Source organism: Ambystoma mexicanum, chromosome 5q, assembly GCF_040938575.1.
Source record: "Ambystoma mexicanum isolate Mex_15411 chromosome 5q, UKY_AmexF1_1, whole genome shotgun sequence".
Taxonomy (NCBI): Eukaryota; Metazoa; Chordata; class Amphibia; order Caudata; family Ambystomatidae; genus Ambystoma; species Ambystoma mexicanum.
Window position 1 is genome coordinate 1084013153 of NC_090933.1, and position 1153433 is coordinate 1085166585.

Below are 1153433 nucleotides of genomic sequence, written 5' to 3' on the forward strand. Positions count from 1 at the left end.
TGTATTATTTTTTAAACCGTGGTATCAGTCCTTGAAAGTCAATAATAAAAACAATATCGATATTTTTACAGCAACAGCGGGTGTCCCATCCCAGCAGTAACTAAGATGAACCCTGTTTAGTTTCAAAGCGAGGAAGGGTTCAGCCCCCTAAGGCCATGTTGCCTAATAAAGGATCCCACCTCACAAGACCACTTAGAAAAACATGGCCTAAGGGGCTGGATCCTGCCTTGCTTTGAAACTAAGCAGGGTCAATCCTCGTTACTGCATGGATGGGAGACAGTCCACAGTCCCGAATGCTGTGAGTTTTCTTAGTTTTAAATATGTCATAAGACACAGCAACCGCATTATTTTTTTTCAAACCGTGCTACTGTCATACCTTGAAAGTTTTGCACTCAGAGACCATTTTTTTACATTCTGGTAGCTGTAGTCTCACAGTCAAGATGGGGGAAATAATGTCACAATTGTACAAGTTTTGCCTAACATAGTTCTATAAGGATTTTTATATTTGAGTGACACTATAATATGTGCACTTTTCAAGTTAGCTTTATAAAGCAGAGTATTGTTGAAAGCCAGGCATGGGGGTCAGGAGGGAAAATTATGAGAGGGCAAGTAAGTCATGAGTGTTTGCCCACGATGTGGTAAGAGAGTTTGCAATCCTGGACACTGGTGCAGTTATTTTCCCATAATTGTGGCTGCTTTTCAGGGCGGCATTGAAGGACACATGTGGGTGGACAGTGTAACTTTTCTTCAGAGAGTGGACACAACCCCTTGTTTTTTTTTTGAGGTTGGCAAGCTTACTCTAGTATTTGGCTACCAGGATTTTACTAAGGTTGTCATGTTCCCAGTGCAGATGCTTACTCACAAGACCACAAGCACTTGTTTCCTATTGCGATTTATTTTTCCAGGGTTTATTTTATGACAGATTGCTGGGTTTAAAAGGTGAGCACCTTTTATACTTTGCCAGCGTATTTATTGGAACATTTCCTCTCTCAGGTTATTTTTCTGGTGTTCATGACTTTTTATAAAGTCCAATGCTATTTTGTCTTGTGCACTTTCGTCTATGGAGTAGGTCTATTGAACTACATGTGAATATTTCACTTTAAGATATATGTTCACTTACTGTGCATATATTCATGGGTGCCAGCTTTTGATTTTCGCTATGGGTGTAAAAGTACCTGAGCATAAGTTATTTTTGCAGCTGGTCATTTTTTCCCTTTTACGTGCTGCTTAAATGCGGTTAGTTGGGGTTGTGCAATGTATGACAACAGTCACCAAGAGACCGGCCATAAAACAAGGGGCTTGTAGCACGCTGTTTGACCAAAGTGTGTGATCCTCAGCAAATAATGGAATCACACATGGCAATAACTAAAAACATTGGGAGGTCTCAAAGCCTGCAACTTTTTATACATAATAAAAAAAATATATCATTTTACAGCTACATTGACATCGCGGGTGAAAAATCACTGGTGACCTGGGTCTTCCATCCATGCAGTAACAAGGACAGACCCTGCTTAGCTTCAAAGTGAGGAAAAGGCCAGACACCTCAGGACATGGTGCCTAATAAGTTACAAGACCACTTAGGACAACATCACCTGTGGGGGTCGGCCCCTTCCTCACTTTGAAGCTAAGCAGTACTGTGCATATGTTCATGGGTGGCAGCTTTTGATTTTCACTATGGGTGCAGAAAGTACCTGGGCATATGTTATTGTTGCAGGCAGTCATGTCTTTCCTGTTTCTGTCCTGCTTACATGTGGTTAGTTGAGGTTGTGAGATGTATCACAACAGTCACCAAGAGACCAGCCATAAAACAAGGGACTTAGAGCACGGACAGGGCATTTTGGCGTGGCCAGTTAGGCACACGCTGTTATGGTGTGACCGTTTCACCGTAGGCCCATTGCATTTTGTGATATGGATTAAACATGAAAAAACATGTATTTACTGCAACATTATAAAACAGGATGTACTACACTGTTGTTGCAGAATTGAACATGTATTAAGCATGAAACACATTTAATTACTGGATCATTATAAAACAGATAGGAACATGTATTACACTGTCTCTTGGTATTATTATAAAATTGGAAATATAAAATAAAAACACATTTGTGCTGAATGCTGCTTTCAAGAACCCTGGCCTGCAGGAGTTCAAGACACAGCACTTAACCATTATGCTACAATGATATTATTGTTTGGATTCTCACAAATGTCATACTTAGCCTTTTACAATTGGACATATTAAATTGTAGGCTAAGTATGAAATGTATAGATCATGAAGCAGTAAGCCATTGTGGCGTAGTGGTTGAATGCTGGTCCTTGAACTCTGGCAGACCAGGGTTCAAGACTTTTTTTATTTAAATCAGTATATTTTGGTAAACACTCTGTATTATGGACTCTGTAGTAGTAAGAGGCATGCCTTTGATCCATGTGGCCTCCTTCATGGAAACATTCACCAAATCAATGCATGATTTTAGGAAGGTCTTCTGAGCTGCACTACCAATGGGTTAATAATAGTTGCACATCTTCCATTGCATGTGAGCCAGCGTAAACAAGACTTTCTTTGCAGCTCAGAGGAGGGGCTTGCCACACAGTCCCATTATTTCCCTAATATATTGACCTTCTTTAAGATGTTAAAAACGGAGTGGGCAAGTAGACACCACTCCTCTGGAGCCTCTTTTCCTCACTTTCCCCAGCTGAAAAAAACATATTTTACTTCCCCACCCTCCTGTGATTCTACACTCTGTGCCTTCGTCAATAACTTACGGATCCCCTACTGCCATTCAACCCAAACAAATAGAACTGCAGGAGAAATCATGAATATAGCTGAGTTACATGTCTTGTACATATTGTTATATGCCACACGTCCTTGTTATTTGGAAGATCATCATTCAGATATCCTTTTTACTTTGCATTTTGGGACTTCTAGTACAGGACACTTGATTGACAAAACAAAACTACAAGTCACAAACTGCAACAACAAAAAAACAAGAACTGGATGGGCATCTTCCGAATTACATGGAGCTGTGCACACACACACACACCCACACATTGACACTGAACACTCACACTCGATGTATCACAATGCTCATATACACACATGGCTGAACATGCATGCGTACACACTAACACTCGCCATCAAGGAGCAAATGCATACTGCACGCACAATCCCTCACGCACACTTCACACCATGTACACACACGCTCACATCAAACACACACACATTGGATGCACATCCTCTCATATGACATGCACAACCTCAGACCACACATTCCCCCTTACACTGCATATATATATTCAAAAAGAGGATTACACCGTCTTTGGGCAACACTAATAAACTGAGAAAAATGGAATTAACAAAAAATCTACTTTACGCTGAATTCTGCCATCAAAGAACCCTGGCCTGCAGGAGTTTGAGATGCAGCACTTAACCATTATGCGACAATGATGTTATTGCTTGGATTCTCACAAGTTTCATAACTAGCCTTTTATCATTGAACATATTAAATGATAGGCTAAGTATGAATTGTATGTCCCATGAAGCATCAAGCCATTGTGGCCTAGTGGTTAAATGCTGGGACTTGAACACTGGCAGACCAGGGAGACTAGGTTTTCGGGCAGGCAGACAAATAAAAAGATGCAAAAAAAAAGGACCCTGCAGCACCAGTTCCCATCCACATAAGTGAAGCAAACTGTCGTTGTGGGCAGACAGGGGAGTTCATCATACACGATCGTGTAACGTACCTCTTCTTTTCTATCATTAATTCTGAACGCTAACTTCACTTATAACTAATTTAATAGCATTTATGCCTTCAAATGTAATACTAACATTAATTCACCAATACGAAATTATTGTACTTTACGAACAAATGAATTTTGTTTTTTTGCGGTGCACATTTTTCTCTTTCAAAATTTTCGCATACATCTTTTTAAAATATACAGTGGGCAACATTGAAAGCTGTAGTCAGTGGCCATGGCTAAAGGCCATAGCTAGTGGCCATTAATATGTTAGAATATACAGTGGCCAATGGCTAGTATTGTGTTGAAGACCATGGCTAGTGGCTGCTTAGTGTATACAATACACAGTGGGCACGGCCAAAGACCATCGCTTATTACATTTTATTATTTTAAAATGTACAGTGGACAATGGCCAATAAATGTACAAACTGATCCTGGTCAATTGTCGTGTTTGGGTGAGTGCTGAGGGGGTCGGAGGATTCCCTTTCAGTAGGTAACACGTTTTGTGCTGCCTAGAATTGTGTTTTGATAGGTTTTGAAACCCTTATATGTGTATTTCAATTGCACATATTGCAAGTAAAATGTGGGTATATGATGAGCGTGGATCGTTGTATTAGATAATGAGTGTGGTAATGTTCCGGTGTGTTTTCTGATGTGCTGTGAAACTCACTTTTCAATTCAAGGGGGAGTTAATTGCAGGAAGGGTGCATTCTGTGGTAAATTTCCTGCCTGATGTTGCTAGCGGATGTTGTGCTCATCTAGGGAGCTGCTTTCTACAACACACCAATTGATCCTGGGGCCCAAGGAGTCATGGGGAAGACCACCACCATTCCAGGTGCAGGAGGCAGGGACTTGCTACTGTAGATGTTGGTGGCACTTTATGGGAAATCACTACGAAACATGAGGTGTCCAAGAAACTCCATCCACTCAGCCCACCACCCCTGTGCTTTATGGGACAAACAAGACCTGCCTTCTGGGAAAACCAAAGCATTGGAAATGCAATATATAGACCGCTCGTCATGCTAAATAATCTGAAGCTCTTATTATCTACATCTGAAGTCCCTGAGAGAAAATACATTCACATAGACTCTACAGCATTTGACTTCACAATAACCTCACAATAAATACCCTACTTCAAAGGCCCAAAGGCATATCCCCTAGACTTGCATTCCCACAAATGAAACTATTTTGCTAATTCTGTGTGTGCTAGTACAAAAGTGCAATTTCACAAACCAACACCATTCCTTTCACACACAGAGGCTTCAGACAACTCAAGCCACCTACCTACCCACATCTGTCCCTGAGAAGACAGGGGAACTGTGTGAATCTACTGATCTGTACCATCAAGGGGAGGTACTGCCTAATCTGGCAGTGGTGTATTAGGAAGAAAAGTTCATTTGGAGTTGCGTGGAAAGGTGAACATAAGATGCTGGAATAAGAAATGGAGACAGGAGACTGGGGAAAATTCCATAAAGCCTGGAGAGAGCAGAAGGCTGGAGGAAAGGCCCATCAAATCAGGGTAGGTAGAAAGCCCAAGAGTGTGGGGAAAGAGACCATGGAGGTGGGTAGTTAAGAGACACAGTGGGTTGGGAAGAAAAAGGTGAAAGAGGTAATAGACAAATAGACATCATGGACTGTTACATGAGAGGCGCACAATATGGTCAAAAGGAAGGGAGAATTGGAACATGCAAATTGTTACATAAGGTTTGCACAAATAGGCGAAGAAGGTGCTGAAGGGGATGAAGAAGTTGGGAGCAGTAGTAAAGGATTAGAGAACCCGGAATGTGAAATTACAAGTGTGTAAAGGGGTGAAGATGTTGGAAGAGTTAGTGGAGAATTGAAGAATGCCAATTGCTACACAAGAGGCCCCCAAAGGGGTGAATAAGATGCTCAAATGGATGAAGAAGAATTGGAGAACCCTTACTGGTAAACAAGAGGTGCTTATAGAGATAAAGGAGGTCCCCAAAAGGTAGAATAAGGTTAGAAAGAGACAGATGAAAGGTGGATAAAGAAAAAAGACGAAGAAAGAGATTCAGATTTGGTAGATTAGTTCATGATAAATCTGGAGGAATAAAGAAATATCAGGAAGGAGAATGAGGAGTTTTTAGAAGGTAATAAAGAGTCAGAGAAGTGGAACATCAAGAAGATGGAGGAGGAGAAAAGGACAGAGAAATCCAATAAAAAAGGCAGAAAAGCTGTAGCTTGGAGAAAAAGAAGGTGTACCTGGAAATACCAGAAAATAAGAAGACATCCACATAGGTGAGGTAGAGAAATAGAAGTTAAGTTAGAAGACGGGTGAAGGAACACCTTAAACTTTGGTAGTTGTATTAACCTACCAGAAAAGACAAAGCCCAGAGTTACTTGGAAATGCAAGATAATTTTGTTAGTGTTGGGGAGCAGTGATGATCGTCCCAGGCCCCCAAGAGGTTCAAGATGAGGCAGAGGCGTAAGAGTCTGTTTTAGGGGCACAGGGAGCCGATGGGGGAAGGGAATCACACCAACAAGCTAAGTGGATTTTTAACCTATGTGATGTACATCAGTTGTAAACTATTGCTCATGCTGATTCTGCCAGAGCGCTCTGTGACAGCAGAGTTCTTTGCTACTACATACTTGTTCTTATGAGAATAAACCTTATTCTCCTTGCAAGAGGTGAGCTGTGCCTTTTTCCCTAATGGGTTGAATTTTTTCTGGTGTGAGTGTTGAAGGGTTCCTCTACATTTTGGTGACCCACCGTGTTCCCAGATTTTCCGCAAAGACGAGGCTTCCAGGCCGCACATCTGATGGAGCCGTGCCGACCTGCAGTGACCAGTCCCAAGCAACCTGTAGTGGTGCACAAGAGCCGATTTCTTTTTTTTTATTGTTTATTGGCTAGAAACAACATTTAACGTGAACAATTCATCCTACACACATTTCAAAACCTTAAACATTTCCTTTACAGAAAATAATAAAAGAATGAGAAGAAAAAATAAAATAAAATTATTTCATGTTACAAAACATGTATGCATACTTCAAATCATTAAGAAGGACTCTCCAACAATGCATCATTAAGACCCAATGAATTAAGAAATCCCAGGACAGCATTTGCAAGTGATACTGGAGAACCTCTCAAACAGCTTTTCCAAAAGGCTAACTTGTCAAAGAATGTAGCTTTTTTCCTATGTTTTGAAAAATAATAATCCCTCTTTAATGTCAATAGGGAACAGTTCATTACGAGATGTTCCAAGGTTTCCAAACATGCAGTGTCTTAGCAAAAGAGATAGTGGAAACCGCTGAGCAGGGTATCTAGTATCAATCAAGGATTTCTCCAGTTCTGAACAGATTACAGCGAAGGATTTTGACAGGGGAAGAGACTCCAATGCTTGACTAATTTCTCCCTACCCTTATGTTCATGTGCCAGATGACAAAAGCTCTTCTGTTGGTAGAATTTCTCAGTCAAAACACACCAATCAAATAAATTCAGAACTTTCTTCACCCTGAAGGGGTTACTCATAAGGTCCAGATAAGTCATACCCAAACCTTTAAGTATCTCTTCACATAGCAAGTTAAAATCATTCAAACAATGATTCTCCCTATGTTGCACAACATGACCCAACACCGAATATGAGGAGTTCTCACGGGGCTTCAAAAGTTTCTGATAAAAAGGACAGGTTTTTCCATTTAGCGATGGAAGTAATCCCACACAAACCTAAATCAAACAAGATGGCTGTAGTGGGGACGAAATTGGGAATCCTCATAACCCTTCTCCATATCCTATCTTCCATGTTGGCCAAAAAATCGACCACCCAACTTGGATATATTTCAATACCATCAATCAATTTCAGTACGACTATACCAAGGTAAAATCTAACCGAGTATCTACAAAATATGTTTTTTACAAGTAACATCTGGGGATAATTAAATCAATCTTCTGATTGAAGAAGCCAATGACTTTGTCCTTATTAGGGGAACCTAAGATGTAAAACCCCAGGTACTTCATTCTAGAAAAATGTTCCAAGCATACCCCACCCATTTCCAATTTCCCCTTGACTTCCAATTTCCTTGCTTCAAAGTTCAATACCTTTGTTTTAGTTAAATTGATAATCGGCCGATTTTCCACTGCCTACTTTTCAAAGGCGTTTAATAATCTTTGCAGACCCACAACTGTGGTTTCAATGAAGAGGAAATTGTCAGCATATGCTAACCTGGAGACTCAAGTCTTACCTATTTTGGATGGGATGAAGGAAAAGGGCTCTATGGTTTCCCAAACCTGGAGACATATAGGTTGAAAAGGCAGGGGGCAAGAATGCACCCCAGTCTAACACTATTCCATGTCCGGAATTACTTAGTCAGAATCCCTGATTTAGTCAACTTGACCTGGAGCTCTGTGTTCTCATGCAGTCTAATGATAAGTCTCAATAATCCTCGCAGAATCCCCCACCTTGTTAATTTGCCCCAGAGCAAATTCCGATTGACTAAATTGAATGCTGCACTAAGATCGATGGTGGCTACACAAATTGTTTTGTAGCGGCCTTCCTGGACCAAATCCTGATGGATTTTAAGGATAAACCTGTTCAGTTTGGTCCTATCGGACTTCCTGAAACCTGTTTGCCACTCGCTCAGACACCCAATACTTTTCGCCCATAACTCCAGATGTCTGAGGAGGACAGCTGCAAAGATCTTACTATCAGTGTCAATGATTGAAATAAGGCGATAGTTCTTGGGCTCTGAATGCGGGCCATGTTTGTATACCGGAATGATATATGCGATCTTCCGTGTTGCCGGGCAACATTCTTTAAGACAAGTGTCCAAAAAAAGAAGTGGCAGAATAGTTGCACAACAATACAGACTTTCCTTAAATAACTTGTTGGAAAGTTTGTTCGGACTTGGTGCTCTGGAATCGATGGATACTTTAATTATATCTAGAATCCTACTTGGTGGGAAATCTATTCAATCCAGACAATATGCATTAGACTTATCAAATCCAATCTCGGGTCCCATCATATCACTGGCATACAACGTTTAAAAATGGGAAACCCAGGTGCATTCGGGGACTTCATTTACTTGAACTGCTTTTTTAAGGTTAATTGGAGAGTTAACCCAGGACCAGAAGTTCTTCGCTTGTTTCTTCTTCAAGCACTCAAGTAACTGGGAACAGTCCTGATGTTGAAGTCTCTCCCTTTGATCTTTGGTCCAGTTTCTGTACTTAAGTGAGATTTTTCTAATGAAGTTAAGCTGTTCTGTCCTAGGATGATTGGATTTCCTAACCAATTTAAAGGCTACTCTCAATTCTCGCAGTTTATCAGCCATAATGTTGTCATAACAATGGGTGTTAACTTTACCCCATTTACAAATGGAATTCATCGACCCACTGTTTCCTATATAACAGCCAAATTGGTCAAGATCATATGACTGATGTTGTCCACAGTAAAAAGGCCCAGCTTATATTGAAGGTCATTGGTTTTCATCATATACTAAATGTTGTCATTACTTTTTTAATAGAATTCTTGGTCCATATTATTCTATTACCACCCATGTTGATAACTATTTCTGGGTCATAAAAACTACTGTGGGCAACAACATGAATATTCATGGTACAGCTCAAGAAACAATGGTCGCTCCACAGAGTTTCTGAGATGTTCAAATTTGAGCAGCCATCAAATAGAAATCTGTCCATGAAAATATAATCCAAAGTTGACCTAGAGTTATCCCTGAACCAAGTATGCATGCCCAACTCGTCACCTTCACTAGCTCCATTGAGTTTCATTAGATAAAGAGAATGCATAAAAGTGGACCATTTATTGATGAATCCTAACTTCTTCAGCGGATGAGCATAGGACCCCAAAGGGTCATTAAAATCCCCAGATGACTTGCAGGTACAATTCAGGTCACCAAGGATCATTATACTTCCCAATGGCCTACAACGTCTCCATTTAGCAACACTGATTCTAAACTTGTCCAGAAATTGATCAAGGGGCCTGACTTTAGAGTGCCAATATATGATTATCAGATAAACCAATATAGTTCCGCCTTGCTTATTTACCTGGAATTCAATTAACAATGCTCCTACTATGGAAGCCACAATTTTGTGTTAATAATACCACAGCCCATTTTCAATAAGGTCATCAATCCCTGCTTTGGTCTACCCCATTCCCCTTTGTTTGGAGCTTGAAAAAATGACCAATAGCCAACCACACAGCAGGGATTGATGAGCCAATGTTCCTGAATGCAAACAATATGGTTGTTGCGCAAAATAGAAATCAACTCACGGTTTTTCACCAATGTTCTATATCCCTGCGAATTACAAGAGAATAGGACAATGGTAGATTTTACCACTATAGTGGGAAATTTCTAAGCTCTTCATTCCTGTCAATATTAATAACTCGCGAAACCCACACCAATGTCTCTCCTCCCCTTACCTATTTAAGGAACTTGCAGTACTAGTCACTCGTCTTTGGTTTCCACCACTATTTTCCACAGACACCACAATATCTTTACAATTGTGTGGCAAATTCAGAAATCCCGTATCTACCCCCTTCAGGGGGAATTGAGGATTTAGTTCCTTTATTTCAAAGCCCCATTTTCTAAACTGGCCCATTTCACGGAAAATGGTCTCTACCACTACCACCAAATTAGATGAGGCATGTATTGTCACAATATTAGTGCAAAATGGATGGCAGAACTCAACGCAATCTATATCGCTTGAACTTAGGGGGGTACATTTCAGGATTTCCGAAAATATCGTAACTATAGCTCATCTATTCAAGGTTATTATTGGATAGTTCTTCAAAATAAACTCCAATTGAATTGTTTGCTTGCTTGAGTGATTTACCTTTCTATTATCTGTCTGGTTAATCACTGGAACCTCCGCCTGTCGTCCATAGAAAGTGTTGCTGTCCCCTCCAGACATCGTGGCCCTGCGTGCACTCTTTAAACTACTCAATGCAATTGAGGCTTCCGTAGCTGTACTTTCGATGCACGCTTGGATAAGCGGTTAAGACTGGGCATACAATTTAGAATAAGAGTCAACAACCCCACGGGCTCCCCGCTCAACTATTTGAGGAGCTTCCTTTATAGAAAATAGACATATTTAGCTGGGGTCCAGTAGATTGACATTACAGCACATTCGTAAGAACTGTTTGATTGACCACAGGCTGGAATAAGCAATCATTATCCAAATTAGATTGTACACCCAATGACTTGGGAGCTGTTAAAAACACTACCCTGCCCTCACGATTAGAGCAAACAACCTCTGCTTGAGCCATATTACATTGCCTGGATACTGGGACAACAGGTCAAATTGGGTCGTGAAGTATGACTGGGTTTTGAATGTTTTAGGCCCGAACGTTATTGAACTCTAATGCATTTAGATGGCAATTGACTTGTTGGAGTTGAGGGAGGCCCACTGGCAGCGCTCCTTCAAGGCCTTGCATTCCAAAATTGGCCTCTGTCACCTTTCCTGACCCCAGGACTGTCAATTGTTGTGGAGATCCAGCCAACCCTGGTGCCATGTGTGATTGGGACGAGGCCTGATTCATAAGGTAAAATCCTTCTGACCTTGCTGGAAGCTGTTGGATAGCAGTCATAGAACTCTGGTCATTTTGTATGCCTATCAACTTTGAAAATCAGACCTCAGAAACCTAACAATCTCACATGGAATCTCTATTTAACGGGGGTAGATGGCAATCAGGTCTACACAGCCACTGAAGCTACTCCTTTGTCCTTGGATAATGGATCAATAGTTTGAGCCAAACTTGACCCGCCTCCAAAAAAATCATTGACCAGCTGCTATGATGTCAAGCCGTATCTTCTCATGTGATGTCATAAGGGGTGGGTACTTCCATTGGTTTGATTAAACCCCCTTTGACAATAAAGCACGTCCCCATTGGCTGCAAATCGGAAGAATCTTAATTAATCAAATCAACAGGGTCAGGCTGCACCAACCTCACTTTTTTTTCAATATTCTTATCTCTAAATGAAAAATTATGGTTTGGAGTTTACACTGTGCAGGTCAGCAGGGTTCTATCCTCAACAGGAGTCACCCTGGTCGAAAATCCGTTTTGTGCAGGTGAAGTTGGCAAATCAAGTTCTTTTAGACCTTCTTTGGAAAAACTGTCCTTAGCGATCTTTCGGGCTAGTTTTCTTCTAGGCAAGACAGATTTGTGCTGAATAGTTTTGACTTTTGCGAAAGCGTCTTTTATACTCAGGTTACGGAAGAATATTTGCAAAGATTTTTCATTATTTTTGGGTATTGTGCAGTTTTTTATTTTTTCCATTCTGTACATTCATGTGATTTTGTTTACAGGAAACTTTCTTTGGCTGCTTCGTTGTTAACTGACTAGAGGCTGCTTGGTCCACTGGGGGCTATGAGTCTTCATTCTCATCAGCCAACTCGTGAATAACTAACGTATCCGGTTTGTTTGTTTGTTTATTTTATTTAGTATAGCGCTCCAGACCCAGGGGTAAATGGGCACTTAAAGGACAAGTTACAAGGTTCCAGTATACAAACAGTTAAACAATTGTGGCGGAAGTATGCCATATATGGTATGTACAGGCAGGTATTAGGAAACATTTCAGAATATGTACAATATATACAATAAGTACTAAGCTTAGTCTATCTGAGGATTACCTTCTCCAGAAGCCAGCTAATGACTAGTTTTCTGAACAATTGGAAGGATTTGGCCAGTTTAATATTCTTCTGGTAAACCTACCTATGTCATTTTGTAGCATTTTAATGGCCTGAGATAAATCTGACAGGCCACTGTCCTCTTTCTTTGCTGTGTCCAGACTTGTTTAATTGATTCGAGGGCAATTGAATGAATTTGCAACTCCTTTTTTATACTTTCGTACAATGTTACAAATGAGGAAAGAACATAGTTTAATTCGTAAAGGGCCTTTTTGGCATCGACAGCCGATTCCTCAGTTGGATTATTTAAAGTCGCAGCAGTGCGTTCAGGTGTTTTCCGCTGAGGAGTCGGTGCATAGGAAGTGTTCGTCGTGTCCGTCACATAATCAATATGCTCCTGATTAAAGTATTTCCGGGAGTTCGGGGCCAAAGTATTTCTGTTGATTGTGATTGATTCAGAGTTGGAACGCCCATTGAAAATATTCATCAGTTCTTCCGTTTGTTCGAATGTATTTTGTGACACCTCATTTGTCTTATGCGTTCCTCTATTAGTCGCTGCTTTGCGAGGTAGAATTTTTTGACTCCACTAGATCATTACGATTCCTTGCTTCTGGCACAAGCAAAGACTTGGAAGGAGAGATCGACAACGGAAGATTCCTTGCCATCTCCAACATTTTCTCTGCGATGGTAACATCAGAGTGTCTAACAAGGCTTCTGAGTGAGTACATACTGAAAAGACAGTTAAAAAGTAATATCGTTCACCCTGATTCTGAGCAGACTGGAATTGTTCACGTATGAAAGTAGGGTCCGACACTCCCCTTCTTCCAGATGCCACTTCCGAGCTGCTCACCTCAAAACACCTAACCAACCAAACACACAGCTCGCACACCGTGCGCACTCCGAGCCAGGGCTGGGGGTTTTGTAATTACTGCTCCTCCTTGCCCAATGGAGATAGAAATAGGACTTCAGGATCCAACGCTAGATTGGCCAAGAATCTCCTGCAGCAATTGACACCAAACACGCAGCTCGCACACTGCGCCAGAGCCGTTTTCACAGAATTTGTGTATGCTCTTTGGCGCGGGGCTTGGCTCCTAAGAAGGTGTAGGCCATTATTGGGACCCTGTGCCAGAGGTGCTCAGGTGAACACACATCTGTAAGTACACCTCATGCATGTGACAACAACAGGGGTTGAGGCTTAGTGAGAAGTAGGGGAAAAGGGACAACAGTGTGCAGGTTTGTGTGTCTGGACAAGTGAGAGTGTGTGGTAGATTGGTGTGTATTGGAGTTGGACAGTGTGTAAAGGCCACGTGGCAGCTTTTATTATTATTATTATTATTGTTTAAGGCATATGAGAAGAGAAACAGAGAAATGGGATCCTTTCCGAGCTAGGGAAGAAGATGGCACCATTTTTTGAACTGTGATGAGAGAATGAAGAATTACGGGCTCTGTATAATTGGAGAGCTCAGATTCCTGTGCCAATATATCCTGAGTGGGGAATAAGAAGAAGTTGTGTTTGTTATTTTAGTTTATTGTTTTAGCTTGTTGTTTTGGTGTTTTAAGATGTTATTGTGTAGCAAACGGGGGCCAAGGGAGGGCATATGGAAGAAGTAGTCTGCTTGGTGGGTGTGAGGAGAGTGAGAGTGTGAGTGTGAGCGTGAGTGTGTGTGTGTCTAGACAGGGGAACCGGAAGTGAAGAACTGGTAGGAACGTTGATGGCGAATTGCATTTCATAGAGGGTTTGATATTTTTTTTTATTTAAAAGTTGTTAACATGGAGGTAATTACTCCATTGGAGTATATGTGCTGTGCATTGGTGTTTTATAAAGATAAGATTGAAAATTACCACACGCAGTGGGTAGCAGAGATGCAGGGGGGAATGTTCCGCCCATGGCCAGATCACGGCACAAATAATAGGGGATATTGGAACACATGTACACATTTCTGGCTGCTAAATACAAGGGCAAGAAATGTCAAAGGAGAAAAGAAATCTGAGAATTGTGGAAAATGGAGGACATAGAGGATAATGACGAGTGTAAGTACCAGTGTGATAGCAGCTCTACCAAGAGTGTAGATAAACCAGCAGCACCCAAAGGAACGCAGTCACACCAGCCCCAAATGGGCTTTATCCAACCATTACCACTACAGGCTATACAAACCCAACATATGTGCCCTCACCAGCAACAGCCCAGCCCCCATCAATATTACCACTCCCATATCAAACGAAGACTAACACTACAGTGCCGCCGGGTAGAAAACCCCAGAAGGAATTAGAAGGAGCTTTACAGGCCACACAAGCAGGATGGGCTTGATTGAGGGACCTCCGGGAAGAAGAGAGCAAACCGGAGTGTGGGATGGATCAGTGGAGGACCGGAGATTTTGTTCAGACTAGATAGCACGGGAATCAAGGATGTACATATTTAGAAGGAGAAGAGCAACGAGGTTATGGGACAGTGAGGTCTGACGGAGATATCGAAAGTTGCGAGAGGAGGAGTAGGACACAATGGATGACTTGGAGGATGAGGAGGAGGTGCCGGCAGTTACCCAACGGGCGGAGAGCTTGTGGGGTCTGCAGTTGAGGACCAGGCTTGGGCGAGCAGAAGAGGCTATGAAAAAGGGAAGTAACAGCAGGAAGGGAAGAAGGGAAACGGGCACGCAGTTGCCATTATTGCATAAAGGCCCAGGGAGGGTGCAGTATGTTCCCTGGGCTTTGATGGATAAGAACAACCTGATTAAAGCACCCCCGCTCCTCACCATGGGGGCTGGCAACAGGATATACGCTTTTGAAAAACAAACAGCAGGAATACCTTTGGCGGTGGGTGACATAAAAAGTTTGCTTGTAGCAATGGTAGAAGACCAGGCATAAGAGGTTTGGGTAAAGATTGGATAACGGGCCTGAAAATAGATAACACACATGATAGGGCACCTTTTAATAATATCAGAGCTAAGGTGTGGGACGCACTGCGGCAGCATATACTGACATGTCGGACTTGCAGCCCATAATGCAATATATGATGCGGTGTGATCAAGACCCCGCTCAGGACATTTTAACGGTACAGGAGATGTGGAGGGCAGAGACAGGAGACCAGTGGGAATGATCAGTTCTGCTTTTCTATTTTGTTATCAAAAGGGGATTACCGAAAGAAGTGAAGAAAGCTCTTGATAAGCTCGTAGGCATAGAAGCAAAAGAATGGGCCAACATACAGACTATAATAATACATCATTGTAAACAAATAAAAGAGCGGGAAAAGGAAATGGCAGAAAGGATGCAGGCTGAGGAAGTGAAACTGGTACAGAAAAAAATTGCAAAAATAGCAGCTGAAGGGGTGGTAGCAGCAGTGACACAAACAGAGTTCACAGAGCAGGCAGCAGCGCAAACGGGCACAAGAATAGCAGTGTCTTGGCCAGGCAGAGGACAAGGGCACTGGAGCGGAGGACCTCTGCTGTAGTATTCAGAGTGGTACCAAGGAAGTCAGCAACGTTAAAGAGGGGGATTTGAAGGAGGTAGAGGGGGAGCAGGACCAGTCCAGTGCTGGGGATGCAGGCAGTGGGGTCATTTTGTGAGGGGATGTAGGAGTATAATGGGAGCGGGGTACAATCCATACAGTCCCGAAGGCCCAGTACAACAACAGAAGCACTTCCCTGCACCCCCAATGTCCACATTCCACATCCCACATCCATCCCATGCGAAATACACCAAGCATACACACAGCTACCACCACAGCCCCCACAGGCGCAACTGCTAGCCCTGTCCGGTGCTTCAGTGTAAGCAGGGCCACCTAACCAATCATACAATGGCCCAATGCTTGGAAGTGATGCCGTTATCGGGGTTGAGTGTCCTGGGAGGTGTGAGAAACCTGAAAGGGTCTCCCTGGTTAGTCCCTGGGGATCTGTCATGCAGGCGGCCAGGATACAGCCATTGCTATTGGATCCGGTTCCTGGGGATGGACTAGTGAGGGAGGATCACCTGGATGGGTGGTCCTTGGGGAGTAGGAGTGGGACACCAACAGGTGAGATGCGGCATCCCCCTTCTTTCAACACCTTTTCCCTATCCTACCACATAGTATGTTCCAAAAAACTGCCCCCCCCTTTTTTTCCAATACGAACACTTTCGCACAACACGGAAGACAACGGACTAACACCAGAGCCATTTACCTGACATTTACCTGACATGTCCCAATACAAGGGTCAGGCAAAGTCAGGCAATTGAGCAGAATCGCACACACACACCTGACAGCCCTTTCCCTTCCCCACAGGGATAAAGGCCAGGAAGGATGGGCTACAGAGGGTAGCACAATGTGCAAAACAGGAATGACCATCAAGTAATGAATACGTGTATTAGTGTAAGTAACATATTTTGCATATTATTAATGGAAGTTTCAATGTTCTGATGGATTTAGAGATTACATTATTTCGTGTAGCATCATTGAGGCAAGCTAGCAATGCAAAGAGAAAAAGCAACATTGAAGATAGAAGGGAGGAGTATATGACTAGAGATGGAAGGTAAGAACTGGGGGAGGTAACATATGGATATATAGGTGATATGATATGATATGGCATTTATAACGTGCCTATACACAAGTGTTTCAAGGTGAAGAGAAGGAGAAGCTGGTGAGTAACAAGTAGAAAGAGAGGGAGATGAAGAAAGGGTTTAAGTGAAGAGTTTCTTTTTGTACAGGACAAGAGGCACAGATGAAGCATGGCAATGGGAGACGGCTCTCAGCAAGATGAAAAGTATCCTTTTTCAATGAGATGTACACAGGGCTCTGGTCATTTGAAGTATAATGTTTATGTGTAACTGTTTTTTTAATGATTGGAAATGTACTGTTTATTGAGATGTGTAACCTTTTATTGAATAGAAGCATGGAAGAACAAGTTACTTACCCCTGGTAACGTTCTTTCGACTGGATGTTCCTCCCACGTATTCCTTATCTTTTATATTCCCAATATCCAGCTTTGCTGCTTCAGAAAAAACAATTCAGCAGGGGGCGCTGTGCGTCGATGCCTGTTGACTAGATGTCCCGCGGAGGCCTCTGTCTCAATGTCAACGTCATCTAAGTTATATGTAGCACGCGCAGCGCCCTTTGGCTTCAGTTCCGTTTTTATGAGTGAAGGATTTATCTTATACCTGATGGTTACTCCTCCTGAGAGAGCGCTGACTGTAATCGGGAAATTCTACTGCGGGGTAGGTGGGGAGGGGCAATAAGGAATACGTGGGAGGTACATCCAGTTGAAAGAACTTTACTAAGGTGAAGTAACTTGTCGAATGGATTGTGTCTCCCACGTATTTTCTATCTTTGATACACTCCCAAAGCAGTTGATAGGTTTTGGAGGAGGGAGTCAGAATTTTGTATGACACTTGAATAGTTTTTATGGGTGTGTGTGGACGGAATGCAACACTGCTTTGCCAAATACTGTTTCTTGACCTGAGGAAGAGTCTAAACTATAATGTTTAGTGAAGGTGTGTACATGGGACCATGTAGCAGCCGCACGTATTTCCTTTATTGGTACTTCCCCACTGTATAGCAGAGGAGGTTGCCATGCCTCTGGTCCAATGAGCACGTAGGCCTACTGGAGGATCCTTTCCTGCCAATCTGTAGCATTCTGATATTGCCAATATAATCCATCTGGATAGTGTTTGTTTGGTAATAGCCATACCCAATTTGTGACCTGAATAGCCCACAGACAACTGGTCATCCTGTCTTAACTTTGTCATTCTAGATATCTAAAAGCTCAGTGCACGTTTAGGGTCAAGTCTGTGAAGTCTCTCCTCTTCCTTCCCAGGATGTGGAGGAGGGTAAAATGATGGTAAAGTTATCTTTTTGTGTGAGATGAAACTCAGAGACAATTTTGGGTAGAAAAGTGGGTTTTACATTCAGCACCACTTTATCTCTCTAAAAGACAGTGTAAGGAGGCTTGCAGGATAAAGCCTGAAGCTCACTCACCCTTCGGGAACAAGTAATTGCTACTAAGAAGATGTTTTTTAGGGTTAGCAGTCTCAAAGGAGTGTAATGGCTTGAAAGGAGCCCCATCATAAACTTCAAAACTAAGTTGAGATCCCAGACTGGGACTTGAAAAGGGATTGGAAGGAAAACATTTGTCAGTCTCTTTGAAAATGGTACTATTAGAGGTATCTAAACTCAGAAACTTCTTCTGAAGTGCGATTAAAAATAGAAAGCGCTGCCAAATATCCCTTGATGGTACCAATCTGGAGCCCCACATTACCCAGATGTAACAAAAACAATAACACAATTGGTGTTGAACCGGGGTGCCCGACCAAGCTCTTTCAGACGAGGTAGCAATACTTTAAGATGGATGGGGATGCAAATGATACTCAAACATCAATAATCAAACTAACTCAGGAAGTTGGCAAATCAAAGCTGTTTTATTTGCAATTGTCTAAAACAGGAAGTACAACGGACATCAACGGACGTCTCACAGCATAATCTCCAAGCATCATATGATACATTCCGATCTTTGGGTGGGCAGGAGCCCAGCCCACAACATCGCTGCCTCACCTGCTTCAGGAGAAGCCTAAAACCCATCGGCACGATCCAGTCTGTGCTATCAGGGTAAGGTGAACCGAATGTCCATCCTGAACTTTCACCCTACCCCTACCTCCTGGGATTACTCCATTGTTCCATTGGGCACCTCTGATTCAATTTGGTGTCTCCATTGTGTAAAATCGCTCCGTTGCACGTGGAGCTGTGGAAAATGGCCGCCGCTCATGTTGTATGCAGGTTGCCTAGCAACTGCTCTTGACGAGCACCGTCCTCATTGGCCCAGCGTTTCTTTTTGTTGGTCTGGGCACTGCCGGAAGGCGTAAGCCGGCCCTACCTACAAAGGCACTCCACTAAGGCACAGGCCTGTCTGTGCCTTTCAGTGCCTGTCAGTGCCGAAGGGCCACGGGCCCAGCCACTCTGCTAGATCCTTCTATTACCTGGGACATCAACTGCCGAACCACATACTCTGTAAGCTTGTCCACGCCATCTACTGAGGTGCTGAGTTCTTTCATCTTGCGCCTCCGACTCCAGTTCACTCCTCGTTACCCCTCCTGGCTATACTACCCCGTGCCTATGTACTGATTACATGCAGCCTAGCTCACCAGCATACCTATGTTTAAATTGGCACTTCACCGACTGCTGACCATATACACTACTTTAGCTTAATGGTCTTATCCCGATTGTTTGCCAGTTGTTAAATAAATGTGCCTCTTAGCGTTGTTAACCCAATCTGCTGATGATCACTGTATCCATATCGCTGTGTCCCCCTTTGTACTGTATGCATAACCTACTCATCCTATAAGACCCCTGCACCTATTAGTAAATTCCTGATTACTTCACCTAGCCATACTCAAATCTTGTCCGGCATATATTATGGCCACTAATGGTATTACACCCGTAGATGCATGTATTGCCTTGCCCTGAATGGCGTAATTCGCAACTGCTTTGCCTTAATTACTGCCTTGATTACTGAACCTAGTATTGCTTTTGAATCTAGCTACTTGCTCTGAACGCTGCAATCTGCATTTACCTGCCACAGTACTGCCTTGACTACTGAACATAGTATTGCTTTTGAATCTAGCTATTTTCTGTGAATGCCGCAATTTGCAACTACATACCGTAGTTACTGCCCGACTACTAAACTTAGTATAGCCTGGAATTTAGTACTCCCAATGTCTTTACTGATCATATGCTAGAAATGTATAACCTCTAACATCCCTTGAGATGACAGGCTTCACTTCCTCCAGACGAAACACCCCCACCCCACCTCCGCCATGGACACTCTAGCTAGAATGAATATGTCATGCACGGCAGGAGCCTTTATTCAATGGGGAAACTGGCTAGCCCACCTATGGTGCGACCGTCATTACCCTATCCCTTGCCCCACACCCTTCCTCAACACTACAGCTCCTTTCCCAGACATCCACACCACACCTAAAAATCTTCCACACACAAAGGACACGACCAAGCTACAGCCTTGCACCAATGTCCACCAACGCCCTCTATCCACTCTTCCCCCAGACATACAAATAAGATCTCACCACCTAGCTGTACGGACGTCTCAAAGACACCCCAACACCGTCCGAGCTACACAAAAAATGGTGTCACCTAACTCTCAACATAGTACTCCACCACATGTTTCATGCCCCATTGTGGGACTCATCAGAAGACTTAGACTATCTGCACGCTCCTACCAACAACCTCACAAAAAAAATATATTAGACACCCATAACCTAAAAAAACCTAAGGCTCACAACCGCCCCAGTGTAGCGCCTATCTCACATCTCATTGGTCACTCAACCTGCACTAAAGAACTCTCTAACTCTACCATGACCCAGCAACTCGCCCAGACAGCAGAAACCAATCACTCTATAGAAGGTCCACTCAGTAACAAGATCCCAACTGCTACCAATGACATCAAACTAAAATGAGCGCTAATCAACACTAGATCCATCACTGCCCATGCTCTGGACATAGCAAATGTCATTAAAATCAATGACCAGGACTTTATAGCAGTCACCGAAACATGGCTCTACGCTGCCTCAGGCCCTTTTCTTTCACTACCCATCCCAGAGGCATATTCCATATTCGGGAAGGACAGAATAAATTCCAAAGGAGGCGGAGTAGCCCTAATAGCTAAGAAAGCTCTCAATATAAGAATTTCCCCAGAACTCCCCTTCACTGCAGGAGAAATCATCATGCTAAAAATCACCCTCACACATACCTGCACATTGACTCTGCACATTACCTACAGACCCCCAGGCACCTTGTCCACATTTGAAGATGACATCACATCTCTTCTGGCACATAACATGAAACCACCCTCCAAAGTCATCATTATGGGCGACTTCAACCTAGGTCTAAATGACCCTTTAGATACCCAAGCAAGTCTCGTGGCTAATTCTATGAAAGCGCAAGACTTTACTCAAAGAATCGACTCACCCACTCACAAAAAGAGTTGTATATTAGACTGGATAGCAGACACCAACTGCACCTCTGACTTCCTCTCTAACACCCCTACACCTTGGCCCGACCACAATAATATAACATGTACCGCTACTATCACTACTACAACAGCCAAACGCCCCTCTTTAGCACCAGCGCTTCCAACCAGATCTATGGAAATTATCAACCGAGATAACATGATACCACTCCTAACACCCATCCTGGACCTGCCACATTCTGACTTTGATCCTTCGACACTGCTCAGCAACTTCAATAAAACTATGGGTGCTGCCATTGAAAAAGTGGCCCCTCTGAAAATTCGAAAAGCTAAACCCACCGCACACATGAACTCTTGGTTCAACCCTTTACTCCAAACTATGCATATAACCAAAAGACTTGCAGAAAACACTTGGCTTGAATCCCCAACACCCACTAACAAAGACCACTTCCATACTGTAGCTAATAACTATTAAAAAAAAATCATTAAAGCCAAAAGTGAAGTGTACAACCAAATGAATCTCAAACGCGCAATCTAATACTAGAGAACTATTTACAATCCCCTCTGAATTAGAATCGCCAGCACCCACCCCAGACCACACCATCAAAAATGAACAATGGTGGGCCAACATCCAAAACGCCTTAGCTAGCAAAGTCTCTCTACTACAACAAAAAATAGCCCCAAAAAAATCCAAACTTAATCTCATTGACACCTCCTCCATGACACCTCACCCACTGGAATCTATTAAGGTCAACAAATTTGCATTCACACCATTGCTCTTCTCAGACACCATCAATATTATCAAAGGCCTAAAACCCACTGGATGCAAGGTTGACACCTGCCCTGCAACCTTGATAAAAGAATGCGCAACTGAACTTGCACCTTTCATCACCAGCCTTATTAACAACTCATTTGCTACCAACTCTATTCCGGAAGATCTTAAAACGGCCTGGGTACTGCCACTATTGAAAAAGCCCACCTTAGACCCTAACATTCCCACAAACTTCTGCCTTATCACTTGTGTTCCTATTAAGAATCCTGGACCGTGCAGCCTATCTACAGATCCAAAAAGATCTGGAAAGTAGCAATCTCTTGGGCCGAAAACAATCAGGATTTAGACCAGGTCATGGTACAGAAACTGCCCTACCAGACCTGAAAACACAAATGGACCAAAACATGGATAAAGGCAACCTGTGCATCCTCTCGGCCGCCTTTGATTTGGTCAGTCACGATATCCTGTGCCAACATCTCGACACTGTTGCCCACTTCTCCCCGGAAGCTATCAAATGGATTAAATTGTTTCTCTCCAACCACACTATGAGGGTCTTCTCACAGTCATCAGCAGCCCCGCCGGTCGCTGTAACCTGTGGTGTCCCACAAGGCTCATGTGTGTCACCAACACTATATCATGCATTTACTAAGCTCTTATTCAACAAGCTTGACAAAATGAGTATCACGTATACAAATTACGCGGATGATACCCAAATCCTTGTCCCAATAACAGGATGTTATGACACACACTCAAAAACATAAATAAAATGTACCTTGCCATACAGGCTTGGATGGCACTCAATGAATTTAACGATGACAAAACTGAGTTGATCCTTATAGGAAACATTACTCATCTAAACAACCTCCCACAAGACTACAAATCTTTCAACATCGATGGCAACACCATCATGGTTACCATTGAAATAAAAGCTCTGGGAGTCTACATTGACTCTTCCCTCAATCTAAACAGACAGGTCAACTCCATAATCTCCTCGGCTGCCTATACTTCCAAACTGATCAGAGCTAGCAGACCATTCCTTTCACCACACAACTCCATCACCCTGGCCAGAGCATTGATACTCTCCAGGATTGACTACTGCAACTCCCTACTTGCAGGAACTAGCACCAGAAACATGAACAAATTAGAATCGTGCAAAACAACGCGATCAGAGCAGCCCTGAATATCCCCTTCAATTATCACGTCTCATCTACTAGGAGGAACATCCATTGGCTCCCAGTATCCGACAGAATCAAATATAAAATCCTTAAGCTCACACATAAATGTATCTCTAACAACAAGCCTGCTTACCTAAGCAACTTGATCTGCAAAAAGCAATTCAATAGAAAGCAGAAAGTGTGAGGCTCAAGCTTTCCAGTGACTGCACCCAAAATGTGGAACACACTCCCATCGCCACTTAGAAACAACACATCCTATTGGTTCTTTAGAAAAAATCTAAAAACCTTATTATTTAGGTCACACTGCCTTATGCAACCACCCTGCCACACTGCCCGCAGTGCCAATACTGACAACCATACTAACACCATGACTATTACTAAGCTTACTCAACCAATGCAATAATAATTCCACCAATTGTATTATCTTGAATGGGCAAACTGTTGCAAATGTTATCTGCCAAATATTTTATTCAGTGTAACTGTTGAACTCACTACTACGCAAATGTACGCCCTGCTGGAACCTTGTTACCAACTTCTTAAGTACCAGCGCCTAGTTGCCTGTGGGCTTTGTGCGCTTTACAAATGTTCAAATAAAATAAATAAATAAACAGCCTTATATAGCAAAACCTCATCATTGCTGACGTCATCCTACGTGGCAAACTGCAAAAACCTATTGGAGAAAGTGATTGGGTCTAAGGAAATATCTAGGTATAAGTTCCATACTGGTCTAAGAGAGTGATAGGGTTTCTAATATCAGGTGGGGCAACTAAACCCTCAAACAGGTCACTATGAACGTCATCAAATACACCACGTCCCATTGGTCACACAAACTATAGGGCTCTTTACTACGTGGCCCTCTATAATTGGCACCCTTACATCCGTCCGTACTTTTCCACATACGCAGCAGCACACAGGTTGGCCTCCCGGTTCTAGTGGGATGGTCTTGACCATAGCTTCCCACCACTAGCCTACTATCCATCATCACTCTGCTGTCTGCCAGTCAGTTAGCACTTTGAAGATTGGCCCTGAGTTTGTTCTTCGAGCCCGAGAATAAGAGGGAGTATAGCATGCTCTGTCTCCTTGCATAGGTGTAGCTCATCACGATTGTCCATTTCCAGCCATCCAAGTGACTGAAGACCATGGTTTTGAGTTTTTAGTACATTTAAAATACTATTATTTAATGAACGTCTGACGTCTTCATTGTTTCCGTGCCCGTCTTCTGGACATGAATTTGTTCTTTCACACGTTTGTAGCTACTGTCTGATCATTCCGGCCCAGAGCGGCCTTGGCTTTTTGGGGATGGTCCAGCCTCGCCCTTCTTTGATTCACTTCTGTAATTCAATTGCTTTTCAGCTGCAACACACTGTAAAAGCCTTCCTTTTTCTGGTCCAGCTCTGCTAAAATGCGTAGTGGAATCGTCCATAGTTCACCCCCTCATATATATATATATACATATATATATATATACATATATATAAATATATATGTGGGCGCATGCCGCAGTATATTCACTACATAGCTAGCCTTAAGAATACTTTGTCTACTTGCGTTTCTTTGCATCTGTACACGTGTAAAATGACTTAATGTCTTCATCTTTTCTGTTGCAGAAGCATCTTCATCTCGATCCCGAAATGTTGCTTATCTTCGATACTTTCTTGACACCTATAGAATGTTTATGTTCTCTTGCCTCTGCATCTCTTCCGGGTGCGTCAGTCTTGCTTCGTGTGATGTCTCCACTCTTCCCTTTCGCTCCCTTTTCCCACTTCTTCTGGGATTTCATTCAAATGGCCATAATATTGTCGTGTATGCTGGTATGGCTTTCTTAATGGGAACCGTGCTTCCAGGATTCTCCTTGGTATCAGTATCTTTACTGGCAATGCACGTATTTCACATTCTGGTTCCGGGCATATAGGCAACATGGGCATGATGCTTGAGGTGGCGGTACCTGGCTCCCGCTCTACACTCCCCCATATGGGCGATTCATCGACTACTCTCCCATCATCCTTTACATCTAGACATCCTTTTCTAAAGAAATGCTTTTTCGGGGAACATATCTTTAATTCTCCTTTCAGGCATCCAGATGATTTCACATGCTCATCTTTTTCCAGGTCATAAGAATGCACTGTCCACTTGGACTGCAGTAGATCCATTTCCCCACATACGTCTTATGGTTCTTTGGGTGCAGGAATTTCATTCCCTCAGGTGCATGGATGCTGGCTTTCAAATAATCTCTGATTTCTTCATCTGTCAGCTCTTTGGTCTTCCATCCTGATTCAACACGAATCATGATCTACATTCCTATAGCTTTCATTGCATCTTCTTGCATTGTGAAATAGCCAATCTGATTACACAGAATCCAAGCAACAGCAGCACTATCAGGGCTCCAAGGAATTTGAACATGTCTGCCATCCATTGTGGAACCCACAAAAAGAGTGACCCAAACAAACTGTCAACAGCAATATCTTCCACTTCGTCTACCATCTGGACATGTAGCTTTGTCAACATCTCTATGGCCTCTGTCAAGGTGCCATTCTCGTCATCATGAGAAGGTATAAACGTGCAACATGACTCACTGATTTTGGCACAAACACCTCCACCCATAGCTGTAATCATGTCCAGAAAGTATCTGTTCTGAAGAGCCATCAGTCGTATGGCACACAGCTCTTCCCTGATAGCATTAAATCCCTTTATAGTAGTGTTGATTGTCTGCAACAGCTCCAATATGCTTATCTGTAACCATTTGGTATTTGCTGCTGTCTGGATGCTTGGCTTGAAGATTATCATGAATATCGAAGTCTGACCGAACAATCTGTGTTCATAAGGGATCAAATCAAAAGCTTCTATTGACTTGGCTGAGAAATAGTTCTTGCATTACATTCGATTTATCAGCTCCACAGATCTTTTCTTCCTCAGATGAGCCCATGCCTTTGGAAATTCACCGATGTTCAAGTCACTCTTAAGAATCACCAACACTGGAACATGAACCTTCACTATAGAACATCGTCCTCCCCAACCTTCAGGCAACTTCATATAAGCTCTGGATCCACACACCCAGTAGTGATCCATGATCACTGCTGTCCCAATGTTCATTCCTGGTACATTCGACCACAATTCCGATTCTCTAGGACTTTATTTGTGCCATTGTTTGTGAAACACAGCTTTGCACTTTCCAAAGGCACTATCTGCAAAGGCCCTCCTTTGTCTTCGACCCTTGTCAGTAGTTTAGCAAGTTTTGGCCCTAGAGGTTTGCATCCATTCTGTACTATGTCAATGGTTGGCTGGTAGCGTCCAATCATTACCCATGCTCTAGAGATGACCACTCCTTCTTTCCATCCATCTGGAGAAAGCACTGATCCCCAAATCTGCATCTGGCCTCTGTTTTTCCATCTTCAAATTTCTTCTACAGATTTTCCTGGACTCTCAAGTCTTTTGTTTACTTCCCATGTGATTCCAGCTCCTTTTACTCCAGGCTTTTTACATCTGATCACGTAATGTTTAGTATGCGCTCTTAGCCTTGTCTTTGTGTCTTCCTCTGGATCCGTCATTGCATTTGCCCATTTTAGGTAGGCTGTTCGGCCCATGAACTGACCTCTTGTTCGGCAGAGTGCAATGTTTGATAGACAATGTGCTGTCTGGACATCTATTTCAAAAGCTATGAAAATCTTAGATTTCCCCATACTATAAGGCAGGAGTGCACATACATAGCATTCCTCCTTTGAGGCTCTCCTTCCCACTTCTTTCATGTGCTGATACAACATGCTGTTTCCCAAATGTGCTGTACTATCATTCAAGCCATGATCATCCTCCCTAGTACTTCTCTTAGGTCTCCCTCTTGTCTCATGAGTTTTCTTAATCATCTCATGAAGTATTTCAGCATAATTCCTTCTCACTGGGGGAATCATAGGAACATTTGTCAGTGAACTGGGTGTTTTTACATGTGCTACTTGTGTAGGAGAAAGCTCCAGAAACCTTATCCTATTAGCATAATATGAAGGTAACAGGGAGTCCCGTATAACTTCCATGCGTGACCTCCCCCCCAAAAGGAAGCCTAGATTTATCTATCACAGGACTAGGCGCCTTCAAATGTACCCCTGGAGTAGGGACAATTACATAAGGTCTGGTTGTCTTGTAGTTGCCACATTTGTACTCCCCTGCTGCATAGGAAGATGCACAAGGACCCTCGCTTTATTTGTGTCCACATAAATGACAGTATGTACTGTAAGTGAGAGAAGAATCCCAATAAACAAGATGCAGGTATAAATGATATACCAATAGGCCCACTTGACGCAGCAATAGTTCCTCGCTTGTCGTGGTGGCCTCTCATTATTAGCCACGTTATTATTACTATCGATGTTGCCCATTCTCAATCTTTTTTAAAGAAGGAAAAATCAAACTTTATCCGGCCAACATCATAAAATACTCTGGCAGCATCTGGATCTGCTCCACAAGCTCTTCAAGCAGCTGGCCGATTGCAGGGCGATTAACAGGATTCCTGATGTACACAAAGGAGTTGTCCTTTCGCCAAACAAAATGTGGATGTGTTTGCAGTAAGTAATGGAAGACCAAGGACAGTAAGCTCTGAACGTCTTCACTCGACAGCCTCATTCAGGATTCTCGCGTCATTGCTTCAGAACATAAACAAACTTGCTCTTGAATGTCACGCAGTAATTGATTAAGTGCCACTAGATATCTTGGATCTCTTAGAGATGTACAAACGTCAATTTGCCTTCCAACATGATGAGGATGTTCTTCAATCAGGAAATAAAAGACCATTCCAACTAGTCTATTAGCATTGTCCTCAGTTAGGGGCATTTGTATTTTCTAAACTGTACTCAGGAAGCTGGAGAACTTGCACTATTATGGATGCAAGCAATCTCCTCACGATTGGACCATTTTTAGGATCCTGCAGGAACAGATGAACACCAACAGTTCTCCTCACAAGTGCAGGGTATGCACGAAGAATGAAGAGAAACACAGTAAGAATGATCCGGTGAACGTGGACATCAGGCACTACTATGGGTGCCTCCAAAAAGAAACTCAGTGAGAAAGGAACTGGGGAACTGTTTCCTCTTCCTGTCGTCAAAAAGGAATTCCAAATCTGGCATTTTTTCGTTCTCGATCAAGACTCAAATTTGTCTCAGTCCAATGATAGCAAGCTCCTGTGGCTCAAGAACAAATAACTTTTCTTTCACTCCTTGTTTAGCAATTTTAAAGAGTGTCCCGAAAGAACCACAGTCCAATGTACTCTTTATCTGTACAGTCTCTGCGTCCTTCTTCCTCGTCATCGATCTTGTCTGCATATGCTGAACTTCTTCCCCGATGCTTGCTTCCGACTGGGGTGGACTGAAGGGGACTCTCTGGTGTGTAGACTTTCACATCACAGAGGAATATCCAAGCTTGTCTTCCCAAGAGTTTTACTCCCAAAGGTGTAACATATTCCAGCATGAAAGGGCCATGAAAGCAAAGTTCATGGCACTTACATACAACGTTCCTGATTAACACCTGATCACCAGGAAAACGTCTAGGTAGTAGTCATTTGGCTTGTCTGGTTGCTGTATGGTCTTCATCTGTGTTCTGAGCCTGGCACCCGGTCTGCTTGAGTTGGTCTGAAATGACAGAGATACTTGTAGTCATAAACGTTAAGTAGGCATGCAGAGCATTTCCTAACAATTCTGCTGTCGCCTGTCCATCACTTCTAGCTCTCAATAAAGGAGTTAGCTGTGTCCTCATTCGCCTCCTGTCATTATTTCATGGGGCGTAAGATAGTGGTTAGAGCCTGGCTGATTCCTCAAAGCATATCATGCAAGGGGCAGGCACTATAACCATCCTTTCTTCATTGTAAGCTTCGATTTAGCTATCCTTTCCTTAGGCAGGCCGTTGAATCTGTCATAGATCCCATTCGCTTGCAGGTAATAAGCCGAAGAGAACTTGTGCTTTATACTAAGCAACAAGCTTATTTGCTCAAAGACTTCGTTTACAAAATGGGGGCCACTATCTGATATTAATACTTCACATATTCCCCATCTAGGAAACACTTCTCGTACCAAAAATGTTGCTGGGCACAGACCATCTTCAATCCACCTTCAATCCACCTTGAAAAGGGACATAATACCACTATCATGTATCTGTATCCATTGCTGATCTGCAGCATATTGACGTAGCTGATGTATTAATGCTGAAAAGGACCATTATGTCACGGGATAACTCATCTGACTGTACGGAGTGTGTGCCCAGCAGTAAACTTGTGACATACGATGCAGTTTACTACATAAAATGCAATGTGTACTAGCAGGGTCGGTACGAACATGTCCTCCGCAATAGCTGCTGTGAGGCTTTCTCTAGTGACAATAGCAGGGTAGTGCAGCTATTCCAACACCACCCTTAATAAGACTACAGGCATCAACGGTTTACCAGCACTTTCCTGTCACCACACTGCTTCGGTAAGGGTTAAAGAACACCCACTCCCTGTCCACAGACCTTTTTCATCCTTGAATTTCCATCAATTGAGTTTGAGACAAACTGTTAAAACTGTCATTCACACTCATCATCACCACCATTCTTTCATTCACATCAGGCATATCAAAACTCATTATATCTTCTATATATGTCACTTGTTTTGCTTCTTCATCTGCGGCTTGATTTCCACATGAAATAAAGTCTGTTCTCTTAGTGTGAGCTGCACATTTGACAACAACAATGGCTACTGGGAGCTTTAGTGCTCTAATAAGTCTGTCCATTAAGGTGGCATGTTGCACTGGAGTGCCGTCTGCTCGGAGGTAGCCCCTCCTTTTCCAACGTGCTAACCCTGCATGCACTGTTGACATCACATAGGCGGAGTCTCTGTACACCGTTACTGCCTGGTCTGCGTTATTTTCGGGCGCAACAATCAGCACCACTAATTCTGCAGCCTCTGCTGAAAAGTGAGACAGTAGTCGTGCACTTATTAATACTTCAAACTGCCCATCGGCCCTCTGCTTTACCACAGCAGCACCTGTATATCTTTGCCCATCCTTTTGATGAATTTTCAAAAAACCGTCAATAATGAGGATTTCCCCAGCTGCTAAAGCAATTTCTTTCACCCTCGGGATCTCATCATAGCATTCCTTATAATTCGTCTTTGGTCAGTGGTTCCGCTACAAACATGGCAGGATTCACTATTCTGCATCTGACTATTTTGATCACTGGATTTGATATGACCACAGCATAGGCAGAAGCATCAAAGTACCCTTAGGTTTTCCCAAAATAGCAAACAAATCATGTTCAACAAATAATGTCATGGAACACCCCATTACTATGGTGATAGCCTTATCAACAACGAACGCGGCGGCTGCCAAAGATTGTTTGCAAGGGAAGAGGCCCCTCATTACTGGGTCCATAATCCCACTGTAGTATGCTAAAGGCGTGTACCCCAACGTAGTCCTCTGCGTGAGTACTGCTGTCTGACTGTACCATTCATGTGTGAAAATAAGAAGAATTCCTCAGCATAATTGGGAATCCCTAACACTGGAGCTCTGCAAATAGATTTTTTCAACTCATCAAACCCTTCCTCCATTTCCTCAGTCCAGGCAATTTTTTCCTTACTTGCCTGTGCCTTTTTTAGAGCCTGTAACCAGGGTCTTACATATGAACTATAATCGAATATCCATGCTCTAACATAATTGCATAGTCCCATAAATCTTTGCATGTGCTTTATCGTGTGTGGCTTCGCTGTTTTCGAAAAAGCCTCAGCCCTTTCAGATGTAAATCTTTTTTATTCATGCGTGATTAACTGCCCTATGTATAACACCTCTTCTTGGCAATACTGCCATTTCTCCTTGTCCACCTTATATCCCTTCTCTGCTAGAATAATCATGAACTGAACTGAATCATGTCTGCACTCTTTCTCGCGGTACTTCAGAATAATATGTCATCCACATATTGCAGCAAAACACTTTGCAAATCAAGACTGCTGAAGTCCATCTGCAGGACTCGATTGAAAATTGATGGGGACTCACAATACCCCTGAGGTAATCTTGTGCTTTTTAACTTAGCCTGTCTGAGCTTAAATGACATCAGATCTTGAGAATCCTTATGCAATGGGATTGAGGAAAATGCATTTTTCAAGTCAATCACAGTGAAATATCGTGCCTCAACAGGGATACCATACAAAATCGTTGCCGGGTTAGAAACTAGAGGAAACTCAGCCTCTACAATGTGATTAATTGGGCGAATGTCCTGAATTAAATGCCACAAACCCCCCCTTTAGATTTTTTTATCGGATACACTGTGGTATTGCATGGTGACTCTGATGTCACTAAGATGCCTTGATCCATCATGGCGGATATCGTCTTAAAAATACCCGTGTCTGCTTCTCGAGACATGGGATACTGTCGTGCTCCTGATTTCAGTTTAATCTTAACATCTGCAACCCCTTTCAATAGGCCTACATCATAAGGCCCTGTAGTCCATAATGAAACTGGCACTTTCGCCATGTCTTCATTAAAAAATGCAGGACGTTGCCGTGCTATCATCATCTTCTGAGGAACCTTGCGTCTTATTGCCCTCATCCAATAAGTGATACTCATTTCAAATACTACTTTGTCATCTGACGGGTGATCCCTAAACATATCCTCGTCAGTGACGTCAGTCAATCTGTAACCCTCTCCAATGGCAATCACTGTGCTCCATCATCTGCCTTCATTATCAACTCCATCAAGCATAGCTATTTCTCCTCGCACTATAGCTGCTTGTAACTAAGGGAAAGACTTGTCCCCCCTCTTCATCCATAGGTATCCTTGGCCTAAATAAAGACGCATCAGGTATTCTCACAGTCTTACCCACTAAACCAGGTAGCCATGTTAACAGAATGCGTACCCCACAGTGAAAGACCTCTGGTTCCAACTGTACCCCTCGTATGGCCATTTGCACTGTAAATGCCATGATAAATTCACTCACGTTTAAATAATGCATTCCTGGCGTTGAACACACTATGCCTTCATCAGTAAATGAAATTGTCATGTTTAACTTTGTCATTAAATCTTGACCTAGTATATTGACTGGTGTCTGTCTGGAATACAATAATGGCACAGACATATCACATTCTCCTATTGAGAATGGCAATCTCTGAGTGAAAGGAACTCTACTTGTAGCTCCTGTGAAACCTTAAGCATACATGGCATTTCAAGATAATGTACATTTCCCCTCTCGTATACATGAGCGTATTTCACCCATGTCTACCAAAAATGAAAAATATTTGCCTCCTATAGTGACGTCAACACTTGGTTCCTCTTGAGGATTTTGAGTCACAGATAGCACTGAACACATCAAGTCACCCAGAGAGCTGTCCTATTGTGGTTACATGCTTATTACCGTGCCTGTGAAAGGATTCCCTCCCTCGACGGTGACACCCCCTATCCTAGGACTCATTAACTGCCCCGTATTTGGGCCCTGTTGTATCTGCATGGGTGCGTGCTGTGACTGCCCTTGTGGCGGATTCAATGGTGTCTGCTGTGGTTGCAAAGCCTGTTTTATTCTTGACACTTGTGCTTGCTGCACTGTCTCATTTTGGGCAAACCCTTCCCTACTTTGTTGGCTATATTAAGCGGTCCCCCCTCTTGAGAACTGCCCATTTTGCACAAATCCTTGGCTCCCACTCATGCATGCTATGTGCCCTGTCATTCCACATGTCCAACATACAGGAGGAGGTCTCCTAACTTGCCCTCCCTGCATGCCTTAATTATCATTCTGCGTATCCTGAAACCCCTCTTCATTATTCAGAAAATGTCTCTGATTATTCTGGAAGCCTCCTCGATTATTCTGGAAGCATCTTCCTCGAAAACCTCCCCTACCCATTGGAATAAACCCATTATTTCCTTGATCAAACTGCCTTTGGTTATTGGCTGCTTGCTGCGATTCTAGCTCTTCTCTGCTAGTCAACATTGCCCCTTCTATGGTATATTTTGACAATTTCTTCTGCACTCATTTTGCTTCTTCACCTTTCCTAACATCATCTTTCCTTCGATTCTTCTCCTGCAGCAATCAGCAATAATGCGCGATGGTCAGCTGTATTTCTGACTATGGTTTTGCCTCCATACCCACCAATTTCTTGAGCTGTTTCTGCACTTGATCTGGCAGCCCATGACATAATATATGATAAAATACAGGTATAGATTGCCCTCACAGTTCCCTCGTTTACAAACTCCATTCCTCCTGAAAATTCTGAATGTAAACAAGAGGATCTTCCCCTTCCTGCATCTTTCGTGCCATTATAGCTCCCATATCTGACGTATATCGATATTGCACTCTAAGCGCTTTCCAGACTGCCGCTCTACAGTTATTAAACGGGCCTCCGTCATGAGCCGTGTTCTGTGCAGTAACACTAGCGTATCCGGCTCTCGACCAAATGTCATCAGCTCTCTCCCCAAGGATAGTGGCTAGAAGACCTTTAATGTAGCTAATGTGTTTCCTTCTGCCATTTTCTACAACTCATGTATCCATTTCCCAACAGCAGAAGTTAAACTCAGAAGTTTACACCTTAAATGATCCTTATCCATCTGTGGCCATGGTATGTACTGCGGTCTGGCCCCTCCTTTCTCTAACAATGGAAACTGTGAGATCCCAAACTCACACTCATCCCCCATCGTCTGTCTATCCATAGCAGGAACAGTAGTTCCGCACCACCTTCTTCCTGGTAGTGACCTTAACCCTCTCACCATTGGAATGCCCCCGGGACGATCTAGCCGCGCCATAGGTTCTGACATCTGAGATTTAGGTAGGTCTAGGTCTGACCGTCTTACTTCTCTGTCCGTCGGAGAACAGCCCTCAGGACCACATGCACTAGCGCCCTCCTCCTCACAGAGGTTTCTCTGTCCTCATCTGACATATCCTGTCCCCAACTCGTGTGACTTCCCTCCTTCTCGTCTCTATTCAGGGTTAGCCTGTCCAAAGACAATGCTCGTCATTGTACAAACTTTCCTCCTTGCCGTGTACCTGCGTACTTTCAAGTCGATCAGCTTTTCCCTTTCCTTTTGGTTCTTTCTTGGCCCTCATCTCTTGATAGACCTTATTGAAGTTGTCCCCAATGTTTCTTATATGAAACTCATCCTCTAGATTTGCTCTAGACGGACCTGGTATTGGCTCATGTGTCTTCCCATGCTACTACTGGATTAGGCTCCATTAATTCTTTTTCTATGTGATCAATGTCGCGTGCCCTTTGCCTTCTCTTGTGTTCTATTTCTTCGTCAAATTCTCTTCACTGCCTTGCTTCTTCTCTTACCATTTCCTCTTCCTGTCTTTTCACGTCTCTTCTCTTATTTGCCCTATGTATCTCTTCAGCTCTTCGTTGTTGCATTCTTTTATCTCTTAATTACTGCTCTTGCTCTTCCTCTCTTTCTTTCTACCTTGCCTCGTTCTTCAATTCACCAAAGTAAAGCAGTAGAAAAATCACACTCTTAATACACTACACCCCACCCAATAGATTCTGGACAAGTTAAGCTCAAAATGAAGTGTGAGCAAAAGGGCACCTCAGCAATTCAAAAGGGAGGGAAAGACAAGGTTAGACAAAAGTTGAGCAGCACCAACAAGTAAGTAAGCAGGGCAATCTAGAACAAGTAACTACAGTGAGGAAATCAAATCAAGAGGCCTGGGCCAAAGTCAGTGGACCAAGGTCTTTGCAGAGGATCACACAGTTCAGGGTAGTTCGCGGTTAAGTCTTTGCCAAGAGTTCAGGATGAAGTTGGTCGGATGCAAAGTTACTTTAAAGAAAAGAGAAGGACAAGCCCTCAGATTGGGCAAAGGTTTCAAACACTGTCACCGCGCTCGGACAGAATGAACAACCAGGTTTGAACAGTACCTTAAATAAAGAAGGCGGCTGTAGCTGAGGCAGGCGTTCCTGGCAGGTCCTGCAGGCTCACGGTTCCTGAAGCGACTGTCGGACTGACACGAAGTAGGAAGACTGGGGGGTCCTGCACTGCCAAGGGAAGAGAAACCAGCAGCAGAGCAAAGCAACGAATAAAAGCTACACTACTTAAAACCCAAGCAGGGTCCGGTCCTCCTGGCTATCGGGCTCAATGTAGCTGTGCAAATTCGACCAGAGGAGGGAGGCCTGGCTTGCAGTTTGGTGAACTGGTTGATCCCACCAGCGCAAGGGGAGAAGATTCCTTGTAGATCTTCCATGTCATCGAAGTTTGGAGATTCGGACCCGCAGCAGGGCTTCACCGGGAGGTTCAGTCGTGTTAGAGGTCCTCTTCTGTCAGCTTCTCTTCGGTTCTCTCGATCCAGTGGCGACCTGCTTTTTATGCAGTTTTCCCCCATTCACGCAGCCTGGCTGTCAATCACACAGCAGGGTGGCTGTCCCGGCGGGACAGTCACCACAGCCAATCATACAGAGTGCAACATGGGTCTCAAGAAGACCCTGTGCATGGAGTCTCAAACCCCTCCCTCACATCCTGTCCCCCTCAGATATTCAAGCACCTAAGGAGGGCTTCTGTGCAGAAGCCTGCCAAAGGACGGCGAACAAAGGAACCAAACCTGGTTTGGCGCCCAGAGTAAAACACGAGAAAGACCTTTACAAAAAGAAACGGCGAATAAACCCAGCCAGAACAAAATAAAAGTAATTGGGGTCCAGCGGGTTTAAGTTCAAGGCTACTAACTTAGCCTAAAACAGTACCAACGCTATTTAAATAGACGCAGTAGGAAAAATAGGGTATATACCACTGCCACCAGCCAATTCTTAAAGAAAGGGGAACAAAATAATGTAACCCTTTCCAGAACTCTATGTAAGATAGTTTGTACTGGGTCTGTGAGTTTAAAAATACTAATAAAGTCAATGGCAACTTTACATGTTCTGGCAGACAGTAGTCAGTCCCAGAAAATGGAGTTTAAAGTGGGAAGTCTGAAAAAGACAACCATGTGTCACTGCACTAAAGGTGCTGTGTAACACACATTATAAAGATGATGCCTATGGAGTAGGTGAGGCTCCACAGCCTATGAACACAAAAATGTTAAACACACACAGCAAAACACATGTAAGAATGGGAGAAAAGGCTCACACTCTTACCAGGTGAAAAAATAAATCCTATAAATCCAGCAAAGCTGCTGAGGGACTCAGTAGGTAAGGGAAATTAGCAATTCTGGAGAATTCTCCCTAACAGGGGCTGGATCTTCCCTTTCCTCCTGGTACATTTTCCAGCGTTCTAAGCTCGCTAACCTCTTTTCTAACTTTTTTCCCGTGTATGCGGCATGCAAGTATGTCGTCATGTGATGCAAAACTGCTTTTGATAGTGATCCCCTTTGTGGCCATGGCATGAACATCTTATCTGCCATGCCCTTAACCCATTACACACTGTACTGTTTAAGCTTGGGTGCGTGTTTTGGCAACTGCTTGCATAAATGTATAAGTGGAGTAATATCCTCCATTTTGACTCATCACGCTTGACTATCAATACTCACTGTTGTTTTTACACTTTATAAATACGTTTCAGAAAAATAACACAATATGAGAGTGCACCAACCGTCGCAGCTCTTACCTTCAGCTATCCCTCTGCAAATACCTCTCCTCTCGAGCACAACGCTCCTCTACCTCCAACTCCCTCAGGGTCAGTCGTTTTTCAAAGAAACGAGCTGGGGGTAGATCTCTGTCTTTGGCTGGGGCCTCCCTCTGGAACAGCCTCCCTGCCACTCTAAAACTTGAGGAGAACCATCTCCGGCTCCGGAAGCACCTCAAGACCTTCCTCTTTTCTTCTGCCTTCGCTCCCCCTCTCCCCTGCTGATCTGTTATCTCTTGGCACTGTGCACCTGGCCACCCTTCGGGCACAGGTACTTGCTCACCCCGCCACTCTCCCGCACTGCCTCCGGGCCACCCCTTGCACTGGGGTCTATATCTGTACCCATATAGCCCCCCCCCTTTTTCGTCCTGCACTTATCAGACCTACCCTGTCTGCTGCCTTAAACTTGCAAATTGCTGACTGCATTACCACTGTTTGTTGCCTCTATTATTTATTTATTTATTTATTGTTATTTATCTGTTTTTCCTCTGCTTCACACTTTCCATTTCTCCCCCTTCCATGCACTTTTCCCCTCCCTCCTCTCCCATGCACTTGCGCGTTCTCAATGTCACTGGGCCTAGTAAGATCGCCGTTTTGTTCTCCCCTGTACCCCTCCCTTGCCTTGTCGCGCTCTGAAACACTTGTGTACGAACACAATAGAAATAAAATATCAATCAATCAAAGCTCCAAGCCTTTTATATCACATTCTGTTTCAATCTACTTATTCACTAAACATCATCAGCTCAACTAAATAAATAAATAATACATTTTCAAATCTCTGTGCTTTTTTTCATGTCTCTTAGATTTTTCACTATCTCTTCATCACATAAACATTATACAACACATAAAACAAACACATACGAACTGACAGACTTGGCCGGCCTACGTATATCTCAGTCTACGCTCCTTGTGACTACTACTCTATTCACGCTCTTCCTGATTATCCTTTCCCCTAATAAAATACTCTGACAGAGTGTGAGTCGTTCCCTTTAGAAAATCTTTAAATTGTCTGTAGTCTATGTCATCCACTTTGGGGACTCTGGATACAACCCCTTCTAACGTCCTTACGACACAGGATTGTGGGCTTAACCTAACTGTGATGCTCCTTGTCTCACAGTCCCTAATTGCTCGACGATCCTCATCTCAAGTCAATTACTTAATAACTCGACGCTCATCGTCTCGAGGTATTCACTTATTAAGTTGACGTTCATCGTCTCAAGTCAATTACTTAATAACTCGATGCTCATCCTCTCGAGGTATTCACTTATTAAGTTGACGTTCGTCGTCTCGAGTTGTTTTACCCCAAACACCCTCTGTAACTTATTTCCCCTTTTCACACTCTGCACATTCATGTTTTGCCACCTCACTCAGTCTACTCACCATTCACGTTTTCAACTTCCGACTCTCAGGACCGTCGCCTCCTCAACCAGCGCTTCAGCCTTCCGTCCGCTCAGCTTCCTGTAGAAATTGGGTGGGGATTCCGTATGAAACCGAGGGATCCTGTCCACCTGCACTTGCAAGATTCTTTAAGCTAATTTCCGCTATCTACAGGGAGCTTCACGTCCTTTCAGCTACATGGCGGAGGACGTCCGATACTACCGGGTCCCCAAAGCTTACTAGGTCGATGATTCTTTAACCATCCTCTCTCACCATCCTCTCTCTGCTACCACTTGAAACGGGGTGCTCGACCCAGACCTTTAAGACAAGGTAGCAATACTTTGAGATGGATGGGGATGCAGAAGATACTCAAACATCAATAATCAAACTAACTCAGGAAGTTGGCAAATCAAAGCTGTTTTATTTGCAATTGTCTAAAACAGGGAGTACAACAGACATCAAAAGCCGTCTCACAGGATAATCTCCAAGGATCATATGAAAAAACACCCTTATACAGCAAAACCTCATCATTGCTGACGTCATCCTACGTGGCAAACTACAAAAACCTATTGGAGAAAGTGATTGGGTCTAAGGGAACATCTACGTATAAGTTCCTTACTGGTCTAAGAGAGAAGAGAGTGATAGGGTTTCTAAAATCAGGTGGGGCAACTAAGATCTCCCCTCAAACAGGTCACTATTAACGTCATCAAATACACGACGTCCCATTAGTCACACAAACTATAGGGCTCTTTACTACGTGGCCCTCTATAATTGGTTGGCACCCTTACATCCGTCTGTACTTTTCCACATACGCAGCAGCACACAGGCTGGCCTCCCGGTTCTGGTGAGATGGTCTTGACCATAGCTTCCCACCACTAGCCTACTATCCATCATCACTCTGCTGTCCGCCAGTCAGTTAGCCCTTTGAAGATTGGCCTTGAGTTTGTTCTTCGAGCCTAAGAATAAGAGGGAGTACAGCATGCTCTGTCTCCTTGCGTAGGTGTAGCTCCTCACGATTGTCCATTTCCAGCCTTCCACGTGACTGAAGACCATGGTTTTGAGCTTTTGGTGCATTTAAAATGCAATTATTTAATGAACCTCTGACGTCTTCATTGTTTTCGTGCCCGTCTTCTGGACATGAGTTTGTTCTTTCACACGTTTGTAGCTACTGCCTCATCATTCTGGCCCAGAGCGGCTTTGGCTTCTTGGGGCTGATCCAGCCTCGCCCTTCTTTGATTCACTTCTGTAATTCAATTGCTTCTCAGCTGCGGCACATTGGAAAAGCCTTCCTTTTTCTGGTCCAGCTCTGCTAAAATGCGTAGTGGAATCGTCCATAGTTCACTCATTATATATATATATATATACATATATATATATATATATATATATATGTATATATATATATATATATATACATACACATGTTGGTGCATGCCGCAGTCTTTTCACTACATAGCTTGGCTCCCTCTCTACAGTGTAGTACATGTAAATGGGTCAACATTTTTATCTCTACAGCAGCTGCAGAACTTATTCCAACGGCAGCAGTACAAAGATTTAGTTGCTGGCAAAATCTCCATTACGTCGTCCTGGAGGTCCCAATCCTTTTATCTCAGCCTCTCAGAAACCATGCGTGTAGGCTGAGCGTCCTGATATCTGGATGGAGAACCTGACCCTTCTCTCTCTGGAAGGTCCTCTCCTTGTGGAAGACGTATCGGAGGGCATTTGGCCATGCCCCGAAGGTCCCGGTACCATATCCTCCAGGCCCAATCCGGAGCCACTAGGATCATGGATTTCCAGAACTTTCTCAACCTCCTGATTACACGAGGAATGACAGGGACTGCAGGAAACGTGTACAGGAGTGGAAATTCCCAGTTCACCACGAACGTGTCTCCTAGAGCTCCTCTTGGGGGAAATTCCCTGGAGCCGTACAGCTCACACTTCCGGTTGGCACCAGTCGCGAACAGATCCACTTGAGGGATTCCCCAAAGGGTGAAGATCTCTTGAAGGACTTCCGGAGCTAGTTCCCACTCATGGGAGACTGTGCTCTGCCTGCTCAGAGCATCTGCCGTTGTGTTTCGCTCTCCGGCAAGGCGAACTGACGACAGAGAGATTCTGTCTTGTAATGCCCAGAACCCGGGCTGCATTGTCTCTCTACACAGTGGTAGTGACCCTACACCTCCTCTCTTGAGGTAGTAAATGCCACTCTGTTGTCCATATCATCAGGACAGTCTTTCCCCGAACAGAGGGCAGAAAGGCTTTCAGCGCTAGTCTGGTTGCCCTCAGCTCCAAAAGGTTGATATGTAGTTTGGACTCCGATGGAGGCCAGCGACCACTGATTGTCAGGTTGTTGGTGTGGGCTGCCCACCCCATGAGTGAGGCATCCATCACTACTGTTATATCCGGCCAAGGTGGCCAAAACGGTTCTCCTTTCAAATGTTCTCCCGACAGGGCCACCACCGAAGGTCCTGTGAGACTCTGCTCGGGATTTGTAGGAGGTCTGACATATTTCCTGAGATTTGAGGCCACTGAGTACTGATTGGAGAGATCTCATTCTCAGGCGAGCCTCTGTCACCAGAAAAATGCAGGATGACATGATGCTGAGCAATCTCAGAAAATCGAAGGCCGGTAGATGTTCAGCATTTTGGAATTTGGTCACCATGTGCAGAATCTCTTGAGCCCTCACCTCTGGTGGCAAGGCTTTTCCCAGGCATGCATCCAGGACTGCGCCAATGAATTGGAGCCTCCGAGATGGTATCATGTGGGACTTCCTGAAGTTGAGGGAGAGGTCCAGTCTGTCAAGGGAGTGAAAAGTACAGCTGAGATGTTCCAAGGCCTGTTCTGGGGAACTGGCCCTGATCAGCCAATCATCTAGGTAGGGGTAAAGGTGAATTCCCCCCTCTCCTGAGACTTGCTGCCACAACCCCCATCAGTTTGGTGAACACCCTCGGGCGGAGGTCAGCCCAAATGGCAGAACTCGAAACTGATGATGAGAACTGCCAAAGGCGAACCTCAGGTACTGTCTGTGCTTGTGATGGATTTGCACATGAAAGTAAGCATCCTGAAGGTCCAATGATACCATCCAATCCTGAAGCTGGAGGGCCTGAAGGATCTGAGAAAGGGTTACCATCTTGAACTTGTCCTTCCTGGGGAACATGTTCAAGTCTCTTAAGTCCAAGATGGGTCTCAATCCTCCATCCTTCTTGGGGATTAGAAAGTACGGGGAGTACCAACCCTTGTTGCTCTCCGCTAAAGGTACTGGTTCTATAGCACCTGGAACTTTCAAAGAGCTGTTCCCCGGTGGATAACTCTGAGGCTTTTGCAGAAAGGGTACGCAGTAACCCTGGGCAACTGTTTCCAATGCCCAAGCATCTGAAGTAATAGCCTGCCATTCTGTCAGATGCTGTGACAGTTTGCCTCCCACTGCGGTCTTGTGAATCAAGTCCTTAGAGAAGTTTTGGGCCAGCTGACGCAGTGGCTGAAGGTAAAGCAGCTGCTGCTGTTGCAGTCTTAGTACTTCTTCCCCATCCACCCCAGGGGAATATTCTTTATCCTCTTTGAGCTGGCTGTCCTCTGCCCCTTCCAAATGTCGAGTAGTGGCGAAAGGACCTACCCCTCCAGGGTGTACCCATGGGGCGGTTTGGAGGTTGTCTGATTGCAGCACCAAGTGATTTGGCTGCTGCCTTAGAAGTTTGCAGCTTTTCCAAACTCATCAGCCTTGCTTCCGAATAAAAGAGTGCCGTCAAAGGGCATGTTGAAAAGTCTGGATTGTATGTCTGGGGCAAATCCTGACTTTCTCAACCAGGCAAACCTGCACATAACTGTACTTGCCGCAATAGCTCGGCTGATACAGTCAGCAGAGTCTAGACCAGTCTGGAGGAATTTGCACATCGCATGTTTCCCATCCTTGACTATGTTTAAAAACCCAGCACGCTCTTCCCCTTCGGATATATGGTCAGCCGCCATGGATATGCCCTCCCATAGGGTGTGAGTAAACCTTGCCAACGTGCACGTGGCATTAGCCAATTTCAGGGCCATATTACCAGCTGAAAAAACGTTTTGGGAAAGGACGTCGTAACGCTTATCTTCCCTATCTGGAGGGTTTGTAGGGTAGGCATTTTGTCTACTCTTTGAGGTGGCAGCTTCAACAGCCAGACTCTCTGGTGTTGGGTGTTTAGACAAGTAAAATGGATCAGAACTTGAAACCCTATGTTTTGATGTTAGCCTCTTTTTGACAGCTGGAATAACCTCAGGAGCCTCCCAGTTAGCAGCAACACGCTTTTGGAATGCTGCATAGAATGACACAATTGGGTCCTCCTGGGGTGCCCTGTCCAAAATGTCCATTAAGTCGTCCTGTTCAAAGACTGAAGTCGGTCTAGACCAACCCATGTATTCCATTGTCTATAAGTAACCTCTGCATGGTCCCCAGGGTTTGCCCTGCTGATCTCTACCTCAGGTGAGATGTCAAACCCACTGGCATCATCATGAAGGCATTCTTGTAAATTCTAAATTCTAGAATCCTCTGAAATTAAAGCCTCAGGCAGTGATAGCGTACCAACGTGTAGAGTCATCTGAAGAATTCTCTACATCTTCATAAATAGAGGAGAGAGACTTCAAATATTCAGTCCTTAGCAAAGGAGCATATATTTTTTCCATTGTAGTCAATGTCGTCATAATATTTGTGGTTAAAGAAGCCGAAATTGTCGAGACTGTCGGCTTCGAAGGCTGCGTTGACTGCTTTGACACATGTGGCATTGAGATGCTCGAAGTGCCGATGGCGTCGAAGACGCGCGTTTCGACCCTGATGGTGTCGATGTCAAATCTTTCGGCGTTGATGACTTTTTTCCTCAACGGATCCTTTGATTGCTCTCGAGTTTTGCCCACCGGGTCCGAAGACGCACAGCTTTGATGCTTATGAGGTCTTTCGACCAGAGCATGGCTTTTGGATGTAGTTGAGGGGGACAAGGCTGCATTCTCAAACACCTTTAACATTTTCAATGTAAACTCTTCCCACTAGGCCGGTGAGGCAGATTTAGTGGGGCAAACGACCGTTCTGGGGAGGAACTGGAAGACGAGGAAGATGGCAGTCTATGGCGCCATTTCTTTCCATGTCTCGTCGATGATGAGTGGTTGAAACCACCATGCGATCGGGATCGTTTGTTCTTATTTCGGCGAGGAGAAACAGTTCTCAACTCATCCGAAGTTTTGTGTTTTTTCGACAGAGTCGAAGGAGATTTTTGGGGCCTACTTGCTGCAAGCTTCCCTCTGTGCTCTCTCAGGGCTTTCAACTTCATGGACAGGCAGTCCTCACACTCCGATGGCGGATGAGTGGACCCCTAACACCATAGACATATCCTATGGGGGTCCGTAATGGACATCTTCGCACCGCAGTCACAGCATTTCTTGAAACCCAACTTGCGAGTGGAAGACATGTCTAGCTCCCTCTTTTTTTGTTCACTGACATATCTAGGCCAGGTGGTTTTCTTCACTGACAGTCAGAAACAAAAAATTCAAAAGGTACTATATTTGTAGACCTTACCCTTCTCAAATGTTCTTACACTATAGGGTTCAGTCACATCATATGATATATATACATAGGGGAAAAAGCAAGCCTGAAACACAGCAATAATTTCTGTGCATGAAGATAATCAGTTAGGTTATGAACACTTTCTGGTAATACTGCTGCTTTATTGCTTACTTTACTTTCCCTGTGCATGCTCATATTTGTATGCGTTGTGGTCTCTTTAAGTTTTGTGTGTAGTAGTACAATTATGTAGTAAGCGAGGCATTGTTAGCTTACATGTTTTACAGTACGCAAAACTCTGAAACGAAAGCATTCATCATTTTACTATTCAACATGGCAAGATTTTGGGGGTCATTCTGAGGTTGGAGGTAAGGGAAAAACGATGCCGGTAAAGGATTACCGGCATCACTTACCGCTCTGGGCTATTCCAACCTGCCAACCCGCTATTAGCGGTACCGTACATAACGGTGCCTCTAATAGCGGCATGGGCGCGGGCACGCTGCCCATCATACCGGCAATAGCGGCATGCCGCTAAAGGGAATAAACCACAAGTCAGGCGGACAAGCAAATACCGCCATCATGAAGGTGCAAATAGTGGATACCGGCATGCCGTAAATACAGCATCGAGAACCAACCGTAAAATGCTATGTGCAGTGTTTCCAAATGCCACAGGTGCACACTATTAGCAGAGGTGGAGGCAATGGAGTCTGGGCCAGTACAAAAGGAGCACACCCACACACCACACCCCTTCCCACACCAAGATGATTCCAATAGTAGTAGCAATACTGGAGCTGGAGGACATGCTTGCATTGCAACACCAGCAACAACAACAAAAGCAACAGCAGGCACCAGAGGAGACGAAGGAGGAGGAGGAGGGTGAGACAGGCCCAGCATGCCCCACCAGTGCAGGCAGCGTAACCACGCAGGCAGCCCGCAATCGCTCACATCAGAGCCAGTCCCTTCAACCTAACCCCTGAGCAGATCCACACCCTGTACCGCTTGGACCGGGACACCATCACCACCATCGTGGACATGATACACGACGACATGGTCAGCCTCATTGAAATACCCACCGCCATCCCCCCTCTACTAAAGGTGGTGTCTGTGCTCCACTTCCTTGCCACAGGCACCTACCAGCACACAGTGGGACACATGCATGGCATATCACAACCCTTATTTTCTCGCATTCTGAAGCAAGTGCTGGATGCCCTCCTCAAGCACACAAGGGACTGCATATCCCTACCACAGACTCCTCAGGAGATTTCTGAAACAAAGGTTGGCTTCCATGCACTGGCAGGCATGCCAAATTGTGTAGGTGCCCTCGACTGCACCCACGTGGAGTTGGTGGTCCTGCATGCCATGGAGGAGGTGTACCGCAACCGCAAGCAAGACCACTCCCTCAAAGTGCAGATGGTATGCAACACCAGCAAGATCATCACACATTGTTGTACCCGATATACCGGATCAACTCATGACTCAATGGTCCTGCTGAACTCCACGCTACCACGCTTATTGGAGCTACATGCTGTACGACGTTCCTGGCTGCTTGGTAAGTTGCATGACAGGCACATGGCAGTGAAATGGGGGGAGAGATGCACCCACCACCATGGTGTCAATGTTTAAGTGACAGCATGATGTGCACATCACTAAACACTGTGCCCCAAAGCATCCCTAACAGAACATGACACCCAAATCCCATAGGAATGAAGTAAGGTCGACACCTATCACAACATGACTAACAATAAACCACCCCACATCCCACAACACGTGCACCACTCATCAGTGGACCTCACCCTCCGTAACACCATCCAGCAACATGCAGTGAATATGCACTATGTTGCTGTCTCCGGCGAATCACCACACAGGCCAAGCATCCATGGGAGAGCATTGGACAGAACCACCTAGGGAATCCAATGTCTGTCACAGGGCCGCCACAACCACAGGAATGCTGCATGTCACCATGGGAAAATTCAGTGCTGAATGCCTAATATTGCAGAGCCTACTGCCAACGCTCCCAGTCAGGAAATCCTACAGAACACAACACATCACTAAATTGACACAAACACAGCTGTATGCGTACACAATGCATGAGCTACAAGACGGCAGAGCACACCGTGTATCATCTTGAAGATGCAACCCACACCATTATTCCATTGCACAGGACACATTGAGGGCCTAAAAATGGCATCCATACATTTAGGGACATGTGCATGTGACCAACGATAATCTGCCAGCATGTGTGACTAGTACAGCGTTCATCATCAATCGACTGACATATACCTTTTTTGCCTCCCATGCAGGTGACAGTGGCCATCCCTTGATGCCGTGGCTCCTCACCACTGTCCGAAACCCACAGAACAGGCACGAGGAGGACTACTATCGATCCCACACCCATACCCGTGAGGTCATTGAGCAGACCTTTGGCCTGTTGAAGGCATGGTTTCGCAGCCTTAGCCCGTTGGGTGGGGCACCCCTATACAGGCATGAGAAGGTGGCCAAGATCATCATGGCATGTGACATGCTGCACAACATGTATATCTGACGCAATGTGCCTTGCCCCCTGACATTGAACTGCAACCACCTGGTGATGATGAAGGGGATGAAGATGAAGTGGCTGTACATCATCACGGTGCCGATTGTAAAGACCGGTGGGGGGGTCTGTACTTCTGCTCTCTATATGGTAGAGGAGAGGCACAGAGGACCCCAGCCAAGATTCTCTAATTTGGTAGCAATGGGCGAGCAATCAAGGCCTAGCTTCTCAGGAGGTGATGCAGGCTGGTTCTTAAGTACAGTGTATCCCCAAGCCCCCACAAAGGAATGTCCACACACTGTATTACTGAAAACACAGTCTTTATATAATTAATATTCAAGGGTTATGTACACTTATCACAATAACGCACTTTGTGCTCAGGAAAATCAATAATGGTAAATATCTACAATTCTAAAGTGGTACCACTAATATTAGACCTCATTAAAGTGCATTCATAATACTGTAGAAATGGCACACAGATCAATAAGAAGGAAACCAGCAATAGAGAGAGGAGAGATAAAAGATGGTTGAAACAATAGGCAGAAGACTGGCCCTAGCTACTGGACACAGTTCTGTGTGGAGATCCCCCCACCTGGGCAACCTGTAAAATAAAGGGATATGACACAAGCCCAGTCCATATATTGTTCAATAGTCTTATTCTCTCCTGCAATGTTTTTACCCCCCCAATGTACCTGGTGGAGTCGAGTTCTTCGAAGAGGCGTCGACAGATCCTTCTTGAATGACCCCCCTTTCAAGCAGGAGTCACGGATCGTCGAGAGGCGTCGAGAAACGTCGAAGACCTCGGGGTTCGGCGACGGGGAATCGACGGCCCTTCTTGAATGCCTTCCCTTTCAAGCGGGAGGCACGGGGCGTCGAACGTCCGTCGACAAACGAGGTAGAACGATGTCAAAGAGGCGGCAGCTTCGTCCGAGCGGTGCTCGTCGGCGTCGGGGCGTCGGCGTCCTGCAAGGCGGAGGTGTGCGGGGCACCTCGATGACAATAGTTCTGGACCGCAAAGATTGTAGAGACGGAAGCCCAGCAAGGGCGTCGGGTCGTCCGAGTCTTTGAGGTCGTTGGGTGGCGGGAAACCCACCGGCAGGTTTCTCCTCGGCGCGTTGGTCGTCCTCGACTTTCTCCGGCAGGATAAGCGGTCGACGATGCGGTCGAGGGAGTCCTTCGATTGCAATGTTCTTAGGCAAGGAGCGGACGGCTCCGGTCGTCGGCGGCACGGCGTCAAGTGGTTCCCACGGCTGGGCAACACAACTTCGACGGGCCTCCAGCGGTTACACAGACCTGCGAACCCTGGTCGACGGCAATGGACTTCGACAGCGTCGATGTCCGGGTGCTTCACTTCGATCTCCTCGGCGGTCCCGTCTCGGGTCGGCAGCCTTTCGAGGGTCTGACTTCCAGGGCGCTTCGGCGAAGATTCAGCGGTGCTCGATGGTCCCTCGGAGCACGGGAAGAGGGCGCCTAGCCAGGTCCTCTCTCGGGTCAGTCCTCGACGCTTTCGACAACCTTCAGTTTCTGTCGAAGCAAATGCCACAGCAAGTCTTCTTCTTCCAGCTGGACGTCGAGGATCAGCAAATCCAGTTACTCTTGAGTGGAGACTCAGCTTCTGAATGCTTCTGAACAATTTCCAGTGGTGAGAGGTCCCCAGATATACTATTCTGTCTCTCATCCACACTGCTGGCACACACACAGCAGCCAATCACACAGAAGGGCATTCATGCAGTCAGTCAGCCAATCAGGCACACAGTGCATTCAGGCCACACTCCTCCCTTTCAGACACTCACAACAAGGAATGTGGATTGGGACAAGTACCCAGCCATTCAACACTACACACTGCATTCAGGCCAGTTTCGGGCAGGGCTGTCTCAGTCTTTGTCTCACATGCCAGAAACCAGACAACCACAACAAGAAGTGTATATTGGTCACACACTCCATTCACCCAGGTCCCACCCACAGGAGGTACCCACAACATACAGTCAAAGGGAAGGCTCCAGTCAGTCTAGCTGGGCCTTCACAACAACACCATATATGGAACTTCCACCCAACATCCAGTCAGGGGGAAGGGACAGAGTCAGGGCTTCCCAGGACTTTGGGAAAAACAAGACAACAGGCAATAGAAAGCAAGAGGCCACAGGGGCCATCTTGTTTTCCATCAGGAATCAACTGATCCCAATGGCAGGGCCTGGGTATCCCAAAATGGAGGATACCCAGAGCACCTGTCCAATTCAGCATGGAGCTGCCACCAGCCCATACCCTGCTCTGTGGGCCACCCACAGGTGCCCAAAAACATACACTAGGGGCACAGGGTTGTACCCCTACCCAGGGGTGCCATAAGGGTATCCCATGAGTCTGTTCACCAAACCAAAAGAGAGAGCTGCACTGCCAGGAGTCCCAAATGGACTCTTGGGCAGAAAACATAACAGAACACACGATAAAAGGCAGAAAAGGACAAGGATTCAGAGGCCCTGTCCCTCTGATGCATTTCCAGCATCACAGTCGCCCCCCCCAGACTGAGGTGGAGGGTGTCTAATCTCCCACGGGATAGACACCCTCATCCAGACGGTCAACATACCTTCTGGAAAGGCCATCCGCATTATCGTGACTCTTCCCTGGTCTGTGCTCTATGGTGAAGTCTAGCCCTTGCAGGCTAATGGACCACCTGAGCAATTTCGGATTCTCACCCTTCATCTGCATAAGCCACTTCAGGGGCTTATGATCTGTATGGACCTTGAAGGTAGACCCCGTAAGGTAGGGCCTAAAACGCCTAAGGCTCCAAACTATGCTAAAACACTCCTTTTCAACAGTAGCCCACCTAAGTTCTCTACCCTTGAGTTGTCTACTGATGAATATGATAGGGTGTTCTCTCCCTTTGTCATCTAACTGGGACAAGACAGCTCCAATTCCGGTGTCGCAGGCATCCGTCTGGACGATAAAGGGTCGGCTGTAGTCAGGCGCACACAACACAGGTGCCCTACACAGACTTTCTTTCAAGCCATCAAAGGCCCTCTGACAGTCTTCAGTCCAATTAACCTTCCTAGGCTGTTTGGGTGAAGTTAGAGCTGTCAGGGGTGCAGCTATGGTTCCATAGTCTGCCATGAAATTGCGATAGTACCCAGTGAGGCCCAAAAAGGCTCTCACCTGGGTTTGAGTAGTGGGAGTCTCCCAGTTCTGTACGTCCTGTACTTTACTGGAGAGAGGTTGGATTTGACCCCCTCCTACCTCATGACCAAGATAGGTAACTTTCCCCTGAGCTATCTGGCACTTGGTGGCCTTGATAGTGAGGTTAGCCCTTTTCAAGGCCTGCAACACCTTATCCAGATGTGTCAAATGCTCTTCCCAGGTGGAACTGTAGACGGCAAGGTCGTCTAAGTAAGCCACACAAAAGGCTTCCAGCCCACTGAGCGCATGGTTGACCAATCTCTGGAAGGTGGCAGGGGCATTCTTCAACCCAAAGGGCATGACCCTAAACTGGTAGAGTCCCTCAGGTGTGGAGAATGCCGTCTTTTCCTTGGCATGGTCCGTCAGAGCTATTTGCCAATAGCCTGAGGTAAGGTCAAAGGTGCTCACAAATTTGGCAGCACCTATAGTGTCCACGAGCTCATCAGCCCTGGGCAATGGGTGCGCGTCAGTTTTGGTGACGGCATTGACTCCTCGGTAGTCCACACAGAATCTCCAATCCTTGGTACCCGCCTGGGAACTTGCCTTGGGGACAAGGACCACTGGACTGGACCAGGGACTGGTTGAGGGTTCAATAACACCCAGATCCAACATCTTGGCGACCTCAGCCTGGATGTGGTTTTTGACGGTATCTGACATACGATAGCTCCTGCTTTTGACAGGCACACTGTCACCAGTGTCAATTTCGTGCTTACACCACGGTGTAAGGCCCGGTGTCAGTGAAAACAGAGAGGCATACTGCTGGAGCAAAGCCCGGCAGGCCCTCTGCTGCTCTGTTGTCAAATCTGGAGAGAGTTGTACTCCCTCCACTGAGCCATCCTGAGGGTTGCTATGCAGCAAATCAGGAAGGGGCTCACTCTCATCCTCTTCTTGCCCTGAAGCTAGCAAGAGACATGAGACCTCTGCTCGCCTGTGGAAAGGCTTGAGCCTGTTGACATGGAATACCTGGGGGGCTACCCCAGAGGCTCCCATGTCAACCAGATAATTGACTTCGCCCATCTTGGAGATGATCCTGAAGGGTCCAGTCCACTTGTCTGCCAAAGCTCTAGGCTTGGTAGGCTCCATCACAAGGATTTCCTGTCCCGGAGTCCAATCCACTTGCGAAGCTTTCAGGTCATGCCAGTACTTATTCAATTCCTGGCTGGCCTTGAGATTTGCTGTTGCCTGACCCATCATTTGTGTCATCCTCCGCCTGAGGCCTAACACATAGTCCCCCACTTGCTTGGCGGGACCTGGAGGGGTGGCTTCCAAGCCTTCTCGGATCAAGGCGAGGGGCCCCCTCACGGGATGTCCAAAGAGTAACTCAAAGGGGCTGAAACCAACACCCTCTTGAGGTACCTCTCGGTAAGCAAACAGCAGGCATGGCAGGAGGAGATCCCATTTCCTCCTTAGGGGCTCTTCCAAAGCACCTAGCATGCCCTTGAGAGTTTTATTAAATCTCTCCACCAGACCATTGGTCTGGGGGTGGTAAGAGGTGGAGAACTTGTAGGTTACCCCGCACTCTTTCCACATGGTTTTCATGTAACTAGACATGAAGTTGGATCCTCTGTCAGAGACAACCTCCTTGGGGAATCCAACACGGGTGAAAATGCCCAGGAGAGCCCTGGCAACCACCTTGGCAGTAACAGTCCGAAGGGGTATTGCCTCAGGGTACCTGGTGGCATGATCTACCAAGACCAGGATGAACCGATGTCCACCTGAAGTGGGAGGGTCAAGTGGACCGACGATGTCGATGCCCACCCTCTCAAATGGTGTGCCAACCACTGGTAATGGCTGCAGTGGGGCAATGATCCTGCCTCCAGTCTTGCCAGACAACTGACAAGTGGGGCAGGTCCTGCAGTGGGACTCCACCTCTACCCCCATCCTTGGCCAGTAGAAATGGGCAGAGAGCCTCTGCTTAGTCTTCTTAGTCCCAAGATGACCAGCCAAGGGCACCTCATGCGCCAACTGCAGTAGGAAGGGCCTGTAAACCTGGGGTACCACCAACCTCTTGCGGGCACCAGGTTCAGGCTTAGTGGGTTCACTAACAAGGAGCTCACCCTCCCAATAAATCTTGAATGTCCTAGGCACTTCACCTTGTGCCTGGGACAGGGCCTGTTTCCTCAGACCCTCGAGAGAGTGGCACTCTCTCTGTCCTTTACAGAAGTCTGCCCGGGAGGGTCCCCCTTCAGCTAACAAGCATTGAAGGTCGGGGTGCTCCTCCGGGTTAAGAACCTCTCCCACAGGAGAGTCTTCTGCCTCTTCTCCCACAGGAGTTGAGTTTGGGTTTTCCACTGGACCCAGCCCGTCCGGAGCATGGATCCCAATGGGTGCTGTCGGAGCAGCAGGAAGAGAAGGTGTTCCCTCCACAGAGGTGGCCTTCTTGGTCTTCCTTCTTCTTGCCTTAGGCCTCGCCTTTGGCTCGGGTACCTGACTCACAGCCAGACCCGGTGTCACCTGTGACCTAGTGACCGCAGCAGCAGTCAGGGGAAGACCATCCGAGATCAACCCCAACTCCACTAGATCATTACCTAACAGAATGTTAGCAGGGACATTGTCCTGAACCAGGACAGGAAGCTTTGCTGTCTTGTCTCCAATCATGAGTGTGACTAGGGCTACAGGCGATAATTTGGGAGGCCCACCAGCTAACCTGGTGGTTCTCAGAGGAGCACCTACATAGTCCTCTGGCTTGAGCAGGGTCCTGTCCACCACTGTCATGCTTGCCCCAGTGTCTCTCAAACCAGTAGAAGGCTGGCCATTCAAGAGGACACTTCTCAAAAACCTACGGGTGTTCTGCGGGATAGTTGCCAGTACTTCTGCGTACTGGTCCCAGGCCCCAAGGGACACTAAGGAAATCTCTACCGGAGCACCAAATGTGATTCCTGTAGAGGAGGGGAGGACAGTGGCCTCCACCTCAGACACGGGATAAGGGTAGGTCAGGCTGACAGCCTGTACTCCAAGTGCCTTACCTTTACACTTGGGGTCACCCCTTTTGTGATCCAGAGCCCCACAATCCCAACAAGTGCCAGGAGTGTGGGGTACGGTACTGGAACCACTGGGAGCCTGCTTTGCAGCAGGTGGACCACTACTCTTATTCCCACCCACAGAGGACTTATCCCCACTAGATTTTTGGGTCTTAGGAGAGGAAGGTTTTGGTTTACCCGACTGTGACTGCTTTTGGGACTCCTCAGCTTTCTGAGAGGCCCCCTTTTCTTTGTCCTTGTCCTTCCCACTGGAGTCCTTAGGGGACACCCGATGGGAGACCCACTTGTCAGCCAACCTAGCCAGCTTAAAGGGGTCCAAAATGTTCTGGTCAGCCACATACTGACGCAGCTCTGGTGAACAGGCTTCAGAAAAATGCTCAAAAAACAAGAGGTGGGACAACTCAACAAAAGTTTTCACCTTGTAACCATCAATCCACCCCATCATGTTCATGTGCGCAGTACTCACCCAGTCAACCCAAGACACATTCTCTCTTTTCTTAAAATCCCTGAACCTTTTAAGGTATTGGGTAGGTGTCTTGCCAAACTTGGCAATCAAAGCAGACTTCATACACTCATACTGACCCCTTTCTTCCACACTCAGCTTCAGAATACAGTCATATCCAGTTTGAGGCACTCTGCTTAACAAACACTTAGCCCAATCTCTTTTATCCACATCATGAATTGCACAAGCCATTTCAAACGCTTCAATCCATTGGAGGATATCTGAACCCTCCACAAACACACCAACCAAATCTTTCATAAACTTGGTGGCTGGGGACCTGCCACTCTCAATTGGTCTAGCTGAAGTCTCCACTCGAGCTTTCTCTAACTGGATTCTCTGACATTCAGTGTCCTTTTCTTTGAGCGCAAGATCCCTATTCTTGAGTTCCACTTGCTGTGCCAGCTCCTCTTTCTTAAGCTCAGCTTCTATTTCCAACTTGCGATATTCAAAGGCTAACTTCATCCTTAATAACTCAAGTTCCATGGAATTGCTGGGGTTTGGAACAGAGGCAGCAGGAATGGTGGCATTCCCAGAAACAGATTCAGCGACAACCCCAGGGGCAGAGTCCTCACTGGTTGCATCCCCCCCTTCATCAAGAGTTTCACCATCAGTCTGGTAATCCACCAGGGCAGCTATCAGCTCAGCCCTAGACTTATCCACAAAGTCTAACTCCCTGGCTTCACAAGCACTCTGGAGAGCCTCTAAGCTCATCCGAGTCAATTTACCATTTGCAATGGGCTCCATTGCCTGTAATGCAGTTATTTGGAACACACCCGAACCTTAATCTAATAAAAGTGCGGATATTTTGTAAGTGGCACGGTTATACACTGAGTCTTAAAACCATAAGCATCCCACCGCTGGCCACCAGCTTGTAAAGACCGGTGGGGGGGTCTGTACTTCTGCTCTCTATATGGTAGAGGAGAGGCACAGAGGACCCCAGCCAAGATTCTCTAATTTGGTAGCAATGGGCAGCAATCAAGGCCTAGCTTCTCAGGAGGTGATGCAGGCTGGTTCTTAAGTACAGTGTATCCCCAAGCCCCCACAAAGGAATGTCCACACACTGTATTACTGAAAACACAGTCTTTATATAATTAATATTCAAGGGTTATGTACACTTATCACAATAACGCACTTTGTGCTCAGGAAAATCAATAATGGTAAATATCTACAATTCTAAAGTGGTACCACTAATATTAGACCTCATTAAAGTGCATTCATAATACTGTAGAAATGGCACACAGATCAATAAGAAGGAAACCAGCAATAGAGAGAGGAGAGATAAAAGATGGTTGAAACAATAGGCAGAAGACTGGCCCTAGCTACTGGACACAGTTCTGTGTGGAGATCCCCCCACCTGGGCAACCTGTAAAATAAAGGGATATGACACAAGCCCAGTCCATATATTGTTCAATAGTCTTATTCTCTCCTGCAATGTTTTTACCCCCCCAATGTACCTGGTGGAGTCGAGTTCTTCGAAGAGGCGTCGACAGATCCTTCTTGAATGACCCCCCTTTCAAGCAGGAGTCACGGATCGTCGAGAGGCGTCGAGAAACGTCGAAGACCTCGGGGTTCGGCGACGGGGAATCGACGGCCCTTCTTGAATGCCTTCCCTTTCAAGCAGGAGTCACGGATCGTCGAGAGGCGTCGAGAAACTTCGAAGACCTCGGGGTTCGGCGACGGGGAATCGACGGCCCTTCTTGAATGCCTTCCCTTTCAAGCGGGAGGCACGGGGCGTCGAACGTCCGTCGACAAACGAGGTAGAACGATGTCAAAGAGGCGGCAGCTTCGTCCGAGCGGTGCTCGTCGGCGTCGGGGCGTCGGCGTCCTGCAAGGCGGAGGTGTGCGGGGCACCTCGATGACAATAGTTCTGGACCGCAAAGATTGTAGAGACGGAAGCCCAGCAAGGGCGTCTGGTCGTCCAAGTCTTTGAGGTCGTTGGGTGGCGGGAAACCCACCGGCAGGTTTCTCCTCGGCGCGTTGGTCGTCCTCGACTTTCTCCGGCAGGATAAGCGGTCGACGATGCGGTCGAGGGAGTCCTTCGATTGCAATGTTCTTAGGCAAGGAGCGGACGGCTCCGGTCGTCGGCGGCACGGCGTCAAGTGGTTCCCACGGCTGGGCAACACAACTTCGACGGGCCTCCAGCGGTTACACAGACCTGCGAACCCTGGTCGACGGCAATGGACTTCGACAGCGTCGATGTCCGGGTGCTTCACTTCGATCTCCTCGGCGGTCCCGTCTCGGGTCGGCAGCCTTTCGAGGTTCTGACTTCCAGGGCGCTTCGGCGAAGATTCAGCGGTGCTCGATGGTCCCTCGGAGCACGGGAAGAGGGCGCCTAGCCAGGGCCTCTCTCGGGTCAGTCCTCGACGCTTTCGACAACCTTCAGTTTCTGTCGAAGCAAATGCCACAGCAAGTCTTCTTCTTCCAGCTGGACGTCGAGGATCAGCAAATCCAGTTACTCTTGAGTGGAGACTCAGCTTCTGAATGCTTCTGAACAATTTCCAGTGGTGAGAGGTCCCCAGATATACTAATCTGTCTCTCATCCACACTGCTGGCACACACACAGCAGCCAATCACACAGAAGGGCATTCATGCAGTCAGTCAGCCAATCAGGCACACAGTGCATTCAGGCCACACTCCTCCCTTTCAGACACTCACAACAAGGAATGTGGATTGGGACAAGTACCCAGCCATTCAACACTACACACTGCATTCAGGCCAGTTTCGGGCAGGGCTGTCTCAGTCTTTGTCTCACATGCCAGAAACCAGACAACCACAACAAGAAGTGTATATTGGTCACACACTCCATTCACCCAGGTCCCACCCACAGGAGGTACCCACAACATACAGTCAAAGGGAAGGCTCCAGTCAGTCTAGCTGGGCCTTCACAACAACACCATATATGGAACTTCCACCCAACATCCAGTCAGGGGGAAGGGACAGAGTCAGGGCTTCCCAGGACTTTGGGAAAAACAAGACAACAGGCAATAGAAAGCAAGAGGCCACAGGGGCCATCTTGTTTTCCATCAGGAATCAACTGATCCCAATGGCAGGGCCTGGGTATCCCAAAATGGAGGATACCCAGAGCACCTGTCCAATTCAGCATGGAGCTGCCACCAGCCCATACCCTGCTCTGTGGGCCACCCACAGGTGCCCAAAAACATACACTAGGGGCACAGGGTTGTACCCCTACCCAGGGGTGCCATAAGGGTATCCCATGAGTCTGTTCACCAAACCAAAAGAGAGAGCTGCACTGCCAGGAGTCCCAAATGGACTCTTGGGCAGAAAACATAACAGAACACACGATAAAAGGCAGAAAAGGACAAGGATTCAGAGGCCCTGTCCCTCTGATGCATTTCCAGCATCACACCGATGCACAGGAGGGACGTGCTGTGCGTCAGTCAGTGATTGCACAATATTTCAGACACACATGGCTGCAGAGGGTGACATGATAGTTGGACAGAGGGCACTGGGTGTGGGGGTACATGTACATTATGCACTATATATGAATAAATGACACATGCGCAATGATGAATGTCCACTCAAGTCTGTCTTTTAACACAACAGGTGTATTGAAATTTATAATGAAAACGAAAGTGCACTAACGCTCCACCACCGTCACCACTCTCCACCTCCCCCCACAACGCCCCCACACACCCTCACCACCTCCCCTCTCCCCACAATTCCCCCACACACCCTCACCCCTCACCCTTCCCCCCACAACTCCCCCACACATGTCCCAATAAGTGTCTAATGCCTTCATCAGGCTGGCCAGTCTACTTTTTGGCACTCCCTGGACCTGGTGGCGGCATGTCCGGCCGGCGCAGGCTGTGCGACGACCTGCGGAGTGGGCTGGTCTGGGTTGAGCTGGAGGACGATGGTGTGGCCGCCTGCTCCATCTGGGGTGCCAGACGTTTTGCCTCCATAGCATCAGCAATGCGGCTGAGGACCTGCCGCAGGGCAGATACCTCCTCACACAGTCGGCTTGTATTATCTGCAACGATCTTGCCCATGGAGGCAGTGGTATCAGCAATTATCTTGCCCAGAGAGGCAGTGTTTTCCCGCCACTCCTGCCTTGCCTGGGCATTGCCATTCACATACTGAAGCACAAGGGCAGTCAGCTCCTCATGACGCTGCGACCCCGCCGGCACACCGTGGAGGTGGAGGGAGCTTGGGTGTCATGTTGGACTTCGATGGGCTCCACTATGGGACTCATGGCCCATTGGTAATACTCCCCCCCAGTCTGCTCCGGGGTGATGGCGTGGTCAGACTCCAAAGGTGTGATTTGGGGGGATGGTGCTGGACTTGGTGTGCACGACTGTTCTGAGGATTCGTCCTCCACAGACACCCACACCTCATCCTGCGACTCCTCCTGAGCCAGGGGTGCTGTGGCTGCCACCTGCCCGACTGACCTTGAGTGTGGAACATCAGCCGTGTCCTGTGGCAGTGGGACAGGGGTTGCGGCTTCCGTCCCGACTGCCCTTGGCAGCACCAGTGCCGTGGCATCTGTAGGTGTTTTCCTTGGGGGTGCATGGCGGGCCTTGGGTTGGGCCTTTGAGGTGGAAGGCCTGTTGGCCTCACCCCAGGCCCTCTTCCGGGGTCTGGTTGGCTGTGGGGTTGAGTCCCGCGCCTCGCTGTCATGGTCTGAGCCTGTGGGGGTCGAACAGAGGGACGGCATGAGTGATGGTTTGAGAAGCATCATGCATACATTTGTATAATTGCTCATCTACACATTAGAGGGTAATAGGCAGTTGAGTTTGAATGATCACGTTGCTTGCTACATGGGTGGGTAATGCAGGCATCCGTCAGTGGTCACTCATGTTGGGGCAGACGTATGGTATGTGACATGCATATTTCTTGGGGCCTGCATGCAGTGTGACTCATGCCATTGACATCTTAGTGTTGTTTGTGTACGGTATGGCATTGCCTTGCTGCAGGCATCTGCATGTGTCTGTGCTGCGTACCACAACTTTGTTGGGAACGTGTGTGTATTGGGCCATGGCATGCCTCTTTAGACAGACATATTGGTGGACTATCATCAGACTCTGCATTACAGTGCTTTCTTAGGACACTCACCTCCGTCCGCCGATGACATGGCGCCACACTCCATGTCTCCAACACCTTCTATTGACTCCGTGCCAATCAGGCTAGCACATATGTCCTCGCACCGGGACAGCATGATGGGGGAGTTTGCTCCTCCGCCAGTTGACATTGCCTTGCTCCTGTTGGCAGAGAGTATGTTGCGGACTCGCAGCCGCAAGTCATCCCACCGCTTCCTGCAGTCCTTGATAGTGCAGGGGGTGTTACCGACCGCGCTTACTTTCTGCGCCACAAGTGCCCAGATCTGCTTCTTGCGTATTATGGCCTCCCTCTTCATGCTCTGGGCAAACACGACGTATGCATGTTCTTACAGGGTCTCAGCTAGCATGGTCAGCTCATCTTCATTGAAGCGCTCCTTGCGCTGGCAGGAGACGCCCTTCTTCACAGCCTTAGGCATTGTGGTATGGTAGAGAAGAACAAGTTACTTCTTACCTTGTAACGTTCTTTCGATGGGATGTTCCTCCGACGTATTCCTTATCTTAGATATCTCTTTCCAGCTTTGCTGGCCTCGGAAATTTTTTTTCTCTAGAGGGCGCTGCGCGTCGACGTCTGGCGAGTCGATCTCCCTCGACAGCCGCCGTATCGACGTCGACGTCATCCTGCCTATAAAGGCTGCGCGCAGCGTCCGTTGCTCAGTTCCGTTTTGTAGCCAACAATTTTTCTTTCTGGACTAGACTAATCACCCAGAAGGAGCGTAAGCTGCAAAAATAAGGGAAGTAGTACTGCGGGGATGGATGGAAGGGTCGATAAGGAATACGTCGGAGGAACATCCCATCGAAAGAACGTTACAAGGTAAGAAGTAACTTGTTCTTCGAAGGGATTGTGTCCTCCGACGTATTCCTTATCTTAGATAGGCTCCCATAGCAGTATTCTGTTATTGGAGGTGGGAGTACTGACTTCATGCTTCCTTTTATTGATGAATAGTGTGCAATACTTCCCTTCCAAACCTAGTCTCTTGACTGGAGGAGGAATCCAAGTTGTAAAACCGTGTAAAAGTATGGACGGACGACCATGTGGAAGCCGCACATATGTCTTTTTTTTTTTTTAAACTTTATTTTTTGAGCTTTTCATACCATCGGTAAACATGTGCGCCAACATGGTGCATCCTCTTAACAACAAAAGAGGGAAAGGAGGGGAAAGCGAAGAGAAAGAAAGGAAAGTGAAAGAAAGAACAAGAGAAAGGAATAATATAACATTACCCACTAACGAGCTCTCCCACCAAGGCTGCCCCACCTCTCCCGCTTCAACAAAACAAATATCAATACATTCATTGCTTAAAACTGACTCGATTTAGGTCAGGGTTATACAGTAGCTCTTCAGTCACAAAGCCCTATTTCACGCTCAGGTGGTTTCGGAATCAGATGGTACAGTACTATTTAGCAGATATGCGACGTATGGCCCCCAGATGTCCGGGGGGCGAGCATGTAAAGGAAGGGTTCTTATAAATTCACTCTCTACATCCTGACAGTATGTTATGTCTTTCTTCCAGTCTTCGATTTTGGGTAGTGGGCCACGGCTCCATGCCATGGCGATTCGCCTTCGGGCCAGGACCAGCAGAAGTGCTGCTAGTTTACGGGACGCGGGTTGTAGGTATCTAGTGAGGCCGCTAATGTCACCTGTTCCCCTATGATGTCTGCAATTATTTGTAAGACTGAGACCCAGAAGCGTTGAATTCCCGGACAATCCCATGCTAGGTGAAAGAAATCTGCGTGTGGCGCCGCACACCGGTCGCATTGGGTCGAAGCTTCTGGATGATGCTGGTGCTTCTTAACCGGGGTGTAGTATGTTTGGTGAACAAAGTTGAAGTGTATTAGTTTAAAGCATGTATTTATTGCGACTTTTTGAGTTTGGCGCAGGATATAAGACCAGTCTTCTGCGTTTATTGATTTCTGAACGGCAGATTCCCATTTTTGCTGTGTTTTAGGATTTGTAAAGCAGCGAAACCAGCCTCCCCTCTCCCCGCGCCTGGATGGTGTTGTGTAACAGATCCCATGTGAGGGGTTGTTTTGGGAATGAGGGAAACAATTTGTGTAGGGTATGGCGTAGTCTAAATTAAAGGAATATATCCAGGGAGGTGTTCCCTCCCCTGTCTTTGGCCATTTGTGGGGTGAGGAAGGTGCCTTCCGGGAAGAGGTCCCCGAAGGAGTGGACATTTATCTTATCGGCCCAGATTAAGAAAACTTTTTCACTCGTGAGTGGGATGCCCGGGATGTATCTGATGGGCAATAGGGGGGAATATCTTACGGTCACGCCGTATTTGACAGCCATCTTTTTCCAGATTGCATATGTGGACAGGACCGTGTTCAGCGAGTTATGTGGGACTGGGATTTGACTCATAATAACAGCACTGAGCAAGTCTGGTGAGGCTAGGGCTCGTTCCACCTGCACATGTGGGCGAACGAAATGGGACATATACCAGTAGCTCAGAAAATGAGCCTGGGCTGCCCAATAGTATTTTTCTATGTCTGGCAGTGCTAGACCACCCCTTGACGTTGGAAGAACTAGGGTGTTATACGCGACGCGCGCAGGTTTACCTGCCCATAGAAGTTCCAGAACTGCAGACTTGACTTTCAGGAGAAAGGCTTTGGGGAGTAGAAGCGGAATATTAGAGAACAAATACAGAAGCTTAGGGAGTATGACCATTTTCGTCAAGGAGGTTCTGCCCCACAACGTTAACGGAAGCGTCTTCCACCTATGTATCCGGTCTTGGATGGCGTTCAGCGCGGACACATAGTTATCTCTATATATCTCGTGGTGGTTACGTGACATATATATCCCCAAGTAGCGCACCCTTGAGTTTTCCCATTTGAAGCCGTGATCGTCTACAAATTCAACTGTATTGGGGGTCAGGGGAAAAACTACAGATTTGGAGTGGTTAATCTTAAGGCCCGACATTTGGCCAAACTTTATCACTTCACGCATTACTGGATTGAGGTTCTCTTGGGGGTTGCCGATAAACAGTATCACGTCGTCGGCGTAAAGGGAGACAATCAGTTTGTGAGGACCTAGTTTAAGACCCCTATGTATTTGGCATTCCCGTAGTCGCGACGCCAAGGGTTCCATGATGAGGGCAAAGATCAGGGCAGAGAGTGGACATACCTGTCTTGTTCCACGCTCCAGTGCTATGCTCGAGGACCTAGTGTTACCCAGAGTGATGTAAGACCGGGGGTCGTTATACAACAGTGATACTAACTTAATGAAGAATTTGCCAAAGCCCATTTGTGTGAGCGTTGCTAGCATGAAAGGCCACTCAACAGAGTCAAACGCTTTCTCAGCGTCAAGAAGCACTGCTATTGCTTGTTGTGTCGGGTCCAGGGCCTCGATAACACCGAACAGCCGTCTTATGCCGAAGGTAGTGCTGCGACCCGGAATGAATCCGGCTTGGTCTCCAATTACTAGAGCCGGCATAAGAGGGAGAAGCCGTGATGCGAGAATTTTTGCGAGAATTTTATTGTCCAGGTTGATCAAAGAAATCGGCCTGTATGAAGCACATTCATCTGCGGGTTTGCCGGTTTTGTGCTGCACTATTATATTAGCTTCACGCATCGTAGGGGGAAGGCTGCCTCGCTCAATAGATTCCTCGTAGACTTGGAGCAGGAGAGGCGCCAGGATAGCCGCGTGTGCTTTATAGAACTCTCCAGTGAGCCTGTCTGGTCCCGGCGCTTTGGAGCTCGGGAGGGATTTTATTGCGTCCAATATTTCTGTTTCGGTTATTGGTGCGTTCAGTGGTTCTCGTAGGGCTGCCTCTACCCAATACAACTCGGTGTCGTTGAGATACTCTTGTAGCGATTTCGAGCTCGAGTTACCCCTGGAACTGTACAGGTTCTGATAGAAGTCCCGGAATGTATTGGCGATGTCCTCTTCTGTGTATACCAGCTGCCCATGTGCGTCTTTAATGCATTCCACCCGGGTTGGGGTTTTGTCTATTGAGAGCAGCCGGGCCAGTAGTGCGCCAGGTTTGTGTCCTTCTCCGTATTGACGGATTTGATGGCCGCGGCTGAGGAATTTTAGTTCCCTTTCGGCTGTTTCCCTGTACTTCAGGAGTTCTTTTTTCAATTCTGCTTGGAGTTGAGGGTTTGGTGCTGTGGAGGCTCTCAACTCTATCTCCTTTAGACGTCGTTCGCTGTCAGAGAGCTCTCTACGGATTAGCTTTAACATTCCGTTTTCTTTAGCTAGGCATATTCCTCGAACGAAGCACTTCAGCGCTTCCCATATGGTGCTGGACGAATTGACAGATCCTTGATTAATCTCTATGAAGGCTATCATTTCTTGACGTAGTTCAGCTGCGAAGCCAGCATCCGAAAGTGAGCCCGGCTTGAATCTCCATCTTAGTCCGGGAACTGTTGTGCCTGCTAGGGAGGCCTCAAGCGTGACCATCGAGTGGTCGGAGAGAGTGCGTGGTAGGATTTGACTCGTTCCCCATGAGAACGGACAGTGGGTGGATGCCATGATATAATCAATCCGGGAGCTGGTGTTGTGGACGGGTGAGTAAAATGTGAAGTCTCTCGCATTGCGGTTATGCTGTCTCCATGTGTCCGATAGATCAAACGCATGACATATCTCTCGGACTTGCATGCTGGCTTTGGACGGGTTCCCAGTTGTGTTGTGGGCTTTATCGAGTTTGGGGTCAATTGGCGTATTGAGGTCAGCTCCCCATACAATGGTTGCTGTATTGATCTTTCCAAGTTGGGACATCACCCAGTTGAAATTGTCGGGACCATCAGTGTTTGGAGCGTAGGAATTCACAATCACCACTTCCCTCCCTGCAATTATCCCTCTCACCAGAAGGGCCCTTCTCTCAGAGTCTTTCTGTGATTCGATTAGGCTAAAGTTCGTCTTTCTGTCAATCAGGATTGCAACCCCTCTGGCATAGGACGAGTACGACGAGAAATATCTATGGCACCCCCAGGATTTGGCCCACTGAAGTTCCGTCGCTGGCAGGAGATGGGTCTCTTGGAGTATGGCAATATTGATTTTGTGTCTGCGTAGATACTGGAAAATGTTCCTATTCTTCGCTGGTTGGTTACCGCCACGGATGTTCCAGGTGGCTATTTTAAATGTTGTTACTGTCATCTAGGGTGTCAGGTAGGTTCCTGTTCGACAGGATGTGAGGGTGAGACCGGAATCTTGATCCATGTAGGAGTCTGAAGGGCTTGTCTTCCGAGTAACTTGTGAGTCGCGGTGTTACTGTTTTGGGATGAGAGTGGGGGGAAGCCTGGATGTGGTCGAGCAGATAAAAGTAACTGAAAAACGTCAACTTCCCTCCCTTGTGTGGGCAACCCCCAACACGCCCACGATGTGCCCACCCGCAACCATAAAACTACAGCCATTGCTGTGCTTAGGGCGCTGGTTGCCGAGCCGGAGGCCACATGGCCCCGAAATCGATAAGTATGGTGTTCTGTGGTGAGTAGTATATGTCGTGAAGGTTTCGAAAATGGTTGCTCCGCTGTGCGGTGTCAAGGAAGGGGGCTTATGTCGGGTTTCTCCTTCTCCGTTCATCCCGTTGTAGATTCGGAACATTGGCTGCAGGTGTCATCGGGGTCGGTGATATCTTCGTCCGAAAGTGTAGTTTCTGAAATCTCCCCCTCCCCCGACTCCTCACCTTCTTCTTCCTTCCAAGAACCCTTCTTTTCTTCGGGTTGACACCTTTTTTTTATGAAGATAGGGACGACCCCGGAAGGAAGCCACCGTGCCCCCCCCCCCAAGAGGGGAGACCAGGGGACCCCACCCCCGGGATCGACCAAGAGGGGAAAAAGCCCTTAGGCACAAAAAAACCCTGTATTTTAGTTGGGTGTTTTGTAGGCGTGGAACCAGGAATACTTGAAAGGTAAGAGCTGGTGGAAAATGTCTGGAGGCAACACGAGAAGTGAATACTCCAGAACTCGGGCAGTCCAGTAAGCGGTCCGAGGATCTGGTACACAGGCTAGGATAGGAAGTGACTAAAACAGCAAGCAAAGGCAGTCCAGGGGAACAGGCCGGAGTCTGGTACACGGGAGGTCACAGCAAGCAATACTGAAGGTAGGCGAGGAAGAGCGGAAGGAGCTGAACAGACAAGAGGAGAAAAAGACGGTAAGTGAAGATGGGAAGGAGGGAGAGTAAGCAAGTTGGAAGGAGGGCAAGGGAGACGGGTGAAAGAAAGTAAAACCAAGGGAGAGAGAGAAAGGCAGATAGGACTAGCGGAAGGAGGAACGAGGAACAGAAGGGGCCGGACAGGGTACGAGGACCCGACCAGCAGACAAACGAGAGACTCGGAAGAAAGTCACAGGCAGCAAGCAACTCAGCCAATGGACGAAACCGGAAGCGTTGCGACGCATCCGTGAACCGGAAGTGGCCGGTTAAAACCCCAGGTCGCGGAGCGCCCAACCAATAAGAATCAGAGGAAGGGAAACCAGGAAACAGGGGGCGTGGCCGAAGTGAACGGAGCTAAGTTCCGCGTCGCCAGCGGCTCCATAGACGCCAGGAGCTCGGCGGTATGACAGTATGCCCCATCCTATAAGCTCCTCCCCCTGGTTTTCCTGGATGAAAGAAATGGTACTTGCGAAGTAGGACAGGTGCATTAATGTGTGTGATGGGTTCCCAAGAGTTTTCTGAGGAAGGGTAGCCCTTCCACTTAACCAAATATTCCAGCCTGCCCTTATGATACCTGGAGTCACAGAGTTGGGCGACCTCATATTCAGCTCGAGTGGAACCCCGAGGAATCGGGGCCTGTCTAACCTGTCGTGCCCATGTGTCAGCATGAAATGACTTGAGTTGGGAAGCATGGAAAACAGGGTGGACCCTTTTTAGGTTGTTGGGTAGCTTTAAGCGAAAAGCCACAGGATTGATTTTCTGTATGATCTCATATGGCCCTAGATACTTGGGAGATAACTTGGAGGGATGTACCCAACGAGGTAAATATCTAGTGGAGAGCATGACTTGGGTACCCACATCCCATCCTGGTACAGGTCTACGATGTTTGTTGGCTTGAATGCAATACCGGGCTTGGGCTGACTTAAGACCTTCCTCTACCTTCTTGTGTGTCTCTCTAAGGAGTGAGAGGGAAGAATCTACTGATGGTACGTTAGTAGAGAGGCCAGAGACAGGAAGAATGGAGCGAGGGTGAAAACCATAAGTACCAAAAAAAGGACTGAACCCCAGAGCGGCATGTGTGGAGTTATTGTAAGAGAATTCAGCTAGAGGGAGTAGCGTGCACCAGTTGTCTTGTTGGGAGTTGATAAAGCACCTTAAGTACTGTTCCAGGGTTCCGTTCAAGCGTTCAGTTTGCCCATTGGATTGTGGATGGAATCCAGAGGTGAGAGCTCTTTCGATACCTAGTCTGATACACAGGGCTTTCCAGAACCGGGAGGTGTGCTGACTACCCCGGTCTGAAATTATGTTGTTAGGTAGACCGTGTAACCGGAATATGTCTTGGAGAAACACTTCCGCCATCTTGGCTGAAGTAGGAACGCCAGGCAATGGGGAGAAGTGAGCCAATTTGGTAAATGAATCCACTACTACCATGACACAGGTGCATCCTTCAGACGGGGTAAATCTACTATGAAATCAGTAGAAATCGTGCTCCATGACCCTTGGGTACAGCATTTGGTTCCAGTAGACCAATTGGTCGTTTACGGGATGACTTACTCCTCAGACAGATGATACATGACTGAACGTACTGCTCTACATCCCTTCTCATTGTAGGCCAGTAGAAATGTCTTTGAAGATAGTTGTGAGTGCCAGCCACTCCCCTGTGTCCTCCTAGTTTGGAATCATGACACCAGACAATTGCGGTCTTACGAAAAGCCGGAGTGGGTAGATAAAGTTTTCCTCCTACAAGGTAAAGGCCGTTCCTGATTTCATAGGTCAGATCTTTAGAGTGTTTTTCAACTTCAAAACGACCTCCAGAATCCTCCTGTACCTGCTGAAGGAATTTAGAAATAATTCCAATAGTCCTGGACTGGGGAAACATCCGTTCAAGATGCGTCTCCGACTCTGGCAGGTAATCACTCCGGCGGGAAAGAGAGTCGGCTACAATATTCGTTTTGCCAGGGATGTAGGTTATGTGGAATTCGAATTGGGCGAAGAAGTGAGCCCATCGGGCCTGTCGAGTATTGTAGCACTCAAACTGTTTGAGAACCTGTAAGTTCTTATGATCGGTCCTTATGGTGAACGGAAACCTTCCTCCTTGAAGCAGATGGCGCCATTCTACACAGGCCGCTTTCATGGCTAGAAGCTCTCGCTCAATGATCGAGTAGTTCCTTTGACTGTAGTTTAGGGTCTTCGAGAAATAAGCCACCGGATGTTCTGTACCCTGGATCTCTTGAAGAAGCACCGCCCCTATTGCAGCTGAAGAAGCGTCCGTCTCTAGAACGAAGGGTAGATGTTGGTTTGGTTGTTGTAAAATGGGTGCTGAACAGAAGGCTTCCTTAAGTTTTCCAAAGCTGTCTTCCGCCTCCGCTGTCCATTTGAATGGAGTTGCAGACTTCTTTAAGAGCGAGGTGATGGGTAGTATCTTTTGAGAGAAATTAGGGATGAATCTCTGGTAGAAGTTTGCTAACCCCAGGAATTTCTGTATCTCTTTGACTGAGGTGGGTGAGGGCCATTCAATGATGGAAGACACCTTGTTAGGATCCATGGAGATACCGTGGTCTGACAGAATGTATCCTAAATAAGGAATGGAGGAGGCTGAAAACACACATTTGGCGAGCTTAACAGACAACTGATTTCTCTGTAGCCTTCTGAATACTTCCCTGACATGTTCCACATGGTCTTCAGGTGTGCGAGAGTATATCAGAATGTCTGTCAGGGATGGCACTCTATTAAGAGTGGCACAGGACACCCAAAAAGGGTTTGGGTGGTTGTGCCTAAATAAAGTGGACAGAGAAGCACACACACAGCTGAAAGGAAAGAGTAGCAAGGAAAAGGTACAGAATGAATTCCCTCTTGGGGTGTATGCAGATATAGGAAAAGAGTATTCCACGAACCTTAGGAAATACTCAAGCCTTCTGCACAGTTTGCTATAACAGAGGCCCACGCTGTTTGCTCATGGCTTGGAACAGCAGCTATGGGTGTCTGTAATGTAGAAACGAGACAAGGGAAGGGGCAGAGGTTGACTGATGGGAACCAACAGACAAGCTCTGTACAAAAGGGTCTACAAACAGGACAAGAGAAGATACTTACAGACAAATCCAGGAAAAGGAGGTTGATAGCAAACTAGCAGAAGGAAATGAAGGGAAAGTCGTGTAACAGGATAGGATAGCAGAGGACAGTAAGGAACAAGGTTGAGAGCTCAGAGGAGCAGGAAAGCAATGAGCAAGCCCACAGGAGCAGGGCTGTAAGGTAGAGAGCCCAGAGGCAAAGGGCTTAGGGCAGCAGAGTAAAGCAGGCTGCACGGCAAGGAACCCAGAAGGACCGGGCAGCAAGGAGTGAGCCCTGAGGGGCAGGGCCGCTGACCGTAGAAGGTTGCAGAGGACTGTAGAGGGCTGCTAGGCCGAGAACCCAGCGGAAAAAGGTAGGTAGTAAGCAGCGGAGCGTGATCAGCTGCAAAGTAGGAAGCCCGGAGGACAAGGGCTGTAGGCAGCCGGAGTGAGGCAGGCTGCAGAGCAGGAAGCCCAGAGGACAAGGGCTGAGACTGGAAAGCAGCAGAGCGTGATCAGCTGCAATGTAGAAAGCCTGGTAGGGCAAGGGCGGAGGCTGGAAGGCAGCAGAGCGTGATCGGCTGCAATGTGGAGAGCCCGGCAGGGCAAGGGCGGAGGCTGGAAGGCAGCAGAGCGTGATCAGCTGCAATGTGGAGAGCCCGGCAGGGCAAGGGCGGAGGCTGGAAGGCAGCAGAGCGTGATCGGCTGCAATGTGGAGAGCCCGGCAGGGCAAGGGCGGAGGCTGGAAGGCAGCAGAGCGTGATCAGCTGCAATGTAGAAAGCCCGGTCGGGCAAGGGCGGAGGCTGGAAGGCAGCAGAGCGTGATCGGCTGCAATGTGGAGAGCCCGGAGGAGCAGGGCTGTGAGGAAGAGAGCCTGGAAGGCTATGGCTGTAGGCAGCGAAGAGTAACAGGCTGCAAGGCAGGAAGCCCAGAGGAGCTGGACTGAGGCAGGGAGCCCAGAAGGCTAGGGCTGTAGGCAGCAGGGTGTAGCAAGCTGCAAGGCAGGGTCCAAGCAGGAGTGATGGTAAACAGCATACAAAGATCCGTAGAAACACACTATAGGTGGAGGAAGGTCTCTCAATGCAAGAGGCTGAGCCACTGCAGGCAGCAGCCTTTTATACTGCCTAGCCCAGCACAGAGGCAGGCTAATTGGTTGCACCTGGCTAAGCACACCTGCAGACAATCGGCCACCTCCCTCTCTGTTCCTGAGTTGGTGGAAGCAGAGCCAATCCCTAGGGCTTCTGGGGGGTGTAGTTCCTTTGATGACCAATAGGAACAGCCAGGAATCGATGCTTATAGCCAAGTGCATTGTGGTATGCGTAGTTTGTTGGAAAAAATAATAAAGCACCAAAGTCTCGCAAATGGGAAATAAAGTCCCCAAAGTAAATATAGATTGATCCAAGAGTCTGTTGTAAATAAATGATAAACAAATAGTCCATATTGAGCGCAAATGGATGCGCCCATGGCGCAGGCATGACAGTATGCCCCTCTCCAGGCCCCTCTCCAGGCTCCCTGAAGACCGACCTACAAGAAGAATGTCTGTCACACCGTACAAGAGTCTCAATCCAAAAAGGCACATCATGAAGCACCAGAAACGGTTTAAGGTTGCAAGGTGAGAGTCCTGAATGACGGAGACAGTACAAATGTTCTGAACTTTAGATGTAGAAATCAGAAAAGACGAAGTCTTTGGAACATAAACCCCAACTGTGTGTGCATGAAGAGGGGAACTGCGAAAAACTGCTGCAGGCTCCATGATAGATTTTGCTTTGACGGGCAACAGTATGATGCTGGAAGGTGGAGACATAGGTACAGCAGAGTTGGTAGCTTTAGGAAGGTTTTCCAAGACATCCGGAGCAGCCATGACAACGTTAGGGTTAGCCGCAGAGAGTTCAGGAGTCACAGCGGCGGTTTCCCCATGATTAGTAGACAGTTCAGAGGTTACAGCAGCAGTGAGATCTTGAATGGCTGTAGAGAGTATCGAGGCTGTAGTAACTGGGTGTGTGGGTGCCATGAGAGAACCAGCGGGCTGGAACGCACCTGAGACTGGTAGAGTAGAGTCTGGCAGTCTTAGTGCTATAGATACACCAGCAGGAACAACTGGAGCAGTAGTCTTAACAGGGAAACCCTTCGCTGACTTTGCAACAGTTAGCATGGTGGATGTAGGATCAGGAAGAGAAGGTGCTGCGGGATCAGGTTGTGTAGCAGAGGATTCTGCTGCAGCTAGCACAGCTGCAAAGGAAGTAGAAATCTGGGTATCGGGAGCATCAGAATTAGCAGTAGCTTCCGGAATCACAGTAGCTATAGCAAACTCAAGATTTGCAGCAGGGACTTCAGGAGACTCAAATGTGGCAGGGAGTTTAGAAGCCACAGCATCAGGAAGATCATGAATTGCAGTTGGAAGTACAGGTGCTGTAGCAGCTACAGACAGTTCAGGTGTTGCAACCACTGGTAGATCGGGTACCACAACCACTGGCGATTCAGGGGGTATCGAAGAAACTGGAGATGTTGATTGCTCAGGAGTGCTGTCTGATAGCACAGCCACACTTTGGCAAGCCCCGCTTGCCAACTCAGCATGCTCGGTGTGAACTGCGCCAGTCTCCTCAGCTGACGTTGTCATTCCAGAAGAGGTTGTAAGTGTGAGTACTGGACAATAGGCAAGGGTGAGGGCGGAACCATCCTTTGACTCAGAGGGATTTCCAATCAGAAGACCACCCTTGTTTTGTGGTGTAATGGCTGTGTGAGTGATTTGACCCACCGGAGGAGTTAATTCTTTTCTGTCAGTACAACAACCTGAGTTTCTGTGGCTGGAAGGTGAAAGAGCTGTGTCAGTCTTTAGAAGGGATACATATGCTATATTTAGGTCTTCCATCTGCTTGGTATAAGTCTGTATACTTTTCTGCGTGGCAATTCCAGGCCTTATCATGTTGATCTCTGAAGATAAGATGTCAGGTGTTGGACATAGTGTCAGATGGTCTGGTGACTTGTGTCCCTTCATAAGATTCTTATAATGCAAATAAACAAAGTCATCATAGAGGTCTTCGGTCTTTCTTTTAAGGCGTAGGAGTTGTTCGTGTAGCAGGTAAGTATCATTAGTTTGATCTAAAGCTTCAGAAGCTGGTGTGGCAGAAAATTCGGTTGTAGCAATGGGAAGACTGACCTGAGGGTTATTGTGGTTAGTAGATACTGTGGAAGCATTAAGACAACCGATGGTTAGTATAGGTCTTTTGTACCCAGGACCAGATGCACAAACCTCAGGATAATGACTGCCTTGTCCTGTCAAATAAGGGTTTCCAGCATTCTGGGGAGCTTGCCGAGCTGATCTTGCGCATATCACTCTGGCAACAGCGTATTCTGGTTTAGAGTCTCCCACAATGAGTGCTATATCCTTGGCTGTTGCGGTGTTAGAAGGCTTGTCAGAAGACGCAGGAGTGTTTTTCACTGTTTGGTTTAACAAGATCTGTAAGAATTCATTATCTTGCTGTAGCTCTGCAACAGATAAGGACTGCGGGTCATAGTCGCAAATGTCATAATAATTGTACATGGAAGAAGGGTCAGCTAGCCAGTGAGTGTAGTACCGTGCTTGTAAATCTTTGTTTACTAAGGCGAGACTGTCCTTTAGACTAAGGTCCTTGTTTGCTGTCTTTAGGGAAATCATAGGTTTATGCAAAGGTTTCTTAACCCGAAAGGAAAGCATCTTTGGTCTGTGTGTGCCTTTCCGGCCTATGGAACAAGACATTTTTGGCTCTTGCATTCTGTCAGGGATGGCACTCTATTAAGAGTGGCACAGGACACCCAAAAAGGGTTTGGGTGGTTGTGCCTAAATAAAGTGGACAGAGAAGCACACACACAGCTGAAAGGAAAGAAACGAAGAGTAGGCAAGAGTAGTAAGGAAAAGGTACAGAATGAATTCCCTCTTGGGGTGTATGCAGATATAGGAAAAGAGTATTCCACGAACCTTAGGAAATACTCAAGCCTTCTGCACAGTTTGCTATAACAGAGGCCCACGCTGTTTGCTCATGGCTTGGAACAGCAGCTATGGGTGTCTGTAATGTAGAAACGAGACAAGGGAAGGGGCAGAGGTTGACTGATGGGAACCAACAGACAAGCTCTGTACAAAGGGTCTACAAACAGGACAAGAGAAGATACTTACAGACAAATCCAGGAAAAGGAGGTTGATAGCAAACTAGCAGAAGGAAATGAAGGGAAAGTCGTGTAACAGGATAGGATAGCAGAGGACAGTAAGGAACAAGGTTGAGAGCTCAGAGGAGCAGGAAAGCAATGAGCAAGCCCACAGGAGCAGGGCTGTAAGGTAGAGAGCCCAGAGGGAAAGGGCTTAGGGCAGCAGAGTAAAGCAGGCTGCACGGCAAGGAACCCAGAAGGACCGGGCGGCAAGGAGTGAGCCCTGAGGGGCAGGGCCGCTGACCGTAGAAGGTTGCAGAGGACTGTAGAGGGCTGCTAGGCCGAGAACCCAGCGGAAAAAGGTAGGTAGTAAGCAGCGGAGCGTGATCAGCTGCAAAGTAGGAAGCCCAGAGGACAAGGGCTGTAGGCAGCCGGAGTGAGGCAGGCTGCAGAGCAGGAAGCCCAGAGGACAAGGGCTGAGACTGGAAGGCAGCAGAGCGTGATCGGCTGCAATGTGGAGAGCCCGGCAGGGCAAGGGCGGAGGCTGGAAGGCAGCAGAGCGTGATCGGCTGCAATGTGGAGAGCCCGGCAGGGCAAGGGCGGAGGCTGGAAGGCAGCAGAGCGTGATCGGCTGCAATGTGGAGAGCCCGGCAGGGCAAGGGCGGAGGCTGGAAGGCAGCAGAGCGTGATCAGCTGCAATGTAGAAAGCCCGGTCGGGCAAGGGCGGAGGCTGGAAGGCAGCAGAGCGTGATCGGCTGCAATGTGGAGAGCCCGGAAGAGCAGGGCTGTGAGGAAGAGAGCCTGGAAGGCTATGGCTGTAGGCAGCGAAGAGTAACAGGCTGCAAGGCAGGAAGCCCAGAGGAGCTGGACTGAGGCAGGGAGCCCAGAAGGCTAGGGCTGTAGGCAGCAAGGTGTAGCAAGCTGCAAGGCAGGGTCCAAGCAGGAGTGATGGTAAACAGCATACAAAGATCCGTAGAAAGACACGAAAGGTGGAGGAAGGTCTCTCAATGCAAGAGGCTGAGCCACTGCAGGCAGCAGCCTTTTATACTGCATAGCCCAGCACAGAGACAGGCTAATTGGTTGCACCTGGCTAAGCACACCTGCAGACAATCGGCCACCTCCCTCTCTGTTCCTGAGTTGGTGGAAGCAGAGCCAATCCCTAGGGCTTCTGGGGGGTGTAGTTCCTTTTCATGACCAATAGGAACAGCCAGGAATCGATGCTTATAGCCAAGTGCATTGTGGTATGCATAGTTTGTTGGAAAAAATAATAAAGCACCAAAGTCTCGCAAATGGGAAATAAAGTCCCCAAAGTAAATATAGATTGATCCAAGAGTCTGTTGTAAATAAATGATAAACAAATAGTCCATATTGAGCGCAAATGGATGCGCCCATGGCGCAGGCATGACAATGTCATCTAAATAAACCAATGTGGTTTGGCACAGGAGATCGGAGAATAGTCTGTCCATAAATCGTTGGAATACCGACGGGGCGTTTACCAACCCGAATGGCATTACCTGGTATTCAAAAAGTCCGAAAGGAGTCCGGAATGCTGTCTTCCATTCGTCTCCTTTCTGCACCCGGAGTAGGTGATAAGCATTCCTCAGGTCGAGTTTGGTAAAGATGGTAGCACCCTGTACAGCTTGTAGGATATCGGTTATCAATGGCATAGGATACTGGTCTTTTATGGTAACCTTGTTTAGACCGCGATAATCTATACACGGCCTCAACTCCTTTGAGTCCTTTTTTGAGATGAAGAACAGGGATGCCCCTGCAGGGGACTTGGAAGGCCTTATGAGCCCGTTCTCCATGTTGCTGTCCAGGTACGTTCGGAGGTATTGTTTTTCTTATAATGACAGTGGAAACATCCTACCGAAGGGTACCAGTGCACCTGGGGTGAGATCAATGCAACAGTCTTCAGGCCGGTGTGGAGGGAGCTCGACGGGTATCTTTTCAGTTGCCACTTCATTGAACACCTTCAGGTATGTGCACCGTTCTGACTTCGCAGCTATTTGTGGTCTTGACGGTCTCGAATCTTGGTTCTGGCAAGCATTCCGATTTGCATAGTGAGGACTGAAAACTAAGTAAGTTTTTAGACCAGTCAATATTAGGGCTGTGTCTGCGTAGCCAACAGATACCCAGGATAAGAGGGAAGTGAGCAGCCCTGATGATATCGAATGTGATACTTTCGGTGTGTTGTTGGATGGACAAAGTAAGTGCTTCAGTGGTGTGAGTGATCAAACCCGAGCTCAAAGGTTCGCCATCAACTCCTTCCACTTTTTGATCTTCTCGTTTGGCTATCCTATTGACTCCATGTCATTCAGTCCAATGGGTATCCATGAAGTTCCCTGCTGCTCCACAGTCAAGTAGGGCTAAAGTGGTTACTTCCTTGGGGCCTACTCTGAGAGAAACTGTGAGCACCATCAACCGGGAGTCCTCAGTTGTTTCTGTAGAGGATACAGAAAGAGGCGCGTAGGGACTAAGAGCAGCCCCTCGGTAATGCGTCCCAATGTTTACCGAGGGCGAGCGTTTCCCGACCTTCTGGGTGGTACTTCCGGACAATCTCTTAATAAATGTAATGAAGATCCGCAGTACATACACAAGGAACCCTCCCTGCGCCGTTTCCTTTCTTCTGGTGTGAGCGGGGCTCTGGTGGTTCCAATCTGCATGGGTTCTTCTTTAGTTGTCCGTTGGAAGGGTACAGATGCAGGTGAGTGAGTCTCCACGAGAGGGGGTACACTTAACCTGGTCTTCTTCCTTTCTTGACGTCTTTCCGTCATTCTGAAGTCAATTCGGAGGGTAGCTGTCAGGAGCTCGGCGAAAGACACCGGTCTTTCTATTCTGGCTAATTCGTCCTTCAATTCCTCCCTTAAACCTCACCGGAATATGGCATACTGAGCCTGTTCCTGCCAACCTGCCTCAGCTGCCACCTGTTTGAAAGTGGTGATGTATGTCAGTAGATCAGAATTTCCCTGACGGATGTCAAGGAGGTCCTCCGAGGCCAAGTATGTACTCTCTGTTCGCAAAAAGCTTTGTTGAATCAGGGCCTTAAAGGCATTGTAGTCCTGTAAGACCGGGTCTGGCTGGTTTACTAGAGGGGTAGCCCAAGCCAGGGCATTCCCGGTCATGTGGGTGATCATAAACCCCACCTTGGCGTGGTCTGAGGCAAAGGTCTGAGGGCGAAAGGAAAAATGAAGATTGCAAGCATCCAGAAACTCCTTAACCTTCTTTGGGGATCCATCGAACTTCCCCGATACTAGGGGAAGTGGAGGTAAATCAGTTAAAGGTCTTTCTCTGTCTGTAAGACGCTGTTGAAGGGTGGCGTTAGCTGTCTTAAGGTTCTGCATCTCCAGACTTAGACTTTGTACAGCGGCTACGAGTTCTTGTACCTGCTGTGGGGTGGCCATCTCTTTTTGGCGTCGCAAACTGTCACCGGGGTCGGTGATATCTTCGTCCGAAAGTGTAGTTTCTGAAATCTCCCCCTCCCTGACTCCTCACCTTCTTCTTCCTTCCAAGAACCCTTCTTTTCTTTTCTTCGGGTTGACACCTTTTTTTTATGAAGATAGGGACGACCCCGGAAGGAAGCCACCGTGCCCTCCCAAGAGGGGAGACCAGGGGGCCCCACCCCCGGGATCGACCAAGAGGGGAAAAAGCCCTTAGGCACAAAAAACCCCTGTATTTTAGTTGGGTGTTTTGTAGGCGTGGAACCAGGAATACTTGAAAGGTAAGAGCTGGTGGAAAGTATCTGGAGGCAACACGAGAAGTGAATACTCCAGAACTCAGGCAGTCCAGTAAGCGGTCCGAGGATCTGGTACACAGGCTAGGATAGGAAGTGACTAAAACAGCAAGCAAAGGCAGTCCAGGGGAACAGGCCGGAGTCTGGTACACGGGAGGTCACAGCAAGCAATACTGAAGGTAGGCGAGGAAGAGCGGAAGGAGCTGAACAGACAAGAGGAGAAAAAGGCGGTAAGTGAAGATGGGAAGGAGGGAGGGTAAGCAAGTTGGAAGGAGGGCGAGGGAGACGGGTGAAATAAAGTAAAACCAAGGGAGAGAGAGAAAGGCAGATAGGACTAGCGGAAGGAGGAACGAGGAACAGAAGGGGCCGGACAGGGTACGAGGACCCGACCAGCAGACAAACGAGAGACTTGGAAGAAAGTCACAGGCAGCAAGCAACTCAGCCAACGGACGAAACCGGAAGCGTTGTGACGCATCCGTGAACCGGAAGTGGCCGGTTAAAACCCCAGGTCGCGGAGTGCCCAACCAATAAGAATCAGAGGAAGGGAAACCAGGAAACAGGGGGCGTGGCCGAAGTGAACGGAGCTAAATTACGCGTCGCCAGCGGCTCCATAGACGCCAGGAGCTCGGCGGTATGACAGCAGGTCTGCATCCGGCCGTGTCCAGGTACTCGGCAGCCTCCTCAGGTGTGGTGAAGAAATGCGCCCTCCCGTCATGCTGGATACGGAGTTTGGCAGGATACAGCATGGAGTAAAGGATGTGGTTATCTTGCAGTCTTCGCTTAATTGACGTGAAGGAGCGCCTCTGTGCTTGTACTGATGATGAGAAATCGGGAAAAATTTGAATAGGGTCGCCGTCAAATTGGAGTTTCCCCTTTTCTCTGGCTGCTTTAAGTATTGCATCTCGGTCTTTATAATTGAGTATCCTAGCTATGATCGGACGTGGGTTCGCTCCAGGGATAGGTCTGGTTGCAGGAATCCTGTGCGCTTTCTCGACTATAAATAGCGAGGAGAGGACCTCCGATCCGAACAATTCGGTACACATGTGTTCGATATGGTCTTCCATTTTGGTCTGGGTTTGTTGCTCCAGGACCCCGACAATTCTGATGTTGTTTCTCCAGGAGCGGCCCTCCAAATCTTCATTCTTAGCGGAGACGGCTTTCAGTTGGGATTCTAGCGTGGAGACCCTGGTGGTTAGGGCCGCCGCACCATCATCGAGGTCTGACACACGTTGCTCCACGTTGTCTAGTCTTTCGGCATGTTGGTCGAGGCGGTGCTGAATACGATCTACTTTGGAAGACAGATTGTCCAGTTTACTCCCCAGGTTGCCAATTCCGGCTTTCAGGTCCAGGAGAATTTCCTTAATGTCGAGGCCAAGGGTCGGGTCCTCGGTAGGTTCCGTGACTTTTGCAGGGATGCAGGTCTGCCGTTGGGATCTGTTGGCCTGGTGGAGGAGCTGGCCTCAAAGTTCAGTTTTTTCTGCATCTTGTCTGTCTTCCCCATTTATTTATTTATTTATTTATTTATTTAAATTTGTATAGCGCGCAAGCAGCCCAGGGGCATTGAGGCGCTGTTACTTGCATGAGCTTAGTTACAGGCATGGTATCAGTAAGAGGCATATTACAGATAGGAACAAGCAAGGTTATCATTACAGCTAATGCGGTTGGTCAATACAACTTAAGCAGTGGGTCATATGGTTGGTATTATGCTGCTGCGAGGGACCTTATGAGAAGAGGGTGGTTTTCAGTGCTTTGCGGAAGGCTAGGAGGGAGGGCTCACTGCGGATGGTGGGAGGTAGGGCATTCCAGTGAGTGGGTGCGAGATAGGGGAAGCTGGATCCACCTGCTCTGGATCTTTTTACTAGTGGCACAGAGAGCATGTTGGTGTAGGGTGATCTTGTTGTTCTTGTAGAGGCGACGGGGTGGATTCTTTGTGAGAGGTAATCGGGGGCAGTGAGATGGATGCATTTGTGTGTCAGTGTGAACGCTTTGAAAATTATTCTCTCCTTTATTGGGAGCCAGTGGGCTAGTTTTCTGGCTTCCGAGATGTGGTCCCTTTTGGCAATACCTTGGGCTGCTCGGAGAGCACTATTCTGGATGACTTGTAGCCTCGCCAAGTTTCTTTTTGAGGTTCCTAGGAAGAGTATGTTGCAGTAGTCTAGCCTGGAGCCGGTGATGGCTCTGGCTATGTTTGTGCAGTTCTCTTTGGAGAGGAAAGGCCTGACTGCGTTGATCAGTTTAGCATGATATGCGGCTGAGGAGGCAATGGCGTTGACTTGTCTGTCCATGGAGAGGTTAGAGTCTAGATAGACTCCAAGAGTTTTGACTGAGTCTGAAACAGGTATTTTGATGGTGTCGATGGTGAAGTGACTGAATTGGGAGTCAAGTTTTTTTAGCGTTTCGGGGGAACCTACCAGTAGGAGTTCTGTCTTGTCAGATTTGAGGCATAGTCCATTGTCTGCCATCCAGGCTTGGATGGTGTTGTAGAGGTTGTTAAGGGTCATGGAGTCAGTGTCGTAGTTGCCTGTGAGGGTAAGGAGGATCTGGGTATCGTCCGCGTAGTTAGTGTAGGATAAACCCATAGCGTCGAGGATGAGGAAGAGGGGTCGTGTGAAGATGTTGTAGAGTGTGGGGGAGAGGCATGAGCCTTGGGGCACGCCAAAGAGTATGGTAGTGGGTGAGGCAGAGGCTAGGTCGGAGAATACTTGCATGGTTCTGTCTTGTAGGAAGGATTTGATCCATGCTGTGGCGTCAGGGGAGAACTTGGCAGTGGAGGAGAGATGATGGCAAAGGACGTCATGATCTACGAGATCGAACGCTGCAGATAAGTCAAGGAGTAGGAGAAGAGCTGATTTGCCCATGTCTCTGGCATCGTCCATTTGGTTTTTCAGGTCAAGTAGGGCGGTTTCAGTCCCATGTCTAGGGCGGAAGCCAGATTGGCGGAGTCCCAGGAGTTTGTTTTCTTCGATGTAGTGCTGAACCTGCAGATAGGCTGCTTTGTCGAGTATTTTGAGGAGGAAAGGGACAGTGGTGATGGGTCTATAGTTGTTGGGGGAGGTGGGATCGAGAGTTGGTTTTTTTAAGAGGGGGCGGACCCATGCTTCCTTGAGGGAGGTGGGGACTTTCCCTGTTGCGAAGGAGGCATTAACAAATGCTGTCAGGAAGGGAGCAAGTGCTTCAGTGCAGTCCTTGATGAGAGTGGCTGGGCAGGCATCACCTTTACAGTTGGATGCTTTGATGTTCTTCATTATGTTAATGATGTCCTTTCCCTGTATGGATTTGAAGGAGAAGGGTTGGGGAGGGTCTTGGGCTGGTGGTGGGACAGGGATATGAGTATTGGGCAGGGCTTGTTTGGTAGCTAGTATTTTGCTTTGGAGGCGGTTCAGTTTTGTTAGCATTGCCGTTTGAATTACGTCGCACCAGGCTTTGTCTTTGGTGAAGTTCTGGGGGGTGGGAGTAGGAGTCTCTAGTTCCCTAAAAATTGCAAAGATTTCTTTTGTGCTGGATTGGGCTTCCGAAATTCTGGATTCAAAAGATTTGGATTTTGCCCGGGTGATAGCTTTTTTGTACTCCGTGGAGCAGGCTTTAAAGATCAGCTTGTCTTTGTCAGTGTGGGACGTTTGCCACTGCGTAAGTGATGCCTTTTTCTCGTTTCGGAGTGCTAGCAAGTCTGGGGTGAACCAGGAGTTAGAGTGGGTGTTGGGTTTGTATTTACGGGGTTTTAGTGGGGCAATGGAGTTGATAGCTGCTTTAATGGCAGCATCGTAGGTTGATGCAAGAGTTTCTGGGTCTGTGGAAAAAGGTGGTCTGAAAGCTGGGCCTTGTAGGAAGGGCAGTAGTCTTTCCTTAGTGAGCTGGCGGGAGCTTCTTGTGAGGCAAGGTGGTAGGGGTTGGGGTGGCGGGGTAGAGGAGCTGGTGGTGAGGATGCTAAATGTGATGATATGGTGGTCAGACCATGGGGTAGGAGTCTTTCCAGTGATGATGAGTGGGCAGTTGTGCTGAGCAATCCAGTCGAGTGTTCTGCCCTGAGTGTGCGTTGGGCTAAAGATGGTGTTCTTATAGCCTAGTGTTGTTAGGGCTAAGTCAAAGGATTTGGCTGCTGGGTCCTTTTTATCCCATGGTCCGCACACGTCCACCTGCCCCCTCTTGGCTGTATGTTTTGCTCGCTCGCTAGTGTGACGGACCAGAGGCTCTGTGCCGACGTTGGTGATGGTCTCAGAAGCGTAGTTGGTGGTCTGCAGAGTTTAATGTGTATAGGCAGAGTGCGTCCGGACTATGGTGAGCTTGGAAGTCTCTGGAGCGTGGAGGAAGTGCTGCAGCGCCGCTAGATCGCCAAGGGTATGCTGTTGGGCGTCCAGACGTGGTCCCTGGGGCGCGTTTTAAGAACACTCTGGAATAGGGTACTGATGCAGCTCGCAACCGTCCGACCGGCTGCCCTCCGGTGTAGTTGGTGCTCAAGGCGTCTTGTGGTAAGCGGTGTGAGCCTGTTCACAATGGCTGATTCTGTTGCCGTTTGATATTGGTTCCAGAGGCTGGGGGCCGGAGAGTAGAGAAAATGGTGTCCGTCGTTTTGGCCCCTCCCCCAGTTCAGCTTCGTGCGGACGTTGCGGCAATCTCGAGGTGTAGGTGTGCGCTGGTGTGCCCCGATGGTCGGGGGGATCTTGCCTGGGATCTTGCCTGGACCACCCGCGGGAAAGGGCCGTCAGGCGGGAGTGTCTGCCGCCCGGAGGGGGCGCGTGTCGGCGCCCGCAGGGGTATTGGTGGATCCTCCCTCAGGCGTTATGACTGGCGCCGGCTCCTACTACTCCTCTGTCAGCTCGTGACACGCAGGGGCCGGGGGGGTTCCCGAATGCGCTGGGGTGCAGGACAGGATGGCGCGCGCCCGGCTGGGCTCCTACCTTCTCCTCCTGCAGGGTCTCACGGCCGGGCGGACCACGAGCCGTCGCGGGGACGGAGACGGCAGCGTCTCTATGCGCACAAAGGGTGCGGACGTCAACCCGACTCCTCCAGGCGGCCCGCCACCGATAAGACTGGTGCCACGGCGATCCGCACCACTGAAGCCCGATCCGGCGGGCTGCAGCGAGTCAGTTAGAACTTTGCCGATTTTGGGAGTTTCGGGACCCGAATGGTTCCAAAATGTGCAGCTCTGCGTCCGGAATCAGTGCAACGTGCACAGCGATGAAGTTGGGCACCACAGCAGGATGGATGTTACAGGATTTTTTCAGGGCCACGCAGAGCTCCCTAGGAAGCCGCCATCTTGCTCGGCTCGCATACACCCCCCCTTAGCCGCACATATGTCTTTAACCGGCACTCCTCTTTTGAGGGCCGATGAAGCTGCGATACCTCTGGTCGAATGAGCCCTAACATTTTGAGGGGGCTCTTTTCCTGCCAGTTTATAACATTCCAAAATGGCTAGAATGATCCATCTGGAAATGGTCTGCTTAGTTATCGGTAACCCCAGCTTGTGACCTGCGTAGCCTACAAACAGCTGGTCTGCTTGTCTTATCCTACCCAGTCTACTGATGTAAAAACTTAAAGCCCTTCTTGGGTCCAGCCTGTGTAACCTCTCTTCCTCTTTCCCCGGATGAGGAGGAGGATTGAAAGATGGAAGGGTAATCTTCTGAGTGATATGGAATTCAGAAACCACCTTTGGGAGGAAATTAGGCTTCACTTGCAGGACAACTTTGTCTTTGTGAAAGATTGTATGAGGGGGTTTACAAGAAAGAGCTTGTAACTCGCTCACCCTTCTAGCAGATGTAAGTGCTATTAATAAAACAGTTTTAAGGGTAAGAAATCTTAACGAACAAGAATGGAGTGGTTCGAAAGATGTGCCCATCAGGAAAGTTAGGACTAAGTTTAAATCCCATAGGGGAACCTGGAATGGTCTTGGGGGATAAACGTTAGTTAACCCCTTTAGAAACTATATTACCAAGGGTAACTTGAAATAGGATGGTTCATCCGCAGTGCGCTTAAAGATGGATAGCGCTGCGAGATAGCCCTTAATGGTGCCAACTTGAAGGCCTGAATTCGCCAAATAGAGTAGGAAGGACAAAACCATTGGTGTACCACATGAAAAGGGGTCGATATTCTTTTCTCTACACCAGCTGCAAAATCTGTTCCAACGGCAGCGGTATAAAGACTTTGTTGCTGGCCTCCTTGCCGAAAGCAACACCTCCATAACATCATCAGGGAGGTCCCAATCCTTGTACCTCAGCCTTTCAGAAGCCAAGCGTGAAGGCTGAGGGTTTTGATGTCTGGATGGAGAACCTGACCTCCCTTCTGTGAGAGTAGATTCTCTCTGAGTGGAAGTCGAATTGGAGGGCAGATGGACAAGTCTAGAAGGTCCGGGTACCACGTTCTCCTGGCCCAATCCGGGGCAATTAGGATCATGGTTTTCCGGAATCTTCTCAACCTCCTGATCATTTGAGGAATGACAGGGACCGGTGGGAACGCGTACAGAAGCGGAAACTCCCAGTCCACTATGAACGCGTCTCCCAGAGCTCCTCTCGGGGGAAATTCCCTTGAACAGAACAGATCACACTTCCTGTTGACACTGGTGGCGAACAGATCCATCTGAGGGGTTCCCCAAAGGGCGAAGATCTCTTGAAGGACTTCCTGAGCTAGTTCCCACTCGTGGGAGACTGTGCTCTGCCTGCTCAGAGCGTCCGCTGTCAAGTTCTTCTCTCCGGCTAGGTGAACTGCTGATAGAGAGATTCCTTCTTGGATTGCCCAAAACCAGAGCTGCATCGCCTCTCTGCACAGAGGTAGTGATCCTACGCCTCCTCTTTTGCTGAGGTAATGCATGGCCACTGTGTTGTCCGTCATTATCAGGACATTCTTCCCTTGTACAGATGGCAGGAACGCCTTCAGCGCAAGTCTGATGGCCCTCAGCTCTAACAGGTTGATATGTAGTCTGGACTCCGATGGAGACCAACGACCGCTGATGGTCAGGTCATTGGCGTTGGCTCCCCACCCCGTGAGTGAGGCATCCGTGACTACTATTATCTCCGGCCAGGGTTGCCAAAACTGTTCTCCTTTCAGAATGTTCTCCTGACAGGCCCACCACTGAAGGTCTCGAGCCACCCTGTCGGGAACCTGAAGAAGATCTGTCATTCTTCCTGAGAATTGTGACCACTGAGTCCTAAGTGCCCACTGGAGGGATCTCATTCTCAGGCGAGCCTCTGGCACTAGGAAAATGCAGGATGCCATGAGGCCTAGCAACCTCAAAAAGTCGAAGGCTGGGAGACGTTGGGCATTTTGAAACTTGGTAACCATCTGTAGAATATCTTGAGCCCTCACCTCTGGTGGCGAGGCTTTTCCCAGGGAAGTGTCCAGGATCGCTCCGATGAACTGGATTCTCTGCGATGGTATCATTTGTGACTTCTTTAAATTGAGGGAGAAGCCCAGTCTGTGAAGGGGGTGGCAAACGTGATTTAGCTGGATCTGAGCTTGTTCCGAAGATACAGCCCTGATCAACCAATTGTCCAGGTAGGGGTAGACGTGAATCCCTTCCCTCCTTACACTTGCAGCCACTACCGACATTAACTTGAAGACCCTCGGGGCGGAGGTCAGCCCAAATGGCAGCACTCGAAATTGATAATGAGAGTTGCCAATTGCGAACCTCAGGTATTTCCTGTGTTTGAGATGGATAGGCACATGGAAATAAGCGTCCTGAAGGTCCAGAGATACCAACCAGTCCTGGAACTGAAGGGCCTGAAGGATCTGAGAAAGAGTTACCATCTTGAATTTGTCTTTCCTGAGGAATTTGTTCAATTCTCGCAAGCCCAAGATGGGTCTCAGTCCTCCGTCTTTCTTTGGAATGAGAAAGTAAGGGGAGTACCAGCTTTTGTTCCTCTCCGCTACAGGTACCGGTTCTATGGCACCTTTCTCTAGCAGGTCTAAAATTTCCTGCAAGAGGAACGGATCTGGAGCTTTTTGAGAGCTGATCCCCGGTGGATGACTCTGAGGTATGCGTAGGAGAGGCAGGCAGTAACCTTGGGCAACTGTTTCCAATGCCCAAGCATCTGACGTGATAGCCTGCCATTCTGCCAGATGTTGAGTTAACCTGCCTCCTACAGGTGTTTGTGAGGGGAGTCCTTAGAGTGGTTTTGGGGCGGCTGATGCAGATGCCGATGGTAAAGAGGCACCTGCTGTTGCTGCGGCTTTTGAATATCTACCCCGTCCACCTCGGGTAGTTCTTCTTTGTCCCCTTTGAGCCGGTCGTCCTCTACCTCTTCCGAATGTGGAGTAGAAGCAAAAGGACTTGCCCCTCGCAGAGGTTCCTGTGGGACGAAAAGGTGTCTGACGGATTGCAGCGCCTAGGGATTTTGCTGCTGCCTTTGATGTTTGCAGTTTTTCTAAACTGTCATCCGCCTTTTTCCCAAACAAAGAAGAGCCATCGAATGGCATGTTCAAGAGCCTGGCTTGCACATCTGGGGCAAAACCAGACTTTCTCAACCAAGCGAATCTCCTGGTTGTTGTACTTGCCGCCATTGCTCTGCTGATACTGTCAGCCGAATCAATGCCCGTCTGGAGGGATTCGCACATAGCGTCTTTACCGTCCTGTATGATATTTAGGAACGCCTCCCTTTCTTCTCCCTCCGGGATTCAGTCAGCCGCTGTAGAAGCACACTCCCAAAGTGTATGGCTGAATCTAGCAAGGGTGCAAGTAGCATTAACAGATTTTAATGCCATGCTACATGCCGAAAAAACTTTCTTTGCCATAGCATCATATTTCTTATCGTCCCTGTCCTGTGGGACGGTAGGGTAAGCAGTCTTGATGTCAGTAGAAGATGCTGCCTGTACCACCAGACTTTCTGGGGATGGGTGTTTTGACAAAAACTCCAGGTCTGCAGAAGATACCCTGTATTTAGTAGACAGTTTTTTATTTACTGCCGGGACGACATCTGGGGTTTCCCAGTTCGTCATGATTTTCCTCTGAAGAGCTTTATGAAAAGGCACTACAGGATCCTCCTGTGGACCTTTATCAAGAATATTCGTGAGGTCATCTTGTTGGAAAGCCTGTGAAGCTGTTGACCACCCCATAAATTCTGTGATCCTGGCCATTAAGGCTCTATAGGGGTTTTCAGCATGCTCCCCCGGGTCTGGCCTAGCGAACTCCACCACAGGGGAAGTGTCTAACCCACTTGCCTCATGTGAGGAATCATGGAGATCCTTTAACCTGCGTTCTTCTGAGGATAACTCCTCTTGAACTGGGGTTGCAGGTCCCTGCAACTCAAATGTCTCTTCTTGGTCAGATAGTTCTCCCTCTTCCATAATTGAGGACATAGTTCTCAATTGTTCTGAACTCACAAAGGGTGTGAAACCCATCTCCAAGGCAGAGGGTGCCAAACTTGTTGTAATCGGCCTCGAAAACGTCGATGTCGTCGACGCCGACGTCGAAGGCTTCGAGCGTGGCGTCGAAAACAAAGGCGGAGGCCTCGAGGTCCTCGATAGAATTGGGATTCTGCTCGAGGAAGTCGACAATCTCGATGCCATTGTCATCGAGGACCTGGGGATAGCCACTGGGTGCGCCGCAACCGTGACTTTCCTTGGCGTCGACGCCGGTGTCGAAGATGGCGTCGAGTCGACAGTCCCTTCGACAACGGCGTCGAAGACACCGACCTCGGCGTCGACGGAACCTTCGTCGACGGTGTCGACGGAACCTTCGAAGAAGGTTTCGAGGTCATAGCTTTACTCGAGGGTTTGTGACGCGCTCGAGAAGCTTCCTTCACCGGGTACTGCGACTCGCGGCGTTTTTGACCTTCTGGTCTTTCGACCAGAGCATCGCTCTCGGCAGTCTTCGAGGGGGTCGAGGCCGCTTTCTCGAAGACGCTCATCATATTTTTGCAGAATTCCTCCCATTCAGCCCGGGAACTATGTTTCGTGGGGCAAGGGATTCTCTTAGGAGAAACAGAGGAAGAGGAGGACGGAGAAGGGGATCTTCGACGTCTCCTCTTCGAGTGCTTCGATCTCGAGGAGTGATGGGACCCACTCCGAGACCTGGAGCGCGAATGGTGACGAGGAAGAAGAAGCTTTTGAAGTCTTACCTTTCTCCAGCTTCCCCCTACGCTCCTTCAGGGCCTTAGCTGTCATGGACATACAGTCCTCGCACTCCGAACAATGGTGTTCAGCTCCCAAACACCACAGACAAACTCTGTGAGGGTCAGTCAGCGACATCTTTTTCCCACAGTCTCGGCATTTTTTGAAGCCGGACCGAGGGGTCGTCGGTTCCGACGAGGAAGCCATCGAGTATGGATCGAATATCTCGAGGAAATAGGATAAATTCTCTACGAAACTGAGCAACGATATTCCGAGGCACTGAGTAAGCGCGGAAAAACGGAACTGAGCAACGGACGCTGCGCGCGGCCTTTATAGGCAGGATGACGTCGACGCGGCGGCTGTCGAGGGACATCGACTCGGCGGACGTCGACGCGCAGCGCCCTCTAGAGAAAAATTTTCCGAGGCCAGCAAAGCTGGAAAGAGATATCTAAGATAAGGAATACGTCGGAGGACACAATCCCTTCGAAAGAGATTTCACTACCAGCAGTATCATACAGGTCCTGGCTGCTGAGGATGGCAATGGATTATGTTTTTAAAGATGGCCGCCGTGCTCCATCCCGTTCCTGTGCGATGACGCTACTTCCGGTTCCACTTATTTACGGTCACCGCTAATAGCAGTGACCGCTAATGCCGCATTGGTTCATGCCGGTAGTGCAATCTGCGTTTTACATGATGTCGCTATGGGCCTTTTTCGTGACTTTTACGGCATGGCGGTGATGCCCTTACCGGCAAGGCACAAAGCTTGTGCCCGCGAACTCGTAATAGCCCTCTATTAGCGGGCTCTTGACTACACGGACACGGTATTTGCCCCATGCCGTAAGGACAGTTACTTACCTCCAACCTCGGAATGACCCCCTTTGAATATTGCACCTCTATGTTGCATGCTGCAGACAATGCCTACGTTTCTACATTAGTAGATTCATGTACTGGAAAGAACTCTGTAATGCAATGGTGTTTATAGCAATGCGTTGCTTAATGAACTATAGTTCTCCCAAAGACATTTTAATGACAATTCCTTGTGGAGGCTTTTCATGAAAACTAAATGCACATGTGATGTAATCAGCGATGTCATCAATGACATTTGTGATGTCATCTTTGATGTCATGGATGTTAGTCTTAGCAGTGCACAGTGGTGGCATGAGTTATGGTTGCTTAGCTTATGATAACTGGCGAATTTCTGGGGTTTTTCGGTTTTACTTGTAACCATAATATGGATAGGTTGCAATTAGTGCAAAGTAACCATAATGTCTTTTTAACAAAGTTTTTGCACTGAATTTGCTAGGTTTTTATTAGGGTAACTGAACCATAACATTCCTTTAACAAAGTTTTTTCACTGAATTTGACAGGTTTTATTAGCGCAACTTAATCATAACATCCCTTTAACAAAGTTTTCTCATTGAATTTCATGGGTTTTTACCAGTGCATGCTATTTTCCTACCACTTACCAATACCATACTTACCCCCACTATAGCAACACTTATGTCCAATTTAAAATGTTTCACCTTAAAGGTCTGCCATTTCCCACCTTGTAGCATCATTTTTAACACTTCTATACACTTTTTGCAACTTTTTCCACTGTTTTTGCATCTGTCGACGTCCACAAACATCTGATGTCATCACAGACCTTCCGGACAGTGCCACGTGACCATGCGCTCGCACGCAGCATGATGTCGTGTCTGCAAAGGTGTCCGCACTTCGTGATCCAGTCAATGCTTTACAGACCGGTTGGAACTGCATTTTTCGACTGATCTAGGAACTTTTAAGCTCAAAACATACCCTTGCACAGCTCCTAAACCTATACTTACTCATTATCCATTAACAATCTAGTACAAAGTACAAACTTGGAAGAATACTAACAAAACTGCTATTTCTCTTAAAAATGGCATCAGCTTTTGCCATCCCTCCTCCCCAAGAGCTGCCACCACCACCAGCTGGAGGACCTACACAACAAAAAAAATCACAGTACCTCCAAAGACAATGAAGAGCACCAAGTAGATGAGTTAGAGGAAGTGCCTACCTCTGGCACCGAGAGAGAATCATGGGTGTGACAGTTCTTTACCACTGTTGGGAGCATACCAAAGGCTAAAGCTACCAAAGTGAAATGCACTGTGTTTGTACTCAGTCGTGGACTACCTGGACAGTACTCCTACAGGACCACCTCCATGTGGCGCCACACCAAATCCTACCACCGCAATGCTCTCAGAAAGGTTGTTACTTTCTCAGCAAGTAGTAGACTCAAAATCCCACCAGCTACCTTGCAAGCAATAAAAGAGGATGTTGATCCATTTCTTTGGAAGACAACAGTCCTCTGTATATACTGCAACACACCACTCTGCAGGGGGAAGCAATTTCAACGTGCGTTTAAAGCTGTAACCAAGGAGCATGAGAAACACTGCCCACAACCTTAGAAGTAACACACGCGCAACATCTTCCCCTTTCCACCTGTCCCTCCATATTAGTGCTTGGTGCCTCTTCCGTCATTTCCCTCCTCAGTTACATTCTACCCTCTCCTACAAACATATATATATTTTTTTTAAACAAAAGAAAGGTTCCTTTAGAAACCATCCTTCACAGTTTAAAAATAGAACTAAAAAGAAATCTTATAAACTCCATCTACTTTACATTTCTCAGTAAAGTACATAGACTCAATACGTTTTTCCAACATTTTCATTAGCATTTTGTGTTATGCTAATGGGAATAATGTGACGTTCACCCCCCGTTCCAGGGACCGGTTCAGGGGATCACAGCCCGGCAGCACAAGTTATCGGCCCAAGCAAAGTGTGTCTGGGTGCACCCTGATGTCTGTGGGCTTTGGCGCATTATAAATAAATAAATACATTATAAGGGCTCCAGACCATTATCCTGCATCGCAGCCCCTGCAATGAGGGATAAAGGGCATTAGCACCCCTGGTTCCCAAAGTGGGAACCATTATTCATGGCCAGCATGGAAAGAGAAGGCAGGGCTCCGTACAGAGCCCCTCTTCCCTTTCCATGGCAGCCTGCAGAACCCTATGATCATATTACCACGAGCAAATTATTTTTCCCTTTCAAACCTATCCTACCTTCAAATAACTTTACCACATAGCCAGTCCAAATTCTTCGTCCCTCGCGGTCATGGCCAGTAGCCAGATTGTCTGCGTCATTACCTTATACCATGGCCCAGACAATCTCTCCATTGGCCCTGGCCACAGGCTGTACCTCAGTCCCAAAGGAATATCACTATTTTTTTAACCTACATTATGACGCTTGTCAAAAAATAAAACACGGGCACATTTGCAAAACCATGCTTTAATGTCCTTGACAATGCTCCTTACATGAGTTTGCTTGAAATCTGCCCATGTTTTATTTTTTCAAAAGTGTCAAAACGTATGTACATACAATAGTCATATAACTTAGCCCCCACTTGGCAAAATCCATTCAGTCTTTACACAAACATTGAAGGTTGGGTCTATAATCTTTCTCAAAACCTTTGTCCACATTTGTCAAACAGCAACAAGGTTACAAGCCATCTAACATTGTTGAGACCCCCTCTAATTTCACCCCCTCTTGATAAAATCCCACCAAACTTTTGAAAAATATGTATATCTAGATCCAAAATCGTTTTGCCAACTGTTGTGCAGATTCGTCAAACGGCACCACATTTATAAGCCTTTACAATATTTTAGGACTCCCCCAGCAAATTGACCCCTCTTGACAGAATCCCACAAAACCATTCAGAATTAGGTCTAGAATGAAATTCCAGAATTACATGCAGTTTCATTGAGTGGCGCCAAAGTTATAAGCCATCCAAAAATGGATTTTCACTAACCCTGTAATGCAGAATTGGGAACAAATGTCCTAGGACATCTGAAGTGTCCGGGAACACCACAGGACTGTCCCAGGACATCTGGAGTGTTTGCAGACTTTTGGGGATTAAAACCACCAATTTTGTGGCTCCTTATGGCCATATCACATCCCATCCTCATCGCCCCCACCTCCCCAGAGATTGTTTGTTGAGTTTGACAAGTGCAATGTTGCAGGACCGGCAAAAGTCTGCGATTCCAACATGGCGGGTGTTTCAGGAAAACAGATGCATCATTTTTCTCTATCCAAACAGCAGGCGCCCGATAAAAGCGGACTTCACGTCGCCCGATTGGCCAATAAGATGACAGTCAGGGAAATGGGTCAGCGTAGCAGAGCCAGATAGCACAAATGTGTTTGACTTGCGTTTAGCCTGTTTTAAAGAAAACTACTGGATGGCTTTACACCAAATTTACAAAAGCACGCTTTCGGGACCAAGCCGCCGCTCCTGCTGCAAATTTGGTGAAAATCTGTCCAGCGGTTTGGGCTGTAGGCGTGAGCAAAGATTTTTCCCATTATGTCTATGGGAAAAAAAAGAATTTTGGGACCCCCCATATAACTTTGCCGCCCCTTAATGAAACCTCAATAAACTTGGCAAAACAATTCGGGCCATATACTTTTCTTGCAGAGTTTGGTGAGGATACGTCAAAGGGGAGCGAAGTTATAAGCCGCCCAAAAAGTGCCTTCCTATGGGTTTAGCAACTTAACCAGAACTACTGGGGCGCTACCGCCGGCCCAGTAATATAAATATATATATAATTACTTGAATGACCAATTTGGCACACACCACTGACGATATATAGTACCAGCACGTGACCAATGTGGGGAGGGAGGTTTCATGGAGGGGTTGCCTTGCGCATGGAGGAGCTGCCATGCAAACTCTCCCACTTCCCAGTGCATGAGCAACTACACGGTTTCTATGGCGATTCTAGAGGAAGCAGGCTACACTACGATGAAAGACACAGGAGAACATACCCCATGAGGACAATTACATGAAAACATGGACAATGATAGAGCATTGCTCAAACGTAGATGACTTATCAACACATACTGAAAGGCCCACACAAAGGAAGTACAACACAAGAGGAGATGCAGTGCCTCACGGGTGCAGGAAGTGGGAGGACTGCCCGAATGTCGCAAGAGACACCAGCTACCCATATATGGACAACAGTTTGCAAGAGAAGAATAGGTGGAAGGCTGCAGGGATGCATAGTACAAGTGCTCCTGGCAGTTCCAGTGTAGATGGTGCAGCGAGAAAAGGATGAATACATCAATAAGCGGCAAGAAGTTCGAGCTGCTCACACAGGTAGAAAAGAAGGCAGGCCTCTGTCCAGAAATCCATAAAGAATAACACCATCATGTTGCCAGAATGAATATTAAGAGTGGAGAGAAAAGAGGCCGCAGGGGCATTACAAGGGTACATGGCACGAGAAGAGGAGACAATATCTGCAGACCAATGTTGGGCCTGAAGCACACATGCACGTGCCACCCAAATGAAAAAGAAAATGTACCATAATGCCAGCGAGCATACCAGCCTTCACGGTGCCCCAGAAAGACACAAGTGAATGTATGCCCCGAAAGGGACGCCCAGCGGAGGAAGAAAGTGGCGCTGATGCTGAGCATGGTGAAGAAGAAGAAATTACCTGGAACATAAACCAACCCAGAAAAAGCTGGAGCAATCTGAGGGGGGGTGACGAAGGTGTGAGAAAGCAAGAGACCCATCAATAGAGAGGGGCTTTGAGATTGTGGTCAAGGCTGGGTGGCTGGACCAGAGGAGGGACTACTGAGGGGGTCTCAAACCCCTCCAGCATATGCCCAAGATGATGGATGCCACCCAGTGAAGCAGTCCCACAGACCATACCCAGATGACATCACCAAAGTAATCATGAAAAGGTGACATGGCTGAACACACCCGCAGATACATTAACCAGGTGCAAAATAACACAAATGAACTGCTTGCTGACACCGAAAAAGCGATTATTAGCAAAATGGAAGCCACAGCTGCATTGACAATAATTGGGAAAGCTCAAAACATAGGGCTGAAGCCTGATACACTGACTTTTCTGAGATGCAAAACAGGCCTGGAAGCATGTCCAGTCCAGCCAACCACACTGGGCAAGAGGGCTCGGGTCAGCTGAAAAGATACAGCAAGGACAAAAGGTGAAAATGCCAGCAGAGAAAATCATTTTTTACGATCTCTCAACACGTGACCTGGAGCTTGGTATCAAAGCCCATTCTGGCAGATAAGGTTGTTTCCATCAAAATGAAGACAGAAGATGGAAAAAGAATGCAACACAACATGAAGATGGAGAATTGAGTGTCCTTGTTCAACGTCTAGGAAGTCAGAGGGGTAAAACAATAGTGGGAAGCAGACAGTGTTCTGAGCTCACCTTCCCCACCCATCATTTTTTCTCAGATGCTGGTAAATTCCCTAAAGTGACGAGGCTGGCAGTGACCTCAGGGGTGGTGCCATGTGGAGCTACCAGATCTAGCCAGACCAATCAAATTATCTGTCCCCTATAGACTGTAATTATGCCTATACTGTTCATCCAATCCCATTTTGCCTAAGAGCAAGGAATGCATCTTTTGGTTGTGAGGTCACAGGAGCTCAAAAACCCACTGCGTGCCTGTAATGAGCTGAGAGTGCATTTGGTGCTGTAGAATGTGTGTATCCCTGCTTTGACTAAATAAAGCAGCAATTTGTCACATTTCTGGACTCCTCCGTTTCTGGACATGAGGGGGATTTCCCTCAAGCCTATCTCTGTTTTCCTAACTACACTACACTTCATACTCACCACAGACAGCCCTACACCAACCCTCTAGCCGACTTTGCTCATGGCAGACCTTGTTGCTAGGTAACAGAGCAGGTAACCTCCACCTGGGGCTCCACCCAGGATACACATGCTAATACCCAGTCACCACAATCCCCACACAGGAAATGGGGTTTTCCCAGTCACCACAATCCCCACACAGGAAATGGGGTTTTCCTTTTATCAATCTTCCACAATTCAGGTTTTGAATTCTAGAATTGGCAGCAGTAGGAACAAGTTTGAGGGCTCAGCTCCAGCCACCTCCCTATGAATATTCTTGTTAATACATATACAGCACAGTAGCTGAGTCATTGGAAATGGGAGCATTTCCCTCTTTGGGAAGAACACAAAAGGGATGTGACAGAAACTGTGATGAATCGATGGAATTCGTCTCGACTCCCCTAACCCCCTGCCAAGGGAGGTGAGCCCTCTCTGCAACATCCACCCTAGGAGTTGAAGCAAGGTGGACATCACCACTGGGATAGACGCCCCCTTAAGGGACAAGGACTCATTTTCCTTTGAGGAACTCCCTGGAACAAGAACAATTATGGCATATATGGGACTGTCCAACCTATCAAATAATGTTAAGCACCAAGACTGGGCTGAAGAAGAAGCGAACATGCTATTCTCCGGAAGAAAGAGAGACTGTCTCTTTAAACAAAATGAACCATTTCACTGTGACGAGAGGATTAAAAGACAAACACTTGTCAGGTAGACACAAAGAAGAGGGACAAGGAAAGATGACTTTTGTCGAAGCAGGAGAGGTCCCCTGAGAACATGAGCCTGGGAGGAGCTGGAGCTTCAGCAGGGCAGAGAGCCCGCAAAATCTAAAGTTGCTGGGAAGCAGCACACTGAATGCTAAGAGATCAGCATAAGAGAGCCGGAGAGAAGCCGAGCCAAGTGGGTCTTTAGAGTTGGTGGTGGCACAACCCCAAAAGAATTGTGGTGGCCTGTCTGCCCACATAACAGTGCTGACACTGCCATAGGAAAGCCGCAGCAAGGCTCCCCTTTGAAATACAGAGAAGTTGAGAGGAAGAGCGAAGGCCGCCTAACAAGGACACAGAGGAGAATGGCTCGACAGTGCGGTGGAGGAACAAACAGAGGCAAGTCCTGTGAAAACCCCAGAAACGTTCCCTGATAATAAGGAAGGTAATGGGGGACATGGTTGACACAGGAAGCCAACCAACGATCATTATATAGCAGTACAAATGAGAGGTACATGAAAGTTAACTTGATAAATCTGAACTGTGAAAACGTGAGCTACAGAATAATAACATTACCTGGAAGGAAGGTGAGTGAAAGTGAAATATCTATTAAGAATGATCTTGATGAAAGCGAGACGAGATTAGAACCAACATGAACAAATCTGAATACTTGCAATGAGAGAAAGCGAATAATAGAGATAACCAAGAGTGACCAATAAAGCATGCACATCTCTAACCTGGGAGGAGGGGATATCAAATCCTTTGTCAAAAGCAGAAGAGTGGGAGATGAGAAAGAAAGAAAGAGCACAAGGGATGGAAGGCCTTTGTAATCCTACAATGTCTGATACATGCCTCATGTAACTAAATTCGTCACCTGTAACAGCGCCTCGGTGCCCAAGGGCTGTTTGCACACTTTATAAATTAAATAATAACGCCAACGTTGCCTTTGTGATACATCAATCTGAGTCAAGGAGAGGCACTCCTAAAGAGGAAAGTAAATATACCCATCTGAGGAAACAGTTACACAAACTGATGAGAAGAGTCACCAAAGGCTATCGAAAAATCATATATTTAGAAGTTATTTGAAAATAAGAAAACAATTGCTGTCATTCTCCTGCCCTTATTTTGGATTCTATAAGTGATATGGTCAGATACTATCCGTTTTTTAACAGTGGACTTATTCTTTTTAGACATTCACAGACGACTGACAAGCACCTTAAAGGTTAGTAAATTGAAAAGGGGAAAGCTATGATTTATTCTTATTTATTTAATAAAGACTGTGTAAAATGTCCGCCAAGCATCTGCGTCCTTCTGACCCTCCAGAACACCCAGGCTGGTGAGGCAAAACGTTTTAAAAGTGCCAGGGAGAAGACAGACAGAGATGGCAATCGTCTCTTTCTCAGCGCAAAGGCAGAGCGGCGATCAACAAGAATTACCTGATGGAAATATATAATGACACTGTGATGGTAAAACAAAGCACAATCTAGCTGAATACAACGTAGAGAGCACCTGGAGGGGAGGCGTTCTAGCTTGGATGACAGAGTGGCAGTATAGGAGAAAAACAAGTATCTGCTCTTACTATCCAACTAGAAGCAGCAAATCGGAAAAAATGCCCAGAAGAACTATTCAAGGAGGTGCAACAAATGAATAACTGGTCTTTCCCGAGAACGCAAAGAGGGGGAGACAGAGTCAGATTTTGCAAAAGACACTGGCAAGATTAAATGGTCCTTTCACCAGGGAAAACCCAGGAAATTGTGCGAGCACACTGATGCATAAACACTGTCCTAGTATACAGCAAGGGAGTAATGTTTTTAGATTCCTGCTTAAAAAATGATCATTGAGAGTTCATGTGAACTTCAAACATGATGTGGAATGACAACAGTAAAATACTGCTTTAAAAGGCTATTAAAAAGATGTTGTGGAGTAGTGAAGGCAATTTAATTAGGTGAACTAAAGAGCTAGAATAAAAAATATCCCCTACTACATGGTTTACCCAGCCATCTTTAAGTTGGTCGATGGTAAAACATGTATTCATGAAGAATGAAAATGTGCTGCCGTTTCTAGAGATGTGACTTACCTCTTGTTCCTGCTAGGGAGGGGTGGTGGGAGAGTATAGAGGAAAGTGCTTTGGTAGCTCATGCCACATTCATCTATTTATGTTAACTACAGATTAATTTGTAGGGGTAAAATGGCACAAGGAGTCATTAAAATTGAAACGCATCCAGAAACGGGAACACATGGCAAGAAGGCAAGCTGCTTTCATCGTTCCATGAGTGGGCCAGGAGTAGGGTGGCCGACAAATCGCTGCAGCAAACAGAGGCACTAACACTGAACGGGGAATCCCTTGAATGCAGACCCACCATCTGTTGCATCAGAAAATCTATAATATAAAGCGGGAGGCTCCAATGTTTGGCAGTCAATGCCTGCATGACGCCCCCTCCCCCCTCGCACCCAGCTGAATCCATGACTCTAAGGCTCTTGCTGGGGTTGGTCGGTGCCCAGTGGCCCAAGAAAATCGAAATTTGGGGGATACCAATGATATGAGCCAGTCTGCACTGCCTATATATTATTTATGACCCTAAGCTGATTAGGCATACTCATGTCCCTTCCCTGAAAATGGAGCTAGAACCTCCATCTGCATGCCAGGATTAGCTCATAAGATAAAGTCACAACACTGGGGGAGTAGGCTTGGAGACGAATTACTGAGTGGATGGACGTGTGTAGCGGGTTTAATCCTCATGCTTATTGATGTAGGGGAGTGGGCGGAAATGTTCATTGCGTTAGGTGCGGTGGGGGTTTGGTTTGTTCGTAAAGAAATACTTATAGCAGCTGAAATGCGTGGAAGGATTTGTTTTAGGTTTACAACAATAACCTATGGAGTGAGTGATTGGAGGCATGTGCATTGTTCCCTAGTTCGAGAATACCATGGAGAATGAGAGTGGTAAGATTTTCTTTTCATTATTTATTTTCTCTCTTTACTTTCTTTCTTTACTTACTAGAACATGAATATATAAATATGGGGGAGTTGGTTTCGACCACCAAGCAAAATGGCTATGTAAACTTTCTTCATCATGAGTGCTTTTTCTCCATTCATTCCTTTGTTATAGATTGTATCACCTTAACGCTAATCTAGTCCATCACAGACTTAATGAATGGTTGCTTACATTGGAATATTCTCCTTTAGTATGTTGGGGAAATCCGCACAGTGCTGCCTTCACTGCTCACACTATAAGTAAGGCGAGTTGCTAGATTACCGAGCAAGCAAACCCCACCATTCTAATCCTAGATGGGGGCTAACTTAAATGGTCTCTCATTCAATGTCAGGGGCATTTGTAGCCCAATGAAAAGAAAAACTAACCTAAAATGCATTAAAAAGAAGGTGCAGATGTATTCTTACGTTAGACCCACCTTCATGAGGAAAGTAAGGATATATATATTTTTTTGTGTTTAATTGTATTACAATTTTTACAAAAACGGTCTCTTGCTTGCGTGTTTAGAAGGAAAAAGAAAAGTTTCCTCTAGCTTGCTTGTATCCTCCAATACACTTCTCGTATGTGCTTTTTTATCTTTAAAATCCTCAGTTTTCTATTCGTTCCCAGTTGACTTTTCTTCCAGTAAGGATATTTAAAAATAAAACAAAGTATCAAGTTGATTTACAACACAATCAAGGGGGTGGCAACTGAGAGGACTATAGTGCTTTTCAGCAAGATATATAAAGGGCTGTTCACTTTAACAGAACACTAAATAATGCCAGACGGTGCCACTCGGAGCACTTCTAGGAAAGAAACGTTATACCTAGTAGAAACGAAGAACTTGACTGATCCATGGCGGTGTCTAAACCCATTGGCTATACACTGGTCCTTCACACACCTGCTCACTAACACATTTGTTCTTGCACTTGATTAATTGATGTTTCAGACCATGCAGATGTATCACGTATCTTACATTGTATAACTCGGATTAAGAGAACAACATATGGCAAGTGCACCTCCAAGGTGGTATTTGGATGACTTACCCATCATTGTTTCACACCAGGAAGGATCATCAATAAGTATGAAGATATGATATGATAAGGCATGTTATAAATGGCATATCATAGCTCCATACTAATTTCAACATTTAAAAGCTTTTGGTGAATTATCCAATTTTAAGGGAACAACATCTAAAACAGAAATGATCCCAAGGTCCTAGAATTGCTGCCATGGTTTTTCTACTGGTTAGCAGTTCTTCTTGGTCCAAAAACTATTTTAAATACTTTGGAAACACTATAACCAAGGATGCCACACCGTCCAGAAAATATTGTTCGAGGGATTGGGTCCTCCGACGTATTCCATATCTATGATAGATAATGTCCACAGCCGTGCTGCTTCGGAAAAGTTTCGGCGTCCTGCGTCGATGACGTCGATGCGCCGTCCCCGAGGACCTCCTCCGACGGCCAACGTCACCCGATGTGATAAGTAGGATGCACGACGCCCGTAGCCTCAGTTCTGTTTTTTCCACGAACGTGTTCGCTTCGTGAATCTTGGTACGCCTCGACTCTTTGGAGTTTGTTATATTCTTGTCGGTTCTTTGAACCTGTTTGGTTTTTGTGAAAACCTGTTCATGACAATGTCTACCTCGTCTTCAACCCCGCGCCCGGGCTTCAAGAAATGCAGGGACTGTGGGTGACGGATGTCGGTAACGGACTCGCACGACGCCTGCCTCTGGTGCCTCGGGGAGGCCCACGACACGGACGACTGTGTCGACTGCCAGTCGCTCACGGCCAAGGACTTGCAGGAGCGCAAGAAGAAGTTGTCAGTAGGTAGGGTGTCTAAGCCCAGGAAGTCGAGGTCTGCGGGGCTTTCGACGGATGATTCGAGAGGCGACTCTCCGCGTCATCGTCAGAGGTCCAGTGGGTCTCCTTCCAGGAGTCGGTCTCGCCACTCCTTTGCCTATTCGAGGGATTCCCGGAAGCACCGGCATCGGTCGCCTGCCCCGTCCTCGTCCTCTTCTGTCGCTTATCCCACCATGCAAGCGACACCGGAGGAATGGGCTTCCTTCGGGAAGAAGATGTTGGCGATTCTTGGATCGCAGGGCACCGGTCCGCCCGTGCCTCGGAGTGGGGTCGGTCGTGATCGGTCGAGAGACACCGCTCGCATGCCTTCGGGCTTGGGCGGTCGGCACGGTTCGCGGGAGAGGTCCCGCTCGGACAAGGGTAACCGTTCTCGCCATTCCCGTTCCAGGTCCCGGTCCTCGACGCGAGACCCTGGGCCGTCTTCGAGGAAGACGTTGATGCCTGTGGCGCCAAGGTCGTCGATGACCTCTCTCGAGGCTCCGCTTTCGAGGGGGACGTCGACGCTGTCGGCCCCTAGGTCGTCGAAGGACACGCTCGGAGCCCTGGCTTTGAGGCCTGTGTCGACGCCGCCGGTGCTGGCAGCGCTGCAGCTGACGTCGACGCCGATTCTCTCGATGCCGGCGCGGCCCGTTCGGTGCCCTCAACGCCTTTCGAGGCAGTGGTGTCGGAGAGGCCCCGTGGCACGGGGGTAGCCCCTAGAAAGGCTCTGGCTAAGGTCAGGCATAGCTTTGGTCCCCAGGTGTCTTCCTCTCACCGCCTGGAGTACATTTCAGAGGGCGATGAGGGCTCTGATGAGGGCTTGGTTCCGGTTACAGTGCCTGATGAGCTTCTCTCGGGCCATAGCCAATTTGATGACCTGAGGCAGTCACTGAATGATGCCAGTGGACTGGACACCTCTCCGGAGGTGCAGTTTTGTAGGCCGGAGCCTGGCACTCATGCTGATTCTTCGTACCGGCGCCTTATGTCTCGGGTCACCGAGTACTTGGGATGGTTGGCTCCCCCAGGGGAGTTTGTTCAGGATGATCTCACGGACATCCTTGATCTTGGTCCCCCCACTGACCAGGTACTGCAGTTTCATATGGCTCTGCAGAGAAGGGTGGCGGCGGCTTGGACTGCTCCGGAGAGACTCCCGGCACTGGGCATGTCTTTGTCGCGAAAATACCATCCAGCCAGTAGCGACCCATGCTACTTGTCCAGGCACCCCACTCCGGAGAGTTTGGTGGTGCAGGCGGCTATGGCCCCGGCAAAGCAGGCGTCGTATCCTACCATCCCTCCGGATAGGGATGACAAACGTTTTGATGGCTGGGCGAAGAAAGTTTTTTCTTCAGGGGGTATGGCGCTTCAGGCGGCCAACTCCATATGTGCCTTGTCTCGTTTCACACACACTCTGTGGAACTGTGTTGCATTAGCGGCTGAACATATTCCTGAAGGGGACGAACGGGATGGTTTCCTGGCTATGGTTCAGGATGGCAAGGATGCCATCTGTGAGGCCGTTCAGTCGGGTTTGGACATGGCAGATTGTGTCAGCCGGTCCATGGCGACGAGCACCGTAATACGCAGGTTTGCGTGGTTGCGGACGTCGGGGTTCGCTCCTGATGTGCAGTCCCGGCTCCTCAACAAGCCCTTTGACAGTGAACATCTTTTTGGCAGAGAGGCTGACGAGAGCCTTGAGAGGTTGCAGGCCTCCAAAGCTGCAGCAAAGTCGTTGGGCGCTGCAGTTCGAGAACCTCCGCCTTTTCGTCCTAGGGGACAACAATGGAGGGGTGGTTCCTTTTGCTATTACTCGTCCTTCAGTAAAGCGAGAGGTGCTGTCAGTCAAAGAGGCCACCGTAAGAGTGCCAGAGGTGGAAAACAGGGCACTCGAGGTGCCAAGGCCGCTCGGGCAGTTGCCTCGTTGCCCTCAGGCAACGCCAAGGCCGCTACCACTCAGTCATGAGGCCAGGCCCCATGGTTCGCCGGTTGGGGGAAGGCTGGCGCAGCATCTTGTAGAGTGGCATGCCATTACTTCAGATGTGTGGGTTCTGGAGATCAGAACCCACGGCTACTGTCTTCCCTTTCGGCAGAGGCCTCACGACAATCCACGTGGGAACCTCTCTTTGAAGAGTCCGGATCCGTTCCTTGCGCAGGAAATTCAAGCCCTGCTGGAGAAAGGCGCCATAGAACTGGTTCCTGTAGCAGAGAGGAACAAGGGATGGTATTCCCCTTATTTTTGGATTTCGAAGAAAGACGGGGGATTGAGACCCATCATGGACTTGCGCGGTTTGAACAAACTCCTCAGGAAGGACAAGTTCAAGATGGTTACTCTCTCTCAAGTACTCCAGGCCCTTCAACTGCAGGACTGGTTGGTTTCTCTCGACCTCAAGGACGCTTACTTCCATGTGCCGATCCATCCCAAGCACAAGAAGTACCTGAGGTTCGCGGTTGGCGACTCGCACTTTCAGTTTCGGGTCCTGCCGTTCGGATTGACCTCAGCCCCAGGGGTTTTCACCAAGCTCATGGTGGTGGTGGCAGCGCATCTCAGGAAAAGGGGAATTCACGTCTACCCCTACCTGGACGATTGGTTGATCAGGGGGAGCTCTCCCGAGCAAATCCTGGATCATCTGTCCGCACCTGCCACTCCCTTCACAGGCTGGGCTTCTCCCTCAATTTAAAGAAGTTGACGCCAACACAGCGGCTCCAGTACATCGGAGAAGTGCTCGACACATGCCTGGGGCTGTGTTTTCCTCCCCAGGTGAGGCTCTTCACATTCAGCAGATGGTGCACAAGTTTCAACTTACCCAGACGCTCCCGGCTATCGAGTTCTTGAGGTTGCTCGTCCTCTTGGCATTCTGCCTTCTTCTGGTGCCAGAAGCTCATCTGCGGATGAGAGCTTTGCAGTGGGCACTCAAGATGCAGTGGTCGCAATCTTCCGGCAGGATGTCAGACCCTGTGCAGGTGCCGCCCTCGGTCGCCCAGGACCTTCTGTGGTGGGCCGTCGAAGGAAATCTGATGAAGGGGGCCCCGTTTTGGCTTCCCTGGCCGGAGGTGACGATCGTGACGGACGCATCCCTCACGGGATGGGGAGCTCATGCCAACGAGTTGACAGTCAGCGGTCGTTGGTTTCCGTTGGAGTCCAGACTCCATATCAATCTGTTGGAGTGGAGGGCCGTCAGGCTAGCCCTGAAGGCTTTTCTGCCGACTGTGTGAGGAAAGAGTGTCCTGATCCTAACGGACAACACGGTGGCCATGCACCACCTCAACAAAAAGGGGCGGGGGGGCAGGGTCACTTCCTCTGTGCAGGGAGGCAATGCAGCTCGAGTTCTGGGCCATCCAGCAGGAAGTTTCGATCTCAACTGTTCATCTGGCCGGGGACGACAACGAGACGGCGGACGCTCTGAGCAGGCAGAGCATGATCACTCATGAGTGGGAGCTGGCTCAGGAGATTCTCCTGGAGATCTTCGCCCTTTGGGAGACCCCTCAAGTGGATCTCTTCGCCTCCAGTGTCAACCGGAAGTGCGAAAGGTTTTGCTTGTGGGAATTTCCTCCAAAAGGAGCCTTAGGAGACGTGTTCGTGGTGGAGTGGTCGTTCTCACTGCTGTACGTGTTTCCTCCAGTCCCCGTCATCCCGCAAGTACTGCAGAGGTTACGGAGGTTCGGTTCCCAGATGATCCTCATTTCTCCGGCGTGGGCTCGGAGGACGTGGTACCCGGACCTTCTCGACTTGTCCATCTGCCCTCCGCGTCGTCTTCTCTACCGAGACGATCTGCTCTCACGGGAGGGGGGTCAGGTTCTCCATCCAGAGGTCAGATCCCTCAACCTTCACGCTTGGCTTCTGAAAGGTTGAGGTATAAGGATTGGGACCTCCCTGAAGACGTGTTGGAGGTGTTGCTCTCGGCCAGGCGTCCGGCAACAAAGTCTCTGTACCGTTGCCATTGGCGTAAGGTCTGCGACTGGTGCAGAGTTAAGAATGTGGATCCTTTTGATTGTGACATTCCCATGGTTCTGTCTTTTTTGCTTTCCTTGGCCCACAGGGGCTTGCAAGTGGGTACCATTAAATGTTACCTGGCGGCGCTGTCTATATTTAAGCGCTCGTCTGAAGAATGTTCCTATTTTAAGATTCCTTTAATTTCTCAGTTTTTGAAAGGGCTCACTAATGTGTTCCCTACGTCACCTTTTCTGGTGCCCGGTTGGGATTTGAACCTTGTTCTTAAGTTTCTTATGGGTGCTCCGTTTGAGCCTTTGCATTCTTGCCCTTTGAGACTGTTAACTCTTAAAACTGTGTTTTTGGTTGCGGTTACTTCCGCTCGCAGAGTGAGTTACAGGCACTTTCAGTTAAGCCACCCTTCACTGTGTTTCATAAGGACAGGGTTGTCCTTCGAGTTCGTCCTTCCTTTCTTCCGAAGGTGGTTTCGGAATTTCATTTGAGCCAGAAGGTGGTTCTTCCGGCATTCTATCCTCCTCCACATCCTGGTAAGGAAGAGGAGAGGCTCCATAGGCTTGATCCTAGGAGAGCGTTGAGCTTTTATATTTTGCGCATGTCCCTGGTCAGAGTGGACAATCAACTTTTTTCATTGGTTACGCTCAAAAGCGTTTGGGACAAGCTGTGACGAAACAGACTTTGTCTCGTTGGATTATTTTAGCTATCTCCGAGTGTTACCGCTTGGCGGGTAAGGACCCTCCGGCTGGCTTGCGGGCCCATTCTACCAGGGGGAGTGGCTGCGTCTACTGCCCTGCAGAGGGGTGTTCCTATTTGTCACATCTGTGATGCAGCCACCTGAGCTTCGGTACATACTTTTGTATGTCACTACTCCCTCGATTCCATCCGAGGGCAGGATCTGGCCTTTGGCAAGGCAGTCCTTTATTCCGCAATTTGATTGGGCATGCAAAATGTGTGTTCTAAATTCTTTTCCCACCTCCTTGCTTGGTACTGCTTTGGGCGTCTGTCATAGATATGGAATACGTCGGAGGACCCAATCCCCTCGAAGAACAAGTTACTCTCTTACCTGGTAACGTTCTTTCGATGGGATGGTCCGACGACGTATTCCATATCGCTCCCTCCCTACCTTCCCCGCTGCAGAATTTCTTATGCGATTGCAGCTTGCGTTCCGCAAGGCCTTGTGTGTCTGACTGGCAGAAAACTGGTGTCACAAGTTCTGGGGAAAAAACTACAACTGAGGCTACGGCCGTCGCAGGAGGTCCTCGGGGACGGCGCATCGACGTCATTAACGCAGGACGCAGATGCCGAAAATTTTCCGAGGCAGCACAGCTGTGGACATTATCTGTCATAGATATTGAATACGTTGTCGAAACATCCCATCGAAAGAACGTTACCAGGTAAGAGAGTAACTTGTTCTACTTGTAAAACTGAAGGGGGGGCTCCACAGACAAAGTGGCTGGGCCAGCTCATTTTATGGAGTAAAAATAGGTGCAATAAAGATGCCTCTGCAGCTCAAGTTGCTATACCTTTTTAAGATGATCCTGCTTCCACTCCGCACAAAAGTCTTGATAGAAATAAGTAAGGTTAAGGATGGTTCCATGCATTGTGAGGGTGTGGGGCAGCGTATTAAGCGCCCGATTCACAGAAGCATTTTAGAATGGCACAATCCCTTTGGAAAACGCGCAATGAATCAGGCCCTAAGTGTTTTGCTGTGCCATGTGCAATTGCCTCAAAGAAACATCATGAGGAATATTCATTACATGCATAACTAGATTAGTGACAAAACAACACAAATGCCAAACGGGGCCAACATTGAAAAGGTGTCAGTCGAACCAGACCCTCTTCATTGTCTTTGTACAATGGCCAAGTTGCTGCACCACTCTCGATCTGCCATGTACCTCAAAACCGAAGCATGGGAACACAGGCAGAAATGAAAAATACCTGCTGTCTAAAGAATCTCTATGTAGGAACTCTGCCATCTTGCTTAACAACCGAATATTAAATTTGAGATCGTGACGAAATGTGGGAATCTGGAAGATCAAGCACGCCCCTAGATGAAGGTGCTCTCATGGATTTGGTGAAGTGCAAACACAAGCTAAGCCATTCAGAGCACTCAAGGTACTGACACCTCTCAATACTCTTTGCCACCCTATACTCAACCTTGAACGCTTACATGCATGATATATCCAGACTCTTCCAGCTGTTCACATGAACTATGTACCAGTTGCTGTCCCTGTATGTCACTTTTCAGTGTAATTAGGGGAACAAGAAAAAGAGGTGGGAACCTAAGTGAGCCTAGACCTCAGAAATATCAACCAAAGAATTACACACTTTCTATTGGACACCCTGGAAAATGTGGAAGGTCAACATTTGATGCCTAGTCGATGACCAGTGCCTAAGGGTTGCTGGCAGGTATCATTAGATAAAGAAGCCAAACCACAAACTACCATCTTGATTCCCGAAGGTTTTTTTTCTCCAATTTACAGTACTACCTTTTGGCCTACACAAGGCTCCTGCCACTTTCCTGTTCTTTTAGAAAGTGAATAGTATATGATATGATATGGCATTTATAACGTGCCTGTACACAAGTGTTGTTAGGTGTGAAACACATGCTCTCGGAATGTGGGAATTTCAAACCCTTCTGAAAGGAAGTACTGGAGTAATCAAACAAGTGCATCTGTCCTAAAAACCACAGTACTTTGCACCCTGGGCAATTACCAACTGCACCCCATGTTTTCTGGCTTGGCAGAAGGTGCTGCCTGATTCCTTATGGACCGAGTGAGCTGCTGGAGTCTCTTCACCCTTTCCTTCCTGCAGGAGGAGGTAGGGCCGTAAAAACACAGAGCATGCAGTGCATGCAGTGTTTTTCAGTGTTTTGGCTAGACAGAAAGGTATCCGGTAATAAAATTGCGGTAAAAATGTCGCCGGTTTGACCCGGTAAAGGTGTACCCCATTATACCATTTAAGGGGAGAAGGGGTTGCGGGGGTTTCCCCCGCTCCCCTTAAATGGTATTATGGGTCCGGGGGTTGCGGGTGTGTCCCCCGCACCATTTACATGATTGTAGCAGCAAAACCACTGCATTTTTTCTGCAATATTTTTTATACACAGCCATTTTTGCCGTGATTTTAAGACAGGGAACCGACAGAAAGTGCTGTCTGATTCATCACGGACCGAGTGAGCTGCTGGAGTCTCTTCACACTTTCCTTGCTGCAAAGGGAGGTGGGACCTTAAAACACACACCAGTGTGGAGCGTGCAGTGTGCTCAGTGTGTTGTTTCAGTGTTACAGCTTCGGCAGTAGGTCTTGGTGTTGAGGCAAAAATACTTGGAGAGGGACGAACAATTGCTGAAGTGCGTGATTGCTCTTGTCTGTTTATGTGCTCACTGTGCATGTGCGAACTGCGCAGAAGCAGGTCTAAGAGAGCTGTAATGAGTGTGGAAACATCAGAATCTATGCAACGTGGCATAAACATGCCTATATCCTGATCACCATGTGAGGGTGGTTCATCAGGGGATCTTTGTTAAGGAACTTCTACTGTCGTGGCCAGTGTTAGCGGTGTCCCACCACTCCCTGAACACAAGACACTCAGACTCCGTGTTGGTCGTGCTGGCTCCCAGGTGGCTCTGAGGCCACCGGAATGCCCTGTTTATTTATACCTGCACGCGACGGAGTGGACGTCACTCTGTCGTGTGCGCACCCTTAAAGGGCCAGCGCCACACTCCTCCTTTTTCATAACAACAAAACTGAAAAGAGAGGATCTAAACTAGCAAACATCAACAGCACACAAATGGCAAAACCCAACTGCACCCGTTTATTGGTGCCCACCCTGGATCCCCAGATGGCACCCCACATAAACTGTATGAGAGTCTCTATCACACAGCGATGCCACTTAGTCCATCACATAGTCTGTAAGACGGGCAAGTCTTCCTCGCCCTGTCCTCAGGCGGTACCTCCTGCCTGTATCTCTGGCCGGTGTTCCTTCGCCTGGCCCATCCCGGGTCCGAGACTCCACCTGGACGGGATGACCACCTCCTTCATCCAGTGCTTCCTCTGGGTCCATTTCCCCCATAGTCTCTGCCCTTGGTTCACCCAGCCTCTTAAAGAAGCTGGCGTTTCTGGTGACAGACGCTGTTCCATCGGATGCGGTTACCATAGATCCTTTGACCGCCAACATGTCAAGCGGAGCCGGTTCATAGGTGAGAGACAACTTGCCCTGCGGGTGCCGATTCCTCACTAGCACCTCATCTCCCGGGGCAAGCCTTGGTGGTCTTAGACCTCTCCTGTTGTTTTCCATTTCTATCCGTGCCCTTCTCTCTTCCTCCACCTGATCATTGTTGATGACGGCCAGCTCTCACTCCCCCACCTCCGATTATGTCCCTCGGGCACCGCTGGAATAGTGCCTCCGCTGGCGCCACTCCTGTGGATGAGTGCGGGGTGGCCCTGTACCCTCGTAGGAACACGTATAGTGCCCTTTGTAAGCACTCGCCCTTTTCTTGAGCGATCCTGAACACCTTGTTCAGCATGCGCATCATGCGCTCCGCCTCACCATTCGCAAGAGGCAACAGCGGAGTGACCTTTCCGTGGTGGATGCCATAGTCCTTCATGAGGTCACCGAAGCATTCCCCTTTGAATGGAGCCCCATTGTCGGAGCATAAGACTTTAGGCAGTCCATGGGTGGCAAAAATCTTCTCCAGTGCTACCACCACTCTATCGAACGCTACCGACTCCACAAATTCTACCTACGGGTATCGGGACCATTCGTTCACCACCACCAAGAAGTGGGTGCCTCTGGTTGTGGAGCCAAAGTCTGCGTGGACAACTTCCCACGGCCTCGTCCCTCTGGGCATCGTCTCGATCGATGGCTCCCGTTGTGCTGGGGAGGCTGCCTGGCACCACACACAGGAGGCCACAAACTCCTCCACTCTCCTTTCTAGTTCAGGGAACCAAACTTTCTGCCGGAGGCGAGCCATGGTTTTGGGGGCTCCTTGGTGCCCCTGGTGCGCCAGAGCGATGATCTGCTGAATCTCGGCCTGAGGAACCACAATCCTGTCACCTCTCAGCAGTAGCCCAGAGTTCGAGAATGTTAGTTCTTCACGAATCCTTCAGAGCTGTTCCAGAGCCACTTTTGCCTCATTTGTTCTCCGGACCAGGGATTCCAACACCGTTTTACAGGCTCCCTGTTCCATTGCCAACTTCAGAATCCCAAAACACTCATCAGTCTGTGATGCCTGTTCTAGTTCTTCCACCTGCACCGAGTGAGGGGTGGCCGTCTCGATCACCAGCCGTACATACTCATCCACCTCCTCCGCGCACGTGGACGGCTGGGTGCCCCCTCTCGGGTGTCTGGAGAGGTAGTTAGCAGCGTTATTGCTCCCCGGCGATAGACCAGCGACACCCCATATTCCAGGAGTGCCAGCATCCAACGCTCTATCCTCACCGGTGGTTTGGACGAGGAGCCAGCCATTATGGGAAGTAGAGGCTTGTGGTACTTAATCACTGTGACTGGTCTTCCCAGGATGTATAGGTGAAAGTGTCTACAGCCCCACAGCACGGCCAGTGCCTCCCGCTCAATTTGTGAATATCGCTGCTCGGTCTCAGAGAGTGCCTTGCTGTTGTAGGGCATCGGGCGGACCTCCAGGTCATTCCCCACTTGTGTGAGGACCACCCCCAGGCCATAGGGGCTGACATCCACAATGATCTCAGTCTGCAGGGCCGGGTCGAAGAACACCATGATATCTTCAGCAGCAAGGGCGCCCTTGATGTCATCGAAGGCCGCCTGTTCGAGTGGCCCCCACTGCCAGGTGGTGTCCTTCTTCGTAAGTGCCTGCAGCGGTTCCGAGCGGGACGCAAGGCTCCGGATAAAACGGCCACAATACGTGACCATACCCAGAAAGCTCTTCACCTCTGCAACATTCTCCGGTGGCCTTGCCTCCTTTATGTCCCTCACCTTGTGCGGATCAGGGGACACAACATCCGCCTTAAAGACAAAGCAGAAAAACTCAATTGTGGTCTTGAGAAATTTGCACTTGTTCCTGTGCAAAGTGAGTCCCAGGGAGCACATGAGCTCACATGCCTTTGCCAGACGTGCCAGGTGTTCAGCTTCCAACCTTGCAAACACCAGGATATCATTTATGATGTTAAGAACTCCTTCCAGGTCCACAAGGGCCCCTCTGATGATGTTTTGGAACACCTCTGCCGCAGAGGAGACCCCAAAACAGAGTCTTTTATATCTGTACAGACGCCGGTGCGTAGTGAAGGTTGTGATGTAGCGGGATTCTGGATGCAGGACCACCTGATGGTACCCAGCCCTGAGGTCCAGCTTGGAAAAGAACCTCGCCCCCTGCAGTTCCGTTATGATGTCGTCAATGGTGGGGGTTAAATGCTGCTCCCGCTTTATTGCCTTGTTGGGGAGGCGCATGTCCACGCAGATTCGCACTGCATCGGGTTGCTTGGGCTTGCAGGCAATCACAATGGGAGATACCCACGGGGTGGGGCCCTCCACCTTTCCGATGATGTCCAGCCCAACAAGGTTATCCAGATCCTGATCGACCAGGTCTCCCAGGTGGAAGGGCACTCGTTGATGCTTGAGTGCCACCGGTTGAATGGACTCATCTATATGCAGCCGGACAGGTTCCCCAGCCATCTGTCCTATGCCCTCAAACAGAGGAGAGTGCTTCCTCAGTAGCACCTGTATGTCGTCTAGGTGCACTGAGTATGCAAATGTCACAAGGCCAAGGGCCTCTGCCGCTGCACAGCACAGCAGAGTGTTATTGCTCACCGGTGTGACGTAGAACCTGGCCCGGACTGAGGTATCACCATATTTCATGCTTGCCACAACCGCACCGTCCAGCGGGATCAGCTGTTCGCCCCCGAATGTAAAGATCTGCGCTTTCCGTGCAGCCAGGACCGGTGGGGATTGCATAGTGTCATAGTGTTCCCTGGCCATCACATTGACTGATGCACCAGTTTCCACCAGCATCGGTATGGAATCCCCATTCACCAGGACGTTGCACCTGGGTTGCTGCTTGGAGTTGGATTTCAGGACGCCCACACTGGACACGAAGAACACATTTTCTTCTTCTTCTTCTCCTTCCTCGTCACCCCCTGGAGAAGCACCATCGTCCCATTGGTCCACTTGGGCACATTCGATGATCGCTGTGGGAGGAAGAGCCACACGACTTTCCCATGGCCGGGCATTGCACTGAATGTGGGAGGTCGTACCTGCATTTCAGGCATGAGCTGTTCACTGCTTGTCCTCTAGGCCCTTGGCTGCCCGCTGGGCGTCTAGACCCTCGGCCTCTGCCGAAAGCACAGATGTCTTCAGTTTTGCTGCGGCGCACTCCAGCCTCAATTCTGGTTGCCCGCAACTCAGAGACCTCATGGCACCTCCCCAGTTCTAGGATGCGGGGAAGGTTGATGCCTGGCTCTCGTAGGATCTGACAGGGCAATTTGCCAGACACACACCCTTGGATGAGTGATTTCTTATCGTGTCTGGGTCATTCCATGCGCATGGTATGGCCAGTCTGCGCAGCCTCTCATAGAACACATCTAGAGTCTCATCGTCCTTTTGGCATGCTGCACCTATCAAGAAACGTTCATAATCTGCATTTGCCATGGGCAAAAAATTATTGTGGAGCGCATCCTTGGCCGCCGTATATGACCCATCCGCTGGTTGCAGGGACAGAAATATCTCATGTACCGCAGGGCCTGCACAATACAGAAGGCTGGCCAACTTACTGTCGTCACTAGTCTACATGGTGGCCCTGAAGTATATCTCTAACCTGTCCATCCACATTTTCCACCTTGGCCCCAGACTTGATAGGGTGCCCGAGACATCAAACTCAGGCATTGGCTGCAGGACGACAGGTGGTTTGGGTAGAGGTCTTGGCGGCAGAATAGGTGGCTGTTGTTGGGCCACTACAGGAGCGGCCTGCTGTTGACCAGCGGCCGCAGCTTGTCCTTGGCTCATGGTGGCAAGCGCACAGGCACCCCACAGATGTAAGAGAAATGGGGCCGCAACTCACCACCACGACTGTAGGTAGTCCTCTGCAGTAGACGGGCCCTGGATTTGCCCACTGGCAACCCCACAGACACAATGTTCCTCCAGTACAGCAGAGCAGATGCAGTTCCACGACATCGCAGATCAGATGCCAAGCAATGTAGAGGTCCCAAAAATTGAGCAGGGTGGGCCGAGGGTGTGTACACACAGCAGGCCTTCCTTGGTTCCACACCCAATCACTCAATGAAAAACAGAGAAACTGTGAAGAAATCACTTCCAAAAAGCAGGTGCTGCTTCTAGCAGCTATCCGCCACAAAATTGTCCAATAATTGAGCCTGGATGGCTCACCAACGCTTCGTAGGAAGCCTGTGACCTCCCAGGGCCTATTGTACAAAATGGCCACCAACCTCGTGGATTAATCCCCTCTCCGCAGCATATTTCGTAAGGTACTCCTCACACACGATCATCCGCGCACCTTCGAAAATCACTTCCGTTCACTGTTAGTGGTGTCCCAGCACCGCCGCCTCGTGAGCCTCCCCACTCCCTGAACCCAAGACACTCGGACTTCCTGTTAGTCGTGCAAGTTCCCCGGTGGCTCTGAGGCCGCCGGGAATGCCCCATTTATTTATACCCGCACGCGACGGAGTGGACGTCACTCTGTCACGTGCACGCCCTTAAAGGGCCAGCGCCACAGCCAGCGTGCCAGTTGTGATCAAAGCAGAGTGTAAAGTAAATAACAGAAGCAAAGCAAAACAGTTGCTAAATAACAGCCTTTTTTAACCCAATTTCTAAACGGGTGAAAAGGCCCACTCTTGATCATAGCAATGCAGAGGCAGGACAAGTGCCTGTCTTGCCTATTGATTCACATAGAAAGAACATCTCAGATGATGGCATGCTGAGTGCCCCCGAATACAGAACTGATCAGGACAGTAGTAATCAGGAACGTCTGGAGGACACTCCAAATCTAATGGAAGTCACTACTCATGATACAGACTCTTCAATGTCTTCATAGACGACTGTCAGCATTTTTAAAACGTGTGGACAATGGCTTCCATGCGCCTATGGGGTCTGGGCATGAACACCTTCTTTTGGAAATAAGTGATGTGTATTAGAGGCTCTGTACGAAAGCCTGAAAGCTGAGTCTCAAGTGCACTCATAATTTTTGGAGTCATTGTTATTCAAATTCAACCATGTTGGAGTTACCAAACTGAAAGAATTCCTGAGATCGTCTGCTCCAACTGAGGTTATTTCATCTGAAATACAGCACAGGGGTGACAACGTGGCTGCTTGCCTTGTGCCACTTGTTACAAAGCATTTCTCTGCTTCTACATTTTGTTGCAGACCAGTTGGATTGAGCGAAAGTACCACTACCACCAATGGAGTTGAAAACAGTGTAAATTAGCACATTTCATTAGGAACCCCAAAAGAGCAGCTTTTGAACTGAGGCATGGATGTAACTAGTGTTTCTAGTACTGGCACCCAGGTGTTAAATATCTCAGCCGACACCTCTGTTCTTAAAGTTGCTGTGGGGTCTCCTTTTACTAAATCCAATAAGGGCAAGCTAAAGAAAGCTAAAACTGTTAAACTAAATGTATCACAATCTGAGGGGAGTGAGGTGTAATCAAAAAACAAACCTCATGGAAAACGAAATGTACGTCATCTTGCAAGTTCTTGTGTGCGCTTACAAGGCAACCAAACATCCTGGCTGCACTACGGAATGCCCTCAAAGGAAAATCCCCAAAACTACGGGAGGTAGCAAAGGCAATAAACGAGCTGAGGACATCATATTCTTGAACCCTACAGAGCAAGAGAACATTATTATTAGAGCAACAGCGTCACAGGCGGTTCATCCAGACTCTTGTCTTTGGCCTACTATCATGGCCTCCACATCGGAGCCTACAGCGATGTCTACAGGAGAGGTAAATGTCGGTGTTGTAGGGCCTGAGGACAGGTAGACATCGACTTCTCTACCCTCTTCGGTCAATGTCTTCCAGCAAGACCAAATAAAAATGCCACTGGTCCCTCAATACTTAGTAAGTAAGAAATCTGTGTCTGGCTCGTCAGCCAGATTGACAACTTGTGATCAGCAGGGTGCATACCAGCTTCTGCCTAGCGGGACCTACACCTCAGGAGTCTGTCATATAGATCAATTACTGGGGCACCGTGAACTTCAAGCTGAGACATATTTTCGCCAAACTCCCTACCAGTCGTCCAGTATTTTGAGGGGTTGTAAGGGCCCAGATCGGCCTGAAGGGCTAACCCATGTCTGACTAGTTATAGGGGGCCTACTGTCAATCCTGGCCTCCATGCAGTGCCTGCAAGTGCTGTGCAAGACAACACACCATAAGACCTGAGAATTTTGGTTGCAAGCCTGCTCCTGGATAACAGAGACGTCTTGTTAAATCGATCAAATATACTTCGTCTGCTGTGAGAGTAGCCTGAGTTGCAAGCTTTGTCAACCAAGGATATTGACCTGCATAGAACAGATCGTATTGTTCCATATATATAAGGTCAAAATTAGTCTTCAACATAATCATGGGAAGGTGCAATCATTGAGACAACTGGGCTTTGTCACCTTATAGAGGCATTTATCTAAATGAGTCTTACAAAGATCAAGACTGTTTGGTAGGGTGGTTCCCCTTTCCGAGTGAATTTCTAATATCTACCGGTGAGGCTGGCAGGGTGGGGAGAGAGGTGACCTTTGCTAGAGCAAGGCCTGAGATACGAAGGCCAACACATTACTGGTCGTGGATCTCGGGAGCCTTGGGTACATCGAGGCTTGACTGTTACAGACAGTAATACTCATATCTTGGAACATGGGTCCAACTTCTCAATCTTGTCCTGGAAAACATGAGCCCACCAGAATTTGTTTCCCAATCCAGTATTGGGAATGTCTCTGAAACACAATCATTGTGATTTCTGGGACCTTGTAAATCAGTATTCGCACCAACCGCATGACACCCAAGTAAATCCGGTATCAAAATCTGAATGGGTCCTTCATTTTGAGAAACTGTTCTGTGCTATACCAGATGAGAAATTGTTGAATGCACTGTTGAAAAGCTCTCAGAAAACCGGGTCCGTTGTTTTAAATGTGCTTTTTAAACATATATTGACCACCAATACCTTTGCTGAATCTTGGCAAGTGGCACTTGTGGTGCCAATTTATAAAAAGGGTTCAAGCCATGTAAATATAGGCCACTAGCCATGCTAGATGCTGACAGGAAGGTCTTTGCAACCTTTGGATGAGCTGCAGCCATTGGCTAGGGAGTTAGGCATCCTTAAGAAATGGCAGATCAGCTTTCGCAAATATATGAGCACTTTGCTTAACAGAGTGCTGTTGAAATCTGTTCAATCTCTGACGTGAGCAAACAAGGTATGACTCAGTCTCTATAACTACCATTCACTTATCTGCAGCATTTCAGGGTCTTCTACGGCTCTTGATTGCTCTTCACAAACAAACCGTGATTCAGGTTAGATTAAATGCGACTGGTGCACTGTCCAGACACATTCCGACATCTAGGGGAGTCAGACAAGGGTGCATATTGGCCCACTGTCTGTTGAACCTTTACATGTTAGATATTGGGGATCAATTGCACTTAGCTGCCCATGTTCCTCTGAAATCAAATCACCTGGTAGTAACCTACCTAAATTGAGTTCGATACTACAGAAATTGGTCTTCAAAGGCAGCTGAAGGCTTTTGGCAGATTCGTGAAAGATAACTTGTTAACAATTAATCCAAAGAAAACAAAAATTATGCACTGTTCATGGAAAAGGAAATCATCTACTTTTAGATGGCTGGGAGAGGATCAACCCTTAGAACAGGTGGATAGTTTAATTTATTTGTGATTCCCAATTGTTTCTAGACCATGTAAAATCCAGATCAGAGAGTGGCTGACGGTTCGGTCTATTGCCTTAACAAATCAATTGGAACGGGTGGATTTAAAATATAGAAAGTACCACGTACTGGTAATGCTTAGGTTTTATGAGGGGTGAATCATACCAGAATTTTTGTATGGCTGTGAAATGCATCTTTTCTGGACCCTAAATTCCCTCCTGTCAATTAAAAGCACTATTTGGAAACGAGTATTAAATCTGCAGAAGTCAGTACCTTTTGCCATTATCCAATTCGAATTGGGCATCAATTCATTGAGGTCTCAGGTAACATGGAGCCTCTTGCAAATGTATGGAAAAATCGCATATCCGTTAGTAGGCTCCTTGTATAAGGACCTAGGGTCTACAACGTGAAGTAGAAAGGTTCCCTTTCTAAATGAAGTCTTTGACCTCTGTGTGATGCTGGAAATGCATTGGAGGGCCAGGGTCTCCCTGTCCTCGTCCTGTAGTCCTTTTTCCTTTGTGTTCCGTATTGTTTTCGGACCAGGAGTCCAAGTGGGACTCATGGCAGTGCAGCTCTTCCTGTTTTTGGTTTGGTGTACAGACCCATGGGATACCCTTAGTCACCCATGGGTGGGGGTGCAACCCTGTGCCCCTAGTGTATGTTTTTGGGCACCTGTGTGTGGCCCACTGAGCAGGGTATGGGCTGGTGGCAGCTCAATGCTGAATTTGGCAGGTGCTTTGAGTATCCTCCATTTTGGGATACCCAGGCACTGCCATTGGAATCAGTTGATTCCTGATAGGAAACAAGATGGCCCCTGTGGACCCTTGCTTTCTATTGCCTGTTACCTCGCTTTCCCAAAATCCTGGGAATCCCTGACTCTGCCCCTTCACCCTGACTGGCTGTTGGGTGGAAGTTCCATATATGGTGTTGTGGTGAAGTCCAGGCCAGACTGGCTGAAGCCTTCCCAGTAACTGTATGTTGTGGGTACACCGTGTGGGTGGGACCTGGGTGAATGGGGTGTGTGACGAATATGCACTTCTTGTTGTGGATGTCTAGTTTCTGGTGTTTGACACAATTACTGAGACAGCCCTGCCCAAAACTGGTATGAATGCAGTGTGGAGTGTTGAATGGCTGGATACTTGTCCCAATACACAACCTGTTGTGAGTGTCTGGAGAGAAGTGAATGGCCTGAATGCACTATGCCCGATTGGCTACCTGCCTGCATGAATGCCCTTCTGACCGATTGGTTGCCCGAGTGTGACCCGGCAGAATGAATGGGAGATCAACTAAAATATATCTGGGGGCCTCTCATTGCTAGAAGTGGTGTTCAGAAGCTGAAGAGAAACTGGAGTTGAAACTGAAGCTTAACCTTGAAGCCCTGCTGGAAGAAAAGTCTTGCTGCTGCTCTACTTCGTCGATCCGAAAGCTGCTGTGTCTCCAAGGACTGACCCAGAGAGGACCTGGTAGGTGCCCTCTTCCCGAGCTACGAGGGATGATCGTGCACTGCTAATCTTTGTCAGCGCTCCCTGGTAGACAGACCTACGAAAGGCTGCCAACCGGAGACAGGGACTGCCGCGGAACCACAAGGAGAAGTGCCCGGACACTGTTGTCTATCACCGTCGCCGAACATTGCCGCTGTGCTCCCTTTGCCTAAGTAACATTTGATCCAAGGACGATCTCGCCTGTACCGTCGACTGCTTTGTCCCGCCAGACAAAGTCGGGGCAGTCGACGCGCTGAGGAGCATCCGCCGGTGGGTTTCCCGCCACCTAAAGACCACAGACACTGACGACTCGACGCCCTTGCTGGGCCACAGTTCTTCAAAACTCTCTGTGGTCCTGAACTATCGTCACCAGGTGCCCCACACGCCTCTTCCTTACAGGACGCCAACGCTCCATTGTCGATGAGCACTGCTAGGAACGAAGATGCCACCTCACCGTCGTCTTTCAACCCTTTTCCTCGTGGGATCTCGATGATCCGTGGCTCCTGCCTTAAAGGGAGCCACTCAAGAAGGATCCGCCAAAGACCCAATGACAAACTCTGCTATTCCAGGTACATTGGGGCTTTAGAACTATTTTAGAAGGAAATAAGATTTATAGAACAATATATGGACTGGGCTTGTGGTATATCTTTATTTTACAGGTTGCCCAGGTGGGGGGGATCTCCACACAGAACTGTGTCTAACGGTAGAGGCCAGTTTTCTGCCAGTTGCTCTAACCAACTGCTTTCCTCCTATTCCTATTGTTGATTTCCTTTATTGAGTGATCTGTGTGACATTTGACCAGAGTATAGTTGATGCACTTCATGGAGATCTGATAAGAATTGTGGTACCACTTAGAACTGTATATATTTGCCATTGTAGATTTTCTGAGCGCAAAGTGAGTTATTGTGATTGGATATAGCCTTGAACTTAATTATATAAAGACTGTGTTTTAACTAATACAGTGTGTGGACATTCCTTTGTGGGGGCTTGGGGACTACACTGTACTTAAGAACCAGCCTGCATCACCTCCTGAGAAGCTAGGCCTTGATTGCTCATCTATTGCTACCACAATTGAGAATCTTGGCTGGGGTCCTCTGTGCCTCTCCTCTACCATATAAAGAACAGAAGTACAGACCCCCCTCCTCCAGTCTTTACACTGGTGGCAGATGTGGGATGCTTATGGTTTTAAGAATCAGTGTATAACTGTGCCACTTACAAAATATCAGCACTTTGTTAAATTGAGGTTTAGTTGTGTACAAGATAACTGCATTACAAGCAATTGAGTCTATTGCAGATGGTAAATTGACAAGGAGGAGCTTAGAGGCTCTCCAGAATGCTTGTGAAGCCTGGGAGTTAGACTTTGTGGATAAGTCTAGGGCTGAGCTGATAGCTGCCCTGGTGGACTACCAAACTGATGGTGAAACTCTTGAAAGGGGGGATGCAACCAATGAGGACTCTGCCCCTGGGGTTGTTACTGAATCTGATTCTGGGAATGCCACAATTCCTGCTGCCTCTGTTCCAAGCCCCAGCACTACTCTTCAGGGGGAAGCCCTGAAGATTGAAATTTTAAAATTGGAGCTACAACGGGAACAGTTAGCCTTTCAATACAAAAGTTTGGCACCATAATCTGAGTTGAAGAAAGAGGAGTTGGCACAGCAGGTGATACTCAAAGATAGGGACACTGAGTACAAGAGAATCCAGCTAGCGAAAGCTAGAGTGGAGATTTCAGCTAAACCAATTGAGAGTGGCAGGTCCTCAGCCACCAAGGTTATGAAAGATTTGGTTGGTGTGTTTGTGGAGGGTTCTGATATCCTCCAATGTATTGAAGTGTTTGAAATGGCGTGAACAATTCATGATGTAGATAAGAGAGATTGGGCTAAGTGTTTGTTAAGCAGTGCGCCTCAGACTGGGTATGACTGTATTCTGAAACTGAGTGTGGAAGAAAGGGGCCAGTATGAGTACATGAAGTCTGCTTTGATTGCCAAGTTTGGCAAGACACCTACCCAATACCTTAAAAGGTTCAGGGATTTTAAGAAGAGAGAGAATGTGTCTTGTGTTGACTGGGTGAGTGTTGCGCACACAAACATGATGGGGTGGATTGATGGTTACAAAGTGAAAACATTTGTTGAATTGTCTCACCTTTTGTTTTTTGAGCATTTTTCTGAAGCCTGTTCCCCAGAGCTGCGTCAGTATGTTGCTGACCAGAATATTTTGGATCCCTTTAAGCTTGCCAGGCTAGCTGACAAGTGGGTCTCCCAACGGGTGTCCCCTAAGGACTCCAATGGGAAGGACAAGGACAAAGAAAAATGGACCTCTCAGAAAGCTGAGGAGTCCCAAAAGCAGTCACAGTTGGTTAAACCAAAACCTTCCTCTCCTAAGACCCAAAAATCTAGTGGGGATAAGTCATCTGTGGGTGGGAATAAGAGTATTGGTCCACCTGCTGCAAAGCAGGCTCCCAGTGGTTCCAGTACCGTACCCCACATTCCTGGCACTTGTTGGGAATGTGGGGCTCTGGATCACAAGAAGAGTGACTCCAAGTGTAAAGGTAAGGTACTTAGAGTACAGGCTGTCAGCCTGAGCTACCCTTACCCCATGTCTGAGGTGGAGGCCACTGTCCTCCCCTCCTGTACAGGAATCACCTTTGGCGGTCCTGTAGAGATTTCCTTAGTGTCCCTTGGGGTCTGGGACCAGTACGCAGAAGTACTGGCGACTATCCCACAGAACACCTATAGGTTTTTGAGAAGTGTCCTCTTGAATGGCCAGCCTTCTACTGGTTTGAGAGACACTGGGGCAAGCATGACAGTGGTGGACAGGACCCTGCTCAAGCCAGAGGACTATGTACGTGCTCCTCTGAGAACCACCAGGTTAGCTGGTGGGCCTCCTAAATTATCGCCTGCAGCCTTAGTCACACTCATGATTGGAGACGAGACAGCAACGCTTCCTATCCTGGTTCAGGACAATGTCCCTGCTAACATTTTGTTAGGTAATAATCTAGTCGAGTTGGGGTTGATCTCAGATGGTCTCCCCCTGACTGCTGCTGCAGTCACATAAGTCACAGGTGACACGAGCCAAAGGTGAGGCCTAAGGCAAGAAGATGGAAGAACAAGAAGGACACCTCTGTGAAGGGGGCTCCTTTTCTTCCTACTGTTCCTACAGGACCCATTGGGATCCATGCTCCGGACGGGCTGGGTCCAGTGGAAAACCCAAACTCAACTCCTGAGGGAGAAGAGACAGAAGACTCATGTGGGAGAGGTTCTCAACCCAGAGGACCACCTTGACCTTTAATACCTGTTGGCTGAAGGGGGACCCTGCCGGGCGGACTTCCCGAAGGGACAGAGAGAGTGCCAATCTCTCGAGGGTCTGAGGAAATAGGCCCTGTCCCAGGCACAAGGAGAAGTGCCTAGGACATTCCGAATCTATTGGGAAGGTGAGCTCCTTGTTAGTGAGCCCACTAAGCCTGAACCTGGTGCCCACAAGAGGTTGGTGGTACCCCAGGTTTACAGGCCCTTCCTTCTGCAGTTGGTGCATGAGGTGCCCTTAGCTGGTCATTTTAGGACCAAGAAGACTAAGCATAGGCTCTCTGCACATTTCTACTGGCCCCGGATGGGAGTAGAAGTGGAGTCCCACTGCAGGACCTGCCCAACTTGTCAGTTATCTGGCTAGACTGGAGGCAGTGTCATTGCCCCACTGCAACCATTGCCAGTGGTTGGCACACCATTTGAGAGGGTGGGCATCAACACTGTCGGTCCCCTTGACCCTCCCACTTCAGGTGGACATCGGTTCATCCTGGTCTTGGTAGATCATGCCACCAGGTACCCTGAGGCTATACCCCTTCGGACTGTTACTGCCAAGGTGGTTGCCAGGGTACTCGTGGGCATTTTCACCCGTGTTGGATTCCCTAAGGAGGTTGTCTCTGACAGAGGATCCAACTTCATGTCTAGTTACATGAAAACCATGTGGAAAGAGTGCAGGGTAATTCTCCACCTCTTACCAACCCCAGACCAATGGTTTGGTTGAAAGATTTAATAAAACTCTCAAGGGCATGCTAGGCACTTTGGAAGAGCCCCTAAGGAGGAAATGGGATCTCCTCCTGCCATGCCCGCTGTTTGTTTACAGAGAGGTACCTCAACAGGGAGTTGGTTTCAGCCCCTTTGAGTTACTCTTTGGACATCCCGTGAGGGGGCCCCTTGTCTTGATCAGAGAAGATTCGGAAGCCACCCCTCCAGGTCCCGCCAAGTAAGTGGGGGACTATGTGTTAGGCCTCAGACGGAGGATGACACAGATGATGGGTCAGGCAACAGCAAATCTCAAGGCCAGCCAGGAATTGAACAAGTACTGGCATGACCTTAAAGCCTCGCAAGTGGATTGGACGCCTGGACAGGAAATCCCGGTGATGGAGCTTACCAAGCCTAGAGCTTTGGCGGACAAGTGGACTGGAACCTTCAGGATCATCTCCAAGATGGGCAAAGTCAATTGACATGGGAGCCCCTGGGGTAGCCCCTCAGGTATTCCATGTTAACAGGCTCAAGCCTTTCACAGGCAAGCAGAAGTCTCATGTCTCTTGCTAGCTTCAGAGCAAGAAGAGGATGAGAGTGAGCCCCTTCCTGATTTGCTGCATAGCAACCCTCAGGATGGCTCAGTGGAGGGAGTGCATCTCTCTCCAGATCTGATGACAGAGCAGCAGAGGGCCTGCAGGGCATTGCTCCGGCAGTATGCCTTTCTGTTTTCTCTGACACCAGGCCTTACACTGTGGTGTAGGCACGAAATTGACACTGGTGACAGCGTGCCTGTCAAAAGCAGGTGCTACCATATGTCAGATACAGTTAAGAACCACATCCAGGCTGAGGTCGCCAAGATGTTGGATCTGGGGGTTGTTGAACCCTCAACCAGTCCCTGGTCCAGTCCAGTGGTCTTTGTCCCCAAGGCAAGTTCTCAGGCAGGTACCAAGGATTGGAGGCTCTGTGTGGACTACCGAGGAGTCAATGCCGTCACCAAAAGTGACGCGCACCCATTGCCCAGGGCGGATGAGCTCGTAGACACCATAGGTGGTGCTAAATTTGTGAGCACCTTTGACCTTACCTCAGGCTATTGGCAAATAGCTCTTATGGAACATGCCAAGGAAAAGACGGCGTTCTCAACACCTGAGGGACTCTACCAGTTCAGGGTCATGCCTTTTAGGTTGAAGAATGCCCCTGCCACCTTCCAGAGATTGGTCAATCATGCACTTAGTGGGCTGGAGGCCTTTTGTGTGGCTTACTTAGACGACATTGCCGTCTCCAGTTCCACCTGGGAAGAGCATTTGACACATCTGGATAAGGTGTTGCAGGCCTTGAAAAGGGCTAACCTCACTAACAAAGGCCACCAAGTGCCAGATAGCTCAGGGGAAAGTCACATATCTTGGTCATGAGGTAGGCAGAGGTCAAATCCAACCTCTCCCCAGTAAAGTACAGGATGTATATGACTGGGAGACTTCCACTACTCAAACCCAGGTAAGAGCCTTTTTGGGCCTCACTGGGTATGATCACAATTTCATGGCAGACTACGGAACCATAGCTGCACCTCTGACAGCTCTGACTTAAACCAAACAACCTAGGAAGGTTAATTGGACTGAAGACTGTCAGAGGGCCTTTGATGGCTTGAAAGAAAGTCTGTGTAGGGCACCTGTGTTGTGTGAGCCTGATTACAGCAAGCCCTTTATCGTTCAAACTGACCCAGTTAGATGACAAAGGGAGGGAACATCCAATCATATTCATCAGTAGACAACGCAAGGGTATAGAACTTAGGTGGGCTACTGTTGAAAAGGAATGTTTCAGCATAGTTTGGAGACTTATGCGTTTTAGGCCCTACCTTACAGGGTCTACCTTCAAGGTCCAAACAGATCATAAGCCCCTGATGTGGCTTATGCAGATGAAGGTTGAGAACCCAAAACTGCTCAGGTGGTCCATTAGCCTGAAAAGGCTAGACTTCACCATAGAGCATAGACCAGAGAAGAGACACGATAATGCAGATGGCCTTTCCAGAAGGTATGTTGACCGTCTGGATGAGGGTGTCTATCTCGTGGGAGATTAGGCACCCTAAACTCAGTCTGGGGGGGGGGCGACTGTGATGCTGGAAATGCATTGGAGGGACAGGGCCTCCCTGTCCTCGTACTGTAGTCCTTTTTCCTTTGTGTTATGTATTGTTCTCTGCCCAGGAGTCCTGTTTTTGGTTTGGTGTACAGACCCATGGGATACCCTGGCACCAATGGGTGGGGGTACAACCCTGTGACCCTTGCTTTCTATTGCCTGTTACCTTGCTTTCCCAAAATCCTGGGAATCCCTGACTCTGTCCCTTCCCCCTGGCTGGCTGTTGGGTGGAAGTTACATATATATTGTGGTTGTGAAGTCCAGGCCAGACTGGCTGGAGCCTTCCCAGTGACTGTATGTTGTGGGTACACCCTGCGGGTGGGACCTGGGTGAATGGAGTGTGTGACGAATATGCACTTCTTCTTGTGGATGTCTAGTTTCCGGTGTTTGACACAATGACTGAGACAGCCCTGCCCGAAACTGGTATGAATGCAGTGTGGAGTGTTGAATGGTTGGGTACTTGTCCCAATACACATAACTTGTGAGTGTCTGAAGAGAAGTGAATGGCCTGAATGCACTATGCCCCCGATTTGCTGCCTGCCTGCATGAATGCCCTTCTGACCGACTGGTTGCCTGATTGTGACCCAGCAGAATGAATGGGAGATCAACTAGTATATCTAGGGGCCTCTCACTGCTAGAAGTGGTGTTCAGAAGCTGAGGAGAAACTGGAGTTGAAACTGAAGCTTAACTTTGAAGCCCTGCTGGAAGAAAAGTCTTGCTGCTGCTCTACTTCATCGATCCGAAAGCTGCTGTGTCTCCAAGGACTGACCCAGAGAGGAACTGGTTAGGCGCCCTCTTTCCAAGCTATGAGGGACCATTCTGCACTGCTAATCTTTGCCAGCGCTCCCTGGTAGACAGACCTACAAAAGGCTGCCGACCAAAGACAAGGACCGTCACGGAATCACAAGGAGAAGCGCCTGGACACTGTTGTCCATCACCGTCAAAGACCGCCATCGCCAACCGGAGCCGCCGTGCTCCCTTTGCCTAAGTAACATTTGATCCATCGACCGCTTTGTCCCGCCGCAGAAAGTCGAGGGCGCTGATGCGCCGAGGAGCATCCGCTGGTGGGTTTCCCGCCACCTAAAGACCACAGAGACGCCGATGACTCGACACCCTTGCTGGGCCACAGTTCTTCAAAACTCTTTGCAGTCCTGAACCATCGTCACGGAGGTGCCCCGCACGCCTCTTCCTTGCAGGACGCCAACGCTCTGTCGTTGACGAGCACCGCTATGAACAAAGCTGCCACCTCACCGTCGTCGTTCAACCCTTTTCCTTGTGGGATCTCGACGATCCATGGCTCCTGCCTTAAAGGGAGCCGCTCAAGAAGGATCCATCGATGAACCGACGACGAACTCTGCTATTCCAGGTACATTGGGGTTGTAGAACTATTTTAGAAGGAAATAAGATGTATAGAATAATATATGGACTGGGCTTGTTTTATTTTACAGGTTGCCCAGGTGGGGGTGGATCTCCACACAGAACTGTATCTAATGCTAGAGGCCAGTATTCTGCCAATTGCTCTAACCAACTGCTTTCCTCCCATTCATATTGTTAGTTTCCTTTATTGAGTGATCTGTGTGACATTTGACCAGAGTATAGTTGATGCACTTTAAGGAGATCTGATAATAATTGTGGTGCCACTTAGAACTGTATATATTTGCCATTGTAGATTTTCTGAGAACAAAGGGAGTTATTGTGATTGTATATAACCTTGAAATTAATTATACAAAGACTGTGTTTTAACTAATACAGTGTGTGGACATTCCTTTGTGGGGGCTTGGGGACTACACTGTATTTAAGAACCATCCTACATCACCTCCTGAGAAGCTAGGCCTTGATTGCTCGTCCATTGCTACCACAATAGAGAATCTTGGATGCGGTCCTCTGTGCCTCTCCTCTACCATATAGAGATCAGAAGTACAGACCCACCCTCCAGTCTTTACACTTACAGAGACGATCCTGGAGCAGCTGGGACTTTCTAAGGACGATCTTGGGAGAAATCCAACGAAGGTGAATTACCAGCGTGATTGGATTGAGATCATGCACTCATGTGACTGTTTGAAACGCCTGAGCAAAGAACACACAAATCAGGGGGTACTTGCTCTCTATATGTCAATCTATCCCAATCATAACCTGAGGAGAACCTATTGTTTAGACTTAATCTCTTGCAGACTAAAGAGATGCTGATTCAATATGGTCACTGCGGGGTCTCTATGGCAAAATGCTGCTGTTGAGGGATTAACAATGTTGTGGAAGGCCTTGAGCATCCAATTATGCTCGGCCGAGCTCTAGCACACTCCGAATGCTCACATGGTCTAGCAGGACCCTTTTTTGTATTTTATTTATCACTATGTTCATATTCCATTGTTTTACTGTTCCCTTACCTTCACTTTGTGGGGGCTTTGAAACACAATTTCTTGATGTATAAGTGCCTTACAAATTCCCAATAAATAATAAAGCGGCTACTGTATTTCAGGACGTTTTTTTACAGATGCCATGGTGTTGGGGCTGTTGATGTTTGGTTTGTTTTGTTATCACAGCATACTACCAATATAGTAATAGCAGAAGTGGGCTTCATTAAAAGCCTTACATTAGAAGACATAACAAAGGCCACCTCCACGGCTTCACCATGGGTTACTGTGTAGGCATAACTTTTTATTTTCTTTTATAATTCTGGTCTTCATATATAGGGTAATGATGATGTCTAGTGTTTTATTCTTTGAATGGTTATGAAATTGTTTTTCTATGACATTCTTTTTAACTTCTGTTTGCATTTTAAATGCTTGTAGTGACATTCTATCAGTTGTTTGTTGAAGGCTTTATTGCCAACAACAATAAAAAAAAAAAGAGAATTCCTATTCTGTAATATTGGGTCACTGACTGTGTCTTAATATTGCTCGCATCCAAATCAGTTTCTTTAATGGTATCACGTTGACTCTCTCACGTTGTTAGTGCAACACAGCATTCACCTTCAAGCATTCTGGTAACCCTTTCGCTTTTCCTGGCTTACCAGGCAGTTTTTGGTGTTCCTCACATCTTTCCTTCTCTTTCCTCTATGGTCCACAGACTCGCGGTGCGTCCCGTTAGCCGGTAAGCTCTCGCCTTGCCTTCTTCTGCTCTGTGTGGCTTCAGCGGCTTAAGGCCAGGAAGCAATGGGCTTCCTTTGGTTCAGTCTCCTTGTACGCCGTTCGTCAGCCTCCGTACTGATTTTTACAGTCTGTTCACCTCAAGTGTTCAGACCGGCATCAGAACAAGATACCAACAGTTTCAGTCTCTGTCCCTCAATCTTTCTGTTCAGCTGTGCCAGCTTTAAATTTTATTAACATGTTCCAAAAACTAGAACGTGGTGTAGGCTTTCTGCTTCTCATGATCTTCCTTACTCCATCCCTCGTCCTCATCTCAGTACTGTCGGGAAACAGTTAGCTAATTGGTTAAGTGAGCCTTCTTAACAGAATTATGACTAGTATACCTAGAGAAAAGGACATCAAATGAGTATATTTTAGTAGTTTCAGATCTTATTAGTTTAGGTTTTTCAGGGATGGATGGGTATCTTTTCCACCTGTTCACTAATTATAGAATGAAACATATTAGGAGTTTCAAAAGAGGAGACAGAATTGTGCTTAGAGCATTTTGGGGGTTAGTCAGTGCAAAAGTTGAACGGGAGATACCATGTCTCATCTGGCGATGTCCTTCCATCTCTATGAGGGTTGGCTCCACCACTGTAGTCCTCCCCCCAGATAGCCACCCCCAGGGTCGGGATCAGGTAGCTTCTGCCTTTTCCTGGCCACCTGGGGAGAGACTTTCCCCAGGGAAGGAGTGATGATATTGCTGCATTCATCACAGTATATATTTATAAGGGTGGGGGGCATAAGGGGGAGTGGGTGGGAGGTCTCCCCCTGTATTTTGCAATAAAACAAAGCGGGCGAGGAGAAATCAGCAAGAATATCAAAAGTGTAGGTCGGCCAAAAAATGTCGGCAATCATTTTTAGAACTGCTGCTCAGGCTCCCATCAGTGTTTAGGAATGTTGTCCAATTCCTCTCAATTGTACTATTTCAATGCTTGTTCACATTGCTTCATTTCCTGCCACAGCTTTCGGATGGGTTTAGCGTCAGACTTCGATTGATCCTTTCTAAAATATCAGCATTTCTTTTTCTGCAGTTATGATTGGTTATTTAACAAGTTCTGCTTGTAGGCTTAGGAATGTCTTGCTATGACTCACTTCTGGTTCTGCTTGTGTTCACGGGTGGATGGCCTGACATTTTCCTATAGAATCTTTGGATACATCGCACAATTCATGGGCACGTCACTGATAACAAGATATCCAGTAGCACAAATCACTCCCAACAACATGCTTTTCAGCTGCAGTCAGGGTCTTTGTGAATGAAGTGTTTGTTTTTTGCCAAAAATAAAATTATTCACTGAAACCAAAATACTCAAACTTTGCCTTATCTTTCTAGAAAACAGCCTTCTAGAAGGCTGCTTGCAGATAATTTAGACAGTCTTTGGTTAATCCCATACATAAACAATGTTTTTTTTTTTTAGAGAGCAGTGGTTTCCCTCCTGGCTTTTCTTCTGTAAACACCATTCTTGTTCATGACTCAGCTATCAGGAAATAATGAACACTCAATTAGCCAAGGATAGATCGTCCGGCAGATCATTGGGATGTCCCAACTTCCTGGTTGATTTGCCATCTTGTACCTAGACAGATTTGGGTAAAATGACCTGAAATGAGTAGAGTTACTGGGGTCTTGAGCTTTTTGACAGTGGCGTGGTGGAGCTCCAAGTGTTTAGTAATCGTTTTGTCGCCCTTTCTACGCTGGCAAGTCTCAGTAACTGTTCTTCAGAGGACTTTAGAAATGTCTTTGCATGGCAGTTTTCCACAAATCATTTTGCTGAAGACCAACCATAGTTTCTGAATTTTCTAAAAGGTGGAACTGCACAAACCCCATTTTCCCCCTTTGCAGCTATACCTATTTGTTTAAACACTCAATTCAAATTATCCACTTTAATCAGTCTTATAACAAAAGAGTTAGTTACATTTGCACATTCCCCAACTCTTATTCATTGCAAGTCTGATACATGATTTTGTTCCTAGTAACTGGTTACTATACACTCTACTAGTAATTTAAAACAAGCATTGTCAATGCCAACAGATTTGGTTTTTGCGAAGGCATGGGAAAGGCATTTGTGTCAGGCACTGCCGTAGTTATATCAACTGGCCACTGATGGTAGCAGCTGCAAAGTGTGCGAGTACCTGGGCATATAATAGCAGTGGCTTCCTGGAAAATGCCTAATACTTGCACAAAATCCAAAATGGTTGGCTTTAACCAATGCTCGTTTTTAACAGGACGTCCGTGAACAGCACAGTTAGTGCTTATAAATCGAGTGGCTGAAGGCAGACCTTGTTAAGCCATTTTTATTACACCATTAGCCCGTTTATATCTCAAATTAACTATCAGAACACCTTTGAAAAAAACTGGCAGGCACCTCGTCCACAAAGTATGATGGTAAGGGCTTGATAAAGTTAGCTCAAAGAGATCCCAAGAGGTTGTGTTTTAAGCAGGGCGGGATAGGAAGTGGGTGGGTGGAAATGGCCATATGGATTAGCATGGCCATGGGCAGTCAATTGGTATTATGAGAAATCTGAGGCTTTTCTCCCAGGCAATTCCCAGGGATCTGTTGTTCAGGTGGCCAGAGGATGGTCATCGCTCTTTGATCCCAACCCGAAGGGTGGACAAGCGATGCAGGATCACCTGGGCAGGGGGTGCCTGGGGACTATGGGAGACACGCCTTCGGGCAAGACATGTTAATCCCCCGTTCTGATACACTCCTACTCGACATCACCTAAGTTGTCCTGGGATATTGTCGGCAGAGTCCCATCGTATTCCAGTACTTTTCTGTAAGAACGACCAGGGAAATTAAAACCATCTATAAAAATCATAAGAACCCCAATAGAAAATCCATTCACCCACCACAATATATTTACCCCCTTGATGCTGACAAAAACCTACATGGATTTGCCATGATCCCTGGAAAAACCTTCAACTCCCACAATCCCTACTTCAATTCTAGAAGTCCAACTACTGGGATATGATATGATAGTTAATTTATATAGCACCTGTACACAATGTGTTTCAAAGCGCTTCAAGGAAAGGGAGGGAACAAGGGAAAATACAATGACATTCTTACAGGCCATGAACAGTAAGGATGTGAAATTAACTATCGTACTCGGCCTGACGACATTTCAGATAATGCAAGAGCTAAGACATAGATAAGGAAGGGAGGGAGAGAGTGGGAAGGAAATGGAAACAGACAGGCGACTACCGTACTAGGCCTGATGACATTTCTGGTAGAGCCGGAGAAACAAAAGGTGAGGGAGAGGGGTGCAGAAAGGAGGGGAGGAACAAAACAAGCGACTATGATACTAGGCCTGACAGCATTTCAGATAGTGCTGGAGGGGGCATGGGGAGGGAAAAAACAGTAATGGGAGGATGGAGGAAACAGACGAGGTTGATATCATATTAGGTCCAGGGACAATTCTGATAGAGTAAGTGCATAGAAGAAAGTAAGGGGAGGAGATAGGAAAAGGGAGAAGGGAAGGGAGGAGAGAACAGAGAGTAAGCAGTCAAAAAGAGTGGAGAAGCAAGAGTTGGGAGCGAATACAATTGCAGAAGTCAGTAGTAACACATAATGTTGAAATCCAGGATAGAAGATGAAAAGGGAAACAGCGGTGGTCAGTCATAATTTAGAATGCAATAATGTAGGAAGTCAAAATGTCGATTTTTTTTTTTAGAAAACAATAATGTCGAAACACAATAATGTCAAATTTTTTCTACATTTTTTAGAATTTTTTCGAAAAAAATAAATAATATATATATAATTAAAATGTGTTGAGTATGAAGGGTGAGAGGGTGGTGGGTGGTGGGGGGGGGGTGGCCGGGGGGTGTTGGGTGAGGGGGGTTGGGGGCCCCCCCCTAGTAAATGATACTCTTCTTGTTTATTTATTTATTGATAGTGCTAATTGACATTTTTTTTTCAACATTTTTTTTTCTAAAAATTGACTTCATTATATGTATAGGTTTTCGACATTATTGTTTTCTACATTTATTTTCTACCTTTTTGTAAGTCGACATTTTTTTTCTACATTATGACTATAAACCGGAAACAGCATGATTCAGGAAGGGACCAGGTGGGCGGGGCTTAGGCCAGGTGACCTAGATCCACTTGCACCTGCTCCCCATCTGCAAAGGAAAAACGGCTGGAGGGCTCCTTAAGTAGGGAAACAGAGCGGCAAGCAGGAAGCCACCAGGTGGGCGAGGCTTGCTAAGTGGTGAAAAAGAGTAGCAAACAGGAATGCACCATGTGGGTGGGGCTTGCTAAGTGGTGAAAAAGAGCAGCAGGCAGGAAGGCACCACGGCGGCGGGGCTTAGGCCAGGTGCCCTAGATCCACTTGCACCTGTTCCCCATCTCCAAAGGAAAAACGGCTGGAGGGCTCCTTAAGTAGGGAAACAGAGCAGCAAGCAGGAAGGCACCAGGTGGGCGGGGCTTGCTAAGTGGTGAAAAAGAGTGGCAGGCAGGAAGGCGCCAGGGACGAAGAGGAGCCAGATGGGAGTCATGAGGATAACCCCTAGGAATCAATGGGCAACAGATTCCTATGGGCAGTCTCCATGTTGTCCCGATAATGAGGACAGGCACAGTCATGCAGGGAGAGGAAAACTGCTCACACTTGACTCTAATTAACTCTAGCTGACCAATCGTGAACTTATGAATGTGAGAATCTTGACAATGCAAAGGAACCTTTGTGCTTTGTTCACTACATCAGACCCTCTGCAGTAAGAGACTTTGAATGGCAAAGAAACTTTAGCACAGAAGGTCCTGATACTGAGATATTGAACTCTAGGAGTAACAAAAGGAACTACAAGTATAATATGATATTTTATTTATACCGCACCCATATACAAGTGTTTCGCAGTACCAGCATTCACTGGGAAAGAAGGTAATATTGTGTGTTTTAACAAGTAAAGTGAACTTCTGTTTCAAGGCAGAGAAAGCCTGTGTTTTGACAAGAGAAGTTTCTTAAAGACTTTGCCATCAGGGGAAGAGGTCCACTCGAATGGTTGGACTCTAAACTGGTAATGCAAGTCGCCAACCGCGAACCTCAGGTATTTTCTGTGCTTGAGAAGGATTGGCACATGAAAATAAGCATCCTGAAGGTCCAATGACACCAGCCAATACAGAGGTTGAAAGGCCTGAAGTATATGAGAAAGAGTAACCATCTTGAACTTGCCCTTCCTGAGGAGCTTGTTCAAGCCTCTTAAGTCCAAGATGGATCTCAGTCCTGCGTCCTTTTTGGGGATAAAAAAATATGGGGATTACCATCCCTTGTTCCTCTCCGCTACAGGTACTGGTTACATAACACCTTCCCCTTGCAGTTTTAAAACTTCCTGCTGTAGGAGCGGGTCTGGAAGCTTCAAAGAGTGTCTCCCCGGTGGATTGATTTGAGGTTGCGTTAGAAAAGGAAGGCAGTAACCTTGGGTTATTGTCTCTAGAGCCCAAACATCTGAAGTAATGGCTCGCCATTCTTGCAGATGCTGTGACAGCCTGCCTCCTACAGGTGTCTTGTGATGCAAGTCCTCAAAGTGGTTTTGTGGCAGTTGCTGCAGCTGCTGATGGCAAAAAGGCTGCAGCTGGGGCTGGCTTAGCATGTTTACCTCGTCCACCACAAGTGGTTTTTCTCTGGCCTCTTTGACTGACCATTCCTCTAACCTTTCCATATGAGGAGTAATTACAATAGGGTCGTCCCCACCAAGATTGTCCTGATGCACGAAAAGGCTGAGCTTTCCCAATAGCAGCTCCTAAAGATTTGGCTGCTGCTTTTGAGGTCTGCAACCTCTTAAGGCTCTCGTCAGCCTTGTTGCCGAAAAGGTGAGACACGTCAAAAAGGAATGTTCAAAAGACGGTGTTGCAAGTCTGGTGCGAAACCAGACTTTCGCAACCGCAAATCTGCGTATTACTGTGCTAGAGGCCATTGACCTGCTCACGCTATCTGCAGTGTCCAATCCAGATTGAAGGGATTCCTGCATGGCTTCCTTTCCATCTCCAACGATGGCTAGGAATCCTTCCCTTTCTTCCCCTTCTGATTTGTGCTCCACCGCCATTGCAATGCACTCCCACAGAGTGTACGCAAATGTTGCCAAGGCACATGTGGAGTTAGCCGATTTTAATGCCATACTCCCAGCTGAAAATACCTTGCGTGCCCAACCAACACACGCTTATCATCCCTATCCAGAGGGATGGAAGGGTACGCCACCTTATTAGAAGCTCTGGCTGCCTGGACCACCAGACTCTCAGGATTAGGGTGTCTGGACAGATAGCAGGGGTCGCTACTGGAAGGGCAGTATTTTGAAGTGAGGGACTTATTCACAGGGGGCATTGAGTCCGGGGTCTCCCAATTTTTGCCCACCCTATTCTGTAAGGCTACATGGAAGGGTAAAATCGGATCTTCGGTGGGGCATGATACAATATGTCAGTCAAGTCATCCTGGATTAACTGAGTTGGTGGTCTAGTCCATCCTAAATAATCCACCACCTTTGTCATCAGTTGTCTGTATGAGAGACTGGCATGTTCCCCTGTTTCTGGTCTGCCAAAGTCTGTCTCAGGTGATGTGTCAATTCCTCTTGCGTTATGTTATGCAAGGTTTCCACTAAATCCCTCATTCTGCGTTCCTCAGAAATTAGACATTCTGGGACATTAGGGGTGCCATACTCTAGGCCAAAAGGAACATGCTCCCCCTCAGACCTTTCTTGTTCTTCAGAAATTGAAGTCAAGGATTTAAAATATCACTCGGGGTCCTGGAAGGTTCCCGATCTTTCCTCCTTCGATCACCCAGGCTCGAGGGCGCGCGAGTGTGGGCACGGTAACACTATCGACCAGCTTCCGAGGAAGGCGCGGAACAAGGCTTAGAAAAAAAGACCTTGGCCGTGTGGCCAGCGGTGCGGGCTGCACTCCCTTATTCCACTATAGAGTGGTGTAATTCAAAAAATAGTAATGATAGAAATATTCTTAACTTGTATCCTTTTTCAAAAAAAGTTTTTAATTGATCAAGCTCCAATAATATGGTACGCCAATTTTCCAATCAAATTGTCGTGGCAGAATTTATCACAAATGCGACCTATGCATTTCGGGTCAAAACCCTTGCTCAGGGCCTGCGATTACATCATTTTATACAATATTTGGTCTCAACTATCATTGCACATTCGGCATATACCACAAAATCAAACAAAAATGTCATCAGTTAACAAATCATCAGTGAGATATTTACATATTAACATATTGATTGCATCCGTTGTCATCATCATATAGTTCAACAAGAACACAGTAGCAATAATATGTTACTCAATTTCCATTTAGGTGGTGTGAATTTCATGCATTATTTTCCGGTTGAAAAAATGTCAAAAAATAAAAAGAATAATAAAAAAAACAATAAATATAAAGGAATAATCAGTGTGATGATCATGATAATGTCCAACTTATCCGTAACTTCATCTTACTTCTAGTAAGCATACTGAGCCGGTATCACTAACCTTCAATGAGCGTGAATGCTCAAAAAAACGTTCACTTTCACCCGCAGATCGACCGTGTATGTGTAAATCAGTTTAAGCTACATATTAGATCAAGTTCACTCCTAATTTTGATACTTAAATGTAGACTTACATATTTGGTAGATCCGCTGTATTCAGCTGGACCCGAACGGTCTGACAATATGGCTCACACATCCGCCTGCGGTCTTGCCCGCGGGAGAAAAACACATACGGTCACGGTCTCTGTAAAGAGATCGGACACGTGTCACTACTCGTAAATAACTCGAAAGGTAAAGCCCACCGCTATCATATTCCATATCTACTTACATAAAGCTGAAGAAAGATCACGGTTCACTGCCGTAGCTGAACGCATTTGCACGCGTGCACGGCTGTGTCTGTGGGGAAGTGTTGTAGCAGCAACCAGTTGCCGCAGAAACCGTTGCTTAGTATATAGTGGCCATATTGGAATAGGTTGATAACCTTGCTCTATTCAAGCACCTTAAACTGCCATATTGGAATGGTGCAAAAATGAAAAACCATATATTTATAACGGAACCCATTCCTATTTGTGGAGAAGCACTCTATAATACTATTGTTTCTGCACATGATTCTCACTTACTGCTCATTATGCTGAATTCGAAAATAACCCTAAACACAAACGAAATGTAAAAAAAATGTAAAAAAAGTTAAAAATAATAATAGAATTACAAAATTGAAGAATTAAATCAGAATAAAGGATGAAAAAATATACAATCAAACTATTACTAAAAACTGAAATAAATTATGAATGTGATACGCATCAAGTCACAAATGTATGTGATACATGAATACATATTGCAGAAAATATATCTCGTGTGTATTCAAAATTCACAATGTCAAGTCACACAACCATAAGACACAATTGAACTGATTCATAAAAAAACAACTGAGATCTAGCTCCTCGTTCATTCCTTCTGGAGCAATAGACCCCATTCTTTCTAACCATTGTGCCTCCGTCTGGGCTCTCAATTTCTTCATGTTGCTGTTTTGGCCCTTGGCTGGTATCACTTCGCCTTTTCAAAAACCTCCATAATTTTAACTCTAAATGCTTCCCATTCTTCGGAGGAAGAATGTTTTGTGGGGCATTTCATTTTCTTGGGGGATTCGTCCAAAGACGAGGTGGAAGGGGACTGGTGGTGCCTCTTTTCAGACTTTTTCATCAAAAAGACTAAGAGTGGTGTGAACCACTTCGGGGCCTAGACCTATGTTTTAGCCTTTCACGTTGAGATTTCTCCTCATGGGATCTCGACTCGACGCTTGAGGCTTTTCGGTCAGGTTTTCGACCTACCGTTAGTTTTCCCTTCCTCTCTCGCAAGGCCTTGCCCGTCATTGGCTGACATTTCGTACAGGCCTCCATGTCGTGGTTTTCGCCGAGGCACCACAGACATTCTCGGTGCGGATCCGTGATTACTGTTTTGTAACAGAATGTTTTACATTTCTTGAACACCGAACGCGGGGTGGTCGGGGTCGACGATGAGGACATCTCGAATATATTCTTCACAATAACTGCATCACAGAACTATCGAGGTGCGCCGAGTCTCCGAAGCAACACGTACTGCGGAAAAACGGAACTGAGGCCAACGGGCACCGTGCGTGCTACTTATATACCCAATGACATCACCCTCGACTGAGGTCTTCGAGGGACTTCGACTTGACGACATCGATGCACGTCGCCCTCGGCCAAGAAAAAATTTCCAAAGCAGCCAAAGCTGGACGAATATATCTAAGACAAACCAACCTGGCTTATGGCCACATCTCAACTTGTGCAGCAAATCATGGCTAAACTGGACACCTTGGCACCTTCTGAATCGATCTCTGCAGACCAAGATTCCTCGCCGACTCTTCTACAATCCGAGACTCTAGGCGACTCGACACCTTGACCTCCCAGTGCAAGTTCAAACTGGCCTCAAAAGGCTGAAAACCCGAGCTGTTCAACTTCCTTTGTTCTTTTGTTTAAACGAAGTTTGCTCCAAAAGCAAAACGAGAAATGGACTTCGAAAAGTTCTTTGTAAAAATCAATTTTCCTTTTGACTCATACAAATACATTTAAAAAAAAAATATATATATATATCTAAGATGAGGAATACGTTGGAAGACACAATCTATTCGAAGAGCAGGATTACTGGTCCTGAGTAGATTACTTTACATGGTCTTCAGTATTTATACAGGTCCTTTATTTGAACAACAGGGTCTTCAGTTTCTTCCTAAAGGATAGGTAGTTAGATTCTAGCCTTAGGCTGTTTGGGAGTTCATTCCACTTTGATGTCGCTTTGGTAGTGAAGGATCGTCCAAGGCCATAGGCTTTTTTGGAGTGAGTTACTTTCACGAATCCTTGCGCTTTGGATCTTAAGGTGTGGCTAGGTTCGTATGTGATTATTTGTTTTTTTAGGTAGACAGGGTTGATCCAAATATACAGTGATGGATAATGGTCATTGCTTTAGAGGTGATGCGGTCTTCCAGGGCTAGCCAATGAAGGGACTTTCTTTCTTCTGTGATATGTTCCCCCTTTTTTTCAGGTAATTACCAGAAAAAAAGATCACCACGTTGTTCTGCATGATCTGACATTGTTTGATGCATTTTTAATTAGCCCCTATCCGCAGTGCATTACCGTAGTCCAGTCTAGATAGGAATGCGGCTCTGGTGATAATGGTGCTGTTTTGTTTACTCAATACAGGCATGATGCGACTGAGCAGCCTTTGGTGGTATCGGCAATTGTTTTTCAGGTATGTTACGTGGGCTTCCGCTCCCAGGGATGCTTGCAGGTAGACACCTAATGTCTTTACCTTGTCAGAGACCCCTATATTTGTAACTTTGATCTTAAAGGTGGTGTAATCTGTGTTTAGTTTAACTCTTGCCTGGGGTGATCCAAAGATCATGAGCTCAGTCTTGCTTTCATTGAGGCAAAGCCAGTTTGTCATCATCCAGGCTTCGATGACTAATTGAGTATCGTCTGCAAAATTTGTAAAGAAGACCCCTAAATTGGTTAATAGGGTACATAGATATTGCAGATAAAGATTAAACAAAAGGGGTGATAGGCTTTGCGCCCTGGGGTATGTGGAACGCCACATTTTATAAGTCGGGGTATAGAGAAATGATCACCCCAGTGGATCTTGGAGCACCGATCTTTAAGGAAGGATGTTACCCAGTCTATAGCTCCTCGAGAGCAATTACCTGATTTATCTAGAGCCTTGTGGAGTTTTTGAAGATCGAGCAAATCAAATGCTGCTGAGAGGTCTAATAATATCAGCATCCCTGCTTTTCCCTCGGCCAGGATACTAAGTATTTTGGTCTGAAGGTCCAGCAGGGCCATCCCCGTACCATGTACTCCTCTAAAGCCTGATTATTGGTGTGTAGGAGGTTGTGTCAACATAATCTTGGAGTTGGATGGTAGCAACTTTGTCCAATATTTTTAGAAGAAAGTTTTAGTTTGTTATTGGGCAGAGATTGGAAGGGTCATGTTGATCTAATCCAGGTTTTTTGACTGTAGGTGTAACAGTAACTGTTTTCATTGCAGAAGGGACCTTGTTGTCTCTGAATGAAGCGAAGATAAGGGGCAAAGATCCCGGCGTTGTCCAGTATGAGCTTGGGAGGTCATATATTTTCACAGCAGGCCGTACATCTGATGGTAGAAAGTACAGAGTTCATGTCGTCAGGGAGATAGGGGAGAACTTGAATGTACTCCTCTTTTGGGGGGTTTGCTCTAGGTTATCCAGGAGGTGGCGAGATTGGGAATCCATTTTACAGGATTTTATGACTTCACAAGATATTTGAATTTTGTTGTAAAAGGCTATTTTGACCTTCTCACAGTCTTCTTGTGAAGGCAGAAATGGAGGGTACAGTGTCAGAGGTTTTTCTACCGATTTCAGAATCTGGAACAATTTGCCAGTCGAGCTGAAAGCAGCGTTGATTTGTTTATTGTAATAATTTTTCTTTGCTTCCATCAGTTTTTCTCTATATAGTCTCTCCAGTTCTTTCCATTTCTCTTTGTTGTCTGTAGGATTTTCTTACCATTTTTTCTCCCAATTCCTTTTTTCCTTTTTAAGTGTACTGGTTTCAGCATTAAAACAATTCTGAGGGTCAGGGTTGAGTCTGACCTGCTTGCTTTTGATGGGAGCCTGCTGGTCGATAAGCTTTTGGAATTGGTTATTAAATGTTGCCACAATTTGATCACACAAGTCCTTGTCTACTGTCATGTTCATGATGTTTTCAGTGCCTTTTGCCAGGATAAGGGGTGTGATCTTTTTAAATTATTGAACATGGTGTGTTTAATTAAATTATATATATTTATATAGAACCTTGATTGGGGTTTCCTTTATTTTGGACTGTTGTACCATTGATGTTTGGGTTGATACTGCACATTCACACCCCTCTTCGAATATAGCCTGCTCTCGGCCCACATTACCAAAAAATGGCAAAGGGGGTATATCTCTTATCTGTGCCCGTTTCACATATATAAATGGGATCACTATTGGTTTGTAGTAGTGTGGGAGCTGAAGAGACTATTTTCCACTTCTCATCCTTGACTGGATCCGAGCAGTAGTCCATTTTTCACAAGTAGTTTCAGTTATCCTATTGAGATTCTATTTACATTGATAGCTTATTTAACAGAGCATGATCAAGTTACATAATTGTTTTACATGGTTTTCTCTGAGGTAGGGCACGTTTGAGAGTTACAGTTTTTTCAGTATTTGCTTCTTCACAACTCTCCAAGCTCTATAGATTTGTGTTTTAATTTTAAGCCTTATCTATCAAGTTTCCCTCACGCAAATTCCTAGACTAGCCCTACTCTACCCTGTTAGTTCTAAAGAGGTTGTAGGGATGTACCTTTAAGCAGTGAAGCTGCACTCTGTCTCCTTACTCTCATGCCCACTTCTGTTTCACTTCTCACTACTATTCTACCCTTCTCATGCTCTCCTTGTATGTCCTTGTTTGTTCGTAACCTCCAATGTCTTTCTCACTCTACCTTCTACCTCCACCATCCAATGTTACTCCCTTCAGCCACTCTCTCTTAGCCACTCTGCCTTTTCCCGTCTGCTACCCCCTACTCCTCTCCTCTGTACACTACAGCTCTCTCCTTTCTATTTCACTGAGCCTTCTACTCAGAGACCCTCCTTTCATTCACACAATCACTGTTCATTCATTCTCCAAATTCCCTCTAACACTCTACCTCTCCCACCATGCATATATACTCACAACACAGTACCACTTGCTCTCACCTATCAATTCCTCACCTTCTTTCTAAAACATCTCCACACTCCAGTCCATCGTCCTTCCTTGTGCTGGTTTCTTGGTCCACTACCACCGCCTTTTCTGAACTCACCCATACAAACCACACCTTCCTTTTTCCTATCACACTTCTTATCCTCCCACTCCTCCTTCCACTGGGTCTCTTCCCCTGACCAATCTAACTCTAATTTCTTCACCCAGGAGTTACAATAGTTTACAAATAGTGGGCTAAGCACCATACCTTTCTTCTGTGTGAGGCAATCAAGCTGAAACAATGGCTGTGTGCACTGGGCAGTGTCCCGGTTTGTGTTAGGGGGCCACAGTGTGGCAATGTCTGAAGAAAACCAGTAAAGAGACATGTGTTGGGCAGCAGCTCCACAGCAAGTCTGTGACTGTAACAGCTCCATCGCTTCTGCAGAGCATGGTGTGTACTGCAGTAGGTGAGCAGTGTGTCACAGACTTGGATTCTTTTTGTTCATCTCTCTCGCTTCCTGCTGGCTGAAATAATGTGACGGCTGGCGTTGTTGGCTGCCCTGTTGTCAGTTGTTGTGATAATCTGAAAGGTGCAGAAAGAAACTGACTAGCAATTGTTTCAAGAGGTATGGGGTGATTTAGAAGGGTACTGGCAATACTCAGGCAGGCCCTTAAAGAGACATGAACTGGGGCCCTCCAAACTACCACCGTGGTTCTCTGGGGTAGGACCTGCTCTGGCTTCCACCATGGTAGGCCTCCCACAGCAGGCTGAGAGGGATCTCCATCCCTGTTTGACAAGGTCTGCTTGCTGACCTTGTACCAATGTAGATCACCCCATACCTCTTGAAACCATTGCTAGCCAGTAATTTTCTGCATCTTTCAAATAATCATAACAACTGAGATCAGGGAAGGCGATGGCACTTCTTTACTTCATATAATGCCTCACCATTTTTGTATCTTCAGAGTAATTACCTTTTCAGTGTATATAAACATACAGCTTGCCATTGCCACCAGAGAATATTCCTTTTTTTCCTCTCAGTATGTCCTTAACTCCATCAATACTCCTGTAGGCATTGCTGGTTTGCTTGACCAAATCCTTAAAATGAAATTCTTGCTCCAAGCTGCATAGTATTTTATGCTACCCTGTTCCCTTACAGCTTTCAGTAGGTATACTGCGTCTTTGACACGTCCCCTGGCTATAAACAAAGGAGATGGAAATAAATATAATGCATACATCACATAAAATATGCAGATGGAACACCCTGAGAAAACAGTTGATTACTAGGACCAATTGCTACCACTTTTGGTGGTGTCACAGAGCACGGTTGCATCCTCTTACCCAGCAAAAGTACCACTGATGGGAGCCCGAGGATGCACCAGTCGCTGTTTAAAATGTTCCAGATCCAGTAAGTGTCTGGAGCTATTTCAAAAGAGGAAGAATCTCTAAGGAAATACCCATTAGAATAAAGATAAACAAAGTATCATTGAAAAAAAGCGATTGTTTTTACATTTCTGAACCAACAAAGATCAGGGATGTCAAAAGTGACCAGCAGGGAGAGGAAAAGCATACAGCCTATCGATGAAATCGAACAGATTCACAATGAGGTTAGCAGTAGCGATCAAAGCATACCAAGGGTAGCTAACAATTTTCCTGAGAGAAGAAAGTGGTAGAAAAACTGCCTATTGTGTTATTCCGGTTTCTCGAGACAAAGTCAGTCAAGCATGTGAAGGGCATGAGTCACACAAATTTAATTAATATTCATTAAAAAGCATAGCAGCCAAGCATGCCAACATTTACTTATCACAGCTCTAGGTATATTCAGGTACATGCTGAAGTAATCAAGTTTAGACAGAACAAGACTATGTGGAATAGGTTAAATGTGTCAAGTCAAGTTAGAACTAAGCTTAACTTCAGGACTTGAAAGGACAACGGATTAACTTCAGGATTTGAAAGGACAAAGGTCCTGGTTAGGAAGGCTAGAACTCAGAGGACCATAGCACGAAGGCAGACTTGGAAAATCTGGACATCAATAGCAACGTCAGTGCAGTCCCACCACCAACCATTCAAGTCAGATCAACCCTGCATAAGAGCATACTTCTTGCACACCCATGTCAGAATCCAGCCTTTTGGTTGTGGAGATAACTGTTAATCGCTTTCTACATTTGGCCATTGCCCTCTCGAAAAGCTTAGCCTCTTAGGGCATTTGAGACATAGGTTTAAAGTCCAAGAAAAGAGCGGGGTCCACTCTATATTAAGAAAATCACATTTCTTTTAGGTTTTAAATACAGGAAAAGAGCTAGCAAGTGTAGAGTTAATGAATTGGCATAGGGTTTTAACAATAGGTATTAGAGGCTTGCTTGAGCAGGTGTCTTGGAGGAAACCTCTATGGTTGGTCGAAAATATCAAGGGACTTGAGAAGAGCGGCCTTACAAGCTACCATCTCTTGCAGCAGTTAGCAGATTTTGTCACACAATTTAGAGGCCCATAGATCTACTGAAAGGTGCTTTGACTTCAGTAAACATAATTCCCCAAAAATGTAATATATTTCTTTCTAGGAGTCTGATGGTCTGGTCATGTGATGCTTTGGGCACTTGTGTACAATATGCTGGCTGTGCAGATACACATTTTGTGTTGCCTCAATAGACATATGTATTTGGCTCTTACCATGGGATCACACAGAGAGCTACTCTTGCTGTTTCCAATGCGCAGTACGTTTGGCCATTCCTGAGCTACTGAACCAATCATTAAGTTAAATTTTGGTTACAGGAGAAATCGGTGTATGTAGTGCGATTGAATCAGTAGTTGCAATTAATAGTGATATTAAGAACACTGTTTAGGATAATTGCAGGTGACTGGTTGTTTAAACTCTAAAACATGTATAACAAGATTGGGAGTACTGCATTCCAGTGTTGTTGGCATACTTGGTAAGGAAGATGCAGATGTTTAACAATGTGAGCCATGTTAGTTGGCCAATGGATTCCAAATGCTGTTTGAGATATTGGAAATAGATGGCAGTATAATAGAGCTAGATTCAAATATGTATTATGGAGTTACCAGCTATGAACAAACACCCCCAAAACCTCTCCCCACTAACTACATAATTATCATTAGATTGACTGCAAAACATAATTACTTGCATCTTAAAGGAACAATGGTTAGTAATGCGTAGACTTGTCAAATGAAACTGAATATTTTGCATGGTTTTCAGTAAATGTCTGAAGGTCAGCACTTTATGCCCCATATATTTCTGTTATGAATGATGTAAACATTGCGTAACCTATAGGTTTTTGGTGTAAAATAATTACCAATGACCAAAATAAATACAAAAATCTGAAAATAAATACAATCCCTTTTGGAACAGTTCAGCAATACCTTTATAGTGTTGTATAAAAGGTATCTGTTAATTAATAACATATGAAAGTAAATAAAATGTACAAGTTGAGAATATGAACAGTTTAATGTTCACCAAGTCTGTAGTATATCGACCTACTTTCAAAAATAAAGTTGATTACAAATAATAGATGAATGGAAGAACAAACAGCATCCTACCAAGTCTTCATAAAAGGAACTCTAAAGCTGCATTGAGTTACATAATTAAAATAAAATCGTTCATGTCTTAAACAGCAACATGGATGTTTCAGTGAATTTTTCTCAATTAAGAACCTTAGTCCGGTACAATGTTGTTTAAACACATAGTAACAAAACAAAATATCTTCAATTTACATGCATCAACCAATGGATGCTAAATGTCAGTATAGAAAGAATACTGCTATTGCAACTGACCAATGGCTGCATCTTTGTTTTTGCGCTCCTTCAGTCTGCTTACAGCACAACAACCAACAATTTGACAGATTAAGTCAGCATTCAAGTTTCAAATTGTTCACTGGGAAAGCATGAAGGTGGTCCTCCCATAAAGGACAAAAATTGTAGTGGGAGAATGTGGTCTGTCCAATGAGTCTTCATAAAAAAATCCCCCTGGTATATAGAATGTACAGGGATTACTTTCATTAGGCGCACAGATCATATAGGTGCAGAGGTTTCAACTGTTGGCGCCTAACCAAACTACATAAAACCACTAAGCCGATACCGCTCGAAATCTAAAAAAGATGACAAGAAACAATAACTTAAGAATGAAAGAGTTTGCAATAAACATTCTTTGTTTTTAAGAGTAATACATTTTAAGAGTAATAAAATGGGACTAACATAAAAAACGAATTAAACCCCAAATAATAAAACAAAGATTCTTTAAGAGATCAACATAGATAGCATTGAATATCTACCAAAAGCTAAAAACAGAAAATAAGCAAGAAACATTCCAGGAAGATTATGATTTTTGCTGTACAGTCTGGCACCACAGGAAAGTTTTTTGGTGTGTTTGGAAAAATAATTGTTAAAATGTAGGAAATATGAAAAAAAACACATTGATAACAGGTTGATAACAGGTTTCATTCACTGTTACTAGCACTACATTGGCCTCCCAACCTTATCTAGTTAAGGCCTGATCTAACAAATATGTTTACAGAGACAATTCTGTTTAAGAGATGGTCTTCGTGAGGTTACACAGGTCATATATGTTATCCTTGGCATAGTTATTCCTGGTTCTTTGAAAAACAGATTTTTGCAAACACTAATTGATAGTGCCAAAGAAAGAGAACATGTGTATTATCTTGCAGTTATGAAACTCTACATTTGGAGACTGAAAATCAGAGTTTAAGGGACCTCAGTTGAATAAGACAAGCCAATAATAAAGTTCTTCAAGTGAAGAGTTGTAGCAGTTAAAACAATCCTTACTGTTTTGGGCAAAAAAGCTGAACAGTTCCGAAATATTCAGGCATTAAGTGGTCCTCGCACACATACTTCTTCCATTAATTGAATGGTAACCACGTTAGATGCACACCTGTGCATCAATACGTGGAGAGACTTGTCAGTGCAGAACAATCTTCTCTGTTTAAAGAATGGCGACGATCGTGCACGTTTTCTTTACTAAAAACCATCCACTGCACTATCACTACTTCAAAAACGGGGACTCCATGTTTTCATGTGCTTTCTATTTCTTTGGGTATACAACAGTCGCATATTCTTGTCACACATTCCACTGAATATTCCAATAGATTGCATTTTTGCAAGTGCATTCATTGTTGAGTACTATATGTTCTACATGATAAACTATAATGTATGATTATTTATACATAATGGGATCAACTACAACAGACATCTACTTATCTTTTCAGGACCTTATGGTTATACACTATATTTCTGCTACATCACGAGGTGCAAATCACTATGCTTGCATAAGCAATTAAAAGATCAAAAAAGAAAAATGCAATTAGCAATATTGGTAGAAAAATCAAACAAGCATGATTGAAGGTAAGAGATACAACCATTTGCATTGGCGTTTAAAGTAAACAACAAACGCCAGGTTGTGCTTACTTCTTTGTTTTACCTACAACTGAGTTGGACAATATATGACATTACGCAGTGTTTCACACAATGCATTTGTGTTTATGAAATCGTTGATCTAGTTTACAGATCCATGTATAGCAAGACCTTGATTCGAATTATAACACCAGTCCAAAAAAGAACAATATTTCACTTATAATGTTCAATGATATTAATTCATTGAGGGAAGGAGGAAAGGTTTGTGTATGCCAGTTACACCTATAAGCCTTCCAAGTGTGTGCTAGATTTATTTTCGTGAGTAATTAGGAAAAAAGTGCAGGAGAAAACCGATTTGCTAAGTATGTTTAGACTCACAATCAGAAGGACAAGCCTTTCTGTGTTTCATATTTGTGCTTGCACTAACTTTAATATCACAGCCATCCAAGGAATACTTGTACTTTTGTACAGCTAGTAAAGGGCTGCATCGTTTTTCCAGAATGCACATTTCAGCTAAGTACTACCAGTTTAACAGTGCCATTATTAAGGATTTTGGACTGTTTGAAAATTCCGAAAGTCAGACAAGAAAATTGATCTATGTGCTCCAGAGCAAATTAGAAAAATTGAAACTCTACTGTTAACAAGGTCACAGTGGAGAAAGCATGCCTGCATGGATTCCTAGTTTATTGCCCAAGTGCCTCAAAAACGTTGTCCGAGATAGAACAGCACCAGAATCCTTCCCTGGTTGTTCCACCCTTCTCATGAACTTGTGAAGGTGCTAATAATCTCTCCGATACCAGGAGCCATGTGAGGCTGAACAAAGGGTGCAACCATTTTTAGAAATAATTAGGGCAAGCAACACAGTTTATTCTTGTGCGCATGCAATGGAAGGGGCATACTGCAGAAAAAACTGCAAGGAATAAGTGTAGAAGGAATTAAAGGAGATAAGCATCTTTTATGAATTACCTAAAGTGTCTTCCACTCCATCATTTGCTGTTCTTGGTCCTCCATTAAAAATAACAGGGGTAAAGAAACTGGAGGTGCCGATAAAGAATTACAAAACATGCAATATTAACCTTAAGAGGAAGTTAATTTTTCTATTAAGGGACTACAATGACCACAGGTTGGGATAGAAAGCAAATCTGAATTCTAGCCATTGGCAACTGTTTACTCTTGCCCACATGCTAGTGTGTTAATAGAAATCATACAAGGCAAAAGCATACAATAAGAGCACTGGCCATATGCACCTCTTGTGAATAAACCTGGAGAAGGACCCTTTCATGAAAACACAAAACAATTCTTTGTATAGAATAAATGCAGACATGGATTTTCTTTTTTTTTACAAAGGAGCCACAATACATTGTTTTCATAGAGCTACATACCCTCTTCATGCTGAATGCAGTTTGTTCCCATGTCTATACAATGTTATTGTCCAATCCTAAATGTGACATCATAGTGAATATTTGAAATACATTAGTTTACACTATATATACACACAAACACTAATTATATATATAGTTATTTTTTCTTTTCCAGTTTTCCTTCTTCATCCCCTTTTAAAAAGAACAAAGGAAACATTCCTAAAAGGCATCCAATGGTCACTCCTATTGCTTTACCCTACAAAAGAGGAGAAAAACATAAGGCATTAGCAAACATGTCAGTAATTGGCAATACATCACTGGCTCTATATGAAAAATGCAAATAAATAAAAGTAGCTAGTAGTTTTGAAGACCAAAGAAGACAGCTTTGATGCATTAAGGCTTATCACATCAATTTAACAATGGAAATTATGAAACATGTACTTATTTACATTTGTAAAATGCTACACACCACTCTACAATGAATCAGAGTTCAAAAGTACAATTCATTCTACTCTATCAAATAAGTGCATATATTATAATAAGCAATTATTCAAACCGCTACGTTTTAAAAACTTTGCCCATGAAAACTACTACAACTGAAACTACCATTAAGGTGATGGGCAATTGACAATGGGTAATTCACATTTATATCAAATGAATGATTGCCATAAAGCATCTTAGCCAATGGGGGCACAGAAGTCCCAACCTAAGAAATAAAACAAGACATTAGGAGATGAATAGCTTGATTACTTTTGATGCAGAGGAAAATTAGATGGCTTGTAGTATATGAAAAAAGGATGATTTCCAGAGAGATGGAACAAGTGCACAGAAGGAGAGGCAACACTTGTGGATGTGTCTGAAGGAGATACCTTAAGATGGATGAATGAGAAGTCATTGAGTTTCTGTTAAAGAAACTCTGGGACAGGGCTATAAAAGGCTTTAAGTACACGCCTAAGGGCCTTATCAGAGCAATTCAGGACCCTGCAGTAAAGGTCAGACAGGATTACTGGGATGAACTCCAAATGTAGCTTTATTACAATAAAGAATTCTGTGGTGCAAAACTAATAAAATGGACAGAAGAGACCATAGAGTCCTTTCAAAGGGTATAAATACATTATTCAAATACATTTAATTATTTTGTTCTTTAAAATATGAAGCGAGTGCCAGGAGATTTATGTAGATTTCACTAACAGCATGATTTCAGGGGAGGGAATGCAGCATTGTTTCATTACGAATTATACTCATGAAAAGTGATATTTTCGAAAGAATTACAGTGTGCAAGCCATTCCATGCGGCCCTTCCATTTCCGTAACCTCCCTTTTGCAGTGAAATAATGATAGGTAATGGAGTGGTTCTAAAGTAAAAAGTTAATTACAAAAACAGCCTCTTGACTCTGAACCAAGTACTCAAGACCGGGCCATATGGCTACATAAAGTTGAGATTTTGTAGCTTTTATGTCAACAAAGAAATATACTCACAAGATGTGCACTGAGACGAGTTTGCCACATGTCCGCTTGTTTAGGTGTTAAATCGGGTATTGGGAGGCCTAATCTTGACGATAATGCTTCAACATAACCTGCAAGACTGGAGGAAAAGAAAAGCATTATTACCATGTCTAAACATACATCATTATAGATTCCAAACAAAGGCATCACAGGGCTCAATGAGATTTTTACTCGATGAAAAGAAAGTAAAATGTTAATTTCAAAAACTATTTTTTCCTGCGCCCATTTCGTCTTAAGAAAAAGAGTAATGCTTACCTTTCCATATTTTATCTGTAAGTGAAGTATTCATCCCCATCTTAATGCATCGACCAAAATCAGAGGAACATTAGTAAATATGTGTTTTCTACTAGAACAACCTGACAACACAAGTTTCATCCACATTGTAAACCTCGTCCATGGGTATGCAATTTATGAACCAAAACATCTGGAGAGCCACAACTCCCATAATCCCACACCCATTGCCTTTACTGGCTAGGGTTGATGCGAGTTGTAGTGCAAAACACAAAGCGTCAAATGTTGCATATCCCTTTATTAGAGTGAATATTCCTCCAAATGGCCAGCTCCAATTTGGAGTTCTAATATTCCAAGGTCTGCAGCGTTAGACTCCCCAGAGGTTTTGAGTTGTTTAACCGCACATCCCACCACCCTACCCAGCATAGTCAATGGTGAGGGGTCATAGGCCAACATATCTGGAGAGCCACAGGTTTAAGACCCCTGCTCTAGTCTACACATGGGCTCATTGCCAAAAACAGCTTGCAAACGAGTTCTGCCCTTGCAGCACAGTGGAAAAGGAAGTAAATTATCAGAATTCAGAAATGATCAGAAAACTAAGCAATGCTTATATATGAATACATACAAACTTTGAGATCAGACTCGATAAACCGTGGATACAACCACACAATTGTGGACAGCCAGATTCACAAGGCAAAACGGATTCCCCAGAGAAACCTCTTTGAATACAGAGCATAAGAGGTACAAACTGAGGTGCCACTAGTCGTCACATACAATCCAGAGTTGAAAGCCCTATGCATGATTGCTATGAAACTCCAACCCATTCTGCAACAAGATGAAGGTCTGAGAGAAGTCTTCCCTGAGATGGCCCTCCTTGCTTTCAGACAACCAGCCAATCTGAAGGGAATGAGGATAAGAATCAAACTACACACAAATAGCACAGATTATGTAACCGTGCCTTGCAGAAACAAAAGATGTCTAACCTGCCCATAACATTTCAGACACCATCAAGAAATTCTACACGTAGAAGGAGTACACAATGATGAGGCGTTTTACAGGTGCATCCAGCAATTCTTTGATTATGTCCATGAAATAGCCTGGGCAGAGGTGCTATATTGGGGGAACTAGGCAACCTCCACAAAAACGCAGGAAGCTCCACCGTCAAAGCATGAAGCAATGGACAAAGGAGAGTCCAGTTGGTGAGAATTCTACAGAAGCTAATGATACCCTTGATCTCAACATTTCTGTACTCAAATGCATGCATGTTTTCAATGCACTGACAGGGAGCTTAAACGGACATTGCGGTTTCATGAGTCACTATCTCAACTAGCAGACGCTCAATTTTTCCACCCATACAGATGAAGGCATCACAACATTCAGACCTGACACTTTCCATCACTTTTTCCAAAACCGTTCATGGGCATCCAACTGACACTGCATCAGCCCCACCAGCCTCTCTTAGGCAATGACATGTTGACAGACTCCCTCCACCCAACCCCATCCACCCTCAAAATGCACAAGTTCAAAAATTCCCAGAGACTTGTCAGGGCCCCTCTCTCCAGTCAAACCACACCTGTTACTCATAATTGTGATGTAACCCAATCCAGATATGATATTTGGCATAAACTTGGCACACTGGGTTCAACGAATCGTAGGCCTGATTTGTGGATGATTAGTACCCCGCGAGAGTCAAGCAGAATGCAACACGCATTCTGATTGGCTCTTGCCGGGTCCTTACCCGGCCAAGAATACTTCGATTCTCGGCCTGGATTCCAGCCGCCTTGTCCTCAGCGGGGGACGTGGCAGCCCCTCAGCCAATGAGGAGGCTGGAAGCGGGCCATCCCCGCTCCGAGCCTCCCCGCGGCTGAGAGGCTGCCTTCGCCCCCCGCTGGGGACTCGGGTAAGGCTTTTTTTTTTTAAACTCCCTTTCCTCCCTCCTCCCACTTACCTGCTTGTTCCTGCTTCCCCGGCGAGGGACGAGGGAAGCCTCCAGCCGTGTGGAGACTCAGAGCGGGGCCATCCCCGCTCCGGGCCTCCACACGGCTGGAGGCTTCCCTCGTCCCTCGTCGGAGACGCAGGTACGTTTTTTTTTTCTTTTTTTTTCCTTCCCTCCCAACCCCACCTACCTTCTGCTTTTTTTTTTTTCTTTCGGGAGCGTGTCACGCTGGGAACACTTGTGGCGGCCATTTTCTTGGTCGTTTCTTTTTTTTTTTTCTGTCCCGAAACGAAAAATGCTTTTAGAGCCCCGGTCACGCACATAATGCGGTCCGGGGTACTAATAGCAATATAACCCTCGCGGCCGGGGCATTACCGACTCAGGTCCCCGGGGCATTATCTGAGTCGGTAATGCCCCCGCCGCTCGGGTTATATTGCTTAATTGTGCCACCATTGATCTTGCAAAGGGACCGACCTGACATACAGAGTTTCAACTGGACTGCATGTAGCATGACTAACACTATTGCATTGCCTCTTGCCTTCCTGAGAGCACTAAAAGGGTGGGCTGTGCTTTCTTTTTTCTCCCTTCTCTTCAGTTCCACTCCGCCCTGTACCACTTAAACACAGTTTGCAATTTAGACCTTAAAGACTGGAATGTATGGGGGAGTTCAACATCGAATGTATGCCTCCGAGTAGAACTACAAATCAGGTACAAACAGGGACTGATAAAGAAAAAAAGATTTCCAGGTGGTGCTTTTTAAGCTGTAATGTTTTTCAAAGGTTTAATTCCATCCCTGCCTTAGAAAAGGGTGAAATACCAGGAAAGCTCGCAAACAAACGACTGTCAGACTAATTAATGTATAGAGTTGTTTCCTTTTGGATCAACACTCTATTCAACCTTTGGCTAAGACGGTACAAGCAAACTGAACTATATATGTATACACGCAAAGAGCGTGATTATCGAGACTGAAAATGTCAAATCAATACGATGGCATATCAGTATTTCAACAATTAACAAAAATAACAAGGGCACAAGGTCTGCACTGTAAAAATACTCCAGGACTTCTAGTTTCCTTAGTAAGTCCATGTCGGTTTCTATGATGGTATTCAGACATTTGCACACTGGTGTTATAATAAACTGTACAAGTGTTTTTTTACAGCGCAGACGTGTTCCCTGGTTATTTTTGTTGATGGTTGAAATACTGATATGCCATCGTATTGATTTGACAATTTCAGTCTCAGTAATCACGCCCGTTGCTTTTTTACATAAGTGGTTTGCTTTTATAACCACCCAGGTGCACCAACTAAGAGGCAGAACGCCGACAAATCAAAGCGCATGCTGTGAGGGAGGGGGTCGGTCTCTCAAAGCGCATGCTGTGAGGGAGGGGGTCTCTCTCTCTCTCTCTCTCTTTCAATGGGATGGTCCGAGGACGTATCCCATATCTATGACAGGTAATGTCCACTGCTGTATTGATTCGGAAAATCTTCTGCATCGATGCGCCGTCCCCGAGGACCTCCTCCTCCGACGGCCGACGTCACTCAATGTGATAAGTAGGACGCACGACGCCCGTAGCCTCAGTTGTAGTTTCTTCCCCCAGAACGTGTGACACCAGTTTTCTGCCAGTCAGACACACAAGGCCTTGTGGAACGCAAGCTGCAATCGCAAAAGAAATTCTGCAGCATGGAAGGTAGGGAGGGTGTGATATGGAATACGTCGTCGGACCATCCCATCGAAAGAACGTTACCAGGTAAGAAAGTAACTTGTTCTTCAAGGGGATTGAGTCCTCTGACGTATTACATATCTATGACAGACTCCCAAAGCAGTACCAAGCAAGGAGGTGGGAAAAGAATTTAGAACACAAATTTAGCATGCCCAATCAAATTGCGGAATAAAGGACTGCCTTGCCAAAGGCCAGATCCTGCCCTCGAATGGAATCGAGGGAGTAGTGACGTACAAAAGTATGTACTGAAGCCCAGGTGGCTGCATCACAGATGTGACGAATAGGAGCACCCCTCTGCAGGGCAGTAGACGCAGCCACTCCCCTGGTAGAATGGGCCCGCAAGCCAGCCGGAGGGTCCTTACCCACCAAGTGGTAACGCTCGGAGATAGCTAAAATAATCCAACGAGACAAAGTTTGTTTCGTCACAGCTTGTCTCAAACGCTTTCCAGCGTAAACAATGAAAAGTTGATCGTCCACTCTGACCCGGGACATGCGCGAAATATAAAAGCTCAACGCTCTCCTAAGATCAAGCCTATGGAGCCTCTTCTCTTCCTTACCAGGATGTGGAGGAGGATAGAACGCCGGAAGAACAACCTGCTGGCTCAAATGAAATTCCAAAACCACCTTCGGAAGAAAGGAAGGACGAACTCGAAGGACAACCCTGTCCTTATGAAACATAGTGAAGGGTGGCTTAACTGAAAGTGCCTGTAACTCACTCACTCTGCGAGCGGAAGTAACCGCAACCAAGAACACAGTTTTCAGAGTTAACAGTCTCAAAGGGCAAGAATGCAAAGGCTCAAACGGAGCACCCATAAGAAACTTAAGAACAAGGTTCAAATCCGAACCGGGCACCAGAAAAGGTGACGGAGGGAACACATTAGTGAGCCCTTTCAAAAACTGAAAAATTAAAGGAATCTTAAAATAGGAACATTCTTCAGACGAGCGCTTAAATATGGACAGCGCCGCCAGGTAACCTTTTATGGTCCTCACTTGCAAGCATCTGTGGTCCAAGGAAAGCAAAAAAGACAGAACCATGGGAATTTCACACTCAAAGGATCCACATTCTTAACTCTGCACCAGTCGCCGAACTTTCTCCAATGGCAACGGTACAGAGACTTTGTTGCTGGCCGCCTGGCCGAGAGCAACACCTCCATCACGTCTTCAGGGAGGTCCCAATACTTATACCTCAACCTTTCAGAAGCCAAGCATGAAGGTTGAGGGATCTGACCTCTGGATGGAGAACCTGACCCCCCTCCCGTGAGAGCAGATCGTCTCGGTAGGGAAGACGACGTGGAGGGCAGATGGACAAGTCAAGAAGGTACGGGTACCAGGTCCTCCGGGCCCACGCCGGAGCAATGAGGATCATCCGGGAACTGAACCTCTGTAACCTCCGCAGTACTTGCGGGATGACGGGGACTGGAGGAAACGCGTATAGCAGTGGGAATGACCACTCCACCACAAACGTGTCTCCTAAGGCTCCTTTTGGAGGAAATTCCTGCGAGCAGAACCTTTCGCACTTCCGGTTGACACTGGAGGGAAAGAGATCCACTTGAGGGGTCCCCCAAAGGGCGAAGGTCTCTAGGAGAATCTCCTGAGCCAGCTCCCACTCGTGAGAGATCGTGCACTGCCTGCTCAGAGCGTCCGCCGTCTCGTTGTCGTCTCCGGCCAGATGAACAGCCGAGATCGAAACCTCCTGCTGGATGGCCCAGAACTCGAGCTGCATCGCCTCCTTGCACAGAGGAAGTGAGCCTGCCCCCCCCCCTTTTTGTTGAGGTAGTGCATGGCCACTGTGTTGTTCGTTAGAATCAGAACACTCTTTCCTCTCACAGTCAGCAAAAAAGCCTTCAGGGCAAGCCTGACGGCCCTCAGCTCCAACAGATTGATATGGAGTCTGGACTCCGACGGAGACCAACGACCGCTGACTGTCAACTCGTTGGCATGAGCTCCCCATCCCATGAGGGATGTGTCCGTCACGATCGTCACCTCCGGCCAGGGCAGCCAAAATGGGGCCCCCTTCATCAGATTGCCTTCGACGGCCCACCACAGAAGGTCCTGGGCGACCGAGGGCGGCACCTGAACATGGTCCGACAGCCTGCCGGAGGACTGAGACCACTGGCGCTTGAGTGCCCACTGCAAAGATCTCATCCGCAGACAAGCCTCTGGCACCAGAAGAATGCAAGATGCCATGAGGCCGAGCAGTCTCAAGAACTAGGACGCTGGGAGATTCTGGGCAAGATGAAACTTGTGCACCATCTGCTGAATGTGAAAAGCCCTCACTTGGGGAGGAAAACACTGCCCCAGGGATGTGTCGAGCACTGCTCCGATGCACTGGAGCCGCTGTGTTGGTGTCAAATGGGACTTCTTTAAATTGAGGGAGAAGCACAGCTTGTGAAGGGAGTGGCAGGTGACGGACAGATGATGCAGGACTTGCTCGGGAGAGCTTCCCCTGATCAACCAATCGTCCAGTTAGGGGTAGACGTGAATCCCCCCTTTCCTGAGATGCGCTGCCACCACCACCATGAGCTTGGTGAAAACCCTTGGGGCGGAGGTCAATCCGAACAGCAGGACCCGAAACTGAAAGTGCGAGTCGCCAACCGCGAACCTCAGGTACTTCTTGTGCTTGGGATGGATGGGCACATGGAAGTAAGCATCCTTGAGGTCGAGAGACATCAACCAATCCTGAAGTTGAAGGGCCTGGAGGACTTGAGAGAGAGTAACCATCTTGAACTTGTCCTTCCTGAGAAGTTTGTTCAAACCGCACAAGTCCATGATGGGTCTCAATCCCCCGTCTTTCTTCGAAATCAAAAAATAAGGGGAATACCATCCCTTATTCCTCTCCGCTACAGGCACCAGTTCTATGGTGCCTTTCTCCAGCAGGGCTTGAATTTCCGCCGCAAGGTGCGGATCCAGACTCTTCAAAGAGAGGTTCCCAGGTGGATTGTCGTGAGGCCTCTGCTGAAAGGGAAGACAGTAGCCGTGGGTTATGATCTCCAGAACCCACACATCTGAAGTAATGGCACGCCACTCTACAAGATGCTGCGCCAGCCTTCCCCCAACCGGCGAACCATGGGACCTGGCCTCATGACTGAGTGGTAGCGGCTGCGGCGGTGCCTGAGGGCAAAGAGGCAACTGCCCAAGCAGCCTTGGCACCTCGAGTACCCTGTTTTCCACCTCTGGCACTCTTACGGTGGCCTCTTTGACTGACAGAACCTCTCGCTTACTGAAGGACGAGTAATAGCGAAAGGAACCTCCACTCCATTGTTGTCCCCTAGGACGAAAAGGCGGAGGTTGTCGAACTGCAGCGCCCAACGACTTCGCTGCAGCTTTGGAGGTCTGCAACCTCTCAAGGCTCTCGTCAGCCTTGCTGCCAAAAAGATGTTCACCGTCAAAGGGCATGTTGAGGAGCCGGGAATGCACATCAGGAGCGAACCCAGACTTCCGCAACCACGCAAATCTGCGTATTACGGTGCTCGCCGCCATGGACCGGCTGACACAATCTGCCATGTCCAAACCCGACTGAACGACCTCACACATGGCATCCTTGCCATCCTGAACCATAGCAAGGAAACCATTCCGTTCCTCCCCTTCGGGAATATGTTCAGCCGCTAATGCAACACAGTTCCACAGAGTGTGTGTGAAACGAGACAAGGCACATATGGAGTTGGCCGCCTGAAGCGCCATACCCCCTGAAGAAAACACTTTCTTCGCCCAGCCGTCAAAACGTTTGTCGTCCCTATCCGGAGGGATGGTAGGATACGACGCCTGCTTTGCCGGGGCCATAGCCGCCTGCACCACCAAACTCCCCGGGGTGCCTGGACAAATAGCAGGGGTCGCTACTGGCTGGACGGTATTTTCGCGACAAAGACTTGCCCAGTGCCGGGAGACTCTCCGGAGCAGTCCAAGCCGCCGCCACCCTTCTCTGCAGAGCCATATGAAACGGCAGTACCGGGTCAGTGGGGGGACCAAGATCAAGGATGTCCGTGAGAACATCCTGAACGAACTCCCCTGGGGGAGCCGACCATCCCAAGTCCTCGGTGACCCGAGACATAAGGCGCCGGTATGAAGAATCACCATGAGTTCCAGGCTCTGGCCTACAAAACTGCACCTCCGGAGAGGTGTCCAGTCCACTGGCATCATGCAGTGACTGCCTCAGGTCATCAAACTGGCTATGGCCCGAGAGAAGCTCATCTGGTAGCGTAACCGGAACCAAGCCTTCATCAGAGCCTTCATCACCCTCTGAAATGTACTCCAGTTGGTGAGAGGAAGACACCTGGGGACCAAAGCTATGCCTGACCTTAGCCAGAGCCTTTCTAGGGGCTAACCCCATGCCACGGGGCCCCTCTGACACCACCGCCTCGAAAGGCGTCGAGGGCGCCAAACGAGTCGGCGCCGGCGTCAAGAGAATCGGCGTCGAGCGAATCAGCGTCGACGTCAGCTGCAGCGCCGCCAGCATCGACGACGTCAACACAGGCCTCGAAGCCAGAGCTCCGAGCGTGTCTCTCGATGACCTAGGTGCCGACAGCGTCGATGACCCCCTCGGAGGCAGAGCCTCGAGAGAAATCGTCCACGACCTCGGCGCCACAGGCGTCTACGTCTTCTTCGAAGACGGCACAGGATCACGCGGTCTCGAGCGTGTTGAGGATCGGGACCTGGAACGGGCATGGCGAGAACGGCTACCCTTGTCCAAGCGGGACCTTTCCCGCGAGCAGTGCCGACCACCCGAGCCCGAAGGCGTACGAGCGGTGTCTCTCGACCGTTGCCGACCGACCCCACTCGGAGGCGCGGACGGACCGGTGCCCTGCGATTCAAGAATCGCTAACATCTGCTTCTCGAAGGAAGCCCATTCCTCCGGTGTTGCTTGCATGGTGGGATAAGCGACCCGCCGATGGGCGGAGTCCTCCGAAGAGGACAGGGAAGGCGACAGATGCCGGCGCTTCCGGGAATGCCTCGAAGAGGCGGAGGAGTGGCGAGACCGACTCCTGGAAGGAGACCCACTGGACTTCCGACGATGACGCGGAGAATCGCCTCTCGAGTCATCCGTCGAAGGCCCCGTAGACCTTGACTTCCGGGGCTTAGACACCCGACCTACCGACAGCTTCTTCTTGCGCTCCAGCAAGGCCTTGGCCGTGAGCGACTGGCAGTCGACACAGTCGTCCGTATCGTGGGCCTCCCCGAGGCACCAGAGGCAGGCGTCGTGCGAGTCCGTTACCGACATCTTGGACCCACAGACCCCGCATTTCTTGAAGCCCGGACGCGGGGTTGAAGACGAGGTAGACATTGTCACGAACAGGTTTTCACAAAAACCAAACAGGTTCAAAGAACCGAGAAGAATACAACAAACTCCAAAGAGTCGAGGCGTACCGAGATTCACGAAGCGAACACGTTCGTGGAAAAAACAGAACTGAGGCTACGGGCGTCGTGCGTCCTACTTATCACATCGGGTGACGTTGGCTGTCGGAGGAGGTCCTCGGGGACGGCACATCGACGTCATCGAAGCAGGACGCAGACGCCGAAGATTTTCCGAAGCAGCAGAGCTGTGGACATTACCTGTCATAGATATGGAATACGTCGGAGGACCCAATCCCCTCAAAAAGATTTTTTCACAACCATTTGACATGGGTTTTGACCCATGTTGAATCAATAGACTGGGTAGATGTGGGGATGAGCTGTCGCCGCCCATTATTCTATCCCAGAACAAACTAAATCAATAGACTGGGTGGATGTGGGGATGAGCTATCGCCGCCCACATTCACGCCAGAATAGGAGAACTGCGCAATTGGCACGAGACCACTCCAAAGATACAACCTTCTTGTGGGGAATTCATTTTCTTAATCCCAAAAATGGTTGCATTACCAGTACTCACCACTATCAGAAAGCCGGGGTTTTAAAACCACCAGACTTTTGTGTAAAACTGAACAAATGAAACAAAACCAGACCAAGGAAAGACTTGCTAAGAGGTGGATACAATGTAAAACTATATTCTGAAATGACTTGAATAGTCAGTTTGATTTGAATGTAGAAAACTGGGAACAAAAAGTGACATTTAGCTGAAACCTGGCTTAATGAAACTGAATTCTGCCTGACAACTACCCCCGACAGGAGTTGATACTGGATCAACAGCTGTGTTCCCAGGCCTGGCTGCCAGGCCTGGCTGCATCCTGAGGTCATATGGCCCTGTTGATTAGATTAGGGGTGGAGCAGCTGGGGACTACAGGGAGTTGAACAAAGGCCTGTCCTGGACTCAGGCAAATGTTATATTGGGGGCGTCGTAAAAGTGGCTTCCTCTTAGGGGAAACTGGGAGGGGCAGTGCCTCTGCTAGCAGCTGAGCTTGGGGGAAGTAGATAAACCAGTTATTTCACCCTGTGATGTGGGAAGCCACACCCCTTTTTGACCAGGGCATAATTTTAAAAAGATGGATAACTCAAAGTGCGGACTTGTCAGAATTATATAAGTAATATCATTATTTTTGTGATTTTTCTGTGAACATTTTGAGATGCGTTAGGACCCTGTGGTGTATTCTGGGGGGTTGCTAGCGGAAAATAGGGTCTCACTCCAAATGTCTGCATGTTAAAAATCTGACACTTCATCAATTAATGCCCATACTCCTTGCACACATGTGTGTAAATTTGGGTAAATGTCGGATATTGCAAAACCAGTTAAAAAGCGCAAAATGTTGTCATTTTTTAATGCAAGCCCCCAGGAAGATCAGAGGCGGACAAGCATGGACCATAAGGAATATACAATGTGCACATGTAATTTCAACAAATTGTATATCTGGGAAGGATGTATTTGAATCAAATATAGATTTGTGGGCAAACTGACCAGGGGAGGTTCCTCTGACCATAAAACCTACAGCATCACTCTGACTCACATTTCCTTCCCCCAATCATGGGAGAGGGGAGAATTGGGCCAATGACAAGTAGAGAGGGGCAGGCTTAGCTAGGCCCAGGCACACACCTATTTTCAAAACACATAAAAAGAGACTGCTGGGACAGGTAGAGACATTCAATTCCGTTTGCTGCGGAGCATGCTGACCGACGACTTCACATCCAGAGATCCAGACTTCAAATCCATCAATCTCCAGAACCTGTAGCAGTACCCAGAAAGCAGTGTTACATCCAGAATCCAGAATCCAGAGAGGCTAGACCAGCAGAGCAGAGCTGACCCAGATCACTGAGGTGCCGAGACCAGAACCGGAGTCCAGTCCAAAACCTGACGAGATCCGTGGCGAGGCCTATTTCAAATTTATATTGTGAGTACCTAGCAGAACTGTGCAGAACCAATCTCTTAGTTAAGATAATCTAATCCAAACTATTTTAACCTAAGTAGAACAGCCTCCTAGAAATCGTGTCATCTGTCATTTGTAAAGCTGCACAACTGTCACCTGTCAACTCTGAAGCTGCAAGCTGTCACCTGTCATTTTGAGTTTACTTTAAACTACCTTTATTTAATCGTCCGTATCTCTGGAACCGTTTGGGCTAGGAACAAAATTTAACTTTCCTCTGAAAGCTTAGAATCTCAGCTTTCCAACAGACCTACTCCTTATACTTTTGCCGTAATTTTACCGCAATGTGCGATTTGGTTAAAAATCCAGCCACGTGTAACCATCAGCAGTCATTTCTTTCCTTGCTAAAAATTTGTTTGCCTCTTAATCACCATCTCTGAATCATTGCTAAAGTGAGCCTGAACTCATCCCAAGTATCTCTCACTCACCCTGAACCTCCTAAAGGGAATTAAAAGCATTTTCAGCATATTTCTCACTTCATTGCCACCACATTCAAAGCACTTGGGCCTGTGCTTTAAAACTCATACCGGTTTTCTCTAAGCTTGCTGGGGGGGGGGGGGACTGAATTTCGTGTTGTATTTGATTGCATTCCTGAGAACTGTGTGCTCCTCTTTCATCTACGTCCATGTCTTACATTGCATAGGGGAGGGGGGAGAATTGCCAGAGAAAAAGTGATTATATTATCTTTTGCTAAAATCATCTCAAGTATTTCCGTACTGCATTTTATTCCTCATTGCTTTTCCCTTGAAATCATAAAAGTATTTTTGCTACTTGATCCATCCTATACTAACTCCTCATTGATTATAAAGAAGTGTGCTAGTGTCAGATTACCCATTGTTGATTAACATTATATTTATAAGGGCGATATCGATTATTAATTTATTATAAAAGCGTGGTATCTATATTTTGTCTTATTTCTCAAATAAACCTTTTAAACTTGCAAAACAGAACTACTTCTTGGCTCAGTGGGGTCAGGGGGATTCTAAGAGAGGGGTGTTATATAGGGGTAGTCATCCAGAACTCATGAACTGGACATAAAGATATATCAATAAGGGTTTCCGTTCAGTATCCCAGACTAGGCATTGACTTAGCTGTAGTGTTGAATTGAATCTTCTTACAAATTGGGGGCTCGTAGCCGGGGATTCCGGATTAGATCTATCACTTGTGCAGATTAATACAGTATGCTAACTGACAAGATACATACATCCGGTCGGATCACCACGCTGTGTTACGCTGTAAAGCACTGCTCAAAAGGACGCTCTAAGGGAAAGGTCTGTTTTGCAAAAATAAAATACAAACTGCTGTAAGTCAGGAAGGAACTCAAATTCCATAATGACGACCTTGGTAGATATGAAAATAGCCAGAGAGCACTTCCTACATAAGCTATTTGTGAGAGGTGAGTGGACTCAACAGGACCAAACGGTCTGGTTGCAGGCAATCGCGCAACAGGTCACTAAACAAGGTCAGATTTATGGGGAGATCAGGGTCCCCTACATGTGGCCCTGAGTGAACTATATATGGCCCCTAAGGCCAAGGATGAGCACAACGAGATTACCAGGGAAGCGGCATATTTATATTTACATTTGGGAGCCATGCAGGACAAATGTGCTGAAGGCCAAGATCTGGCGAGTAGGCAACTGCTGGCATTACAGAAGGCCCAATCTGATCTGGACTCTTCTGAGCAGAGGCTGCACAGAAGCCAGGAGTCCGAAAATGAGAGTAGACAGTACATCATTAAAATAAAGAAGGATATGGGTATCCTGCGACAGGAAAAGGCTGACCAGGATACCAGAATTCTGGCTTTGCAGAAGGAGCACCAAGACAGTTTGGACTCCTTACTGCAGTGCCAGAAAAAGCTGGAGCAACAGATCAATTTCAACAGGGAATGCACAGAGCAGGTAGCCACCCTGCAAATCCAGCTAGTCAGAGAAAAAGAGGAGAGCAATAAATTGATTCTGAAAGACCTGGATACCCAGGCAGAGTTTGATGAAGAACGCCAGAAAGCTGGTGCCTTTCAAAGGCAGAGGGACGACCTGGCGTCACAAATGCAGGCTCTTGGTCAGGAAAGGGATAACTTAGGCCAGGAAGTCTGCCACTTAAAAAGGAAAATGGAAGAAAATCACCTGGCCCTGCAGGGACTGGGTGACCTCCAAAAAGAACACCAGAACTTTTTAGAGCACACCAGGAGGGTGGAGGATGCTCTGGCAAGAAAGGAGCAGGCCAATAGGGACACAGCTCAGGAGGTAAACCTCCTGCAGCAAGGACTGGCCCAGTGCTCCAGGACCAATCAGGAGGCACAGAGAGAGAATGAGGCTCTCTGTCAGCACAATGATAGGCTCCAGCAACAGGTAGCGATGCAGGAGAGACTGATAGAGTCTAGTAAGGCCTTAACTGAGGAACTGAAAGCGCAGGCTCTTGCATTGCAGCAGGGAGCAGGGGTGTATAGAGACCAGGTTCGCTGGGAGAGGGAGACTCCTGAGCATAACCTCAGGAGCCCTAATACCAGAGGCCTTCATATCTCTCAGTCCCTGGACTCTGCCAACCCCATGTCCCCTGGTGCACATGAGTACCAGGCCACAGGGATGGCAGATTACTATCCATCCAGAAGTATGGGGCTCATAGGCCAGTACCTCCCAGGAATGGAGGGGCGGGCATCCGGGTATGGGCACCCAAGCACAGTGCAATTTAGTGGGGAACCCCAGGAGAGTAGGCCCATTAAGGGCATCCTGAAAACTTCTGCCCAGTTAGGTCAGTGGGGTGGGGGGTACCCATCAAATCTTGGCAGCAAGGAGGAATCTGAAGACTCCTCTGAACGGCGCAGGACACAGGAGACCAGGTCCCCACATTCTGCCAGCCATTCCCAGGCTCGCAGAATCCGGGAAAACCTGGAAGATCAGACAGGAACCTCTGGGAGCAGTGCCTCTGAGTCAGAGGATGAATGGACCAGGGTTACCCGAACCAAAAAGGCCAATAAGGCAAAAAGGGCCTTGCTTAAGGACCCATTGAAGCAAATAAAGGCAATAAGGAGTGTTATCACGCCTTATCATAAGAACGCCAAGTATTCTGTTTGGGAGCACTTAGAGCTGTTTGAGCAAATGATGGAAACTTTTCATTTGAAGGACAGCCAAAGCTGTATTCAATATGTAAAGTGGACCTTCTCACCAGAGTACTCCAGTTTCTTTGCGGGGCTGGAGGACCAAAATCATTCAAGGTGGTCCACATACAGGGCGGCCATCTTGAAACATTTTTCTGTGCACAGAAATCCCCAAGAGGCTCGCAAGGCAGCCTACAATTTGCAATGTGTGGAGGATCAGGCCGCACAAGAGTTTGTGCAAGAATTAAAGCGTGCTTTTGCGCAGACCACCAGAAGGGTGCGCACAGACAGCAAAGAGTTTCTCAATACATTTTTCCATGCTCTCACTAAATATATAATGACCCAGCTCGTGAGAGATTTTCATGAGAAAAGATCTTTAGACTGGGTCATTGAACAGGCTACCCGGATCTATGAGGTGCAGAAGCCTATCGAAAATAAAAATAATGCGCCGAAAACCCCCAAAACCAACAGCACCCCTGCTGCTGCCAAGGTGGCAGAGGTAAAGGTTGCCCTCGTTTTAGATTTGGAGATGGGGGGCCTAAAAACCTGCCTGCACCAAATAATTCACAGCCCAGAAGGCCCTCGGGCCAGTCACAGACAGGGAGTCGAGGAGATAGTCCCACAAATGGGGTCCCCTGCTCCCCTTACTATGTAAGTCCCCGCTACAAGGGAAACCGACCAGTCCTTGCTTATGTGTGGACTCCTCCAGCCCAAGGGGGGGGATCCGGCCAAGCACCTAACCCAGGGAACTTCCCTCCCAACTTCCCACAGGAGGGCAGAAATTCTCCAAATCCTGGGCAGAACTTTTTCCCCAGGTATCCACCCAATTTCCAGCCCCAAAATTATCCATCCTTCTTTCCCCAATTCCCTGAGCCCAGACAACCTAATCCGGGAGAGGGGAGGCCAAGGGTGGAGGGGGTACCAAAATCTTCCCAACCAGGGGTACTACCAGAGAAGGGATAGCTACCCTTCCCGGGATCAGCCCAGGGGAGAAAATAGAGCCCCGTATTAGCCTGAGCGGGTTTCACAACTTGAGCGCCAGGTCCAAAATATGGCACGAGATCTGGGTCACATACAGAGGGCTCAACAGAACCCTCAGATGAGCATGCCACCGCAGAATGCCCCAAACTCTGGACCGGGTGCTCCAGAACAATGAAGGGGGCAGCACCCCGATAACCCACCGGTTCCCAGGGAGGAGCCACAAGGGGAAGGGGGGTGTAAAGCCTTGGAGGAAGCTTCCTTCCCAACTTGTAAACAGCCCCTGGAAAACCAGGAACCGGAAACAAAATCTCCTGCCCCTGAAAGCCCGCCTCCCAAGGAGCAGAGGGGGGTAGGAGAAACAAAGGACCCAAACAGACCCACTTTGTGGAGGAGGTACAGGTCTTCCAATTTGAGGGAGAGGGATCCTCAGAGGATCCTGGGAAAAGGATCTTCTTCAGAGATGGGGGAACTCCTCCCAAGGAAAAATGGGTCCCAAGTGATGTCAATTCAGACTGGGGAGATGTGGAGACTGAGCTACCGCCGCCCATCATCTCATCCGAGAACCGACAATACCGAAATCCCCTGGTTCAAACCCATCCTGGTGACTGCCTCCAAAAAGGGGGGGGCGGCCCAGAACCGGAAGCAGGGGAACCCACAATGGCTCTGATCTCCAGTTGCCAACTTTTTCTTTCAGATTCCCAAGGCTCTCCACAGAATTCTGCCCAAATCTCTTCGCTAGCAATGTCCAAAACCAGAAAGTTAGCCCACCAGTTGTCCAAAAATGTGCATTATCTGTGCCCCCTTGAGGAGAAGGAGGGAAGATACTATGCCCCGGTACAAGTACAGGGGCAGGGTACAATTTTGGCACTGGTGGACACTGGATCCCAAGCTACCCTTCTGTCCAAAAGGGCCTTTGAGGAACTAAATGCAGGAAGGGGGGAGAATTACCAAATTCCTCTCACCTCTCTTCCTGGACAACTGCAGAACTTTGACGGGAAGGAAATTCCCGTTGAGGGGACTGCAGACTTGGACATTAAAATTGGGCGACACAAGGTGAAACACCCGGTCATAGTAGTGACTCCAGAGGGCACCCCTTGTTTACTAGGGAATGACCTCCTGAGAAGGTTGTCACCCCTAATAGATTGTGTAAACAAGGTCCTCTGGACCCAGACTAGCCGACCAATAAAATTAAAACAGAGTGTCAACCATGTTAGTTTAAACGGCACCTGCCACATGGTTGAACAAAAATCTGACCAAGTAGAATGTCACTTCCAGAACAACCAAATTCCAGACGTGACAGTAATAGCAGTAGGACAACAGACTGATGATGTGATAGGGGGTCCTCTCTATTTCTGAAAATCAACCTTCCTTCCAGTTTAAGGTGGTATTCCACACTGGAAGGAAACACCCTGAAATTCTTTACTAATCCACAATCAGAAACTCTCGCTCCTATAGTCCAGAAAGATGTGAAGTCGGCTCAGAGCCTGGCTGATATTCAGCAAATTGGAGAGCAGTTGTTCATCCCTGTTCAGTTAAATGATGGGAAGGACTCTGTTCCCGCTCGAGTGTGTGTGAACAACGGTAAGAGCTTCATCAGCGAAGCCATGTTCCGCCAACTCCCAAAAGATCCAGCCATTCCCACATTCAAACTGATGGACAAATGGGAAATGGACCTGGAAGCACCTAATTCCAAACATCTCCTGCCAAGCAGGTGTATGCTCAAAATCTCCATTGGCAACAAGAGCATAGTCCATAATTGTTGGGTCGTGCGAGACGTCACTGCCGCCTTTTACTTAGGCAGTGACATTCTCAATCGCTTTGCCATTAGTTTGGACCTAATAAACTTCAAAGCTTGGTCCCGATTAGCGGATAATCCCATGGGCTTTGATGATCCAGAAAAAGCATTTAGGTCAGCTCAATTGCTACCTTATGCAGTTGAAATGCAGATCAAAGAGGAAGTCACCATCCCAGAAAGGACCCGACAATTCTCCCTGGAAGTGAAAGTTAAAAGAGGACAAAAATTGCAAAACCCTGATGCTTATATACATCTAAATGCTTCTCTCCAACAGCAAGGGTTGGGGGTAAACCCAACTCCATTAGTCAACATAGAACAGGACACCATTCCAATAGAGGTGGATAACAGCGACTTAAAGAGTATTACTCTAGGCGCAGGCACCATTATTGGAATGGCGGTTGATGACCGACATTTCTCCATTGATTTAGGATATGAACTGTTAGGACCGATCCCCAGGGACTGTTTTGACAGTGAGGACAATACAACACCAGACAGGATTTTCACCCGGCATGGGGGGAACTTCCTGGTGTACACTTCTTGCCCTTATGGTAAGAAAGATGTGACTTGTGACTTCAGGAGGGATGAGGTGATTTTCCAGGTCCATGAGGGCTGCCTTTCCCACCTGAAGCCTCCAGTCCAAATCAGCACTCTGACCAGGGACTTCTCCACCCAGCTGGAGGAGGCCGCGGAGATAGCCAAACCAGAAGTCTTTCCAGGCTTCAGGCAGATGGTGGAAGAGAGAGTCAACCTAGCTGATGCCTGTGTGACTCTGGAACAGAAGCAAAAGTTGAAACAAGTTTTCTTGGATTTCCAAGATCTCTTTGCGGTAGACTCATATGACTGTGGTCGCACCGACATCCACACAACAACAATTCCCACGGACCCTGGAATGACTCCAGTGTTTGTGAAGCACTATTGTTTGCTTCTCGCATCCATGGAGTCCCTTACTGATATAATTAAGAACCTTGAGTCCCGGGGAATAATCCGTCAAGTTCACAGCACCTTCAATAACCCGGTGCTGGGAATATTGAAGCCAAACGTCCAGTGGAGACTCTGCGCCGACCTCAGGGAGCTCAACAAACGGGTCCATACTTCCCGATGGCCTCTGCCCTACATTGACCAAGGGCTGGCCCAGATCCAGGGGTCACAAGTATTCACTGCAATAGACCTGACCAATGGATACTGGACTGTGCCTGTCAGTAGGGAGGACCAATACAAGCTGGCTTTTACCTTTGGGGGCCAGTAGTACACATGGACCCGGACTCCCTTCGGATACCTCAACTCCGGCAATAAATTCAACATTTTCCTACACAAGGCCATGCCAGACCTGGGTGCAAGGGGTAAACTGGCTTATGTAGATGATGTCCTCATCAAAAGTTCATCTGTGGAGGAACACATAGCGGAGATCCGTTATGTTCTGACCCAGTTGAGGGCCGCCGGAGCAAAACTTTCCTTTCAGAAAGCACAGTGGTGTAGAAACCCGTGTTAATTTCTTGGGGCATGAGATTACTCCTCAGGGTCTCTGTCCCCAGGAAAAGAAAGTGGAAGCACTTCAGAAACTGAAAGACCCCACAACTCTGCGGGATCAAGGAGCCTCCTTGGACTGACTAATTACAGCAGAAAGTTCATTGAGGGCTACGCAGAGATCACCAGACCCCTGATTCATCTCCTGATGGGGGGGGGTCAAGTGGGAATGGGGTCCAGAACAAGCCGAGGCAGTAAAACAACTCAAAAGAAGCCTCTCACAAGCGCCCTGCCTAGCTTACATTGTCAGAAACAAGGAGTTATTCCTGGAGACAGGGTTCTCTAATACGTGCTTGACGGCAGTATTATACCAAAAGCATGACAAGGTCAATAAAGTAATCTCCTATGCGAGCAAAACTTTATCCTCTGTGGAGGAAAAATTCAACGATTGTGAGAAGGCACTCCTGGCAACGGTGTGGGCATTGAAGAATTACCGCCCGTTTATCCATGGGGAACACATCATAGTGGAGACTCCACACCAGCCTCTGCAATATCTCCAAAGTGACAGAATCCGGGCCGGAAATGTGAGTAATTCCCGAATTACTTCCTGGATTCTGTCAATTCAAGGCTTTCCTGTGGAGGTCAGATATGGCCAAAACAAGAAGAGTCCCCTCGCGCAAGGTCTGGCTGACTTGCATGATTGTGCCAGAGAAAACTGTCTCGAGGACAAAAGTCTAAAAATCAAGGACAACACAGAGGCATACCTTAATTCCCCACACAAAGTCTTTGAAGAAGACAAGTGTGAGTGAATGCCCACTGTCTCTGCTGGATACAAAATTGGTCCCCGAAGTAGTCAGGTGGCAGAGTTGATGGCTGTGCATCAGGCCATCCTCACTGCTGTCCAACATTAACTCCACGAACTGGTCATAATCACCTATTCGGATTATGTACGGAACGGGTTCGTGGAGCACCTGGTTAATTGGAAAACCAGAGGCATGTTATGTTATGTAATAACAAACCCTTGAAACATGGGAAGTTAATCCAAAACATTGATGATCTGGTCACATCGAATGGGATGACCATCTACTGGAAAAAGATCAAGGGTCATTCCAAAGTAGAGGGACCAGACAAAACTGGAAAAGACCCTGTTGGGGGAAATCCAGGTCACTGCTATCACTAGGTCCCAGACAAATGCTCACAATGATCTTTCAACTGCCCAATGGAGCAAGGAGACCCCTGATGCTGATTTGATTACAGCTCAGAAGTTTTACCAACACCTTGAGGACCCTGAGAACTTTCCCCTGGCAGATACCGATTACATTGGGAAAGAGGACCTAAGAGTGTTGATGAAATGTCCAAAAATGTTCCGAATCCAAGACGGTTTGTTGGTAAGGAAATCCCAAGCTGGCCATGATCAGTGGGTGGTTCCTACCTCATTCCGAAGCCTGATGTTAAGTCACGTCCATGATGCGGCCACCGCCGGTCATAGGGGGTTTCACACAACACTGGAAATCTTAAGAGAGGTTGCATACTGGCCACACATGGGGCAGGACCTCGACCAATACTTGAAGGGGTGTCTTGTGTGTGCACAATTTCAGCCATCATCCCTCACACACCGTGCGCCTCTCCAAAAGAGGGGGATGACACTGCCATGGTCAGATTTGCAAATCGACTTTGTAGGCCCTGTAATCCGCTCGTCTAGAGGAAACAAGTACATGTTGACCGTTACATGCTTGTTTACCAAGTGGGTGGAATGTCTCCCAGCCCCAAACTGCAAGGCAGAAACAGCAGCTGCCCTTATGATTAACCACATCTTTTCCCGTTTTGGTCTACCTCAAAGGATTGAGTCAGACAGGGGTAGCCACTTCACCAGTGAAGTAATGACAAAGATGTGGGAGATACTGGGGGTTAAAAGGAAGCTACACATTGCTTACAGGCCAGCTTCTTCTGGAGCAGTGGAGAGATATAACCGAACCATTGTGAGCATCTTAAAAAAGTTTGTGGCAGATTCTGGGCCAAGTTGGGATATCCGATTTCCTCTGGTCCTAATGGCCATCAGATCTACCCCTTCATCTGCAACTAAAATGTCACCATTTGAGTTGATGACGGGGCGCAAGATGGTGGTTCCCCAGCATTTGCTCTACAGGACCCAAGAGCAGACACTGATAAATGCCTCCACAACTCCTCAAGCAGTGCAACAGATTATATTATGAAGTTATGTGTGAGTGACCACCACAATGATTAACAGAGCCGAGCCATGCTTGGGGAGTGGCTGAGAGCAACATTTATGTAGCTGCTGGCAGTTGCTGCCTGCTGTATTAGTTCACAAACAATTGATAGGTTCAGTTGAATAATACATGTTATTACATAGCTTGACTCAATTTATCAACCTCAGAATGATGAAGAACTGACTTGGTCCAGCAGATGGGAGTTGAGCTTGTGAATTGCAATCTGGCCCATGTTCAAAGCGAGCAGTTCATTCCCTGTGCTATACTTCTGGCTGACCAACTATCAACTCTGTTGCCTAGCAAGTTATTACAACCTTTCATAATCCCAAATGCCAGAAGCACAGAAGTAACAAAATGATTTTGCGTTACTTGAAAGTAACATATTGACTTGCAGAAGCTGCAACCCCATTGTCTCTTTCGTCTTTCCCGCCAACAAACCGTATCAATCCCAAGCAACAACTAGATGTTTGGCCGATTTGTTAATCTCCTTCAAAATTAAACTATTGGATGCAGTGACCTGCTTAGCGAACAGAGCTCAACAATATAATACTGGTACACAAAAGTAATTTATTTCACTCCGTTTTGAGGTTTTCACAAAAACGCCAAACCTGCATCTTCTAACATCAAAAACAACTGTCATGCATTTATAACGCCAGCTAAAAATAAAAAGTTAGTGAGGCCAATTTCTAAATCTGCCTAGATATAAACAACTGTGCGGAGCATATTAGTAAGAATATATAACTAACAACATTGTTATGCAATTACCAAAGTTTCCACTTCAAAATGTCCAACAAGCTCCCCATTTGCCCTCAACACTTCAATTTCTCTGACCAGCACCGACATACATGGACCAGAAATCTGCCAGGTGTTTGCATATCCGTAAGCCCCTGTTTTGATTACACAATGATGCTTTCTACCTTGTCACACAGGTTGGCTTGCAAAGGATCGAATAGAGGGATTGGAGTGGATGATAGTGGTGCGAGAATAAACATGGCCACCCCACTTTTAAAACATTTCTGAAATAGTGCTATATATACCACAATATTCAGCTGCGGAAACACTTGTCCAATACAATTCAGAGATTAAATATAAACAGCCTTAGGAACAAGCATTCACAAAGCCAACAGTTTGGGCTGTTTTGTAGGCATTGGAAAGGCATTTTTAAGCACAGCCATAATGGTAGTAGCCGGCAATAAGATGACAATAATAGGTAAATGGGGTTAGCACTTCACTATAGGACAGTGCTTGGCAAATCTAATTCCTATACAACATCCAAAACTGTTGGCTGTGTCAATGCTTGATATTAACAGGAATTTAGTGCAAGGAACAGATGCAAAGAACATCGTCCAGGGTGCACGTCAGGGGGTTGAGTTCCATAGAATCTGCCCACTGAGAGAACCTGCTCCATTTACTCCTGTATTGGCTCATAGTGGCCTTGCTCCTAGCGCCCTGGATGCTCTCCAGGTTAGCCTGAGATAGGCTCATGTGCTTGAGGGTGATCTGCTCAGGAACCACACTACGAGGGCTAGTTTCTGAGGGTCAGGGTGGAGAACCCTGCCCCCCTACTGGGACAGGAGAGGTGCTGGGCCCAGCGGAAGGTCAATGGGTGGTCAGTCCGGACGGCTGAGCAATTTGGAGGACCACGGTTTTGCTGGCCACCAAGGCACTATCACTATGATGCTGAGGTGACCAGCCTCCTTTATCTTGCAGAGTACCCTGGGGATCAGGGGTGTGGGAGCAAAGCATATGTTGTCATGCGCTCCCATTGAATCTGCATGGCGTCAACCAGGGCCTAGCCCCTGCCAAGACGCAAACTGATGGCACTTCCTGTTGCTCCAGGAGGCAAATAGATCCACCTGGTGATGGCCCCATGTGAAGAAACCTCCTGCAGCACCTGGTCGTTCAATTACCACTCGTAATTGTCCGCTCCCAGCCTGCTGAGTCTGTCCGCCTCCGAGTTGGCCGGGAGGTCGACGGCCCTGAGGTAGATGTTTTCCAGGGCCCATCCCCACATGCTGACTGCTAGGTTGCACAGTAGAGGGGACCTGGTACCCCCCTGAATGTTGACATAGTACATGCTGGTGGAGTTGTCGGTCTGGATCAGGATGGTCCTGCCCCTGATGAACGGAAGGAAGGACCTGAGGGCTAGCCAAATGGCTCTGAGCTCTAGCCAGTTGATATGCGACTCCTGCTCCTGCCGGGTCCAGACTCCATGGATGCTGTGGCTGTCCAAAGTGTCTCCCCAACCCTCTAGGGAGGAGTCCATAGTAACGGTAAACTGAGGAGTCGGCTGCCAGAATGGCCTGCACCTCCTCAGATTGCAGTCCTTGGACCACCACGTGAGGTCCGAGTGTAGAGAAGGCGGTATGCTGACCAGCTCCGCTTGGGAGCCCCTCTCCTGATTCTATGAGGCTGCGAAGTGCAGCTGCAGTCTCCTCATCCGGAGTCTCATGTGGGGAACAGTCAAGAAGACTGCTGCCATGATACCCAGTAGATGCTGGTACAACCAAGCTGAAGTAACTGGACTGGTAAGGAAGTGCATAGTGGCCCTCTTGATGGGCGTAATCTTGTCCTCTTCTTAGAGCTCATATCCCAGATGAGGCCACGGACGGTGAGGCTCTGCGTGGGCTCCACCTGAGACTTCTTGAGGTTGATGGTAAACCCCAGATCGTGGAGTGTACTCATAAGCGCGGAAGAGGTTTGGACAACCCCCTACGGGGATCTTGCCCTGACGAGCCAGTCGTCGAGGTACGGGTAGACATGGTGGCCCGGGGCCCTGAGGAGGGCTGCCACTGCATTCATGAGTCTGGTAAATACCCTGGGGGCTGAGTTGAGGCCAAAGAATAGCACCTTGTACTGGAGATGACAGCCCATAATCCTGAAGCGTAGGAAGAAGCGATGGGGCTGGCAAATCGGGACGTGTAGGTAAGCGTCCTTCAGATCCAAGGTGCACATCCAATCTCCCTTGTCTAGTGTCTCTGCAATCAGTGCTGGCATAACCATCTTGAATTTCTGAAGAGGGAGGGAGAGGTTGAGGGTGGAGAGCCAGCCAGCCTGGTTCTTTTATTGTATGGTGAAAATCCTGGAATAGAAGCCTAATCCTCTCTGGGAGGCTGGTACTTCTTCCACTGCCTGGCTCTCGACGAGCGATCAGATCTCCGCCAACAGAGTTGCCGTCCCAAGAAGGAGAGCGAGGTATAGGTAGGCCGTAACCCGTGGACACTACTGAGAGGACCAACGGGTTCGCGGCGTTCTGATGCCAAAACTGCACATGAGAGGCTAGCCTGCCACCCACAGGAGACACGTGGACCCGGAGGGACGCGTCATGCCTTTTTGCTCTCTGAGGCTGCTGCTGAGGAGGGGGACTGGAAGAAGTCCTTCCTCCCCCCCTCCATTTTGTTGCTTGTGCCAGTGCTGACCCTGTGAGCGGTCAGGTTGTCTCGACCTCCGTTCCTGGAATCCCCGGAACCCGCCAAAAGCCTGCCCCTTATCAGAGAGTTGATGCGACTGGGTGTACGCCTTAGGTGTGGCCTTCGTAAGAATAGATAAAGACTTTGCGGTTGGAGAGCTGTTCTTCTTCTTATCCAATTCCTTGTCGATGGTAGACTGGAAGAGGTCACTACCCTCGAAATGAAGATCCAATATACGATCCTGGACGTCGGGGTTGAACTTTGTAGCCCGAAGCCAGGCCGTCCTTCTCATGTCCGTGGCGATGCAGATGGCCCGGCAAGAGGTGTTGATGTGGGCCACTGTGGACTCCATGATGTCATGCACTACCAGCCTGCCTTCTCCTAAACCCGCCTTAAAGCGTGCCTGGCTCTGCACTGGGAGTCTTGGAAGGAAGTTCGATATTTCCTGCCACAACATCTGGTTAGCCGCTGCAAGCATGGCATTCGCGTTGGCTTGACGCAGGTGTAGGGAGGCGTTGAGTACAGCTTTTTCCTGTACGCCTCCAAGATCTTCTCCTCCTTGCCTAGCACCGCTGAGGACGAGGTGGGCGAGGACGATTGAGGCTTAGAATAAAGTGACGCTGCAGCGATCACCGACAAGTGCGGCTGGGTGTGTGTTGATAGCAAGAGTGTATCCCACTCCATCTGTCTATACTTGGCATCGAGGTGCCGATTGACAGGCTGGGCAAAGTGTGGCTTGAGCCAAACCTTCTTGGCCAGAGCGACGACATCCTTCTGCATCGGGAAACTCGTCTTGGTAGGGGGTCTTAGAGAGAGGACCTCTGCCAAGACCCCCTCCTCGGGCTACTCTACCTCGGGATGAGGAAGGGCCAGATATTCTGCCAAACCTGCAAGCCTGTCGTGAAAGGCCTTCACTGAAAACAGCGTGTCAGGGTCCTCCTTCTCGTCGTCTGTATCCGCCTAGGTGTACGGCTGGGCCTCCGCAGGAAGAGGGGTGCTGGGCGCCGTGGGCTGTGGTGTGGAGACCGGAGCCGGAGGCTGCTGCGGGGGTTGGCTCAGAAGCACACTCAGTCTGGGTTGTAGGGGGAACCTACGCTACTGATGGATACACTGTAGGCCACATACCTGGTTGACACCAGTCCCACCTTGAAACTCACTCACCCGCCTGCTCTGTTCCGAGGATTAGCATCCGACGAGCGGCCATGTTGTCTGGTGTGGCAGCCATTTGGTCAGGCTGCGTGCCACGTGCCAGAGTCGTGGTGCATGGCCCTCCGGAAACGGCCTCGCCCAAGACTCTTGGTGTTGGAACATGAGGCCTATCCCGCACCTCAGACCTAGGCCTGGGAGGCGTATCGCCCTCGGCATTGTCGCTGGTAGTTCCGCATGCAGGAACCCCCTCGGACATGGAGCCGGTACAACGGCCTAGCCCCTCGGGTGTAGACCCGGTAGAAGAGCCTTGCAGTTCCCTCAGCACTGATACCGGTAGGGTCCAAAGACCCCTCGGCCGTAAGGCCTGTAGCTGGGTTAGCCTTGGTGCGTGTGCTGGTAACAGAACCCGACAGGTTCCTCCCGCTTGGGGGTTTCCTCAGGAAGGAGTCGCCCTTACGGGGTGCGATGGAAAATAACAGCCCTCCCTTGGGCCGCGATCTCTGTTGAACAAACTTCCTCAAGTCCTCTGGTGGTGACGCTTCGAAGAGTTCTCTCCACGCAGCTAGCCTGTTCTTCAGTGCACGTGGAGTCAGAGTCGCACGCGGTGCAATCTTCCCAGCCTTGGTCAGGGCCAAGGCAGCGGAGGCAAAAAGCGTGGGGGGTCAGATGTGAGAAAGAGTCCCTCGCAGGCTGGACGCCTGCTGAAACCCGCTGAAGTCGACATACGCCGAGGAGGAGCGTGACGCCGGAGGACCAAGTACTTAGATGACAAGATAAGAGATGAATCCAGGGAAGAGTGCATAAAATTACATGGCAAGGGCAACCCCAGGAGCACTGGTGAAATCGGCCCGTTCCTGTCGACGTGGAAAAGGGGACTGAGGAGTGGCACTGGTGGGCGGAGTCAGGGTAGCTCATGCTCCCAAGGCAGCGCGGATCTAAATTTAAAGGGAAAGAAGGTTTTTCTGGTGAAAAAGGTTCCGTCTCCCGTCCCTAGGAAGGGACGCCCATATAGTATGGAGGAAATGGGATGGGACGTAAGAGTAATCGGAAGGCAAAGACGGCACAGCAATTTTAGTGAAGCTATAGCATCTCCTTCACAAGTGGTGAAGACCTGCAGGATTTCATCACCTTTCCCCAGGGGATAGCCTTTCCCTTTAAGGCTAGGGAGTTGAGCCCGCTCTGCAATACCCTCCCTAGGAGTAGAGGCAAGTGGAACCTGACTGGGCGAGACTCATCCTCTGGAGACAAGGGGCCTCATTACAAGTTTGGAGGTAGCCATGCTGTTTTTAGCGGCATGGCTACCCCCAAACTCGGGTCCGAGTCCCGAAAAATGGGAATTACCAGGCCATTCCGACCTTTGCGGGCCCGGTGATTCCCATTTGCGGGACCCGGTACATCCCCACTCCCATTTGAGCCCTCAATGGGCTCGAGGGGAATGGGGAGGATGCTAACAACGGTCCTGTTAATGACGTGACTGTTGTTAGCATCCTGTTCTGCTAGTGGGTGTCGCTCTGCACGTCTGGTCTGACCAGGCGTACAGGGCGGCCCCACGAGTAGAACTCGTAATGAGGCAGTGAGGTAACAACGGCGTCGGTAGCACTACCGGTGCCGTTGTTGCCTTACCGCCAGGGTCGTAATGAGGCCCAAGGACTCCACTTTTTTGTGAGGAACTCCCTAGACAAAGTATCACTACTTCTTCAATAACATCCTATGAAGGAAGACATGAAGAACAAATCAAAATGTTATTGTCAACCAAATACAACATTGGTGTCTATGAAAGAAAACAAAAGATAACTGGGACGAAGAAGATCACTAGAGACATACAGAGTACGAATCTAAAAGAAAAGAAGGACTTTTGACAAGGTACCGGGGGAAGCCCTATGAGAAAGTCATAAAACTGAGAGGCGGGGGCCCTGGAACGAGAGAGAGCCCAGGAGTTTCAAATCAGCTGGCCGAGACCCACTGAAGGAGTCATGGACGCACTGTGTCTGATGGAAGAAAGAGACCAAAGTGAAGCAGCCAATGCAACAAATTAGATAAGAGAAGAGACACTGAACTTCGAAGTGAAAGGAAAGCATACCGAAAGGCGTCCTGTATATGAGCAGAGCAAAAGGAGTGGTTGGACCGCAGGCCGGTCACAGTGGACCTGGGGGTCCCTGAACGACGCAGATACCATATCGGCAGAAGTGTTGCAGAGTGAAGCGAACAACGGAGGCACAGTCTGGGATGTTCCGGAAGAGGCGAGAAGCCATTCTGACACAGGAAGTAGATGGCTCCAGTCTAATAAGAACCCAGGTGAAGTTATCCTTGCGGAATGCAGCTAACAGGGAAAACGGCAGACCAGTGAGGGGGACTGAAGAGAGTGAGAATCTTTACTGAAACGCTCATACTTGTCCCAGTCAAGATAAAGCATTGAGAATATCTGAAGAGATTAAGAAACGTTACTGGAAGACTCAATCGTCCCAGTCAAGATAAAGAGTGGTCAATAAACTACAAAAAGGACTTATGTGAGAATAAAGATAAATGTGCCGACGTATCTTGGGAAAAGAGAATGATCATAAATAATAGAATAAAAGGAGAAGAGAATGAAATGAAAAGAAGAGAAGCTAGTGAAGGAAACCGTTGAGACCTGGAAGAATCCAGTATCTCAACTGTGTGATTTCATGAGAATAGTTGTTAAAAGCTACCTACAAATACTATGTTGAACTGAACTTGGTGAAAACCCAACCTACAGGAGAAGGGAGTCATTCTCCTGTACTTTAGCTGTTCTAATAATGATAGGGTCAGTATAGGCTTGTTTTGGACATTGGATTGAATTTGATTTGGGACTCTCACTGACGACTGACAAGCACCTTGGTTTGTTAGATGGGGAGCACCCATAGTTTAGGGAGAGTTACGAGTTTTCACCTTTCATTTAATAAACCATTATAGCAAAATGGAAAAACAGAGTCCCGGTTCTACTTCTGACCCGCCACACTGCCCAATGGTGCAGGGTTAGTAAAAGCAATTTTAGTAAATTACAACCTACAGTTCAAACATCTAAATATGACTTCAGATTGGACAGAAAAAAGACCAGTGATGAATATTCAGGAATTGGATGCTTAGAAGGCTAATACACAATACGAGTATTCCTTATTAGTTGCTAAACTGTGGACCAAATTAGGCTACAGAGCATGCAATGGCGGAATAGAGGGAGACAGACCAGCTGCTCCTAAGAATAAGAAATACGGTGACAAATCACATTGATTATAATGTAGTGAAAATCAACACCTGGAGTTAAAATATTTGAGATAAGTGAAGGACCAGCAATCGGCCGTTACCCATTAATAAATGTTCTGACATTAGGGTAGAAGCAATGTACCCATTCTTTCAACTAACAAGAAAATAAATATCAAATGGTCTCACTCAGACAAAGCGGCCAAGCTCCCAATATTGTGCACATACATTGTGCCTTCATTAGATGGCAATCCTGTGTACATCAGACTAGGACCTTTAAAAGATTTTAGATCAGTATGGTGACCTTGCTGTTAGTATAAAGCAGCATGTCTGAAAGCCTCATGATGTGGAAGCAAAACAGGCCATTCATAAACCACACTGGTTTGATTCAGAGTGTGGTGCCACCAAGAAAAGCGCATCTGCGGTGAAATGGAGAGATGCAGTACATTCATCTAAGGTTGCAGAAATTAGAGCAAATTATAAAAGCTGGATAAATACGAAAAGAAAAATATTCCCTGAAGAACTCGAGTGAGCTATGCAGAATTGAAACAATGGGAATGGCTCAGAACAACACGCACTTTCAAATAAGCATCACATGTAATGAGCGGCACAGCAGGTTCAGTAATTTGCATTTCCAGATGAGTAATAGGATGGGTAACCAAAATCCTGCAGATATGTTAGAATTCACTTGCTGAGAGATTTCCTTAGGCATTGTAAAACAAATGTGGTCTAAAGCACAAGCCCTGATGCATTTTCTCCTCCGCGATATGAGAAAATGCGAGTATGGGTGCCGTCCCGATTAATTTTTAATGCAATATGCACATTTGTGAATGTTAAAATTTCCTCATTAATCGAGGGAGTGGTTCCCACATCAAAAAAAGTGGTGAGGTAATACAGAGAATTATAGACCCATTTCCCTGTTGAACATTCTAGGCACGATCTGTGGCAAGGCCTTCTAGGAACTTATGTATTTATTGTTTGCTTGTTAGGCGCTTATAAAATAAGAATATAATGTTTCAAAGGGCAGTGAGGGAGCGAGGGTGGGAAATACATTACAACACAATATTTAAGAGCAGAGGGGGAAGAAGGAGAGAGAGGAACCTAGTATGCCCTGTGAGTATTCAGAACGTGCAAGTTCAGAAAGGAAGAGGGGGTAAGTGCTGGGGAGTCCGAGCTCGTGGGTAAGCCATAGACAAAGTGCTTAGAATGTTGAGTGCTACATGGCTTGGGCTGCGAGAGGAGTACGTGTGAGTCTCCAGATTGGAGGGTGTGCAGATGCAAAGTGCCATGGATAGGCAGGAACTGGGAAGAATTGATGTGGGAGATCAAGGCCCTTAAGATGCATAAACTGCCAAGGGCACCAATTCAGCAGCTGTGGAATTAGCAAAGGAGCGAGGGAAGGAGGAGGAAAAGAGGAAAGTCTTAAGGAGCTTTCGGAATTTGAGAAGATCCTGCTCAAGGCATGGGGGGAGGCTATTCCAAAGGAGGGAGCCTGCAGAGGAAACTGAGGGACCCCCTGCCCTCTGTTTAGCAACACGCTTTACACACAAAGAGTTGGTGCCAGAGGAGCAAAGTGGTCTAGAGGGAGAGGATTTAGTGAGATAAAGCTGGAGATAGTGTGGTCCCCGGGCCCACACAGCGTTGTGGATGATGCAGAGCGATTTGAATGTAACCCGTTTAGCAACTGGGAGCCAGTGAAGACTTTTTAGTGCAGAAGAGATGTGGTCTCTGGGCTTAAGGCCAGGGATAAGTCTTGCTGCCCTATTCTGGATAAGATGAAGGAGTCACAGAGTGGAAGAAGGAATATTCAGGAGGAGGCTGTTACTGTAGTCAAGTCTAGAGAGAACCAGGGCTCGAGTCACATTCAGCTTTTGAGGGATAGTGAGAAAAGGTAGAATTCCTTTAAGAAGGAAGAGCCAATAGTTGGAATGTCTTGAGACCTGGATGACTGAGAACATCATCATACATCCTTCGCCAGGTGGGGATCCAGGGGGAAGTAAGCACCATTGATTTAGTCTTTGGACTGATCATTTTCAATCAGAAATGTGCCCAAAGAAGCAGTTCCTATACCCAATCCCATCAGATTGAAAAACTACCTTTGATGGGGTGGCTTGAGGCGCTCTTTGAAAGTCTTTGTTCAAACTCAATATATCCCAACCTCTCTGCTCCGAGGCACACTCGTAATTCAGTCACATGCGGATTAGTATGAAAAACAACTAACATAGCTGGTATTGAAAAGGGTGTGTGGCATGGCTGTGTGTTGCCTCCTTTTCCAGACATACAAATGGATTTGCCTATGAAATCAATCGCCTCTCTGGGGTATCCTGTCCTTAGTGGATGACGCAGTCTTCATCTCAAAAATCCCCACTGACTAAATAAAGAAAATAATTAAGGCGTGAAGAATAATGTATTGGAAAGGTTATCATTACAAATGGTATGTGCAGGAAAGGAAAAGCTGACTAGAAATATGAATATACTGCTTACTTTGGGAGAAATCAAAGTAGAAACTTTGTTCGATTATTTCAGACTTAGGGCCTCATTACAACCCTGGCGTTGGACTATGGTGCTATTAGCACCATGGTCCATGCCGGATTCCGCCATGGTGGATGGCGGATTTACCGCCCCATTCCAAGGTTGGCAGGGCGGTAAATCCCCATTCACCATGGCCCCTTACCCATTCCCATTTTTGGCCCATAGGGCTCAATAGGAATGGGGAAGGCGCTAATTACGGCACCGTATATTATGGTGCCGTAATTAGCACCAAGGTCTCTTAGCGGGTTGGACTTTAATGCCTGCAAAAAGCAGGCGTTAAAGTGTGAATCGGGCGTTAAGGGTTTAACGGCGCTGCAGCCTTCTACGGCGCCGTTTACCCCTTAACGCCAGGGTTGTAATGATAGCAGGGTGACCTAGATCAAACAAGCAAAGAAAAGCACAAAAACGGTGGCATGCAGTGGGCACAGCATAGGAAATTTTGCAGGTCATTGAGCCCCATTAGTATGATGAAAATCTATTAAAAGTGAAGGCTCAGCAAGCAGCATTTCATGGAGCGGAAATCTGGGGATACTCCTGCAGTGGCAGAAAATCAGTTCCTAAAAAAAGCACTCTTTACTAACTAGTGTTTTCGCTACCTTTGCACCTGCATCTTGAGCTGGGTTAGATAGGTATTGAGCATATAGATTCTTTATAAACCTTCCTTTTCTTTGCCCATGGTTGAACCCCTGCTTAGACGTGTATAGATGGGTCCTTGGTAAACATTTAAGCCTGTGAGGGATGCCTTTCGCTAAATTGAGTGTAGCCTGAATCCGTCACGGGGTCTACTAAATAAGTTGTGAATAGAACGGTTCCTTAACTAGATCCTGGAGGAAACTTACATAATGCTTAGAGCCTGCAGTAGGCACTACAGAAAACAATCAAATTAGGGTTTCATAAACAAAAAGTAAAATTTTAATATCCTACCTTGGGTGCTGCTTTCAAGCTCTCCCTCTACTGGACCCTGACCACTAAAACACTCTTCCATTGGCTTTATAGCATTTCAATCAGTGGAACTGTTTACAAACAGACTCCAACTCCACTTGCAAGCCAGTGAGGAACACTCTACCACCAATTAAAGCCTACTCTGAATCACCCCGCCCATCCAAGCAAAGCACTCAACAGCTGTATATAGTTAAATTGTCTTCATCTAAAAACTGGCCAAAATGTACACTATATGTATGTCTCCCCATCTCAAAATGTCTGCTTTTTTATGTACCAAGGCATTACTTTACTTAAGGAACATCAGCAGCAAAAGCCAGTTCAGCTTCCGGAAGCAGACGTGGTGAGGGCAGGTCATGCGATGTTGGCTCTTCCAGACTTTTGCCCGCAATCCACTGATGACCGTGCCCACAATGGACTGCATTCAAGCACTCTCCCTCAGGCATCCTCATCCTCCCCAGGACCCAAGCAACCAAAACCACTGGAGACGCATTCTTGCCCCTGACTCGCTGGACATAACAAAAGACATACTAGCTAACACATTAGCCGTGATACCCTAGAGCTAATCATCTCCTCTTCCCACCTCCTAAACTGTGTGGACCCCAACGCACTTGACTGGATAGACCATGCAGCCATCCTGTTCTCTTTATCACACTCTGCGATGGCTAATAAGGACCAGGACAAATGACCTATGGTGGCAAACTGCTTCTTCAAAAACTTTGCAATGGAGGTGCTGGTTACTCGTCTCTACAAATATCGCTGTTGGAAACCTTATGCCACACCTTAAATGAGTTGGCAGACACTTTCACTCTGGGAAAAAAGGTGCAGTGCCAAAAAAAAAACTGTCCACCCCCACATATACTCATGAGATCTCTATTAAACTTTACTTCTATCCATCAAGGCCTTAGGTACCAAACGAAGGACCCTGATATCTGAAGGCAAGCTACTTGTTACACCAGCACAATTAAAGCAGATTAACAGGAGCAGTAAAACACTGCTTGAACACCTTACCAGACCAAAGGTATCAGAATTCTGGGTGAGGCTATCCTTTATCAACAAGATAGATAAGAGTCACGCTCAACAACTAAAAACGCCAAATCCTCTTACTTCGACATCCCATATCCCTACCACCCACAGGACTTTCAACCCTGAACAGACTGCTCTCCCCTCTCAACTAAGGACCTCTCGTACACACTTGCATCTTTAAAATCAACATCTTAATCCGACCAGCCACCATCATTAAAAAAATAAAGTACTGGGCATCCCTCATTGAGACGTCCGAAAAACAGGGCGTCTACATCGATTTCTGAAAAATCTCACCCTCGACCCAAAAGACAGAAAACACCTTAACAATCACGAGCATCCAGTTTATAGGCAAACTCATTATGAAGATAGTTGCCTACTACCTATTTACAAAAATCGAGCAACTCAGTCTGCAATGGGTATACCACATGTGTCTGGCGCAAATGCACTGAGCAAGCCAACATCCAGGTGGTGAAGATGCCTTTCAGATCATCGACAAAGGGGACCTGTGCCTGCTAGTCCTGCACCTCTCTGCTGCGTTTGACATGGTCGAACATCGCATATTACTCACCCTCCTTGCACACAGGATGGGAATCCTTTGCACCATTCTGATATGGTTCACACCCATCCTATATGGCAGGAGCAAGGCTCTCTAGATGGGCTACCTCAGTTCCAAACCCAGCCCATCCACCTGTGGAGTCCCTCATTGCGCCACTCTCTCCCAGTCATTTTTTTTAAAAACGTTATTTATAGAACATATTAGAATTACAGCACTGACCAGTACATACAACCGATTTTATGAAAGTGCACTACATTATCCATAGACAAGAAATGTATCACAAAATGACAATCAAGAGGAGGAGGCTCCAGTGTCCGAAATAGCCATCAGATAGCTTCTGAAGAGAGTCCAAATATCGGGGGGCCTTCGATGTGGTGGGGCGGCTTGCATCCATTCAGTTTCATTAGGTGCCCTTGGCTGTGTCCAGGCCTCAAGTACACATTGCTTCACAATCAGTAAAAATAAGACTAACAATTTTCTAGAGCATGGGGGCAGCTGCAAGTCATTCCCACTCCTTTCCCAGCAAGCTGAAATTCTGGATAGTACCTTAGCCCATAACCCTTTTGCAGTCACACATGACCATATCAGGTGGGAAAACGATGCACTAGGCTCACCACATCTGGGGCAGTCCCTCGTGTTGGAAGGGTCATATTTCTGGTGATGCCTAGGTGTTACATAGCAGCACCTTGAACTGAATTACCTTGCACTTACAATTTAGGGAAATTTTGCGCATGTAATTAGACATCCTGCCCCATTCAGCATCCTTTATCAGCACTCTATTGTCCCTTACCGATTTAGTCCTGGACATATGGCTTACCCCTTTCAGTTTAGTCTGAATTAATGTGTAGATAATAGGTACTGGACATCTGCACCCCGACAACAGAAATGGCAGCTTCAAAATAGGGGAGTCTTTCGGTACCTTAGGGAAGTCCAGAATACAAGCTTTAAACGTGTTCTACATTCTGAAATATCGTAGCATTGACGTGAAGTCACCCCCACTTTTGACATGAATAGCTCAGTTGAAAACAAATTCGCCATTCAGGAACATATCTCCCAGATTCAATATGCCGAACCCCCACCACCCCTCCCCCGCACCAAGCTTTACTAATCCCTTTATTGCACATGGACGGTGCATCTTGGATATTCCAGAGGGACTGTATCGGGTCATGCAGCCTGGATATATTGAACCTCTTATGCAGGTTCCCTCCAGGCATGAATCGTACATCTGACTGGGTTGGATCTACATTTGCCTATATAGTGGTGAGACAGCAGCAAAGATTGTAAAGGAGAGGGGTAGGCAGATGTTCTTTCAACACAGACATGGGGTATATCACGGACCCCGACATCCAGAATAATGCAAACTGTGCCTGTGCAGATATGTAGCTGTTAGGCAGAAACCTGTGCAGTTCCCTTAGGGACCACTGCAAAAGATTTAAGACTACAGGTGTTGGCAGTAAACCCACTCGGTAGCAGTCTGCACCACCCAGATTTACCTGGTAGCTGTGGCTGAGCAGTCAGACTTCCCTCAAGAAGAGTTAGGCAGTATGCAAAGTATACAAAATAGGCACTCAGATACAATAATACAAGCAAACACTGACCAGAGCTTTGGTATCAAAGTATATAATTATTTAAAAACACACAGTTGAAACACTCCAGCACTCTTATTGTAAAATATTCTAAACACAGTTACTATTGTAATATATACACCCCTTTTTCCTTATCAGATAAGTCACAGTAAAACACCACTTATTTTCATACAGAGGTGAGCGCTTAACTAGATAGGTTTGTGAGAAAGGGAGGGAAAAAAACAGAATATGGAAAGGTACACCACTCTAAGATTCAGGAACACGGCTAGCAAGGCAGAAGAGCAAAAGTCACTGGTGAGCCAAAGTCCAAAGGCTGGGCCCACTCTTAAAGAGAGCAGAGCACAAATGCGCCCATTATCACCCAGTTACACTAGGCTTATAAAGTCTTGCAGAGGGTTCAAAAAGAGTTTAGAGAGGCTTTAAGAAAGTTTAGCCAGGGTGTCCCAGACTAACCCAGGTTCGAAAGCCGGGGGCTAAATCTACCCCGTACAGTCGGTAGCAAGGGAAGCCAGGCGGGACACGGTACCTTAAGTGGGAAGGATCCTCCAGCGGTGGCAGTTGTTCCTGGTAGTGGGTGCAAGTTGCGTCATCGTCCAGGGGAAGAGAAGATCTCGACTTGGAGGAAAGATGAAGGTCGTTGCACTACCAGGGAAGAAACCAGCCGCAGAGTTTTCTGGTTAAAGGTGGTACCTTCGTTTCGAGGTCGTGGTAAAACGTGGTATCCCGGTTGCCGGGGTGCTTGGCACGGGCAAGGCGGCCACGAGGTACGTCGGGAAAGTGAAAAGACAGTGAAACTGGTTATCCCCACCAGTCAAAGGAAGAAGACTCTCCGGCGGGAGATCTCCTCTGTCGTTGGGAAAAGTGGTGAGGCAGTCCAGCAGGGCTCCACCAGTGGTGGTGTCGTGGCAGGTCGGCTCAGCTTCTCCCTCGTCGGATTCTTAGGTCCTGTGGCGACTTCTGAAGTTCCAGTCCCCAAAGCCCTGCTTTTATGAGTAGTAGGTGTTGTCCAATTTTGCACAGCTTCAATCTTGCTGAGCAAAGGCCTTATTTCTCCACCTCCTACCTCATGCCCAAGGTGGACCACCTTACTTTGACCTATCTGGCATTTACTTGCCTTGATAGTCAAATTGGCCTGTCCAAGAGCCTGCAAAACATGTCCTAGGTGGTTCACATGATCCTCCCAGGAGTGGCTGAAGACTGCAATGTCATCCAAGTATGCCATGCAGAAGTCCTCCATCCCAGCTAGAACTCAGTTCACCATCCTTTGGAATGTAGCAGGTGCATTTTTTAATCCAAAAGGCATGACCTTAAACTGGTACAAGCCAACTGGGGTGGAAAATGCAGTTTTCTCCTTGGCATGATCTGTCAAGGCTATTTGCCAATAGCCTGTCGTAAGGTCAAATGTGCTGAGGTACTTGGCTGCACCAAGTTTATCCACCAACTCATCTGTCCTTGGTAAAGGGTGGGCATCAGTCTTGGTGACTGCATTAAGAGCTCTATAGTCCACACAGAATCTCAAGTCTTTGGACCCTGCCTTTGGTACTAACACAACTGGGCTAGACCATGGACTAGTAGAGGGTTCTTTTACCCCGAGATCAAGCAACTTCTTGACCTCCCCCTCGATATGGGTTCTCACATTTTCTGACATTCGGTATCCTCTGCTTTTGACTGGCAGACAGTCACCAGTGAGTATCTCGTGCTGTCCCCAAGGGGTCAAGCCTGGTGAGAATGAGAACAGGGAGGCAAATTGATTTAACATAGATTTGCACTCCCCTTGTTGCTCAGGTGTCAGATCTGAAGAGAGATTGACTCCTTCAATTTTTTCATCTAAAGGTACACCTCTGAGGAGATCAGGGAGAGACTCACTCTCTTCTTCCTCTGCTGCTGAAGCTAGAAGCAAGGCTCCTACTTCAGGTCTGGAGATGTACGCTTTCAGTCGGTTGGTGTGGAAGACTCTAGGAGCTTCCCTGGGTCTGCCCAGATCCACCAGATAGTTGACCTCTCCAAGTTCTCCCACAACTTTGAAGGGTCCCATCCATTTGTCTTGCAAGGCCCTCTGCCTTATTGGGAGCATAACGAGAACTAGCTGGTCTTGAGTGAACTCAACCATGTTAGCCTTTTGATCATGCCAATGCTTGACCAAAGCTTGTCCAGCTTTCAGGTTATCACTAGCTTCTGCCATCATGTGTGATATTCTCCTTCGGAGACCTGTCACATAGTCAGTCACTCTGACTGGCTTGAGGGGAGGAGCGCCTTCCAACCCCTCCTTAATCAGGGCCAATGGACCTCTGACCGGATGGCCATAGAGAAACTCAAAGGGAGAATAACCTACTCCCTCTTGAGGGACTTCTCTATAAGCAAAGAGAAGGCATGGCAGTAGAAGGCCCCACTTTCTTTTCAGAGGTTCCTCTAAAGCACCTATCATGCTCTTCATGGTTCTGTTAAATCTTTCTACCAGCCCATTGGTTTGGGGGTGGTAGGTGGTTGAGAACTTGTAAGTAACTCCACAGGTTTTCCACATGGCTTTCATGTAGTGGGACATAACGTTTTACCCCCTGTCGGATATTACTTCCTTAGGAAACCCAACCCTGGTAAAAATACCAAGGAGGGCCTTAGCCACAGCCGGAGCTGTAACAGTTCTCATAGGAATTGCCTCAGGGTATCTAGTAGCATGGTCTACTACAACAAGGATAAACCTGTTGCCTGAGGAGGTAGGGGGATCAATGGGACCAACAATGTCAATCCCTACCCTCTCAAATGGGACTCCCACAACTGGGAGAGGCACTAAGGGTGCCACATTCTTGGCGCCAACCTTACCAGAAGTTTGGCAGGTATGGCAGCTCTTGCAAAACTTATCTACTTTGGCCCCATTTTTGGCCAATAGAAGTAGAGGGAGAGCCTTTCCTTGGTCTTCTTGAAGCTCAAGTGACCAGCTAAAGGAATCTCGTGGGCTAAGTGCAAGAACTGTTGTCTGTTTTCTTGAGGTACTACAAGGCGTTTGTAGTCTCCAGGTTCAGACTCGGCTGGTTCACTGTAGAAGAGGCCATCTTCCCAGTGCAACCTATACTTCCCAGGCTCTTGCCCATCAGCCTGAGCAGCTGCCTGTTGGCGAAAACCCTCCAGAGTCGGACATTCTCTTTGTCCCTTACGGAAAGCTGCCCTGCTGGGTCCACCTTCTGCCAGTAAAGACTGCAGCTCAGGATGGTCCTCAGAGTCTAGATCCCCAATAAGTTCTTGGCCTCCCACTAGCTCTTCTTCAGAGTCTAGTTCAACCATACAGGGTTGTACCTCCCTCTCAGCCTCAGCTGGAGGTGGAGTTACAGGTGTAACTGTTGGAAGCACTGGAGTGCTTGCTGCTGGCTTTTTCCTAGGAGTCTTGGGTTGCCTCTTTGCTCCTGATCTGGTAGTTACTGCAGTGAGTTGCTCCAGTGGTAAAGGAGTGATCTCTGTCATCTCCTGAGATAACCCTCGCAGGGTTTTCTCTCTTGCAGGTTTTGTGAGCTCCTGTAACCTTTTACTAGGTGGTCTGGGGGTATGTGACACAACTCCAAGAGCTTTTAGGTCATTACCCAACAGAACCCTACCTGGCACTTCACATTGTACACTGAAAGGTATTTTTACAGCCATGTCATTACACTGGATGAGAACTGGTAACTGGGGACACATCTGCACAGGCCCTCCAGCTAACTTGGTGAGACATTTGGGTGCCTTAGCAACATCCTCTGCCTTGAAAAATGATTCATCCACCACAGTTATGCTGGCCCCAGTGTCTCTAATGGCAGGCGTCTCCTGACCATTTACCTGGACACTGTCTTTATAATACTCTTTAGTATTATCTGGGATAGAATTATACACATCTAAATTCTGTTGTTCCCACAACCCCAGAGAGACTGAAGAAACACTGGCTGAGACTCCAATGGGTTCATCAGCCAGCAGTAGAAAGTTTCCACTTGCCATTGGGACTTCCTCTTCTGGAGCGAAGGCTAAGGAGGCAAGTTGGATCCCTGAAGGTTTACCCTTGCATCTGGGATCTCCTTTCACATGGTCAGTAAAGCCACAAACAAAGCATTTACCAAATGCCTTCTGGAATGGAGGCTTGTTCTGACCTCCCTCTGGTTTGGCACCGGAGGAGACCCTATTCTGCTGTGGTTTCACTGGTGGCTTACCCTTCTGGTTTTGTTTGGGGCCCTCATTGGAATTTGCAGTATTAGAATTCTCTTTGGAGTCCTTTTTAGGTTGTTTCCCCTCATCCTTTTTCTGAGTTACCCCAGAATCCTTGTGAGTGGCCCTGTTGGCAACCCACAAGTCAGCAGCCTTAGCTAGCTTTCGGGAATCTAATTCCTCTGAATCAGCCAAGTGCTGTCTGAGCTCAGGAGAGCAGGCATCATAAATTGACTCCAAAATAAAAAGATTCTTCATACCTTCATAAGTGTTCACCTTGTAACCCTTAATCCATCCCTCTAAGTTTTTCAACCCTTCACTCACCCAGGTAGCCCAAGGGGTACCATCATGCTTTTTGAGGGTTCTAAACCTCTTATGATACTGGGAAGGGGTCTTCCCAAACCTAGCTATCAGAGCTAGTTTTACATCCTCCTCCCCCAACTCCATTACCACATCAGTTGCAACAGGGGGAAGCCTAGAGAACAACCAGGTGAGTAAGTCATTTCCTGTGATGTTCTGGAGCCCATGATTATATTCAAACAGAGACAACCAATCCAACACATCCAACTTAGGCTCATACATACCAACCAATTCTTTAGGCATTCAGAGTCTTTTAGGACTGGAACTTCTAGAGGAGCCGAGCCAGAGAGAGAAGCATTTTCGACAGATAATTTCTTTATTTCTAGCTCATGCTTGAGCTCCATTTCCCTTAGCCTTAGTTCTTGATTCATTTCCTGATGTCTCTGTTCAGCCAGAGTATTCAGTCTCTTGAACTCTAGTTCAAGTTTCATTTTCTCTAATTCGAGATATTGAGGACTTAGTGTGGGACTTGGCAAAGGCCCAGTAGGTACAGCAGGTAGAGCAGACAGAGGCCTAGGGGGGACAGTCACAGCAGCTTCACCCTCCTCTTCTGACTCTTCCTCAAGATTATCAGCATTTTGATCAATATACATTTCTATACTGTTATCTACATTTTCTGGCATGGTAGGTTCCTCAGACCCATCATCCAGACTTTGGTTAGCTAACAACCTTTCTATTAATTCCATTTTCTTGCCTTTAGTCAGGAGGTTCTTATGCTTACATAATACTCTTAAACAATCAGCAGTTTTTGTAGCAAGGGACTCTTGACTATAAGTTTCCATAGTTGACATGTTAGAAAGATTACTTTTTCAGTGCTAAGCTTTGTGGTTAGTTGTACTAAGGTATCCTAAAGCACTCTAAAGTGTATACTCAATACAAATCCCACCGCTGTACACCAGTGTTAGGCAGAAACCTGTGCAGTTCCCTTAGGGACCACTGCAAAAGATTTAAGACTACAGGTGTTGGCAGTAAACCCACTTGGTAGCAGTCTGCACCACCCAGATTTACCTGCTAGCTGTGGCTGAGCAGTCAGACTTCCCTCAAGAAGAGTTAGGCAGTATGCAAAGTATACACAATAGGCACTCAGATACAATAATACAAGCAAACACTGACCAGAGCTTTGGTATCAAAGTATATATATATTTATTTAAAAACACACAGTTGAAACACTCCAGCACTCTTATTGTAAAATATTCTAAACACAGTTACTATTGTAATATATACACCCCTTTTTCCTTATCAGATAAGTCACAGTAAAACACCACTTATTTTCATACAGAGGTGAGCGCTTAACTAGATTGCACTCCAATAAGTTTGTGAGAAAGGGAGGGAAAAAACAGAATATGGAAAGGTACACCACTCTAAGATTCAGGAACACGGTTAGCAAGGCAGAAGAGCAAAAGTCACTGGTGAGCCAAAGTCCAAAGGCTGGGCCCACTCTTAGAGAGAACAGAGCACAAATGCGCCCAAGATCACACAGTTACACTAGGCTTAGAAAGTCTTGCAGAGGGTTCAAAAAGAGTTTAGAGAGGCTTTAAGAAAGTTTAGCCAGGGTGTCCCAGACTAACCCAGGTTCGAAAGCCGGGGGCTAAATCTACCCCGTACAGTCGGTAGCAAGGGAAGCCAGGCGGGACACGGTACCTTAAGTGGGAAGGATCCTCCAGCGGTGGCAGTTGTTCCTGGTAGTGGGTGCAAGTTGCGTCGTCGTCCAGGGGAAGAGAAGATCTCGACTTGGAGGAAAGATGAAGGTCGTTGCACTACCAGGGAAGAAACCAGCCGTGGAGTTTTCCGGTTAAAGGTGGTACCTTTGTTTCGCGGTCGTGGTAAAACGTGGTATCCCGGTTGCCGGGGTGCTTGGCACGGGCAAGGCGGCCATGAGGTACGTCGGGAAAGCGAAAAGACGGTGAAACTGGTTATCCCCACCAGTCAAAGGAAGAAGACTCTCCGGCGGGAGATCTCCTCTGTCGTTGGGAAAAGTGGTGAGGCAGTCCAGGAGGGCTCCACCGGTGGTGGTGTCGTGGCAGGTCGGCTCAGCTTCTCCCTCGTCGGATTCTTAGGTCCTGTGGCGACCTCTGAAGTTCCAGTCCCAAAAGCCCTGCTTTTATGCAGCAAACCCCCATTCACTCAGCCTAGCTGTCACTCAAACATGCTAAGTGGTGAGCCGGTCGGCTCACGACTTGGGCCAATCAGGATGGAGTGCGACTTGAGTTGCCTAGGCAACTCAGTCCAGGGTGCCTAAATTTCCCTCCACCCCTCCTAAGTACCCCAGACAGAGTGGCACCACTTTGGAGGGCTTCTGTGGAGAAGCCCGCCAAAAAGTGGAACAAAGGGCTCGACTTGGGTTGGAGTCACAGAAGAGAACACAAACACCATTTTAGAATCAAGTTTTGGCAAAAAATACCAACCGGAGAATTAATATTAATTAAATAAACCGGCGGTATGATCGAGGCTACCGTAAATAATTAAATAAAAGGTAGTAGCCTAAAACAATGGGAAATCCCATAGGAAAATATTCGCGGTAGAATATAAAAAGTAGTATCCACTGCCACCAGCCAAAACTCGATCAGGGGGGACGGACACGTGACCCCTCGACTAACAGACCCCGGGGTAATTGAATTGCCCCAGCCAGTACGTCCACAATATGATGGTTTGTACTGGTTCTGTTCAGAATTTAAGACTAGTAAAGTCAATGGTGACTTTACATGCCCTGGGAGACAGTAGTCAGTCCCAGGGTATGGCGTCTATACTGGGGGGTCACTATGACACCCCTGTGTCACTGCACTGAGGGTGCTGTGTAACACACATCACAAAAACACATGAAGCCCTATGGAGTAAAAGACCCCATAGCCCATTAAACACATCTAGATTCAAAAAAACACACTCAAATCGTTGCCCAAGAGTGAGGGTAAAAGAGTCTCACTCTTGGCAGGAGAAAAAAAATAAACCCCAAAAATCCAGCAAAGCTGCTGGGGGACTCACTAGGTTAGGAAATTCAGCCTAAACAGAGAATTCTCCCTAACAGTAGCAATGATCCATATCTGGAGCTCCGAATCCTCCTGCCAGTATTTCCCACCTAATTCTTGGGCTCTTTGGCCAAATGTATCAGTAACAATAGTAGTTTATTAAAGAATTCCCTTCCTGGCCAAACCGGGATGTTTTGAAAGTAGTAAAACACTCTTGCAATGATATCCTGCCATATAGGGAGAGCGGAAGAACCGTCCACATGTTGACACTTGATTTCAGGGAGTCTAAAGAAGTTATAATGATTTTGATTGAGTAGGAAGGAGTGGTTTCTACTAACTGCAATACCAAGGTATTTTACTGATTCTTGTTCCTACTTGTATTCTCCCACGATGTCTGGTTTTGTAGTTGTTTCGTTTGGGGGGAATAATATTGACTTTGACCAGTTGATGTAGTCTGGATTGTGTTCCAAAATGTGTTATCTCGTCGGTCACTGGGTGCAGGGTTTGACTTGTTTTTTCCAGGTATAACAGGATATCATCTGCATAAAGAGAGACCATCTCCCTACAGCCTCCCAGCATAATACCTCTATCAGAATGCAGTTTCCTGATAGCTAATGGCTCCATGGCCACAGAAAACAGTAAGGAGAAAGGAGACAACCCAATCTCATTCCCCTATACAGTGGAAGAGAAGGTGAACATTTGCCCATGGCACAGATTTTGGCTAACCGTGCTGCCAGTGCATAAAGTATCCAACTCCTACCCCCACATGTCAATTTTTCCCAGCACTGCAAATAGGTACTGGCACGATAATGAGACAAAGGCCTTTTCAGCATCTAAGAACGCTGCTATTGCCTCTGGATTTATCTGTGCTAGTTCCGCAAACAGCGGTCATAAGTTATGGGCTTTTGATCTTCCGGGAAGAAACACGTATTGATCTAGGTGCATTGCAGGCGCAACCAATTTTAGCATGAGTTCCGCCAGGACGTTGGCAAATATTTTAGTGTCGATATTCAAAAGTAAGATTGGCATGTATGAGGAGCAGTTCTCAGGGTCTCTCAGGTTTTAGTATTATAGTAATGGAGGCCTCGTTCATCGTTGCAGGCAGGCGACCTCACTGTAGTGCTTCCTCCCATCATTTAAGAAGCTAGGGGCTAGTTTAGCTGCAAACCCTTTATAGAATTGGGCAGTTAGTCTGTCACTCCCAGACACCATGGTCAGTGAATTTACTGCCTCCAGAATGTCCTCAATTGTTATCAGGGCATTCAGGAAGATCTTGGTTTCCAGGTCCACAAGTCCACTTGTTGCAGACAGAAACCCTCCTGGTATTGTGAGATCCCCTCTAAAGACTGTTCATTCTTATTCTCGTATAAATCAGCATAATACCAATGGAATACCCCTAGGATTATCTTGGGTCGTGGTTACTGTTTGAACGATATTGTTCCTAACCGCTACAATGCCTGATCTATCTCTTTGCCTCCAATTATCCATGCAAGTGACTTGCCTGGCCTTTCCCTTTTTGCCAAATTCATGAGCCATGGCAGGTCTACATAGGCATTTTATCCCTCTTGCGCTGCCAGCCAGAACATTTTGAGTTTAGTATGTAGGGGATGCAGTAGGACTGTAGTATGTAGGGGATGCAGTAGGGCTGTATTCTATGTACTCTATAGCTATTGTTCAATTTGTTTTATTTCCGTTTCTAAGTCGGTAAACCTGCGTCAGATAGATTTCAGCATCCCTCAATACAAGCCTATGCGGATACCTCTGGTGTAGGCCTTGAATGCTTCCCACAGGGTGGCTACCAGGAAGACTGACCTTGTACTGAGTGCAAAAAAAGGACGAAAGGGCAGAGTCTAACTCGGTCTTAAAAACCCAATCTACTAGTAACCCAGCCTTAAATCTCCAGGGTGGGCATTGAAAGGGCACAGCTGGGAGCGAGAAAGATCACTCAATGGGGAGTGGTCACAGAATATCTTCAGGAGTATTTGACAGCAAGTAGTGGCATGGAGCATTATTTCCGATGCAGCCATCGTAAGCCCCCTCGGTCTAGTGCTCAATCTATCCCAGGGCATATCCAGTATATTATTAAAGTCTTCTGCCCAAACCATATGGGAATCCACATATTTCAGACATATGTCCACCAGTGCTGTGAAACATAGCAGGTCATCTATATTTGGGAAAGATATATTAAGACATGCATTGCTTACCGTAATAGCATTTCTGATGATTGTATCTGCTTAGATTCACATGCTGTGCATATGGTCCGACATCCAGTGGTAACTGCAGAGTATTGCATTTTGTCTTTAGGGGACGTCAGCATAGGCGTGTCTGTAACACTATCCCTATTGTGACGTGTGTTAGTATCCAAAATCCCTCACGCGCCGAGGTCCCTCCGATTGTATTTTTTCTGCCATAAGCGAGCCCAAGGCTATAGTGAGTGAGTACATAAAGAGAGAAAGTAGTAAGAAGTCTATGTTCCTTCCACCCCGAGCGGGGCGGTAGGGAGGGCGCATGTGAATCTAAGCAGATACAATCATCAGAAATGCTATTACGGTAAATAATGCATGTCTTCTGATGCTTGTTAATCTGCTTAGAATCACATGCTGTGCATAGACTAGCGAGCAGTACCCGGTGTGAGAAGGAACAGCAGACAATGAGTGTCTAGGCAATAGTGTTTTGTAAAGGTGTGTACAGAACTCCAAGTTGACGCTTTGCAAATGGACTAAAGAGGAACATCTGCAATGAATGCTATGGATGCCCCAGTGCCTCGAGTAGAATGTGCTCTAGGCTTGAAGGGCAGTTCTCTCTTCGCAAGAGTGTAACATAGTGTGATGCATTTGACAATCCACCTTGAGATAGCTGATTTAGAGACATGATCCCCTTCTCTACCAGCTGCCACTGAAACGAAGAATTGTTTAGTCTTTCTTAGTGGTTTAGTTTTCTCCAGGTAAAACATGACTGCTCTGCGCACGTCTAGTGTGTGAAGGCTTCTTTCGGCCATGTTAGTAGGGTTCTGGAAGAAAGTGGGTAGTTCGATTGACTGGTTCACATGGAACGTTGAAATACATTTAGGCGCAAACCTGGGATGTGTGCACAGAACTACCTTATCTTTGTGGACTGTAACAAAGGGATCAAAAACAGAAAGATCCTGTAGTTCGCTAACCCTTCTGATAGAAGTGATAGCCACTAGGAAGGCTGTTTTATAAGTCAGGTCTTTCAGACTTGCTTTATGCATAGGCTCGAAGGAAGCTCCCATGAGCCTGGTTAAAACCACATTCAGATCCCATCCAGGGGCTGCGTGAGCGATGGGAGGATAAATCCTCTTAACTCCTTCCATAAAGGCTTTAAACACCGGTATCTTCCACCACGATACCTTTTGCTGTGATGTGGTGTAGGCTGACGAAGCACCCAGATGAACCTTTAGGGAATTAAAGACTAACCCAGAGCCCAACAGGTGGGTTAGATACAACACAATGTGTGAGGGTGAGCAATCGATAGGATTGACACCCTTGGAATTGCACCAGATGACAAAACCTTTCCACTTGCTAGCATAGCAATAACGTGTATTAGGTTTCATCGCTTCCCTGAGTATGTCCATGCACCTCTGAGGGAGTTGCAAGTGTCCAAACTCTATGATCTCAGGAGCCAGGCTGCGAAGTTCAGGGTTTGGGGGCACGGGTGTAGGGTTTCACCCCTGTCCTGAGACAACATGTTGTACGGGCAGGGCAGCTTGACTGGTGGGGAGGGGGACATTTCCATCAGGTGCGCGAACCAGGGTTGGTGGGCCAACATGTGGGCCACTAGCATCATGGTAACTGGTTCCTGGTGCATTTGTGCACTATCTTGTTGAGAAGGGGAGTTTAGGGGGGGAAGCGTAGACAAATTTCCCCAACAAAGTTATCCAGAGACCGTTCCCCTTGGACCGGTTCTGGAGGTACCTGAAGGCGTCGTCTTGGCATTGGGCATTCTCCGGAGTAGCGAACAGGTCGATCTCTGGGAACCTCCATTCTGCGAAGACGCTGGATACAATGTCTTCCTGCAGTCGCCATTCGTATTCTTGTGGCTGAGGAAAATCTCTGCAGAGTACATCTGCTAGAAGATTGAGTTCCCCTGGAACATGTTGGGACAACAAAAACATATTGTTTTTGAGAGCCCATATCCAAATGTTTTGGGACAGTTTGGATAGCCCTGGAGAGTGAGTGCCCCCCTGTTTGTTCAGGTAATACATTGCTGTAGTGCTGTCGGTTAAGATCAGCACCGTCTTCCCTTGCAGTTGTACCTGAAAGGCTTTCAATGCTTTGAACACTGCTAATAGCTCCAGTAAGTTTATATGATTGGACGCTACTTGAGGGGACCACACTCCGTGTGCTGTCTGCTGAAGCAGGTGAGCCCCCCACCCCGCGAGAGATGCGTCTGTCATGAGAGTGGCTTCCACTGCAGGGATGGTGAAGATTTTCTCCTTCAGGAGGTTTTCCCTCGACCACCACTGCAGAGAGAGAACGAGGGCTGGCGAGACAACTACCAGATCTTCCCACTGTCCGCTGGCCTGACACCACTGGCTGTTGAGCCACTCTTGTATGGGACGCATGCGCAGCTGCACGTGGGGAACCAAGTATATACATGACGCCATCATCCCTAGCAACCGCATGGCTTTGCGTACCGTCACCTCTCGACCGGCTACATATTGAGGAATCTGAGAGAGCATGTTCTGAACCCTCTCGCTGGAGGGGGAAGACAAGACCGTCTTCCGTCCGAATAAGTACCCCCAGAAATTGTTTTACTTGGCTGGGGACTAGGCTGGACTTCTTTTCGTTGATTGAAAAGCCCAGGCTGAAGAGGAGATCTACTGTTTTTTGGTTGTTCGAAAAACAAGCGTCGAACGAGTCCCCCATAATGAGCCAGTCGTCGAGGTAAGGGTAAACTGGGACTGATAGTCTGCGCAGGTGTGCTGCTGCCACTGCCAGGACTTTGGTAAACACCCTTCGCGCCGAGGCGATGCCGAAGGGGACTACTTTGAACTGGTAGTGTTTGTCCTGTCCTGGATCATGAACCTTAGGCATCTTCTGTGAGCTGGCAACATTGAAATATGAAAGTATGCATCTTTCATATCCAGTGTTGCCATGAAGTCCCCCCCGTTTCAGCAATGGGATCACTTCTTGTAGTGTTACCATGCAAAACGTCTGGGGTTTTATGAACTTGTTCGCTGGGCGCAGATCTAGAACAGGACGCATTCTGAGATCCTTTTTGGGTACAAGGAAGTACACTGAATAAATACCCTTGTTTACCTGAAGAATAGGGATGGCTTCTATGGCGTCCTTTCCCAGCAGTGCTTCCACCTCTTGAATCAGGATGTTTAGATGGTCCGGTGAAAGGCGCCGTGAGCGCGGCAGTCTGAACTGTGTCAGTCGGAAGAATTCCATGCAATAACCGTGGCCGACCGTCTTTAAGACCCACTGGTCGGAAGTTATCCCCTCCCATGCCTTGAGGAAAGATGTTAATCGACCCCCAACCGGGGAGGCATGGGAGGGGACCTGGACTTGGTGGTCATTTCTGACCCGAGGCTGTGGCTCCTCTGGGATTGGGGCCTCTGCCTCTAGCTTTGCCGCGTTTCTGACCCCTTGAGGGATAGTAAGAGGGGCTTCCAGATGTTTGGTTATTGTTGAAGCTGCCCGTGCCGTAGTTGTTTTGACCGGCACAAGCTTGTCCTCGAAAGGACTGCCGAGAGTTATTACCCCTCTGGGAAGAGGGTTTTTGTGTAATTTGTTGCAGAGACTTTAAGGTCTCATGCTGCTTCTTGGCTGTCTCCAATGCTTCATCAACTACTTTCCCAAAGAGGTTTGACTCTTCGATGGGCATATTAATGAGGGAGGCCTGAGTTTCAGGTCTAAATCCCGCTGTACGCAGTCATGCGTGTCTCTTCAGAAGAGCCCCTTGTGCAAGGGATCTGCCAGATGTTTCCGCAGAATCCAGGATGTTTTTAACCACATTTTGGTTAATCAGTTTTCCTTCCGCAACAATGGCGAGAAGCTTGGTCCTGGCCGGTTCCGGGACTTCCTGAAGGCCTTCTTGGAGCAGGTTCCATTGGGCATCGGCATAGCTTGCTAATAGCGTAGTGTTATTAGCAACCCAAATGGTATATGCAGCTGCTGACGTGACACGTTTGCCTAGGGCACATAATCTTTTAGAATTGTCCGGAGGAGGTGCTCCAGTGGCAAGGGGTACCCCTGCCCTCTTACAAGTAGTGGTCACCACTGGTGAGTCCGGGATGGCATGCACCTTGTTATATAGAGAGTCGGAAGGAGAAGGCCAAAATAATTTTTCGACTCTCGGGTCCACTGCCCTTGCTGGGCAGGTTTGACTAAAGATGGAGCTATCCACCTCTTAACAGAGTTAAGGAGGGGAATGGATTGACTTGCCGGAGGTTTTTCCTTAATAATGTCCTCCACAAAATCCTGCTCAGGCAAAGCCTCTTGAGTGGCAATTTTGAAGAATTCTGCTGCTTTTTTCAACATGGTGTTAAAAGCCATTTGGTCATCCACAGGCGAGGCCTGGCGAGCCGGGGTGGAAGGAGGAAAATCGCTGCACAAAAAATCAGAGTCCTGATCTTGATGTGACCAAGGATCCTGTCCTTCTTGCTGGGTTTCCTCCTAGTTCTCTGTCGTCTCCTGTTGATCTTCTTCATAATTTTCGAGAAGAGGATTCCTCTTCTTCAGTATAGATGTCCCTGTATGTGTCCATGTGGGCCACGTCTTCCTGTTGGAAAACCTGAGGCTGAACATCTTGTATTTGAAGGTTAGGGTCTACCCGAGCCTTTTTCGGCAGAGGCTGGTCAGCGGAACTGATAATCTGCTCCAGCCGATCCATACTTCCCTCAAACTTTTCACTAGTCCATTTCGAGGACCCAAAAGGGCCTAGGTGGGAAGAAACACCATTCTCTGCCCTTTGGCGTTGAGAGGAACTTCTTAGGGTGTCTGAGAGAGGCTCTTGACTATCCACGGCAGAGTCATCGGAATCGCGGGCCAGGTCCGTCGAAAACCTTTCTGCGGCCTGGCCCATAACTTTCTGCGGGACCGGGATAAGGCCCACCGCCGCTGCAATCTTACCGATGCTCTTCCGGATAGTAACCGAATCGTCGTGAGACAAAGCCTTCGATGATGTAGGGGTAGCCGAAACGCCGTCCGTGGCACCAGAAGGCCCAGCCGTCGGAGTGCCGGGTAGAGGCCTAGTCGTAACATTTGGGCCTATTGAGGCCTTGGAAATCGTCGATGTTTCGGACTCCAAAACTTCGGCGCGTGTAGATTGGGGAGTAGCGCCCTTATTAATTTTCGTTTGCCCAGTCGTCATGCGCTGTTGCGGAAGCGGGGAAGGCTTTGGATCTACACGATCCGAGGGAACCGTCAAAATTTTCAACGGACCAATTGGCGCTTTTGCCTTTTCCGATGAAGGTGTCGAAGATGGCGTAGGGGTTGTGTGTTTAGTGCAATGTTTATGTACGCCCTTGATGCCGGGTGTAGTCCATGGAGCAAGACCAGAGTCGAGCCTGGAAGGGTCGGGGACGGGCGTGGCGGACCTACAAGTGTCCACCTCAAGGTCTGGACGTTTGATCATCGAAATACCCCCGTCACTTTCGGCTGGTGTTGCGGTAGGGGAGGGAGGCTCCACGTGTGACATGCCTTACGCAGCCCACCGCTTTACAAGGCAATCCTTAAGGGTTTCAGGCTTAAGGAGCTTGCACGCCGAACACCGCTTTTCGTCGTGCGCTAGGGGGAGACAGGCGTTACACGTCCTGTGCTCGTCCTTCCAAGGATATCTGACCCTACACTTAGGGCAGATTCTAAAAGGTGTCCTTTCCATAGCAAAAGGGAAGGATGACCAGACCGAAAGGGAAAGGAAGACAGACATAATAACAATAAGGCCACCTGGAACCCACTCTCCCTACTGTATAGGTCGGCCAGAGGGCCCGACCATGTGGAAATCCGGCCGCCGGATCTTAGGCACCGAGACCACAGCCGTAGACGATTCCTCCGTAGTCTTTGTCGAAGATGTTCTTATTAGGGCGAAGTGACCTAACGGGGCATTAAACCGAAATTCGGTAAAGATAAACAATGTCTCTAGTAAGAGCTCCGCTGTAGGGCGACCAGTTATCTGGGCGGAAAAAAACAATCTGAGGGACCTCGCCGGGTGAGGGATTTTGGGTACTATACACGTCACGATAGGGATAGTGTTACAGACACGCCTATGCCGATGTCCCCTTTCGGTCCCCGAAAGACAAGACGAGACAAGACTCCGCGGTTACCACTGGATGTCAGACCATATGCACAGCATGTGATTCTAAGCAGATTAACAAGCATCAGAACAAATGTTAAGCCCTGAAGACTAAGGGCTGAGGAGGACACGGTTTGGCTGTGGCGAGTGACAGAATCCAAGTGGAGAAAGGAGAAAGGAGGTGCGTGTGCCTGTGTCTTTGTCTTTAACTGATTCCCACCTGATCAAGTCACCTGACCGGGTCAGCAGACACAAAAGGCCGCCTCCACCACCCTCGTGGCATTAAGCCCTGAGGACTAAGGGCTGAGGAGGACACTGTTTGGCGAGTGGCGCAGTGCAGATGATGGACCCTTCCAACTTAACATCATCTCTAAGGACCAGAGCGCAATCCAAACGCATGGCTATTCAAGAAGAACTGCCGACAAAAAGCGCGCGCCAGAAACAGGTGAGCCAATACTTTTCCTGTCGCTCAGTGTCAGAAATCACAGATTTTACAAGAGAGCATGCCACCCAGATGCGCGACAATGTATTTCAGCCTCTGTTACATGAAGATTGCTCATGTTCAAATCAAGTCGCTCCCTCAGTCCCTACCTACCTTGACACTATTGACCTAATGCCCGCGTCTAATAACCCGAACCAAACTGAAGATAAAAGTCAACACGTGTCTTATATTGGCAGTCCCGTGAACGGCACGGTCGTTATTCAATGTGTCGTACTACATGACTCACCAGTGGGGTTGGAGGAGCCGTGCCCTGTTCCGGGGGGCGGAGGGTGTTCTCCGTGTTTTAGGTCGGTCGGAGCCTGCAGCGGCCCCGGCCAGTGCTGGAACTGAGGCGGAGCAGTGGGAGGCAAGGCCGCTGTCGGCAGACTCGGCAGCTCCCGTTGTTGACGGTGGGCGGAGCCTGTCAAAGGAAGCGGAAGCGATGGGAGGATGCACCGCGATTGGAGACGCGGAGGCAGAGTAACGCCTGTTGGATAGGCAGAGGCTCGCCTTGCCTGCCGCGTTGCTACGGCGGCCTCAGAGAGTCAGAATGTAGAACTCGTTGCTAGAAGCACTGCCGGCTCTGATGTCGTGCTTGAGGCATGTGCTTCTCAGGATACAAGTGACATTGTAAACCTGTCCCTAACCACAAGGGCAATCGTCTATGAGATTATGCCCCCTGCTTTACCATCAATACTAACCCCTGAGGTCTTGCTACCAGCAGCTCGTACTTGTGCTGCAATGTGTGTTTCACAATTAGGCTGTGCGCCGAGGGGCAATGAGGTGGGCCCTCCCACTCCTGACAAGAGAAACTCTTTAGAGGTGGTCTCCACGGTGTTACAAAACCTGAGTAATTTAAATAAATCCTACTCAATTAAACAATCTGTGACATCCACCCCAGTGCAGGACACGATGACTAAAGTTCTTCAGAAAAGGACTGAGTAATTTAAATAAATCCTACTCAATTAAACAGTCTGTGACATCCACCCCAGTGCAGGACACGATGACTAAAGTTCTTCAGAAAAGGAACTGCGCCAATATCACAAATGTAAACCGCGATATATGGGGATCCGGCAACTACAAAAGACCCAAACCGGTGGTTGCTGGATCCTTGGACGAGTCATCATCGTCACACCAGAGCAACATAGTAAACTCTCAGAAAAGACTGCCCTTACACAGTATTGCAGCGTTTACACCCAGGCTGTGCCCTCAAACTCAAGAAATCACTTCTACAATTAGTGAAGACTCGGAAAATGACTCAACCGCAAGAGATTCGTCATTTATCGAACGCCCTTTTCCTAAAATACAGCGAGAAAGAGCGCGGTATAGACGAGTACCCCGTGTCTCTCAGGAGAAAGGAAGAGAGGGACGTGCAGCCCCTTGTGCGCATGTACCGGCAAATGAACTCTTAATAGCCTTAACATCTGCAATGGCTATTTCCTTAACGCCCTTCACCAAGCTGTATGAATCTCTAAACGAAAATGTGAAAGACATTACAACTTCACTGGCCATGATGAACTCAAAAGTGTTGCATTTAGAATTATCTCACACTGACCAAAAGGCTAAACAAGAGGAGCTAAATCACAATATAATGGCAGGATTGAATTCTTTAAACGATGTGAAACAGAATGACACGATCGACAAAAAACTGTCCCTCTTTCAAAAATCTCGGATCACACAAAGAGGAGAAGATCTGGGTTGTGTCAGCGACATGACTGAGGCATTAAGGCCAGAGTTGCAATGCCCTGGAAAAGCCGTATCTAATGCTGAGAAGCAGACCAGGAATTCGACACGACTGCTCCAGCCATTGCAATCTCAGAACCTGAGTGTCAGACCACTCACAATTGAAGGGAATGTACTGGGGTCCCCTGTGCACAACGTTGTATCACCATTGGATGCATCTGTGGTAGAGATTCCCATAAACAACGGCGTGCCACAGAGTGGAAATGTGGGGCCTCCTAATGCTCTAGATATGTCGTTTAACATGGCCTTCCACCAAGCCAAAAACGCTGCAAACCCTGCCTTACTAGACTCTCAAAAGGCATCTGGCTCAATGCCTCTTGCAAACGAAGTAGTTCAGGTAATTGAGGCGATTGAACGCCCCGCGGCCATTGAGACCTCCGCCAAGCTTTTCCCCATTTTCGGAAATCGAGATTCTGAAACTCAGACCAAAGTCAATATGGTTGCAAAAAAAATTCCACCTTGCACAGAGAAAAAGCAAAAGAATCTACCTGCTCGGAAAAAAAAATCAACAAAAGGGTGCACGAAAATTTTTACGGAATCTGAACATGTTCCAACTGGTTGATAAAGCAATCACTTCAAGTCTTAAACTAGCGGACACTATCAGTGATAAGGCAGCGGTCCAACCAAAAACAGTGGAAAATAAGACATCCGCAGTTGAAATTCTGCCTGGCGAGGAAGACCTGGCAATTCAGAAAGAGCTAATGGACCTATCTGTTTATGAGGAGACAGAACCAGAGTGCGTTGCTACTACGAAAGCACCGCTCGGTGAACAAGGTACACAAAAAAATTCCCAAATGATACTCGACCCGAAACTGAGCATTGACCCGAAGATTCGGGAAAAAGAACTAGTATCTCCCAAAAGAGTCACGACGGAAGTGAGCCAGAGCTCCTGGTCGACATCAATACGAGGTAATACCCAGAGGCGTTGTGAGCTGGTGTCTCCGGTTAGAGAAGGTGAGGAGAGAGATTTTGAACCTAGGAGCCCGGAGTTCATAACGCTTCAAGCGAAATGGGAAAGACACAGACTGCTTAATCAGAAGAAGAAGTTGGATCTCTGTGAAGTTGGCCAACAAGCAGTGAACGGAGTAAAACTCACACAAAAAAACGAAGGGCCGGTGATGTCTGCACCATTCGCCATACAAGCCTCACCACAGAAAGTCGACCACTATCAAGATGCATCGTCTAAAAGAAGCAATCATAAGACTGAGAACCGACAGGAAAAAAACTGATCGGATGCAACGCCTATCTTCATCAAAATTATGTTGGAGAGGTTGGCAGGTGGCGATAAATTAATCTTGAACAGATCTAATGTGTTAAGATTACTTCACCATATACCTCGGCTTATATCACTGATTCAAAAGATCTGCAAATAGTTGAATATCCCGGACGAGCGGTGTACAGACAAGGTGATCTTGCATATAAACTCCAATATAATCGCGAATGTAATACTAGAGGTCGACAAAGATCTGTTATTGATGGGCTTTGACAATTACAAATTAGCGGAGCCAGAAAGATGCAGTAAACCGCTGAAGACTGATGGAATATGCGGCTCACGACACACGTTAAAGGAAAGCTGCCGTTTCGAGAGGCTTCTCATAGCTCTAAAGCTCTTGTTCAGCTTCAACAGATCCAGCAGGGGTCAGGAGGGTCACACTATAACAGGCAACACTCCGCTCCCACTTTCCAAAACACTGTAGCCAGGAAGCAGGCCGAGGCAGACAGATCATGCCTGATGGCGAAAATCAAAATAACGATAATCAATGAAGAGCCAGCGGGTATCGCGGTGGACTCATCACCAGTTAACGGAAAAGAAAAAGTTGTAACGCAAGAATGGAACTGGCTAGCTTCAGCTCTAAATAATAAAAATCACAGCTAATGTTCAAAGCCTAGTTCGGACCAGGAGTGTTTGTTCGCGTCATGGAACACGCGCGGTTTTCTCCATCTGTTCAATAACCCTTTGTTCCAAGACTTGCACTTGATATGCTTGCAAGAAACCTGGCTTTGCGACCTGCCCGTGACATCTGAATTTGAGGGTGCTTTGAATCCAGCAACAAAAGCTGACAAGGGGCGGCCGGTAGCAGGGCTGTTAACATTGATCAAACGGTCTTCAGGTTACCGCTTGATAAACTCTAAAAATTTTACGCCCTACATTCAAGTCTGCGAAATAAGAAAGCTTATAGAGAAACCGTTGACTTATGATGTCATCCACATAATTAATGTGTACTGGAATCATCAATCAACCGGGTCTTATCCCTAAATAGATCAAGTTTCCTCCATAATTGACAATTTGCTCGAATCATCAAGTGGATCTGGCTTGATACTCTGTGGCGACTTAAATATTGATCTCTTTAAACCCCAGAGTGCCGTCAAAGGTCGCCTTGCTCAAACTTGGTCAGCAGAAATGAATGCAAGAGGCTTGTCCATGTTAAATGGCTGTACCCTAGGAGACATTCCACCGAAGCCCATGTGGCAGCGTGAAAGCATCAGTTTGACTATTGACTACATCTTTATCTCTGACACATTGCATGCAAGAATAAAATCTTTGAATATTCGTGCAATGCCAAATAGTGACCATGAAATGCTGGTAGCAAAATTTCACTACACAAAAGGAGTCCTAAGCAAGAAATGGGGATCGAAAATTTCAGCAGAATCAAATCGTCTGCGAATAAGATTGGAAGAACACGAAGTGGCCAACATATGCTCCCAATTAAAATTGATACCGTCAGAGATCGAATATGCACCAATATTGGCGCAATTTAAAAGCAAAAATAACGGAATGAAAAATTGGTCATTCCGGAAAAAACATTGTTTTGATCTAATGGTGATGCAACGCAAAAGATCCACGTGAGCTGAAATCAGGAAAAATAATCAAGGTCCAGAAGACGAAATAACGCAAAGAAACAAAGTAACTAAACAACGATATAAAAACTGGATCAAAAGCCATCAATTTGTATTACGCCAGAATGACGCAGAGGCCATGTTAAAGATCTTCTCAAATAAGAACAGCAGAGAGTTCTGGTGAACAATCAATGAGATGGAAACCCCACAAGAGGCCCTGCTTACATGCCAGGTGACGGAAGCTGAATGGGTCCAGCATTTCACGGAACTATATAACAAAACCCTGGATCCACTTATGCACACAATAACTGAACCTGGAATTTACACTTTTCAAGAGCTGAAATTTGAGAGGCAATAATGAGGACGAAGAACTCAAGGGCCCGGGCCCGGATGGTCTATGAAACTTCATGATCCAACAATTTCCTGACCTGTGGGCTGATTTGTGCTTCGACCTTTTTGCAAGAATAAACTCGCAGAAACAAGTGCCAACCTCATGGAAGTCAGGGATAAAAGTGCCAATATTTAAGAAAGGGAACAGAGCGTCACCAAAAAACTATCGACCAGTGGCACTGCTTGACGTTCTAGGTAACCTCTATACATCATTGCTGCAAAACAAAGTGGGCCCAATCTGCCAAAAAAGTGGACGAAAGACAGGCAGGCTTTGTGAAAATGGTGGGGTGCTCACTGAACCTGCTAATCTTAATTCTGCTGAAGATGGAAGCCATACGTACAAACACGAAAGTCTATGCAGCTTTTGTTGACTTTCCCATGGCATTTGACATGATTGATCGGGAAGTGCTGTGGCATAAACTGGAAATCTGGGGTTGCCCAGAAGACCTACTCGCGGCAATCAAAGAGTTACACACAGACACATCATTCTCAATTCGGCTTGATCATGCGGGCTCCCTGTCTGCCAAAATCAGGACTCTCAAGGGAGTGACGCAAGGTTGCCCGCTGGCAGCTGCAATTTTCAGCCTTTTCATTTTCGATATCGGAGAAGCAATTCAATCCGTGAGGGCTTTTCCTCCAAAGCTCAACTCATCGCCGATAAGCTGGTTGATGTATGCCGATGATCTGGTAATTCTAGATCAAACTCCGATCGGCCTCCAACGTAAACTGGCCGCGGTCCAAAAATATGTAAACATGAACAGCTTGACGATCAACCCAGCAAAGACTGAAATTTTGGTGTTCGAAAACCTAAGAATGTGTCAAAAACAAATGCGTTCAAAACAAATGTGGTCACTAAATCATGTTGATCTCCGGACGTCAAACTCTGTAAAATATCTAGGCATGATTTTGAACTCGAGTATGGAACAAGTTACTTACCTGTAACTGTGTTCTCCAGCATGGGTCTGGCATGGATTCACATGCTCATGAATATTCCCCGTCGTCAGGCTGGGAATCCTCGGTAAAGAAAAAATCAGTATCAGTTTAGTTTCTCATCTGTCTTTCGTAGTAGTAACCAATCACTGATCTCTGCGTCATACTGACCACAGCCAATGACTGCCCTCTACCTAAGCCCCGCCTCTGGCAGCCATCTTCAGATTTGGTAGCACGTGAAGTGGCAGTATGACCAAGTGAAGAGCCACAGAGGGGTAGGCGGGAGGGTTCGCATGTGAATCCATGCCAGACCCATGCTGGAGAACAACAGTTACAGGTAAGTAACTTGTTCCTTCTCCAGCATGGGGTCTGGCATGGATTCACATGCTCATGAATAAAGAATACATAGCAGTACACACATGCACAACCACGGGAGGTGGCAAAGGCTCAACATTAAGCATTACATCAAACTCAACATTAAGCAATTCTTACCTCCTCACCAGGCTCACCTTAGGCGAACAGATTGCGCAGCACTGCTTGGCCGACCCTGGACACCTCCCTGGAATCCCGATCGACGCAGTAGAAATTCGTGAAGGTGTGCGTCGACCTCCACGTAGCAGCCCTGCAGATGTCCAGCAAGGGCACACCAGATAGGAACGCCGTGGTAGCTGCGATCGCTCTGGTGGAATGGGCTCTCGGACGGCCAGGCAGCGGTCGGTTTGCCAACCGATGACAGTACATGATACAGCCGGAGAGCCATCTGGAAATGGAGGCCTTTGAGAGAGCCTTCCCCTGATTGACAGGTCCAAAGTTCACAAAAAGTTGTGACGTCTTCCGAAAACACTTTGTGCGGTCCACGTAAAACTTCAGCGCTCTAGCCACATCCAGCGAGTGCAAAGTCCTTTCGGCCGGCGACAAAGGCGACGGGAAGAAAGCAGGCAACACCAAGGGTTCATTGAGGTGGAAGTCCGACGGCACCTTGGGCATGAAGGAGGGGTGCGTCCTGAGCACTACCCTCGTGTCGTGAAAAGTCAAGTACGGGGGCTTGCAGGAAAGGGCCTCGATCTCTCCCACTCTCCGTGCGGAGGTGATGGCCACAAGAAACGCTGTTTTCCACGACAAGAACTTCAACGGAGCCGAGTGCAGAGGCTCGAACGGCGGTCCCATGAGCTTGGTCAGCACCACGTTGAGCTCCCACGCCGGGGCCGGAGCCTTCACCGGCGGGAACGATCTGAACAGTCCCTTCATGAATTCTTTCACCAGACGATGAGACCACAAAGATGTCCGCCCCGTGGTTCTGGTGTATCGGGAGATCGCAGCAAGATGAATCTTGATGGACGTGTGCGCCAGCCCAGCCTTGGCCAGCGTCAGAAGGTATGGCAGTACCTGGGGAGCCGTAATCCGTAGAGGGTTAATCTTCTGTGCGTGGCACCAGACAGAGAACCTCTTCCATTTGTGTCCATAGCATTTAAGAGTTGAGGACGCCCTGGCCTTTGCAAGAACCTCTCTGCAGTCGGCCGGTATGTCGTATCTTCCAAACTCTAATGCTGCAGGAGCTAGGCTGCAAGTTCAGCGACTTCGGGTCGTGATGGAGGATGGCGCCTCCTTCCCTGGAGAGAAGATCCGCGTCCGCTGGCAGCTTGATTGACGGGGACGCTGACAAGTCCAGAAGGTCCGGGAACCATATCTGCCTCGGCCACGCAGGTGCGACGAGGATCATCCTGCACCGCGACCTCTTGAGCTGGTTGATGAGCCGGATCAGCAATGGCAATGGAGGGAACGCGTATAGAAACAGGCCCTCCCAGGGGAACGAGAAAGCATCACCCATGCTCCTCGGCTGGGGAAACCTGCTGGCGAACCTCCGGCACTTGGAGTTCGTCGCCGTCGCGAACAGATCGATCTGGGGAGTGCCCCACCGTCGGAAGAGGCGGTCCACTAGATCCTGTCGTAGTTCCCATTCGTGGCACGAGCGCAGCTCTCTGCTGAGCGAGTCGGCGATGGTGTTTTTTATTCCTGCCAGATGAAACGGCACCAGAAACATCCCTTGGGGGACGGCCCAATGCCACAGATCCTGCGCCTCCTTGGACAGGGCTGGGGATCTGGTACCGCCTTGCTTCCTGATGTAGAACATGGTGGTGGTGTTGTCGGTGAAGATCCTCACCACCTTGCCCTTGAGGGACGGAAGAAAGGACCTGAGGGCCCAAAACACTGCACGGAGCTCCAGGACGTTGATATGGACGGACTTCTCCATCGGAAGCCAAAGGCCTCTCGCGTGCAGATTTTCGGTGTGCGCTCCCCACCCTTCCAGGGAGGCATCCGTGGTCACTGTCTCCTGGTGGCTGGGGGTCTGGAAGTCCATGCCCGCCGTCAGATGCGCGTGGGTGCCCCACCACCGGATCGCTCGTCGGAAACTCTTGTCGAGTGTGATCCTCTCCTCGAAGCTGCCCGTCGTCTGGATCCAGCGCGCGTCCAGGAATTCCTGCAACGGGCGCATCCAGAGCCTGCACAGGCGGATGAGATAAATGCAAGAAGACATCATTCCGAGGAGGGACTTGATGGACCTCACCCTGGCCGCGTCCGCAACCAGCATCCGCTGCACCTTGCCCAAGATGGCCCTCGTCCTTTCCTCCGACGGAGAGGCCAGAAGCGACACTGTGTTGAGCTTCGCTCCCAGAAACAGCGCGTCTTGCGCGGGCACCAGGTGGGACTTGGCGTAGTTTATGGAGACTCCCAGGTCCGTGAGTAGTTGGACGGTCCTTGCCGTGTGCTCCACGGCGAGCTCCTTCGTCTTTGCTCGGATGAGCCAGTCGTCCAGGTAGGGGTAGACGTGGATCCCCTCTCGGCGCAGCTGCGCCGCCACCGGTGCGAGGCACTTGGTAAACACCCTGGGTGCCGACCTCAATCCGAAGGGAAGGGCTCTGAACTGGTAGTGATGCCCTTGGACCACGAACCTGAGAAACTTTCGGTGTCCCTTTAGGATGGGAATATGGAAGTAGGCATCCTCCAAATCCAACGACGACAGGAAATCGCCCTCCTCCAGTTGACCCAGGACGTGTTGGAGGGTGACCATCCGGAACTTCTGTGCCTTGATGTATTTGTTCAGTCGTCGTAGGTCCAGGATGGGACGCCATACTCCTGTCTTCTTCTTCACGAGGAAGTATCTTGAGTAAACTCCGGAGCCCCGAAGCCTCTTTGGGACGAGCTCGATGGCGCCCTTCTTGAGCATCGCCTTTACCTCCAAGAGAAGTTGAGGGATGTGATATTCTTTCCTGGCCACAGGGGGGACGCGCGGGCACCTCTTTAGAAACTCGAGTGCGTTACCCTGAGCTAGGGCGTCCAGCACCCAACGGTCGGTGGAGATGGACTCCCACACGCTGACGAAGCTCGCTAGCCGGCCTCCCACCGGGGTGCTTCGGTGGGGGCCCGACCCCACGGCCGGTTCAGTCCTGCTTCGACGAGGCTTTGCCGCCTTGTCCTCCTTGGCGACGACGGCAGGGTCCGCCTGACTTGCCTCGTCCCCTGTAAGCTTCCTGTGACGACGAATGGGCCGCCTGACGGTAGGTGGAAAATCCGCTGCTGGAACCTTTGGAGGCACCCTGTTTGCCTCCGCCGCTCCGAAAGGGCAGCCGCCGTTGCTGGAGAACCCCAAGAGCCCGGGCCGTCTCCGTGTCCGCCTTGATGGCTTGAAGGGAATCGTCCACTGTTTTCCCAAACAGGTTGTTTCCGTCGAACGGCATGTCCAAGACTCTGGTCTGCACGTCCTGACGGAAGTCAGTAGCCTTGAGCCATCCACGCCGCCTAAGGCACACGCCGTTGCCCAACTGGCGAATTCCAGTGTCAGCGATGTCCGTCGCAATCGTGATGGCGTGGTCCGAAGCCACCTCTCCTTCCTGCAAGATCTCTAGGGCTTCCGCCCTCTTGTCGTCTGGTAGGAAGACCAGCAGGGGGGCCAGTTTGTACCACAACTCCCTGTCGTAGCGGGCTACGATAGCCAAGGCGTTGGCCGCCTTAATCGTCGTCGCTGCCGACGAGATGACTCTGCGTCCCATCGTGTCTAATTTCTTTCCCTCGCCGTCCGGCGGGGAGGTTGATGTACAGGCCGCGCCCCCTCCCCCCCGCTTTCTTCCTGACCGTCGCGGAGACGACCGAGTCCGGGGTCGGCTGTGCCCGAAGGCACAAGGGGGCCACGTCCGGGACCCGGTACTTCTTCTCGTACCAATCCCTTCTAGCCGGCGTCGTGGATGGGTTCTTGAAGAGGGCGAGGCCCTCATCCCAAATATCGTCTAGTAGAGGTATAGCGAGGACCGTCTTCCTCTTGGTCTCGCGCCGTTGATAAAGGAAACCTTCCTTCTTCTTCTCTTCCGGGCAGAGCTGGATAAGCTCGGATGCCCTGGCGATCATGGAGTGAAACGATCCAATCTCGTCGGGCGGGGAAGCCCGGGTGGGAGGTGACGACGGGAGATCCTCGTCGTAAACCTCGTCGTCTGTACCCGTCGAGGCCGTGTCAGTCCCCGTATCATCCCCACGTGTCGTGGACGGGGAGGAGGGCTGAACAGGGCGCGATGGCTGAAAAGGAGGTGGAGGGTGAATCCTTCTTCTCTTCGGGGGAGAGCTCCCAGAAGGGCCTGGCTCTGGGTCCCCCGTCGGGAGCGGTTCCTCCGTTGGTGGTAACGGCAGTCTCGTCCTTATCTCGAGCATAAGGACTGTATAGCCAACAAAATGGCCGCCGAGTTGTCTTGTGGCACTGGTTGAGGGAGATCCGACGGGCGATCAGGAACCCCGTCGGCATCCTCGACGCCCTCGTCGTCTTCCACGTCGGGCCGTGGCCTAAGACTTCGATCAGCTCCTCCTCAGAGGCTGAGGCCGAGTCCACGACGACCTCCTGCCCCCCCCCCCTTTTTCTTCTCCGTCGGAGGTTTCACGGGGGTCCTGTCGATGGGCACGAAAGAGGACTCCCTCCGCGGTGGCAGGGAGATTCTGGGCCCCGGGGTCGCCACCACTGGTGTAGCCTCCACAGGCTGAACCAGGGCCGCCGCGACTGTCTCGATAGAGGCCTTGGCCGGATGGATCAATGCTTTCACCACCTTAGGTGCGCTCACCGCCTTGGGGGGAGGGTCACCACCTCGCTCCCCCTCCGATGGGGCCTTAGGGCACGACCGGGGTCTCTCCAGGAGTTTCGCCGGGTGCTCGGCCTTCCTCTTACCCGAGCCAGAGCGTTGGCTCGTGGTTGATGGCGCCAGGGAGGATGCGCCCTGCCTGGCGCCCGTAGAGCCCGACCGTTCGGCGCTCCCGGTGCCAGCGGACTCGCGGTGACCGCTCAGACTTCTTCTTCTTCTCGCCTGAAGGGCTCTTTCCTTCCAGCCAGTTGGTGAGACGTTGATGGCGGTCCTTCATGGTCCGCTCCGACATATTGCCGCAAAACGCACAGTCCTTCTCCACGTGCGTCTTGTCCTCATGTAGGCAGTAAAGGCAAAGGAAGTGTTCGTCCTCCTTAAAGACATTCTGAAGCTGGCATCCAGGGCAGACCCTGAACAGCTTTCCGGGCGTCGAGCTTCCCTTCTCCTGGGCCATGTTCGGGATGGGCCTGAGAAACTTCTGGAGTCCTCCAAAAGCGTGGCTCGACGAAATCTTCACCCTTGAGGGGCGTAGACGAATCCAACACGGGTCCCTGTTGATCGGATGAAGAAATGATGCTTGAGGCTCTTTTGACCGAAAAAAGAGACATTTTTCTGAGAAAAAAACGTGAAAAAATAGCACTAACGCTCGAGAGCAATAGCACGAGGATCCCAACACTTGAACGTGCGGTAAAAATCTGAAGATGGCTGCCAGAGGCGGGGCTTAGGTAGAGGGCAGTGATTGGCTGTGGTCAGTATGACGCAGAGATCAGTGATTGGTTACTACTACGAAAGACAGATCAGAAACAAAACTGATACTGATTTTTTCTTTACCGAGGATTCCCAGCCTGACGACGGGGAATATTCATGAGCATGTGAATCCATGCCAGACCCCATGCTGGAGAAATGTGATGATCTGTGGGTGACTGAGTCCAAGAGGAAATGCGGCCAGCTGGCATGTCAGGCCCTTGTAATCCATAAAAAATATGGGCGCTTTTCAATAGGACCATTGAGAAATGTTCATGAGCAAAAAGTGGTCCCGATTCTGACATACGGCGCTGTAAATGCCTTTGGATGCCCACCAACACATTGGGCTTCATTGGAGCACATGTTTTGGTCCAAGGCGTTAAGCCTTCCGATAGGAATCTCTACTGCATGCATAAGGTATGCACTCGCTCTGGTATCGCTGCATGCCAGGATTTACTGGAACCAATTAGCGTTGTTCCGGAAATCTAAAGCTGAAGAGGGAATCCTCCAATTCAAGATCTTTCATCATGCGGGAGACAACGGCCCAAACATTTTGTCTCAATGGGTGAAACGAGGAGACGATCTACTAACAATCCACAACATCAGTCTACAAACCCTCCACTCAAACCCGACAGCAGCGAAAGTGAAGAGATGGTGCGCCGAATGGAACACAGGAAGCGAGCGCCTGCTCGCTAGCGCTATGAAAGATGCCCCCGCGGAAGCGAGAAGCTACAATGTATTGCAACCATACATGAATCGCTTCCCAAATTCAAAAGCATGCAGGCTATTCATGTTATTCAGGTTGAATGCATACAAAACAAAAGACCGCATCAGGCTTCGAGCAGGAGTTACCGACCCAAACTTTACCTGCCGCTTCTGTTGCAAGGAGCGGGAATCCCTTAAACATCTTGTGTTATTCTGCCCCTCTCTAAAAAATGAAAGGTCCATTCACTTGGGTCAGTGGTATGGAAACCATCAATCAGTGAGTGCAGAGGAGTGGTGGAACGGGATGGATCGCAAACTAATTATGCCCCTGACCTCATTTTTAGCAGTAATCGAGGAGATGATAAACAAAACTGATCCATAGTCATTGACCAAAAAGTAAACATGGGCCGACTGCATAGTGGGAAAATTACTTTGGGGAGTGGTCCCCTGTTAACATTGGAAGGTGCAGAAGGGAAGAAGGCATCAGGGGCATTATTAAGATGTAAATGTTAAATGTTGCTTTGTTTTGCTGTGTAAAATTTTAAAGGCTTGAGTTGAAACCAATAAAATTTAAAAAGAAAATAATTTAAAAAAATGTTATTTTACTGTTTGCCAGGAACCCGATGCAATGATAAATCTTCCCTCTACGTCAATCTCTGTCACAGTATTTCGGAATGGAGGCGATATGTGGATGAAGGTGAGAACACCTCTGGAGTCCGATAAATAGGCATGCAGGACCAGATAGGAACAAATGCCTTGGCAAAAGACTCATTATGAGAGCCATGTAAGTGTGACTCCTGCAGCATTATCATCTTTGCCACTCTACGTATACAGTATGCTTGCATTTTCCTAGCGTTAATGACATTATTGAGGCCTCTAACATTCCAACTGGGCACGGTAATGGCTCCCCTTGCGTTGCCATCATTTAATTGTACTGGATTTTGCGTTTGCACTGCTGCTCAACCTGTTGTTGCAGACTCTAAAGTCTAAAGTAAATGTAACCATGGCTGCAATTCTTTTTCTCCCAGAAATTGTACCCTTAAACCATCAACATTGTATGCCCCAACCCCACTGCAGAACCCCAACCAGCAGTGTGTATTACCCCTTCCTTACATAATACCCATAAACTTGGGTCAAACCCCAAGATCAAAAGGAGAAAAACAAAGTTAGGTGTGGGCAACAACCAGGGGGCACCAGACCAGGGACCCTAAACAGACAGCAGGGATCGTAGCACTGTTACTAATACTTAAAAGGTAAACTTACATACAGTGGCTGAACCATTACATCCTTGAACACATATTTAACGAACCTTCGAGCATGATTGAATAAGGTAAACTAGGCCACGTTACCCCCTAGCCATTCCCAGATTCAGATGACTATGTTACATGACACAAAAAAATGTGCCTTGTTTCCAGGGATTGTCCAGAGCGGAAAGAAGAGCATGGCATATTTCATACCTTTCTCATGCAACATTTGCTCAACAGCCGAGAAGGATTGTTGGGCTTTGAATATTCGCTGTAAAACCTAGATACCAGGATACTCTCGCCTCTTAATAGCTGTGTTCTCCTAGCTCTATTGCCCTCGTGAGAATAGTGGTCCTGTCTCAGTAGTTGAGTAGGAGAAAAATCACAGGCCTCAGGTTTTTGCCTGGCTTCGAAGCTGGACCAAAGGAACCGTGGTCACGCTCCACCAGGAACTGAGAGGAAAGAGGGGTGTTCTGCAGAACGGCTCTGATAAAAGATTCCATAAACTGTCATATGTACGCAGTAGAGCAGTGTACCAGGAGCCCTAGAATGCGCAGGTATTCCTTCGGGCCGTCACCTCTAGGTCTTCGTTTTTAGATTGTACAGCCTTCCCATCGAACTGAAGCATTTGGACTGTGAGTTAGGGACGAAATTTCATCTTCCTGCGCACTTATTCGGTTTTTAGCCACCGTCACTTGACCGCTCTCCTTTTCGGTTCTCTACACGATTGTCAACCTTGTGCACCAGACTGTCAAGTTTGCGGTTCACTGACTCACTGGGAAAAAGCCTCCTGCCCCAGGTTGGCATCCAGCACCGATGCTTTTACAAGCCCAGTGGGCGCACCGGCTCCCTCCGTCTGCCAGCATCGTGGATGTTCTATGGCCACCCGTTAAACAAGGTCTCTGAGGGAAGAGTAACTGTGACTGGGTGGTTCCTTTTACATTACCACTGATGTTGCTGGGATGTATGTGGTGGGGGAGCAGGACTAGCGTTTCCTCATGAGCTGGGGTTCCCCTGCACACTGCCATGCAGATGCCAGCAGCCCCACCGCCCACCTGCATCTGGCCAGTATTGGGCATGCAGCGCCACAAGTGGTTACTCCTCTACCTCCTGATTGTCGAGAGACCTGCAGGGCCATTTGTTGCAGAAAGCACATTGCGCCCCAGGTGTCTGCCTTCAAAGCCACCCCGCACCCCCATCTTCGCCGGCTGTTGATGGACCGCTTCCCAGTTCACAAACTGCAGCCCAAGGCCAGCCTCACACCTCCTCAGCAGGACCTGGGGCGGGTTAGGCTATGTTCTGCGCCCGCCTCTGCCTTCCTGCAATTGGCATCATAGGAGCTGCTGCAGGATGATGAAACCCCTGATGCGTCGTGGCTCTGGCCAAGTTGCATTTCAGGTCCACCATCTCTATCCACTTGGGCTGCAGGAGTGCTGATTCCCACTCCAGCATGCTCTAAGAGGTCACAGTTTCTCCCTTTAGCCGCTCATTCAGATTTTCCAGGGGGTCCCCAGCCAAGAAAATGGAGCCGGATTGTGTCCCTGTGATGCGGATCACGAGGGAACAGTTACTTCTCCTGCAGGGTCAGTGGATCCCTCAGCATGTGTCCCCACGCTGCCCACCCTCCCATCGGAGCATCAGGAAGAAGCCACCATCTTCCCACGCAGCTCTATAGTGCCCCCTCCCAGTCATCTTTTAACGTCTATATGGAACCATTGGGCTCAATCCTAGATGGCCCCAACATTCAGATACAGCAGTATGCAGTTGAAACATAGTTGTACCTAAACATCAAGGGCCCACAAGACACTGCTCGCCTTCACTTATGCCTTGTAACCATTAAAAAGTAGATGACAAGTGCCTACTTAAAGCTTAATTACGCCAAGACCTAATTTGCACTCCTGTGCCACCCCTCCAAGCAGAAACCCACTCCAAGGTGCCTGGACAAAATGCGATGGGACGGCTTCAACTCTCAACTCAGGAAAATGTCTAGGTTTAATTGTGGCTGGCAATCTATCTTTGCAACAACATAGCATGAAAAACGCTAAAACTGCTTGATAGACAATCTCTCGAATCCACAAAAGCCTTCTTTTTCCCTGCCCCAGGACCTCTGATATGTGGTACAGGACCTAGTGATCTTGCATATCAATGGGGGTACCCCCCACCCCCATGAACCCGCCTGAGAGCAACTTCCCTACCCCACTGAGCTGCTCATATGGCTCCTCTCAAAGCGGTGCATCACGCCGTGGCTCCCTCATGACCGGTCTTGGAAATTTGACCAGATCACCCCCATTTTTATCTATTTATTTATAAGACGATGAAAGCCTGCTGGGATCAGAGCACCATAACAGAAACACAACTTACAACAGAGTAACAAAGAAACAACACACCCACCCCACCAACACAAAAAATACAACACACTAAAAGATCACCTTAATACAACCCTTCCCGGGGGCGTGGCTTGGAGCAGACTCGATGAGGTCGCTCCTCTGAAGCTGCCCGTGGATTGCCCGCTGCCATGCCTGAATTTATGCGGTTCCTGGGCCCTAATCGATCCAGCGACTTCGGCCGCAGATGTAGGAGCCGCTGGAGAACAAGCTGTCCTGAGATGAGGGGCTGATATCGGAGCTTTACGCTCCAAATCGCAGTCCAGATCCCGGCCCCCTCCCCCGCCTGAGAAAACCAAGATAGCGGCCGCACGGTGGTGCGCACACGGCACGGGGATATGGAGGCAAACCCGGTCGCAGCATACAAGCTGGGGGAGTTGAGCGCCCGGGCGTGGCGAGGGGACTGGCACCATTTATCTGTGGGGAGCCCTCCCCCCCCGAAGCGCCAGAGCCTGAATCTGAGTGGGGGGAACCCTGGCACCAGAGGTCACGGCGGAGGCGATTGAGGCGGTCGGCGTGCAGAGAGGTCCCTCCGCCGCCCGCCTATGCGTCAACCCCGGGAGGATCCCGCACCGGAGCTAAGCCTGGTAGCCCTCCTGCAGCCAGAAAGAGGTAGGGGCCACAACTCCCTGGTAAGGGATCCGGGGAGACGCCGGAGAGCTTTCACGGCGGCCCGCCCCTGGTGGATTCCTCATCGTTCCCCGCGGCCTCTGTGGGTGGGCGGCCCGGCAAAAAGTGATCCCGACCCACGATGGTGGTAGGCTTGACCCGCGTGCAGTTCCCTTGGCTCTTCTTCTCCCCCTCCAACCTTCTGAACTCTTCCTGGGGCGCCCCTGCCCACGGCCTTATTCCCTGCGGAATAGGGTTTAATCTGCACGAGTGAAGTGACACACAGTGCGAGGCTGCGGAGCTCTTGGCGGCCATCAAGTCGCCGCCGACAAGCAACACAATGTCTAGACCACACAAATCCTCCAAGTCCTCAGACATAGCAGCTATGTTGATGTCATCTGAAAAAACGAAGAAACAGGACTCCTGCCCCTCTGCCTCGTGGGAATCTCTGGATAACAAGGGACCAATGGCGACCAGAGAAGATATCCGGGAATTCATGGCTGATATCAAAGCAGAATTCAGGTCCTGCATGACGGAACTTTCTGCCAAGCTCGAGAGTACAGACAAAAGGGTCTCGGAAGCAGAACAGAGATTGGGGGAGGTTGAGGATCGCTCCCGGGATCATTCCTCCGCCTTAGCCGAGGTCCAGCATTCAATCAGATTACTCCAGGTCAAATGCGACATTCTGGAATACAAACAGGAGGACCTGGAAAATAGGGCCCGGCGCAACAACCTCCGTATCCGAGGGGTTCCTGCCTCGATCCCTGACAAGGGGCTGGCGGAATACGTGGACCTCTTCTTTCAAACCCTCCTTCCGGACCTGCTCCTAGACCGCACTCACAGGCTAAACCCTCGTCGCGGGGTGGAATCGGATGGCCCACCTGACGTTATCACCAGGGTGCACTTCTTCACCACGAAGGAAGCCACCTCGGCGATCAGCCGTTCCAAGGATGACATCACCTTCCAGGGGACCCTCCTCCAGATTTTTCAAGATCCATCCCCTCTCACGCTCCAGAGGAGGCGAGCCCTCCGCCCGTTAACTACCTTTCTTCAAGCCCAAAAAGTCTGCTACAGATGGCTTCATCCCACCGCTTTGCAATTCTTCTACAAAGGCTCTGTAAGGAGAATTAGCCACTTGGAAGATGCTAAAAATATCTTGAACCCGGACGCTTCCAGCCCCTCACCTTCACCGCCCATAGAGGTGTCAGCCAGCTCGGACCCTGTTATGGCTCCTATTCCCACACAAAACTCCTGGTCGAAGGTCCCGAGATTCCGGAAGAGGAAATAGCCTAGCGGGGTCCCGTGATGAGGACGCCGGCCCTTACACTCCCGGTTCGCCGGTCCCGCATTCTGGACCCGAGCAGCACCCACAGGAACACAGATGAGCGCAATCCCGAATGCAGCGGGCACCACTCCACGGCTCATGCCCAGCTCCAAGGTACTTTCCACCAATGAGTCCTTGGAATGATCCACTAAAACTATTGATGATCTTGGCCACGTTGGCCTTTCAGTATTCGTTGGCCCTGTTGGCCAGGGGGGGGCTTCCAACCCACAACAGGTCTGCCTCCCCTAGTTAAATCTTGGTCCTCCCGTTGGCAGTCCGAGCAAAATACCCCGAAGGCAAGGGTACCTATGGCTGCACACTCCACGACGTGATGGCTAATTCCTCTACATCTCCCCCCCCTCAGTGCTTGTCGGAGCCCCCGTAGCTGGTCCCGGAACACCAGACTCTGCGCTTTGTCTCCCTGAATGTTAGGGGATTGAACTCACCTCCAAAACGCAAGTCCATCCTGCAGAAACTCCAGAACGACAACGCGGCAGTGGCGATGCTACAGGAGACTCACCTACTGCCGACAGATCACGGTCGCTTACGCTCCCGGAACTTTCCAAAGCAACTCTTCGCATCTGGGAATTCTAAGAGAAGCGGCACAGCAATCCTGTTTGGAAAGGGGCTGAACCCTCAGATTCTAGATTCCATGAGCTGCCTGGAGGGGCGGTACACAACGGTAAAATGTCTGATGCGGGGACAATTGTACTCTATAGTTTCATTGTATGCACCCAACTCAGGCCAGGCGCTTTTCTACAAGTCACTAAGTACAGCTCTCTCTCCCTTCCTGGAAGGCCAGATTGTGATTGGGGGTGATTTCAATGGGGTCCCGGACCCCACCAAGGACAAGTCGCACCCGCCCTCTTCCGGGGACTTTGCTACAGCTTTGGCACTCCTGCAATTGTTCAGAACTTTAGGGGTGGTGGACTTGTGGAGGGTACTCCATTCGTCTGAAACAAACTTCTCTTTTTACTTGCATGTCCACAGAAAGTTCTCTAGGATAGACCTTCTCTTGGTATCCCCGCAAATCTTTACATTCACCGCTGATGTGACAATAGGTTCCAGAATCCTGTCTGATCACGCCCCGGTGGCCCTGGAGATCCGAGTGCAGGAACCACTTAATCCCCAACAGTGTAAATGGACGTTATATGACCCGATTTGGAACGAAATGCCTCTCAGAGACACAATCGCAACTACGATCACCAATTTCTTCAAGGAGAACCCCAGCGAAAACACCTCCCCCGCCAACAACTGGGACGCAATGAAGGCAGTGGTGAGGAGGGAACTGATTGCGCAAGGAGTGGCCTACCACAGACATCGACGACAAACTCGTCAGAGCCTCGAGGAAGAACTGTATAAAGCTGAAAGGCTCCATAAGGAGAAGGGCTGGACCCCTAAAACACAGCGGGCTATCCGGATAGCGCAGAAGAAGATTGAGGCCCACTATGCTGAACACACTGCCCACCAAATGGCGAAGGCTAAGCAGTTTTACTATGCCAAGAACAACAAGGCAAATAGACTACTGGAGACCAAACTAGCCAAGACAAGAAGGAACAACACGATTGTGGGTCTACGCGATCAACATGGCAAAATTCAATACGCCGACCAGGACAAACTTCGGCTTGCAACGGCCCACCTGACCCAGTTGATGACCGCTCCTGTGCGAAACGTGGGAGAACAAAAGGAATACCTCCGGGAAGCAGCGCTGCCCCGACTAAAGAAGACAGCCTATGACTCTTTGGAGGCGGCGATCACCAATGAGGAAGTGGACGTGGCAATAAAAGCCCTCAAATTCCGGGCCACCGGCCCGGATGGATTTACGGCTAGGTTCTACAAGATTTTCAAACCTCAATTGTTAGCGCCTCTGGTGCAGCTGTTTAACTCATTCAGAACCATAGGCACAATAACCCCTCCATGCAGGAGTCAATCACTGTTTTACTGCCAACACCGGGAGGCGATCCGAGGAATCCCGCTTCATATAGACCTATCGCTCTACTTAATATTGACGCTAACATATATTCCAAAATTCTAGCAACACGCCTCTCCCAGGTCTTGCCGGAGATAATCAGCGACGACCAAACTGGCTTCCTCAAACATCGTTCCACTGCCGACAACATCCGAAAGACCTTAGACCTGGTGGAGCTAGCCTCCCGAGACTCCCGGGAGTTGGTGCTGCTGGCCCTGGACGCAATTAAGGCATTTGATAAAGTAGACTGGACCTTCATGAGGCTCACCCTCTAAGCGTTTGGTTTCGACCCAGAATTCTGCACGATGACACTGGCTAACTATAAAGCGCCCAAAACCCTTCTCAGAGTCAATGGCACCCTCTCCTCCCCTATCGTCTTAACCTGTGGAACCAGACAGGGATGTCCGCTGTCACCGCTCCTTTTCACACTAATTATGGAGCCGTTCGCCCAGCGGATCAGGCTAAACCCTGCAATCAAAGGCTTCCAATCGGGCTCAGCGCATCATAAACTGGCCCTCTACGCGGATGATGTCCTTCTGACCATTACGGAGCCCCGCTCTTCCCTCCCTCAAGCCCTGGCAGAGATAGCAAGCTATGGAAGGGTCACGTGCTTTGCCATCAATTTTCGGAAGTCAGCGGCCTTGGCGGTGGGCCTATCCTTGACAGACCGAGAAGCCCTAATCTCCCTGTGCCCAGTACAATGGACGACCAGCGAAATCAGTTACTTGGGGGTCCAGATTCCACCTAACCCAAGCAAGGTTTACCGGGCTAATTTTCCTCCATTATTTACGGCTTTGGAGGCAGAACTAAAGCGGTGGGCAGCACAGGAGATCTCGCTGATGGGCCGTATTGGCGCGTGTAAAATGAACTTGCTACCGAGGTTCCTTTACGCTTGCTCCTCTCTCCCGGTCCCGATTCCAGCCCCAGCCCTCCAAAACCTACAGAAGAAAATGTTGCAGTTTATTTGGAGGGGGGAAAAAAGCCAGGATCCCTATATACACAATGTTGGGCAACGCAAGGCTTGGCGGTCTCGGGGTTCCAGATCTACAAAAGTACCAGATGGCGGCCCAGCTGGCCTGTATTCAATCATGGCAAATACTTACTAACCGCCCTAGATGGGTGGACCTCAAACAGGCGCAGCGACCCCTGCCTCTACGCTTTCTCCCACACGTCCCTCCTCCGGAGCGGCGGTGATGGCGGAACTCTTGGCGTCCACTAAACATACCACCTTGGTCTGGGACAAAGCGCTGAGACTAAAGAAGATTCCAGTGGGACTTTGCTCCCTCGCCCCAGTGTTCATGAACCCGACTTTCTCACCTGGCCTGTCAATTCGAAACTTGCGGCCCTGGATCGCAGGAGGCCTGGAGACCCTGGGACAACTCTTCGAGGGGGGTCAACCCTGCACATTCGAGCAATGCAAAGAACTCTTCAAGATTCGGGAACAGGATAGGTTCACGTACATCTAGCTACGCCACTGGTGCACTCATCCACAGACTCGCCAGGCAGCCACCCGCCCCCCAACGGCCATTGAACTGACCCTTACCGAGCTGCCACCCCGAGGGAGAATCTCTACTCTGTACAAACGCCTCCAACCGGACTTGCTAATTTCCAAGCCCCGATACATGGCCCAATGGGAAGCGGACCTGGGCCACCCTATTGAGGACCAACTCTGGGTTCATATCTGGTCCCGGGCCCACACCTCTTCATCATGTATCACAAATAGGGAATGCGCCTATAAGATCCTCCTCCGGTGGCATTTCCCGCGCTTAAGACTCCATCACACGCATCCCACTCTCGACCCACACTGCTGGAGACAATGTGGCCAAGTAGGCTCCTTCTTCCATATGTGGTGGTCCTGCCCCAAGGCCCAAGCCTTCTGGAAACATTGCCTGGCGACGATTGCGGACATTACTCAGGTGCAACTGCCCCTAGAGCCTGAACCTATTCTCCTTGGAGCCCCAATTCCTGGACTCTACCCAAGGTCAGGACCCAAGGCCAAACTATTATCCCAATGCTTATTGGCGGGCAGGAACGTGATAGTCCTCACCTGGAAGACGGCGGAAGGTCCCCTCATGCCGTTCTGGTGGGTGAAGGTCTGGGACATCTTGATAGCTGAGAGGGTGACGGCCGCCAGGGCAGGCTTTCTACATCGATTTCATAACATCTGGGGTCTGGTCCTCGACTATGACCAAAATTTCCCGGCTTTGACATTTAAGCCCCAATTGGCCAGGAGAACAATACAAGCTGGGGAGCCCCAGCGGGAGCGGGGGGAAGGGGAAGAAACTTGAGATTGGGGGAGGGAATGCGAGAGATGTCGTATTGTATTGTACGAATGTTTAAGTTATGTATTGTGATAACCAGCCTTCTTAAAATAAACACGTTCAAAAAAATACAACCCTTCTCAATAAGAGGTATAAAGCCCAGGAGCTAATCCACCATGTGTTTCAAGTTCGATGAGCCCCTGGACAAATGCTTGCAGTTACCAAGGTAGATTGGAAGGTTTACTGGCCCCACATCCAAACTAAACACAGTCCCTTTTCTCCTGGGTACACCACTCGTCAATTTCCAATCTATGTAGAATTTTCAGATCTATCCATGTAACCACCCCTGGCCCAGTTCTTTGACGGAGCCAAGCCAAAACATTGTTCCTTAATACATTTCTGGGTTCTTTCCCACCTGGCAATGTTGGTAATGATGAAATTCCTATCATCCATGACAGAATCTCGTAATGTCTTGTCCCTAAGCCCTGGCATTGAAGACTTCACACTCGAAAGTTTTTAGGGATGGATGAAAATGTGCTACCTTTCACAGGTCGACACGCGCCAATAGGGCCTAGCTTGAACTTCCTAACATCCACCGATAGTGGAGGGTATAGACCTCCCAACCTCTCTACTTCAAAGGGAGGAACGAAAAGCCCAGCTATAGGATGAGAGCCAATAATAGGACCTGCATTGTTAGATGTTAACTGTGTGATTAGTGGAGCCCAGTCCCCTTCCCTCGTTTGAGACGCAGACTGGCCAAGGATATCCAGTTTACCTAGATGGTATTCCATCAACGGAGGGATTTAAGGATCCGTTTGGCATAGTTTATCCACTTTAATCATGTGATAGTTCCCAACACAATTATCCAAGGAGTTCATCCAAGTACAGAAATCGGCAAAGTTTTGCCACAAGTTCAATTCTTTAATTATGTTGGCCTTTACCATCACCCATTGTTCAGGGGTGGTCTGCTTCTGTGAGTTATCATCCAGGTCGGCCAATGCTGAAACTAAGGGGTGGCTGGGGGCTCCAGATTAATCTCAACCGCCTCTTTGTTTGGGATGGATAATATGGACGGGGTGAGGCACACAAGCCTCCCCTGTATTTGTTGATGGATTTACAAAATTGGCGACCTCATTTATTGTCGGGTTAACCATGTCACAAGCTAGCTCATTATTTCCATTGTTCCAAGTACTGGTATCGCTGACATCAGAGGAAAAATCTGCCCTCTCCGAGCACAGCCTTTGCCTCCTGCGTAGGCTCAGTGCCCGAACCTCGGATAAGCGGTTTGCCTTAAGAACCATGGGAGAGGCCCTGGGAGTAACCGCTATGGTATCCATCACCCAAACCCCATTCGCAACTGAAGAAGAAGCCATGGAAGTAATGGTTAAAGATACATTTCCCAAGACCTGCCTTGGTAGGGTCATTAGTCAGGAATGCAGATGGCTTTTTCGGAACACCTTTTTCTCCTTTTTATTTTCCCCTGAGCATATTATGTTAAAGGGAAAAGAGCACTTCGTAAGAAGTACTCAGTTACTCACAAAAGTACCGCCCAACACATTTTCGATGGATATCGGGCAGCTGATTGTCGCCACACCGTCTAGAGCAGTACCCCCTCCGGCCCCCACACTCGGGTCCGCCTGGTCCCAGAGACACCCGGACCCGTCACAGGTAAGGAGAAACACAGCCTCCGTCGACTCAACCCCCAGGAGCCACAGTCGTTACTGCCATGCTCACCCACAGGTTAGAGCATAGGACCCAACGGTGGAAGTGGAAAGCATCAAGCCGCACTGCCGCCTAGAGCAACAGCTGCATCCGACGTAGAGCAGTAGGATGAATTCAAGGTTCCTAACTGGACATCTTGCACAGATTACACAGGCTCCCCATCGTTGCTAGGATTTATTTCCAAAATCGCATGCCTCAACTAGAAGGCAGCTAATGCAGGTAAGCCGGTCTACCTGATGGCCAAACTAAAAACACTGGGTTACACATGGTCATCTTGCAGCAAAATACCACACTAGAAACTGCCCAGGCTTGGAAAGAAAAAACTAAGAAACAAGCCTACTCACGCTATGCTCTGGTCGCCAGGATTGCCACCAGGATTTAGTTCCAAACTGCACCAAGTCTTTGTTTAGCAAAAAACTGAAGACCTGGCTTTTCGAACGACACCTTTATGTGACCTAGATTCCAGCTATCTTGTGAACACCACCATCTGTATATTGTACCTTTAATCATTATTACTAACGTTTACTTTAAGAGTTGCTAAATTCCGGATAACAATGTATTGCCCAATGACCTGTACAGTGCTCGGGAGCTGTGTTCATGCTATAAAAATGTATGTTAACTACAATACAGGTCACTTTCTCAATTATGATCACTTAAATTATATAAAGACACACAGCAAAGGGGCTGCCATGGCAGGTGGTATTATTGCCCTTTATGCAGCCCTTCTGTTAGAACTGTCTGACCAATCAACTAAAGAAATACATATTTTGGAAGAAGCCTCCCAATGAAAACAGTATCACAGATACCCCACGCAATTATTTCCCAGAGTCTAACCCTAGTTTACCTGCAGGAACCTGAGATTTTGCAAATACATGGACCTTTGCCACCGGATCTGTTAGACTACTATCTGGAATTTCATACTATATAACTTATTTATTGCTGAATTTGAATACGCCAGCTACAAGGGATTCACTTAGTGGTGCCCCAACGAGGGAGTTAGTGCTGGGAGAGGTCGGATTAGACCATGACAAGAAGGAAAGGGAACAAGTTATTTACCTGTAAATGTTGTTCTCCAGCATGGGTCTGGCATGGATTCACATGCTCATGAATATTCCCTGTCATCAGGCTGGGAATCCTTGGTAAAGAAAAAATTAGTTTCAGTTTCGTTTCTGAACTGTCTTTCTTAGTAGTAACCAATCACTGGTCTCTGGGTCATACTGCCCCCAGCCAATGACTGCCCTCTCTCTAAGCCCCTCCCCTGGCAGCCATCCTCAGATTTGGTAGCACGTAAAGTGGCAGTAGGACCAAGTGAAGAGCCGCAGAGGGGTAGGAGGGAGGGTTTGCATGCTCATAAATACAAGAATACATAGCAGTACACACATGCACAACCACGGGAGGTGGCAAGGCTCAACCTTAAGCATTTCATCAACTCCACAGTAAGCATCTCTTACCTCCTCACCAGGCCCACCTTCAGGCGAACAGGTTGCGCAGCACTGCTTGGCTGACTCTGGACTCCTCCCTGGAATCCCGGTCGACGCAGTAGAATCCCGTGAAGGTGTGTGTCGACCTCCACATAGCAGCCCTGCAGATGTCCAGCAGGGGCACACCAGATAGGAACGCCGTGGTAGCAGCGATCGCTCTGGTCGAATGGGCTCTCGGACGGCCAGGCAAGTGACAGTGGATGATGCAGCCGGAGAACCATCTGGAAATGGAAGCCTTCGAGAGGGCCTTCCCTTGGTTCACAGGTCCAAAGTTCACAAACAGCTGTGATGTCTTCCGAAAACTCTTTGTGCGGTCCACGTAGCACTTCAGCACTCTAGCTACATCCAGCGAGTGCAAAGTCCTCTCGGCTGGCGACAAAGGCAACGGGAAGAAAACAGGTAACACCAAGAGCTCGTTGAGATGGAAGTCCGACGGCACCTTGGGCATGAAGGAGGGGTGCGCCCTCAGCACCACCCTTGTCTCGTAGAAAGCCAGGTATGGAGGTTTACAGGAGAGGGCCTGGATCTCTCCCACTCGTCGTGCGGAGGTGATGGCCACAAGGAATGCTGTTTTCCACAACAGGAACTTCAACGGTGCAGAATGCAGAGGCTCGAATGGCAGCCCCATGAGCCTGATCCGCACCACGTTGAACTCCCATGCCGGAGCCCTCATCGGCGGGAACGATCAGAACAGTCCCTTCATGAACTCCTTCACCAGGCGATGGGACCACAGAGATGAGCGCCCCGGAGTTCTGGTGTAGCGGGAGATAGCCGCCAGATGGTTTTTGATGGAGGCATGGGCCAGCCCCGCCTTGGCCAACGACAATAAGTACGGCAGCAGAGGGTTAATCTTCTGTGCGCCGCACCAGACAGAGAACCTCTTCCACTTATGTCCTTAGAACTCAAGAGTTGAGGACGCCCTGGCCGTTGCAAGCACCTCCTTGCAGTCTGCCGGGATATAGTACCCTCCAAACCCTAGTGCTGCAGGAGCCAGGCCTGCAAGTTCAGCGACCCTGGGTTGTGATGAGGATGGCGCCTCCTCTGGCGAGGAGATCCGCGTCCATCGACAGCTTGACTGGGGGGGGGACGCGACAAGTCCAGAAGGTCCGGGAACCAGATCTGTCTCGGCCACGCCGGTGCGACGAGGATCATCCTGCACTGGGACCTCTTGAGTTGGTTGATGAGTCGTAGCAGCAACGGCGGGAGCGTGTACAGGAACAGGCTGTCCCAGGGGAATGAGAAGGCATCGCCCATGCTCCCCGGCTGGGGAAACCTGTTGGCGAACCTCCGGCACTTGGTGTTTGTCGCCATCACGAATAGGTTGATCTGGGGATTGCCCCATCATTGGAAGAGTAGATCCACTTGATCCTGACGCATTTCCCACTCGTGGCACGAGCCAAGCTCCCTGCTGAGTGAGTCGGCAACAGTGTTCTTTATTCCTGCCAGGTGGAAGGGCACCAGAAACATCCCCTGGGCGACAGCTCAGTGCCACAGATCCTGGGCCTCCTTGGATAGGGCTAGGGATCTGGTGCCTCCCTGCTTCAGGATGTAGATCATTGTGGTGGTGTTGTCGGTGAAGATCCTCACCACCTTGGCCTTGAGGGACGGGAGGAACGATCTGAGGGCCCAGAACACGGCTCGGAGCTCCAGGATGTTGATATGTAGTGACATCTCCTCTGGGAGCCAAAGGCCTCTTGCTTGGAGATCTCGAGTGTGCGCTCCCCACCCCTCCAGGGAGGCATCCCTCTTCACCGTCTCGTGGTGCGCCGGGGTCTGGAAGTCTGAAACCGCCGCCAGATGTGCACGGGCGCCCCACCACCGGATCGCTTGTCGCAAGGCCTCGTTGAGCGGGATCCTGTCTTCGAAGCTGCCCGCCACTTGCATCCACCGGGCGTCGAGGAACTCTTGCAGTGGCCGCATCCGCGGTCTGCACAGGAGCACTGGGTAGATGCACAAGGATATCATGCCGAGAAGGGACTTGATGGACCTCACACTGGCCACATCCATGGTCAACAGCCGCTGCACCTTGCCCATAATGGCCTTCGTCCTTTCCTCCGACGAGGAGGCCAGTCGCGCCACTGTGTCGAGCTTGGCTCCCAGAAACCTGCGACGGAACAGATTTGGTGAAGTTGATGGAGAAACCCAGGTCCATGAGCAGTTGGATGGTCTTCACTGTGTGCCCAACTGCGAGTTCTCTTGTCTTTGCTCGGATGAGCCAATCGTCCAGGTAGGGGTAGACGTGGATCCCCTGCAGGCGCAGCCGCGCAGCCTCCGTTGCTAGGCACTTGGTGAATACCCTGGGCGCCGACTTCAATCCGAAGGGAAGGGCCTTGAATTGGTAGTGCCGTCCTTGGACTACGAATCTGAGAAACTTTCGATGTCCTTTTAGAATGGGGATGTGAAAGTAGGCATCCTCCAAGTCCAGCGACGATAGGAAGTTGCCCTCCTCCAGCTGCCCCAGCATGTGCAGGAGGGTAACTATCCGGAACTTCTGGGCCTTGATGTACTTCTTAAACAACAAAGGTCCAGGATGAGCCAACCACACCGTCGAAGACAAACACTGTTGCCCAACTGGCGGAACCCGATGTCAGCAATGTCCGTGGCCACCGTTATGGCGTGGTCCGACGCCACCTCACCCTCTTGCAAGATCTCTAGGGCCTCTGCCCTCTTGTCGTCCGGGAGGAAGTCCAGCAGAGGAGCTATCATAAACCAAAGCTCCCTGTCGTAAAGGGCCACAATCGCTGAAGCGTTGGCCGCTTTAATCGTTGTCGCCGCCGACGAGATGACCCGTCGCCCCATGGCGTCCAGTTTTTTCCCCCTCGCCGTCCGGGGGGGAGGTGGAAGACGAAGCCGTAGCCCACGCCGCCTTCTTCTTGGCTGCCGTCGAGACGACCGAATCTGGGGGTCGGCTGAGCCCTAAGGCACAGAGGAGCGGAATCAGGGACCCAGTACTTCTTCTCATACCGGCCTCTATTGGCAGGAGTCGTGGACGGGTTCTTCAGGAGCAACAGCCCCTCGTCCCAGATGTCATTAAGTAACGGGACTGAGAAGACCGTCTTCCTTTTGGTCTCACGCCGTTCATAGAGGAAACCTTCCTTCTTCTGTTCTTCGGGGCAGAACGCGAAGAGCTCGGATGCCCTGGCAATCATGGCGTGGAAGGAGCCAATTTCATCGGGCGGGGAGGCCCGAGGAGGTGGTGGTGATGGAAGGTCCATCTCGTCGTCACCAGTGTCGTCATCTGTCCCCGTCGTGGCCGTCTCCGTTCTCGTGTCCTCCCTAGGATCAGGGGAAGGGGATGAAGGCTGTGAGGGCCGTGAAGGCTGAAAGGGCAGTGGGGGATGAACTCTTCTCCGCTTGCTTGGAGGGCTCCCCGACGGCCCAGGTTCCGCTGGATCGTCCGTTGGGGGTAAGGGCAACCTGGTCCTTATCTCTGTACATAAGGCCTGGATCGTCATCAAAATGGCTCCCAAGTTGACCTGAGGCTCGGGTACCGGCTGTGAAGGCGCGACGGTTGGGGAGTGGAATCCTCCGCCTCCATGGGAACCTCGTCGGCACTACCGTCGCTCTCTTCGTCCACCTCGTCGGGATCCCTCCCGTGGGACCGGACCTCCTCGAACTTCTCTTTAAGGATCTTCACGACCCCAGCCAGCTCCTCCTCAGAGGCTGAATCTGTGTCCGTGATGGCCACCCCCCGCTCTTTTTGCACCAGGGTTCTCACGGGGGTCTTATCGATGGGCTGAAAAGAGGATTCCCTCCGCGGTGGCAGGGAAACTCTGGGCCCCGAGGTCACCTCCACTGGGGTAGCCTCCACAGGCTTCGCCAGGCCCGCCAAGACTCCCTCGATAGAGGCCTTAGCCGGGTGAATCAAGGCCTTCACGACTTTAGGCGCGCTTGAGGCCTTCATCTTGGGGGGAGGGTCACCGCCTCGCTCCCCCTCAGCTGTTTCCGTCAGGATTGACCGGGGCTTCTCCAGAAGTTTACCCGGGTTCTCCGATTTCCTCTTCCCCGAGCCAGAGTGTTGGCTCGTGGTTGATGCGGTCGGTGAAAGCGCACCCTGCCTTGCAGCCGAGGAGCCCGACCGTTCGGCCCTCCCGGTGCCCGCTGACTCGCTGTGCTTAGCCTTTTGTTGGGCCCCTGTCGCAGGAGAGCCCTCAAAGGACTTAGAAGACCGCTCGGACCTCTTCTTCTCACCTGTTGGGCTCTTTCCTTCCAGCCAGTTGGTGAGGCGGATACGCCGATCCTTCATGGTCCGTTCCGACATGTTCTTGCAAAACGCACAGTCTTTCTCCACGTGCGTTTTGTCTTTGTGCAGGCAGTAGAGGCATCTAGAATGCTCGTCCTCCTTGAAGACATTCTGCAATCCGCATCCTGGGCAGTTCCTGAACAGCTTGGATCCGGGCGTCGAGTTTCCTTTGTCCTGGGCCATGTCCATGAGGTAGGCCTCAAGGTCTTCTGGAATCCACCAAGAAGCATAACTCGACGAGAACTTTGCCCTTGAGGGGCGTAGAAAATTTGGAAACGGGTCCCTGTTGATCGGAAGTAGAAATGATGGAGCTTGAGGCTCGATTGACCGAAAAAATTTGATTTAACTCTTTGAGGAAAAAATAAATAAATAAATAAATAAAATCACAAAACGCAGTAAAAGCTCGAGAGCTATAGCACGAGGACTCCCAACACTTGAACGTGTGGTAAAAATCTGAGGATGGCTGCCAGGGAAGGGGCTTAGGGAGAGGGCAGTCATTGGCTGGGGGCAGTATGACCCAGAGACCAGTGATTGGTTACTACTAAGAAAGACAGTTCAGAAACGAAACTGAAACTGATTTTTTCTTTACTGAGGATTCCCAGCCTGACGACGGGGAATATTCATGAGCATGTGAATCTACGTCAGACCCCATGCTGGAGAACAAGGGGTGGGATGGGGGATAGAGAAATCTGATCATTCACAGTTCTTCATGCATTACATGTCAGTTAAGTGCAGGGGGTGTCAGAGGAGAGCAGTGAAGTACATGACAAGTTGTAACCTGTCAACAGAGAAACAAAGCCAACAAGTTCTACAAAGATCAGCGTTATGGCAGTACCATGACCAGGATGTAGAGGGTCATGCAAAGGCCAAAGCAAAAAGGAACAATTCAGAGGCACAAGCAATTCCTCTGAGGTGCTGGGGTTATGGACGCATTGGGAAAATGCAGTATTGGAGGCACCACTGAGTAGAAGAAAGGTGAGAAATCATCCAAGGAATTGAAACATTGTAAGGGTAGTCCAGGCCCAGGACAACAAACTGATTTGGAAAGCAGGCCCAACATCGATAAACTAATCACAAACTATCAAAATGTGAAAAGGTAAATGGTCAGGGAGCCTCAATAATTATACTTTCCCCTTTATTGGACTGTCTCCCTTATGACCGGTTGTGCCCCGCCTATCTCAAAGAAGAGGGACCAGAGACACCACAATAAAAAAAGGCTACCCTGTTGTCCTTTGAGGGTGCGAAGCAATGGCACAAGGCACAAAAGTGGTTTGTTTTAAAGTGTCTTCATTAAGAAATCTTGCTTCAAGTTGGTGAAAAGCATACAGGAAGTGAGGTAATCACCGAAAATCAACACAGACAAACTTAGTAAAACATTGTTCAGGATGGGTCAACACAAAGTGGGGTTGATAATGTGCTCCTTACCCCTTGGGGTGTAGATTCTGAGGAACATTAAAGTCTCAAACCTAACCTTGATAACTAATTTTCCCTCCAGCGATGCCCCAGTCTATAAAGTCCAAAAGCAGTTTTGAATATAAAACTTCCAACCTACCTACTAATAAGTATTTTAACCTCAGAGACAACCCTGTGCTTAAGACATGCTCCTTATCTTGTAACAACATGAAGTGATGCAAGCCTACTCTATTAATGTCCAACTCCAATCTACGAACACATCCAAAGAAAGTTCCATGGACAAGCCCTCCATGGAGTACTCCCGTTTCAGACTTCTCCATAGGCTCTTAAATCTTCTGCCTTTTTCTTTGCCTGACAATGTAATCTCTAGACCTCTCCACAGTCCCTTTGCTCCTTTTTCACATTCAATGTTCTATTAAAGCCATGGTACTTGCTCCTCCTCCGTATTATGGCATGGTTGGTGGCAACCTCAGGCTTCTGCCACTCCACATTGACTCTTCTCTGGCTGGAAAAAGTATGTCTCTCTCAATCCGGGCCATTGTCAGGCAGTCGCTATTCTAAGGGCTCCTAGTGTTGTGGCCATTGCCTTCAAACTGGTAGAGCTTCTGCAGGGTCATCGCCAAAAGATAGGCTACCCTTGGTCCAGTTAGTGAACTCCCTTTCTCCCCAGGAAACGGCGAGTAGCACGCCTACTTCCAGACAGATTTTCTTTCTTTCTGGCTTTTTCTGGCTCCATTTATACATCTCGGCGTGCGTGTTTGTTTGCAAACCGACGCAGGATTGTCCCCTTGATGCCCTAACTTGGTCGTTAGGCAATAATTATCAACGTTTTCGTACTGGGTAGCTAAATATAGGTGTCTATTATTCTCATCATCGGTTCTGCAGCTTACATTCTGCAGCATTCTACAGCATATTGGAATTTCTTGTGCAAGTGTTAACTGCCCTCTGGTGCTCCATAATTGCCTCTATGTGCTAAATGTGTGAATACAGTGGTCCAATCAGACCGCTCAGTCCAAGGGCGGTCCAGCAAATGCATTCTGCCTGGGCATACAGGTAGTGGATTTTAATAACGGTTTGGGTGAAATATTTTCTTTGGTTCCACAAACTGCCCTGGTCAGGGACATGGGTCTACTGGGAATGGAGTCAGTTTGTGATGCACACGGTTTAGCACTCTCAATGTTAAAAAAACAAAGAACCCCGTTTTAGAGAGAGTGATGAGCCCAGGGAATTCCGCTCCTTCCACCCACTGGAAGAAATGCAAATCAGGTAGTGCCCAGACCATCCTCGTTCTCTATGGCGAAGCCCAGTGATAAAATGGGATGGGGAGTGCCTCTAAATCACCACAGTACTCAATAGACACCTCTAAACAGTAGATTGTCTTTCTGTATAGCTGCCTTACGGTTAACCAAAAAACAGAATATACAATTGGATGCCATTAGAGTAGACTGACTTATGGGTAGTTCAAAGCAACTTTATTATTTAAGGATGCAAGAGATGTTACAATTGCAGGCGTTGTGTTTTTTCCATTGGGACACAGACTGGATTGAGTGGAGTTAATCAAAACAGGCCACCTTTGTGATCTGAAACGGGTAGGACACTGCCCGGAGGTGCTGCCACCTTAGTGGCTGCTGGTGAATTTTTTAACTGAAGTGTAAATATCTGCCACAAATATGCGAGGGGCGATCAGAGGCAAGTGAGCAGTTTGTTTTGGGGGTGGGAGGGATCTCCCCCTCCATGACATTTTTTGAATTTTGAAAAATGGGGCATGTTACAGCACATTTTCTGTGAAAAATTGGGGGGAAAGCCATACAGTTTGCAATCTGTTTTGTAGGGTATCTTATGAAACAATCCAATAGATGCAAGTCATCAACAGTGCACAGGAGAATTTCCTAATGTCTTCCCCCACAGTGTAAGCCAATGTAATATCCTTTTTTTATTTACATTTTTCTTAAATACAGTAAGACACATATGAACCACATCAGCAGATTATTATCTAATAGTAAGGAAGAACACCTATAAACAATGGAAGGAATTTAAAATATATGGTATAAACATCACATACCCACGACATATGTTGTAAGGCAGTTTACACCTCTGATACCATGAGCCTCTTGTAGAAAAGGAAACTGGTTTAACTTAGTTGCAGGATAGATGAGGCACAGGCGCACAGGAGGACATCCACTGGCCACCCTCTCTCTCATCAACTGTCACTCCTAGAACGGACAGCAGGGAACATGCACACTATATTCTACCATAAAACAGCCATTACATCACATTCGTACAGTGCAGAGCAGATAGGCAAAGACACAATACTACAACATACTCCCAAACAATGTTCCATCTAAGCTGTGCTCTTTCCCACCTTCCCTATGGGTGCCATTCAGAAGAGTTTTAGCAGCGCACACAGACAAATCCCACCTTCACAAGAATTGATAAGGCGCAACCCACAGTAGGTGCCTGATATTTGCTTTCTCTAAATAAAGCTAAATTACACTAACTATATTTGATATTCGGGCGTAGCCTACTTACATTAAAACACTGTGCAAGCTTGACCTTAACAACCTAACACTAAAAACAGAATATAATCGCGAGGTTAAAAACAAATATGAAAATCTGTCTGCATGAACAGAAAATCGAACTAAAATACGCCAGAACACATTAACCAAATAAGCTTCATGCCAAACCTATCACTCTTAAACGGACTATACCACATGTATACCTTATGACTAACTTCCGCCGCAGACAGCATTTGGTCTCAACTTCACATATTCCCGGTTCTTGTCTACCTACAATGGATACAGAGTTGGAAAGCAAACACCTATAAATCATTGATGCCGATAGGGAGTATAGGTCAAGAGGATCATGGATGCTTCCGTTAATGGAGATAGGATGGATGTAATTATTCTCAGTAGCACATGAGATACATTTGTCACTTCTGAAGCATTTAAAAAGCCAAAGTGAACTAGTGAAGTTCCATCTAGAATTTGTCATAGCTTGTAAATAACGGCAAAGACACCAATTCAGTAGCTTATTATTAGATGTAGTTCCAGGGTTCATCCATATACACGTCTCTCTAGATAAAAGTTATTTTCTATTCATAACAAGATTTGCATACTTCCCTTCCATTAGAACATGAAGTATTGGAGGTGGAGTTCATTTAATCTGAAGATTTTTAATCATAGACCGTAGTGTGGCAAGTCAGAAGAAGGATGCAGAAACTTTATGGACATAGTTCAGGAGTTTTTATTCAAAGAATATGTAAGACCTAACTTGCCCCATCTCTATGCGTGATCCTTGCCTACGTTTCTAAGGGGAATTCAGCATCCTGTTGAACGATGCACTGCATCTCTATAGTTATCTTCTTTGACTTATGAGTTCACACTGAATGTATATATTACCCGGCCCGCGGTAGTGGCCGTGTAGTTATGGTTAAGTTGCTTAACACATAGGAAGACCACTTTTTCGGCGGCTTATAACTTGGCTCCCCCTGGAGGAATCCTCACCAAACTTTGCAAAAATAAAGTATATGGCAGGCTCCGAATTTTAAGCCAAGTTGGGTGAGGTTCCGTGCATAGGGTGCCCCACGTTATTTTTTTTCCATAGACTGAATAGGAAAAAGTTTGCGCACGGTTACAGTCCGAACGGCTGGACGGATTTTCACCAAATTTGCAGCAGGAGCGGGATCTTGGGTCAGGAAGCGTGCTTTTGTGTGTTTGGTGGTAAAATATCAGTGATATCTGCACACTTGCCAACCCTACTGATTAAGGCAGTAGGCTACTGTTTTTTAAGCAGTCCCACCGCCTACAGATGTGTGTGACAGATCCTACTGCTTTTTACAGGGGCAGGTAATTTTGTGACTCTAAGGCAGGATGCTTGAGACCGGCCCAGGACAAAGCATGCAACACATTAGTCAGTCTGTCTGTCTGTGCGATGGGCAGATAAATTATTACTTTGAGTGATGGGCTCAGACCAATCCAATCACCTGACAGCTACATGACTCTGCCCTGGTCAGCCCTTAGGTGAACCACCAGTGAAGGCAAGTGGCAGAGCATACCACCATCACACAGCATCTGCATATCAGACTGAGGAGGGTATCAGTCTCCATGTAGGCCAGTGATTCATCTTGCACTGCAGGAATAAATATGTACTGCCCGGGCTGCTGCTACAGAGCAGTGGCAAACGTTGCACACCAACTCTGTGTGATTATTTTCTGTGAAGTTAGGTAATTGAATTCAGTGTTAACTTACCATTTAGCATTATACATTTTAAACATTTGAACATCTTTCCATGTTGTACTGTTTGATGGGTTATGCATTTTAGAATGCTCCAGTGGTGCCAACAATGTATGTTTTGTATTTTCCTGTGATGTAATTGTTATGCGAAGTATTACTTTCGAAATTTGAAAAGCCCTACATGTTTTTGGTCACAGAATGTTGGCAAGTATGTATCTGGACTGTTAACTAATTTAGACCTTGGAATAATTTGCGCTCTGCAAAGGTGAAAATGGTTTTCAAGAACTTTTCTTCGGTCATACGTTGAGCCAAATAGATTGTCTGTTGTCTAAGCCTTTGTTTTTATTCCTAACAGGAAGTAGTTAGTTCAATTGAAGATACACACTAGACAAAAACTGTTACGTCACAGTGTTTGACTTTTCCCAAATTTCGTGCTAAATTATGGTCAAAATTTCATGCAGTTGTGATACATTTATTCTTAAAAGAAAAGGTTGCGTTTCCTAGTGTGTTGCCATACAATCCAAATAGGCATGTTACTTCACAAGTTTTGGTTTGCAAAAGTTTCTATTCAAGTAGAAACTGTTACTTCACAGTTTAAACAATTCCAATTCAGTGCTTCTTCTACACTGGTATAGTTGTTTCAAATTAATGTCCTTTTAGTTTAAACCCTCCTAATGTGTTGATCCAATGGGTTTTGCATTCAAATAGGTACTGTTACTTCACAGTTTTGGTTTGCAGAAGTTTTGTTATTCAAGTAGAAACTGTTGCTTCACAGTTTAAATATATTCAATTCAGTGCTTTTCCTACACTGGTGTAATTGTTTCGAATTGTTGTCCTTTTAGTTTAAACCCGACACGTGTTTCCCCGTCTGATATTTGACGGTTCTTCAGGGTTTTTTTTTTTTCTTTTTTTTTGTTGTGAAAAGTAGACATTGGTTCAACAAGTGAACAATGAAACAAAGTGCTTGAAACAGTTCACTTCTCACAGGCTTTCTGAATGCGCTCACGTGACTCCTACGACACAGCGTTCTTTTCTTCTTTATACTTCCGGGTTATACCTGGCAGCGCACACAACGCGGATACTCCGGCAATCGTACCGAAATGTGAGATAACTTTACATTTCCGAACAAACATCATGCTTCATTGTGAGGGAGAGTGTTGAAAGCAGCCGCCAACATGTATTTAATACAGACCGTTTGAACACAACTTAGCCCCTGTGAGAACTACACCAGTGTAGGAAAAGCACTAAAGACTGAGACTAAAAGAGACGGATGTCAAAATCATCATAAGCTCATACGTGGAGGGCCAAGAAGAAACCAAGTACAATCACCTGCTAGCTTCATTTAAAGAAAAACAACAGGGCTTGAAGGTTTATGGGTTTATTGCAAAACACAGGTTCGATTTAGAGGTGATGAGAAGGAAGAGAGAAATGAGAGCGCAACTAAGGCAGTTGTCAAGAACGGACTGCAACCTTTACTTAGCCGCGAATTGTGAATGCAAACAAAAATATAAACAATGGCTTAGAACCCATAAAGCACTTATGGTGCAAAATGACTCAGAATTAATAATGGAAAAACTCCAAAACAAAAATAATTTTGGAAAATTATTAACAACGAAGGGGCCCCACAAATGGCATTGCTGGCCAATGTAATAACTGAAGCAGAGTGGGTAAAACATTTCTCCGCACTGTACACCATAAGAGGAGTTGTAAGAACGAGACCATCCCCCATAATTGAAAATTGGAATTTAAACTTTGAAAAAAGTGAAATTGAGGAGGTAATAAAAAAGCCAGCTCCTCCAGAGCCCCAGGGCCTGATGGTCTAACAAACCACACTATCAAGCAAAATCCGGAGATGTGGACAGAGCTATTCTACGTCTTGTTTAAGAGGATATCAGCCAACTGCAAAAGTTCCAAATCATGGAAGAGTGCGATTATTATCCCAATCTTCAAGAAAGGAAATCGCGCTGACCCAAAAGACTACCGCCCTATAGCACTCTTAGATGTGCTAGGGAAAGTTTACGCGACCCTTTTACAGCAGCAACTAGTGAAATGGGCAACTGAATCAAAGCATATGGACCCACGTCAGACTGGTTTTGTCAAGGGCGTAGGATTGCACTGAATCGTCTCTTGATAAATCTATTAAAAATGGAATCCATAAGAACTGGAACCAATGTGTATTTAGCTCTGATGGATTTCTCCCACGCATTCAACAGCATAAATCGGGAACTATTATGGGACAAACTGAAGACGTGGGAGTGCCCTGAAAATCTGTTAGCAGCCATTCGCGAGCTCCACACTGGAACACACATTAAAATCCGCTTAGACCAAAAGGGCACTTTGTCTGAGGCGATTAACACCTTCTGTGGAGTAAATCAGGGATGTCCACTGGCTGCTATATTCTTCTATCGACATTGCGAAGTTCCATCAACAGTGTTCGATCATTCTCTCCGAGAATACATGGATCCCAAATAAGTTGGATGTTATATGCGGATGACCAAATATTACTGGATACCACACCAATAGGCCTGCAGCGAAAGATGGACGCTGTGGACCTGTATGTAAGACCAAATGGTCTACAGATCAACAAAATAAAGAGTGAAGTGCTAACACTGCAAAACTTGAAAATATCTAAGCAGAAAAAATTCAAATGGCATTTAGGAAAAGAATGCCTCAGCAATGTAACAAACACAAGATACTTGGGCATGCAAATCAGCGCAATCCTGAACGACAGTCCTTGGGAAGAAGTCGCTAAAACAAAATGCAGACAATGTGCATGCCAAGCGAGTGTCTTACATAAGACGTATGGAAAATTTTGCATAAAGCCGGTAAGGAACTTCTATTGCCAAAAGGTAGTGCCGGCGCTAATATTTGGTGCGGAAAATGCATTTGGATGCTCCTCTGACGTGTGGTCTACACATTTTCAGGGTAAGAGTCCTGCAACTACCGAAGGGAACAAATAATGCCTGCATCAGACATGAATTAAACCTAATTTCAATCAATGCACGTGTCATTTGGAATCTCCTGAGTTTGTTTCGGAAGGTGACACTGAAGAAAGTGGCTCTGCAGTTTGAAATATTGCATAATCCAGGTAATGGAAACCCTGCGTGTCTTCTGTCACTTTGGAATAAACGCTGCAAGGAAATCTTGGATTTTTACAATATAGACTTAAAAACCCTGCACGATAATCCAAATCTAGCAAAAAACAAAGTCTGGAGACTAGACTGGATTCTGACTGGGACCCAAAGGAATTCTAACAATCTGATGAAAGATGTTCCGAACGAATCCAGAAACTAGGAGTACTTTGCTGAATCACATCAAATTGTATCCAGACAATGTCAGCAGATCCTTGTTTATACAATTTTGCTTAAATGCCCTCAAAACCAAGGAGTGGTTAAGAGAGCTACGTAAAGCCGAAGATACCACTGCAGAGTGTAGATTCTGCAAACAAGAGGAAGAAACTTTAACACATCTGACACTGTTCTGTAAGGGCATGTGCCTGCAAAGATCGCTGACTTTGGGGCCTTAGCTAATGAAATATCAAACCCCAAGCGCGGATGATTGGTGGCAAGCCCTGTTTGATTGTCGAGAGAGACAACTAAACTATGCTCTATTTCGATTTCTGACTCTGCTAGAAAAATTGCTGTTGTAACCACAAAAACAAGAGGAACATAATCTGACAGGGCTCAAATTGGGGTAATTCCTGCTGAAGGTATAACAAGGACTGTGATCCTATGATGTTAAGGCCGGGATGAGGGACAGTTTCACGATGAATACACAAGGACTTGTGTGTACAAATGTAATGTTGAATGTTGAATTATTTTCTTTTCTTTTTTACAGGCTAATTTAACCAATAAAAATACATTTTAGAAAAACAGTGTGCCAGAAGGTCTATTTGCACAAAGAAGTGCAGAAGGCTATGGTGGAAGTGAGCAATGTAAGGAGAAGCAGCCTGGGTGTATGCATCAACTGTATGTATTTCTTTGCAGTTAGTAACATACAAGGTGTGCTGCGTGTGCCCAATATGTTTTGAAAAGTGTGCAGTAAGTGGGGTAGCGCGGAAAACAAAAAACTACTTTTGAGTGTACACGGTAAGTGGCAGGCATCCTACTGTTGTGCATGTATTGTGTGTATGATATCATATGATGTGCGATTGTATGCTACGGAATTCGTAATGCGCCTACACACATGTCTAGCAAAGCACAACGAGGCAAAGGAGGGCAAACAGAGGGGAGACAGAGACAAAGAACGTAGTAGGACAGGTGTGACTTAGATCGCCCAAGTCCATGGGTGGATGGAGGTGAAGGTACAGTACATTGGGAGAAGAACAAATGACAATAAGTAAAAATACGGGCCAATTGTGCGAAGTGCACTGATAAGTGTACACACGAGGTGGTGGATGCGCTGTCAGGAATACAGGAAGCAGTCCTCAAGTGCGGGGTTTGCTAGAAAGCCAGTGTAGGGGTTTGCCTGGCAGGGGGAGGTGACATGAGTCCAACATCACAGTCAGGTAAGTAGTGCAGATTAAGTTTACGTCGTGCAGTTAGCCGGATGAGCAGAAACAGCAGACGCGAAGAGAAAGACTTTGAGGTGCTTCCGGAACCGGCGATGATACCCCTCGAGTCAGGGAGGCAGGGAGCCTGTTGCAGAGGGAGGTTGCAGGCGAAAAAGCACATCTACCAACAACTGCTTTTTTGCAGAAGCGGGTGACCCTGAGGGAGATGGAGACAGATGAGAGCTTGCACACGCATATATATATAGAGAGTTAGAATTGAAGGTATTGTGATCCCAGGGGCCAGAAGGCCTTCATCATAATGCAGTCTTCTCACTTTATTCCTCGCAGCCACTGGGAGCTATTGGTGACATTTCAGTATAGGAGAGATATCATCCTAAGTCACGTAACTCCTCTTGTGGAGGCGTAGAAGGGGGCAGATTCAAAAAGAGCCTGCCGTAATAGTGCAGCCTACACAGAAGTACAGCTGTGCAGAGAATGATCTTTTGGAAATTTGCTTTCCCTTGGTACGATACATTCAATGCTGCTATTGATGCCAATTTTGTACGATTCATGTAGGAGGTGGGTTAGTGGGGAATTCACTTTGTAGCATTGTCGGAAGGAAATCAGGCAGCTCCTGTGTCGATATTACACTGTATGATATGGGGCAATGAGAACGCTGCAAGCACATATCACCGACGTGCCACTTCATGGTTGGGGATGGGGAAAAAACAGTATACTTTATAACACAGTAATACGCATAGTGCAGAAAAAGTTTTGGTACTGTACAGTGTTGTGCAGCACTGACAGTGTTAGATGGTAATGTCTTAGATGGTATTGGTGGAATCGTGTGTGTCCATTTACCCATATCCAATGAGGTGGTGCTGGACCAAAGGTAGTGGAAAGGTAAGAAGGTCTGCTCCTGCTTTAATGGGGTGCAGCCCTCGAGGTACTTTGGGCACTGCACGTGCCACAATCTGCGCTTTTTACGTTGCTGTCCAGTCCACATGGGACTTTCGCAATTATCCAATCAGGTACTGTGGGGGTGTGGTTCACAGGAAGGGGCGTTCAAACTGCTGTACATTATAGTCTGGGTAGTGTAGCTGGTTGACATGGCGAAACCCCTTGTGTTGCCTATAGGTGATGCCAATCTACTCGATCTGCACAAGTATGCCCTGGAAAGAAACTTTGATGGCAATTTTGGGTTGGAAGGAGTCGTCGCATTGTGGAACGGTGTGGCCGAGCGCAGTTTCACCGACATGGATACACTTTGCAAAGACCTGGCGACTTTCGGTAGAGGCGATATTATCGTCATCTATTACGGCAGTATGAATATGGGTTACATGTCTTGTTTAGGCTTGTTCCGTCGACTAAAGAGGTTGCTAAAGCTAGTGAAAAGGCTTTTTCAACTGCCAAGGTGCTGTTCTCATCGATAACAACACGAAGAGTGTGGGCCACTGCTCACGGATGTTGTTCTGAGCCAGACGCAGGAAGGTGTCTCATCAACAGAAGCATGAATACTTTGTCTGCTGCTGGGATGTTCTTCTGCAACAATGACCTCATAAGTTGTGGAAATGCAGAATTTTTCCAACCAGAAGGCATTTCTTTGTCGCCCATTCGCAAATGCTGTTTTGTTTGCCCATCTACAAGATGCAGTGAAGAGTTTACTGTAACAATGTCTGCACAAGAAAACACAAAATCAAATAAAAAATGAACAAAAGGTGTTCTTCTAGAAGCATCTGCAAAAAAAAAACCAAAAAAAGCTCTTAAGAGCCGCCCCTTATAACAAACTTCCCCTAATCTGGTTGTGCTCGCCCACAGCACGAAAGCCCCATCCGGGGATTTTCAGGATGGTGGAGATGGAAATGGGACTGTGGTGCCACCGGGATTGCGCAATAACGTTTCTGGGCGGGGTGTGTACGCAGAGGAGTGTTGTACAGAACTGATACTGTTACATGGAGAGCTCTTCAAAGTCATTGGTGGAAACGCGTGGAACATTTTAACAGTACGCAATGACGGCGTGCTGAAAAGAAGAAACTGGAAAGGGAAGAAAGAATGTTTCCGCTTCATTGTGACATGGCCCTCGCTGTACTTGGGGAAACGCACGTGTGCTTACTCCCCTTTGCCGCTAGCTACCCATTCGATTAGGACAATGGGGAATATTGCAGCTGCGGTTGCGTGTGGCACAGCAAGGTCCGTTCATAATTTTGTCCATTACTCTGCGTACTCAGCCAGACTAACAAGGTTGCCATTAATGATGTAGCACATCAGATTTGGTGCATCATTACTTACAGGTCAAACCTATGTGGCCTGCTACTTTGTTCAGCAAAGCTGCAAACTGATTGCTCAGCACCTCTCGGGTGAGCCCTTTTGTAGGGTTGCTGTGAGCAACTTTCACCCGGAGAGCAGTCCTACATTGTTCCAAACCATACATACATTTGCAATGGCACATTGTGATGTGTCTATAAGCGTGTGCTTTCCGAAAAACACTCTGTAGTTTGCTCAACCCTGCACTTGCTGGCTGTTCGAGGGTCTGGCTCCTGTCCCCGAAATAAAGGCTCACGCCCTGAGTGGGTGCGGTCGCATGGTGATGTCGCCACAGTTCTCATTTGAGACGGCTGTCCCCTGCACGTGTTTTGGGAGCAATACGTTGTGCACACGTGCATGTGTGTCCTATGCACACTGTTGCCTTTTCTCTACTGACTAAAACTGTGCCACACGTGCGCCGACAATTTAGGGAGACGCTGGGTATGTATAAGGTACAGCAGGTGGGATGTTTATCTGAATAGCTACCTGTAGGACATGGGTGGACGCCTCGACCTAATTAAAGTTCTTTTGCATATGCTGCACAGTAGCGATGTCCGCAGGACACAGAGGAACAGACACACATGCGTGTACTTGCACTATGTATAAACGTCCGGGCGTACACGCATTGAATGATGGTGGACAACATGCGGACATGAGGAGCATGCTGGCGCCGTACTGATACCTCCATTGTCATTGCGGATAGGCCGAACAACTGCAATGTACATAGGACACCTACTTTTTTCTTACTTGAAGTCATTGCAACAAGGACTGTGTGCCGCTGAGTCAGAACCCCATTTCAGGTAAAAAAAAAAAAAATGACCATTCAAACAGTAAGCAACATTCTCATTGTTATCGTTTCCTTGTACACATGCATACACCCCATTTGGAAAGGAAGGGGTAGCTGAAGTACTTATTGTGGGGAAATGGGGATTTGCACAATGTGGTTGTTAGGGGGGGAAGAGATTGATGTATTACCATAACGTCTCCCATGCAACGGTTTTTTGAGGGAATGGGGGGCTCCGAAATGGGGACGGAGTACACATGCAGGTGTGCCAGTGTTGTGTTATTTTGTCCAAATGATATCCTTGTACGCAACCTTTAAAAAAGGCACGATTGTTCACCAATGTCTCCACTTTGACTTCCAGGCTGTCCATTTCCCTATGCACAGGGTTTCTTTCCTTTCCTATGCCTGTATGCTGTTGTGCAAGGGTTGCCGCTTGTACTACCTTGCCTTCATTTCCAATATGCTGTCTTACCAAAAAGAAAATTACACCAAGACAAGTTATGGTTCCGTACCATTGCATACTACAGCACCGGTGCAATTATTTTACAAAGTTTAGGGTTCTTTCTACATTGTACTGACGTTCAGGTCTTTGCATTTTCCAGTGCTTACTCTGGCAGTTCGTTCTTTCTTCCCCTTTAAAGTAGCAGTGTGGTAAGATTGGTGAAGGCAGAAGTCCCTGCTGTTGTCAATGCATTCCGTTATGGTGTACTCCATATGCCTTTGTCTTGTTTGCTTCATAAGTGCACAATTTGCAAATCTACTCTATTTTCCCTGCCAATTTTTGCCCATGGTGCTGTTTGTCTATGTTATTTGCGTTTGGTGATTGGTACCGCTATGTAAGAGAGCACCTGCCTTACTCAGCCGGTTGGATGCCACACGATCTCTGAAAAGAGACGTACAGTCCGCGACTGCTGTCCGCATTAACATGGTGCCAGCATTTGCACTATGTTGCACAGTTCTTTTTTACACACTAAGGGTATCCTGCTAAAAACTAATGAAATTCAATGACAAAAAACGTTGTTAAAGGGACATTATGGTTAAGTTGCACTAGTAAAAACCTATAAAATTCAATTGAAAAACATTGTTACAGGGACGTTATGGTTACAGGTAAAACCAAAAAACCTCAGAGCGCCACCACTGTGCACTGCTAAGACTAACAGCCATCACATCAAAGATGACATCACGTATAGGCTGCTTTAGCTGGGGGCTTTGCAAGGACCGACAAAGATTTAACCGTTTGCGTGCTTGCCTTTGTTTTACTGAACAGCTCTTTACCTTCGAAGGGAAGGTCGAGTACTTTGTCCTACACCGCTTTGGAGAACTTTGTTGTGTGCAGCCACGCTTGGCGGCAGATGTCTACCCCAACCATAAAGCCATGAGCAGAAGTATCTACATTATGAGGCACCGCCTATAGCAGGTCCTGAGCCAGAACTATGGCACCGAAAAGGCCCTCTTTAAAATCTTCCAGCCTGTCTTGTGGGATGCATTCCTGAAATTCAGAAAGCTCCTTCCACAGATTGAGATTCACTGCTCCGAGGATGACTTCAGTATTTGCTTGCCGTAGCCGAAGACCTGAATTGGAAAAAACGTTTTTCCCCAATGGCCTCAAGAATGTTGTCCTCCTTGGACAGGAACGGAGAGTCAGCCGTGGAGGATGTTGAGGACGCCTTAACACTGGAGCCTAGCTGCTGCCACTACGGTTGATGAAGGGAGTGGAAATGTAGTCAAGGGTATGTCCTCTGACAAGTGTAGCTTGAATCGAGCGTCAATGTTCCTATTTACATGCTGCACGGAATGAGGTTTCTGCCTGACCTTGCTGGCTTCAGCAAGCACATCGTTTTGCAGGAAGAGGCCAGTGCGCTCTTGTGTCGTAAGAGTTAACGCTTCGGAAAGTACTCCTTCTTGTGGAGCCGGAGGCTTGGGCATTAGAATATCCAGCAACACCATTATATCCAAGACCCGGTCATGAAAAGTTCCGATAGAGTGAGGCGGGTTTTCCCTATCCTGGTCTGCTTGGTCCTCGTCAGTTGTGGCGGGAGCAGAAAACTGATCTGTATCACGTTATACTTCAGACACTGGGCATATTTGTTTGTGCGACTCGCGCCTTAAGCTCTGGTAAAAGTGGAGGCAGTGGTGGCAGTGTAGGAGGGGGCCCCACTAGAAGAGGAGGATGAGGAGGAGAAGGAGGAGGAGGCCCCACTGAAACCTGCTGAGGAGTAGGAGGAACAGGCTCCTGCTCCAGAGGCTTAGGATACATTTCTTTGAATAGATCTTTAAAGTAATCCTTCATCAGGTCAGAGTGCATAAGGGCCTGGAATTTGCCAAAGAACGTGCCCCCATAGGAAGGTCTAGGCAGAAGAGTGAGTAGAGGCCACTCTGGAGGGGCATAACCCCAGGATTGGAAAGAGGCTGGATGCCAGGATGCCCCTCCACCAACTGGATCCACATCAACTAAGGGAGCGGACACAGAAGGAAGCGAGACTGTGGCAGCGGAAACCGAGCACGCCAATCCATTGAAGGGCTGAAAGGATTCCTATTGTCCACATTCCATGGAAAACGCTGCTGAGCCCCAAATATAGGTCACTCTGCACCAGCCGTTGAGAACGTTGGTGTGAAATAGCTCCTCAAAATAGTCGCCTCAGACTGCGTGGGTTGAACTGCCATTTTTTTTCACTGCCTGAGGTGATCTGTGTCACGGGTTTCAGTGAGGCCATTGTTACCACAGGGGTTTCAGGGGCTTTTTTATCCATTCTACTCTTGTTACAGGGAAACTCGGCAGAGCAAGTACTAGCAGATCAAGAGTTATTTTGATTCTGCTGAAGAATTAGCCCTCAGTAAGGGAACCTTGGCAGGGCCTGTACTTGAAGACTTAGGGCTTTTGCCCGCCTTATTTGCCCCCTCAACAGGATTGGTTCGACCACAAGATTGTTTGTGGGAAGGCTTAGGGTCACACCCCGTAGCCAGAGCCCCTGGAGGAGGCACCTTCATCTTGCCGGTTTTAATTATAGCCCCTAATCGGGGATGCTCAGGAATAACCCTGGTACCCTTAGTCACTTTACAGGACACCTCAAGACTAGGCTCGGTAGGTCTAGTTCCAGACTTGGAAACCTCGGGAATAACCTGAGTCAAAACAACCCCAGAAATGTTGGGCTTAGCCTTAGCCCCCAATTGGGGAACCTAAAATGAATATCCGGTTCTGACAGCCCCCTGACAGGGGGCCTTGGAGAAAACTAGGGAATCCAAGTTAGATCCCTTTCGGGACACCTCAGGGAGAACCCTGGTATCAGAGCCACTTGGGCCCCTCCCGGAACCAGAAGACCCCGGGAAGGAGTCCCCTGGCCGGAGTGCCCTAAAAAGGAAGGAACTTACCGTACGCTTCCCTTTTTCGGTCGATGAACTGCTGTAAATGTGGAGGAAGAAGCGGTTGGAACATCTCCTCCCATCTGATAAGCCTACGCTGGAGTGCCTGCACGGAGAGGGAGTCGCAGTAGAAGCAAGTGTCCCACCGATGTTCCGGGCCCAAGCACTCCAGACAGAGAAAATGGGGATCCACCGCCGCAAAACAACGTTCACTCGAAGAACAGGACATGAATCCCATACGCTCCGGCATAGACGGAGGAAAGAAGACTGTGGAACTGGAGCAAGAAGATGAAGTACAAGGGAACAAAAAAAGAATTTCCCTACAATACAAGTGCGTACAACCGCGCGCAGAAAAGGACTGAAGGGTGATGCGTGGGGCGGATCTCAGAAAGACGGGACTCCAATCACGTGCGGTTGCCCCGCATAAAAATAAAAGGACAAAACATTATTATTGATGCTTCAAAAGTGCTCCGGTCCCGTCCCGATGGACGGAATGTCCCAAAAGTATGGAGGAAAGGGACCGGACGTAGGAGTAAGATAGATTTGGGAAGACTAGCCATGCATCACATTTTGATAGAACTGTGAAGAATAGCCATCTGTCACATGATTTGTGAAGATTAGCCATGTATCACATTAGTTTTCTGAACAATAGCCTTCCGTCAGATTTTTATGGAATTGTGCAGATTAACCATGAGTCACATTTAGATAGAAACGTGAAGATTAGTAACTGAGAAAAACTTTGAGAGTACCCAATGTACTAATCCCCCCTACTCCTGATCCCCTTCTACACACCCCTTGCAAAATACACGCCCATTGGCTAGCCAAACTACAAACAAACACACCCAACATAACTAAAACTCGCATAAGACAATCTCATGCACTGGACCATACCCCTACGGACGCAACAAGCCAGCGCGCAGAACCATAACCTTAACACCAGCCAATGTACACATAAAACACACAAACAGACACAAACACACACCTAACATAACAGACATTCACATTCAGCAAACAACCCAGACTCTGGGCCTAACCCTTATGGATAAACAAGCCAGTGCTCTCAACCACAACCTTCAATACCAGCCATTTACACATAAAACACACACCCAACATAACAGACATTCACATACAACAACCAACCCAGGCATTGGACCTCACCCTTATGGATAAAGCAAGCCATTGCATGCAAACAACCTATCTGAAACTCAACACACAAAGAAGACAGTTTCTCCTGGTTTTGGTCCTATCCTATCCCTCTACCTTGACTAACCAACCCTGCCCTCTTTCTTGCACAGCCACATGAGCACCTGGAGACGCCCACTGGGTGCTAGTGGTGCGCGGAATAAGTCAACATAACATAACTACTTAAATTCTATGAATATTAAATATTTCAAGTTAATATTAATACAACCTCTTTCTAAAACGATTTTATAAAAGAAAAAGTAAAAGAATACAAAAGATTGATAAATAATCAATTGAGTCAACTCACCCCAATCCAGCTAAATCAGATACAAGGTTTCCTAAGGCAGCAGCTGAAAGAAAAGAAATGTTATTAAATCACACAGAACAGTAAACATCCACCTACCTGGTTGGTCACAGGACATAATTTGTCAATCAAAATAATGCAATTTCCATAATAACATAACATATAATGCCCAGATATGCCTAACCCTGATTGCAAATAAATAAAATATGAAAGTTACCATCATAGTGACTATTTTAATTTCCACCTGCCTTTGTTGAGTACAGCTGCCCTCTGCAAATATTTCATTTTTTGTTATCCTTTCTTCCCCCTTTCGTTATATAGTCCACGGCTCTCTGCCGTTTTTTCCCGCCCTCCTGCACCTTCCCCAGCCTGCTTCCTGGTCTCTCCTCCAAACCAGGATTGGGCCCGAGGCCAGCTGACCGCCTGCACATGAGGCTCTCGACCCATTGTATGTAGGACCAAGCCACTTCCCACCTGCCTTTGGCAAGTACAGCTGCCCTGTGCAAATTGGTTTTTTTTCTTCCCTTTCTTCCCTCATAATGTAATTGTGTCACAGCTCTCTGCCGTTTTTGCCTGCCCCTCCATGCACCTTCCCCAGCACACTTTCTTGTCTCTTCCCACTCCCACCTCCCATCCCACTCCTCAATGAGGATTTGGCCTTGAAACCCATTTAGATTACCCATTCAGGGCAGCCCCAGTATAAGACACGGAAGAGAGTTAGCTTTGAACATAAATGGATATAAAGACTGCATCAGGAGAGAATTATTGTGATACAGAGCCACCTCGTCAGAGTAGAAGATATGAAGTAGATTTTATTGTGAGAACAACTGAACACAAAGAGTGTAAATTTGCAAACATAGCTAAAGGCATCTCACGAAGAAGCAACTGCACTCTGTGTTTGCCCGGGTTCGCCTGGAAAGCCTGCCACATTCAACCAGCAGTGACTGATAAGTGTGGTCTGGGCAGGGAGTAGAGCCATTACTGTACTCCAGTAAAGCCCCACCACTCTTGTTACCTACTAGAATATAGATAATTTTGGTCAGTCAGTCATATCTTGCAGTTAGCCCATTTGTGTCAGTGAGCCAAATCTCGCATTTAGCCCATCTGTTTTAGGGAGCAATAGCTTACAATTACCCCATGTGTGTCAGTGAGCCCAATCTTTTATTTAGCCCATTTGCGATAGGGAGCAATATCTTGCACAGACGCACCACGGGGCACAGGGATCACATATCCCCTGGAGGAACCCCGTGGCCGTGGTAATTGCTGTACACCATAATGTACGACAGGGAAAGGGATATGCGCTGCATTTAGTCTGAAAAGAGGGGGTAGGAAAGGTGCTGCTACTAACTAAGCCTACTCAAAACTCACCCTTCTGCATAAACCTTCTCAAACTCTAAACTAAACACAACCATACCTGTACAGCACAACAAACCGCACAGACTTCACAAAACCACAACAAAACAAACCACACAGTCTCGCCCAACACCACAAGGCGGCTACCAACCGAAAAACACACCTAATCTCAGTGAGTTGTGTCACTGGACAGAAGCTGCCATCAGAGCTCTCTTGCTCATTTTCCCTGCTCAGTACTATTAACTTATCCACCTCCCTCCTTGCTTTACAGATCTGCCAGCGTGCCAAGAGACCACACTGGTGGCAACAGTGCGTGGTATAAGAACCTTTCACATAAAATAACAGAAATTACACATTAAAAGTGAGCTATAAGAACCTTTGATAGAATGAACATCCGACCGCTGGGATCTGCAACCTCATGATCTATGCCTATTGACTATGCTAGCTATGGCGGATAGTCATTTTTGTTCAAAAACATCTGGAGAGCCAAAGATTGCAGATCCATGAATACTGGGATGATGGTGAACTACACCAGACTGGAATACACCAGATTAAGAAAATAGCATCAGACTAAAGTTAAACTAGCAGGATAATTGTTTATCAACAGCTTGTAGATCAGCAAAGCATACCAACATTCTAATTCCTCTCATTATCAGACAACATATTGGATAAATACCCATCAGGTGTCTGAAGGGCTGGAAGATGGTAAGAAGTGCAAACCTTAATGTGACCTGTTACATACTGGATACTTCTACTCAAGAAGAGGCGTGGCTGGAGGTTGGGAAACTGCCTTCGTAGTCATGGGTCTTTTTATGGAGGTGCCAATCCTGAATGTGTGCAGTTTAGCAGGGTTTGCATAGGAGCACAAGTGAAACATAAAATAGGTTTGTGCACGTTTTGAAAAGCGTGACTACCGACTTATGTCATCCTAACCCTAAATAAAAGGAAGGGTTTCAAAGACTTGCAATGAGGAAAAATCTCTGAGCTTTCCTACTTTCCCAGGAGCTTACTGCTGTAGAATCTGTGCTATCCTCTGCTATTTCCTGTCTGCAACTTAATGAAAGGCTACAAATCTGTAAGGATATTGCTGTAAAACTTAAAAGGTATCTCATCTAGTTAGACTGACTTGCTGCTACACTTCAAGTGGATCTAATTCCATTTACAGAGTACAAGGTGACAACACAAGCAGAGTCTGCCTGGTTCATTTTTATGTAGATTTATGCTAATAAACCTATGAATTCAGAGTATTCAGAGTACATTAGAAACTTCATATCTGATGTTTATAGGTGTTACCTGTGACGAATCAAGGGAAATCGTCACTTCTACTAAAGATAGAGCATCTTCCTGCAAGGCTAGGGAGGTGAGCTCGCTCTGCAATTCCCTGGGTGTAGAGACAAGTGGGACCTTACTGGGAGAGATCTCCCCTCCCCCCTTTGGGGACAAGGACTCTTGTTCCCACAAGTAACTTCCTTAGGCTGGATGTAGCACGGGCTACATGGGATGTGTTGAAACTAAAGTAACTAGGAATTGTGAAGACTGCAAAGAAACTCCAAAGGATATCGTTATCTTGGGAGAAAAGGTAGTTCACTTTAAATAAGGAGGTTCACTTCACTGGGATGAGGATGTTAAAGGACATGCTGCCAAGGAGTAAGAGCAAAGCAGGAGACGCGAGAGAGAAACAAAGGCGTAGGCTGTGGGAGGCCCAAACTACGCTACACCAGTTGTGAGTTAAGAGCGATAGACCCACAAGTTTCAAACTAGCTTGCAAAAGTTGTTCAGGATGCCAGAGTCACAGAAATCTCAAACGCGAGAACTCAAGAGGGCAGTGGCCCAAGATGAAGCAGAGTTGGTGGCGAGACCCCAGGAGCATCTGTGGTGGACCTTTGGTCTGAGGAACATCGCTGAGACCATAGAGAAAAACACTGGGTCTGTGAGTTGGGTCTGTGAGTGCAGTCCTGGACGCCGGCCCCACAAAAAAGGGAGCGAGAAAAAGAATACAAACGTCGGAGAGAAGACAGCGTCCACGACAGCCAGTAAAAAGGAGAGACCCCCGTATGCAAAACCCTGCAACGACGTTCCCCCACCAGGAAAGAAGGTAACCGGGTGAATGGGAGATATGGGCAGAATCCAGTGAATCAATATGTCATACAGCCAATTTGTCCCATTATAAGACACGGAAGAGAGGTAGCGTTGAACAGAAATGGATACAAATTCTTTGCATCAAGAGAGAATTATTGTAATACAGAGCCACCTTGTCAGAGGAGAAGCTATGAAGTAGATTTTATTGTGAGAACAACTGAACACAAGAGTGTAAATCAGGAGAATCAATATAACCTAGAGTTCACTCATCGGAGTAGAAGATATGAAACAGAGTTAACCTCACAAATAAGAACGAATGCCACTAGTTAAGGGAAAATCTTAATGAGAAACTGGATAATGAGAGCGAACCAGTGTAACAAAAGGGGGAAAACAAAAGTCTATCCAGAACCAGAACAAATTACTACCAAGGAAGAAAGAGAGAAGGCTCAGAGTCTACAGATACTTACAAGAGGAATCCACGAAAACTATATTCCTTCAGAAGGATAACAGCAGGTTTATGACCAAAAGCCTAAACCAACGAAGAAAGACTCAAAAGGGTACCAATGTGAAGAAAGGAAGTACAACATCCTTTTAGGGGAATTAAAGCGGCTCATACAAGAAGCCAAAATAGAATATTTGAGAAATGCATGCTAGAGACTGGTACTATCAGTACCCTTAGGAGAAGGGAGCCATTCGCTTGACCCAAGTTAGTTTTCTTAGTGATATGGTCAGTTAGGCTAGTTTTGGACAGCAGACTTTCCTTCTGGACATTTACAACTGACAGAGGAGCACCTTAGTTAATAAAATAGGTAGGGGGCGCTTTAAGGGAGGCATGGTATCACACAGACACAAGAGGTTCACGTTTCAAAACCTTTATTAATTTCTCAGGGTTTAGTAAAAGGCCTACTTTGCCCTATAGCTATGATGAGAGTAGTCTATGCAATAAAATAATAAAGAAAAAGCATAGTCCTAGTCAGTCTATGTCAAAAAAAAATGGCCTATACTAAAAAAACCTAATGCCTGCCCTATCACTTATACCAAAAAAGTGTGTAAAGGGGAATGTGTATGCAAAGAAAAGTCAGTGTTATAACATAAAGGATCAAGATGGTCGAGTCAACTCTCCGCTCCATGTTGGACAGCAGGGAGTAAGGAGGCCCCTGAAGACAGGATGACACACTCTGGCTCAGGTTCTAAAAAACAAAACAGTACAAAACGTGGGTTGAGGTATGCTTGGCCTCCCATGTTACAGTCACTTATTTCACCAAAATGTTCTTTCACAGTTCAACAAAAATTCCCGTAGGTCTCCCTCCGTCAGGCTTGGACCTCTCAATGCATCAATACTTCATGTAGGAAAAGTACCTGATTCAACGTAGATCTCCTTCAGCCGGGCTCGGACCTCGCAATCACAGCACTTCCAGGGGTTTACCTTCCCCAAGCATTCACATTCATTTGGCGTTCCCTTCCACTAACTTATTTCATATTCCAGGTCTCCCTCGGCCAGGCTCGGAACTTTCACTGATGTCTAAGACTTGCGATTGTTCAAGGTTTTTCCATAAAACTGCGCAAGACCACTTCAACTTTCACTTCAACTCTTCCTTATGATATTTGCCCCAGTGCCTCTTGGTCTGGGTCGTTCCACAACACAATCAGAAAAGTTCAAAGCTCTTTCTCTTATATTCAATCACCTTTTAACACCTTTCGTCTGGGTTCATCTTCACTATCGCGTACAAACATAAAACATTTTGAGGAGACTTTCGAGTGGGCCTATTTCTTCCGCCAGATCACTCTGCTACTCTGTATCACTGGCTTAACAGTTATAGCTGACTTTAAAGTTCACTAGAGGTTTGCTTACCTTCGCGTCTCATCAGCACATGTGCAATTTTCAATTCGGAAATACACTGTTGTAGCTCCACTCTTGCCTTGACAAACCGTCGTTTCACGTCTCTCGCTAACTCACCGGTTGTGTGCATTCTTTTCTGTTCTCTGCGGCTTTGATTCACGAGTCAAGGTTATCCCACAGGCTAGGCCTCGTCTTCCCCAATTGGCCGTTCACCCGGGAGGGTTGCTTGCGTCCTTGAAACACAATGCAGGCTTCTTCTTGCCTAGGTTTTGACTTTCTCTGCGTATCTCTCACGGTGTCCAGGAGGCAACGACCCCCTGCAGGGATGTTCAGGGTTTCCCCGCCCCTCTCTCTGGTCCCTCAATCGGTTGTCCTGCTCCACTGGGTTTGCCTTCGCCCCGCAAGAGCTGCTCCTTCTCGTGTTCCACCTTGCTCAGAGTGTCTCTCCATTTTCTGCCTTTTATCCGTGTGGGGGGAGCTAATTGGTATCAGATGTATGTGATTACGGTCAAGTGCCTGATTTTTCCTGACCTTATTAACGGGACATGTCCAATGGGATATGTAAGGGTTAGACTCTTTACTTTTAGTCCTCCTCTTCTTCGGTCCAGTGTTTATGTAGAACCAGCGGGGGGATTTGGAATTTCAGAGAATCCTATAAAATAGGATGTGGTATGGGCACGAGAAAGGGGGGGGAATACCGCGTCTCACCATCAGTCGTCTCATCCCCACGCCCCGAAGATCCCGCGTCCAGGTGATCCTCCCACACTGGTCCACCACCAGGTCTGGATCCAAAGGCAATGGCTGTGTCCTGCCCACCTGAGAGAGAGATCCCTGGGGACTAGCAAGTGAGACACCCTTTGGTTTCTCACACCACCCATAGACATAGGGAAAGGTAGGCATTATATTTCATTTTAATAAACAAAAGCTTATCATGTCCTCCGAGAGTCTGTACTTATTCTGACTCGCCACATACCCTACACTAAGATCTAGAGCTCTATTTTGTTTTTTTTAATTGTTATATGGTTACAAGAACCTTTTAACAATTATTTTTAATCAACTAATTCAATCTCATACATTCATATACAATTCATTTTAGATCATTAAAAAATAGAAATAAGAAAAAAGAGGAAAAAGACAAACATAAAACACATATGGCAATAGTTAAAACTATTAAATCACATTGGTCCATTAGCAGCACTCAAGAATATCATAAAATCCAATGAATTTCAGTAAAAATGTTGCTAGCGATACATCTCTTGTTCAATTAAAACATCTAAATTCATCTCAGCTGTATATGTTTTCAATAATACAATCTACGCTCCTAGCTCAACCACACCAGACCAAAGTGCATAGTGCAATTAATTTACCTAAATATACAAATAGCGAAATTAGGTGAAAGTTAAAACTGACATTCAATTTAACCACGTACGAAAGTATAATACTTCATGCTGTTGATCATAACTTTTTCAAGTAAAGAAGGATACTTAAATCCTGTAACAGATTCACATATAGCAACCATGAGTATAATAGTTTTATCTAAACATCGACAATGTACAGATGTTATATTGCATATGTTAGACTTTTGGCAGGGACACTTCCAGTTGGAGAGAATCCAAGAAACCTGTAACAGCTACAATTGCAGTGGTAATGACTGAAACAACACTGCCACATGGTCCGATTGTCTACCGCAGAGAACAATTCACCATAATTTTTAAAGCTATTCCATCTTTTCCCCTGAATCACTTCATAGATTGTTACAAGGTGGTATAATGTTTCCTGATGCTGTTCCTTTTTACAGAATCGACAACCTCCTAGGTCTGAGGCCAAAAGCCTTTATCACATCAAAACCTCCATTAGTTAGGGTACGATTCAAATGAAAGTGTACAAACGTTCTTCTTACCTGCCTATTTGGATACACTGATAGATATGGGTCTGCTATTCCCACCTTCTTATGGGCCATATTCAGATGACTTAGAGATCTATAGGAATGCATCGTGTCTACAGTATTGGACCAGTCATGTTGGAATAGCAGTCGTTTCACTTTACATGGGTTGGTGACAAGGTCCAGAATTGATGACCCAAACATAGTAGGGTAGCCAAAGGAACTGCTCAATTAGTGGGAGGACTAAGGGCTATACAGTTTTTGAGACGTTTGGGGCGTCCTGCCACATATATTCATAGGGACTTACTACAGTTCCTTTAAGTCTTCTCTATAATTTCTAAGCCAGTTTTGAGGGTTTCCGGGGCTGTCAATCGTCTGCCCGTTACAAGTACAGTTATCCGGAAAAGCATTTATCAGCATTAATTTAATTTGCTGTCATACATTTATCATCATCAATTATTCGTTTTGCAGTTAATGCATATAACAATAAACATATATTCAATATACATAGTATCCATGTGAAGCTCTTGTTCAAATCAATGAGTGTGCAGAGTGCAAAAAATCAAATAAACAGCCGTCATCTCCCTTTAGGTGATGGTACACAAAGGTCTAAGTCACATGTTACAAATCACACTATGACAAATAGACTAAATAAATGAAATAAATCTAGCCACAACTCTAAATTACTCTTCCTAGTCTGATTCTAAGTCTTGTAGGAAAGAAATATTTGTTCTTAGAGTGGCTGTTTTAGTTCATAGTTGGTATATATACTCTATCTTGCCCTCCTAGGGGTCATGTGCCAGACAAAAAAGTGACTAAATCTCAGGTCTACGCCAGGAAATTATTCTCTTGAGCTAGAAAGGTCGGTATTGCACCCAGATCCTTAGACACTTCGGCATTGTATGGAGTTGCCTTCTTCTGGGCCATAGATTAGGTCTCCCTAAAGGAGGAACATACAAATGCAGACAATTTGTCGGTGGATAATCTGAATTATCTGTGAATAGATCCTCTGTGCTGGTGGCTAGCGTTGGCACCCGTATTGTGCTGGCAGGGTTGCAGTTCTTGCAACCCTAATGTTGTGGCTGTCGGTGTCAGGGCCAGTCCAGTACAGGGTCCGCGGCCCACCCAAATGTTGCTCCCGGTTGAGTTATGAGGGGTCCCCGATGAGATAGGGGTTAAGCAGCCTTGGTCATATGGTAGTATGCCTGCGAGGACAGCCACACCTGGGCCGACCATCTCTCGAGATGTGTGGTCTGTGCTAATTGTGATGCTGTTACTGGGTGTGGTGCAGGTCCCAATAGTGTATGTCAGTAAACAGCATGATGGCTTAAACGTCACTGGTGCACATCCCAAACTGTGAGTTAGATTGTGTTAGGAAACTATGTCAATGCCCCTCTAATTAGTATTTTATGGGGTCTTGTGTTAGGTGGATATCTTGTGATCTGCTTGCACACAGTAAAAGTGTGTCCCGGTATATTAATACAAGTGTAGGTGTGAGTTTAAAAGGATGCTCAAGCGTCTGTGTGGGCGACATAGTCTAATTGGAGTGTGTAGACTAAGTCTGTGTCTGCCCGAGCTGCTAAATTAGTTGTTCGTTCAACTGAAGGGTTGTTTGAATTCTGCTCCGTTCAAACTCATCGTAGTAGATTTTATCCTGAACATCCACCAGGCTTCTTTATAATTCAGAGCGCTCGTAGCATTCGCAATATTCATTACTCTCTATCACCCACCAATGGATGTCGTCTGGACCATGTTAGTTTTCTATGTTGTGGGAGACAAGGGGAGCCAAGTATGTTTTACAGCGGATTCTTGATCTGTGTTCCACAATCCTCTTGTTTACCTATCTCTGGGTCTGGCCCACATAGCGTAAACCACACAGGCATTCTATGACGTAGATTACATTAGTTGTTTTGCAATTTGAGAAATGGTGAAGTTCCATTCTTTTTCTTCCATCTTGAATGATTTTCTTTTCTTTGTAAATTTGCACACTGTGCATGTGCCGCACGGGTGATGTACTCTAATCTCTCTCAGATTCCACAGTCCTGTTCTCAGCGTTTTTTTGGTTATCCTTGCATGCGGTTAGGAATTCCTTTAAATTCTTCAAGCATTTTAGTGCCATTCTTGGAATCGGTTTGCCCGGAAGCCTCAGTTGAACCAGGGGCTAGCATTTTTTAATATGCCCTTTTATTTAGGTGGTATCAGGACAAAATGTTGTGATGCATGTGATATTGTCTTCTGTTGTATGGTTTTTAGGTTGGAGTAGAGTGTCTCTTGGTGTACATAATGCTCTTTTTATTGTTTTTTTAAGTCGTTTTTTGGGGTATCCACGTGTTTGTAATCTGGTTTCTAGGGTTGAAGCATGGTTTCGGTATTGTTCATTTTCTGTACAGTTCCTTCTTACTCTCAAAAAGTGATCATAGGGAAGGTTATCTCTCAGATTTTTCGGTTGATTGCTCCTGTAGCGAAGAAGAGTGTTACTGGCAGTTTCTTTTTTGTATAGAGTGCAGATAAGTAGTTCATTTTGTACTTGCATGGTCAAATGGAGGAAGTTGATTTCGGAGTTGCTCTTATTGATCGTAAATTTGATTTCTTCGGTCTTAGGATTGATCCAGGTAAAGAAATCGTCAAAGGTGTCCATGTCTCTCTTCCAGATAAAAATGACATCATCAATATAGCGTTGCCATTTCGAGATTTTATCAGCAAATGGGTTTGTGGTGTTGAGAACATATGTGTGTTCATATTCCCCATTTATATAACATCCATATTTGGGGCGAATGCCACCCCCATCGCTGTTTAAACAGGTTTGGTGGAAGAATATGTCATTGAATGTAAAAATGTTTTGAGTTAATGCTAGCTCAAGAAGTTCTACTGTTAGGTTGACAGGTACCCGTTTCCCGAGTCATATGGTGTGTCAAATGACTTCATATACATTCCAGTGCTGCGTGTTGGGATATACTGGTATATAGGCTTTTGATATCCAGAGTCACTAGAATTTCTTCAATCGTCTTAAAGCAGGTGTTTTCATAAGTGGTAATGCTTGCCATTGTGTCTCGCAAATACGTAGGAGTGCGTTGGCTAAGTGGTTTAAGAAAATGGTCAACAAATGTACACACTGGATCTAAGATGGACCCAACCATCGTAAGCAGCGCCATACCGTAAGATACATTTGAGTTAACAAAACCATCCCCCTTGATGTCCAAAATAGTTTTTAAATCAACAAAAAGTTATTTCTTTAAGGGGTCAACAATTTTACAACAAAGACTTAAGAATTTCCAGTTGACCCTACCTTTTAAGGAAAGGGCTCCGAGCTCATACCTGATGGCGGAGATTGGCACAGTGTTTGGAGCCTGGATGATCTTTATCCACATTATTCCCTCAATGATAGGTAAGTGATCTAGTACCCAAACTTCCATAAGTTCTATCCCAAGAAGTTTGGGGACGATTTTACCTTCAAAGAATCTTAGTACGGGGAGCAATGTATATTTACCAAATTTGAGGTCTATTCGGCGTAACTGGGTTAACAAACTAGTCATTCGTATTCTTATCTGTTCTTTAGTAAGCAGTTTAGATGGTTTCATTTGAATAGGAAAACCCAAATAAGTGAAATGGTCAACTAACTCAATCGAGTCCATACAGAGTTTCCATCTAAACTTCATGTCACGTTTCTGCAGTGTTCAGTGCGTAACTTTCGTGTTGATGGGTTCACCTGCAGGCTGTGAACCCCTGCAAAGTCAGCAAAAGCAGTGAGCCAGTTCCAAAGGCATTTTCGGGTACAATCAAACAAAATATAATCATCAGCTTACGCCTGCCAAGTTATTTTTAAGTTTCCAATTTTTGGGCTGGCAAAAGCTGCAGGAAGAAGGTGGTCACCTACCTCACACATGTACAAAAAAAATAGGCAGGGTGCTAACAAGCAACGCTGCCTAAACCCTCTGGAGGTATTGATCTGATGATAGAGCAAACCTTGATGGTTCAAATGTATTTGTATGTTAGAGCTGTCGTGAAGACCAATTATGAGCTTTAACAACCAGTCAGGGATCCCCCATCTATGTAGTTTAGCCCATAGAAGAGATCTGTTGACCGCATCAAATGCAGTTGACCGATGAATACTAACTAAAAAGACGGAGTCATATCTGGCCATCCAAGCTTTACTCATTGTGCACTTCAGTACAATACCATTTAAAGACGTGCCCATATGTTTTAAGAATACAGTCTGCCATTTGGAGATTCTGTCCTCAGATGATTGCCAATCCTTAAGCTGCACCAACAGCAAGGCCGAAAAGACCTTGCGGTCGGCATCCAAGATGGCAATGGGGGCGATAATTAGAGGGGTCCGCTCTGCTCCCCTTTTTAAAAACAGACGTGGCATGCACGATGGACCAAGTTGGAGGAAACCTTTGCGTCACTGCGATGTGTTAAAAAAGAATAGTCAATATCTCTGCCCATGTATTCGGGATGCCCTTGAATAACTGGATTAGACAGTTTGTTTGGCCATGGTGCCCTCAAAACACTAATGCAATGTATGATCTCCTCAATAACAGTGGGGGAAACTGCGAGCTTCCATGTATTGCTCCCAAGGATGCAAGTGTATTAGTATAATAATGTACCCATGTTTCTTCTGAGATGGGCTTGGCCTCCCGTCCGACGGCTGTGTTCCCATGGTCATTAACCAGGCTGCAAAATGCCTTAGTGTTTTAAATTAGACAATGTTAATAGCAGTGGCTCCGCTTCTATTTGGCTCCTAATGGCACGACTGGACTTCAACAAATTTCTATATACCTGCTTTACTTGGCTAATTGACATATTTCTAGCTTTCAATGGTAGAGTTAAAGTTCTACTGATCTTTCTTATTTGGGCTCTCATATTTCTCTTTTTTGGTGCCACTTCTGCATCATAAAGATGGACATATTTCACCCTCGGCCCCCTTACAGGTGCACCAGGCCTAAACAGACAGCTGTTTATTAAACCACCCACTGAATATTTGAAATGATCAACCGAAAAACAATCAATCAGCTGTGTCGGCGTGGGATATGGATACAATTTATGACCCTTTTAATTGTACGCGTAGTACCGTAGCGGGATTCCATCTAAGCCTGTTCCCAGGAACATTTAGACCGATTGCTAGTTCCATTCAGGCAGACTCTTGTCCAAGACATCCATCTATTTCGAACTCTGCATTCAGAATGAAATGGTCACTGAATTCTGTGGGAAAGATAGTAATTTCTCAAACAGTAGTCTATAGTTGAGGTAAAAGCAAGGCTGTACTAGGTAAAATGACTTGGTATGTTGCCCGCCACGGCATGATTCAACATTACTAGACCCATACCAACTAATAGTCTTGACCATCATGGCTAATGATGGATTTAGACTTCAAAAAGGCACCAACTGCTGTATTAGAGAATAAATGAATGTGGCTGTGAATGTTCCAAGACAGGAAGGACCTTAAACAAGAACTACTGTTAGGAAGGATGCAAATTGGAGTCTGAATCTTTCCCATTAAAAGGCACCCGTGATCCATGACCAGTCACTAGATTGTACCTCTGGCATCACATTACCTATACAGTTGCAGTTGCATTGCATTAATAGATGTGTCCTCTTCTGAACCCTAGCAGTAACTTGGAATTCAGCCTATGCCTACATGTTATTGCATTACTAGATTTGTCCTTTTCTGAACCCTAGCAGTAACTTGGAATTCAGCCTATGCCTACTTGTTGTAGCATTACTAGAACTGCCCTTTTTGCACCATAGTAGTAACTTTGAATTTAGCCTATGCCTACATGTTGTTGCATTACTAGAACAGCCCTTTTTGCACCATAGTAGCAACTTCGAATTTAGCCTATGCCTATATGTTGTTGCACTACTAGAACTGCATTTCTAGAACTGCCTTTTTTTGCACCATAGAAGTAACTTGGAATTTAGCCTATGCCTACTTATTGCTGCACTACTAGAACTGCCCGTCTTCGATTTCAGCCTATGCCTGCCTGTCGCTGCAATTACTGCAACCGCCCGCCTGTGCACTCTGCTGTGCTAACAACCAAACTGCCCACTCGCTGCATAATTCCAACTATGCTCCCTTGGCTCATGCTCACCATGCTCCCTTTCTGCATCATAAACAAAGGCATTCCATGCAGCAGCAACAGTTATATACCTTATAACAATGGACTAGCTAAACTAGGCTGCCCCAGACACCACCCCATACCCTGTCCTACACCCTTCCTCCCCTCCCACCTTTCCCACACCTCACTCCCCAACACTCTACTGCCTTAATTAACGCCACACTAGATAATATCCTACCCAACACCTCTAATATAATTAAAGTTGACCATATTGCCTTCAACCCTAACCATCCCAATCCATTGGCTCACCGCCCCACAAGTAAGCCTACCCTCCAGGACCGCAATAACACGCGGCGCCAGACTCCCTACCACATTTGGCAAGCTGCCTACCGCACCTGCGACCAAGACCACAACTAAGGACAGCGTTAAGGCCACTAACTCGTCATCTCTAAAAGGGGCACTACTCAACGTTAGATCCTAGTAGCCCACCCCACAGAAATTGCCGACATTATCCTTTCAGGAGACCTCGACTTCCTTGCTACCACAGAAACATGGCTACACGAAGCAGCAGGACCCTACCTGTTCGCTATTCCCGATAACTACTCCATCCTCAGAGCGGATAGACCTAATGCTCGCGGAGGAGGTGTAGCAGTCATATTCAAGTCCTTGCTTGACTTCAGACTCATCACCTCCCCCCCCCCCCCCGCTTAAGTCCTGCGAGCACCTCACCATCAAAGTACAAACTACCCCTAAGAGTACCATTACCCTGCAACTCATATACAGGCCTCCAGGCCCCATAAGCTCCTTCGAGGAAGACATTACCTCTCTCATAACAGAGAATTCCAAGCCCCACTCCCAAAATATCATTCTAGGAGACTTTAACCTAGGGTTTAATGACCCTAACAACTCTCCTGCTGCCTCCCTGGCTAACGCCTTATCTGAGCATGGCTGCACCCAAGTCGTTACACTACCTACCCACCAGAAAGGTAGAACTATTGACTGGGTCGTAGCCCACAACTGCAATATCACCTGCAAAGCCCCTCAACCTCTTGTATGGACTGACCACTGCCTCATATTATTCGACATCTACCAAAACAATCCGAACCTAAAACAGCGCCCTTACACACCAGCCTGCCTGACTAGAAACAAGCGCAACATCACCGCAGAAACCCTTACACCACTGATCCTCCCCCTTCTAAACACAATCCCAGCTACCGCCGACCTTAACCTTCTAGTCGACTCCTACAATGATGCCCTAACCAGCACCATTGATGCAGTTGCCCCATTAAAGCAACGCAAATGTAAGCCTATAGCTCACTTGAACCCTTGGTACACACCGGAACTCAAAATTCTTGGTAAAAAGAAAGCCAAGATGGAAACCCTTTGGAAAAATAACCCCTCTGAAGAAAACAAAGTTAATCTTACGACCATTTCCTCCCACTAAAAGAAGGAGATAATCCGGACTAAAAAAGAAGGCTATAATGTCAGAATAAATAATGCCCAATTCTCTGCTAAAGAACTCTTCACCATCCTGAAGGAATTAGAAAATCCAAATCCTCCAACCGATACCTGCGTGAAGGACAAGGCATGGTGCACCAGCATCCAAAATGCCCTAGCTAACAAAATCACTGGTCTTCAAAACAAAATCGAATCCAAAAGATTACAACTCTCCAACAGAAACACCTTCATACCTAGCACCCCCACTAGCAATACCTCCGGCTTTACATTCAAACCGGTTACTATACCCGAAATTCAAAAAATCATAGCATCCCTTAAACCATCTAATTGTAAAGGGGACCGCTGCCCCGCACAGATCATCAAAGACGCGGCGCGAGACCTCGCCCCATTTATATCCAAACTAGTAAACCTATCCTTCTCAACTAATTCTGTACCTAACAACCTGAAACAGTCTTGGGTTCTCCCTCTCCTAAAAAAACAATCTCTTGACCCAGCCATTCCCACCAATTACAGGCCTATCACCACGGACCCCTTCCTGTTAAAAATCCTCAACAGAGTTGCCTATCTGCAAATCCAGGATTACTAGGCCTGCGTCAATCTGGCTTTCGCCCTCAACATGGAACGGAAACTGCCCTTGTTGACCTTAAAAGCCAGATTGATGACATAAAGGACAAAAACAAAGCAGCTATCCTACTCCTCCTAGACCTTTCAGCAGCCTTTGACCTGGTTGACCACAAAATACTCTGCAACCACCTTTATTCTGCTGTCCACTTCTCCCCCCCTGCTGTCATGTGGATACAATCCCTCCTAGCCAACAGAACCATGAGGGTTTTTTCATCTGTGGCTGCAGCTGACCCCCATCCCCATCACCTGTGGTGTCCCACAAGGGTTCTGCGTCTCCCCTACCCTCTATAACATCTTTACGAAGCCCCTCTTCGATAAATTGGACCATCTGGGTGTCACCTACACCAACTATGCAGATGACACCCAGATACTCCTCACCATCTCTTGCAACTACAACACTGACACCACCAGGATTAACGAAATCTTCGCCATCATTCAGGCATGGATGGCAACACACGGCCTCTGCCTGAATGATGAGAAGACTGAGCTTCTCCTAGTCGGGTCCCCTAATAATCTACAGAAACTCAGCCCCGATTATTCGAACTTCACCATAAATGGCAACATCATCCCAGTTGTGAAAAACGGGAAAACGTTAGGCTTCTACCTTGACGCCAATACTAACCTCGCCAAACAAGTTAATATGACTGCCTCAGCCACCGCATACACGGGAAAACTAATCAGGCCCTGTAGACCGTTTCTATCTACAAACAGTTGCCTCACTCTGGCGAGGGCCCTCATACAATCAAAGCTTGACTACTGTAATAGCCTTTACCTTGGTGCCAACCAAGCTATAATCAAGAAACTTCAGATCCACCAAAATAATGCGCTGAGAGCAGCACTAAATATTCCCAAGAGAGAGCACATCTCCCACACAAGAATATCTTGCAAATGGTTATCCATTCAGCAAAAAATGTACCTAAAAACCCTTTGCCTCACCTACAAAGCCTTAAACCACCTAGCCCCCTAGTACCTGACCAACAAACTCACTCTTAAACCCAACACAAGAGTCACCAGATCATCCAATACCCTCAGCCTCATCGTGCCCAGATTCACTGCCAAAAGAGCGGGAGGCTCGAGACTTCATTGTCCTCGCCCCTCAACTTTGGAACACCCTGCAACTGAATATTAAACTGGCCAAATCCTTCCAATTGTTCAGAAAACTAGTCATTAGCTGGCTTCTGGAGAAGGTAATCCTCAGATAGACTAAGCTTAGTACTTATTGTATATATTGTTCATATTCTGACATTTTTCCTAATACCTGCCTGTACATACCATATATGGCATACTTCCGCCACAATTGTTTAACTGTTTGTATACTGTAACCTTGTAATTTGTCCTTTAAGCGCCCATTTACCCCTGGGACTGGAGCGCTATCCTAAATAAAATAAACTAACAAACCTATACGAGTCTGCACCATTCACTTCGGACCTTCTTTTGTGGCCAAAGTATCCATGATTTCCCTGGGCGAAAAATGTTCAAATGACCACCATTGCTCATTCCTCCCCGACAGTTACCCCTATCTTTATAGGGTGTAATGTTGAAGCTGAAGGTGGGAAAAGTGCTGAGTTTGTTCAAAACAATGTCTACAACCATTCTAGATTTAAACACAACATCCACAGGGTCTGTTCTAAAATGGTCAAAGAAATATATTATTTCAATATCTTGCATGGAGATTGTGTTAATTGTAGGAATTGCATTCAATAACCGAGAACATTTGCCCAGTTCAAAACTGTGTGTTTGTCATGTTAAACACTTTCTACAAATACTTTACGTCATCCTCCATATGCAAATCCCCAGAAATACAAGAAAGCCCCTTTAACTCCTGTTCCCATAGTCTTACTGGGCTTTTAGGGTAACGCTGATCCTTCTCATCCGTCTCTACCTTTTGAGCCCATCAGTACACTGTATAGCTCTGCTTGCAATTTCTGGGCATACTAATTTCCCTTTTGAGGTGCTAAGTGCTAAATATGTGTTACTTCATTAAAGGAATGGTTCGCCCAAAAAAATTTATTTCAGAAAAAGATGGCCAATAATGTAAAATTTTGAGCAATTGAAGCTCAAAATTTACAAAAGCAAGCACATGGGGGCATCCATTTTGTGAAATGGATGCCCGCCTGTGCTCGCTTTTGCTTTTTCGGCACTAATGAAGGAAAAGCTAGCCAGCTGTAGTAAACAAAAGCTACCACTGGGTGGCTTTTCCTTCATTGGTGCCAGGCCTCGGAGAACGCAGACCCGAGACTACAGGCAGAAAAGCTGCAGCTGCATCTAATGGCCTGGAGCATTTCATAATCAGAGATATGGGCCACGTTTATCAGCAATGGCTGAGGCATACCTTTCCCACATCTAAGGTTGTACATTCAGGGGGAGAGGTCCGTGAAGAAACGGTTCAAGTGGCAAATACAAATGCTTCCGCAATTACTTTATGCTAAGAACTGACTTCCTTCAAGTTAGCTAAATGATTAAGAAGTCTGGTGCCACATTATTGACTAACTGCCCAACTGCCAGATACACTCGGCTGCACTCGAACTCTATACTGAGGGGAATAATGTCAGGCAATGTCTTAGTCTGATAGGAGAGGCAGTCTGGTGCCTCGGGTTTCAATCAGCTGTAAGGGTGCCAAAGGAGGAGACTGGCACACACATGTAGCATAGTGGTTGCTAAAGACTTATTTAAGATCAAAATAAAAAGAAAACCTATCTTTCCCAATATGTAAGAGTGGTTTTTCCTACCTCAACTAAAATACTATGGCTTCGGTCAGGATATCCGAATAAATTAATAGTCCACTGTCTCGTGTCAAGAATCCAACTTCTGTCCATCATACTTATAACTAAACTAAAGAAGTAGCAGATCTTCTTGGTCCAGCAGAATGGCTCCCTTCTTCTGGACAGCGGATCATAGTTCCAGTTGGTAGGTGGGATCCTTACCTGAGGCAATGTCTCCCTTCCCCAGGTCTCAATCCCTTTCCAAAGCACAAAACAAAGTTCCAGGTTGTAATGTCAACACACAGTTAAGTTCTCAATTTAACTGAAAAGATCCTTCTTCACTATTGGGTTTCTTCAGAATGCCTCCCTTTTACAGGTTATCTTGATCCTTGGTTTCCGAGCACCAGGGGGAATGACTCCCTTCCCCTGACTTCAATATTTCAATATAAAGGATTGCTAGCTTTGCATTAAAGGTTTGCCATTTCTTCTCTCCGGGGAGAATGACTCCCTTCCCCTGGATCACTGGTTTGGTTCTCTTTATAAGCTCAACCACCAGGTGAATGACTACCTTCTCCTGATGTCTGGCTCTCAGTGCTTTTCTCTACACACAGCCAGGGGGAATGACTGTTCACTTGGTTTCACGATTTCACAATGCCTGGGGAATGACCTGGAGTGTGTTTGTGGCTCAGCATTTTTCAATTTATCAGTAAGGCAGGATGTTATGGCCAAATAGTTGGAAATACATTTCTGGTAATACCGGTCAGCCCGAAAAAGGCCCTTGGGTCTCTTTTGGTCTTTGTGGGAGGTGTTTCTTGTACATCCCTGACTTTTCCAGTTGGGGTTGGGATAATCCATTAACCACGAAAAAGCCTCGATATTGTACCGCTGACTCGGCTAAATTACTCTTTTTGGGATCAGCAGTAAGGCTGGCTTGCCTGAAAGCACGGGTGATCTCATACAAGTGGAGCCCTCTCAGGTTTTGCTGTTGATCAAGATATTGTCCAGATATGCGCTACAAAAGTGGGAAAAGGGTTGCAGTATCTGGTCCACCAGCCGCTGAAAGGTTGTTCGGGCCCCATAAAGTCCAAAGGGAAGGGCTTTCAAATGAATTAATCCTCTAGAGGTGGAGAAAACGGTCTTCTGGTTATCAGAAGGGTTCAGTGGCACCTGCCAATAGCCCTTGATTAGATCAATCGTGGAGATATAGAAAGATGCTCCCAGTCGATAGATAAGGTAATCAATCGAGGCATCAGATAACTGCCAAACTGGGACACATCATTCAACTTCTGGTAGTCTATACAAAACCTCTACGACTAAACAGGTTTGGTCACATGGACTATTGGAGATGACCATGGACTCTGATATGGCTCAATTATGTCTGCGGCTAACATTTTCTCCACCTCCTAGAGGACTCTCTCATTCTCGCCTCTGGACTTCGATAAGGCCTTAGATTAATTACTTTGCCTGGGGGTGTACGAATGCAGTGTTTGACATCTTTCACTCGCCCAGGTTCGTTACTGACTGAACACATCCAGAAAGTCCTGGATGTCTTGTTGTTGCTTAGGGAGATCAGAGGTGATCACACTGCAATCAGTTGTTTCGTCCTATAACAAGGTAGCCATTAGTGCAGATGAGGATTCTACCAGGTCCTCCTTCCACTCCTTTAGAAGGTTAATGTGCTAGATTTGGGTTTTAAGTCTTCTGTCCGGCTGAGCGACCTTATAGTTATAAGGGCCTGTCCTTTCTAAGATTTCGTAAGATCCATACCATCACAAAAACATTGTGTGCTCTCAGGTGGGTAAGGGGATTAACACTTTCTACCCGATGAAAAAGGACAGTGAAACCGTTTTCCTGTCAGAATAACTTCGCTTTCTTGAGCCTGTCCTAGATGTTTGTGGACTAGGTCCTGCACTATGGTCATGTGCTCTTTGAGCCTCTGAGCTGTAGATAACACTGCCTTCTTTCTTTCCTCCAGGTCTCCCAGAGCATGTGCAGTACATATCTGGGGTCGTGTCTGTAAAGGAGCTCAAAAGAAAATCCTAGGGTGCCTTGGGGAACTTTCAGAACGCAAAAAGGGCCCAAAGGATCATTGTGTCCCACTTGCGTCCATCTGCTTCCACTAGCTTTTTCAAAAATTTTTGGCTGTTTTATTAAAACATTCAACTAAGCTGTCTGAGGATGGTACAGAGAGGTGCATAGGGTTTTTATCTGCAAGATCTCCTTTACTTCTGCCATCAACAGACATAAAGGTACCCCCTTGATCAGTCAATATTTCTCTTGGGAAACCTACACGTGACAGAAAAGGGAATAGGTGTTTAAGATTCTGTGGCGAGGTATTATTTCTCAACAGGAACACTTCTGAGTACTGGCTCGCATAATCTAGTATTACTAGAATATATGTATTCCCTAGTCTTGGCGGCTCAAACGGAGCAACGAAATCCATGCCAATTCTAGAGAACGTTACGTCTATTATAGGGACGGGTTGTAGTGGTGCAGGAGGAGGGGAATGTGAAGCTGTTTTCTGACATAAAGGACATATGGCTATAAAGTTCTTAAAGTCAGCGTAAACCCCTGGCATGCAAAATCTGTTGATAATCTGCCCGTGATTTTGCTGTGCCCAAGTGTCCCGAGGTCCGATGGGCATGAGCCATGTTGAGGACAATTCTCCTATGACTATGATATAGAAGGCCTTGTTTTAGAAAAAATAAAAAAGGCCGGTCATTAGACCTTCCTTCTTCTTGGGGCACTATTTTTAAGAAGTCTTTCTGATAGGATAGGATCATTTCACAGAGCGAAAAACTAGGTTAGGAATTATCTCTGCCTCTTCCCCGGTAGTTCTCTGAGTTACTGGGGTTACAATAGCAGGAGGTATGTCCATCAGCCTCTCCAAAATCCTTAGTGACTCTTTCTGTGAGTTCTTTTTCCTGAACCTCTAAAGGTTCCTAAAAATCCCTGAGCCATTTTCTCTCCTGTTTTCACATGTAAATGTGTTTCGCATTATTCTGTATTAATATCTTTATGTAAACCCAGTAGTCTGGGTCTATTACGCCAGCCATTACGTCCTGGCCACATTTCCAGGCTAAACTGGATTTGGACACTAGGTGGTTGTAGGTACCATTAGGAGGTGACAGAATTAGTGATGTGGAGATCAAGTTTTATTTATTTATTTGTATTTAATTAATTCATATAGCGCACAGACAAAGCCCACAGGCATGGGGGCGCTAAACAAGACCATCATATGCAACAAAAAGGAGAGAAAAAGAGGAGAGAGTGGCTGGGAAAGTTCTAGTTCAAAGGGGACTCAGCAAAAAAGTGCTGTTTTCAAGCCCTATTTAAAGGCAGGAAGGGCTGTGCATGCTCGAAGATTGAGAGGAAGCTCATTCCAAAGACTCGGGCTGCATGTGGAAATGACACTCTTGCCACACAAGAGCGTTTGGAGCATCGCGTCACCAGAAGAGCTATTGTTTGAGCGCAATATCCTGTGAGCAGGCAACCAACGAAGATGTATGGCCAGGTATTCTGGGCCCAAGCCATAAAGGCATCTGTGTGTTATGCAAGGCATGTGGAACAGGACATGACTATTCACTGGCATGTGGAAATGACACTCTTGCCACACAAGAGCGTTTGGAGCATCGCGTCACCAGAAGAGCTATTGTTTGAGCGCAATATCCTGTGAGCAGGCAACCAACGAAGATGTATGGCCAGGTATTCTGGGCCCAAGCCATAAAGGCATCTGTGTGTTATGCAAGGCATGTGGAACAGGACATGACTATTCACTGGCAGACAGTGCAGAGCCCTTCTGGCTAAGGAAGCATGGTCTGCCCTGCCCACTCATTACAATGCGCACAGCATTATTTTGACCACCTGTAGTCGAAATAGTTCCCCTTTGGTTACCCCCCAGCCAAAGGCTAGCACAATAGTCAAGCATGGCCCGTATGATGGCACGAGCAATCATGGCACAGTTGGTATTGCTCAAAAAGGGCCGAAGCTGGGCTAATAGTTTGAGGTAGTAAGAGGAGCAAGAGACTAGGCTGCTCACATGTGCTTTCATTGACAGGCTTTGATCAAGGGTGACTCCCAGAGTCTTGACCTTAGGTTGTGTTTTAATCGGGCATCCAGCTATATTGAACTGGCAGTATTCTTGACTAAGTTTCCGCAGTTGGGGAGCTGTACCCACAACCATCAATTCATTCTTCGAGACCTTGAGTGCTAATCTGTTCACCTGCATCCATGCTTGTATCTCCCCATAGATACAGTTGAGGGTCGTGGAGTCAGGGACATAGTCACCCAATAGTGACACAAGGCACGGAGTAACATCAGCATATATCATAAATGATCTCTGCTGCATTCAGTTGTTTAAATAATGGGAGCATGAAGATATTAAACAGCGTTGATAATATACAGGAACACCGCGGCACGCCGCAGGAGACCTGGATCTCATCTGCCAATGAGTCCTGAAAGAAAACTCTTGCAGTACTGTCTGATAGAAATGATTGAACCCATCTTGCTATTGCGGTGGAAAAATGTGCTGTGCTAAATAGTCTGTCTGCAAGGATGGAATGATCCACAAGATCAAATGCTGCAGACAGATCTAGTAGCACCAGTAGTGCTGAGTTCCCACTGTAAAAGATATTGATCTTTAGGTTAAGAAGAGTTGACTCAGACCTCGTCAAAAACCGGATTGTTTTAGCCCCAGAACCTTATGTTTAAGCAGGAACACCTCAATCTGTAGCTGCACCACTTAGTCAAGTATTTTCAGTAAATAAGGCACATTCGTAATAGGCCGGTAGTTACCCGGCACATTCTGGTCAAGAGTGTTTATTTACATTTTTTTTTTATAAGTGGGGAAATCCAGGCCTTGTTAGTAGGGACGATACTGAGGGGGGCAAGTTGGTTGCCTCATTCTTTAACTACTGTGGCGGGACAAGCATCCCCCTTACAATTAGTTGGTTTTAGTTGACCGAGTACCTTAAAGAGGTATTGCTCGGTAATGGGCTGAAACTCAAATTCAACAGAGTTCATGTTGGAACATGCCGGTGGCAAGGTCACATTAGCTTCGACACCAGAGTTAGTTTTGGTTGCTAGATTTGTTTGTATATTCTCGATTTGGTTTGTCATAGGCTGCTGGATAGCTGTACATCAGCTAGCATCTTTTACCACCTGTGAGGGAACTGGCCAGGGATCCTCCAGTTCCTTGAGAATTTTAAATAGTTCACCTGAACTGGAGGCTGCTCCGGAGATTCTTTTATCCTAATAACATTTTTTGGCATTCAAAATAGCCTTTTTATATATAATTTTGTCGCACTGGCATAGATAGTTTTATCATCTGCTGAATGAGTTTTTCGCACTGTTTCAATGCCCTGAATGTAGCTGTGCGTAGGTAGTGAATATCAGGGGAGAACCATTTTTTGCTTGGTCTGTCTTTGGACAGGCGCGTTTTCAACTGAGCCAGGTGATTGGTGGCTCTTTCAAGAGTATCACCCTAAGCCTTTGCAAGCTCTTTGGCAGAGTTAAGAGAGTCTAGAATATGGATAGTAGCGGCTATAAAAGGGGTCATAGTGACCTAAGTCCGTTTGCGCAAATTTCTAATCACCCAGATCTTTACATTTTTATTTTTCTGGAAACTTGGGAAAGACTCCGGTCCAATATGTAATGATCAGACCAAGTTGGTAATGGAAAGATTTTGGGTTAGTACCCAGTCCAGGATTCTACCCTGAACATGGGTGGGTGTCTTAGCATATTGTGTGAAATATTCACCATAGCGACGGCAGGAGGGCAGGAGCCCATGCCTCATCACTGCGCCGCCTCAGGAGAAGGCCAAGACATAATCTAATATGCACTCACCCACTGCGGGTAAGCCTGTGCTTCTTGTGACCCTGCCCAGTGTCCAGCGTCCAACTGACTCCTTTAACGGGGTTGTGCTGCCAGAAACTCCCTGCTGAACGTATCAAGTCCTGCAAGTCAGGCGATCGATATTTGTTGCAAGCCGACCATTCTAAAATGGCCACTTGAGATGGTGTATACATTGCTAAGCAACGTTCCAAAACCGACCTCGTGCGCTCCCATAGGCAGCATTATCCTATTTCGCAGCAAAAGCCCGATCGGATCGCGAGACCGGCCAAGCACACGGAGGCCACCATATAAAAGGCCAGATACCGGTCTGGGCCTGACCGGGTCGTACCGGAGCCGAGGGGCCAGCCACGCTGCCCGCATCTCCATCAACCGCACACAGCAGGGTAAGCAAATTGCCACCCTCCTGATTCCATACACATATGGACTACCACGAGTCCATACCGCTTTAGTCCCAGTAACATTATCAACTGCCTACTCGCCAGCGACCGCAATGATCCTTACTCGCGTATATTCAGTTTCACCGCTGTAAACCCAATACTCGCCTGAAAAGCATATTTCCCCATTATCTTGAGCCCTTTACTATTCATGCGAGTTGCACCCTATGCTACCCGACTTGCAGCATTTAATTCTGCAGCCCTGCCTTTACAGCATAGAGGGCCACTCTGTCTGCACAATTTGCCTATGACTTACACCGCACTTACAGTGCCAATCTCACCTCATCTCACTCTAGCGATATCAAACTTCAGCACTGATGCGTTGTACGGTGCGACCTGTACTCGGCTATACGTGCCAGTCACGTTAGCATTGCTCCTTCAGTTTATATCAGTTGTGGGGACCAATTTGATGGCAATTGCATTTTGTTGGACTTAACTGTACTGCATGATCTGTGCCTTATATGCCTGCAACGTTAGCATTGTTCATTTAGTTCATATTAATTCTGGTGACCAATTCTATGTTAACTGCATGTCGATAGATATGTCTGTACTACTTGCTCTATTCTCTGCCATACTTGAAATCAGATTAATTCCAGCCCATGATAGCTTAAAGTATCTAGCTCCTATGGTGCTATCAGATCCTTTAGTCACCATGCTGACTCCATTTTAGCAAGCCCTTACCATTAGTAGCCTCTTCATACTAATGACGCTAGCATAATTCTCAAGTTGCACAGTCATGCGTATGTTACGCCTTAATATAGCCTACACCCTAATCTGCCTTACGACTACGCATATGTCCATTATGGCTACCATTAGAGGTAGTCACCCACTGCCATCTACCATGGACCTCAACACCTGGTGTCTGCATATCTATGGCATTAAGCCTACCTTCATCGAACCACATATCACTTACAGTTTTCCTACCACCCTGTCTTCAAACAACACCCAAAGCGATACTCATCACACCTCTAAGTCGGCCCTCCTTGGACCATACGCTTCCACTAGGTTTCCCACAGCCCTATCCACTGACGCCTCCTGAACTCTCACTTCGTGTACCAACACCCACAGACCTTACTTGCATCACACCCACCCCAAGGTATAGCCAAGCCACCTTAACACCTACAACCAACCTCCCATGCCTAACAAACTACAAGCATTACCGTATAGGCTCCAGATTCACTCTATTGCACACCTCGCCCACTCTCAAACACACCACCAATGCAGACAACTCCCCAAAGAAATCAGTATTTAATGCACCTGCACACAAATGCAGCACATCACAATCCAAATGTAAACTGGACAACTCCCCCCACCCCCTCCTTGATCAATGGTGCGCTCATCAATGCCAGATCATTGCCAGCCCATGCAATGGACATTGCAGATTAGATAACATCACATGACCTCTACTTTCTAGCAATTACAGAGACTTGGCTTCATTCTGCATCTGGACCCTCTCTCTCTCTTGCTATCCCTGACAATTACTCCATCATCCGTCAAGACCGAGATTCCAATCTAACTAAAGGCGGGGGTATCGCCTTTATTTCCAAAACATCATTAAGCTTAAGGATTGTTGCCAACCAAACCTTGCCCTCAGCAGAATTATTATCCATTAAGCTACCTATCTCATCATCCGGCACAATCACTATCCATCTTATCTATAGACCCCCCCCCCCGTCCCGACATCCACATTCGAAGAGGATATCTCGCTCCTACTATCGACTAACATTAAAACAAAATCCCAAGTTATCCTTAGGGGTGATCGGATCCTAGGCGGTCAGGACCCCAAAGATTCAAAGGCACATGCCTTTGCTAACACCATCACAGAACTTGGATTCCTACACCATATAACTGAACCAACACATAAAGGCAGAACCCTAGACTGATTAGCTGACCACAACTGCAACATAAATATCTTGTCTAATACATCATGTGCATGGTCAGACCATCAACTCATCTCTTCACCATATAAGAAGGTAACCACCCTAACCAACAGAACCTTGCTCCACCCATGAGGACTAGAAACAAATGCAATATAACAGTGGAGAAACTATTGCATCTACCTGAACCTATCATCAACTCCTCAATGACACTCACGGATCCCACTGCCTTAGTCGACCTCTATAATCACACTCTACTCAATGCCATCAACACAATAGCTCCACTAAAACTGGGCAAATCTAAACCAAGGGTGCATCTAAACTCATGGTACACCCCGCACCTCAGAGCCCTACGGAAACTGAGAAGAAACTCAGAAGCTCTTTGGAGCAGTCTCCATTCAACAGCTAACAAGCATAATTTCTTACTAGCATCCCTCAATTACAAAGAAGCTATTGTCCAAGCCAAAAAAGACAATTACAACGATTGCATCACCAAAGCCAAATCTAGCACCAAGGAACTTTTCAACATCCTCAAAGAACTAGAATCTCCTGCCCCACCACCTGAAATATGCGCCAAAGATATCTCTTGGTGTACTAATATTCAGAAAGCATTACAAGATAAAATGGCAATGCTTCAAAGTAAAATAGAATGTAAAAAACATTCTATCAACAACGCTTCCTCCACACTTAAGCCCACTACTCCAGGCCAGAACACCCACAACCAATTCACCTTTTCACCCCTCTCCATCAAAGAGGTTGAGAACATCATCACAAAACTAAAACAGTCCAATTGAAAGGGTGATGTATGCCCTGCTCCTATCATTAAAGAGGCAGCGAAGGAACTTGCCCCCTTTATCACATCCCTTATCAATGCATCTTTCAAATCCAGCATTGTACCCAATAACCTAAAAGATGCCTGTGTAGTTCCGCTTTAAAAAAAAAATGCTAGACCCAAATAATCCCTCCAATTATAGACCTATTAACACAGTACCTTTTCTGTTGAAAATACTGGCTCGAGCAGCATATCTACTGATTCAACAACATCTGGAATCCTATAATCTTCTTGGTTTTAGACAATCTGGGTTTAGACCCAGGCACGGGACTGAAACAGAGCCAATTGTCCCCACGACCCAAATTCAAGCCCTCAAAGATAAAGGCAAAATAGCCCTTCCCCTCTTATTAGAACCGTCGGCAGCATTCGACGTTGTGAACCACAAAGTCCTCTGTAACCATCAAACGTCTGCTGCGCATTTCTCGGATAAAGCCAACGCTTGGATCCAGTTTTCCTAAATAATAGATCCATATTGCACCTTCAGCTTCCGCAGAACCAACACTTGTCACTTGCTGTGTCCCCCAAGGATCCTGCGTGTCTCCAACACTGTATAAATGTGTTCACAAAGCCACTGTTTGATGATTTTGATTATCTGGGTGTCACCTATACCAATTACGCTGATGACACCCAGATACTCATCTCTATTACTGCTGACTATTCTACGGACAGCAAAACACTCAATGACATCTACCTCATCATGCAAGCCTGGATGGCTAAGCATGGATTCTGTCTTAATGATAAGACAGAGTTGCTCCTCCTTGGATCACGGGCAAACCTGAAAAAACTTGCTGCACAATTTACCTCTTTAAAACATTGATGGAAACTTAATTAAAATCGCTAAGGATGAAAAAACCCTAGAAATGTTATTAGATTCTGCTCTCTCATTAACAAGACAAACCAATGCAAATTAATCACTGTCTGTAGACCATTCATAACTATGGCAAACTGCGTTACAATAGCTGGACTATTGCAATGCACTATATCTAGGAACCACTCTACAGAACCTAAACAAGCTGCAAGTCATACAAAACAACGCCATCAGATCAGCCACGAATATCCTGAGATCTCAATCTCTGAAACCAGATGCAACCTGAACTGGCTTTCCGTCAAGCATAGAATTGCACTCAAAACCCTGTCACTCACTCACAAGTGTCTTGCTGACCTGGCATATAAATACTTGACCAACAGTCTTGTACGCAACATATCAGCCTGTCCCACTAGAACCGCTCAGACACACTGCCTTAAGATCCCCAGGTTCAAGCTACAAAGAGCAGGAGGGAGTAGTTTCCCCGTTCTAGCCGCCAAAAGCTGGAACGCCCTCCCCATAACACTAAGAGCAGAACCTGCCTACTATTTGTTCAGGAAAAATGTAAAGTTATGGCTACATGAGCAACAATGTACAACTCATCATGACATGGCCCACCCTGAACTGTTATGCTCTGATACCGCAACTGTTTGATGCATAGATCTGTATAAAACTAAATTATTGTAAATATTTAATTCTGTTAGTCAAGCCTCCCCTGTCAATTCTACTGTTCTCCTGCTACGCTTCTGTTTAAACCTAACTGTATGTATGTAACTTTGTAAATTGTAGGATGAGTGCTCTGTAAATATGTAACCTGTAAAATGAGTGCCTTTTATTGACGATTGTCGATTAGGAATCTGATGAGTCATCATAGCCCAGATTGAAGTCACCCAAAATCAATGTTTTAGATTTAGGTTTAAGTCTGGCAGCAATTAGGTCACTAACATTAATTTAAAAGACTGACATGCTCGGAGGTCTCCTATAGATGAGGAAGATGTTTACTGTCTCGTTGGGATTTATATGTTGCTTAGCCCTTAGTAGTTTGCAATCTTCCAGGCAGATGTTATACATGTTCCTAATAAGTAGTGAGTTGTGGTATAATAGGGCTACCCCTCCATCCATCCATCCCTTTACCACAATCTGCTCTCAAGATATTGAATTCTGTGGGCAGGGAGAGTGTTAATGCGGGTCCCGCAGCCTTGTGAAGCCATGATTCAGTAATGACACAAAAATTAAGTGTATGCATTTTAATGTAATCGGCTACATCCACCGAGTGTTTGATAAAAGATTGTGTGCTTAAGAGCATGCATTTAAGGCCCCCCTACCCTCCCAAGTGTCTAGAGTCACTATCAACGTGGTTTACTTGGACATGATCGTTATCAGCTGTAATTACTGGAATAGAAGTGGTGGAAAAAAAGAGGCTGGTGCTATACTACTTCTATAGAGACATCCCTACTGCTGTGCAAGTCAAAAACTATAGATTAACTAGTGGCTGCAGTGGGTCCAGTGGCCCGACTACTCAGTTTGTACCATTGCAGGGTTCCCCAATTTATATCCCACTGCTAACACCAAATGTGTGTCAAAGAAGGAAGCTTACACAAAGGTGGCATGGTTTTGTTTTTAAACATTTATTTCTCGAATAAAAATACCTATCTGTCCCCATCTTCAAGAGGGGTTTCCCTGCGTCGAACTAAAGCCAAAGGAATTGTCAGAATGTCTGTCAAATCAAAGTTGCACCATCCTGTGTCAAATCCTACTCTAACCTTCACATTATAACTAAAAGATAAACTAACAGAAAGTTCCTTCTTCAGGAGAATGGCTCCCTTCACCCGATTCTTAAAGCGTGCCCACAGAATGTTCTCTTACAACAGAAATACCCAAGGGAATGACTCCCTTCCCCTGGCTTTACTTGATACAGTTCACCACAAGGCCAGAGGGGAATGACTCCTTTCTCCTGGTATTGCTTGGCACAGTTCTGTCTCTCTCCTCTCCCCCGCACCCCCAGGTTGCCATTCAATAAAATAAAAAGGGGTGAGACAGATGCCTGTTTTCCCTAGCCTAACATGGATATCCCTGCCTAACAAACTAAGGCTAAAGAAAAATGACCTAATGTCCCAAAAAGTATCTGACCCTCACACTAATATACACAACAAAATGATATAGGAATTGTTTTTGCTGTTTTAAACTCCACACAATAACATATACATTCAAATTCAAAGGTTATAAACATGAATCCTTGTGACCAGGGGTAAATTGCCTTCCCTTGGATCAATTCAGGATTCCCTGGAACAAAGTTCAGTTTCAAGAAAGTTCTATTCAATAACAAAGTTCCACTCAGCGTAGGATACAAAGTATTTTCCACTCAATATATCCTTTTGCTTGTCAAAATAACTTTCTGGATCCTATTCAAATTGCCTTATATCACTCTTCTGCTGACTGGACTAAGTAGGTTACAAGAGTGCAGAAACGACCACAGCAGCTATTAGTTCAAAGCTATTTGGCTAAATATCAAAGTGTGTCTGCATACAAGTTTTAATAAAGGTACATAGGAGAAAGTCTTCAGCTATGCCTTTTTTACAGATCTGATAAAATTCAAATGTGCTGCACAGAGATATTTACTTGTCTTGAAGAAAAGGTAAAAGGTATTAATAGGAGCATTCAGTCGACATGCAATAGATGTCCAGTATTTCTAATGTGTAAGCATTCCAACCTGAAATAATATTCCCACAAATGGAAGGATGAGTGGAAATCTCTCTATTGTATGGTCAGTAACAACTTTATGGAATACACATTCCTGAAAAACATAAAACGCTGAATAGGTGAAGTTAGTGTTGAGGTGATGCGCTCTAAATTTTGTTCTCATTTGTAAACATCTATTTTCACATCTTTTAGATAGGTGGCACACCACCATTTCTAAGGAGAGTCACTAGGCTCTGTTGAAGGGATAGTTTAGTTTGTGTTTCCTTCTACAAACAAGAAACAATATATAATCAAAGTGTCTCTTTACAACCTCTGTATCCACAGTGGTAATGCCAAACAATAATTAACAACGAATCAAATAAAAGTCAACTCAAACAATGCAATATCAACAACGTTGAATATAACTTATTATTTTTAAAAATCAGATTGTGTTTCAGCATATTATGCCATTATAACATTAAAAAGTATACATTATTAAAGGTTACATTTTGAGTACACATTTACCTCATACCCTTCATAATTAGCATTCTAGCACAATGCAGTATTACATTTTTCAGCAATTCACTATATCACTTTTTTGTTAAAAATAGAAAACAAAAAGTCAATAGTATTACCACTTGCCTGCCATTGTGGAAATTCCTAGGATAACGCCAATTGATAACTCTATGTGTGTTCCCTGAAATAGAACAATTTAGGTTAATGTGTTCTCCATCGCTGGAAACAAATAAGAAATTTGGCAAATCAGTAAATTACATTTTAGGAATACTATACACAAATTGCACTGTAAAGACATGTGCAGAGAAAATGGTACTTACCTACAGCAACAGGTCTACAATGCTGTATATTCCAGGGAATCTGACATGGATATACATTTCCACATAAACATTCCACAATGACAGGTGGTCGGCCAATAGGCACTTAGTAACTGAACATTGCTAATAACTTAAAAATCCTACATTAATTTTGGGAGAAAATAGAAGTATGGTGGGAAAGGTTTTTGATGAAATGAGGCTGCAGGGACTGTTGAAAGTTAATCCATGAAAGATACCAACACTGGAAAACCATTGATATCCTTCATTTTCCAGCACTGGCACATCTTTATAAGTAGATTGTTTGCTCAAAGGACTACCAAGAAGCAACACTATAAGGGGCGAACGTACATAGTCATCTTAAAAGCAAATTGTGGTCTGTTAATTAGATTACTTGAAAATCATGACTTCAATCAACTGCAAACAAATGTTTACCAAAAGGTATTTAAAAAAAAACCCTGTGTACTGCTCCATAAATGTCTGACAAACAGGTGGCTACTTTTCCTCTTGTACGTAGAATCTGCAATACTACTAAACAATTTCCCTTGCGGACTACGAAGCACAGGTTTACTGGTAAAAGCCCAAATATTGAGGAAAGGCAAAACGCCAAACCACCTTTGTATGTTTTCATAGGCCAAATGTGAAAAACAGCCAAACCAGTTGCTTGAAAGACAGATCTTCGTGAGCACTCTGGGGAGGATTATCTGAAACCCTGCATGTCTCTGCTTGGGGTCTCCTACGAAGGCTGGCAACCCGCGTGATGAGTTGCCAGGGAATAGCCAATTTAATGAAGGATTCGAAGATGGTGGATACAGATTGTGAGATCTCGGCAGCTAGAGCTGTGGCGAAGACCACCATTTGAGAAATTTATGAATCTACATATGGGATTTATAAAAAGCAGAACTTGCTGGGAAGCAACAGAGCACAGTAGATACATGTACTGCAAGGGTGTCAATGTAGGAGACTGCCACAGGAGTAATAAAGTGGTTGGTATAAACTTTTATTTGACAACAGAAAGCAGAGGTTGGAGAAAGGTCCTAACGCTAAGGGGAGTTTCCCAGCCTCAACTAAACTACTGGTGTCCGTGTCAGAATGTCCAAAGTAAAGTTCTCCGTCCGGTGTCAAAATCCTAACCTGACCTTCACCTAAACTCAATATAAAGGGAAAAGGGAATTGTCTCTCAGTTAGCCACTCGCAGCTATCTCCAAAGTACCAACATAACAGAAAGATGGTGTTGAAAACAAATAAAGTTCCACAAGTCTCAGGAGGTAATTCCCCTCCTCAGTCACTTCAGGCTTCTTTCAAATTCACACTGCCAAGGGATCATCTTTTCCTAACCACTGGGAAGAGGAAGAGTAGTACTACTGACAGTTGTTTGTGTCCCAGGCACACCTCTTTATTCTTGTGACTTTCGCTTGTGGTCTGGATTCACTCTCCTGCCCAGCAATACGTGTCACTCCCACTGCAGATACCAGTTTGTTATAGAGAGGAAGAGGGGGCGGGAGCTTGTCGGACCCTCACTCCGGGGTCTGCTCTACCCCTGATGTTTGGCCACTGCTCACCGGTCCCTCCAGTCCCGGGAGCCTGCCTCCCAGGCAAGTACCTTCTTTGCAGCCTCACTAGGCTCTTTGCCGGGTTGCCGTCTGGCTCCATGACAGTGGGATCTGTGGGACATCGTCATACTTCCTTAGGTAGGTGGTGGTTCCCGTAGTCCATGCAGCTTTGGATAATGCCTTCTGTGCCTTTCCACCGGCCTTTGGTTCAGCTATTGCTTTGCTCTGGAACAGCTTGACCTGCGTGGTTCAGCCATGCTTCTGCAAGTCGGTGGCAGCTCCACTGGTCAAAACTCCCTTTAGGGTTCATTTTCAGGTTTTCCTTTGCAAACGTCCTTCCCGACTCTTTGCTCAGTCGGTTCTCACAACTTCTCTGCCTCGGACTGCTTCTCTGCTTTGGACTGCTTCTTCCCAGGTCTCGTCCTTCTCTTTTAATACTTGGATTACTTTCAGTTATTGGGCAAACACTAGAGCGTTGACTATGGTTCTCCTGTCGTCTTAATGCATCCCCATGGTTCCTCCTCGTCCCAGTTTGAATATGATATGTAACTGGTTCGATTTTATACAAGTATATAGGTGTATCTGGTATTTGAGTGATTAGAGCAGAGGAAACATTGGGAATTTATAAGAATGTCCTGTTTTGAAAACATGGGGAAGGGACGATACCCCCGGGTTTGTCACAGTAACCAGGGAGATCCAGACAGGTGCGAGGTAGCAAAGGAAGATGGAATGTGTAAGGGCTCCATGGAAGCAGAGAACTCCAGAGGGTGAGAAGTAGGGTTGAATGGAGCAAGCAATTGCTGCGATTCTCTCTAAAGAGGGTCCTTCCTGAAGTGTAGGATGGTGGAGTGGAAGTCTTTTATGGATTGCTACCTTGTTGCATAGAGAAGGTACATAGCAAGAAAAGTCCTGTTTCTTAGGTTCATTTCACTCTTGCAGTTTTATTTCCAGTCTGACAATGTCCTGGCTTCCGATGATACTGTGGCCCTAAGAGATGCAGGGTTTGAAATTGCCAGGAGCTGGGAGCTATTTAGATCCTGGTTATAGCCAAGGGGAGCCTGGTCAGCTTGAAACCAACAGCTACTAGGAGCTACTTTTGACTCCTGGGGCAAGTGGTGAAAACAAACCTGGCTATGTGATATTAACTTTGTGTTTGGGAATGTATATAAAGGACGATAAAGGACACACTTAAGGGACATTTAGGGCATATTGGATAACATGAAATGGACAAAAAGTATGCATCTTGAGCAAAGTTATATTTGCTGCGCAGTCCTGGTCCCCCAGAGGGAGCTGCTGCCTAATTGGTTATGCAGGATACCAAGGAGATGCTTTTTGCTCCTGGTCAAGAAATCCTGGATCTATGTGATTTTAACAAATTAAATAATAAAGAATGAAATTTGAACGAAACAAAAAACGAAAAAATAGTGATTTATTTTTTGGGGGATCCCCACCAACCCCCTGTTTCCCCAACCAACCCCACGACCCCCCAGATTAAACACCTTACCCCACCCCCACATCAATTTTTTTGTTTTTAAATCTGTATTCTTTTCTTGCTTTTTGATTCATTAAAATGTCATTCTTCATTTTCTATTCATTAAAATCACTGGATATCCAAATGCAAATTTCGATCACTGGAAAACCTGAGTTTCCTGGACAGGAAGAGTGGTGTTTTGGCAGTGAAAGCTTTGTAGGTAGTACAGGCTGTCTTGAACATGATGCTTGCTTATAGGAATAGCTGGTGCAGCTCCTTGGGAATGGGTAGGGATGATGTGGTTGAATTTTCTTAGTCCTAGGATCGGACATGCTGGACGGGGTTCAGAAGAGCTAAGGTGGCATCTGGGACTCGTGCAAGTAAGGCGCTGCACCAGTTCAGGTGGGAGAGGGCCAGGGCTCGCACAACGGTTCAGCATGGACAGTTACAGAGTAAAGAACGGAAAAGCGATGGAGAGGAAAGATAAAAGAGAGGAGGTGGAGAAGAGTAGGGTATGGTGGAAATGGGAAGGAGAAAGAGGGGCAGAGGAGGTAGAAAGGGGAGAGGAAGACCGTAGAATGTGGATAGGGGAGAGGGAAGGGCAGAGGAGAAAAGGAGAACTGAGGAGGGGCAGATTGGAGATGGTATAGCAGAAATAAGGTGGAGGAGAGAAAGGGCGAATCAGAGGAAGAGGGGAAGAACAGAAAGGAAAGTAAATACCCAAAGAAGTAGATGCGGAAGAGACGGAGCAGAGGAGAGGTGCCAAAAGTTAAGCTAAAACTCAGAGTTTGGTCACAGGCTAGTGCCTGACCAAGAGCAGGGAAACCCTAAGAAACCCCAGGGTAATAATATCTTGAAATAGTCTGATGCCTGAACGTCCACTCCCCTGTAGATGATCCCAACCACCAAGGTGGTTGTGCCAGGTAAACTAGGAGTAGAGTAGGTCCCAATTACTTCCTTCTGACTCCAGTAACAGACAAAAATGGCCACAGCAGAAACCAAGAAAGAGGTGTGGGACATTGAAAATCCCAGATACTGAGTGACTGTTTATTGCCCCGAAAGGTGGTTTTGACTTGGAGGACAGGGAATGACTGAAGGACCAGAATCCTAAAACAGCTGAAGGACACCTCGAATGTTTATGAATCCCCTACTCTGCCCTTTATTTATGCAACCAAAATAAACCAACTGTTAACATTTACTTGTGCTCTGGTTCTCTGATTACCCTCAGCCGTGATACCTATCTATGCATGTTTGATTGGGTGATTCCACAGGTCCCAGCACTAAACTATCTATTTGGGCATACTTGAAGCCCAGCTGTCACCCATCGGACTGACCGCTCGCCAGCACCTTACCTCACTTGGGGCAGTCTATTCCCAATTTTATTGCCTTGCTAAAGACCCACGCGGTCGAAACACGTGTCGGCTAACCACTATTGGGACTACGAGTCCACATGATACAATTGACAAATAAAGTAAAATTCCACGTAAAAACTGACTTTTTGTACTAAGTATGGTATATCCACTTACTTGAGAAAGCAAATAAAACGCAAGGTATCCAGGATAAAAACCCTGAACACTAAACAAAGGAGGTGTGTACTTCACCTCAACCCCATCCTGTGACTTAGCGGAGAAACCAAATTCGGACACCACACTAATCATCAGAGCCTAGCAGGGTCGGTTACATACCTAGGGCCCAATCACAAAGACTTAGACTAAACTATCCAGTAGACTTCTGGTGTGATTTGCCTGAAAGGCATGGTTTTTCCAATACATGCTGGTAACACCCAGATTTAAGTGAAACTGGATGGTGCGGAGTTGAAGGAAAAAAGTGTCAGAAGAATATCTGTAAATAGGCGGTTCTTCATCAGGGTTCACGTGCGAGGAACCTTGTGAATATCAATGCAGTGCTGTTGGACTGTCAGGGGTCTACACACTCGTAATGGAGAGGACAATGTTGCCTCTGAAAAGAAAGGCTTTGAGACCATCTTTTCTTAAAATCTTATTTATACCTTAATTTTGTTTTCATCAATTAATCAAAAATTGTAAATCTACATCAAATATAATGTCAGGAAATCAGGAAAACAGACAGTGGTATAAGAATTAAAACACCCAGGATCTCATTTGTATAGTGGCGCAAGACTGAGTACGGCTTTTATGCCTTTCCTTCATGCCACACCACATTTTCAATTATCTGTATGGCAGAAAGGAGGGGTGGATAAAGCCGGCGGACCCCATAAGGATCCATTGTACACAATGCCGTCTATGCTCGCAAAGCAGGCAGCGTATACAGTTACAATTAAACGCTGTCCAACATGCATGTGGACCAGCGTACATTTGTAATTGTGAACACTGCTTACCATGCACACACGGTAAGCAGGTCACAGTGAAAGTTAAATGCTGGCCGACATGTGAGCATGTCGGGCAGCGTTTAATTGCAATTATGAGGCAGCGTTTACGCACTTTGACCGGTGTGGAGTGCAAGAGGCGTACATGTGTGTATGACGCCTTTTTCCCCAAACTTTTGCACTCTGCCATGCAAATAATGAAAATGTGGCGGCGGGGAGCCACCTGCATGTATTTCAACATGTAAAGCCTTCCCGCCACCAAACTACATTTCTGAGCAACACGAGCTCCCTTTTGCTACAAGTATCCTTCAAAACAGAATTGTCTCCCCACCTGCCAGTTTTCATCTCAGTGACCCTCCCCCAAAAAAGAAAAACTCACCCTACCTAATTATAGCCTGCTAAGGGCAGAGGTAGAAATGTCATATACATCATTGGTACATCTTACAACTAGTTTTTAAGTGTGTACCCTATTTTTCCTGAGGCAAATATACAATCATCTGGGCTTGGAGGATCAAGCACTGTCCACAGTCACAGCCCTTCCCGAGGCCCACAGGCAGCATTTGTCACTCTGCAGCCAGCACCTTAACCAACTCCCCAACACATTTCTTTTATCAGAAGCAAAACCTTTTTTATGTATGATGGGAAATTCCCAACTGAAAGACCACACATCACCAGCCAGCCAGCAACAAAACAAAGCTCCATTTGAAACTTGTTTATATTTATTATGTCAACTAGCTTGACAAGTAAAAAAAATGCTTTGCCCATAGTTCAATGTTCTTAAAATCGTGGATAACAAAGATCTGTACGTTTTTGGCAAAGAACCTCCAACTCTAACTAACTTCATTACACAACTTTATCATATGTCTTAAAGCGCTGAAAGTAGAGTGGGCAAATAGATTTTTCAAGCTGGCTTTATTTGGCATCTTGGGATTTATAGTTTTCCGTTTAGGATGTGGAAAATAAAGCTACAAATATATTATTTTGGCTTAACATGTTGCTACAAGGAATGACGTTGCCATATTGCTTTAATATGAAATTGTGTGTTTTGCAAGCAGACTCTCCAAAACTTAAATATCTGCACCAAGTAAGGTTTGGTAGGTATGTGGTTAAGTGCCTAAATTGCAGAATGGGTTAAAATCACTGCTTCAATGTATGTGTGCGGTCCGGAGAAAATAATTTGATCTCCCTCGGATTTAACTGCAAATATTGGAGTGCTTCCAAGTGATTACGTTCACACCCTTTTAATGCGATATATTTAGGGACTAAATGGTATACCCTAATGTTCCTCTGCTAGTGGCCCCCCAAGGACATCACCTAAAATTGCATTATTGTTGTACTGGCCCTCTCTTAGTCCCATACCACTTGGTTTGACAGGTAGATATGTAGACTCACCAGCCAGTCAGTGCACAAGAGATTCTAGAATAGTGGACTAACTACGGCAGAAACAACATAACATTTTCTTCCCTGTTGCTGCCAGTCACCGAATTTGCTCGGCCCATTCAGAGTACTGCACCACAGAAGAATGAGAGAAACGTTCTTTGCTGTGCTCTGTTATGCTATGTTATTGCATCTTCTATTTCATACCATCCGCCATTTTCACACTTTCTAGAAGCTTCAGGGTCTGCAAGAAATATGGTAGCAGGCTAATGAAATAGGAGGGGGATCAGGGCTGATCGCTTTGTAACAACATTGATGTGTGCAGAACTGAAAGGATGGGGCTCTGTACATTCTGAGTTTCTGGAGCATTGGCTAACATGTTTTCAATGTTGCTAAGGTACTTGCTTGTTTGATTGTCCTCATGTCTGTCAGAGTTTCTTACTGAGTGGGGAGCTGTGCTGGTGTATCTGTGGTAGGTTATTTTGGTGTTTAGGGAAAAAGTAATGCAGACACATGCCTTAATTCATGGTGTATGGTGCATTGTGTAACCACTTATTGGGTTTCAGGTCGCAATGTATAGTCAGTAAGGGTGGGAGAAAAAGATTTCTGAAGTGGATATTGTTACCATATCTTTCTCCAAACTTTGCCAAACTGATTGCATGGACATTCCATGCAAGAGTCGGAATTTAAGGCTTTCAAAGTGTAGTTTAAGCATCAACAGCACACAGAAAATGGAAGCGGGGTAGCTGCGCCATATCCAGTTCGATCGTTAGTTCAGTGTCCAGGCTTGTGCATTATTTGTATGCTGCTTTGCTGACTGATATTAAAAGGTGCTCACCTATCTACCTGAAGAGTCAGTGGTTTATTAGCCATTACAGATGGAATCAGATAAAATTGAGAAAGAAGGACAGAACAATCCAGCTGGAGTTGGTCAGGCCGAATGGGCCTTTAAGCTCATCCAGATGGTCTGGCAATAGTTATGGGCAATAGTTATGGGTCCTCCTCTCGTCCAAGAGTTCCTAAGGATCTGCTTAATGTTAATGATTAAAAGAATGACATTATTGATTGGTCAACTGCCGGTGGGGTATAAGAGATGAATGAGTCGGATAAGATTGGCTTTTCATCAGACTGCCTCAGAATGTCTGCAGTTCCATTAAAACAAAGTTAGTCACCGTAGTGACTAACACAATTCTAGCCCACAATCCCCTTTCCTCCAATACTTGTGGGATATTCCGTCCTTCAGGACTGAGACCGGAGCACTTTTTGATAGCATCAAAATATAGTGTTCTTTTATTTTTACGCGGGTCCTGCACCTCTGGCTTTGGTCACGCCTTCCTGAGCCCCACCCAGCGCATTGCCCTTCAGTCCTTTTCTATCACCAAGGTTGGTAGACACATTAACAATGGGCCTCATTACGAGTCCGGCGGTAACCGCGGCGGTAAAACCGCCTGGTTACCTGCCGGACTCGTATTACCATTCCGCCTCCGTGATTCCCGGAATTACCGGGGCATTACAACCCCGGTTTTCCGGGAATCACGGAGGCGGAATGGTGTAAATCCCCATTCCCATTGAGTCCTATGGGACTCAATGGGAATCGGGATCATGGAAACACCGGCAGCATCTCGTAATGCTGCCGGTGTTTCCTCGTCCGCCTGCATGTGGGAGGTGTTAAACCCGCCAGGTCAGACCTGGCGGGAACATCACCGCCCGCCTGCAGGGGTCGGGATCAGGCGGTCCGGAAACAACGGTGGCGGCGGGTTTACCGCCACCGTTATTTCCGGACCGCCAGGGTCGTAATGAGGCCCAATATGTGGGCAGGCGCATGGAGGAAAGGGGACTATCGATTATGAGTACGTCAGTCATCATGTTGAGTAACTTTGCTTTACTCCTACGTCCCATCCCCCTTCCCCCATGCTTGTCGGAGATTCACAAGCACTGAACAGCCTGACCGAACTGAGCGTGCGCTCGTGAACTAAGTTTGAGGCAATGTTGTTTACAAAATGCTGAGAGGGAGGACCAAGTGCCTTATAAATAATAATAATAATAATAATAATAATAATAATAATAATAATAATAATAATAATAATAATGCCTTAGCGAAGGTTTCCCAAAGAACGTATTTTTGAAAAGCTACTGCAGCAGCTTTGCCCCACACCAGGCGTGCATGGATGCCTTTTGTGGCTTAGTCCCTGAACTGTGTACGCTTCCGAAATGCAGGAGGTTATTCAGCGGGAAATGGAGGCTTTAGGGGCCTGTGTTCCTTTCTGATTTCCAAACATGACAAAGAGATGAGAGGAGGGTCTGAAGTCTTTAGTTCTTTCTAGATAGCGCTTGAGAGCCGCGCTTGAGAGCCCTTCTAGTGTCAAGGTTGTGAAGGACCCATTCGGCGTCCAACGCTGGGTCTGGAAAAAACACTGGTAAAGAAATACACTGATTAATATGAAAGTCTGAAACAATCTTCGGTTGAAAGGAAGGGTGTGTGCGGATCACCACCTTATCCTTATGGAAGGCCAGAAAAGGTTCTTCAATAGAGAGCCTGAAGCACCCCTATTCTTCTGGCTCAAGTAATCGCAACCAGAAAGGCCACCTATCAGATGAGCAGTTTCAGCTCCACTATCGCCATGGGCTCAAAACATTTATAGCAAAGCGCATTGAGCACTGCATGCTAGACGACAGGGGAGGTAGAGGGGTACTTGGAGGGGATGACTCTCCCTAGGCTGACAGCGGGGATGTTGAGGAGATGGATGCAAAATGTACACAAGAGGAAGTATTGACAGCTATCCCATGGATGCATGGGAGAAAGGTGCCGGTGGAGGACGGGTTCACAGTGGGCTTTTATAAACAGTTTGCAGGGGTATTGGTTCCCCAGATAGTGATATTGTTTAATCACATTGTGGAGACAGGAAGGGTGCCTATGTCACTCGGTCAGGCACTGATGGTAGTGATCCCGAAGGAACGGAAGGACCCCAGATCTTGTAAGTCATACTGACCAATATCCCTTCTCAACCTGGATGCCAAGATCATTGCAAGGGTGCTGGCAGCCCGCTTTGAGGGTTTGATGTCCCGACTGGTTCACTCCAGTCAGGTGGGGTTTATAGCAGGGAGCAGAATGGTTCAGAAAGACTTTGCTACTCATGGATGCAGCGCAAGGGAAGGGGGGTAACCCGACACTTTTCTCTAGATGCCGAAAAGGCTTTTGATGGAGTAGACTGGGACTTCTATGCAGTGCTTCTTAAATATGGGTTTCGCAGGCCATTCTCAATGGGATCAAGGCAATTTACAGTGAGTCAGGGGCGAGAGTAGTGGTAAAAAGGAAGATCTCTGGAGGAGTTGCCTTGAGGAGAGGAACGAGGCAAGGTTGCCCTCTTTCACCTCTTGTTTGCGTTGTCCCTGGGCATGACTGGAGGAAACGGGGGCAGAAGACGAGCGAAATTCCGTTTTATCACTGGGTTCGTAAGAGTGAACGAACATGAGTCAGTGTTAAGGTAAGCACCAATAGCAGAAAAGTATGTTCGACAAGAATGTATACGAATGTCTGTAGATACCAGGTCCAATATGTAAGAATGGATGCAAACAATTGAGGGGTGCTGAGGATTAACCCGTTTGTCTAGGCACCAGTGACAGAAACCAAGCTATTTGCTCCTGTACTGAGCTTGTGTGGAGGGTTTGGACGCTGCCTGGATGATGTGCATATTCTCCTCTGAAAGAATGAATTGTGCTAGGGACCTGACCTTAGGAACCAGGCCTGGGTGTTAAGGATGGGTGTCTCTTTTTTTGTGGGAGTTGAGGTAGGCTGGGAGGGAGGGGGCGAGAGGGGACTAGGCTGGGGTAACGTACAGTTTGGGGCGCTGAAGAATGGGCATGTGGTTATGCCCTTCTTGTTTGGCGGCGCAAGATAGACCCAGTGCTTTGGTGGAGGTGAAAACAATTCGGGGCGGGATGGACCAGCTGCTGATGGGGACGTTAAATGTGAAGGATATGAATGCACCTACCAAGCAATCTCTTATCTCGAGGGAGTTCCGCAGGTTGCAACTGGACGTCCTATTCATTCAAGAAACCAGGATGATAGCGGGAGAGGAAAGTCACATGCCCTCTGGTCAGGTTGGGCAGGAGCTCTGGGCCTCGGGGGCAGGGAAGCAGAGAGGGGGGTGTCTGCTTCATAAAAGACTGAGGATAAGAGATCCGTGTATTTGGAAGGAACCATATGGAAGGGCGCTCTTGGTCTCTGGTGAGGTCTGTGGGTTGGTTATTACGATCGCCATGTTAAACTGTCCCAACCAAGGGCAGATAGGTTTTCTTGAGCACACCTTACCCTGCATTCTACGCGAGGCTAGGGAGCCCAAGCTGTCGGGGTGGGGGGAGATTTCAATCTGTGGCCCGACATGGCGATGGCTGGTGTGCAGAGTGGGAGGAAGGGACACCCGAGTTGCCAAAAGGAAGGGGGAAATTGCAGGATTACCTGGATCCTCATGGCGTGTTGAATGTGTGGCAGCATCTCCACCCACGGGTGAGGGGATTTACCTTTTTCTCGCAGCCATACGGTACCTATGCACATATTGATTACCTATGTGTCCAGAGGGAAATGTTGAGCAGGGTGTCGTTCTCTGACATGGTCCCGATCAGCTGGTCGGACCACGATTTGGTGTGCATAGGGTTCTCAATTGTGGGTTTGCGGGTGCAGAACTCCCGGTGGAAATGTAACGACTCACTTTGGGGTGATGTGGTGTTTCAGGGGGAGATGTGTGAGGCAATTTACAGTGAGCCAGGGGAGAGTGGTGGTAAATGAGAAATTCTCTGGAGGGGTTGCCTAGTGGAGTGGAACGAGGCAGGGTTGCCCTCTTTCGCCTCCCTTCTTTGCATTGTCAATGGAACGCCTGGTAGCCCGACTACACAGGGCCCCTCAGGTTATGGGGATTAAGGTGAGAGAAAGGGAATTCAAGTTAGGACTGTATGCCAATGATGTTTTGTTGCATTTGGTACACCTGCTGGTCTCGTTGATGGCATCGTTGGAAGCGATCAAGGAATATGGTGCGTACTCCAGTATTTAAGGTTAATAGGCAGAAGTTAGTGTTGTTCCCGTTTGAAGCAGATGAGGGAGGGATGTTCTACCTCTTAAAGACCTGGGGATGGTGTTAGAGTTGGATGGTATACAGTACTTGGGGGTGTCCATTACTAGGGATCTTACTGATTTGTATGGGGCTACTACCCACCACTGCTCGAGAAACTATACAGTGAGATGATGGGGTGGAGCGCGCAAACGATTTCTTTGAGGGGGAGACTTAACGCCCTTATGATGAATCTCCTTCCGAGAGTTCTGTATTTGTTTCAGATGCTCGCCATAGAGATACGGGGCGCCGTTTTTATGGATGTGAGAGCAGGGTAGGAAACAGTGCAAAGGATGGAATGTGCTGATATTGCCAAAGGAAAAAGAGGCTGGGATTCCCAGACCTCAGCCTATACTATAAGGCAGAGCAGCTGAGAGTGCTGGTGCCTCACCTGCGGGAGGATGTGGACAAGCAATGGGTCCACGTTGGGAATTTTCATTTGAGGCTGGTGATGATGGGGGAGTGGTTTTGGGTTCCCTGGGAAAGATTCTTGAAGCGGATAAGTGAACACCCTATTTTGGGGTCAGGGTATGCGGGGGTGGCTATCTCCATGTAGCCATTTATGGGCACCAGTGGTAAGGGATGATATCCCGCACCCGGAATGATTTCAGACCTGGTTTGAAGCAGGGCTAACAAGGGTGGGACAGTTGAGAGTGAAGGGCAGATTCATCTCCCTGCGAGAAGCTAGAGACAGTATTGCAGATTGGCCCCCTGCAAGTGTTTTCTTACCTGCAGTTAAAGGGGATATTGACGGCTGATAAATGGAGGAAGTCAATACAGCAGGACCTATTGGATTCTCAGAGAGGGATTAAGGGGCTCATCTTGTTATTGTATGCAGCGCTAGTGGAGGCAACTAGGGGTTCCACTGAGGGGCTTAGGGCTAGATGGGAGAGGGATTTGGAATGGGAAGTGGACTCCCACCTGTGGGGTACAATGTACAATAGGGCTTTTCGAAAGGTCAGTGGCGTGCCAGTGTAAGCTACATGGTACCAAGTTGTTACACTGTTGGCAGTACGACCCTGTGTGGCATCCACGATGTTCACAGGGGTAAGCCTGCTCTGCTGGGAGGGAATGTGGGGAGCGCAGGACGTACTGGAACATGTGGTGGTCCTGCAGGGACGTCCAGGTCTATTGGTCAGAGGTGCTGGGTTGGATCAAGTATGGTGAGGGGACGGTGACCCCATGCTGATATTACATGGGCTGGAAAAGGTGGAAGGGTAGTTGACATCTTTCCCACACAGGTTCCACTTTTTTCTTTTAGTGGCCTGGGCCTGTGATTTCTTGGAAGAGGGTGCAGCTGCGAACTGTGATACAGTGGTCCAGGAAGGCAAGGGAATTACATTTAATGGAAATGCTCACAGCGGGGTTGCATGGAAAAGGGACATGTCTAGAAATGCAGTGAATGAGGTTCCATAGGGTCTACGCTGTGACTCAGTCCGGAGACAGGGAATGACGGGTGTTGAGGGGGAATCCGACATGGCAGGTGTGTCTAAGGAGAGTGTGCTGTGCCCCCCCCCCGTGGCGGATGCCTGTGGTGCAAGTGGATGGGGATTGAGTAATATGTCCCACAACCTCAAGGAGCTATAGAGAGGGTCGCCCCTCTCTCCCCATGTGCCATAGGTGCCAATAAAGTGCTGCTTTATGTTCTACCATAGGGGTGAGAGGGGCAGGACAAGGGTTTCATCAAAAGCTAATGTTTTTGAGAACTATTACACAATGTGCCTTGTTATGTCTTTTTGTATATGTTAAAACTTGATAAAATATGGAAATGTACACACAAAAAAAGAAACAGTCTGAACCTTGGCACAGAGAGAGCGGGACCCTGTCTGATGCAGAGGACGACGGGATGGAGGAATTGCCAAAGAAGGAGATGGAAACCCGAACGGGCTACTGATAGAGCCTATGGATCTTTCGTGATGGTCTGCCAAGCCTCCAGATGAGAGGAGATGCGTCCCCCCACCGGAGTTGCATGAGACCACTCCAAACCATCATTTGATTTTTTTTTTTTATCTGAGGAGTGGATACTGGATCCGGCAATGGAAGTGGGGGACTGGGAGAAAAAACAGCCACTCTGCCTCTGCTGCTTTCGATGAGGTCCACTTGGTGAACCGTCCGGCTGACCAGTCTTGTAGTCCTGCAATCCCCAAAGAAAATCTGGAGCTGGAGGTTTATATAGGAGCAAGAGCGATGTGGCCATTAAAGTGCTAGCTTTGGTTTTTGCCAACTCCTCACCAGTGGAGCTAGGGAAGAGTTCCTTGCCCTCAAAGGGAAGACCTAGAACCTTCTCCTGGACCTCCTTTGAGAATTTGGTTGCACGTAGCCAAGCTTGGCGGATGATGTCAACGTCAATCATAAGGCTAAGTGCAGAAGTATCGACACAATGCGCTGCAGCCTCTAGCAGTCTAGTAGATCCTGAGCCAGGACTCTGGTGCCGGACAAGCCAGTTTTGAAATCTTCAAGTCTGTTGTGGGGAATGAACGGCTCAAATTGGGAAAGTTCCCTCCATAATTTTAGATTAGCAGCAGCAAGCACTGCTTCAGTATTTGTCTGACGAAGCTGAAGTGCTGCATTAGCAAAGACCTTCTTCCCTACCCCTTCCAAAACGATATCCTCCTTTTCCAACACCTGGGATGCAGAGGAGGACAAAGATGAAGACTTGCACCGCAAGATTTCTACAGCAACAACAGTGGAAGACGGAAGTGGGCAAGCAGCCAATGGAATGTCTTCAGACGCCTGTACCTTACAATTAGCATCTATCCTCTTGTACTGGCCTGTATGTGGTTTTTCCCACACCCTGCGGGCCTCTGCTAAAATGTCTCTTTGAAGGAAAATGTCAGATCTTTCCTGCGTTTTCAACGTAAGGGCCCCTGCTAGAACCCCCACCTTCAGCAGAAGAGGATCAGGAGTTGGAATGTCCAAAAAAGCCATAAGAGCTAGCACCCAGTCGTCCAGATGGAAGAAGGCGGATGCAGACGGCAAAGATTTGGGCCTGGCATCCGGAGTAGACGCCACTGAGGGTGCTGACAAAATGGCCGACTCTGAATAGGCCGACAAAATGGCTGACACAGTCGACGCTGGTTGAGGAGCCATTTTGAGACCATCTGTGGTGACATGCGTTGCAGGTCTGTCAGAAGCCAATGTGGATTTTAGGAGCCTTGAGTTAATCTTTAGCCCTCCTTATGGGAGCCTTAGCAGAGAATGTAAATAAGCACTTTGAGTAAGTGCATAGGTCGGACAAGCGTTCAGACTTGCCGGTAGTAAGTTCAGCCCCTGTGAGGGGAACCTCAGAACTTAATCCGGTCTGGTTAGCCCTGGAATGGGAATCCTCAGCCTTGCTTGAGCTTCTTTTAGCTGCTTTTAGGGGAACCTCTGGTGAGACCCTAGTAGTTTTAGCCTCCAGTGGGGGAACCTCAGGAGTGACCCTGGTACTTTTAAGCCCCAGCTGGGCAACCTCGGGAGAAACCCAGGTACCTTTAACCCCCAAAAGAAGAACCTCACAGGAAATTCTGGTATTCAGTTTAGACCATGCTTGGGGTACCTCAGGGTGAAACCTGGTGATGTTAAAGTCCATACAACTCCTCCCAGAACCGGATGACCCCCCGGAAGGAGTCACCTGGACGGGGTGCCCTGAAAAGAACAGTACTTAACGAGCGACTTCTCTTCTATGAAATGTAATAGGTGTACCAGAGGGATGCTGTGGACGACCTCTTCCCACCTGACAAGCCTTCTTTCAAGTGTATGGAGCGAGAGGGAGTCGCAGTCGAAACACACATCCCAACGATGGTCAGGGCCCAGGCACTCGAGGCAGACGATGTGTGGGTCCACCAAAGCGTAGTGACGCCGGCAGGAAGTACACAAGGCAAAACCCAAATGCTCCGGCATAGGTCGAGGAAAACAAAACTACTGCGGTACCGGGGTAGGAAGACGAAATTGAAGGACAAAAGCAGGGAAGACCAAAAAAACCTGCAATCCTAAGTGCCTCCGTGCTCTTAAACTTTGGAAAGACTCCTTCTGAATATTTCAAGAGGTTTAGAGACCACAAGAAGAAAGAACAACATGTGCGTCACTTGCATTAATCATTCTCTGAAGAACTTGAGTGGCTGGGCCAAGGTCATAAAGTAACCACTTTTGAAGGCAAGATAAATATGGTTATCCTGGAACATATCTTTACTTCTTGTTCCCCTGAGCTAAAACAGCATTTGGCATATTCTAAGGAGTAAATCCAAAAAAGCTGGCCATTGCTGCTGATATATGGGTGTCTCATAGTGTGCCATAAGGACAAGTGTGCTTGTGGTAGGCATGGGGAGGGGAACAAGAAATACCTGCATTCCAAAAGGGCAGCAAAAAGGTTCATAAAGGGAATAAGTCACATGAAGAAAATGTAAAGGGTAGTGGGGCATACTATCAAAAGCACTAATCTAGCCACGGCAATCCTAGCAACATACACAGCTCCTCTGGATTTTGGGTAATCCATGGAGCAAATGACCATGTGAGGGGTACCCCAGATATAAACGTAAGACCATGGGGCTCCATTTTGTGAATCTGGCATCACCATATAAAGCAAGAGATACTCACAGGAGCAACCTTCTCTTTTAACTACTTGCCCAGTGGTGTTACTATAGTGTCCCTGGGATCCTGGAAACCAACAGTTGTTGAAGCATATGCTAAAATCCACCACAATACCAAGTCTTATTTTAAGGATAGTACATTGGTAAACTCAAAGGCTCTGGCCAGAGCTCCTCTGCGGTCCACAAAGTTGGCTGATGACCCCTGTCAAAGCTTCCTAGTAATGCCTTTTAATCTAGCAGTAAATGAAGGAGTGGTTAGTATTCCTTTAAGTGTTCAAAAGAAATTGCCAAGTAGAGTTTGTCTGAGACATGATCTCAAGGTCTTATGACTTGTGGGTGGATACAGCAGAACTCCGACAAAGAAGGATACCTGAACCAAGTCTAAGGGAAAGGCTAAGGAGTTAAAGGTTCGTAAACAGTGGAAGAAGGGTTCCTCCCCTAAATTACCTACAACTGAGGTTGAAGTGTCTGACCAAACCCTTGAACCTGACGAGGAAGAAGGGTTTTTTGAGGTATTCAGTCTAATGAGCATCCACAACTGCACAGGGTCTTTCTAGGGAAGAATTTAGCCCGGGTCAGAGAGATTGTCCATCTCTGAAGTCCTTAGGAGACAGGCCTTTTCCCAGTTGGAGATTTAATCCCCTGGGAAATATAGGATATATACGCAAGATGGGTTACTACATAATGAACCCATAGCCCACAGGTGGCAATCATAGGAGGTTGGTGTTTCCTCAGTATGCAGGACCATTCCTCCTGCAGATGACCAGACGTCCCACTTATAGGTCATCTTGGGGGTCAAGAAGATTAAAGAGAGGTTATCCATATTTCTACCGGCCTAAAATGGGGACTAGATTGGTCTTTGCGGGAGTTGCACTAATTGCCAATTGTCTGGTATGAGTGAAGCAAAGTTTCATGCTCAAAACTACCCACGTGGTGCCCTTTGTGACAGTAGGGATTGACATTGTTGGTCCCCTCCAACATCCTCTGGCAGCAGGTTTATCCTGGTGGTTGTTGATCATGCCACCTGGTATCCTGAAGCCATCACACTCAAAACAGTGACTGCTAAGTCAGTTGTTAGAGCACTGTTAGGCATCTTTACTAGGGCTGGCTTCCCTAAAGAGGTTGTGTGTGGCAGAGGCAGAAACTTTATGTCTAAGTAGATGCAGGCCGTGTGGAAGGAGGGGTGTCATACATATTCATCCGCCTACCATCCATAAACCAATGGTCTAGTAGAGAGATTCAATGTAACTCTCAAAGGCATGAACGGAGCTCTTGAGAAGCCCCAGACAAGGCAGTGGGACTTTCAGCTGCCATGCTTACTTTTTACCCCCAGAGATGTGCCTCAAGAAGGGGTTGGCTTTAGCCTCTATGAACTGTATGGTCACCCTGTCTAGAAACCCTTAGCCATAGTGAAGGAAGGATGGGTAGACCCTACTCCTTCTATAACCTTAACTGTGAGACTGAGGGAAAGGATGGCCCTTCAGCAAGCTGAGGGCTGGTCAAGAACTGGTGTGACCAGAAAGCTTCTCATGTTCATTTTACCACAGGTCAAGAAATCCTAATCATTAATCCTATATGGCCTAGAGCTCTACATGACAATTGGACTGGTCCGTACTGCAAAGTTGAAAGACTAGATGAGGTGAACTATTTAGGTGACTGGTTTAGGCCTTCCAAGGTCCACTTAAGTGTTTCATGTGAATAGACTGATAGCTTTCCTTCCAAGAGTTGAAATGGAAGTCCTGCTTCTAGCTTCATATGGGGAAGAAGAGGAATCTGAACCTTTCCCTGATCTGTTCCAAGGTAGCCCTTCAGATGGTTCCATTGGGGGTGTCAAGCTGTCCTCTCCACCGACTCTGCAACTGCAAGGTGAGGTTCAAATGTTGCTTAAGAAATACGCCCCCTTGTTTTCACTAACTCGAGGTTGGACACATTGGAGTCAGCATGGCCTTTACTGCAGGGTATTGGCAAATATCCCCAATAGTCAATGCTGAGGAGAAGACCACATTCTCAACACCCAAGGGCATTTTCCACTTCAGGGCAATGCCCTTTGGCTTAAAGAATGTACATGCCACTTCCCAAAGGTCGGCTAACCATGTCCTGAATGGGTTAGATGGTTTCTGCATGGCATATATTGATGATATTGCAGTTTTCAGCCCTACTTGTGAAAAACATGTCAAACACCTTGCATTGTGTTTGAGACCCTTCATCAGACCCATTTGACCATAAAGGCTACAAACCTCCAGATTGGTCAAGGTTCAGTGACCTACCTTGTGTATGAGGTTGGTGGGGGCATGATTCATCCTCCACCCAGTAAAGTACAAGTTGTACAAGACAGGGCAACCCTGCCAACCCAAACCCAGGTGACATCTTTACTGGGCCTCACTGGCTATTAGAAAAACTTCATGACAGACTATGGCACCATAGCTGCCACTTTGTCTGCACTCACCCCTCCAAAGAAACCCCAAAAGGTTACTCGGTCAGGAGTTTTAGTAGGCCTTTCACAGCTTACAGGATTCCCTTTGCCAGACCCCGGTTCTCAGGGGACCAGAGTTTCAGAAACATTTTATCACACAGCCTGATGCCTCTGACAGAGCAATAGGAGCAATCCTCTCTGTTAGATGACAAAGGCAAGGAGCACCCTATATGTTTTATCAGCCGTCTGCTTAAGGACAGGGAGTTAAAGTGGGCCACAGTGGGAAAAGAAATTAGTATTTTCCCATTGTGTGGGTGCTTAGGAAGCAGAGAACCTATCTCTTTGGTACTCACTTTACCATACAAATTGGTCATAAGCCTTTAAAATGGTGGATTAACATGAAGGGGGAGATTCCAAAACTGCTCAGGTGGTCCAGAAGCCTTCAAGGCAGGGACATCACTATTGAGCATAGGCCAGATCCTCAACATAGCAAGTGATGGGCTGTCCAGGATATACAACCGACTCAAACAGGAATTCTCATCCAGGGATGGATTAGAGCCTCCTGTTCCAAGTCGGGTGTGGGGGAGGAGGGGTGTTAGGAAATATTTGTTTTTGCTGCTTTCCTTGCATAGATGCCTATGAGCCACCCTTTTGTTTTTCTTTATTTTGATCCTGTCCTGACTTTCTGGATTTAAGTGAAGCCGTCTGCTTTACTTCCCTTATCCTTTTTCTCATTCTTATGTGGAAAAGGATGAGTCCATAAAACTATCAGTACTGAGAGACTATGTATATTTACAATTGCACACATCACCCTAAAGTAAAGTGAGGTTAGGATACTTTGCATCCTTATAAATTTTTAGATAGTGGCTTTTTGGTTACTTTTACAATGTGCGTAGGATGAGCTGGTGGCAGCAGATATTTTTCTACCATTTGTGCATTTACCGCAAAAGGCTACTAAAGGGTGAGTACCGTAGATTTCACCGAATCCAATTTCACCTACTCAGAAATCTTCAAATACATTTTTCTTCAAATTGGTTAGGTAAGTAGGTACATTTTGAAACAGATGGGGGTGGGGTAAGGGGATTGGATAAGGTAGGAGGACGTGGAGGGGATTGGGGGATCCTGCATAATGAAAATAAATGTGAAGAAAATAAAATTCCAAGATTTGTGCTTTAGGTGAAGTGGATTCATGAAATCACAGACATCCACTAAAGGTGGATAGCACCCTAAAATGGCTGTGCATGTCCTTCGGCCATATTGTTCTTTGGCCTTCTTCCTGCCCTTTCATGTCCCAAACCGAAATATATGGGAAGACATTTTACTCAGGAAAGCTTTTGCTTTCCCAGGCAAAGACGTGGTTTGTGTGAGAACCCAGATGTGGGTGCTGGGACTGTCTGGTCCCAATACACTTAATGATGCCCGAATGTCTGTTGCTGGGCAGATGTTGAGGCCAGTGGCTATACTCTGGGTCCCTGCATGCATGTTTAAGGTGAGTGAAGAGGTCAGTGTGGAACCCTGTGTGTCTGAGAAGAATGCTGTGTGAGTGGAGTTTTGACCTAGGCAGTTGATGAAGATATAGCCTGGGTGGTGAGAGCCAGCGGGCTCTCCCATGATCACCATAGCTCCTTGATCATTAATACTGAAACCTGATGACCAATAAACTACATGTGTAGTACCCTGATGCGCAAGAGTATCCTTTCTACATGTACAATACCGGCGACAAGTTGATCTCAAATATGGACGCTATTGGATTAAACCCAAAGAGAAAACAGGGACCTGTCAATGTATCATGAAGCGAGAAATGGGAGTGACTGCTGCAGGAGGTGCAGTAATGGAGCTTGAGTCTGCGGATGTGATGCTGGATGTGGGATTGCACACTAACCGTTGTGGCGGTTGGTGCTGGGTGGCTCCTCTCCCCACTGTGTCCTTGGCCACAATGGTGACCTCATTGTGTCACTGTAGGGGTTTGGTGGAGGTGTAACCCTTCGTCATTCGCATTCAATGGTGTGTGGTCTTGGTATGAAGCGTTGCGGACCGAGCAAGATATGAGACCCTTAGAGTAACAGACCTTGGCACGTGGAGGCGGCGTCATGACCTCACGCTATTAGTTTGGATGCCAGATAGCCTACTTACTATTAGCATCAAAGAGTGAGAGGCCCTAGAAACGAAAAGACTGAGAAGAGGCATAATCAAACTACCTGGAGCTGACAACATGCCAGCCCTGAAGCAAAATCAATGTATGCTGAACTAACGAGTTACTTGGAGATGCCGGTCCTGCTGCGAGAGATTCGACTCAGAGACCTCACTCACGGGATGATGTCGGTATTAAAAAAAAAAAAAACTCAACAGTGTTGAGTGATATGGGAGTTATTTTGAAATGTTCCTACCGACAGTGCCTCATTTCTTCTGTTGACTGATATTAGATATGGTCATCTTTGAAAACCGGCACTGCGATGTGCCCATTCAACGCTGTACATCAGTCTAATCAGATTTTGGATTTTATGGCACGCTATTCCAACTGTTGGGAGTGCGTGATGTGCACTCGGCAGTATACACCTCTGGCACCAGGCTGGGGCGTTGCTCAGTGGGGATATATGGAGATGCGCAGCGACTGTTTTCAAAGGTGTATAGTCATGAACGTACAATGCTATGTTCACGCTTGCCCTGCCCACAGTTATTTGATTTGTGGAAGCTCATGTATCTATCGTTTCTGCTTTCAGCTTGAGTGCTGCAGCTCGAATGCTGCAGCTACCACATTGGGACTATATGATTTTGGTTAAGGGTTAGAGTGATCAGCTCTGAGTGTGGTGTCTATGGTGCAGGAGTTTGTGTACAGTTTTACTGGTGAGGGTCCATGCATATGGATGTGTGTTCTAGTGTTCCATAATGTGCTTGCTTAGAGTTAGCCCTTGGGGGAATACAGGAGGAATTCGCTTCTGGGACTTTTATTGCTATGGTATTGTTGCATAATTTACGAATTGGCAATGAGGTGCGAGTGATTTGAGAATAATGCTGTGCGAGTGTTTGGAGGTATGTAATTCAGAGTAATAGCTCCAATTGCTTTAGCCTGTTAGTAGAATTACAATTTAGAGGAAAAGTACCAATTGCTTTAGCATGTTAGTTTTGAGTTGTTGAGGGCGTGGAGTGACTACATCATATGCATTTAGCCTACTGCATACAATTCTATGAGGATGTATGTACCTGATTTGTAGCTTGAAGATATCACTAGTACACTGAGGCCAAAGGATGACTCAGTGCTGTTGTGAGTGTATATGCGCTGACTGTGCTGACATGAGTATGACTGGAGTGTCATCTTGGTGTGGGAAGGGCGCTGTTTGATGGTATGCATATGATACTATTGCATATGCTACAAATCTTGAATCAGGTGTGAGTGATTTAAGAGCAATGCAGAGTGGGTGTCTAGAGGTATGCAATTCAGAGTTCATAGCAGAGTTGCACCAATATTGGTTTTGTGTTGAGTGTTTGAAGTGACCAAGTCCTTGCCACTTATGGAGTTACATACGGTTTAACAAAGTTGTTTTATTTGGGGTGTTAAGATGCCTCTTGTGCACTGATGCCAAAGGAAAACGCACTGGTGTTGCGTGTGCGCGTATGACTATGGCGATAGGAGTTGTCAGTATTGTCATTGGATGTGGGAAGAACGCTTTCTACATGACAGCTTTGAGTTGTTTTTTGGTTTGGTTGGGGACGCTTGGCTGCCATTTTGTAACTTATGGATTGCAGCTGTAGATTGGAGATTCACTGAGGTGTTTTGATGAATGAAGCCATTGGTTGGTTTACACATTTTTATTTGCACAGATCAGATCAACCGTGCCACTCCCATTAGTTGGGCCCTGTGTGCGCAGGTAGATCACTCTAGACTCTATTCACATCTTGCCTATGGGAGCTTGGGTTGGTACCTTGTTCCTTCTTTTGATGGGTTTTAATGTTGCCCAGCTGGCAAGTTAAGATTGGTTGCCAGTAGCCTGTGCGTGGTGTGGTAATAGATCCCACTGTGCCTGCTCCCATCTGGTTCAGTCTATGTGTGTGAGTGTGTGTGACTGATTGTGGTAGCGTCGAGTTCTATGTCAGGGGAGTGAGATGGAGATAGATGTTGCCACCGCAAGTTAGCTTAGAAGTTAGATGGCACAGAGGCGCCAGCGTGCCAGCCCAAGAGGGGCAAGGTTGTGCCCCCAGAGTAGGAGTCTGGAGGTCCATCAGTGGCAGAGATGGATGGAAGGTGTTTAGTTTATTACTGGTGGTATAGGAATGCTTTTTGATTGCCCTTGGAGGGGCAGGTTAGTTCTCTAGAGTGGCAGTCTAGATGTTCATTTGTGTCAGAGATGAAGAGGAGGTGTCAAACTAAATTTTTAAAGTGTATATGTTGTGGTGCTGCCCTCTGTAACAAGTTAGTTATGCATGGTTGGGCGCATCAGTTCCCGGGTGAGGAACTACTTCAGTCTTTAGAGGTTGTGTGAGTGTTGATTGAATGGTGTTTATTTTCCTGTACTCCACATGGTAAACGGAGGGAAGTGTGTTATGTCTGACTCCGATTTCCTGTATGCATGTTTAAAGGGAGTGATGATTGTCAGCCTGGAACCCTTTGTGTCTGAGAAGAATGTTGTGTTGGTGGAGTTCTGATCTAGGCAGTTGATGAAGATGTAGCCTGGGTGATGGGAGCCAGTGGGCTCTCCCATGATCACCATAGTTCTTTGATCATTAATACTGCTGAGACCTGATGTAACCTGATGACCAATAAACTACATGTGAAGTACCCTGCTGCGCAAGAGTATCCCTTCTACCTGTACAATACTATCCATGGTTGGATAGCCACTGCCAGTTTGAATGGTGCAGATCCTTACCATCGGAAGAGAAGGGTGAGCTTGTAGTAGTAAAAGGAAGACTCGTATAGCCATTCTTTCAGATCATCATTGGAGACAAAACCTCTATAAAGATGACTAGCCCATTAATGACCTGGGGACGACCCCTACAGCTGATCAGCACCCGCTCTAGTGAAGTCCTGGTGAAGCCCTGCTCCTCTGCCTGATCTCAAGATTACCCTGGTCAGTGCTTCGATCCCTGGAATGGTGGGAACAACCAGTCTTGACCCTTGGACGAGGATCCGTGCCGTAAGAGCCTGCGGAAGCTGCAGCCGTCGCCGTTCTGAGTGCATCATTGGAACCTGGAGGATTTTTAACGTATACTAGAAGACACTACTGCATTTTCAGCCTTCTTGCATTTAAGGTTGACTGTATCTCCATGTTCCACAGAAGTCTTCATCTTTTCTTCATTTTGTATGTTCAGTTGGAAGGTGCCTACAAATAATTGGTTACAGAGTCAGGGTGGTAAGTTAACATACCCGTTTCTCCCCGCCCCACATTCTCCATAGGGTTACATGGGCTTAAAGTCTTCTCCCTAAACTGCTCTTTCAAAACTTTGGTTGGTGGAGGCCTGGTCAATGATCCCTTCCTAGTCCTATCCAAGCGACCGAGATTGAGTTAGTTTACTTACCTGAACATGACTTACCTTTTTGACTTTTGTATTGTCCTTATTAAACCTGAAAAGTATACATTTGGAATTCATGTCTTTTGGGGACAAGGCCCCAAACCATCTTTTAATAAGTGCTAGGGAAACCGCTCTATGGTTATTCTACAGTATCTTTTTACAGAAATCTGACTACTTACCTGTTTTACACTTGTTATTGAATCAAAAGCTTTCCAACTTTGCCTAATGGTGAAAGAAAAGTGTGTGACAATATTTGTCTAGAGTTTTTACTTGCTTAGTGTCCTTTTTAAGAGCCTAATAAATCACTGTGTATTTTGTACTTGCCTGTCTAACAGAAATCATTGGTAGTGTTCTTTGTGGATTCATTGTAGCCCTAGAGCCCTCTCACAGTCCTCCTGAGAATAAGCCATGCCAATTTGCAACCTTACCTTTATTGGGTTTGGCTAGTTCTCAGTGTCTCTGCGTTCGCTATAATAGGATGGCCTCCCAAAATTCACCTGGAAGGTTGATTTTGGAAATCCATCTTAACAGCTATGATAACAGAAGTAACAGAACTTGAGAACAATAACTTTGCTCAAGCGAGATTTCAAGTACTCCCCCTAATCGAATAAGTGTTAAAATGTTGGGAACATTCTGGGAACATTCAAAATAAAATAACCAAACCGTTCTATGCAGAAGTCTGAAGATGTACAATATTTTATTTTAAAACTACTGGAAGAGTTGAATTAACAACTGAACTTAAAAGATTACCCTTTGGCAGTTTAAGTGGCTGAGAGAATCTGATTGGTATAATATCCATTTTTGTTTTATAGGACTGAAATTGGCCCCATGCCAATAGCGTTGCTTAGTAAAATTACTAAGCAAAAAAACACATGTCAAGGAGCCTATGTATACTTAATGATTCACCTTTGATGTTAAAAAGTTTTCAATGTCCAGGGTTTATTCAAAGCAGACGACATTGGTACATGTGCAATCTTACCTTCGAGAGTGGCAAGTTCAAAATCACAAACTGTGAAATCCCCTGGCCCTTTGAAACTGTGGAGATGTCTAGACAGCACCAGATGTTCAAAGGAACCCTGCAGGCAACCAGGATGTCTGGTCTTGCTATGGCCTTTGGTTTCCTTCCTGTTCTTTCCCTTATTTTTGCACTAAACTCAATGGCATCATTCTCCCGGTCTGAAGAAAGAACATGCATAAAACATCTAGCTATTGGTGTCTTCATAAATCCTTCTGAGTTTGACTAAATATGTGATGTGGTATTGCATGCAATCGTAGCACAAAAATCAAGAATAAAGTTCATGCATCCTGGCTATAATGTGTCCCACTTCTATCATCTAATGAAATTGTTCAAATGGACCTGCCATCGCTAAAGAGATTTTTTTTTTAAATGCAAAGTTTGGATGCCAAATTAAAATCACCAATTTGACCTCTTGCAGCACAAGTTAGCAAACTCAATGCAGTGAATTTCATAATTCCAACCAACTGACACTTCAAGATAAACTGTGATGACGGATTACCAACAGTGTTATCTGCTTGACACCCAGTATAATGCAGATGTAAACAATCCTAATACGAGTTTTTTTTGTGCAATGTAAGTTTTTTTTTATTTTTAATAACCAATCAACGCATAAATAACACTGTAAACAAAACAGTGTTTTTTTCAACCACAAACTGGCATTTAAGGCTGCATGCCACAGCGGTCTCCTCAGCTCAGTAATGTGTAAGCAGGAATCTCAAATGGTCCAATGGGAGAGAACCTTATATATACTCTACACAGAACACTAGAACTATAGAACTATGAAAGATTAAATGCTGAATATCACAGGCTAATGAGATAAAATCCTAATTCTACTGAAACCAGAAATGTAGACATTACCGCGTGGAGTAACGTGAGTTCCATTGAAATATTACTTATAATATGTATAAAAGGGTTGTCAGTTAAAGCATGTCAGAAGTTGATCTCTTAGAACCCAATTACAAAATATAGTTAAAAAACACATTAATTTAAAAACCTAGCATGTTGCTTTCATCTAGCAAGTGAAATGCTTTTCAAGTAACAGTCATATTTTCTTTATGAAAACACAAATGAAATTATACTCACGGCGACAATCATTATGGCATTATCGAGAAAGCCAAATCCTATGAAGGGTAATGCATTGTGAAAGCCGACTGGAAGAGAGGAAGAATAGCAGATGAGTATTACAATTACATGCAGCAATAGCCATCAATAGCATGTATTTGCCTAACCATTTGAACTCAAAAACAACAGTATATGTGTTCAATATTTCTATATAACTGATTTTACAAGACATTCAACGATTAAAGAAATTATTCCATCTAACATACATTGAAAGATAAACCTAGGCCAATTATTTGTAGCATTACAAGTCCATGATGAAATGCTATTCCTACCTTAAGAGTACACACCCTAGCAAAGTTAGATACTGATTAGTTAGATTAGTGAAACAAACTATTTTATAGCAATTCAAGACCTTCCTTTTTCGCTTTCGCTTTCTCGCTCACTCTTCCTTGCTGATGCCCCGGTCTGCTGTGCATACTGGTTACCCGTCCACCCACTGAATTTACGGACCATGCTCCTGCATGACCAGTATCCCTTGCACTGCCTCTGAGCCTCCCAACCTCGTGGGGACTTTATCTGCAACCCTACAGTCCCCTGACTCTCTGCACTTATGAGCCAACTCCCTGGCAGCAATTATGCGTTCATTTGCACTCTCCGCCCCACCCCACGCCACCCCTGGCACTTCTGCCCCACCCCGCCCCACGCACTTGCACGATTTGAATGACACAAGGCCTAATAATATCGTTTTGTCCTCCTTCTGTCTTGCCTTCCTTGTCTTGTCGTGCCTTTAAACACTTCTGTACAGGCGTGTTATAATGACTTATCATAGATTTGATCTGTAAACATTCTTGATAATTGAGGGTAAGGAAAAGCGGTCCCAAACATATACTTGGCTGAAGATCTGGGTTTAATGTTATTTAGTTGAATTGCAGTAAACGAGTTGATGACAATAGGAGTGAAGAGTGAACGAAGTAGTCTAACAGAAGATTTCTATATGGTTTTCTCGATACATCACCTTCATTATGGTTGCAACCCCTTGTAAAATCTTTAGACATTTAATTCCAAGAATGTAGAAATTGCAGAACACTATGAAAAATTAACTGGACAAGATTTTTGGAAGATCTACTATTGCCTGGTAAATATGCAGAGGAAGTATGAAAGACTAAGAACCAGTGCGTTTTGCATCACATCATTAAGACCTCCATGTGTGCGCATCTGCTGCAGCTGCGATACGTCTCTAAAAATGATGGAGAGACATAAGCTGTTCTCTGTACTCTGCACATACCGTTGGAGCATTCCGCCTGCTTGGTCAGGATGGCCACTACCGCCCAAGCAATTTGACTTGGGTCAGCAACATCAGAAGATGTGGGCGCATTAAAAGGCAGCATAAGCAGAATACAATCTTGGATGTGCTCATAGAAGACTTCTTGTAGCTCATTATGGGGAGGGCCTTTTACAGATAAGGACGCCACAGAAATATTCTCAAATAAGCTGCAAATGTGAAGTGTTTTGGACAGAGTGAAAGGAAGGTATCTAAGTACTAGGTGGGCAGAGAGGATGGAGTAGGAGTATGGAGAACAGAGGAGCAACACAGAGTGGAGGCAATGGTAGATGGTGCGAAAGGCATCAGAGAGGCAGAGAGTAACAGAGTACAGGGGTGGACTGGGAAAAGGGGTGACGTATGGGAGAGGAGAGGGCGAGCATGGTAGATAGGAGACCGGATCAAGCAGGCTGTCTGCAAGGCGCAATCCCTATCCCTGAAGAGTACTACCACCTGATGGAGTAGGAGCAGTCAGAGGAGTCCCTGGGGGAGCTTAGCTAGAAAAGGCATTTGGCCTTTAGGTCCTCACACTTAGGGCAAGGTAGAAATTAGACAGTGTGGGATCAATAGGGACTATGTACTAACCTCGGGTGAGAACCGCCTGGGAAAGGAAGGAGGTGTGTTGCAAGACGAGAGAGACTGACGGCCCTAGGTCCCACTGATAGTTCCATAGAAATCCTTGAACAGCCACAGACTTGAAGTGATTCTTGTGCCATCTGCTACACTAAACACACCTTCATTTGACAATGTGAGTGCATAGCATAGCTGTGTCATAATCGGAGGTTTACATCCTTCCAACTAATTGTTCTTTTATAAACGCGCTTAATACCAGTGCGTGGTTTCTAAGCGCGGGATCGGGATTCAAACCTGTGTTGCGCTGCATTGTCTTGCTTCCAAGACAAACGCGTTGCCACTGAGCTATCTTTCCTCACCAACATGGCTTTGTGGAATATGACATGGACACCAAACATTCAAATCGCCACCACCATAATCATGGCTGCGGTTGCTACATCACTGCCTGGTATTGGCTGCGGTTCTGCTCTGTCTGTGACTCATGTATTGTCCATGGCTCACGAGTAATAAAAGGTCATAGGCTACAGCAATGCAGAGAACTTTAAATTCTATTGGCTGTTGGATGGGAGGCCACTGTAGGCTTTTCACTGCGCTAGAGAGGTGGTCCTATTTTTTCAGACCAACTAGTGATGTGAGGGACCACACTTTCTACGGCACTAGAGCATTGCAAGAGATGCTCATTCATGTTTTGCATTACTTCAAGGCTCGATTTATTCTGATCATGAACATATCCTTGTTAACAGTTTGTTTGCATGCCAGTTATCCCCATACTCTAGTTTTGCATAACTCTTTTCGTATGTTGATCTCTGGTAGAAATCTCTGGTAGAAAAGTTGCGTGAGTGTCAGTGTTTAATTTTCCAGCAATGACTGTGGAAATCTCAATGGATATGACTTAAGCATGCAAAGAATTGCGGCAGCAAATCTGTAGTTATGTCACATTATATAGATACATGCACATACGCTCAGAATTTGCACTGGTCATTGCGGGTGATAATTGACATTTGGTGAGTAAGTGGTAGGGTGTACGTGAAGAACTGAGGGGGTGAGTGGCTTTTTATGAAGCAAGTCACAAAGGACATTTGGGAATGACAAAAACCAAAGGAAGGATAAGCAGTGCTATTTGGTGCCAGAGTTGGACAAAGATGTGAAGAGTTTAGTGAAAAGACTTGATAAAGAGGTGATAAGGTACTAAAGAAACCGGTCCAATCACAGAGCCCTTTAGAGTTGCCGACCTTGCCATGGGAGTTTGTGGCATAGGATATTCCAGGGCCACTGGATGGAGAGAGTTCACAGGAGAAAATACATCTTGATGTTGGTAGAGTTATAGCCTAAGTGGGTGGAGGTGCAAACTGCTGATGAAGAAGTCTACGGCAGTGTTGAACGTCCTGGACAAAGTGTTTCAGAGGGAGCGTAATCCGAGGAAGATGCTCATGGATAACTGAGTGCAGCTGATCTCCCACATAGTGGAGCCTTTTCTAAGGGAAACTGGGGTGGCTCACCAGAAGATGTCTTTGTACTATCCATAAACCAAGAGGGCCATGAAGAGGTTCAATCGCACGTTGATGGAAGCAGTGAGGACACAAAAGAGCTGGCAGGAAGTGGTGCAAAAGTGTTTTCATATCGTCTAGCTCCCCATGCGACAACAGGTTTGGTTCAATTTGAAGTCATAAGGAGAGGAAAATCCCACACTTCAGCGTGCCCTCTGTGGTTGGGGTATGCACATTTTATATAATGGGATTGAGAGGTCCCTGAAGGAGGAAGTGGAGAGGATGAAGCTGCAGGTGGAGGATGAAGTCTGAGTGCGCCTCTAAGAGGCTGAGCTGGTTCTGGGGGCCCCGAAGAGGCATGGGATGGTAGGACTAGGAACAGAGGGAGGGTGGAGCCAAAAGGTATTAGAGATTAATCTAAAGCATTCAAGGGGGTGGGAGCAGAGGGTAATGTGTGTTACATATGGCTGAGCTATAGTGTTTCAGTACTTCTTAGTGAACTTAGCTAGACAGTAGTAGGCATGTACTTCTTTAGTGTATTTTCTCTTTGTTAGGTCCAGAATGTGTGTCTGGGAATTCCAGAGTGGAATGCCCCACCTAGGATTCTGCGTGAGGTGAGACGGTTCCAGGAGCAGAAGTTGGAGGGAGGTGGGAGAGAATGCTCCTTTGCCACTCGCAAAGCATAAAACCATGTTGAACTGGTTCCGTGTCTTCCCTTCCCGGGTGCCAGCCAGATAAATTATATTATTTTATAAATACATTTTGACTAGTTTGACTTATCGGTATGCTTTCAAGCTCCGGCCTCTTAGAATTTGATTTTATTTATAATGAGAAAGTTTAGTGGATATTCGTGCATGGGTTAAAAGGTATGCAGCATTGAAAAAAAAGGTTTTTTTTTTGTTGCATTGATTTCCCATAGGGAAAATGAGCATCCATTGAACAAGTGCACAACATACACCACTGAAGTGATTGGTTTCCAATAACAAATAGGCTGTGCACAAAACAGTGCACCTGTGCCTTTTGGTGATTTGGTGCAAGTACTTTAAAAAAAACAATTGGCAGAGAACACCAGCTGATCTCACTGATGTGAGATACTTTCACAAATGCGCTTGCGGGAACTGGAAATTAAAACGTGCTTAAAATTAGGTTGAGGTGCGCAGAGTAAAAAGTAGAATTTGGGTGTATTTAAAGTTCGACTTATCGTCAGAATCATGCTTGAGTGGCAAGACGTGTTTCTTACTGTCATTTCTGGCAACAATAATTATTGCGCTTGCACAAGAAAATCGTGGGGCACTCCAGGGGTAATATACTGTGACATTTTCTTGTGAGAACAAGGCGGGGCATGCCCTTTTCAACAGTGGCTGCTACTTTGGATGGCTTGTTGGGGCCTGGCCAAAGGCCACGCCGCAGTCAATGTGGCCTGTGGCGCAAAGATCCGCAATGAACAGGTTATTGCCCATAGGCCAGGGCAAGTGGCAACATTGGGTGGCTTTTCAGGGAATGCCCCAACGCCATACAGTGTGCAATGTGGCACCAGGCTGTGCTCATAAATATGCTCTGATTTCCAGTGATGTCATCAGTGTGCTCATGGGTTGCCCAACAGGGGGGCTCAGAGTTAAGGTGGTGAAGCTTCCAACATTTGCTGAATTTCACTTATTTTGCTAAATTATTTACAAAACAAAAGTGTTATACACTGAAGAGTTCCAGTCCCGTCGCGTAGGGTGGAATGTCCCAGAAGTATGGAGGAAAGGGGAAGGGGCATAGGAGGGTGTTTCAGTTTCTTGGTGCCTATTGGGGCAAGGCTTTTTATTGTGTGCAGGTTGGCTTGCCATTTCGAATGCATACACAATCTTGGTTGGCTTGCCTTGGTTTATCTGGCAATTGGTTTCAATATGTTATGACAGTAGGATGGTGTTATGAGGTAGATGCAGGGTATATTAAGATCAATTTCCGGTTTACTGGGGTGCCAGAGTAGCTGGAGAAGAGCTACGGTGATGTGTGAGTGTTTGGGTAGTTTTAGAATGAGTCTTGCTGCAGTGATCCCTATAGCTTGCAGAGGGTTGTTGGGGAGTCCAGTGAGAATTGGGTTTCCAAAGTCCAGCTTTGAAAGAACTAGTGCCTCGACTGTGGTATGGAAGTCAGGGGAAGGTTGTGTGTTATCATCCGTAAGAAGTGTAGCTGTCGTTTGCATTTGTTTGCCGACTGTAGCTGTGGTGGGTGAAGGATAGGTGGGAGGTTGATGGTAGAGCATTGGAACTTGGCATGGATAGGGATACGTGTGGGTTGTCTGTGGCAGGTTTTGATCCAGTGGGTCAGGGTGGGTGGATGGGGTGAGTGGTGCAGGGGTGTGGGGAAAAGCATTAGGAGGGTGCAAATAAAGAGGTATTATGTTTCGGATGGTTTAATGCGTTTTAGGAAGTGGGTGGCCAGGTGTTGATGGTAGAGAGACAGTTTGAAGGTGTGGAGTTCCGAGTGGAAGGAGATTTGGGAGTACATTTGTATATGGTCTGTGCATTGGTAAAAGTGGATGTGGTAGGTGCCAAGAGTCTGTCTGAGGGATTCAACACATACATGTGAGACTGGGAAGATCCTTGTGGTAATAAAGATGTGAGAGCGAGTTTCACCCCGTTTAGTTTAAGAGGATGGTGTGGTTGATGGTGTTGAAAACTACAGAGAAATCTAGAAGGTCTGTGTATCCTTTGTAAGTTAATACAAACACTTGCGACTCACCAAATTACATGTTTTATGTTCTTAAAGAAGCAAAATGCATTTGAATCTTAAAATGGGTCTACTGCTTCCCCACACAGTTGCTGAAGCCCGGTGCAGGCTCTGTCCTGACACGGAGCAGCAGAATCAGATTAATCCTACAGGGTGACGCAGGGTCACGTGAGACTTGACCCGGGCAGCCCTGCCACCAAAGTACCACCTCATAGCTCACAAAAATTAGAGGGAATTGCGCATGCTCTCGGTATTCACCAACAGTTTGCTAAATGGATGATTTTAGAAACTTAAATACTTGTGTGATACGTTGCCAGGAAGAAACATCTACAAGAACCTCAACCAGAAATGTGCTGAGTGCAAAGTGCGGTAACCGGCCACATCAGGAACTATGGAGCATTTTACATGTTCCATATTGACTTTTATAAGAAGTATTACAGTATTTAATTTCTTTTTATATTCTAGAACAAGTGTGCGCAAACATGTTATGCTCTAAAAATAGTGTGTGCGTTACAAGTTTACATTCCACAATCATCTTAATCTTCATAGTGCTGGGTTACTCGTGTCAGGGACTCCATGGGCACTCGTGCTAGTCTTTAAACTGCAACATGTGCATGACAGTAATGGAAGAGCAAACTGGGCAGAAACCAGAGTGTATTGTTCCCAAAAATTAGAAATGGTTGGCATGAATGAACGTGGACAGGTGATGTGAAACATTGCATTTTATTTCAGGTGGGAAGGCAGCAGGAATTCCGGACCACTTCCAGTAAGAGGCCAGTAGGAGGCAAAGTAGCATACTTACCCTAAATCTCCTTCCCTATGCTAGCAGAACAAAGTCCCTAATCCTCTTTGCGGTTACCCTACTTCGCCATACCTATCCAATCAAGTAGGCCAACCCTCTTCCCCACCCTTGGTGGTTGCAGAGACTGGAGTTATAAAATAGTCAGTCTCAAAACGATTCAATGGGTAGTGCTTGCTACTTCCGAAATGATTACTAGAAGATTACATCTGATGCTCACTCAGCTTTCTAGCTAGAGGCGGTGGCTGTCATCCACGAGAAATAAAATGCCAGAGGTAGCCATAGGCTCAAAAGAGTCCCAGGAACAGTGCAGAAAGGAACAGGTTAAGATCACACTCGGGGTGCACCTGGGAGATAAAAGGTGGTGAAAACTGGCAAAATTGTGTTTTAAAACTGGATTCGAGAGATAGAAAGAATCCGAATTTTGATAGGCACCAATGCCACTAAATAGATGCAATACGAAGGCATTTAAAGCTCGAGGCGCTAGATCTGTGATAAAAGATCAAATTTAATTTAAGGAACAGGTGAAGGGATTTCACTGCTTGTGGAGGCAACAGTGACAAAGTCTAGTCTACGTGCTCTGGCAAAGCTAGCAGTTGAATCTTTTCCTAAAGGTCTGAATTGCGTTTATGTTACCCGCAGGAACAAGGCAACTAAGAACATTGTTTGAGGGGTGGTGTGAAGAATGAGCCACACTGAGAAGAGAGAAGACCCCTCTTGCCGGGCACGCAAAAATGTGGGTCAGCAGGTCAGAAAACTAATATCTGGCATTAGGATGACTGAGCATGTTGGTGTGAAATGTCGGATTGGTCCATTAAACCAAATGGAGAGTGGGAAAAGCATAAACAAACATCACTTCTCAGCAAATGGCCTTGGCACCCCCACAGAGACCCAGACTCCTGCCCAGCTAAAAGGCAACTGTGGACATGAAATTGAGGTGAGCGGCGAAAAAGTCAACATGGGTATAACCCACCCCACCCCTAATGGGGCAAGGCGCAGAAGACCTCCAGATGAAGTTCCAATTCCTGAATCAAGGAAGAGAAATTGCTCAGGAGATCTACCTCATTGTTCAAGAAGCCCTGAAAGTAGAGGGTTCAGAGATGAATGCTGTGATCCAGGACCCATTTCCACCTTTGGATCGGGAGAGGAGCTAGAAGCGGAAACATGGTACCTGTGCAAAAGGAAAATACTAGGAAGGTTGCTATGAGTTCCTGTACACTGCTAAGATTGTGGCGATTTCTGGAAGACAAGTTTTTATTTACTGCAAGGTCACCCAGTGTGCTTTCTCCTCAACCGCCCCACCCCCGCACAGCAGCCATAAGGCCCTGTAGTCCACCACACTGAGAAGGTAGTCTGAATAAGGAAAGTATTGCGGGTGTTGACAATGTCAGATATTCTCTCTCGGAAAGGAAATACCTGGGCCAGTGTTATGTTCCAATCGAAGCCTAAGCCTATGATGGTTCAGGTCTTGACAGGTCATAAAAGAGGACTTTTGAGGCTCACAGGATTAACGGTACTCCTAGAAGAAGGGATGGTTTGGCCATCTAAGATAAAGGGGCCCAGACGAGACGAAGATAAGAGGCCACCATTGCCATAATTTTGAGTAAGACATGCAGGGCAACAATAAGCCTAAACGGCAGCACCCTATATTGGAAAGGGGGAATGCGTGGGTCATAGGAGCACTGAGTATATGTGTCTCCTAGAAGTTCAGTTACCCGCCATAATGTACATTAAGATAATATGCTAATGTTCGCTAATTACGAATTTCCTGTTTTAATGTGTCGGAAAGCCAAGAGGAACCTGGCACTGCCAAAAGGAATATGTAAAATAACAAAATGGAATGAAGACTATGTGGCATAACCCCCATCCTGCCAGGAAGACCGCGATGAAGGCGAAGGTGCATTGGGCTCCTACATCGGCTGCCACAGCAGCCGAGAGATGAAATACAACATGCAGTTTGCCCGAAATCAGGAAACGGGGGGATTCGGTTTCTATCGAGCGTCATTTTATGTGGAAATAGCTAGGCATATTTGAAAGAAGAATGACAGCGTACATGAAAAATTAAGCACTAACGGAGATGTAGCAACAATATGCAGGGAACAAACAAATGGCCATAACACTCAATTTAAGGTGGCTACAGCCCATATCGAGGAACAAGAGGGGAGGCTCTGCCACAATCATGCTCGGATTCTAAGTGTATCAGAATCCAACAAAGATCAGTCACGTCCGCATACACTGAAAAGCTGATCAGAAAACGTTTGCCAGATGCTCCATTATGAGCGGTGTTCTTAGTGGAAACAGCGCACAGGGCACTTGGCCCTTACCCACCACCCGGATCTTCAGATTACAAGGACCGTGGCTTATTTTTATAGACAGCCAGAACAAAAAGAGAAATAAGACTGGGAAACAGCAGTACAATTTTTTACCCAGATTACATGCTCCTTGTTTAGAAAGTAAGGCAAGAATTTCAAGCAGCGAAAGTTGCATTACAGTCAAGGGGGGATATTAGGTAGACTGTGTGTCATCCTGCGTACCTCCGTATTGCTCACAAAGCAAAGCATCACTTCTACAAGGATCCCAGATTGGTACTTGATTATATAGAAAGGAAGATCCCTTTCCCGAATATACCAACAAGAATACGTTCACACTTCATAGGGGAGCCCCTGTCAGGATTGGACCATGCAGACGAAATGAAAACATTGTATATAGGTTTTAAGTCAGCAACCTTGAAACTAACGATTTGCTGTGGTAAACTGTGATTATTTTCACAGTGACCGTTTGCCTTCAGTTAAGGCTGAGTTGAGTGGAACCGATTCCCTGCTCTTTTACCTGCCCCATTGTTCCGGTAGCTCATTCCTGCAACAAGTACGAAGGAAAGACGGAAAGAAATAACACTGCCGCCCATGCAGTCGGCGCCATTTTGCTGTGGTACCACCACACCCCTCTACTCACCTATGCATGCCAAGGCACCCTGCAGACACCATCACCTCGTTCTGATGCCAGAATAGTGCACCTTTTCGGAGCTGCCATGGAATGTGGTACTTCTCACAGACATAAGAGTGAGTATGGGTACAGGACCTGAAGGGATTCCAGACCGCACCCCCTCTATGAGGCAGTGGTCCCCAGGGGCAAAGGTCTCTGCTATGGGTTTTTCAGGAAATCCACGAACAAGGCTTCTTAATAGTAACACTGCATAGACGTTCCAGCCGGGCTCCCAAAAGCGACCCTCTAGTCCTCACACTTCCATTCCAGTGGAATAACCGACCTCTCTGTGAAATGTGAAAAGCTGGATGGATTTATTTTTCAATGCAGGGTAAAGCACAATCGTATGCGACTGGAGAAATGCACCAGATTACGGAATAGTCATCTGAGCTGCAGCTTCTCGGTGGATCCTGATAATTTCATGCTAGCTGCAAGTAATGAGAAAAACAAAAACACACCCCAGGTGAGTAGACTGGAGCGGGGTGCTGGAATCACACCTTTTATCCATATCTATTTACCAGGCTGGAAAATAGTTCAACGGCAGCGCACTTTTCTTGAAATCAAGACAAAGCAGAGCAGCACGATTTTAATCATGATCCTGCACTTAGAGGCTGTACTCCGGCATGAAGCCCAATCGAAGAACCCAGTTTCATTTTCATTCATCTTTCCCAGACTTTGCATCACTGGAGAGTGGCTTCGCAGTGTACTTCCACTGACAGTTGTGCTAATTTCTGAGTGGCAGAGGCTTGCGCAACCTGCAAGGAGGTAAGATTAATAAAGTTACTCACCATAGTGACTACCTTACTCAAAGTCCATAGTCCCCTTTCCTCCATACTTATGGGACAGGACCGGAGCACTTTGTAAAAACCATCACATTTTTCAAAAATGTGTCCTTTCTCTCTTTTTACACTGGGTACTGCACGCGGCTGTAACCCCGCACTCCTTAGCTCCACCCAGCGCATCGCCCATCAGTCCTTTTCTATCGCCAGGTCTATAACCTTAAGCAATAACAGAGGAAATGTTTTAGAGGGGACGGTGGGCGGGCGTATGGAGGAAAGGGGACTATGGACTAGAAGTAAGGTAGTCACTACGGTGAGAAACTTCATTATACTCCTACGTCCCGTCCCCTTTCCTCCATACTTATGGGAGATTCCCAAGCACTCCTCACAGGAATTACGGGTGGATGGAAACTCCTTACTGAAACAGGTTCCTAAGCACAGCTTGACCGAACTGAGCATCAGGCCTGGAGCTCGGGTCCAGACAGTAATGCTTACAAAAAGCCGATGGGGAGGCCCAAGTAGCCGCTTTCTCCCAGGGAACATTTTTGGAAGGCAACAGCAGCTGCCTTGCCCCGCACAAGATGAGCATGAATTCCCTTTGGGGCCCGAAGACCCTGAATGGTATACGCCTCAGAAATACAGGCAGCGATCCATCGGGAGACGGTCGCTTTCGAGGCCGGCTTTCCTTGCGGATTTCGGAAGGTCACAAAAAGCTGCAAAGGGTTCCGAAGCCCAGATGTTCTGTCCAGATAGAATTTAAGGGCTCTTCTAACGTCCAGGCAGTACAGAACCCTTTCGATCTGAACTGGACAGCTGCGGTCTCCAACAAAGTGACGCATAGGGCCGAGATGACAGACTGGACTGGCCCACCTAACTTCGTTTGCTTGGCCCGTAGGAATATTCTTCTGCAAATAGAGAAAGGGAATTAACCACCCGTGGAGTTGAGCGTAAGTCCCCCCCATCCCCGCTGTTCTCCCCACTGATCACCTTTGATGTCCCCTCTTATAGTCTCACCTGATGGTTTGAAAAGATGAGCTCTCCATCCTGCATTGAGCACAGGGGCGCGTAGATAACCAGTTGCTTCACTGGCTCGAAGGAATTGGTGAGTTCCAGAACAATATTGACTCAGAGATTCCCGGCAAGACGCCGTAAGTATGTAGTTCGTAAGAGTTCAAATGCCTGACTTTCACTCTTGTCCGATTCCTTGCAGGTTGCAGCTTGACCCTAGTGAAGAGTTCCTCGTGGCAACCGGTAATATTCTGGTAAGGATTTGTATTATCCAACACAGTTCGATAAAATAATGTCAATATGTAACCTGTTGCTTTCTCCCTTATTCAGGCGCTGAGAGAAAGTATGAAGTCTCTAATATTCCTCTGTGTATTCCCTTGGCTCACCTTCCTGTTCTTGTCTTCTCCTTAGGTGCCGGAGTACAGCAGGAACATGCAGGAGGATGCGGTGGAATGTGAAGATGCTGCGAAGGCCGGTGGGTTCAGCGCGGTGGTGCAGCAGGCGAGGCGACGCGCATAAAATAACTTCTTTCTTCCAGCTTGAAGGCGCGATGGATCGGGAATTCAGGTAAGGATCAAAAGGTATTGCTCTTGTTCTAACCTTTTCTCCTTCTTTCTCCCTTTTTCTAGGAGCTCCAAACGCGAGGCGGGCGTGGCAGAAGGCTGGATGCAGACTTGCAGGCACGGTGAGCGGTACGCTGCTGGATGCAGAATAACGCAAAGCGTGTGCTGCTCTTCGGGCGGGGTTTAAATAGCCTCCAAAGTAGTCCCAGGTAAGTATTCCTCCCCAGCCCCACCCGAGTAAAAAAATAGTCCCTAGGTAAAGTAGTCCCTTCCAAGCCTCTTTTGGCTTGGAGCTCTTGCAGCATGGTCTGCATAAGGTAAGTTTGCAGCATGGTCTGCATCAGGTAAGTTTTAATCTATGAGCCTGGCACCTATGGCACCAGGACTGACTCTCCATATGAGCCTGGTGCTATAGGCGCCAGGACTGCACCCAAATAGCCCCTAGCAGGGGTTGTTGGGCTTGCTTGGGATAAATTGATGCCTGCTTCCGGGGTTGCTGGACTTGGTCTGGGTCCCCGGGTGTAGGCATCATGACAATTGACTGATTCAAATGAAAATCAGAGACCACCTTCGGAAGAAAGGCAGGATTCGTCCGCAGGACAACCTTATCCTTATGAAAAGTAAGGAATGGATGCTCCACCAACAAGGCCTGAAGCTCACTTACACGCCTTGCCGAAGTCACAGCAATCAAAAAGGACACTTTCCACGAAAGGTACTTAAAATTGACAGTAGCCATGGGCTGAAAAGACTTATGACACAAGGCCGAAAGAACCACATTCAAATCCCATCTTGGATGCAGGTTGCGAACAGGAGGATAAAGATGCATCAGGCCCGCAAAGTGTCTTTTAATGTCTGGATTAGACAGTGAAAACGAGCACTTGCCAGTGGACAAATAAGCGGCAACAGCCTTTAAATAAGTCCTGCAGGACAAGACATGGATGCAGACTCTGCCAGATGCGAAACAAAAGACAGGGCCATGTCAATAGTAGCCTCCCTGTGGTCCAGCTGCTTAGCCAAACACCAGTGGCAGAAACAAAGCCATTTACTTCTATACTGAGATATTGTAGAGGGTTTCCTGGCCGCCTGAATGATGCGCATGTTATCCGCGGAAGAATTGAAACGCTCTAAAGATCTGAACTCAGGCACCAGGCCCCCAAGCTGAACGATTGTGGGGAGGGGTGCCACAGCTGCTGATCGCTTTGGAAGCAGATCGGGGACCAGCGGAAGCTTGAGTGGCGGGCGCACCAATCGATGTGGAAGCTCTGAAAACCAAAACCTGGCCAGCCACCGAGGGGCTATGAACAGCAGGGAGCAATTCACTGTGTTCCTCAGCTTGCAAAGCGCCCGATGGATCAGAGGAAAGGGCGGAAAAGCAGGGGCCTTCATGTTGTGCCATGGAATCTCGAGAGCATCCCCCAGTGAGGAGACTCCGAGCCCGTTCCTGGAGGCATACAGAGGAAGCTTCCTGTTTGTAGACGTTGCAAAGCGGTCCACTTCTGTGCCCCAACAGTGACAAATATCTGAGAGGATCTCTGTGTTCAGTTCCCACTCGTAGCAGACAATTGCTCGTCGGCTGAGGGCATCTGCAGTGACATTCAGCTGGCCCGGGATGTGTACTGCTACCAGCCAGATACCATGCTGAATGGCCCATTCCCAAATCTGAATGGCAAGATCCACAAGAGGAGGAGACCTAGTCCCCCCCCTTGCTTGTTGATATAGAACATTGATACTGTATTGCCCGTGCGGACACGGATCACCTTGTTGACAATGCCTGGTTTGAACGCTTTCAGCGCCAGGAATATCGCCAAGAGCTCCAGATAATTTATATGAAGCCGTCTGTCCTGTGGCGAACAAAAATCGAAAAACTGAAGATGATCCAGTGTCGCACCCCGACCCAGAAGGGAGGAATCCGTTGTGACAGTCAAAAGTGGGCAAGGGTCCAGGAAGGGAGCGCCCACTGACAGATTGCTGAGAGACTACCACCACAAGAGGTGCGTCCTTATGAAAGGTGGAACCAGTATCATTTTGGAATCTGGGTCCACTGCTTGAAGCCATGAGCTCCGAAGAGCCATCTTGAGACGAGCAAGAGGAAGAGCCAGCACACACGAAACCATGAGGCCCAGAAGCCTCTGGAACCACCAGGCCGGCATGCTCTCTGACTGTATAAGCACCTGACACGTGGCGAACAGATCCGCCATTCTGTCCCCAGTCAGGTACACTCTGTAATCGATCATGTTACAACGTTAACCCAGGAAGATCAAGTCCTGAGAGACCATCATGGAGGATTTCCGTCAGTTCACAGACAGCCCAAGGTGGAAACAGTGCTGGAGAAGAGAATGAAGGTTGCTCGAGGCAGCCAATCATCCAAATACAGATACACGGATACATATGGATGCCCTGTAGCCGAAGACAAGCTGCGAGGGCCGACATCTTCGTAAAGACACGCAGTGCCGAGCCGAGACCAAATGGGAGCACACAAAACTTGAAATGCTCCTCCCCCATGGAAAACCGCAGGTATTTCCGATGCAGGCTCCAAATGAGGATATGCATATAAGCATACTGAAGGTCTACCACGCTGAGCCGGTCGCCCTTCTGTAGAGAGGACTTTATCTGACAGGGGGTGATCATCTTGAATTTCTCTTGGGGCAGAGAAAGGTTGAACAGGGAAAGGTCTAGGACGGTGCGCAGGCCAGCCTGGCTGAGTTTGGGCACTGTAAACAGACTGAAGTAGAAGCCCTCCCCTCGGGGAACGGGTTCCACCGCCTTGAGATCCAGAAGCTTCTGGACTTCGGCTCTGAGGGAGGGCGTCCCTGACTGCTGGAAGGGAGGATTGGGTAGGGGAAAGGGGCAAGCGGAAGCCCGCCCAAGCAACGGACTAGACCCACCGATCCTCGGTGATGGTCTGCCACGCCTCCTAGTGAGACGCAATGCTCCCTCCCACCAGGGTCTCATGCGAGCGCCGAAAAACCTAATTTAGCGGGTTTTTCGGTGGCGAGACCCCCAGATCCTGAGGAGGAGGCAGAGGACTGAGAGAAAAATCAGCCTCGCTGCTGACGCCGATGTAATTTTCCAGTTGGAGGATCGACTCTACGTGTCTTTCGATCCAGAAACCCCCGAAAACCAGAGGAGGACCGAGGCTGCGAGGGTGTTCTACGAGCCCTGAAAGGAGGTTTCACCAGAACAGACAAGGACTTGACTGTCTGGGTGCTGTCCTTCGTCTTAGTCAGCTCTACATCCGTTGACGAATGGAACAGTTCTTTGCCGTCAAAGGGCAGGTCCATAACTTTAACCTGAACCTCCTTGGAAAACTTTGTGGCATGAAGCCAAGCCTGACGAGAGGTGTCCACGGCAAGCATGAGGCCCCGAGCCGAGGTGTGAACATGATGCGCCGCAGCCTCAAGCATATCACGCGCCAGGACTCTGGCATCTGACAAGCCAGCCTTAAAATCATCCAGCTTGTCTGCAGGAATGAACTCCTCAAATGCCGACAGACCTTTCCACATTTTCATATTCGCCCCAACTAATATGAGCTCTACGTTCGCCTGGCACAACTGCAGGGCCGAATTAGCAAAGATCTTCCTCCCCCAAAGAGCCAAGCAGCTTGTCCTCTTTGGCCAGAACCTGAGCCGCCGCTGTAGATGACGCTGAAGCCGGTCTGGATTGTAGCGTGGCGGACGCCACCACTGTGGAGGAAGAAAGCGGGCAAGACGCTGAGGCTACCTCCTCTGAAGTATGAAGCCTATAACGAGCGTCAATCTTTTTGTTAACGTGCAGTCCAGAGTGTGGCTTATCCCAGACCTTGCAGACCTCGGCCAAAACGTCCTTCTGGAAGAACAAGCCGGTGCGCTCCTGAGGAGACAAGGTGAACGCCACAGAAAGCCCCTCTTCTTGCGGAGGAGGTGCCTCAGGTACTGGAACATCCAGAAGAGCCATCATGTCCAGTACCCAGTCATGGAACGCCCTAACAGAACGGGGCTGGTCATCGCCATCCTGATCCCCTTGTGTGTCATCCAAAGCGTCCGGATTGACCTGCGTCACATCTGGCTCTGCCGAAGACTTGTCTATTGGGGACAAGGGAGGCAGGGGCGGAAGTGCTGGAGGTGGGCCAACCGGTAGAGGTAGAACAGCTTCCAGAACAACCGGTGCTATGACAGGAACCGTCGGCACAGGATTCGACACTGGAGGGCAGATTTCCTTAAAAAGACCTCTGAAATACTTCTTCATGGGGTCAGAGTGCATGAGCTTCTGAATTTTCTGAAAAAAAGGCATCCTCCGCCGAAGGCGTAGACACGGGGGCGGGCGGAGGCCTCTCATGAGAGGAGTAGCTCCAGAGCCGCAAGGGAAAGGCCTGCCAAGAAGCCGGATTAACAAAGATCCATGGCGCAGATGCCGCAGGAAGCGAGACTGTGTGCGGTAATGGCACCCAACCGTTCCAGTCATAAACTGGACAAAACGGTGCACAAGGAAAACTATGTTCACCTGAAAAAATGCTCCCAGCACCTAATGCTGATGGCATAGGTGTTAGGGAAGAGTCCAAAATGGCCACCGGAGTTTGCGCGGGAACGGGTGCCATTTTGTTTGCGCCTGAGGAGATCTGCGTCACATGTGTGAGTGAGGCGGGGTCTCCACAGACGGGTCAGGGGTCTTGATTTTAGCCTTGACACAAGGAACCTCAGCAGAGCCGGTACTGTGTGGCCTAGGATGTTTCTGAGACATACTATCAGCCAAATTAGCCTCTAAAAGAGGAACCTTGGCCACGCCAGTAAGAGAGGAATTACGGTCAGCGACCTCACTCTGTGCCCCCTCGACTGAACCGGTATCACCACCAGGGTGGGAACGATGAGGAATCCACCTCACGACAAGACCTTAACGGGCCTCTCAGTTCTGTCGGTCACTTTAGCCTCAGACAGAGGAACCTCAGACCCGAGTCCGGTACCAGCTCCCTCACGAGGGGCTTCGAACCTTGGTTTGGTACAGAAAGCCTCCACCGAGGCCTCAGGGCGCTCCCCGGTGTCTGTATGGGAAGCTCCAGACAAGGAGACATCGAAGCAAGCTCCGGTACCACTCGGCCGTTGAATAGCCCCCCCCAGGATGGGCCTCGGATTGCAATCCGGTGTAGGCAGGACCCTCATGGAGGCCCTCGGAGAAAACTCTGGTACCTTTTTTAGGCCGGAAAGGCACCTCAGGGGAAACAGCTTTTGAAGCCCCTCCCAGACCGGCTAGACCCCGGGAAGGAGTCCCCCGGTCGGGGTGCCCTAAAAACGAAAGAACTTACCTGACGTCTCTTCTTCTCATCAATGAAACTCGGAAAATGTGGGGGAGATACGAGCTGAAACACCTCCTCCCACCGCTCCAGACGACGGTGAAATGCCTGGACCGAAAGGGAATCGCAGTAGAAGCACGAGTCCCACTGGTGATCCGGACCCAAACACTCTAAACAAAGAAGATGGGGATTCACCCTAGCGAAGCGTCGCTCGCAAGAAGAACAAGGAAAATCTAACCAAACCGGCATAGACGGACTTCTACGTGACCGCTAAACCAGGGCAGGAGAGGACACTGGAAGGAAAAAATCTTCAGAAGATGCAAGTATGTCCATGTTAGGAAGAATTCTCTGTTTAGGCTGAATTTCCTAACCTAGTGAGTCCCCCAGCAGCTTTGCTGGATTTTTGGGGTTTATTTTTTTCTCCTGCCAAGAGTGAGACTCTTTTACCCTCACTCTTGGGCATGATTTGAGTGCGTTTCTTTGAATCTAGATGTGTTTAATGGGCTATGGGGTCTTTTACTCCATAGGGCTTCATGTGTTTTTGTGATGTGTGTTACACAGCACCCTCAGTGCAGTGACACAGGGGTGTCATAGTGACCCCCCAGTGTAGACTCCATACCCTGGGACTGAAAAAGTCACCATTGTAAAGTCACCATTGACTTTACTAGTCTTAAATTCTGAACAGAACCAGTACAAACCATCATATTGTGGACGTACTGGTTGGGGCAATTCGATTGCCCCAGGGTCTGTTAGTCGAGGGGGCACGTCTCTGTCCCCCCTGATCGAGTTTTGGCTGGTGGCAGTGGATACTACTTTTTATATTCAACCGCAAATATTTTCCTATGGGATTTCCCATTGTTTTAGGCTACTATCTTTATTTAATTATTTACGGTAGCCTCGAACATACCGCCGGTTTATTTAATTAATATTAATTCTCCGGTTGGTATTTTTTGCCAAAACTTGATTCTAAAATGGTGTTTGTGTTCTCTTCTGTGACTCCAACCCAAGTCAGACTTTTGTTCCACTTTTTGGTGGGCTTCTCCACAGAAGCCCTCCAAAGTGGTGCCACTCTGTCTGGGGTACTTAGGAGGGGTGGAGGGGGATTTAGGCAGCCTGGACTGAGTTGCCTAGGCAACTCAAGTCGCACTCCGTCCTGATTGGCCCAAGTGGTGAGCCGGCCGGCTCACCACTTAGCATGTTTCAGTGACAGCTAGGCTGAGTGAATGGGGGTTTTCTGCATAAAAGCAGGGCTTTGGGGACTGGAACTTCAGAAGTCGCCACAGGACCTAAGAATCCGACGAGGGAGAAGTTAAGCCGACCTGCCACGACACCACCACCGGTGGAGCCCTGCTGGACCGTCTCACCACTTTTCCCAACGACAGAGGAGATCTCCCGTCGGAGAGTCTTCTTCCTTTGACTGGTGGGGATAACCAGTTTCACCGTCTTTTCGCCTTCTCGACATACCTCGTGGCCGCCTTGCCTGTGCCAAGCACCCCGGCAACCGGGATACCACGTTTTATCACGACCGCGAAACAAAGGTACCACCTTTAACCGGAAAACTCCACGGCTGGTTTCTTCCCTGGAAGTGCAACGATCTTCATCATTCCTCCAAGTCGAGATCTTCTCTTCCCCTGGACGACGACGCAACTTGCACCCACTACCAGGAACAACTGCCACCGCTGGAGGATCCTTCCCACTTAAGGTACCGTGTCCCGCCTGGCTTCCCTTGCTACCGACTGTACGGGGTAGATTTAGTCCCCGGCTTTCGAACCTGGGTTAGCCTGGGACACCCTGGCTAAACTTTCCTAAGCCTCTCTAAACTCTTTTTGAACCCTCCGCAAGACTTTCAAAGCCTAGTGTAACTGTGTGATCTTGGGCGCATTTGTGCTCTGCTCTCTCTAAGAGTGGGCCCAGCCTTTGGACTTTGGCTCACCAGTGAATTTTGCTCTTCTGCCTTGCTAACAGTGTTCCTGAATCTTAGAGTGGTGTACCTTTCCATATTCTGTCTTTCTCCCCCCCCTTTCTCACAAACTTGTTGGAGTGCCATCTAGTTAAGCGCTCACCTCTGTATGAAAATAAGTGGTGTTTTACTGGGAGTTATCTGATAAGGGAAAAGGGGTATATATATTACAATAGTAACTGTGTTTAGAATATTTTACAACAAGAGTGCTGGAGTGTTTCAAACCGTGTGTTTTTAAATAAATAATTATATACTTTGATACCAAAGCTCTGGTCAGTGTTTGCTTGTATTATTGTGTCTGGGTACCTATTGTGTATACTTTGCATACTGTCTAACTCTTCTTGAGGGAAGTCTGACTGCTCAGCCACAGCTACCAGGTAAATCTGGGTGGTACAGACTGCTGCCAAGTGGGTTTACTGCCAACACCTGTAGTCTTAAATCTTTTGCAGTGTTCCCTAAGGGAACTGCACAGGTTTCTGCCTAACAGTCCAGTCCCGAACGTGCAGAGAAAAGGACTGATGGACGAGGTGTTGGGCGGAGCTGAGGAGGGCGGGGTAAAAAGAGAGGAAGGACACATTTTGGAAAAATGTTAAAATGTTATGCTTTTTACAAAGTGCTCCGGTCCCGTCCCACAGGACGGAGGAATGTCCCATAAGTATGGAGGAAAGAGGACGGGACGTAGGAGTACAGCAGAAAACATGTGTTGGGATGCAAGTGCAACATACCAGGCAGGTGAATAGAGTTAGACTGCGAAAAATATATTACCGGGCAGCTTAGTGTTAGCAGTTCTCATTGGGTGCGGCATAATGTGCATGTACCCATTTGCAGTTAGCTTTGATACATATTAGTAACATCATGTAGCCATACAGAAAGAGCAACAATGTATTCACGTTGCGGTTGCAGAGGTTTAAGATAGGGTGACGTATCTTGCATTTACCGGTAGTGTACAGTGTTACATTTTAAGGGATGTGCGACTAGGTAACTTGCATAAATAGGCATACGAGATGGAGTCAGAAGTGTTGTGGTAGAGGCGAGGTCTTGGGGCTAAGGTAGCTAAGGTGGATTGTAGGGCACACTACAGGATGTCATTGTGAAGGTATGAGAAACTGGCCTAACGTGGCGCTGCGGCTCTGTCTTGTTGATCCTGAGACAAGTCCCCCTTCCATCTCCCCAGAGAGAAGTTATGATATCAAGGCCACAGGTAGCCGTGCCCTGTTGAGAACAGCTAATTGAGTCCAGCTGTAGAGCTTGGAGGAGTTGGGAAAGGAAATGTTGTGAGTAGGGAGAAAGGGTAGGGATGCAACTTTTGAAGGCTGAATTCATGTGAGCAGGGCATGGAGTTAGGTGATGCCACGGGGCCTGGTTAAGATTCAGAGCACTAATGCCCTCCATTAAAGAGCAGACATTCTATTTGAACTGCAGGCGCTGCACTCTAGAGATTGACAAATAAGCAAAATTCAAACGTAAGAGTGAGGCCCGATCACATCATTCATGGGCACCTGGGTTCCCGCTGAGATAAGGGCGCAGACGTGCTACGGCTGCACCGTGATTTGGGACAGGAGGAGCAGAAGTAATGCCAATAAATGTATCTAAATGGTCAAGGAGCGGTTTGTGCGTGCCACAGTGTCAGGTATAATGAGGAGGCCCATTGCATTATCCAAGCAGGTAGACCTCGCTAGTCGCACTTTGCTCAGGATCCGACACAGCGGTGCACATCACGTGATGGTCAAGATTACTACTTGGTAGTCAATCAACGTCAGAGTTTCGTAGAGACTATGCAGTAGGTCGCGTGTTTAGGGGAATGTGTTTAGATAATGTGCAACCACTAGGGTAATGGACTATAGGGGATATTTAGAATTGTGTATAGGTGTTAGCCAATGGGGAGTGCGGGATCATGTTGTAATATTTATTATGCATGGTTTTGTAAATTTGTGGTTTCCCACTACAAAAGATTTAACTTCTTTGGGTGGGGCGAGCTCCACTTTAGTTCGGTTCTATGGGACCATCTGATACTTTTGCATGTAAAAAAACGTTTTCCTTGCAAGGTGCATCGATAATTTGGCCTATTTGGGATGGTTTTCATTGTTCGGGTTTTGGGTCATTCATCTCAAAGATGATACTAATAGGTGCAAAAGAATAAGAAGTACTGAAGTGTGCATGGAATTGCAGCATGGTGTATTCAATTATTAGTTGAGATCTCTCCTTTTGGACATCTTTCCAAAAGGTAAAAGGCAGTGGAGTATGTATTCTCAATGTCTAGTTGTTTCCAAACTGCTCTCCACTATGTGCCTAGGAACTGTGTTTCGCGATTTATCTTGGTAGCATCAGTTTAAACTGAACACATGATTCACAAACCGAGTCGCAAGATGACTGGCGGAAAGGGACCCAGCACAAGGAATCCGATAAGCCATTTCCGAACATCTACTACTGTTAATATGCAGGTATAACCAGCGGAGTGGGTGGAAATTAGGTCCACTGTAATGGAATGGCCGGCTGGAGAAGACCTTCTTTCTTGCCACCTTTAGCTCTTGCCACTGGCACACACTCGACATCCTCGAACATTTCTACCCAATAGTTCTGAGGCGTGGCAACAACAACTATCTTTGATGTAGAGCCATACTTGCACACTAGGCTTCATGACCCATTTGTGCTGTGACACCATGGAAGAGGGCCATTTGCCAGTACCACTTTACTGCTGCTGTGGAGCACCCAGCCCTCTTTGACTTTGGTCTCTGAGATGTGGTCTATTTCAGCATCGACATACTTAGGTTGGTAGCCATCTCATATTTTTTGCATGAAAGTGTTGAGGTTAAATGTAGTTATGATCTGGTATGGGGAAAACGAGAAGGGAATCCTCTGCAGCTTGACTTGGTAGTGGATCTCTACAAGATAATGCACTTGCCTTGGCAAGCTCTTTTCTTGGGTTATACACGATAAAGTGAAAGCGAGGAAATAAAAGCATTTAATGAGCCGGTCACTGATTAAGGCACCTCAAGGTATGGAGATATTGCAGGATCTTATGGTGCATATGCACTTAAACAGTTATCTCCATTTCAATTAGGTTTTCGCTCACAATATTCTACCGAGACTGCCCTTCTGGCAGCTCCAACTTGATCCAAGACGCCAGACATCGAAAAAGTTCCTCTATTTTAGTTCTCCTTGACTTAAGTGCTGCCTTTGATACTGAAGATCACTCCACTCTCCTTAGTAGACGCTTCTTTTGGTCTGGCTGGTTCTGTGTTGGCATGGTTATCCTCTTATTTATCAACTCGTTAATTTGCAGTTTCCTGGAACAGACACTGTTCTTCTAGACCGGTTTCCTTTGGTGCACCCCAGGTTTATGTTTTAGGTCATCTTGTTTTCTCTCTTCACTGCTTCTCTGGCTTTGTTAGAAATGATCCCTGCTGGGAATCAGGCCAGGTCACCAAACCTATGTTCTATCATAATCCTTTCTTGCATGCTAACTGAATGAGGAGCCAGACAAGAGGGAGAACCATATGGTGGCACCACACCGGGATGTCCCAGTGAATCTGACCAGGACTGTGTACCATTCCTCAGACTGCGGCGTCACATAGAAAGTGACCACGCAATAAGGTCCTTTCCCAGAATACAAGGGCGGAATATGGAGCGTGACCTCACAGGTCACGTTTAGGGTCTACCGTTATGGATTAAATTTAAGGGGCTAAAACAAGAGCAGATTCGTCCTTACAATAGTCATTGTTGCTTGCTTCATGGGGGAGTTCATAGTAAATCGTTTTTTTGGTTAATTGTTTAGGTAACTAGAGACTTTTGTATCACTGCTGTACCAGGAAGACTTCAAAGAAAGGGAGTCTGTATCCAAGGTAAGACCTTCCCCCTGTGTGACGTAGTGTATCCTTGCATCGTATCCCCATACCTTCTTAATTCCATGTCCTTGGTTTCTTCTCACTACAGCTTCTGACTCTTGTTCACCCGTTCATGGTGTGTGTCCAGTAGCACTCGCGCCTGGAGGGAATTGTTGCTCTGAGTTGTATGATACCAACCAGAGTGGCTTTTCGTTTTAGGTTTGAAGTGTATTGTCTTCAAGGGGTCTGAGAGAACTCTGCATTACTGTTGAAGCCTGGGGAAGCTAACAGACTCTCTTAATTACAGAGTTCAGGCGCTTAGCGCATCTTTAAGCTGATATTACCCAGGCCTTTTTCTCTTTTCCTTCTGAACACAACAATAATGTATCTGCTTGCACTGTTGCCATTAGTTCTAGGATATCAAATAATTTTCTCTGGCTTAATCCCAAGGAAACTGGGATCATGTTCTTTACTGCATATTCTTCTATTTCATCTTCTCTATTTCTTTTACTCCAGTTAAGCTTTGCTTTTCCTCTCAGGCTGTAATTTAGGTCTCATTTTTATCTCTATACTTTCTGGATCAGATTGTGGGAGTTGCTTTGGTTGGTAATTAGCTTTATAATATTCAGAAAATGTGTATTCTGGTACTTTTTAAGCTATAAAATTACTTCTGCAAACCTTGTTTTTAAATAGTGTTTCTCTCTGTAAGAGGGTTTACGCACTCTGCTACTTTGCCTCTTTGCTCTCTTCTTTATTCTACTGTTCCCATTTTTCACTGTCTTCATTATTCTACTTCCATGTGTCCTAATTTATCTCTGCACTATCTAGATGGCTGTTTATTCCCTATTACTTTAATTTTCACTTTATTTACAGAGTTTTTAAATGCGTACATGCATTAGCATCTGGATACATCTGCAAGCTGATCTCCCGCTCTATACTCAGTCTCAAGCCCACTATTCTGCTTTTCAATGACTTTTTTCCGCTCTTCGCCCTCCTTGTGCTTCTTCTCGGGTTCATTCATTTCAGTTACTTGCTCCCAAACTGTGAAATGCTTTACTTTTGCACATTCACTCTTCTGCCACCATATCAGTTTATTTAAATAAATTCAAAAATATAAAATAAAAATGTATTTACTTTGTCCTCTGGCTAATTTTTGCTTTTATTTAGTTTTTAAGACTGCTTTTTGATCATCCTATTTTTCAGTCATACATTTTTGGTATGAATAAAGTCTACTCTCTCGGATTGTTACTTTGTTTGTCCTGAATTTGAAAGCACTTTAGAAAAAGGTTTTGTATAAATGATTCCAAATAAATAAAATCTCAGTTCCTTCCAAAGGATGGCACCATTCTGTAAAACACTGATTTTGGTATGAGATTTTTGGCCAGGATGTATAGTTTGTCTCGAAAGAGTGAACGTTATGGATCGCATCTTCCCAAGCCAAACTCCAAGACAATACCGCCCCAAAGCATGATGGCTCCATACTGGCTGCTGCATCAGAGTGGTATTCTTGAGTGTCGGAAAACCTCCTTTCACCTCAGGAATCCAGGCAAACATTTGCCCCTTCCAAATACACAAGTTAATAAGGTAAACTACTTCCAAGAAGTCGACTATGAAACGCGTTTAGAAACTGCCGAAGACGATACAGGTCTGCACCCACTTTGCGATGGTTGTTGTGGGCCCTTTAGGAATGGCTTGGATTTTACAAGGGTCAGCATGTATTCCTACGGTGATGATGTACACTAAGAACTCAAATGATATGTGAAAAAGACACCTAAATAGTTTACAATACAGATGCTGTGTACATAGTAGATGCAATGCTGCACAGACAGTGTACGTGGATCTGAAGAGTTGTTAAAAATATTTCACCTCTATTTTCAGATGCGGGTGCGGTGGCTTCATAATCTCTTAGGCAACTGGTGACTGAACTGCAAGGCAACCAGCTGATGAACACAGATCCACAGGAAAGAGCGTGGAAGTGGGAACCACAGAGGAGGGACTCAGCCACCCGCAGAAACACCACCGACCCTAGACACGCCTCCGAAGCCCAAGTGGAACCAGCCGCCGATGACTCTGTGCCCGTATTCCATGAAAGAGTGACATTGCGCTCGCAGCTGGCGCCGTCATGCTGTGGTGCTGCCACCATGTCCCTCTCATCACCCATGGCATGCAACAGCAGTTTGGTGGTTCCAGGATGGGATACATGTCCAAGCCATCAGGAAATACAGCACTTTCTAAGCACTGGAGCGAGTGCGGGTTCAGGCATTTGGGGATTCCTGATAGATTTATACCTCTCAAAACATTTTGAAACTTCTTGCAGTTAAGCTATACAGGTGAATTGAAGTTCTGTAAACGTACAAGTAGTCTTTTCTGGTAAAGAGTCAAATTGTTTAAACCACAGTTTGAGAAAAATTGACGTTGTTCCTGAAATATGTGAGCGTCTGAATAAAGGAACTATATTATTTATGAATGTGAACAAAAACCGTATTAAATCAAAATGTATGGTTTACGAATTGATAATTAGCCAGTGAATTGACTGCAGTAGTCCTGGCATTCGAGAAATGCGCTGCCAAATAGTGATGGCGCTGTTACTGGCCAGTAAGCCCCCCCAACCCAACAAAGGGGGCTTAGGACCTAGGAACCAAACTAGAGGAAAAGGAGTACCAGGTAATGATTTGGGGAGGCACTAATGTGACAGCATGAAACTACCAAAAGAGAAGGACAAGCCAGAAAAGGCATGTACGGGGAGGGCAGAGGGTGTTTGCCAGGATTTGTGAAGGGCAGCATCGAGAAGGTGCTGCGAGGGGGGAAGGTGGGTGTTACTGCCACAGAAGGAGGGTGTGGACCAGGACAAGCATAGCACCCTGTAGCTCAAATAGGGGGCACGAGAGTCTGGAGAGAGAGGGGACAGGCAGAAGGCATTGGCTGGGGAAGCAGTCGAGAACAACACGTGAGTTTCTAAGTTTGACCAATCAGCAACATGGAAATGACGGACGATGGTGCTTATATACACTATCAGCTGGGTGCAGCAGTAAATTAAACGTCTGGCTGTGCAGAGAAGAGTAAAATAAATTAAAAACGTACAATTTAAGGGGCAACAATGTCCTGAGCAAGGATTAAAACGGTCAGTGGCTAAATGCTATCTCACACAAGAGTAGACGTTTTAATCGATCATTCTCTTACAAATGCAAAATGCAAGGTTTGAAATGGCTTGTTAATGATATGATTTAGTGCGCATGGACTCATCCTAAACAGTTTTCATTAGCAAACAAAATGATTTTATTAAAAATAAAATTGAAAAAGATTTCTATTAGTAAATAATAAACACTGTGGCAGCACGACAAAATAAGAAATGCCAACCTAGTTTAAATGGTTCCAAGTAATAATGTCCCCGAAAAAATGTCTCATGCCAAAAATGTCACCGTTTTTTGCGGAGACATTATTACATTGAACATGAGGGGGACACCCCCGCTAGCTTTGAATTTTTTAGTTTTTTTACAAGGGGAGCAGGGGACATTCCAGAAACCTGTCCCCATACATAATGTCACCATATATAATGTTGCCAATGGCTTTTCCCAGCAACATTATGTATAAGGACATTATTAACAAGGTTACTCACCGTAGTGACCACCTTACTCCTAGTCCATAGTCCCCTTTCCCCCATACTTATGGGACATTCCTCCGTCCTGTGGGACGGGACCGGAGCACTTTGTAAAAGCATCCAACATTTTGCAAACATTTTAGTCCTTCCTCTCTTTCTACGCGGTGCCCGGCACGCGGCCGTAGACCCGCCCATCTCGGCTCCGCCCCGTGCATCACCCATAAGTCCTTTTCTATCGCCAGGTCAGAGACCTTTTACAATAACAGAGGAACCTTATTAGAGGGGATAGAGGGCAGGCGTATGGAGGAAAGGGGACTATGGACTAGAAGTAAGGTGGTCACTACGGTGAGTAACCTGGTTATACTCCTAAGTCCCGTACCCTTTCCTCCATACTTATGGGAGACTCCCAAGCACTCCTTACAGGAACTATGGGTGGATGGAAAAAGCCCTTATTGAAACAGGTTCTTCAGCACAGCCTGACCAAACTGAGCATCAGATCACAAATTCAGGTCTAGACAATAATTTAGTTTAGTTTAGTTTATTATTTGTATAGCGCCGCCTGGCCCTAGGGCATCCGGGCGCTTGCGATGAATACAGCAAGAATAATGAATACAACAAGAATAATGCAACAGAAATGTACAAATCGATTACATATTTACAAATTTACAGTCTTGGTGCATGCTAGTGCGGTAGGGCTAGGCAGTTTCTTTGGATAGAAGCCAAGTTTTGGTGTTGTGTCTAAATCTGTGAAAGGACGGTTCTGATCTCAGCTCGAGTGGAAGTGAGTTCCAAAGTTTGGAGGCAAGCACGGGGAAGCTGGAGCCACCTGCTTTTTGGAGCTTAAATCTTGGGATATTTAAGCAGTGTGTTTGAGCTGATCTGGTAGGGCGCGCTGGGGTGTGGTGCTTGAGGTTGTCGGATAGGTATCTGGGTGCTTGGTTAGCTAGGCATTTGTGTGTGAGTGAGATGGTTTTGTATTCAATTCTTTGTGGTATGGATAGCCAATGGCAGGTGCGTCTGGCGTCCGAGATGTGTTCTTGTTTGGGTATGTTCAGGGCTGCTCGCAAGGCGTTGTTTTGTATGACTTGTAGTTTGTTGATGTTTTTCTGACTGGTTCCCAAGTATAGCGCATTGCAGTAGTCAACTTTGGAAAGGACTAGCGCTCTGGCTAAGGTGATGCAGTTGGATGGTGAGAGGTAAGGTCTGCTGGCGTTGATAAGTTTACAAGTGTAAGCAGTGGCTGATGAGATGGAATTGATCTGTCTTGTCAGTGTGAGGGAGGAGTCGAGGTAGATTCCTAGGGTTTTGACGCTGTTAGAGACGGTGATGTTATTGCCGTCTATAGTGAATGCTTGATAGAGTTTGTCGAGTTTATTAAGTCTGGGTTGGGAACCTAGGAGAAGAAGCTCGGTCTTGTCGTCATTAAGGCATAGGCCATGCTTGGCCATCCATTCTTGTATAATGGAATAAATGTTGTTGAGAGCAGTGAGGTCAGTGGAGTAGTCGCCTGTTAAAGGGATCAGTATTTGGGTGTCATCTGCGTAGTTGGTGTAGATGACACCCAAGCGGTCCAGTATGTCAAAGAGGGGTTTCGTGAATACATTGTATAGAGTGGGGGAGACGCAGGAGCCCTGGGGGACACCGCAAGTGACTGGGGATGGGATGGCAGAGGCTGTGGGTGCGAAGACTCTCATGGATCTGTTGTTAAGGAAGGAATGGATCCATGCGTTGGCGTTATCTGAAAATTTGGCTGCTGAGGATAGATGTTTGCAGAGGATGTCGTGGTTGACCAGGTCGAAGGCGGCCGATAAGTCGAGGAGGAGAAGGAGGGCTAGTTTACCATTGTCTTTAATGTTGTCCATCTGTGTCTTAAGGTCAATCAGGGCGGTCTCAGTGCCGTGTTTGGGGCGGAATCCTGATTGTCTGAGTCCTAGTAAGTTATTTTTCTCGAGGTGGTTCTGTATCTGGAGATAGGCAGCTCTGTCGAGGATTTTTAGTAGGAAGGGTACAGTCGTTATGGGTCTGTAGTTGGTGGGGACATTAGGGTCAAGGGTGGGCTTCTTAAGTAACGGAAGAACCCAGGAGTCCTTGAGGTTGTTGGGCACTATGTTGGAGGTGAAGGATGCGTTGATGAGGGAGGTGATGAAGGGAGCAAGTTGTTTGGCAGCATCTTTAATGATAGGGGCTGGGCAAGTGTCGCCTTGGCATTTGGACGGTTTAAGAGAGTAGATTATTTCTTCAACCTCTTTAATGGTTATGGTGGAAAACTCAAAGAGGTTATTGTCATCATTTTGGGGGGTGGTGTGGGTGTATGTAGCGGGGGTGATGTTATCGGAGAGGGTGAGGCTTTCTTTCTTTGTCAGGATTTTGGCTTGTAGCGTGGCAATTTTGCCTAGGAGTGCTTCCTGGATGTTCGTGCACCAGTGGATGTCTTTGTTGCAAGTGTCTGGAATGGGGGAGGGTGATTCGAGTTCTCTCAGGATATTGAAGAGCTCTTTGGTATTAGATTTGGCGTTGCTGATTCTTTCATTGTACATGTTTTTTTTAGACTGGATGATGGCTGATTTATAGATGTTCGATGCTAGTGCGTAGGATGTCTTATTAATAGTGGATGGTGACTGTTTCCATGCTAATTCAGCTTGTCTTTTGGCTTTGCGGAGTGTTTTTAGTTTGGGGGTGAACCAGGAATTGAGGTGTGCTCGTGGTTTGGCTTTCCGAAGCTTGAGTGGTGCTATGGTATTTATGGCCTTAAGGATAGTTGTGTTGTATAAATCTACTAATTCAGTAGGGTTGGTCATGGTGGGTGAGAAGTCGATGATGGGTCGGAGTAGCGGGAGGAGTTTCTCTAGTGTGATGTTTTTGTTGTTTCTTGTGAGTGTGGGTGGGGCATTGGAGGAGGGCCCTGGTGTTTGAGAGCCTTTGTTGATGGTGAAGGTAATAAGGTGGTGATCGGTCCAGGCGCATGGAGTGTTGGAGAGGATGGTAGTGTTGCAATTGAGGTCAGCTATCCAGTCAAGGATGCGGCCTTTGTTATGTGTGGGTTGTGCGATATGGTGGGTGAGTCCTAATTCTGAAATAGTGTTGGCGATAGTGTGAGCTTTGTCATCTTTCTCATCATTGAGACCTAGATTAAAGTCTCCTAGGATAAGTAGTCGAGAGTTAGGTTTGATATTGTTAGAGAGTAGAAGGGCTATGTCGTCATTGAAGGATAGTATGGGGCCTGGTGGTCTGTAGATGAGGTGGATGGTGATAGTGCTTGTGTGCGTTGTGGATAGTTTGAGGGTGAGTAATTCCGCTGATGTCAGTGATTGGTTTTGTATGTGTCTAATGTTGATGGAGCTTTTTGCAATAACGGCTACTCCACCACCTTTAGCTGTTTGTCTGTCTGCACGGTAGATGGTATAGTCATTGGGTATAGCAAGTGATAGAGAGGGGCCAGATGCTGGGTGGAGCCAGGTCTCTGTAATAGCTATGAAGTCGAGATCATTGACGGTAATAATGTCGGCAATGTCTAAGGCATGGGCGACTACAGATCTCGCATTGATGAGTGCACCTTTAATGGTTTCGGTGGTGATGCATGATTTTTTGATGTGGGTGCGGGGGGAGGGTGCGATCAGGCCGTGTGATATCTGGTCTGTCGGAAGTGTAGGGCGTGTGCAGTGGGGGGCAGATTTGGTTAAGGTTATGTTTTGTTTGTTGCCTAGATTGGGGAGGGATGCGGGTGTGTGTGTTCTGGATCTGAGTCGGGTGAATCTCGATAATCCTGAGCAGGGATAGGATCTGCTGGTAGTGAGGTTCGTGATAGTGGGTTGGCCGATGGGAGTAGTTTGTGATGCTTCTTGGGGGCTGGGGGTGTCTGCTATGCGATGAGAGTCAATGGAGGAGGTAGGCTGGAAGGGGTTGATGTTGGGTAGGAAGGGGGTGGGGCAGGGTATGGGATAATGTCTGGGGCAGGCTAGTCTGCTGAGGCCGTTGGAGTGTAAGCGAAAGTGTGACCCTTTACAAGGGGTGTCATGGGGGACCAGGCAGAATGGGAACATAATGAGGAAGGTCCAGGTTATCATTTCTGAGTTTAGAGGGAACTGACGCACAAAATCGTCAGAGAGAAGCTAGTGCGCAATGTTAGTACACAATGGTGCTGCAGTGAGGGTACTAGCGCAGAGAATCGGAGAAATGCTAGTGCACAGTGCTGATACCCAGTACTAATACGCAGTGTACTCTAGGCGACCATAAGGCATTACACAATGTTACAGTGGTCTCTAAGCGACCATAAGGCACCACACAATGTCACAGTAGTCTCTAAGCGACCATAAGGCACTACACAATGTTGTCACAGTGGTCTCTAAGCGACCATAAGGGACTGCACTATGTTACAGTAGTCTCTAAGCGACCATAAGGCACAACACAAGTGGTCACAGTGGTCTCTACGCGACCATAAGGCACTACACAATGTGAGCAATAGTCTGTGTTATACCGTACTGCGAGAACAGGGTTCAGTGAAGGCTTGAAACAGTTCACAGTGGTCTCTACGCGACCATAAGGCACTACACAATGTTGTCACAGTGGTCTCTAAGCGACCATAAGGCACCACACAATGTCACAGTAGTCTCTAAGCGACCATAAGGCACCACACAATGTCACAGTGGTCTCTAAGCGACCATAAGGCACTACATAAGGCACTACACAATGTTACAGTGGTCTCTACGCGACCATAAGGCACCACACAATGTCACAGTAGTCTCTAAGCGACCATAAGGCACTACACAATGTTGTCACAGTGGTCTCTAAGCGACCATAAGGGACTGCACTATGTTACAGTAGTCTCTAAGCGACCATAAGGCACAACACAAGTGGTCACAGTGGTCTCTACGCGATCATAAGGCACTACACAATGTGAGCAATAGTCTGTGTTATGCCGTGCTGCGAGAATAGGGTTCAGTGAAGGCTTGAAACAGTTCAGGTAGCTGGCTGGAACAGTTGAAAAAAGGTTGCAGTAAGGGGCGGTGTGTTTACCCCAAAGGAGATGGGCAGGGGATCTAGCCCTATGCTCGGTGGTGTATACAGGCTAGAGATAGGCACAGTGCACAGTGCCTTCGAGGTGGGCCGGTTCGGAACCTGCTGGCTTGTGGTTGGCTCCCAATAGGGGAGAGGGGCCAATCACGATGTTTGCAGGGTAGCGGGGCCGGATGGAGGGCTATAGGTGCGGCGGACAGCCATCTTTAAATGGTGTGAACCTCGGGCTTCGATTGGTGGCTGGATGCACTTAGAGTGCATTAATGGGGCAGATCCTGGCAGGAAGGGCCGCCCTGGGCAACGCTGGAGCAGAGCAGATAATACTAAATAATTTGCCGCGTGTTGCCTTCAAGACGCACGCTCGTGCTGTAGCTAGGGACTCGTGACATACCTGGTGTCAGCAGCTCCAGCAGTGGATGGAAGGAGCTCCTGCTCATGGTGGCTCTGGATTGGTAAGGGCAGAGTTTCTGGCCCCTAGCTCCTGTGGCTCCGAACAGGCACCCAACAGGTCTTAGAGTGGCCTTGGAGCTGGCCGCCGGCGCGATCCGCCTGCCGGCGGTTCCAGCTGATGTTAGCGAGGCTCAGCCTCGGTTTCAGGCCGTGCTGCGCCCGGCATGCGCGAGTCAGGCGGCGTGTGGGGACAGGGTCAGGCAGGCCCTGTCCGTGTTCCTCGTGGTTCCTCTGCTGGGCTGGGGTGCTGGGGGGGCTCCTGCCCTCGCCCCACGATGAGGAAGAGTGGAGTGAGGGGGTGAGCAGGCACCCAACAGGCCTTAGAGTGGCCTTGGAGCTGGCCGCCGGCGCGATCCGCCTGCCGGCGGTTCCAGCTGATGTTAGCGAGGCTCAGCCTCGGTTTCAGGCCGCGCTGCGCCCGGCATGCGCGAGTCAGGCGGCGTGTGGGGACAGGGTCAGGCAGGCCCTGTCCGTGTTCCTCGTGGTTCCTCTGCTGGGCTGGGGTGCTGGGGGGGCTCCTGCCCTCGCCCCACGATGAGGAAGGGTGGAGTGAGGGGGTGAGCAGGCACCCAACAGGCCTTAGAGTGGCCTTGGAGCTGGCTGCCGGCGCGATCCGCCTGCCGGCGGTTCCAGCTGATGTTAGCGAGGCTCAGCCTCGGTTTCAGGCCGCGCTGCGCCCGGCATGCGCGAGTCAGGCGGCGTGTGGGGACAGGGTCAGGCAGGCCCTGTCCGTGTTCCTCGTGGTTCCTCTGCTGGGCTGGGGTGCTGGGGGGGCTCCTGCCCTCGCCCCACGATGAGGAAGAGTGCTTACAAAAAGCCGATGGGGAGGCCCAAGTAGCCGCCTTTGCGTTGGTATCCCAGCGGACATATATTTGAAAGGCAACTGCAGCTGCCTTGCCCCGCACCAGGTGTGCATGAATACTTTTAGGAGACTTCAGTCCTTGAACGGTGAAAGACTACGTGATGCAGGCGGCGATCCATCGGGAGATAGTCGCCTTAGAGGCCTGCTTACCTTATGGATTACCAAAAGTCACCAACAGTTGAGAAGAGCTCCTAAATTCGGATGTTCTGTCCAGATAGAACTTAAGAGCCCTTTTAACATCCAGGCAATGCAGAACCCTTTCCGCCTTGAAGCGGGGTTCGGAAAAAAAGCCGGCAGGGAGACTGACTGGTTCAGATGGAAATCAGAGACCACCTTTGGCAGGAAAGCAGGGTTTGTACGTGGGAACGCCTTATCCTTGTGAAATACCAAGAAGGGATGCTCCACCGACAAAGCCTGGAGCTCACTCACGCGTCTTGCAGAAGTAACAGCAACCAAAAAGGACACCTTCCACGACAGGTGCTTGAGGTCCACCGTGGCCATTGGTTCGAATGGTTTATGGCACAACTCTGACAGGACCACATTTAGATCCCACAACGGGTGCGGACTACGAATCGGAGGATAAAGGCACGTGAAGCCTGCAAAATGTCTCTTAACCACTGGATTAGACAGAGGGTAAGAGCATTCGTCCGTAGATAGGTAGGCGGAAACCCCCGAAAGAGAAGTTCTGCATGACAGAACGTGAATTCCCGACTCTGCTAGGTGGGATACAAAGGACAGTACCGTGTCAATTGTAGCCGCCCTTGGGTCCAGCTGCTTGTTTAAACACCAATGACAGAACCTGAGCCATTTGCTTCTGTACTGGGACCTAGTCGAGGGTTTTCTGGCTGCCTGAATAATACGCATGTTATCCGCAGACAGGCTAAGATGTTCTAAAGACCTGAACATAGGCACCATGCCGCCAAGCTGAGCGATTGTGGGTAGGGGTGCCACAGCTGTTGCTCCCCCTGGTGAAGAAGATCAGGGTTCACCAGTAACCTGATCAGCGGATACACCGATAGGTGTTGAAGTTCTGAGAACCAAAACCTGGCCGGCCACCACGGGGCTATGAGTAGAAGGAAACAGTTCAACGTGTTCTTCAGTTTGCAAATTGTCAGATGAACCAGAGGCAGAGGCGGGAAGGCAGAAGCCCTCATGTTGTGCCATGGAATCTCGAGAGCATCCCCCAGAGAGGAGGCTCCCAGCCCGTTTCTGCAAGATTTCCGGTGTAGAAACCCCCTGAAACCAGAGGAGGGCCGGCTTTGTGACAACTGTCTCTGGGTCCTAAAAGGAGTTTTAACCAGGACCGACAAAGACTTAGCTGTCTGGGTGTGGTCCTTCGTTTTGGTGAGCTCCACATCCGTTGTGGAATGTAAAAGCTCCTTACAATCAAATGGCAGGTCCAACACCTTGTCCTGCACCTCCTTTGAGAACTTGGTGGCATGCAACCATGCCTGTCAAGAGATATCAACTCCCAGCATAAGGCCCCGAGCCGATGTGTCGACGTGATGAGCCGCGGCCTCAAGCAGATCCTGGGCCAAGACCCTGGCATCGGATAAACCCGCCTTAAAGTCTTCCAGCTTCTCAACCGGAATGAACTCCTCGAACTCCGACAGACCTTTCCACATCTTCATATTCGCCCCGCTAACACCAGTTCTGCATTAGCCTGCCGGAGCTGCAAGGCCGAGTTAGCGAAAATCTTCCTCCCAAGGGAGTCGAGGAGATTGTCCTCCTTTCCCAGGACCTGAGTGGCCGTCATAGAAGAGGATGCTGCAGGCCTGGACTGTAAAGTGGCCGCAGCCACCACTGTGGAGGAGGGGGACGGACAAGATGATAAGGCCACCTCTTCCGAAGAATGTAGCCTGTATCGCGAGTCAATTTTCTTATTGACGAAAAGTCCAGAGTGTGGCTTTTCCCAGACCCTACGGACCTCGGCCAAAACTTCCTTCTGCAAGAACAGGCCGGTACGCTTTGAAGGAGACAGGGTGAACTCCCCCGAAAGCTCACCCTCCTGCGCAGCACGTGCCTCGGGCACTGGAACATCCAATAGGCTCATCATGTCCAGTACCCGGTCATGAAAAGCTCTAATAGAGCGTGGCTGGTCTTCGCTGTCCTGATCGCCCTGCACATCATCCGACAGGTCAGGATCCTGCTGAACCGTGTCAGGTACTGCCTTGTCCACAGGGGACAATGGAGGCAAGGGCAGAAGGGTCGGGGGAGGCACCGTAGGCAAGGGCGGCGCCGGCGGAGCCACCTGGGGAGCGGGGGGAGCCGGAGGCGAAGGCGGGCATATCTCCCTAAAAAGACCCTTGAAATACTCTCTTATGGGGTCGGTACGCATGAGCGTCTGAAATTTGCCGAAAAAGGCATCCTTCAGAGACGGTTTTGGAGCTGCCGGAGGAGGCCTCTCATGAGGAGGATAATTCCAGGGACACAGAGGGGAGGGTGGCCACACAGGCCCATCCCCCGAAGTGCCCACCAAAATTAAGGGTGCCGAACCCACAGGCAACAAGACATTGTGCGGAAGGGCATCCGAGCGTTCCAGTTGTAAACTGGACGAAACGGATGCACACAAGGAATTTTATGTTCACCCGCAGAACAAACTCCTACACCTGAGGCCGATGGCGTAGTTGTGGGGGAAGCGCCCAAAAGGGCCGCCGTGGTCGTGGCGGGAACGGCCGCCATTTTGCCATCACCTGAGGGGAACTGCGGCACGTGTGGAAGTGAGGCAGGGGTCCCCGTCGGTGGGTCAGGGGTCTTAATTTTAGCCTTTACATAAGGAACCTCGGCTGAGCCGGTACTATGAGGCCTGGAATGTTTCTGCGACATACCAATAGCCAAACTAGCCTTCAAAGGAAGGGCGTCGGCACTGCCGGTAAAGGAGGAACTTGCCCCCTCAACAGTTCTGGCGTCGCCACAAGAGCGGGAAGGGTGAGACCGAAACACCTCCTCCCACCGACGTTGAAGTGCCCAGACCGAAAGGGAATCGAAATAAAAACAGGAATCCCAATGGTGATCCGGACCCAAACACTCTAAACAAAGAGGATGGGGATCCGCCCTCGCGAAGCGTCGGTGACACGATGAACAATCTGGAAAGTCTAGTTTGAACGACATAGACTAGTACACGATCGCTAGCGAGAGCCACAGAGGAGGGAAAAAAATGGGAAGATCTTCCGCGGATGCAAGTGCGTCCAGTCCCGAACGAGTGGAGAAAAGGATTGATGGGCGATGCACGGGGCCGAGCCGAGATGGGCAGGGCTACGGCCGTGTGCCAGGCCCCGCGTAGAAAGAGAGGAGGGACTAAAATTTGTGCAAAATTTTGGATGCTTTTACAAAGTGCTCCGGTCCCATCCCACAGGACGGAGGAATGTCCCATAAGTATGGAGGAAAGGGGACGGGACGTAGGAGTATACCTGATACTGTATATATGAGACTGCAATAGGTCAAGTGTAATGTGTTGCAATGTAAAGTAATTAATGGATAAGCCAACAGTTTGGAATTTCGTATAGGCAGGGGATAGGCATTTTCCAGGCATGGTCACAATGGTACAACCTAGCAATATGATATCAGTGCATGGCACATGCCTATCTTATACATATGTACGAACCAACACAGTTGCCTTTTGTCAATACTTGTTTTTAACAGGACTTTAGAGCAAGAAACAGAATTCAAGTGTCTGAATGCACCAATAGGGAAAAACACAGCAAAACACCAATACACAAGGAATTGGCCTCATTGGACTATTTGGTTAATCCAGCCATATTCCAGTGCAGGTGTAGTACAGCGGATAATGGGCCATACTGTCCAAGGCAATTGCTTCCTGATGTACCAAAGTCCGACTTGAGACCGTCATAGTGTGGTAATCTGCCTAAATGAAATACTGAAGGGAATACACACATTTGTGGGACCCTATAAAAGAAATGTTATTAACGGGATAGCAGTATTGTAAAAAACCATGCCCTGACCGTTCATGACAGTGTTGACACATTACAGAACCTAACTTAGCTGATTGTTGGGTTATTTCAAGTACTCTAAAAAAAGGTAGCATCAAATGGTTGAGTGGTCGTGAACATAAGTGTGGGAAATGCACAAATAGTAAACATTATTTAGGTTTTTGATGCCTTGGGGTCAGAAGTCTAACAAAAACGGATGGACATCAGCAAAAACAATAATTACCATGCTTCAGCTGTCCAGATGAAGGTGGTGCAACTTCCAGTTTTTCTAAAAGGCAGAAACGGACACACATTTAATTCATATACACGAAATACATTTTGCTGCCACATTTAAATGAAAACGAAAGCAATGTTTTTAATGTATGCCAACTGGAAGAATAAAACAATCAGGTTTTAATGACAAATACATTCTTTAGTAATGGAAACACTTATTATAAAACCTCAAACATTATCCTTAGAAAAAAACATCCTCACAATTTTTAATAATAGAAAAAACAATGGGCCTCATTAGGACCCTGGCACTAAGTGTTTAACGGCGCCGTAAAAGGCTGCGGCGCCGTTAAACACTTAGCGCCTTACTACGAGGTCCCTTTGCGGGACCCGACCTGAAAGGCTGGTCTAGACCAGCCGTTAAAGTAGGGACCCGCAAAGGGACGTTGGTGCTAAGTACGGTACCGCAATTTGCGGTACCGTACTTAGCGCCTTCCCCATTCCCATAGAGCCCTATGGGGCGAAAATGGGAATGGGGAAGGGCCATGGTTCAATGGGGAATTACCTCCCCGCCAACCTTGGAATGGGGTGGTAATTCCCCATTGAACCATGGCGGACCTGTTACAACACCAGCACCAACCATAGTGCTAATAGCGCCATGGTTTAGCGCCGGTGTTGTAATGAGGGCCAATGAATTTGTGAATCACTTCTAAAACTCGATAACATTAAATAATCAAACAAGAACTCAAAACCACCCCAGACACTAGGAACAATAATTACAGATTCGTCAACTCGAGTTTTTTTGTTATCCTTGAAGTTGCTCGTTTGCCTTTGTTCAAGTCCTCAGACATTTTACTGACCAGACGAAGTAAATGAGTACAAACACGCTTATTGCCCACAGTACGGTAAGTTACACGGTCTCATGTTAAGCAGTAACACCGCACTGCAACGTTTTTATTTTTACAAACGTTCTCAGTTTATGTGCTCGTTGCGCAGAATTGGTGTTTAAGTACTTACACCGATATTCAAGTTCAGCGTTGTACAATATACATGTATGGTACAGTAGCCATTTTATGGTAGGGGAAAATTAATGTATTTGTGATCAGCTTACACTTGTTTAGGCATAGTTTATTGAGCAGTTTTGCTTTTCGCTACAAACGAATGGTGGCTTGTCAATTCATGGCAGAGACATATTTGCAGCATGCAGACTTATAACATATCCAAAGCTGGAGAACTCCACTTTTTATAAGAAGGTCCGTTGAGATTCTTAGGTGAAATATCTTTCTTAATGTAGCAAGTGGAGAATGGAAGTGTGAGGTGTTTGCCTATTTCTGAACATCACACAATATTCTGAGCTTTAAGTGGGGTGAGCAATGGAGAAGGGCTCCAACGAGGCACAAAATATTTGTTTTGGGAGTGGCTTAAGAAGTGTTGGGGATCGTTAAAGGGGTAGTTGACTCAAAAATGTTATGGTTGGGCCATAATGAAAAATATATATATAAATATATATTTTTAAAGTTCCGATGTACAATTTGTGGGAAATGAGCCTCAAAGTCTGGATTTTTTAGCACTAGTGGCATCCATTTTGTGAAATGAAGCAGCCTCCTCTGTTCATGTTAAGTAAGTTCCCGCGGCACTAATCAAGCAAAAGCCCCCTAATGGGAGCTTTTACTCATTACTGCCGGAGAATAGAGAATGCTGGCAGGCTGCAGCTAGAGGACATGCTTCTGGTGAGTGCTGCCTTTGCACTCTTATCCCATTTTATCGCGCCTGCCGCAATCCTATATTCATGAACTCGGGTTCTCAGAGTTCATAAATATAGACTTGCAGCTGGTGGCATAGTATTCATAATTTCCAGTAATGTCTATTTAATTTCCCCGGACATGCCCCGGAAAATTAAAGTGAATGGACCGGCAATTATAAATACAAGGCCGCAATCGATGGGTGGCAGAGTCTTCATAAATGCCAGTACTTTCGCTTTTAGATTCCAGGGCTCGCCAGGAAACTTAAAGGAGAGTTCCGGGACTTTTTTTTTATTGTCCCTACGGGTCGGCCATGTGTTTGTAAGCATAAATCGGTAGATCGTAGGAAACTTTCCTATGGACCTTACCCGACTTTTCGCCCCTTATCGCACTCGAAATCAGCCTCCATTTTGTGATAATCCTATCATTCCGCCGCATCGACCTGGCTCACCTGCCTTTGCGGCACTAAATCAAATCCCCCGCCCCTGAGCCTGACATCAGCAGACGCGTACTGCCCATTTCAAGCACGTCTCGTGTCAACAATCGCTGCGCCTCAGCTATTGACGTGTTGCCATGGAAATGGCAGGACGCCTCTTTCCCCAATAAGTATAAACAGACCGTTTCACAACATACAGCAGCAGATTTTCGATTCCATTCCTCTCTCTGTGTTACTTTGAGTATTCTGTGACTCGTTTCAGTGCTCTGGTCAGCTACCTTCGCCGCTTGTAGCCCGTGTGAACAGATACCAGTACCACCGCTATAAATTATTTTACTATCTTTACCGCACAATGGCCACAATAATGCCGTATATGTAAGAGCCCGAGTACACCGAGGAAGAACTACTGGAAAGGCAAGCACGCGAAAACGATGGGGATTCGGACGGCAGTTGGGAGGACCAGTCAACGGATGAAGAGCCTGGACCATGTCGCATGGACGGCGTCTCCACCTGGTGCACGTGCAATCGGTGCGAGCTAATGCCAACTGAGGAGGAGAACTGCTGCTGCCGTGAAAATTCCGGGTGCTTGGCCTACATTTCGGAAAGCGAGCAAAGTCAGCAGGAAGGCGAGCAAAGTCCGCAATGCATCACCGAGCTGCCAGAGTTCAGGGAAGCCTGCCTCTCACGGACAGTGTTGAGGATGATGATGGTGCTTATGCACGAACTTCGTGGCACTGTTCGTCCGCGTAATCCGAGTAACGAGTAAGTATACTCTGTTTGTGATGTCAGTGATGCCACCACTATTTCATGGTCGTCTCCCACATATAAAATTACATTTACATATCATTGGAACGCATGTAAATTGGTTCCATATAGTGCATTTTCTAGATATAATTTTTTTCTAAGGAAAATGACATGTGTTACCTGAATCGACATTGATAAGAAAGTTTGGTCAGTTTAATACAGTTTGCATCTTTTTTTTTCACAGGTGGTACAGGCTGGTGGCCTATCGTTGCTTCACTTGGTGGCTTCACGGGAGGCTCGGACACCGCGTTCGGAGAGTAATACCTGCCTGTGCGGTACTTGCCATTAGACAACATTTCCCCAGTGACAGTGGACAATACCGCGGATTTTCCCTCGATGTGCTGCAACCTCAAATCTAAAATAAAGCCCAACATATATTTTAACAATGGTTGTTTTGAATTTTTAAATGAATCTAGTGTATATTCTCCTGGGAGGGTGAGGTATTTATAAACTCACCCCCCTGCCTTCCATGTAGTAGATCCTGCAGCCATCCTCTTACATTCAGTTAGATGGCCTCTCCTTGGTGAGGCCCTGCGGCAAACGGGTCTTGTCTGCACGACCACCGCCCCGATCCACCCCCCGCCTTATCAAAGGCAGTTCGCACCGGGGTACTTGCGCTGCTGGCAAGTGGAGCTGTCAGGGAGCGATAAAGGCCAAGAGGTGCCAAAGACCATGTACACTTCAAAGTGGTCTATAGAGCATGGGTTTGTTGTTCCCATGTCTACCTCCAGACCCCGTGTCTCCTGCCAAGCATCCCCCTCACGCTGGACGGCCCCCTGCAATCCACATAAGTGTGTCTCCATTCACGAGTCTTCCTGTGTCTTGTCTGCACGACCACCGCCCCGATCCACCCCCCGCCCTATCAAAGGCAGTTTGCACCGGGGTACTTGCGCTGCTGGCAAGTGGAGCTGTCAGGGAGCGATAAAGGCCAAGAGGTGCCAAAGACCATGTACACTTCAAAGTGGTCTATAGAGCATGGGTTTGTTGTTCCCATGTCTACCTCCAGACCCCGTGTCTCCTGCCAAGCATCCCCCTCACGCTGGACGGCCCCCTGCAATCCACATAAGTGTGTCTCCATTCACGAGTCTTCCTGTGTCTTGTCTGCACGACCACCGCCCCGATCCACCCCCCGCCCTATCAAAGGCAGTTTGCACCGGGGTACTTGCGCTGCTGGCAAGTGGAGCTGTCAGGGAGCGATAAAGGCCAAGAGGTGCCAAAGACCATGTACACTTCAAAGTGGTCTATAGAGCATGGGTTTGTTGTTCCCATGTCTACCTCCAGACCTCGTGTCTCCTGCCAAGCATCCCCCCTCACGCTGGACGGCCCCCTGCAATCCACATAAGTGTGTCTCCATTCACGAGTCTTCCTGTGTCTTGTCTGCACGACCACCGCCCCGATCCACCCCCCGCCCTATCAAAGGCAGTTTGCACCGGGGTACTTGCGCTGCTGGCAAGTGGAGCTGTCAGGGAGCGATAAAGGCCAAGAGGTGCCAAAGACCATGTACACTTCAAAGTGGTCTATAGAGCATGGGTTTGTTGTTCCCATGTCTACCTCCAGACCCCGTGTCTCCTGCCAAGCATCCCCCCTCACGCTGGACGGCCCCCTGCAAACCGCATAATGCCACGACATATACACGTCATTCATTCACAAACACACCCCTGTTTCGAATTCTTTATAACCCACTTCATATTTCTAATGAGCACTTCTTTGCGCTTTGCTAGTCAACCCGTGAAGGTGCTGGTTATCTGCTCTTCGTCTCTGTGAACTTCCGTGACCACTTCGAGGAAACTCCTCAGTTTGCAACCTGTGAACTGCTCCCTGTTCTACGACAAGAAACTACTCTGATCCCTGCATCTAACTGTTTGTTCGTCAAGGTAAGTCCATGTACCATAATCATTTTGCGTCCAATTTTTTAATTTATATCTATTTGCTAGTAGTCATCAAATTGCATCCATGTTTTCTTTTCGTTCACGACAGTACATGCAAGGAACTAGTCACATGTTCTGAGTTTAGTCAAATTACTTTTTCTATTTTTTGAAAGTTATTGAAATACTTATCCGCATGTGAATAACGTGTATAGTTCCAAGAACCCAAACGGACCTTGCATTGAACCTTTTATGTGTCATTTACTGTTTTAACACATTGGTATTCATAGAGAATTGTTGATCTTTACTTTTCAGAACTTTCCATAATGCCTGCCTGTTCCATTGGCGGTTGCCCTTCGAAGACCCATAACAAATCTGAAGGTACTATAATGCATGTTTTCCCTAAGACAATAGATCAGATAAGAGAATGGGTCCGATATTGCGGATATCCAGCCTCTGAGCTAGAAAGTAGAGTCCTAGAAGTCTTTGCGGACAAGAGGGGTGATCGATACCGCATCTGCAGCAGGCACTTTAGCCCAGACATGTACTCCACATCATTGCTAATAAAGAAGAAAACACCGCGAGCGAGGCGAAAATTGCTCTCAACCGCTATTCCCACTCTATTCGTCCACATCCCTCCACTGGTGAGTCAAGTTTACGTATTTATCTCTCGGCCTTGCGGTAGTGTGTAGCATTAGCTAACAATAATTTCCCCATTTATGTATCCACTCAATATGAAGGCGGAAGATTCTCCATCCGTGTCGTTATTGCAGTCATCAGCCACTTCAAGCGCCTATCGGGTAATCTTACTTAGCTATTCTGACACTGACTTGTTTTAGGCATGTAAATCAATAGTTTTAATTGATCGTGTAATTATTTTACCTAATGGTACACCCTTGTACTCGTCCTCTAGTCTTTGTTTTCAGTTATAATTATTGTTATCCAAAATAATGCAAGTACTGTCTTTCAGGGAGATGCTGAGGAGTCCAACGCATTGACGACAACCGTAGATGTCACTCAGATGCTCGAGGTACGTTTCCGGACAGTTCCATCGATGGAGATCATCAGATCTTGCATTCTTGTAGCGTGATTGTTACACACAATGTTTCTTTCGTTTTTAGCCATTGATATGTCCTTCTGTCGTCGCCCTCCTATTTGTCTTCTTTTTTCAATATTGTGTTCATTACTAATGAAAGTCCTATGTTTCAGGGAGTCGATGGAGCATTAGTCCAAGTAGAAGGGGGAGCATGCAGTTACGGGTCGGCGCAACAGCTTGCAGAAGTGTGCACCGCAGTTACATCGTCCCTTGATGTTCTTATGCATTTCGAGGTATGGATACTGACAGTTCGATCAAGCGAAATCATATGACGTGATTACATCCGCTATACTTCCTTCTTTATTAACGCAAGTACTATGTTTCAGGGAGATGACGGAGCTTCTTCTACAAGAACATCACCCCTAGTAGTTGATGCAGATCTCTGGGTGGTGACACTTCCAACGATCGAGCAAATCGAATCATATTTACATATCCATTATTTATTTTAGACAACTGATCATTTGTGCAGGTCTATTTAGATGAGCCGTTGACGCCTGCTCAAAGTTTATGTTCTTTTTAACAAAATAGAAAAGCATACTAATGCAATTACTGTGTTTCAGGGAGTTGCTGAAGCGTCATCTTCAATAATATCATCAATGGAAGTCTATGCGGAGCCCGAGGTATGGATCTTGACAGTTCAATCTAACTAGATCAACAATGCGTGAACTATTGTCGTTTGAATGTTCTACACAATGCGTTCATTCGTGTTTTGCTATTGAGATGTACGTATGGGTATTGGTCCCCAAGTACATTTTGTGTTTTCAATATTATTATACATACTAATGAAAGTTCTATGTTTCAGGGAGTCGATGGAGCCTCAGTGAGTGATGGATGTGCTTATCATGAAAATATAGTCGTTGCAGCGCGAGAGGAAGTGGAGACATGCACACACGAGTCGGAGCAACAGCGTCCAGATGTTGAAGTTCGAGGCAAGAAAGTTTCAAAGAAAAGAAAGCAAAAGAAGGTTAGTGTCCTGTTCACTATATTATGTTGTCTTTCACTGTCAATAGTTCAATACTGTAAGTTGTGTTTAAACTGAACATCCCTTTTCTAATCTGTCCTCTAGTTGCGAGTGGGTGTAAGAACTAGATCTACACAGACAGTGAAGCGAACGAGAGATGTTGCTTGTCAAACCTTTTGGCAGGGACTTGAGACTGGAGATGCATCGTGCCAATGGGAAGAATATGAAGTGATTGACAACGGAGCTATACCACCACCAGCCATTGATAGTGAATGTCCTCCTGGTAGTTTGGATGCAGTCGGAGATCAATTCACAGAATCCACACCCGCAAAAAATAAGAGCGCGCGAAAGTTGAAGACATTGTTTTTTTCTCCCATCTCCGGACAAGGAACAGATGTTGCAATGGAAGAGAATGACGTGGACGACAATGAAACACCATCAATATCACTCAGCATAGCGGAAGACGATATCAGAGATTGTACCTTTCATGCGAGTGACATGTCCTCAACGTTACAGGCCGAACCAGCTGGGATGCAGAGTGACAGTATAAGGAAAGAGGCCAAATTCATTGTATTCGATAGCTGTTTGATGGATATTATTATGATGATGAAATGTGGGCATTCGGTTGGTGGGGAAGTATGTGGGGAGCCATTGATTAATGTGACTCGTGCAATTCGAGGCACTAACCTTAAAATACATGCCACCTGTACACAATATCATCCGTTCGCATGGTCTGCACAACCCATGCTGGGGCAACTGCCAGCAGGCAATCTACTTTGTGCAGCGGCCGCACTTTTTAGTGGTTCAAGTTTTAAAAAGTTACAGTATTTCTTTCAGTTTGTGGGAATCCATTTCATTGCGAAAAGTCAGTTCTACAAATACCAAACCGATTATCTATTTCCAGCCATCAGCGAAGCTTGGAGAATGGAAAAAATGTCAATGGAAAGTACATTCGCGGGCAAACGCTTCAGGCTAGCCGGTGATGGACAGTGCGACAGCCCAGGATTTTCAGCCAAGTACTGCACCTACCACTTTCAGGACATGGAAAGTAAGAAAATTGTGAGTTCGGTGGTCGTGCAGGTGTCACAAAGTACATCCTCAGTGGCCATGGAGAAAGTTGGCTTTGTAGCATCATTGCAAGAACTACAATCGCGGGGAATGGTGATCGACCTGATAGCCACGGACAGACACGTTTCAATTGCCAAGACAATGAGAGAAGAGTACAAAAATATAAATCACCAATTTGACGTATGGCATCTTGCAAAAACAATCAATAAAAAATTGTCGGCTGCAGGAAAAAAAAAAGATATGCAAGGTATTTCACAGTGGTCCAAGTCAATCAGCAACCATCTTTGGTGGAGCTCAAAAACATGTGAAGGGTCGTTGGAAATTCTACTGGAAAAATGGCGGTCAGTAATGTTGCACTGTAGCAACGTACATCGATGGTCGACAAATGAGCATTTCCACAAATGTGAGCATGGCCATTTGTCCACAGAGGAGGCACGGAAGAAGAAGTGGTTGATTCCTTCATCACCCACTCACAAGGCCATTGAAAAGATTGTATTTGATAAAACTATAACAAGAGATTTGAGGGGACTCACGGAATTCTGCCACACAGGAGATTTGGAGGTGTTCCACAATATGTGCCTAAAGTACAGGCCCAAAAGATTGCATTTTGGCATGGAAGGCATGAAAAATCGGACTCTTCTAGCGGTCTTGGCACATAACCATAATGTTGGCCGTCAACAAAGTAGGACGACCGGAACTTTAGGGACGCTTCGCTACAATAAGGCCTTCACTAAAAGAAGTAAACAATGGGTGATCAAACCAGTGTTTGAGGATATGCAATATGAGTTTATTGAGAGACTTATCGTAGATGTCCTCGATAGGCACATACATGGAGTGGTGAACGAACCTATGCAGGGGACAACTGCATTGCCACCCAACATTGCCTCTGTTCCATGTCCACCTAAAGCAGAGCTCATTGAGAAATACACATCACGGTTTAAATGATTGTAATTTGATTGTCTGTTCTCTCGAGTCTCCTCATGTTGCAGGCCCATTGCAATTAAACCAAACAGTAATATAAATCATTTTTACAAAAATTATAGAATGTTTCCGTATTGCAAAAACATGGCCGACCCATAGGGACAATAAAAAAAAAGGCACGCAGACAAGATGTCCCTAAAACTAACTGCAGCTAACTAGAAATGTGTGCTCGCTCAAAGTGAAGGTCAGCTGCTTTGATGTTTTGCTCGGGTGGCGGAACGGCCCACGACCCAATATAAGGTTCTATTGTGATTTGACCTTGACAGGCCGGGACCATCCTGAAAGACTAAGAAAAGATAATGAATAAAAATTCAGAAACGAAACGATGAGCCACGTTAATTAGAAGAAGTAACGTCGGCAAAGAAGGAGTGGTGTTTCGGGTCTGCCCTACACAGAGACACAATGGAAAATGCAAATATAATGTAAGTAACTTTTGATGAGTTTATACCGCAATTTCATTACTATACAGTGGCTTTAAAGACGGGTTCAGTTGTACTTGTTCGTTCTATGTGGCATATTGTTTTCTACCGCGCACTATCTTGAGGAGAAACATCTGCTTTTACTGAAGCACCTCAAAACCTTCCTCTTTGCTTCTGCTTTCTCTCTCCCTCTCCCCTGCTACAACTGGTCCACTGTCTGCGACCTCGGTCCTGGGCCCTTCCACTCTACACCTGCACTGCCTCCCTGTCAACCCCTGCACTGGGGGACTGTCTCAGTATCCTACAGCCCCCCCTTCCCAGCACTTGTTCTGCACTTACCTTGCACTTGCCACCAGCTGGCCCTATTTATTTATTATTTTATGCTACTTACCTTGTACTCCACTCCCCCCCCCCCTCCATGCCTCGCCACGCCTTTAAACACTTGTGTACACCCAGTAGCGCTGTCCTCGCTATGAAATGAATAATTTTAATAAGGATCTGATGGTGAGACTAATTTCATTTTTTATGTTTTTAGGTACATCATTCACTACTGTCTGTGTCACGAGTACCAGACACCTGCGGACGGGTTCTACAGCCGCCAGTTGCTTCTCCGCGTGAACAACGTTACCACCCTGACCATTTTATGGGACGATCGCCAAGTACAAGTATGCCCTTACGCGGTACTAACGGTTAGATGCAACATACCTACCGTTGTGGTGGCCTAGTGCCTGGTTGTTGGAACAGCCATGCGATTATCAGTGCGACCGAAGAGCTTATTTTTATCGTAAACCAACACCCTGTGTACTGCACACGAACATCGCTTCCCTCAAGACGAACTAATTTGGATCGAGAGCAAAGAAAAATGCAAATCGCTGAATATTCTCTAAACATTTGATGTCCAATAAACGTACTTTGCCAAATGTACAATCTTGCCGTTTGCTTTTAAACCACGGTTTCACATTCCGAATTGTGGCGCTGTATTGTGAGATGCTCTAAGACCCTGTGTACAGCAAAGGACCATCGCGTTCCTCAATACGAACTTTTTGGAACGTGAGCAAATAAAAATGTAAATCGCTGAATATTCTCTAAACATTTGATGTCAAATAAATGTACTTTACCACATTTACAATCTTGCGGTTTGATTTCAAAGTACAGTTTCATATTCCGAATTGTGGCGCGCTGTATTGTGAGCTGATCTGTGTTGATTTCCGGGGTCTGTGTGGAGTCGCGTAGAAGACGCCTGGGCGCGTTTGCCTACGCAGCTCAGTCACGTCACGGATATAGGCGGGGAATATGAATGTTTTGATAAAGTCTGTTTCAGGGGCGGGGGATTTGATTTAGTGCCGCAAAGGCAGGTGAGCCAGGTCGATGCGGCGGAATGATAGGATTATCACAAAATGGAGGCTGATTTCGAGTGCGATAAGGGGCGAAAAGTCGGGTAAGGTCCATAGGAAAGTTTCCTACGATCTACCGATTTATGCTTACAAACACATGGCCGACCCGTAGGGACAATAAAAAAAAAGTCCCGGAACTCTCCTTTAAAGCAATAGTACCGGTATTTAAGAAGACACTGCCGCCCACCGCAGCAGAGTCTTCAAGAATGCCAGTACTTTCGTTTTAAGTTTCCTGTGCTCGGGAAACTTAAAACGAAAGTCACAGCAATTATGAAGACACCGCTGGCAAAGTATTTATAATTGCTGTGCCTTTCCTTTTACGTTTTCTGAGCTACCCTGGAGAGGGGGAGCAGAGGAAATATAAAACGAAATTCAAGGCAATTATGCATATTGCGGCGACCTCATTTGTTCATATTAAGTTCTGCTCTCTGGCAGCAGTAAGAAACAGCTCCCAGTAGGGGGCTTTTGCTTGATTAGTGCCGCAAGAGCAGATCTCAACATGAACAGAGGAGGCTGCTTCATTTCACAAAATGGATGCCCCCATGTAAAAACTCTGAAGCTCATTTCCCACAAAATGTACATATGAACCTTTTAAAATACATTTTTCAGTATGGCCCTATCTTTTTAAGCCATAAAATGTTTGAGTAAACTACCCCTTTAATAAAGAAGAAGGGTTTACAATGGGTGTGGAATATATAGCTAAGCCATTGGCCTATAACAGTCTTTGTTTGATAACATTTTTAAATAAATATAACATACAAATGAAATCAAAGTAACAAGTTATTATTTTACATAAATACTGTAACCTTAACCAGTGCTGTTAGATATGAAATATTTGGAAAGGCTGTGGAAGCAGGATACTTGCTTCTTTACAAGTAAAACCGATCACAGCAGAGAGGACAGCTGAACAACGCTATTGTACACGTCCACATGTTATGTTATTTGATATTTGTAAAAGTGCCTACTGCCATTAGTATGGCTTCAATGCGATGCAGTGGACAAACGCCCTTCGCAAGACTGTACTCTATGCAAACATGTAAATAAAAAGTGTAATACAATGCAAAGGAACAGTCATTGACATTCCATGATAAGCAGAGAGGACTAGGTTGAAGCAATCAATGCTTCAATGTGGCAAAACCTCACAGTGGCCAAACTCAAAGTGGAAAATTAAAATGCAGCAGAACTCAAAATGGTGCACACCTCAAAGCAGCAAGATTCAAAGTAGCAGAGATTCAAAGTAGAAATAAATCAAAGGTGGTGAGACCAAAATTCAAATGCAGTAAAAAATCACAGTGGCAGGATTCAAAAGCAGCAGAGCTTAAAATGATACAAACATCACGGTAGCAACATTCTAAATGGTGCAGTTCATAAGCAGCAGAACTAAAAGTGGTACAAACATCACGGCAGCAGAACTGAAATGCAGTGAAGTCTCACAGTAGTAAACATTCTAAGTGGTGTAACCTCTCACAGTAGAAGAAAAACGTTCAAAAGGTGATGAAACCTCAACAATAAATTCAGATGTGGTGAAACCTCACAGCAGCAAATTCATATGTGGTGAAACCACACAGCAGCAAATTCAGATGTGGTGAAACCACACAGTATCAAAATTCAGAGTGGAAAAATTCAAGAGCAGCAGAGTTTAAAATGGTGCAAACCACACAGTAGGAACATTCAGAGTGGTGAAACTTCATAGTAGCATCATTCAAGTTGGCAAAAATTCATAAGCAGCAATACCCATAATGAAACAAACATCACAGTAGCATAATTTAAATGAGGTGAAATCTCACAGTAGCAAAATTCAAGTGGCAAAACTCAAAAGCAGCAGAACTTAGAAAAGTGCAAACCTCACAATAGCAAATTTCAGAGTGGTGAAACCGCACAGTGGCAGCATTAAAATTAGCAAAATTCAAAGCAGCAGAACCCAAAAAAGTGCATACCTCGCAGTAGGAAAATTCAAGTGGCAAAGGTCAGGCTGCAGAAGTTCCAAGTGGTGAGACTTCACAATAGTAGGATTCAAAATAAACAGAGTTAAACGTGGTGGCAAATTATCAATTCAAACTTTTAATGGGTATGTTGTGTTGTCCCTTACCTTATTTTCAGTGGTCCTTCGGGTCGATTGGGGGGTGGGGGAGCTGCAGTACAAGCTGCCCTGGGGGGGTCCAGTAAGAGTGCTGGTTTGGTCATATGTGCCCCAGCAGCACCAATCAGGGCCATGGCGTGGGCAGGCTGCGGGGGAATGTCAGGAGATGGGTGGGGTAGTGGGCTTTGGGCTTTTTTCTCAAATTGAGTTAGGGGATTGAGTCGGGAGGGGAAGTGGGCTTTGTTTTTAAATTGAGTTAGGGGATTGAGTCGGGAGGGGAAGTTGGCTTTGTTTTCAAATTGAGTTAGGGGATTGGGTCGGAAGAGGGGAAGTAGGCTTCAGGATTTCTTTTTTTAAAAAATTTAATTAGGGAATTGGGTTGGGAGAGGGGAAGTGGTCTTTGGGCTCTTTTCTTTTTAAAATCAAGTTAGAGGATGGAGTCGTGAGTGGGGGAATGTGTTAAAATGTATGTGCCGAAGACCACCAGAGGGTGCAGATGAACTGGCTGCCTGAGCCTTCGTCGTCCCTCAAGCCCACAAAGTAATGGCAGCGCGCCGGAGCAAATTCAGCCCATAACAAATAAAGAGCGGACAAACGAATAGAGGAAGCGACTGGCACCAGCAGATCTTTTTGTAGAGGAAATCGGTGCGGATTACCCCCCCCCCCCCCCCCCCCCGAACGCAGCACGGACAGGTGCTCCACCCTGCAACCCTGCCTCAATGTGTGCAAACCTCGGAATATGCCAGCAGCCCCACTCGGCGCTCAACGCATACAGCCGGCAGGAAAGGAAAGCAGAGCTGACAGGATCAAGGGCGACACCGCCGAGTGCCAACGACACGCTGCACCTAAGTAACAAGCCGACAGCCTTGTCTGCGTGTACCCAGACTCTAAGGAAGAGGGTCGAGCACCACATGGTACTCCCACGCAGGAAGCCCCGGGTGTAAGATCAGTGCCCAAGTAAGGAGCGGGAGTGAGGAAGGTGCAGCCTCTGTAGGAAAGCAGGCGCTCGCCATGGGTGGTGAGGAACAGCCAGCCGGTGGGGGCTCGCAACTCTGAGGGCCGAGCCGCCATCCTCCCGCCCAGCCTTGCAGGAAAGGAACACTCGACTGCACCACAGTTTCGGAAAGGGGGAGGTCAGCGTAGACATGTGCTGCAAGTGGGATTCTTTGGCTTCCCTTTGCAAACGGCGGCAGCAGCGGAAAACGGGAGCAGGTGCAATCAGCAGCCTGAACCAAGCAAAGGGACACTACACAGTGCATAAGCAACATAAAGTGGCACGGAGGAGAAACGGTCTTAGACCCTTTCTAAGATCACGTAGTGCATGCAGCAAGTCACCGACCTGCTCTTACATTGTGGAAGATTTTAGCATGTTGTGTGAGCGGAAATGAGAAAGCAGCACAGGGGTGCAGGGGCAAGCAGTGTAGTGCTGCCATCCCCCCCTAGTCATCAGTTGGCAAGGACAGAGAACTGCTTAAGGCCAGGGGGGCAGCGAACATATTAAATCAACTCCAAAGCCCCCCTCTGGGCACTAAGAGCCTTGCGCTCTAAAACGGAGCCTGAATTGTAATTTGTGTTTCCCCACTCCACCCATTCGCAGCGGGGCAAACCCCTGTCGCCACAGGAACTAGGTAGAAGGACCCAGGAAAACCTGCCGACGCAAGCACACGGCTTGCAACCGCCCCTCAAGGAGAACTGAACCCAGCAACTGCACACAAGCTTCCAGTGTCCTGCCACACAAGCTTAACCATGGTGTCTCAACCCTCAACAGATCTACTGATTATACCCGGAGCAGACCATGATGCTTCCATCCAAGCGGATGTCTATTTGAAGAAATCAGGATATCAAGGAGGTGTATGACAACCACTGTGAATGCCCTCCAAGAAAGAGTCCACAAGATTGAAGACATGGTGGAGGCCCTTGAAAACTACCAGCTGTCAATCGATCTAGTGGAGATGAAAACAGAGGGTTGCATCCATGACCTCGAGCAAAAGAATGCATATCTGGTTGCCAAGGTTGACGACCTCGAGAACAGGGAGAGTAGATCTAATATCTATAAGGCCTCAAGGAAACCCCAAACGAGAAGCCAGCGAGCCTGGAGAGACAAGTGAAAGCCCTGGTCAATTCCCCCACCCCCCTCCCAACGCCAGACTTGGAATTTGAAAGAGTGCATCAGGCAGGAGACTCCCCCAAATGAACCTAGGTCTGTACTAGCTAAATGCCACCACTAAAGGCACAAGGTCGAAATTGTGCAGCGGGCAAGAGAGCCGGACCGTACTGACTTTGAGGGTTTACGTGTTAGAATCGTCCAGTATCTACCCTCACCAAAAGGAGACTGCCTCCCACTAACCACATGCCTACATGAGCAGAACATCAGCTACAGGTGGGGCTTTGCCTTTGCACTTTCCTTTGAACACAGCAACGAGGAATACACAGTTGGTTCCCCAGAGGAGGCAAACAGCGTACTACAAGGCATAGCAGCAGGAGCAGGTGGAATCGAGATGGAAGAACTCCCGTCGTCCTCTGAACCAATCAGGAAACCAATGGGCCCCTGGCCCAAAAGAGGGCACACCAAGGGCACAAGGAAGTTTAAGAGATACAACACCCCCTGACAAGCAGGGGGCACAGGCCCCCCCAGGATCACACTACATGGTTCTATAAAGAAACAGGAAGAAGGTTCTTGCCATGGGCACTGAACATTTCAGGATCGGCGGGTGCACCGACCCTGGGCTGAGAAGGAAGACTGTTTTTTACTGCTGTTCCCTTGTCATTATTTACTGGGCTGAATAGTTAAGTGTTGGTTATCGAATGCAAGCACTGACTAAAAGCAAGTATGTTGTAGTGAAAAGTTGTGGGTTTTGGGTAGTCACTCATAGTGTGGGCCTATGTTTTTTTCGAGGGCGTCTCCAATTTTAATAGGGAATTGCTCCCTGTTTGTTGGATGGTATTGGGGAGACGGGCATACAAAGGGAGGGAATACTCACGGGGGGATGAAGGGTTGTCAAATAACAGGGTGTTTGCATACCTTGGAGCTTCGTTTTGCAGTTTGAACTCTACCCTGCTATTCACAGCATTGCGAGCTGCAGATAGCTCTTGCTGTGGCCCCTTCTGCTTCCTGGAGGAGGCGGAGCCACGCTGCATCACGTGACGGATCACGTGATTTATCCGGACCTTTTATCTCCTATCTGCCAAGTCATAACGCCAACACCCATCTACAAGTGCTCACTCCAACTCCAAACCAAAAGGGATAAAGATCATGAGTTGGAACACAAGGGGTTATGTGCATTTACTTGGCAATTCAGCAACACACCTGTCCTCTTACGACCTATTTTGCTTGCAAGAAACCTGGTTGTGTGATCTACCTCTTCTTGACAGGTTTCAGCTATATCTAAACCCCGCAACAAAGGGCTCAAAAGGCAGACCGAGCTCGGGTTTACTGTTGGCGGTAAAGCGTACCAGTGGCATAAAAGTGCTCTGTTCTCTAAACAGAAACCCTTGGATCCAACTTACTAGGATTTCATCCACATCAGAACCAGCTTCACTTACTTCAGACTGGCAGTTGCTTATATGCAACGTATACTGGGGCCCGGCAGCCCGAGATGAGGACAAGCTTATGGAAGTCCTACTGGAAACCATAGACGACGCCAGGATTGAATGCCCACTACTTGAAATTCTGCTATGTGGTGACTTGAACATAGAATGTTACGACAAGAAGCAGAGGAAAATAGAGTTCCTGCCTTTGAACGCCTCAAAAAAAATAACGAGAGGCGTGGTCATGGAGAAGGAACTACTAGCCAGAAATATATACTTGGTAAACGGTAACTTGGCGGGCGACAAACCAGCCGCCCGTACATGGAAACGGGGTGCCCAAACAAGTACACTGGACTATATGTTTGCATCAGAAAATCTCTTTGGCAAATTAATATCGTTCGAAGTGATCCCCACGATCCAGAGTGATCACAACATCCTGGAACTCAAATCTGAGGCCTGGAACAAGCTCTCGTCTGTACTAAGCAAACATCTACCAAACCAGTTTCTTGAGTCAACTCGTGGTGGCAATAGACTACGCATGGGAAGAAAAGAGATGGCCCTGGTGCTGGATTCCTTAATCAAGGACCAAGGTCCAAACCTAATAGAATATGCTGAAACACTGAAGATCTTTCGCCCAAAAGTAGTCACCAAGGAAATTCACCAATGCAAGCGGCACCACTATGATCACCAAGTAGTGACAAAAAAAACTGGTTAAAAAAGCCAGGAGATTATATGTTAAAACTAGAGCACCAGCTGACTTAGTCCTGTATACTAAAGCTAGAAACACCTACAGGAACTGGCTTAAGCAACACAAACATCAAATAATGCAACAAGACAGTGAGAAGATGCTTCACCTACTATCTACTAAAAACATCACTGGTATTTGGAAGTTGATCAATGAAATAAACATCCCTTCCGACTCAAAAATGGTAAATCCAATAGCCTCAGAAGTTTGGGAAACTCACTTTCGGAACCTTTACTCTATGGGGAAAATCTGTGGTCCTGCCCCATTCTTACCATCGAATGAGCCCTGGGACTTTAAATTTGGAAAACAAGATATTCTAGACCTTATTAAAGAGTCCAATTCTTCAAAGGCTGCAGGACCTGATGGTCTCACCAACGACATCCTCAAAAGGGACCCGGAAAAATGGGCTTCGTTCATGCTGGATTTGTATAACAACATAACAAGACTAAAAAAGTTACCTAAATCTTGGACGACGTCCATAATTGTGCCGATCTTTAAGAAGGGAGATAGGTCCGTGCCCACTAACTACAGACCGATTGCCCTTTTGGATGTCGTCGGCAAAATATTTGCAGCACTAATCTTGAAACATCTAAATGATTGGAGTCGGCTGGCAGACCATCTGGACCCTTGGCAATCAGGCTTTCGAAAGGGCATTGGAACATCCTAAATGTGCTACTCATCAACATAATCAAATGCATGGTTAAGGCCAAGAAATATAAGAACATCTATATCGCGTCAATAGACTTGGAACAGGCATTCGATGCTGTTGATCGCGGAATGCTATGGCACAAATTAAGGAAATGGGGATGTCCGACCAACCTGAGAGAACCTCTCGAAGCACTACACACGGGGGCAACCCACAGAGTAAGGTTGGACAGACAGGGCAACCGCTCAAACAATGTGGTGGCCATGCACGGTCTGAAACAGGGCTGTCGGTTGGCTCCCGTTGTTTTTTGCCTTTTTATATCCGACATGCAGGAAGCTTTCGAAGCAGTGAGGTGTTTCCCCCCAAAAATCGCAGAGACCGTCGTGGGAAGGCTGTTATTTGCGGTCGATCTTCTGTTGCTAGACCAAACGGCCATCGGACTTCAGCGGCAACTAAAGGCACTTGAGTCATACATACAAGGAAACGGCCTCCGTATAAATCCAAAAAAATCAAAGATCTTGAGGCTAGGACCTATCATCGGCATGAAAAATCTAAGGTGGTACCTTTCCGGGGAAGAAGTACCAGTGGTTTCGTCCATGATATACCTTGGAGTAACTTTAAACAACAGCATCCAAGATGGTCCAGGTATCTGCAGGCTTAGAAGTAAAGTTACGAACTTAGCTTCGCAAGCCTTGTTAATCAAGCGACGATACTGTTCTTTTTGCCTTCATCCTCTAATAGATTTCTACAAACTGAAAGTTGTGCCAATTCTCACTTACGCAGCAGAGGCAAATTTCTTCATCAATTCAGATGTTTGGAAACTGTTGGAGGGCCTATTCTGGAAAAGAGTATTGGGCTTACCGACATCAACTCCAATGGAAAGTGTGCGTAAGGAACTAGGCCTATCGTCCCTTTACATATCTACGGTCTGGAAATCCGTGACACTCCTCTGCAAATGTCTGCACCCCCAGGAAAGAAGTGGATTTGTGGCAATTAACGAAGCAATCAAAAGACAATTGATTCCGGTCCTAACCAAGTGGCAATTAATTTGTTTAGAAATCCTGAATACCATAGCACTAAAACCAGACAATCTCATGTTAAATCCGCTCATGGTAAAGAGAAAACTCTTGGACTGGGACTGGATAGCTACCCTGGACAGGCTCAGTGCTTTGCCATCAATCACCCAAGGCATGGACGAGCACTTTTGCAGAGGCACCGTCCACCCTTACTTGGATAAATTTCCCTCAAATACGGAAAGACAGCGGTTCTTAAAATTCAGACTAAACCTCTTCCACACAAGAGAAGTCTTAGGGAGAAGAACCAAAAAAGAGGAAAAGCCCAGTCTGCTGTGTCGAGGCTGTGGGCAAGAGGCTGAAACCTTACAGCATCTAGTGATGAATTGTGTTACCTTAACTAAGTTCAGAGTGAAATGGTTGGGGACGCACCTTTCAAATTTAAGCACTTTAACCTTGCAGGACAGGTGGCTAATTCTGAGAAGGGGGGGAAAAGTATCTACGACCCTGGCTCTGTTGAACTTTATGAGAGAAACCTTTACAATTTTGGACATTTAGTTATTTTTCTCGAGTTATACTGTTCCCCCCCTATATATATATATAATTGATGTAACTTTTTTTTTTTTCTTCTTCTTCCTTTTCTTCCTTTTTTTCAATTCTTTTCTTTTCTTTTTATCTCCACAATGCATTTAAAGTTTCCTTTGGTAACTAATTGATGCAATAAAATAAAAAAATAAAAAAATAACAGGGAATTGCAGCAGGCATCACGTTACCGCAAAACAGTATACCGGCAGAGAGGCAATAGACATCAGGCCACAGCTATCTTGAACACGAGAAAGCGAACACTGGGGCTAAAACCACAGCTACTCGCAAGATTCTTCACAAACCGGGAGTATATGATATGATATAACGCACTTATACACAAGTGTTTGAAGGCGCGATGAGGCAATGGAGGGGGAACAGAGGGAAGACAGACAACAATCTTACTTGGCCAGGTGATAGAGATTGCGCAAGTGCAGGGGATGGGGAAAAGTGCAGAGGGGATGGGGCAGTGCATTACATGGGATCGACCGAAAAATAAATAGAATAAATAAGGCAATAAGTAAAAGGCGTGGCCAGCTGGTGGCAAGTGCAATGGTAAGTGCAGACATCAGGTGTCAAGTGCTGGTAGGGGACTGTAGGGATACAGAAAACAGTCCTCCAGGACGGGGGTTGCCAGGGAGGCAGTGCAGGTGTGAAACTGGTGGGGGAGGGGACATGGGCTCGAGATCTGAGGGTAGCCAGGTGACCAGTGCAGTAAATGGCCAGGAGTTCTGCAGGGGAGAGAAGGTGAGAAAGCAGAAGCAAAGAGGAAGGTTTTGAGGTGCTTACGGTACCAGAGATGGTTCTCCTCAAGTTTCAGGGAGACAGGAAGGCTGTTCCAGAGGGAGGCCCCAGCTGAAAAAAGAGATTGGCCACCAACTCGTTGCTTGGAGAAGCGACTGACCCCCAAGGGAGTTGGAGGCAGATGAGCGAAGAGCTCGATAAGGAACGTATTTAGCAAGAGAGAGTTGGAGGTATTGAGGCTGGATGCCCCAGAAGGCCTTGTGGACAATGCAGAGGGTTTTGAACTTAATCCTTGCAGCCACTGGGAGCCAGTGCAGAGTTTTCAGTCCTGGAGAGATAAGATACCTTGGCTTGAGGCCAAGGACAAGTCTTGCAGTCCTGTTCTGGATGAGTTGCAGAGGGCGGAGAGTAGAAGCAGGCAGATTTAGGAAGAGGCTGTTGCAGTAGTCCAGCCTAGAGAGAACCAGAGAACTGGAGATAGTGAGCTTCTGGGGGAAGGAGAGGAAAGGAAGAATACCTCTGAGGAAGTGCCGCTGGTAATATGACCTCTTACGAGTCATCAGAGATGGGAGGAGAGAAGGAGAGCGTGGAGTCGAAGATGACCCCGAGATTTTTAGTCTCACAGGTGGGAGCAGGAACAGGGCCAAGAGAGGCTGGACACAGAGTGACAGGAAAGGAGGGAGCGGGTGTGACGTTGAGGAGAATCTCAGTATTACTGGCATTAAGGCAGAGATCATTGGCAGCACACCTCTCCTGGACAGCAGACAGACAGAGATGAGAGAAGGAGAAGAAGTTGCAGAAGGGAGCATGAAGAGGAGTTGAGTGTCATCCGCATAGCACTGAATGTTGGGGCAGAGGGCAGCAATGCAGTGGGCAAGAGGTGCCAGGTATTGGTTGAACATCCAGGGAGAGAGGTTAGACCCCTGGCGAACACCACAGGTAGAGCTAGAGATAGAGGAGAGGAAGGACCCAGGTTGGACCTGGGAGGGCTGATCAGAGAGGAAAGAGGTCAGCCAAGCCCGGGCCTCATCAGTGATACCCAGGTTATCACGGAGACGGGTGAGCAAGATGGCATGGTTGACCGTGTCAAAGGCAGAAGAGAGATCAAGTAAGATGAGCACACAGGGGGTGTTGGAATCGAGGTCGGACAGCAGGTCTTCACAGATGTTCAGGAGAGCAGCTTCCGTGCTTCTGGCAGCTCTGAAGCCAGACTGATGGTCATGGAGACTACCAACAGATTCAGTGTGAAGATTAAGCTGGGAGATGGCCAGCTTTTCCAATAGTTTGCCCAGGAAAGGAGTGATGGAGATTGGGCGATAGATGGCCGGGCAGGACAGGTCAGCCGAGGGTTTATTTAGAAGAGGGTGAACAAGGGAGTGCTTCGGGGGAGGGGGGGAGACTCCAGTGGCGAAGGAGTGGTTGAATAAGTCAGCCAGAGCAGGGGCCAAGGTGTCAATGTGGTCCTTGATGCTTTTGGAGGAACAAGAGTGAACCTGTTTTGACGAGACTTTCATAGATCGGACTTGTCTAGAAACCTTGTCTGGGGAAAACAGGGGAAAGGCAGAGAAGGAGGGAGGAGGGAGGAGATGTGGCTGAAGAGGGGCCAAAGGAGGAGCAGGGAGTAGAGGGAGAAGGGGGAGAGGAAGGGACAGGTGAGGTATAGGCTGCAGCAGGATTGGCCAGCTCCTTGCAGATTTTAAAGAGTTCGGCCGAGTTGCTAGATGTGCAGAGACGCGGTCTTGGATGTGGACTCTCTTCTTGGTGCGGACAGAGAGCCGGTATTGCCTTTGGAGCAGGCGACAGGCCAGTTTGTCAGAGGATGTTCCGGAAGCACGCCATTTCCTCTCAGCCACCCTGCACTTGCTTTTAAGGTACCCTCGATGCTCTTGCCCCTGTCATGAGGATCCGCTTAAAGCCCAAAGCGAAGTGCAACTCCTGGTACGACTCAGACCTCGCCACCGGGTATCAGATATAGCAGAGTGGAGCATGGAGAGGGCTATGTCAGGGTGTGAGTCAGTCAAAGGAGGAGGGGGGTGAAAAAGTGGCGGCGAAAGCCTCACTGACACACGCTTCATGGGTTGCAGAACCGAGAAGGTAGGTGGCAGTACTGGAGTTGGCTTGGCCTAAGGTGTGGAGTGAGCTGGGAGGAAAGGAGAAAGTGATGAGAGGGATAGAGGGGAAGGTCTGTAGACATCAGAACATCAAGAGCGTGCCCTGCAGAGTGAGTTGGGCCACAGAGTAGGAGAGAGAGAAAGAGAGAGAGAAAGAGAGAAAGAGACAAAGACAAAGAAAGAGAGAGAGAGTCACAAAGGTCACAAAAGAGTCCAGAGGAAGGACAGGAAGTATCCAGGTGGATTTTAAAGTCTCCAAGAAGGAGGAGTCGAGTGGTCAAGACCAGAAGGGAAGAGAAGAGGTCCGCCCACTCGGAGAGGAAGGAGGAGGAGATGTGACCAGGTGGCCGATAGATTGTAGCCACAATAAAGGAATGACTAGGAGAGAGAGAGAGAGAGAGAGAGAGAGAGAGAGAGAGAGAGAGAGCCTGCAGACGAGGCATTCGAAAGAGGAATGCGCCTGCGTTGGAATGACAGAGGCAGGAATCCACTCAGGAAAGATCAGGGCTACACCCCCTGCCTCCTGGAACAATTGGACCTGGGCGCAGAGAGGATCTTTTAGCCGTCAGCGAGGAGAGTGTCAAAGCTTGTGACAGAGCTGGCCATGAACCATGTCTCAGTGAGACCAAGGACATCAAGGTCAAGTTCTTCCAGGAGGCGGCAAATGTCAGAGGAGTGTCTTCACAGCTGAGCGAGAATTAAGAGTGGCAATATGGAGAAGGTTGCCGTCCTTGAAAGACTTCCGGGGAGGTGAATGATACAGTGCGATTTGGGTCACTAAATGTAAAAGACCCTAATTCACCCCAAAAGAGATCAATGTTGACGAGGGGATTTAACATTTCCAACCTAGACGTACTCCTTGTGCAAGAAACCAAATTTAAGGAGCGTAGAAGAAAATCATTCTAGAGTAGGCAATTGGGAGGAGCTATCAGGGCATCAGGCCAGGTCAAAAAGGGAGGGGTGGGAACCTTATATTGCGCATCATTGAGGTTTCAAGTCACACAAACTCACACAAACTCAGATGGGAGGTATCTTGTGATAAATGAACCATCCGATCGTGAGTAGTCACATTATGATCATCGTACGCGCCATACAGCCAAATTACATTTAGCAGGGAGCTTTTTGCCTTTCTAGAAGAATGGAGAACAGGGGCTCTGATCTGCGTAGGGGGTTTTAACATGGTGATGGACCCAGCTTTGGGAGGCGTTCCACCCCAGGAGAGAGGGTTGTTTCAAGACCTTAGGCAGGAAAATTATTTGGTGGATTCATGGAGATCGCGCCACCCGCAAACAAAAGCATACACATTCTCTTCTCCCCCACGCCAAACATTTACCCATATAGATTACATCTTTCTAGAGGCGGCACTCAAACACAACATTGAGATGGAAGCCAGAGAACTAGTGGGCTGGTCAGAACATGACATTAGCACTAATTGATCTTGACTTAGGCCCGCGCACAAAAACAGACAAAAGATGGATCTGTAACAACACAGTTTTTAAAGACGGAGTCTCCAGGGAATCACTTGACACTAAAATCAGGGAATTCTTCAAGCAAAATGAAATAGGTGGTCCCTCCGAGGGACTGTGTGGAGAGCAGCCAAAAACCATGACAAAGGGACTTCTGATAGCGCAGGGGACATTTACGAAGAGAACTATACTCCTGCGGGAGACACACCTCAAGGGGGAAATAAGACACAAAGAGGCTGACATCTCATGTGGGGTTGGAGATGCTGTTAAAACGTTGGCATATATAAAGGAGCTCAGACAAGAACTGAAATAAATGTGGAGCGGGAAAGTGTTAACACACCTCCAGTACGTGAAGCAAAAATGTTATGAAAGAGGAGACAAAGCCCACACCCTACTAGCAGCTAGACTAAGAGGGCAGAGAGCCGAAAGAGTGGTATGTAAAATAAAAAACCCACAGGGGGACAACACTGAAAGAACCCATTGAAATCACAGCTCGCTTTGCTCAGTTCTACAAACAACTGTACTTCTCAGACTGCCTATCCACCCAAGAAACATAGTCAAATTCCTAGAAACAGCTGCGTTTGAACCACTGCAAAGCCCAGACAGACAAACTGAATGCACCAATAACAGCATAGGAAGTATGTGCCACCATCTCCAAATGAAAGGCAGGATCCGTGCCAGGACACAATGGCTTTACCCCAGCTTTCTACAAGAACTTTAGTGGTGCTATAGCACCCTTTTTGACCCTTCTGTTGAATGGCATCATGGAAACGGGTAAGGCCCTAGCGTCCTTCAAGGAGGCTAGAATTATCGTTCTCTGCAAAGGAGGAAGGGACAAGCTCTCGAGTGTGGTTGCTACAGGCCAATTTCCCTGTTAAACATTGATGCCAAAATCTACACCAGCATCCTCGCAAACAGACTGTGTGGGGTGCTGCTGGGGCTTATACATAAGATTGGTTAGGTGAAAGGGCGACAGGGGTCATATAACATCTGCAAAGCGCTGGTCCTAATTTCGTTAATTGACCCTCAGGACTCAGACCCCGCCCTTGTTTCAGTGGACGCAGAAAACACGTTTGACAGGGTGGAGTGGCAGTTCATGCTTAAAGTCTTGAGGAAAGCAAACCTGGCGACAGGCTGGATTGGGGGACTAGGCAGGGCTGCCCGTTATCGCCTCTGATTTTTGCACTGGTCATGGAGCCTTTGGCCCAAACCATCTGAAAAGATGCCTCAATCACTGGGATTATTACATTTGGGAAGGAACACAAGCGAGCTCTGTTCACAGATGATGTCCTAGATTACCTGACACACCCATCTGGTCCATTCCAGCACTCTAAGGTGCAATAGAGGAATATGGGGCCCACTCGGGTTTCCGTGTTAATCAATGCAAAACGGTTGTCCTACCACTAAGTATCGGTGGATCCCCCTCAGACAGTCTCTCGGAAATCTGGGGTCTGAAGCAAGTCCACGATAGCATCCAATACATAAGGGGTAACCATCACGAAACAGCTAGGAGATCTATATCAGACTAATTATGCCACACTTTGGACAGGGATGAAAAGGGACATCCAAAAATGGTCGAAGTTAACACTCTCATCGGCGGGTAGGTTCACGACAATTGAAATTAACGTGCTACACGGCTACGCTTCCTGTTTCAGTCTCTCCCGGTAACACTACCAGCCTCTTTCCACACAGACATAAAGCACTCTCTACTAACCTGTTCAAGGGAAGGGAAAAGGACTTGTAATCTTGTAAAGTAGGACATAGCTTACATAGCTTACAAAACTATGATACTTCCAAAAAACAAGGGGGGCATGGCATACCCAGACATCTAGGAGTATTATAGAGCAGCTCAGTTCTGGGTATTATTAGACCACTTGAGGGAATCAGAAAACAAGCAATGGGTTAATTGAGAAAATTGTCATTTTACACCAGTCACGTTAGGAGAATGGCTCTGGGTCCCCCAGAAATCTCTGCCGCGAAGGGTGCGTGACCACCCGATCCTGGCGGTGTTGTGGGCCCTTTGGAAAAAGAAACCACACATGAGTGGTGTCACCACATGGCCTTCCCCCTATAGCTGCATCTTGGTGCCTCCAATTAGAGATCTTATAACAGACCCCATTTGCTTCCAACCGCAATATGAACAGGGTCTAGTAAGGGTGGGACAAATGTGGAAAGATGGGATCTTCCTGACCAAACCATTGTTGTACCTGCAACTAAAGGGAGCACTTACAGACCCACGGTGGAACACGCAACCCCAGAAGCAACTTACTCCACACACATGTGCTCCAAAGGGTTGGTTGCAAAATTGTATAGCGCCTTATAGGAAAGGGGGCACCTACAAACACCACACACACAAGCCCGGTGGGAAAAGGACTTGGGATGGGAAGAAAATCTAGGGGGATGGGCTGCAGTATACAGAGCTGTCTGGAGCTCCACAATATCACTCCAATATAAGATGCACAATAGCAGGCTGCTCATGCAATGGCACCTCACTTCTCAGAGATTGGCGAAAATTTACCCTGGAATAAGCCCCTACTGTTGGCAGGGATGTACACAGATTAGCAACTATTGGCATCAATGGTCGGACTGCCCCAGTGTTCACATTTATTGGAAAGAAATCTTGGGCTGGATTCATGACATAGAGGGAATTGTGAGGGCCTCGACTCCTCTCTTGGTACTTTTTGAGGTCGTGCTCATTGATGAAGAATATCTAGTCCTACCCCATCTTCCCAGAAACGTATTTCTAGCAGCTCAGGTGTGTTTAGCCATACGATGGAAGGGTAACATGCTGCCAACAAAAAAAGAATGGCTGTGCAAAGCTAAAGAGATATATGACATGGACATCCTCTCCGCTTCACTTATGGAATCTCACTCGCACATAGATACATTGTGGCTTCCCTTTCTGGAGTATTGGAAGTGGTATACACTAGCGCCCTAATGCCCCAATTGAAAATGCTTTTCACCCCTGTCGAGTCTGTCATATTACATACTAACTCAATCAGTTGCCTAAATCATGACAACCCTGAGCAAAATTGCATGCCGACTGTTTAGCCGAACATGATCTGCGCTGAACGTTTGAATGTTTGCTGTCGTTCTCCAAGCTTGTTATGTGCTGGGGGAGGGCAAAGGGGGGAAGGAGGGCTAAAAATTAGATCCATTAATTGCACTGTTTGGAAACTGCAACACAATGTCATTTTCTGCATTTGTAGGTCTACAATAAAAAAATGTATTAAAAAAACAACAACATATGTGCCAGAGGCCTAGCTTACCTGGCGTGGGCGGAGGATGAGGTATCTCTTACCTCAGTGAGGGAATCTTGTAAAGTAGGACTTTGCGAAAAACATCAGTACAGCTGCCACATGGCCATATAAATCAGTACTTCTAGTTTGTTAAGGGGCACTCTAGTAGGAGACAGACTACAGCAGCACCTACTCTCAACACCACCCCTTCCACTCACCCACACAATGTATGATTTCCCAGAACCCACATGATAATCATCAATGTCTACTACCACAGAACAAGGATCTTAAATTTAAATTTTCGCCTCTAGGATATACTCACCTTGCGATTTGAAGCTGGGTTATGTTATAAAGCCCTTTAAAAAAAATAAAGTATCTTTCAGTGACTAACCCTGTTCTAAATGACAATTGCTCCATCAAACCCTTTCTAAACACCTTTAAAGAATGTTTACAATTAGGTATTAAGATAATGTTGCCAAACAGAACTTCAGGCACATTTCTCAGTACACAAGATATTCAGCCAACAACGCGGAAACAAGCAATACTCCTAACTCCCCCAAGTACAATTTGAAAAGCTATAACTCAAAAACAGACTGTACGAGCAAAAGTGAAACAATCAGTGTTAGTAACTCCCCCCCCCCCCAAAAAAATCACCCTCCCGCTCAGAGAACCTGTGCATGGACAGGTGTTGGTCCTCCTGTCAGAGGACTGTTGCTGGTCTAGTGCATGGAGTTGGCAGTAGTTTCTCGGCACAGGCAGGCTAGAGGCTGATGACCATTAGGAGGGTGAGCAGAAATACCAAATCAGGTCAGGTAAAAACCCCCATAGAGCCATGATCCCACACATACATTGCATCTCACACCTGTGCAGTTAAGTATGCTACACAGTTGGAGTGGTTCTCATGGTGCACTAGCGCCATCCCAACCTTGGCTGCAATAAGACTGATCTGCACAGTGAGAAGTAACCCTGTGCTGTGCCGAGCAGGCAACTTACACTACGCATCTGCTGCAGTAGAAGGTGCTAACAAGCTCATCAGACTTCAGGATGATGGGAGAGATGTACCCACGTTTGGAGAGAGTAGTGGGTGCACTGGCTCGAAAGAATTTTGGAGGATCCAATACATTTGGGGACCTGAGAATCGAACACTTACCTACTTCTCAAAAAATTGTTATAATCATAAAAATATTGTTTTAGGGCAATTGTAGGACATATTTATCATTTGTATACAGCGCTACCTCTGGAATCACATTGAAATTCCTAAAAACGAATGTCATGCCTACCACCATTACTGTATGTAAATTGGTAGGATCTCATTTTACTTACGTTTTAAAGTCCTCCAAGCAAGTGTTCATTTTAAATAAAAGTGATCGAGTTTGAAAGGATTCATACTTAACTGCAACCGTTCAGCTGTCAATAGATTAGCCGTTACTAGATATTGACAGGGATTTCAGATTAATACACCATGATTCATAAACCCATATCAGCAGAAACAAAATAACTCTTCAGCAGGTTTCTATCAAGGGGATACTAAGGCTACAACCACCTTTGATCGGTGCCAACATAATATGCCAGCTACAATTCAACACTCCCCTTGCCTGGCTGTTCAGTATTCTCTCCACTCACCACGCCCCAGTGAACACTGCCCTTGTGTGGGGGGAGAATTATGCATATACTGCTATTCATTTAAATACCTACTCGCAAAGCTTAGCCTAAGCTCATACATGCCATCTTGAATCGTGCTGCACCGCTCCTGAGAAAAGTAACCTATCCCTATATTATTGTATGCATGTCTTAACTGAATGTGCACCAGGCACGCAACAAGAAGCATCCCTGCTTCATAGTCTTCCCGCTTCTTGCGAGTTTTCGAGCAACGTCTCATCTGCCGGGACAGTTTCAGCTTGTAGAATTAGCAACATTAGGCAGGTCATGCACTATCTTAGCCCTGTTAGAACCGTAGTTGCACCAGAAAATGACTTGCTGAAAATGTATCTGAATAGGTCTACTACATGTTGCAAAGTTTACTCGCCAAAGCATGAGAATGTAGTTAATATTCGTATGCAATATGATGAGAACCATGTAGAACAGGTTGGAGATACCCTGATGCATTGTATTTTGTGTCCATCAAAATTTATTTGGAATGCCTCTTCCATAGAAGACATTGTTATGTGTTCATAAAAAAGATGTGTAAACCAAGGAAGGGGTTGGAGTTGTGTTCTGTCCGGGAACAGGGATCAGGCGTTTCGTGTCCTGTAGATGTCTGTCTGCTGCTTTGCCAACTGCCATTAAGGGCGCTTCTCAACCTACCGTGCCATTTGATTATTTGCGGAGTGGTGAATTTTTCCACGACAGGCGCAATTCTACAGAATGAAGTTATGCACCCACAGGAGTTCAAGGATTCAGTGGGTCCGAGCAGAAATGTTAAATATGTGATGATGGATTCAGCAGCAAAAAACTTGTCTGGGAACAGACAGGAAGCAGTCAACCTCTACCAAATTATGTTGAGAAAATAATGTCTGCACTCACTAGGTGGAGCGAAGCATGCTCGAAGTTCATGTGATCTCATCCGTGCATGGTAACGGCTTCCGTCAATTAAGAACCGGCTACCAACCCATGCAGACTACAATTGCTGTGCTTCTGATGCACTTCACTCTCCTCTTTTTAAAATTTCTCTTTATTTGTACAGCAGAAATAGACAAAAGGAAGGAAATAGCAAAATGGAAACAGGTGCACATACAAAGAAAAAAATAAAAGAAGATTCCGGCCCAATCCAAAAAGATTAATACATGTAGTTATGGATCTGTCATATCAGGTGCAAACTCAAAACAGTCCATTTGCTACTCAAGTATCTTGGCATATACTCATCATTCAATTCACTCATGAAGAGAAGACAGAGATTTGGTAATGAGGTCAACCCAACGGTCAGCCCCATGAGGTGGCGCTAGAGACACCGACCAGCATGGCAGACTCACTGAGTTCCGACGCCCAGCCTTAATTAATCCTGAAATAATGGTGGTCCCGGGGACTCTGAAGGTGTGAGTGAGCCCACAGAGATCGGAAAGCGGTTGGAGTCTGGTGGTGGCACCGAATATTGCGGGGATGAAGACCAAAAGCTGGGTGGTGTCGGGTCCCCCTAGCAGGTATGCAGGGCAGCCTTGGCGGTGGAGCTGCTGACAGTGGAGCAGCCGTCCTGGAGGAGAGACCCAGCGAACCGTGACCACCCCCCTCTCCCGACCTCAGCGATTAATCATGCCGCTGTGGGAGATCGAGAGCTTGAGCCTGAAGCCCTGGAGGGTCACAGCCGTCGCTCGACCCAATTCTGTTACCAGCGCCGGCTGGGTGCAGAGGTGAGGCGTTGTGCTGCTGCCCGGCCCAGCCCAGCGGGGAGACAAAGACTTAGGCGGCGGTGCCCCCAGGCCCCTGGTATCCGTGAGGACATTGTACGGAAGCCACAACGGAGGGCACAGAAGTTTCAGCAGCAGCAAGTTGGACGATTCTGAGGTATGTGATGGGCCAGGACCCACAGACCCCGTGCATCTGAAGACCCGAAGGCGCAGACAGCTGCTGCTTGGCCCGAACTGCAGCGTGATGCGGCGGAGAGCCAGCACCATACCCTGGGCCCGGTGAGGCCTGGGTGGCCAATATATCGAGGTTGCCGCATGCATGGGGGACGTGTCAGCGAGGAGCAAAGTAAGGCATGCCACAACCCCCTGCGGCACGAATACAGCAGAGAGCAGCTCAAAGACAGGAAGGAAGAGGCTGGTGAGACTCTGGGACAGGGTAATAAACTTGCTGGGACATCTGGTGCCCACTTCAAGTAAGGCCTGACCCACGGACAGTGCAGGGTCTGGGCGGAAACGCTCCTTGGCCCTCAGTCTGGTGGTAAGCCTAGTCCCCAGAATAGGGCCCAATATGGAGAAAAGAGGCAAAAACCAGAAAACTCTCCTTCCAGGGTGGGTCGGTCACCAAAAAAGCCAAACCTCTGCAGCCAAACTCAGAGCTCTGTGCCCTTGCAATCAGCTCGATTGATATCTCTGGAGATCAAGGAGCTCCTTCTTCAGCTAAAGGCAGGTATAGGCGGGCTGGACTCTAAGTTGTATACCCTCTCCTCCAAAGTTGTTATGCTCGACAAGGCTGAAACGGTATTGGGTAATATTATCCCCACCAATAATATTGCCGAATATACAGTTGTGGGGTAAGGCCATAAGCAATATTATTAGTGGGGATAATTTATGGGGTTATTGGGACCGGGGATTGCAGGGGAGACCCACGCTCCATGAAAAAAAAATATGGGTGATGCAGGGGTGTCCCCTGCATGTTCCATGGCTTAATATAACACAAAAAAAACCCCAAGGGGGAAAAAAGTTCACATGGAAGAGTACTATATTAATTTGAGTACCCAATAATGGAAATAGAGGCGAAGAAGTGAAGGGAGCCCAATCATGATAAATTCACATTTTCTTTTTAGTTTATTACCATTATAAAATTGCATAATATACAAACATCAAAACAACAATAAAATAGATGAATTAATTTTAATATAAAATACTTGTCAAATCTAATGCCTTAAAACATTCAATCGCAATTTGATTACCACAATTCATAACCTCGTATTACTCAAGGTAAAGCATCACTGTCTCATTTTCAAATTTCATTCGAATAGTGGAGATGCTGTAGAAAAAATGAATGGTTGACAATAGAAAAAAGTGCCAAATGCAACCAAGTGCTAAGTGCCAAATTGTTAACAATGGAATAAAGTGCTAAATGCAAAAAAGTGCTAGGTGCCTACTGTGCATACATGATCTTCAAATATCATAATAGTTTTGGCGAAATCAACCTATCTGGCTCAATTAAACGAGCCAGTAGTCACCTTCTTCAGGGCGCACTAAATATTGCAAATATAAACCTGGAACATACTAATGCTTGAATTTTTTTCACTCAGTAGTTCTCATAGGTAAAACTTTGTACAATTCAAGAGGGCTTGATTGTAGATCTGAAAGTCTGTTCGAGACGTTAGCCTTAATGAAACACATTAAAACAGACAAAAAAGAAAAAACAAAGAAACTTTAAGTTTAAGATACAGAATATAATGAGTGAGCCTCCTAATATTCAACGCCTCCAACCATAGAAATGAAACCTGGGGATATATATATATTCACCTAAATTGGTCCAAATATGGTGCCGAAAATTGTATTTGTTTCGATCTGCCACCCGAACAGGACTGAAGATGAAAGTAAATTTACATCTAAAAAGACAAAAATATGAAGCTTAATGAGATATCACAAGATTATCTCAAACTTCAAATGCTAAACCCCAGTATCCCCTGTCTCCACAGGGAGTAGATCGCTATATTGCCCCTTCTATTACCAACCTTAAAATGTTGAATGTTTCAAACTCTGGGTTTTTTTTTTGTGTTACATTGTTGTTCCCCAGTTCCATGGTTCAGGGGTTACCCATCCGTTATGATGTATTATTGGTGCAACTCTGTGTTGCATGGGTTAATCGAAAGGTTAATTTGAAATTTGAGACAATACTTTGTGCAATTCTTTCCCGTATTGCTTTACACAGTATCCCTTTCTCTGCATTGTGGATCCCTTTTTTTCTTTACCTCTAGTGCAGATTATATACAAACAAACTCTGCACGATTTCTTGATCATGGCAGCCACTGACGTGGTCTCGTTCAGTGAAGAACAGTTGGCAGATGCCATTAATGTTCCATCATTTTTTCACAATATTGAGGGGACTATGGGCCTCAACGACGGTTCTTTGATTACTAGTGACAGCATTATTAAATTGAAAAAGAAAAAATTTCGAACAGAAATGCATAGTCATTTGTTGACAGAATATTTAAAAAAGAATATCATCACCCAGGGTCTTTTGGTTAGAAATGAGCCATGCTTATTTATAGACGATGAAGAATATAAAACACTATTCTCAGGAGTCGCAACTAAATGTAGTCGCGACTGGATGTTGCTGACAATCAATACTGCCCTCAAGAAAAGTTCCATTATTGGAGATGAAATAGATCAGGCAGAGACAACATTTTCTCTGGATACCACTATCATTAATATAAAGGAGAAATTAGAGCTTATAGAAAAACATACTAAGGATTTTGTCAAAATTACTACTAGCAAAAAGATGGACAAACTAAAAAAGGATATCCTAGCCTTTTCCAAGGAGGCGGCCTATCCCTATTTGTCCTCAGATTATCAGGGCCCAGGACATTGGCGAGATCCCAACAACTCTCAACAGGGCACTATTCCTTTTCAAAAGAAAGTTACTTTTTCGGATACATCATCTGACGGCAGTGGATCATACCCCACTAGAAATTCTCAAGGCAATAGGGATAGGGGCAGGAATTGGAACAGAGGATATAATCGAGGCCGAGGACGTCCTTATTGGCATTATCAAAACCATACTCGCCCAGCTAATTTTGTTCCTCAACGCCTACATACTCCTTTTCCCCCACCTAACCTCCCTTTTCCGCCTCCCGAACAAGGAGTTCCCCCATTACAAAATTATTTTGAAACCAGGCGAAGGGCATACCGCAGGTATCCCTACCATCGGCAGTATATAACATTTCTAAGAGACAACTTAGTGAACACGAGACTCGAATTTTGGAGAAGGGTTTCTCGTTTGTACCTATGAGAAACCCCTCCAAAATGGAGGTAGAGATAGAATTACGCGATCTATTTCGTAAAATACGATTGCGTGATTTTTTTGGGAATCAGGCCCATGACAATGATGACTATGGCCTTCATACCACTTTGAAATGTAAATCGACCTTCACTCCGACTTTACAAATGGTTTCTGACGAGACAGCGGTATTTGAAAAGGCGGTCCTAAAAGACTTCAACTCCTGCTATAATACACCTAACAACTATAGCAGGGGTTCCTGTTTCAATTTTGGCAGACATGATTGGGCCAGCCTTCAAGAACTTAAGTCAGATACCTCGATAATCATAAAGCAGGCAGACAAGGGTGGCGGTATTGTCGTTATGGACTCTACTCAATATGACAATGAAATTTTGCGTCAGCTTGATAATCCAGCTATATATAGGAAACTTCCGAGTGATCCTACAGAGAGCATTAGAGCCCAAATTGCAGCGATAGCCCAACGAGCACTAAAAAGTGGAGCCATCAATGACAAGGAGTTCCGTTTCCTCACCATTAAGGGAACCAGGACTCCGCTTATCTATGTACTTCCTAAAATACATAAGGATCTTCTCAATCCGCCGGGACGCCCTATCGTGTCATTATGCGGATCTATATTAGAACCCATTGGTCAATTTTTAGACTATTTTCTGAAGCCATTGGCGGCCTCTACTGAAACATACCTGGCTGATACCACTGATGCTATTAAACATCTTGAGGGTTTTCCTTTTAATCATGATTCCGACATACTTATGACTCTAGATGTGGAGTCATTATATTCTAACATACCACAAATGGAATCTTTAAAAGTAATGAAAGACTTTTTGGATTTACGGCCAGGCATTCAAGTAGTTCCAACTGAAATATTAATAGATTTACTTGAGATAGCTCTTTCGCGCAATTATTTTCGCTTCAAGTCTTCCTACTATTTACAAGTGAAAGGAACAGCGATGGGGGCAGCGTTTGCCCCTAATTACGCCACACTCTTCATGTGGAATTTTGAAAACAGGTGTATCTTGTCAGATATTAATCCCTACAGAGATGCCATCAAATTGTATAAACGTTATATCGATGATATAATCATAATCTGGGACAAAACAAAGGCAGACCACCTTTTATTTCTTCCATGGCTAAATGCGATGGACACGAACCTTAAATTTACTATGTCAGCCAATAGCACCTCTTTGCCATTTTTGGACTTGCTAATCAAGAATTCTGAGGGCTACATTACCGTTGACTTGTATCGAAAAGAAACTGATCAGAATACTATAGGGCTAGACGAAACTGTACCAAAGTTGAAGATTACAAGACTCAGGCGAACATTATTGAAGAAAGACTGCATCAGCGAGGCTACCCAAAATATTTACTTCGTCAAGCTCGAAAAAGAGCTAGATCTCAACATCGTGATGTCCTCCTCGAGAAACATTCTCGGGAAGACATCACTAAGGAGCGGTTGGTGTGTGCCATGACTTTCAACACCTTTCACCATAAGATCAAACAAAGCATTATGAAACATTGGCACTTGCTCCAATTAAATAATCCAGAACTTGCAAAACCTATTTTTGCATTTAAGAAAGGCAAGAACCTTAAAAGTTGGCTCACTAAAGCTGACAGGTTGAGTACTGGACCTAAATCAAACACAGTGACAGGACTGTGGGGCATTAAACCCATTCAAGGTCATTTTCCATGCGGTTTTTGCAACCAATGTGCTTCTACAATTACTGGAACCTTTGTAGGGATCAATGGCAAGAATTGGAATCTTAACCATAATACCACGTGCAACACTAAAAACGTGATTTACGTAATAATCTGTCCTTGCGCCCTAACGTACATTGGCAGAACATCTAGGCCTATTAAAACTAGAATTGGTGAACATAAATCCAAAATTCGAAATAAAATTGTGTCTGCCCCTTTAGTGTCTCATTTTTTTGAAAATAATCATGACCCGAACAGTTTGAAATGGTGCGTTTTGGAAAAAGTCTATGGCACTGATGTTAACCACACAGCAGCCCGTTTGGCGCAAAGGGAGCAATGGTGGATGTACAACACCAATAGCTATTAGACAGGATTAAATCGCCAAGAAGAATGGCTCCATTGTATACCTTAACACGCATATAAACAAAGTTTTCTTATCTGGTTTTGCTCATGATTTTTTAATACATCCATATAAGCAAACCTTGCTGACATGCACTCGGCTGCCTTTGTCCCTACAATTTAGATATTAAGTCCCTTCTTAGCATTGATGGGACACAGAACTGACGTACGTAGTCTCACTTTGATTACAGTCTTTTTCGGCGTGTATCTATGAACATAGCCGCGGTTATAACACTTAATGGCATGCTTTTACGCCGGTCGTTTAAATATGGCCCTATATGTAATATTATTGGCTTATTCCAAGTATGCTACATTTGTTAGCACATACTCGTTGGTTCTTTCCTTTGTGAAGCCGTACTTAGTCCTTTTTTAGTTTCAATGGGACAAAGGGCTCACATGTAGTCCTATTACTGTTTTTAGTCCCGCGAGTACTTATAAACACAGCCGCGGATGTTACACCGGACGGCGTGCATTCCAGTCGGCTGCTTTTCGAGACGAGAGAGAAGGCTCATTCCGGGTGAGAACTTTGTTATTTCTTCATACACTCGTTGACTTTCCCTTTCGCGAGCCGAACTTAGTCCTCCTTGCAGTTTCGATGGGACATAGGTCATACATGTAGTTCTATTAACGTCCCTAGTTCCGCGTGTATTAATATACTTAGCCGCGGAGGCTATATCGGACGGCGCAAATCTACGCCGGCTGTTTTAAAATCAAGAGAGAAAGCTGCTCTAGGTTAGAACTTCGACATTATTATACTGGTTGGAAATGGGCGCACGAGAAGTCAGGAATTGTCGGTTGCAGTATGACAAATAAGGACAGGCTTGTGTAAGTGGCATTTGCCTGACTCAAGCAGCAGTCCATCTCCTCCGATGAATTTGAAATTAATCTTAACATTCTAATTCTATTATTCTAGTTTCTTAGAGGCTCGGAGGTTACTCATCTGTCAGAATCTATTTAATTCTGATGCAGCTTGTTTTTCATCCCAAAATGCTCTTGTAATCGATGCACTTAATGATTTGCAACTATTAAAATGCACATTTGTTCTATACCTTTCCTTTAGGGTTCTTCACCCATGGTCCTGCAACTGTTGGTCTCTCCTTCCGGCTTGACCCTACACCGTCTAAGATCCACAGATTTGGAATATTTTCTATCTTTATCTATAATTTAGTCCAATGCTGTTTTGACCCGAGTTTGAAACATTCAACATTTTAAGGTTGGTAATAGAAGGGGCAATATAGCGATCTACTCCCTGTGGAGACAGGGGATACTGGGGTTTAGCATTTGAAGTTTGAGATAATCTTGTGATATATCATTAAGCTTCATATTTTTGTCTTTTTAGATGTAAATTTACTTTCATCTTCAGTCCTGTTCGGGTGGCAGATCGAAACAAATACAATTTTCGGCACCATATTTGGACCAATTTAGGTGAATATATATATATCCCCAGGTTTCATTTCTATGGTTGGAGGCGTTGAATATTAGGAGGCTCACTCATTATATTCTGTATCTTAAACTTAAAGTTTCTTTGTTTTTTCTTTTTTGTCTGTTTTAATGTGTTTCATTAAGGGCTAACGTCTCGAACAGACTTTCAGATCTACAATCAAGCCCTCTTGAATTGTACAAAGTTTTACCTATGAGAACTACTGAGTGAAAAAAAATCAAGCTTTAGTATGTTCCAGGTTTATATTTGCAATATTTAGTGCGCCCTGAAGAAGGCGACTACTGGCTCGTTTAATTGAGCCAGATAGGTTGATTTCGCCGAAACTGTTATGATATTTGAAGATCATGTATGCACAGTAGGCACCTAGCACTTTTTTGCATTTAGCACTTTATTCCATTGTTAACAATTTGGCACTTAGCACTTGGTTGCATTTGGCACTTTTTTCTATTGTCAACCATTCATTTTTTCTACAGCATCTCCACTATTCGAATGAAATTTGAAAATGAGACAGTGATGCTTTACCTTGAGTAATACGAGGTTATGAATTGTGGTAATCAAATTGCGATTGAATGTTTAAGGCATTAGATTTGACAAGTATTTTATATTAAAATTAATTCATCTATTTTATTGTTGTTTTGATGTTTGTATATTATGCAATTTTATAATGGTAATAAACTAAAAAAGAAAATGTGAATTTATCATGATTGGGCTCCCTTCACTTCTTCGCCTCTATTTCCATTATTGGGTACTCAAATTAATATAGTACTCTTCCATGTGAACTTTTTTCCCCCTTGGGGTTTTTTTTGTGTTACATTGTTGTTCCCCAGTTCCATGGTTCAGGGGTTACCCATCTGTTGTGATGTATCCATGGCTTAATATAGCCACAAAAATATGGCAATATTTTTGCAGGGACATTAACACATGGAACCGGCTGAAACTAGAATCTCAGATTGAAGGACACCACAACCTCTCTGGTGTCCAGGGTTGCAACGCTGGAGTCGATACTTAAGGCAGTATCACCAGAAAATGAAGATCTGGAAGGGCGGGCCAGCCAGAACAACATCAGGTAGGGGGGCATCCGTGCACAGCGGGGACAGACCAAGATGTATGAGATTGTGGAGATGCTGTGAAAGGCAGTGTTGGTCAGGGACGAGTTCTCTGCTCTATCTGTTGTGGAGATGGCACACCGAATTCCAGCGACAAGGCTGGTCCTCTGCGCACACCAACATTGTGCACATCCTAAAATTCCAGTACCATGACACCATCCTTCAACTGGCGCGGCAGAAAGGTGAACTGGCATATGACAGGGACCGGTTTCAGGTGCTCCCAGATTTATCTGTGGGGGTGCAGGAGTCCAGAAGATTGTTTGCCGGAGTTAAGCTCAGGGACAACGAGATTTGATACTCAAAGCGGTTTCCTGCTAACTTTGCATTCAGTTTGATGGGAAGGTGATGTTCTTCACCTCACTGGAGGCTGCCTGCTCGCTCATCAAAGGGGTTGAGATGTCCACACGCAAGGGTGGCCAGAGACCCTGTGATGGGGCAAAGAACCACGGGGTGCAAGGGCAGGTGAACCCCTGTACAGATGCCTGGCTCACCTGTCGCATCGAAATTAGACTATTTTCAAGGCTCACCATGGACACTTTGGCTTTTCCTGTGTTTCTAATTATCACAGTTCTAAGTGACCATGTCTCTCCTGTGTGCTAGCATAGGCTGAACGGCTCTGAGGTGGGCACTAGCACCCTGTGCACAGCTGACTTAGTTGACAGGAATTGGGCGGGGGGATAGAGTCCGTTGGGGTTGCTTGCAGGGGGCGGGGGGAGGGAGGAAGTCTTGAGTTGGGGGCAGGGGTGTGTTTGTTTAGAGTGACTGAACTGGGATTGCAACAGACTTGTCAGACTTCAACTCAAGATGACAGTAGATGGAGGGGTGGGGAGAACAACCTCATATATACTGTACTCACATAACCATAGTCAACAACCTTCAAGGTGATCACATGGAATATCAGGGACGGCAATCAGCCGGGTAAGACAAGGAGGCTCTTTCTATACATGTGAAGACATAATGTTAGTGTAGCCTTCATTCAAGCGACGCATCTAACACCATCCACAGAGGCACGGTGGGACACTCAATGGGGCTGCCACAGATTCTCGGGTCGGGTGGTTGCAATTATGATTCACAACTCCATTAAACTCTGTCTACTGTGCGATAGTAAAGGACAACGAGGGGTAGGCTTTGATGGGGAGAGAGAGCAAAAGCGGTCATAGTCAATACTTGACCCGACATGGAACAATCCAATAATGGTACAGCAACCCAATCCAAGGCTAGCAAGAAGGTAGCGGATATTTGCACCACATGTGGGCTGGCTGATGTTTGGAGGATACAACATATGAAGGATAGATACTATACCTTTCACTCATGGGTACACAGGTCGGTGTCCCGGACAGACTATATACTGGATTCTCGTGAAGGGTGGCTCACAATGGGTCAATGTCAGATTCTCCACGAGGCCATAACTGACCATTCTCTGGTCATCCTAGAGTGCCAAGGAATGGGGAAGCATGTTGGAGCGAAAACCCTGGCACTTCAAGCCTGATGCCCTGACAAATGCAGTCTTTAGATAGGAGGTGCAAGCAGAACTAGCCGCCTTCCGCACCAACTACTGAGGCTCGTTGACCTTGCAGGGGGCACTCTGGTAGAGTCTCAAATGTTCTATATGGGGGATCTGCATGCCCAAAGAGGCTGGGGTCCTAAAACTGATTAGGAAAGAGTTGGAAGTCAATTAATACTTTTTCTCTCTGTTACTTTCCATGTCACTCACTCTCTTTTCCTCGTGTTCTTCATGCGCTAGCACTCTTAATTACTTTCCTTTTATTCCGTACTACTTGTACACTTTAACTTCTTTCCTTTCGTTTTTGCCACGTGCACTCTTTTGCTTCTGTCCCTTCTTTTCATGCCGCTTGCACCTTTTAAGTCTATCCTTTTCTTCTGTGTGACTTCAACGGTTTCTTTTTTTCTCTGCTTTCCTTTTGTTCGTGCCGATCGCACACTTTTCCTTTCCTTTCAATCTCCCGCTCCAGCCCCACATGTGCATCAGGTTTCTTATCATTCCAAGACTCACTGGTTAGCGCAATGCTGTCTGGAAGGCTCTCCGGCTTCAGTGCTGAGATGAGTGTCTCACCACCTGCTCCTCGGATACCCCTGGGACCTAGGTCTCTCCCAGAGGAACAAGCATCTGCCTGACCACGACCCACAGGACTCAGCATGCCCCAATCGAGCTCCCTGGAGACACGGCTCCCTCGCCACGCTGCAACCTACACAAAACACTGGGTCAGCTCGGGGTCCTCCTGCTGCAGCATCCTGACCTCCAGCTTCCACGGCTCGCTCAGCATCAACAGCTCACCCACTTTCTCTGGCAAAACTCCACCCTTTATACTTGGGATGGTGTTCAAGTCAGGTGTGCATAGTTGCTGTCAAGTGCCTGACTCTGCCTGACCTCAACATTCCCATATATTTATTCGTTATTTTCACACAGTGATGGGGGATCATTGCAGAATTCTTGTGGGCTGGGAGACAATCTAGGGTAGCTTGGACCGCCCTATCTCCACCATACAACAGAGGCAGACTGGCTGTAGCAGACCTGGAGAGGTATTACTGGGCCGTGCAAGGTACAGTACCTGTCGATTTGGCACGCTACACACTTTCTTAGGCCAGGTAGAAAGAGCCCTGGCAGCCCCGACTGATGGAGGACAGCCATCCTGGGTGCCCACAAACCGGTCACAGGAAGCATGCACATTCTAAACATTACATGGGAGATATGGTGCAAAATTGGCAAAAGAAAGGATGTTAGCACTCCATATTCGCCGACACTTCCAGCCAGGCACGTGGTAGGTAAAGATATCATGAGAGAACTGGTGTATCTGCAATGAATGGACAAGATAGGGGTGAGTTCTCTCGGGGATTACTACCCGAACTGTAAATTCATGTCCATACAGCAGATGAGACAGTGTGAGGGGGGAGGGTCTACTTCCCCTGACCTTTTTATGTACTTCAGAATTAGGAACGCCTTGAATGCAAGATTTCCCTCACATACAGTCATATACATGGGAAATATTACACAGGGTCATAAAAGCGCAAGGGGAGGGTTGACTATTTTCTCGCTTATACAGAGCCTGAGTCGGACATCCCATGTCCGACAACAAATAGTTTCTAAGAATAGCTCAAAATAATTTATTTATTTGACATATAGTTCTTACCCCTACAGGCTTCTCCTATTTAAGTGACAGGCTAATTAATTGTGACCAGTTTTAGATCTAATGCCTACACCATCACTTACAAGACAGGGTAAGGGTTTGGCATAGGTGAAATCTAGGTTATGGTGCTAACTGGTATAGTCGTGCAACACCTTTTTAACATGGTCCTTTATCTTTATTCTCCTCCTCCCACTGCTGTCCAGATTGCTCCCTTTCTTCAGATATCGATCTGAGTATACCGAGAGGTTTGGCAGGACTGGGATATTAAACCTCTTGCCCTTTTAATTCTCAATCACACGCTTGCAGTTCTGGCTTTGAGGGACTTTTGAGGATGGGAAGTAAGTCACAGAGATCATGCTATTTGGTGTCTTCCTTCTCCTCGGTAGATGTGTTTGTCACGGGCCCCCCAAGATTGTCCTTCTCAAGGGAACCCATGTGTCCTGTGGAAGCCAAACAAGGGAAAGATAACCCCTCGAATCAACTCACTCTTTCAGGCCAAGCTCATATTAATTATCTTTCTGATGTTTTGTTCTTTTTTCTTGATTCTGTGTTTCAGCTTGTATTGCTTTACTGTATCATTTTACAAAGTGTGCACATCTACATTCAAGTGGAAAGAAGCCTCTGAAGCAGAGGAGTCTTCTCTCAAATAAACAATCAAACCCACTCTAATATGAGAAGATAGGACACGCCAGTGTATGGAACTTGAACCTAAAGGTATAATATAAACAGACAGCAGGAAGGCCTTTCTGAAAGAGCAAGAGCGGCACCATTCACAAAAGCCTGCTTCCAGTTCGATTGCTCATCTTGCTCGCTGCCAAGATGAAAAGCATGCCTCTGAAAAACGTTAGGTGCAAATAAAATGCGTGCTTGCCCAAGAACTTTTTTCAATCAAGTAAAAGTGAATTCCATGGGCTGCGACCATCACCAAGGCCGTTTAATTGAATATAGAGACTGGCTAGTTGATGCTAAGGTCATACAAAAATGCACATGGAAGTCAGAACTTATACCCCATGTAGAAACATACCAAGGCCCAAACATATGGATATCGGCAAAAGGCCTCAGCCTGGGACCCTCAGGAATGGGCCTCAGCCTGGGTGCACCAGTCAACACCGTAGTGGTTTTAGAGCACTGTGGCAAGTGTGGCATAGTATACCCCCAACTATGAAGTAGTAGAAAGGGGAACAGGAGGTGAGATGGGGGAGCAGATTTCAGACAAGCATGAAAGATTTGTAAATGTCCAGAGTACAAATAAAGGAACTAATTGAGTTAGTGATAATTTGAATGGCATCACCAATGTATTCACTTTGTCTAACATTTACTTTATGTATTTACTTCTTCTTACTGTTACTTTGTCTGCGTCTTCACATTCTCGAGGCAGCAATGGATATAATAAGGTTATCTTAATGATTGAGGTGAAGCGTGTGGAGGGGAAAAAATTGGGTTCGAACAGAATTAAGTCTCCCCCAGCAATGACGAAGTTAGAAGAAACAAAAGACAGAAGTAGTAAAGGTATGAAGAGGTAAAAGTGACAAAGTGAATGTATGGGGAAGTGAATGCAGAAGAATTAAAGACACATCCAGTTTCAATGTGTGTGGCATCATTGCAGAAAAATCAGGGAATAAACGTGTTCAAGAAAAGGGCTCAAGTACTCCTGAGAGGGAGCATACAGGTGGGCAAGTTCTGGTACTTTAAAGAAGCACTCCAATTAGTCAGCAAATGGTTGAATGATGCACTCAAGGTATGCCCCAGCCTACCCTGTAAGAACTGGGGCTTCATGGTCTGTTCAGTGTTCACATAACCTGCCAGACCTGAAAAGGAAATAAAACAATCTAGAATTTCCTAGCCAGCTGTCAGAAGTGACAGAACCCAGAGTGGAATGTGCTTCATTACAACGTTTTAGATTGTGCCAATTATCCACTATTGTATTCTTAGAACATCTAGATTTATCAGAAAGGCAGTGAATAGTGCCCCTCCCAGGTGCTTCCAGACCGTAGTCTGCAAGGAGCGAGAAAAAGAGGATGTAGTGGAGGAGGAGAAAAAGGAGTAAAATAGGACGAATATGGAAAGGCATAAACAAGTAGGAAAAATGGAGATTGGCAATGTTTATGAAAGTTAGGGTGCACACGGCACTAATACGCCTAGAACAATAAAGAATTGCAGAGAAGGTTAATAGTGTTAAGGATTCCAATCGGGCATCACACCCCGGACCAGGACTCTTGCCCTTAGCCTATGATGTAGCACTCAATTAGAATACTTTTTCTTTATTTTCTACGAATTCAAATTGAGCTGGCACCCAACCCGTCTCACACCCCCTTTTACAAATACCCCGGGTCACAATGGACCATGAACCAGGCCGGTTGGTGGGAATGCAATATTTATTTTAAAATGCAAATGAAATCACACAAATTTTATATTGAACAGCAATCACCAATGGGGTGATAACTACAATAGAAACTGATTAAAGACACTTGGTTAACCTCCTACTAGAACATATCCAAAGCACAGATGAATAGGAGCACTTTTTCTATTCAGGTAGATGGCCCCTGAGTTAAGATGTCCCCATGCAATGCTCCCTCAAACCCCAATTAATCGAATTAGTGGATAGAAAGGAGCAGCAAGGCGTCAGGGATATTAAGCAGCAAACAGAATCAAAACCGGATTTTAAAAACCCTTTGCAATTGCATAAAATGACATAAAATGACACTCGGAATTGGTAAATAATAAATTTACGTGCGGTTGAATAAATTAGGTAATTATGATTAATCACAGTATCAGGGATGTAATATCAATAGCAACTACAATGCAAGGTATCAACAAAGGGCATACAGTTCAAAGAACAACTTGAAAGTAAGAACACAGTGCAGACAAAATCACATGTTGAAAAGTTGAATTTTTCTTTTGCAGTATTAAATGTCAAACTTTTTTTTTAAAAAAACTGTGAAATAGACAGAATAAGAATGCGTTTTTTAGGCTGGGTGATAGATGCACATCACAGGGATAACACAGAAGTGAAAGAGTGACTCTAGCTTGATAACTGGATAAGATTTTCAATGTGGAGGGAGATTCAGTTTTGGGAAAATAAACGCAGTCAACAGAGAAAGTCGGTTTGGAAAGAAAGGACAAATTTTACTTACACTAGATTATCAAGACTAAATTGTTAAAGAAAGACAGTATGCTCCAAGGTTAATTTGCAACTTAACCTTTTCACCATGCGTTCAACTCCATGTGGGAATTATTTAAATTATTCAAAATATGACTAAGGATTTATGAAAGACAAAAATGAATGGAAGAATTGCACTAACACTAGAAAATCAAGGACAGGATGCACAGAGAATTCAAACTTAACCAAATTATCAGGGTGCGGATGGGATTACTTAGAGGGTGGAACCAAGACAAGGTATCAAGATAGGGTAGGCTATGTGTTGTTAGGGGTTGGGGAAATACTCACAATCAGTGCTTAAGTCAGGGATTTGGGACAGTCAACGGGTTCTGGACTCAAAGGCTCTGAACTCTCCTGGCAAAAGACAGCTGGGCAAAAGTATGGTCACAGCACAGCGACGCCTCAGCTGGATGGAGCGGGTAAGCAGGGCAAGCAGGCGGCACTGGAGAATCCCAAAGCGGGCTCATCCACCTTTCCCCTTTCTCCCTGAAGTTAGTGGGATTTACTGCTAAGGAGTGGTTCTGCCTGGATAGGAAGGCCTGGATCAACTATCCCTTTTGTGGCTGTGGGATCTGGAATCTTGCAGAGTGAAGGTGGAATATCTGGATACGCAGGCGCTGGAAAATTCAAAATAGAGTCCCTTTTGAGCTTCCCCCCTTTATTTATAAGGTGGGTGACATCACATGATTAATTGTTGGGCAGAACTAAGCTAGACCTACCCCTAAGGACCGGATAGGTCAGCCTATGTTGGTCGCCTGCTCAAGGAGGGGACTCAGTTTATGGGGTTGTGTTATTAGGAGGTGCAAAGCCATCCCACAGTCTGTTTTGCCTAAAATCAAGCTTAACATAAATCACACATTTATACAGTTGTGGCACTTTTGAAAATTACATAGGCAAATTGCATATTTCATACAGAACATGGTAATCCAACTCCCAGGTCTGCACAACACCTTTAGATTGCCCTTCTAATAATTTTTTTGTGTTTTTTAGTGGAATCTGCTTCACCCAAAATTCCACAAATTTAGGCATGTGTACATATTATCATAGGGCATATTTCCATTCATTTGTAACGGTCCACCATATGTACTTTTCGCATGATTCACATTTTCCTGGTGTTTCCGTCCCATACATGCTATGGACAGCCACAATATCTTGTTATAAAGCCACAAAAATTCCATTTACATTGTAAAACTTGTACACTACTGCATTGCCTGGTTATCAAAATAACAGTCTTACTGTTTATTAATAAAAGTAGTCTTTTAAGCCAGATTGGCTGTCCCTTTGTCCTCCAAATATGGTCATGTCTTTCCAGGCTACCATCAAATCTAAGTTTAGCCCAGGGCTGCCATGGAGTTTCTCAGTTTGAGTGAATGGTAGATATCAATTCCAAAAGTAACACAAAGGTGTCCCAGAAATCCATGTGGCTCTTTTTGGGGGAAGGCCACTCTTGTTGCCAGCACACAATTGTCCTTTGAAGCCATGCAGGAAACCCGTTTGGCTGCTTCCCCAGTACAGCCAATGCATTTATTTACTTATTTATCCGTTTAATTTTCCTGAGCCCAAAAGACAAGGCTGTTAGAATAAAACATTATATTATATTTTAACCAAACCCCCCTTACATTTCTAGGCAAAGACAGGGCCTTCTTCAACATTACACTTTTAAAACAGATATCTTTCTCGTTTGCAAAAGCACATTTGAACACATGGTGAATTCTGCTAGGATGTCCCTTTCAAATTAGGTTATCTCTTCCCTCTGGATTCCAAACATTGTTTGCAGCCTAGTCAGTTACTCTTACACAGCAATCTGTTCAAGGCATAAGTCCACTGAAATTGACATATGCACAGAGAGGTAGGGTTTCTTTTGAGAGTTTATTTTTAATATTTTGTAACATAAAAGTCAAGCGGTTTTCCACACGGCTGAGAGTAAAGTTTCTGGTGATTTTCCAGACCTTTCCGGACACAGCCTGTCATTCAGTGAGAAATGCTTTCTTTTGCTAAAGCACAAATAGAATAGGGCTGGGCATGGTTGGGCCTTACTGGATCAGAACTGTATATTGTTTAACAGATGAAAAGAGCATCAGGGCGAATCATTTTAAATGTAAAATATTTCCTTTTTCAAGTGGAAATTCTGAGCTAGCAGCAAAGCAGCGCTGCTTTTTAATTCTCTTCTTTGGTGCACATAAGAAAACACACTGGCAGCCTTTCTCAGTGTGCTCCCTGTTCCATCTTGCCCAAAAGGCTCTTGGCAAGACAGTGCAGGCATCATGTTATAGCTGCAAAACTCAGTTTTGATGCGATGCAATGGTGCTCAAAGGAGACAGCGCACCCGTTTTGCTGGTGCAGCTTGGTGATGGAGGGTAATTCTTCTGAGTGGGTAAATGTACCCCACAATACTAAGTTCAAAGGTGTTCGTAGGTAACAGAGAATTCACTTTGAATATTACAAACTGTAGTGTATCGTGTCTGATGGATTTTAAATGTGCTCCAATTACATTATGTCAGCTTTCTTGACCCGGGAAAACACTTAATTTCTCCCACAAAACACACTCTAGAATAGCGATTCTGGGACTGCCACGGCTACTGCCCCAGTGAGGGCAAGCAAAGCATAGACTGTGCGGGCAGCCGGTGAACACCAGCGAGCATTGACACTTCTCCAGGAGCTCCATAAAATAAAATATATATTTTCCCTTCTTTCCCTCAGATTTCTGGCCAGGTAATCTGTGACAGGACAGCCAGAGACACAGCTGACGCAAACCGAGCACAGTGCACAGCGATTGCCAGGAGCACATGGAGCAAAAAGATAGCAATGACAGTGCAAAGTTCCATACTAGCATGCACTGCGACGCCGCCTGGACTGACACCCAACGCAACCCCCCTCGTCTGTGGCCTGCAGAGCACAGGTGGCCTGCATTTTTTACCAGCCTGATCGGAGTGGCGCAGAGGGTGGGCCTGGAACAGTGGGTTGCCCGCCAAATTCAACTTGCTGCAACTGATATTCCCCTTGAAGACCCGGGACACGCGCTCCACCAGGGAAACACTTCATACGGAGCACTCAGACTGTTACGGTTTGCTTGGCACCATGACCCATCAACAGGGAAAACATAAAAGGCAATTATCTGATGAGATGTCGGATAGGTCCCGTTAAGGTAGTCCTGCAGAAAAAGATCCCACACATAGAGACCTGTACACACTGCTGCAAACTATGGTGGGAAACATTGCCTTAATGAAGAAAGAGGTGCAAGAAATTCTCAATGATTTGGGCACAATCCATACAAGGCTGTTGAGGCAGAAGACTGCATTCCCATGCTAGAGGATGGAATGTAAACCTTGAAAAAAAGGTGACACCCAGTTGATACAACATCAGAACCTGCTTGCAGAGCAGCAGGTAGATCACGAAACCAAGATACAGGCTCAACAATATTAAAATCCTCAGCATCCTGAAGGGTGCTGAAGAGCAAAGATATTAAATCCTTACTACTATTTCTGCGCTGTATGCTAGGCATAGAGAACCAAGACCTCAGATTGACAGAGTTAATCGGGCTCTCAGGAGTTTCTGGACCACAGCAAGCCACCAAGGTCCATCATAATATGCTTCCTAAGGTATGTTATCAAAGACAGAGTGACAAGGCTGGCAGAGACAAGAAGGAAGTGGTGCGGGAGGGCCACAAGGTGGACATCTTCCAAGTCGTAGCGCCTGGAATCTTGGAGAAGGAACAAGTTACTTACCTGTAACTGTTTTCCTCCAGCATGGGTCTGGCACAGATTCACATGCTCATGAAAATTCCCCGTCGTCAGGCTGGGAATCCTCGGTAAAGAAAAAAGAAAAAAATCAGTTCCAGTTTCACTTTTGAACTGTCTTTCTCCTAACAACCAATCACTGGTCTCTGGGTCATACTGCCCCCAGCCAATGACTGCCCTCTACCCACGCCCTCCTCTGGTAGCCATCTTCAGATTTGGTAGCACGTAAAGGGGTAGTAGGACCAAGAGAAGAGCCGCAGAGGAGTAGGCGGAATCATTCGCATGTGAAGCCACGCCAGACCCATCCTGGAGAACAACAGTTACAGGTAAGTAACTTGTTCCTTTTCCAGCACGGGGTCTGGCGTGGATTCACAGGCTCACGAATAAAAAATACACAGCAGTACACACATGCACAACCACGGGAGGTGGCAAGGCTCAACATTAAGCATCTCAAAATTAAGCATCTCTTACCTCCTCACCAGGCTCACCTTCAAGCAAACAGGTTGCACAGCACTACTTGGCCAACTCTGTACTCCTCCCTGGAATCCCTGTCGACGCAGTAGAACTTCATGAAGGTGCGCGTCGTCCTCCACGTAGCAGCCCTGCAGATATCAAGCAGGGACACACCAGACAGGAACGCCGTAGTGGCAGCGATCGCTCTGGTCGAGCGGGCTCTCGGGCGGCCAGGCAACGGTCGGTTTGCCAATCAGTGACAATGGGTGATGCAGCTGGAGAGCCACCTGGAAATGGATGCCTTGGAGAGGGCCTTCCCATGGTTCACAAGGCCAAAGTTCACAAAAACTCATCTGGAATCTCTCTGTGCAGTCCACATAGAACTTCAGCACTCTAGCCACATCCAGCGAGTGCAAAGTCCTCTCAGCCGGCGACGAAGATGTCGGGAAGAATACAGGTAACACCAAGGGCTCATTTAGATGAAAGTCGGACGGCACATTTAGCATGAAGGAGGGGTCCATCCGTAGCACCACTCTCATCTTGTGGAATGTCAAATAAGGTGGTTTACAAGAGAGGGCCTGGATCTCTCCCACTCGTCGTGCGGAGGTGATGGCCACAAGAAAAGCTGTTTTCCATGACAAAAATGTCAGTGGGGCCAAAATCATAGGCTCGAACTGAGGACCCATGAGCCTAGTTAGCACAACATTGAGCTCCCACGCGGGGGCCGGAGCCCTCACCAGCGGGAACAAGCGAAATAGTCCTTTGACGAATTCCTTGACCTATCGATGCGAACATAAGGATGATCATCCAGGAGATCTGGTGTGGCAGGAGATAGCCGCCAGATAAACTTTGATGGTAGCATGGGCCAGACCTGCCTTGGCCAACGACAACAAATACAGAAGCACCTGCGGAGCAGTGACTCGTAGAGGGTTGATCTTCTGAGTACGGCACCAAACGGTGAACCTCTTCCACTTGCGCCTGTAGCATTTGAGAGTAGACAAAGTTATGGCCTTTGCGAGCACCTCCTTACAATCCGCTGGGAGATTGTAGCCCCCAAACTCTAGTGCTGCAGGAGCCAGGCCTTCGGGTTCAGCGATCCAGGGTCGTGGTGCTGAATCGCACCTCCTTCCCTGGCGAGAAGATCTGTGACCGCCGGAAGCTTGACTGGAGGGGACGCTGACATGTTCAGAAGGTCCAAGTACCATACCTGGACCGACAATGCCGGTGCAACAAGGATCATCCTGCACCGGGACCGTCTGAGTTGATTGACTAGTCAAAGAAGCACAGAGGGAACGCATACAGGAACAGGCCGTCCTAGGGGAAACAGAATGCATCCCCCATGCTCCCCGGCTGGGGAAACCTGCTGGCGAACCTCTGGCACTTGGTGTTGATCGCCGTCGCAAACTGATCAATATGGGGATTGCCCCATCTGTGGAACAGTGGATCCACTTGGTCCTGCCTCAGCTCCCTGCTGAGAGAGTCGGCGACAGTGTTCCTCACTCCTGCCAGATGAAAAGGGATGAGGAACATCCCCTGGGCTACGGCCAGTGCCAAAGGTCCTGCGCCCCCTGCTTCCGGATGTAGAACATTGTGGTGGTGGTGTCCGTGAAGACCCGTACCACCTTGCCCTTGAGGGACTGGAGAAACGACTTGAGGGCCCAAAACACTGCCCGTAGCTCCAACACGTTGATGTGCAACGTCTTCTCCCGGTAGCCACAGGCCTCTTTCATGAAGACTTCCGGTGTGCGCTCCCCATCCTTCCAGGGAGGCGTTGTCATGACCGTCTACTGATGAGGTGGGATCTGGAAATCCGCATCTGCGGACAGATGTGCACGCACTCCCCACCACCGTATAACCCAACAGAAACCCTTGTTGAATGTGATCTTGTCCTCGAACCTTCCCGACACTTGTACCCAAAGGACGTCCAGGAACTCCTGCAGCGGATGCATCCGTAGCCTGCACAGCCAAATGAGGTATATGCATGATGACATGCTGAGTAGGGACATGATGGACCTTACCTTTGTGACATTCAGGGCCAACAGCTGTCATAGCTTGCCCAAGATGGCCGATATCCTATCCTCTGACAGAGACGCCAGGCACGACACTGTGTTGAGTCAGAATACCAGAAACCGCGTGTCCTGCGATGGAATCAAGCAGGACTTTGCATAGTTCACCTAGAACCCCAGATCCCTCAAGAGTTGGACGGTCTTCGCCGTGTGTTCGACGGCGTTATCCTTTGAGCCAGTTGTCCAGGTAAGGGTACACATGGATCCCTCGTAGGCGCAGCTGCGCCGCCACCAGCGCCAGGCACTTGGTGAACACTCTTGGCGCCGACTTTAGTCCGAAGGGAAGGGCCTTGAACTGGTAGTGTTGGCCTTGAACCACAAAGCACAGATACTTGCGGTGGCCCTTGTGTATGGGGATGTAAAAATCAGCATCTTCCAAGTCCAGCAACAACAGAAAATCCCCCTCATCCAGCTGTCCTAGCCCGTGCTGATGAATCGTAGGAAAAGAAAAGAGGATCCAAAGATAGGAGCCCTCCCGTCCCCTGCACTCTATTATAAATCCATCAACAGCTGGTTCATCAAAATCAAATAAACTAGTTGTTATAACTCAAAAATATATAAGTTTTATGAATAACAAAGATGTTCATTGATCTGGTAAAAAAACAAAGAAATTTTAATTGTAGTGACAATTAATTCACCATTAAAACTTAAAATGCGGGGGGCGTGGCCTGGAGCGCTGACTATGCAGTTGCTTCCTTGATGGCCTCCGTGGGACGCCCGCTGCATCTCAGCTTCCTAAGGCTCCCATGCAGCGTTTACGAACCTAATTAGGTGAGGTGGCGTGAGAAGGTTCGGAGCCCCGCCGGCGTGCTGCTGGGACCCAGAATCGCCAAGATGAAGATAATCGGGCTCTCCTTATCCCGCGGCCCCTCTGCCGCGTAATCCAAGATGGCGGACGAGACCCAGCGACAACAACCGAGACGTGGCCTCGCCATCGGAGCTCCTCCTGTGGACCCCTGAGTCTACCTGGACCCAAGAGCCTCCCGCCTTACATGACCGGAGGGATCCGAGCCACACGCCTGTGCTTCAGCTGATACTCCCGGCTGCGCTCTGGGGAACGCTCTGGGAGAAGAGGCGCGCGGACGGCAGAAGGCGGGGTAGGTGCCCCGGGCCCCGGGCCTCCTCTGTTTTGGCCCATCTCCCCGGACATCACCAGGGGGATAAAACCCTGCCGCCACCGCAACCGCGCCTGCGGCGCGCCACGACTCGCAGCTGCTGTCTCCCTGCTCTCGCCCTCTGCTGTATCCCTCCGCCTCCACTCCAGAAGAGGGGGCTGGAGCCGGAGAGTCTTCGGGGGTGCACCGCAGAACAACCCTTCAATTGTGAGGAGGCTGCAACACCTCATTGCCCCCGAACTCTGCACCTCTGCGGGAGTGGACCTACTGGCTTGTGGTTCCGGTCAGCGGCGCCATGTTCTGCTGCCCCCTTTTTTGAGCAATCCGCCTTCAAATAGACCCTCTACTGCCACCACTACCACCAAGAGTCTTGCTAACACTCGTGGCGATCTGGGTCCTCATCCTCCACCTCAAAAGGCTACCCTGGACTGGTGTGCTCCAGTATCTAAGTTGCTCCCTCTCATCTCCCTGTTTGCTTCCTGGGGCGCCCCGGCCCACATTCGCCCTCCCCTTGTCCGACTTGGCACCAGGGAGACAGGGACAACACTGCAATCCTCTTCCTCTTTACTCGCACTGGAATCACCTACTGGAATCACCTACGCCAGAGTCCAACCAAGACATCGGAACCCTCACCCCAACCCTCTGAGAGGCCTCAAGCTACCCTCAAACCATCGCCAACATTGCGATTGAGCTACCTGCAGCCATTGACCCTCTCCTGTCAGACCACATTATGTCTAGGCAACCGAAATCCACCAAGTCCTCAGACATAGCAACAATGCTAATGTCATCCGACAAAGCGAAGAAACTGGACACTCTCCCCTCCATCTCACAAGAATCCCTGGACAACAAGGGACCTCTAGCGACCAAGGAGGATATCCGTGAATTCATGGCCGACATTAAAACCGAATTTCGATGTATGTCTGAGCTTAAGTTGGAGAACACTGATAAAAGGGTTTCGGAGATGGAACAGAGAGTGGGAGAGACTGAAGATCGAGCCCAGGACCACGCCTCCTCCCTGACTGAGGTCCAGCGTTCCGTTGGGCTTCTGCAGGACAAGTGCGAAATCCTGGAATATAAGCAGGAGGACATGGAGAACAGAGCCCGGCGCAACAACCTCCGCATTCGGGGGGTTCCCATGTCAGTCCCAGACCAAGGGCTGGCCGAATATGTAGGCCTTTTCTTTCAAACTCTCCTCCCCGATCTGGAGGACTCACTACTGCTACTAGATCGCACTCACAGGCTAAACCCCCGTCGTGGGGTGGATTCAGACGGCCCACCTGATGTTATCACCAGGGTGCATTTCTTTACGACAAAGGAAGCCATATCAGCAATAAGTCGCTCCGAGAACGAAATCACCTTCCAGGGGACCCCCCTTCAGATCTATCAAGACCTATCTCCGTTGACCCTTCAGAAAAGGCGAGCCCTTCGCCCACTAACCACCTTTCTTCAAGCCCAAAAAATTCGCTACAGATGGCTTTTTCCAACAGCTTTGCAATTCTCCTATAAGGGTACCCTACGTAAGATCAATCACCTGGACGACGCTGAAAGTATATTGCATCCGGACTCCGCCAACACCTCGTCCCCACAGGCCACTGAAGCGGCGGCTGACTCGGACCCCATAGCCTCCCCTAGGTCCAAACAAAACACATGGTCGAAGGTTCCGAGATTTAGGAGGAGGAAATGACCCAGTGCGGCCCCATGAGGGACTCTTCTGCGCCCTGAGACCCGGCTTAGCGAATCCGGCGCTGTGGAGCCGACCGCCACTTTTGGAAACATGGATGAACTCCATCCCCGATGCAGCGGGCCTCCCCCACGGCCCATGCCCAGCTCCAAGGTACATTCCACCTATGAGTCCTTGGAGCATTTCACTCAGACTATTCATACCTTTAGCCATGCTGGCTATTCTCTGTTATACGGCCCCGTTGGCCAGGGGAGGGTCTGACCCCATAATAGGTCTCCCGCCCCCAGTTAAATCTTGGACTTCCCGTTGGCAGTCCGAGCAAAAACCCCAAAAGCAGGATAACAGATGGTCACATCTCCCACAACATAATGGCTGATTCTTCAGTAGCTCCCCCCCCTTCCACAAGTCTCATCAGCGACCCCAGATCCCGGCCCGGAACATCAAACTTGGAAGTTTGTCTCTCTGAATATCAAGGGACTGAATTCACCGGCTAAACGCAAATCAATTCTACGAAAACTCCAGAATGATACTACCACTGTGGCTATGGAAACTCGCCTGCTGCCGGCAGATTTCGGACGCCTACACTCTTGCGACTTTCCAAAGCAACTCTTCGCGTCTGGAAGCTCCAAGCGGGGTGGTACAGCAATCCTGTTCCGGAGGGGGCTGAATCCCCAGATACTGGATTCCATAAGCTGCCCGGAGGGACGCTACATAGTGGTGAAATGCCTGCTAGCGGGGCAGCTGTTCTCCATAGTCTCCGTGTACGCGCCGAACTCTGGCCAAGCACCCTTCTATGATTCGCTAACCACGACTTTCTCTCCCGTTCTGGAGGGCCAGATAGTGATCGGTGGGGACTTTAATGGGGTCCTAGACCCCGTAAAAGACAAATCGCATCCACCCTCCGCCGGTGACTTCGCCACGGCCCTAGCCCTCTTGCGATTATTTAGAACTCTAGGGGTGGTGGACTCATGGAGGGTACTCCACCCGTCTGAAAAAGACTTCTCCTTCTATTCTTATGTTCACCGGACATTTTCCAGGATAGATCTTCTGATATCTCCGCAGATCTTCGCTTTCACTGAGGAGGTGACTATAGGCTCCAGAATCTTATCCGACCACGCCCCGGTAACCTTGGAAATCCGAGTCCAGGGACCTCCTGATCCCCAGCGGCGTAGATGGACTCTATATGATCCCATCCTTAATGAGATGCCACTCAGAGACGCAATCACAACCATGATCAACAACTTCTTTAAGGAAAACCCTAGCGGCGATACCTCTTTAGCCAACAACTGGGATGCAATGAAGGCAGTGGTGCGGGGAGAACTGATTGCCAAAGGGGTAGCCTATCATAGGCATAAACAACAAATTCGTCAGGGCCTTGAAGAGGAACTTGAGAAGGCGGAGAGGATCCATAAGGAGAAGGGCTGGACCCCTAAAACACAGCAAGTTCTCCGAATAGCACAAAAGAAAATTGAAGCCCACTACGTTGAATATACCGCCCATCAATTGACGAAGGCTAAACAGTTCTATTATTCCAAAAATAATAAAGCAAACAAACTACTGGTGGCTAAACTTGCCAAGACAAGAAGGAATAACACAATCGTGGGCCTTCGGGATCAGCAGGGCAAGACTCAGTACTCGGATCACAACAAGCTTCAAATCGCATCGACCCACCTGACCCAGGTAATGACCGCCCCGGCCCGAGACGTAAAAGAACAGAGGGAATACTTGCAAAGGGCGGCGCTCCCCCGACTGGAAAACGCAGCTCGTGACTCGTTGGAAGCCCCAATCACCGACGAGGAAGTGTGAGGCGATAAAATCCCTTAAATCTCGAGCCCCAGGCCCAGACGGCTATACGACGAAGTTTTATAAAGTTTTCAAACCCCAACTCCTGCCACCTCTGGTACAGCTGTTTAATTCATTCAGGACCAAGGGCACTATAACCCCGTCTATGCAAGAATCAATCACAGTTTTGCTGCCCAAACCTGGCGGTGACCCGAAGAATCCTGCGTCCTACAGACCCATTGCTCTGCTCAATATAGATGCCAACATATACTCTAAAATTTTAGCAACCCGACTGTCCCGGATTTTGCCAGAGATAATCGACGCCGACCAGAGTGGCTTCATCACACACCGCTCAACCGCTGATAACATTCGAAGAGCTTTGAACCTGGTGGAACTTGCCTCCCGAGACTCCCGAGAGCTGGTGCTTCTGGCCCTGGATGCAATTAAGGCCTTTGACAAGGTGGACTGGAACTTCATGAGGCTTACTCTTGAGGCCTTTGGCTTTGGCCCAGAGTTCTGCGCCATGACTTTGGCTAACTATACAGCGCTCAAGACCTTTCTCAGAGTCAATGGCATCCTCTCCGCCCCATCGACTTGACCTGCGGAACCAGACAGGGCTGTCCGTTATCGCCACTGCTCTTCGCGCTAATCATGGAACCATTCGCCCAACGGATCAGGCGAAACCCGGCGATCAAGGGCTTCCAATCGAATACAATACACCATAAACTGGCCCTCTACGCAGACGACGTCCTACTAACCATCACGGAACCTCGTACTTCCCTGAGATAGAGAGCTATGGAAAGGTCACAGGCTTTGCCATCAACTTCCGGAAGTCAGCTGCCATGGGGGTAGGCCTGTCCCAGGAGGTCCGGGAGGCACTGGCCCCACTATGTCCGATACAATGGACGACTAAGAGCATCAGTTATTGGGGTGTCCAGATCCCAGCTGACCCTAGGGAAGTCTATCGAGCAAACTTTCTCCCACTGTTCACGGATCTCGAGGCGGACTTAAAACGGTGGGCGGCACAAGAGATCTCACTGATGGGCCGCATCACGGCCTGTAAAATGAACTTGCTACCAAGGCTCCTATATGCCTGCTCTTCGCTTCCAGTACCAATCCCGGCACCTGCCCTTCAGAATCTACAAAAGAAAATGTCACGGTTTATTTGGAAAGGGAGGAAGCCTAGAATCCCTAGGACCACGATGCTGGGCAATGCTAAACTGGGTGGCCTCGGAGTTCCAGATCTACAAAAATATCAGATGGCGGCCCAACTCCCCTGCATCCGATCATGGCAGATACTTACCAACCGCCCGAGATGGACCTCGAACAGGCGCAGCTACCGCTCCCGCTACGTTTTCTCCCGCATATCAATCCCCCCGAGCGCCGACAGTGGCAGAACCTCCTGATGACCACCAAACACACTATTGCTGTCTGGGATAAAGCACTGAAACAAAAGAAAACCCCAGTGGGACTCAGCCCTTCCGCCCCGGTGTTCCTGAACCCAGCTTTCTCTCCTGGCTGGTCCACCCGGAACTTCAGACCCTGGATTGCGGGAGGCCTGGAGACCCTGGGGCAACTATTCGAAGGGGGACAACCCTGCACCTTTGGGCGTTGTAAAGAACTCTTCCAACTTCAGGAACAGGATAGATTCACGTACATTCAGCTGTGCCACTGGTGCTCCCATCCACAGACCCACCAGGCCGCCACCCGCCCTCCCACAGCTATTGAACTGACCCTAAATGACCTCCCAACCAGGGGGAGAATCTCCACTCTATACAAACACCTCCAAAATGACTTCCTAACCTCTAAAACCCGGTACATGGCCCAATGGGAGGCGGACCTAGGCCACCCAATCGAGGACCAGCTATGGGTTGACATTTGGTCGCGGGCCCACACCTCTTCATCTTGCATTACAAACAGAGAGGGCGCCTACAAAATCCTTCTTCGCTAGTATTACCCTCCCCTAAGACTACACCATATGAACCCCACACTTAACCCGAACTGTTGGAGGCAATGCGGCCAAGTAGGGTCTTTCTTTCATATGTGGTGGTGCTGCCCGAGGGCCCAGACCTTTTGGAAACAATGCCTAGCAACAATCGCGGACATCACTCAGGTACGGCTTCCCCTGGAGCCTGAACCCATCCTCCTGGGAGCCCCGGTCCCCGGGATCTACCCAAGATCTGGCCCTACGGCCAAACTACTATCCCAATGCCTACTGGCAGGCAGAAATGTAATAGCTCGCACTTGGAAAACCGCAGAAGGACCACTAATGCCTTTTTGGTGGACTAAAATTTTAGACATCTTAATCGCGGAGAAGGTGGCGGCTGCCGGGGCAGGCCGCTTACATCGCTTCGAGAACATCTGGGGCCCGATCCTAGACTTTGATCAGAATTATCCAGCCCTGACATACAAGCCCCAATTAGCCAGGAGAACTTTACGGGGCGATAATTCTCAGCGGGGACAGGAAGAGGAACTTTAAGACCCGGGGGAGGGGAGGGAAGGGCAACCAACTGTATTGCTTTTGTACCATATGTCGTGATTGATCAAGTTTTGTATCATTTTATCCTGTCTGTTTAAAATAAATATTTAAAAAAAAAAAAAAAAAAAAAAAACAAAATGCAAAAGTCAAATTAGCTGTCAACAGAATATGATGATAAGCAATGATAATCCATGTATACAATTCAAAGGTGGCTGACGCGTTTCGGGATAAGCATCCCTTCTTCTTGAGCCAGTGGTTTAAACTGGAAAACAAACATAAATGAAGACTGTTTCAATCCTGTATTCTTCCCATAAACATCATGTATCTACAGAGGAATAACAAGTTATACATAACATTGCCAATTAGTCGTATCTGTGTTGCTATATCATTCTGAGCACAATTCAAAAGACATTCTAGCATGAGAGTCGAAGTTGTTCTAGTATTTCGAGGCCTCTACTGCAGCCAGTGTGCACTGGTATACTCACCACACGTCCCAAATCAATCAGTTAAGAAACCATCTAGTTATAATTGCAATCCATCATATTGTTTAGAGTTAGCATACCTTGAATTTCTTTCCCTCACCATCCAGGGGGGAGGAAGCCGCCGACGAGGAGGAGCCTTTAGACTTCTTCTTGGCCGCCGCCAAAACCACTGAGTCTGGCGACGCCAAGGACCATAAGCACTTGGGCGCAGAGTTTGGGAACCTGTATTTCTTCTCATAACGGTCCCTCTTCGCTGGAGGCGATGAAGTGTTCATGAGGGACAACCCCTCGTCCCAAATGTCATCCAACAGCGGGACCGACAACACGGTCTTCCTTTTCGCCTCTCAGCGCTGGTATAGGAAACCATCTTTCTTCTTCTCCTCCGGGACGAGCTGGAATAGCTCCAAAGCTCTGGAGATTATGGCATGGAAGATGCCATGGATATCCCCCAACCCGCCGTCGTCGTCCGTGCCAGCGCCCGTCGTCGCCGTGTCTGGGTCCATCTCATCCCTCGGTGGGGGAGAGGGAGGGAGGGGAAGGGTGGAATGGAGGAGGGGGGTGGACTCTCCTCCGCTTGGATGGTGGTTCCTCCGATGCTGTTGGCACCGCAGGTGGGGCCGCCGGCGTAAGAGGCATCGTTGTCCGGATCTCCAAGCACAGGGTATGCAGAGCCATAAGAATGTCCACCAAAATATCCCCAGGTGGTTATTGAGATGGTGGAGGTGGAGCCAACAGAGACAAGGGCGTTTGCGGCTTAGGTTGTTCCTCCATGTCGTCACCGCCCTGCTGCTCCTCGTCGGTCTCCCTGTCGTCACCTTCATTTGCCTCTTATTTTGTGAGGGAAGGTCGAATTTTGATTCTGTTTCCTGCCTCTTATACCCGACTACCTGCTGCTCCTTTCTATCCACTCAGAATTCGATTGTTTGTGGGTTGAGGGAACATTGCAGGGGGAAACCTTAACTTGGGTGCTATCTATCCTAATTCAAAAAGTGCTCCTATTCACTTGTGTTTTGGATACGTTCTACTAGAAGGTTAACCAAGTGCATTGCTTCCATTTCCATTGCCATTATCACCCCATTGGTGATTGCTGCCCAATATTAAAATTTGGGTGATTTTTGGGAATTTTAAAAATAAAACAACATTGTATTTTCACCCACCGGCATGGTTCATGGTCCATTGTGACCTGGGGTATTTGTAAAAGGGGGTATGAGACAGGTCGGGTACCGGCTCAATTTGAATTCGTTGAAATTAAAAAAAAAAAGTATTCCTATTGAGCACCACATCCCAGGCTAAGACCAAGTGTCTTGGTCCAGTGTGCGAAACCGGATTGGAATCCTTAACAATATCCAAGGGCTAGGACACCCCATCAAACGGCACCGACTCCTTAAGTATGTCAGGGATTTAAATGGGGATGTCTTATTACAGGAAACACACCTCCCCACCACTGAAGCAGCTAAACTGAGTAGGAGATGTGTTGGTGTAGCGGCTCACTCCATGTATCATGGGAAGCACAGTGTGTCTATCCTACTGCATAAGCGTGAGCCTCTCACGTTCTGGACACAAAAAAAATCGGACAGGGAGGGCAGATATGTCTTATTACATGGCACTCTGTATCATCAGCCAGATTACGCTCTTAAATATCCATGCCCCAACAACAGACTCTCCGGGCTTCTTCACTCACACACTGGCCATATGTGTGCCCAATTGGTGGCGACCTCAATGTCGCGCTAGATCAGACACGCAATAGACAGGGGAAGACCAGCACACCATCATCATTACCAAAAAAGACAACGGGCCTCATTAAAGGCCGGCGGTAACTCTGCCGGTGCGACCGGCGGCTTTACCCCGGGACACGCAATTTACTCCGCCTGACTTCCTGGTGCCACCGGGTTATTACAAGGTAGCTGTCGGGAAGTCAGGTGTCGGTACATTTGCTGATCTCCATTCCCATAGAATCCTAATGGACTCATGGGAGTGGGGCCACGGGAGCACTGACACAGTTGGTAACGGTGCCAGTAATCCTGTGACAAGTCTGCCTACCGTGGCTGCTGCAGCCGCAGGGTCAGACGGGCACCCTTGTTTCCAGACCAGCAAACATGTAATGAGGCACAGCGACACTCCGCTCACTAATGTGGAACTCCGGCTGACAGACACTTGGCGACACATACATAGGAAAAAGAGGGACTACAGGTTTTTCTCACACCATTACGGGAGTTACTCTAGACTGGACTACTGGCTCCTTCCCTGTAATATTCTCCACATGGTTACGAAATGCACCATACTGCCTACCACCCTCTCTGATCACGCACCCGTTCTGCTACAATCACTGACAAGCTCAAGCATACTCCTTCTTGGCGCCTCAATCTGATGTCGCTTGCCCACCCCGACTTTGTGCTCGACTTGACTGAAGATGCTGAGGGTTTCTGGAGAGACAATCTCACTGATGAATTCTGAGTAATACGATGCTGGGATGCATTCAAGGCGCATCTAAGGGGACAATGCATCGGACGATGGGGATACAAGCTACGTATCTGGAAACAGCAGGAGGGGACACTTATTACTGCCTTATTAGCTGAGGAGCGCAAGCACAACCTAACTAGGCTCTGATAGTCTATGCCCAGATCCTTCGCAGCAAAGTGGAGCTGGCAAGGATATCCACTTTGAGAGCCCAGAAAGCGTTTAAATGGGCCCACCCACTCTACTCTGAGGGTGATCGCCCACTCCGGCTGATGGCACTTGCGTTGCATGGCAAACAACGTGCACAAGTTATAGAGACCAAACAAGACACACAGGATCTTTTGCAAGGCGATAAAACCATCAATAAGAGATATGCCGAATACTATAAAGGGCTATATGCCGAGCCTCACCCTAGGGACGAAAGTCTGATGCAGGATGTTCTGACTACGCTTTCTCTCCCACTCAGGGAACTAAATGCACCTCTGTCCGATGAGGAGGTGCTGAGTGCTATTAGGGGTCCAACTGCTGGTAAAGCCTCTGGCCCAGGCGGCCTACCAATCGACATCTATAAACACTTAAGCGATGTGGTTGCTCCGAAGCTGGGGCAGATGCTCAGAAAAGCAACTGACGCAAGCTACCTCCCCGAAACTCTACTTACAGCAAGCATTGTGGTCTTCCAGAAGAAGGACAGCGACCCAATGCAGTGCAGTGCCTACAGACCAATATCTCGGGTTAATGCGGATGCAAAGGTCCTAGCGAAGCGTCTTGAAGGGATAATGCCCACGTTAGTACAGCAAGACCAGACTGGCTTCATTTTACACTCCTACTCCGCTGACAATTTGTGCAGGCTACTCCACATCATAGAGGGCCAGAAGGATCCACAAGATGGGGTCCTATCACTGGACGCAGAGAAAGCAGTGCAGTATGACTATATGTTCGTCCTTCTCCAGCGCTTTGGCTTCTCAGGGCGTTTCCTACATATGATCTGCTTACTATACAATGCTCCCGATGCTACGGTGGTCACCAATGGGCACACGTCCGAGCTATTTCCGTAACACACGGGTGCTAGACAGGGATGCCCCCTGTTGCAACTATTATAAGCATTGGCCATTGAACCACTGGCCATGAAACTGCAGATAGATGCAGAATGGACGGGGGTCATGAAAGGGGGTCAAGAGCATAGAGTGTCTCTCTACGCAGACAATATCTTGCTTTATACCAGCAACTGTGCCCGATCCCTACCCCGCATTTGAATGATCCTAATATAATATGGACCAGTTGCAGGCTACTGCGTAAACTGGGACAAGTCGGAGATCCTCCCTCTCCACCCAGATATCCTGTATGACCCCGGCGGTGTAGCACCCTTCAGATTACAGGGCCAACATATTAAATATAGAGAATTAACATTAGTGCACGCCTCTCTGATCTGAGCAACTTGAAGTACTGCAGAAAATAAAGTCGGACCTCGAAAGGTGGCAAGTCATACCATTTTCTCTCTTAGGGCAAATCAACGCAATAAAAATGAACTCTATGCACAAACTAATTGATTCCTAGGCCCCTGCGCACCCACAGTATGAGGAGTTCGATAGAGCAATGCAGAAATGTATTTGGAAGGGGAAAAAAAGGGTGTCTCAATAAAACCATCCTACAGGCCTCTAAGACTAATGAGGGACTCTCTCTCCCGTCTGGCGCACCCATTATCTGGCAGCACAGGTCTCCTGAGCTAAGCCTGGGCTCAACATCTCGGACACGACTAGCTGGAGAGCCATGGAACGGGTGATCTTGAGCCCGATTAATCTGAATGAGATACTGGCGATACCGCTCAAGCGGCTCCCGAGATGGGTCAAATCCCACCCGATTATAGGGCCCACTTTAGTGCAATGGCACCGTAAACGCACATTAACAGGATACAACGCTAGGGTGCTCCCAGCCCGGATAAAGCTAAGGATGCTCCCATTGCTTGAGACCACTTATCTACTACATAATCGACAAAACACTTCATGGAGCGCCGTGAGGGTCATGGATCTATACGACGGCCGGTCTATCCTGCCATCACAAAGAGGACCCTGGGGCTCACCTCCCAGGAATGGTTAATATATCTCTCTATACACTCAGCTATAGCTTGGCAAGTCAACGCAGAGGCTGGGGCTTTGGAACCACCGCAGTGCAGATCAAAATTTGGGCGAGACGTGGATGGCACCTTTTAGGACTACAGTGTACCAAATTACCTTCCAAGACACGTGGCGCTAGCACAGACTTGAGCTCAGGACCTAGGCACATCACTCTGTGCAGAGGACATGTACGAAGCATTCGAGGCCATTAAATCTGTGTCCTGCAGTCTGAAGCTTATGGATAAGCAGTACAGAATCATACAGACGGCCCATTAGTCACCCTCCAATATTATGGGCCTAGTACAATCCCCCCCTTTGCTGGAGGCAGTGCGGGCGGTAGGATCCATCGAACACATTTTCTGGACCTGCCCAAAGATACAACCGCTCGGGTGCTTTGCCCTGCATTGCCTATCCAGAGTGCAGGGCAGCCCTGTCCCTGCGACCCCATCGGCTGGTCTTCTGTGTATCTGCAGTGAAGAGTGGCATGTGGACCGAACTGCGGGCAAATTCACACATGGGGTCGAAGAAGGGGACGGCGCCAGGTAAACAGAGATGGTTGGCCCAAGCGGCAAAAACCTGTGACGCAGAACTAGCCTGCATTAAAAGGACAATGTCACAGCCCAGTACTGATAAATGTATGTCCCTGATGGAAGCGGAGGATATGATTGATGAAGCATGTAATGGGTGTGCGGGGGGTGGGTTCTGCGAGAGATACATATGCCGGTCGAAGCTTTCTGTGTTTCACCGATATGTTCACAGAGAGAGAGAGAGGGGGACCTTAAGGGGGGCGGGAGGGGGGGAAAGTTGATTATTGTTGTGGCGCGAAGCAGGTTGACCTTAAATGTGGACGCTAACATCTTAAGTGTACTGATGTACATTTATGTGACGGTTGTACAGTCACTCTTTGCCCTTAATTACAGTTTTGTTCAAAATGCTCAATAAAAAATTCAATTGAAAAAAAGAATAACCTCTTGAAAAGCTATACAGGGACACGCCCACTTCAACAAACTGGAACTTATGAGGAGGGACAAACATGATCTGATTCATAAAAGTCAGATATCTAAGATGATCCAAGCAATTCATAAAAGGAAAGGAGCGAGTGGGACCGAGCTACACAAAATCAGTAAAGCCTTCCAGGAATACTACTCAGAGTTGTATACATCAGCTCATACATTTAACCAACAGGTTTCTCGAGAATGTGAAGCTCCCCACATTTTCCCAGGAACAAGAAGAAGCAATGGCCCATCTTAAAACAAAAGATGAGGTCCGCCATCTAGATCTTCAAAAGACGGCAAGCCCAGGCGGGTTCTCCTCTGAATTTGACAAGAGCTGCAAAAAAGAAGCTAGTTCACCATCTGCAGGATTTAAAATTGAGATTCGATGAGCTGGAGCTAAAACCAGATCCGGGGTGTCGGGCATCCCCCTCTAGGCAGGGGCTACTGCAGGGGAACCAGGAACTACCAGAGATGCTCCTTTATCCTTTTGTCCACTTTGTATGAACCATTGTTTTTAAATGTGTATTGGACGTGTTGTAATTCTTCTTTATTAACATTCTCAAATACTCAAGTTGTCAGATGTATATGTTTGGAACGCACCAGTTGGCCCTAGGAGCCAAAAGTAGCTCCTGGTAGCTGTTGGTTTCAAGCTATCCAGGCTCTATCACGCTAGAAGCAGGAGCTAAATAGCTCCCAGCTTCCCTCAATTTCGAACCCTGATCTGGCATGCCCATAGAATGATTTTTTGGAACAGGGTAGCCTCCCAAAAAACTACGTGCCAATGCTTTCAAAGAACCCGTGGGAAAGCGGGAGTTAGCGCTAGAAATCACTCCTCAACACAGATCTGCAGATCCTAATTAAAATCCTAGTGGACCGGTTAGAGTCACATAAGGAACATCATTCAGACAGACCAGCTAGGCTTACTAGCAGACAGGTCATCTGCAGACCGTTTAAGAAGACTAGCACCGCAGGGGGACATAGAAGGAGGGGGAACACTACTCTCAATTGATAGGGTTGAATGGTCATCCCTGACTGCATCCTTAAAAATGTTGGTTTTCATGACACTTTTATAACATGGATCAGAACTCGGGTAGAAACCAGGTGACAGATTAAAATATGCGTCAGAAACTCAGAACAATTTAAGACAGGTTTAATAGACCATACAACTTGTGCACTGTTAGAACGGGGCAAACACTTTAAGACAAACTTTAAGGGTGCATACAATTTGTGGTATGTTTTGTGTGCACCGTTATGTTACATTTTCTCAGCTGTAGCCGAACATGCGAGGGACAGGGCCTCAGCTGCAAACATTAGTACGTTTGCCAGCTCAGCTAAGAACAAGGAAATGGTGTGTTTCCTGCCTCTTCCAGCCGGCTCTCAAACTACAGTTCAGTTGGCAGTTTTGAGCTGCACACTGCTGAGTCTTAGCTGATAAAATCAACACAGGAAGTCACCATTTAATGAAGATTCACCAAGGACATTGTCACATAGTTTGCAGTGTGATGTGCTTGGTACAAGTTAAGAAGATTTCACCTCCGATACAGAAAGTCTTTGGACGTAGCTTACAGAAGAAGGTGATTCTTTAATGTTGCAAATATTCTACCTCTGATGGAGAAAAAGTGATACCCCACCCATTTACTGATGAAGAAGCAGATATTACAAATCCACACGTGCAGGGCAGCTATTTTACTGTTACAAATATATATATCAATATATGGCCCAGCACAAGACACACAGAGGAGAGGGCAGCAGACATACCTGCGCTTTGAAGCCAGAGGGGCTGGGGAGAGCAGAAGAGAGGAGAGGTAGAAGGAGAGGAAGAGACCGAAGTCCAAGGAAGCAGATGCCCGTCAACCTCAGAAGGAGCCATTTACTTTGATGCTAGTTCCCCTCTAGACATGAGTACAGGTGGATTCCATGTTGCATAGAGAACATAGGCGTGCAGTGTAGTGTAGTGTAGCTTAACAGAAGAAATGTGTTCTCTGTGTTTTTAAACTAAACATCACTTGTTTTATTATTTGAATGCTCAACATGCTCTTTGCTTACATGATAATCATGTAATAGCTTTGATGATATGTTGGTATATATGCTTTTACACTTAAATTGTTTAACAAAGAAAAGAAACCCCCAAAAATAAGAGGTCATACTAAATACATTAAAATGATAACTCTGTGTCAGTGTATATTTAGTCAAAAAAGTCAGAATGTTATCTCTGAGTGAGTCAAGAACCTTAATTCCAAGACTAAGTGTTTAATCGTATAATTAATAATAACAGAGCCTGGGCCTGAATGTCCTTAAGCGCTGGCAGTTGGTCTAGGGTGTTTTCAGACATGAATGACTGATGACCAGGGGTCACTTGTCACAGCCACGCAAGGGGTGGAGGCAAAGGACTCGTGGTCACACCTGAATCATGGGCAATCAAGACCGGTGGACTCCATGATGCACAGGGCTGCTTAGCGATTACAGTAGCGTTGATAATAATAACCTCATGCCCCAGTTACGATAAACAGGGAAAAATATATTTTAAAAAAAAACTTTTATAAAGAGGTTAGGTGGGCAGAGAAAATGGCCCATCAGGCGATCAATATTTCTATCCATTGCAGAACAGCATTTTTCGATTGGATAAGCTATTACCCTGTGAGGGGCCAAATATAAACTGGGCAGTAGCTGTTGCAGAATTGGGAGGTCTGCCGGCAGAATCGCAATTCACTTACTTAAAAACACCAGCCAATAGGGTAAATAATGTGTATGCCACTCTCCTGCTAAGGAGCGACTTAAATATCATCCAGTATCACAGATACCCGTTTCCTGAATTGGCGTCAACAGATATAAATCAGGTAAACTGGTTTGGAGATAATCTAGTTTTATCCACAAAACTAGGTTAGCCACACCAAACCTGTCGCTAGAATTCTTAACCTGTTTTCATCCAAATGGTAGTGGGCCCTTTTTGCAAGCAGACTATGAACTCCTGTCTACACATTTTGAGAATGTACATAACCTTGCCTTACATTATGCTGCACAGCATGGCATAACGCCTGCCCAGCAACCACAAGGACAGACAGACACAGGAGGAGTGCAGCTGCAGATATTAAGAATTATATTTGGGTCATGCCCTTCCATAAATGAGGACATACCCAAGTATTCAGAAAAACTAGGACAGCTGCAAGCCGCCTATCCACAGGTTACACATCAACACAGGAACAGAGCCCTAGCCATGTTTCTTCCCTCCGGCTGCTGGCATTTGATGGATGGAGTGCCTAACAGCTGGCTTTATTTACAGCTGTTATCCACTGCATCTATCACATCTTTAGCATCAATATTGGCAGACATTATGGGAACACAAGTGTTGTGCAGCCATGAACGTAGGCTTGTCCATAGCATCCAATAACTATCAAATGGTGGAGAGCATAATTCTAACTTTATTGAAAGGAGAACCTGCAAGATTAGAAGTTCATAGAAAGCTGTCCTTATTAAATGAACAAGAAAAAAGGGAGTCATTTGGGGACATAGTGACAGCCATTTATCAGTCACTAAGCAGAGAACACCTAGGCAGGAGGCCTGCGCAGGTACAGAAATAGGCTAATTAATATAGTAAGCCGGACAAAGAGACACACCAGCAAGGGAGAGCCTCGAGACGAAGGGAATCTTTGAAAGGTAGAGCGGTTGGTAGAACACACAGACATAAGCTTCCACCGATAGAGGATGAAAAATACCCAGAACATGAAACAGAGTGAGAAAGCTACAGGAGAAAAGGACACCTCTCATTGGCAAGGCATTTGGAGAAAACCTAGAGAGAAGCCCCATTTAAGATCAACAGGCTATTATTTCCAGAGTCCACAGAAATATGGTATTGATGAGGGCTCATCTCATTCCCCACAGGCGATGGAGGCCAGATCGTTCTAAAACTGAGGGGAAATACATCAAAGTACAATCGTCACTGAACTTCGCTCCCCCAATCGCCCTTAAGTACACTTGAAAGCCATCAACCCATTGTTCCCATGGGCACATAGGGCTCCCTGGTTGTGGAAGAAACTGGGCCTGCGCATTTACGTGTTGCATTCTCCAGGGTTAATGTTGCACTTTTAATTGGCAATGTCTTTATGGAAATATACTATTTGTCTATTTGCCGAGATGATTGTACACCTTGCTTTGTACTGTCCATGCAGAGTTCAGCAGACCTGCTCTCACGTATCTTATGTAAGACCTGATGCAGATATTCTCCCTGCAGCTGGTAACAACCTTTTGTTTATTAGTACGGTCTCGTTATACTGGAATTTGTCATGGTAACATACATGATCCTCAATATGGCTGCCACGTTGCGTGCGTTATGTAAGGTCCTTTCCTCTAATGGTGTTCCTTCGGCTGTTTGCACCTGCACAGGTGAATGATGCGGCTGGCGGAATGGGACTCTTCCTTAATAAACCATCACCAATCGCAGTACGTTAATTGTTCATGGCGCTGAAGGTAACTCACCGCTGCTATCCTTGCTCTTGAGACGAGAACCGCTGATCCGATGCCGCTCGTACTTTATTCGCTGGTCCACACTGCATCAATCAACACAGTCATAGTAAGGCGCCTTCACCTTTTCCCTGGGGCCCTCTAATATCCTTCTTGCCAATTGTTGTATATGCAATGACACACACACAAATAGTGATTATTTGACTGGTTTTATTGTGAGAGCCCCCGGAGGGATACAGCCAGCCAGATATCCTTCTCCACACCTCAAGGTTCGGAAATGCAGGGGAACTCCAGAACCCCGTCAGCACATCCACACGTCACTAAGTAACTAAACACTTGTGTATAGGCGCGTTACAAATGCCATATCATATCATATATCATATCATACATACAACAGTAACTGAGTTGACCATCGCCTCTAGAAATCAGAAGTGTAAATAATTTACCATGCAAGTCTTCATGCAGCGGTAAGACTCCCTTTGAACTCTTCTTTGGAAGATAAATATGAATGCCTGATCTGCACACTCTCTAAACAAGAACAACTGCTGAAACATCGCTTGGAAGCTGCTGATGGCAGTCCTGAGGCTACCCTCAAGGCAGGAGACTGGGTCCTGGAGAATATCCATGACAAGACTCTGTTTGGCCTTTCCTACAGACCAGCAGTGCAAGTGATCATATTGAAAGGTTCCAGAATCGCTGTCCTGCCTGCAATACCACCCAAGAGTGGCACAGGACAAGTTTCTGTGGATCAACTGAAATCCGCTCCAGACCATTACCACAACGTTTCCATGCAATCATTCTATTCCAGTTGAGGAGTCTGAAGACTAGATGGAGATCAGACAAATGATGATTTATTGGCGTCCAAGATAAGAATATTCCACACTTGGCCACAGCTCCACCATGAGTCTGGGGTGTACCGCAGCTCTGCCCATTTGGAAACAGAAGGCCTTTCTTGTTTCTAAAACCATGACAGAATTTGCTTAGACAGACTTTCTACATCATGCCGGCAATCTACTTCATTCTGTTATGTTTGAGTCTCACTGTGCTTTTATTCTCACTGACTTCTGAGCATTTTTTTAGCAAAGTTTCCACTCAACCTGTAAACAAAGTAGTAATAAAGCCTTTGAATTATTCACACATGTTACAGAGGAGAGAGCTTCAGGAGCCAGGAACTCCAGCCTCAATACAAATGTTTCCTCTAATCATGGGTCACGTGTGGATGCCATGGTTTAAAACTTTCAATGGCCCACCCAAGCACCTGCAAGTTCCCTCTTTTTCTGTGATTGATGAATCCAGCCTGTTTGCACCCAGTTATCCTGTGTCCAGAACATATAGAGCACGGTTAAGAATTATTCTCCAGAAATGTGTGTAAAATGCTTTGTTTGATTCTTTTAATGATATTGAAGATCTCCATGAGATGGGGTCCACTGCGTGTTATGTGAGATATTACAATACCTTTTTGTTTGTCAAACGTGAGCCCATCTTGTGGTCCAAATATACATTCTGGGAACACTGCAGTGCAGTTCCAAACTGATAGTCCTGACTTCCAAGCACAGTTCCCATATATTTCACTGAAGCCATATCAAGCATGGGATTACACATTTGAAAATCAGCATTAATTCCCTCCAGAGCCAGATATTGCACAGCACACGTATGTTCACATGTTAGACATGGCATGTAGATTACCACATTTGATGTACTTTTTAAATTATATGTAGTTCCAGACCACTTGCAGTAATAAGAACTTGAAGAAAGCGATTCTGGAGTGCAATATATAGAGAAGAAAAGGAACGCAATGGCACCAAGCATATTACCAATGCACTTCTCCGACACAAGCTATATCGATAGGTAAGCTGTGTCAACGAATGCCTTTGCAATCGGTATCAGTCTCCCCAACTCACTGGCTTTGCCAACTTTACGGGTGCTGCTTTGTTGTAGAAACCAAGGACAGTATCACAGCGGCAAACGCTTCTCCCCGCCTTGACTGGAGACGCAGGAGAGCCCTGGTTACCTCCATTACACAATGCAGGATTCTGCAGCTTTAATTCCAGGTCTTACATTTCCTATTCTCGAAGGCTCATGAAAGAAGTGGGTTTTCAGTTAAAAGGTCAAGGGCACATACCTCCTTGCAATCCTCTTCGGTCTTGCAGTCTTCCGTCTTGTATTAAACTGCCATCTTGAAACTGCTGCTTCCTCGTGTGCTTTGCCTTTATCCGTGTGGGGAAGGTTGATGGAATTCAGGTGTGTGTAATGATCAGTGATTTCCTGACTCTGCCTGACCATTGTATTGGGAAATGTCAGGTATCCGGTTCAGGTCCGTTTTCGCTCACATGAAGTTGTCCATGGGAAAGTGTTTGTGTCGGAAGGGGTGGGGGTGCTGAATCCTTAAGTATCCTACCTGGTAGGATGGGATAAAGGTGTTATAGGGAAGGGGATAACACGTCATACATTGTGCCAAATCCACTCCCTGAAGACCTCTCATCCAGGTGATCCTCCCGCACTGGTCCACCCCTAGGAACTGGATCCAAAAGCGATAGCCGCGTCCTGTGAGAAACCTGAAGGTGTCTCCCTCGCTAGTCCCCGGGTATCTGTCATCTACGTGGCCAGGACACGGCCATCACTATTGCATCCAGTTCCTGGGTCTGGACCAGTGAAGGAGGATCACCTGGATGGAGGGTTCTCGGGGAGTGCGAGTGAGACGTGCTATCCCCCAACCCCTTTTCCCATCCTCTCATGTAGGACATTCCAAAACAATGCCCCCCCCCCCTTTTTCCACCGTGAACACTTTTGCACAACACAACAGACAACAGTCTAACACTAAAGCCGTTTAACCAACATGTCCCAATACCAGGGTCAGGTAAAGTCAGGCAATTGATCAGAATCACACAAACCCGATGACCCTTTCCTTTCCCGACAAGGATAAAAGGTGGAGCCAAAGAGCACAGTACGAGAAAGGCGAATACGGCAGACAGCACATCGAAATGACTACTATGCGGCAGTTCAAGAGAAGGAGAAAGGCGTCCGGAAGCGAGGAGAGAAGAGACCTTGCCCTTTTCGTCCCAGGCCTGCAAAACCTTTGTGTAGGGGAATCTAAGACCGTGAACAATAGCACAAGCGTTCTGCTGCAGATGTCAACGGTACACGGGGAAAGCCTATGCTGATAAGGCAGAGCAGAGGAGACTCCCACGCCCGTAGTACCATCATTGACTACAGAGAAGCTGAAAGCCAAGCAGTTCATCACAGCCAGTGAGTCGAGGCGTGAATCGATAAGCACCGGGCTCGGTTGAGTAAGAATCTCAAAGTGGCAAGTTTTGAACCAAAGCTAATGAACTTTAAAGGAACTGTTATAAGTGTGAGGGGAAGACCAGCTGCAGAGGGAACGCATCACCACGTGTGTGCTCACTGGAGAGACTCTGGTCGAGCCCCATATTGAGAAACTACAGAAACCAGAGGACCATCGGAAGGTCGCCAAAGGAACTCAAAGTGGCCATAGGTGAGGGTCGAGCAAAAGCCCTGTACACTCGAAAGACTGATGCATTAGATGGCTGAAAGAAAGGAAAGTAAATTCTGCAGTGAAAGGAAACCTGGGAAACTAATCCCAGGAGGGGCCAAGTCTAGAGTCCCAAGAAACAGTGTGTTTGGAACCGTTTGTAAAGATGTTAAGATTTGTGGATTACAATTGAGAAGGGACAGCCCAGAAGAGGGGGACCCAGGGTTGAACCCATCACCCAGCGAATATTGGGAACAAATTCTTGATTTGTTAAAGGAACTTTTTTTTTGTTGTTGTTTGAATACATCAGGCCCTGAAGGAAAGAGACTTTATGAGGAAACGAGACTTAGTCATCGACGGTCCTGGGAACTGCCATTGGAACGGTCGTCTCCTGCTGGATAAGCCCGAGACAGTACTGTGCTCCAAGCTCCCATCCTGCCCCGTGCCAAAACATGGGGAAGAGAGACCCAGGCTACCACCTCCTGAATTATCATTTGAGAACACTTCTTTATTTCTTCAAACTTAACCCCACACCTTTTTTATTTGGCGCAAGGAATTGGCAATAGGTTTTCTTAGTACAGGCCTTTATTTGACTGGACGCCACTAGGACTGCCTTATTTTCATTTGATGGTCGACACCTGTCCACATCTTATATTTAGGCTTAGATTATGCATTTTTCATACCCCGTATACCAATTTAATTGTTCAATAAACTATCACTGGCCACCTGGATGACAGATCCCCGGGGACTAGTGGGTGAGACACCTTTAGGTTTCTCACAATCGCTTATCAAATGGCTCATACTTTCAGTACATCATGTTAAAATTGTGGTACCAATCCTCATCACTGTAAGTACCAAAGTTAAATGTTGTGAATTTATTTTGAAACCACCCAGGACATCGCAATTCAGATTCCTACCCTGGCCAAGCCTCAATTTAAGGCCCTTACAGTTTCCAAAATGTAGCTTATATTTGGCACACCAACAAAATATTTGCATAAGAGTATGCAGCAGGGAGGAACCTTATCTCAAAGTACACTCCGCAGTGGTCAAACAGATTGCATCTCTCCTAGCCTGTGAAGATACAATGGAAGAGGCCATACACTCTTTGATCAACAGCTCTTAGTTAATAGGAGCAAATATGGTTTTCTCCGCAGTCAATAGGTTTGCTACAAAAACCCTGCGAAAGGGCCTGGGCACGGTCCATTCATTCATTAGGATCCTGACATATCTGCAGACGGGTTCACTGTGTGGGCTGCTAATAATACCTCGACTTTCTCTCCTGTGCTGCTTTAGATGCAGCGCCTTGAAGCAACCCATTTCTGTTTCAGAGATGAACTATGATGATGCCTGATGCCTGATGCCAGCAACGTGTGCAATTTGAAAAACATTTTATTTTTCATTGATCATGTCCAAGTCAACATGTCAATCTGGATTTTTCTATGGTTTGTTTAGCATGACCTAATCCATTCATTAATCATTGATTCATTCATTTTGCATTTCATTTAGTAGAGGCCATGTTTGAGCACAATAGTTTTGTTCTAAGCTATTATGGTTCAATATTTGCGGAGAACCATGTAATTATGTACACTTGTCATCTATAGCACATTATAGTGTGCTTCTAGGCGCTAGAGACCTGCTTTGTTTTTCTGTCCATACGATTATGCTTCATTCTGAGCGCAGAGAGGGAATTCTTTTCGCAGTCGAACACAGTGTAAAATGTTATCATTACAAAAATTAGTCTTGGCAGACAATCAGCTTTTTTCGAGCACAGAGAATATAGCCTTGACTACGAGACTTCAGAGATAGCATGTAGAATGTTTTTGTTCTGCAGGAGAAGGCTTGTTTAGTTTTGCAAATGAGAGAGTGTCGAGGCGAGAGAGAATGTTAGCGATAGCTTGTTCTGTTCTTAGAATAATGTATATATGTCACCATGACAGTACTTTTATGCTTGCTATGCTGAAAATGATAGAACACGCACACATAGCCATAGAAATGTAAATGTGTCATAGCCACAATGCTTCTGTATAACAGAGGCTGTTCTGTTCTGTTCATTAAGTGCTGTTGAGTAGATTCAGCAGTAGCAGTAGTAGCTACAGCAGTGGGCTGGAGCTGGAGTTAAAGAGCTAGCAAGAAGGAGGGGCTGCCTCATTAGCAGGTCGAGAGAGAAGGGAGAGAGACTCATCACAGCCTAGGGCTAGAGAGCTGGCTGTGTGGGAGAGAGCACTGCTAGAGAGAAGCCGGGAGGGTTGGGGTAGCTAAAAGCACTCATAGGTAGAGAGTGCCGATTGCTTGCTTGTTAGTAATTAGTGACATTTTGCAATGCACAGAATAAAATGCATTTTGCTTTGAAAAAAACGATTTCTGTGTCTTTTGTGATCTTATGTTTTGTTTCCATAGCATAGCATTTTTCCTTTAGTTTCACAGTGTCAGCCATTGCCAGATGTATGGTGTGTTCCAAGGAGTTGCTAATCGCCAGAAAATCAGGGGACAGGGGGCGGGGAGGGGGTCAGAGTCTCACTCAAGAGATTTGCATTGTGGCAAGATTGGCTCTCCAAAACTCTGAACACAGAGACGTGTGTGGGACCAGAGATTCTTTCTTGGAGTGCTCAACTTTGACTTCATTGAAATCCCTCCAGCTGCCAAAGATCGTCATGGGATTGTGTCTGGGCAGGGCACATGGCCAGGACGATGAAAACAACCTTTATGTCCGGATGTCTCTCATGTGTACAACACAGCAGCAAGTGGAACAGATGGTGCCCAAGTTGCAAAGGCTGATTCAAGCCAGATACAAGATGGCACCAGTTTCCTCTCTAACCCTGTGCACTAAATAGCCAACAGTCTTGAGATAGATGATGGATACTTTTGGTTCCAGGAATACATGGCAAAATCTGCCCTGATCATACCCATGTCCTTGCAGAAATCTGCAATGCAAATTCTGTTTCCATCACCACTCGGTTTTCTGGCACACATCAAGAGAAGATTGGTAGCAAACCCCTGAGTTCAAAAGGTCTGAAATATTGCTGAATCCGCCACTGTTGGAATCACAATCTGGCTCCAATGAACTGAAATGAGACCGCATTTTACCTCAAGGCTCAAGTCTAAGCCCACATCATACGTACGTATTTGCATGACCACCACCTAAAAATCGCTGTTGGAGACAGAGTAACTCATGTGTTAGTCTACCTCAAAGACCACCAATTCAAGTTTTGGACAATAAACACGAACAGCCATAGGCTTAAGAAAACACATCCTGAAGAATTGTTAGATCAGAAGGTCAGGAGCTAATTTATGCTAGTTGTTAATTTCTAATGGTGTCTCAAAGACCCCACCTTCGTACCTTGAGGCTATGACCAGTAGTAGGAATTGGAATTAATCTGAATACCTCACATTAAGTACACGTATTCATTTATATTTTTTCTTAGCCATAACCACTGGTAGGAATTAATATGAATGCTTCAAGTTAGATGTATTCATTCATGTTTTTTCTCAGCACCGACAATATGTTTATAGGTGCTCATGTCATTTAGATATGGGAGTTAAACAAGAAAGAAGGTGTTGACCCCGATAGAAGAAATCTAGTAGTTGCGGAGCAGCTCTTTTTTTTTTTTTAGAAAGTTTATGCGTCACTGTAAATCTTTTTCACTTTTTGGTGTCTCTAAGAAATTAATTTTCCTTTTGTGAATCTAGAAAACTGGTGGTAGGTCTTTACTACACCAAGGACAAAGACCAATATTTGTTAAACAGATCCTTCTGTCTGTTTTTAAACACAGACCCAGATGAACTTTTAAATAAAGTTAAAATAGTGATCTCGGATGTTCTGATGCCACCTTATAATAAACTATGAATATCAATCTGAAAATAGAGAGCATCATGGCACTGAAACTCATTGTTAGGATTAGGGCCAGCATCTCTTGCTGTCCCTTTTCTTTAGATAGGCAGTGCACCAGCAAAAACTAGGGATTTGCATCCCACACTAGGGCCAGCAGCTTTTCATGCTTTATTTTTGCCACCAATAGAGGTAGCTTATTTTGGAAGTATAGACGTTTCAATGGGGGGCTTCAAAGTGCTACAGATCTCTGATCTCTGATCCATTACATCTGTCTTGAGGGGGGTCACATGCATCAGAAACTCAGAACAATTTCAGACAGATTTAATAGCCCATGCAACCTGTGCAATGTTGGAATGTGGCAAACACTTACATACAAACTTTAAGGGCACATACAATGTGTGCTATGTTTTGTGTGCACCGTTATGTTACACTATCTCAGCTGTAACTGAACACGTGAGGGGCAGGGCCTCAGCTGCAATCGTCTTTATTTTTCCCTATTTAGCTAAGAACAGGGAAATGGTGAGTTTCCTGCCTCTGCCAGCCGGTTTCCTCCCTCTGCCAGCTGGTTTCCTGCCTCTGCCAGCGTTCAGTTGGCATTTTTGAGCTGCACACTACTGAATGTTAGCAGATAAAATCAACACAGGAAGTCGCAATTTAACGAAGATTCGTAATAGTCACTTTTCTAAAAGGACAAGCCAGTGTCACATAGTTTGGAGTGAGACACGCTTGGTAAAAGTTAAGATTTCACGTCTGATACAGGAAGTATTCTGACATAGCTTGGTGAAGAACGTGATTCTTTAATGTTGCAAATATTCTACCTCTGATAAACAAAAGCATCATCCCACCCATTTGCTGCTGAAGAACCGGATACTACAAATCCACATGTGCAGGGTAGCCATTTTACTGTTTATATATATATATATATATATATATATGCTTACATGTTGGGTGAGGTCTTTTCAACCTTGGATCCCCCCTCTTCCAGGCTCAGACCCCTCTCAAATGTCAGCCTACCTCCGTCGGGTTCACTACGGCTTTCAACACAATCTTCTCAGATATTCATAAATCTTAATGTGTTTTTAAAACAGTTCATTGAGGATATCCCTCAGCCGGTTTCAAGCTTGTCAACACACTTAATCGGGACATTTGGCTTCGCCCCTTCTTTATCGCCATCCCTCCATCGGGTTCCCTCTTGCCAACTTTATGATGCGGGATTCGCTTCGCTTAGCTTCACAATCATCTGTGGGTCAAAGGCTTTCGACTGTACAGAGGAATTTACTAGATCCCTGTATGACCACTTTGAACCCATTCTCGCCTTTCTCCCAAGGCTTTTGACAACAGAGTAATCACCCAGAGTTTCTCAAGTGAACACCCACGCGGTGTCTGCTCCTCTGTAGCTGGTTTTCCCCTCTCGCATCAAACAAACAGTTCTTTGTACTTTCTTCAATTAGCCGGTCGCTACTTTTGTTCTAACACAGTTCGGTTTCTTATCGGCTCTCCCCTTGACTCATGACTGTGATGAACCACTTGGCTTTTCCTCGTCTCTGGAGTCAACCCCGGTGTGTGTGGTAATCATCACCCCTTGGATTGGTTATCAGCAGAGGAGAGCCTTGTGTACGTTGACATTTGCTGCAACACACGGTGGCTATTATTCGCGGTCTTACAATTAATTCTGTGGTGGTTCAATGGGCCTGGCTCGGAAAGGGCAAGGTCGCTTCTCTCCTTGTCACCCTCTCGGTTCGCGCCATCTTTCTCCTCCTCTTGAACTGCTGTGCTGAGTTAGCTCTCTCATCGTGCGGTCTGCCTTGCTCGTATTGTGCTCTCATGCTCCACCTTTTATCCCTGTGGGGAAGGTAAAGGGCTGTCGGGTGTGTGTGTGATTCTGGTCAATTACCTAACTTTTCCTGACCCTCGTGTCTTTCGTGGTGTGCAAAAGTGTGTTTCGGAATAGGGGGGTAGAATATTTGAGTATCCTGCGGGGTAGAAGAAGGGGGATACCGCTTCTCACCTGTCGGTGTCCGACTTCCACTCGCCGAGAACCCCCCCATCCACGTGATCCTGCCTCACTTGTCCACCCCCAGGTACTGGATCAGACAGCGATGGCAGTGTCCTGGCCACCTGGACGACAGATTCCCGGGGACTAATCACAGAGACACCTTCAGGTTTCTCACAGCATGTTTTGGAAAATATTTAAATAAAACGAAATTCAGACAAAATGAAGACTGCACAAAAGGCGAATGTGGGAGGTAACCAATAGGGCACTGTAAGGCGAATGTGACTGACACAAAAGAAGAGAGGAATAAGTAATGTAAGCCATTGCCCAGAGTGCAAGCTATGCAAGGTCACAAGATGAGGTATGGGTGCGATGAGGTGGAATGGTGGAATAAACCATTTCTCTAGGGGAAGACTTGTCTACAATGGCGAAGGGACGTCAACCCACCACCCACTTTGGATGAGCCAAGCCAGCCCAGTGAAAACAATGGGCGCTCCCCCAGTTGCAGCCAGCTGCTGAAGAAGCCCCCCATGAGCTGACTTTAAATGACCTGTCGAAAGGAAATCTGATTCCACTTTGACAGTTCAGTAGTACCCCAGCAGGTATTCCCCAATTAGCCATTCAATGCTCAGGGAGTTTCACCAGACTTGCATGGCCTATCGTAACACCAGCTGATTCGCCAAACGCAGCCGCTTTAAAGGGAGAGGAGGACAGCCGCCAGGCGAAGCCGCCACACGGCGAAGGCGACAGGAAAAGGCCCATCACCCTCTCAGCAGCTCTCTGCTGCTCGACGGCGCAGATGGCGTCCCAAAGCTCTGCCCTGCTCGCACAAGGTAAGGCCCAAAGCCTCACTACCTGCCTGCCTCACCCCCCTCATCAGCTGACCCATATCAGTCCCCTGCGCACCACACCCTGCAAGTACCGTAATGCACGTCTACGGTGACGCACCCACCCCCTTCTCCTTAATACCTACACACCCGACTTGGGTCATCGTAACGGGAGGGTAGGCTTGAGATGCCAGCCTTTCCGCTACTCGTGCACCACCACCAAGGCTAACTTGAACCACAGGGCTGCCAACTACACTGCAGCCACGTCACGTCAGTCTCGTCATGTGAACAACCCTGACACCAATTCCAGGGTCACCACGAACATTCTGCCCAACTACAGCATCTATTTGGCATCACCCAGTCCTAACCTTTGTGCCAGCACCTTGTTCACTACTCACACTGCTGCCATACCCACAACTGTTGACACTGCCAAGCCCATTGCCAAGCACAATGCCGCTCCCCTGTCCATTGCCCATAATGCTATGCCTAAAGTTGCTCCCATGCCTACTGCACATGTGGCTGCTCCCTCGTATACTGCTGATAATGATATGCCTTATGATGTTCATATGCCTACTGCACATGTGGCTGCTCCTTTGTTTACTGCTGATAATGATATGCCTTATGATGTTCCCCCTGCCTACTGCACATGTGGCTTCTCCCTGATCTACTGCTGATAATGATATGCCCTATGATGTTCCCCTGCCTACTGCACGTGGCTGCTCCCGTGTCTACTGCTGATAATGATCTGTCTATTGGTGATAATGATTTGCCTAATGTGGTTACCCTGCTCAATGCCCCCATGATCATTCCAGCTGAGGCCCCGTCCACATCCACCAGCCCACTTGCTCCTAAGCACCCTACTCCCTACACACTCAGCTGCGCCATGCTTAATGAACGTTCAGTGCTTGCCCACGCCCTTGACATTAACGACTTGCTCATCAAGGACAACCTTGACCTCCTCATCCTTACTGAAACATGGCTCAATGAGACCTCAGGCCCAGCACTATCGCTGGCCATTCCATCTGGATACTCCATCCTCAGGAAAGACCGCACCTCCCACAGAGGTGGAGGCATCGCCCTCATCCCTAGGGAAACTCTTGCCATCAGAGTAATCGATGGACTACTTGACAACAACAACGACTACCCCCCACTAAAAATCAACGTCTCCCTCAACTGCACCATAACTATGCACATCGTATATAGACCCCCAGGCCCATGTCTCGACTTCCACGATACCCTCATCCCTGCACTCTCCAACAACATCAAAAAGACATCACAGGTCATACTTCTAGGAGAGCTCAACCTAGGACTCAATGACCCTAAGGACTCCCCTGCCAAATCCCTCAAGAAGGCATTATCTAACTTCGGCTTCACGCAGTCTATATCTGACCCCACACATATCAAAGGTTGCACCCTTGACTGGATCAGCCACCACAACTGCTCCTTTCTCATCACCGCCAACACCCCCATCCCTTGGTCCGACCACCACTACATCCAATTCAACCTTGGAACCAAACAAGTTGCCCTCTCACCCCCCCCCCACCGTGCCCGGCCACCTACACAAGGAGCTCACGTCTACTCACAGCAGAGAATCTAGCACCCTATTTTCTCCACTCGGCCCTACAGGCCCCATCCTCCAATAACCCCGAAACCTTACCCAACACTTTCAGCGAAGTAATCACGTCAGCCGTGGACGCCATCGCCCCTTTGACCCTCAAAAAAGCCAAAAAGGCCAAACATGCCAATGCTTGGTTCACTAAAGAACTCCTTGACCAACGTGCCCTAAAGAGGACTTCCCTCTCCGCATGGAAAGCCAACCCCTCTGAAGCCACCAAACAAAAGTTCAAAGCCAGCTCAAAATCCTATAAAACAAACATTACCACAGCCAAAGCTGCCTCCTTCAACGCCAGGATCACCGATGCCAAGTCGGGATCCAAAGAACTATTCACCATCTTTAGGAAATTGGAAAAACCACCTGCTCCCCCTTCCTCAGTCCTCAAGGATGCCAAGTGGTGTAAGAGCATCCAATCTGCCATGTTAGAGAAGCTCAACAATCTCCAAACCAAAATTTGCGGACACCAAAAAGCCCTCTCCAACCTTATAGCCAATCTGCATGCCAAACCACCCAACAAGACCACCCCCTCCCCGCTATTTGACTTCAAAGATGTCTCGGAGCTAGAGGTCATTGCCCTGCTCAACTCCATTAAAACTTCCAATTGTAAGGGCGATGCCTGCCCAGCTAGTCTCATCAAAGATTCGGCACGCATCCTGGCCCCATTCCTTACTGCTTTATCAACTCCTCCTTCCAGTCAGGCCATGTCCCGTCTGGACTTAAGGAAGCCTGGGTACGCCAACCCCTTAAAAAACCCTCACTCGACCCAACGGTCCTGGGGAACTACAGGCCCATCACCACTGTTCCGTTCCTGCTCAAAATACTCGTCAAAGCTGCCTACCTGCAAGTCCAAAAATTCCTGGAAGACAACCGTCTCCTCGGCCTGCGGCAATCCGGGTTCCGCCCACGCCATGGCACCGAGACGGCCCTCCTTGATCTAAAGAACCAAATGGACAATCTCAGAGACAAAGGCAAACCTGCTCTCCTATTGCTCCTGGATCTTTCCGCCGCCTTTGATTTGGTGGACCACAACACCCTGTGCCACCATCTAGCCACCCAAGCCAATTTCTCCACCAAAGCATGCCAATGGATCCCCTCCTTTCACCAAGAAAGAGCCATAAAGGTCTTCTCCTACTCAGCAGCAGCCTCTCCCAGCCTCATCACTTGCGGTGTCCCTCAGGGCTCTTGTATCGCGCCCACACTTTACAACCTCTTCACAAGACCCTTGTTCAACATCCTCGACTCCCTTGGCATCTCATATACCAACTAAGCGGATGACACACAGGTCCTTATCCCCCTTACCGGAGATTACCTAGCTGACACCAAAACCCTCAACTCCATCTACTCTACCATCCAATCCTGGATGGCAGAGAATTGGCTCTGCCTTAACAGTGATAAAACTGAACTCCTCCTCATGGGCTCCCCACTGACGCTGGGCAACCTCAGAGATCAATACACCTCCTTCACCATCGATAACATTCCCATTAACATTCCCATTAATGTCTCCAACTACGTGAAGACATTCAGAGTCTACCTGGATTCCAACCTATCCATGGACAGACAGGTGAATGCTATCGCCGCCTCCTCAGCGTACTACTTTAAAGTCCACAACGCCGCCAGGCCCTTCCTGTCCCCCCATAACTGCCTCACCATTGCCAGGGCAATTATCGGGTCAAGGCTAGACTATTGTAATGCCCTCCTCGTTGGGACCTCCAACAAAAACATTGCCAAATTGCAGCTATTCCAGAACAATGCTCTGAGGGCAGCCACAGGTACCGCCAGAAGAGACCATATCTCTGAAATCAGGAGGCAGGCTCACTGTCTCCCAGTCAAACAGAGAATTGTCTTTAAGACCCTCGCTATCACCCACAAATGCCTGCAACTTGCCCCTCGCTACCTAACACACAATCACCAAGCACACGGCCACAAGACCCTTAAGGTCACGCTATGTCAACACAATTGTCAAGCCCACCACGCGAAAAGTGTGCACTGGTGGCTCCAGCTTCCCCACCCAAGCTGCCACGCATTGGAACGCACTGCCACCTCATCTCAGACTGATTGAGTCACACCTAGCCTTTCGTAAGGCTATCAAAACTAGGCTCTTTGTCTAAAAGGCCTCCCAATGTGATTCACCTTATGCACTATTCCTGTTCCTGCATACCACTGTATATCTATGTGTAAATATGAGACCTATGGTCATCCACTCTGCTAATCACAAGTTCCTCTTACATTCTGTAACAGCGTCTTGATGCCTTTTGGCTGCAAGTGCGCTTAACAAATGCAAATAAATAAATAAATAAATAAATAAATAAATAAGATGGGTTACTGCGGGCCTCAATGTGAGAGGGGCACTCTTACACATCCCCATACATCTAAGGCACAAGGAGGGCATCAAGATGATGGTGCTCTGGCTCCATTGCGCACATGCAGGAGCCAGGAACCGGATGGCCTTCATTATACCAGGAAGCAAGAGGTTGTGCTGGCTGGAATGCGGAGTGGGGTTGCAGGTAAGAATTTGTTTTTAAAGTATGTGTGTGTCTGTATGCAAAGGTGTGCATTTGTAAGTGGGTGCGTGAGTGAGAGATTAGGTTGTGTGGGTGCGTGCGTTTATGCGAGAGCATATGTATGCTGTATGACTGGGAAAGTGAATGAAGAGTAGGAGTGTTCAATGACTGCTGCATGAATGAGTGATCATAGATGAATGTGAGAGTGCCAGCTGGACAGCAAGCGTCTTAGGAGGGTGGAGGTGAAATGGGACGGCAGCCAGGAGGACCTTTGTTTTATTAGTGAGGTGAATATTTGCCCCAAATTGGTATGGCCAGTTTAGACATATCCACAGTGGCACAGCATTTGTGTACTGGACAACAAAGGGAAAGGTTGCATAATAAGAGTCCTTAAGTGGTACTAGTCCATTGGTGGATCCAGCCTTTACAGGTTTCCTTATGGTGGCATGGCATGTATTACTTGTCATCAAGGGGGAAGGCAGCATACTGAGCATTTCTACATGGTACTGGCTCACATTGGAGGGTCCAGTCTAGACATATGTTCTTACTGTGTCAGGGCATTTGGTAATTGTAAAGCTAACAGGAGTATGTTCTTATATGGTAATACTGACTATTGCATTTAGCCGATTCTGTCCTATATCTGATTGATGCATTTAGCCTATTGCTGCTCAATATCTGACTGCCGCTCTTAGCCTACCCTGCCCTATTTGCTGATTGCCTGTATTTAGCCTATTTTTGCTCAATACTTGACTGCTGCATCCAGCATATTCCGTCCTGTAGCGGACTGATATATTTAGCCCGTTCTGCCCAACAGCTGATTGCTGCATTTAGCCTATCCAGCAGCTTCGAGTTCAACTAATCATAACAATATGTACTCTCACTTGCCTACCACAGCCTATCGAGCAACACTCATTAACTTGATAGCCCTATTTATTATCACTGTATATTTCACCATGCCTTCCACGTCAGCCCCAGAGGGTGCAGGAGCCTCTCACATGCAACTTACCTCCATATCCCCTTGTAGCACAGCACAGAGAAACCTTAGACTCAGGGCACGTCTACCTAAAATATTCGACCCTGTCAAAAAATATAACATTAACTTGGATCACCTCCGACTAAAAGGCCCTTTGGAAACTACCACTCTTCCTAGCCGCAAACCCCCCCTAAAAAGAAACAAGACTACTACCAACCGACCTGACACCATCAACCGGAGTCCTATACCACAGGCAGAACCCCCTGACCTGAAAGGTGCATTAATCAATGCTAGATCTCTAGTCGCTCATGCTACAGACATAGCAGACACTATCATGGAAAATGACCTTGACTTCATCGCCATTACTGAATCCTGGCTCCATGAGGCAGCAGGTCCAGCACTTACGCTAGCAGTCCCGGACAACTATACTATCCTTAGAGCTGATAGACTAGACGCACGAGGTGGAGGAATAGCGATCATCGCCAAAACTAATCTCTCCATGAGAGTCACCTCTACACCTAACCTTAAATCATGTGAATCTCTCTCCATTAAACTTCCCACCGCCAACTCTCAAACCTTAAATATCCATCTCCTCTACAGACCCCCAGGCCCAAGCAGTACATTTAATGAAGATTTTACTGCTATTATCTTTGAGAAGTTAAAAAAACTCCTCACAAATATTAGTGCTAGGAGATTTAACTTAGGTTACAATGATATTCATGATCTCCAAGCCACTACTGTAGCTAACATCCTGGCAGAACGAGGCTTCACGCAGAAAGTGAATATGTCCACCCATACTAAAGGGAGAACTTTAGACTGGATTGCCAGTCAAAACTGCAACCTCTCCATTACCTCCATCGCCCCCCAAATATGGACGGATCACCACCTAATTTCCATTACTCTCAATACCAAAAGACCCACTGCTCTAACACTACCCCCCGCCACTCCTACCTTAACTAGAAACAAGAAAAATATCACAGTAGACAATATCCTGCCCCACATCCTACCGAATCTTAACTCCCTACATGACCATATTGACCCAGGCCTCCTAGTGGAGGAATTCAATAAAGCCATGACCACGGCTCTCGACAGCACTGCTCCACTTAAACTTAGGAACAGTAAACCTAAAAAGCATCTGAACTCTTGGTTCACACCCCACCTAAAAAACCTAAGACTACAGAAAAGAAAATGCGAAACAGCATGGAATCTACATCCTACCGCAAAAAACAAAACTAATCTAATAAATATCTCATCGCAATACAAAAAGGATATCATTTTGGCCAAACAAGAAACGTATAATAATAGAATTTCCCAAGCCAATTCCAGTATGAAAGAGCTCTTCTCTAACCTAAAGGAACTGGAAACCCCTATCGCAGTTTAGGACGACTCCATTAAAGACAACATTTGGTGCACAAACATACAGTTGGCACTAACCAACAAAGTAGCCAACCTCCAAACAAAAATTTCTCTAAAAAAAGCTTCATTATCATCCCAAACTCAAACCCAAATCCCCCTTAACAAAATATCTATACCTAAAAATATCTATACCCAAAATATCTAAACCCAAAGAACTCACACAATTCAACTTTTCTAAGGTTTCAGTGATTGAGGTTGAGAAAACCATTCTTGGAATTAAACCATCTAATTGCAAAGGCGACCAATGTCCAGCACAATTGATCAAGGACGCTGCCAGAGATCTGGCTCCCTTCATCACCAAACGTATTAATGCCTCCTTCACTACTGGCATCATCCCACGCAACCTAAAGGAATCATGGGTACTCCCCCTTCTGAAAAAACAAACACTGAACCCCAACATTCCCACAAACTACAGGCCCATCACCATGGTGCCATTCTTACTAAAAATACTAGCTAAGGTAGCATACACCCAAATTCAAAATTTACTCGAGGTGAACCATCTCCTTGGCGCCCGCCAATCTGGTTTCCGCCCTCAACACGGCACAGAAACTGCCCTCATTGATTTAAAGGCCCAAATAGACGCACTCAGAGATGAGGGCAAATTAGCACTCCTCCTCCTACTAGACCTCTCAGCCGCCTTTGATCTGGTGGACCATAGGGTCCTGTGTAATCACCTTGACTCTGCGGCCCACTTTTCAGGGGAAGCTATAGTCTGGATACAGTCATTCCTCAGTGACAGGACCATGAGGGTATTCTCCCCCCTGGCGGCGGCAGACCCAATACCCATTACATGCGGAGTGCCCCAGGGATCTTGTGTCTCGCCTACACTATACAACCTTTTCACCAAGCCACTCTTTGACGATCTTGATAATCTGGGTATCGCCTACACTAATGGCTTATTGAGAATGCTATGTAACTGCACCTGCTATAGATTTGCCACTTTGTTAATGTCAACTTCATGATGACCTGATGTCTGCAAACCGTTTTGTATTGGTACCCTACCGCCTTACCTCCACCTGTAGAGCTAAGAGAATTGGCTCAACTATACTCTGTATAGATATAACTGCTGTAAGTATTTTTGTTTATGTACGTCACTGCCTTACTTTTACCCTTTGGAGCCAAAAATATTTTGTTTCTCCATGATCTGTATTTTTGTAACTTCTGTAACCAAGCTGTAAGCCTTCTTGTCAAATGCGCCCTGCTACTTCAGGGTCCGGCGCGCACAATAAATAAATAAACAAACAAACAAACTGAAATATATTGGTGCAACCTCCACGGAAATGTATTGGCACAGACAACATGAAAATGTTTTTACTCTCATATATTGTGTGCAACGGCATCATGAAAATGAACTGAAAATAGTACCCGTGCAATGATGATTACTTGAATATATTGTATTCTTTCATGTTACCCTACAAACCCCATTGCAAACAGGCATTTTACCCACATTTTCATAGAAAGTGTGCTGAAAATGCACTGTTTTAGCCCAGTATTTTAAACAAATTCTCAGGGGCGAGAACCCCCATGAGCTCTCCCCCCCTGCTTGGTTCAGGCTCTCTCTCTCTCTCTCTCTCTCTCTCTACGCTCTGTCGCACCGGCATATTTGGAGGGGGACCTTTACACCACACCAATTACAAATTCACCAGCCGCCACTGCATTTCACTGTGTTACGTTATTAGTCTTTTAGACAGCGCACATAGCCACCGTAGATATGTATGCATTTAGGTCTTTGTTCTTAATGGCAAGAATGTCTATCAGCATTTATATTTAAAATGTTCTAGTTTTACTGTTAATGGGCCTCATTACGAGGAATGCGGTAGAAGGATAATGGCTTCGGTAGAGCTGCCGGCCCAGCTATCCCTCTACCGCCCCATTACGAGGTCTGCTGGCGGGTGCCGCTAAGGATGTCTGGTAAAACCAGGCATCCTTAGCAGGACCTGCTAACAGAACAGGATGATACCCGTCATCAAGGGGCCCGTTGTTAGCATCCTCCCCATTCCCATTGAGCCCTGTGGGGGCTCAATGGGAATGGGGTTGTACAAGGTCCGGGTTCCTGGAATGGGAAAATACTGGACCCTCCAAGGTCGGAATGGCCTGGTATTTCCCCATTCCAGGAACCCGGTACCCAGTACCCGGTATGGGGGTAGCCATGCCGCTAAAAGCGGCATGGCTACCACCATACTCGTAAGGAGGCCCAATGTAAATTTCTGTGACATGAACTTATCAAGTCAGGAACCACATATTCTGAATTTTAATTTATTACCATAGGTTTAAATTTCTTGACTCCATTTAAACATTTTCAGATGGTGCAATCAGCACATCTGTAAAAACCAATATGCTTTTGCAACTCATTTTTGTGAACAATTTAATTTCTTAAAGAAGCAACATGTGAGACTATATACAGGCCGTCCAGAAGAACACTTTGCGTTGTAACAAGGCTCCCAGTATCCTGCGGAGTTCAGCAAGTCTGTATTCTCTCACCAATCCTTTTTAACCTTTACATGGAGCCTCTGGATACCCTTCAATACGGCCATCCCCCAATATGCCGGCAATACTCTGTTGTACATGAGAACAAAAAGGCCATCGGACATCAGTGGTCTCGGTGATTACATAGCCATGATCCAGTCCTGGATCTCGGCTGCTTTCCTCAAGCTTAACCCAGCCAAATGCGAATTCGTCCTCATCGGACCCCTGCTTGTCCAACAATGGCTCAATGATATGTGCCTAGAAGAATTTATTCTGCAACGCTCAGCATTAGCCAAATCTTTAGGCTTCACCATGGACAGTGGCCTGTCCTTCCAGAAACACATAGCCAAGAAGCTCAAACAGTCTGGTTCGTAATCTTCACCCTTTGCAAAATCAAACTCATCCCGCTGCAGGACCTGCAGACTGTAAGTGCAGGCCCTGGTGGTCTTGCACATCGATGGAGCAAATGCCCTCCTGACAGGATTCCCAGCAGCTCACCTGGCTCCCCTAAAACCAGTCCACCATGCTGCAGCACTTCTTTCTATGGGCGCACCGAAATTTGAATCACCCCCTTTATATGCAAACTACATAGGTTTCCTTTCCAGGCAAGGATACAGTTCAAGACTGCACATATCATCAACAAAACAGTAACGAGTAGCACACCAGAGTACCTAGCAGCTAAACTCAACATATATGGTGTCACACGCTACTGGCACAGCAAATCAACGAACCGGCTCGAATTGCAACTAGTCCACCAAGAGAGGACACGCAAATAATTATTCCATTGTCACGCACCCACCCTCTGGAGCTCAATCCCAGCATAGACCCAGAATGCCCCCGCAATTCTCCAATTTCACAAATCTCTGAAAAAGTGGCTTTTTCAACAGCACCTGATCATGGCCGCACAGAATGCAACTCACAGTACTGCGCTACTGTTAAAAGATGCCAGCCCAAACGCAGACTACCCAAAACCTTGTGCAGTGCTCTACTGCTCTCGAGCCAAGTCTGCGGTTAAAATATGAAAATACATTTAAAATTAAAGCCCCACCAAAACAAATTGATGTTCTAGCGCCTCTACATTTATTGAAGACCAGGTCATCCCTCAGCATGTGCCAATGTTAATTTCCAATGGCATTGTTGCTCTTTTCACCAGACCTAGTGATAAAGAGAACATTGGCGATATACATATCTTTATTGGATGGGTCCATGGGATTATTCCTGTCCCTCCCATCGGCTGTGATGCATACTGATTTTACGCATTTGAATATTTTCCACACTCTTAAAATCTACAAGACAGTCTGTACATTGTGTGCCAATCATCTTGGATAGACAATTCCGTTAAGCCCCAAGAAACTCCCCATACAGTACATTTTTAATTTTACATCAGTGGATATACAGAAACATCAGCGCAGTTGACAACTGTTGCAACCTTCTCAAAGGAGGATTGAGAGGCGCTCTGCTCCATACTCACTGCAGTTAAAGGGGCCTGAACGGAGGCGCACCTTAAAAAACAGATGAGCATCCATAATCGCCATTGCCTCCCAGGTGACCAATCACCAACGGGCCTCGGGCACTCAGATAACCCGCACACCTCCCAGCTGGGAGCCCACTGCAAGTAGAGCCCCCTGAGCCGTGTATAAGCCCTCCCTTGCTGTGTATATTTTTTTAAGGGGGCGTGTCCCCTACCAGACGACCAACCAGGAGCCAGACTGCTCCAGACAACGCCGGATTGCATCGGACATACGCAGCCGGGCCAGCTCAAAAGAAAGGACTCCCACCCCGCTCCCCCACACTGCTGACAATTGCTAGACTGACCTAGCATACGCAGCACAGCCAAAGAAAGGACTTTGGGCTTCCCTCACACGGCCTGCCTATACTAAAGAACTGCTTGCCTCTTAGAGAATCCTCCATCCACAGACGAACATCAGCAATTACCTTGAGTAAGGCATTTCATATATATATTTTTAACAGTGCACTTTATGGACTTTGTATATATATTTTTAACTGTTCATACTGTTTACATTTCTTAAGGTTTTAGTTACACAGCTCCTTAGGGTTAGTCAATATTGAAAATAATGTCTTCTGGTTTCCCCCTTGTCTACAAACCTTGTAATAAATACCTTCTGATGTACCAGACTAAAGCATAAATGAATCTAAATAACCACTAAAAGAACCGTACACAATCATTATTTTGTCAACCTATCCATTCGTGTGGCAGTTGTTTTAATCTAGCGTGTTTCTCTATAGGGGTTTTGGAAAAAACCACCCTGCCTTAACCTTTGCCTTCCTGTCCCCTTTCAAAGCCATATCAAGACGCACCAAGGTGACCTCAAACACAGGTAAGCAGGGTTAGGAGACAGGTAGGAGGATGGTCAAGCATTAAATTGGGACATACAATTATATTGCGCACCCACCACACCTGTCTCCCGAAAAGGTGAGTAGTACGATCCCCCGCTACACCATGCAGGACTGAATTAGAATACATCTCTTTTCTAAACATCTGTTTACTAAATTGTCATCCCTCGCTAAAACTCTGGAGGTCAATTAATACAATTTGTACACTAAGCTAAGATCAAATGGTTAAAGTCACGCATGTAAAATTGTACAAAACTGATGAGATGGTTAACCTCCTGTCCATATCAAAAACAGATTTTCAATCAAAATAATTCCCAAAACAACATTGTATTCCCATAAATTGTTTTCAGTATGTCAGATGCCTGTTTGTTGTGCATGAGAAATCTTGCCTAATCCCTATTAGTTTAAAATCACGTGACCATTTTTTCTGTACATTTATTCCTGCACATCATCACTTTAATTTAACATTTCCTCTAATACATGAACATTTCTAAATGCTCCAATCGGGTCATATTCCCTTTTAATCAATAATGCATTTTGTTTTTTGAACTTTGAGAATTAACAAAAGAGACAGTTGAGTTGCTTCTTTGGAGTCACATGAGGAAGAACTCTTTGAAAGATCGAATCTAGGATGGGAAAATGGAAAATAACTGCCATGTGTAGCAGGGAAAGTTGATGATTCCAGACATCGCTGGCCAGAGCTTGCTTGAAGAATCAGGTAAGGTGATTCGTAAACAGGAGACATCTGCATCAACCGACTATTCGACCCATCTTAATGAACTTGACAATGGTAGGAGGCCACCTCCCTAATTATAATATTGCAGTCGATTCCAGAATTTTCCTATGTGTTGTGTAAGTCTGGGTGGGTCAGGTTGTTGTGCGTTTGTTCTGGTATAGTAAACCTGCTGCCCTGGTAATTGTCTTGCAAAACAATTAAAAAAGTCGGACTTTGCTACTGAGAATGATTTAGTGAGCCTGTTTCTCTAACAATTTGGCGCTTCGACTTGGGGCTGTCATGCTCCAGGGGAGTGCCAATGGCTTGCAGACCGCCTTCTCGTGGACTCCTCCAGGAAGGTAGCTCCAGTGGGAGGTCAGCAGAAGGCTGGTCTTAATTGGTGCTCGGCTGTAGCCACGCAGTGAAACTATGGTTAGTCCAGCAGTAAGTCAAGATGCAGAGACTTTGTCTAACTGATAACCGACTGCGCCAGTAGAATAGTATACATTATTTTGTTTGGGCATATATTTAAGCTAAAACGTGCCCTCAAACTGTATGGTAAAAATTAATCTAAAATCCAGTTTGGAATCAGGTTAAGGATTGAGAGTGAGACAGGAATAACTTTTCCCTTCTCAGGACCACTCAGCGGACTGACTCTCTATCCCCTGCATCACCGAATTTCCTTCATCCTCAGGGATGCATAAACATGGAGGTTTTCCAGGCGTGCATGTTGATAATTGGGAGTAATGACAAATGATTGGGGAATTAAGGTTTAGAAAAATAAATAAATGTAGAAATAGAAAAACAAAACATGGAACCAAATACCCAGTTAAGAGTTGGCCATAGAAGTGGGAAGCATGGTACCCATGAAATTGGTCAAGTAGTGTTTTCTCTGCATTTGGCTGGTCTTGGTCCCAAAAAATAGCTGATCGGGGATAAAACATCAAGTCGTATAGATGTACAGATGGACTTTGCATAAAGATTTGTCGAAAGATAGACTTCTTTCCAAGGGACGCCCTGTATGGTGTTCTTCACATCACTTGGGTCTTTGATAAATGATGGCAGAGAAGTCACATAAGGGGATGGAAAGAAATCAATCGAACTGGGCACTGGTTCTGTTTTTGAACCTGTAGACCTAAAAATGGGCCTACCTAAAGGATCACCTATTTATGAAATTTATGCAAATAATAATAATGGTGAATTAGCTTAATTTCATCAGATTCCTTATTAATGAAGGCACCCTGCCTTCCAGGCAGAATCCAATAGAGTGGCTTACAATTTTTGAAATGTTCCCGTATTCTTTTAAGAGGAGTATAAACTCTTCCACCTTTCACCTTGTCCACTGCCTGTGTTTTTCTGTCGCTGACAAGAGATCAACAAGAAAATGGGACCAAGTACTTTCCGGTTCTAGAAGCATACCAATTAAGTAAGAAAGAGGGCTAGCTGTTGTGGACTGCCACTCATCACCCACCTTCCCTGAAAGTACCATAATCGTGCTGCCCCAGAGCTATTGCAAGTCACATCACTGATTATGTACAGCTGCATACGGCAATGAGCAACACTACAGGATACCCCTAGCTGAATATGTAATAAAATCTTGTGGGGCTTCATCTATTGATTTTTACAAAATATATTTGGTCCTCGGTCACGCTGTTACGGGCTTCCTTAGTGGATTTCTCGTGTTATGCCTGAAACGTATTCACCCATGCTGGTTTGGGTTTTCTTAAGTGACTTCTCATGACAAGCAAATAATCTTCAACGTACTGTGCATTAAAGCTGCACGACGGAAAGCTTCCTAATGATTTCTCGTGATAGTCATATAATTTTAATCCACACTGTATCAGTCTACATTAATTGATTTATCACGATACACAACGTTTTAATACTGTTTCTTAAGAGCGTACGGTATATGTCACACTGTTGTCGAATTCCAAAGTTGCTGTTCATGAAGAGCAGAGGTGGCACTGTTGCAAGCCACTATTTGCCAATTATGTACCGTAATATATTACACCACATTGCGATAGGATTTGTAAATTAATATCTGCAAAGCAAAGTAAGCCCGTATAAAGTAGGAGCTCTACACTGATTTTGTCAAATGTATCAAACCGTGCTGCTGCAGGCTTACTAAATTAAAAAGTCATTAAAAACGCAGTTTTGCCCAAGCTGTTGCTAGCCATTTGGTGGTTTAATATACTGCACCGTTCCATTCTTCCTTCATGATTACTTTGGTGTCATATACAGTATTAGGCCTGGCTTAACTAATTGGGTTGAATATCTACATGTTTTAAGGATTTTCAGCAGGGAAACCCTGGCCCGCCTGCAGTACTCCGCATCCCTGGGTTGCAGATGGTCGTAATGACAATATGACAGCATAGCCTCATTCACCATGACAGCTTAGGCACTGCTTGCTAAACCCACTATCGGCTGTAATCTATTTACACCCTGGCACAATGTAACTACTGCATTCTGGAATGTGTACTCTGGCCAGGGTTCAGATTAATTGCCAGATTCTAAATTACTATAACAAGGCACCCCCAACGCCTCTCCTTTTTGCGACTGATCGTGGAGTGTTTACGCTTTATTTAACCTAAAGTATTGTACTTTATTGGCAGGGGAAGTGTGTTATGTATTTGGCATATCTCCACCCTTCCTAGGATGTCTCTGAGAACGTACCAGGCTGGTAGCTTGCAACTTGGAATGTATAGCCCTGCCCTGGCAGTGCGACTAGACTTCCAAGTGCAGGATTTTTCCAGCATCTACAACAGCACCTGTAGAGGAGCAGGTGAACACGTCATCCCTATCGCCTGCTCCCTCACCTCCGTTATACTGGAACAGCAGGAGAAGAGCCCTATGTGGGACACCAGGTAGCATCCAAATACTGCATTGAGTGAATGAGACGTAACAAATGTACCCTCGCACTGAAAGAGTGGAAGGATGTCGGCACACACCATTGGACTTCATAGAACTATCACACCATTGGACATTATATATCTATAAGTGAAATCTGATGAGGGATGGGTCATGTCATAAAGGAAAGACACAAAGATGCATTGACACGATATACAAATACTGAAGAATGAAGCTGTAGGGGGCGTGGCTTGAGCGCCATGTGAAAGGACGTGGAAGCGAAGGAGCTCCCGTGCATCCGTATGGTGATCCGATGAAAAAGTACAATTCTACGTATTAGAGGCGGACAAAAAAAAAGGCACATGGTCATGAACCCTTGAGGCCTGTTATGTGATTGGCAGGCCCCCTGGAAACTGGATGGTTCTGATGGTTTGGAACTTTGCAGGGTGGCGGACGATCGGACCTGCGAAATCGAAGATGGCAGATGCCACCGAACAAAGGGACTCGAAGACTAGCCTGGAGGGGGACCAGCGACGTAGTCACTAGAACGCTGATACAATACTGCCACTTTCCCTGTGCCGCAGGGTTGACCCCTCAGAAAGCAACGCTACTAGGAACCGAGCAGGAATGCTCACTGGGTCCCTATTGTGCTCCGGGGTACACTCTGCCTGAGACCCTGCGTCGTCGTCGGATGACCGCGGGCCGCGCGGGCACTGCCTCAGCCAGGGAAGTAACTCCGCTGTGACCGGGATATCCGAATGCACAAGTAGCTGCAATAATGTTGCGACTTTAACAGGACTCTGATGCTGAAACTCGAGGAACGGCCCTGAAGGGGGCAAGTGAAGCGACCGTGCGAACGCTGTTGCTGCACAGCCGCTTCCCCTCAGTGCGGAGACAGCCCCTCTGCACAGCATCGGTCAGGGGATGCCCATGCTAAGTCCAGTATACCCGGGCGCACACACTGCCTGCGCCCCTACAGGGGATGACAGAGCCGCGCGCAACGTTGGAAGCACCTCAGACCCGAGAGTGTGCAATGACTCCGAGGCTAGAACACTCCAAACAATGAGCCGCCACAACAAAGTTGCAACAGTAGGAGGAATCTTGCCGCGCAACACGTGAGATGCACTGAGGGCTGCCCAAGTAGGTGCCACGAGACAGACAAAGCAATTGAGGAGGCACACGTATTCGACACACTGAACCCCAGGTGGACGATACAGTGTGGCCTTAAGACGGATGCCAATAAGGGAGGGTAAGGATCTACGAGCCGGGGCGCATCCTTCAATGAGGTCTACCCCTTCTCGGCACCCTGCAGCACTCACCGTCGGATGTCCGAGACACCCGCCACACCTGCTACAGGCACGGAGAGCCTAGCTACGGAAAGAGGTCTGCCCGAAGAGCATGCGGGTCACTGTGGCTGAACAGACCATGCACCCCACATCACGGTGACATTGGGCGAACACTGGTACAGAGGCCCACAATGTAGGGCGAAACAGCGGCTGGGGCGCCAGGCACCCGGAAAGCAAGGATACAGGATTTGAGGGCTGTATCCCAAACAAAGCCCGCCATACTGACTCCTTGACCGTGGGACTCATTCCCCCCCCCATGGAGGAGTAGAAATCATGCAAGGCCATCAACCCACGGCCACACACATATTGCCAGGCATGCCAGGAACACAGCAGTGATCAGCAGCAACGCTCCTGATGAGCACTGCTTATGGCCAGGGTGAGTCTTGTTCCTAGTTGCGTGCCGACCACCGGACCCTCGTGGAAGCACGATCACGACGCACCTACACCTGCTCAAAGGGGCACGCAACACAAAGTACTGGATACCACATGAAGAGGGCCTGAACAGGTCACACAGGCTACACGATAAGATTCAACCACATCAGAAGCGGCTCCTGACACACCGAAGCGAAGCAGGCCACACTGGTGTTCGGGATTTCCCATTGCTACGCGAGAAGACGCGGGGGCGCAACGAGACACTGGCAAGGCCCATCCGGGTAGCCTGGACATACCCCTTTAAGCCCACACGAGAAGGCTGATACCCCTCAGACCAGGCAATAAACTGTAGCTGTAAATACTGCCTCATCAGGATGGCGTCCAAAGCAAACAAACCGAAGGGGAAACAATCCTCGCTGGATATTTTTACAAAGCCCCACTAGACCAGGGAGGAAGCAAATCCCCTACCGCACGCCACGCCGGAGAGAGGAGAGCTGCCCAGAGGTGATCAACAGATCCTGGAGGCCATTGCCGCATTGAAAACTGCATGGGAGTCCAAGCTAGCTGATCTGAAGATATCCCTAGAGGCCAAAATAGACGCGGTCAGCATCGATGTAAACCTAAGGCAAGACGTGCGAGCAATAGCAGACCAGACTGGAACACTGGAAAAGGACATGGAGGTCACCACGGAATCCACCAAAGAAAATAGTAGGGAGATACATATCTTGCAACAGCAAGTGGAAAACTTGGAAAACCAAGCGGAGGAGGCCAGGAGGAACAATATTTGCATAGTGGGGCTGCCGGAAGGCGAAGAAAATCCTGACCCCACTGAATATATCGAGGCCATGCTACAGTAAGAAATAGGTGCGGGCAAGTTATCCCAAGGTTTTGCAGTGGAAAGAGCTCACAGAGCCCAGATCAGAAGACCACCACCAGGAGCTCCGCCCCGCCCCATTATAGCGAAAAGAACAAGTTACTCTCTTACCTGGTAACGTTCTTTCGATGGGGTGGTCCGACGACGTATTCCATATCTATGACAGTAATCACCACAGCTGTGCTGCTTCGGAAAATCTCTCGGCGTCTGTGTCCTGCGTCCATGACGTTGATACGCCGTCCTCGAGGACCTACTCAGACAGCCAATGTCACCAGATGTTATAAGTAGGACGCACAACGCCCGTAGCCTCAGTTGTAGTTTTTTCCCAGAACGTGTGGCACCAATCTTTCGGCCAGTCTGACCACAGAAGCCTTGCGGAAACGTAAGCTGCAATCGCATAAGAAATTCTGTAGCGGGGAAGGCAGGGAGGGAGCGATATGGAATACGTCGTCGGAAAATCCCATCGAAAGAACGTTACCAGGTAAGAGAGTAACTTGTTCGTCGAGGGGATTGGGTCCTCTGACGTATTCCATATCTATGACATATTCCCAAAGCAGTAACAACGTAAGGAGGTGGGAAAAGAATTTAGAATATAGAAATTTGGAATGCCCAATCAAATTGCAGAATAAAGGACCGCCTTGCCAAAGGCTATATCCTGCCCACGGATATAATCGAGGGAGTAGTGACGTACAAAAGTATGGACCGAAGCCCAGTTGGCAGCATCACAGATGTTACGAATAGGAACACCCCTCTGCAGGGCAGTAGAGGCAGCCATACCCCTGGTAGAATGGGCCCGCAAGCCTACCGGAGGGTCCTTACCCGCCAAGCGGTAACATTCAGAAATTGCCAAGATAATCCATCGAGACAAAGTCTGCTTAGTAACAGCAGATGGACAAGTCGAGAAGGTCCGGGTACCACGTCCTCCTGGCCCATGCCGGAGCAATGAGGATCATCCGGGTACCGAACCTTCGTAACCTCCACAGCACTTGCGGGATGACGGGGACTGGAGGAAACACGTACAGCACTGGGAATGACCACTCCACTATGAACGTGTCTCCTAAGGCTCCTCTTGGAGGAAATTCCCGTGAGCAGACCCTTTCGCACTTCCGGTTGACACTGGAGGCGAAGAGATCCACTTGAGGGGTCCCCCAAAGGGCGAAGATCTCCAGGAGAATCTCCTGAGCCAACTCCCACTCATGAGAGATCGTGATCTGCCTGCTCAGAGCGTCTACCGTCTCGTTTTCGTCTCCGGCCAGATGAACTGCAGAGATCGAAATTTCCTGCTGGATTGCCCAGAACCAGAGCTGCATCGCCTCCCTGCACAGAGGAAGTGACCCTGCCCCCCCCTTATTGTTGACGTAGTGCATGGCCACTGTGTTGTCTGTCAGAATCAGGACATTTTTTCCTCGCACAGTCGGCAGAAAAGCCTTCAGGGCAAGCCTGACAGCCCTCAGCTCCAACAGATTGATATGGAGTCTGGACTCCGAGATTGATATGGAGTCTGGACTCCGACGGAGACCAACGACCGCTGACTGTCAGTTCGTTGACATGAGCTCCCCATCCCGTGAGGGACGCGTCCGTCACGATCGTCACCTACGGCCAGGACAGCTAAAACGGAGCCCCCTTCATCAGATTGCTTTTGATGGCCCAGCACAGAAGGTCCTGGGCGACCGAGGGCGGCACCTGAACGGGGTCCAACATCCTGCCGGAGGACTGAGACCACTGGAGCTTGAGTGCCCATTGCAAAGATATCATCCGCAACCTGGCCTTTGGCACCAGAAGAATGCAGGATGCCATGAGGCCGAGCAATCTCAAGAACTCGAACGCAGGGAGACTCTGGGCATGTTGGAACTTTTGCACCATCTGCTGAATGTGATGAGCCCTCACCTGGGGAGGAAAACACTGCCCCTGTCGAGCACTGCTCCGATGTACTGGAGCCTCTGAGTTGGCGTCAAGTGGGACTTCTTTAAATTGAGGGAGAAGCCCAGCTTGGGAGGGAGTGGCAGGTGACGGACAGATGATCCAGGACTTGCTCGGGAGAGGGCGCCCGGATCAACCAATCTTGCCCACAGCCGACAGCATCGACGGCTTCGGCACAGGCCTTGAGGGCGGAGCCCCGAGCGTGTCCTTCCACAGCCTGGGGCGCCGATGGCGTCGACGACTTCCTCGGAGGTGGAGCCTCGAGAGAGTCCCTAGACGACCTCGGCACCACAGGCGTCGACGTCTTCTTCGAAGACTTCACAGGTGCACACGGTCTCGAGGGCGTCGAGGACCTGGACCTGGAACTGGCATGAATAGAACGATGCCCCTTGTCCGAGCGGGACCTTTCCCGCAAATCGTGCCGCTCACCCGAGCCCGAAGGCATACGAGCAGTGTCTCTAGTACGGTCACACCCGACCCCACTCGGAGGCGCGGACGGACCGGTGCCCTGCGATTCAAGAATCGCCAACATTTTCTTACCGAAGGAAGCCCATTCCTCCGGAGTCGCATGCTTGGTGGGTTAAGCAACCTGCTGACGGGCAGAGCCCTCGGATGAGGACAGGGAAGGTGACTGATGACGGCGCTTCCGGGAGTGCCTCAAAGAGGCAGAGGAGTGGCGGAACCCACTCCGGGACCGAGACCCCAGAGACCTACGACGACGATGCGGAGAGTCGCCCCTCAAATCGTCCGTCGAAAGCCCAGTGGACCTCAACTTCCAGGGCTTGGACACCTTACCGACCTACAGCTTCTTCTTACGCTCCCGCAAGGCCGTGGACGTAAGCGACTGGCAGTCGAAACAATTATCTGTGTCGTGGGCCTCCCCGAGGCACCAGAGGCAGGCCTTGTGCGAGTCCGTCACCGACATCTTGGACCCGGAATCCCCACACTTCTTGAAGCCCGGACGCGGGGTGGAAGAAAAGGAAGACATCCCAATAAACTTCACAATGAACAGGTTCGAAGAACCGAGGCGCGCCAAGATCTCCAAAGCGAACACGTTAGCGGAAAAAACGGAACTGAGGCTACGGGCGTCGTGCGTCCTACTTATAACATCTGGTGACGTCGGCCGTCGGAGCAGGTCCTCGAGGACGGCGTATCGACATCATCGATGCAGACGCCGAAAGATTTTCCGAAGCAGCACAGCTGTGGTGATTACGGTCATAGATATGGAATACGTCGGAGGAGCCAATCCCCTCGAATTCTGTGTTATAGGGACAGAGAAAAGATCCTGGAGTACTTTCGAAAAGGCGGAACAATTTCTAGAGCTTCGGCGTCCATCACAGCATACCCAGATTATACGTTTCTGGTGCAAAAACAGCGTTTGAACTTTGTAGCGGTCAAAAGGAGGACGAGAGACTCCGGCCTGAAATTTGTACTGCTCTTCCCTGCAAGTCTCAGGGTCCAACACAACGGCAAGGCGCTCTTCGTCGAGACTCCAGAAGACGCGGTGGGGTGGATGGATGGACTGAATTGCTCAGAAAGTACTGTTGACCGGGAACTCTCGGCGAAAGATAAGTGAACCACTGTCGCTTTCCCCCATATAGGGCCATGCTGGCGGGCAGGGGTCGAGCACCAATAACTTAAGAGGACAGGTAGGGGGCTCTGCCAGCAGTATCGATAGAAGCGCTCTATGAATTGTACAGGGAGCAACACAGCATTCATTGCCCCCAGTAGGGAGTTTAGTAGGGCTACTGTAGTTAAGTATCCACCTGCAGCAGCCCTGCACCTGCAGCAGCTAGGTGGGGGCCAAGACGCGGGCGAGCCTGAGATCCAGGGATGGAGCTGAGCAATGGTTGGGGGGAGGGTGGCCTGGTTGGAGGGGAGTTAGACGTTGGACATGGTTGAGGAAGGTGATGGGGGGACAAGGGAAGTTGGGGAGGGGGGGAGTGGCAAGTGGTGTGGGGTGGGGAAGGAAGGGAGGGAGGGTGGAAGTATGGAAGACAAAAACAAGGACAGCCCAGTATGTCCACAAACACAACTAAAACGGCACCGGAAAATGGAAGGGAGGAGAGAGGCAGGTGTAGGATAAGGTTAGATGGGGGACTTGTGAATTATGACCTGGAATGTGCGGGGCTTAAATACCTACATTAAGCGTAATAAAATTATGATGTACTCGAGACGGCAAAAGATAGACATAGCAATGCTACAAGAAACCCACTTGACAAAAGAGAGGTTAGAGTTGATTAAGAAGAAGTGGAAGGGGCCGATCATTGGGGCCACTTACTAGGGGAGTCCTCATATGGATAGCGCCCCATGTCCCCTTAAAACTGCTCCAACAAGAAGTAGGTGCAGATGGGAGAATAGTACTAATCAAAAGGAGTGGTAGGCAACAAAATGGTCACTATGATCAACATCTATGCCCCAAACAATGATGCCGCGCAATACTTCAGGAATATATATACCACTGTTAGCCCCTATATGGGCGAGAAAGTTATAATCGGTGGGGACTTTAATTGCATACTGGATCCCGTGTTGGACAGGTCTAACGACAAGATGACCAGACCGAATCCAGCGGCGAAGTTCCTCGCCTCCTTTATACTGGATTTTCAGATGACTGAGACATGGTGGGTTGTGCACCCGCAACGCCAAGCGTATTCACACTACTCAGCTCCACATGACCTACATACCAGGCTAGATGATATATTTGTGGCGGATTCTTTAGTGGAGGAGATTAGAGAGACTGAGTATAAAGCAGCTGTCCTATCGGACCACGCACCCCTGGTTATGACGTGGCAGACCTCACCGCCCAAACCGAGGATTCCGACACGGAAACTCAGAGCGGAGTCGCTCAAGGACACAATTTTCAGGGAGGACCTCAGGGAATCCATACGAGAATACTTTGAGTTCAATGAGGGAAGCGTAAAGTCAGCCGGAACGTTGTGGGAAGCCTTTAAAGTGGTAGTGAGGGGGGGAGGCGATTTCCAAAATGGCTATCTTACAGAGGGGCGTAGTGGCGGACCTGCAGGCTACAGAGAAAGAGATCGAGGAGATAATGCAGGCGGGGGAGGGAGCCCCTTAGAGGTCAGAGACTGCAACGCTTAACTGAAAAGTGTAAAACCCACTGGGAGAGATTATGTAACCTAAATTACAGGAAATATGTGGAAAGGCAACATGCAGAAGGGGATAAACCAAGCAGACTGCTGGAATGGCTGTGCAAGAGCGAAACCCCGAGACAGGTGATGCGGGAAATATGCCGAAAGGACGGCACGATTGAGGACACCCCAGAGGAGGTGAACGAGTGCTTCCAAAGATACTACCGTAAACTGTACAAAGACGCGGAGGTTGGGGAAGGACTAGACATGAATGAAGCATTAGAAGAGATAATTCTACCCAGGTTGGGGGGACGAGCTGGAAGCCCCACTTGAACTGGAGGAACTAGAACATGTGATCCAAACTCTACCCACTGGCTAGGCCCCCGGGGCGGACGGTCTCCCTAGTGAATTTTATAAAACATACATGTCGGACCTACTTCCGCACGTGTTGGCTATGTTAAAGGAGGTGCTTGAAAACGGCAGGCTACCAGAGACTCAGAGACGATTATTGTCCCACTTCTCAAGCCTGGCAAAGTAAACACAGACTGCGGTTCCTATAGACCACTATCAATGTTGAATCAGGACAGCAAGATCCTTACTGCGGTGATGGCCAATAGGCTGAGACCACTGATCTGCTCACTGATACACCACGATCAAACGGGGTATGTCCCCCAATGGTGCCTCTCCAACAATCTTAGAAGACTACATCACATTATAGATCACACTAGGGGGGAGCACCCGGGAGTTAGCAATTGCCACACTAGACGCAGTCAAGGCCTTTGACTCAGTAAAATGGCCATTGCTGTTGGCAGTTCTAAAGAAATTCGGAATAGGCCCAAGGTACATGCAATGGGTTAAACTAGCGTACAATGAACCAACGGCCAGAGTCCGGACGGGACCGGTGGTTTCCGAACGATGGACCGAGGCACTAAACAGGGATGCCCTTGGTCCTCGGTGTTACTCATCCTGGCAATAGAGCTGATAGCAGCATACCTCCGGTATTACTACGGGGAGGTGGGCATTGAGATGCACGGGGAGCAGCACTTGATATCGCTATATGCAGACGACATGCTGCTGTATCTGCGATACCCAGAAGAAATCCTACAATATATACTAGAGGTATTAGGACGGTTTGCACAGTTATCAGGCATAACAATAAACCCATGGAAATCTAGCATATTCCCCTTAGGTAGATATGTAGGCGTGCCAGAGGACACGCTACCTGTGCTGCAGATAAACTGGGCGCTAGACACCTTTAGATACCTGGGCATTGATATATACCATAAACCTGAATGTGAGCATGAAAACAACACAGTGAAGGCGGTAAAAGGAATCCAACAAAGTATGACTTTTTGGACGAGATTGCCCCTAAACATGATGGGGAGGACAGATTTGCTCAAGATGATAGTATTACCCAGGCTGCTACACAACTTTGCGAATGTGCCATACTTAATACCGAAACGATTTTTCTCCAACTTACATAGCATCTGTAGGGGGTTTATTTGGCACAATTCTAGAAATCAAATTGCCCTATGGAAGTTGCAGAACCCACACGAACAGGCAGGGATAAAACTGCCTAACTTCGAGATGTATTACCTAGCGGGTCAGCTACAATATGTGGCCAGATGGTTATCGGATGACACTTATTCAGAGGTGAGGTTGCTAAGAACCGAGAGTGCACCTTACTTCCTGAAAGAGTGGATGTGGGTGACGGACCCCCGGGGAGGAAATAGATTAGCACAGATGGCCCTGGGTAGGGAGATTTGGCACAGAGCTTGTGCGGCTATGGGGTGCCCGCAGCCGTGCTCCCCTCATGTCCCGCTTGTGGCACTAAGGGGCGTAGATGAACAATTGAGGTGCGCCATTCGAGAATATTGGGAACCAGCGGGTGTGACAACACTGGGAGATGTGTGGCGGGATGGGGAAAAAATGGAATGTGAGATGCTGGTGGAAGACACAGGCTTACATAGTGGGCAATACATTACATATGCAAGAGTGATGAAGCTGGTGTCGAAGACGTGGTCGGAAACAGAACTGACCCAGCAACCAGACACAGCCATAGAAACCTTCCAAGCGGTGTCAGAGGGCGGGCATGAAGTCTCCAGAATCTATGAGATACTGATGTCCAAGGTGGGCAAAGAGGTGGCCAAGATCAAGCAAGGATGGGAAGAGAAAAGTGGGGAGATCATAAAAGATAGACTCTGGGAGAAGATGCAGGGATACCACAAGAAAGTTTTGAGGAATGCCCGGATGCAGCAGATTCAGTTGTATATCACCCACAGAGCATATATGACCCCTAAGAAAATTGCCAAGTTCACAGGGGCAGCCGAGCAACAATGCCCAAAATGTGGGGCAGAAAATGAAGGGATGGTACACATGTTCTGGGCCTGCCCTGAAATCACAAGATACTGGGAGGAGATAGCAAGCGGACAAAGGGATTAATTTAGTGGTCGACTCTCTTTGGGCATGTATGGTGGGGAGCTTCCCCAGACCGCGCATGCTTAAACATGTGTCCAAGCTTAAAGACCTGGCTTACATTTTGGCTAAACACAGGATTGCTATGGGGTGGAAGGCCCGGGAAAGACCCCACGTAGAAATTTGGTGGAAGGACCTCCTAAAGTGGGCTGAAGCAGAAACAGTGGTAAGGAGGGAGGCAGCTTGCAGAGGGGCAAAGAGGAAACAGGAATATTTACTGAGTGGCAACACCTGGTGGCATCTCTGATGTGTAGGGACCCTGAAACGCCGGACACGGACAACTCAACGGAGGAGGACACAAGAGAGACAATAGTGGAATAACTCGCGAGGGATGGGTGTTGAAGTTAATTATGCACCATGTTGAGGTGCACTGTTTATTGTTTGTGAAATTAATAAAATTATGAATAAAAAAGAATGAAGCTGTAACTGAAGTAAGAAGAGAAGCATGTAACTGAATGTGAAGAAATCATATGCGCAAAGAATAATAAAGTAACCTGCTGATTAACAAGTGTATATAAGCAGAAACGCAAGGTAGATGAGACGTATAGAGGCTTGCTGCAGAAGAAAATATAACGTGGCTAAGGCGACCATGATGGAAAGATGGACATCAGACTCGTGTCAAAACCAATCAAGCTACCTCGGAGACAGATCAGGGGCACAGAGTCAGGAGACGCGGAGTGTGGTGTGAGAAATAAAGAGGAGTCTATTGTTCTGGGATCAAGGATGTTACATCAAGGATGATTGCAGTGCACAATGGGAGTCAAAAAGGATAAGTCAAGTATTAGACAATCAAAGATGCAAAAAGCCTATGTGAGGTGGAGTGAGCAAGACTCCAGAGGCCAAGAGGAGTAATGACACCCAGCTTATTTGGATCAAATAACTGTAAATAGAAGGTCAACACTGACAAATTTGCAGTCTCCTCACACGTGATTCAGAAGTCAAAAATAAGGGCTATTCATTACGCTCTAGACGAAGATAATGGTCTACCTACACTCCCTTAAAAATCCCAGAATAGATTAACAGGCTGCAAGGTCAACTACAAAGGAAACACCTTGGCAGAGGGCTGGCCTGATGAGAGATGATGGACTCATTGGGAAAGTGGGGCATAGCCTGACGTTACTCTAGGCACCTGGGGTCCATTCTGTTTGCGTGCTGCTAAAATAAAATCATTATGGGATGTCTAGGGCCCGAAAACACAAGGACCCCAGTGCGCGGTACAGCAACATACTTTGTGCACTGAAATACAGTTGCCAAAAGTGGCAACAAAGTCCTAATACTAAGGGAAACAAAGCTGCACAGTACTGACAGTCAGAAGGACAAGTCAGTTTCTCCATACTGATGCGCAAAAGCCCAGTGGAGTGCAGCTGGAGGCTGTGTTCCACTGACAGAAAGTCAGGACAGAAGGCTGAAACATAAGTAAAAGGTTGGGGGGTCCACAAATATAGAGGTAAAATAGCAGTAAGTGAAATTGTATCAAACACTCGTCCCTCCCAGAATAAGGACAGGGGGACTTAATACACCCCTGGATGAGTCTCATGTTCAGGGCGGTTAAGAATTCTTAACAACCCATCAGCATTGCTATGTTGGACACCTGGCCTATGCTCAATAGTAAAGTCAAAGCGTTGCAGGCTAATGGTCCGCTAGAACAACTTAAGATTCTCTCCCTTCATGTTTAAGGGCTTATGATCAGTCTGCACGGTGAAGTGGTTCCCATAGAGGTAGGGCCTCAGCGTCCTTAGGCCCCACACAATCGAAAACATTTTTCTACAGTATGCCACCTGAGGTCTCTGTCCTTAAGCTGGCGACTTACCAGGTTACTCACCGTAGTGACCACCTTACTCCTAGTCCATAGTCCCCTTTCCTCCATACTTATGGGACATCTCTCCCTCCTGTGGGACGGGACCGGAGCACTTTTGTAAAAAGCATCCACTTTTTTTTCAAAAATGTGTCCCTCCTCTCTTTCCTGCGCGGGGCCCGGCACACGGCTGTAACCCCGCCCACCTTGGCTCCGCCCCGCGCATCGCCCATCAGTCCTTTTCTATCGCAGTGTCCAAGACCCATTAGCAATAACAGAGGAACCTTATTAGAGGGAGCGGCGGGCGGGCGTATGGAGGAAAGGGGACTATGGACTAGGAGTAAGGTGGTCACTACAGTGAGTAACCTGGTAATACTCCTACGTCCCATCCCCTTTCCTCCATACTTATGGGAGATTCCCAAGCACTCCTTACATGAACTATGGGTGGATGGAAATACCCCTTACTGAAACAGGTTCTTCAGCACAGCCTGGCCGAACTGAGCGTCAGCCCTAGAGCTCATATCGAGGCAGTAATGCTTACAGAAAGCAGATGGGGAGGCCCAAGTAGCCGCTCTAGCGATGGACTCCCAGGGAACATACTTCTGAAAAGCAACCGCAGCTGCCTTGCCCCACACCTGATGTGCATGGATACCCTTAGGAGGTTTCAGCTTTTGGACGGTGAAAGATTCCGTGATACAGGCAGCAATCCATCTGGAAATGGATTCCTTAGACGCCGGCCTGCCCTGGGGTTTACCGAAGGTCACAAACAGTTGGGAAGAGCTCCGAAGCTCGGCCGTCCTGTCCAGGTAGAACTTAAGAGCTCTTCGGACATCCAGGCAGTGTAGAACCCTTTCCGCCTCCAAGGCAGGGTTCGGAAAAAAGACCGGAAGGGAAATCGACTGATTCAGATGGAATTCGGTCACTACCTTTGGTAGGAAAGCTGGGTTCATCCGAAGGACTACCTTGTCCTTGTGAAAGACCAAGCAAGGATGCTCCACCGACAATGCCTGGAGCTCACTCCCTCTGCTCGCTGACGTAACGGCGACCAGAAAGGACACTTTCCAGGACACATACTTGAGGTCAACCATAGCCATTGGCTCAAAAGGTTTATGGCACAGGGCCGTCAGGACTACATTTAGGTCCCAAGGCGGCTGCAGACTATGAACCGGAGGGTAGAGGCGTGTCAAACCAGCAAAATGTCTCTTCACCACCGGGTTAGTTAACGAATAAGAACACCGGTCTGTAGAGAGGTAGGCGGAAATCGCCAAGGGATAAGTCCTGCAGGACAAGATATGAACCCCTGACTCTGCTAGGGAGAAGACAAAGGACAGCACAGTGTCAATCGTAGCCACCCTCGGGTCCACTTCTTTCTCCAAACACCAATGGCAGAACCTGAGCCACTTACTCTTGTATTGGGATCTGGTCGAGGGTTTCCTGGCTGCCTGGATAATGCGCATGTTATCCGCAGACAAACCCAGAGGCTCTAGAGCCGTGAACTCAGGCACCATGCCGCCAAGTTGAGCGATTGTGGGGAGGGGTGCCACATCTGCTGTTCCCCTTGGTGAAGAAGATCGGGAGTTACTGGTAACCTGATCGGCGGACACACCGACAGGTGTTGAAGTTCTGAGAACAAAAAACTGGCCGGCCACCACAGAGCTATCAGTAGAAGAGAACAGTTGACAGAACTCTTCAACTTCCAAATTGCTCGATGAACCAGAGGAAGAGGCGAGAAGGAGTAAGCTCTCATGTTGTGCCATGGGATCTCGAGTGCGTCCCCCAGAGAGGAGGCTCCCAGCCCCCCTCTGGAGGTGTACTGAGGAAGCTTCTTGTTTACCGCCGTGGCGAAGAGGTCCACCTCTGTGGTGCCCCAATGCGAGAAAATCCACAACAGGATCTCCGCCTTCAACTCCCACTCGTAGCTGACCACTGTCCGCCGGCTGAGGACATCCGCGGTGATATTCAGCCAGCCCGGGATGTGCACTGCAAGCAGCCAGACCCCATGAAGCACGGCCCTCCACGAGAGGGGGAGACTTCGTTCCCCCTTGCTTGTTTATGTAGTACATTGACACCGCATTGTCCGTTCTTATGCGGACTACCTTGTTGGCAATGAGAGGTCTGAGCGCCTTGAGCGTCAGAAAAATCGCCAGAAGCTCCAATTGATTTATGTGCAGGAGCTTGTCCTGCGGTGACCAGAGGTCAGAGAACTGAAGAAGATCCAACGTCGCACCCCACCCGAAAAGGGAGGAGTCCGTCGTGATCGTCATCATGGGGGCTGGGTCCTGGAAACCCACGCCCACTGACTGGGTGCTGAGAGAAGACCACCAGTCCAGGTCCACTCTCATGGAATCCAGAATCATTATCCGTTTGGAATCCGGGTCCACAGCCTGACGCCAGGAACTCCGAAGAGCCATCTGTGTCCGTCTCATTTTGAGACAAGCAAGAGGAAGAGCCAGTACACACAAGGCCATGAGGCCCAGAAGCCTCTGGAACCACCAGGCCGACATGCTCTCCAACTGCGTAAACATCTGACACGTGGCCAACAGATCCGCCATTCTGTCCCCGGTCAGATACACTCGGCAGTCTATCGTGTTCCAACGAAAACCCAGGAAAGTCAGGTCCTGTGAGACCGTCATGGAGGATTTCCGCCAGTTCACCGACAGCCCAAGATGGAACAGGAGCTGAAGGAGAGACTGGAGGTTGCCCGCTGCTGCCAACGGGCAAGGGCTGCGTAGGAGTCAGTCGTCCAAATAGGGATACACATGGATACCCTGGAGACGAAGATGGGCCGCGATCACCGACATCATCTTCGCGAAGACACGCGGCGCCGAACTGAGGCCAAAAAGAAGCACCCGAAACTGGAAGTGCTCCTCTCCCAAAGAGAAACTGAGGTATCTCCTGTGTGGGTTCCAAATCAGGATATGCATGTACGCATCCTGAAGATCCACCATGCTGAGCCAATCGCCCGCCTGCAATGAGGAGCGAATCTGGCCAGGCGTGATCATCTTGAATTTCTCTTGGGGTAGGGAAAGATTGAACTGGGAAAGGTCTAGGATGGTGCACAGGCCAGCCTGGTTGGGTTTGGGCACCGTAAACAGCTGGGAGTAGAAGCCCTCCCCTCGCTCCCCAAGGGGAAGGGGTTCCACAGCTCTGAGGAGCAGAAGTTTCTGAACCTCGGCCTTGAGGGAGGGTCAGCCCGACAGCTGAAAAGGAGGGTTGAGGGGTGGGGTAGGGGGTAAAGGTAAGCGGAAGCCCGCTCGAGCGACTGACAAGACCCATCTGTCTTCTGTGATGGTCTGCCACGCCTCCCAATGAGACGCAATGCGTCCTCCCACCGGGGTCTCGTGCGAGTGCAGAAAACCCTCATTTGGCAGGTTTATCGGTGGCGGTGCCACCTGAACCTGATGAGGAGGCTGAGGAGCGGGAGAAATACCGCATACGCTGTTGTCTAAGGCGGTTATTCCCAGCAGGAGTATCCACTCTGCGATTTTTGCAGTCGAGGAAGCCCCGAAAACCAGAGGAAGGTCGACCTTGCGACAATGGCCTTTGAGCCTTGAAGGGAGCTTTAACCAGAACAGACAGTGATTTGGCCGTCTGAGTGCTGTCTTTGGTTTTGGTGAGCTATACATCAGTAGAAGAGTGAAAAAGCTCCTTACCATCAAATGGAAGGTCCAGAAACTTGTCTTGCACCTCCTTCGAGAACTTAGTGGCATGTAGCCATGCTTGCCGCAAGGTATCAACCCCTAGCATCAGACCCCGAGCCAAGGTGTTTACGTGATGAGCCGCAGCCTCCAGGAGATCCTGGGCCAAGACCCTGGCGTCGGAAAAGCCTCCTCTGAAATCCTCCAGCTTCTCGACCAGAATGTGCTCCTCAAACTCCGACAGACCGCTCCACATCCGCATGTTAGCTCCCGCCAAAATCAATTCTGCATTGGCCTACCTGAGCTGCAAGGCCGAATTGGTAAAGATTTTCCTCCCTAGGGAGTCCAGGAGCTTGTCCTCCTTTCCCAAGACCTGAGTAGCCGTCAAGGAGGAGGATGCTGCAGGTCTGGATTGCAACGTGGCCGCAGCCACCACAGTGGAGGAGGGAGGCGGACAAGACGACAAGGCTACTTCTTCCGAGGAATGTAGCCTGTACCTCGCGTCAATCTTTTTATTTACAAAAAGTCCAGAGTGTGGCTTTTCCCAAACTCTTCGGACCTCAGCCAGAACGTCCTTCTGCAAGAACAGGCCGGTACGCTCCAAAAGGAGACAAGGTGAACGCCCCAGAAAGCACGCCCTCCTCTAAGAAGCTCATCATGTCCAGTATCCGGTCATGGAAAGCTCTGGTAGAGAGGGGAAGGTCCTCGTTGTCCTGATCGCCTTGAGGGTCATCTGACAGGTCCGGATCCTGCTGAGCCGTATCAGGCACTGCCTTGTCCACTGGGGACAATGGTGGCACAGGCGGAAGCGCAGGGGGAAGCACCATGGACAAGGGAGGCGCCAGCGGAACCACCGTCGGAACGGGTGGAGCCGGAGGCGCGGGTGGACATATCTCCTTGAAAAGCCCCTTGAAATATTCCCTCATGGGGTCGGTGCGCATAAGCGCTTGAAATTTATCGAAAAAGGCGTCCTCAGGAGATTGCTTCGGAACCTGAGGAGGCCTCTCATGAGGTGGACAAATCCAGGGACATAACGGGGAAGGGTGCCACACAGGCCCCTCCACCGACGTATCCACATAAATTAAGGGAGCCGCCCCTGTGGGCAACGAAACATTGTGCGGAAGAGGCATCCGGGCGTTCCAATCATAAACCGGCCGGTAAGGATGCGCACAAGGGACCTTAGGTTCACCCGAAGGACCGAACCCTACACCAGGGACCGATGGCGTAGTTGTAGGGGTAGTACCTAAAATGGCCACCGTGGTCGTGGCGGGAATGGCCACCATTTTGTCCTCATCTGAGGGGAACTGCGGCACGTGAGAAAGTGAGGCAGGGGTCCCCGTCGATGGATCAGGGGTCTTAATTTTAGCCTTAACGTAAGGAACCTCGGCCGAGCCGGTACTATGAGGCCAGGAATGTTTCTGCGACATTCCAACCGCCAACTGAGCCTTCGAAGGAAGAGCCTCGGCACTGTCGGTAAAAGAAGAAACTTTCTTCTTTGCCCCCTCAACAGATCTGGTATCACCACAAGAGCGGTAACGGTGTGCTGTCACCGATAGGGCCTTGCCCGGCCCCTCAGAACTGTTGGTATCCTTAGCCTCTGTACGAGGGACTTCGGACCTAGGCCCGGTAGAAGCCTTATCGGCACGGGCCTCGAACATCCGTTTGGTCACCTCAATCCCAACCAAGACCTCGGGGCGTACCCCGGTTTTGTTTTTGAGGGAAGCCGAAAGAGCGGCCTCAGAGCAAGCTCCGGTTCCCCACGACTCAGTAGAACTGAGTCTACACACAGCCCCCACAGGAGGGGCCTCGGAGTGTACTACGGTGATCACAGGCCCCTTACGGAGACCCTCGGAGAAAACTCTGGTAGAATTATTAGGCCCGACAGGCACCTCAGGGCGAACCCCAGTAACAGAGCGATCAACGCCCCTCCCGGCTCGAGAGGAACCCGGGAAGGTATCCCCCGGCCGGGGTGCTCTGAAAATTAAAGAACTTAGCGGGCGTTTTTTCTTCTCGTCGATGAACGCCTGAAAATGAGAAGGAGGAGTCCGTCCGAACACCACCTCCCACCGCTCCAACCAACGTTGAAGTGCCCGGACCGAAAGGGAGTCACAGTAAAAACAGGAGTCCCAAAGGTGTTCCGGACCCAAACACTCTAAACAAAGAGGATGGGGATCCGCCCTCGCAAAGCGACGGTGACACGATCAACAGTCTGGAAAATTCTAGTTTAAAAGACATAGACAGACTAGTAAACGAACGCTAGCGAGAGCCAGAGAGGGAAAAAAGGGAAGAAAATCTTCCGAGGATGCAAGTGCGTCCGGCCCCGATCGTGCGGAGAAAAGGACTGATGGGCGATGCGCGGGGCGGAGCCAAGGTGGGCGGGGTTACGGCCGCGTGCCGGGCCCCGCGCAGGAAAGAGAGGAGGGACACATTTTTGAAAATAATTTGGATGCAGTGCTCCGGTCACGTCCCACAGGACGGAGAGATGTCCCATAAGTATGGATTAAAGGGGACGGGACGTAGGAGTATGTTGAATCCAATAGGGTGTTCCCTGCATTTCTCATCTAGCTGTGATGGAACCGCACCTATCCCAGTGTCAGAGGCATCTGTCTGCACAATAAAAGATTTCTGATAGAAGCCCCGAGAACAGAGTCCTGGGACAAGGAGTCCTTTAGGCCTTGAAAGGCCTTCTCACACTCCTCAGACCAAGAGACCTTCTTTGGAGTGGTGAGGGCAGTCAGAGGGGCAGCTGTGGCAGCTATGGTACCATAGTCTGCGAAATTCCTGTAGTACCCAGTGAGGCCCCGGAAAGCTCTCACTTGGGTTTGGGTTGTGGAGGTAGACCAGGCTTGTACTTTACTGGGAATAGGCTGAATTCTACCTCCACCAACCTCATGCCCAAGGCAGATCACTGAACCGTGACCAATTTGACACTTGCTGGCCTTTATGGTCAATTGGGGCTTCTGAACAGCGCGCAACACAATCTCAAGGTGTTTTACATGTTACTCCCAAGTGGAGCTGAAGACTGCGATATCATCCAGATATGCAATGCAGAATTCAACCAACCCATTCAGAGCATGGTTAACCAACCTCTGGAATCTAGCAGGTGCATTCTTAAATCCAAATGGCACTACCCTGAACTGGTAAAGCCCTTCTGGGGTTGAAAAAGCGGTCTTATCCTTGGCACTTTCTGTCAGGGATATTTCTGAATACCCTGCAGTGAGATCAAATGTGCTGAGGTACTTTGCAGCACCTAGCTTGTCTACCAATGTGTCTGTTATATGATATGGCATTTGTAACAGGTCTATACACAAGTGGTGCAAGGCGCAACAAGACAAGGAAGGGGGAAGAGAGGGAGGATGGAGACAACAATCTTACTAGGCCAAGTGACATTGAGATCATGCAAGCTCTTTATAGGGGGTGAGCATATGTCTTATTGACAGTATTCAGAGCCCTGTAATCACACAGAACCTCAACTAAGAGGTACCTGCCTTTGGTACCAGAACCACAGGACTGGACCATGGACTACTGGAGGGTTTGATCACCCCAAGATCCAACATCTTGTTGACCTCAAACTTGTGGGACCTAACTTTGTCCGACAACTTAGAGCTCCTACTTTTGGTAGGCACACTATCTCCAGTGTCAATGTTGTGTTTGCACCAAGGTGTCAAACCTGGAGCGAGTGAAAACAAGGGGGAGGAGGATTGCCTCAACAAAGTTTTCACCTCACCTTCCTGCTTAGGAGACAGCCGAGGGGCCAATTTGACACCCTCAATGGAGCCATCTGAAGGACTGCCTTGGAAGAGGTCAGGGAGGGGTTTAGATTCCTCTGCCTCTCCGCCTGATGCCACAAGCAGAGCAGCGATTTCAAACTTAGGGATGAATGCCTTTAGACTATTTATGTGGAACGTTTTTGAGGCTTGACCTGGCCTTCCAAGGTCCACCAAATAGTTCACCTCACCAAGTTGATCCACAACTCTGAGGGCCTGACCATGTACCCTGTAGGGCCCTATTCATGATCAGGACTTCTTCACCAGGGGAGGGGGAGTGGACAAGTGAAGCTTTCTGGTCATTTCAGTGTTCGACCAATGCCTGACCAGCCTTCAACTTGTCACTGGCCTGAGCCATCAGTAAGGTCATTCTCGGTCTCAATCCTAATGCATAGTCCACTACATTTGTAGTGACAGGAGGAGTGGGGAGCTCCCATCCTTCCTCGACTATAGCTAGGGGTCCACTGACAGGGTGACCAAAGAAGTTCAAAAGGACTATAACCAACCCCTTGTTGAGGGACCTCTCTGTAGGCAAAGAGTAACCATGGTAAAAGGAGATCCCACTTTCTCCTCTGGGGCTCCTCAAGGGCGCCAAGCATGCTTTTGAGAGCTCGTTAAACCTCTCAACAAAGCCATTTAAGCTGATGAAAACATATAGGAGAACTCACACTCCTTCCACATGACTTGCATGTAGTTGGACATGAAGATGTTGCCACTGTCAGACACAACTTCTCTAGGGAAGCCAGCCCTAGTGAATATGCCAAGTAATGCCTTAGCAACTGGCCTGGCAGTTACTGTCTTCAGTGGGATGGCTTCAGGGTATCTGGAGACATGGTCAACTAACACCAGAATAAATGTGCTGCACAGGATGTTGCAGGGTCATGGGGACCAACAATGTGATTCTCTACCCTCTCAAATGGTACACCCACTACATGGAGTGGTACCAGCGGAGCCTGAATTGGTGTTCCACTTTTACCAGCGATTTGGCGAGTAGCACAATTACTGCAGTGACCTACCTGGACCCCAGATTGGGCCAGTAGAAGTGCATGGATAACATCTTGTTCTTCTTGAGACCAAGATGACCTGCAAGGGGCTCCTCATGCGCCAAATGCAGGAGGAAGGGTCTCACGTGAAGGGGAGCGACCAACCTCCTATGGTCTCCTTCAGTGGGTCTACAGGCTCAATATATAGTAGTCCAACTTCCCAATAAATTTTGTGTTTCCCAGGAGGTTCATCCTCAAGCTGGGAACAAGTCTGTCTCCTAAGGACTTCAAAGATGGGCACTCACATTGGTCCTTACTGAACTCTTCCCTATCAGGACCACCTTCTGCAAGTAAATTCTGCAACTCAGGATGGTCATGGGAGTTAAGTGTTTCAGGCAGCTCCTCTTCCTCGTCAGGTGAAGGAGCTTGGCCAACTGCCTCCTCCTCAGAGGTAGGGGAGTTGGGGGGACTATTCGCTTTCCCTCTTTTGCTTTTTGACTCCTTAGCTTTGAGTTTCCCCTTTGGCTTTGAATCAGCCTTATACTTGGCCAGGGCAGCCTTTGTTTGAGCCCTAGTGCAGGGTCTCTATGCTGTATCTCCCACAAGACGCAAGTCTCTGAGATCTGTTCCGAGCAGCACTCTCCGAGAGTTGCCTCTGAGCACTTACAGGTAGGGCTCTTTCTCCTCCGCAGGGCGTGCCTCTGATCTGTACCCCTCCCTGCAAGGTCTTTAAGGCTGGCAACCTGTCAAACACTCCTCTGACATCTACCACCTCCTTGAAGAACTAGACCTTGATGTCCTTGGTCTTACTGAGACATGGTTCATGGCCAGCTCTGTCACGAGATTTGACACGCTCCTCCCTGATGGATACAAGATCCTCTCAGCACCCAGATCCTCCCGGTCCGGTGGGGGGTAGCCCTGATCTTTGCTGAGTGGATTCCTGCCTCTGTCATTCCCACTCAGACCTACTCCTTTTTGAATGCCTTGTCTGTAGGCGTTCTCTCTCGTCTACCCATTCTCTTACTGTGGTTACCATCTACCGGCCTCCTGGTCAAATCACCTCATTTCTCTCTGAGTGAGCAGACCTCTCCTCCTCCCTCCTGGCCTCTACCACTCAACTCCTCCTCCTCAGTGACCTCAATATGCATTTAGACTCTCCTTGCTCCTCCTCTGTACTCTTCCCTGACCTCTGCGACTCCCTCTCCCTGTCCATCCTCCCCTCTGGCCCGACTCACTCTGCAGGGCACATACTCGATGTCTTGATCTCCTCTGACCTACCCCTCTCCATCCCTCTGACTCATCTCTCCTGGAGCGATCACTCCCTCCTCTCCTCTCATCTCTCCCGCTCTTCCCCCCCAAGCCAAGCCTACCCCAACACTGCCACCTACCTTCTCGGATATCTGGCCCATGAAGCGTATGTCAGTTGAGGCTTTTGCCACCACTTCCCCCACTTCCACTTTGGCTGTCTCACACCATGACAGAGCCCTGTCCCTGCTCTACTCTTCAATTTCTGATACGCTTGATGCTCTTGCCCCTTTCATGAGGATCCGTTTGAAGTCCAAAGTCAAGTGCAATTCCTGGTATTACTCTGACCTAGCTACACTTAAACGTAAGTGTAGGGCGGCTGAGAGGAAATAGAGGACTTCCTGTTCATCCTCTGATAAACTGGCCTGTCGCCTGCTACAAAGGCAATACCGACTCTCTGTCCTCACCAAGAAGAGAGTCCACATTCAAGCTCGTGTCTCTGCGGCATCTAACAACTCGGCCGAACTCTTTAATATCTGCAAGGAGCTGGCCAACCCTGCTGCAGGCTTTACCCCGCCTGTTGCCTCCCAGGCTCTTTGCAATGCCCTTGACTCTCAGTTCATTTAAAAAACCCAGGACATCCTGTCCACCCTCTTCACCCACACCCCTCCTCTGCCCTTCCCATCGGTGCTTGCTGATCCTCCTTTAGCCACCCCCCCACCATCCTTCTCGTCCTTTCCTCTTTTCTCCCCTGACAAGGTCACTAGACAAGTCCGATCTATGAAAGCCTTGTCAAAACAGGTTAATCCGTGTTCCTCTAAAACCATCAAGGACCACATTGACACCCTTGCTGCAGCCCTTGCTGATTTTTGCAACCACTCCTTTGCCTCGGGATCCTTACCCTCCCCTCTGAAGCACTCCTTTGTGCATCCTCTTCTCAAGAAACCCGCAGCTGATCCTTCTTGTCCAGCTAACTATCGCACAATTTCCATTACTCCCTTTCTTGGCAAACTCCTGGAAAAGTTGGCCATCCCTCAGCTTAACATTCATTCTAATTCTGTTGGCTGTCTCCATGACCACCAGTCTGGTTTCAGAGCTGCCAGAAGCAGGGAAACTGCTCTCCTGAACATCTGTGAAGATCTGCTCTCCAACCTTGACTCTAACATTCCCTCTGTCCTCATCCTCCTCAATCTCTCTTCTGCCTTCGACACGGTCAAACATACCATCCTGCTCAACCGTCTCTGTGAAAACCTGGGTCTCACTGATCAGCTTCTGGCCTGGCTGACCTCTTTCCTCTCAGATCGGCCCTCCCAGGTCCAACTTGGGTCCTTCCTTTAATTTATCTTCCTCTATACCTGTGGTGTTCCCCAGGGGTCTAACCTCTCGCCTTGGCTTTTCAACCAATACCTGGCCACTCTCGCCCACTGCATTGCCACTTTCTGCTCAAATTTCCAGTGCTACGCTGATGGCACTCAACCCATTTTGAGGCTGCCCTCTGCCACCTCCTCTCCCTCTCTCATCTCGGATTGCCTAACTGCCATTCAAGATTGGTTTTCCGCCAATGATCTTTGTCTGAATGCCAGCAAGACGGAGATCCTCCACGTCGGCACACCTTCACCATCCTTTCCCCTCACTCTCTGGCCGGCCTCCCTTGGCCCTCCTCCTACCCCCACCTGCGAGGCTAAGAACCTCAGTGTCATCTTTGACTCCACCATTTCCTTCTCCGCCCACATCTCTGAGGTCTCTAAAAAAATCAAAATTTCCGACTGCACCTCCTCAGAGGTACTCTGTCTTTCCTCTCCTTCCCCCAGAAGCTCATGGTGTCCCAAGCTCTGGTTCTCTCTAGCTTGGACTATTGTAACAGCCTCTTTCTACATCTACCTGCCTCTACTCTCCGCCCTCTGCAACTAATCCAGAACAGGACTGCAAGACTTGTCCTTGGCCTCAAGCCCTCGGATCGTATCTCTCCAGCTCTGAAATCTCACCATTGGCTCCCAGTGGATGCAAGGATTACATTCAAAACCCTCTGCATTGTCCACACGGCTTTCTGGGGCCTGGGTCCAAAATACCTTCAGCTATCCATCCACAAATACCTCCCCTCTCGAGCTCTTCGCTCCTCTACCTCCAACTCCCTCAGGGTCAGTCGAGCTGGGGGTAGATCTCTGTCTTCGGCTGGGACCTCCCGCTTGAACAGCCTCCCTGCCACTCTAAAACCAGAGGAGCACCATCTCTGGTTCCGGAAGCACCTCAAGGCCTTCCACATTTTCTTCTGCCTTCGCTCCCCCTCTCCGCTGCTGAGCTGTTCTCTCTTGGCACCGTGCGCCTGGCCACCCTCTGTCCTCCGGGCCCAGGTACCTGCTCACCCTCCTGCACTGCCTCCAGGCCACCCCTTGCACTGTGGTCTGTATCTGTACCCATACAGCCCCCCTTTTTTTTCCTGCACTTATCAGACCTACCCTGTCTGCTGCCTTAAACCTAGCGCTTGCAAATTGCTGGCTGCACTAAAACTGTTTGTTGCCTTTATTATTTATTTATTATTTATCTGTTTCTCCTCTGCTTCGCACTTTCCACTTCCCCCCCTTCCATGCACTTTTCCCCTCCCCCTCTCCCATGCACTTGTGCGTTCTCAATGTCACGTAAAATCACTGTTTTTGTTCTCCCCTGTTCCCCTCCCTTGCCTTGTCGCGCTCTCAAACACTTGTGTACGAACGCGATAGAAATAAAATATCAATTTCAATATCATTATCAATATCCTTACTACTCTACCATTCACAGCTACAGTTACAGGCATAACTGGGAACTTGAGAAGGGAGCCGTCAGCCAACTTAGTGGGCACCAGAAGGGCTCTTGCTAGCTCCACTGGGTTTACCAAAGTGGAATCCACTACAGTTCTGCTGGTCCCTGTGTCCCTGATGGCAGAGGTATCTACACCATCTACCATGACACTATCCTTGAAGTAATGCTTGCTATTGTCAGGAATAGAGGCATGTGCCTCAGCACGTTCCCAGCATCCCACGTAAACTAAAACTACTTCTGATCCTATCCCACTGGGGAAGGAGTCAGAATAGAAGGATGTCCCTGCGACTATGTCTGCCTCCTCATGGTAGAAGGCCAGATTCACATAGTGGACCCCCAAGGTTTTGACCTTACATCTAGGGCCCCCTTCACGTGGTCATTTGCTCCACAAGTCACACAAGATCCACTGGGTCTTGCGATATAGGGAGGCTTAGCATTACCATAGTTGTGCCTGGGACGATTAGTCCCACTACCCTGTACATGGTCATGTGACTTACCCTTTTTAAACCTTTTATGGCCCTGTTGGGATGAAGGTTTTCAGATGACCCCACCCTCTTTCTCCTTCATCCCCTCTTCCTGCTTCCCAGAAGCAGGCTTGTTCTTATGGGACACCCTGAGGGATACCCATCGATCTGCTGAAGAGGCCAACTTCTTAGGATCGATCTCCTTGGAGTTTGCCGGATGCTGCTTAAGGTCAGGGGAACATGAGGCAAAACCATGTTCCAACATGAGCAAATGGATCATGCCTTCAAAAGTGTTAACATTATAACCATCCACCTAACCAATCAAGTTGTTCAAAGATTCTGTTACATATGTGACCCAAGTACCACCTTCTCTTTTCTTGTACTCCCTGAATATTTTCAAGTATTGGGCAGGAGTCTTCCCAAACTTTAAGATCAGGCCCTTCTTCAATTTTGCAAAGTCCTTTCTCTCAGTCTTTGACATTTCCACAATGGCACTGCAGCCAGAGTGGGGCTGTCTATTGAGCAACCATGCAATCGTATCAGCATCCACTACTTCTTGCACTTCACAAGCATATTCAAACGCAGTCAGCCAGTCCATGATGTAATTTTTCTCATCATACACACTGAGCAGATCTTTAGGAAATCTAGGATGTGAGGAGGAACCAGAACCATTTCCAGATCCCTTGGAGGAGCTGTTGGCAGCTTAATTATTGCCTAGTTCCAATTGATGTTCCCTCTCTTTTTGTTTTTCCAAGGTTTCCATTTCCAGCTTAGCCATGTTGAACTCAAATTCATTTTCTCTCAGCCCAAGCTGTTTTTGTCTCTTGATATCTAACACAGCATCAGTTTCAGAGGAAATAGAGGACACATGGGATTGGGAGTCATCATCCTCATCCTCTCTCTCTATGATGGCAGCAACAGGCACATCATGACTGTTACTGGGAGCAGCCCCAACACCTTCTGCACTATCATAAGAGGTACAATTCTACTTTCCTGCCAATCAATCATCTTTTGGATTAGCTCAGCATTTGCGCCAGAGGCAGTGATGCCTCTTTCTGCACACAGCCTTCTTAATGTTTTTGATTTAGAAGCACTCAAAGGAATAGCAGTGACTGATTCCATTGTATAAATTGGGTTAAGTGGTGTACAACTACTGGGTAACACAAGTCACTGTGTAAATGTAATCCATTACCACACCAGTGTTTAACACCCATGTACTTTAGTTCTTATCCCACCAATGTGCACCAAATTGTTCGAATGGATGTGTAAACACTGCTCTGATGAACAGATGTTTAGGAGGCCATCCTGGTTTGTTAAACATGGAACACTTCTGTGAAGTTAGCCAGGACAATTCAAGATAACTTGGAGAGCAGCCAAGGCTAAGTCTCAGGAGTAATGGGGGTGATCAGAGGTCCTGGATTAGCATACACAGTAGGATGACAAGAATTACGCTTAGACAGTAGTATATCAAAACTCTACAGTTTATTTGGCCCAGAAAAAACAAGTGGACACTGGCAAACACAGTTATACTACTACTTGAAAGTAATACTGCAGCTGGTCAGAAAGCACATTGAGTAGAGCGCTTGCTTTGACATTCAAGCAGAGCTTGCCAACGCAGGGTCAAACTCAGTCATTTTTCCTTCCAAGGTCGATAAATGAGTACCACACACCGTGGCTAATAATAAGTAGCACTTGGATGCCTGAGGGTTGGTAGCGCTATATAAAAGCAAATTATTATTATTATTATTATTACTTAAACACACACTATGTAAAATATATGTACAGTCACTTTTCAGTCAAAGCGGTAAAGTGCGGAATACCTTCAAAACCTGTGAGGAGGGAAAGCAAACAAACTTTATCACAATGGCCAACTCCAAAAATGGATATCCCTAAGTCCAGCCCTACGAAGATTGGAGCCTTGTGCTCACTGTTATGTCTGTGTGCAAAAGTGCTTGTCGATACGTAAAGAGTACCAAGGACAAACTACAATGGGAAGGAAAGTTAGAAGAGGACACTGTAGTGTGGAAAATTCAGTTCCGATAGTCAGAGGAGGATCTGCTCCGGAGAACAAAGCTGTCACCAACTTTCGGATGACTTTAGGAAGCAAGAGCCACCCAAGCCAAAGCAAGGACAACAAGAGATCCTTTGTGTGTACAAAAAGGATGGAGGAACTAGGGGCCACCGTTAAGTGGTATGAGTACTCACCACCCTTAGCTCACTCCGGGTTCAAACTTGGCAGGTTTGAATATGGTAGCCTGGAGTATGAATCCCCTCCTTGGTTAAGCTCCAAGGTGCACAGACACTGCAGGTGCAGGTCCAGTTTACACCTAGAGTAGGACCTCTTGCCACGCATGCAGGACAAAGAAAGCACTGATTCATTGATGTATCCTGATCCTGCCTCCTGCAGGATCTACCCTGAGCCAGTAATAACAAGGAGCAGGAACCAGGCTGACTCAGGTATGTAGAAAATAGGAAGTACGCTTTATTGTCTTAGTTACAGGTTCAGTATAGAAGTTAGGAGAGAGAGATCATTAGTAGCTTCTTCCCTGGTTCCCTGCCCAGCTCCAAGTCCTTAACCGTCTCCTTTGGAATCCCCAGGTGCCCCAACACTCCAAGCTCCACTAGCATTCCATCACAGCTCTTACACAGACTCAGACATCATTCATACATATGCAGGATACAACACATCCCCCTCCTTTTCAATCAAAAGAAAACACACAACTCACAACCATGCTAGGACCAACAACCATAACATTTCTAGTACTCCTTCCACCCTGGCCTGCCACACCAGGGTCTCAGTGCCGCCACCACCAAGCACTACCTTGCCACTAGGACAAACAAAAACAAAACTACAGACATCGACCCTCCTAAACTAAACACCTTCCGCCAAGACTGCCACTCTTGGCCTCAGGTCTGCCACACCTGAGCACAATACAGAACGCCCCAAAAATAGGCTAACTACCTCGCCAAAACTGTGTAGCCACGAATGTTGCAAACTTACACAGGGCCATCACAATAGTCCTAAACATGCCAACAAAGATCCCATTGCACTCTAACAAATATCCCAACAACATGCCTCATCCTCCTCTCCTAAAGAAAACATGAAAAAGGAATGAAAAACCTAGGAAAGAGACATACAACACAAGATCACAGAAAACACAACCACAAAAGGAAGGAATTGTGGCTTAAAAATTGCATAGCAAAAGCTATGAAAAAATGTTAACATGCACTTACTACCAAATGACAAAATTAGTAGTGCATTGCACATTCACCTTTGCAAAACCCAAAATTCAGATGTAAAAATTTTAACACTACCAGAAAAAAGAACAGTAGTGTAGTGCAATTTCAAAATTTTGCAACCCAAAAGCTCCGGCACACCACTGGGATGAAAAATCAAATGGTGTGACCTGGAATTTCTAAAAATATTTTGAAAAGTGTAATAAAAACTGAAATTAATCCAGTAACCCAAACCAGTGTACAATCCACAACTTATATACTAAACACTGGCCTAATACTGTGTGCCCTCCACTCCTATTCCATACCACTTGCAAACTGGCGTGCTAAAACAACAAAATCCTCCTCCCAAGTGCACCGCCTGGCATCACAGAACTAACTAGGGAAAACCCTAAACTCAACTAAAGGAAGTATGTTGCCGTGCGGTTACCTACAACGCAGACAACTAGTGTAGCCCCTATAATGTAAACATACACTATCTGAGAAAAAAAAATTCTCCTTTCACTTCCTTTTCCAAACGCACAACTGCGTTGTAACTCCACAAAACAACTCCGAAGAGGGCCCATGCCCTAAGGTCAACTACATTGGAACACCCTTCTGTGTCCAAACTCCTCAAAACAAAACTTTGGGGTTCCTCCTGAAGGTTTTATACTACTGCCAATACACCTGGCCAGGGTGTATAAGCCTAAACCCCATTTGCATGCATGCAACTCCCATTTATATATTCCTATTTTGCGCAACATACTCCGCATATAAACGTGTACTCTCCCACACGTCAACATCTACAACCGTACAACACCCTGTACACACACCACTACAAAACACACGTGCTACCTCTCACACATGTACTAGCACAAAATGCACTACAACTGCAGAACCTGCTACCTCCTGTGCGCACTCTTGTGTCACACACCCCATAAGCTTGCGCTCACATACGCAGACTTAATCCACAATCGTACAGAACTTCAACACATGCAAACGCAGATCAGACAATTAGAATTTCCAAATCTGCAATTCCCAAAAATTGTGCTTTTCCAAAATTTGCATTTCCCCAAAATGCAAATTACATAATGCATACGAAAGATCAAAGATTCGCCCAAAAAACCATATCATGTGCAATTTCTAACAAAAATCAAGCATTTCTGCATATTCTTTAAAATTCTTAATGCTAAACTTCAATTCTTGTTTCCCCACAAATTGCATTTCCCCAAAATGCACATCACATTAAGCATAAACATGCTCAATGCTTCCCCCAATGCTTACAAAAAAATCAAGCATTTATGCATAATTCTTCCATATTATTGTGCCATACGTCAATTCTACTTCCATTCTATACTTCAAAGTTCCTCCAGAAATGATGTGCAGTTCGTTTAAAAATAAAGCAAATTAAAACATCTCCAAAAAAAAAAACAGCGCCCCCAAATCCACTGTGCACACATGCAACTTCTGCCTGCCCATATATGCAACAATAAACACAACTTTACATTATTACTAGTGCATATATATAAATGACGTCTTCCGAAAAATAAACGTATAACCTGCATCTTGTCATTGTGTGCACTGAATGTGCTGCAACTTCAATTTAAAACCATTTCGAGTTCGCAAAAATGTATTACATTACATCTGCCAAGATAACTTTAACCTGAATACTGGCATCGTGGTCCGTAAATCAAAGTGCCATCTGTCTTCATGCACTGTCCACTGAAACTTCAAACTCCAAAACGGAGATGCCTTAAAAAACAGCTGTGCACTCCCCGTATCGAAATTACTCTGTTCAACCATGTTTGTTTGATTTAATTCAGCTGCGTGTTCCAAATTCCCATTTTCAACCGATACTTCACGGCTTCATGTTTCATTTCACCTCTCTTCCGTCAAAGATTAATCTGCAGCTGCCGGTGTAATTTATTCACTCCAACATTCCGTAGTTCCATTATGAAATAATGCTCTTGAATTTCCGCAAACGTCATCACGTTTGTACACGCACAGACGTCCTTTCCTCTGTATTCCTCTGCAGGCTCCTGAGCTCCGAGGAAATAATGGTGAGGGGCTGCCTGCATGCGTTCCAGCTCAACGGCAGAGCTGGAACGCAGGGGTTCAACTGGGCGCGCGCCACCCAGGACCCCATACGACCCTCCAGGACTTACGAAAATGTGTACCACAACACTTTTCTTTTTTTTTTTTTTTTTTTTTCTCAGCAGAAACTCTTTTGCTCCGGACTTGAAGTTCCACAGACCCTTTCTCCAGCAAAAGCGCAACGGCGCTCAGGCTCCAAAAGATGACAGCTGCTTACTGGTGGCACCTTCTCCCTGCCACACGGCCTCCTTCCAGCAAAGGCCCAATACTCCTCCAGCTGCTTTATCACTGACCACAGGCTTTTCCTCTAGCCTGACTGGTGCCTCCAATGAAATAGTCAGTCACCTCCATAGACAGCGCCAACTCCACATTTATTTCCAACAGCTCACCGACTTCAGAGCTGTTTGGCGCAGGTAAATTGGGCATCTCTCTCCCTCCAACCTTCACTCCAATGTTCGCTTCTTTAAATCCCATCCTCGTCGCCAAATGATGTATCCTGATCCTGCCTCCTGCAGGATCTACCCTGAGCCAGTAATAACAAGGAGCAGGAACCAGGCTGACTCAGGTATGTAGAAAATAGGAAGTACGCTTTATTGTCTTAGTTACAGGTTCAGTATAGAAGTTAGGAGAGAGAGATCATTAGTAGCTTCTTCCCTGGTTCCCTGCCCAGCTCCAAGTCCTTAACCGTCTCCTTTGGAATCCCCAGGTGCCCCAACACTCCAAGCTCCACTAGCATTCCATCACAGCTCTTACACAGACTCAGACATCATTCATACATATGCAGGATACAACATTCATCTGGTCTCAGGATACTTGAAGAAAGGCAGGAAAGTCACCAGCATCAACTGCCACTGTCGCACAGGGGCACAAAAGTCTCGCGGACTGACGCACGCTTCTCTCTTGCAGCTCAAAGCAGTAGGGAAGACGAGATTTGGCAAGAAGAGGCCAAATAAGGACTCCCCTGGTCACAAAGTCACCAGCATCGACCGCCATTGTCGCACAGGGGCGCACAAGTCTCGCGGACTGACGCACGCTTCTCTCTTGCAGCTCAAAGCAGTAGGGAAGACGAGATTTGGCAAGAAGAGGCTTTCGAGTGCGAACTAGGGTTCCCCCAAAGCTTGAGCCGAAACTCGATGTAGCAATGCTTCAGCACGGGTGCCAAGGTGCAAGCTGGTCAGTGCACTGGAGGGCCCACAGACACTTCCGAGAAGGCTCGTTTGCAGGGCACTAAGGAGGTGTTGAGAGTGATTGGTGCCACCACTCCAAGGAGTTGAAGCACCTTTGCAGGCCTTCGGAGATTGAGCGCAAAGCAGGACTCTACTGGGACAACAGCAGACTTATGGTGCCAAACCTTCTCTGCGTGGTTCTGGATAGTCCTTGGATCCACTTTGCTCCTCTGGATACTTGCCTCCGTGTAAAGGTCGATTCAGACCTATGGATGGTTTACACTCAGGAAACCGCCTCATATTCTAAAAGTCCAGGGTACCCACACACATGACATGCATTAGCCCGTGAAAAGCACTGGCTTTCGCGGGTGAATGCATGGCCAAATAAGGACTCCCCTGGTCACAAAGAGCAGGAGGGAGGCCAAAGTACAAAATGGCCACAAGAGAAGACAAAAGACCTTGCGGCACGGCCATGACAGACACTTCAAACAGTCATGAGCCAAACGCGTTAAGGCTCAGTAAAAGTTAATCAAAATACATGAAAAAGCTTCTGTTGTCACCAGTCTACGCCTAGGCACATTGTCCATTTACCAATAAATCCTTAAGGGATGTCTCTGGGTCAAAAATGCAAGGACCCCAGTGCACGGTACAATAATGTACTTTGCATACTGAAATACAGTTGTCAAAAGTGTCAATAAAGTTATAAGATTGAGGGAAACAAAGTTTCCCATTACCGACTGTCAGAAGGATGAGTCTGTTTCCCTATAACGATGAGCGAAAGCCCAGTGGAGTGCAGCTGGAGGGTGTGCTCCACTGACAGAAAGTCAGGGCAGGAGAATGAAACAAAAGCTAAAAGCTGGGGGGTCCACAAATATAGAGGTAAAATAGCAGTATGTGAAATTGTACCCAACACAAGGTTAGGAAGACATGCCAACCAATCAGAGGGTCTATGTGGCAACATGCTATACCATGTTGCATAGGCTAACCCGCTGTTGGTATTCTGCTATAATCCGTATTATACATATTTAGAGGTTGTCTAAGGCATGTCTAATAGATAGGAGGCAGCCAATGGTGTTACTAATATTTACATATAGTATAGGTACATAGTATAAAACCCTGGTATAAACAGGTTGGGATTGTGCAAGCATTAGTCCGATGTCTGCCAGTTTGCCCTACTTTATTTCATGTTTATAATAAAGTAATACTTTGCCATATTCTTTGAGTCTGTCCGGTTATTTGGGTTTCCGATCATTATTGGTTATTCCATCTAGCACATGAGACGCTTCAAGGTGCTAGAGCAGAGCACTTTTGAAAAATATGGATGATTCAAATAGACCAAGTCTTCATGGGCTGGTGTTAGCATAGCAGTGACCCCAATCACAAGATTGGAATTTTACATTAACCATGGTAGTGTCAATGAGAATATAGTTTTGTATTTATAGCACTTACAGCATCAACATGCTTACTAATTTTTGCTCCAACTCAAAATTGGTCTGCATTGTGCTCTACCTTTAAAAACCTGGTTCTGTCACTTCCACCTCCTCCTCAAAACACATATTAAGTAATTTTGCTTGCCACAGTACTTCAACTTAAATTAGTGTGGTTCTCCAAAATGATGAAAACCTTGGCAACTCAGGAAAGTCCACTTACAAAACCATATCTAATCCATTGTTTTAGGGAATTGAGGATACATATTCTGCTATGATGAATCCTCAATTTGAATATTTTAAAGATGAGATCACTAAATAATAGGAAAGTTTATAATAGATATCCGACAGATGGGTGAGAGAATCAGTACTAATGAAAGAGCCTCTTAAGTAATTTCTGAAAAACAAGGTGGGGCATTGGAAAACTAGTAGAGCTGGAAGGGTTAGATGAGGACATTTTAAAGACGAAAGGGTTGTAACACACCGTCCTCAAAACTGCACACACAAATCAAAAAATGGGTCACAAGCTGCCAAGAACACACTTTTGAATGGGGGCACACGGGGTGAAAAACAGGTCTACAGATTGCCAGTCAATATTGATCACAAATGTGGGAGAGGACAACTCAGATGACAGGGGGCAGACGTTAGCCATTGACAGAGTATTGTAACCCAGAGAAGTCATGCTGGGATATTCCCTTTTGTGCAAAGCGATGGAGGCCAAGCACCCCATGATGCTAATAAACAAGCTATGGAGAACATGGGTTGTGTAAAATGGTGGCCCATCAGGTATGCATTACATTCAAGGGGAGAAATTGGAAGGACAAGCGAGAAGAGTTATGCCCATTGAAGTAATGGATTGCATAAATGAGTTGGGTCAGGAGAGGCATAAGGAAATCTAAAATGAAGCAACTTATTAGGAGTGATTATTGGTAGCCGCGCATAGACAGACGAGTGAGGGAATGCCTTTTGTATGAGAATAGTGACACAGTTAGGCCATCAACGTTACCAAACGAGAACAGTATTGTGTGGTGCTGATAAATCATCGTCCCAGGTTGACAGAAGAAAGTTTCATAAAGGTGATCTGCACCCGGGTTGTTAGAAGGTAAGATTTACCAAGACACGGCTTACATACATTACTATCATTTTAAAACAATGGTGCACCATTTAAACCAAACAATATGATGGGATGGGGGAGAGAATCATAATCAAATAAAGAAAACTGTGTTGAAAATAGGGCAGGTGAATGTGTGACATAAGAAGCATTGATGCATTAAAGGGGAGCTGATCAACAGAGAAATTATCAAATGTTTACACTTCAACCTTTAAAAACTCTGTTAAATCAAATAAGAATCTAAATAGTTTATCCAGACGTAGACAAATCTACTCAACTACTAGCATTGTCGAGTACTTTTTTGGTGGTTTGAGTAACATTTACATCATACTCGACATTGAGGGCAAGTGCCCCAACCGTGATGTTCTGAAGTTAATGGGCACTGAATAGCTTCTTGCAGAGCCAATAAATCTACCTACCAGAGAGGTATCTGGTAATGATTTGCAGGCAAAGATAATGCAAAGTGGGAGTCAAGCAGCAGGTGGGGTGTGAAGGACAGGGGCAGGTGGAATAACAGTAGTGCCCACAAGTTTGCCTGTGGACTGCCCTCCCTTAGAAGACGTGGCTTTTGTTATGTAGCCACAGGAGGGCGCCGCTACAATTCTGAAGCCTGCATTTGGTTGGAATACATTGCATCAGAACAACTCAAACTCCAGTCTGCAAAGGCAGCAGCATGTACTAGCAGTTACAGCACTGGCTTAAAAGAGCTCCCAAGTTTTTGAAACCCATGTTCTGAACACAACATTCAGTGCTGTTTTTGATCATGCATTGTGGGGTTAAGTGTTCCATTTAAAATGGGGAAATTAAGTGTACTGGTCTCAGAATGCCATGGAAAATATAGGACATTATGCACTACTCAGCCAGCGCATGCAACTCTGGCTGCACAACACCAGATGGTCCCAATAAAAGCAAATTCCTGCTGTGCTCCAGGGTGAAAGGCTTCACACTCTGGGAGATGTCCATGCAAAGGTGGGAGCTGGGCTGGTCACGACATTACAATACCACAGGCTGAAGTCGGCATGTAGTAAGAAATGGCCCTCTTTTCCAGAAGCTCCACCTACCCACCAATTCTTAACTGAGATCATGATACCAGCGGGCTTTGTGGGAGGAATCTCCACCCTATATAAAGGCAACCCAACGCCATACCCCCTCAAAAAACACAATGAAATGCTAGATGGGAAACGGACCTGGGGGCTCCCATAGAAGATGACCAATGGACAAAATATTCCCAATACACTAAAACAGTTTCTATATTTGCCAACTTTAGATTGATCCATTTTAAGATATTGAACCACTTGCACATAACCCAGAGTGAAATTGCCAAATTCGATCCCTCACTAAAGCCAATTTGCCCCAAATGCCAGGCCCAAGCAGTGAGCTAATTTCATATGTATTGGGACTGCCCCCCGATCAAACAGTTCTGGAGAGCGGTAGCCGAAACTGTGAGCGATATCATCGGTCTCCATATCCCCACTACCCCACTGAAATACTTACTTGGCGATCTTGGCGATATAGGGAAGGTCTCAATCAAAACATAACGTCTCTTTGCGATGCCAAAAGGAACATTCTGCGGGCCTGGAACGCCAGGGCTCTCCCCACCTGACAGGTGTGGTTGAAAGACTTAATATATGTTCAGGAGACCGAGGAAGCATATGTCAAAAGTGTCATGGCCACCTGCAGACCAAAAGACATATGGGTCCCCCTGAGGAGATACCTAAAAACGACCCCAGATTCGTCAGATAATGACTCATTCTATTCGGAGGAAGGCCAAGACATAGCACCTTCGGTTTGAACACTTGTGTTACTGCTGTAACTATAGACATATTCTACCCAGACGAACATTATGCAGCAGGCTTTTGAATGATGTTGTGTTTCAGTCCCCCAATGTTTGAAAAAATATGTCCTTTACTTATGTTCTGCACCTGTTCTGCACTTGTCATTCTCAAATAAAGATTACAAAAAAAAGAAAAGAAAGGCCTCACACTGGCAGTCTGTAATGTCCCTCAAATGGCATAATGCAGCAGGATATCCCAGCATTTAAGATGGTTAGATTGCTCCCTATAAACCAGACACCAGGTTTCCAGGTCTGAGCCTTTATTTAGCTAATTACTATCAGCTGTGTTAATCCACGCTGTGCACATAAATTGAACAAAAACTACATGTTCCAGGATGCACTAGTAGCGTATAGAACAGGAAAAGTGATGGCGGGTTTAAATAAATGAACTGGACTTGTGTCCTTGCAGCATGCAGGCGATGTGGCCTCAACGATTGGTTCTCCAGCAGTGGCTATTGCGCTACACCAGACAATGTTTGACGGCAGGAATTCCTTCATACATGGACAGCTGGGTCCCGGTGAACAACCCAACTATTAGAAAGATGCCTAACATTGGGAATAGACAAGGAGGTGGAAATACAACACGTGTGGTGGGGTGTGGTAAGTGGTGGCATTGATCTAGCATGTGGGGTTCTTGTGTGGCAGTTATTTTGGAGCATTTTATAATGTTATAATTATGTAGTGGTAGATTTCTTCATTGCAGCAAGTGTTTGAAGAAATGCTGTAAGTGTAGTGTTCAAATGAAGCAAGTGCATGATGAAACGATGCGACTGCTAGCAGCCAGGGTATTCACAACAACTTCCATAATTATTTAGTGGGTATGGAATTATATTAACTTAATTTGGCAGCAGACTTATTTCAGAATATTTTGTATTAAATCAGGTATGTAGCGAGTTTTCAAACAGTTGACGTGCATGCAAACAATGGATTAGTCACTTTTCGAAGTAAAGATAGACTCAAGTGATTCTTAAGCAGATTTGAAATGCAGAGCCAATTTGAAATGCTGTGCACATGTAGTTAATGTTGGTGTGGACAGAGGCACATAGTCCAAGAACAAAATTGCCGGGCCTCTCTTTTGTTGTTCTTCAGTGTTACCACACTATCACTTTTAGGAATTCAACCATCCGCACGGTGGATGTACCGCCTGGGCTTTTTGAAATGTTATATTAAATTGAAAGGTGGTAGATCAACCTTGGAAAATCTGCACACATTTTCCTACGCTCACTGAACGACAAACACATTGACCTGTGTACTCTGGGTGGACACAGCCTAGACGCCCCCGTCACATTTTGTTGGAATGTGACAGCCAGGAGTACATCAAGGCATCTCAAAAGGGGGAGGGCAAAACCTTCCTCCTGCTATGGCTAGCCTGATTAAATGACAATGGCTCCATCGATCCGCCCCGTCCATTTATGGCCAGGCTGGTGCCAGCTATGCAAACTGATGAGAGTTCATTTAAGCATGCCCACAAGAGGCCTGATCGCAGGGCTAACACCTTTGATCTGCATCTGTGTCAACCTGAAGCCAGCTGCCACCTCTTACTATCAAGGGCAGTGAAAGTTCATGTCTGGGACAGCTGTTTACAGTAGTCATCCCCGAAGGGGGACCCCATTCAGAAGGTAGGAGTATGTGGTTTGGCGGCGACCGAAAGTCTGGTCTGGCCGCACCTTCAAGGGAGACCTGCTGCTTTCATCAGGAACCACAGAGAGCTCAATTAAACAGTGAGACCCTTTGATCCACACAAGACAGGATGACATGTTTTCACCCCTTTACCTTTTCTGTTGCAAAGCCCTCTGGTTATGATGACCTCACGCATACAGGAGATTGTTGGTTGGGACAGAGGACTGGTTCATTAAGGTAGGCTTAGCCTACACCAATCACTGGGGCCCATTTGGCTTTGAAAGAGAGTCAAGCCCCTGTTTTGGCAGATCATCTGAAGACTTTGCAAGGAGTAACAAGAAGACCTCATTTGGAGTCTGGCTAAAGATACAGTTTGCTTACAGCTTCTACCATTGAAGGAAGGCCAGGATTTCCGAAGAGGGAAGCAAGATCCCTCCCCTGAACATTATTTCCCAGGGAACAGAGTGAGATACTGAATCCAGAAGGCCCTCTAGCAGTTCCAGAACCGGCAACCAGCCAGCACACAGCATGCCCTTCTAGGCTCTAAAACAAGCTTCCTAGGTGGGGAGTGCCAGAGAGTCTCGAACCAAACCCAGGACAAGGCTGGTGCCTGCAACACTCTCCTCAGCTTTGGGCCGTCCGCCTTAAAAGGAAAAGACGAGCCCAGTGAAGAAGCTAGGAGGAGTGCATCGACAAGCATCCGCCTTAAAGGATATTTTCAAGCCACTCGAGCCCCTCAAGCTGCAACCGAATGCACCGCTGACTATTGTCACACCGTAGTCGCTCACGCAGTCATAGACGCCTCGACCAGTGCTTCAGACCCGCCAAACCAGCACTGAGACGATTCCTGACTGCACCGCATACCCACAGATGTCTCTCGTCTTGAACTCTGTCGCAGAAGCTGCAAAGCACCCTGAAACCGACTCAGCCCTGTCGAGCACCAAGGACATCTACAAGGCCAAGGTATATTGTGGTTCTGTCCCCCTGGTCCTTCTCCAAAGGTCCCTAGTGACATTTTACTGCCCATTGCCCCTTTCTGCTGAAACAAAGTATCCATGAACTATTGCGATTAATAACTTTACCACCTACCTTCCTGTCAGTATCCAGAGTGCATCGCTAATCCTTCTTGAAACAGTCTGTCTTCTGCATTTCTTTACAGGGTGGGTTGTATTTTGTAGTGTACTAGCACTTTCTGTTGAATAATAATAATAAAGTAGATATTTTTATACAACCTTGGCTGGCAGTCCCTTTTATCATTGGGTAATAATTGTATTTTCGCTGTGTTGCAACTAACCAACGATCCACGACCTTGCAGAGATAAGCCTGTGTTCCGTCCACGTTACCAAAATTGGACAAGGAGGTTTATAATTTGCTTGCGTTTACCATCTGTTTGTATCCCTTCTGGTGTACTAGAGGTTTGAGGCTGATTGATGGTTTAGAAACAGATATTCATCCCTGGACCACTGGTGCCCCGGAAGTTGATTTGTCACAATCACGACAGGCCAGCTCACACAGATGTTATGACAGGCAGATCTGGTAACAATTATTGGTTGGGTTTAGGGGTGCCTATAATGTTTTTGCATGTTTCACCGAGTTTGTTTCAATAAAAAGATTATACAAACCAGTTCATGGATCGAGTGCTTTTTCCTTAAATGGAATAGATAAACTAAGTTACTCGACCTGCAGATCTGGCAGGATGTTGAAGGTTTTTCGATGCCCGTTATCTCTACTAAATTTGATAAAGATCAATCATGTTAATCAAAATGGACTTACAAGTAACAAACCGCAGAAAATAATGGTTTAAAGCAAATTCAAAGTACCAATCTCTAGTACATCCTTTGAAAATATCTTAAGGTTTTGCAGGACTTAGAGATCAATTAATGGTTATACCCTCTGCATGCACGCAAAAGAAAACCACACAGCATTTAGTAAAGTTTAGTAGATAACCACAAACCGTATACCACAACAACTTGCCAGGCACATTTTGTTTATTCAGGATGTGTGTCCAATATACATTATCCTTAATTTAAAAAAGAAAATCAATTCCTCAGCCAGAACATGCCAAATTAGCAAAACAAGCAATCAGCAAATATTAACTGCTTTATTTATCATCTGCATCATCCATCGCTTTGAAACCCAAGCAATAGTGTCATACCAAAGCGACTGATCGTCTCAGATGAGGTTGTCTGCTTCTCAACTGGGAAAAGTGGAGGCTTTGGGTATCGAGATGCTAAAAAGGTGTAATGCATACATTGTCAGACAGACATTTTACCATCAGATTTGCACAGGTCCAAGAGTAAGAAAATCAAATAAGAGTTTTGTTCGTCTTAAGGTAACCTGTTCAGACTTCACTAAACATATGCAAGAAAAGTATCCCTCCTAAACTCAAGCCACAAAAAAGTGTTGCATTTGTTATCTGAATGGCACATGGCCTAGTAAGATCGTTTGTCTTGTCCGCCCTGTCTTCCCTCCCTTGTCTTGTCGCGCCCAGAAACACTTGTATACAGGCGCTTTATAAATGATCATATCACTGTTGAATGGAACTATCAATCTACTTGGAAATCTGTGTATGTGCGGGGTCTCTGTGATATTTATCAAAGGAGACATGGACATGGAGAATGTTAGAAAGCCCCAACCAACTGGTGTATGCTTCCTCCACTATTTGGGATCCAATAAGCACTTACTTGGATTCACATCGGGCATCTCTTGAAATCTTGTAGGTTTGCTTTTGCCTCGAACTTCATTTATTAATCAATTAGTTTAAAGGTTTTTGTACAATACATTTCTCCTCTATAATATCAACTGTTGTCATTTTGATTGTGTTTGTGCATTACTTTTAGTTCTACGATTGATCCATAACAAGTTTCTAGAATTTAGTTTGATCATATGACCGGACCTATTTTTGTAGGTCTTTATATTTTGCAAGCTTTTTAAACAGTTAATGAAAACATTTGAGAAAAACACTGGTTAAAATTTAGATTCTCGCCAGACCTGGATAGAGAATCATAAGGCTGGGATAAAGAGTAACCTGTCTATTCCTACTCACTTTTGGCAATAGCAGCCATGACAAAATTAGAATAAAAACATCATACTCACAAAATAAAAGAAGTCACAAAACCTCCAAGAATAAAGCTACCCGCAGCCAGCACAACATGCTGGCAGCACCCAAATGCACAAGGTATGAAATAAATCACAGCAGCCTTTGGGATAGTCCAATTGAGAGTCTGGAGAAGGAAGCAACAACAGATTCTGAAAAGGAGGGTTCATTAAGAATTAAACCTGGGGAGGAGTAATCCTAGTCCCTATGACCTTAATAAAAAATAAAAATCATTATTCTATAACCATGTTCTGGAAGAATCTGCATTTTATAGTGTGCAAAAAGACTGGTATTATGCAATATCAAATCTTTGCAACCATCAAGGATGCGGCACAATCATCCTATCATAGGATTGCTTAAATATTGAGTTAGTAGTTCAGCCCAAGGCCTGCACTATGTTCGAGGGAATGCTACCAACCAAGCCCCTAGGCAGAATCTGAACCTCAGATCAATATTCCCGCCACAGCAACCCACAGGGCAAAAGACAATCAGTGAGTCAGAGTTGGAGAAGAAACAGGTGCCTGGGGCTTGTGAAAGGAGTTAAAAAGCAAGAGAGAACCTGGAAAATGCCAAGAAGGCATCCTTGGTTCATACTCTTGCATACAGTGCACCAAAACAGAGCACAGGAAAAGCCTTCAAAGATGGAAAAAATATGGGAAGAGGACATTAAGTCCTTCAAGAAAGAAAACAATCATCCTTTCCAGATGGAACGGACTGGCCATAACATCCAGAGCCTGGACGTCAGACATGCCAGGGAAAAACGAAGCAAAATGGCAAGCTCACTAGACAAGTCAAGCTGCTAAAATGGAAGAATTTGCAAGCAACTAACCTTGCTTATTAACGGGGGACCAGCAGACATTCTAAGGGACCCACCAGAATTAACACTAACTCACTGCTTTCACAGTGGTGATCTTGTGAGTGGAGACCGTGCGCAATGTCCTGAGAGGGGAAGACACGTGGGTGGGTCGATCCTGCCTATCACGCCACAAATTATTTGTGCGTGTCACAAAAGAAGTTGCTTTTCTATAGCAGCTGGGAGGATGTCTCGATTTAGTCTACGATGGGCTTGTGCCTCAGGGAGCTGACAAAATTACTGCATCTGCCACAGGGAGCTCGGGCGAGCCAGGCGTGGGATGAGCAAGGCCCGGGATGAGCATAGAGCAGATTCGGGTGGGAAAGATCAGTAGAATCAGACCTCCTCTGCTCAAAGCTGGTGCTGCCCGGATCTTTGTTGCTGAAGGCTTGGGAATCAGCTAACCCAAACCGTGGAGCCCGAGTGCTGTGCTAGAGTGAAGGGCCCTTCCAAGTCATAACACATTTCCCCCTGCTTGAGCCCATTGTGCGCCTGAGTATCCCCAAATAATCTGGCAACATCTCTGCATACCAGAGCTTGGGTCAGTTGTTGGTGGGCTGGCTGGGGACAGCATCTCTATCTGGCGGATGGTACAGCGGAACTGAAGGTGTCCCATCACAGGAGGCTGCTGCTAGCTTCCAGCCTAGGGGTGCTGACTGGATTATCTGTGCCGAAATGGACTTGGCCTGGCTGGACAGATGGGTAATCACAGTCTCTCCTGATGAGGTCTGGTGAGTACAGTGACAGCCAGCCATTTTTGCTTGGCCGTAGGCTCCCGCCGGAGCTACTGCAGTGTCTCGTCAAACACAGACTCAATATGCCGCTGCTATTCGTGTTTATGTAATTGGGTGTCTCACATAAGCTCCTCCCGCCAACTGCTCTTTTATGTTTGTGCGTGGCCTCTCAAGCATTCCATGCCGTGGTGGAAGCTGCACCCTTTAATGGAGGTCAAGGAAATCATTTAAGCTGACCCGGGAACTGTAAGAAGGGGACCCTTACTTTTTGCCAGAAATGTCCTGCTAATATGATAAGCAGTTTTGTCCCGCATCCCTAAACACTGATTCTTGGGGTTGTCCCTGGAAAGGTGCGCCAGCATGAAGAAAAAGACTGAAGCCCGAAGCAGAGGACGCTGCATGAGAAGGGTAGACCATAGATATGCCTGGGCTGGATCAACTATTTGATATCTGTTGTAATGTTGGATCAGTTGCAAATAACTCTATAGGCTTGATTTGGCATAGGATTACATTTTTTGGGAATGTTGGGACAGCAGTGTCCAACACACTATTTTCAAGGAACGGGTTCACCCACACAGCACACTAGTTCCAAATGTTCAATAAGGAATAGATTTCAATGACTTTATTATCCTGACATCATTTAAAGGACTTGTCACTCCACTCTTCAATTTCAGATGTCTAAGGGAATAGAAGATCCCAAATTGCATTAAGCCATCTAGTATTTCAATTTTAATTATCAATCAAAAAACACATACGAGTTGCATTATATTCCTATTTTCAATTGTTATTATTATTAGGGTATTTATTGAGTGCAGAAATAGGTTCGGGAAGCAGTGCCTCACTTTTACAATCAAAGGGGAACAAATCCAGTGAGGGAAGCAGATAAGGCAAAAGGGAGCTAGCAGCAGGGGAGGGTGGGCAATTTGGCAGCAAGGGTTCTACAAGCGAACAGGTGTGGAAACAATGGGGAGAAAATAGCCCATTCTCAGGTTGTGAGTGGAGGGTGTGAAGACCTAGGTATTAGGGAAGAGGCATTCCTGGAAGAGGAGAGTCTTGAGCCCCTTGTTTAACTGTAGAAATGGAGGAGAAAGTACAGAGAATGGAGAGAGGTGGTTTGAGAATACGAGTAGGAGGGGCCAAAAGATAAGAGGGGACAGGTGAATCGGTGAGACAGGAGGAGAAGGTAGATGAAAGAGTAGGGGAGGGAGAGGGTGGAGGAGAGTGTGGAAAGGAGAAAGAGAAGGCGGCAGATCTTGACAATTTTTCTTTGGGGGGAACACCAGAGCAGGCTGCCATCGGAAATTCTCAGAGGAAGCGGCGTGCTGCTGATGACAATGATAACCGCCCGATTTCCATGCTCCGCGCCTGCCAATATCCTGACTAGCTGCTAACCTGGTATCCAAGCACAGCAGGGTATACAGATGATACTGCCTTGCTTCTAAATGATGGGGCAGCGCACCAGTGGATTTGTAGGAGGATCCGAGCCTCCGTGACATAGTTGTGCAGCGGCGTGAGATGTTACTCGAAATCCCCCAGAGACCCAGCGAGTGCTCTCGCTCGGGGACAGAGATGTGCGGAGTGAAGGACCGGCATCAGAGGCCTGCTGCAGGGTGAGACAGAAAGCTGCAGAGCGGCTGAGCTCCTCGGGTCAGGCGGGCTTGTAAGACATCCTGTGGCTTGCCCATTGTGATTCGTTGAGCCCTGCTGTGACACGCGGCCAAGAGACGGCTGCCATTTTTGGTTGGGCCGCAGGGACTTTGCTGCGGGACACCTCACCACCAATTGAGGGTTGATGAGGCGGTGCCTGGTGCCATTGCCACTACCGGAATTGGCAGACTGTTTGCCTCATCCACATTCTGCTGGAGAGCTGAACTTGCCCAATTATCACATGCCAGGGCCTGGCAAAGTGCTCCTGGTTGCTGAGTGGCCTGTTTGTTGAGTAGTGGTCCCGGGGGCGACGCCGCCATTGTGGATACATCTGTGCGCTGTGCCTGTGGCCAAGTGTGTCAGCTTCCTTTGTGGTGTTCTGCGGACCCAGACATCCTTCTTCAACTTGTCCCACTGCTGGGGTGCCTCTGTCACTGTGTGTACTTGGGGTCACTGCTGGGAAGTGGATCCCTGGTGTGCGTGGTGCTAGCTTGAATTTCACCAGCATGTCTTGGATTTGTCCCAGATTAAACCCGTTCTGTGTTCTACCGTTTTCGTTTTCAATGTCCCACAACAGACCTTCAACTTCACTTAGCTTGCGCCTAATATCCCTAAGAGCACCAGTAGATATGGACATTAGCACCCCTCTAACCCATACCTTCAATGCTTCCGATACTGTGGACCGCAACTGCACTGACCCCCCTTGTGGCAAGTAAAGAAATCACCTATATCGTTGTGTAAAGTCTCAACAACAGTGGAATCCTGCAGCACGGAAGCAGCCATTCTCCAGAGAGGATGTGGTCTAGGGCAGGTCACAAACTTCAAAGACAAAACCACAGGAGAATGGTCTGATAACATTCGGGGGTGAATACTATAATCCTGAACCATAGACACCAACTCAGGGGGGTGAGTAACCAAAAATCTATACGTGACCCAGAGTCCTGAGCTGACGAATAGGTGTATTCCCTCTCCTGTGGGTGCAGTTCCCTCCAAATGTCAAGCAGTGGAAAGTACAACATCAACTGGTGCAGCGTCTGGGCAGCCCTAGTCAACAATCGGTGGGCACTAGCTGTTCTATCAAGCTGATTATCGAGGATTGTATTGAAGTCCCCTCCCCAGAGTATCCATGCCCTGTCAGTCACCCCGCGTGCGTCAGAAATCTGTTGGTAGAACGCAGGGTCATCAACATTCAGCCCATATGCATTAACCAAAATGACCAGGCTGCCAGCCAAAGCACCCCAGACAATGACATATCGGCCCATAGGGTCAACGCTGCTGTTGGAGACCCTGAATCCAAGGGAATGATGTATTAAAGTGAGAACTCCCCTCGACTGTGAGGGTCCACTGGTGCGCAAATGTCTCATGCACCATCTCCAGGGCATGTATCTCCTGAAGAATGAAAATCTTAGGCCCATGCTTGCTGACATACGAAAGGATCTTCCTGGCCTTAACAGGGTTATTCAGTCCTTGCATATTCCATGTCAGTACGATAAGCGGGAGCCCACCCCCGCCCTTCCCATCACCTGCCATGTGAAAACGCTTGCACTTCAGTATTCAAAACACTCAACACCCCTGTGTCGCCGCCCAACGCATGACCTTAAACCATTTTAACTTTTGAACCCATGCCCAACCCCCCCCACCCACACCATCCACCCCAACTTGACAGTGTATCCCAACACCTCCTCATATATAACACCAGGAAGCACGATGCGAACACCAACTGAAACTTGTACAATTAGAAACGTTCAGCAAAGCATCTGGTAAAGCACAGCAGGGCATACCCCACTGAAGGTATAAGCATTAATGTCAACCGCCTCAAACACAAAATCAGTCTCCAGATGGAGGCTGTGCCTTTGTGGACGCATAGTCTTTCCATCCAGCTTTTGGGCCCTGGCCAGTTGGGATGGGGATGGAGCTCTCGATGTATGCCATGGCCGCACCTGAGGCTTAAAAAGAATTCACCGTCCTTTGTGTTGTATGCGTAACTTGGCTGGGAACATCATGGCGTACTGCACCCGGCTGCCATGGAGTAGGTGTTTTGCATGATCATATGTTCTCCTGAGTTCCAGTACAAAAGTCCGGCTAGTAGTACAGAATTCGTATTGAAGCGGTCCCTTCTCTCTCTCCAGTTTAAGAACAAGATCGTGGTAGTTTAGGAATCTAGCAATATTAATTTGTTGTGGGGCCCCAGGCTTCAGAGTCAGGGCTAACGAGCGGTGCATACTTTCAACCAAAATCTGCTTAGAAACTGCACCTCCCCTAAGATGGACCGCAGAATGTCATGAACGAAGGGCACCATTGGGCCACGGACTGATTGGCCGAGGATCCCCACTATTCTGATGTTATTTCGGCGGGAGCGTGACTCTAAATCCGCACATTTCAAGCATAATGCAAGGAACTCCTTCTTGTAGGTCTGTAGATCATGGTCATGTGCCGACTGTCTTCCAGGTCGTCAACACACATCTCCACTACAGTATTCCGACCACTCTCTTTGTCCAATTGAGCGCATAGGGAGTTAATGGTGGACACTGTGCCATCTTTCTTGCAGTTTACCGATGCAAACCCACCCTGCATCGCCGACATATAAGGATCCATATTGGGAGTGCAAGGAGGGGACCCCTCAGACTCAACAGTTGTCATCTCATTCACTGTGGTATCTTAATGCGGAGTGCTCATAAAAGGAGGTCGTTGGGCCCTTCCTGTGCTTCCCGTTCCCACTGGTAATTTCTGCAAGGATCCAGAAGACAAAAAAAGGGGGGTCAACGCAGGATGTGGCTGATCGGGAAGTTCTCCACAGGACTACTACTATTAAGACCAGGAGTTACAGAGAAGGGGATAAATCAAGCACACTGTTAGCCAGGCTTTCTAGGGCGGAAGGCTTTCGACAGCCACTAGTATATGAGGGTGGGATGAAACGGTGCTGGTGCAAGAAGGGGAAACCAATGACACGGTTTCCACATTCGATTCTACCTTGTATTCTAACTGTGACAGCGTAACAGACGATGAGCTCACCCGGTACTTGTCAGGCATTGAATTGCCCACTTGGTCCTTGAGCAGCCCATATTGAGCGAGGTGGTTATGGCAGCAATCAAGTCAATTGCCTCAGGTAAGGCGCTAAGTGCTGATGGGTTAGGAATACAGCTGTATAAAGAATTCCAACAGAAACTTGCTCCCAGTTTATTACAAGCATGGAAAGAATCTATCATGAGAGGTGAACTCCCCCTAACGATGTGTGAGGCAATTATAACTCTACTATTAAAGCCCCACATGCCCTCCCAGGATGTGGCATCCTATAGGCCGTTGTCCTCAATTAATACCGACGAAAACGTGTTTGCTAAAATCTTGGCCACAAGACTACTCCCGTTTATGCCTCAGTTAGTACATCCTGACCAGTCTGGCTTCATTTGAAACACTTGTGTATAGGCGTGTTACAAATGCCATATCATAATATATCATTCCCTCCAGATTCATGGCTTTAAATTAGCTGCGACTGTGTGTGATGGCGCAAATTAACCTGCAGACCAAAGCGGTTGCAGCGTCATTAGATGCTGAGATGATTCGATCTCCTGGTGCTATTCAGTGCGGGTTCTCCACCGATTTGGCTTTGGCCCCTACTGCCTTTGCACTGGTCACCTGGTCACTCTTTGAACTCGGGCCCACGCTCCTGCATGTCCAGTTGCCCTTGCACTGTCTCCGGACTTCCCAGAACTTAAGGGTCTGTATCTGCAACCCTACAGTCCCTTCTCTCTGCACTTATGAGCCACCCGCTGGGTGCACTTGTAAGTTAACTGCACTTTCCCCTTCCCCTCCCCCCTGGCACTTCTCCCTTTCCCTCATTCTCACACTTGCACGATCTGAATAACACAAGGCCTAGTAAGATCTTTATTTTGTTCTCCCTTTGTTTCCACCTCCTTGTCTTGTGGCACCTAGAAACACTTATGTACAGTTGCATTTTAAATGCCAAATCATATCATATCATACCTGCAATATGTTCAGATTCTATATGCTGGCCCGCTGGCTAGAGTTCGCACCAATCAAATGTTATCAGTTCCATTCCCACTAGGAGGGGGCAACAGATAGGCATGCCAACTTTCCCCCATGCTATTCGCACTCAGAATTGAGCCATTAGCACCTTTAGTTAGGAACACCCATGGTCACAGAGGGGTTAGGATATCGGGACCACCTCCTGTAATTTCACTATACACGGATGGTGCGTTGCTTTATATCCGAGCCCCAGAAAAGAACCTGGACCCAATCACGAGGGACATACAGATTTGAGAAAAATTCAGGATATAAAACAAATAGCACTAAATCAGTTCTGTTTCCGCTTACACCTTCCACCGAGCAGCTAGACTACCTCAGGGGATTTAGCTGGGCCCCTCTTCAATTTAGTTATTTGGGGAACATGGTTTCCAGAAAGCATTTGTCAGTGTATGCCGACAACCACGAGATAGATCTACAGCAGCTAGCTGCAAAGTTGTCAAAGGCTGCAAAGTTGTCAGTGTGGGCGGGACTGATTTTGACGTATGGGCAGATCTCGTTGCTCAAGATGGCGGTCCTCCCGTAGCTGTAACATTCCCATTTGGCAGGGGAGATTTTCTTTACCAAGATTAAGACACCGGTGATAGCGTTTATCTGGGGACGAGGGACAGCTAGGAAAAGTTGTGAAAAACTGACTAAGCCCTACGAGCGTGGTGGTCTTGCGGCTCCAAGTCCATTTTGCTGGATTATGGTACGCTGATGGTCCCACAGTAGTACATCTACCGTTCAAACACTACGGTGCATCGCCCACTGACCTGAGATCATTAATATTTAGTGACCGATATATAGACTCCAGCTCCTTTGACACGATTCGAACCACAATCAATGCCTGGTCCAGAATATTCCACAAGCTAGCGATCATAGGACCCTACAGCAAGGTGGTCTCGCAGTGGAATTTCTCTGGCATTTCCCCCACATACGATAGGAAGCTTAAACTTTCTTGGGACGTACCCTGTCAACTGACGATGGGTGCTGTGTTCCCTGAGTGCTGATTCGTGTCCCTGGAGGACTTCTCTTCCACATTGGGTAGCTGCGGCCCTCTCTGAGTACTACAGTACTGTCGAATGCAGGTGGCATTTCACGGAAAATGGCCCTCCTTCTGTAGTGACCCAGAAAGTCATGAGTACATCTACTCCATTGTCTTAGCGATTGGGACACAGTGAGGTGTATCCAGAATATACAGCCTGCTCCAAATACACCTTCCGCTACAGAACACCATGAAAGCTGTGTGGGAAAGAGATCTGGGGTTCCCGTTGGATGAGGTGAAGTCAATGCTATCAGTTAACCAAGGCGGTCTCGCTTAATGCAGGTCTTAGATTGATTCAATTCAAGGTGTTGAACCATTTACATTACACCTTGGCTAGACTGGCCACAATTTGCTAGGATGAGAGTGGTGACTGTCTGAAATGCAGTACAGTGCTGGCTGACTCCTTTCACATGCATTGGTCAGGTCACCCGATCCTGCAGTTCTGGGGCAAAGTGGTAGCTACACTAAATACAATGCTTGATATTCCTCTATCGCTTACACCGCTCAAATACATGGGAGACTTCGGAAATGTTTCAGAAGTTACTTGCCGATTCTTTAATATTGCATTTGCAATAGCAAAGGAGTGTATTCTTAAATACTGGAAATCTAAACATTCCCCCAGCAGTGAGAAATGGCTGCGTGCACTGGTGTACATCAATGAAAGGGAGAAGGGTTATGTTTTCACTGTACCATCCACGTCAGCATAAGGACATTTGGAACCTGCTAAGGCTGTATTTGGCCCACAACAGCTCTAACGATACCAGTGGTGGGGTCGAGGTCTCTGCATCAGCCTGTTATGCTTTACCTCTATGCCAATGGGTCATGTGGTTCAATAATTACTGGTCACTTTACTTTCAGATAGCCTGACACTACACTCTGTGGTGGATCTGTTATTTGCCTTACAAGACGTTGTGTGCCATTTGTCTCATGACAGTCTTATAAATAAAATAAATACATTCTCAGAGGGAGTGAGACAGGGAAGGGTGCAGCCTTCAAGACCCGGTGAATAGACCAGATTACCAATACACAGTAGTGGTTTCATTTCTCTAGTAAGGAGGGGACCCTTCTTGCCAATTAGGTCTTTCTAATCTAGTTCTTTACAATCCTGCCAGACCTACATGGCAAGTAGTTTATCAACTCCATAACTCATGAAGTTGATCACATAATATTTTTTGCATTGAAAAAATTACGACGCATGAAGAAACATTACCAGCAATGTTAATGCCTTTCCAATATTTCCCTCCTTCTGGAATACAATTTTTTATGATCTGCAAGGAGTAGTTCAAGATGCCCCACATATGATGGCTAATATGAGGGTTATAAAACACTTGGATGACAAGCTTAGAGTTTCCAATAGCTTTCGGATTCAAGTTTGGGTCAGAATAAGGATCCCCTACACAATGGGCCACCACCCAAAGCCCAGGATAGGGCTAGAAGTCAAGTTATACGTGGACATATTATACAAAAGGTGCACTAAATAGTGCATGATTAAAGAATATGGCTGGCTGCAAGCTAATGCAGCATTATTATAATATGAGTAACTGTGCATGTGTTTATTTGAAGAGAGAATCCTTCATACCCAACAATGCAGCGGCTTACTTATGATCAGAGTCTTATTGCACTACAGCTGGGTGGCAGGGCCATGCAGAAGGGGCGACAGGCTGCTGCCTATGGTTGGCACAACATACACTTAAATGAGCTGGGGTCTGCCTTCTCCCAGCTAACTATATTTGAAGGGCAAATATAGTTAGCTGGGAGAAGGCAGACCCCAGCTCATTTAAGTGTATGTTGTGCCAACCATAGGCAGCAGCCTGTCGCCCCTTCTGCATGGCCCTTTAGAGGTAAAGCAGGCTGATGCAGAGACCTCGACCCCACCACTGGTATCGTTAGAGCTGTTGTGGGCCAAATACAGCCTTAGCAGGTTCCAAATGTCCTTATGCTGACCTGTCTAATGTACAGATCTATTTTGAGGCTAAACATTAGGTAACTTGTCTGGCCCCTCAATAGGCGAGGGGATGCATGCATTGATGGTGCAGTAGTCAGGGATATCACAAGCACTAGGCTCCAACGCAGTTCCCCTATCCCCCAGCCCTTCACTTATGATCTTTTTTGGTAAATTCTTGGCAGGACAGATCAGATGTTCGAAGTCTGTAGTGATGTTGCATAGTTCTTACCACGTACTCGGATTTCGTATATTCCCCTATTCAATAGTTGAACTACTTGGAATGGAACCACAGCTATCTTCTGCACTGGGTCTTCGTCCTCCACAATGAACCTGCAGTGGTTAGTCCAGTGCTTGCTGCTGAAGCTGTTGGGCTTGAAGCCTAGGGAACAGGGATGATCACTTGCTGCCTCACTCCCAGTCAGCAGTGCCACCTACACAGCAGTCGTAGGCTGTGTCCAGCAAACCTTCACCCTCCATGGACACCACCTCACTTTTCTGGCCCTCTCCTGGGCTGCAGCCTCTCCCAGCCCATGCCCCACCAACAGAGGGCCATTCACCAACTCTGCATTTTCCAAACCTCTTAAATGCATCATTTACCTAACCTGGAGCATGGGTTGTTAAGTCTGCCACACTTTTGGATTCGAGCTGATAAACTGCAAATAAACAAACTACACTCCTCATGTTGGTGCAATGAGGCACTCCAATGTATTCCCTCCTCCTGGAAGGACAGCATTATCGTACCGGTCTTCAAAAAGGGTTGTCGCGACAGTCCCAATAATGCTAGCGATGTTGGACATTTCAGGCAAAATCTTTGCCAAAATATTGTTGGAGGAATTATCCCTATGGGAAGAACACCTAGGTATTATTCCAATATTTCAAACTGGCTTTCAGAAGAAGTCAAATACCAGCATCAACACACTGGCTTGAAATCACGGCCATTGAGCAGGCATGGATGGTGAGGAGGGCCCCAGCCTACGTTGCTTTTATGGACCTGAGCACAGCATTCAACATCGTCAATCGCAATATCCTGTGGAAGAGACTGGAAATGCTCAATATACCAGTTGACCTACTTAATGCTGATGCTCCTCTACATCAACACTAGGGTGAAGGTGAGGTGGATCTGGAGGATGTACGGCATGGACGCCTACCTCCAAAGGCCTAAAGCAGGGATGCACTCTAGCCCCGATCCTGTAACATTTGTACACCGCACATATGGGGCGCACTGAATTATCCTTCTGCCATCCCCCCAAAATTTGGCTTCACGCAGCTCCCTTGGCTTGGTTATGCTGACGACTTGGCCGTCCTGGACTTTACCCCAATTGGGTTACAAAACTCACAGTTTAAAAAAGTATATGGACACCAATTCCCTGAGCAATACCATCTCCAAGTCCAAAATAATGATATTCGATCCTCCAGTAAAGAAAAAGGAAGACATACGTTTTCCTGGCATCTGGCAGGAGTCCAGGTAGAGGTAGTAAATACGTACAAATATCTGGGAATCCTTCTGGACGCCAATCTCAAGGGATACTCCCAGATGGACCAAGTTGTTTGGAAGTGGAACATCGCCACGGGAGGAATACATGCACTCTCCAAAAAAAGGGAAGGCTATTCAGTGGGCGCTATACTACATTTACCAGGCCAAAGTGATTGAACTGATGACTTGTGGTATGGAATCCTGGACACGGTCAAAAATAAACGACTTACCGGCTCTTGAACAGGGTTTGCTTAAAAACTTACTTTCGGCTCCCACCACACCTCATTAGAGTGCTTAATACTTGAATTTAGCCTTCCATCTATCAACCAGAAATTGGCATTTGGTTATTGAACATCTTACTGGAAGATGATCAATGCACCGACTGATGGGCTGCCGAATCTTATCTACCAGGCATATTCTGAACGCAATCAATCACATGGCATCCAGCTCTGTGGCTAATATCGGTAAATTGGTAAGTTCATTAACTAAGGCCCTGGGGCATCTTGGATCCCACTTAAATCTGTTATGAGATCCATTATCTCTGCACTAGGACAAAAACAGGCAATTGTGAACCGCAGCACAAGGAATAATGCCAGGGAATTTGTACACTATAGTTTACAACGTGGCCACCCCTAACATACATCGCAAACTATCTAGGCAACTATGTAATCTGGGATCACCTTAAAATCAAATGCAATGTGGTGAATATCAGAGAAAATAAGGGTGCATGGCAAAAAGATCTCTAGACAAGACAGGGTATGTCGGTTGTGTGGGGTCGAAGTACTGGAATCTTCTAGACATTTACTACGCAACTGAAGCACTAGCACAGTTGAGATGGAATGTAGGGAAGTCTACTGGTTGGAAATTACCCATGACAGGGGAGGATCAATGGGAATGCTTCATGTTGGGCAATGACTATGCATGCATCACGTATGAACTTTGTTCGGGCGGAAAATTGTGGAAATTACTGAATTTTTAACAGAGTAATGTGCTGCTTTTCTCTGCTAAACTCGTAGTATATTTGTAATTGTGAAAAGTTGAATAAACTAACACAATAAAATTAAAACTAAAATTAAAAAAATAAACATAAATTAGACATTGTTTTTCCAACTAATTATCAATGCTATAGCAAGACACATTTACAAAATCTAATTATTAGCATGGAAAGGGTGGATCACTTAGCCAAAAACGTAAACCAGGAAGTTGCAGTGTGGACATTGGTGGGGAGAGGGGATATTTTGAAATAATGATTGGTGTAATGTAAGATCTTTATTGCACCACACCAGTTCAAGTATACATGGATACCTTTTATTTTTCCCCAACAGGTCTCAGCGACACCTCCTCAGTCTGCTCTTCTTAGAGAAAACACAAGTAGACCGACCCCCAGGTAGGCTTGACTGCTTGGTTCTCAGTGCACATACATCTCAGAGCTGCTCAAATACTTCACCCAGACGCTTAAATGGCAATCTGCCACAGAGCGACTTCCAGGCAATTGCGATTAACCTGGTGCACTGCCGCCATCTAGACAGTGCATTACATGCATACAAACATTTCAGAGAGGCCCGCAACCAAAGGATCCAGTGCCATGAAAACGGTATTCAAAGTTCCTAAGAAGTACTCTAATATGCTACTGTTAGAGTGAATATCGTGATGCCCGAGGATGTTATTGCCATAGGGTGAGAATCAATGTATCCTGAGGAGATTGAGGACTTCCTTCAAGAGTTATTTGGTGAGGAGGAGGACCTGGAAGATATGGCCTGGGACCATCAAGAGAGCCAGTGGCTTGACAGCTCGCTGGAGCTTGATATCCCTCCAGCGTCAGGTTCAGGTAGGTCTCACACTTCCTTCTAAAATGTGATAAATAAAGTAGTACTCAAATATGCTAGTGCTTGAGTGGACTTCATAAGACATGCTATCTGTTTGAGTTAAATACCCAAAAAACTCCACCCATGCAAATTCCTTTGACAACATTTTTAACTGGACAGAGCGCATGAGAACCTCACTTAATGTTTTCAGACACACAGAGGCCTCCTCCTTGCTTCCATAGGCCAAGTGCATTTTCTATGTGTCATGAGGGGATGGGTTAGCTGCAAAATAGCCTACTAATCTTCTGAGTGAAATGCCTCAAACTGGAATAATCATTTTTCAAATAATGATCTGCCAGGACATGTGCTATTGATGAGAATTACATATGCAGATGTGCAAGTATATTCAGAATCAAGAGATACCAGTTATTTTTCCATCCCTTCATGCACAATAGTCATTAAAATATTCTAGTTATTATTCAACCAAGCATTTTATTTCCTTTTACTGTGTATATGATCCTTGTTTTGATACAGAATCCAGATCTGCAGCCAGCATTATGATCAGACACATGGTTCTGAAATTATAAATCAGTAAAGTATTTCCAAAGGTCACTTTGAATACATCGTTTTTGATGCATTTTAAATCTGCTTTGTTATACACCAAAACATTTTTGTATACATTTTGCAGTCCTTTGCGGCTTTGGTTTCCTATAATTGGCGATTTCTTACTGTGCAGTAGTGAATAATTTCTTTGTTACCTGGATGCTGCACCTGTTGGAGTGTATATTGCGGCTGCTGCAATATTAAACAAACAATTCTTTTTAACTGCACACTTCCTTGGAGTGCGCTTCCGGTATTCCTTTTCTGAACTTTTAAATCATACAAAAATACATCTTTGATTGGTTATGCACATCTTTGTTTATTATTTCCTTTCAAACAAACTTTCTTCTTCAAATAACTATATCCTTTTTGTCTCTCAACACGTGTTTCTCCACGTTTAACGCACGTGGTTCATCAGGAGAGTTTTCTAATATAAAACAACAGAAAAGTTTTTTTGCTTCACTATATAAACCCAAATACACTGTTTATGTACAACAATTTGGGTGGTAGAGGCAAACCACCAATTAATATATTCATTTAGCATACTCACCAAGAAAAAAATATATGGGATTTCTGTGAAAACCAGAAGTAAAATAAACAAAGTTTTAAGCTTAGGTTAAGTTTAAATAATCCCTATAGTTTTTGATGTCATAAAGTATCCTTTTATCTGCTCTCCTCACCTTATTTATCCCGGTGTGATTGCATTCAATCCTTCTCAGTCCGTGCTACTGTGAGAGTGATTTGAATCCTCTTATTTATACTCGCGGGCCCGCAACGCGATGACGTCATGCGTTACGTTGCGCGATGACGTCACGCGTTTTTCCTACACGGCCGGCGGTCATCTTAGCTTTTGAATAAGCCATGTGTTTTGCTTTATTTCAAAGGCACTAATTCAAGGTCATGGCACTTTACCAAAAGTAAGTTTGGATATTTATTTAAAGCAACAACAGTATTAACTGTCTATATATTGAGTGAAAATTGGTTTTTCCACCATTTTAGCCAAAAGATTTTTTACCTTATTTTCAAAAAGTAATTGGGCAGAGAGGTTATAAATATAACTCGTGGTATTGCAATTACATTTCTCTAATTTTCATACGTGTAAATGAATATGTGAACTCTCTCAAATTACTTTTCTCTTAGATTCTCCTATATCAGCAATTCATTTTTAAATTTTGTTAAACATTTTCACAACCCCCAAATAATTTTAAATTTGAAACGGAATTTCAAAAGCAAATCATTACAGCCAATAACTCATTTCATTATCTGAATTTAACCCTGTATTGCAAGTGTCCAAGATACAAATCCATTTCGCTTCTCTTCTCCTTAATTGTAGCTCTCTGTTGCCTCCTCTCTCCATGCTTTCAATTTTTTCTATGCCCAGAAACTTGATACCCTTAATATCAGTTGCTTTATGTTCTTGATTGAAGTGAATTGCCATAGGGTATCTTGTGTCCTTATTTTTAATAGCTCTAATATGTTCTTGTAAACTGATTTTCAGTTCTCTGATAGTACTTCCCACGTATTTCTTATTACATATACATGTAATTGTATAGATCACATACTTGGTGTTGCAATTAATAAATTGTGAATTTTTCTATTTGGTAGCCTTATCTCTTTTACTCCATTTTCCATTTGGTCACAGATTCCACAACTTCCACACCTGTGGGTTCCTGTTGGTGCCGATACTTGTAAAAATTGACTTAAAACTTCAATTTTTTCTTCTTTCATATGACTGGGGCTGATTTATTGCTTTAAAGTTGGTGCCCTTCTATAAATTATCCTGGGTTTAGCTTCTATATGCTGCTTTAACATTTCATCGCTTTTCAAAATATTCCAATGTTTTGTCAGGAGTTTTTTCAAAAGATGAGCTTCACTATTGAAAGTCGTTATGAAGTCTACCTTTTCTTCTCTTTTCTTCACCATTCTTGGTTTGTCCTTTAGTAGTTCAGTTCTAGGTACTTTTTTCAGCTTTGTAGATAGCTTTGTTCACATCTTGATTTCTGTAACCTCTCTTTATGAATTTTTCTTTGAGCAATTTAACATGATTTTCGTATTTTTCATTTGAACTACAGTTCCGTTTTGTTCTCAGAATTTCACCATATGGTATATTTTTGATTATATGCTTCACATGATTGCTTTCAGCATGTAGTACTTTATTTACTGAAGTTGGCTTTATATATAGATCTGTTAGGATCTTTTCCCCATCTGTATAGATTAGCAGATCCAAAGATTCTATTTTTCAGAACTCATTTTTTCAGTATATTTAATATTATAATCATTTGCATTCAGATATCTGATGTAGTCAAAAAGTTCTTTTTTATCTCCATTACATATCATAAGAATATCATCGATATATCTTCCCCAATAGGTTATGTATCCATTTGTAAATGCTGTATGTTGCCATGCGTGGTTAATCTCAAAGTATCCCATGAATAGGTTTGCATAGGACGGTGCAAAGTTTGGCCCCCATTGCTGTGCCTCGTTCTTGTCTGTAGATTTGTTTATTGAACAAGAAGATGTTGTTGGTTAAAGCAAAATGAAACATTTCTAGAATCATTGAATTTTGTTGGAGGAACGAAATTGATCTAGTTTTAAAAAAAACTCATTTGTTTCAAGCCCTTTTAAATGTTCAATACTGGTATATAAGGATACCACGTCCATACTTACAAAAAGAAAACTTTCTTCCCAAGGTATTTCTTCCAGTTGTTGTATAACATGTTTGCTGTCTCTCAGGTATGATGACAGATTAGTTGTTAAAGGCTGAAGGTGTAAATCAATATATTGGGAAACTCTTTCTGTTAATGAACCTATGCCATTGATGATTGGTCTACAGGTTGGAAATTGTTCAAATGTTTTATGATTCTTTGGCAAAAAATATATTATTGGCATGATTGGATGAGTATTGTTCAGATAATGATATTCATCTTCAGAGAGTAAGCCGATTCCGTCCCAATTTTTGATCATGCTGTGCCATTCTGACTGCAAATCCATAATTGGATTCTTCTGTAGTAGGCAATAACAATTCCTATCATTCAATTGTCTGTTTCCTTCAGTAATATAGTCTTTTCTTTGTATCAGAACAATATTGCCTCCTTTATCTGCACTCTTAATTATCCATTGTGTATTTTTTGATAAGGTCTCAATAGCCATTGTTTCTTTTTCTGAAAGATTGTTTCATTTTCGTTTGTTTATTTTTGAGAAAATGTTGTCTCAGATCTGCACTCACCATTTTTTGAAAGACATCAATTACATTGTTTTCTGCCATTTTAGGAATGAACTTGGATTTTAGTTTTAAGTTCGATTCTTCCGATAAACAAGGATCTATATTTTGTTAATCCAGGAACATTTCTGTAGTGTAATTTTCTTCTGTGAGATTCATGATATTTATTGTCTTTTCTACAACTTCTACTGACAGAGGTGAAATATCCTGATTTGTCTTCTTTTGTTTCTCGAATATTGATTCGGCAAAATATTTTTCAATTTTAATTTTCTACAAAATTTGAATAGGTCTACATTGGTGTGAAAATAATCTGCCTTATTTGATGGACTGAAATGTCGTCCTTTGTTCAACACCTTGTTAATTGTTGTGTCGACTTCTTGTCCACTTAGATTCATGACTAAATTTACTTCATCCTCTTGTCTTGTGATCTGGTTTGCATTCCCCCTTGTCCGCTTCCTTTGTTTTTGCGTTCCTCCTCTTTTTCCTCTTTTGTTTTTGGTAAGTTGATTGATATACCTTCGTTTGTACCAGGTCTTGTGCCCCTTGTATTGATGGTACCTTGTTGAAAATTCGATTTCTTGATCGACTTGTGCCTTCGGAATTCTGCAATAAAATGGAATTCATGCGTTTTGCCTGATGTACTTGGTTCCTCTTCCATTTCTCTTTCTGCTTCACTAACCGTTTCTGTGTCAGATAATTGAGTAGTTGAAGATTGTATATTCACATTTTTTGCCTTAGAATAAGGTTTTGAAATAAGAGTAGTTTTTCCTTTGATGTCATATTTTCTCTGATATGTGTATACTCTTCCAATTTTATAATCTATTTCGTCTCTTAGGAATGCTTTTTGTTTTTTTAGATTTTAAATTCTTCGGTGAATTTGTTTAAATAATCATCTAATATTTGATAATTTTTAAAAGTAAAGGAATACCGGAAGCGCACTCCAAGGAAGTGTGCAGTTAAAAAGATACATCAAAACGTTTCTGTGAACTTTGTATGTGTGGTCTGTTTATAATTGACTGTGGCCACCTGATTTGATAAGAATATTCTGCTCTTTGAGAATGCACCAAATCCTCGACCATATACCGTTACTGTTGACTTTCAGATTAGTTTAAAAATATAAGACCAGGATTGTGGTGTTTTGGAAGGCAAACTACTCGCATTTTAAATGCATTTCTTTGGTAATGTACTCCAGTAAACACAGATAGGCACTAACTCTATTAATTGATTAAAGTAATATACAATGATTTGGACATTGCTGCTTCACAAAAGAGCAACTTTCTGTATTAAATGTCAGCATGATCCAATATAACAGAAATGTGCAATTTAAACAGCTGTTCTTGTAAGTCATCTGACAACAGGTTATCCTATCAACAGAAATTGTGCGGTCTACAAAACAAATAGCATCGTAGCACACATGCAGAATTTTGAATTACATTTTTGTTAGATTACATTTACTGAGTGTTTTCTTTAGAAAGGAATTGTTGGTGAAATACGTTTTTTACTTTGTTCTGTCTGTCTAACATTAAATTAAGTCATAAATTAGTTTTCAAAAACTGATTAACAGAGTTTGCTAATTAAAATGTTCTTGATTAGCAAGCACACCTATTTGATTAGCAATTTTTTACTAATCATTTTAATGTCACCAGAATGTATTTGTACCCAAGAGATAAAATGAGCAACAATACAGCATTTTTGTTTATCGCTGAAGTAAGAAGTTGGTGAGAGGAGTGTCTGTAAAATGTAACAGTAGCTACATGAATATCAGTATGATAAAAAGGCTCTGAAAAACGTTTTCAATGCATGGCTCTGCAGCAGGGTGCAGTCAGTGTTGCACAGGGCAGTGCCCTGTATATGTTATGCTTGACTCATCATTTGCTGTGCAAGGAGGGGGTCAGATGTTTCATAAATGAAAAAGTTCACCATGTTAAAGGCAAGTCATAGCCTGAGATGAAGTATGTAGTATGGTAACGCGGCAGGCCGAGTCATTGCCAACTTCTGGTGAACAAGATGGCTCTTGCCTCCAAATTGAGGTCCACTGTTTTCAAAATAGTGTTCAATACCATTTGTAGGGGAGGGGAGGGCCACTAAATGTCCTTTAGACCGAACCACTAGGCACAAGTGCAGCATTTCAGCCCTGCACACCCATGAAAGTGGTGTTTAGTGCCATTACTACTCCGTGTTGCCCTCTGGGATTATGATACTTTTTTTTAGGAGAACCAGGCTTTGCCCAATTCATGCTTTCCTTAAAAAAGAAATTACACATGTCTGCAATTGGAAATAACTATTTTCAGGACCTTGAGGTGCAGAGCCTTTCTTGCCTAGCACTCCCATACAGGCCTTTTGCACTTGGTTCGTTTGAGATATAGACTGAAGTTGTTGATAAGAAGATTTCTTTTTTTTTTGCTTTTTATTTATTGACACTTGGTATAGATAAAACATCACAAGCAAGTAATGGTCAGTAGAACATAAATGCATTCCGATACAGTTATACAGCACACCGTAGTACACACAGGCATCAGACTGGAAGAGAACACATGCAGATCTAGGTCAAGGAATCTTTTCTAGCAAGATACATATGGAAGTCACTTGTGCCTGCATACTTTACAGAAGTTCCACCGTCCCTTGCCCAATACCAAAATTCCATTCTGACTTTCCAAGCCCCGACTGAAGACGAGGGAGCAACCGTCCCGACCAGGCGAGAGAGAGAGGCAGAGACCTCCAGGTGGCGGACAACCTCAACAAGCACAGAGACAAACCAAGCTGCCTACGTGACAGAGTACCAGCCGCGACTACATAAAAAAACTAAGCGCAGAGTGCTCAGTGACTAAGACACCGGAGACAACGTAACTATTAACTGCTAACGTGCCACACAGCAGTCCGGTTGCGAGTCTGTCATCCCATGTGCACCGGGAAGCATTTACACAAACTAAGACTGCTGGTTGTTTTAAGGGATTGCCATTGCACAGATCCAACGGACCTGCACATCAGAAAAGGGCAGGGTGTAACCCTCTACTTATGCCATAACTCACGTGTCGGGGCACCAGTGCAAGCCAGCAGTGGGACAACATAACATGCCTGTACACAAGTGTTTCTAGGCACCACAAGGGAGGGGAGACAGGGAGAAGACAAGGCAAACAATCCTACTAGGCTTTGTGACATTCGGATCGTGCAAGTGCAATAATGAGAATTGCAGGGGGAAGGGAGAGGGGGAAGTGCAGGGGAAAGGGTAGGGAGAAGTGCGAACAGGGCAGTAAGGCTCTGGGTAAGTGCTAGGAGGCAGGGGGGCTGTAAGGGTTACATTTACAGCCCCTACATGCACGGTAGGCCAGGAGGCAGTGCAAGGAAGACTAGTCATGGAGCATGTACCCAGTGAGACTCTTGAGGGTACCAAGCAACCAGTTGGTGAAGCAGATAGGTAAGTTAGAAATGAAGCGAGAGAGAGAAGGCAGAGGAGAAAAGGAAGGTCTTGAGCCACTTTCGGAACTTCAGGTGGTCCAACTCAAATCTGAGAGGGGCATGGAGGCCGATCCAGACGGAGGCCCCTGCCGAAGAGAGAGATCTACCTTCCACTCTCTGCTTGGAGAAGCATCTGACCCTCAGAGTCAGAAGTAGTTGAGCGAAGGGCTCTAGAAGGAAGATATTTAGGCCAAGAGAGTTGGATATAGTGAGGGTCCCATCCCCAGAAAGCCTTGTGGACAATGCAGAGAGCCTTGAACTTGATCCTTGCAGCCACAGGGGGCCAGTGGAGGGATTTCAGGGCTGGAGAGATGTGGTCCCTGCGCTTGAGGCCAAGGATAAGTCTTGCAGTCCTGTTCTGGATCAGTTGTAGGGGGCGAATAGTAGAATCAGGCAGATTGAGAAAGAGACTGTTACAGTAGTCCAGACAGGAGAGAACCAGGGCTCCGCAGACCATGAGCTTCTGGGGGAAGGTGAGAAAATATAGAATACCTCTGAGGAGGTGCAGCTGGAAGTGGGCCTTCACAGCAAGGTCCGAGATGTGAGGAGAGAAGGAGAGAGTGGAGTCAAAGATGAAACCAAGGTTTTTTGCCTCAGAATAAGGCGAGGGTAGAGGGCCCCAGGAGGGCGGCCAGAGTGTGGGAGGGAAAGCGGTGGCAGGGGTCCAATGAGAAGGATCTCGGTCTTACTGGCATTAAGGCAGAGATCGTTGGAGGCGCACCAATCCTGAATCGGAGATAGACAGTCAGAAACGAGGCTGAGGGAAGCCTGAAAGAGAGCCGATTGTCATCCGCATAACACTTAAAGTTAGAAGAGAAGGTGGAGACAAGGTGGGCCAAAGGGGACAGACAGACATTAAAGAGCCAGTGTGAGGTTTAAGAGCCCTGAGGGACACCATATGTGGAGAGAGAGGTGGTGGAGAGAAAGGACCCAAGTTGGACCTGGGAGGGTCGGGCCAGGAGGAAGGAGGTCAGCCATGCCAGGGCCTGATCCGTGATGCCCAGGTTCTCACGGAGTCGATTGATCAGGGTAGCATTATTGACCCTATCAAAAGCAGAGGAGAGGTCTACGAGGATGAGGACAGAGAGCTGGTACCAAGATTAGAGAGTAGATCTCCATGGGTGTTCAGGAGAGTAGTTTCTGTGCCTCTGGCTGCTCTGAAGCCAGACTGATGGTCATAGAGGCGACCAACAGAATCAGTGTGGAGGGTAAGCTGGGAGATGGGCAGCTTTTCCAGGAGTTTGCCCAGGAAAGGAGTGATACAAATCGGGCGATAGTTTGCCGGACAGGTAGGATCGGTGGAAGACTTTATTAGGAAGGGGGTGCACAAAGGAGTGCTCGAGGGGAGAGGGGAAGGATCCAGTGGCGAAAGAGTGATTATAGAAATCAGCCAAGGCTGGAAATGTGGTCCTCAATAGTTCTGGAAATGGAAGGGCAAGGAGGATGAAAAAAAAGGAGGACAGGAAATTGGAAGGTGTGGGTTATTTGGGTGAGGTTGAGGAAGGAAAACGCAAAAAGACCAAGAGAACAGGTGGAGGAAGGATGGTGAATGGTGTGGATAATTTCTGAAGGAGTATGTAATGTGAGTTGTTGATTAGTTAGTGAAAATGGTACTTGTGAGTATGTGTGGAAGGTGTGAGACTGACCGAGTAGGGAGTGCATGGTAAGTAGAAGTGTGAAAGGATGGTGAATGGGAAAGAAGGTATGAGAGGAGTAGCAGTGGGGACAGAGGTAGTAGTAGTAGCAGCACAGAGTAAGGGATAGTCGTGGAGAGGGGTCGTAGTTGTAGAAATGAGAAGAGAGACTAGCAGAGAGTAGTGGTGTGGAGAGTAACGGGGAGAGCAAGATTGGAGGGTGGAGGTAGACGTAGGAAGGAAAGTAGAGAGGAACATCAGAGGGCAAATAGTGAGTGAAATGGAGAGAAAGGAGAGATGGTGGGTGGAGAAGAAGGGAGGAGGGAGGAAAACAGGGAGAGAGATATATGATATGATATTTTATAAATAGCGCGCTTATACACAGGTGTTTCAAGGCGCAACGAGGCAGGGGAGGGAAACAAGGGGGGACAAGACAACGATCTTACTAGGTTCAGTGACAATGAGATCGTGCAAGCGCAGGTGAGAGGAAAGGGGAAAAGTGCCGGGGGGAAGGAGAGGAGGAGCAAGTGCAGGACATAGGAGATAAACATTGAAAAACAAGATGTGTAGCCAACAGGTGGCAGTACAGAGATAAGTGCAGACAGCAAGTGTTAGTGCAGGTAGGGGAACTGTAGGGTTGCAGATACAGCCCCAAGTGCAGGGTTGCCAGGAGGCAGTGCAGGTGTGCAACTGGGAGGACAGGGGCCTGGGCCCGTGGTTCAGAGGGTAGCCAGGTACCCAGTGCAGTATCAGAAGGAGATCAGCAGGGAAGAGGAAGATAGCAGGCAGAAGAAAAGAGGAAAGTCTTGAGCTGCTTCCGGAACCGTAGATGGTTCTGCTCAAGTTTCAGAGAGGCAGGTGGGCTGTTCCAGAAGGAGGCGCTAGCCGAAGAGAGAGGTCTGGCCCAGCTCGTTGCTTGGAAAAGGGCCTGACCCTCAAGGAGTTGGAGGGATACTTACTTGGAGAGAGTAAAAGATGTAGGGAGAGAAGCAATAGGGTGTGAAGGATCCAAGTGGGGCTTATGTGCCTGAAAGGCACCCATCATTGGAAACTACCCTTGGTGATCATCAAGATTGACCATGGATGAACAGGTCAATGCTGTGTGTAAATCCGGCCACTTTAAACTTCGGGTTCTTCGGACGGTCCTCCCTTTCATTCCTACAGCAAACCAAGTCCCGGTGGTTGCTGCCCTGGTCCTTAGCGTTTTGCACTATTGCAATTCATTATATCTGTCCCAACCCGGCTAGGTAACTGGGCGCTTGCAGTTGCTTCAGAATGTTGCAGCCTGATCTATCACCAGCCCTCCGTTTGGAACCCATATGACTCCTCTGCTGAGGCAACTGCACTGGCTTCCCGTCGCACACCGGATTATGTTTAAGGCTATGTGCATAGTGCACACAGCTTTCTATGGCATGGGAGCAGAATTTCTACAAGCCAAGTTCTCCCGCTACCTGCCTACTCGTTCTCTTCAATCGCAAGCAGCCTTGCAGGTGGCGGTGCCCCGTTTCTGGCTAGCCCAATAAGGAGGACGTGCCTTCTCGGTTGCAGCAACCTGCCCCTGAGGGAGACTACCGACCACTTTGCCTTCTGTCGGAAACTCAAGACCTTGCTTTTCTAGTAACACCTACTCGGAAAGACTCCTCACTTCCCCAGAGCCATGATGCTCTGGTTTGTTTGTTTGTTTATTTATTTCTATGGCGCACCATACCCAGGGGCAGCAGGGCGCAGGCAGAAAGAATATGCGAGGCTTACAATGTTACAGAAATATACAGTTGAGATAAAGTTACATACATTTGCAATTAAGGATTACAGGGAAAAGAATATACAAATCTTCACACATAGAAATATCAATATCTATACAAAGGAGTGAAATATACAGATATGTACAGGGGCTGTTTAAGGCGAGAGCAAAGGCCTCAAACAGAAAGTGTCCGTATCTATACAGAGGTGTAAAATGTATAATTAAATATGGGTGTTGATGGAATTCAAATGACTGATGAGATTCCTTCTGAAGTGCAAATAGGGTTGATCGGCTCTCAGGTTGTGTGGCAATGAATTCCAAAATGTAGCAGCTTTCACAGGGAAGCTGTTACCTCCAATGGTGGAGAGTTTAAATCTGGGAATTATCAGACAGTTGGATTTGATAGTTCTTTGTCTGATGGATGACTTTCTCTTTACTTTGTCCATCAGATAACTGGGGGCAGCATTGTTGAGGGCTTTGTGGGTTAGGGAGGCCAACTTTAGTTTGATTTTATTGTCGGTGGAGAGCCAATTGTGTTGGCGTCTCTTTTATTAATGCCGAGGGCAGCCCTCAAGACATTATTTTGTAGGATTTGTAGCCTATGGGTAATGGCTTTGTTAGCACCGCTATATAGGGCATTACAATAATCGAGCCTGGAGAGTATGAGTGCTCTTGCCAGGATCATACAGCTATCATTGGACAGGAATGGTCTGCATGCTCTTATTAATTTGCAGGTGTACGCAGTGGTGGATGCTAGTGAGTTGACCTGTTTGGTGAATGACATAGTGGCATCCAGGTAAAAGCCGAGAGTTTTTACCTCCCTGGATACTTTGATAATGTTGGTGAACGTGCGCTAAACAAATACAGCCAACACAACATAACATTGTACACAGAGGGAGTTAGTGAGATACGGCATTAGCCTTTAGGCCATCAAAATTAATTAGATAGCTATTAGACAGTTGGGGGCGGCTATTAATCTCAAGTGAAAAGCCAAGGGATGAGGGACACCAGGGTTTTGGAGAGTGTCACCTCTAGGTTAGATAGAGAGGGACGCCCATAGAGATCCCCTCTACTACGAAACAAATAAGGCCATCTGTGACACCACTAATTACACTGTCTGCAGCTGCCCTTTAGACGGCAGCAGTGCAAATCCCAATTGCCTCGAAGTCAATCTGTGGCAGTCTACCTATAAAGGTTTATTGAAGAAGTAGGTCTGGTGGTTGAGCCCTGGAACAGCTTGGAGGTGAATGTGTACCGAGAACCAAGGAGTCTACCTGCCTTGAGTCGGCCCCCTTTTGCTTCTCCAAGAAGAGATCACAGAGGGGCAGTCACTGAGATCTGCACACAAAACAATATGCATGTGCCTAGAACTGGTGTGGTTCAACAAATATCTTACATTACACCAGTCGCTATGTCAAAATACAGCACATCAGAACCACCAACTTCCATACGGTAACCTACGGGATGAGGTTTTTGGCAACGCAGTACAGGTCTGTAAAGGATTCATTCGCGTTTGCAAATGTGTCTTTTAATAGTCAAAAAATAGTCCATAGGTGCCCCTCGGTGAGAACAAAAACGGCCCATTGACCCGTTCTTTGGGAAAGTACCCACTTGAGAGTCTGCAGCCACACTTTAGCTCACTGTACGTTTCACAGATGAGAAATGTCCATTTGCATATCAATCTTTGTCCCGCCCACATGGGCAGTACAGCACCGAAATGCTATGGCAATTCCCTTCTGAACAAGAGTCCCAACAGCACCCCGATACACGCGTTTCAGCCTTGTTGGGCATCATCAGTGAGGTGGAGCTGTGCCTCTCTGCGCACAGTGAGCAAGGGGTCCACATCTGGATGACCCTAGGAAACTTAGGGTGACTAAACCTAAGGCCTGTAAACAATAAAAAAAAATAGTCCATAGGCGCCCCTCTGTGAGAACGAACAACAGAGAAAGTTCAGGAACTGCAACACGTCCATTCTTTCCCTATTAGAATGTCAACATGTTCCTGAGTGTTTTTTAATCCATTGACTCTTTATTCTTGCCCTTGGTAGCCGATCAGGTATGCTTTCGCAGAACCTCTGATGTTGCTTTACTGTCAGCGAATGCAGGAGGGGTTAAGGTCTCTCCTTTGTACGGCTTGATGTCATGCAGTTACAGCCAGGCTTGTCTTCCTTGTAACTTGGCAACTGTGGGAGTAACTTCTTCTGTGTATGGTCCATCAAAGCGGGGTTTATTCCAGGTGTGGACAAAACTACATACCAGCACCTAGTCTCCTGGATACAAACTAGGTTGCTTCAATAGATTGTCGGGATCAATTGTTTGGCTGTCTTCTTCAAACATCTTTGACCCCTCCCTTCGGTTCTTAATCTGTTGAGGAATAAAACTAGTGGTCACAGTTGTCAAGTTTTCATACATCTATTCACCTAATGTCTTCGCTACACTGTGGGCATCATTTTCTACCCTAGTAGGAGGAGCCAGGAGTATTCTTATGCAGCAACCAGTCACCAACTTAAGAGGAGTCAGGTGGTGATCTGAGCCAGGCTGGTTTATTAAAGCGAATAATGCAAGGAGTAGGCAGTTAACTACCCCTTCTTTAAAGTGATCTTGATTTTAGCTATCCTCTCTTTAAGGAGTCTGTATAAGATTTCACAAATGCCATTTGCCTGTGGGTGATAGGCAGAAGAAAATGTATGCTTTATGCCTAATAAAAGAGTAACTTGCTCAAATAGTTAATTTACAAATGCGGTCCATTGTCAGAGAACAGGACTTCACACACACACACCTCATCTAGGAAACACCTAATGTACGAGAAACTTGGCAGCGCATGTGGCATCTGGGTGCGTACGTGGGCCTGCCTCAATCTATCTGGAAAAGAGACCCACTACCACCAATATGAACCTATAACAAATATATGTCTGACACATATCCACATAATCTATAAGTAGATGCTGAAAAGGGCATTTGGGTCTAGGGATTGCTCCTCTCACTGTCCACAAAGTGTGCCCTGCTGTAAATGTATGCCCCACGATGCAATTCACAATAAACTGTGCCACATGTTGTAATAGATCTCCACATGTTGTAATAGATCTGCTGAAAACCAATCCTATGCAATCATAGCAGCAAGACTCTCTAGAGTTGTTTGCGTGGGGTAGTGAAGTTGCTCCAGCACCACATTCAATAATGCTAGAGGCATAACTGGCTTTCCAATGCTATTCTGTCTCCATATAGCCTCAGTGGGAGATAAAGAACACCCTGCTTCCTCCATAAATCTTGCTCTTCTTGAGAGGCTCAGCCATGTAGCTCAATTAGCTGAACAATAGACATCATATTAAAGCCCTCCTTACCACCATGCACCCTCCTGACAGATGTTTAATACCTTTTACTTCAAAATCAGAAATATTTGGGAAATATGTTGCCCTTTTGGCTTCTAATTCTGTGGCTTCATTACTGCGAGAAATCATGTTGGTCCTATTAGTTTGGCCTGCACATTTCATGACAGCAATAGCCAATGGAAATCTTAGTGCCTTAATGAGCTTATCCAATAAGGATGCATGCCGGTCTGGTGTGCAGTCTGCATGGAGGAAATCCCTTCTTTTCCAACGTGACAAACTTGCACGTACGGTTGACACTGTTGATGTCAAATAGGCAGAGTCAGAGTACATCATCACTTCCTCAGCCTCATATATTTGGAGTGTGGCGTTAAGCACCACTAATTCAGCACCTTGTGCTGAGCAATGCGAAGGCAATCTCACACTTGTCACTACTTCAAATTAACCATCACGGTTCAGCTTCACTACTGCTGATCCAGTATGTCTTTCACCAGTTGTTTCGTCAATTTGCGAAGAACCATCGGTAAAGAGAATTTCGCCCCATCCAAGAGCATTTTCTCTAACATGGGGAATGTCATCATAGTACTCAGTATGCGTTGTGCAGTCATGCACATAATCCTCCTTCCCTACTGGTTCTGCTATGAATGTTGCTGGATTCACTATTCTGCATCTAACAATTTTGGATTGCCAGGTTAGAACTAATTACCTCGTACTCTGGTGCTCTTTGTGTAGTGAATGTACCTTTGGGCTTCTCTAGAATGGCAAATAACGAGTGTTCGACAAATACTGTCACTGAACACCCCATTCTAAAGCTTGAAGCTTATTCAATGGAAACGCTACAGCAGCTAACGCTTGTTCACAAGGGTAATGTCCTTTCATCATTGGATCTAAAATCCCATTATAATAGGCCAATTGTTTGTGTCTGTGTCCTGGTGTTGTTTTCTGTATGAGGACTGCTGTCATAACTTCTCAATTTGAATGAGAAAATAGATAAAACTCTTCATTATAACATGAAACGCACCGGCTGTACTAATTGACCTTTTTTTTTGTTTAATGTTTTATTGGTTAAAAAGTCAAACATGTATAAAAACAATCATTAACTTAAAAAAAGAAACTTTACATTCTTTGTTCCCCAGAGAAAGAAAAAAGAAAAGGCCATCCATTGCTTGCAACAACAACAGCCATTTCATTGGGAATCAAACCGTTTCCCTAAACAGCTGAATTGTAAATACCATCCATGGATGTTACAACATCCTCTCCACCTACTCATGAGATGATACTATGTCAGATTGACATTGAGACAATAGTGATATGCATCAATCCCAAAACTCTCTTAATCTCCCTCCTCCCTCGCCGTTTCCCCCTGGTTGGTTAACACAACCTCCAACATTTTCATCACAGCTATACCCATCCTAGGCTTGTCACCAATTAGCATCCATTTCCACCATTCCCCTTTCGAGAGAGTAGTTTCCATCAGAGAGGACTCCTTTAAATATAACATTCGAATCTTAATCAGAGCTTCACAGTTCATTATTAAATGTTCTGGAGTTTCCACCAAGCAAGAACTCAGACAATGTCGACAGTTGGCACTTTCAATCCCCACCATTTTCCTCTTAAACAGAATCTCTCTTGAGTGTAAGATATTTAGGCGACATCTAAGCAGAAGATCACGATATTTGGGTCAGGGAATTTGATCATGAATTTCGGAAGTTCGTTAACTCTGCCTCCCTCCATGGACAGGGGATCTTTAGACCTTAAACCACTTGACCTTTTTAATTCTTCAAATCCTTCAGTCATTTAATCTGTCTATGTTATCTAACTTTTGCCTACCTGTGCTTCCTTAGGTCCTTTGAAAAGCAGTCAAATATATGTGCTGTAATCCAAAACCCAGGCCCTGAAATAGATACATAGGCCTAGAAATGATTGCATTTCCCTCACTGTTTTAGGTACTGAAGTCTTCATAATTGCTTCTGCTGTCTCAGGTGTCACTTTGCTCCCTTCTTGAGAGATTCATTGCCCTATGTATATGACCTCTTCCTGACCATATTGTAATTTTTCATGGTCTACTTTGTATCCTTTTTCTGCAAGTATTGTCATTAGTCAAACTGAGTATTCCCTACATTGCTCTTCTGTCTCACTGCACACTAATATATTATCCACATGCTCGAATATTGCACTCTCAAGTTGTACATTAGCTGGGTCCATCTGAAGAACCCTATTAAAGATTCAAGATTGAGGGGGATTCATGGTACCCCTGAGGAAGACAAGTGTGTTTTAGGCTATAATTTCTATGCGAAAAATCAAGTCAAGCAAGTCTTCTTGAAGGGGGATTTAGAAGAATGTGTTCGAGTCTATTACTGTAAAATATTTGGCCTTAGATGGGTTGTTACATAATATGGTTACATAATATTGTAGCAGGGTTTTGAACCAAAGGAAACTGCTTCAACAATATTGTTTGGAGGACGGATATCCTGAATAAATCTCCACGACCGCCCAGTTGATTTATTCACTGGGTACAAAGTCGCGTTAGACGTGGACTATGGAAGGCCATGAGAGAAGATTCTTTCCTAAGTCTAAGCGGGCGTGCATTCCATGATTTAGGTGCGAGCATTTCAAAACTAGAGCCTCCTGCTTTGGCTCTGTTAAAGGCGGGGATTATGAGTTGGTGCGAGTATAGGTCCCATTTGGGTTTGGTGGAAGGTGCTTGGTGTATTCGTTCGGTTAGATAAGGGGGTGCAGCTTGTGATAGGCATTTGTGGGTGATTGTGAGAGCCCTGAAAGGAATGCGCTCGTTGATAGGGAGCCAGTGGGTGTCTTGTCTAGCCTGAGAGATATGCTCTCTCTTAGGGATACTGAGCACGGCTCTGAGGGCATTGTTTTGGGATATTCGTAGTGTATTAATGTTTTTGGAGGAAATACCTAGGAGGAGGACATTGAAGTAGTCCAATTTTGCCTCTATGGTATCTCTTGCAATATTGAGGCGGTTTTTGGATGAGAGGTGAGGTTTGATGGCATTGATGATTTTAGTTGTGAATGCTGCTGAGGACGCGATATAGCTAACTTGTCTATCCATGGAGAGGGTGGAGTCCAGGAAGATGCCTAGAATTTTTACCGCGGTTGAAGCAGGGATTATAGCAGTTTCAATTTGGAAGTTACAGTATTTGGTGTCTAGTTTTTTTAAGGTCTCCTTGGGGCCAACTAGTAAGATTTCAGTTTTGTCCCCATTGAGACAGAGGCTGTTAGCTGCCATCCAAGCCTGGATGATAGCGTAGATATGCTGTAGGGTTTTCAAGTCTTGCTCATAGTCACCAGTAAGAGGGCGAAGAATTTGTGCATTGTCATCATAATTGGTGAAAGTTATGCCAAATTCTTGCAAGTCCTTGAATAGTGATAGAGTGAAGAGGTTGTAGAGTGTGGGAGAGGTGCACGAGCCTTGTGGCACTCCACACCCAATAGGGGATGGGTTGGCTGAGGCCTGGTCTGAGAAAACCCTCATGGCCCGGCCTTCCAGAAAGGATGTAATCCAGATGGTGGCTTCTTGGGAGAAGTGGGCAGAGTGTCTGAGGTGTCTAGCTAAGATCTCGTGGTCAACCAGGTCAAATTCTGCAGAGAGGTCGAGGAGCAGAAGGTGTGCGGCCTTGCCTTTGTCCATGTTTTCTGAAAGTTGATTTTGGAGGTCTAGCAGAGCCGACTCTGTGCTGTGCCGTGGGCGAAAGCCAGATTGCCTTTTTCCTAAGAGGTTATGCATTTCAAGTTAGGACTGAATTTGTAGGTATGCCGCCTTGTCCAAGATCTTCAACAAGAAAGGCACTGTGGTGATTGGCCTGTAGTTGTTTGGGGAGTCTGGGTTTAGTGCAGGTTTTTTTCAGGAGAGACCAGACCCAGGCTTCCTTAAGGGAGGCGGGTACAATGCCAGAGGTGAAGGAGGCGTTAATGAAGGCTGTGATGAACGGGGCTAATGTTGCTGCACAGTCTTTGACTACACTTGCTGGGCAGATGTCACCCTCGCACAGTGATGGTTTTATGCATTTCATGATTAGAAGGACCTCAGGTATGGTTGCCTCCCTAAAAGTAAAAGGTGTTGGTTGTTGTAGGTTTTGAGGTGTGGGTAAGACTGGTTCTGGATCGTTATGTATTGGGAGCATGGCAGAGGGTATGTTGTTGAGGTTGGCTTTGATTTTATCTTGCAGTAGGTCAATTTTGCTGAGCAGTGCATGTTGGATGTCGTTGCACCATTTCTCATCTTTTACAGTTTGTTGTGTAGATGAAGGAGGGATGCTCAGTTCTTTGTAGATGGCAAATAATTCCTTAGATTGAGATTTTGCATTGTCAATTCGGATATTATAGGCGGCCGCTTTAGCGGCGGCAATGGATGTTTTGTTGTTTGGCTATTGTGAGCTAAGACTCACATGTGGGGCCAGATGGGCTAGAGTGCCATTTTTTAAAGGCTAGCTTTTTGATGGCTTTTTAATCAAGAAGGTCTTGATTATACCACCAGTTGGTATGTTTGATCCTTGTTGCTGTTTTGTTTTCTAAGGGGGCTATAGGGCATACTGATTCGTTGAGTGCTGTATTGTAGAGCTCGACCAATTCTGTAGGGTTGTTAGGAAGTGGGCTTACTAACGCTGATGCTTCAAGGAGGGGTAGAATTCTGTCCTTGTTGAGCAATTTTCTGGATATGGCCATAGCGGCTGACATGGGGGGCATTTGTTGAGTTTCTACTTTGGCAGGTATGAAGAAGTGGAGGAGGTGGTGGTCAGTCCAGGGGCGAGGGGTGTTGGAGCTGATGTCAATGCCACAGTTGTGGTCCACTAACCAGTCAAGTACGCAACCTTTAATATGAGTTTTGAATGAATCCTAGATCGAGGAGAGACTTGGCAAAGGTTTTCCCATGTTTGTCTTTTGTGTCGTTGAATCCAAGGTTGAAATCACCTAAGAGAATGGCCTGAGTGCTGGCTTTAAGGTTATTACCTAGGAGATGTAGGATGTTGGGTTGGAAGTGTAGCAGTGGAACTGGTGGGCGGTAAACTAGGTGGAGTGTAATAGTGTCATTGGGTGAGAGGGATATTTTTACTCAGAGAGCGTCAATGTTGTTTGATGTGGCTGACTGGATTTATCTGGCTTTGAATGTATCTTTGACGATGAGTGCAACCCCACCGCCTTTGTGGGTGGATCTGTCCTGGCGGAGGATGGTGTATCCTGGTGGGAGGGATTGGCATAAAACAGTCACCCCATACAAAAATACTTCTATGTGTAAAGGAACTCCCCGTAATGCTTTTTGACCTGTAAATGCTAATATAAATGATATCAGATTCATGTAATCACATTCATGTAATGTATCCCTAGAGTGGAACACACTATTTCTTCATCAGTAAAAGATATCGTCATGTTAAGTTTAGTCATCAAGTCACACCTTAATATATTAACTGGTGTCTGCCGAGAATACACTAGTGGCATAGACACGTCATGTTTTCCTATAGAGAATGGAAATTCATCAGTAAAAGGAACTAAGCTCATTGCCCCCAGAGAATCCCTGCTCATTCATAGCAATGCCTGACATTTGGTACTTTACCTCTTGAACACAGGAACGAGTCGCTCCAGTGTCCTCAAGAAATGAAAATTTCTTGCTCCTACCATTACCTTGACCCTTGGTTCCTCTTGGGGATCCGGTGTCACTGATAGTACTGAACACATCAAGTCGCTCTGTGGGCTGTCCTACTGTGGATATAAATTCATCCCTGTACCTGTGAAAGGATTTCCTCCTACCACGGTCACACACCTTATTCTAAGTGTGGGTATTTTTAGGGCTCCTGTATTCGTATTCCTTTGTGGTACCATGGTCTGTTGTGCCTGCGCTTGCTTAGTTTGTATCTGTTGTGTTTGCAAAGGTACTTGCTATGATTGTCCTACGTCTGCTCTGCAACTATTAATAGCGCTGCATCATACGTTGTGTTTTATGCAGTCAAACTCACAGATCCTGCTCCAAAGGTCGTCAGCCTTCTACCCTCGAATGGCTGCCAGCAGGCCTTTTATGTTGCCAATTGTGAATGTCATTCTTGATGTATTCTTTATTACTCATAAATCCATTTTCCCGCACCTGAAGTCAAACTAGGTAATTTACATTTCAAATTGCCTTTATCCATTTGTGGCCACTGTACATATTGTGGTCATCTACTCCCTTTTTCTAATAATGTGTTTAAATCCTGGTCCACAATCATACCCACCTATACTTCTTATTTTCCAGGTAGGGCTAGTCTAGACCATTCATCTCCGTCCTGCCAGTGACCTTAATCTGCTTACATTAGGCTGGAATATATCCCCTGCACTGCGTGATCGTGCTTGTGGTCGCTCAGGATAAAGTGTTGGTTCTGTTTTTTTTCTTTAGGGTCCTCTAAATCTGACAATTTTACCCCCTTTTCTATGCTTGAGTCTTTCTAAAAACCTCATGCGCCCGCTCTTCGCGCTCTCTCCTTTTCTTCCCCTTCTTCATCTGCCATCATTATATCCCAACCAAGATCTAGTCTAACTAAAGACAACGTTTCTGTGCTTGTCTATCATTACATCATCTGACCTGCCTCCTGCTTCCCTCGATAGAGTTTCTTCAATATTCTCTTTGGTTTTATACCCAACTTTATCTCTAATTTGCCTATATAAATCCCCAATCCTTTTCCCTAGGCCTTCTGCCTCATGTTCGTCAGCCCATGTTTGTATTCTCTGTATCCCTCACAGCCTACGAGGCTGTTGTGACCCTATCTCTTCTTCCCATAGTTCCCATGCTTCGACCGGCACCATACCAATATTGAATAGATAATCTATTTCGTCATCCCTTTGTCCCCTACTCCTGTTCATCTCTTTTTCCCTTCGTCTCTTTTCTCTTCTTCCTCTTGCCTTCCTTGCAACCTACATTCTTTCATGCTGTGTTTCCATCTCCTCTAGTCTCTCCTTCCCTTTCTTTTCCTCATACCTTATTCATTCTTCCTTTCACATCCTCTCTTTTTCCTTCTCTTCCTTGTACATTTTCTGTTCTTTTTTTCCTGCTCTTCCCTTTCTTCTTTCTCTTAACCCAGCAATGCCCTTGTCATCTACTTTTAGAAATATCCGTCCTCCCTTCCATTCATTTTGTACTATTGTCACTTCCTTGACCTTGTCCTTCGCACCTCTTTGTCTTTTTACTTCTTCCTCTATTTGTCTATCCTTTCATCATGCTGTTCATTTTGATTGCATGTTGATATATATGTGCGTTCTTTTGCTCTCTTCCAAATTGTCCTACTGTTATAAGCAGGTGGCTCATAGGTCAGATTAACACACCCCGCCGCTGCTTTCAATTCCTTTAAAGGGTAAAATCCCTGCTTCTCAATATTTGCGCTCTTGTTTTCAGAACGAGAAAAAGGAGCTGAAGGTGTTACATCCTCCCCTTTATGCTGATTAAGCATCCACTACATCTCAGGCAGATCTTCTTTCTCACACCGATACATATGCCATAATTCTAAAATGGCCAATCTTTTCTGTAACTTCTTCCCTTTATATTTAGCATGCAAGTATGTTGTCATTTGTCGCAGTATTGTTTCTGATAATGAGCCTTCAGAGGCCACGACATGAGTGTTTCATTGGCTGTGCCTTTGACTCACTGAGCATGACACCTTCTAATTTTGGGTGCGTATCTTGGCAATATACCCCATAGTGACAAGTCAGCTTCGACGGTCAATACTTACCAGATCTTTTAGATTATTATTTATTTTACCAAATGTACACTACCAGAAAACCACATATTTAACCAATCTTAAAATTCTATGCAATAATGTTCTTTATATGCCTTGGTTTACAATTTCTATCACTACTTGCTGTCTCGTCGTTTTACCATCAATACTCTAAAAATCTCTTCTTTATTTATTATTCTCCTTTAATCTTTTATCCTTACGATTGACGTCAATCTCCTGATTTTAAAATCTAATGATCACCTTAATTATTACTATTGCTTTATATCTCTTAGTCTATACACAATAAAAGTTTTACGCTGACATATTTATAACCCCATACACATGTGTACTTAATTTTTTGTGTACGCCTTCCTTTACTAGCTCTAGTAAAGTAAATGTATCTCATCTACTAGTAAATGTATCTCATCTCACTTTTTACCCCATTTTGGAGTTTGATACGCACTCTTCATCTTGCCCTTGCCGCAGGAATCCTTAAATAATACCTCACTTGGAGTTTAGTGCATACCCTTCCACCCCTCTTGGAGCCAGGATTCGAGGTATCCCTTCCTTTTTAATCCCAAAAACTCCAGTTACTTATATACATATATTTAGAATACAATCCCTCCCCCTTATATTTGCCACTTTCGATGCTCTACTTGCATGCGGTGCACAGCTCGAGTCCCTCGGTATCGACCATTCCCCAATCAACCACTTAGCCTTCTGTCCGTGGGGCGCCTGCGGGGACCAGACCGGAATTTCGTGCCAACTACTTCGCTGCCACACGTGTATCATTACTCCATTCTCCTCAGGAAACTGTGCAATCTTCCATCTAATGGTGAAAGCTATCGATAGTCCGAGAGCTTGGATCTGGGCCCGGTCGACTGGACCCGAACCATCCGCACTGCTACCAAAATGTGCAGTAGCGTCGGAGCATTTGAAGGGCCCGATGACATTACCAATAATTATCTCAGACCCAAATAAAGGGACAGACTCAAAGAATATGGCAAAATACTACTTTATTATCAGCTCAATAAAGAAGGGTAATCTGGCGGAAAGCGGTTTGTAGTCCACACTCTCATAATAACAATATGCTTGTACAAAGGCTTTATACCGCAATATGCGTCAGCTATGATATTAAAGGGAGGGATTGTTTAAGGGAACATATGTACCCATACATCAAATAAGTGTTAGCATCATTATTGGATGTCCCTTATCTGGTAGGCACGCCTTAAACCACCTCTAGATAAGTATAATACAGATTACAGCAGAATAAGAACAGCAGATTGGCTTTTGTACACCACACTGCTGCAAAGACCCCGAAGTTAGGCTGGCATCCTCTCCCAAAAGCTTGTTAGCAGCACGTAAGCAAAACGAAACTCAGGTGCAGAGAACAACGTCAGAATACTACCCACTTGCCCAATTAGTCCATCATCTCTCATCTGTCAGGCCCAAAGCCAAGGCTTCTTCTTTGTAGTTGACCTTGGGGACTGTTCTCTGCTCTGGGACTTCCAATGGAGTGTAGGTACACCATTATCTTCATCTGGAGCTTAATGAATAGGCCTTGTTTTCAAGTTCTGAATCACGTGTGAGGAGACCATGATTTTGTCAATTTTTACCTTTTATTTAATGCTATTTAATTCAATTAGGCTGGGTGTCTTAGGTCCTCTTGGCCTCTGGAGACTTGGTTGCTCTACCTCACATAGGCTTTCTGTGTCTTTGATTGTCCAGTAATTGGCACTTGCAGATGTTTTCTTCTTTGCTTAATGTAAGAGAAGAACAAGTCACTTACCAACTGGTAACATTTTTTCGACTGGATGTTCCTCCAACGTATTCCATGGGACATGGCCTCATGACTGTTTTGAAGCGGCTGCGGCAGTGCCTGAAGGCAAAGAGGCAGCGGCCTGAGCGGCTTTGTCACCTCTATTTCCCCGACCACCATGCATATTTTTCTGCTGGCCCCTTTGACTGGCGGCCCCTCTCGTTCTACCAAAGAAGGAGTAGTAACGAAAAGAACCTCCTCTCCACTGCTGCCCCATGGACGAAAATGCAGAGGTTGACGCACAGCTGCACTTAAAGATTTAGCCGCAGCTTTTGAGGTCTGCAACCTCTCAAGGTTCTCGTCAGCCTTGCTGCCAAATAAATGTGTGCCATCAAAGGGAATGTTCAGAAGATGGGCTTGCACATCCGGAGCAAAACCCGACTTCCACAACCACGCAAATCTGCATATAACGGTGCTCGCAGCCATGGATCGGCTAACACTGTCGGCCGTATCCAAACCAGACTGAAGGGATTTGCACATGGCATCTTTGCCGTCTTGTACGAAAGCAACAAACCCATTCCTTTCTTCCCCTTCGGGAATATGCTCAGTCGCTAAAGAAACAGTTCCAGAGAGTGTGTGAGAACCTTGCCAAGGCACAAGTGGAGTTGACCGATTTCAATGCCATGCTCCCTGCAGAAAATACCTTCCAAGCCCAACCGTTGAAGCGTTTGTCGTCCCTATCAGAAGGGATGGTAGGGTAAGCCGCTTGCCACGAGGAGACTGTAGCCGCCTGAACCACCAAACTCTCGGAAGTGGGCTGAGTGGATAAATACCTGGGGTCGCTAATGGAAGGGCGGTACATTTTAGCCAATGATTTATTAACAGCCGGAAGAGATTCCGGGGACTGCCAAGCAGCTGCCACCCTTTTCTGTAAGGTGAGATGAAACGGTAACACCGGGTCAGAGAACAGACCTTGATCTAAAATGTCAGTTAGATCATCCTGCACAAAGTCTTCAGGAAGACTGGACCAGCCGAGATACTCTGAGACCCTAGCCATGAGTCTCCTGTATGAAGACTCAGCATGAGCCCCAGGCTGAGGCCTGCCAAATTCCACTTCTGGAGAAGTTTCCAACCCACTGGCATCATGAAAGGATTGCCTCAACTCCTCCAATTGACTGTCTCCAGAAAACACTTGAGCCACATCATGCTCAACAGGGTCCTAAAATTCAGACCTTTCTTCCTCTTCATATATGTCGTCCAGAGGGAGGTGAAAACCTGACCTGGGAACAGAAGAGGTTCTGGAGTCCAATACTGGCCTCACAGACTTCGCCGTAGCCTTCCTTGGGAGGATCCACCAGATCCGGGTACTCCAATGGTAAATTACTTGGAGAGAGTAAAAGATGTAGGGAGAGAAGCAGGAGGGTGTGAAGGATCCAAGTGGGGCTTATGTGCCTGAAAGGCACCCATCATTGGAAACTACCCTTGGTGATCATCAAGATTGACCATGGATGAACAGGCCAATGCTGTGTGTAAATCCGGCCACTTTAAACTTCGGGTTCTTCGGACGGTCCTCCCTTTCATTCCTACAGCAAACCAAGTCCCGGTGGTTGCTGCCCTGGTCCTTAGCGTTTTGCACTATTGCAATTCATTATATCTGTCCCAACCCAGCTAGCTAACTGGGCGCTTGCAGTTGCTTCAGAATGTTGCAGCCCGATCTATCACCCGCCCTCCATTTGGAACCCATATGACTCCTCTGCTGAGGCAATTGCACTGGCTTCCCGTCGCACACCGGATTATGTTTAAGGCTATGTGCATAGTGCACAGAGCTTTCTATGGCATGGGAGCAGAATTTCACAAGCCTAGTTCTCCCGCTACCTGCCTACTCGTTCTCTTCAATCGCAAGCAGCCTTGCAGGTGGCGGTGCCCCGTTTCTGGCTAGCCCAATAAGGAGGACGTGCCTTCTCGGTTGCAGCAACCTGCCCCTGAGGGAGACTACCGACCACTTTGCCTTCTGTCGGAAACTCAAGACCTTGCTTTTCTAGTAACACCTACTCGGAAAGACTCCTCACTTCCCCAGAGCCATGATGCTCTGGTTTGTTTGTTTGTTTATTTATTTCTATGGCGCACCATACCCAGGGGCAGCAGGGCGCAGGCAGAAAGAATATGCGAGGCTTACAATGTTACAGAAATATACAGTTGAGATAAAGTTACATACATTTGCAATTAAGGATTACAGGGAAAAGAATATACAAATCTTCACACATAGAAATATCAATATCTATACAAAGGAGTGAAATATACAGATATGTACAGGGGCTGTTTAAGGCGAGAGCAAAGGCCTCAAACAGAAAATATCCGTATCTATACAGAGGTGTAAAATGTATAATTAAATATGGGTGTTGTTGGAATTCAAATGACTGATGAGATTCCTTCTGAAGTGCAAATAGGGTTGATCGGCTCTCAGGTTGTGTGGCAATGAATTCCAAAATGTAGCAGCTATCACAGGGAAGCTGTTACCTCCAATGGTGGAGAGTTTAAATCTGGGAATTATCAGACAGTTGGATTTGATAGTTCTTTGTCTGATGGATGACCTTCTCTTTACTTTGTCCATCAGATAACTGGGGGCAGCATTGTTGAGGGCTTTGTGGGTTAGGGAGGCCAACTTTAGTTTGATTTTATTGTCGGTGGAGAGCCAATTGTGTTGGCGTCTGGTAGTGGAGATGTGTTCTCTTTTATTAATGCCGAGGGCAGCCCTCAAGGCATTATTTTGTAGGATTTGTAGCCTATGGGTAATGGCTTTGTTAGCACCGCTATATAGGGCATTACAATAATCGAGCCTGGAGAGTATGAGTGCTCTTGCCAGGATCATACAGCTATCATTGGACAGGAATGGTCTGCATGCTCTTATTAATTTGCAGGTGTACGCAGTGGTGGATGCTAGTGAGTTGACCTGTTTGGTGAATGACATAGTGGCATCCAGGTAAAAGCCGAGAGTTTTTACCACCCTGGATACTTTGATAATGTTGGTGAACGTGCGCTAAACAAATACAGCCAACACAACATAACATTGTACACAGAGGGAGTTAGTGAGATACGGCATTAGCCTTTAGGCCATCAAAATTAATTAGATAGCTATTAGACAGTTGGGGCGGCTATTAATCTCAAGTGAAAAGCCAAGGGATGAGGGACACCAGGGTTTTGAAGAGTGTCACCTCTAGGTTAGATAGAGATGGACGCCCAATGAGATCCCCTCTACTACGAATCAAATAAGGCCATCTGTGACACCACTAATTACACTGTCTGCAGCTGCCCTTTAGGGGGCAGCAGTGCAAATCCCAATTGCCTCGAAGTCAATCTGTGGCAGTCTACCTATAAAGGTTTATTGAAGAAGTAGGTGTGGTGGTTGAGCCCTGGAACAGCTTGGAGGTGAATGTGTACCGAGAACCAAGGAGTCTACCTGCCTTGAGTCGGCCCCCTTTTGCTTCTCCAAGAAGAGATCACAGAGGGGCAGTCACTGAGATCTGCACACAAAACAATATGCATGTGCCTAGAACTGGTGTGGTTAAACAAATATCTTACATTACACCAGTCGCTATGTCAAAATACAGCACATCAGAACCACCAACTTCCATACGGTAACTTACGGGATGAGGTTTTTGGCAACGCAGTACAGGTCTGTAAAGGATTCATTCGTGTTTGCAAATGTGTCTTTTAATAGTCAAAAAATAGTCCATAGGTGCCCCTCGGTGAGAACAAAAACGGCCCATTGACCTGTTCTTTGGGAAAGTACCCACTCGAGAGTCCGCAGCCACACTTTAGCTCACTGTACGTTTCACAGATGAGAAATGTCCATTTGCATATCAATCTTTGTCCCGCCCACATGGGCAGTACAGCACCGAAATGCTATGGCAATTCCCTTCTGAACAAGAGTCCCAACATTAACCCCATACACACGTTTCAGCCTTGTTGGGCATCATCAGTGAGGTGGAGCTGTGCCTCTCAGCGCACAGTGAGCAAGGGGTCCACATCTGGATGACCCTAGGAAACACCGGGTGACTAAACCTAAGGCCTTTAAACAATTAAAAAAGAATAGTACATAGGCGCCCCTCTGTGAGAACGAACAACAGAGAAAGTTCAGGAACTGCAACACGTCCATTCTTTCCCTATTAAAATGTCAACGTGTTCCTGAGTGTTTTTTAATCCATTGACTCTTTATCCTTGCCCTTGGTAGCCGATCAGGTACGCTTTCGCAGAACCTCTGCTGTTGCTTTACTGTCAGCGAATGCAGGAGGGGTCAAGGTCTCTCCTTTGTACAGCTTGATGTCATGCAGTTACAGCCAGGCTTGTCTTCCTTGTAACTTGGCAACTGTGGGAGTAACTTCTTCTGTGTATGGTCCATCAAAGCAGGGTTTATTCCAGGTGTGGACAAAACTACATACCAGCACCTAGTCTCCTGGATACAAACTAGGTTGCTTCAATAGATTGTCGGGATCAATTGTTTGGCTGTCTTCTTCAAACATCTTTGACCCCTCCCTTCGGTTCTTAATCTGTTGAGGAATAAAACAGACACTAGTGGTCACAGTTGTCAAGTAATCATACATCTATTCACCTAATGTCTTCGCTACACTGTGGGCATCATTTTCTACCCTAGTAGAAGGAGCCAGGAGTATTCTCATGCAGCAACCAGTCACCAACTTAAGAGGAGTCAGGTGGTGATCTGAGCCAGGCTGGTTTCTTACAGCGAATAATGCAAGGAGTAGGCAGTATAACTACCCCTTCTTTAAAGTGATCTTGATTTTAGCTATCCTCTCTTTAAGGAGTCTGTATAAGATTTCACAAATGCCATTTGCCTGTGGGTGATAGGCAGAAGAAAATGTATGCTTTATGCCTAATAAAAGAGTAACTTGCTCAAATAGTTAATTTACAAATGCGGTCCATTGTCAGAGAACAGGACTTCACACACACACCTCATCTAGGAAACACCTAATGTACGAGAAACTTGGCAGCGCATGTGGCATCTGGGTGCGTACATGGGCCTGCCTCAATCTATCTGGAAAAGAGACCCAGTACCACCAATATGAGCCTATAACAAATATATGTCTGAAACATATCCACATAATCTATAAGTAGATGCTGAAAAGGGCATTTGGGTCTAGGGATTGCTCCTCTCACTGTCAAGAAAGTGTGCCCTGCTGTAAATGTATGCCCCACGATGCAATTCACAATAAACTGTGCCACATGTTGTAATAGATCTCCACATGTTGTAATAGATCTGCTGAAAACCAATCCTCTGCAATCATAGCAGCAAGACTCTCTAGAGTTGTATGCATGGGGTAGTGAAGTTGCTCCAGCGCCACATTCAATAATGCTAGAGGCATAACTGGCTTTCCAATGCTATTCTGTCTCCATAAAGCCTCAGTGGGAGATAAAGAACACCCTGCTTCCTCCATAAATCTTGCTCTTCTTGAGAGGCTCAGCCATGTAGCTCAATTAGCTGAACAATAGACATCATATTAAAACCCTCCTTACCACCATGCACCCTCCTGACAGATGTTTAATACCTTTTACTTCAAAATCAGAAATATTTGGGAAATATGTTGCCCTTTTGGCTTCTAATTCTGTGGCTTCATTACTGCGAGAAATCATGTTGGTCCTATTAGTTTGGCCTGCACATTTCATGACAGCAATAGCCAATGGAAATCTTAGTGCCTTAATGAGCTTATCCAATAAGGATGCATGCTGGTCTGGTGTGCAGTCTGCATGGAGGAAATCCCTTCTTTTCCAACGTGACAAACTTGCACGTACGGTTGACACTGTTGATGTCAAATAGGCAGAGTCAGAGTACATCATCACTTCCTCAGCCTCATATATTTGGAGTGTGGCGTTAAGCACCACTAATTCAGCACCTTGTGCTGAGCAATGCGAAGGCAATCTCACACTTGTCACTACTTCAAATTAACCATCACGGTTCAGCTTCACTACTGCTGATCCAGTATGTCTTTCACCAGTTGTTTCGTCAATTTGCGAAGAACCATCGGTAAAGAGAATTTCGCCCCATCCAAGAGCATTTTCTCTAACATGGGGAATGTCATCATAGTACTCAGTATGCGTTGTGCAGTCATGCACATAATCCTCCTTCCCTACTGGTTCTGCTATGAATGTTGCTGGATTCACTATTCTGCATCTAACAATTTTGGATTGCCAGGTTAGAACTAATTACCTCGTACTCTGGTGCTCTTTGTGTAGTGAATGTACCTTTGGGCTTCCCTAGAATGGCAAATAACGAGTGTTCGACAAATACTGTCACTGAACACCCCATTCTAAAGCTTGAAGCTTATTCAATGGAAACGCTACAGCAGCTAACGCTTGTTCACAAAGGTAATGTCCTTTCATCATTGGATCTAACATCCCATTATAATAGGCCAATTGTTTGTGTCTGTGTCCTGGTGTTGTTTTCTGTATGAGGACTGCTGTCATAACTTCTCAATTTGAATGAGAAAATAGATCAAACTCTTCATTATAACATGAAACGCACCGGCTGTACTGATTGACCTTTTTTTTTTGTTTAATGTTTTATTGGTTAAAAAGTCAAACATGTATAAAAACAATCATTAACTTAAAAAAAAAACCTTTAACATTCTTTGTTCCCCAGAGAAAGAAAAAAGAAAAGGCCATCCATTGCTTGCAACAACAACAGCCATTTCACTAGGAATAAAACCTTTTCCCTAAACAGCTGAATTGTAAATACCATCCATGGATGTTACAACATCCTCTCCACCTACTCATGAGATGATACTATGTCAGATTGACATTGACACAATAGTGATATGCATCAATCCCAAAACTCTCTTAATCCCCCTCCTCCCTCGCCGTTTCCCCCTGGTTGGTTAACACAACCTCCAACATTTTCATCACAGCTATAACCATCCTAGGCTTGTCACCAATTAGCATCCATTTCCACCATTCCCCTTTCGAGAGAGTAGTTTCCATCAGAGAGGACTCCTTTAAATATAACATTCGAATCTTAATCAGAGCTTCACAGTTCATTATTAAATGTTCCGGAGTTTCCACCAAGCAAGAACTCATACAATGTCGACAGTTGGCACTTTCAATCCCCACCATTTTCCTCTTAAACAGAATCTCTCTTGAGTGTAAGATATTTAGGCGACATCTAAGCAGAAGATCACGATATTTGGGTCAGGGAATTTGATCATGAATTTCGGAAGTTCGTTAACTCTGCCTCCCTCCATGGACAGGGGATCTTTAGACCTTAAACCACTTGACCTTTTTAATTCTTCAAATCCTTCAGTCATTTAATCTGTCTATGTTATCTAACTTTTGCCTACCTGTGCTTCCTTAGGTCCTTTGAAAAGCAGTCAAATATATGTGCTGTAATCCAAAACCCAGGCCCTGAAATAGATACACAGGCCTAGAAATTATTGCATTTCCCTCACTGTTTTAGGTACTGAAGTCTTCATAATTGCTTCTGCTGTCTCAGGCGTCACTTTGCTCCCTTCTTGAGAGATTCATTGCCCTATGTATATGACCTCTTCCTGACCATATTGTAATTTTTCATGGTCTACTTTGTATCCTTTTTCTGCAAGTATTGTCATTAGTCAAACTGAGTATTCCCTACATTGCTCTTCTGTCTCACTGCACACTAATATATTATCCACATGCTCGATTATTGCACTCTCAAGTTGTACATTAGCTGGGTCCATCTGAAGAACCCTATTAAAGATTCAAGATTGAGGGGGATTCATGGTACCCCTGAGGAAGACAAGTGTGTTTTAGGCTATAATTTCTATGCGAAAAATCAAGTCAAGCAAGTCTTCTTGAAGGGGGATTTAGAAGAATGCGTTCGAGTCTATTACTGTAAAATATTTGGCCTTAGATGGGTTGTTACATAATATGGTTACATAATATTGTAGCAGGGTTTGGAACCAAAGGAAACTGCTTCAACAATATTGTTTTGAGGACGATATCCTGAATAAATCTCCACGACCGCCCAGTTGATTTATTCACTGGGTACAAAGTCGCGTTAGACGTGGACTTTGATGGAACGAATATTCCCTGGTTCATTAAAGCAGAAATAATCTCCAATATACCTTCATCTGCTTCTCTGGACTGGGATATTGGTTTGCTCATGGCAAGATTGCTCCTGGTTTAAGCTTCATGTTGACTGCTCCTGCCCCTTTCAATACACCCACGTCATAGAGAGTGTTGGTCCATAAAATGCTTGACACTTTTTCTAAATCTTCCTGGTAAATGATGTTTTATTTTTTACCATTACCATTCTCTGAAGCATCTCTTTATTTTCCACTTTAATCCAATAAATGAGATTTATGAAAAATACTAACATCATCTGAGTAATCATCCCTAAAAAGCTCCTCGTCTGTCAATCCATATCCTTCCCCAAGTGCTATCACTGCTCTCCATCCTCTTCCCTTGTCGCCTGTCCCATAGACAACCACCCTTTCTTCTCTAACCACTGCTGCTTTTAGTTCCAGGGGAATAACCTGTCCATCATCCATAGGTATCTCTGGTCTCAACAAAAATTCAGGTATTCTCAATATTTTACCTACCAACCTAGTTAACCATGTTTATTTATTTATTTTATTTATTTATTTCCATTTATAAAGCGCACAACGGCTCTCAGGCAACGTGGCGCTGTTACAAGAATATTTGCTTAGGTGCTGGTTACATAGGAGAAAGTCTTGGTGTTAAGTTACAGTGTAGTTGTTACATACATGTAGTAACGTGTTGGGTACATTGTTGATTGGCATACATGTTATACAGTAAGGCGGTAGCTATACGGTACATAGTAAGGTAAGTAGATAAACAGTGAGGTAAGGTTATAAGGCATAGCAGCAGAGAGAGTATGGTCTACTTAAAAAGAATGGTCTTCAAGGCCTTTCGGAAGGCCATGAGAGAAGATTCTTTCCTAAGTCTAAGCGGGCGTGCATTCCATGATTTAGGTGCGGGAATTTCAAAACTAGAGCCTCCTGCTTTGGCTCTGTTAAAGGCGGGGATTATGAGTTGGTGCGAGTATAGGTCCCATTTGGGTTTGGTGGAAGGTGCTTGGTGTATTCGTTCGGTTAGATAAGGGGGTGCAGCTTGTGATAGGCATTTGTGGGTGATTGTGAGAGCCCTGAAAGGAATGCGCTCTTTGATAGGGAGCCAGTGGGTGTCTTATCTAGCCTGAGAGATATGCTCTCTCTTAGGGATACTGAGCACGGCTCTGAGGGCATTGTTTTGGGATATTTGTAGTTTATTAATGTTTTTGGAGGAAGTACCTAGGAGGAGGACATTGAAGTAGTCCAATGTTGCCCCTATGGTAGCTCTTGCAATATTGAGGCGGTTTTTGGATGAGAGGTGAGGTTTGAGGGCATTGATGATTTTAGTTGTGAATGCTGCTGAGGACGCGATATAGCTAACTTGTCTATCCATGGAGAGGGTGGAGTCCAGGAAGATGCCTAGAATTTTTACCGCGGTTGAAGCAGGGATTATAGCAGTTTCAATTTGGAAGTTACAGTATTTGGTGTCTAGTTTTTTTAAGGTCTCCTTGGGGCCAACTAGTAAGATTTCAGTTTTGTCCCCATTGAGACAGAGGCTGTTAGCTGCCATCCAAGCCTGGATGATAGCGTAGATATGCTGTAGGGTTTTCAAGTCTTGCTCATAGTCACCAGTAAGAGGGCGAAGAATTTGTGCATTGTCATCATAATTGGTGAAATTTATGCCAAATTCTTGTAAGTCCTTGAATAGTGATAGAGCGAAGAGGTTGTAGAGTGTGGGAGAGGTGCACGAGCCTTGTGGCACTCCACACCCAATAGGGGATGGGTTGGCTGAGGCCTGGTCTGAGAAAACCCTCATGGCCCGGCCTTCCAGAAAGGATGTAATCCAGATGGTGGCTTCTTGGGAGAAGTGGGCAGAGTGTCTGAGGTGTCTAGCTAAGATCTCGTGGTCGACCAGGTCAAATTCTGCAGAGAGGTCGAGGAGCAGGAGGAGTGCGGCCTTGCCTTTGTCCATGTTTTCTGAAAGTTGATTTTGTAGGTCTAGCAGAGCTGACTCTGTGCTGTGCCGTGGGCGAAAGCCAGATTGCCTTTTTCCTAAGAGGTTATGCATTTCAAGGTAGGACTGAATTTGTAGGTATGTCGCCTTGTCCAAGATCTTCAACAAGAAAGGCACTGTGGTGATTGGCCTGTAGTTGTTTGGGGAGTCTGGGTTTAGTGCAGGTTTTTTTCAGGAGAGACCAGACCCAGGCTTCCTTAAGGGAGGCGGTTACAATGCCAGAGGTGAAGGAGGCGTTAATGAAGGCTGTGATGAACGGGGCTAATGTTGCTGCACAGTCTTTGACTACACTTGCTGGGCAGATGTCACCCTCGCACAGTGATGGTTTTATGCATTTCATGATTAGAAGGACCTCAGGTATGGTTGCCTCCCTAAAAGTAAAAGGTGTTGGTTGTTGTAGGTTTTGAGGTGTGGGTAAGACTGGTTCTGGATCGTTATGTATTGGGAGCATGGCAGTGGGTATGTTGTTGAGGTTGGCTTTGATTTTATCTTGCAGTAGGTCAATTTTGCTGAGCAGTGCATGTTGGATGTCGTTGCACCATTTCTCATCTTTTACAGTTTGTTGTGTAGATGAAGGAGGGATGCTCAGTTCTTTGTAGATGGCAAATAATTCCTTAGATTGAGATTTTGCATTGTCAATTCGGATATTATAGGCCGCCGCTTTAGCGGCGGCAATGGATGTTTTGTTGTTTGGCTATTGTGAGCTAAGCCTCACATGTGGGGCCAGATGGGCTAGAGTGCCATTTTATAAAGGCCAGCTTTTTGATGGCTTTTAAATCAAGAAGGTCTTGATTATACCACCAGTTGGTATGTTTGATCCTTGTTGCTGTTTTGTTTTCTAAGGGGGCTATGGGGCATACTGATTCACGGAGCGCTGTATTGTAGAGCTCGACCAATTCTGTAGGGTTGTTAGGGAGTGGGCTTACTAACGCTGATGCTTCAAGGAGGGGTAGAATTCTGTCCTTAGTGAGCAATTTTCTGGATATGGCCATAGCGGCTGACATAGGGGGCATTTGTTGAGTTTCTACTTTGGCAGGTATGAAGAAGTGGAGGAGGTGGTGGTCAGTCCAGGGGTGAGGGGTGTTGGAGCTGATGTCAATGCCACAGTTGTGGTCCACTAACCAGTCAAGTACGCAACCTTTAATATGAGTTTTGAATGAATCCTAGATCGAGAAGAGACTTAGCAAAGGTTTTCCCATGTTTGTCTTTTGTGTCGTTGAATCCAAGTTTGAAATCACCTAAGAGAATGGCCTGAGTGCTGGCTTTAAGGTTATTACCTAGGAGATGTAGGATGTTGGGTTGGAAGTCTAGCAGTGGGCCTGGTGGGCGGTAAACTAGGTGGAGTGTAATAGTGTCATTGAGTGAGAGGGATATTTTTACTCAGAGAGCGTCAATGTTGTTTGATGTGGCTGACTGGATTTGTCTGGCTTTAAATGCATCTTTGACGATGAGTGCAACCCCACCGCCTTTGTGGGTGGATCTGTCCTGGCGGAGGATGGTGTATCCTGGTGGGAGGGATTGGCATAAAACAGTCACCCCATACAAAAATACTTCTATGTCTAAAGGAACATCCCATAATGCTTTTTGACCTGTAAATGCTAATATAAATGATATCACATTCATGTAATCACATTCATGTAATGTATCCCTAGAGTGGAACACACTATTCCTTCATCAGTAAAAGATATTGTCATGTTAAGTTTAGTCATCAAGTCACACCCTAATATATTAACTGGTGTCTGCCGAGAATACACTAGTGGCATAGACACGTCATGTTTTCCTATAGAGAATGGTAATTCATCAGTAAAAGGAACTAAGCTCATTGCCCCCAGAGAATCCCTGCTCATTCATAGCAATGCCTGACATTTGGTACTTTACCTCTTGAACACAGGAACGAGTCGCTCCAGTGTCCTCAAGAAATGAAAATGTCTTGCTCCTACCGTTACCTTGACCCTTGGTTCCTCTTGGGGATCCGGTGTCACTGATAGTACTGAACACATCAAGTCGCTCTGTGGGCTGTCCTACTGTGGATATAAATTCATCCCTGTACCTGTGAAAGGATTTCCTCCTACCACAGTCACACACCTTATTCTAAGTGTGGGTATTTTTAGGGCTCCTGTATTCGTATTCCTTTGTGGTACCATGGTCTGTTGTGCCTGCGCTTGCTTAGTTTGTATCTGTTGTGTTTGCAAAGGTACTTGCTATGATTGTCCTACGTCTGCTCTGCAACTATTAATAGTGCTGCATCATACGTTGTGTTTTATGCAGTCAAACTCACAGATCCTGCTCCAAAGGTCGTCAGGCTTCTCCCCTCAAATGGCTGCCAGCAGGCCTTTTATGTCGCCAATTGTGAATGTCATTCTTGATGTATTCTTTATTACTCATAAATCCATTTTCCCGCACCTGAAGTCAAACTAGGTAATTTACATTTCAAATTGCCTTTATCCATTTGTGGCCACAGTACATATTGTGGTCATCCACTCCCTTTTTCTAATAATGTGTTTAAATCCTGGTCCACAATCATACCCACCTACACTTCTTCTTATTTTCCAGGTAGGGCTAGTCTAGACCATTCATCTCCGTCCTGCCAGTGACCTTAATCTGCTTACATTAGGCTGGAATATATCCCCTGCACTGCGTGATCGTGCTTGTGGTCGCTCAGGATAAAGTGTTGGTTCTGTATTTTTTCTTTAGGGTCCTCTAAATCTGACAATTTTACCCCCTTTTCTATGCTTGAGTCTTTCTAAAAACCTCATGCGCCCGCTCTTCGCGCTCTCTCCTTTTCTTCCCCTTCTTCATCTGCCATCATTATATCCCAACCAAGATCTAGTCTAACTAAAGACAACGTTTCTGTGCTTGTCTATCATTACATCATCTGACCTGCCTCCTGCTTCCCTCGATAGAGTTTCTTCAATATTCTTTTTGGTTTTATACCCAACTTTATCTCTAATTTGCCTATATAAATCCCCAATCCTTTTCCCTAGGCCTTCTGCCTCATGTTCGTCAGCCCATGTTTGTATTCTCTGTATCCCTCACAGCCTACGAGGCTGTTGTGACCCTATCTCTTCTTCCCATAGTTCCCATGCTCCGACCGGCACCATACCAATATTGAATAGATAATCTATTTCGTCATCCCTTTGTCCCCTACTCCTGTTCATCTCTTTTTCCCTTCTTCTCTTTTCTCTTCTTCCTCTTGCCTTCTTTGCAACCTACATTCTTTCATGCTGTGTTTCCATCTCCTCTAGTCTCTCCTTCCCTTTCTTTTCCTCATACCTTATTCATTCTTCCTTTCACGTCCTCTTTTTCCTTCTCTTCCTTGTACATTTTCTGTTCTTTTTTTCCTGCTCTTCCCTTTCTTCTTTCTCTTAACCCATCAATGCCCTTGTCATCTACTTTTAGAAATATCCGTCCTCCCTTCCATTCATTTTGTACTATTGTCACTTCCTTGACCTTGTTCTTCGCGCCTCTTTGTCTTTTTACTTCTTCCTCTATTTGTCTATCCTTTCATCATGCTGTTCATTTTGATTGCATGTTGATATATATGTGCGTTCTTTTGCTCTCTTCCAAATTGTCCTACTGTTATAAGCAGGTGGCTCATAGGTCAGATTAACATACCCCGCCGCTGCTTTCAATTGCTTTAAAGGATAAAATCCCTGCTTCTCAATATTTGCGCTCTTGTTTTCAGAAGGAGAAAAAGGAGCTGAAGGCGTTACATCCTCCCCTTTATGCTGATTAAGCATCCACTACATCTCAGGCAGATCTTCTTTCTCACACCGATACATATGCCATAATTCTAAAATGGCCAATCTTTTCTGTAACTTCTTCCCTTTATATTTAGCATGCAAGTATGTTGTCATTTGTCGCAGTATTGTTTCTGATAATGAGCCTTCTTGAGGCCACGACATGAGTGTTTCATTGGCTGTGCCTTTGACTCACTGAGCATGACACCTTCTAATTTTGCGTGTGTATCTTGGCAATATACCCCATAGTGACAAGTCAGCTTCGACGGTCAATACTTACCAGATCTTTTAGCTTATTATTTATTTTACCAAATGTACACTACCATAAAACCACATATTTAACCAATCTTAAAAATCTATGCAATAATGTTCTTTATATGCCTTGGTTTACAATTTCTATCACTACTTGCTGTCTCGTCGTTTTACCATCAATACTCTAAAAATCTCTTCTTTATTTATTATTCTCCTTTAATCTTTTATCCTTACGATTGACGTCAATCTCCTGATTTTAAAATCTAATGATCACCTTAATTATTACTATTGCTTTATATCTCTTAGTCTATACACAATAAAAGTTTTACGCTGACATATTTATAACCCCATACACATGTGTACTTAATTTTTTGTGTACGCCTTCCTTTACTAGCTCTAGTAAAGTAAATGTATCTCATCTACTAGTAAATGTATCTCATCTCACTTTATACCCCATTTTGGAGTTTGATACACACTCTTCATCTTGCCCTTGCCGCAGGAATCCTTAAATAATAACTCACTTGGAGTTTAGTGCATACCCTTCCACCCCTCTTGAAGCCAGGATTCGAGGTATCCCTTCCTTTTTAATCCCAAAAACTCCAGTTACTTATATACATATATTTAGAATACAATCCCTCCCCCTTATATTTGCCACTTTTGATGCTTTACTTGCATGCGGTGCACAGCTCGAGTCCCTCGGTATCGACCATTCCCCAATCAACCACTTAGCCTTCTGTCCGTGGGGCGCCTGCGGGGACCAGACCGGAATTTCGTGCCAACTACTTTGCTGCCACACGTGTGTCATTACTCCATTCTCCTCAGGAAACTCTGCAATCTTCCATCTAATGGTGAAAGCTATCGATAGTCCGAGAGCTTGGATCTGGGCCCGGTCGACTGGACCCGAACCATCCGCACTGCTACCAAAATGTGCAGTAGCGTCGGTGCATTTGAAGGGCCCGATGACATTACCAATAATTATCTCAGACCCAAATAAAGGGACAGACTCAAAGAATATGGCAAAATACTACTTTATTATCAGCTCAATAAAGAAGGGTAATCTGGAGGAAAGCGGTTTGTAGTCCACACTCTCATAATAACAATATGCTTGTACAAAGGCTTTATACCGCAATATGCGTCAGCTATGATATTAAAGGGAGGGATTGTTTAAGGGAACATATGTACCCATACATCAAATAAGTGTTAGCATCATTATTGGATGTCCCTTATCTGGTAGGCACGCCTTAAACCACCTCTAGATAAGTATAATACAGATTACAGCAGAATAAGAACAGCAGATTGGCTTTTGTATACCACACTACTGCAAAGACCCCGAAGTTAGGCTGGCATCCTCTCCCATAAGCTTGTTAGCAGCACGTAAGCAAAACGAAACTCAGGTGCAGAGAACAACGTCAGAATACTACCCACTTGCCCAATTAGTCCATCATCTCTCATCTGTCAGGCCCAAAGCCAAGGCTTCTTCTTTGTAGTTGACCTTGGGGACTGTTCTCTGCTCTGGGACTTCCAATGGAGTGTAGGTACACCATTATCTTCATCTGGAGCTTAATGAATAGGCCTTGTTTTCAAGTTCTGAATCACGTGTGAGGAGACCACGATTTTGTCAATTTTTACCTTTTATTTAATGCTATTTAATTCAATTAGGCTGGGTGTCTTAGGTCCTCTTGGCCTCTGGAGACTTGGTTGCTCTACCTCACATAGGCTTTCTGTGTCTTTGATTGTCCAGTAATTGGCACTTGCAGATGTTTTCTTCTTTGCTTAATGTAAGAGAAGAACAAGTCACTTACCAACTGGTAACGTCCTTTCGACTGGATGTTCCTCCAACGTATTCCATGGGACATGGCCTCATGACTGTTTTGAAGCGGCTGCGGCAGTGCCTGAAGGCAAAGAGGCAGCGGCCTGAGCGGCTTTGTCACCTCTATTTCCCCGACCACCATGCGTACTTTTCTGCTGGCCCCTTTGACTGGCGGCCCCTCTCGTTCTACCAAAGGAGGAGTAGTAATGAAAAGAACCTCCTCTCCACTGCTGTCCCCTAGGACGAAAATGCAGAGGTTGACGCACAGCTGCACTTAAAGAGTTAGCCGCAGCTTTCGAGGTCTGCAACCTCTCAAGGTTCTCGTCAGCCTTGCTGCCAAATAAATGTGTGCCATCAAAGGGAATGTTCAGAAGATGGGCTTGCACATCCGGAGCAAAACCCGACTTCCACAACCACGCAAATCTGCATATAACGGTGCTCGCAGCCATGGATCGGCTAACACTGTCGGCCGTATCCAAACCAGACTGAAGGGATTCGCACATGGCATCATTGCCGTCTTGTACGAAAGCAACAAACCCATTCCTTTCTTCCCCTTCGGGAATATGCTCAGCCGCTAAAGAAACAGTTCCAGAGAGTGTGTGAGAACCTTGCCAAGGCACAAGTGGAGTTGACCGATTTCAATGCCATGCTCCCTGCAGAAAATACCTTCCAAGCCCAACCGTTGAAGCGTTTGTCGTCCCTATCAGAAGGGATGGTAGGGTACGCCGCTTGCCACGAGGAGACTGTAGCCGCCTGAACCACCAAACTCTCGGAAGTGGGCTGAGTGGATAAATACCTGGGGTCGCTAATGGAAGGGCGGTACATTTTAGCCAATGATTTATTAACAGCCGGAAGAGATTCCGGGGACTGCCAAGCAGCTGCCACCCTTTTCTGTAAGGTGAGATGAAACAGTAACACCGGGTCAGAGAACAGACCTTGATCTAAAATGCCAGTTAGATCATCCTGCACAAAGTCTTCAGGAAGACTGGACCAGCCGAGATACTCTGACACCCTAGCCATGAGTCTCCTGTATGAAGACTCAGCATGAGCCCCAGGCTGAGGCCTGCCAAATTCCACTTCTGGAGAAGTTTCCAACCCACTGGCATCATGAAAGGATTGCCTCAACTCCTCCAATTGACTGTCTCCAGAAAAGACTTGAGCCACATCATGCTCAACAGGGTCCTAAAATTCAGACCTTTCTTCCTCTTCATATATGTCGTCCAGAGGGAGGTGAAAACCTGACCTGGGAACAGAAGAGGTCCTGGAGTCCAATACTGGCCTCACAGACTTCGCTGTAGCCTTCCTTGGGAGGATCCACCAGATCCGGGTACTCCAATGGTAAATTGCGGGCAAAAATACCCGAAGGCGTTCAGGGTGCCGAAGGCTTCGACGGCGAAAGCGTCGACAACCTCGGCGCCGATGGCGCTGTGGGCTGATAGGACGGCAAAGTGGCGACGTCTGAGTCAGACAGACACGGCGCCGATCAAGTCAACGCCGGCTTCGAGCCCTTAGCAGGTTGCAGCCGTCCCGCTGGTGATGAGGACCAAGACCTGGAAGCACGTCTGTTGCGACTCTCCGAAAACTTGCCCGAACGGGACCTTGAAGGTTCCCGGTGCGTGTCGCGTCGCTGGCTTGGGGCCAAAGGGGTGCGAGCCGCGGTACGAGACCATTCCATGCCGGCTTCATTAGAAGGCACGAACCGTGCTCTGCGATTGAAATATCGTTAACATCTGCTCCTTAAAGGCAGCCCATTCCTCCAGAGTCGAGGACTTGGTCGGGCATGCCACCTTCCTCGCAGCTCCTTCCGAGGAGGAGGATGGGGAAGGCGACCGGTGACGGCACTTCCTAGAATGCCGTGATGAGGAAGAATGGCAGGAGCCACTCCGGGACCGAGAACCCTGGGCCTCCTCCCGACGCGGAGAGTCGCCCCTCGAGTCGTCGGTGGACACCCCTTTGGTTTTCGATTTAGAAGCACAGGACTTACTCGGCTTAGAACCCCTACCTACCTGGAGCTTCCCCTTACGCCCCTGCAAGGCCTTGGTAGTCAGCGACTGGCATTTTGAACAGTCGTCAGTGTCAAGCACTACAATAAATGTGATGCAGATCGGTGATCGACATCTTCGAATTGCAGTCCCTGCAAGTCTTGAAGCCAGACCGCGGAGTCGGAGGAGTCGAAGAAAATTATCCTATTTATAACATCCGGTGACGTCGCCCTGGACGGAGGCCTTCGAGGGAATCGACCGACGTCATTGACGCAGGACGCCCTCTGCCGAAAAGGTTTCCGAAGTGCACAACTGTGGACATTACATGTCAAAGATGTGGAATACGTTGGAGGACACAATCCATACGAAATGTCTTACCTACATGGCTTATCCTCTTATCTCCCTCCTGTGCCTTGCAATTATTCCTTGATGTGGCATCCTTCATCACAGACCAATAGATACTCTCTGTTCCTCACACAAAGCTATTTTTACAGCATCTCCTGACTTTGCAGCCCGGGTCTGTGTCTCAGGTAGCTGGATTGGTTTTAACACGAATTAACACGAGCCCAGCGTCATCTTTTCATTGTGCCCGCTTTAATCATGTTACATTTTCTTCTGCAGCAAACTTCTATACATCTCATCTACCTTGCGTTTCTGCGTATGTACATTCATTTCATCCCTTCTCACTTAATTCCTTTGTGCACATAATTTCTTCGCACTTGATTAGCCATTCAACTTTATCATCATCCTAGGACTCTAGAATTTCCTTGCTTTATGTTTATTTGTGCAGGTCTTTGTCCATGTCTTTGTCCACGTAAGCGCCTCGAGGCCTGCAGGCAAATGGTGCTTTACAAGAAACAATATAGATAGATAGATAGACATGTTTCTCTTATTACTTCAGTTGCATCTTTATTCTTTAGGTATTCTCATATCGTTTCAGCGAGTCTTTGGATCTTATCTTCATGACATCACTCTGCTTTCGTCAGACTTCACTTATAGGTCTTGGATGTCCAATGGTGTATGCAGACATCCTTCCACTACTTCAGTGCCAGAGTACATTCGATATGGTTGTGCAGAACGTCCCTTGTATATTCTATGCGATATTGGGATGATACCTCATGTCACACAAGTATCTTCCTGTCCTTAATCCACTAGGTCGGAGGTGAGGGGGCGGGTATCATCAATGACGTACACATTCGCTCCTCTACATTCTGTTTAAATAAAAGGCCCAGTTTCCCATATTGATCAAATTCTGCATCCGTTTCCAGCTAGCTTTATTCTTTCTACTAACATCTTGCACTATTTAATGTTCTTCTAAGTTCAAACATCAACTCACACTCTAACCCTATCCTGTGCCTCAGCTGATAGTCCGTTGAGTCCAGTATCATTTATTCCAGCCCTTACCCAAATCCCAACTCTCAGACTTAATCTAACCCGAACTCGATCCAATAAGCTATAGCAAATTCCAAGCCTGCCGCCCAAATGTTATTGCCTGAGTAGGTGGTGTGTCCTCAGAGGTCCCTGGAGCAGGCATGATGATGTCACTTCCTGGAGGATGATGATAACATGGAAGAACAAAGCCTAGAAGAGTCGCTGAGAGAGAGTGACCTCTTCCTATGTTCCTTCTTCCTTCCATGTTCCTTGTGGACAGAGCCTTCCATGGCTCCTCGGCCAGTATTCTTGGCTTCCGGCTGGGAGACTTAGAAGGGGCCCCTTACCATCTTTATGGTAGTAACTGAGGAAATTGGTGGGCTGCTCTAGGAGGCCTTCAAAGGATTCGACTGGCAGGACCTTCAATTCTCGTTCATGGTTTTCCGCAAGGCAGAAAAGGCATATGCTATGGCGATCTGACATAGTAATTTGCCTCCTGTATTCAGCGCAGGGCTTGAAGTCAAGGCATTTGGAGGGTTAGACATGACACAGAAATAATTGGCTAAGATACGTGGCATTCCAGAAGTATTTTAAGTGCGTAGAAAAAAGTAACTGAGGTCATGGAGTGCTGTGGCTCCATATATACTGGCCCGGACGGTCACGTCTAGTGTGGGGCACGCAACCGCGCTGGCTGGAGGTAAAGCGGATTCATGCTGGACCTGCCGGTGGCAAAATGTTTCTGGAAGACAGCAGATAGAATATCAAACATGATGAATCTGTGGTAGGAAGTAATCCATTACAAAGAGGAATACAGATTGGAGCTCTGTCCTGGTCCCTCAAATATTTTTGTTTCAGTACAGTGATCAGAATAAAACAAATATTTCAATCTTTACACCAGACTGGGTCTTGTCTGTTGATCAATGTCCATGATTACACTGCACCCATATGCACCTTGACTGACCCGGGGTCTTTCTACTACACTAGTCAAGAACTAGAACCCTGTATCAGCAACTAAGGATTGGAGATGGTCTGGTGGATTCTCCATACACTGCCTCCATGGTCAAAATCACAGAACTGTAATCACCCTGGCGCAGAGAATTCCCTGGCCTACCTTTACAGATGACAAACTGGTGACCTCATCACACAAACAAGCTAAAGGTCAGCATCAACTAAGTAGCATGAGGAAATAAAATGTCTCTTTTTGAAGATGGTAAACAATTGAACTTCTTTCAAATTTTGGGAAGTTGGTGAGCAAGTTAACATTCTGCATCTTGCAATTCAGCCAGGGCCTTTGTAAGCCACTTTATTTCATATAGCTTCACAGCTGTGTGGTCATGCTTTCTCATACATTAGTACCCAGCACACGCGGTGCACCGGGAATGTGTGTGGATTGGCTCTTTTCCGAGCCATACCACACGGTATTCCCGTGTACGCTGTGCGTGCCGGGTACTCTGTTCCCGGCGAGGGGCGTGGCAGCCCCTTAGCCAATGAGAAGGCTCGAAACGGGGCAATCCCCGCTCCGAGCCTCCCCATGGCTGGAGGCTGCCTTCGTCCCCCGCCGGTGACTCGGGTAAGTTTTTGTTTCCTCCACCCCTCCTCCCCCGCAAACTAACCCCTCCTCATCCTCCCAAACCCACTTACCTTCTTTTTTCTTCTTTTCTTGGAGCGAACGCGCTGGAAACGCTGGAAACCCTTCTGTTCCCAGCGTGTCCGCTCCCGATGGCCGCCATGGAAAGGGAAAACGGACTACGTTTTCCCTTTCCCGGCGGCCATTTTTTTTTCAACCAAAAATGCCATTAGTACCCCCGTCTAACGGGCCGGGGTACTAATGGCTATAAACCCCTCGGCAGAGGGCCAATACCACCCACGGTAATGTCCCCGGGGCTTTGTTAAGGCCCTCGCTATGCTCGGGCCTGTAACTACGGCCCCGGGGGCATTACCTGGGGCGGTATTGGCCCGCCGCCGAGGGTCTTATTGCCACATTAATCAAAGTAATATTTGGGAGAAAGGAAAATGTCGTTCAACTATTAATTTGAGCGAATGGATTGTGCTTGAGAAAAATTATTTGTTGCCCTCTACTCAAGATCCCAAGCAAAGCTAGGCAAGTATACACCATCAATACCATATCCAGATTCGGTTCTCGAGCCTCAGGTAGCACTGTCATGCTGAAAAGTGTTGTCCACTCCTGTACCCTAACAGTCCAATAGCAGATCTCCTCTGTGTTTTTTTACGATACTCCAGGTTGGCGCTCTTTTTCCCTACATAAGCAGCCGTGCAGCCTCTTTTCTTTTGCAGATGGGGAGCAGGTGCAAGTGGACCTAGATCACCCGGCCTAAGCCCCGCCCACCTGGTGCCTTCCTGGTTGCTGCTCTTTTTCCCTACTTAAGCAGCCCTCCAGCCTCTTTTCCTTTGCAGAGGGGGAGCAGGTGCAAGTGGATCTAGGTCACCTGGCCTAAGCCCCGCCCACCTTCTTAGGCCTGCCTCTTCCTTTCTGCTCTTAACTGTTAGATCAAAAGTGTCTTGCCCGGGCATCCGAAGCGAAGGGCATTTCCTATTCCGACCAGGAGGACCCAGGGTCTGAATCCCTGCCCAGACAGCAGGTAAACATGCACCAACATGTGTCTACTCCCTCTGTCCCCACAGGCCATCCCCACCAGCATCAGGCAACACCAACTTCTCCGGTGCTGGGGTGAGAACGGGTGTTCCATGTAAGTTATACATTTGTAAAAGTTTTATTCTCGCACTGCAGCGTATGTGTGTCCGCTCCCACCTCCCGCAATCTCACCGCACCCCCATAGGTTGATAAGCCCTTTAAATTGGCCAACCAAGTCACCCCCTGCCGTGAGAGCCCCCTCGGCCAAGGTCCCTGTCCATCTCGTCTGCCTGCACCCCTCCTTGTATCCTGCCCTAGTGTCTCACCCCACCACGCCTCCTCCTCTCTCCTCTTCCCCCACCTACTCTTTGGTGCTCTCTGTTTCTCTTCTCTTTTCAAACTGCTTCTCTATCGACTGTCCTGCTCTTCTCACCAAGTCTGGTAGGAAGAGGTTCAAAAAAGAATATCTTGGTCTCCAAACCAGGCCTCCCTATCGCTGACACCTATACCAGTGCTGCCTCAAGACAGACCCTCACCTACATCCTTTTTATCGTTCCCTCGCCAGACCGATGGACTCTTCATATGGTCACTGTGCTCTCTCCTTTCTTTTCTTCTCCCATTAATGGTGGCACCCGGTGGGAGGTCCTCCTGGCCACCTTCTACTCCTCCAAGGTCATCATTAATGTTTACCTGAATGGTACCGTCTTGGTCCAAGGCCAACCTTCTCTTTGATAGACGAGTCCCTCGCCTCATCAATTTCATTTCTTCTCCTACTGTCCCTTCTCTCCCTTCATTGCCTCCTCCCTCTGCTTCCTCCTTGGCTACCTTGCCCTCTCCTCCTTCCTCTTCTGCCCCCCCCCGGGAACCTTCTACACCGCCGCAGGGCGTACCTCTGATTTGTACCCCTCCTCGGAGGTCTATTATGGTTGGCAACCTTCTCCATATTGTCACTCTCGCTCAGCTATCAAACACTCCTCTGACATCTGCAGCCTCCTGGAAGAACTTGATCTCAATGTCCTCGGTCTCACCGAGACATGGTTCACGGCCAGCTCTGTCACGCGCTTTGACACTCTCCTCCCTGATGGCTAAAAGATCCTCTCTGCGCCCAGATCCAACCGTTCTGGAGGGGGTGTAGCCTTGATCTTCCCGGAGTGGATTCCTGCCTCTGTCATTCCTATGCAGGGCTACTCCTCTTTCGAATGCCTTGTCTGCAGGCTCTCTCTACTGGCCACTCTCTTACCGTGGCTACTATCCATCGGCTACCTGGTCAGATCACCTCTTTCCTCTCTGAGTGAGCGGACCTCTCCTCCTCCCTCCTTGCCTTGACCACACAACTCCTCCTTCTTGAAGACTAACATCCACCTGCATGCTTCATGTCTCTCCTCTGGACTCTTTTGCGACCTCTGCGACTCTCTCCCTTTCTATTCTCCCCTCGTGCCAGACTTACTCTGCAGGGTACACTCTGGATGTTCTTATCTCCTCAGACCTCCCACTCTCTATCCCCCTTACCATCGCTCTCTCCTGGAGTGATCACTTTCTCCTTTCCTGCCATCTATCCCTCTCTAACCCTCAGGCCAAGCCAACTCCAGCACTGCCACCTACCTTCTCTGTAATCCGACCCATGAAGCATGCGTGAAGGTGAGGCTTTCTCTTCCACTTTCTCTCCCCCTCCACTAGACTCACATCCTGACACAGCCCTTTCCATGCACCACTCCTCTATCACTGATACTCTTAATGTACTTGCCCCTCATGAAAACCCGCTTGAAGCCCAAAGCCAAGTGCAACTCCTAGTATGACTCTGACCTCATCACCCTTAAAGTGCAGGGTGGTAGAGAGGAAATGGTTAGCTTCTTGCGCATCCGCTGACAAACTGGCCTGCCGCCTGCTCCAAAGGCAATACTGGCTCTATGTCCGCATTAAGAAGAGAGCCCACATCGAAGCCTATGTCTCTACGGCATCTAATAACTCGAGCAAACTCTTTAAAATCTGCAAGGAGCTGGCCAATCCTGTTGCAGTCTCAACCTCTCCTGTCCCCTCCCAGGCCCTCTGCACGGCCCAGGCTTTACATTTGATCTCTACCACCCAGGACATCTCATCTCCTCCTCCTCCTCCTCCTCCTCCTCCTCCTCCTCCTCTCTCTACTCTCTCATCTACCTACAGTCCCCCTGTGGCCACCTCTCCTCCCTCTTTCTCTTCCTTTCCTGTGTTCTCCCCTGACGAGGTTTCTAGACCAGTCTGATCTATGAAAGTCTAGTCAAAATAGGGTCTTCCCCGTTCTTCCAAAACCATCAAGGACCACATTGACAGCCTCACTCCTGCCCTGGCTGCCTTCTGCAACCACTCCTTCACCACTGGAGCCGTCCCCCCCTGAAGCACTCTCTTGTGCATCCTCTTCTCAAGAAACCCTCAGCCAACCCCTCCTGCCCAGCTAACTATCGCCCAATCTCCATCACTCCTTTCCTGGGCAAACTCCTGGAAGAGCTGGCCATCTCCCAGCTTAATCTTCACACTGAATCTGTTGGTTGTCTCCATAATCTGGCTTCAGAGCAGCCAGAAGCATGGAAACTGCTCTCCTGAACATCTGCGAAGACCTGCTCTCTAACCTTGATTCTAATCTCCCCTCTTTTCTCATCTTACTCTTCTGCCTTTGACACAATCAACCATGCTATCCTTCTCAATCGTCTGTGATAACAAGGGTATCACCGATCAAGCCCTGGCCTGGCTGATCTCGTTCCTTTCTGATCGACCCTCACAGGTCCAACCTTTCCTCTATCTCACTCACCTACCTGTGGTGTTCCCCAGGGGTCTAACCTCTATCCCTGGCTGTTCAACCAATACCTGGCACCTCTCACCAAACGCATCCCGCTCTCTGCTCCAACTTTCAGTGCTATGCGGATGAAACTCAGCTTGTTTTCAGGCTCCCCTCTACCACCTCTTCTCCTTCTATCATCTCCGACGGTCTGCTATCCAGGAGTGGTGTGCCGCCAACGATCTGTGCCTTAATGCCAGTAAGAAGGAGATAGATTCTCCCCATCAGCACAGCTGCACCATCCTTTCCTGTCACTCTCTGGCAGACCTCCCTTGGTCCTCTTCCTGCTCCCACCTGTGAGGCTAAGAATCTCAGGGTCATCTTCGACTCCACTCTCCTTTTCTCCTGACATCTCTGACTTCTCTTAGAAGTCAAACTACCAACTGCACCTCCTCAGAGGTATTCTTCCTTTCCTTCCCCCAGAAGCGCACTGTCTCTAGAGCTCTGGTTCTCTCTAGCCTCTTTCTAAATCTGCCTCCTTCTACTCTCCACCTTCTGCAACTAATCCAGTACAGGACTGCAAGACTTGTCCTTGGCCTCAAGGCCAGGGATCGTATCTCTCCAGCACTAAAATCTCTGCATTGGCTCCCAGTGGCTGCAAGGATTAAGTTCAAGACCATCACATTGTCCACAAGGCCTTCTGGGGCCTAGGTCCTCAATACCTCCAACTCTCCCTTTGTAAATACCTTCCTACTCGAGCTCTTCGCTCCTCCACCTCAAACTCCCTCAGGGTCAGTCGCTTCTCCAAGCAACCAGTTGGTGGTAATCTCTTTCTTTGGCTGGGGCCTCCCTCTGGAAGAGCCTCCCTGCCTCTCTGAAACTTGAGGAAAACCATCTCCGTTTCCGGGAGCAGCTAAAGGCCTTTCTCTATTCTTCTGCCTTCCCTCTTCCTCTCCCCTGCTGATTTCCTGTCTGATACTGCACTGGTCACATGACTACCCTCTGATTTCGGGCCCATGTCCCTGCCCGCCCAGTTGCACATCCCACACTGCCTCCCGGCAACCCTTGCACTTGGGTCTGTATCCGTAACCCTACAGTCCCCCTACCTGCACTTTTGGACACCTACTGTCTGCACTTACCCTTGCACCTGCCACCTGCTGGCCGCACTTCTTGTTTTGATCCCATGAACAGCACTGCCCCGCCCCTTTTCTCCAGGCACTTTTCCCCTCTGCCTCCCCTGCACTTGCGCGATCTCAATGTCACTTGACCTAGTAAGATCGTGGTCTCTGTCCTCCCTTCTATGCCTCGTTGTGCCTTGAAACACTTGTGGATAGTCTCGTTACAAATGCCATATCATATCATACCTACATACTGTATGACAAGTTGTAAATTATTTCCTGTGAAGTGATTAATTCTTTTGACTCTCTTATTTACAATTCTGTATTCCTCGACTTATTCTTCACCCTCACCGTAGCATTCATTCAATTTTTCCTACATACTTTGAGATTATCAATAACCCTATATGTTATGTTCTCCTAAAACATCCCTCCCCTTAATACAATAGATGCCAATCTCAATATGTGTGGATTTTGTAATAATTAATTCCACTCCGGTGACTGCTTACGTTGGGTTTTGTTTTATTTCATCTTTCCTTTACATTCTGACGCCTGTAAGAGCCTTGTTTGTTCTCTACAAATCATTAAATAGACCCTGTAAGTTTAAATTCACGATGCCAACTACAATTTACTTCAAATATTATTTAAAACCAATCGAGGAAACGGATTGTATAAAGGCGATGCATAATTAAGGATGAAAAACAAGACAGCATTCTAAAAACCCACAAAATAGAAAACTGGCCTATGTGTTAAATAAACAAGAACTGGCACATTAAAAGCAATTTCACAAATTCAAGAGAATAGACGCAAGCTTCTCTGATTTGTATTACCAACACTACTACTTGTCACGGCGGGATTAAAAGCGCTGGGTACATATAATGCAACTCCACTGGAAGCCACGCTAGAAGAAACGATATCCCACAGGTCGTGTGCGGAGAGCAACGTGGCCAGGAATGCGTGTGGTCCACGCTGATAGCACAGCACCCATGCCAGATAAGGTGTAAAGAAACAACGACTACTACCGAAGAGATAAAGCGCCTGGAAGCCTGCAGCTGGGGACGATGGCAGAGATGTCGGTGCCCTCAGTCATTGAAAGCTGCTGGTCATGCTGGACTGCTGTCTGTACTAACCAGTCCAGCATTTAGGAGACTGCAGGGCTGTTGCAGCAAGCAAGCCAGTGTGGGGCGGGTGGGGGGGTTGGTTGCGAGGAGGAAATGCTAGCAAACATTCCTTTGGGTCACTCGGCATTTTCTCAGATGGTTTGCATCCAGTCTGCATATAAAAATCAACCAGTGAGCAAACCGCCCACATTCTGTAAATAAATCAGAGAGGAAGTCAAATAGTATCAATGTGGTTTCCATAAAATCAAAGAGCATTTTTATAACATAATAATGGCCACGTAATTGTATAGATGAAACACGTTTGATAGAAATTCAAGCATGTACACTGAGCTCTCTGCTCCTTTCATTTCTCACAACACCCTAATAGTAGAATGTACGCAAACCAAAATCTATACACACACATTTGGACAGCGTCAGCTTATGGATGCCAGTTTTGGACTTGAGGTGACAAACGTTTCATTCACCTAAATGCTTCACGGAGCTTGTAAATCAATCACTCAGTCCCCATCGCTAACGGCTGTGCAGAAATGCTACAGGCTGCTTATAGGAGACCGAGGGAGCCCCTGCTCAGGAGCAGTTTTTGGATACTGTTGTTGCTCTGACCCGGCTAGCATTGGGTGAACTAGAAATATGGCAGGCGATATTTTTCAATTAAAACCCCACTGGAGCACTGGTAGGGCCCCTAACTGCGAAATCTAACTCTTCATAGGAGGACCAAGCCTAGACATGGGCACTCTAACCGACAGTCTAGGAATTCGTTTTTGTTTGTGCTACGCTTCTACACCCTATCTGACAGATACACATGCAAAATGTTCTCTTAAGCAAACCCATACTAATGCCCTCCCTCCGAGCACCTCGTGGGATCACGTTCTTCAGCACCCTCCCCTCCAGGGGGGGTTAGGGGGGGACTGCTACCCTTTAACATTCACTAAAGGTACGCTGCACTTGAGCATTTTCATGACCAACACTGGGTACCATTCACTTGTGACAGAGTTCCTGATTCTCTTCGCCACAGAAGATCGTTTTCTACAACATTCTCTTAATGTAAAAACTCTATTTTAAAGAACAGACGAGATGAGAGAATTGGCCAATGCATTTCGAATCATAAGTCCTTCTTCAGGGACTACATCTGTAAATAACATATTTCCCAATCCATACATGAAGGCAGAAAAATTGGTTAAAAAAAAAAATAAGATATCCAATTAAAAATACAGAGTGATCAGAAAAGAAAGACATTTTTGATTACATTATGTCTCAATGTTACTTTGATACAGTCAAATCTAAGTCTAGACAAAATTAAGGTAGTTACATTACTTTTTCCTAATCGTTTTGCATAAATGGGGAAAGGGACATCATTTGTCAGAGAAAAAAAAATGTATGGGACTACAACTTTAGAGAAAGATTAATCCCAGAAGAAGAACGTTAATTAAGCTTCTCTGTTGTAGAAAAAAATAGAAAATTAAGGTACATCACGTGTTTTTTTTGTTGTCCGCAGCAGCAGTTAATGTTTGGTCCAAATACTTTATATTAAGACTATATTGGACATATTCTAATTTAGGGGTGGTGCCCGCTTCCCCACAGGTTTTTGCAGAGATCCTGATTCTGCCCACCTTCCTTCCACTGTGCTACTGCACTTCAGGTCCTAGCGTTACATATCCTCCTATGAACAATTGGGATATTTTTATATCTGACCTTACTGAGATCTGTCAGTGAGGCAATGACTTCAAAGACATGCGAGCGGAATCATATCGAGAACAGATATATACCAGCCACAACCCCAAAACTGCTACCTGCATCACAAAAACGTACCCTCTATCAGGTCTTTTAGAGGGCAGAGGCTCTCTGAAACGACTTCCCCAGCTTTGTCCCCAGTAGTATACTAAAGTAAATGTAAAGAAGAGTGCCATGATTGCTCTTCCCCGGTGGATGTCACAATCAACCACCCACAGAACCACCTCATCGGTTACAGATATTTGGAATTAGATTATTCGTTTTCTAACACAGAATGGGAAGCAGAATATAGACAATACACGGTTTGATTTTTCTAACATGTGAAGGCCTGGCATTACAATGATTCAATACAATTAAAACATATGAATTCCCAATTTCAAATTTCCTTCAATCAAAACAACTGCGTAATTGGAATATGCATGGACCAATTTTGATTTGCTATTCGAGTATCATTATTTAGTTGATTTTTTTACTGCACATGAATTATATTTAAACACATCTCATAAAATCGATTGCATTCTCCCTCATTCCAGGTATAAAAACTCGACTGCATCTGTTGGACTATCCCTTTAATTACATTGGCCCCACATCCTTTAAAGATTCCATAGCTACCTAGCATTCCGAGGAGGCACCATATAATTGAGGCACCATATAATTCTTAGGGCCAACCTCCAACCTCAGCTTTGTGCTGCGTTAAGTCACTCTCAATTACTTGTACCACATAAAACAGTGTTGTATAATACATCTTTCACACGGAACACAAGTTGACAGGGTTACAAAGGAACGTGGATGAACAGGGAGACATTGGACTCAACTCCTGAGATCTTGAGATTTCCTCAGACTCGGTGCCACAACTTTACAAAGAGCACCCCTTTCTACACCACCATCTTGTCTCCATCACAAAGGCTAAACGCACCATTAATAGTGTAAATTACAACTGACTAGGACAAGAAGAATGGGTCACCACTAGCTGGCAGACCTCACAGGCACTTTGTAAAATCTTAGTAACCTGTTAGTGTTATTTGATAAGCACTGTGATTCTCTATTTTCGGTCGTAGCAGACACCTAACATTATTAGCAGTTGCTTTTAGGGCTAATGGGTGTTAATTTAGCAGAGCAGTGTCCTGTAAAGTAAGTCTGAAGCGTGGCCAATAACTTCAACTCAGTGAAAGCCATTTCGGAGAAACCCATGTCAAAGAAATCACAACTCACCGCAAGGTAAACTTATCAAAGTTTCACCCATTGGTTCCAATTGAAACACTCGAGGACATTTGAAAACATGGGGGAAAAAAGCAGCGTAAAATGTTTTTACACGACTGTGAAAACAAATTGAATAATAAACAATAAAAAGGGGGAGAAGGGCATACAAAAAGAAACGAAGGAAAAAAGGATTAACTAAACGGGGAAAAGGGGTGAAGTGGAATGGGAGGTCAGAAGGGATTTTAAAAAAATGGGTTAAAAGAGGTTTCCAAGAAAAAAGAAGAAAACCAAACAGTAAAATGTAATGAGGTAAAAATCCCCAAACAAACACCCAGGCTGGCCAGAGTCGTGGGCACTCTGTGCCGTTGTCTACGGGCCCGCAAGCACCACTGCCTGCTGCTTCCATTTAGGAGGCTGGCTTTTCTGTTTGAGTGAGGGCATGGTGTCAGCACCCAAACCCCTTTGCCGATCTAACGAGGAATACCCCCTCGCATCGGCCCATTGGACGCTGCAGGCCACATAAACACTGCTTATCACTTTCTTCTAGCAGAGCTTATAAAGTAGGAACGATTAATAAGTCATTGCTCATTTAAGAGACCATTGTGGACAAGACGTTCTTAAAGTATGTGTTAAGAAATTCAAAGGGGTACTTTCATTCTGAAAGCACACACAAAGCACCAATTTGCAGACAAAACTATGCTCTCCTCCACGCCAATTAAAATATATCAAACAAAACAGTTTAAACAACATTTTCTTCAGATATTCATATTTAAGCATTTATTTTTAACCCCTGCTGAGGGATTTCCGTCTCAGCGCTGAGCCATTTTTTTGGACATTTAGGTATGTCAGCATACACTCCCTTGTAACCTCTTTGTTACAAGTGATATCCCGGCAAAATTCGCACCCTTGTCTTCCCACAGGTAGGCGGTTATAACGCTACCAAGGATTAGTTGTTTGCTGTGGGGGGGTGAGAAAGTAACAGAAAAGTGACAAAATGTTGCATTTTTTCACAAAATGACAATAAAATGATGTACAAAGAAGCCTGTGGTTTTTTTCTTGTAAGACTAGGAACAAATTGTTTGCAGTTCAGAACTCGCCATTTTCTAAGCATTCAAGAACAGGTTGAGTGGAAACAAAAAAACATTTGGATAGAACATGCTTGGACACAATGGAAGAGGAGGGTAGGAAAGCTCAATGGGAACACAGAAAGGCAATCATTTCTGAAAAGTACACGAAATTCCGAATTCAGGAAGGGGTCATTTGTGCAGGTCAGGCAAAAACTATGTACCTAGAATTCCCAAAGTTTGCGAAAAAATTGGAAAAGTGACAGGAAAAAAAAGTATATGTTGGCCATGTTTTGACTTGTAAGGTAATGGCTTCTGTGAATATTGAGAAAAGCAACGCACTGCTACATTCCCTGACTCTTCTAGTTAGGAAATCACACATATTTAGTAATGTTTCACAAAACAAGCATTACCACAAGCCAAAAACGGAGCCAAGGTACACAGGATTGTTATACTGACAGACTAAACAGGCGTACTTAGAAAAATAAGGGAAACAAATGCGGTAAAGAATGGCAAGCATAATTCTTTGAAAGAGCACAGGCAGACCTTTTGAAGGATCAGTGACTTGCACAGATTACTAATGTTTACAGTGCCTGAAGCAGTGACAAAATGTAGGTCACATTTGGGAAATGAAAGGGTTGTTTAACAAAGTGCAGTAGGAAAACGTTATCAAAACCAAGAAAAAACATCAAATGCCCTACCTTCCCACATTCCCACGGGTGTCCCGATAAAAATGGTACCTCACACGTGTGGATGCACTGATATGGGCTCAAAGGGAAAAGGCTAAACCACTTGCACATCAAACGCCCGGGGAAAGACTGGATTTGGCTTTCTGGACAACCCAAAGATTTGGGCATGGGGTGTTACAGCCACCAAGGAAAACAGGGAACCCCACACATTCCTGAAAAGAAGACACCCGTGGGAATCCAAAGAGGTCTGAATTGCGCGAATCACTGTAGAATGGATTACCCACAAGGCTCGGCAAAGTCCAAAATGTAGGGGGAAAAAAGAACATTTTCAGACATTTGCGACCAGAAAAGCACCAAAACATGCCAGCAACAACACATGTACTTTCCTACGCTCCCAGAGGTGTCCCGACGAAAACAGTACATCACATGTGTGGTTGTGCCTTCCTGGGCGAAAAAGAAAAAGGGTTGACTGTCCCCAAGTACAGCGGCAGTCCCAGGGAGCTCGGGCAGGGTCCCCAACCCCCCGCGGAGGGATAATCTGTAACACGGCATGGCCAAATCTCCAGGGCGGTCGGGGGCGCTGCTCCCGGCCTTGGGCACCTGTCTCCAATGTGGGCCGACCCTGCACAAGTCCAGCTGCGCTACCAGGGTGCCCATCCGCCCCCAGAGGGAAAAGCTGTAACACAGCCCAACCAAAGCTCCAGGATGACCGGGGTGCTGACTCTGGCCTTGGGGGCCTGTCTCCCATGTGGGTTGACCGTCCCCAAGTCCAACGGCGGTCCCAGGGTGCCCCGGCAGGGTACCCATTGCTTCCCAGACGGGAAACCTGTAATACAGCCAGGCTAGAGCTCCAGGATTATCAGGTGTGATGTCCCCACCCCTGGGCGCCTGTCTCCCATGTGCGTTAGCGATCCCCAAGTCCAGCGGCATTCCCAGGTAGCCCTGGCAGGGACACCATCCCTCCCAAGAGGGAAAAGCTGTAACGCGGCACGCCCAGAACTCCAGGACAGCCATGGGTGCTGTCCCCAGCATTGAGCGCCTGTCTCCAATGTGGGTCGACCATCACCAAGCCCAGCGGTGGTGCCAGGGAGCCACGGCAAGGGCCACATCCCTCCCTGGAGGGAATACCTGTAATGCATCCCAGCCAGAGGTCCAGGATGGCCAAGGGTACTGCCTCCGACCTTCGGCACCTGTCTCCCATGTCGGACGACCGTCCCCAAGTCGAGCAGCAGTCATGGGGCGACCCTGCGGGATCCCCGTCCCTCCCCAGAGGGGAAAGGTTTAACGCAGCCCAGCCAGACTTCCAGGATTCGCAGCTGTTGCTGCCCCCGACCCTGGGCGCCTGTCTCCAATGTCGGTTGACAGGACAAGTCCGGTGGTGGTCCCAGGGAGCCCAGGGAGGTTCCTCATCACTACCTGGAGGGAAAACCTGTAATGCAGCCAGGCCAGAGCTCCAGGATGGTCGGGGTGATGTCCCCGGCCTTGGGCGCCTGTCTCCCACGTGGGCCGATCATCCCCAAGTTCATCGGCAGTCCCAGGGAGCACTGGCAGAGTCACCATAACTCCCCGGAGGAAAAAGCTGTAACCCGGCATAGCCACAGGTGCACGACAGCCATAGGTGCTGCCCCCGGACCTGGGCGCCTGTCACCCATGTGGGTCGACTGTCGCCAAGCCCATTAGCTGTCCCAGGGAGCCCCGGCAGGGTTCCCATAACTCTCTAGAGAGAAAAGCTGTAATGCCCAGGGACGGGGGTAGCAACTGCTGCGAATCCTGGAACTCTGGCTGGGCTGCGTTACACCTTTCCCCTCTGGGGAGGGACGGGGATCCCGCAGGGTCATCCCATGACTGCTGCTCGACTTGGGGACGGGCAAGGTTCACATCCCTCCCTGGAGGGAAAAACTGTAACGCAGCCCAGCCAGAGCTCCACGACGGCCGGAGGTGCTGCCCCCAGCCTTGGGCACCTGTCTCCAATGTAGGTTGACCGTCCCCAACCCTAGTGGCGGTCTCAGGGAGCCCTGGCGGGTCCCTATTACTCCCCAGAGGTAAAAGCTGTAACGCAGCCGGGCCACAGCTCTAGGACGGCCGGGGTGCGGCCCCTTTCCTTGGGCCTCTACCAACGCGGGTAGACTGCCCCCAGCCCAGCAGCGGTCACCCGATGACCTAGCAGGGTCCCCATCCCTTCTGAGAGGGGAAAGCTGTAATGGGGCATGGCCAGAGCTCCAGGACAGCCGGGGGTTGTGCCCCCAGCCTTAGGTGCCTGTCTCCCATGTGGGTCGCCTGTCCCCAGATCCAGTGGCATTCCCAGTGAGCCTCTGCAGGGTCCACATCCCTCCCTGGAGGGAAAAGCTGTAATGCAGCCCAGCCAGAGCTCTAGGACGGCCAGGAGTGCTGTCCCCGCCCTTGGGAGCCTGTCTCCAATGTGGGTCGACCGTCCCAAAGTCTAGCTGTGGTCCTAGGGAGCCCAGGAAGGGTCTTCATCCCTCTCCGGAGAGGAAAGCTAACGCATCAAAGCCAGAGTTCTAGGGCGGCTGGGGGTGCAGCCCGTGGCCTTGGGCGCCTGTTTCACATGTGGGTCGACCGCCCCAATTCCAGTGGCAGTTCCAGGGAGCCCCGGCAGGGTCAGGGTCACCATCCCTCAATGGAGGGAAAAGCTGGTATGCGGGACGGCCAAAGCACCAGGATGGCTGGGAGTGCTGCCTCCGGCCTTGGGTCGACCGTTCCCCAGTCCAGCGGCAGTCATGGGGCGACCCAGCGTGGTCCTTGTCCCTCCCCAGAAGGCAAATCTGTAACGCAGCCCAGCCAGAGCTTGGGCGCCTGTCTCCTCTCCCATATGGGGCACCTGTCCCCAGGCCCAGAAGCATTCCCAGTGAGCCCCTGCAGGATCCCCATCCCTCCCTGGAGGAAAAGGCTGCAATACAGCCCCACCAGAGCAATAGGACGGCCAGGAGTGCTGTCCCCAGACTTGGGTGTCTGCCTCACACGTGGATCGACCGTCCCAAAGCCCAGCAGTGGTCACAGGGAGCCATGACAGAGTCCCCATTCCTCCCTAGAGGGAAAAGCTCTAACGCGGCCCTGCCAGAGATCCAGAACGGCCAGGTGTACTGCAACGGGAAATGGGCAAAACAGCCACCCCTCAATCCCAAATTCTTTTCCCTGGTGGCTTAGTGCTCCTTACTGCTTCCCAGTGTTGGCAAAATGGGACCAGACCCTCAATTTAGCCCCCCAGGGAAGGATTGGCCTGGGGGGGGGGGCTGAGGAGCCCACCATCCAGATCATATCGCTGGTGGCCTAGTGGTCCTTGCTGTTTCCCGGGGGTAGCCAAAGGGGTCCAGAACCCCAATTATGGTCCCCCATGGACGCAGCAATAATCTGCCCATCCCTGGGGGGCTTTATTGGCAGGGCTGTCCACCAGGCACAGGGCCAGCCCCCTCCACCCCATACCTCAAGGTGTGCCTTTTTGGCTTTTTTTGTTGCCTTCCTTGAGGGCAAATGGGTACAAAACATTACCCATCTGCCTACATAGAAGGCAAAACATTGTTGCATTTGTTTTGTTTTTTTGGTGGGGGTGGGGGACTGTTTGGCCGGGTTTGGGGCACGACCCCCAAAATCAATTCCCTGGTGGTCCAGTGGGATTGCAGTTCAAGGACTGAACGATCCTCGACCAGCAATCTGCTTGTGGGAGGGCTTGTTGGAAAGGGGAGTGTCTCCCCTTTCCAACGAGCCCTCTCCATGCAAATCTGGCAGTAAATGCCCGAGCAGCACGCAAAAGCAGGTCTGCTATACCAACATGTAAATATAATTTCCTGATGATGTCAACACGGCCAGCCCTCGACCCCCAGGCAGAGAATAGGAAGTCCTCCCCTTCACTGTCTGGAGGCCGGGGAAATCGGAGCTGCAACAGAGGGACCGATCCGCTTCTCCAAAGGTAAGTGCTAAAAAAGACGAGGGATCTCTTCCTCAGCACTGAAAACGTAGTGCTGTGGAGGAGATACCTCGTCCTTTGCACTTAAGAGGTTAAAGAGTGTAGTAATTTCATCACATCAAATATGAGGCATGCCTTAGTCAAATATTGAAACACACATGTCCTTTTGTTATGAGATCTTTAAGTCTTGAAAGTACATTTTCAAAACCCAAAGGCCATGTTTTGCGTTCTATTGAATTGCATTGTTGTATTTGTAGTCTCCCATTCAAGGTGGCGTGAATAATGCCACAATTGTACACCTTTTGCCTAACATATTTCTAAAAGAATGTATATATTTCTGCAAGTCTCTTTCTGTGTTTATGTACTTTTCAGGTCATCTTTATAAAACAGAGCATTGTTAAAAGTTAAACATGGGGTGAAGTAGGAAAATCATGAGAGGACAAGAGAGTCGTGAATATTTGCCTAGCAAGTGGCAAGATAGGTTGCAGCCCAGGAGACTTGCAAGGTTATTTTCCATGGGTGTGGTCATGTGCTGCTTTTCGGGGCACAAATAGAGAATACATGTGGATGGACAGAATCCGCCCACTTTTTTCAGAGTGTGGACGCAACCCTCTTTGGGTGTTTATGAGGCTGGTACGCTTCCTAAAATGTTTGGCTACCAGGATTTTACCCAGGTTGTCACGTTCCCAGTGCAGACACTTACCCACAGGACCACATAATGGTGTCTTCAAAGTACATGTCTCAAATGTTGGATTTAAAAAGTGGGAACGTTTTATATTTTGCACAAACTTTGTGGGTGAGTTGGCACCGCTTTTTGTAGATTCTATATCTCAATTAACTTATAGGTGGACTAACTCTTAATCAGGTTTGGGGTGCATACCCTTTCAAGAATGCTTCTGCACAGGCCATTGGAAATAATGGCAATACTATGGACCTGGACTAAATAGCCAGCACTGAGGGTTGCACACCCTTGACCTAGCTAGCAGCTAGAAAAACATTCATTTGAACGGTTACTGTAATGCTAGCTAGTACTATTATTGCTCGCAAAGATGACATCCAGACTTTCATTCAAACAAGACAAACTTGTACTTCAATTAAAACTACCAATTTAAGCAGTCTATGCCAAAAGGCTACAATGCCAATGCACTTGGGACCACATGTCCATCCTCAGGGCAAATCGCTGTTCATACAGTATTGGAGGTCATCAACAGGCCACGATGACCCAAAACAATTAATGGTGCTTTTCAGCAACCAAACATAGATCAACGTCATGTTTGTCAGAAATGCAAAATATTTAGGCGCATCCCATTTTGATATATGTGTACAAAGTGGAAAGGTTCATACCCTACCATCATCATTGTATGTTAAAACAGTTCGTAGAATTGGTTCAGGAGCACAAAAGGATCAATCAATGCATAAATAGTGCATGAGCACAAAGGATCGATCAATATAAATCATAAGGTCCATTGGATAAACATGTAGGGGAGGAAAAGACAAAAGAGAGAGGAATAGAGTTAGAAGACTGTGCATGTCCAGCCCTACAGATGAGGGGAGTGTTGACCACTTTTACTCCCTAGAAATTGGCAAATACTCTGAACAATAGTAATAATAATACTCCCCAAAAGAAAATTGGAAAAAGACATGTAGGATCTTGCGCCCATACACAACCATCACAGCGCCATAGATATGTTTGGACCAGTAGTAAACATGGTACCACAGGAAGAAACAACTATTTTAATTGCCTGATTATATACATCTTTTAATGTGTATGAATAACTAGGTGCAAAAAAATGTAATATTACAAAAATATTTCTGTTTTTCAGTGAAGCATATTTTTACTTGCTTATAAAATGCTCTCATTGGCAATTGGACTTACATGTTTACTCATAATAAAATCATTTTACTCCCATCTTTAGAAAATGGGGAGTAAACACTCCCACTTTCAAATCTGATCTGGAGCACTGGGCATGTCTGTATGTAAAATGAACGCAGACCAAATGATCACATATGTGCTGCATAAGGACAATTCATTCCCCCACCTATGCAGTGAATCAAATAAGCCCAAAACATGCCATATTCATGTTGCTCTAACCTGGCAAAATTGGTACTTGTGGTGATCTGTGTGTCTCGTCTGCACAGACAATCGCATCTGACTTGAACAAAATGGACACTCTGCAAAACTGCATGCAAAGAGTTAGGGTACACTCCACAACAACAAACTAGTAGATCCTGTCTGAGACCTTGTATAATGTACCTTTTCAGTCTGAAACCGGGTGTTCTCAACAAGAGCGCACCAACGTCCCCCACATAACCAACAGTGCAGAAACTGGGAAATGAAACAACAAATGCGGGGTATTCTAAATCAGATGCCTATGCCTGAAACGTACTTCTAAAGCAACTTTGCACCTTACACAAACTGATGTCTTACCAGCCCTGGCAACACGGTACTCTTCCCCAGTCACGCGCTCTTGTCAGTGCTGAAAGTCACGTAACCGCAGACATTCAACAAACTACTCAACTGAGGGCCCACGAGGGTGGTCATCTCGAATGCCGGTCACGTTTAAACTTCCGAAGGTAAAAGTACTAATAGCCCACATCTATGTAGCTGAGAGCAGGCCGCGAGTGCGCATACATGGTGGTGCAGTGTGTCCAGCAAATCAAAAGAGTGAATACCAAACAACAGTACATGTCCCGATCCTACTTAAAACCAAACCGTACCGGTCCCGATTGTCCTTTAATGCATGCAAAAATGTGATGCAATGACGACTAAGGAGGTATGACACTCCAGGATAAACATTAATACCGGGGGAGATGGGTAATAAACCATCTACATGTCTAGAAAGAGTGCTCTGATAACCGCTCACGTAGCCAATCGCTTTAACGACCTGTAATAGTTACAAAAATTCAAAAACGGTCCACAACCTCAATCAACATTACTGATGCCCAATATACTCAGTAATTGAGACCCTACCTTGAGCTCAGTAACTTCCATATCAGTTGGCTAAAACTGGAGAAGTAAACAGGAGTATGGGTGTGAAACAGTGTAATGCATAGTGTGTGAATCTTAAAAAAAACACCTATAAACAGACAGGGTGCATGGTTCAATTCACTGAAAACAGTGTAACTTGAGCTCTTCGTTCATGCCATGGGGCACTAAATACTCCAGCCTGTGCACCCAGAATACCACTCTCTGTGCTATTTTTCTTTCAATGTCTCCTCGAAATTCTGTTGCACTCAGAACATAGAGAACCTGAAATTTCATATGTGCAATTGGGTGCCCATGTTCGTGCCAGAGCTTAATTCATATTCTTTGTGCATGTGCATGACTTATGTTCATTCCATCCGATTCTCGCTCTTCTTTTGGTCTCCCCACATAGTAGATGCCACAAGGACACTTGATACAATAAATGAAATTCTCTGTAGAGCAGGTAACAAAATCTCAGAGTCTAATTCGTTCACATGTGCACGGGTGAAAGACATAGGGGCCTTTAGTCGCGTTGTTGCAATTCCTGCAACTCAAGCATGAGTAGGTGTCTTGCCTTCCATTCTTGGCGATGGGTGGTTTGTGATCCCTGGTGCTCACAACCATGTCCCTGAGGTTCTCACTTCTTTGATATGCAAAAACGGGTGGCTCTGGAAATAGATCATTGGTTCTCTAATCGTTTCTCAGAATATTCCAATGTCTGTTTATACTTTGTTTAACTTTACGGCTCTGTAAAGAGAATTTAGAAACAAATACTAGCAGGGTGTTTTGGGGTCTTGTTTCAAAAGTGCTGTTCTGAGTTGGCTGTTGGTCTTCTCAACAGCTGCCTCAGGATCTTGTGCGAGATACCCTCGGTCTTGGAATTTATGCACAAGTTTATCAAACTCTGCCCTGCATTCATCTGGATCGCTCACAATTATTTTCCTTCTCAATAGTTGGCCATAAGGTAAGTGTCACGATGCTCAGCCCTGATCTCCACTGGCAAGCCCATTGGCCAAGTGGAATCAGACTTCAGAACGCAAATAAGGCCTAGCATCTGCTTCACAGGCCCTCTTGGGGCCAGGATCATAAACAGGGAAAGACATCAGCTAAAAGGAACTACTTTATTCAGGCTTTCAGCCAACATGGAGGCATCCACATAGCTTGATTCCCTGAACCAAGCTATGCGGTATAGTGTTTTGGGTGTGGTGGCCTAGGGACTACTTTACCTGGACTACTTTGGAGAGACTATTTAAACCACACCCGAACAAGACAACACGCTTTGCGTTACTTTGCTACTAGCAACGTGACGCTCACCGTGTCCAGCTTCTCACGAGCCTGGCAAGATCCGGACCTGCAGAAAACAACAAAGAACATCGTTAGCACCAGAATCTTACCTGCAATCTCCATCCTTCACTGTTCACAGCTCCTGGGCAGCTCCGTCTGGATGGTTCGCCACCCGGATCGAAGGACCTGAGAAAGGAAGAAAGACATCATTAAAGAAGGCACTAGAGACATTTCAACCACGAATTGCTTAGAGACTTACCTGGCTGGTGGTTGTTCGACCGGTATAGCTCCGGAACTCCATCCGCACTGGGAGCACACCGTGATCTACAAAAAAGATAAAACATAGGTCAGTGAAGACAAGACATCGCCGCGCTGTGCAAAGCGCCTACTTACCACATGATAGCGCTATTGTGCGCCATCATTTACCGGCGAAAACCAGCCTACCCAGTTTGCCAAGCGGACGCTCCGCGCACATAAGGGAGATAAACAGAGACATTATCGAACAGAGAAAAGGCATGCAAGAATAACAACTCCATAAACCACAATAAGACCTACCTGAAAGACATTACTTGGGCCGCTGTCAGTGAAGTAATTGGGCCACACACGCCCACAAAAGACAACGCGCCCTTGCCCACAAAGTAGGATGGAGAGCCCACCAACTTCGATAACAAGGTGAGAAGAGAACCCAGAGGGGCTGAAATCACAAGGGAGGTGGGAAGGCTTACCTTGGCTGTCCAGTCCTAAACATAGTCTTCATTTCCAGGAGGAATTCCACCGAGAACCGCACCAGGGAATCATTGGAAAGGGCACCAACAAACAACTGGCTGGGTGGCTTCCCTATGGATACCAGGTGAGCGTAACAGTAAGTTCCTCAATGTATTAGGTGGGTGAAATCCCATGCGATGAAGTAGGTTGTTTCCATCTGTGGCTTTCGTGTATAGTGTGGTGGATATCGTATTGTTGTTGACTTTAACGTTAACATCCAAAAAGTGGACATGATGTGTCCCTATTTCGGCTGTGAATTGAATCCGGGAATCTATCTCGTTGATGAAGAAAAGAAAGTAATTCAGAGTTTTGCGGGTGCCATGCCAAATGGCAAAAATATCATCAATATATCGGACCCATTTGACTAGATATTTCTGCAAGGTTGGGTGGTGCATTATGTGCATTGACACAAATCTGTGCATAAAGCAGTTGCCATATGCAGGGGCAATGGTGGCACCCATCGAAGTGCCTAATGTTTACAGATAGTGTTGTTGTTTATATTTAAAATATGAATATTGGGCAATAAGTTCCAGCAGTGCCAATGGTGTCTGACTGCAATAGTAACCATCCAACAGCCTCTTAGCCAAGGTCATGGAGGATGCTTGTGTACAGGCTTCTCACAATGATAGTGAATAAATGTCCTCATGTGTTAAATTGACAGTTTGAAGTATCTGTAGAAACTGTGTTGTATCTTTGACATATGTCGGATTGCTCTGGATGAGAGGTTGAAGAAAATGGTCAATGCAAAGTCCACCTGTGGCAGCCACTATGGGTCTCACTGGGAGGTCTACCAATCGTTTGTGTATCTTGGGTAGTAGGTACAACGTAGGCACTATGGATAAGAAAGCTCTGGTTTTGTTAGCGATCCATTCTAACTCTTTGGCTTTTTTGGCATTGATGTCAGGTGTGGGGTAGTTCGACGGATGAATACACGTTAAGATCCTAGAGTTGTCTCACGCATTTGGTCTGGTAATCCGTGTTGTTGAGTATAACGAGTGCCCCACCTTTGTCTGCTGTGCGTATTGTGATGTTGGGATCCATGTACAATGATCTGAGATAGTTCCCCTCTGTTTAAGTTGGAGTGCTTGGGTTTCCAGAAATTCAATTGTTTAAGGTCTGTCATTACCATGTTCTGGAAGATTTAATTTTTATTTTTATCTTTTAACATTTGTAGAGCGCTCTACAGCCCAAGGGCATTGAGGCGCTTAAAACGGATCGTAAGAAGGCATATTTAAGGGTTACAAAAAGCCGCCCATCAAGTATTCTTGAAATTACATGTTACAGAACACATTGGTACATACATTAGCAGTAAGCATACAGATTGTTTAGGATGTGCACGTGGGGCCTGCAGGTTTACATGAAGAGCTTGGTTTTGATGGCCTTACGAAAGGCACCATGGGATTCAATTAGCCTAAGGTGTGGTGGTAAGGCGTTCCAGTGGGTGGCAGCCATGGTGGGGAAGCTGGTGCCACCAGCACGTGCTTTGTTGGTTTTTGGAACAGTAATCATGTTGGCATATGCTGTTCTGGCTGGCCTGGTGGTGCAATGTTTGGCGATCCTTTGGACAAGGTAAGGTGGGGCCATGTCATGGAGGCATTTGTTTGAATTTTTTTTTCAAATGTTTCTGAATAATTGCATTTTGATTTGTATGAAAAACTGTGTACATTATGGATACCCATGTGTTCTATTTGTATATATTGTGCTTGCTTTGGAATTTCTTTTTAGCCAATTGTGCTTGGTAATTTATAGACCTTGCTTGTGAGCAATAACAAAATAATAAAAAATATATTTTTGTAAAATTCTTAAACAGAATTGTGAAATGGTGAATTTGAAAGACCTTAAAAGATCCCAACGAAGACTTAGGTGGACACGTTAATAATAAACACATACCTAGGAGCCGTTTCAGATATTTTGAGCCATACCCTTGGCATTGAGGAGACTACTATAAATTGAATGTATATGTATGTTTAGTGAACCTGTCAGGACATTGCTAAAAAATGATGCAACGTACTGGATCTTTCTCCTGTAGTGCTTATGTTGGTACGAGGGGTACTGGCCTCTTGGGCTATTTGGGTTTTCACAGGTATTCTCTGTTTCTGAACCACTCAAATCTGATGAGGAGTACCCTCCTGTTCTCATGGGTTGGTGTTGATATTTATCTGCTCCGATGTAGACCTCATTGTTGAGGTAATCATATGTGTCCCTCTTGAAATTCCTTAATTTGTCTCGCGTTCTGTTCTGTATGATACAAATGTGTTGTTGATGTCTGTTTGGATCTCAGTGAGTGTCTCTACACTGGTTAATCGAGTGATCTCAGTAGTCAACTCCTCTCTCTCTCCATTTCTAAGTGGTTAATGTTGTTTGCAAGCTCTTGGATGGTGAGCAAGATAAGGTTGAGGGAGCACTTATTAAGAATCCGCTCTCATTTAAGTAAAGAAAAATCCTTGTTCTCTTTACACAGATTAGGTCCAAGTGGGATTTGTGTGTTGGGCTCAATAACATTTGCCCAGTACCACAGCGTGCAATTTCCGATTTATCTCTTTTCTTTAGGTGTACTCTAGCCGTTTTATTTTTTGTTATGGATCGCCTCCTTTGTTGGTAAGTCTTGTCTCGCTTATTAAATCTAAGATGGTGTTGGCCTCTTCGGCTGAGAAGCCAAGTGTAGCAGCCCTCTTGTTGGTGAGGTGTTCAATAGCTTCAAACGACATTATCTGCATGCCTCCACTGAAAAGGAGGTGCGGAAAAGAAACGTGCACAAACTATGTGGGGGAGTGGGCACCACTTTTTGTAGATTCTATATTTAAATAAGTAATGAACCGAGCATGCAGCTCACTGACAAGAGTGTGTGACGCGGTAAGAGTACTGTGTTGACAGGGTAGGTACGACATCAGTTTGTGTAATGTGCAATGTTGTTTCAGAAGTACATTTCGGGCACAGGCACCTGATTTAGACTATCCCAGAATTTGTACCATTTTCCCAGTTTTGGCACTGTCAGTTATGTGGGAGACGTTGCAGCGCTCTCGCTGAGAACACCCGGTTTCAGACTGAATAGATAAATTATACGAGATCTCAGACAGGATCTACTACTTTGTTGTTGTGGAGTGTACCCTAGAATTTAGCATGAACATTTGCAGTGTTCATTTTGTCCAAGTTAGTCGTGTTTATCTGTGCAGACGAGACACACAGATCACCATAAGTACCAGCTTTGCCAGGTTAGAGCAACATGAATATGGCATGTTTTGGGCTTATTTGATTCACTGCATAGGTGGGGGAATGAATTGTCCATATGCAGCAGATACGTCATCATTTCGTCTGTGTACATTTTACAAACAAATACATGCAGCCTTCCAGGTAAGGGGGCATATCAGGCCTCTTTACCCGGTTAATTAAATGCGGTCCATTTAATTTTTCGCTGCGTATCATTTACGCAGCCTTGCTAAAGTCATTATTTATACATTTGCTTCCCCTTTCCCCCAGTAGATGGCACTGTTGTCTGACTTCTTTAGCATTCGTGAGCTTTGTGGCAGACTGGGCAGTGCCAAACTCGAATTTCTTGTTAGCCCGACAGGCTGGGGAGAAGAGAGAGAGCATGACCTTCATATGTGCAATATTTTCGTAAGATAGGTAATTTCACCATGGCCATGCAAACATTAGGGTAGCAGCCCCCATCCTGGTTCTTGTGAGCATGCTGTATGTGGCTTCTCACAGATACACTGGTCAGGGACAGCATTTCCCATGCAAAAGATGTGGAGCAGCGTTTCGGTCTTGCATCTTCAACTCATTGCGATATACAGCTTCACTGTAGAAGGTGCCCCTCTCGTATTTGCCAGTCATGATGATCCCTGCTTGAAGCGTAAGTCATTGTCTTATCAGCTTGCTGGAACTGCTCTTTTTAAGTTAAAATGCTGCTGCAAGTACCAAATGCTGAAAATAATCTTCCTGGACCACGAGCCTGCTACTCCGTACTTGACAAGAACTTTTTTTCAAATACCAATAAATTGCCTTTTAGAAGCTGAAATTAGATCGCAGACTAGCTACAAGATCTACTACAGTATTCGACCTTGTGCAGGCCAGAAAGGGATCATTTGGGTGCCTATCCCCTGCAGTTGATATTTTGTCATGTGATATTTTAAAATCTTAGTTTGTCCGAGCAAGCAATGGTATGAAAGTGGGTGTGTGAATGCAAGGGAGTGTAAGAAATGCATAGATGTGTTAAAAAGCAAGTTAGAAAGCGTGCAAGGGGGTGCAGTCATTAGGCTGTGTGAGAACGAGCAAGGGTGTAAACATGCACGTGCAAGTACGAGGAGTGTAAGTGCAAGCAAGGATACATGCGAGTTAAATTTGCAACAGGGAGAGCAGACATAAGAGATGGTGTGCAAGAGGGAGAGAGTCAAAGAGGAGCACAGAGCTGCAAGGGTGGAAGAGTGAAACGAATTGGTGTGTTGGAAGGTGTCAATACCTAGGACTTTGGACCCCACATTTTTGGAGATGACACCACCATGCCAAGAGCGAGAGGTCAGACCTGGGCCTGAAAAGGGACTTGGTTGCAGGGGGTAGCATGTGCGTTCGTACTGTGACAAATAACAGCATTACTGGGCCAACCAGTGTGGGGGACATGAAAGTAAGGATTAGGGGTAGTAACTGGCATGTACTGGCTTACTGTCCACAGAACGAGAGTTTATTACACTGCGATGGGGGAGTGTTGGAGGTAGAAACAGAATCCTTACACAAGGATGTCATTACAATGAAATGAACAACCTTATTGGGCGCAGCCAGCACAGGTGTTCCCACAGTGGCAAATACTGGCCTTACTTGCCACAGGCAGCCTTATTGTTCTTAGAGTGTATATATTTAAGCTAAATTGGAACACTGGCCAAAACGACCTCCAGATGAAGTCTGTGAGCTCGGTGGACAGCCATAACTGTGTTAAAGGATGGGGCAGGACTGGAGTTGCCACCTCAACCTGTATCCCCTTCGGATAGCTCGCTCACTGGAGGCATGAGTACCCGAGGTACTGTACCAGAGGTACTTTAGAAACGTTCACAGCCAGTAATCTTCTTCATTCATGTGTGTGTGCATTTCCATTGTGTCTTATTGCTCTTACATATCACTGTGTATCCGCCAATTGTTTCCACAAACTGATGATAAAAAGAAGGGTAGGTGGGACTGGAATGTGCCTCAGGGTTGGGGTCTCCGGAAGCTAGTTGATGCTGGATATGTGAGACTTGCCTTTAAAGATGCAAGCAGAAAATGCTATGGTATTAATCTTGAAAGCAAAAGTATTTTGAAAATACACCCATTTGTAATGCATAAAGATATTTCATTAAGTTGAGATCCAGCTGCAGTTGACAGGGTATAAGCCTTTTCATCTTTCAAATCTTCGATTATGCCAATAACTAGTGCGCCAGATAAGATTTTGAAGTGGGAGTATTTTAGTCCCTCTTTTTTAAAGTTGGGAATAAAATTATTTTTTTAGGGAATATAAATGTAAATATAATTCCCAAAGTGAGTATTTTATAAGTGAGTAAAATATGTTTTTATTGGGAAATGGAAATGTTTGTGTAATAATTATTTATTTGCACCTAGTTATTCATACACATTAAAAGATACATGTTTATGTCTTCCGATCAGGCAGTAATAATAGCAATTTTTTCCTGCAGCGCTACATTGCACTGCTGGTCCAAACATGCCCATGGAGCACAAGCTCCATGGATGACAAGTGTGTCAGTTTCCCATTTTTTTGGGGGGAGTATTTTTACTCTCCAAATCTGTTTCTTGGGAGTATTTGTCTAGTATTAGGGAGTAAAAGTGGCTGATACACCCCTTATCTGCAGGGCTGCATAGAACACATGCTGTTAAAGCGCATGGTGACACACTGAATATCTGAGTGGAATGGAAAGGGTGCATATATAAAAGTGAAGCCTGCAGACATCAAGGGTCTGTTGTAAAGTCTGCTTTCCAGCAACTGGAGGAAACCAGACAAAAATGATGTCTGGAAAACGGTGCATGTGTGTGCAAGAGCATGTGTGTGTAGAATGGCATTGCATGCAACCTGAATCCTGGAGCAGATATACGTATTTAACAGTGGGTTAATGCACTTGCTGCAGAGATCGGAGATTTACGGCTTTGAATCTTGGCAAGGATGAGGCTGCTTTTTTCATTCAGTTAAAACGCTAGCTTCATTGCATTTGAAACCCACGATGGTGAAATGAACACAAACATTGTTACTTGTGGTCGCTGTGTCCCTGCACTCATTCTGTGAACCTTCCAAATCATTCAGATGAACCCATTTTTTCTAGATAATCTCGGGGCCTTACCACCACTGCGTGCTGTCTGCTCCTGGATTCAAAAGGGTAGAAAGCCCAGTCGCAGAAAAATGAGTCTCTCAGTCAACTTGGGTTAAACGCAAACTGCTTGTGCAATCCACAGGTTTCAAGTAACATTTCAGAACTACAAGACAACGAGGTGGTTTAAATAAATTCATTGTATTATTGGGAAGGGGTTCCAATTCCGGCACTCTACTTTGAAAGGGTATGAACTCAGCTAAAAAGATGAAACTTCAATTGTCCGATAGTCATGCAAAGGCTTCATGCAATTTAAAACAGTATCTAAATAATACGCTTTGCAAGCCGGGAGGTAGGGCTGCACCATGTAGTTGCCGGGATGCTGAGTCGTTGAAGGCTGTTCTGTCTTGTGCACTTTCTTCTAAGGGAAGGTCAACTGAACTAAAAAATTTCACTTTTAGATGTGTTCACGTACTGTGTGTAAGCATTTGCTTTTCGCTATGGGCAGAAGTTCCCACACCAATTGAAGTAACCGCACATCAAAACAATACATTTTACAGCAGAAATACGAAAAATGCCATGATTTTCAATAACAGTCAACTAACCTGCTGAGTTGCCTTTGCAACATTCTGCTATAGGATGCCCTGCTATTCCCTCACCCGTCAAACAGCTTTGGCCTGCTAACCAACTCAATTCAAGATCCATGTACAGTAATTGTAGTTTTGATGTGAACAGCACCTTATAATTTTGCGAGATACAGTTCAACAGTTCACCAAGCTTGAACCAAGCAGGACGGCAGCCCGAAAACCTGCCACACACAGTGATTTAGAGGAGTGTGGTACTTCAACTGGATTTATTTTGTTTTTAGTCAACCCATGCAAATGCTTTGGAGAAACTCTGCAGGGCAAAATGGCACTACCGCCCCTGCCCATTATTCAAGGAGAATGGGTGCAACTGCACTCTCTTCCCCTATGTTTTGAGGGCCCATGCATATTTTTTTAGGAGTTGAACCTGGTTCACTTTTGTTAACATTTGAAGACCTGAGAAGTTGCTAATTCTCCCTGCTTCAAGACCTTACAGGGAAATAGGCTCCATCACACTATAAGGCGATCCTGCAGTATATGCAACCGACCCTGTCCGCCCAAGGCCTAATCCGTGCCCTTACATGACATCCTTGGAAACTGCTTGCAGTTTATTTCTATTGACAGTCAAGATAATCCTTAGCTGTAGCTTCTGAAATGAAAGCATATTGATAGTTTGGACAATATGGCCAAATATACACACACAATAAAAATAGAAACAATTGTGCAACATATGGAAAAGCATCCGTTAGCCAAACCCAATCACCATATTTTTGCAAAGCCTTCGACAGCCTTCCATGGTGTTTCCAAACCAAAGTTTCAGAAAGACCTTTTGCATTTCTACCAATTACATCAGGGAAGAGATGTGTTTATGTGCCCGAATTGCAAACTGGTCTCAAATCCCAGCTTTGCCACTTAACCAAAGTATGGGTTCTCCAGCAACACTGTTGTTATCTAGCTATTCCTTATATGCCCAAACTAAAAGTCTCTACAAGGTATTCGGCTCACACGGTCTGCTACTAAAAAACCATACTCCCGATATTGCCATTTAAGTAAAAATTAACAGTGACAATTCATATACTAGACGTCAGTTTGTCTCCTGCCTTACACGTGGCAAAGTGTTATTACTGTAACTTCCGATGATACCTTTGGTAATTTAAGACTCATTTCGTGATACCATTTTATGTGATATGACTGAGGTCACTGTGCAAACGAGGAAAGAGGTGGGGGCTACATCTTTTGCAGGACAGGGTCTCGCAAAACCTGCACCACTTTGCAGACTTACCGCACCCTTTAAAGACACCAGTTCCCTGCCACCGCATCACCTCAGTCCCACCGCTGCCCATTCCAGCTGGCAACCCCCAATCTGTTTATGCTTGTACCCAGTGCTTGATTTGTAAAACAACAAGTGCCAGTGCCCACATATTTTCTACCACACTGGGAGGTGGGTGATCGGGTGGGGATTTGCAATTCCCAGGCCACTGGGGCCACCACCCATTGCTGCTCCCCACAATGTCAGTTCCTGTAGGCTTAAAGCAGCCACTTCCACTAGCTATTATGGGTGAAGGATGTGCTAACTATTGCAGAAGTGAAATTTATAGATACAAAATAATATGACATACTACTTTAAGACAAATGTTAAAAGTGCTTCTTTAAACACGTACTCATTGTTAACAGTTCGTCAAGTGGAAAATGTTGACCATCTATCCAGAGAAAAAAGAGCAAATGTGCTTGCCTCCTATGGTAACTTGACAAATGCAGAAAAAAAACATTACTGAACTGTTGACATTGAATGTCAAATACTGCAATATCTTTGTGTGCAGGTTAGCACCCATGGCAGGCACTCCTCTGGCCTTTCTCAGCCAGTCAGTTAGCACATCGAGCTGAGCGCTCGTTTCTGACGTGTGTGCAGCCTGCTGATGCAGTTTCGAATCCCGGCAACTCAACCCATCGTCCTCCAGAGGTAGATAAATTGAGCACCACACCGTGGGATAACAATATCAATTGTTATCTCAGCGCTCAGATGCATGCGGGCTTGTAGCACTATATAAAACTAGATATTATTGCCCTTATATTGGTGCTTCAGGCTGTTGACTGTCCTCTTGTTCCCAAACTAGACAAGTAGTGTTGCTGGTGAATTCTGCTGTAGCGGAGATGCAGCAATGTTATGCAGGATGACTGGAGCAGCGTGCAGTCAAAGCTACAATAAGCACCCAGTATTGTCACCTTTCAGCTCATTGTGAGCCATGAAAATCGATACCTACCACTGTCCTGCCCCCTTTGGTCATCATATTCATATTAAGGAGCCAGCCCAGGATGAAGAGACTGCCAGTGCACACTGTTGTTACGTGTTGTGTGACAACTACTGAATGAGATCTAAATTAATAAAGTTGCCAATACACCACAATCGGACAGTGAGAAAATAAGTGCTGGGGCTGTGTCCTGGCAAACACCCCCACAAATTACCCACCTTGAGCGATAGCGATGGACTCGAAGCGATGTAACTCTCGCAGCAAGCAGCTGCGTTCCGTGGCATGAAGGCTGTAAATGAAGTCCCGGGCCCCCTGCCCCGTGTTCAGTGCTTCCATGGGCTCCTTCCGGGGATGTGTACCCAATGTTCGGTGCCCCCCGGGCAGGCACCAGGGCCGCAGCCGAGCTGGCCGCAGGGCAGTCCGGCACAATAGATGCAGCATCGGTGCTGGAGGGAGCGGTGAAACACCGGGGGGAAGAGAACGGCTCGCTGAACGCAGACCTAGGATGCCTGCATCCACCCCCTTCAACCACGGGTGCCTGGAGCCAAATGGCTTTACCCAGCGGACCAGGGCAGCAGCACTGAAGAAGGGGCACCTCGGGCACCAGGGCGCACAGGCAGCCAGCAAGGGGCACTGCCAGTCAGCAAGGGGCACTGCCAGCCAGCAAAGGGGCACTGCCAGCCAGCAAGGGGCACTGCCAGTCAGCAAGGGGCACCGCCAGTCAGCAAGGGGCACTGGCAATACACCGGGTACTCCAAGTCAGCATATAACTACTCCTCGGCTGGTGCCAGCGCGCTGCTCCTTCACAGGGCACCAAGGAACTACAGGGAGACTGGGGCAACACCCAGCAAGCCGCTGGCGCTGGCTGCACGGGGGGCGGGGGGAGGGGGACTTGCGCCGCAGCGGGCTCGCGCAGTGCCCAGGGTTCGCGGCCGCTGCTCCCTCGCCGAAGTCTCGCCGAGGTCTGGCTCTTGTGGCAGCCCGCTCGCTCCCTGCGTCAGTGAATCCTCGGCTTCGGTGTCCCCCTCGCTGTGGTGGTGGCAGTCGCGCGGCCGCTGAGTGTCCTTGGAAGCCCCCCCACCCACACACCCACCTGACACCCGGCTCTGGCTGTCAGTTACAGTCGCACGTGTCTCGTGCAGGGAGTTGTCTTTGTGTGAGGAGGGGTGGGGGGAGACAGGACACAAACAGGAGACTCCGGACAGCAAACAGTGGGCGTCACCCGCCTGCCAAACCAGAGCTGCGGCCGCCCCTCCAGTGCAGAGGGCGTGGCCGAAGGGTGACGTCTTTGCGCACGCGTGGAGGGCCCGCCTCTGCCACGCTTGATGTGCCTGACAGGCCCCGAGCCGGAAGCAGCCGCAGCATCTTCAGGCATAGGATCTGTCTAGCCCGACACGTCTCTTCTAACAATGAAACTCACCCGTTAGAAGGTGGTAACAAACCGCGGGTCACACACCAGCAGGGTAACTATATTTATGTCAACACGATCAATGACATCTCCGGGATTTCTATTTAAGGGGAGGGAGAACATGGGTCCTATAGGACTACCCACTTCCTTAAATGTAAAATCCTGCCATATGCCCCCACCCATGTACTATATGGAACGCCCCTGGTCACGCCCCATTTCATGACTAACGTTAGGTATGTTGGTAGGTTGGTTTATTAAGTTGTAAAGTTTGGTCGTGTATTTCATAAAGATGTTTTTTCGGTAACGAGTCTTGGTGTATCATCAGAATGCTATAGCCTCAATTGTAGGACTCTCACGATCTGGTAGCCCCACCCAATTAAAAATGCACCCTTTCCATTTCACGATTATTGCTTCTTAGTTTAATTGTAATTAAAATGAAATCCTATATTATACAGTTGCTTTTATAGGGACAGTATCAAGTTAATAATTACGATTTAGTCATGGCCTTAATGTAAATTTTGTTTTCAAAGTCACAGTTATGAATGATAATTCAAACAAGCAGATCTTCGAACCAGAATGCTGCCTATTTTTATACCATTTGTTTTGCCATGAATCAGTAAATAGCAGGAGTTTTCTCTTAAGGAATGTTTGAATTCATAAGGATCTCACAATTAGAAAACATCTTGCCTGTCAAACCTCTGGCAAGCTTCATTCGCAAACAGATACGTACGTGGCCATATGCATTCGAGGATGGCTCCACCACAGGAACACGTGCCTGACCGTGTGCTGACACCAGTACATTAAAATGATCCATTCAAAAATATCAATATTTTCTGTGTTTCACCGTGCAAACAATTACTCTTAACACTTGGGGCCCAATTCACACAATCATCTGGCAACTAAAAATAACCCAGGCAATCCTCTTATTTTAGATGTCCAATTTTCGGAAGTTCTCACTCTGCCTTTTTCACAAAAGAAACCTGTGTATTTATGGGTATCTGTGCGCAAGCAAATATGATGTGCCAACTGGCCCTGTGCATAAATTAGTGCCCGCAGCATGCGTTCCAAACGAATGTATGATTGGCTCCCATCGACTATGCGTGTGGAGGAAACGTATCTCATTGTGAAATGTCACAAACATTATTTCTATTGTGTGAAGGATAAAAGTGCGAATGGTACCACATCGGGTCATACATCGGTTGCTGTGCCACTTATACAAATGTACGAAAGGGGCTTACTTGATCCCTATTTTGCTTTGTGCATCCTGCTTCGCCTGTTCAAAAAGACACAGGGGAATGCTTTGTTCCAAACAGAGATAGGTTAATACTTTTGGTTTCTGTGCATTTCAAAGAATATCCCATTTGAGAATTCGGGAAGAGGTTTGAAATGTGCAGAAATCTCCCTCCCTCCTGTTGTTATGCAATTTTGTAATGGGGACAAAAAAAGGGGATCTGAATGAGTGCAATTTTGATTTGACAAAACGTATTTGTGCCACACTTATTTGGGCCCAAGTGAAGTGCACCCCATCACTTTAATCCAAAAAGGTTTTCTGAATCATTTGCAAGAATTGTAAGAGCAGCAGTAAATACATATAGTGGACTTTAATCTGAAACAGAAGAAAACGATTACTTTAGAAAAACAGATTCCGTTGTCTTTTACACTGTTCAAACTATCTACTCAGTACAGTTGTTAACTGCATACAACAAGAATAGAGTGCAGGTACACTATGTCATTTACAGATAAAGAAAACCTATTGGGGGTAATTCATAGAATTCGGCGCACAAGTGGCGCATGCGGCTAGCGCACAAAGTGTGCGTGCGACAGTCTGCGCCAGCCGCGTGCGCCAAAACCCATTTCAGCGCACAGCGTATTCATGGATTTCAACATCCATGACCAGCCGTGGCGCAGAGCGGCGCGGCGACCCTGCAGCAGTGCCAGTAACGCCCCCAAGCCCACCCCGTGTGCCAAAAACATTGCCCAAATCCCCTACATGGTGCAAAGGCCAGAGGACCAGCATACAGCCCCCCCAAGCACGAAAACGCGTGGAAAACTCCCCGCACACCCCTCAGAATACACGTACCCCGCTCACGCTAGCGAAAATGCGTGTAAAACTCCCTGCGCACCCCTCGGAATACACGTACCCCGCTCGCTCTAGCGAAAATGCGTGTAAAAGTCCCTGCGCACCCCCAGAATACATGTACCCGGCCCGCGCTAGCGAAAACGCGTGTAAAAGTCCCTGCGCACCCCCAGAATACACCTACCCGGCCCGCGCTATTGAAAATGCATGTAAAAGTCCAAACGCACCCCCAGAATACACGTACCCGGTCCGCGCTAGCGAAAACACATGGAAAACTCCCAGCGCACCCCTCGGTATACACGTACCCTGCTCGCATTATGTATAATGCGTTGAAAAAGTCCCCCCTGTGGTGTGGGATGCCTGTGGGGAATGGGGAGGGTGGATGGGATGCCTGTGCGTATTCCGGGGGTGCGCATGGACTTTTACGCACGTATTCGCTAGGACGGGCCGGGTACGTATATTCTGGGGGTGCGTGTGGACTTTTACACGCGTTTTCGCTAGCGCGGGCCCGGTACGTGCATTCTGGAGGTGCGCGTGGACTTAAACACACGTTTTCGCTAGCGCGGGCTCGGTACATGTATCCTGGGGGTGCACGTGGACTTTTAAACGCGTTTACGCTAGCGCGAGCCTGGTACGTGTATTCTGGGGGTGCGCGTGGACTTATACACGCGTGTTCACTAGCGCGGGCCAGGTATGTGTATCCTGGGGGTCCGCGTGGACTTTTACATGCATTTTCGCTAGCGCGGGCCGGGTACATGTATTCTGGGGGTGCGCAGGGACATTTACACGCAATTTGGCAGTGTGGGCCCTCCCGTGTGTGCCCTTTCCCCCCTCTCCATGCCCTGCAGGCAGCCCATCCACCCTGACCATGCCCTGCAGGAAGCCCACATGACTCCATGCACTTGCGGACCCCGACTCATGTCCCCCACCCCCGCACCCACCCACCAGTGGCAGGCACCTTCCAGCAGGCCCGGACTCATGTCCCCCACCCACCCACCCACCGACCATTGACGGGCACCTGCCAGCAGGCCCCAACTCATGTCCCCCACCACACCCACCAGTGACAGGCACCTGCCAGCAGGCCCGACTCATGTCCCCCATATCCCACCCACCATTGACGGGCACCTGCCAGCAGGCCCCGACTCATGTCCCCCACAAGTGACGGGCACCTGCCAGCAGGCCCCGACTCATGTCCCCCACCCCATTGACGGGCACCTGCCAGCAGGCCCCGACTCATGTCCCTCACCTCACCCACCCACCCAGCAGTGACGGCCACCTGCCAGCAGGCCCCGACTCATGTCCCCCACCCACTCACCCACCAGTGACAGGCACCTGCCAGCAGGCCCCGACACATGGCCCACCAAACAACATGTCATGACTAAACAGACTTATGGCCCAAATGCCAACCAAAATCCCCCTCCCAGTACAAGCACACAACCATTCACTGTGCCCACTCCCAAATCACCCATGCCATGACAGTCTTAAAAAAACCACCATGCATAAATGCACAACGGAGCCACACAGTGGCAACACATGACTGAGGCAATGTTCATTGAGACATGCACAAAAGCAATGATAGAACACAACACCAATCATGTAGTTAGCAAAAATGTTTTGAAAACATAACAAAGTGATATAGAGGATATGAAACATGTAAATCAATATACAACGACAGATATGAAAAAATAGGTAATCCAAAAAAAATAAAATCATTGAACGTCATGTTGAATAAAAAAAAAGTGGTCCTTTGCCAATGTCATTAAGAAATAAAAAATCCAAATAAAAGAAAACCATTGATCCATCGGAAAATTGAAAAAGAAAGTATGTACAAGTCTTCAACTACCTACAATCCAAGTCCAAAGGGTCCATGATCCCCAAAGCAAATGAAACCTACAAAAAAGTCCTTTGAAGAAAACACCTATATACATGAAGTGGAGCAATGTCCATTAACTCCAAAATAAAAGAAAAAAGAAAGGAAACCTAACACTAATGAACTATGTACAATGGCGGCGGGCAAGTCCTACGGCTCACTCTTTGATGTTCCGGGCCAGGGCATCATCGAACTCCTCTTCAACGTCCCGGAGGCGGGCCTCTTCCCTGGCCCGAGGTCTTGCAGGGATGCAGCCATGGCCTCCTCCAACTCCCTGCGAGTTGCCTCGAGGCACTCAGCCCGCCTCAACGCCCTGCGCATGGAGTTCTCCACCCTGACCATAGTGAGCCATAACTCTTCTGCCGGGCGCCGCTCTGCATCTATTTGCCGGCCCAACTGCTGCCACACGGAAGACACTCCCAATCCAGGGTCCTCCTGCCCTCCGGCCGATGCCTGCCCCTGTGATGTTGATGGCCCGAGCCATCATCGCTCCCACCTTGAGCCTGCTGCTGCCGTGCATGTGCCCTGCCTGTCGATGCCTGCACTTCCTCCTCCTGCTGGGGTCCAGTTCTTGGGGTGGCCATTCCTGCTGGACCTCCGACTCCCGAATGTGGCAGGGATGTGTCCTCAACCAACCTGACCGCTGGGTCAGGGGCAGCTCCCAGGTGATACTTGGGCAGGAATATGGCATGGAGGACGACTGGCGTATAGGGGATTCAGTTGATAAGGGGGTCGATATAAGTTCCAGCACACAGAGGAACCCAACCTTGCTGACCCGTCCTAGTAGGTCGACGCGGTCAATGAGGGATTAAAAAATGACGTGCCTTGTCCACACGAGAAACCTGCACGTCATCCCAAATGCCACATTGACGCAACGCCACCGCACCCAGGACAGGCTCAACACGGTCCCGGGTTGCCACGTCCGCAGGGAATGGAAGGCCAGTTGTTCTGTGCACATCCCCTCCCTGAAAACGGGTCTGGACGAAGGCATCCCTGCTGGTGCCGGATGATGCAGTCACAGGATCGGGGACAGGATTACACACAGGCACCTCTGCGGTGGCCTGTGCTGCCTCCTGTCCCTGCCCCTGGACAGCACCACTAGCACCAGTGGAATCCCCCCCTCCAGGCCCCATGCGTGGGCCTTCCACGGCCTCTTCCTCAACCAAACCACCCACCAACCTGGGTGACTCCGTGCCATCATCCTCCATAGGCCCCTGTGGGGTCTCAGCTGCACCTTCTGCTGCCGAGGAGTCCGCCTCCGACCTCCGCCTCTTGGACCTACCCTCGGCAGCTGCGGCCATGGACGTGGCACCAGACTCCTCGCTCCCCGAAGAGATGACAACCTGGGAGGGGATCTGGGCCTTGCGTCTCCGGCTGGTGGTGGGATCCCTGCTGCTGTGCTCCACAGCACCGTCTCCGCCCTCTTCATCAGTTGACACTGCAGACAGGGAGAGACAGAACACAGGCATCAGTGCACTGTACAATGGTCTGATACACACATGACAGTTGCACATGAGTGGCAGTGTCAAACTTCACAGTTGGCATCACCCTCCCCAACACACATATCATTTGAACCCACACACATGCGCAAATTAACAGGAATGTTGCAGCAGACAGCACCATCCATACACATACAACAACATGAGCATCCAAAGGTTAGCCTGACATCACATGCAACACGGGGAGTGCCGAACACATGCACACACGCCACCAGACATACATGCATCTGTACATCTCCACCACTTGTCACAGTGAAATAATCAGCAACTATGTCACATCTGCCAATCAGCCTCCTACATGTCAGTGTCACATGCATCCATGGCGTATCACATCCGCACACATGTCAAACACACATACGCACATATATGCTGTGCACGTACATGAAGGTGGAACCAGCATCCATGTGTCACACCACAACCATGCCACAGTACATACACAGAAATGCAAACATGTGTGCATCCCCACATGCATTCGTGCATCATGCATTTGAACACATACACCATTGATGTGACTCACACATGGCTGGACTCACATGTGGCAGGCTCATGTCCCTGCACATACACATCCATACATGGGCCTTTCCAGACATATGTCCAAGCTGCACACTCCTGGCACACCTCAACATGTACTGCGCCCAATCAGTACACATGGACATTTACCGCTCGACTCCAGATGGGTCTGCCTCTGAAGGACCTGGAGGTGGAGCGCTGGGCATATACGTTCCTGGACCCTCATCTGGTTGTCGGTAAGGCGGACCCGGCACCCCTCTGCATGCGCTACCTCCAAGAGGCGCCGGACCTTCCTGAGGGTCCTGGACCTGAAGTCCTCCCAGCGCTTCCGGACGTGTGCTATGTCACGGGCTGCCACCCCCTCCATGTTGATGGCAGCCACAATGTCCTTCCAGATCCTCTTCCGTCCTTCATTGTCGGTGCGTGGTCTTCATAAGAGGGCATCATAATGCAACAGGACTTGCTCCACCAGGATACCAACTTCTGCGGCACTGAAACTGGTAGCCCCCTACCCCTCTGGCTGGGGGATGCCAGTGGTCTCTAATGGTGTTTCCCCCGACATGGCAACCCACGAGGCAGGTGTGGGTGGGCAACAGGGTCCTGGTGCTGGGCTGTGGAGCGATGGAACTGCAGTCGGGAGTCTTCTGTTCCAGCAGGGGTGGTCACAGCAACTGGACCCCTGCAGATGGCTGATGTGCAGGCACCAAATAGCAGGGCACGTAGCCAGCAGGCAGGCAGCAGCAGATGGCTGGTGGGAGTCGGCTCAGGACTCTGGGGGGCAGTAATTCGGCATTCTGGGCAGGAGCGTGGTCGTCCGTGTGTTGTCACATGGCCAGCTTGATACAGAGTGATTTGGCACGTGAAAAAACAGCACATCAGCGTCTAATTCGAGGAAAGGCCCGTAGCGCATAAGCACGTGTCATGATCTCTGCTTCCAAAAGATCAGGACTTGCCCGACTCCCTTGGAAGCAGACCCATAACCCCGGTTCCGAGTGCCAGCCAGTCCCAATTGGGACCTTTTGGACCCTGTCCTGGCGCCAGTGGCACCGGCTCATAAAGATGCCCAGTCCCAGCGCTGGAAGCGCCGGGCTCATAATGCTTGGGTGGACTTACCTGCAGCAGACCATGCTGCTTACTTACCTGCCAGTTGAACCCCTGATCCTCTTCTGTTTGGGACTACTTTTCCTGTTGGGTGGGGCAGGAGCCACTCCCTAGGTTCAGAACACTGGAACTCTTCTGGAAAGCAGGAACTCTTTTCTTACCTAGGCATGGCTGTGGAAGGAGACACCTAAGCACTACAGGAGGCTATTTAAACCACACCCGATGGATGAAACTTGCTTTGCGTTATTCTGCATTCTCTGCAGCAGAACGCTCATCGTGTCTTCTGCTTCTGATCCTGGGCCTAAGTGAACAAAGGCTTACCATCCTGGAATCCAGTCTTCAGCAGCACCTGTAAAGACAAAGAAAGAACAGGTTAGCACTACGGTCTTCAGTGGCAGCGCATCTCTTACCTGGTCCATCGGCTGTCACCAACGCCTCGCGCTGCATTCCGGCATCTGAAAGACAAAGGCTTACCTACTCTTCGCATGCTCCGGAGGTCTTCGCACTGCATTCCGGCATCTGAAAGACAAAAGCTTACCAGCTCTTCGCACGCTCCGGAGGCCTTCGGCGCTGCATCCCGCATCTGAAAGACAAAAGAAGGTGCGTTTAAAGACATTGGGCAACTTTATTACTCACGTGCCATTACTCCTTCCCACGCCGAATCCAGTGGGTATTCCAGCACCCTTCAGCTTCTCTAAAGCGCCGAACTTGTACCTGCAAGATAAAAGGGACAGTTAGTGCGCATCGTGAAGCAGGCTACAAGCGCTTACTCACGTGCTTCCAGGCGCTTCTATTCCTCACGCGGGTTCGATCCTCAACTCTCATCAGCCCGCCATCCGCTATCGCCGGAACCCTTCAAAACAAGAGATATCATTACAAAAGACTTTTAAGACATTTGAAGTGCCCAGAACTTACCGTTCGTGCAGTTAACGATGGACAGCAGTCCTCTGAGGTCAAGAGGCCTGCACCCTTATCCAGTGAAGAAACTGGTTACGGCACCCTGCCCCGAGGCAGATGGAGAGCTCGGCGTTCACTTACCTAAGGTGAGGGCGTTAACCTTTGGGGTTCTACAGGAGAAGAGAAAGGGAAGAGGAGAGAGGCACCCAATAACCCCAGTTCATTAATCCCATATTTTCTATCTGCAGACATCTTACTCTTCGAGTCAGACATACAGTGCACAAAGGTCCAGCCCAAAGAGCCAACCGTGTGTTACACATCACCTTTGAAGATACGGCATTCACCCAGTCAAGACCGGCGCCTCTGCGGGAATCAGGTGAGTGTTACAGCACGTCTGTGACGTAACACGCACGGGCGTTCCCCTCATCACGGGTGCATAGTGATTCAGTATGTGAAAAAACAGCACGTCCGCGTGTTAATGCGTGTAATTCGAGGAAAGGGCCTAAGCGTGTAAGTGACGTATGCAGGCGTTTCCCTCAGCACGGGTTAAAGGTGAGTGGGTCCCGGCAGTTCGCTGTACGTGCCTTTTGTGGAGACTGGTGTGTGTTGCTACTTCTGGTTGTTTCGCGCACCATCACAACTTCACAGCGGATCAAGGACGTATCTCTTCTTTTGGCGGGGGTAATGGCTACGCGTGTTTTTCATTATCACACTAGTCTGACGATGAGTCGCGCATGCTATCTTTCCCACTGCGGGTGCCCCTGAGTATTGCGTACCCGTTTTTCGAGGTCATAGTAGCCTGCGTGTCCCACGCATACATGTTTTTCGTGTCCCTGGGTGCCACCGCGTACTGTGGGAGGTTAATTCCACACACGTGGGCTACCGGGAGTTGTGTGCACGGTTTTACTGCATTTATGGGGTGCCTGAGCATTGTGTGACCTGTCACTTTACCACCGGGGTCACATACAGCCTTGCAGGTGCACAGGGGTGCTGTTAACATCTTGTATCCCACCCTCTTCACCCCAATTGCCCAGGACAATTGTTGTGTACACCTCCCATTGGCACTAATACATCTGTGCCGGCACTACTACATCTGTGCCATGGTTGGGAGGCCACGAAAGGTGAGGGGTGCCTCAGCTGGGTGTACTCCACATGGTGGGTATGGTCAGGGATGTGGCCGGGATGACCAGGGAATAGGGGGAATCCATGGTGTCCAGGGTGGCTGCAGAGGGGGAAGAGGCAGGGGTGCGCCGGTTCGGCACGATGTTGTGCCATGTGTTGGTGCAGTCATGCCACCACCCCCTGTGGTTACGGGAGATGCAGCTCCTGCATCTGGCCCAAGGGTAGTACTAGCTACAGGTGCAGCTGTGGACACCACCACCCAGGCTCAGGGTGGGCCAGCGCATGGTGCGTTGGCACCTGAACAGTCCCTGGATGCCAGGAGTTCAGGAGGCACAGGGTAAGTGCACGCAGGGCTGCCCTGACCGAGGCACATGTCCCTGGGGCAGTATTCTCATCTGCTGCCCCGAGCAGCCGGGTGTTGGCAAGTGCATGGGCAGATGCACCCGACACCACCCTGGCTGTGAGTCTACCATCCAGGACAGTCCTGGTCAATGGCCTTGGCACAGACAATGTTGCTGCGCAGGGTCAAGTCAAGGGCTCCCAGCAGCCACTGTCACAAGTCAGGGCTCCCATCCTTGTTCCACCTGCCACTCCCTCGGTTCATTCCACCAGTGTCACTGCCCCTACTGATCGGGACGGCATATGCCAGTCAGGGTCCGGACCACTGTCCAAGAGGAGGAAGGTTGCACCTGCAGTAGAAGCTGGGACCCCAGACACAGCTCCGGCCTCCGGCACATCTAGGAAGAAGCCTTTCGGCGTGCAGGAACTGGACTTCCTTGTGGACTACGTGCGGGAACACAACCGTGATATGCTAGTGGGGCCGAATTGTCACACTACGGCTGCCCAGCGTATGTCCCACTGGAAGCATGTTGCGGATTCTGTGAGTGCATTCGGGCATGAGGTGCGCACAGCTCAAGAGTGCAAAAAGCGTTGGGATGACCTTCGACGCTGTGCTAAGGCGAAGCGTGCCTCCAATTATGCCATGACTGGGTTGACTGGCGCTGGGTCACTATCTCAGGAGGAAGACCTCACTTTGCACGAGTCAGTCGCTGCGGAGTTCATACCGGCAGAATTGTACGAAGGAGTGGGAGAGATGCTGGACGTTGATGCCTGGTCCAGTGAGTGTTGTCGTATGTTTGTCCAGACCATGTGTGGTTTGCTTGTGTGATGTGTTGTGCTTAACTGCCACTACATGTTATGTGTACATGGTTCTCATGTGCGAGTCATGCAATGCTACACTGATGCATGCCTGCTGTGCAGCATGCTGGACATGTAGAGCAGAGGGGGACTATCCTCATCACCACACTTGCACCCTACTCACATGCTAGTCACCCGGCTGCCGCTCCGGCCCATGTTCCAGCTCACTAGCCCTTCTACATGTAGCCTGGGGTGTCTTTCCACTCAGCACTGGGACTATGTCATTGCATGACTGACATGCATGTGTGTTCTGCCTGCATGCGGGAACTCCACGTAGGCATGCTCCCTTGCCCCCCCAACCCCCTGCACCCGAATTTCACCATGGCACTGGTGGGTATTATGTTGGAGTACTGCAGTGGACTCTTCAACGCTCCTGTGTACATGCACACTTCCCACTGCCAACCTGCCAGACACATACAGTGGGGTACATCCTTTGTCCTTGATGCAGGGTGTCTCACTCGGACTGTGCAGATGGCAGATGCACCGCAGGGACATGAGTGCCCATTCATGCTCCATGCGTATTGCATGCATGCCCCTATGTGTCCTTGCCCGGATGATCATTGTAGTACGTGTCCAGGATGACCTACATTTAATGCCATTTGATCATCCATTCCATGCCCACTCTGGCTCAGTCCTGCATCACGCACATGTTTAGGGTGTCACAGTCTGTGTGAGGCACAGGCCTCCCCCTGTTTCAGGCCCCCTGACTCTATTCAACTGGTGTAGTGGCTTCTGCACACATGGGTGTACTACTGAGGGTTCATCATGTGTCCTGCTTACTGTCCCATTCTCATATGCTGTGTTGTCAGTTGACTCAGATGATGCAATTGACACTAGTCAACACTGTCTGCCAATACAGAGGTCTCTGGTCACCCTTTCTCTGATATGCAATGCCTCCCTGCATTTTCACTTAGGGGGGGTTTGCTTGTAGCCATGCAACCCATTGCATGCACATTGCACGTGATGCCTGAACTTGCCCTTACACTGCCTTCATGTTTATTGATAGACATCATAATGTACTTGTTCATGTGGATAGTGGGTAACATATACATTCTCTGCACTGCATCAACCCACTTCTGAGCCGTGTTACACCGTTCTCCATGCCTACCCACTGCTGCAATGTCAAAGTGACCTGGCTTGTATGTTCAGATTTTAATCCCTTCTCTGTCATGAATGCCACGGGCACAGGTGCATCATGTGACACATGTACTCAGTATTGGAACTCCCTAGTGGTTGTTTAGCAAAGTTGATTGGTCAATCTGCGGACTATACCAGCTGGCATAGGGCGCAGATTGAATGTAGCCTGCCAATCGGGTTGTAATGACTGTGGAGCTGCCTTCACGTGTGTATGTGTATACTTTCACATACATCAAAGCAAACAGCGTTGTAGCTGCTTGCTTTGCTCTATTGGATGCTGTTCATGTTGACAATACAGGTGTATAGGGAAAGGGGTGTTTTTGAACGCTTTCACATGTACATATGCAAGCAGCCTCAATGTTGGGTACTGCAACATTGCGGCTACTCACTTATGTGTGTGTGAAAGTGTTCATTTACACATGTGTCTTCTGCAACTTTTTAGTTGACTGACTAATATGTAGTTGATTGACGTTAATGCTGGTGAGATTTCAGTATTGCACACCTTATGTTCAACTGGCATGATCCTGAAGGTGCACTGTTGTACAGTATGTGTATGCCCAGGCCCACTTAGCTAATAAGGTTGGGCCTGGCCGTGAAGATTTAACACAAGGAATGATGGAATAGGGCACATTCATAGCACAATGTGCTCAATCAGGCCCTGAGGGGTGTTGTGGAGGCTTCATGCCCTGCAGCTCAGACCGTACTGGGCGTTATGGTCCCTCATGCCTGGTTGCAGGCCCTTGCTTTGCTTGGGACATTCACTATATCTACATGGCCCATGAGACCCGGTACGGGCCGAGCTGCAGATGGATGAAGCTATATTGGTGATGATGGTTTAGTGATGCATGTGTACATGCATATTACGTGTGTCGTGTGTTTGGATTCACTTGCAGCAGAGGTCAATTTGCAGTTCAGGCATGCTTATGGTATGTGCCATCTCTTTGTTGCCATCTGTCTTTTCAGCCTGTGTCATGTGCCTAATCGGGGTGGTGTCTGATAGAGGTGATATACTACATATTGTACTTGTGTAGGCTTTGCTATTTAGACACATCCATTTCTGCTTTTGGGGTGTGTTTGCATATCAGTGCTACTGGATGCATGCCAGGTTCTCATTTGTGTGTGACATGTCTGCTTCATATGTTGGCTGTCGATGTGATGTCTATGTGTGTGTGGGTTATGTGCTTCTGACATGTGTACTCATGTTTGTTTTTTTCCCCTTTTCAGATGATGACACAATGGAGCCAGAGGATGGTGTTGCCATGCCAGGCACAGAGTTGCTATCACACCAGCAACCCAGCACAAGTGGGGGTCGTGGGGTGGTAGACCATGAGAACCCACTTGTGTTCCAGACCATCGTGTCTAGGGATGGCAATGAGTCTAGCCCGGATGATCACTCTGACGACAATGTCGAGTTGGATGTGTGTCATGTCCGTTCGTCAACGGTACGTGATTCTGATGTGGACGCTCATCTGTCTGCGACACCTGCACTGAGGGGCCAGACGGTGGTGGGACCTCTGCCTGTGGTGGATCGGGACGCACGGTCACACTCCACACCAGTTGCTGATGTGCCTGGGGCATCACGTCAACGGAGGAATGTAGTCCTGCAGCCGCAGGCGTTGCCAACCCAACAAGGACTGCGGCTCCTTGGGCCCCGCGGGTGTCAAGCCCAGCAATGCGGTGGCCATGCGCCAACGGGGTATACTGAGTGGGAGCAAGCCATGGTTGCCAATTCCGAACAACAGGGGGCAGCAATTGATAATATCGCTCAGAGCATGGAACGTGTGGCCCAATCCGTGCTCCCCCTGCTAGGCAGGTGGATCTCCAGCAGCAGCCAGCACAGTCCACGGCCCGCTCACTTAGGCTGGGCATGGCGGCCTCAGACAGGGCACGCCAGGTTGAATTGGTGTCTCTGTGTCAAGCAATTGCTGCTCACGCAGAGGCACACAGAGGCCCTGAGGGATGACCATCGATCCCTCCAATCTACTCTGGGTGTGCTCTTGATGACCCAGAGAAAGCGGACTGAGGAGAGGTTGGAGAAGCTGGAGACTACCACCTCGGCTGAGCTACGTGCTTGCCGGGAGGTGTTCCAGATGTCCAGCCAGGCCATGCAGGAAGAACTCTGTGTTACACATGCTCCCTTGCAAGAGGAAGCACGCGTATCATGCAAGGTTCTTCATGCTGACCCACGTGTCATCCCCGCACAGAACCAGGCTCACCAGTCACGCAGACTTGCTGCCGACGAGGGGCAAGCTGTGCATAGGCATGGTCAGGGTACTGTGACACGTCAACCTTTTGAGTCAGAGGCTGAGGATGATGATGACTTATCTCCCACACAGGTCGGGCTGTGCAGGCTTTGAGCCCATGGAGGTTTTTTTTTATCTCAACATCATCGCATGTGGGTGTTGAGGTGCACCCTGTACCTCCCCCCTCCTGTGTGCCTTCCCCCCGGGTCGCATGTGGCCATTTTTGATTTTTATAGTTAGTTTAATTAGTTAATATAGTTTAAAATTGCTTGTCTATTGTGCATTCATGTGACGGTGTGGTGCTTTGTGGCTTTTGAAAGCATCCACTGTCTGTTCCAGCTGGGCCCTTCAAGCTTGTCTCGTGTATGTGTTTGCAGCTTGGGGTCCTGACTCACATATGCCACTCCTGCTTCCCCTATCCATGGGCTCGCAAGGATCGTTCAGTGTTACAGCCATTTACACAAGGGCATTGGACTTTCATCATATCTGTGGCCTGTCTACTGCTGTACTACTTGTGTTAACACCCCTAGTGGGGATAATGTATGTTTTCTCCATGGCATGTCTGCAAGCAATTTTGGTGAGTACATCATTGATATGTCCTTTTATTGATGTTGATTGTGATGTATGTTTGTTTCTTGCCTGTATATGTGCTTGATGCACTTCATGCTATAGACAGTAGCCTGCACCCTTTGGCTGTCAAAGTCACACTGATGGTGGGAGGAGGTCGGTGTCATGATCACTGCTTCCAAGGAGCCAGGACCAGCCCAACGTCCTTGGAAGCAGGCCCCTAATCCTAAGCCTAGGCACCAGCCGGTCCCTACTGGGACCTTTTGGGCCTTGTCCTGGCACCGGTGGCACCAGGCTCATCAAAGCCATCGGTCCCGGCACTGGAAGCGCCGGGCTCATAATATGTGTGAAGATGCTTGGGTGGACTTACCTGCAGCAGACCATGCTGCTTACTTACCAGCTACATAGGAATCCTCTGTAAGCCGGAACTATTTTCTTACCTGGGTGGGGCAAGCTCCACGCCCTGGATACAACACTGGAACTCTTCTGGAACAGGAACTCTTTTCTTACCTAGGCGGGGCCGTGGAGGAAGACGCCTCATCACTCCTAGGCTATTTAAACCTCACCCGATTGATGAAGCGTGCTTCGCGTTATTCTGCATCTGCAGCAGAACGCTCACCGAGTCTGTTCCAGCTTTTCTTCTTCCGATCCTGTACCTGCAAGAACAATACTTACCATTCCAGTATCCAGTCTTCAGCAGCGCCTGTAAAAGACAAGAAACAACAGGTTAGCACGACGACTTCACATGCAACGCATTCCTTACCTGGTCCATCGGCAGCGACCATTTCTTCACGCTGCACCTCCGCCTGTGGAGACAAAAGCATAGTTATTACTTACCGGCAATCCGCGAATTCCGGATGTTTTCAACACTGCAACCCAGCATCTGAAAGACAAAAGAAGAGACATTAGACAGGTATTTACTTACGCCCATCGCGCTCTCCACAATAGAACGCATGCAACTACTCCGGCGTTTTCCATCACCTCTTCAGCACGAACTCACAGCTGTGAAAGAAAGAGACAGTTAAAGCGCTTGCATTTACTCACGCATTTCCAAGCGCTTCTTTCCAAGGCTCTGGCTCCAGCTTTGGCTCTCTTCATTCCATCTTCTAACGCTAGAGCCCTGCAAAACAAATAGAACAAAGTATTATTCCGAGCCCTGTTCAATACTTACGTGTCCACGCACCTAAAGACTATATGGACTAAAAGGTGTCCGGAAACTCACCGCTCGTGCTGTTAACGGTGGTTGCGATCCTCTGATGTTAAGAGGCCTACGTTTCACCCAGTGAAGGAACTGGCAACGGCACCCTGCACCAGACGCAGACGGAGAGCCCAGCATTCACCTATCTAAGGTGAGCACGTTGGCCTGGGGGCTCTACGGAGAAGCTTAGACGAGAGAGAGAGAGAGAGAGAGAGAGGAGGACACTCAATTGCCCAGATCTTTAACCCCATATATTCTTTCATCTGCAGAAATCTCACCCTTCGAGTTCGACACACAGTGCGAAGAGGCTCAGCCCCAGAAGCCAATCGAGTCCTGCACATCACTTTTCGAGTCACAGACTCCTTCCTGCCTAGACCAGCGCCTCCGTGGGAATCAGGTGAGCGTTACAGTCGGATGTAGATCTCAGACATGGCCCATTGACAACCAGCGTGAAGACACACACACAGGAAACTTGCCAGCCTTATTAAATGCTTTTATGCCCTTTCTGCAGGAAAATGAGCCTCCAGACTACCGTTCCCAGCAGACACGTGGCCAAGAACTACAGAAACCTGGCCACATTGGGTGGTGCATACGTGTGCATGAATGCACAAGCAGAAGCACAAGGCCTGTGCTCAGACGTCCGACAGAAGCAGACGTGTTTCCAGGAGCTCCAAGCAAGGTGAGCAGCACGAGGGGCCACACCCCAGCCGATCTTCCTCCAGGCCCCTCGCACATGCATGCTAAGTAGCGCCAGTGCTGGGGAGCTTGGGCAGGCATTGGGGAAGAAGCTCACAGTACAGCTAAGCTGTGTTGAGGAACAAATGCCAAGTGGCTTTACAAGTTGTCAGGAGCAGAGGCAGGGGGTGTGGGTCATATCCTCGAGTCCCCCCTGCTCCATAGAGGCTGAGTTATTAGCGCAGTAGCGTTCCTAGCCAGAAACAAATACAGCGCACGCGGGCACCCAGCGACGCACAGACTACAGTGCAGTGCATATCATTTGCATATGCAAACTGCCACGTGCGCTACCTATCGAAAGCCGCGGCTGGCAGAACACGACTTGTACTGAAGTCGCACCTCGCCAAACGCGTCTAGCAGATAACCCAAGGACCATTCTAGCATCTGTGATTCTTAACACACAGGTCTTCCATTTACCGCGGGGCCACGTGCGGCTATCTTACCGCATTGACAGTGTATGAACCATCACGGGGGCAAGCAAAAGTATACGAACAAAGCACCAGACAAGAGTGTTTGTTTGGGGAGAAGTCACTTAGTTTGAGGCAGGAATGGTGTTGTGTGTGCGGTGAAAACACACACCGATTAGTAGCTCACGCTCTCTTTGCAGCATTGAACTGCTCCTGTTACCGGACCTGAGAGTGCGCAGGCAGGAGGCCAGCACTCACCCCAGAGATAAGTCTCTCTTTGTGTCATGATGCCTACCTCCAAGGTGCCAGACAAGACCCAGCTACCCCAGAGGCAGACATCATGTCTTCAAGGGAAGTCACAACAGCCTCAAGTAGGGGCTCTTTGGACTCAGTCCTGGCGCCTTTGGTGCCAGGCTCATATCGGGCCACAGTCCTGGCAACATAGGCGCCAGGCTCATAAAAGGGGACTTTGTGTTAAAGGTGCTTAGTGTTAACTTACCTGATGCAGACCATGCTGCAACATCCAGGCCTTCTGAGGCCTGAATGGGACTACTTTATCTTTGGAACTACTTAACCACACGGGTGTGGTCAGGGGAGGAATACATACCTGAGAGGAAGGATACATACCTGGAACTACTTTGAAGGCTATTTAAGCCACGCCCAAGCAGCAACTCACGCTTCGCGTTGTTCTGCATCTAGCAGCTGGACGCTCACCGTGTTTGCTCCTGCATTCTGTCTTCTGCCACTCCTGCCAGCATCCTGGAACACCTGCAAAGAGAGAAGAGAAGAGAAAAGGGTAAAGAAGAGTCCTTACCTGCTAAATCTGCATTCCGGAGACATCTCGCCGACGGTCCTGAAAAGGAAGACATCCATTTAAAAGCACATCTCATCGATCGCTGCAGCGCCGCATCTCACTCACCTGTACAAGGTGCCACCACGTTCTACGGCGACATCTGGACTCGCAGCCACATCACCGCGCCTAGGGAGAAAAAGACAAGAATAAAGGTGAGAGGGGAAAGAAAACAAGGAAACCTTAATTTCCATTACAAAGCTTACCTGTTGGGTTATTCCAACTTCATTTCGGGTCGGTGCCGCATCCTGGCATTTCCGGACCCCGGCCCCTAAGGGGAAAAAGAGACATCAGCGTTAGTGGGCGCATGAAAAGACGTTACCCAACGCCCATTAAAGACTAACCTGATTTCTTCTGGATTGATCTTTGTTTCGGGTCGGTGCCGCATCCAAGCATTTCCGGACCCCGGCCCCTATGGGGAAAAAAGACATCAGTGTTAGTGGGCGCATGAAAAGACATTACCCAAACGCCCATTAAAGACTTACCTGATTTCTTCTGGATTGAGCTTCGTTTCGGGTCGGTGCCGCATCCAGGCATTTCCGGACCCCGGCCCCTATGGGGAAAAAAGACATCAGCATTAGTGAGCGCATTGATACAAGGACACTGAGAGAACTCTCATCAAGCTCACCAGAGTCTCATTCTTCGGTTCCACAGCTCTTCTCGGAATAGTTTCCGCACCTGAAAAAGAGACAACGAACAATTATTATTTGCGGAATCATACTCATTAACAGAATCCTTACGGTACTATACCGGGAAAACAAAACTTGAACCCTCTACAATCAAAATCCCAGTGAAGTAACTGGATACAACGCGCCCCTGTATGAGAAGCAGGATGGAGAGCTCAACCTTTCAAACCCTAAGGTGAGACTTCACGTGGGGGTCGCAGGAGGGTTTCGTAGATGGGTGAGAAGGGAGCGGGAGGCTTATACTTTCTCCCGCAGATTGTTAATACTCCCTTTTCACATACAGAAATATATTCCTGCGAGCCAGACAAGCCAGATTCGAAGGTCCGGTCCAGTCCATCTTCCGGGTCCTGCGCTTCACCATAGAAGAAGCAACAACACTCCAAACCAGACCTGCGCATCCGTGGGAGTCAGGTGAGCGTAACAGAACGCAAAGCCTACCTACAATTTCCCACCCGGGCGCTATGGAAACTTCCGAGACAGACCAGCTGGCTCAGCTTTTGGGGGAATTAAGGGCAGAAGTACACTCCGCCCGCCAGGAAACTAATGCTCTCAAAAGAGAATTAATCTTATCCAAGGAAAGAACTGATGACCTGGCCAAACGATTGTTGCAGGGTCAAGCAGGACAAACTCCTTTACCTGGTTCTGGGGGTAATGCCTTGTCAATGGTTTGGAATAACCCGGTACAAATCAATCTACCTGGAAACATGCCTTTGTCCCCGCCTGAACGTTTTGCGGGGGACCCCAAGAAATATGCCGTTTTTATGAACCAATGTCGCCTACACTTTCTATGCAGACCTGGGGCCTTCCCTAATGATCAAACCAAGGTAGCCTTTGTATTATCTTATCTCAGTGGCTGTGCTGCCGATTGGTCTGTTCCGTTGGTAAGTCAGGATGACCCAATTCTCCAGGATTTTCAAAGCTTCCAGGCGAGCATGGAAAGATTATTCGCTCGACACTCTCAGGGACAGGCCCTTGACAACGAACTACTATCCTTACGACAAGGTAACCAAGATCTCTTATCTTATATTGCCACCTTTAATAGGCTGGTCGTAGAAACGGGGTGGCCCGAAAATAAAAGGATCACACTATTTCATCGAGGCCTGTGCGGAGAACTTAAGGATGTTCTAGCTCAAATTGTAAATCCACCTCAAGCCTGCGCAGAATACATAGACTTAGTGGTCCAACTTGACCACAGATTGCAAACTAGAAAAGCAGATCGGTCCAAGTTCGAAACTCAAGTGCTGATCAAAACTCACGCTAACCCTAAGAGTACCGACGTTTCAGAACCTATGCAGATCGGCGGTGTTAAAGGACCATTGACGCAGAAGGAACGAGAGAGAAGACGGCAAAAGCAACTATGCCTCTATTGCGGGGCTTCTGGTCTCTTTCTACGAGACTGCCCGGTAAAGCCACCTAAGAAGGTGGTTGGAGCCACGGACAACAATTTAATAGAACCTGATTCGGGAAACGGTCAAGCCCGACAAGCGTAGAGGTCCGCTTACCGAGCTTGAAAACAGACTCTTTGACCTCGCATTTTGTCATGCCAATGGTGCTCGTGGACCCGAAACGGCCTCAGCGGTTACATGCTATAAAAGCATACATCGACAGTGGAGCTATTGGAAACTACGTAGATCGTGAATTGGCCTCCAGGATTAATCTTCCTCTCCATCCGAAAGTTAACAAGGATGTCAATACTACAGTAGATGGAACCGAAATAGCCTCAGGGCCGGTAACACATTCCACTACAGAAATGACACTAGTGGGACAGGATGGACATCGGGAAGCAATTGTGTTCGATGTAATCAAGGCCCCACAATTTCAAGTAATTCTAGGAATCCCTTGGTTAGAAACACATAATCCTCGAATTGACTGGCGAGCAAAGAGAATAACCTTTCCTGATTGTGAAGTGACTTGTTATCCAAGAAATCCAGATATGGGTCTGGCCACAGTAACTTCCACCACGATACAACTACCGGTTGAACACCAAAAGTTCCAAGATGTTTTTCAAAAAGAACAGGTGAACACGTTACCTCCCCACCGGTCGTACGATTGTCAAATCGACCTGGTACCCAATGCTCAACCGCCCTGTAGTAGGATTTATGCTCTTACTGAACCTGAGAACGTTCATTTGCGTCAGTATTTAGATCAGTATCTTGCCAACCGTTTTATTCGCCCGTCAAAGTCTCCTGTTTCCTCAGCTCTGTTCTTCGTGCCGAATAAAGAAGGCGACCTTAGAACATGTATTGACTACCGCGCCCTAAATCAAATAACGATTAAGAATCGTTATCCTCTGCCTCTGATCCCTGAACTTCTTGACCAGGTAAAAGATGCTTGTATATACACCAAGTTAGATCTCCGAGGAGCTTATCACCTGGTACGTATAAAAGAAGGCGACGAATGGAAGACTGCATTCCGCACCAAATATGGGCTCTTTGAATATCAGGTGATGCCCTTCGGATTATGCAACGCACCTGCCGCCTGTCAATACTTTATGAATGATGTTCTTCGGGAACTTATCGATGTTTGTGTCATCGTATATATCGATGACATCCTGGTATACTCCTCCTCGGAATCCGAACACAGAAAACATGTCAGGGCAGTTCTTGAGAAATTGCGCCAACACAACCTGTTTGCGAAACTTGAAAAATGCGTTTTTCATACGACAGAGGTCGAGTTTCTCGGATTCATCCTGACACCTAAAGGAGTCCGAATGGACTCGCGAAAGGTGGACGCCATCCTCAAATGGCCATCTCCAAACACTGTTAAGGGGGTTCAGAGTATGCTTGGCTTTGCCAATTTCTATCGAAGATTCATCCCGGAATTTTCTCGAGTGGTTCAACCCATAACAGCCCTCTTACGGAAGAAAAAACGTTTCGAATGGACTCCTGAGGCAGAACAGGCCTTTCAAGACCTAAAGACCAAATTCACCTCCGCCCCTGTATTGAAGCATCCGCGCCCAGATCTCCCTTACATTGTTGAAACCGATACTTCCAGTTTGGCCATGGGTGCTGTCTTGTCTCAAAGGGATCCAGAAACTAACCAGATGCACCCTGTAGCCTTTTGGTCCAGGAAATTCACGGCTCCTGAAATCAATTACGCAATCACCGACAAAGAATTACTAGCTATTAAGTCCGCCTTCAAGGCTTGGCGTCATTACCTCCTCGGCGCAAGACACACCATTACGGTGATTACAGATCACAGGAATTTGCAATATCTAAAAATGGCCAAAGCCCAATCATCCCGCCAACTCCTATGGGCTTTATTCTTTGCAGAATTTGATTTCATAATCACCTACTGCCCTGGTTGCAAGAATGGCAAAGCGGACGCTTTATCCCGGATTGGAATGGATGAAACAAATTAAAACTTAGAACCAGTACCAATTATACCTGAACAAAGAATTTTAGGCTTGACCTCTTTACAAACTATAGAGGACGTTCAAACTCGAGTTAAACTACTTTTAAATTCCAGAGCCTTGCAAGAATGGACTCAAAAGGGGTCACACTTTTCCGTTAAAAACGATTTACCGTACTTCCAGGAGTGGTTATTTCTGCCCAACAAAGAACTGCAAGAATTGGTCATTGCTCACTATCATGATACATTAATGGAAGGACATCCTGGTATCGCAAAAACTGAGGAAAAGATCAAACGACAATTCTGGTGGCCATCCTGGAGAAAAGACATAAAATCTTTTGTGATGTCTTGCGGAGTTTGCGCCCAAAATAAAGGTCAAAAGAAGAGACCAGCCGGTCTCCTACAACCCTTGGATATTCCACCGGCCCCTTGGCACACCTTGTCAATGGACTTTATTAACGACCTGCCTCCTTGCTATGGATATAACACTATCTTGGTAATCGTGGATCTGTTCTCCAAGATGGCCCACTTTATCCCTTTAAAAGGGGTACCTTCAGCCTCCATCTTGGCCAAGGAATTTCTGGAAAACATAGTTCGTATGCATGGTTTTCCATCCATATTAATCTCAGACCGAGGAAGCCAATTTATTTCCCATTTTTGGAGGAAATGTTGCCAACTGGCACAAATTGATGTACGCTTATCCACTAGTCACCACCCCCAGACCGATGGTCAAACCGAGAGGACTGACCAAACCCTTGAACAATATCTTCGGTGCATGTTGCATCAATCTGAAAACAGCTGGAAAGATATTCTATGGATCGCAGAGTATGCATATAACAATTCTGTACATTCTGGAACAGGACAAACCCCTTTTTACACCTTGTATGGTCATCATCCTAGAACCTCAGACCTAGACCCTCCTCAAAACCTGGAAATGCCTGCAGTTGATCATTTGCATTCTACTATAACCCGAGCCTTCAAGGAAGCTACAACTCATTTGCAACAAGCCAAGAAAAAATACAAAGAAAATGCTGATCTACATCGGAGTGAAGCACCTTCGTACCAGATTGGAGACCAGGTGTGGCTGGCAACCAAGCATTTGCCTCTCAAAGGACCGCGGACCTTTAATCCCAGATACATTGGACCCTATCCCATCAAAGCTATAATTAACCCGGTGGCCTTTAAACTCGATCTACCAGCCAACATGCGAATTCATCCCGTTTTTCATGCATCACTGTTAAAACCGGTGCAGCCTGGAACCAGACTAAGCAAACCACCTGAACCAATTCAAATCAATGGGGAATTAGAATTTGAAGTTAAGGACATATTGGGTTCCAAAATGTTAAAATCAAAACTCTTCTATCTAGTTGATTGGAAGGGGTACGGACCTCAGGAAAGATCTTGGGAACCAAGTGACCATGTACACGCCCCGCGATTAGTGCAAAGATTCCACGGAAAATTCCCAAGCAAGCCGAAACCCCCGGAAAGGACGACCTTGGGAGGGGCCTTGGGAGGGGGTACTGTCATGATGCCTACCTCCAAGGTGCCAGACAAGACCCAGCTACCCCAGAGGCAGACATCATGTCTTCAAGGGAAGTCACAACAGCCTCAAGTAGGGGCTCTTTGGACTCAGTCCTGGCGCCTTTGGCGCCAGGCTCATATCGGGCACAGTCCTGGCGCCATAGGCGCCAGGCTCATAAAAGGGGACTTTGTGTTAAAGGTGCTTAGTGTTAACTTACGTGATGCAGACCATGCTGCAACATCCAGGCCTTCTGAGGCCTGAATGGGACTACTTTATCTTTGGAACTACTTAACCACACGGGTGTGGTCAGGGGAGGATTACATACCTGAGAGGAAGGATACATACCTGGAACTACTTTGAAGGCTATTTAAGCCACGCCCAAGCAGCAACTCACCCTTCGCGTTGTTCTGCATCTAGCAGGTGGACGCTCACCGTGTTTGCTCCTGCATTCTGTCTTCTGTCACTCCTGCCAGCATCCTGGAACACCTGCAAAGAGAGAAGAGAAAAGGGTAAAGAAGAGTCCTTACCTGCTAAATCCGCATTCCGGAGACATCTCGCCGACGGTCCTGAAAAGGAAGACATCCATTTAAAAGCACATCTCATCGATCGATCGATCGCTCACTCACCTGTACAAGGTGCCACCACATTCTACGGCGACATCTGGACTCGCAGCCACATCACTGCGCCTAGGGAGAAAAAGACAAGAATAAAGGTGAGAGGGGAAAGAAAACAAGGAAACCTTAATTTCCATTACAAAGCTTACCTGTTGGGTTATTCCAACTTCATTTCGGGTCGGTGCCGCATCCTGGCATTTCCGGACCCCGGCCCCTAAGGGGAAAAAGAGACATCAGTGTTAGTGGGCGCATGAAAAGACGTTACCCAACGCCCATTAAAGACTTACCTGATTTCTTCTGGATTGATCTTTGTTTCGGGTCGGTGCCGCATCCAGGCATTTCCGGACCCCGGCCCCTATGGGGAAAAAAGACTTCAGCGTTAGTGGGCGCATGAAAAGACATTACCCAAACGCCCATTAAAGACTTTCCTGATTTCTTCTGGATTGAGCTTCATTTCGGGTCGGTGCCGCATCCAGGCATTTCCGGACCCCTGCCCCTATGGGGAAAAAAGACATCAGCGTTAGTGAGCGCATTGATACAAGGACACTGAGAGAACTCTCATCAAGCTCACCAGAGTCTCATTCTTTGGTTCTACAGCTCTTCTCGGAATAGTTTCCGCACCTGAAAAAGAGACAACGAACAATTATTATTTGCAGAATCATACTCATTAACAGAATCCTTACGGTACTATACCGGGAAAACAAAACTTGAACCCTCTACAATCAAAATCCCAGTGAAGTAACTGGATACAACGCGCCCCTGTATGAGAAGCAGGATGGAGAGCTCAACCTTTCAAACCCTAAGGTGAGACTTCACGTGGGGGTCGCAGGAGGGTTTCGTAGAGGGGTGAGAAGGGAGCGGGAGGCTTATACTTTCTCCCGCAGATTCTTAATACTCCCTTTTCACATACAGAAAGATATTCCTGCGAGCCAGACAAGCCAGATTCGAAGGTCCGGTCCAGTCCATCTTCCGGGTCCTGCGCTTCGCCATAGAAGAAGCAACAACACTCCAAACCAGACCTGCGCCTCCGTGGGAGTCAGGCGAGCGTAACAGAACGCAAAGCCTACCTACAATTTCCCACCTGGGCGCTATGGAAACTTCTGAGGCAGACCAGCTGGATCAGCATTTGGGGGAATTAAGGGCAGAAGTACACTCCGCCCGCCAGGAAACTAATGCTCTCAAAAGAGAATTAATCTTATCCAAGGAAAGAACTGATGACCTGGCCAAACGATTGTTGCAGGGTCAAGCAGGACAAACTCCTTTACCTGGTTCTGAGGGTAATGCCTCGTCAATGGTTTCGAATAACCCGGTACAAATCAATCTACCTGGAAACATGCCTTTGGCCCCGCCTGAACGTTTTGCGGGGGACCCCAAGAAATATGCCGTTTTTATGAACCAATGTCGCCTACACTTTCTATGCAGACCTGGGGCCTTCCCTAATGATCAAACCAAGGTAGCCTTTGTATTATCTTATCTCAGTGGCTGTGCTGCCGATTGGTCTGTTCCGTTGGTAAGTCAGGATGACCCAATTCCCCAGGATTTTCAAAGCTTCCAGGCGAGCATGGAAAGATTATTCACTCGACACTCTCAGGGACAGGCCTTTGACAACGAACTACTATCCTTACGACAAGGTAACCAAGATCTCTTATCTTATATTGCCACCTTTAATAGGCTGGTTGTAGAAACGGGGTGGCCCGAAAATAAAAGGATCACACTATTTCATCGAGGCCTGCGCGGAGAACTTAAGGATGTTCTAGCTCAAATAGTAAATCCACCTCAAGCCTGCGCAGAATACATAGACTTAGTGGTCCAACTTGACCACAGACTGCAAACTAGAAAAGCAGATCGGTCCAAGTTCGAAACTCGAGTGCTGATCAAAACTCACGCTAAGCCTAAGAGTATCGACGTTTCAGAACCTATGCAGATCGGCGTTGTTAAAGGACCATTGACGCAGAAGGAACGAGAGAGAAGACGGCAAAAGCAACTGTGTCTCTTTTGCGGGGCTTCTGTTCGCTTTCTACGAGACTGCCCGGTAAAGCCACCTAAGAAGGTGGTTGGAGCCACCGACAACAATTTAATAGAACCTGATTCGGGAAACGGTCAAGCCCGACAAGCGTAGAGGTCCGCTTACCGAGCTTGAAAACAGACTCTTTGACCTCGCATTTTGTCATGCCAATGGTGCTCGTGGACCCGAAACAGCCTCAGCGGTTGCATGCTATAAAAGCATACATCGACAGTGGAGCTATTGGAAACTACGTAGATCGTGAATTGGCCTCCAGGATTAATCTTCCTCTCCATCCGAAAGTTACCAAGGATGTCATTACTAGAGTAGATGGAACCGAAATAGCCTCAGGGCTGGAAACACATTCCACTACAGAAATGACACTAGTGGGACAGGATGGACATCGGGAAGCAATTGTGTTCGATGTAATCAAGGCCCCACAATTTCAAGTAATTCTAGGAATCCCTTGGTTAGAAACACATAATCCTCAAATTGACTGGCGAGCAAAGAGAATAAACTTTCCTGATTGTGAACTGACTTGTTATCCAAGAAATCCAGATATGGGTCTGGCCACAGTAACTTCCACCACGATACAACTACCGGTTGAATACCAAGAGTTCCAAGACGTTTTTCAAAAAGAACAGGCGAACACGTTACCTCCCCACCGGTCGTACGATTGTCAAATCGACCTGGTACCCAATGCTCAACCGCCCTGTAGTAGGATTTATGCTCTTACTGAACCTGAGAACGTTCATTTGCGTGAGTATTTAGATCAGTATCTTGCCAACGGTTTTATTCGCCCGTCAAAGTCTCCTGTTTCCTCAGCACTGTTCTTCGTGCCGAATAAAGAAGGCGACCTTAGAACATGTATTGACTACCGCGCCCTAAATCAAATAACGATTAAGAATCGTTATCCTCTGCCTCTGATCCCTGAACTTCTTGACCAGGTAAAAGATGCTTGTATATACACCAAGTTAGATCTCAGAGGAGCTTATCACCTGGTACGTATAAAAGAAGGCGACGAATGGAAGACTGCATTCCGCACCAAATATGGGCTCATTGAATATCAGGTGATGCCCTTCGGATTATGCAACGCACCTGCCGCCTTTCAATACTTTATGAATTATGTTCTTCGGGAACTTATCGATGTTTGTGTCATCGTATATATCGATGACATCCTGGTATACTCCTCCTCGGAATCCGAACACAGAAAACATGTCAGGGCAGTTCTTGAGAAATTGCGCCAGCACAACCTGTTTGCGAAACTCGAAAAATGCGTTTTTCATACGACAGAGGTCGAGTTTCTCGGATTCATCCTGACACCTAAAGGAGTCCGAATGGACTCGCGAAAGGTGGACGCTATCCTCAAATGGCCATCTCCTAACTCTGTTAAGGGGCTTCAGAGTATGCTTGGCTTTGCCAATTTCTATCAAAGATTCATCCCGGAATTTTCTCGAGTGGTTCAACCCATAACAGCCCTCTTACGGAAGAATAAACGTTTCAAATAGACTCCTGAGGCAGAACAGGCCTTTCAAGACCTAAAGACCAAATTCACCTCCGCCCCTGTATTGAAGCATCCGCGCCCAGATCTCTCTTACATTGTTGAAACCGACACTTCCAGTTTGGCCATGGGTGCTGTCTTGTCTCAAAGGGATCCAGAAACTAACCAGATGCACCCTGTAGCCTTTTGGTCCAGGAAATTCACGGCTCCTGAAATCAATTACGCAATCACCGACAAAGAATTACTAGCTATTAAGTCCGCCTTCAAGGCTTGGCGTCATTACCTTCTCGGCGCAAGACACACCATTACGGTGATTGCAGATCACAGGAATTTGCAATATCTAAAAATGGCCAAAGCCCAATCAACCCGCCAACTCCTATGGGCTTTATTCTTTGCAGAATTTGATTTCATAATCACCTACTGCCCTGGTTGCAAGAATGGCAAAGCGGACGCTTTATCCCGGATTGGAATGGATGAAACAAATTCAAACTTAGAATCAGTACCAATTATACCTGAACAAAGAATTTTAGGCTTGACCTCTTTACAAACTGTAGAGGACGTTCAAACTCGAGTTAAACAACTTTTAAATTCCACAGCCTTGCAAGAATGGACTCAAAAGGGGTCACACTTTTCCGTTAAAAACGATTTACCGTACTTCCAGGGGTGGTTATTTCTGCCCAACAAAGAACTGCAAGAATTGGTCATTGCTCACTATCATGATACATTAATGGAAGGACATCCTGGTATCGCAAAAACTGAGGAAAAGATCAAACGACAATTCTGGTGGCCATCCTGGAGAAAAGACATAAAATCTTTTGTGATGTCTTGCGGAGTTTGCGCCCAAAATAAAGGTCAAAAGAAGAGACCAGCCGGTCTCCTACAACCCTTGGATATTCCACCGGCCCCTTGGCACACCTTGTCAATGGACTTTATTACCGACCTGCCTCCTTGCTATGGATATAACACTATCTTGGTAATCGTGGATCTGTTCTCCAAGATGGCCCACTTTATCCCTTTAAAAGGGGTACCTTCAGCCTCCATCTTGGCCAAGGAATTTCTGGAAAACATAGTTTGTATGCATGGTTTTCCATCCATATTAATCTCAGACCGAGGAAGCCAATTTATTTCCCATTTTTGGAGGAAATGTTGCCAACTGGCACAAATTGATGTACGCTTATCCACTAGTCACCACCCCCAGACCGATGGTCAAACCGAGAGGACTAACCAAACCCTTGAACAATATCTTCGGTGCATGTTGCATCAATCTGAAAAAAGCTGGAAAGATATTCTATGGATCGCAGAGTATGCATATAACAATTCTGTACATTCTGGAACAGGACAAACCCCTTTTTACACCTTGTACGGTCATCATCCTAGAACCTCAGACCTAGACCCTCCTCAAAACCTGGAAATGCCTGCAGTTGATCATTTGCATTCTACTATAACCCGAGCCTTCAAGGAAGCTACAACTCATTTGCAACAAGCCAAGAAAAAATACAAAGAAAATGCTGATCTACATCGGAGTGAAGCACCTTCGTACAAGATTGGAGACCAGGTGTGGCTGGCAACCAAGCATTTGCCTCTCAAAGGACCGCAGACTTTTAATCTCAGATACATTGGACCCTATCCCATCAAAGCTATAATTAACCCGGTGGCCTTCAAACTCGATCTACCAGCCAACATGCAAATTCATCCCGTTTTTCATGCATCACTGTTAAAACCGGTGCAGCCTGGAACCAAACTAAGCAAACCACCTGAACCAATTCAAATCGATGGGGAATTAGAATTTGAAGTTAAGGACATATTGGGTTCCAAAATGTTAAAATCAAAACTCTTCTATCTAGTTGATTGGAAGGGGTACGGACCTCAGGAAAGATCTTGGGAACCAAGTGACCATGTACACGCCCCGCGATTAGTGCAAAGATTCCACCGAAAATTCCCAAGCAAGCCGAAACCCCCGGAAAGGACGACCTTGGGAGGGGTCTTGGGAGGGGGTACTGTCATGATGCCTACCTCCAAGGTGCCAGACAAGACCCAGCTACCCCAGAGGCAGACATCATGTCTTCAAGGGAAGTCACAACAGCCTCAATGTCATGCATGCTGGACGTGGTCCTACCTCCTACGCTCGTAGAACAGCTAGACCGTTCTATTCCAAATGGCGGTTGTTCGATACGTTGCCGGGAAAACGACGTTTGCACTTTTCACGTCGCTAACTTCACGTGTATTCTGCTTCGTCACGTGAACTACGGCATTACGTATTTAAGCAGCGTGGAAACTTCACTCGCTGCTTCTGATCGAATCATTTGGCGTTGTGTAGCTGAACCTCCGGTCTGCATCCTTGCAGGTTACTACAGCTACTTTTTGGGCCTTCTATAGCGTGTTTTCCGCCACACGCTGATTCCTGGAGCTGTTTTGTTGCATGTAAATCCACACGCGCACGTCGTCTTCAAACGCGGCTGGCCTGGGCTGCGTGAATCCTGTTCGCGTGTAAATCCACACGCGCACGCTATCTTCAAGCGCTGCTGGCCTGGGCTGCGTGAATCCTGTTCGCGTGTAAATCCACACGTGCACGCTATCTTCAAGCGCTGGTGGCCTGGGCTGCGTGAATCCTGTTCGCGTGTAAATCCACACGCGCACGCTATCTTCAAGCGCTGCTGGCCTGGACTGCGTGAATCCTGCTCGCGTGTAAATCCACACGCGCACGCTATCTTCAAGCGCTGCTGGACTTGACTGCGTGAATCCTGCTCACGTGTAAATCCACACGCGCACGCTATCTTCAAGCGCTGCTGGCCTGGACTGTGTGAATCCTGCTTGCGTGTAAATCCACACACGCACACTATCTTCAAGCGCTGCTGGCCTGGACTGCGTGAATCCTGCTCGCGTGTAAATCCACACGCGCACGCTATCTTCAAGTACGGCTGGCCTGGACTGCGTGAATCCTGCTCGCTTGTAAAATCCACACGCATATATTGTCTTCAAGCGCTGCTGGCCTGGACTGCGTGAATCCTAATCACGTGTAAATCCACACGCACACGCTCTTTTCTTCGCGGCTGTACAGAACCGCGTGAACTTTGTTTATACCTTAAAAGGAGCGCTATTTCCAACTCCTGCACCTGTGATATTAACAGGGGGATTGATTCATTTCTATACTTTACTCTACGTGGGAAGGAAGCTTTTCAAGGATAATTGGAAGGTGACAGTGAACAGTACTTTGGACGCTATCTTGTGGTGCATCAACCCGGTATCTAGCGTGAGCCTCGTTCCGTTCGGGATAAGTCTCCCTTACTAATCTTCCCTTCCTTGTCGTTTGTTCTACCTTGGATTCCTCAAGAGACTCTGCTGGATTCATCTGCCCTAGACTCCAGGTTAGTGTGTGCATTCATGACATTTTCTATTCCATCATACCCAGGTTGGGGCAGTTATTCATGATACTTTATTTTGTTCTAGGCTGACTTCCTATACCTTACCCACGCCCTTTCCAGTGATCCATCGCTCTGCCTGTTTTACCAGTCAGAGAGTTGTATCATTTGGAAGGTCTTAACTTGACTTCACAACTATCAAAACGCGTGAACAGGGATCCGGAAGACCCTACCACCTGTATCCTTTTGAGTACCGTATCCTTTTCAGTTAATACTTTGGTGCTCTCTGACACTCAAGTAGGGGCTCTTTGGACACAGTCCCGGCGCCTTTGGCGCCAGGCTCATATCGGGCCACAGTCCTGGCGCCATAGGCGCCAGGCTCATAAAAGGGGACTTTGTGTTAAAGGTGCTTAGTGTTAACTTACCTGATGCAGACCATGCTGCAACATCCAGGCCTTCTGAGGCCTGAATGGGACTACTTTATCTTTGGAACTACTTAACCACACGGGTGTGGTCAGGGGAGGAATACATACCTGAGAGGAAGGATACATACCTGGAACTACTTTGAAGGCTATTTAAGCCACGCCCAAGCAGCAACTCACACTTCGCGTTGTTCTGCATCTAGCAGCTGGACGCTCACCGTGTTTGCTCCTGCATTCAGTCTTCTGTAACTCCTGCCAGCATCCTGGAACACCTGCAAAGAGAGAAGAGAAAAGGGTAAAGAAGAGTCCTTACCTGCTAAATCCGCATTCCGGAGACATCTCGCCGACGGTCCTGAAAAGGAAGACATCCATTTAAAAGCACATGTCATCGATCGCTGCAGCGCCGCATCTCACTCACCTGTACAAGGTGCCACCACGTTCTACGGCGACATCTGGACTTGCAGCCACATCACTGCGCCTAGGGAGAAAAAGACAAGAATAAAGGTGAGAGGGGAAAGAAAACAAGGAAACCTTAATTTCCATTACAAAGCTTACCTGTTGGGTTATTCCAACTTCATTTCGGGTCGGTGCTGCATCCTGGCATTTCCGGACCCCGGCCCCTAAGGGGAAAAGAGACATCAGCGTTAGTGGGCGCATGAAAAGACGTTACCCAACGCCCATTAAAGACTTACCTGATTTCTTCTGGATTGATCTTTGTTTCGGGTCGGTGCCGCATCCCGGCATTTCCGGACCCCGGCCCCTATGGGGAAAAAGACATCAGCGTTAGTGGGCGCATGAAAAGACATTACCCAAACGCTCATTAAAGACTTAGCTGATTTCTTCTGGATTGAGCTTTGTTTCGGGTTGGTGCCGCATCCAGGCATTTCCGGACCCCGGCCCCTATGGGGAAAAAAGACATCAGCGTTAGTGAGCGCATTGATACAAGGACACTGAGAGAACTCTCATCAAGTACACCAGAGTCTCATTCTTCGGTTCCACAGCTCTTCTCGGAATAGTTTCCGCACCTGAAAAAGAGACAACGAACAATTATTATTGCGGAATCATACTCATTAACAGAATCCTTACGGTACTATACCGGGAAAACAAAACTTGAACCCTCTACAATCAAAATCCCAGTGAAGTAACTGGATACAACGCGCCCCTGCATGAGAAGCAGGATGGAGAGCTCAACCTTTCAAACCCTAAGGTGAGACTTCACGTGGGGGTCGCAGGAGGGTTTCGTAGAGGGGTGAGAAGGGAGCGGGAGGCTTATACTTTCTCCCGCAGATTGTTAATTCTCCCTTTTCACATACAGAAAGATATTCCTGCGAGCCAGACAAGCCAGATTCGAAGGTCCGGTCCAGTCCATCTTCCGGGTCCTGCGCTTCACCATAGAAGAAGCAACAACACTCCAAACCAGACCTGCGTCTCCGTGGGAGTCAGGTGAGCGTAACACTTTGGCTTGCATTTGTCCCATTTTGTACAATGTGCATGAAGAACATGGTTTCTCTGATTGAGTATGTGTTATTGTCAATAGTTGTATTTTGTATTTGCCTACTTTCCCTTGTCCATCCACCGCCCCTCTCCTGCCCCTCTTTCCGGTTATCCTGAATACCGATGCCTATCCAAACAATGGATCCCTGACCCTCTTTCCCCACCGGGGTCTCGGAGGCCTGTGTAAGTTTTACCTTGCAGGCGCCCAAACCACGGAGGGGGTGGTTGGTTCGTGCCACTCCTGCGCCTGGAGACCGGAGCTGTGACACTACCCATCAGTTGTTGCATTCCTCATTGATTATTGTGTACTAGAAATGCTACCCATCCTGTCGAACCATTGTTGAACTGTGCTACCTGGGCTGTTCTATCATTCTGCTTGGACATGTGCTTGGCCATTTTCAACAACTTCAAGTCATCTACTGGAGACTCTTCCAGGGTTTTTTCTGGTGGCTACAGGCTTTTTCCCTGGTTTGGGGGTTTGGGTCCTTGGAGTTCTCTGCGATTTGGTATTTTTACCAGTCAAGGTGGTCTCTGAGGGGGCTTGACCCTATTTACACGCAAGGTAGAACATGGAAACCAAGGGCTAGGGGGATCCTGTAGCCAGGTAGACTAGGAGGAAGAAGGCTACAGACCCCAGACACAGTTCTTCAGAAGATCATGGTGATGTGTAAATGGGGGAGGGCCTTTTGTTGTTGGACAGTACGCTTGGGCTACAGTGTTTGGGCACTCTCTGACATTGTCATTGTGGGGTACTATTTACATGATGTGTTCTGCTGGTCAATGGCTGTCCCTTTGTTGTTTACTTTTCAGGTGTCAGGGGATTGTTATGGTTTGACATGCTGGGGTGTACACATGGGCAATGTTCACATGTGATGTGTACAGGACACTGAGGGTCACTTGCTTTCACATGCATGTATTGAGTGCATGTCCCTACTGACACACACACTTACACAATGCTCCACCACACGTACAACCACCCTTCCATGCCCACACGTGCACACAGATTGCCTTCTCTGGCATGCTGTGTCCCTGCAGCGCATGATCATTTGGGGATCGTGTACATGCGTCAATAGGTTATTTTTGTTGCTTGTCCTTTTTTATTTGATGCTCAAGGAGTATCCCCAACACAATGGCTGCTCACTGTGCTGTGTGCTGAGCAGCGTGTAGCAGGAGACACACAGAGCACACGGGTTAGGGATTAGCAGATTTGTCTTGGCCAATGTGCATGAGAACAGGCATTCAGTCTATTGTTGATTGTACCACTGGCGGCATGCATTTGTGTATGACTTTGTATGTGTGGGAGGTTGTTGGTCAGTCATTTCATCTGATTCCATGTCAGGTGTGATTGTCTCGGGCCTCTTCCCATTTATCACATGTCACTTCGTATCTAATTGGTCATGTGTTGGCATTTTGCTGTTGCATGCCATGTCACGGTGTGGCAGACAAGGGTGATGTGGGTTGGGAGGGTTTGGGTGACATACCAGTGATTGTCATGGCGTGTTTTGCAGGGGGGTGGTGTGATACACACTCGCCACGTGCCCTTTCCCCTCCCATGGGCAGCGTCTGTGCCTGTGGTTGGGGATGTGGGGGCGCCACCATGTCCACCGGTACGTCACGCCATGTTGTAACATTGTGCAGGACACATGCTGCCACAATGATCCTGCACACTACTTGGGTGCATATAGTAGCTGGCCGCCAGAGCGGTCAAGGGAGCGGAAGCGTGTCTTGAGCACTCCGAATGTGCGCTCCACTATGCCCCTGGTTGCAATATGGGCAGCGTTGTATCTTACCTGGGGTGGTGTGGTGGGGTTCCGTATTGCCGTAATCATGTGGTTGCTCAGAGGGTAGGCACTCTCCCCTGGGGAGGTTAGGATGGTTGACATTAGTTGGGTTTGTGTATTTGTCTGTGTTTGACATGCATGCATGTGCGCGGACATTTGTACTCACCAATGAGCCATGTGTCGCCATGCTTCCCAGCTTCCAGGTCCCGGCTCAGGGCAGACACTCTGTAAATGAAACTGTCATGGGTAGACCCAGGATAGTTTGCATAGATAGAGGTGATGATTCCATGGGCATCGCTTACAACCTGTACGTTGATGGAATGCCAGTGCTTGGGGTTTCGATAGATGTGCTCAGTGGCCCTAGGTGGACGTAGGGCCATATGGGTGCAATCTATGGCACCAAGCACTTTGGGGAAGTGTACCACCCTGTAAAAGTCCTGGACCACGGCCTGCCTTTCTGCGGTTGTTCTGGGCATGTATATGTGCCTGCGGACTGAGTGGCGCGCAGTCATGATTGTCAACACCTGGTGTAGGCAGCGTGACTGCGTGGCCTGTGAGAGACCCCCGACTAGGGCAGTTGTCCGCTGAAATGACCCAGTGGCCAAAAAATGCAGGATATTGAGCAACTTCTCCAAGGGGCTCAATGCTTGGGAGCACAGGGTGGGTGATGTAAGGTCATCTTCCCACTCCTTGACCAGGTCTAGGATGATACGAGGTGGAAACCTATACCTGCCATACACCTGGTCATCAGGCATCCCAAAAAGGCTGGTCTGGGTCAAATAAATGCGGGGCCTGGCTATTCTCCTCCTCCTGCGGTGTCCCACGATCAGTGCTGCAACAAATGGGGCATTCATCGTAGCTGTATATACGTGTTTGTTGTTTTTGCGCACTTTTATACGGCGCACAGGGACGCTTCTGCCTGCCTTCGTGTGGCGGACATGTTGACGCCTGTGCGCGTCTTTTGGCGTGTGCAGGTTTCCCGTATTCGATTCCATGAATACATGTTGTTCACGTGCGTGTGAGCGTTCTGTGTATTTCCCTGCAGTACTTCCCCAGTTACGCCTTCTTTTTCACGCGTTGTTCCCCATTCTGAGTGTTCTGCCCCCTTTTTGGTGTGTGCGCTAACGTGTGTGCTTTCGCTGTGCGCGTCGCACACAGCATTCGGGATGTTGCAGTGACGTGTGCGCCACGCTCAGATTTGGCACACATCCCACAGTAAACACTCGCAGGCCCTTCCATGAATCGCACACTGATTTTTCACGCTTGCGCCAGCTTGTACCAGCTTGCGCCACGATTTTCAGCGCACATTTGTTCCATGAATCGGCCCCATTGTATTGTTGTTGCTTAAATATTAATCTTGTTGAATGAAGATTACCCCTGCAAATAGCGCTGCGAGTCTTGATTCTATTATGCTTCATCTTCATTTGTATTCCTGTCTCCAGCAGTTTCAACAAAAACAAACTTATAACTTCCCACATGGGAAAACACATTTATTTTCTTCAAAAAATGACATTTCCCTTATTTCCAGTCCATTTGTAGTCCCATGTGCCCTGAGCACATGACCATAGTCCTTCCTGTCATCTCCCTCTTCTTTAATGCTCTTAACTACACTGCAACAAGTAACCAAAGCTGCACTAGTCCAAACATGACGTCTCCTCTCTCGACTGCACTGTTCTGCTTGACTTTCGTATATGCTTGCTGGCTTCGCTGCTCAATCAGCCTGTGCAACCCGGTAGCCTGCATCAGTTGTTCTCTGGTCATCTCCTACCGAAAAACATAAAGAGGATATTAGGGTGGCGGATACACAACCCTATTCCAGGAGAAATCCATCATAAATACAAAATATAGACATTGGGCCTCATTACCAGTCGGGCGGTAGGGGATACCGGGCACCGTTAAGGAGAGAGGTGCCGGTAATCCCCTACCACCCGATTCCGAGGTCCCCTAACGGGAACCGCTAGGGATGTGTGGTCGGACCACACGTCCCTTATGGGTCCCATTAGGGGACCAGGCCGCTAATTACGGGCCTGCCATTAGAAAGCCCGTAAATAGCGCCTTCCCCATTCCCATTGAGCCCTATGGGTGCTCAAATGGGAATGGGGAATGGTTGGTGCAATGGGGACTTACCGGTCCCACCAGGGTCGGATTAGACCGGTAAGTCCCCATTGCACCACACCGGACTCGGTCCCGTTATTGGTGGCAGTCATGGCGCAAATAGCGCCATGACTGCCACCAATCTCGGAATGAGGCCCATTGTCATCAAACTCTCCCGTGTATCTAGGGCGGGAAAGTAATACTCGCCTCCTTGTCTTTAATAGAATCAAGACTCCCTGAGCTATTAGCAGGGGTAATCTTCATTCTATGTCATTACTGTTGCTGCTACTGTAGAACTTTCTAAATGTAGTGTCGCTGGCCCAGTCGGCTGCTTGCAGGATATCTTGCAATTTCGTGCCATGAGCTAGCGCCTTTGAAGCCATCGCTCCTCTGACAGAATGCGCTCCGAACCTGGCCATGTCTACTCCTGCCAACTGCATCACTTCTCGCACCCATCTCGCTATGGTGGCTGTTGGACCGCTATGTATGGTTTCCTGCGCGCTATGAGCAATTGCGTTGTCCCCATGGGCCTGACCTCTGCTGTCTTCCGGGGGAAGGAGAGGAAAGGAAGAATACTTCTGAGGAGGTGCAGCTGGTAGTGTGACTTCTTAGAGATGTCAGAGATATGAGGAGAGAAGGAAAGGGTGGAGTCGAAGATGACCCAGATGTTTTTAGCCTCACAGGTGGGAGCACGAAGATGGCCAAGAGAGGCCGGCCAGAGAGTGAGAGGAAAGGAGGGAGCAGGTGTGCCGATGAGCAGAATCCCGGTCTTACTGGCATTAAGGCAGAGATCATTGGCGGCACACCACTCCTGGATGGCGGACAGACAGTCAGAGATGAGAGAAGGAGAAGAGGTGGCAGAAGGAAGCCTGAAAAGGAGTTGAGTGTCACCCGCATAGCACTGAAAGTTGGGGCAGAGAGCGGCAATGCGGTGGGCAAGAAGTGCCAGGTATTGGTTGAACAACCAGGGAGAGAGTTTTGCCCCTGGGGAACAGAGATAGAGATAGAGGAGAGGAAGGATCCAAGTTGGACCTGGGAGGGTTGATCGGAGAGGAAGGAGGTCAGCCAAGCCAAGGCCTGATCGGTGATACGCAGGTTATCATGGAGACGGTTGAGCAAGATGCCATGGTTGACCGTGTCAAAGGCAGAAGGGAGATCAAGTAAGATGAGGACACAGAGGGTGTTGAAATCAAGGTTGGAGAGCACAGATGTTCAGGAGAGCAGTTTCCATGCTTCTGGCAGCTATGAAGCCAGACTGATGGTCATGGAGCCAATCTACAGATTCAGAGTGAAGAATAAGCCGGGAGATGGCCAGCTTTTCCAGTAGTTTGCCTAGGAAAGGAGTGATGGAGATTCGACAATAGTTAGCTGGGCAGGAAGGGAGGGAGTGCTTCTGGGGGAGGGGAAGACCCCAGTGGCGAAGGAGTGGTTACAGAAATCAGCTCGAGCAGGAGCCAGGGTGTCGATGTGGTCCTTGATAGTTTTGGAGGAACAGAGGTGAACCTGTTTTGACGAGACTTTCATTGATCAGACTTGTCTAGAAACCGCGTCTGAGGAGAGCAGGGGAAAGGCCTAGAAGGAGGGAGGAGAGGTGGCCGAAGTAGGGCCAGAGGAAGAGCAGGGAGTAGAGGGAGGAGGGGGAGAGGAAGAGAGAGGGGACAGGATGTCCTGAGTTTTAGAGATGAAATGAGAAGCCAGGGCCGTGCAGAGGGTCTGGGAAGGTACAGAAGAGGTAGAGACTGCAGGAGAATTGGCGAGCTCCTTGCAGATTTTAAAGAGTTTGGCTGAGTTGTTAGATGCCGCAGAGACACGGGCTTGGATGTGCCATGTGATCCCACTGACCCCATGTGCGAGAAATACTGAAGCACTACCATTTGCAGGTGAGGCCTAGCAGCAGTATGCAATTCCCATTGGAAATGTGGCAGTGTAGTGCGATAGAGAGTTTGAATCAGGACAGACGAATGGGAGCTGTCGTAGTGGTTTCAAACTGCCAAAATGCCCGGCCTAGACTTGAACTGCCAGATGCTTGTAAAATAGAATACCGAAATCCACCAAAATTCAGTTGACTAGTGTGGTCCTCACAAGGCCCAGGAGAGGCTCCGGGGAGGGGCAGCTGATAAGGGGGGAGCAAAGAATGAGACACCCCATGATTTGTGTTACAAGGAGCAGGAGGTGATGCCAACAAATTTCATTCAGCGACGGGGAGGCATGGCAGAGGCGCCTGCCTGTCTGGTATCAAAAGAAGTGTACGATTATTCAAACAGGCCAATTTGACCTTGGAGTTATCCACTTAGCTCATGTTAACATCCAGGTGCACACCACGTGACCAAGCCAATGGGTAGGGTAACATACCAGGTACCTCGCCAATCAGGTAGTGGAGAACCAAGATGACGGAGTAGGGGGACCATGTGTTAGAGGTTGCGGGTAGATTAGGATGTGGCCAATCGGTCAAGGGACTATAGGGGACTGGTAGTAAGTATATAGGTAGTAGCCAATAAGGTGCAGCAAGCATTTTTCCTTATAGGAGTGTTCTTTACTGTCTGGTTGTCCAGAGGTCTGCCTTACAAAACACAAAAACACACAGGGTTGCACAGAAGGTTTATTTATTAACCAAATAGAAATAATTGTATCAGATTACAGATAAACAAATAGTTCCTTCATAAAATGCCCATGAAAAGAAATAATCAACACACTAGTCACTTCAGTTTCCAATGCCACAGTTATGGAAATAGAGACTTTTGTAACACACACTTCCGCCTGAGCACGCAGGCACCATGGATTGAGTGTGAGTGCATGACAGTCCAGGAGGAATCTTTCATGTGTGCAAAAAAGTCAAATTAGTTTAAAGTATGCCTGCCTATCCAGTTCTCGCTACTTCCCCTTTATTCCAGATAGATACCCCCCTTACTCAACAGACATGTCAGAGTTTCAACTTAATTGTAACAAACTATTGGACCTTCTTCTATGTGAATGGCTTGTAGAAAAAAAAATGGATGTTCAGCAGTATGTTGGCAAAATTCCCTAGAGTGATGTTTCTATTTGATTACCGTGTAAAATGTACCTTTCTCCCTTTCAATGGGTACCTTGAACAGTGGAAAGAAATGAACAGAAAATAATCACCCTCTCTATTTTATCTTGAGAAACCCTGCATCAATAACAATATTCTGCTTAATGGCACACCCATAAATTACTTCAATTATCTTATTTTTCTAGGTATAATTACCTTGTCGGCCCTGTTAATAGCTCCTCCGTACTAGATGTCATTTCCAGAAAAAAGGGCCAGGTGACTCTCACTGTATACACACCATGGGACCTAATCTATCAATATATATATTTTCCAGAGGCACATACACTTCTGAAATGTTCCAAAGCTTCACAAGATGCACAATTAATGTATCTATTGCCACCCCTCTGTACTAACAAATAATAGGAGCCTACAGGACCACTCCCCACAAGATTCCTTCCCTTTTAGATAATTCTCACATCTGTATTTCTTTTGGGTGAATCACAGACAGGTGGGCACCCCCTCTTAAATACTGCTTCAATTCTGCCCCTCAAGGAACAGGAGGGCATCAGCCAGTAAGATACGATCAGCTTTTCTCCACAGCCTGCCCACTTTCTCTTCCACTGAAGAGGACCTGGGACTTTAACTCCTGCTAGGCCTCACATACAGCCTCAGCTCATAATCCATCAGTGGGTACAAAAAGAGAGCAATCTATTTCATCTGCTTCTGGTTATTATCAATCCTCCTTTCTCTCCTTCTTCTCCATCAGTGAGTGAGTGAGTGTGTTTCTTCAGTGGGTTTTTCTTAAGTGAGTGTCCATGAATGAGTGTCCCTGAGTGAGTGTGTGTTTGACCTTTTATAGAATAGAAACCCCACTTTTTGCAGTGTGTATAATATTCCCAATCTAATTGGTCAATGTTTATGATTGGACAACGTTCCCAAAGTGAGATCACAATAGACCTTCCCCCTCGGTAGTCCTTGGGCATATTAATGAAGGGGGCAGTCAATCGGAATAACTTCTACACCCAGTTTCCCTCCCATTTAATATGATGTAATCTCAGAGGCTTCTTGCATTAAAATGTATGACATTCTGAAACATTACATTCTACCTATGTCACTACTTTAATTATTTGCTCACCAGATTCCTCTCTTTGGCAAGAATCAATTGATGCAACATTTATCTTTATAGCACAAATAACTTCTGAGTTATAGATTTTTTTCCTTTAACTCAGTTTTTTGTTTATATTAAAATAGTTTTTCCATCTCAACATAATGGGCTTGTCACTGCGAACGCTAGCACATATGGGCCACTGGGGTACGCTGTTTCGGCACAAGGAAATGTACATTCACCTAATTTGCATATTAAAAATACATTTACAAACATAGTTTTGGTCCATCTAAAAGATGATTTCCAGCTGAACATTTCAACACCTAAATGTGTTCTTTAAGAGTTTCAGTTCCAGAGATACAGGCGATATAAATAATTCAACATACATTTAAAGGGCATTTTCCTTGATCCAAAAATATTGAATTACAATTACAGCTCTTCTGCCTAGATACAAAGACTATGGGCCTCATTATAACCCTGTTGGTCGTGGTAACAACGGTGCCAGTGTGCTACCGGCACCGTTGTTACCGGATCGGCAGAGTATAAGTTTGAGGGCGGGATGCCCTCCCGGCCACCAGGTCTGACCTGGCGGGCGGAACGGCACCCACCCGCAGTCTTTGACGGATGCACCAGCACTGTTGCACACAGTGCTGGTGCATCCGTCCTCCCCATTCCCATTGAGTCCAATGGGACTCGAATGGGAATGGGGAGTTTCTTTTTCCGGCGCTTGGCCGTAGGGATTACAGCCCTGGCAATTCCCCATTGCCAGGCACCGGAAAACAACCATGTCTCCGGTGGCAGCCTGCCGTTTTTACTGGCACGGCTACCGCCGGAGTCATAATGAGGCCCTATGACCATGGTAATTTTCTATTGAGTCAGGACTGGAAAACTGCTCTTGTTGACTCAGGCCTGGCTCACGTGGTCTTTATGGCTCAGTGCCTGGCTGATGAAAAGAGCCTTTGAAATTTGAATATCTGTGGTTTTAGGATGTTAATTCTGTCTCCTCTTGAGAGATTTTCAGACCTGTAGTCCTGTTAAGTGTTACATTTTTTCACTCAGGAATTCCTGTGAGATGTTGTTAATAGTTATGAACTGAGCAAGACCACATATTCACCTGTATTTATTTTTTTTAAAAAAATGTTCACTTCTAACATATACACAGGGCAAGTAATAAAACCCAACCCTTCATCTTTATAGCGCAGTCTGGTTTGCTTCACCTGTTTGAAGTATGATCCTTATTGCAGTGGGCAGGCTTCAAAGAGTTTATTCTCTTGGGAAGGGAACTTATTTGTCCCCCCATCCTGTATGCTGTGGTTGAGGGGTCTTAGTGAGTTCAAAGGATTCCCATATGTCAGAATTCAGTTCTGCCTCCATTTGATGTTGGTTTCAGTAACAAACGTTGGAGGTTTACTTCGATCAACAAATGAATATGAGAGCGCAGGTTAACAATCTTGTTTCTACCATGGAGGAGTAAATAAACCAGTTACGTCCATTTCTCACTAAAAGGAACTGTGCCACCATTGTGATGGCCATCATTGGCACCATATTAGCCTATTGTGGCAGCCTTGTATATGGAATTGGAAATTGAAATATCACTAGGCTTCATGTAATACAAAATAGTGCTTTACGGGCATGTGTCGCAAGCCAGAATGGATCTGCACTGGCTTCCTATGGACACTAGGATCTCATTTCACCTTTTGACTATTACCCACAAATGCATTTTGGGGTTAAGTCCTGATTACCTGTCTTAAAGCCTGTCTAAGCTTCCCAGTCGCAGGACTTTACAATCAAATAACTCCATCTTACTATGGTTTCCAGGACCAAATTGGTCCTGGTTAGTCGAGGTGCGTTCTATGCTGCATTATCCAACTTATGGAACACTCTGCCTCCTGATCTTAGGAGCATTGCTTCACTGGAAACCTTTAAACAGACCCTGAAAACGTTTTTCGTGAGTTTCTCGACCTTCGGTTCCTTCCTTTTCTGACACTGTTATTGTTTTCGGAGTCTATGGGCCTCATTCCGAGGTGGGCACAAAGGGATACCGGGCACCGTTAAGGACATCAGTGCCGGTAATCCCTTTGCACCCTATTCCGAGGTGCTTTAGCGGGCCCCGCAATGGGCTCCTGGTTTTACCAGGCGCCCTTAGCGGGAGCCGCTAAGGGCCCAGAGAGCTAATAACGGTACCGCAAATTGCGGTACCGTTATTAGCTACTTCCCCATTCCCATTGAGCCCTATGGAGGCTCAAATGGGAATGGGGAATGGATTTTTCAATGGGGACTTTCCGGTCCCTCCAGGGTCGGAATGGACCAGTAAGTTCCCATTCAACAAGGTCGGACCCGGACCCGGTATGGGAGGCAGTCATGGCACAAATAGCGCCATGACTACCTCCATACTCGGAATGAGGCCCATATGTCTATTTAGTATTTCTTTATGTCTTAGCGCCCCGGTGCTCACAGGCCTGGTTGTTGCTGCAGTATAAATAATAAATAAATAAACAATTGCACCTTTTAATGTGCCTATTTTCATAAAACACCACTGCTCATATTGCATTGGATTGTCAAATCCCTATCAACAGTGCATATTCTCAACAACTATAGGTTTCCTAATCTTAACTTTTTACTTCTGTCGAAGAAAATGAACACATACAGCAACAAAAATGCAAATCCATTTTTCTTTCCTTTACTGGAAATTGCTCTTCTTCGATTAAGCAGTTCCCCATTTTAACAAATGTTGCAGGTTATTTTCTGGTACTTGAAATGTTCATCTCAGGCCTTGTCAGTTGTAGTTTTTATTTGAGTGACTGCTAAACATTGCACATGTGTTTTCGTGTGTGGTTTGCAACTGCTATTCATAGGCTGAAGCTTAAATATTGTTTTTAAAATGACGCCTTGCTCTGCGTCTTTTCTCATGAATAATACTTCCGTACAACAATTGTCATCTGAAACAGCAAAGCCCAAGTTGAATTGCACAAGCATTCAACTCCTGTTATGTTATTGAAAGCCAATTCAGTGAATTCAAGAAGAGTTGTTCATAGAGCATCCAGTCTGGTACTGGAAAGTATGTGAATCCACTATGAATGCGGGGGAGGCTGAAAGTGAAGAAAAGGTCCGGCCTTTAGGGGAGTGGTGTGTGATGAATCTTATAGATCCCTCACTCAAACCCTGCCTAAGGTCTCCTCCCAGGTGGCGAGGGAAAGGCAGACGCTTCCTGATCTTGACCTAGGGGTGGTGTTCTGCGGGAGGATCGCCTGGGAGGAGGAAAAGGCTTGGGGAAGGGGTTCCATGGCATGAGGCACAGTATTTGTGTTCCTCTAGAAGCACTAAAATAAGACTTGTTTTTCCTGATGAGTTGTTGGAAATTTTGAAACTGCCATTTGTCGAACAATTTGAAGCTGTGGTAAAACATTCATTAAATTCTATTTAACCCCAAATGCACTTGTGGCAAAACGCATTCTGGCCAAGAGCATTATTGTTGCCATTTATGAACTAAAGGATTGTCCAAAGAAGGAAATGAGCCTTCTATTTCCTGAGTTGAAGTTATCTGTTGAAGCATTGAGGTTATGCCAGGTAGAGTTGGAACTTTTGTAGACGAAGTGGAACTTTAGCAAACTGATTTGGAACTTTATAGAGGCAAATTGAAGTGGAAGCAAACTGTGGTTGAACATTACTGTAATTCAGGATTTCCTTGTTTTCTTTTCCTGAACTGTGAAACCTAAACCACATTTAAACTTGGGGAAGGGTAATTCACCCAAGTTGCAAAACAAGACTGTGGTTACATTTCAAATTCAATTATTATTGTTTGTTGAGAATTGCTATACACTCATCTGTTTATTTTCTGCATGTGCAAGTGTGAGACACAGATATCCTTTGTTAGAGTGTTTACTTTAGTTTATTTAGGCAGGGAAAATCTCATCAGGGTAGGGATAGTGAGGTGTTCATCCAGCCTTATCATCAAATAAAATGGCATTTGTTGAGAAAACTTTGCAAATGTGTCCGCCTCACATTTCTGACCCCTCACAGTGTCCTGACTAAAGATGACTCTACTGGTTGTTGAGAGGTTCTAGCCTTCTTTGAGCATACAGAAGTATTCTCATCTCCTTCCAATCCCTCAATATTGTCACCCCTGTTGGAGGACATTGAGGTTTTAGGCTCCTTGTTCTTTGGAAAAGATAATGGAGTGACCATATTTATGGGAGCATCACAACTTTCTGTTTTCAAGGGAAGACGGATCTCCCATGATATTGGGCTACCAGGAGCTTGTACCTATTCCTTTAGTAGTCTTGACTCGTTCTGATTGATCGTAACTAGAGTCAGAGTTTCTCGCTGCCTCCAGCTTCGAGCCACACAAAAATAATTCTTGGTCCCTCCTCCCACTGGGGGGTTTCTCTGGGGGTTTTTTCCATCTCCTTTCCTAGAATTCAGTTGGAATCGGGGTTCCCAGAGGGTTTCATACACCAAGAGTCCCACCAGCTACCCATCTTAATCTGTATCAGATTGTAAAACAAGTTCAAGAGGGCAATTTGCATTTCCTCCCCACTGGATAAAAGAGGCAACACCTCATCTAGTTTCACCCAGGGGCATAAGATCCATAACTAAGCTGGCAGGGATTTCTACATTAAGGACTAGGGAGATGATTATGTTGTCCCTACTGGGGATTTGGTATTTGTGTGGAAAGAAAAGGTTTGAGTATTACCCTCCATATTTGTCCTAGTGGGAAAATGGCTTTGGGATCAAGGGAAGAAATTAGACTCCTACTCTATGGTGAAGGGACTCTCATGTTCTTAGTAAAGGACCCAGCCCACTAGTAGAAAAAAGGGCCTGTCTAGATCTTGTAGAAGTGTTAGGGAACTGGGACTTGTCTTGGTTTCTTGGGTATATGGCCCACTGGAGGGAGAGGTGATGTTAATCCATTCTTTCCCAGATGTAACAACCGTGGGGCTAGCGTTTACTTGGGATCCCCAGCTTGTGTCAACTGAGCCCGATCCCAACCCTAACACCATATGTGAGGGATCAGAAATGAAGGTCAGACATAATGTTGTCATACGTTTGGTTAAAGATTTTTATTAATACAAAGAAGTTTGTGAAAAGGCCTCTCTGCCCCTGCTCTAAGAGGATTTCCCTACCAATAACTAAAGATCTATCCCTATAAGGATGTCAAAATCAAAACTGGCCTTGTGTCCAAACGTTCTATCCTGACCCTCACACTACAAATCAAACTTTAAAGTGAAAAGGGGAATGTCTTTAACCTTGTGATCACAACATAGTTCATAAAGGAAATTAGAGCAGCTCCAAAATAAAAGTTCTCCAAGGTAAAACTGAGGGTGATTCCCTTTATGTGAATTCTTCCTTAATTGCTGACAATTCGTGATCTAACAGTTCTTTGACCTTGTTGTACTTCACAAAAATCCTGTTCTTTGAAAAGATACTCTGTGTTGTAGTTGCTTATTTCAAAAGTTGTTTCTCATTTAAAAAGTTCCTTCTCATTCAGCAAACACAATTCATATTCTTTCTTGGGACTTCCTGTAGGTTTACAACTGTCTGGTATACTCCCCTGCCAGGACTTCTTATGCACTTGTTATTTGGCTGGTATACTCTGTGAAGGCATTATGAAGTAGACACAGACACCAGGTGCATGTTTTAGTTCAAAATGTTGTATTAACTTAAAAATCAGGATGGAGTAAGGCCTAACTTGCCCTATGCTAATGTGGGTTTTCCCTACCTAACGAAAACTACTGATCGTCTGTGCCAGGAAGTCCAAATCAAAAGTCTATGGGCCTCATTACACGGTAGGCGGTGAGCCATGGCGCTATTAGCGCCATGGCTCATGCCAGTAAAATACTGGCACCGCCTTGGCGGAAAGGGGATTTACTGCCCCATTTCAAGGTTGGAGGGGCGGTAAATCCCCCTTCCACCATTGCCCTTCCCCATTCCCATTCCGGCCCCATAGGGCTCTATGGGATTGGGGAAGGCGCTAATTACGGAACCGCAATTTTGCGGTGCCGTAATTAGCTCCGAGGTCCCTTAGCGGGTTGGATTTTAACGCCTGCAAAAAGCAGGCGTTAAATCCCCCAACCCACAAAGGGACCTCGTAGTAAGGCGGTAAGGATTTACCGGTACCGGTATTTTACCGGTACCGGTAAATCCCTACTGCCATCCGTGTAATGAGGCCCTATGTCCAAAATCTATACTTGCCCTCACAACTAGCTGTGTACAATGCGTAGGGATGTCAGCATCAAAATGAATATTGTTCCAAATACAGTTCTGAGCTTCTTCCAGTTCTCTGCTTGTAATCAGCTTCATCATCCCCTAGTTCAAACAGCTCACAAGATTTAGGGGTCCCTTCCCCAAGAGTTCAAATCATCCAGTATTTCAAAACAACATAATTCCTTGGGACACTTTCCAGTTCTTTTCTCATGCGTACTTTTCACTGGTACACATAAATAATTCTGTTTCTTGACTTCAAAATCACATAAGCGGCTGTTTCAAAAAACAAGCTTCTTTATGGATACTTTTATTGGCTTTTTCCATAATGGGGGGCACTCGGTCAGGTGCAGTTGTCGGACCACAAGGTCCACCCATTACAGGTCCCACAACTGATACCCCCATCTTATCTGCTATTCATCAACAATTGTCCACTGCTTTCCTTTGATATTGAAACTTGCTTCTCCCAACAGTTTTACACTCTTTTAACACTTTACCGTGGTTTGGTTGACCACCATGTACTTTGTTACAGCTTCTGTATCCTTTTAGCTCTTGCCAATATAGGTTTTCTCTTAACCTGCAGTTCCTTGAGCACTTTTATCTTTTGTCAATACTTGTTTCTCATTACATACCCTTCTTTATATTCTGTTGGCTTTGCTAATACTCGTGTCTCAAGCAATTAATTCCATGGTGTCAGATACTTGCACCACCTTGCTTTTGATAAGAGTGTCAGAAAAGGCCAAATTGCCCTCTTGCTGGCATTTGTCAAAAAAGACACAACACACAGTGTGTTATGCTAAAATGCAAGGTAACCAGTTTATTGCAATAGACTGGGGAAAAGAATCAAGATAAAAGCGAAGCTCTCACTCCAGAATTCTCCAACGTTTGAACAGACAACAGGAGTTTATATACTACAAAAGGATCACTGTAATGCCATAGTTATGTAAACATATTGTTCCTGCTCATTGGCTCCCTCTACTAAGCTACATATGGAACGTATATGTGCACAACTATGGATTGGACAACTGTTATCTAAGATCCCACCGATGTACCTTGCCCTAAAAAAGTGCTATCTCATCATATATGGAAATTACTTGGTAGGCCCTTAATTACCTCTGCAGTGAAAAAAGACATGTGCTAATCGGGTACAATGTGGTCACACTATCCATGAACTGGCTACATGATGACATGTTTATCTAGGTAAGAGAAAGGGAGAGACAAGCGTGTCGCTTTATTTTAATTAAATCAAATAGCCCACGTTACCTCCCATGCCATGCTGAAGGACTTTGTATCACCATCCTATTCATGACATATTTATGAGTACTTATTTCTGTGAGTTATCCTACCCTTACCCTGTTAAGATTTCATTGTAGCATTTAATTGTTCTTTCATTAGACGGTTCTTGCATCTTCCCTTCATGCCTAACCGGGCGCAGATTATATTAATCTGTCACCTCCTTCTGATTTCCCGGGATGTTATAAACATGAAACGGGTTGCTGTGTCCTTGTAACTTGATTTATTTGACAACTGACTGAACACAATAATATCTTACTCCGCCATGTGCAATTTTTTTTTGGCTTAGTAACGTCAAGCCGGCTACAGCATTTTCCCTGATTTGTTCAAGCGTGTTCAACTTGGCATTTCTTAAAGTAGCCAGGTTGAATTCTCTGCTGGTGCAATTTTTAAAATGGCATTTTGTCACGTTTATGTTTCTTCTGCAACACACATTAGCTCTGCATTTATTTGCTGCCTACCGGTCTGGTACATGTCTGGCACATGACATTTCTCCATATGGGTATGCTGCAACATGACCCTACCTATAGAAATACTGCCCTACTAGGGTTGTGAGTCCCTATCTTGGTACACGCTTTCCTGTCACATAGTCTATTCTATTTACAAAGACACACTAATTGAGCAAGCTAATACCTCCTCTGTCCCTACTTGTGTAGCAAAGCTAACTATTCTTTGTGCCAGCTGCATTTCCAGGAGGATTTAAGTGCAGTTTCAAATGTGTGCCTGCTGATTCTATAATTCTATGTTTTCTGGGTAAGGCAGGGGGGCACCTGCGTTCTAGCCAACAACTGCGCCACTACACTTTCATTCCATTCAAGCAAGCTCATAACTTGCTTTTGCTCTGTGCGGCATTCAAAAGTGCTTAAAATGGCTTTCAATTCATTTGGTATTCAAAGGTATTTGTATCAGCTTTCAAAAGTTCTTATAACAAATTTCAGTTTGTTCGGTATTCAAAATGTGCTTGCTTCATAATCCCAGAGTGCCCCAATATGAGTGTTTCCCTGTTTCCACTCACCGGTTACACACAGCCGCTCCCGTCGACTTCTTTCAACTCCTCGCACAACTTTCCAGCTTCCAGTATCGCCGCTCTTCCTTCGCAGAGGCCATAGAGAGCACTGCTCGCTCTTCTGGTGGCTTGTGGTGACTGAAGTGCTTCGGCGCCCCACCGCTCCCTCTGCGCGCACCTGACACACAGGGCTTGCAGGGCTTCACAGACCCTCTTGTGGTCGGTCTCGGCCTCAGAGTCCCAGCTCTCCTGCCCGACACAGCTCCCAGCTCCTGTGCCGTCTGCTCCTCTCTCTCCAGCCCGCTTCTCTCCAGTCGGCTTCTGTTTCTAGCCCGCTTCTGTGTCTCCTTCTGTGCTATGCGGCCACCCTTGTATATCCATTGGGATTGTTAAATGACCACAGGTGTGGGTCATTAAGTTCAGTTGTCTGACCAGGGTAAAACATATTAGCCGGACATGCTTGACTGTTTCACAGGTACACCTCCATATCCCTCTTCTTCATCTCAGTACCAGAGTGGTGTTTGAGGAGGCTTGAATTAAAGGAAGTGTGCATAACTTTGTGTTGTCTCCTCCTCATCTTGGTACTTGATTGATGTGTGTCTGCATTAACAATAAAAGGCTGATAAGTGTTTATTTCACCCAAATGAGGATGCGTCTTCCAAGTTGGTCTCTTCCTCTTCCCAGTGTTGAGGTGGTGTTCCTGGGTGACATTTTAGGGGGACAAAAAGGGAAATTGCTTACAGTAACCTATGAAGGCTTGAGGGATAGAGGGTTTATTCAGAAACGGGAATACCATGTCTCACCTAGGGACGGACATCCTCTCCCCGCTCCCCTGGTTCCTTCCACCCAGGTGATCCTCCCTCGCATATCCACTCCCAAGGTTGGGATCCAAAAGCGATAGCTTTTCCCTGGTTACCTGAGAGGAGGATCCAGGGGTGAAAAAAGTGAGGAAGCACTCAGGTTCCTCACAATTTCCCTGCCAGACCTTCTTAAGCACTTGTAACTGCCTGGTTTACTCACCTGCCAGGACTTCTTATATTCACAGGTAACATTTACTCTTTCACTTCCACATTCACTTGTGCAAGCCCATCAGCCAGCTGGGCTTGGGTGGTCGAGGTGATGGCAGGCTTGGGTGGTCGAGGTGATGGCAGTGTTGTTCTACACTCTTATGTCCGTTGTGCCCAGCCGGTCCACCAATGCACATACTTTCTGTCACAACAGGCCGACGTCCACCATAACCACATCATTTTTGTGTTTCAGTGTCATCTGCAAGGCTGCTATTGCCATCAAGATAGGCTCCAACTCCTGTAGCGCCACCAGTGGCGTCGCCACCTTACTTCCTGGGCTCCCAGGCTGCCTGGTGTCGTCCCCTCCCTTGCTTGCGTAGGCTTCCATCACGGTTTGCCTGGCCTTTCCCTTACGACCCGTATCTGGCATCGGGGGGGTTTTGGGTGCTCCTAGTTGACGTTCTTATCAGTTTGGCCCTGCGTGTGTCTCCCCCTGGGCAGAGGTGCACAAACGAGTTCCCCCGCTTTCACCTAGCAACATGGGTGCCCTTTTTTCTTTTGTCTGCGTGTGGTGGGGCTCGCTCTTCTGTCTCGTGGCAACAGCACAAGTGGCATTTGGCTTCAGGGGCCCCATCCCATTCCCTGCAGTCGCCGGTCCTCTATTGGTGCTCTCCTAGACTGTTAGCGGTACCCATTTCAAGGTATATGCCGAGCACTGCCTTGGAATTTGGAACTGGTGATGTGGCAGCCGTATGCTTCATTACCTGCTCCTCGCTTCTTCTGGGGGAGTAATGGTGCTGTGGCCACTGTAATATAATGCCAACCAGGCACCTATGAGGTCAGCTAGTGGTTACTTTCATCCCAGCAGCGCTCTGTGCACAGGCTTCCTACAACCTCCCTTATCTCCAAGCACAGTCTGTATCTGGAGTCCGTGTCCACCAGGGGCAGTGTACTGTGTCCTGAGACCTAATGGCTTCCCCAGTATCTATGCTGCCCGGGGCTCTAGAGTCCCATGCATAGCCCGTATTCAACCCCACTGGCCGTATGCTGTGTCTGGTGGGGCTCCCGTTAATCCTGGGTGGCTACTCCCCCCCTCCATTACCTCAAGTTGGTGTCTTCGGACATGTCACGTGTGATCACATGTGCTGGGGGGGATCCAGCAGTTCTTTGTGTATACCGCAGGACTCTGCGTCTTCAGTAGACTTGATCGTCTTGTTGGCCCCCTGCTGCTGCTTTGGACCTCTCCTCAGCCCGTGTACCCCCCCAGCTCGCGCCTTCCTTGTGGCCAGAGTTCAGCTGCTGCAGCAGGCATGCAATGCAGTGCCTTGTGCACGGGCCTCTTGCTGCTAATCACCATCTGGCCAGGGGCTCGTATCTGCCGGGGGCAGTGTCCCGTGTCGGTTGGCTGGATGGCTTCCACCTGTGCCAGCGCTGCTAAGGCACTAAAGTCTCATGCATCGCCTGTATGTAGTCCCATAGGCAATTTGCTGTGCCGGTGCGATATGGCCTCTCTTTAACCTCTGGGTGGCTGCTCCCTGCTCCGTTACCTGCAGTTGGTATCCTCGGGCTTGTTGCATGTGATCACACGCTCAGGGGGGGTTCCGGTGATTCTCTGTGTTTGCTGCAGGACCATAAACCCTCGGCTGGCTTGAGCACCAGGTTGGCCTGATGCCTGTCTCCGGATCACTTCTCTGGCCGTATTCCACCTCACGCCAGCTTAGGACCAGGGTTCAGCCGCTGCAACAGGCGTCCGGTTGCCGATCACGCCCCGGGTTGTCGTATCTGCTGTCGGTCACTGTCCGCGCTGCGCCGACCTCTTGGTGGACATTCTCCCTTATATCCGCCAGAGGGTGCCTCCAGTCTGTTCGTTAAGGGTGCAGACGCCATCATGCTCGCAGCCCCTCTGTCGCTCACGCTGCTCCCAAGTTGTTCCGCTGCGATATGTTTCTGTTTTGGGTGATTTCTGGCAATTTACCAGGATCTACTGCAGGATCGTGCGGGAGCTCTATGATCGTGCTGCCATGGCTGCTAGCCACGCCCCCGTGCCTTAGTACTGTTCTACATGTCCTATTAATAAGGCTTGCGTATATGTAGAAAGTTTTAACCCTAATGTGCACAGTTCTCTGCATGTTTTCAGCACTGATAAGCCAGTCTCTGAATTGAATTCAAAGGCCTTAGAAATGGTCGCAGTTGATAAGATTCAGTCTTACGTTGTTGAAAAATGTTCTTGGGAGTGCATTTTGCATTTCACACTTTACAGGAGCCCCATTTCATCATGGCAGCAGGCAAGAGGTAGAAATCTCCCATGAAAAAACAAACTATTTCGAACATTGCCTCTTTCACTCTATAGACAATGCTCCCTGATGCCAGTATATTTGAAGAAAACTATCTGAGCTGATGATTTTGTAATGGGGTGACCCCAATCACTCCTTTTAAGAATAGGAAGTATGTGGAGCACTCATTCTCACAAGATGTCATCTTGAGCCGATATTTCGAGAGAACAGAAACGCACAGGCGCAAGGCACGCAAAAGGTCACACACTCTGAGAGGAGTACAGAGAGAGCGGATGCTCGGCTCTCCTCTCCAGAACATTGTTTATAAGTACAATTAAGATATACAAGATCATTTATAATTATTGTCATGTTAATAAACGACAGTACAATCATATGCAGGTGCAAGTTCTTTTATTATAACAACAAGCCACAATATTTATCTTCTATCCCATGTTGGAAAGGGGTACGTGGTTTGGAATTTCTGGGAGCTATTTGGCTCCTGGATTAAGCCTAGAAGAGCCTTTTTAACTTGAAACCAACAGCTACCAGGAGCGACTTTTGGCTCCCCAAGGCAACTAGTGTCATACAGATATACCTATCTGGCAGTTACTATTTGTTTAGGAATTTGAGTAATAGGTGCAATAGTAAACATCTCGAAAACATTGTAAAGCATGAATGGTCATTGGTACCGTAAACAAAGTTATAGTTGAATTTGGAAGACAGATTTTTTACATACTACATATTAGCACCTCTTTCTGCAGGAAAGAGAGTGACTAAGATTGCATCACAGAAAAAAAGGTAAAATATTGTGAGAGGAACAGAGATTAATCTAGTAACAGATGTAGTGGCAAGGTTATGAGGTTATGAGTTATTTAGGTAAAGACTAAATGAGAGGTAGCAGCAAAAGGAAGAAATGACAGAAAAGAAATGTAAAAGAAACAAAAGGAAAAGCAATTTAAAGAGAACGTAAAAAGTGAAGACATGTCAAGCAACACAGCAAAAGACAGACAATTCAATATACACAGACATCATCCAGTGCTGGACTGGCCTACAGGGAACTCTGGATATTCCCCAGCGGGCCTCTGCATCATGAGCCTATTTTGTGTGGTTAAATATTCTATTTCCACATTTCCTTATGGGAGAGGAATTGGGCTTGCTGAAAATGAGTAATATGTCGCCATTTTGAACATTATTTCCAGGGCCTCTTTTGGTTCCCAGTTCTTCCCTGGCATCAACAGACACACAGCAGTAGAGTACATGACATAGCAACACAGCAACATAAAGAGGGGTTCAAGGAATGTGCATTTGTAGGTGCATGACACTGGCAAGCTAGTTGCACCATCTTTCAGGCCCTCCCTTCATGAGGGTGGACTTTAATAAATAGATCCTGGGTCACGATCAGTACCTTCTGGTCAGGTGAAAATCCTCACACCCAGGAGCTACTTCCAGCTCCTGCTCCCTGAATGCCAATTTGACTTGTGTAGAAACTGTCAGGACACCATAACCGCACAAATCTTAAACACAAGAGTGTATCAAATTTTATTCACCATGATACAAAAGATTCAAAAAAGTCAATTAATGATATATTAATTTGCATTACATTATTATATCACATAACAAGACAGCATAGGTATACATAAAAACGGGCTAAAATTAGTCCACCACAACAGACATTCATAGTTCAGCATTCAGACCATACACAACACTCAGTGACATTCAACCATACAACAATTGCTAAACGACATAACAAAATTGATTAACAGTAGGAGGTGGGATGAACTTTCCTCACGTCCCCACTGTTTATTTTAATATTTAAAGTTATTTTATCTAGGAGGGAGAATATTATGTGGATCACATCCCTGGAAAATAGGCTCAACCGGTTTCAACATAGAATGTACTTTGGACAACATCTTCATCAGGAGAAAAATGTCATAAAAATCTCATAAGGACGCCATAACCGTGCATGCCAACATTCTGAGCACCTGGAGGGAGATTTTGGAACAGAAAGCGGGAGACATACATTTTCCCATAGGCTTGCATTAGAGTTAGAATTATTTTGGGTGGGAGATAGGGAAAAATAGCAATATAAAAATCTGGAGTCTTCCGCCTAAATTGGAAGGGTTGTGTGGTGCTGCCCATTTAAGGGCACACGCACGTGACAGAGTGACGTTGCACTCCGCCATGTGCATTATAAATAAACGGGGTGTTCCCGGCCGCGTCAGAGCGACCGGGGAGCCCGATCCAGGAACAGCTGCGTGTGCGTGTGTCTGTAGGCGGGAGGGGGCTCACGGCACTCCGAGGGTGAACCAGAGACTTACAACAGTGGCGACGAACGCATGGGATGGTCTACCTGGGCACGGTGGTGAGAAGAGTGAATGACTATTCGATTTTTATTAAGTAATTCACTATTCTGATGCCGCAGAGAGGTGGAGGACCACGCGGTTTGGCCGCCATGTTGGAACGACCGCTCGGGATGGTCACGGCTCATTGAGAGAGTGCCTGTGTGCGATCCCGGCTTTATTTTTTGAAAATCTATTGACGGACAGGTGATACTGCACACGATGTGCATTTTGAAGTCAATCTTTGATATTTTGATGTTGAGTAAGAGGTGAGGAGCTTGAGGAGGCCTGCAGTACTTTTGTCTGTCTTCCCCTGGGCCTCCTGGGCCCAACCCTGCTCAATTTCTGGAGCCACTGTAGTGGCCAGAGGTCCTCTGGCAGTGACATCTGCCCTCTCTGCACATTGCTGGTGGTGGTGCCGGCCTGGTGCCTATTTTTCATCGTTTGGACATTTTCTGAGGGTCTACAAGGTGTGGTGGTGTCTGAAGTCTTCTAAAGATCACAATCTGCTGTGGTTCACCAGTGGTGGAGCTTTGGTGCTTACTCCTACGTTATCTGCCACGACATCACTGTTTCAAGGACATTGGGCCTCATTATAAGGTTGCCGGTCCGGGAACTATGGTACCGGTAAGCATGCCGGTACTGTAGTTCCCGGACCAGCAAACCACGAGTTGTGCTTGCGGGTGCCTTTTTGCCCACCAGGTCTGACCTGGCGGGCAGAGTGGCAGCCACGAGCACAGCATGTCGGATGCACCGGCACTGTTCATAACGGTGCCAGTGCATCCGGCTTCCCCATTCCCATTTGAGCCCTATGGGGAATGGGGAAGAATTATTCCTGGTGCCCAGAAATGGGCAAATACCGGGTCCAGCAAAGCCGTAATGACCCAGTAATTGCCCATTTATTGGCGCCGGAAAAAATAAAATACCAGCGGCAGCCCTGCCTGTATTACAGGCACAGCTGCCGCCAGCCTCGTAATGAGGCCCATTGTCTTGCTCATCATCTGTGGACAGGGTGGTGAGTTGCAGCCCCATTCACGAATAGTGGGGTCCCTGTGCGCTTGCCACCATGGATCAGAAACAGGTAGCACCTCCAACCCTCCAGGCTCTGCCACAACAACCAGTGCCTCAGCCCCCAGCACAACACCAGCCACCAATTGGAATGAAGCCACCAGAGCCTCTATGACCAATGGCCGAGTTTGATATCTCAGGTGCCCCTTCCAGTCTGGGACCTCGCCGGAAGATGTGGCTCCATCGCCTCGACATGTTTTTCAGGGCCACGATGGAGACCAATGATAACAGTAAGGTGGCGACACTTCTGTATTCTGCTGGCCTTGCGGTGCATTAGGTCTTCCAGTCCTTACAACCCTCGAACGCCTCCTATGATGCTGCGAAGGCTGCGTCGCAGAATATTTCCTGCCACTGGCTAACGTGGACTATGAACACTTTGTCATGGGTGCGGCTCGCCAGAAAGATGATGAGACTCTAGACACTTTCTACGGCAGGCTGCGTTGCCTAGCCCTGCCATGTGCATTGGACAATCTGGATGTGATGATCCGCAGCCAGCTAGTCCAGGAGTGTGCATCAGGCAAACTATGAAGGCAGGTGCTGCATCAGCCCGCTATCTCTCTGCCTCACATTTTGGAACTGGGGTGGTGTCAGGAAGTGTCGGAGGTGAGAGCATCCAGAATGGAGCCGGGGGTGTGCCCTGGGAAATCGGAGGTGTGCGAAGTTGGCCGTGGCCAGCGTGGAAGAGGAGCAAGACGCCCAGTACCAGGGGGTACCAGTGAGATCGGGGCACCAGGACAATGGACTCTTGTGACGTGCGGATACAATCTTCCACACCCTGCGGAGGGCCCTGCGTTGGGAAAATCATGTGGCCGTTGTGGTGCGTCGGACCACTATGCCCGAATGTGCAGGGCCCCGCTGCTGGTCGTGGTCCCAATGGGTCCTGTCAGAGGAGGATTCTTTCGGCCACAACGCCTGCCCAACGTGCCCCAAGTGCATCATTCTGTACTCCAAAAACAGGAGCAACTGCAATGCCTGGTGAGGGTGAACGAGTCGTCATTTCCGATGCTAGTTGCCAAAGGAGCTCAGTGAACATCATGGCCTGAGAACACTACGATGCCATGGAGTGTCCATCGAAGCTGGTCATCCCCAGGGCACCCCCAGGGCACGCATTGTCACGTTTGGGGGAGCGCAGCCGATGCCATTGGATGGTGCATTTGTGGCCAATGTGGGACACAGTGAGGCGTCAATCAGAGCCCGGCTCTATGTGACAACGGTCAGCTGCAACACCCCGCTAAACTGTGCGGCGGCGGGGGCGTTGGGCATTGTCAGTTTTGCCTACTCTGTGTACGTGGAGGATGTGAAGGAACTACTGGTGAAGTACTGTTGTCTGTTTGACGGCATTGGGAGCATGGCAGGTGAGCCAGTATGGCTCCACATAGATGAATGCATTCAGCCAATTGCACTGAAGCATCACAGGATCCCGTTTCACTTCAGGGACTTGGTATATAAAGAGCTGGACAACCTTGTCAACCTGGACAGTATCGAGAAGGTGGAGGGTCTGACATTGTGGGTTTCCCCGATTGTCATCGCCAGGAAACCGAAGCAGCCAGAGTCAGTGAGAATATGTGTGGACATGCGGCTTCTGAATAAAGCAATCAAAAGGGAGCGCCACTTGACACCCACCATGGATGACATAATCGCTGAGTTTCACGGGGCCCGGTTCTTTTCAAAGCTGGACTTGAGTGCTGGGTACACCCGGAGTCATGGGACATTACAACGTTCAACACTCATCGTGGACTCTACCACTACAAACGCCTGAGCTTTGGGGTATCATTGGCAGCGGAGGCCTTCCAGAACATTATCCGGGGTGCCCTGGTTGATCTGCCCAGAGTATTGAACATCAGCGACAACATCCTGGTGTTTGCCCGATCGGAGGCAGAACATCTTCGCTGGCTTGCCAAGACTTTTGAGCAGCTTCAGTCTCTGGGTCTAACATTACACCAGGACAAATGCAAGTTCCTGAGGACTGAAATTGAGTTCTTTGGCTTTGTCTTTAAAAAAGGGGGCGTGTCACCTAACCCCAGGAAGGTAAAGGACATTGTTGAGGCTCGACCTCCAGAGAACATCTCCGAAGTTCGCAGTTTTCTGAGGATGGTCACGTATTGTGGCCGCTTCATCACGAACCTAGCGCCTCGATCCGAGCCGCTGCAAGCCCTGACAAAGAAGGAGATCACCTGGCAGTGGGGGCCGCTGGAGCAAACAGCGTTTCAGGACATAAAGGGGGCCCTGACAGCGTAGGACACAATGGCCTTTGATCCGTCGCTCCAAACAGAGATTGTGGTGGATGCCAGCCCATTCGGACTAGGGGCTGTGCTTACTCAGGTCGATGCAAACTCTGAGATGCGCCCTGTCCCGTATGCCAGCAAAGCCCTGTCCTGACACAAAACAGTGATACTCTCAGATCGAGCGGGTGGCACGGCTGTACTGTGGGCCTGTCACCATTTCCGGCTGTATGTGTTGGGGAGGGTGGTAACAGTAGTCACTGATCACAAGCCACTGTGGCCCATAATGGCTGGGTCCTCTTCCATACAACCGGCAAGGATCGAGCTGTGGATGTTGGCCCTGCTAGAGTACAGGGTATCCCTGGTGCATCGGCTGAGCAACAGTAATGCAGCCGGGGAAAGACCCAAAACGCTGCAGGACATCAGTGCGGAGGAGGCGGATGAGTACGTCTGGCTGGTAGTGGAGGGGGCCACACCGAACTTGGTGCTGATTGCGGATCTGAAACAAGCGGTTGATGAGGATGAGTGCTTTGGCATCCTCAAAGCAGCCCTCCAACATGGTTCATGGAGGTCTGTGTTGGATACGCTGGCGCTAAGGACTCTGGAGGCCAAGGCGACGCTGGAACAACTATGGAGAGTCTGGGATGAGCTGGCATTCTCTGAGGCTGGTCTACTGCTCTGTGGTGACCGAATAATTGTGGTCCCCCAGGTGAAGATCGCGCAGGTGATTGAACTGGCACACCAAGGTCACCAGGGCACTGCCAAAACAAAGGCCCGGCTGCGCCAAAAGGTGTGGTTCCCGGATTTGGAGAGGCGGGTGGAAGAGTTTGTAGCGGCATGTGTGTGGTGCCAGGCGGCGTCACCCGCGCAAAGGGCACCCATCATAGAGACTATGCAGCGGGGCACCAAGCCCTGGGAGGTGGTCCATGCAGATTTTGGGTCCACAGGACGGGACACACATTTTTTGGTGGTCGTGGACGAGTGGTCCCGATACCCGGAAGTGGAGTTTGTGGAATCCGTGGCACGTGAGAACATTGCTGTTGCAGTTGAGAAGGTCTTTGCAACCCAAAGACTGCCTCAGGTGTTGTGCTCGGACGAGGCGCCATTCCAGGGTGAGAGTTTTGCCAACATGATAGAGGAGTATGGGGTTCACCATTGGAAGATCACACCGCTGTGGCCCAGGGCAAAGGGCGAATGGCGAGACGGAACGCCTGATGAGGACCTTGAATAAGGTATTTCGAATTGCTCAGGGTCGATGGGCCTCATTACAAGTAGGGCGCAAAGGGATACCGGGCACCGGTAATGACACCGGTACCGGTAATCCCTTTGCGCCCTACTACGAGTTCCCTTTGTGGGTCCTTCCTTAATGCCTGCTTTTAGCAGGCGCTAAGGGCGGGGCCCGCAAAGGGACACCGGGGTCAATAACGGTACCGTAATTTACGGTACCGTTATTGCCGCCTTCCCCCTTCCCATTGAGCCCTATGGGTGCTGAAATGGGAATGGGGAATGGTTCCTGGAATGGGGATTTACCAGTCCCGCAAAGGTCGGAATGACATGGTAAGTCCCCATTCTGGGAACAGGGACCCGGAATGCGGTAAGGGGGTAGCCATGGCGCTAATAGCGCCATGGCTACCTACTACCTCGTAATGAGGCCCAATGTCTACAAAGGGCCCTTTACAAGTTTCTAAGGGAATATCGGGTCACCCCGCATTCATCCATGGGGGTGGCGCCGGCTGAGGCAATGTTCAGGTGTTGCTTGAGAGGTCTGTGACCGGAAATGGGCAAGTGTGCACCCGCTGTCATCAACAATGAGCAGGTGGAAAAGGAGAAGAAAGCAAGGACTGAGCAGAAGAACATCCGAAGGGGACTGCGCCCCAATCAGTTCGTCCCAGGTGATGAGGTGTTGGTCAGGAACCGCCATCCACACGGGAAGCTATCGCTGACCTATGAAACTTGGACGTGGTGGCAATGCAAGGATCGATGTTGACGGCGTCTGATGGGGCTGCCTCTGTAACATGCAATGCCAGTTTCTTCAAAAGACTGGTAGACGCACGCCCGGAGGCATTGCAGAGAAGGGACATGACCAAGGTACCGGACAAGGGCGGTGGCCTGGTTCACCCGCTAGGCTCCCCAGTTCAAGGGAGTTCAGATGAGGAGGGCCTGTTCCGGATGGCAGGCAGGAGGTATCACCAGAGGGTCGGGAGGGGGAAGCCTGCCCACCCGAGTGACAATGTTTTGGACCCCGGAATGGGTGATATCTCGCTGTGGACTGGAGGTGACCTGCGGGGATGGAGTGGATGTGATTAAAAGAGTCTGCCGTTTAGTGTGCTGTGTGTTTTTGTAGTTTGTAGGTAGCAATCATTCCTGGTTGTTTGTTATGAAAAAGGAGGAGTGTGGTGCTGCCCCTTTAAGGGAACAAGCACGCGACGGAGTGATGATGCACTCCGCCGTGTGCATTATAAATATACGGGGCATTCTCGGCTGCGTCAGAGTGACCAGGGAGCCCGAACCAAGAACAGCTGCGTGTGCGTGTGTCTGTAGGCGGGAGGGGGCTCACGGCACTCCGGGGGTGAACCAGAGCCTTACAGCAGTTGGCATGTATGCCATAACTCAATATTGTGTGTTACCAGGGCGGGTGAAAACACCTGATGTTGTTTTTGGTGGGCGGGAGCCCATTGAAGCATATGTGTGGGTCTTGGCGGGTGAAAACACTGAATACAGTGGGGGTCACACGTCAAATGCGCGTGAATTGAGAAGTGGGTGTGAGCACTGAGACGAGGAAGCAGCCCGAGGGCTTATGCATGGTTTGGACAGATGGGATTTACGATTCTTTTTGTAAACGGGCGCAATTATAACACAGAAGCAGGGTCCACGCAGGTGTTCGTGTTTTATTTATGCCCACACAAAATGAATCCAAATTGCACCGAGAGGACTTCTTAAAAGTAAGTCCAAATGAGCAGCATAGACACTTGAAATTCTATGTCAAGACGGAGGCGAGCATTATGCTTCATTTTCTCATTTTATTACTCTCCAGCAGTTTCAACAAATTAATAAAAATGTAAAATCCTTTCATTGAAAGGTTTCTTTTTTTTTTCCTTTTTCCAAAATTTTCATTTCCCATCAGTCTTAGGTCCCTGTCCCCAGTGTCCTGGTCATGTGACCTAGTCCTTCCATTTCCTGTAACCTCCTCTTCTTTTCCTGCTCTCCAGGGATAAGTACCCTTTTCATTTGGCTTTGTAATTTGACAGCATTTGTACTAGGGTATTCATATGGTTAACTGTATAAACAAAGATTTCATGGTATTGGAATGTGAGCTCGATGCTACAATAGGTGCAGGGACTGCGTAGCGTAGAGGATTACACTTAATTGTATACTTTAGATAATCCGGCGGCCCCGTGCTGCATTTCCATCACTCTGTGGCCTTGCCAGAAGCCTTCGCTCTCACTCGCGTATGATGCGAGTGAGCAAGGAGCCCCCACCCTTGTGGGGGCGGAGCAAAGCTCAGAGGGCCTGTCAAAGCCTGCTTCGCTCTCACTCGTGTGCGACGCAAGGGAGCAAGGAGCCCCCACCCTTGTGGGGGTAGAGCAAAGCTCAGAGAGCCTGTCAAGGCCTTTTCTCCCTGCTCACGTAAGATACAAGCGAGGGAAGAGCAGAGCGGGAGCTCACACAGAGCCACACGCGCAGCCCCCACCCTTGCGGGGTGGGGCTTAAGGCCAGGAAATACCGGCATAATGATTGGAAGAGCGTGAGGACCCCTCGTTTGGAAAGGAGGGGCCAAAACGCTTTGCGGGCATTGCGCCCCGGTCTCCTGACAGTGACAGTTCATAAATCACACCTAACGAGACACAGAGACTCCAAAAGGAGATAACAAATAGCAAATAGAGTGTTACAGCTCAAGTGGAGCATACTATTATTACATTGCTCAGCACTGAGTAAGACAGAAGCTGCTTGCCAGCCCAGGTGCAGCCTCAGGGAGTAAGAGTGAATAGTGGACGTGCCACCACACCTATAAAGGTATTTCTAGGCACCTACCAGCACACAGCATGGCTGAGTTTGAATGGAGTGAGGAGGAGCGAGAAGCCATGTACTCAGAAGACCTGGCTCACAGCTTCAAGGAAGTGCTGGGTGAATCACTCGTAGAGGCAGTGGCTCAAGGAGTCAGACCCCTTTAGGAAAGGCTAGAGACAATGGAAATATTTCTGAGCCAAAGAGACAGAAGCACCACACCACGAGCAAACACGTCCACAGGGGCCACGCCAGAGGGCCCACAGTGGTGTAACAAGGCCCGGAAGAGCAAGAACTCTTCTGACCCCCCCGGGCCAACCAGAAGGGGTAGATCCAAAGGCCCAGAGGCGACTGACACTTTCATTAGGCTAAAACAAGCCTTTATGTCTAAGACAAGCCTTCATGTCTAAGTCGGGGGTGCCGAGCCTCATGACCTCCTACCCAGGGGAAGAAAATATGAGCGACACAGAGGAAGAGGATCCCCATGAAGAGGAACCTGCAGAATCTCCAACCTCCTCGCAAGAGGAAGGTGATAAGGAAGGAGACGAAGGGAGCTTGCCGCCACCAAAAAAAGAGGCTGAGGAAGTTAAACAAAATAGAGGAGGAAGAAACCTCAAATATGTTTAAGCCAGAGGAAATTAGAAACCCGAAATCCTCAGAATGGTTGCCCTCTCCAAGAGTTGCAAGATACATGACTCAGAGGCTGCGCAAAGCACTCGAGAAAGAGGTGAGGCAAAGGAAGAGGGCAGAATGCCCAAGACTTAAACTTCCAGTCCAAGTGGTGGGAGCACCAGAACTAGACCCTAAGATGTTAGCTTTCGTCGTCAAATCGAACAGGGACCCCAGAAAAGATATCGACTGCTCGTGGAGGAGTTGCCAGGAGAAAGTCCTGGATCTAGCAGGTCTCCTGGCCAATATTATGGACTTGGCGGAGCGAGCGAAGGACATCGGGGAAGAAGTGGACCCGGAGGTGTTAGCAAAGTGGGCACAAAGAGCAGTGTGTCTATTGGGGAACGCCAATTGTGCAATATCCTCCGAACGCAGGAGAGGATGACTGCTGAAAATAGACCATAAATTAGGAGATCTGTCCTCATATGAAGCGGGCGAAGCAGCGCAAGGGCTGCTGTTCGGTGAAACTTTTGCAAAAGAGATGGGGAGATTCGTAGGGACCTACAATTCCCTGGAAAAGGCACAAGCCTCAATAAAACAGATCTTTCCCGGAATAGTTTTTGGAGGGACCGGTCGGTATAGAGTTCGAGCGACAGGTTGCTTTCAGACGTCCAGAAGGCCTCAATCGAACAGAGCACTTTACTGGGAGAATAAGCAACCAGACACATTCTTCCAACCAAGAGGTCGCTCCCCCAAAGGAAGGTGAGGCAGAGGACAAGGAAGAGGACAAAACTTCCCCGCAGGTGAGAGCATCCACATATCCTTCAGTAGGAGGGAGGACAGCGAAGTACTGGGAAAACTGGCATGCGCTTTCCAACGACGCTTGGGTACTGCAGTCGGCAAAAGGCTTACACATACAATTTACCCAGACCCCAACCCAGTACAAAGCCCCCTGACCAAAAGTATCAGCGCGAACAGAGAAAGACTTGTTACACGCAGAACTACAGAGTCTAGCACAGAAACGAGCTATCGAGCCGTGCGAGGCTCTGAAGTTCATAAGCAATATGTTTCTGGTCCACAGAAAAGACAAAGTGAGACCAGTCATAAATCTGAGGGACATGAACAAGTGCGTAGTCTACAACCATTTCAAGATGGAAAGCACCCACCAATTGAGAGACACGCTCAGACAGGGCGACTGGCTCGCAAGCATAGATCTGAAAGATGCATACCTCATGATTCCAGTACAAAGGGAATACCGACCCTTCCTAGCGTTCGACTGGGACGGGCAATTATGGCAGTTTGCTTCGATGCCATTCGGATTAGCATCATCGCCGTGGGCGTTTACGAAACTGATGAAACCTGTAGCAGCAGCGACCAGGGAGAAAGGAATACGGATCATCATCTACCTAGACGATATCCTGCTAATGGCAAGCAACAAAGACATACTTAGCTACCAGACCAGCTGGGTAGCGAAACTCTTGGCTTCACTAGGTTTCCTAGTGAACCGAGATAAGTCAGAGATGACACCAGCGAAGAGGATAGAGTTCCTAGGTTTTATCATTGATACCAGGACAGCGACCCTGGAGCTACCGAACAGGAAGATTCAAGACATAAAAAGGGAAATAAGGAACTGCCTCAACAGACCACACTGCAAACGATCGCATGGATTGTAGGCCGGTTAGCGGCATCAACTCAAGCGATATTTCCAGGACCCCTGCATTATCGGGCACTACAGAGGCTGAAAATAAGACATCTACAGCAGGGCCTCAGCTACCACCAGCTAGTGCCTCTAGACCAAGAGTCCAGAACAGAGATGGAGTTGTGGCTACAAAACATGGAGGCATGGAACGGTAGAGCCATTTTCGGCGACAGTCCAGACATAGTAATAGAATCAGATGGCAGCAGAGCAGGTTGGGGAGCTTGGTGTGGGGAACTCCAAACAGGAGGCAGATGGAGCTCGGAGGAACTCAGATTGCACATAAACTGCCTAGAACTATTAGCTGGATCTTTCGCGATCAAAGCCTTCACAAAGGACAATGTGAATTCATGTATCCTACTGAAGATGGACAACATCTCAGCGGTCAGATACATAAATCACTTAGGTGGAACGAAGTCAAGGTTATTAGCGGAGATAGCCAAGTACTTCTGGCACTCCTGCCTGGAGTAAGGAACTGCAGTAATAGTAGAATATTTACCAGGTGCCCAGAATGTAGTGGCGGACTGGAACTCCAGACATCTAACAGACTCCAGCGATTTGATGCTGGACAGAGCAATCTTTCGACAGATAGAAGAGCTCTGGGGGTCAATTCATACAGATCTGTTTGTCCAGACTGAACACACAGAAGAACAGATTTTTCAGTTGGAGGCTGGATCCTGTAAGTGATTTCAACCCAGCACTCCACCTAAGTCAATGCCTAGCGTGTGATGCACAGCTGGAACCCTTAATTATATATTTTTGTCTATAAGTTCTTTTATTTCTGAATGATGTACCCTTATCTCACGGCCCTCTCTTTGAATCCCCCCGGTCGCACTGAACCAGGAAGCAGGCTGTTTTGCAAAGTTAAAAGATTTACTTTATGGATTCACAATATATATCACACTATTTAATATTTATACAAGGATAACCAATGGGGTGATGTTACAATCAACAATCTCTTTAATCAGAAGGAGTATGGATAAGAAAAATAATGCAGCATAGAATAATACTTTGTGTCGGTTCAGTCAAATGCAATGTCACTCTTTCCCCCTGCACACTACTAAATCCCCCCAATATGAAAGATAAAGATAGAAGGAGAGAAAACAGGTTTCAGGAATACAAACTCAACAAATACAGTATTAATCCCAATTTCCCCCAGCCAACTCAGAGAGAAACAGGAATGATTGCAAACGGGTCAAATGCTTTTAAATATGGCTTTGAATGAATGGTTAAAAACACAGAAAAATGGATTTAATTTACTAAATTGGATTCAAAACTAGTAGGAGCCGCTTTGTATAGTTTCAGATAAACAATAGCAAGGATTATTGAGTCACTAGCAGATTGAACACTTAATTCTGAGGTCGGATGCAAAGAACAGCTGTTTTACATGTGGTGAAATTGAGACAAATGAAAAATTTGTGTGCACGAGAACCACGATTGCGGAATAACTAGAAGGAGTTGGAATGCGGTTTTAGATTCTTTGGAAAGCTGAGGATGTTAGCTTCAATTTGACACTTAAATGTCGTTTCTAAAATACATGGTACAGATGTTATAAAGGTTTTAGTAGAGGTTGGTTTTTCTCAGAAAGATCCAAAATTTTCAAATGAAAGATACACTTTTGAACATTACAAACAATATTTCCTTTAAGCTAGGGAGTCTATGAAGCCACAAGCTACACGACAGCACAGCTACTGATCGAGCAACGTCTCCGAATGCTTTCTACCTGCCGAGACGCTTGTCTTTCTTCAGCAAATATATTAGCTTAAAGATGATATTAACACTACTATTATCAAAGACTATAGGGATGAGAGAAAGATTCAGGAAAGACAAAAGATTTTCTACAATGCAGTTCTGGATATGATAGAATGGTTTGGATAGGATTACTTATGAATAAGATACTTGCTATGGACAATTCTATGCTATAGATACTCACTACTACTGTTTGGAATGGGCCCGTCAGGGATCTGGTCAAAGATTTCTGGACTGGAATTCTGCTAGCCCACCGGACGGAATTCAGGGCACTCGGGTTCTGCACTCAGCACGGCACTCCGGACACTGCACGGCACTCTGGACTGGATCTGACGGGTTGGTTCTGGGTTGCAGCTATCTGGTTACAGCTCTGCTCTACTGGTTTGGATCTCTGGATTCTAGCAAGAATTCTTAGCAAGAAAGCAGAAAAAGCACAGCCAGGCTGTTCTTTTTGGTGCCCCTTGGAGGTCTGGGGTAAAATCAGCTTTCAGGATTTTAAAGGCCAAGCTGAGAAGGGTTCAGCTTTGGAATTGGGCCTCTCTGCTTTCAAAGTTCTGGAGTCTTGGATATCGATTTCTCCTCTTGCAAAGTGCTTCGCCAGCAATCGGTTGATGGGTGAAAGTCTGTGTCTCTAGGTCCTTAGCAGTCTCTATTTATGTATTTCCCAAAGGGGTGGGTAGGCTCAATTATACTAGGCACACCCTCTAGGAATCCTATTGGTTAGGGTCTGTCTTCTCTCCTGATTTGAGAAGAAATCTGGTGTCATGTTGATGCTGTATTTTACAATCCAGGGAGGACCTCCCCTTTTTTCTGCACAGTAAATCTGTTTTTCATATAAAGCATTTTTACAATATTACCAACTTGCTAGCAATAACATATTTACATCACAGATTTAGTGGAGCAAGTATTCAACCGAGTCCCATCTCAGTGAGAGTTTCGGTTCAGATTTGACAGTTTTTCACGCTTTTGGTTGGGTTCCCAATGTCAGATCTGTCTACCTTTTTATACATATATGCGCATGACATGTAGGCATAATCCTGTGAAGTTTTATATTTCTAGCATCCTCACAACTGCTCCAAAACCCCAATTTCCATAGTCATGTCTCTGAGCACAGCACAGAGTTCTGAGTAGTTTCAAAATGTGACCAGGATTTTCATGTTAACAAAACTATATTTTACAGATTTTTGCAATTTTGCACAGTTCTCTGTGAGTCTTTTTAAAACATATACTTTCTTGTGTTTTAAGGATACACATAATTGTCTGGCCCGCCCCCAAGGTTTTGCTGTGCCAAGAGAAATCCAGGCCTCTCATCCTGCTGGCAGTAGTTTCTGTTGACACTTGAATTTGCATCCCCTTTCAGTCCAGGAATCCTTATGTCTCTTCCCAGAGAAGCAGAGCAAAATCTCCTCCCCCCTTCATTAACATCCGACTGAGAGTTTCTGGGGCAGAGAGCAAAAGGAAGACACCTTTGTTTGGGGCACGCTGTGGAATTTGCCTTTGAAGTTCTGTGGTTGGCATCAGAGGTTACTTTAACACACTTTGTTTAAAATTGTCTTTGCTAAAATAAACTTTACATTTTCAAAAATAGACACACAGATCTCTAATTCCAGTCTTTTTATAACATAGAGATTGAATAGTGGTAACCTATATTGCTTTGATGGCAAGTCACTTCTTTTTCACAATTTGATTTTAATGTACAAGTTGAAACTCCCAGTGTAAGTAAATGACAGCTTTGATACAGGCGGCCAGTGGTACTGCACCCATATCTGACAGATTTTACCAGGCAAGCACCTTTTCTAATGCGGATATTCTTGTGATGAAATCTGCTTCTCCTGACATTGTGTGCCTATGTGGATTCTTTAAATAAGGTGATGGTTAACACCCAGTAAGGATGTGGGATCTTTTCTGATGTTTGGGAACCATTATTTTGCAATTTCAACAGCCAAGGAAAAACAGCTTTTAGAGCACCTTTGGTTTTCCTGGCAATTAAGCACTTCCTTTCAGTAGTTTCCATTTTCCCTCTGTGGGCAGCCCAAAAGACAGGTTTTGGCAGTGTGGTCTCCTGTTCTACCACTGACACAGGCAAAGTATATTGGCATCCAATTTTTCCGGTTTCACTGCGCACTTCTCAGTGGTTTTAGCGCACACCGGGCTTTTTGTGGCCATTCTGTTGGTTCTGGTGAAAGCAGTGCACAGTGATGTTGCAGGGCAGAGCCTAGTGGGTCAATACATCCCACAGCCCCCCTCGCGATTTGGCGTTGACCATCCGTCAAGAGAAGTCGCGAGACTGGGATGTTCAGTTTCTTCTCTTTCTGGATCAAAGGGCAAAATTCATCAGCTTCTCCCATCAGTGGTTGATCGACCGGTTCTCCTCGCCAAGTCCTGATGTGAGTATGGAGCGATGCCCCGGGCCCCTTGGATCTTTCCTTCCGGTCCCTGGGTGGTCCTCCTTGGGTTTTATTCTCCATGGTTTCCAATTCTAGGATGACAAAGCAAAAACCTTGTAGACATTTCCTCACCACTATTTATGTAGTGGGGCGAACACACACATTTGGCATGTCAGGACACATTTTTCTATTTGTAATTTATTGACTATATAGATGGAATTTTTATAGTTGGAATTCTAGGGATCTAGAGTGACCCCCTCTGGGGTTCCAGAAGACTCCTCCAGTTGCTGCAGAGTGTGCTTAGGATGGCAACACTTCAGTTGGTTAATATGGAGCCACTTATCTTCCCCCTCTGCCAAACTGCCCTTAGGGATGCAGATTTTGTAGGCGACTGGTGAGATTTTGTCTACAATTTCAAAAGTGTCCCTCCAGCTAGGCAAAAGTTAGTGCTGTTTGGCCTGGTTCCTTTGGAAATTGTATAAGTAGACCCGGTCTCCTACATGGTATTCTTTTCTAGTAGTCTTTGGTGGGTCTTCATGCTGTCTTCAAATCTCTCTAAATTTCGCTGAGCATAGGCAAAAGCATGTTGAAGGTGTTTTCTTAGATTTTCAACATACTCATGAGTTGTGGAGGCATTGATAAATGTCTGCTCTTGGGTCCTGTAGAGCAGATGCTGGGGAAGCACCATCCTTCGTCCAGTCATCAGCTCAAATGGTGACATTTTAGTTGCAGATGAAGGGGTAGATCTGATGGCCATCAGGACAAGAGGTAATCGAATATCCCAACTTGGCCCCGAATCTGCCGCAAACTTTTTTAATATGCTCACAATTGTCTTGTTGTATCTCTCAACTGCACCACAAGAGGCCCGCCGGTAGGCAATGTGTAATTTCCTTTTGACCCGAAGTATCTCCCACATCTTTGTCATTACTTCGCTAGTAAAGTGGCTACCTCGGTCTGACTCGATCCTTTGGGGTAGTCCAAAACGCGAGAAGATGTGGTTGATCATTAGGGCAGCTGCTGTTTCTGCCTTGCAATTTGGGGCCGGGAGACATTCCACCCATTTAGTAAACAAGCATGTCACGGTCAACATGTACTTGTTCCCCCTAGAGGAGCGAATCACGGGCCCGATAAAATCGAATTGCAAATCTGACCATGGCAGTGTCACCCCCTTCTTTTGGCGAGGCGCACAGTGTGTGAGGGATGTCGGCTGTAATTGTGCACACAGAAGACACTCCTTCAAGTATTGGTCGAGGTCCTGCCCCATGTGTGGCCAGTATTCAACCCCTCTTAAGATTTCAAGTGTTGTATGAAACCCCCTATCACCGGCTGTGACCGCATCATGGGCGTGACTTAACATCAGGCTTCGAAATGAGGTAGGGACCACCCATTGATCATGGCCAACTAGGGATCCCCTCACCAACAAACCGTCTTGGATTTGGAACATTTTTGGACATTTCATCAACACTCTGAGGTCCTCTTTCCCTATGTAATCGGTATCCGTCAGCGGAAAGTTCTCAGGCTCCTCAATGTGTTGATAACGCTTACCAATTATTGGATCCCCTTTTTGAGCCGTAATCAAATCAGCATCTGGGGTCTCCTTACTCCATTGTGAAGTTGAGAGTTCATTGTGAGCATTTGTCTGGGACCTAGTGATAGCAGTGCCCTGGCTTCCCCCCAACAGGGACTCGATCTCAAGTAGATCCCCTTGGATGGCTCCGGTTTTGACCAGCTGATCAGCTAGGTCATTTCCAGTTTTGTCTGGTCCTTCTACTTTGGAATGACCCTTAATCTTTTTCCAGTAGATGGTCATCCCATTCGAGGTGACCAGATCATCAATGTTTTGAATTAATTTCCCATGTTTCAATGGTTTGTTATTAGCACATAACATGCCTCTGGTTTTCCAGTTAACCAGGTGCTCCACGAACCCGTTTCATACATAATCTGAGTCTGTGATTATGACCAGTTCGCGGAGTTGGTGTTGGACAGCAGTGAGGATGGCTTGATGCACAGCCATCAACTCTGCCACTTGACTACTTCGGGGACCAATCTTGTACCCAGCGGAGGGTTCTGGGGCCTCATTCACCCATGTATTCCCTACGCTGGCCGCAAGTTCTTTTTCCCCGTTGTTGTCAACATGGTAGAAGCATCCATCCACATAGACAGTGGGCATTCCCTCACAACTGTCTTCTTCAAAGACTTTGTGTGGGGAATTAAGGTATGCCTCCATGTTGTCCTTGATTTTAAGACTTTCGTCCTCGAGACAGTTTTCTCTGGCATAATCATGCAAGTCAGCCAGACCTTGCGTGAGGGGACTCTTCTCGTTTTGGCCATATCTGACCTCCACAGGAAAGCCTTGCATTGACAGAATCCAGGAAGTAATTCGGGAATTACTCACATTTCCGGCCCGGATTGTGTCATTTTGAAGATATTGCAGAGGCTGGTGTGCAGTTTCCACTATGATGTGTTCCCTCCTGGATAAACGGGCGGTAATTCTTCAATGCCCAAACCGTTGCCAGGAGTGTCTTCTCACAATCGTTGAATTTTTCATCCACAGAGGATAAAGTTTTACTCGCATAGGAAATTACTTCATTTACCTTGTCATGCTTTTGGTATAATACTGCAGTCAAGCATGTATTTGAGAACCCTGTCTCCAAGAAGACCTCCTAGTTTTTGACAGGGTAAGCTAGGTAAGGCGCTTGTGAGAGGCTTCTTTTGAGTTGTCTTACTGCCTCGGCTTGTCCTGGGCCCCACACCCACTTGACCCCCCCTTCAAAAGATGGATCAGGGGTCTTGTGATCTCTGCGTAGTCCTCAATGAACTTTCTGATGTAATTAGTCAGTCCAAGGAGGCTCCTTAGTTCCTGCAGAGTTTTGGGGTCTTTCAATTTCTGGAGTGCTTCCACTTTCTTTTCCTGGGGACAGACACCCTGAGGAGTAATCTCACGCCCCAAGAAACTGACACGGGTTCTACACCACTGTGCCTTTTGAAAGGAGAGTTTTGCCCCAGAAGCCCTCAACTGTGTCAGAACATAACAGATCTCCACTATGTCTTCCTCCACAGTTGAGCTTTTGACTAAAACATCATCTACATAGGCCAGGTTACCCCTCTTACCCAGATCGGGCATGGCCTTGTGTAGAAAAATGTTAAATTCATTGCCGGAGTTGATGTATCCGAAGGGAGTCCGGGTCCATGTGTACTGCTGTCCCCCGAAGGTAAAGGCCAGCTTGTATTGGTCCTCCCTACTGACATGTACAGTCCTGTACCCATTGGTCAGGTCTATTGCAGTGAATACCTGTGACCCCTGGATCTGGGCCAGCCCTTGGTCAATGTAGGGAAGAGGCCATCGGGAAGTATGGACCCGTTTGTTGAGCTCCCTAAGGTCGGCACAGAGTCTCCACTGGCCATTTGGCTTCAAAATCCCCAGCACTGGATTATTGAAGGTGCTGTGGACTGGACGGATTATCCCACGGGACTCATGGTTCTTAATTATTTCAGTAAGGGACTCCATTGATGCGAGATGCAAGTGATATTGCTTCACAAACCCTGGAGTCATGCCAGGGTCCGTGGGAATTGTTGTTGTATGGATGTCTGTGAGACCACAGTCATATGAGTCCACCGCAAATAGATCTTGAAAATCCAGGAAAACTTGTTTACATTTTTTCTTTTGCTCCAGAGTCTCACAGGCATCGGCTAGGTTGACTCTCTCTTCAACCATCTGCATGAAGCCTGGAAAGACTTCCGGTTTCGCTATCTCAACGGCCTCCTCCCTGGTCAAAGTGATGATTTGGACTGGTGGGTTCAGGTGGGGAAGACAGTCCTCGCCGACCTCGAAAATCACCTCATCCCTCCTGAAGTCACAGGTCACATCTTCCTTACCATAAGGGCAGGAAGTGTACACCAAGAAGTTCCCCTAAATCTATGGAAAAATGTTGGTCATCAACCGCCATTCCAATGATGGTGCCTGCGGCTAGAGTGATACTCTTTAAGTCGCTTTTATCCACCTCTATTGGAATGGTGTCATGTTCTATATTGACTAGTGGTGTTGGGTTTACCCCCAGCCCTTGCTGTTGGAAGTAAGCATTTAGATGAATATAGGTATCAGGGTTTTTCAATTTCTGTCCTCTTTTAACTTTCACTTCCAGTGCGAATTGTTGGGTCCTTTCTGGGATGGTGACTTCCTCTCCAATCTGAATTTCAACTGCATAAGGCAGCAGTTGAGCTGACCTAAATGCTTTCTCTGGGTCATCAAAGCCCATGGGATTATCCGCTAATCGGGACCAAGCTTTGAAGTTTATTAGGTCCAAACTAATGGCAAAGCGATTGAGAATGTCACTGCCTAAGTAAAAGGCGGCAGTGACGTCTCGCACGACCCAACAATTATGGACTATGCTCTTGTTACCTATGGAGATTTTGAGAATACACCTGCTTGACAGGAGATGTTTGAAATTGGGTGATTCCAGATCCATTTCCCATTTGTCTATCAGTTTAAATGTGGGAATGGCTGGATCTTTGGGAGTTTGCGGAACATGGCTTCGCTGATGAAGCCCTTACTGTTGTTCACACACACTCGGGCGAGAACAGAGTCCTTCCCTTCATTTAACTGAAAAGGGATGAACAACTGCTCTCCAATTTGCTGAATATCAGCCAGCCTTTGAGCTGATTTCTCATCTTTCTGGACTATAGGAGTGGGAATGTCTGATTGTGAATTTGTAAAGAATTTCAGAGTGTTTGCTTCCAGTGTGGAATGCCATCTTAGACTGGAAGGAAGGTTGATTTTCAGAAATAGAGAGGACACCCCATCACCAGTTTGTTGTCCTACTGCTATTACTGTCACGTCTGGAATGTGGCCGTTCTGGAAGTGAAATTCTACTTGGTCAGATTTTTGTTCAATCATGTGGCAGGTGCCGTTTAAACTAACATGGTTGACACTCTGTTTTAATTTTATTGGTCGGTTAGTCTGGGTCCAGAGGACCTTGTTTACGCAATCTATTAGGGGTGACAACCTCCGCAGGAGGCCATTCCCTAGTAAACAAGGGGTGCCCTCTGGAGTTACGACTATGACCGGGTGCTTCACCTTGTGTCACCCAATTTTAATGTCCAAATCCGCAGTCCCCGTGACGGGAATTTCCTTCCTGTCAAAGTTCTGAAGTTGTCCAGGAAGAGGGGTGAGAGGAATTTGGTATTTCTCCCCCCTTCCCAAATTCATTTTATCGAAGGCCCTTTTTGACAGAAGGGTAGCTTGGGATCCAGTGTCCGCCAGTGCCAAAATTGTACACTGCCCCTGTATTTGGACCGGAGCATAAAATATTCCCTCCTTCTCCTCAAGGGGGCACAGATAATGTACATTTTTGGACAACCGGTGGGTTAGTTTCTTTGTTTTGGACACTGATCGAGAGGTGATTTGGGCAGAATTCTGTTTGGAGTCTTGGGAATCTGAAAAGAAAAGGTGGCAACTAGATATGGGAGAAGTTTTGGGTTCCCCTGGTTCCAGTTGTGGACCGCCCCTCCCCCCTTTTTGGAGGCAGTCACCAGGATGGGTTTGAACCAGGAGATTTTCGTGCTGTTGGTTCTGGGGTTGGATGATGGGCGGCGCTACCTGGGTCCCCACATCTGCCCAGTCTGGATTTGGATCTTTTGGGACCCATTTTTCTTTGGGAGGAGTTCCGCCATCTCTGAAGGAGAAGATTCTTTTCCCAGAATCCTCTGAGGATCCCTCTCCTTCAAATTGGAAGATGTGTACCTCCTCCCCTCCTCCTCAAAATGGGTCTGTTTGGGTTCTTTGTTTCTCCTATCCCCCCTCTGCTCCTTGGGTGGCAGACTTTCAGGGGCAAGATATTTTGGTTCCGGTTCCTGGGTTTCCAGGGACTTTTTCCAAGTGGGGAAGGAAGCTTCCTCCAACACTTTACACCCCCTTTCCCCTTGTGACTGCTCCCTGGGAACCAGTGGGTTGTCGGGGTTCTGCCCCCGTCATTGCTCTGGAGCACCAGGTCCAGGGTTTGAGGCATTCTGTGCTGCCATGCTCATCTGAGGGTTCTGTTGAGCCCTCAGCATGCAAACCAGATCCTATGCCATGTTTTGGACCTGGCGCTCTAGTTGTGACACCTGCTCAGGCTGATACAGGGTTCTGTTGTCTCCCCTGGGCTGATCCCGGGAAGGGTAGCTATCCCTTCTCTGAAAATACCCCGGGTTTGGAAAATGTGGGTACCCCTCCACCCTTGGCCTTCCCTCTCCCGGATTGGGTTGTCTTGGCTCAGGAAAGTGGGGAAAGAAGGATGGATTGTTTTGGGGTTGAAAGTTTTGCGGGTACCTGGGGAGAAGTTCTGTCCAGGATTTGGGGAATTACTGCCCTTCTGGGGGAAGTGAGGAGGGAAGTTCCCTGGGTTAGCTGCTGTTTGGTTTGATCCCCCCCCCTTGGGCTGGAGGAGTCCACACATAACCCAGGATGGGTCTGTTCCCCTTGTAGCGGGGGCTGATGTTGTCATGGGAGTGAGGGGTTCCGTTTTGTGGGACTACCTCATTGGCTCCCAGTTTGTGACTGGCCCGAAGTCCTTCTGGGCTTGGGATTGCTCTGATTCGGTGCAGGCAGGTTTTTAGCCCCCCCCCCCATCTCCAAATATAAAATGGGGGCAACGTTCACCTCTGCCACCTTAGCAGCAGCAGGGGTGTTGGTTGGTTTGGGGCTTTTTGGGTTATTTTTGTTTTCTACTGGCTTTTGCACTTCATAAATTCGTGTGGCCTGTTAAATGACCCAGTCTAGTGATCCTTTCTCGTGAAAATCTCTCACTAGCTGGGTCATGATGTACTTGGGGAGAGCGTGGAAAAAAGTATTCACAAACTCTGTGCTGTCAGTGCGCACCCTTCTGGTGGTCTGCGCAAAGGCACGCTTTAATTCCTGAACAAATTCTTGTAGTGCCTGATCTTCCCCACATTGCAAGTTGTAGGCTGCCTTACGAGCCTCCTGAGAATTTCTGTGCACAGAATAATGTTTCAAGATGGCCGCCCTATAAGTGGACCATCTAGAATGATTTTGGTCCTCCAGCCCTGCAAAGAAGATGGAGTACTCTGGAGAGAAGGTCCATTTCACATATTGAATACAGCTTTTGCTGTCCTTCAAATGGAAAGTTTCCATCATCTGTTCAAAGAGCTCTAAGTGCTCCCAAACAGAATATTTTGCGTTCTTATGATAGGGCGTGATGACGCTCCTTATCTCTTTGATTTGCTTTAGGAGATCCTTGAGCAAGGCCCTTTTTACCTTATTGTACTTTTTGGTTCGGATGACCATGTTCCACTCCTCCTCTGACTCAGACGCACTGCTCCCAGAGGTGCCCGTCTGGTCTTCTAGGCTGGCAGAATGGCTGGCAGAATGTGGGGACCTAGTGGGGCGCTCAGTGGAGTTTTCTGATTCCTCCTTGCTCCAAGGATTTGATGAGTACCCCCCCCACTGTCCTAGCTGAGCAGAGGTTTTCAGGATGCCTTTAGTGGGCCTACTCTCATGGAGTTCTCCACTAAATTTTACAGTACTTGGGAACCAATACCCAGATGCCCGCCCGTGCATTCCTGGGAGGTGCTGGACTATGAGGCCCGTCTTCCTTATTGGATCGAAGTTTGCCATCCCCGTGGTCCTTGGCTCATGTGTGCCAGTGGACATGGGGATGGAGGTTATGCTCAGGTGTTTCCCTTTCCCAGCAGACCTCATCTCTTTCAGCCCCTGTTCCCTGTTGCCATGCAAGAATCTGAGCTTTCTGTTCCTCTCTCAAGGCCTTGCTTGTTTCTATCAATTTCTCTTGCATGGCTACCTGTCTGTGGAGCCTGTCATTGTTCTCACAGAGAGCCTCATTTTCTCTCTGTGCTTCCTGTGTCGTTTTACAGTACTGGCCCAGTCTTTGCTGCAGGAGGGTTACCTCCTGAGTCCTGTCCATACTGGCCTGGTCCTTCCTTGCTAGACTATCTTCCACCCTCCTAGTGTGCTCTACCAATTTTTCATGGTCTTTTGGAGGTCACCCAATCCCTGAAGGGCCAGGTGATTTTCTTCTATCTTCTCTTTTAAATAACAGACTTCCTGGCCTAAGGTGTCCCTTTCCTGAGCAAGAGCCTGCCTCTGTGCAGCCAGGTCATCCCTCTGTCTTTGGAGCGCACCAGCTTTCTGGCGCTCTTCATCAAATTCTGCCTGGGTATCCAGGTCTTTTAGGATTCATTTATTACTCTCTTCTTTCTCTCTGTCTAGGTGGTTTTGCAGGGTGACTACCTGCTCTGTGCATGCCCTGTTGAAATTTATTTGCTGTTCCAGCTTTTTCTGGCTCTGCAGTAGAGAGTCGAAACTTTCTTGGTACTCCTTCTGCAGGGCCAGCATTCTGGTATCCTGTTCTACCTTCTCCTGCTGCAGGGTACCCATGTCTTCTTTTAATTTGGTTAGGTATTGCCTACTTTCATTTTCTGATTCCTGGCTCCTCTGTAGCCTCTGCTCAGAAGAGTCCAGATCAGTTTGGGCCTTTTCTAACGCCTGCAGTTGCTTGTTTGCCAGATCTTGGCCCTCGGCATATTTGTCCTGTATTGCTCCAATATCTAGGTACAGATTGGAACAGATATGCCGCTATTTTGGCAATCTTGCTTTGCTCTTCCTTTGCCTTAGGAGCCATATATAATTCACTCAGGGCCACATGTAATGGACGTCTTGCCATATGTCTAACCCCGTTGCAGTGATCTGATCTGTTGATCTTGCCTGCAACCACACATTCTGATCCTGCTCTGCCCATTCACCCCTTACAAATAATGTATGCAATAGGTTTTCTTTAGCCATATTCATTTCTACCAGTCGCCATTCTGGAAATATTGATTTCCTTCCTGACATACAATAGTTTATTTTATTTTTGCAAAACAGACCAATTCCTTAGAGCGTTCCTATTGAGGGGTGCTTTTCACAGTGTAACACAGCGTAGTAGCCCAACAGGGATTATGTACCCCGTCATTTAGCACACTGTATTAGACTGTCACAAGTGGTAAATCTAATTCAGAAATCCCGCTACAAGCCCCCAATCTTGTAAGTGATTCCAACCCGGCACTCCACCTAAGTCAACACCTAGCGTGTGATGCACAGCTGGAACTCTTAATAATATATTTTTGTCTATCAGTTATTTTATTTCTGAATGATCTACCCTTATCTTACTCCGCTCTCTTTGAATCCCCCTCTGGTTGCACTGAACCAGGAAGCACGCTGTTTTGTAAAGTTAAAAGATTTATTTTATGGATTTCACAATATATATCACACTATTTAATATTTATACAAGGATCACCAAAGGGTGATGTTACAATCAACAATCTCATTAATCAGAAGGAGTATGGATAAGAAAAATAATGCAGCATAGAATAATGCTTTGTGGTGGGTTCAGTCAAATGAAATGTCACTCTTTCCCCCTGCACACTATGCAATCCCCCAATATGCAAGATAAAGATGGAAGGAGAGAAAACAGGTTTCAGAAATACAAACTCAACAAATACAGTATTAAACCCAATTTCCCCCAGCCAACTCTCAGAAAAACAGGAATGATTGCAAACGGGTCAAATGCTTTTGAATGTGGCTATGAATGAATGGTTAAAAGCACAGAAAAATTGATTTAATTCACTAAATTGGATCCAAAACTAGTAGGAGCCCCTTTGTATAGTTTTAGATAAACACGAGCAAGGATTATTGAGTCACTAGCAGATTGAACACTTAATTCTGAGGTTGGATGCAAAGAACAGCTGTTTTACGCGTGGTGAAATTGAGCCAAATGAAAAATTCGCAGCAAACTTTTCCGCACGCGAGACACTTGATTTCGATTCTAGCATACACGGTATGGAAGTTATGAAGGTTTTAGTAGAGGTTGGTTTTTCTCAGAAAGAGTCAACATTTTCAAATGAAAGTTGCGCTTTTGAACATTACAAACAATATTTTCTTTACGCTAGGGAGTCTATGAAGCCACAAGCTACACGACAGCACAGCCACCAATCCAGCGACGTCTCGGATGGTTTCTACCTGCCGAGATGCTTGTCTTTCTTCAGCAAATATATTAGCGCAAAGATGATTTTAACACTACTATTATCAAAGACTATAGGGATGAGAGAAAGATTCAGGAAAGACAAAAGATTTCTACAATGCAGTTCTGGATATGATAGAATGGTTTGGATAGGATTACTTATGAATAAGATACTTGCTATGGACAATTCTATGCTATAGATACTCACTACTACTGTTTGGAATGGGCCCGTCAGGGATCTGGTCAAAGATTTCTGGACTGGAATTCTGCTAGCCCATCGGACAGAATTCAGGGCACTCGGGTTCTGCACTCAGCACGGCACTCTGGACAATGCACGGCACTCTGTACTGGATCTGACAGGTTGGTTCTGGGTTGCAGCTATCTGGTTACAGCTCTGCTCCACTGGTTTGGATCGCTGGACTCTAGCAAGAATTCTTAGCAAGAAAGCAGAAACAGCACAGTCAGGCTGTTCTTTTTGGTGCCCCTTGGAGGTCTAGGGTACAATCAGGTTTCAGGATTTTAAAGGCCAAGCTGAGAAGGGTTCAGCTTTGGAATTGGGCCTCTCTGCTTTCAAAGTTCTGGAGTCTTGGATATGGATTTCTCCTCTTGCAAAGTGCTTCGCCAGCAATCATTTGATGGGTGAAAATCTGAAAATCTGTGTCTCTAGTCCTAAACTGTCTCTATTTATGTATTTCCCAAAGGGGTGGGTAGGCTGAATTATACTAGGCACACCCTCTAGGAATCCTATTGGTTAGGGTCTGTCCTCTCTCCTGATTTGAGAAGAAAATCTGATGTCATGCTGATGCTGTATTTTACAGTCCAGGGAGGACCTCCCCTTTGTTTCTGCACAGTAAATCTATTTTTCACATAAAGCATATTTACAATATTACCAACTTGCTAGCAATAACATATTTACATCACAGATTTAGTGGAGCAAGTATTCATCCGAGTTCCATCTCGGTGAGAGTTTCGGTTCAGATTGGACAGTTTTTCACGCCTTTGGTTGGGTACCCAATGTCAGATCTGTCTACCTTTTTATACATATATGCGCATGACATGTAGGCATAATCCTGTGAAGTTTTATATTTCTAGCATCCTCACAACTGCTCCAAAACCCCAATTTCCATAGTCATGTCTCTGAGCACAGCACAGAGTTCTGAGTAGTTTCAAAATGTGACCAGGATTTTCATGTTAACAAAACTATATTTTACAGATTTTTGCAATTTTGCACAGTTCTCTGTGAGTCTTTTTAAAACATATACTTTCTTGTGTTTTAAGGATACACATAATTGTCTGGCCCGCCCCCAAGGTTTTGCTGTGCCAAGAGAAATACAGGCCTCTCATCCTGCTGGCAGTAGTTTCTGTTGACACTTGAATTTGCATCCCCTTTCAGTCCAGGAATCCTTATGTCTCTTCCCAGAGAAGCAGAGCAAAATCTCCTCCCCCCTTCATTAACATCCGACTGAGAGTTCCTGGGGCAGAGAGCAAAAGGAAGGCACCTTTGTTTGGGGCACGCTGTGGAATTTGCCTTTGAAGTTCTGTGGTTGGCATCAGAGGTTACTTTAACACACTTTGTTTAAAATTGTCTTTGCTAAAATAAACTTTACATTTTCAAAAATAGACACACAGATCTCTAATTCCAGTCTTTTTATAACATAGAGATTGAATAGTGGCAACCTATATTGCTTTTGATGGCAAGTCACTTGTTTTCCACAATTTGGATTTTAATGTACAAGTTTAAACTCTCAGTGTAAGTAAATGACAGCTTTGATACAGGCGGCCAGCAGTACTGCGCCCATATCTGACAGATTTTCCCAGACAAGCACCTTTTTTAATGTAGATATTCTTGTGTTGAAATCTGCTTCCCCTGACATTGTGTGCCTAGGTGGATTCATTAAATAAGGTGATGGTTAACACCCAGCAAGGATGTTGGATCTTTTCTGATGTTTGGGAACCATTATTTTGCAATTTCAACAGCCAAGGAAAAACGGATTTTAGAGCATCTTTGGTTTTCCTGGCAATTAAGCACTGTCTTTCAGTATTTTCCATTTTCCCTCTGTGGGCAGCCTAAATGACAGGTTTTGGCAGTGTGGTCTCCTGTTCTACCACTGACACAGGCAAAGTAGATTGGTATCCAATTTTTCCGGTATCACTGCGCACTTCTCAGCGGTTTTAGCACGCACAGGGCTTTTTGCGGCCATTCTGTTGGTTCTGGTGAAAGCAGCGCACAGTGATGTTGCAGGGCAGAGCCTAGTGGGTCAGTACATCCCACAACCCAGCGGCAGCGGGGACGTATGCCTTCCTACAAGACTGGAGAGAAGAGATACTATACGCGTTTCCTCGATTCGTAATGATAAGCAGAGCTTTCACGAAAGTGCACAGAGAAGCAGTGAATCTGATAATAGTAGTTCCGATATGGAAGTCGAAAGTATGTTTCCAGCGCTTATGGAGCTAATATCAGACTATCTGAGAATGTTGCCTCAAAGAGAAAACCTTCTCACAGACCCAGTTATGTCGTGTCACCCTCTGAGAGCGAAGGGGACACTGCCGCTGATGGCGTGCAGGATAGCAGGAGATGCTGGAATCTCCCAGGAATTTCGGCGCAAGCTGCGAGCCTCATCGCAGAATCATGGGCTCCGTCGACTAGAAGGAGCTACGACGCAGCATGGAACAGATGGGCAAGGTCATGCAAAAGGAGAAGGAGAAGTTTTCATCCCGTTTCTGCCCCTTTAGTAGAGATATTAAATTTCTTGGCAGAACTACTACAGCGTGGCAAAGCCTACTGAACGATAGGAGTATATAGATCTGCAATATCAGCAGGACATACACCTATTGAAGGAGTCCCAGTAGGGGAGAATCTAGCAGTGATTAGACTTCTAAAAGGAATAAGATTTAGGAAGCCACCACAACCTAGATATGAGTCTCTATGGGAAGTAACAGTCGTACTGCAACTATTGGCAGACTGGCACAGCAATAGATACCTATCTTTAGGCAGACTGTCAGGTAAATTGGCAATGCTACTATGCATGGTATCATGTAGAAGAGTAGCAGATATTAGAGCACTAGAAATAGATAGAATGGTATATGGACCAGACGGAGTGACTTTCCATCTGGCCAGGAGAACGAAGACAGATTCTTCCACTATAACATATCCATATATGCAAGAACACCCGAAATGGTGCGTAGCCGCAAGTATAAAAGAATATGCAAATAAGACAGCTGAACTGAGACCGATGGGGACGACACAATTGCTGATAGCGCGCAGGAAGCCGCATAAAGGCGTAGCGACAGCCACTATAGCGAGATGGGTTAGAGAGATTATGGCTCTAGCAGGCATAGACATGAAAAAATTCGGAGCACACTCAGTGCGAGGCGCTAGGGCATCGAAGGCACTGAGGCAGGGTGCTCCGTTGCAAGATATATTGAAAGCAGCTGATTGGGCGAGTGATAATAGGTTCAGAACGTTTTATTTTAAACCGATCAACACACTAACAGAAGCTATGGCATGAATCTTTGAACAAGCATAATGCTCGCCTCGGTCATGACATAGAATGAAGATTCCCCCTGCTAATAGCGCAGGGAGCTCTTGATTCTATTAAAGGCAAGGAGGTGAACATTACTTTCCCGCCCTAGATATACGGGAGAGACATAATGATAATAGAGAAATGTACTGTGATATGTATCAGAATAATTAACAGGATTCCCTCTTGGAATAGGGTGTGTATCCGCCGCCCTAACATGTACTGTTGTTTCCGTCTTTAGGAGACGATCAGAAGAACAGCTGAAGACATACAAAAAAAGAACGGGTCACGTTGACCAAGATCGCAAGTTATAATGCGAGGCATCGTCTCAGCAGAGCTCTACAGTTCAGAGACTTTGTGGAACAATTTGGCAGTTCAGCCATGGTTACGATTGCAGTTGGAAGCAGTCGAAGAAGAGGAGTTTACATGAATTGGAAGGACTAGGTCACGTGACGGACACTGGGGACAGGGACCTAAGACTAATGGGAAATTAAGTTTTTTGGAAAAAGGAAAAAAAAGTTTCAATAAAAGGATTGAACATTTTTATTAATTTGTTGAAACTGCTGGAGAGTAATAAAATGAGAAGATGAAGCATAATGCTCGCCTCCTTGTCTTTAATAGAATCAAGAGCTCCCTGCGCTATTAGCAGGGGGAATCTTCATTCCCTGTAATGACAACTTTTTCTCTTGGTACTCAAGTACTTAAAACGTAACTTCACCATCATAAATAAGACAGCTGTGTAAATATTAAAAAACAGGAATACAGTTCTCACAAAACTCTTCTCAAAAATCAAAATACATGATACAACGTAGGGCATGCAGTACGAGTTCCCATGAAACACGAAGAGGCACACGGCACAGAAACGAAATGTTGTGCAATTCCAGCAGCGCAATGTGCCTGGAAAGGACTTTCAGAGGGGAGGGAGGAAATCTTCGGGAAGGGCGGGCCCTGGGCCGTAGCTGGCACAGTCCCGATGATGCTAGTAGATCAAGTTTACCAAAGGGTGCGGTTGCTGGCTGACCTGCGTCTTTGAAAGCAGTGTTTTTTTCTGCGAACAAAGCACTATCTCTGACACGCCCGCCGTACTGGTGAATGCCAACTCTTCTTCTGGAGAAGCGGTTATTCGTTCTCGCGCCTGCAGAAAAGCAGTGCCAGTTGATTTTATAAATGTAACTGTCCGATAGCTTTTTAAACGATGTTCCTGCCCGCTGATCCTAGCAGAATTCGCAAATGCATGGGCTTGAGGGTGTGCAGCGCAGGGCTCCATGTCACACTGCCACGTTCTGCGAGGGGGCATGGGTGGGTAAAACGGTCCGGGACAATGGGAAATAATTCGGCCAATCGTTATCTACTTGGAGTATGTATACTTAATTTTGCACACAATGATAACACCAACATGGGATTCTTTTTTCACCTTTACATAGGTGGACACCATGATCGTTGTTTCGGAGTTAGGCGCATTTAAAATGATCTTTGAAAACAGCTAGTGAACGTTGGCCCACTCGGAGAGTGACAAGGGGAGCCTTTGTGTAAGCGCCGCGCCTGGACATTCCTTTCCCATTAGCAGGCAGGCTTTTTTCCACGCAGGCAAGAGGCACGTAGAATGATGGTGCGCGAGAAGCAAGACGACGGCGCTGCGGCCAGACAGCTCCACAAATGTGGAGAGGCGTCACGTGACTTGCCACGCCTCTCTCCAGCAGAAGGCGAAGCTGCTTGCATACACCGTGCACACGTTGGCTCGGTCTACCGCTGAGCTTAATGGATGAAAACAGCTCGGAAGATTAAACTGGATGCTTACGTAGGCGGTTTTCAAAGTTTTGATACAATAAGCATCCGGAAAATAGTGGGGACAGATATAAAACTTGAAGCATAATGGAAAACTGTGTGGCAAACCCAATCCGCCGTTGCTACCCTCTTTTAGCTGCACAGCCGACTTTACGGTGCCCACATATTATGTAGAACATATACGCCCACATTAGCCGTTCCATTCGGGAGACGGGAATCCAGTCCTGGCTTTATTTTGCATTTTGTGACTTGCAGTCAGGGTCAGACTGGGGCATATAATTGGCTCGGGCACCAGTGAAAAAGTGGCCCGCAGTTGGAAATGGCAATTCATTCCTTTTGTGACAAGACTGTTGAGTAGTACCCAAGGGGGAGGTTTTTGATAAAATGTGATGCAAATTGTGTATTTTAAAGAATATTAATTCAGTAACACGGGTCAAATCTACTAGCCGGATGGTGAAGTAATTTATCAAACTGGCCCACTTTGACCACAAAAAACGACCCACTCTAGACTTTTACTTGTTTGGTTCGGGCATTGCCATATTGCCCTATAGGCCAGTCAGACCCTGCTTGTAGTCCTGGATATCACTATTATAAATCCAGGACCACAAGTAATCCAATTCTGGGAGCTGTAGTCCTGGTTTATTTGGGATCCTGGATTCATAATAGTGAAATCCAGGACTTCAAATCACAGAATACAAAGTCAAACCAGGACTTGCATCTCCAGCTAACGTTGGCATATATGGTCTACTGCACTACATAATATGTAATCACTATAAACTTAAAAACAGGACTGTACTAGCAGCTCCCAAATGCAATGGATAATGTTGGCATCTATGGAAGAGCTCTAAACCGTTGCCATGAGTAAGAAGACCATAAGTTCATTGAATCCTGTTTTTTTTCCTTTTGAATACTGCGACTTGTTGTTTTTAATTCCTTTTCAAATTTAAGAAAACTACAGGTTGTAGGATTTCCAGAAAAAACACAGGCCTTGGTAGCCGCAGCCATGGGCCAAGGAAACATGTGAGCTCTGGTTATCGTCTTTAAAGTTTTTATTCTGTACTAGTTGCCACGCAGTTGTCATACGGTACTGGTACCTTGTCCAAAATATGTGAATATGTCCTGTGTGCTGTGATAACCAGACTGCATTCTATGAAGGAAGAAGAAAGGAAAAATGGCCGGAGTGAGTAGTAGGGAAAAGCAGAAATTGGAAAGGTGCACTCCGAACTAACAAACTGGGAAGATACAATGCGGGTGAGAGAAAGGGAATGTGGGTGTAAAAGCAGGGGTGCCTGTGCACTGATAGTGCGTCAAACTGAATGCTGATCATGAAAGAGGTAAAATAAGAAATCTCTTGACAGCAAGCAATTTTCCAATGATGGCAGTATATAGTGCCTGTGGCGGCCCGCTCCTGGTTCACTGGAGCGGGTCCCACCAGACACCGGGGTCACCCGGTGTGACCATGAAACTGCAGTCATGCAGCGCACAGCTGGCACCGTGCAAGGTCCGGATCACTGAACTCGGATACAGTGGCTTGGGGCACCCAGCTGACAGCCGCCTCTGCTCTGGGGGCGCCCAGGCCGGGGCTGCAACAAAGGCCTTGGTCACACGGCAATAGACGAAAAGACCACGCAGACTCAGAGTTGCCACTTCCTGGGGCTCTGCTGCAGTCCCCGTCACGTTCCAGCAGAGCCCACTTTCTTAAAGGGGCAATGCGCCCACAGTTAAATGGGCCACACACAACATTCCTCCTTTATTATAACAAAACCCAAAACACATATAACACAACAAGCACCCGCTGGAGGTCCAGTGACCGATGTGGGAATTAAAAGATGCCTGCATCAAACTTCCCTCCCTAGGGTGTCACACACCGGTCCTCCGGCTTCCACTGAAGGTACTCGTGGCCGCTTGAGCTGCTGCAGGACAGGTAGAACACATTCTCATCATATTCATCCTCCGCATAGTCATATGGCCTCCTCCTGTGGTCCTCTGCCACGTGGACTGCTGCTGTTTTTGGGGGCTTCCTCCATGTGGCCTCCTTTGACGCACTTCCTGCTGTTGGCCCGACCATGCTGGCAGGTGTTGGGGATGGGCACACATGTGCAAAGTGATCCTCTTTTCCGCACCGGCCACACATATGTCCTTTGGCCGGGCACTCCTACGTGTGCGGGAGGTCCCATCCACACTGATGGCATATTGTGACACCTGACTCTCCATGGCCACTCCCCTCTTCTTGTTGGCCTACCTCCTTGGCATTTACCCACGGCCGACACCTCCAACTTCACCCGTTTCATGGGTGCTTCCACGTTGAGCTGCTGCCTGGAGAGGTCCATAGCCGAGGTTTGCACCTCGGCCAGCTCCTGGGCACGGTCCAGCTCTAGTATTCGGTCAAGGCCCAGCCCTGGCACCCTGAGGACCTGTTTCCGCTGCTTAGCAGAACTAGTCATAGATGATCTGAGCCCTGATCTCCTCATCTTCGAAGTTACCCAGAGCGCAGGACAACGCAATGCCGCGCAGCTTGCCATGAAATGCACCAAGGCTCTCTCCTTCCTCTTGTCTCACGCATCTCACCCTGAACTGTTCATAATCCCAGTTGATCATGGGCATAAAGTACTTGTTCATTGCTGCAATGGCTGCGTCATATGATTGGTCTCTGGGCCACAAGGTCTTGAACAGTCTCTGGACAGCCAGGCCGGCTGAATACAGGAGCGTTGGGCGCTTCGCCGTGCCCTTGATCTCGACGGTCTCGAAATATAGCTCGAGGTTCGCTACCCATGCCGTCCACCGGAGTCCTAGTTTGGCAGGCATGCCTACCCCACCGAAGGGATATAACGGCGCCAGCTGTCCATTTTGTCGATACGCCCCTTCATTTTCTTCATCCCCCATGATGGGTACTTAAAGTTGCACAGTCCCTTGCCACCAGGGCGCACAAACACTCCATTGAAGCCGCTACCCTGTGGCGTCAGCTTGTGCAGACTTTGTTGCCTGATGTGGACTGCAGTCCTCCACCGCACCAACCCAGACCTGTGGGTACTCTGCTGGCCACACCCCAACAGGACAGACCAATTGTTCGCCCTCCCTCTGATGTCAGGAGAGTAAAGGCAGTTATTCACCCCTTGGGGGCCAGTGTGCTCTACCCAGACAGCTCTACTCAGAGGCTAGATTCTGGATATTGCGTCCTCCTTTTTATTTTTCAACCCCACACCCCGGGGTGTTCGGTGGGCCTTGAGGGCTTGTCCTTGTGCCCCTGTACCGTGCCCACCAACTGATGGGTGCTCAAAAGAAATGTGGGCCTTCACTCCTGAGGGCCATTGGCAGTGTCCATGCCCTTTCTGGAGCGGCCCACATCCCTATGTGGGAGCAGATGCACACCCCACGGCCTGCGTGCTACCTTACTAGAGCGGGCAGCGCCCATGGCCCCTCTTATGAGAGAGACCAGGCACCGCCACTCAGGGCGCAGCGTGTTGTTCTTTTTTTCCACCGCCGCTGACCAGGTCGTTCTCAGGCCATGCCCCCACTTCTCGGTGCTACCGCAGGCCTCAGTGCTCCTTTGTTTCTTTCACCGCCACCGGCCTGGGGTGTTCTCAGGCCACGCCCCCGCTTCTCTGGAATGGCGCAGGCCTCAGTACTCCTTTGTTTCTTTCACCGCAGCTGGCCCGGGTGTTCTCAGGCCATGCCCCCTTCTTCCGCAACCAACAGCGCCTTTGTCCCGATGCACTGGGACACAGGGAACTGCGGCCCCCTTACACCCACAACACCGGCGGCCACCTGCCAGGCTGAAGCACTCCGTGATTCACAGCCGCAGGCCCGGGTGTGCTTAGGCACCGCCCACACCTTATGCGGCCGACGCAGCTTCTCACCTCCACACAGCCGATGCCGCTTCACTGGGCAAAACAAAGAGGAAAAGAAGAAAAAAAAATGAACACAGGTTTCCAGCAGCCCGCAGACCAGTGTGCATGGGTCCAGACCGCTTACTCCTCTTCGCCAGTGTAGCGGCCCGCTCCCAGTTCACCGGAGCAGTTCCCACCAGACACCGGGGTCACCCTGTGTGACGATGAAACTGCGATCATGCAGCTCACAGCTGACAGGGGGCACCCTGCAAGTTTCCGGATCACCGGACTAGGATACAGTGGCGTGGGGCACCCAGCTGACAGCAGCCTCAGCTCTGGGGGCTCCCAGTCCGGGCTGCAACAAAGGCTGCGGTCACACGGCAACAGACACAAAGACCACACAGACTCAGAGTTGCCACTTCCTGGGGCTCTGCTGCAGTCCCTGTCACGTGCCAGCAGAGCCCCTTTTTTGGGAAGAGTCTTGACGCGGTCATGACTCAGTTTCTTAAAGGGGCAATGCGCCCACAGTTAAACAGGGCACACACAACAGTGCCTAGGAAAAAGTACTAGAAATGTATTTGTATTTATTAGCATTTAGGCATTAATCTGCAGCAGGCCTGTGAAAGCTGGTCCTGCTGCGTCCATCCTGATCCAGGTAAGTACCCCCACCCCAATCTTTTCTTTCATTTTCTCGCTCTCCTTGTTCTCCCGGCCTTCTACATTTCCTTGTTTCCCTCCTGAATCTCTCCCTTCTCGTTCCCCCTCCTCGTGCCGCCTATGCTCTGGGTGATTGGCTGGAGGGTGTGGAAGCCCCCCTCTTAATGTGGGACACAGGGCGGAGCCGGCTACGGGCCAGAGGCAAAGGGCAGCTCGCCTCAAGGCAGCTCCCATCCCTGTATGCCCCTGTTCGCCCTTGAGTGCCCAGCGAGAAAACCTACTGCAACACACAGGTACGGTGGGGGGAGTACAGCCATCACTGTACTCAAGTAAAACCCCACCAATTCATTACCTTCTAATACTTGATTAGCTCTTTAGCTGTGTCCTGGGGGTAGCAGATTTGTTACAATTACATGGATTCTGAAGGTAGGAAATGTGTTACACTTAGATGTATGTCAGAGGGCAGACATCGTGTTGGATTTAGATGTATTTAGATGTATTTTGTGGGCAGGAAATGTGTTGAACTTATATGTATAGTGGGGAGCCGGAAATGTGTTACAATAGACCAAATTTAGTCAAAGTTTGGGTTGCAAATTAGAGAGTTAAGGAGATATGATATATTGGTGGACTTGGTATCGGAGAGGGTTCGAATGTTGGAAGCGCCAATGTTGCAGGAGCCTGAGATTCTTAACCTATTGGTCTGTGGACTGCGTAAGGTGTCTGATATTTTGAAGTTTATGAAGTTAGATGTACAGTGGACTGATTCGTGGGATAAATTGAGGTTAGCATGGACAGAGGAATTGGGCAGAGAATTGACTTCAGTTGAATGGGAAAGGGTTTGGAAGGTCTCGATTAGGGCTAAAGTAGATATGCAACTGAGATACATTCATCAGAGGATTTTGGGTAGAATCTATTGGACTCCATCTCGTATGCATGCTCTGGGTATGATTGATAGTGATAGTTGTTGGGGTTGTGGGAAGGAGAAGGGTACGTTAATCCATATGTTATGGAGCTGCAAGAGAGTTAAGACCTTTTGGTGTGATGTGGTTGATAGGATTGATCGGGTCTGGGACATTAATTATCCAAGGAACTCATCCGTGATTATTTTGCAATTATTGACCACTGGTTATAAAATTGATTGGGTAACATCGAGTTGGATCGTCAAGGCCTTGTTGGTGGCTACAAAACAGATATTGAAAGTCTGGAAGACGAGGAAGAAACCTTTGGTAGAGGACTGGATTTTTGATGTGCAAGTTCTTTCTGCCTACGAAAAGACTATATTCAGTAGATTGCACGAAGAAACATGTTATGATGAACAATGGGGGAATTTCAATGATCTTCATGGGTGAAGGAAGTTTGGGTTGATGGGGTCTGTGGAGGTTGTGTCTAGTCTCGAGAATTATATTATGGGGGTGTGTGTTTGTGTTTTGTTCTATGTTGTTTTTATGGTTGTGAATGTGGGGTTGTTATATGTGAATAGGCTTTAACGGATATGTGATTGTTTCTTTGATCGAAGCTTTTAATGAAATGTATTTCATAGTGTACTACTGATCCATCTGCTGTTTATACATATGTAATGTTTTCTTTATTGTCGAAAATGGAAATAAAGTAAAAAAAATAAAAAAATAAAAAAAAATAAAAAAACAATAGACCAAATTTAGAAGATTAGCCATGCGTCACATTAGATAGAATTGTGAATATTAGCCATGCGTCATATTAGATAGAATTATGAAGATTAGCCATTTGTGGCATTTAGATTTGTGAAGGTTAGCCATGTGTCATATTAACTCTTTAATCTTGCTTCACTCAGAAGCACACTTTGTGTATGGTAATTCTTGCTGCGCTGAAAGGGGCAAGTGGAAGTAGCCAATGTATTGCACGTAGAGAAATTTGTGGGAGTGGCTAGAGTGTCGAGCTTGAAGGGGTGGTGGGGCCGACCAGCATATTGCATCTGGAAAATTGGAGGGTACCATTGAGTTACAGCTATATGAACTTTGAAAACACACTTGGAAAAACTTTGAGAGTACCCAGTGTACTAACCACCCTGCTCCTGCTCCCCTCCAACATACCTCCCAAGTACTATACATGCCCTATGGGCTAGCAAAACTACACAAACACAACATAACTAACACTCGCATACAACATACAATCCCAGGCACTGCACCGTACCCCTACGGACACAACAAGCCAGTGTACACAACCATAACTACCAGCCAAACTACACATGAAAGACACAAACACACACCCAACATAACAAACATTCACATACAACAAACAAACCATGCATTGGGCCTTACCCTTATGGATACAACACGCCAGTGCACTCAATCAATCCATCTGCAAGCCAACACACAAAGATCTGGATCTATCCTATCATTCTACCCGCACTAACCCATGCCGCCCTCTTTCTTGCAGAACCATGTGAGCACCTGGAGACCACCACAAATGGTAATGGTGTGCGGTTTAAGACAGCATAACATTTATATAGCGTTTAACGCATAAGTATGGTTGTGTGATAGCACCAAGATGAGTTTGAGAAGCCTTTGAATTCCGAGGCCAGAATTGTCAGGCACCCGCTGCAAACTCAGAGATATAACTTGTGACTCCCACGCCAACTGTCAGAAGTGGCAGAGCCAAAGATTAAATGTGTAAGAAAGGTGAAGGCAGAGAAATCACAGTTGAGGAGAGGGAATAGAGACGAGACAGTGAAAACCTCCCTGCAAGAGCCATATGTGCTTGGCCTCCCCATAAGGGCAGATTCTCTAATGCGAGTTGTTTAGAGATGAAAATAATCTAAGTCCCAGAATTCATAAGGAAAAAAAGAACAGGTACTCAAATGTATTATGGTCCTATCACGCATTACAAGGGGCAACTTGCGGGCTGTACATAATATGTACACACCAAAAAGTCAGCTAGCTTTACAAGGTATGGCATCTGTGTGATGGCAGTGCATTTTGTTAACGCTTCCATATGCTCTTCTTGTCTATCACTATTTTAGGTCCAGGGCACATTGAGTTACACTAATCCAGGGATGCAGAGAAATTCATTGGGAGAGAAGTTAATTTAGAGGTGATGTAAAATAATTCATGGCAGGCTAGCTAAATCAAAGGACATATTCAATGAAGGAGAACACTCTAGGGGAGCAGCTGTCCATTATAATGCCTCTATCCAATGACAATCAGGAAGCACTTTGTGTGAAATGATGCAAGTATACCATTGGCTGGGGGGTGGTTAAGCTTTGAGGCCTTCCTGTACCACCTCAGTGTGACCAACTGATGTGCCGAGGATCAGAGGAGCAAACTGTGAGAATAAGGAATGAAACCCAGACACAAGTTGGCCATGTTTTTGGTTAAAGACTTTTATTTAAATGAAAAGGGGTTGGAAAAATGCCTCTCTGACCCTGCTCTAAGATGACTTCCCTGCCTAAACCAAAATTAAAGGAATAGTGTGCTCAAAAATGTAATTGTCCCGAGCGCTCGGGCATGTGTTTTTAAGCAAACTGTGATCAATCGTAAAAACATTTCCTATGCACCTTACCTTACTTTTCCTCACTTTTACATCAACCAGTCGGGCGCGACCATCTTGTGCTAATCTTATCCTTAGATCGATCGCCCTAAATTCAAGTGCCTGTGTGGCACTAAATCATATCACCAGCCCCTGAAGTTGACATCGCTAGACGCGTACGACCCATTTCACAATGTCAATGCATGTCTCGTGTCAACGTTCCCTGTGCGCCAGCTAATGACGTGTCTCCATGGAAATGGCAGGACGTCTCTTTCCTCATTAAGTATAAACAGACCGCTTCTCATCAGACAATATCAGAGTTGCTTTTTCAATCGTTTCACTAGCTTTTTTTTATATAGCCTGTGATTCGTTTCTGCTCTGTTGAGCTATCTTCGTTGCACGGAGCCTCTGCGACGAGACACTTATACTATCAATACTATTGATTTCAATCGTTACTTGCGTTTGATTTAAACATTTTGTCGTATAATGGCAACAATACAGCCCTACCAGTACGAGTCTGAGTATTCCGAGACAGAATTAATTGATAGAGAAAGATGCAGAAACGATGGGGCATCGGACGACAGTTGGGAAGACGAATCACTGGATCCTGAGCCTGAGCCTAGTCGCATGGAAGACATTCCACCTGTTGTACCTGCAAACGGTGCAAGGTCATGCGAAACGAGGAAGAGAACGACTGCTGCAAAGAAAACTCTGGATGCTTGGCCTACATATCGGAAGAAGACACCCCACCGCTATGCGTTACCAAGCTGCAAGACTTCAGGACAGCCTGCCTCACAAGGCCCGTGTTGAGGATTATGATGGTGCTTATGCATGAACTTCACGCAACAGTGCGCCCTTGCAATCCAAGTAACGAGTACGTATACTCTAGATGTGATGTCATTTTGACCACTGAGGCCACTTACATTTCATGTTTGTCTCCTATATTGTCATAACTTGGATCTATCACTGCCTAATGAATCTAGTCTGCAAATTGAATACATTTCTCCCGCTTTTGGGAAATCAGAGTGTTCATCTTATGTGTCTTTCACGTACAACTAAGAAACAATATTTCTCTGTGCCCCAAATGTTAGAGATTGCATGTGTGTTCACTTTTGTACTGTGTGTACACTTCAAAGCCCAAGTTCATTGATCCATGAAGTAACTTTTTTACAGGCAACTATGCCATAGGATACAGGGTACATTTTCAAATAAGGTTTGTACACTTATCAGGTTCATTTAAATACAGTATGCATGTTTCTCATCCACAGGTGGTACAGGCTGGTGGCCTACCGTTCATTTAAATGGTGACTTTATGTGAGGCTTGAATTCTGCGTTCAACGAGTAATACCCGCCTGTGTCGTTGGAGCCATTTGTGCCAAATTCCCCAGTGACAGCGGACAGTACAGGGGATTTTCACACACTGTGCTGCAACCCGAAGTATACAATCTGTAGTATATTTGTGCCATCAACATCAGCAGCAAAATAAAATACAAATGAGCTTTTATGAATAGTTGTTTCAATTTTTCAGTGAATCGAGGACACGCTCATTTGTCTATGATATAATACGATATAATATGTCATTTATAACGAGCCTATACACAAAAGGTTCAAGGCGTGACGAAGCAAGGGAGGGGGAACAAAGGGAAGTCAGAGACACCGATTTTACTAGGCCAGGTGACATTGAGATTGTGCAAGTGCAGGGGAGGGGGGAGGGAAAAGTGCATTGGGAAAAGGGGAGGGGCAGTGCAGTACATAGATAACAATAAAATAAATAAGACAATACATAAAATAAACAATAAATAAATAAGAGACAATAAATAAAAGTGCAGCAGTTGGTGGCAATTCTATGAGGGACATGAAAGAATGGTTGGTGCCTTTTTACGCTCACCTACTCCACAACAATCCATCCTCCCTCCATTATAACTCCATGTAAACCTCAAAGATATCTTGTGCACAGGGGCCATTCTTCACATGGCCACCCCAGACCCAGTGTCTCCAGGCTCCCCTCTCTCGCAGACTGCGCCCCTGCAATCCACATAAGTGTGTCTCCCCTCAGCAGTGTTCCGGACCTTTTCTGCACGCCTCATGCCCATCCATACCCCCTCCAGTATCAATGGAAGTTCGCACCTGTGGCCCTGCACTCCCAAGGGGGCTGGCAGGGTGGGTGGGAACGGCCATGGTGCCAAACTCCATGTACACTTCAAAGTTATCTTGCGCACAGGGGCCATTGTTCACATGGCCACCCCAGACCCAGTGTCTCTAGGCTCCCCTCTCTCGCAGACTGCGCCCCTGCAATCCACATAAGTGTGTCTCCCCTCAGCAGTGTTCCAGACCTTTTCTGCACGCCTCATGCCCAAATATACCCCCCCCCCCAGTATCAATGGCAGTTCGCACATGTGGCCCTGCACTCCCAAGGGGGCCGCAGGGTGGGAATGGCAAAGGTGGCAAACATCATGTACACTTCAAAGGTTTCTTCCACACAGGGGCCATTGTTCACATGGCCACCCCAGACCCAGTGTCTCCAGGCTCCCCTCTAGCAGACCGCACCCCTGCAATCCACATAAGTGTGTCTCCCCTCAGCAGTGTTTCGGGCCTTTTCTGCACGCCTCATGCCCATCCATCCCCCCTCCAGTATCAATGGCAGTTTGCACCTGTGGCCCTGCGCTCCCAAGGGGGCTGGCAGGGTGGGAACGGCCGAGGTGCCAAACACTGTGTACTCTTCAAAGGTATCTTCCGCACAGGGGCCATTGCTCACATGGCCTGCCCAGACCCATTGTCTCCAGGCTCCCCTCTAGCAGACCACGCCTGAATCATGTCACACATTCACATTCACACCCACTTTTGTAATCCTTTATAAACCCCTTCATATTTTGCCAGAGAACATCTCTGAGCACTGGAAGGCAACTCTTTTTCGTGCTACCTATTCTCTTGCTACTCGTTCCTCTGCTTGCTGAATCTAATTGTTTGTTAGTCAAGACAAGGGTAGGTCACCTATTAACTTCTCTATATTCATCTATTTCTGATCTCAAATTTTCTATCTATTTCGACCGAATGTACCCAGTAGTGTAATATTAATTCATCTCAATACCTCTACCATTGTCTAATGTTTCAAGTGTTTTAATCTCGATACATAGCATGTTTAATCAATGTCCATTGTAATAGATTTCTCTTTACTGCACTTTTCCTTCCATCTTTATGGAACCTCCAAACCTTTTGCTTTTATTATTGATCCTGACCTGTATTTTTTGCAGTACGGTGAAGCCTTAAGGCTTATGATTCACTGTACTGGCCTTTGCTCACATGTTATGGGGTAACTGATATGTCCTTAAGGCTATCAGTACTGGGAAACAGTGTTTCTTTTAGTCGTGTTACTATGCTGCAACTTGTGGTTACTTTTGTATCACTTGTGGTAACTTTTTATCATTGCACAAAGCAGCTTACACTGCAGTGCAATGGGGTGCATTTTTGTTTTGCCCTAGACTAACACTCAAAGGATTTTTTTGGTTACTCTAGATATGCTTAAAAGATGGGCTGGTGGCAGCAGTGACTTTTCCCTACTTTTTGGGGGATTTCGTTCTAGCCTTACCGCGTTAACCGTATTTGGCTACTGACTGTGGCTACTGGTCAGACATGGCCGTGCCACAAGGTTTTTCGCCCATTCTTTTTGCATCTTGTTGTTTAGCCTTCCTCCTGCCCTCAGAGTCCAGGGAGATCCTTATAAGGACTTCCAGTGCCCGGGAAAGCAGCAGCTTTTGGCGGGCTACCGGAGGGCTTTGTGTGTTTGACAGGCAGGATGTGGACTGGTTCCTCTGTCCTTAATCCAAATCCTGGTTTCTGTGTGTCTGAGTGGTATGCATGGGTGTTCCTGCCAGTGGTCCCGATTGGACTACTGTGGGGTGTGTGTGTGGGCTAGTTCTGCTATTGGCTAGTGGGAGATTCGACTCCTACCTGGCTTTTAGGATAAGAAGAGGACCCCTGCATGCATTTCCCAGAGATCCTGGAAGAACCTGAGGAGCCAAGTATCCTGCCCAGCTGAGAAGACCGGCAAAGAAACATGAAACCTGACTGAAGGAGGCCTGGCAACCGACTTCTGCTACAGCTCTGGTGGAGCCCTGTCTGTCTCGTGATCTGCAGTAGGCCTGCAAAGGTGCTACGACCCTAGGGGGGGAGGGACCATCGATTCCCTACGTCTACCCGGTGCCTAGCACAAAAACCACCTTCGGACGTGCCCGGGAATCGTCCTGTGGCTGACCAGCTTTGTTTTTGGGCTACCAGGTTAACTTTGTTGCCATTCCGAGTTTCCGCCTGAAACTTGGCACACCCTCAGCTGCAAATATTTAATGAAAAAAATAGGGTAGCGTCCAGCGTGTGCAGTGTGGGTTTGGAGCAAGGATACAAGAGAAATAAGGAAGACATCAACTCACACTGTAACTAGACACAAGAGTTAAGGTCTATAATATGCTAAATTTACCAAACCAATGTACATTCTGCTCCTAAGGAGTTCAGACTATAGGACAAATGCTGTGGACAACCAACTGGAGTGAAACTGATCATACATTTTTAGTATTGTGAGCAGTTTTACAAAAACGTGATCATACCTTGATCATGCACCCACACAAAGGATAGGAACCTTTGAATTGCAATTGTACATTCTGAAATATTAAGTTCAATTTTGCAATTTATACACCAAATGGAAAAATGTTTTGTCCATGTTTAGAACAAAATTTCTTTCTTAGTATGTTTCATCACTTATTTTGACAATTTTGGTTTATTTACTGTCTATGTATTTAAAGAATTCAGGTACAAAAAAACAAATAAACCTCTACTACATTGTCTAGGATTATATCTTTTTCATTTATGTTGTGTATCTGGATATTTTAACCTACTTCTTTTCCGTTTCATTAAAAATGTATGATCAGTTTCACTCCAGTTGGTTGTCCACAGCATTTGTCCTATAGTCTGAACTCCTTAGGAGCAGAATGTACATTGGTATGGTAAATTTTGCATATTATAGACCTTAACTCTTGTGTCTAGTTACAGTGTGAGTTGATTTCTTCCTTGTTTCTCTTACACCCTCAGCTGCAACAACACCATCTGCTAAATTTCGGCGTTCTAGCATCAAGGGGACCCGAGAAAGACCGGAAAGTCCGACCACAGCTACTGAGTCCTGTTGCATGGCTGTGTGCGGCGTGCACCGTCCAAAAACCTGGTTTTCCGATACAAGTGCAGTCCCTAAAGGGGTGCTGGACTGTTTGTTTCTGTATTTCTTGGCCGAGAGTCCTTGCACCAGCAAAAGATCCCAACCAGAGAATCACTCGAACCTGCAACCCCTGGAGATCGAGGACCGCGGATTGTGGTGGGAAAAGCAATCCAGGACACCCTTCCTTTGTTCCACAAGGTCTTGTGAAGATTTGGAGTAAGTGGGGTAAATTACAGAGCTTTTAACCTACCACTATACTCGCATTATAGATCAATGGCCTTATAATAATCCTATTACGTACACTAATTGCTTTGCCATTACTTGCCTTGGCAAGACTTCTGACAGTTGGGGGTAATTTTGGGCACTTGTCTACATTGAACCCTGACTCTTAAGAATCCATCTTTGGACCCCAGAACCCTACCTACCCGTTTTGTTTTCCTGCATCCTAAGTTCTGTGGAACTGCATCCTGAACAATAGGGCACCAGGCTCCAGACAACTTAGGGTTGGACAATTTTAGCTGGGGATCATCTCTGTGGACCTTTTCGTGTATGATACTTACCTATTCATTCGTTTTCAGGAGTATTTTAATTTGTATTGTGATTTTGAACCTGTGACTGTATAAATGTATTTTAGTTTGATGGTATTGGTTGATAAGTCTACCTGCTTGTATTCAGTTTCTTATAGAGTGTGTTGGCCATAATTAAATAACTGTATTTTTATACATCCTGTCTAAGTGCAATTTGTGACTCCCATTGTGTGACCTCATTGCGGAACCTTTACACTCTCATCCCTCTGAAGAACTTAGCCTAGACCGCCTGTCACTGCTACCTTAAACTGGTTCGGCTACAGCTTCCCAGAGTTGTCCCTGTCACAATATAGGTTGGCCTTCTATGCATCTGTCCACCAGGCCAGAGTATAGAAAGTTCTAACAGTATGGTTTTCGGTTGTCCTTCTAGGAGTCATGTCAAAAGTCAGAGCACAGTCCTGCATACATTACCGAGGAATATTGATTCAATAAGAAGATGGGATCGATATTGTGGTTTTGCAGTGGACGAGATTGAAAGTAGATCACAGGATGTCCGGGATGACGTGAGGTCCAATCGATTCGGCATCTGCAGCCTGCACTTTACCGACGATATGTACGATCAATTGTACTACACAAAAAAGCGTCAACCCAGAATTTCTCGTAAATTGCTTCCAAATGCAATTCCAACTCTATTGATGCACATGCAGCCTCAGGTGAGTCCCGGATGATGAATTAGCTGTAGGCGGTGGGGTACTGAAAAGGTAACTTCATGAACGGATTGGTGCTTTTGGTGTAAATGTGTCTTACTAAAGTTTGCATATTTACCAAATTGTATTACATTTTCACTATATCATATTTTACTATAGTTCTGTCCCTAATTCATGGAGCCTCAAATGAAGTAATTATGAACATAGAAAATAATGACATAGTGCCCTTCAAAAGAAGTATAATGTTTTCGTAATCGGTTGCTTGACATGTCCATTTCTTTAGGAGAACATACTGACAGAAGAATAGACCCTCTCAAGTGACGAAACCACTGACACGTCCAGTATACCAACGGTGAGCCCTACAGACATGCAGAAGTTTATATTCTCGATAGTCAGAACTTCCCACATATCTAATGCAAATCTAATTTTCCGTTGGACCACTTTATGACAATGCACTGAAAATGAAGAAGCAAGATTCTGCATCCATTTCTGTTCCGTAGTCAACAACAACTTCAATTGCCTATCAGGTAATTTTATTTCACTTTTCAGTTACCAGAATGTATTATGCTTGGAATTTCAAATAATATGAAAATGTTTATGTATCCTGTTGGTTGTTTACACCAGGTGACATTTACGTGTTTATCTTTATATGTACCATTGTCTGCATCCCATGGTCTCAGTTCCATTTCGCTGTTTTAATCCATACTAAAACAGGTACTGTGTTACAGGGTGATGCTGGTACTTCGACTACAATTACATCGTCCTTTCCAGCTGGTCCAGAGTATGAGGTATGCATATTTACAGTAATCTTGAATGAAAGAAAGGAAATCCTACATAGGATACTATTAGACAGTGACATGCATATAAACGTGCAGTGTTTCAAACATTTATGATTTTAGTTCTAACGTTACACTTCCTCCATAATGCAGAATACATTGCAAAATGTTTGAGGACAACATTACAATCAGAGTGCCTAATTCACAGAAGTGTTTTATATTGCAAAATCATATCCGAAAAGGCGTTGCGAATTAGGCCCAGTATGTTTTGCATGGTGATCTCTGATCAAGTATACTTGACATCTTGGATGGCTATCAGGTGAAATTTGAAATGTATATTTTGACTAAATTACGTACACTGTTTGCGAGGGTATGTGTGTAAGCGCTGTGTGTGATGAAAAATGTATTTTCCAATATGATTGACTTTTTCTTTTTTTTAATGAATATTCTATTCAAGGAATTTACACAAGGTGTGGAATTAGAAGTGGAGGCACATGGATCAGAGGTCAACATAAACTACTATTGGAAACAATTGGACATCAAATCACATTTGAAATACATTTTTAGGTAGTAATATTTTTAATTCAATCAAGTTGTTTCTGCTTGTAGATATTTAAATATGTTTGTTGCGTGTAAATGAAATGTGCTTGATTTAAACCATATAAAAACATTTTTTTTCAACTTGCTGGTGTGGTTGTGAAAGAGAAGACCACGGTTTCATAGAAAATCAAGAAAGCAAGGGTAACTAACAAACAATTTCATTTTCTAGAAGTTTTTTTGGGCTGGTTTTTTCTTCATAACATGTTTTTGTATTTAAAGTGCTATCTGCTGTATGTGTGCTGTACATTGAACATGTTTTTACAACACATCTCCAAGAGGCCCAGAAGGAAAAGACGTATAAAGACACAGACAAAAAATGAAACCAAAGATGTCGCTTGCCAAACAGATTTCACCATGGAGCAACTACTATTTGAGGCACAGCGTGGTCCAGTCATAAAGCAGACTTGTGATACTTATTCCCAATGGCCTGAAACTGAATGGAATGTGACCGGCGAAGCCAGCAAAGTGTTTTTGGACCATTGCTATAATGTGATAATTCAACAAGATGAAACTGAATGAAATCAAGATGCATTTGAATTCCTTGCAGACCACTTGACACAATCTACACCCGCAAAAAAGATCCACCCAATAAATATTCGAAGTTGACGGTTTCTCCAATTCGTGTCCAAATATCACAACCTGAACTGACAGAGACTGAAGCTTCAATGCAATTGACCGAGAAACTTGCCAAATATCTCTACTACAGTATGCCTAGTTTGGGCAATTTGTCCACCACAGTTGAGTAAGAAACCACTTTCATGCAGGACGATTGGCTAATAAAGGAGCCAAAATACATTGTATTCGACAGCTGCCTGGTAGAGATTATACTGATGCTGAAATGTGTCCATAAATTGAAGGGGAAAGCATGCAGGGAGCCATTCGTGAATGTGTCTCGTGTATTACAAGGCACTAACCTGAAAATCCAAGCCAGCTGTGTCTACCTCCATGATACATTTTCATGGTCCGCTCAACCGATGCTGGGCAAAGTGCCAGCTGGAAATCTACTATGTTCAGCAGCTTTACTTTTCAGTGCCATCGACTTTCAGTAAGATGTCCAGTTTCTGTCAATTTGTTGGAGTTCAGTACCTTGCTAAATCCCAATACTACAAATATCAAAGGGAATTCTTATTCTCTGATATTAGTCAATCCTGGCAAATTGAACAGATGTGAATCAAAAGCACATTCTCTGGCAAAGGTTTCTGGCTAGCTGGCGTCGGACAGTGTGACAGCCCCGGATTTTCAGCAAAGTACTGTACATGGAAAGTAAAAAAAAATTGAGTTCGGAGATCGTGCAGGTATCTGAATGTACATCTTCTGTGGCCATGTAGAAACATGGTTTCATCAAATCCCTCGAACATCTTCAATCGAGGGGAATGCAAATAGACCTCATAGCCACTGACAGACATGTTTCAATAGCCAAGGCCAAGCAAGAGCAGTTTCCAAACATTCGTCATCAATTTGATATATGGCACATTGCCAAATAAGTCAATACAAAAAGTATAGCTGCTGGTAAAAAAAGTGTTCAGAAAATATTTTACAGTGGTCTGTCTTTCACCAACCATCTTTGGTGGAGCTCCAAAACTTATGATATGTTTGTGGAAATTCTACTTGAAAAATGGTGCTCATTGATGCACCACTGTTCCAACGTTCACTCATGGACAGAAAACCAACATTTTCATGAATGTGCACATGGACCTTTATCAGTGGAGCAGCAATGCAAGAAGAAGTGGTTGGTGCCATGTTCACCTCCACACAAAGCTCTTAAGAGACCTAAAGGGACTCACAGAATTCTGTCACACCGGAGATTTGGAGGTGTTCTACAATATGTTCCTAAAGTACAGGCCAAAAAGGTTGCATTTCGGCATAGACGGTATGCAGGCACAAACATTACTAGCTGTATTAGCACACAACGAGAACTTAGGGAGAGAACAACCGAGAACTGGTGGAAACTTTGGGATGCTTCGTTACACCTTGGCCTTTGCAAAACGAAGCAAAAAATGGGTGGCCAAGCCAATATACCAGGATCTGCAGTTCAATTTTATGAAAGATCTCTCTTTGATTGTGTTGGCCATGCATACTTATGGAATCGATCCTGATTTTATTCCTAGGACACATACAATGCCACAAAACATTGCAAACAAGCCCTGTCCACCTAAAATTGAACTTGTTGAACAGTTGACTTCCCGGTATAAATGATTTGCAGCAGTGTTCTTAATATGTTCAATTTAACATTTGGGATATGTTCCCCAATGTTTGTACATTGTACATCAACAATCAAATGCTATTAAACTCAAATTTCAATGTTATAAAAAGTATTGAGAAGTATTTAATTATGCTGATTTAATCCGGTGTATGATTCATTTATGTATATCTTTTGTCATCCCTTCATTTATATTACTGGTCCTTGATCGATAAGACACATGTCTGTGGTTGCTATTGGTGATATATTTCAAAATAGAATTGCCCTAGCACATCAGTGCAACACTGCCTATTTGGGTTTCAGAATTATTGATAGGCAAATGGGTATTTACCATCAGGAAAAGGTACACCGAGGGTTGGTGTCTGTAAATCCCTCTGCTAGACTCAAACCACATACACACATGCAGTTCATGGCACTGGCGTTGATGGCCTATGGTGGGTAAGATTTTCATAGCAATGATCAATCGCCTGACCTGTGTCAACCCCATAACTAACTAACATAACATAACTGCGTTTTGCTTTTCATTAGCCCTTCCCTGTGTCCTTCCCATGTGTTCCTCCTGCCCCCACCACCACCGTTCCTCTTCTCTCTACAACCTACCTACTGTATGGTGCTCTCTGTCTCTTTTATCGTTGCTAAATGCTTCTCTGTCGAATATTTTACTCTCATCACTAAATCAAGTCGCAAGAAGTTTAAAAAGAAAATCCTGTTCTCCAATCCTGGCCTCCCTATCGCTGATACCTATACCAGTGTTTCCTCCAGGCAAACCCCCACCGACACCCTTTTTGTCATTCACCTGCCAGAACTATGGAATCTACATATGGTATCTGTTCTCTCTCTTTTCTCTTCTTCTCCCATTATTGGTGGCACACAGTGGGAGGCCCTCTTGCCCTAACTGCCCCTCCCGCTTTCGCCCTGCACTTTTTCCCTTCCCCCCTCCACTGGACTTGCACGATCTCAAAGTCTCTCACATGGGTGAGCTGGGCACATTTTCGCGGTGTGCAGTTCAGGGCAAGGGAGCAATGCATCTATCTAACTAAACCAAACAACAGAAACTGATAATGCATAAATAATGGCAGACATAAAATCTTGCATAAATAGGGGTACTTCGCTGACATGAGCTAATATATTGGCATTCTAACCTCTACCCTTTGGAATATATTTGATACCACAAACTCTGTACCCAGGTGCACATCCTAAAGGTTTGATCTGCCATCTGTCCTGTTTGGGTCCTCAGGATATAGGTAGACGTGTGTTGCTTTTTGGGAGAATATATTACTACATAGGATTAGGGCTGTGATGTGGGTCCTTGACTGATCGGGGCACGGGAGGGTCAGATGGATATCAGCATTAAAGGGACTGCAGGGTCTGAGCTGGTAGGCTCTGACATGGCGGGGTGGAGGCTGTGAGTGCACAGGAAGTTTAATGGAGATGAATGGGCACTTGGGCTTATCACTTGTCAGTGTCTCACGTTCTCTGCAGAGCACATTCCTCCGTGAGAACAGGGCTCGTGCAGAGGTGGCAATGGGGAGGCGATGGTGTGGGCTGACTGAGTGAGGTGCTGGGGATGTGAGAGCTGCATTTGTACAGAGAGATGGATTTTTGGGCCTACTAGAAAGATGTCATTCGGGCTATTTCAAAATGGTTTCCTAATGCTGGGCTAGAAACTAAAGTGCATGTGTTTTTTGTGATGGGGTGTGGTGTAAAGGAATGTCGCGGGGTTGGCTATGCCTCCCCCCTTGGTTATTACATATGTTATATTTCGAGAGTGACGAAAGAGGGGGAGGTGGTCAAGGATCGTCTACTTCCCAACACTAGTAAGATCGCTGTCTCTGTCTTCCCTCTGTTCACCCTGCATTGCCTCGTCATGCTTTGAAGCACGTGTGCATAGGCGCATTATAAATGCAATATCATATCATCATATGATATCATTACCTTCAGTGTAACTGTTGTACAAAAATAACAAAATCACTAGTACTATTGATGGTTAAAAAAGTATTTATGATCGTGCGGCATTGGAGGATGCCAGCAATCAATTTGTTTATTTTTTGTGCATATTTCAAATGCCACGTTGGTCGGCTGGGCTCATCGCTCCCACAGAGTGAAGGTCACTTTGTGTGATGTTGCTTGTGTGGAGTTCACTCCGACGCGTCTTGTATGGTATGTTTTAGTTTTTGTGGCTTTCCTTCACAGAAGCGAAAGCTACCAGGCATACACGCTCTAAACAAGGTTCAATTGTTATTCACCCTTGGACGAAAGGGAGGAATCGCGATGGCTAGAAGGACAGAAGGTGTTGAATACCGGCAGAAATGATAACGTTCACTATTTTGAAAGTGGACATTATAACATTTACTTTCAATCTATGCAAACAGTTGTTCTGAGCGGACACTCTGCGTTATGCCAAGAGAATGGAACTACCAAATATAATGTAAGTTTGAAATTTTCATCTTTTTATTGACATTCGAAACAGCATTTGGGCTGTATGCATATGGAACAATTCAATGTCCTGCTAATAGGCCATTTGACGAAAAAAAATATACAAACTTTTCGTGAATTGTTGTGTATATCCTCTAACCTGGAACACTTCGTCCCATGGCATATCAGGGTGTGCTATGAATGTTGTATTATTGGATGTGCCGGGTGCAGAACATTTTCCAGGGGGACTTGGTTCGCTTGGTCAAATTTAATGTTGCCAGTTCTGTTACATTTTTAAACAAAGTAGCAGGTGCCCCTCTCTAGAAAGAACATGGCATGATAACCTGTTATATGTTTTTTTCACAAGTTGAGTTTCCTCAGCCATTGCCTTTTGCTCAATGTATCTTTTACAGATGGGAAATATCCATTTGCATATCAGTCTTTGTCCCGCCCACAAGGGCAGTCCAGCACCAAAATGCTATGGCAATTCCCTTCTAAACAAGAGTACCTAGAGCAACTGTCATGATCTCTGCTTCCAAAAGATCAGGACTTGCCCGACTCCCTTGGAAGCAGACCCATAACCCCGGTTCCGAGTGCCAGCCAGTCCCAATTGGGACCTTTTGGACCCTGTCCTGGCGCCAGTGGCACCAGGCTCATAAAGATGCCCAGTCCCAGCGCTGGAAGCGCCGGGCTCATAATGCTTGGGTGGACTTACCTGCAGCAGACCATGCTGCTTACTTACCTGCCAGTTGAACCCCTGATCCTCTTCAGTTTGGGACTACTTTTCCTGTTGGGTGGGGCAGGAGCCACTCCCTAGGTTCAGAACACTGGAACTCTTCTGGAAAGCAGGAACTCTTTTCTTACCTAGGCGTGGCTGTGGAAGGAGACACCTAAGCACTACAGGAGGCTATTTAAACCACACCCGATGGATGAATCTTGCTTTGTGTTATTCTGCATTCTCTGCAGCAGAACGCTCATCGTGTCTTCTGCTTCTGATCCTGGACCTAAGGGAACAAAGGCTTACCATACAGGAATCCAGTCTTCAGCAGCACCTGTAAAGACAAAGAAAGAACAGGTTAGCACTACGGTCTTCAGTGGCAGCGCATCTCTTACCTGGTCCATCGGCTGTCACCAACGCCTCGCGCTGCATTCCGGCATCTGAAAGACAAAGGCTTACCTACTCTTCGCATGCTCCGGAGGTCTTCGCACTGCATTCCGGCATCTGAAAGACAAAAGCTTACCAGCTCTTTGCACGCTCCGGAGGCCTTCGGCGCTGCATCCCGCATCTGAAAGACAAAAGAAGGTGCGTTTAAAGACATTGGGCAACTTTATTACTCACGTGCCATTACTCCTTCCCACGCCGAATCCAGTGGGTATTCCAGCACCCTTCAGCTTCTCTAAAGCTCCGAACTTGTACCTGCAAGATAAAAGGGACAGTTAGTGCGCATCGTGAAGCAGGCTACAAGCGCTTACTTACGTGCTTCCAGGCGCTTCTATTCCTCACGCGGGTTCGATCCTCAACTCTCATCAGCCCGCCATCCGCCATCGCCGGAACCCTGCAAAACAAGAGATATCATTACAAAAGACTGTTAAGACATTTGAAGTGCCCAGAACTTACCGTTCGTGCAATTAACGACGGACAGCAGTCCTCTGAGGTCAAGAGGCCTGCACCCTTATCCAGTGAAGAAACTTGTTACGGCAACCTGCCCCGAGGCAGATGGAGAGCTCGGCATTCACTTACCTAAGGTGAGGGCGTTAACCTTTGGGGTTCTACAGGAGAAGAGAAAGGGAAGAGGAGAGAGGCACCCAATAACCCCAGTTCATTAATCCCATATTTTCTATCTGCAGACATCTTACTCTTCGAGTCAGACATACAGTGCACAGAGGTCCAGCCCAAAGAGCCAACCGTGTGTTACACATCACCTTTGAAGATACGGCATTCACCCAGTCAAGACCGGCGCCTCTGCGGGAATCAGGTGAGCGTTACAGAACACAAAGCCTACCGCAAAACTCCCACCCAGGCGCTATGGAAACCTCGGATACCGACCAGCTAGCCCAGTTACTTGGGGAACTAAGAGCAGAAGTGCATGCAGCCCGTCAGGAAACGAATGCTCTAAGAAGGGAACTGATTGTTTCCAAGGAGCGAACAGACGATCTCGCTAGACAATTGCTACAGTCACAAGCCGGACAAACTCCGTTACCCGCATCAGGGGCAAATCTTCCTTCAACATCCTCTACGAACCCAGTGCAGATCAACCTACCTGGGAATGTACCTCTGGCTCCGCCCGAACGATTTTCTGGTGACCCAAAGAGGTTTGCAGTATTTATTAATCAGTGCCGGTTGCACTTCTTATGCCGGCCAGCAGCCTTTCCAACTGATCAAGCTAAGGTAGCTTTCGTGCTTTCGTACCTTAGTGGCAATGCGGCAGACTGGTCGATCCCTCTAGTTAATCAAGATGATCCGGTTCTCCATGATTTTCAAGCTTTTCAGCTCAGTATGGAAAAACTGTTTGCAAGACATTCACAGGGGCAGGCCTTGGACAATGAGCTCCTTTCATTGCGACAGGGTAATCAAGACCTTTTGGCTTATATTGCGTCTTTCAACAGACTGATAGTGGAAACTCGATGGCCTGAGGACAAAAGGATTACGCTGTTTTATAGAGGTCTACGTGGAGAGCTCAAAGATGTCTTAGCCCAAGTAGTGAATCCCCCGCAAGACTGTTCGGACTATATTGACTTAGTCGTTCAAATTGACCACAGACTGCAGAACAGGAAGGCCGATCGTTCCAAGTTTGATGCTCGAGTATTTTCCAAACCACCAACTCCTACCAAAGGAGTAGACTCCGGGGAACCCATGCAAATAGGGGGCCTGAAAGGACCACTAACACAAAAGGAGCGGGAAAGGAGAAAACAGCTGCAATTATGCCTCTATTGCGGAAACTCGGGGCACTTTCTTCGAGACTGTCCGGTGAAACCAGCCAAGAAGGCAGTAGGAGCTGCAGTTACCAGGGTCACAAACTCTGAGCAGGGAAACGACCTCGCCCGACAAGAATAGAGGTCCTCTTGCCGAGCGTTAAAACCAGTTCAGTGACCTCGCATTTCGTGATACCTATGGTCCTCATTAGCCCTGAACATCCGGATCGATTACATGCGATTGAAGCTTACGTCGACAGCGGTGCCATCGGCAATTATGTGGATCATGAAATGGTTTTGAGGATGAATCTGACTCTTTGTCCAAAGGCTGTAAAGGACGTCATTACTACGGTGGATGGTACGGAGCTAGCCTCCGGACCAGTAACGCATACAACCCAAGAAGTGACGCTAGTAAGTCAAGATGGACACCATGAGAAGATCGTGTTCGATGTGATCAAGGCCCCTCAGTTCCAGATTATTCTAGGAATTCCTTGGTTAGAGAAGCACAATCCTCAGATCGATTGGCGAGCAAGAACGGTTCAGTTTCCAGAATGTGTCTCTACTTGTCACCCTCGACCTGGTGCTGCACTGGCAGCAATTTCCTCGGAGGCTCCCCAGTTACCTCCTGAATACCTAGAATTCCAAGATGTTTTCCGGAAGGATCAGGCTAACTCTCTACCTCCTCATAGGTCTTATGACTGCCAGATAGACCTGATACCTGGATCTACTCCTCCTTGTAGTAGAATTTATGCCCTCACCGAGCCTGAGAATCTTCACCTTCGACAATACCTGGATCAATACCTAGCGAATGGGTTTATTCGTCCTTCCAAGTCCCCTGCTTCCTCAGCTTTGTTCTTCGTTCCAAAAAAAGAAGGGGACCTTAGAACTTGTATAGATTATCGCGCCCTGAACCAGATCACCGTTAAGAATAGATATCCGTTACCTTTGATCCCTGAACTCCTGGACCAAGTCAGAAAAGCATGCATATATACAAAGCTGGATCTTAGAGGAGCCTACCACTTGGTACGAGTAAAAGAGGGCGATGAATGGAAGACGGCCTTCCGCACCAAGTATGGGCTATTTGAATATCAGGTCATGCCCTTTGGACTTTGCAATGCCCCGGCCGCCTTTCAATATTTTATGAACGATGTCCTCAGAGAGCTCATAGATGTGTGTGTTGTTGTTTACATTGACGACATCCTCGTTTATTCTTCATCGGAAACTGAACATCGGAAACACGTGAAAATGGTCCTCGAGAGATTGCGTCAACACAAACTTTTCGCTAAATTGGAAAAATGTGTTTTCAACGTGACTGAAGTTGAATTCTTGGGATTCATATTATCACCTAGCGGAGTGCGTATGGATTCAAAGAAGGTCGATGCAATTCTCAAATGGCCATCGCCATCCTCCGTAAAAGGTGTTCAAAGCATGTTAGGCTTCGCTAACTTTTACCGCAGGTTTATCCCCGAATTCTCTCGAATAGTCCAGCCCATTACCGCCTTGTTAAAGAAAAACAAACGTTTTGAATGGTCTACCGAGACGGAACAAGCTTTCCAGAATTTGAAGACTAGATTTATCTCTGCACCGATCTTAAAACATCCTCGCCCAGAACTCCCCTACATCGTTGAAACTGATGCTTCGAGCCTTGCCATGGGGGCAGTACTATCACAAAAGGACCCAGTAACCAATCAGTTGCATCCCGTGGCATTTTGGTCCCGCAAATTCTCGCCTCCTGAAATCAATTACACTATTACTGATAAGGAACTTCTAGCTATCAAGTCCGCCTTTAAGGCTTGGCGGCATTATCTTCTGGGGGCCCGACACACCGTTACTGTGATTACAGATCACCGAAACCTGCAATATTTGAAAACCGCAAAAGCTCAATCCTCTAGGTCACTCCGTTGGGCACTATTCTTTGCCGAGTTTGACTTCATAATTACCTATCGACCTGGTACAAAAAACGGTAAAGCTGATGCCCTTTCTCGGATGGGAGTGGAAGAACATTTGATCAATCCTAAACCTGTACCTATCATTCCCGAACAAAGAGTTCTAGGTGTAATCGCCACACAATCCATAGAGGAAGTTAAGGATAAAGCCAGGCTACTGGTAACTCCAGCAGACATACAGAATTGGCATCTGCAGGGAAAGGACTTTACGGTGAAGGACAACCTATTATATTTCCAAGAGCGGTTATACCTGCCCAGCACAGATTTACAGAAAAAGGTAATCTCTTGTTATCACGATTCTTTAATGGAAGGACATCCCGGTATGACCAAGACCTCGGAAAAGATCAAGCGCTACTTCTGGTGGCCGTCTTGGAAAAAAGATATCAGACACTTTATAATGTCCTGTGGAGTATGCGCCCAAAACAAGAGTCAAAAGGAAAAACCAGCCGGCCTCTTACACCCTATTGACATCCCGCCTCGCCCTTGGCATACGCTTTCTATGGACTTCATCACCGATCTACCTCCATGCTCCGGATACAATACGATCCTAGTAATCGTGGACCTATTCTCCAAGATGGCGCATTTCATTCCACTCAAAGGCTTACCAACAGCAGCAACTCTGGCCCGAGAATTTCTCGAAAACATCGTCCGACTGCACGGTTTTCCTTCAGTTCTAATTTCGGATCGAGGTAGTCAATTTATTTCTCATTTTTGGCGAAGTTGCTGTCGATCGGCTCAAATTGATGTGAGACTTTCGACCAGCCACCACCCTCAAACCGACGGACAAACCGAGAGGACCAATCAAACTCTGGAACAGTATTTGCGCTGCATGCTACAACAAACTGAAAAAACTTGGAAAGATATCCTTTGGATAGCCGAATATGCCTACAATAACTCTGTCCACTCGGGAACTGGGAAGACCCCGTTTTTTCTTTTATACGGTAGTCACCCTCGAACCTCGGAGTTGGATCCACTCCAAGATCTTGGAACACCAGCAGTAGACCACCTGCATTCTACAATCACCCAAGCCTTTAAGGAAGCCGTTTCTCACCTTCAAAGGGCTAAAGAACAATACAAGAAAAGAGCAGACCAACATCGGAAGGAAGCCCCCCAATATCAAGTAGGAGATCAAGTCTGGTTATCCACCAAATATCTACCTCTAAAAGGACCACGCAAATTCAACCCAAGATACCTTGGTCCCTATTCCATCACTACCATAGTAAATCCAGTAGCGGTCAAGTTGGACTTGCCCCCTCACATGAAGATACATCCGGTCTTCCACGTCTCTCTATTAAAACCCGTGCAACCTCAAACCCGACTAACTACATCTCCAAAACCTATTCTAGTTGATGGAGAACTCGAGTTTGAAGTCAAAAGCATCCTGGATTCCAAGATCTCCAAATCTAAACTATTTTACCTGATTGACTGGAAAGGCTACGGTCCCCAAGAAAGATCCTGGGAACCTGCAGAATATGTCCACGTGCCTCGTCTAATCAAAAGATTTCATCCAACATTTCCTAACAAGCCCAAACCCCCGGAGAAGCCCGGTTTGGGAGGGGCCTTGAGGGGGGGTGCTGTCATGATCTCTGCTTCCAAAAGATCAGGACTTGCCCGACTCCCTTGGAAGCAGACCCATAACCCCGGTTCCGAGTGCCAGCCAGTCCCAATTGGGACCTTTTGGACCCTGTACTGGCGCCAGTGGCACCAGGCTCATAAAGATGCCCAGTCCCAGCGCTGGAAGCGCCGGGCTCATAATGCTTGGGTGGACTTACCTGCAGCAGACCATGCTGCTTACTTACCTGCCAGTTGAACCCCTGATCCTCTTCTGTTTGGGACTACTTTTCCTGTTGGGTGGGGCAGGAGCCACTCCCTAGGTTCAGAACACTGGAACTCTTCTGGAAAGCAGGAACTCTTTTCTTACCTAGGCGTGGCTGTGGAAGGAGACACCTAAGCACTACAGGAGGCTATTTAAACCACACCCGATGGATGAATCTTGCTTTGTGTTATTCTGCATTCTCTGCAGCAGAACGCTCATTGTGTCTTCTGCTTCTGATCCTGGGCCTAAGGGAACAAAGGCTTACCATCCTGGAATCCAGTCTTCAGCAGCACCTGTAAAGACAAAGAAAGAACAGGTTAGCACTACGGTCTTCAGTGGCAGCGCATCTCTTACCTGGTCCATCGGCTGTCACCAACGCCTCGCGCTGCATTCCGGCATCTGAAAGACAAAGGCTTACCTACTCTTCGCATGCTCCGGAGGTCTTCGCACTGCATTCCGGCATCTGAAAGACAAAAGCTTACCAGCTCTTCGCACGCTCCGGAGGCCTTCGGCGCTGCATCCCGCATCTGAAAGACAAAAGAAGGTGCGTTTAAAGACATTGGGCAACTTTATTACTCACGTGCCATTACTCCTTCCCACGCCGAATCCAGTGGGTATTCCAGCACCCTTCAGCTTCTCTAAAGCTCCGAACTTGTACCTGCAAGATAAAAGGGACAGTTAGTGCGCATCGTGAAGCAGGCTACAAGCGCTTACTTACGTGCTTCCAGGCGCTTCTATTCCTCACGCGGGTTCGATCCTCAACTCTCATCAGCCCGCCATCCGCCATCGCCGGAACCCTGCAAAACAAGAGATATCATTACAAAAGACTGTTAAGACATTTGAAGTGCCCAGAACTTACCGTTCGTGCAATTAACGACGGACAGCAGTCCTCTGAGGTCAAGAGGCCCGCACCCTTATCCAGTGAAGAAACTGGTTACGGCACCCAGCCCCGAGGCAGATGGAGAGCTCGGCGTTCACTTACCTAAGGTGAGGGCGTTAACCTTTGGGGTTCTACAGGAGAAGAGAAAGGGAAGAGTAGAGAGGCACCCAATAACCCCAGTTCATTAATCCCATATTTTCTATCTCCAGACATCTTACTCTTCGAGTCAGACATACAGTGCACAGAGGTCCAGCCCAAAGAGCCAACCGTGTGTTACACATCACCTTTGAAGATACGGCATTCACCCAGTCAAGACCGGCGCCTCTGCGGGAATCAGGTGAGCGTTACAGCAACCCCATACACGTTTTTCAGCCTTGTTGGCCCTCATCAGTGAGGTGGAGCTGTGCGTCTCTGAGCACAGTGAGCATGGAGTCCACGTCTGTGTTCCCACAGGGGACTTAGGGTCACCAACCCCAAGTTCCTTGCAAATATTCTGTCAATGTGTTGTCCAATTTTTCTGTCAGCTTCCGCATCCCTTTGGGAGCTATACATACTCCACAGTACTAACCTCTCAAGCACATCGTGGACTCAAACTTTTCCCGATATGTTCTGTGTGTTTCCATTGTTTGTGGTTTGTGTTCGTTATCAGGTTTCACCCGGTGCAGAATTACATGGTAAATTGATACATTTGAATAAAGAATGGCTACTAAATATACTAAATATATTTTTATTATGTTTTCTACAAGCTACATTGTGCCGTTCTGCGAATGCCATAGTTTCCAGATACCGACAGATGGTTTCTTCAGCCAGCAGTGGCAGATACGCCTAAATGGGTGGATTTCCATTACGGTGATGTGGGACGATCTCCCGGGACCGATATGCTCTTTGGCAGTACCAGTGACAAGAAGTAACCTGTCATCGTTTACAGTCTAGCAAGAAGCTGATGCCAAAGCCTTGCGATTCAAGGTGCGTCGAATGCGCATCTTCTCACGAAAGGAACACTGTGTGCCTCATGATAAAGTTTTGATGCTCTAACCCAAAGACATTCAAGGATTGGTGGTTAATCGAAATCAGCGGATGTTCTCGGAGCGTTTTTTGTGAAATAAAAGTATTATTGTTTCCTTTAGAAGTAGTGTTTTCTATTCCGATTTGGGACGCGCTGTGCTGTGAGAGTATATTTGTGTTGATATTCCAGGTTCTACCTCAACTGACGTTAAGACGCAGGTGATGACTAGGCGCATTTGGCTACGCTGCCCACTAATGTCATGAAAATAGGTGGAGAATATCGCTAGGAATAGTGATGTTAGCTTCAAGGGCGCGTGATATGATTTAGTGCTGCAGGGGCACTAGAATTTAGGGCGATCGATCCACAGATAAGATTAGCACAAGATGGCTGCGCCTGACGCGTTGATTTTGCATGTGTAAAAGGGAGGAAAACTAAGGTAAGGTGCATAGGAAATGTTTTTACGATCGATCACAGTTTGCTTAAAAACACATGCCCGAATGCTCGGGACAATGAGATTTTTGAGCGCACTATTCCTTTAAAGTCTGTCGATGTCAGAATGTCCAAAACAATACTGTCCTGTGTCCAAAGTTCTATTCTGACCCTCACACTAAAACTAAACTCTAAGGTGAAATGGGAAATGTCTTGAACCTCTGCAAGGTTTTGAAAAGGGTTCCCAAAGTAAGAATGAATGTTTCCAACACAAAAGCTCTTTGATGATAAGAAGCCTCTGCTCTAGAGGGCCGCTCCCTTCCCCCTGGATTCTTCTCTGCTCTTTGAAGTTTCAGATATAACAAGTCGCTAGGGGCCTCATCAGGGGTGGGGGTAGAGTGGCAAAAATGCAGCCGTAACGCTATAACTGATGCATTACCGCTCCGCCCAATCCCACGTTTGGGTGGAAAGTTGGAGGTTTACCTCCAGCTTTTTGCTGGAGGTAAAACTCTCCACAGTCTGCCCATTTGTGGTACTATTACCGCAGCACTATTTGTGCTGGCGGTAATATCGCCAATACTGCCCCATAGAGTCCTATAGACTCTATAACTCTTAATAAAATGGGGAGTAACAGCCTTACCACAACCCAGGATCCGATGCTAATATCGCCAGACCATGTTGCAGTAATGCTAATTGCGTTGGCGGTTGTTAGGAAAGATTTCTCTGAATGCAATTTTCCCTCCATATTATAGCCACCCAACCTTTTTGCTTTGGTTTAGCTATCCTGACCTGACTTTTTCCAGTGGAGCACAGCCTTCCTCTTCCCTTCCCTGAGCTTTTGCTAATTTGTTATGGGGAAATTGACACATCCTTCAGGCTGTCAGTACTGGGAAACTATGTTTCCCATAGTCTTTTAATTTGTTGCCATTTCTTGGTAACTTTTCATCAGTGTGCAAAGTACATGACTGTACCGTGCACTGGGGGTCCTTTTGTTTTATCGCCCTAGAAACCCTCTAAGGAATTTGTGGTGAATTTACAAGTGTGCCAAGAACGAACTGGTCGTAGCAGTTTACTGTAATAGTATCTTTATTTCTTTTTAGTGAACCATACTGCGTTTACTGCTAATGGCTCATGACTGTGGGCAGTGCCGAAAATGGCTGTGCCAAGTAGTCTTTTGTTCTGTCCTTTGGCCATCTTGTCCCTTTGCTTTCCCCCAGGATGAGCTGACCCGCGACTTCCTTATCTGGGCATGCAGTATCCCGCAAAAACCACATCTTTTGCGAGCTCCTGCATGTCACGTGTGCTAGCACCCTGGAATAGGGTTGGAACTGTCTGGTCTCAATCCACTCTACTGGTGCCAAGATGTCTGGTGTGCCTTGAATGCATGGGGACCACTGTGGACTATGATTGGACCATGACTGGCGTGCATGCAAGGGAGCAGATCTACTATTGGTTGTCCAGATTCAATCATGCATCGAACCTTGGATAAGAGAAGGGGCCCTGCATCCATTTCAGGTCGATCTCCAGTGGTTCATCTTGAACTACAGAAGGGGCCAAGTATCCTGTGAGCTGAAGCAGACTCATGGACCCGCCGGCGACGAGCTGGAAGGTTTGGCACACTGAGCCTGCTGTTGTCCCGTTGGACCCCTTTTTCGTTCTCGACCTTAGAAGGCCTGCAAGGGCACTTCAACCCATTTGAGTAGTGGGAACAACTACTCTCAGCGTCTTCTGATTTCCTGCCAAAAGAGCCTTCTGAGAAGTGTTCCTGGGCCATCCAGTGAACTGACCAGCTCTGTCCTGGGACATCGCATAGGAGCGCTGCCGTTTCAAGTTGAGACTTGAAACCTTGGGAATCCCTAGCTTGTGGTTTTCAACACTCTCCTGCCAAATTCCAAAGGCCTAGCTCCACAGGGTCATGAACAAGCAGAGTGTGTTACATCACAAACCTGTGCGGTCACTGTGTTGTGATGACAGTCGCTGTGGGTGGTTTTCCCACCTTCTCTGCTGTGCCCTGAGTCCTGCTGCACCAGAATGTTCTTCTTCCTTCCTTCATGGGTGGAGTTGCGGCTACTGTCCCATCACAGACTATCGCCCCGTCCTGCAGCACCTGAGAGCGGAGAATTTGCAACCTAGATCACCTTAACTAAACTGGCGTAGTTTGGTCTGGATTGAAGCAAGGGGTGGTGAGTACTTGCATAACTTACCGGTGACCCCTGGCTCATCCATTTGTCTTTACGCACAAGGGTTCCTTGGCATCCTCTCTTTGCTGGGATAGCGTGCGCTTCTTAGCCTGTTTAGAACATCAGGAGCTGCTCTGTCCAGGACGGCAGACCCTTCCCTGGCGATTGGAACTTCTTCTACCCCCTTCAGGATCTTTACCTAACTGTCCCAGCATCTTGAAAAGGTACTGTCTTCCGCTTTACAAACGACTGCATGTTTTTACGCACTGCTGTACATTGAGCACAAGGCCCCCCACTTCATAGGGCTGGACTGAATAAGTTAGGGTTTCCATCCTGAAGACTGCCTAATGCATAATTCATTTTAGCCCCCTATCGCATTAGGCTACAGTAGTTATACATATGTTAAAAGTGATATGCTTGTGTGGTAATTGTTGCATTACTAGTTTGATTATTGATGTTGTTTTATTCGGCCTAAAATAAATGTATATGTATTTTGGATATACACCTGTCTACAAGTATTCTCTGGTATATTTACTGTGTGTGCTCATTGTGGGCTTCTGATTACTCTCACCCCTGAGATTTAGGGGCTCATTCTGAGTGCAGCGGTAAGGGGTAATGGTGCAGGTAAGGATACCGGTGCCGTTAACCCCTTACCGCCACATTCCGAGGTCCCTTAGCAGGAGCCGCTAAAGTGTGAAAACAGAAAAAATAATATGAGGCCGGGCAAGCCCAAAGGAAACACACCAAACACCGGTTAAACAGGAACATACAAAGTACTTTATTTTAAGGTCAAGCAATGACAAAGTCAATGACAGATCGGATAGCTATCGGCCCCCAGTACAACACAACGAACTTCAACGGGGTTCGATGTATTCAGTGAGAGAGTGTACATTGGGACATTCAGGCTTATATACATTTCTCCAGCCTTTTGTCCAACCCCTTTCCGGGTTAACCATTTCGTGAATGTATTACTGGTCTAGGGTCTCTGCCAGGTCAACTTTTAATATATACATCAGTATGCGCATAGATCAGTTCCGTTGATACAGGTAATCCATTTACACACAGGTCAACAGGAGGACAAGGTCTCAGTTCACGACCCTAACAAGTGGCCTGTAGGCAAGTTATACATTAGCTGTACGGAGGTCATGACGACCAGATTCTGTTCAGAATGGCATTGTCCGCCATTTTGATGTACAGGGTGACTTTTACACAGCAAGAGAACCTAAAATGGCGGCTAGATTCAAGATGGCAGCTTACATCAATTTCTAAGGTCAAGATCTTTCCGTAGAGAGTTATTCGCGTACAGTTTTAAGCAACTTGGCGTAGGCCAATATACATACAATCGTTACAATAGGAGGCATAATTTAATATCCAGTTTGACAAACCCTCCTTTTGGCCTATGCCAAGTGCTAAGACTACTTCTGATCTCCTTGCAAGTAACTCCATACGTCATCGTCCATACATCCTGAATCGCTGTCAGAGATATCTATGGCCATCAGGTCGTTCACTAAGATCTCTTTTAACACATACTCCTTGGAGGTTTTATCCGGGGCATATACTTTATGTCCTATCGTACCTATCGCCTGAATACATCATCCCCCTAGCATCGAACATATACTAGGCAGACATTGGATGCAACAACAAAGGAATATCAGAACTCCCAAAATAATCAGCAAGACTGAAAGCACCTTCCAACCCCACGATCGCAAGAAATCCCAAAACCAAGCACTAAGATTCCAGTTCCCCTCGGGAACATGCACTTCTGAGCTAAGGACGTGCAGATTCTGAATTGCTTTAAAAATGGTTGGGGGGGGGTCTGGTACGAAAACAGAGCAAGCGGACCCCACTAATTTACATACTCCACCACGTTCAGCCAGAATGACATATAATGCCATCCGATTCTGGAGTACTACTAATCTTATCGCTTTCTGCTCTAATGTCATGTTATAGAGTATATCTGTGGTCCGGTTGATGGTTCTCTCCAGTACTCTCGCTAGTCTCCTGATGTCTTCGGAATTTGCTATCTGCCCCCAGAATGGCACAACTGATTTTGCTATATCTCCCAGGACTTGTGCGGGGGTATCATCATTCTCGTCCCGCTGTGGACGAGCCTTTGAAACTTCCAAAGTGCTTGCTATGAACACCCCTCGTAACAGGATCCCTAAATAACAGGTTCCCTGCCAATCCCTGGGCAACCATGGAAATGCTACATTACCGCAAACGAAATAGACAGGTTCGCCTACATACAAAGGTCTGTTTTCCCCAGTCAAATTTGCAACGTTGGCGCAGTTTTTAAAATCTCCCATTGACCGGGTGCCATTCCTCTGTATGCAGAAAGAAACTGAATCGGGGCTATGGTTAACAGAGTAAGAAGGAGGCACGGCATCCTTATTGCCTATCAGAGCCATTTTAAAGGAAACCAAAGATTGGAAAGGACGAGCTAGTCTATCAGAAGGCCTAATCGAAGCATCGTTGAGTTTACTCCTATTTGTGAAAAGCGAGCATCCCAGGGGAGTCAGAACACGTTTTGCAAAGCTATTCAAATTAGTTCCATCAAAATTCCCCGAGATGATATCATTCCATCAGCCAAAGAACAGTGCTCTAAGAGAGGCATAACAAGCAGTCGTCAAAGGTAAGGGATGAATATACCAACCTAGCCCCTTATCCCCATGTTGCGGTAAATGCGAGCAGACCCAACAATTGGTTTTGTTAAAAATGGCATGTGTCGAATTCATAATCAACATCATAGTATTGTTGTGATACTTCTGTCTATGCTGAGAGTCCCTAGGTGACAGAGTATGCAAATGTACAAAAGGAGTAAAAACAGTAGGTATAATTTCAGTTGGCAAAAGAGGCTCTAGAGGATAAATCTCCTCAACGTACCAGAATCCTAAAGCAGTTACTATAAAAACCCCAATTATTATCATCAAAACACAGCAATACGTTTTCGGGGCCCAGGCACATTGTTCATTGTCCAAGTTGGTCACCCCCTTATTTACAAGTCCAATACAAGCAGTAGCGGTGGCAGGCATCGTAGTCTTCGGATGGAAGCCCCAATGTTCGTTGCTGGCGGCCCCCCAGTCACGTGGCTTCTTAGTCCTTCCCCAACCCTCGCCAACAGAATCCCCTTTCTCAAATTTGGGCAAAAGCAAGCCCTCGATGATCCTTTCCTTTTTTGCATGCACAGTCGAACCGTGCCGTAGGTCTATTTTCTCCGTCAAAGATTATATCTGGTGGTTCCCGGTACTGTTTGATCCGGAAATAAGGTAACGTCACTTCCTGAAGGAAGCAACGTATCAGGGGCAACGGAAGTTGCAGAATTCGGAGCAATGGTTTCCGGAAATGACTTTTCCGAAGAATGTGGAGACAAAACGGACGGTTCCCCAAGCCCCTCGGGCTCAGAGAGATTCTCTGACTCACTCACAGTGCTATTTGCTGCTTCAGGATCATCGATTGCAGCGTTAGCGAGGGGTTCTGCTTCTTCTGTAACGTGCAGCGTTGGGTGAGGAAGTTTCTTCACATGCGTCGCGTGTATCCAATTCTTCTTTCCAGCCACCCGCACTGCCGTTTGGGTGACCAACAAGACCTGGAATGGTCCCCGCCAGCGAGGCGCGAGGCAAGAGGACCGCTCGTATGCTCTCACCAGGACCCAGCTTCCAGGCCAGATGTTCTGACCTGGGCCCTCGTAGCGTACAGGTAAAGCTGATCGTACCTGATGATAAATGAAATACAGATTTTTAGTCAACTGGTTACAGTAGTCTGAAAGCAATACATTCTCAACACTTCTCAGTGCTTTAGGTTTCAGAAGACCCCAAATATTGGCAGGCCTCCCCATCACCACCTCAAATGGAGAGAGCCCAATCTTTGTTTGAGGGGTAGTGTGCATGGCTAGTAACACGATCGGTAAGGCGTCTGGCCATTTTAGTTTGGTACCGGCACACGTCTTAGCGAGCTTGTTCTTTAGGATACCGTTATGTCTCTCTACCAACCCGCCACTTTGAGGATGTCTAGCCGAATGAAATCGCTTATCAATATGTAGTGCCGTACATATCTGAAAAATTACAGCAGCAACAAAGTGTGGACCATTGTCCGACCAAATGACTCTTGGCAACCCAAACCGCGGGAAATACTCCTTTATCATAATTTTCGCAGTGGTCATGACTGTAGCATCTTTGACAGGGAAAGCCTCAACCCATTTACTAAAGGCACAAATGACCACAAGGACATATTTGAAGCTATTGCACCGCTCCATCTCAATAAAATCAAAATGAATCACTTCAAATGGGACAGAAAGAGGCCCAAAGCTACCCCTTGGAGTTACTGTCCCCTTCCCCACATTGGGCTGTAGGCAAATCATGCAATTTTGGACATAATGCTGAGCAATTTCTGAAATCTTATCATTTACCCAGACTTTCTCTAACATTTTCGTGATCTGTTGAGCACACACATGTGTGGGACCGTGTGCCATAGTAACCATCATGACTATGTAGGCATTAGGAAGTAACCATTTCCCTTCAACTGTGTCCACCCAACTGTCGTAAATCTCCCCCCGTCTCACCTGTGATCTCCCTTGTTCGGCCGCAGGACTCTTCCTGTGGATGGTTCGGGTCTTGAATAGGCTCGCCCGAGCCTCGTCAGGTTGCAGGACGCGTTCAGAGTTCCGGGAAGTTTGTGGTTCCAGGGTATCCAGGATTAGCGATGAACGAGTAAGTAGGGGGTGAAATCCAGGAACAGGATAAAGGCAAGGAAGGAAGAAAGAGGATCAAGGAAACCAATGTAGAGAGCAAACACATGTCGGGTCACTACCTAAGATAGCGTTGAGACGCGCGGACCCGCAGGGCATGACCAATTTGTAGTACGTGCCATGACGTGAAAGCTAGTGCGTAGCATGGAGCTTGGTACGGCCATGTTGGGAGGAACAAGGAGTACAAGCACTTTGTGACAATGACCATGAGGTCCAGAAGGGGCAATTTCGCCGGGTCATGACAGCATGCCCCCTCCGAAGACTGGTTCCTCCAGGCTTGCCTGGGTGAATAAGATGGAATCTTCTGAGCAAACGAGGGGTCTTTAAATTAGAAACTGGTTCCCATGTTCTCTCGCTAGGGGGGTAGCCTTTCCACTCGACCAGATATTGTAGTCGACTCCTCCTATACCTGGAATCACATATCCTGGACACCTCATATTCCAACTGGTCGTCCACAACAACAGGTGTGGGTTTGAAGGGTTTTCGAGTAGAACTAACGTAGGGTTTCAACAGGGAAGTATGGAAGACTGGATGTATCTTCTTCCAGGAATCCGGGAGCTTAAGTCGGAAGGAGACAGGATTGATGATCTCCTTTATAGAAAATGGACCATAATAGCGAGGAGCTAATTTGTTTGGTCGTAGATGTCGAGGTAACATTTTCGAGGCTAACCAGACTTGATCGCCAACTGAATAGGAAGGTGATGGTCTTCTCTTAGAGTCCGCATATCTTTTGGTTCGAGTCTGGGCCTGTTCTAACTGATCCTTGGCCTCTCTTTGTACGTCGATCAGCGTCTGAATCCAAGAGTCAAGGGTAGGTACCAGAGTAGATTCTGGAAGAACTGATGGTAAAACAGATGGATGATAACCTTGACTGCAATAGAAAGGGCTGATCTTGAGAGCTGAATGATCTGAGTTATTATAGGAGAATTCGGCTAAAGGTATAAGGAGAGACCAATCGTCTTGAACCTTGGTGGCAAAACAACGAAGATATTGTTCCAGGGTTTGATTTACTCGTTCCGTTGCCCCATTGGTTTGTGGATGATAGCCTGAAGAAAGGGCACGTTGGATTCCTAGAACACGACAGAGATGTTTCCAGAATTGTGAAATATACTGAGGTCCCCGATCTGAAATAATCTTAGAAGGAAGGCCATGAAGACGAAAAATATGTTCCAGGAAAATTCCAGCAAGTTCTGAGGAAGATGGTAGTTTATACAATGGTGTAAAATGAGCTAGATGAGTGAACAAGTCAATGGTTACCATGATGGTTGTATATCCTCGGGAAGGTGGTAATTCAACAATGAAGTCAGTGGCAATAACTTCCCAGGGTCTGGTTGGCAACGTAGGTTGTAGAAGCAGACCTGCCGGCCTCTGATTATCGTATTTGTTCTGACTACAAATAGCACAGGTCTTGATGTATTGAACTACACTGGACTTCATCCCTGGCCACCAGAATTGTCTTCGTATAAGACGGAAGGTGTTGGTTACTCCTCGATGGCCGCAGTGAAGAGTATCATGGCATAGATTCATTACCTTCTGTTGAAGTTCTTTTGTCGGAATGACCACTGAATTGTTCTTGAATAAATATCCTTCCTTGATTGTCAGACGCCAGGGATTTTTCTCGGATATGTCCTTCCAGAGTTCAGATAATTGAGTCTGTACTCTGATTTCTTCCAGGAGATCGATCGCTTGAGCTACAAAGATTGTGGGTGGAAACATTTTAGGATAGATCTTATCCTCCAAGGGAACGTAGTCGGGACGCCGAGAAAGGGCATCAGCAATCAAGTTTTGCGATCCAGGAACATGTGAAATTTGAAATTGATATTGAGCAAAGAAGTAGGCCCATCGAGCTTGTCTACTGTTCCTGCACTCCATGGATTGTAGGACCTGAAGATTTTGATGATCAGTACGGACTTGAACTGGATATTTAGCACCCAGGAGTAGATGTCTCCATTCAGTGAAGGCATGACGAATGGCCAATAACTCCTTCTCCAGAACTGAGTAGTGAGTCTCGCTGGTGGTCAGGGTCCATGAAAGATAAGCAATGGGATGGTCCAACTTATCATCGGATTCTTGTTTTAAAACTGCTCCTATGGCGTAATTGGAGGCATCAGTTTCCACTAGAAAAGGACGATTTATGTCAGGTTGGGCCAGGATGGGGGCCTGAGTGAATTCTTCTTTCAAGCGTTGGAATGCCTTGTCTTGTGGTATAGACCAGTTAAATGGAACGTCTTTCTTCAGGAGATTAACAATGGGTTGAACAATCTCGGAAAAGGTGGGAATGAATTTCCGGTAGAAGCTGGCAAGCCCCAGGAAGGACTGTATTTGCTTAACAGATGTTGGGGCGGGCCAAGCCAGTATGGCCTTCACCTTTGAAGGGTCCATACTAATTCCTCCTGAACTAAGGACAAATCCCAGATAATGAACTGATGTAACATGAAACAAAACATTTTCTGGTTTGGCTAAGAGTTGATTTTCACGGAGACGTTGAAGTACTGCTTTTACATGTTCTTCATGTTTCAAGGAATCCTTGGAGAAGATCAATATGTCATCCAAGTAGACGATAACATTGAGAAATAACATGTCAGAGAACACCCTATCCATAAAATGCTGGTAGGCTGCGGGAGCATTAGTCAGACCAAAGGGCATGACTAGGTATTCAAAGTGACCAAAGGGTGTTCTAAAGGCTGTTTTCCATTCGTCTCCTTCCCGGATACGGATCAAATGGTAAGCACCTCAGAGATCCAGTTTCGTGAATATCACTGCACCTCTCACGGCTTCAAGGATATCCGAGATCAGGGGTAGTGGGTATCTGTCTTTCAGGGAGTATTGATTTAGGCCCCGATAGTCCAGGCAAGGTCTAATCTCTTTGGAATCCTTTTTTGGAACGAAGAACAATGAAGCACCAGCTGGTGATTTTGAAGGTCTTATGGTGCTGTTCTCAAGATTAGTATCTAGGTATTCCCGGAGGGCTCTCTTTTCGGGTTCTGAAAGGATAAACATCCTGCCAAAGGGAATCACTGCTGAGGGTTCAGTATCTATGGCACAGTCTTCGGGTCTATGTGGAGGTAAGGCTTGAACGATGGCAGTAGAGAATACATCAGCATACCCTTGATAGATCTCTGGAACTTGTACAATATTTGAAACCATGAGTGGTGACTCTGGACACCTTGGTGGACTTATAGGAGCTGTGACTGAGGTATCCAGGTTTAAACAATGGTTCATACAGAACTCCAAGCCCAGGAATAAGGATCCGGCCGTCCAGTTAATATATGGATTGTGCCTTTGTAACCAGGGCATGCCGAGAACCAAGGGGTAATGGGCTGATTTTATAATGTCAAACACAATTCTTTCTTGATGATGATTTATGGAGAGATGGATCTCCCTTGTTTGCAGACTTATGGGTCCTGAGGAAAGAGGTCTTCCGTCAATTGCTTCCACTGGCTGTGAAAAACCTCTTGCTTCATATGGAATGTTATGACTTCTGACCCAATCTTGATCAATGAAGACTCCCATTGCTCCGCAATCCACTAAGGCCAGTATGGGGTAGACCTTGTCCTTGGATGGCGATAAAAAGGCCTGTAATATCACCAATTTGTTTTGTCCAGGAGAGTTCAAGGATGGAATTGATGTGGAGCAAACATCGCTCTCCCGAAACCTTGCTCCATTTAGGATCGGGAGCTGGCGTTTCCCGAGTGTCGGGGAGGAGCCAGAGGACACTCTTTAACTAGATGTTTATCTGAGGCACAATACATGCATAAGCCTGTGTGTATCCTTTTTAACCTTTCCTGCGGCGAAATTGGTCCACGAAAGGCTCCATGTTGCATGGGTTCAGAATCAGTGCTCGGATTCTTGGCAAATTCTGTCCTTGTAGTATTCTCTGGGGAGTTTCTTTGAATTGATACTTTATTCTTTTTCTTTTCGGCCTTTCTTTCTTGGATTCTGAAGTCTATTTGCATAGACAAGTCCAGGAGGGCCTGGAATGAACTAGGACGTGCCATCCTGGCTAACACGTCCTTAATCTCTTCATTTAGACCTCTGCGAAACAAGGTAAAACTGGCTTCCAGGGGCCAGTCCGCCTCTTTGGCTAGCTGTTTGAATCTGGTAACATAGGTCAACATGTCTTGGGATCCTTGTTGGAAGTCAAGTAAGTTCTCTTGAGCACCGTGGACCAGCTCTGGTCGTTCGAACATGGTCTTGAGTTCCGCGATGAACCCTTCATAATCATCCAGGAGAGCATCCCCTGAATTGAGTAAAGGAGCGGCCCATGTAAGGGCATTACCGGAAAGATGCGATATTATGAAGCCCACCTTAGCCCTAGGAGTTGAGAAATAGTAGGGCTTGAAGGTAAAATGTACCAAACAAGAATCCAGGAATCCACGTAAGGTCTTTGTTGAACCGTCGTATTTATCAACCACTCCTCCCAATAATACGCTGTCCTTGTTCGCGGAGTCACGTGACAAGACAAGCTGTTTTAGCGCCGCATTCTCGGCTTTTAAATTCTGCATCTCTGTGGAAAGTTCTTGCATTCCGCGCATCAGGTCCTGAATAGCATTCTCCATGGTAGAATCCGTATTGATCGTTTGGCGTCTCAAACTGTCGTAAATCTCCCCCCGTCTCACCTGTGATCGGGATCTCCCTTGTTCGGCCGCAGGACTCTTCCTGTGGATGGTTCGGGTCTTGAATAGGCTCGCACGAGCCTCGTCAGGTTGCAGGACGCGTTCAGAGTTCCGGGAAGTTCGTGGTTCCAGGGTATCCAGGATTAGCGATGAACGAGTAAGTAGGGGGGGGAATCCAGGAACAGGATAAAGGCAAGGAAGGAAGAAAGAGGATCAAGGAAACCAATGTAGAGAGCAAACACACGTCGGGTCACTACCGAAGATAGCGTTGAGACGCGCGGACCCGCAGGGGCGTGACCAATTTGTAGTACGTGCCACGGCGTGAAAGCTAGTGCGTAGCACAGAGCTTGGTACGGCCATGTTGGGAGGAACAAGGAGTACAAGCCCTTCGTGACAATGACCATGAGGTCCAGAAGGGGCAATTTCGCCGGGTCATGACACCAACACCCATCATCATCTAATTTCCCCAAGCCTTCAGCCCATTTCTTAGATTCTTCCATTGTGGCATCAGCTTGGATATCCCGTACAGACCCAATATCCTCGTCCATTACATAGCCATCCCTAGTTTCTCTTAGAGCATACATTTCTGTGTGAAGATCTGTGTCAGTTTGTCTGGCCATCTGATCAGCGAAAGCATTCCCTTTTCCTACATCGTCTGTGATTTTGCGATGCGCTGCGCATTTCATGATCGCTAACTGACTAGGGAGCGCGAGCGCCGAGAGCAATTGTACTATCAGGGGGCCATGCTGAATCTTGGTCCCATGTGAAGTTAGAAACCCTCTCTCTGACCAAAGTCTCCCAAAGTTGTGAACCACCCCAAAAGCATACTGACTGTCAGTATATATATTCACCGTTAGCCCTTCGGAAAGCTCACGAGCTCGGGTTAATGCTATAATCTCTGCGGTCTGCGTGGAGTTATGCGTAATTCGCTTGGTCTCTACAACCGTGCTTAATGTAGTGACTGCATAAGCAGCTGTGGATGTACCATCCGGAAGTTTGAAGCAGGAGCCATCACAAAATAGCTCCCCTTGCGCATTATCCAAAGGAGTGTCCTTAAGATCAATTCTGCCCTTTGTTTCTTGTTCAGTAGTATACAGGCAGTCATGTGACTCGTCATTACCGCAAACAGTATTTTGCGGGAAAGGTAGGAGTTCAGCCGGATTAAGAACACAACACCTCCTAATTTGGATGTGGGGAGCAAACAAAATCAATTCATATCTCGTCAATCGTGCGGAAGTGAGGTGTTGCGTTTGGGTTTTGTTCAATAGAACATCTACAGAGTGAGGCACCATCAGGGTTAGATCATGGCCCAGTACCATTCCCTCACTCTGCTTTACAGACGCGGCGGCAGCAGTGACAGCTCGCAAACATCTTGGCAAAGCGCATGCGACAGGATCAAGGGCGGAAGAGTAATAACCGCACGGCCTATTCTTCCCTCTGTTCCTGTGTTAATACAGCCAAAGCACATCCATCACATTCATGCACAAACAACACAAAGGCCTTGTTGTAATTTGGTGTACCCAAAACCGGTGCAGAGCACAATGCAGTCTTGAGAAGCCCAAATGATTGTTGATATTCCGATTTCCATGGCAATGGCGAAGAAATGCCCTTCTTTGTCAAGGCCAACATCGATTTTATCACTAGTGAAAAGTTCGGGATCCATAACCTACAGTAAGAAGCCATACCTATTAAGGCTCTGACTTCCTTCTGTGTATTTGGGACAGACATGCCAGAAATGTGTTTTATTCTTTCAGGTGTCAATCTTCTTCCCTCCTTTGACAGGAGGTAGCCTAAATAGGCGACCTCCTGGCAACAATATTGAAACTTTTTAAGCGAAGCTTTGTGACCATGCTTAGCTAGATGGATGAGCAACAATACAGTGCCCTCTTTACAAGAGCTCTCAGAATCTGCTGCTAAAATCAAGTCGTCAACGTACTGAAGCAGCGTACAAGTAGGGGGTAATTCAAGAGTATCAAGCTGTTCTTTCAAGGACCTACTATAAATGCTAGGACTCTCGGTGTAACCTTGAGGTGCACGAGTAAATGTGAACGAGCGTCCCCCTAAGGTGAACGCGAACAAATATCTACTGTCCTTGTGTATAGGAATACTGAAGAAAGCATTCTTCAGGTCCACAACACTAAAGTAAGTAGCCATAGCTGGAATCATAGTTAATATCATCGTCACATCAGGCACAATTGGAAATTGCGGAGCGACTACTTTATTGATGGCACGCAAATCAATTATAAAACAAAACGGAATGGCATTATCGCCTTTTTTGTACACGGGCAAAATCGGACTATTACACAAACTTCCTGTAATCTCCTCAATCACCCCACGATGCACAAAATCGGAAACAATGCTCTTCAAAGCTCGCTCACCTTCAACCGAGATCTTATACTGTGGGATGCGTGGCAGCTTAATACCATGTTTCAAGACTATTTTAACAGGCTCAATCTGTAGAACACCGACATCATTGTCGTCAGCCGCCCACAAACACTCCGGGACATTACTGAATTCTGGTGGCAAAGGTCTAGTCAAAAATTGTGAAACAGAAAATTGCTGTGGTGAAATCGTCAAACGCACTCCATCAGACGAACAATGAACTACTGCATTTAATTCCTTCAACAGATTCAACCCCAACACATTTTCTCCACAATTCGAAGTCGAAAGAAATGGACAGTGGTCCGTAAAGGGACCCAAAGAAATCGGTACTGGCGAAGAAACCGGACAAACGACTGGTGTGCCAGAAAACACTATGGAGACATTGGTTTGCCCTGACAGTGGAATGTTTGGAACCCGAGAATGATCAATGGAGCACTTCTGTGCTCCAGTGTCTATCAAAAAATGATGTTTCCTATTTCCCACTACCATTTCAACGTAGGGACCTTTCTGACTAACGGGAATAGGTGTAGGTTCCAAACCCTGCTTCGAGCAATCCTAACGAAACAGAATATCGTCAAGAGGAAGCTCCTCAGAGAGGTAAGCAGCAGAGGGGTGATCGAATATGTTTCTAGTATCCACACTTGAAGTCTGATTGTCCTGTGAAAAAGGTTGCTGAGGATCCTGTGAAAACTGACCTCTACCAGGGCCCCCCACCCCGGGGCGACCTCTGGGTCGTCTACCCATTCTCCCAAAGGTGTTATTCGACCTCTGTCGAAGGACGGGGCATTGTGCACGCCAATGACCCTCCTGGTGACAATAGGCACACTGGTTAATGTTCACAGGACCCAAGGGCACGTTCCCTTGTGCAACATACTGACCTCTAATCTGCGACCTACCCCCTCTGGGGCCTCTAACAATTTGTTGTAACAATACTTTAGTCTTTAAGTCTCCCTTTCTCTTCTCGACTCTATCTTTTTCATTATTGACACGGTTCTCGTAGTACTGAGCCATGTGCAGTACTTCTGATTGGGATTTCGCCTGCCAAGCGCTCTCGGAAGACATAATCTGCGACTGGATGTCAGGCAGCAATCCACGCACGAATTTGTCCACAAATAACCTTTTCCCAGACTCTGTGCCTAAATCCTGTCCACTGAAGTCCAAGAATACTTGTTCGAACTGATTAAAGAACTCGGTGGCACCCTCAGATTTTCCTTGGACACAGGCCGTAAGCTTGTCCCAAATAATTTTTTTTTCGGGTATTATAGTTTTTAATTTTGCAATGATTCTGTCAGGCAAAGTGAATATCACCTGAGGCGGTCTCTCACCAGTTGGCCGTTCCTCGTCAAGCCTAGTTATATTAGCCCACATATCTCCCAACCCAGGTGCATCATCTATTGTTCTAACCTGCTTCCATAAATCTATGGGCAGGAGTACAGGGAATAACAAGTCGGGAATAGATTGCCTAATAGTGTTCACTTCCTGTCGCGAAAATGGGACGTGAACAAATTGTGATGCATAATGTGCGGGAATGTCCACAGCAGCTGTACCCGCTGCAACATTAGCGGGGATCTCAACTTTTGGGACAAATGTCGGAGGTACCTCTCTCATAGGCAACTGAGATATAGGCAACTCCGAACGCTTACTAAGCAACACAGCTAAGTCGAGCACTGAAGCAGTCGAAGAAGTGTCAAGTGAAAAAGCTCTCTTATAAATACCAGTAACTCTGTGGGACAACTAACCTTCTTCCTCACACATTCATCCTGAAGGTACTCTACCATTACCTGAATCACCTTCCTCCGCATTTCTAGCGTATATTGACTATATGTGTCATATACCTCAACTGGAGTTATTGATAAATCCGAAATCCATCTAATCGCATCTTTTGTACAAATTCGCGCTTCATCAGATACCCAATTACGACACGGAAGAAATCGTTTCTGTACATACATACTCTCTTCTTCGTCATCCTCATTCCGTAACTTTTCCAAATCTCTCCTATACTCAAATAACCTCTCGACATGCTCATGTACTTTCTCCACAGTGTCTCTTGAAAGTGCTAAAGTATTCAGATCCCTCAGCCCTTGTGGGAGATCCACATTATTTAATTTACCCCACATTACGCATAAATGAATCCCTAAACCTTCAATGAAAACATTTTTCTCAGGAAAATTATCCATATTAGACAGTGTGGCAAAAACATTAGCTCGATCATCTCTCGCCATACAATGCTTAGCCCATGCAAACAAATCCCGCTTTTTATCTGTAGGGACAGTATTACGAGTAACAACCTTCGACCCCGCACCCCGATCAACTATAGTCGGTTCGGAACCACTCGGGAGTGGAGGTGCAGGCAGATTCAATGGAGGTGTTATTACTGGTGCAATGGGAAGAGGTGGTAGAGCAGGCGGAGGAACAACAGCCGGAAGAATAGGAACAACAGGTTGAGCAGGGAGAGCAGGAATAACAGCAGGAAGAGGCAAAGCAACAGGAAGAGGATCATACGGAGGTGGTGCAGAGGCACCAGGCCTTCGCTCGTTTAACAATTTGTCGAGAAACTTGTCAGAAACATGAAGGTCTTTAGAAGGATAGATTTTCTGAATACCGAGTGAGAAAGCCCTATCCATATACCTAACTGACTCAGACTGTTTGTCCTGATCATATAACAACGCCTTTTCAGCGTTCGTTTTATGACGGCGTGCATGTTTTTCCCTACTCTTAAGCTGCTGCAACGCTTCTTTTTTCCAATTCTGCAGAACATCAAATGCTGCGAGTCTGGCCTTTTTCTTTAACAAGACCGACTCTAAGTATTCAATACGAGGGATCTCAAAACTACCATTGATTGGCCACTGAAGTTCGGAGGTATGTCTGGTTTGTCTGTGCCAAATATCATTAAATACTACACTTCCAATGCCATGCTTACAATACATAGTAAACGCCAGCGACCCCTCCTGTGGTGCCGGGCGGCTAAATTCCAAAGATTGTCGATCGCTGCGGAATAATGCCTTAAAGCAGCTAGACAATTTCCCAGGCATTTCTCAAATACTTGGTGTTACCTGGTCAATAATTGTGTCTGCAGATACAATGCGCCAAATTCAAATTGTCAGGGTTAAATTAAGAGTCAAGTCACGACTCACCTGACCAAGCCTAAGGAGGACCGTATGGTTTATCAAAGAATTTACCTAACACATTTTACCTTGTGTTTGGTGATTTTGGCAAATCTGCCCGTCTCAAAAGTGAACCCTCGTCAAGATGCCGTCTCAGACCACACGGCTATCGTCCAAGGATCGGATCGTGCAGCGCTGTAGATGTGTCGCGTCTCGTTCAGTTGGCCCGTAGTATCACACCGTCCGATCCCGGTCCGATAGCATGCGTCAACCTTCAATGGTCCGGCATCAATCTTGAGGGTCCCTATTCGGGCGCCAACTGTGAAAACAGAAAAAATAATATGAGGCCGGGGAAGCCCAAAGGAAACACACCAAACACCGGTTACAAAGGAACATACAAAGTACTTTATTTTAAGGTCAAGCAGTGACAAAGTCAATGACAGATCGGATAGCTATCGGCCCTCAGTACAACGCAACGAACTTCAACGGGGTTCGATGTATTCAGTGAGAGAGTGTACATTGGGACATTCAGGCTTATATACATTTCTCCAGCCTTTTGTCCAACCCCTTTCCGGGTTAACCATTTCATGAATGTATTACTGGTCTAGGGTCTCTGCCAGGTCAACTTTTAATATATACATCAGTATGCGCATAGATCAGTTCCATTGATACAGGTAATCCATTTACACACCGGTCAACAGGAGGACAAGGTCTCAGTTCACGACCCTAACAAGTGGCCTGTATGCAAGTTATACATTAGCTGTATGGAGGTCATGACGACCAGATTCTGTTCGGAATGGCATCGTCGGCCATTTTGATGTACAGGGTGACTTTTACACAGCAAGAGAACCTAAAATGGCGGCTCGATTCAAGATGGTGGCTTACATCAATTTCTAAGGTCAAGACCTTGCCGTAGAGAGTTATTCACGTACAGTTTTAAGCAACTTGGCATAGGCCAATATAGATACAATCGTTACAATAGGAGGCATAATTTAATATCCAGTTTGACAAAAGGACCAGGGAGCTAATAACGGGCCCATTATTAACAGGCCCGTTATTAGCTCCTGCCCCGCTCCCATTGAGCCCTATGGGGGCTTTAATGGGAATGGGATGGGTACTTTGAATGAGGAATTACCGGGTCCTCCAAGGTTGGACTGGCCCGGTAATTCCTCATTCAAGGAACCCGGACCCGGACCGATTTTGAAGGCAGACATGGCGCTAATAGCACCATGGCTACCTCCAAACTTGTAATGAGGCCCTTAGTATTGACTGTCTGCCAAGCTACCGTGTTTGGTCTGGCTTGTCCAGAAGGTTCCACTGTTTCTTTAAACTAGGGTGGCCACCTAAACTTCTGTCCATCAGGCCATGTTTAGTAATCCATACTAACAGCAGTATCCCAGTGGATTTGCCGCTGGAATACCTCCAAGGTCGTGATTAGGCCCCTAGGCCTCTTAGGACCCACAACAATATAAATACACAAACCTGTCAGATTTTACAATATATCCTTTCCTGAATATATCTCTTCTTGTTTTCACACTCTTGTGATTGCATGGTATACTCCCCAGCCAGGACTTCTGTTTTTCATACACTTGTGACTGCCGGGTATACTCTTCTACCAGGGCTTCTGCTTCTCACACAGTTGTGACTGTGTGGTATATTCTCCTGCCAGGGCTTCTAATTCTCACACACTTCTGTCTGCCTGGTCCTGCCAGGGGTCTTGTTTTCACACAATTCCTTTTCTGATCCTGATCTTCTTTCTCAGGACCTCTTTCTTATACACCAATTTATCTGACTGATCTATTCTCCGATTAAGGCTTCCTGCTCTCACACATTTGTGACTTGCCTGGTACACTCTCCTGCCAGGACTTTTAGTGTTCACACACTTGTGATTTCCTTGTGTATCCTTCTGCCAGGACTAATGATTTCCACACACTTGTAATTACACAGGTTTTCTGCCTTTTCCCAAATTTGCTTATACACTTTGCCCTTCACTTTGTCCTGTGGATATATTATCCATTTTTAATTCCTTTCGCATTTGCACAAACTAGATTTGTCTGGTTGTAAGGGTGTTGTTTGCAATTTAAACTTCCTTCTTATATTCAGTTCATTCATTCTTTCCCTTTTCGTTCCTTGCTCATTATTCAGTTTCATTCCGTTTGGCTGCTGATAGGCCTGGGGCCCCCAATGCCTCTGGGCAGACCCACCGGTATTCGTTGGCATGCTTCTGCGCCTCCGCGGTCAATTGGAGAAATGTCTCTGTTAGCTTTTCTCCTTCTGGGTTTTTCCACTCTAGCGGCTTCTCTTTTATATTTCAGCTCTGCTCCGGACACCGGTTGGCAAAGGGCTGCTTGTGATCATCTCGGAATGCACAGGAGTCCCTAGCTGGATCATGTCATTCATGTGGCATGTCTTCACTTCGCTTCAGCTTCTGCTCTCTTTGTTTGCGAGCCTCTTGGCTCTGCCACTCCGGTACTCGCCTTTCAGTTTCGGCCTCACAGGGCGACTTCGCTCTCTCCTGCCAGCTGCAGTCGACCATCATTCTTTGCTTCAGGTGCTTTTTAAAGTTCCCGGGTGCTGGTGTAAAGGCATAACCACTAGAGCGCTTGCTGGAGTTGTTGCTTTCTGCGCTCTGCACTGCTCGATCCCCCTTCCTCGTCCTAGTAGCTCGGGCCTTCTGGGAAAGGAAGTCCAATTTTGAAAACGGAATTGTAATACTTGAATAAATATTCTTAACAGCCTCAAATGATGAATGGTAGGGAGAATTGGATAGAGGGATTTCTCTATTCTTCATGGGACAAGGGGTGGATGCATAACAATTGGCCATGAGGGAATTGGGCAGGGAAAGGATATTTTCAAGAGAAAATGGGGGATACCATGTCTCATCCGATGAAGCCATGACACAGCCCAGATGTTGTCTCCTCCCATGTGATGCTCCCTCATATATCCGCCCACAGGGTTAGGATCACATAGCATCTGCCATCCCCTGGCCACATGGGAGGAGGTCATCGCTGGGGAATCAGTGATGACTCCATCGGATTCATCACAAAACACTCTTCTGCCTATCCCTTAGGCCATGAATGGCCAGGGTCAATAAAGAGTAACACTGGGAAGAATTATGGGCGTTTTGAACTGTGGTTCCCCATGTCGTAATACCATGGATCGGGCTGCCCAGAAGTTCTAAAGGTCTGCTAGGAGCTTTATAGGGATGGTAATAGTGGTGTGAGATTATTGTTTCCTCTTAGGCTTGGCAGTTAATCTGTATTAGGCATCCTTGCAGTTAAGTTGCCTTGTTAAAAGAGGGCAACAGAGCGATGTTAAGTTCATCAAGTGTTCGTAGTCTGCTTATAGATGTACTTTTGCAGAGCTACTTTGGGCGTTGTGCCCCTTTTCATGGGCTGAGTGCCACTGACAAGTAATATTAATGTAAAATGACATAACAAACCATGTCATATTGTCCCATGACATATTATGGTGTATCATAACATGCTAGTATAACAAAACCAGAATTATGTCCCAACAATTACAGAGTAATGGTGTGTGGGGTTGGGGGAAGTGATTAGAATAACACATAAATAAAACAAATGAGCAAAACTGCCTTATAACTTAATAAAGCCTTTATGTTAAAAAACAACATTAATAAAACACAAGTGTGGAATATATATACGGCGAGGGCGGAAGTGGAAGAGCACCAGGAATATTTATCGGTAGAAAAGGGGTGAATACACATTCATAAAAGCAAAATAAAGCTGTACATTAAAAGCATAAGATCTGGCATTTGGAAAAAAACACATAGATCTTATCAGACTGACATTTCATAACATGACACAAAACTAACACACTTTCTTTCTTTCTTTCTTTCTTTCTTTCTTTCTTTCTTTCTTTCTTTCTTTCTTTCTTTCTTTCTTTCTTTCTTTTTCCTTCTCACCTTCTTTTTTTCTTACCTTCTCGCTTTCTCTCTCTCTCTCTCTCTCTCTCTCTCTGTCTCTCTCTCTCTCCTTCTTTCTTGCTTTTTCTCTCTTTCTCTCACTTCTACCAGATTTGAAGTGTGCTCCTCTGCAGTTTGTCTGGTTGCTTACTTTTCTCCTGTCCGTCCAACACAATAGTCCCAGAGCTCTCAAGTTTCCCTTTTTGATTTGTGAGAAAGACGCCCAGTCCTATTTGTTCTTGGGGTTCTGGGACTTGTAGAAATACATTTTAAATGGAAAAGACATAACCAGAAGTTCCAGAATTTAAAGGAAAAATAGCAGGATAACTTTCTCACGCATGGCATTGGTAATCTTGAAAGAGCAAATCAGCATCAAACTCTTTGATGAACTAGCATCCCAGCCGTGCCAAAGAAGACTGTAGGGATATCTATACCGAAGAAACGGATGCAAAGGAAAACATTTCTGTTTCCTTTACAGGATTTAGAATCCGCTTTTTATAAAGAAAGATACAGAGGCGTGAAATATACGTTTTTGACCGGGGTTTGCCTGCAAACATGTTATATTGTTGCCTTTTTAAAGTGACAATTGCAGTGTGGAAGCATATGACTTTGAAATGCATATGACTTTAAAGGCTACATTTGTGAATAAAAGCATACAACTTTAAATTCTACATTTGTGAATAAAAGCATACGACTTTAAATTCTACGTTGGTGACTAAAAGCATACGACTTTAAATTCTACGTTGGTGACTAAAGGCAGCGACATGGCCTGGACAGCAAAATTACAGGCGCGCTGTGTGTTTTAGTGAAGGTGAAACGGTGAAGCAGAGAAGCCACAGCTTTTCTTTTCAAATTTTCAAGACATGCCTACTCGTGTAGAGTCTGTCTACACTTTCAACTTTTGCTGCTTGTGGCTGTCCTTCAAAAACCTACACCGGTGCGAGGCGCACGGTGTGCCCTGTGTGTTTTAGTGAAGGTGAAGAGGTGAAGCAGAGAAGCCATAGCTTTTCTTTTCAAATGTTCAAGATGTGCCTATTGTGTGGAGTCCGTCTACACTTTCAACTTTTTCTGCTGGAGGCTGTCCCTCAAAAACTCACACCGGCGTGAGGCGCACTAAGTGCTCTGTGTGTTTTAGTGAAGGTGAAGCGGTGAAGCAGAGCAGCCAGAGCATTTCTTTTCAAATTTTCAAGACGTGCCTACTCGTGTAGAGTCTGTCTACACTTTCAACTTTTGCTGCTGGAGGCTTTCCTTCAAAAACTCACACCGGCATGGAGCGTGCAATGTGCGCTGTGTGTTTTAGTGTTTCAGCGGACCAGTCGGGCAGCTGGGCTATTAGTCCTATTCTTGTTTCTGTGGTTCTGTGCACTGCCTATCCTTGATGCAAGAAGGTATCTTGACTCTGTTTTGTAGTCATTAATTAACTGTGATAAGCAACTGATCACTGGTTTGCTGTGCTCTGATAGCTTGCTGGGATCCCCTCTATGGTGTACGGACTCAGGAGCGAGAAACGCCTAATGGAATCTGAATTAACATCACCCGGTGTAGAGATGGTCAAATCTCCCCTGGGGAAGGACCTGGAAGGTAGTTACAGTTTGACACCATCTTTCTGCCCACGGGGCCCCCTATGCGAACACAAGGTGTAATGGGTATTTTGAGAAACCAAAGGGTACCTCACCCACTAGTCCTTGGGGACTTATCATCCAGGTGGCCAGGATACAGCCATCACTTTTGGATCCAGTTCCTGTGGGTGGACCAGTGCGTGAGGATCTTCGGAAGTGGGGGTGAGATAGCCGATGGTAAGACGCAGTATTCCCCTCTTTTTTTGTTCATCTACCCCATCCTATTTTTTAGGATTTTCTGAAGTCCCAACCCCACCACCCTTTTTACACAAACACTGGGCCAAGGAAGAGGCTGACTAAGAGGAGCCAAACTAACTTTCTCACATCGTACTGGGCATGTCCCGTTAATCAGGTCAGGCAAAGTCAAGCACTTTACCCTAAGTGCATACACCTGATAGCAATTAGCTATTTTGAAAAAAAAATAATTGGAAGCAATTTTTACAAATCTGTAAGCAATCCTCAAAACTTCAATTATCATCAAATTGTCCTTAAAATCCAAAAAATCAAAATTCACAAATTCCTATTCAAAACAATTTTAAAAAATGAGGTTGAAGAGGAAACCCAGTCCAAAGTAAACAGTTCCACCTTATTCTTGCACGTTTTAAAAGCCACCAGTGCGATGATCCAGCGTATGTTGTCACCATTAATCAAAGCCGACCAACGTTCTTCGTCGGTCATTTGTTAAAAGGTTTTTCGTCAAAGGTTTCAACAACATGTCCCTCTGTACCGTAACACCAGTGCATTCCATTATTACATGTTTCAGTGACTCTGTTTGGTCTTTTCCTGTGTTCTGGCAGAATCTACAGGACTTAGAGGCGCTGAATCTTCGGATTTCGCTGATCTCATTGGTTGAGATTTGATTTAATCGTATCTACAGAAAGTCGTCTCTCAGACGCCTATCGGCACCCTTTATAATGTAAGTCTGTGGATGATTTAGTTTCCTGCAATCTACTGGAAGGTCTTTTGTCAGCTTATAAGCCCTCGCTGATTCTTCTGTAATAATCCAATCTAGCTTGTTATGTTTTTTTTTCACTCTCATTGGGTTGGTTATGTGGTCTTCCTCAGAGCAACCTAGAGTTACCAGTTTCTCCCTCATGGTAATTGCCCATAGGTTCAATAGTGAAGACCCTGATAATGCCATTTCTTGATTTAGGATCTTCAGAATTGCAAGGTTATTGGGCTCCATGATTTTTTGAAATAATGATAACGCTTTCCATCTAATAACAGCTGCCAATGATTGAAGGCCCAGCTCTCTCCTAATCAACTGAATAGGTGTTGAGGGAGTTAAGTTCAGAATCTTTTTCCAAATGATTCCTTCCAACTTAGGCCATAGCTTCTTAGAGATGTGTGAAAAGGCCTCCATGCCGTCTCCAAGTGTAGGAACTATCTTTCCCTTATAAAATTGTATAGCTGCCAATAAAGAAAATCTGCCGTATTTTCTGTCAATCAATTTTGCCTTGATTGCTAGTAATTTGGCTTTTGCTATCAGATCATCTTTGATAGACGACTCCGCTTTACTAGTGTTCATCTGTACTCCCAGATATTTAAATAGCTCAACATTTTCATTTTTGGTAGCATCCAACATCCAAGTGAATTTTCCACTTTCCTTAAGCCCTTCATTAAATGACAGGATCTTAGTTTTTTCCTGATTTATTTTCCTGATGATCGATCAAAATCAGGTTGTCTGCATACAATAATCTAGATACTTTGGTCTCGCCAATTGTTGGTGGAAAAGATCTTATTTGAGGTTCCAACTCTTTGATGTCAGAAATTAAAAAGTTGTATATTCCTGGAGCCATTGGGCAACCTTGTTTGAGACCTCGAGCTGTAGGGATCGTAGCGGACAGAGTGCCTCATCTATTTAATCGTACCTTAATGCTTGTTTCTGTATAAAGGGCCATCAGAGGCTCCATTATCTCACCGGCGCAGCTCCTTGTGATACCAATTATCTCTCCTCACACAAATAAAAGGCAACACCTAAAGACACACTGAGCAAGGTGGAACACGAGAACAAGCAGAAGTTCCGGGACAAAGGAACGCGTACTGGAGCAGAGCAACGGCCCAAGGGACGAGAGCAGGGGGCCGAAAACCCCAGTGCTTCCCTATAGGAGGTTGTTGCCTCTGACAGACCGCAAAAGACACGCAAAGAAGGCCAGACCACACAAGTGAAGAATGCATTGTGTTTCAAGGATGCCAGTGACCCTCCTGGGTGAACGGCAGAGTTGGGGAGGCGAGGTCAAACCTGTGGTACTAACCTTGACTCGAAAATCGGAAAATGCAAAACAAGAAAGAAGCGCACACAGCCAGTGAGTTGGCAAGCGACCTGAGAGACTGGTGTTTGTTAAAGTGAATGAAGTAGCAACATCATATGACAAGTGAAGGCTGCATGTGTGTTGATGAGATGCAAAGAAAGACAAACCCGCGAAGAACTTTAAAGTAAAATGCAGCTGCAAGATCAGTGACGGAATGGTATGATGAAAGGAAGTAGCCCATTCGAAAGTCTCTGTGAAAGGTGCATTGTTTGAAACTAAAGGACGAACAAACAGCAAGAGTGAAAGTAAATAGTGAATGTTGAGTCAAAGTGGTCTTGCGGTGGTCTGTAACGAAAGCCACGCACATTCAAAAGACTTCGACATCCGGAAGTGGTCCAAGCCCGATTGAGGGAGACCCAAATTATATCATGCTTGGGGAAGGGAGCCCCCTTGCAACTTTGTGTGAACTGTATCGTGAGAGGTCTGAGCCCGCAGGCAGGCCTATGAGAACAGTATGGTGAAAGGTCTGAGCCCTGCAGAGGGGCATCTTTGTGAATGTTTTGGTTGAAACATTATTTTGAAAGTCAGAGAAAGGAACTTTAAACGTGGAAGGCCAGGTGGGCCTCGATCCACTATTTTGAGATGTGTACTGTGATGGAAGCCAGGCCAGAGTGTGTCTTCCTGCCTACAAGGATCATCTTAGCCCGTGAAGCCTAACTGGGGGAGGAGAGCTGGTTCAGCCACATTATCATTTGAACACTGATGTTTCCTTTTGCATACATTTACTCCTTTGTAACCTTTTTGTACACAAGATAGGGCAGGCACTAGGTTTTTGTTAGCTTGGGCCATTTTGATTGGGCAGACTCCACTAGGACTGTTTTGTTTATCGTTGGATGGTCGAGACTGCTCCCATTTTAGTTATAGGGCAGAATAGGAGTTTCTCCAACCCCAACATTTTCAATGTAGGATTTACAAATTGTATCCATTGTGTCAGTGTCAATACTTGTGATACCATGCCTTCCTGAAAGTATCGTGAACGTTGCTGGATTGGTTTCTGGAGCGCCCACGGTAGACAGACAACTTTGCTGTCCATAGACTAATCCTGTAACCTTTGCTGATCTTGGCACTGTTTCTGCAAATGCCTCAATACAGCAGGCACTCTAGGCTTCCTGTACTCTGGACCATGTTGAGGATGTACTGGGATGTGTAAACAATAATTTTGTTTCTGATGTATCAATATTAGCACCAGTTGGCTCATATGAGTCAGCAAAAAGGGTGTGCCTGTCCTTGAGCACAGGTACTTCATATACTCCCCCCACTCCTTCAGTGATGGGGGTGGATGAGGTATGGCTGCACAGGGCCAATTTTAACTCTTCGCGTGTTCCAACTTCTAATTTTGTTTCCACGAATGGGGAACTTTTGGCAGAGAAATTGGTGATGCCGGCTCAGGAGTATGTTTCCTCTAGTCATGGGAGAATCACTAGCTCACCAGGCATTTCTGGTTCCTTTCAGGACCACACTGCACATGTGCAGGGGGACGTTTCCCCTGCCCTTAATCAAAAGTATGACCACGGTGATCAAATAATAGATGCTTTTTCTTTCCCTGTTTTATCAAGGATTTTAAATGCAATGAACACGGGCCAGGACAATACACAATATGAACTCTGTGAGCTCTGTGCTACCCCTAAAGAGCTCTCAGCTAAGATGAGCTTTATTAAAGGGTTTATCATGGTCTGTGGCAGTTGATTAGTTAAAGTGAATGGGGATCATTGTGACACAAAAAGACATTTTAACCAACAAAGTGATTCGGTGGCATCGACCACTTGCCAAACATCGTTTTTGGACCTGCAGTTTCCAGTTCTTTAGATCACTGTGCAAAGTCTCATGCAGTTTCCCAAATGTCACTTGTATCAGTTTCATTGGGTCCTGTGGACTCTGAAGTAGGGAGGCTTGAGGTTTGTGCTGAAAGCATTGGCCCAAGAGCCGACCCCTCTATCTTCAGTGCTTTTTCCTGCAGATGTTGTGGAGTCCATTCTCAAATCTGTCAGCTGTCTAACGATACAAAGAAAAAGAAATCAAAAAATGCAAAAAGGGGGAAATCGCATTTGGGCAAGGTAAGAAATTTCTCTGCTTCCTTAAGACCCAGATTGAAGTTTTTCTTGAGGAATGCGAACCATTGGCCCCTATAGGTTCTTCTGTAAATTTGCTCAGCCCAACTCTTGGGACGGGAATAGAGCACAGGTGTAAAAAAGGGAAACATAATAACAGTGGAATATGTACTTTGTCTATAATGGGTGTCTCTCCAAAGCTGAAAACAAAAGGGAATGCTTTGATAACTGCCTACCTGAAACCAAAATAAGCATCCATTGTGTCTGACATTCTGGATATGAGCATTTTTACAACCCATTCAGACGAAGACTATATTGACTCAATTAATCAATTAGAACCGGTAGTAGCCCCAGAGTCTAAATCTGAGACTATCATGACCCAGCAATTGATTCCATTCATCTCTGATGCTCGGCCTAAACAATCGGTATTGCTGCCTACAGCACTGCTTTTTCAACTGCTAGGCCATACAATGAATGTTTCCTTTCAGGAACCGTCTGCTTTTCTCACTTTAGAGGAGAGACAGAGGAATTGTATGAGTCAAGCTCTTCCTCTGGTCGCTAATACATCTAAGGTGCTGGCTACTAAAAACATGAAACCCCCATCTCGTTTTCAGCTGCCACGTATGGGTGAAGTGCCCTTTGATAAATTGGTGGCTGATTCGGAAATCTCTGAACCTCATGTAACGGATGGGTTGGTGTATCGAGATCTTAAGCGGTCCTTTGAGGTTAGAGGCACTTATCCTCTAAACAGACCATATATTTTGAGGAAGTATTGCCTCTAAAATCATTAACAACAAAGGGCCTAGCACATGTTGAATTTATTGATAATCTGCGGGTTGATGTAGTAAAATTGGGTTTTTACTCTTAAGTAGTAAAGAATTTGGTATTGCTAGACGTTGCACATGTGAGAGACATGGGTTATGTGGGAGGAGCTACTTGGTGCCTTGAGGGCCATTTAAGGGATAAAAAGGCTTGCACTTCTTCCACAATGCCCATATCAGGAACAGCCTCAGATGAGAACAGTGATGCAGACCCACTGGCTGAACATTGCAGTTTGAGCATTTTTTCGCCCTCTCCTCTGCTTCTCTGCTCTCTTCACTGTTTTTATTCTATTCTCTTCTCCTCTCCCTTCCCCTTCTCTCTCTCTCTCCTCCCCCTCCCCTACTTTTTCTGTGCACTTACTCTATGAGACTTGTCCCTGGACCTGGTATGATAGTAACACATTTTTGTCCCCCCCCCACTTATTTGTTATCCCACCCTCCCCCTCCAGTACTATCTGAAATGTAGTCAGGCCTAGTACGATAGTCGCTTGTTTTGTTCCTCTCCCTCCTCTCGCATCCTCTCTCCCTCACCTCATGTAATTCTTTGCCTCTACCAGAAATGACATCAGGCATAATATGGTAGTCGCCTGTCTGTTCCCATTTCCTTCCTATCTGTGTCTTAGCACTTGCACTATCTGAAATGTCGCTAGGCCGAATATGATAGTTAATTTCACATTCTTTTTGTTCATGGCCTGTAAGAATGTTTTGTATTTTCCCTTGTTCCCTCCCTTGTTGTGAAACGCATTGAAACACATTGTGTATAGGCGCTATATAATTAAACGATCATATCATATCATATCTCAAATGAGATGCAGTGGATGATGTTTATTCTAATGAGTTCAATGAGACTAGGCGTGGTAAACTCTTGCCTATTCCACACAATCCTTTGGTGATCAATGATAAATCAGATAAGCAAGCCAATACAGGTGCTGTGCCTATTCAATTCTCGTAACGCTGGATATCTTATAATTGGTCCTATATAAAGAATTCCCTCCATGATCAGGGTCTGGACAAAAGGGGACAAAATTGAAATCAGATCACCAAGATTGTCTCGTGGAATACGCGCAGTTTCCACCTGTGGGCTACATTGACCCACTGAACAGAATTTCGCCTAAACCAAGCTGCATTTGCGCAGAAACAGCAACATGGTTGTGCTGGCTCCTGTGGGCACCATGGCCTCAAAACTGCATTTTGCAGCAACAAAAAGATGGCTGCACCGTCTTGCCAAGCATACATTGGGCAGGATGGAACAAGGGGACACACAGAGGGAGCGTGCCAGTGTGTTCTTACCAGTACAAAAGAAATATAGTGAAAAGGCAGCACTGCTTTGCTGCAAGCCCAAAATCCCCATTAAAAAGGAAAATTTTTCACTGAAAAAAAAATAATGCTGCTGACGCTATTTCCATATGTTCTTCCTTAAACCACTGTGATTCATAAGGCCTTGCCATGCCCAGTATATCTCATTGTGCTTCAGCAAATCCAGGCATGATTTCTGAATGACAGGCCCTGTCAAATCAACTCTGAGAAAAATCAACAAGGAACTCCACTTTCAACCGCACAGGAAAACGCGTACATTTTCTTTACAAAGTATGAAAGCTCAGTAGTTCAAAGAAACTCCAGCTATCTGAGCCATGTCAATTTCAAGGCATCTCTGCTTCAAACAAAACTCCTGCCTACAATAAAATAACTATAGCTGCAAGACAGTGTGGGAGTCCAGAGGGAGATGCAAAACCAAATTTAAAAAGAAATGCTAGCTTTTCATCACAGATGTAAAATGGGCTTTGCAAACTCAAGGAGAGAAAGGCCCGTTTTAAAAGTAAACTGTTGAATGAAAGCCTGCCATTATCTAGCAATTTGAAGGGGTTTGTTGCGGGGGAAAATATACACATGGGTTATTTTATTCAACTGGCTTGACACACAATTCAGGACCAAATATAAGAAAGTAAAACTGTTAAACCATATTGGCTGGATTTTGCAAGTTCCAAAAGAAAAATAGGTTTCTGCTTGGGGGGATGCTACCAACAGGAGGGCCTCTCTCAGCAGATACTAACACCCCAGTGATAATTATTGGATTGGACAGAATCTAGTCTAGGCTGAACCCACTGACAATGGAATTTCTAGGACAAGGAAGTGTGAAGTGGGGAAGGGGCAATAAACCTTCAATCCAGATGGTGAACCCCCACCTTGCTTTGGAGGAAATGACAATTGGTGGCAGCTGAAGAAAGAAAAAAATGGTCCAGTGACAGACAAAGGACTGCCATTTGCTTCCAAAGACTATTTATGAATAAAAATGTAAAGACTTTTATCTCTGCAGCAAGACTTTGTAAAAATGTAAACATTTTGCAGTGTAAAATTGATTTTATGGGCTTTCATTTAAGACATGATAGAATTCACTGACCCTTTGGGAATGGAAATGGCAAAGAATCAGGGATTACAAGGAAAGTATGCATGATGCCAATGCACATTTTTATACTCACATCCCTTATGATAATCCACACATGTGCATAAAGTTATGGAATTTTAGGCCGAATCGTTCATACTCAAAATTACCAAAAAGTATTAGAAGGGTGAAACCATGTCTCACAGATTGCAGAGTTGGAGTGTTATGCTCTACATAAAATATGTAACCTTTGTATATAATTTGCTAAGAGATTTCAACTTTATAAATGTACCGTTGGTGGCAAAATTGGATTTTGGCCAAAATAACTGTGGGAGGTGTTTGAACATTGTAAACCCACATCATAAATCTGCCCTCCTGCTTTGAAATCCAACCAGTTGAGAGCGAGGCAGAGACTAGCACCCCTGATCAATCCCGTCAGTTAGAGGTGTGCTTAGCTAAGCCTGCCCAGCCATATACTTTGATGATGTCACAATGCATTATAAATAAGAGTCCCTGACAAGGCTCTAGACACACAATCTTCCTGATTTTCCTGCGCCAGCGTTCCTGTCCCATTCATCCTGCTGAGTCCAGATTCCAATTACAAGGCCAAAGCATTGCTGACCCTACACCAGAGCCCACTGCAAAACCCAAGCAGTGCTGATCCTATTCCCAGCAAGTACATTGATCCAGAATCAACCCACAAATCTCCCATTAAAAAGGGGAAAGCTGTGATCCCTTTTGCAGCCTGAACCAGCCTACTTTGCGGCCCACTAACTGCTTGCCCACTAACTGCATTGAGAGGCACCTGTGCCATCCAGTGACCAGAATTGCCATCCGGTGACCCGACCCTGCCCAGCTGTCTTTTGCCCAGCTTTCCTTGGCCAGGCGCGCTGCCGTGTAGTGACCAGAACCATTGATGGTCCAAAATCACAAACTAAAAGTGGACTGTAAGTATAATACCTACCCCCTCGAAATCCCTAGTCTATCCTGCCTTGCATTTGTCCTTATCCCAATCTCTAAGCCATCCTATCCTTATCCTGGTAACTTGTTAAAACTGTTAGAATTCTCTGTGTTCTTGCCCTTGATCTCCAAGCGTTTGTGCCACTTTTCTCTTCATTTCTGTCTTGCATAGATTATAAGTCATTAGCGATATGGTGTTTAAATAAATTAATTTTCCCTAAAGAAAAGGAGTACACTGTGTGAAAGGTTACAACTGCAGCGTAACTTTTATATTCACAGTTGGCATTCCCCTTTTCTTAGCCATTAAATCTAGTTTAAGTAAAATTTGCCTTCCAGTTTGAAAAACGATTTTCTCTTTTTCACTGCTATATTTTCCTAAAAACGAAGCTCACTCTACCTTCCAAATCTCTCTCAATTCACCAGCTATAGACCTATGTTCACCTCTATGTTGTACCTGTGATATACATCTATCCCCCAGCCCAAAAACCGCACTCCAAATCATTTCACCCATTTTTATTAAAAAAGGTTTGAGCAAATTTACACGGAAATTGAAAGGAAATGCAACTTTTACACGTGTCATTTTGCTGCAATCCGTTTTAAACTTTCCACTCAGTTTTCAATTGTATGCTTTTGGTAATCAATTGCTGGTAATTGTTAGTGTCTGTGCATTGTTGCTTTAGTGAGAAATTGTATTTACCTTAGAGTTTTAACCGCACATCAATTATTTATATGTCCATTTCCGAGTGTCATTTCATAACATTACAAGGGGTCTAAAATCTGTTTTCTACTCTTATTTGGTGAGGTAAGGTCGGATTTTGATTCCGTTTTCTGCCTCTTATTCCTGATTACCTGCTGTGTCTTTCTATCCATTCCGAATGGATTATTTGTGGGTTGAGGGAACAGTGCAGGGGGAAATCCTAACTCGGGTGCTATCTTTCCTAAATCAAAAAGTGCTCCTATTCCCTGGTGTTTGGTATATGTTCCACTAGAAGGTTAAACCAAATGCATTGCTTACATTCTCATTGTAATTATCACCCCATTCGTAATTGCTGCACCATATTAAATAAATCGTATGCATTCTTTTGAATTTTACAATAAATAAATAAATAAATATTGCATTTTACCAACCAGCCTGGTTCATGGTCCATTGTGACCCAGGGTATTTGAAAAGGGGGGGTGATACGATTTGTGTACCATCTCAAATTGAATCTGCATGAAATAAGGAGAAAAGCATCTCAGTTGTGTACATACTAGGCCAAGACCAAGGTGTGTGTCGCCTGATTGAAATCCTTACCACACAATCTGTGTACACATTTGGAAATTTGTACTATGGCTGATTTAATTTGCCTACAGGGGACACTAATGTTAGATATTCCAGTACTAGTTGGTATTGCTATAGTCCACAAGCCTGCAATAAGGGGACCTAGAGGAATGCCTTTTGGTGGCCTACCATGTGCCTGGTGATTGGCTCCGGGCACGATGTTGGAAAACCTGCACCTACGGAGATCGAACATATTGGGGGTGAAAATAATTGGATGGAATGAGTCTCTTGTAAACTGGAGAATGTTTATTGTGCTTAATGTGTATTATAATCCCTCTTCAACTGAGCTCTTGGACTTTTTGGAGGTGATTTTAAACGCACTTGAGACCTATAAGTTGGTCTTGGATATGGGGGTAATTATACTGGGTGATTTTAACAGTGAGTGTTTAGATGATCTTCACTATGGCTTGAAGAGCAGTAGGAAGACCACAGCTACTGCTCAAACTAGAGGGATATTGGTGCACTATGTGTTGTATCCATGGGACTTTAAACTTTTAAATACCAATAGTCAGAGTGATGTCCCACCAAAATGCACTTGGTCCACTGGTTTGGCATATTCTACGTTGAATGACGTATTTGCCTCAAAAAATGTAGAGAGTAGATATGTCTCCTTGGAAGTAATGAGTAACAAAAGTAGTGACCATTCCCAATTGAGAGACTGAGAAAGAGGCTGTTGCAGTAGTCCAGCATGGAGAGGGCCAGAGCTCTGGAGACATTGAGCTTCTGGGGGAAGGCGAGGAAAGGAAGAATGCCTTTGAGCAGGTGGAGCTGGAAGTGGAACTTAGTAATGTCAATGATGTGAGGGATGAAGGAAAGGGTGGAATCGAAGATGACCCTGAGGTTTTTGGCTTCACAGGATGGTGGGGGTAGAGGGCCCAAAGAGGTTGGCCAGAGGGTAGGAGGAAAAGAGGGCGCAGGTGTCCCAATGAGAAGGATCTCCGCCTTACTGGCATTAAGACAGAGATCGTGATTCCAAGATGTCTGCCGACATGTGAGGATGTGATATTCTGCCCTCTGTCTGAGCCCACAGCAGCAGCAGGCCTATGGCCTAACTAATTAAAGCAAGGGGACCCTCACCAACCTGGGGAGTCGGACTGCTATGCGCTGACAGCACCTTGGGGAATAATGCATACTGCACGCTGTATCTGAAGGAAAGAGAAGTCTCACTTGCGGCCAGTAGCGCGACCGCCGCCGAGACACAGAGGGACGTACCTGCAATGGCTTGCTCGAGATTTGCAGTCGTTGTCCGACCACTCGAGTGAAGAGAGCGAGCGCCGTGGCTTGAGAACGCTGCATCAGAGCTGGAGGGGGAGTGGCAACTCAAAGAGGACAAAGTGGCAGACTTTAAACTCCCTGGGCCGAAGCCCACACCTATGTGGGGAGAAGTCACAATCCTCCATTCCGAGAAGCGGTGAGTGCGGGGACGCAAGGGGGGGTGTGCATGCCTTAGGGCCAAAGGGAAAAGCTCTAGCATCGGGCCGTGGAGCGGCCCCCCTACCCCTCCCTCATACAGAGACTAACGGAAAACACTGCAAATGGGGTGGTAGGCACAGGCAAGAGAGACGTGGCGCAGAAACACTCCCCCTCCCTGGGATAGCACAGATCTCATAATAAGGGTGAAGGGACTACCGACACACTATTGTAAGCAGTATTGGCAGGCGCTGGGGACACTCTGAGTGGGAATGGAGGGGGAGCTGCACTTGTACCCCAGTGGTGTAGAGAAGGTGTCAAGTGGACATAAGGAGGGGAGTGGGGGAGCCTTCTTTGGATTTTCCACCAGTTGTAGCCAAACACTTTGAGGAGGCCTCCTTGGCCTGGACCAGGGAATAAGAACATAGCCAAGACAGAATTGCTTGACCTGAGGGTTGTGGAGTGGGAAGCATCAAGAACCCTTCTTTGACAAGGTGGTCTTGGGGATGACTGCACTTATCAGGACTTGACAAGTTAGGGCTGTGTGTCTACCTTAAACGATGTTGGCCGTGATACGGCATTGATACTGGGAGGTCCATCTTAAGTCATTCGACTGGGAGAACCTGGGATGTACAATATTGTGACTACCTTGAGGGTTGGAATGAGCAAATAAAGTAGCTTGGGTGTCTCCCACCCTGCCCCCCACCCAGGCACATTGACATATTGCTGATTCACCCCACAGAGAGAGGAATTCTGTGAAGAAGGTGACCCTGAGGACCAATTAAGCCACATAACTGAAGGTATAGCTATAAGGGGGAGAAGTTCAAAGGGGAGATCTTCACAGATGCCAGGGGTTAGGGGGAAAACCGCCCAGGCCAAACCTAAAGGGTGCGCCGATCAACAAGGGGGTCAGCTGGAACGGATCTGGTGGCAGCTGGAAGAGGCATCACTAGCAGGCTTTGGGAAACAGTAAAAGAGTGAAGCCAAAGAGGGGGAACCACACATCATGGCATTAAATAAAGATTTACAGGAATGTCTTAAAGGCATGGAGGATAGAATGATGAACTAATTCCAAGACCAAATTTACTAAATTGAAGGACGAGCTAAGGAGCTCACTGCAAGAGGCCAGGCAGGAAATTAATGACATGGGCACCAGAGTGGACATAACTGAAGGAGGTCTCTCAGAAGTGGCAGAAGAAGATAAGCTGAATGGTGATCTCTCGGAGTAAGTAGCGAGAGCCACGCATAACCTCGAACTGCAGTCAGAAGACCTGGAAAATCGATCTCGCAGGTCGAACATTCAGGTGAAAGGCCGTAGTGAGGTAATTCTGGAGGCTGACTTCAGAGACACTTTGCAACAATGTTTCGGAAGCCTCCTGACTGAGACAAAACCAGAAAACGTGATGACAGACTGGGTCCATAGAGTGGGCCCCAAGCGACAGGGTCCAGGGATGAGGCCTAGAGATGTCTTGGTGGCCCCAGCATGATATACAACGAATGAAGAAATACTCCGTGCAGCAAGGGTCCACCCAGGAATAACAATTAACGGGATCCAGATACATCATTATCAGGACCTGGCACCATCCACGCTGCAGAAAAGGAAGGCTATTAGCCCAGTGACCAAAATCCTAATTGCTACAAATGTCTCTTATAAATGGACATTCCCGTTTGGGCTTCTCTTTGTGTGGGAAGGTAGACAACAGCGAGTCATGAAGTATGAGGAAGCACTGTTGATAATGAATATGGAGGAAGAAGAAGGGCACCCGCTGAAAACCTTTAGGGCCTCATCCCCTAAAGAAGGCATCAAATGCTGGGTAAGGTCTGGAGGTCGGGGTAGGAGGCATCAAACTGAAAGGCCCCTTGTTAGAAAGAGGGGGAAACCCCCACAGAAGGAAAATGACTACAATCAACAGTATGGAGAATATTCCCTCAGGGCATCTGAGATGGGATGTAGTTTTCCCCCCGCTGGGGTGGCTCCTGGGGCTGAACTAAGGCCAAAGACCTAGGATAGTATCTGGGGGTGTTCTTGGGAACATGAGCCCTGAACGGAAATGGGGTGGGGTGAGGGGGAGTTTGGGCTTGAAGGGTTGGTGTGGGTGGAAATTGGGTTTGAGGAAGTTTAGAGGAGGGCTAAGTTCCTGAGTGGAAGGGGAGGGGAAGATTGAGGGGAGGGGGTGTGACTCATGCCTATAGAACAAGTTTGAGTTATTTTAAGGCTCCAGTGAAGGTACAAAAGAAGGGAAAGGCCTGTTACAGGACCTATGTAGGTCACAATTGTCTCACATAATGTACAGCGATTGAACTCCCCCGCTAAACGTAAAAAAGTCGACGGGCAAATAAGACGCTATCGGGCAGATAGAATAATGGTCCAGAAGACCCATATACAGAAAACGGACAAATCAATTCCCTGTTTTGACCAATTTACACAACTCTTCCAGGGCAATTGATAGGGGAGAATGGCAGCGGTATTGCTAGGTATTAGGAGCTTGCTTCAAGCGAAGGTGCTACGCATGCTACAAGACAAGATGGGAAGGTTCCTATTTTTACACATACAATTGAGGCATAGGAGAATGACTCTGGGAACGATGTATGCGCCCAATACAGCGCAAGAAAGTTTCATAAGAGAAGCATTGTCGAAACTGCAAGGGTTTGCAATAGGCGAAATTGTCCTTTCTGGTGATTTCAATATGGCTTGGCACCCTATTACAGAATGGTCTTCAGGGAGTAGCCACAGGGATGCTCCCCTACCAAATGCGTAAAGGAGACCTTTGACAATTTGGACCTTAAGGATGTCTCGCGGGCAAAGAAAGGGAAGGAAAGTGGGTTTACTTGTTTCTCACATGCTTATCAGACCCTGTCCAGAATTTATTATTTTTGGGTATCAGCTGCTCCTACGGGAGAGGTTGAGAATATTAACTTGGGAGTGGTTACACTATCTGACCATGCACCGTTGACTGACTCTATAAAGAGATAGGAACCACGTAGAGGATTGTGGTCCTGGTTGTTTCCTCGGGAGATATTGTCAGATGAAATAGTGGTAGAACGCCTGGGTGTTAGGATATAGGAATACTTTGCAGACACCGAAATTCAGGAAGTTTGGGAAGCATTTAAAGTAGTTCTAAGAGGTGAAATTATAGCCCTTCAATCCTGAAAACAGAAACAAAGAACAGCCATTGAAGAAGATCTAGAATCCCAGACAAGGACGACCACACTGACCTTAGCAGGGAAAAAGTGTAGAACCATGTGTAAAAAATTGAAAGACCTTAGAGCCCAACTGGACTTACTGCGCTCGCAGAGGGCAGAATGATCCTTATTACATACAAGGTAGAGGTATTATATAAACATGAACAGAGCAAATAAAATCTTAGACAGGCAGGTGAGACGGGCTGAGGCGAATCGTACCATAATGGCCATGAAGCAACCGGATGGGTCGATGGCTATGGATACAGAAAAAATTATGGGCTCCTTTGAGGAATTCTTTGGGTCTTTATACAAGTCTGGCAATCCTGACCAGCAAGTGTTAAAACAATATTTTAGACAAGTCCCAATGCGGAAAATGGCATCTTTAGATAGGAGCGCCTAGAGGAAGAAATCAACAGGAAGGAAAAGGAGGCTGTAATTAAGGGCTTTCCGAGAAATAGAATTCTAGTACCAGATGGGTACCCGCCATGTTTTTATCAAAATGTCTGTACACAACTGAGGCTGAGGTTAGTGAGACTTTTAACTTAATTAGCCACAGAGGAATAGTGACCACCTCAATGGCAGAGGCAAAGGTAGTGGCGCTTAGCAAACCAAATAAAGATCCAACGATTTGCGGTTCCTATTGGCCCATGGCACTACTAAACTTGGATGCCAAAATTTATACGGGGGTCCCCTACCTACCCGACCCTGTAGGCACAGACTAACCTGATTTCATAAAAGGGTGACAGACGTGGGACAATACTATGAAGGTGTTCCATTTGATAGAGAAGGTGAAGCGTTGCCAGCTTCTGGCAGTATTGATATCGTTGGATGCCGAAAAGGCGTTCGACCGCGTCGAATGGCTGTTCTTATTTGAGACAATGGGTAACATGGGGATAGGCCCTAGATTCATAAAAGTTGTCAAGGCTTACTACAGTACTTCTACGATTAGGCTCTCTATTAACTCACATTTATCGGATAGAGTACAAATTTCATGAGAGACAGGGGTGCCCTTTGTCCCCACTTCTCTATGCGGTGTATTTAGAACTGCTCTTAATTTCTATTAGGCAAAATTGAACTATGCAGGGGATAAGGTTTGGAGAAGAGGAGCTCAAAAAAGTGGCCTTCGCTGATAACATGTTGATGACCCTGACACAACCAGAAACCTCGATACCAGCATTGCTGAACAAACTCTCCAAAATGGAGAAGGGCGCGGGCCTAAAGGTCAATATGTCAATTGTTAAGCTTGGGAACACCAAACGTCAGGGACTCAATTTATTATACTTAACCCCATTTAAAATGTCTAAGGATACGATTGCCTACCTATGGGTCAACTTAACCAATTCCGTCTCAGGTTTATATGAAGTGAATTATCCACGGCCGCTCCCCAAGATAAAGGCAGATTTAAATAGATGGACCCCTGTGTGCATATCTTGGCTGGGGAGGATTGCTACAATAAAAATGATTACGCTCCCTAGAGTACTTTACCATTTTCAGACGCTCCCCGTCAAAAGGTCCCTCAATCGATTAATTGATATTACGATTTATATGGCAGAATAAACGCCCTACAATAGCCCTGCAGACACTGATGGCTCCTAGTGGCGCGCCTTCTAAACTTTGCCCAATATTATGCAGTTGCTCAACTGCGGTTTCTGCAGGAATGGTTCTCAAATGACATGTCACAGTCATGGGCCAGGATGGACCAGGCTGTAGCAGGGACTCTGTTGGCGGGACTGCTTTGGTTAAATAGGCAAGACAGGCCCCGGAATGTAGGCTTGAGCCATGTACTAATGGTAGTCTGTGATGTATGGGATCGCCTCCTTAAACAAGGTCGCCTAACCACTATTCCATCTCGGTTCATCCCATTGTTTGGAAACCCACACCCTGAATGAGTAAGGGCTCTTTTGCAAGATGGCGTGCAGCGAGGTGTAGAAAACTCAGAGACATGATGGTAGCGACAGAGGTTAGGTCCTTTGACAACAATTTGGGCTGACAGAAAGAGATAAGTTACAATACTATCGGTTGAGGCACTGATTGAAACAATCTGGCATTCGTCAAGTGGGACAAAGGGATTCATCGTCATTTGAGAGGTTTATTACAACACGCAGGGGACAAACAGCTGATCTCAAAGCTTTACGAGATCCTATAGGGGAGGGTCCAGATCGTACATGGACGTATATCGGGGGGTTGGCAAAAGACGCTTCGGAAAGAAATACAGATCAAACATTGGGAAATCCTTTGGGAACAAATACCAAAACTAGCTAGATTGATCCAGACCAGCGAAACATGGTCTAAGATAATGGTGCAGTGACACTATACTCTGGAAAGATTGCACTCGATATACCCAGGGGTAGTGCAGGAATACTGGAGAGGATATTCGGGGAGAGGCGACTGGCGACATGTATAGTGGTACTACCCGATACTGAAGGTATTTTGGCAGAACGTTACTAGTCAGATAAAGCAGATGGTGTGCGGTCCGCTGTCTTACTCTCCAAGGGAATGGATGCGCTGGTTTTTCAATCCTGAGTTTCAAATCCCTACGAAACCTCAGCGTAAAGCATATATGATACTGTTAATAGCGGCCTGGTTAGTTCTGGTCAGGAAATGGATGCAAAAGGCGCCTCCTGTGAGGATAGAATGGCGTCATAAAGTATGGGGGATATTGCCCATGGAATGGATTATATATGAGATACAAGGTGAAAGGGATACATTCGGCCAGGACTGGGGATTGTTACTGGACTATCTCAGGGAAGATTATATGCTACAATGGTGTCCCCAAAATTTGACAATATTAGATATAATTAAAATCTGATTCACAATTGGAAGTATAGTCTACGTATCATTCACTAGTCGAAAAGAAGGGCATGGGAGGGAACGGGGGAGAAAGGGAAGATAGACAGGGGGGGTTTGTTTTGTAAATGTGAAAAGGCCAATAAAGATATGTTTAAAAAAAAGACAGAGATCGTTAGCTGCACACAATGCCTGAATGGTGGACAGACAGTCCGGGATCAAAGAGAAGGAAGAGGAGGTTGCAGAGGGAGGTTTGAAAGAAAGCTTAACACTGGAAATGAGGAGAGAAGGAGGAAATCAGGTGAACAAGAGGAGCAAGATTGACATTGAAGAGCCATGGCAATAGGATAGAACCCTGGGGGACGCCACAGGTAGAGAGTGAGGTGGTGGAGGAGAAAGGGCCCAGTTGCAACTGGGAAGGGGCGGTTAGTGAGGAAAGAGGTTAGCCAATCCAGTGCCTGATTAGCGATGAAGAGGGTGTCACAGAGTCATTTTATGAGGATAGAATGGTTGACCATGTCAAAGGCAGAGGAGATATCAAGGAGAATGAGAACAGCGGGAGAGTTGGAGTTGAGATTTGCAGATGCCCGGAATCCAAATTGATGGTCATGGAGGCAACCAACAAGATCAGTGTGAAGAGTCAGTTGGGGAAGGCCCAGCTTCTCCAAGAGTTTTCAAGGAAGGGTGTAGTGGAAATAGGGCGATAGGTATCCGGAGAGAAGGGGCCAGCAGACAGCTTTTTAAAGAGAGGGTGCACAAGGAAGTTCTTGAGGGATCGAGGGAAAGAGCCAGTGGCGAAGGATGGGTTACAGAAGTCAGCAAGAGCCGGGGCGAGAGAGAAGTTGTCCTTAATGGTTCTGGAAGAGCAGGGGAGCACCTGTTTGGAGGAGACCTTCATAGAGCAGACCACTTTAGAAACCTCATCTGGTGCTATGGGCAGAAGGAAGGAGAGTGAGGGGGGTGGAAGGAGGGGAGCCAAGGTGGCCAGGCATGGGAGTGTAGATGGGGGTGGAGGAGAGTGAGGACAAGATGTCCGGGATTTTTTAATGGGAAATGGGAGGCCAAAGCGGTGCAGAGAGCCTGGGAAGGATGGAAAGAGGTGGAGACTGCAGCTGGATTGGTGAGTTCCTTGCAGCTTTTCAAAAGTTTGTCCGTGTTGTTAGTGGCTCCAGAGATGCAGGCTTGGATATGGGCCCGCTTCTTGGAGTGGATAGAAAACCGATATTGCCCTTGGAGCATGTGGCAGGCCAGTTTGTCTGAGGGTAATATGAGAAACCATCCAGGTGTCCATGACGCGTCCATTGCTTTTGGTTCTAGTTCCTGGGGGTGGACCAGTGCGGGAGGATGTCCTGGATGAGGAGTCTTCGGGGAGTTGGAGTGGGACGCCAGATGGTGAGATGCGGTATCACCTTCCCTGGAACACCTTTTGCCCATCCTACCAGGTAGGATACTTAGGAACTCAACCCAAACCGCTTTGCCAACACAAACACTTTCTCACAGACAGCTCACTGTGAGAGAAAACAGACTAGCACCTGAGCCGTAAACCTGACATGTCCCAACACAATGGACAGGCAGAGTCAGGCAATTACTGATTATTACACACACCTGACTTCCATCACACTTCCCCACATGGATAAAAGGCGGAGCACGAAAGCACACTCTGAGCAAATAAAAGCACACGAGGAAGCAGCATTTCCAAGATTGCAGTTTAATATGAGGAGAAAGATGGCAAGACCAGAGATGGATGGAAGGAGGGAAGTGCCCTTGACCTTTTCAGAGACAAAACCTTACTTTCACGAGTCTCTGAGAATAAGAAACTGGAATTTAAGCAGAACAAACCTGTATTGTGTGTCAGGGGTGCCCAGGGACCTCCTGCATCGATAGCCAAGGCGGGGAGGAAAGTTTGCCACTGTTGTACTGTCCTTGACACCTACAACAAAGCAGCACCAATAAAGTCAGCACATCCAGTGAGTCGGAGAGACCAGTCTGTGTTAGAACCATGGTTGCAAGCAGCAACATTGTTTGGAGAAATCTGAAGAGAACAGTGTGTGAAGCATATGTGATGAGCGACATGAATATAATTGAACATCAAAGGAGTGAATGAACTTTTAAAGACAAGATAGATACCACATACAGAGTGGTCAGGCGCCACGTGGGGGCTCATTCAAAAGGTCTCTGGTAGGTATCCAATTGAGAGGTGGCAAATGTAAAAAAGAATTGTGAAATCGAAGTGGTTCTTCAACGGGTCAAGCTAAACTCTGTGCATTACCGAAAGTGTTCAATAGTTTATACAAAATGAAATTGGTCTGAGCCCGGCTGAGTGAGACTAATTGTGTAAGAGGAAGGATCTGAGCCCGGCTTAAGGGGATCTGGGGTGAACCGTGAGTCACCCGAGAAAGAATATTCTCTGAACCTAGGAATAGGGGATCTGAGCCTGGAAGAGGGGTATCCAAAGTAACGATTGGTGTATTAAAGGGATCTGTGTCCGGCTGAGGGGGATCCAGGGTGAAGAGTGAATCACCTGAATTGAGAACTCGTAAAAGGAAATAAACTTTTCATTTGTTTTGGTACATCAGGCCCTCTGAATTAAGAGACTTTGATAAGTAAAGAGACATAGGCACAGAAGGTGCTGATGCTGGTTATTGAACTGTATCCTCGTGCCGAAGTAGCCAAAGAGTGGGGGCGTGGCTTGGCAGCAATGGAATAGGCTGCTCTATTCGTGTGCTCCTGGATCCGACAAATGATCCTTACGAGCGCTTGCTTTCGGGCCGCAACAAAAAATGCGGCAGGAATAAATGGGAACGGGAGCTGCGTCTGATGCAAAGTTCCGCGAACAGATTGATAGACGGAGAGGAAAGTTGTGATACTTTGTAGCCACCGATGGCTGATCCAAGGCTGGTGACAAGATGGCGGCGAATACTGAACAAAGGAGTCTCCGGGAGCCCGAACCGTGCCTGCCATTAGAAGCGCTGCAGCAGTGAATGGGCGCTTGTACCAAGGACAATCGACATATGCGATGAGGAAAGGAAATGCGGTATCGCCCGGATCGAGGAAGATGTAAGGGAGGACCCTGCGGGCACCTGCGATCGTGAGCCTGATTTCGGTACGAGCGCGAGCCCACACGACCGATGCAGGCGCTGCTGCAAAGACGGATGCTCGGAAGGCGGCGGTGCGGCCGCTAATAACATTGTATCACAGGTGCACAGAACAAAGGACGTGCGGCCGCCATCAGGAGAAGACGCATTGCACGGGAGGCGCGGGTGCGCATTGAAGGGCTGACTGCTGGAACGAGCAGACAATAGCAAACAAAGAATAACAAACTCCATTGACTAATCTTGCCGCAGTGGACATAAACTACCGACCATAACATTGCAGCAAGCCGCCACCCATACAAGGGCGGTATCCCCCCTGTGGCAAAGAGGCGTTGCAGGGGTATAACAAAAGTCTGGGAAGAGGCCCGTAAGACAGCGGCATCACCCCAAGACACCATAGAGGCGGCACCGCTCCAGGCGCACATTAGAATAAAGCTGCACACATTGAGACAGCGCCTGGAACACGCAGGCAAGGATCGGGCACTGCAAAGCGGAAGGCCCCCAAGAGACAGAGGGCCACACCACGGTGGGAGGCGCGCCAGCAGAGAATATGGTGAAGCACAGAGGGATACCCCTCACAGAAAGCAAACAACACTGTGGTTACGACTGGGGCGAAGGGAAGAAAGGAAATCCCTTGGCAGAGCGCAAGGAGCCCCCACAGAGATCCTAGCCCGGAGCAGCAAGCACCCAGCCGGCCAGCAAAACAGTGCATCAGCCCTAAGGCGGGGTCCGAACTTAACAACAGAGAGAAAAAGCACTCCGCCTGGGCATGGAAGGCGCGCAGGGAGTACACACCATGTGGACAATGAGATGATATTAAAGAACCGAGGCAGCATAGATGCTGGAGGCGGTTGCCCTAAACTGGCTTCGAAATGGCGGCCGCTAAGTGACTGAGCAACGGAACAGAGTCACCGAAGCTAGAGCGGAGGAGGACTGGTACAGCGCGATGGGCTACGCTATAGGAGGCCTTCAGCCATGGGAAGAAACGGCGAGGGGGCAAACGACCCGCTCACTGCTGGCGAAGCGGACCCTGGAGTAAAAACAGGGTGGAAAATGTCTGTAAGAGGAAGCAAAACCAAGGGTAAGCAGCCCACAATGGACATCTTTGCTAAGCCGCAGCAGGCCCCCACTACCCCAACACAAGGTATGGCTACTGCATCCGCAGTTGTGGCATCGCCAAGTAAGGACCATTTGATCTTAACAGCCATCACGGAACTGAAAACCTTGTGGGGAATAGCAATGGCAGATCTGAGGACTGCACTAGAAACGAAAATAGATGCAGTGGGGATAGAGGTCAATCTGCTGAGGCAAGATGTGAGAGCGCTTGTGGAGAGAACTAGGGCCTAGAGAGCGCGGTGAAAATCAACACGGATACCAGCACAAACAATGCTAAGGAGGTCCACATATTGAAGCAGCAGGTGGCCAACCTGGAGAACTGAGCGGAAGAGGCCAAGGGAAGAGCGAGACGCAATAATATACGCGTGGTCGGCCTACCGGAGGGGGAAGAAGGCCAACACCCCACGGACTATGTGGAGAACATGATTATACGAGAAATAGGAGCTAACAAGCTATCCCAAGGGTTTGCAGTCGAACGCGCACACAGGGCCCTGATGACGAAACCGCAACCTGGAGCCCCCCTAAGGGCAATTATAGCAAAGATCCTGAATTACAGGGACAGGGAGAAGATCTTGGAATTCTTCCGGAAAGGAGGGATGATAACAAGAGCGGCTGCGACCATCACTGCATACCCTGATTACACTATGCTGGTACAGAGACAGCGATATAGCTATGTGGCGATCAAGAGGAGACTGCGCACAGCTGGATTTAAATACATGCTCTTGTATCCCGCAAAACTCAAGATTTTACACAAAGGCAAAATGCACTTTTTTGACACCCCGGAGGACGCGGCGACATGGCTGGATGCACATGGCTGTCCGGAACGAGATGAGGAACAAGGCCGAGAGGAACATGATAAGTGATTAAACAGCCATGCATGATAAGAGGTGGGTCGGGGGGCCGGGGACAGAGATAGGAGAACAGATAACAATGGCGCGGCTAGAAAAGATAGTAGTGAGAAACTGTAACATGAGACATTTGAACACGTTGGACTGGAATATAGAACGTGAAATGCAATATGGGCGGCAGTAGGCGCGCTTAGCTTGACCAAAAAAGGAGTAACAGGATGGAGACACCTACCCCCGGGAGTTAGAATAGTACGACTGCCACTAGGGCGATATCTCCCTGCTGAGCCACGAGTACGGCAACAGCCGGAAAAGGGCTAGATGCGGGGGCACCTGAGATCCAGGGATGGAGCGGGGCAACAGTTGGTGAGGGGTATAGTTAAGAGGGGGTTGAAGTGTAAGTTGGGGTGGGGAGGGAAGGGGGAGGTGGGGGAGTTGGGGAAGAGTATGGGAGTGTGGTGGGGCTGGGAAGGGACGAGGGCGGGAAGGAGGGGGGTGGAGGGGAAGTATTTATAGTTAGGGGAAGTTTGTATTGGCGAATGAGCCTACATGTAAGGGGGGAGAAACGTAGACATGGACTGTACTTGCGGAGGGAGGAGCGGGAACCTAATATGTTATGGGGGACCTCAAAGTAGTTACTTGGAATGTTAGGGAGCTCAATAGCTATTTAAAAAGGAATAAGGTTATGATGTATCTGCGTAGGCAGAAAATAGACATAGCCTTGATACAAGAGACTCACCTCACACAAGAAAAGCTGGAGGTGATCCAGAAGAAGTGGAGGGGGACCGTTGTAGGCGCAACATACTCGGCCTACGCTAGAGGGGTGATTACATGGGTTGCACCGCATGTCCCATTCCAGCTATTGCAATCTACAGTTGCGGCAGACGGGAGGATGGTCATAATAAAAGGGCTGGTGGAAAACAAGGAAATATGTATTATAAACACATATGCCCCGAATCAGGACACGGCAGCATACTTTAGGACCCTATATAGCAAACTCAGCATGAGCTTAGGGGGCACAGTGATTTGGGGAGGAGATTTTAACTGCATACTAAACCCGAAAATGGACAGATCAGATAACAAAATAGACCCACTCCAGCTGCTAGGACACTGCAGTCACTGTTAATGGATTTCGGGTTCGAGGATGCATGGAGGTTGCACCATCTACAGGACAGGCAATATTCGCACTATTCAGCCCCCCAAAATGTACACACCAGGCTGGACTATGTGTTTGTCACACAAGAACTAATGACAGAAATAGCGCAGACAGAATATAAAGCGAGGGTTCTTTCAGACCACTCGCCGCTTACACTGGTATAGCAATACCGACCCCCAAGAGTAAAGATACCGACATGGCGCCTCAGAGCATAGGCGCTGAAAGATACTATTTTCAGGGAGGACATGAGAGAGGAAATAATAAGCTATTTTGAGATCAACACTGGCAGTGTTGAGACAGCGGGCATGCTCTGGGAAGCCTTTAAAGTGGTAATGAGGGGGATAGCTATAGCTAAATCCCAGGGACTACAAGGAGGGATCTTAGTCGAACTACAAGACACGGAAACGGAGCTAGAAATAGCGTTAAGAAGGGGAGCTAATACCAAGGAAGAGAATGAAGAAATACTCAGGCTGCAACAGAAATGCGCGGGGCACTGGGAGTGACTGTGCAATCTCAACTATAAAAAGTACATAGAGAGGCCGCATGCAGGAGGGGACAAACCAGAGAGAGCCCTGGCATGGCTCTATAAGAGTGAGACCCCTAGACCCACAATCAGAACGATAGCGAAGCATGATGGGCGCATAGTGGACACCCAAGTAGGAGTTAATCAGGAATCGCAGATTATTACCGACTCCTGTACGGAGATGAAGAGGAAAGTGATTGCAAGGAAATAAGAGAAACACTGGAGAATATTGGATTGCTGCAGATTAGCGCAGAAGTGCAAGAGGAGCTGGATGCTCTGATTACTCTAGAGGACCTGGAAGAGGTAGTGAGGCAGCTACCCACCAGCAAGACCCCGGGAACCGATGGACTCCCTAGCAAATTTTATAAAATGTACAAAAATTAGGTACTCCCCCCACTTTTAGAGATGCTAAATGAGGCATATGAAGTGGGAAGGCTACCAGAGTCCCTAAGAGAGGCGATTATCATACCACTTCCCAAACCCAATAAGCCTGGCCATGATTGCGGCTCATATAGACCCCTATCAATGTTGAACCAGGACAGTAAAATATTAACAGCGGTCTTGACAAACAGAATGAGGAGGATCATTGATAAATTAATACACCCCGACCAGACCGGCTATGTCCCTAACAGGAACATATCCCACAATCTCAGACGACTCCACTGAGCCATTGAACACGCAAACGGGGATGCGGGCGAAATGGCAATAGTATCGCTGGACGCAATAAAGGCCTTTGACTCGGTCAAATGGCCATGGCTGATTGCGGCCCTGACCAAATATGGAATAGGACCGTGGTATCTCAAATGGGCCAAATTATTATATAGCGTGCCGCTGGCCAGGGTTAAAACAGGAGCAGTAATATCAGAGAGGTGGCAACACAGTAAAGGTACTAGGCAGGGATGCCCCTGGTCCCCCATGCTGTATATTCTAGCCCTAGAGCCCCTGGCGATATACCTGAGACAACAATATGACATAATAGGCATTACCATAAAAGGGGAACTGCATTTAATTTCCTTGTACGCTGACGATATGTTGCTGTATCTACGTTACCCGGAAGAAAACCTCCAGTATGTTCTGAAAGTGATGGAGCGATTTGCAAGGCTGTCTGGCATAGCTGTGAACCCAAAAAAATCTTGTATATTTCCATTGGGCAGATATAAAGGGATCCCGTTAGAGCAGTTACCGGTTTTACAGTATCATGGGAGGTCAGCACGTTTCGATATCTTGGGATATACATATATCATACGGTGGAAGCAGAGCACCAACATAACACTGAGAAAGCGGTTAAGAATATTGAAAATAGTATGAAGTTCTGGGTGAAGCTCCCCTTGACGATGATGGGACGAGGGGCAATGCTGAAAATGGTGGTCCTGCCAAGACTTTTGCATTATTTTGGGAACATCCCATACTTGATATCAAGGCGATTCTTTGCCAGGATGAATAGCATATGCAGGGAATTCCTCTGGCATGGGACGAGGAACAGAGTGACCCTTTGGAATCTACAAAACCCATATGAGAAAGGGGGTATAAAACTGCCAAACTATGAAATCTATTACATAGCAAGCCAGCTGCAATATGTTGCTAAATGGCTCAATGAGGAACCAACCTCGGCTGTTCCGATTGGACTGTGCCCCATTCTTCCTAAAAGAAATTATGTGGTTGCCCTGATTGGATATGGAAGGGCTCCCAAAGATGATGATACTTGGGTGGGAGATATGGCGTAGGGCCTGTCAGGTAATGAAGAACCCATCCCTGTGTTCCCGGCAAGTGCCATTAGTTGCACTGGTGGGAAAAGAAAAACAATTAAGAATGATTATCAGGAAGCACTGGGAACCGGTGGGGATAGCAACAATGTGCAACATATGGCAATAGGGGAGTATAAAGGACTTTGAGGTGTTGGGGGAGGAAACAGGGTTACATACGGGGCAGTATATTACATACCATAGGGTGGTGCAGCGAATCAAAGAGACATGGTCCGAAGTAGTACTAGAAGATGAACCGGACGCCACCATAGATAAAATATATGATTTATCAGAAGGGGGACACAAGATATCTAGAATCTAGGAGCTCATGATGTCCAAAGTGGGAAAGGAAGTGGTACAACTGAGACAGGACTGGGAAGAGGAAGTGGGGCCCCAATGAGTGATGAGATATGGGAACGAGCCCAAGGGTACCACAAAAAAGTGTCAAGAAATGCAAGACTGCAACAGATACAATTATATATAACCCACAGGGCGTATATGACACCCCATAGGATAGCCAAATTCAAAAACACAGGACGACAATTATGCCCCAAAATGTGACGAAGAAAACGACGGAATGGTGCACATGTTCTGGTCATGTCCAGTAATTGAGAGATTTTGGAGAGAGGTAGCACATAGGCTGGAAGAAAAAGGGATTAAGATAGTGGTGGACACGGTATGGGCTTGCCTGATCGGAGGGTTTTCTAGACCACGTAAACTCAAACATGTAAGTAAACTAAAAGACTTGGCATACGTACTTGCAAAGAGAAGAATCGCTATGGGGTGGAAGGCATGCCATAGACCAAGAATAGAAGTATGGTGGAACGACCTACAGAAATGGCCTGAGGCTGAAACCACAGTATGGCAGGAAGCAAGTAATTCTGGGGGGGGAGGAGGCTGAAACCTCCAACTAGCCTGGAAACAACTAATAGCTGAGTTATTTGGGCCCACGCAAGACTGGTCAAGTGATCGGGATCCAACAGAAACCATGGAAGAGGAATCCCTACTGCAAGACGAAGAAAGAGAACATGAAGGAGAGTAGGCTCGGAAGGGGGGGAGGGAATGGGAGAAACAGTGGACACAGATGAAGTGATGTATATTTCAAATGTTACTATATGCACTGCAAGTTTGGTTTGTGTTGTTTGTTGAAATAAAATCAATAAAATTGTTTTTTTAAAAAAGAAGAAACCAAAGAGTGTGCTATTCTAGAGTGAATTGCCTTGTCCCATGCTGAAAACATGGGGAAGGGGGGCCAATGGCCTGAACATCCTGACATATCATTTTTGTGAACACTTCTTTCTTTTTCATAAATACTACCCCACACCATTTGCATTTAGAGGTAAGGATTGACAATATATTTTTTTTAAGTATAGGCCCTTTTATTTTGACGAGACTTCACTAGGACTGCATTAGTATTATTTGATGGTCGTAGCTTGCTCCCACCTGTAGATTTAGAATTAGATAGGCATTTATCACACCCTTGTTGGAGTTCAATAAACACCCTTGAACTATGGTCACTTGTGTCTGTCTTACTGTTGATACCATGCCTTCCTTGCAGTAAATCTAAGGTCTGCCACTTCTGTTCAGCAACTCTGCACTTGCGTTTCAGAGATGCTAGATCGGAGTTGTACAGGCTGTTCTTGGAGGCAGGTTTTAGGTGGATCCTCATGACAGGGTCAAGGATGTCAAGGGAGTTAGAAATGGAGAGGTGCAAGTTAACAAGGACAGAGTCAGAGGTGGGGGTGGGAGAGGGGATGAAGGTGGACATGAAAGCAGCGATTGACACTCGCTTCATAGGTCAGATGACGACAAAGGAAGCTGGCAGTGCAGGGGGGTGTTCAGATACAGGGCCAAAGGGCCCCAGGCGAGAGGACAGGAGAGAGTGGTCAGACTAGGAGAGTGGGGCGGTGATCAGATTAGACATAGAGATGTCAGAGAAATGAGGGTGTCCAGGGTGTGACCGGCAGAGTGGGTAGGGCCGAAAGGGAGAATAGAGAGGCAGAGGGAGTTACAGAGGACACGGAACTGAGTGGTGGATGATTTAAGGGAGGTGAGGTGGATGGCCACCAAGCAGGAGCAGTTTGGAAGGAGAGGTTGAGAGGGAGGTATGAGGTCGCCCCATTCAGAGAGGAACAGAGAGATAGGGCCAGGGGGCCAATAGATAGTGGCGAGGGTGTAAGAGAGAATGGATGAGACTGCAAGCCTGCAGATGAGGTATTCAAAAGAGGAATAGAATTCAGTAGGTATGATAGGCAGGGACCCACTCAGGGAAAATCAGGGCCACTCCACTTCCAGGCCTTTTGTGTCTGTGTTTGGAGAGGATTTTGTGACCCACAGGAAGGAGAGTGTCAAGAGCAGTGACAGAGCTGGCATTGATCCACGGCTCGGTAAGAGCAAGGATATCTTGGTCAAAGTCTTCGAGAAGGAGACAGATGTCTGAGGAGTGTTTGACAGCATGACGAGCATTCAGAGTAGCTGTTACACTCACCTGGTCGCTGCGGGGATGTTGGGGCACGGTTGCAGCCCTCCCTGGAACTGGCTCCCCTGGATCAGGCTTCTTCCCCTGCTCCTGTGTTGTGGACTGCGCTGGTTGTTGGTACTGCCCCTGCAAGAATACAAGAGGCCATGAGAATGCTGTGATATGGCTGTGGTCTCCCTCAAACCCTTCTTCCCAGAATGTGGTGAGCATGCGCCTACCCATATAGTCTCACCTGTTTAATTATGATGGCAAGCTCTCTGTCCTGCTTCTCACTGCAGGGGTGCATTTAGATAGACCTAGTTTCTTCACTGGTCCATGTGCGTGGCAGCCCAAACCGGCTGTGGCTGAACCACTTCAAAGGTAAGTATCCTTCAATAATGATTATTGTCCATATTCTTTTGTAATGTCTTTTTCCTTGATTATTGTCTTTCCTTCTCCCCAATAGGTGATGTGAGGCCCAGCGAAATTGCGGTGCAAGAAGCAAGCCCCTATGGAGAACAACGAAGTTCACAATGTCCCAATAGGTGGTAAGTTTGGTTCTTGGGTCAAGCACGAGGATTGGTTTGCGCGCGACCTTAGCATAATGTCTTTATAGTTTTTCTAACCTTGTTTGTCCTTTTCTCTTGCAGGGATGGCCTGGCGAAGTCAGACTGGAATGCTGTTACCCAAAGATCTGCCGGTGGGTGAAGGATGCCTGGATCCGCAAGGATGCTGGCCAAAGATGGACTCCCGGGTAAGTGTTGAGGCTGGGAGCCGGGATCAGGTGAGGATGCGCTCCGACTGCGGTTGCTGCTGGAATCAGGGAAGGATGCGCTCCGACTGCGGTTGCTGCTGGAATCAGGTAAGGATGCGCTCCGACTGCGGTTGCTGCTGGAGTCAGATAAGGATGTGCTCCGAATGCAGTTGCTGCTGGAATCAGGTAAGGATGCGCTCCGACTGCGGTTACTGCTGGAATCAGGTAAGGATGCGCTTTGACTGTGGTTTCTGCTGGAATCAGGTAAGGATGCGCTTCAGGCGATGGTTATTGCTGGAATCAGGTATGATGCGCTTCATGCGGCGGTGAAGGGAACGCTGCTATAAGCAGACTAACGCGAAGCACTTGCATGCGGGCGGGGCCGGCTTAAATAGCGTGGTCCCAGCCACGCCCATTTGTTCTGACTTGTGGCACCACCCTGCCACTCCCAGAAGATGCTGCACGTGCAGCCCAATGCACTCCTATGGCCACGCCTGACCTGGAGGCACGTGGAGACCCTGCAGGGGAGAAAATAGCACATGCACCAGAATAAAAGTGTGCAGATCACACTTTCCCATGAGCCTGGCACCAAAGGACCCTTTATGTAGTGGAGCTTGCGTTCTTGCCCTGTGGCCATGACAGCACTCCCCCTCAAGGCCCCTCTCACAGGTGCTCTTCCTCATGGTCCTAGCTTAGTGGAGTTGTTATGATGGAATTGTCTGATTAGTCGTGGGGCATGGACAAATTCACTAGGTTCCCATGTATGGTCTTGAGGTCCATAACCTTTCCAGTCTATAAGGTAGGACAGTTTAGATCGCACTATCTTGGAATCCAGAATGGATAGCTCAGCGGCAGCTCAGCGGGAGGATAGCTCAGCGGCAGCATGCGCGTCTTGGAAGCAAGACGACATGAAGCAACACAGGTTCGATCCCCGGGTCCGCGCTTAGAAACCTCTGGGTGTTTAAGCGCGTTATAAATACGTAACTAAGACAAAAAAAAACTATTCCAGTAACAGCGCCTCGATGCCTGCGGGCTGTGTGAGCGCTTTATAAATGTAATTAATTAATTAATTAAAAATTTGACTTCATATTCTGGTTCTCCTCCTATTATGTCGGGCTCAGGTGGTGCCTCAATCCGAGTATTTGGTTTCATTGGTTTCAAGAGAGAAACATGGAACACCAGATGGATCCGCATATTAGATGGTAGATCCAATTTCATGGCAGCAGTGTTAATGATGGCTTTGATGGGGTAAGGTCCCAGGTACCTGGGACGGAAGGCTTGTGGTCCTTTCAAGGGAATGTTGTTGGACGCCAACCAAACCTTATCCCCGACTTGATAATGCAGAGCCTCTCTTCAGTGTCGGTCTGCACATTTTTTCTGTTGTTCTTTGGCTCTGGTCAGGTTGTCAGCTGCTTCTTTAAGGGCTCGAGTGATAGTCTTGTGCAAGGTTGTAACTGCTGGCATTTCCAATTTGTCAAGTGAATCAAAAATGGACGTTCGAGGATGCCGACCATGCACTGTGTAGAATGGGGTCTATCCGGTGCTAGTGTGGATGGAATTATTGTAGGCGAAGTCGGTCAACCAGAGAATGTTTTTCTAGGACTCCTCAGTTTGGTGTAACATACACCTTAGGTATTGCTCCAAGGTCTGGTTGGTCCGTTCGGTTTGGCCATCGGTTTGGGGATGATGACTCGTGGATAACCGGAGGACAATTTTGGCTATTTTGCAGCACCTCCTCCAGAGTGCCGAGACGAATTGTGTTCCGCGATCTGAGATCAATACCGATGGGAAACCGTGTAACTTGACAATTTGCTCCAAAAACACGGTGGCAAGGGCGGAAGCAGTGGGAAGCCCCTTCAATGGAATAAAATGGGCCAGCTTGGAGAATAAATTTACAATAAGCAGGATCGTGTTAAACCCATTGCAGGGAGGAAGAACGGTGATAAAGTCCATAGACAGCGTATGCCATGGTGTAACGCTCACCTGATTCTCGCAGAGGCGCCGGTCTTGACTGGGCGACTACCGTATCTTCAAAGGTGATGTGTAGCACCCGGTTGGCTCTTTGGGCTGGACCTCTGTGCACTGTATGCCTGACGTGTAGAGTAAGACGTCTGCAGATAGAAAATATGGGGTTAATGAACTGGGGTTATTGGGGTGTCCCTATCTCTTTCCTCTTCTCCTCTCCTGTAGACACCCAAAGGTTAACGCTCTCACCTTAGGTAAGTGAATGCCGAGCTCTCCATCTGCCTCGGGGCAGGGTGCTGTAGCCAGTTTCTTCACTGGATAGGTAGCGCAGGCCTCTTGACTTCAGAGGACTGCTGTCCGTCGTTTACTGCACGAACGGTAAGTTTCGAGTCATTCAAATGTCTTTTTAAAGTCTTTAGTAATGATGTCTCTTGTTTTGCAGGGTTCCGGCGATGGCGGATGACGGGCTGAAGTGAGTTGAAGATGGAGCCCGTGTGATGAATAGAAGCGCCTGGAAGCACGTGAGTAAGCGCTTGTTGCCTGCTTCACGATGCGCTCTAACTGTCTTTTTATTGTGCAGGTACGAGTTCGGAGCGGCTGCAGGGTGCCGGAATACCCTGGATTAGATGTGAAAAGGAGTAATGGCACGTGAGTATTAAAGTTCCCCAATGTCTTTAAACGCACCTTGTTTTGTCTTTCAGATGCGGATGCAGCGCCGAAGGCCTCCGGAGCGTGCGAAGAGTTGGTAAGCTTTTGTCTTTCAGATGCCGGAATGCAGTATGAAGACCTCCGGAGCGCACGAAGAGTAGGTAAGCCTTTGCCTTTCAGATGCCGGAATGCAGTGTGAAGACCTCCGGAGCGCACGAAGAGTAGGTAAGCCTTTGCCTTTCAGATGCCGGAATGCTAACCTGTTCTTTCTTGTCTTTATAGGTGTTGCTGAAGACTGGATTCAGGATGGTAAGCCTTTTTCCTTAGGCCCAGGACAGGATGCAGAAGACACGATGAGCGTCCTGCTGCAGAGGGTGCAGAATAACGCAAAGCAAGATTCATCCACCGGGTGTGGTTTAAATAGCCTCCTGTAGTGCTTAGGTGTCTCCTTCCACAGCCACGCCTAAGTAAGAAAAGAGTTCCTGGTAAGAAAAGAGTTCCTGCCTTCCAGAAGAGTTCCAGTGTTCTAAATCTAGGGAGTGGCTCCAGCCCCACCCAACAGGAAAAGTAGTTCCAAACAGAAGAGGATCAGAGGCTCAACTGGCAGGCAAGTAAGCAGCATGGTCTGCTGCAGGTAAGTCCACCCAAGCATTATGAGCCCGGCGCTTCCAGCGCTGGGACTGGGCATATTTATGAGCCTGGTGCCACTGGCGCCAGGACTGGGTCCAAAAGGTCCCAATTGGGACTGGTTGGCACTCGGAACCTGGGTTATGGATCTGCTTCCAAGGGAGTTGGGAAAACCCTGACCTTTTGGAAGCAGAGATCATGACACATGGTGCTGGTGGTACAGACAGGTTGCAATTAATTGGGCAATGTCTTTTCTGTAGGTTGGCCACCAATAGCCCTTTTGTATTTTAGCCCGAGTCTTGGCAATCCCTGGGTGTCCTTCCACTAATGATTCATGGTAGTTTGCTATTATCTGGTCTTTTTATGTTATGTTATGTTATGTTAAGTATATTTATGTAAGCGCACGTACACCCGAAGGCATCTTGGCGCTGAGGAAGTGAGACAGGAAACTAAAAAGCCGCTAAAAAGCAAAGTTTTAAATCTTTTTCCCAAAAGGCAAGATGATCGGTTATGTGTCGCAATTAAATGGGAAGGCGATTCCATGCTTCAGGAGCGGCAACAGAGAAGGCACGGCCACCCCAACGGGCTAGCCTGAACTGAGGAACTGTCAGCCGGCTGGTGGTAAGTGAACGGAGGCTACGGGTAGGTTGATAGGGAGTGATAGGGAGTTAATTTGCTTTGCAAATATTCTGCTCCCATTCCATAGAAGGCCCGGTGGACCATGCACATAGATTTGAATAAGATCCGCTGGGTGACAGGAAGCCAGTGAAGTTCTCTCAGTATAGGTGTCATATGTGCTCCAAAAGGTGGACGGATAATGGAGTGAGCAGCCGCAAACTGGAGTAGCTGCAGACGCCTGCTGAGATAACTGGGTTGGGATAAATATAATGAGTTGCAATAGTCCAGGATACTGAGGACCAGTGCTCCGACTACAGGTGCCGGACAGAAGGAATGAAGGGGAGGACTTTCCGGAGGACCCTGAGTTTAAAGTGGCCTGATTTACAAACTGCTCCCACCTGCTCATCCATAGTCAGAGTGGCTGAGAAGCGTACTCCCAAATTCCTGACAGATAGAACAGGTATCAGGAGGGGGCCTAGCACAGGGGGCCAAAAATCGGCCGTCCAGAACACATGAGGGGTAGCGGTACCCACCACCAAAACATTTAGTTTAAGCCAGTTCAGCATCATCCAAACACCCAGCTCTTCCAGGCACTTTTTTAACCTATTAGCTGTTTCTGGTTTGTAAGGTCCAAATGGACAAATATCTGGGTGTCATCCACGTAAGAGTAAAAGCGAAACCCATGAGATTCAATCAGAAACAGTAAGTATCTTATGTAGATATTGAACAAAATAGGAGAAAGTGCCGATCCCTGCGGGACACCACAGCACAGAGAGGCAGGGGCAGAACGTAAGGCGGAAGCGACACTGACTGAGAGTGACCGATCAGAAAAGTTATGAACCACTTCAGGACCTGGTCAGAGATACCGGCTTCAGAGAGACGGGAGATAAAAAGAGAGTGGTCGACGGTGTCGAACGCAGCCAAAAGATCTAAAAGCAGGACTGCTCCGACACCGCCCTGATCGACAAGACACATAAGGTCATCCATCACTGAGTTAAGAACAGATTCAGTAGCTCTACCAGGCCGAAAACCCGATTGGAATGAATCAAAGAACTGAGTGGATTCTAAAAATGTGGAAAGCAGTGGGGATACCAGCGCCTCCAAAACCTTCATCAGGAAAGGCAGAAGTGAGATAGGGCGATAGTTAGCCAACACTTCTGGATCCAGAGAAGGCTTCTGGAGCAGGGGGATCACCAACGCATGTTTAAGAGAGTCCGGGATAATTCCCGTAGTAAATGAGTTATTGAGCGCGGACGTGATATAATCAATCAGGTCAGTGGAAATTTCTCGTAAAAGAACAAGTGGTATGGCATCTGTAGGAGATGCAGATTTAAGCTTTTGGATCACAGATAAAACTTCTGCATTGGAAAAGAGGGGAAAAGACGACCAACAGCCTTCAGTAGAGGGAGGCTTCACAAAGACTGGGGCGACCACAATAGCTGCAGCCTCGGTCTTGATATTTTCTCGAATAGTGGTTATTTTAGAGAGAAAAAAGGTGGAGATGGAGTCACAGAGCTCTTGCGAGGGTGGGACTACGTCTTGAACTACTTTAGGTGTAGAGAGGGACTGTACCAGGTTAAATAGCACCTTAGGTTTGTTAATGGCCTCCTGTACCGTGTGAGCAAAATATGCTCTTTTGGCATTGACAACTTCTCTGTGATAGGCAGCAAGTGTGTTGCGATAGCAAGTTTTTGAGTTGGGGGAATAGCTCTGACGCCACTTTCTTACTGTCTGCCTACACTGGAGTCTACCATCCTTGAGTTTTTGCGAGAACCAAGGCTCAGGTGGACGACTGTGTTGTTTACATAGTTTATAGGGTGCTAAAGCATCCGCCGTGGCAGTGAAGGCCTCCTGTAATGTAGTAAGGGGGCAACACTCCACGGGGTAGCAGTGGGATTGAAGCAGATTAATGAGTTTGGGTTTTGGGACGGTTTTCCAACTGCGCTTGCGAATCGCAGGCTTTACTATGACAACGGGAGGGGCTGGTAAAGGAATGGAGAAGGGCACCAGAAAATGGTCCGACCAGATAAGTGGCATGGGATTAGCAATATCAGCATAGGAGGAGGGAGCGAAAATTAAATCTAAAATACTGCCACACCTGTGGGTGGAGACCAGGACCCCTTGAGGGAGGCCCAAGACAGTCATCAACAGGGTGAATTTAGCGACCAATTTGGCCGTAGTAGGATTGATGGGCAGATTAAAATCTCCCATGGTAATAAAAACAGGATATTTAATTTGAAGTTCCATCACAAATGCCGGAAATTCAGTATAAAATAGATTATTGGCTCCAGGGGGTCGATAGACAAACAGGACTGTAAGAGTGCAAGTAGGAGAGATAGAGATGCTGGTCAGAATGCATTCCATTTTAAGGGAGTGCTTGGGGATAGTGCTAATGACTTTATATTTAGTCTTATAAATTAAAGCAACTCCACCTCTAGGGTGGAGGGAGGCGCGATCCTCATGAACTAAGTAATAGTTTTCTGGCAGAGATTGGACAATCGCTGGTCCAGAAGTCTCCCTAAGCCAAGTTTCGGTAAGGAAGAGAAAATCAAGGTCCTTAATGGACAGATGATCATAGCAGTGTAAATGGTGAGCAACCAAAGAGCGTGCGTTGAGTAAAGTGCATTGCAGTGAGGCTAAAGATGCTACCTTCCAGGGGATGGGAGCATTCAAAAAACTTATAGGCCATTTAGTAGAATAGCAAAGTATTGCGTAGGGCCCAGCCCACTGTATCACGTGTTCCCACTAGGTGCAGTACCTCCTGCTCCTTCCGCACACGGACGGGCACAGACAGGCTTGCCTTAAGCGCGCTTTCGGCACGCTGACGGCGTGCCAGCTGTGCCTGTCCGCTGCGCCGACAATATGTCTGGCACATAAATGCTGAAGCGTGGAGGGAAGGGAGGCTAAGCCCACCCCTCAATGGAAGCAGAAAGAGGACTGCCAAGGATCCACGTCCTGAAAGGGGAACTCCAATGGAGTAAAGGTTACAATAACAATGCACGCGGGGTGACCATAGTGCCTAATAGCTGATGAGTCAGTAAATGCTGTGGTAAGTTAGCAGCAATAGATACAATTTTAAAACGATTTAAAAAAATTAAACCAATTAGCAGCAATGAATTCTATAAATGCTGAGAGTGTCTTTAAAATAGCATGCTCAACGGAGCAGCCTCACCTCTCTTACGGTCAACATCCAGCCCAGTACTAATGCCGGAGCGTGGAGGGAAGGGAGGCTAAACCCACCCCCTCGATGGAAGCAGAAAGAGGACTGCGCAAGGAGCCGTTGTAACGCTCACCTGATTCCCGTAGAGGCACCGGTCTTGACTGGGCGTATACCGTATCTTCAAAGGTGATGTGTAACACACAGCTGGCTTTTTGGGCTGGACCTCTGTGCACTGTATGTCTGGCTCGAAGGGTAAGATGTCTTAGGTAAGTGAACGCCGTGCTCTCCATCTGCCTCGAGGCAGGGTGCTGTAACCAGTTTCTTCACTGGATAAGGGGAGCAGGCCTCTTGACTTCAGAGAACTGCTGTCCGTCGTTTACTGCACGAACGGTAAGTTTCGAGTAATTCTAATGTCTTTAAAGTCTTTAGTAATGATGTCTCTTGTTTTGCAGGGTTCCGGCGATGGCGGATGGCGGGCTGAAGTGAGTTGAAGATGGAGCCCGTGTGATGAATAGAAGCGCCTGGAAGCACGTAAGTAAGCGCTTGTTGCCTGCTTCACGATGCGCTCTAACTGTCTTTTTATTTTGCAGGTACAAGTTCGGGGCGGCTGCAGGGTGCCGGAATACCCACTGGGTTAGATGTGGAAAGGAGTAATGGCACGTGAGTATTAAAGTTCCCCAATGTCTTTAAACGCACCTTGTTTTGTCTTTCAGATGCGGGATGCAGCGCCGAAGGCCTCCGGAGCGTGCAAAGAGTTGGTAAGCTTTTGTCTTTCAGATGCCGGAATGCAGTGTGAAGACCTCCGGAGCGCACGAAGAGTAGGTAAGCCTTTGTCTTTCAGATGCCGGAATGCAGCGCGAGGCGTTGGTGACAGCCGATGGACCAGGTAAGGGAAGGGCTGTCACTGAAGACCGTAATGCTAACCTGTTCTTTCTTGTCTTTATAGGTGTTGCTGAAGACTGGATTCAGAATGGTAAGCCTTTTTCCTTAGGCCCAGGATCAGATGCAGAAGACACGATGAGCGTTCTGCTGCTGAGGATGCAGAATAACGCAAAGCAAGATTCATCCATCGGGTGTGGTTTAAATAGCCTCCTGTAGTGCTTAGGTGTCTCCTTCCACAGCCACGCCTAGGTAAGAAAAGAGTTCCTGCTTTCCAGAAGAGTTCCAGTGTTCTGAATCTAGGGAGTGGCTCCTGCCCCACCCAACAGGAAAAGTAGTTCCAAACAGAAGAATATCAGAGACTCAACTGGCAGGCAAGTAAGCAGCATGGTCTGCTGCAGGTAAGTCCACCCAAGCATTATGAGCCCGGCGCTTCCAGCGCTGGGACTGGGCATATTTATGAGCCTGGTGCCACTGGCGCCAGGACTGGGTCCAAAAGGTCCCAATTGGGACTGGTTGGCACTCGGAACCTGGGTTATGGATCTGCTTCCAAGGGAGTTGGGAAAACCCTGACCTTTTGGAAGCAGAGATCATGACAGCCGTGTCCTGAAAGGGGAACTCCAATGGAGTAAAGTTTACAAAAACAATGCACGCGGCGTTGCCATAGTCCCTAATAGCTGATGAGTCAGTAAATGCTGTGGTAAGTTAGCAGCAATAGATACAATTTTAAAACAATGTAAAACAATTAAAACAATTAGCAGCAATGAATTCTATAAATGCTGAGAGTGGCTTTAAAATAGCATGCTCAACGGAGCAGCCTCACCTCTCTTACGGTCAGCATCCAGCCAGGTACTAATGCCGGAGCGTGGAGGGAAGGGAGGCTAAACCCACCCCCTCGATGGAAGAAGAAAGAGGACTGCGCAAGGAGCCGCGTCCTTGTAATTTCTTGTCCTGAATATATAGTCTCCCTTGAAAATAGGGTAGATAATTTTCAATGGTGTATTGGTCTCTTCTAGCTAGCCACTCCTGTTGTGCTGTTTGGTTCATCCGGGATCGGAGATCGCTTTCCAAGTCATCCAAACAGGCGGTTGCAGCGATTTGGTTTTGGATCCGCTCTTCGGGAATTATGGCCACAGGCTCAGATGTGGTGAAAGCTTCTTTATCCTCACCCATGCGTGACAGAGCGTCTGCTTTCCCATTGAGTGCTCCTGGTCTGTAAGTAATGACAAAATTGTATTCTGCAAAGAAGAGAGCCCAGCGAAGCTGGTGTGAGGATTGGGCCCTGGCAGTCTTCAAGTATTGCAGATTACAGTGACCTGTGATAACTGTGACTGTGTGTCTTTTATCCCAGAAGATAGTGTCTCCATGTTTTGAAGGCTCCTTTGATCGCTAGCAGTTCTTTGTCGGTGATTGCATAGTTCAATTCTAGCGTGGAAATCTTATGGGACCAAAATGCTATGGGATGTAATTGCCCCATGTCCGGGTCCTTTTGCGATAATAATGCTCCCATGGCTACGTTGGAGGCGTCTGCTTCGACCACATATGGCAGGTCAGGTCGAGGGTGTCGAAGAACTGGTGCTAAGGTGAAAGCAAGTTTCAGTTCCTGGAAGGCATTTTCTGCTTCAGGGGGCCAGAAGAATTTCTTATCTTTTTCTCAGTAGGGAGGTAATTGGATGAACTATTTGTGAAAACCTTGGAATAAACCTATGATAAAAAAATTGCAAATCTGAGCACACTCTGTACTCCTATTATGGATGTTAGTGATGGCCATTGAAGGATAGCCTTCACCTTGCGTGTGTCCATGTGTACTCCTCGTGGTGTGAGCATGAAGCCCAAAAATTCAACTTCAGTAACATGGAAGAAACACTTTTCTAATTTGGCAAACAGCCGATGCTGCCGAAGCTTTTCCAGAACTGCTCTTACATGGCCAATATGATCCTCCTTGGATGTTGAATAAATAAGAATTATCATTTATGTAGGCGAGTGCGCAAACGATAATTCATGAAGCACATCGTTCATAAAGAATCAAAACGCCGCCGGGGCATTATAGAACCCGAAAGGCATGACCTCATACTCAAAAAGTCCATATTTGATTCGGAATGCTGTCTTCCACTCGTCTCCCTTTTTAACTCTCACAAGGTGATAGGCTCCTCGTAGGTCCAGTTTTGTATAAATTTGAGCATTCTTCACCTGATATAGAACCTCCGGGATGAGTGGCAGGGGGTATCTGTTTTTACAGTGATTTGGTTCAGCGCTCTATAATCCATACAAGTTCTTAAATCGCCCTCTTTCTTTGGTACGAAAAAGAGAGCCGTGGAGTAAGGGGACATAGACGGGCGGATGAAGCCGTTAGCTAGGTACTGATCCAGGTAAGATTTCAGATGCTGGTTTGCTTGCTCCATTAGAGCATAAATTTGTGCTCCGGACACCAGATCGATCTGTCAGTTGTAAGGTCTGTGTGGAGGCAGGGTGTTCTCTTGCTCCTTCTGGAACACATCCTGGTAATCCAGATATTCAGGGGGTAAGGAACCAGAGAGCCCAGGATAGATTTCGTCTTGAGTACCCGGCTCTTCACATTTTTGTGGTAGCAGATGTTAGCACATTCTTGAGGGAAGGTCAGCCCTCTTTTTCGCCAGTCGATCCTAGGGTTGTGGTTTTCCAGCCAAGGCATTCCTAAGATCATCTGGACTGAGGAGCTCCAATAAGATCGAAAGAGATGTCTTCCCGATGACCATCCTGACACATCAGCATGACTTTTTCGGTATGTTGCGTCACTGGGTCGGATGACCACTGAGAACCATCCACTGCTGTGAAATTTTCCAATTCAAGCTTTTCCTGGAGAGGAAAGCCTATTTGTGCAGCCAGATCTTGATCAATATAATTTTCCACCACTCCGCTATCAATATATGCCTCCAAGGCATGTACCTTTGACGGTTGTTGGTGGTTGACCAAAAGTACTGGGATGACCAGATGTGAGGTCTGTACAGATTCCTTCTTTTCGCTCGACAAGTGGACCCCTACGCTTGTCGGTCGTTGGAGTTTTCCGGGTTTTGTTCCTTTTCATCGTTCCCATTGACAGTTGCACCAACTAGCTTCTTAGGGGGTTTTACCAGGCATTCCCGGAGGAAATGTCCTGCTCTTCCGCAGTATAAACAGAGTTGTTGTTGTCTCTCTCCGCCTTGGAGACAGGAGCCCGTAATCCCCCGATCTGCATAGGCTGGGTTTATTCGTGGGTTTTAGTTTGGTTGTCCTGGGGTCGCATATAGACCGACCTCCCTTCAGTCCTTGTGCGATCCATTTTTCGATTCTGCAATCTGTGGTCAAGCTGCACCGTCAGATTGATGTATTCCGCACAACCTTCAGGAGGATTGACCACTTGGGCTAGAACATCCTTTAGTTCCCCACGCAATCCCTGATAAAAGAGTGTGGTCCTCTTCTCCTCTGGCCAATTTGTCTGTGCTATGAGACGATTAAAGGTAGCGATATAGGTCAGCAGATCTTAGTTTCCCTGCCTGAGTGACAATAGTTCATTATCCAGGGCTTGTCCTTGGGTGTGTCTAGCAAAAAAATGTTCCATCTCCCGTTGGAATTCCCCAAAGTTTCGGAGTAGAGGATCATCCTGGTTTACTAATGGTATCGACCAGTGCGCTGCGCTTCCTCCTAAATATGAAAGAACAAAGGCGACTCTTGCGCTATCGTTAGGAAAAGCCCCAGGCCGGCACAAAAAGTGAAGGTGACATTGGTTCATGAATATAGCATACTTATTGGGATCACCGGTAATGCGTTCGGGTGGGGCCAGTGGCACTGCACCTGGGAGCACCACTTGAACTGGTGTCGATGGCTGCGGCATAGGAGGCTGTGCAAGCCCAGGTAATGGAACCTGACTTGCAATGGTCTGAAGCATCTGTCTTGCCAAGTCGTCAGTTCGTTCTCAAGCTACAATAAGGTACCTTCTTAAGGCATTGGTTTCTTGTCTGAAGGCATGAACATCTGCCCGTAGTTCCCCCAGTAGTTGGGCCAACTGGTCTGTTTCCGAGGTTTCCATAATGCCCAGGCAAAGATTCGGAGAGGCTTTGTGTTCTGTTACGCTCACCTGGTCTCTGCGGGGATGTTGGGGCACGGTTGCAGCCCTCCGTGGAACTGGCTCCCCTGGGTCAGGCTTCTTCCCCTGCTCCTGTGTTGTGGACTGTGCTGGTTGTTGGTACTGCCCCTGCGAGAATACATGAGGCCGTGAGAATGCTGTGATATGGCTGTGGTCTCCCTCAAAACCTTCTTCCCAGAATGTGGTGAGCATGCTCATACCCATATAGTCTCACCTATTTAATTATGATGGTGAGTTCTCCGTCCTGCTTCTCAATGCAGGGGCGCTTTTAGATAGACCTAGTTCCTTCATTGGTCCATGTGCGTGGCTACCCAGACCAGCTGTGGCTGAACCACTTCAAAGGTAAGTATCCTTTGATAATGATTATTGTCCGTATTCTTTTGTAATGTCTTTTTCCTTGATTATTGTCCGTATATCTTGTAATGTCTTTCCTTCTCGCCAATAGGTGATGTGAGGCCCAGCAGAATTGCGGTGCAAGAAGTGAGCCCCTATGGAGAACAGGGGAGTTCACGATGTCCCAATAGGTGGTAAGTTTGGTTCTTAGGTCAAGCACGAGGATTGGTTTGGACACAACCTTAGCGTAATGTCTTTATAGTTTTTCTAACCTTGTTTGTCCTTTTGTTTTGCAGGGATGGCCTGGCGAAGTCAGACTGGAATGCTGTTATCCGAAGATCTGCCGGCGGGTGAAGGATGCCTGGATCCACGAGGATGCTGGCCGAGGATGGACTCCCGAGTAAGTGTTGAGGCTGGGAGCCGGGATCATGTAAGAATGCGCTCCGACTGCGGTTGCTGCTGGAATCAGATAAGGATGCGCTCCGACTGCGGTTGCTGCTGGAATCAGGTATGGATGCACTCCGACTGCGGTTGCTGCTGGAGTCAAGTAAGGATGTGCTCCGACTGCAGTTGCTGCTGGAATCAGATAAGGATGTGCTCTGACTGCGGTTGCTGCTGGAATCAGGTAAGGATGCGCTTCGACTGCGGTTGCTGCTGAATTCAGGTAAGGATGCGCTTCAGGCGGCGGTGAGCGTTACGCTGCTATAAGCAGACTAACGTGAAGCGATTGCATGCGGGCAGGGCAGGCTTAAATAGCCTGGTCCCAGCCACGCCCATTTGTTCTGACTTGTGGCCCCACTCTGCCACTTCCAGAAGATGCTGCACGTGCAGCCCAATGCACTCTTATGGCCACGCCCGGCCGGGAGGCACGTGGAGGCCCTGCAGGGGAGAAAATAGCACGTGCAACAGAAAAAAGTGTGAAGTGCACACTTTCTCATGAGCCTGCCACCAAAGGCGCCAGGACTGGGTCAAACTGGACCCTTTATGTAGTGGAGCTTGTGGTTCTTGCCCTGTGGCCATGACAGTAGCTAAGTGAAGCTTGTTCCCACCTTTGAAGGTTTTCTGAGGGTGGGTACATGTGTGTGGTACTCCCATCGGTGGTGGTGGAGAGATGGGGGAGAGGAAGAAGGAGTGGCAGGAGGAGGGATTACATTTATGAGAGAGGGCAGGTGCCGGCCAAGAAGGAGAAGAGTAGGTTGAGAACCTTGGGCCATGATAGCGCCATTGTGATAGACATTAATGACACACCTAGAAGATGAGAAGTATGCCAGGAGTACTTCCCTTCTAGTGCCACCATTAATGGGTGAGGAGGAGAAAGGGGAGAGAGTGGAGACCAGATAGGGGTGCATAGGTCACGAGAAGGGACAGAAAAGAGGATGTCCGTAATAGACTGCCTGGAAGTGGCAGTGACGTAGGTGTCAACAATAGGCAGGCCTGTATTAAGGTCCAGGAGGCCTTTTTTCAGCTTTTTTCCTCCACAGTAGGTAGGATAGAAGAAAGAAGAGCAGTTGGAATAGATAGGGGAGATAGAGAGTGTCATGGGAGTAGCAGAAGAGAGGCAGAGACAAACAGGGGAGCTGCACAGTACATAGGAACTCACCAAGTGGCCTAGTAGCCAGGCAAGCACAGAAGAAGGTGGTATTCAATGGCAGACAGTCAATGCATGGATTAAAAGCACACCTAAATTTGAATTCTCAATACTGTATTTAAATTCAGCACAAAATGGAGAGTGCACAGATTACCAAACCTAAATTTGGCTTTTAAGTAAGGGGCTAACAAGCAGCAGAAAGTGAGAAATGTGCGAGTTTAAAGCAGATACATAAATAAAGTGGTCTAGAAATTACAGTTTGAAGTTAGGCTAGAGGGGAAAGGAGGCATGCTTCAGCAAGCAACCAGGCAGAGAGTTATAGTCCAGGACAAGGCGAACCCGGAGTGCTTAACGGTGCAGTGAAGGAGCAGATCTCTCTTGGTCAATAAATGCAGGGATAGCTGTGAGTTTGTTCGTTGGGCAGTGTGGGCTAGTGACAAATTGCAGAAGCAGTGGCATAGAGAGGGGCTCCATCCAGCTCTGGACAGGGCCAGACAGGGGCCTTAGTGTGGGCCTTGGAGGGGGCCGCATTCACCTGACGGCTCCTGTGATTGGGCAAAGATTAATGAAATGATGGCCAATCGCTGTGGTGGATGGTAAGGCAGGACAAACATTCCAGTCATTGCCTCAGGCGGCGGCCATTTTTGTAAATCAGAACTTGTCCAAAACAAATAGCCCATCTGGGCTTTGCGGGAATATCATGGGCAGACAATCGAATTCGGCAGTGTAGCGCTGCCGCCTTCTATACTAGGTAGATCAGGCAATTTACAATCATGGAGAGTACTCGCCGCTCAGAATCACACCGGAAGCGATTGCGAGCACACAATGCCCATCAGGCCATACCTCGCTCAGGTTGGTGAAGGTGCTGCTCCTGCAGCCTTGTGCTGATGTAGATGGCCGCTATTGTTTTCTCAGGGCTGGTGGCAGGCTGAATGGAAAGAGAGGAGGGCCAGGGGCCTAGTGTGGACGTTGGAGGGGCCGGCGTTCACCGGCCAACTCCCGTGATTGGGCAAAGATGAATGAAGGGATGGCCAATCACTGTGGTGAATGGTGAGATAGGGCAGGCACTCAGCAGCAGCCATGTTTGTAAATCAGAAATCGCCCATAAAAAATAGCCCAACTGGGCTTTGCAGGAATATCACAGGCAGACAATCGAATTCAGTGGCGGAGCGCTGCTGCGTTCTATGCTAGACAGATCAATTTAATAAATGAACACTTTTTACCAGGCCTTCCACCACTTTTAGCAGAGCATTTTAATCTTGCCTCATTGCCTCATTATCCTTTCTTAAGTGTGTTATGGCAAGCGAAGTATGGCGACAACTAGCACAGTACCCAGGACCACAAGCATCACTCGAGCCTCCGGCTAGCACCAATCTCTGGGGAGGAGGTTCAAGAACAGCCTGCCTATGTGGAGAAGCAGGCTAAAACTCCATCCCACTTAAAATCTCATACCTGTTTGAGGTCGTGACTTCTAGGGGATAAGACACAGCTTCCTTACAACCCTTAGTAGCTGAGTTATTATTTACAGGTCCTACTAGTAACCTCTGAGGATGATTCAGTATTAAACAATTTCCCAACCTGCTGATCTGGCCGATTTGTGACTTCATTTGGGAATTTTCCCTACTTCTACTAAGGCTGGGAGTGTGATTTTAGGGGTCCCCGGGCTATCCTGTGCTATTTAGCGCATTTCATCCACAGAGAGTATGTCATCATCATTAACTTTATTCAGAAAATACATCTCCATCAAAGTGCAATTTTTACAATACAAAACATTAAAAACACAATTTATATTAATATCTTCATTATTTTCAGTAAATAAAAAAATAATTTAGTTTAGAATATGCATGCAATAATAAAGCCATAATCAGCTTGTATAAATCCCGGCCTCGGTACACGCATCCCACCCAGCCTACTGTTTTACCAGTTTAGTGCTCATTCTGGTCCCTAGCATTCTCTTCTTGAAAGCAGATCTTAAAAATGTTTAGACTGCCAGCACATATTCAGGATGGGTACAACCTTTCAAGGCTCGAATGACTAATGGAATTGGGAGCTGGACTATGTGGCTCCAAGCCCGGGCAAGCCAATGCCCCCTTGCCCGGGAATAGGCCTTGCAAAAAAAGAAAACATGCGCCTCATCCTCTCACCCCTTACCACAAAGAGGGCACTAGGACAAGGGACAAGACCCACTCTTCCACTTAACAGATTCATGGGCCAATGGGAGTATGCCTAATCGGAACTTAGCAAACCAGGTTTTTAGTTTTGCTACCATCGGGAGGTCCAGATATACCTCCGACCCCCAGACGTCCTTAAGCAGCAGGTAAGCCCTAGCTTTTTTCCCCCTTAGGCAATTATCAACCATCATACTCCATGCCCATCCTCAAAAATTATTCTTGACCGCCGCCTTATAGGCACTACCCAACCTTGTAGGGTCACTCCAAAAATCCCCCAATACAATGTTGAAAAGCATGGTTCTTATATGCCTTAAACAAGGAAGTTTCCTACCACCTGGCGTCGAGAGAACCTCCTCCAAAACTTCCCTAAAAAAAATCAAGGCTTCGTTATTCCAAATATGCAGCCAATAAAACACTGGCTGCATCATAATGGCATATTGAATCTCGATAAAACCAAATTTGCATGCCACTGGCGTGGACGGCGCATTGGAGGGTAAACCCAAAAATGCTTTCAAAAATCTATTTTCGGCTATCTGAATGGCAGTGCAATCATTTACTCCCCATAAATCGGCACCATAAATTATCCCTGGAATTGTCTGGTCCTGGTAAATCTTTACGGGTACCGAATGAGCCTCACCCTCCAATCTTGTCACCTGGTTCCTAATGAGGCCACACTGACGCAAGTGCGATAGCACCTTGCTATCTGGTCCTGCCATTTCAGTTTATTCGAGAAGATCGGTTCCAAATATGTATATGAGTCCACAGACTCCAGGGGCTGGCCATTTAAGTTGAAATATGCCCGTACTCTGGCCTTTTTCCCCACACCAGCACACTGCATGGTTTTAGTTTTGGAAAAATTAATTCTAAGGCCCTTTGCAGAGCAAAGCTTTTTGAAAACATCCAATTGATTTTGCAGGCCAGCGAGAGTCTTTGACAGCAAGACTGTGTCATCCGCAAACAACAGTAGACTCCATTTTCTATTGCCCAGCATTGGGGCGTCCCTTGCAGCCTCTAAAAATCCAGGGACTAGACTGTTGAGGTACAATAAAAATAGCACAGGCGCCACAACGCATCCCTGCCCAACCCCTACATCAATAGATACTGGATCGGTTAGCTTTCCAGACCCCCACATATCCGTGCCGTATTCCCAGAATATAATGACTTAATAGCTTTACCCAGGGATGATGGAATGCCTAGTCCCTCTAACACAGACCACAGAGAATCCCTTGGGACTGTGTCAAAAGCCGACTGTAGGTCCACAAATGGCAGATACAAACATTTGTGTATTAAGAAGCATGTTTTTCCAGCATAAGAGGTCCAGCCTCATAGCCTGGTCTACTGTGGAAATACCTGCTCTGAATCCCACGTGCACATCGGAAAGGATGCCTTCTCTAGCAACCCAGTCCTCCAGACGGTGCAAAAGCACCCTGGTGTAAAGTTCTGCCAGAGAATCGATTAACGAGATTGTCCTATAGTTGCTCTGGGAATCCCAGTCGCCCTTCTTGTATAATGGAACAATAATTGCCTCCCTCCAACTACCCGGTGGGTGATTACTAGAGAAAATATCATTAAAACATTTCGTTAAAAAGGGTACCCAAAGTATGGGTTCACTTTTAAAAAGATCAATAGGAATACAATTCGGGCCGGGGCCTTTCCCTTTTTTGCTTCAAACAAAGCCTGTGCGACTTCGAGGGATGTAAACACATCAACCCTGCCTTCGTTAGGGGAAAAAAGGAATACCCGTACCTGCCAAGTCAACTCCCTTCTGACCTGCTCAGACCGCCCCGCAGCATATAGGTCAGTAAAATGGTCATGCCAAGCCTCCAGGGTAATGTTGCTTATCACACCTGGCTGGTCAGATTTAAGTTTTTTTTTACCAAGTACCCAAATTCTTTAGAGTCATTTGACCCGGCAGCCCTTCCGAGGGCAAACCAGGTACATTTACCCTGTTCCCTCTTCTTTTCAATAAGCATGCTTTTATAATCGTGCCTAAGTCTTTTGATCACCCCCGGGGGAATAGCCACCCCGGTCTTAAGTGTCTTAATCAGGGTAGACTTGGCCTCCCGGCAATCATGGTCATACTAACCCACAGATTTACGGTTAGCCAGAGATTGGGGCGTCTTTCCTTGGTAACGAACGGTGTGAGTCTTTCTGTCACTAATCTATAAAAATCAGCCGTTGATAAAGGAGAATATGTCTCCACATATGCCTCCAACACTGGTAGCAAAGCCTTGTATATTCTACCCAGAAATGCAACTGTTGGTACTTCGAGCCATCGACGTTACGTTAGAGCCTGGCAAGCCGTGCTGGATCGTGCATTAACAGGGCCACTTTGGTCGCCAGAGTTAAAAGGGGTCAGAAAGGACATTACCAGAGGATCGTGGTCGCTCTCGACTCTCTTCGGGACCTTAAAAGAAACCAGTCCATCCCACTGGGATGCAAGAGCGAAAATATGATCAATACGACTACCCTTGCTCTGCGTACAAAAGGTTATGTGTGCCGGAGAGTCTTCCAAAACCTCCCATTGCAAGCCCTCAAACCATGTGCATATAACATCGACCGAACCCTGCCCGCCAAAGGGTAACAGCGGGTGCTCGGAGGAATCGACGGCCACGGAACACCCTATAGTTCATCTTCCATGGCAAGGTTCCACGTAAGCTGGCTCGGTTCCTCCAACTGGCAGTTGAAACCGCCTAACACAAACAACTGGCTGTTGGGAGAAGCAGCAATGGATAAGGAAAGCTTGTTCAAAGCTTACTCCATGCGCTTAATGGCACTCCGATTTTGCCTCAAATATACCTTTAGGAAAGCAATAGACAAGCCATTCCTAAAATTGCACACCACACAAAGTAGATTTAATGAGCCCACATCTAAAGCTTTGCATGTTGCCTTGATGCTTGCATGGATCCAAATCAATAACCCTCCCTTTGGGTGCCCCCTCGGGGATCTAACTGCTGGTAAAAAGAAAGCCCGGTAATTGGGCATGTGCACCTGTGAAAGAGACCATGTCTCCTGCAAGCATCTCAGTTATAATCATTAATCAGGGCTAGCCAGTCAAGATCTAATACTTTGCCAGCAAGCCCATTAAGGTTCCATGATAGGCCTGTGATCTCCTCTCTGGACCCTAAGGCTATCCACAGAGGGTCTGTATGGGGCTTGCGCCTCCACTGATACAGGGCCCACAATACGATTTCCAAGTGATGCCCACCCAGACTCAAAGCCAATTACTGAGCCCCCCATAGTAGACCCCAATAGACAGGGCCAGCATCAAACCCCAAGTGGAGAGGTCGCCCCCATGCATCAGTATACAGTATCAAGAGCACCCCGGGAAATGGCTATAGTAGGGGCATTTAGAGCAAGTTCCAGTGTTTCTCGCGAGCAACCCAAAAGGAGCCCATTTGCTGTCAGGTTCTGCGCCTGTGCCCCCAGAGCTTGGGGTTCAGGGAGCGATAAATCTGGAAGAAACCCCCCCCCTCCACAGGACGACTCAAGCCATGCATCATGCAAATGACAATTTTTAAAGATAGCATCAAAACAAACCATATTCCCTTTCGCAGCCAATGCTTCTTTACAATTCCAAAGACAAGTCCTCACATGTGGGTTAATAAAGCCAAATTTGACACTGCAGCCACCACAGAACATACCATTTGATATGATGATATGATATGGCATTTATAACGGGCCTCTACACAAGTGTTTCAAGGTGCGAAGAATACGGCAGGTCGTAAAAATGCTACTTGTCATATCTTTAACCCCCAAAATGTCTGGCAGTGCTTTGACAAGGGTGCGTTTGTAGGCTTTCTTGTTCCCATGTGTTCTCCCTCTAAAAGTAGATATTAGGCTCATAGACCGCCACCCCAGCAAGGAATCATCGGTACCAACACCGGCCAAGAAAGAGCCATGCGCCACTCCTTCAGGGGCATTGATTACTGCAGAAGGCGCTACAAAAACCCCCAAACGCGCTTGGGACCCTTGGGAGTCTTTGTGCCCAGCCAAGCATGCTTCCGCAGGGGGATGGATTATAGACATAGTGGGGCCAGAGGCCGATGCTACACGGACACATTCCAAGGGCATCACATGAGACAAGATAGTAGGTGGAACCATGGGGAGCACATTAGGTCGAGGGGGACATGCTACCACTGGTGCTATAGGCTGGGAAAGGCCCCATTCTACAGGAGTTTGTGTAGCATCATCCACCCCCGCGACCCAGACACCACTCCAGTTGGTTTCATCGGCCCTACCGTAGAGGTTGCTGAATGGGTATTAAACAATTTGGCCGGGCGCTCCAAACAAGAGAGTATGTATACTGCGGGTTTCCATTTTATGGGTGTCTTGGGTGTACAATCATCTTTACATACAACAGTCAGCAAATCATCAGTATCGGTGACTGTGAAATTAGAGCCCGCTTTCCCATCCTTCCTCCCTCCTCCTGCCTGTTTTGCAACCCTACTATTGGGATGAGCCCCTTGGGGTCCAATGTCTCGAAAAAAAGCATGGCTATTTCATGGATCATGGCGTTTGTCTCGTCCATCCGATTTATGAATGTAGTGGCTCGCTTTCCAGCAGCGCTATTGATGGGGGGGGGGGGCTCCATGCTTTTTCTTTTGGTCATTATAAATTAACAGTCCTCACTCACAATGCATAGGCAGGAGAGAAGGTGGTTAGTGCAAGAATAAAACACCCAAAATAGGATCAATAGAGCAAAATGCTGAAACCCCCACACCTTAAATTAGGTTGTCAGAACCAAAGTGTCTGAGCAACTGTGTATCTAAACAGGAGTTCACTTTAAAAGTAGATACACTAGAAAATACCATCAGTCAATGGATGTATCATCTAAAAACAGATAATATAAAATGAGGGTTAAGATGTCACAAATATTAAAATGTACAAAATAGCAACCATCACTTGCTAAATCATACATATATCTGAATAGAACAGTAAACAATTGCCCACAGACTGGCAACACTCTTGCAGGCTACCACTCAAAGGGGCAGCAGGGTGAGACACAGTTGACGACTTCAGGGGCCGCAAGAGTCCGTCTCTCCCCTCGCCTTGAGGCACCAGCAGTCCTAGTTCACCAGCTGTCCTTGGAATCACTTGCGGGGCACTCCACGTAGGATCAAGGTCAGGGCAGGCAAAAGAGGAGCTTGGCAATTTACGAATGGTGCTGTTATATCCGCCCTGCGCCCCGCAACGCAGTGACGCAGGGCGTCTCAATAAAAGCCCTACCCCCGCGCAAGGGAGGCAGTTCCGGGCACAGAATCTAACAACGTGTGGCGTGTTTCATTTCGCTCTGGCCGGAGCTGCGCCACTGCGGCCTACTTCAGAGGCCCTCAACGTTCTGCCTCCGCACGGAGTTAGAACGTAACACTGGTGACGAGGGAAACGGGACCCACCACACGTGCTCGACGCCCTACCAGCTGATTCTTCCTGCGGCGACACGCAAAATTTATGGACACCCGGTGGGAAGGGGCACACATAACCCCCCCTGCCCAAAAAAAAAAAAGTTTTTTTTATGTTCCGTCCCTTCGGCTGCATCGTCGTATTTGTTTTCCACGGCGGTCCCAGGGCGCTGCGACACACGACCAACTGGCATCCAGGGGCCATAGGCACCGCTACACGACGTGTGAGTCCACCGTACACGCAGTGCACACGTGCGATCACGGCAGCAGGCACCTGGAGCGAGGCAGCGGTCCCATCCGCTACTATTTCAAAGGTCGGCCTCGAAAGGGACCAATGACACCTGAAACCACACACCAAGGTGAGGCCGATAGACACCATCAAGTGACAGCAATGCCCCACCATGGCGACCGGCACGTCCATCCCCAGGCCCGGCACGCCCTCTAGACTAGCAGCGAATCTGTCGATGTCGTCACCGCCAGCTCGCCCACAAGATAGCTCCTCCACAATGATTCAGCCATTTGACCCATTCACGGATCCATCATCTGTTGGCCCCCGGTGGCAGCTATGGCTCCAAAAATTCAAAATGGCAATGGAGTGCAAGGACATAACTTCCGCCAGGAAAATGAGATCACACCTATTGTTAAACGTGGGGGACGAGGTGCTACGAATCTTCAACTCGCTAACCATTGCTGATGGCCAGGACATTTACCAACAATCGAAAGACGCTTTGACGGCTCATTTTCTCCCACAACTCAACCCGGATTATGAAACTTTCATGTTCTGCACCACATTTCAGGCAGAAGAGGAGACCTTGGATGCCTACCTCACCCGACTCAGGAAGCTTGCGATTTCGTGTGAGTTCACGGATGTCGAGAAAGAAATCCGGAGACAACTCATTAACGGCATCCAATCAGAGAAACTAAGAAGTATAGCGCTGAGTGAGAGGGGCATCTCTCTAACACGCATTCTGGAGTTGGGTCGTCAAAGGGAGTTGGCACATGCCAGGGCCGCCAACATGGGTACGACTCTGCAAAAACTACAACCTGCCCTCGCATCATCCATGGTGGCCCATGTCACCAATAGACAGTCCACTAGAGATGAATCTGGCGGCAACTACACACCAGCCAGATGGCAGCCATGGATCCTGGGACCCACGGAGGGTGGATGGTGTGGTGGATCATGTCATGGACGGCGAAATTGCCCGGCGCAAGGAACAACATGTGGGGCATGTGGCAGAAAGGACCACTATGCCAAGGTGTGCCGATCATCGGGCGCTCCACTACCGCCTCTGCAGAATCCCCAGGAGAAGAGTGGAACCAAGAAAAAGAAGCAGGCGATCGCGAGTCGAAACAACCAACTCTTCAACCGAGGAAGAAGGGGATGACGTCACAGGGACTCAACAAAACTCTGGTAGAGAGCAGCGGACCAAAGGGAGGAAAGTATACCTGGTGTCAGCTCTGGATCGTGGGCACGCTACGCAAAAGAAAGGGCTCCGGAGGTGCAAATGCCAGGTCACCCTCCAAAACCAGCAGGTATGGATGACTATAGACACGGGGGCCTCGGTAAACTTCATGCCCACAAGCACATTTCAAACACTGCAACCTCGACCAGCCCTCAAGAACACAGACACCCTTCTGTTTGCATATGGCTGCAGAAAACCATTACTGGTGGTTGGCAGATTCCGCACCACCCTCAGCCATGGTGAAAACGGGCTACCGTCCAAGACGTATGTAGTTTGTTTGTTTGTTTGTTTTATTATTTATAATGCGCAGATATACCCAGGGGTATCAAGGCGCAGCATTTACAAGAATATGCGAAGCTTAGTTACAAATATAGAATATACATGTAGGCAATGGAAGTATATACAGAGCATAGTAAGGAGAACAAGCAATATAAACAGTATAGGCGCAAGTACGGGTGGGTGCACGAGGTTACACAGTGTGCGGGTAGCAGGAAATTGATAGCCTTGGCACCTAGCTGTCTTGGTGGTTCCTCGTTTTCAGCCATGAAACTACCATGGATCAGAATTTCAAGTAGGGCATATCTGCTCTCAAGTTGGGAGGCAAAGAGTTCCGCAATTTGGCTGCTTTTACCAGAAAACTATTACCTCCTATAGTGGCAAGTATGAAGTTTGGGACAGCGAGGCAGTTTTTGTATGCAGTTCTAAGGGGTCTAGCGGAAGCTTGTCTGTGGAACTTGATGATCAAATAGATCGGTGCGGCATTGTTGAGAGATTTATGAGTTAGAGATGCCGTTTTTAGGAGGATTTTGTCTTGAGTGGAGAGCCAGTTATTCTGTTGGCTAAGTCCTGAAATGTGCTCTCTTCTAGGGATGCCTAGGGCTGCTCTCAGAGCATTGTTCTGGAGGGTTTGTAACTTGTTGGTGGTAGCCTTGGAGGTTCTCAGGTAAAGGGTGTTACAATAGTCAAGGCGGGAAAGTATAAGGGCTCTAGCGAGTGTAAGGCAGCTAGTGTCTGACAGAAATGGTTTGGCTGAGAGGATTAATTTGCATGTGTATGCAGTTGATGATGCCAGGGAGCTCAGTTGTTTTTTGAAGGAAAGGTTGGAGTCCAAGTAGAGACCAAGTGTTTTGACCTCCTGACCGACTTTGATATTATTCCCATCTATCATAAAGGAGTTGTAGGCAGGGCTAAGTTTCTTTAAACTGGACGTAGTACCCTGGATGAGAAGCTCCGTTTACTCATCATTCAGGCATAGTCCGTGAGTGGCCATCCTTGCCTGAATGATGATGTACACCCTATTTAGCAAGGCCAAATCCTTTTCATAATCTCCAGAAAGCGGAAGGAGGATCTGGGTATCATCTGCATAGTTAGTGTAGGTGATATCGAGATGATCCAAATCATCGAAAAGGGGCCTGGTAAATATGTTGTACAGTGTTGGGGAGACGCAGGAGCCCTATGGGACACCACAAGTGATAGGAATGGGGTACGCTGCAGCAGTAGGGGAGAAGACCCTCATAGTTCTTCCGTTGAGGAATGAGGTGATCCATTTGATGGCCTCTGGAGAGAAGTGTGCTGCTGTATGGAGGTGTGAGCATAGGACAGAATGGTCGACCAAATCGAAAGCTGCAGATAAGTCGAGGAGGAGGAGCAGGGCAACTTGCCCTTTGTCCCTAAGAGTATCAATCTGAGCTTTTAGGGCGATAAGTGCAGTTTCAGTCCCGTGTTGAGGACGGAACCCTGATTGTCTAGATCCTAAGAGGTGGTGTTCCTACAGGTGCTTCTGTATTTGTACATAGGCGACCTTGTCAAGGATTTTTAGTAAGAAAGGAACAGTAGTTATAGGTCGGTAATTTGTGGGTATGGCTGGGTCCAGAGTAGGTTTTCTAAATAATGGAAGTACCCATGATTGTTTTAGGTTGGAAGCGATGGAACCAGTGTTGAAGGAAGCGTTGATCAGTTTGGTGATGAAGGGGGAGAGGTCACTGGCGGCATCTTTGATAAGCTGTTCTGGGCACAGATCTCCCTGGCAGTTAGATGGTTTCAAAGATAGGATATTTTTTTCTACTTCAAGAGTATTGACTTTGGAGAACTTGAAGCGGATAGGATCTATGGTCGTATGCTTATCCTGACTTTTGGAGGGGAGAGTGTCTTTTAGGGCAGCTTTTTTACTAGAGATTTTACTTTGAAGGGTCACAATCTTATTTGCCAAGGCATTTTGAATTTCAGAGCACCAGTTTTTATCTTTGGTGCAAGTGTCAGGGGGGACTATGGGGCTTTCTACTTCTTTAAGTATAGATAAAAGTTCTTTGATATTGGATTTAGCTTGGGAAATGCGAGAGTCAAAGGAGGTTCGTTTGGCCAGGTACATTTCTTTTTTATAGAGTGTGGATAGTTTGGAGAGTTTGAGTTTGTTTGCAGCCGAGGGGATTTTTTCCAGGTGGCCTCGCATTTTCTCTTTTGCTGCTTAGGTTTTTGAGGAAAGGGGTGTACCATTTGTTGAGGTGCGTTTTCAATTTACTGGGTCTGAGTTTGAGTGGGGCAATGAGGTCTAGTGAGGAAGCCATAACCTTCTTATATTCTTCAACCAGGATCTCTGGATCCAGGTTATCAGGGAGTGTGTTAAGTGTAGGGAGTAGATCCGGGATGAGTTTTTCTGGAGTAATATTCTTTTTATTTCTGGTGAGAGTTGGAGGAGCCGTGGTGTTAGGCGGAGGTGGGGGTCTGTCCGTGGACAGCAGGAACGATACCAGGTAGTGATAGGTCCAGACTAGTGGAGTGGTATTTGTGATTTTTGCTGACCAGTTGTCGTCGGCCATCCAGTCAAGTATTCTACCTTTCGAGTGAGTGGGTGCCATACTTATTTGCGCAAAGCCTAGTTCAGCAAGAGTGTTAGCTATGGTGCTGGCTGTTTGGTCTGCCGGGTCGTTATAGCCCATATTAAAAGTCCCCCAGGGTGAGAACTTGAGAGGAGCTTTTAAGATTGCTAGATAGAATGACATTAAGGTCTTCATCAAAGGTGCCAATGGGGCCTGGTGGGCGGTAGATCAAGTGGATATTAAGGGTTTGGGAATTAGTAAGTGGGGCTTTGACTGATGTTTCACAGGAGAGGACATTGGAGGAGGTTGCTAGTCTCATGGACAGACTGCATTTGTGTATGATGGCGACACCCCCTCCTCTGGAGTTAGGGCGATCTTGCCTCAAGATGGAATAGTTGTCTGGGACTGCTAGCATGAGCATAGGGCCTGCTGCAGGGTGTAGCCAAGTCTCGGTAATAGCGAGGAAATCAAGATCTGCTTTGAGGATCAGGTCTGCGATTTCTGTGCCATGAGCTACTAATGATCGGGCGTTGATCAAAGCTCCTTTGATTTTAGGGCTGACTGTATTTTTAGTAGCAGTTGTATGACGTTTGTCTTGTGTTGATTCGAGAGCGCCCAGACTGGGGAGGTTATGAGTGGGTCTCGTGGTGGGGTTGTAAGGTGGATTGGAAGTTTTAGTAGAGGAACTGGAACGAGGAGGCTGTTCTTTGGACTTCTGTAAAGTGGGCATTGAACGGGCGAGAGGCTCATAGATTTTGGCTAGTCTAGCTCTAAGTCCTAGGTTCCTATCCATGATAGTACGAGGGAGACTAGTGGGTGGTAGCTGAAGGTTATTTATGTCTAGGTGTGGTGCCTGGTTGATGAGAGTAGTAGGAAGAGGTATGTTGGGTAAGTACGGGGCCATCTTAAGTTGAGTTACACTGTTTAGGATGAGGATGAAGACGCAGGCGGGCAGGCTGGTAGTAAATGGACGCATACTAAGTAATGGTGAGAAAATTGGTAGGCTAAGGATAGGCTTGGGAACGCTAGATGGGCCAGTATGCATTTGTGTTGAGGACCTGGCCCATAGGACACCAGCTAGATTCAATATGGCAATGAGGCTGAAATGCATAGAACACCATCTAGATTCAGAGGTCCTCATTACAACCCTGGCGTTAAGGGGTTCATGGTGCCGTAAAAGGCTGCGGCGCCTTTAAACCCTTAACGCCCGATTCACACTTTAACGCCTGCTTTTTGCAGGCGTTAAAGTCCAACCCGCTAAGGGACCTTGGTGCTAATTACGGCACCGTAATTTACGGTGCCGTAATTAGCACCATCCCCATTCCCATTGAGCCCTATGGGCCAAAAATGGGAATGGGGAAGGGGCCATGGTGAATGGGGATTTACCGCCCCGCCAACCTTGGAATGGGGCGGTAAATCCGCCATCCACCATGGCGGAATCCGGCATGGACCGTGGTGCTAATAGCACCATGGTCCAACGCCAGGGTTGTAATGAGGCCCAGAATATGGCAATGAGGCTAAAATGCATAGAATACCATCTAGATTCAGAATATGGCAATGAGGCTAAAATGCATAGAACAGTAAATGCGGGGATTGAATGCCTTCTGAGTGGCGAAGCGGCTGAGGACCTAGAGCGGGTACAGTTCGTCAGTCAAGTCAAGGAAGCCCAAGAGGTCGAAAACATCCTTGCACAGTATCCCAACCTGCAAAACGGGATTGGCTGTTTGAAAGGAAAGACGATAAAGCTCCATATTGATAAGTCGGTCCAGCCAAAGGCCGTCAGACACCGGAGGACCCCATTCCACATGCGTGAACAGGTGGAGATCGAACTCAAAGCGTTGGAAGAAGCTGGCATTATAGAAGAGGTAACGGGGTCGACACCATGGGTGTCCCCGATGGTGGTCACAAAGAAACCCAAACAGCCGGGGAAGGTCCGAATCTGTATAGACATGCGCCTCCCGAACACTGCCATCAAGCGGGAGCGCCACATCACGCCAACCCTCGACGAGATTGTGGCTGACCTCACGGGATCGAGAGTCTTCTCGAAGGTTGATTTGAAAGCAGGTTACCACCAGCTGAAGCTGCATAGGGACTCTCGGTACATAACCACTTTTTCAACACACTTGGGTCTGCGAAGATACAAGCGGCTAAGCTTTGGGATACTTCGGCGGCCGAAGTCTTCCAACAGACAATTCAAGAAGTCATCCGGGGCATACCAGGTGTCCTAAACGTGAGTAACGACATCCTGATCCATGCTCAGGACAAAGGTGAACACTCGAGAAGACTACGGATGCTTTTGGGCCGATTAGAAGATGCGGGCCTAACCATTCATAAGGAAAAATGTGAGTTTTTCAGGACGGAGATATCGTTCTTTGGCTACAAGTTTAGCAGCACTGGCAACCCTCAGAAGGTTGCTGACATACAGGCCGCGAGTCCGCCCATGACACCCACCGACATCCGCAGCTTCCTGGGGATAGCCACGTACTGTGGGAGATTCATCCGGAACCTGGCCACTCTTTCGGAACCCCTTCGAGAACTTACCAAGCTCAACACGAAGTGGGAATGGGGGAAAGCGTGCCAGGAAGCATTTGAAAGCATCAAAGAGTCACTATCCGTGGATATGAAAATGGCGCACTACGACACAGCGCTTCCGACTGAACTTTTTGTGGATGCCAGCCCTATCGGCCTGGGGGCCATCCTCATGCAGGTCACCAGAGAGGGCGAGAAGAGACCCATCGCCTATGCGTCATGAGCTCTCACAATGACAGAGCAGCGATACTCTCTCATTGAGATAGAGGCAATCGCCGTACTGTGGGGGTGTGTCGCCCTTTCCACCTCTATCTGTATGGCCGTAGGTTCAAGGCGATCACGGATCACAAACCCCTCCTGCCAATCTTCATGGGCACCTCCTCGCCCCCGCCGACTAGAATAGCCAAATGGCTGCTCCATCTCCAGCAGTACAATTTTGAGTTGACGTATCAGCCGGGAAGCGGCAACCCGGCGGACTTCCTCTCAAGACACCTTCGAGCGGTGACGCCACAGGAGGTTCAGGTGGCCGAAGAGACCGAGGAGCACATCTGCCAGGTGGTGCGGGCCATGAGGCCAAAGGCTGTCAGCATCGATGACATCGCAGAGGAAACATGCAAGGACCCATGTTGCGACTTGGTAAAGAATGTCATCATTTCAGGTGACTGGAGGTCCTTCATGAAGAACACCCACAACAGGACCGAGGAAGCAAAGACGTTCCTCACAGGGATGTTCACCATCCGCCAGGATCTGTCGATAACAGAGTAAGGATTGCTGCTCTGCGGAAATCGCATCATCATCCCGCCGGGCCTGCAGGACCGAATAGTGGCCCTCGCCCATGAGGGCCACCAAGGGATGGCTCGAACGAAGGCTCAAATTCAACACATGTGTGGTTTCCACAGATAGATGTAAAGGTGGAAAGGCTAGTCAACACCTGTCTACCATGCCTGATAACCGGAGCCTCACCAATCCAGTCGTCGGGATGAGGATCTGGCAGGTAGGACGCAATAAGCATCGACTTCTGCAAACTACAAGAAGGCCTGTACCTCCTGGTAGCCATCGATGATCACTCCCGATATCCCGAAGTCGAGGTGGTTGAATCCACGGCGGCAGAAGTGGTCATCCCGGCCATCAAGAAGATGTTTGCGACACATGGGGCCTCATTACGACCCAGGCGGTAAGGGGTTTACGGCAGCGTAAACAGCGCTGACCCTTACCGCCTGAGTACGAGGTCCCTTAGCGCCATGGCGGATTTAACACCTGCTTTTAGCAGGTGTTAAAATCCATGGCGCTAAGGGACCATGGAGTTAATTACGCCACCGTAATTTACGGTGGCGTAATTAACGCCTTCCCCACTCCCATTATGCCCTATGGGGCAAAAATGGGAATGGGGAAGGGTAAATGGGGATTGGGGACTTACCGCCCCGCCAAGGTCGGAATGGGGCGGTAAGTCCGCCAACCCCCATTTACCCTTCCCAAGTCCGGTAACTTACCGCCTGGGTCGTAATGAGGCCCATGGACTACCCACTACGATTAAGAGTGACAACGGCGCACCCTTCCAAGGGGAGGAGTTTAAACACTACCTGCAAGAACTGAACATCCGGTATCACCACATCATGCCAAGGTGGCCCCAGGCGAATGGGGATGTGGAACGGTTCATGAGAACAATCAACAAAGTGCTGAGGCTATCAAAAGCAAATGCCAGTCCGTGGAAAGTCGACCTCTATCGTTTCCTGAGAAACTACAGGGTCACCCCGCACTGCACGACTGGTGTCCTACCATCTGATCTCATGTTTGGCACTGTCATAAAGTCTTCCATTCCACATCACCCCAGCAGAAGACCAGACGAGTTTGACAATGGGTGCACCGAAAGAAGGAGAACAGATGCCAATGCCCACATGAGTGCCAAGAGGAGGTCGAAACCTTTCAACCACCAGGTGGGCGACCAGGTGGTCATGTTGTGGAACCCGACAAAGTCCAAGCTGGACTCCCGCTATGAGACTCTCCCATGGATCGTCAGCGAGACACAAGGGACCATGATAACCATGCAAAGAGGGCACAGTCAGGTGACGCGTAATGCGTCGTGGTTCAAGGCGGTGCCGTGCAACCTTTGGACTGATGGGGACTGTCCCCAAGAAGATGAGGACTCCCAGCTGATTGAAGACGAACCCGCCACCTTTCAGGGTGAAGAAAATGCAGGTGACAGAACGTGGGAGCAGTGGAGTGAACCGGACATGTGTGAGCCGGAGGTGGAAGGTGAGAGATCAGATGAGACTGTGGAGCCCAGCTCCCGGGGTGGGAGATATGGACTAAGAACCGCCACCAAGCCGCCAGCTCGGCTCAAGGACTATGTGTGATAGTTTGCACCACGAGAACTGTTAAAGCGAAAAGTACCTGTGTTGTTGTGTTTATAAGCATTGGCATATATTTGTGTGTGTGTGTTTAGTTGTTAAGTTTATTTATAATAAAGGAGGAATGTTATATCCACCCTGCGCCCCGCAACGCGGTGACGCAGGGTGTCTCAATAAAAGCCCCGTCCCCGCGCAAGGGAGGCAGTTCCTGGCACAGACTCTAACAACGTGTGGCGTGTTTCATTGCGCTCCGGCCGGAGCTGCGCCACTGCGGCCTACTTCAGAGGCCCTCAACGTTCTGCCTCCGCGTGGATCCAGAATGTAACAGGTGCACAGCAAAAAGTAAAAGTATCTAGAATGCAGAGATCACTGAGTTCAATACTGGAGCAGAAATTCCCCTCAACTAAGGGATGCTACAAAGACGTTCCCTAGTCAGTGTAGGGCAGCGCCGAACACTGTGGCACAAACACTGCACCCATTCCCCGCTGCGAGCTTCACCCGTGTGGGACTTCCTCTCACAATTTAAGCCCAAGGGCTTCAGTGCTACAGGGGGTGTCAGAAGGGTGCCACACACTGAGCCCTTTACCCACCACAGGCTTCTCCCTATCCCTATGTACTCACCTTACTTGCTGGACTGGTCTACGGGGCAGGCCGAACTCTGTTCCACTATCCCACAGGCACCATTTCCTCAAAGACTGGTGCCTGGCATGGCGCCATCCTTCAAGATTGCCGCCCGTCACGTGCTATCGACGTGGGACCAAAAGTAATAATACATCCGTTTCATGTCTGCCACAACCAAAACGCCAGCAAGGAACTGTGCTGGCATACTTGCAACGGCTGATGCATCTGGAAGTGTATTACAGATCTACGTTCAACTGTTCTTAATACAGTAAGTTACTATAGGGTGAGGGCAATTTAGGAAGACTCTAGGTCTTCATTGTTAGGTGTATTATTTTGTTTATGTGTTGTACGTTATCATTTAATGTGACACATATGGGTTGTGACCCTTAATGATGCATGAATGTTGTTACTAATGGAAGTGTATTCTCAACTAGTACACAGCAAATTTATCTTGGGAAGTCTTTCGTCCTAGCTCCTATCCTAGGACACATCCTTCTCCATTGCTAACTATAAAGTCAGGTATGCCTTTGGCAAAGGTAATACATATATATACATATACCCTGCCTTCTCCCTTATTCTTTCCACCCTTACCTTTATTTTACCAGCCTGGTGTCAACTCCTGCCTCTTTACACTCAGTTGTATGGTATCTCAGAAAACATCCCAAGACACATCTGTCCAACCTCTCGACCTTTCCAGGCAGACTTCAATGTAACTCAGGTGTTAGCACATGACAACCAAATTCTTAGGAGTCAGAAATGGCCCATCTCTGAACTTCAAAAGGGACTATGACCATATGGCTGTAAACAGGCACGGATTGAAGTGACATTTCATATTGTGATTAATCTCATTACATGTAGAGAAAGAATTGCACTATTTAAAATGTTGCATATAAAATCACATTTTGATTGCATGGTCATAGAAACCTTTTAATAAATTGTTCAGCGTGAAAAGCTCTATTAGCTGACTGTAAAATGATATGTTTTTTGATAACTGTTTAAATGTACAAATTAGATAAATGTAGATATTTGAGCACAGAAATGTTGCACGTCCAAGTTTCATATATCCTGGCGTCTGTGCAGGCTAGGCTGTTATTCTAAGCTGTGAAAACAATCTTTGTGTAAAAGTAGCAGAGTTTTGAGAAACCTGAGGGTATTCTCCCGAGTAGACCTCGAGAATCCCTTATTCATGTGGCCAGGGAAGGGCTGGTGCTCTCAGATCCCAACCCTCGGGGTGGACGAGCAAGGCAGAATGCACAACGTGGGCGCTAACTCAGCACAGCAGTTCAAGAGGAGGAGAAAGACGCCGCATATCGAGAGAGTGACAAGGAAAGAAGCAACTTTGCCCTTTTTTCCAACCAAGGCCCGTGAAACCTCAGCAGAAGGAATTATAAGACCGCAAACAATAGTCAGCGTGTGTTGCAGCAGAGTCTTCGGTACACAAGACCCTCCTCCACTGATATCCAAGCTGGGGAGATATGCGGATCTCTGTGGTACCAACCTTGACTCGAAGGAGAAGAAAGCCAAGTGGTTCATCAGAGCCAATGAGTCAAGAAGAGAACCAATAAGAAACCAAACTGTGTTGAACAAAAAGTAGCAAGCGGCTAATTGAACTGTGAAAGGCTTAATGAAAGATTGATGGAAAAGGGGGAAAAGCAGTAAGAGAGGAGGCCGGCACCATATGGGTGCTCACGCAGGAAACTCTGGGCGATTACCCGACGATAGAAACTACTGTAACCAGAAGCCCTTGGGAAGAGGCGAAAAGAGGTCAAAGTAGTCATACAGGGATCTCGTAAAATCCTCTGTATCGTCAAAAGTCTTTGACCGACAGATGATTGTGAAGCTAAGGGAGATGAATCCCGCTTGGTGAAACTAGTGCATGAACAGTGTGTTGATAAGAATTGGCAAGAGTGAACACGAAAGAGGGATGCCGATGGAAAGGGGGAAAGTCTAAAGTCCTGCAGAACAGTGTGTTGACGAGAGTGAACCCAGCAGAGGGTTGTCCACAATGAACTGTTTTCTTAAAGCTGGCAAGAGTGAACCCGGCAGAGGAATGCCAACAAGAAGGGACGAAGCCTAACGCCTCAAGGAACATTTTGTCTTGACCAAGGTGAACCCGTGAAAGGGAGGTTCACAATGAATTGTTGGAAATACATTCTGCTCAAAAGCAGAGAAGATTGTCCTTGAAATACAAGCCAGAGTGAACCCGAATGAGGGAGGCTAACATTCAAGAGTGGGTGAAACCCGGAAGAGGGGTACCCAAAATCACCCTGAAAGGGAAGAACTGTTTAAAAAGACATTAAGATTCGTGAACCAGAAAAAAGCCTTAGTGACCCCGAAGGAAGGAGGCTGACGTACGAAAGGGGTCCAAACCCGAAGGGGGGAGATTTAGGGGTGGAAAATCAACACCCGAACGGTCCATTTGAAAAGGAACTTTGCATTTGTTTTGTTGAACACGATTCGTAAGGGGTTTATGCCCGGAAGAGGGGGACACGGGGTGAAGCCATCACCCAAAGTATATGTGGAACAGAACTGTTTGTTTGTTTGTTAAATGCATCAGGCCCTCGAAGGCAAGAGACTTTTATTGAAAGAGACTTAACCATCGAAGAACCTTATAACCTGAACTGAACTGTCAGTTCGTGCTGGGAAAGCTTGAGGGTGTGCTGTGCTCAGGAGACCCACCTTGTCCCATGCTCAAAACGTGGGGAAGGGAGACCCCTGGCAATCACATCCTGACTTATTATTTGTGAACACTTCTTTCTTTATTGAAAACCTATGCCACACTCTTTCTGTAATTAGTTGTAAAGATTTGGCAATAGTTTGTTTTTAGTATGGGCCCTTTCATTTTACACTATGCCACTAGGACTGCCTTATTTTTCATTTGATGGTCAAAGCTTGCTCCCATCTTAGATTTAGGTTTAGGTTAGGCGTTTTTCCACCCTGCATTTATAGTTCAATGAAACCACCCTCAAACTGTGATCACGTGTGTCTGTCTTTACTGTTCCCACCATGAGTTCCTTACGGAGTGTAAAAACCCAAACTCTATAGCACACACATCACATGTCGTGTCAAAATCAAACACAGTTCGATTCTCCTGAGAGTGAACAATCTAACGAACTGATAAGTAACATGATCATATGTGAGATACATGAGGTTTCATAAAGTTACACTAGTTTAATGTCAAAATCTCCAAGATGCCATCACATCAAATGGGAGAGAAACTGGGTTCATCGGGTACCCCTATTAGACTGCCTCTTCATTAATTAGATCAGAGATATGGTACACACTTCTAATGATAGGGATTTCTGATCAATACAAATCCAAACCCATAGATTTGGGAGACTCTCACTTGCTCGCTGACTGCAGATGGGAAGGAGAATTGACATCATTAGAAAGGAGAATAGAATAGATTGCTTTCCTCTGGAACAATTTTGGATTACTAACAGTGCACTTTAAGAGAAACTAAGCTGTAGAGGGAAGATGACACCATCTTGTTGACTGATACCCACCTATTATTAGAGAGGGGAAATGGAACCAATCCTTAAAAAGGTTCCCACTGTCTGTGAGACAGCCAAACAAAATGTTTATGTAAAGGGAAATATAGTTTTCAAGGGAAGTATGCTCTAATGTGGAATAGATTAAATCTTCATCCTTTTTATTTGTGAATGTACTGAGAGGGGTATGTAAACTGACTATACATCGTGAGAAAGTGGTACATATTTCAGAAAAACGTATGTGCTTCTGGAATGATAGATTTGATAAAATAGGTCCAACAGTGTGTATGTTGAGAAATCCTCAGACTCGTTATCTGTGTAATGTGCAAGCACAGATTAATTATGTTGGCAGCCAAAAGGATATCTCACTGTGTACATTCCTAGAAAAAGTAATGTAATTGAAGTAATTCTCTCGTTACATCACTATGCAGAGTTCTGTTACTATTGCTGAACAACTCAAAACAAAGAGGTAAGGGTTTTTAACGGCTATCCATATCTCCACCTTTAAGTAACCCATTGAAAATGAAATATTTACACTTTTATAAATTAATACGATAGAGACACCAATGAAGAGAATCTTGCAAAAATACATGTGAAACATACATTTTCATTTTGCAAGCAACTTACATACAGGGATGTAAAGTAGCTTGTCTTTTAAATTTACTATTCTGGATTGCTGCTTAAGGTGCTCACATGTCTATTGGTGAGAGTGGAGGTGTTTAATTTCAATGAATGAATAAGAAGTAGAGAGATTTAGATAGTCAAGGATGAATTTAATTTTTTTCAAAATTAAAGGTTTATCCTGAACACTCATACATTTTTCAATCCATGGTGGGTGTGCGCTCAGGGTAAACCAAATGTGCAGATGATGACTTGTGCATGTTTCAAAAGACTATATTTAAGTAAATGTTGCACTGAAAGTGATGCGACCAGTCTATTAATCCTTCTTCATTGTAGTAACCATTCACATTGGGATCTCATGGATGTGTAGCGTGTTTATATAGAATTTTCTAATAAATAGACTTTCCGTGCTACCCTATTTGTTTCCTGTCCCAAATGGGCAGGGAGGCTGTAGAGAATCAATATTGTTAAATTGGGATTGCCAGGTCCATAAAAAGAACTATTCAATAAATTATTATTGTGTTTGCCTGATTTGTGGTGAGTGGAAAATTCCCAGGAACTAGTTGTCGCCCGATTACGACATCCTACAAGATGGAATACCTATTCTTCCTGAAGGCACTCATGGCTCACAACCACTTAGTTTCCTTCTCTCTATCATTTCTTGTATGGGCTCCATGTTGGAGCGGTTTATTGTTCCATTGCCACCACCCCCTATTGCAGTATTAGTTTCCGTTGCAAGTTCCACTTAAAAGCATTATTTCCACGCAAGCATTGTCCCTCCCTGACCAGTTCCCTATCTAAGCATGCCATCTTTTCAGATAATGTTCAGCCCTTTGGGACTGTGACGAATCGTAACAATTCATCCCTTCTCCCCAGAAGGGAGCCACCCCTTTTGAGGCTAGGGAGGTGAGCCCACTCAGCAAGAACCTCCTTAGGGGTCTGGGAAAGTGTGACCACACTGGAAGTGACTCCCCTTTTGGGGACAAAAACTCCCATTCCAATAAGCAACTCCCAGCCAAAGCACATATTCTGCCTATATGGGTTTCAGAAAGATTTTGATAACTCCCACTGTGACTATAACCAGCAAAGACCCGCCATTCACTCTGTTGGCTTCAGGTAATGCTGAACATCATCTGGAGGCCATAATAAAACAATGCTGACACAATTCTTTTTGTTCTGATGACGTGCTCAACAGTAGCGCGGACTGCGAATGTAGGAGAGACTCCTGCGAACGGAGGAGAGTAATCGCTACACAGAGGCGAGCCTACATCCTGGAGGGGCAGAGGTATGCCAAGCCATAGAGTCAATGGTGGCATGGGAGAAGTGCGACCCACCAGCTGGAGGCTGAAAAGCAGGTCCTCTGAACGAGCAAGAGGCTCCGGTCAGGAAAGGAACTCAGATGGCAAGAAAACCATTGTCCCTGGTGGCACGACCACTGGAGAACAGTGGTGGGCCTGGCCCCTGGCAACCAACGCAGAGATAAGCGAAAGGAAAGGAGCCCAGGTCCCTGAACTCCATACTTGCCACGAGACAAGTATCAACAGGGAAGCAAACGCTCCCAAAGTGAGGACGGCAGTGAGGGTTATGAATTTGCTTTCCAAGATTGCCAAAACCGACAATGTTTCGAGAGTCAGAGAATATGGAAAGGGCCCACGACCCAGGAAAAATAGAGTGAACGAGATATGAAGACTGTATGTCAGGGCTGGACAAGCTGCCAACAGAACGAGAATATGAGAAAAGGGAACGGGCACAAGACCCAGGTACAACTAAGAGAACCTTCAGACAGACACACTATGTAGACAGGAGTAAAAGGGATATGTGTGCTTTATGCCAAGGCTAGGAAAGCCAACCAACATGTGAGGAACTGAGAAAGTCGGACAGATATACGCCCACATGGAACAGAGGAAAGGAGAATGAACATGCTGTAATAAGTCTATCCAAGTCAACCATGTAACGGGAACTTGTAAAACCGAGTGGGCAGAAGCACTACATTTATTAAATTTAACTGATAGCCAATTACTCTGCCAAAGAGTCGCAGGAACTTGGGGTGTCCCAGTGCCAAGAAGGTGGGATACAGAGAGGTGTGTTTCAAATAATCCTGGAGGGAGTTGACCACCGCTTTGGCTTCCCTAGACCAGTTTGCAAAAAAGGACAAGTAATTAGCTTCATGTCTTCTGTTAGACACAGTGTAAAAGGCAAATCCCCTAAAAACACATACAACTTTAAAAGGGACAAAGTACATCAATGATTCCAATGTAATCATTGCCCTCTTGTGGAATGCAAACATAGACATACAATACCTTGCAGACAATTCCACTGCAGTTGCAAGATATGTCACACCAAAGCTGAGAAAACGGAGCTAAAAGACCTGTAGGATGACATATCATCTGACAAATCACTGTCACAAGAATTGTACAGCTTCGGTATAAAAATGCTTTCCCATGGAGAATGCAGGTGCTCCGAAGCTGCAGATCGTTTAACATGTACAGCCGTATATGGCAAATCTGAACACATTGGGCCTCATTACACGGTAGGCGTTAAACCATGGCGCTATTAGCGCCATGGTTCATGCCGGTAATTTACCGGTACCGCCTTGGAGGAAAGGGGAATTACCGCCCCATTCCAAGGTTGGCGGGGCGGTAATTCCCCCTTCCACCATTGCCCTTCCCCATTCCCATTTTTGCCCCATAGGGCTCTATGGGAATGGGGAAGGCGCTAATTACGGTACCGCAAATTGGGGTACCGTAATTAGCTCCACTGGTCCCTTTGCGGGTTGGTTTTTAACGCCTGCAAAAAGCAGGCGTTAAATTCCCCAGCATGCAAAGGGACCTCGTAGTAAGGGGGTAAGGATTTACCGGTACCGGTAAAATACCGGTACCGGTAAACCCTTACCGCATACCCTGTAATGAGGCCCATTGTCTGGCTAAACCTTGGTCCAATAGCCACAAATGATGCTGAACTCATGGGCCCTTTAAGCAAGGTAACAATTTATCAAAGGGATGGGGATGCTGAGTTTACTCTGACACGAATAATAAGAACGACTCAGGAAGTTGGCAAAACTTTAACTGTTTTATTTTCAATTATCTAAAACAGGGAGTACAACGGACATCAACAGACATTCGCTTAAATCTCTCTCAAGAGTCTCAAAGCATTTAAAAAAAAATTACATTTATATAATGAAAATTTGTCATCCTCGACGTTATACTACGTGGAAAAATAAGAAAACCTACTTGGGGTTGTGGTTGCTCTACGGGGAACATCAAGGTATACTTTATATGGGGATAGGATTTTGATTGGGTCTTTAGAGTCAGGTGGACAACTCATGCCCACGCCTAGTACAAGTAATCTTTGCTATCATAAAATACACATTTCATTGGCTTTCAAACTATAGGGCTCTTTGTTACGTGGCCCTCTACAATTGATTGGCACGCTTGTACCCCTCTGAAATATTCCACTCACTAGTAGCATGCAAGTTGTTAGCCCAGGTGTTTGTGGGTGGACTTGACCATGCCTTCGCACCTAATTAACCCATCATCCATCATCACACCTGCTGTCTGCCATTGGAATTGTCTTTGAACTCGGCCTTGCAATAGCCTCTCGCCCCTGGGAATAAAAGGGAGTGTGTGCACAGTCTTATCTTCAGTCTCAATGTAGCTTGCCCAAAGTCTATTTTCATCTAGCCCATGTGACAGGAGACCATGTTCTTAGCTCCTTCTTCGCATTTAATCCTATTAAATGAATAAAACCTGGCACTCATAGTATTTATCCATTACACCTCAACAGGAGCTCACCTCGTTTTTCACATTCATTGTATCTTCTTGAATAGATAACCAGTTTCTTGGCTGCCTCACCCTTGACACTTGGCCAGACCAGCCTTCTACATTTGTCCTCCATCATCAGCTGTTTTTCTTCTACTGAGCCACACATTCAGCCCTTTTCACTCATGTGGTTCTATTTTTCTTAAACACGACGCTGAACATCCAGATTCTATACACACATATATATTGGGTCACCGCCTGCAGTCTATTCACTACAAATAGCCAGCCTTATGATTACATAGTCTACTTGCGTTACAGCATCTGTACAGTTATAAAGCAATTTGCATTTTATTCAGTGCTTTTGTTCGGGCGATCTTCATTCTTACACATGAAATGTGCTCAGCTCCTTACTTCATCATCAGAATCTTTAAGGTCTATATACTTTCTTCTTTGGCATCTCTTCCTGGTTCGCCATTTCATGTGAAGTCACCAGTCTCTTGCCTTTATCACTTCACACTTCTTCAAGAACCTCCTTTAAGAGGCTATAATTTCTTCTTGGGTACGTTATGTAGGGCTTTCTTAATGGATAGCTTGTTTTGAGAATCCACTGTGGAATAGATACCAATACTGGTGTTGTGCATTTCGCAATTTCCGCCTTCCAACATATAGGAAGAATTGAGGCGGGATGTCCGGTAGAGGCATTTGGCTCCTCTACACTCCTCCCTCTGGTTGTTTCATCGACCACTCTTCCATCAGTCTTCACATCTAGACATCAGCGTCTGAAAAAGTGCATACCTTCAAGACTCCTTTCAGAGATCCTGCTGATTTAACATGTTCATTAACACTCCAGGTCATGTGGATACATTGTCCATTCGGACTACAGTAGATCCATCTTCCCACATACTTCTTGTGGTTTCTTGTATGCAGGAACTTCGTTCCCTCATGTGCTAAAATACTGGTCTTCATATAGTCTCTAATTTCTTCATCTGTCAGCTCTTTGGGTCCATACCCACTCAACATCATTCATGATCTTCATAACTACTGCTTTGTTTGCTTTCTTCTTGCAATGTGTGATTATTATTCTGATCACACAGAATCCAAACATGATCATTACCAATACTGCTCCAAGGAACTTGATGATATTCGCCATCAATTATGGAACCCATGAGAAGATTGATGCAAACCAGCTGTCATCTGCAATATCTTCTGTTTCATCTTCCATCTTGATGTGCAGCTTCGTCAGCATTGTTATGGCCTATGTCAAGGTCCCATTCTTGTTATGTGAGAAGGTATGAATGTACAACATGATTCCCTGATTTTGGCATAAACACCTCCATCTAAAGCTGTAATCATGTCCAGGCCATATCTATTCTGAAGAGTCATCAGTCTTATGGCTCTAAGTTCTTCCTTGATCATGTTGAATCCCTTTATATTAGTGTTGCTCGTCTGTAGTTCCCATCTTGTAATCTGTAACCATTTGGCATTCACCATCGTCTGAATCCCTGGCATGAAGATTGTTGCGAATACTGCCAAAGTCTGACTGAACAATCTGTGTTCATATGGAATAGCATTGAAAGCTTCTATGGATTAAGCTGAAAAATAGTTCTCCCTCTTTGTTCGATTGAAAAATTCAACTGGGGATTCCAAGATGGCGGCCGAGCCGGGTAGACGTGCGTGAGCGTAGCTCCGTCCCCCAGCTCGGGCCGCGACAATAAAGAAATGAAATAAGCAGAAGCTGTGCCCTTCCAGTCGAACCCTCCTCCATCGGGAAAAGAAAAAGGGGCGAAGAGGTGCCGGGACGAACAGATAGCAGGCGATCGAGCAGAGCCCCCAGTTCAGGCCCGGGACTGTCTTCCCACCGGGACAGACCTCGGATCCCACGCTGCTCGGCCGAGGGAGGTGCCTCCGGCGCGGGGCCAGCAAATACGCCAGAGACAGAGGAGCGAGTCCTGGAGGGGACACCCGGACCTCTGCCGGAGTGCACCCCGAGGGGAACCGAGAACCAAGGCCGAGGTCCCTGCCCCGCAGGGAAGAAGTGAGAGAGGAGCAGGCGGACTCAGAAGCCGCGGCGGCGCCGGAAAGGAGGGGAGCGGACGGGCGAGCGACCGTCTGGGAGAGGGAGACGCCAAGCAGAAGGAATCGCACCCTGGAGCTCACCAGCGGGGAGCAGACGGCAAGGCCCAGCACACCACGGCGGATGCAGACAGAGCCCAGCAGAGCCCAGTGATCCAACCGGCGGCGCAATAAGCAGGTACGAGGCGGGGCAGAGCTCCGGGGATGAACGGGGAGGGCCCCCCCGGCGCACTCAGCAACGCGGCCCCAGTACGCAGATAAGGGGCCGAAATCAGGAAACTGCACCCCCCCCCCCGGCAGAATAGATACAAAAACAGATCTGGGGACACTTTCACACAACGGACCAGTGGGGAGCACATTAGCACCCAGAGGAACAGACCCCCAGGCACACACAAGAGCCTCACAACACAGAGAGCAATAACAGGGGCGGAACACCAACATGCCCCGAGAAAAGATCTCACACTTGCGAAAACATCCCTATATAAAGATATTCGGACCTGGGAGGCCCAAAGAAAGAAACATGCAGCGATAGCGCACCGGGCAAAGACTTTACACACATGTGCAAAACCAAGGCGAGGCTGGGGTCACAGGCTGCAACGACAAATAAAAGAGGAGCCAGGCAGGTACAAGATCTGACCCACATTTGGGGAACTGGAAACGCAGGACAAAAGCAGCCAAATAAACAGAATAGTAAAGAAGGAGACCCAATAGAGCGAAGTGAAGAGCTGGACATGGCCACACGAGATGAGATGAAAACATGGTTTAAAGAATTCCAGAACCAGTTCATGGCCTCAACTCAGTCGCAATTTGATAATATGAAAGGAGAACTGAAACAGGCAGTACAGGAACTAAAAAAAGACATAGAATCCCTAGAGGAGAGGACGGACAATCTGGAAAAGACGGTCCAGAACATGGACGAGGAGGCGACCCAACAAGCTGAGGCACAAGATCGCCTTGCACGTCTGGCATTGGAACTCGAATCACAATGCAAAGACTTGGAAAATAGATCGAGGAGATCAAACATTTGCATCAAAAATATGCCGGAAACAGTAGAGGATAAAGATCTTCGCACAGCAGTGCAACAAGTATTTCATGATATTTTTGTGGACGATCCCGGGGACGAAATACACATTGATAGAATACACAGGGTAGGCCCCCATCCCGTCCTAGAGACGTCCTAGTGGCCATGACTAGCTACGTACAAAAGGAACAAATATTGAGAAAGGCCAAGACACTGGACCACATAAGAATGAATGGCAGAAAAATACTACTGTTCCAGGACCTAGCACAATCCACGCTCAGAAAGAGAAGAGAAATGGGTCAGCTGACCAAAATCCTATCTGAAAAACAAATCTGGTATAAATGGACATTCTCCTTTGGCCTTCTATTCTCATGGGAAGAAAGACAACACCGGATCACAACATGTGAAGAGGGCGTCAAGATTTTGGGATGTCAGGAACACGAGTCAGATCCTACAAAAACAAGAGAACCCCCAAAACAACAAACACAGCCAAGGGGATGGCAAACAGAGAAAAGAAGGACAAGACTCCAATCACGCAATCCAGAACAAAATTAACGCACCAGGAAAAGTAGCTCCTATGCAGTCTAGGAGGGAGAGTAAACACTGGCACTGGCAAACATTCCAGCAAGGGCCAGTGCCGAAAAGCAGGCGTGGCAGAGCCACGGGACACCAGTGGAATCCGCACCACAAGCAGGGTTTGCCGGAGCAACCATAGGGCCCAGAGCCCTCCTCAGGGACAAAGTTGGGGGGGAAGGAAGGAAGGGGGAGGGAGTTCAGAGGGAAGTTCGGGGGGGGAAAGACTCATACTCCGGTTCAAACGCATTCCATCGCAACCCACAGGATGGTCCCAGTAAGAAAACCCAAGTACACTTGAAAGAATGGGGCTGAAAATCCTAACGTTTAACATTCGAGGGCTGAATACGCCTGTGAAGAGGAAAAAAATTGAACACTTCTTACAAAGGGAAAAGTTTGATATAATATCGCTCCAAGAAACCCACAATCAGAAAAAGAGGAAAAGTCTACTCAAGATAAAAGGCTACAAACAAATATTCCAATCTAACAATGACGAGAAAAAAAAAGGTGTACTCATAGCCTTCGCCAATCATCTGCAGGTCCAAATCAAGGAGACATTAGCAGACAAAAACGGCCAATACGTATTTGTGAAGGTCCAGATAGATAACCGTAAACTAACCATTGCAACCCTATATGCCCCGAACACGGGCCAGGAAGGATTCATCAAAGCTACAATCAATACGCTAGAATAATTTGCGGAGGGAGAGGTGATCATGACAGGAGACTTCAACCTAGCGTGGAATCTAACAGAAGATCGATCAAACCCCAAAACCTCCCAACAAGGGGCCCCGTCGCCCACACTCACACAGACAATGCAGAACCTGGCATTAGAGGACGTGTGGAGAAGACTCAGAGGATCAACAAAAGGATATACTTACCACTCACACGTACACGATACAAGTTCTAGGATCGACTACATCTGGGCCACAGGAGCCCTAGTCGGAGAAATACAGGACATCGAAAAAGGCGCAATTTCATTATCAGACCATCCCCACTATGGACCACCCTTCCTAAATTGCGGAAACAATCAGGCCTATGGCGCTGGACATTCCCAAGAGTAATGATTCAAGATATAACGACAAATGAAATAATCAGAGAGAAAATTGAGGAATACTTTGAGCATAATGTCACACCGGACGTCTCCCTGAGTACTACGTGGGAAGCCTTCAAAGCTGTGATAAGGGGACATTTAATAGCGTTAAAAGTTCAAAAAGATAAACTCTTACATAAATGGGAAGACGAGTTGGGGGTCAAACTGGAAGAATTAAGGGAAGAAATGACCAAGAACACCTCCAGGAAAATGAAGAGAGCATACCGACACATCCAGAGTCAGATAGACCTGATAAAGACTAAGAGAGCCAAAACGCAACTACTGCACACAAAACACTGGTACGCGATGAAATCAAATAAGGCAGACAAGCTACTAGCACAACAACTAAAAGGCAAATGGCAAGAACAATCAGTGAAAACCCTGACGGACGGACAAGGAGTTAAGAGAACGCAAACGAAGGACATAAAAGAGGTGTTCCGAGAGTTCTACCAGAATTTGTACACGTCACAGCGTCTGAGTGAAGAGGCACAGGCGGCATTTTTGTCGGGGTTAACATTACCGACAGTGGATCCGGCAGAAAAGGAAGCCCTCGACCAACCAATCACAACAGAGGAGGTATTGAAGGCTATAAGAGACCTTCCCAAGTATAAAGCTCCAGGGCCGGACGGCTTTATCGCAGCATTCTACAAAACATATGCGGAAACATTATCGCCCTACTTAACAACGGTATTCAACACCTTCAAGTCAACGCGCAATATAGCCGCATCTATGAATGACGCCAAGATACTAGTCTTCCATAAGAAAGGGAAAGATCCCGAAAACCCAGGCTCATATCGTCCAATCGCCCTAATCAATGTCGATGCCAAACTCTATACAAAAGTTCTTGCCAACAGGCTGGCACCCTTGCTTCCCAAACTAATCCACCAAGAACAATCAGGCTTCATCCCCAACAGAAAAACCCACGACAACATAAGACGAATAATCCACCTCATAGAAAAGACCGGAATCATGGAAATCCCCTCGGCAATAATAGCACTAAATGCCGAAAAAGCATTTGACCGGGTAGACTGGTCGATGCTATTCGCTATACTACGGAAAATGGGCATGGGGGAGGACTTTATCGACATGATTCGTGCCAATTACAATTCACTGAGGGCCAGGATAGCAGTCAACGGCGAACTCTCTGACCCAGTCACAATAGGCAGGGGGACAAAACAGGGATGCCCCCTATCGCCCCTACTCTACGCAATCTTTCTGGAACCCATTCTAGCGAAGATCAGAGCGGCCCCAGACATCAAGGGCATAGAAATGGGAGGACACACGCACAAAACGGCGGCATACGCAGACAACATGTTACTGACTATATCAGACCCAAGCAACATGCTTCCCCACCTTATGCTGCAGATAGATGACTATGGAGTGACATCGGGGCTGAAAATAAATAAGCAGAAATCGTCAGTAATGGCCCTGGCGGGAGACATAGAGGGAATATACAAAACAACTAAAGACCTAAACCTACTAAAGGCTGAAGAAGGAGTGAAATACTTGGGAGTAATCCTGACCCCACAGATAAAAGACCTTTATAACGGAAAGTACCCCAAACTTATAGAAGACGTAAGAAGTGACCTAACCAGATGGAACCCACTGTCAATATCATGGTGGGGCAGAATAACGGTCATCAAGGTGACGATATTACCCAGGCTCCTTTATTACTTTCAAGCTCTCCCCATCCGAATCCCAGCATCCTTCTTCAAGGCCCTCTCCAAAATCATTACAAAATACATATGGCAAAACAAAGCACAGAGATTGTCACAACAGGCGCTCACTGCACTTAAATCAGATGGAGGAATGGCGCTCCCCCACTTCAAAAAATACTATTAGGCGGCACAACTGTGGGTCCTACATGAATGGATCACAGATAACTCAGAAAAATGGTGGGAGGCACAGGACAGAGCCGTTGCAAGATCAAATCTGTGCCACCTCCTATGGAGGAGACCCGAGCACAGACATCATAACATCAAACTTAGCGAAGTCATGAGCACCACCATGGAAGTATGGAACAGAGCAACCAAGAAGGAAACCCTAACGAAGGATCCCACCCCCTTTATGCCACTTTTCGACAATCCAGACTTCCCCCCGGACAGGTGAAAGGGTCCTTCAGGAAATGGCGTGAGGCGGACTGTACAAAAGTGGGAGATATGATAGAAGGCCGTCAGGTCAGATTCTTTTCAGATTGCCAAGAACTGCTGGACCTCACGGAAAGGGAAATATATCAGTACGAGCAGCTCCACCACTGGCTCACAACACCAATGTTGTGGGATTGTGTGAGAGTCAAAGATTTTTGGAATGAGGTTTGTAATGTGTGTGACAGGATTACAGGAGGTGGTTCGGTTCTCGATTTTAGGACGGTAATACTAGGTGATGATACAGGGTTGGGTGATATCAGCTCAGCCCACAAGAAGTGGTTTTTTCGTGCATTTATTGTGGCCAAGAGGTTGATTCTCCGCGGGTGGAAGGGGAGGGAATCTCCTTCCTATGGGGAGTGGATCCAGGAAATGCAATGCCTCTCACGGACGGAGAAACTTATTTACAGATTGAAATGCAAAATGTCGACATATGAAAAGATTTGGAATGTGTTCAATGATTTTTTTTAAGTTGGTTCTTGGATATTTCTTTTTGTTTATAATTTGGTTTTCTGTAATATTGTAGTGGCTGATATATTGTATATATTGTATATATTATAAATAAAAACTTAAAAAAAAAAAAAGAATAACAATAGCATGGACAAGGGACCTCCCCCCATTCGAGACATATATGATGACCCAAACGGGGGCAAAGAAATGTCTTTCCGCTCTCTATAATTTTATAAACGCCCAAGAAGAAAACACCACTTGGCAGTACATGAAAAAGTGGGAAGTAACCCTAAGGAAACAAATTGCCCCGGACCAATGGGCATACCTCTGGCAAATAATCCCGAAATGGACATGTGCAGTACAAACGAGGGAAGCCTGGACGAAAGTAATGATTCAATGGCACTATACGCCGGAGAGAATCCATAAAATGTTCCCAACAACGCAAGGGAAATGCTGGAGGGGGTGCGATTCCTTGGGACTGTATAGTACTACAACAATTATGGGTGGAAGTAAAAGCACAGATGCAGATAATCTTCGAGGGAGCGGACAACCTAGGAGAAGAAATATGGATATGCATGGTTAGCCATAGCGCAAAAATGGAAACAGAAGACCCCTCCAACCACACAAGAATGGCTCCGGAGGATCTGTAACTATGTAGGCATGGAGAGGATCACTTATAGTCTTCAAGGAGACAGACAGAAGTTCACCACAGATTGGGGAGATGCCATAGACTTCCTGCAAAGCGATTATATACTGCAATGGTGCCCACACAACATCCGCATTCTTGATATGTTTACAGCTTAAAATGAACACATCCAAGGGATGCACAGACACTGCATAGTTGTTCAACCGGAGGGGAGGTATGGGGGTGGGGTGGAGTTGATAGTGAGACTATGTTGAGTCCCGATGTTTAAGTTTGAAGAAATGCCAATAAAAATTATTTAAAAAAGAAAGAAAAAATCAACTGATTTCCTCTTTCTCAAGTGAGCACCTGCATTTGGGAACTCCTCAATGTTCTGGTCACTCTTTGGAATCACTAATGCTGGACCATGAACAATCACCAAAGAACACAGCCCTCCCCAGTCCTTGGGCAGCTTCATATATGCTCTAGATCTGCAGGTCCTCTAGTGGTCCATTATCACTACTGTTCCACAGGGACGTCATTTCACGAAAATGCCAGGGGTAGCAGAAGTGACATCAAATGACCCTTGACTTCTGATGACATCACAGGAAGTGATGTCATTTCACCCCACCCCGAAGTGACATCACAGGAAGCGATGGAACATAACCTTTACCCCTTGACAAAACAAGAAGTGGCATCACATAGCATTGTTTCTAAGTACACTATGAAAAAGATGGTTACAATATCACTGTAACAAGAATGGATCACCACATGCTATAACTGCAACTTGCGAAAAGCAAAATACGTAGTCCGAAATTGATGCTTATTCTACTCTAAATGCTTTTTGGAGGATTTTGTCTACATTGGGAATTTAAGGTGTTTAAGAGAAAACTAAATCAGTGACTTACCCCCTGAAGTGTGCCTGAAATAAACCTTTAATGAGTCTAGCAATTGTTGTTTAGAATTCCAGAAAGACTAATTATTTTTCATTCCTATTCTTTCTTATTTAGCGTCTCTACTCAAAGTGTTATATTCGTGGAAACCCCAGTTTTTTTTAAGAAGCCGGAAACAAGAAAGTCAGCCCCTCTAGAAACAAAGAGGCACATGGCAATGGCCAGAGCCCAGGAGCTTCAAATTGTAAAAAAAAATCTAAAAAAACAATCTTTGGGCCTCATTACGAGAATGAAGGTAGCCCTTCCTGCAATGGGGATTTACCGGGTTATTCCGACATAGGAGGACCCGGTAATTCCTCCTTGTAGGAACCCATTCCCATTTGAGCCCTCATAGGGCTCAATGGGAATGGGGAGGGAGGTAAAAATGGGCACATTATATCTGGCCCGTTATTGCCTCCCTCTTCCCCTCGCGGGACCTGGAAAGCACGCCTGGTTTTACCAGGCGTGCGATCCGGGTCCCTTGATGGGAAGCTCGTAATCGGTGCTACCGGAATGAAGGGGGCTGGTCCCGTACCGGCCCCCTTCATTACGGGAGCGCCAGCCTTATAATGAGGCCCTTTGTTTTTTTTAGGGGTAGCAAGGGAGACCACAGGGGTATCAGGGAACGGGTCGCAAGTGCGACCCCCGGCAATCCCTAAATGAAGTCCCTGCTGTTCCATCCTTCATTCCAAGTACATCGAAAATTCAGCTGCACTGCTGATTCACTCCAACCTTTCTTGTGCCATTGTTTTTGAAGCATAGCTCTGCACTAGCCAGAGGCACTATCTGCAACATGCTTTCTTTGCCATCAACCCATGTCAGCAACTTTACAATCTTCGGCCAATGATGTTTGCATTCCTTCTCTACAGTATCTATAACTGGTTCATAATATCCTGTTATTGCTACTGCTCTGCACACACTCAGGCCTTCTTCCCAACCATCTGGCGAAAGTACTGTTCTTTTGATTTTCAGCTGGCCTCTCACCTTACATCTTCGTATTTCTTCATAATTCTTTCCTTGACAATCAAGGTGTGGCAAGCAATGAGCTTTCTAAACTGCTACTTCTATAGCTATGAATATTTTCGAATTCCCCATGGCATAAGGTATGAGAGCACAGACATAGAAACACTCCTTTGAGGATCTCTCTCCTAACCATTTCATGGGCTGATACTACACGTTACTCCCCAGGTGTGCTGTACTGTCTAGATAGTTATTTAATTTGTAATCATCTTCCCCTGTGCTTCACCTATGTCTCCCACTCATGAAGTATATCATAAATAGACCTTCCTACAAGGGGAATCACCGGTAGACTTGTCGTAGAAATGGGTGGCCTCACATGAGCCACTGTTGTGGGAATGATCATAAAAGGTCTTGGCCTTTCAATAATAGATACATCTGTGGGAGTCGCTGAGTTGGAAGAATCACAGGGACCTCTATTTTGCTGAGACCAATGAAATAAACAATATGGATCAACAAAATCAGGAAAACATTAATAAATGCTGAGCACGCATAAACTATGCACCAATACATTAATCCCCACCATCTACGATTTTCCATACATCATTGAATTTGTTCTCTTTCCAAAACTGTACCATTCTCGACAGTCCTTATTGTGCCTGTACACTGCTTTAAGGAAGGAAAAAACCTTTTTAATCAGGCAACCTTGTTCAATGATCAGGTAACTGCAGGATCTGTTCAACTATCGCCACAAGCAGCCTCCTGATTGCAGGACCATTTTTAGGGTCCTGTAGAAAAACACGTCTATTAGTACTATGCCCAACAAGAGCAGGATAAGCTTGTAGAATTAAAACAAAAACAGCAAGAAGGAGCCTATGGGCATCGCCATCTGACAGGACCATCGGATTAAGCAAAAAGAAACTCTGTGAGGAATGAATCTGGAAACTGCTCACATTTCTAGTCATCAAATTCAAACTCTAGCATCTGGCATATTTAGAATGTCAACACTTTCTAAAGTTCAATTCAAAGATTCCTGTGACTCAAGAACTTGGTTTGCACCCTTGCTATAGTATCTATAAAGACTGTCTGGGGTGAGCCACAATCCAAATGCACATTGCATTTATTTAATCAGCAACCTTGGCGTCCTTCTTCCTTGTCATCGGTTGAGTCTGCACATGCTGAACTTCTTCTTGTCTTGCTGTTATGACTGGGCATCGGAATTGGTCATTATGGCATAGATGGCGTCAGGTTTTGGGAATACATTTACCTATACCTAAGATGGTTCCTGCATCCTCATGCAACAGTACAGTTTCTACAGCAATACAGCCTGATGGTGCTCTGCCCTCTCACCCGGAACCAGTACATCAGATGTCGAATCCTGAGCAGCAATGCGTTGCTACTATCCAAATAGCCACACTCCGTGAGTTTACGAAAGCAGCTTCTTTGTGTTTTCAGATTTATTCTACTTACCCTTTTCACCCTCCGTCTAACTGTCTTGTTGGTGATTCTTCCTTTCCTACCAAGCAGCCATCAACCCTTCCAGTTCCGAGTACGGGAAACCGAACAGTAGTTCCATGTGTTGTTCAGCCCCTCCTAATGTAGGTAATCATCAGTAGCCAACCTCACCCTCCTCTTTATTTCCTGTGATACGATAATCATCAACACTTTGGCCCATAAAAACACTTTGGAGAAACTTCCGTCTTACGAACTACATTCCCCAGTATCCCACATGCTATTCACGCTTTCACTCCGGTCCTTGCATCTATACAGAAATCAGGATGTCTAAACTTGGGTAAGCAGTGTCTTTTCTTTTCTATTTGTTTCTCAACTGGGTTTCTTTTCTTTCCTCCATATAAATCGTTTAGTGAGTCATCTATATTTTATAGAAACAAGATTCTCTCAGAACCCAGGTGTTTTGAATCATTCCACAAGACGACTACCATCTCGGAACAATCACTGGGTAATACAACTCCACCTGGCGAACATTCTAATAAGCCGTAATCTGTGTCTTTTCACTCATCATGTGTTTTCCATTTCAGTAACCGAAGGAGCAGAGGAGGTAGAGCAGTACTGAAGTCTTCCAATTCTGCGACACGCAAACTACGTACACGAGCTACAAGGGTTTTTCCCCTTTGAGGGTTTCCCTTATTGCTTCTCCTTCCGCCAGATTATTCTGGGGCTGTGAGTAGCGGTGAGGTAAATTACTCTAATCTACTGTTCCATGGAGAAGACAAGGTCAGTGCTTGCCTTTTGTTTGTACTACTGAGAGGTGGAGTGATGGTATATAGATTACAGTACGAATCACGTATAATATAATACTTGCTTCCGAATGAACTGATGGGGGTGTGTCGGTCTCACCAGCGTATTACGTAAGTAAAGTGGATCCAGGCGTGTCTTTCTTGGACTTTTAATGCTGAGGGAGTAACATTCTCAACGATATAGGGACTACTAAGCGTGGCTCGTGCCACTTCTGGGTGAAATTACGCACTAGAACTGGATCTCCAATAATTAGTCTTCGTACAGGTAAAAGTTCTTGAGTTCGGGCTGCTGAGTGGTCTTCATCTGTGTCCTGACACCGGCCCCCCTTGCGCTTGAGTTGATCTGAAATGACAGAGATACTAGCGGTCACACATGTAAAATAAGCATGTAACTCATTTCCTAACATTTCTACAGTCTGCAGGTGTTCTCATTTGCCTCCCTGTCACTAGTTTGTGGGGTGTGAGGTTGTGGTCCGACCCAGGCTGGTTCCTTAATGCATGCAATGCAAGTGGCAGTCAGTACAGCAATCCCTTCTTCAGTGTCAATTTCAAAATTCTCTATTTAAGACGACTGTTGAGTCTCTCACATATCCTGTTCACTTGCGGGTGATAAGCAGAAGAAAACTTGTGTTTTATACTAAACAATAGACTAATCTGTTCAAATACTTCATTACCAAAATGGAACCCATTGTTAGATTTCAGTACCTCACATACTCCCCATCTGGGAAAGACTTCTTGGACTAAAAACTTTGCTGCGCAAGTGGCATCAGGGTGTATGATATGATATGATATGACATTTATAATGCGCCTATACACAAGTGTTTCAAGGCACTACAAGGCAAGGGAAGGGGAACAAAGGGAGGACAGACAATGATCATACTAGGCCAGGTGTCATTCGGATCGTGTATATAAGGACCTGCTTCAATCCACCTGGGAAAGGGACACACCACCACTATCATGTACCTATATCCACTGCATACTTGCAGTATATCAACATAATCGATATGCAAAAGCTGAAAAGGACCATTTGGTCGAGGAATCACTCCTTGGATTATTCGTAGTGTATGCCCATTGGTAAACCTTTGACATACGATTCACTTTACTACATAAAATGCAACATGTTCTAACAGGTTCGGTACGAACCAGTCCTCCGCAATAGCTGCTGCAAGGCTTTCCCTAGTTACATGCGCAGAGTAGTGCAGCTGTTCAAGCACTACCCTTAACAAGGCTACAGGCATTACTGACTTTCCAGTGCTGTCCTGTAGCCATAATGCTTCAGAGGGGGACAAAAAGCACCCCCCCCTTCGTTTCCACTATTCCTGCGCTTCCTGTGGTGCATTGCCTTGAACTTCCATCGACTGAGTTCTTGATAAGTGATTAAACCCTCATTTACTGTCATGATTGTATCTACTTTTTCCTTTACAGCTGGAGTATCAAAACTTGAAATATCTGGTGATTATGCAACCCTTTTGGCCTCTTCGTCTGCGGCTTCGCTCCCATGAGAGATAAAGTTAGTTTGCTTAGTATATGCTGTGCATTTAACTATTGCAATGGCTACTGGGAGTTGCAGTGCCTTAATAAGACTGTCCAATAATGCTGTGTGTTGCACTGGAGTGCCATCTGCTCGGAGGTAACCTCACCTTTTCCAATGTGCTAACCCTGCGTGCACGATTGACGTCACGTAGGCAGAGTCACTGTATACTGTTACTCAGTGGTCGAAGTGTATGAAAACAAGTAGTGGAACTATGTTCCCTACTGGCCTGCACCGCTCCCCACAGACCCCATCGCCGCGCCCCCTCCCCTGCTCAATAAAAAAAATAAAAAACACATGTGCCTGCTCTTTAAGGAAACGTCCAGGTCAGCGCACTGAAAATGCAAGTTTCAACATCTTCCTACACTTTTATTTTAAAACGAAACCGTTCCGGAACGGTTTCGTTTTAAAATAAAAGTATAGGAATGGTAAAACATACTTAAAGGAAGTAGAGGAGCACCGCTCCTGACCGCTCCCGCCCACTTCGACCACTGCTGTTACTTCCTGCCCTGCGTGTTTTTCAAGCACCACCAATTCTGCTGCTTGTGCTGAAAAGTGAGACAATAGTCTTGCACTTGCTACCACTTCAAATTCAACATTAGCTCTGTGTTTTACCACAGCTGAACCGGAATTACTTTCCCCACCAGTTTGATCAATTTCTGAATACCCATCAATGAAGAGAATCCCCCCAGCTAATGCATTTTTAATTACGTACGGGATGGCGCTGTAGAGCTACTCATAGTTAGCGCAGTCATGCATATGCTTACCCTCTGCCACAGGCTCAGCTACAAACGTGGCAGGGTTCACTATTTTACGCCTGACTATTCTGATTGCAGGATTCGATATAACTACCTCATATGCAGAAGCTCTCTGAGATGTCAATGTACCCTTCAGTTTTTCCAAAATGGCAAACAAAGCATGCTCAACAAACAATGTCATAGTACACACCGTCACAATACTAGTAGACTTCTCTATTCCGAACGCAGCTGTTGCCAGCGACTGTTCGCAAGGAAAGTGTCCTTTCATAACTGGATCCAGAATCCCACTATAATATGCCCAAGGTTTATATCCTAATGTAGTTCATGACTGTCCCATTCGTATGTGAAAACAAAAAGAATTCCTCATCAAAGTTGGGATTTCCTAAAACTGGAGCTGTACAAATTGCTTTCTTTAATTCTTCAAACCCTTCGTCCATTTCCTCAGTTCATTCAATTTTTTCCTTATTCACTTGTGCTTTTTTCAGAGCCTGCAAAAGAGGTCTTGTATATGAACATTAATCAAACACCGCGCTCTAACGTAGTTGCATATCCCAGAAACTGTTGCATGTGTTTTATCTTGTGAGGTTTTATCGTTTTCATGATCGCCTGAGCTCTTTCAGGTGTGACCCTTTTCCTTTCATGTGAGATCAACTGACCTATATACAACACTTCTTCTTGACAATATTGCAGTTTCTCTTTGTCTACCTTATATCCTTTGTCTGTCAGGATAGTCATTAACTGAATCAAGTATTGTCTGCACTCATCCTCTGTTGTGCTACAGACCAAATTATCATCTATGTACTATATCACAATGCTTTGCAAATCAATATTGCTTAGGTCCATCTGAAGGACCCTGTTAAAGATTGATGGAGATGCACAATACCTTTGGGCAAACAAGTGCTTTTTAGTTTAGTTTGGCGAAACGTAAATTACGTGAGATCTTCGGAGTCCTTATGCAGCAGGATTGAGAAAAATGAATTTTTCAAGTCATTCACCATGAAATACTGTGCTTCTGTTGGGATACTACACATACTACACAATATCATTGCAGGATTCAGAACTAAAGGAAACTCTACAATCTGGTTAATTGGTCTCATGTCTTGTATGAATCTCCACGATCCTCCATTTGATTTCTTGATAGGAGTCACTGCGGTATTACACGGTGACTCTGATGTCACTAAAATACCTTGTTCCATCAGGGCTGATACCCTCATCCGCCTCTCGAGACATTGGGTACTAGCTTGCTCAAGGTAAAATTGCTCCTGGCTTTAACTTAATCTTAACCTTCCTTAGCCCCTTGAATAGGCCTACCTCATAGGGGCCTGCAGTCCATAAAGAGTTTGGCACTTTTTCCAAATCTTCATCAAAAGATTCTGGGTGCTGTCGTACTATCGCCATTCGCTGTGGGATCTCTCTTTTTTCTTTTCTGATCCAATATGTAATACTCATCTCGAATATCACTTCAGCATCTGATGGATCATCTCTGAAAATGTCTTCATTCAATCTATACCCTTCCCCAATGGCAATCGCTGTTCTCCATGGCCTGCCCTCATCATCTGTTCCTTCGAGCACGGCCATCTCCCCTCATACTATGGCTGCATTTAACTCTAGGGGAGTAATCTGTCCCCCCTCTTCATCCATAGGTATCTGTGGCCTGAACACAAACTCATTAGGTATTCTCACAATCTTTCCCACTAAGCCGGGTAGCTATGTCAACAAAATACATACCCCATAAAGAAAAACCTCTGGCTCTAATGGCATTCCTCGCAGAGCCATTTGCCCTGTAAACGCCAATATACATTCGCCCATGTTCATATAATGTATCCCTAGAGTGGAACACACTATGCTTTCATCTGTGAAAGAGATTGTCATATTTAATTTCGTCATTAAGTCTCTTCCTAAAATGTTAATGGTGTCTGCCTTGAGTACAAATATAGAACAGACATGTCACACTCTCCTATGGAGACTGATAATTCATCAGTAAAAGGAACTCGACTTGTAGCTCCAGAGAATCCTTGATCATTCATTGCATTTCCCGACATTGGGTATTTTCCCTCTTGTATACATGAACGAGTAGCCCCAGTGTCTACTAAAAAAGAAAAGGATTTGCATCCTATTGTCACATCAACCCTTGGTTACTCTTGGCGGTCTGGTGCCACCAATACTACTGAACACATCAAGTCGCCTTGTGAGCTGTCCTATTGTAGGTACATACTTATCCCTATACACGGAAAAGGACTTCCTCCTACCGCAGTGACACCCCCTACTCTAGGTGTCAGTAGCTGACCCGTGTTTGCATTCTGCTGTATCTGCATTGGTGCGTGATGTGACTGCCCTTCTGGGGGATTCAATGGTGCTTGCTGTGGTTGCAATGCCTGTTGTATTTTCTGCACTTGTGCTTGATACACCTTCTGATCTTGGGCAAACCCATCCCTAACCTGTGAGCTATATGCTGGTGCTGGATGGTAAGCTGCCTCCCCTCTTGAGAATTGCCCATTCTGTCATTCTATACATACCTTTGGCTTCCACATGTTCGCACGATGTGCCCTGTCATCCCACATGTCCAACAGACAGGAGGAGCTCTTCTAATTTGTCCCCTTTGATTAAATAATCCTTGCATATTCTGATTATCTTTCTGAATATTCTGAAACCTACCTTGGTTATTCTGAAAACCACCCATTCCTCTGTAGCTCATTCCTCTGCCTCGCGGCATAAACCCATTCCCTCCTTGGTCCATTTGTTGTTGATTAAATGTCTGTGTTGTACCCACTACTTGCTGTATTCCTGATCCTTCTCCACTTGTCAGTAGTGCCCCTTCTATGGCGTACTTCGATAATTCTTTCTGAACTAACTTGACTTTCTCAAGTTTTCTAGCATCTTCCTTTTTCTTATTTTTCTCTTGCAACAGCCGACAACGATGCACTATGGCCAACTGTATCTCTGCCCATGGCTATGCTTCCATTCTGACTAATTTCTTAAGCTGCCTTTGTACTGGCTCAGGCAGTCCTTTACATAAAATGTGGTAAAATACTGCCACTGATTTTCCCCATGGCTTCCTCGGTTCAAGAGTCCACCGATCTTAAATACTTTGAATGTAAGCAATCGGATATTCGTCATCTTTCATCTTACGTGCCATAATTGCACCTGTATCTGACTTATCAGGATACTATGCCCTGAGCGCTCTCCAGACATCTGCTCTACAATTGTTAAATGGCGCACCATTGTGCGCTGTATTCTGTGCCGTCACAGTTGAATATCCTGCTCTCGTCCAAATGTCATCAGCCCTTTCCCCAAGAATGGCTGCTAGGAGACCTTTAATGTCCCCTATCGCTAACGTATTTCCCCTGTAATTTTCTCAAGCTCATAAATCCATTTTCCCGCACTTGCCAAAAAACTGGGAAGTTTACACCTTAGATTATCCTTATCTATTTGTGGCTAAGGAATATACTGTGGTCTGGTCCCTCCTTTCACCAATAAAGGGAACTGTGTGAACCCAAATCCAGAATCTGCTCCCATAGTCTGCCTTTCCATAGTGGGGACAATGGTCCTGATCATCTTCTTCCTGGCAATGACCTCAGCCTGTTCACATATGTTGGCGACTCCCCCTTCGCGCTATACGATCGTCCTTTAGGTCACTCTGGATACGCTATAGGATCTGGCGTTCTATCTTTAGGCTGCTCTAGATCTGACCATCTTACTTGGTTGTCTACCTGCAGGCATCCCTCTGGAATGCACCTCCTCCCTCTTCCCTACAGAAGGTTTCTCTCTCTTCGTCTGACATATCTAGTCCCCAACTAGTATGGCTCTCTTCTCTTTCACCCCTATCTAAAGTCAGCCTGTCTAAAGAAAAGGCCCTATGCTCAAGACTGAATGGGTCTCTTCCTTCACTTTGTGGTTAGTAGACCAGGAACTGTTTTCCCTTCCCTTGGCTTGCTTCTCGCAAGTCTTGATAGGCTTTATCGATTCTATCTCTGATACTCCCTATGCCAAAATTCTCCTTTAGGGTTATCCTAAACGGCCTGACGTTGCTCCCTGTGACGGGAGGAACTCCTCTATATTCCCCCATGATATTACTGGACTCAGTTCCATCAACTGTTTCTGAATGCAATCAATATCAAGCTCCTTCTGTCTCCTTTTATGCTCAATTTCTTCATCTAATTCTCTCTGCTTTCTCGCTTCCCATCAAACTCTTTCCTCTTCCCTCCTCTAATCTTCTCTTCTTTCATCGCTCTAGGCTCTTCTTCTTCCCTTCATCTTTGTATCCTTTTATCCCTTTATTTCTGCACTTCCGTCTCTTCTCTCTTCCTATCTTGTCTGTCTTGGTCTTTGATTGCTCTCTGTCTGTTATCATATTTCATTTGCACCTCCACCCTTTCTTCCTTCTTTTGCTGTTCTTCCTGATATATTTGTTCTCAACTCTGCCTGCTCTTTCTCTTGTGTTCATCTTCTTTCAATTGTTTTTCTCATTCCTTGCCTTTTCTGTCTTGTTCGTTTTGATCTTGCCTTTGCCTAACTTCCTCGATACTTTTCCCAGCAAGATTTAGCAATATTTGTCCTCTGATCCATTCATTCTGTATGAGCGTTACCTCGTCAGATTCTCGTTTTCTCCTTTCCATCTCTTAATCTCTCTTTCTAACTCTGTTGATATATTCGGCCGTTACCCTTTTCTTTTCCCTTTTTTGTATGACCTTAAAGGTCTCTTCTCTCCTCCTAGTCTCCTCTGGACTATCATCACTATTATAAGCATGTGGTTCGTATATCGGATTAGTATACCCCGTCACAACTGCCAGTTCCTTCAATGGATACAATCCTTCACTTTCTGTACTAGTGCCTTTTACTTCAGGCAAGGCAAGGGGAGCATAAGGCTCGGCACCTTCCTCCATACACTGATTAAGCATCCAATCTTCAGGTGGCACATCCTCTCTCTCTTCCTGATACATCTTCCAAATCTCTAAAATAGCTAGCCTCTACTCCAATTTCCATCCCGTGTACGCAGTGTGCATGTATGTGGTCATGTGTTGCAATAACGGTTTTGACAGCGATCCCCCTTGTGGCCATGACATGACCATTTTGTCTGCTGTACCTTTTACCCATTCCGTACTATACTGTTTGAGTTTAGGCACGTGTTTTGGCAGCATCTTGCACAGGTGCATCAGTGGTCCCATTGTGACGAGTCTCAAATGACTGTCAATGCTTACCATCATTTACACAGCTACTTTTCAGAAAAACAACAAATATGAACGTGATCCAACTTTCGCCGCTCAAAAGCTCTATTTCTCAATGATCTCAATCTACTTTTTCGCTCACCACTGATGATGTCCTAAAATAGGTAATAACTTTTTATCTCTTATTTCGACTTTACACAACTTATCCTTTTTTCATTTACAAAATACACAAACAGACAGACATACTAGTTGACTTTTCACATATATATCATGGTACTCCTTTTCTCCTAGCCCCTACAATTCCCCGATTGGAGTTTGAGTCATTCCCTATCATAAACCTGTTTATGTGCCGCCTATTTACCTCTTGGGGTTTTGAAATGACGCCTTATAAACCTGCCTTGAGGTAGGAAACCGGGCTCTATAAAACACTATGATGGTCCTCGTTATATTAAACAACCCCCCGTTACTTTTCTACGTTACCATACTCTCATCCCCTTATTTTGCCATTCCCCTCAATCTACTCACCATTTGCTTTTCAGCTCAGCTCAAGACCTTTGGTATCGTCACCCTCCTCCAATTTACCACCGTTGCCTTCCGTCCGCTCAGCGCCAGGAGGGATTTCGTGAAAGAGGGGCCCGTCCCACCTGCATCGATCTTCTTGCAAGTTTTCTATATCGACTGCCCTCCACAGGGAAATTTGCGATCTTCCGGCTAGATGTGGGAGGGTGTCTGATTGTCCGAAAAACACCTACTGGTCGATGGGGCTTGTAACCATTCTATCTCTGCTACCACATGAACTCATAGGCCCTTTAAGCGAGGTAGCGATTTATCAGATGGATGGGGATGCAGAATTTACTCTGACATCGATAATAAGACCGACTCAGAAAGCTGGCAAAACTTCAACTGTTTTATTTGCAATTGTCTAAAAAAGGGAGTACAACGGACATCAACGGACATTTGCTCAAATCTCTCTCAAGAGTCTCAAATCATTTAATAAAATATGACATTTATATAATTAAAATTTGTCATCTTCAGCGTCATACTACGTCGCAAAATAACAAAACCTACTTGGGGTTGTGGTTGATCTACGGGGAACATCTAGGTATACTTTCTCTGGGGGATAGGATTATGATTGGGTCTCTAGAATCAGGTGGACAACTTATGCCCACCCTAGTGCAAGTCTTCTTCGCTGTCATAAAATACACAACGTTTTATTGGCTTTCACAATATAGAGATCTTTGCCACATGGCCCTCTACAATTGGTTGGCACACTTGTACCCCTCTGGAATATTCAACTCACTAGTAGCATGCAATCTGGTACCCCAGGTGGACTTGACCATGCCTTCCCACCTAATTAACCCATAATCCATCAACACTCCTGCTGTCTGCAATTCAAATTGTCTTGCAATAGCCTCTCGCCTCTGGGAATAAAAGGGAGTGTGAGCACAGTCTTATCTTCAGTCTTGTTGTAGCTTGCCCAAAGTCTATTTTCATCTAGACCATGTGACAGGAGACCGTGTTCTTAGTGCCCTCTTGGCATTTAATACTATTAAATGAATAAAACATGGCACTCATAGCATTTTTCCATTACACCGCAACAGGAGCTCGCCTCGCTTCTCATGTTCATTGCATCTTCTCGAATAGATAACCAGTTTCTTGGCTGTCTCACCCTTGACACTGGGCCAGACCAGCCTTCTCGGCTCTTCCTCATCATCTGCTGTTTTTCTTCTGCTGCGCCACACTTTCAGCCCTTTTCGCTTATGTGGTTCTAGTTTGCTTAAACATGACATGGAGCATCCAGATTCTCTACACACATATATATATTGGCGGCACCACCTGAAGTCTATTCACTACGTATTGCCAGCCTTATGATTACTTAGTCTACTTGCGTTACAGCATCTGTACAGCATCAGTACAGTTATAAAGTGATTTGCATTTTATTCAGTGCTTTTGTTTGTGCAATCTTCATTCCCGCACATGAAATGTGCTTGACTCCTTACTTCATCATCAGAATCTATAAGGTATATATACTATATATACTTTCTTCTTTTGGCATCCTTTCCTGGTGCGCCACCTCTGCTTCATGTGACGTCACCAGTCTCTTGCCTTTGTCACTTCACACTTCTTCAAGAACCTTCATTAAGAGGCTGTCATTTCTTCGTGGATACGTTATGTAGGGCTTTCTTAATGGATACCTTGTTTCGGGAATCCACTGTGGGCATGTTGCAATTTCGGGATTCCAACATATAGGAAGAATGGGGGCGGGACTTCTGGTAGAGGCATCTGGCTCCTCCTCTACAATGCCAAGAGCCAGGAAATTTTAAAAACAATGTAATTGACACCTACTACCCAAACAGAAGTACTGCTTTGGAAAACATCTGACTGTACCAGGGCTCAAGTCGGGGGGTACAAGCGGGTAAATGGAGTTACCCACCTTTTCCCCTTGCCCCCAGCTAAAATGAGAAACGCTGAATGCTCTCTTTGAATTTATTAATTAAAGCCGACCTCAGTCATCAGGTTTGCAGGCCGGACACTTCACCACTGCACTATGTAACATGATGAAAAATAACAAACAACTAAAGGTGAATTGTACCATTTTGGTACTGCAAGTTCAAGGGAAAACATTTGTATTGGTTCTAGGAGTTTAAAACATGCACACCTTTTAAAGTTTTGAAAAGCACTATTAGAAGAAAATAACCTCTCTTGGTTTTGTGTGTTGATTTTATGAAAGGCAAATGCCATTCGTCCCTGCAATTTTGGTGGTTATGCCAATTCAATGAAATGTGTATATCCCACCTTGATATGCTGATATCACTTTAATTTTTAGGACTTGACCCCTGGCCTGTATCACATAGCCCAAAACTACAACTGGCAAATATTCAGTCTCAACTTGTGAAGGAAGCCTGGTGAAATTTACCAAACCCAGCCTAACTAATTGTAAAGTTATCATTTAAATCTCTGCAACATAGAGACCTTTATTACAGCTTTCTAAACCTTGGAGAAAAGAAGAAGCATTATTAGGTGGCTATGACTCATTTGAAGCTGAATTCAAAGCAAATGAAAGCAGTATCCAAAATGTCAATTTCAAACAATACAAACAAATGTTGGACAGTGAATGCCAACAAGAGGAAGAAATTGAAGCTCAGCTAGATAAAGACACTCCTGAGGGCAGTCAACCCTTCCCTACAGGAAGCAAAGAACCACTTGGAGAACCACTAATTTTAAATGAAGCAGAAATAGCCATGACTATACCATGTATCAATCGAAACAATCTGAAGAAGACTTGTCAGTGCTGAATTCACCGCTAAATGATGAACAACTCTCCATTCATCTAGAAGTCACTGAAGAAAAGGAACATGGTTTTAAACATGAAACTAACGTGTAGCTGTGAAAATTATAAACCTCTGCTCCTGTATGTAAGTGATGAAGCTGGTTCTGGTAAAACTTTCTTAATTAAAATAATCAGCAAATTTCTACACAGCTTAACAAACAACAACCTTTTGGCTGTTGTAACATTCCCCACAGGTTTAGCTGCCTACAACATAGAAGGTGTAACACCGACTACTGCTCCTTCCAGTAGAACACCAAAACAAAGTAGAAAACTACAAATTATCAGCAGACGCTGCTACTGAAGTATGTAGAATTCTGAAACAAATTAAAGTGCTCCTAAAAGATGAAGTAAGCATGGTTTCCAACCTCATGTTGGCTTTAATTCACCTCAGAAGTCCTAAAAACTGACTACGAACAACTGTTTGGAGGAAAACACTTTATTTTTTTCAGCAACCTCCTTCAGTTAACACCAGTAAAAGGTCAACCTATTTTCAAAACATTAGGACACAAACAATGCGGCAGAGTACAAACAATGCTGCAACACACTTAGCAGCATTGGAAATGTAACTCTCTGGCAACATCTTCACTACAGAGAACTAACTCAAAACATGTGTCAGTCTGCAAACCTCACCTATGGTAAGATTTTAAAAAGCATTAGAACAGGTCTGCTCACTAAAGATGCAAAATCCTTCTCAAATAGTAGACTAATCCATGAGCTATATGGGCAAAACACGTTGACTCCTGATGTCATGGAATATTCATGGAATAATGAACAAAACAAAACATGAAATGCATGTCCTTAATGCCTACCCCTGAAAGATCTAGTCTATTCAACAATACAATGTTAAAAAAAGAAATGCACCCATACTGCATATCAGCTCCACAAACCAGAACTGCACAGCATGAAACTCCCTATGTGTCAACAAGCAACAGCACAACTAAATAGCTTAGAAAAATGTATTTTCAACACAGCTGGATTGGTGAAAATATTAACTTTGTGTCTAAACTGCAGAGTAATTCTAAAACGTAACGTTGATGTAGAACAAGGTTTAGTCATGGAGCAATTGGTACAGTTGTTGGCTTCCAAACATATCCACATGGCAACAACATTACTTTTGTCAACAGCCACTTTGACAAACTTGCAAAAGTTAAAAGAATTTACTGCACAATAGCACGTTTCCTTCTTTTCAAAGACATGTACTTACACAGAGAACAATTCTCTCTATCTCTTGCATACAGTGTCACTATTGACAAATCATAAGGTCTAACCCTAAATCATGCATTGATTGACATTGGCAGCACAGCCTTTAAGGAAGGTATGAGTTGCATAGCACTTTCACATCTCCATACACTCAATGGTCTATTCCTAGTTAACTTTTATGCAAACAAAGTCAACGCTGACACTCCATGCATCCTAGAATACAACAGGCTACGAGCACTGTACACCCCCTATCAAGATATGTACCCTGTACCTCAAAACATAAAACCTTTAAAAAGAAAACAAACAGAACCTATTACAGATCTCCCAACAATACTGCTAAAGAAACAACAACCAACTACTTCTCCATCAAATAATACAACCACAAAACTGTCTAGTACAAACTCAACTTCATGTCCATCACAAGACAAAAACACAACTATTTCTTCTTAAGGCACATCAAATGATGCAGACACAACTCTCTGGTCCAATAAAATTCAGCAACACAACTGGAGTAAATTGCTATGCCAATGTAACAATCAATCTTCTCTTCCAGTTGCCACCAATAGTTCACAACATCTACTTAAACAGTTCGGACCAGTTGTGTTTGCAAATCTACATCCTTCAAGGAAATTCCACACATAATCCTGACAACACTAGCAGAGTATCAGGTATAAGACAAGAATTTGAAATATAAAAATAGTAAAATATAGTAAAATATACCATAAACACACAGGAAGATCCACAAGGAGTCTTAATGTATTTACTACAAGTACTAGAAACAAAAAAAAATCCATATAAAGGAGATTTTCCAGATTTCATACACTTGGAAACATACATGCACTCTCTGCCTAATGAATGATTTGTATACATACCAAATTGTGAATTCATTTCATTTTACCAGCTTCTGCAGAATGCAAATCATGGCATATTATGCCCTTTACGGCATACAAATAAACTCACATAGCCAATATGTCATACTAATGCTTCTAAGTTGCAACTCAGATGGTACCAAAAATACCTGTAAACTCACCACCTATACACACAGACAAGTATCTCTTGGCAAGAAAACCTTCACAACAGTAGGTGTAATATACCACACTGGTGCTACAACCACTTCAGGGCACTATACTGCATAAGTCAACAAAAAGAAGTGGTTGGTTTGAATGTAATGACGCCTCCGTTACTCCAAAACATAGGTTACCAGCAAATCTAACAATTGCCTACTTAATATTCTTCAACCCAAATGTACTCACTAAACTGTAGCACAATAAACAGAATACACCAACAGGTATCTAACTACTTCAAAAATACCCTTCATTGCAATACACTTCAAATACGCCATCATAGTTCTTGTTACTACAAAATGTCTTGTAATGTCTAATGTAGTTAGAATACGCAGACAGGTATCTAACTACTTTAAACATTCCCTTAATTATAACACACTTCAAACAAACATACTATCCCACTTACACTGACATGATTATAATAGGATTCATTTCCCAATGACCCAATGATTATTTCATGTCAATACAACAACAGTGTAGCACACACTAATGTTGTACCAAACATAGTACATAGAATGTACAGTTTATGAGGGTCAAAAAAGTAAATGTGTATGTAAAATTGTATGCAATTAAAGTTTTCAAACCATCCTGCTTAACAAATTATACTGGGGTTTTTCACAGAAAAAGAACCAGAGATTCCAGCTTTACAAAACAAATATATTCCATAAGCACTATCTTCAATTGTACTACAATCATAAATACTGTATACACCTCAATGATATCACTCCACCATATTACAAATACAGTATACTCCCCCTACAGTACCTATAATTACTATACACATATTACTATAGTCTATGTGGCCAGAGGCCAGATTCTTGGAGACATGGCAGAATCTGGCAACTGGCCACAACAACCACAATATAATTAAACCATATAACAAGTACGTACAATACACCTTCAACTAACAAAACTCGCCTTGACCCCCCTGCAATTGAAATGATGTTCGTGGACACCAATATTGACTGAAGACTCAGCGGCATCTGCAAACCCTTTTTTACCTATAAAAACAACTCCATATCATCTTTATTCCACTCCTCTACCCTTTCCGCGCCCTCTTTCAGCCTTCAAAAAACCCCAAATGTGTTTTCCAAACTGTTCCTTAACAACGCTGTCCGCGGACTATAGCAGTGTCTGCGTACTGGGCGGCACCCACACCCACTTTTTTCACCTAGGAAAATAGGCCCATATCATCTTGATTCCACCACCACTCTTTTCAGCCCCTCTTTTGACTACCACAGACAATGGCAGCTGTTTGTGGATCCAACATGGTAACCGTTAAAAAAATATGATGCACCTTACACTCTTCACCATACAATCAGCGTGTGCATCTGCGGACATCACACTGCCCCCTGATTGGTCCATGGGGTGTCCGTGGACCCAATAGGGAAGTGAGTCCACGGACCAGACCCATATATCACAATTATTTTTACCTATTTATCACCTGTTTTTTAAAAAAGTACTCAACGATTTACACCAAATTTACAAAGGCACACTTTCAGGACTAAGCCGCCACTCCCGGCGCACACATTTTGTGAAAATCCATCCAGCAATTTGGGTGGGTGGTAGGCGTGAGCAAAATTTGTTTTCCATTGGGTCTATGAGGATGTCCACGCATTTTGGGACCCCCCTCATAACTTTGCCCCCCTTGTCGAAACCGCACCAGACCTCACAGTATCAGTCGGAGTGGGCCAACATTGTTTGCAAAGTTTTGTGAGGATTCGTCCATGGGGGGCAAAGTTGTAAGCTGGCAAAAAGTGCTCTTTCTGTGAGTTGAGGCCCTGTAATATATATTTATGTTTCAGAAACATTTCAATGAGTGCTATTGTCAGACTGCTTATTTTCATATTGTGTCTGTAGAAAAGTAAGTTCCTTGGGCACGTCTGTCAGGTTCCATGAGTTAGCTTTATTCCATTCAGGTTATGATCCATCAAGATGACAAGTATGAACCACTGGCTCCCATCACCCAGGCAGGAGCTCTCCAACTGACATACTGCAGAACCTTCACTACAAGCATTCCTGCACTCACAGCTCAACATTCTCTCAGGTACACCAACATTCTCTCATGCATTTCCAAGCACCTGCATTCGCACCAAGCACGATAAAACAAATCTCCCTTCTTAACACACACAAATCCACAAGAAGAAACATACAGGGGACACTCACACAAGGTACCTTTTTAGTGAGAGGTGCAATTCAAAGGTAAGGCACAGGGCGCCCCCAAACACACTGGCTGTGCCTCCAACAGCAGCCACTCATTCTTACAGAAGGCGTTCCCCCTTTCTGGCCATACTCTACATATACTACTCACGTGAATGGGAAGGCGTCCCCCCCTTATTCACCTACACATCTCACCCATTCTTCACTTCAATTTAACCCAGCCATGTCCAAAAGGGGTGGTCCAACAGTACCACCACACCTCACACCACAGGAGAGGTCCCACTCCATACTATACACACACTTTGGGTGGTGTCGCCACAAACCAGAGACCCCCCTCACATAGGGAAGTCCCATAGCACACATATTTCACCCAAACATCTTTAAAATACTCAAAAATACTTTCCCAATGTCATAAAACATTTGGCATCCCTAAAGTCCTGCACATGCAATATCTATTATGACCTGAAATTAGGTAAACAGGTGACTCTACCCAACTCTTGACTCTCAACTCTTTTACAGAAGAGTAACACTTCCCTTAATGGCGGTGAAGTTCGCAATCTAAAAGTCCATAGCTGCGCACAGCTCTAAACCTGTACATTCTCAAAAATGCATTAGTCCCTTGAATTTTCACTTAACATCATCATTTCCCAATGCACCTTCCTTTCATTAGGACCACCACATTTGACACTGCAGGAATTAAATCGTAAAAGCCCATGTTGCGGCCAGCAACCATAAAACTAGAATTCCTCAATAATGTTAAACTAGCACACACTCACCGCTCTCACTCCTGACCCACTTACCACTTGCCCTATAATGGAGTAACCATTATGTAAAAAAACTTCCTAACAGCTAAAAGTCCATGCACACGAAAACCACAAATGCGTTGAAAGTACACATGCCACTCTAATTACCCATAAACTGTTAAACCCTTTCTCATCAACGACTTAAGAAAGAGGATATAAGTCATGCAATACTCACAGCTTAACAACACGCCAAAAGGATACCGATCGAGTGCCCAGGACATCATTGTCCTTCTTACCACAACCTGCGAGTGCGCCCTGCCATGCCAAGAAACCCTCTTGCTGGAATAGCACACATAGGGCCTCATTACGACCCTGGCGCTAATGGGTTAACGGCGCCGTAAAAGGCTGCAGCGCCAATAACCCATTAGCGCCTGATTACGAGGTCCCTTTGCGGGACCCGACCTTAACGGCTGGTCTACACCAGCCGTTAAAGTAGGGACCCGCAAAGGGACCTTGGTGCTAAGTACGGTACCGCAATTTGCGGTACCGTTCTTAGTGCCTTCCCCATTCCCATTGAGCCCTATGGGGCAAAAATGGGAATGGGGAAGGGCCATGGAGGAAGGGGGAATTACCGCCCCGCCAACCTTGTAATGGGGTGGTAATTCCCCCTTTCTCCATGGCAGAGTCGGTAAGTTACCGGCATGGACCATGATGCTTTAGCACCATGGTTTTCCGCCTGGGTCGTAATGAGGCCCATAGACTCTGGATACAGTACTTCTGGGTCCATAAGGCTCAAACCATACTATTCGGCACAATCTCTGTCCGGAGCGCGAAGACCTCATTCAATGTATTATCAAAGGTCCCGTTGCGTCTCGATAAGACTAAACACTCCACACTTGCTACGCCTCGGGCCACTGGCACAGCGCTCCAGCGTCTGTCCCTCTATGAGGTGCCTGCACAGCGCACCAACGTCTGGCCCTCGTAGAGATGCCAGGAGGCTTGCCAACCATCTGTCCCTCAGTCTTCTTCCTTGGTGCTGCTTCAGTCAAGGGGCGGCACTTGGAACCGTAGGGTCCTTTACTCAATCCTGGAAGCGAGTCAGCGCTGACAGTGATGCTCTCGCCATTCACTAATTTGATCGCTGGGGGTATGGCGTTCGGAACTGTCATCAACTCCCCCAGACGATGTGTCTACGTCATCATTTGAGCCACAGGCATACCACCTCACTGAGCCCTTTGCTGCCAACGTCTCTTTTCTCTTTGGAGCCGGGTCGGCATGTGAGGGAACTTCACCACGTGGTACCACTCCTAACATCATATGTGCGCCATATGTACACGCCTCTTCGATCCTCTGTGCGCACAGACCCGCTCGCAGGGCCATTAGTTCCGCTTTGCTCAAACCATGTACGGCCCCTTCGTTCCTCAGTGCACAACGGACCCACTTGCAGACCATCAGTTTCACTTTGCGCCATTAAACATGGGCCTCCACTTTAATAGAGCACCAGCAGGACCCCTCGTGTTACTTGCTCTGGGGCTTTCCAATCAATGTATCTTGATATCTCTGGGCATACAAACGCTCGCTCTTCTTTCCTTTTCACTGGATCTCTAGCAGGGTCGCAGTTCCCCTTATTCCTTGCACAGGGGATGTCACAATTGTCTGCAGCTCCCCTTCTTTCCTTCGCCCTGGGTCTTGTTGCAGTATAAGATGTCCTGCGCTCCCCCTCCTTCACTCCAGCTGGCCTCGGTACATTTGTCCCCTCTTCTCTGTCTTCGCCCACTTGCCTGGGTTATCAGGAGTACTGCAGCTCTACCTCTTTCTTCTTTCTGGGGTATCATAAGGCTGCAGCCCCCCTTTCCTTGGCCCTGGGTGATGGGGCTTACTTATCTAAGGGCAGTGGTTCCTCACCTTCTCTGCACCCACCGCAGCAGACTGGACACATGAATGTTCACTGTTATACCACACAGGTTCTTTTTCTTTACTCGAGGAAAGAACAACTTGTCACCAGTGTAGAAAAGTAAGTTCCTTGGACACATCTGTCAGGTTCCATAAATTAGCTTTATTCCAGTCAGGTTATGATCCATCAAGATGACACGTATGAACCACTGGCTCCCATCACCCAGTCAGCAGCTCTCCAACTGACATATCGGGGACCATTCACTACAAGCATTCCTGCACTCACAGCTCAACATTCTCCCAGGCACACCAACATTCTCTCATGCATTCCTGAGCACCTGCATTCACACCAAGCAGATAAAACCGTAATAACTTCTTTTCTATATAGCAATTGGCACAATCTCGTTTTGTGGCCCTTCAAATAATTGATGTTTGTTTTACTTTATTTAATTGAACTAATGTCTTTTGCTTGGGCAGGATGAAAGGCTGAGTCTGCTCTCTCAGGATTTGACCCTATGGATAGCAGGCTGATCACAGATCTCATGAACAGGTGTTTAGTGCTGGAAGCTGCTTGGCTCAGTGTAGACTTTAACATAGAAAGAGCATCCAACAGTCCTCCTTAATGTTTGGCAATCCCTTGGCATGTAAATCTATGTGCATATTTACTGGGCATCTTGAGCTATGTTGCGGTTACATAGATAATACGCAGGAGCATAGCAGTGGATTGCAACAAAAACTTCATGCAGGTGAGCGGGCCGGGAATGATTGAGACATTGCTCATCCAGCAAGGCTGCTGCGGTGCACATTAAGTAGCCTTGGCATGCTAACGCATTCAGGGAGCGTTCTGTACGTTCATTTGCTGTTTGATGTTTTGTTCCCACGAAAGGGGAACAATACTAATTAATGATTTTCCTACTTCCGTTTCTTCCAAAGTACACATAAAAACAAGAGTTGTTGTTAAACATCTGCCCAAGTAGTAACATATTCTTTCATTGTTTGATCACGAGGGCAGTGTAGGAAAGCTCTACACATAGAGAAAGAAATAGATACTGGCCGGCTGAGAAACACGGCAGTCAGCTCTGCGAAACCTAGATTTGATTGTGTATTCTGATGTTGGTTTCTTCATTGTGTTTATTAAAATACAATCAAGCACCTTTAGGGTCCAGTGATTAAGCATGGTACAACCTCCATTTAATGTTCATGTGTGTTTAAAAAAAGACCGAACTGGTTTGCCTGATGCAGTTTCCCTGATGTGGATCTCAGACTTTCTTCCCAGCTACATATGGTATTAGCATAATTGCCCCCCCCCCCAAAAAAATGTATTAAATATATATATAAATGGTGGTGGGTAAGGCTACAGATTAGGTTGAAGGGAAGTGGGGCGGGGGGTTGCGGGAGGGTCTCCCCCCACATTTTAGACAAAAAAAAGGTCAAATAAATTCGATCAAATGTGATTAGTCAAATAGACCCAAACCCTACATATACATAAGAGAACTGCAGAGAGAGGATGATTGCATCACTGTAGTTCTCCCATTATCAAAGTGAAGTCCTCTGACTCATTGGGCCTTATTACAACCCTGCCAGTCCGGAAAGAACGGTGGTGGTAAAAACGCTGCCACTGTTCTTTCCAGACCGGCAGATTAAGAGTCCTGCAGGCAGGAGGTGTCACTCCCGCCAGGTCTGACCTGGCGGGATTTACACCACCCGCCTGCAGGCGGACATGGAAACATTGGCACCGTCATAGACGGAACCGGTGTTTCCATTGTCACCATTCCTATAGGACTCCATGGGAATGGGGACTTGCACAATTCCGCCTCCGGAATTCCCGGGTCACCGGAGATGTAATGCCCCGGTGATTCCGGGAATCACGGATGCAGAATGGTAATACGGGTCCAGCGGTAACCTGCCGGTGTTTCCGGCTCGGTTACCGCCAGACTCGTAATGAGGCCCATTGTTTGCATCTCTTGGGCTTCAAGAGGGGGCATGGATGAGTAGGGGCACTAATCAACCCCCTTCATGAACTGCCTCCAGGTAGCTCACAGCTCTGATTAAATGTCTCTGGTGGGTTGGCTGTCCTGGGCTGCTGAGCCTTCTCCATGCCCTGTGTTGGCTTCGGACATCTGACCCTGTCACAGTGTGGTGGTCTGCAGAATAAAATGATGGGTCCACACAGATGAGTGCTGAGGTGTTAGGAGTACAATTTGATCGAAGAAGCGTGGTGCCTGTGCAGACGTGATGGTGGAATGGCCAGAAGCATGTACTATGTGATAGAATTGGAGGACTACAAGTGTGTGGGCAATAAAAAAACGTGGAAAGTAGTAGCGATTATTTGAGATGAATGGGAAGGCTGAGTGTGCCCAAGTGGTGTTCTTGAGGTATGGTACAGGTCATCGGGTGTATCCACCCTTTACTTCACCTGGAAAACGTCCTCTACACTTACTGAGACTACCTTCACCTCGCCAGACATTGGCCCTCATTAGGACTCCGGCGGAAAACCATGGTGTTATTAGCACCATGGTCGATCCCGGAGTCCGCCATGGCGGAATGGGGAATTACCACCCCATTCAAGGTTGGCTGGGCGGTAATTCCCCATGCCACCATGGCCCTTCCCCATTCCCATTTTTGCCCCATAGGGCATAATGGGAATGGGGAAGGCGGTAAGTATGGTACTGCAAATTGAGGTACCGTACTTACCTCGAGAGTCCCTTTGCGGGCCCCTACTTTAACGGCTGGTCTAGACCAGCCGTTAAGGTCGGGTCCCGCAAAGGGACCTCGTAGTAAGGCGTTAAGGGTTTAACGGCGCCAACACCTTTTACGGCACCGTTAACCCCTTAACGCCAGGGTCCTAATGAGGGCCATTGACTTACTCATACATTTATTCTTCATGTCTTGACTTGGTCTGCACCTTCACAGGCAATGCTGTGTTTAAGGTTAGCTTAAGGTTATGTTGGGGTCCAGGGGCGGCAGGGGTGGCAGGGGGATAGAATATGGGGTAAAAAGAAGGGGGATAAAAGGGCTCTCCCCCTGTAATGACAAAGTGAATGCTCAGGAAGGGAAAGACAGGAGAAGTGAAGGTATGGAGAAGTAAATGTGACTCAGTCAATGTTTGGTGAAGTGCATTCAGGGGAAATAAAGACAGACGCCCATCATCTGGACAATGCGAGTTAGTGGACTTTATGGCACCTGTTCATGTACTGAAGTGAGGTCGAAATTACAGAAACACGTTAAAGATAGATTTATGATGATGCTGGAAATGGTTAGGAAATGGCGAACAGTAAACGGCCCTGAGAGGTCCAAGAGAAAAAGAGGGGAGTTGACTCTGTTGTAATTTGTCATTTAATTCAAAAAGATTGTTTTCTCAATGTCTGGGTTAAGGACTTGCATGGTTGTTCAGAGTAGAGAAATCGATGTATCGCACCTGCATTTCTCAGCTGAAACACGCTAGCAATACGAGGACAATCAGCTCAAAAACTCTACTGAACATTAGGGAGGTTTTCCTAAGATTCAAAGCCTGTATTCATTCATTCACTGCAAAAGTAAAATATGGAGGCACTTTTACTCTTGGTTTTAGACAGCTCATGAGGGGCGTGTTACCCTCCAGCACATAGCCCAATTAACCATAGGACGACCCCCACACGCTTTATCATTGATACATTATTAACGTATATAAAAACAGGCTCACCAACACCAAACATGCAGCGATATTTGTTTAGAAAATGTGCCTAATAAGCAGTATTTTGCTTTCCTGCATATCACTGTATATAAAAGTCACACCTTTAAAGAGCACCAGAAGCGTTACAATTCAATAGCGCGACTGCCACTATATGACAAAGGCTGCACTGACAAATGCGAGAAATGTCTAAACAAGGGCTGCTGACAAACATTTTCTAGGGAGACACTGGGCCTCATTACACGGACGGCGGAGGACCAAGGTGCTAGCACCTTTGTCCATGCCGGTAAAATACTGGCACCGCCTTGGTGGAAAGGGGAATTACCACCCTATTCCAAGGTTGGTGGGGCGGTAATTCCCCCTTCCCCCATTGCCTTCCCCATTCCCATTTTGCCCCATGGGGCATAATGGGAATGGGGAAGGTACTAATTATGGCACCGCAAATTGCGGTACCGTAATTAGCTCCCAGGTCCCTTTGCGGGTTGGTTTTTAACACCTGCAAAAAGCAGGCGTTAAATTCTCCAAACCGCAAAGGGACCTCGTAGTAAGGCGGTAAGGGTTTACCGGTACCGGTACAATACCGGTACCAGTAAAACCTTACCGCCTACCGTGTAATGAGGCCCACAATCTTTGGTTTGGTCGTTGTCATGGGGACGGATTGATCATTGTCCACTGCTAAAAACATGACACCCTTTGCCCCCAAAACAATAATAGCACTCATAGAGGGATTTCCAAGCACCAAAGCATGATGTTCCGCTCATCTCATGAAGGGACATTGAACAAGTAATATTTCCAAAACATGAAATGATTTAAATACCAAATCACAAGGAGTTTGTCGGTTCTACTCCAGGAATTTTGGTTGCCACTTGTGCCCAATTTAGCATTTTAAAGCAAGTTACATTAGTAATTGTGCACATTTCGGTAGGGGGGTCTTGAAGTTAACCAGAATTAATTATTGTTTTAACAATCTAAAGGACTTTGAGCCAGTACCAGTGACCAAAAACATGATTGGATATTAAAAGAAGAAACAATATTTGTAGTGGTTGGACAACTCCACAAAGACATTTATAGCAAATGATTACAATAACATACAATAAAAGCAAATTGAACCACTGCCATACATAAGAGAAGTAAACTGTCAGCTGCTAGACTTTCTGTGACATTTGAGCCTCTGCTTGACATATGTTATGTTATGTTAAAGGCTCTTATACCGCACACTGTCGCCACTTGCGTGGTTACTTGGCGCTCTGTAAAGCAAGAGGGCGGGGGAAGTTAGATGTGCTGTTGACACTGTTCGCTGAGGGAAGGAGTGTATTTCGGTTGGTTGCTGTCATGTGCTGTTGTGTGAGGCTATGTGTGGTTTGTTTCGTTGTTGTTGTGTAGTGAAGTGTGTGTGGTTTGTTGTGCCGTACAGGTATGTGTTTAGTTATGAGTTTGAGAGGTAAATGCAGAAAGATGAGTTTTTTACTAGTAGGGATGGTTGCCAGCGGTGCCTTATCCTACACCGTCTGTTTTGATTGACTGTTGCACGTATCCTTTCCCCTGTCATGTATTCCAGTTTGATACTTATGCTCCTCCTATGATGTGTGTAGAATAGTCGGTTCTCAAAGGGCTCTATCTTCCCCGCTAGTACATTTTTACGGTGTGCCGAAATTACCACTCCCCACAGGTTCTTTGAGATTGGGATGGGTTCTCTGTGTCCTGTGGTTCATCAGTTTAGATCAGGGTGCCTCTCTGAGTTTCTTTCTCGTGTACGGTTTAGATTCTAGGCGGATATCATTGCTAGATCTCTGTGTACCAGTCGGCTTGTAGATGGTGATTTTCTTTTGCATGAATTTTTCTCCTAGGCCGTGGATTGCTCGGTGTGTTAAGCACATCGTCTGGAAATGATTTGTTTGTTGACTTGGAGCCAATGTATTATCCATAGCGCTGGAGTGATGGGGTGGTGGTGGTAACACATGCACGGGTGAAGCTGTACAGTACCTCATGCATAGTAAATATCTGAGCTGTCCCTGTGGATAGCTCAGAATTTAAGAGCTCCTCTCACAAGGGACCAGCCTGTTCTTTGCAAGTTCAAATCCCCTGGCAGGGCACACCTAGCCTTTCATACTTTCAAGTTTTAAAAAAATGGAGCACTATTTGATATAACCATTCATCCTTTCAAGGTTGATAAATTGAGGGTCCTAAAGTGGGTAATCTGACATGAGGTGCTATATAAGAAACACAATATTATACCATGCATATAAGGTATTAAAGGACTTGGGTGGCATTACTGAGGCATTTGAAGCTTCAATTGGCTTATGACGGCAGCATCTGAACATGTTATGCCTACACATTACATTTGGTGACTATACAATGTTTAAGGCATTAACCTGTATAACTTCCATGTGAGACTGCATGACACAGAGCGTCTGGAGACTGCCCCTGGGTGGTAGCGGTGCATGGTATAAATCAACATAACACAACATAACATGTGATGGCAGCAATTAGATATGGGAGTCTGCACATTACATTTTGTGGTTAGATAATGCATGTGGAGCATCTGCTTTGGATGGCATTACAGGGATATTGGAGATGGTGCTTGCATGTGATGGCACCACTACACATGTGATAACACACGAAAAAGTGCATTCCAAATCCAAACCACTACGGACCTTCTGCCTTGACCATGAAGTCGAAATTGATGGTAAAATTAATAGCACTTCAGAGATTCAGCAGAGAAGCTCTAATCTAAACTATCAAGCAGGCTCCTTACTAGCTTCATCACTGCAGTGCCTGACTTTGCATCAGAGGCAAGGTGTGGCTCACAGGACCACAGTAAACGGTGTGAAAGGCCACATTAGCCTGCGGGGCGTATGGTGAGCATCCCTGGTCTATACTAGGATATTAATGAGGCCACGAGGCCACATGCTGAGTAATGACCATTAATAGCTTTGTGTTTTTTCTTTCTCCTTCTCCAACTATCCATGATTTTCTGCCAACTATCTTGTTTTTACATTCCCTTGTCTACACCGCACATTAGCCTACATTTTACACATTGTGGACACGGCTTACCTGCCCAATTCTCCCTTGTGCAGCTACATTGCAGGATCTAGTTTGTGTAACGGTTATGCCTTTTCCTTAACTGGTACACTATGGGCCTCATTACGACCCAGGCGGTAAGTTACCGCCTGGGCCGTGACTTTACCACCATGGCGTAAACTACGTTTACGCCATGGTGGTTGGCGGACTTACCGCCCCATTCTGACCTTGGCGGGGCGGTAAGTCCCCAATCCCCATTTACCCTTCCCCATTCCCATTTTTGCCCCATAGGGCATAATGGGAGTGGGGAAGGCGTTAATTACGCCACCGTAAATTACGGTGGCGTAATTAACTCCATGGTCCCTTAGCGCCATGGATTTTAACACCTGCTAAAAGCAGGTGTTAAGTCCGCCATGGCGCTAAGGGACCTCGTACTCAGGCGGTAAGGGTCGGCGCTGTTAACGCCGCCGTAAAACCCTTACCGCCTGAGTCGTAATGAGGCCCTATGTGTTTTAATAACAGGTATAATGGAAACATGCAATCAGATGTTTCTCAATGGTTCAATGTGTACTGCAGGTTGACAGCAGTCAATAAAGAGTCAAGTTTTCTAATTGAAAGGTTTATGGTTCTACCAACATGAACAACACAGCTCTTGGGTTCATTTCCTTGGTGCTAAATTGGGCTTTATAGTGCTGGTCTTGCAGTCAGAAGGGCTGTTAATCTAGCACTTGTAAGGATCCCTGGGATGTGGGATTCTGGCAGGCAGACTGGCTGTTGGTTGCCTGGATATTGGCGAGGGAGCCATCCAGCTGGGTGGGAATTGCTGGGTGCTGGTGTTGTGCTGTGGCATCGAAGCCTGTGTATTCAGATTTAGTGCAGCCTACACTTGTGTAAAGTGGACACTCCCATCTTGTTTGTATTGCAGGTATAGGTTTATTGACTAGTTGCTAAAGTGCTTTCTGATATAATTTCTGGAATTCTTGCTTCACAACGTGCTTGCATTTTTTTCGTTTAGTGCATTGTATTGTTTGTCATGCAAGATTGTTTTTTTTTCTTCTCTGTGTCCCTGTCTGGTATCTCCACAATGTACCTTTGAACTTTTCTGAAAATGCTGTTTAGTTTTGTCCTTGGATTTGTCTTAGGTTTTTGGCCTAACTATTCACAGTTCCACTACTTTTTGCGGTACAGATCTACCACTGACACACCGTTACATCCCCTTGCGAATTATGTGCTTGAGCTCAAACCATGTTGTGCAGCATAACTTTAAGCACCACCACAACACCAACTGCAATGTATATAAAACCTCCCACTGTGAAATAATTGCAAGAAGGGATTGGCGTCAGAAAGGTTTAGTTTAACACAAAGGTTACAGACTGCGATCTGTTCGCTCACGTGAAGCCTCCAGAACTATTTTCTGTACATACAAAGAATTTTCAGGTCTTTTAAACCAATGTCTGTTGCATTTTATGCACCGACCAGGGGCCTTTGATACGGATATCGCTAAGATTGTATAAATGTTTGTTTTCATTATCTATAAAGCAGCAGCTTCAATGTAATCAATAAATCCACACTGCAATATCATAAACACACATTCTGACAAAGGCGAACACAATCAACAACGCAGACAACTGCATCATTTAGAAAGTAAACAGCTCTGTGGGCGCACATTAGAGGACCCTGAGAGTCAAGGGTTAACTGTGCCTCTGCAGGCATGGCGAGAACAGAACAGGGTGTTACATCATCTCGCTAACAAAGCTGGGTGAGTGCGGTGGCCCCTTAGACGTATAGGCGGCAGTGCAGCTCTGATACAGCCAGAAGCTGGGTGTTGTTTCCTTGCCTAGGGGAGATCCTGAAATCTGCGGGGTATATAAAACCTCTGAGTGAGAGAGAGAGGGGGCTGGCTGTGTTTATGGAAGAAGACAGAGGGCCTCATTACGAGTCCGGTGGTAACCTGCTGGTTTTTCCAGCTCGGTTACCGCCGGACTCGAATTACCATTCCACCTCTGTGATTCCCGGAATTACCAGGGCATTACAACCCTGGTGACCCTGGAATTCCGGAGGCGGAATTCGGTAAATCCCCATTCCCATTGAGTCCCAAAGCACTCAATGGGAATGGGGACCATGGAAAGACCGGCACCATCTCGTGATGGTGCCGGTGTTTCCACGTCCGCCTGCAGGCGGGCGGTGTTAAACCCGCCAGGTCAGACCTGCAGGACTCCGAATCACCCGGTATGGAAATAACAGTGGGGGCGGCTTTTACTGCCCCCATTATTTCCATACCGGGTGACTCGTAATGAGGCCCAGCGTTCCTGTTAGTTTTGAAATAGGGACGAGGGGCCATGATCAGCCTGTGACAGAGAGCCTCTGACTGAGCCCCCTTTCCTTTCTCTTAGCGCAGGGAGGGCATCCCAGTGGATACTACCCGCAACACTGGAGCATGGCATGGCATTACCTAACCCAGGGAGTCATGGGAGAGAGAGAGATGGACAGGGGTTAGTTCTGCCTGGCCTTCTTGAGGGTCCAGGGACTAGAGGCTGGACAGAGGCCTGAGCATAAGAAGGTCCCTGTGAGCTATTCCCATCAGTATTTTCCCTCCAGTTCTCACCGAGAAGACCAACATTCGCTGAAACCCAACTGTGTTCCCTTCCAGGGCCTGTTTGTTTGAGTTCTTCTACAGAGCTCTGTGTGCAGCAAGGTCCTATATCGTTTCTCATTCGAACACTGTGCAAGGCTGGAATGCCCTCGTGGATATTCCTCAATAGCCCAAATCCTCTTCAAACCTTTTCAGCTCATGTACTGGACGAGTGTCCCCACAGTGGAGTAGAATCATAAAGGGCGTTCATATATTTAACAATGTAGTAGGCTGTAAGTGAAACATAACATGACTTGAGTACCCGTGTTCTCTTCATTTAATCAGCTCGTTGTTATTCAATAGCTGCATATAGGCGGTTCTAGACATGTACATAGAGAGCTAGAATAACCACAATTATCCGATGATGTAAGGTCCCTTGTCTGGCCAACGGGGCATGTAGAGGTACACTAGCACATAGAGGACTGTGAGAAGCATCATGAGAGATATCAGCACTGGGATGATGGGGCGCCCTGGCAGCATTCATGCATGCTGAAGAAGGCATCAGTCCTGCAACCTATTGCGGCACACAGGTAGCAGCATCTAGACGACCAGCAAACCAGGGTTGCATATATCTTAATTAATGTGTCTGGACAAGCAATAGCATGGGCTTCATCTCCGTTCACCAAACACGACCTTTATTATCAAACTATGCTGAGTCTGTGGAGGCACCTCATGCTACTATTGAAACTAAACTTCTGAAAGTTTTGACATTAAAACAGTAAACAAAGTAAGTGTTCATTGCTAATTATTTGCTAATGATCCTTTTGTTAGAAGCAAGGATGTCATTTTGATCAGAAATGACATACAGAGGTTACATAAATACAAGGGGAGGGAATCCCTTGATAGGGTGCCTTTATCAGTTACAATATGTGTATGTGAGAAACCAAAGGGTTTCTCACCTACAGTTCCCGGGGATCTCTCTCTCAGGTGGCCAGGGAACGGCCATCACCTTTGGATCCGGAACCTATGGGTGGATCAGTGCAGGAGAATCACCTGGGTGAGGCAACGGATGGTGAGACACGGTATTCACCCCTTTGCCATATCCATGCCCCATCCTACCAATATCGATACCTTGAGGCTTCAACCCCCCCCTCTTCCTTTACTACCCAAACACTTTCACACGGACAGTGTGCTCTGGGGGAAAGACAAACTCACACCAAGCATTACATTGGACATGTCCCGCTAATCGGGTCAGGCCAAGTCAGGCACTTAACTTTAATCACGTACATCTGATACCCATTAGCTCTCCCCACACGGATAAAAGGCGGAACATAGAGACACACTCTGAGCAATGGGGAACACAAGGAGGAGCAGATCTTTTGGGCGAAGGGAAACCTAGTGGAGCAGAATGACCGATCGAGGAACGGGAGCAAAGGGTAGAGAAACTCAGGAGATCCCTGCAGGAAGTTGTTGCCTCCGAAGAGCAGTGAAGGATACGCCGAGAAGGCCAAATCCCAGACAAGAAGATTGCATTGTGTTTCAAGGACGCCAGCGACCTTCCCGGTCAACGACAGAGTTGGGGAGGCGAGGCCAAGCCTGTGGTATTAACCTTGACTTGTGAATTAAAGCTGAAAAGACAAGAAAGGAATGCAGACAGCCTGTGAGTTAGCAAACGACATTAAAGGCCAGTGTGTGGTAAGGAAAGATTGTAGTTGCAACAGTATATCTCAGAATTGAAGGCTGCGCACATGCTGATGAGATGCGAAAAAAGCTAACCAGTGATGAACTTATATGTGGCTGATAACTGTGCAGCCAATGATACAGAGTAGTAGAGTGGTCCAGCAAAAGGAAGTAGCCCACTCAAAAGTCTCAGCGAAATGTGAACAGTTTTGTTATAAAGCGGCAAAGTTAACAAACTCTGAAATGCAAAACAGTCAAGATTAACCCTGGCAAAAGGGGCAATGAAAGGTGAATGCTTGAAGAGAAAGATTTCTTTTAACTTTTGTGCTTATGGTGCTGAATAACCAAGACCAAGAGACACTGGGGCAAATATCATAAGAGTGTGAGCTGAAGAAGGGTCAAGTGTCCTGTGGAGGTCTATAGTAAAAGTCTCACACATTCAAAAGTCTTCAGCATCAGTAAAAGGTCTGAGCCCTACTGAGGGAGACCAGAAGTGTGATAAGTTAGGGGAAGGGAACCCCTAACGAATGTTAATTAAGCTTGGGAAAGGGAACCCCTGCAAGTGCTGAGATTGAGAGGTCCGAGCCCGGTTGAGGGAGACCTATGTGAACTGTTAAATCTTTGAGAGGTCCGAGCCCGACAGAGGGAGACCCCTATGAACTTTTTGTTGACCCGTATAATTTTTGTTGGACTGTGAGAGAACGTTTGGAAGGCTGAAATAAGTGACCTTAACGTGGCAGGCCTCGATCCACGTTTTGAACTGCCTTTGTTTTGAGAACCTGAGCCAGAGTGTGTCATCCTGTCTATGGGGCCGCCTTACTCTGTCCAATGTGGGGAGGAGAGCTGATTCAGCGATCTTGATCCTTTATGTTATAACACTGGTTTTCCTTTGCATACATATTCCCTTTGACACGCTTTTTGTATAAGAGATAGGGCAGGCATAGATTTTGTTAGTATAGGCCATTTTTATTTGACAAAGACTGAATAGGACTGTATTTCTTTATTATTTTGATGGTAGAGACTACTCCCATCATAGCTATAGGGCAAAGCAGGAGTTTTCCAAACCCCAAAAATTGAATAAAGGTTTTGAAATGTTATCTCTTGCGTCAATGTCATACTTGTGATACTATGCCTCCCTTTCATGCATGAATGAAGCGAGCCAGGTGGTAAATGAGCGATGTGAAGGAACATACACCAGGGACAATGATAAGGGGACAACACATACAAACATTTTACATGTATGCATTCCTATGTGCTCTTGCCAAGAAGGGCAGGCTGGGTGGTCAGTTGAGAAGGTAAAGCATAGGGTTGGTGATGCCCCTTCACTTGCTAGCAAGCAGAGCTTGAGTCTGGTCTTTAACAATTCAACTGATGGAATGGCTTTAATGGATGGTCAGGTGAAAGCATTCCAGCAGAGAGGACAGGTAATGAGAAGTAGTGGAAGTAGGAGGAGGCACAATGGGGCTGCAGGGGAAGGATAGGTTGTTGTGATATAGAGAATGTAGAATCTGAGATTGAGGCCGTAGCGAGATGCATTCAACAAACGAATGGGGGTGGGGAAAGGTGGGAGCAAAACCATAGATAGATTTAAAGACGATGAATAGAAATTTAAAGAAGGAGGTTTGTTGCATGGTGAGCCAACCCACATGGTTATGGTACAAGATGTGGGTGCCATGGGTTGGTCTAGGTAGATTGCATGTAACTAAGTTGAGAATTTTATTCAGAGGATTGAAGCAGTAGAAGGGACAGATCAAAGAGTAGGCTTGTGCAGTAGTCCCGTGTGCTGAGCACCAGACTTGGAATCAGAGCATTTGCCAAGTAGTGAGTGAGTTAAGGGCTAATCTTCCTCATATTGAGGAGGTTATGTCGGCTGCAATGACTGTAGCTGTGATGAACTGGTGGACGTTAAGGTCACTGTCAAAGAGAACCCCAAATTGATGAGCCAAGGGTGATGGAATGAGGGGGGCAGGAGGTAAGGAGATTGGAGAAGGGAGAGTGGAGTTGGCACCTGAAGCTGGAGGAAAGATTACTCCCATTTTGTAGGAGTTTACCCTTTGGCATCATAGAGATATTCAGTAGTGAATGGAGGTGAGGCAGCTGGTGATGTGTTCTGAGATAGCAGCAATGAAGTAAAAAAAGGAGAAGCGTGATTTGGGTTGATGGGTTGAGGAGTGAGCCCAGCACAGATCCTTGAGGCACACCCACTGGGAAGGGTGTGTGGGAAGAGATGTTAGAGTTCCAAGAGATGGAGAAGGGATGATTGGAGGGACAGTAAGCCACTTACTCAAGTACTGTGTGCTTGAAGCCAAGGGAGGAAATACTTTGGAGGAGGGAGAAATGATCCATATTGTTGAAGGCTGTAGAGAGATCAAGCAACTTTAGGCTATAGGAGAGGTGAGTGTTATGAGCAGTGATTAAACAATTGGAGTAGTTGGTGAGAGCAGTTTCAATAGAGCTTGCTATTAAATCCAGATTTGTTGGGGTGATGTAGTGTGTGTCTCTGAAGGTAGTTAACAATGCAGTTAAAGACAACCCTGTCTGTGTTGGGATTGAAACAGATCCATAAATTGAGGGATTGTGAGGTATGCCATGTGTTTTTTAGCATGGCTATGACAGGTTATTTTGTAACAGGATGGGAAGATACCTGTTGAGAAATAGAGAGAGAATAAAGAAGAAGGAGACAGAGGCACCAGAGGGAGACAATTAGGGTTGAGTGAAGAGGTTACTGATTAACAAGATATTCTTTGAAGTGCACAGTCTTCATTTCATTCCTTAATAGGAGGATAGAGGGGTTCAGTCTTATCTGATTTTGGTAATTTGTTCCAGAGACTTGCACAAGAGTTACACAACCCATTCTCCCGCTTCACATTGTTGAGCCTGGTTCAGCACTCGTTCACACAAATTGTACAGTAGCCACAGTTCAATTGGACCAGAGGAATCCGTTCTCGTTACCTCTTAAAACATAAACAGAATACAGCACAAATAAATGAAGAAATACATGAAGCCCCTGTGACGGGAGGAAGTTACTGTGAGTGAGTGGAAATGATTAAACTCACACAATTGGAAGAGTATAATTACAATTATTTTGTTTGTAAGTATTCTTTTCCAACAGCTTTACAGACATTTACTCAATATACTATTTTCTACGTTTTTTTATCATAGTCACAGTCTTTGTAAACTACTTTTCACTTCTTTAGGCATTGCTTGCAATATTCTCCCAGTCTCAGGATTCTTCTGCCCTCCAGTATTCCTACTGTTGATCGATCGGGGTTACTTTCATCATCTGTTTTGTGGGTTTTTTCAAAGATTTGACAGCAGAAGGTATCAATGTTTTTCATTTTCTGAATACTCTTTCCTTGAGAAATGTTTTATAGCCTTGGAAACCCTTTATCCAGTTGAATTTTGGCTTGAATTCTTCGGACTTCATATAGTATCCAAATCTATTACAGATATCCATGGGATTCATAACTCCCAACACGGGTCATGTTTGTTCTTTTCATTGCTACAGTACAGTTTTGTTCCACCTTTCAAGGCTCAAGTGACTTAACATTTTTTCATATCTGAAGCTTCAATTACAATCCACAGAATCTAATTTAGTCTTATTTGTTTGAACTTTTTGAAAAGAAAAAAATGCTTTGGGCACTTCATGCCAGTTCCCAGAATGCAATGCTGTCTCACTTTACGTAGCTTTTTTCTCATGCAAGAAGCACTTTGTTGTTAACTTCAACTCCCATGCTTTACTTCATTTAATTTCTTTCTTGTACCATGAATGTGTTGGCTGAAACGTGCAGAAGGGATGTGACCTAGATGTTCAGGCTGGATTTCCCCTTTGGGGGTGGGACCAAGCCTGATTTGCATATGATCTTTCTCCTTCCTGTAATGGCTTGGCAGGTGAAGAACGATGTTCTGGAGGGTTTCCCAGATCAATTGCCAAAGGTTTAAGATTAATTCTAAACCTTCCAGTCATCACCTTTTTATTTTTGTTTTGTCACCCTGAGTGTGGTGGGTATGCCCAGATGTGGGTCATGTGCCTGCTAGGCCTAGAGACCCAAGCTACTCCTCATTGATGGTGCCCAACAAGGCTGAAACATATCTGTGGATGCTTGTGGTCTAGTGCAGAAGGTATGTGACCTAGCAGTTTGGGCTGGACTGTCCCCTTGGGGGTGGGACCAAGCCTGATTTGCATATTGTCTTTCCCTTCCTGTAATGGCTTGGCAGGTGAAGAACAATGGTCTGGAGGATTGCCCAGAGCAATTGTCATTGGTTTAGGAGGAATGCTAAACCGTCCAGCCATCACTTCTTTGTTTTTGCTTTGGAAGTTTACTTCCACTCCCAGAATGCTCTGCTCTTTTACTGTATATTGTTTCTTTCTTGTATCTGTAACACTCTGGGGTTTCCTTTCAAGTTCCTGAATGCAGTGTTATTTGACTTTGCTTAGTTTCTTTCTTGTACCTTGAACTCTTTGGGATTTAGCTTCAGTTCCCAGAATGTAATGTTGCTTTACCTTACTAAGTTTCTTTCTTGAAAGTTGTGCAAATTGGAATATCCCTTCAACTCCATGAATGCATTTTTTTTCTCTTTACTCAGTTTCTTTTGTGTGTCTTCAACGCTTTGGGATTCACTTCGACTCCCAGAATTCAGCATTGTTTTAATTGAGTTTTCTTGCTTCTCAATGTGGGACTAGTTCTCAGCATAGTCTCAGTTCCTCCTGCTTGTGGGTTGTAGAATATCTCATACCCTATTAACATCTCTCTAACAACTTGGGATTCGTAAAGGTCTCTCATAGCGCCTCAGTTTCTCCCATGTCTACTCAGCACTGATTGAGCACTGTGTGCCTTCCAATGTTTGGCCCAGTGTCTCTGCATGGTTCCAGTGTCTTGTTCTATTCTTTGTTAGGTTAGCAATAAGTACTGACAAGGAGGTAGACAGGAAGTATATACGTCTATTTACTCTCTGTCTGGAAGCATGCTCTTCCATTTCTGCCTGTGATTAGAGCAGTGCTAAAAATGTAAAGTTGCAAGCTACAAGCCAACCATAAAAGGCAGTTGCCACCTCAATTCGACACACAACACACCATTTCTTTCTCGTCAGGAGTCAATTATCACTACACTATGGCTAGTGGCAAGTGCAAAATGTGGGACCTGATTAGAGTACCCACAACCCATTCCTAAACCCCTTTTATCTAGGACACTGTACATGGTACACCACATCCTGCACCTTTGCCCACAAAGGTATACATATCTATATAATGGGGGCATGACATCTCCTCCGGAATTAAAGAAAAATGTAGCAACTTCTTATCTCTCTATCTCCCCAATCCACCTTTCAGAATGTTGAATAGCTTGCTGAGATCTACATAGTTTGGGTTCAACATCCCTGTGAAGGTCTTCTGCAATCTATTTACTAGTAATGATGTCTTAAAAGTTTTGTCTATAGGTGACTCTGAAGAACCTGGTAGTAATAGCATCTCCGAGACACCAGTAAGTAGTTTCTTAAAATGTGATGAGTTTCTCCTGAATGTTATGTCTGTCTTTTCTGCTGTAATCATTGTTCTTTTCATGCATGTGATAGTGAGGCAATTGGATCAAACACCAGCATGGCCTTGTATGAGGTAGGTTGCTTCACCATCACTGTGTTCCCAATATCAAACTCTGGGTGACACTGAGCAGCATATTATTTCATTTTGCCATTTTCTTTGCTGTACCTATTCTATGGTATCTTGGAATATGTGGGAAAATATGAGACATGCACAAGGCAGGACTAAACACCAGTTCTGCGGGGATCCCTTTTTAGTTTCATTGTATTTGTATTTTCTCTATTTGTAAAGCGTGCCTGGCCCTCGGGCATCTGGGCGCATATCTTAGGTTAGGTTAGGTTACAAAGACATATAGTACAGCATAGAAAACATGCAGGTATAAGCAACATAGGAAAATATGTAACGAGCACCTGGTGAGTTAGGTCATATACAATCACAATTTACATTAGTAGGTATATACAGGTCATATACAATCAAGATTTACAGTAGCAGGTAAATACAGGAGTGTGTCAGAGTATGGTAGGAAATGGTCAAGGTAGCCAGTAGGGCCGCTACTTAGTGGAATTGTCGCTATCATGAAGCCACAGTTTAGTTTTACATTTGAAGGCGTAAAAGGAAGGTTCGAACCTGAGTGTAGTGGGCAGTGAGTTCCATAATTTGGTTGCTAGCACCGGGAAGCTGCTTCCACCCACTTTCTGCCGCTTGAACATGGGGAGGGTGATGCAGTTGGTTTGGGCAGATCAATGCGGGCGAGTGGAGATGCGGGGTGTAAATCGATTGGAGAGGTATGTGGGAGCCTGGTTAGAAAGACACTTATGAGTGAGTGTCAGGGTTTTTAGTGAGATTCTTTGGGCTACTGAAGGCCAGCCCAAGTTATGTTTCCTGTCTGATGTGTGATTATTTCTTGGAATGTTGAGGGCTGCCCTGATGGCGTTATTCTGGGTGACCTGCAACTTGTTTAGGTTCCGTTGACTAGTCCCCAAGTAAAGAGCGTTGCAATAGTTGATCTTGGACATGGCAAGAGTTCTGGCTAAGATAATGCAGTTAGCCATAGAGAGAAAGGGGTGACAATCGGTAATCAGTTTGCACGTGTAGGCCGAGGCAGATGTAACGGAATTGGTTTGTCTGGACAGAGACATGGTGCAATCAAGGTAGATGCCGAGGGTTTCGGTGTCATTAGAGACCTTGATGGTGTTGCCGTCAATGATGAAAGACTTGAAAGCAGGATCAAGTTTGCTGAGATGATAGTGTGAACCAAGGATGAGGAGCTCAGTCTTATCATCATTAAAACAAAGCTCATGTTGAGCCATTCAGGCCTGTATAACCAGGGAGACGTCATTCAATGATTTGGTGTCCACCAAATAGTCTCCAGTGAGAGAGATGAGTATATGGGTGTTGTCGGCATAATTTGTGTAAGTGACACCCAGATAGTCGAATATCAAAGAGAGGTTTAGTGAACACGTTGTAAAGTGTGGGAGACACACAGGAGCCCTGGGGCACGCCGCAAGTAACAGGTGAAGGAAGGCTCAGCGCCCGCAGAGGGGGAGAAGACCCTCATAGATCTATTGTCGAGCAATGATCTAATCCAGGAAGTGGCAGAGTCAGAAAGATTGGCGGCTGACGAGAGGTGTTGACAAAGGATGCGGTGGTTAACAAGGTCGAAGGCTGCGGATAGGTCTAATAGGAGCAACAGAGCCAGTTTCCTTTTGTCTTTAAGGTCCTCGATTTGTGTTTTCAGATTGATAAGGGAAGTTTCGGTCCCGTGCCTAGGCCTGAAGCCTGATTGCTTAAAACCAAGGAGTTTGTTGGATTCGAGGTACTCCTGAATCTGGAGGTAAGCCGTGCGATCAAGGATTTTAAGCAGGAAAGGAACTGTGGTAATAGGCCTGTAGTTGGTAGGTATACTAAGGTCAAGAGTGGGCTTTTTGAGCAAGGGGATGACCCATCCATCTTTTAGATTGTCAGGGACAATGCCTGTTTTGAAGGATGTATTGATAAAGGTGGTGATGAAAGGGGCTAGTTTGTGTGCCGCTTCCTTAATAGTAAGGGCAGGGCACAGGTTGCCTTGGCAGTTGGTCAGTTTAAGCTTGTTTTATGATGTTTCAACCTCAAAAGTACTCAGGGTTGTGAAGGTGAAAGGCTTGTGAGTAGAGTCGGGGGAGGTGATGCGAGTGGGAGGAGGTGGCTGGTTGTCAGTCCGGAGAGAGGATTGTTTAGCATTCATTTTGTCCTGGAGAGTGGCGATTTTACCAAGGAGGGCAGCTTGTATGTTTGTACACCACGTGCTGTTCTTACTACAGGTGTCCGCGGGGGTTGCGGGAGATTCAAGTTCTTTGAGAATCTTGAAGAGCTCTTTGGTGTTAGATTTGGCTTCCATAATGCGATCGTTGTAAGTGTCTTTTTTTGCCTGGAAAATGGCTTCTTTGTAGTTAAGGGACGCAATGGTTAAGTAGTCTTTGTTGGCGTCAGAGTGGTGACTTTTCCACCGGGATTCGGCAGGGCGTTTTTACTTTGCAGGTGTGGGGTGAACCACGAGTTAAGGTGAGCTCGGGGTTTGGGCTCCCTAGGTTTAATTGGAGCAATGACATTCAGTGCTTTAAGCATGGACTGGTCAAAGGTGTCAACTAGTGCTGTAGGATCCGTGCATGAAGATGCAATGTTATTTAATAGCGGGAGAATAAGAGGGAGCAGTTTTGCCTTTGAAATGTCTCTTTTGTTCCTGGTCTGGGTGGCTGGGGCGATGTCTTGTTTGAGGCATTGGTCAGTGGCTTTAATATTAAAGATGATCGTGTGGTGGTCTGACCATGCACATGGTAGTTTGGCCTGAAGATTGATGCAGCAGTTAGATTCAGCTAGCCAATCGAGGGTTCTCCCTTTAGAATGAGTAGGTTCCATGATGTGGTGGATGAAGCCCAGGTCAGTTAATGTGTTAACCAGATCTAGAGCTTCAGGGTCGTTAGGGTCTTGGAATCCAAGATTGAAGTCGCCAAGTAAGATAATTTGTGATTTAGTTTTGGCTTTATCAGCTATGATGGACATGATGACATCTGAGAAGGTGGAGATGGGTCCAGGTGGATGGTATATAAGGTGGACTGTGGCCATTTGATTAGGGGAGATGGGGAGTTTGACTGAAAGTAGTTCTGCAGATGGGATTTGTTGGTTGCTAATGCTTCTGATGCCATTGGAGATTTTGTGCATGAAGGCGACACTACCGCCTTTAGATTGGTTAGTGTTACGGTCACATCTGATAATAGTGCAGCCGGAGGGAATGGCGAGAGCTAATAATGGTCCTGAGGCAGCTTGTAGCCAGGTATCAGTTATGGCCAAGAAGTCAAGGTCTTGTGTTGTGATCAGATCAGCAATGTCTAAGACATGCGCAGGGAGTGACCTGGCATTATTCAAGGCACCTTTGATCAGAGTTGCTTTAGGGAAGTCATTGGGAGGTGGGTGTATAGCATTTCTGTGAGGCTGTGTAGATGATGGACTTTTGAGTGCAAGGGTTGACTGTGGTGGCAGGGAATGCCTCTGGGGTATGGAGGTAGGGCAGAGGAATCTTGAGCCTAGTCTTGCATTCCTTGAGATCACGTTGCAAGGTTGTTTGGGTGTTGGTTTAGTGGCGAAATGTTCCAGCCACGGTGCAGGTGAGTCCAGATAAGGATTGCACTGAGTCAGCAATGTTGTAGTGTTGGGGATATTTTGACAAAGGGTGGCACAGACAGGGGCGGGTGTCCTGTGATCTACGGACAGGAGGTGAGTCGGAATGCTGGCTGAGTGGGACATAGTGAACTTAGATATCACGCAAAGCTTATATTGGTTAGAGGGAACTTATAAGCTGGTGCAAGCAGTAGAGATGAGGAGAGGAAGTAGCCAGGTGGTGTTTAGCAAGAAGAGGTGCTGGTGCATAATGAAATGCAAACTGGTGCAATTTATGCAAAGGTGCTTGGGTGATAAGGCAAGATGGCATTTAGTCTAGGCAAACAAAATTAACGGCACACAAAATATGAATAACGCGCAACCAGCGTGTAATCAGACAGGTGAAAAGACTAAGCAACAATTGGCAATGCAGTAATGTCAATAGGCCTCGCTGAGATAGAATATAGAAAGGTGGGCAAAGAGTAAATACGATTATGATGAAGGCACGCATGAATTACTCTCAGAGGAAAGGCACAACAGGGCATGTAATGAACATAAGCTTGGCGGCAAGGGCTGTGGTAGTACCTGATATGCAGGTTAGCTATGTAGAATCTAGATACAAGTTTGGAAGCATGGGGCAGAACAACACAACTCGGATAATGACATTTGCCAGTTTGGCGGATTAAATCAGAATACAATTTCGGAAACAGTGAGAGGAAGAGCAGGTATCGCTAGAAAAGGATGCAGGGCAGATACAAACTTGGCGGGTTAAATTAAAATACAATGTTCGGAAAACAATGTAAGGCAAAACAAGGCTACGCAAATAATTATGCAGGGCAAATACGAACTTGATGGGTTAAGTCAATATGCAGAATCGGGAGCAGTGAAAAGTAGAACAAAACAGAGCACATAGTAATGCAAGGCACAGGTAGAGTGAGACAGGGTTGCGGATCTGGGAAAGTTTGTGGCAGTGTTAATCACCTTGATGAAGGTCAGGGGTAGGGTTGTGGGGCTCGTAGGGTTATGAGAGTACAGTGTGACTGTGCGGTAGAGCCGTGGGTGGGCTGTGCGACGAAGAGATACTCCAGAGTCAGAGAATAGGGTGGAAAGTCAGAAACACGCCGTGACACGCGAGTCAGATGGCAAAGATGATGATGATGGTGGCGCGGTTCACAAGGGCAGGGCAACTTGATTGGCAATGGGGAACAGGCCGGTTTGTGAGCTTGTACTCACTTCGTGGAACGGTGTTGGGCCAGCCTTTCTGGCTTATGGTCCGAACGGCTCTGGACAGGCTTGGACAGGTGATTGCTAGCAGTCGGGGGCCTTCCAGGAGGTGGGCCGGCTCATGCCTCTGGTCGCGGATTGGACAACATATGGGATACTGAAGCCAATTGGAGAACAGAGCATCAAGTAGCTGGACTGCTTAGAGGATATCAATAAGATAGGGTGGCCATCTTTGAATGGCTTCTGCCTCGTGCAGCCCAATGGCGACGATGTGAAGCACAGTCTTCACAGGTGTAGGGCGGCAGAGAAAGCAAACTTTCAGCAACTGGCTATTGAAAGCACAAATATGGCACTTCATGGAGTGGGTTGGAAAGACCCTTTGTAATTGTTAAACTGTATGGGCTAGCAAACCCTTAGTAGGTGGCATAGTTGGATGACCATCTTAATGTTACTCAGAAGACTACAATGGTGTGATCTTCCTGTGATGAAGGCCAAGATATTCAGCAAAAGAGCTGACTTGGAGCACAGTGAAAGGCATCATTGTTCATTGTCAGACTTAACGATCAAAGGGACACCATAGGTCAGGAATATCTTGTCAATCTACTAGCCTAGTCACTTTGGCAAGGACATTTATGAAGGGTGAGTACCATTTGTATGATACTCGACCTTGCTGGCGAGTATGGAGATGTTTGAAACATGTATTTGCTATTTTCTGCAAACAAACCTTGTTTACAGTAAATGGCAAATAAAAATGTCACTGGGCATGGCTGACCCTTGGGTGGCAGTATTGCACCAAATATGAAGTGTGCTTATGGTGACATGCACGAATTTACAGAAAGCACTTACAAATATTTTATCAACCGCCACCACGGGGAAAATGCATTCCTCCTAGGTCAAGTATGTAAACTAAGGAACTTGCCCTGTAGGTCTAGTGGGAATTGTAAAATTTGGGAGGCCTACAATCACAGTAATGGCCACTGCTGCTACCGTGAAAGGGATTATCAGAATCTATGGGTATCTCAGGAACTCATCCAAGACCAATAGGATGTAGTTACCAGCTGCAAGAGGCCAATAGAAGTCAATGGAAACTTTCTGCCATATTTTGTACAGTATGGAAGCATGCATGGGAAATTCAGGTTGCCCCTTCTTTGGAATGTTTGAGAATCATGATAACATTTTAGTACAGTTTCTACCATTTTGTCCACGATCAGGAACCATAGTTGTTGTCTCATAAGTCTCTTTGTTTAGACTTTTCCTCTGTGGCCCACAAGAGTCAAATCAACTAAATGTTGTCGCAATTTAGCTGGAATAATTATCATACTGTTTCTCAGTAGAAGACCATCATCTGAAACAGACAGTTCTTCACAATTCAACCCCAGAATATTTCATTCTGTTATGCCAACCTTGCCCGTTCCTGGCAGTTTGCTGGTCTTCTATGCACCAGAGGAACGGCTGTTGAAGTGGTAGTGTCAAAACTTGACATGTCAGTTATGACTGCAAGAGAGTGAGAGTCAGGCTTTGCATTCTGCAAAACATGGTTAATGGACACTTCAAAATGGACTTTCTGTGGGCGCTAACAAGTAGTGGGTGATGGCAAAGGAAAGCAGCTGGGTTGTGATCCTTGCCAAGTTCATAAACAAATGTTAAAGTGAAGATATTGGAGCCTTAAACACCCCCGCCCGCGCCCCCCTCAATACCAAGCATTATCTTGGCCTTTGAGTTTGGCGTAAATTAATCAAAGTGCCAGGTGATCAGTGACAATGGTGAAATCCTTCCCTTACAAGAAGAAATTATGCTGTTCACAAGCCCACATCACCAGTAAGCTTTCGTTTTCAATTTGAGAATGGGCCCTTTCAGTGTCAGGAAGTCTTGGATATGAGATTTATCTCAGAGGGGTATCTGAACGCAGCCATTGTTGAACCAGAATGGCACTGAGACCACCAGACTGTCATCATTCATTATTCCTGTTGAAAGAGATGGCTTAATGTATGATAAACAGCCAGCACCGGCAATACAATACTTGTTATTAACAAGGACCTCTAGCAGTCATGCAACCATGCGAAAAACTGACCCTGAATCCCCAGCGATTTGCTGATGGATTAGGATGGGAATGCCTTTTTATGTCTCTGTTTCCCAATTGCACGGTTTAAGGAACTCATGGAGGCAACATTAAAGACAAACACAACTGATCATAGTTCAAGGGTGTTTATTAAACTGTATAAATGGTTTGGAAAAACGTCTAATCTAAACCTACATCTAAGATAGGAGCAAGCTACGACCATCAAATAATGATAAGGCAGTCATAGTGGGGTCTTGTCAAATAAAAGGGCCTATACTAAAAATAACTATTGCCAATCCTTACAGCTAATTACACAAAGTGTGTGGGATAATGTTCACAAGAAAAGAAAGAGGTATTCACGAATTATAAGTCAGGATGTTATAGCTGGGGTCTCCCTTCCTCAAGTGTTGAGCACGGGACAAGGCAGGACCTTTAAACACAGCACACTCCTGGGGCTTGCTAGCACAAGGTTACAGTTTCTTTCAATGATGCCAGGACCTTCTGGGGCCAAGTCTCTTTCTGGCAAAGTCTCTTTCCTTAGAAGGCCTGCTGAACCATAAACAATAAACAAAACAAAAGTTCCTTTGGTAATCTTTCACGCTGGGCGTTTGCTCTTTGCCCCTTGGATTCCCCTCAGCCAGGCTCCGATCCTTCTTGCAACGTTATCCTCCCTCAATCGGTTTCACTACAGCCTCTCATTCAAAACGTAGCACTCAACAGTCTCACTGTCTTTTTCAACAACTATTCACTCAGGGCATCCTTCGGCTGGGTACACACTTGTTGCCACAATTTCACGGGTATATCACTGTATACTCCCAATTTGCAGGCATCGCTCCGTCGGGTTCACATTTGCCTATTTCACAGTTCACTCAGTTTTATCACAATGCAGGATTTACTTCTCTTAGCCTTTCCCTTGGCATCCCTCTGTCGGTTTCACATAGCCATGCTAGCACAGTTCATGATCTCTATGTGTCAAAGACTTTTGAGTGTACGAGGGGTTTTGCTCAACCCTCGTAGGACCACTTTGACACTTCACACCAGCCTCTCCTAAGGCCTCTTGGTTTTTGTAGTTTCCACCAGAACAATGCAATCCAAAAGGGGTTTAGTCCGAGTCTATCGAATGAGCAGCCTGTGATGCCTGACCACTCTGCTTCTGAACCTTTTCTAGGGTTTCCTTAAAGTTAAATTACACAAGTTCATTGTTCAACAAGGTTGCCGCCTGCAACCTTGAACACAGCACAGTTCGGTTTTACAATCTGTCTTCTCTGACTCACAGGCTGTGCTGAACTGTTGGAGTTTCTTGTCTCGGGAGTCAAGGACGGCACCCCTGCTGCAAGCGCTTCTCCCCGTTTTGATTATCAGTGCATGCGGGCCCTGTGTGCCGCTGACACCTGTCACACCACACACAAGCTGGACTTCCCGGTCTTATGCTTTCCCTTTCGGAGGCTTTGCAGATCTGATCTGCAAAGGGCAAGGGCAATTCCCTCTTCCTCATCCGTCCAGGTCTCTGCGCCTTTCTCCTCCATTTGTACTGCTGGTCCAGAATAGCTGATTCCTCGTGGCCTTGCTCGAAGTGTGCTTTCGTGCTGTGCATGTTATACCTGTGGGGAAGGGAAAGGGCTGTCAGGTGTGCATAGTTATTGTTAATTGCCTGACTCTGCCTGACCCTTGAGTTGGTACATGTCAGGTAAACGGCCCTAGTGTTGTGCCGTTGTCCGTCACAGTGTGGGAAAGTGTTTGTGTTGGATAAGGGGGTGGGGAGTATAACTTCTGAGTATCCTACAAGGTCGGATGGGGAAACAATGTTATAAGAAAGGGGGTACCACGTCTCACCCATCGGTGTCCTACTTCCACTCCCCGAGGACCCCTCATCCAGGTTATCCTCCCGCACTGGTCCACCCTGAGGAACTTGATACAATAGCCATGGCCGTTTCCTGGCAACCTGGATGACAGATCACTGGGGACTAGTCAGGGAGACACCTTCAGGCTTCTCATAATGGGTAGTACAGCTCAGTGGCAACGCGTTCCTCTTGGAAGCAAGACGACACAGAGCAACACAGGTTTGAATCCCAGGTCCGCTCTTAGAAACCTCTTCAGTATTAAGCGAGTTATAAAAAATAAACAATCATAATTATAATAAAAAATGATAATGTCAACCGCAGAGACTCTTACCAGGGGAGAGTTTTGAGAATACTTTTCAGTATAAAAAGACACAAAACTATCTGGAAGTCTCGAGCACATCTCAGGGCCATCACGCATCCATAACAAGTCTTAATAAATCTCTTGAACACTCTTAAGATATCATGAATCCATCTAAAGAGAAGGTTTCCCTTAAGGTTGTTTCTCTCTCTTCCCAATGTTTTACCTTGTCTTTCATTACGTACAGCCACATATCCCCTACATGCAGTCCTGCTTACATGCGCATTCTACCTCTTGTTATCCATCCTCATGTTTATTTACCCAGGTGTGTGTTGTTTAACAATGAGGATTCAGCCTGCTTGATTTGACAAGTTTATTAGTTGTAATATAAGAACAGGTAAGTAACAATAGAACTGAGTCAATACAATGTTCATGGGCTATTGGTAGAAGGTAGTGCAGGACTTGGGTGTCCTGGGATGCTCATGTGTTCTGTGGCAGTCTTTAGTCCCTCAGGACAAGGAGCGCCGGGAGCGCGACCTAATCCCTGGTATTGGTGCCTTCAGAATGCTGTTTGGTGCTTTGTGTGGCTGTCGCACTGTACATGGGAAGTCTTGTGAGGCTACAGCAGTGCCTTGTCTCGCGAGCTCCATACACACCTCCTTTTGGTAACACCACAAAGTTTATTCCATAACAAAGTCATCATACCTCACCGGTCTTGTGTGCTCTCTTCTCGGACGACCTTCCTTCGTACCACCAGCGTCTGGTGCTTGGCTCGCTTCTTGGGACCCTTCTGGCATCTCTCTTTCTATCTCTCTCTCCATGACCTCCCTCGCCGAAGTTTCTAGTTCTCGATCTCTCGTGTCATCCCCGTCAGGGCTTTTGCAAGGGGTAAACTCTTCTTATGTTCTCTCCGTTGTGTGATGCTTCTCAAACATTGCCACATGCTCCATGTTCCACGTGCGGCCATCCTCTGTGCGACCGTGATTTGTCCCTCTGTTCTGTGTATGACTTTTAATGGCGACACTTGAGTGATGCCATTGGGGGTTAATCTGTTGGCCGCTATGACCTCCTTAAAGGTTTTGAGGGGATCCATGCCAAGAACCATTGCTAACTGGATAGCCCCTTTGACAAATGTATTCACCCTCTCAGCAAGTCCATTGGCCTGGGGGTGGTACAACGCGGCCTTTCTCTGTTTTATGTTATGTTTGTGCAGGAATTACTCCATTTCCAGTGATACTAGTTGCACCCCATTGTCCGTGACTACGTCTTTGGGGTGGCCTTCCCTCTGAAGAATTGATGTGAGGACTTCTATGACGGTAGCTGTGGTAATGTTGGGGACAAATTCTGCTTCTACCTATTTTGACAGGTAGTCTACAAATCACTATGCCATACCGATGCTTGGGACCCATTGGCTCCAATGGTCCAAAGAAATCCAGCCCCACTTTGTCCCATATCGCTTTGGGGATTTCCGTGGGAATCATGGGGGATTGTCTGGTCTTCAAGCGTTTATCACTGTTTAGACATTCTTGACATCTTTCTATCATAGAGCGTATTTCCTGGTCCATGGCAGGCCACAGGTACACCTCTCTCACCTGTCACTGTGTCATGGTGTTTTCTAAGTGCCCTGAGTGGGCGCTGCACAGGATGACTCTTCTCATTCCATTCCCACTGGTGGCATTATTTGGTCACCCTTAATGATCAATCCTTCTGCCTCTGATATTTCTTCTGCCACCTTCCAATATGGCCTCATGCCTTCTGGTATGGCTCTTTCTTCTGGCCATCCCCTCCCAACCCACTCTCTAAGTCTCACCATGGTGGGGCATTTACTGTCCTGCTGCTTCCAGGATCCTTCACTGAACTCTAGGAATTCTGGACACCTGAGGTCTTGGATGGACACGACGATGCATTCCTCTTGCAGAAATGTGGTGGCTCTCTCTTTGTTTCCAGGTAATCTTGACATGCAGTCCACCTGGGCATTTCTCCAACTGGCTATGTGGGTTATTTCAAACGTGTATTCCTGAAGTTTGGCCGCAATGCGTGCCAACCGGGCTGTAGATGACTTTGTCCCTCCTGGACTGAGCATATGAATGAGGGGCTTATGGTCAGTGACCAATTTAAACTTGGTGCCCCATACATAGGTCCTGAAATGCTCTACAGCCCAATGCACAGGCTAACATCTCTTTCTCCACTGTGGAGTAATTCCTCTGAGCTGTGGACTGGGCTTTAGAGGTGAATGTCACAAAATGTTCGGTATCCCCTTTCTTCTGGGTGAGTACGGCACCTAAACCACATGCACTGGCATCTGTGGTGATGACTGTATCCCACGCTAGATCAAACGCTGTAGGCACAGAGCTTCCACTATTCGTCCTTTTATGCTCTCTACAGCCTCCTTCTGGGCCTCAGACCAACTGAACGCCCCTCCTTTTTTAAGCAAGCCCCTCAGCGGCATAGTGCTTCCTGATTTCTGAAAAATTCGGGATAAACTTGCCATAATATTCTGCAAGTCCAAGAAACCACCTTACTTCCTAATTGTTGGCTGGCTCCGGAGCCTTGACAATGGCTTGCACCAGGTTTTGTTTGGGGCTTATACCACGGGCAGAAATCTTGTACCCCAGATATTCAACCTCTTGTTCCCTTTGGATGCACTTTTCATAGCTCAGCTTAACTCTGGCATCCTGTAATTTGTTGAGGACTCTTTTCAAAGTGGCATCATGCGTGTGTTAATCCGCGGCATACACCAGTATATCGTCCTGGAAGTAGGACACGTTTCCAATGTCTTGCAGTAGTAAGTCCATCATGCGCTGAAATGCTGATGCTGTGGACGACAAGCCAAAAGGCATCTTAGTAAACTGGTACATGCCGAACAGGCAGATAAATGCTGTGAGCGGCCTGGATTCTTTGTGGAGATCAATCTGATGATATGCATCCCTCTTATCCAGCTTGGAAAACACTTCCTTCATCATGAGGATGAGTTAATTTATGCTGGCGGGGGGATAGCTATCTGAAATGACCTCCAGGTTGAGGCTGTGCAGGTCTATGCAAACCCTCAATCTTGTGAGTTTTGCTTCTTAATGAGGACGATGGGGCTCAGCCACTCTGAAGCTTCCACTTCTTCAATGGAGCCCTCCTTCACCATTTTGTTGAGTTTGCTTCCAAGTATGTCCCTGGCAGTCGCTGGCACCGGCCGTACTTTATGCTAACGGGGACTGCATTTGCCCTGAGCATAATTCTTTGTACAAAGTTCTTGATTTTCCCTGGCCCTTCCGAAAACAGTTTGGGAAAATCTTCTTTCACTACCGGCACTCCTCCTGTATTCACTGTTAGTACCTGATCTTACGTACTTGGATCTAGCTTAATATTAAGCTTAGTTTGGTTGTCCTGTCCCAGGACTGCTGGGCCTTCTTTTGCCAAGTATACTCTTGTGATGGTCTCTCTTCCCTTGAACTCCACAATTCCTTTAATATACCCTAGGAGGTCCACTGACGCACCTCCAACTACGGTGGGTTTGTGTCGCGTGCTGAGGACTTCGACTGTATCAGTGCCCATCATTTCTTTGTATGTACGTAGGGGCAGTATGGTCAGATCGGACCCTGAATCAGCCATCACTCTCATCTCCATGCCGTTCACTCTGATTACGTAGTGAGGATTTTCCCTCTTGGCTCATGAGCTGTTCACCATCAACACTGTTGGTCTCCCTTCTTCCGATGAGGATTCTCCTTCCACGTTGTGTTCTGCATTGATGGTTGCAACCTTTTTATTTCGCCACCTGCAAACTAGTGAAAAATGTAAAATTTTCTTACATACGGACCACACCTTGTCTCTTGCTGGACATTCTCTGTCATTGGCCAAGCGTAGGGTGCTGGTGCATCTGCGAGACTTTAGCTGTTCCTTTGTTCCCCACTTCCCTTCTCCTGCTTCGGTCACTTGTTTCTCCTTCCTGTTCCTAAAATTGATCGCTTGAACCTCTGCTGGGCCGGAGTTTCCTGCATACTCTTTCCGTCGCCCTGCCGTTTCTTCCACTGCTCTCGCAATCTCTAGAGCCTTTTCTAGTTGGAGTTCTTTCTCCAAAAAAAATTTGTCCTGCACTTTTCTGCTGTTGGTATGGACCGTCAACATGTCGCAGATCATTGCTCTGCATTATTGCCAAAGTTGCACAGTGCGGATAATTCACCCAACTTGGTTACGTAATTGTCCACGGGTTCTGACGCTTCTTGTTTGTGACCATAGAATCGTAGTCTGTGTAGCACTGCATTTTTCTTTGCTGGCAAAGCGCTTGACAATTCCCCTGACAGCCTCTTTGTACACATCATCATTCTCATCCACCCCTGCTTCAGACGTAAGGCCTGCAAACACTTGTTTTCCTCCCACACCCAGTGCATTTAATAACATTGCTTTGCGCCTCGCTGCCATTTACCCTGCACCTCCTAGCGCTTCCAGGTACATTTTGAACAGGGCTTGCCAGTGGGGTTATGGGATTGCAGGCCTAGATGGTGGTTGCAGAAATGGCGGGGGAGGTGTTGCTCCTTTGATGGTGATCTGTGGGTTTCAATCCCTTTTTCTTCGACAAATACATTTTTTAATAATGAGGATTCAGCCTGCTTGATTTCACAACTTTATTAGTTGTAATATAAGAGCAGGTAAGTAACAATAAAACTGTATTCATACAATGTTCATGGGCTATCAGTTGAAGGTGGTGCAGGACTTGGGTGTCCTTGGCGGCTCATGGGTTCTGTGGCAGTCTTCAGTCCCTCAGGAGGAGCGCTGGGAGCGCAACCTGCTCCAAGGTATGGGCACCTTCAGAATGCTGTTTGTCGCTTTGCACAGTTGGCGCGCTGTACGTGGAACTCTTGCAAGACTACGGCGGTGCAGCGTCTTGCAAGCTCCCTACAGTGTGTTCTATTTTGCTCACCCACTACTCCACCAACTTACCTTCACTTTCACTTTTTTCTTTCCTTCCCACACGCTATGGTCTGGTTTAATACCGTTGGCAGGGTCACAATTCGCTCCTCCACAGACAATGAATTGGCACATTAAGACCAATACGGTCGTGACTTGCACAGTATAAAATCTAAATAGCATAGCATAACATAACATGGATGCACAATCCTGAACGTTGCGAGCACAATAGTTAGCCATGCCAGGAAACAAATACAGAGCTGACAGCCTGTTTTGCCGGCATGGACATGTGTGCTTTAACCCTGCATGGATCATCTGCATGCCCTGCATGGAAACATTTGTCCATAAATGCACACTTAGATGAACCTACTCTAAAGTGCCAAATGTCATATTATCTTTGCTCTAGTTTAGACAGTGTGGTATGCTTCGACTGACACTGTGAATCTGTCCTTGATAACCTTTAACATCTCGAGAACTTAAGCGTTCATATCAGTGAAGTGGTGATGTACTTGGCTATTGGGTTTAGTTCCAGTTGGTAGTAGCCTGTGTTCAAATCAAGATCGAGAAAGTAATGTCTCCACTTAGGTGAATCTTGCATTCTTGGCATGAGATGCATCCTTGAATAACTGGTTTCCCTCATACATGCACACACATGTACATTTTATTTTATTGTATTGTTTAATGCGCTGACCTAGCTTGAGAGCAGTGGAGTGCTGTACAGAGTGTGGGTAGCCAGCATTTGGGCTGGCAACTCTTAACAGTAGCACATTACTGTGAGTTGAGGTCTGTGCATCGGAATTAGTACTTGGGCAGGTGTTGTTGAAAAAGCCATGTTCTTGCGAAATTAGTAAATTGTGGGAGCTTTCTGAGCTGACACCAGAATCGAATTCCACAGTGGGGATGTGTGACAAGAGAAGGATTGTTTGTGGATCATCTCTTTGCGGACGAGTTGTGATTCAAGCCGGTTGGTCGATTGGATGGATGGGGAGTGTATGACACCAGATATGTGGCGCTTAGCCGCCAAATAGGCTGGTGTGCTACCTATGACTGCTTTGTAGATGATAAATGCAGTCATGTACAGTATCCTGGATAGAGAGGAAGCTAATGTAGTTTGCGTAAGACGGAGTGATTTGATCAAATTTCCATGCATCTCTAATATGACTTGCTGCAGTGCAGTAAACTGTTTTTAGGGGAGCCAAGTGAGCAGCTGGGAGCCTTGTTGGGAGGGCATTTCCCTTGATTTGCGAGACCACAAGGGCCTGCACTGTGATTCGGAAGTGCTGGAGTGGAATTAAGGGTTTGATTTTTCAAAGGGTGGATATTTGGAGGCAGGCTGTTTGGGCCTTTTTGGCTATGTGTTTCTGGAAGGACAGGCTCTTGTCAATGGTGAAGCCTAAGGATATTACTGAGTCTGAGAGTTGTTGGATCCAATCCTTCTAGGCGCATATCATTGAGCCATTGATAGAGCCATTGTTGGACAAGTTGTTTTGAAGCAGGTGGACCGGTGAGCACAAGTTCAGTCTTGGATGGGTTTAGTTTAAGGCAGGCAGTCAGCATGATGATGGCTAGATAATTGCTGTGACAAGAGATGTCCTGCTCGCTATTTACTCTCATGTACAGCTGAGTATCGTCCACGTATTGATGGATGTCTATTTCGGGATCTTAAAGGAGAGTGCCCAGAGGTTCCATGTAAAGGTTAAAAAGGATTGGTGAGAGGATAGAGACTTGGGAGACTCTGCAGGAGACCTGGAGTCAGTTGGAATGCAACAAGTTCATCTGGATGCCGTGGTGTTTGACTGAGAGTGAGGAAGTAAACCAATTCTCAACAGCGCCAGAGAATCCCATCCTGTTGGCAAGGAGGGAGAGAAGGAGGAAGAGAAGGATGTGGTGGTCGACGGTGTTGCATGCAGCCGAGAGGTCAAGTAGGACGAGGATGCATGAGTGGCCATATCCATGATGTGGAGGGCATCATCCACTACCTTGATGGTGGCACTATCAATACTACACTTGGGGCGGAACCCTGACTGATGGTCATTTAGGAGGTGGAGTTTCTGGCAAGTAGTTGTGTAGCAACTACTTTTCCCAAGATATTTCCAATGAACAGGAGGTTCGTAGAGGGCCAGTATTTGGCCAGGTTGTCTGTTTTTTTCAGAAGAGGTCATATGAGACCAGTCCTGAGGGTGACCAGGAATTACCCTTCTGTGAGGGAAGCATTAGTTATGCTGAGGACCGCGTTGAGCGCCGGGCTAGTAAATTGTTAAATGATGGAGGCTGGGATGATGTCATTAGAGTAGGTTTGAGGGACGCAATCGTTTTGTAGAAGATACGGGAGAGAGAGAGGAGAGAATTTGGTCCACAGGGGCAGTGAGCTTGCCAGGATGTAGGGGGGTGCTGATGCTGTGAGAGGTTGATTCGATGGTCTATCTGATTATGTCTTTTTTTTAATAAAAATGTGTTGATTCTGTTTCATTTTTTCTGTGTTGCTGGTTCTTTGCGGTTGGGTGAGGGTTTGGTACACTGCTTTGCTACTTTAAAGAGGGCTTTGCTCCTGTTAGAGGCTGTTCCAACGGAGGTGGAGTATTAAGTAGCTTTGGTCTCACTAATAAGAATCCTACAGTTGGCACAGAGAGATTTGAAGTTGCTGAGGTTTCCTGGGTTATGGTTTTTCCACCACTGTTTCTCTATGGTTCAGATTGAACGTTTGTTGGAGGCGAGCTCAGGGGTGTGCCAAGGGTTTGATCTTAGCCCGGCTGGTTTTTAGGGGGGCATGAGTGTCCACCAGTTTCACAGCTGTGAGGAGCCAGGAATGAGATGCGGTCACAGAGGATTCATGGCTTTGGATATAAAAGTTTATTGAAACAAAAAGGGGCTGGAAAATACCTCACTATCACTTTTCTAGAAGTTTTATTCCCTACCTCAACCAAAAATGAATGGGTCTGTCCTTTGTCAAGACGTCCAACACAAAATGTCCTGTGTCCGTAATCCTATTCTGGCCCTCACACTCTAAAACTGATTCCCAAACTCCCCCATCCTTTGACTCTTGAAAAGTGTTCAAATCCAACCAAAAGATCCAACTTCAACAAAAAGTTGTCGGTTTTAAATATGTCCAATAGAGATGGTATTTTTGTTTGAACTTTTTTCTTAATGTTGACCAGTATTCTTCTGAATGGTTGGCCTATTGGCATGATTGACTCATACATCTGCAGAATTATTTTGTCCTCTTAGCTTTCTCAAACCTTTTATTAGAGATGGGAAGAGTTTGTCGATGTATGTATCTTCTGCAACACAGGTATGCACATGATGTGGATAAGTCTCCTCAGAATTTCCAATTTAAAACTATTTATGCATCCGCTGTCTGCTTTGATATTGAGAACAAATTTGTCTGCTTCTCCAATGGGATACATATATTGTAGAGTTGCCTGGAATTGCATTTAGCTGAGGAGCACATTAGCAGAGCAATAGGGGAATATTCTGGATTGTATTGGTTTTAGTGCCAGCATAGGTAGCAGTGCATTGTACTCATATTCACCTAAGACACTTATAGTAGCTTCGACATCAATGAGAAATTTCATGTGTTGTCCGATGAGTCAGAGCAGCACCACATGACTGTTGTCAGTGGCTGCTTGATTACTGGGGGAAAATGTATTCACTGAATTGTTTGGTCTCTGGACAAGGAATGAGGGTTCAAATCAGATCGCTCATGGCATGGCTGGGCTTTGAATGATCCATGAACTTGGCCTACTGATCAGCCTGGAACGATACCCTTGCCATGATGAGATTTGTTTACTGGGATTGTCTTGTTTGAATACGCCTATGCCTAAAGGTAGATGACTCACAACCTTCAATGGCCTATGATTTCATAGGTTAATTACTTGAATATATTGGGAAATCAGAGTGTTTGATCCTGGATATGAGGCATGTCATGAAACTATAGTTTCACCCTTGAGTCATGACATTCTCTGATTACAGGGGATAATCTTCATTACTGCAATCCATCTCTTCCTCGTCACCTTCCGTACTTAAATAAAAAGATGACTACATGCTTCATCAGACAACTTTATTTTAGAGGGATTTTTTTACCAAGCTCTCTGACTTCTCCCCTGCACATTCTCTCTGTCCTGTTTCGTCAAAACGAACCTGTGAGTCCCACTTCACCTGTAGGTACACAAACTCACAAACCCATTGTCTCGTTTGGTGGGTGATCAGGGTGGGGGAGGCAAGAAATGAAGATGACAGGAGTTGGGCACAGTGCCATGAAGACCACCCCCTGTAATCAGGGCATAACCCCCATTCCTCTTTCTTGTCACCTTCCTTACATACATGAGAGCATACCCAAGTGACCAGAATGAGCCACTTACCACAGAGACAAAGACCACTAAAATGTTGCTGGAACATTTCTTAACCCTTTAAGTGCCATGGGGTTTTCCCCCCAGTGCCAATGCCTTTTTTGGTGATTTCGGTATGTCGCCATTCAATGCCTTGTAACTTTTTTGATACATGAGATATCTCGGACAAATTTGGCCCCTTTGTTTTCCACATGTAGGCGGTCGTAGCGCCACCCAGGAATTCTAGGTTGCTGTAGGGGGGTGAGAGAAAATGACCAAAAAGTGCGAAAATGTTGTGCTTTTTCAAAAAATTCCAATAGAATGATGTACAAAGAAGCCTGTGTTGTTTTCCTCGTAAGAGCTAGGAACAAATGGTTTGCTGTGCTGATTTCCCCATTTTCCTGGCTTTCAAGAACAGGTTGAGTGGAAACAAAAAAAATGTAGTTTGATGTGGTTATCAACCGTTTTGTGAGAGGTAGGTAATTTTGGCCATTTTTGACAATTGGACATGCATGGACGGAATGGAAGAAAAGGGTAGGAAAGCCAAATTGGAGGACCGAAAGGCATACATTTCTTAAAAGTAGACAAAATTCCAGGTTTCCGAAGGGGTGATTTGCGCAGGTCGGCCAACAAATAGGTAGGGGAAAATGCCATAGATTGGGGAAAAAGCGGGAAAATGACAGAAAAAAAGGTATGTGGTGGCCATGGTTGGCTTGGTACAGCAATGGCTTCTATGAATTTTGAGAAAAACAATTCTCTGCTACATTCCTCCGACTCTTGTATTTAGGAAAGCACACACTTTTTGTAGTGTGTCACAAAACGAGCTATACCACAAGCCAAACACTGAGCCATGGCACACAGGAGTATTATGCTTACCGCCTTAACAGACGTACTTAGCATGTGTAAATCAGGAAAACCAATGTGGTGAGGCATACATTTTTTGAATGAGCACAGGCAGACCTTTTCAAGGGTAAGTGACTTGTTCAGGTTACAAAAGTGTATGGTGCCTAAAGCAGCGACTAAATGTAGGGCACATTTGGGAAATGAAAGGGTTGTATGACAAAGGGCACCAGCAAATGGGTCAAAACATTATGAAAACCACACAAACACAACAAATGTCATACCTTCCCGCGTTCCCACACGTGTCCCGATGAAAACGGTACCTCCCATGTGTGGGTGCACCTACCTGGGTGCCAAGGGGAAAGCCGAACACATCCCTAACCCCAAGTCTTTTCCGATATCTGAATTTCACGATTTTTCCAGACGGGCACACCATACAGATATGGGTCTCGGGTGTCCAAGCCACCAAGGAAAACAGGGAACCCCATTCATTTCTGAAAAGAGGACACCCATGGGAATCCGCAGAAGTCTGACTTGCGGAAATCGCCCCAGAATGTATTACCCAGAAACCCCAGCAAAGTCCGAAATATGGCGAAAAAAACGCATTTTCCGCACATTTCACTTGGCTCACCCACTGAAACACGCTGCCAACAACACATGGCCTACCGTACCGCATTCCCACAGGTGTCTTGATAAAAATGGTACCTCATCACATGTGTGGGTGCACCTACCTGGGTACCAAGGGGAAAGCCTAAAACACGGTAACCCCAAATCTTTCGGCACCGCATCATTTCAGGAATTCTGCTCATGCGCACACCCTACAGATTTGGGCCTAGGCTGTCCAAGCCACCAAGGAAATCAGGGAACCCCATGCATTTACAAAAAGAGGACACCTGTGGGAATCTGCAGAGGTCTGACTTGCGCAAATTGGCCCAGAATGTATTACCCAGCAACCCCAGCAAAGTCCGAAATGTGGAGAAAAAAAAACGCATTTTCCGCACATTTCACTCGACTCACCCACCGAAACACGCCGCCAACAACACATGGCCTACCGTCCAGCGTTCCCACAGGTGTCCCGATGAAAACCGTATCTCACATGTGTGGGTGCACCTACCTGGACGCCAGGGGAAAGCCTAAAACATGGGTAACCCCAAGTCCTTCAGAGGGAAATGTCTCTGAAATTGGCTGGAAATAAAGACAATTCTCAGACATTTTGCTCTGGCCACCCACCGAAACACACCGCCAACATCACATGGACTACCATCCTGCGTCCCTACATGTGTCCCGATGAAAACGGTACCTCACATGTGTGGGTGTACCTACCAGGGCCGCAAAAGGAAAAGGGTAACCCACTGGTAACCCCAAGCCTTTCGGCACAGCACATTTTGTTCATGTGGGCAACCTACAGATTTGGGCCTATGGTGTCGAAGCCAGCAAGGGAAACAGGGAACCCCATGCATTTCCAAAAAGAAGACACCCCAAACCTGCCACAAGGAAATGTGCCCCAAAGACATAGGGGGTATTATAGCTTTGCAAGTAATTCCACCAGGATACCGGAAAATGGCAATACCGTTACCAGCACTCAGTCCGGTAGAATTACTGCCAGATTATGAGTGCCAGTGATGGTGGTAAATCCCCAGTCCGTGGAGTCCCATAGGACTTCATGGGGGGGATTTGCTGGTATTACCGGCACCGGTTATACCGGTGCCGGTAATACCATCGGTTTTTTCCGGTAGGGTGGCAGAATGACCTCCAGCTCAGTTTAGCTGGATATAATTCATCCACTGCACGGCAAACTTGTACTTGGGCGGTGCAGACACGTGCCGGTAAATGGTAATACCGGCTCGTTAATTCCACACCGGCCAAGGCACAATGAGTCCCATAGTGTTTTGTTCTGCACATCACCTGAAAATGTTGCTACGTAGTGTCAATTGAGGCAGAGCATTGCATTTAAAAATTAAGACAAACAGAAATCAAAATATCAGGAATCTGACCTACAAAGACAAATAACTCACTACTTGGCACTGTTTTCAGTGTTGTAATGTGTATCTAATTCAGAACATGTGGTTGTTGATAAAACTGTTGCACAGCAATCGATTTGCCAAGTATACTAGCAAAAACTTTACTAAATGAGTGTGTCCCAAAATAAAAGACCAAACACAACTTAGTCATATTCGATAACAATAAATACTGTAAGGGCATCATGAAGCAAGACACGGACAACAGATTCAAAGTTCAAAATAAAATGGTTTATTAAATCAAATGTCAGGCTGGTTGAAGGCAAGTCTAAATCGGAAAGTTCATTTTAAAATTATGTCTGTGTCAAAACCCTATCCTCACAAATAAATCTAAAGAATGTGAAGGTAGATCAATTAAAAAAGAAATGATGATCAACACAAAGTTCTGAGCTTCCTCCAGCTCCCAGCTTCCTTTTCAGCTTCCCTTCCCCAAGTTCAAGAAAGATCCACAAAGGTCTCGAGATTAGCCTTCTCAAGTTCAAACAGTTCCACATATATATGGGGTTTCCTTTCTCCAAGTTCAAGGCAACACAGTTCTACACAATCCTCAGGGTTCGTTCCCCAAGTTCAATGCAACACAGTTCCAAAGAAAGGGGTCTTGAAAGCTCCGTCCTCAAGACAATATCGCAGTTCAAGCCAGGGGTTCCCTTCCCCAAGACTTTCATGTAGCAACTTATACTTGGTTTCAGTCTCTCAATGACCAACACATCTCCATCTCCGGGTCAGGTTGAGCCTCCTTCTGGATTGCATTAACAGTTCACTAATAGTGCTCATTCTTGGGTTGTTTAACATTGTCTTTGGCTTTCACAATTGAGGGTTCCCTGGGGTAGGTGCAGTTGTCAGACCATAGAGCTCCCCCATCACAAGTCGCGCAACCAGGAACCGAGGCTCTTCAACCCACAAAGGTTCTTTTGTATTTGCCCGTTTACAGATTCACATTCACTCTTCTCTTTGGTGGCCTCTCTGCTTTATGTGCAGTTTCTCACTCTCCTGACTTCTCCTGGTTCACCTCTTGGCTTTGCCACAATGTATCACACATCATATACCAGTCTTTGGCCTTGCCACACTGTATTTATTCACAAAGTTCACTTTGTGGCTGTCTTAACCCACCTTTCTATCATGCTCTTTCACACACGCTTTTATGTTGTATGTTGCGTTCAAATGTGCACTTTCACATTTACCTTTCATCAACTTGTAGCTTTGCTCACAAAGTTCTTATTCAGTTTGGTATTCAATATTCGCTATTTGACTTTGCCACTTAATTCTTATTCAGCCTGTGGCTTCGGGTTTATTTCAATCTGTACCTGTCATTTCATTCAGCATTCTGTTTCGTTCATATGGCATTTCTCAGTTATACGTAGCCCTTAGGGGTGCCCCGGCATCAAGTGACCCTTCCCTGCACTCACCAGTTTTCAGAGTTCCTTTGCCTCTGCTGCGTTGCTCTGCTTATGCTTTGCCGGCTGGCTTGCTGGTAACTGCGAACGCCTCTCATGCTTCGGGTGCTTCTATGCACATGCCGGCAGCTCCGCTTCTCTGTTGCAGATGCTGGTGGCTCCTTTTCTTATTTCCCCTTGGTCCACAGCTCCAGCTGCTCATTCCTGACCATGGAGGCTGCCACATCTGTGGAATTCTTGCGGCCCAACTCTCCCTGGGCTCCACAGGTATTCAGGTCATCTGCCAGCTTCCTGGCTTCCTTTCAGGACCCACCATAGCTTCCCCAGAATTGTCTCCCTGCTGGCCTCTCCCACACAGGCCTTCATGTTGGTCGTCTCTCCAATGCTCTTTTCCTCTCCTCTCATACACCTGCAACCACTTGACAGGTTGCAGGTCTGAGCTATCAATTGGACATGCCTGTCTGTTGTTAGAGTAGCATGTCTTACCCCCACAGTACTTTGCAGGCATCTTCCTTGTCCCAGTACTAAAGTGGTGAAATGAGTTACTAGTATTCATTACTCCTAGTCGCCTCTTCCTCATCCCAGTACTGTCACAGTGGGACGCTCTGCCGTCAAACATTCCTCTGATATCTGCCGCCTTCTTGAGGAACTTGACCTTGACGTACTCGGTCTCACTGAGACATGGTTCACGGCCAGCTCTGTCACCAGCTTTGACACACTCCTACCCGACGGTTACAAGATCCTCTCTGTGCCCAGGCCCAACCGTGCGGGGGAGGTGTGGCCCTTATCTTCCCTGAGTGGATTCCTGCCACTGTTACTCCCATGCAGACCTACTCCTCTTTTGAATGTCTTGTCTGCCGACTCTCTCTCTCTCCTAGCCATTCCTTTACTGTGGCTACTATCTATCGGCCACCTGGTCAAATTTCCTCCTTCCTCTCCGAGTGGGCGGACCTCTCCTCCTCACTCCTGTCCTCAACCACTCAACTCCTCTTTCTTGGAGACTTCAACATCCACCTGGATGCCTCCGGTCCCCCCTCTGGACTCTTTCGCAACCTCTGCCACTCTCTCTCACTCTCTATTCTCCCGTCTGGGCCGACTCATTCTGCAGGGCACACTCTTGATGCCCTGATCTCCTCTGACCTTCCCCTCTCTGTCCCTCTCTCCACTCCTCTCTCCTGGAGTGATCACTTTCTCCTCTCCTCCCACCTCACCCTCCCTACCCCACAGGCAAAGCCACCCCCATCACTGCCACCTTCCTTCTCGGTCATCCGACCCATGAAGCGCGTGTCTGTTGAGGCTTTCGCTGCCACCTTCTTGCCCCCTCCTCTCCTTTCGGCTGACTCCCACCCTGGCACAGCCCTCTCCGCTCTCCACTCTGCTATATCTGATACTCTTGATATCCTTGCCCCTGTCATGAGAATCCGCCTGAAGCCCAAAGCCAAATGTAACTCCTGGTATGACTCGGATCTCGTCACCCTTAAACGCAAGTGCAGGGTGGCAGAGAGGAAATGGCGTGATTCATGTTCATCCTCTGACAAACTGGCCTGTCGCCTGCTCCAAAGGCAATACCGGCTCTCCGTTCTCACCAAGAAGAGAGCCCTTATCCAAACCCGCATCTCTGCGGCATCTAACAATTCGGCCGAACTCTTTAAAATCTGCAAGGAGCTGGCCAACCCTGCTGCAGTCTCTACCTCTCCTGTCCCCTCCCAGGCCCTCTGCACGGCACTGGCCTCTCACTTCATTTCAAAAACTCAGGACATCCTGTCCTCACTCTCCTCCTATAACCTCCCCCCCTCTATTCCCTGCCCTTCCTCTGGCTCTTCTGCAGCCACCCCTCCTCTCTCCTTCTCTTCCTTTCCCCTTTTTTCTGCTGACGAGGTTTCAAGACAAGTCTGATCTATGAAAGTCTCGTCAAAACAGGTCCACCCCTGTTCCTCCAAAACTATCAAGGACCACATTGACTCCTTGGCTCCTGCCCTTGCTGACTTCTGCAATCACTCCTTCGCCTCTGGAGTCTTCCCATCCCCTCTCAAGCACTCCCTTGTGCACCCCCTTCTTAAGAAACCCTCTTCCGACCCTTCCTGCCCAGCTAACTATCGCCCAATCTCTATCACTCCCTTCCTGGGCAAGCTCCTGGAGAAACTGGCCATCTCCCAGCTTAATCTCCATGCTGAATGTGTTGGTAGTCTTCATGACCATCAATCTGGCTTCAGAGCTGCCAGAAGCACGGAAACTGCTCTCCTGAACATCCGTGAGGACCTGCTCTCGAACCTTGACTCTAACATTCCATGTGTTCTCATTTTGCTTGATCTCTCTTCTGCCTTTGATACTGTCAACCATACCATCCTGCTCAACCGTCTCCGTGATAACCTCGGTATCACTGGTCAGGCTCTGACGTGGCTGACCTCTTTCCTCTCAAATCGACCCTCCCAGGTCCAACTGGGGTCTTTCCTCTCTGACATCTTCTTCTCTACCTGTGGTGTCCCCCAGGGATCTAACCTCTCTCCCTGGCTGTTCAACCAGTATCTGGCACTTCTCGCCCACCACATCGCTGCTCTCTGCCCCTACTTTCAGTGCTATGCGGATGATACCCAACTCATTTTCAGGCTACCCTCGGCCTCCTCTTCTCCTTCCCTCATCTCTGACTGTCTTTCTGCTATCCAGGAATTGTGTGCCGCCAACGACCTCTGCCTTAATGCCAGTAAGACTGAGATTCTACTCATCGGCACTCCCACTCCCTCCTTCCCTGCTGCTCTCTGGCCGGCCTCTCTGGGCCCTCTTCCTGCTCCTACCTGCAAGGCAAAAAACCTTGGGGTCATCTTCGACTCCACACTCTCCTTCTCTCCTCACATATCCGACGTATCTAAGAAGTCACACTACCAGCTACACCTCCTCAGAGGTATCCTTCCTTTCCTCTCCTTCCCCAGAAGCTCGCTGTCTCTAGAGCCCTGGTTCTCTCTAAGCTGGACTACTGTAACAGCCTCTATCTTAATCTGCCCGCCTCTACTCTCCGCCCTTTGCAACTCATCCAGAACAGGACTGCAAGACTTGTCCTTGGCCTCAAGCCCGGGGACCGTATCTCTCCAGGACTGAAATCACTACACTGGCTCCCAGTGACTGCGAGGATCAAGTTCAAAACCCTCTGCATTGTCCACAAGGCTGTCTGGGGCCTTGGGCCAAAATACCTTCAACTCTCTCTTCCTAAATATCTTCCTTCTCGAGCTCTTCGCTCATCCGCCTCCAACTCCCTCAGGGTCAGCCGCTTCTCCAAACAACGAGTTGGGGGCAGATCTCTTTCCACTGCAGGGGCCTCCCTCTGGAATAGCCTTACTACCTCCCTGAAACTTGAGGAGAACCACCTCCGGTTCCGGAAGCACCTCAAAACCTTCCTCTTTGCCTCCGCTTTCTCTCCCCCTCTCCCCTACTAATACTACTGAAACTGCACTGAATCTGCAACTGGGCCATTCACCGTTCTCGGCCCAGCCACTCTCCCCTGCACTGCCTCCACGGCAACCCCTGCACTACGGGACTGTGTCTGTATCCGTACAGCCCCCCTTCCCAGCACTTGTCTGTACTTACCTCGCACTTGCCACCAGCTGGCCCTTGTTATTTATCCTGTATGATGTATGCTAATAACCCTGTACTGCACTTTCCCCTCTCCCTTTCCCCCATGCACTTTTCCCTTCCCCTCTACCCTTGCACTTGCGCGATCTGAATGACACCTGGCCTTGTAAGATCGTTGTCTGTCTCCCCTTGTTCCCCCCCTGCCTCGTCGCGCCTTGAAACACTTGTGTATAGGCGCGTTACAAATGCCTTATCATATCATATATCATATCATAGGTAAAGTGTGGGGAAATGAGGGGAGAAATGTTGCAATAGCCCATAAAGGCCCGTGGAAGGGTTAGGTTGGTTTCCAGAAGGGAAATGGGGATACCATGGCTCACGCTAATCTGAAAATATCTATTTTAATAATGGTAAAAATTCTACCAAAGGTTAGGGCAAAAAATAAATGTGAATTTGAGTCTAAATTGCATAGAACCATCCCTGTCACATGTCCAAAATATGATTAACCTATACAATCAAGGGGTATTTTCTTTGGGGTGGGCCAGCTTCTTAACAGACCAACGGGAAGATTCAACCAATTCAGAATTATGATGTCATGTGACATAGTGTGGGTAGATCTTGTGCCTATTTAAGTAGAGACCCTCAGGAAGTAAGGGAGTGCTGTCTGGGATACTGAAGACTACAGATGAGGAACCTCTGTCCAAATGGAGGAGTGCTTGAGTGGGATAATACCCTGAGAGAAGGAACAAATTCCCCTAGGCTTGCCCAAGAGGAAGCTTGACCACTCTTTACCAGAATTATACCTGCTTACTTGAGACAGAGGTAGCAGAGACTGCAGAGGCCTAGCTGGGTGGGGGAATTACCTGGAATCTGTAAGGGTCCATGTTGGTTCTGTGCCTTAAAAGAATGATCTAAAAACAAGTATATAAAAACTCAATTGCAGTTAGAGATATGTGCTCAAGAATCCTTTATTAGTAATTGCACTGAAAGTGGTAAAAGTGGAAGCAAATTCAGCAGTTGGACTGATTTAAAATAGAATTTTTCTGTGCAGCTCAGTGTCAATTACTTATAGTAATGTAATGTCATTTGTCATTTGATAGCGCCTTTATCCCATTGGTAATTGAATGATTCCAGATAGAATATAGTAGGTTTAATGTGAAATGTACCTTGCTTTTAAATCATATCTAAAGCCATGGGAAGACTAATATAAACTGGAACTCAATAACATTTCTGCACACAGCAAACAGTGTCTTTAAACCATAGCCAAGTAAATTCAAACCGTGTTTTCCCAGGTGTAGTCAGAGAATGGGGCTATTAATCAGTTCCAGAGCTTGATATTTGGTTAATAAATGTTGACCTGTGAAGGCCATTGTTAACTAAACAGAGACATATTTGGAAATCCTGCACCATTCTAGTGTGGTGAAAGAGATCTTACACAACTCATAGAAACCCACCAAGAATCACACAAGGCAGCCTATAATGTAATGTGTGCAGATGCTGAATCTCCTGGGGAGTTTGCTTGACAACTCAAGTGTGCATTATCCCACATTTCTCAATGTGTCAATATCAAAATTCAAAACTTCAAAACTACTCTTTTCCATGACATTCCAACATATTTAAGGACTCATTTTGTGATTTCGATGACTTGAGGTTCCTTGAATGGATCAGCATGCAAGCACAGAGAATCTATGAAGTACAGGAAGTACAGAACCCAGCAACAAAGAAAGGAACACTGAAAAAAGACCATCCCCAGTCACCCTTAAGATTGTTGATGTGAACAGTACCCCTCAGTTGGACTTAGAGACAGATTGGCCAAAAACATACTCCTATGCTGCTAAAGGTACTAACGGACAGAGAAGACCCTCTGCTCAAAGCCAGCCAACTAGTCCTCCACCTCGCATGCAAATTAATATACTGATCCAACAAAACCAGACACCTACATTAGTCCTCTGTATTTAGGTTCTCAGCCTATCCTGGGCTACAAATATGTTCCTCCGTCAGAGAGAAACACTCAGAACCCAGGATTCGTTTCCCAGAGAAATCCAAGTCATAATTTTTCTAGGGATGCAAACCAATCACCAGCTTCTACAACCAATTACCACAAGAATGTTCCTCCTTCTCCTCTTAGGATCCAATGTAACAGCCCCCAGTACCAGGGCAGCCAACTAATACAAACAGCAGTAGATATCAGTATTGCCAGAATGAGTCTCCTAGAGGAGATAATTACCCCTCCAGGGAGGAAGACTGACATGACCAAATGCCACCGCAGGGTTTAGAGTGTGGAGAAAAGATTTCAGATACAAAATTGACAGAGAGCATTGGTCAAATCATGAGATCCCACCAAGGAAATTCTGATTCTAATACTCGTAGAAACACTGCCCAAAATTAATTGACATGTCAAGGAAGACAATGGCAAGAGGAAATGCACAAGGAGAAGAGGAAAGGGGGGATGTGGTAGTAAAAATAAAGACTCTGAGGCTGTCAAGGAGTTCCCCCCTTCTCACCTGAGTCCGATCTTTGTTGGATTTCTTGGTCGATGCCTTCTTGCGGACGGATCGGGTCTTGAATAAGGCTGCACGAGTCTCTTCTGACTCCAGCGTGGGTTCAAAGTTCCGGGATGCAACGATCCAGGAATCCAGGAATGAAGTAAGTGCACTACACAGCACACGAGTCCAGGAAGTTTAGAAAGAAAGGAGGGGGACTAGGAATGGAGTTAGTAGGGATAGAACCAGGGAAGCAATACCGCGATCGACGAAGCATACATCTGGTCGCTACTTCGCAATAGCATTGAGACGCGTGGAGCCGTGGGGGGTGTGGTCTATTAATAGAACACGCTACGTTCAACGTGCAGAGCGAGGAAGGTGTTTCACGCTGGACGGCCATGTTGGGAGTACCAGGGAGTGCAAGCTCCATTGAGACAAGGACCAAGAAGTCCAAAAGGGGTGCGTTCTGTAGGTCATGACAGCGGCAGCTTCTTTTAAGTCCTGTGAAAATAACACTGGGTTCGATGAACAATGTTCAAAGGCCAATAATGAACACTCTTTATTCCTTGAAATAAAATCAGAAAAAGGCAAGAAAGTGAAATTTAGTGAGGAGAAAAATGTGACAATCACATTTGACAGAGAAAAGAACTCTGTTGAGATAAAACCCAGCATTTCCTCTTTCCCAGATGTATTGCCTCATCCAAAAGAACAGATTACGAAATAGATGGAAATCTGACAAAGAATTTAAAAGCAAAGAATGAGATTCAAGAAACCCCTATACATGATTCCCATATATTTGAAACTTCCAGAACAAAAAGATATTACTTCTGCTCCTGATTTTTCCAGATATAATAATCCAAGAAGCGGTGGTGTCCTGAATCCTGAGGAAAGGGCGAAGTCCCCATTTCATCATTTATTTCAAAATGTATTTCCATTCCTCCAGAGTCCTTGACCAACCCAGATGAACTTGAGCTTGGGGAGAATGTGCCCTAGGTGGAGGCCCAAAGTCAAGGTCTTGAAACCCCAAACATTCTGAGGATGCAATCAGAATTATCGACATACTTGCATTTCTCTGTAAATTGTAGATTAAAGAGAAACGGTTCAGGAACAGTGTGAATTATTGTCTCTCATACATACAAGGTCCCAGGCATCTTTGCTATCTTGAGAATTATCCGATACTCTGAACAAAGGAAAGTAGAGATCACTGTATTACCTGAATCCCTCCTCTAGGAAATGCATAATTTCGGACGAAAAGAGATCCAAGTAGATGCAGTTACTGAAAACATTATCTCACTCATCCGGTGATTGCCATGGCTCTTCAGAGCACATATATTTTACTGGGAAACAATTTACTTCAAAGGCTTTCATCTCTGAGAGATTGCTTGAAACAGGCAAATCTGAATAGCAATTGTCACTTAATTGAAAAACATCCAGAACGAGTTGATGTTCATCTCATCAATGTTCAACCAGGTCTTGAGGTTCCCTTCTCCAAGTTCAATATGGTACATATCACACAAAAAGAAGATCTTGAGGTTTCCTTCCCCAAGACAACAATTCTCGGTTCTTCCGATTCTCAGGGTTCCCTTCCCCAAGATTTCAATGCAGTGTCTAAGTGGTTTACTCACAATGTCCTTCGCTGATCATCATTTAGAGCTCTCTGGTCTAGGCGCAGTTATCAGACCACACTGTCCACCGATCACAGGTCATGCAACCAGGAATCCTATGCTTCTGCTTGGCTTCATTCATAATTTCTGTGATCTTCACAGCAGAGATCTGAGTTGGTCCAGGCGCAGTTGTCACCGAACGGTCCACCCATTACAGACTACGCAACCACAAGTCTCCACCTTAGTTGTGATTAGCCCCTCACTAGCCCTTCTGCTTTGGGTTTCGGGTTTTCCACACTTGCCTTTGCTCTTGGCTAGTGCAACCCTTTTCTGCATCAGTCTTTTGCTTTGCCACAAAATCATAAATCTTCCTCACATTTATACTTCAAATATTTAACAGTTTATTCAACTTGCCACATGCTTTCATTCTGTTCACAACGTTGCGACACACAGTGCGACATTCACTGTGTCAGTTTAACTTCCAAATGTTTGTTTGGAAGTCAATATTACTTGTTCTTAATCAAATAGCAGTTTCCATTCAGTTTGGTATTCAGTATGATGTGCTTTCATGCATATAGCACTTTTCTAACCAGTTTGGCATTCAATATTGTTCGCTTTCACTTTTGCTTATGGATCATTACTTGCCTGCAGTCCCATGGGAGAGCTGTGGTCTTCCTGTGTCTTCTTGACACTCACCGGCTCTTCGCGTCTCCCCAGCTGCAACTTCTGCGGCTCCCGTGCACCTCTTCCGAAGTCGGGAAGCAGACCGCACATGCTCTGCTCTCTCGCCGGGCACGTCCTTGTACACGGTTGATTTCTTCGAATATATTTCTCCTAATGGAAATTTCACTGAATCCATTTCACCGAAAACCAAATCTTCTTGTTACTTTATTTTTTGAATGGGGGGAGACCCCTTGCACTCCCCCTCAATCATCCCTATCCTAACTTATACCCTTATCCCACACCCCACCTATTATGCATTACACATATACCATTTCCCGGTGAAATATATTTGGTGAAATCTCATTAGGGGAAAAGGTATTCGAAGAAATCTACGATAACGCTTGTACACGCCAGCTTCCCAGTTCTTTGCAAAGAACGCTGACTGTGTTCTCTCTGCTGCTAACTCCTTTCTGCAGCACACTGTTTGGCAACTCCAAATGTCTGCCTTCCACGTTGAAGGTTCCTGGAGCTGCATATGCCAACCAACCCATTCTCCCCGGATCCTGCAGGTCCTCCGGGTTCGTTGTCGGTCTCCAGACTTACTAGTCTTGCTCCAGCCTGGTGTTCTCCTTCTCCTTGCATGTGGTTGCCGCTCCTTCCTTTATACACCTGAGTCCTTCTAAGGGGCTTCAGGTGTGTGTGGTTGTCTTGTTGTGCCTGCCTACAATGAGCACAATTAGTGGGACATGCCTGACCTTCAGTACTGAACAGTCTTACACCTCTCTACTTTGTCTCAGTACTAGAGTGGTGTTTGTAATAGGAAGTGTGCATTGCTCCTAGTTGCCTCTTTATAGGGCATGAGTGGACATAGCCCATGAAGGCTGAGGGAAGGAGGGGTGAGTCTTTATTAGGGAAGGGTGGATACCATATCTCGCCATGCAGCACTCGCTCCCCAATTCCCAAGGACCCTCCACCCAGGTGATCAGCCCTTGCGTGTCCCCTTGCAGGGTCGGGATCCAAAAGCGATGGCCCTTCCCTGGCCATGTGAGCAAAAGATCCCTGGGAAGTAGCTGTAAGAGTGCCTCTGGTTTCTCACACACCTTTGAGAATATACCTTCCACCATAATTCGAGTGATTCTCCACTCTGGAGGGAAACACACTAAAATTCCATCCACTGCAGAACTCCAGTGAGGGTCAAGGTCAACTGACGAATAACTCAGGAAAAAAAGAAGTAATTTAGCTATTATACAGAGGAACAGATAACTCATATTCTTCCCTATTCTATTCAACGAAGGTAATAATACAGTTCTCTCCAACGTTTGTTTAATTCAAATATTAAGCTTCTTCAGTGAAAGATAATTACAGAGCATCAGAAAATTCCCACGTTTAATCTCATAGATAAATGGGATTCAAAACACCTGTTTACTAGCAGTTGTATGCTGAAAATTAAAATTGGAACAAAATCAATAAATTAGAATTGCTGTGTCGGAAGAGACGTAATTTCTGATTCTCATATCGTTAATGATATACATCGATTTGCAATTAATTTGGATTTTCTTAATAATAGAGTCTGTTCCAGAATTGTAGGAAACCCGATGGACTTGATCATGAAAAGATATTTAGATCAGCTCAAATACTACCTTATGTTGCTTAAGTTCCAATTAAAGAAGAAGTCACTATTCCTTGAAATACTCAACAATATACATTGCCACTAAGGTCAGAAAAGGGCAAACATTGTATAATGAAAAATATTGTATTAGCAAAATTATACCAGAATTTCTCTATATTCTACAAGGGGGGAATTTAATGGTGTTCTCCATATGCCATTATTGGATGGAGCATATTACCTGGGGTAAGAAGGATGAGATATTATTCTGAGTCGCTAGTAACTACCTTAATGCCAAGAAATCATCCTTCCGGGTAGATGCCATAAATAAGGTCCAACTAGAAGATTCTTCTGAAATGTCCACTCCAGTATACCTGGTGCCTGTAAGAACTGAGATCGGTATTCTTAGATTTCCAGAAAATGTTCTTGGTTGATTCCTATGATTGCGGACACACGTCCTTTATCATACAACAAAACCTACATACTTTAATAGGGCCACAATATTGGTAAAACATTACCGGCTACCTTTAGCGTCCATGGAATCACTGACAAAGATTATCAAGAATTTGGAATACCATGGATATTCGTCTCATCCATGGTACTTTTTATAACCCAGTTCTAAGAATCTTAAAACCCAATGGACAATGGAGACTCATTGCAGATCTAAGGGAACTGAACAAGAGGGACACATGTCAGAGTGGCCTCTCCCTTACATGGATCAGGGGCCTGCACATACCCAAGATTCAAAAGTACTTTCTTCCTTTGTCTTGACAAATGTATATTGGATTGTTTTGGTACTCCGCAAACACCAACATAAACTTGCCTTTACTTTTTGGGGGCAACAATAGGCATGGTGCCATACTCCTTTTGGGTACATAAAGAGCAGGAAATAATTTAAGATATTCTTACATAAGGCCATGCCTGATCTAATAGAAAGAAAGAATCTGGCCTATGTAGATGACTTATTAATGAAAAGTAAAACCATGGAAGCACATTTGATGGCAATCTGCATATGTTGACTGAATTAAAAAATGCAGGGGTGAAATTATAACTTCAAAAAGCACAGTAGTGCCAAACTTAAGCAAACTTCCCAGGACATGAAATTATGCTGTGGGCCTTAATCCGCAGAAAAAGAAGGTTGGGGCTCTGCAGAAATAGTAGAACCCCACAAATCTAAGTGAATTACAAAGTGTTTTAGAATTGACCAAATATGGTTGTAAATGTGTAGAGAATTACATAGAGATCACTCAGCCCGGTCCATCTATTGAAGGCATGAGTGAAGAGGCAGCAGGAGAAGATCTCAAGTACAGGCTGTGAAACAGCTGACATGAAGTCTATCCCAAACACCATACTTGGCTTACCCTATTAAAACAAGCAATGTTTCATGGAAATGGGATTTTCTGACACCCAGTTAATGGCAGTACATGAGAAGCATGACCAAGTTAATAATGGCATTTTTTATGCAAGTAAAACATTACCCACTTTTGCAATTAAGTTCAATGAATGTGAGAAATCACTCCTGGCCATAGCATGGGCATTTAAAAACAATTGTCCATTGGTCAATGAGGAGCACCTTATATTTGAGACCTACCACCAGCCTCTACAATAGTTACACAGGAACCAATTATGGACTGGGAATGTATCTAATTCAAGGATTACTTCCTGTATTATTTCAATGCTGGGAAACCTTCTAGAAATCAGATATGATCACAATAAAAAGATTCTGATGACACTAGGATTAGCCAATTCACATGACTATATCCAAGACAACTGTTTAGAAAATGAAGAATTAAAAACAACCAACAATATGGAGGCATATCAAGCTTCTCCTCACACGATGTATGATAAAGGCACCTGTCAGGAAATGCCCATAGTTTATGTGGGTGAATGTTCCTACCATATTAAAGAAAAGTATTAAAAGGAATTAGTACATGGTGTCAGAAATAGTTGGGCGAATGACATCCCTGAATCCTCAGCTCTCAGATTCAGTCTGATCCTTGTTATCTCCACCAACCCCCTCCTCACCTGAAGTCTTTATGACTGAGGTACCGTCTGAATCAGAGTCCCAGGATTCATCCGTTGGTATCTCCTTTCTTCTCTCTCTCCAAGAGTCGCTGGGTTTCTTGGGTGTCCTTACTCCTGGTTTGGTGCGATGGGTATGGGCTCCACTAGAGGCCACTTTGCCTGAGATGCAATTTGCCTGGCAGTGGGGACCCCAGGGAGCCCACCCCAGACCAGGGAAAAAGCCTTGCCGAAAAAACCCTGGTAGGTTGCGATATCTTGCTGGGACTACTGGTCCCAGAATGCACTGAGATACTGAAGGAGTAGGCAAAGTACACAATGGCTCCAAATAAACACCCAAAAGAGCAGCAGCAGAATACTAGGAGTCCGGAGGGCTAGGTTGCAGAAGAATATCAGGTTCCTCGCAAGAACTGCGAGTTAGGAAAGAAGGAGTTCCAAGAAGGTAAGGTAAGCAGTAGACAGTAGACAGCATACAGCGGAACAGCCGTCCGAGAACGGCAGAAACGGAAAGGGGAAGCCGTTCGGAAAGCGGCCAGGAGGAAAAAAGGAAAATAACACACGAGCGCTGGGAAACACTTTCCAAAATACTGGAAGTTGCAACGCAAGTGCGTTAGCAACTTCCGGGAATATAAAGTCAAAAGACTAGAACGCGCATAGCGATTCCAGGGAAGGAGTCCGTCTTCTACCTTCTTTCCAGTTTCCATCTTGGGTATAGTCTCCACGGCGGGCGAGTTGTGACATCAGCTGGCTATAGAATCTGTCGCCAGGGTAGTCAGTTGGCAGAACCGATGGCCACGTATAAAGCTGTCCTTACTGCTGTAAATCATTGACTCCATGAGCTAGTAATAATATCTGATTCAGATTGCATTTGAAATGGAGTTGTTGAACACTAGAAAGTCAATCAGCTTAACACAGTTAACATGCATAACAATAGATCATTTAGTTACATCAGACAATCTGAATTTATATTGGAAGAAAATTAAGAGGCACTCCAAAGTTGAGCGTCCCCATAAGACGGGAAATAATTTAGGGGATCAATTAACCAAAACGGTGCATTTCAAGGTGAATACATGGATATGAACATCTCCTTGGATAAATAAATATACCAGCAGTAACTCAATCACAAATACAAGCAGAAAGAGAATTCTCTACTCTTCAGTGGACTAATGATGCACCAGTTCAAGATATAATCACTGTCCAGATAATGTTATCAATATCTAAAAGATCCTGAAAACTGTCCCTTAAATTAACAAGATTGTCAGGAAAAGGAAGATCTTTCTGTTCTATTGAAGTGCCAGAAAATGTTCAAAATTCAAGACAGACTTTTGGCTAGAAAACACCAATTTTCTCATGATCAGTTGGTAGTTCCTACCTTATTTCAAAGAGTAATGTTAAATCATGACCATGATGCAAACACAGCTGGTCATCTAGGATTTAGTAAGACAGTGGAGATCCTTTGTGAAGTTGCCTATTGGCCACACATGAGTCAAAATCTAAATATCTATTTAAAAGGATGTCTTGTGTGCATACTATCCCAACCAAGTCCTCCCACTCACCTGACTCCTTTACATAAAAGAGGAAAGACATTACCAAGGTGTGATCTGCGGATCAACTTTATTGGCCTAGTAATTTGTTCTGCACATGGCAGCAATTATAGGTTGACCATCACGTGCCTATTTACCAAATGGATTGAGTGTCTCCCAGCCGTGAATTGCAAAGCAGAAACTGCAAAACACCTTATTAATCAACCACATCTTTTCTCCTTTTGGCCTCCTTCAAAAGTATTGAGTCTGACTGGGGTAGTCATTTCATCATTGAGGTAATGACCCAGATGTGGGAAATTCTGGGTGTGAAATGAAAATTACATATCGCCTACCACCCAGCTTCCAGTTGGGGCAGGATGGGGACAGAGCGACACAATAAAACAATGGTGGATTCTGGACCCAATTACTAATAATTGGGTCCAGAATCCTGATGGCTCTCTGGTCTACCCCTTCTTCCACTACTTTTTATACCAAACCCACTAACAGACGTTGATCAACGCCTCTACCACTCATTAATATGTTGAAAATCTTTGCAATCACCTTCAGCATGCATTTACGTATGCTCAAAGAAGCAGTAAGTGCCAATTCATGTTACGACTTCCAGACGTCCAAAAAGGAATACAAGGTAGGTGACTAAATGGACCTCTATAATTTTCAGAGGAACCATTCAAAATAGCTGAAGTTTCTGATTAGCTAGGTGCCTATGAGATTATGGATAATTGCTTTCAGGTTGCCTACCGTATATAAATAAAAGATGGGGAACAGACAGAGAAAGCTGAAGACCTGTCATCCCAGATCAATTCTTAATTGGAATGAGGAACCATTTCCTTCACCGATGAGACAACCCCTGAATAAAAAGGAATCTACGTTCGAAAGGTATGTAAAAAGGCTTAGATGAAAGGATGAATTCTTGGATGATTGTTAAAATATTAAATTGTATATTGGTTATTATTGTTGAATGTAAACATTTCATAATTAGTAAATAGAGCAGGGTGGAAATCAGATGAAAAAGGAATGAAAAGGTAATGTGTGTCAATATTTTATACTTGTATATTTTATGGTGAGTGGGAACTGCTTCTTTTTATCTTGTTACTTAATCAATACGTCCTCAAGACATATGTGCGTGAGTGGAGTGAAACCCCACTAATACGTGCATCTGTGCCGGGCACACAATATAACTGGAGAAGAAAGAGACCCAGGCTACCTAGCTGTCAGTGTGGGTTGCACACCCTAACATCTACTGTGTGTATTCGTAAAAAAAAAGTCTGGTACAGTATCTCATATAGTTACTCAATAGGGTTTCTTGCAAAAAATATTCTTCATACTGTTTTATTCCAAAGGTTTGCTGCAAATTGTTGATTAGGAAGTACGTGCAGATGCAACAATTGCCAATGCATTTCAGACTACATGCAGTCCTTCATCAGGTCATGATACAGTCATCTGATCATTGCAACAGTGGTCAATTCATACGATCACAGTCTGCAGTGATCACTGTCGTTTGTAATTACCATATGTGGTATATTAATGGTTCTTACTGCTGGTAGATAACTCACTGATAAACACTGGACCTCATTACAACTCCGGCGGTAGCAGAGTTGTGATTTTTTCCGGCACCTGGCTCCACAGAAACACTGGGGGATTACAACGCCGGTGTTCCTGGAAGTCAGGCACCAGAAAAATGTAAATCCCCATTCGCATTTGAGTCCCATTGGGAATGGGGATGACGAAAGCACCGGCACCGTTAATAACGGTGCTAGTGCTTCCCCAAAAGACTGTGGGCGGGTGCCGTCCTTCACGACAGGTCAGACCTTTCGTGAACTGTTGTAACCGGACCGGCATGCTCGTAATGAGGCCCACTGACATCCTTGTACTATTAGAGGAAAGAAATATAAAGGTATACATAAGAAAATGAAATGTATGAATCACAGCAAATTAATTGTCATGCATGATGGTTACAAAAAACGGTTCAAATCCCATTCTTCGTTCATTCCGCTTGGCACTAGTGAGTGTAGTCGGTCAATCCAGTAGGCTTTACTTGTGCTCTTCATCTTTTCATATCTTGTTTCCGGTTTTGTGTATCCATAATCTCTAAAACCTGAAACTTCAGTTGAGGGATGCTGTGGCCTTTTTCATGAAAGTGTCTTGCCACTTATCTGGATCTTCCTTCCAGTCTCGCCAACATAATATATGCTCCAAGTGCATTTTATGCAATATATCGCATTTTCTGTAAGGCAGGTGGTGAATTGCTTCAATTTAATCTTTTCTCCTTTCCTTGGGTGAAACACAGATGCTCCATTGATCATATTATTGCAGTTTCCGCAATCCAGACATGGAAAAGGTCCCTGTTTCTTCCCTTTTTTGACTTCTCGCACTCCACTCCTGGTTTTTACTAGCGGATTTCTCAAATTATTAGTCCTTTGATAAGCAAATACCGGAGGGTTGGGAAAAAAGGTCTTTTGTACGTTCATCGCTAGTCAAGATATTGTAATGTTTTGAGAAGCATCCCTTGATCTGTTGGCTTTGGATCGAGAACTTTGAGACAAACAAAATTGGAGCTGACCCTTGGTTTGTCTTCTTCTGTAACAGATCTCCCTGAGTGTGTGTGGCTATTTTAGATGCTGCTGTTATTTAATCTTCTGGATATCCTCTTTCTTTCAATTTTTCACAAAGTTTAGATACTTCCACTTCAAATTCGGCTGGATCACTCACAAAACCTTTGATCCTGAGCATCTGTTTGTAAGGCAAGTTCCTGAGTGTATTCTGTGAGTGAAAACTTAATCAGTGGAGCAAGTTGTTCCTGTCGGTTGTTTTGGTGAACAGTGTCATGGAGATTTTACATTCTTGTACTTTGATTTGTGCATCCAAATAGTGTACATCGGGGTTGCCAATTTCTGCGGTGAACTGAATCCTTTGGTCTACTGAATTGATATATATTACAAAATTGTCTGACATTTCCCAGCTTCCATGGCAAACTCCGAAAATGTCATCAATATAACATACCCATTTTTTTTCGATGTGTGTCTGCTAGACTGGTTGTTCAAGTATGTGTGTTGTTTCAAATTTGTACATGAAGCTATTTGCATATGCAGTGCCATGATGGCTCCCATGGCTGTCCCTGATGTTTGAAGATAGAATGTCTTACCTTGTTCGAAATAAGAATTAAGCGAGATGAAGTTCAAAGTAGCATAGTAAAATCTTTAGATGCTCTAATTGCCTCTTCTTGTGGTAACAGCCATTCAACAGCTTCCTGTCCTTGATCATGTGGTATATTTGTATGGAAACTGCTAACATCTATGGTAAATAAGATGTCATCTTCTGTGAGAGTGATTTTGTCCAGTGTTTGCAAAAAATTAGTACTGTTTTTAATGTAAGTAGGTGTTTAATGTATAATTGGTTGAAGAAAAACGTCGATGTAGGTGCCTAGTGGTTGTAGAATCCCCCTGTGGCTGCAGCGATAGGTCGTCCTGGTGGTTGTTAGTAAAGATTTCTCTTTACTGCACCTTTCCTTCCATCTTTATGGAACCCCCAAACGTTTTGCTTTTATTTTTGAGTCTGACCTGTACTTTTTACAGCTTCACGGCACTGGCTTTTGTCATGTGGAAACTGACATGTCCTTTAGGCTGTCAGTACTGGGAAACATTGGTTCCCTTCGTCATGTTACTGTGTTACTACTTTTGGTTACTTTTGTATCACTTGTAACTTGTTATCATTGTGCCCAGCAGCTTACACTGCAGTACAAAGGGGTGCATTTTTGTTTTACCCTAGACTAACACTCAGAGGATTGGTGGTTACTCTAGGTGTGCTAAAAGGATAAGCTGTAGGCAACATTGTTTCCCTTAGTTGTGTTACTGTGTTACTACTTTTGGTTACTTTTGGATCACTTGTGGTAACATTTTATCATTGTGCACAGCAGCTTACACTGCCATAAAATGGGGTGCATTTTTTATTTGCCCTAGACTAACACTCAAAGGATATGTGGTTACTCTAGGTGTGCTAAAAGGATAAGCTGTAGGCAGCAGTGACTCTTTCCCACTTTTTGGGAATTTTCATTTTAGCCTTACCGCGTTTACCACGTCTGGCTACTAACAGTGGCTACTGGTCAAACATGACTGTGCCACAAGATTTTTCCCTTGTCCCTTTGTCATCTTGTTCTTTAGTCTTCTTCCTGGCCTGGGAGGCCAGGAAAATCCTTATAAGGACTTCCAGTGCCCGGGAAAGCAGAAGCTTTTTGCCGGGCTACTGGAGGGCTGTGTGTGTTTGCTGGCAGGATGTGGGCTGGGACTGTCTGATCTCAATCCACAAACTGGTTTCGGTGTGTCTGAGTGGTATGCATGAATGTTCCTGCCAGTGGTCCTGATTGGACCACTGCTGGGGTGTGTGTGGGGGGGCTAGTCCTACTATCGGCTAGTGAAGGCAGCAGCTCTTACCTGGCTTTTAGGATAAGAAGAGGACCCCTGCCCCCATTCTTCAGAGATCCTGGAGAAACCTGAAGGAGCCAAGTATCCGGTCCAGCTGTGAGACCTGCAAAGAAACCTTAGTCCTGACTGAAGTAGGCCTGGCGACCAACTTCTGCTGCTGTCCTGGAGGAGGCCTCTCTTGCTCATGATCTTTAGCAGTCCTGCGAAGGAGTTGCAACCCTTGGAGTAAAGGGACCATCCATTCCTGAAGTCTGCTCAGTGCCCTTCCAAAGGAAGCCTTTGGAAGTGCTCTGGGACCGTCCTGTGGCTGACAAGCTTTGTTTTTGGGCTACTGTGTTGCTGGCGTCACCGTACCAAGTTTTGCCCTGAATCCGGGGATCCTGAGCTGGCACTACGAGGCTGACCTCCACAAAATGTCAGCGTCCAAGCATAGAGGACTGCAACTTTCGGCGGGAAAAGCTACCTCTGACCCTCTTCCTTTGTCCAGCCAAGAATGAGGAAGAATTGGAGGACGGGGGTAAATTACAGAGCTTCTTACCAACCCCTATACTCCCATTATAAATCATTCCCTTATGCACCCATGAACCTGCATAATCCAAACCACATTTTATGCTTTCAATTCAGCGATTTTGGTCTGGTGGGAGGCTGTCTCTCTCACGATCGTATGCCATTAACTTCTGTATTCCGGGGCGAGCCCTGACGCATCCAATCCAGCTTTCTATGCTCTAAGCTCTATCATAAATCAGCGTGTTTATAAAAGGAACATTTTGGGGTACAAGAGAAATGCTTGTGCTTTCTACATTTACTATGCAAGGCGGCCAACCAACACCTCCCTAAAGATGCTTTATCCAAACCTCCCAATTTGCAAATAGTATTGGAACAACGGTGCGTGACAAGTTTCAATAGCACTGCGTCACATGCTGGCTTTACATGTATCGCAAAACGTCACTGTTTTTGGTTATTTCCAACCTTCCGTTGACTCCAGTCATGTAGATGACTTGTGAACATGTTCTAGCGGTTGTGGGCTTTCTCGCAACCACTTTGTGGTTTGTGAGTGTGCGTTTTCCCACATTCATAATAACGATGCTGCATTAGCGTGACTTCCTTTGTATTGATTGTCTAGGCTTTCATGTCCGAAATAGCAATTTGCGCTATGTGGAGTACAGCACGTGTTTCAATGGGGGAATCATATTCTGTGTGTATTTCTCGCGTTTACGTCCTTGCTTTGAGATGCAGGCTGCATTTTTGGTTGCTTAGTTTATTGTTTCCGTGTTAGGTGCTTATACAGCAAGTAAATTCCGTTTCAATGCGCCCACAGGGCAACAGGGAGGGAACATGTACATTGCATTGCAGCACAATTATGTATACAAAAAATACAGTGGGGGAAGGGACGGCCGAACTTATTATGCTTTGTGAATATTCTGAACGTGCAAGTGCAGCAAGGAAGAGGGCCTTGGGGTAGGGGTGCTGCAGTGTCCGTGCTAAAGGGTGAGCTGCAGATGAAGTGCAAGGTAAGGTAAGTGCTATGCGGCCAGGAGCCGCGCTGGGGGAAAAGTGCGCGTCTCCAGGGTGCACCGAGGCAAGTGCTGAGGTGTTCAGAAGCTGGGGAAATTGGGAGTGAGTGGTCAGGGGCCCTGTGGGTGCATAAGGGTTCAGGGCACCAATCACAGTAACTGTGGGATTAGCAGAGGAGGGAAGAAGGGAAAGAAGAGGAAAAAAGGAATGTCCCGAGGTGCTTTTGGAACGTAAGAAGGTCCTGCTCAAGGCACAGAGGGTGGAGACTGTTCCATAGGAGGGAGCCAGCTCAGGAAAGTGAACGACCTCCTGCTCTATGTTTAGCGAAACGCTTGACACACAGGGAGTTGGTGTTGGTGTATAGCGGCTTCTCATTTGTTGGGAGGTTGATGACTCGGAAACGTCTCAGTCCTACACAATAATTAGAAAATGAAAGGCACCAAGAGATGCCATTGCAAATATACCCTTCCCGTGGCATCCAGCACAATAGGTGAGGACATGCACTGAAGTGTGACTCCTGTGGGAAATGTGAGCTATTGAATCATTCATCACTGGATTATTAATATAATTGTCACAGTAGCAGAATCAGTATATATAACAGCAGTTTCCTGTGAAGTGATATCCTTCGATGAAACTGCCTACATGGTTCATTATGAAATGATGGGCCTCATTACGAGTTTGGAGGTAGCCATGCCGCTTTTAGCAGCATGGCTACCCCCAAACCAGGTACCGGTCCCGAAAATAGGGAATTACCGGGCCATGCCGACTTTGGCAGGCCCGGTAATTCCCATTCTCGAGACCGGGACCTGGTACATCCCCATTCCCATTTGAGCCCCCATAGGGCTCAATGGGAATGGGGAGGATGCTAACAACGTGCCCGTTAATGACGGGCCCGTTGTTAGCATCCTGGTATGCTCGCGGGTGCCACTAAGGACGTCTGGTATGATCAGACATCCTTAGCGGCACCTGCAAGCAGAATTGGTAATGTGGCGGCCGGAATGAAGGGTGCCTGTTCCTTACCGGCACCGTTCATTCCACGGCCGCCAAGGTCGTAATTACTCCCTATGAGTTTGCCAGTATCCCACCAGTAATTCCAGCAGGAAATTGGCAAACTCCCCTATCGATTTTGCCACCTGATAGCCCAGCATTACCGGGATATTACAAGCGGTGGAACCACCAGTAAGTCCTCATTCCATGGAGTAACACAGGACTCCATGAAGGGGATTGCCGGTACGGTAATTCCAGTGCAGGAAATACCAGCATTTATTTGATGGTCTGGGCTTGGTTTACCGACAGCTCTTTGCTGGAGGTACTTCGGTGAACCCCCACCAGCAAACTTGTAGTCTCCCGGTGCGGTATGAGTGCCAGATTTACTAGCACATTTACCAGTATTTTTCCTGAACTGGGAAACTTGTAATGAGGGCCTCCCCAGAGAGTAATGCACACGTCAGAGTATGTGTAAAGGAAACACTCTCAATGCATGCAAAAGAGGATGGCCGCGTACCATGAAGAGAGTTGTCATTTATTAAGATCAGAGTTGTAGATCAGATACGGTAGAAGGCACAAGGCGATCAGAAACAATGGCCCAGTGACCCCGAATGCAACATAAGCATAGTCCACTGCAGCCTACGGCCAAAACGGGCTGTCTACAGCCTGTGGCAAATACTGGCCAATAGGAATCTCAGATCAGCTCATGAGACAAGACCATACCGTTCTTCGTCATCATGGGCAAACGCCTGCAGTGACAGTACCAAAAATCTGCAAGAGCCTACCATCTTGCGAACTAACCCCAACTGTTGCTAATTCAGGAAAACACTCAAGTCCTGGCTTTTTGCACGTTTGCCAGATTTGTTGCAGCCTCGCTCCAGATCTCACGTCGCACTGACCTGTTGTTGAAGGCACTGGACCAGTTGTTATCATTTGTTATCCTTGCAATTATGACAGGAAATGGTTACTGTCACGCCCTCCTTAATTCCTCTATTAGCCCTGCCCCCTGTTTCCGCCCTTTAAGCTGTAAAGTGGCTTGTCTTCACTGGAGCACATTACAATAAAACAACTGCTTTTTAAATTTTTATTAAGTGATCAAATGCCTGGCAAATTGCAAGCACATGGTTCCGTGAATGCAGCTGAGAGAGGAAGTCTCAAAACATCCCCTGACTCTGACTCAAGCAGCAGAGCAGCATCAAGAAGAGACTGCATGCAGACTTGCGGTGATGAGTCAGGCCTGCAGTGATTCATGCCAATGAATCAAGTTATTAAAATACATTTCAGATCTTCTAGTGGGTGATAGCAAAAAGGTTCCACTGACAACAAGTCTGAGGACATTCCTTGATTATTTCTCTGTGTGTCAGGGGTACTGGGGCTGAAAATAGGGTGTATTTCATTATCATGTGATGAGGGCCCTTCATTCTATTTTCTTTCAGTCAGTTATTAATACGCGAACAAAATCCCTTTTTATCTAAGAACAATATGACATATGCTCACATTTTCTCAGATAGTGACCTGCTTCTACACTTGGAAGAGCAGAATGGAGTGAACAACGATTTGTACAGACAGTCCACGTAGCACGAAGGCTTTCCAGAAAAGCAATGCCTAGTGTGATCAAGTGTCTAAATGTTATTAGAACAGCACATTTCTAGTCAGGGACTTTATTTTTCAAGATCATTAGTGCGGATCTGATATTCGAACCTCTGTTTCTTCGCGTGGTCTTGCAAGCCCAAAACGTCGCCCCGTGCTATCCTCCGTTCACAGTTACATGGACACAAGGCTGCATGGACTGACGGTGCAAGAAGGAACATACCAGAGATATAGTAGATCGACAGTTCCTGTTAGAAGAACGCCACACTGCCATAGTCTGCACAAGCTGATGCTGTTATAAACTACAGCCTTCTAACCTGAGATAGAATAAATAGCTGTAATTCAATCTAGATTCGACAATAGCAGTGATCATGGAAAGCCAGGAGGGGTCAGTCAAAAAAGGAAAATGCCTTTCAAGACCCTGACGTTCATAAAAACAAGGGGTGCGGGGTTACATGTTTAATCAGGAGATGGGATATAAGCTGTGATCCAATTGACACTGAGATTTTTTACAATGAGGCAGGTTGAAAACAGATGCTCATGAAAGGGGGCGGCAACTGTGGCCCCAAATCCTTTATGTCCTGTGGATCCAAAATCACATCTTGTCTATGCCATTGCTCAGCCCTTAAGTATGTATTGTGACAATTCACTAGGTGTCTTCACGTCTCAGATGGGGAGCCCCTTCTCATGAGGCTAGTGAGGTAAGGCGGCTACTCAATAGTCCCCATAGTGGTTGTATAATGCGGAGGACCTCATGGGACAGGACTCCCCTCCTGGGGATTTCGACTACCGCCTGGGTAAAAGTCGGCACAACACGCTGAACCTAACCATCTTAAGTCCGTTACCACCTTTCCACCCGAACCTCCCTTGATAGCACATCCATTTGTTATTGTAACATTATACCAGTTATTTCTACTGAGACGAAGAAGATTGCTAACAATACATACTGTATGACTAACTCCAGTACTGGCACGAAAAATATAATCCAAGGCATGAAGATTACCAGCAAGTCCAGTATTGAGACGAGGTGACTACAAGGAGCCATGAAGAATGGCACAGAGAAGATACAGGAACGGTATAGACTTCCCTGGGGCATCATCCTGAGAAATACATACAAATTGACAAAGGACTTTGAAAAAGGGACCTATATGAATGACGGTCCAACCCGAGAAATTCATAGGAGACACGGAGGATGCCTTGGGAAAGCTAAGAGCAGTCCACTCAAAGGCAAGAGGCTGACAATGTGAGTCCTTTGCCCGGTGTTGTGGAGCAGGTCAAGGACATGACTGAAGCCTGGAAGACGGTGACGTGACCTCTGGGAGGTGGTCCAAGCAGTCCAGTAAGGGCACCTACCTTGTCAGTGAAGAGACCAAGAAGAAAGTACGCGGGGCGAGAGCAGCAGAAGGCAAAGACTACCACGCAGCTCGGTGAGAAGACGCAAGCACCCAGGAAGAACCAGGCCAGAGTCCCAGAGACAACAAAGGTAACAGGCACGTCACGGGGTTCGTTAGGGGCTTGTAGGTGTGGGAGAGAGATAAACTGCATGGAGATAACGATAAGAAGCATCTTCCTCGTGGCAGTACTTGGGAAGAGAGTCAACCATGTGGGCCTATGGAGAAGTGAGAAGTGTGGATCTTGTGTACCAGGCCTCATACTCGTCCTGGTTTCTCCAGGGGAGAAACACATCCAGATATCTTGCTAGCAATTCTGCCATTTCCTTGTGGCTGGACATGGGGAGACCTGGTGGAAGGGTGACACTTAAGTTAGTAAGGGGATCTTCTGGGTATTGTTTTTGTTGAGTTCTAAGAGCAGTGCTTTTCTATTCTCTCACCAGACCTTTGCTTTGTTAACATGAAAGATCTCAGATTGTTTTCTTCTATCAGCTTGCTGAACTATGTAGGTGAGGTGAGACTCAACCGTGGTGATAATATACGGCCCATAAAACTGACCAATAGCTTGTTATGAGTGGGGGCAGCAGGACCATGACTTTTTCCTGTACTCGAAAGGTGTGAAACCCTACATTTTCACTGTAGGCGTCCTCTTGATGGGCCTGTGCTGCTTAAAGATGATCCTTGATCAGGCCTTGTACCTTCTCCATGTATTTCATGGTGTTCTGTGCCATGAGGCGATTGCTGGTCTTTCTACTCACAGGCCCTTCCAATTCTCCTCTCATAATGTCCTGCTCATCTCTTGGGTTTAAGTCATACATCAGCTCAAAGGGGTAGACTCTGGTGGGTGATTGGTGTGTCTTTCTCACAGCAAAAAGGGCCCATAGAATGAAATCCTCCCAGTTCTTCTCATCTTCGGCGCACAACCTCCTTAGGCTGCACCTGAGAGTCTGGGTAAACCTCTCCACCAACCCGTCGGTCTGAGGATGGGACACTGATTTGTCATGGTCTTAATCTTTATGAGGTCTTTCATCTCACCTATCAGCTTAGACATAGAACTGCTGCCCTGGTCAGTAAATATTTTTGTCGGTAAGCTGACTCGGATGATGAATGGTTTGAGCACCTTGATGATCGCATTGGTGGTGTTACTCCTTAAGGGGAAAGGATCTGGATAACTGGCGGCATAATCCAATAGCACAAGGATGTACTTGTTTCATGTCCTAGAGTACTCCAGGGGCCCTCAATGTCCATGCCTATTCAATAAAATAGGGATTTCATGATATGCAATGGATGGCGGGAGTCCTGGGGAAGTCATTTGTCAAGGTTTTCTGGCAGGTGGGACAAGTTGCACAAAACTGTTTAACCTGGGCATATTCACCGGGCCAGCAATATCGTCTGAGGATGGTTTTCTGCATCTTCTCTAGGCCTAGGTGCTTCACTGTCAGGGTGGAATGGGGTTACTCCATCACCGCCTTCTGGAATTGCTCCGGAACCAGGAGTTGGTAATGCTTGGTACCTTTCTCCCCACCCCTCCACCTTTGGCTGTCTCACATCCTGACACAGCCCTGTCTCTGCTCTACTCTTCAATTTCTGATACGCTTGATGCTCTTGCCCCTGTCATGAGGATCCGTTTGAAGTCCAAAGCCAAGTGCAATTCCTGGTATGACTCTGACCTAGCTACACTTAAACGTAAGTGTAGGGCAGCTGAGAGGAAATGGAGGACTTCCTGTTCATCCTCTGACAAACTGGCCTGTCGCCTGCTACAAAGGCAATACCGACTCTCTGTCCACACCAAGAAGAGAGTCCACATTCAAGCTCGTGTCTCTGCGGCATCTAAAAGCTCGGCCAAACTCTTTAAAATCTGCAAGGAGCTGGCCAACCCTGCTGCAGTCTCTACCACTCCTGTTGCCTCCCAGGCTCTTTGCAATGCCCTTGCCTCTCACTTCATTTCAAAATCCCAGGATATCCTGTCCGCCCTCTCCACCCACACCCCTCCCCTCCCCTCTACATCTGTGCTTGCTGACCCTCCTTTAGCCACCCTCCCACCATCCTTCTCGTCCTTTCCTCTTTTCACCCCTGACGAGGTCGCTAGACAAGTCCGATCTATGAAAGCCTCGTCAAAACAGGTTCATCCCGGTTCCTCTAAAACCATCAAGGACCACATTGACACCCTTGCTCCGGCCCTTGCTGATTTTTGCAACCACTGCTTTGCCTCAGGATCCTTCCCCTCCCCTCTGAAGCACTCCTTTGTGCATCCTCTTCTCAAGAAACCCACAGCTGATCCTTCTTGTCCAGCTAACTATCGCCCAATTTCCATTACTCCCTTTCTTGGCAAACTCCTGGAAAAGTTGGCCATCTCTCAGCTTAACCTTCATTCCAATTCTGGTGGCTGTCTCCATTACCACCAGTCTGGCTTCAGAGGAGCTGCCAGAAGCAGGGAAACTGCTCTCCTGAGCATCGGTGAAAATCTGCTCTCCAACCTTGACTCTAACATTCCCTCTGTCCTCATCCTCCTCGATCTCTCTTCTGCCTTCGACACGGTCAACCATACCATCCTGCTCAACCGTCTCCGTGAAAACCTGGGTATCACTGATCAGGCTTTGGCCTGGCTGACCTCTTTCCTCTCAGATCGACCCTCCCAGGTCCAACTTGGTTCCTTCCTTTCATCTATCTTCCTCTCTACCTGTGGTGTTCCCCAGGGGTCTAACCTCTCGCCCTGGCTTTTCAACCAATACCTAGCAACTCTCGCCCACTGCATTGTCACTTTCTGCTCAAATTTCTAGTGCTATGCTGACGACACTCAACTCAATTTCAGGCTGCCCTCTGCCACCTCCTCTCCCTCTCACCATCCTTTCTCCTCACTCTCTGGCCGGCATCCGTTGGCCCTCCTCCTACCCCCACCTGCGAGGCTAAGAACCACGGGTCATCTTTGACTCCACATTTTCCTTTTCCACCCACATCTCTGAGGTCTCAAAAAAGTCAAATTTCCAACTGAGGTACTCTGCCTTTCCTCTCCTTCCCCCAGAAGCTCATGGTATCCCAAGCTCTGGTTCTCTCTAGCTTGAACTATTGTAACAGCCTGTTTCTAAATCTACCTGCCTCTACTCTCCGCCCTGTGCAACTAATCCAGAACAGGACTGCAAGACTTGTCCTTGTCCTCAAGCCCTGGGATCGTATCTCTCCAGCTCTGAAATCTCTCCACTGGCTCCCAGTGGATGCAAGGATTAAATTCAAAACCCTCTGCATTGTCCACAAGGCTTTCTGGGGCCTGGGTCCAAAATACCTTCAGCTATCCCTCCGCAAATACCTCCCATCTCGAGCTCTTTGCTCCTCTACCACCAACTCCCCCAGGGTCAATCGTTTTTCAAAGAAACGAGCTGGGGGTAGATCTCTGTCTTCGGCTGGGGCCTCCCTCTAGAATAGCCTCCCTGCCACTCTAAAACTTGAGGAGAATCAAATCCGGTTCCGGAAGCACCTCAAGACCTTCCTCTTTTCTTCTACCTTGGCTCCCCCTCTCCCCTGCTGATCTGTTCTCTCTTGGCACTGTGCACCTGGCCACCCACTGTCCTTCGGACCCAGGTACCTGCTCACCCGGCCACCCTGCCACACTGCCTCCGGGCCACCCCTTGCACTGGGGTCTGTATATGTACCCATACAGCACCCCCCTTTTTCTTCCTGCACTTATCAGACCTACCCTGCCTGCTGCCTTAAACGTAGCACTTGCACATTGCTGGCTGCATTACCACTGTTTGTTGCCTTTGTTATTTATTATTGTTATTTATCTGTTTCTCCTCTGCTTTGCACTTTCCACTTCTCCCTCCTTCCATGCACTTTTCCCCTCCCCTCTGCCATGCACTTGCGCGTTCTCAATGTCACTGGGCCTAGTAAGATCGCTGTTTTGTTCTCCCCTGTTCCCCTCCCTTGCCTGGTCGCGCTCTGAAACACTTGTGTACGAACGGGATAGAAATAAAATATCAATCAATAAAAAAAAAAAAACTTCCACCCATGGGTTTATGTCCATTCATTACAGGTGTACCTTACTGTTGTTGATGAGTACAGCTCTCAGCTTCAGACTGCATTCTTACGAGCTTGTTCCAGGAGAGGATCCATTCTCTGTGCTTTAGCAAACTCTATTTATTTAGTTATTCTGAAACGGCTTTGTATATACACATACAACATAAAAACACAATACTCCAAATCATATGGTAAAATACATAAAACAGTATTTATATCAACAATTCATAGCGGGAACCTCTTCATCAAAACCTCGTAAAAAAATACACCTGCGATAGATCGCCTAACATTTCTAAACACACATTATAAAATGTAACCATATGATATATAAAATTCACGTCATTTCCTTTCAACAAAGCATTCCATGAGACATTCCAATCATCCCCCATTGTCATGTTATTATAGGATTTCATACATTGATATCTTAAAACCTTCAAACTAACACATCTGAACAAAATGTGTTCCGTGGTTTCAATGTCCATTTCTCCACAAAGTCGGCACATACGCTCTGATCTTGGAATACCAAGTTTCGCACCCTCTATCTCTAATACCTTGCTGGCATTAAACTTAATCAGAAGATGCCACCTGACTGTGTTACTGTTAGGGAATGCTTCAATAAATTAAGGAACTGACTCCGGTCAAACCTATGGAGGATAAAAGGACCATTGGATTCCATCCTTACAATGTCAGCCTCATAACTATACTCAGATTCTGCTTAACCACTCTCTTCCGAGTCAACAGTGAGCACCCGACAAAGGTATGTTCCAGGTTTTATGTGTTCCCAACAATCTTCCTAAAGTACCAAACTGCTCATAATCACATATCCCCCTAAAAGTCCAGACAATCTCTACCACTATCGTATGGTTTGCCAGGTTAATCAATTTATCATAACACATGGCCGATTTATAGTAGCACTCCACCAAAATGCTCATCAACTCAAACTTCAATAGAATAAACTCTATTGGCAGCGTCTTGGGTATTCATAAAAGTAGTCGCAGGTTTTTCTCCTCTAGCTTGTCCAACTCATTCTTAAAATTAGGGCCCCATACTTCCACTCCATATAGCATACAGGATACAATTTTGATTCAGTGCCTGGGGCTAATATGGTTTGGGACCCTTCTCTCTGTTCCTCTGTCTTTGGCTCTCTGGTTCTCATCAAGATCTTTCACTTCTACAATCTCTGGCACTAAGATCTGCTCGCACATCAATTGAGCTATGGATTGTCCAGGTTTTATGACATAGGAAAAATTCCCCACCTTAAAGAGGACTACCTTCACCTCCCCTCTGCAGCCCCCATCTATAACCTCAACTGCCATATCCAGGGAATGTTTATAGACCAATCCTGATTTTGGGGTAATCCACCCATAGGTCTCTTCAGGTACTCCGACTTATAAACCCGACTTGAAAAGTGGTTTGCCCTGGGTTGGAACCTTTGCTTCCTTGTCCACAGTCAGGCTGCATCCTGCAGCCCTGGCTATTGCTCTTCTCAGCACTCAGTGTATCTTGGTCAGTCGCACTATGCTCAACATCTACCTTGACCTCTGCATCTGGGTCTGGATGATCCTACCATGACACCCTGTATCGCAGATGGCCTCAAGAACACACCAACTCTCAAAGACAGGTTTTTATTGAAATAATGGAAATGGGGTGAACTAAGGGCTGTCCCTCTTCCTCGTGTCTCCCCTGGGCAGTTGTCTTTCTAGCACAGAGATCCCTAAATCCGAGCATGGTCATTAGAGATGGGTAAGCCCCACTCTGTAACAACTAACTAGCTGGGCATGAGGGCCTAAGAGAAAATGCAATTTCTCCCTCTTTCCCTCCGGGAACAATCTAGGTGAATCCTAGCCTAGGCCCAAAATTAAAATAGCACAAAAAGTCTGACTTGCACACTCTTGTACTCCTCACCCTGATGTTCTGTTCTTCCTCTCCCCTCCCTCTACTCTCCATGCTTTTCTTCCTCCCACTCTCATTTGTCTCTCCCTCTCTCACTCTGCCCTTCTGTCCCTTTGATGATCACTCTCTCCCAATCCTCTCTCCGCCGCTCACTACTACAATCTCTCCATTCCGTACTACTTTTCTCCCCTTTCCACACTATATTTCTGTAAACTCCTACTGTCACCTCCATACACTACTATTCTCTCCTATCAGCACTACTACTCTCCCCCCTCTGCACTATTACTATATATTCCACCCTCCCCTTTTCCACAATCATTCTCCTTTCAATCTCCCAGTCACCTTCCCATTCACCCTCATTCACCTCCTACTCACCCTCTGATAGTCTCACTCAACCACCCCACATGAACTCTCACACCCAAGTGCCATTATCTCTCACCAACCAATACCATACCCTGCACACCTTTTCATCAATCCACCTCCACATACCTCTGCACCATCCTTCATCTGCTTGATGCTTTGGTTCTCCTCCTCTGTTGACCTCGCCTGAACAACCCTTATGGCCCTGTTTCCTGTGCCCTGTTTTATCCTCCCCCTTCCCCTTCCATTGGTTCTACCCCTCTCACCCAGGCCAACCACTGGCTTCCTTCTCCCCAGGGGCTGGGCTACAAGTACAAGAATATATCTATAACTGATTTTGGGCCTCATTATGAGTATGCTGGTGCTGAATTAACATGCCAGTAATTCCGCACCGGCATACTCCAAGTTTGCCGGTGAGGGCCTGATTTACCACCATCTAAGAGCTGGCAGTAAGTCCGTCACCCCACCAGCAACAAACAGCCAGCATTACCGGTGCAGATAATACTGGAAACTCCCCCCATGGAATGGGGAGTTACTGTCCTTAACGGCACTTGTAATCTGCTGGTAATTTTCGAAAGACCAAGTGCTGGTAACGGTAATACCGTTTGATGGTATCCTGCTGGGATGAGGCCCAATTGTTGTCAAAGCTCATTTCAGGAGTGATTGGATTGGAGTGGGTGCATTGCCGGTTTGCTTTGTTGAACACTTCACAGTCCAGTTGAAGGTGTGATCAATTCCCTAGTAGGTGTCCGGTTTGGGTAAAGCATCTGGATTGACGGTTTGATGTTTGGGTTGTGCAGCAGTCTTTTAGTTCTGCAATGACTCTCCCCCTGTTAGGTTGCTCGCTTTCTCCAGCTACAGGTCTTCTGGGGATTTATCTCATATGACAAACAGAAAGAAACTGGGCAGCATTGCGCACAGCAGGTATGGTGCAAGAAAAGAAAAGGCAGTACTTGCTTCATATAGCCAGGCACAGATAGACAGGACAGAAACTGGGGCCCTCCCAAATCCCACACCCTGTATCTAGGGCAGGACTGGCTCTGGTAAAGACACTGGTATTTTATTGCTCCTCTTTGCCTACTTGCTCTCTGGGACCAATCGATATTCCTAGTGTTTTGTCTTTTGCTCATGACACCTGTTCTAACCCCTTGCCTAACGTGGGCTGCCCTAACCTGGCTGATTTTACTCTGGATGACCAATATCATCCCACTGCCAGGAACTAAGGGCCTAATCCCTGTTTGGTGCATTCTAGACCCGTATCTTCTACTTTTGCTTCAATGTGGGAGAATGTACCGACTAAGCAGAAAAGAATGGGCTTGCCATCGAACATCACGGTTAACATGTCTGATTTTCCTTTTCCTCTCGGGGAGAAGAATCATCCTGAAATTCCTGATGATCTCCATCCTGTTTCATTGCACCGGAACATTGGGTTTAATACTCCTATTTTGTCCCGCTCAATCACCTCAATTGACTTAGCCAACGAGAGAAGCTCTTCAGCAGTGATGTTTAACATCTTGGAGACATTACTGATCGATATGACTATTAAAGGTAATGCTATTGATAACAAATTGGATTTGCAGAGTATTAAGTTATCTAAAACTATGGACATGGTAGAGGGGCTATCAGGAGCATTTTGCCAACAGGAATCCCTATTGACTGAGTCAGAGTCTTGTGACGCTATTGTTTGCCTCATTGGTCCTTCCTGTATCTGTTGCTACTCACCCGCCAAATGCACTGAATGATGAGGGGCCACCGTTATCTGACCAATCCCTGCTCTTTTCGTCATGTGTGAGGGGTTCCAGGAGGAGGCCGCGCAAGGTCGTTAGCCAAGTCCTGATGTACGAGCCTCTTATTACTAAGAAAAAGAGAAAGGGCTTAGTTTTTAGGGAAGCCCACTCGAAAACCTTTGGAGGAGGAGCCGGTGTGCCTACTGCAGCATTTTCCATCTTCCAACCTAGTGCCGTTTGTGCTTCCATACACGTCGCCTCCTGAAAAGCTGTAACCTTTTCTAATTGTGTGACACCCAGTGATGAGCATGAGGTTATTTTACCTTTTGAAGATGACAAATTTGTTCGAAACACACTGCCTCTAGTTGATACTATGTCTAATGGTGCTCCCTTGGTCCTGCAGTTTAAGTTCCCTCCCCGAGGCCTTTGGCCGCACCAGTTAATTCCAGTGTCAATCCTTTGGTGTCAGCTAGTAACACCACTGGCAGAACTACTGTTAGCACTTCAGCTCAGACGGATCGTGGATCTGCCAGGCCTCGCGCTCGGACACTGGGGCTAGCTCATCAGGGGTGGCAATTGTGCCACGTGCCATTGTTTTGGCTGGGGGGCTCGGGTGCGGGAAAGCCTCCCATTGCCTAACAAGTCTGCAATAAAGGCTCTTTTAATCCAAAGCCTTCTTTTTGATGACAACTGATATTTTTGTTGAACCGGTCACGGTTGCTGGGTCTATTCCATTGTGTCATCCCACTTCGATTTATTCACAGTAGTGATATTAAGAATGTGGATATCTTTGAAACGACCTGTGACGTTACATCTGTTGTGTTTTCTTTGCCAATGATACTATGGCATATGTACTAGAACACAGTCATTCCTTTAAAAGGCTGGGCTATAGGTGCACTTCTATTGAAGCTGAGTATGTCAGGAGATACCAGTCTCTGGGTGTACCTGCTTCTGCGCTGTACCCCTGTTGTGTGCTACCGTCTGCACCTAGCCTACCTCCTGGAGCAGGAGCAGAGGGTGTTGCATTGGGGGAAGAGATGCATTGGGCGTGGTTGGCCAGGATGGTATCTTCAAGGAGGCCTCTGGGCATTTAGCTTTGGATAACCCATGTTGGGCTCGGTTCCTCAGTTGGAACACCCGTGAGTCTTTGCACTTATTGGAGGAAGGCGGCTTTATGACAGAACTTGGCTCGTATGTTATGGTGGCACTTAAGGTGACCAGGTTAGTGCACCGTGAAGTGGTGGACAGTTGATATTTTACCTACAGGCTTGCCCTGCAGGGTCCCCGGCGGGGCCCGAGAGGTTGCCTCTTGTTGGGCGTAACAAACCGCCTGAGTTTGGTGGATCTACCTATTAGTTCCCCTAATATTCTTATGGGAAGGATTTTGTTTCCATCTGAAACTGAACCCAACGGAGGTAGCAAGGTTGTAGTTATTTATGTCTATGACCCTCCTTATAAGCAGCCACATGACTTGGTGGTACTCGAGATGGAAGCTTTGATCAGCAACCTGACCCCCGGAATCCCGTGCATTGTATGCAGGGAGTTCAACTCACGAATCCCGAGTGCTCTCAACATTACTAATCGTGAGGACATGTATTCATCTTCTTCTGGAGATGCTGGCACACTTTGTAGTTTTTGTAAGAGGTGCCTTGAATAACTAGTTATTTTACTCACCCCGGTTCTCTATGGCTAATGGTTCTTTCCCCTCTGATTCCCCACCACAATGCACTCGTTATGGGTCTAAGTCCTGTAGCATTTTGGATTATGTCTTTAAGTCCAACGCTTCTCATCTGATTAGCGATATGGGCACTCTAAGACGCCTTGGAATTTGTGAGGATACCTATCTTGGAAAGTGTGGGGGACCTATGGGTTAATTCCAGCTAAACCGTATAACTTGGAACAATCGAAGGCTGACGGAGGCCTCGGCCTGCTTTCATCCGACCTTCGCCTCCTTCGCGGGAACAATGTGTATCCAGGCTCACGGGGTTCGTAGCTATTGTCCTTAATGTCATCAGATATTTTGGGGATATTGCGTTCTCTTAGTCTTCTATTTTTATTAAGAAAGGAACGCTTATTAAGAGGACAACTCATTCTTCATCATCCCACCGCCATCCCTGGCTGTATGAAGCTAGACCCTGCCAAACGCACTCTTTATATATAAAGTAAAATACCTATACTGTAAATGGTTAAAACAACATTGGTATACCTCTAAGTGCTGACGGTGGCGGATTTTGGTGGAGTTGTGTTCTGTTCACGACATACGTGAATTCTGGAGGGTATTAAATGGTGATTTCACTCCCACCTGTGACATCTTGGGTGTACCGGAAGCAGCCTTGGTTGAGTTCATCTCCAGCACCCTTGGAGGTGCTGAATCGCCATTACCTGAATTGGTCCCACTAGCGGTAAGATGGAATTATTTAAATAATTCTAACGATAGCTTGAGGCTTATCGCCGGTAGTAAATCTTCAAGGGCTCCCGGCCCTGATGTCATTTGCAGCCCTGTGATTAAGATGGGCAGATGGGGAGCAGGTGCAAGTGGATCTTGGTCACCTGGCCCAATCCCTGCGCACCTGGTGCCTTCCTGTTTTCCGCTCTTTTTCCCCACTTAGCAAGCCCCACCCACCTGGTGCCTTCCTGGTTGCCGCTCTTTTTCCCTACTTAATGAGCCCTCCAGCCTCTTTTCCTTTGCAGATGGGGAGCAGGTGCAAGTGGATCTTGGTCATCTGGCCCAAGTCCCGCCCACCTGGTACCTTCCTGGTTGCCGCTCTTTTTCCCTACTTAATGAGCCCTCCAGCCTCTTTTCCTTTCCAGATGGGGAGCAGGTGCCAGTGGATCTAGGTCACCTGGCCTAAGCACCACCCACCTGCCTCTTCCTTCCTGCTCTTAACTCTTAGATCAAGAGCATCTCTCGCCCGGGCGTCCAAAGCGAAGGGCAGACAAAGAAAAGGGCAATTCCTGTTTGGACCTGTTCAGACCAGGGGTATCCAGGGCCCGAACGCCTGCTCAGACAGCAGGTAAGCATGCACCAACATGTGTTTACTCCCTCTGTCCCCCAGGGGCATCATTTCACCAAAATGCCAGGGGTAGCGGAAGGTACATCACACGACCCTTGACCTCTGGTGACATCACAGGAAGTGATGCAATTTGAATCCCCCCCATCCCCGAATGTGACATCACATGAAGCATCGGAACACAACCTTTTGTGCCTTGACTATTTCCCATTAGAGAAACGGCCCTCCGACCTGGAAAGGCAGAAAGGTCCTCTCGGCTAATGGGAACTAGCCCACTCACACTGAAGCAGCTATTTCCCATTAGAGAAACGGCCCTCCGACCTGTAAAGGCAGAAAGGTCCTCTCGTCTAATGGGAACTAGCCCACTCACACTGAAGCAGCTATTTCCCATTAGAGAAACGGCCCTCTGACCTGCAGAGGCAGAAAGGTCTTCTCTTCTAATGGGAACTAGCCCAGTCACACTGAAGCAGCTATTTCCCATTAGAGAAACGGCCACCCGACCTGGAAAGGCAGAAAGGTCCTCTCGTCTAATGGGAACTAGCCCACTCAGACTGAAGCAGCTATTTTACATTAGAGAAGCGGCCCTCCGACCTGGAAAGGCAAAAAGGTCCTCTCATCTAACGGGAACTAGCCCATTCACACTGAAGCAGCTATTTCCCATTAGAGAAGCGGCCCTCCGACCTGCAGAGACAGAAAGGTCCCCTCGTCTAATGGGAACTAGCCCACTCACACTGAAGCAGCTATTTCCCATTAGAGTAGCGTCCCTCCGACCTGGAAAGGCAAAAAGGTCCTCTCGTCTAATGGGAACTAGCCCACTCACACTGAAGCAGCTATTTCCCATTAGAGAAGTGGCCCTCCGACCTGCAGAGGCAGAAAGGTCCTCTCGTCTAATGGGAACTAGCCCACTCAGACTGAAGCAGCTATTTCCCATTAGAGAAAGGGCCCTCCGACCTGGAAAGGCAGAAAGGTCCTCTCGTCTAATGGGAACTAGCCCACTCACACTGAAGCAGCTATTTCCCATTAGAGAAAGGGCCCTCCGACCTGGAAAGGCAGAAAGGTCCTCTCGGCTAATGGGAACTAGCCCACTCACACTGAAGCAGCTATTTCCCATTAGAGAAAGGGCCCTCCGACCTGGAAAGGCAGAAAGGTCCTCTCGGCTAATGGGAACTAGCCCACTCACACTGAAGCAGCTATTTCCCATTAGAAAAACGGCTCCCCGACCTGGAAAGGCAGAAAGGTCCTCTCGGCTAATGGGAACTAGCCCACTCACACTGAAGCAGCTATTTCCCATTAGAGAAACGGCCCCCCGACCTGGAGAGGCAGAAAGGTCCTCTCGTCTAATGGGAACTAGCCCACTCACACTGAAGCAGCTCTTTCCCATTAGAGAAACGGCCCTCCGACCTGGAGAGGCAGAAAGGTCCTCTCGTCTAATGGGAACTAGCCCATTCACACCGAAGCAGCTATTTCCCATTAGAGAAGCGGCCCTCCGACCTGTAGAGGCAGAAAGGTCCTCTCGTCTAATGGGAACTAGCCCACTCAGACTGAAGCAGCTATTTTCCATTAGAGAAACAGCCCTCTGACCTGGAAAGGCAAAAAGGTCCTCTCGTCTAATGGGAACTAGCCCATTCACACTGAAGCAGCTATTTGCCATTAGAGAAACGGCCCTCCGACCTGGAAAGGCAGAAAGGTCCTCTCGTCTAATGGGAACTAGCCCATTCACACTGAAGCAGCTATTTCCCAATAGAGAAGCGGCCCTCCGACCTGCAGAGGCAGACAGGTCCTCTCGGCTAATGGGAACTAGCCCACTCACACTGAAGCAGCTATTTCCCATTAGAGAAATGGCCTCCGACCTGGAAAGGCAGAAAGGTCCTCTCGGCTAATGGGAACTAGCCCACTCACACTGAAGCAGCTATTTCCCATTAGAGAAACGGCCCTCTGACCTGGAAAGGCAGAAAGGTCCTCTCGGCTAATGGGAACTAGCCCACTCACACTGAAGCAGCTATTTCCCATTAGAGAAACGGCCCTCCGACCTGGAAAGGCAGAAAGGTCCTCTCGGCTAATGGGAACTAGCCCACTCACACTGAAGCAGCTATTTCCCATTAGAAAAACGGCCCCCCGACCTGGAAAGGCAGAAAGGTCCTCTCGGCTAATGGGAACTAGCCCACTCACACTGAAGCAGCTATTTCCCATTAGAGAAACGGCCCCCCGACCTGGAAAGGCAGAAAGGTCCTCTCGTCTAATGGGAACTAGCCCACTCACACTGAAGCAGCTATTTCCCATTATAGAAACGGCCCTCCGACCTGGAAAGGCAGAAAGGTCCTCTCGTCTAATGGGAACTAGCCCATTCACACTGATGCAGCTATTTCCCATTAGAGAAGCGGCCCTCCGACCTGCAGAGGCAGAAAGGTCCTCTTGTCTAATGGGAACTAGCCCACTCAGACTGAAGCAGCTATTTTCCATTAGAGAAACGGCCCTCCGACCTGGAAAGGCAAAAAGGTCCTCTCGTCTAATGGGAACTAGCCCATTCACACTGAAGCAGCTATTTCCCATTAGAGAAGCGGCCCTCTGACCTGCAGAGGCAGAAAGGTCCTCTCGTTTAATGGGAACTAGCCCACTCAGACTGAAGCAGCTATTTCCCATTAGAGAAACGGCCCTCCGACCTGGAAAGGCAGAAAGGTCCTCTCGTCTAATGGGAACTAGCCCATTCACACTGAAGCAGCTATTTCCCATTAGAGAAACGGCCCTCCGACCTGCAGAGGCAGACAGGTCCTCTCGTCTAATGGGAACTAGCCCACTCAGACTGAATCAGCTATTTCCCATTAGAGAAACGGCCCTCCGACCTGGAAAGGCAGAAAGGTCCTCTTGGCTAATGGGAACTAGCCCACTCACACTGAAGCAGCTATTTCCCATTAGAGAAACGGCCCTCCGACCTGTAGAGGCAGAAAGGTCCTCTCGTCTAATGGGAACTAGCCCATTCACACTGAAGCAGCTATTTCCCATTAGAGAAGCGGCCCTCCGACCTGCAGAGGCAGAAAGGTCTTCTCTTCTAATGGGAACTAGCCCACTCACACTGAAGCAGCTATTTCCCATTAGAGAAGCGGCCCTCCGACCTGCAGAGGCAGAAAGGTCCTCTCGTCTAATGGGAACTAGCCCACTCAGACTGAAGCAGCTATTTCCCATTAGAGAAAGGGCCCTCCGACCTGGAAAGGCAGAAAGGTCCTCTCGGCTAATGGGAACTAGCCCACTCACACTGAAGCAGCTATTTCCCATTAGAGAAACGGCCCTCCGACCTGGAAAGGCAGAAAGGTCCTCTCGGCTAATGGGAACTAGCCCACTCACACTGAAGCAGCTATTTCCCATTAGAGAAACGGCCCTCTGACCTGGAAAGGCAGAAAGGTCCTCTCGGCTAATGGGAACTAGCCCACTCACACTGAAGCAGCTATTTCCCATTAGAGAAACGGCCCTCCGACCTGGAAAGGCAGAAAGGTCCTCTCGGCTGATGGGAACTAGCCCACTCACACTGAAGCAGCTATTTCCCATTAGAAAAACGGCCCCCCGACCTGGAAAGGCAGAAAGGTCCTCTCGGCTAATGGGAACTAGCCCACTCACACTGAAGCAGCTATTTCCCATTAGAGAAACGGCCCCCCGACCTGGAAAGGCAGAAAGGTCCTCTCGTCTAATGGGAACTAGCCCACTCACACTGAAGCAGCTATTTCCCATTAGAGAAACGGCCCTCCGACCTGGAAAGGCAGAAAGGTCCTCTCGTCTAATGGGAACTAGCCCATTCACACTGAAGCAGCTATTTCCCATTAGAGAAGCGGCCCTCCGACCTGCAGAGGCAGAAAGGTCCTCTCGTCTAATGGGAACTAGCCCACTCAGACTGAAGCAGCTATTTTCCATTAGAGAAACGGCCCTCCGACCTGGAAAGGCAAAAAGGTCCTCTCGTCTAATGGGAACTAGCCCATTCACACTGAAGCAGCTATTTCCCATTAGAGAAGCGGCCCTCTGACCTGCAGAGGCAGAAAGGTCCTCTCGTTTAATGGGAACTAGCCCACTCAGACTGAAGCAGCTATTTCCCATTAGAGAAACGGCCCTCCGACCTGGAAAGGCAGAACGGTCCTCTTGGCTAATGGGAACTAGCCCACTCACACTGAAGCAGCTATTTCCCATTAGAGAAACGGCCCTCCGACCTGTAGAGGCAGAAAGGTCCTCTCGTCTAATGGGAACTAGCCCATTCACACTGAAGCAGCTATTTCCCATTAGAGAAGCGGCCCTCCGACCTGCAGAGGCAGAAAGGTCTTCTCTTCTAATGGGAACTAGCCCACTCACATTGAAGCAGCTATTTCCCATTAGAGAAACGGCCCTCCGACCTGCAGAGGCAGAAAGGTCTTCTCGTCTAATGGGAACTAGCCCACTCAGACTGAAGCAGCTATTTCCCATTAGAGAAAGGGCCCTCCGACCTGGAAAGGCAGAAAGGTCCTCTCGGCTAATGGGAACTAGCCCACCCACACTGAAGCAGCTATTTCCCATTAGAGAAACGGCCCTCCGACCTGGAAAGGCAGAAAGTTCCTCTCGGCTAATGGGAACTAGCCCATTCACACTGAAGCAGCTATTTCCCATTAGAGAAACGGCCCTCCAACCTGGAAAGGCAGAAAGGTCCTCTCGGCTAATGGGAACAAGCCCACTCACACTGAAGCAGCTATTTCCCATTAGAGAAACGGCCCTCCGACCTGGAAAGGCAGAAAGTTCCTCTCGGCTAATGGGAACTAGCCCATTCACACTGAAGCAGCTATTTCCCATTAGAGAAACGGCCCTCCGACCTGGAAAGGCAGCAAGGTCCTCTCGGCTAATGGGAACAAGCCCACTCACACTGAAGCAGCTATTTCCCATTAGAGAAACGTCCCTCCGACCTGGAAAGGCAGAAAGGTCCTCTCGGCTAATGGGAACTAGCCCACTCACACTGAAGCAGCTATTTCCCGTTAGAGAAACGGCCCTCCGACTTGGAAAGGCAGAAAGGTCCTCTCGTCTAATGGGAACTAGCCCACTCACACTGAAGCAGCTATTTCCCATTAGAGAAGCGGCCCTCCGACCTGCAGAGGCAGAAAGGTCCTCTCGTCTAATGGGAACTAGCCCATTCACACTGAAGCAGCTATTTCCCATTAGAGAAGCGGCCCTCCGACCTGCAGAGGCAGACAGGTCCTCTCGTCTAATGGGAACTAGCCCACTCAGACTGAAGCAGCTATTTCCCATTCGAGAAATGGCCCTCCGACCTGGAAAGGCAGAAAGGTCCTCTCGGCTAATGGGAACTAGCCCACTCACACTGAAGCAGCTATTTCCCATTAGAGAAACGGCCCTCCGACCTGGAAAGGCAGAAAGGTCCTCTCGGCTAATGGGAACTAGCCCACTCACACTGAAGCAGCTATTTCCCATTAGAAAAAAGGCCCTCCGACCTGTAAAGGCAGAAAGGTCCTCTCGTCTAATGGGAACTAGCCCATTCACACTGAAGCAGCTATTTCCCATTAGAGAAGCGGCCCTCCGACCTGCAGAGGCAGAAAGGTCCTTCTCTTCTAATGGGAACTAGCCCACTCACACTGAAGCAGCTATTTCCCATTAGAGAAACGGCCCTCCGACTTTTCTGACTCTCCAGGTCAGAGGGCCATTTCTCTAATGGGAAATAGCTACTTCAGTGTGAGTGGGCTAGTTCCCATTAGACGAGGGGACCAATTGATCTCCTGTTGATCATCAACTTGTCCCGAATGTCCTCTTTCTGATAATGTTCAAAACAACACTTTATAGCCAACCCTCACAGTGCTGTAACAAACTCCTCAATGGTCTCACAACATTTCTGTTGTCTGATGGAAAATTGATAACAAGCCAAAATGTTATTCCCCTTCACCTTGTAATGCTTGTCAATCTTGGCTATGCATACATCAAGCTGGTTGCCCATCTTGATGCATTCAGCTAGTTCTAAGAAATTGTTGTCTAGCCCGACCTCGACAAAGAAACAGTGCCTCTTTCTTTTTACTCAAATAATTAGGACCATATACTGCTAACATATGCTTCTGGAATCTTTCTTTCGATTTAATAACCTAGGAATAACCCAGTGCCTGGTATATTTCCCATAATCTTTGAATTCATTTCTGTTGCTTCCCTATTTTTGTGCTCTTCGTATTTGCCACCTTGTTCACAGAGACAAATGTCTCTAATCTCCCTTTTAAAGTGCAATGAAAAAACACCTCTCAGAGTAACAGCCAATTGTGCCACGGCATGCTCCCTTCTTGATGTGTGCAAGTGTTTCTTTCGGTCTCTACAGTGCACATGGGACAGGCACAGCACGGAGCGCAGTGTCCGCAGTGAAGGCCTTCAGCTTGTTACATAGCTAAGCAACAGAAATGTCAACTCCTTATCATGTCTAAAATTGCCAGGTAACAACTTGCAACACCGGACAATGCGTCCTTGGATCACGTGTTCTGTCGTCTGCATGCACGGCTATGCTGCTAGGGTGCTTCCTGTGTCCTCATAGGCTCACGCACAGCCCAGATAATCCCCAATACATGCCTGGAGAGTCCCACTGAGCTTTTTGACTATGCAACTAACCCTGTACCTGTTCAGCCAGGGCAACCACACTCAATGGCAAGTGCAGGCTCTTTGTCACTGCAGCAACTCATCACCAGTGAAGGAAGTGAACCAGAACACAGCCAGTATGTGTGACTTAATTTCTTTTAAGTTCATTTTTATGCTGTAACAACTCTCTCTGTCCTCCCCCTTACACCAACCACCATACAACTTGCCTTGCATTCTCTTCTACTGTTCTCTGTTCACATTCCACACCCATAAGATTCCGTCTGCTGACATTCCTAACACTGTAAGGAGTCCCCCTTTCTTCTAGAGGACTTTAATCCCATGGCCACTTTCCGTATTCTAATATTACTCAACTAGAGTTTTATTGCCAAGTGGGAATGCTTCAGTTAGTCCCCCTCTAGTGCTCTATATGAGCATTGGTTGATCCTCCTCGGATTGAGGACGCATTGGCCCTATTGGGCATGAAGATTTGTTTGCTCTCCAGGCCAGAAAGACCATTTGTTTGTCCCGGGCTTGAAGATGTGCTGGCACTCCTGGGCTTGAAGACAAAGATAGGCCCTTCTAGGGGCCAGAAACTGATGATGTGATGCATCGGCAGGGCCAGAAACCGAAGACAGGCCCACTCAGCTTGGTGTTGAGAGTTAAACCACGGTCAAGTTGGTTTACCCAGGGTACTGCACTTCTCCTCATCTTTCCAATACCCCTCTCTACTTTTGATGGGCTAGGTATTAGGTTAAGATGTACAACCAGGCACCAGCTAGCATAATACTTAATGGACACAGGCTTTCGTCCACAGCATTTACCTTATTTTCAGGGTCCACCTTCTGCACTTCTTCCTTCCTCCACCTTCCTTTTCTTCCTCAGTACCTTTCCAAAAATGTTCCTCCATCGGTGGCCCTCTTCCTACACCGATTTTGTCTGTACCTTTTAAACTGTTCTCCAAGTAATTTCTTCCTTTCTCTTGTGTCTCACCTTCCATCTCTGCTTTTCCCCCACTGCTAGTTTTCCCCTTTTTACGCTGCTCTCCACTTTCCCTTCTTTTGTCGCATCTTCACCTTCCTCTCCCATCCACCTCAAGTCTTACTCTCCTTCAACTCCCTTCGCCTTCCTTCTTCCTCTTTTACTCCGCTCTTTACTGCAACGCTTGTTTCTAAACTCCCATACTAGGCCTTCTACCAAAGCCTCCCTGTATAGTCCTGCCCCTTTTTATACTGGAAAAGGAAAGGTGTTAATTAATGTGCCCAACTCCTTGTGTGTACGTGACAAAATGATTGGCTCTTCTGAGTAACTCGCCATCTTCAGATCTAGTGATTCTTATCAGTTATAAATTGTCAGCTGCCAACTTGAAGTCAAGCAGCGCTGTCATGGTAGCTGCCTGACCCCACCATGGTGCCTCCTGCAGGCAGCTGCGCAATAACTCTGCCAACCTTGAACCTCCTCATATGCCAACTTCATTGCATACCCAAGCTCAAGTAGGTCTTTTCCACAGTCCATCCTGCAGACTGTGTATTCAAATGTACTTTTAGTGGGATCAAAGACGATACCCACAAAACTTTTGACCTTCTAATGCAGAGTTGTTCATTCTTCAAAACTCTACCAGGTCTTGAATTACAGACTGGTACCTGGCAAAGGATAAAGTGTATAGGATATACGCCTTGGGAATACCTTATATACTGGCTATTATCTTTCTGAAAGTACAGGCCCCTCCAGGGTCTCGTAGCTCCATTCCCATATGTCCACCTAGAAACATGGTCACAGTTCTCTCCTTTTTTATGCTGTCACTCAGTTCATTGTCGTACTTAATATGTAATTGTTTTCATTGACAGTTTCATATTTTAAGTCGTTTATATTCCATGAAAGTATTTATATTGTTAAAGTAGGCCTCATTTTCATTTATTTTATTACTCGAGTTATTAGTTCATGTTTCTTACATATTTATCATATTCAAGATTTATTATAACCATTTAATTGGACCAAAGTGTGAAATATCTTAGCCGTTGGCATAATTATGGATCTATGTGTTTAAATTGAACCTGAAGTAGTTGCATTTTTTCCAAATGTTTTGTACCCATTTTTTTAAATATCAGATTTTGGGGTAGGTCGCTCTCACTGCACTTGAGGATGGTGGACTCACATGGGAGACAGATCCCGAAGGCCGGGGACATCACCTCCAGCCGTCCTTGAGTTTTGGCTGGGCTACATTACAGCTGTTCCCTTCGTGGAGGTTTTGGCACACTGCCGGGGCTCCCTGGTGGGGGAAAGCTGTAACATAGGCCAGCCAGAGCTCCAAGATGGTTGTAGGTAAAGTGCCCGGCTTTGGGCGGCTGTCTCCCATGTGGGTTGACCATCCCGCAGCCCAGCAGCGGTTCCAGGAAGCACCAGAAGGGTGCCACTCCCTCAGGGTAGGTGACCCTGTCAGTGCTCCCTGGGACAGCCGCTGCACTGCATGGTCACTCCATATGGGAGACAGCTGCCCAAGGCCAGGAACAAACTATCCTGGAGTTCTGGCTGGCCTGTGTTACATCTTCTCCCTCTGGGAAAGGTCGGGGAACCTGCTGGGGCTCCCTGGGAGTCCTGCTGCACTTGGGGATGGTGGACCCACATGGTAGAGTCATCCAAGGCCGGTGACATCACCGCAGACCATCCTGGAGCTCTGGGTAGGCAGCATTACAGAATTTCCCCTCAGGGAACGGATGGAGACCCTGCTGGTGCTCCTTGGGAGTGCCGTTGGACTTGGGGATGGTTAACACTTTTTCACCCAGGTAGGTACACCCACACGAGGTACTGTTTTCATCGAGACACCTTTGGGAAGGTAGGCCATGTGTTGGCGGTATGTTTCAGTAGTTTCCAGGTTGGAAATGTCTGAAAATTGTGTTTATTTTCCCTAAATTTCAGACTTTGCCGGGCTTTTGGGTAATAAATTCTAGGGCAATTGGCACAAGTCAGACCTCTGTGGGTTCCTACGGGAGTCTGCTCTCCTGAAACGCTTGGGTTACCAGTGGTTTAGCCCTTTCCATTTGCACCCAGGTAGTTGCACCGACACATGAGGTACAGTTTTCGTCAGGACATGTGTGGGTATGTAGGATAGTAGGACATTTGTTGTTTTCTCTTGGTTTAACATTTTCATACATTAGCTATTGCACTTTGTTACACAACCCTTTAATTGCCCAAATGTGAACTACATGTAGTTGCCGATTTAAGCACTGTATGCTTTTGTAACCTGCTCAAGTCACCTACCCTTCAAAAGGGCTGCCTGTGCTCTTTCAAAAATGGTATGCTTGCCATTCCTCACATTTATTTTCCTTATTTACACATGCTATGTATGTCTGTTTAGGCCGTCAGCATAAAATTCCTGTGTACTATGGCTCCGTTTTTGGCTTATGGTACATGCGATTTCCTAACTGGAAAAGTCAGGGGAATGTAGCGGGGCACTGCTTTTCTAAATATTCATAGAAGCCATTACCTTACAGGTCCAACCATGTCCAGCACATACCTTTTTTAACTGTAATTTTTCAAATCTTTCCCCAAACTATGGGCATTTTCCCTACATAGATGCACAAATCACCCTTTCCTAAACTTGGAATTTTGCCTACTTTTCAGAAATGTGTGCCTTGGTCTTCCCTTTCAGCTTTCCTACCCTCCTCTTCCATTCCATCCCCGCATGGACTATTGGGGGGGAGGAGGTAAACCTGCATAGCTCTCACAAAATTGATGGTAACCTTATTTTTTTGGTTTTCACTGAACCTGTTCTTGAAAGCCTGGAAAATGGCAAATTCAGCACAGCAAATCATTTGTTCCTAGCTCTTACAAGGAAACACCCACAGGCTTCTTTGTACATAATTTTATTGGCATTGTCTGAAAAAACACGAAATGTGCTCCGTTTTCGGTTATTTTCTCTCACCCCCATAGAGCAAACTAGGATTCCTAGGTGGCGTTATGATCACCTACATGTGGGAAGAAAGGGGGCCAAATTTGAGGGAGATATCACATGTAAATAAAGCATTACAAGGGATTGAATGGCGACATACCGAAACCACCAAAAAAGGGCTTGGCGCGCGGGGGGGTGGGAGGCATTGGCAGTTAAGGGGTTAAAAACAAATAACACATTAGCTTAAAGAAATAGACAATTGGGTAACTGAAGTGTTTTTATTATGACAAGTGCTTACACTGTAAAGCAACAAATAATACATATACATGTGTAAACCAAAGATCAAATTGGTGGAGCCATATGGAGTGAACCTGCTTTACCTGGGGGATTGGAAGGAAAAAGAAGCCGAATAGTGAAACATTTATGGAAAAACAGTTCTCATAACTGCACATGAGTCGCTGCAAGAATTGGATAAAAGAAAAAGTAAACTTTATTATTGCAAATGTTCACAATCTTTTGTCACAATATTTCCTGTAAGGGCTCAACAGATATTACGACTTCACACCTTCAGCAGGGGAACGATGATACACAGTGCCAGAGGTTTGTGACGCAATTATCGATCTATAAATTATTTGCTTTTCATAATGGTGCTGTAGTGTGAATAAGTACAGGTAAACTATAGACACCTAAAGGTCTCAGAATATTTGCAAGTAAAAAATGTCACTCGAAATATGGATTTATAGGACAGTGGGCCTCATTACAAGGTGGGCGGAATGGGTTTAACAGCGCCTGTAAACCCAATCCACCCTATTACGAGGTTCCCTTGCGGGACCCCCCTCGGAACGTCTGGTCAGACCAGACGTCCTTTGCGGGTGTCATGATCTCTGCTTCCAAAAGATCAGGACTTGCCCGACTCCCTTGGAAGCAGACCCATAACCCCGGTTCCGAGTGGCAGCCTGTCCCAATTGGGACCTTTTGGACCCTGTCCTGGCGCCAGTGGCACCAGGCTCATAAAGATGTCCAGTCCCAGCGCTGGAAGCGCCGGGCTCATAATGCTTGGGTGGACTTACCTGCAGCAGACCATGCTGCTTACTTACCTGCCAGTTGAACCCCTGATCCTCTTCTGTTTGGGACTACTTTTCCTGTTGGGTGGGGCAGGAGCCACTCCCTAGGTTCAGAACACTGGAACTCTTCTGGAAAGCAGGAACTCTTTTCTTACCTAGGCGTGGCTGTGGAAGGAGACACCTAAGCACTACAGGAGGCTATTTAAACCACACCCAATGGATGAATCTTGCTTTGCGTTATTCTGCATTCTCTGCAGCAGAACGCTCATCGTGTCTTCTGCTTCTGATCCTGGGCCTAAGGGAACAAAGGCTTACCATCCTGGAATCCAGTCTTCAGCAGCACCTGTAAAGACAAAGAAAGAACAGGTTAGCACTACGGTCTTCAGTGGCAGCGCAACTCTTACCTGGTCCATCGGCTGTCACCAACGCCTCGCGCTGCATTCCGGCATCTGAAAGACAAAGGCTTACCTACTCTTCGCATGCTCCGTAGGTCTTCGCACTGCATTCCGGCATCTGAAAGACAAAAGCTTACCAGCTCTTCGCACGCTCCGGAGGCCTTCGGCGCTGCATCCCGCATCTGAAAGACAAAAGAAGGTGCGTTTAAAGACATTGGGCAACTTTATTACTCACGTGCCATTACTCCTTCCCACGCCGAATGCAGTGGGTATTCCAGCACCCTTCAGCTTCTCTAAAGCTCCGAACTTGTACCTGCAAGATAAAAGGGACAGTTAGTACGCATCGTGAAGCAGGCTACAAGCGCTTACGTGCTTCCAGGCGCTTCTATTCCTCACGCGGGTTCGATCCTCAACTCTCATCAGCCCGCCATCCGCCATCGCCGGAACCCTGCAAAACAAGAGATATCATTACAAAAGACTTTTAAGACATTTGAAGTGCCCAGAACTTACCGTTCGTGCAGTTAACGACGGACAGCAGTCCTCTGAGGTCAAGAGGCCTGCACCCTTATCCAGTGAAGAAACTGGTTACGGCACCCTGCCCCGAGGCAGATGGAGAGCTCGGCGTTCACTTACCTAAGGTGAGGGCGTTAACCTTTGGGGTTCTACAGGAGAAGAGAAAGGGAAGAGGAGAGAGGCACCCAATAACCCCAGTTCATTAATCCCATATTTTCTATCTGCAGACATCTTACTCTTCGAGTCAGACATACAGTGCACAGAGGTCCAGACCAAAGAGCCAACCGTGTGTTACACATCACCTTTGAAGATACGGCATTCACCCAGTCAAGACTGGCGCCTCTGCAGGAATCAGGTGAGCGTTACAGAACGCAAAGCTAACCGCAAAACTCCCACCCAGGCGCTATGGAAACCTCGGATACCGACCAGCTAGCCCAGTTACTTGGGGAACTAAGAGCAGAAGTGCATGCAGCCCGTCAGGAAACGAATGCTCTAAGAAGGGAACTGATTATTTCCAAGGAGCGAACAGACGATCTCGCTAGACAATTGCTACAGTCACAAGCCGGACAAACTCCGTTACCCGCATCAGGGGCAAATCTTCCTTTAACATCCTCTACGAACCCAGTGCAGATCAACCTACCTGGGAATGTACCTCTGGCTCCGCCCGAACGATTTTCTGGTGACCCAAAGAGGTTTGCAGTATTTATTAATCAGTGCCGGTTGCACTTCTTATGCCGGCCAGCAGCCTTTCCAACTGATCAAGCTAAGGTAGCTTTCGTGCTTTCGTACCTTAGTGGCAATGCAGGAGACTGGTCGATCCCTCTAGTTAATCAAGATGATCCGGTTCTCCATGATTTTCAAGCTTTTCAGCTCAGTATGGAAAAAATGTTTGCAAGACATTCACAGGGGCAGGCCTAGGACAATGAGCTCCTTTCATTGCGACAGGGTAATCAAGACCTTTTGGCTTATATTGCGTCTTTCAACAGACTGATAGTGGAAACTCGATGGCCTGAGGACAAAAGGATTACGCTGTTTTATAGAGGTCTACGTGGAGAGCTCAAAGATGTGTTAGCCCAAGTAGTGAATGCCCCGCAAGACTGTTCGGACTATATTGATTTAGTCGTTCAAATTGACCACAGACTGCAGAACAGGAAGGCCGATCGTTCCAAGTTTGATGCTTGAGTATTTTCCAAACCACCCACTCCTATCAAAGGAGTAGACTCCGGGGAACCCATGCAAATAGGGGGCCTGAAAGGACCACTAACACAAAAGGAGCGGGAAGGCGGAGTCGTGCAGAGTCTCGTGAGTCTGCTGTACCTGCTGGACTGCCTGGAGTACCAGTCCTCTTTCTACTTTCTTGCTGCAGCCGAGGGGGTGTGCTTTTAAACCCCTGTACGCCGCGGAGCGGCGCGGAGTCGTGCAGAGTCTCGTGAGTCTGCTATGCCTGCTGGACTGCCTGGAGTACCAGTCCTCTCTCTACTTTCTTGCTGCAGCCGAGGGGGTGTGCTTTTAAACCCCTGTACGCTGCGGAGCGGCGCGGAGTCGTGCAGAGTCTCGTGAGTCTGCTGTGCCTGCTGGACTGCCTGGAGTACCAGTCCTCTCTCTACTTTCTTGCTGTAGCCGAGGGGGTGTGCTTTTAAACCCCTGTACGCCGCGAAGCGGCGCGGAGTCGTGCAGAGTCTCGTGAGTCTCTGCAGGCTCTCGAGGCTTAGTCGCCTCTCCACCTTCATGGATCAAGGAAAAGCGCCCAAAGCTCCTGTAAGGGTTACACACCATCCTGTTACTCGTCTGCAGCTGAGACGTGCCGAAGAAGTCGAAGGTCCTGAAGGTTTCCAAGCGGCCGCCTGGAACCGCTCCGCCTTCGACATCACAACAGCTGGGAGAAACCAAGTAAGAAATTACAAACCCCCCTCCTCCCCTGCTGCTCGCACCATATCACTGCCACACGCGCAAATGGAAGATCTGAGCATTTGTGCTAGCGCTAGCGGTGTGAGAGCTCGGAAAGATTCTGTTTCTTCCATAAATCAACTGCATACCGAGATAGACACTGAGTTAGCCACTAGTCTTCTTCCCGATAATTCGTCAGCCCAAAAAAACATAGAATCCCTCAGTACTAATCCAGCTAGCAGAGAGCATGAAGGGTATGAAGAGGTGTCCCCTAGCGGTGAACTACGAAGAGACGAAACCGAACTTGTGATGAGTTACACGAACTCGAGTGCAGACTATCCCGCTGAAAGCGGCGTCCCTCCACCGGGTGACTCTGCATTCGTAGCTGACATTATTAACCCGGATGATGTTCATTCTCCATGCATACTATCCGCCGACACGGCTAGACTCGTACAATCATCAGGAGCCGCGCAGCAAACAGAAGATATGTTTGCTCCAAATAACCAAAAAAACCAACGGCTAACTTCGGAAGCCATTGGTTCTTGGTTTGATTGTATCCCTGACACGAATTGCATGATGCCCATGTCTTTGCACACTGGATCTTCGTCATTGCCTTCCAAGTCCATCTCTGCCCATCTTCTGATAGACAAAGACATTCCAATGCCTCGTAATAAATTCTTACATGAGACGGAAGAAAGAGTCATTGTTACTAAACCTCGGACAAACAATTTATCTGTATCTTCGACCGAAGCAGAAGAACAAGACTCTGGATTGTCCAAAAACAACCATCCCTTCGCGAACTGCATCGGCCTTAATGGTTCTAAAACACAACATGAACGGAAAAATAATTCTTTGGCCATAGTGAATAAACTTCTTGTGGATTTAACAAAAATGAACAGCTCTATAAATGCTAAATCAATATCCAACGATAGCGACGCCAACCGCGAATCCCTTCCTGCTGAACCTTGCCCTATGGCAAACGTCTTTGAGGATAACATGCGATTAAGAAGCGAATGGCCAAAATGCCCCAGAAAAAGAAGACGAATTGCCTCCAGCGCATCTCCCTCTGTACCATGCTCCCAAAATAGGAAACCATGGAATCGAATACCTGGCTCCCAAAACTCATCAATGTCATCATCAGACAATAGGAAAAACAACACAGGGTTGACTTCATCCTCATGTATTGAAGAGCCGTCTGACAACTCATCTTTGGATGAATCACTGAATGATTCACCCATCAGACATCAGCCTCCCAAAGGGAAAGCTCATAATTACAAGAAATCTGCTTCCCAAACCCTGAAAGATCTCAAGCTCCAAAACATTGTGAAAGACGCCTTACATGAACTTAGACCTTTTGTCTCATCCTCGCTGTCTATTGCCATGGCCCCAATGCTCAAACTCTATGAGCAACTAAGCGATAATGTCAAAGATCTAACAGCACTCACAGTCTCGACAAATACCAAGCTCGCAACAGTGGAACTGCTACACATTGGGGAAAACACGAAAACGCTGGATTACATCCAAAGATTCGAAACCTTAACTAAAGACCTTGCGGACCAGAAACGCTTAAACGTTGATGAGAAACGTCTAATGTCTGAAATAACCTTAGAGGCGTTAAGCTTGTTGAAACAGGCTCAATCATCAAAGAGATTGTATGATGAGTTGCATGCCGTCTCCAGAGCTTCCGAGCCAATACCTCAAGTGACAAACACTGCACCAACTCCATGGGTTGGTTGCTTCCACCGAAACAATGACCTCGGAATGTCGCAAAGGACTAATAATGTTCCACTAAGATTGAATAGCCAAGAAAAGGTACTGTCCCCCATACCTCACTCAATATCGCCGACCGGGAATACTTCCAACAGGGATTCTTTACGTGAGGAAAGACCTACAAAAGAGAGACCCTTTAATTCTGACATGTCACAGACAGATTTACCAAAGAACCCATTATTGCCAGCTCGGGGCGCTGATCTTGATATTCCCTCGCAAGTGGTAAACTCCACTTTACCTTCGCCAAGACAAGCCAGAACTGCAACGAAACTCCTTTCAAATACTTCAACAATACTCATTGAAGATAGTACTCCGAATATAAACACCCCAGTGTCATTTACTTCTGCTAGTACAGAAGGCATTACAGGTTCCCCAAACTTGTCATCCATTCCACCTGTAAATACCTCGGCACTGATAAGTATCCCTACGCCATCTACGTCAGCTAACATAGAAAGAATTAAAGATCCCTCCGAACAAGAAGTAAACCTGCGCACAGAAACGAAAGATAAAATGTATGGAATATTTCAAAAAGCACACCCTACTGTTGTAAATAAACAACAGGAAAAAAAACAAAAGAATCAAAAATGTAAACGAAAATGTAACAATTCGGGATCAAGGAAGTTTCTAAGAAATTTAAAATCAGTCAATGTATTTGTTAATACAGACAAAGCAAATGATCCACCAAAAAAGACCAATATCGATGCCTTGCAAAAGTGCCCGGATCCACCAAGACCAACAACTATGCAAGATGAAGGCTCCGAATCTGACGTGGAAGAGCTCTTAAACCTCTCAGTTTATGAAGATGAGAATAACGCTGAATTAGACGATGAGGAGGTGGCACAACAGATACCAAGCCCTGACCACCTGGTCAAAACTGTCAAGCAAACCCTTGCGAATGAGCCTCTGCGAGCTGGCCCTGGGCGTGTTTGTGAATTAATACTCCCGCTAACAGAAGCAACCCCGCCAGTCTCTATTGAAAATCCTATTAAATTTGAAACTATGGCCGAAAAAAGAAGACGTTTGGATGTTCGAAATGAACTCCAAAAAACGACTACGGAACTCAGCCCAACCCGCTGGAATGAGACTTGGAGAACGCAGGATGAAGGAAACCCTAAAATAAAACCAGACACGACCGATACGTCAAGTTCCTCAATTCGACCCCTCTTGAAGGATCACAAAAAAACGGTAACATTCAATCAGGTTAACAAAACTCAACAAAATCTTCTCGCAAATAAAGATAAATTTGGAAATCGTGCTAACTACACATTAATACTGGAAAGAATACTGGACACTAAAGATGGACTAACCCTGAATCGAAGTAACGTCCTTAGACTTTTACATCATGTACCAGGACTTCGGTCAATAGAGTCCAATGACATCCAAACAGTAGACTTTTTTAATGATAATCAAAACGACAGAGTTTGCCTGCACATAAATTCCAGACTTGTCTGCGACCTACTCCTGAATGCAGTTTCGTTTTTGCTGTCCCTTGGATTTGACATTTATGAAGTGCCTCGAACGAACCTTGCGGATATCTGCTCAACAAAGGCAAGAGAAGTAATAGCCAAAAACTCGTCCGTACCCTATAAGGGTACACCTGAAAACAATGCTAATTCAAATTCCCCCCGTAAAGTTGCACCTACGGCACTGCTGAACACGCCAGAAACTAACAAGGAACAAAATAGTCCAATACAGGAAAATAACATCCGTAATATGGGAGAAAACATCAAAATCACAATTTTAGGAACAAACACCTCCGTTGCAAATGACCATACCAACGATCATGAATCCTTGGTGAAAAACAACACAACAAAAAATTGGAATTGGCTTGCTGGAGTCCTGGGTGGGCGATCCAGCTAGCGCCTGCAGAGTCACAGTAATTCACACATGCATGTGCTCTCATGGAACACTCAAGGTTTCATGCACTTATTCAATAAATCAACCAAAAGCCCTCTGAATCAGTCAGTGATTTGCCTGCAGGAAACGTGGCTTACCCTGTGCCCATTGTCAGACGAATATGAAATAGTCATGAACCCAGCCATATCGAGAAAAAAAGGACGACCATCTGCTGGTTTACTAACAATGGTGGCAAAAAACTCGGGATGGAAAATAAAAAGCTCCCTCAACCTCACTCCTTATATCCAACACACAATCATAGAAGCAACTTCATTGAACCCTGAAAAAGAAACCAAAACCCAGTTGAACATAATTAATCTGTACTGGCACCACAAAGAAGCTGGTACAAATAAATTTATGAACATAGTACTGGATTTAATCGATGCGATTAACAGCGAGCAATATGCATCGAACATAATATGCTGTGGTGATTTGAACCTATCGTGCATAAGGGATGTGCAAGACGTTGTAGTTTCCACCCCAATGCAAAAACTAGCAGCAAAATGGTGCTCAGCCTTATTAGAAAGAGACATCACAATGGTGAACGGGAACATTAGTGGAGATATACCAGCCCAAAAAACATGGAAACGTCAGAAGTTATCATCCATCATAGACTACTTCTTTATTTCTGGAAATCTAAACCAGCGAGCAGTGGCACTAACGGTTTCAGAAGATCTCAATAGCGACCACAGCAAATTAACATTGACTCTGCTTTGTCCATCCGTAGCGAAACCTAACATCTGGAAGAATCAGGTCGAAGTAGAACCTAACAGAATTCGCTTAAAAATAAAGCCATTTTAGGTGGAGCGGATCACAGATTCATACTACAACCTCACAACAAACTCAAGAGACTCTACACTTGAATACACTGTAGTCTTAAAACAGTTCATGACAACTCAAAATGGCTCAAATAAACCGGCCTTTGCTCCAAAACATTGCTATAATAATGAAATCGCAGAAAGAAAGAGGCAATTGAGAAAAGAACTAAGACAGCATGCACAACTAGATCGCGTCCAATGTCTGCTTGCAAAAAAAGCCTCAAAACAGCAATATAAAAATTGGCTAATTTCGCATAAAGCAATACAATCTCAACTGGACAGCGACTTCTGGAAGTTAATAAATAATATGAATTGTCCACAAAGCGCAACTCAGACAAATATGGTCACACAAGCCGAATGGCTTGCTCATTTCAACTCGATCTACAGAAAAAATAGTTCTACAACAGAGCCTGAACTTCCGAAGTTATCTAAGTGGGATTTAAAGTTCAACAAGGAGAGTATAACACAGGCTATACTACGAGCATCCCCCTCAAGAGCACCGGGTCCGGATGGCCTTTCCAACCATCTAATAAAACAAAATCCAGAGGGTTGGTCCAAGTTCCTTATGCTAGTCTTCACAAAAATTGCAGAAGATGCCTCAGTACCATCTAGCTGGAAATCTGCAATCATAGTCCCAATTTTTAAGAGCGGGAACAGAGCAGATCCCAAAAATTACAGGCCTATAGCCTTACTAGATGTCCTCGGGAAAATCTTTGCCACTCAGCTACAAATTCAACTGAACAAATGGATTGAATCTACAAAACACACGGACCCCCGACAAACTGGATTCATCCGAGGTGTCGGCTGCGGCTTAAATCTGTTAATGCTTAATATCCTAAAAATGGACGCAATAAGAGCAAACAAGAAAATCTATCTCGCTTTTGTGGACTTATCCCAGGCATTCGACAGCATTGACCGGGAATTACTGTGGAAGAAAATGGCGACCTGGAACTGCCCTCTTAGTTTACTTCTGGCGATTAAAGCTCTTCACACTGACACAGTGATAAGAGTGAGATTGAACCAACAAGGCCTTCTTTCTGACCCAATAAAAACCTACCGAGGTGTTAAACAGGGCTGTCCACTTGCCGCCATAATTTTCAACCTGTTCATTTCGGATTTGGGGATCGCTTTCGAAAACAACAACGGCTTCGCCCCAAAAATAAATGGAAACGAGGTAAACTGGCTCCTATATGCGGACGACCTAGTCCTTCTGGACCTAACCCCAATAGGCCTGCAACGGAAACTGTTGATACTCGGCCAATATGTCATGCAAAATGGTCTAACAGTGAATTCCAAAAAATCAGTAATACTAACTCTGCAAGATCTACAAAAACATAAAAACAGAGAGGGCATGAAAAAGTTCAAATGGAGAATTGGGAATGAGTCATTAATAAGAGTTGATCAGACCATGTATCTTGGTATGTGCATGAGCCCCAGCATCAACGATTCACCATGGGTAGTGAAAATAAAGGATAAATGCAAACAACTAACTGCACAAGCCTGCCTACTAAATAAGAAATTTGGTAAACACTCGTTAAAACCAGTTATGGACTTCTACAAAATGAAATTCATTCCAACAATAACATATGGAGCCAACTGTGCCCTAGCCTGTCCAGACGCCCTATGGCCATCACTCGAACATTATTTCTGGTCCAAAGTCCTGCGCCTCCCAACAGGCGTTCCAACAGCCTGTATAAGATACGAGCTAAACTTGCTGTCAATCAATGCAATGATAACATGGTCGACCCTGTCTGAATTCAGAAAAATAACCATTGTTCCAACTGTACCCCAATATCAGATTCTGACCAAAGCAGATCCAGGTCCGACAAATTGCATTCTGACCCAATGGTTAAAACGTTGTGACAATATCTTAAGCGATTTAAGTGCTAACAGAGAGCTACTTCATGTGAATCCTGGCAAAGTAAAATCCTTATTATGGCAACAAGATTGGATCGACACAGTTGACACTCGAGGAGCTCACAGAATCATGAAATCTTGCCCAGCAGAAGCAAGAAAACTGAATGCTACTCAACCCTACTAGCTAAAATTTCCAGACACCACACGCAGACTTCTGTACATGAAATTTCGTTTAAATCAGTTTCCAACAAGGGAAACGCTAGCAATTCGCCAAACTAATAGTGACTCAACGCTCTCCTGCCGCCTATGCGGGGAAGAATCTGAAACTTTAAAGCATCTCACATTGTTTTGCCCTCAACTGCGACAGGAGCGATTTATTCATTTCAGACGACATATTATGACACGACCAACCATGTCTATTGAGGATTGGTGGGCCTTGATGCATCTAGACTCGAAACGTAGCCTAACGTTCAAACTAACCTTCTTTCTGGAAAAAATGAACGAAAAACTGGAAAAATACGAAAAAGACAGTAAAGCTCTCTTAATCTCAGCCTGATTTAATAGTAATCGAAGACTTGGCACGGGCTGCGAAGACATATGTCGTGGATTTATATTTCTCTTTTATCTTAAATTCTTTCTTTTTTTTTTAATCTTAATGTCTATTTATGCTCTACTCTAAGATTGGAGCTCCTCTCATGGACCTATTAAGAACGAATCTACTAACGCTCCTCTCGCTTTTCTTTCTTTCTTTCTTTCACTTTCTTCTTCATCCTTACTTTCTCTTTTTTTAAAGGTTTGTAACAAACCAATAAAAATAAAAAAATAAAAAAAAAAAAAAAAAAGGAGCGGGAAAGGAGAAAACAGCTGCAATTATGCCTCTATTGCGGAAACTCTGGGCACTTTCTTCGAGACTGTCCGGTGAAACCAGCCAAGAAGGCAGTAGGAGCTGCAGTTACCAGGGTCACAAACTCTGAGCAGGGAAACAACCTCGCCCGACAAGAATAGAGGTCCTCTTGCCGAGCGTTAAAACCAGTTCCGTGACCTCGCATTTCGTGATACCTATGGTCCTCATTAGCCCTGAACAACCGGATCGATTACATGCGATTGAAGCTTACGTCGACAGCGGTGCCATCGGCAATTATGTGGATCATGAAATGGTTTTGAGGATGAATCTGACTCTTTGTCCAAAGGCTGTAAAGGACGTCATTACTACGGTGGATGGTACAGAGATAGCCTCCGGACCAGTAACGCATACCACCCAAGAAGTGAAGCTAGTAAGTCAAGATGGACACCATGAGAAGATCGTGTTCGATGTGATCAAGGCCCCTCAGTTCCAGATTATTCTAGGAATTCCTTGGTTAGAGAAGCACAATCCTCAGATCGATTGGCGAGCAAGAACGGTTCAGTTTCCAGAATGTGTCTCTACATGTCACCCTCGACCTGGTGTTGCACTGGCAGCAATTTCCTCGGAGGCTCCCCAGTTACCTCCTGAATACCTAGAATTCCAAGATGTTTTCCGGAAGGATCAGGCTAACTCTCTACCTCCTCATAGGTCTTATGACTGCCAGATAGACCTGATACCTGGATCTACTCCTCCTTGTAGTAGAATTTATGCCCTCACCGAGCCTGAGAATCTTCACCTCCGACAATACCTGGATCAATACCTAGCGAATAGGTTTATTCGTCCTTCCAAGTCCCCTGCTTCCTCAGCTTTGTTCTTCGTTCCAAAAAAAGAAGGGGACCTTAGAACTTGTATAGATTATCGCGCCCTGAACCAGATCAACGTTAAGAATAGATATCCGTTACCTTTGATCCCTGAACTCCTGGACCAAGTCAGAAAAGCATGCATATATACAAAGCTGGATCTTAGAGGAGCCTACCACTTGGTACGAGTAAAAGAGGGCGATGAATGGAAGACGGCCTTCCGCACCAAGTATGGGCTATTTGAATATCAGGTCATGCCCTTCGGACTTTGCAATGCCCCGGCCGCCTTTCAATATTTTATGAACGATGTCCTCAGAGAGCTCATAGATGTGTGTGTTGTTGTTTACATTGACGACATCCTCGTTTATTCTTCATCGGAAACTGAACATCGGAAACACGTGAAAATGCTCCTCGAGAGATTGCGTCAACACAAACTTTTCGCTAAGTTGGAAAAGTGTTTTTTCCACGTGACTGAAGTTGAATTCTTGGGATTCATATTATCACCTAGCGGAGTGCGTATGGATTCAAAGAAGGTCGATGCAATTCTCAAATGGCCATCGCCATCCTCCATAAAAGGTGTTCAAAGCATGTTAGGCTTCGCTAACTTTTACCGCAGGTTTATCCCCGAATTCTCTCAAATAGTCCAGCCCATCACCGCCTTGTTAAAGAAAAACAAACGTTTTGAATGGTCTACCGAGGCGGAACAAGCTTTCCAGAATTTGAAGACTAGATTTATCTCTGCACCGATCTTAAAACACCCTCGCCCAGAACTCCCCTACATCGTTGAAACTGATGTTTCGTGCCTTGCCATGGGGGCAGTTCTATCACAAAAGGACCCAGTAACCAATCAGTTGCATCCCGTGGCATTTTGGTCCCACAAATTCTCGCCTCCTGAAATCAATTACACTATTACTGATAAGGAACTTCTAGCTATCAAGTCCACCTTTAAGGCTTGGCGGCATTATCTTCTGGGGGCCCGACACACCATTACTGTGATTACAGATCACCGAAACCTGCAATATTTGAAAACCACAAAAGCTCAATCCTCTAGGCAACTCTGTTGGGCACTATTCTTTGCCGAGTTTGACTTCATAATTACCTATCGACCTGGTACAAAAAACGGTAAACCTGATGCCCTTTCTCGGATGGGAGTGGAAGAACATTTGATCAATCCTAAACCTGTACCTATCATTCCCGAACAAAGAATTCTAGGTATAATCGCCACACAATCCATAGAGGAAGTTAAGGATAAAGCCAGGCTACTGGTAACTCCAGCAGACATAAAGAATTGGCATCTGCAGGGAAAGGACTTTACGGTGAAGGACAACCTATTATATTTCCAAGAACGGTTATACCTGCCCAGCACAGATTTACAGAAAAAGGTAATCTCTTGTTATCACGATTCTTTAATGGAAGGACATCCCGGTATGACCAAGACCTCGGAAAAGATCAAGCGCTACTTCTGGTGGCCGTCTTGGAAAAAAGATATCAGAGACTTTATAATGTCCTGTGGAGTATGCGCCCAAAACAAGAGTCAAAAGGAAAAACCAGCCGGCCTCTTACGCCCTATTGACATCCCGCCTCGCCCTTGGCCTACGCTTTCTATGGACTTCATCACCGATCTACCTCCATGCTCCGGATACAATACGATCCTAGTAATCGTGGACCTATTCTCCAAGATGGCGCATTTCATTCCACTCAAAGGCTTACCAACAGCAGCAACTCTGGCCCGAGAATTTCTCGAAAACATCGTCCGACTGCACGGTTTTCCTTCAGTTCTAATTTCGGATCGAGGTAGTCAATTTATTTCTCATTTTTGGCGAAGTTGCTGTCGGTCGGCTCAAATTGATGTGAGACTTTCGACCAGCCACCACCCTCAAACCGACGGACAAACCGAGAGGACCAATCAAACTCTGGAACAGTATTTGCGCTGCATGCTACAACAAACTGAAAAAAACTTGGAAAGATATCCTTTGGATAGCCGAATATGCCTACAATAACTCTGTCCACTCGGGAACTGGGAAGACCCCGTTTTTTCTTTTATACGGTAGTCACCCTCGAACCTCGGAGTTGGATCCACTCCAAGATCTTGGAACACCAGCAGTAGACCACCTGCATTCTACAATCACCCAAGCCTTTAAGGAAGCCGTTTCTCAACTTCAAAGGGCTAAAGAACAGTACAAGAAAGGCGCAGACCAACATCGGAAGGAAGCCCCCCAATATCAAGTAGGAGATCAAGTCTGGTTATCCACCAAATATCTACCTCTAAAAGGACCACGCACATTCAACCCAAGATACCTTGGTCCCTATTCCATCACTACCATAGTAAATCCAGTAGCGGTCAAGTTGGACTTGCCCCCTCACATGAAGATACATCCGGTCTTCCACGTCTCTCTATTAAAACCCGTGCAACCTCAAACCCGACTAACTACATCTCCAAAACCTATTCTAGTTGATGGAGAACTCGAGTTTGAAGTCAAAAGCATCCTGGATTCCAAGATCTCCAAATCTAAACTATTTTACCTGATTGACTGGAAAGGCTACGGTCCCCAAGAAAGATCCTGGGAACCTGCAGAATATGTCCACGCGCCTCGTCTAATCAAAAGATTTCATCGAACATTTCCTAACAAGCCCAAACCCCCGGAGAAGCCCGGTTTGGGAGGGGCCTTGAGGGGGGGTGCTGTCATGATCTCTGCTTCCAAAAGATCAGGACTTGCCCGACTCCCTTGGAAGCAGACCCATAACCCCGGTTCCGAGTGCCAGCCAGTCCCAATTGGGATCTTTTGGACCCTGTCCTGGCGCCAGTGGCACCAGGCTCATAAAGATGTCCAGTCCCAGCGCTGGAAGCGCCGGGCTCATAATGCTTGGGTGGACTTACCTGCAGCAGACCATGCTGCTTACTTACCTGCCAGTTGAACCCCTGATCCTCTTCTGTTTGGGACTACTTTTCCTGTTGGGTGGGGCAGGAGCCACTCCCTAGGTTCAGAACACTGGAACTCTTCTGGAAAGCAGGAACTCTTTTCTTACCTAGGCGTGGCTGTGGAAGGAGACACTTAAGCACTACAGGAGGCTATTTAAACCACACCCGATGGATGAATCTTGCTTTGCGTTATTCTGCATTCTCTGCAGCAGAACGCTCATCGTGTCTTCTGCTTCTGATCCTGGGCCTAAGGGAACAAAGGCTTACCATCCTGGAATCCAGTCTTCAGCAGCACCTGTAAAGACAAAGAAAGAACAGGTTAGCACTACGGTCTTCAGTGGCAGCGCATCTCTTACCTGGCCCATCGGCTGTCACCAACGCCTCGCGCTGCATTCCGGCATCTGAAAGACAAAGGCTTACCTACTCTTCGCATGCTCCGGAGGTCTTCGCACTGCATTCCGGCATCTGAAAGACAAAATCTTACCAGCTCTTCGCACGCTCCGGAGGCCTTCGGCGCTGCATCCCGCATCTGAAAGACAAAAGAAGGTGCGTTTAAAGACATTGGGCAACTTTATTACTCACGTGCCATTACTCCTTCCCACGCCGAATCCAGTGGGTATTCCAGCACCCTTCAGCTTCTCTAAAGCTCCGAACTTGTACCTGCAAGATAAAAGGGACAGTTAGTGCGCATCGTGAAGCAGGCTACAAACGCTTACTTACGTGCTTCCAGGCGCTTCTATTCCTCACGCGGGTTCGATCCTCAACTCTCATCAGCCCGCCATCCGCCATCGCCGGAACCCTGCAAAACAAGAGATATCATTACAAAAGACTTTTAAGACATTTGAAGTGCCCAGAACTTACCGTTCGTGCAGTTAACGACGGACAGCAGTCCTCTGAGGTCAAGAGGCCTGCACCCTTATCCAGTGAAGAAACTGGTTACGGCACCCTGCCCCGAGGCAGATGGAGAGCTCGGCGTTCACTTACCTAAGGTGAGGGCGTTAACCTTTGGGGTTCTACAGGAGAAGAGAAAGGGAAGAGGAGAGAGGCACCCAATAACCCCAGTTCATTAATCCCATATTTTCTATCTGCAGACATCTTACTCTTCGAGTCAGACATACAGTGCACAGAGGTGCAGCCCAAAGAGCCAACCGTGTGTTACACATCACCTTTGAAGATACGGCATTCACCCAGTCAAGACCGGCGCCTCTGCGGGAATCAGGTGAGCGTTACAGCGGGTCCCGCAAGGGGACCATTCCCATTGAGCCCTGTGGGGGCTCAAATGGAAATGGGGATGGGTTTTTTGAATGAGGAATTACCGGATCCTCCAAGGTTGGAATGGCCTGGTAATTCCTCATTCAAGGAACCCGGACCAGAGTTTGGAGGCAGCCATGGCGCTAATAGCACCATGGCTACCTCCAAACTCGTAATGCGGCCCACTGAGTTAAAATAACATGAAAAGCAACTCACACTGCCTAAAATTAAAAATGCGATTAGAGTGGAAGGAACTCAGAAACACTTGACACGTTTCTCAAGCGCACCTGGCACTTTTTGAATCCGTTATACTCTTGGCACTTTAGTCAGGCATTTGCAATAGTTACGATTTGCCTTGAAGTAATATGGTTCTGCTTGGACTTTATGACGCATTTGCACACAGCACTTTTATATGGATGTATAATGGATTTATATGTACAAGGCAGTTTGTCAGTTTTTAATATCAGGCATTCCAAGCAGAGTGGCCGAGCACGAATGTACAAATAGAATTTAGCCTGTAGACATTCTGCCCCAGTTCCATAAAAGGCATGATGTACTAGACATTAGCCCTTGACCTGAATGGGCTTGGCCATGGGTAGCCAATGAAGATGGTGCACACATGGAGTAATGTGAGCACAACTAGGTGTGTAAGTGGCTACTCTGGCTGCAGAGTTCTGCAGGACCTGAAGGTGCCATAAGAAGTAATCAGTTTGTGCCAGAAATGGGGCGTTGCAGTGTTCCATGGAGGACATAACAAGTAAGGACACCACAGGGGCACGTAACTGAGAAAGGAGTAAACAAAGAACCTTAATATGGGGTTTTCAGTTGAAGATGGCCCCTTTGACATACTAGACTTAGCTTTTCTGCCTGCGGAATCTCAGATGACATATTTACCCCTAAAGATGGCCAAAAAGAGGGGGTCCAAAAGGCAGTAGAGGAAGGAGGGCCCACCAGCAACACCTCATTTTGTCCCCTTGAAGCAGCTATTAGACATCCATGGACCCACAGCTTCGAGACAGGACCTAAATCTGGTCGCTGTCTCGACAAGAGAGAGATCTAAACGGAGCAGGATCTGTGTGATCTGTTAAGAATAACAGTGGAAGCCGTGAGAGCAGATAAGCTTGGTAAGAGGTTACATGTACATGTTAAACAAAACCTGGAAGATGGAGGAAACCTGAGGGAATCCACATCTCAAGGCAGACGGTACAGAGTGAAAAGGGGGGGATGGAAATTGACTGTTCGGTTAGAGGAAAGCAAAGAAAACCAGTAAAGTACAGCACCAGAAAGGCCGGCCCAGACGAGCAAGGCGGCATGGTCAACGGTATCAAAGGCGGCAGATAAGTCTAGTAATAAGCACTGACGCTGCCAGAGTTGTGCATCCAAGCCGCATCATCAGTGTTGGAGACCAGCACCCCCTCTGTGCCACATCCTGGACGAAAAATGGATTGAGAAGTGTGGAAGAAAGATTACTCAATAAAGGGCAGACGAAGGTTCAAAAAGCTTCATAAGAAGATTCCAAAAGGGCCCCCGCGACCACCCCACCGTGAGGAGCGCGCTCCTCCCCGGCCATCCGAAAAAGGAGCAGTAAGCGGCGTTACAAGACCCCAGGGCAGCAAAAGCAAAGGGGACGACCCGTGAAGCGAGCGGTCCCCAAGAAAACTTCAACTGCAGCGTTTGGGGGCAGAGTTAGTGGACCTGAGACCGCGCGCAGCGATGCCTGTGTGGGGACTGGCAGTCAAGCCGGAGGAGATCAGAGAACCCACGCGGGTGGTGCAGAAGACGCAGGGTGCCCATTCAGCCAAGGCAACATAGGCGAGACTGGGGAGTGTGAGCGGACCACCGCGGATCCACTGGCAATACAGCAGAGCCGGCGCAGCCCGGACACCCAGCTACAAATGAGAGGGAGCAGGTAGTATTCCCCTGAAATCCTGCGCCTGCCTCTGCCCCATACAACAAGCCTGGCTCCACGCAGCGCAGGGCCTCCACGAACAACGCGGCACAGGGCCCCCATGAGCTGTGATGTGCCCCAGCTGGCGCAGGGTAAGTAGGCATAATTAAGGGAGTTGGCAGCCATGAAGCAGGCGCACGCAAGACGCTCCTCTCACAAACAACGGACATGGAGGTTTATGAAAGCATCTGCCCCAGCGCACCATAACCTACACTTGGAAGGAGACCCCCCCTATGGCAGGAGACCCGCAGCATACCCGGACCCCAGCAAAGGCCCATGCCCATACCATTCAGCAACATCAGTAATCGAAGGGTGACAGCACTAAGTCTCCTGCAGCATCCCCCCCGCTAACGGCCAGGGAAGGAACCCGGGGCGAGGGGTGGGGACGGCACGTGCCCCCAACCCTCAGCATTTGACTCTGCAGGAGAGCGCTGCTTCGCTCCACCACCCACCCTTATGAAAACTAACCCTGCCATGCAAGATTAACCGGGAAGGAACCTCCATGGGTTCAAGAGCATACTTAGAGGCTCAGGAGTGGTGGGAGCACGGGGGCCCCCGGGGAAGAAATTCAAGAAGCTCCTGGGCTCCAGGCCAGTGTGACACTGCGACCATAACCACTTTCACCTTTGAGCGTATTAGCCCCACAGCCCCCAGGGGGCAACCAACCCAGGCTCTAAAGGGGAGCTAGACCCCCGCTGCGCACAGGAGGGAGAGAAAAGCATCCCCTTCCTACAGAACAACTGGCCAATACCCCGGGGTCAAGAGGAACCTCAGAGGCCTGGGAAGAAGCCCCCCTACAGTAAGGTGCAGGCAGGCACTCGCCATCAGCAGGCAATGTTGCGCAACAAGGCCAAGGAGGCCAAAAAATGCCCCTCAAGGACCAAGATCTCAAGAAAACAGAAGGGACCCTCCAAAAGCTATGTAGAAATGAGGGGGAAGCCCCGGAGGAAGAGGATCCATGGGTGACAGAGAGGCAGCAGTTGGAGGAGCCCCCGATGCTACCACAGGGGCAAGAGGTCACGAGCAAGGGGCTGCAACAGTGCTTTAAGACATTCAGTGCTTTAAGGCATTCAGTGACCAAATGACTGCTACCCTTCAGCCTCAATTAAGCCTAATACGCACAGCACAATCCCTGCAGGAAATCAAAGGCGACAGTTGAATTGTTACAAATGAAACGCAATTCAAGAACTCACTTAAAACACCCGGAAGATAGATGTATTAGCGAAGCTTCAGGCGGTAGCGACACAACCTGGAGCTCCAAGCCAAGGACTTGGAGAACCGCTTGGAAAGGTCCAACATCAGGGTGAAGGGGCTGCCAGAAAGTGTGAGCGATGCCGACCTCAGGGAAACAATGCAGCATGCGTTCAAAGATTTGCTGGGCATGGCTGGCGGAGAAATTCTCAGATAGAAGGTCCGCAGCGAGAAGAACCCAGGCCAGGCCAAGAGAAGTGGCGATGGCTTTACAGCGATACGACCGAAATAAATGGATCCTTCAAGCGGCAAGGAAAGCAACCCTGATAAAAGTGAACAGCGCCGTCAGAACTTTTCCAGGACCTGGCCAAATCCATACTATCAATGAGGAGGCAAATGGGCCCGGTGACCAAAGCCCTTACCAAAGCCCAGATAAGATCCAGGTGGACATTCCCCTTTGGAATAGTCTTCAAGTGGAAAGGGTGCCAACACCACATCACTACGTTGGATGAGGGACCCAAGATCCTGAATATTGAAGAAGAAGGGGATGCAGGGGGAGGACCTAATAGGAGGCCAGAACATGAAAGCCACCAAGAGAAGCCATGGGAGTGAAGAAGAGTAGAGAGGTCAAAGCCGAGACACAAACAATTGCAGGTTCCGGGGGGGATAGCAACCGAAGCCCCAGGCTGAATAGGCTGTCCACTTAACAGCAGCAGGGGGGGGGGGGACACGAGACAAGGGTTAAGACCCGGTGGGGTTACACAGGGAATGTCAGCCTAAGGGTCGGCTCCGGGAGACGGGGGGTTAGGGGGTGACGGATCTTGGAAACAGGGGAGAGCAGAGGAATGGCTCTCCCCGCACAGTTATTCTCTGGGATGGGAACAAGATCAAGCAACCTAGGACGACGTTACGGCTTGGGGAAGTTGAGCCAAGTCCAGCCGGAGGGGGATCGTTTCGACATGGTTACTCTCAGAACGTAACGGGGTATGGGTAGGGATCCAAATACTAAAACTCAATGTTAGAGGACTAAACACACTGACTAAAGAGACAGAAACTGGAGAACCTGCTCCAGGATACCAAGCCCGACATTGTGACGCTCCAGGGGACCGATATCCGTAAGCAAGACAGATACAGAATGAAGTTGAGGATAACCCCAGGTTCTGCAGGCCAACAACAAGAGCAAAGCTTGAGGGGTCCTCATAGCATTTAGACACCTACCTGACATCGAAATAATAGGCACAAAAGTCGACAAGGAAGGTAGATTCCTCTTCGTCCAGCTACAATGGGGGGTGGCCTCTCACAATCGCCACAGTATACGCCCCCAACTCAGGGCAGGAAGAATACTTGCAGGGGGTTTAGGAGAAGCTAAACCAGTTAACAACGAGCCAGCTAATACTGACAGGATTTTAACTTGGCGTGGCTCCCATCCACGGACATAAGCGCAGACAGGACACCCACATCTGAAGGCCCATCTAGTAAACTACAGGCTAGCATAACAGAATAGCATTGGCAGATACATGGCATGAACTTAAAGGGGACTCCAAGGGGTATACTACTCACATGTGCACCGAACATTCTCAAGAATTGATTACATATTGATTTCGGAGACACTGCTCTGCCAAGTACGGATCATAGAAAGGGAAACCATAGCCCTGCCCGACCACACTCCCCTGCAGCTAGAAATCCAGTGGGAGGGGGGGGGCCTCTGGAAGTGGCGGTTCCCCTGACATCTGCTGATGCAGTAATTTGCGACGAGATACACAAGTCCATCCGCAACTTCTTTGGGGAAAATAAGACCCCAGAGGTGCAGGAACATGTAGTATGGGACGCCTTTAAGGCAACCATGCGGGGGGTGCTCATAGCAAAGCAGGCATCTCGAGCCAAACAGGAGAAGGCCCTCCAGGTGGACCTAGAACAGGGGTTTACGGAGACAGATAGGGGGGTAATGATCAGGAGGGAGTATAGGCATATCAAAGGGCAAATCAATATCCTTCTAGCTAAACAAGCTGTGAAATCGCTCCGATTCTTGAGGCAGAAGTATTACCTCCAGAAAACAAGACAGGCCGGCTCTTAGCCAGGTAGGTTAAGCAGAAGGAGGCGGCAGGTACAATACGCCACATTCAGATGGTGGAGGGACAGGAAACCACACGTACAGAAGAGATCCTTCAGGCGTTCAGAGAGTTCTATACAAGCCTCTACTCTGCGGAGGCACCGGAGAGTGACCACCAAAAGGCCTTCTTAAAATCTTGCTGGCTAAAAAGATTAGAACAGAGCCAGCGTGACGCTTTAGAATGGACGATTACCTAAGACGAGGTGCGTGCAGCGATCCAATCGCTACAACCAAATAAAGCCCTAGGCCCGGACGGGTACCCCGCCACATTCTATAAAGCATCCAATACCACATTAGTCCCGTTAATGGCATCCCTGTTCAACTCCTTCTCCGATACGGGCCGCATCTCCCAGTCCATGGAGGAGGCCAAGGTAATCCTCTTCCCTAAGCCAAACAAGAAACAAACCCTCTGTAGCCTACCGCACTACTGCCCTAATAAACCTTGATGACAAAATCTTTACAAAAAATTCTAACATCTAGAATGGATAAAGTAATCACTGACCTGATCCACCCGGATCAAGCAGGCTTTGTCAAGGGGCGACAAACGTTTGTCAACATTAGGCAAATATCCCACCTGATAAAGAAGTCAAACAGGGCAGTCCTGAGGGCAGGGAGTGTTAGCACTAGATGCAGAGAAGGCATTTGGCCGAGTCAAATGGTCATTCTTGTTTGCTACGATGATGGTTATGGGGTTTGGCCCAGGACTTGTCCACCTGGTCAAAGTCAACTATGGAGCACCACTTATCAGGCTGGCTATCAATAGGCATGTCTCCCAGGCAATAAGGATCACTAGGGGTACTAAGCAGGGCTGCCCATGTCACCATTCCTGTACGCAGAATTTCTCGAACCCTTCCTAGCTAGAATTAGACAGGAGAGGGGAATAAAAGAGATTACATTCGGTGGGGAAGACCATAAGGCAATGGCCTTTGCCGACGACCTCCTAGTCGTGCTAACAGACATGGACACTTCCCTCGGGAAGTTAACAGCACTCCTAGGGGAATTTGGCAGAGTGGCAGACCTGAAGACCAACAACCAAAAACAACAGTAGATTAATGAAAACATTATTGGCTAATGCTTTCACTTTGGTTCGTCTTGCGCTGGTCCAAGAATGTTACCTCTAGCGGCACAATACGAATGCCCCCGGCCGTCCCTCTTAATCACGGCCCCAGTTCCGAAAAACAACAAAATAGAACCAGTGTCCTATTACATTATTCCTAGCTTAAGTATTCAGGTGACCAGCCTGCTTTGAACACTGTACTTTTTTCAAAGTAAACGCTTCAGACCCCCAGGACGCTCAGGCAGGGGCTAGGACAGGCAGCGGTAGCTCGCCTCACGGCGGACCGCCAGCTCAATCCCAAAATCCAACTATAAGCTTTTTAACTGCAGCAACTTTAATATATGCTATTGGAGCTGGAGTTACCGTGGCTGCTGGCACCAGACTTGCCCTCCAATGGGTACTCGTTAAAGGATTTAAACATTGTACTCATTCCAATTACAGTGCCTCGAAAGAGTCCTTTACTGTTATTTTTCGTCACTAACTCCCGGAGTCGGGATTGGGTAATTTCGGCGCCTGCTGCATTCCTTGATGTGGTAGCCGTGTCTCAGGCTCCCTCTCCAGAATCAAACCCCGATTCCCCATTGCCCGTGGTCACCAAAGTACCATCGAAAGTTGATCTGAATGCATCGTCACGGTCACATGGATGTGCGATCGGCCTGAGGTTTGGAGTCACCCAAGCGGCCGGGCGAGCCCGGATTGGTCTTGGTCTGATAAATGCATGCATCCCGGGAGGTACGCGCTCGTCGGCATGTATTAGCTCTAGAATTACCAGTTATCCAAATAACAGATGGCACGATCAATGGAACCATAACTGATTTAATGAGCCATTTGCAGTTTCACTGTACCAGTCGTTTGTACTTACACGTGCATGGCTTAATCTTTCAGACACGCATATGCAACTGGCAAGATCAATGAGGTAGCCGCACCTGATGGAGGGTGGCAACGGGGGGAGCCGCGCGACTGCCTCAGAGCCAACCTGCGCACCCTCTTGGGCTGTCTGCAGGACCCGAGCGCCAAAGAGCATCCCTAGACCTGTGCGTGTCGGGTGGACAGGTTGGTCACGCAGGCGCCGGCGGCCGGGCCTGCTCAGCCATGCCCTAGAGGCCAGGCACAACTTGAACCGGTAGTGGGGTTTGCCAGCACGCTGCCACTGGTATGGCGACAGAGGGGGTCAGCAGCCAACGTGTGTTCCGAACTGCTGGAGAAACGTGCTTGGTGGAGGAGGGGCCGCGTCAAGGCTTGCGAGGGGAACCCATCTGATCTGACCACTGGGGAGCTGCCGGCTGCTTAGCCTTTGCTCTAGACCTGCCCAAAGGAGGGGGCCCTCCCCGAGGGAAGCAAACCCTTGACACGGTCCCAAGGCGGGTGGAAGCAAATTGCTTGAAACAGCCGAGGATGGCCAAGCAGTCCAACCCTAGACAGACCAAGTGCACCAAATCGATCCCATGGAGTGCTCGGAAGAGCACCCCCAGCAGGCCAGTCTCTGCTGGGGCTTTGCGTGGGGCACGCCCCCCCGGCTGGTCCCGGTTTTCACCATAGAGCCCGGGTTGGGCAACGAGAACCAAGATGAGCGCAGACAGGTCCCTCTCACCCAGTCTATAGTAATCCGGAGGAAGGAGACTAAGTTTCGTCATCTGTGTACCCAGAGTGACAGAGCGGGACCTCTCGGCAAAAGCCTTGGGCTCCTTAGAGACCCAACTGGAGAAACATTTTAAACTGACGCCCATCAGAACTTCCAGAGCAGCCAAGCCGCCTGGTCCTTGCAGACATTCCTCTGGCCAATAACCAGATGGCCGGGCCCGGAGAGCGGCCATCTGGTACGTCAAAGCATTCCAATGGGCCTGGATGGGAAGGGCCTTTGGCCCCCCCACCTGACAAAGGACAGGGCACCCGAAGGTGCCCAAAGGCATGGCCCAGCACCAATCGTCATCCTCGAGCTCTGGCAAGGCCACCTTAGAGTTTTTCTCCCCCCCTCCACATAAGAGGTTTTTGATCCACCCTGGAGCTTATCCCTTTGGGGAGGGACAGTCGCCCCACATGTGAGACAGGTACCCAAGGCTGGGTGCTTGGGGGGACCAGCACCCCCCCCAGCCATCCTGGAGCTTTAGCAGGGCCCATTTAGAGCTTCCCCTTCCAGGGCTCCCCGCAACTACCGCAAGGCTTGGGGACTCCACCCACACGCACAAGGCTGGCAGCCAAGGCCAGTGGGGGCAGCAGCCCCAGCCACTGTGGAGCTCTGGCCCGGGCCGCCTTAGAGCTTCGCCCGCCACATTAGAGCTTTACCCTCCAGAGAGGGACAGGGCTCCCCACAATCACCACCAGGCTTGGGGACAGTCAACCCAGACGTGAGACAGGCACCCAAGGCCAGGACACCCCCGCCGCCAGCCACCCTGGAGCTTTAGCAGGGCCCCTTTAGAGCTTTTCCCTGTGGGGAGCGATGCGACTACCACTGGGTCTGGGGGCTTTCACCCTGGAGCTCTGGCCTGAGCTGCTCCCCCAACATTAGAGCCTTTCCCTCCAGGACTAACCCACAAACACTGTGGAACTCAGGGCCGGCCACTGCGAGAGCATTTACCCCCACGCGGAGGAAACGGACCCGCTCAGGGCGCCCCTTGACACACGCACCTCGTCTTGGACCTGACCACAACTGGTTGATACTTGCCAGAGGACCGGGAGCAACCCACGAACGCCATTGAACTAAAGCCGGTAATTGCGCCACGGCCGCCCTGAAGGCCGCAAGGTGGCACTTCCATGGCAATCGTAGACAAATGCAGGAGTCAGCCGTGGCAACCACAACTCGGGCCATCTGGGCCTACTCCCCGGGCCAGATGGCCCAGCGGCCGTACCTGCCCCCACCGCCCAGGGGCACAGGCTTAAGGTACCACCCCGCATGCTCTGGGGTGGGTGCTTAAGCTGCTGCCTCTCTTCCCCGCCCTGTGTTTAAGGCACCAACTCAGTGCTCTCGGGCCGGGGAGACACTTCCACGCCGACTATTAAGCTTACGGAACCCGACCGGAGACAAATGCAGGAGTCAGCCACAACTCGGGCATCTGGTCCACCAGCCACAACTTGGGTCATCTGGGCCTACTACCAGGCAGGTGATCCAGTGGCCAGCCGGGCCTGCCTCAACCCCACTTTCCAGGGGCACAGGCTTTAGCTACAACCCAGCGCCTTGGAGTGGCTGCACCCTCTCTTCCCCTGCCCTCTTCGGGGGCTTAAGGCACCACCTCGAAGGCCCGGGCCCAAGGCCATCTGGTCTGCCAGGCTGACCAGGAAAGGTGAGAAGAGTGCTCCCCGCGCAGCCCGCACACCCCCGCAGGTGCGCCCCTATGGTGGGTGGTATTTTCCTGTGCACCCCGCATGCCCCAGGAGGAAGGATGGAGAACCTTGGCAGTGCTGCCGCCTTGCAACAAAAGCTTGGCTCAGAGGATGACTTCCAATAGATCGCAGCGACGTAGCTGCTCTGCTACTTACGAAACCCTGAACCAGAATCAGGTTGTCGATGAATGATTTAGCACCAGATTCCCACAAACATGCGGTGCACTATGGGTGACAGAGGTGGCCCCCATTCTGTCCACACTCAAGTCCTGAGGCAAGCGGCTCTACACACCGGCCCCAAGGCCGGCTGTCCTAAGCTAACTGATGCTCGACTGCGCTGCAGTATCACGGTCTGGGGTGGAGGGGGGGATTTTGGACGTAGAGGCGTTCAGTCATAATCCCACAGATGGTAGCTTCATCCCATTGGCTCCTCAGCCAAGCATGCACACCAAATGCCTGAACCTGCGGTTCCTCTCGTACTGAACAGGATTACTATTGCAACAACACATCATCAGTAGGGTAAAACTAACCTGTCTCACAACGGTCTAAATCCACCTCACGTTCACTATTAGTGGGTAAACAATCCGATGCTTGGTGAAATCTGTTTCACAATGATAGGAAGAGTCGACATTGAAGGATCAAAAAGCGACGTCGCTATGAAGGCTTGGCCGCCACAAGCCAGTTATCCCTGTGGTAACTTTTCTGATACCTCCTGCTTGAAACCCAAAAAGTCAGCAGGATCGTGAAGCCCTGCTTTCACGGTCTATATTCATACTGAAAAATCGATATCAAGCTAGCTTTTGCCCGTCTGCTCCACGGGAGGTTTCTGTCCTCCTTGAACCTGGGTTATCCTTTGACAGGGTGTACCACCCCAGTCAAACTCCCCACCTGCCACTGTCCCCGGAGTGGGTCGTGCCCGGCAGGTGCCGGGTGCTTGGAGCCAGAAGCGAGAGCCCCATGGGGCTCGCCCCCCGCCTCACCGGGTAAGTGGAAAAACAATAAGAGTAGTGGTGTTTCACCAGCGGCCCGAGGGCCTCCCACTTATCCTACCTCATGTCTCTTCACAGTGCCAGACTAGAGTCAAACTCAACCGGGTCTTCTTTCCCCGACGATTCTGCCAAGCTTGTTCCCTTGGCTGTGGTTTCGCTAGATAGTAGATAGGGACAGTGGGAATCTCATTCATCCATTCATGCACATCACTAATTAGATGACGAGGCATGTGGCTACCTTAAAGGTCATAGTTACCCCATCCGTTTACCCACGCTTCATTGAATTTCTTCACTTTGACATTCAGAGCACTTGGCAGAAATCACATTGCGTCAACACCCTCCACAGGCCTTTGCAATGCTTTGTTTTAATTAAACAGTCAGATTCCCCTGGTCCGCACCAGTTCCAAGTCAGCTGCTAGGTGTCGGCCAAGGCAGAATGCCGGCCCTGAACCCCCAGAGGAAGAACAAGATTGGCGAACACTGCAGCTGGGGTGATCCCCAGGAAGGGACCGGCTCGCATCCAGAGGCTGACTTCCCGTAACTACATTGTTCTGACATGCCAGAGGTTGTCCGCCTTGGAGACATGCTGCGGATATGGGTACGGCCTGGCGCGAGATTTACAAAATCTCACCCAGATTTTTAAGGACCAGCGGGACGCCGCCGGAACAGCAACGCTTTGCAAAGCTCGGGCCCCTTTCTCGGGGCAAACCCATTCCAGGGTGCCCTGCCCCTCACAAAGAAAAGAACTCTCTGTGCGGCTGGGGGCGTGGCTACAGAGCCATGTAGGAGGACGTGTTTCCAAGGAGGCTCCTGATGATCCTGAAATGATCCGAGAAAATGTGACACATTGAAACCATCCTGGTCTGAATACATCGTTTGCCCGAGTTCATGAACTAACACTGCCCAACTGGAGCTGGAGATGGTGAGGATCAGCGCTGTGATGCGAGCGAAATCAGCCGGAATAATTTTGTGGCGGTGCGCTTGTGAGGAATCTAAAATGGCGATCTGCCAACAACAAAGAGATGTGGAGGACAGCTGACTCGCGAGTAGCCCGTTGTAGGAGAGAGAGCTGCGCTCAGATCGGGTCTGCCAGAAGGGGCCGCGAGTAGAGCAGAGCTGTGAAGACCCCCTGTGACCAGAGCGCGGGACCCGGGGGAGAAGCCCGACGTCGAAGTAAAACGGCAAACGAACAGTGCCGTGATTGAAAAGCGCATTCCCGGTGCGCGACGAAACGGGACTGGAACCCCAAGCAGACCGCGTGTATGCGTGATAGACTACAAGGCTGCTCACCCATGAATAAGTGACAGTACAATATACACTGCAATACTCGGCAGTGTATGCGCAACACATACGAGGCACCGGCGTGCCCACAAGCAGCTGTAGCGAAGTGACGGCGTGTGAGCCGTCCAAGCATTATGGGCGGTTTCGCTTGCAGCTGCAGTGGAGACTTGGCCATTAGACAGGCCTATGACGGGGCAGCCTTTCGGGTCGTGCATGGTGTCCACGGCTGCAGGCTCCGTGTTGCGGCCATCCGGACCGAAGGTAACGCAATAACACGGATGTACAGGGCCAGCTTAGTATACGGAGTGCCACACAGGAAGACCCTGAAACGGATGCAATCAAGTTTCACTGATAATAAAGCCGAGCACAGCCTAAGGGTTGCCTGAGACCTGACGGAGGCACACAGGGGGACCCTGATTAGATGTGATAGCAGCTCCTAGCAAAACAGATGCCAGCTTAATCATATTACCCTTTGCAATGTGTATAAGTTCATGCATCCACCGGGGACAAGGGAGTTGATCTTGCAATTGCAGCACAGGGCAGGGTCATACAGAGCGCTGACCCTGCAAACATGGAACTATTGCATGGTGGAATGTGTGACCAGTAACTAGAATGAACCGGTGGCGACCAGAGCACTACTGACTTATATTGAACTAACTATCACGTTGCCAAGCAATTCTTTGAATGGGCTGCGTTGCGGAGCTTGGATAGCGCATTCAAAATGGTGCCAATGCGCGCGTGTATATAGACGCAGGGAGCTGCCCAGTACGTTGTGCACCAAGCGGATCGATCAGAGGGAGGCGACGCTGGGAGCGTCCGTCTCCTTTAACGAGGTGACGGGAGGAGAGAAAAGAGCACCGTTGCCGCTCACAGACAGCTGATGATAAGCTGAAATGCCCATGACACAATAAACCCAGCGCCGCACCGTGAGACGAAGAGGCGCAGGCACACATCGGCAACCCAACCTGCAACAAACTCCACCAAACCATCCTGTGGAGTCTAGTAAACACAATAGCACAACGAAGAACAAGACATGCCTATGATTGATTTACGAATGCTGATCCAGCCACCCGAGGGGCACAGACAGGCTTAGACAGAAACACAGAGACTTGCAGCCGCCTGAAGTGGGAACAAAGCGACGCAGACAACATGCCCGAGGTGGCCGCAAGAGGTAACTGCAGATGAAGGTGTACGGGGTTGCCCCATGAAAGTGGGGACCAGCAAGGGTGGCCACCGGAGCCCGCAGAGCCACACCAGCGCCAGGCAGACACCCCGGGGAGCTAGATCGACTGGGGCAGGGTCCTTAGTCCTGTGAAGGCCGAATGAACCCACGTGGGTACGTGGGAGGACACAGTCCATTCTAGAAATAGGGGAGGTCGCTGGAGGACACCCCTGAAACGATCAGGCCGGGCCTAGACATTTTGGGCAATTTAGCATGTTCTAAAAGAGGACAGCACGTTTTGGGGCCGACTCACTTTACCCTGACGCAACAAGATGTCCAACAAACTCATCAGACAGAAAGGCAAGCAGCCCACACTGGATGTTTTTGCCAAAACACCACCAGGTGCAGAAGGGGCCAGGAAGAAAGCTGGGGGCCGAGACATTATGGGCAACCAGGAGGTACTTGCGGCGATTGCTGACCTGAAAGTGGCCTTGGAGACCAAACTGGGCCTGGCAATCAGTGAATTGAAAGCTGCACTTGAGCTCAAAGTTGGAGCGGTGCAGGAGGACGTAAATCTTCTCTGGCAAGACGTACGATTGTTGGCTGAGCGCACGGAGGACCTGGAAAAAGAGGTGGCCCCGAACACAGCAGCCTGTGCTGCCAATAAATCTGAACTTCACGCCTTGGTACAACGTGTAGGCAATCTGGAGAGCAGGTCGGAAGAGGCGGAGGGACGCGCCCGAAGGAACAATATTCCCATTGTCGGAAGGAGCTGAGGGAACTAACCCTACGAATACATCGATTCTATGCTATTACAGGAGATAACCGGGGGAGCCCTGCCCTAGGGGTTCACTGTAGAGAGGGCACACAGGGCCCTGATGAGGAAGCCACTGCCGGGGAACCCCGCCAACCCCCCAGGCCGGTGATAGCGAAGATCCTAAACTACCGGGACCGGGAAAAAATCCTTGAACACTTTCGGAAGGGCGGCACGATACAAAGAGGTGCTGGGAACATAACGGCATACCCGGATTATACCTTGCAAGTACAGCGCAGCCGCATGAACTTTGGGTCCGTGAAAAGAAGATTGCGGGATGCAGGCCATAGGTACATGCTGCTTTATCCAGCTAAACTGAAGGTTTTCTACAAGAGCAGAACCTTGTTTTTTGACACCCCAGAGGATGCCATGGGATGGTTAGATGCGCAGAACTGTCCCCAGGAACCGGACATCCAGGGAGCAGAAGGTGGAGATAAGTAACATGCGTCGGTAAAGCGCCCTAGGTGCTGCAGCTCATGACAATGGGACTTGAATATAGCATTGCATATACCGGCAGAGGAGTGTGATCAGAGCTACAATTATAAATATGAGACGTGGCACTGGAAACCTTGATATAGATATAGGAGCTATACTGAGCAGGACCTCACACCCCCATAGCGAATAGTTTAGTTAGGTCACTGGTAGTTCGGTGACACCCTGCTGGGTTCTGGGCTGGGGTCTTTTAGGGCAGAACCAAAACGCAGGGGGGCCTGAGATCCAGGGACGGAGCTTGGCACTTGTTGGGGTTGGGGTAGACGAAGAGGGGGAGGTGGGAGGGTGAGAGGGGTGTGCAGTGGTTTGAAGTTGGGGAATGGGGAGTTGGGAAGGGGGTTGGAGGGAAGTTTGATGGGAGGGAAGTTTGAATGGAGGGAAAGGGTATTGAGCCAAAATGTGACCCTTAAGAGGCGGGATATCCTGGTGATGGCGCCAGGGTGCCTTACAGTGGTTACCTGGAATGTCAGGGGCCTCAACAGCTATCTGAAACGTAACAAGGTGATGATGTATCTGAAAAGGATGAGGACCGACATAGCATTATTGCAAGAGACCCACCTCACTAGGGAGAAATTGGAGGTGGTTAAGAAGAAGTGGAGGGGGTACCTGGTGGGATCCACATACCCGGCCTACGCTAGAGGAGTTATCATCTGGGTGGCGCCGCAGGTGCCATTTCAGCTGCTTCAGGTCACGGGTGACCCAGATGGCAGATTGACTGTTGTGAAGGGTATATTGGAAAACCGAGAAGTGTGTATTGTAGATTTATATGCCCCTAACCAGGACACAGCGGCTTACTTTAGGACCCTGTACGGTAGAGTCGGCCCTCTGCTGGGTGGTGGGATTATTTGGGGAGGTGATTTTAACTGTGTACTTAACCCTAATGTTGACAGATCGGATAGTAAGATAGACAAACCAACCCCAGCAGCAAAGGTGCTACAGGCTCTCCCGAGGGACTTCGACCTAGTGGATGTCTGGAGGCAGTTGCATCCAGTGGATAGACAATACTCGCACTATACGGCACCACACGCCCTTCACACAAGATTAGACTGTGTTCGCCTCCACAGAGTTGGCAGGAGAGATGGAAGGTGCGGAATACAAAGCTAGGGTGCTTTTGGACCACTCCCCCCTGGTCCTGGAGTGGCGGCATCAACCTCCCAGGGCACGGATTCCCACTTGGAAACTCAGAGCCGAGGCTCTGCAGGACCTGGGATTCAGGGAAGATTTAAGAGAGGCGATCACTGAGTACTTCGAGATACATACTGGTAGTGTAAGCTCTATGGGAACTGTTTGGGAGGGGTTTAAGGTGGTTTTGCGGGGGGTTGCCATTTTGAAGTCTAGGGGAATCCAGGGGGGCATAGAGCAGAGTGGAAGGGAATTGAGGAGGAGTTGGAGGGCAGGATGCGTACGGAAGGCACTGCTGATGAGGACAGAGACAGGATAAGGCAATTACAACAGGCCAGTGGGGACTGCTGGGACAGGTTATGTAAACTAAGCTATAAGAAATACGTGGAGAGACAGCACGCAGGGGGAGATAAGCTGGGCAGGTTGCTGGCCTGGCTATACAAGAGAGACGCCGCGAACTGTGATCAGGGAAATTAAAGGCAAGGGAGGGTGGACTCAGAATACCCAGGAGGGGGTGAATGAGGAGTTCCTGAGATTCTATAAACATCTTTATGAGGACCCAGGTGGCCCTAGACACCACGTAATTCGGGTAAGATTGGAGGACATGAGCCTACCCACCTTAGATGAGGCAGAACGCGCAGACGTAGATGTCCCTATTACGATGGAAGAACTCGAACTAGTGGTTCGCTACTTGCCCACCTGTAAGGCCCCCGGGTCCGATGGGCTTCCAAGTGAATTTTATAAAACCTATGAACAAGAGTTGCTACCCCCGCTGCTGGCCATGCTTAACCAGTCGTATGAGTAAGTCAGGCTACCAGAGACCCTGTGAGAGGCAGTGAGTATCCCGCTTCTGAAGCCGGGCAAGCCTATCACTGATTGTGGGTCGTACAGGCCCTTATCGATGCTCAATCAGGTTAGTAAAATCCTCACTGCTATACTGGCAAATAGGCTTAAGGCTGTCATTCGTAAACTGATACACGCCGACCAAACGGGCTATGTCCCGGGCAGGAACATAACTGACAATCTCAGAAGACTGCATCACATCCTTGACCAGACAAAAAATGACCCAGGTGAACTGGCAATAGTTTCACTAGACGTGGTCAAGGCCTTCGAGCCAGTGAAAAGGCCCTAGTTGATCGCGACCTTTAAGGGCTATGGAATGGGACCGGGGTACCTCAGATGGGTGACAATGTTATACAGCTCCCCGATCGCCAGGGTCAAACCGGGTGCTATCATTTCAGACAAATGGTAACTAAGCAGAGGCACTAGACAGGGCTGCCCGTGGTCGCCCATGTTATACATATGGGCACTGGAGCCATTGGCCACTTGCCTGAGACAGCAATACGAGGAGATAGGTATTCACACTGCGGATGGCATGCACCTTGTTTCTTTATTTGCGGACGACATACTGTTATATTTACGCTACCCAGAAGAGAACATGCAATATATTCTAGACATGATGGAGCAATTTGCCGTTCTCTCTGGCATAGCGTTAACCCCAAAAAGTCTAGCGTGTTCCCTCTGGGGAGATACAAGCTTGTCTTGCCCAGGAGTCTGCCAGTGTTGCCGATTACCCTGGCACACAAAGTCGTTCCGATATCTCGGAGTTGAATTGTACCATATAGCAGAAGAACATGCACGCAACACGGTTAAAGCAGTAGAAGGAATTAAGAACAGCATGGGATTCTGGTCCAGGTTACCCCTGGCTATGGTGGGGAGGGCTGCTCTGCTAAAAATGGTAGTTTTGCCTAGACTGTTGCATTTCTTTGTTAACATCCCGCATGGGATCCTGAGGCGCTTTTTCGCTAGCCTCCATAGCATGTGTAGGAGCTTCATCTGGGGCAACTCCAGGAACAGGGTGGCCCTCTCGAAACTACAGAACTCGTGTGATAGGGGAGGGATCAACCTGCCAAATTTTGAGCTATACTATCTGGCAGGGCAGCTGCAGTATGTAGCAAGATGGCTGTCTGGCGAGGAGACGGCAGAAACCAGGCTGCTGTGCAGGGAACTGCTCCCCTTCTTTCACAAAGAAGTGGTGTGGCTGTCCAAGTTGAGGGCCCGGGGGACGTGGCAGATTGCGGGACACCCGGTTCCGTACTCTATGCAGGTGCCGCTTGCAGCACTATGTGGAGAGGATCCCCATCTGATACAAGGGGTGCGCAAGTACTGGGAACCAGTGGGCCTGGCCACCCTGGGAGACATATGGCTGGAAGGGGAGGCATTAGAGTTCCCGAACCTGATTGAAGATACTGAGGTGCATAAAGGGCAGTACATAACTTACACCAGAATTGTCAAGAGAGTACGAGCGAAGTGGCCAGCAGAGGTGCTCACCGGACAACCGGATGCCACCATGGAGGCTATATATGATATTTCAGAGGGTGGGCATGAGATTTCCCGCATATACGAGCTGTTGGGGTCCAAGGTGGGGAAGGACTTGACCCAACAGACAACTTTGGGAGGATGAGGTGGGAGAGCCCATATCGGATGGGCTCTGGAAAAGAGCCCAAAGATATAAAAAAGTGTCCCGGAACGCAAGGCTCCAGCAGATCCAACTATATGTCACACACAGAGCATAGTTCACCCCCAGTAAGATCGCTAGGTTTGGTGGCCGTACGACTCAGAAATGCCCTAGGTGTGGGGTGGAGGAGGCTGGGCTACTCCACATGTTTTGGACCTGCCCTGAGGTGGGGCAGATTTGGCAAGAAGTGAAGGCACGCTTAGCAGGAACCGGTATTACACTGGAGGTGGAGTCGGCCTCGGCATGCATGCTGGGGGGATTCCCTAGGCCACGTAACTTAAAGCACATAAGCAAAATGAAAGATCTAGCATATGTCCTGGCCAAACGAAGGATAGCAATGTGCTGGAAGGCAGCCCAGAGGCCGAGGATAGAGTTGTGGTGGGCTGACCTCTTAAAATGGGCTTCTCTGGGATCATTTGCATTACCGCACTGGACGCCACAAGGGCGCCCGGCCCTGCCACTCTGGATTTGGGGATCTGAACCCGACTTCCTGTCGATCGGCTGAGGGCAATGGAGGCCATAGCCCATCCCTTCCGAACGGCGCTCGCCCATCTCTTAGGACTGACTGACCTATGTTCAACTTCTGTTCACATGGAACCCTTCTCCACTTTATTCTTCAAAGTTCTCGTTTTAATATTTGCTACTACAACCAAGATCTGTACCTGCGGCGGTTCCACCCGGGCCCTCGCCCCGGGCTTCTGTGCGTACTGCAGCAGCCCTCCTACTCGCCTGACTTAGCCCCTGCGGCTCTCAACGCCGGCCTGGTAGGGGCCTGATGCTCCAGGGCCATCCATTTTCAGGGCTAGTTGAGCGGATTCCGACTACCATGCCCACCATCCTGCTGTCTATGTCAACCAACACCGTTTCTGGGGACTTATGAGCATCTGCATCATGTGCCTTAACCCCGCGTGCGGTTCATCCCGCAGCGCCTGTTCTGCTTACCAAAAGTTGCCCACTGAGCACTTTCATACAATACCCGGCTCCACGCCAGCAAGCCGGGCTTCATACCCATTTAAAGTTTGAGAGCAGGTTGAGATAATTTTGGCCCCAAGACCTCTAATGATTCGCTTTGCTAGATAAAACTGGGATTTCCGTGCGCCAGGTACCTGGAGTGAAACTTCGGAGAGAACCAGCTACTATATCATTCGATTAGTCTTTTGCCCCTATACCCAGGTCGGATGACCGATTTACACATCAGGACCGCTACGGACCTCCACCAGGCCGAGTTCACCATCTTTCGGGTCCTATCACACACGCTCATGCATCATCTCTGACAGAGCGGGGGAGACGGGTCGGTGGAGAGCCCACCGCGACAGGATGCCACTGCAATCGCCGGCACCGGCCCTCAACATCATTACATCACAGGGTTTCATTCATCCCTCTGACTCGGGCAGGCGTTATATTCCGAGTCAGTGTTTCCAGACAGGTCGGGTGGTTAACCGACCCCTGGCGCCCTTTGTGGGCCCCCCCGCCTGGCAGCACGACGTGGTTGGGGTGTATTGAGGGCAGTCCACCACAGTCACATCGGGAGCCCCGTCTCCCATGGCCACTCTAGCAACCCCCAAGAAGGGCCAGGACAGTTGCCGGATAAGCGCCCGGTGGTGGTCTATCTCCCTCAGCCCCGTGGACACAGCAAAACTGCTGTCAGGGGGCTGTAGCACTCTCTGCTGGAGCAGAGAGCCAACTGCCCCCTTCGGCCTTCCCAAATGCACCCTGCTGGGGCTGGATGTGCCCGGGCCGCATACCCGCAAGGGCCTCCACCGTTCCAGGTGACCAACCTGCCTGCCGTGTTGAATCCTGTGGGTGGACTGCACAGACCCCACCAGTTTACCGTTCAACCATTTCACACCATCTTGAACTCTCTTCAACTTTCCCTTGCGGTACTTGTTGGTCACCAGTCTCGCGCCCGTATTTAGCCTTAGACAGAGTTTACCACACGCTTTGGGCTGCATTCCCAAGCAACCTGACTCCAAGAAGACCTGATCCCGGTGTGCAAGAGACCGCTATCGGCCTAACACCATCCGCGTGGGGAGACTCGATCAGAAGGACTTGAGCCCCCTGAGCGATGCCGGGAAGTTAGTCTTCTGTACGCCACATTTCCCACGCCTGCTGCTGAATGGGGATTTGGCGCTGGGCTCTTCCCTTTTCACTGGCCGTTACTGAGGGAATCTTGGTTAGTTCCTTTTCCTCTGCTTAGTAATATGCTTAAATTCAGCAGGTCACCATGTCTGATCTGAGGCCGTGGTCGGGGAGCACAAAGCTCAGGGCAGCTGGCCTCAGGCCCGTATGGGGGGTTGCCCCAGCCCTTGGCGCAGACGAGTGTATTCTGTTCCAATCTGTGACCGAAGCCCACATGGTCACGAGGTCCGTGCTCCATGGTCATCCTGCGCCGGCAGCCGTGGGACACCAAAGACAGCCACACACAGCATGGCCAGGTGCCCCGGGGTAGGGTGAAGGTGCGCCAGGCTTTTTTAAAGCCTGCTGCCGCCGCCACCACATCCGGGGCGCGTCGCCACCCGGCCCTCCCGAAACCAGCATGAGGTGGGGAAACTGGGGAAACCAGGACGCGTCGGCAATGAGCTTGCGCGCCAGATGCAAGGATCCAGCGACGGTGCTGATCGGGGTCTGACCTTAGGGGGATGAAGGGAATGGGGTCCCTGCGACAGCCCGAGCCACGCCCCTGGGAGTGAACCCCGGGGCGACTGATGTACAATTGACCCTCAGACAGGCGTAGCCCCGGGAAAAACCCAGGGCCACATGGTGCGTTCGAAGTGTTGATCAATGTGTCCTGCAATTCACACTAATTCTCGCAGCTAGCTGCATTCTTCATCGATGCACGAGTCGAGTGATCCACCGCCAAGAGCCACAGGCAACTGTTTTTGTCCTAGACGTCGGCCTGACCCTGCCGGTGCAGGAGAGGTTGGGGGAGGCAGCGCTGGCTGTGGCAGGACAGCCCAGCTCCCTGTCTAGCTTGGCCGAAACCATTGTGGTTTCAAAAGAAAATAATAATAATAATCCAGGTGCTCAGCCTGACCGCCAGCTGCAGCAGCACAGTGCTTCCCAGGGGGATGGAAGTAGGCCGCTCCGCCACCTGCCCACATGGCCCGATCCACTCATCCTTCCCTGACCCCTTCCGCTTCCCTTTTGGGAGGGGGGGGCTGGAAGATGGACAACGAGGCAGGCCAGAGACAGCACAGACAGGGGGTCGGGTGGGACCACTAGAGTCTTCAAACCCCAGCCCGGCCGCATAGGACCCAGCTCCAGGTACCTGGGCAAGAGGGAAGGTCACCCACTGTGCCAGCGGGCCTGGCCATTGCTCACACACAGATGTGGGCGGCTGGAACCTTGGCGCCCACCGTCAAGTGAGCCAGCTGCACCATGGCTCATGCCTGCCTTGCCCGGGTGCCTGTCTGCCTGGGGAGGCACCCCTAGAGAGCAGTCAGGTTTCCCTCGGCTCCCGGCTGCCCCCAGTCAGGGCTTCCCTGGTGACCGGGGTGTGCCCATCAATGCCCAGCCGCTGGCAGGTCAGAGAGAGGAGTGTGCGCCCCCGGCCAGCGCAGATGCGGGCTCAGTGAGGAGAGGGGGCTGGTTGACCACGCGCACCGGACCGCTCTGCGAGAGGTGCCCCGGCCTGTGGGTGTACACGTCTGGGATGCAACCGAGGTCGGGCCCACGGCTCTCCCTCCCGCTGCTCCGCTGTTAATGATCCTTTATGCCCCCACCCACAAGCAGAAACCATTCACACTCAAATGCCCCATTTCTCCTTCCAAACACGTTCCAGATTCAAATGCCACCTCCCTCCTGACCTACATGCCACCAACCCTCCATCCAAACCCAAACAAAGACACCAACATCCGTCCCTCCATACCTACACCAAGATGCTCCACCCCTCAGAGCCACACCCATATGCTTCATCTCTACCTCCACACTCAGATGGCGCCATTCGCCCTCTCTCTATACCCACACCCGATTACCCCATCCCTTCGACACACACATGCTCCCACCACTCCAATAAACCAACATCCTTCTCTCCCGATAAACATACCCCATCCCTCCATTCCCACCCAGATGCCCCCTTCCTTCCCACCAGAGCGCTCCAGCCCTGACCCACATGCTCCACCATTCCCTGACATGCCCCCATCATATGCCCATTCCAGATCAACAATGCCCCCACCGATCCAGACTCCACGATGCACAATCCCTTCCTCAGGACCCATACCATGATGGCCCATGCTCCCTCCACACAGAAAGATGCCCCTATCCGTCCTCCGACCAATAAGCCCCAATCCTTACCTCCAGACCAACACCAATGTGCCCCATCCCTCCCTCCAGATGCACACCAATGTGTCCTATGCCTCCCTTCATACCCAAAGCAATGTCCCCATCCTTCCCTACAGACCCACACCCATGTGCACCATCCCTTCCTCTCAGAACCACACCAAGATGCCCCATCCCTCCCTCTAGACCAATACCATAATGCACCATCCTCCCTCCACATAGCAAGATGCCCCTTGCATCAGATGCCCATGTGCCGATCCTGAATCACATGCAGATAGCCCCAGCCAACCCCCTCTAAAACCACCCATCCTAGTATGCCCCCATCCGCCCAGACCCACACCAATGTGCCCAGTCCCCTCCTTCCAGACCCACACCAATATGCGGTCATCCCTCCCCAGACCAATGTCCCCATCCCTCCCATCAAACCCACACCAATGTGCCCCCAACACCTCCCTACAGAGCCACACCAAGATGCCCAGTCCAACTTCCCAACCCACACCTAGATGACCCATGCCACCCTCCAGAACCACTATGCCCCGTCTCTCCATCCAGAAACACACCCATGTGCACCATCCCTCCGCCCAAATCCACACCAATGTACCCCCACCACCTCCATCCAGAGCCACAACAAGATGCCCGTCCAACTTCCCAACCCACACCTAGATGACCTATGCCACCCTCCAGACCCACTGTGCCGCATCTCTCCCTCCAGAAACACGCCCATGTACCCCATCCACCTCCCTTCAGAGCCACACCAATGTGCCCCACCACCTCCCTCCAGAGCCACACCAGGATACCCCATCCAACTTCCTAACCCACACCTAGATGACCCATGCTACCCACCAGACCCACTGTGCCCCATCTCTCCCTCCAGAAACACACCCATGTGCACCATCCCTCCGCCAAGATCCACACCAATGTGCCCCACCACCTCCCTCCAGAGCCACACCATAATGCCCTGTCCCACTTCCCAACCCACACCTAGATGACCCATGCCACCCTCCATACCCACTGTGCCCCATCTCTCCCTCCAGAAAAACGCCCATGTGCCCCATCCACCTCCCTCCAGAGCCATACCAATGTGCCCCACCACCTCCCTCCAGAAACACACCAATGTGCCCCCACCACCTCCCTCCAGAGCCACACCAATGGGCCCCACCACCTCCCTCCAGAGCCACACCAAGATGCCCGTCCCACTTCCCAACCCACACCTAGATGACCCATGCCACCCTCCAGACCCACTGTGCCCCATGTCTCCCTCTGGAAACACACCCATGTGCCACATCCCTCCCCCGAGACCCACACCAATGTGCCTCACCCTTCCCATCAAACCCACACCTGCATATCAAACCACACCAATGTGCCCCCAGACCAACACCAATGTGCCCCTATGCATTGGAGAACCCACCAAGATGCCACCATCCCTCCATCCATACAGCAAGATGCCCCCATCCCGCCCTCCAGACCCCCATCTAGATGAACCATCCCTCCCCCAGTCCCACAATGTGCCCCCATCACCTCCCTCCAAAGCCACACCAAGATGCCCCGTCCCACCCCACACCTAGGTGACCCATGCCACCCTCCAGACCCACTGTGCCCCATCTCTCCCCCCGGAAACACCCCCATGTGCCCCATTCCTCCCCTAGACCCACACCAATGTGGTCCCACCCCCTCCCTCCAGAGCCACACCAAGATGCCCCATCCCACCCTCCCAACCCACACCTAGATGACCCATGCCACCCTCCAGATCCACTGTGCCCCATCTCTCCCTCCAGAAACACACCCATGTCCTCCATCCCTCCCCAGACCCACACCAATGTACCCCAACCCACACCAGTGTCCCTATCCCTCACCCAGACCCACACCACTATGTCCTATCCATCCCTCCAGACCCACACCAATGTGCCCCCTTTCTCCAGAACCACGCAAAAAAAGTGCCTCATCCCACCAGACCTACACCAGCATGCCCCTATCCAACCATTCAGACCCCAGCAAGATGCCCAATCCCTCCCTCTAGTCCAATAACATAATGCCTGATCCTTCTTCCAAATAGCAAGATGCCCCTTGCCCCTTGCAACAGATGCCTGTGTGCCATCCCGAATCGCACGCAGATAGCCCCAGCCAACGCCCTCTAAAACCACGCATCCTAATAATCACACCCTCATAAAACATTAAATCACTCTATTAACCCGCGTTGATCAGTTAAACACAAGCATACACTGTCTCTCTGTTCCTTTTCTTAGCCCTCCATACCTGCACTGCCCGATGACCAATGGTCTCTTTGGCCCCTGCACTTTCCAGTGAATGCACGATCACTTCATGCACTGCCAATAATAGCACGGTGTCACTTCCAAATTCTCTGAAATCACACCGCGGCTGCAGCATTAAACATTATCTTCATGTGCATTTCTTTATTATTATTATTATTTTTTTTAAACGTGCGACACTAATCATCCGTGTGCCAATCAGTCCAAAAAGCACATTTTAAATTATAATGCACTTCCATCCGTGTGCCAGTCAGTCCAAAAAGCACATTTTAAATTATAATGCACTTCCATTGTCCTTGTGGACATAGAGGGAAACAGGAGATACGCCTGCTTTTCACCCGTCTCCCTTACTTCACTTCGCTTACGGAACACATCCACCTTAAGGGCAAGCCTCATTTTACTCCTGCTAGCCCTGGAAGTCCCTTGTAGCCCCTGACACAGCACTCCCATTATGGGAGGGGCTACTGTTCCTGACTGCTACGGGGCCCGCAGCACAACCTCCTCCCTTATCCGCCCTGGGTGATGGGTTTTCTTACTTGGGGGAGGTGATGTCCATTTCTTTCCTTAGTCCTGATGATTCCTGCACCCCCCGCAGCAGTCCTCTTCAGTTTCAGTCTTTCCTTTCCAGCTTTCCTTGCACCAGGGATTCTTCTTCCCAGAGATCCTCGCCGCCAATGTAATATCAAAGCACAGTCCAGGCAGCTTTAGGTTACTTCTTAGTAAGTTTACTTCCAGTTCTTAAGTTACAAGTTACATGACTAAGACATCAGGTATAAGACAAATCACCGGCACCCATCACCCAGGGAGGGAGGGACCAACTGAACTCCTACAGAACACTCAACACAGCATTCTCACACTGATACATTAACATTCCACTTGACACTTGCATGACATCACTAAGCACATGACCAGCTACAGCAGACTCAGACAAGCACATCATAACAATATCATATCAAGATGGACCCTAAATGGTGGGCTATTATGTTGGACTGGCTCTCCCATTGGATTGGCAAATTCCAACTTATTCTCTGTACCTGGAGAGACAGCATTATCATCCCCATCGCCTTAATCCTGGCAATTATCGCCTCCTAGCCATGCTGGATGCTTCATCTAAAATCTTTGCTCGTCCCCTGTTGAGCGAACTACGGACATGGGCAGAAGCTTCCATGCTTATTTTCCATCAAATCAGTTGAGTTTCTAGAGGGGTCAGAGCACCACGACTAATTGCCTTGCCTTGTCGACTGCTATCCAACAGGCATGGCTAATTAAACAACACAGTAGTTATAACCCAGGTGGCACTAGAAGTATAATGTACAGAGTGAAGTCCTAACAGGCTAATGTTTTAACACAAAAAAGGAGGGCAACACACAACTGTATGTAGTTACTACAGGGCTATTCAGAAGTCTCTCAAATGCAGTGAGGAGCGCATGTACAGTGACTGGGGAGATACTGGGTCAGTAAGAAAGACAGAAGGATAGATGGAAAACACCTTCCTGTCCCTGTCTAATCCCAAACATAGGAAAACTTTCCTTAGAAAACGCTGGTGCAACGCTTACAAAAATGGGCACAGTAGAAGAAAGCAAAGAGAAGCCATTTTTGAAAAACCATAACAATGAAGAAATTGTTAGACCCCTGTATGTCCTGTTGACAGCGGTTGTTACGTGGTGGAGGCCATAAACTCGCTCTACCTGTACCATGAACAACCTGTTATATGTTTTTATTGTTTGTCCCACGCCCCGCCCTACTGTCTAGTATCCTTCTAGGACGGGTGACGCGGTCATTGTTTGTCTTCATCTGAAACCTAGATCACCCACACTAGGGAGTTCCTTTTGCAGAATATTATTTACCAACTGCAGCAGTGTCTTGAGTTTCTTATTAGTTCTTAATCTTGAGCTACCCTGGGATGGCCCGACTAGTCTACAGGATATTAAAGTTTTGGTGACCCAGAGTAGACATTTCGGTCCCCCGTTTCTCAGTCCTAGGTGTAAACTCATTTTTAAACACCCCCTATGTTTGCCCTTAGTCCTCTAAGAGGATCTCAGTGACCTGGGACATACAGGAGTCTAACAGTTTCTACATTATGGACCCAGTATCTCCCCGGTCACTGTACATGTGCTCCTCACTGCGTTTGAGGGACTTCCGCATTGCCCTTTCGTAACTAATTATTAGACAACACCCCGTTGATGCACAGTTCATTGATTACAGTGCTGCCTTCGACTCTGTCAGTAGGAACAATCTATGGCGGAAGCTGTTTGGTTGGAACATTCTGGCAGGGTCACACTTCATGATTATTTCTCTTCATATGAACAATAGGGTTAAACTTAGGTTGCACCAATCGGGCAGGACATCGTCCTGGATTCACAGGGATTGTGGGTTGAAACAGGGGTGTTCTCTGGTGCCTCTACTGTTCAATTTATACCTTGCCGACATGGGAGTGACGTTGGATAATCCAACATCAATTGCCCCAAAACTGGGGAATTTCCCTTCACAGTGGATGGGGTACGCGGACGACATAGTCCTGCTGGACCTAACTCCATCCGGCTTACAGGCATCTCTTGATCTGCTAAAGAAGTTTTTGGATATCCACTCCCTTGTTATAAACATCACTAAAACAAAGTTAATGGTATGCCTTCCGTTTGGATGGAAAAAAAACATTGTTCCTTGGCACCTCGATGGAAATCGACTTTAGGTTGTCAAGGAATATAAATACCTGTGAATATTCTTTGACGATAGACTTAGTGGCATTCGCCACTTGGACTATGATAAAGTGTTCACAGGTAGTTGGGAGCCTTGGGAAACTAACCCATATTGGGGGTCGAGAGGTATGATACTCTGTTTGAATTTTGGCACAACTAAATCTGGCCAAGATATTCCCAGTTATTATGTATTGGGCCGAATGTTGGTTCCTTTGTAACCTTACGGGGTGGCCCAACTGGAAGCTTATTTTCTTAAGAGATTATTTTGCCTCCTGACACTGACTCCGGTAGAGGCAGTCTTACTTGAATTATTTATCGACTCTTGCTTGGCTAAGTTCCAGGTGACTTGTCTAACTGTCTACTGGGAACTTGCCAATGCTCAGGCTGGTACCCTGAATATTCTTAACTTTGAGGCTAAAGTGGATCTAGTGGGCTGTTCATTGAGTACTTACTAGCCCAGGAGCATTCTCCCTATTACATTTCACATTTTGTGGGTAATTCCCTGGTCTGGGATTACCTCAAGTTTAAAACTAATTCAGTAAAGACCCCTGAAATTACAGGTGCCTGGAACAACACTCCCAGGTCTCTTCTCTTCTGCTGACTGTGCGGTGATAACCAATTAGAGACAGTCAAACACTTGTTAACCAGCTGTGAATCCTTGAGTGACTTGTATGGGCTCTGATAATGGGAAAGGACAACGAGTCTTGCATCATTTATTTTACTATCTTTTGGAGGAAGGTTTTGGGTATTTTAGAGGTGTTTAACTTTTATTGGGTTGCATAGAGGTATGGGCGAGATTGGGATTCAAGTGTGTTGAAAAGCTGTTGTTTGCACTGCTGTATAACACATTAATTAGAAATATATATTATTTATTTCATTTGTAGAGCGCACACGAACCCTGAGGCATCTGGGCACTGGAGAAGCTGATTACATACAACCCATATGCTAGGGTGGAAGCGTGAATTAGTTACAGCATCATTAGGGAGCATACATAGTAATTTTGAACTCATGAGCGTAGAAGGAAGCAAGTGATAACTACATCAGACAATGTCCTGGGTGGGCCGTTCTATCCGTTGGTGTTAGCTATGTTAGTTGAATGGCCTGCCCCAGGTTAAGAGGGGTCCCCATGCCCTCCTGGCAGGTCAGATTCCTCACCCTGTCACTTAAAACTCCTTGCTATGTCCTGCCCACAGTGCTATGAAGAAAATTCCACTTGATTTCAGTTGCATCATAGAACTCTTTTGTTGGTGTCCAGCGGTGATGATTAATTTCATTTGGTGTTTTTATTCAACTCAAAAATTACCCTTTTATTCTCTGCCAAACCTGTGTGATGTCTTTTGGAACACCCCATGAGGCACTCAAATTCAACTGGAATTTTGACTCGGGAGGATGTTGTTGCAGAAAGGGCCATCCCATCTGATTGAGCTGCAGTTGAGCGGACTGCATACTCGATGTAGGTCACCTTTTTCCCGATTTACTAGGTGAATGAAGGCAGCACTATAGATGGCCAGCCTGGTGGGACCAGGGCAGTTTCTAAACAATATTTAGCTGAGGTCGATACACCATACTGCAGCCCCCCTCTGTTCCTCCTTTACTGCTACCCCACACAGAAATCCCAATCCAAAATCATTAAGCCATTACAATTCAGCCATAGTTTTATTGAAACTTTGTACTTAAAAATAATAAGTAGACAAGGTATACAACAATATTAGAATAAGGACTTCATTTTCATTATCCCATTTGTATATGCATTGTCTAAATGAAGGATACTTTGTTCTCAACTGAAAGTGTAGCAAAAGCCAATTGCTCTCTGCATTTCATGAACACAGCACTCAGAGGCCGTTCCAAATGCTCCGGCAGAAGTATGTAAGATGCATGTAAGTACGGTTAGGGTACAAAGAGTGCTTTGAAAAACGCATACATTGAACCCAAAAATGTTTCCCTAAAGCAATGTGATGCCGTAAAACTGCTTCTTTCAAGTATGAGGCAGATGGCTCAATGTCAGGAAAATCAAAGGCAAATGGAGATGGTCTCCAGTTTAAAGTGAGAGATGCCGGAATTGTGCCACAAACTAAAACATTTCAGGAATGGTACTGGGCCTTGAGTATATTTCACAGGAAAACTGAGTTTGAATAATTTTACATTGAAAGCAGGAAATGCTGAAAAGCTCCAAGGTAAAAACAACTCTGTATTCATGGAGAACTGTGCCTCCCGCACTGGAACTGTACATCCAAAAATAACAAGGCCCTAATGTGTCAAAACTATAATTTAGCTAACTGTAAAAACGGCATGTGTTTTGAAGTATCTTTAAATTAGTAGGATGTTGTCAAGTGCTCTGAATGGTACATGTATGCAGTTTCTCTACTGTACAGCAAGTGTAGTGTAGAGGAGCAGCTGTATACAGCTGCAGGAGATCCCGTCCCCCTACCTCCCCTGTATTGGAGACATGAGACCGTGCCTTTCCTGACACCTGCTATCGTACTAATACCACCTTGAGTATTCGGAAGAAGATACCCATTGAGACAACCCCATCGAATATACCCCAGAAGTGATGACAATCTGCAGGAGGAACTTCCTGAAGGAATATGAGGAAGAGCTAAGTAAATGAATTGATGACGTCATACGGAGGTGTGCATGACGTCCCAAGATACTGAATGAAGACAATGTATGGCTCATACAGGGTAAATGACGAAGTAAAAGATTGAGTAAACTAATCAACGTGGAAAGAAGATTCCACGTAAACAAAGTGCTGCAAAAAACAGAAGTTCAATAAATGTATAGACACTGAAACGCAAGATAGATCAAGTTATCATAGAGGCTAGCTATAAGTAGTAAATAGAATGCTTGCAAAGCCACCATTGTACAGAAACTAGACATTGGTATCATGAAATAAATAAGCCAGAAACCATAAAGGGACAATGGAAAGCTGTGTCGAAGCAGAATAGCAGGTTCTTGGAGCTGCGTGACGATGCTGCCTGGCCTGAAGTCAAGATCTTAGAAATCGAGGTCAGCTATCTACTCTGAAGAAGAACGAGTGTGGGGAGGATGAATCTTCTCATGTTAATGCGCAAGAAAGAACACAAGAGATGCCAAGTTTTAATTCATTTCGAGTATTTCAAAACTGCAAAATGGACCAGATCATGGTCTCCTGTCACATGAGCTTAGGATGGAAATAGAGCTTGAACATGGAGTTCCAGACACAATACTGAGTGCCTTGACTCTGTGCATTCCCAAAGACGAGAATACTCTACAAGGCCAAGTACAAAGACAATTTCATGGCAGAAGGCATGGGTGATGAGAGATGCTGGGCTAATTGGATGGTGAGGTAGCTTCATGTCCTATCTCTCTGCACCTCGGTCCAGGCTTATGTTCTGCTAAATGAACTGAATGTTCCAGACATGGCACAGACATGGCAACCAATTGTATTAGTCTGTATAACGAAGGACCTTGTAGCTTATAAGACCAATGAGAAACTGTGTATCTAATGTTTCTGAAATTACATGTTGTAAGAAGTAGGTATAAGTTGTCCATCTGATAAAGAACAGCCAATAACATGCGTAGCTCCTATACAAGTGTATATCTAGATGTTTCCCTCAACCAATCTCCACCCTTGATGGGTTTTTCACTATTGCTACGTAGTATGATGTCACTCTGATGCATAAATGAGTATAAGAATTGTATTTTTTGTGGAGATCATTGAGAGACTGAGCGTATGTCCGTTGATGTTTGTTGTAACCTCACTGTTTTAGATCATTGTTAATACAACACTAACTTGCCATCTTCTTGAGTTTGTCTGGTTATTTGGACTCACAATTATTCTGGTGTAATCCCATCCAATATATATGCACGTTCCAAAGAGCCATAAACTCAGTCGAAAATAAATCTTCATTTCACTCATAGATTTTCTAATGTAATGTTTTATTGCTTTCCCAACCACTGATGGATTATTGTATAAAGGTTATAAAAACATGGTGAATATTACATAATATATCATACCTTACAATGCAAATGAAAGAAAAAGCAATGGTTGTGTATTGTGAATAACACTTGTATTCATATCAGTTCTATATTGTGCTGGCTTAAAGTTGAACTGGGTTCTAACTCGGACCAAACTAGTCCCCACCCTTGGAATTTACCTCTATACGAAGCTTACATAAATAAGTTAAAATACCAAATATGTAGAGATTAACATCTACTGGTAAAACCTATTCTTTATAAACAAATTTCAAACATCTTCTTGCACCTAGCAGATCCCCTTCTGTTAGACTAATGCCAGAGAACAAAGCAGACCTGACAACTCATTTCGAATCCATCATTCACTGAAGCCATGATATGGATTTGTAAGAGCAGATAAGGCCCCCACCGTTTTAGGCACCAATATAGAAATTACATTTATCCAATGAAGATTAGGGGTGTTTATTCAATAGCAGAATAGGAGTGTCATAATATTTTGTATTTTTATTTTATTTGAACTTACATAGCACTATATGCCAAAGCACTGAACATAATAAAAGCGTTCCAAAAACTGAAAATGATAGGATTGGCAATTTAGGAAAGAGGAAGATGATCTTTAAGATAAGTGTGAAAGAGATGGTAGGAGGAAAATAGAACATAGAGAGAGCGGAAGCACGCTCCTGTACAATCGAGCAAAGAGAGAAAAGGGGCAGAAGCAGGATTGAACACAGGGTTGACCGTGAACCATGAGGAGAAACATTGACTTGGAGCTCAAAAGAGCATGCAGGAGAATAAAATGACACAAGAGAGGAAAGACAATAAGGAGTAAGATCATGTAAATACTTCACAATTAAGCAGAGAAAATTGAACCTTAGACGTGAGAGAAATAGAGTGAGCGAAGGGTAGTAGAGATAGAGTTGTGGGGAGAAAAAGAAAAAAGAAGGTGAATAGATGAGTTATGAATAGATTCAAGAGGGCTTAGATGCAAAGCAGTGAGTCCAAAAAGTAGGAGACATGTGAAAAAATTAAAGAAGATATTAAAAGCTTTCGAAGAGTGAAATGAGAGAAAAGGCTGAGCTTTGCGAATATTGAAGTGATGGACTCTGCAGGAACGGGAAAGAGGAAATATGAGAGGTGAAAGAAAGAGAGAGAGGAGTCCGGATAAACTCCAATGTTAGTAGTGGTCAGTGAAATGGGAAGCGTAAAAGGGGGGACAGAAAGAGAAGCAGGGGCAAGGGGAGGAAGAATGGTAGATGCAGGAAATAAAACCCCTGGTTTTGGAAGAGTTTAGAAAAGATAATGGTCAGCCATCCATGATGGAATGGCCAAGAGGCAAGAAGTAAGATTAGCGTGGATCGTAGAAGAAATGGCGGAAAATTATAGACAGAGCTGAGTATTGTTGATGTAAAAATGGTGGAACAGTCCAAAGGAAGTGATACTAGAAGCTAGCGGACAGGTATAAAGAGGGAGAAGAAGAGGACCCATGACTAAACCTTGGGAAAGTCTGTGATGAAGAGGAAATGTGGAAGAGGTGTTACCAGCCCAGGAAACATAATAGGTACGATTAGACAGAGAGGATTAAAAGCATTTAAAAATGTTCCAGAGAACCCAAGTGAGGAAAGAGAAGAGAGAATCTACGGTGATGAAAGCTACTGACAAATCTTGGAGGGTTAGGAGAGAAGAGTGTTTAGCATAGCAAGTAGAGAGGAGTGAGTCACAAAAGAGAAAGTAAGGCGTTCTCCATGAAATGGCAAGAACAGAAGCCGGATTGAAAATAAGGAAGCAGAGAAGAGAATTAGATGTAATATGAAGAGAGACTTGAGAATAAACAATTACTATTAGGCACAGCAATGAAAGGATCGGGCCAATCTCAGTGTGACATCATTATGACATAAGCATGGAAGTATTTCACACTTTAAAAAATGTGAGCAGAGAGGGGATGGTATTCTGACTGTGCAAAAAGCTGCATGAAGGACCACCACCTCTTCCTATTGAATGGATGGATGGATTAATGAGAGAGCAACTAAAGGGCTGCAGATGTAAAGGTTTCTGTTCCTAGTTAATGAGTCCTGTCCACAAGTGAGCCTTCAGAGAATGGAACCAGAGGCAGTCAAACTTCATGGAAGCAGGCCAAGAGGGGCCTTCTGACTGTGACTTACCAGGGAACACTTAAGGCTCTAATCCAAAGTGAGTATGAGAAATGATATCTGCTATCTAGCCACCATTTTATTTTTCTGCTAATTCGTAGCAAGGGCAGTGGTTTGTGAAGGTGATCTCAAAAGATATTGACTTAATAGGAAATGTAAAGTGCATTCTTGCTGCATTTAAAATGCATTGAGATGTCATTTCAATCCAACACAAAATACATTTGAGCTTTAAGCATGATTATACAGGTAGGACTTTATGCAGTCGGAGCTCAGGTCTTTGTAAATTATACTCTCAGTAAATCACCCAAATTGTTTTCAAAGAAATAGTTTCATTAATCTGTAATAGAAAGACATCTGTACCATAGACTAATGAAGATCTGCGTGATAATGTGTGTTCTGTGAAGGCCATAGGTATTTCATAAGGATCGGTAAATAAGAGGGAGTTTAAATGTGCCATTTCTAGTCCCGTAGAAGTTATGTGAATGTAAATCCCATGCGATCCCCTCACTCTTGAATACATAGCACATAAAAAGAATCTCACGCCAGTGGGACTTGATTTGTGAAATAAAAGTGGGGGGGCATTTATACCTCAGTTTAATGACATCCTAAAACCATTCTCCTAAGTTGGGTGGGTGACCTGAAATTCTTTGTGCATTCTGAATCAATAACATAGCTTCCCTGACCCAACAAAAAAACCTGCGGAATTCTAATGCAAGTTATTGTATGCATATTTTAAACAGCACACACATGTTAGGAACCCGTAGCACCATATTTACATGGAAAATATGAGCCATGAAACAGTTCTTTGATTTCAGCATGTATTGTGTGTGATGATTCACAGGATCTCGTCACTTCTCCCCAGGGGGGAGCCCTTCCCTGTGCGGCTTGGCGGGCGACCCTGCTATGCAACAATCCCCCTAGGGATGGTGGAAAGTAGGACCTCTCAGGGAAGAGACTCATGTGAAAAAGGACTCCCATTCCATGATGGAACTCCCTAACCTGCTTACCTTTGAGCACATAAAATCCTTGAGGTCCTCTAAGTATCAATCTGAAAGCACTTGCTGTTTGTTACTGCAATATTCCCTCTGTAACGAACTCCTGGTGGCAACAGTAAAGACAGACACAAGTGATCACAGTTCAAGGGTGTTTATTAAACTGTATAGATAGGTTGGAAAAATGCCTTATCTAAACCTAAATCTAAGATTGGAGCAAGCTACGACCATCAAATAATAATAAGGCAGTACTAGTGGTGTCTTGTCAAATAAAAGGGCCGATACTAAAAATAAACTATTGCCTATCCTTGCAACTAAGTACAAAAAGAATGTGGGATAGTGTTCACAATAAAGAAAGAAGTGTTCACAAATTATAAGTCAGGATGTGGTAGCCGGGGGACTCCCTTCCCCACGTTTTGAGCACAGGACAAAGCGGGACTCCGGACCACAGCACACGCTTGAGCTTTCCCAGAACGAGCCTACAGTTCCATTCGCAGGTATCAGGACCTTCAGTGGTTAAGTCTCTTTTCTAAAAAAAGTCACTTGCCTCCGCGGATCTGATGTGTTTAAAATAACATACAAAAAGTTCCTTTCCAACGTACACTGGGTGATGATTTTTCACCCCTGATTCACGCTCTTCCGGGCACAGATCCACAAAAGGTTCCTAGCGATATCAGGACCTTTGGTGGTTAAATCGAATTGCCTGGTATGTCAAAATTATAAACAAAAGCTCCTTTCTGATTGTACTTGAGCGATTATTCTTTAGCCCTGGGTCCCTCTCTTCCAGGCTCAGAACCCTCTCGAACATCAGCCTCCCTCCGTCGGGTTCACTCTGGTTTGTATTCAAAAGATTTCTCTGTTGCATTCACTTGTGATTGGGGTGCTGGCTTTTCACCCCTCGATCCCCTGGAACCACCTCACCGGGCTCAGACCCTTCTCAAATGTTTACCTCCCTCCGTCGGGTTCACTACGGCTCTCATTTATACGCTTTATCCTTTTGCATTCACAAATCTTTGGCCGACGGCTTTTCACCCTGAATTTCATTTTAAAAAGTTCACTGTGGACATCCCTCTGTTGTGTTCACTATTGTCAACACACTGTTCATTGGGACTTCAGGCCCTGTTCTATCGGTATCCCTCCACTGGGTTCACTCTTGACAACTCTTGCCAGTTTCACAGTTCTTTCTCCTTCCTCACTATGCGGGATTCATCTCCCTTAGCTTCTCAATTACGTGCAGGTCAAATACCTTTGACTTTACAGGGGGTATTGCTAAACACATGTATGACCACTTTGACCTTTTTCTTCTGGGGCTCTCATAGGGCCTTCTGGTATCAGTAGTTTCAACAAAAGTAAAATCAACCAGAGTCTCTTGAATGAGCACTGACATGGTCCTGGACCCCTCTACAGCTGGTTTTCCCTTAATGTTAACAGTTCTTTGAAATTTCCTTCATTTGCCATTTGCGACTTTCGTTCAACACAGTTCGGTTTCTTATTGGCTCTCCACTCAACTCACCGGCTGTGATGAACCACTTAGCTTTTCTTGTCTCTGAAGTCAAGGCCGGTACCACGGTAGCAAGAGTCTCTCTCTGTTCTGATTATCAGTGTAGGCGTGCTCTGTGTACCATTGACATCTGTAGCAACACACGCTGGCTATTGTTGCAGTCCTACCATTACTTCCACAGAGGCTTTGCGGGTCTGGGTCGGAGAGGACAATGTCCCTTCTCGCCTTGCCACCCTTTCGGTTCTTTCTGCCTTTCTCCTCCTCTTGAACTGCCGTGCTTAGATAGCTGCCTCGTCGTGCGGTCTGCCTTGCTTGTAGTGTGCTCTCATACTCCACCTTTTATCCCTGTGGGGAAGGGAAAGGGCTGTCAGGTGTGTGTGATTCTGGTCAATTGCCTGCCTTTACCTGACTCTTGCGTTATGACATGTCAGGTAAACGGCTCTGGTGTTAGTCTGTTGTCTTTCGTGATGTGCAAAAGTGTTTGTGTCGGAAAAGGGGGGGTAGAGCGTCTGAGTATTTTACATGGCAAGATGCAGAAAAGGTGTTAATAGAAGGGGGATGCTCCATCCCACCCATCAGTGTCCCACTTCCACCCACTGAGGACCCCCCATCCATGTGATCCTCCCTCAGTGGTCCACACCCAGGAACTGGATCCAATAACGATGGCCATGTCCTGGTCACCTGGATGACAGATCCCTGGGGAATAGTTAGGGGGACACCTTCAGGTTTATCACACCTCATTTCCTCACTCAAGACTTAATACTACCAAGACGAATAAGAGAAAAAGGAACACACAGAGTGATAAAACGTCATCTCCCAAAAGTACTGATGTGAACTACTCCTTTTCCAAGTCTAGACAGTACTGAGATGTGGTGGCCCCAAGGAGGCATGAAGAATACTCCATTGATACAAACAAAGGACTATAACACTCCTCTGGAGAGGATCCATGTACAAGACATACAAACGAAGAAGGGACTCAATGAAGGGGGAACGTGACATGAAGCCTGTCAGACCTGGGGTATTCAAACACTAGAACAAGGTAGTGAGCAGGAGAAGCTGGTCCTTGGCCCTGAGGACACCCTGGAATGGTCAGCAGAGCACTCTTTAGTCAGACAGAGACCCCACATACGAAGAAGCTGGAGAGAGGTTGACGGTGGTGTGACCTCAGAGAGGTGGACCATGCAGTCCTTCAACTATGCCGACACCGACAAGCCAAGAGACCTGCAAAGCCAGCACGGTGCAGCGGGAAACAGAGAAAGAGAGAAACATGAAGGGGGCTCAACAACAGCGCGTGAGACCAACGCCCCGGGAAGAAACAGTTATGTTATAGGAATTTATTGAGCACACGTATGCCAAAGGCATCATGGCGCTAGTGGCAGCTGGCAGAAACATAAACGGGGAGGAGAGCCATTAGAATAATACTGTTTTCAATTTACGTCGAAAGCAGAAGTGATCAGAAGTGCTCCGCAGAGCATGCAGAAGTTTGTTCCAGGCATTAGAGGCTACAGTAGAAATGGCACAACCATCTGATCGAGCCAGCCTGTGTTGGGGAACCACAAGAAGAAGGGCTGATTGAGAATGTAGAGGGTGGGGAGGGGTGTAGTGCACATATTTAGCTTGAAGATACTCAGCTCCAATGCAGTAGAAAGCTTGGTGGACCAAACACATAGATTTAAACATGACACAAGCCTCTACGGGTAGCCAGTGCAGTTGCCTCAGTAGCGGGGACATATGAGAGCCGAAGGACGGGCGGACAGTGACATGCCCCCACCAGAAATACGGTAACGGGAGCCACGGTAGATCCGGTAGGGGCTTGGGCAGGAGTGAAGAGTGCTTCTGGAGTAATCCCCCCGTCACAGTAACTGCTGGAAAGATACCAAGAGACAAGAGTGCCTCAGGAGTAATTTCCATCATCACAACACCCGGCAAGAGAGATATCAAGGATAAAGATTACTACGAGAGTCGTCTCCCTCATCGGAGGGTTTGTGGAAAAAGCCAAGGCCATTACGAGAGTGATCTTCCTTGTTAAAATACCCAAGAAGAAGATAGGGAAAGCCTAGGAACATATTTAAGGCTGAGAAAGAATAACTGTGGGACATTCAATCAAACTCAAAGAAGTTCCTAGGAAGAATTACAAGGCCTTAAAAGAACTGTCACAAGAGACTATCAGAAAACAGCCCTTAAGGCTGGACCAGTTGGACCGGAGAAGGGAGTCATTCTCCTGGCTTCATTTCTGTTTGCAGAATACCTTTGATTAGTGGTAGGGTCAGAGTAGGATAGTTTTGGACAGGAAACTGATTCTTTAGTTTGACAGCCCCCCTGATGTCGAGCACCCGAGTTACAATTCAGTTAGGTAGGGCAACCCTTCTAGTTACATTTATTTATTTATTTTATTGGACATTTGTAAGGTGCTTATACATCAGGAAATTGTGTTACAAGCGCCCACAGTTAAAGGGAAAGATAGGTCCTTTTCTTATTATTCGAATAAAACCTTGAGTTTGAAATGCCATCCCTTTGTCAGATTTTTTCTTCTGACTTACCACATGTGTTAGTGGGGAAAGCAATGTTCTTTGTATCATTTGCAGATATAGCTCCATGTGTAATCTGGAAATGTTTTGATGCAAAGGAAGTGTTGACATATCACCCCACAAGCGGCAGAAGTGAAATTAGAGGTTTGGGTATGTTTGCTCAAATGTTTTTGATCGCGGCAAACTGACCGAAAATTATTTGATCGGGGCCAAATTTAAATGCACATGCGTTTTTGTCCCCCGCCTCCAATTTTAAGGCAGCGGGGGACACCCCTGCACCGTAAAAATTGCAAAATACCAACCATTGGGAGCGAGTGACACCTTCGCTCTCCAGGATTTACTATTTTGCAATATATGCGACCAAATTTCCCCAAAGGCCAAATCACCCATGGTCATTAGGTCAATTTGTTTAGGTCAAATAGGATAGTACCGAAATTAGAAGGCTTATTTTTATTTAGAATGTAATCTGTGTATATAATTGACTAAATAAATGCATGCATGTGTGTGAGAGATTGTGAGTTTCATGCAGGCAGGTTTATTTACTTTTCTGTAGACACACTGCCTGTTATTATGTAATACTGTGGTGAATTCCCTTGCATATAGATTGGGGCTACTTTTACTTCAATTTTGTATTCAGTGCGCAGAGAAGTAGGGAGGCTATGAGGTGAAGCAGTCATATTGCCATATGATCTGAGCACCTAGGCAAATTATAATGATGCCTGCCACATGGTGGAAATGAATGAGCATTCAATGGGAAAACCTGGTAAATGGTGAGAGTGCCTTAATATAGGATTGTAATATCTAGAAAATGGAATGAGTACTGGGGGATGCGACGGCAATATCTGCCAAATGGTGTGAGTTCTTGGTATATAATGTTAACATCTGGCAAATAGTTGCATTCTGGAAGGATAGCTCATGTGCAGCATGCTTGTTTTAGGAACGGGACAATGCTATGTGACAGGTTTGAAACCCTAGTTGCACCGGCTCGTTCTGAGGACAATGAATTGAGTACCTTACATGGGTACTAATAACACTAATTAATACACAGCTTAGAATTGGTTAATCTATGTGAAGCTCTATAGAAATAACCAAATTATAATTATATGATGCAAGTGCAATGCCAACATATTGAAATGCCTATTAAATTGGGCTACTTGCTGTTGTCTAAAGGTAAAAGCTGCCAATAATACCTGTAATATTCTGTATGTTAACATATTTTAGCAAAACCTATCAATTGGTGGTAAACTTGGGCAAATCGTGAATGTACATAGACATGTGACTTCAATACCTACAGTAGCAACCAAGAAAACCTTTTCACTACACATGTCAAAACTATTGCCTTTGCCAACGAATGTCATGTATTGGACTCTGCCCTGCAGATGTACAATAATGAGTGGAGGCTAAAATGCCAACTCAGCCCTCACACTGCTACAACCCAAGAGCCAACACAACCACAAAGTCAAAACCGGCACAGTTAAGAGTTACACCTCCTTCGCCATTTGTGGTAACGTGGGCCGAGGGAAGGCTATGCTCTTAAGAGGGGTTTGAATGTGATTCAGTTGCGACCCAAACAGCAAAGCTTAACAGTCCAAAATAAAGGGATTGCCTGATCAAGGTTCTATAAAAATAGATATACTTTAACAAAACAAACCATCTGCAAAATAAAGAAATTGAAAAACACTAAACAAAACCCACCACTCAGGAAAGAACAGAGAATAAGCAAAGATAGCAAAATGCAGCTCTCTGAATAATGGATCAGCGGTGTAAGACAAGTAAAAACCACAATGTTCTTAACAAAGGATATGTTTCTGTGATGCAAATGGGATTTAGTGACCTAACCAGTGTTTAAGGCCCAAAACTGGACCAAGGGGGCAGTTAATTATCGATAGTACCTTCTTGCAGTTCTTGGCAGTTTGAAGGCGTCGAACCGGCTTTGAGCAGTGGTGCGAGCGGATCAAGCTCAGTTTGGGCATGGTGGATCATGTTGACCCAAGCAGCAAGTAGGCATCAAGCACATTCGAAAGCAGTAGCTCTTTACAGGTCGAAGGTGGCATGTGAGAAAGCACGTCGGGGCGCTCACTGGGATCACTTTGAGGCCAGGACGAGTTGGGGTATAACCGCCGGGAGCTTTCGATGAGTGATGTTCCACCGATTCGAGTCAGCGGTGATGGTTATCGAAACAGTGATCCTGTTGCTCCAATGTGCAGTTTGGTGAAGTGACAGTTCGGGGGAGAACCAGCTTGAGTCACAGCGTCACCTCTGGTTCGAGTCGGCTAGTGACCAGTGATGCGTGGTTGATTCGAGCCTGGCAGGTGATGGCTCAGTGAGGGCATGATGCAGTGTTGCGCAGGCTCAAGATGCAGGCACTTACTCGAAGGTTCGGAGTAGCACAATAAGCAGCACCTGCGGGATCCCTCGGCACCAGACACTGCTCAATGTCAGTTCGACTGGCATCGAGCAAGCAGAACAGGCCTTTGCTGATCTGGTCATCCAGGTGCTGTGAGACCCAATTCAGGGGCTCAAGGTCAGGGTCAGTCCTTTCAGGAACTGGTTTCCCAGCTCTGGGGGCTTCTGCTGCAAAGTTGCAGGTCCTGGTACGCAGCAAGGTTCACCTCAAATATGCCGTGGTGAGTGGTTAAGGGGCAAAGCTCTCCTCTGCCTTGGACTGCTCCTCCTTCACCTCAGTGATTGAGGGCTTTGGAAAGTGCAACTCCCCCAAAAGAGGTCCAATGAATCCTCAAGCGTTCTTCCGGATTGAATTAATAAAGTGGAGTGAGACCCATTTTTTAAAGGTAAAGGTCCACAGGTGATTGGATTAAAGCTCGTCTGCTTTAGGGGCCCACACCCTGCTCTTAAAATAAGAGGACGCTGCCCTTCTGACATCACAGCTCAGGTTCTTGGTGCTAAAGGAAGTGGAGGAGACCGGAAGAAGAGATAGTGGCAGGGAGAAACAAGAAGGCTGAATCTTCCTTCATCTGTACAGAGCTCTCCCTGACTACACTAACATTGCCTCTGCCCTTCTGAATAGAATAAAAAATGCAGCAACCTTGGGGTGAGGCCAAGTCTTTTGTGAATGGGTATGCCCTTTGATTCCTGTTCCCAGGCCAGCTTCCTATGGATTGCCTGTCTTCTTTTGCTCTTACAAAGGCACAAAGAGAGGCAATCCCCCAAGGATACAGTCCTGCCAGGAGTGGCAAGGTACAGCCTATCTAAGAAGAATGCATATATTCCTTTCACAACTAAGCATGGGCTCACAGGGCTGACTCATGTATGTTATCAAATAGCGGTGGCCGTAATAATTATGGGAATACCATCCACCATATCATAACTCGGGTATGGCTTATTTCTAAAGCTTATTCTGCCACCAGGTGGTAGATTTATAATCATAGGGTTTTGGGACAGAGGTGCATGTCTTAAATGCAGCCCATGCATTGCAGAGACTTGGCTGTCACCGCAGCTGTCAAATGTGCACCTGTGACCTCTGCAGGTCAGGATACTGATGCAGCAGGGCACAAGTACACACTATCCTTTTGGCATGAAGCTTATGAAAGGGAAAAATGATCAGCAGATGTCCCTTACTGATATGGAATTACCCGCATCATTTTATTACAAATTTATAAAAATCAAAAATGTCAGGGCCCCTACACCCTTGCCAAATGGCAATCCATCACAATGCTTGTTTTCTATATTTGCATGTACAATTTTTTACAGTAAATAAAACACACACGCGCGCACACGAAATTGCTCCTGAACACATACAGCACCAAACAAAGGAAGTAATCCCCTTGGGCACAATCTCTACAGCCTTCACACGTTTTTTTTTCCAATTCCTGGCCCCTTTGCTAAAATGTAAAGGGCAGCAACAAACATAATCAGTACAAATATTGCAAACAGGCTAGTAAGGGAGCTCCATGTCACCTGAGCATGTGTTCCCCACTCCTGGGCTTCTATGTGCAGATCACTGCATTCTTGAAGTTGTAGTCTTTTGTGTTTCAAAAGACACCCAAGCGGTGTAGAAACCTACAAACTCATAGAAGATTGGATGGATATGAGTGGGTTGGCCCTGAACCACGAGAAAACTGAACTCATGATCATAGGTTCTAGACCCAGACTGCTGAAGCTTAAAGCTGAATATAAAACATTTTGCATTGCAAATCATCATATTCCCATAAAAGACTAAATAAAAATACTGGGAGTTATATTTGATCAGACCTTAAGTATGACCTTAAGTATGACTGCACAGGTGAATAGCCTTGTCTCGTCTTCAGCTTATTATATAAGGTAACTCTCCCACATTCACCCTTTTCTTTCACAAAATAGTTGTGGAACAGTTGCTCGGGCTGTTATTTACTCCTAAATTGACTATGGTAGCAGCCTCCTGGTGGGTGTTGGTAAAGGGAAATTGGCTAAACTACAAGTAGTTCAAAACAGCACCATCAGAGCTATTATGGGCATGAGGAAGTCTTAGCATGTGTCCGAGGTGCAGAGAAGTTTGCATTGGCTTCCCATAGGGGCCAGGATAGAGTTCAGGTTATTGACTATCACCTACACATCTTTGGCAGGACTATGTCCTGAATACATAGCTTGCAGACTGAAAAACAAAGTAGAATCGAGAACTCTGCGTTCAAACAGTCTTAAACTTCTGCAAATACCCAAAGATAATTTAGCGCTTCGTGGGTGGCTGCTCCCACTCTGTGGAACTGCCTGCCTCTTGAACTTAGAAGTTTGATGTCATTGGATTGTTTTAGAAAACAACTCAAAAAGCACCTGTTTAGATAACCTTGTGCGTAGGTCAGCTCTGTTAGCTGGCATTCCCATGAGCTCGTAGATTAGACTTCATCGGCGCCCGTGTGCCTCCGGGCCCCTTTGGTTGAGCCTTATAAATAAATAAAGTAAAGTAAAGTTCAGATGACATGGAATCACTCATTTGATATCCATAAAACATCCCACAATCAAGAAAATGTGCCCAGTCACCTGCTACAAGGCAATAACGAATGGCAAATCTTCTCATATTATGCCTTCCTTTGGCTATTTACCTCGGTAGCCTGCTATTACCCCCACAACTGCCTACTTCTGCAGGCAGTATCTGGCCATTTCGATTAAGCCAGCAGAAAAATAGCCCGTTTAGTCCACCATAAACCCCTATCCCTTTATTTTGGCATGGCAGTGCTCCTGCCAATGCAATGCAGAAATGATCACACTGTCCAAGGTTGTGGTGGAGTTGAAGCATGTTTGGTTTCACAAGGAGATGCTACTTTGGGAAGTGGGAGCTTTTTTAAACAAGCATTTGCAACCCCAACAGTTTGGGCATTTCTGTAGACATCGCATAGGCATTTACTGGGCACTGCCATAATGGTACTACCTAGCCAAAAGGCTGCAACAGCAGGGAATTGGTGTGAGTACCCGTGTATATCGTAGCAATGCCTCACTATAGATAAGACAAAACATCTGTCTTTGTCAATGCTTATTGTTAACAGGATCTCAGATGCTTGTTAGTTTGGGCTATTAGGTGGATTGCAGATTGGGAGAAATGGCATATGAGGAGGGACACACTGCTTGTATGCGTTATTTCAGGGGTCGAAATTAGCATTTGTTGACCAGGAGCAAAAGGTAGCTCCTGGGTATCAAGCATCGAACCAAGAGCTAGTGCGCAACAAATCGATATTGTGCGCAAGATGCAAACTACCTTTTTTTCTATAATATATTATGGAATATGCTTCAAATTCCCCTTAGGTGAGTCCTTTATTCTTTTTTATAGGATATATGTTAAAATATATTGAGAAAGACCTGCAGAGCCCTGCTGAGTCTGTCCATGGTGTTTGCTCGGAACGCAGAGCCGAGTGTGAGCCGAGTGTGAGCAGTCCTGCAGAGCCCTGCTGAATCTGTCCACGGTGTTTGCTGCGGGAAAGGAGGAGGAGTCTCTACTCAATATCAGCTATCCGTGGAGTGGAACGCGGAGCGGAGTGCGAGTGAGTGAGAGCAGTCCGGCAGAGCCCTGCTGAGTTGTCCACGGTGTTTGCTGCGGGAAAGGAGGAGGAGTCTTTCCTCACTATCGGCTATCCGCGGAGCGGAACGCGGAGCGGAGTGCGAGCCGAGTGTGAGCAGTCCTGCAGAGCCCTGCTGAGTCTGTCCACGGTGTTTGCTGCGGGAAAGGAGGAGGAGTCTCTACTCACTATCGGCTATCCGCGGAGCGGAACTCGTAGCGGAGTGCGAGCCGAGTGTGAGCAGTCCTGCAGTCATGTCGGGCAGGACGGGCAGGACGGCAAGAGTCGACCAATTCACCTCAGAGCCACATTCACTGTGTCCATCGCCAGAAGAGGAAGAGAGCCATTGCTTGAGGAGCTCAAGGTTGCGTGGGGGCACGGAAGGTATGTAACTCGTAGCTCCCAAGCCCATGGGACAAAAAAACATGGAGAAGAAGCCAGCCTTGCGAAAGGGTAGACCAGCGTCCTTAAGTGCATTATCAAGTACACCGGACGAACCGCAGAGAAGTCAAACAGCCGACTACGACAACGCTGGTGCAGCTCTAAGGCAGCCGGAGCCTTCGCAACCATCGGGAGGCGGTACAGAAGAGCGGCTAGTAAGTACTCAAGATAAAATACTGGTTTTATTGCCTAGAAACGGGCCTCCATCAAACGTATCCCCCACCGCAGGACTTGGCCGATGTGGAGAGTTGGAAGGACAGAATGAGGTCCGGGTGGAGGGGAGAGAAAGCGGCAAGGTCATGGTGCAGGGTGTGGGGCAACAACAGGGGAAGGACACGGAGGGGTGGCTGAAGAGGTCGGGGTGCTGCACAATAAAGGAGCAAGTAGCATGGAGCAGCAGCCCAGCTCCTTGATGAACAAAGAGGGACGCCCAACGAACGCCCAGATAATAAAAGCTCAGATTCATGTGCCACTGCAGTCAAATACAGAACTTTTGGAACATGATATCACAGAAGACCCGGATGAAAACATAGAACGAGCCTTAGATCCAAACAAAATGACAGAAAAAAATCACAAGAGAAAAAGAATCATAGTGCAACACAGCCAGAAGTGAATCGTGAGAGGAAGCGAGGGAAAGGGAAAAACAAACAATTTAAGCTAAAAACGGCAACAAAAAAAAGCAGAGAGAGAGACATGACACTACTCGTGACGAAACCCTTAAAAATGGGAGTGCCCAAAAAAACAACAGGGGGGCACAACTTACAGAACTACTTCCAGTCAAGCTCTAAAAGTTCGAGTAGATACAGAGTGGAACTTTCAGATGAGGAAATCCTGCAGGCTCTTCAAGAATGCTGGCCACAAGTCAAATGTAGACGAACCGAGGAAGCACAAGTCTTACCGCACAGGGACTCGATAGAAGCAGGAGAAGTACCTCAGGAGTCAGAGCTGACTACCAAGTCGGGATACGTACCTAGGCTCGAAACAATGGTGAAAGATCCACAGATCGGCGAACAGCAGGCGACTCCCAAGTCGACTAAAGAACCAATCGAAGAGCCTAAAGGGGCCATAGAAAGTGGGTCTAAAAGGAGAAGAGCAAGAATTAATAGGGCCACGCTGCAAGAAGAAATCCCGAGTATTTCCTCGGAAGACAATGAATCGAGCCAGGAGAGGAGCACCAATACACATAGAAATCCACTGCTCCAAAAGTCGAATATGGAAGAGGAAGTAGTAGTAGCAAAGGTGGTGAATGGCAATGAGAAACTGAGCACAATCGAAATAACCAACGAGAGAATTACGGAACGGGGTAAATTTGAAAGCTCCAGCAACAAGATTTTGACGTTAACCCTGAGTGATTCACGAAATCGGAGAGCCTCACTGGATTGTCCGAGGGGGCATTCTATTCATGGTCTTACAAAAACCTCGGGGCAGATGGACATGTCAAGTGATTGGCGACCTGAAGCGTCCTCAGGCTTGACAGTATCGGAGACATCGGCTAAGAAAGCAGACATCTTTTCGATAATGTCATCGATCTATCGCCATTCATGAAACTTTATGAATCAATCAGTGAAAGCCTTAAAGATCATACCTCAATACAAGCTATGATGAATAGCAAACTGATGTTCTTGGAGGCATTCATTATGGCAAAAGAGAAAAAATTAACAAACTTTACATCAACTGAACATTGCAGTATTTTGGACTTAAAGGCATGGTCTAGTAAAAAATGTTATTGTCCCTACGGGTCGGCCATGTTTTTTTAAGCCTAACTGGCTCGATTTTAGAAAACTTTCCTATGGACCTTACCCGAGTTTTCGTCCATTAAACGCACGCGAAAACAAGCACCAGGGCGCCGCCATTTTCTGATAATCCTATCACTTGCCGCATCGCCCTGGCTGACCTGCTTCCCCCGCCCCTGAGCCTGACATTATCCAAACATTCATATTCCCCGTCTCTCTCCGTGACGTTACTGTGCTGCGTAGGCAAACGCGCCCAGTCGTCTTCTACGCGACTCCACACAGAACCCGGAAACCAACACAGACCATCTCACAACACAGCGTGCCACAATTCGGAATATAAACTGTACTTTAAAATCAAACAGCAACACGGTACATTTGGTAAAGTACATTTATTTTACATTAAATGTTTAGAGAATATTCAGCAATTGCCATATGAACTCCGAAAGCCATTTATTTTCTTTTATCTGTATCCGCCATGGTACACAGGGTGTTGCTTTTCGTTAAAAGAAGCACTTTGGAAGCACGGTGAACCGCAAGGCTGATCCATCAACTAGGCACTAGTCCATCCTAAAGGTTGATATGTTGCTTCTAGCCACTAGTACAGCTTAAGGGCATGTGGGCCCTTGGCGATCGTCCCATAAAATTGTCAGTGTTCTCTAGTTGTTCACACGAAGCTGCAGGTGTCTACTGTAAAAGCCATCTGCTGGTGTCTCAAACCGATGGCAGTAGCAGAAGGGGAGCAAATACCTGTTATGAAAACAAAAAAATTATAATTAGTCTCGCCAGCCGATCTTCATTAATATTACTTATTTTATTTATTACAGCCGCTCAGAAACTATTTGCTTGCAAGGATAGTTCAATGGAGTATGTCCGGCTCTAAAATCAATGCGAAAAGTAACGAAATAAATCGAGGCCAACACACAATGATAAACGACAGTTAGTCTACATGCATGAGGAATGATATGATATATGATATGGCATTTGTAACGCGCCTATACTCAAGTGTTTCTAGGCGCGACGAGGCAGGTGGGGAACAAGGGCAGACAGCCAACGATCCTACTAGGCCAGGTGTCTTTCTGATCGCGCATGGGGAAGGGAGACGGGGGGGTATAAGTGCTGTACATGGTTAGTTGAATACAAATTAAATAATAGGGCCTGCTGGTGGCAAGTGCAAGGTAAATGCCGGGAGAAGGGGCTGAAGGATACAGAGACAGTCCCGTAGTGCAGGTAGGCAGTGCAGGGAAAAGTGGCTGGGCCAAGGACCGAGATCGGTGAGACCAGTGGACCTGCATGCCCATGTGCCCACTACGAGCACGTTTTCCTTGCTTTTCCTAGCTCTTCATTCGTTCATTTATTCATGCATCCATTCATTAAATCTTCATTCCGGTATAAAAGCGTGTAAAGATTTACTTACATTATATTTGAAATTTCCATTGTGTCTCTTCGTAATGCAGTTTGTAAAACGGACCATGCTCTTGACAACGATTTTTCGTATACTGAACTAAAATGAAACTCGGTCTAGTTTCTGAATGTTCTGCCTTATCGTCTCTTACGTTATTGCGCACCCCTTTCAAATGTAGTTCTTTCGGCATGGTCCCTGTCTCAAGGTCAAAAAACAATAGACCCTTATACTTCCAGTGCGACTTGTGGGCCTCATCTGGGCGCAAGCTGAAAATCAAAGCCGCTGTCCTTCGCATTCTTTATTTGCAACATCACGTAGTATAGGCATCTGTGAGAACTTGAGGTTTAGAATCCGTCTATGTAGTGCGCCTCAATGTGCAAATGCGAACTGGCTTCTCTCCCAAATGCCACGGCCCGCTTGGCTGGCGCGTTCTAAGTGCCCCAATTTTGTCCCCGTTGTCTGCGAGCTTTGCAGCCCAAATTGAGACATTTAATTTTTGGCGGAAGGTCAGGGAAAGTATAAAGTACCACAGGAGTTGAGTTAAAAGTGAGATTTATTGTTTGTTTGTTTGTTTTATTATTTGCAATACGCAAGCCTCCCCTCCGTTAACAGTGCGCAGCATTTACATTTACATGAGATGAGACATGAGAAAAATATATACATACACATATATGAGGTGATTAGAGAGAATTCAAAGATGACACCCAGCTTGTTCGCCACCCATGATGGTGAAGGTAGGGGTTAGGGCTACAGGTACACTGTACAATAACATTTATTTACAAAAAGACAATCGTATTGCAATTATTTAAACCGGTATTTGTACTTCACAACCAGCTGTGCTTCGGGTGGGCATGGCACAGTCGCAATGGATCACTACTCTGCACAGAAACGTCCACAGTTCCATATCTGTGCTTCTCTAACATAGCAAAAATAAGGCCTTTCACAAAGTCGAACTGCATTTCATCATAGACTGGTTTGATCACCCATTGCTTACTTCGTTTTGAAAACACCTTAGTGTAGCGAGGCATCCTTACTTTACCCCTAGTCCTAGATTGTTCACGTCCGACATTGCTGTTATGGGCCAAGAACGCTAGTAGAGTCCGATGTTTCATGCCCCGAAAGCTAAAATGCAAGCGCTTTGGCCTGTACTTTAGGCACATATTGTGGAACACCTCCAAATCTCCTGTGTGACAGAATTCTGTCAGTCCTCTGAAATCTCTTGATAGAGTTTTGTCGAAAACAATCTTCTCAATGGTTTTGTGTGTCGGTGAAGATGGAATCAACCACTTCTTCTTCCATGCCTCCTCTGGGGACAGAGGGCCATGTTCACATTGGTGGAAATGTTGATTTGCTGTCCAGCGGTGAACGTTGGTACAGTGGTGCATCAGTGACCGCCATTTTTCAAGTAGTATTTCCACTGACCCTTCACAAGTTTTTGAGCTCCACCAAAGATGGTTGGTGATAGAATGGGACCACTGCAAAATAGTTTCAAAACCTTTTTTTTTCCCTGCAGCCGAGATTTTCTTATTGATTGATTTAGCAAGATGCCATACGTCAAATTGATGTTTAATATGTGGGAACTGCTCTCTCATTGTCTTGGCAATTGAAACGTGTCTGTCCGTGGCTATGAGGTCGATGTGCATTCCTCTTGATTGTAGATATTCCACTGATTTTATAAATCCTAGTTTCTCCATGGCCACTGACGATGTACATTGTGTTACCTGCACGACCACCAAACTCACAATTTTCTTACTATCCATGTCCTGAAAGTGGTAGGTGCAGTACTTGGCAGAAAATCCAGGGCTGTCGCACTGTCCATCACTGGATAGCCTGAATCTTTGCCTTCGAATGTACTTGCTAGAGACAATTGTTCAATTTTCCAAGCATCACTAATGGCCGGAAACAGATAATCACGTTGGTATATGTAGTACAGTGCTTTAGAAATGAAATGGAGTCCCACAAACTGAAAGAAAGCCTCTAACTTTATAAAACTGGAGCCACTAAAAAGTGATGCAGCTGCACACAGTAGATTGCCTGCTGGCAGTTTCCCCAGCATCGGTTGTGCAGACCATGAAAACCTATGATTTAATCTACAGGCGGCATTTATTTTGACTTTACTGCCTTTTATTTGACGAGTCACATTAATCAATGGCTTCCCACATACTTTCCCTCTAATGGAATGCACACATTTCAGCATACTTATAATTTCCATCAAACAACTGTCGAATACAATGTATTTGCTCTCTTTCATTAGACTGTCATCCTGCGTCAACGTTGTTTCGGCCTGTGACGTTGTGGAGATTTCAACACATTGGAAAGTAATATCGCTGATATCAAGTTCTGATGCGTCTATGGATGCTGCGTCTGGTTCATTCTCTGTCATTTCGACATCTATTACTTCAACATTGATGGGAGAACACAACAATGTTCACAGGTTTTTTGGTGGCAAATTTTTGGCGGGTGTAGATTGTGTGAATTGATCTGCAATTACTTCAGAGCTATCTTCAATACATTCAATAACATCTTCTTGTGGTGGTGCGGTCGCACTGTAGCTATGGTCCAATGCAACTTTGCTGTAGTCTCCAAATACAGTTAATTCATGTTCTGGCCATTGGACATGAGCATCTCGAGCCTGAACACGCCTCGCCTCAATTAATAGTTCCTCCATAGTGTACACGGTCTGGCAAGCAACATCTCTCATTCGCTTCACTGTCTGTGTATGTATAGTTCTGACACCCACGGGTAACTGGAGGAGAGATTGGAAAAGGGATGTTCAGTTTAAACACAAGATAAAGTGTAGTCCAATTGACTGGAAAAAAACATAAAATAGTCCCCAGCACAAACATTTTTTTAAATTTATGAACTGTTTGTAACTAACCTTTTTTTGTTTTTTTTCTTTGCAACTTTTTTGACTCCACCTTCAACATCTGCACGCTGTAGCTCCGATTTGTTTCCGCATGTCCTCCCTTCCTCTTGCGCTGCAACGACTATATTTTCTGTATCCGCATAGACAGCACGGAATGAGGCTCCATCGTCTCCCTGAAACATAGTACTTTCATTACTATGTATCAAAATATTGTTAGCATAAAACACACGTGAGGACGAACACACGGGTACATCTCAATAGCCAAACATTGCGTGCAACAATCAAACGACAAGTATTCGACCAGTGATGATCTATTTCGATGGAGCTGTCAGTATCCATACCTCTGGCTCTGCATGGACTGCCGTGAATGGTTGTATTGGAGAGGAGGCATCCGCATCTCCCTGAAACACAGTACTTGCATTAGTATGCTTTTCAATATTGGAAACACAACACACACTTGGGGTCGACGGCACAGGTACATATAAAGAGATAACCACAAATGATGCATTGTCGAAAAGAATCAAGGAAAATGTAAATATGATCACATTTCATCGACTTATTTCTCCGATTTATTTACATCTGCATCATCTAAATTGGATGTTGTGATTGTAGTGGAAGCTTTGTCGTCTCCCTGAAACACAGCACTTGCGTTAATAGGGAAGAAAGTATAGCAAATGGAATCACGATATATGATCACGCGTGATGGAGCTGTCAGTATCCATACCTCGTGCTGCTGAAGAATATCTATGGATGTTGCAAATGTAGTGCGCACTTCCGAAAGCTGTTGCGCAGATTCGTATACGCATGGTCCCGCTTCCACTTCCCCTGGAATTACTTGAATGTCAGGCTCTGCATCAAGTGCAGGGGTTGACCCTCCATCAACTGCCTGAAACATAGTACTTGCATTAGTGAGGATTACAATAGTAAAAACATAACACACACCTGGGGTAGACAGCACAGGTACATATCAATGGCTAACCATGAATGAAACATTGTGTAGAACAATCAAACGACAAGAATTCCAGCTCTGATGATGACGCTCGATGGAGCTGTCAGTATCCATACCTCCTGCTGGTGAAGAACATCTAGAAATGTTGTAGATGTGGCGGACGCTTCAGCATCTCTCTGAAAGACAGTACTTGCATTAGTATGGATAACACTAATTATAACTGAAAACAAACACCAGTGGACGATAACTAAGTTGTATATCAATTGGAAAGCACTAACCAAACATTCGGTAAAATAATTACACGATAAAATAAAACTATTACTTGACATGCATAAAACAAGTCTGTAGCGGATTAGCCTAGTAAGATTACCTAATACGCGCTAGAAGTGGTTGATAACTGCGACCACGTCAAGGATGTAGAATGTTCTTGCTTCAGATTCAAGGGATAGTCAAGAAGTTTTAAAGGTAAATTAATGATTGATAATGAAATGCCAATATTAAAAATAGCCATGTAAGGCGACAGAATACTCAATACAGCACAGTTCTCTGTTTCCATATATATACATTGCGTTTGTGGGTTATGAAATCGAAAAAGAATATATTGATAAATGTCATTATTCAAAAAACTATACACTCATATCAATATCGAAATTATTACACGGGATAGAACACCTACAATATCAATTAATCCGTTCGCATACCTACACACTACCGCAAGGCCTAAAGCTAAATCCGGACACTTGACTCGCCAGTGGCGGAATGTGGACGAATAGAGTGGAAATAGCGTTTTCGAGCAATTTCCGTGTCGTTCGCGTTTATTCTTCTTTGTTACCCAAGATGTAGTGTACATGTCCAAGGAAAAGTGCCGGCTGCAGATGCGGTATCGATCACCCCTCTTGTCCTGTAAGACTTGTTGGACTCTACTTTCCAGCTCATCCAGTGGATATCCGCAATGTCTGACCCATTCTCTTATTCGATCAACAGTTTTCGGGAATACATGCATTGTAGTGCCTTCAGATTTCGCATGGGTCTTCGAAGGGCAACCGCTAATCGAACAGGCAGGCATTGTTGATAAATCTGAAAAGTAAATATTGACATTATTATACAATCTTCAAGAATAAAGATTTGATACAAAAGTAAATGAATCATACAATGATCAATGCAAGGTTTGTTTTGGTCGCAGGAACTATGCCAGTTCATTATGTGCGGCTTAGTATTTGCATAAGTTGCAGAAATGTATAAATGATGTGACTAAAATCTGAACATGTGACTCATCCCTTGGATGTTCTGTATTGCACGAGAAGGAAACATGCTTACATTATAGACTGGACCCCCGAAGCATGCATTTCGATGACAATAGACACAGATGAAAATAAATAGATCTATTGATAGCATAGCAATGGAAACTCAAGTCAATAGCAATGAGACCAATGAACATAGTACTATTGTGTACTCTACTCGCAAATAGATAGAAATTTAAAAATCTGCGAAATATGACTAGGATACATGGCCTTACCTTGACCGACAAAACAGTTGGATTCAGCAAGCAGAGCAGTATGTTGCAGGAGAATAGGTGGGTGGCCACAGGTAGCACACTGATGGGTTTGCTCTAAGCGGTCACAGAAGTTCACGGATAGCACGACGACGAGCAGATTAGCGTAGATCTCAGTGGTTGCCAGGTAACACATTCAGGAGTTGACTTGCAAAGCACAAAGATGTTCTCATGAGACATATCAAGTAGTTTATAAAGTATTAGAAACAGGGGTGTGTTTGTGAATGAATGACGTATGTATGTAGTGGTCTTAGGGGGGCGGCCTGCTTCAAGGGGAGGCCTGGCTGGAGACACGGGGTCTGAGGAGGCCATGTGACCGATGGCCCCTTGGCGTGGGATACCTTTTGAAGTGTACATGCAGTTTGGCACCTTGGCCTTTCGCGCCCCTGACAGCCCCCCATGCCAGCGCTCATCCCCGGGTGCGAACCGCCTTTGATAGAGGGGGGTGGGATGGATGGGCCTGGGGCGTGCAAATAAGGCACAGGAAGACTGCTGAATGGAGACACACTTATGTGGATTGCAGGGGGGGCGGCCTGCTTCAAGGGGAGGCCTGGCTGGAGACACGGGTCTGAGGAGGCCATGTGACCGATGGCCCCTTGGCGTGGGATACTTTTTGAAGTGTACATGCAGTTTGGCACCTTGGCCTTTCGCGCCCCTGACATCCCCCCATGCCAGCGCTCATCCACTGGCGCGAACCGCCTTTGATAGAGGGGGGTGGGATGGATGGGCCTGGGGCGTGCAGATAAGGCACAGGAAGACTGGTGAATGGAGACACACTTATGTGGATTGCAGGGGGGCGCCCTGCTTCAAGGGGAGGCCTGGCTGGAGACACGGGGTCTGAGGAGGCCATGTGACCGATGGCCTCTTGGCGTGGGATACCTTTTGAAGTGTACATGCATATCATTGCTTATCAATAACAAATGCCACATACCGGAGATTCTTGTGAGCACAGACCCACACTTCAACCGGTGTATTATAATGGTCAAGACCCTAAGGCCTGTATAATCCAATGGTAATTGTTAGTATAGATATATGTGTGACTTTTATAGAGACATAACCTACTGAAAGACTTTGAACAAGTGTTATTTAGTGCATGCATTATCGAGAATATGTTATGTTAGCTTAGATAGATAGTGACCACCCTGCTTCACAGCGTCCAGACCATCACCCATTCGGAGCACAGATGTCTGACGTCCATCCTTGAATGGAGACACACTTGATTCATTTAAAAAATCGAAACAACAGTTGTTAAAATATATGTGGTGTTTTATTTTGTATCTTATTTTCATGACACAAAAATACAAGACTTTAAAGATTATACAGGTCAGGTTGCAGCACAGCGAGAGAAAATCCCCTGTACTGACCGCTGTCACTCGGGAACGTTTCTCTAATGGCATGAACGGCACAGGCGGGTGTCACTCTTTGAACGCGGTGTCCAAGCCTCCCGTGGAGCCACCATGTAAAGGAATGATAGGCCACCAGCCTGTACCACCTGTGAAAAGGAATGAAACAAACTGTTTTAAAATGACCAAGATAAGTTTAATAAACGTTTGTTGTCAATGACAATTCTTGTAACTAATGGCATTCTACATGGACAAATGCTATCTGGACAATGCACACTATTGAACGACTTACATGCGTTACAATGATATGTAGATGTAATTTTGGATATAGTAGAAGAACATGAAATAGGAGTGGCATGACAAGCAGAGTATACTTACTTGTTACTCGGATTACGAGGACGAACAGTTGCGCGAAGTTCGTGCATAAGCACCATCATTATCCTCAACACGGCCCGTGTGAGGCAGGCTGCCCTGAAGTCTGGCAGCTCGGTGATGCATTGCGGTCGTGGCTCGCCTTCCGAAATGTAGGCCAGGCATCCCGAGTTTTCTCGGCAGCAGCAGTTCTCCTCCTCGGTCGGCATTAGCTCGCACCGATTGCATGTGCACCAGGTGGAGACGCCGTCCATGCGACTAGGCCCAGGCTCTTCATCTGTTGATTCGTCCTGCCAACTGCCGTCTGAATCCCCATCGTTTTCGCGTGCTTCCCTTTCCAGTAGTTCCTCCTCGGTATACTCGGGCTCGTACATGTAGGGCATTATTGTAGCCATTGTGTGTTAAACAAACTAAAATAATTTATAGAGGTGGCACTGGTATCTGTTCACACGGGCTACAAGCAACGAAGGTAGCTGACTAGAGCACTGAAACGAGTCACAGAATACTCAAAGTAACACAGAGAGAGGAATGGAATCGAAAATCTGCTGCTGTGTGTTGTGAAACGGTCTGTTTATACTTATTGAGGAAAGAAGCGTCCTGCCATTTCCATGGCGACACGTCATTAGCTGAAGCGCAGCGAATGTTGACACAAGACGTGCTTTGGCGTTGGGAAATGGGTGGTACGAGTCTGCTGATGACAGACTCAGGGGCGGGGGATTTGATTTAGTGCCGCAAAAGCAGGTCAGCCAGGGCGATAGGGGAAATGATAGGATTATCACAAAATGGCAGCTCCCTGGTGCTTGTTTTCGCGTGCGTTTAATGGACGAAAACTCGGGTAAGGTCCATAGGAAAGTTTTCTAAAATCGAGCCACTTAGGCTTAAAAAAACATGGCCGCCCTGTAGGGACAATAAACATTTTTACTAGACCATGCCTTTAACTACAAAGCCCGTTGGGTCACATCCAATGGGAGGTAGTAAGTCCATCAGTACGCAAACAGAAGTCACAATTTACCTGACAAAAGAGACAACGAATGAGACAGCGAACGGAATACCAGGAACAAAACACGAAGTACAAAAAACTTTAGACCAACTTTTCAAGGAACAGAGGATAAATAATATGGTCCATCAAGAGAGTGGAAAGGATAGAAAAGACCTGAATAAGCACCCAGTAGGAGATACACCATTGGGAGTCAAAAACAAATTAACAACATTGACAATCTACCTGAGGGACAACGGCAAGATCCAAAAACAAGACCCAAAAGAAGGGAGAATGCCGAAGAGACAACCTATAAATCGACAGACTACGGATGAGATCAAGGATCATGAGGATCATCGCACAAACACTACAAAAGAAAGACCTATTAGCCCTAGTCGGGGTGAATCACCTAAGACGATAGAGGACTTTCTGGAAGATGAAAACATGATGAATCTGAGCCAACACCTTAGTGAAAACAACAGTCCGGCCTCAAGTGCATCGAATACGACGCATCCTAAAGAAAAAAGTCTACTAAGACGACACTGTTCAAGCAAGAGAGCTGAAGTCAAAAAGGACCAGGGCCTTCTTACCCCAGATGATCGACGTAAGAAAGTGACAAAAAAGATAAAGCGAGATGAGGAGACCAAAATAACATCTAAGAAAGAAGAAAAAAGAGACTCAAGGAATGACCTATTGTTACGCTCACCTGGTTCCCACAGGGGCGTCGATCGGACCCGGATAGCTGCGGTCTCCACCAACGTGATGCGTAGTGAAGAGATGATAGTCTGGACTGGCCCGCCTAATCTTGTCTGCTGGACTCGTAGAAGTATTCTCCTGCAAGTGGAGAAAGGGATTTAGTCACCCGTGGACTTTAGTGATGGCCCCCCCCCCAACAGTTCTCGTTCTCCCCACTAATCACCTCCGATATCCCCTTTTGGTAACCTCATTTTATGTTTTTAAATGATGAGCTCTTCATCCTGCATGGCATGCAGGGACGCGTAGATACCAGTTACTTCACTGGGTTGAAGGTACTGAGGGAGTACCAGAGGAATATTGACTCCAGTGTCTATAAAATTCAAAGAGTTCAATATGTCCGATGTTCACTCTTGTTCCATTCCCTCGTTAGGTTGCAGCTGGGTCCAAAAGAATATTGCCTGGAGGCAGCTCATGGCGTTCAGGTAAGGGTCTGTACTACCAAACACTGTCCGGTGAAAGTTGCATGAGTTTAACTTGCTGTTTTCTCTCCCTTTACAGGTGCGGCATAGGAAGATGCAGCGAATTAAAGAATAATACCTCCGGTGGTAAAGCAGGTAAGCCTATGGTGGCAAAGAGATTGTCTTTGTCGGTTTTCTCTGCTCACCTTGTTATTCCTTTTGTTTTCCCCCCAGGTGCTGGATTTCGACGAAGAAAATGATGGAGGCAGGCCCGAGTCGAAAGATGCGGTGGACTGGTGAGTATAACGCGGCGCTGCTGCTGGTGAAGCTGAAATAATGTCCTTTCCAGGCTCAGAGATGTGCTGGGTCCGGAATCAGGTAAGGAATCAAATAATGACCGTGATCTAACCTCTTCTCCTTTCTTTTCGTTTTGTCTAGGAGCTCCAGATTCGAGGCGGGCGTGGCAGAAGACTGGATGCTGACTTGCAGACACGGTGAGCGTCACGCTGCTGGATGCAGAATAACGCGAAGCATGGGCTGCTGTTCAGGCATGGTTTAAATAGCCTGCAAAGTAGTCCGAGGTAAATTCCCCAGAACCACACCCGAGTGAAAAATAGTCCCTGTAATAAAATAGTCCCATCCAGGCCTCACGTTGGCTTGGACTCATTTGCAGCATGGTCTGCATAAGGTAAGTAAAGTCTATGAGCCTGGCGCCTATGGCTCCAGGACTGATTTCTATGATGAGCCTGGCGCCTAAGGCGCCAGGACTGAATCCAAACAGCCCCCAGCCGGGGCTGTTGGGGTTTTAATGAGTATCTGGATGCCTGCTCCCGGGGCTGATGGACTCGATCCGGATGCCCGGGGGTAGGCATCATGACACCTATTAAGATCAGCTTTTCGACCAGAAGAGAACTCAGGTACACATAGAAAAGTGCATTTTGTTACGAGAACAGAGCAATACCATAAGAGGATGAAACTCGTTGATAAAAGGAAATGGAGCTTAAAATTGTAACAGATCCCTGGTAACGACGATGACGTAATTCTAAATGGTAGGGCAGTTTTGGAACTTCTGGGTTACGTCCCGCGCCTAAGGAGAATTAGGACAGAACATTTTCTCATTGCAGACCCGAGTCATCGGCATAACAAGCCAGTAACGCACTTGTACATTGCGTCTGAAGCAGTGTACGAGTCACTAAAAGAAGAAACGAGGGCCCTGTTGAAACTGGGGTATGACATCACTGAGTCTACAAGAGCATCGGGCTATGAACTCAGTAAGAAAAAGAAAAAGTCGGACCCTTACAACGCGGGGCCAACAAGAGAAGGATCTGAAGTGCCCCAAGAGACTAGACCACCAATGAAAAGAACCCGGGACTTATCCCACGAGAAAGGAGGCTCAAAAATGGGGTGGATACAGGTGGAGCAAGAGGAAAAATCGCAGGGCCATAGAGAGATAAAAAAAAATACAGAGAAGTTACAAGTAGACACGGACAGACAAGCAGAAGTTCGGTTAGAAAGCAGTCACCAATATTATACCAAGAAGGTCGAAATTGCAAGATAACAAAAACCTTAACGAAAGACAGGGAGGTAGAAAAATCAAGTGCGGCCACAGTAAAAATGACGAAGTAGGGTATTTGTTCCTGGTTACCTAAAGTTCTGTCGAGGGAGACAAAAAGATAGCAACCCCGGTCCAAGGAGCCCACCCTTAAAACAAGTTTGACAACGGCAACAGTAAAATCACACATTCGGTTGGGCTCTTGGAATACTAGGGGTTACTCCCATTTGATGAGAAAAGGGGACATCGCGCTTGCGGACTACGAGATTATCTGCTTGCAAGAAACTTGGCTCACAGAGGCCCCAATCTTGGAGGGATACGAAATAAACCTAGCACCGGCAAAGAAAGGCAAACTGGGAAGACCGTCCTCTGGAATATTAACTGCGTGTCGCCAAGGAAGTGGCATCACTTTAGAAGCGACACTCATAAAGAACTCTTCAATCCTGCTGACCAAAGTAACCTGGTCCTTTGAGAATGATCAAAAAGTAACTACTTTACCGGTTATTATTATTAACACCTATTGGAATCCGGCGGCGATAAGCGATACAGAGTATTTGGACATGATAGAACAGGCAATTGACGTCGCACGGTGTAACGCTCACTTGATTCTCGCAGAGGCGCCGGTCTTGACTGGGCGACTACCGTATCTTCAAAGGTGATGTGTAGCACCCGGTTGGCTCTTTGGGCTGGACCTCTGTGCACTGTATGCCTGACGTGTAGAGTAAGATGTCTGCAGATAGAAAATATGGGGTTAATGAACTGGGGTTATTGGGGTGTCCCTATCTCTTTCCTCTTCTCCTCTCCTGTAGACCCCAAAGGTTAACGCTCTCACCTTAGGTAAGTGAATGCCGAGCTCTCCATCTGCCTCGGGGCAGGGTGCTGTAGCCAGTTTCTTCACTGGATAGGTAGCGCAGGCCTCTTGACTTCAGAGGACTGCTGTCCGTCGTTTACTGCACGAACGGTAAGTTTCGAGTCATTCAAATGTCTTTTTAAAGTCTTTAGTAATGATGTCTCTTGTTTTGCAGGGTTCCGGCGATGGCGGATGACGGGCTGAAGTGAGTTGAAGATGGAGCCCGTGTGATGAATAGAAGCGCCTGGAAGCACGTGAGTAAGCGCTTGTTGCCTGCTTCACGATGCGCTCTAACTGTCTTTTTATTTTGCAGGTACGAGTTCGGAGCGGCTGCAGGGTGCCGGAATACCCACTGGATTAGATGTGGAAAGGAGTAATGGCACGTGAGTATTAAAGTTCCCCAATGTCTTTAAACGCACCTTGTTTTGTCTTTCAGATGCGGATGCAGCGCCGAAGGCCTCCGGAGCGTGCGAAGAGTTGGTAAGCTTTTGTCTTTCAGATGCCGGAATGCAGTATGAAGACCTCCGGAGCGCACGAAGAGTAGGTAAGCCTTTGCCTTTCCGATGCCGGAATGCTAACCTGTTCTTACTTGTCTTTATAGGTGTTGCTGAAGACTGGATTCAGGATGGTAAGCATTTGCCTTTCAGATGCCGGAATGCTAACCTGTTCTTTCTTGTCTTTATAGGTGTTGCTGAAGACTGGATTCAGGATGGTAAGCCTTTTCCTTTCAGATGCCGGAATGCTAACCTGTTCTTTCTTGTCTTTATAGGTGTTGCTGAAGACTGGATTCAGGATGGTAAGCCTTTTTCCTTAGGCCCAGGACTGGATGCAGAAGACACGATGAGCGTCCTGCTGCAGAGGGTGCAGAATAACGCAAAGCAAGATTCATCCACCGGGTGTGGTTTAAATAGCCTCCTGTAGTGCTTAGGTGTCTCCTTCCACAGCCACGCCTAAGTAAGAAAAGAGTTCCTAATAAGAAAAGAGTTCCTGCCTTCCAGAAGAGTTCCAGTGTTCTAAATCTAGGGAGTGGCTCCAGCCCCACCCAACAGGAAAAGTAGTTCCAAACAGAAGAGGCTCAGAGGCTCAACTGGCAGGCAAGTAAGCAGCATGGTCTGCTGCAGGTAAGTCCACCCAAGCATTATGAGCCCGGCGCTTCCAGCGCTGGGACTGGGCATATTTATGAGCCTGGTGCCACTGGCGCCAGGACTGGGTCCAAAAGGTCCCAATTGGGACTGGTTGGCACTCGGAACCTGGGTTATGGATCTGCTTCCAAGGGAGTTGGGAAAACCCTGACCTTTTGGAAGCAGAGATCATGACAGTACCCCCCCTCAAGGCCCCTCCCAAACCGGGCTTCTCCGGGGGTTTTGGCTTGTCAGGAAATGTTCGGTGAAATCTTTTGATTAGGCGAGGAGCGTGGACATATTCAGCAGGTTCCCAGGATCTCTCTTGGGGGAAGTAGCCTTTCCAGTCAATTAGGTAGAATAGTTTAGATTTGGAGATCTTGGAGTCCAGAATGCTTTTGACTTCAAACTCGAGTTCTCCATCCACTAGGATAGGTTTTGGAGATTTGGTTAGTCGGGTTTGAGGTTGCACGGGTTTTAATAGAGAGACGTGGAAGACCGGATGTATCTTCATGTGCGGGGGCAAGTCCAACTTGACCGCTACTGGGTTTACTATGGTAGTGATGGAATAGGGACCAAGGTATCTTGGGTTGAATGTGCGTGGCCCTTTTAGAGATAGATATTTGGTGGATAACCAGACTTGATCCCCTACTTGATAGTGAGGGGCTTCCTTCCGATGTTGATCTGCTCCTTTCTTGTATTGTTCTTTAGCCCTTTGAAGGTGAGAAACAGCTTCCTTAAAGGCTTGGGTGATTGTAGAATGCAGGTAGTCTACTGCTGGTGTTTCAAGATCTTGGAGGGGATCCAACTCCGAGGTTCGAGGGTGACTGCCGTACAAAAGAAAAAACAGGGTTTTCCCAGTTCCCGAGTGGACAGAGTTATTGTAGGCATACTCGGCTATCCAAAGGATATCTTTCCAAGTTTTTTCAGTTTGTTGCAGCATGCAGCGTAAATACTGTTCCAGAGTTTGATTGGTCCTCTCGGTTTGTCCGTCGGTCTGAGGGTGGTGACTGGTCGATAGTCTCACATCAATTTGAGCCGACCGACAGCAACTTCGCCAAAAATGAGAAATAAATTGACTACCTCGATCCGAAATTAGAACCGAAGGAAAACCGTGCAGTCGGACGATGTTTTCGAGAAATTCTCGGGCCAGAGTTGATGCTGTTGGCAAGCCTTTGAGCGGAATGAAATGCGCCATCTTGGAGAATAAGTCCACGATTACTAGAATCGTATTGTATCCGGAGCATGGAGGTAGATCGGTGATGAAGTCCATAGAAAGCGTATGCCAAGGGCGAGGTGGGATGTCAATAGGGCGTAAGAGGCCTGCTGGTCTTTCCTTTTGACTCTTGTTTTGGGCGCATACTCCACAGGACATTATAAAGTCTCTGATATCTTTTTTCCAAGACGGCCACCAGAAGTAGCGCTTGATCTTTTCTGAGGTCTTGGCTATACCGGGATGACCTTCCATTAAAGAGTCGTGATAACAAGAGATTACTTTTTTCTATAAATCTGTGCTGGGTAGGTATAATCGTTCTTGGAAATACAATAAGTTGTCCTTTACTGCAAAGTCCTTTCCCTGCAGATGCCAATTCTGTATATCTGCTGGAGTTACAAGTTGCCTGGCTTTATCCTTAACTTCCTCTATGGATTCTGTGGCGATTACACCCAGAATTCTTTGTTCGGGAATGATTGGTACAGGTTTAGGGTTGATCAAGTGTTCTTCCACTCCCATCCGAGAAAGGGCATCGGCTTTACCGTTCTTTGTACCTGGTCGATAGGTAATTATGAAGTCAAACTCGGCAAAGAATAATGCCCAACGGAGTTGTCTAGAGGATTGGGCTTTTGCGGTTTTCAAATATTGCAGGTTTCGGTGATCCGTAATCACAGTAACGGTGTGTCGGGCCCCCAGCAGATAATGCTGCCAAGCCTTGAAGGCAGACTTGATAGCCAGAAGTTCCTTGTCAGTAATCGTGTAATTGACTTCAGGAGGCGAGAATTTGCGGGACCAAAATGCCACGGGATGCAACTGATTGGTTACCGGGTCCTTTTGTGATAGAACTGCCCCCATGGCAAGGCTTGAAGCATCAGTTTCCACGATGTAGGGGAGTTCGGGGCGAGGGTGTTTTAAGATTGGTGCAGAGATAAATTTAGTCTTCAAATCCTGGAAAGCTTGTTCCGCCTCGGTAGACCATTCAAAACGTTTGTTTTTCTTTAACAAGGCAGTGATGGGCTGGACTATTCGAGAGAACTCGGGGATAAACCTGCGGTAAAAGTTAGCGAAGCCTAACATGCTTTGCACACCTTTTACGGAGGATGGTGATGGCCATTTGAGAACTGCATCGACCTTCTTTGAATCCATACGCACCCCGCCAGGTGATAATATGAATCCCAAGAATTCAACTTCAGTCACGTTGAAAACACATTTTTCCAACTTAGCGAAAAGTTTGTGTTGACGCAATCTTTCGAGGACCATTTTCACGAGTTTCCGATGTTCAGATTCCGATGAAGAATAAACGAGGATGTCGTCAATGTAAACAACAACACATACATCTATGAGCTCTCTGAGGACATCGTTCATAAAATATTGAAAGGCGGCCGGGGCATTGCAAAGTCCGAAGGGCATGACCTGATATTCAAATAGCCCATACTTGGTGCGGAAGGCCGTCTTCCATTCATCGCCCTCTTTTACTCGTACCAAGTGGTAAGCTCCTCTAAGATCCAGCTTTGTATATATGCATGCTTTTCTGACTTGGTCCAGGAGTTCAGGGATCAAAGGTAACGGATATCTATTCTTAACGGTGATCTGGTTCAGGGAGCGATAATCGATACAAGTTCTAAGGTCTCCTTCCTTTTTTGGAACGAAGAACAAATCTGAAGAAGCAGGGGACTTGGAAGGACGAATAAACCCATTTTCCAGGTATTGATCCAGGTATTGTCGAAGGTGAAGGTTCTCAGGCTCGGTGAGGGCATAAATTCTACTACAAGGAGGAGTAGATCCAGGTATCAGGTCTATCTGGCAGTCATAAGACCTATGAGGAGGTAGAGAGTTAGCCTGATCCTTCCGGAAAACATCTTGGTATTCTAGGTATTCGGGAGGTAACTGGGGAGTCTCTGAAGAAATTGCGGCCAGTGCAACACCAGGTGGAGGGTGACAAGTAGAGACACATCCTGGAAACCGGACCGTTCCTGCTCGCCAATCGATCAGAGGATTGTGTTTCTCTAACCAAGGTATTCCTAGAATAATCTGAAACTGAGGGGCCTTGATCACATCGAACACGATCTTCTCATGGTGTCCATCCTGACTTACTAGCGTCACTTCTTGAGTGGTATGCGTTACTGGCCCGGAGGCTATCTCCGTACCATCCACCGTAGTAATGACGTCTTTTACAGCCTTGGGACAAAGAGTTAGATTCATCCTCAAAACCATTTCATGATCCACATAATTGCCGATGGCACCGCTGTCGACGTAAGCTTCAATTGCATGTAATCGATCCGGATTATCAGGGCTAATGAGGACCATAGGTATCACGAAATGCGAGGTCACGGAACTGGTTTTTACGCTCGGCAAGAGGACCTCTATTCTTGTCGGGCAAGGTCGTTTCCCTGCTCAGAGTTTGTAACTTTGGTAACTGCAGCTCCTACTGCCTTCTTGGCAGGTTTCACCGGACAGTCTCGAAGAAAGTGCCCTGAGTTTCCGCAATATAGACATAATTGCAACTGTTTCCTCCTTTCCCGCTCCCGTTGCGTTAGAGGACCTTTCAGACCCCCTATTTGCATGGATTCCCCGGAGTCTACTCCTTTGGAAGGAGTTGGCGGTTTGGAAAATACTCGAGCATCAAACTTGGAACGATCGGCCTTCCTGTTCTGCAGCCTGTGATCTATTTGAACGACCAAGTCTATATAATCCGAACAGTCTTGTGGGGGATTCACTACTTGGGCTAAAACGTCTTTGAGCTCTCCACGTAGACCTCTATAAAACAGCGTAATCCTTTTGTCCTCAGGCCATTGAGTTTCCACTATTAGTCTATTGAAAGATGCAATATAAGCCAAAAGGTCTTGATTACCCTGTCGCAACGAAAGAAGCTCATTGTCCAAGGCCTGTCCCTGTGAATGTCTTGCGAACAGTTTTTCCATACTAAGCTGAAAGGCTTGAAAATCATGGAGAACCGGATCATCTTGATGAACTAGAGGGATCGACCAGTCTGCCGCATTGCCACTAAGGTACGAAAGTACAAAAGCTACTTTAGCTTGATCAGTTGGAAAGGCTGCTGGCCGGCATAAGAAGTGCAACCGGCACTGATTGATAAATACTGCAAACCTCTTTGGGTCACCAGAAAATCGCTCGGGCGGAGCCAGAGGTACATTCCCAGGTAGGTTGATCTGCACTGGATTCATAGAGGATGTTGAAGGAAGGTTTGCCCCTGATGCGGGTAACGGGGTCTGTCCGGCTTCTGACTGTAGCACTTGTCTAGCAAGATTGTCTGTTCTCTCCTTGGAAATAATTAGTTCCCTTCTTAGAGCATTCGTTTCCTGACGAGTTGCATGCACTTCTGCCCTTAGTTCCCCAAGTAACCGGGCTAGGGGGTCAGTATCCGAGGTTTCCATAGCGCCTGGGCGAGAGTTTTGCGGTAGGCTTTGCGTTCTGTAACGCTCACCTGATTCTCGCAGAGGCGCCGGTCTTGACTGGGCGACTACCGTATCTTCAAAGGTGATATGTAGCACCCGGTTGGCTCTTTGGGCTGGACCTCTGTGCACTGTATGCCTGACGTGTAGAGTAAGATGTCTGCAGATAGAAAATATGGGGTTAATGAACTGGGGTTATTGGGGTGTCCCTATCTCTTTCCTCTTCTCCTCTCCTGTAGACCCCAAAGGTTAACGCTCTCACCTTAGGTAAGTGAATGCCGAGCTCTCCATCTGCCTCGGGCAGGGTGCTGTAGCCAGTTTCTTCACTGGATAGGTAGCGCAGGCCTCTTGACTTCAGAGGACTGCTGTCCGTCGTTTACTGCATGAGCGGTAAGTTTCGAGTCATTCAAATGTCTTTTTAAAGTCTTTAGTAATGATGTCTCTTGTTTTGCAGGGTTCCGGCGATGGCGGATGACGGGCTGAAGTGAGTTGAAGATGGAGCCCGTGTGATGAATAGAAGCGCCTGGAAGCACGTGAGTAAGCGCTTGTTGCCTGCTTCACGATGCGCTCTAACTGTCTTTTTATTTTGCAGGTACGAGTTCGGAGCGGCTGCAGGGTGCCGGAATACCCACTGGATTAGATGTGGAAAGGAGTAATGGCACGTGAGTATTAAAGTTCCCCAATGTCTTTAAATGCACCTTGTTTTGTCTTTCAGATGCGGATGCAGCGCCGAAGGCCTCCGGAGCGTGCGCAGAGTTGGTAAGCTTTTGTCTTTCAGATGCCGGAATGCAGTATGAAGACCTCCGGAGCGCACGAAGAGTAGGTAAGCCTTTGCCTTTCCGATGCCGGAATGCTAACCTGTTCTTTCTTGTCTTTATAGGTGTTGCTGAAGACTGGATTCAGGATGGTAAGCCTTTTCCTTTCAGATGCCGGAATGCTAACCTGTTCTTTCTTGTCTTTATAGGTGTTGCTGAAGACTGGATTCAGGATGGTAAGCCTTTTTCCTTAGGCCCAGGACTGGATGCAGAAGACACGATGAGTGTCCTGCTGCAGAGGGTGCAGAATAACGCAAAGCAAGATTCATCCACCGGGTGTGGTTTAAATAGCCTCCTGTAGTGCTTAGGTGTCTCCTTCCACAGCCACGCCTAAGTAAGAAAAGAGTTCCTGGTAAGAAAAGAGTTCCTGCCTTCCAGAAGAGTTCCAGTGTTCTAAATCTAGGGAGTGGCTCCAGCCCCACCCAACAGGAAAAGTAGTTCCAAACAGAAGAGGCTCAGAGGCTCAACTGGCAGGCAAGTAAGCAGCATGGTCTGCTGAAGGTAAGTCCACCCAAGCATTATGAGCCCGGCGCTTCCAGCGCTGGGACTGGGCATATTTATGAGCCTGGTGCCACTGGCGCCAGGACTGGGTCCAAAAGGTCCCAATTGGGACTGGTTGGCACTCGGAACCTGGGTTATGGATCTGCTTCCAAGGGAGTTGGGAAAACCCTGACCTTTTGGAAGCAGAGATCATGACACACGGACGGAGCACTTGACCCCATACCTCTTGATTTGTGGCGACATCAACGTCAAATAAACATCAGAACACGAACGGTCATGCAGCTCAAAGAGGAAGGGAGTGGGTAAAACTAATGACCTCGCGCGATTTTCACAATCTAGACAAAGTATACCCAGACCCAGAACGTACAGCAACGTGGTCCAGAGACACAATCAGTGCCACGATAGATTACATTTTAGTGACAACAGCACTTTTATCTGTAACGGCATCGTTTGAAGTCAAAAAGACATCAGCTAGCGATCATAATCTGCTAGCTACAATGTGGCTGACGAAACAGACCAACATAACATATGCACAGTCACAGCTGAGTGTGAATAACCAAAGAACAAGATTGAACATTTCGGCTGTAGCGATATGCGAGATCCAAGCAAAGTACCGATCTCAGTCCCATGTGGCAGCTACTGAAAATGCGTCGACTAAAACGACAAGCTAAGTTGAAGGGGACTCAATCGGCGATAGTGAAGGCCACAGAAGCAAACCGCCAATACAAATCGTGGATAAAAGATCACTGACGTATACTTTATCAACAAGACGCAGAGAACATTCTAAAAGCTATGTCCCTCAATAACAATAGAGAGTTTTGGCAGTTGTTAAAATCAGCCACCTCTACAGGTGAGCCGGCCTTCATATCAAATATCGGCGCATCTACGTAGTCAAATTTTTTCGAGACCTTATTCAAAGCATCAGCAACAACAAGTGAGAGGATTAGGCAGGAATCCTCGAAGTGGGTCAACATCGGTAACATCGATGACATCACTGATTAAATAAAGAAACTGAAAAATTCACGGGCCCCAGGTCCGGACGGCATTACAAATGTGGACCTTAAACTGTTTACAACAGAATGGGCAAAGCTCCTTAGCAAAATCTTCCAGAGATGTGCAAAGTTGAGATCTATTCCGCCATCCTGGAAAACAGCAACTGTGGTCCTTATATACAAGAAGGGAAATAAAGAAGACCCGAAGAACTACAGGCCAATCGCCTTACTCGATTGCAGCGGGAAGATATTTGGGTCACTTTTACTGAATAGTTTTAATGAATGGGCTAAACAGGCACCATGCAGGGACTACCTACAAACTGGCTTCAAAAAAGGTACGGGAACGCCGGCTAATATTTTGGCGTTAAGTGCTTTGAAAAGTAGAGTGTTAGAAGGAGATCCCCGATTGTTCATCTGTTTCATCGACTTGACTCAGGCATTTGACAAAGTGGAACGCCCAATGTTATGGTCAAAACTGGAGACCTGGGGTTACCCGTCGTCAATCTTGGACCCGATTAAAAATCTGTATACGTGAACCACGATGAGAGTTAGATTAAGTCAGCAAGGGCTCTTTTCGCCTGAAATACCAACAAGAGGAGTCAAACAGGGGTGTCCCCTGGCTCCGGCGCTCCTCATTGCATTTATGGGTGACCTATAAGAGTCAAGTCAAGGGGTACATCGTTTTCCACCTAAATTGGGAAACTGTCATGTAAACAGATTGCTTTATGCAGATGACTTGATCCTCATGGATTACACTTCAGTGGGCCTGCAACGTCAACTAGCCAACTTATCCGAATATACAAAAAACCAATCACCTAGAAATCAACGAAGAAAAGACACAATTTTTTATTATGGAGAAAAATGCTAAACCAAGTGAACACATTTGTGTAAATCTCGAAAGTCATCCTGTGGAAAAAGTGAAAGAATTCAAATACCTGGGGGTCATTTTAGACAGTTCACGAACAGAATTGGCAATGCAGGACCACCTAAAAACAACGACCAAAAAGCTAACAGCACAAGCAAAGGCCATTAACAGAAAGTTTGGTCGCTTCTCGCTAATTCTAGTTTTGGACTTTTACAAACAAAAGGTGGTCCCCACTCTTACATATGGAGCAGATGCATTGCCAAATGTACCGTCGACTGTGTGGCCAAAATTGGAAGCGACTTTCTGGAGAACGACGTTAGGCCTCCCAAATTCCACATCTGTGACGATAATAAGACAAGAACTAAGTTTATTATCATTGGGAGGTCTAGTGAGAATTAATACTCTGATGTTATACCGCAAGTGCATAATGTCTGATGAATCAACAGTACTGAACTTAATTCTCAAAGAAAGCAGGAGCAGCAAAAATAAGACGCTCTTGGCTTGGTTTAAACAAAACCAAGAGGTACTGGCCACCATGGAATGTGACGAAGACACCTTAGTAAGAAATCCAACTAAAATTCAAACAAGATTAAAGGAGCTCGACTGGATACAAACTCAAGCAGCAGCAGCACAAAACAAATTGACATGTCATTTACCGCTTAACATCAGGAAGTATAATGAACTGCAACCATACGTCAAAAAATTCCCGTGTAGGCAGGCGCGCGACTTGTTAATGAGAGCAATGCTGAACCTTCTACCGACTAATGAAGTCTTGGCGATCAGAGGAGAGTCATTGTCTAAGGATTGTCGCTTTTGCAAGGGGTCACCAGAAATAGAATCAATCCGACATCTACTCCTGTCATGCCCTAGCACACGCCAAATAAGAACAGTGCATTTGAAGGGAATATTCTCAGAGTTCGAATTTAGTGATCCAGACGTGTGCTTGGCTAAACTGATAGCAGGAGACAGAACCTCATGGCAACTAGCGGCTTTTAAGATCCTAGAATATATGAACAAGACGCTCTTTCAGCCGCTTCGGCCAATAGAGATTCTGTGATCCCTTCACCTTCTCTTCCTTTAGCTTCATGAAAAGACTTGAGTAGACAAATAGTGTTGTTTTGATTGGTACAAGCAATGCACCTCTTCTTTTTTGTAAAAATCTTTTAGATTAACTCAAATTAAAAACAAGAAATTGAGAAATGACTGCATCTTTTTTGTTTATATTGCGGGTTGAGACCCACCACCCTTCTTGTGCCCACTTTAACTATTACCCTTACCTCACCCCACCCCTATATTTTTTTTAAATGTCGGGTGAAAAAAACAACAAAAAGAAAAGCAAAATAATCGGTAAAAGATGTGGTAATTTCTCAGTTCATAATTGTATTTTCGACTATTTCTTCGGATACCTTTTTTTTATACATATTTCCTAACCCTCACAGTTAATATCACAGTTATATTAGTACAGCACACCTTGCCTGTGGAGTCAAAAGTAGCTTCTGGCAGCTGCTGGTTTCAAGCTAACCAGACTCCCCTAGTCTATAACCAGTAACTAAATAGCTCCCAGCTCTTAGCAATTTCAAATCCTGTTATTTGGTTATTTACCCACCCATTGACTGCCCATGGCCATGCTAATCCCTATGGCTATTCCCACCCAGTTACTGCCCCTCCCTGCCTCATGGGAACGCTTTGAACTTGATTTGATCAAGCCTTCCCATCAAACTGTGCACTCTAAGTGCCTGAAAGTGTTTGTTCAAAGCAGAATTCTCATCATGACTTAATTGGAGCTGTAAACCTTCTATTGGTGTAATAAAAGTGGCTTAACCAACTCTGCCTTCAGCCACTCGATTTATAAGCACTATACATGTCCTTCACTAAAGTGCTGTTAAAAACAAGCATTGGAAATCCCAAACGTTTTGGCTTTTGTGTACGTATTAGGCATTTGCCAGGCACTGCTTTAGATGCCCAGTTACTTGCACCATTTTGCGCTTCCTACCATCAGTGGCCAGTTAATACCACTATGGCAGTGCCTGGCAAGTGCCTTTCCCATACCTACACAAAAGCCCAAACTGTAGGCATTGCCAAAGCTTGTTTTTAATAGGGCTTTCAGATACACACACTGCTTATAAATCAAGCTGCCAAAGACACACCTGGGTAAGACATTTTTATTACTCTAGAGCTGCACTTAAACCATTAACTAGCAGAATACTGCTAACACTCACAATCAATATTATGGAAGGTTGAAAAAAGCAATAAACAGCCCCTTCTACCTCCAATGTGATAGAATAGGCAATTTCAGCTAAACAGCCACACATTTACAGAACCACCTAGAACTCGTACTGGAAGTTCACCTCCAGATCAGTCATGCCCCACCCCCGTAATGTACTGCATGCATGCAACATTCCTGAAACGTTAGCTTTTTGTTTCATGTGAGTAAATTATGACTGTGTTAGAAGACAGTGCTATTTTATACATAGCGTTATCAAGCCAAGACTGACATCTCTCAAGGATACAACAGCCATCAGGTAACACTTACAGGCCCTTCAGCAAACAAAGTCTGTAATAACTGCTTGATAGCACTAGTTGGATTCGCCTCTAATCGCATTCAGCAGCTTTATCCCAGAATCCTATGGAGCTAATTTTAGTGTCTCCCGTAAAAAGGCTGCAGGGACCTGTTAGGTTTACACTTTATCGTAGACTCGTCCCTGTCGCCTTATTTTCCTCATGTGCACGGAAGAGTGCAAAAAGAGTCGGTAAGAAGTGTGAGAAACCTGAAGGTGTCGCCCTGTCTTTTCCATGGGGAACTGTCATCCAGGTGGCCAGGACACGCCCATCGCTTTTGAATCCAGTTCATGGGGGTAGACCAGTGCGGGAGAATCACCTGGTTGGGAGGTACTTGGTGGAATGGGTTGGGGCACAGACGGGTGAGACACGGTATCCCCCTTCTTTGCACACCTTTTCCGCATCCTCTTCCGTAGGACATTCAAAAACACTGCACCCCCCCTTTTCTTACACAAACATTTTTGCACAACACGAAAGACAACGGACTAACTTCAGAGCCGTTTACCTGACATGTCCCAATACCAGGGTCAGGCAATTGACCAAAATCACACACACCTGACAGCCCTTTCCTTTCCCACAGGAATAAAAGGTGGAGCAAAAAAGCACAGTATGAGCAAGGCAGACCGCACAATGAGACAGCTATCCAGGCCCGGCAGTTCAAGAGGAGGAGAAAGGCTGCAAATATCAAGAGGCTAACCAGGATAGACACGACCTTGCCCTTTTCGACGCAGACCCGCGAATCCTCCGCAGAAGTAATCGTAAGACCGAGGACAATAGCCCAAGTGTGTTGCAGTAGATGCCGATGGTACACGGAGCATGCCTACAAGGATAAGAAGGAGCAAGGGAAATTCCTACTACCGTGGTGCCGGCCTTGACTCTAGATACAAGGAAATCCAAGCGGTTCATCACAGCCGGTGAGTCGAAGGGAAAGCTGATAAGAATCGAAATGTGTTGAATGAAAGTTGCAAAGGGGCCATTTGAAGAAAGTTAAAAGAACTGTAAATTGTAAAAGGGGAAGCCAGCTGCAGAGGGAACCGGCACCACGTGGGTGCTAACTAGAGTGGCTCTGGTCAATCCCATGTTGAATAAAACTACAGATACCAGAAGGCTGTAGGAGAGCGGCCAATATAGGTGAAAGTGGTCATACAGGAGGTCAAGCAAAATCCCCTTACAGTCGAAAGCCTTTGACCTAAGAACTGTAGGGAAAGCTAAGGGAAGTGAATCCTGCATGTTGAAAAATAGCACATGAACTGTGTTTTGTGGAGATTAGCAAGAGTGAACCCGGCCGAGGGATGCTAATGGAAAGGGACGAAGTATAAAAAGCCCATGAGGAATTGTTGGTGAAGATTTGTGCAAGCAAGAAGCATTGTATTTTGGGTCTGAGCCCGACTGAGGGAGATCCAGGGGTGCAAAGTCACCACCCAAAGCTCATTGAGAAAAGAACTGTTTTGGATAAAGTTGTTGAACTCGACTTGCGATGGGTTTGCGCCCAAAAGAGGGGGACCCAGGGTTGAAGCCATCACGCAACGTACATTTGAAACAAACTTTTATTTTGTTTTATTGAGACATCATGCCCTCAAAGGCAAGAGATGTTGAGAGTAAAGAGACTTGGCCCTTGAGAACCTGATAGCTGAAACGGAACTGTCGACTCGTGCTGGAAAGGCTTGAGTGTGTGCTTTGCTCCAAAGTCCCACCTTGCCCGTGCTTAAAACGTGGGGTAGGGAGATCTCGAGGCAATCACATCCTAACTTATTATTTGTGAACACTTTTCCTCTTTATTTTGAATACCATATCCCACACTCTTTTGTATTTAGCGTAAGGATTTGGCAATAGGTTTCTCTTAGTATAGGACCTTTTATTTTGACTCAAAGCCACTTGCACTGCCTTATTTTCATTTGATGGTTTACGCTTGCTCCCATCTTAGATTTAGGTTTAGTTTAGGTGTTTTTACACCCTGCGTTAACCGGTTAATAAACGCCCTTGAACTGTGATCACTTGTGTCTGTCTTTACTGTTGCCACCATGCGTTCCTTACAGAAGGCTGTGTACATGCTTGTACACCCGCCTTTTTGCACTCCGCTGTGCAAATTAACTAAATGCCGCCTGTCATGTACACATGACAGGCTGCATTTTTATGGAGTTCGTCTGCCTTTTGCTGGATTTATGTTGTGTTTTGTTGATTTATACCGTGCACCACTACCACCTAGGGGCAGTCTCCAGGCGCTCATGTGGTTCTGCAAGAAAAGAAGGCGGGGTATGTTAGTGAGGATAGGATGATAGGATAGGTTCAGAACTAGGAGAAACTGGCGTCAGTTTGTGTTGTCTTGCGTGCACAGATTGTTGTAACCGTGAGGGTAAGACTCAGTGCCTTGGTTGTGTACTATTGTATTTATTTATTTATTTATTCATTTATAGCTGTCTGCAAAGCCCAGAGGCATCTAGGCGCTTGTTTATGGTCCACCTTGTAGGGGTGGACCTTTAACCACGTTAACCCAAAACAGGCCCACCACTTAAAAAGCAAGTATATGGTTGTACATAAAGCATGTTTATTGTACAAAAACTCTGGGGAGTGGTTAGATAAATGGTGTTGCAGGACCAAACTAACCCAAGTCTCAACAATACAACATCAGTTGGCAGTTTATATACCTTTTGCAATTTAAAACACTCCCAGATACTTTTATTACCATCCACCCCCAAATATGATTGGACAAACCCTCTACAAAGAAATCCCATCTTTCTGCAATTCTTCCATTTTCATTGGCCAGGTGTATCTTCATTATTATCTTCAGATCATATTCAAAATGCACCTCTTCTTGGGATTTGTCCGCAGTCAGTGATGACATTGGTGCATGGTTAAACATTAATGTTCATGAGCGTCCCACCACCCCCACTCTTTGGGCCTTGGCATTTCTGGGGTTAAGAAGAGACTCGGGAGCACATCAGGACACTGAGACTGGTTTCCACAAGTCATCAGGTTTTATTTCTTCCAGCAGGCAAGACACAGGATACACAGGATACATCATCAGAATCATCTCTGGGACTCTGCTAAAAGTTATAAAATGTCCCTCCTTATGTACAATCTAGGGAGGTGAGGTAATAGCCTGATCATAAGTACAGCCCCTTTTCTGTCTTTGATTTGTTGACTTATATGGAATGATATGGCATGATCAATGTGCTGTTCCTCTTTCTACTTGTGATTCACTGATCTATCTACCTCTCAGACCTAGTCTAGACCGGTTCAACTCACTCATTCCCCCCACCATTGTCCTCTACGTTAACTTTTATTTAAAACAAACTGTCCACTGAGGTCATAATGAGTTAGCACAACTCGACCATTTTGTCTGCTAAGTATCCATTTTAAAGTGCCTGACCTTGTCACAAAACCCAAAATGGCAGATCACATATGAAATGCCTGACCATCCCAAATGTTGCCTAAAACTTGGGACCTGCTCCGATTTGGACCTATATTTTTTGATAATATATCATAACATTTACTACCTGACACATTCTCTACTCCACATAATTTTCTGACTCCATAAACAAAATCATCCCTTAAAGCGCATTCCTGTGAAGCACTATAATTCTAATTTCTACACCATTTAGAGTCATCAATCACCTCAATAGTTTATCATCAATCGGTTTGAGGTAGAGGGGTCTACCTCCACTACATTCACTTTGAGGGGAAGGGGGTACTCATCGATTTACATTAGTATTTCACATAACTTTCTGACTCCATAAACAAAATCATCCCTTAAAGCGCATTCCTGTGAAGCACTATAATTCTAATTTCTACACCATTTAGAGTCACCAATCACCCCAATAGTTTATCATCAATCAGTTTGAGGTAGAGGGGGTCTACCTCCACTACATTCAGTTTGGGGGAAGGGGGTACTCATCCCTTTACATTAGTATTGAAAGCATAATTAATTTCTGGTAATAACTGGCCTAAGGCCTTTAACTTTAAGTATGATTGCACATGGTCGTCTGAAGTATTTTGGCAAAAGAGGGAGGGCTGCATAAACAGGATTTTCTTTGAACTACAGATTGCAATCTTCATTCCACAGACTCCTGTTGCTTCTAACAGCCCTTCTAATTTATGCAGCCACATACAGCCTCTGATGACCTGGCAAAACACTTAACCGCTGGACCCTGGCCTTTGGCATTATGTTTATTTCCACCAAACAATTGACTAACCCCCTCTAAAGATTTTAATACAAAGGGCAAGATAACATCTGTTCCCTTGCAGGGACTGTAAACCTTGTCCTGCTCGTACAACCTTATTACTAGGTAACTAATTCTCTTTTCCATCAAGAATGTCCCTGCTACTTAGAATCCCAGTATAAAAACTAACCGTGGAGAAAAGCACCCCATTGTATGGATTTCTGTTCATGTTGCATTTGCAGTTTTATTTATTGGCAGAAGTTACAGCAACCACACTTGGCAAAGTTCATTGTACAGCAGATGCATTAGCGATATACAGCACATATAGCAGACAGGGAATGCTTCAATTACATAGCAGTCAGTAGCTGACCAATTTACAGCACACCGGAGTGCAACTATGAGGTGACGGGAGAGTCTCCACCAGACACTCTCTCAGACTGATTCATGAGATGGCTGTTAAAGGCTGACCACACATTTTTAGGGTGGAATTGAGCTGGGAGCATTGTCAGATACTCTTCCTCACAGGTACGAGACCAGATAAGTGCATTGAGCCATTTCTGAAAGGTTGGGGGGAGAGGGGCTATTCAAGCATTGCAGCACACACTTCTTAGCCACCATGCAGCTAATGTCGAGAAATTTAGCCTGTCGTCTAGCATCTTCCGATTCCCACACTCCAAACAGGACACCGAACGGGTCTGGGTCAATTGCTACACCCGTAATATCAGTGATGGCTCCCAGGACCCCCTCCCAAAAGTCTGCCAGTTTATGACATAACCAAAACATGTGTAAGTGGTCTGTGCCTTCCTCCCTGCATCGTGCGCATATGGTTGTGTCAGTACCAGCAAATTTGGAGAGTCTGCGAGGAGTATACTACAATCTGTTGAGCGGTTTGAACTGGTTATGGCGATAGCGGAAGTTGAGGGATACTCTTTTGGTATGGGAACACATCTTTTTCCATAAGTGGTCCGGGATCTCCAGGCCCAGCTCATTCATCCATTTAGCACGTGCACGGGAGGGCCGGGGGGGGATCTGGGCCACCAAAAGTTTTTAAAGAGAGGAAACCACCCCGCGAGTGCCACTGGAGTTGGCGATATAGGCGACTTCGGGAGAGTCAGGAGGTTCATCAGGGAAGCTGGGCCACATAGCACAGAAGGAGGCACGAAGGCTATAATACTGTAACATTTCAAGTGCAGATTCCGTGTGGCCCTGCCTCCAAGAGTGATGGCCAATGAACCTCCCATCAGGGAAAAAAATCAGTGATTGCCTGGTATCCCAAGGTCCCCCAGTGGCGGGCTAAGGCTGCATCGTGTGTGGGTTCCAGTCTGGGAAATCTCCAAGCAGTAAGCCATTTATAGTAGGGGCTAGTGTCGGCCACCATGGCAAAGACATGGCCCGAGGCGAGTAGAGTGGCGGCCACTGGGTCAAACGGGGAATCAGATGGGAATCCCTGTTGGAAAACCAGGGTCATGCTGTTGGTCCCGGCCGCAGCCAATACTTCGAGCTTAACATGTGGATGGGTTAAGGGGCAGTGGTACCAGTATGTAGCGTATTGGGCCTGCGTGGCAATCCAGTACAGCATCAGATCCGGCGCTGTAAGCCCACCACACTCATATGGGAGCGCCATGTCTGACCATCTCTTGCGGACCGCGCCCGAGTGCCATGGAAACTGCGCACAGGTTTTATGTAGGTTTGAGAAGTATTGTTTTCCGGGCCAGATGGGGACGTTGCAGAATATGTATAGCAGCTTAGGGACAAGAATCATTTTGATGAGAGAGAGCTTCCCCGCGAGTGACAATGGGAGGGAGCGCCATCTGGCCATCTTTGACTCAGCCACTTGTGCTACGGCCGCATATTTATCCACCAGCAGGGTGGACCCGGAGAGGGACACCTGGACACCCAAGTATCGAATACTGCCGGGGGACCAGCGGAGCGGATATTCAGAGGCAGGTGTGGTGTGTTAATGATAAGTGGGAAGATTTCAGATTTAGAGTAGTTAATTGTAAATCCTGAGCAAGTGCCAATACATGTAATGTCTCTAAGGATTGGATCGAGGTGAGTGGCGGGGTCCCTAATATATAAAAGTACATCATTGGCATACAGGGATGTTATTTCGGGAGTGCCAGTTAAGCGGATCCCCCCGTGAGTATGTCATACTCTGACATGATCTGCTATGGGTTCTATAACCATTGTGAAGAGCATTGGGGAAAATGGGCAGCCTTGGCGGATCCCCCTAAAGAGTGTGAACGTTGCATAAGTCAAGGAGTTCACCCGCACCCTGGCTACCGGCTCTGTGTACAATCATTTAATGTATCTAATCATGTTGGGGCTGATACCCAGGGTTTCCAGAACCAACCACATATATTTCCAGGAGACCATATTGAATGCCTTCTGGGCATCCAGTGTAACGGCGATGGCATTGGCATCCTGGTCAATTCTGGCCATAACATTAAAGAGCCGCCGGATGTTCTGGGAAGTGGCTCTCCCGACTGGTCCTCATGTACCAGATGTGTCATGACAGGAAGGAAGCGATTGGCAATCACTTTAGCAAAGATTTTTGTGTCAATGTTCATCAGCGAGAGGGGTCTATGTGAACCGCACTCATCGCTAGGCTTACCGGGTTTGTGCAGTACCATAATAATAGCCTCCTGCAGTGAGGGAGGGAGGACGCCGAGGTGGAGTGATTCATCCCAGACCTCCAGCAGTCTGGGAGCAAGGATGGCCACATATTCCTGGTAAAACTCGGGTGTTAGCCCATCAGGCCCAGGTGCCTTAGCCCTGGGTAGATAGGAAATTGCCTCAACCACCTCCTCGAGTGTGATCGGCAAGTCGAGTTGGTCGCTGGTGGATCCGGAGATGAGTGTCATCGGGATCTGGGCGAGGGTGTCCCTCATGTGTTGTTCACTGTGTTCTGGGGATGCAGCATATAGGTCGGTGTATAAGTCAGCAAAAATTAAAGCATACCCCCAGCATCCTTGATGGACACAATTTGGGTCTGGCCCGTTCTGCCCATGTTAGCCTGGCCAGTGTTTTCCCGGGTCTGTCGACCTCCCCGTACCTGCGCGCAGCCATCGGCCGGCTGAAGTAGCGAACCTCCCTGGTAGCATGCGACTCAAAGACACCCAGTTCTTCGTTGATTTGCACTAGTTTAGCGGGGTCAGCCACAGTGGCGCAGTCACGCTCTAGGTCCCTAAGCCTGGCCTTGGAGCGAGTAAGATCATTTGTAATGGTTTTCGGTACGCCTGCCTCCCTGGAGATGGACATCCCCCTGATATATACCTTAAATGCGTCCCAGTAGACGCTAGCCGTAGAGGACTGCAGGGAATTACATTAAAAAAGGTAGTGATGTCAGCCAGTATGTAGGCTTTAAATACAATGTCCAGGAGGGCAGCAGCTTTGAAACGCCAGGTACTACAAGTAGAAACCGGTATTCCAAGCTTGACAGTTAGAGTAACGGGTGTGTGATCGGATATTGTACAGGACAGTATTTGGGCTTCCCGTGTCCCGCCAACAAGGCCATTGGACACCAAGAAGAGATCATTTCTGGACGAGCTATCATGCACAGTAGAATAAAACGTGTATTCACGCTGTTGGGGGTGGTACAACCTCCAGACATTGTGAATGTCCAGTGCAGCACACAATGTATGTAGTTTGTGCGCAGCGCGCGACAGTGCCCTGGCAGTTGATCCAGTCCTATCCAGATCCACATCAAGTACCAGGTTCATGTCTCCCCCCAGATGATTTGGATCCCCACATAGCCCAGTAGGATTGTATATACAACATCAAAAAACTTGGGAATCCACATTGGGGCCATAGGTGTTTACCAAGAGATATTCTCTGTCTACCAGCCTACAGTGTAGTATAACGTATCTGCCATCCAGGTCAACATAGTTTTTTAAGAGAGTGAATTTAATAGACTTGTGTATCAGGGTCAATACCCCTTGGGCCTGTGTGAGTAGGTTGTGTAAAATCTATTGGATCCCCAGGATGGTGCGATGGTAGTAGCCAGGTGGGTCTGTGCATGTGTCTCCTGTAACACGAGTATTCTAGCACCATGTCTTTGGGCATAAGCGACAATCTTGCACGATTTGGTGTAGTTGCCTAGACCCCAGACATTCCAGGACATTACCTTAACAGGCATCGCACGGGTCTAGGGTACATCCCAGTATGTGTGGCACAGAATGCATTCCCAACCAGAGTCAGTACAATTATTAACTCCATCATAGCGCGATATGCTGTTCTACTTCGGCCGTTTTTTTTAAACTTCAACCCAACACAACCTCCTCCCCTCTTACCACCCAACAACGATCGGTAGGGCCCACATCCACCCCCCACCCACAATTACCAACAATTCCCCCTAACCAGATGTCAGCAGACTCATTACAACTTGGTCCAGCTGCTCTGCAGGCCCAACATGGGCCAACAAATAGAAAACCCTCTAAATTAGCCATTGCAACCGCAGCGGGGTGCGCTGTTGCTGTGCGGACACCAAAAAAAAAAGAACAGGAGCAACAGAGTACCGAAGCGGTACTTGTTTCGACGGGTTACATAGCAGTCAAGCTGTCATTGTTATCAATAAATACATCGAAGGAGCATCAATGGGGAATGGATTAACGTTGCCAACTGCCACAAGCAGATTGCGACCAGGAGGCTTGGCACCCCCTGTAATCATGACAGAAGTTACCTGGGAGTCAATGGGGTAGTGGACAGATCTGCACAGCCACCCAAGTGTATTGTAGTTTACAATAACCAAGCAATTAAGTTGCATGAGAGCCAGGGTAGCCCACCCGCATTACAAAATGCATAATAGTGCATCAACGTGAAAAAAAACAGATGATAGGAAGGCAGTAAAGCAGTTGTCACTAATGATACTGACGTAGACCCATGTCGTGGGCAGTGCATCCATCATATCTTTCAATGACATACATTGCTATGAGTCACATCATTGATTCCTGCATGCATAACAAGACAACATTTTGTATAAGAGATAGGATTTAGGACCCCTGCATATGTCAGCTGGGGAGCACAACCACCCCCGCGAGTGTAGCGACATCTGGCAGAGTGCGAGGTGACATTCAGCATAAGCGATGAGTGAAACGGAGGTGCTGATGTCAAGGGACAGCTGTCTAATGGTGGTATGAATCCTAGGCGGGGTAAACTATGATTCGAGGGGTATACCTCCATTTGAGGAGGGCCTATCTCAGGTGACAGCGGGCAGGGAGCTCAGTCATTCTCCATCAGGTCGCCACCGGTTCATTGAGGGGGATGTGCGCCTCTATGTACTTCACCGTTTCATCTGGGACCGTGAAGAAGTAGAGTTTATTGCGATGTGTGAATTTTAAACGGGCAGGGAAGAGCATTGCATAGTCGATGTTCCTGCCTCGAAGCATCTTTTTCACTCCATTGAATTGCCGGCGTTCCATTTGCAGCCCCGTGGAGAAGTCCGGGAAGATCCTGTTGATCTGTGATTCAAGTCTGCGCTCTCCCGTTTCACGTGCCAATCAGAGTATATGGTCCCTGTCTCTGTAGCTCAGGATCTTTGCAATTATGGGCCTGGGGAAATCTCCCGGTTTGGGGCGGGGAGCTAGTGCATGGTGTGCGCGCTCCACTGCAAAGAATGGGGAAAACTCTGGACTGTCGAGCAGGTCCCTGAGTAGTTTTTCAATCGCAATCTACATGCGTCCCTTGAGTGCAGATTCGGGAACACCCACTATGCAGGTGTTATTTCTGTGTGACCTGGACTCCAAGTCATTGCACTTGGATTTGACATATCTCATGTCACGGGTGAGCTCTGTGAGGGTGTTCGGCTGCGTCTGAACCCCATCCTCTTTGACACTGATTCTGGTTTCTGCTTCGGTGATCCTGGTTCCATGGTCATCGAGCTTGGTCCTTAGTGATGCCACGTTCGCGTTTATATCGTCTAGTTTTTCGTGGAATGACGCAAAGTTCTTGGCCATCGATTCCATCATAGATGTTAGATTGTGGTGGGGGATCAGTTGGTACATCTTCTTGGCCTGTGGAAGGACCTCCCTGCTCCAGCCTTGGGACCGCCTTGGTGAACTTATCCATAGTGCCAGATTTATTTGCATTCCGTGATCTGTTAGACATCGTGGAGCCGGACTAGGGTGTTCAAACATGATGTGCGTGCCCCCCGAGTTCACAGTGCTGCAATTTGTGTAGTGTAGAGTCAAATGGGGGGCGGTGTGGTGGGAGCTTCAGCGGTGCATGTGCGCTGCGCATCACAGGTCTTTCAGGAGGGTCCAGTGAGCCTTTCACGCGATGTGGTACGTTTCAAGGATCCAACTGCCCCGCAACAGGTTCGTATGGAGCAATGTGAGCTGTCAGGGCCACAGTACAACGGATGTACGAGGCTGTCACGTTGTGTTTGCCCCTGAAGTATGGCGGCAGGTGAGGGCCGTTTGCGCCGTTCAGTGCCCATAAAGGGCTTGCCCAGTGTCCGGGTGGCAGTGCCCACACAATTAATAGCTCAGCAGATATGTCTGTTGGGCATCAAAGGTGACACTTGCTGGGCTGAGATGGATGGATGGATGGGGCCCGGAGTGTTGAGTGTGGCTATGGCTCAAGGGGGGGCAGAGTGTTCCTCAGCTCAGATCCTGTCCGGGCAGCGCGACGGGAGCATGATGATATGGGGCCGCCGGTCACAGATGGAACGTTCACCGATCCCAGGGGCCTAAGCAAGGTCCACTCTGGGGCGGGCCGGGCGGAGAGAAGGGAGCAGGAGCCGCGTCCCGCCAACAATAGGAGAGCAGGTGAGTGCCAGCGGCCCTCCTGCCAGCACCACCGCGGGGCCCCTGCGTTCTTCGTGTCTGGGGAAGAGCCGGCAGGCCCGCCAGCCCGCTTACTTGAATCTTGGTTGTCTTGTTACCGCTCACGGGGCCACGGGCCAGCCAGCACAGGACCACCTCCAGGCCACGCCACACACCGCGGCCCGCGCCACACAAAACGGGCCGCCCGGCCAGGCGCCCACACGGCATGTCCCACACCAGCTGCAGGCTCTGGATCTCCGCCGCTGCTCCCCGATCGGGCGACGGCAGCGCATGGCACCTCGGATGGGGCAAACTCATATCGGGGGAGGTTGTACACGCCGAGAGGTCTCACCAGGGGACGGCATAGGGCCGGGGCCACGCGGACTGCGCAGGCAGGCTAACGCCGGATCAGCCGTCCGCAGCTGCCGAGGGCCGTGTTTCGGTTCTGGGGCACCGGTTTTCCTCAGGACCAAAGGTAGCTATCCTACACACCCAAGACAATATCTGACAGCAAATTCAGGACTCAGCCAGCAGTGATTCCGCCGTTGTCATCGGATTTTCATTGGTGGCACACGGAGCTCCAATTCTAGGCAGCCATCTTGCAGGCTGCTCAACAGCGCCCCAATATTGTATCTTTCTACATGCGTACAGATTTAATATGTATAAATTCCAAATGATTGTAACACTAAAAGTAACATATAATTGACTCCTTGTCACGCTCACCTGATTCCCACGGAGGCGCAGGTCTGGCTTCGAGTGCTGATGCTTCTTCAATGGTGAAGCGCAGGACTCTGATGATGGACAGGAAGGGCCCCTCTACTCTGGCTTTTCTGGCTCGCAGGAATATTCCCCTGTGCGTGAAAATGGAGTATTACCTACTGACGGAATAATGCTCAAGCCTCCCACTCCCTTCCAACCCTCCACGATACCCTTCCACGATTCCCCGTGAAGTCTCACCTTAGGGTCTGGAAGGATGAGTTCTCCATCCTGCTTCTGATGCAGGGGCGCGTTGAAACCCAGTTACTTCACTGGATTGAGGTTTGATGGGAGTTCAAAATAAGCTTGACTATTCAGGTGAGGCGCTGTAAGTGTTCTGTTGCAAGTTCAAAAGTTCAAGCTTAATAATAATGTTCATTGTCTTATTGCAGCAAGCGCTAATGCTTATGTCTTTTTCCCCTTAGGGAACGGGGTTCGGAATGCCGGAGATATGGCGCCGACCCGAAGTGAAACGTGCAGTTCCAGTAAATGACAGGTAAGTTCTGGATGAGCATTCAGGTAATGTCTTTGCATTCGCTCATTCAATGTCTTTGTCTTTTTTCCCCATAGGGGCCGGGGTCCGGAATGCCAGGAAGCGGCAGGACCCGAAATGAAATGGGAATGACCCAACAGGTAAGTCTTAAAAGGAAACTGAGCTTTTCCTATTTCCCTTCCTTCTCTCACCTTGTTTTCTTGTCTTTTCTCTCTAGGCTCTGGGAAGAGGGTGCGGATCCGGATGATCGCTGCTGAAGATGGAGGCGCCCAGGAAAGGTGAGTGAAATTCAGCGCTGCAGCGATCGAAGCAAAATGCTTTTAAAATGATTTCTTCCCTTTCAGGATCGTCGGTGTGATGTCTCTGTGATGCAGCTTTAGCAGGTAAGGTCTTCTTTCTCTCCAATTCTCTCTAATCTCCCTTTGCAGGCGACCCAGGATGCTGACAGGCGTGGCTAAAGTCCAGATGCAGGAGCTGACACGGTGAGTGTCCAGCTGCGAGGAGCAGAACAACGTGAAGCGTGAGTTGCTGATCGGGCGTGGTTTAAATAGCTTTGGAAGAAGTTCCAGGTATGTATCCTTCCACCGATCAGGTATGTATCCTTCCCCGACCACACCCAGGTGGAAAGTAGTCCCACAGGTAAAGTAGTTCCATTCAGGCCTCAAGAGGGCCTGGATGTATCAGAATGGTCTGCATCAGGTAAGTGCAAATTAAAACACTTGAACACATGTCTAGCTTTATGAGCCTGGCGCCTAAGGCGCCAGGACAGGGGTCCAACATGAGCCTGGCGCCTAAGGGCCAAGACTGTGTCCAAAGGGCCCCAGCTTGGGCCCGCTGGCACTTCCCTGGGTTGAATGATGCCTGCCTCTGAGGTTGCTGGGTCGGACCTGGCTCCTTGGAGGTAGGCATCATGACAGTACCCCCCCTCAAGGCCCCTCCCAAGGTTGTTCCCTCCGGGGGTTTTGGCTTGTTCGGAAATCTCCGGTGGAACCTTTGTATTAATCGAGGTGCGTGAACATGGTTACTAGGCTCCCACGATCTCTCCTGAGGTTCATATCCCTTCCAGTCAACAAGATAGAAGAGTTTTGACTTTAACACCTTGGAGTCTAAAATGTCTTTAACTTCGAATTCTAATTCCCCTTCAATTTGAACTGGGTCTGGAGGCTTGGACAGTCGGGTCCCTGGTTGTACTGGCTTCAAAAGTGATGCATGAAAAACTGGATGAATACGCATGTTAGACGGTAAATCCAGTTTAAAGGCCACGGGATTGATTATAGCCTTGATGGGATAAGGTCCTATGAACCTGGGATTGAAGGTTCGCGGGCCCTTGAGGGGTAAATGTTTCGTTGCTAGCCATACCTGGTCTCCTACTTGGTAAGGAGGAGTTTTACTTCGGTGCAAATCAGCGTTTTCTTTATACTTTTTCTTGGCTTGCTGTAAATGAGTTGCAGCTTCTTTGAAGGCTCGGGTTATTGTGGAATGCAGATGATTTACTGCAGGCATTTCCAGGGTCAGAGGTGGATCTAGGTCAGAGGTCCGAGGATGGTGACCATACAAAGTATAAAAAGGAGTTTGTCCGGTTCCAGAATGCACTGAATTGTTGTATGCATATTCTGCGATCCAAAGGATGTCTTTCCAATTTAACTCGGATTGGTGTAACATGCACCGAAGATATTGCTCGAGAGTCTGATTGGTTCTCTCGGTTTGTCCGTCGGTCTGGGGGTGGTGGCTGGTGGATAACCGCACATCTATTTCTGCTAGTTGGCAACACTTCTTCCAAAAATGGGAGATAAATTGACTTCCACGATCCGAGACTAATATGGAAGGAAAACCATGTATGCAAACTATATTCTCCAGAAATTCCTTGGCCAAGGTAGAAGCTGAAGGCAAACCTTTTAAAGGGATAAAGTGGGCCATTTTGGAGAATAGATCCACAATTACAAGGATAGTGTTGTAACCAGCACAAGGAGGCAGGTCAGTTATAAAGTCCATTGACAAGGTGTGCCATGGTGCCGGTGGAATATCCAAGGGTTGAAGTAGGCCGGCTGGCCTTTTCTTTTGACCCTTGTTTTGGGCGCAAATTCTGCAAGACAATACAAAAGACTTTATGTCTTTTCTCCAAGAAGGTCCACCAGAAGTGGTGTTTGATTTTTTCCTCCGTTTTAGCGATACCAGGGTGTCCTTCCATTAATGATTCATGATGATGGGCAATAACAAGTTCTTGCAATACTTTACTTGGCAGAAACAACCGCTCCGGGAAGTAGGGTAAATCATCCTTAACGGTGTAATGAGGACCCTTTTGACTCCATTCCAGTAAGGCTGAAGAGTCTAGAAGTTGTTTTACTTGCGTTTGGATGTCCTCAATAGTTTGCAATGAAGTTAGGCCTAAGATTCTTTGTTCAGGTATGATTGGCACAGGTTCTAAACTCGAATTGGGTTCTTCCATGCCAATCCGGGATAAGGCGTCCGCTTTACCATTCTTGCAGCCAGGGCGATAGGTAATTACGAAATCAAATTCCGCAAAGAATAGAGCCCATCGGAGTTGTCGTGAAGATTGAGCTTTGGCCGTCTTTAAATATTGTACATTTCTGTAGTCCGTAATTACGGTGATGGTGTGTCTTGCCCCGAGAAGGTAGTGACGCCAAGCCTTGAAAGCAGATTTAATAGCCAGTAACTCCTTGTCGGTAATGGCGTAGTTGATTTCAGGAGGAGAAAATGTCCTGGACCAAAAGGCCACAGGGTGTAGTTGGTTAGTTTCTGGGTCTCTTTGCGACAGGACAGCTCCCATGGCCGAACTGGATGCGTCGGTTTCCACAATGTAAGGGAGATCTGGTGCGGGTGCTTCAATACAGGTGCAGAGGTGAATTTGGTTTTCAGGTCCTGAAAGGCTTGTTCGGCCTCAAGAGTCCATTCAAAGCGTTTGTTTTTCTTTAGGAGAGCTGTGATGGGTTGGACTGTTCGGGAAAATTCCGGAATGAATCTTCGATAGAAATTGGCAAAGCCGAGCATGCTCTGAACTCCCTTCACCGAGCTAGGAGATGGCCATTTGAGGATGGCGTCCACCTTTCGCGAGTCCATTCGGACTCCTTGAGGTGTCAGGATGAATCCGAGAAACTCAACTTCTGTGGTATGAAAAACGCATTTTTCGAGCTTTTGCAAATAGTCTGTGCTGGCGCAATTTCTCAAGAACTGCCCTAACATGTTTTCTGTGATCGGATTCTGAAGAAGAGTACACCAGGATGTCGTCAATATAAACAATGACACAGACATCGATAAGTTCCCGAAGAACATCATTCATAAAGTACTGAAAGGCGGCAGGTGCATTGCACAAACCGAAGGGCATCACCTGATATTCGAAGAGCCCAAATTTGGTGCGGAATGCAGTCTTCCATTCGTCGCCTTCTTTTATACGCACCAGGTGATAAGCTCCTCGGAGATCTAACTTGGTGTACACACAAGCGTCTTTCACCTGGTCGATAAGCTCAGGGATCAGGAGCAGAGGATAACGATTCTTAATCGTTATTTGATTTAGGGCGCGATAGTCTATACATGTTCTAAGGTCGCCCTCTATCGGCACGAAGAACAGAGCTGAGGAGACAGGAGACTTGGACGGGCGAATAAAACCATTGGCTAGGTACTGATCTAAATACTGACGCAAATGCAGGTTCTCAGGTTCCGTAAGAGCATAAATCCTACTACAAGGTAGTTGAGCATTGGGTACCAGATCGATTTGGCAATCATAAGACCGATGGGGAGGTAACGTGTTAGCCTGTTCCTTCTGAAAAACGTCTTGGTATTCTGACGGTAGCTGTACAGGGGTGGAAGTTGCTGAGGCTAGACCCATAACTGGATTTCTTGGATAACAAGTTGGTTCACAATCAGGAAAACTTATCTTCTTTGCTCGCCAGTCGATTCTGGGATTATGTGTTTCTAACCAAGGAATTCCAAGAATTACTTGAAATTGTGGGGCCTTGATCACATCAAACACGATTGCTTCCCGATGTCCATCCTGACCCACCAGTGTCATTTCAACAGTAGAATGCGTTACAGGCCCTGAGGCTATTTTGGTTCCATCTACTGTAGTAATGACATCTTGGGTTACTTTCGGGCGGAGAGGGAGCTTAATCCTGGAAGCCAATTCACGGTCTATGTAATTTCCAATAGCTCCACTGTCGATGTATGCTTTTACAGCATGCAACTGCTGAGGCTGTTTTGGGTCCACGAGCACCATTGGCATGACAAAATGCGAGGTCAAAGAGTTTGTTTTCAAGCTCGGCAAGCGGACCCCTACGCTTGTCGGACTAGGTCGTTTCGCGAATCAGGTGTCAATAAATCGTTATCAGTGGCTCCAACCACCTTCTTAGGTGGTTTAACCGGACAATTTTGAAGAAAGTGACCGGAAGTCCCGCAATACAGACAAAGTTGCATTTGCCGCCTTCTCTCTCGTTCCTTCTGCGTTAATGGTCCTTTAACACCGCCGATTTGCATAGGTTCGGATACGTCGGTACTCTTGGAGTTAGCGTGGGTTTTGATCGGTACTCGGGTTTCGTACTTGAACCGATCTGCTTTTCTATTTTGAAGTCTGTGATCAAGTTGAACCACCAAGTCTATGTAGTCTGCGCAGACCTGGGGTGGATCTACTATCTGAGCTAGAACATCCTTAAGCTCTCTGCACAGGCCTCGATGAAACAATGTGATCCTTTTGTTTTCTGGTCATCCAGTTTCCACAACCAGTCTATTAAAGGTGGCAACGTAGGACAGGAGATCCTGATTACCTTGTTGTAAGGATAGCAGTTCGTTATCAAGAGCCTGTCCTTGAGAGTGTCGAGCAAACAATCTTTCCATGCTGGCCTGGAAGCCCTGAAAATCCTGGAGAATGGGATCATCCTGATTTACCAATGGAATAGACCAATCGGCAGCACTGCCACTGAGGTAAGATAGTATAAAGGCTACCTTGGTCTGGTTGTTAGGGAAGGCCCCGGGTCTGCATAGAAAGTGTAAACGACATTGGTTCATAAAGACGGCATATTTCTTGGGATCCCCCGCAAAACGTTCAGGCGGGGCCAAAGACATGTGTCCAGGTAGATTGATTTGTACCGGGTTATTCAAACCCATTGATGTGGAAGTACCTCCGGAATTAGGTAAAGGAGTGTGCCCTGCCTGGGCCTGCAATAACCTTTTGGCCAGGTCATCAGTTCTTTCCTTGGATAGGATCAGTTCTCTTTTGAGAGCGTTAGTCTCCTGGCGGGCTGAGTGCACTTCTGCCCGTAATTCCCCCAAAAGCTGGGCCAGCTGATCTGTCTCGGAAGTTTCCATAGCGCCCGGGTGGGAAATTGTGGGTAGGCTTCGCGTTCTGTCACGCTCACCTGATTCCCACGGAGGCGCAGGTCTGGCTTCGAGTGCTGATGCTTCTTCAATGGTGAAGCGCAGGACTCTGATGATGGACAGGAAGGGCCCCTCTACTCTGGCTTTTCTGGCTCGCAGGAATATTCCCCTGTGCGTGAAAAGGGAGTATTACCTACTGACGGAATAATGCTCAAGCCTCCCACTCCCTTCCAACCCTCCACGATACCCTTCCACGATTCCCCGTGAAGTCTCACCTTAGGGTATGGAAGGATGAGTTTTCCATCCTGCTTCTGATGCAGGGGCGCGTTGAAACCCAGTTACTTCACTGGATTGAGGTTTGATGGGAGTTCAAAATAAGCTTGACTATTCAGGTGAGGCGCTGTAAGAGTTCTGTTGCAAGTTCAAAAGTTCAAGCTTAATAATAATGTTCATTGTCTTATTGCAGCAAGCGCTAATGCTTATGTCTTTTTCCCCTTAGGGGCCAGGGTTCGGAATGCCGGAGATATGGCGCCGACCCGAAGTGAAACGTGCAGTTCCAGTAAATGACAGGTAAGTTCTGGATGAGCGTTCAGGTAATGTTTTTGCATTCGCTCATTCAATGTCTTTGTCTTTTTTCCCCATAGGGGCCGGGGTCCGGAATGCCAGGAAGCGGCAGGACCCTAAATGAAATGGGAATGACCCAACAGGTAAGTCTTAGAAGGAAACTGAGCTTTTCCTATTTCCCCTCCTTCTCTCACCTTGTTTTCTTGTCTTTTCTCTCTAGGCTCTGGGAAGTGGGTGCGGGTCCGGATGATCGCTGCTGAAGATGGAGGCGCCCAGGAAAGGTGAGTGAAATGCAGCGCTGCAGCGATCGAAGCGAAATGCTTTTAAAATGATGTCTTCCCTTTCAGGATCGTCGGTGTGATGTCTCCGTGATGCAGTTTTAGCAGGTAAGGTCTTCTTTCTCTCCAATTCTCTCTAATCTCCCTTTGCAGGCGACCCAGGATGATGACAGGCGTGGCTAAAGTCCAGATGCAGGAGCTGACACGGTGAGCGTCCAGCTGCGAGGAGCAGAACAACGCGAAGCGTGAGTTGCTGATCGGGCGTGGTTTAAATAGCTTTGGAAGAAGTTCCAGGTATGTATCCTTCCACCGATCAGGTATGTATCCTTCCCCGACCACACCCAGGTGGAAAGTAGTCCCACAGGTAAAGTAGTTCCATTCAGGCCTCAAGAGGGCCTGGATGTAGCAGCATGGTCTGCATCAGGTAAGTGCACATTAAAACACTTGATCACATGTCTAGCTTTATGAGCCTGGCGCCTAAGGCGCCAGGACAGGGGTCCAACATGAGCCTGGCGCCTGAGGCGCCAGGACAGTGTCCAAAGGGCCCCAGCTTGGGCCCGCTGGCACTTCCCTGGGGGGAATGATGCCTGCCTCTGGGGTTGCTGGGTCGGACCTGGCTCCTTGGAGGTAGGCATCATGACACTCCTATCGATTCATATGGATTTGCAACACTATCTCGAGATTTCTGCCATCCCTCTGTCATCAATATGGTGTGCGCAACATGAGTCCCTCATAATAAAGGGGACCCTCCTTGACCACCCGACATTAAATATAGATGAAGACAGTGGAAGACAGTAGGTAGATGGTTAATTGAAGATGTGAGGTTTTAGCTTTTTTCTGAATGACAGATAAGAGCGCTCAACCCTTAATGTCGCGGGGAGATTCTCCTGCTCTTTTGCAGTTGTACCTAGGTGCTGGGTGTGCGAATCATGTGTGGTTACAGTGGAAGTATAATCGTGCGCAATGGTTTGTTGTATCCATAAGGTGAGTCCAATGTTTTGGTTCTTTGTTGTATGCATGAGAAACTTGCGTTGGTGTCTGTTTCAGTGTGTTTGTGTGTGATTTGACTTGTGTTACATAGCTTGTGTGCACTGGCATGTTCCGTCTGAGGGTAGATCCAGTGTCTGTGAAAATTTAGTTAATGCTTGGTGTGTATGTGTATTTTGGTTAGCCCATAGTCATGTATAGTGGTTGTGAATTATGTTGGAGGAGCAGGAATAGGGTGGATTAGTTAGTACATTGGTTACTTCCGAGTGTACCTTCAAGTATGCCCTCAATGCTCACCCGGTTGCCGCTCAGAGGTACCCTCCAACACTTCTGGTTGAGGGCCGCTGGCTTTCCCCGCCACCTCTCTAGGCTCCCTGGTTCCTCTTAGTGCAACAGATTGGATGCTCCCAGCTGGTGGCTATTTGTTCAGCAAGAATTATTCGGTATAGTTGTGCTTCGGCGTTGATTGGCAGCTAAAGTGACGCATGGCAAGTCTTGACATACCTTCAGGAAGTGATGCGTGACTGTTCTACACTATCTAAAGTGACGCTTGGTTAGTCTACATAGTTCAAATTAATACAGTTCATGACTTGTCTAGATCTTGCGTGCATGGTGTCTTTCACAGGTCTGTCTAATGTGAGGCATGGCAACTCCTCGCTGATCTCTCTATGTCATGATCTCTGCTTCCAAAAGGTCAGGGTTTTCCCAACTCCCTTGGAAGCAGATCCATAACCCAGGTTCCGAGTGCCAACCAGTCCCAATTGGGACCTTTTGGACCCAGTCCTGGCGCCAGTGGCACCAGGCTCATAAACATGCCCAGTCCCAGCGCTGGAAGCGCCGGGCTCATAATGCTTGGGTGGACTTACCTGCAGCAGACCATGCTGCTTACTTGCCTGCCAGTTGAGCCTCTGATCCTCTTCTGTTTGGAACTACTTTTCCTGTTGGGTGGGGCAGGAGCCACTCCCTAGATTCAGAACACTGGAACTCTTCTGGAAAGCAGGAACTCTTTTCTTACCTAGGCGTGGCTGTGGAAGGAGACACCTAAGCACTACAGGAGGCTATTTAAACCACACCCGATGGATGAATCTTGCTTTGCGTTATTCTGCATCCTCTGCAGCAGAACGCTCATCGTGTCTTCTGCATCTGTTCCTGGGCCTAAGGAAAAAGGCTTACCATCCTGAATCCAGTCTTCAGCAACACCTATAAAGACAAGAAAGAACAGGTTAGCATTACGGTCTTCAGTGACAGCTCTTCACTTACCTGGTCCATCGGCTGTCACCAACGCCTCGCGCTGCATTCCGGCATCTGAAAGACAAAGGCTTACCTACTCTTCGTGCGCTCCGGAGGTCTTCACACTGCATTCCGGCATCTGAAAGACAAAAGCTTACCAACTCTTCGCACGCTCCGGAGGCCTTCGGCGCTGCATCCCGCATCTGAAAGACAAAACAAGGTGCGTTTAAAGACATTGGGGAACTTTAATACTCACGTGCCATTACTCCTTTCCACATCTAACCCAGTGGGTATTCCGGCACCCTGCAGCCGCTCCGAACTTGTACCTGCAAAATAAAAAGAGAGTTAGAGCGCATCGTGAAGCAGGCAACAAGCGCTTACTTACGTGCTTCCAGGCGCTTCTATTCATCACACGGGCTCCATCTTCAACTCACTTCAGCCCGTCATCCGCCATCGCCGGAACCCTGCAAAACAAGAAACATCATTACTAAAGACTTTAAAGACATTAGAATTACTCGAAACTTACCGTTCGTGCAGTAAACGTCGGACAGCAGTCCTCTGAAGTCAAGAGGTCTGCTCCCCTTATCCAGTGAAGAAACTGGTTACAGCACCCTGCCCCGAGGCAGATGGAGAGCACGGCGTTCACTTACCTAAGGTGAGAGCGTTAACCTTTGGGGTTCTACAGGAGAAGAGAAAGGGAAGAAGAGAGAGACATTCAATAACCCAGTTCCTTAATCCCATATTTTCTATCTGCAGACATCTTACCCTTCGAGTCAGACATACAGTGCACAGAGGTCCAGCCCAAAGAGCCAGCCGTGTGTTACACATCACCTTTGAAGATACGGTATACGCCCAGTCAAGACCGGCGCCTCTATGGGAATCAGGTGAGCGTTACACTCTAGGTGTGGCGCATGACTGCTGCAAAAAGCCGGTGGACTCCATAAGAATCCCCAGCATTTGCGCCAGCATGAAAATCCATGCTGGTGCAAAGAGCATTTGTATGGCCGAGTAGAAGGAGGCGCCGGAATCGTAAGTTACAATCTGACCCTCCTCTCTGCCATACAAATGAATGAAAATGGGGTGTACCGGAAATGAAATGTGTTAAAGCCTTCAGCAAGGCCCGTAAGCATTTTATTTCTAGCAACTGGAGCGAAAAATGAGCTCCTATGTATGTTAAAATATGAATTGAAAAAATATACCACACGGGTGAAATGACAGACACTTATATCAACACAAGATATTTGAATAGGATCCTATGAAGTCAAAGCAAAACACTGGTCGAGATGTGTTTGGATTAATGAGAATAACCAAATGAATGTGCCTTGATACAATGATATGCAGACGTGGGAAAGGCAATGTGAATCAATGTACCTTTTATTAGAACCCGGCGGAGGGGGGCGCAGCCTCCCAGCCAATCAGGAGGCTCGGAACAGGGTCTTTACCATATGATAAAATCCCTACTCTGAGCCTCCTCAAAAGTGGGAGCTCACCAGTGTCACTGCCGGGAATTAAGGTGAGTCAGGCTCCCCTTACCCTACTCCCCACCACCCACCCAACCACAATTTCCATGTCCCTCATCCACCTGCACCCCTACCCCACTTACCTGCCTACCCCCTGTTCCGGGCGCTTCTCCGGCACGGCAATAGTTGCCATGGAAAGGGAGAAGGGACTATGTCTAGTTCCCTTCTCCTTACTCCATGACAGCCATCTTGGTATGTAGTTGTTGAGAAACGGCAAACACGTAAAAACTCAAACTATTGGAGCCATGGCAGTCGGATCAGCTCTGTGAGAGCTCCCGGCTGGCGCCACGCTACCATTGATTATGCTCCGGTGAAAGCTTAGCTCCTTTAGCTAAAGTTAGCGCTGACGAAAGCTGAAGCGCAGCGGCATGCTTTGCCCAAATATCAACTCTCCACGGGAACTAGAATCATAGATCTGGCGGTCGCTAGGTGGCCGGGGAGGACGGAGCAAGTGCAGTGGACAAGATGGCAGACTCCCCCGCAGCCTGGTACTGATCTCGGGGCGGAGGGGTGGAAACAAAGCCATCCGTTGGAGAGACGCAGCGACAGACCTCCGCTACTTAATCCCTCTCTGAGGCTCGCCGGCATCCCTTCTAACCAGCGGGATAAAGATATTCTCTACGCCCGACACGGGGCTCGGCTTCCGGAGTCCCTCCGCGCCTCTCCTGCCCCTGAATCTTCGGCGTCAACGGCAGATCCAGCGAAGCTCGGGAGTCTCCCCCCCCGGCCTCCACGGAGTGCTACACTCCAACCAAAGACCGATGTTGGGGGGGAAGGGTGAGCGCAATGAAGGTGGGACGGGGATGGCCCCCTTGATGACCAGGCAGCCAGGGCATCTCAGGCGGTTACAAAAGCTGACTTGCATGACCTCCTATCAGCCCTCATCAGGGAATTCCAGAAGGGCACGGAAGAAGTAAAGAGTCAACTTGCTCGTCTGGACAAGAGAGTAGGGGAGATTGAATCAAGAACCGAGGAAATCGAAACCACGCTATATGAACAGAATTTTGAGATCGGAGAGAGAGCTGACAGGATTAGGGCCCTGGAGTGCAGGTGTGAGGCACTCGAAGCCAAACAAGAAGAGCCTGAAAACCGCACGAGGTGGAACAATATCAGAAACCAGGGAATTCCATCTGCAATCCCGGAGAAAGATCTCCCATCATACGTTTCCGACCTCCTCCGCCACATCATCACCCTTCCAGATAATTCTCCCCTGGCGCTGGATAGAGTGCACAGGGCAAGACCCAGGCAGAGGCCCAATGGGGCAGCTGACATTCTGGTCAGGGTCCATTTCTACAAGCTCAAGGAGGAGATAATGCAAGAGGCCAGGGCCATGGGACACATCCACTTCCGGGATTCGGAGATAGCCCTCTTTCAAGACTTAGCAGCATCAACCCTGGCCAAACGAAGAGCTCTCAAACCCATGGCGGACTGGCTGCGCGAACGCAAGATAGCCTACCGCTGGAGCTTTCCCTCAGGCCTCGCCTTCACCTGGGAGAGAAAAACTCAGCAAATCCCTTCCCTTCAAGAAGCGGAACTGTTTATGAACCCGGATACGGAGGAGGAGGTCCCAGGGGGCTCGGACCGTTCCCCCGAGGGGGCCAGTGGGGAGTCTCTCCGCTCCTGGTCCCGGGTATCGGGTTGATGTAGGATTTGCGGCACTCCCGCCAGGGGGAAGAACACCAATAACCGTTGAGAGTTCTGGCTGCCCAGATCCTGGTATCTCCTCCTCGGAGAATTGCTCTCACCGAATTCAGTGGCCTGGGCCTTCTTGGGTGACAGCCTGCGGTTGGTTGGCCATCCCCCCCTGGGGGCCTTGACTTTGAATCCAGTACTTCACAAATGATCGGGCCTCTCGGGCCTCTGCTGAAAGGATCCCAATTCAACAATCTCGTTGGCCGGAGTATCCTGCTGTGCTCGCTCTCGAACTGCTATATTTTCACCATTACAGCATGAGACCCCTTGGTCTCCGACACAGCTGGTGGCCATGGCCCAGCCGACATCCCCGTTGGTAGAAGGCTCGTCTGGATACCGACATTTGTTTCTTGTTTTAGGTTCTGTTCTAGTTCCTTTTGTTGGTTTATCTTGGTCAGAGGGAGAGGAGGAGCTGGAGCTGAGGAGTGGGCTGAAATCGGGGGGGAACCGGATGTCAGGATAAAAGATGACAGGGGGCCCATCTCTCTTTTTATGAACCGCCACGACAATAGTGATTTGGCTCACCAGAGTGGGGGGGTCTCAAGCTTTGCAATCAGAAATATGCATGGTAAATCAGCCATCCAACCTACCCACAAATGTCTCTGCCGAATAGGGAGCTCTCGATCTTGACCTGGAACGTCCAGGGTCTGAACGCCCCCCGGAAAAGGAAGTCCGTGGAGCACAGGCTCGCCCAACTGGCACCCGACATTATATGCTTGCAGGAGACACATCTCCTCAGGATTGATGAGCGCCGCATAGCCTTTCAACGCTACACAAAAAGGTACTTTGCCTCTGCTGATCTCAAGAAAAGAGGGGTCGCCATTCTGCTAAGCCGAGACCTACCCTTAACAAACATCACCATCAAGAGGGACCCGGAGGGACGGTATCTCCTGCTGAAAGCCCTATTAGTAGAGCTTCCCATCAGCATAGCAGCCATATACTGCCCAAATACAGCGCAGATCCCATTTCTCCGCAACCTCCTTCCCATACTCATCACCTTCACTGAAGGTCGTTTACTCATAGGGGGTGATTTCAACTTGACTCCAGACCCACACCTGGATAAAACGCTCCCTTCATCTAAGGAGGACTTCAGCAAGGCTCTAGCCATGGCAGAATTCCTGAGGGAAACCGACACTATAGATACATGGAGATGGGCCAACATGGAGGCAAGGGATTACACTTTCTTCTCTCACGCTCATCTGGGGCACTCAAGAATCGATCTTCTGCTACTCTCCAGCGCTCTCATCCCCTGCGTCAAAGACATCCAAATTGGGCACAGAGCCCTCTCGGATCATGCACCAGTCATTATGAAGCTGAGGGTAGAGAGCTTCCCCGAACCGCCTCAGAGGCAATGGAAGCTACAAGACCAGATCCTAACAGACATTGCGATCAGAACGGAAATGGCAGAAGCCCTCAAGAACTACTTCAGGGAGAACACTACCAAAGACACATCAATTGCTACGATCTGGGACACCATGAAGCCCGTCATTAGTGGCACAGCAAACGACTGTACAGCCCCGCTCAGACGACGGCGCAAGCTGCAATAAGACGCAATTGAGGTGGAAGTGACAGAAGCGGAGCGCATCCTCAAATGAGGCCAGAATAGGAAAGCGAGTCGCGTGCTCCAAAAGGCAAAACGATCCCTAGAAATGCACGTAGCAGACAAGGCGGCCAGAGCACTAACATATACCAAACAGTTCTACTATGTGCACAGCAACAAAGCAAATCGGCTCCTGGTCCACAAACTGAAAAAGCTGCAATCGAGAAATACCATCCAATGTCTCCGGAACGCACAGGGGACTCCTCGCTACTCCATCATGGAGAAGATAGAAATCATGACAACACACCACAGGGGTATCATGTCGGGTACCCCCATGGCCGCATCAGCAGAAGTCAAATATCTAGCAGGAGGACAGCCGGACGACCCACATCCTCAACTCATGGCCCTAGAAGTCCCTATCTCGGCAGAAGAAGTGAGCAAGGTCATAGCAAAATTGAAAAACACAACCCCAGGTCCGGATGTGCTTACAGCGCAATTCTATAAGAAATTTTCATACATACTTGCGGCCCATCTGGCAGCCCTCTTTAACTCGTTCCTATCATCAGGAATGACCACCCCCTCGATGGAAGAGTCACTAACTGTGCTGCTATTGAAACCTGGAAGGGACCGGAGTCACTGTGCCTCCTACAGACCTGTCACCCTCCTAAACTATGACGTAAAAATCTTCACCAAAACCCTAGCGAACAGGCTGGCTCCCTTGCTTCCAGCCATTATCCATCCGGACCAGACCGGATTCATCCCCGGCCGCAGCACCCATGATAACCTAAGGAGAACCATAAATGTCATCGAATCAGCCAGCAGGAAGGGGCGGGAACTGATGGTACTATCCCTCGACGCTCAGAAAGCGTTTGATATGCTCGATTGGGGTTACATCCAAAAACACTACGGCATTTCGGCTTTGGTCTGAATTTCATAAAATGGATATTAGCGAACTATCAGCATTCCTCTACCAGACTACGGATCAATGGGAACAGGTCCGAAACAATCAAAATCTCAAGAGGCACCAGGCAGGGATGTCCCCTGTCTCTCCTGGTCTTTGCCCTCTGCATGGAGCCATTCGCGAACAGGGTACGTCAAAATGCAGATGTCTAAGGCCTGACAATCAAGGCCCAAACATATAAAGCCGCCCTGTACGCCGACGACGTCCTCCTTACGCTGACCAAACCAAGGGAATCCATAAAGGCCCTATGGAGGGAACTGTTCGAATTTGGGGAAGCATCAGGATTTAAGGTCAATCTATCCAAATCAACAGTGCTGAGCTTTAACCTGCCTCGATCTCTAATGTCGGATTTGGAAAAAGAATACCTCATACCCATACTTAGGGGTCCAGCTGCCATGCGCACCCAGCAGATTATACATAGCCAACTTTCCGGCGCTTCTTAAAGAATTCAAGAGTGACTTGATACGCTGGCAGAAACAGGAGATCTCCTGGTTCGGGAGAATCACGGTCCTGAAGATGCACCTTATTCCTAGACTACTTTACCAGTGCTCAGCCTTACCAACCACCATCCCGAAGCAGGCTGTCCAGAAGTTGCAAAATAACATTATGAGGTACATTTGGGGAGGAAAACAGCCACGAATCCCAAGGAAACTCATGCTACGAGGACGGACGATGGGAGGACTGGGAGCGCCCGATGTTGCCAGATATATCCTGGCTGCTCAGCTCTCGTACGCGTTCGCTTGGCTACCCTCCACCCCAAAACCCCGCTGGCTGGAGTTGGAAGAGGCCTGGCGCCCAGTCCCAATAAACTTTCTACCACACTTGAAACGCCTCAGTGCATGCGAGGGCAGGGGGCCTCTGTCGACAACCGAAAACACGGTGGCGAGCTGGAGGAAGGCGGCGCAGCTGTGGAAACTCTGTAGCACAACGGGTCCACTCACCCCGGTCTGGAGGAATCCGGAACTCACTCCGGGCTACAACCCCAAGAATTTCATGAGGTGGAAAAAAGGAGGGCTGGAGAGGGTGGAAGACTTTTATGAGGAGGGGGAACCCCCTGGATTTCGAGGCCTGCAAGGTGAAATTCAACGTTCCGGAGAGCGAGAGATTCAGATATTCCCAGCTTCGTCATTGGCTCTCGAACAGGGACATGAAGCACCTCGGAAGCAGAGACCTTACAGCCCTGGAACACACCCTCACAGCATCCCCCCCAAAGGGCACAATATCACCCCTTTACAGGATCATTGATAGAACAGACCCGACCCGCAAAGAGCCGTACATGCTCAAATGGGAGAAAGACATTGGGCGACCCATTGAACTGGAGGAGTGGGACCACATCTGGACGAGGGCACACCGAAGCTCAAAATGTGTATCCAACAAGGAGGGGGCATTCAAGGAATGCTTCATGTGGTATCGGACCCCAGAAACGCTCAATAAATGCAATCCGACAATCCCATCGTCGTGCTGGAGAGGATGCCCAGACAAAGGCACGCTCTACCATCTGTTCTGGACATGCCCCAAAGCCATCCAATTCTGGAAATCCATGCTGGATCAAATCAACAGGATCACAGGCCTGACAATCCCATGGGACCCGGGCATTGTCCTACTAGGAGCAAGCGGCGAGGGCCAATTCCCTCTGTCCGGGCACAGAGCAGAGCGATGCTCCCACCTGCTGACGGCCGCAAAAATCTCTGTGGCTAGGCTTTGGAAGAACCCAGAGGGCCCGGCAGTGCAAATGTGGGGGACGAAATGCTGGGACATAATTGCAGCGGAAAAAATAACCGCCCTCCGGTTTGGGAATAGAGATAAATTCTTCCAGACGAGGGCCCCTTTCCTGGACCATACTCAGAGATACCCAGGCCTGGCCCGACAACCACCCTCTCTACGATGGATGGATAAAGTTGACTGAAAAATAAGGGTGGCAGGGCACAGCAGAGGTACTGACCGGGGGAGCTGCTCCCCTGCTTGCAAGTCCAGAGATGAAACAATGAGAGCCCAGGACGCCTTGGATCTCTTCCTCCATCCCTCGCCCTGTTCCCGAAGCATGAACAATCCCCTTGACCATCTTCACCCAACTAAGAGCTACTATCTTTGCACCCCTCCCCTCCTGGCTTTCCCCACGAACATTTCTCAGACCTGTTGTTGTTGTTCATGTTCTGTCTGTTTTTTTTACATGCACTTATAAGCACTGTTACGCTGCTTGCAGTGCTCTTAACGTATATGCCACATGCTATACAGTGTGTTTATAAAATCAATAAAAATATATTTAAAAATGTTTTTAAAAAACTCAAACTATTAGCATCCCGGTACAACGTGGACAGATGAAAACTGACCCAGGCATTACATGGCCCATTAAAGACCCCAGCCATCAGGGTTTATTACTTAAATAAAATGCTTAAATAAAATGATATAGCAGGTCATACGACTAATAAACAAAGGCTGATGTGTGAGTGCTCAGTGTGCATGTTACTTGAAATATCCAAAATTTAAAAAGGGCACCTTGTAAGCAGTAAATAAATCACTTGATTGCAAATGAAGTAGGGATTGGTTACATCGATATTGTAAACACATGGCCTATTTAAAGCGAAAGGGGAATATAATACAATTGAATATTTAGTTGAATATTTAGTTGTTAAAGAATTGTATTTTATGTTGTTTCATCAAAAAACTGTTTCTGCTATTCAAACTTAAAATATTTTGACACATTATTTTAGTTAGGGAAGTTTGTTAAAGGGCCCATCTAGTGAAAACAGTACATAAAATGTGTTTACATGCCAGTGAAGCCACAGCAGTGGTGAGCAATGCATCAAAAAAGAGCACAGGAAAGCTGCTTGTCCGTTGGCTTGGTCTCAGCTTGTTCTGGCGAGATCGGTAGGTTTTAGGGTCTTTCAGATATTCATAGTCCTCATCCTGCAATTTTTTTTAATTATATTGCCTCAGCTATGGTATTGGTGACAGTAGTTCTCAGCTATGGTATTGGTGGCAGTATTTCTCAGCTATGGTCTTGCTGGCAGTATTTCTCAGCTATGGCAGTAGTTCTCAGCTATGGTATTGCTGGCAGTAGTTCTCAGATATGGTATTGGTGGCAGTAGTTCTCAGCAATGGTATTGCTATCAGTATTTCTCAGAGCTTATTTGTTGTTCCTAAACATCATGCCCCAGTCCCAGTGATTATTCTCCCGAATTTGATGGTTGCGGCCATTCAAAATGGTGCTTCAAGACACACATGCATTGGTGGTCTGTGGTGGTAAAATGAAAATAAACGATGACACGTACTTACACCAAATAAGTCCTTTTGCGGAATGCAGATCAACTGAGGCTGCCCTTGCAGCAGGTGTACCATCACACACCAGGCATAAATGCAAAAACACTGCTAAGCGAAGTTCTGTTTTTTTAATTTTTTCCAAATGAATGCCTGCAACAAATAAACCTGTTCTGTTTATCAGTCGTCAGAGCTCAAGTCGGGGGATCACACAGGAGGACAGCGCCCGTCCACTTTTTTGAGAAGCTAGCATTTCCTGTCACTGAGGTGTTTCCATCAGAGGCAGTCACCATCGACCCTTTTACCGCCACCACGTCCAAGGGTCCCGGCTTGTACGTCAAAGACAACTTGCCCTGAGGGTGTCGGTTTCTCACCAGCACTTCGTCCCCGGGCGCAAGTCTCTGTGGTCTCATTCCTCTCCGTAGGTTTTCTTGCGCTGTTCTCTCTCGGCGCTCCCGCTCCACTTCTTCATTGTCGATCACTGCGGGCTCCCGCTCACCAATTTCTGGAAGCAAATCTCGTGGGCACCGTTGGAACATAGCCTCAGCCGGGGCCACCCCTGTGGATGTGTGGGGGGTGGTGTGGTATCCTCACAAGAACTTGTTCAGCGCCCTTTCTAGGCACTTGTCTTCCCCTTGGGCAATGCGAAATACCTTGTTGAGCGTCTGCATCATTCTCTCTGCCTCCCCATTGGCTCTTGGCCACAGCAGTGTTACTTTGCGGTGGTGCACACCGTACTCCTCCATCAGCCCAGCGAAACTCTCACCCTGGAAGGGCGGGCTGTTTTCAGAGCATAGCCCTCTGGGCAGTCCATGAGTGGCAAAGATCGTTTCAATTGCTACCACCACCTTGTCGAAAGCCACCGACTCAATGAACTCCACCTCCAGGTAGCGGGACTACTCGTCCACCACCACCAGGAAGTGGGTGCCCCTTGACGTGGACCCAAAGTCTGCGTGGACCACCTCCCACAGTTTGGTCCCTCTCTGCATTGTCTCAATTTCAGGCTCCCTCTGGGTGGGGGCCGTTGCCTGGCACCATACGCAGGACGCCACTAACTCTTCCACCCTCCGCTCAAGGTCCGGGAACCAGACCTTCTGCCATAGGCGTGCTTTGGTCTTCGCCACACCCTGGTGTCATTGATGGGCCAGCACGATCATCTGCTGGGTCCGACTCTGGGGGATGACTATGCGGTCTCCTCTTAGCAGCAGGCCATTCTCAGAAAAGGTCAGCTCCCCCCTCACTCTCCACCGTTGTTGTTGTGTGGACTTGGCCTTCTGGGTTCTGGCCGCTAGGGAATCTATGAGCATCCCCCATGAGTCATGCTGAATGGCCGCCTTGAGTATCCGGAAACAGTCGTCCTCCCCGATGCCCGTTCGAGCTCTTTCACCGGCACAGAGTTGGGTGTTGCGGCCTCCACCACAAGCTTCACATGTTCATCAGCTTCCTCGGCACAGGTGGATTGCATCTCGCCAGTGCCCTCTCGTGGGTGCCTTCAGAGATAGTCCACCGCATTGTTACTCCCTGGCCTGTACACCAGCGACACCCCATATTCTAGCAGGGCCAGCATCCAGTATTCTATTCTGGCCAGAGGTTTGGACGATGACCCCGCCAGTATGGTTGGCAGCGGTTTATGATCTGTAACCACTGTCATGGGTCGTCCCAGGACATAAAGTCAAAAATGGCGGCAGCCCCACAGCACGGCCAAAGCCTCCCGCTCGATTTGGGAGTACCGTTGTTCAGTCTCTGACAGCGCTTTGCTGGCATAAGCGAAGGGGCGGACTTCTTGGGTCGTGTAAATCTCCGGCAAAACTGCCCGTAGGCCAAACAGACTAGCGTCCACCACTTGGACTCCAGGGTGGGATCGAAAAACACCATTATGTCCTCCGCTGTGCGGGCTCTTTTAATGTCATCAAAGGCTGCTTGCTCGAGTGGTCCCCACTGCCAGGCCATGTCCTTTTTAGTGAGGGCCCTGAGGGGCTCCGTTCTTGATGCTAATATGTGACCATTCTGAGGAAACTCCTCACCTCGAGACGTGTTCAGGGGCCTGGGCCTCCACTATGTCCTTGACCTTGCGCGGATCAGGGAATACCCCACCCGCCCTGAAGACAAACCCAAAGAACTCGATGGTAGTCCTCAGGAACTCGCACTTGTCTCGGTGCAGGGTCAAGCCCAATGACTGGAGGCGTTTGAAGGTCTTAGCCAGCCTAGCACACCTGGGGGTGTTCCGACTCTGATTTAGCAAACACAAGAATGTCATCACTGATGTTTAGTATGCCGTCTAGGTCTGCCAGCACCCCACAGATGATATTCTGAAATACTTGAGCCACGGTTGACACCCCGAAGCTCAGCCTTTTGTATCTGTAGAGGCCCCAAGTTGTTATGTACCTCGATTCAGGGTGTAGTACCACCTGATGGTACCCTGCCCGGAGGTCCAGCTTCGAGATGAACCGGGCACCCTTTAGTTCTGTAATGATGTCATCAATTGTGGGCATCAGGTTTCTGTCCCTCTTAATGGCCTTGTTGGGCAGGCGCATGTCCACAAGATGCGAACAGAGTCAGGTTGTTTCGGCTTCCGAGCTACCACAATCGGAGACACCCATGGTGTATGGCGTTCCACCTTTTCGATTAAGTCGAACCTTCGAACCTGACCAAATTGTCCAGCTACTTATCTACGAGTTATCTTGCGTGAAATGGGATACATCGGTTTTAAGGGCAATGGGTTGAAACGAGTCATCTATGTGCAAATTCACCGGCTCACCAGCCATTCGCCCAATCCCTTCAAAGAGAGCTGCATATTTCTCCAGGAGTACCTGAGTGTCATCAACGCATACAGAATACGCAAAGGTGACAATGCCCTATGCCTCTGCCGCTGCACAACTCAGCAAGGTGTTGCTGCTGACTGGAGTCAGGTAGAACCGGGCCCTGATTGCTGACCCACCGTGTTTCACGTCTGCGATGAACGCTCCGTCAAGCGGGATAGGATCTGAAACTCCAAAAGTGAATATACGAGCCTTGGGTGTGGTCAGGCTGGGCGGAAACACCATGGCGTCGTAGTGTTCTCGGGCCATGACATTCACCGATGCACCAGTGTCCACCAGAACGGGAACAGAGGAGTCGTTCACCAACACCTGGCATTGAGGTTGTCTCCTTGTCTTCGCTTTTGACACTCCCACACTGGAGACAAAGAAGACATTTTCCTCCTCCTCCTCCTCCTCTTCCTCTTCCTGGGTTGGATTGTCTTCAGCCTGATCAACTTGAGCGACATTGAATGGGCGCGGCTGCTGGAAAAACCCAGCCCTCACCGGGCCTCGAGGGACCACCACGGGGGTAGTGGCCCTGCACATCCTTGCATAGTGGTCGGCACCCCCACCGCTGGGAACTCCGCAGGATGAGATAGGTCATACCCGCACTTGGAGCATGAGTTGACTGTGGCCGACCCTTTCTCTCGTTGACTCATCCCCCAGCGCCCGTCTCCTCTGCCACGTCCCACCGCACAGACATCTTCTGTTTTGCTGGGGCACACCCCAGCCTCCATGTGGGACGCACGTGGAAGGGTGATGCCTGGTTCACTCAGGACTTGTCGTCTCAATTTGCCAGACGTGCACCCCTGAGTCAGCTGGTTCCTGATCATAGTCTCTGGGTCAACCCATGCACATGGCACCGCCAGCCTTCTCGACCTCCCGTAGAAAGTGTCTAATATCTCATCATCTTTCTGGCATGCCGCCCCCTGTTAGGAATCTCTCATAATCTGCGTTTGCAAGGGGGAGAAAGTAGTAATGTAGCGCGTCTTTTGCTGCAGCATGGGTCACATCACGTGGTTGAAGAGACAAAAATACCTTGTGCACCACGGGCCCGGCACAGTACAGCAGGGTGGCCAGCTTGCTGTCATCATTAGTCTCCATCGTGGCCCTGAAATACATTTCCAGTCTATCCAGCCACATCTTCCAGCATGGCCCCAGGCTTGAAGGTGCACCTGAGATATCAAACTCAGGCATTGGTGGTAGCACACCTGGGGGTCTTGCACCTGGTTGTTGTGATGCAGCCATTGCAGGGGGCTGTACTGGAGGTTGGACTGGTGGCTGTGCTTGAGATAGAGCAGGTAATGCAGGAGGCTACACTGGAGGTTGAACAGCCACTCCAGGGGGCTGTACTTGAGGTTGAGCCGGCAACAGACAACAGAGGGAGCTGCGCTGGGGGTTGGATCGGTGCTTGGTTGGCTTGTGCCTGAGGCTGACCTTGATCTACTTGCTGTTGAGGCGCCCCTGTCCATCACCATCCATAGCACTGAGCGCACAGGCAGCACAAAGGCCGCAACTCATGTTCCTTCTCTTTTAGGCTGGGTGGCAGTCACCAACCTCTTGAACAGCTGGATCCCATGATGTTCATTCTATGCTGCCAGGAGGACGTTACCACCACGTGCACAGTGTCAATTTCACACCCATGTGGGTGAGCGTCCCAAAAATTGAGCCAGGTGGGCCCAGAGTCTATCCCAGACGGAAATTTGCAAAATCTTCATCAAAACCACATTATGTGGTAAAAGCAGCCTTCTGCTGCTAAGCGTTCCAAAAATTGGCTATGGATGGCCTCTAATTACTTCAGGATTGAAGCCGCGGCCTTCCTAGGCCCAGTCACAAAATGGCAGCCAAGCACCTGGTCTGCACCCTCCCCTTCGGCATCTTCAAACGGTTATCAACATAAAAAAAATCACCGCCGATCTCACCGCCCGGCTCAGGATGCAGTCCCGCTCCGTCGCCACTATTGTGGTTGTTCCCGCCTCGTAACGGTTGTCCGTGAGCCCCCTCCCTCCACAGACTTTACTCGGACGCGCCCGTGTGGTTCGGGCTCCCCGGTCGCTCTAAGCAGCCGGGAACGCCCCCTTTATTCATACTGACGTTGCACTCCGCCGCGTGCGTGCAGCCCTTAAAGGGACAAAATCACAATGGGCAGGACTTTTGTCCCCACCTCTTTGCACGTAGCGCTGCTGCCTGCGAAGTTACTTTGTTCATTATGTTAAAATGCAAATGCTCAAGCACTCCCCCAGGTATGAGGTTTAACAGGCTGCCCCTGCTGCGCCTCTTGCCCCCAACTTGCCCGTACCTAGAAGATACCGCGGGTGGTAGTTTAGGGGTGCATTCGCCCTGTTCATTACATGCCCTGCAATAACTGTACTTCTTATATGAAACGGAGGCAGGCGTTGGGATTATTTTAGTCACATGATAGGAGCAGGGGCCTGCCAGCAGCATGATGGCAGCCAGGCACGAGGCCGGCTGAAGGGGAAGACGTCACGCGGTAATAGCCTAACGCAATTTAGCTCTTAAGAAAGAGTGAAGCAGATGCAGAGCTCTGATTCATCACGTGGACGTCTGAATCACTGGGAGAAGCACATAAAGTGAAACGCAAACAGAAAGATTAACCCCTTCGTGGGAAGGGACAGGATATAATTGCTTGATTATCATTTTTCTTCTGGGAAAGCCAGATTCTGCCCTGACGTTGTTTTTCTGTTATTTGTCCTGTGTGTCGTGTTGTAGTGCTACAATATTTTCCACGAAACTGTCGATGGAAACTGCAATCTTTAACCGTCTTTCCGTAGACTTTCACCTATGGAATTTGAGCGCTCTGTTGGGCGTACATTCTGCGCAGTCATCGATCAGCTTCGCACGCTCCAGGGAGAGGCGGCGACCATGCTTTGAGAATTTATAATAATTTTAATCAAGCAAGCCGCTTGCATATAGGTTTCCGTGTCATTAAGAACCGACTCTGCCGCTGTGGTCTTGTGACTGGCAGGCCTTTTCCACGAGGCGCCCCCACCATGACATTTCAAGAGCCAGGATGAGATGCTAACGGATTTCTGGGGTGTAAAAATAGACCTGCTTGTGTAAGAGATACCTTAAACAAAGAAAAAATACACTCGTATACACACACCCATGCAGGGCTGTTACTAGGTCTGGAAAAGATCCGGGGCTAATGGCGGGACTGTCTGGACTCGGGGCTAGCTACACTTTTGGTTGTACCCCCTGAGCTTCTGTCCAGGGCTACAACCAAAAGACCTGGAGCTATAGCGCCTTCAGCCCCAACCACCCCCAGCCCCCACACTCCTACCAACCCCTTTCCTCTCTGGTGTACAGTTGCCACCTTTGTTTGAAGCAAAAACCCGCCTAAAGCCCCCTCCCCCACTTGAATGCCCCCTTTATGGATTTCAAAACCGTAGTACAATAGCAAGAGAGAAAAAAAGAGTATGCTTGCAGTTTATTTTTAACATGCCTATGAGATTTTTTTAAAGCAATATCCTTTATTAAAATACAAAAATCTGTGCAAGGGTGAAAATGGTCTTTCTGTCTGGTTCTCTATGGTGTGACTCAGGCATCGCAAGCCATTCACATTGCAGACTGGCAGCAAGGAGAGTGTAAAAGTTGTATAAAAATAGCATTACAGCATATATCTTAAGGCAGCAGCAGTCACAGGAGCAACCGTTTGTTGTTATCGAAAAAATTGAGCTAGCATTTCTTTCCCATATGGCTGCATACGTGCTTCATTAGAATAAATGCAGAAAAATAGTGGTTACGAATTATCTTTTTATATGATAAAAAAAGAAATGTGGTTAAATACAGAAAAAAAGCCACAAAAATAAAATGGATAAGTACAGACGGAAATGGCAGAAAAATAAATACCATAAAACCGAAAGCCTTAATTGTGTGGTACAGTGGCCTACATCGGTATAGCCAGTCTGGATACACTTTCCGTGGCATGGCATTGTTTACTGGCTGGGAGTCCTTATGTGGTAATACTGGCATATATTGGTTCAGCCTGCATGGACATGTATGAGAACTGCCAGCATGAAAATGGTTTTATACTGGCATATGTTGTGAGTAAAGGCAGCATGAAAATGCATTGGAAAATGCTCTGTGTACGATTGGTGATTTGCATCTGCTGTGCTTTTCCATGTGGTACCAATTGCAAATAATATGGCTGTTTGCCCAATTTTAATCCATTAGTGACAAAAAAAATCTCAAGCACCCCTTGTTTGATTAGTGCTCCATCTCTGTGCTCTGTCGATCCTGCATACTTGGAGCAAACATTTAAGCCCCACCAGTTAAAGAATTCACCAGCTGCCACTGAACATCAGCTACCTTTCACTGTGTATGATGTGTGATTTAATGCACACATAGGAGAAGAGAACTCCTTACTACTGGCGTCACACCATCATGCCATTCTATTTATATTTACGAATATGATATGATATGATAGGTTATTTATAACGCGCTTAATACCCAGAGGTTTCGAACCTGTGTTGCTCCGTGTCGCCTTGCTTCCAAGACGAGCTCATTGCCGCTGAGCTATCCTCCCGAGACATATGAGACATATGATACAAAAGTTAGTCTGGAATAAACCTTTCTACAGTACAGAAATATGACTTAGCTGTAGTTAATTTTCAGTCGTAATAACAAACCATATTTGGGTTCCTCCACACATAAACGCAAGGAGAGATTTCTCACGTCATCTGTTTGCAGCAGCATCACTGCTGTCGTAGTGCATACAGTTGCAAGGGGCCCTCACCAAATATTTGCCCCAGGCCTCACCACACCTTGTGACAACCGTGTCCAGGAGCTAAAATGTACCAATCCATTCCAGGTCTTTCAATCTGGCCAGCAATCTTCCCCATCTCTCTGGGTCTTGCAATCCGTTCTTCCACTCCAGGTCTAACAGCCAGCCTAGCTGTCTTCCTCTCCTCTATGAATCTAACAATCTGGTCTTCCACTCCAGATCTACAGCCAGACAATCTGGTCTTCCTCTTCTCTCTGGGTCTTACAATCTGGTCTTTCACTCCAGGTCTACAGCCAGACAATCTGGTCTTCCTCTTTTCTCTGGGTCTTACAATCTGGTCTTTCACACCAGATCTTGTCACCAGCCTTGCAACCTTCCTCTCAGCTCCCAGGAATATTATTCTTTTTTAACACCACAACTCTCCTTCTCGGTAACACCATGCTCAATTACACTCTTGTAATGGGAGCTGTCCCACATATATATATATATATATACATATATATATATATATATATATATATATATATATATATATATATATATATACGTATATATATACGTATATATATATATATATATATGTATATATATATATATATATATATATATATATATATATATATATATTGCTTTACCTGACTAGATCCCCACTGATTGGCCATAGGGTCCACCTGCCTGCTCTGCGCACTCTCCATGGAACAGGATGCTTTGTAGTCCTTAGTTCAAGGTGGCAGACTTTAAATGGGGAAGCTGCCATCTTAGATCTCACTTCAGTCTGTGTTTTCTGCTGGCGGAGAAGGAGCTGCTAGTTTGTTTAACTCGTCTCAGGCTGGGGGGATTACTTTTCCTGAATTTCCTTTTTGTGTCCTCCTGTGTCATACAGGGTATGTGTTAAGCATTACAAATGTGTCATGTACGTTTGGAAAAAAGTTTCTCCCTGGTTTGGTGCACTGCTGGTATGCTTTCCCTTGCCTTTAATGGATGCTGCAGCTGCAAGTGAATCAGGAGATCTCTCCTCCTCATTGTTCCTGGTAGTGTGGGAAGGAAATGAGACTCTGTCCTCGCGTCCATTAACTTTATGGGTGAAGACGGAGTTTCCTGCTGCCACTCTGTATATTGAATGTGTGTGTGTTCCGCAAGATTGCCCCCTTTGGGTGGAGATGGGGGGTTGGGAAACACTCTCTTGGGTTACTCAAGTCTTTCCCATTATCTTCCTAGTTCCAAATCTGTAAGCACATTTTATAAAGCTGCCCCCGATTTTCCTTTGTTGGGAAAAGGGATTATGGGAGATGTAAACCCTTTCTTGGTTTCTTAACATAATTTGTCCTTCCTCCCGACCAATGTCACCTGAATGAGTCTTCTGTATGGTCCTGCACTCCCAGGGCTCAGATTCCACGCCCGGAATCCAGTCCGTGTCGGAATTGATTAAGAGGGAAATTATGGTGCATGTTGTTTTCTGATTTGTTTATCCGAAAGGGATTGGTCTATGACCGGGGATATGAGTTTACTGCAGACAGCTGCCATTGCGGACCTGGGGATACCATACCCATGTCGATGTGTAAAAGTCAATGTGGTCACTTTGCCACACTGTTAAGATTTCAACACGAAGTACATTAACCCACTTTCCCTGACACTAATCATCTCATTTATTGAAAATATCATTAGTTTTCAAATTAGCTGTACAAACATTCCTATAGGCTTCATTTTAAGATGCGAGAGTGAGTGCATCCTATGACTAAGTCAGCGGGTTAAGAACATGCAGCAGAGAACTGGCTGCAGGTTTCACATAAATCACAAAGCAGGGACATTAACCCACCAAGCCAACATTGCAAAAGAAAGTCAAAGGGAAAAAGGGTGACAGTGGCTCTTTAACCGTGTTTTAAAGTGAACAGCGTGGCAAACAGGAAGAAGGAGTTGGACTTAAGGTAAGGATGACATTTCAAGAGTGTTTATTAAACTAAAAAGATAATGCCTATCTAGCCCTACTGCTAATAGGGATTTTCCCTACCTGCAAAACTACACTAAGGGTGCTCGTCCATCGTCAAAATCAAAAGAAGTCCTCAGTCCGAACCTAACTGTTAGCTGGCCCTTTCACTGTGGAGAAAATGACATCTAAATATAAGCCAAAGCAATAGCCTCTTATCCTAAGCTATGTCTGGCTAATTGTCCTTGGATCTCTCTCTCTGGATATGGTTTTCAATTTGTACAGAAACAGTTCAGAAAAGGAGTGTTCTCAGCTCTCCTGTTAGCTTCTTCAGATATACTTGTAAGTCTTTATGTAAATCAAATGTCTCAAGATTTGTACGTGGAGGAATGTTTCCCTTGTTCTTCTTCCACCACCATGACCACTTTCTCTCTATTGGTCTGTATCCTGAACAGGTTGACTGAACCCTCCAAGTTCCATTCTTCTTATGATTGTAGCAATGTCACTTATTTCTTGAGGCCTGTTCAGGCCCCTCTGGCCCCTTCTGGCCTCTCTGGTTGTATATGTGCTTCTTGCCAAGATTCAATACTCAGGTTTCTAGGGCTCCCGTAACCCTTCTTGTCAGTTTCATTCTCTATATTTGTTTCTGCTCACCTCCCTCCACCCTGGGCAACCCTGGTGCATTCTATGCCTTCGGGTGTGCTCCAGCGGGATAGTGTCCTAGGGATGTTTCCGTTTTCCCTTCTCCACGGCGTCGCTGGCACATAAGCTTTAGATTCTCTGCTACTGCTCGATTCGGCAGTCTCTATGGCCCTCACGTTCCAATGTGAAGAGTCATTTTTCCGTTCCTTCCTGGCCTCAGCATAGTTTCCCAGGTCCCAGATCCACTGCGGCTGCAGCGCGGTAACGCCACCAGGTAATACGGTTTAGCTGTCCCCATCTCTTACTTAGCTGTATCACCTTTCTCAGTGCTGACCTTCCAGCATCTCTGCCTTCTCTCCATGTCTCTCCACACTACTATTGGCTCTGTGGTATAGTGCGGCTCCGCCCTTCCATTCAAGGTTTATCAACCCTTTGTTCTAGCTGTTGTGCTTCAAAGGGGCATGTTGCTTTTCCTCAGTTGCTGAGTTCAAGGACATGCCAGCATTCCCTTGAGCCAATGATATAAAAGCAATGTCAGTATTTGTTGGATGGAAACATTTTCACAGAAACTGGCATGTTATTAAATCACCCCATTTTATCTTTGTTGTTGCACTTGTTAAACAAAACATATAGAAAAAGTATGGATATTGTGCTCCGATACACAATAGGGAAGTTTAATTTTCCCAATGGAAATGCAGATCCTTAAGCAGCTGACTTGAAAGCTGATGTGGGCCCGGAGGCCATGAATGTTGTATCTCTCACTTAAATTGTTTAGTTTGATAGATACAGAGAGGGGAATACATTCCAACAAACCTTTAAATATTGAGAAGTGGCCCCATAACAGGTCTGACACCTCCCACCCAGCACAGACTGTCCATTCAACAGCGTTTTGCATTCTGGGACTTGTAGTTTAGTGTTTACTAAATGTGTGCACCGCAAATCAAATGCAAATTGTCATTGGCTAAAAAGCAAATGCTGACCACTAGTAGGCTTCCTGCCCACCTTTGCCTCCTTACTGCATTTGGTCGTTTAAACGCAGAGATGAATATTCCCTCAAGCCATGTCTGTCAAGGTTGAATAGTCACACCAGTGCTGAGTATTTGACTGCATTCTGGTATCCATAGTTTTGCTTTTCATTCATCATTGTGGAGATGCAGAGTGCAAAAAATGAGGCAGACCTAGATAATGGCAAAGTTGGGGCCTTCAGGGAGAGGGGGTCCTATAGGGCCAAAAGGAGGTCCTTAATGAGACCCCTCTGCAACATGTAGACATTTTACTGTTATGGTCAGTATTGTGACAAATGAATTTGCACCAAGTTCCCCTCCATATCATGTGCTCAAAACAGTACATGTGTACAATACCATATGTGATCAATATAAAAAACGATGGACATTTTTATGTTCCCAAAATGCTCTTTGATCTTATGCAAAGCAGAAGGAACTATTATGCTATTTATTCCTCTACCCTTTCACACAGGAGATTTATTTACAGAATGAGGGAGACTTTTGCACGGATTGCATTTTTTATATACTGATTGAGAGAATATTTCATTTATAAACATAAACAGCAATTTATTTACAAACTGTGTCAGAAAAATATATTTGCAATATGCAGGCTAGATGCAAACAAGACCTTTCCAAGACCAGTCTGAGTGAACCAAAATACATGTGTGCAGTGTCTTATGAGTGGGTGAGTGAGGCTCATTTACTTCAACCTCTGTTTGGTGGAATCCTGTAGCTCACACAGACAAATTACATGCAGGCAATGCCGTGTTTCTTGCATAAGATCCTGCATAACAAACCTTAATAGACAGAGCTCGATTCAGCTTAACGTTTTTTATTTAGGCATGAGACTGTAAACCTGACCCGTTCCACTTCTCACTGGGAGGTTTCTCATAGGGGCTTACAGTTAACTGCAGCAGAGCAACATGTATAGTATGTAATACACAGGCAATATAGCAAAACAGTCCATGCTTAGTTTCAATGGTTGTAGAATCAGAGGATAGATTGTTGCAAAATCTGTCAGCAAACATTTAACATGTTGCAGCTGCGAGTATACCACATTTATGAAAGAATATTCAGCTACTGATGCCTGTATGTTTGATATAATATTAGACAAACATATGTCACTATAATAAGTTGTACATACTGCATATATGTTTGAAAGAAAATGTGCACATTTCCCCACAATTAATGTCACATGGCCAAATAGTCAGTTCTCAGTTACAATCTGTGGTACAATGTTTCTACCATAGTATTGGAGACTCCCCTTTCATTTATGGCCATTGGCTACAATATACATTAACACAGATACATTTGTCACTTGTATACAACATGTGTGAGTTTGTGAACATATTGAAAATGAGGGTTAACCATATTCATTATGCCATATAGCCAAATGGTCCATCCCCAATTACCATTGGTATTATTTTCGTTTGACCATCATGTTGAAGCTGCGCATTCATTTTAGAATCAAGTGGGCTCAGTGATTTTGAACATGATCATAGATGACACTTGTTGTCATGATCCATACAGACACCCAAAAATAGATTTTTTGTTTTCTAGACAGTATTGAAATGATCTATATATATAAAATCCTTAGGTATGTTTCCGTACTCAGCTTATGCAATCTATCAGTGTTAGGTTGCCATCTGCTGTCCAAATGGCAAAGTGCACCCACTTCAGCAACAGCTACCATTTCAATAAACAGTATGAGCATGGTTCTGCGTGGTCACCTTCACCTTCCACTATTGCAAACACGGCGGTTCCAGTATCAATGTACAGTTAATTACCGGCTCAACATTTCAGTCTCTAAAGAGCAAAACACTCTAGGATAAATGCCTCCTCATGAGCTAAAACTGAAAGTAGGTGCTGTAATAATGCTACTACGCAATCCTATACCACCACAGGGATTCTGCAATGGAACAAGGTTGACAATTACGCATCTACAAAGACACATCATCAATGGAACTTAGATACTGTTCTTATACGGCACATACCTCTCATTCCATCTGATACGTTTAGCCTTTTCAAGGACCATTAATAAGTCACAGGGACCTACACCCCCTTTTGGAAGTGATCAGTGTTAATTCCGATATTTGAGAAGGGGGACAGAAGTAATCCTATGAATTACCGACTGATATTGACCTTGAAGATATGCTAGAGCGGTGTAGGTTGCGCCGGGAACAGCTAGTAAATTATATAGAAATAGTTATGGTTAAGTTGCTATATCCATAGGAAGACTTCTTTTTGGGCGGTTTATAAGTTCACTCCCCCTGTGTATGGTCTACTCTGAATATTTCTGGCAGGTTTGGTGAGGTTTCTTCAAGGGGGGGCAAAGTTATATGGGGGTCCCGACATTTTTTATTTTTTCCGTAGACTGAATTGAAGAAAACTTTGCTCACATCTACAGCTCAAACCGCTTGACTGATTTTCAGCAAATTTGGGGAAAATCCGTCCAGTACTTTTTTTTACAACAGGCAAAATGTAGGTAAAAAAAAATATTTTAATGTTTACAGTTTTTCGGTTCTGCAGGGTATGTTTTCAAGCATATTTTCTCTTGTTGATCGATGTACATTTGCACTGTTAGACAGATGTTGCCTTATTCTATTAGTTTGTGGATTTAACGGTTATTGTCGACATTTTGTAGACACTCATACTCAGATTAGTGAATACATTTGGTTTTAAGAATATTAAGTGAGCGTTTACAAGATTTGCTGGTAATCTCTGTTTCAGAGTAATGGAAGTATCATTACATTAGAACCACCCACCTTTCTTTTTAATGTATTCACTATAGTGACATGCATTGGTTGTGGTTCCTGCGTGGTAGATAATGCCTACTGTTGTGAAGGTTTTCTTGCCAAGTGATACTTGTCCATGTGTGAATCCAGTCAACTTGAAGTTGGTTTTGGTAGCATCTGCTTTGTAACGCAAAAACATTACTATTACCTATTCGCTATGGGACTGTATATGTAAGGTGAAACGATTATCGGAATTGCAAGTAGTACATAGTATGCCATGGTTTGCATTTTGTACAAGCTGCTGAAATGGAATAGACTCACAGTTGGGTATGGATACATACACAAAGCTTTCATAAGGGACTTGTAAGTGCATTACATGGCTGCAGAGAGTGCATGTATGTTTCCACATGTATGAAATCTGAAAGATTTCATTTATAGGTATGTTTTTGTTTTCAAGTACTTGTAGTAAGTACATTAGAAATTCTTGTAGATCTTCTTGTGTGTTTATAGTGAATCTCACCATTCCAGCACAGTAGCCCAATTCCTGCCTTATTCCAGAAACACTGTAAGTGTTGTCAGGATTGTTTGTTGTATTTCTGTGAAGGAATAACATTTGCAAACATAATTGGTCCGTCCCGTTTAAGTAAATGTTTCAACTATTGGTGGCAATTGGAATAGAATATTGATTGGTACATTTGCATAGCAATTTACACCAGTTATATTGGAAAATTTGAATGGACCAGACAGTTCTGTGTCTGAGTCATTAGATGGAAGTGCACGTTGTTTCTATTTTATTTTTCAGTCAATCCTACTTTGGTTGTGGTAATTGATGAAATACCAGCTGCTTTTAATTTCTTTGGAGGTATTGCTTTCAGATCCTGTATAAATTGAGTCTGCACTAGTTTTCTTTTACAAAGTTTTACTTTTTGAGGAACAGGGTAGATTTTGATATGGGGTGTGTTGAGTGCATGTAGTCCATTGTACTCTACAATGCAAGGAATATCAGCGTTTACTTTACTTGCATCAGAATTGACTAGAAATAGTCCTTCAAGTGTATGTAGGCGTGACAGTGCTACGTAGCTCAGGCCTTCTTTAAACACTGTGCTGCCAGTATCTATCAATGCCTGATCTACAGTAAGACGTTGGGATTTATAAATGGTGACTGCGTATGCTAGAGACAGAGAACATTCTCTGCGTACATACATGTCTTTGAAAAGAAGGAATCGGGCTGTTGAGCGTCCTATCCTTTTAACTTCTGAAAGTTTGTCAAAGTGAATATTGACAAACTGAATGTTGTTGTCACGTGGTTATGTTTGAAAGCCAACAACTGTACCAAGTGTGCCATTAACTAATCCTTGCTCCACATCAAGGTTACGCTTTAGCATTACTCTATAGTTTAAAGACAGTGTTAATATTTTCTTTAAACCAGCTGTGTTAGAGATAGAGTTTTCTAAGGTATTTAGTCGTGCTGTGGCTTGTTCACACATGGGTATGGTCATACCGTGCTTGTCCAGTTTGTCTGTGGAGTAAATTTGAACTATTGATTGCATTTCTTTTTTCAGCATTGTTTCATTGAATTGTGCACAGCTTGCAAGAGTTGGCATCAAGGACATACAGTTTACATTTTTGTGTGCTAATAGTTCTATAACATCAGCAGCACATGATTAATGCCCGTATAGCGCATGGATGTGTCTGGTGTTTAATATAGATTGTGTTTCTTTAGATAGTACGCCAACCCTAATACTTTTCAAAATGTTGGCATAGGTGAGGTCTGCAGACTGACGCATGTTTTCAGTTAGTTCTTTGTATTGGAAATGTTGCCAAAGATTTACATTTCCTATGCTGCCATGTGTTTTACAGTACAGTTTGTGCCCTAAGGTTTTAGAAATAGGTTCACCTTTCACTAGTGTTAATTGAAGAAGATCTCCAAAAACAATAATGTGTTTTCCTCCAAAGAGTTCTTCGTAGTCCGTTTTGTGGACCTCTTGTAATCTGAGGTGAATCAAAGCCTACATTAGGTTGGAGACCATGCTCACCTCATCTATTAGGAGCCTTTTCATTTGTTTCAAAACTCTGCGTAGTTCCATAGCAGCATCTGCTGAAATTTGTAGTAGTCTAATTTGTTTTGGTGTTCTACTGGAAGGAGTAGCAATCAGTGTAAAGTGACACCGCCTATGTTGTAGGCAGCTAAACCTGTGGGGGCAGTTACAACAGATGACAGTTTGTTGTTTGTCAATTGTTGGAGGAACTTGCTGATGATTTTTATTAAGAATGTATTCCCTGAACCAGCTTGACCACTTACATACAGCGGTATAGGTTTGTAGTCTTGACAGGTACAAGTTTGAGTTTCGTGCTGCACACCATGTCAAATTGTTTAGTTACTTCTAGGAAAATGCTACGCTTTTCATTGTTTAATTGTGATTTGTGTATAGCAAAGTTTCTGTAGATTCTTCATACAGGCACATGGTGTTTTCTACTTCAGTCATGGCCAATTCTGCTTCATTTGCTATGAGTGGCTGTCCAAGTGGTTCATGGCTTCCTGTTAGAGAAGGTTGACTGCTGTCGGGAGTGTTTATATTTAGTTGTGACTGGAGTTCTTCTTCTTGTTGGTTTTCATTGTCTAACATGGTTTTGTACTGCCTAAAATGTATATCTGTTATAGTGCTTTCATTTGCTTTGAGAGCATCTTCATAGGAGGCATGGGTATCTAATAAATCTTCTTCTTTTCTCCATGGTTTAAAAAGTTGCAGTAGGGCCATGTAATATCGTTCTTTATGTTGAGGAGTTTTTAATGATAGTTTCAAATGGTTAATGAGGCTGCATTTGGTAAGTTTAACTAGGCTGCCCTCGCAACATTTGACTATATATATATCTTTTTCTAATCTGGTTTAATATTATTTTTGTATGTGAAGTGTTGGGCTTAGTGGTATAGACACATGGATTCCAAAGCTGTACTCCCTTTTGGGTAGTATGTGTCCAGTAAGTTGTTTTTCAAAATGTCCTGGCTGTTGGGATAACTTTTGGCTATTGTTTCTATGTCTTCATGTGATTTGAGAACTCTTTTTCTGGATTTAGCGGGACCAAGGCTTAGCCATATTATGGTTTCAGATTTCCCATACAAGGCAGTGCCAGGTAAACGGACTGCGGCTTCGAAACAGCCACATTCTCTATGGGAGAGAATTTTTATGCCAAAGCTGTACAATTTCTGTGACCGTGTTTTGTCAGATGATATGTCGTCCCAGAGGTCTTTCAGCTCTGTTTTCTCTGCTTTGGTTGAGTAGGCTGTGACATATCGTGCAACTGCAGTGGAATTGTCTGCAATGTAGTGCACATCTGTATTTGCATTCCAAAGAAGGGCAATGATTGTATTGTAATCATTGATGTACTTTGATACTTCTGTTCTTTTTATGCAGTATGTGTTCTTAGGTGATTTGCCTTTGACACTGTGTCTAACTGAAGACATGAAGTTGTCCTGTTGCTGAAACTGGTCTAGGGAAACCAGTGCAGAATTTGGTGTAGTATTTCCCTTTGTTTTTATATTTGCGCTGACAATACTTGACACACTTGTGTCTTTGAAATTGTAACTTTACCATACATTTGTGCATGTAGGTCGCTATATTTAGTTTGTGAAGGGATTTCACCAGTGACATATTTGTGAATGAACTGCAAAACAGTGGCATCACTGTCCTGACCAAATTTAGGAGGATTTTTATTCCACAAAAGCATGTGGATGTGTGGTGCTCCTCTGGTTTGGTATTCTTTTCTCCAAAAGAAGTGTTGCACTTCTCTGAGTGGAGAAACTGTTTTATTACAAATGAAGTGCAGCATGGCCATAAAGCGATGATGGAAGTACCTTGATACATTTACAGGATCAAGAGAGCAGAGTTTTCCTGGTGTTTTTATGTCTATATTTGTTTTGTTTTTGTTTGCTATGCGTAAGAAATCGTTACGCTTAGAGCAGGTTCTGTCACATGATGACGTCGAGGACGCATTGGTGAATGGGACGGCTGTCCGTAGGACAACACATGTGTGGGGTCAGTTCTACGCATGCATGCAGGTGTTCTACGGACAGTGTTCCAGTCCCCGAACTAATTAAAACTACGACACACGTGCAGAGGACAGTTGCGGACAGGCACAATGTTCATAGGGGCAAGGGTGTGCTACGCATGTGCGCGGTTGTTCTACAGACAGTATTCAGGTCCCTGAACAACATGTAAGAGGATTCAATTCAACACTACAGCTAAGTCAACGCCTAGTCTATAATACTGAATGAAAACCCTTATTGATATAACTTTATGTCCAGTTCATGCGTTCTGGATGACTACCCCTATATAACACCCCTCTCTTGGAATCCTCCTGACCCCACTGAGCCAAGAAGTAGTTCTGTTTTGCAAGTTAAAAGGTTTAATTGATAATTTAAACAATATATATATATATATATATCACGCTTTATAATAAATTAATAATTGAATATCACACTTAATCTGATATGATAAAGATTAACAACGGAGAATCTGGCACTAGCACACTTCTTTATAATCACTAAGGAGTTGACATGAAATGGATAAGATAGCAACAATACTTTTATGGTTTCCAATGGATGCAATGTGGAATGAAATGCAGTACAGAAAATAACTTGATAGAATTTCAGCAAAAGACAATGTAATCACTTTCTTGGACAATTCACCCCCCCCCCTTTTACGCAATGCAGGGAAATGGAAGGAAGGCACACAATTCTCAGAAATGCAATTCAAATGTAATTCAGTTCACCCAGCAACCACGACTACAGAAGTTGAAAACACAGGCCCAAATGCTTTTAAATGTGCTGGCAATGTAGAAAAAAAATATGCTAAAATGCTTTTAATTCCCTCTAGAGGTTCAGGTGAGTGGTATCTAGTTAATATTAGCTCAGGCTCACTCTAGCAGTGATGCAGGGATAGTTTTTATGAGGCAAACTATTTTTTTCAGAGGAAAGCAAACGCAGCTATCTTTTTGCAAGTGGAGAAATTTTCAAATCGCGGCAAAATTCGTGAATGCGTCTTCCGCGATTGCGGCGGAACTATATGGGGTAGGAATGCGCTTCCAGGTTCTTAGGAAAGCCACGATTCTCAGCTTTCAGAGGAAAGTTACTGCAAGTCTCTAGCACAAACGGTTACGGAGATATGAGCGATTAAAGAAAGGTCGTTTTTCAGATTTGGAATGTTAAAGTTCGAAAAGACAAGTGCAGCTTGCAAATAGAAAATGGCAGGTGACAGGAGGCAGTTCTACTTAGATTAAAATAGATTGGATTATATTATTTTAACTAAGAGATTGGTTCTGCACAGTTTTCTAGGTACTCACACTATATTTTTGAAATATGCCTCGCCACGGATCTGGTCAGGTTTTGGACTGGACCCTGGTCTCTGCACTTCACAGTGATCTGGGTCAGCTCTCTCTCGTTCTGCTAACAGTGGTCTGGTCTGGGTCTCTGAAGGTGGATAGATTGAAGTCTCTATGTGAGCTCTCTGGAGGTTGATGGAGGTAAAGTATGGATTTTCCGGCAGAGCTTCCAGCTGCAAATGGATTTGAAGGTCCCTATCTGCCCTGTCATTCTGCTTTTATGTGTTTTGAAAATGGGTGTGTGTGAGCAGCATCACTAGACCCTACCCCTCTCCACTTATCATTGGCCAAGCTTTCATTTCTCCCCTGATTGGGGGAGCTAAGTTGTGTCAGAGTGATGTCATTTTACAGCCTGCAGAAAGTCCACTCCTCCTGTCAACTTGCACACAAATCTAGATTTGAACCAAATACATATTTCATAGCTACACAGTGGTTTGAAATTACATGCACCCATCACATATCACAGGAGGTATCCCCTGTTCCAACTCTGCTCTTCCTGGGGGCTTGCTTTCAGAAATGGCAATATTTAGCACTTTTTAACTGGTTTGCAATATCGGACATTAACCCAAATTTACACACATGTGCGCAAGGAGTATGGACATTAGTTGATGAAGTGTCAGATTTTTCACATGCACACATTTTGAGTAATATCCTCCTTTCCGCTAAAACTCCCCTGAACATACCACCGGTTCTAAAAACCTCTTAAAATGTGGGCAGAAAAATCACAAGAATTATGGTATCATTTATAAAATTTTCACATGTCCGCTCTATGAGTTATTCATCTTTTTAGAGTTATGTTCTGGCCCCAAAGGGGTGTGGTTTTCCCCAGCACAAGGTTGAATTTCTGGTTTTTCCAGTTCTGCCAAGCCAGCTTGCTCTCACAGGCAGTGCCCCTCCCCTTTGCTTCAGGAGGAAGCTACTTTTACGACATCTGCAATAAACCATCTGCCTGAGTCAGGAGAGGGCTTTGTTCAGAGCTCCTGTATTCTGTGGGGGCTCCCCTTAATTCAATTATCAGAGAGATGGCATATCCTTAGTGTGGCCAGCAAAAGGCAGATAGGCCTGGGAACACAGCTGTGACTCAAGTTTCACTCCTGATGGGGGTGGCTGGTGGGCAGAATTCAGTTCCTTAAGCCAGGTTTCAGATAAAATGTCACTTTGGGTTCATTTATTCAGTTTTCTACAAAAAAGTAAAATCTGGTGTTGTTTTAAAACGCCGGCTTTTGGATAGTGGTGAGTACTGGTACTGCACCCCTTTCTGGGATTTAAGAAAATGAATTCCCAACAGTTATGGGTTTGCTTTTGGCAATCAGCATTGCCATTCCCAATGGTTTCAGACTACTGTGTGGGTAGTCCAATGGTGGTTTTAGGCAGTGTCCTTCCGTGCCCATAACATCGGCAAAAATGAGTGGCAGCCTATTCTTCATGCATTTTCCTGTGCATTTTCTGGGAAGCTCTGGCCATCATGATGTTTTCCATGTCAGTACTGCACAGTTTTGAGGTAGGGCTTGGATGCGTGGATAAAAACATCCCACAAGCCCCCCTTCTTGCGGTGGCCATCTGATCCTTCACTGGTGGGACCCGCAAGATCTGGGATGTAGTTCTCATCTTCTTCCGGTAGATGGCACAGTTCAGCATCTTTTCCTCCATCCGGTACTGATCGATCGGTTCTCCTCGCCGGTCCTGATGGGAATATTGGGCGGTACACTGGGCCGTTGCGTCTCTGCTCCCGGTCTCCGGATCGTCCTCCTTGGCCCGTCTCCCGGTTTTCTTTCTCCTAGGACGACAAAGGAAGAGCGGCAATACCTATTCATAGACGTTTTTCCACCACTGTTGAGATAGTGGGGCAGCATATGCATTTCATCATAACGAAACATTACATTCTTATTTTGAAAAAAAAAACAGTATAACTAAGAGACAGTTTCATGCAAATCACAATATTTTAGAGACTAGATGTGGTATGTTTTATGGTTGGAACTGAATTAGTCTGAGACAGTACCCGCTAGGATTCCAGAGGATCCCTCCAGTTGTTGCAGAGTGTGCCTGGGATGGCAACATTTCAACTGGTTTATGTGGACCCACTTGTCTTCCCCCGCTGCCAAAGGACCTTTGGGGATGTGGATTTTGTAGGCCACAGGGGAGATCTTGTCGATGATCTCAAAGGGTCCCTTCCATGTAGGCAAAAATTTCCGCTGCTTTGCCTGGTTTCTATGGAAGTTGTATAGATAGACCCGGTCCCCCACCTGATATTCCTTCCTGGAAGTTTTCAGGTCATAATGGGTCTTCATGCTATCAGCCGATCTTTCTAGATTCCGCTGAGCATAAGCAAAAGCATGTTGAAGGTGTTTCCTTAAATTCTCCACATACTCATGAGTAGTGGAGGCATTTATCAGTGTCTGCTCTTGGGTCCTGTAGAGCAAATGCTGCGGAAGCACCATCTTGCGCCCAGTCATCAACTCAAATGGTGACATTTTGGTTGCAGATGAAGGGGTAGATCTGATGGCCATTAGGACCAGAGGTAATCGGATATCCCAACTTGGCCCAGAATCTGCCACAAACTTCTTTAATATGCTCACAATTGTCCGGTTATATCTCTCTACTGCCCCAGAAGAAGCTGGTCTATAAGCAATATGCAGCTTCCTTTTGACCCCCAGTATCTCCCACATCTTTGTCATTACTTCACTGGTGAAGTGGCTACCTCTGTCTGACTCAATCCTTTGAGGTAGACCAAAACGGGAAAAGATGTGGTTAATCATCAAGGCAGCTGCAGTTTCTGCCTTGCAATTTGGGGCTGGGAGACATTCCACCCACTTGGTAAACAAGCATGTCACAGTCAACATGTACTTATTCCCCCTAGCAGAGCGAATCACGGGGCCTACAAAGTCGATTTGTAAATCTGACCATGGCAGTGTCATCCCCCTCTTTTGGAGAGGCGCGCGGTGCGTGAGGGATGATGGCTGAAATTGTGCACACACAAGACACCCCTTCAAATATTGGTCGAGGTCCTGCCCCATGTGTGGCCAGTATGCAACCTCTCTTAAGATTTCCAATGTTGTGTGAAACCCCCTATGACCGGCGGTGGCCGCATCATGGGCGTGACTTAACATCAGGCTTCGGAATGAGGTAGGAACCACCCACTGGTCATGGCCAGCTTTGGATTTCCTTACCAACAAACCATCTTGGATCCGGAACATTTTTGGACATTTCATCAACACTCTTAGGTCCTCTTTCCCAATGTAATCGGTATCCGTCAGGGGAAAGTTCTCAGGGTCCTCAAGGTGCTGGTAAAATTTACCAATTATTGGATCCCCCTTCTGAGCTGTAATCAAATCAGCATCAGGGGTCTCCTTACTCCATTGTGCAAGGTTGTTGTGAGCATTTGTCTGGGACCTAGTGATAGCAGTGACCTGGATTTCCCCCAACAGGGACTCAATCTCAATTAGATCCCCTTGGATGGCCCTGGTTTTGGCCAGCTGATCAGCTAAGTCATTTCCAGTTTTGTCTGGTCCCTCTACTTTGGAATGACCCTTGATCTTTTTCCAATAGATGGTCATCTCATTCGAGGTGACCAGATCATCAATGTTTTGGATCAACTTCCCATGTTTCAAGGGTTTGTTGTTAGAACATAACATACCTCTGGTTTTCCAACTAACCAGGTGCTCCACGAACCCGTTCCGTACATAATCCGAATCTGTGATTATGACCAGTTCGTGGAGTTGATGCTGGACAGCAGTGAGGATGGCCTGATGCACAGCCATCAATTCTGCCACCTGACTACTTCGGGGACCAATTTTGTATCCAGCGGAGGGTTCTGGGGACTCATTCACCCATGCATTCCCTACGCCGGCCACCAGTTCTTTCTCCCCGTTGTTGTCAACATGGTACGAGCATCCATCCACATAGACAGTGGGCATTCCCTCACACTTGTCCTCTTCAAAGACTTTGTGTGGGGAATTAAGGTATGCCTCCATGTTGTCCTTGATTTTTAGACTTTCGTCCTCGAGACAGTTTTCTCTGGCACAATCATGCAAGTCAGCCAGACCTTGCGCGAGGGGACTCTTCTTGTTTTGGCCATATCTGACCTCCACAGGAAAGCCTTGCATTGACAGAATCCAGGAAGTAATTTGGGAATTACTCACATTTCCGGCCCGGATTCTGTCACTTTGGAGATATTGCAGAGGCTGGTGTGGAGTCTCCACTATGATGTGTTCCCCCTGGATAAACGGGCGGTAATTCTTCAATGCCCACACCGTTGCCAGGAGTGCCTTCTCACAATCGTTGAATTTTTCCTCCACAGAGGATAAAGTTTTGCTCGCATAGGAGATTACTTTATTGACCTTGTCATGCTTTTGGTATAATACTGCCGTCAAGCACGTATTAGAGAACCCCGTCTCCAGGAAGAACTCCTTGTTTCTGACAGGGTAAGCTAGGCAGGGCGCTTGTGAGAGGCTTCTTTTGAGTTGTCTTACTGCCTCGGCTTGTTCTGGACGCCATTCCCACTTGACCCCCCCTTCAGGAGATGAATCAGGGGTCTGGTGATCTCTGAGTAGCCCTCAATGAACTTTCTGCTGTAATTAGTCAGTCCAAGGAGGCTCCTTAGTTCCCGCAGAGTTGTGGGGTCTTTCAGTTTCTGAAGTGCTTCCACTTTCTTTTCCTGGGGACAGAGGCCCTGAGAAGTAATCTCATGCCCCAAGAAATTAACACGGGTTCTACACCACTGTGCTTTCTGAAAGGAAAGTTTTGCTCCGGCGGCCCTCAACTGCGTCAGAACATAACGGATCTCCGCTATGTGTTCCTCCACAGATGAACTTTTGATGAGGACATCATCTACATAAGCCAGGTTACCCCTCACACCCAGGTCTGGCATGGCCTTATGTAGGAAAATATTGAACTCATTACCGGAGTTAAGGTATCCGAAGGGAGTCCGGGTCCATGTGTACTGCTGGCCCCCAAAGGTAAAAGCCAGTTTGTATTGGTCCTCCCTGCTGACAGGCACAGTCCAGTATCCATTGGTCAGGTCTATTGCAGTGAATACCTGTGACCCCTGGATCTGGGCCAGCCCTTGGTCAATATAGGGCAGAGGCCATCGGGAAGTATGGACCCGTTTGTTGAGCTCCCTAAGGTCAGCACAGAGTCTCCACTGGCCGTTCGGCTTCAATATTCCCAGCACCGGGTTATTGAAGGTGCTGTGGACTGGACGGACCAGTCTGTTGTCCTACTGCTATTACTGTCACGTCTGGAATTTGGCTATTCTGGAAGTGAAATTCTACTTGGTCAGGTTTTTGTTCAACCATGTGGCAGGTGCCGTTTAAACTAACATGGTTGACACTCTGTTTTAATTTTATTGGTCGGCTAGTCTGGGTCCAGAGGACCTTGTTTACGCAATCTATTAGGGGTGACAACCTTCTCAGGAGGTCATTCCCTAGTAAACAACGGGTGCCCTCTGGAGTCACAACTATGACCGGGTGTTTCACCTTGTGTCGCCCGATCTTAATGTCCAAGTGTGCAGTCCCCTCAACGGGAATTTCCTTCCCGTCAAAGTTCTGCAGTTGTCCAGGAAGAGAGGTGAGAGGAATTTGGTAATTCTCTCCCCTTCCTGCATTCAGTTGGTCAAAGGCCCTTCTGGACAGAAGGGTAGCTTGAGATCCAGTGTCCACCAGTGCCAAAATTGTACCCTGCCCCTGTACTTGTACCGGGGCATAATATCTTCCCTCCTTCTCCTCAAGGGGGCACAGATAATGCACATTTTTGGACAACTGGTGGGCTAACTTTCTGGTTTTGGACATTGCAAGAGAAGAAATTTGGGCAGAATTCTGTGGAGAGCCTTGGGAATCTGAAAGAAAAATTTGGCAACTGGAGATCAGAGCCATTGTGGGTTCCCCTGGCTCCGGTTCCGGGCCGCCCCCCCCTTTTTGGAGGCAGTCACCAGGATGGGTTTGAACCAGGGGATTTTCTTGCTGTTGGTTCTGGGATGAGATGGTGGGCGGCGGTAGCTCAGTCTCCACATCTCCCCAGTCTGGATTTGCATCCCTAGGGACCCATTTTTCTTTGGGAGGAGTTCCCCCCTCTCTGAAGGAGAAGATCCTTTTCCCAGGATCCTCTGAGGATCCCTCTCCCTCAAATTGGAAGATCTGTACCTCCTCCTCAAACTGAGTCTGTTTGGGTCTTTTGTTTCTTCTACCCCCCCTCTGCTCCTTAGGAGGCAGAATTTCAGGGGCAAGAGATTTTGTTTCCGGTTCCTGGGTTTCCAGGAGCTGTTTACAAGTGAGGAAGGAAGCTTCCTCCAAGGCTTTACACCCCCCTTCCCCTTGTGCCTCCTCCCTGGGAACCGGTGTGTTATCGGGGTGCTGCCCCCGTCATTGTTCTGGAGCACCAGGTCCAGAGTTGGGTGCGTTCTGCGCCGGCACGCCCATCTGAGGGTTCTGCTGAAGCCCTCAGTATGTGACCCTGATCCCGCGCCATGTTTTGAACCTGGCGATCTAACTGGGAAACCCGCTCAGGCTGATACGGGGCCCTGTTTTCTCCCCTGGGCTGATCCCGGGAAGGGTAGCTGTCCCTCCTCTGGTAATACCCCGGGTTGGGAAGATTTGGGTACCCCTCCACCCTTGGCCTCCCCTCTCCCGGATTAGGTTGTCTGGGCTCAGGGAATTGGGGAAAGAAGGGTGGAGGATTTTGGGGCTGGAAATTGGATGGATACCTGGGGAAAAAGTTCTGCCCAGGGTTTGGAGAATTTCTGCCCTCCTGTGGGAAGTTAGGAGGGAAGTCCGCTGGGTTAGGTGCTTGGCTGGATCCCCCCCCTTGGGCTGAAGGAGTCCACACATAACCCAGGATGGGTCGATTTCCCTTGTAACGGGGACTTACATAATCAGGAGAGCGAGGGACCCCATTTGCGGGGCTGCCTCCTTGGCTCCCTGTCTGTGACTGACCCGAGGACCTCCTGGGCCTAGCATTATTAGGTGCAGGTAGGTTTTTAGGCCCCCCCATCTCCAAATCCAAAACGGGGGTGACCTTTACCTCTGCCACCTTGGCAGCAGCAGGGGTGCTGTTGGCTTTGGGGTTTTTCTGGACATTACTTTTGCTATCTACCGGTTTCTGCACCTCATAGATCCGGGTAGCCTGTTCAATGACCCAGTCTAAAGATCTTTTCTCGTGAAAATCCCTCACGAGCTGGGTCATTATGTATTTGGGCAAGGCATGAAAAAATGTATTAATGAATTCTCTACTGTCTGTGCGCACCCTTCTGGTGGTCTGCGCAAAAGCACGTTTCAGTTCTTGCACAAATTCTTGTGGGGCCTGATCCTCCCCACATTGCAAATTGTAGGCTGCCTTGCGAGCCTCTTGAGGATTTCTGTGAACAGAAAAGTGTTTCAAGATGGCCGCCTTATAGGTGGACCATCTTAAATGATTTTGGTCCTCCAGCCCCGCAAAGAAACTGGAGTATTCCGGGGAGAAGGTCCACTTTACATATTGAATACAGCTTTGGCTGTCCTTCAAATGGAAAGTCTCCATCATTTGCTCAAACAACTCTAAGTGCTCCCAAACAGAATACTTAGCGTTCTTATGGTAAGGCGTGATGACGCTCCTGATCGCCTTAATCTGCTTTAAGGGGTCCTTAAGCAAGGCCCTTTTTGCCTTATTGGCCTTTTTGGTTCGGGTAACCCTTGTCCATTCATCCTCTGACTCAGAGGCACTGCTCCCAGAGGTTCCTGTCTGCTCTTCCAGGTTTTCCCGGATTCTGCGAGCCTGGGAATGGCTGGAAGAATGTGGGGACCTGGTCTCCTGTGTCCTGCGCAGTTCAGAGGAGTCTTCAGATTCCTCCTTGCTGCCAGGATTTGATGGGTACCCCCCCACTGACCTAACTGGGCAGAGGTTTTCAGGATGTCCTTAATGGGCCTACTCTCCTGGGGTTCCCCATTAAATTGCACTGTGCTGGGGTGCCCATACCTGGATGCCCGCCCCTCCATTCCTGGGTGGTACTGGCCTATGAGCCCCGTGCTTCTGGCTGGATAGTAATCTGCCATCCCTGTGGCCCTGTGCTCATGTGCGCCAGGGGACATGGGGGTGGCAGAGTCCAGGGACCGAGAGAGATAAAGGCCTCTGGTACTAGGGCTCCTGGGGTTATGCTCAGGAGTTTCTCTTTCCCAGCGAACCTCATCTCTATCCGCCCCTGCTCCCTGTTGCAATGCAAGAGCCTGCGCCTTCAGTTCCTCAGTTAGGGCCTTACTAGACTCTATCAGTCTCTCCTGCATCACTACCTGTTGTTGGAGCCTATCATTGTGCTGGCAGAGAGCCTCATTCTCTCTCTGCGTTTCCTGATTGGTCCTGGAGCACTGGGCCAGTCTTTGCTGCAGGAGGGTTACCTCCTGAGCTGTGTCCCTATTGGCCTGCTCCTGTCTTGCCAGAGCATCCTCCACCCTCCTGGTGTGCTCTAGCAAGTCCTGGTGTTCTTTTTGGAGGTCACCCAGTCCCTGGTGGGCCAGGTTATTTTCTTCCATTTTCCTTTTTAAGTGGCAGACTTCCTGGCCTAAGGTATCCCTTTCCCGACTAAGAGCCTGCATCTGTGCCGCCAGGTCGTCCCTTTGCCTTTGGAAGGCACCAGCTTTCTGGCGCTCCTGATCAAACTCTGCCTGGGTATCCAGGTCTTTCGAAATCAGCTTGTTGCTCTCTACCTTCACTCTATCTAGATGACTTTGCAGGGTGGCTACCTGCTCCGTGCATGCCCTGTTAAAGTCTAATTGTTGCTCCAGCTTTTTCTGGCTCTGCAGTAAGGAGTCCAAACTGTCTCGGTGCTCCTTCTGCAGGGCCAGAAATCTAGTATCCTGGTCAGCCTTTTCCTGTTGCAGTATATCCATGTCCTCTTTTATTTTAATGATATACTGCCTACTGTCATTTTCTGACTCCTGGCTCCTGAGCAGCCTCTGCTCAGAAGAGTCCAGCTCAGATTGGGCCTTCTGTAATGCCAGCAGTTGCCTACTCGCCAGATCTTGGCCTACAGCACATTTGTCCTGCATGGCTCCCATATGTAAATATAAATATGCCGCTACCCTGGCAATCTTGTTGTGCTCATCCTTGGCCTTAGAGGGCATATATAGTTCACTCAGGGCCACATGTAAGGGACCCTGGTCTCTCCATATATCTGACCCTGTTTCCGTGATTTGGGGTGTGATGGCCTGCAACCAGACTGTTTGGTCCTGGTGAGTCCACTCACCTCTCACAAATAACTTATGTAAGAAGTGCTCTCTGGCTATTTTCATGTCTACTAAGGTCGTCATTCTAGAGATTGGTCTCTGTCCTGACTTACAGAAGTTTGTATTTTATTTTTGCAAAACAGACCTTTTTCTTAGAGCGTTCCTTTGAGAAGTGCTTTACAGCGTAACACAGCGTGTGCTCCGACCGGATATGTGTATCTGGTCAGCTGGCACGCTGTATTAATCTGCACAAGTGATAGATCTAACCCAAACGTCAGGCACGAGCCCCCAATTTGTAAGAGGATTCAATTCAACACTACAGCTAAGTCAATGCCTAGTCTATAATACTGAATGAAAACCCTTATTGATATAACTTTATGTCCAGTTCATGCGTTCTGGATGACTACCCCTATATAACACCCCTCTCTTGGAATCCTCCTGACCCCACTGAGCCAAGAAGTAGTTCTGTTTTGCAAGTTAAAAGGTTTAATTGATAATTTAAACAATATATATATATATCACGCTTTATAATAAATTAATAATTGAATATCACACTTAATCTGATATGATAAAGATTAACAACGGAGAATCTGGCACTAGCACACTTCTTTATAATCACTAAGGAGTTGACATGAAATGGATAAGATAGCAACAATACTTTTATGGTTTCCAATGGATGCAATGTGGAATGAAAGGCAGTACAGAAAATAACTTGATAGAATTTCAGCAAAAGACAATGTAATCACTTTCTTGGACAATTCACCCCCCCTTTTATGCAATGCAGGGAAATGGAAGGAAGGCACACAATTCTCAGAAATGCAATTCAAATGTAATTCAGTTCACCCAGCAACTTAGACTACAGAAGTTGAAAACACAGGCCCAAATGCTTTTAAATGTGCTGGCAATGTAGAAAGAAAATATGCTAAAATGCTTTTAATTCCCTCTAGAGGTTCAGGTGAGTGGTATCTAGTTAACATTAGCTCAGGCTCACTCTAGCAGTGATGCAGGGATAGTTTTTATGAGGCAAACGATTTTTTTCAGAGGAAAGCAAACGCAGCTATCTTTTTGCAAGTGGAGAAATTTTCAAATCGCGGCAAAATTCGCGAATGCGTCTTCCGCGATTGCGGCAAAACTATATGGGGTAGGAATGCGGATCTAGGTTCGTAGGAAAGCCACGATTCTCAGCTTTCAGAGGAAAGTTACTGCAAGTCTCTAGCACAAACGGTTACGGAGATATGAGCGATTAAAGAAAGGTCGTTTTTCAGATTTGGAATGTTAAAGTTCAAAAAGACAAGTGCAGCTTGCAAATAGAAAATGGCAGGTGACAGGAGGCAGTTCTACTTAGATTAAAATAGATTGGATTATATTATTTTAACTAAGAGATTGGTTCTGCACAGTTTTCTAGGTACTCACACTATATTTTTGAAATATGCCTCGCCACGGATCTGGTCAGGTTTTGGACTGGACTCTGGTCTCTGCACTTCACAGTGATCTGGGTCAGCTCTCTCTGGTTCTGCTAACAGTGGTCTGGTCTGGGTCTCTGAAGGTGGATAGATTGAAGTCTCTATGTGAGCTCTCTGGAGGTTGATGGAGGTAAAGTATGGATTTTCCGGCAGAGCTTCCAGCTGCCAATGGATTTGAAGGTCCCTATCTGTCCTATCAGTCTGCTTTTATGTGTTTTGAAAATGGGTGTGTGTGAGCAGCATCACTAGACCCTACCCCTCCCCACTTATCATTGGCCAAGCTTTCATTTCTCCCCTGATTGGGGGAGCTAAGTTGTGTCAGAGTGATGTCATTTTACAGCCTGCAGAAAGTCCACTCCTCCTGTCAACTTGCACACAAATCTAGATTTGAACCAAATACATATTTCATAGCTACACAGTGGTTTGAAATTACATGCACCCATCACATATCACAGGAGGTATCCCCTGTTCCAACTCTGCTCTTCCTGGGGGCTTGCATTCAGAAATGGCAATATTTAGCACTTTTTAACTGGTTTGCAATATCGGACATTAACCCAAATTTACACACATGTGCTCAAGGAGTATGGACATTAGTTGATGAAGTGTCAGATTTTTCACATGCACACATTTTGAGTAACATCCTCCTTTCCGCTAAAACTCCCCTGAACATACCACCGGTTCTAAAAACCTCTTAAAATGTGGGCAGAAAAATCACAAGAATTATGGTATAATTTATAAAATTTTCACATGTCCGCTCTATGAGTTATTCATCTTTTTAGAGTTATGTTCTGGCCCCAAAGGGGTGTGGTTTTCCCCCAGCACAAGGTTGAATTTCTGGTTTTTCCAGTTCTGCCAAGCCAGCTTGCTCTCACAGGCAGTGCCCCTCCCCTTTGCTTCAGGAGGAAGCTACTTTTACGACATCTGCAATAAACCATCTGCCTGAGTCAGGAGAGGGCTTTGTTCAGAGCTCCTGTATTCTGTGGGGGCTCCCCTTAATTCAATTATCAGAGAGATGGCATATCCTTAGTGTGGCCAGCAAAAGGCAGATAGGCCTGGGAACACAGCTGTGACTCAAGTTTCACTCCTGATGGGGGTGGCTGGTGGGCAGAATTCAGTTCCTTAAGCCAGGTTTCAGATAAAATGTCACTTTTTGTTACCCAGTTTAAGTCAAGACATTTTTTTACATATGCAGCTATGATGCTGATTCTAAGTTTAAAACTATGACATTTAAACAATTGCAACCTATGTGACACTCAAAAGTAGGTCACTCAGTCAATTTAAACATTTAGATTTTTTAAGTGTCTTTCAGTCCACATTTACTTAAACTGCTGAAATCCACAGCTCAGCCAGTCTTGTTATACACCTTCAAGTCACTTCAGAAATAACCTTACATTGTATCCACCTCTCAGTAAGTCTTTCTTTGGCATGTTTTGGGTTCATTTATTCAGTTTTCTACAAAAAAGTAAAATCTGGTGTTGTTTTAAAACGCCGGCTTTTGGATAGTGGTGAGTACTGGTACTGCACCCCTTTTTGGGATTTAAGAAAATGAATTCCCAACAGTTATGGGTTTGCTTTTGGCAATCAGCATTGCCATTCCCAATGGTTTCAGACTACTGTGTGGGTAGTCCAATGGTGGTTTTAGGCAGTGTCCTTCCGTGCCCATAACATCGGCAAAAATGAGTGGCAGCCTATTCTTCATGCATTTTCCTGTGCATTTTCTGGGAAGCTCTGGCCATCATGGCCATCATGATGTTTTCCATGTCAGTACTGCACAGTTTTGGGGTAGGGCTTGGATGCGTGGATAAAAACATCCCACAAACACAAATGTGCGTCACAACTTTGCGGACAGGCGGACGGGTTATGTGTTCTACGGACATATTCATGCTGGTTACAGACAATGCGAACAGGGGGAATGTTCTTAGGACACTTTATTTTGCATAGCTATGAACATGCAGACATCTTTAGTGTTCTGCGGACACCCACATTTTGACTACACGTATTCGAACAGGTATAGTGTCCTTAGGACACCCCCATTTTGGTTAATTGCGGACAGGTGGACCTCTTTTGTTTCCTAAGGCCACTTCCAACTTGATTGGGGACAGTGCAAACAGGTATAGTGTCCTTAGGACACCAACATTTCGGTTAATTGCGTACAGGCGGATAGCCGTGCTGCCCGCGGACACTTTAACTAAGACACAGAGGAATATAGTAACAACACACTTAATATTTTATTATTGTATAAAAGTATAGAAATTATGAAAGAGAGGAGGAAGCAGAAACTGAAACAAATACAGGGGAATTAGGGGTTTGGATATGATGGAAGGAAGGGGGGAAAAGGGATTGCAGTCTCATCATAACATTTTTCTTGCTGGGGAGGTTTTGAGAATAGTTGGCTGGTACATGGAGAGGGGGAACAGGTACATGTGGGACAGTGATATTTAATATTGTCTTTTATATGGTCCTCCACAAAGTTTTTTATAAGAATGACATTTTTCATTAACAGATCCATTTTTAGCTCCATTCGCTGCAGAGGATTTTCTAACGTCTCTCTTGGTATATTATTTTTAATGTCTGTATGATCTGTTAAAAATAAAAAGAATTTGTTAAGTACACTTAAAGTAATGGTTATTAATTGGCTTATCTAAAGAAGTGTAGTGTCTACCATTAGTATCACTGTCTTCACTCATTTCATCCCGAGGAACATTTTCTTCCAGCCATTCCAAAGTACTAGAAATTTCTATGTAAAAAAATAAATATTAGTTTTAGTGTACCCAATACAGAAAGTTTATAAATATATACAATAAATGTAGTGTACTCACTATTTTCTTGCTAAATTTTGCTGTTACTGCTGCGTAGGTGTCCTGTTGATTTTTGCTGTGCAATTTCTGTGAGGTCATTCTGTTGGAGGCATATTTATTATGTTTTGGTATATTCCAATATGTTGCATATGCTATGTAATTGGACTGTTAGTGTCTTACATACACAGTTTCACTTCTTATTTATTATTGAATGTAATTTATTTATGTGCTGCTTTTTGAACATTTTAGTGTTTTTTTGGATGAAATAACAATGTAAGATACCCCATGAGTTTTTGTATAGTGTTGATGTTGCCCGAGTCCGTCCGCGAACAGGCGCATGGTCTGTCGATATCAGACCCACTAGCGCAGGTAGAGGGTTCATTATGTTTTATGTTATATGTATATAAATTAAGGGCATCCTAGTAAACATTTATCAAATTTACATTATCTATATATCTATATTCAGTGAAAAAACTTTGTTACAGGAACGTTATGGTTAAGTTACGCTACTAAAAACCTATGAAATTCAGTAAAAAAACTTTGTTAAAGGGATGATATGGTTAAGTTGCGCTACTAAAAAACTATGAAATTCAGTGAAAAAACTTTGTTACAGGGACATGTATGGTTCCAAGTAAAACTGAAAAACCCCTGAAATTCGCCAGTTATGGTAAAATAAGCAACCATAACTCGCACCACCACCGTGCACTGCTAAGACTAACACCCAGGACATCAAAGATGACATCACAAATGTCATTAATGACATCACTGATGACATCATATGTGCATTTACTTTTCATGAAAAGTCTGTACAAGGGATTCTTATTGTAATGTTGATTAAAAAATAGTGTCAAGGATCATTGGAATAAATATCATGAGGTACGCAGTGCAATAAGCAATGCAATGATACAAATAGCATTCTATTATGAAGTTCTTTCCAGTATACTAACCTACTCATGTAGAACATAGGCATTGTGTGCATCATACATGATGGAGGTGCAATATTAATAATCTTGCCATGTTGAATAGTAAAATGATAAATGCTTTCTTATTACAGTTTTGCCTACTGTGAAACATTTAATAAGTCGCTAATAAAACCCACTTACTACATAATTGCATTTTTGCAAACAAAACACAGACAACAACACATACAAATATGAGCATATACAGGGAAAATGAAATAAACAAAAAACAGCAGTATTACCAGACAATCTTCATAATCTAACTGATTATCCTCATGTACAGAAATGATTGCTCTGCTTCAAAGGTACTATTTCCCTATGTATAACTATCAGATAATGTGACTGGACCCTAAGGAAAGTAGTGTGAGTACAATGCATGCACATATGAGCATATCCAGGCAAAGTACAGTAATAAAAAAACAACAGAACTATAAGAAAGTGTTGATAACCTTACTGATCATCTTCATACATAGAAAGCATTGCTGTCTTCCAAGTCTGTGTTTTCCCCTATGTATATGTTTCATATGCTGTGAGTGAACCCGAAGTGAATTACTGTAAGAACATATTTGAAGTATAAGTGTACAAATATACTACTTTTTTAGTTCCTGACTGTTACTGGCCTAGATATGTCAGTAAAGGAAAAAAGAGGGAGCCAGACATGTGATGCCATCAATGATGTCATCAATGACATTTGTGATGTCATCTTTGATGTCCTGGGTGTTAGTCTTAGCAGTGCATGGTGGTGGTGCGAGTTATGGTTGCTTAGCTTACCATAACTGGCGAATTTCAGGGCTTTTTCGGTTTTACTTGGAACCATAACGTCCCTGTAACAAAGTTTTTCACTGAATTTCATAGGTTTTAAGTAGCGCAACTTAACCATAATGTCCCTTTAACAACATTTTTTTACTGAATATATATATTTATATATATATATGGAAGGATGCATATTTATATTTCAGGGAGTGCTGTAGATAAATCACCTCCCACCTTAACTTGTGAGAGCCACATCTCTTGGGCAGGCCGTGGGTGTACAAGGCATTGCGTCCATTAGGCTGTCTCCGCAGCTTTGTGTGCACTGTTCAGTGCGGTGCCGGTTTTCGACCACCAAGGGGCAGTGCAGAGCCCTTAAAGGGGCAGAACGCGATTATGCTCTGAATTGGGTGGTGATAGGAAGCCACCATTATTAGTCCACCCAGTGAGGGGGCATCTTTTTTGTGGTGCCCCGCATAAAGACAAATAGTGTGGTGCCCCCATGAAAGGGTGGGAGATTTTTTTTTAATAAAACATTTTTTTTTGGCAGGAATTGATTCATTAGATTGCTGGGGTCATGTTATTTCCCCGCCAGTTCTCTGATTCTGGGGCATTTCCCTGCTTTAAGGGGGACAGTGCCGTCCCATCAAGGGTGGGTATTATAATATTAAAGGGGAAGTTTATAGGTTACACATAGGAAGCTGGGTATTGCTTCCAACATATATCTTTTAACCAGGCCCCACGGGAGTTGTTTTCAGGCTTGGGAGCCAGCTATTTTTTGTGGGGGGTCAGGTATCAGGGTCATTAGATATAATTAATTTTGGTTTGCAGCAGGATGGCAGGGCAGGGCTCTGGAAGTAAGGGCTTGGTGGACACCCAGGCATTAAGGGAGGCTCTGAGTATTATTAGCAGGGCAACTAAAGCCCAGCTGGTATGGCCAGTGGGGGACGTTAAGGTGGAAAAGGGGGCTGGGGAGGGCAGGCCACAGTGCAGAGCGACAGCGGATGGGGCCCTCGCTGCGGTGGTGGTTTGTAGCCCATCAGCAGGAAGGTGATGGTATGGGACAAGGGGGTCAGAAGGAGTAGGAGAGAGGTACCTAGGAGAGCGACCAGGAGTGGGGGAGAAATAGGTGAAGGGTTGAATAGGCGGTCGGGAGCTAAAGGGCCAGGTGAGCCCTCTAGCGGAGCTGGGGTAGAGCTAGGTACAAGGCAGGATAGGAGTGAGGAGAGGGGTGACTCAGACCCAAGAGGGGCGGCGGGGTGGAGAGGCAGATGAGGGAAATATCTGCAAAAGAGTGCAGGGGCGGAGGAGGGCTCAGTCCACGTCAGTTAGTGAAGAAAGGGGAAAGTGCAGGACGACCTCCCCGCCTAGGAGGGCGTTGGATGGAGGGCATGATACGGCCGCTGTGGTTTCTGAGGAGATGGTAGGAGAGGGCTTGAGAATGGCCCTTCTGGAAGACTGCAGAGAGCCGACTAGAGGGTGCAGCACTGCCCCTAGCACTGAAGAGAAAAGGGTGGAGTAGAGAACCCCTCGCCCAGGAAGAGAGGAGCAGGTAGGGGTTGGCACGACCCGACCGAGAAGACGTCAATAGAGTGGCAGGGAAGGCGCTCTGGGCTCACCCAGAGAGGAGCTGCCCGGTTCGAGCGTGCACACGCAACAACAATGGTATTTCACTGGGGATGACGAAGGGGAAGGGAGGTTTGGGGGGGGGAAGTGCAAGAGGACAGCAGGGAAATTGGTTAGGGGAGTCTGCTGATGTTTTTTGTCCCCACAGCAAGAGCCCTGTGAGAAGGGCCTTGGCGAGAGAGAGGAGGAAAAGTGTATCCTCAGTGGAAGTACAAACTGACAAAGTGGCGGACCTGTGGCTCAAGGGGTATTTGAGGTTATTAAGGAGAGGACTGTGGAAGGTACAGGGAAGGACAAAAGGATGCCTTATATGGGCATTACAAAGCCGCTGGGCGCACATTTGATGGGGTACGGTTTGTCTTTCAGCACGAGGACGGGTCGGCAGTGTTGGCAGCACAAGTCTGGGGAATGATGAGGAGGACGTTGGTGGCTTTGGGGGGAGAGAGCAGAGGTTTGTGGAACTCATTCCGTCAGGATAGGCATCGGAGGTGTAAGGGATTTCAATCAGGCACAAACCCAAGTCTCGCCCAGCATGTAGTGCGCAAATGAAATCCTTATTTATTTTTGTCTATAAGTTCAATATTCTGAATGATATACCACTCATATCACACCCTTCTCAAAATATCCCCACCCCCTCCTGGTCACACTCAACCAGGAATCAGGCTAGTTTGGAACTGTAAATATTTGTTTATTTATTTAGAATTTAAAATCACAATATGTTTTTAATAGGTAACAACATTCACCAATGGGGTGACAGAACACTGAATAATATCTGTAATGCACTGGGAATCAGGTAATGAACACAAAAAGAATGCAGCAAGGAAAATAATACTTTTGGGTTGGTTTGGAACAGATAGCACAATGGTTAGAGATTCCCCCTGCAATACCCCTCAGCCCACAAATAGGCAATTTAAATAGATATGAGGAGAGATCAGGTACTCAGGAATAACACATACCAAACAGAATATCACTCCCACTGTCCCCCCTTAAACACAAGAGAAAAACGGATTTGACTTTTCAACTCTCAGGATGGCTTTGAAACTGGCTGAGCAAAAGCACTAAATGTGGTCAAAAATGCTTAAATTATTATACATTTCTACGGGAGCCGCTTTGAACAGATGCAAGAAATCACAAGCAATGATTTAATCAAATGAAAACAATTGGCATCTCAAAGGCAAAGTAGGAATTAATTTAAAGGCAATTCACATGTGTAAAACTTTTGCAAAATGTAAATCAGCGGCAAACTTTTACTATGCGATTTTTGATTAAAATGGGTCAACCGCACTGTTTTGCAATTCTAGCAGACCTTGTAGAAATCCCCCAATTCCGTTGACTTTGCCACTACTTGCCCATTTCATGGATCTTCAGAGCATATGTTCTGTGATGCACTAAGAAGAGCTGTTAGTCAGACACCAGTGCTGAGATTACCGGAAACCACATGACTTCCCAGACTGTTTGAAAATGGAAAAAGACAATGGGGATGCTCATAAACGAGAGGATGTTGTCATGGCGGTGAAAGTCCTACGCACCTCGGCAAGAATCATCAGACCGGAAGTCATCATATGACATAAGTACCGGAATTGGGCACTGTAAAGGAACTATGGACTATTGAAAGGATCAATTGTGTTTGGGGGAGACAGGATGTGCGGGCGGGAAGGCCTAGTAATGGTTTCTCAAATGTTTTTAGGTTCTGGTTTTGTCAGGTGACAAGTGATCTATAATGGTGAGGGGTCTGAAGGGCAGGTCAGGTTAGAGCGGGTGGGTCAGCATCCAATGGCTGTAGGATGCTATTTTCTGGCTTCAAAGACAACTAATAAAGCTGCATCTGTTTGTAATCACCTGAAATTGATATTGTGAGCTTGGTTGAAAGTTTCCATATGAAACACATGCATATATTCAGAGTCCTCAACATGATCCTTAATATGTGTTTCACTGTGTCATACAGCTTCCTCAGGTGGCAACAGAGTGAAGTCATGAAGAGGATGTGGGAAGCCCAGTCTGACGGCTGAACCTTGGTCTCATTTGGCATCCTGCAAGTACTGATGAATCTGAAGAATGAGTAGGAAGGAAACGTGGGATGCCCTGATGAAAGGGCCCCTGAGGGACCCTCGAGCGTGGAAACAAGGCACAATCACCACACACGAACTGATACGCCAGACACAAGGTTGTATTCCCAAAATCTAGGGTTTATTGCAAAGCAAATAGTTTCAGTTGGCCAACAGGGTCCCACGCCCCGTGATGTGTGTCTACCAGACCTCGGGGGACGCAAGAGAGAGAAGATCGTACAACAGTTACATATATACAAAACAAGCATCTTGTAACCAGTAATGACACATTCAATACCTTTGAACTGGGCACGATGATTGACAATGGTGACGAGTATGACACCTTCAAACATTCATTTAGCAACCGTTTGCAATTTTGTGAGCCCACAGACATAAGTCTTTGTTTTAAAGAACACAATGCTTCTGTTTCTGCAAGCAAGCTGCGCGTACGGGAGAGTCACATTCCAGGCCTTGCTATCTCGTGGTTTCTATTTGTGTGCTGGGAGTCAACTTGCTCTCCAGAGCTTTACAGGGCTCAGGAAAGGGGGGCCGCAAAGAAGAGCATAATTGAAGTCATTTAATGTTCGTTTCTAGCATTTCTACTGTGTTACTGAGATTAGCTGGCACCTGCTGTACTGATTAGAATGCCATGCTGATTACTTTCCAAGGATATGTGAGGGAGGAGACCAGGCATTTCTGTCTGGCTTTCTGCGTTATGTTTCAACATGTCTCTCACAGCCTTGCGTTATGCACCAGTGGAGCAGAATAATATTTCAGCGAAGCAGTTTTGACATGAAGCAAAAGGCAAACGTTAGAGAATACAAAATGGTGATTTCAGTCACCTTAAAATGGCTGCACTTCAGTCAAGCTTATGGCTAGATATTCCTAATACTAAACACATGAGGCGGTTGGTCTTCGGCCAACAAAGTACATTGCCTTGCGATCAAGGGGTGTCTTCTTTTTCTAGACTGACAAACCCTCCTTTTGGCCGTATGCCAAACGCCTCATCCATACATTGGATCCTCTCCTGACCAAGTATCCGAATCAGATTCTGAATCTTGCACACTACTGATCTCTTCTTCATTGTCATCAATATCAATTGACATGAATTCTTTTACTGTCTTCGATTCATCATTACAATGAGTGTTTGCTTTAGTAGTGTTTTTCCTTTCCATCATCTGTACACATCCCTTGCTTATTTCAGTGCATATTATAGGTAAGCAGTGTATGCAACAGCAATGTGTCATGAATATTGCTACCACTGCTACTAGGATCTCAAATAATTTCCATCCCCATGATCGTAACACTTCCCAGAACCAGGAACTTACGTTTAATTCCCAACTTCCTTCAGGAGGGTGAAGGTCAGAGCTTAAAATGTGCAACTTTCTTATCGCTTCAAAAATCGTGGGGGAGGAGTCACTTACGAACACGCAACACGCTGATCCCACGATTTTGCAAACACCACCACGATCAACCAGTGTCATATTATATAATATATCTGTCGTTCCATTTATTGTTTCCTCTAATATTCTGGACAGTCGTCTTATATTATATGAGTTTATTGCTTGGCCCCAAAATGGTATGAATGATTTTGCTATATCCTCTACGATCAAACCTCTGTCCTCATTTTGTCGAGGTCTTGACCTGGCCAATTTGGCTATGTCTGCTGTTCTTAAAAGGAATACCCCAGGGAATAGGAAGCCTAAGTAACAAGTACCTCCCAAGTTTCTAGGTTATCAGGGATACGCTTTTTCTATACATATAAAATAAACAGGATCTCCTACATAAATCGGCTCTACCTCCTTATCAAGGAATGCTATGTTCATGCATCTAGTGAATGTTCCCACCGAATAAGAACCCTTCTTTCTCAAACAAAAGGGGACAGAACATGGACTATAATTTACTGTATAGGAGGGGGTCACTGTATCTTTATTTCCTTCTGGGTTCATATGAAACGTGATCACAGATGATTTATAGGGCACAGACAATCTTTCTTGTGGCATCATTACTGGTGTAATCAATCGTGTTTTGTGAAATATGGAACAACCTACTGGTTTCATAATGATTTCTTCAAATTCATTCATGTTTGTTCTGTCTAGTTGACCAGTTTCGCTTTCGTTCCATTTCCCATAATATAAGGCACTCAGAGAAGCGTAACATGCAGAACTCAATGGCAGGGGCTGCACATACCAATCAATCCCCTTACCACCATGCTGTGGCAAGTGGGCACAAACCCAACAATTATTTATTTTTAATATTGAGTGTGTCATATTGATTATTAGCAGCAATGTGTTATTTCCATAACCTTCCCTGTGTCTTTCTTCCATTGGGGACAAGGTGTAAGTAATCACATGAACCGGGCTTTCAGTAGTGGAAATGTTTCTAACAGGCAAGAGCACTTCTAATGGGTGTATTTCTTCCAAGTACCATAATACCAGTACTGTCATTATTGGGGGTAATATACTCATTATGCACATTATTATCGTTGAGATCAGCATACAATTGTTTTGACAATTTCCTTTTTATAATCTTCTATGTGCTATGTTTAACTCATTATCAGCAGTGGTGCAGGAGGGGGCAAAAGCTGGTTCCGGCATTCTTCTCTCTCGGTCCTTCTTCTTCTGCAGTGTTCATCGTGAATATCTCTCCTCTTTGCACTCGTTCGAATATCAGTAAGTTTGATAATTGTCCACAGTTTATTCTGCCAGTTCTTAGAAGCCTGGATTGCTATAAGTTAGGCAAGATCTCTTTGCATTTGCACATTGCTCAAAGAACTCCAGAGCAGTTATCAATTGCCTTCGTACCATGTGAGCCCCTCTCGTCCCCAAGGGGTGATCTGCACATGGATTTTCTTTTTTTAGCACCGAGGAGCCTCGCTTTTTGGGCTGTCCAATTTGCACAACCCTCATGCCGCTCTCCTCTAGGCCTCCGGTTCCTATTTCATCCGTGATAGGAAACAGAGGCAACAAAGCTCAAAAGAAATGAAGATTTGATCACTCCTTTTTCCAGTTTCGCAAATTATACCGCCTTGCTCCTGGTATCGTGTGATCAATGAATAGTGCAGATGCACTTCCAGACTCAAGCTCGGAGTCAGCCTGTAGCACAATGACAGATAATGTCGGGCGCCCAAGTGATGATGCAAATTTTGTTTCAGGCTCTGGCGCAACAATAGATGGTGGGCACCAAGGCGGTACACATTTTGCATCAGCCAGCAGTGATGCAGGGTCTGCTGGACAATGTTGGGGCACTCTTTGCCCTTCCTCTTTTACAGCAATCTCTTCAGGCTTTGTTTCAGGATCAGGCAGTTTTTGTGGCAAAGAACTGGCAACCGTCTCTTTCGTTTCTGGGACCGCTGTCTCTCTCTGGTCGTCTCGATCAGTCCGTTTTTCAGATGGTGACAGGACCTTCTTAGCATGCGTCACATGAATCCATGCTTTCCTCCCGTCCACACGAATTGCCGTCTGCGTAGTTAAGAGGAACAAAAAGGGCCCACGCCACCTTGGTGCAAGCGATGTCTTGCGTTCAAAGTTCTTGATAAGCATCCACTCTCTGGGCTCCAATGCATGTCCCAGACTAGTGTATCTTATTGGTAATGCCTCCTGCACCTGCTTGTGAATCAAACGCAATTTCTGTATTAACAGATTACCATAAATGCTGAGCACAGGGTATTCGAGCTCCCTCATCCGTTTCGGCTGCGGTGCACACCAAACATTTGCCGGTCTCCCCATGACTATTTCATATGGGGAGAGCCCAGTTCTTGCCTGCACAGATGTACGCATACACAGTAATGCTATTGGTAATGCGTCTACCCAACTTAACTACTCCCTGCACAGATCTTGCTTATCTTGGCTTTTAGAATGCCGTTGTGGCGTTCAATAAGCCCGGCACTCATGGAGTGTCTAGAACAATGGAATCACTTATCGATCTGGAGACCTGCACAAATCTGTAATATTACTGCGCCCACAAAATGCGGACCGTTGTCTGACCATATGACATGGGGCAGACCAAAACGGGAGAAGTACTCCTTCAACATTACTTTTGCAGTGCTCATGGCGGTACAGTCTTTCAGTGGATATGCTTCCACCCACTTACTGAATGCACATATGACTACCAAGACACACTTCAAGTTTTGGCATCTCTCCATCTCTATAAAATCAAAATGTATTACCTCAAAAGGCATAGAGGGAGGGCCGAAACTGCCTGTAGGAGTCACCGTTCCCTTCCCCACATTATGCTGTAGACACGTGATACAGTTCTGAACCATCCTCTCAGCATTTTTCTTTATGTGCGTGTTCTCCCATACTGTGGCTAGATGCTGGACTATTTTTTTGGCACAAATATGAGTAGGGCTGTGGGCCATCGTGACAATTGCAGTTACATAGGAGTTGGGCAGCATCCAGTTTCTACTCTTCTTGTCTACCCAGCAACCCTCTAGATCTAATTCAGCAGAGCCCACCCTTGTATTTCATCCGCAGTAGCTTCTGCCTGCATTTCTTTGACAATAGCAATTCCATTCTCTATCATGCAGGGCACTTCCTCTGATTGTACTGTTAACATTTGGGTATTCAAGTCAGTGGCAGTTTGTTTCGCAATCCTGTCTGCAAATGCGTGTCCTTCTCCCACTTTGCATGTTACTTTTTTCTGGGCCTCGCATTTCACTATTGCTAGGCACTTTGGACACGTGAGTGCAGACAGCAATCGTACAATCAAAGGGCCATGTTGAATTCTGGCCCCATGCGATGTCAAGAAACCCCTCTCAGCCCAAAGCCGGCCAAAGTTATGAACCACGCCATAGGCGTATTGGCTGTAAGTATATATGTTTACACTCAGATTCTATTATCTACGCCGCTTGTGCAGAGTTATAGGGGATTCTTTTACTTTCTACAATACTTTTCAACTTGGTGATACCATAGGCAGCAGTTGATGTGCCATCAGGTAATTTAAAACAGGAGCTGTCACAAAACAATTCTCCATCCGGCTCTTTTTGTGGGGTATCTCTTAAATCAATTCTCCCCTTTGTTTCTTCCTCAGTAACCATTAAGCAATCATGGGGAGGTATATCATTTTCACCGAGTTCTTCCATGGGCAGTGGCATTAATTCTGCAGGATTCAAAGCGCTACACCTCATAATTTGGATGTGTGGCGCAAAGAGGACAATTTCATATCTAGTCAATCTAGCAGAGGTGAGGTGTTGCGTCTGCGTTCTATTTAGTAGAACGTCTATGGCATGTGGCACCATCAAAATTAAGGTGTGCCACAATACCATTCCTTCGGTTTGTTTCACTGATGCAGCAGCTGCTGCAACAGCTCGCAAACACCTTGGTAGTGCGTGCGCTACAGAGTCCAGTGCGGAAGAAAAATAGCTGCATGGCCTATTTCTTCCACCTTGTTCCTGTGTCAAAACAGACAACGCACAGCCTTCGCTCTCGTGTACAAACAATCTAAAGCATTTTTCATAATTTGGTGTGCCCAAAACTGGAGCAGAACACAGTGCAGTTTTGAGCAGATCAAATGCTCTCTGACATTCTTCATTCCACTGCAAAGGCATCACTACATCCTTCTTTGTCAACTCCACCATTGGCTTCACAATCAATGCAAAGTTTACTATCCACTGCTGACAATAAGAAGCCATGCCTATTACGTCTCTGACTCCTTTCTGTGTCTTTGGAATAGGCATACCAGAAATGCTCTCTATTCTTTCTGGCGTCAGTCTTCTCCCTTCTCTCGAAAGTAGGTAACCCAAATGAGTCAGCTCCTTTCGACAATATTGGAACTTCTTTAAACTTAATTTATGGCCATGCGCTGCTAAGTGTGTTAATAGTAAAACAGTACTCTTTTTACAAATATCTTCTGTATCTGCAGTGATCAATAAATCATCTATATATTGTAACAATACACAACCTGCCGGTAATTCTAGCATATCCAGTTGTTCTTTCAATGCTCTGCTGTAAATACTCGGACTCTCTGTGTAGCCTTGTGGAATGCGTGTGAATGTGAATGATCGTCCTCCTAGTGTGAAGGCGAACAAATATCTGCTTTCCTTGTGTACTGGAATGCTGAAGAACGCATTCTTCAAGTCAATAACACTAAAGTACTCAGCCGAGGCAGGAATCATTGTCAAAATTGTGGTGACTTCTGGAACCAATGGGAATTGAGGATCTACTACCTTGTTTAGTGCGCGCAGATCAATTATGAAATGATACGGCACCTCATTACCTCCTTTCTTATACACTGGAAGGATAGGACTGTTACATGTACTGCCTGTAATCGCTTCAATCACCCCCAATTTTACCAAATCAGAAACAATACTTTTCAATCCTTTCTCTCCTTCTGCTGAGATTTTATACTGTGGAATATGTGGTAACGTTACTCCCTCTTTCAGAGCAATCTTCACTGGCTCTATCTTCAAGCATCCCACATCATTGTCATTCATCGCCCATATACAAGTTGGCACCTCACTCAATTCTCCTGGCAAAGGTTTGGACAAAAATTCAGATACCGGTACATTCTGTGGTGAAGTGGTCAAAAATAATCCATCTGGCGTACAGTGGATAACTGCACTCAGTTTTTTCAATAGATTTAACCCCAAAAGATTCTCCCCACAATTCTCTGAGAAATGGACAATATTCAGTGAATGGGCCTAATGTCACTGCTACTGGTTGGGACACTGGATTTATCACCGGGGTACCTGCGAACCCTACTGAAATATTTCGTTGCCCTGACAGTGGTATTTCTGGAACCAAGTGATGATCTATTGAGCAGTTTTGTGCCCCCGTATCTATGAGAAAGCTATGCTCTCTATTCCCGACTTTCATTTCTACATAGGGTCCTTTCTGATTCACGGCAATAGACACTGGTTCCGACCCCTGTCTTGGGCTGTCCTATTCGGGAAACAACACATCATCCGATGTGTAATCCCTGCTGTTATTATAGTACGCGTTTGCTTGGGTGTCGAAAATGTTCCCGCCCCTTCCTCTATTCCCATTCTGTATGTTTTGATGGCTCTGATTCTGAGTGGAGGTTTGATTCTGAGCTTGGTTCTGATTTTGGGTACCGTTACCTTGACTATTTTGGTGCTGCTGCATATTATTTCTATTATGCCCATTTGTTCCTGGATGGCCTCTATGCTGTCTTCTCTGGCCATACCCATTTCTATTTTGCAGATGTGGACATTGCGCCCGCCCGTGACCTTCCTCTCTGCAATACGCACATTGATTCAATCCCATGGGCCCTCCATGCATGTTCGAATTACTTCTGCCCTGGGCGTTTCCTCTTCCTCTATTGTGTCCCGCCACTTGCTGGAGAAGCACCCTTGTTTTTAAATTTGCTCTATCCTTCACCTCTTTCTCTTTCTCTGTGTTCACTCTGTTCTCATAATATTGGGCCATATGTAGTACTTCACTTAACGTTTTTGCTTGCCATGCACTTTCCGATGTCATTATTAAGTTTTGAATTGGGAGTATTACCCCTCTCACATACTTGTCAACAAATAGTCTTTTCCCAGCTTCTGTGCTTACATCCTGTCCACTGAAGTCTGTAAATACTTCCTCAAATCTATTAAAATAATCTGTAGCCAACTCATCCTTGCATTGAATGCATGCATTCAATTTGTCCAATTGAATTTTTTTTTCTGGAACAATTCCTTTCAATTTTTGTATTATCCGTGCTGGTAACGCGCCGCCATATTTGGCCCTGGTTTTCCTCCCACTTCTTTATTCCTATCCTCCAATATCAAATTCGCCCAAGTGGCGCCATATGCCGTTTCATCATCCACTTTTCTTATTTGCTTCCATATGTCTGCTGGCAGGATTACGGGGAAATGTTAGATCTATGTCACCCATAGTGAGCACGGATGACTGTAGACAGGACTCTACATCTTTATAGAATCCCGCAGGATTCTTTCTTAAATCGGGAATCGTCTGTTTTATGCTATTCACTTCCTGTCTGGAAAAGGGGACATGTACATATTGGGCTGTATAATGTGCTTCCGTTACTCGTGCTGGTTGATTGCCTACTTGCCTACTGCAGGAATCTCTACCTTTGGTACAAAAGTAGGGGGCACTTCTCTCATGGGAAATAACGCACTCACTGTTCCTCCCCCTTCTCTCATATGCAATAATATTCCCAAGTCAAGTGATAAGGCTGTCTCTCCTGTTCCATGTTCTAGTGCTCTCTTATATACTGCCTTTATTTCGGGGGGGCTGGCTTTCTTCTCATTTATAGCTTTGTCTATCAGATGTTCAGCCATTATCTGCAGTGCTTTTCTTTTCATGGGCAAGGGGTATTCATCAAATATCTCATGTATCTCCATTGTGGGGATACTAGGATATGAAATCCATTTCAACGCCTCTCGTATACATACTTTTAGTCTATCACCTGTCTGTCTTGACAACGGCAAATATCCCCACTGTATATAGGGCTCCACCGCTTCAGTCCTATCTCTCCTAATACCTCGACTCCTATACCCTGGTGTGGCAAACATTTCAGCATATTCATCATCAAGTTCATTCTTAAGTTCAAAAAGTCGGTCTACATGTTCCCTTATTTCTTCATCCCTCCCTCTACAACATGCTAATGCATTCAAATCCAACAATCGTTGCGGTGGTAGCTTTCCAATTAACTGTTTCCATCTCGCCACTAAATATTCCCCCATGCATTCCAACACTACCTGTCTTTCGTTGCTCCTCCTGAAGTCACACATCAAAGCTAGCACTGACGTTTCATCATTCCCGTTTATATACATTTCATCATGTTCTTGCAATTCTCGTTTTCTCTATTTGCTGATCGCACTACGGGTCACTCTCGCGCATCCACTTTGTCCAGCCCCTTCTTCTGTTTCAACAAGTTCAAGTTCACTCACAGGAGGGGCAAATGGGACAGAAACAATCTCTTGGGAGGGAGGTGCAGATGGGACAACGGGACCAGGGAGTGATTGTTGCGCCGCTGGCTGGCTAATGGGAGGCGCTGTTTGTACAGTGTGTGGCTGTGCTGGGATTTGGTCAGTTGGGAGGGGCTGAGCAACTGGAGGGGGCTGAGTAATGGCCACTGACACTGTCTTTTTAGTCTCTCCCCTTGGGCCTCGCTTTGTGTCAGTCAATATTTTATCTATCAATTCGTCTGATGAATGCAACTCTCGTTGTGGGTATATTTTTTCTATACTCAATTGATCGCGTCTATTTGATTTCTCAAAATATCATTCCACGCCTCCTCCTTCTCTTTCGCTCTCTCTGTTTTCGATTTATGCCTGCACGCATGTTTCACTCTACTTCTCCAATGAAGCATAGCTTCCCTTCTCAGTTCCTAAGGATATCAAATGCTGCAGGGCGTGTTTTCTTTTTCATCAACACCTTCTCCAAATTATCTATTCTCGTCACCTCAATACTCCCATGATTCTGCCACTGAAGATCTTCCTGTTTTCTGGTTTGCCTATGCCAAGTCTCACAAAACATTATCGCTCCCACACCGTACTTCACATACATCTCATATGCCGGCATTCCCACGGTTGGTGCAACCTGGCCAGTTTCCAAAGATTATCTACCGCAGCGGAAAAAACCTGCTAGGGTGAACAATACCCCAGGCATGTTTTAACTTTACCCTTGGATAATCAACCTTACACTGGGTGTTTGATTTTGGAAAATCAACTCTCAACCAATATCAGGATTACTTTGAATCGAGGCACGACTCACCTGATCTGTCAAGTTGTCTTTCAAGACACAATTCGTCCATATACTGACGCAACCAATGACGTTGTGTCTGCGTATCTTGGCTCACTCTGCCTCGTTTCGGGACCCTCGCTTCCTTGTTCTCTGGCCGGGCACATCGATCAGGGATCAGTTGTGTGCAGATCTGCAAAGGAGTCTCTCATCGCTTTCGCAGGGGCGCCCCGAACACCTCTTGATCCCGGCTCGATCGTCCCGTCCTCGCCGTTCTCTCCGCCTTCCTTTACTTACAACGTACACAATGGAACAAGTGGGGGAGGGTCCCTATTTGGGCGCCATCTTGAAGGGGCCCCTGAGGGACCCTCGAGCGTGGAAACAAGGCACAATCACCACACACGAACACAATGCTTCAGTTTCTGCAAGCAAGCTGCGCGTAGGGGAGAGACACATTCCAGGCCTTGCTATCTCCTGGTTTCTATTTGTGTGCTGGGGGTCAACTTGCTCTCCAGAGCTTTACAGGGCTCTGGAAAGGGGGCCGCAAAGAAGAGCATAATTCAAGTCATTTAATGTTCGTTTCTAGCATTTCTACTGTGTTACCGAGATTAGCTGGCACCTGCTGTACTGATTAGAATGCCTTGCTTCTTACTTTCCAAGGATATGTGAGGGAGGAGACCGGGCATTTCTGTCTGGATTACTGCGTTATGTTTCAACATGTCTCTCGCCGCCTTGCCTTATGCACCAGTGGAGCAGAATAATATTTCAGCGAAGCAGTTTTGACATGAAGCAAAAGGCAAATGTTAGAGAAAACAAAATGGCGATTTCAGTCACCTTAAAATGGCTGCACATCAGTCAAGTTTATGGCTACATATTCCTGATACTAAACACATGAGGCGGTTGGTCTCCGGCCAACAAAGTATATTGCCTTACAATCGAGGTATGTCTACTTTTTCTGGACTGACACTGAAGGGTATGGCGATGTAATCCCTGGGTATGGCGGTGTAATACCCGGGCAACTCCAACAAGCAGTCGGACCACAGCACATTAGGTTTCGTAAAAGGAGGGTTCTGGGGGGAATGCGCAAGCATTTTCCCCCGGGGTGGTTTTGGGCGCTGCACTGGCCAGCAAGCTGGCCTGGGCATAGAGTGCTGTGGGAGGTATAAAGCGGGGCAGGGAAGGTTCAGGAGCAAGCGACAGTTGGGACCAGAGTTTGTCCAGGTCGCTGCTCCCGAGCCTTCCCTGCTTTGGGGCCTTTATTTGTAGCAGCATTTAAGGTAGGGCTTAGAAGTTTATAGCGGCGGGCGGGGGAGATATATAGATATATAAAAATATAAAAATATAAAAATATAAAAAATATATATAGATATGGAAGGAAACGTATTTATGTTTCAGAGAGTGCTGTAGATAAACCACCTCCTTCCTTATCTTGTGATGAGAGCTGCATTTTTTGGGCAGGCCGTGGGTGTGAATGCATTGCGTCCATCAGGCTGTCTCCGCAGCTTTGTGTGCACTGTTCAGTGCAGTGCTGGCTTTCCGCCACCAGGGGGCAGTGGGGAGCCCTTAAATTATGCTCTGAATTGGGTGGTGATAGGAAGCCACCATCTTTTTTGTGGTGCCCCGCATAAAGACAAATAGTGTGGTGCCCCCATGAAAGGGTGGGAGTTTTTTTTTTTAATAAAACATTTTTTTTTTGGCAGGAATTGATTCATTAGATTGCTGGGGTCACGTAATTTCCCCGCCAGTTCTCTGATTTTGAAATCACAATATGTTTTTAAAAGGTAACAATAATCACTAATGGGGTGACAGAACACTGAATAATATCTTTAATGCACTGGGAATCAGGTAATGAACACAAAAAGAATGCAGCAACAAAAATAATACTTTTGGGTTCGTTTGGAACAGATAGCACAATGAATGGTTAGAGGTTCCCCCTGCAACACCCCTCAACCCACCAATAGACAATTTAAATAGATATGAGGAGAGAGCAGGTACTCAGGAATAAAACAGACCAAACAGAATATCACTCCCACTTTCCCTACTTAAACACAAGAGAAAAACGGATTTGACTTGTCAGGATGGCTTTGAAACTGGCTGAGCAAAAACACTAAATGTGGTTAAAAAATGCTTAAATTATTATACATTTCTACAGGAGCCGCTTTGAACAGATGCAAGCAATCACAAGCAATGATTTAATCAAAAGAAAACAATTGGCATCTCAAAGGCAAAGTGGGAATTAATTTAAAGGCAGTTCACAAGTGTAAAACTTTTTCAAAATGTAAATTCGCGGCTAACTTTTACTATGCGATTTTTTATAAAAACGGGTCAACCGCACTGTTTCGCAATGCGGTTTTGAGTTGTGGAGATAGCTAAAGATGTTAGGTATCAGTGGGAATTTCATTTCTATCTTTACAACTTAGGGAGTTATATAGGTTTTAGGAGTTATATAGGTTTTAGGGAGAGGTGTTTTTTGGAAATAAAGCCACTAGTTTGGACAAGAACTTCAGTTTAAAATCAGAAAATATGGATTATGCTTTTACTCAAGACTAGAGCATGCAGACTAGATAACCAGACGAAGTAAGCTCTGAGACTGATTCATGACTTCAGTAACAGATCCCCAGCGCCTTCCCCACCGGAACCAGTCCAAACACTCGAAGTGCAATTTATGGATAAGAGTTACACAAATAAAAATGACTATGAAGATGACGCTTTAGCAAATAGACAGGGTAGATAGCACTAAAGATTTTGACACTGTTACTGGTTATGAAATGAAGGATAGTTCAGGGATTTAGGGTGGGACAAGATAATGCACGGTACTCAATAGTTCTCTAGCGTCCTATTAATACTCACAATCCACTGGGATTTAAGATTTTAGGCCCGTAAGGATTCTGGTCAATGGATCGGGTTTATCAAGGAAGGACAGCACATCAGCTAGGATCAGCTAGGCCGGTCGCTGGAACTGCACGGGATCTGCCCTTCTCGTTTCTGGATATTTTCAGATCAGCGGGATGGCGAGTTCATCAGGCAAGCATTATGGTAGCAAGCCAGATAGTTTCAGGATGCTTCCCCACATGACAGCGCTTCACTGGGTTGTAAGGATTAGTTGAGGATTGTGGCCTAGCTGAAAATGGTTCAGCTGTTGCTTGGCCTGGTCATTGGCATCTGGAAGTATGTTGAAGGCTGGATGTTGAATGCTGGAACAAAGTGCTACGCTGGAATCAGAAGAGAGAGTGTGTCTATGTGTTGTCAGATGTCTCTATTTATCCTTTCAAATTACATCACAAAAATGGGTTTATGGGCAGGCTTAACTAAACATTCCCCTGTGAACTGGGATTGGATCAGAGCCTCATCTCCGCCTTGCATTGAGTGATTGGATCGAAAGACAGATGATGTCAAGTTTATGGTTTGGTTTTTACAATCCTTAGAAGCCTCCCCTAGCCACTAGTATCACAATCGAATTTTGTCCTAAATACATATTTATACATTTGTAACCTCGATGAAAATCACATACAAGGATTACATATTTTATGGAGTATCTGTTCATCAAAATCCCACAGCTGTGAGACCTTGTTTCGCCTTTCTGGAGCATTTTGTCCATTTCGCCCTGAAAACATTTTTCAAACTGTCTCCAAATTTACACAAATATGCGTGTTTACCGTAGGAATGTGTGTGGAAAGTTTAACATTCCTGTTCAGCATATGCTACATAGTTCCACCACGTTTTGAAATGTAGGGCCAAAAATAAGCTTAACAAATCTGCCCGTTTCATATTTTTCACCATTCTGACAGCGAGTTACAAGTCTCTAAAAAATGTTCATTAGATATTCTTGGAAGCAAATGGTCCGCCTTTTGTCTGTCTCTAGAGGCAAGGAGCAGCCCCCACATTTGGGATTTCCTTCTGAAAGCCTAGTTTACAACCATTTCCTAGCCTGGAGAATCTTCCATTGTTCAGTCCTTGGCTGCAGTCACAAGTCTGGCCTAGCCCACAATTATCATGTGTCAGTGAGCATCTGCTGAGAGGAATGCCCTCCCCTTGGGCGGAAACCTGTTTTTCAACCTCTTGCAGGCCCAGCCTGCCTAAAACAAACCTGTTGCATCATATGAAATAGATGAATTACATTCTTAGATTTAAACCTGTGGGATCAAAACAACTGAGATCCATGTTCCTTTCAGCAACAATCCTTTTATATTTGCTAATCCGGCAGATCTTTAGTTTTAGACAACTTTAAAGTTTAATCAGGAGAGCCCATTTGACAGGGGCTGTCACTCACAGGCAATCCAGTTTTGCTGAGAAAATGTTTTGCTCTTAACATTTCAGGACTTTGTAAATTCACAGTGCTTCCATAGATTAACTGAATTTTAGCGAGATTTTGAGTGTTGGAAAGTGTTATGTACAGGCATTTTGAAGTTTCAGCAGCAAAGTAAATGTCATTTACAGGCAAGTTTTTGCAGTTTCACTTGCAATGCGCTGCTGCTCCCTCTGCACTCTATGTTATCTTGCTATGGAGCCCACTGGCACTTTATCTGCATCGCGAGCTCTGTTCCACCACACATGCACCATGGGTGGCAGGTTGTGCAGCCATCTTTTTGTGTGTTGAAATGTGGTTTTGGAGGTTTCGGCGTGCACAAGGGTTTTGCCGCCATTTTGCTGTTTCTTGCACCACAGATAGCAGAGTGAGGCTGCATAGTATAGCAGAGTGGGTCAATATATCCCACATAGGGTAGCATGATGGGGCTATTAAAAGTTTGGGGTGCAGGAGGTCGAGAAAGTACAAGGGGTACATCAGAGAGTTTGGAAAGGGGGCCGGTTAGGAATGTTGACAAGAACAGGGTGTGTGGGGGATGGGCTTTGGAAGTGGCGGAGAGAAACTCACAACAATTTTTTCTTTTGCAGATGTGGCACGGAGGAGTGGTGAGTTGCCGCAGATATGGATTTGTGGGCATTCAATTGTAAAAAGGGCAGGGAGGAGGCGGAAAAAAGGATTTATGGGACACAACTGTGTTGCAGCTCCAACATTGCCTTAGTGAGATGGTCAGAGGTAGGGGGGCTTTGGTGGGACCAATTGCTGCCCATGTTAGCAGGATTGAGGGAGCACCATGGGGTTCCGGAGGGTATCATTTGACACGCAGGGGAGAATGACTTAGTTAGAGACAAAGGTGTGATATGGCCCAGGGTAAGGTTGGTTTGGACAAAGTTATTGCAGAGGAGAGTTTAGAGGGGTGCGTTGAGTGAAGGCGCAGTGAAAAGGACAAGGAAGAAGATCAAAAGGGAGATGGGAAAGTTTTGTAGTGCTTTGGGGGTGCAAGCGCTGGAGCATCGGGAAGTAGTTTATGAGGATTTTTCAGTTTTTCAGGAGGATGGAGTGCATCTCTCGGTATACGAATCAGTTATTACCTAGTTGACGTTACGTTGGTGGTGGAAGACATAATAAAAAGTTGGAAATAGAGGAAAACATAGGGTGAGGGGGCAGAAAGAACACCTCAGGGGAGGGTTTTTCTGGTGCCTGGGACATGGCCCTTTGGAGGAGGGGTGGGGAAGCACAATGGGGTACTAGCGCAGTAAAGAAGGGGGTGGAGCTGTTTGCACAAACGGGCTACCCTGGCGGTACAAAGAGGGGGAAGAGGTATTGAAGAAGGAGGGGCGTAGCCACTGGGAGAAGATGGGAGAAAGTGGGAATGAAGGTTGAGAGGTTTTTAAGGAGACGGAAGGGAGCAAAGGATAGGAAGGGAGGAATTTGAAATACTTTAATTATTTAATTGTGGGGGAATGGAAATAGTTAATTTATTTAATTGTTTGGCAATTTGTTAAAATGGATATGTTAGTCTGTAAGGCCAGGGAGCCAGGTTAGCATTTTTTATGAGCTGTGGCCTGTCACATTAAAGAGACCTTTTCCACTTAAAAGCGAGTCTGGGTATCTTTGTGCAGTAAGCCCAAAAGGGGCTCCGGGGGGAAGCGTACAAACATTTCCCCCCTCGGGGTGATTTTGGGCGCTGCACAGGCTAGCGAGCTGGCCTGCGCATAGAGCACTGTGGGAGGTATAAAGGGGGGCAGGGAAGGTTTGGGAGCAAGCAACAGTTGGGATGAGTATTTGTCCCCGCCCTCCACCCTATGTTTTTTGGGTAATGAAGTGGGGGGAAACTGACCTTATTTGAGTTTTTCCCCCCTATTTGGCAGGTTCAGGGTTTGTGAAGGGTTAAAAAAGGGATAGAAGGGCTGGTAGTTTTCGTGTGACAGGCCAGGGCGTTAGATGGGGCGTTTTGAGATGTAAGGTTCATAACTGCTGAAGTGGCAGGTCAGGAGGAGATTGGTGTTGAGAGTAGTTTTAGGAGGTAAGAAGTTGATTGATGCTGGGGACATGGCCCTTTGGAGGAGGGGTGGGGGAAGCACAATGGGGTGCTAGGGCGTTAAGGAAGAGCGTGGTACTGTTTGCACAAACGGCTACCCCAGGGGTACAAAAAGGGGGAAGAGGTATTGAAGAAGGAGGGGCGTGGCCTCCGCGAGAAGATGGGAGAAAGCGGGAATGAAGCTTAACAGGATTTTGAGGAGTCAGAAGGGACTAAGGGATAGGAAGGGAGGAATTTGAAATGCTTTAATTATTTAACTGTGGGGGAATGGAAATTGTTTATTTATTTAATTGTTTGACAATTTGTTAAAACAGATATGTTAGTCTGGAAGGCCAGGGAGCCAGGTCAGCATTTTTTGTGAGCTGTGGCCTGTCAAATTAAAGCAACCTTTTCCACTTAAAAGCGAGTGGTTACAGCTTGCCCACATCAAAGAGGCGGCTACAAGGTTCCCGAAAGCTGATCTCTAATCTGTACAACCACCTAAATGCACAGGGGGAAGACATAACGTGGAATTGCATGAAGAAATGGGAAGCGACATTGGGGGAACCAATTACAAGAGTGCAATGGCGGGACCTGTGGAATAAAATTCCCAAACTGACTCGCTCCATTCAATTGAGAGAAATGTGGCAAAAAATAGTGCTACAATGGCACTACACTCCAGAGAAACTCCCTACCATGTTCCCCACCGCGAGCGATTCTGGCTGGCAATGCTGCCCTACAACAGGGGACTGGCATCACATATGGTGGAGTTGTCCAGCGATTGCAACATTTTGCAAGAAGTAATCAAACAGGTGGAAGTAATGGTCAAAGGGGGGGCGAACTAAAACTAAAAACATGGCTGGCAGGAATGTGGGAACCAAAGCAAAAGACATTCTCGAAAGCCCAACAGAGAGGGATCATGACTTTGATAATAGTTGCATGGCTAACGATAGCCCAACATTGGAAGCGTGCTCAACCTCCAACGATATTTGATTGGCTCGTAAAAGTCTGGATATTTGTGACTATGGAATGGGTGACATATAAGATACAGGGGAACCATGAAGCCTTGCGGACGGACTGGGGCAACAGCCTTATCTACCTCCAGAGCGACTTTATGATTCAATGGTGCTCTCACAACATTAGGATACCGGACATTCTGTGAGAAAAAAAGAATCAAATGTGACAGCGGATTGTCACCCGAAGGGGGGAGGGGAGGAGGGAGGCAAGGGAGGAGGGAGGAAGGGGGAGAATATATGGGGATGTTTACTATGTTTGACCTGAAAAACATTTTTTTTAAAGCAAGTCTGGGTATTTTTGTGCAGATGGGGAGCAGGTGCAAATGGATCTAGGTCAACTGACCTAAGCACCGCCCACCTGGTGCCTTCCTGGTTGCTGCTCTTTTTCCCCATTTATCAAGACCCACCCACCTGGTGCCTTCCTGGTTGCCGCTCTTTTTCCCTACGTAAGGAGCCCTCCAGCCTCTTTTCCCCTGCAGATGGGGAGCAGGTGCAACTGGATCTTGGTCACCCAGCCTAAACTCCGCCCACCTGTTCCTTCCTGGTTGCCGCTCTTTTTCCCCACTAGCAAGCCCCGCCCACCTGGTGCCTTCCTGGTTTCCACTCTTTTTCCCTACTTGTGGATCTTGGACTCCTGGCCTAAGCCCCGCCCACCTGGTGCCTTCCTGGTTGCTGCTCTTTTTCCCTACTTCAGGAGCCCTCCAGCCTCTTTTCCTTTGCAGACGGGGAGCAGGTGCAAGTGAATCTTGGTCACCAGGCCTAAGCCCCACCCACCTGGCGCCTTCCTGGTTGCCGCTCTTCTTCCCCACTTAGCAAGCCCCGCCCACCTGGTGCCTTTATGGTTACCGCTCTTTTTCCGTACTTAAGGAGCCCTCCAGCCTCTTTTCCTTTGCAGATGGGGAGCAGGTGCAAGTGGATCTTGGTCAGCTGGCCTAAGACCCGCCCACCTGGTGCCTTCCTGGTTGCCACTCTTTTTCCCCACTTAGTAAGCCCCCGCCCACCTGGTGCCTTCATGGTTACCGCTCTTTTCCCTACTTAAGGAGCCCTCCAGCCTCCACCCTTTTTCCCCACTTAGTAAGCCACGCCCACCTGGTCCCTTCATGGTTACCGCTCTTTGGTGTTGCCTGTTTTGCTTGATTCTTCTACCCTGCTCCCCCTCACCTCTTCCAGCCTACTTCTGCAGGAGTATGTCCTGATACATTCTGGTTTCACCATCACCGTCTTGTAGCCAATGCTGGATTTGACTTCAATGGACTTCAATGATTCACGGTGCATCACCCTTTCTCATGGTGGCCCTGAATCATGCTGTTCCCATCTGCATCTTGTATCCAGGCTTGCAACATTATGTGTTACTACTGGCTTCTGCAATTGTATTCGCTCTCCCCTCTTGCTTCTCCACTCTTTTTGACTGCTTACACTCTGTTCTCTCCTCCTCTCCCTTTCTCCCTTTTCTTATCTCCTCCCCTCCTCCCCTTACTTTCTTCTATGCACTTACTCTACCAGAATTGTCTCTGGACCTAGTATGATAGCAACCTCGTCTGTCTCCGCCCCTCCCCTTACTTGTTTCCCCCATCCCTGCTCCAGCACTATCTGAAATGTCATCAGGCCTAGTACGATAGTTGCTTGTTTTGTTCCTCCCCTCCCTTTCTGCACCCCTCTACCTCACCTTTTGTTTTCTCCGGCTCTACCAGAAATGTTGTCAGGCCTAGTATGGTAGTCGCCTTTCTGTTTCTATTTCCTTCCCACTCTCCCCCTCCCTTCCGTATCTATGTCTTAGCTCTTGCACTATCTGAAATGTAATCAGGCCGAGTACAATAGTTGATTTCACATCCTTACTGTTCATGGCCTGTAAGAATGTCATTGGGGGTCATTACGACCCTGGCAGTAGGGGGTTAACGGGGCTGCCGGCCCGTTAACCCCCTACCGCCTCATTACGAGGTCCTTAGCGGGTCCCGCGAGCATACTAGGATGCAAACAACAGGCCCGTCATTAAAGGGCCCGTTGTTTACATCCTCCCCATTCCAATTGGGCCCTATGGGGGCTCGAATGGGAATGGGGATGTACAGGGTCTGGGTTCCTGGAATGGGCAAATACCAGGCCCTCCAAGGTCGCAATGGGTCGGTATTTCCCCATTCCAGGAACCCGGACCCAGAACCCGGAATGGGGGTAGCCATGCCGCAAATAGCAGCATGGCTACCTCCAGGGTGTAATGACTCCCATTGTATTTTCCCTTGTTCCCCCCCTTGCCTTGAAGCGCTTCGAAACACATTGTGTATAGGCGCTATATAAATGAACTATCATATCATATCATATCAAGCCCAAAAGGTATTTTTGTTGTTTTGGCTGAGAGAACTGTAGCATGTGATAGAAGTCAATGTAGTGGGTCGCCTGGTAAATTAGGCAGGATGTTGGGGAGGTTTCAAATCTTCGCAGGGGGCATGTTTGTAACATTGAGGCCACTAGCTAACAAGATTGTACGGTCACAGCTGCATTGTATGCAGTTAATTTCCGCATTGAGTGTGCTAATTGTTTGCGAATTCTGGTGAATATTGTTTTTTGAGTTTCTTATCTGTACCTATTTATTTTTAAAAAATGTTCCCAAGACTTCTCCTGTCTCCTTTCCCAAACCCTCTTCTATGTTGGTCTTTGTTTCCTAGGGGGAGGGTGATAGGAGATCATATTGTGGAATTTAGATTAAAAGTGAAATTTAAAAAACGTTGTTTTTGTTGTGGTCACAGGGTGGATTTGGCAAAGAGGATTAATGTGTTCCTGTGGTGCACTGCACCCATGAGAAGTGTGAGTTCTTCTTTGCTGTTTTATTTGGAAGAAACGTTTAAACCGAAGGTTCATGCAACAGGTGGAGATTCTCCTGATGCACAAACTGTTCACCATAAAGCGCTCCTCTGCTCCCTGAGTTTGTGCTGTATAAAAAAAGAAAATAACATGGCCGTCCATGTTGCTTACCACTGTGCTGCGCCACAAGCTCATTACATTGACAAATATAAATAATGAAGCATCATCGTTAAACTGGACACTGCGCAGCAAACACTATTCTGCACTGAAGAGTGTTTATCAACCGAGCCAGTCTCTTGTGGTTTGAAATGTACACAAACTGAAGCATTAGGGGAACCGCGTCTTTCAGCCTTCAATGCGGCTTGCTGATATTACGCGTGTGATGGTGTTATCGTCTTATTTCACAAGTGTGATTTTTTTATAAGCGGTAGGCGTCCCTAGAGGAGGGTATAGGGGGCAATTGCCCCCACTATTGGCTGTTTTACCCTCCCACCCCTAACTGGTGAGCTGTCCCCCTCCCCCTTTTCCAGGTGCCTTAAGGGTTCTTCTTTGACCTGCCGTCACTTGCACATTTGCAGGTTCGGTTTGTCGAGCCTGTTTCTTTCTTCTGAAAGGGACACTACGGGAATCAATGGGCCATGAATATCACTGGGCTGGGGGCCCTCACTTAGCAGGCTACCTACATGCTGGGCACACTATTGTTTCACAAATGTGAAGCTTACACTTGTCTAGAAAAAACCAAAAGGCATTTCCAAACTGAACCTTCTTCTTAAACTTACATTCACTAGTTTTCTTTAAAATGTGTTTCATAATTTACCAGACTGACACACTCATATCCTGTGATTTGTGTGCCCCTTCCTTTGTGTTTTGTTACAGGATATATTTCTAAAGCAGTTATATGCTTGTCAAACTGTTTAATCACATCAATTCTTACATTGCGCTGACATCAGTTATTAGGAAATTAAACTGTGGGTTCATGGGTGCCAACTTTTGATTTTCCCTATGGGGGCAGGAATTCCCCCAAACATACCCTTAATTTAAGCTACCAGCCCAACCGATCCATCCCCTGGCAAAATAACGGGCCTCACTAGGACCCGGACGGCAGCCGTGCCCTTTTTAAGGGCTCGGCTGCCGCCAGTAACGATTTTTTTCCGGGGCCCAGAAAAGGGTAATAACCGGGTCATGCCGACCTTGGCAGACCCGGTTATTGCCCTTTTCAGGGCTCCGTAAAAACCATTCCCCATTCCCATTCGAGCCCCATATGGCTCAATGGGAATGGGGAGGATGCTAACAACAGGCCCATTAATGACGGGCCCGTTGTTATTGGACTCATTGGGAATGGGGATCATGGAAACACCAGCAGCATCTCGTGATGCTGCCGGTGTTTCCTCGTCCGCCTGCAGGTGGGCGGTGTTAAACCCGCCAGGTCAAACCTGGCGGGAACATCACCTCCCGCCTGCAGGAGTCGGGATCACGTGGTCCGGAAACAACGGTGGCGGCGGGTTTACCGCCACCGTTATTTTCGGACCGCCTGATTTGTAATGAGGCCCAATATCTGTGCTACATAGTCCCACTATAAACAATGTATCAAAAGGAAAATATGTGGTCTGCTCGAAGTTGTATGGTTAACAGCTGGCTTCTTATCATACAAAAAAAAAGTAAAATTTCACCAACAAGTGTACACAAATAGCTTTCTTAATCACCGGAGTAGTACTCCAATATAAAAAATGTATGATCACATTAGCAGTACATATGCTTTCATATTGTGGCATGGCATTTTTAATGGTAAAGCCAACTGGGGTATGTTCTTACATGGAGATACTGCCATATTTTGGTGGAGCACATGTGGAAATGTTTTCTTATAGTATCATCATTACTGGCCTTATGCGCAAAGCAAACACAAATATGTACTTATATTGGAATACTGGCATATATTGGTGCAGCCAGCATGGACATGTATGGGTGCAGCCAAGTGAAAATGTTTTTTTAATGGTATATATTGTGGGCAAAGGCATCATGAAAATGCCTTGGCTAAATATTCCTCTGCACTGTTGGTGACTTGCATCGATTGGATTTTTTCATGAGTTACCCTACAAAACCAAGTGCAAAACATGTTTGTCATTCTACCCAACACCTCTTTATTGTTTCAGGCACCCTCGCTAAGCTCCATCACACTGGGATATTTGGGGGAAATATTTACACCCTTCCAATTAAAAATTTACCAGCCGCCATTGGGAGGTACGGCCAGAAACTGCCAGTAACTGAAAACTGTAAACAATTCTATGGGGGCAAAGTGAGATTCTTACAACCGTTGCTAAAGGACCAAGGGACCACGCGAGAAGTTGTCTCATTTCCCACTGTACCCAGTGCCTTTATGTGACATTTCATCTGTTAAACAGGCTGTCCTTGACTATCATTAGTCATGAGTGACATCCCTTCTATCAAACTGACTCTTTTTGACTGGCTATTATCTAAAGCTGAGCTGGAAGTGATGTCTGCTTGAATTAAAAGAATGCAGTCTCTTGCTGTTAAACATGAGTTCACTTTTTAGGATGTTTATTAACAGTTTGGCCTGTTGATGCTTATTTGATGTGCCACCACGCCGCCGAGCATTGTTGTATTTGTGGCCCTGGTCCCCCGCACACCCCCTATACTGATTTCTAGTGACGCCACTGAGCGAAAGTACGATAAATTAAGTGTTCCTTTCTGAAATGTCATTGGAAAATGTTTAGAAAATAGCAAAAAGAAGAGAAGCAAGGCGTTATGGGCCTGTCTAGCCCGGAGTGAGCTCTTAATGAGATGCCTTTTCATTTTATTTAATATGTTAACATTTTAAGGTGTCCTGCAATGTCTCTCCTATATGCACAATCAGAACCATTTAGCAGCACACCTTAAATTGCAAGCTTTGAGAAAGCCAAAAGCTCAGGCTTTGCGATGGCGGAAAGATTTTGTGTGTTGTGCATGAGGCGATGTGTGACATGTGATTGATGAAGAGGGGAAGCCCCATGCAGGGCAGTGGCATGATACAGATTTAAACATGAATGAATTACTTACTGGTAATCTTCATTACTCCTAGTCCTATTCTTTTTCTTGACAGTATGAAGCGCCACCCTTCATGAAAGGATCTAATTTCAGCTTTATTTCGTCCCGTTATAAATACCTCCAGTATCCCACAATACCAGTTATTTCCCCAGTAGGATCTTGGACATGTCATTATGTAGGGGGTAAGGTGGGACTCTGTACTATGCTGAGGAACAGTAGGACTAGGAGTAATAAAGATTACATCCATGTTCCTCTTCCCCATCCCTGTACTGAACTGTGAATTATGCTGACACTTAGGACATGGAAAGGGCCTGCAGCAAATTACACAGAACAATGTCTATGCTCCTGCATACCCATTATCGTGTATTATTTAGAGAACATGCAGCCCCCCGCCCCCACTTACTGCATGCAGTCCCCCACCCCCCACTTACTGCATGTCAGAGCACAGAACGCCTGTACCCAATGAACTGTAACTGTCCACATTGAACCTGGAATGCCTGAGGACCGTGTTCTGATGAACGCGTTTGGGTCCGGTCATGTTGATGCCTCTCAGATCTCTTGCAGGGAGACAAGATGCTGCAATTGCCCTGGTAGACTAGCCCTGGACATGCACAGGCAGAGGCCTCTGGGCTCTTGCTCTTTCAGAAGCCGCCACGATCCCAGCTCTGATCCAGCCGCAAATGTTCACCACGCAAGCCCTTCTGCCAGCCTCGCCAGGTCCAAGTGTGGGCAAAACATGCTCTGCTTTGTGTGAAAGTATTCCCGATGGATTCAGATAAGAAGTATTCTGATAGAAAGCTGGTAGCACAATGTCCTTGGAACTATGGAATTTAGATACTACTGTGTCCAAACATGCAGGATTGCCCTGCAGAACAAAGGCATCTGATTGGACCTTCAAAAAGGGAGGTGTTCAAAAAAGAACCACGGTTCCCCCAGTCAACGGGCTGCAGTGATAGCAATTGAATTTACCAATGACCATTCATAAAAAAAAAAAAAAAATCCCATGTACACTTTCTGCTGGGCAACAGAAGTCGGAAAACCGGCCGTTGCGAGGCCACGCGTACGTTATTCACAGCAGCAAATGTGCACATGCTGGGTCTGCATCGAAGCGCCTCGTGTGCGTTTTCTTTTAAAAGCTCAATTGCAGCAAAGGAAACAGTTTCCTAGAGATGTTGATTGACACAGCTCACCTTATCAATCAAGTGCTATAGGGTGACTCCCTGCTCACTGTGCTGCTCAGAGAGGCACAGCTCCACCTCACTGATGAGGCCCAAATAGGCTGAAACACGTGTATGGGGTTGCTGTTGGTACTCTTGTTCAGAAGGGAATTGCCATAGCATTTCGGTGATGGACTGTCCATGTGGGCGGGACAAAGACTGATATGGAAATGGATATTTCCCATCTGTGAAAGGTACAGTGAGAAAAAAGCGATGGTTGCAAACTCTCAAAGTGGGAATAAACCACAGAACACGTTATCATGCCTTGTTTTTTCTGGGGAGGGGCGCCTGCTACCTTTTTTGAAAAATACTACAAGGTGCAGGCAATTATGGTGTGAAATTACAGTCTGCTGAGTCGAAATTCATTTTTAGAAGCAATGAGTCTATACTTTTAAAAAGTGCCCCAGCTGATTGTTAGCTTACAAAGTTTCAAACGCTTTTTTGGCTGGAAAACCTGCTGCAAATAATTGTAAGGACCATTCCTGACTGCATCAAGAAGGTGGCTTCAACATGAGTTATTGTTGGCATGTCTGCAAATTAAGTTATTCAAAAATTGGCTGTAGTATTTTTTGGAACAAAAAGGTAAATCCGTTTGATGGAACCAGGGTTCAGTTGTTATATTTGAACTTAATGAATAAGGTGGCATGGTTATTGTGCTATGCTTTTTTCAGTTTAGGGACAGTGCTGAAGTAAAGCTAAAACTATGAGGGGCATTACGATGTAATACTGTATCCGCCAATTGGTCTGTCAGTATTACCGGCAGATCCCAATTGGCAGAAACGCTAGTAATTACCCATTCCATGGAGTCCCACTGGACCTGGTACCTGTGTTACCGGGCCGGTATACCATCAGTTCTTTGCCAGTAGGGTGGCGGTAATACCTCCACCTCAGAGTGGAGGTGAATCCTCCAACCTACCCGCTAATGTGTAGTTGGCCAGTCCAGGAAAGTGCTGGTATACTGGTTATTAGCTGCCATTTATTTCCAGGCCAGCTAACTAGGAATGAGGCCCATAGTATATCTTTTTTAAAGCTAGATATAGTGATCCATGAATGAAACCAATTAAACAGCCAACAATAAATGTACTGACATTCTTTATTGCCGACCCAGGATTTCCACTTTTGCCTACAGATGAAAGAGACATCTTCTGTGTGCTTTTGCCTTTCAAATTGTTCATACAACACATAAGTAAAGCTGCACCCAGGACACATATTGTATATCTTGTCTCAGGAGGATAGGCTGGCATACTCAGGTGGTAGGGCTGGGAACAGGCAATTTAAAGAAGGCTGCTGGACAATCGGAAAATGGTTGAAACAGGATAATTAATATGGAAGCCCTTTGATCTCGGACAGACATGAGTGAGGAGTGGTCCAGGGAAGCCACCATGCCGGAAACCTATAGAAAGAACACTTGGGCATCTTGGATCTTACTGTGCATCACTTCCTTCTAAACTCCCTGACTTCATGTGAATAAAGGACTCTTGTTATGGCTCTGCAAAGGAGAGAATATCTGTAACAGAGGCACAGATTGGCCTTCAACAGAAAGTTTGAAAAAGGGCCAATCCTGTGTTAGGATTCAACTATATATATGTGGGTCAAACACCCCCAGAATTATATTTGTACTCATCCAGGAACAGAAGAAGGATCCAGATGTCACGCCGCTGATCCCGTACATTCAAGACCGACTCACTTCATGGAACCATCATGACTGAATCATCAGTCCCCATCACCTGTGGCGTCCCGCAAGGGTCATGTGTTTCCCCCACATTGTACAATATTTTTACAAAGCCTCTCTTTGACATACTGGGCAAACTAGGGGTCTCATATACCAATTACGCTGACGATACCCAAATTCTTATCCCAATCAAGGGTGACTACGACAATGACACTAGCCACATAAATAAAATCTACCAAATTATCCAAACCTGGATGGCCACACATGGCCTTTGTCTCAACAATGACAAGACGGAGCTCTTAATCATCGGGTCCACCAGTAAACTTTACAAATTATCTGACTCATACAACTCCATTACTATAGACGGTATCAAAATCAAGGTAGCCAAGGAAGTCAAAACCTTAGGCTTGCACTTAGATTCAGCTCTTACCCTGGACAAGCAAGTTAACGCTACAGCCTCTGCTACCAGCTACACCTGCAAACTTATCCACGCTTGCAATACACCTGCAAACTTATCCACGCTTGCAAACAATACCTATCCACAGACAGCTGTACCACCATTGCACAAGCCCTCATCCTCTCCAAATTAGACTACTGTAATGCACTGTACCTAGGCACCAGTAAACACAACACCAACAAACTCCAAACCCTGCAGAACAACGCCCTTAGAACAGCACTAGGAATCCCTAAAGGGCAGCACATTTCTGACCAAAGAAGAGTTGTCAACTGGTTGACCATCAATGACCGTATTAAACTCAAAACTTTGAATATTACACATAACTGTCTGAACAACAAAGCACCTGTATACCTCACAGAGAGATTCACCAAACACACCTCTGAACGCCCAGAAAGGCCCACACAAATAGTATCAAAATCCCCAACTTCAAACTGAAAAGAACTGGAGGGTCCAGCTTTCCAGTACTAGCAGCTCATCTCTGGAACTCTATCCCAGACGCACTTAGAGCTACTCCTTCCTTCCATGTGTTCAACGCTAACGTCAAACTATGGCTTCATACTAACGACTGCTAAATGCCTCAACTGCATCAAACATTATGTATATTTAATGTAAATATATGAAACATATCCTATCTGTAAGCTATGTGACATTGCAATCCATCTGTCATCGCAACATAAGTTTTGCCTGACATATGAACTTGCAACTTAAGAAATTGTAAATATTCTTGGACTTTGTAACATAAGAAATGCCCGATATATGTTTCTGTAATATAAGAAATTGTATATTATTCTTGTACCTGTAACTCAAGTTTTCATATCTTTGCAAGCGCCCAGTTGCTTAACGGCCAGGTGCGCTCTATAAATAAATAAACAATACAATACAATACACTCTGCGTTTTCATATTCGAATCACCTATAATTGAGCCATGACAAACGCAACAACCGCCACCCGCATTCTGCAAGGAATGTCCCACTTGCTCAGATATATACATATTCCTCAACCACCTCCACTCAACATCTAGGCCAACCATAGAATACCCTTCACATTATGCATCCTTTATGTGACACTAGAGGTGGAGGACCCTTCAGCAAGATCCGGACAGGCGCTATTGCTAGTTCCAACAATATTGGAAAACCCCTCCCCCGGGGCCGAAATGTGACCACCATGATCATTTCTGCTAGAGTATGCTTGATTTTACTCAGAACCTTTAGGATCACGGGAATCAGTGGGAAAACATACAAGAGGTCCTTGGGCCAACACATGGATATAGACATGGCATCCACTCACCAGGCACCGGGTTCTGAAACTGGTGAAAATCGTTTTCAACTGAGCATCCTCCATGGAGGCAAGCATACCGATTTGTGGCTCAATAAATCTGGCACAAAGGTTCTGATATGTGGTCGGGAGGAGACCATTTTTGAGAGCATGGAAGCATCCTGCTGTGACAGTCCGCTAGAACATTCTCCACCACCCTGATATGAACTGCATTCAGCCAGGTTAACAGGGACCAATCTCTCCACTAGAGCCTCCAGTTTCCTGGGCCTTCTACCTTCCTTGGTGTTTGACATAGGCCAATGATGAAGAATTGTCTGTTCTTTTTAATACTGCTTTTTTTAGCTATTGTACCTGAGAAGGAACAGAGAGGTCTGCCAATTCCCTCCAACTCCATCCTTTTTTAACAGTGAATAGTGTTCCAAAAAGAAGTATACAATTAGGCTGTATTCAGGTGGCCTTATCGTCAGGGTCAGCTTTGCCAGTTCAAAAACGGGTCAACTAAAAGGTGCCCTTGCAATCTCTCTGGCAAGGTTCTGGTAACTTCAAAATAAATCAGTTCACAAAAGTTCCTAGGTTCGCTTGGACTACCTTTCCCAAGCGTCATTTCCTTTATGCCTCTCACGGCTCCTTTTCCCAATCTTAGGCATTTCCAGTTTCAACAGTTCAACTTTTGGGCCTCTCAGGGTTTCCTTCCCCGAGCGTCCGCCCCTCTGGTTTCAAGGTTTAAGCTCACAGTTTCTTTCAGGCCTGTCAGGGTTCCCTTCCCCACACTTAGGCCCTTCTGGTTGAAGATTCACCACAAGGTTAAACAAAACACAAAAGTTCAGCTTTCCAGAATTCACTCATAAAACACAATTCTTTCTCTGAAGCTCCAACTGTCTTTTACAACACTTGGGGGATTTTTCTCCCACTTCGCCTTCAGTGTAATTTCCCCTTTTAATCACATATCAAGTGGCACTGTTTGCATCTCCCTTTCTTCCATTCAAAACTGGGTCTGAGCTTTGCTTTCACCTATGCCCCACCACTCGGCTACTTAGCCCCCCCTGCTTTCTTTCTCTTAGGGATACTGCTGTGTTTAAGCTCACAGGTCTTCTCCTGATTTTCTGGCACCCTTTAGTTTCCGGCTTTTCCTTCTTGCATACTTTCTTTCTCTCTTGTAGCTCTCTGTGTCACTCTTACTGTTTTCCTTTTGTTTTACGTGCCGCACGCACACCTTTATTTCGGTCCTTTCCTTCCATGCCACTTGCACTCTTTGATTTCTGCCTTTTCCTTTTGTGCCGCTTGAATGCTTTGATTTCTCTGTTGCTTTTCCCTTCGTACCACTTGCACGGTTTAACTTCTCTAGTTTGCTTCCACTCATGCCGTTCGCACTCTTGTCTTTCTGTCCTTTCATTCTGTGCTTCTTGCAAACTTTTCTTTCTTTACTTAAACTGCTTTCCTTTCAACCTCCCGCTTCAGCACCACACCTGTGTCAGGTTTCTCAGCATACAGAAACTCTCTGGTTAACGCAAGGTGATCGGGAGAGCTCATTGGCCTACCTTGCCTGACTCCAATCAGGCCAATTATTGGGACATGCCTGACTCTTAGGATCTCTCTTCTTTTAAGTACTAGAGTGGTGGTATCCTCCTCCTCTCAGTGCTATGGGGACTTTTACCATAGGTAATCTTCCTTACACATAGACGCCTCTTCCTCATCTCAGTATGTGTTGGAAATGGGGAGGGGGAATGGGACAGGACTGGTAATATCCCATAAATACCAAGGGAGAGTAAAGTGATGGATAATTAGGAAGCGAGGTATACCCTGTCTAACCCTAAGGCATCCTCTTCCCACTCCCCAAAGACCTCCCACTCAGGTGATCCTCCCTCGCTTGTCCGCCCCCAAGGTCGGGACCCAAGAGTGATGACCCTCCACTGGCCACCGGAACAGAGGATCCTCAGGCATAATTAGTGAGAACGCCCTCAGGTTTCTCACATACTCTTCCCCTAAACCTCTGGCCTCCTGCTCAAGGGGAAAAAGATGGCCGGGATTTTATTGGATAGAGGAACCTAATTCCAACAGATCTTAAATTAATTTGGGCCATCTGTGAAATTCACTGATTGAAGTGGGGTAAATCACTCCCCTGGACCAACTGGGCCGGCAGGTTGGAGATTATTGCCACTGTAAGACGCAATTTTCTTCCAAAAATGGTAATGGAAACCTGGGCCCGTAGGCATTCTCCCAATGGCCATGCACACAGCCTACTCTCTTCTCCCCAATTCTTTTCCACCCATGATGAAATACGTCTGACCTTATAGCCCATGTCTTACTGCCTGTGTCTAATTGGGCCCATATAACTTTTCCCTCTAGGGTGGTAGGGACTCTATATGTGGTGTTGGCACCAGTATATAGAAAAGTATCTGGTTTTGTTCTGTTTTTCTTCCTCTTTGCCTTTTCTTTTGATTTTTCTACATTCTTTTCCTCCCCTATCAATATCGCATGATGTTGGGTACAAAGGATTCTGGCATCTACTGGTTCAACCTTTTCTCCTTATTCATTGTATCCCAGTTAGAGTTACCTTCCAACTAATCGGTGGGAAGATCTATTTTTTTTTAATGGTCAATACCTTGAGAGGTGGCCGATCTTCCTACAGGAATAGCATGGATGGTTTGAGGTAGAAAGTATTTGTTCCTCTTGGATTTCCTGGGGAGATGTTACTTCCTTAGAGTGGGTGTGCATGATATTCTTCTCAGAGAGGTCAGGATCACTCTCTTTGCGCTGCTTCACCAGGGAAGTCTCCATGTCCATGCCTTCCCTAACCAGTTCCACTTCCTCAATAGGACCATTCTCCTCTGGACCTACATGGAGCGACTCAATGACATCCCCTAGGAAAGGCGGCCCATCTCCCCTTTCCTGTCTGAATCCCTGCTCAGGGTGATGGTTAGACCCTTTGTCAGTGACCATAGGACACGAGAACACCCCATCTCCAGATCTTACCTTGGGCGGTTGAGGAGCAAAGGTCATCTCTTCTCCAGAGTCTTCAGGGAAGTCTGCAATATATATGTCCTCTTCTCATCCCATATCTGAGGTATCAACGGGTACTTTTATTTCCTGGAATGTACTGTGGGGTGTTTTTAGCTGGATATATTTCTCCCATCGTGGTGAAAAGGAAAGTGTCCTAAAGAAGGTTCTGACTCTTCCCATAAAGGGTCTGGCTTGTTGTCAGGTGGAGATAAGGGTACCGAATATGGCGTCTCTGGGGTTGGAGACTCATAAGGAGGTCTCACCAAGGCTGACATTTCTCCGTTCTCCTTCTTTTGGGCCTCTATTAATTCCTCCTCTAGATTTTTGGGGCAGATCTCCATAACATGGCCTAAATCCCCACAAAATAAACCATGATCTACATAGGAGGATTCTGATTTATTTGGAAAGACAGTAAGATTCCCAAAAAGTGGTTTTCTTCTTCTTTGCGCCAATAGTGAATCAGATATGGGAGTGTCCTGCAGAGTATATTGATCTGTCTTCGATATTACAAAGGCAGGTTCTGGAGAAAGAGGTGGTAACTCGGATGTGAATATGGTTGGGCCCCTAGAAAGAGATTCTTCTATGACAGATTTCCCTTTGGACGGTAAGAAAGAGTTTCGGGAGGTTGGTCATCTCTATATTTTACCTTGCTCTTCCTAGTGGATGAATCCCAGGGGCATTGTATAATAGGCTCCCCATCCTTTCCCCTCTGTGGATTTTCACTGGAGTTGGTGCAAAATTCAGGAAAACAAATTTCAATTATTCTCAGCAAGAGAGGCGAGGAAAAATGCTCAACTTTCCCCTTTGGTGGGGTAGCATTTAGAGAAATCAACCATTGGGGTATTCCATCAGTAGCCTCAAAGATACTATCACATTGTCTCCACCTGGTATCAATTATTCCTCAGGACAGAAAAGGTGACCGGCATTGCCCTCTACATCCTCCTTGACTGGTAGGATAGTCTGGTGGGTGAGCCCTGTCAAGGGTTTTCAGGTATGAGTCCTTGGCCTACTTTGCCTGACTCCAACCAGGCCAATTAGTGGGGCATGCCTGACTCTTAGGACCCCTCTTCTTTTCAGTACTAGAGTGGTGTTCAATAGAGTACAGGTGTGCATATTTCTTGTCAAGTGCCTGACTCTGTCTGACCTCTTTAGAGGGACATGCTGGTGGTGTGTTGCAGTGTGCCTCTCTAGTCATCTTCCTCCTCTCAGTACTATAGGTACTTTTACCCTAGGTAATCTTCCTTACTATCAGACCCCTCTTCTTCGTCTCAGTATGTATTGAAAATGGGGAAGGAGCACAGGACAGGACTGTAATATCCCATAAATGCTGAGGGAGAGTACGGAGATGGATAGTTGGGATGGGGGGATACCGTGTCTTACCCTCGGGCATCCTCTTCCCACTCCCCAAGGACCTCCCAATCAGGTGATCCTCCCTCTCGTGTCCGCCCCCAGTGTCGGGACCCAAGAGCTATGACCCTCCCCTGGCCACCTGAACAAAGGATCCTCAGGGATTATTAGTGAGAAGGCCCTCAGGTTTCTCACAGCAGTACATATTGCCATAATTCTTGTTGCAATGATTGTCTCCTTCAGGTGTCGGTGCTGCTATCGAAAAAGTCATGACAATACCCTTCCAGTGCTCATGGCTAAGATGTTGCCTATACTTATAAATAAGGCTTCCAGTTTTCTGTTTTATTGATTTTTACAGATTAATACAGATGTAAATCAATCTGCTTTCTGTCTGTATTTATTTATAAAACCAAAAACCCCCAGAAAAACAGGTCCTTCTGTCTGGTTCTCTATGATGTCACTCATACATCGCAGGCCAATTACATTGCAGATTGGCAGCATTGAGAGTGTAAATGTTGTACAGAAATAGCATTAACATTCTTCAAATTGCTGACAGCATATATTTTAAGGCAGCAGTAGTCACAGGAGTAATTGCTCGTTATGGAAAAAAATAGCGAGCATTTCTTTTCTATATGGCTGCATGTGTGTTTTAATAAATGCATTTATGTTTTCTTTAGAATAAATGCAGAAAAATACTGGCTGCAAATTGCCTTTTTATATGACAAAAAATAAATGTGGATAAATACAGCAAAAAAGGCAAAAAAATGAATATGGATAAATACAGACGGAAATGCCTTACTTATAAATAATGAGATTCAAGTTTTAGAAGAAATTGAATATGATGAAAAAGTTAATTTAAAATAAAAAGATTGAATGGCTATAGATCATGTATAAAAATCAACACACACGCACACAAATACATAATATGCATTAATGTGAAATAAGAACATCATATAATAATGAGACTATTACCTGGATTAACACAAAAAACAGGTCCAGAAAATAAAGGTCCATATGTGATCTGGATATTTAAAAGAAGAAAAACTCTTGATTGAAAAACTGGAACAAATTAAATATATGATATTGTGCAAAATAAAGGCACAAAAAGGAGAAAATGTTAAAAACAATACTATTTTATGTGTTCCTATGACCTTTGACTGTGCACGTATCACGGATAGAGTAGCACCACGGCCATGATTAGGGATATGATGCGGCAAGAACCATGTAAAAGTGTGATTGGCTGACAATAATCAGCAAGTCTATAACGCTCTGCGGCTGTGATGCCAGTTTCAGCCCAGGGTCCAGGCCTGCCCTGAGACATGTAACATGTCACCTATCAAGGTGAGTTATTTTTGCCTGTGAACTGAAACAAGGATCACGTCAGTGCCAATCAACCGACTGAGGCCCATTACATATGATGGGGAGATCAGATTCAGGTGGAGATCTGTCAAGTGGGTAGGCCAAGCAGAATTACACAGACCTAACATGTTGCTGTTAAGACATGCCTTCAAGGTCAGACAACAGAGGATTTACTGGTAGGAAGTCCATTGCTAATTTAACTGACTTAATGTATCATGTATCATGCAAACGTTTTGGATGAACCCCTCTGTGTAAAAGTGGTACACTCTGGTACACTCTCGCGCTCTGAAACACTTGTGTACGAGCGCGATAGAAATCAAATATCAATATCAATATCAATATCAAAACCCTTTTGGAACCATGAGAATTATGTATTTGTGGGTCTCCTTTTGCAACGGGAATACTCTGCCTGTTTCTCTATTTCTGCACAACTGTATGGAAGTAAACCTGAGTCTGCTGATGCTTCCCTTATTGGATTAATTTGTGGGTTTCCCCACAGTCAACCTGATAACTCGGGGAAATACCCTCGCCTGCCATCAAATCCTTACCTGGGTGGTTTGGGAGTTGGGACCGTTGAATCTATCTTGACATGCTTGTAGAGCTCTGTATCCCCAGCATGAAATGTATACTACTTAGATTGGGTAGGCAGATTTTCTTTGAGTCTTGCAATTCTCTTTTCACTCTCCGGAGTGTTTTATAAGGGGTCCCTGAGTGGCATTCTACTTATCATGGCTCACAAAATCTCCTTCTCCTCCTCTTCCATCGGATCAGGGCAGGCCAGGTTACTCCAAAGGCAGTCATTATTTCGGGATGGTCCTCTTTGGTAAGGTATCAGCCTTTTGCATTAGGGTCAGGAGCAGCCTATTCAGTGCAGTCACTTTTGCTCCTGCTGAGGCACAAGCAGTAGCTTGTGCCTCAGCAATTGTCCTCTCCATCATCACTTGAAGTTCCTGCTAAGGTGGATATCCAAAATCAACCATAGGGGAGGATTTAGGAAGCCACCCTATTATGATGAACAGGCGAGACACTGGAAGGTACGGTAGCAGAGCAGCAAGGCTTAGTCTCAGGAAGGGTGTGAGAGTAGTCTAAGACTTTAATGAGTCCACACAGAGCAACACCAGTAATTCCAGTTACACAGGTAAGTGTAGAAATGCAATTATTTATTAGGCCTTTAGATTACACACTAAGCAGATCAAACATCTGGTCAAATAGTCACACAAACCCCTTATAAAACATATATATACATTCACCTTTAGGAGAAATAGAATAGCATTTGATTCAATGACCAGTGAAACACAGGTTAGCATTCAGGTGCATAGAAATAGACAAAACTCTCTAGAATAATCACATAACAGTTCCCCTAGCTCTTATAAAGTTCAGCCCGAAGATAGTTTGTGGGCTTGTCCCCAAACATCACCAGTTATAAAGTAGATACTTTTCAGGTAGGTTTATATAAGGATTTGCAGTGCCAGTGGTTATGATTAAGAGGGGGGAACTTAGATAAAGTTCAGTTGAGTTATCATCTCAATCCTAACACAATAGGGTAAGGCCTAGGGAGGAATACTTGACCCATGTTCCGCCACTAAAGGTCAGGTAATAGTGAGTTAGGGTCAGGACTTTACACCCTTGTTACTCTATGGGAGCAGGGGGGAACAGCAACAGATAGGTAGACTTACCCCCCTGGCTCCGAGTTCTCCGGAGACCACTTTTGGAGATTCCAGAGTCCATTGCAGGCGTGTTCTTCTGTCTTGGTTCTTTTCCTGAGGTTCATCCAGCTGTCTAGACACCAAAGATTATTTTTGGTGGTGGGATTTAGTTTCAGTCGGTCATGGTGCTTAGGAATTGGGTCCAGACAGCTTCCAGTAGAACACCCAAATCAGGAAAGGTGAAGACTGTTGCTGGTCAAACGGCCATGGGACACCTCTAGAACACAAAGACCACAGGCTTCAATGGGGCTCACCACGGCCATGCAGCGACAGGTTATCTTCCAGCGGCGAACACAGGTGCAGGCCCAGCACAGCTTGCCTGGGTGGGAGACAGCTGGAACTTCAGGTGCAGCTGACTTGTGTCACAAGCTAAAGATCAGCAGAGTTCCAAGGCTCTGATTTGAATGGCGACGGTTACAGAGAGGTAGCCCAGGAGAGAGCTGGTCAGTCCACCCGTTAGAAACTTCCAAAAGCTCAGCAGGCCCAGATCCTTGAGCAGGGGTCAAGAGTGGTTATTCCCGCCGGTCCAGGGGTCTAGCCACCAACAAAGGTCTTCTTGAGACAGAGGAGCATGGCAACACTGGGGTCGATGATGGTCAGCTTCAGAGGACATCTTTGGGTCATCAGCAGGTTGCTCTTCTTTGTAGAGGACTTTTCTCCAACGCTGATGTGATGAACAGAGCCAGGATACCTCCTTTTTAACCAAGACTTAGGCTGGGGACAAGGCCAAGCCCACCAATGGTAAGGATCTTCACCGTTCAAACTGACAGTGGTTATGCAATCATGACAAGCCACTGGCCACAATATCTGCCTCGTCTCAGGAGGATAGATCAGGGGCAACGTGCTCGCCTTGGAAGCAAGACGACACGGAGCAACACAGGTTCGATCCCCGGGTCCGCGCTTAGAATCCTCTGGGTATTATAATCTTGTTATAAATATCATATCTAGCAGCAGACAATTAGGCACCAGCAATGTGGATTGGGGCTAGACAGTCCCGGCGCCTTTCTCTGGCCACATACAGTTGCCACCCCTTAGCCTGCAAAAGCCACAGCTTTCCCCAAAAGGGATTTTCATGCAAGACATTTCCTGCCTAGTCTGAGAAAGCATGAAGAAGGCCAAAGAACAATATGGCCAAAGAACAAGCAAAAGATCTTGTGGCAAAATGGTAAAATGTAACAAAAATGCTAAAGAATATCACAGCTGCCTCAAGCTTGTCTTAGGCACTTTGTAAAAGTAACCCAAAAGCCATTATATAAAAAAATATAAGGATACACAGTATCTCAGCCGCACTTCCATGTAAGGTGAGGTGTGCAATTGTAACAATACAAGTATTCACTGAGAGACACAGGGCCTAATTCACAGAAGCATTTTATAATGGGAAACCCCCATTGGAAAACATTCTATGAATTGGGCCCATAGTCTCTCGGTACTAATAGTCATAGGGACGTGTCAGTGTCCCCATAAGAAAGAACAAAAAAGGGACAGGAAGTAAAGCATAATGCTTGATTTACCTGCAAAAAGTCTGGACAGGGGTCAAAACCAGCAAAAAAGATTTATGGGGGTAAAGTTGCAAAAAGAACATCTTTCCTAACAGTTCCCTCTTAGATTTGTATAAATCCGGATGTCTTCTGTGCCTTTTGTCCCTTCTGCGAGGGGTCTTGTCCATCTTGTGCCTAGATCTTTCAATTCTGTCATCATTGGAAGTATGAGGCGAGTACTTCCTGGTGGGGTGTCTGTGAGGAAGTGATCGTACCGGTGGAGCACCGCTCCTTTCTCTTCTAAAAACCACCTACTTGTGGAAAAAATGCACGCTGTCAGCACCAGATCACACTCCTCACCTCATGGCGTCTGTTTAAATACACCCACTTTATATAAACCACTCTGACACTTCAGTAAAGGAACAAATACAAAATACCACTTATCTGCTCTTTGAGCATCAACGAAAGAGAATGTTGGTTCCAGCCAAGGGACATTATATGCTCAGAATGTATTGTAATTGTTGTAGACTGTCACATGTTTTGTTTTTAAACTACTAATTTCTGTCTTACATACATGGAAAATGTAGTTCAGTTTAAAATGTTACCTATGTGTATGTAAGACGCTGTTCTCTGACATTAAATATGGAGAAGCATAATGCAAGCCTACGGTCTTGCCATAGAATCTAGGCCCATTAGAAGAGGTTGGTGTTGGAGACAATGAAGATGGACCACAGTGTGAAGACTATGGAGCACTCTGAAGGACAAAATAGTGTTCCTGGCTCTCGGCAGTAGACATCTTGCTGATGTCACATGTGCAAAGCACACATGAGCACAAAACAGAAGTGGGGAGACAAGGAAGTGGGGGTCATTCCGAGTCGGGCGGTAGGGGATACCAGGCACTGGTAAGGAGACCGGTGCTGGTAATCCCCTACCGCCCGATTCCGAGGTCCCCTAACGGGAACCGTAAGGGACGTTTGGTCGGACTAAACGTACCTTACAGATCCCGTTAGGGGACCAGGGCGCAAATAATGGGCTTGCCATTAACGAGCCCATTATTTGCGCCCTCCCCACTCCCATTGATTCCTATGGGGGGCTCAAATGGGAGTGGGGAATGGTTTGGTCAATGGGGACTTACCGGTCCCTCCAGGGTCAGAATGGACCAGTAAGTCCCCGTTGTACCAAACCGGAGTCGGTACCGGTATGGGAGGCAGCCATGTAGCTAATTGCTCCATGGCTACCACCAAATCGGAATGACCCCCAGTGTCTCGAATGTGTAGCAATTTCATGTGATAGTATGTGTGAGGGGCCAGAAATGCAAGGCAGACAACTTGATAAAGGTGTTTCACAAGAAGCCATTTTGCTAACTTAAAAGGGTGTGATAAACGCCCCACTTTCTCTAACCTAACGTGTGTCTCCCTGCCTATGAAACTAAGACTAAAAGTAAACACTCTAATACACAAGGATATCTGTCCCTCACACTTATACATATAGAAAACAAATTCAGGTATTCATATGGCTGTTCAAATTCAACAAAACAATAATAAGAACCAAATATTCTTGTAACTAGGATTGGATCCCCTTCCCGAGGATCAAATAAAAATTCCAATGAATAGAATTCACTCCAATAATCAAGTTCCACTTCGAAAGGTAACATATGTTAATGTTAATGTTAAAGGACATTTGTACCGCGCACTATCACCACCGGAGTGGTCCCTTGGCGCTCTGGCGGCTCTGAAAGAGGAAGGGAGGGGGGGTTAGGAGGAGGGAGCTGGAAAAGTGCAAGAGAGCATTGATGTGCTGTTGGCGGCCTCAGCCCAGTGGGTCCGTTGGCTGGGCCTGGGGTGTTTGCGGCCAGTAGTCGTTGTGTACTGTTGTGCGAGTCTATGTGTGTTTTTGTTTTGTTGTTGGCATGTAGTGATGTTTGTGCGGTTTGTTGTGCTGTAGGTTTGTGGTTGTGTTTGGTTTGGTGTTTGAGAGATGTATGCAGAGGGGGAAATTTGTTAGTGCAATTGGTTAGTTGGCATCTCTATCCTGGCTTCAGGCGGATGGCTTCTGTAATCTCCCCAGATGGGTTTTGGTAGCACCCCTATGCTTCTGTCCTGATCTGGGTCCGTCTGGCCTTCAAGGTCCCTTCTTCCTCCAGCCTGCCTCGCAGCCCTATCTAGCATCCCTTCCCACTCATACGGCCCGTGCATCTGCCAATGTCCACAGCTCAACTATTGTGGTGATTGCCAATATCCTGACAATTCCATAATTGTCATGAACTTCAGATCACGCCCCTTTTGGACCTCCTGGTCCTTGTCTCAACGGGGCTTACATTCCGTGCTACTTCCAACATGGCCGTCCAGCGCTGAAGCCCTTGCTCGCTCCATGCGCTGAACGCAGCGTGATCTATTTATAGATCACGCCTTCCGTGGCTCCGCGCGTCTCAATGCTATTGTAGAGTAGCCTCAGACGTGTGTTCGTAGCTCGCGGTATTGTTTCCTTGTCCAAGTGCTATTACCCGCTCCTGACCCTTTCCCCCTTACTGATTCCGAGCATTACTAGCTTTTCCCAGACTCCTGGATTCCTGGACTCCGCGCTCCCAGAACTAAACGCAACCTGGAACCAGACGAGACTCGAGCAGCGTTGTTCAAGACCAGGAGCGTTCGCAAGAATGCAGCGATCGAAGACACCGGCAAACACCGTACCCAGGTGAGAAGGGGGAACTCCTTGACAGTTTGAGGCGCCACCCGATCAAACCTAAAAATGAGATGGAAGCCGCCGTGCAGGACTTAATGCAAGAATTATCAACCAAGGTCCAAAATCTTAAGGCAGAAAATGCCGCGCTCAGACCATTGGTCTTATCCCGGGGTTCTGCTACAAAGGAGGGTGCCCTGTTGGGCGGTATTGTTGACAAGTATGATGGTTCGGCAAAAACACTTTGCGGATTCCTGGAATCGTGCCTGGTCCACTTTACCTTTAAGCCTTATTATTTCTCTACTCCTAGGGCTAAGGTGGGTTTCATCATATCTCACCTTTCTGGCAACGCCTTAACTTGGGCAACACCCCTTGTTAGCTCCAGCGATGCCCTCCTAGATGACTATGATGGGTTCATACAGGCCCTTAAAGGCATGTTTGACCATCCAGAGCAGGTCTATACTGCCCAAGAACGCTTGCTGGACTTTCAACTGGGCTCCCAAGATATGCTCACTTATGTGACCAGATTTAAACAATTCGCTAAGGAAGCAGACTGGTCCTCTGAGGCTAGTTTTACCCTGTTCAGGAGAGGCCTGAACGATGAGATCAAGGATGAACTGGCCAGGGTGGCCCGAACAAATTAATTCCAAGCACTAATGGACCTGGCCTTGCAAATAGACTTTCGCATCCAGGAAAGGAAGGCTGAAAGGAAGAAATCCAAGGGAAACCCACCCAAGACTTCCTTTGAGAGCACAGCCAGAACGGACGTAAACCCAAGTCCAGCCCCAGAACCTGAACCCATGCAAATTGGAGACTTTCGTGGACCCATATCACCTCAAGAAAGGTTGAGAAGGATCCATACAGGTTTGTGTATGTATTGTGCTTCAGACAAACATTTGGTCAGGGAATGTCATCTGGCACCTCCTCGGCGTTCGGGAAATGCCAGCTCCCGATCTTAAATGGAGCAGAGATTCGGGAGAGAGATGTTTGCTCCACATCAATTCCATCCTTGAACTCTCCTTGACAAAACAGACTGGTTGTTCTCCAGGCATTTCTTTCACCTTCGAAGAATAAGATCTGCCCCATTCTGGCCTTGGTTGACTGTGGAGCTATGGGAACCTTCATAGATCAGGAATGGGTTGTCAGTCATCAAATCCCATATGAGGCACGAAGCACCATGCAGCCTGTGGAAGCCATTGATGGAAGGCCCCTCAGTTCAGGGCCCATAAGCCTACAGACCAAGGAAATCCAGCTCTCAATAAACCACCATCAAGAGCTAATCAGATTCGATATTATTAAGTCTGCCCACTACCCCATGGTATTGGGTATGCCCTGGTTACAAAAACACAATCCGTATATAAACTGGACAGCAGGATCATTATTCCTAGGCTCTGAGTTTTGTATGTCTCATTGTCTATCCCTGGAACTTCCTTTAACACCCCCTGAGGAAACACCTAAGGAAGAAGAAACCCCACTCATGGTTTCCAATATAATACAGGTCCCGGAGGCCTACCAAGGATTTGCCGATGTCTTTTCCACTGCCATAGTCCAGGCTTTACCTCCACACAGACCCGAAGACTGCGTAATTGAAACGGAACCCTCGGCAGTGATCCCTTTCGGTATTATGTTTATCCTTTACGAACCTGAGAAAAAGGCCCTCAAAGAATATCTGTATACAAACCTTGAAAATGGTACCATAAGACCTTCAAAGTCACCAGCAGGCGCATCATTGTTCTTTGTTCCTAAGAAAGACACCCAGGAACTTAGACCTTGCCTCGATTATCGTGGCCTAAATCAATGCACTCTTAAGGACCGATACTCACTACCCTTGATATCGGATATCTTGGAGGCAGTGAGGGGTGCAGTATTATTCACCAAATTGGATCTCAGGGGTGCCTACCATTTGATCCGTATCCGGGAAGGAGACGAGTGAAAGACCGCCTTTAGAACACCCTTTGGCCACTACGAGTACCTGGTCATGCCCTTTGGACTAGCCAATGCCCCAGCAGTATTCCAACGTTTTATGGATAGGGTGTTCTCTGATATGTTGTTTCTCTTCGTCATTGTCTATCTGTACGACATATTGATTTTTTCCAAGGACCCTCTGAAGCATGAAGGACATGTTAACCCAGTTCTACAAAGACTTCGGGAACATCACCTCTTAGCGAAGCCTGAAAAATGTTTGTTTCACGTTACCTCTGTGCACTATCTGGGATTTATCCTTAGTCCAGAGGGGATTGGCATGGACCCTTCAAAAGTAAAGGCCATTCTCGCCTGGCCTACTCCCACATCCGTGAAACAAATCCAATCCTTCCTAGGACTAGCCAATTTCTACCAAAAGTTCATAGCCACCTTTTCCAAGATTGTACAACCTATAGTGGCTCTGCTTAAGAAGGATACCCCATTTGTCTGGTCAACATTACAAGAAACTGCATTCCAGCGTTTGAAGACCGAGTTCACACAAGCTCCTATTTTGGCTCAACCCGATACAAGTTGACCCTTTTTAGTGGAAACGGATGCCTCTAATTACGCTGTAGGAGCAGTGTTGAAGCAGAAGATGGAGTACGATTTGGAACATCCCGTTGCTTATCTTTCAGCAACCTTAACTCTGAGTGAAACACACTACTCCGTCCTGGAAAAGGAACTCCTAGCCATTCGCCAAGCCTTCACTGAATGGCGGCACCTACTTCTGGGAGCCAGACATCCTGTCCAAGTCCGTACTGATCATTGAAACCTTCAGATTCTACAGTCACTGGAGTGCAGGAACAGTCGTCAGGCACGTTGGGCCTACTTTTTTGCCCAGTATCAGTTCCACATTACTCATGTTCCTGGATCACAGAACCTGATCGCTGACGCCTTGTCTCGCCATCCTGACTACGTGACCACTGAAGATAAGGCATTTCCTAAAATGTTTTCTCCCACGATCTTCGTAGCCCAAGCAGGTGATCTCCTGGAAGAAGTCCGATCGCAAACCCAATCCTCGGAAATATGGAAGGACATTTCAACAAGACATCACTGGAAATTAAGAGCCAAGGAAGGCTACTTATTCAAGGACAATGCACTACTCATTCCTACACGGAAGTTACAGCAAAAAATAATAAACCTTTGTCATGACACACTCCATTCCGGGCACCGAGGTATCACCAACACCCTCCGTCTTATACAGAGACAGTTCTGGTGGCCTAAAATGAAGTCTGACGTACAGCAATACATCCAGGCTTGTATAACCTGTGCCCAAAATAAACATGATAACAAAAGACCGGCGGGTCTTCTTCTGCAGCCCACTCTACCCTCTAAACTATGGGAAATCATCGCTACAGACTTCATAGTGGAGTTACCACCTTCCCGAGGATATACTATCATCATGGTCACCATGGATTTGTTTACCCATATGGCCCATTTTATGCCACTGATGAAACTGCCCTCCTCTTCAGAGCTAGTTGGAATATTTCTGGAACACAAATTCCGACTACATGGGCTTCCTTCCAAGATCATATCTGACCAGGGTCCACAATACATTTCACAATTCTGGAAACACCTCTGTCGGGTACTCGGAATCCAACGTGCCCTCTCTTCAGGATATCACCCCCAAACCAACGGAGCCACAGAACGTGCAAATCAGACCCTGGAACAATATCTCCGATGTTTCGCCACCAAGGTCCAGGATGACTGGTCTCTCCTGATACCGTTGTGGAATTCGCTTACAACAACTCCAAACATTCAGCGCTACAGACCAGCCCTTTTTATTGTAGTCAGCGGTTCCATCCATCGGTTTTACCCTCGATTCTTCCTTACCCTACACCAGTACCTACTGTTGACTCCTGGATCGAAACTCTTATCAACATTCATCGGGAGGCTAAAGAACACTTAGAGAAAGCCAGATTACAGACCAAGAGGTATGCAGATTCCAAGAGAAGACCAGGTCCTTCCTATACGGTCGGTGACCGAGTGTGGTTGTCATCAAAACTACTCCCCCGACACTTGCGACCAAACAAGCTGGCTCCCTGCTACTATGGTCCATTTCCCATCAAGGAGATTATCAATCCTGTCTCATATCGAATTAAGCTACCTGATCCTGGAAAAGAATTCATCCAGTTTTTCACACATCCCTATTGAAGCCCTACATCCAATCCTCTCGAAGATCCAGTAGACCTCCTCCTCTACTGGTTGACAACCAACTGGAATATGAGGTGTCCCAGATTTGTGACTCCAGGTATAAGCGGGGCCATCTTCAATACCTAGTGGAGTGGAAAGGATAGCCTCCTAGCGAAAGGACCTGGGAACCTGTTTCAAATATCAAGGCTCCTCGGTTACTCAGAAGATTTCACCTAATGGACCCGGGCAAACCTGGAGGAAAAGGCCTTCGGAGGAGGCATGCTGGCATGAACTTCAGATCACGCCCTTTTTGGACCTCCTGGTCCTTGTCTCAATGGGGCTTACATTCCCTGCTACTTCCAACATGGCCATCCAGTGCTGAAGCCCTTGCTCGCTCCATACGCTGAACGCGGCGTGACCAATTTATAGACCACGCCTTCCGCGTCTCCGCGCGTCTCAATGCTATTGTAGAGTAGCCTCAGACGTGTGTTCGGAGCTCGCAGTATTGTTTCCTTGTCCCAGTGCTATTACCCGCTCCTGACCCTTTCCCCCTTCCTGATTCCGAGCATTACTACCTTTTCCCAAACTCCTGGATTCCTGGACTTCGCGCTCCCGGAATTAAACGCAACCTGGAACCAGACGAGACTCCAGCAGCGCTGTTTAAGACCAGGAGCGTTTGCAAGAAGGCAGCGATCAAAGACACCGGCAAACACCGTACCCAGGTGAGAAGGAGGGAACTCCTTGACAATAATACTGTGGTGCCTGGTGGCAACTAAGGGGCGAGTGGGGTGTTGGGTGGGATTGTGGTGGGTTTTATTGATTCAGTCTCCATGGGTATCACCTGTGTTGCACTCTACCCAACCTCACTCGTCCGGGAGCTGTTGGAGCTTCCCAGTCGGTTCTGGGAGTTGTCTGTGTCTAGTCTAGTTTGGTCATCCCTTTTCCTTTCTGCTTCACTTTTCGTTTGTGGTGTTGAAGAGCCAGGTCTTTAGTAATTTCCTAAATTTTAGGTGATCTTTGGTGTTTCTTATTTCTTTTGGGATGTTGTTCCAGGTTTTTGCAGCTAAGTGGTAGAAGGAGGTGCCTCCCAGTTTTGTTTTTTGAGGTATGGGTTTGGTTCCAGGCGGATTTCGTTGCTTGACCTGATGAGTCTTGTTGGCTTGTAGATTGTTATTTTCTTTTGTAGGAATTCTGCTCCTTGTCCGCTGATTGCCCTGTGCGTTATGCACATTGTTTTGAAGGTGGTGCAATGTTTTACTGGGAGCCAGTGTAGTGTTTTTAAAGCAGGAGTGATGTGTTCTCTTCTTGATAGTTTGAGCCGTAGTCTGGCTGCTGTATTTTGGATCCGTTGTAGTTTCTTCAGGAGGTATTCTGGTATTCCGAGGTAGAGGCTGTTTGCATAGTCGATTTTTGACATGATGAGGGCGATGATAGTGAGTGTTTTGTGCCTGAAGGAAAGGAAGGGTAGGATTCTTCTTGCTGTGTGGAGGAGGAAAAAACATTTCTTGACTGTTGCCTTTATTTGTGGTTCTAAGGTTATATATAGTCAAGTTCTGTTTCCAAAACAAAGTTTCTTTTCTTTTCTTTTGGAGGGTTTCACTTGGCGTCGTATTGTCTTAGTATCAAACAAATTCCGACACTCTTAAACATAAAGTTTTGTCTTCAGTCTTCCAATGAGAAAGAAAACTACTATTCACTTCTTCTTGATACACAACCATATTTTCGTCAGGATGGTTTTTACCACAGTCATCAAACACACTTTCTTTCCATAACAATCTTCCACTACAATATAGTACTTCAATGTATTCTTCCTGGTTCACTAACCTGCCAGGACTACCACTAACAATCCCTTTCCTGGTGTACTCTCCTGCCAGGATAAATCCTCTAACACTACTACAAGTACTTTGCAGTGTGGTTTACTTCAAACATCAATAAAGTCTTTGACTTTCAATAATAGTAACTTTCACAACTGTTTTCTTAAGGATACAACACCTATTGATGCTGTTTGTTTCACTGAGTGATTGGCCACATGTAGTTTAGGTTGTGTTTCTCTCCCCCTTGATACTCTCTACGAGGAGTGCCAACATCCTGCCACCTTTGTGTTTCAACTCTCACACCAGGTAATGACTGATATCTTTCATTCAAGTTTCTCTCTCCAAGAAAGCTGCTTTCTCTTATTTCCAATGACCTTTCTTTGGCTTGGGCAATGCTGGCTTTTATCTGACTCAAATATCGCCCTCTCTTTACTTTGGCAATGCTGGTAACAGTTTTGGTATAATATTGCCCATTGTTTACTTTGCCAATGGTGGTTATACTTTGGATTCAATATTGTTCCCCCTTTACATGGGTAAGGGTTGTTCCAGTCTTTCTTAAATATCATTCGCTCTTTAAATGTGTACTGATAGTTTTTAAATATCTCTTTCCATTTCCTCTTCATATAAGGTTTATGTAAAAAATACTTCCTTTCATTAGTTCGGCATTCAAAAGCTTTATATGTGGTAAGCTGTTTACAATGGGGCACCTCAGGGTCCCCTTTCAGAGGCCAACCCAGCGGTCTTTCCCTGCACGTCCACATATACTACTCCTGCTGCTGCTTTGTGTCTGCTCTCTCAGATCTGGAGCCTTTGACAGCTCCGGTCGCAGTCCCGTATCTTGCACCTCTCTGAATAGGAGCCCACATTGCTCCTTTCACTTCCCGGTCTTCGCCAGCCACCGGAGTCAGGTACATGAAGCGGAGAGAGCTTCTCTCCCATTGGGTAACCTGCAACAGCAGCGCTTCCCGCGGTGCAACATTGGCATCTCCTTCTCACGACCCTCTCAGCAGCATTAACCATCAGTAACATGGTGGTGGTCCCTGCGTCCTCGGCTATCTGCACCTGCCACCTGCACAGCTGCTGATAATGTTTCCATCTACTACTACTACTAATACTGCTACTCCTCCTCACCTGCACCTGAGGGGGATTTAAATACTCAAAGATTCCCACTCAGGTGTTGGTTGTCAGGAACATTATACTGCATACTGCAGTTATGTGCCTCTGAGCTCCTCTTCCTCGTCCCAGTACCTATGGCATGGGATTTGAAGTTCCCAACATTCTCCTTCTTTTTATCACATATTTCAGTTTTAACTTTACTTAACTCACTCTGTAAAACCTACCTATAGATAAGGGTCTTAAAGACATTATTGTTTGTTTCTTGTTTTCACAGTTTAAACCAAAGGAAAGATCACATTTCTCAGAAGGGAGGGTATTGATGTTCTTAATCTTATACTGAGAGGCGATCTAAAGGGAATCTTGGAAGCCATGAGCTGCCACAGAGAGACACCAGGGGTCTTTACAATGCAAGCTCTGTATTGAGTACAAAAGAGCAGGAATTCCAGCTTTCCCTGATTTCATTAAAAAAAAGAAAAAGGAGGTTAAGAGGAGCCCTGTAAGGATCCCAGGCTGCGAATAGACAGCAGGCTTTCTGCTCTAAACAGGTCAGTAGGAAGCTAACGCAAAGCCCTACAACTCCCCACAGTACAATTGTGACTAGATGGGTAATCAGGAGCCCAAGAACAAATCCTGTGGCCCCATACTGCACACACAAGCAGATATAGCATGCTAGCGTCTGAGTGTTCAAGCCAAGAGGTGGACCCTGAGGACTCCCAGTTGGTCCTTAATTTTAAAAGAGTGTTGGGGTGGACAAATCAATACGCAAAGTGATCAGCACAGGGTCAAGGTCCATGCAGGAAAAAGCTGACACAGGTGGAAGCTTGGTGGTGCACTCCAGTGGCGTGCAACTGTGATAAAAGGCTTAAGGGAGCACATAATAAAAAAGCACGAAGAAAGCATCGGAGGATGCAGCAAACGAGAGAAAAAGAAAATGGTCTGGCAGGCCGAAGGAAATTAACTGAAATGCTCTTAAGAGACTGAGAAAAGCATTTCTGGGCAAGCATCAAGCCAATCATGCCACTTTAAGAAAGGCCCAGGGACCAGAAAGACAGATGAGCTAACCTCCTCAACATCTGAGCGAGAGGAAGCAGAACGCTCCTCCACCAAGCACTGAAATACTCCTTCAACCAAGGACAGTGACAGCATTGCCATTGAACGAGATGAGTCTGACAAGAATTTTGATCCAGACTCGCTTGTGTATTCCAGGTCATCAGAATGGGAGCCCCCTGCAAAAGTGCCAAGATCCCTGCAAGAGCGGTTGAGTATGCCTTTAGGCAGGGAGGTTCAAAATAAGTAAAAGTAGAGTGCCTGTGTCCACATTTAAGCAAGCAAATGGTGGTAATGCCGGGGATGCACCCAAAGATATTACCTTTCCTGGAGAAAAACAGCAAGGACCTGAAGCAAGGTCTTGACAGATCTTGGTGAGGATGCCAGGATAAAGTGCTAGATTTAGCAGGACCATTAGCAAAGATCATAGAGATAGCTCAAAGGGCGCAATGGACCTGAGGATTTGGGTACCATGGACCCAAAGAGCAATTTGCATGTTAGGAAATGCAAATTTCACCATCTCGATGGAAAGGCACAGGAGAGGCCTAATACAAATATACATTGGCTGTACTGGCTGCTTTGGAACGAGGAGAAAAAGCTGAAGACCTCTTGTTTGGGGATACTATGGTCAAAGAAATGAACAGGTTCATCAGTACCTACATACTACTAGACTATCTGCAGATGTCTATGAAGATGGTTTTCAGTTCAAAGGTTTTTGTCAGGTTTGGTTGAGGCCGTAGCCACTCGGCCAGCCACTATCCCCATCAAAGATTCCACCAAGGTCATAGAGGTATCGGCTGGAATACAAGCCCCTTCTTCCCCTCCCACAGAAGAGGTGGAAGAGGATGGAGGGGCCAAAAGTAGCTACCAACTCCTACAGGTGATCAAGGGGACAGTGCAGCCATAAACTGGGGGCAGATTGGCACTTTGCATAGAAGCTCACAGGAGATGCGTGTGTCTTGCAGACAGTACAACGTTTCCAATTAGAGTTTCTTACAGAACCGCGCCAGACTCTTCCTCCTCCTCACATCAGGTTTGCAGTGCAAGAAACCCAAATAATGCACTAGGAGGCGTGAGAACTGGTCAGGAAGAATGCCATAGTGGCATTCAACCCCCAGAGGGACAGTTTCCTTAGCAATGTCTTTCTGGTGCGAAGGAAAGTCAAAGTAAGGCCAGTGATAAATCTAAGAGGCTTCAATGTGCACCTAGTGTATGGACATTTCAAGATGGAGGGCATTCATCTCCTGAGGGATCTCCTGCAGCCCAGGGACTGGCTAGCCCGGATGGATCTCAAGGATACAAATCTAGCTGTTCCAATCTTTCCCCCGAGCTGGCACATCCTGCATTTTATATGGGCAGGACGGATTTTGCAGGTTTGACATTAGAATATCCCCAGACCCACCCTTCACATCTGGTGAAGCTATGACTGTAAAAACCTCCCTTACACCTACCTGCACACTCACACTTCACATCATCTATGGACCCCTGGGAGCTATTTCCACCTTTAAAGATGATATCACAACACTGGTGGCTCATAACCTGAAACTACACTGTAATATGATCATCATGGGTGACTTCAATCTAGGATTGAATGATCCCCTAGATTTGAATGCTACTCTTTTAGCAAACTCTCTAGAAGCCCAAGGCTTCACATAAAGTATCACCACATGAACTCAAGACAAGAGGCGTACCTTGGACTGGTTAGCTGACACTAATTGTTCTACTACCATCCGGTCCAATACCCCCTTACCATGGTCTTATCACAACATTATCTCAGTCACTACTACTATTATCTCTAAGGTTCTAAAAAAGCATCACCCAACTATGATGGCCCCATCGAGAAATATCAAAAATATTAGCTGAGATAAGATGAGCAACCCGTCAACTTTAGTTAGCCATTATAATGAAACATTGATAGCAGCTATTGAGAAACTTGCCCCACTAAAAATAAAAAGTCTTAACCTCCAGCACATATCAATCCATGGTTTACCCCTGAACTTAAAGCCCGCAGGCACAAAAAAGATAAGCTGAAAACAAATGGATTAAATTGCCATCTCAAGAAAATAAAACCCTTTTCAAAACTATAGCCACCAACTATAAGCTTGAAACCATTAAATCTAAAAGTGAAGTCTATAATCAAAGAATCTCTAATGACCAATCGAATACCAGAAAATTATTCACTATTCTCCAAGAACTGGAATCCCCGGCATCTACTGCTGACCATACGATCAAAAACGTACAATGGTGCACCAAGATCCAAATGCCTTGGCTGATAAAATCTCACTCTTACAATGTAAAATGGAACAGAAAAAAATCCAAACTCAATCTGAACCAACCACCATCAAGGGTAACTAGCCCTCCGTTAGACAACTTTGAGGTAACTAAATTCTTCTTCTCACCACTCTCAGCGCCAGACACAATACATATTATCAAAAGTTTAAAACCATCCAGATGCAAAGGAGATATTTGCCCGGTAACCTTGGTAAAAGATTGCGTATGCAAACTTGCCCCATTCATCACCAATCTTAGTAATAACTCTTTCGCCACCAACACAGGCCCCAATGACTTAAAAAAAGCATGGGTTCTACCGCTACTTAAAAAAAAACTTTAGATCCCAATATTCCAACCAACTAACGCCCGATTACAACTGTCCCCTTTTTACTTAAAATACTAGATCCTGCAACTTATTTGCAGATCCAAAAACACCTCGAGGACAACCACCTTTCAGGTCTAAGATAATCCGGATTCAGACCAGGTCATGGAACGGACACGGCCCTGCTTGATCTGAAATCACAAATGGATCATTACAAGGATAATGGAGAAGTGTGTATCTTTTTACTACTAGCTCTCTCTGCTGTGTTTGATTTAGTAAATCATGATATCTTATGCCAACATTAGACACGGCAGCCCAATTCTCTTCAGACGCCATTAACTGGATCAGATCATTTTTATCCAACCGGTTCATGAGTCTTCTCAGAATCTGCGGCAGACCTTCCTGTCCTGGTAACTTGTGGGGTACCACAAGGTTCTCGTGTTTCACCTACTCTTTACAACGCATTTACCAAACTCTTATTCGACAAACTTGATAATATGGGTATCTCGTATACTAACTATGCGGACGATACCCAGATTCTCATACCCATTACTGGATGTTACGGCACAGACTCTAAAAACCTAAATAAGATATACCTCGCAATCCAGGCCTGGATGGCTAGCAATGAATTATGCCTCAATGATGATAAGACAGAGCTTATCATCATCGGCAATAAAACAAAACTTCATAACCTCACTCAGCAGTATAAATCTTTCATCATTGATGGTAATACTATCCCTGTAGCCAGTGAAATAAAAACCCTTGGAGTCTATATAGACTCTGCTCTCACGCTAAACAGACAAGTGAACACTGTAGTCTCCTCTGCCACGTACACGGCCAAACTGATAAGAGCTAGCTGCCCCTTTCTTTCTTCTGAAAACACCATCACATTGGCAAGAGCATTAACACTGTACAGGATAGACTACTGCAACTCTCTCTTCGCTGGAACCAGCGCTAGAAATATAAAAAAGTTTCAAACGGTACAAAATAATGCCATAAGAGCTGCATTAAATATCCCAAGACACAACCACATCTCCTCCACTAGAAGGAATATTCATTGGCTTCCTGTCCAGGACAGAATTCAATTTAAAATCCTAACCATGACTCACAAATTTATTGTGAAGAAGACGCCTAAATATTTTAGTAATCTCATTTGTGAAGCCAGCTCCAACAGACCAACTCAGACGGTATACACTAACCTGCTCAGTATACCTAGATTTAAGAGACTGAAAGCAGGAGGTTCTAGCTTCCCAGTAATAGCTCCTAAATTGTGGAATGCTCTTCCGCACCAACTGAGAAATGACAATTCATACTGGTCATTTAGAAAAAAACTAAAAACTCTCCTCTTCATTTCACACCTCCAGCAATAATTTACTGTAATCTCGCACTTAGCTTAAGGAGGTTATGTACCTACACTGTCAAATGTAAAAATTGTAATTTGTGTGTGACTATGCTACTGTGAATATCCAAATATCCTGTAAATACGATGTTCATTGTAATATTTTTAACAATGTCTGCTTTTGAAGATATGTAAACCTGCAACCAATTTCGTAAGATTATAATTGAGCGCCTAGATGCCCTTGGGCTAGGTGCACTGTACAAATGCATAAATAAATGTCTTTCTGGTGCGAAGGAAAGTCAAAGTAAGGCCATTGATAAATCTAAGAGGCCTCAATGTGCACCTATTGTATGGACATTTCAAGATGGAGGACATTCACCTCCCGAGGGATCTCCTGCAGCCCAGCGACTGGCTAGCCCGATGGATCTCAAGGATACAAATGTAGCTGTTCCAATCTTTCGCCCGCGCTGGCGCTTCCTGCATTTTATATGGGCAGGAAAGACTTTGGAGTTTTTGAGTATGCCATTTTGACTTTCCTCTTCTCCATGGTACTTTAAAAAGCTTCTCAAGCTGGTAGTGGCTAGATTTTGTTAGCAAGCCATAAGAATGATCATTGACTGTAAGGAAGGCATGGTATCAACAGTAAGACAGACACAAGTGAGCACAGTTCAAGAGTGTTTATTGAACTTCAAAAACGCCTATCTAATCCTAAATCTAAAGATGGGAGCAAGCTACGACCATCAAAAATAACGCAGTCTTATTGTCTTGTCAAAACAAAAGGGTCTGTACTAAAAATTAACTATTGCCAATATTCACCTCTAAATACAAATAGTGTAGGAAACAATGTTATGTAAAAGAAAGAAGTGTCCAAGAAATTACATGTCAGCATATTCAGGTCATTGGCCTCCATTCCCCACGTTTTCAGTATGGGAGAAGGTGGCACACTCGAGCTTTGCACAGTCTTTGGCTTCTATAGCATGAGGATACAGTTCAACATTAGCATCAGGGCCTTCCGTGCCCATGTCTCTTTGCCTTTCGAAGTCTCCTCTTTCAGAGGGCCTGATGCAACAAACAAACAATAAGTTATTTTTCTCTTAGGATTTCACACATACTCAATTTCTCAAGTGATTCACTATTCCCCTCGGATCTGCCTCACCCGGGCTCAGATCCCTTTTAACACAATGCTCATAGGATTTTCATGTATCCAATCTCTCAGGTGATTCATGGTTCATCCCAGATCCCTCTCAGCTGGGCTCCGATCCGTTTGAACACAATGTTTAATCAGTCTCACTTCGCCAGGCTCGGGCCAATTTAATTCACTATTACACAAACATGCTTTAACCCAAAGCTTTCAATTGTGCAGAGCATTTAGCTTGACCCGCCGCAGGACCACTTCGACGCACAGTTCTTTGCCACTCTTTCACCCTTGTCAACTCTCAGTTGGATACCTTATAGAGACCTCCGAAGGAGCAAGCACGCAGTGCCAGACCACTCTGTCCAAGGTATTCTATCTTGGTTTCAAAGTTCAATCACTCATCTGTTGTTCAATTTTACTTGCGTTGGTTATCTATAATGCTCGCCTGGTATCCACGGGGACGTCACTCAGCCTGTTCTGACCTCTTACGACCTTGAACCCTTCCCTGGAGTCTACTCGACTGGAGACTGGGCCTGAAACACAGGATTGGCAGAGTTTAACTCCCTATTGTCTCTGTGTGCTTGAACCCCGGGGTCCAACCCGTCCCTTTCATCCACAGCTCACCTTGTTTTCTTGGAAAGTGTGCTCTCTGTCCTGTTTTCAGCGCAGGGGTGCGTTGATTGATGCAGGCTCGTTGCTGCCTATTTACTTCACTGGCAAGAGTCTGATAGGTAAGTATAATGAGTCTTTTGAACAGTTCTCTAACTTCATTCCTTTCCTTCCTTAGATGATGGCCGGCGTCCAGGGATGGCGATGTGCTGCTGAGATGAGTAGCGCTGAAGGCGAGTGAGAGCGCGATGCGCGATGCGACCCTTTCGTATCTGTATTGAACTGAGTTCTTTTTCTGTGTCTTTTAGGTGCTGCAACGTTTTTCAGCATGGATGCCGGTTATGAAGAAGAAATGCGGTGAGTAAGCGCGGTATGCAGCGCCTGTAGATGTTTCCACGCTAGCCTGGAGTGTCTTTTCCCCCTTGCAGATGGATGAGAAGTTCCGGAGACAGAGGTCCCCCCGAGCGGCTGGGATTCAGGTAAGCGTTTGAAGCTCGTACAGTCTTTAAAAAATAAGCAAAGATTTGCTGAATGCTAACTAATGCCTTTTTTCTGCTCTTTTCCCTTTTCCTTAGGAAGCGGCGTGCTGGGATGGGAATGACACCGCCATAGATGCCCGCAGAACAGAAGGAGTGATGAATGATGGGCAGAAGCGCCGCAAGGTAAGGCTGTTCCTTATCGTGTTCTTGTTCTTGCAGGAGCTGAGCCCAGAAGAAAGATGCAGGCCTACTGGAGACCGATCCTAACAAGGTGAGTGTCACACTGCAGGTGCAGAAAACACAAAGCATGTTTCTCAGCCTGGGCATGGCTTAAATAGTCTCTGGGTATCCCAGGTGTCTCTGGGCTGAACCACACCCAAAAGACTAGACTGCACATGCAGTTCTGGGATCCGAAATATGTGGGGGCATCCATCTTGTCCCCATCAATGCACTACAAGTCCAATCCCCAATGTTATCCTACGGGAGTGAGTGAGTCTGGTGCCACAAGCGCCAAGTCTGACTCCAAGTGAGTCTTTGGAGGGATGGAGAGGCCCTTGAGGGCCATGTAGGTGATCGTGGCCTGGCTCCAGTCTGACATCTTGGAGGGTTGGGGACATGAGGGACAGGAATCATGACAGCACTCCCCCCAAGGCCCCTCTCAAGGTGGCTGTTCTGTCTGGTCCTGGTTTGTTTGGATGGTTTTGATGAAATCGTCTAAGCAAGCGAGGTGCATGGATGTACTCACAAGGCTCCCATGTCCTGTCTTGTGGACCATACCCCTTCCAGTCTACTAGGTAGTATAATTTGGATCTGACGTACTTTGAATTCAGGATGTCCTTGGCTTCGAATTCTGGCTCCCCGGCGACTACTACTGGAAGCGGTGGCGTTGCTACCCGGGTCCCAGCTTAAACAGGTTTAAGGAAAGACACGTGGAACACAGAATGAATCTGCATGTTTGACGGCAAAGCTAGTCTGACCGCCACAGGAATTATCATGGCGGTGACGGTGAATGGACCCAGGTATCTTGGACGGAAAGTTTGGTTCCTTTAAAGGACACGTGTTTAGACGCCTGCCAGACTTTGTCTCCCACTTGGTAGTTGGGGGCCTTTGCTCGGTGTTGATCAGCAAACTTCTTTTGGCGATTCTTAGCTTGAAGTAGGTGTTCAGCTGCCCTTTTAAAGGTTTGAGAAATGGTCGTGTGCAAGGTTTTGACTGCTGGAATTTCCAGGGTTGTAGGAACGTCCAACTCAGAAGTACGTGGGTGCCTGCCATACATGGTATAAAAGGGTGTCTGCCCAGTGCTGGTGTGTAGGGAATTATTATAAGCATATTCAGCTATCCATAATAGGTCGAACAGCTTCCTTCAGCTTGGTGTAACATGCAAAGCAGATACTGCTCGAGCGTCTGATTTGTCCTCTCAGTTTGACCATCCGTTTGGGGATGGTGACTGGTGGGTAGCCGGATGTCAATCTGGGCCATAGAGCAGCATTTTCTCCAGAAGTTAGATACGAATTGAGTACCTCGGTCTGAGACCAAAACTGAAGGAAACCCATGGAGCCGTATGATGCCTTCAAGAAATACCTTCGCCAGAGTGTGTAACGCTCACCTGATTCCCGCAGAGGCGCCGGTCTTGACTGGGTGAATGCCGTGTCTTCGAAGGTGATGTGTAACACACGGTTGGTTCCTCGGGCTGGACCTCTGTGCACTGTGTGTCTGACTCAGAGAGTTAGATGTCTGCAGATAGAAAATATGGGATTAATGAACTGGGGTTATTGGGTACCTCTCTCCTCTTCCCTTTCTCTTCTCCTGTAGGACCCCAAAGGTTAACGATCTCACCTTAGGTAGGTGAACGCCGAGCTCTCCATCTGCCTCGGGGGCAGGGTGCCGTAACCAGTTTCTTCACTGTATAAGGGTGCAGGCCTCTTGACCTCAGAGGACTGCTGTCCGTCGTTTACTGCACAAACGGTAAGTTCTGGGCACTTCAAATGTCTTAAAAGTCTTTAAGTGCGTAAGGCGTGGCTTCTGTGGAGCGGTGCCGAGGAGCACGTGAGTATGGCTTTTGACTTATGTAAAGTTCTTTTGTAATGATACCTCTTGTTTTGCAGGGTTCCGGCGATGGCGGATGGCGGGCTGAAGAGAGTTGAGGATCGAACCCGCGTGAGGAATAGAAGCGCTTGGAAGCACGTAAGTGAGCGCTTGTTGCCTGCTTCACGATGCGCACTAACTGTCTCTTTTACCTTGCAGGTACAAGTTCGGAGCTTTAGAGAAGCTGAAGGGTGCTGGGATACCCGCTGATTTCGGCGTGGGAAGGAGTGATGGCACGTGAGTAGTAAAGTTGCCCAATGTCTCTAAACGCACCTTCTTTTGTCTTTCAGATGCGGGATGCAGAGTTGAAGGCCTCCGGAGCGTGCGAAGAGCCGGGAAGCTTTTGTCTTTCAGATGCCGGAATGATGCGCAAGGCGTTGGTGACAACCGCTGGACCAGGTAAGAGATGCGCTGCCACTGAAGACCGTAGTGCTAACCTGTTCTTTCTTTGTCTTTATAGGTGCTGCTGAAGACTGGATTCCAGGATGGTAAGCCTTTGTTCCCTTAGGCACAGGATCAGAAGACACGGTGAGCGTTCTGCTGCAGAGAATGCAGAATAACGCAAAGCAAGATTCATCCATCGGGTGTGGTTTAAATAGCCTCCTGTAGTGCTTAGGTGTCTCCTTCCACGGCCTCGCCTAGGTAAGAAAAGAGTTCCTGCTTTCCAGAAGAGTTCCAGTGTTCTGAACCTAGTGAGTGGCTCCTGCCCCACCCAACAGGAAAAGTAGTCCCAAACAGAAGAGATTCAGGGGCTCAACTGGCAGGTAAGTAAGCAGCATGGTCTGCTGCAGGTAAGTCCACACAAGCATTATGAGCCCGGCGCTTCCAGCGCTGGGACTGGGCATATTTATGAGCCTGGTGCCACTGGCACCAGGACAGGGTCCAAAAGGTCCCAATTGGGACTGGCCGGCACCCGGAACCGGGGTTATGGGTCTGCTTCCAAGGGAGTTGGGTAAGTCCTGACCCTTTGGAAGCAGAGATCATGACAGCACCCCCCCTCAAGGCCCCTCCCAAACCGGGCTTCTCCGGGGGTTTGGGCTTGTTAGGAAATGTTCGATGAAATCTTTTGATTAGACGAGGCGCGTGGACATATTCTGCAGGTTCCCAGGACCTTTCTTGGGGGCCGTAACCTTTCCAATCAATCAGGTAAAATAGTTTAGATTTGGAGATCTTAGAATCCAGGATACTTTTGACTTCAAACTCAAGTTCTCCATCAACTAGGATAGGTTTTGGAGATTTAGTTAGTCGGGTTTTAGGTTGCACAGGTTTTAGTAGAGAGACGTGGAAGACCGGGTGTATCTTCATGTGAGGGGGCAAGTCCAACTTGACCGCTACCGGATTTACTATGGTAGTGATTGAATAGGGACCAAGGTATCTTGGGTTGAATGTGCGTGGTCCTTTTAGAGGTAGATATTTGGTGGATAACCAGACTTGATCTCCTACTTGATATTGGGGGGCTTCCTTCCGATGTTGGTCTGCTCCTTTCTTGTATTGTTCTTCAGCCCTTTGAAGGTGAGAAACGGCTTCCTTAAAGGCTTGGGTGCTTGTAGAATGCAGGTGGTCTACTGCTGGTGTTCCAAGATCTTGGAGTGGATCCAAATCCGAGGTTCGAGGGTGACTACCGTATAAAAGAAAGAACGGGGTCTTCCCGGTTCCCGAGTGGACAGAGTTATTGTAGACATATTCGGCTATCCAAAGGATATCTTTCCAAGTTTTTTCAGTATGTTGCAGCATGCAGCGTAAATACTGTTCCAGAGTTTGATTGGTCCTCTCGGTTTGTCCGTCGGTTTGGGGGTGGTGGCTGGTCGAAAGTCTCACATCAATTTGAGCCGACCGACAGCAACTTCGCCAAAAATGAGAAATAAATTGACTTCCTCGATCCGAAATGAGAACTGAAGGAAAACCGTGCAGTCGGACGATGTTTTTGAGAAATTCTCGGGCCAGAGTTGCTGCTGATGGTAAGCCTTTGAGTGGAATGAAGTGCGCCATCTTGGAGAATAGGTCCACGATTACTAAGATCGTATTGTATCCGGAGCATGGAGGTAGATCGGTGATGAAGTCCATAGAAAGCGTATGCCAAGGGCGAGGTGGGATGTCAATAGGGCGTAAGAGGCCGGCTGGTTTTTCCTTTTGACTCTTGTTTTGGGCCATACTCCACAGGACATTATAAAGTCTCTGATATCTTTTTTCCAAGACGGCCACCAGAAGTAGCGCTTGATCTTTTCCGAGGTTTTGGCCATACCGGGATGTCCTTCCATTAAAGAATCGTGATAACAGGAGATTACCTTTTTCTGTAAATCTGTGCTGGGCAGGTATAACCGTCCTTGGAAATACAATAGATTGTCCTTCACCGTAAAGTCCTTTCCCTGCAGATGCCAATTCTGTATGTCTGCTGGAGTTACCAGTTGCCTGGCTTTATCCTTAACTTCTTCAATGGATTGTGTGGCGATTACACCCAGAATTCTTTGTTCGGGAATGATAGGTACAGGTTTAGGATTGATCAAGTGTTCTTCTACTCCCATCCGAGAAAGGGCGTCAGCTTTACCGTTTTTCGTACCAGGTCGGTAGGTAATTATGAAGTCAAACTCGGCAAAGAATAGTGCCCAACGGAGTTGCCTAGAGGATTGAGCTTTCGCGGTTTTCAAATATTGCAGGTTACGGTGATCTGTGATCACAGTAACGGTGTGTCGGGCCCCCAGAAGATAATTCCGCCAAGCCTTAAAGGCGGACTTGATAGCCAGAAGTTCCTTATCAGTAATAGCGTAATTGATTTCAGGAGGTGAGAATTTGCGGGACCAAAATGCCACGGGATGCAACTGATTGGTTACTGGGTCCTTTTGTGATAAAACTGCTCCCATGGCAAGACTCGAAGCATCAGTTTCAACAATGTAGGGGAGTTCTGGGCGAGGATGTTTTAAGATCGGTGCAGAGATAAATTTAGTCTTCAAATTCTGGAAAGCTTGTTCCGCCTCGCTAGACCATTCAAAACGTTTGTTTTTCTTTAACAGGGCAGTGATGGGCTGGACTATTCGAGAGAATTCGGGGATAAACGTGCGGTAAAAGTTAGCGAAGCCTAACATGCTTTGAACACCTTTTACGGAGGATGGCGAAGGCCACTTGAGAATTGCATCGACCTTCTTTGAATCCATACGCACTCCGCTAGGTGATAATATGAATCCCAAGAATTCAACTTCAGTCACGTTGAAAACACATTTTTCCAACTTAGCGAAAAGTTTGTGTTGATGCAACCTCTTGAGGACCATTTTCACGTGTTTCTGATGTTCAGTTTCCGATGAAGAATAAACAAGGATGTCGTCAATATAGACAACGACACACACATCTATGAGCTCTCTGAGGACGTCGTTCATAAAATATTGAAAGGCGGCCGGGACATTGCAAAGTCCGAAGGGCATGACCTGATATTCAAATAGCCCATACTTGGTGCGGAAGGCCGTCTTCCATTCATCGCCCTCTTTTACTCGTACCAAGTGGTAGGCTCCTCTCAGATACAGCTTTGTATATATGCATGCTTTTCTGGCTTGGTCCAGGAGTTCAGGGATCAAAGGTAACGGATATCTATTCTTAACGGTGATCTGGTTCAGGGCGCGATAATCTATACAAGTTCTAATGTCCCCTTCTTTTTTTGGAACGAAGAACAAAGCTGAGGAAGCAGGGGACTTGGAAGGACGGATAAACCCATTCGCTAGGTATTGATCCAGGTATTGTCAGAGGTGAAGATTCTCATGCTCGGTGAGGGCATAAATTCAATTACTAGGATGGATAGATACAGGTAAAAGGTCTATCGGATAGTCATAAGACCTATGAGGAGGTAGAGAGTTAGCTTGATCCTTCCGGAAGACATCTTGGAATTCTAGGTATTCGGGAGGTAACTGGGGAACCTCCGAAGAAATTGCTGCCAGTGCAACACCAGGTCGAGGGTAACAAATGGAGACACATTCTGGAAACTGAACCGTTCTTGCTCGCCAATCGATCTGAGGATTGTGCTTCTCTAACCAAGGAATTCCTAGAATAATCTGGAACTGAGGGGCCTTGATCACATCGAACACGATCTTCTCATAGTGTCCATCTTGACTTACTAACGTCACTTCTTGGGTGGTATGCGTTACTGGTCCGGAAGCTATCTCTGTACCATCCAGCGTAGCAATGACGTCCATTACAGCCTTTGGACAAAGAGTCAGATTCATCCTCAATACCATTTCATGATCCACATAATTGCCGATGGCACCGCTGTCGACGTAAGCTTCAATCGCATGTAATCGATCCGGACGTTCAGGGCTAATGAGGACCATAGGTATCACGAAATGCGAGGTCACGGAACTGGTTTTAACGCTCGGCAAGAGGACCTCTATTCTTGTCGGGCGAGGTCGTTTCCCTGCTCAGAGTTTGTGACCCTGGTAACTGCAGCTCCTACTGCCTTCTTGGCTGGTTTCACCGGACAGTCTCAAAGAAAGTGCCCCGAGTTTCCGCAATAGAGGCATAATTGCAGCTGTTTTCTCCTTTCCCGCTCCTTTTGGGTTAGTGGTCCTTTCAGGCCCCCTATTTGCATGGGTTCCCCGGAGTCTTCTCCTCTGGTAGGAGTTGGTGGTTTGGAAAACACTCGAGCATCAAACTTGGAACAATCGGCCTTCCTGTTCTGTAGTCTGTGGTCTATTTGAACGACTAAGTTAATATAGTCCGAGCAGTCTTGCGGGGGATTCACTACTTGGGCTAACACATCTTTGAGCTCTCCATGTAGACCTCTATAAAACAGCGTAATCCTTTTGTCCTCAGGCCATTGGGTTTCCACTATCAGTCTGTTGAAAAACGCAATATAAGCCAAAAGGTCTTGATTACCCTGTCGTAATGAAAGGAGCTCATTGTCCAAGGCCTGCCCCAGTGAATGTCTTGCGAACAGTTTTTCCATGCTGAGCTGAAAAGCTTGAAAATCATGGAGAACCGGATCATCCTGATTAACTAGAGGGATCGACCAATCTGCCGCACTGCCACTGAGGTACGAAAGCACGAAAGCTACCTTAGCTTGATCTGTTGGGAAGGCTGCTGGCCGGCATAAGAAGTGCAAGCGGCACTGATTAATGAATACTGCAAACCTCTTTGGGTCACCAGAAAATCGTTTGGGCGGAGCCAGAGGCACATTCCCGGGTAGGTTGATCTGCACTGGGTTCGTAGAGGATGTTGAAGGATGATTTGCCCCTGATGCGGGCAACTGAGTTTGTCCGGCTTGTGACTGTAGCAATTGTCTAGCGAGATCATCTGTTCGCTCCTTGGAAATAATCAGTTCCCTTCTTAGAGCATTCGTTTCCTGGCGGGCTGCATGCACTTCTGCTCTTAGTTCCCCAAGTAACTGGGCTAGCTGGTCGGTATCCAAGGTTTCCATAGCGCCTGGGTGGGAGTTTTGCGGTGGGCTTCGCGTTCTGTAACGCTCACCTGATTCCCGCAGAGGCGCCGGTCTTGACTGGGTGAATGCCGTGTCTTCAAAGGTGATGTGTAACACACGGTTGGTTCCTCGGGCTGGACCTCTGTGCACTGTGTGTCTGACTCGGAGAGTAAGATGTCTGCAGATAGAAAATATGGGATTAATGAACTGGGGTTATTGGGTACCTCTCTCCTCTTCCCTTTCTCTTCTCCTGTAGGACCCCAAAGGTTAACGATCTCACCTTAGGTAGGTGAACGCCGAGCTCTCCATCTGCCTCGGGGGCAGGGTGCCGTAACCAGTTTCTTCACTGGATAAGGGTGCAGGCCTCTTGACCTCAGAGGACTGCTGTCCATCGTTTACTGCACGAACGGTAAGTTCTGGACACTTCAAATGTCTTAAAAGTCTTTAAGTGCGTAAGGCGTGGCTGCTGTGGAGTGGTGCTGAGGAGCACGTGAGTATGGCTTTTGACTTATGTAAAGTTCTTTTGTAATGATACCTCTTGTTTTGCAGGGTTCCGGTGATGGCGGATGGCGGGCTGAAGAGAGTTGAGGATCGAACCCGCGTGAGGAATAGAAGCGCTTGGAAGCACGTAAGTGAGCGCTTGTTGCCTGCTTCACGATGCGCACTAACTGTCTCTTTTACCTTGCAGGTACAAGTTCGGAGCTTTAGAGAAGCTGAAGGGTGCTGGGATACCTGCTGATTTCGGCGTGGGAAGGAGTGATGGCACGTGAGTAGTAAAGTTGCCCAATGTCTCTAAACGCACCTTCTTTTGTCTTTCAGATGCGGGATGCAGCGTTGATGGCCTCCGGAGCGTGCGAAGAGCCGGTAAGCTTTTGTCTTTCAGATGCCAGAATGATGCGCAAGGCGTTGGTGACAGCCGCTGGACCAGGTAAGAGATGCGCTGCCACTGAAGACCGTAGTGCTAACCTGTTCTTTCTTTGTCTTTATAGGTGCTGCTGAAGACTGGATTCCAGGATGGTAAGCCTTTGTTCCCTTAAGCACAGGATCAGAAGACACGGTGAGCGTTCTGCTGCAGAGAATGCAGAATAACGCAAAGCAAGATTCATCCATCGGGTGTGGTTTAAATAGCCTCCTGTAGTGCTTAGGTGTCTCCTTCCACGGCCTAGCCTAGGTAAGAAAAGAGTTCCTGCTTTCCAGAAGAGTTCCAGTGTTCTGAACCTAGGGAGTGGCTCCTGCCCCACCAAACAGGAAAAGTAGTCCCAAACAGAAGAGGATCAGGGGCTCAACTGGCAGGTAAGTAAGCAGCATGGTCTGCTGCAGGTAAGTCGACCCAAGCATTATGAGCCCGGCGCTTCCAGCGCTGGGACTGGGCATATTTATGAGCCTGGTGCCACTGGCGCCAGGACAGGGTCCAAAAGGTCCCAATTGGGACTGGCCGGCACCCGGAACCGGGGTTATGGGTCTGCTTCCAAGGGAGTTGGGTAAGTCCTGACCCTTTGGAAGCAGAGATCATGACAAGTGGAAGCATTTGGGAGCCCCTTAAAAGGAATGAAATGTGCCATTTTTGAAAATAGGTCCACGGCCACAAGAATAGTGTTAAACCGTTGACTGGGTGGTAAGTCAGTAATAAAATCGAGGGACAATGTGTGCCAGGGTGCTGGTGGGATTTCCAATGGTTTTAATAGCCCAGCTGGTTTCTGCTTGCATGACTTGTTTTGAGCACACACTCCACAAGATAGGATGAATTAGATAATGTCTTTACGCCACATGGGCCACCAATAATTTCGTTTTACCTTGGCTAGGGTTTTAGCAATTCCAGTGTGGCCCTCGATCAATGAATCATGATAACCGGACATGACTTGTTCTCGTAGTTCTTGGTTTGGTAAGAATATACGATTCCTGAAGTAGGGCAACTGATCTTTTATCATGTAATGTTCTCCTTGTACACTCCACGCTTGTAATTGCTCCGGACTCATCAGGTTTTGGATTTCTTCATGTAATTCTTTCCGAGTTATGGTTGCTGTGATTCCTAGGAGCTTGTCACTCGGGATGATTGCTAGTGGGTCAGGGGTCTGATACCCTTGCTCTTCCACCCCCATACGGGAAAGGGCATTGGCCTTCCCGTTTTTCACCCGTGGTCGAAATGTAATCATGTAGTCATATTCAGCAAAAAAAAGCGCCGAACGTAGTTGTCGTCAGGACTGGTCACACAAAGAAATTCAAAAGCTGTAAAAAATAAATTAATAGACCGTAGTCCTAATTTACATGGTATCCAAAAAGAGATATCATAATTATTCTACCTTGAAGCAAACTAAGATAATCAAATAGAAATTTAATACCCCAAAAAAAATATTTTTTATTTCACAAAAAATAGAAAGGAGAAATTATGATGTTGAAGTGACATGAAATTTACAGTGAGAAATAAACATTCCAAACATATAAGCCTGGGTGTACATTAACAAATTTGCCATGGTTTAACATTCAAATAAAGACAAAAAATATATATAAAAGAGAAAAACATTCCATTCAATTTGTTTATGCAAAAGTGTAAATTCACTTGTACAGGTCTGCCAATGTAAACTTTTCACAATGTTTAAAAAGAGAGGGATTCAAAGAACTGATGCTTGGAACTATGTTGATGTTCAAGCCGAAAAAATCCCACATTTACATTTCGGCGAGCCACCTGTAAGGCCACTGATGTTAAAGAAACACCTTCCTCGGGGCAGAGTCAGTAATAATAATCCCTGCAGGGAAGCAGACAAAACGTATAAATTCAATATTAAAAAGAAAAAAAACAATATTGCAAAAAAGAGGTATAACTTTCTGTATACTTCTTAAATGAAAATCTCAGATTGCCAAGTTATCTAAACAATTATTACTAAAAAAAATTATTTACTAAAGACTACTCAATAATTCTGGCCTGAAGAGGAACCTTACCCAAAATAAATGTGGGGGGAAAATTCTTCACGACAGAGTTTCTGGACTTCAGAGTCACCTCGGTATCAAGCATGGGCAACAGTGTCTAGTGAGGGACCAAAGATACACACTCCAAGTCAGAAAAACTAATCAATCAAGTTATATAGATAGATATTTCTCATCCTAACAAGATGTATGGATATTAACAGGCCTATATATACCTGATTATGGACATAGGGCCTCATTACACGTTGTGCGGTAAAAATCTCAAATTACCGGCATGGCGCTCTTAACGTGTCTGCCCTCGCAAGAGGGCGCTAATAGCGTACCATTACGAGTATGCGGACACGAGAATAGCGCCATGCCGGTAATGACCCTACCGCCATGCCGCTAAAGACCCCAAAAAGTCACTTACCGCCCTCGACGAAAGTGCAGATAGCACCTCCGCCCTCACGCTGCATGCAAATAGCGGTCACCGCTATTAGCGGTGACCGTTAAATTGCGGAACCGGAAATAGCATCATCGCACAGAAACGGGAAAGAGCACGGCGGCCATCTTTAAAAACACAATCCATTGCCATCCTCTGCCCCCTGGACCTGTTTGGAGTAGCTTGCCGTTTGAAATCATCAGGGACACCCTCAACATGCCCAAGGCATTAAAAAAAACACCGACCAGCAGCGGAAACAAAAATTCACCTCAGAGGAGCTAATCATGCTGACCCAGACCCTGGTTGACAATGCCGCCGTTGTCTTTGCCAACGACATGCGGCAGGACACACTCAATAAAAAAAAAGGCAATCTGGGCTGATGTTGCAGTGAAAGTTAGTGCAGTGGGCACCACCACCCGCAATGTTCGTGAGTGCAGGAAGAGGTGGGACGACCTCAGACTCCGGGTGAGAAGCATCCTTGCCGAAAACCACAAAATAGCCACTGCAGGTGGATCCGGTTCACCCATCAAACTAAAGGAATGGGAGGAGACCTGTGCGAACCTAATCGGAGTGGAATCCATTGAGGGAGTCGGCACTATGGAGCATGGCGTGGCAACCACTTCAGATGGAGGTGAGTGTACACATGACAGGATGCTATGTGAATGTACTGGTCCCCCCAAATGTGAGCCCAGAATCATCTCATGGATGGACAAACTTTCACACATGCATCCATCCCTGCCCATGTCAGTGCCAGACCTAAACACACACGCATGCACACATCAACAGAGACAAATGCCAAACACAACCATGCATGGATGAGGCACTGAACTGACACATCACCTGCATCCCCAACAATGAAGTCCCAATGGCCACAACTGCATTATTGATGTATTCTGCATAAAGTACATAGAAACGTAACCAATGCCATCCCCCTTCTGGTCCCTGACAGGCTCACATACAGACAGTGAGGATGCCGGAAATGCATCCCAGGCACCCCCTGCAAGTAAGAGAACAAGGGCACAGGACTCAGAGGACACCCCACAACATCAAGGGGCAAGGGGGAAGGTTCCACATGATGAGTGTCAAGCATCGGAGGCGTGCCACTGCCAGGATAGAAGCAGCCACACCACCAACTACAGCCCCACCACCGGAGGTGAACCCACCACCACCAATCCCAGCCATGGAGGGCCCACCATCAGCTGCTCCAAGCTCCGCAGGAGAGGCAGCAGCCACTGCCCCACTATCTGATGTTGAGGACACAACAGATGTCACAATGGAGATGCACACCCCAACCCCCCCTGGAACCCCTGAGCCATCACCACTCCAGACACCTGGCTCTGATGCCACTGGCGAGGACAACAGTCCAGGTTCTATGACCCCCCCAGTGGCTTCACCTGCTGACATGGATGCATCAGAGGGCACAGCAGCCACTCCAACAGCACCCATCACTGCCCTCGACCTGGCCACCATCAGCCAGCAGCAACAGGAACTAACTGTGCTGGTTGGCCAGCATGTGGAGGAGGCTGCCCATCTCAGGGCGGAGATTGTGGAGACAGCAAGGCACTCCAGGGAGGGATGGAGGCCTGTACAGACAGGCTGTGTGAGAAGATAGGCAGACTTATGGAGGTCCTCACTCGAATAGCGGACACAATGGACCGCCACTTCACACCACCAGGACAGTCAGCCACGTCGTCATCTGCCGGTTCAACGCAGACAAGCCCCCTCTGCCGCTCCACACCCACTACCAGGCGCATGTGTAGCCAGCCTCCAAATGCTGCTGCAGACAATGGCCAATAGGGAGATCATGGTGAAGCTTCTGCGTGCATGGCCGGACGGAAACATAGTGGCAGACACATGAGGAACTGTTGTGGGGGGTGGGGGAAAGGGTATTATGGGTCTGTTGTGGGGGGTGGGAGAAAGGGTGTTATGGGTCTGTTGTGGGGGTGGGGGAAAGGGTGTTATGGGTCTGTTATGGGGGGTGGGGGAAAGGGTGTTATGGGTCTGTTGTGGGGGGTGGGTGGAAGGGTGGTGGGATGTTTGGGGACATGCACTTTTTCATCTTTCCATTACTACACTGGTGTCTGATCAAAACACAGGCTTGGACATCTTCATTGTGTTTGTGTACTTTATTGGCGACAGGGTCCATTGCGTGCTTCCAAACGTACACCAGTGCATTCATACCCATATCCATGTGACAGTAAAAAACCATGTTACTCAGAATATTTGGTTGATCAGATGTTGTCTCACAGCACGTCCCTCCTGACCATCCCCTCTTGCATGTCCTGCATCCCCTTCACCTCTGTCCTCATCACAATCATCATCCTCATCAGGTGCTTCCATTTCAACGTCAGGGGGCAGTGGCACATTCCGTCTGATACACATATTGTGCAGCATGACACATGCCATGGTGATCTTGGCCACCGTCTCATGGCCATACAGGAGAGCGCCACCAGACCTGCTAATGCACCTAAACCGTGTCTTCAAAAGGCCAAAAGTCTGCTCAATCACGTTGCGGGTTCGGTATGTGCACGATTGTATTCCTCCTCGTGCCTGTTCTGTGGGTTCTGTACAGGTGTAATGAGCCACCTCTTCAGGGGATAGCCATCATCACCTGTATGGGGGGACAAATGGGGACCTGTTACTGTTCAGCTCAAGTGAGGCCAGTTCATTTCAGGCTTTTTAAATTTGCATTGTGATTGAAGTGCACAATTAACAGCATACATGCAGACTGTCTGTGTGACTGTAATGTGCAAAGGTAAGGGGGACCCTGCAAGTACACAAGCCCCGTCAATGCCTACAACAGTAATTGACATGTCCTGGCTGAAGCCGTGTGTTAGGGGTTCCTTGGTCCTAGGCAGATTTGGTATCACACTGCTGGTGTACTGCCATTCCAACATTGATGTTGCCATGATGAGAGGCATCACTTGAGTTGTGCTATAAGTGCGTGGTGTAATGCTATGGCTAGGGGTGATCCCTTCGCATGCATTCAAGGCCACAATGCATTATTGATGTTGTGCTGCGCTCATTTTGTATGACTATGGGCCTCATTCCGACCCAGGCGGTAAGGGGTTTACGGCAGCGTAAATAGCGCCAACCCTTACCGCCTGATTCCGAGGTCCCTTAGCGCCATGGAGGTTTTAACACCTGCTTTTAGCAGGTGTTAAAATCCATGGCGCTAAGGGACCTTGATGTTAATTACGCCACCGTAATTTACGGTGGCGTAATTAACGCCTTCCCCACTCCCATTATGCCCTATGGGGCAAAAATGGGAATGGGGAAGGGTACATGGGGATTGGGGACTTACCGCCCCGCCAACCTCGGAATGGGGCGGTAAGTCCGCCAACCACCATGGCATAAACGTAGTTTACGCCATGGTGGTAAAGGTACGACCCAGGCGGTAACTTACCGCCTGGGTCGGAATGAGGCCCTTTGTTGGTGGCATGTATGAGATTTGTGTATTTTGTGGTGTGGAATGTTGTGCAATGTGGATGTGGATGGATGTTTGATTTTTCTAGACCTTGATTGTCATCTATGTTATGTAGCTCACACTTGCATGTCCATTCACCTCTGGTACGTTTTGGGCCTACCCAGATGGATGTTGGCGTACCTCTGTATGTGCATTTGTCCAATGGACAACAAGCTACTCCCAATCGGAGTATGTATCTCTCCCACCCCCAATCACACTGCCATGTGCTTGCCCTGCTACTCACCAAGTAGCCAAGAACGTTGTCCGGCTTGTCGCTCCATGTAGTGTGGGATAGTTGAGTTCCGCAGGACCATGGAATCATGGGTTGATCCAGGAAATCGGGCACAGCAATGAGTGATTATCTTGTTGGCGTCACATACCATTTGGACATTGATGGAGTGAAATTGCTTCCTGTTTCGGTACACTACTTCATTGTGATGTGGGACCACCAATTCCACATGGGTACAGTCGATTGCCCCGATGCAACTTGGGATGCCTGCCAGTGCATAGAAGCCAACTTTGGTGTTTGCAATCTCCTGGGCAGTCCGTGACATGAATATGTGTTCAGGTGCCTGCTTCAGGAGGGCATCGAGTACCTGGGTCAGCATGCGTGAGAATACTGGTTGTGAGATGCCATGCATCTGCCCCATCGTATGCTGGTAAGTGCCTGTGGCCAGGAAGTGGAGCACAGTCACCACCTTGAGTAGAGGGGGGATGGCAGTTCGGATGTCTATGAGGCTCACAATGTCATTGTGTATCATGTCTACAATGCTGGTGATGGTATCCCGGTCCAGACGGTACAGGGTGTGTATCTGCTCCGGGGTTAGGTTAAATGGACTGGCTCTGATCCTGGGGATTGGTGGGTGCCTCTGTGGTATGATTAGGTGCCATGGTGGTGCTTGCTGTGCCTGTCTTGCCCTCCTCCTCCTCCTCCTCCTCCTGCGTCTCCTCTGTGCTGCATGCTGCTGCTGCGCTGCGATCATGTTCTCCAGCCCATGTAATGCTGCTAGTATTGGAACCATCTTGGTGTGGGAAGGGGTGTGGTGTGCTCCTTTTGTGCTGCCTGAGTCTCCATTGCCTCCATCTGTGTTGATTGTGTCCACCTGTGGCAGGTGGGAACACTGATCAGTTCTCTTAACGGGTGGTTTGCGATGGTGGTATTAGCGCCATGGCGGTAAGGGGTTTTGGGTGCTTTTCCATGCCGCTATTGTCACGTCCGCCTGGCTTGTGATGATGTGCTAATTGCGGCATGACGTAAATTACAGACTCGAGGGTCGCACGCCCGCGGACTGGCCTCTATTAGTGGCACCGTACTTAGCGGTGCCGCAAATAGCGGTGAGCCAGGTTGTAATTTGGATGGGGATTTAACGTTACCGGTATTCCATTACAGGTAACGTTAAATCCCTACCGCCTACCGTGTAATGAGGCCCATAGTCTTCCAATCTGGAAGAAAATGAAGTCCTGAGGTTAAGGGTGCCAGGTCCATCCACAAGGGGGTAATATCTCCTGAAGGAACATGGAAAAGAATAAAAGAATTGCTTACTTTAGTCAAGCTTTTTAATTTTTCGCTGAAAAGTAGAATGCCAGGAAATGCTTCCTTCAAGTGCAAATTATAAGTGCCCCATCCATAAACAATAATTAGTTCCAATGGTGGGAACGAAAACCTGCCGAAAAGAATAAAACATACCTTTCAGTACAAGCTTAAATGCAATGAAATTCAGTTTCACAAGTGTAAACACGCCAGTTCTGAATCTGACTGAAGAACGTGAAAAGAGCCCTATTTCAATTAAGATGAAACCAGTATTGCAAGTGCTTGTGAATGCACTGAAGTAAATATCTGTCTAACCAAAGTTAAAACCTATTCACTTACCCTGAGCAATGGAGGCGTTGAAGCTGCGCATAGGACACTGCAGCCTGTCTGAAAGATTCCACGCGAAGGTCTGGCAGCACAAGTCTGTAGCCGTCACTTCGTGTTAATATACTGAGGAAGGCGTGATGACACCCTCCTTGTGAGCGAATGCTCAGTGCTTGGAAACCGTTGCTATTCGGCCCTATTGGGCAAAGCCCAACACACCCCTTGCGTGAATTGCTCGCGGGACGTAGCCAACCCGAAAACGATAGCCAAGACAACCCTTTTAGTAACGGAGTGTCTTTTTTGCCCGAACAATGCAGGCTATATTCGAAGTGCGGACGGAAAGGCACCCTAAAGGGAAAACTCGTCCACCCGGACAGCTGAAATAGCTACCTCCATCAGGTACGAGGACAGAAAATAGTACATGAACAAATTGATGTGAAGGAAACCCATGAGGATTGGGCCTTTGCCATTTTTAGGTACTGGAGGTTCCGGTGGTCAGTTATTACGGTCACTGTGTGTTTGGAGCCCAAGAGGTAGTGCCGCCATGCCTTAAAGGCTGACTTAATGGCTTAATGGTTCTTTGTCTGTGATAGCATGACTGAGTTCAGGGGGTGTGAATTTACGCGACCAGAAGGCAACAGGGTGTAACTGGCCCATTTCGGGGTCCTTTTGTGAGAGGACGGCTCCCATAGCCATGCTTGAGGCGTCCGTTTCCACCAGGTATGGGAGATCACGGCGAGGGTGGCGTAAGATTGGGGCAGATGTGACTCTTGCTTTGAGTTCCTGGAAAGCTTCCTCGGCTTCTGTTGTCCACGGGAACCTTTTGTTGCTTTTCCTTAGCAATGACGTGATGGGATGCACGATTTGCGAAAATCCTGGGATGAACCGGCGGTAGAAGTTTGCAAAACCCAGCATACTTTGAACCCCCTTGAATGAATTTGGGGATGGCCATTTCAGGATAGCATCTACCTTGTGTACATCCATTCGGATTCCATTCGGGCTGAGAGTAAAGCCTAGGAATTCCACCTTGGAGACGTGGAATGAGCACTTTTTCGAGCTTGGCGTAGAGCTGGTGTTGACAGAGTTTCTCCAATACGGATCGGACATGTTTAACGTGGTCCTGCTTGGATGCGGAATATACTAGAATATCGTCAATGTACACTAGAGCACAGACATCAATCAATTCCCGTAGGACATCGTTCTTGAAGTATTGAAATGCTGCAGGCGCGTTGCAAAGGCCAAACAGCATTACTTGATATTCGTACAAGCCGTATTTGGTGCGAAAAGCGGTTTTCCATTTGTCCCCCTGTTTTACGCGAACAAGGTGATATGCCCCCTTCAGGTCTAGTTTTGTGTAGATTTGGGCATCGTTGACTTGATCAAGCAATTCAGGGATCAGTGGCAGGGTATAGCAGTTTTTTACGGTAATCTGGTCCAGTGCGCGATAGTCGATGCACGATCTCAAGTCCCCCTCCTTTTTCGGTACGAAGAATAGAGGACTGGCTGCTGGAGACTTCGAGGGACGGATGAACCCGTTGGCCAGGTATTGGTCAAGATAAGCCTTCAGGTGCTGGTTTTCAGGTTCCGTGAGTGTGTAAATTCGCCCACAAGGGCTTTATGCGCCGGGTATCAGGTCGATTTGGCAATCGTATGGTCTATGCGGTGGCAGGGTATTAGCCTGTTCTTTCTGAAAGACATCTTGAAAGTCCCGGTATTCACTTGGTAGGGTCCTGATTGTCACAGTCGCAAGCGTGGAGGTTCTGGTGTCTATTGGTTGTTTCTCTTGGCGATAACATATGTGGGCGCAAGTCTCGGGAAAGGCCAATTCTTTTGCTAGCCAATCGATTCGAGGATTGTGAGCTACCAACCATGGCATTCATTCCCAAAATCAACCGAAACTGTGGTGCCTTAATGAGGTCGAAAACGATAGATTCTTGGTGTCCATCCTGGCACAGAAGGGTTAAAGCTGCAGTGCATTGGGATAATGGACCAGAAGCTATTTCCGTGCCATCGACAGTGGTAACAGTGTCGGTGGTTGATTTAGGGCGTAACGGAAGCCCCATCTTTGCCACAAGATCCTGGTCGATGTAATTCCCAACGGCTCCACTGTCAATGTACGCTCATACTGCGTGCATCCGAGATGGTTGCTGGTGATTGATCAACACCACAGATAGTGCAAAATGGGAGGTCTGTAGTTCACTTTCTTCGCTCGAAAAGTCGACCCCTACACTTCCCGGGCTGGGAGTTTTCCAATTTATTGATGGTATCTTCCTTGTCCGTGGCCCCTACCGTCCTCCTCGGTGGCTTCACAGGGCACTCTTTAAGGAAATGACCTGACCTTCCACAGTACAGACATAACTGCTGCTGTCTCCTTTTATCCTTTTCCGCTTTAGTCAAGGGGGATCTGACCCCCCTGATTTGCATTGGTTCTTCTTAACCTTCCGTTGTGCAGGCAATATTGTCCTTTGAACGCACATACATTGGGCGAGGGTCCGGTCTGGTTCGATCTGCTCTTCTGTCCTGCAACCTATGATCCAGTTGAACAACAAGGTCAATGAATTCTAAGCAGTCTTTCGGGGAGTTCACTACTTGTGCGAGAACATCCTTGAGCTCCCCCCGCAACCCCTGATGAAATAATGTGGTTCTCTTCTCCACTGGCCATTCTGCTTCAACTACGAGTCTATTGAACGTGGCTATGTATGTTAATAGGTCTGGATTCCCTTGGCGTAGGAACAGAAGTTCATTGTCTAATGCCTGCCCATGAGTACGACGGGCGAACAGCTTTTCCATCTCCTACTGAAAGCCCCTGAAGTCATGCAGCAAAGGATCGTCTTGGGCCACAAAGGGTACAGACCAGTCCGCGGCGCTACCACTCAGGTAGGATAGCACAAAAGCGACCCCTGATTGGTCATTCGGAATGGCCCCTGGTCTACAAAGGAAGTGCAGGCGGCACTGGTTCATGAACGTTGCAAACCTCTTGGGATCCCCTGTAAATCGTTCGGACGGGGCGAAGGGAACTGCCCCAGGAAGGGTTATCTGAACGGGATTGGCTGATGGCGCTGGCATCGAGGGCATGCTTCCCGGCAATGGTGCATGCCCTGCTTGTGTATGGAGAAGTTGCCGGATTAAATCATCAGTGCGTTCTTTGGCTACTATCAGCTCTCTCCTCAGCATGTTGGTCTCCTGCCTGGCTGCAGGTACTTTGGAACGTAGCTGCTCCAACATGTGGGCTAACTGGTCAGTTTCTGATGTTTCCATGACACCCAGGTGGATTTTGATGTGAGGCTTTGTGTTCTGTAACGCTCACCTGGTATCCACAGGGACGTCACTCAGCCTGTTCTGACCTCTTACGACCTTGAACCCTTCCCTGGAGCCTACACGACTGGAGACTGAGCCTGAAACTCAGGATTGGCAGAGTTTAACTCTGTGTGCTTAAACCCCTTCTTCCCCGGGCTCCAACCCTTCCCTTTCATCCACAGCTCACCTTGTTTTCTTGGAAAGTGTGCTCTCCGTCCTGCTTTCAGCGCAGGGGCGCGTTGATTGATGCAGGCTCGTTGCTGCCTAGTTACTACACTGGCAAGAGTCCGACAGGTAAGTAATGAGTCTTTTGAACAGTTCTCTAACTTCATTCCTTTCCCTCCTTAGATGATGGCCGGCGTCCAGGGATGGCGACGTGCTGCTGAGATGAGTAGCGCTGAAGGTGAGTGAGAGCGCGATGCGCGATGCGACCCTTTCGTATTTGTATTGAACTGAGTTCTTTTTCTGTGTCTTTTAGGTGCCGCAACATTTTTCAGCATGGATGCCGGTTATGAAGAAGAAATGCGGCGAGGAAGCGCGGTATGCGGCGCCTCTAGATGTTTCCACGCTAACCTGGAGTGTCTTTTCCCTCTTGGAGATGGATGAGAAGTTCCGGAGACAGAGTTCCCCCAGAGCGGCTGGGATTCAGGTAAGCGTTTGAAGCTCGTACAGTCTTTAAAAAATAAGCAAAGATTTGCTGAATGCTTACTAATGCATTTTTTCTGTTCTTTTCCCTTTTCCTTAGGAAGCGGCGTGCCGGGATGGGAATGACACCGCCAAAGATGCCCGCAGAACAGAAGGAGCGATGAATAATGGGCAGAAGCACCGCAAGGTAAGGCTGTTCCTAACGGTGTTCTTGTTCTTGCAGGAGCTGAGCGCAGAACAAAGATGCAGGCCTACTGGAGAACGATCCGAACACAGTGAGTGTCACGCTGAAGGTGCAGAAAACACAAAGCATGTTTCTCAGCTGGGGCGTGGCTTAAATAGTCTCTGGGTATCCCAGGTGTCTCTGGGCTGAACCACACCCAAAAGACTGGACTGCACATGCAGTTCTGGGAACCGAAATATGTGGGGGCATCCATCTTGTCCCCATCAATGCACTACAAGTCCAATCCCCAATGTTATCCTATGGGAGTGAGTGAGTCTGGTGCCACAAGGGCCGAATCTGACTCCAAGTGGGTCTTTGGAGGGATGGAGAGGCCCTTGAGAGCCATGTAGGTGATCGTGGCCTGGCTCCAGCCTGACATCTTGGAGGGCTGGGGACATGAAGGGCAGGAATCATGACATTATCACATGCATTTCATACACTGTTTGCTTCAGTGCTCACCATACAATGTTGCTGCTTGCAACCTTGGCTTCAACACAGACTGATCTGGTATCAGTCTCCCCAACTCACCGGCTGTGTTGATTTCACTGGTGCTGCTTTCTTATAGGCGCCAAAGACAGTACGACAGCAGCAGACGATTGCCTGCTTTGATTATCGACACAGGAGTGCCCCGGTATCTCTGACACACAATGCAGGATTTGTCAGCCTTGATTCCTGGTCTTACGCTTTCTATTCTTGAGGTTTCTTGAAAGTAACGGTTCCTTGTTGAAAAAGTCAAGGGCACTTCCCTCCTTGCGATCCCCTTCTGTTTCGCCGTGTTAAACTGCATTCTTGGAAGTGCTGTTTCTTCGTGTGCTTTGCCTCACTCAGAGTGTGCTCTGGTGCTCCACCTTTTATCCCTGTGGCGAAGTGTAATGGAAGTCAGGTGTGCGTGATGGTCAATAAGTGCCTGACCCTGCCTGACCATTGTATTGGGACATGTTAGGTATACAGCTCGGGTGTTCGTCCGAATTCTCTCGTAGTGAGCTGTCTGTGAGAAAGTGTTTGTGTTGTGAAAGAGGGGGAAGTTGAGTTCCTATGTATCCTACCTGGTAGGATGGGGTAAAGGTGTTACAGGGAAGGGGATACCGTGTCTCGCCATCCTGTGTCCCACTCCCACTCCCCCAAGACCCCTCATCGAGATGATCCTCCTGCACTGGTCCATCCCCAGGAATTGGATCCAAAACCGATGGCCATGTCCTGGCCACCTGGATGACAGATGCCGGCGACTAGCAGGTGAGATACCTTCAGGTTTCTCACATACCCTTCCCCTATGCAATGTAGCCGCATCTGTTTCACAAGGAAACCGAGAAAGGAAATCTACGTTTCCTTGGTCTTTGCCTTTTCGGTGCTCCACCATGAAACAGTAGGATTGCAGGTCTAAGAACCATCGCATGACTCGAGGGTTAGAATCTTTTCGCCGGCTAATCCATATGAATGATCCGTGATGAGTATGAACTTCCTTCCTAGGAGATAGTATGTAAGGTGGGTGATGGCCTACTTGATGGCAAGGGCCTCTAATTCCAGCATGGAGTAATTATTTTCACGTGAGAAGAGTTTCAACTAGTGAATAAGGGTGTTCCAATCCGTCAAAAACTTGTGACAAGACTGCTCCTAGCCCTGTAAGGGAGGCGTCTGTTTGAAACACAAAACTCCTTTGAGAAATCTACTACCTTTAGGATCGGGTTCTGGCACAGGGTTTGTTGTAACATACATCGTCCCCGTCAGTCCAATGAATTTTCTGGGATACGACGTTCTTTAATTTGTCTATCAGACTAGCTGTCCTGTCCTAGAAGTTAGGGATAAACCTATGGTAATAACCAATTAACCCTAAGAATGCTCTGAGGTCTCTCTCAGTTTTAGGCATGGGGGTATCTAGGACGGGTTTCACTTTTTCACGTTGAGGTTGGACACTACCATTCCCTACAATGAAGCCAAGGTATTTCAAGGCAGATTGAGCCAGCTTCCATAGTTAAGCTGGCTTCTCTGAGAACTCTCATAATAGTAAAGAAATCGAAAAGATGGTCTTCCCAAGTTTTACTATAAATTACTATATCGTCAATATAAGCCCCACAGAAATCGGAGTAGGGCTGTAATATCTTGTCCATAATTCGTTGGAAAGTAGTGGGGGCCCTGTGTAAGCCAAAAGGGAGAACTTTGAACTGGAATAGTCCCAGAGGCATCAAGAAAGCTGTCTTTTCATTATCAGGGACATATACTGGGACCTGCCATGACCTCTTTGGTTAAGTCTAGGGTTGATGGGAAGGTGGCATTTCCGAGTTTATCAATCAATTCATCGATGCGTGGCATGGGTTAGGCATCGAAGTCAGAGATGGCATTGACCTGTCAGAAGTCTATGCAAAATCTCCAGGAATGGTCAGGTTTTGTGACCAATACTATAGGGGAGGACCATGGTCTTGAAGAGGGTTCGATGATATTCGCCCTTAGCATTTTGTTCCCTTCCTCGACCACTATCTGTCTACGGGCTTCCGGAGTCTATATGGTTTCAAATTGACCACTTTTCCCTTTGGAGTTCTGATATAGTGATAAGTTCCTTGCACTGTTCCTGGTTTCTAAGAGAATACATCGGGAGTATTGTGACTACATCTTTAAAATCTTCTTGTTGTTGACCAGATAGCTCTTGGAGAATTAATTCAAAGTAATCTATTTATTCTGGTACCAAACAAGATAGTATTGTGGCATTGGCAGTAGAAGGATTTTCTTTCACTCTTTTAAGATATTTACGTGGTAGAGATGGGTCTTTTGTTTCCTGTCAGGTTGGGCTACCTTATGGGTACAAGTCCCTGTTCATTCTAATATTTCATAGAGCCCATGCCACTTTGAGACAAGTTTGTTTTCCGAGGTAGGTAAGAGGACTTCTACCTTTTGTCCGATTGAAAATGATCATAAGTTTACCTTTCTGTCGTAGGTGGACTTTTTTTGTGCTTGGCCTTTTTCCATATGAGTATAGACTAGGGTGGCCTGGTGCTCTTGCAGTGAGGTTGTGTTTTGTTTGAGCTCCCACTAAAGATCCTCACATTGATCGTGATTGCAGTGTTTTGTTGCCGAAAAACAAGTGCATTTACAGATCCCTGGCTGGAACTGGAGTTGGTGTGCAGTTTGTTCGACTTCCCGAGTGAAAACTGACACTTGCTGCCTTGGGAGCAATTACATCGGGACTCGAGCAAGAAGATCTAAGATGGTGCCTGATCTATCTTTGTGGCGCTGGGAGAACCACGGACCTTAATCGCATTGGCGAGACAAGCATTGTTGCTGAAGCAGGATGTGGGGCCCCTGCTGAGCAGCAGTGTATCCGGATCGGACACCGCCGGACTGTTTTGCTGTGTCACCTGACCGTAGCCCTGACAGCAGCAACGGGAGATTGGGGGCTGGTGCAGCCGCACCCTGCTGGAGCAGCAGACATTACGACCCTGCCTGTAGAGGCACTGCTGGGACACAACAAGCGTAACACTACAGTAAACAGGCTGTGGCTGGCTTACACAAGGAGGGAGATGGTGCTGGGACCCCTGAACATGGAACAGCAGAAGGTAACGCTGATGTAACGGACACGTGTTAGGAGCCATATCTCCCTTAACAAACACTGCTCCATAACGGTGCTCTGTGCGCTTGCTCCTACGCTAACCAAGTGACATTTACTGCAGCGAACATGGATCACTGTATGAACTACTGCTGCATTTGACACTGCACGATAGCCGCGCAGGACAGTGCTCTACTGCCCGAATGCTTACCCTGGCTCTTTAAACTACCAGACACTGCCCCTGGAATCTTCTGCTTTCCGCCAATGCTTAGACACCAGATTGGTCTTGGGAATGACTTTATGCAGCGCTGAGACGCACTGGGTTGCTGCTTGTATGGGTTTCTGCACGACCAGCTCACTGCCCATACTCGAAAACCATCTGAGTAGCTGTGCTTGTGACATTGCTCTCAGCGCCCTGGTACAACTGCTGAGATAGGCCAGACAGCTTGGAGCATGCTCTAGACTCTAGCGGCTGTATTGGGCCTTGATATAAGAGTGACCTGAAGTTAGTACACGATTCACTCATCGCTGAAACAGCCTACGTTGTCCACTCTCACCATTACTACCTGAACACATGGATTGGACTACAAACACTGGCCTACATGATGGGCTAAGTCTCCTACCAAGAATAAGCACAAGTGCTCCACTATGGATTCCTTTGTTAGCCTGGGGAAGCCTCAAATGCCATATCCTACTATAGGAGCGGCGCCGGTTGGAGCCCATTCACCTCAACGTGACCCACAAGAAGATAAAGTGCTCATGGCTATGGCTGCCTTGTGGTTCTCCCTGAAACACAGAACAGAGGAGGTGAAGGTGAATGTCCAACTTCTCTGCCAAGATGCAAGATCGTTTGCGGAACGAGTGACAATGATGGAATTATTGCTTAAAGACACTGTGCCTCATTCTAGGTGTGCTGGTCAAGAAAAAACAGTGCTGGTAAGCTTACCAGCACCATTGTTTCCGGACCATCATACTACAACTCTGCCGGGTGGTTGCCCTCCCGCACGGAAGGTCAGACCTGCCGGGCGGGACGGCACTGTCATGACCCTTGCCCCTGGCCCTCACTGGCAAGTCAGCCTTCCAGTTAGGGCCAGGTCAAAGGCCTTAAAACCTCATCCAAGAGTCTCTTGGAGTCAGTCCTGGCGCTTTTGGTGCCAGGCTCATAACCATCATGAAGACCAACATTAGAATGGGACTATTTACTTGACTATTTAACTTGGGGGGTTCAGCAACATGGAGGCACGCTCAGTTACAAGGAACTGAGTTATGCGGTCTAGTCTTTTGGGTGTGGCAGGCCTGGGACTACTTTACCTGGACTACTTTGGGTGTGGCAGGCCTGGGACTATTTTACTTGGACTACTTTACCTGAGACTATTTAAACCACACCCAAACAGCAGAACATGCTTTGCGTTATTCTGCTGTGGGCAGCGTAATGCTCACCGTGTCCAATTCTTTGATGCCAGTTTACCTGAAACCAAGGACCTGCAGAGAGAAAAAGAAAACTACGAAACTTATCTGGAACAGTATCCTGTCTTCAATCCATCGCCGACTTCAGTTCTACTCATCTGAATGTACGAACTCCATCCTCCGGCACCGCATGCATCCTGGAATACCATAACCTGGAAAGAGGAGAAAGAAATACAGCATTAGTAAGCGTTTACTCACGTTTCCTTTCGAATGAAGAAAGCCACACAATTCTCACCTGGGTAGTCATCTCCTGTTCAGTATCATTGCTGGAACATTACGGCGCTCGGCGAGGAACATCGCAACCTGCAAGGAGAGAAAAGACACAGGATAGCAATTTAAAAGGCGAAACAGCGCTGCGCATCGCGCTTTACTCACCGGACAGCATCACGCACACCGCGCTTTCGCCTACCAGCCCATGCTCATCTTCAAACTGCATGACAACTCCAAAATACCTCTCCATACCTAAAAGGAAAGAAGCAAGACATTATTATTCGAACTAAGAGGAACAGAATAACTGCATATAAAGACTGTAAAGCAGCAAACCTACGGAGTCACAGCAGGCCTGGATTCCCACAGGGGGGGCTGGCACCAGTGAAGTAACTTGGTCGCTGCTCGCCCCCAACATCTACGTGCCCCTGCCACGAGGAGCAGGATGGAGAATCCACCTTCTACAATATTAAGGTGAGGAGAGGGCCCAAGGGGGAGGAAGGAGTTGAGGCCAAAGGAGGTGGGAAAACATAAAGACAATCTGGTATTGAATCCAGCGCTCCTACATTGCAGACCCATCTTTAACCAGAGGCCTTACCAACAGACCGGGAGAGGGTTCGAGAGTGCAAATCATCCAACCAGGGCTGGGTGGCGTCCCCGTGGATACCAGGTGAGTGTAGCAGAACGCAAAGCCTCAATAATATTATCCACCTGGGCGTCATGGAGACTTCAGAGACTGACCAGTTAGTCCAGTTGTTGGGAAAATTATGCGCTGAAGTACATTCAGCCAGACAAGAAACCAATGCTCTCAGGAGGGATTTGATTGTTACTAAGGATCGTACCGACGAAATAAGTAGACAATTGCTCCAATCACAGGCAGGACAGACCCCATTGCCTGGTAACATTCCGCCAGCACCTGTACCAACTTCTACCAATCCAGTACAAATAACCCTTCCTGGGTCAGTTCCTTTAGCTCCACCTGAACGATTTACAGGAGACCCCAAGAAGTATGCAACGTTCATGAACCAGTGTCGTCTTCATCTCCTTTGCAGACCTGGGGCTTTTCCTAACGAACAAGTGCGGGTTGCTTTTGTTTTGTCATATCTGAGCGGCAGTGCTGCAGATTGGTCGGTACCATTGGTAAGTCAAGATGACCCATTGTTACATGACTTTGGGGGTTTCCAGATGGAAATGGAAAAACTCTTTGCTCGTCATATCCAAGGCCAAGCATTAGACAACAAACTTTTGTCACTCCGTCAAGGAAGTCAAGACTTGCTTACATATATAGCAATATTTAACAGACTAGTCGTTGAGGCTGGGTGGCCTAAGGAAAAAAGGACCACACTATTTCATCGGGGTCTATGAGGGGAACTAAAGGATGTCCTTGCTCAAGTTGTTAACCCAGCTACAGACTGTGCAGAATTCATCAACCTTGTGGTGCAATTAGATCACAATTACAAGACCGGATAAGGTTAACACTTGAGCTGTGTATGTCCGGTCAAAGGATAATGTTCCACGTACATTGGGAAACGTGGTAGAACCAATGCAAATCAGAGGTGTACGGCCCCCTTTAACTAAAACTGAAAGACAAGAAAAGGCAACAGCAATTATGCTTATATTGCGGAAAATCAGGCCACTTTCTTAAAGAATGTCCAGTGAAACCACCAAGGAGAACTGTTGGAGCCACAGAGAAGGAAGATAATAACAAGGTGTCGGAAAACTACCAAGCCCGGCAAGCGTAGAGGTCCCCATGTCGAGCGAGAAGGATGAGCCACAGACCTCACACTTTGCATTGCCAGTAATTTTGATCAATAACCAACAACCGTCTCGGATGCATGCTGTCGAAGCATACATAGACAGCGGAGCGGTTGGGAATTATGTAGACCAAGATCTGGCAGCAGAGATGGGGCTTCCCTTATGCTCTAAGTCGACTACTGAAAAAGTTACTACTGTTGATGGGACAGAAATAGCTTCCGGACCAGTAACCCAACGTACAGCAGCACTAACCCTACTGTGCCAGGATGGACACCGAGAATCTATTGCATTCGTTCTCATCAAAGCTCCTCAGTTTCGACTTCTCTTAGCGATGCGATGGTTGGTAGCTCACAACCCTCTAATAGATTGGCGTGCCATATTTGTGCTCGCACCTGTTATTACCAAGAAAGGGGGAAAACAGACTTATGTAAATCTGCTACTCCCAGTACGGCGGCGATTGTACTAGGTGTGACTAGTACTCTACCAAATGAATACCAAGATTTTCAAGACGTGTTCCAGAAAGAACAAACAAATACTCTACCACCGCACAGGCCCTACGATTGTCAGATCTACCTCATACCTGGTGCGCAAATTCCTTGTGGCCGAATCTACGCACTTAGTGAACCAGAAAACCTCCATTTGAAATCTTATCTTGATCAGTACCTGGCAAATGGATTTATCCGCCCGTCTAAATCACTGGCAGCCAGTCCCTTATTCTTCGTACCTAAGAAGGAAGGAGATTTGAGGACTTCCATCGACTATCGCGCATTAAACCAGATCACAGTAAAATGTTATCCACTGCCCCTTATTCCCGAATTATTGGATCAAGTCAAAGACACCTAAATCTATACCAAACTGGACCTTAGGGGTGTTAAGTGACTTCAATTCAGTACTCCAACTAAGTCAGTGCCTAGTCTGGGATGCCCAATGAAAGCCCTTATTTATATATTTTTATGACTAGTTCATAAATCTGGATGATAAACCCTTATATAACGCCCCTCTCTTTGAATCCCCCTGACCTCACTGAGCCAAGAAGTAGGTTTGTTTTGCAAATTAAAAGATTTATTTTACAAACTAAACAATATATATATATATCACACTTTTATATATAAATTAATATTTGATAGCACACTTATGAATATGGCAGTAATCAACAATGGGTAATATTACACTAGCACACTTTTTAATTACTTAGGAGTTGGTATAGAGAGGATAAGGTAGCTGAGAATGCTTTTATGGTTTCAAGGAAATGCAATGATGGAAAAGAATGCAGCACAGAAATAACTGAGATGGTTTCCACAAGAGATAATATGATCACTTTTTCTTTTGACAATTCACTCCCCCCCTATGCAAAGTAAGGAGATGGAAGGAGAGCACACAATTTTCAGGAATACAATCAAATGCAATACCAATTCAGTTCTCCCCTAGCAAACTTAGAGCAACCGGTATGCTTTTAAACAGGCAAAAATACCTTTACATGTGATTAGCAAAGAAGTGAAAAATATGCTCAAAATGATTTTAATTCCCCATAGGGGATTCAGGGTAGGTGATAGCTACTTAAGATTAGTTCAGGTCACACTAGCAATCATTCATAAGGGATTATCAGGTTGAAAACGAATTTCAGCAATGGAAGCAAAAGACAGCTATTTTTGACAGGTGAAGAAGTTTGAGTCAAATTGCAATTCGTGGCAATTTTTCCGAGTGCGTCGAGTGCGATTACGGAAGAACTATAAGGAGTACAAAGTCGGTTTAGGGCTTGTTGGAAAGCTGAAGTTCCTAGCTTTAAAATGAAATTCCTAGCTCTTTATATGTTTTTTGAAAGTGGGTGGGAAGGCTGACTTTCTATGCCCAACCCTCTGAGGATCCTGATAGGCTATAGGATTCTCTGTCGCCTGACTGGGGAACTGATTTGTGAGTCATCCGGCATCCTTTTTATGGCATACAGAAAGAACACTCCCCTTGTCACTTTGCACACAAATCTATTTTTGATCCAAATGCATATTTATCTATGTACAATTTTTTCTGATATTATATGTCCAGTTAACATATTTTCTGTAACGCCAAACCATCCGATCCCTGTCTTTGTAAGATGTTGTGTTCACTTCTGACAGAATTCTGCCCTTTTCATCCAGAACACAACCTCTAAACTTGTACAGCATTTACACAAACATGTGCAAGGAATATGGGCATCAGATGATGAAGTGTCAGATTTTTAACATACATACATTTGGAGTAATACCCTATTTTCCGCTACTACCCCCAGAATATACCACAGAGTTCTAACACCTCTTAAAATGTGCACAGAAAAATCACAATAATCATGATATTATTGATATAATTTTGACAATTATGTACTATGAATTATCCATCTTTCTAAAATTATGCTCTGGCCCAGAGGGGTGTGGTTTCCCAAAGCACATGGGGGAATTTCTGGTGTGTCCACTTCCTCCAAGCTCAGCTGGCTCACAGAGGCAGTGCCCCTCCCATTTCCTTCCAAGAGGAAGCCATTTACGACCCCCTGATTTAGAAATTGCTTAGAGCAAAGGGAAGTTCATTGTTCTGTTTCCCTGCGCCCAGGTACTCCTCCCCTGATTCAATCAGAGAGGTGTGATCTCCTTTTGGTGGGGGCAGCAGAATGCAGCTAGGCCTGTGAATGCAGTTGCTGGGCAAGTTTCAACTCCTGTCGGGGGTAGTTGCCGGGCAGAATTCAATCCCTTTAAGCCAGGCTTCTGTCAAATGTCACTTTTGTTCCCATTTTTCTTCATTTAAATCAAACTTACAATTTTGACACATGCAGCTATAACGCTGATTCTAAGTTCAAAACTATGACATTTAAACAGTTGCACCATATGTGACACTCAAAAGTAGGTCACTCATTTATTTTAAACATTTCGATTTTAGTGGCTTTACATCCCATTTCACTTAAGCTGCTGACATCCACAGCTCAGTCAGTTTCGTTATGAACATTATTTTATGCTCTTCATCTTTCCATATTTGGTATGCACACAATACTTCATTCTACCAGATGTCTGCTGGTGTTCAGTAAGATGTTTGAATATCTTGCAATGTTTGAAATAGGCATTTTGAGCTTGCATTTCTGAGAAACAAATGTGATTTCAAAGCGCTTTTTGAGCTAACAGGCACTGCTGTTTTTCCTTTGGCACCACGTTTCACTCATGGTGCTTTTGGCCCATCACGCTCGCACTGGCGGGTGGCAGGTCAGGTGACCATTTTGGTGTGTGCAAAAACTGCACGGTTTTCCTGGATTCTGGCAGAAATGTGGGCTTTTTCGGCCATCTTGGATTTTCTAAGGCCACAGCACCAAATGTTGTAGCATAATAATTCAGACACCTGACAAGCCCCCCCGCCTGACTGCACTTTGATTTCGAGTCGAGGGGGAGTCGGGTGCAAAGGATGTTTTGATCCATGCGCTGGGATGTCCGCATCATCTTCTTCCAATTCCGTAGATGGCACAGTTCAGCATTTTTTCCTCCATCAGGGTGAATCGATCGGTTCTCCTCGCCGGTTCTGATGGGAGTTTCGGGCGGTACCTCGGGCCCCTCGGATCTTTGCTCCCGGTCTCCGGGTCGTCCTCCTTGGTCAGTCTCCATGGTTTCATCTCTCCTAGGATGACAAAGCAAAAGCAGAAGAAACATATTCGTAGACATTTCCCCACCACTATTAATGGTGGGGCGAACATATACATTGTATACATCAGGAGACATTTGCATTCCAGAATCATATAAATTTATAGGCTATATGTGGAATATTTTAGGGTTGGACTTGTATTAATCTGGAGCTGCCCCCTCTGGGATTGCAGAGGACTCCTCCAGTTGCTGCAGAGTGTGCCTGGGATGGCAACACTTTAGCTGATTTATATGTACCCACTTGTCTTCCCCTTCTGCCAAACTACCCTTGGGGATGCAGATCTTGTAGGCAACGGTGGAGATCTTGTCTACAATTTCAAAAGGTCCCTTCCATGTAGGCAGAAATTTCTGCTGTTTGGCCTGTTCCTTTGGAAATTGTATAGATAAACCCGGTCCCCTACATTGTATTCTTTCCTAGTAGTCTTCAAATCATAGTGAGTCTTCATGCAATCGGCTGATCTTTCTAGGTTTCGCTGAGCATAGGCAAAAGCATGTTGGAGGTGTTTCTTACATTTTCAACATACTCATGCGTTGTAGAGGCATTGATCAAGGTTTGCTCTTGGGTCCTGTAGAGCAAATGCTGGGGAAGCACCATCCTGCGTCCAGTCATCAGCTCAAACAGTGACATTTTAGTTGCAGATGAAGGGGTAGATCTGATGGCCATTAGGACCAGAGTTAATCGGATATCCCAACTTGGCCTAGAACCTGCCACAAACTTTTTTAATATGCTCACAATGGTTCGGTTGTAACGTTCTACTGCCCCAGAAGAAGCTGGTCGGTAAGCAATGTGTAGCTTCCTTTTAACCCCCAGTATCTCCCACATCTTAGTCATTACTTCGCTGGTAAAATGGCTACCTCTGTCTGACTCAATCCTTTGGGTTAGATCAAAACGGGAAAAGATGTGGTTGATCATCAGGGCAGCTGCTGTTTCTGCCTTGCAGTTTGGGGCCGGGAGACATTCCACCCATTTAGTAAATTAACATGTCACCGTCAACATGTACTTATTTCCACTAGAGGAGCGAATCACAGGGCCTATGAAGTCGACTTGCAAATCTGACCATGGCAGTGTCATCTCCCTCTTTTGGAGATGTGCACGGTGTGTGAGGGATGTTGGTTGAAATTGTGCACACACAAGACACCCCTTCAAGTATTGGTCGAGGTCCTGCCCCATGTGTGGCCAGTAAGCAACCTCTCTTAAGATCTCCAGTGTTGTATGAAACCCGCTATGACCGGCAGTGGCCACATCATGGGCGTGACCACCCACTGACCATGGCCAGCTTGGGATTTCCTTACCAACAAACCATCTTGGATTTGGAACATTTTTGGACATTTCATCAACACTCTAAGGTCCTCTTTCCCAATGTAATCGGTATCCGTCAGGGGAAAGGTCTCAGGGTCCTCAATGTGTTGGTAAAACTTACCAATTATTGGATCCCCCTTCTGAGCCGTGATCAAATTAGCATCTGGGGTCTCCTTACTCCATTGTGCAGTTGAAAGATCATTGTGAGCATTTGTCTGGGAACTAGTGATAGCAGTGACCTGGATTTCCCCAAACAGGGACTCAATCCCTATTAGATTCCCTTGGATGGCCCCGGTTTTGGCCAGCTGATCAGCTAAGTCATTTCCAGTTTTGTCTGGTCCCTCTACTTTGGAATGACCCTTGATCTTCTTACAGTAGATGGTCATCCAGTTCGAGGTGACCAGATCATCAATATTTTGGATTAACTTCCCATGTTTCAAGGGTTTGTTATTAGCACATAACATGCCTCTGGTTTTCCAATTAACCAGGTGCTCCACGAAACCATTCTGTACATAATCTGAATCTGTGATTATGACCAGTTCTCAGAGTTGATGTTGGACAGCAGTGAGGATGGCCTGATGCACAGCCATCAACTCTGCCACCTGACTACTTCGGGGACCAATTTTGTACCCAGCGCAGGGTTCTGGGGACTCATTCACCCATGCATTCCCTACGCCGGCCACCAGTTCTTTTTCCCCATTGTTGTCAATATGGTAAGAGCATCCATCCACATAGACAGTGGGAATTCCCTCACACTTGTCTTCTTCAAAGACTTTATAGGGGGAATTAAGGTATGCCTCCATGTTGTCCTTGATTTTTAGACTTTCGTCCTCGAGACAGTTTTCTCTGGCACAATCATGCAAGTCAGCCAGGCCTTGCGCGAGGGGACTCTTCTTGTTTTGGCCATATCTGACCTCCACAGGAAAGCCTTGCATTGACAGAATCCAGGAAGTAATTCAGGAATTACTCACATTTCCGGCCCGGATTCTGTCACTTTGGAGATATTGCAAAGGCTGGTGGGGAGTCTCCACTATGATGTGTTCCCCCTGGATAAACGGGCGGTAATTCTTCAATGCCCACACCGTTGCCAGGAGTGCCTTCTCACAATCGTTGAATTTTTCCTCCACAGAGGATAAAGTTTTGCTCGCATAGGAGATTACTTTATTGACCTTGTCATGCTTTTGATATAATACTGCAGTCAAGCATGTATTAGAGAACCCTGTCTCCAAGAAAAACTCCTTGTTTCTGACAGGGTAAGCTAGGCAAGGCGATTGTGAGAGGCATCTTTTGAGCTGTCTTACTGCCTCGGATTGTTCTGGACCCCATTCCCACTTGACCCCCCCTTCAAGAGATGAATCAGGGGTCTAGTGATCTCTGCGTAGCCCTCAATGAACTTTCTGCTGTAATTAGTCAGTCCAAGGAGGCTTCTTAGTTCCCGCAGAGTTGTGGGGTCTTTTAGTTTCTGAAGTGCTTCCACTTTCTTTTCCTGGGGACAGAGACCCTGAGGAGTAATCTCATGCCCCAAGAAATTAACACGAGTTGTACACCACTGCGCTTTCTGAAAGGAAAGTTTTGCTCCGGCGGCCCTCAACTGTGTCAGAACATAGCGATCTCTGCTATGTGTTCCTCCACAGAGGAACTTTTGATGAGGACATCATCTACATAAGCCAGGTTACCCCTTGAACCAAGTTTGGGCGTGGCCTTGTGTAGGAAAATGTTGAATTTATTGCTGGAGTTGAGGTATCCGAAGGGAGTTCGGGTCCATGTGTACTGCTGGCCCCCAAAGGTAAAAGCCAGTTTGTATTGGTCCTCCCTACTCACAGGCACGGTCCAGTATCCATTGGTCAGGTCTATTGCAGTGAATACCTGTGACCCCTGGATCTGGGCCAGCCCTTGGTCAAAGTAGGGAAGAGGCCATCGGGGAGTATGGACCCATTTGTTGAGCTCCCTAAGGTCGGCACAGAGTCTCCACTGGCCGTTTGGCTTCAATATTCCCAGCACCAGATTATTGAAGGTGCTGTGGACTGGATGGATTATTCCCCGGGACTCAAGGTTCTTAATTGTTTCAGTAAGGGACTCCATGGATGCGAGAGGCAAGCAATATTGCTTCACAAACACTGGAGTCATTCCAGGGTCCGTGGGAATTGTTGTGTGGATGTCGGTGCGACCACAGTCATATGAGTCCACCGCGAAGAGAACTTAGAAATCCAAGAAAACTTGTTTCAACTGTTGCTTCTGTTCCAGAGTCACACAGGCATCAGCTAGGTTGACTCTCTCTTCCACCATCTGCCTGTAGCCTGGAAAGACTTCTGGTTTTGCTATCTCAGCGGCCTCCTCCAGCTGTGTGGAGAAGTCCCTGGTCAGAGTGCTGATGGAGGCTTCAGGTGGGAAAGGCAGCCCTCATGGACCTGGAAAATCACCTCATCCCTTCTGAAGTCACAAGTCACATCTTCCTTACCATAAGGGCAGGAAGTGTACACCAGGAAGTTCGCCCCATGCCGGGTAAAGATCCTGTCTGGTGTTGTATTGTCATCACTGTCACTGTCAAAACAGTCCTTGGGCATTGCTCCTAGCAGTTCATTTCCTAAATCAATGGAGAAATGTCGGTCATCAACCACCATTCCAATAATGGTGCCTGCGGCTAGAGTAATACTCTTTAAGTCGCTGTTTTCCACCTCTATTGGAATTGTGTCATGTTCTATGTTGACTAATGGTGTTGGGTTTACCCCAACCCTTGCTGTTGAAGAGAAGCATTTAGATGAATATAAGCATCAGGGTTTTTCAATTTTTGTCCTCTTTTACCTTTCACTTTCAGGGAGAATTGTCGGGTCCTTTCTGGGATGTTGACTTCCTCTTTAATATGAATTTCAACTGCATAAGGTACCAATTGAGCTGACCTAAATGCTTTTTCTGGATCATCAAAGCACATGGGATTATCCGCTAATCGGGATAAAGCTTTGAAGTTTATTAGGTCCAAACTAATGGCAAAGCGATTGAGAATGTCACTGCCTAAGTAAAAGGCGGCAGTGACGTCTCGCACGACCCAACAATTATGGACTATGCTCTTGGTGCCAATGGAGATTTTGAGCATACACCTGCTTGGCAGGAGATGTTTGGAATTGGGTGCTTCCAGGTCCATTTCCCATTTGTCTATCAGTTTGAATGTGGGAATGGCTGGATCTTTTTGGAGTTGGCGGAACATGGCTTCGCTGATGAAGCTCTTACCGTTGTTCACACACACTCAGGCGAGTCCTTCCCATCATTTAACTGAACAGGGATGAACAACTGCTCTCCAATTTGCTGAATATCAGCCAGGCTCTCAGCTGATTTCACATCTTTCTGGACTATTGGACTGGGAATGTCTGATTGCGGATTAGTAAAGAATTCAAGTGTGGAATACCACCTTAAACTGGAAGTAAGGTTGATTTTCAAAAATAGAGAGGACCCCCCATCACCAGTCTGTTGTCCTACTGCTATTACTGTCACGTCTGGAATTTGGTTGTTCTGGAAGTGAAATTCTACTTGGTCAGATTTTTGTTCAACCAGGTGGTATGTGCCGTTTAAACTAACATGGTTGACACTCTGTTTTAATTTTATTGGTCGGCTAGTCTGGATCCAGAGGACCTTGTTTACGCAATCTATTAGGGGTGACAACCTTCTCAGGAGGTCATTCCCTAGTAAATAAGGGGTGCCCTTTGGAGTCACTACTATGACCGGGTGTTTCACCTTGTGTCGCCCAATTTTAATGTCCAAATCTGCAGAAAAACTATAAGGAGTAGAAAGTTGGTTTATGGCTTGTTGGAAAGCTGAGGATCCTACCTTTAATATGTACATATGGTAAAAAAGATACGGACGATTTTGTGGAGGTAGATTTCAGAAATGAAATAATGATTCAGAATGGCAATTGACACTTTCACAGGTTTGAATCACAGAATGGACACACGATTTCTTATGATGCAGTTCTGGACAGGTTAAAATGGTTTGAATTAGATTATTTTAAACTAAGAGATGACTATGCACAGTTCTGTGGGTACTCACACTATACATTTGAAATAGGCCGTCAAGATCTGGTCAGGTTTGGGCTTTACTCGCCACGGACGGTCTCTGGTTCCGGTTCTGCTCACAGCAATCTGGTCTGGGTCTGGTCTGCGGTTCTAGATCTGTGGTTCTGGTCTCGGCATTGCACAGCGGTCTGCTCTGGTCTCTGGTTTTGGCAAAAGTTCTTGGCACAGGGTTCTAGCCAGAATAACACAGCTCGCCCGGCTGTTGAATATCAGGTTGCAAAAGATTTTGAGGCCTGCTGAAAAGGATTCAGCTTGTGGATTGGCCCCTCTGCTTTAAGTTCTGGAGTCTAAATTCTGGATCTCAGGATCTGTCTGGATTTGAAGTCCGGAGTCTCCCGTCAAAGTGCTTCTCAGGAAAGTGGAAAGAGAATGTCTACCTGGGTCTCAGTGGCTCTTTTTATGTCTTTTGAAAGTGGGTGGGAAGGCTGACTTTCTATGCCCAACCCTCTGAGGATCCTGATAGGCTATAGGATTCTCTGCTGCCTGAATGGGGAACTGAATTGTGAGTCATCCGGCATCTTTTTTATGGCATACAGAAAGAACACTCCCCTTGTCCCTTTGCACACAAATCTATTTTTGATCCAAATGCATATTTATCTATGTACAATTTTTCTGATATTATATGTCCAGTTAACATATTTTCTGTAGCGCCAAACCATCCGATCCCTGTCTTTGTAAGATGTTGTGTTCACTTCTGACAGAATTCTGCCCTTTTCATCCAGAACACAACCTCTAAACTTTTCCAGAATTTACACAAATGTGCACAAGGAATATGGGCATCAGATGATGAAGTGTCAGATTTTTAACATACATACATTTGGAGTAATATCCAATTTTCCGCTACTACTCCCCAGAACATACCACAGAGTCCTAACACCTCTTAAAATGTGCACAGAAAAATCACAGGAATCATGATATTATTGATATAATTTTGACAATTATGTACTATGACTTATCCATCTTTCTAAAATTATGCTCTGGCCCAGAGGGGTGTGGTTTCCCAAATCACATGGGGGAATTTCTGGTTTGTCCACTTCCTCCAAGCTCAGCTGGCTCACAGAGGCAGTGCCCCTCCCATTTCCTTCCAAGAGGAAGCCATTTACGACCCCCTGATTTAGAAATTGCTTGGAGCAAAGGGAAGTTCATTGTTCTGTTTCCCTGCTCCCAGGTACTCCTCCCCTTATTCAATCAGAGAGGTGTGATCTCCTTTTGGTGGGGGCAGCAGAATGCAGCCAGGCCTGTGAATGCAGTTTCTGGGCAAGTTTCAACTCCTGTCGGGGGTAGTTGCCGGGCAGAATTCAATCCCTTTAAGCCAGGCTTCAGCCAAATGTCACTTTTGTTCCCATTTTTCTTCATTCAAATCAAACTTACAATTTTGACACATGCAGCTAGAACGCTGGTTCTAAGTTCAAAACTATGATATTTAGACAGTTGCAACCTATGTGACACTCAAAAGTAGGTCACTCATTTATTTTAAACATTTCGATTTTAGTGGCTTTACATCCCATTTCACTTAAGCTGCTGACATCCACAGCTCAGTCAGTTTTGTTATGAACATTATTTTAGGCTCTTCATCTTTCCAGATTTGGTATGCACACAAGACTTCATTCTACCAGACGTCTGCTGGTGTTCAGTAAGATTTTTGAATATCTTGCAATGTTTGAAATAGGCATTTTGAGCTTGCATTTCAGAGAAACAAATGTGATTTCAAAGCGCTTTTTGAGCTAACAGGCACTGCTGTTTTTCCTTTGGCACCACGTTTCACTCATGGCGCTTCTGGCCCATCACGCTCGCACTGGCGGGTGGCAGGTCAGGCGACCATTTTGGTGTGTGCAAAAACTGCATGGTTTTCCTGGATTCTGGCGCAAATGTGGGCCTTTCGGCCATCTTGGATTTTCTAAGCCCACAGCACCAAATGTTGTAGCATAATAATTGTAACGTGCGTCAAGACACCTGACAGGGGGATGTACCATCTTGTTTGAGTGAAGAAAGGAGATGAATGGAAATCCGCCTTTCTTACCAAATACGGCTTGTATGAATACCAGGTAATGCCTTTTGGACTTTGCAATGCTCCCGCTGCATTCCAGAACTTTATGAATTATGTTTTGCAGGAGTTCGACGTTTGCGCGCTGGTTTACATTGATGACATCTTGGTGTATTCTGCTACAAAAGAAGACCATGTCTGGCATGTCCGCTCCATCCTTACTAAACTCTGCCAACATAAACTGTATGCTAAACTCGAAAAATGCTCTTGTCATGTCACCGAAGTGGAGTTCCTCGGTTTTATCCTCACACCAATAGGTATCAGAATGGATAGGCACAAGGTAGTTGCCATTCTTAACTGGCCGTCACCAACTTCATTTAAAGGAATCCAGAGTATGTTGGGCGTTGCAAACTTTTACCACCGATTCATCCCAGATTTTTCCCAAATAGTGCATCCAATTACATCATCCCATTAACTGCGGTGGGCTCTTTTCTTCGCTGAATATGACTATGTGATCACCTACCAGCCAGCAGTCCGAAACGGAAAGGCTGACGCCTTCTCCCGCATGGGTGTTGATGAAAAGGTATACATAGCTCCAGATCCAGTAGCCATCATTCCAGAAGACAAACTCCTGGGTCTTACAACAACATTGACACAGGGTGAACTCCAAAACAAGATCCAACTCTTAATGGATCCCACTTTCTCACAAGAGTGGTGTACTCAAGGAGAACATTACACCATTAAAGACCAGTTACCATATTTTAGGAACCGTCTATACTTGCCAAACAAAGATTTACAAGAGCAGGTTATTTCTGGTTATCACGACTCCCTGATTGAAGGTCATCCTGGAATTGCCAAAACGCTAGCTAAAGTAAAACAAAACTATTGGTGGCCCACATGGCGTTAAGACATCATACAATTTAACCAATCTTGCGGTGTGTGTGCACAAAACAAGTCCCAAAAGCAGAAACCAACTGGTCTTCTCCGACCATTGGAAATTCCTCCCGCACCATGGCACACACTGTCCCTTGATTTCATTACAGATCTACCTCCCAGTCAAGGATTCAACACCATCTTAGTAGTTGTAGACTTGTTCTCTAAAATGGCACACTTTATTCCTTTTAAGGGTCTTCCAAATGCACGCAATTTAGCAAAGGTATTCCTGGAGGAAATCGTACGGCTACATGGCTTTCCATCGGTCTTGATCTCAGATCGAGGTAGTCAGTTCGTATCCAACTTCTGGAGGAAATGCTGTTCAATGGCCCAAATTGACATTCGACTATCCACAAGTCACCATCCTCAAACAGATGGCCAAACAGAAAGAACAAACCAAAGCCTCAAGCAATACTTACGTTGCATGTTACATCAAGTGGAAAGAAATTGGAAGGACTTGTTATGGATAGCTGAATATGCCTATAATAATTCATTACACACCAGCACTGGACAAACCCCTTTCTACACTATATATGGTAGACATCCACGTACTTCAGAATTGGATCTCCCAACCCCTTTGGAAATGCCAGCGGTTAAAACCCTACATACGACTATTTCCCAGGCCTTCAAAGAAGCAGCAGAACATTTACTCCAAGCCAAGAACAGGCAAAAGAAATTTGCTGACCAACATCGTAGTAAAGCCCCCGACTATCAAATTGGAGGCAAGGTCTGGTTAGCATCAAAATATGTGCCCATATAAGGAACTCAGACCTTTCGTCCCCGATATCTGGGACCTTATTCTATTGAATCCATAATAAATCCAGTGGCAGTTAGATTAGCCCTACCACCCACTATGCAGATTCATCCTGTGTTTCACATATCACTCCTGAAACCGGTACAACCCGGTACTCGGGTTACAACACCACCAAAACCAGTATTAGTTGACAGAGAACCAGAGTTTGAAGTAAAGGATATCCTAGACTCAAAATACACCAGATCCAAACTATACTACTTAGTTGATTGGAAGGGATACGGCCCTCAAGACAGATAATAGGAACCTAGTGAAGACATCCACGCACCTCGCTTAATTAAAAGGTTGCATCAGAATTACCCAGCCAAACCAGAACCAGGCAGAAGTGCCACCTTGAGAGGGGCCTTGGGGGGAAGTGCTGTCATGACCCTTGCCCCTGGCCCTCACTGGCAAGTCAGCCTTCCAGTTAGGGTCAGGTCAAAGGCCTTAAAACCTCATCCAAGACTCTCTTGGAGTCAGTCCTGGCACCTTTGGCGCCAGGTTCATAACCATCATGAAGACCAACATTAGAATGGGATTATTTACTTGGGACTATTTAACTTGGGGTGGGTTCAGCCAACATGGAGGCACACACATGGCTCAGTTACAAGGAACTGAGGTATGCGGTCTAGTCTTTTGGGTGTGGCAGGCCTGGGACTTCTTTACCTGGACTACTTTGGGTGTGGCAGGCCTGGGACTATTTTACCTGGACTACTTTACCTGAGACTATTTAAACCACACCCACACAGAAGAACATGCTTTGCGTTATTCTGCTGTGGGCAGCGTAACGCTCACCGTGTCCAGTTCTTTGATGCCAGCTTACCTGAAGCCAAGGACCTGCAGAGAGAGAAATAACACTACGAAACTTGCCTGGAATGGTATCCTGTCTTCAATCCATCGCCGAATTCAGTTCCACTCACCTGAAGGTACGAACTCCATCATCCGGCACCGCATGCATCCTGGAATACCATAACCTGAAAAGAGGAAAAAGAAAGACAGCATTAGAGAGCGTTTACTCACGTTTCCTTCCGAATGAAGAAAGCCACACAATTCTTACCTGGGTAGTCATCTCCTGGTCAGTATCATTGCTGGAACATTAAAGCACTCGGCGAGGAACATCGCAACCTGCAAGGAGAGAAAAGACACAGGTTAGCAATTTAAAAGGCGAAACAGCGCTGCGCATCGCGCATTACTCACCAGACAGCATCACGCACACTGCGCTTTCACCTACCAGCCCATGCTCATCTTCAAACTGCATGACAACTCCAAAATACTTTCCATACCTAAAAGGAAAGAAGCAAGACATTATTATTCGAACTAAGAGGAACATAAGAACTGCATATAAAGACTGTAAAGCAGCAAACCTACGGAGTCGCAGCAGGCCTGGATTCCCACAGTGGGGGGCTTGCACCAGTGAAGTAACTTGGTCGCTGCTCGCCCCCCACATCTACGCGCCACTGCCACGAGGAGCAGGACGGAGAATCCACCTTCTACAATATTAAAGTGAGGAGAGGGCCCAAGGGGGAGGAAGGAGTTGAGACCAAGGGAGGTGGGAAAACATAAAGACAATCTGGTATTGAATCCAGCTCTCCTATATTACAGACCCATCTTTAACCAGAGGCCTTACCAAGGGACTGGGAGAGGGTTCGAGAGTGCAAATCATCCAACCAGGGCTGGGTGGCGTCCCTGTGGATACCAGGTGAGCGTAACAGGCACCAGCCCGCAGAATTTTCACAGGAGCACTGGCACCATTAGCAACAGTGCCGGTGCTCCCGTGTCCCCATTCCCATAGAGTCATATAATAGTCTATGGGAATGGAGACTAACAAAATTACTGGCACCTGATTTACTGGCCACCCGACTTGGAATAGCCAGATGGCCCCCAGGAAGTCAGACGCCGGTAATCTTTTACGAGTCCGGCGGCAACCCGCCAGTAGCACCGACAGGGTTACCGTCGGACCCATAACGAGGCCCACTGCCACTACCACTGAGGACCTGGTCACTCGGATGAAGTCACTCGAATTCAGAAACAACATCCTGGAACGGAGAGCTGAGGATGCAGAGGGCTGTTCTTGCTGGAATAATGCCAGGGTACCGGGAATCCCGGAGGGTATTGAAGGCAGAGACCCAATGACCTATATTGAGAATTTGTTCTTACAGGAAGTGGGCCCTGGGAAACTATCCCAGTGATTCGCTGTTGGACGGGCCCACCGGTCCCTGCAGAAGTGACCTCCGCCTGGGTCGTACCCTCACCCAGTAATTGCAAAGATGTTAAACTTTAGAGGCCGGGAAGTGCTCCTTCAATTTTCAAGAGAGGGAGGGAAGATACAGAGAGACAGCTCCAACATTGCTATTTACCCAGATTACTCCCCTCTAGTACAGCAACAGAGAAATAGATTTGTTCCAGTTAAAGCGAGGCTCCGGCAGAAAGGGTTCAAGTATATGCTCATATACCCGGCCAGGCTGAAGGTGCTGTATGGCAGAAAGTTGCATTTCTTTGGAGGTACAGAGGCAGTGTCCATGTTAATGGAACATAAAAACTTAGATGCTCATGACAATGCTGCAGACCAAGTTGGGGGTGTCTGCCCTCCTAGAGATGAACACCAACAAACACTAGATCTCGCTAAAGCTTGATGACTAGTGGAAGGGACTGGGTACCGGACTGTTAGACTATACGTGACCCTGGATGATGTCTGCATAGATCAACAACTTAGAACACAACTGCAAGACATGCAATCTATAGAAGGACCGACACCTTGAGAGTGGATCTGCGATGGTTCTTGCTACGCACTGCTGGAACTGTGGGGGCAAGCGGCATCGTCTACTAGGTGAAGACCGGACTACTCCTATCCATATGGATTGTCGACAGAACCCTGTTGTCGACCTATTGAACTGGTGCCTGATAATATTACTATCCTTGTTAGGCACTGGTCTTTCTGAACGGGAAAGTTCTGTTGGACACTGTCTGTGTCCTACGTTTAGGGGCTTGTTGGTTGGGTGTTGTTTAACATACCCTGCTGATGAAACAATGCTTGCTTTGTGCTTTACAATTTGCATGGAGAATTGGGCCAGGTGGAGTCTCTTATTACAATATAAATTGAACAGTGTCATATATTCTGAATATGGAAGCGGAGAAGCCATGTGTGTTCTGCTGAATGTGAAGATGGGCTCATATTGCCCTACATTATGGCTACATAACGACAATTCTAACAGGCCATGGAAAAACATAGACTACTGACATGGAATTTGATGGGTCTTGGCACTTATATCCGCAGGAACCGAGTGAAATCATATTTGCACCGTAAAAATATACCCATAGCCCTCCTCCAGGAAACTCACCTGACGGCTGAGGAACAGAACGTACTTGTAAACTGTTGGGGTGGGGCTGTTTGTGGGGCCCCATACTCTACGTTTGCGAGAGGGGTGCTCATATGGATCGCTGATTCACTCCCATTCCGACTACTAGACTTGGACAAAGATGTGGGAGGCCGATACATAATTCTGCGGGGCCACCTTGGCAGTAAAGAACTATCCACTGTGAACTCTTATTTCCCCAACCTTATGATAGTATCACATATTCAGATGTGGTGCACCCATATTGCCTTAAAACGGTGTGGTAGGGCGATTTTAATTGTGTTCAAGATACGACATTGGGCAGATCTGCACCTCCCAGGAGTGGCCAGTCTTTGGCAACTACTTCTCTGAACACAGTGATTGCAAACTTGGACCAAGCAGATGTTTGGAGGGAACTTCACCCTGGGGCCAGAGAGTATTCTTTTTACTCATCACCACATAAATTATACACCAGGATAGATTATGTTTTTGTTGGGTCGAGCCAGCTAACTGAATTTGTTAGTGCTGAATACATGGGTCGCACAATATCTGACCACTCCCTACTGTTGGTTACCTGGGACAATGGGACACCCCAAACCCCCATCCCCAGATGGCGCATGCCCATGGAAGCTCTAATGGACCCTCCCTTAAGAGAATAACTTTGTGTTAGTGTAAGTAGTTGGGGAACTATTTGGGAAACTTTGAAAGTGGTAACTATGGGTGAGATCCTTGCCAGAGCTGGGGGCATTCATAAGAAGTTGAGAGAGCAACTGGAGATCATGGAGGCTAAAGTAAATGAACCTGTGAGGTTGCACTCTGGCATGCTATCTTTCGAGGGAGAACTCAGGGAAGTTAGATCCAAATGCTGAGCAGCATGGGAGAGACTGTCAAGGTTTGACTACACCACTCGAACAGCCCAAGCACATATTGAAGGAGACAAGTGTGGGAAATTATTCGCTTGGCAATGCAGGCAGGAACAGCCCATATTATTGACCACGCTGCTATACGACAAATGTGGGGCCCTGTGGAGAGCAGAGACAGCAATAAATGAGATATTTGCTAACTATTACACTAAATTGTATAGACATGACTCACATGTATCCTCCGAAGAAATAGCTGAGGTCTTTGCAACAATCCGACTTCCGAAGTGTACTGTCAGTCAGAGGAACTATTTGGATCAGGCCTTTACACTACAGGAGCTGGGCAGAGCAATAACTTCTCTTTCTGCAGGTATGACGCTGGGAAGCGATGGCCTTCCAGCGGAATTTTATAAAACGTACCAATCTACCCTGGCCCCAACACTCTTTAAAAGTCTTTGAGGAAGCTTTTAATACAGGCACACTCCCGAGCACCATGCAGGAATCATTTGTAGGGCCCATTCTCAAACCCGGGAATCCAGCTGAAGTGTGCGATTCATAGCCTCTGGCTATGTCAAATTATGATGTAAAGCTGCTTACTGACATATTTGCCATACGTCTCTGTCAGTGCATCACAACTCTGAGACACTCTGACCAGAGTGGATTTGTGCCTGTCCGTAACACCACTCTGAATTTGCGCAGGCTACAAGATATTATCAACCAGACCAATGCCTGCACCGAACAATACGTGATGGCATCGCTAGATGCTGTCAAAGCTTTCGACTCAGTGTACTGGGAGCGGATTAATGCAACGCTGCAGGGCTTCGAGTTTGGTAGGAATTTCACTCGCTGGGTTCAATTATTGTACACCTCTCCTACAGCCAGAGTACGATCTGGCCGGCAGATATCAGGACAGTGGACCATCCAGAGGGGAATGCAACAGGGATGCCCACTTTCGCCTATGCTTTATACATTAGCCCTAGAACCAGTGGCTGTATACTTGAGACAGGAGTACCTAGTGGCGGTTATTAACATCGGAGGCTTTACACACCTTGTTTCCTTAAATACGGACGACGTGGTACTATACTTGGCCAACCGCAGCATAACCTGCCCACAATACTAGAGGTGTTAGATGACTTTGCTAGGCTATCAGGAATCTCCTTTAATAAACAAAAGCCGTGCCGTTTTCCTCTGGCAGGATTGCATGGGGTAGATGTGGTTGCATCACCAGAATTGGGCTTGAAATGGGAACTGCACTGTTTTAGGTATCTGGGCATACAAATTGCACATTCCCCTGAGGAAATACATGTGCTCAACACACGAAGAATAGTGGAGAGTGTCAAGAAATCAATGACATTCTGGTCTCGACTACCTCTCTCTCTCTCATGGGCAAGGTTGCTATAACCAAAATGATTATCCTTCCCAGATTCTTATATGACTTCACTAATGTCCTTTTTTACATAGAAGCTTGTTTTTTTCGAGATCTAGAATGCATACTCCGAGATTTTCTGTGGGGGCTGAAAAGGCATAGATTGGCAATTAACGCTTTGTCTCTGCCCTATAAGGGGGAAGGGGTTCAACTTCCAGGCCTGGAGTATTATTACTTAGCCACCCAGCTAAACTTCATCACAAAATGACTGTCAGATGAGCTTACATCTGAACATGAGCTGCTCAATACGCTGACGAGACCTGCCCGGATTAAAGATGCCTAATGGTTTTCGAAAGGCTGGAATGAAACTCAGCTTTTGGTATTGTGTGTGGGTAGACAGATCTGGTCGAGAATACTTAGGCTACTCGGACTCCAACATCCTTGTTCTCCTAATATCCCAATCCTGGTGGGCACATGTAACAATTTAGACAAATTAAAGGCTGTTCCGTGCTGGCAACGGGTCGGTATAACCACCTGGGGCGACATGTAAGAGAATGAAACATTCAGAGAATTGGCTAGTCTCATGCAACGGCAGGGACTACCAGCAGGGCAATTCTTGAGATACATGAGGATACCAAGGACTTCCAGGCGTAAATGGTGCAAGCGGCCTGCTGAGCCATAGAAAAATGCCTTTCTGACACTAATGTATGAACTGGAAGGCAGTTGGAGACCTGTGTCTAGGTTGTACAAGTGTTAACTAGATTTTGCTAACGTTAAACTTACTGCGCTGGAAGGCTGATTTGGGTTTAGAAATCACAGACAGGCTGTGGACACTGGTGATGGGCTTCATAAAGGATGTATCTGGTAATGCTAGATTCAGGCTCATACAAGTAAATGTGCTTCATCGCACCTATATGACCCCCTCCAGAGTGGCCAAATAAAAAAAAGATGCACCTTCTAACTGCCTCTGGTGTAGTCAAGGTCATGCTCATTTAATGCACATGTTCTGGGAGTGTGTGGTGATACAGCATGTCTGGTTCTGAATTAAACAGGTCTGTGAGGGGGCTCGGATTAGAAGATATCACTGAAACCTGCTCGAATGTTTACTGGGTATATATCCCAGATTTAGTAAGCACAAACATGCCAACAAATTCATGGACCTAGCACGCATATTTGCTAAGATATGTATAGTGATTACATGGAAATCACAAAAGGGCCCACAGTTTGATGTATGGCTTAAGGAATTCATGCGCTGGTGCGATGCTGAGACAACTGCATGGAGTGGGGTGATAAATACGTATGGGGAGATGTAGCGCTTAATTTTGAAGCTTGGAAGGTTCTTGTCAATTCTGTCTTTTACCCCTCAGATGGCAAACCACTGTGAACCCTTTCCCTGGACGTTGTTTGAACTTATCTTTGCAATCCTAATTATACACATGATGCATATATTGGACCTGACCCCTCTCACTGAAATGTTAAATGAGAACTGTTCACCTTGCTCAAACTGGACCTGCTGTGACACCAAACAGAGACTAGCAGTAAACAACTTGAATAGACGAGCATTGGGTACTTGTCTGTATTGTTTTGCTTATCACATTTGTTGAATTACCTGAAGATGTATGCATCCTTGACAATGTGTAATGTGCCTGTAAAGTTCACCAATAAACAAATAAAATTCAAAAAATTTAAAAAAGAATGAGTATAGACTAGATTTTGAACATGTTTCATATGCTGTTGCAATCTGGTAGCTGTTTCCGAAAAGGGAATGGGTGACTCTTCTCTTTCTTCCCAGATCTCGCAGAGCATGTCCAGGACATCTCTCGGTTCTCTACCATAAAGTAATTCGAAAGGAGAGAATCCAGTGGACTCCTAAGGGATTTTTTTCAAAAGGCTGTAATGAAACTCAGCTTTTGGTAATTTGTGTGGGTAGACAGATCTGGTCGAGGATACGTAGGCTACTCGGACTCCAACATCCTTGCTCTCCTAATATCCCAATCCGGTGGGCACATGTAACAATTTAGACAAATTAAAGGCTGTTACGTGCTAGCAACGGGTCGGTATAACCACCTGGGGCGACATGTAAGAGAATGAAACATTCAGAGAATTGGCTAGTCTCATGCAACGGGAGGGACTACCAGCAGGGCAATTCTTGAGATACATGAGGATACCAAGGACGTCCAGGCGTAAATGGTGCAAGCGGCCTGCTGAGCCATAGAAAAATGCCTTTCTGACACTAATGTATGAACTGGAAGGCAGTTGGAGACCTGTGTCTAGGTTGTACAAGTGTTAACTAGATGTTGCTAGCGTTAAACTTACTGCGCTGGAAGGCTGATTTGGGTTTAGAAATCACAGACAGGCTGTGGACACTGGTGATGGGCTTCATAAAGGATGTATCTGGTAAAGCCAGATTCAGGCTCTTACAAGTAAATGTGTTTCATCGCACCTATATGACCCCCTCCAGAGTGGCCAAATAAAAAAAAGATACACCTTGTAACTGCCCCTGGTGTAGTCAAGGTCATACTCATTTAATGCACATGTTCTGGGAGTGTGTGGTGATACAGCATGTCTGGTTCTGAATTAAACAGGTCTGTGAGGGGGCTCGGATTAGAAGATATCACTGAAACCTGCTCAAATGTTTACTGGGTATATATCCCAGATTGAGTAAGCACAAACATGCCAACAAATCCATGGACCTAGCATGCATATTTGCTAAGATATGTATAGTGATTACATGGAAATCACAAAAGGGCCCACAGTTTGATGTATGGCTTAAGGAATTCATGCGCTGGTGCGATGCTGAGACAACTGCATGGAGTGGGGTGATAAATACGTATGAGGGCGATGAAGCGCTTAATTTTGAAGCTTGGAAGGTTGTTGTCAATTCTGTCTTTTACCCCTCAGATGGCAAACCACTGTGAACCCTTTCCCCGGACGTTGTTTGAACTTATCTTTGCAATCCTAATTATACACAGGATGCATATATTGGACCTGACCCCTCTCACTGAAATGTTAAATGAGAACTGTTCACCTTGCTCAAACTGGACCTGCTGTGACACCAAACAGAGACCAGCAATAAACAACTTGAATAGACGAGCATTGGGTATTTGGCTGTATTGTTTTGTTTATCACATTGGTTGAATTACCTGAAGATGTATGCATCCTTGACAATGTGTAATGTGCCTGAAGTTCACCAATAAACAAATAAAATTAAAAAAATTAAAAAAAGAATGAGTATAGACTAGATTTTGAACATGTTTCATATGCTGTTGCAATCTGGTAGCTGTTTGCGAAAAGGGAATGGGTGACTCTTCTCTTTCTTCCCAGGTCTCGCAGAGCATGTCCAGGACATCTCTCGGTTCTCTACCATAAAGTAATTCGAAAGGAGAGAATCCAGTGGACTCCTAAGGGATTTTTCTTACTGCAAATAGGGCTCAGGGGATCATGCGGTCTCAGTCCTTCCCGTCCTTATCTACCAACTTTCTTAGGATCATGTTGAGTGTTTTATTGAATCTTTCCCCCAATCCGTCTGTTTGGGGGTGGTAAACTGAGGTTCTTAAAATGGCAATATGGAACAATTCCTTGACTTCACCCATGAGTTTGCTCATAAAATTGGATCTTTGATCCATTAGAATTTCCTTAGGAAAACCAACCCTGGAAAAATATGGTAATAGATGTTTTAAAATCTGGGTTGTGTTCTTTCCGCATAGGGAATGCCTCTGAGTATCTGGTAGCGTAATCGACGATTATGAGGACATATTTGTTACCCAGTCTAGAGGTTTCCAATGGCCCAATGATATCCATCCCAATCCTTGAGAAAGGGATTTCTGTTATTGGTAAAGGATTCAGAGGGGCAGGCAAGGGAATATGAGTAATGCTTTTCTGACATATTTCACTTATCTGAATGAAGTTCTTTATATCAGCATGGATATCTGGCCAGTAAAACTTCCCACTGATGTGCGCCAGTGTCTTAGATTGTCCTAAGTGTCCCCACTTCAAATGAGAATGTGCAATCTCTAGTACGGTTTTCCAATGGGTTTTGGGGATTACTAACTGAGTTTTACTTAGACCTTCTGTGGATGTTTCCTTTCTGTACAGTAATCCCTGTTTTAGGAGGAAAAGGGGACTTCCCTTCTCTAATCTTTCCCCTTCAGGAATCTTTTGCAAGAAAGCCTCTGCGACTGCTTGCTCATTTTGGTGGGCGAAGGCTAGGTTGAAAAGGATGAGTTTCTGAATGATCTAACAAAAAAGTTAAAAAGTAACCAGCGTAGTAGGCCTGATGGCATTTCTCCTAGTGCAAGTGCATGAGTATAACAGGTGTAACCAGATTAGGGAGGGGAGATAAAGGTGGGACAAGACAGACTTACTCGGCCTAGTAAATTCACATCCCACCGCAGACACCACATGTAAGGAAGGCGTGGTATCAACATTAAGACAAGCAAAAGTGACCACAGTTCAAGGTTGTTTACTGAACTTCAAAAAGGGTTTGAAAAATGCATATCTAATCCTAAATCTAAAGATGGGAGCAAGCTATGATCATCAAATAATAATAATGCAGTCCTAGTGGTGTCTTGTCAAAACAAGAGAGCCTATACTAAAAAAGAAAATATTGCCAATCCTTACCTCTAAATATAAATAGTGTGGGAAACAATGTTATGTAAAAGAAAGAAGTGTTCAAGAAATTATATGTGAGGATATTCAGGCCGTTGGCCTCCCTCCCCCACGTTTTCAGCACGGGACAAGGGGGCATACCCGGGCTTAGCACATCTCTGGCTTCTCTAGCATGAGGATACAGTTCGAACATTAGCATCAGGGCCTTCCATGCCCAAGTCTCTTTGCCTTTCAAAGTCTCTTCTTTCAGAGGGCCTGATGTGACAAACAATACGTTATTTTTCTCTTAGGATTTCACACATACTCAATTGCTCAGGTGATTCCCTATTCACCTCGGATCCCCCTCAATCGGGCTTATATTCCTTTTAACAAAATGCTCATAGGATTTCCATGTATCCAATTTCTTGGGTGATTCACGGTTCACACCAGATCCCGCCCAAGTCGAGATGAGATCTGTTTTTGTAATGTAATGTAATTGTAATTCTTTATTTGTACAGCACTTATACACAAGTGAAGTGCTTCAACGAGCTTCAAGGTGGGATGGGAGCAAGGCCTCAAAGTTTCCGAATGAGCTAACAAAAAAGAAAAAAAGTAACTAGCGTAGTAGGCCTGACGGCATGTCTCCTAGTGCATGTGCATGAGAGTAACAGGTGTAACCAGATTAGGGAGGGGAGACAAAGGGGGGACAAGACAGACTTACTAGGCCTAGTAAATTCCGGTCATGCAAGTGTACAAATGGATGTGCAAGGGAAGGGGTGAGGGGGAACAAGTGCACCCAGTCCAGCAAGACCCTGGGTTAAGTGCAGAGTGGTTCCCTCTCACATGGAACGTATGCTGAAAGTGCAGTAGGGCATTCCCCTCTTATCGAACTAATGCTGAAAGTGCAGTAGTGCGGAGCACAGTGCAGAGGCCCAGAGGCAAGTGCAAGGACTGGCAGGGGAGTCTGGGACCTGTGAGGCTCTGGGCGTGAGCCAGGTGACCAGTCAGTAAAGAGTTAGGGGAGAGATGGAGGAGTGAAGTTGGAGAGAAAGAGAGAGGAGGTCAGCAAGGGAGAGGGAGCAAGAAGGAGGAAGAGAAGAGGAAGGTCTTGAGGAGTTTCCGAAATTTAAGGAGCTCAGGCTCAAGGCAGAGAGAGGCATGGAGGCTGTTCCAGAGGGAGGCACCTGCAGAGGATAGAGATCTACCCCCAAATCTCTGCTTGGAAAAATGGCTCACATGCAGAGTTGGAGGAAGCCAAGCGGGGGCTCCAGAGGGAAAGTATTTAGGAAGAGAACATTGTAGATAGTGCGGGCCCCGGTCCCAGAAAGCCTTGTGGACTATGCAGAGGGTCTTGAACTTGATCCTAGTGGTCACGGGGAGCCAGTGGAGGGATTTCAGCGCTGGAGAGATGCAGTCCCTGGGCTTGAGGCCAAGGATAAGTCTTGTGGTTCTGTTCTGAATGAACTGTAGCGGAGGGAGAGTAGAAGTAGGAAGATTGAGAAAGTGGCTGTTGCAGTAGTCCAGCCTAGAGAGAACCAGGGCTCTGGAGACAGTGAGTTTTTGGGGGAAGGTGAAAAAAGGTTGAATACCTCTAAGGAGGTGAGGCTGGTAGTGGGACTTTTTCGAGATGTCCGAGGTATGAAAAGAGAAGGAGAGAGTGGAGTCGAAGATGACCCCCAGATTTCTTGCCTCACTAGTAGGTGAGGGCGCAGGGCCAAGGGAGGCCGAGTGGGAAATTGGGAAAGCATGAGCTAGGGTCCCAATGAGGACAATCTCTGTCTTAGTGGCATTGAAGCAGAGATTGTTGACAGCACACCCAGACTGAATTGCGGACAAACAGTCAGGAATGAGCAAGGAAGAGGTCAAGGGTAGCCTGAAGGAGAGCTGCGTGTCATCCATATAACACTGAAAGTTAGAGGTGAAGGTAGAGATGTTATGGGTCAGAGGGGCCGTGTAGACATTAAAGAACCACGGGTATAGGTTAAATCCCTGTGGGATGCCACAAGAGAGAGCGATAAAGGAGAGAAAGGACCCAAGTTCCACCTGGGAAGGACGGTCAGAGAGAAAGGAGGCAAGCCACACCTGGGAGGGCCAGATCTGTGATGCCCAGGGTATCATGGAGATGGGAGATCAGGATGTCGTGCTTAACCGTGTCGAAGGCAGAAGAGAGATTGAGAAGAATGAGGACACAATGTTCAATCAGTCTCCCTCTGCCGGAATTGGACCAATTTAATTCACTCTACCACAAACTTACTTTAACCCAAATCTTTCAATATATCTCCCTCGTTCGGGCTCGGACCAACTTTATCTACTGTGTCATCAACTTTCTTGGCAGTATCAACATCGAAGACTTTCGATTGTGCACAGGATTTTGCTTGGCCCACTGCAGGACCACTTTGATGCACAGTACTTTGCCACTCTTTCACCTTTGTCAACTCTCATTTGGATACCTTACAGAGACCTCCGAATAAGCATGCACGTAGTGCCGGACCACTCTGTCAAAGGTATCCTATCTTGGTTTCAAAGTTCAATCACTCATCTGTTGTTCAATTTTACTTGCGTTGGTTATCACATGCGTTTCATACACTGTTCACTTCAGTGCTCACCATACAATGTTGCCGCTTGCAACTTTGGCTTCATCACAGACAGGTCTGGTATTGGTCTCCCCAACTCACCACCTGTGTTGATTTCACTGGCACTGCATTGTTGTAGGAGCCAAGGACAGTACCACGGCACTTCCCTCCTTGTGATCCCCTTCCGTTTCCCCGTCTTTCTCCTCGTGTTAAACTGCCATCTTGGAGCTGCTGCTTCCTCATGTGCTTTGCCACGCTCAGAGTGTGCTCTCGTGCCCCGCCTTTTATCCGTGTGGGGCAGTGTAATGGAAGTCAAGTGTGCATGATGGTCAGTAATTGCCCGACCCTGACTGACCATTGTATTGGGATATGTTAGGTATACGGCTCGGGTGTCAATCCGTTTTCTCTCATAGCAAGCTGGCCATGAGAAAGTGTTTCTGTTGTGAAAGGTAGGGGGGGTGAGCTCCTAAGTATAGACAGAATTATTCTAATTTGCCGGACGGGGAGCTTTTATCAGTGCAGGTGCGGTCAGCTCTGTCCCTATTTCAGGAGTTGGGTTCCTGATAAATTAGGAAAATTTTGTGGTGGTGCCTTTAATGACTTGTACCGGATCCCAGGTGGAGCAAGAGTACCTTCCTCCGGTATCCCTACATATTATCCCCAACAGAAATATTGCTGTATATATGGTCATCTGGAACGCCATAGGCGATAATTTTGGGGGGGATCATTTGTGGGAGCGGGGATTGTGAGGGAGTCCCCCGCACATTTAAAAATAATGCAGGTGCTTCAGGGGTGTCCCCCGCAGGGTCCATGCCTCAATATCGCCTCAAAAATATGGCGATATTTTTGTATCGCAATATTTTTACCGGGATATTAACACATGGAACCTGTTCCTCCAAATCTCCCAGCCAATAAGAATAAGGGCACACTTATTAGCCAAATGATTGAGCGGAATGGTGGAGGAGTACCATCAGGAGCACCAGGCTGAAATGAAAGAGTGCACAGTTAGGACAAGGATATATCTATGCCCACACCATTAATGAACCATGGGTATTTGCTAGTTACCTGGAACAATAGTCTTGCTAACATCAGAAATATTGCAGGGCAAAAAAATAGAAACAGAGTTATCCAGAGAAATCCAAATGGGGGTCAAATAAACCAGAGTACAAAAGCAAAGGCTCAATCCAAGGTGAATAGAAGGAATAAAAAAAACATAAGAAAAGTGAAAAAAATTACAGCTCCAAAAAAGGGGCCAAAAAGTAAGCAAAAAGAACACAAGTAGAAAAACAATCCAAATGTTCAAGGTACCAGAAAATCCAAGAGTCTAAAGGCAAGCACCAGATCCAAAAAGGGGTAATCCAAAGGCAGTCCAGGTACAAAAGCAGGGTAGAGATTCAGGTTAATAACAACAAGCAGAATCGAGCTACAAAGATAGTCCAAGTTCACATACCAGTCCGGAGACAGCAATGGGAATCAAGTTCCAACGCCAAAAAACAGAACCACTGGAGGCTGCTCGTCGTGCCACAGGAGAACAGCTGAGAAGCCCTGAACTGTGTTGTATGGTGGATGTTCTAGTCCCAGGCCGCTCAGAGTCTGTGATGTTCTGAGGGCGTCACATGACCACGGAGCGCTCTCACTGTGTGAGCGCGGCGTGCCTCGTGTGTTGCTGGGATGGTAATCCCTGTTGGCGCAAATCCACCAATCTCCAGGGAAGACACCAAGAAGGAACGCAACCGAGAGTTCAAATTCTCAAGTGCCAGCCCACAGAATTGAGTACTTGGGGTTTGGTGAAGACACAGTGGCAGCATCGCTCAGCCTTTTGCCACACAGGATACAGTTGATACACAGGAAAATAAGGCTAATGATGGCAAAGGAGCACACCTCCCTCAGACACCTAGCTAGGCTAGTGGGCATTCTGGCATCATCAATTCAAGCAATATTCCCACGGCCTCTACACTAGAGAGCTCTTCAGAGACTGAAGATCCAGCACTTGCAGAGAGGACTAGGATACGTTCAATTGGTCCCACTAGCCAATGATGGCAGAACAGAGATTCGCTGGTGTTTGAATCATATGGAGATCTGGAAGGGGAGAGTGATCTTCCCGGATATGGTGATAGAGTCAGATGATAGCAAGTCAGGTTGGTGAGTCCAGTGTGTAACACTGATCACTGGTTCATGTGGACGCCAGAAGAACTCCAGATGCACACCAACTGAGTGGAACTGCTAGTGGGATTGTTCATGATCAAAGAGCGGACCCTGCAAGCAGTGAAATGCTGTGTCTTACTCAGGACGGACAATCTCTCTGCAGTGAGATATATCAATCACCTGAGTGGCAATGCGATCAAGACTCTTGGTGAGCTAACCAAAGCTTTTTGGCACTACTGTCTGGAGAGGGAAATTTCAGTGAGGTCGGAATATCTACCGGCTTTAGCGTACACTGTAGCATATAAAAACTTAGGGAAATCTTCCAGTGGTTTATGATGATTTGGGGACCGTGTGCATGCTGAATCTGTTTGCCTCGAGGACCAACTTCAAGCTGGAGACATCCTTCAGTTGGAGGCCAGATCCAAAGGCAGCAGCAACATATGCTTTTCTACAGCAGTCGGAACCAGCAAAGGAGTATGCTTGTCCACCTTTCATGCTGATCACTCGTATGCTGGACTTTTTTCGCAGGCACAAGACCAGAGCTGTGTTGATGACCTCCTTTTGGGTGATGCAACCTTGGTTGCCAGATCTCCTGGAGCTCTCAGTAGAGACCCCAATACTCCTGCCACAGATGCCCCAGATCCTGAAGTACCCAGCAGTGAACCTTCACCCAATGGATCTGGATGGGTCCCTGAACTTGTTGGCGTGGATGATGTCCGGCATGCCTGAAGAAAGCCACAACTTTCAGACAAGGCTGGTCACTTCATCCAGAACTTGTGGGTCCCGGGAACGACAAGATCGTACAAGGTAGCTTGGGATAGCTGGAATAGGTGGTGTGAGGCAAGGGTTAGAAATCCCATTACTGCAGATGTGGTTACACTGGCCAATTTCCTAGCAGAATTAGTGGAAGGAAACAAAGCCCACAGGATGCTTAATGTGTATAGGTCTGCGATTTCTGAGGGACACGTTATGGTGGGCAGGGCCAGACGGTTGAGCATCCCCTCATAAAGAGATTGATGTAGGGAATTCGGCTGGGGGCCAGCAGCACCAAACTATTTGATACATTTGCCTTGTCTGCTAAGGCAACTATACTTTTATGTTTGATCTCTTGTAAGAGAGTATTAGATGTGAGGGCCTTGCACATTACCAACCAGAGGTTTTCCCCTGGAGGGGTTACGTTTCATATTGCCAGAAGGAGCAAGGCAGGTAAATGGACAGCAACATACCTGGCTTTTCCTGACCAACCTAAGATGTTATGTCATTAGGTGCCTCCAGGATTATAAGGAGGGAACAGCATAGATTAGGTCGATCAAGGCCTCATAAGGCAGTTTCATGTGCCTCCCTGGCAGGATGGATAGAATGGACCATGGGGCAAGTGGGAATGGACACCCAAGTCTTCACTCTCACTCTGCCAGAGGAGCCATGGCATTGAAGGCCTTCTTAGCGTGTGCCAGGTTAAAGGATATAATGAAAGCATCATACTGGTTGGGAGATTTAAGTTTCTACTTCAAACCAATTGAACAGTTTGCTAATTTAGTAGTAAATATGCTTTGAATGAGAACAATACAACCCTACGGCCTTGCCATCGAATACAGATTTTCCATACTAACGTTTAGGAAAGTCGTGATTCCATTAAAGACACAGAGGCAAAGCATTATCCCACCCTGGCAAAAACGGTGGTATTGGTTATGGCATGAACAATGAAGTTGTTTTGTGAAGAAAATTGTGGCTTAAAGAATTAAAAGTCTAATGTCTAGAGTGATAGTTCTTATAGCGCAGGTTTGTTACTTAATTGTGAGAATTGTGAAGTAAACATGAACTTGAAGAGCCCAGCGGATTTTAATGGTAGTTCCTTTGCTGTTTGATTCCAGGGAATGATTCCAAATCAGCGTAGGTAAGCCTAAAATTGAACGATTTGGAGCAGTGCAATCTGGTCTGTGGAGTTGGATAATGCAGACAGGGCCAGTTGGTGCTCTTCGCATCAAAGAAGAGGATGCTGTTTCAGGGCAAGGGACATTATATGCTCCCAATCAATTGTGATTGGTGAGGACTGTCACATGTTTTCTTTGGTAAACTACTCAGTGTCCATGAAAAATGGAGTACAGTTTAAAGATGTATAGGATGTTTATGTAAGATGCTGTTCTTTGAGATGAAAGAAGGAGAAGCATAATACTCAGTTTCCGTGTCTTTAATAGAATTATGACTTTTCTAATCATTAGAATGGAAAATCTGTATAGCACTTGCTTCCTAAACCTCATTTGAGCCTCATGCTACGGGAGCACGGAGGGGACATGCTTCTACCAGGGACCAAGGCCCTGTCACAGCCTGTGGTAGGAATCAATTGAAAGAAGAGGCGTACTATATATTCATCCTCAACTGATCATCAAGGTTGGCCTATCTTCAGAATACACACACACCCAGATGTGGAAATGCCACCATATCCTAAAGGCGCAAAACACAGCAGGAGGATGTCATGGCCCCAGGCACCTCTGATTGGCCCTCAAGGTAAGGTAAGAAGCTAAGGAGAGGGGCCAGAGGTCAGGTCAGATATTCTTTAAACCTACATTCTGATTGAGCTGAGTAACAACACCGTGTGTGGTGAGGACAGTGATGATGGAGTCTTCCATGTGTTCTTTCTGGCACTTCATAGTCCTTTGCTTAGATACTATAGGTTTGGTGAGAGCTAAAATGTTAGCCACATCTAAAAAGGGAATGCAAAATGAATACCCAAGCCTAACTGCGGTACAAATAACCCTTGGGGCCTCATCACGAGTTGGGTGGTATCCCGACTGGGATATCACCCAACTTTATTTGCATTCGTGCCCACCGTCCAGCAGCATTGCTGCCGGATCACAGGTTAGCCGCTACCCATTACTCCCCATTCCCCCTTTAGGTCCATTGGACCCAACGGGCAATTTTCAGAACAAGCTCTGGGCTGGTGGTAAACACAGCAGACATGAGATTGGGCAGAGCAGTAAATTCAGCGGTAATACCGTTACCGCCATAGTTAAGGGCTGCCGCCCAACTCATAATGAGGCTTGCTCTTTTTTTAAAATGTATGTGATGTATTCCTTATGTTCGGAAGGTACTTGCATGACATAAGAAACTGATCTTCCAGCATTAGGTAAGGCTGTGGGTTGCAACAGTGCTAGTTGGCCCTCACAACCCGTCTGTTTGCTTTCCAGGCAGTCTCGCTTGTGAGGTGCCATGGTTTATCTAGAAGTGAGCAATATTCAATTTCACCTTCTGGTGCATATGTAGGCAGGGAAGCAGTCGCCGCTCTTGTCTTGCGATTGGTGGGAGAGCACTATTGAATATTTAGTTGCAGCTCATTTTCATCCTAGTGCTGAATGGATTGTTAAGCAGTCCAGGGGTTGGGAATAGGGTTAGAAGTAAACGTCTTGCTACTGAGTTTACTACACGTGACAGATGTTATCCATTGCCTCCCCTGCTGGCTGCACCTTTATTTATTTATTTATTGGCTTTATTTATCTTACTGTTATCCTATATAATGCACTAATCCCTCCGTGCTTTCCCCTTCCCCCCTCCCCTTGCTCTTGCGTGATCTCAATGGGACCTGGCCTAGTAGGATCGTTGTCTTGTCTTCCCTCTGTTTCCCCTCCCAGGCCTCATCACACCTTGAAACACTTGTGCATAGGCGTGTTATAAATGCCATATCATATCATATCCCATGACCACTAGCATTTAGCTTATTGGAAGGGATCGGAGTGGAGCCCCCACACTGCCCCATCCCCCTTATCTGCCACCTCGCAGATGCTTGTTTGACATTACATGGAATACAAACATACAATGTATCTGTTTGAGACACAGCGAGTGAGAGGGATTGACAATGGCAATGTGAGGTAGTGAATTGGCACCAGTATACAAGAGGCCAGTTGTAGGGATGCAAGGTTGCATGTTGTTTTGCATGTAATCTTACTCCCTCACTCTTCCCTCAACTAACTGACTCCCCTCTAAGATTACTGTACACTACACACACAAATCAACCACAGACGACCACCACAGACCTAGACATTAGTATATCAATGTTAACACAAACACGACAAAACTGGGTGTATTTTGCATTTAACTTTGAGAGTCAAATCTGGGTGTGTTTTTTATTTAATCTTGAGAGGCAAATCTGGGTGTGTTTTGCATTTTGTCTTTGAAAGTCAAATATGGGTGTGTTTTGCATTTAACTTTGAAAGTCAGATCTGGGTGTGTTTTGCATTTAACTTTGAAAGTCAAATCTGGATGTGTTTTGCATTTAACTTTGGCCATTAATTGTAACCTGCTAGCCCAGTGACTGTTCTATACTGCTATACTTGCATACTTCTCCCACTGCCTCCTCTCTCTGCTCACCCATGGCACTATCGGTTTCTCCTATTTACTCCAACTGCTTCTTTATCAATTATCCTTCCCTTCTCACTAAGTCTGGTAAGAAGAAGTTTAAAAAGGATATCTTGGTCTCCAACCCAGGTCTCCCCGTCGCTGATACCTACTCCAGCGCCTCTTCCAGACAGACCCTCACCAACATCCTCTTTGTCATCCCTTTGCCAGATCTATGGAACCCTCATATGATCTCTGTGCTCGGTCCTGTCTCCTCGTCTCCCATTAATGGTGGCACCCGCTGGGAAGTCCTCATGGATTCCTTCAACTCTGTTAATGTCTACATAAATGGCACTGTCATGGTCCAAGGACCTCAGACCAATCTCCTCCTCTTCGATAGGCGGTTCTCTCGCCTCATCAACTTCCTTTCATCTCCAGCTGTCCCCTCCTCTCCTCCCTTGGCTACCTTGCCCCCTCTTCCCTCCTCCTCTCCCCTACCTCGGGCTCCCGCCACACCTCTGCAAGGCGTACCTCTCACTTGAACACCTCCCTGGAAGGTCTTTAAGGCTGGCAACCTTCTTCATCTTGCCACTCTCAACTCTCACTCTGCTGTCAAACACTCCTCTGACATCTGCCACCTCTTGGAAGAACTTGACCTTGATGTCCCCAGTCTAACCAAGACGTGGTTCACAGCCAGCTCTGTAACGAGCTTTGACACTCTCCTCCCTAAAAGCTACAAGATCCCCTCGGTTCCCAGATCCAGCCGGCCCGGAGGGGGTGTAGTTCTGATCTTTCCTGAGTGGATTCCCACCTCTATCATCCCCACTCAGACTTACTCCTCTTTCGAATGCCTTGTCTGCAGACTCTCTTCCTCCCCTAGCCACTCACTTACTGTTGCTACTCTCTACCGGCCCCCTGGTCAAATCACCTCTTTTCACTCTGAGTGGGCTGGCCTCTCCTTCTCCCTCCTGGCCTCAAACACTCAACTCCTCCTCCTTGGTGATCTCAATATCCATCTTGATTCTCCCTGTTCCTCTTCTGTGCTCTTTCGCGACCTTTGTGATTCCCTCTCCCTCTCTATCCTCCCTTCTGGCCCGACGCACCCTGCAGGACACACACTTGATGTCTTGATCTCCTCTGGCCTCCCCCTCACTCTTCCCCTGACCACTCCTCTCTCCTGGAGTGATCACTGCCTCCTCTCCTCTCATCTCTCCCTCTCTTCCCCACAAGCCAAGGCTACCCAAAGATTGCCACCTACCTTCTCGGACATCCGGCCCATGAAGCTTGTGTCAGTTGAGGCTTTAGCTGCCACCTTCTCCCCCCCTCCACCCCTGGCTGACCCACACCGTGACACTGCCCTGTCCCTGCTCTAATCCTCTATTTCTGCTACTCTTGATGTTCTTGTCCCTGTCATGAGGATCCGTCTGAAGTCCAAAGCCAAGTGCAATTCTTGGTATGACTCCGACCTAGCTACACTTAAAGATAAGTGTAGGGCAGCTGAGAGGAAATGGAGGGCTTCTTGTTCATCCTCTGACAAACTGGCCTGTCACCTACTCCAAAGGCAATTCTGACTCTGTCCTCACCAAAAAGAGAGTTCACATTAAAGCCTTTGTCTCTGCAGCATCTAACAGCTCGGCCGAACTCTTTAAAATCTGCAAGGAGCTGGCCAACCCTTCTGCAGTCTCTACCCCTCCCCTTACCTCCCAGGCTCTTCGCAATGCCCTTGCCTCTCACTTTATCTCTAAAACCCAGGATATCCTGTCCACCCTCTCCTCACCTGTCCCTCCTCTCCCCTCTCTGTCTGCACTTGCTGACCCTCCCTCAGCCACCCCCGCCCTCTTTCTCATCCTTTCCTCTTTTCTCCCCTGACAAGGTCGCTAGACAAGTCCGATCTATGAAAGCCTTGTCAAAACAGGTTCATCCCCGTTCCTCTAAAACCATCAAGGACCACATCGATACCCTCCCTGCGGCCCTTGCGGATTTTTGCAACCTCTCCTTTGCCTCAGGATCCTTCCCCTCCCCTCTGAAGCAGTCCCTTGTGCATCCTCTTCTCAAAAAACCCACAGCTGATCCTTGTTGTCCAGCTAACTGTCGCCCAATTTCCATTACTCCCTTTTTGGGTAAACTCCTGGAAAAGCTGGCCGTCTCTCAGCTTAACCTTCATTCTGATTCTGTTGGCTCTCTCCATGACCACCAATCTGGCTTCAGAGCTGCCAGAAGCACTGAAACTGCTCTGCTGAACATCTGTGAAGCTAAGCTCTGCTCTCCAACCTTGACTCTAACATTCCCTCTGCCCTCATCCTATGTGATGTCCCTCTACATCTTTTTACTATCCTGTAATTACTGTTAGAGGCTACTCCAATTCTAGACAAAGCACCCACCAATGGAAAAATAGGAAATGTCATTTTCAAAAATTGAATCACTGACAACCAACAGAGCAGTCACTCTTGGCTTTACAGCAGAAGAAGCTATAAAAATCCTAGGACTAATAAGGATACTAACACTGATCTTAGTACCTCCGACAAACCTGAAGAGTTAATATACCAACTCGAACGTTTAATACGGAGAGATATTAGCCAGAAACTACATGCAACAACACTTGCAGAGTATTACAAAGCTCAACTAATTCCATGAGGCATAATAATAGTTCTGGAACCGACCTTAAGTAAAGAAAACCCAGACTTCGTTAAAAGGTGGAGATATATCTTGAACAAATGCTCCCTAGACTTAATTTTACTAACGATTGAAGAACTGTCGAAGTCACTATCAAACGTAGAAACAGACCTTGAAACATTGAAAACATCATTACTCAAAACCATTACAAAAGAAGAATTAGCAACAATACTTGAAGAGACCAACAACAAACTGGACGGGTACAAGAAGGAAATAGAAGCGAAGAAAATTAGAAAATTCCAGAGGGACACTTTAGACTAAAAGCTAGATATAGTATATTCGTGGAAGGAATATTACCAACAAAAAGACAATTCCAAAAGCGGGAAGATACCTTACAACACACCTTACAACAAAAGAACACCAACTACAGGTAGTGCCTCATCGGAAGCATCCAGTGCGGAGTCAGAATCACCAGAACAAGAGCGACAGACAACTGTAGAAATAGACGAACAAGCACCATCAACATCAAGGTTGACGAAATTACCAACAGAAAATATTGTGTCTTTTTTAGACAGGGCAAAACAAGAAGAGGCAAGAAGAAAAAACCCAACCCGGAAGGTGAAACTTTACACAAAAGAAAAATTAGTCATTCATATCTCTTACTACAGGCTAAACAAATTTTGGGAAAAAACCCTACAAAAGGGTATCTCATTTCTACCGAATTACAGCAGTTCACTTCTGAAAGAAAAGATTGATTTCTTCAAGCTAACTCGAAAAATGAGACTAAAACTATTTTTTTATACATGTCAATGGGGATCACCTAAAGAGGACTGTAAATACTTAGAAAAGAAGCCAAAGTCAAATTTTACAAAAAGAGAACAACAGGTGTTAGACAAGCTTTGGAAGAATCCTAATCTAATTCTGAAACCAGCAGACAAGGGAGGAGCGTCAGTATTGATGAATACAGAACAATACAGAACAATACAGAATGGAGATGGAAAAGCAACTAACTGACGGAAACACTTAGCTGGACATTTTTGAAAATCCTACAGAAAAAGTACAAAAATGAATTCAGACAACATTGGAAGAAGCAGAGATCGAAGAGCTGATAAGTCACCGTACCAAAAATGTCCAATCCATCGGGAAGACCAATAATCGAAACCAACAACAGTCTTTTAGAGCCTTTAGCTCAATATATAGACCGAGCGATCCAACCGTCAATCAAGAAACTCAAGACATACATCAAGGACACCAATGATTTCTAAAACTTAAAGACATAGAAATTGATGAAGAAAAATTGTTTGTATAAAAACTCACGATGGACGTTGTGAGTTTATATACAAACATTACTCACGAAGGTGGACTAGAAACAATGGAATGGCTACTACTTAAACCAGATACAGATTGCAAAGCTGACAAGGTCTTTATTCTAAAGCTGTTGAAGATTGTACTACAAAATAATTTCTTCATGTTTGAAGAGAGATATTATGTACAAATATCCGTAACATCTGTGGGGGCCGCTATGGCCCCAAGTTATGCCAATACCTATATGGCTTACTTGGAAGAAAAGAACATCTTCAGTGATGAAAGATGGATGGAGCATTTAAAATGTCTAGTCCGTTTTATTGATGATATATTCGGAATTTGAAATGTCCCACAAAAAGAGTTACTGATGTTCTTTCAACATCTGAATACAATGGCTCCAAGGATAAATTTGACAACTAAAACGAGCAGAGAAACAATTGAATTTCTGGACGTACAAGTATACAAAAAAGAGGCAAACTGGAAACCACAATATAAACAAAACAAACAGATAGAAATAGTATACTACATGCCAGCAGCTTTCATCCAAGAAAAACAATAGAAAGCATACCGTTTAGTCAGTTATTAAGATACAGACGGATCATCTCTGAATAAGAGGAATATAACAAGAAAACAAAAGATTTAAAAAGTACATTTGAAAAAAGAGGATATCAACCATCAAATATCAATACGAGTGCCGAAAAAGTCAGCAAGATTAGCAGGACAGATGCACTTAAACCAAAAAGCAATGAGGAAGGAGAAACTAGTGTATGTGACAACCTTCTCGCAACAGAGTCCCCAAATCAAGAAGATAATCAAGAAAAATTGGACTACTTTGACTCTTGATCCAACAATGAAAAGACTCTTCCCGGAACCACCCCTCTTTGCCTACAATAAAAGTAAATCCATAAAAGAACATCTGATCAAAGCAGACTTTGCAGCAAAAAGAGACATTTTGGAAAATCACAAAGTTACTGTACCTTGTCATAATTGCAACAACTGCAACAACTTAATTTAAGGTAACAGCATCAACCACCCTCATAAAGGGTACAAGATCAATCTCCACCATTCATCCACATGTGATTAAAAAAATATGGTATATGGAATAAGATGTCCTTGCGGCATACATTACGTAGGAATGACAACCAGAAAGGCAAAAACTAGATGGTCCAAACATAAGTCGAACATAAGGATAGGTTCGGCAAAATCGCCAGTGGCACAGCACTTTAAGAAAGAGAGACACAATATTGCACAGATCAGATTCATCATATTGGAGCAAGTAAAGCCACCAAGAAGGGGTGGAAACCTAACCAAAATGCTACTCCAAAAAGAAACATACTGGATAGAAAAATTGAACTTGATGCAGCCGAATGGAATGAATGTAGATTGGGAGCTTAGTTGTTTTTTGTGAATCACCAAATATAGTCAGAATACCTGACCCAGGAGATCCATCGTGAGCAATCATGACGAGATAATTGTAGAAGTTCAGAGACAAAAGGCAAATACCAATGCAGAACAACAACACAAATCGATATATCATTCAAATTCCAAGTGTAAACATCGATAATATGGTACAAAGGAGTACTCTACAAGATGGTGCTAGTGAAAAACATGTGTAAGTCACCTCCTCTAAACAATGGTTATACAAACCAGGAAATGAAAGCCGGTTCCCATAGCTACGAGAACAACAAGGCACGCGAAGCGCTGGAGAGAAAGACAGCACCAAGCAATCCGAACTACGAACAAGGTGAGGAGATCTACGCTGCACCAAAAATAATAGCAGATAAGCGCTCAAACATAGACAGTTTAGAAGAATCTCCCATATTTGTATCAAACAGGAGACGCGCTGAAAAAAAAAGTAATAATAATAATTGAATGCCAAACGAGTGGGGACAACGGACCGCATGCATGCGAGGAATAGTGCAGAACACTGTGTTAGAGACGTGAAGCAAGAAAGCGTCTAAAAAGACTTGAAAGGTATTTTTTTGCAATTTATATCTAATACGAGCCTCCTTCTTGGCAAATGAAAACCGTAACAATGCAGACTTTACAATGAAGATCACTTTGCAGGAACGCAAAGACTTGTAAGGCAGTTATTTGCAGACAAGAGCTTCAAAGACAACATCGAACAGCTGCACGCCAACAAGCGGCGCTCAGATTCCACATCAGCTCACCAGCAGAGGTGAGGAGTTTTAATAAATGTCAAATCACACAAAATAGGTGGGAATTATGAAGAAAATCTAGGTTTTTGTACTGGGGCACAGCGTAGACAAAACCACCTTGTCACATTGGCAAGAATTTAATTTACCTTCAATTCACTTTCAGATTTGGCCAATTCGTTGCTCCATTGGAAGTAAAGAAATAGGCTGAGGGCCTACATGAATACTCAACAAAAGTAGTATCACAGCAAAAAACGGGGAACTCTACAGTCACAGGTTTACAGGTCAGAGGACTAGATTATTATTTTTTGAAAAATTAAGACATTGACTTTTTAAAAAAAAGAAGATTTGTAGCAAAACTAATAGGAATATCAATATGATTTAACTTGCAGACAAACTTTTATTGGAAAAGACACGTGTCCACACATGAAGAAGGGCGGGATTAGCCCGAAACGCGTCGTGAATACAAGATTCACAACAACAAGAAGATCATCCGTCAGGAACTATACAATGAATCTTGCCAAAATTGATTAGTGTAGTAGCAAAGAGAAAAATAAGGAAACAAATCTACCTAAGAATATCAAGAGACACTTATCAAATGTGCCTTTGTATCCAAAACAGTCACTAAGAAGTATTAGAAATTATTTAAATTCTGTAATGTTATGTTTATGCACTGCTTATTAACAATCAAATGCGAATAGTATTGATGCTTATTCTTATTTTATGTAATTCAGATTAAACAGCTCACACTAAAATGTTACCTTGAAAAAGTATTATTTTGCATCATTGGATGCCCAAAAGTGTGCATGGAGCCTTGGTCATTTTAGGTTGATCCTGTAGCCCAGGATTTGGCTCTGTGGCACCAAAATAACACTAGTTAGTTTATTTAATTCAGTACTAGCCTTGAATATAAATGCATATGTTGACTGAAGGTGTACTTCTGTACATCTTTTTACTATCTCATCCTACGTGATCTCTACTCTGCCTTTCGGCACAGTCAACCATATCACTCTGCTCAACCGTCTCTGTGATAACCTGGGTATCACCGATCAGGCTCTGGCCTGGCTGACCTCTTTCCTCTCTGAACGACCTTCCCAGGTCCAACTTGGGTCCTTCCTATCATCTATCTCCCCTCTCTTCCTGTGGTGTTCACCAGGCGTCTAACCTCTCGCCCTGGTTTTTCAACCAATATCTGGCAACTCTCACCCATTGCATTGTCATTTTCTGCTCAAATTTCCAGTGCTACGCTGACGACACTCAAATCATTTTCAGTCTGCCCTCGGCCACCTCCTCTCCTTCTCTCATCTCTAATTGCCTAACTGCCATTCAAGATTGGTGTGCCGCCAACAATCTTTGTCTAAATGTCAACAAGACTGAGATCATCCTCATCAGTACACCTTCACTTTCCTTTCCCCTCACTCTCTGGCCATCCTCCCTTGGCCCTCCTCCCACCCCTACCTGCGAGGTTAAGAACCTCTGGGTCATCTTTGACTCCACACTTTCCTTCTCCGCCCACATCTCTGACATCTCTAAAAAGTCAAACTTCCTACTGCACCTTCTCAGAGGTACTCTGCCTTTCCTCTCCTTCCCCCAGAAGCTCACTGTCTCCCAAGCTTTGGTTCTCTCTAGGCTGGACTACTGTAACAGCCTCTTTCTAAATCTACCTGCCTCCACTCTCCGCCCTTTACAACTAATCCAGAACAGGACTGCAAGACTTGTCCTTGGCCTCAAGCCCTGGAATCGTATCTCTCCAGCTCTGAAATCTCTTCGTTGGCTCCGAGTGGATGCAAGGATTAAATTTAAAAGCCTTGGTATTGTCCACAAGGCTTTCTGGGGCCTGGGCCAAAATACATTTAACTATCCCTCTGTAAATACCTCCCCTCTCGAGCTCTTCGCTCCTTTACCTCTAACTCCCTCACGGTCAGACGTTTTTCAAAGAAACGAGCTGGGGGTAGATCTCTGTCTTCGGTTCTTGCCTCCCTTTGGAACAGCCTCCTTGCCGCTCTGAAACTTGAGGAGAACCATCTCCGGTTCCAGAAGCGCCTCAAGACCTTCCTCTTTTCTTCTGCCTTTGCCCCCCTTCTCCCCTGCTGATCTGTTTCTTTCTCGCCACTGTGCACCTGGCCACCATCTGTCTGCCGGGCCTAGTTACCTGCTCACCCTGCCACCCTTCTGCACTGCCTCCGGGCACTGGGGTCTGTATCTGTACCCATAGAGTCCCCCACCCCCTTTTCTACTGCACTTATAAGACATACCCTGTCTGCTAAACCCAGCACTTGCCACATGCATGCTGCACTACCACTGTTTATTGCGTTTCTTTCTTTCTTTCTTTCTTTCTTTCTTTTTTCTTTCTTTCTTTCTTTCTTTTCTTTCTTTCTTTCTTTCTTTCTTTCTTTCTTTTGTGTTTATCCTCTGTTCCGCACTTGCCACTTCTCCCCCCTTCATGCACTTTAATTAATTAATTTACTTACCCTACCACCCCCTTTTCCTTACAGAGACACACGCGACATGGCCACCAATAGTG

General features: G+C 46.6%; 1 protein-coding gene, 1 long non-coding RNA gene and 1 other non-coding gene across 4 annotated transcripts; 1 reads left to right on the forward strand and 2 right to left on the reverse strand.

Annotated features, from left to right (window-relative positions):
- Positions 1–139752: 139752 nt before the first annotated feature.
- On the reverse strand, positions 139753–560230 carry TMEM65 (transmembrane protein 65). Of its 2 annotated transcripts, XM_069621591.1 has the most exons (8): positions 559192–560230; positions 471533–471607; positions 338801–338845; positions 301449–301516; positions 274824–274878; positions 243711–243753; positions 144530–144635; positions 139753–143307 (listed from the first exon to the last, which is right to left on the reverse strand). In XM_069621591.1, exons 1-8 carry the CDS (start codon positions 559412–559414, stop codon positions 143209–143211), a joined length of 714 nt encoding a protein of 237 aa, XP_069477692.1. In that variant the 5' UTR covers positions 559415–560230; the 3' UTR covers positions 139753–143208. The 2 variants fall into 2 exon arrangements, with proteins under 2 accessions (XP_069477692.1, XP_069477693.1); XM_069621592.1 differs by lacking the exon at positions 471533–471607.
- A 40-nt stretch (positions 560231–560270) lies between these two features.
- Positions 560271–642715, forward strand: LOC138497889 (uncharacterized). Its single transcript, XR_011278660.1, has 2 exons — positions 560271–560436; positions 642360–642715. It is a non-coding gene; the product is annotated as an uncharacterized lncRNA (long non-coding RNA).
- Positions 642716–914526: 271811 nt separating this feature from the next.
- LOC138499259 (5.8S ribosomal RNA) lies at positions 914527–914677 on the reverse strand. Its single transcript, XR_011279280.1, has one exon. It is a non-coding gene; the product is annotated as a 5.8S ribosomal RNA (ribosomal RNA).
- Positions 914678–1153433: the final 238756 nt, after the last annotated feature.

Coding starts and splice junctions, on each gene's coding strand:
- TMEM65 (XM_069621591.1), bottom strand. CDS start 559,414: ATGCTGCATCTATTGTGCCGGACTGCCCTGCGGCCAGCTCGGCTGCGG. Junction 338,846..471,532: donor TGAGACGATCAGTCGCTTTG/GTATGACACTAT, acceptor TCTGCCTTTTAG/AAAAACTGGAAGTTGCACCA. Junction 143,308..144,529: donor CTCGTCTCAGTGCACATCTT/GTGAGTATATTT, acceptor CCTCTTTTGTAG/GGTAAAGCAATAGGAGTGAC.